The 1,153,433-nt window shown below is 41.4% G+C and overlaps 4 protein-coding genes across 23 annotated transcripts; 2 read left to right on the plus strand and 2 right to left on the minus strand.

Annotated features, from left to right (window-relative positions):
- The first annotated feature begins 560 nt into the window (after positions 1 to 560).
- LOC116437565 (aquaporin-7-like) lies at positions 561 to 13,985 on the plus strand. Of its 2 annotated transcripts, none has more exons than XM_032095328.1 (7): positions 561 to 889; positions 4,608 to 4,733; positions 8,278 to 8,404; positions 10,264 to 10,401; positions 11,150 to 11,268; positions 12,616 to 12,833; positions 13,636 to 13,985. In XM_032095328.1, exons 1-7 carry the CDS (start codon positions 704 to 706, stop codon positions 13,793 to 13,795), a joined length of 1,074 nt encoding a protein of 357 aa, XP_031951219.1. In that variant the 5' UTR covers positions 561 to 703; the 3' UTR covers positions 13,796 to 13,985. The 2 variants fall into 2 exon arrangements, with proteins under 2 accessions (XP_031951219.1, XP_031951220.1); XM_032095329.1 differs by having other exon boundaries at positions 8,278 to 8,329.
- TPGS2 (tubulin polyglutamylase complex subunit 2) lies at positions 7,347 to 36,894 on the minus strand. 3 transcript variants are annotated; one of them, XM_032095332.1, is made up of 8 exons: positions 36,743 to 36,893; positions 32,190 to 32,273; positions 25,260 to 25,336; positions 24,109 to 24,196; positions 22,603 to 22,734; positions 20,352 to 20,465; positions 18,554 to 18,714; positions 14,021 to 16,956 (listed from the first exon to the last, which is right to left on the minus strand). In XM_032095332.1, the coding sequence occupies exons 1-8, from the start codon at positions 36,813 to 36,815 to the stop codon at positions 16,729 to 16,731; spliced, it is 957 nt and encodes a 318-aa protein (XP_031951223.1). In that variant the 5' UTR covers positions 36,816 to 36,893; the 3' UTR covers positions 14,021 to 16,728. The 3 variants fall into 3 exon arrangements, with proteins under 3 accessions (XP_031951222.1, XP_031951223.1, XP_031951221.1); XM_032095331.1 differs by lacking the exons at positions 14,021 to 16,956; positions 25,260 to 25,336 and adding an exon at positions 7,347 to 9,561 and having other exon boundaries at positions 32,194 to 32,273; positions 36,743 to 36,894; XM_032095330.1 differs by lacking the exon at positions 25,260 to 25,336 and having other exon boundaries at positions 32,194 to 32,273; positions 36,743 to 36,891.
- A 139-nt stretch (positions 36,895 to 37,033) lies between these two features.
- On the plus strand, positions 37,034 to 211,825 carry KIAA1328 (KIAA1328 ortholog). 2 transcript variants are annotated; one of them, XM_032095326.1, is made up of 11 exons: positions 37,034 to 37,134; positions 41,607 to 41,642; positions 43,327 to 43,466; positions 47,235 to 47,329; positions 55,601 to 55,716; positions 105,681 to 105,808; positions 150,972 to 151,657; positions 154,438 to 154,533; positions 172,391 to 172,575; positions 179,195 to 179,303; positions 205,728 to 211,825. In XM_032095326.1, the coding sequence occupies exons 1-11, from the start codon at positions 37,083 to 37,085 to the stop codon at positions 205,942 to 205,944; spliced, it is 1,860 nt and encodes a 619-aa protein (XP_031951217.1). In that variant the 5' UTR covers positions 37,034 to 37,082; the 3' UTR covers positions 205,945 to 211,825. The 2 variants fall into 2 exon arrangements, with proteins under 2 accessions (XP_031951217.1, XP_031951218.1); XM_032095327.1 differs by lacking the exon at positions 37,034 to 37,134 and having other exon boundaries at positions 41,609 to 41,712.
- Positions 211,826 to 252,577: 40,752 nt separating this feature from the next.
- Positions 252,578 to 952,834, minus strand: CELF4 (CUGBP Elav-like family member 4). 16 transcript variants are annotated; one of them, XR_004237446.1, is made up of 15 exons: positions 952,405 to 952,834; positions 860,798 to 860,880; positions 558,247 to 558,295; positions 357,475 to 357,603; positions 352,643 to 352,722; positions 333,845 to 333,988; positions 322,808 to 322,955; positions 317,995 to 318,144; positions 306,833 to 306,913; positions 305,757 to 305,822; positions 304,029 to 304,109; positions 297,659 to 297,802; positions 276,192 to 276,358; positions 255,888 to 255,975; positions 252,578 to 253,889 (listed from the first exon to the last, which is right to left on the minus strand). XR_004237446.1 is itself a non-coding variant. In XM_032095908.1 (14 exons), exons 1-13 carry the CDS (start codon positions 952,682 to 952,684, stop codon positions 276,231 to 276,233), a joined length of 1,560 nt encoding a protein of 519 aa, XP_031951799.1. In that variant the 5' UTR covers positions 952,685 to 952,834; the 3' UTR covers positions 252,578 to 254,035; positions 276,192 to 276,230. The 16 variants fall into 16 exon arrangements, 14 of the variants coding, with proteins under 14 accessions (XP_031951799.1, XP_031951800.1, XP_031951801.1 ...); XR_004237445.1 differs by having other exon boundaries at positions 252,578 to 254,035; XM_032095908.1 differs by lacking the exon at positions 255,888 to 255,975 and having other exon boundaries at positions 252,578 to 254,035; positions 357,475 to 357,600.
- Between the last annotated feature and the right edge of the window lie 200,599 nt (positions 952,835 to 1,153,433).

The raw sequence follows: 1,153,433 nt of genomic DNA on the forward strand, positions 1-1,153,433 counted from the left end.
ACCTTTTGTCAGGAACTGTACTGATAGGACAAGGAATAATAGGTACAAATTGAAAGAGGGGAAATGTAAGCTAGATATTAGGAAGAAATACTTTACTGTGAAGGTGGTAAGATACTGGAAGAGGTTGCCCAGGGAAGCTGTGGATGCCCCATCCCTGTCAATGTTCAAGGCCAGGTTGGATGGGGTCTTGAGCAATGTGGTCTAGTGGGAGATGTCCCTGCCCGTGGCAAGGGTGGATTGTGACTGGATGTTCTTTAAGGTCCCTGCAAATCCTTAACATTCTGTGGTTCTGTGACCTGATCTACTCCTGTGCTTCCATTTCACTCTCTGTTAAATATTTGTGGGTGGGGGAGACTCTCCAAGGCTTTTCACAGGTCAAAGCTGGTGGGTGCCTCAAAAACCATTACTCTTTTCTCCATATAAGAATGACTTCATTCTGTCTGATTAAGTCAGACAAGGGCAGGAGGAGTGTGGCCCAGCATGGGGTGGATGGGTTCCTGGTGACCAGGAGGGTTCCACTCTGTTGCCCAACAATGAGGCCAGGGCCACCCCTGGCAACCCTGTCACACAGAGCCCTGCTCTGCCCCTAAAGACAAACAAAGTCAAGTAATTCTGCTCCTGCCAGCAGCATCACCTCATGGTTTACCTCCATCTGAGCAGCCCTGTAGTTGTAGCAGCCCGGTAGCTGTAGCAGCCTGGGGCAATGCAGCACCATGCCCAAGGCAGGACCCCACCAATGAACCGCCACATCCCTCCGCATGTCGCTCCACCTCCCTCTTACGTCCCTTCACGTCATCCTTCTGGCCAGTATGACTGGAGCAAGCCTGATCATCCTTCTGGCCAGTATGACTGGAGCAAGCCTGATCACATGGAAGAGCAGCATGTGCAGGTGATGAACCTTTGGCTGGCTTCAGGGCAAGGGACAATGGGTGAGCTGAAAGGCTGTGGAGGCTGTTATCCTGGGAATGGAGAGCAAAGACATCTGGTCAGAGACAGGTGGGGTGGGTGAGACTTGCTTGGTGCCTGCCATCCATAAAGAGGAGAAGGAGCAGACCATGAATGTGGAATGTCAGACTACAGGGAGCGGGTGTTCCAGGGTATGTCAAACAGGGTCTGCCCTGGACAGCGAAGGTCATACCAGTGCTGTTATGATCTCTCTGGCTAGGTCTTGTGTCCTGAAGGGCACTGGAGATATTTTGGTGCTGTGTTCATTTGGTCCGATTGAGGAACAAGCTGTTCTCGCCTGTGGTGAGCAGCTCCTCTGCTCAGCTGTCTGCTCGTGCTCTTGGCCTCTGGGGAGAAAACGCTCCACCAGCAGGGCTGAAACAAATGGAGTGGCAATGTTCCACCTGCTGATTAGCCCAATAAATAGATAAATGGGCTCCTGGGTGCAGAGGAAGCATGTGCACTGTCAAACAGAGTCAGAGAAATTATTCCTTGCAGAATGCCCTGGGGTGCCTGGGTATTTGTTCTTCGCAGGGCTGCTCTGGCAGGACCTAGGGGCATTGTTCTCCTGGTTCTTCATTACCATGGTTATCAACACCAGGACTGTTAGTGGGTGCCAAAACTTTTGTGTTTTGTGCCAAAACTTTCCTTTCCAAACTGAGACGTTTGTGACTAGTGCTGAAAGCACACCTGTCTTGAGGGGGAAAGTGGGTTTTGTTTAGCAGGTGGCTGCTTAATGTGCAGTGGAAAACATGGCAAAATCATCATAGGGCCAATGTTGAGTGAAGTCTCAACCTGTGAGGGAATCAAGGCAAACATTGGGAGGTGGTGTGGAGCTAAGCATGAGCAGCCAATGCTCTTCTAACAAACCTCATAGGAACACTTCAGGTGATAGCACCTGCAAGAAATAAGTTAACTCATGACTGTGACAGGCTAATGCTGCACATGGACAAATGGCTTTGAGAATTTGGCCTAAAATTAGAGGAAAGTGTCTAATCTTCAGAGCAGCAAATTCTGGTAACAGGGTCCAACAGGAGGAGTTGGGCAACAATTGTCTACCACTACAATGGAGAGTGGCCAGGTCACCAAAGGGCAGATGTGGTGTGGCTGCCTGTGTCAGTAGGGGACTGTATTTAGTGACCCCAGAGATCCTTGTCAGCCCTGCGGGTAAGTGAAACCGAGCAAGTACGAGCAGGTTGCTGTTGGGAAACCAGCAGATATTCGCAATCCAGCCCTTAGCTGACTCACATGGCTCTCACTTGCTCAAGATCACCACGTCTGGATGCAGGGAGAAGGGGCAGTCCAGCCCACCTGGCGGTCATGGGGGTGCATGGTGGAGCCTTCACTCCATGTCCCTGTGCAAACACCAGAGGGAAAGTGCCAGTATCTAGCATGACTCACAGGTCAGGCCTCGGATGCTTATTTTAGGTGGGGAAGAATTGCCCTTTGGAGCTGCCTGTTTTTCTCTGCTGATTATAAACTCAGGCACAGGCTCACACACTTTGGGTTTGTGTACTCGCAGAGCAGAGGTGCTCTGGTGCACATGACCCACGGAAAGGTGATGGTTTTGTTATTGTTACACTCCTTGAACACCAGCAAGTCTAAAAATGGCCAGCAGAACCCCAGAATTAAAGGATTCTCACATTTTCAGCAGCCAACAGAGGAGTCCTTCTGAACACCTTAAAGGGAGAAATTAATGTCTCAGTGCCATCTTGTGGAATGACCTGTATGAGAGGACAAGCTCCTAGAAGCATGCTGGAGTTTTACAGAATTTGGTGGTAATATTGGAAATTATGCCACAAATACCATCACCAAACCAAAGATTTCTATTGCAAACTGGGATTGCATTTTTCCCTGAGAAGACTGCAAGTCTATGGGAATCCGGTGTTCCCAGAAAGTACCTATCCATTTTTCAGCCCGAATCAGAATATTGAGATGCCTAGAATTAATGCCTGAATGCAGGAGACAAAGCCCATCAGATACACAGCAGCTTCACTGTTTGCCCACAGGGAAGGAATCCACTTGGAAGGCTCCCTGAGATCTAGGAGTGAAAAACAAAGTTGTAGGTCCAGTTGTGGGTGTTACCGACTCACTGATACCTTGCCCATCTGAGAAAGGCTGTGCGATCTCCTGTATGTGGCGATGCAAGGATCTCAGGTGACATGTAAAGTCAACCGGAAATCACCATGTGCAGAAGAAACTTGAGGGTCTTGTCACCACCCCAACCTGGTGCTCCAGGACCCATGTTTGTGCTCCACCAATAAACATTTGCATGGCAGAGAACAAAGTGACCTAGAAAGGTTTATTCTGTGCCACAGCATAGCTTGCAGACCCACAGGACAAAAACCTTCCCACCTGGAAATATGCTGTAGAAACACCCTGCGAGCAACATGATTATCATCCATCATAATTAAATGATCCTTAGCATCAGAGACAGGGCAGCAATTTACTGCATATTTAGCCAGGCGTTCACTGAGGTCAGTAGCTAATCTGTCACTGGAGGAGGGATTACCCCAGTCCATAAGACTCTCCCTGCCACAAGACATACAATCATCTGTGGAGAAGAGAGGAGAATCAGCTTCCCAGGTTCTTCCATACAGCTACTGAGTGCCCTGTGGGTGAAAGAAAAGCTCATGAACTTTTGCCACGCAGTAGAGAAGAGGAAGGCAAGGCTAGGGGCAGCATGAGCAGAGCACCATGTCCCCATTGGGGCAGCTGCTGATGCTTCTGCAGAGCTGTCCCCTCCAGGGCAACAGAGAAGCTGCAGCAAGTTGAGAGGAAGGTGAAGAAAACCAGCAAAGAACCAGAAAATGCTCAAGGGAAAAGGTCTTGAGTGTTCAGTGGATATAAGTTTTTCCATGATTATTCAAAGGTGCTAAAACCTTTTCATTGTGGAGAGATAAGAGCACCTGGTGAGCAGGGAGATAGACAGAGGGAATCCAGAGATGGAGGAGGAATCAGGGCAGCAATGGTTCTGCTCTGGCAGCCAGGTGAGAGGGAAGGTCTCTTGAGACCATTGCTGAGGTTGGCTTCTCCTTGCCCTACATGAGAGGACAGATGGGGTGGCTGGTAGAAAGGCTCTTTGCGAGTGTGACGGCATCTGCAGACACAGGTGCATTCAACAAGAGCAAATATTTGACCTGAAACAATGCATTGTGCTCCTCCCAGCTGCAGACAGCAGAGCACACCAGCTCCAGGCAGAGCATCCTCACTGCAGAAGAGGCATCCAAATAGTCCTGCACAGGCAAACGGTCCCAATCCCACCTGTTTAAAAAAACTGGCATCAAACCACCAGTCAATGGGTTACAATGCAGAGCCCAAATTCCTGTTCAGTTCCTACAGAAAAGGTTAAGGAGAAAGACAGGCTTTAGGAGCATATCAAGGCTACTGACAGCTCCACTGTTCTGGGGTTAGGCTGCTCCTGAGCAGAGGGACAGTATCACCAATGCCCTCATGACAGAAATATTGCACTCCCACCATACAGCTTTTATAGGATGACATATGGGGGGGGAGGGAAGCGGGGAAAGACTTTGAAGCTAGCTGCTGCTTTATTGGCTTGTTCATGGTTAACCAAAGGAGAGAAGGTGTCTGGGGGTGAAGAGAGGGTGCCAAGTTTCAAAGGGTAACTTGGCTCAGCGCAATGAAGTGTGCTGTCACAACAGGAGCAGCGAGTCAGCTTTATGGAGGTGGGGAGGACAATGTTGGAGAAGACTAAGAAGGCGATCAAGATTCGTAACTGTACCATGAGGGAGCTGCTGGCAGAAGCACTAGGAACATTCATCCTTATGGTAAGGAGGAGTCTGTGCGTGTGTGTGTGTGTGCAACCAATTAAGGCAGCAATTTGTAAGGTCAGTGGTTTCCTACCACATCCTCGGGATTGCTCAGTGGTTGGTTGCTACTGCTCACCCCTCTGCTTTGGTGGGATGGCAGTTTCCTGGCAGGCAGACCATGTGCCAAAAAACCTTCTGGAGCACAAAAGTAATGCAGGGAAAGGGAGGTGAGCGCTGGGAGAGAATGAAGTAGGTGAATCATTTCAGTTGGGAAAGACCTTTAAGATTTCAACAATTAACTCAGCACTGTCAAGGCCACTGACTAAAGCATTTCCCTAAGTGCCACATCTACATGTCTTTTAGACACCTCCAAGGTGTTATATGTATGTAATATCTGTAAAAGCCACCACTTCCCTGGGCAGCCTGTTCCAATGCTTGACAACCCTGTTGGTGAACAGATTTTTCCTCAAATCTAATCCTCCCCTGGCACAATTTGAGGCCATTTCCTTCTGTCCTGTCACTTGTTACTTGGGAGAAGAGGCCACCCCTCCCCTCGCTACACCCTCCTGTCAGGGAGCTGGAGAGAGTGATCAGGACCTCCCTAAGCCTCCTTTTCTCCCGGCTGAAAATCCCCAGCTCCTGCAGCTGCTCCTTATCAAACTTGTACTCCTGACCCTTCCCCAGCTCCACTGCCCTTCTCTGGACATGTTGCTCTTTCAGTTTTCTTCTAGGAGAAAATTGAGGAAGCGTTTGGGAATGAAGTCAAAGATCAGTGTCTAAAATGATTGTGCCACACCCCCTGAAAGATCCCAGAGAGTGAATTGAGGCTTTTCTTCCTGCTGTGCCAGAGGTGCGGTGTAGCTGGGGAGCAGACCCTGGAAAGCAGACCCTGACTCTTCTATCACTGTCAACTGTGAAATGAAAACAGCATTCATCCATCTTCCTCTCGGGTTTGCCAGGGTAATGAACTTTCCAGAGAAATTCTCCAAAACCACAACCCAGCATTAGGAAATATAATTACAGGGTGTGAAGCATGCCAGGATTTCACTTTTGATTTTCTTGCTGCCAGTTGAATAGTGCTTATGTAAATCATACATAAACTGCCCCTGTGCTTATGTAAATCATACATAAACGGCCCCCTTGCCTGAGGGATCTGTTCACAAAGAAATAATTAAGTGGGTTGGAGCTCCCGGGCTGCTTCAGAAGTGTTTGGGTAGAGGACTAGGAAGGTTTTGCAGTCAAGATTGATCCCTGGTGGGGGTGAAGTACCCACTGAGACCAGAGACTTTGATTGTTGGATCAACATGGCAGAATGAGATCCTCCCTCTGAGAAGGCAGAGTTGTCTGTGCCAACTTGCTACAGCTGGACTTAGCCTCTGCTGAGACTGGACAGAGGCTGGCATGCAAAGGCTGGGCATAACCCAAATAACTTGTACTTGGAGGTTAACAGAGGAGGAAGTTAAGACTTGTGTTAGCATAGGGACCTTCTGACACAGCTTTCTGTACCAAGAAAGGTGCTCATTTCCAAGGGCAACAACTGCCTATGCAGAGCACGGTTGCTTTTTATCTCATCATTTTGCACATTTAGCTCTTCGAATTACACTCCCAGGTAGTTTTGCACCCATAGTAAGTCAGAGTACAGACATCTGTGACTCGTCTGCAGCAGCTTAGCAAACCATTTTGCTTTTTTCATTCTCTGTTATTTGGTGGTAGAAGTTCCTAGGTGACGAAGGACAACTTCAGGGTTGTCCTGCCAGGGACGCAGTATGAGGTGGAGACTTTACTCTGCACTCTGACAGTTCAAGGCAGATTTTGCAGCCTGCAGCTCACATTGGCTCTTCCATCACTGATCCATGAGAGGGAAGAGAGAAAAGGAGGGCACTGCACATGGGCTGAAGACAGGAAGCATCCAGCATCAGAACAAAGCATACAGCACCCAACTCTTCAGCAGCGCCTTGGCCCTCAGTGCAACAGGCAATGTGCTGGATGCATCTCCAGGATGCCTGAATGGCTGTTATTTGGACCACAACACTCACCCCAGGGCCTCTCAGTTTAATGGACAGGCAGCATTGGTAAGAGGAACCCGGCAGCAGGACTAAGCAGCACAAGGACTAGGGAAGAAGGAATTAAAATAAACGATGTTTTGGGACTGTGAGGATGCAGGAAAAGACCAGAGGTTTGGATCTGTGCTGAAAAACAGATTCTGTGGCCTATCATGTGTTTTTTTTCAGGATAATGCTGTTTATGCTCAGTCATGTCTCCTGCCCTGCACTGCTCTCTCTGCACATGTGTGCTCTCCTGCAATACCTGCGCCTTACACATTTGTTGTCTCTTGGGTCTGGCTTTGGAAAAATCAGAGATGCATATACAGAATTTGTGTAATTTGCAGATGTTAGGGGGACATCACAAACTGTTTCTGGGGGCTTTTGCTGAGGCAGACTGAGAAGGGCTCACACTGTGGGGGCTGTAGCTTTGCGCAGAGCACAGAGTGTGGTCTGTGTCTACAAGAGAGATAAGAAGAGCAGCATCTCTGGAGAACAGGGGATTTGGGTGATGTCTATAAGCAATGAAGGGAAGCAGACACATGAGATAAAATTTGGATGCAGGCAGAGTAGCCAGAAAAGATCACAGTTAAACAGTACAAGCCAAAGCAGAAGTTTATATGCTGGAGAACATACTGACTTTCTTGTCTTGAAAGACATGTCACCTTGGATAAACATCAGTGCAGTCCAAGTAACAGGATAAACTTTCCAAATCCTCAGTGGTTTTTTAGGCAGAAACCTGAAGAGATGCCTTGTCCTTCTCCAGACTTTGGTGTAAGAGCACGCAAAGAACTGATTTTTCCACTCTTACCACATCAAAAGCATGAAATAGAATTCCCTCTTTCAGGACAGAGCAATGCCTTGAATATATGTTTTCCTGCTGGAGAGTGTTTACTTTTAGTTTTTTTCTCTGATTCTCCTTTAGTCACTAAAAAAACATTGAAACTTTGGCTGTTTCCAAACTGAAAATATATGTGTTTAATGGAAAAGTTAAACCAGAATTTCCTTTCTTTCGCTGAAATGTTACCAAAATTAGTGCAGAGTTTTGCAAACAGCTGTACGCTGCCTAAACTACATTTTTAGTCAATAAATTGCACACCAGGAAAAGAAGGACAGTAAGAATTTGCACTCCCTCCTTCCATCTGTCTTGGATGTTGTCTCCTGGTGGTCCACAGTGATGCTCCTCTGGTTCATGTCCCTGGTTTCAGGCTGAGGCATCTGCAGTGTGGCTGTGTGAATGACCCCCATGGAGCCCCAGCTCTTGGTGTGAGTGTTTGGGGTTTGTATCCCCATACCCAACCATAATGAGAGTGCCTAGTTTGGTTTGATGGGCACCAGTCTCAGACATCACTTCAACTTTTGCAGGGCGAGGTTGTTCTTTGTCTTCAGACCGTGGTCACCTTAGAGACTTCCTGTGTTTTGGAGCTCATTATTTTTGCAGAAAAAATAGCAAAGAAGCTCAGTCTACCACAGCAACAAGAACACTTTTAACACTCTTTTCTCTCTTTCTTTTTACACAGGTTTTTGGCTTGTCCTCTGTGGCACAAGTGGTATTGGGAAAAGGAAACACTGGTCAGTATCTGAGCATCAATATGGCATTTGGCATTGGTGTTACCATGGGCATCTATGCGGCTAGAGGAGTATCTGGTGAGCAGCACACTCAGGCATGGGACATATCCATGTCCCATAAAGGCCACGTGCGTTGGGGACAGGAGGAATGGGGTGTGGAGGGGGGCAGTGCCTTCACAAAAAAAAAAAGCAGTCCTAGAACACCCAGGCAAGAAAAGCAGGAGAAGCCAGGCACGCCCAATATACCTTCAGAATACTGACCCCAAACTTGTGTTCTGAGCTGTGACAGGGCAAGTGGGATAGGGAGAGTTGAGGAGGTTTGGCCACCCCCTTCTGTTGTGGCCAGGAGAGCCAGGTTTCAGCAGCTCCCCCATTTGGCCCATGCCAGCATGGCCCAAGCAGACAGGGAGCTCCCAAAACGTGCTGCTGATATGACCCATGGAGAAGTAAATAATTTATTGCAAAGGAGAGCTTACTGCTGATGTTGCAAAAGGAATGGTATGCAAATTTTCTCCTTATCACACACACCCATGCACAGATGCCCCACATGAACGTGGGAAGTGGTGTTTTGGGGCCATGGGGTGGCATCCCCCACATGACAGGAGCATTACCTTTGCCTTCTGCAATTTCTGCATTCGTTTCCACCAGGAGAAGACATTAAGGGCTCTAATAGGCAGAAAATTAAAGCAACTCCTTGCTCTTGAACTGTTGGAGCAGACAGAGGTCCAAATTTGGGGCTGGCTTGGAAAGGAAAATTTTTCCATGTGAGCAGTTAGGAGCAGTCAGCTCTTGATTTTCTTGTCCTTTTTGGAGCTGGTGCAAACATCCTGGGGAAAGCAGACTGAGGAAAGCAGGACCTGCAGTCCCAAGTGACTTTTGAGAATGAGCTGATCTGTTGAGGAGAGAGGGCAGTGCAGAAGGGATCTCAGTTCAGTCGGCAATAGTATGGTTACAAAGCAAACTTCAGACCTTCCTGACATAGCAATTTGGCTTCATCTGTGTCACAAGATGCTTTTTGTGATCTCTGAAATGGCTGGCCATACTCACATAAGAGCAGAGGATCAAAGAAGGGATCTACCCCCATTCCAGTTATGGTTGTTGGACTGCAGCAGGTGGTACATGCACTTCACTCTGTCCTGCACTTTGATGAAATGATGGGTGTCTGCATCTTACCCCTTTTGGAGTAGAAGATGGTCATGAAGGCTGGAACATTTACTGGCCCCCAAAGTTTATACCTAGGCAGGAAAAAAAAATATTTCATTTAGACTCCTGGGGATAGGAGGCCTGAAGAACACATGCGGTTTGCACTGAGGGCACCAGACCCGGAACCATTTAGTTTTCAAAAGCACTATTGTGATGCCAACCTCCTTGACAGAAAGTGTTCCATCAAAACACAGGTCCTCATCTACCAGTAGCCACATAAAAAGTGCTGAGGTATGGGCTCTTTTTAAGCTCAGTAGGGAGAAGCCCCTTGAGAAACTTAGAGGGAAACTCATGCCATCCCAAGAGAGGTATGTCTGACAGGTGAGATGACCCACTCTCTGGGGGCAGCCTGTGGTCTACAGAATTTTTAGAAGACTAGCTAGGAGCTCTTTGACCTGCATGATTCAGCTGTTGAGAGAGAAAGGCTCATTTTGTGTCTGTGCTGGATTAAGACCCTGACCTGAGAGAGTCTTGCTGTTCTGGGTCAGTGTCTGGGTGATTACTGTGGGGCATGGGGCATAGAACCACAGAATATTTTGGGTTGGAAGAGACCTTTCAAGTTCATCCAGTCCAACTGCCCTGCAATGAGCAGGGACATCTTCAACTGCAGCAGGTTGCTCAGAGCCCTGTCCAACCTGGCCTTGACTGTTTCCAGGGATGGGGCATCCACCACGTCACATGTTCCAAAACAGCTGCACCAGTGTTGAGGCCTCTCTTTTTCTGTGATTTTGCAGGAGCTCATCTGAATGCTGCCATCACCATTACACAATGGGTTTTAGGAAACCTCTCCTGGACAAAGCTTGCAGCTTATATAACCGGCCAGTTCCTGGGCTCCTTTATGGCAGCAGCCACCGTCTTTGCCCTCTACTATGGTAGGGTCGTGTCTTTTATCACAGAGGTTGCTGTAGGTATAATTTCATTCAGCTCACACTCTTGTCAAAAATACGTCCTTTTACAGTACCTAGCATGATTTCTGGGTGAGGAGGGCAAGCTCCTGGCTTGTGGGACAGACTTCACAGCTCAAGTTCAGAGCAGGTCCCAGATATACCTCTGGGAAGGATACACAATTCCTGGAGAACACAGCTCCTTTTACTCAGGGCATTCCCACTTTCCAAAACCTGTCTTCAGCAGAAGGGCAGTAGCTGCATTTTGTCAGCATTTTGTTTCCAGGTCTGCAGGAGCTTTATTTACATGAACTACCATGTATTAGGTGCTGCTGGAGCTCTGGGGGGACTCTGCTGGTCTGTGGAACACAGGTTTGCAGCCATCAGGGGTTTTGAGCTGTGAGCAGAGGACCCACCACCCACTGTCTCTAGCATGTCTCAGTCTCTGAGGGGCAGAGGGTTGGAGGCCTCCACTGCCTGCAGACCATCCAGGCTACCCCAGGCTCCTGGAGCAGGGATAGGGAGCTGGTAGGTGTAAGGAAGCGACTGCAGATCAAAGTGTGTGGGTAACAGGTATTGGTGAGTTCATGCCCTGCGAGGAGTGTATCACCTCCATCACGTCTTCCATTGCCTCCCTTCTACCTGATGTCTGTGCTGGCTGCAACAGGTGGACTTGTGTGTGTGTGTCCTGTGGGATCAACACTGTGCTAACTTCCGTAATTCCCACTTCTCCTAGATGCTATTTACGACTACACCCAAGGAAACCTTACAGTGTCAGGACCAACTGCCACAGCGATGATCTTTTCCACTTACCCTGCTCCCAGTGTATCCTTGCAGGGAGCCTTCTTCACAGAGGTCAGTGGGAATGGCTGTGGTGTGCTAGGAGAAGGTGGGTAGTACAAGGTGCTGCTACAAGGCTGCTACAGGGTCCCCACAGCCCTACATACACAGACACAACCACAACCTCTTCCCCAAGGAGCCCAGCATCCAGGCAGGTGCCTGAAAGGCAAGATCCGAGGCATCTTGGTGGCGGGGCAAGCCTAAAGGGCTGGGCCTAAAGGGTAATACCTGAAGGCTGCTCCATAGCTTGGTCCAGGGCCTCTCCAGACACCTTCCCTGCATGCAGCACAAGCAGTGGGAAGTGAGAAGCTGAGCTGTATCACCAGCCATCTCCTCTGGGTTCTGGGCTGAATCCCTATTTGGATTCTACACCCAATCCATGCTCCTTGGCAGCTGTGCTGGGTGTCTCTCCCCAGCATGGAGAGCCTGGGACTGTCCCCACATGAGCACAGCCTGGATTGAACCTCTATGTTTGAACAGACCCACTGAGACTGTGCAGTGGATTCCCAGCTTACAGCACAGTGTCCAGATGCCCAGAAATAGGAAAGGGATGCTTCAGGGGATGTGGGGCACTGAGACACCAGGGAAGGAAGATTCACTTCCAATGCAAATCTGGAAGTCTATGATTTTGACTCTGAGCTGACAAAACTCCTGCCTGGGCATGATGAAAAGGATGGTGGGAATGGAAAACCCTAGAAGTGGGGAGTGGATCCCCTCAGCCTCCTGTGGACCAGGAAGTGTCCTTGATGCCCAAGAATGCAAATAAAAGTGACAATGCCTTGGCAAAAGCTGCAGTTTCTGGTTTTGCTGGTGTCTGTGCAAGCAAGGAAGATACAGGTGTCATCACCTCTATCAAAACTATGCTTCTTGATGTCCCAAGCACTGCAAATCTACAAATACCAGCTATGTAGTCACTGATGGGAAATTCAGTTTCCCAGGTGAGCATCTGGTATCTGCATACAGGCTGTATAAAACATCACTTCCTCTAGGGAGGATCAGGTTTGTCTCGTGAGCAGTTTGTTATGGCTCTGCTTCTATTCGACAGAATGTACTTAAAATAACCCATTTCCCTGACTTGAAAGATGGAGAGAGAGAACATTGCTGAGAAGTTTGTATCAGTCTTGGTGATGAGGCTTTTTGCTGAGAAAACCTCAGCAAAGGTGATGAGGTTTTTGCTGAGAGAATTTTCTTCAGTCCACCTGTGAGGAAGGAATAAGAGTTGGGTCCTTCCTGCCTTGACCAGACCATGAATCTCATCTCCTCTTTCATTCTGGGAAGTCTCTCCCTCTTTGCTGAGCAGGATCTTTCAGCCTTCCCCATTCTCTCTCCTGACCGGTTCTTCTCCCTTGTCTGTTCCTGCAGTTTACAGCAACAGTTATGCTGATCCTGGGCGTTCTAGTCATCCAGGATGAGAAAAACAACGCAGCCTTGAAAGGTGCTCAGCCCATGCTCTCGGGTATGCTGGTCCTGGGCATTGGTCTGGGAATGGGGCTGAACACAGGCTATGCCATAAACCCCTCCAGGGACTTGCCCCCCAGGATCTTCACGGCAATGGCTGGCTGGGGAATGGACGTCTTCACGTGAGTGACCTGTTCTGCTCTTACACTGCTCAGCTTGCCAGGGGGGAGATAAGCACAAGATTAAATGTGTCATGCAGCCTTTTTCTTTGGACCAAGTGATGATACCACTGCAAAGTGTGCCTAGAGGAGCCCTGTGCATTAGGTACACAAAATTTAGAGTACCCTAATTCTCCTGCACGGGATTCTGCGGCTTGGCACTCAGATACCTGTTTGGGCACCAAATTGTCTGCCTGTTCACTGGAGATCCAGCTGGTTTTTGCAGTGACCAGAGAGCCAGAATGCAGCTCACTGAATGCAGGTGCATTGCTCAACAGGTCTCCTAAATTTAGAGTCTGAATTTGGAGATGAAACCCTGCCTTCCTCTATCTAGTAAGATGGTGTCGGGCTTTTCTTACAGTGAGATCATTACCACAGTCTCCTGTCCTGGACACCCATTTTCCTTAAATTTCCAGAAAATGTATTTGAGAACTCCGTAGAGGAGTTGCAGATGTGATTGGAAACAGGGAGGCAAAATGCCTATATCTGTCTGAGAGTCCACTCATCAAGACCACACAGCCCATTTCTTTTGGACAAAAGAAACCTGCAGTGTGGAGCCACCTTTCCACACTGATGGGGAAAATGACCTTCCCTCCAGCAATCATGTGAGAGGACAGTGAATTTGTGTAAGCCAATTGTAGGCTTAGTGCCTGGAGTGGGACAGACTCCTCTGCTCACACAGCTCACTCCTGCCCCAGCACGATGTGGTGGCAGGGCAGTGGTTCCAGTCTGGCTCACCAGCTGCCTCCTCTGTGTTTCATTTCAGGGCTGACCATTCCTGGTGGTGGGTCCCAGTTGCAGCTCCAATTCTGGGATGTCTTGCTGGTGTTTTCATCTACAAAGCCTGCATTGGTTTTCACAACGAACCTGACCATGAAACTGAAAATAAGAAAGAAGAGGCAGGCACAGAGACTTCCAAACTGTGATGGCCACGTGCTTTGATGACACATGTGAAGGGCACATCTGTTTATCCACCATGAAGGTGGACAGACGAGGGACTAGATTTCAGTAAACCTACTCTGCTTAAATGGACAAACTTGGTATCTGAGATATTGGGCAGACCTGCACAGGGCTAGACCAGACTGTGACCTGAAGAAATTATTCAATCTCTCTGTATGAAAAAAAAAAATAAAAATAAGATAAACCAAAACTCAATCCACAAACAATCACTGTATTCTGAAGAAAAGCAAAGCAGAGCTACAAATCTCCAGATACATATATATTCATATAAATCAAAATACATGCATCAACAGTGGCAGGACCAACATGATTAATTTAATTAACACAGAAATTTTCATCTGAAATATACTTTGGTAAGAGGTAGATACTACAGTGATGGACCAGGGGCCTAGGCTTTCATTTGTGTATCTGTCACCCTAACAAACACCTAGTTTGGCAGAGCACAGAAGAGAGAAGAACAAGGACAGTCTAAAATAGAAACATGAACCTGTTGGGTTGTTTGGGTTTTTCTCATACTTTTGGTTTTTTTTGATCTGAACATTCAGGAAGCATTTGAAAAATTAGTAAACTAAACTACAGGGTCTCCTGAATCCTGCCACAGTTCTGCTGGAACATGCTGGCATCAAAGAACCATGTGTGTTACTGACACTCTTGACTTGAGCTACACCAACTACCACCACAGGAAAGAATTCGGACAACTTCTGTGACAGCGTCTCCAAAAACCTGAATACTCCCACCCCCCCAACACACTTTTTAAAAACTTTTTTTTCTACTCTGAATGCATGAGAAATGTAAGAGATTGCCCTGCTGCTGCAGGAATTCTGCTACCTCCATCTGAACGAGGAAGTGGGCCTGCAACAGCCTTACAGGTTTGAGGTGTCACTGGATTCAAAGCAGAACAGTATCAGAAGCTGCCTGTTCCCAGGAGGGTGACAAGAGTCAACTTTTCTAGAAAGTGCTTAAGCAAGTATGGTATGTATGTCAAGCACATAACTGCAGTTCCAGGGCTGGGTGCCATGAATAAACACAGAGATCTCCAAGAGCAGGAAGTGACAGAACATCTCTACTGCACAGAATTCCAGGGCATTTACTGGCTTTAATGATCATTCCCATCCCAATATTAAAAGGGTAACTGATGGGTTGCTATGGTATGGGGTGGGGTTGGGTGGGAGGTACTGACATGTGTGCTTTCTCATTAGAGCTGACTATATCAGTGGAGCAGCTACAACAGACCTTCACCTATCTCAAGATGCACATGGGCTTGAGAGGCTGCATTAGAGCATTTCTTGTCATCTGAGGGTGGCAGAGAGTGGCTGCCAGGCAGTGCAGCAACTGCATTTGAATGTAGGCCCTGGGCAGTGCTGGAAGCCAGCAAAATACGCCTGAGCAGGGGCTGCTGGCTGCAGAGATTTTGTACAGTGACTGCAGGACAGAAGTGGAACAGCTGTCACACAGGTCAGTCTTTTGGCCTGTGTGAAATAAACTGGGAATTTCTGAGTAGCTCAAGAGGGATTAGCTAAAAGCACTGTAACCCATCCCTTCTCAGTGAAAGATTCTCCACTGCATTAAAGAAACACCCCGAACAATCTGTCCGGCACACTGCTCTTGCCACACATCCTTTGCATCCCACGAGTTCCCAAAGCATCTTCAAATACCCAATCACTCTGAAGGAAAATATTCAAATATTTATTAAAATACTATTAAGCATTTACAGCATAGCTTCATCTTTCTGAAGGCCATACAAATACTCATGAAAGCCTCACAACATCTCTGTGAGGTAGGCTTGTCTTGTGTAATTATGTGGTCATTTCAAAAATTAAAGATGATGCTGTTTAAATAGTTAATGCTTATTTGAGAACAGTGATTTTGATTTCTGTATTTAGGCACAAAGTATGTTGGGTGCTACCATGATTCCAGCATATTTGGAAGACAGAATAGCATAGAAAAGTAATGGAAATAATCAGCTGTAACTGAAAACCAGCAGTGAACGGGTTAAAGTGCAGTTCTAACCTGAAAACGTACAGTATAGAAAACAGCATCAGGGGCTTCTAAGACTGTAGGATCTCAGTGGCCCCTGGTGAGATCCTGCCTAACTGAAGAGTGTCAAAGGCTGTTTCAATGGCCAGCTTTGCAATGAATGTGTGACAAACCAAGGGGTCCTCCTGGCTGATGGGACCCAACACTATTGACTCTCTGCTCAGCAGTTCCCACAAAAGGGAGGCAACAAGGGATCTTGCAGCTTCTGGCTTCACGATTATTGCAAATCATGTCACCATATGAAAAGATACAGCACAAAGGCCAAAAAGTGGTCTGGGCTGCAGAGCAAGTGGCTAGGCAAATGCAGAGACATAGAAGTCCCAAGTCCCATTTTACCATGAATCTCAGAGCAGAAGCTGGAAGGAGCACAGGGAACTGCACAGTTTGATTCTATCTGGAGTGAAAGCTACTTCTCTGTCCAGTGGGTTCCAGCCTGCTCCCACAGCATGCAAGATCAGGACAGTTTTCTTTCAAAGGACATGGCAGAAATACCTTCACACCCTCTACTTCAGCATGGGTCTGTTAAAGTTACTGTGAATTACATTTGCTTTCATTTCACTGCTGCAGTTGTACAGGAACAGAAGCTTCCTTATGGAGCAGTGACATCAAAGGTTTCTTCATGTCCTCGGAAAAGTATGTGCTGCAAATAGCAGAAGGGAATAAAATCGATGTCTCGAGTTTTTTTTTAAGAGTCTCCAGGAACTACATCCACATGGCTGCTATATTTCATGCAAGTGCTGCAATGTGTTTTCCATGGGCGCATCTATTCATGCACAAGGAACTTGGTCTGAACCACTGAGACTCTGCAGCAGAAAACATCAAAGCTTATTGCAAATGTTGTCCAGGGTCAGATCTGGCGGGCTCACTTCCTTGAAGAATTCCCAGCTAGTGAGGATGTCTTGGCAGAGGTCATGCTCGTGTGACTCTTTTGGGAGCCTGGTGGCTGTGAAGGTGGTTTCTTCTTGAGCACTGGAGTTTTGTTCTTGCTTTTAAACACTTTATTGGGGTCCAGCTTGTTCACAAAAGAATCAGCTTCTTCAGTCAGGAGTGCTGTGTTGATGGTTATGGGTTTATACATGTTAAACCATTGCTGAAAGGCAGGATGGTGGGGAACACAAGTTAAATTCAAACTGCAGTGAGACAATTCCACCTTGCTCCCCATCTTCCCCAAGACATGATTTTAATCCTATGCCACTTATGAGTTTGCAGTTTACAGGACTTGGAAGAGTGCTTGTGATAAGGATACACAAGGCATGGCTACAGCCCCAGTCCTGGAACTGCATTCCAGACAGGGAAGAGGAGAACCAGACACAACCCTAACACCACCTTTCCTGCAGTGTAACTCCTATCAGGAGCGATTCCTGATTTAAACCACAGGAGAAAAAGCAAAAGGATGGGATGAAACTAAACCACATTTATTTAGATTCAGATAAGCACAAAAGATTAAAAACCCTTGGAATTTAAATGTACTTATAAACTGAAAACCAACTAGTTGAATTTCTCAAAATGTAACCTTCCTCCCTCTCTTCACACATAAAATAACGAATATTTTTAACTCTTTACAGAAAAAATTTTGTGTTTGTTTGTCTTACTCTTTCTGCTTCTATCTAGAAGTAATTACAATGACTTGGGTTTTTTTTGTATCATTTCTCCATTGACAAAGTCAGGAAATAATGGAGTAGGAGTTATGGTATTCCAAATCAAAGTGAAACCATCAGCAAAATGTTGAACAAGATGAACAGAACATCAATACTGAAATGTAGATAGCAATCTACTAACATACGGCTTAGTGGAAAACAGCTTTAATATACCCCCTTGAAAACCTTTAAAAATGATAATGGCTAACAAAGTAGGAGGATTTTAACCAACAGGGGCTGCACATGTTTAGGGAATAGACAAATGATTCCTCTTAAGGTTTGCAAGTATACTGAACATAATAAAATACTTATAGCAGGTAAGTTGCAGAAAAGCAGAGCACAGTGCACGTACACAGCCTTGACTGATACAGTACAGTGCAGTGTAACAGGGAAGGCATCAGGAATGAAAAGAACCAAATTCTAGAGCCACTATTTGATGGGAAGTCAGGAGTGATTTTAGTAATTCTGATGTGCACACAGGACCAGGGAAAGCCATGCTGGTAAGAGAGCTGTCATGTCTGGGTGAAGTGCAGGACACTCACTGATTCCCAACAGGCCTTGCCGAGGTGCACTGACACTGTGCTGTGTTCAGTAGGATCATCAGCTCCATTGCCTGACCTCTCACAGCCTGGAGGCAGGGATAAGGCTGAAGGCCCAGTCAAACAGAAAAAGAGCAGAAGCCTCTAATAGCAGGATTTTGGCATGGCAGAATAGTATTTTTAGTAATAAGTGACTGGAATGGTCATAAGGCTTTATGTAGACGTCTTCTGTAACTACCTTTAGGACTTTAAATTGACCTTTTCTGGGCATAATTTTTATCAAGGCCCAACTGCCTTGAGAAAAGCAGGATTAACACAGTATTAGTGAATTCAAATTACTGTGAAGCAAATGACTGTTGTTAACAAGTCACAGGGAAAAATCTTGTGATCCCTTCCATAGGTCACCAGGAAGGTCCCCTTGAACCTAGACACTGCTTGCCAAAAGGTGGGAAGATGTTTTTCCAGCCTATACTTATGCAAAATATTGACAAGCTGGACGCTGCTGTCCTACCTTGGCCTGGGGGCTGACTCCATAGCTGGTGAAGGCGTACTGCCACTGTGGGAGACCCAGGTGGGTGATGAGCAGGCGGTAGTAAGCTGTGAAGGTTTTGGTGAGGAAATGCCAATACAGAGCCCTGTCCAGGAACCAGATCTCTGTGTCTGGGGAGACCACTAGAATAAAACAAGCACAAATTACACTGTTGCTTTGCAGTGATAAGATTAACCCCTGGCCACTGTCAGGTGGGAGACACAACATATCAGAATGGCTGTTTTACGTACATCCAGGGTTGCCCCAGCCCAGGTACAGAATCCAGCACTTGTCTTTGTCAAACTTCATATGGTTGGTGGTTGCACAGCTCTCTAATTTGTTGAGGTCTCTTTGCAGGGCCTTTGAGGGAGATATCAGCTCCTCCCAATTTAGAATAATGGACAAATTTAATATCCATTACAGTCCTGTGTCCAAGTTGTTTATAAAGACACTGCAGAGCACTGGGCCCAAGATGGAGTCCTGCAGAACCCCACCAGTGACCAGCTGTCAGCCTGATGTGACCCCATTTACTATAACCCTTTGTGCCTTACCCATCAGCCAATGTTCACCCATGGCATGAGGTATTTGTCTAGCTGTGTGCTGGACAATGAATACAATGCTGTTCCTTCACAACCTGGGAGTGACACGCTACATGGAACATTCTTGGACATCAGCAACTTTGGAGTATATGTTCAAAGTACAATTATGGCAAACATTTATCTGCCCCACAAAGTAAAAAGCAACTAACTCTATTGTCAGTCATCTGGATTACTGAATAGAGTCCAGAGTCTGGAAGTCATGGGAGTGTGTGCTGCCAACAAAAACACATTTTGCAAAATCTTTCTACAGTGATCAAATACTTCTCTGGTGGTGACATCCTTTGTAGCATAAAAAGAAGTTATTTTCTTGGGAGAGTGAGATGCTGAACACTGTCCTTTAAACAGACTGCCCCTGTGTTGACATTGACACCTGTAACCAATGCTCCCTTTCCTTGCCCAGGTTATCCATGCGCTGAAATCACTAACACTGGAAGGCAAGAGGACAAGAACTTCCTGCCATGGCATTTGCAGTCACACCCAATGAAAGATAACAACCCAAGATTTTTCTTAAGAACCTGTATATTGCAAGTGCAAAGCCTGCACAGTAAACACACATACATCTAGTGACCTGTGCACTGTGTCAGATGACAACTATTTTATGAGTGCCTTGGGTGTTTCACTAGTCACTCAACTGATAACAGTTATCTCTGTATCTGTCAGAAGAAACAGCTCAGCTCCCATTTCTCACCCTCCCATTAACCCTTCCTGCCACATTTTGACCTAGTTAGAGCCTGGAGGCTGTGCATCCATGCACAAGGTGGAATAACCAGTCTAATTCTGTCTCAGCTTTTTTTACCATCTACACTTTGTTTCTAAGCAGAGTTACACCCTTTCTCATCAAAATGTAATGGCTTTGTTCCGAGACATGCAAGCAACCAGAGACAGATTAGTGGAAGTCTGTATTAATTTCAACACAATTGTCTGTAGGTCACATATGAATACTCCCCTGCTTCTATGCATGCAGAAATCATAAGTTATAACTCAGACTCCAACATTAAAAGGAGTGAAAATGTTAGATCTAGCTAAGGTTTGACTCCTGACTTCCGTGGATACAGGACATCCCAGTAAAAGTTTCACCTACAAATTGCAAAGAAGATAGACATACAGGGTAACTCTCCACGTGTGGCCTCCAGATACAACCCACAACAAGAGATAGCTAACTTTACTTTCTTCAGTCTTACCTGGTTCAGCATGCTTATAAACAAGACAGACTTTCCCATTCCCATTGCATGGGTCTAATTCAAAGATAAGACTACGAGAATCAAAGTGCGGCTTCTCTGGTTTGTCTCCATTACCTGAAACCAAGGGAAAAAAATCATGAAACATGTCTGGAAACTGACTGTGACTCAGTTGCAAAGAGTCAATCTGTTTTATACTTATTAATAAATCAGCTGATGAAGAACTGAATCAAACCATTACATTTATACTTCTTGGAAATAATTAAGTTCCCTACGTTTAAAATAAAACGAAGGAAAAAAAAAAAGTGAGAAAAATATTCATTTCTGTTAGGAAAACAAACCACAGAGTCAAAATCAGATGGCTGAAAATAGTTCCTCCCTGGCATTAAGCTTCTAGTTCCTCCCTGGCATTAAGCAAGACAAGGTTTACAGATGTCGCTCCTGAGGTTTGTCTAATCTTTTCTTAAAGTCCTCTACTGTTAGAGAAGGCACAGTCTGTAGGCAAACAATCCAAATCCATCACTTATCACTTAGAAGTTTTCCTCATGGATCCAGAATCTTCCCTGCTACAACTGAAGCCCATTACTTCTGTTGTACATACCATTTGTTTTTTTGTCCTAATTTATTTTTTTCTAAGGAGGACAGGGAGAAAAAAATTATTCTTTTTCTCTTGGGCCAAGACATTAATGGAATTGCAGTCATATGTTTTTCTCCATACATTCCAGTGTGACATCAGCATCCTTCTCAACAACCATGTCTGACTCTTATTCAACCTGTGACCCTCAACCACCAATGAGCATTTCTACAAAATAATTTTGGGACTGTGTAGTTGCCAGTTCTTGCAGAATGCAATTTTGAAACCTAAAGCTGATGGGGAAGAAGTGGACATAAAAGCTGTACTCTTCAGAAGAATTTTCCATGAAAGTCAGGATGAGAACTTCTATGAGGTAATTTTTTCAGTGTACCTTATAAATGCATCAATGAAGGTTTAAGCCACTAAATAGAAGCAGAATTTGGTGCATTTCATTACAATGGCTAGAAGATCAGGAGCAGCCAAACTGGAATATGCAAAAATACTTTCAGCCACATTTAGAAGCTAGAAGAGCTTATAGAGATGCAGAGACAAGACTGAAATCAAATTGCATTCTTTTAAGAAATTGGTGTGACACCTGGCTGTGTTATTATTCTCTTGATTTTTCCAGCTGGACTGTAAGAGCTCTGACAAAATGAGTGGGCTTTTTTTTTTCTTTTTTATTTTCTCCAAATAGCAGCATTCCCAGCATTTTTAGGCAGCCTGGAACACACATTACCTCATAGTTACATGCATGTACCAGTTACTTTTCCAATTCCAGCTGTCTTTTCACTACCAAAACAAAACCCGTTATCTTTTGTTCATGTAACACCATAAGCACACAAAGACTTTGGAAGCTGAATCACTGGAGCAAGGCTCAGGTGAAAGTTTAAATAGGGAAGAGGCAGAACAGGAAGGCTGACAGGCTGTTAGAAGAGGATGCAAATAACACTAATCCCCATGACATTCACAGCATACAGATCTACCTGCCAAGGCTGTAGGGGACTACATAATAGATCTAGCCCAGGAGACAGGTAGTCACGGAATCACAGAATGGTTTGGCCTGGAAATGGACTTTGAAGATCATCTTGTTCCAACTGCCCTAACACGGAGAGGGACACCCTTCTCTAGACCAGGCTGCTAGACCAAGTAATTCCCATCTACCTGGAATGACCTTTTCTGTTGCTGTATTGTAGAATGGAAGGGACATTACAGATCATCTTGTTCTAATTCCCCTGCCATGGGGGATAGCTGAGGTGCTGAGAGAATTGGGTTTGTTCAGCCTGGAAAAGAGAAGGCTTCAGGGTGACTTAATTGTGGCCTTCCAGTATGTGGAAGGGAGCCTATAAGAAAGAAGGAGAGGGACTTTTTAAAAAGACACATAGTGACAGGACAAGGGGCAGTGGCTTCACACTGAGAGAGGGCAGATTTACATCAGATATTAGGAAATAATTCTTTACTGTGAGGGTCATGAGGCACTGGCACAGACTGCCCAGAAAAGTTGTGGATGTCCCAACCCTGGAAGTGTTCAAGGTTATGAACACTTGAATGTTGGATGGAGATCTGAGCAACGTGGTCTGGTGGAAGGTGTTTTGGCCCACGTATCTTGTGCTATATCCTAACATTAAAAGAACAAAAGGGACGAGGCAGAGCAGCTTTTCTAGCCTGTTAACAGTGCCTTACCTTCATCATCTGTGTCATCTTCAAGGTCAGCGAGAGTTGGAGCATTAGGCAGAGTGTACATAGAGGAACCCCCAAGCCGGCACAGCTTCGAGACACTGTTAATCACCATGGAGCCCAGGGGCATTGGGGTATCTGCAACAAGGCTGATCATTAATCACATCCAGTGTCAGGAAAGCATGGGAGGTATTTCTTTTCCTCCAGACATCAACCTCTATGGCGTGAAGAGATGGTTATACCCAGCAGACCTGGACACTTAAGTAAGACACTACAGGAGCAAAAATGAGGCTTTTTCAAACGCAGACTTGCACTTAGATGTGATACAACACCATCTCAGAGATGTAAAGGTATGAGAATTACACTGCTGGCCAAGACTGTGCTGCAGCTGTTAGCTCAGTCCTGTGAAAAATTAAAAATCCTGGCTACAGGATTTCAGCTACAGCCTCTTCCTCAAAGCTCTTTTCCCTGCTGCTGCCCTTCCTATCAGAAACCACCCCACACATGCACAGCTTACTGGGAAGCTTGTCCTCTTCTACTCTATGTACCTGCTTAGGGTACATCCTCTTGGTTGCCAGTTTCACAGAGGATTTTATCAATGCATCAACATGTGGGTGTTCCTGAAAGAACACTTGAGGACTTGTCACTTGTCCCTGTTTCTGAGGACTCAGACTGTTACCAGACATCAAGGCAGCAAGCACCCTGTTCAGCCATGTCCCAGTGTGATGGGACTCAGAAGGCACTGCTGGATGTTTGCTCAAATAAGACAGTTGTACCAGCAGCCTTGGTCTCTGCGCACTTGTGAGCCCTGAAAACAAGACTCTTTAGAGCTCACAACACAACAAATCCTGCTTGAAACATGACAGGAGTCACTGCAGGTGCTACAGCACTGATGTCAACTGTCTCTGAAATGTCATTTCCCCTCCTGAGGAAGACCCTGTATTTGACACCCATCTCCAGAAGTGAGCAGTGTCCACAGCCCTACTTGAGAACCCTGCCTGAAGGCAGTGACAGCCAGGATAACAGCAGCAGAGTGAACAAGCTACCTGATTTTTGCCAAACAAGGATGGAAAACGAAGCTTGGACTTTAACTGGTGGAAAGCAGAATCAGGCTCCAACATGTACCTATACATTTTAATGAGAAAGAAGCATTATCAGAGGGTGACTCTTCCTACCAATTTATCATGGGGTAATGAGCTACAGCTGTTTCTCTCTACGTGAACTACAGAGGGAGTTAAGGTATGAGGTTTAAATGACACACCTAAATCTGAGTGTCAACAGATGGTCAGTGTATTACAGAACAGTATTTATGTCATGAATAATTAGCTTCTTGCCAGTGTTCCGTGTATGCACCTCTTCTGTGGGAGCCCAGAACACACACGCAATAGATTTTGCCCTGAGAGATGTGTATCAATTGTGCAGAAAATAAGTTTGAAACTAAAGAGGTTCTGCAAAGGATGGACCGGCTGCAATGAATTGGTGTTGTCAGTGGAGAGGAACACGGGGACCCACCATCGGTCTTCACACTCCAGGTCATCTGGAAGCCATCAGTCATCAGATAGAAGTTCTTTAAATCCTCTGGTAATACACAGGAGTTTTTCTGCAAATCACAACCAAAGTGTTACGGGAAAATGCAAAACATGCCTCAAACCCTCAGAACAACTGAAAATTGGTACAGAAAAAAGTGCCACCAAGTTTTTTTCTTAACTCCAAGGTAACTCAAATCGGCTCAAATATCTCAGTCTAAAGCCTTGAGAGAGAACTGCATATTTCTTGGGACTCTATTAGTCTTAACAAAGGTAGCTTGGGAAAATTTCACAGTGAGCAGTTAGTCATCACAAAATTATTACAGAATTGTTCCCCAGCTGAGACACTGTATTACTTCTGAGATTAGCAGCCACTCCAAGCTCACATAAATCAGAGCAATCAGCTTTTTCATATATACAAGAGTAGTAGGGTTTTGCTTTAAGTGGAATCAGACTAAACTTACCTGTTCCACTAAAGCATGTACAATATTAGCACAATGACTCTCTTCTTCTGAGGGATTTCAGTTCCAAGTAGGTGAAAGAAGCATGGACTCAAAAGCTGCACATACTCAAACAGATTTGACGTGCCACTTAACAAAAAGTATGTGTGCAAATATATGCAAAGCCAGACTCACAAACCTGCTGATCCGGCTTCATCCCTCCAAACTTCAGTGCATGGCTGGGGCTCCTAAGCCTGCTTCCTTCTGAGCCAGCAGTGAAAGAAGCAATCCCAGTGAGCTCAAGTTTCTCAGAACCAGAACACTTCTCCTATACCTGTCTTGGTTGTGGAAGGAGTCTTTCTTAACTTACTCTTCAGCTAAGCAGCAAATACAAGGAAGGAAGGATAAAGGCTTATTCCTCAGAACAAAATGAAGCCCAAAGAGCTATAGGCATTTGTAGACCCTGCTGCTGGGAACAGGACTGGCTGTAAACCAATGACCCTGTGTTCTTGCTGAAGTGTCAAGTACACACAATTAAACAGGATGGAAGCCTGCGAGTTTTAATAAGCCAAGCAACAAGCATGACTAAAGGAGTTACCCGTTGGTCTGTTTGTAACTGTTTTAGAGAAAAAACCAAATTGACTCCAGTGAATTCAAATTTAAAATAGTCACACTCAAGCCTCCAAAAAAATCAGACCTCAAAACTCAGGAGAGGGTCTGAGGATGAAAGTTCCACAATCTGTGCATGTTGACTTATCCGAGGGCTGCACCACTCTCCTTGTGGAAAAGTTTCATTTAATAAAGACAGAATATTCTAGTAACCACTAGCTAAGGAAAAGGAAGATGCACATGCAGTTCAAGTATCTTCTGCTTCACTTGGGACATTTTTTTAACATCTCAAGAGAAGCTTATCTGATTCTCCCCGACATCTTCAACTTGCATATACTCAATTATCTTTCCTAATGTTGCCTCAATGTATCTATCCAGCAGGAGCAACCTGCCAGCTGTGCGTCTAGCTGCAATGCTGGCCTATAGTCATCAGCTGCTGGCTGAGCAATGGAAAGTGCTGGTCTCATCCCGTCCACATGCCCTTCCTCCCCTAGGACCAGAGCAGCCTTTCTGCCTGTTAAAGCCTTATTCACAGCCACTTTCTTTGGGTTGTTGCAGTCTCTGCCCCCTCAACTGGGGTATACACACCATGTAGGACCCCTAACCTGCCCACAACCTTGTGCTTGTTAACTTACTTTTTGAGCCCACCCATTATTGTTGACTGACTGCTACTGACGAGTCCCAGACACTAATGGCTTTGCAGCTTGCAATAGGGCAGGTCACTTTACTTGCCTCATCGAGCAGCCTGGTCACCAGCACAGAGCTTTCCTAACCCAGGCAGGGAAAATCTTCAGGGTTCACAGGTCTTAAAGCAGATAACCTGGAACTATAGACACTGCTTTGAGAAGAATTTACTGTCCTTCAACAAGATCCTGCTCACGGCTGAGGACCTGGTGGTAAGTTTAAGGTGATTACTAAACCACACAGACATATCTGAAGTTCTTCAAATGCCTTTAACAAACACACCTTCTTCTGTGGGTTCTCCTCAGTCCTAAGTATTTATAATTTCATGCTGTGCTTTCATCACTTCCAGTTTCAAGCTGTAGCTGTAAGCACAGTGACTATGGCTAAAACTATGAAGAAAGAAAAGTATGACAGACCTTCTACAAAGCCTCAGAAGAGTACAAAACGTTTACATAATACTTTCAATAAATTTCAAATCCCCCAATTTTAACTAATGTATTGCAGCAGTAAAAACATGTATGTGAGTGGATCTCCTGGCTTTGGTGGGTGTTCTTCTCCAAGCAGGAGAACCAGATCCACTAGAATGACAAAATCTAAGATTTTAAAACTTCCACCGTAATATCCAGATAAATACTCCTACAACTCAGGCACAGACCAATTTAGCAAATATAGCTGACTAAGACAAGGGAAAAATCACATCTGAACAGGTTTTCTGCTCTGAATCTTCCTTTTGAAAAACATCAACATGTGAATGTTTCTGCAGATGGCTACTCTCCCAATTTTTTTCAGAATTCTCTTAACCATGTCCCTCTGTATGAGTTTCCAAACTATGGTGCAAAATATATGCGTAGAAAATTCAGTATCAGAGCAGGTCTGGGGTCTATAGGAAAATGCCTGTAAATAGGAAGCTTCATTAACACCCATCTCTCTCATCTGACTGACTGATCCGTCATATTGTGCTTAGTCACATGACCATATGACATCAGAACAGTAATCTTCTAACAGCAGTCAGAGAAACAAGCCACTATGTATTAAAAAAGGCTTATCAAACTATGTATTCCTCTTGCTCAACTGGCAGTTCTCAGGGTTGTGATCTCCAGCCCCATAAAATACACTATTCCTAAATAACATGACAGAACTGGCTTAACCACAGACCTGGCAAGCAGCTGTTTTCATTCCAGTCATCTGGTTACACTCATCAGCTCATAAAACAAAATATCCCAAGTGCCCAATATGGTGCATGAGGTCTATTCCTTTTGCTTGGTCTCTGTAATATCTCCAAATAGTCTCCCAAGAAAGCAGTCTATTGAGTACAGAGAAAAAATATTAAAACCAGGCTAGTTTTGCTGCCAGAACCTGATTAGAACTGGATCCAAAGCTAAAACCCCTGACATATGGCAATTCACTTGAAGCACTGTTGAAACAATGCCTCTCAAAAAATATACTAAAGAAACAGAAAGCGATCAAAACATACAGCTCTAGAGAGACTTCTCTAAAAAAATGAATGAGTTTTATCCGACTTCTGGGAGAGAAGGAAGGCATTCTCAGGGCTTCCAAGTATCAGACATCAGGAGCCAGCTTTCTCTCTCCGTAATGTCCTGCAGTTTCATGGCTGGTTTGCCTTAGCTGCCAGTGAATGCTAATGTTAATTTATGTAAGATACTGAGATGTTCTTTTTGCACCTTTAATAAATCTGACCCACAGGACTCCCAAGAGATCACCTTGATCTTCTGGGGCTGGAGTAGATTTGATCCCCCCTGCTGCAGAGAATAGGACTTAAAAGTTCTCTTGAGAATACTGTTGTGCAGACAGTTTTCAATATATTATAAAGCTTAACAAGAGGGGGAACACTGTGTAAGGAACACTGTATACTTCCCAAAAGTCCTCCAGCCTGTTCCCCATTATGCAGCTTGAAGAACACAGCTTTCCTCATGCGCTGGCCCTGCTGGATCCACTTCCCCATCACTCCCACAGTCAGAGCCACAAGGCAAGCTCAAGGTGGGTAGATCCTGTGCTCATGGGGATCAGGGATGGCAAGCTTGGCTAATGCTAAGGGAGGACAAGAAGGATGCCAAGAAGATGAGCACCCTGCTGAAGATGAGCACCCTGCATGCATACTTGGGAGTCAAAAAGAGATGTGCTAGAAGCAAGGAGGATGACATTCCAGATGTGTGCCACAAACAGTACACAGTAGAGAGGGAGCAGCTCAGGAGTGTGTAAGAAGGGTTTGAATGAGGAACCAGGAAACTACAGGCCTATCAGCCTCACCTCAGTGCTGGGGAAGCTCATGGAGATCTTCTTGAATGCCATCACATGGCACGCACAGGAGATCCAGGTGATCAGGCCCAGACAGCATGGGTTTGTGAAAGGCATAACTACGTGACCCGATCTCCTTCTATAACAAGGTGACTCTCCTAGTGGATGAGGGAAAGGCTGGGGCTGTCTGCCCAGACATCAGTAAAGCCTTTGACACCACTTCCCACAACATTTTCCTGGAGAAATTGGCTGTTCATGGCTTAGATGGGTGCAGTGCTGCTGAAACTGATATCCCTGCCCAAAGAGTGCTGGTGGATGGAATTACATCCAGCCGGGGCCAGTCACTAGTGGTGTTCCCCAGGGCTCTCTGTACTAGGGCCAGCCCTGTTACTTTTATCAATGATCTGAATGAGGGAATCAAGAGTTCCCTCAGTCAGTTTGAGAAGAGCACCAGGTTGGGTGGCTGGAGGGCAGGAAGGCTCTGCAGAGGGATCAGGACAGGCTGGATCCGTGGGCCAGGGCCAAGTGTGTGAGGTTCAACAAGGCCAAGTACCGGCCCTTGGGTCACAACCTCCTGCAGCTCCAGGCTGGGATAGAATGGCTGGAAAGCTGCTGAGTGGGAAAGGACCTGGAGGTGCTGGTTTTCCGTGGCTGAACATGAGCTGCAGTGTGGCCAGTTGGGCAAGAAGGCCAATGGCACCGGGCTTGTGTCAGCAGTAGTGTGGCCAGCAGGACCAGGGCAGTGCCCATCCCCCTGTGCTGGGGGCACTGGTGAGGCCACACGTCAAATCTTGGGTTCAGCTTTGTTTCCTCACAGCAAGAAGGACACAGAGGTGCTGGAGCATGTCCAGAGAAGGGAAGGGTCTGGAGCACAAGTCCTGTGAGGAGCAGCTGAGGGAGCTGGCGGTATTCAGACTGGAGAAAAGGAGGTTCAGGGAGACCTTCTCACTCTCTACCACCAGAAAGGTACTGAAAATACCTGAAAAGACACGTGTGGGTCAGGCTTTTCTCCCAAGTAACAAGTAAGAAGGACAAGAGAAAACAGTCTCAGGTACCTCTGTGTCCCTCTAACAAAATGCAATTTTCTATTTTTTGAAAACCAAAGCAATAATGTGAGTGACTAATTTTTGTTCTGGTTGAGGCAAAACAGAAAATGTGATTCAGGCACTGCACCAGAGTGCCTCCTACCAGTATTTTAGTGTAACACCTATTTCTAAAAACTGCATGGGGGGGGAGTAGGGCCATTGCCAGCCTCATTTTAGGAGTGGGAAAGGGTTCATAGGATGATACACAGTTATTAGCACTGGTTTTCTGGTGACCAGGTAACTCTGTCTCTACTCCCTCTTCTATTGCTTGTCTCTCTTTCTTGGGGAAGAGGTAAGATCTGAGTAGGTTTATATATGAGGAAACATTGAAAGACTATCTGGTTTTATTAAAATATATTGAACTGCTTACAATTTTTAGGGAAGTGATGCTTTACCCATGTAAATACACTTGGCAATCATATATCTGAAATATTTTTGTGAGTGTGCTGATTTCCAATAAATTCTTCATGAGTGATTTCAAGCTTGATTTCCTGAAGTGTTACACTTAACAGCTCTTTCTGCCTTGGGAAAAATCTCTTCTGCTTTCCTACTGTCTTACTGCACTAACTCCTGTCACAAAGCTCAGTTTCCCCTGCAAAGCTTCCTGGCATCTAAGGGACATTAAACAAGCTTAAGATTTTAAAGATTTTTTAAATTTTTAAGATTTAAAGGTAAGATTTTAAAACACCATAGTATCCAGGTACGTAGTAGCACAAACATGGCACAGCACAATTTAGAAAACATGGCGGATGAAAACAAAAATTGTGTATTGCCAGCATGAATAAAGTATGTTAATTAATAATTTATAATTTTAAAAAGGTTGATTTTCTTTTAAGAGCTTCTGAACACTTGGATTTTTTTCTCAGTAAAGAACCCTTTCCCTTGCAAAACTGAAATAGCACTGGTAAAATTGATTCCATTAAAAAATAATCTAAAGAATAAAGCTTTTATTTGGTGAGTCTCAATACAGATAGAAGTTGTTGGGGGAAGAATAATGTAATTTTTGTGAACAGTTTCACCAGTTTTTCCTACATTACAGAAGAAGTCCTCAAATACTTCCATAACCAAGAATGTAGAGGGAAGTTAAAAATACATACTCCGACAAAATCTTATTAAAAATCCCAACTATGGAGAAATGATTATCCGTGTAAGTATTGCCACCTAGTGGCCTAAAGCCCGATAAAAACAAACACTGTATTCAAATTCAAGAAAAGTTTGAGGAAAAATGAGGTACAAGTTCATCCTAGAAGGCTTCGTGAATTGTTGAGTTGCACTTAATCATCATGGCAGGACATTTTCTCCTGCAGTTGTGAAGATTGGGTTAGACTTAGACTTCATCCCCAGAGCTCATGAGACAAAAAAAAAAGAAAAATATCAGTTACCTTTCAACTTGAGAAGGGAGCTTTAATTTGTCAATGCAACTGGAACCAAAACCAAAGAAATAGACAGCGAAGTCCTTGACTATTAGAAGTCCAGCTTAACTGGAGCTCTAATTTTCCACATTTACTTCCACAATTGACTTAGTCCATTGCTGGGCAGGGGGGGAGTGGGAACAGAAATTTTGTTTTGGCTTCTCTTGAGTGAAGTGCTTTGGCTATAGCATTTGTTTGGCTTTACAATAGCTCAGTTTTGAAATAAACCCATTTTAGTTTAGAGGAGAAGCAGCACTGAAAATGAGAGGAATGAGCACTGTGTCCAGGAAAAGCAGTCCTCTCTATTCAACAGAAGAATGAGCAAATACCACTCTGTTCCCAGACCTGAGCTGGCTCACAGTCATGGTGCCTCAAACTTTCCAGTCCAGTTAACCCAACACCTGAACAACAGCTACAGGAAACCAGGAATCAGTTTACACAAACCTGAAAAACAAGACATTTCTCCCTGACCACAACTGCTGGCTACTGGACAAGTTTCAGTAAGTAACACACACGTTTACATCACATACGTTCCAATGTGGACAGATAAATTCTTGATAAATGTCACTAATTGGAATAGGGCATCATAGGAACTAGTGCAAAACTTTTCCTCACTGTTTAGGAAAAACAGTAAATGGCAAGGTGTCAAACGGGAAGCTATTTTATGCAGTGGTAGCAAGAGCAGTTGCTGGGAGCATTTGCTTTAGGCCATAGCTAGGACTGGAGCAGAGGGAGGATGATTCACTCAACTCCATCCTCTTGCCATGTCCCTTTCCAAAGGCCAGAGAGCTTCTACTGTCCCATTTCTACACGAGTGACACCTACCAAACACTTATTCCACCATGGCCATGGGATTAACAAAGAAGATACGTATATTCCAAAAAGGGAGTGAAAATGCCACCTCTGCCCACAAGAGTCACACGACAGTTTTCAGGAGCCCTCTGATCACACAGACTGATGCATTAAGGTCAGATAATGCAGAGTGAAGAGAGCGTGTGTCCTTCATAGTCTTCTAGAGGCAACAGGACATGCCCTGGCCAAAAGATTAGGCTGGGTAGCCAAAGAGGAGGTGAAAGAAAGGGATATGAGAAATTGAAGCAAATGGCTGAGACTAAAAAGAGAAACAGATAACTGGAACAAACTGGGTAGGTCAGTGTTATTTGCCACCTTGACACCTTTACCTTTAATGGCCATGGATAATAAAGCACTGCTTCATTTTGTTTGAAAGGGAGCTGGAAAATGTTTTCAGACGTGAGTCAGAAAAATGTTTGTTCCCCACTGAGTCACCACTGTAGCTGCCTACTACAGTTATGTGGTTTCTTTTTAGAGCTGTCATCCTCAATGTACCCACACTCATGATGTTTCTCTAACAGATCAGGTGCACCTGATGGCCTAACAGAGTGATACCTGATAAAGAAAAAACCAACACCACCACCACCACCACTGTTTAGGCTGCACTGTACATCAAACTTGGTAACAAGCTGTATCATAAACAAACACAAGGTTGCCATTGCATTTGACATTCTCCATGGGCTGCTGAACATTCAGACTGACCTCATTGCAGTTTTATCAGGAAAATACTCACTTGCTCCCAAGAAACGATTGTGTGGCGTTCAGCTGGCTCTTTTTCCATGAACGTCACTTCAGCAACTCCTGGAGAAGTCTCTGAAAGGAAAAGAGGAACATGTTTGCAGCTGGCACGGGTGACGCCAACACTGTGAGACAGACAATTTTGCAAATTAATCTGAGTGACAGCCAGGGAAAAGGCATTAATGACTGGAAGCATTGTGCTGGTGACTGAGCAGTCACTTTCTTTTGTCTGTAACTCTACTCAGCATGTCTTGGCATGAGGATGTCTAGTGTTGCACAAAATCTTATCCTTTGAATTTTTTTATACATACATATGCACATACCATGATGTATCTACACATACAGTGATTTAGTGGGTGGCATTCCCCCCCAGAGTGGGAGGGGTTAGAACTACATGATCTTTAAGGTCCTTTCCAACTCAAACTATTCTATGATTCTATGGTATAAACACAGACAATTTGTCTTCAAGGTCTGATCTTTTGCAGAGGTTTCATGAAAAAAAAAAATCTGTGATGGGTTCTGAGGTAAACTCTTAGAGGGGGATGAATCTTTCTTTATAAGCATGCCCTGTGGTTTCTGTTGGGTGGGATATCCTCAGCTTGGGACAAGATGTAGTGCAGCGCTGCTGTGAACTGCTAGCAACCTTATTCCACAAGGACAGGCACACTTCAGCTCTGGATTTAGTGAGTTTGGACAGACAGAACCTGATCCTGCCAAAGGGACCTGCAGGACCAAACATTAGCTCTCTGGAACCCCAGCTGGACATATGAAAATTTGTTACGAGCACTGAGCTTGTAATCCATAAAAATCATCTGAATATTTTATGGGAAAGAATGCTATACAAATGTGAGATACTAATCCACATGGTGCTTTCAGGTGTGTGATGGTAAAACTCCCTTATACTTACTATTTTATAATGTTTTTATTCATCCACAGCCAACTGAAATAATTCCCACAGAGATAATTCTCTTTGGATCAAGTCCAGAAGACTACTAACTTGTTGTGGGAACTGCAAGCCCAGCAGACAGGGCCATGGAATAGAACTGATAACTATGCAGGGCTTTCAAGACTGGCTCTGCTGTGAAAGTATTGGCCCCTAAAGCAGTCACACACATTATAATTGCTTTCTGGTAAAACATACACAGTGCACCAGACAGGAAAAGCAGGCACTAGAAAGCTTTGGTTTGTTTTTTATCTTCAATGCCAGGCTTTTAATTCTACCAGTAGCATTGTCCTTTTCTGTTCTGTTGGTGGAAGAGTGGCACTCAGTTCAGGAAGCCTAAACTCCACTTCAGTTGGAAATATTGATTGGTACATTGGTCAGATAATTGAAAAGATAAAACATGGCATCAGAAAAACAAACTCCAAGTCAAAGACATTAAAAAAAAAAAACCATAGTTGGTCACATAGGTAAATTTGTCTGGCCAAGGGGGACCCCCAACATACAGAAGACTCTGATGTTTCACCAAATTTCACTTCTGGTAGGTGGGTCCAAGGCAGGGTGATCTGTCTCTTGCTCACATACAAGCTGTCTGAACAAGAGAGTGGAATCAATAACCTAACTGTTCTTTTCCATCTAAGCTGTGCAAACCTTATGACAAGTTGAGGAGATTATAATAACAGAGTAATTGTTATTTCTGTGATCAAAGAAAACATCAGGAATGTTTAATTCATCATGCTGGGCTGGGATGACAGAAGATTAAATAGCATAGCAGTCAAAGAAGATGTCTAGGAATGAGAGAAATGCAACTTCTAAAGAGGTCTGAACCAAATCCAAGATCAAAAGAACGAGAAATTCCACCTTAAAAGCCCTAATGTTATATTAAAAATATCCTGTGGGTAAACTGAAGACCATGTTTAACAGGTGTGCATGGGTATGGATGGGAGCTCCACTGAACATTTAGGGTTAACTTTGCCATGAGTTGCTTTTTCATCCAGATGGAAGAAATGAAGCCACTCTGGTGGCACCTAGATACATGATAAAGCTTAACTACTTCAGGTGACTCCACCTCATTAATTACTCTGAATCAAGATCATAGTAAACTCTGCCCTATTTTCAGGACATTTTATCTGGAAGCTTCCAAAACCACTTTGCAGTATTAATCAGAAAGAGTCAATGTAATGGTGGGACACAAGGCTGAAGCAGGAAACCACAGGATTTTCAGTCTTTACAGTACTGCTAACACTGCCTATAAGTTGGCTAAACTCTCAGCATATTTTTCAAATGTCTGAATAGTTACGTTCTTATCTAATAGAGAGTGCTAACAGTTAAGTATGGTTTTGCCCTGGGCAGTCCAGAAGAGCTAACACCTTCCATTCTGACTTAGTTATGAATAATAAATCTTTCTGGAATTTTCTATTACTCACAGAACTTCAGCAAAATGAATCATATTGGCAATAGGAAAGATCTCTCCCTTTTCCCCCTCAAGTTATAGCCTCCACATTGCTTGTAAGAAATATCCCTCCTTGGAGGGACTTCCACAGAGACTGAAGTTAAAAAAAAAAAAAACCCAAACCAACAAAACAATGTCTGATTTTACTTTATGGTAGGTAGAAAATGCCAAGTGACTTCATAAGACTTTCTAAAAGATTTAAAGTAAGATAGTTTCTAGTACTACTAACTACTGAGCAAAGCATTGTTCTGAACGAGATACCCGTTGTTATTTGAAAGAAACAAGCACTGAACAGACTGGTAATGTTTCCCAATTAGCTAAGCCATTCTAATTAATTTGGTGGCACAGTTGAAATGCCTTGGACTACTTCACTGGAAAAAATGTGCCAAATTCCCTGAAGGTGTGGAGAGAGAGAGAGAGAGAGAGAGAGAAAAGAAGTGGAGTAAAACATCACTGTGATGGACTTTGCTGTATTGTACAATACAAGTTATCAGAGACACAGAGAGAAAAACAAGAAAACACAAACCAGGAAACACCTTCCATCTGGTCGGGATGTTACAGGACTTTCAGAGCCATACTTGCATTGCCATGTCTATCCAAAACAGTTTACATGGCAACATTACATTTGGACACAGTTCACATCTCACAGATCTTACACACCTGAGGATGGTGAAAATGTGGGCAGAGCTAATCATTTTTTAAAAAGAGCTACTTCAAAGAAGCTTTTGCCATGATGATTATCATCGGTTTCACTCATAGAGTGATAATGTTATCCTGACCTTACAACTAACAAAACAAACAAACAGAAAAAAAAAAAATCCACCCACCCCTCCTCAAGAAGTCAAATAAGTCAGTATGACAACACTGATCAAAGATTGAGGGTGAAATCCTGTCCTCACTGAAGCCCAGAGAAAGAATTTAGCCCTGATCTTTTAATCTCATCTGTCTGAGCAGCTATCCAAACCCACGTGCAAGTATAGATACACTGAGGTTACCAGGTGAAACTCACTGTCCTGCAATAAAGCATCAGGGTGAGGTAATTACAGAGCTCACTTTGGCTCTAAAATTACCAGCAAGAAATTCCAGGACAGCAATTTGTAATCTTGTTGTACACATGGTTTAGGAGAGATGTACGGTTTTCCAGCCTTACAAATAGGGTAGTCCTGTGCTCTGTGCTGCTGAGGTATGAAAGGTCTAGTGCTGAAATCCTTTGCACATGCAAATACTTGCACAAATCCTTGTGATTCCACTGATACAAATAAAGTTTTGTCTGAGAATCCTTCCTTTGGATGCTTTCAGTCCTGCTGAACTTCAAAAGGAGCTGAGGGGATGCAAGAAGGCTCAAGATCTGAGCAAAACCTGGAAATGGCAAGCACGGCATTTTGTGGAACAAGTCTCACAGTGCGGGAACTAGCTGCAGGGAACCTATTTATGAGGATCTGATCCCAAGGAGATTCACAAATTGGCCTCCTACCAGAACACTGCACCATGCTGAACTCCCCTTCATGGGCCACACTCCCTGCTGACCCCACACTACCACAAAAGATCAGATTTAGGCACAAATTGCACATGAAGATTGTATGGAGACCTCATAGAAACCTTCCAGTATCTGAAGGAGGCCTCCAGGGAAGCCGGAGAGGAACTCTTCATTAGGAACTGTAGTGACAGGACAAGGAGTAATGGGTACAAATTGAAAAAGGGGAAATTTGGGTTGGGTATTAGAAAAAAATCTTTACTTTGAAGGTGGTGAGACACTGGCAGGTTTGCCCACAGAAGTTGGGGATGTCCCTCCCCGGTAATGTTCAAGGCCACGTTGGATAAGGCCTTGAGCAATCTGGTCTAGTGAGAGGTGTCCCTGCCCATGGCAGCAGGGTTGGGAGTGGATGATCTTTGCGGTCTCTTCCCACCTTGTAACACTAAATGATTCCATGATTTTGCATAAAACACCACCTTCTCCTCCTATGATACTTATGAAACTCTCAAGTCGAGAGATTCGGGATTCCTGCCGTTGCTTCCAGAAACAAGGATGTGTCTGAGTGTGTGGAGACTGCTCAGCAACGCCATTCACAGGAGGGGCCGTGACAACCGGGTGGCTCCCCCCGCCCCCGGCCTGCCCCCGGCCCCGTGGGGCTATAGCTCAACGCCACTCACCCAATATCCTTGTGACGCCCAGGGTGAGCTTGTCCAGGTAGGGCTTGATGCCGGTGGGGGGTCTGTCCTCCATCCTCCGCGGGACCCTCCTGCCTTTGCCCAGCCCGGCAGAGAACAATGCTTTTCTGTCCTTACTGCTGCCCCGTAGCCGCGGGGTGCGGTGGGAGTAGTAGTTCTTCCGGGCGGTGCCCCGGTCAGACTATGGCGGCTGCCGGCTTTTAGAGGACCACGATTCCCGGCATGCCTCGCACCCCTCCGTGTGCCTCCGGCGCAGGCAGCCAATGGGCGGTGAGCGCCCGGGGGGCGGCTGGGGTATGCAGGGAGTGGCGGCTGTTTCAAGATGGCGGCGGCGGTCGCCGGTGCCGATGGAGGTGTTCACTGGGGCCGGGGCTGTATCCTTGCCTGGGACTCGGTGTGAGGGGACAGCGGCGGGAAGGGCCGCCAGGGATGTGCGGGGCGGCCTGTCGGGAGGTTTGGTGTGGAGTCGATGCGGGGCTGTGGGTCGGGTGGCACAGGGCTATGTGGGGGCTCCGCTGGGGAGTATGGAGGGACTTGGCCTGGGGAGAGGAATTGGATATGTGCCTGTGTGTAGGGGGTACGAGGGGTTTCAAAGCAAAAGTGACCTGGGAGACAAGGGAGGGTGGTAAGTCCTCTTCACTGTGAGACAGCTCTGAAATCCCGGGGCAAGTAAATATATAGAAAATGGGGAAACTGCATTCAGCTTACGGGAACTTGTAAGGGAATCAGTAGAGAGAATGAGGTTGTACAGCCTGGAGAAAAAGAGGCTCAGGGGTGACCCTATCGCACTGTACAACTACCTGACAGGAGGTTGGTTGTAGCCGGGTGGGGATTGGGCTCTTCTCCCGAGTGACAGGATAAGAGGACGCAGTTTTAAGCTTCTCCAGGAGAAGTTCAGATTGGACATTAGGAGGAATTTGTTCACACAAAGTGTGACTGGGATTTGGAAAGGACTGCCCGGGGTGGTGATGGAGTCACTATCCCTGGCGGTGTTCAGGGAAAGACTGGACCTGGCATTCAGTGTTTGGCACGGTGGTGTTCAGTCATAGGTTGGACTCGATCATCTCAGAGGTCTTTTCCAACCTCATTGATTCTGTGATTCTCTGAAAATGAGGCTAGAGGCTGAGCAGGGAAGAGATGTGTCTTTTGTGACTGGCACGTAAGCTTGACTACAAGCACAACATTTTGGGTGAGCCAGTGTGGAACTTGCAGGGCTCTGTCTTTGAGGGATGAGGGTGAGGCTGGGGTGGCTTCATCTGCAGAGGACCTGCAGGCTCCCACTGTGGGAGACTACCTGGGGCTGGACACGTAGATGGAGTGGGTGGTGGCTGTGGCAGGGAGCTCAGCCTGTACAAACCTGGTTAGAGAGAAATGAGTTTGTGTGGCTCAAGACCTGGTGTTGGTGTTTGGGCTTGTGTGACTGAGTTGGAGGCTTGGTGACTTGAAGTCATCAGGGTAGAACTGACAGTCTGGCCTGGTGGAAATACAGGAGCTGACAGTTTAGCTCCAGTTGAGGGGTTTGAGGTGTTGCTGTTAGTCAGACTGAGAGTGGGATTTCAGTATCACCTGGAAGTGATTGGAAAGAAGAGTATGTGTATGTGCTCTTTTATTTATATTTGACTGCACACCCACTGGGACAATGTGCAAATGAAATGGGCCAACCATCCCATGGCCTGTTTAAGGAGCACATCATTATGATTTCCCATCTGTGTAAAGTAAAAAAGATGGTCTACAACTTTTTCCGTGCTGCGAATGGGATGAAGGTGCGTGGCCACATATCAGATTTGTTGTCACTACTCTTCTCAGTTGTGGAAGCGTTGATGCATTTATATTGACAGTTAACTATTTTTATCAGTTAACTACTGGGTAACAGGTTGTTTCTCATGACTTAAGTATGGTTTCTTGAGCCCAGCAGTAGCCTCATGTATCATGATATTCCAAGGAATGAAGTTCTTCCTGACGACCATTTCTATTCCACATGTTTTGGTGAATAGGCAGTGTTGCCTCTGACCTTGGAAAAGTTTAAATTCTTAGAAAAGCACATGGAACAATTTAAAAATAATGGTAATATATGCTTTCAGAAAAAGAGGAGTGGGTGGGGAATTTGGCAGATTGGTATAAAAGATTTGGAAAACTGAAGTTTTCTCCATAATTGTTGAATAGACTCAGCTCAGCAAGGCAGGTTGTGTAGGTGAGCTCTACCCAGGTGTTGAGTTTCTCCAATGCCTCTCTCTGCTGTTGCACTGAACTTTAGCTGTGGTGGTACAAGGTTTATAACACTACGCTTGCCTTACTGGCAGTCGAGAGGCATGTGGCAGTGGACTAATGTTAAAAGGTTGGTGCTGGTGCTGTCCCCAGTCTGTTACTCTGAGGCAAGGACATTGGACCTGCTTATGAATCAGCCTCTGAGTCACTGTGATTTTCAGGCCAGCTGATTGATGTAACCTGCTCTAACTTTGAGGTATTCTAATACACTGGGCTGCAAAGCTTCACCACGAGAGTGGTCCTGGTAGCTGGGGGGAGTAACAGCAACAGCCTTGACTAATCTTTGCATCCTGCTACTAGGAATCTATCCACAACAGCTGGCAATACCAGAGGCACACCCTAAAAGCAGAATGTTGTTTAGGCAAATCTTTTTATTTCCCATAGCCATGTGTTGACATGCAGATTAACCATATGTCAGTTAGTAGGAACTGCCTGTGCTGAAGTTTGTTGTTTCCTGAAGCAGTGTGAGCTGAACGTACACTTCTCAGTACCCTGCAGTTTGCTGTTGTGGTTGTGCTGACACAGCTGGGCTGTGATCCAGACTCGGACTTTTGATCCGCCTTGGTGCTTTTGAAAAGAGAGTACGCACAGTGCCTTCCTCATAGAGTTTGTTCAGCTTCCTTGCCTGGTTCGTGCTATGCCCCCACAGTGTGTTTTGGCAGCTGGAGATTGCAGTCTGCAGCTCACAAGTGAGAACAGAAATGCTCTCAGTGTTTGTAGAGAGAGCTGGCTTTGACAGCAGTACTCACTGAGTGTGTTTTTAAACTGGTGTGAGGCTGGTGAGTGATAATTGTTTGCAAGCGATAAAGTGCATTGACAAGATCTTAAGTGAGCCTGTGATCAAGCCCTTCCAGTGTGACAAGTACCAGTTGTGTGATGGACTGTGGATGTTGACTGAAGTTGGTGTCCACAGGAGGAAGCTCCTAGAGTTTTCCCAATTTTCTCCACTGTGTGGTAGTTTACTAAATTAAATTTTTGAGATGATGTTATCAGAATCAAATTGTAGTTAAGGCAAGAGTTTGTATAGGGTTATTAAAATATTTTCACAATTTTACTTTATTGTATGAATGCAGATGCAAAACCTTAAATGCATTTATCTGTCAACAGTACAGAAATTAGATAATTGAATTAATTGGCCAACCATAGAAGGTTGAGGAAAGTAAAGGGGTATAAACAAAAAATAGTGGAGGAGAATTTTGTGCCCTGTGCTTTTGTTTTCCACTTTAGTATTGCCCTGGTTTCAGCTGGAATAGAGTTAATTTTCTTCCTTGTACTTGGTATGCTGTGTTTTGTATTTAGCATGAGGATAATGCTGATAACACACTGATGTTTTGGATATTGCTCAGCAGTGCTTACCCAAAAACATGGACTTGGGTGACCCATGCTCTGCCAGCTAACAGATACAAAAGAAGTTGGGAGGGATCATGTCCAGGAGAGCTGACCCAAACTGGCCAAAAGGAGATTCCGTAACAGAACATCATGTCCAGTCAACTGGGGAGTGTTGGCTGGGAGCTCCCAGTTCCTGCTGGGGGAAGGGCTGGGCATTGGTCAATGAGCAGCTGTACTGTGCGTCACCTGTTTCTTTTTGGTTTTAATCCTCTCTCCCTCTTCCCTTTATGTTATTTTGTTTCAGTTGTTAAACTTTTCTTATCTCTACCCAGGAGGTTTACTGTTTCTCTCTGGGGGCAGGGAGTTGGACAGGGAGTGGCTGTGTGGTACCTGAGTTGCTGGCTGGGGTTGAGGCACAAGAAGTATGTTAGTTATTTATGTGGGAATAAATCTTTACGTTCAGCTAAATGAAACTGCTTCTTTAAGGAAGACAATATGGTTTACACCCTTCCCTGAATTATATTGAGTCCTATTTTTAGTGGCTTCTAAGAGGCAGGGATTCAAGTTCAGTTACTGCTAACATAGCACAAGATAATATGGTGCCCTGTTGCTTCTGATTTGTAAGTGTTTTCTGCGATCAAGTAATTTAATAGTTAAACCTCTGGGATATTTGAAAGTTCTTGAAACTTCTTAAAGAAAATCAGTCCTCAGGCTTTTATGTATTACTCATCATGTGATGATCAGATGGGAATAACCAACTTCCTTTGAAATCTTTTGCATTTATCTGCGTTTATGTTTCTTAGAATGTATCACCCAAAATGTATCTCATTGCAATATCAATAAACACTGTTTCAGAATTTGCCTGCCCTACAGATCAAGATGTTCCCTATATACTGATAAACTGTTTAAATTTAAATAAATATTATTAGTTCATTATCTTAATTGTTCTTGTAATTGCTCTTGTAACTGGGGCTGGTCCCTGGGATCTGCTGCAAAGGTGACCTCTAAGATAATCTTTACAGGCTGAAGGTTAATGCACAGTGAAGAAGGAGTAAGGCCTTTTGTTTTACCAATCGCTGTGGTGATGTTTTTTTTTCTAACCAAGTTTTCCTTGGTTTTCTTGCTCCCAAAGTGTTGACAGTTTGTTTTCTTATCAACAGCTGTGTAAAATTAAGAGACTAAATACTTCTTTTTACAGTTCAAAGAGCCAAGCTTCCTCTCTTTTTATTTCCTTTGACAAAGCCACATGCAGCTTCTGATGAAGAAGATCCACTGGTATCTGTTTCAGGTATGACCTTCTAATAGACATAAAAAAAGGTTTCTTCCTGTGGATGATAAAATTTGCAATGTCTTTTCAGGTATGTGGTTTGTGTATGTAAGTGTGTGTAAGGTAGAGAGTCATCATAAGTTGTAATGGGACATATATGATTATAGCAGAGGATTTATGCTCTGCTGCTTAGATAAGCATACTGTATAAGATGAATAGTTCCAAGGGAGTTGTTTGTGTTGCAGGTACAGCATGACTTTATCCAACTTACAAGGCAAGCTGAATTTTTAATGTGGTCTCCAAGGAATGTTGAAGCATTAGAGGTGTTCAGGTCTCTTGTAAATTTTGAAGGTATCAATTGAAATAAAGATTCATTGTGTACAGATAAAGCAATTTTTTTCTTATTAGTTCTTTTGACCTTGATTTACTGAGTGCATGCTTGTGTATATTGCTGGAGAAAAGATGAGACTTCTTAGTTCCCCTTCAGAATTCTCTTAATTGTTTTCAAATGCAGCTCTTCAAGTGACACCATGTCCTGAAAACATATCTGGGGATGGTTAACTCTAGACTGAAGTTGTGTGTGTGTCATTCAGTAGTTCTAAGTTTTGAGGAATTGTACTCTCTGGGTTTGAGGTAGCGTGGATACCCTTTGAAAGTACTGGCCAGACATCTCTGTTGAACTACAAAACACATGCAGAGATTTTTAAGCCAGGAGATGTCGGATTCTTTTTCTCTGTTCCCTGGAAAGAAAGCATTGATCCTAAATGATGGAAATCGATTCGCTCTGGGAAGTTGTCTTCCCCTTCTGTGGAAGAGGATTTCAGGAACATTGTTTTCCCTTGTGTATGAGCATGGACATGATACAGCTTATAATTCAGTTCTTTTGCTTGAATTGCTGGTACACTTCTGAAATTCATTACCCAAATAAATGTAATCTGTCTGCTAGTATGAAGTTAATATTTTTTGTTCAAAACTTTTTGCACTTCTGAACAGAGAAAATTCAACCCTTGAGGCAGTACCAAGAAGCTATGGGCTTTAATCTGGCCTCGGAGATTTTAATGTTAGTGTCAGTGTTGATACTTTGTAATTGCAGCATCAGGATTTTCAGTGCTTTCATGTTCTTACCGTTGGTAGTGGTGATCTAATTCTAATTATGGCAGGAAGTGTTTGACAAATGATCTGTGGAGTGTGCACTGCAGTGTTGCCTTACTCATATGCCTAGTCCTGAAAGGAACAAACAGCCTGAGCATCAGTAGGTTGGCTGTGTAACAGAAAAAGTGGTATTTTATTATATGAGTGGTACTTTTAACAGCTTTACTGCTGGTTGGTTCCTTACTGTATTTGGGTATCAAAGCAGAAGCTCAATTTTATGCTTTTGCATCTTAATCAAACACAGTTTTTTTTTTTCATTGAACCTCAGTCTGAAGACATAATGTGCATTTCAGAATTTATGAAATGTTCATTGTGGCTGGGTGTGCTTCAGTGCCACGCACCTCTTTTTCTGCTGATGTATTCCTCTTAATGAAATTTTGTATGGAGTGAGAGGATGGGGGGAACTGCAGACATATTCATGAGGTGCTTATTCTTTTCAAAAAAAAAGAGCTGCTGCGGCAAGGATTTCTTTGTGGAAGTCTGGTTATACAAGGCAGAGTAGGGCCCCTTGTCACTTTATGATCTGCATGTTCTGCTTGTCTTTCATTTACAGGAGTGTCTACAAAAGGAAATTTAAGAACAAGGTGTTTGCCAAAATATCAAACAGGTCAAACTGAACTGAAGGTGCCTGTAGCTGTTACTTCTGTTTCCATGGATCCTGATAGAGGTACAGGAGGTCTGACAGGGCAGCAGGTCAGTAAAGACAAATTTTTCTTACTCTTAAGAGTGCCCATAGTAGGAAAAATGGCTGAAAATTCTTAGATTGATAACTTCTAAACAGTTTTAGAGTACTGTTATTTTTACAGTCTCTTACACTTTTTGCCTGCTCTACATGGTGACTTTCTAGCAGAAATTATCACCTAAAGAGAACAAAGGCTGAATGTGCTAATTTATGTAAGTGGTGTGTAAGTGGGGCTATGTAAAACAGATTATTTATATTTCCATGTGGTGTGTATTTGTACAGAGACAGTGCATGTAGCCCTGGGTAGTGTCTAATTTTACTAGCTAAACATGCAAGAAGTTAGGTTCAGTTTATTCATTTTCAGTGATCTAGTCATCTCATTTAGAAAAAACACGAGTGAAAACTCATTTTAGAGACCTTTTTGCTGAGCCTGCTCATGTTAGAAGGGTAAAAGCACATTTTGTTTTTTATAGTAAGAGTTCAAAATGCATTTTAGTAATAGAAGTAGCTTTGTCAGTTGATGTCAGCTGCTTTGAATTGTGTGTTCTCCTCCTGTGACACTAGGTGATGTTTTTCCTACAGTTTCTTGCATTAGAAATTTCAAAGCAGCGGGGATTCCTTTGGAAGGTTATTCTGTGTTGTGATAGATGCTGTGATCTTCAGAAATCTGTTGAGACATGCCGTTTTTCTAACATGGTTTGTGTAGTACAATGACTGTGTAAGTCATTTGAGTACTGTTAAGTCTCTTACCTAGCAGTCATCTTGGGCCAGCTGTAAATCACTAGGTTTTGGCATCCTCCCACTTGCAGGCAGGATCTAAAACCTTTGACTGCTTCTGCATTGCTGTTTTATTGTCATGCAGTTAAATCTTGTGCTTCATCTGAGCTAAGATGTCCTTCTGTGCCTTCTGTGTGCTGAGTAAGTGCTGTGTGCCTCACATGTACATTCAAAACTCTGATGTGAAGGCAGGTTACTCAGTTCTTATTGCTTTGACCGTGTCATTGTCCTTCAAATCCTTCAGCGTGACACATGACTAGTTATTAAACTAGTATTAATTTTTAGTGCTTTTCCTGGACTTGTACAATTTCCCTTTCTCTGTTTATCAGTACTTGCTTTTAGAGGCTGGTATGTACCTCTGCTTTGCAAATGATGCTGTTAAGTGGCATGCAGATAAATTCCACAAATAGCCCCCATTATGCAGAGTCTTTATGTAGAAGCATCTCTTCATAAGTATCTACAAGCCTGCTGCCTCACAGATGCCTTCATATGTCACATTAAAATCTGTTTTGTTGAATGGTGCATTGATTGCATTACTTGTTGTCTGGAGAGTTTTTACTCCTTTTTTGTGAAAGCCATTGTATAAATGGGTTTTGGTGTGCTTTTTTTTAAAATATAACGCCCAATATGTGAAATCTTAATTGGTGACTCGTGCTTTTATATTATTGACAGCAAAATGCGTTCAAAGCTATGTTTTGGTTTTGTCTTTTTAAACCTTCTGTTTTTTTGCTTACCTTGCTAAGTCCTCCTGGGAGCTTTGTACTCTGAAGATAAGCTTTGAATTACTTGAAACAAACAGAATAAATGTTTTTACTTATTATTGAAGAAGAACTACTTTTGCATGGAATTTTCATCAACAACACAACTTACTTTCTGCAAAGTGTTGTGTGCATGTATAGGGAGAGCTGATGGCTTTGCTTTGGCGTACAATCAGAATAGTTTGAGTTGGATGGGACCCTGAAGATCATCCAGTCCAACACCCCTGCCATGGGCTGGGACACCTTCCAGTAGTGCAGGCTGTGCACAGTCTCATCCAGCCTGGCCTGGACTAATTCTGAGTAAAATGCTCTAGGCTGGAGTAGGTGAGCTGCTATGGTCCTTTCTGTGATTCTGTATGATTTTGTCAAGCAGATTGTCACCTTCCAAGATGTGGAGAGTATCTTCTCAATACTGAGTTCCAAAACTGTGTTCTATCCTGAACTGTGTAGAAAGGACAGAAATCTGGGAAAAGGAGACAAAAGAGTCTTGGCCTCTACCTCCTTTGTCCTCTTCTTTTGATGGTTGAGCTGTTGCTGTGCATTATTCAACAGCTTCATTTTGATGTGTGTTATGGTACAAGTCTGCCTCTGAGAATTTCTTGTGTACCATCTATGCATAGCTATGGGTGATAGAAAAAACTGATACTCTTCTTCATCCCACAGAGGTTTGTCTGACAGTATGTACCTCGTTTTGGGTAGTAGGTTTAGACACCTTCTGTTGCAGTCTCCTTCACTAATGTGATCCAGCTTCATTCTCTTTTTCGAGAACTGTAACTTTCCATTTTTCTTAAAGAAGTTCCATCATCTGTCTGCTAAAAAAAAAAAAAAAGTCACATTTTTAGCATGGGAAATGAAATTCCTTCAACCATACGTTTAGTTGAATTCAGTCAAGTTAGACACTCTCTCTTCATTTGTAAGTGGCATATGTTTGGGAAGGAAACTGTGAAATCAAATGCCCCTTGAAAAGTACTGAAATTTGCCTTGTGAAATTCCTTTCCCTTCACCCCCGAGAAAAATACACTGAAGTTAAGAGCGTACTGAAGGGTCAGGCGAGTGTAAGATGACTCTGTATGAAAACATCACTTCTTTTAGTAGTGGACATTTTTCTTTAATTGTTTTTAAGACACTGTTTAAGAAGCAATTAGCTAAGAAGGAGAGGGGTCACTTCCTCTCTGGTGTGTGTAGATCAGCTGCTGTTACTGATAATGAGAGGAGAGAAGCCCAGTGTTGGCTTTATATTCTTTTGTGCACTACTGTGTTGACTTGGCCAAACTGCAGGGCATTTGGTGGCGTTCTTTTATCTGATGTTAAGCGCTGCATGCACTTGGGGAGGTTGGTAAAAGTATAAACTGAAACTCTTTCAGATTGAGTGGAAATACTGAAACTTGCCAAAATCCTGGACAGAACATCATGGCTCTTACTGGTGCTTTTATCTTGGGGTTCGTATTTCGTGCTTACCACTAGCACAAAAGAACTGAACACCCGATCGCAGGAACTTTGGTGAATAAAACCGGTTTAGAACCGCTTCCTGCTTGGAAGCAGCCGAAGTATGGAATGCCGGGCAGTAGAGTGTCCTCTGGTGGGCACAGGTAGCAAGTGCAGCGGTTCTCTGTGTGCATTCCCGGGAATGCGTGGAAGATCTGAAGTGCTCAGGCCTGCTACAGCTCTCTTTTGACGAGTATTATTTACGAAAGTGGCAAATAAGCCTTAAAACCAAACAGTAGCCACGTGTGAAGGTGTGTGTGCTTTTCTGTGTATTAGAAAAATTAAATAAGGGATGTACTGTCTACTAACAATATTTGCTGTTTTGTATGCTTTGGCCATAAATGCTAAGGCAGCATGTTCTGTTTTTTTTTTACTCCCTGCGTTGTGATCCTAATATGATAAAGTTCAGAGTTGGATTTGGATATTGCTGCACTAGATTTCCAAGTCATGAGAACCTACTTCTCTTTATCTAGTATGAATCAAGGAGTGGTGCATGTCTTAAAACTTTACCCAGCATGTTTTAGTATTGAAGCCAGCAGCTTGCATTTGAATTACAAATCTCATAAAATAATTCTTCACAATTTGGTAATTTGTTTCACTGAAATGTACTTACGTTTTAAAAAATATGAATTTTATTTCTAGTTGGAATTGATCTACTTTCAGCTTCTAATTATTAGGTCTTGAAATGTTTTTAATAGCTTATGAAATATTTGTTTTCTTTTAAACAGTACTTTCTAAAGTGTAACTTTAAATTTTCAGGGCACTAATGAAGGAGGAATGAAGAGTGCTTCTTTAAAGGATTTGTGTCCTGAGGACAAGAGACGCATTGCAAACTTAATTAAAGAACTTGCCAGGTAAGAAGAAGCATCACCTGAAAATGCATTAAGTTTAAAGAGAGTCATTTCTCTAATTAACATCAAGCAATGTAGAACTGCATTAAAAACCTGAATATTTGCACAAGACAATTTTTCTTTCTGGAAGAAAAATTTTTCTATGAAGCAGCCTGGTTGGTTTTTCCTTGCTTCCTCGCCCCTGAATATATATTTAAGACAAAGGCCAAAGTTTTGTGACTAGCAGTAATTCATCTGTAATAACCTAATGATAGGGCTAGGATTATGTTTGTTGTGTGTATCAAGTGCTATAAATAAACACATTCTGCTTTTGGAAATGACAGACTTTGTTGCTATGAAACTTTGTAGTGCTTGTTATTTGTCAGGGGTAAGCTTTTATATGGAAGGCCACATTAAAGGTGCATTGCTGATCTTGTGGCTGAAACATGTTGATAATGATTTGCCTGTGTAATTTTTACTTACCTAGCCAGACTTCTTCTTGCTACCTTTAATTTCTCCAGGTTCTACCCATTCCTTGAAAGGAGAGGCAGAAATAGTGCAAGTTTCTCAGCTTTGGCACATCATTTTCTAAGTTTCATTCCAGTGCTAGTTACATTCTCAAAGGTAAAGGATATGAAAAAGAGGTTGAATTAGAGTGAGGAGATTTTTGTCCTACTCTGTCTCTAACACCTCAGAATCTCTGGAAATCTGTTTCTTACAGAGTGGCTGTAAAAATGAGGAGGAGCACATGGGCCTTTGGCAGGGTTTGCCACATCAGCGGGAAAGGTCTTGTGAGATGATCCCAGGTCCTTTGGGCTAAAAGTTAGTGTACATACTTAGACTTTTTAAAGGAAAAATTTTTCTAGAACAAAATGTAGGTTCTCTGGTAATAAGGAAATGATTTCTGACATAGATCCCTTATGTCTGTGCAATAACTGGCAAGCATTACTGTCCTTTTTCATTTTATATAGGAAAATTTGGAAAATTAGAGAAATTAACTTAACTTGCTCAAGGTCATGCAATAACTCTCTGGTGCAGCAAGGAATATTTTCTTTCTGATTATCCTTATCCAGTGAACCATTTTACCTGCTAATAATTTGTACTAATATAGGATTTCTTGCCATACAGTATTTTAGTAATTTCTGAAGTTCTTCATGCTTGCAACTCTATTTTATCATGCCTTGTGTTAGAAAATGTATAGTTAAGACTGTCATAAAAAGTAGATTGGTGGGAAGCCTGGTTACAAATTGTCAGATGTTGGAGCTATTCGGACACTGTTGCCACTGTTGATATATAGAGGTATATTCTAATATTAAAAAAAGCCTTTTATTACATTGTTCCTCATAATACACTGCTCCCTAGTGAATAGCAGTACACTAATTCATTCGAGCATGGGATTCTTCTTAAATCTCAGATGCTGTGATTTTTCCCTGAGGACAGTTTGATATTTCTGCCTGACATTTCTTTGAAGAAAAATAGAAGGTGCAGCAACATTAATTTTGAAAAGTAAAATTAGTGGAACACTATTATTTTATACTTAGTTCTCTTTTATTTTTAAACCTAATCATATTTTTATTGGATGTAATTAAAAGTCCTTTGCAGAGTAATAGGGAAGTTGAACTTTAATTCCGCTCACCTCGTCACTTTTTTAAAACTCTCCATAATTTTCATTCTTAGTTGTGCAATGATAGAGAGTTTTTACAAGCAGTAGAACATTCTTTGCTACTTTGGAGAAGAAAAAGGAACAGCAGAATGCTGAAAGTTCTACAGAAACACTGTCCTGCAGTAAATACTTGGAATAATAAAGGTTTCACTTGGGCTATACCTCACTGTTCCTTATTTTGCTACAATTTATGGATGGTAGTTGAGGCTAATTTGTGCACATTTGTTGCAGGATGGTGAAAAGAAATAGATTGATCAGTAAGTAGTTGTGTGAAGGCTCTTGTAAAGTGGTAAAATTCTGTTTGTGTGGAAAGCTGTTGCAAAATATGGTTGACTCCTGGGGCTTGAATTTTAGCCAGGTCTTGCTTGAGCAGTTCAGAGTAGTGGTCTTTCCCCTACTTCTGTGACTGCTGAAGGAGTGAGCTCTCTTGTACTTTTCTTCCTCTTCCTATTTTTTACTTCTCTTCTTCCAACTCTCATTCCCACTGCACTTTTGAACATTGAGGATGTGTGTGCCAGTGCATTTGTTAATTTGCTGAAGTGTCAGACTTTCTCTTGGTACGAGTAAATTCTGATGCTGGCTACATTAATATCATTTTCTCTGAAAAAAAAAATAGTTTCTGGGCTGTAAAGATCTGCTGCTGGGGATTCCAATGGCTGACATTACCTTAGCTGTTCAGAATTTTATGGAACTGGATTTTGAGATGGGGTCAAAAGAAAGGACTCAGCCGTATCCTTTCTAATCCTTCTTTCTAGGCTAAATAATCGTAGTTTTTGATCTGTGCTGCCACCTGTAAATCTAACCATTATCTTGCCTTTCTTTGAATGTATCCTTTTAAGGTGAAATGAGAATGGGAGACTGGAGCCAAAGTTTAAAACACTCGAATGTTGCAAATTTGAGCTTTTTAATTTGTGTCAGCAGAGTCTTTTTAAATTGCTTTTGTAGAGGAATTTCTGAGAAGAATGAGTCATGTCCATGAATACCAAAGTGCTTTGTGAGTAAATGGGGGATTCTTGAGTGTGATCAGTCATTATTTTCAAAGACAACCAGCGTGGCACCTTCATGTTTTCAGTAAGGTCCTCCTGGCTTGGTGGTGAAGGTGGCACAGTTAGAGCAAATTTTATCTCTCCCTATGAGCAAAGTCCTTTCAAAAGAGGCAAAGAAGACTTTCTCTGAGCTTTTATTCCTGCAGGCTGCTCCTGAAGCAGTCATCAGCTTATGTAATGAAATGAGCAGTGACACGGTGAAGACACAGAAAGGTTCTTGTGCTCGTAGTTGCTGCCAATGTCAGGACATATTAGCCTCTTCTGAGAAGGAGCAGTGCAGGGCCCGCTGGGACGTAGCCAGTTGACTGTTGAACATTAAGGACTTGCTAGACACCACACTTAGAATGATTATGAAGTTTTCTAGAGTGAAATACTTCAAGTGATACGCAGATTTTGAGAGCTCTCTCTGTCTTGGCGTTTGACTGAATGGAGAGGATCATAACTCCTTAGCAGAGAGAGTGAATGTGTGTGTGCTTGCAAGCATTCACTTCATTCCTAACTGATACATAGCCATAGTTCTGTGACTTCGGGGTTCCCAGTATGGAACGTACATCATAAATACTTCTCCCCTGATCACAGATGCCTGTACAGCTCACATATGAAATTTGCCTTTTGAGTGAGCAGAGGCATTGACTAAGTGATGTAGAATGGTTCATGAAAGTTTAATTTTTGTTTTTAGTGGCGAAAATTGGTATCTATTTTGCATTCTTTCTTTCTTCAAATAAGATAAACATGGAGAAAGCTGGCTTCCTGTTGTCTTTGCAAACAAATCTTCAAAAGCAATTTAGGTAGAAAGGTATCATAATGCCCTTATGTGCCCATGGGAGGGAGTGATTTCCCTTTCCAAATGAGAGACAAGATGGTTTTTGCTATTATATTAGTGTTTTTCTGGTCAAGATCACAGGCATGCCCAGAATGACTTGACTCTAGTAGCTGACAGCTACTACAACAGCCTTCAGACAGTCCTTTATCCCTTTTTGACAAAATGCTTCCCTCCTTGGATTCCTAAACTCTTTGTAGGGTGCTAGCAGTTTGGGATACTAGTCTTTTCTACTGTCTTTGATATGAAGTTGAAATTGATAAACTAAAATTGAAATTTTCTAACAAACTGCGAAAATGAGCATCAAAACAGAATGTTAATTTGGTTACAGAACTGGAAACCATTGCAGAAGTTTCAGTAAAGCTATTATAGTGTGTATCTGTATATCTGTTTTTTCTTACAGTTCTTAAGATCTTTGAAGGAAAACTTGCCTGTGGTTTGTATTACAAATCTTGTGTGTTTGGCCTCTTGGGTTGCCTTCTCTCCTGAAGATACTTCATATTTAACCAAATTGTTATCTGGCTTTAACATCAAAATCTTTTCTCTTTTTTTGTGCGTTACTTTAGAAGCAATTTTGTGCTGCAGTTTTCTTAATTGGTCAGGCAGTGAGACTGCAAATGAGATATCCCTAAGCTTGTCTGGAAATTACTTTGTGTTGATAGGTAAAGCATGCCCAGGATTATTGTATCACCAATCACACTTACCTTCTGTGCTTAAAAAGTCATTTGTAGCTATAAATTCATGCTGTGAAATCTAGTTTTGTATTTTTCTGGTTGCATATCATAAAATTTATCCATTGTGTAGCAATTTCAATTAGGTTTGGGGCCCATAGCTTTTTTTTGTTATTTTTTTCTAATGTGTACAAATGACACATGATACTTGAGTAAAATTTATCAAATTTTTGAATGCTGATCCTTGGACAAAAATTCTGTTTCTGTCTCTTTGGAGTGCTTCTTCATTTGGAATACCTGGTTTCGTTCCATGACATCTGTATGTTCTGGGCTTTGCATGATGGTCTTATCTTGGCCCTTGCTTGATTTACTTTTCCCCCCCACCCCGGGCTGGGCATGTTCCAGATGCCATTCTTTGCTTGGAATTGAAAACTTGTAGTTTTCAGGAATGGTCACCAAACTATTCTCATCTTTGCTGGCCAGTTGGCAGATTAATACCAGATTGGCATTTATGAAAAGATTAATGTTCCCAAGGAGTGTAGGACTGGTCAGTGAAGTTTTCAGTGTCTATATCTCTAGTTTAGTTTGTCTTCTGTCTTAACTAGCTGAGCCGCAATGTCCTTAATGCATTTCAGATTTCTCTTGGTAAAAGCTCATTTTTTAAGATTTTAAAAAATAGAAGACATTGTCTTTAATTTGCTTTCTCAACTTTGCTTTCAGTCAGAAAGGGCTGAGTTCTGTCCCTAGTGTAGTGCTGATCTGAGTATTATCATCGCTCTTTTTGTACATGTCAGTTTTTCATTAAACAAATAAAAGTTGAAGTGCTGTTGACTTGTGCAGTGCTTCAAAAATTCCACCTGGAGAGCATGAGTCCTGCTTACTCAGTGGAATGAGTCAGTGTCATCAGCAAACTCCTTTATCAATTCCTTCTTTAGATCAGGCAGAAATACTAGTATCAGCAGTGGACTTGGGACCATACAATAATAATTGGAACTGGTGAAATAGGAATTAATTTTAACCCTAAGGCAGACGTCCTAGGAGGGCTTTTTGTCAATATATTTGCATGATGAGTTTTTATTTTCCGAAAGAGGCGCCTGTAAAATAAAATATTTATTTAAATGCATCTAGAATTATATAGGCTTTGAATTGTTGGATTTAAAACAAATCTTGAACAAAGATGGTGCATGTCCTGTGGCACAAGGTAGGTGAATGTGAATTGCATGCAAGAAAATGTTGCAGACACTAAATGGAAGGAACAGTTCCACTGATTCATTGTCTTTGCTCTCAGCGGTCAGTCCTCTGTTTGATCCTGGAAGCAAGAACAGTGGAGCTGGACACCAGCATGTTGCTCAGTGGAGCAGTTGTGCCCTTTGTAGTTGTGCCTTCATTCTTTCACTGCTCTTTTCTGACCCAAGTGGGTGAACAGAGGGTGAAAATACTTTTGAGGAGCATTATATGAGCCTTGTAATGTTTTTGTGCAGCATAAGTGAAGCCCTCCATAGTTCTGCTAAAAATCATATGTTCTTTACTGCCAGAAGGCAAAGAAATAAGTATATAAAAAACCTCTCACTGAGCTATTTATAGGAAGTGACATAAATCCAGCATAATCTGATGACATTCTTGTATTCCTTTTCTCTAACTTCCTTTTGCCACCTCCTGTGAGTAACCATCTTTTGTATTTCTCCTGCCCTTTATGGGCTGTCTCCTGCTTTGTGATACATAAACACATACTGCCACATTTCTTCTAAGATCACTTACTGTTCTCAGTCATTTACTGCACAAGATATGTGGCACAATATATTCATGTGTCTGGGAGCGTGACAACTTGCTGTGATCTGTGTTAAATACAAGCACAGCACGTGAATGTGATGCACACTGATACAAGCAACAAATCACAGAATCTAGAGATGAGTAAAGCCTGCTAGGTTTAGTCTGATTTCTCTAGTGCTCTGTTCTTTCATACTCTTTTTTTCTTATACTGTTGTTCAACTTTAGTGCTATTGGGTGCCAGCATAGTCCAGTGTTTGTTACCCCAAACCTTTTTCTCATGCAGCATCACTCCTTCAAGTTGCTGAGTAAGGTTCCTTCCTTCCATAGCATCTTGGAGATGGTACTTGTTCTCTCTTTCCTTTCCGGTTCCCTGCCCTGCTCTTGTTCCCTTACTGTCTTTGATCCGTATGGTCATTGCAGTCTTCACTGTGGTTTTCAAATTGACTCTTTTTGTTTTTGCATCCTTCACTGATTATGTGAAGGAAGGTCATACATGCTGTAGTCATTTAGGTGGTTGCACTGGACTCGGAGGAAACAAATGGGCCATGGTAAGATATGAAAGCCTCGGTCTGCAGCCTGTGGCAAATGTACTGTGGCTGTTACTGCAAGGATGTGTAATGGATATTCCTCAAAAGTTTGTTGCCTGCTTAGCTAAGGAACGCAGAGGTGTTGTTGTGGGTCCAGAGTTGATACAAGTGGTTCTCTTTACCACGTTTCTTTAATGCTGCGTGCACAACCTTTTTGACAGCCTGTGAATGGAGGGGAAGGGGCCTAGGAACAGGTTGAACTCATCACACTTTCCCAGGCCAGGCCCAAGGTTGTAAGTGAGACCCTGCACATTTGACTATTAGAATGCTTTTACACTAAACCTGCGTCTTTTTTCCCCTGTATTTTAGAAACTTTATGATTAATAGTTTGATCCAAGCTTTCAAACTGGCCTAATTTAAAGAATTTGATTATATGGTATTTGTTGTTTGTCTCCCTCTAGGTTTGTAGAGAAAAAGTGTGAGTTTCAATATTTTTCTTTCCAACTTCATGCAGTCTGCTTGAGCAGATATGGGAAGGGCTGTGGGTTGATCTTGGAGTTGGGGAATACTGCTTGTCTGTAGTTCATCCTAGGGGAGTGACCCAGTTGTGGTACTTATGACTTTTCCACTGGAAGATCAAAACAAATCTGTGCCCTCTTAAGGGAAACCATGGTATCAAATGTATGGCTCAGTCCTTGAATGAAACATTCTGTTGAGAATATGAGTCTGATGGGACGAGTGGAAGGCTTAGTCTAATACTTATATATATATATATATATATTTCTTCTTTCCCTCCTCTTTCCTCTTCCTGTAAGATTGTTCCACTTAAAGGAAGTTAAAATTGGAGTTTTCGAAAAGTTGTATTGCTTTGGTCGCCTGTCACCTGTGTTGTGGCAACTGTTTCATCATCATTAAAGACTGAACTTTAAGAGCCTTCAGCAGCAGAAATCGCCTAAGTGCAGAGGAATAATATTTATTAGTCTAAGCTCATTACTTAATATTTTTGTGGAGCTTTTATAGAACCATGATTTCCATGCCATGTTTTCTAGCATAGTTACAGGATCATCTGTGCATAATGATCTTCTTGCCTACGTGATACCAGAATAATTGTTTTTACAGCCTGCTTTTAAGGTGCAGAATAAATGATCATTGTAAGCCTTTCTCACATTGTCATCTTTTAATCTTGATCCAATTATTTACACTGAGCAGCAAGATACAGGGTGCCATGCCCCAGACAGAAAGGAAAATTTACTCCTGCAGCTTTATATTTGAAAATCCTCAGAAAAGGACAAACTGTTTTGTTTGGAGAAAGCTAATAAGAAAAATGATTCTTTCCTGGACTTGTATTTGACCAGTAATGGTGAAAGGATTAGTTCATAGATTAAGAAACAGAAAAGTTTTCCGGATTTTCTTCCTGTCATGTCAGCTAAGCTCTCCCATGTGAGTTTTCTGTCTTCATGTTGTAAGTTTGTAAGTATCCCAGTGAATTTTCATTATGGCTGGAGGGAATCGGACTGGAAAAACCCGATTGTGGGGTTCAAGTCCTTACTTTGTTCTTCCATGCTGCCCATTAATGTGCCTGTGCTCTACTGAGACCAGTGTTTTTGGAAAAAAAAGAGATGTATTGCATAAAGTCTGCGCCTCTTCCTGTGTAATATATTAGAATAAACATCATGAGGAACTAACCTGCTTAAGGGTGGAAGGGATGTTAACCATTTACCTGCAAAGTGGCGGAGGAGTTGGAAGTCAGGCACTGTGGTTATGGGCAAATATTTTATTTTTCTCAAATTCTTTTCAGGGTAAGTGAAGAAAAAGAAGTGACAGAAGAACGGCTGAAAGCTGAACAGGAGTCGTTTGAGAAGAAGATCAGACAGCTAGAGGAGCAGAATGAACTTATCATCAAGGAAAGGGAAGATATCCTTTAAAAATATGTGCAATGGCTCACTGAAATAAAAAGTGAAATAATTGTTCTATAATTCTATATGGCATAGAATAAATCTGCATGTGCTGCCATTCAAAAGCAATCAGAAAGATGACTTGTCAGCATGTGACACTGGTTCATTTGAGCTTAAAACTGCCATCCAGCTGTTCCTGTGATGTTGTTTTGCTATGAAATAGATATTTGTCAACTAGAAATGACAATAAGGAATTTACACATTAAAATATGATTATAGATTTTTATTTCTTTTTAATTAATTCTGTTAGGTGGCCGTAATTTAGGTCTAAGACTTGCATGATATTCCATTTCTCTCCATGTCCAGAGAAAGAGAATCTACACTAAATGCATATGAACTAAATATATGTACTAGGAGGTTTAGCGAGCTTAGACTTTTTGTTTGGTATAGGGTTGGTTTGTTTGTTTGTAGAAACAGTTAGCAGTTTCTCTTTTCTTGCAAACTGTGACTTGCATTTCTTTAAGCTGCATATCTGTAGTCCCAATCCTGGAATATCACATGCGAGGTCACTATTGCAGGAATTGCAGTTTTTCTTTCTGTTGTGTGACGCAGCTTTACAAAATCCTCTTATTCATTTCTCTTCCAAGTCTCTGATATTGGTGCTTTGTTGTTAAATTTCTCAGAGGGCTAAGGGTTGGCTACAGTGGGATAGGGAAGACACAGGGCTACAACTGCAGCAAAAGCAAATAGTGTGTGATTCATTGAGAGCTGCATTTCCAATAGGGAGGGTAGTAATGCTGTTTTAAAAAGCACGATGGAGCCCAGTATGCAGTACTATTTTCAGTCCTGAGCCATCCCATGTTCAAGTTAAAAATGAAGTTAGTGACAGAAAGAGGCTGTTCAAGCTCTGGGCCAGTGTTGATAATTCAGAAACTTAAACATGAATTTAGAGGAGGGTTCTTGAAAATTCAGGCAATCCTATTTCACAGTTTAGCACTGAGAGGCTTAACAAAAACAGTGCTTTCCTTATGATGGAACTTGCTTGGCTTAGGAAAGGCATTCAGTGATGTGTGGTCTCTCTCAGCAGGGCGTTGCCCCTGATGACCTAGAACATCCCTGGTAGCCCACTGGGACTTAATTTTTTAGGAAGAATTTTGTCTCTTTGTACTAAATAATATATTTATCAACAAATTTAGCTGGCCATGAACAGTTACTGGAAAATATTAGATCTGAGGTATTTCAAGAGCCATTAGGTGTGACAACAGCTCTTTGACATTGATTTCACTGGAGCCAGTATTTTGTTGTGTATTAGAGCTTGTGTATTCAGTGAACTCATGAATGTGGGTGGGATGCATGTTCCCAATTTTTTTGTAATTTATCCACACAAAGCTTTCACTAATTCATACAAAGTTTATTTGGCTACTGGAAAGTAGACATGCGTGCTTGTTTTATTGTTTGGAGTTTTTTCCCTTTATTTTTTTCTTTACCAGAAATAGATTGCACAAGCATGAATACTTTTCCAGAAGTCTGGTAGACATGGCAGAAGGTTAATGCATGCAATTTTACACTTCATAAAACTCTGTAAAACCTAGATATATAAAACAAGGTTATAATTTAAAACAATGTAATTTTAACTACTGCAATACTTGCCTATCATACATGAATGATTCAAGATCTTCAGTGTAATTCTGATCACTTAATTTTTTAAAGCTTGTTGCAGAGACAAGGAATAGTAGAAATTACTTGCTGATGCTGAATACAGATTATGGCTGTTTCAAGTAATACAGCAACTTGAAATTCTTTAAGTTCTTCTGCACTGTAGTGTCCACTTGCAAATAAGATATCAGGGATATAGTACCAGAAGAAAAAATCTTCAAGTCTGTTAAAATCAATTTTACTTTTGTTTTTCCCTCTGCATAGCTAATTTGTTCTCTAAAAGATTACTTTCTTTACTGCAGTATTTAAAACTGCAGTAATAAATTGGTGCTTCTGATACAACTGCAGCTGTCCAGCAAAGTGCAATTTCAAATTGGTAAGGGTTTAGTTCAGTTAGCATGGGGATTGTGTTGGGTTTTTTTCAGCAACATGTATTTTGTTGTTTTGTTTTTTTTTCCTTGAGACTCTTGGAGGAGGAGTATTGTTTGGTGCTTGAAATCCCAACTTTGAGGAAAATCCATCCTTATTTTGTTGTGGTTGCTTTTTTTCCCCCTGAGAAGCTGTGAGGACCCCCTCTATTCAAATTCGTTGCTGGTGAATTATGACAGAAGCTTTGGGGGTAGAGAAACGTGTGGTATACAATGATCTCACTACAAAACTTTGAGTAACTTAGCAGTATTTAAAAACCAGTTTCTGTCTGCAGCCCAAGCTCACATTTGCTTTTGAACTTCTCAGTGCTGTCTGAGTATTATATATATAAGTAAAATATATATAAAATATAAATAATATATGTATAATATGTATTATATATAAATAATAATTATAAGATATAATAAAAATACAAATAAATATATATATAAACTATATTTATAATATAAAATTTCATGCAGATTTAGAAGTCAATTCTACCCTTCCTTAGCAGTTGAAACTTTGAAAATTGAGTACTTGGTACTAGGGCATGCTGTTAATGGAGAACAACAGTGATGAGCATGCTGTCAATCACAAATAGTCCAGCCTATTGTCAGGGTTGCCAAATAATTAGTCTAACAGAATTAAGGAAAATTAGGGATTCAAGTAGTTAGCTGGTCTACACCTTCTTCCTAAAGCGGTATTTAAGCCTATCATCTTATAATTTGGTCAAAAGTAGATATTTTGGCTTGGCTTGGTCTCATGACATTTACACTTCAGACTTAACTTCAAAAGAAACTTCATCCAAAGTGTTTCAGACAAAGTGTTCCAAAACCAAGAGAGTATCAAAACTTTGTTTTTCTTATAATAAACTCTTTTGCTTATAATAAACTGGAAAGATCTCCTAAGAACTGCTGCTGTTCTTAGGAGATGTGGTGTTAAGGTATGCATGCTGGGATGACATCTCTTGCTGTTTTTACTGAAATTTGCCCAATTGGGCTGAACTGGATAATTCAGTAACAGCTGCTCCCACTCTTTTGATGCCCTCTTACAACTATGAAGATGAGAAAGTGTGGGGAAAAAAAATCACTTTCTGAAAGTGAAGTTTATGTAAAAAATAAAGGGAAAAATGTAAATGGAGTGTGTATTGGAAAAGTGAGATCTAGAACCTGTCTGGAAGGAAGGATTTGGAAAAGGAGGTTGGGCTGGACATGATTGATGTGAAAGCAACAAAAGCCTGTGACTGATGGTATCAGAAATGTTTGGGATAAGCAGTGAGGGTTAGTAAGAGCCAGGATGGTGGCAGGTGACATAGGATCAGTTAGACAATTTTAAGGCAGCTGATGCAGGCAGGGATGTGTCTGTTCAGGGTATTTGAGCGCTCTCAGAACTTTTGTAACAGAATTTGGGAATAACCTCATGTGAGAAGAATTGCCATGTGTAACCTCCTTTGATGTCTTCTACAGCATCCACTCTTGGTATTTGTGTTCTGTTTGCTGCTGTATGGTGACTAAACTGCTTCTAGTGGCAGTCTAAATTCTGGCATGGGCTTTGGAGTGTGTGACTCGCAACTTCCTTGTTCTTATTTGTGTTATTTCATTTGCATTTTTACAGTAAGGGATGAGCAGTGTGTGCCATGTTATGCACTTAGACTACTTGTGCTGCTTCTTTTTCCACTTTAGCTAGGAGCTGCTAATAGAAAACCTTGTGACTTTTTTTTTCCCTGACATATTTTCAGGCATCTGTTATTAATTTAGGTCCCAAATATAATTTAATTTAACAATCAGGAAAATATCCTTTGTAAGATGCCCCAATACTGTCAAGATATGTGTCTTAGGAAAAAAGTTGTGATGGGATTATTAAGAAACAAATGCTACTGATACTTCATAGCTCAAAGAAATTATGTTGTGGTCTTTAGCTTTTCTTGTTATCACCATTAGGGATTTTTTTTCATGTAAATTTGATGGTGCTGCATAAATGAAGATGAAAAAGCAGCCTTAACATTTCTGTGAAGATTTATTAATAGGTGAAGCAGAAACTTCTTTTAAAAGAATTTAAAAATCGGTTATTGAATTCTAAGCTCTGCTTGAATTATTATTATGTAGTCAAAGAATAGGCAAATAAAGGGAAGAAGAGAGGCTATTTATTACGAATTTTTTTTCTTTTTGTAGATTTAAACTAATCAGTTGTACTAAATTGCTGTTTTAATTTATATTTAGGATATAAACTTAAGCTGGGTTGCTTAAGCTTTTTGTTGGAATTATTTTCTGACTGAACATAGACTTACAAAATAGTTTGACCCTGAAATATCATCCAGGTCCAACCCCTGGACAGGGACGCCTTCCAGTAGACCGGCTTGCTGAAGACCCAGCCAAATTCACACTACAAATCCTGTATGATTTACTTGGTTAGTCTTAAAATTGATCACAGACTCTGTTTACATATGTCCTTAATATTATAGAACTACTTAATTAGTTGGTTTTGCATGCAGTTAACATGAATATTAGTTTAACTAAAACAGTTCATTTCCTTATAGTGTTAGTGAGACATAGAATATTAATTTGCTGGAAGAATAATGAGCTTTATAAGCATTATCTAGAGACTTTAATAAAATGCTTTTAGTTTTGCCATAGTACTGTTCATTACATTAGTCTTGCATACATAAATTAGGGCCACTTACATATTTTCTCCTTTTCCTATCTTACTGTGTTAATGTAAAATTAGTAGTATTTTTCAGAAGAAAAAGAGTTACTGACTTGCTTAATGCAAAGAACAAAATGGTAGAAAAGGAGGTATCAGAGTAAAGAATTTACTTGCTGCCTTATTTTCCCTATGATGTTAAATTTGATCTTCTGAAAATATCGGCTATTCTGCTTCCTTTCCTTTTTTAATTGGACTCACCAAGTTGTCGTCACAGGTGAGGGAACAGAGGTGGTCTTGCACAGAAAGGCTGTGGCCACGTGTTTTGTTGCATGTGTGGTCCCAGTGTCCTGCGTGGCAGATTCGTGTGTGTGTGCCTCCCAGATGCTGCTGTTGGCAAGGGGACAGTCTGCACTCAAAATGACAGCACAGTGTCAGGGGGAGGTGGGGTGTGGACATTAACACTGGAGTTAAGCCATCTATATATGAAAATGGGTCCTTGCCTTGATGTGCCCCCTGCCACTCCCTTCCAAAAAAAAAAACCAAAACAAACCAAAACAAAAAAACCCCCCAGAAAAACCCCCCCAAAAAAACCAAGAAGAAAATTTCTGTATAGAGGCAAATTTGCCATTTGCAGGAAGCTTGTGCTTTTGAAAGTCAGGCTATTTATTTAAAACTCAGTAACAATTTTGGAGATTAACTTTGGCTAAGTCTGTTCCTGATGGTATAGTTTCTGACAAGTTATGAACGGAGGGTCTGAAATGACCGTCATTATTTTTCTTTTATTTCTTAACTTGGCTCCCTCAGCTTATCATTTTATGTTTTTTCCCTTTCTATTTTTCATATGTGAATGCATACTATATATCTTCTTGTGCATCATAATTTGTTTGAAGGTGTGTGAGGAGAATGAAAAATTAGTATTTTGCTCCTTTCTTCCATTTTATCCAACTACTTCACTCTTTGAAGGTGTTTCTCTTACTGTTATTTCAGGTATCCTACTAGTAAATGTTTCTAAGCAACCATTGTGGTCTATGGAAAAAAAGCTGCACTTATTAAAAGTCCCTGAATATTTATATGCTATTCTGTAACTGCAGTATTGGTTAAATAATGTATGTATTTACAAACTTAAATGTAGAAGAATCAGTCAAGGACTATTGGGTAAATATGATATTTTAAATTTTTCATGAACTTTTAAACTAAAGCAAGGTGAAACATACTGTAATGTTGAGTGTTCAAATGGATCAATGGTTGGAGATCCATTTGAAGCTTTCTGTGCTTAATCCCAGTTAGTTCCTTAGAGCCCAATCTAACCACACTGCCCATGTTATGAAAATACCCAGAATCAGCAGGCAGCGTCTAAGCAGTCAACAACTGCCTCTGTAGAATATGAGCTGGACAGGCTTTTTGCCCTCAAGCTCTGCGTTCAGTGATGCAGGATTGTCCATGAGATTGTAGTGTCGGCATGGAAATACAGCTGTGGAATGGGAGATGCAGATTTGCTCTGTGTTTTATACCAAGGGTGGAATGGTGTTCTGTATGTGTCTGACTGAAGAGATGTTCCCACCCAACAGCTCTTGTATAGAACTCTGGAATTTCCCTGAGGTGAGTGTTGAGGGCCAGTAGCCTTCTCTCATCTCCCATGTTTCATAACGTTTTTACACTGGGATGATCTCTACCTGACTAGAGACTTGATGATTTTGAAACTCAGTAAGATCTGGAGTTCTGCTCTGCCAGATTGTTGATAGCCATGGTTATCTATGCTATCTAGCATATCTAGCTAGATATCTAGCATATCTAGCTATATGGTTCCCAGACAGCGTGTCTCCTAGCTCTGAGTATCTGAAGCACAGATTTATGGTATTATCTGTATTAACTGTGTGGTGGGCATGTCAGAACTGGATATGTCTAAACTGAACAGGAGACACCTGTCATTGGAAATGCACGTTCAGCCATGGCAATCTCATATATCAGTATCAGGTATTTTAAGAAAAAAGAAGTGAAGCAGTTCAAGTAAAAAAAATTCTCTGTAGGAGTCAGGCTGGTCAGTTTAAGTGTCTCAGGTGAAAGACAGATCTTCCTGCTTTTTCCAGATACTTGTACTGAGCAGGCTACTTACCTGGCTGAATTTTACCCCGGTTCTGTGGTTATTGCTGAAACATTTGGCTTTAGACATGTGAGCTTTCAAAGTGATGTTGGAGTTAAATTTTTTCTTTATGATATTTGGCTCATTTGAAAACAAAGACTGAGATCTTTTAAAAGGAGGCACAAATGGGAAAATGAGATCATTAATTGTTGAAGCTGGTACTGTAACAAATTGACTAGAAATGTGGATTCAGAGAAATTGATGTACTTTATCCTTCTAAACTAAATGAATTCTCCATCTGCTTCAGCTTCTCAACTATAATGAGGACGTAGGGCTGACTCTGCTATTGGTTTCTCTGTCTTCCTGCACTATTTTGGAAAGTTTAAACATTTCTTGCATAATTAAATACACTTTCAATAAATCAATCTCATAATAATTGTTGTTCAGGAGAGTTCATTATTCAGTTCAGTCTTTTAAATTACTGTTCTTCTTTAAAGGATTCTTCTGACGTAATGGCTTCTTCTAAATCCATTTGCCATGCTCTGGCTTGTAATTACTTTAGATTTGAAGAATAAAATGAATGGCTTTATTATTAATCAGTAGCAAATTTGTCTTACTGTTTTTAGAGTGGCCTTCACTCATGAAATAGTTTTAATGGTCTAGATAGCAAAACACTTCATACCTCTCTTTCAACAGAGATTTAGTGAAAGCAATCAGATAGTTTTGTGGTTTTTTTTTATTCCATCTCTCTCCCATCAAACATTTGTCACAGTGACTGTCATCATGTGTTTGCTGTTGTATTCTGTGAGCTGCTGGCCCTCTGAAAGCCTTGTTTTGCTGCCTGCTTTTAGATTGGAAATTTTTCAGGCTGGGATAGGCTTTATTTTTGCCTTGTGCTGTGCATTGCACTGAAGTGCGTTGCACTTAAGCGCATTGCACTTAAGCATAACATTAATTTAACATTGGCTTTTACAGTGGACATTGGCCTGTAAGAGCTTTGTCTCTCTTCGACCATGATGAAAACTGCATCTGTTCCTTAACCCCTCTCTGCTGATGTGGGATTTCATGGACCTTAGTGACAGTGCTTTTGTAGTCGAGAATTACAAGTCTGTCTCCCCATAGCAAGGTGCCATCTTGTTTTACAGTAGTTGAGACTGGACAGGTAACTGTCTTACATGAATCTTTTCTGTTTGGCATCAGTTCTTTGTCCGTAGTCTCTTGTAAGGTTGCTCAAATCCATCCTTAATTTTAAACTGCCAGTCAATGCAAACTAATATAAATGCATTTTTAGCCTTGCTAAACTTCTTAGGATCTAGTGGATGTTACACTAATATCTCATTTCCATAGACTAAGAAAATGAAAGTGGGTTAGTTGTAGAGTTATAGACACTCAGTAAATCTCAGCTTTTAATTTCTTTAGGAATTCATTACTATAACAGCACTCTGGGTTTTGTTTCCCCTATCAGTTGTGATGTTTAACCAGGGCTGAGAATTTGGAGTAATGCTGAGGAATTGGAGAGAACATCGAAAGAGGAATGAATAGCATCCTTAAAGTCTTAATTCCATGGCTCTCTAGGAGGTTATTGAAAGCGTAAGTGTAAAACTGGGTGGAATTTATCCGGATACAAGAATTTCATTGAAGGCTTTTACGTATACCTTTTATCCTTACTTCTGTTGGCATTACACCTTCTTTAGTCTAGTTTCAGGAGTTGTAATTTTTCATTTCACATTCACAGTTTTCAGTTCAGGTCCTAGTATGTATGTGTTTATTTAAATGCATTTTTAACTGTGGAAATGGTAAGCTTTTACTGATGGCAGTATGGTCACTTTCATTGCACTTATGGCAAGAGATTTGCATAAAATGTCATCCCCTTCTTGGGACAAAAAATACCCCAGGGTTTATAGCACAGGGAGTACAGTTGTAGTAATAAGGATTATGTTGCTGATAAGTTCCCCTCAAGGCCCAGTGATGGTAATACCCCTATATTTTGTCTTTAAAGAAAACTGCTGAGAGGCAATAATTTTTTTTTGTATGTGTCCCATTTTCATTAATGCATGGTAATTGATGGAGTTGCAGTGACTTGTAACAGTAATGAGTTCTAAACATAAGAATGCACTCCTTTCTAATAAGTGAGCACTGCTGGGGTTTAAAAGCGTACTAAATCAGTTGCTTTAGTATGAATTTATTAGTTTTTTTCAGCATTAGCTTTAATAGTAGTTATTTACATAAGCGTACATCCCATTAACCGCCATCAGGGCTGGAAAACATGCTGAACTGTTCATATTTTCATATAATTATTGAACATAATGGTATCATTTGCATTTCTAAACAGTGATGTTTCTGTCAGGCTTGGAAATAGTGTCTTTACGCAGTCCCTATTTCACATCCACTTATTTGACATCGTTAAATTTTATGCTAATGTGCTTCCCTAGAATGTCATCAGTAGGACAGATGCTTGCACTTTAATATACAAATCAGTGGTGCTTTTCCCTCCCCCCTCCCCTGAACTGCAAAAGAAATAAAAAAGCATATCTGCACTTTTTAGATATAGTTTGTTTCATTCTAAAGAATCTGTAAGAAATGAAACTTGGCTTTCACCCCCGTTAGTCACTTCCGAATGTTGTAGTAACAGATACCTTCATTGTGAATGGTGGAAGACTGTCCTCTGCCTGAAGGAGGAAGAGTCTTCTAAAATTCAGGGCAATTATGTTAAAATAAAAATTGTAGCCTTGAGCTTGCCACCTGTGTAAGGCATGGACCCTCACAGAGCAAGCTGCCTGGTCAGACAGTGGTGCATGGATTTCCTGGCAGCAGAGCATCACTGTAAAGGTTTAGGGAGGGAGCAGTTTCGCCTGCTAGACTCTGTCAGCAGAAGTGCATTTTGAGTTGTACATTGTCAGGTTTTTGGTTTTACTCTTAAAATATTTTTTTCGTTTTGCAGACAGGCAGAGGTATATGAGCTCTTGCTAGCTAAGTATGGATGGTAGTTGTTGTATGAACAGTGCTGACTTCTTAAAAAAAATACATAAGAACTTTGATACTTGTACTGAAATCAGCACTGAAAGCAGAGCATCAAAACCCTGAGCAACATTGCCAGTAATTGTAGGTTTGAATGTGGATATGATGGAATAAAAATAAGTATAATCAGCATCACCACCAAAACCACCCTGCTTTTCTTCCATTTGAAAATGAAATAAATATGTTGCATCTGGTTCTGTATGAACTTTATCTCAGGATGACTTCCTTACCATTGCAAGTAGAGTGCTAAAGGTAGAGCAGGTGAGTGCAACCTGCAGTATGCAGTTGAGATCACAGAAAAAAGTAACTACTGAGATACAGAATGTGTTGCTTATGAGCCAGACATGATCCATGTGAATGAGCCTGGAAATCCAGTGGCTCTCCAGCCCAGTTCTCTGCTTTTCCCTGATTTACCAGATGTGGCGTCGGGCAATTCTGCTGTTTTCTCTCCTACTCACCTATTTAAAAGTTTGTAGTACTTCTTGCTGGCCTTTGTGTGACATGAAGGTTAAATGTATGCATGTTGCTCAGTTACGGCATTTCATGGACACACTCTGAAAATTTTAAATAAAACCAAGAATTTTAAGGTCAAGGAAAAGACTGAGAGAAGTATATTACACAGGTTTGCCATTTTCATTGTTTTATACATAAAAATACACATTAAAGAATACCTTTCTTGGTCATGTCTTAGAAGAGGCTGGAAGGAGGCACCCAAGTAGAAAAAAGTACATGGAGTGAAATGAAAAGGTTTGTTTTATGCATAAAGGGCTTTGTGAGCAAACTGGAGATGTACTCTGATGGGTTCTGGGCTTGTGGTGTCTTTAATTATAGATGATTAACAATTTGCTAGTTGCTTTGCAGACAAGTATGGAGACAAAATCCCCTGCTGGGAAATGCTTGCAGTCTAAGACCTCATTCTGGTGGTGTGTGTAGAGATGTGTTTTTAGTCATGAGAAGTAGCGATATTAAAACAACAATAAAAATTTTGATGATATTGTCTCAGAAAGAACCATAGGATTTTTGAAGGGTTCCTATCAGAGTTTTGAGCTTGCAATAGGACACTCAACCATTTTGTAGCAAACAATTTGGGGCCAGGTGCTTTTTGGTACACCTTTTATTCAGGAATAAAATACAGATGCACCAATGTAGAGTAGCAAACTGGTGAGCTGTGCTAATTTCAGCTGTGAAGTATTGGGAAATTTAAAGAGAGCACCTCTGGCATTCAGAGCAGACTGTTGTGCTGCAGAGAGTCTGAGCTGACCTCTTGTCAATGTCTCATTTAAATCCTGAAAAGAAGACTCTAGGTAATTGGCAAATATCCTTATTTTAATATGCGGCCATAAAAAGGTAACGTATGATGATTTTTAACATCAGAAGATTAACATTTTACCTTTAAATAAAATATGATTAACTGGTACAGAATTAAAAGTAATAGAACTGAAATATTCAAACTATGACTCTGTGGTGTCAGATTATGCATCAAGTGTGACGGTTTAAGTACTGAAGTGATTTAAAAAATGAGTCAGCTGAAGGATGTATATTCCAAGTAGTGAGAATAAAATCGAATAAAACAACTGTGGCTATCAAAACTTTCTCAAAACGCCCTGGCTGAGTGAACCAGGAGACCAAAGTGTGGCATTGTTTACAGTGTCTGGGTCTTGCCCAGGTGCCAGGGCAGGTGCAGTGAGGGAGTAGTTGGCATGCTGCTGTAATGGCATCCTAATCTGTGATTTTAAGCCACCAGGTCATGATTATGCTTAAATTTAGTAGCCAGGCCAAGACTCTTCTTGGCTTCTGGATTCATCTACCTCCAGGAAGGTTCAAATATGATTGATTTAGCAATGTTTCAGCAGTTTGCAGTCAGCCAGGCTTTTTCTTACTGCTGTACAATTTCATTTCTCATGGATTGGCACATGTTTTGATACATGAAGCTGCATGTTTGCCATCTGAATTACTTGGTGTTACTGTTTGGAAACGTGAAAATGCCAATGTCAAGGTTTGTCTTTTGACTTCTGCATATTTTAAGTCCTTGTTAGTAAAAATGATGCTTTTTTCCCGCCCAAGTAGTTCTGTAAACTCAGCTTGGAATTTTACCATAAAGTGGCCCCTTGCTGTCTTCTGAAGTCCTGTAACTGAATTTTTAGAGTGCAATTTGGGCATTTAGTAGTCTTGTAGAGGTTGTTCTCGGCATGTTTGTTCACATTAAGCTGTGACACTTTGAAATTGTGTAGGAAGAACCAAGAGGAGGATGGCTTATTTCAAAATGCAAAAATAAAAGAAGTGGTAGAGAAAATGTATTATGGTCACAAAGAGTGGCAGGTCTAATTTTGTTTACATCCAGAGAACAGAATACTGAAGTAAGTGTGTTGCTTTCAAGTAGTTTCTTCAGAGAGTAGAATTTTAGTAATCATATAAAAATGCAAGCAAAGCATTTAACAGCCTTTATAATACATGAACTTTTCCAGAGTGGATTTCTTCATATTTCATTATCTTCAGGGAGAAGTTTTTGGTTTCTATAAATATTGCTGGACACATTGATGAAAGATCCTTAGATGATTTTAAAGATGTTACTCATCATCTGTTAATGGTGCAGAATAAGACTCAAGTGAGCACAGCTTTTAATGTCCAGCTGTCACTTCAGGTAACTGGACAAATCTGGTGAGGCCTTATTGCTCTGTTTCAGTGCAAATAACCATATTTAACTTGCCATTGCTCTTTGCTTTAACCTGCTAATAAATCTATTGCATAAATTTTTCCTATGAAAAGAGGGAAGTTAAAAATGAGAAATATGTTTCTAATTATCTGCAGAGAGAAGTTATTGGAGCCAGTAAAATGAACTTACCTTCATGACCAAATTTGATTATGGAGAGGATTGCCTGGTATTGTCTCTGGTAGTGTGGGGCTAGATTTGGTAGCCCAGAAAGGCTTGTGGTTTCCCCAGAAAGCCATCTGGTATTTCCTGGGTACATCTGCTCTGATGCACACACAACTTGTGAATCCCAGTTGATTTTAATGAACTGTTTATATCAAATTTCTCTTATGTTGGAAAGGTTCATGTTAGTATATTATGCTTGTCTTTCTGGAAACAACCACAGGACAGTCCATTTATAGTATATATAGTATATATATAGACTAGTCCATCCAGTATAATTGCATTGTTCTGACCAGACAGTGAATGCATCAGAAATTCTCCTGGCTCATCTGTGGGGAACAGATGAGTATCAGGAACCTTCTGGCCCTTTCAAACAATCCTCTTAACGTATTTCTGTTCCTAAGGCTGTAAATATCTGCCTTGGTTCATTTGTTAGTTCTCTCCTCTGTGCCATGTTTTAAAGATCAGTGTTTTAGAAGAGCTTCTGATGGGTTTTTTTTGACACCTCTTAATTTCCAGGCTAGACACAGTCACAGCTAGCTTAAACATGCTTGTTCTTGTGCCAGTGTTTAGCTTAAATAGATCTTCCTCTATTTCACGTTTATGTAGAAGTGATTAGAGCAATAGGCATTCTCTCTCTCAAGGGGAAAAGAGGACAAAGTGAGAGAAGTTTCACTTGTTGTATGAATGATAGGAAGTCTTGGCTTGTGGATTAGAACGGGCTGGAAATCTGAGTCAAATGGAACAAGGCTGAGAGGGATTGTGTGACTGAAAGGTCAGAAAGCTTGGCAAAGTCAGAACAGCAATGTGGATTAATTGGGATTTGTTTACTTTTTCTTGCATATAGAAGTTGTCTTGATGAAGTTCATCTTTGCAAAGCTACATAGAAAAACTTCTGGTTGGTTTTACAGAAAGTCCCCAAAGGTCAAACTTAAATGCACAAGTATGTTATGATTAAAGGTTGGTCCTCTAAAGTGACTGAGATGACTGAGCAGACAAATTACAGTGTGACTTTAAGCAGGCCTCTTGACTTCCCCCATGGCAAAGGTGTCTTTTTGTTCTTCTCGTTAAGAATCCTGTTCAGTCTTGCTTTATCATCAGTCAGGGACATAACTGTGGGTATTCTTTTGCTTGTTGCTCAAGGCCATTGGGCTGTTGTGAATGATTTAAATTTTCAGAGAAAAGGCATCATGTAGCTGGATTTACATTAACTGTGTAGCTAGTGGTGTCTCAGAACTGTAAGTGGTGCTGTCCACAGTAAAGTCAGGATTTACTTCCCAGCATTATGATTTTTACCTTTTAAATACCAATAATAAAATAATCAGAGGTTTGGGATTTTCATCTGCAACAGATTTATATTTTACTTGCCTTTCATGGTGTGAGTTTTCTCTGTGTGTGAGGAAATAAACATGGCTGAAATAATTCTGAAAGTAATTACAGGACAACTGATTATTAATTCAGAGTTGCTAAGTGCTGTCCTTGGGTGTTTATTTGGGCTCCATCTTTGTCTTGATCTGTCCCTCTTTTGGATGATAAGCAGCTTTTTGCCATTGCCATGTATGTTGCTCGTTGTAGGCAGTAAAATAGATTCTTATCTCATATTTCATACAAAACATATGAAAGGAAAGCTCTGCAATTAATATCTTACTGAATGGATAACTTTCTGCTGGTCCTTGAAATTAGGTAAAGTGTGGGTAACTTGAATTGCAGGAGCTTTGCACTGCAGTTCATAGTTTTGACATGCAATTACTGTGGTTGTGCTGAATCAGTGGTATTTTGTCTCTTTTACATCTTTTTGGCCTCAAGAGCAACCCAAAATGTGTTTGCGAGCTGTAATAAAGACTTGGTTCTTTCCCCTAGCTCTCCCCTCTGTCAATACAGCATTGCTTAAGATGTTCTTCTACTTCCTTTTTCTTTCAATTTCAAGAATTTTATTTTAGTAGGACTTGTGAAATCTGGCAACTTACGGAAGATTACTAAATCTGCCAGAAGTTTATAAGGCTCATGAAAAGTATATGAGATTATACATAAACTCTTTTTCACTCTTTGGATCTCCTTGCTAGATGATGTGAAACTTCATTGCCTAGGAAAGAGACTTTCTGCTCAGGAAAATAGTATGGTATATTCTCCATATTTTCCTAGAAGATAATTAGTCTAACTGTCTTAGAAGTGTGTTCCTTAATGTGGATCTATTTTCCAATGCTGTTTATTTTGAAAGGGTTGTGTTGTGTATTGGCTGTAGGTTGATTCAGTTTGTGTTACTTTGTGTCATATTTTGTATATTTTGGAATTTAACATTATTTTTTCATGTCTGCTTGTCACTGAAGATCGGTTTTAGTCAGGAGAAGTATGGATGTAGGAGGGGGCAGGAAGTTTCAAGGGGAGGCACATTATGGTGTGAAGCACAAGGCTTTGTAGAGTTTCTTTGGGCAGCTGCATGGAGGACAAGCGTTTCTGTCCGTTGTGGACTGCAATTAATGCTGTTACATCACACAAAGAGAACTAGGGATGATATCTTGAGTTTCTACTCCAGGCATTCTGACAACATCATGCTTGTGGATATATTATCTCTGGGACTTTCTGATATCCTTCCTAAGCAATAAAGATAAGTGATGACCCATGTGCTGTCCATGCAGTCTAAGCGGTGGTGAACTCCTTGGAGAGATGTGCTGGAGGCCAGTTTGCTAAATGCTGCCTCTCACCCGTGGCAGCATTTGCCTTGCCCACCTTGATCCCGGTGGCATCTGTGATCCAGTGCTTTGGGTGGGCCTGCCACTGATGTGTTCAGAGAGTGCCTCATGTGTCTGTACTGCGGGCATGTCCCAGAAAGGAGTGCAGTAGTCAGTCACAACACAAATTGTGAGTGAAGCATTTGGAATTGTTCTCTCCTGAGGAGACTCAGCTATAAATCTATGTGAATGCATGCAGTATTTCTTCATTTTTCTGCTCATCTCCCATTTTTTTGTCAGTTATGTAGTAATGAATTTACAAAGAATGGAGAAACTGAGTTAGTAAGTACTAGTTTATTGTATTAGATGCATTTCCCCTGAATTTGTTAAAAGTTTGTTGTTTATCTTTGGAATTAGGGTTCTTTGATCTCAATTTCATGTCAAGCAGAGTGAGTCTTCGAAAGTCATCTGGGTAGTGGACAGTAGTTCTTCAATGCTTGTAAACTTTTATATCAGAACAATCATCATCAAAACAGTTTTTTTGTTGTGGACTGTGGACATAACAGTTTCGTGTTTACAAAGCCAATTTGAGAATCAAATGTAGTATTAAGCCTAGTGCCAAGATAAGTGTCTGATAAAAGGAGAATAACTCACTGTAACATTTTTGTGTGTTAAGCTGCACTGAACGCACATTACATAGAGGGATGGTGTCGCACTGCAGGATGTTTGTCAGGTTGTTTTCATTGGCCTGACAGAACTCCAGTATGAAAGGTACAGAGTAGGGACAGATTCAGTAATGAACTTGCATACCAAATCATCTGTCGGAACCCTGGTCAGCTGGGAACAGACTCGCTGACAGACGTGAGACTCCTAGTACAGCTATGTGGTGCTTTGTCTTACTTAAAACTCAGTTGGCTCCTTGGTCTGTAAGTTTTAATAGAGATGCAGCCTTTATTGCCACAATGTCAATTTTGCTGTAGTTTATCCTGCAGAATGTTGAATGCTATATGCCCTGCTCTGTGAAAAGGATGCATTAGGAGTCTTAGAAAATACAACAATGCTCAAAACAAATTTTAATTAAGATTCATTTACAAAAGGAGTCTCCCACAGTTTTTATAGCCTTGAACAGACAATGGTTTGGTGAATAAACTGTTATATGCAAAAATTACAACAGAATTTATAGTGGTTAGACAGCCTTGGTGCAGTGCTAGGAAACTGTTGTTAATTGATCCTAACATTTTATTATGATGGATCTTGTGTAGAAAAGAAAACAACTTCTAGTATGTTATATATTTTATTCTTTCTTTTTCAGTTATTTCTTAGATTAGGAATAGAAATCTCTTCCATCAGCCTTTTGGCTTATATAGTAGTTGTTCTTAAACAGGCATTGAAAATTAAAGACAGGCAACATTTTTTTTTCATTTAGAGCTGATCAACATTTTAAATTTCTATTTTGCAGGCATTGTTAATACTTTGAAGTGCAATTTTGTTTCACTAAAATGTATTTCAAACAAATTCAAAGATGCCATGTTTTGATTTTATGTTCTTTCATGACATAGTGAGAGACTCATGTTGTGATCCTGCTGTTCTGATGATTGTGCTCTGACATAATGGAAGTGATTTATTTGTTTTTTGAAACTATGTCAGTCTGTCATTGCAGCGTGCATAGTGTATCAATACTGAATCAGTCATCCTATCAGACTTTCAGCTACTGCTGAAAAAAAATAATTTTGGGTTTTTTTTTTAATAATGAGAAAAACATGACAATTTGTGATTAAAGAAAACTTCTACAAGAAAGCAAACACCTGATGCAAAATGAAAATACTGTCTTCTATGAAAAAGGAGAGCATTTTCTTAAAATTCAGCGTGTTGCTTTTCTTCTTCTGTTTGAAAAGTGATTTTGACGAAAGGTTAGTGTTATGTTAACAGCATATATTAGAAAAAAAAAAGGGAAAGAGATCTTTAGGCATCCTTTTCTTTTCCAGCAGAGGATGGATCACTATCTGTCTTTCTCTCTGGCTCCTAGTTCTTTGTACAGATAGCCTGAATTTAAGTTTAGATTTTCATTCTGATTTGGAGGCTTTACCATAGCTGTAAGCCTTTGTCTAGAAATTTGAATTGTGTCTCACTCAGCAAATTAAGCTCTGCAGTGTCCACTGCTGATAAGCTTTTCAAGCTGTCACAGGTTTCCTCTGTCCTCAGTTGTGCTTTGTGAAATGCATTGCGTTTTGGGTACCCATCCCACAGATTTGTGGCAGGGGTCTCAGAGATGGTGAAGTTGGGAAGATTTCAAAGGGCCTTGAGTATATTGTGGGGAAAGTGGTGGGTAGGCTCTTTGATCAGCATTAACTACAATGCCAGTGAACCTTTAACTTAGCTTCCATTAATTCAGCCCGACTGAAATAGCATTTAGAGTTAATGAAACTAGTTTTAACAGAATCTGCAATGCTTTCTGTGTGTGAACGTGTGACATTTTACAAGTGCATTGCAAAGACTAAATTGATTCTTAGAAGAATACATTTCTCTAGCCCAGACAAGACCTAATAGATCTTTTTCCTAGATAGCAGACTTAACTTTTTCTTAATTTTCTCTCTTGATTAAAATTCTGAATGGGGGGAGGTTTCTGCTAAATGTCTGCTCAAAACAAGCTTAGAGAAAATGGAATGTCAGCCTTAAAAATGTCACTTTAATATGGTTTGACAGGATAAGGTCCTAGAAGTCTCCTAATGATATATATGCAAGTATGGAGTATGTATGCTTGCTGTATTTGGAATCAGTGTGTGCAGGAATGTATATTCAAAAAATATTGATGACACTGTGCTGGGGAGAGTGCTTGGAATAAGGAGCACTGGCAAAGAAAAAGGACTGGCGAACACAAGATAGAGAGGTGGATGAAAGGCAGCTGAATATTCCATACAGACAGTAAAAAGGAAGTATCAGGCTGATGGGGCAGAGGTAGATCTCCTATTAAATGGGAAAAAACAGTTCTCATAAAAAAATTTGCCCATTAATACTTAGATTTTATAAGGGAAATGATATAATTCTAAAGGATATTTATACTTTTATGTGTGAAATGGAAACAATTTCCTTTGTGTCTCAGTGCATGTGCACGAGCAGTTGTATTATTCTAACTTATTTTTTGTAGTGCTGACTATGTTTTTAGCACAGAATGTACTCTAGTTTTGGTAAGTTAATTTTTGTCTATCCATAAAATTCTGCTGACTTCTCTTTTGTGTCTAAATACTTGACTGATTATTGAATTCCATGCATTTATGTGTACTTCAGAAGTCTTATTTAACAATTAGCGTCTGGAAAATCAAGGAAAGGCACATGTCATGCATGTGCCACATATTTAAATCACACTTTAAAAAAAGCCGTCTGCTCAACACTTCATTTTTAGGGTGTTCTCTGCTCTACAGAAAAGTGTATCATTAATAAGGGTTCAAAAGCAACTTAGGTACCTATTAGGCATAGTTTAATTTTATTTTTTAATATATATCGATGTGTGTGTGTGTGCGCGCGCGTGTGTGTGTTATTACCAGATACATTTCCAAAACACCGACAATTTAACCTAAACTCCTGAGGGTGACATTTTGCAGCTAGTAAGCAAGGTGATAGAGTCTGGACTAAGACAATAGAGCTTCACATTGAGCTGTGGGCAGTACCCACTCTTAAAACTCAAAATTTTTATTTGTGATTGTTTTTCTGCTCTTATATAATTTGAAATTGGGTACCAATTCTTTGGAATAAGCTATGTATGCGTTTTAATAATACAAGGTTTTGCAATATTGTCCAACAGTTGTTGAATTTATTCTTTATTTTCTTGGTTTAGAGCAAGCACATTGCAGTTACACTTTGTTTATCTGAAACTGTTATCTAAAACAATATTATGGAAACCAATTATTTTGTGTTTAATGTTGGTGGGCAAATTCCCCAGACCATCTAGGCTTGTTTAATATCCCCTTGCAGTGTTTGGACAATGGACTGATGTTATTAGAAACTATGAATCAAAGTTAAATTGAGGGTATAAATCATGTTTAAACTGCAGAACAAAATCATGATGATGTGAAAGTGCAAGTAAGTAAAGGAAGCCATAGGATAAAATAATTGAAGCTTCTTACTAAAGTAGGTGCAGACTGGTTAAATCCTTCCTGATGGATGTTCAGCTTGCACAGATGATGCCTGCCCTGTGCTGCATTTGCACTGTGTTGTTGTGACTCTGTTCTGAAGGCACCTGTTCTGCAGCCTGGCCGTTGGCTGAGCCAGTGTGGGGCTCCTCTGCTCCTACCTCACATGTGAAAGAGGGGTAGAGATGCTGCAGATGGTCAAGGTGTCCCTACCTGCAGCTGACGTGCCTGATGCAGTCTGTGCTGTGGTCCCTTCTGCTAGCTTACTGTGCTGTCATTCCTACCAGGAGACACTTCAGGGGATGATATGGAGAGGGTGCAGGGGTTTGCAGGAGAAGCGGTTGTTTCTGTTTTTAGATCAAGAGGCAAAAAGGACTGAATGAAATTAAATTACTTTTATGCTATTAAGGCTTCTGTGAGTTTGATCAGTGGATCTTGGGTTAGAAGAACAGAAATAAGTATTTGTCGAGCTTACAAATTTCTGTGTTTGCTTTTCTTCCAAGGTAGGGTAGGTGATGTGGAAGCATTTCTGTATGAGCCTGACGTTTGCTTTTCCTGAAACATGCTTTTTGTGTTTTCTGCAACTGTGGAATATTTTTGTTTCCTGTTGGCTGCTAGTAAGTGATATCCTTGTTTCTGCTCCTGCTAGACTCTGAGTATTTTTGGTGTCCCACTGTCTTCTTTGAGGGAGTGTTTTGGTAAGAGTTGGTTTGAGCTTATTCAACATGAAAACATGTGCGTATTTGAATATGCACACAGGTATGTGTCCAAATACTTAGCTAGCAGTGCCAGAGCAGCAGGATATATGCATTTCTGCATCCTCTTGGATATATCTGTCTCTGCATCCAGTTATGGATGTCCAGAGTAGATGCTTGTTGGTGTAATGACTTATTTTCTGAACAGCACAGGCCACGTCCAAACTTTACAATTTGTTGTGTCTGACTGCCTCTAAACAGTGTGAGAAGTGTTTAGTGCAAAAGCATGGAAGTCCGTCTTGTAAAGTGTTAAGTCCAAGAAGTGCAAGGAAGAGCAATGAGAAATTTAAAATAAGAAAGTTAAGTGTAATTCAAAGCCACACAGCTCTTCAAACAATAAACTTCCTTCTCACAGTCTGTGTGTTAACGAATTTTGTGATTTTCAGTTGAACTCTTGATGCATGTGTGCTGATCTCTATGCAGAATCTTCTCAGTAATCCATGCTGTTATCACTGCGTTGGTTTTAAAAATGTTAGCTCTCTACAGCACTGAGCAACTGCATGGTAAACAAGCCTTTTTACTTATCCTTACCTTAGACTTTATGTGCAAACCTTAATACCTTATTCATATAAGGTCTGACCTTTCCTACAGTTGCAAACAAACCTCCAAATAAACCTTGAATTATTAAAGTACCTTTTATGTGAATGTAATGCAATTCTCATACTATTTTATATTTCTCTAGCTTCCATGCTTGTATTACAGAAGTGCATTCAAATGCCAGATCTGTCCTTCATAAGCAAAATAGGTTTGTCTTTTCCTGATTAGGCAAAAAATTCAGTCTAAAGGTTTTGTTTGACCAGAACTGAGATCCTATAATAAACATTATAGGCATAGAAGAGACTTCTATTCCCTTGTTAATAGATGTGTAAGGATCTGTTTCAAGTTGTATTACAGGACTACCATATTAAACGGTGGAGACTGATCTTATTATTTTAGAAGACAATCTTGTGACAGAAGTTCATGTTCTAGTAACTTGTTTCTGTTTAGTTATGTGCATGTGTGAACCAAATATTGTCGGGTTGCAGTGGTGTGTATATTTTTATTTGCATTGTATTAGCAATTCATGATGGGAAGGTGAAACCAACAGTCATGGGCTGAGGAGCTGTTAAGCCAAATGTAGCTTTATCTTCCTTTAAAGGCCCGCTTTCTCTGGTAGTCAGCTTCATGAATTCCTGGTCTTGAATGCCTGTGGATTGCAAATGGAACTTTGGGTTTTGTGGTGGGAAGGGAAGAGACTGTAGAGATCAGTAAGTGGGAGTGAATGTATGAGGACAGACACACATTGCTTGAGTTTTCAGTTGGGGAAAAAGAGCCGTATTTCAAGTTAAGCATTTTAGGTTTCCCTTAAGTGCCAATCTGAAGCATATTTGCGGATGTTCCTGTTAAACAGTGGAAAAGTTTGACTTGCATGGTTTTTGGTGGCATTCAAAAGATTTCTGTGCCCTCTGGAAGAGTGCTGCATTCAGTTATGGCTATGGCACATGCACAGAAATGGAGATGGCCTCTATTTACGCTGCTTCATTGCATGCATCTCCTTGTTTAAGTCAAGTGCCTAATTTAAGGAGCCAGCCAGTCTCCTGAACATAAAGGAAAAAAGGACAGGAGAAAAATTATGGTTAATGTTTCCCAGGTTGCCATGACTTCTATTAGAGGCCCTAGGAGTTGAAATTCCCTTTAAGAGAACATATGACAGTTTGGGACAGGATACGTGAAGTATGGATATGTTAATTACAGTTAATGAGAGATGCGAGAAGGAGCACGAGTTGTTGCTTGTTCACCTTAACATGCAGTAACAGGAACCAAAATACCCCAAGTTTGGGGGGGTTGTTAATGAATCCAGTCTAAGAATTTTACAGCAGCTTTTAGTGAGCTTTTTGCATATGTAATGTTAATAAGTTCATTGAAGATTTTTGATGTGTTTCCTTTTTCAGTTACACATGGTTTTATTTTACTGGTTGTAGTGAATTGTGTTGTCATACAGAATGTGTGGTATGACTGAACTCTGAATTTTTACATGCCTTGCTGCTTGTTACTTTCTTCTTGTGAACCTTAATGGTGGATTAAAATGTTTGCATTTATTTTGCCTTAGGTTTTGATATATTTTAGTGAAGTTGACAACCTTTACATTGTTGTCATAGGAGACACAGAGAAGGTATTCAGTGTCTGAAAGAGACCACTTTAGTGTATCTCACAGAAATGCTCGAGAATATAGAAGAATTTCTGTTCTAAAACTATAATTCTAGGCTTGTCATTATTGCTTGTCTAGGCAATAATTCTAGGCTTGTCATCCTAGAAAGGCACCTTCACACATCTTTAATTTCTGGAAGTAGTTTTAATAATTTCCATGGGACCATCCTGAAAATAGACCTTTTCTCAGCTATGCCCTGGTTATGCAGGTCAAATTGATTTATTTTTTGCTATCACTTTATTTTAGTGATCTAGATAAGCATGCATAAACATGAAATTATGGATATTAAGCTGTACCTAGCATTTTATATTCTTTCCCATGGAACTTCTTCCTTTTTCAGAGGACAAACCATAAAAACAACCTGAGGAATACTTTACTTTCTGGGCATAGCACTATGCAATCTACCCTGAGAGTAAAGAAACTTTGGCAATTCTAAGAACTGTTCAGCTTGTAATTACATTGTGTAGAACTCTCATGAACTGGGAAACTATGGTGTGTCTTATTAATTGCAAAATTACGCTTAAGTTTTCGAGGAAGAGGGATAGTGTTGTAGAGGACGTGGGAAATTTCAGGTGGTTTTTGTACTTTTCAGTCAAGTCTAAGAATAGCATGAAACTTGGATTTGTATGCATCATGGCTTTTTTTTCTTTAACTATTTATAAAATTAGAAAGGTGATCTGTACATATGTCTCTATAAATATTTCAGGCTTTATGAGAACATACAGGGTTACTGAATTGAAATAATGTAGTTGGAACTTCATGGAATGGTCATCTTCTTTTGCAATATAATTAGGAAATACAGTAACTTCTATTTTGTGTGTGCAAACAGAAAATGTGTATATGGAGCCAATGGGTATGTATCTGTATTAAACTTTATATTTACTCAAACCTTTTGACTGTATTTGAATCTTCTTCTAATTTCTTTCTTGTAACTAATTTACATAATGCTGGTGCTCACTTAAAATCAGCTTGTTCTAAGGACTGATATAATGTGTTGTGCTAATCTAGGTCCTTTTGTTCAGGGAGATCAGAGTGGTTTGCAAATGCTCATAATTCTGTCCTCATTCTGTGAGTTAAAATGTGTTGCTGCCATCTCATCTTCATAAAAATGAAGAAAATGAAGTAGAAATTTGAGAATTCGTTCAACATATTAAAGGAAGGTTGTAGTAGAACTGTGTTTAAAATTCAGATGTCTTTATTCTGTCACTTGTGTTTTCAGTTTTGTTTTTTTTTTTTTAGTCTTAATATTTCCGAGCTTTCACAGTAAAACTCCATGAGAAAACTTTTGCATTTACTGAAGGCAGAAGGACTAGGACTTCATTCAAAAACATGTGAAGATGAGTTCCTCTGCCAATTAGGACAGCCTGCAGTACTGTGTAAAAATACCCTTTTGCTCACAAAGAAAGGGAACTTCAAATTTCCCATCCCATATTGTTTTTGAAGTCCCTTTCCTAAAGATATGGTATTAAACCTGCTTATGTCAAACTGTATCATTTTGCTACTTGCAAGAACCTATCTGACAATGGTTCTTTCAAGTTACTTCTGCTTTTGTCTTCCTTTATTTTCGTTTCAGACTCAGCCTTAATCTCCTCCTGGAACATTTAGGCATTTTCCATTTGTCTGCACACGGACATTAATTCCTTAGACAGCTTTAGGGTTTCTACAAAATCAAGTGGTGTAAATTGAAGCAGTGGCTTTTGCCATTTCCATGTTAAGTATCTGTTTGGATGTGTGGCTGCTGATATTTTATCTTGTTCTTGAACAACTTTATATTGCAAACTTAATTTATTGTCTAGTGGCAATACAGTAAGTGCAATATGGTATCTGTCACCTTTGGCAACACGGTCCTTGAATAGGTGGAGGGATTTACATCAGAGAAAATATCTTAATACTTGTATGTTGAAACTTTCCTTTTCCAGGCAGAGTAATTTTAAAGCACAGAGGAACCTGACTGATGTCTTTTCTGGTTTCTGTCTAGAGATCTTTGATAACTTTCCTTAAATTAAGTTACTGCAGAGTGTCCAAGAGCAACCTTTCTTTTTGTTTTAATCATTACATTTTTGTTCTCTCTGTTAAGAGGGTTTTTTTGTTGATTGGTGGCAGTCTGTGTGAGGAAGCTGCATACAGACCATGTCCAAAAGACTTTTTTGGAACAACATACACATCTTCAAAATATTTGGAGTATGCTTTTGTAATTTTTCTTTGTATGTACAATTTTTATATCTTTGCAATGATTAGAAAACATTGCTCCCTTCCCTCCTATTCAGGGAGGGAAAGAAAAGACTTGCTTGAGACTTGGTGAGGTTTGTGACCCAGCCTGCATGGTTGGTGGGATGTGCACAGATTTCTGTTTGAGCTGGAATTATGTAGTGGGAGAATTGATTAAGTGCATGATGCTAGGGCACTTTTTCTTACTTACCTCTGAGGGGAACTACCACTGGGCAGACAGACATGCAGCCTGGCGAGATCCAGGCCTAACAGAAGATCTAAATTTTAGGGCTCTAATGGAGCACTTCTAAAATGCAGAAGGCCCAGTTTGGCATATGGAGAGATGTAGTGGTTTTGGGGTATGTAAACAGTGAAAGGTATGGGAAATGTGAATTCTCTTTTAAAACTGAACACAAATTGTCAGCAGGATATCTTTACAATATCAACACTTTAGAATTATTAAGTTGATGTGGTCCTCACATGAGCAGGCAGACAGCTGTGGATAAAGAGTGATCTGAGCAATAGTCCTCTTTCCTTGATGTCAGGGAAAGGCCTTCTGCTGGCTAAAAATCGTTTGTGTAGGGAATGCAAATGAATTCTTCTTTGTTTTTGCTTAAGCCCTTGAGGATGAAATTTCTGGCTCAGAATTGGAGCTTTTTGAGGACATTTTAGAGTTCAAATGAAAAGATGCCTGAATTCTCTCATTAGCAGCTCATCTGTGCAAATGCAGGGGACAATGGCATCCAACAGACACCTTTCAAGTAGCAGCAACCCTCTGGTTTTTAATGCCTACACTGTATCTTCTTACTTAAGACTTCGAAGTTGCTAAAGTTACAACCAGTCTTGTTTTGGAAGGGAATATGTGGCTGAATATGCAAAGAGTGGAAAGGATGAGGATGAAAGATTGCTCTCCGAGCAGTGAGAGGTGCAGGAGAGTGGACAGCTACTGTGCCCTCAGCCTTTCTGTGTAGGCTAGTCTTACAGAATTGGTAAAGCACCAGTGGAGAGGGATTACCTGGGGGGAAAAATGCTTCTGTTGCCCTGGTTAAAAGCACAGTTCTTTTGCCAAAGTTATAATCGACTCTGATTGCACGAGAATGCTGTGTTGTATGCTAGAGGCAGGATGTTCTGTTCAAATGAGCTGCATTTGGTTTTGTTTAAAGTAGTCAGTTATGCTTACATATTAGTTTTGAGGTTAATACAGGGTGATGTAAGCTCTCTTGTGGTAAATGTTGAGAGTAAACACCGAGTAGTATCTTACCCCTCTTCAAAAAGACATTCCATACGTTCCGTCATTGCCTTCTCTTTGCAGATGATTTTTAAGAAAATAAGTGATGATATGATATTTAAAACTTGTTTGTCCTGTAATTTTCAAGACAGTTCTTTACCAGAGAGTGATCTTTATGATGCTTTGCCTAATTATTAAAGATGAAGGTCATAGTTCAGGACCTTCAAGTAAGCTCCAGACTGCCATACATTAATTTGCATCCATGCTTACTTTGAGCCAAATTTCAGTTAAAGCTTAATTGCCCATATTGTGTGTTCTGATCTCTGAAGGTGGCAGATTCTTTTCAGAATGAACAGCTTCAACATTATTGCTTTGGGTAATGATATCTTGTAGAAATCAAAAAAGAAGACTCTGCTGTTCATCCCACCCTGAGGTTGGGACCATTCTGTATTTTACTCAGAGATATTGTCTTCAAACAGGGTTCAGCTTTGTATTACAGTAATCCCAACAAAGATGTGTAAGGCTTTTTTTCATGGGTGTCTAGTCAGACACAGTTAAGATTATCCATGTTTTTCTACATCAGATAATACAAACATGAATTCCATGAGGCATTACCCTTATGAAACAGATTTCCTCTTTTGGGAACCAAGGGAGTAGAAGTAGATAATAATGTGGTAGTATTAAATTCAGCAAAAACACAGAATAATACAGTTGTGGAAAATAATTCAAGTTGCATAGTAGGTATGTATTACTGGTGTCAAAAGTGTTAAACATTTCAGGCTCTCAAATTCTAAGACCTTCAGGGTTATTGAACATACTGAAAGCGAAATCTTTGGACAGAAATGTGACAAAATGCCCCAAAGTGGCTAATGATGTTTATGGTAGATATTGCAAGTCTGAGTTTGAATTTCCTTTCATATCACATTACGAGAGATGTCCCACCCTTAAGGGGAAGGGAGCACCCAAGATTTGTAGATGCTCATGATTGAAAGGAACAACAGAAGTCAGAGGGTCTGCAGACAATCACAAAGTTATATTAAAAATTACACACTTGGCATGGAAGTTGGTATGTTAGTCCTTCTCCTCCTATAAGCTCATGGCAGTGGGTTTAGGATAAGGGGGTGAAGTGAAAGGGAAGAGAGAGGGGGAGAGATATGATTTAAAGAGGGGGAGAAAGAAAGGAAGAAAAAGAGTGAGAGAGAGAGATCACCAATCCTGGCTCCATTGCTGATGGAGCTGATGGGGAGTGCAGGGTCCTGGGGTGCACACACACCTGGGCTTTGTGGGGGTACTTTTTATGGATGAGCTTCTGTGCACTGGAGGTAAATTTCTCTCTTTCTATGTAATTCAGTTACTGTGCACAGTCCGCTCTCCCAGACCTTTCCAGAAATGGGCTGGAGGCTTCAGGGTATTTGGTGGTCTCCACATCCCCCTACAGTCCATGCCTGCTTCTCGACCTTGGGGTTCCCTTCTAACCCAAACCATTCTGTGAGTCTGTGACTGAGCTAAGAGCGTGCAGTGTGTTACTGCAGGAAAGGGCAGATTTGTGGGGCATCGAACAAAGTACTGTGCTCTGTGGAAACATCTGGAAAAAGCTCTTTGTTTTTATATCCCCGAAGTTCACATTTGTGGTGAAAAAATAGATAAAATAAAAGGCAGAGGAAAAAAGGGTAGAGAGGAGATGGACTCACAAAAACAATAGGATGAGTAGGCGTTTTTATCCTGTCAGGATAGCAATTACAGCTCTGTGGGCTGTTGTTGGTTTGCAATTTACTGTATGCATTCAGGGAGAAGAGAATTTCTGATCTTTATAATTTAGAATCATGATGGTGATTAGCCACAGAAGAAATCAATACGTTTCATGTTCAAATTGAGTTTACCAACTTGATTATTACACCCCCTACTTGAGATTTATTTTGAAAGCCGATTGGAATATTCTGCTGGAGCACTGCTTGCTGCTTATTGCAGCCGTGTGAGCCGTGCTGAACATGGCACACTGGCGATCTCTGGTCTAGTGCCTTGTTTCACCCAAAACTTATCTCGAAGTGCTGGTGTTTTACTTTCGCAGCCTCAGTTTGTCTGTTTCAGATGTGACTTGCTTGGAGCTGTATTTTTGCTTTTGTGTTAGGCACTTGTGTTTAAAGTGTTTTTACTAGGATATTTCCCATCCAAATACCTTTCAAATCAAGATAATTAAAAATGGAAACTTAATAGATGAGATTGTAGGGTAAACATTAATGAGGAGGGCAAGCTGATATTAATGCCTATGCAGAGCATCTTTGAAAGCAGATACAGGTCCTCTTTGAAGTCCGGAGAACAATTGGGAATAAAGGCCGAAAACATTGTGGTAGCAAGGTAGAGAAGTAAAGCACTGAAGTGACAGGGAGAGATGGAGAGGCCAAGAAAGGACAGCTGAGACACAGACACAACCAAGATTGAGCATTAGATCGAACTAAAATAATGAATTCCTATAGCTGACTGAATTCAGGATACGTTTGGGGAATCTCATTCAGAGAAAATACAAACTCCAGCAGTTGTTTTATGATCATGATGAGGAAAGAAATAAGGTGCAAAGTTTTTCTGCGAAGATTATGTTCAAGTGTGAATTATTTGGAGCAGGTACAATCTTTCTGTTCTGCATCCAAATTTCTAAGGCAGTAGATACTTAGTTGGAGTGATACAGGCAGTGGACAGTGATGAAAGTTTACCTGAGTCTTACTTTCTAGTAAAAATGTGCATAGGAAGGTAGAAATGTGAATAGTGACAAAAAAAGGTGGTGAAAACAGTTGCAATCAAACTGGCAGAGCCTATGGAGTAAAATGCTCAATAACAAGATGACAGTGGTATGAGGTTCCCAAGAGTTACAGAAATGGGAGAACAATTGCATGTCTTGTGGTTCCAATTAAAAATTTACAAATTGAAGAGGACATTACAGATTTAAAACAACAGAAAACACAGCAAGCTGAATGTGTTACGGAGACCTGCTGAGGGAAAAGTGATTTGATTTTGATTGTCCTCCTGACTTGTGACATTTTTGGAAACAAAGAGGCACCAGAATGAGGATGCAGGGACTGTGTGCTGTATTTAAGGATGCAGCAAGTTCATGAGGAAAAAGTGTTCTGTTTTACTTAACCAAAGGAAGACTTTCAGTGACCAAGGTCAATCTGTTGTTGGAGAATTACAAGAAGAAATGTCAAAATCAGCTTAATGATACTTGCTAGTCAGAAGGAAAAGAAATCAGAATTAGAAAGGCCTGAGTTTCACCAGTATGGCCATTTGTAGTGGCAGTATTTAGATTATTTAGAAAAATCTGCATGTGCTTTGCAAAGTCTTTCCTCATACAGTTAAAGAAATAAGCCTGACGTAAGTCATCTTACTTTTAATTTTTGTCACTGGTGCTAAATCACAGGGTCTCAATTTTTAGTTAGTTTATTTATTTATTTATTTATTTTATTCCAAGTGCGTCAGGCTTGCCAGGCCCTTTCGCTTAAAATTGTAATCTAGAATAGTTGAAACTGAAGAAGTGTTAGTTGCTTGGAGCCAAGCTTCGAAGAGGATTTTGTGGCTTCAAAACTTTGTCATTCCTGACAATCTTTGTGCTTATAGAGCTGACTGCATCAGTATTTTTAAAAATTTGATACTTCAGCTATGGCGTAGTTCTTACTACTTCTTCAGACTTCTGTTCTAAAGTGGTACTCCCAGTTGGCCAAAAGGATTTTAAAGCAACTACCATATAACTGTGTTGTATTTGAAAAGGTGTTGTGCCAAAAGTGGGAAGTTGGAGCTATGCATCGTCTGGAGAGTGCCCTGGGATGCTGCTTTGCTGCCTTCTAACAAAGCCCTTGTTTCATATCAAGCCTGTAGTACATTTTCCTAAAATATTAACCTGCTGTGAGTTTTGTAGGCTTCTGTTTCTCATTTCCATGAGCAGGAAAGGGTATGGGTGCTGTGGATCTGGGAGGGTTGCATGCCTGGGTTCTGGAATCAAGAGGAATGGTCCAGCTGTTTAGAAATGCCTTTGTGTGGGGTGGGGGATCCTCCCTGGTGCATGGGGAGGTGTGGTGAGGAGCGAGTACATTATTCAGATTAGGAGCATAAGGGCATGTGGTGGGAAAGGACATTGATGTGGCTGGTCAAATGCCTTTGGGAGGCTGTGAAATGCAGAACAGTGTAATGTCTAAGTGAGCGTGATGTGGCTAAATAGTATCTCTCAGCTGTACATGCTCTTAAGCTGAGAGTCTCCCAAGGAGGAGCTGGGCTGTAGGGGTGGGTTACTGGGAGAGAGAATGGCAGTGTATCACCTCTCCTTTAGGTAGGTTGAGAGTTGCTGTTCTTACATTTGCAGATTAAAGGCTGGAATCTAGCTCCTGACCTCTCTTCAATCTGGTTGTGAAGTGGTGTTCTGACGTGCATGGCTCTGTGTTGTTACTCTACAATTCTTGTGTTCTCTTTTGTCCTGTTCCCAAAGAAGTACCTATTTCCCTCGATTATTTTACTCAGAAGAACTGGTTAGATATGAAGCTTTTTCTCTTGATTCAGATAGGTGTCTCATCCTGCTAAATTTCATGTGGCTCCGTCAGTAAGACTTGTGTGTTTGTCTGTGTTCTGTTTAAAAAGCTAGAAATTGCCCGTAAGTTCCTTGGTATGTATTTAGGTAAGTTTCCCTTTGTCTGGAAGAATGCCTGTGACTTGGAGGCTTTTTTGTTAATTGATCTTGAAGCAGCCTTTAGTGGATTTAGTTGGAATTAATTTTAAAATTGCTCCTTATCTACTCACTAAAAATGAAGTGCACTACATTTAATTCTGTTGAATATGTCTTGGTTTGAGGTTGGGGTTTGTTTTTTTTTTTCCTTAGCGGGAACAGTTTATTTAAAGTGTTCTGGTGACTCTATTTGGAAGGACTGCAGAAAGCCATAAACACAGAAAGAACAGGAACCGGAGAGGGGATTTTCTGTTTCCAGAATGATGGTCCAGGAGCTGGTGGCTGTGGAAGGGGACAGTGTGGGTGACGCTCCTGAGCCGCGTTTTGCGGAGCTGGAGCTGTTTCGCCGCTCCGAGTGGCCACCAGGTGGCAGCGTTGGACAGCGAGTGCCATGTCCAGGTATCGGGACTCAAATGATGGCTTCGGGCTTTCTTTTGTTCTCCTTCTTCCCCTCTTTCCTTTTATTTCTTCATTATCCTCTGCAGCCAGGAGCTCCAAATTTGAACAAACTGCAGGTTTCATCCGTCTCTTGCAGTGTTAATTTGTGAAAGGGTCTGGTTTTGGCCATGGTGCAACGTGCTAAGAAATTGTTCAGAGGAGCAAGAACAAAATTTCTTTGCAGGAGGGTGCAGAATGAGGGGAGACACTCCTTTTTTGCTTGGCTCAAGAAGGTTCTTTCTTATCCCAAACCACATATATCTGTCCTTCCTCTACCTACTTACAGTACAAAATGTCATCTGGAAAAAAAAAAAAAAAATTAGTTATAATGTAGCGGCAAAACTGTTGCCTGGAGAGTGTGCCTGCTGAGAGCCAGGCGCAATTTGGAAACAGTAATAAGTTTCCCTTGATAGGATTATTTTCACTCTGCTTTAAGGGGGAGAGAGGATGGAGAAGTGTTTGTTCCTAATGGGAATGCCCTTGAAAGAACAAGTAGACGCAATCAAGGGAAAAATATACATATTCTGCAGTTAAGATTGTAGTTCTTCTACAGACTAGAATAGATTCTAGTTAAATTAGAAAAGAGGTGGATTATGTGCCGAAGTTCAGTGCAGCAGTACCAGCCCCGCAGCAAATGTCAGCATCTCAGCTGTGATGAGTGGTGTGTGGTGTTTGTGGTATGAGATTATTTTAGGGTGCTTAGTCAATGACTTCATTTATGTAGCAGGAAATACAAGACACTTGTACCAAATTTATATTATCCTTAATGCAAAGAATACATTAAGCACCTTTTTTTTTTTTTTCCCCAGTCCTGTCTCTTGTAACTAAGACCCCCTCAGTTTTTTTGGGATGAAAATAAAAAAGCATTAGCTACACTGCATGTTTTACTCTGGATGTTGAAAGTCATCTTTTGTTTTTGCTGCCTTCCCTGACAGTTTTGCATCCCTCCTGCCTTGAGGAAGCAGAATAAAAAAGCTATCGTCTGTTTGTGGTGGTCTATAACTAAATTGATTGCAAAATATGAGAAAATTATTTTGGTGTTCCGTGTTGTACAGTTATAATTATGGGTGGGTTTTTTGTATGTATGAGGTAGTTGGGGTAGTTCCTTTTGTTCTTTGAAAATACGTTGAGAACAAAGTGGTAGGCTTTGAGAATGGTTTAGAAACCATGAAATACCAACTTCTCCCCTCAAAAAGAGTCCAGGTAGATTTGAAGAGAGGTGAAACTGCAGGTGGGAATGGTCCTTCCTCAAGACATTGGAAGAAAATAAAAAAGAGGAGATACATGAAGTAATTTTTACATGTTTGTTACATGTTCACATTGTAAATATGCAATGCTGTAGCTTTGACACAGTCAGTATTGCACTGGGCCTGGTGGTAACGAGTGCTGTAACATTTATCTTTGCTTTTTTGTCACTTAGTTTGTACCTTCTTTACTTTAAATAATTCCTCATGAGAGAATCCCTGGTAAATCAGGGCTGCATATTCCAAGTTGCTTATTACATTAGTGTGAGTCTGATGTATAATTCAAGCAAATCAGTAGTAAAAGATTTAAGCCTTTGTCAGTTAGCTATAATGACTTCAGCCAAATTTCTAACTAGTTCACCCAAAGAAGTGCTGATCTATCTTGTACCTTTCTACAGTATATGGAAGGTTTTTCCATTAAAAGTAGAATAAGTGGGATATATTCCCTGAGTTGTGAGGAAGGTGGCAGCAGTGCAAGTGGCATCTGAAGGGGGTTGTACCAGTTACTTTCCCAAAGAAAGGCTAGTTGTGGTTTTCAGACTATTTGACTTTCTGGCATGAGGCACTAGGTGGCTCATATAGGATCCATTTTATTATTGATTATTCTGACATACATAAATCTGATTCTGCTTTGGATACCTGCTGCAGAAGTGCCAGTCTCTGTACACCTTCTTTGGTGTGGTAGTGTGGAGGCTCCCATACCTTTTCTGCTGAACACCAGACCAGGATATGCTGTGTTTTCATCACTCCTCTTTTGGGACTGAGGTCCAGAAGTCTTCTCTGAAGAGCATTTATTCTGGTTTTGCAAAGCATTTTCTTCCAATTATTGGTTGCCTGACTCTTACTTGTTAAATGTGACCAGTTTTAGAGTTCTGTCCCTGCCTTTGTATATTTCTGCAGGAATGTTAGGTTTTGGATATTAAAAACAGTGTAAGGACACATTATCCAATATCAGCGCGATGCTGACCAAATTAGTGCACATTAAATAGAATATTGCTGGTACATAATGGACTTGAAGAATGTGATTTTTCTTTTTCTTTTTTGTTCCATTTTTGTTCAATTTCAGTACAAGCTACAAGAAACAAAGAATAATTTATAAAAACTTTTTTCAACCAAAATCAGTTTTTGGTCAGTCAAGATATTTTTTTATGTGTTTTGTTCCATGTTCATGGCTTTGTTGTTTGTGAATCTGTTGTCTTGACCCTTGCTAGGAAAGATAATATTATTACTAGTTCTAGACTCTAGCTAGGAGAGAAAAGATTTCTAGTTCTGTGTTTGGCCTCAGACTCTTCAAGAAATATGATCATGTTTTTTTGGGGTGGGGGGGGATTTATGAAGAACTGTGAGGATAATTACATAGTTGAGCTTAAAAAATATTTGCCATTTAAATGAGAATATATAAATTTGTTGCATTTGAACATAATTTGATGAATTTGGCATCTCACTTGCATGTTACATGGAAAAGCTGCAAGGACCGACATACCATTGACATCAGACAAGCTGGGCAAACATACTAAAAAAAAAAGCCTAAAACCCCAAATACTAATACTTTCCCAATGCAGCAGTATACAGATTTACCAGTGTCAATGAATATTGTTCTGCTAGTATATTTCTTATTTCATGCTTCATTTTCTTTTCTCCCAGAGCTAGAAGTGTCATAAAGTGTTTTGCATTCTAAGTACTAGAGATATAGTGTAGAGACAGTATTTGCCGTGTTCTTAGAAACAGAAGGCACACAGTGAAATTTAAAAAATTGAATAGACAGTTACACCTCTACCATTTTACAAAAGAAATTGGCAAGAAGTAAACATGTGGGCATTGGGAAGAAACTGTGCCTGTATGTGGATGACTTCTTTTTTTTCCCCCTGTGCATCAGAACTGAGAGATGCACTTGCCATAGTCAGGTCTATACTTAGGCTTTGCGTATTAGCCTTCAAAGCAGTTAACGATATTTAGGTTCAGCCTAGCTATCAAGAGGCAGGGAAAGGAAAAAATGCAGTAAAGAAGTGGCTCAGCTTCTCTCAAATGGGCTTTAATTGAGCTTTTTGTGATGAAAAGCTAATGCTATCTGTTTCCTAGAGATGACTGATTCTGTGTTCCAGTTGTTAACTGAAGAGATAGGACTGTAGTTAGAGACAGCTTGTACCAAAATACGGTAGCAGGCATTTGGTTGTTGACTAAAGGTTTTAAATATATTAAGTTATGCTGGAGGGGGAGGAAGAAAAAACTATCTATTTTTGTTACAGGTTGTACACTTAGCTGTAACAAATAGGAACACTATGGCTGGTGCTAGACAAATATTTTTAACGTGGCTGTTTCCTGCCCTAGTTCTTGGAACAGGAAGTAAACATCTGTATCAGAGAGGATTTGCTATTACCACTGATAATTGCAATGATTCTCTTCTATGAAAGCTACTTAACTCCAACAGCATATTTAACTACGTATTTTAACATATTTGTATGGCGTGCATACAAATAAGGTCTATTTTCAGTAGTATTCTATACCTCATTTCTGCATTTATCAGCTGTAATACATTCCAAGTACTTCTGTATATCATTGAAATGAAAGATTTTACTGCAACTTAAGAATGAACATTTATGTTTCTGACTTCCTCTGTTTTTCTTGCCAAGGTTTCTTTGATCTAAATACGGTGAGGTGCAGAAAGAGGATAGTCCCAGAGACCACTGGTGTTCAAAATGCCAGTGCAGTGCCTGAAAATGTTGCCTCAGATTGGTAAGCTTATTCAGGCAGAACAAATGAGACCAAAAATGCAGATTCTGTCAATAAGTCTGCACTTCATCTCTTGCTGTAGCAGGGAACATTACTAGATCTCATGTTGTTCTGCCTGATTAGCTCTATCTGGAAAAAGTGAGCCTTTCCTGCTGCTGAGTTAGAGGTATCTGCTTTAACAGTCACAAAGGAAATGTGAAGAAGTCAGACATTTAAAATGGGTTGTAATGTTTATTTGTGAATACCTTGTGCGTAGAGCTGGGGAATTTCTCTTCTCACAAGAATTTCAGTCTAGGAAGTGGCATATTGGCAGTAGTGTTCATTTTCTTCTTATACTACAAGCTGGAAGATACTTTGCTCCTAGAACACTACTTAAGTTTAAGTGTGGGGGGTTTTTTACCCCTCTATTTTACAGCCTTGGAAACTGGCACATTATAGGCTCAAAAAGTTACACAGGAGTGGATCTCTCAGTGTAGTGTAAATGGAAGGGACTCTGTTCGTGAAAAAGGAAAACACAGGAAAATCTTTGTATCAGTTCCTGCATGGCTGAGTCTGTAGTGAGCTTCAAAGGTCTTGCATCTGAGGAAAGTGATGACATGAAGAAAGTGTTCTGTGTGGAAGATCATGTAGAGATCAAGAGAATTGGAAGTGAAGTCAGCAAAGTAATATTTCTAAAGAAAGCCTTGCGTAAGAGAGAAAATAGAAGGTAAGTTGGAAACTATCTCTAATATGAAAGGTTTTAGGAACAGAAGGCATGAAGGTGAGAGCAGAAGGAGGAACCAAAAGGAATAGTTATGGCCATAAATATGTGATGATGACTGTAGCAGGACATGAAGTGAAAGAAGCTGGGTTTTGTAGGACTGAGTGAGGAGTGGATCATGAATTCCTGTGTAAGGTACTGGGCAGAGAACTCACTGTTGAGGTGAGACTTCATCTAGCAGCTATGAAATCTGAGGGCACGTGCTTGTACTGGGGGCAGTTCTGCTATTCCATTTAACATTTCCCTTGGGGGGTGTGTGCACAGCCCTCTTGATTTGGCGCTGATTCCCCCTGTAGAGGCTGCTTATCTCAATGAAACTTTGCATCAACAGGCCTGCTGTAAGCATCTAGTCCCACTAATAGAGCTATTTCTAGCTCTTCAAGTTGTGAAGAAGGTGGCTCTTCATCTCCCAATCAGTATGCTGCTGAGTTGCGTGGCCTATGGCTATGTAGACTGAAAAAATACTGAAGGAGTCCGAACTTCAGCATTCATCTCCGAGAGGTGACTAAAACTCCTTGTCCCTGTCCATCCATTTCAACAGCAGAACTTTCACTGAAAATAAAAATTTGTGTTAAACATAATTCAAAGCCTTATAGTAAAACATGTCATGTGGTTAACCTTTAATACAATGTAGCATTTAAAGAATAGTTTGCATCTTTTGCTGGTAAATTACTACATAAATATTTAGATTAGGTGTGAATAGGAATGTGGCATTATTTATGGATCCATATTTCTCTGGCATTTCAGATGCATGGTTGTTTTGCTCCTTAATAAATGCAGACATTAAAAGAACAAGCATACACAAAGTGCTAATTTTAAAGCTTTGCAGCTCAGAGGAGAAAAATCTCCCCATGTTTTGTTAGAACTGCTTGTCGTCTCCTGTTGCATGATAGAGAGAAATCACATAAAACACTAGAAGTTGCATTAAGCTCCTTTATTTCTAATACTTGTCATGGAGTGACATGTCTCACCTGCTAGTAGCAGAGCAACCTGTCAGATCTGAAGACGTTCTCGCTTCAGAGGCAGATGTGATATGGTACAGTTACTGCTTTAATTTTTGTCCCTATTTTGCTTCAGTTCTTTCTCATGTTAATTCTTGGGAGGGGAAGGCAAGACTAGATGAAATGTCTTACTCAGGAAAACTTGAAAAAAGAGGAAAGTACACATGCCTTTTTCCTGGTTTAGCTAGGGATTGGACTGTTGGGGAGGCTGCCCAGAAAGCCACGTCAGCAGCATGGAGTGCAACAGTTCAGAGAATGGTGCTGACAGAATGGTACTGCAGGCTCTTGTGGAAGCACTCTTGGATCTGATACATGTGAGTTCTCTTACTTCTGTGTAGTTCTGTAAATCACATACCTTGTCTGTAGCTCGGCTTCCCCCATACCAGATGTGACTTTCCCTGCAGAGTGAACATACAGGGATGATGACAATAAGTCTGTTGATACCTGTGAGCTGGTGAGATACTGCAATAGTGAAGGTTTCTGGCTGTTAGGAGGAGGAGTAAGTTTCCATTTGAGATGGAAAAGGTATGGATGTTTCCTTGATCTGTTGAAATTAAGGAGAGGTACCTAGCAGTTCTGCTGCAGTTTTGGCTTCTAAATTAATCCTGCACTAAAGAAGTGAATTCTTTGGGGGCTATTAGTCCTCCACAGTCTCCATGGTATTTATCAGTGAGAAAATCTGATTAAATGTTCAGTGCTTTTGTGCCCTTGCAAGGTATTCACATACACTAATTATCCTTTCCTGCTTGTCGGCAGGAAATAGGCATTCCCATATAAGTTGGTGTGCAGGTTACCTTGATCACCTGTTGGTCTGGAAGATACCCCTAATTTCTCTGATTTTTCTAGGCCCCTGTTTTATAAAACCTTTCAGTGTTTGATATCTTTTTCCCATTTCCTTTTATTATACTTGGTTTGATGGCTCAGAAATTTATTATAACCACGGGAATGTATTTTACAAGAAGGCCTGTTCCATTCCTGAGTTGACTAAGCTCTTCTAAGCATCCGTGGTGATCCCTGCGTTATCAGCAGTGGCTGTATGCATGGAGTCATCTCACTGTGATTCTGACTGCATTACAATAAGTAAAGAATTTGCCAAAGAACTATTTGCTTACTCAAATACTAATCCTGTGAAAGGAGGATATCTGAAAGTATCATTTTCTTGCTGCCAGTAACTGTCTTTATGCAAACTCTTTTCAGCTGTTTTTTCTTCTGATGAACACTTTTGAGTTTAGATTCAGGAGTTCCTGTCTTCAGGAGTAACAGCCCTCCAGCACTGATACCCTCAAGGCTAACACATAGCAGTATTTCTCTAAGACGAATGAAGAACTATAGTGTGAGGGAAAAAAAGTCATAGCTATGGAGATGTTTTCTCTCTTCCCCAACAATCCCTTAGACTTCCTTGGTTCATACACATCAGCTGGATACCTTGGTATGCTCCTTGTAAGAGGCCAAGAAAACCTTCAGGATGTCAGCTAATTTTTAGTGATATTAAATGTGAGGATTTAGGGATGAGTGTTTTTTCTTGCAGGAGGTAGCAATTTCCAAAACCTCATGACTCTTTTTACCTGAAAGCATGTACAATTCCTAAAAGCCTGAAGTTCAGTGTGAATGGTTCAGTGTCACCCTGGCCTGTCCCAGCAAGATGCATTTTCTGATACATAATAACCCAGCCAGAGTAAACATCTTTATCTCCAAGAACAGTAGAAAAAATCCCAGGAGCTGTACATTTGGCCCATGGAAGTTAAGTCTTTGCTATCAGTACTTCCCAGGAGAATCATTCCAGGTCATTAATTTTCTTTCTCTTCAATAAGTGTTAACCACTTGATTTGAAAACTTTTTTTTTATCATAGGGTAGCTTCAGAAAGTGTGAGGGAAAGGGAATTTTGTAAACATGCTTTCTAACAATGTACAAGGGGTAGCAGTTCTCCTCAGATGGTTACAGAAGAGGTATCTTCAGTGTTCTTAAAATGTTGTAATGTTTAACTTATTAACTGTAGTATGATGAGAACATAAAACATCTGTATTGTGTTAAAGTCCAGTGTTAAAATACGGTCAGTGGCCACAAGCATGTGGCAAAGTGTAAGGTCAGGATAAGCAAACACTAATACCTGCTCCCCAATGTCTCACAATGTGTGGAAACCTATAATTAATAACTGCAGTCAGAATGTTTCTCTGTGTTTGATAACACTGGATGGTGGTGGTGGTGGTGTTGTTTTTGGGGACTTGTTTAGGTGAGTCCCTATAAACATTTGCAGCCTTGTGTGAAGAGCAGTTCCACATCTTAGGGGAACTAGGGCTTGTAAACACCTGAATCTGCTCGGTTGCTGGGCAAGTGCATTTTCTCTGTCCTGATATGCTTGCAAGCTCATAACAGTTTGTGCAAGAATAGGGGCCAACCCTCTTTGGTGTACTGAGAACATAAAGGTGGATATCTTTTCCTCCCCTTCATATAATTTTAAGGTACATTGTTCTGGTCTGCCCTCGTGCATCTGTGGACACAAAGGAATGTAATCTGGGGAAGTGTTGTACTGTTCTTACCTTACTCTTCTTCTCTGATCATCCAGATCTGAAGACTTTTTAAATGCCTCTTAATCTGACAAGCTATGGGTCACTACCTATTTCTACATAGGTAAACTCAAACTGTCAGGAGGAAAGGATACCATTATTCATCAGATTGGGAAGGCAGGAGTTTCCTGTCTTATGTGAACGGTCTGGGTGTGAGGGAACTGAAATAAAGAAATGAAATCCAGAGTGTTGGACAAACAAATGATTTTTATTTTAAATTTCTCCCAGTTTTAGACAGCCCTGTTTACCTACCCATGTCTCTGATTTTGAGTTGTGAGGCTTGGTTTTGAGCCTATCACCAGGAAGAGCCACAGAACACACCCAGTTTCAGGCCATACTGTTTGAGACTTGAGTGCTGTAAATGATGTAGAAATGTGCATGTATTAATGAGGGGTATAATAGGTTTGAGTGAAAGTGGGAGATAAGATATGTTAATCTTGTATATTAAATAGTCCTACAACAATGAACCTTACAATGAGGCTGTTATTAAATCTTTCCTTCACTGGCCTCAGTTCAGTGAAACCAGTGCTTCTGAGTTTGGCATGTTTAAGGCCAGATTTCACAAGAAAGGACCAACTTTCTGAGGCCTTTGTCATTTTGAAGTACTTATCAGAAATGTGTACAGCACATGGTGGAAAAGATCTTTCCAGCACTCCATCATGGAATATTTTCCCTTTTTTGGGCTTGTGGACACCTCCCTTAATACTAGTGTGCTGGTATGGAGTCTGTTTTGACCTCAGCTGTGTCTTAGGAAAAGGAGTACTGTGTTTCTCTCATCTGCGTCGTGCAAACAGATTGTGTTCCAACAGGGTTAGAAAGACTGTCAAAATAGCAATAGTTTTAAAGGAAAAAAAAATTTATCTAGAATGATCAGTGATTTTTACATTTGGTGCTGTTACAGCTATAGCACTGAAGACAGTTCCATAAGAAGGGCAAGGTTTCTTGGCTCACTGGTATTTATTTTTTTCTATTTTCGTCCAGCAGCATTTACAGATTTTCATCTTGTCTCTTGCACCATTTGCCAATAGTCGGATTAAAGTCTGCATGCTGCTGTCTGATTATGTTCTAGTTTAAAAGAAGGAAATAATAAAGTTTAAATACCCAAACCTGATGCCCACTGTGGAAGATACAGAGAGGCAACCATGTTAGGAAGCAGCAAACAAAAACTTCCCCTAGCAGCCAGGATTTTGTCGTTCTGAAGGTGGTGGGAGCTGGGCTGAAGGAGAGACTGCTTTTCTCCATCAGCATTATTCGTGTTTGAGGGTAAGGCAAAGGTTCTGTGAGAGACATCAAATATATAAAATTAAGAGTGATGATTGATTGTTTCCTGCAAGGAAGCAACAAGACAGACACTACTGTGTATTCTCAGGTGATCCCCATTCTGATAGTAACCAAGACCAAACCTGATTAGCTTAGTTATAAAACGAGTTGATGTTTTTGTGATCTTACATTCTCATTCCCTGCAAAGCAGACATCTTTTTGATTTAATATGCATGTTCTTTAATTGAGATGGAGGTGGTGTAGCTCTGCTCTCAGTAAGTTCAGCTTTTACATTCCATTTCTCTTTTGCCTCTTCATCCCCTTTCCTCCTTGCATCTGATTCCGAGCTCACATTTATCCTGTTAAATAACTCCTCTTACTGTGTCTAAACATAAGAGGCTGGAGCATCCTTTCTCAGATACCTCAATTCCCACCTTATCTCTCCTCAGGCTTCTGCCAGGAGCCCCATCGTCAAATTAGAGTAAGGAACATGTCTGTTTTAATATCTAGTAGTACTGAGATGACAAATGGCTTTATGTAAACGGTGACGGTGGCTACTGTGAAAGATTTTTTTAATTCTCACAAAGGCCTGCAACTAAATCAGCAAGTGTTCCCAGTGACGGGTATGTCACGTAAAGCCGCGACTGCCTCTGCGGATGGGGGAGAGTGTATTTTGAGGAAGAACAGTGGCAGGAGGATTGCACGGTGGATTTTCACGTTTCAAAGCGATGCGTTCGATCTCTTTTCTGTAAGAAAGTGAACCCGAGCGTTTGCCCGGGCGCGCCGCCGGGAGCGGCAATACCCGGGGCGGGCACACGGTGGCGGCACAGCCCCACGTTTGGCGCGGCCGGGACCGGTCAGTGCCACTGCCGGCTCTGCAGATGCACATATGGCACGGTATTATCATTTTATGGTTACAATTATGAGCAATTTGATAGAAAATGAAAGCTAAATTATGCAATGTTCCTTTTATTTGTTTAATTTTGCGCTCAAAATATGTAGAAGGAAAAATAGCGCCGGTTTTGTGTGGGATGGTGATAGGTACAATGCCTCCTTTTGGCTTCGTGTTCTCACATAGCGCAGGTTGTGATTATTTTCTCTCGTACATGATGAAATGTGTGGAGTTGTTCTCAGGTGCTGGGACTGTTTCGCACAGAAATTGTGTGTGTCTGAATCTCCAAGCTCCTTTCTTCCATAAAAAATGCATGGTACATTTACTGGTGGGTAGACAAATACATAAGTAACAAGTTCCTTCGCAGTTTCCAGTGGAAGAGTCTGGGTAGCTGTGCCGTTTAAGCAAATGCCAAAGGAAGTCTTTAAATTCTGAAAGTCACTATAGTCATTGGCAGAGCTCCCCTGAAAGGAGCAAGTATGTTCTGACAAATTCCTTCTTGCCAGTGAGAAAAATCTCCTGCCATAGCAGTTCTTCAGCTAAAAGTAAAAATTTTCATGGCCCATGCCAGGACCTGTATCTTGTTATGATGATCTGTGCGGTCTGTATTTTGTGTATTCAGGTTCTTAGCTTATCTCTCATCAGATCCCTTATGTTCATTATTATTAAAATGCATGGTTTTCCCTGTATATGTAGTGGCATAATTTGTCTTCTGTATGTCATGTTCTTCCTTCCTTTTCAGTAAAAGAAAGTTGTTAGCAGAGCCAGGCTGTAAAATAAATCTTTGTTCTATTTTTTTTTCTTTGCTGGTAAGTATTCTTTTGTTTGTAGTAATGAAGGTAAGGCTGGAGATGTGCTTTCCACTTGGAATAGAAAATGTGAGCTCTGAGATGGTATTTGCATTTATCGATCCAGGCACATCTGTTGGCATACGATGGCGTGTGATATTTTTGTCCTTACCCACCTTTGAACCAGAGAACATGGCAGATAAGCTGTCCAGTTTGATTAGCATATCCTGTGGAAAGGATTTTCAATACATAGGATCAAATCCCCTACCCTAAACTGCTTTTTCATTTTGAAAGTATGCTAGAGACTTCTCTGAGTTCATCTGCTATATTGGGAATTAGTTTTAGGTTTAAATGCTTTCCTTGCTCTCATCAAATCATACGGGCTATCTTTTTCTTTGGCCAATTTTAGATGCACTATATTTGTATTGTGCATCTCAATATTTTCCAGAGCGTTAAAGCAAACTTGGGAATTTCATCATCTGTGTGGAGCAGAGCTTCTTGGTAGATGATATAAAACTTAGGCTGTCTATAAAAGAAATTACAAAATTACAAGTACTTGGATAAATCATACTGGTGAATTTAACCAGGGTAGGAAGTTTTTTCTTTACTGCTTTTTCTTCAGGATCAGTTTTAACAGTGGCTCTACAGGTGCTGTAGGTGGAAATGGAAAGATTATTTTTTGAAAACAACTCTTCAGCTGTTTAGGACACTGGGTTTTTTATTTCTGTTCACACCTGACATCTGTGAGTCCAGAGACTAGATTTGAATTTGAAGTTTTACGTGTGCTTTGTGAAAGCTCCAAAGGACCTCCCTGGCTTTGTCCCTAACTTTCTTAACTCAGTAGCTTTTCTGTAGGTAGGTAACCATAACTTAACTAATTTGTATGCACCATATGCAGTCTCAGCTCACTTCAAAGTGTAATCAAGTCATGAACTAATTACAATACCATATTCCCAAAGAATGTAAATTTAATTTCCCTTCAAACAGAATGGGAATGTATTAAGCAATTCCTTTATATGAGAGCTGTGGCATTCAACAACATAATGCTGATGCTTCAAACAGGAGTGAAGTTCTTAACTTTTGTGGACCTTCTGACCTTTTCCCTATGCATCTTCCCTTTTATTCTTGCATCTTGAGTTAATTTACTGACTGGATAACAACATTAAAATATTCAAGTGTAAATTAAAATGTAACTGCTGGGCTTCAGATTGGAGATCACTCCAATCTTATTGTATGTGACTTGCTTCTTTATAGTGTTTTCAGAATTGTGCTTCCTAAGGCATTTGGATCAGAAGGAAATTGTGTTTTGAATTGAAGGCTCATAAGGTTCAGACTCTCACCAGATGATTTCTTTAATACATCGAAAAGTGGATGTGCAGAAAGTTCCCTACAGGTTCTTAGCATCACTGTGCCAGGGAGTCCACATAAACTCAGTTATATAAGAATGAGCGAAGTGAAGTTGTTCATAAAACATTTTATTACCTTCAGTCTTTGCAGCAACTTCAGAGTTTAGATAATAAACTTTCATAGAAGTTACTAGTCTCTACCCTTTCTCAGAACAATGATTCACATAGAGTCAAACCACTCATTTTATTTCTCTTAATTTTAAAGGCAGAAGAAACATGTTAGGGTTGACTTTGATCCGTGCCTGGATAGTCTGATTTCCAAAATGTAGTCCTGTTGCTCTTCTGAGATGAGATTGTCAAAGCACAGGACTGTATGTATTAAACACAAGCAGTAGTTTAAAATTAAATGTGGGTCAGCTTCCAATGAAGTATGTAATTGTTAAATGCCAAAGGAAAGAGCTTAGAATATCTTAGTTTATATTTTAAAGTGTTCCTTTTACATGTTAATTCATTAATACCAGCAGTTTATTTTTATTCATATGACTTTTCATATGTAAGTAGTTGAAGCTGCATTATTTTAATCCTTTCTTTGGTTAGGAAGAAAAAAGCCTGCAGGTGGAAATCAGAATGACATACATATTGCTTCTTTCCCAAAAGGCACAGTATCTCTCTCCTATTGATATGCAAAATATTAAGGCAGAAAATGAACCCCATTGCTTCATGTGTCAAAATACTGTGAAAAATACATGCTTGGGTGATGCATGAAAAAAAAATGTGGGTCCGTTCAAGCTGAGCACACTTGTAGTGGAATTTGTTGTGGGTGTTTGGGGCTCTGCAGACTATAATTAGGTTCCCTTGTACTATGAATGTTTAGATGTAGCTTGATCCTTAGTTGTAGCTACAGGGATAGCATAGTTTGGGGACCCAGCTACATGGGTCTTGGCCTTTGCCTGAGTTTGATGAAATGCTTTCTTACTCTTGCAGCATTCTTTAAAGTAGTTTTTGGACTACTGAGTAACTGTACAGTGAAATGTTGTAGTACATGGTGCCAAAGTTATGGATGCAGTGGTGTGTCTGTTAAACAGCTGTGAGCTTGCTGTGACATTCTTCAAGTGCCAAGCACAGGCCAGCTGCATTCTGGAAGTGGTGTAGTGTTGCTGTTGCTGCCAAAAAGACTCTAAACCCCAAACAAACCCCACAAAAACATCGAAGCAAGGTAAGTTAAAGCAGGCATGTGGTGCTTGATGCTGTGCTGCTGGGACTGTGCATGGCTCCTTGAATGGGTCTGGCACACGTACCTGCTTGGAGAGCATGCAGACAAGCTCAGTTCTGCCTGCAATTTATCTGAGTAGATTTTTCTTGGGAGACCAAAAACATCTCAGTGCTCAGTGTAGCTTCATCAACCCACTGTCAGTGACATTTCCTCAGCATCTCCTTCCTTGTCTAGTTTTTATCACAGCATTTGTCTTCAAGGGACTACCTGAGGCAGTGAAGAGAGTTAAGTCTTTGCTGAAACTGCCAACATGATGATAACTAGTCAGGTTTCTAGATGCATGTCCTTAAGCAGAAATTTAAAAAGACCAGTGTTTTGTGGCTACTGGGTCATGGTTGCAGATCCCAAAAAACTTTCTTCATCACATCACTGAAAGTTTCTTGTATCTCTACCACAAAGTTCACATTTAATGCTGTCTGATTTAAATTCCGATCCAATTTGTGTGCGTTTGACTTTTTCTTTCCTTTGATTGCTTTATTCATCTTTGCATATCTCTGTAATAGCTCTGAGTCTCTAGAGAATCTTCCATTGGATATGGGGACTGATGGGACTGCAGCATCTTGTGGCTGAAGATGAGATTCATCTCCTGTGTTCTCTTCTGGCCGTGGATCAGAGAATGTAGCCCTGAGTGAAAGGAGAGTCCAAGCTGAAGCTACAGTCAGGGACTACAGGAATGAGTCATCACTAGGCATCTTGTTTGATGCTTGGGAGGTCTGTTAGGGCTTTTATGCATGGGTGAATGCAGGCAAACTCTGAGCTAATCAGGTGCAAGATGAATCTAATCTGTTAGTGCTGTGCCTAAACTGTGCTAACTTACCCTGCAGCTGCAAGACCTGTGTCCTGGAGCTGGCTTCTGGAGTGTGGGGCTGCTGGGCTGCACCTGTGTGCTCAGACATGCCCAAAGACTCCCTGTGACACAGTTTTCCCATGTGTAAAAAGGGAACAATAGAGCTACTGCCTGACCCGAAAATGCTCTTGGCAAACCAGTGAGGAAAGTGTCACTAGATGGTGAGTTCTCACAAACACTCTGAAAATACAGAAGGGCCTTTGTTACTAGATTGATGGCAAAGAATCTCGTTAGCTGTGTTCTCTTCCCTTGCTAGTAGCTTCTAGAAAAGTTTTTTCCAGCCTCAGTTTGCCGTGATCAGAAGCTGCTTTAAATTTATATATTTTTTAAATAAAGTGAGGTAAAACTAAACATTTCTTCTTAAATGATAAAGGCCCCCAAAGAAGTCTTTCTAAGGAGAAGATTCTCTGTCTTCGGGCCCGGTTGTCTTTTTCCCTCTTACAGAAAGTGATACAAGAAAAGCAGAATTTTGGTAAATAGTCCTCATGGAGTAGCCTGGTGTTGGCTTCATTTGGAAACCTGGACCTGAAGAGACCAGCAGTTGTTTGAATTGCTGTAGCATGAATGTTGCTTGCAGAAGGATGTGGACACTGATGTGTAGAATTCAAGAGCTTCTTAGGTAGATGCTGGATGCTCTACACTAAAACATTTCAGATTTTAATTGTATATTCACTTATATTCAAAGTGGGAGTGGAAACAGTGGAGTGGGAACAGTGCAGGAGGTCAGTGGGTGTGCTAGAGACAGGCCCTTTCCCTCCCAGTTTCTGGGGAAGCAGGAACTGCAGCTGTTTGTTCTACCTCAGCCTGTGGGAGGCTGGCAGTATTTCAGCAAGGAGTAAGCTGTGAGTACTTGATGTAGCCATGGAGCCTTAAAGCCTGAGGATTAAGAATGGAACTGAAGGAAGGGTAGGGTTGAGACTTTGCAAGATGGATAAATACTCCCAGACTGGTGCCTCTTGCTGGAAGAGGTGTCCTCTGCTCCCAGCTCCCACTCCCTCTGCTTGCCTCATGCTGGATCTTGTGCCTGGCCATCCCTTTCCCTTGCTGGGTCAGTTTACTCAGGCCCATAGTGAGGGGTCTGGGGTGGCTGCAGAGCTGGTGTGGGTGGAAGGAGCGAGTGGGAGAGTATCTTTGGAAGCAGTTGAACATGAAGTTGGTTGTACCTTCTTGTGAAGCTTCACCCCGAAGGAAAAGCTCTTTGCCTGGCTCCCTGGATATCCATCCCTGGCTTCTGTAAGCGTGTCACCACTGTGTGCTGGCAGCCCCTCTTCTCAAAGCCAACCATCTCCACTGAGGTTATTATCTCTTAAGAGCCCCAAATGAGCTCTTAGTTCTTTGATTTACATTCAGTGAAAAAATTAACTAATTTATTCTATAAAATATGTAGTACTTGCAGTATGGCACGTAAATGTGGCTGTTGAAATCCTAACCTTTGCATTTCTAATTTTGATTTTTTTTTTTGTTCCCCCCCTCCACATACAACCTTAATACTTTACTAATAAACTGCATAAAAAGTATTACTCTAATGCATTCAGATGCATATTTCCTGGACATAAAACTACTGTTCAGTGAAATGCCAAGTACCACTTCTCCCAGGTAACTAGCATCTCGCAAATCCAATGTTTGTGCTCCTGAACACATGAAGAATTACCTAATGTATGCATTTAGGTGTATTACTTTTTTTGGAATGCAAATTTATAGGACTATATATACTGTTTTTTCAAACTTAAAACATTTTTTTTAAAGCAGATTATGAACATATTTATCATAACGTATATATTTGTCCAAAGACTATATTGCCTTAGTAGATGCATGACCTTGTTATATCTGAATGACTTAAATGTTTTTGTGGCAGTGTTGTGTATTGCCCGCCTAATTTGTAGGAGAAAAAAAGAGATCATCTTGCTGCTTTTAGCAAAAAATTCAATAGAATGAGGTAGTAAGGTCTAATATTAAGGCTTTCTTTTTTTTTTTCCCCCTAAAGAACACATTCTGCAGTAAATGTACCAGCACATTTTTGAGAATTGCCATACTTTCAGCTATTCTGCATATGTCTTAAACAAATGAATTCTTTTTTCATATTCAAAGCTTCATGTTTACTTAGTAAGCAAAGCAGGGCTTTAAACTCTTAGACTGTGGTGGCTGTAACAATACTTTACTTAATGTAGAGTGATTGTGTGAATGAACAAGGTTTTAATCTTCTAATGCACCAAGTTTTACTGTGGCTGACCAAATCTCACAAGAATTTCAGGGGCATCTGCCATTCAAGCTTGTGAATTATTGCCCTTCCCACTCATGACTGCATAACTGGCCCTTGGACAATCAGGATTTGCTTGCATACTTTGCTGATGTTAATTTTGCTTGTCGTGTTTTAAATGAATTTGGCAGTCACATGCACATCGTGTGTACAGTGACGGCTCTGCAGTCTGTGAAGCACAAATGGGGCATCTTCTTAATGGTGCTTGGGAGTGAGGGGCAGTCTTGCCTGGCTTTCCAGTAGGACTGACACTAACACTGTGGCAAGAGTGAGGGTGGCTGCCTGGCCATCACTTGTGTGTCCCAAGGCTGTTCAGGGTACTCATTCCTGGTGCCAGCAGTGTGCTAGCTGGAGGGAGGAGAGGGCAAAATCTGTTTTGTGGGGAAGGGGTTGCTGGAAGCAAAGTGAATTAAGAGGGCTGTAAAAAATTGATAAAGATAGATAGGACTGTCCGTTTTTATATTCTGCCACATAACATGGGTTTAAATGAATTTCCCTATAATTTGTCTTCAAATACCGACATTTAACTCTTAGGCTGTATAAATGAACTGGCTTTTGCTAAAGTAAAATTCATGCCCTGCGTCCAGGCTAATATGTTCACCTACTATAAACATTACTGCCTATGGTTACAACTGGAATAAAAAATTCCTTTTATATACATCATAGCTGGCAGAGACTCCTGAGACCACCACAAATCATTTCAGCCTTTTGGTGCTCTCTGACGAGATGAACTGAAATGTAAAACAGCTCTGGCTTCAGGCAGGCTGGCTCTGGAATGCAATTAGCTTGTTAAGACCATTGTTTGTACCCTCCCATATTTCCAGGTGCTTAGCAAAGGTGTTATGAGAGCTCTCCTGATTGATTTCAACATTGGGGTTTATTAACCTTCCATTCCTTCCTAAAATGTTTTGCTTATTCTCTCTGTAGCCTTTTATTTAAAGGAAAGAAAACCAACCAAACAACAACAAAAATGAAGCCCTGGCAAGGCCACCCGTCCTGGAAAAAGAATAAAGGGGGGTGGGGGGGGGGAGGGAAGGAAAGGCAACAAAACTGAACCAAAAAAAACCCCCTTAGGGTCATAACAGGGAATAACAAAGCAGTGAGTTATTTATGCAGCCATGATTGGCAAAAGTGATTGCAACATGAATTTGCCCAGAAGCAATGATTAGATCATAAAAATGTTAAGGAAATCTGTAACTCAACACCGTTTTATAGATTGAAGAAGTTTTTGTTCCCTACCTTAATTGCAGTGACTTGTTATTAAAGTATTTATTCAGAGTAATCTCTTTGGACAGCGAGCCCTTATCCCATCTGCATGCATAATTAAAAGTGAGGGGGGAGAGAGGGAGCATAAATGGTTTACCATGCTACATGAGCAAGGGAGGGAATTACACAATGACAGGTGAAGAGCAGATTTATCTCCTGTTGGAATTTCAATGCTGCAAGCAAGGCAGGACACTGTTGCTAATATCCTTACAAACACCAAAGTTGCTGCTTCTCCAGATTACTGTCCAAAAATTATTGCTGGTCTGTAAAAGGCCTGTAGCACTGCATCTGTGACTGTGGGGTTTTGAGCCACTGGTGCTCAAGCAAAGAGATTAGATTTGGGTATGTGGGCTTGTGAATCGATGTCTGTGCTTAAAAATAGACTATTTACTTACTTGGCTGGCTATTTATTTATTTATAAATAAACACTTGTAATGGCTGGCTTTGCTGAATACGAATCAGAGGCTTGTAGTTGTTCCAGCTGAAACAATGTCATCACCTGCCTCCTGCTGCTGTCCCTTTTCCGATGATAAAAGAATTTGGAGCAATTCTTCTTTTTCCACTCTGAGTAGAAAGAAGGTTGTACTTGAACATTCATCTCTAAGCAGATTTATCATCATTAGGCGCTACTTAAACCCACGGTATCTGTTTTTAAATTGAACTGTTATGGATCTAAATCAGATTTACACAGAGTAAGTTGGTATATATTTGGCTATAACTGTTTGCTAAAGAGTGTTTTTCCCTTAACTTCTGATGTCTCACCTCTGCAGCAGCAGTATAGAGAATGCCAAGAACTTTTGAGCCTCTATCAGAAGTACCTGGCTGAGCAGCAAGAAAAGCTATCACACTCCCTTTCTGAACTCAGTGCTGCCAAGGAAAAGGAGCAGAAGGTAAGCTCTCTTTTGCCATCTCCTTTTTTTCTTTAAATGACTTAGTCAAAACATCTTTTTGTTGCTGTAAGTGTATTATCTTGCATCATAAAGTATTGAATCCTATTTTGTGATTGGTTTCCTGTGAGTCCTTCCCTTAATACACGGATTGCAGGAAAACAAACAAAAAAACCCCCACAACTTTTGGGTCAATAATATAGGTGAAGTTAATTGACCATGTTGTAATGGAGTAAGAATCATGGGAACCCACACCTTTGCCAAGGAAAAAGTTAAGATGCTCTTCTGTTTTCTGTTCTGTTATTTAAACAGGAAAATAATCGCAGTCACTGAAGATACAGCCTTTCACATTGTGGCTTTTGATGATTGAAAAGGGCATTACAGATGATGTATTTGGTCAATAAAAGCTTTCTCAAGTCTGTAAAGCAGCTCATCTCATTTGAGCTATTTATAGAAGACCTATAGTTCTATATGCAGTTAAAACCAGAAAACGTTGGCTAGGGGATACGTGTTAAATTAAGTGGTAAACTGTTTCTCTGATGTAGGTGCCCAAAACCTCGAGAACATGGTTGCTTGAAATTTTTTTCTGGTAGGTAGGTGCTCGGTTTGCATCCCTGCTGATGGCAGATCATACCCTGGAAGAGAAGACTGCCTATGCAAGTGCTCTACCCCATGTTCTTGCTTGCTGTTCGCTGGTAGCAGCTTCCATCTGCAGATCTCCAGAATCCATCTTACATTAAGACCATGCCTTTTTGAAGAGGTTATGCCCTTGATCCTCTCTTCTGCTGGAACAGTCTAAAAGGCTTATTTATAACAGGGCTAGAAGTAAAGTCATCAGCACAGAGTATCCAAAAGGAGGCCTGATTCTGGCGTCTCAGTGGTTCCCTGCTGTGAGAATTATACAGGAGATCCTGCTTCTCAGGAGACTGGAGACTGTGCAGGAAAGAGTCTTTTGATTCTCTTCAGGAAGCAGGTAGTAATACTCTGACTTCATTGTCATCAGGAGTGGGGTTTTTTTGTCCTGATGATGTGGTTTTTTTAGGGTTTTCTTAGCTTTTTTTTTTTTTTTTTGTCCAACATTGTTAGACATTGAGCTGGTTGTCAGGCTTTTAATCTTTTGTAAACATTTCATTCCCATTCTTTTGTGTTTATATCTGCCATCCATTTTTGTGATGGCATTGAGTCCAAAACAAGAATATCCTTCTCCCAGAATGGGTGATGTCTGTGTTGTTGCTTGTACGGTATGCAGCTTGCTGGGGATCTCCATGGAAAATTGTCCAGAGGAGTCCATGTAGTCCAACAGCACTGTGGCAGCTGTGTTTTGGGTGATGCCAATCCTTCCTTCTGGTTTTGGCCTGAGTGTTTCATCTCTAGTCTTTCAGCTTCAAATACATTTATCCTATACTAGGTTAGACCTTTGTATTGAGGGATCCGGTGTCTTCACATCTACAGAACAAAAGCATGGAAGCAGATAATAGGAAACCTTTAGCCCCCTGACTGTCAAATCGGTTCAACAATCCACGTTCATCTCCTCTTGTTCTTCTGTCTTCCTAATCACTCTATCAGTATATACAAAGAGAATTCTTTAAAGTTGTTTTCTGGTTTCATGTGTGAAGTTTTATCAAGCTCATCTTTGATTCCATTATTTCTTTTCTCTATACTTACAGGTACTTTTGTCCACAAATGCAAATTCAGATATTATATCGAGGTTTGCCTTGAAATTTCATTTATGGTTACATACTCTACAGCTCCAGCCTAGCAACTCTGAAATTACCCTGGTCCTCTTGTTGCGTGCAAAGCTTTCTAGGTATAGATTAAAACCTGTCAAAACATGCTTCAACTGGTTTTTCTTGTAGCATGCAAAATGTTTCTGATGTTTCTAGCCTTCCTCTTTAATTTTCTCGTTCTTTTCATTTGGCTCTATAAATGGTTACCGTTTTTCACCCAAACAAGCACTTTGTGCTGTTTCTCCTCACAGCTCAGAAACTGTGGAGAGGTGAGCAAGACTGCACCACTCTGTCCGTTCTTTTCCTCACTCACTCCTTCATGGGATAGCTTTCGAAACCCAAGAAAGGTCACTGGGCTGCTTCTTGATGGACTTACTTGTTATTTTCACACATCTTTTAATACCTGAACTATGAGCTCTCACTGTCCTGATGGGTCTCTTTGTTCTATTTCAGTGTTGTCTTAACACAGTAGTTCAGGCCGGCATTGTTCTGTCTGCCTGGATGGGGTCTGTCCCAGGGGAAACACAACAGGGAGGGATTTTTGAGAGGAAAGAATTGGAAGAGGACAGACCCAGAACACTTTCCTGCTGTTCCGACTGCTGCCCATGCCAGTTCTTATTGCCCCGCTGAAGCTTTTTCTGTTTTAAGGTGGACTTTTACAATAGCCACCTTACTGAAATATTAGGCTAATGAAAGTCTTCCTGAGTTTTGTTTGAATCCAGATGCATTTGAAATATTTTCCTTGCTCGTTTTTGTCTGAGTTGAAGAAATCCTGGATTTGTCTGTGTTTAAAGAAAGACAACTAGTTTGCTACATAGTTTTGTCCTCAGAGAACTGTCTAGGAGACATAATCAATGTTTCCTGTTTTAGGACACTGCTGATCTTACTGAGGTGTCTGTATTTCCATGTGCGATGTTGTTCCGATTTTCCCATGTCTTGCAGAAACCTTGGACAGCACAGTTGTAATCTGTAATGAAGCACTTCTTTGTTCTGCCTATTTTGAGCTGTTCTTTCTTGTTTCTGTTCGTTTTCCTTACTTGTTTGGAGTAATTTCTAGAGCTACACCTATATCTTAACATCCCCTGCTTCTGCTTTCACGTGCCTGTCTCCCTCATTCTTACCCTACCATAATGCTGATCATGAGCTACCACTTTCCCCTGGGCTTAGATAGGTATTTGAAAACATCTCCTTTCAGTGTTTAAGTGCCGGGTTTTCTGTCAGGATAAGATAATTAACAAGTAAAGAGAACTGCAGCATTACGAAACATCGATGGCATCGTTGTAAAAAGAGGTGGAGTTCTATAGGATGTAAACGACTGCAGTAGCTGTGTGCATGTGGCTGAAATGCAGCCCTGGTTTGTAGCTGTACTGAACTAATGCTGATGCTTTGGTGTGGACTTCTATTTTTGTCTGTTTTAGTATCACCTAACGATAGCAGTAACTCTGAAACCATGTTTTTCTCTTAGCTAATATTGCTTCATTATAATGAAAGTCAGCCCTCAAAATGTGAAGAAGCATCCTGGTAGTAGTGAAATAAAATTGCTGGGAAGATGGTGGTAAGATGATTTAAGTCAGAACTCTCATGGAGTCAATAATCAGTAACTGGAACATGGAACTTCCGTTTTTTTGTGAGATAAAGTTAATTCCATTTGAAAAGATACTTAAGGTGACATGAATTGAATTATTCAAACTGGCCTTCTCAGCATTAACTCTAGGTTAATATCTCATGATGCCTCTGGTTTCATTATAGGAGTTTTAAGTACATAACTTTTTATAATAAATTCAATACCTAGAAGCCGAACTGAAATTGGTTTACCTTCTACCAACCCATAAAAAGAAGCATTAATTGCAAAGTGAATATTAAAGTGGTCACTAAAGTTGACTCAGATTCAGAGAGATAGCACTTTGGTAAAGGAAGAGCTTTACTGCAAAATAGGCTTCTGCCTTGCTGTTAATAGAAAATATAATTCATATTAAAATGCAGTTAAACTTTTCTATCAAAAATGATTTTTGAATATACTCTCTGCAGCGCCCAGATGTTCAGTCTTTATCATTTTCAGAAGCTTTACACAGACATGTAAAGAAAATTGCCCTTGTTCTAGGTAATCATGTCTGACCTAGTTTATATACTTGCTACTTCACTGCCATCTCAAACAGTGGCAAGAATCCAGTTTGCTTTGGCAAGTTCTGGCTGATGAATCTGTAGATGTTTTGCAGTGTAGGCTAGGACTTGAGGCTCTGAAGTTGGACAGGCAGATAAGTTTCTGCAGAACTGGGGCTCTTGAGCTCTATCACCTTAAGGAAGGATAATACCTGTGGTCTCGGCACTGCTTATTAATGTTAATCTTTGAATTTACAAGTACAGCTGGCAGAGTTTGTTTCTTATTTGTGGAAGATTACCAACACATCTGCCAATTCCCTCGATTCACGAAGATTCTTGTGTGTGTGTGTGTGTGTGTGAGGCTTCAGTTCTTCCTTGTGTAGAAAAAGCATGGATATGGAGTGGGATTATAAATGGAAGGGAATATCAAGAATTTATTTTCAATGGTGTATCATTTCCCCTCTCCTTCTGTGTTCTGATGTCTGCCTCCTCTTTTGGGGGGTCTGCGAGTGGCCTTCATCAGGAGGAAGGTACTGTTCAATGCTAAGCACCATGCAAGCGTCCTGAAAAACATGGTCTGCTTTGGATGTATTGTAAAATCCTAACAAAATTGACTTTTGGGAAGGCTTTTTTTTTTTAACTTTTTTTTTTTAATGTTGCTATTTCTCTTTTATCACTTCTTAAAAATTGTTGAATGCAGTTGTATCACTTCACAGTAAAATCTGAAAAAAGCCATAAGCCTTGCTTTTTTTTCATATTGGAAAATAGGATTCGTGTCCTTTTTTTTTTTTTTTTCCATAATAAGGATGATTACATATTAAAACTTCAAACGTTACTTACTTGATTTATTAATTTTTTTTCTTTGACAAAGATATCGAAACACACCAATCTTCAGAAGCCTTTCTGTCCCTAAACTTCCCCAGTTCGATTTTTTTTTCCAGCACAGGTCACCTTTAAACACATTCTTAGCTTGCTTAAAGAAAAAAAAAAAAATCCCACACATGCAAAGGGTTTTGAATGCTATAAGGTAAACCTGCATGATAGAATTGACTTTGTCTGTTTACCCAGCTGTATGGGAACAATGGATGAGCCCATCGGAAAGATACTTGAAAACTGGGATAATAAATAAAGAACTAATTTGAGTCGGGACTCAAGGGTATTGGAATAATTTTGCAAGGCCAACAGAGACAGTTTTAGCATGAGTAACTGTCAGGAATAGCCTTGCATTACCTGTGTTACTTTCTGCAAATCCTCTGATCTCTCTCTGTGCCTCTCTTATCTGTAAAAATGAGATAATGTTTTTATCCTCATTCTTTCTGTTTTTTTACTGAGAATGTCAGATTTCGGGTGCTTTTTCATGGGTGTTCAAAGTGATTAGCAGTGATATTTCAAACATAGGGTGATCTGGAATAGACTACCCTATAATAACATGAAGAAAAATAATGTTTTTTTCCCTTTTACCTCTAAGATACTAGGTCATAGTTCATTTACCTGTCTTTTCTAACAAATGTTAACACTGAACAGGAATGCAGATGGATATAAATATTTAAGCAAAAAGGAAATACCAGTATTGCAATACCTGTGTGTTGCTAGCATTCACAACAGAATTCCACCCACACTCAATCCCCTGGAATGTGTGCCAGAGTAGAACTGTTTGGCTCACCCAGTCTATTTTCTTGATGTGGATGACACTGTATTCCTAGTGATAAGCACTTCACTCTCAACTCACTCAGTTCACTGCTTAACTGAGATTGGTGCCAGTTCACCATCTCTTTGTTCTACAGTCTTTAATCAGTCTTGTCTCTAGTCGCCTTAAGATATTTTGATTTTCCTTTTGTTTTCTTTGAATATACCTCTCTCAGTTTTATCCATTTAGCTTTAAAAACTGTCCCTCCTGTGGAAATCTTTCCTTGGGTGAGCTGTCGTGTCTGGTGTATATTTTTCTGTTGGGGGATAAATCTGGAAAGAAGACAGTGCCTTTCTTTCCATTCTCCAAGATCAAAACATCCTCTTGGCTTTGTAGGCTTCTGATGATACTGTTATACTTGTGAAACATCACCTCTGGATTTATACGAGCATTTAAATTTGCAGCAGAACTTCCTGTCCTTGAGAAGCACTTTGCAAACTCTTAGATCTGATCTTGCAATTTCTCCAGTCTAACTTGTAGTGGCTCTTGGGAGAATGCATTGTGGCCATACTCACCAGCATCCTCTCACTTTGAAGCGGGAGTAAGGCTTTCTTCAGTGGATTCAAGGCTGCATATGAATGCACTTGCTGTCAAAGACTTTGTATTATGCTACAGGCCGTGAGGAAGGAAACTTCTATCCATCACTTTGTGGAGTTGCTATTTACCTGGCAGTCATTAGGAGTGTAGCTGCCTAGCGATACGCTGGCACTACTGTTGTATAGTCCATTTGACCTATGCACGTGCCCTTTGATTCAGCAGTATTTAGCCTTTTTCAAAGCTTGAGACTTTTGAAAATCAGTTTCTCATATACTTACATCCTCAATTCACCAGTTCCCAGTTCCTAGACGTGTCTGATTCCTCCAAGTGTGGCATGTCTTTCATATTGTCATTAACATTACCTTCCTGAACTTCAGGAAAGTTGTTCCTGGTAGCTTTCAAAGTCCAGTTGAACCAGGAACCTAATATACTTTGAAGCTTGCCTTGTTTTGGTGAGGTGTAGACCAGATAACTACCACAGTACCCATCCAACTTGAATTTTTCAGTGACTGTTGTATATTCTCTCGTCACCTGCCCTTCAAGAGGGAGATGATTCCATGAGAACATATTTTGGTAAAAAGTGAAAATGCTTCTGCGCCAGTCCAACAGTTGGAATCCTATTTCTGAAAATGCAGACAGTTAGAGTTGTCATTTCTTGCTGTTGAAATGAATATAGTCTGTAGTTCATCTAGGATTTCATAATCTAAATACCTTTATTCATCACTGTAGATTACAGATAGCGTGATATAAGCGATTACTATATTGAAAGATAAATTGCTTGCCATCTCTTGCCTGCAAAGCACACATTTTTGTGTGTTGATCAGGGTGTTTAATTAGAAGTGTCTTTATTTAATGAAAGCCAGGTGATTATCAGTTCAGGGCACTAAAGGTTGGTCTTTGTATGGCAGAAAGATTTTTCATGAGAGCTGAGGGTGTAATTTTCTTTCAGCTAAGAAGGTGGGAATTCGTTATCTGTCTGTACCAGGATGATTGCCTGCAGAAATATCTCTTCGAGTTAGTTCTGAATACCCTAAGATTTAGCTTGAGTCTTTCATTTTGAGCTGCAAAAAGTTCAAACTTAAAGTTTTTCTGATGCACAGTTTGCCATTTGAAGTTTGTAAGGAGTCTCCTTCTGGGATTTTACCCACCATAGGACAAATTTCTTAAGTTCTTGAGACAGTTGGACTCATCTCCTTATATAAGCAGAATGTAACTGGTGAGGTGGCATCAGCACAGGCCGTGCATCCACAGCATTTACTGCAAGTCTGCATACATATTGCATGTGATTTTTGGTTAACAGCAGCATGTTTACCTGTCTCTGATCCAGTGAATGCATTAAATATCATTGCATAACAATTTTTGGTTGCCGTCTATTTATGGCAAGTGCCAGAAAATGTCTGCCATGTCTCTCTCTTTGGCTTATAGTAAGACACATTGCTCTTCATTTTGAAACTGTGCTTGTATAATTTCAGATTTTGGAATGTGGGTAGAAACAGATCATGTAGACATTCAGAGCCATCATGTGCCAAAGATGTTTCATAGTACTGTCAACAGAAAAAGGGGTACATGAGTTTCTCCTGTCTATGCAAGAAAATGGTCGATCTGAAACCGAAGTATTCAAAGCTACCCACACATCTGCATGGGCTCTCAGGCTGACTGAGTTACTTACTAAGATTTAGAGTGCAGGAAAGCAAATGATGTCCTCTGACCTCTCTTGGAAGTCTGGATTACCTTGAAATTGGTCTCTGCCTTGAAATAAAGTAATTTCTCATTAATCTTTAATAGGTGCATTTAATTCCATGTTAAATCTTTCCCCATCTGTTCTCCATAAATGGTAGCAATTCTATTGACTGGAGCAGACCAAAAAAATCCTTTAGGATGTCTTCTGTTTTCTGGTGTGTAATTTCAAAAACTCCTCTTACTCTCTGGAGCTGAGTCATGACCATCAGTACCTTAGTTGTACGATGCATCTGATGAATGTCTCTGCTCTAAAACTTCAGAGGAATTGTTGCAGTGGGGTCTCCTGCAACATCCATAGGCAGCGAGAACCCATGGAAAGAAATAGGGAGTGATTCTTGATAGAAGTTTCAGAGATCTTTATTTTCCAGCCACATGGCCGGGGGACTGCCGAAAAGACTCTGGAATCACCGGACAACCAGGGTCCTCCCCTGGCTGGGGAACACAAAATAACCAATGGGGAACAGGATTAGGGTACATGTGACCAGGGATCAGGGAGACCCTGTGCCTAGGCCATGCCCCTAGCCCAGGGTCCCCTCTCCCAGGACCCCATGGCAGGGGGGAGGAACCCCAACAAGGAATTTTCACAAAGAAGACCTGCTTGGTGGATTAGGCTGGAGATGGTGTCTACCTGGAATTTAGTAAAGCTTTTGACCCTGTCTTCTGCAACATTCTCCTGGAGAAACTGGCTGTTCATAGCTTGGATGAGTGCACTGGTGACTAGGGAAAAAAAAATAGCTGGATAGCCTAGCCCAAAGAGTGTTGGTGAATGGAATTACATCCAGCTGGGGCTGGTCACTAGTGGTGTTCCCCAGGGCTCAGTACCAGGACTAGCCCTGTTTTTTATCTTTATCAATGATCTGAATGAGGGAATCGAGAGCTCCCTCAGTCAGTTTGAGAAGAACACCAGGTTGGGTGGCTGGAGGGCAGGAAGGCTCTGCAGAGGGATCAGGACAGGCTGGATCCGTGGGCCAGGGCCAAGTGTGTGAGGTTCAACAAGGCCAAGTACCGGCCCTTGGGTCACAACAACCTCCTGCAGCTCCAGGCTGGGATAGAATGGCTGGAAAGCTGCTGAGTGGGAAAGGACCTGGAGGTGCTGGTTTTCCGTGGCTGAACATGAGCTGCAATGTGGCCAGTTGGGCAAGAAGGCCAATGGCACCGGGCTTGTGTCAGCAGTAGTGTGGCCAGCAGGACCAGGGCAGTGCCCATCCCCCTGTGCTGGGGGCACTGGTGAGGCCACACGTCAAATCTTGGGTTCAGTTTTGTTTCCTCACAGCGAGAAGGACACAGAGGTGCTGGAGCATGTCCAGAGAAGGGAAGGGTCTGGAGCACAAGTCCTGTGAGGAGCAGCTGAGGGAGCTGGCGGTATTCAGACTGGAGAAAAGGAGACTTGGGGGACCTTCTCATGTGCTGCAATGACCTGAAAGGAGGGTGTAGCTAGGTGTGGGTCAGTCTCTTCTGCCAAATAACAAGGGACTGGACAAGAGGAAATGACCTCAGGTTGTGCCAGGACAGATTTAAGTTGGATATGAGAAAAAATTTCTTCGCCGAAAGTGGGGTCAGTCATTAGAACAGCCTGCCCAGGGAAGTGGTGGAGTCACTTCTGTATCCTGCAAACATATAGAAGATGTGTAGATGTGGCAGCTGGGGACGTGGTTTAGTGGTGAGCATGACAGTGCTGGATTAATGGTTGGACTTCATGATCTTAGGTGTCTTTTCCAACCTAAAGGGTTGTTTGCTTCTGAGAACCTTGGTCCCTTCTGTGACTAGGTCAAGGACCTACTCTTGCAGGCTTTCACTTTTAAACCTCAGCAGAAAAGCTTTTATTCACAGTCATATTGAGAACATCATTTTAGTCAGGAACCATTTAAGTTCATGGCAACAGAGAATGAGACTGAAAATTTTAACGGAGAGTTTGTCTCATTAAGTGAGAGCACAAGACTGCAAAGGTAGTTGCCTGTGAGCAACTGAAGTCACTCTTTTGGATGTTAAGTGACAGCTGTGGAGACCATTTTTTTCCTGAGATCCATATGCCGCTCATATAAAGCGCAGCATTCCACAGTTAATGTGGCTTCTTTTTGAATACTTATCCTTCAGAACTTGTTCAGCTAGGCACTCTGGGACTCCTTGTCATTTGTGGTTTTGGTGTATTTGAGAGTGTCCCTTTTAATGAGTGTGTACGTTTAGGCATGAGGTTGAAGGAGACAGAATAGTTATTTTTAGCTGTAACTTTTGCATTAGGTGTGAGCACACTTCCTTGGGGTCCCTGGAGATCTTGAGGTTGGGAGGGATAGAGGACCTGGGATGCACAGTGGTGTTCTTGTATCAGCAGACATGTGGGAAGGACTTGCTTCTGACCAGCACCGCCAGTGAAAAAGCCTCCTGTTCTATGTATGTGGGTGCATGTGCAAACATCACGTGAATGAATACACTGACTTGTAAGTAACCTTGTTTTTAGCAAACCCATATTTAGCACCCGTTGAAGACACAAACTTATGGCTGAAACATCAGCACAAGTTCAGCATTCCCACTTGAACTGATATGCATGTAGCAAGCTTTGAATATAATACCCTCTCTGGTTGTGTGACTACAGTATTTTCTACTTTTTCTGAATCTTAACACAGAAATAAGTCCCAGATTAATTAATTTACTTATTTATAACTTGGACATTCTGGTTAATCAGCTGATGTCAGCCTTTTGAAACATTATCTTATGCCCTTACTATAGATTCCGAAGGTTCAGGTAAAATCAGAGCCAGGAATAGGTCTGGAGGTAGTCCTTTTTACTTGCAGAAATGAGAGCTCAGAAACACATTTAAAAAGGTCTTTAAATATTTAGGCCATTGTTTTTCATTTTTTTTCCATGGGAATATCATTAATGGGACATGAGAAGTTTTGATTAATATTTTTCATTACTTGTGGTGACTATGAGAATTCTGCATGCAAATGTGCAGCTGGGACTGCTACTGTGGTCTACCAGGTAGGTGAGGGCTGGCAAGCAGATGAATTGGGATCTAATTCTGTTCTGTTGCTGTATTGCCATCAAGTTATTTAATTGCTTTCTGGATTAGTTTGTGGCTCTTTAAATAGGAGATGGTGCCCAGTGTTTGTTAGAGAACGTAAGCTCAGTGAATTTAAAATGCTGTGTAAATGCAAAGTTGAATTGTAGGTCTAGTTGTAAGATAATGTAAGGAGAGCTCAGTTAGCAAGTATTCAACATGGGGAAAACTCCTCCCTCCAATGCTGTATGATATAAGGCAGATGCATATGGTATGATCCATTTCATGGACGTGTTTATTCATCAGAGGTAAAAAGAATCACATCATCTGAAATGGGAGAGTATGTGCTTCTGTGAGTAAAATACAAGAAGAAAATACTGGAGTCCTTTATTAGGTAGACGCACCCCTATGCATTTTTATTATCAGTTTATTTAAGGATTAATTATACTATAACAGTTTACTGAAAACACTGTGGTTGTAATAGTGTGCTTATTTAAAAAGAAATAAATTTGGAGGACTACAGATTTGCTTTATAAAAAGTATTTGAAAACTTGCAGCTTTTCCCTTTCAGTGCTTTGTCAGTCAAGCTGAGTAACTTGGTGGACATGTACGTATTGGAAAGTTGCTCCCTGATTCCTTCTTTGTAATGATGAGTAACAGCAATGTCAGTCACTCTTGGGTCTCTGTGTACATGGCAAGAGTGAAAGTGTGGAACACCTGCAGAAAGTTACTCAAATCCAGCAGGTGATTCAGTTTAGATGAATCTGGGCATCTTCTTTCTGAAGTCCTTATTATTTTTTATTAAATATCAGGATATTCTGTTTACTTTTTCATGAGTGTTTAGATGGCATAATCACTAAGATAACGAACACTGCACATAAAGTGGACAACCCTAAGTAGTAAGAACCATTTTTTTTTTCTGGTCTGGCTTGATTTTCAGAAATATTATTAAGGCTCTTTACATGTTGAACTAATCCCTTCTCTTAAAATTAATAAGTATTTTAAGTATTCCTTTTAATTTGTCTTCAACCTATTGGGTCCATAAGTCTGCACTTCTGTATGGGAACAAATTCCAGATAGAAGGCTGCCAAACAGACCTGGCAAAGTTAGGGATCTTCATTACTCACTTTTAACCTAATAGAAGCAAGTTAAAAGATTGAATTAAGAGATTAGTGGTTCTGTTAAAATAAACACTAAATAAAAAGTTTAAGGATATTGTGAAAACACTTTGAAATGTCAGAAACACTGTAAAGTGGAGGGCTGGTCATTTTTTAAATTATCAAAAGCGTAGGAGAAACCTCTTCTTACTTTGGGTGTGATCACCAATTTTCTTTTCTCTTTGTGTTAGTGAAGAATCTTTACATATCATGGTTTGATAGACAGGTTGACCTGAGTAAGAGCTAAAGTGGAAGTTGCCATCCATCACAGTAAGATGCACTATTTCACCGTGGTAGGGGGCAGAAAAAAAGTTTATCCTGGGGGCATCTGTGAGCACATAAGGCTCAGTTATTTGGATGGCAGATGCTGTTTGAAGTAGGGAACATCTCACTGTGTGTGCTAGCAGGCGTGAACTGGTGCAAGGCCAGTAAGTTGTGGGTACATGTGACAGCCCTCTGGGAACAGGAGGCCACTGTTCCCTTGGTGCCTGCACGGAGCCAGGCACAGACCTGGGAGGTGATGCTGTCAGCACAACCATCACCGCTGTGGGTTTGGAAAATTTCCTTTCTCTGATGGTCGTATTGAAGTAATGAAAATTTAGACACCTCTAACAGAAAGCTGTTCCTCCCAGAAACTGGTCCTCACAGTTACAGTTTTTACATGTATTTATCTCTTTTCACAAAGGGGCAATTAAACTCCCATAAGTCTGCCAAATTTATTACATTCTGTCTACCTAAATATTTCCTGTCATTTCAGTTGAATGTGGCATTTTCCGGTTCTTTTTATCTTGCAACTGCTTAACTGTCACACGTTCTTTCTGAGCTGGCTAAATGTCGAGGGTGGAATAAATTATTACTCACATACTGTTATTTGTATAACTGTACTATTTGGATTGGGGACCAATATCCTCTTGTATTAGGTATGCATCTGAATTTGAATCTGAATGATGGTCACTGTTCCAAACAAGTCACAATGTTGATGTGTTGAAGCATTTTTTTAAAATCAGTTGGATATGAAAGCTGCTTTGAAGATAAATGCAGCATGATTAAATTAAGTATTACTTACTGATATATATTTCTTGCATAAATTTGATTTTCTATTTACATTGCTTCCTGAAAATGCCATTGTTAATAGAGTTCTGACATCTTATTTCCCTTATTGCTGTCTCAGTAGCATTTTATTTCTGATGCTTTAATAACTCAGTGTAGACTGAAAGGATAAAACTGAGGGAATTGACTGAACTAATTAGACCCTGATTTGTCTGGCTGTCCAGCGCCTGACAAACGTGTCTTTGACATAAACAGAATAAAACATTTCTGCCATTAGCCACTTACAAATATCTATTTTGGCAGAGCTTTGAAACTATTTAATTCTCAGGGCATATTGTGCTGGGTAAGGAACCAATTCAGGATTTTTCTTTTGCCATTGTGACTCCCCCTTCCTGTCTGTGTTGAAATAGAGTCATATTTAGTAGCTTCACAAAAACTCAAAAACAGTTAATGCAGTTATCACCCTAACAAACTGAGTATTTCTGAGAAAGTGGAAATGTTCCCATTTCAGTTTCTGGTTAATGACACACTTGAGTATGGGATCTGAAATGTCAGTCTTTGTATTTTCGAACCTGTAGAAACTTGAATAAAGCTTATACATAAGAGCAATCAACTCTTATAGCAGTAGGCTAAATATCAATTTCTGAAAATAAATTTTATAGGAATCTATTCTTCAGACAATTTGACTTTTAAATGTTTAAAAATGTGACATCTTTATATAAGTGAATATAGATTGAGGCAGGAGCTATAAAAACTTGAAGTTTCCATGCATCACCTACTTTCCACTATCACCTGTTAAACAGCACAACTGGATACAATGTGGCTTTACTACTTTCCTTGCAATAATTTACTGCCCTTCTGACCTATAAACAGATAACCATTAGCATGACTTGATACTGTTAGATGTTTGGATACATTCTCAGGTGTAATTCACGGTTTTAAATATTGTGTGTGTGGAAGGTTTTATAACCCAGCATTTGGAAGACGGCAGCATTACATTTCCTTTTGCAGTGTTTTGGGAGTAATGATTTGTCACTGCAGCCTTGTTACAGGGCTTCCTGAGTGAGCATCTTCTCACCTCCTCCTGAATTGTTGTATCCTTATGTAAGGACCATTGAAAAATTCATTAAACACCTTCCCTTTTGTCATTGCTTTCTCTGAGGGTGACTTCACTGCAGTCTGCATGCAGAAAGTTTTTGGTGACCTCAGTTATTGATTTACACTTACAGCTTCATTGCAGTAAGGGGGGGGTGGAATTTGGGAGTGAATGGAAGTGGGTCCTTGTCCTGCATCTGCTACTGATTCACTCTGTGACCTTTGGGTAATTACTTCAGCTTTCTGTGCCTAAGCTCACTATTTGTACAGTGAGGTCAACAGTGCTTCCCACCAGCAGTTGTAAAGCTTTTCAAGTTCTGTGCTTGAAAACCACAAGAACAAAGCACCGTCAAGATTCATAATGGCATTACTCCCTTTGCACCAAAGTCCTCTATTGAAATAAGAACAGTTGGGCTGGGGCAAGAGTGGTGAATCAAGTCTGTAATCCCTTTTCTGGTTTTGAGATATAAAATAGCTGTAAGAAGTGTTCATGCAAAATGGCAAACCATTTAAATGCCAGCAGGGTTTATTAGACTCCTCAGGTTGCTGCTTTTGAGCACTGTGTCTCATTTTGGTCAGAAATAAGGTGACACATTGGTCAGAACACCCAGGTGATGCATGGGTTTTCACATCTAATTAAACTGAGGGTGCAGTATTGTGCCTGAGCTGTGCCTGTTAATGGAAATCAAAGGGTTAGCACCAGGTACAGGTGCTGACTAGGTAGTGAGCTAAAGACCAGTGAGCACTTGGTAAGGTTCATTTCATCATTGTTCCAGTCAGTTATTTAAAAAGGTTAGAGGCAGGGGAAGTAATCTTGAAGCATGTCAGCTGAAAGGGGTGTACCCTTTGAAGAAGAATGCATGGAAGGATCTTGAATGACTAGCTGAAGACTGTATGTTAGTGAGACCTCAGGTGCTTAATCCTCATTTCTTTTATGAACTTAGTTTTTAAAGCTTGTTTTAGGACATAATTGAGAAGAGGGCTCATAGTAGTCAACAAATACTTTACTTGGTAAGCCAATATAGATTAAGAATGATTGAAGATAATCAGAAGACTTCTGACATTCACGTAATGTTTACCTAAAGCACGCATTGTAACTTGTTTGTTACAGAAGTTATTGTCTGGAGATTAACAGTGAATGGGTGAAATGGGAATATAAGACCAGAATGAGAAAAAGACAAAGGGTAGGAACAGGGAGATGTGTTCAAGTGGAAGAACAGGGAGGTGATGTAGCCATGCTCTGTTGATACTTGTGAACTATGATAATGCTATTTCAGTAGATATTTCCAGAAGAAGAATACATCCAGGTTATTGTTTCTTGAGAGGGTAATCTTCTAACATAGGCATTGTGAAGAATATCTGTAAGTGCATGTAGTGTTGGTAAGAGGGCTTTGTGGATATCCAGACTTGATATTTCTCTCAAACTTGGAAGAAATTCTGTCACTTATTCTATAAGTAAGGGTAAGTATGTGCATTTGCTACACAGCAGGTGTCTTCAGTTTGCCAAGTTCAACTGCCCATCAAAGATGAGATCATTTAATTAAAAAAAGGCTTTTATACATTTGTAGTAAGCTGTAGAGACAATGTGGGTAGGGAATAAAATGATTGGAGGAGCAGTAGAAAGTATGCAGCACAGGTCAATGAGAGGTCCTCTGTAATGACAATAATTGTTGGGAACATTTTAAAATACACTTAATCAGTATTGGGATTAAAAAGATTTAATATCTGACAGGCAGAAGTTTGTACATAGCTGTGGTTAGAGAGCTTGCTTAGGCAGTGGAAGATCTCTGCTGAACTAGTGAAGATTGGGTTAAGGTCTGACTGTGGCCCAGTTTTACATCTTTAAGGTTTTGGAGGCATGTTGGGATTTGGTGTTGCAGTTATGCTGCATTACTGAATTGAAATTAGTTTTTCATACATCAGAAGCAAGTACTGCACACTTGTAGTTTTACTGAAATATTAATAAAAAAAAAGTCCTTTCATTCCTCAAATGCTCTTAAAATGTTCTTTCTAACAAGATAATAACTGTAACCTACCAATTTTATATGCATAACCTTTTGTAGGCCATGCAGCGTGTGCAAGCAGAAATGGTGGGTTGTAAAAAATTAGTGTGGTTGTTTGTATTGTGTTAGTGTTTCGAAGATCAAGCTCCATTCTATTAGGGATAGCATAAATATTAAAGGAAGATACAGATTTCTGGCCCATGCTGCAATTTTGCAGGAGCACAGCTTGATGCTCATACCTGTGTATGGCCTCTTTACTGGGCAGTCTGGTGGCGTTCTGGGCAACAGGGTCCTTAGCCTGGAAATATGTACTGACAGCCAAGGGAGCTGTCAGGTTTTGTGAACTGCTGTAATAAACTAGAAACAAAATTCAGATTATCTGCTTTATTTGTGTCACTGCAGAGGTGCTGGAAAATGGAGGGGCCACAATCATCAGTCTTGGAGTCATTTAGGCAGGTGCTGCACATGTAAATAAGACAGAGTTCCTGTCCTGTCCAGTTTATGGTTTGGGGTGCAAGCAGCAGAGAAATGAAAGAAAAATATGTAGTGGTGGTAGCAGAGATGGAGAGACAAGGATGTCCACAGACCATATTGCCCTATGCTTGCTGGGAGTACAGTGGTGCTCTGTGCCTGCCTTACTGTTATCTTCTAGCAGTAGTAACCAGCAGTTGTTAGCCCTAGCGGGGCTTGCTATTCTGATTACCGTCTTGCTTTTTTCCCCCTCAGCTTGGATTCCCATGTAGTTTTAGCAATATTCTTATGGAGAACTGTTAGAGCAAGATAGGAAGCGAATGTTTTATGGCAGTTCAAATTTGTGCTGGAAAATGGCTTAAAGCATTCTCTTTTAACCTGAGCACTTAGTACAATATTTGTGGCAATCAAGAATGCAGGAAATGAGGATGCTTTGTAGCAGAGTTAATGAAGAAGATTCCAGTGTGTGCAAACCCTTGGCTGCAGTTACGCTAGTGCTCAGAAGGTGCTTATTTTCCTGTCTTTCAGTAAGTCCTTCCCTGATCAGGCAGTCTTGCAGGAGCATTTTCCGTATGTGGCAGATGAGGCACGGAGGAGAGGGCCTGTGGGAGATCACATGCTGGGTCAACGGTGAAGAAACAGGATCTTTATTTGTTGTTTGTTATCAGAAATGAATTACTTGAGGGCATGGTTGTGCCCTGCTTTGGTCAGGTGCCCCCTGAACAGGCCGATATGTTGTACCACATAGTGGTATTAGCTCAGCTCCCAGAAGCAGTAGAGCTGCATCAGTAATTAGTTCTTCTCAGCAAGCTTAATTAGCAGGCTCAAGCAGATACTGCACTGACATGGATACTTAACTTCTGGTTCCTGAGCCAGCTTAAGTATGTGTGCAAGAGCCAAGCGCTGTGCAGTGTGAACTTAAAGTTTTGCCATCTTTGCTTTATTTCATTTACAAAACAGACCTTAAATCTCCTTTTAAACTTCTTTCCTCAAACTTCAGCTACAGCCAGTGCATTTAGAGGTCCTTTTTATCTGTGTGGATAAGGAATAAGTACTGCTTTAAACAAGGCCCACACGTGTCTGATAGAGAATATTCTTTTTGATTAAAATCCATTGGTTAATTATTCAAACAACTTTTTGTTGCTTTTATCATTGTTTTTTAAATCAAATCCCATTTCAGTCATCTTTTTAGGCAAGAGATGACATACATAAAATGATCTTAATGTTTATTTGAACATCCAAATGCAATAAATCTGCTCAGTATTTCAATAGCATGCTTATTAATAGAACACATTATTCTGTTCAATATTGCATTGTCTTTAAAATTTAGCAGAGCATTAGTAGTGATGAAACTAGCTTAAATCAATATATCCCTGTTATGAGCCTATCTGTGTAAGAAGAAGAAAATTCAAAAATTTGCCTGTAGCACAATAACTAGGTGATAGTTGCACAAAGAGATCTAAAAGGAAGAGTTTCAGTGAACTTTTAGTTTCTAATTTAGAGTGTGTGCAGATCACAATGTATTAACATTAATTTTAATAGGAATCTTTTTAGAACAAAAAAAATTCCTGAGAAAATACTTTGATTGCTTAGAATTAAATTTTGGTTTCACTGTCAATAATGAAAAGCTCCAACTCACTGGAGTAGGCTTTATAACTACACCACATGCAACGCCTAAATTGAGTATTGTGAATACAGTCCAGAAAATATCACAGATATTTTCCTATTCAGTTGCAGAAATTGTGTGAAAAAACAAGTGCGCAAAGAAAAACTAAAATTAGATTTAACATTCTCAGCTTGGCAATCGCACGCTTCCATTAAGTGTATGGGCCAGAATTTTTATACTTAGATGTCTAAAATTAAACCCCTGAATAAAAGACCTGATTGTAGAAAGTGCTTAAGCACAGTGTTTGTAAAGAGATGCATGCCCTAGTTCTGATAGTTTAATTTTAGTTTTCTTGGTGGGTTACTGTCACTTCATTTAACTCAGTTTTGCCGCAGAACAATGTCTTGTTCTCTTGACTTAAGCTGGTTGAGTTGAACGTCAGGGAGTGCAGGGATGTGCCCTTGCAGCACAGCGACTCAGGTGGGTGTAACTGTGTCTTACACCACTCAGTATTTACAAGTAAGGAAGCAGAGAGAAGACTATTGAAAGTCAGACCTCTCGTTCCTTCTAGGAAACTCTTAAAAATGTGAAGTAACCCCAGTATTGCTGTGGGGAAAAGCTGCCTGGTTTCCACTTTTGAGAACCAGACTAACATTCTACCCAAATTGATTCTCCAATTTCTGAAAGGCAGTTTGGGGTTGCATCTCAGCAGTGTGTTTGCTAAGAATGCTCCCATATTGAACACTTGCTGACTTCTAATATGTTTTTCATTGTGTATTGCCTACAATTTTTTGCATTGATTTCAGATTGCTTAAATCCTCCAGAAATATCCAGTACCCACCAAAAATCAAACCAAAACAAAATAACCCACACCAAAAACCCCAACAAAGACTTCCAAAAATCCTCTCCCAAAACTTCAGCGATACTGTGGAGGAAGCAGTTTGCTCCTCTTCTCTATCATACTCCACCGATGGAGCTGAAGGTCTTTAGCAAACGTCACCTCACAGTGCTTTTGTGAGATGGGTAAGTAGTAAAGTGTTACAGATGGATATCTTGAGTCATGGATGGGTTGAGTGATTTACTGTTGAGATATCAGTGGAAGAGGCAGATGAGTGACAGCATTCCTGCTCATGAACTTGCTTGCTCTTTCCCCTTCTTAAGATGTTGAAATGTAATGAAACTTAAACATTTTTAAACAACTTCCAGATTAAATTTTAATAGGAATGAAAAATGAACAATATTCTTACAAGTAAGAAATGGTCTTCATTATTTTTTAAAGTCCATATCATAAGGAACAGCACCATTAATAAGAGCCTTGAGTTTTTTTATATTATGTACACTGTTCAGATAGAAATTTAACAGGGAATTTTAATGAAATGATGGCAGAAATCACATTTTTATTACATCCCTTTGCAGAATATTTCCTGCGAGACCAAGATAGAGAGAGGCCAAAATTAATGGCTTTTCATAGGAACTGAGTGATAAGTTATGGAAAGCTTATAGAGATAATAATTTTAGGCTGCTGTTTGGATAGCTAAACAGCCTTATGGAGAAGTGCTGTTTAATAGACATATCATGGGAATTAAAGACATTTGGATGTTAATTTGTATACTTATTTTTGGTATAGGACCACAAAGAGAAATTCATTTTACAGATACTTTGCCTGCTGCTGTGTAGAGAGAGGAAAAGAATTCACTTATCGGATAGTTCCTGTCACTCGACCACTTAAGAGAACATGGAGAGTTGTCAGGGGGCTGCCTCTCTTTTCGTTTTTCTCCCCTCTTGTGGTTTTTAATCTGAACATAAGAGAGCATGATAAGATCTTGCCATGGTTTTGTTCTCATTAAAAATTAAAGAAATTGTTATTTTGGGAAATGAGAGTTATGTTTAGGGAAAATAAGCACCAAAAATATTTATGAAAATCTAAGCAATCTAGCATATTATGTTGACTTAGAGTCGAGCTTGTATTGCCCACTTGGCAAATATATTTTACCATATTGCTGTACAACTATAATAATAAATGAACATATACAAAAGCCCCCATCTACTATGGCAACTGGCGTTTTAAAAGCACTTCACGTGCTCAGTTTCCTGTATTTTAAATGCAGATGTTCATCCAAGTTTTAATACCAATGGGAGGCCCTGTTCAAAACCTGCATTAGAGTGAAGCACAAGGTGGCAATAAACTTAATTTGGGCTTTTATCTTTCTTGGTTCCACCTCAAAGCTTTTAAATATTGCAGTTCTGAAGTGCGAATTTCTTTTGTGTTAGTCATTTCTGTGAACACCTGCGAGCGGCTGGGTTTAATTGGCCTACAGCTGGCACTGACTGTATGTGCAGGGGCTGGGGGAGGCACTCCTGATCGGCTGCCTTCGCGGAGGGCATCATTATCTCCTCGCCTTCCTTTTCAGCTCCCCTTTTTTTTTGTCTTATATACAGGTTAAAAAGGTTTAGGGATTAGGGACCGAAAATAGAAGGGGCTCCAGCGAGATTTGATGGCTCCTGGATGAAGTAATTTCGCCAAATATATCTGCATGCATCAACACCTTATTGAACAAGTCAAGCGTGGATTTGCTAATCTTGTTAGTCAATTTGCAATACTTCTGTGGCTTTCATAGAGGTGACTGTGCCAAGGGCCAGGGAGGCCGAAATGCACAGCAGTGACAACAGGATGGAAGGAGGGAGGAAAGATTTTAAAAGTCCCTTCTCCGTGTTAGCTGTTAGCAGTGAAATGGAAGATGTCACCTTGTATATGCCTGAAACAAAATGAGTACAGGTTTGTGTATAGACATTTTTGGTGGGATGGCTTTGCTTTAGTCACTGATAGTCCCATTTCACTGAGACTCTGGATCTCAGTAATTCAGTTCAAATTAGCAGACTTTCTGTTTCCCTGAGTGTCTTGTATGTGTCCTTCAGCTTTAAAGTAACTATTGCTCTCTTTGTAGTTGATTTTTTCAGTTGATTTTCAGAAATAGGTCCTGGCATGACAAATCTTCTTATTTCATACAAGAAACTACTGCAAAGGAATTGTTTAAAAGTTAAGAGGAAGTAAAAAGTTGTTTATCAGCTGCTGCTTTATAACAGATCAGTACCTTGTTCTCTACCTATAGGCTACCCTGGGCTTTACAGATGAAGTTGAATTATATAATCTTCTATTGAAACGGAACAAGGGAAGAGAGAAATGCAGCCAAATGACTTGAACTAAGCCAAAATGTCCTAAAGGTCATATTTCCCAGTGCTAAGAAGGAGAAAATAGTCTTTATATGGAATATTTTATTCTCTACAGGAGCCAAACTGGAGTTTTGAATCTAAATTGAAAGCTGAATCTAAACTGAAAGCTATGAACAGCCACAAGCCTATAAATACAGCTTTTGGATTAGTCTTTGTGTGTCCCTTACAGATGGTTTGTAATTTGGAGAAGGGTGTAGTTTGTGAATCTGGTGAGTTTACTGCATCCGCTGTTACCAGGTGTATTTCCATTAGGGGTTTGTTGTACGTGGCCTGTAAGGGCCCTTCATGCTACTGCCTTGTGAATCCTCTGTGCTTTGTAGCTTAATGGTCTTCTGCCAGGTGAGACTTGCTCTAGAACAAGAAGATTGCTTAAATGGGCATGAAAACTACGGAAATGCCTCTTCACTTTTTTATTAAAGCACCACATATAATACTGTAGCTAATTTCATCATTTACATGGGCCACAGTCTTACTGATGATTGACTTTGTTCCAGCAAAAGGCATGCAAGTATTATTTTTGAACAAATGGAGTTTCAAAAAATAAATGCACACTGGATGCAAAGTGAATACTAGAGAAATAAGGTCAATTAATAACCTTTCCCAACTTTAATCCTTGTTTTTTTCCCTTGTTGTTGTTTTTCTGGGATCTCACTCCTACTCTTTATGTCAAGCTTGTTGCTTCCCTTTAAAATATTTTTCAGTGCAGATGGATGCTTTAGGGAAATATCATGCTAAAGAGAGCACCATTGCTAAGCAGAAAAGTGATACACACTGGAAAGAAAGAAAGGGCAACTATAAACTGAGTCTGTATGGGTTACTCTGTTCAGATACATGGGCAATATTGGTGAGATTATTTAGGTTGGGGAGAGATGAGTACGGGAATTTTTTTCAATCTGACTTCAGTATAATGTCTTTCATCCTTCCAGGTTTCCATTAAACACAGTTGGTGTGACTGACTGCATGCCCGAGAAAGTGTAGCAGCACCCTCTAACTTCAGGACAACTTGTTCAAGTTTCCTATTTGCGTTACCCAATTGTGTTTAACTGGAATGCATTAATATAGCAGACACCTTGCCTTCGTCTAACCGGATTTAGGGCTGAGAATGAGTAGAAAGGTCTTATCTTAATGAAAATGAATTTTCTTCTGTCTGAACAATAATGCAATAAAATGATCAACCTTCTTTTTTTAAGCTGTTAATTGCCTGCATGTGTAATGCTACCTAGCGACATTTTTAGCAGTGCCTGGCGAGGGCCCTGCTGTTGGTCAGAGATTTTCAGAGAGGGCTGAAAGATAACATTATTAGTAACAATTAAGACAAATGTTTCTTTTGTGGCTCGAAGAAGGCTCATTTAGCAAAATCTCTCAAAGGCAAGGCGCTGAGCATTTGCAAGGCTTTATTTATTTTGCAGGAAAGTAAATTGTTTGAGGGAGGGGAGGAACTGGAGTGTACATTAGACCCAGCATAGCAGCAGTCAAAGGCATTCCAGTAATGGCACCAGTGCAGGCCCAAGTGCAGAGCAGTGGGATTTCATATACAGTAAAGGGGGAGAAACAGCTACCTCAAATATTCTTACAGTAACTGAATGCTTTAGTTCCTGAATTAATTAATCAAAGGCCCTAGACTGCAATGTCATTATGAATAGTCAGAACGTTTTCAGCTTGGTGCTTGGCTCATCAGTCTGGCAGACACCGAACTCTGTCAATCCCTATTGAAGTTGTGCCAGTCTTCTCAGATGAAGCTGATTGATGTGAGCCCTTTCCTCACCATTCATTTGGACAGCCAGACTGTGTGTGACTAAATTCTTGGCCATCACAGACATTCAGATGAATTCATTTTGATTAGTTCTAGTTGAGACTTTGGGGAAACATGAAGACTGAATTGCTGTTCTTTTTCTCCCTTGCCCCATGTCATTCTTGAGCTCTTCCCTGGTCCATCCACAACCATTATGCTCATGCACGTGTGCAAGTGAATGCACATGCACACATCTCTGTTGCTAGGCATTAATCCATGGGTCCAGAGTTCAAGAGCTTTTTTATACTGATTGTCTTTTACCAAACTACTTCTCTTTTCTGTACAATGTGATATTGGAAAATTGTGCTGTTTTCTCAGTTGCGGCATTTTAATGCTTGCTCTGTCTTCAGTGAGTTGCTTTGCTTTTTTCCTGCTATCTGGGACAAATTTAGTGTAAATTAAATGACCAGTTCATTTTTTTGCGCTCCATAGGCTGCAGCAAGTAATAAACAGCTTATGTAATCTCCTAATCATCAACTCAGCCAAAAAATGTCATAAAACTCTGCAGTATACAGCACCTCGCAATGATTTTTGTAGCCTGCAGAAACCGTATATTATGAATATGGTTTGCTATGGGTTTTTTTATTTAAATTGTCATTATCCTCCATTTGCAGAAAAGAGAAAGACTTTCTTTTCTTATTAGATGTTCCACTTTAAATCTATATTTATTGCCTTTCTGTGTGCTTGTTAATTCTACTTGGAGATTGTTGCTTGCTTTCATTGAATTGGAAAAATGATGTAAATATCAGAAACATTAGGGACGAAGAACTTCTCTAGCCTTTCCTTCTCTGTCCCCCTCCCACCTAGAGTGATATGGGCTTCTCTCAAATTTCCAGTTTCACTTTTGGTAATTCACCTTATCCTTGCATTCTCCATCTATGCGTGTAACCAAAAATTTTCATCTTCAACTCCCTACTCCCACTGTAGGATTTTTGTCCTTCCAGATCTTCTTTTAAACATTTTTGTCCAGCCTAAATAGCATGAAAGTTGGTTTCCATTGCTTCCCATGGGAGGCTTCTTTTGTGGTTTGCTATCACAAGGCATTTTCATAGCCATTATTTTCCATTTCATCACTTCACACCCCTTTTTAGTAACCTGTATAACTGTTATGTATTATTTGGTATTAACCTATTAGTGCATTATGTTTTTCTTTTTAAGTGTTTGTCTTTTAACTGGATCACTGGTGTTTTAAATTGTTGTCTGTATCTTAATACAACTTAATTTTTTTTTAATGGTAGTACTTTGAGAAAGCGTTATAAACAACATGCTCTGTTCCAGGCTCTGTGATACGAAATACAGTGTTGAGCATTTTCTTCTGAAACCCTTTTAGAGGTAATTTTTTCAGTTTTCATGGTGCTGTCATTGATGCCAGCTGTATCTCAGCCAGTCTTCCTTAGTGCAATGCATTGAAGAGAATTGATTTGAGCAGAATGATAGATACAGTCTAAAAGTTACTTTGGGGAAACTTTTTAGGGTGATCTTACAGTATCAGAAATTTTGAAATAGATTTGTGTGCCTTCCGTTATAAAGGAGTACTGCCTTGGGATTCTTTGGAAGGACTTCTTTGTTAACTCTTGGAAGGGTGATTTGCTACTCCCTTGCAGGTGATCCTCTGCCATGGGAAACTGGCCCTCTTAATTCTGTTCTGTGCAGTTTTCATTTATATCTGTAGCTTACTTTACATATTTAAATATATGTTCAGATAAAGTGATTTGACATGGGCTTGAACTAATACTGCTGATTCTGAGTGTTCTTGACTCTTTGAAATTGTTGAAAGGTGGGAGCACTCAGCTCCTTAGCACCTTTCCAAACCACTGCATTGCTCAAATGTCAGAAATGTATTTTATATGGGTGGCAGAAGCTGCCTTCTGGTGAACCTTCTTCTTTCTTTATAATTTGAGCTAAGCAATTGCTCAGTGCCATTTGATGAAATTGTAGTGAATTATGTATTTTCAGGCCCTACTATTTCATGAAGGAAAACAATCTTTTAAGGTGAGCTGATAGGAGTCTGAGATGCAGTACAACGTAGCTGGGATTCATCCGAGAGAAGTAAGTGCAACACGCATTGAGGAGGAAGTGCAATGGGAATCATTTTGGAAAAGGAATTGCAAATTCCTGCCTAATGCAAGGAGAGAGGAGAGAATCCTGGCTCTCTTCTTGTGGTGCTGTAGATACTAGCAGAGAAATCCACATACAGGTTTATAGGTCGTCATTGCCTGTGGTACTCTTGCTAAGTATCTTAATAGAACAGTGTTTGGGAAAGGATACAAGTTTAAATGCTTTAGTAAACTACAGAAAGACTTAAAAGGGGGAAAACGTGGGTGTTCTAACTACCTACAGCTTTGGCACCCTGTCTGCTTGTTTAATTACTATAACACATTTGACACAGTTGAAAACTTTTGAGTCAAAAGCTTTGTGTGTATTTTATATAGAATGATGTCTTTTATATTTTCTTCTCTGGATTGATCAGTCATTTTTATTTAGGCTTTATTGCTGTAATACAGCTGTTGGTTATTTTTCTTTTTAATGCTTAGCCCTTGCCCAAGGTGCTTTAAGGGGAGGAGGAGTAGATCAAAATAGTAATTTTTCTTCTCCTAACATTAAGATAGGAGTTTTTAAATGAGTAAAGCCAATTTATTGCAGAGTAGATTCATTGCGGATACACTCAAAATCTATCGGATTGATTGACGATGCTGTTCTATCAACACGTCTGCTCCAAAAGAGAATGTGGGATAATAGGTTGAAGATTTGATGAATACCATTTTGTTTAGAGAAAATTATGTTTTGGTGCATTTAGTATATTTGTAATGTAGGAAAGACTTTGAAAGTTACCTTCAAAAAGTGATTCTAGAAAGGCCTCCATTGCTGATATCAAGCCTTGTGGTAATGGAGGGGTTTGGCATCGCTCCAGTTCCAGAGAGATCCCACTGCTGGAAAAAATACAAGCAAAATACATTGCTATGGCTTTTGTAGAATGAAGGTTTAAAAAACCCTGACAAGCAAATCCGAACTTTAGTTTGAACTTGACTTGTGTAGAAGTTGTATATGCTCCTTTCAAATATTGGTGAGTTAAAGTTGTGGTAATGAAAATGTTTATAATTTTTTAGATCTCTCTTTTATAAGCAAGCAGCCTAGCTCATTGCTCTTGTGAAGTGGAAGGTGATACTTCTTTTCAAATTCTTCTAATTTATGTAATTATTTTTGTAAGTTTTATGAAATAATACATTTTAAAATTAGTGGAATTCGTGAAATCAGATGGTATAATTCCTAATAATCCATGTGAACTCTTAAGATTCACAGGGAAATAAGCTAACAGATTTCTCTTACCACTGTTTTATTGAATTGATTCTTCCATCTATACTTGGGAGGTAAAATGTGTATTAGATTGCATATTGAAAGTTCTTTTTCATCTTTTCCACATTAGTTTTACTTTCTGAAGCATGACGTCCCCATGTTTAAATCTGAATTTAGAGCAGAGGCATATTCTGAGTAAAGCAAGTAAGACACAGAGGAAGAAAAGGTTTATTTCCAATTCTGTCTTCTTTATGGTTTATGTATAGCAAAAATGAAAGGCTTTTCCCAAGTGAGCTCTGTGTGAGATGTTTGTTTTAAGTGTTTTTTGACATAGCTTGCTGATTTCATGATTAAGCTTTCTGTCCCACAAGTCTGTGGCCTGGCATTCCAGCCATCTAGGTTAAATTGGCTCCAGGCTCTCCCTTCTATATTGAGGGGAGGACGAGTAAGGACCAACAGTTGTTGGCCCTTCCTTGGCCATCTCTTCGGCTACTTCTACTGTAGCCTTAATTTGAAGAGTCCCTAAGCTATGGCTTACTCCAGCATTTACACCTTGGTCACTGGTCAGCCTGGGGTAAGACAGAGAAAGCCATGTAAGAAGTGAGGTTGTGTTAGCAAGCAGAGAGCAAGACTCTTTGCCCTACTTCTCATGCACCTTCGATACACATTCAGTAATACCCATGGCTCTGTCTCTGCTCCATGTACATGGGAGAATGGAGATTTCAGGAGGAAATGGGGCTCTCCAGTAGAGAACAGCAGCAAAGGATTATTTAGTCCTGGTGCCCCCCTTCCAGCAATTATCATAATCTCATTTATTTTCTTCTCAACTCTGATATGGCTACTGCAGTTTTCTGTACTGAAAGAAATTATGACTATTACTTCGATTATTCTACTTGGGTACTGCCATGAGTGCTGTACACACAGATGCCATTTTTTTTTTCAGTTAGAGAATTGAATTCAGAGGTTGATACTGATGCAGTTGAACACCTACAAATTTCAGTACAAAACATGAGACTCCTAGAGTTCTAGTTAGTTGCTTTTGATGAATTGAAATAAATTCATATTCTCTTATTAAAAGCCCAGAGAAGAAACTGAAATGCAACTCTGTATGCATGATTCTTTTTAAAAATGAAGGCTAAGAAAATCCCAATTGATAATATAAGACATAGCTTTTTAATTTATTGCTCAAGCATATGCAAAAAAGGCATTAATTTTCAGTAATACAAAATTCTCAATATGTAGTGCCTGGAGCTATGGTTTTGAACCTAAATTGCATGTATTTACTAAGCCATATAGCTCTGCAATGTGGAAAATGGAAGTGCATTTCAAATATGTGCAGGGGTTGCTATTACTAAAACCAGTTGCAATTTATAAGTGAGAAAAATAAAGCTTCAGATGGCAGATGAAGAGACACCTTTATTGACTCCATATGCTTGACTGCATGAGGTGCGTTCCTGAAAATGGGAAGCAAGTGCCATATTTTAAGGAATTTCAGAAGTCAAGCATCAAGGGGTAATAGAGTTGACCTCTAATTTCAGAAATCACAGGCTAATGTTTGAGAACATTTCCCTTCCAAACTTTATTTAAAGCTCTGCTTAGCACTCAGTTTTATGACAGTAAGGATTTTTGGCTGGGAGGCACATCAGTTATACTGTTACCTACCTGACTTTTTCACTTTAACGGCAGACACCAATGGCCTCTCGGAATGAAATGCTGCTACTTACAGACTATGCAGCGGTGTGGCTGGACTGGCCTTCAGTCCTTGGTTTCAAATGCATGGTTTTGCATCCTCTGTTCTTTTTGCCTTGAACAAAGTACACCGTAGTTGTTTGATTTGTTTCCAAGAGGAGATTTTTTTCGTTCTGGAAGGCTTGTTGCCTTCTTAGTGTTAAAATATTTTAACTGGCGTTTTTCTATCCCCCACTTCCTAGAGTGTCCATTATCCATTGCTGCCATATGTTATCTAAAGGCTGAGTCTTGGAATTCTCATTAGGCAGTTCTCAGCACGGGTGCTGCTCACCTTACAAAGGTGTTATGGTAATACAGGGTTTGGCTGTATATTTAGTGTAGAATTTATTCCACGCTTGGTTCTCTCCACCAAGAAGTAAAGATTCAATTTGAACACAGTATTACTCTTTCCAAGATGATCGAACTTTTGCTTTCAGTACAGGTTTGTGAATTTTTAGAAAAGGGCAAGTTAAAAGTATCCATTTTCCCATTAGGTCAGAAGCTTCAGTACAGGTAAGGTAAAAACACCTGCCCTTAACTTCACCATGTTCTTGTATGTGTCTTTTTGGTATGAATAGAAAAAGTTTTGTCAGCATGGTTACTGCCACCAGTAAGATACAGGAACACAGTTAAACATCCCTTTGCATGTTCCAAGTGATTATTAGTGTAACAAACTACCCGTCATCCTTTATGAAAAATGAAGGGAGGAATTTAAATGTATTTTCAGTAAAGCAATTTTCTTTGAGTTATTCATAAATATCCATATCTGCTTTCTGAATATAGAATTTGAGCCTTGTTAACACATAATACATAAATTTGTTCAGTAGCAAAAGATTCTTTTACCATCTGGACTCTTAAAGCGACAGGTTTAAAGATGATCAGAAATACTGTGGATGAATATAGCTCCCATTTAAAAAAATACAGTATAGGTGTAAAAGCAAATGTGGGATAACATTTCTAGGTAGGTTTACTATTTTTTGTTGAACTAGACGGATAAGCCTGGGAAAATTAATAAGGTTCTGGACAGCTAAACTTCTTTTGAGATCTGAAAAAAACCCAGCAGATTTCAAAGTTTAGTACAACTTGAGAGCAATTAACAGTTTGTTTAAAATCTAGTTAGGATAGTTAGAGTTTTGTTCATCAAGTGTAAAATCCTAGGTGATCTTAGAGTTACTCAGCAACTCCTTTACTAGAAGTCATGGATAGATTTCTTATATACTACTTAAATTTTTTTCAAGTGCAGTTGTCTTGTACAGATACACAGACTATTCTGTGTTTTTAGCAGTCTGCTCTCATGCTTGATAGTGCCTAAAAGCTGCAATGCTGTTCACAGTACTGCTTGTACTCTGCTCAGATTTGGAGGAAAGATGGCATTAGTGCTAAAATACAAAGTGATTAGTGGCAAAGTCAAAAAGTTTTTTCTACTGAATTAACTCCTTTGTCAAATGGCACTTTTATTTAGAGGCAGGCCATGGCACTTTTATTTACAGGCAGGCTATTTGGACAACTCAAATGAACTTGAAACAGTCCTGATACTTCAGCACCACAAATCGGAGATCGGAAAGTTAGAGGAGAGAAGGCACAGTTTTCATGCTGAGATTCCTACCCTGCTCTACTGCTGAGGAAATGACCTGCCACATCTGCTGTGCTGTGACAAGATCTGGACAGGATATGTCCAGAAGACTGTGTGGGAATAGAATACAGGCAGATGATGGAATTGTTTGAGCTGTAGGCTATCTATGCTGTCACATTTAATGGCATCCATTCAGAATCATCACAAGCAATAGTGAGGCAGAACACAAGTATGTGAAGCAGTGCTTTCCCCCCCCCCTTTTCAGAAATTAATTTCTTGTATTTTTTAATTAGACTGGTGGAGAAACACTGATTTTCTTGATAAGGGTATAGCAGCAGTGCCAAGAACATGGCAATTTAAGCATTTTCCAGTTTAGCACTGCTTAACTAAACCTGAATAAAAGAAGAAACTAGAAATGAAAGCAGGTTCCTGGTAGATGTTTTGCAGCAACCTTAAAAAGTGAGTATCGGTGTAGCTGATTGGATTTCTCTTTACATATAAAGTTACTATTGTTTTGGATCTGGGTTGCAGTTTTGATTTAATTTTTTTTCCCAGTGACTTTATATTGACATTCAGATTGATTCTAGCTATCAATATCAGACAGATTAATTTATGAATGATTTTTTTTTTAAATATAAAAATTGTTCGTAATTATTTTTACTCTTTGTAACTGGTAAACCAGAGTAGCCCTTCTGCATCAGCCTCCTGTTGGACTGCAACTGGAGCTATGGGTTTTTTGTTCCTCCAGAATTTGTGCCACTTCAGCTCTGAATTTACTAATACCTAATGTCTTCAGCAATCTATTTGTGACTGAGATTCAGAGAGGTCCTGTGTATTCTTTGACCTCAGTGTCGTCATCTACAGAACAAGGAGAAGAGTGTTTGTTACTGCCAGGAATATATAAATACCTCTAAAGGTTACAAGTTCTCTCAAAGTGCCTTGTATTTCTGCTGATTTCACGTTAAGCAGAAAACTGTGTATATGTGTAGTAGGGGCAGTGGGGGGAGTGCAATTATCAGATGTCAAGTTTTGTTTTATTTTTGTAATGATCTGTATGGTTGTTAATCGGCAGCTGACTCCTCAGAGGGAACTTGAGGGAGATCATGTATTTAGAAACAATCTGGCTTCTAGTATGTTTCTCTCCATTGTAGTTTTCTCCCTTTGTTCTTTTGTTCTCTATTATGAAGGACATTTGCATGAAAACAAGATTTTTGTTTCTTAAGAGTTCAACTGCTCCTGCTGCTTATTCCCCACCTGGCCATAATCTTCTGTTTGTGACATCTCAATTGGTGGTGGTGCAAATGATTATGATGTCAAAGACAGGATTATGACTTCAGGTGAGAAACAAACAGCAGGAACTGGTGAACTCAGGAGAAATACACATCTAGATTTTTCTCTAACCATTTTTATGCTAAAAGCACAAGGAAAATGCAGACAGTAGATTATGTATGCATATATAAAATAACTGATATATTAGCAAATTGTATCATACCCGTGGGTAAAATGACAAATCTATTCTTTAAATTACTTCATCTGTTCTTATCTAGTTTCATCTACAGAAAATTACAATAGTAGAATAGTATCCAAAGGCAGTGTGGTTAGGACATAGTTACTTGGTTTTACCAAATAACTGCAGCTCTTGTGAGAAACTTGTTTTGTTATAGCATGAAGACCTTAATTTGGTAATAATAAGGTTTGATGAAAAATGTAGAATCAGACCCAAACTGTGGACTACGAATGAGTTGACCAGGGTCCCTGGTGACAATGTGGTTTTGGACCAGATCAAGTTGATACAGTGGGAGGTTCTTGGATTTGTCTGAGTCCTTACGCTTGTTTTTTGTTCCCTCCTATTTAATATTGCACTTCCTATGTGTTCCTGAGGCACCCCACTGTCCCCAAAACCTAATTTCCTAGAGGGTTTTTGCACCCTATCTCCTTTTGTAAGTTCTTGTCTGCAGTTTGAAGTCCTATGACAGCAAATGGCTTGCATGGCTCTGCAATCATTTGCCACTGTGCATCAGGGTAGTGGGAGGGGATATTTCCTATAAAAGCTTTACAGGTATAAGAATTACAATGCAGGGAGAGGGTGTGTGTGTGTGTATTGTAATACCAGTTGATGTAACACCCCTGAGATTGTCTCTTCAGTAAGTTAGTGGTGGATTCTGAAGACATTACTCCACAGAAATCCTCTCCAGGGAATTAGCTCATGTGCTTCTGCTGTTGGAGTTGTTACAGTCAGGGTTGCCACTTCTGCTAGCTAATTCTAAGGTCATCGCATTTGCAATTTTTGGTTAGGAAAAATTTCCCCTTCTGCATTATTTCAAGAATGCCTGTGTATAGGTGCGTCCTGTTCTTCTTTTGAGGTATATGTCGCTTTTTTGGATGTAGTTTGTGAAATGAAACAAAATGGAAGAAATGGTGTTATCCTATAAGCACTTAATGTCCTGTGTCAGGATGACTGGGTGAAAATAGAAGGGAAGAGAGGAGTTAATAATCACAGAAATAAAGACATGGAAAATCATCAAATCCACAATTTTGGTATTTGAAGTACCCCAGCTTCAAAGAAAGCATGGGGAGTGTTTTTGTTGGGTTTTTTTTCCGAACAGAATTGAAGTAGTTATCTTCAGGAACCCAGTAATTAAAATTAGAAAGTTGGTAACATTTTTATTGAAGGCAATTCTAGTGGTGAGATTAACATTAGATAATCTTATCATGAAATAACCAGGCACCCTGTGATGATCTGACACATGAGAGGCTGCACAGAGCTTCTGGTCCCCCAAGGGCTGTGATTGTTTTATGGTTTTATCTTATGATAACTGTTCTTTGGTTTTGCCCTTTTCTGAGAGTTTCATACAGTACACATTCCCTCCCACCCCCCTGTAAATTTGTAATTTAACACTACTCTAGGAAATGGCAAATCAGCATGAAACTATTAATCTTATCTCGTATCATGAGACAGACACTGATCCAAGAGATCTGATTACTTTGCTTCTGGTCATTATCCAGACTGAAACTGGGCTTGGGCATTTGTATCATCAACAGTTCTGCCATCAGAAAGCAAAAGATTTCAAAAACAAGAGGAAATTCTATAATCAATCCAGTTTAACATTTCATGACAAAAATACAGTGTGGAACCAAACTCCTTTTACTCATCACTTAGCGATCCTCTGTGGTATTAAAGCCCTCATTTCTGCCCTGTGTCTACAGCTTCTTTTCCTGGGCATTTAAAGCATAATAAAGGACTTGAATGTCAGGCATGAAGACTTTAAATAATCTGTAGTGATTTTAATGAGTTCAGTCACAATTTCCACAGGTTTGTCGTGCTTCATAAGTATTTCTGAGATGGAGCTTGCAGTCAAGAGTCTCTGCTGCCAAGTTGCTTTTTGGTCTTTTTGAGAAGGACGGAAACTGGCTCCTGTTCAGTCCTGCAGAACTGAGTCTGTTTTAGCTTGAACTGCTCTGGAAATAGCCAGCTGCATCCCCTCCCCTCCAATGAATATACTATGAACAAGAAATCCAGTTTTAATTTGCATTACAGTTCAGCTAATTAAAGAAAACTCATTTTAAATACCTGACTGAACCAATGTGATTTGGGTTTCTTCTTTACTCTTTTCCCTTCTTCCTTTCTTTTTCCCCTCCAACTCAGTTCTTCTGAATACTTGTGACTTTGTCTTCTCCCCCATCAAGTTTGTGACACTTCAAAAGATGTACTTATTAAATATGTAACTATGAGGGAGGCTCAATCTCTTTTTTTACTTCTCCAGTAGGCTAGAGCTTTCTGCTCTATGACAATATTTGAATTTATTTGTTTATTTATTTATATTTTTTTTACTATTTACAAATCCCAAGGAACTTTACAGATATGGAAACATGTGGTGAGAATTTCTTCTCTGCTCAACTGGATGGTTCAAGCTCTGTTCCTGGAGGGAGTGAATTTTACTGTTGACCTAATTCTGCTCCCGTTAAAGTTGGCACTGAGTGGTTTTAGAGATATTCAGCCTCAAAGTGTTACTATTCTTTGTTGAATCCAGAGTTTAAGGAGGAGAGCTGAAGTGCAGCTCTTTCCGATGGAATAAGAAAGGCTTAAGCCTGGTAATCAGAATACATTTATTAACTAACTCTATCCAAAGAAGTGGCCTGGGAACCCAGATAGAGAGTTCAACTTTGCATTAGAATTTTATCAGAACTTCAAAAATTTATACCTTTTGGCATTGTGGCCTGTCTCTGCTTTCTGCATCATGGGCTGTTTCTGCTTTCAGCATTTGTGCAGACTTACTGTACAGATTGAGTTCACAAAGTGGGGAAAGAGAAACCAGAGCAACGGTAAAATATAAAACCACAAACTTCTGTGCTTTACCCTGGGAAAAAAAATTCCCATCAAAAATTGGTTCCCTACTTGAGAATAACTAAGGTCAAATTTCAGTTGTCTTATGTATCTGCTACATTAATTGCTATCATGTGGGGAAGATATTTTTCTTTTTTTGTATGCAAGTCTGTTAAACATGCATATAAACATGTTGGAAATGGCACAAAAGAGGTATGAGCGCCTGCTTATCACAATAGACCTCTTAAATTGGCACAACACAACAAAATAATGGTTCTCTGTTGAAAGGAAGGTCCACCTCTGCAGCTTGAAAAGACTGTAGTTTAGGGGTTCACAGCTGCAAACTGTGCTTCTGCGTCGCTGTCCGACAGCTTGTAAGCAGGGCACAATGTTTTGCTAACTATTAATGTGATACTATGATCACATATTTAATTCTTTTGCATATTTTTGTGTGCTTATGACCAAGGCCCAGCTTTGTGCAAGGATGTCCTTTCCTCTGGCTCATGCAATTGCTGAGACTTTGAGAGCTTTACGAAGCTGAGCTCACTTTAATAAACCTGTGTGTGGGTTTACTTGGTCTGTCTGTCCAGACTGCAGTGCTCCAGAATGAAGGCAATTGCCTCACAAAGTCACTGCTGCCCTGGAGTAGTGAAGGGCCTTTCAATTTATTCCTGTTCATGCCTTTTTAACTTAATGTTCTTCTTCACACAAGCTGGTAGTGATGGATGTCCATTCAGACAACCTAATGGCCTATGGTTACTATAGAAGAGCCTTTATATCAATATTCTGCAGCTGAGACCCATCAGGCTGGACTGTCAAACTGCTGTACAACACATCTAGCACTTTATGCAAATAATAGCTGTGACAATGTTGCTATACTTTATGGTGTTACACAGGACTGTAAAAGATCCATTTCCATAGGTCAAGAGGTAGTTGATCTTTGTAGCTTGATATATCAGAGGTTGTTTCCCTCTGTCAGTGGTTGCTACTTCCAACAATACTAAACCCACTGCAGAATGCCCTCAGCTCTTAAGGAGCCTCAGCCATACATGGAATATCTGATGGGACATCCAGTGCAGTGTTTCAAGTGTGGTGGGAATGTTGTGGAGTCAGCATCTTCATGGTGAACTTCAAAAGGCAACAGCTGGCTTACCCCGGGAATGAGAGATTGCTATTTGCTCCTTGCATGTTCCTATTCCTTGATTCAACTTTGCATGCAGTCTTTCATTAGTTAATTTATATACCTGTTTGAGATACTGCAAGCATGCCAAAGAGAAGACATTTAATCTCTCACTGAAATCACAGCCAGTATGCCAAGAGAACTTTGAATTTTTATGTTCAGCAAGCTGAGCCTTCCAGACTCCTGTGAGATCATTTGCCTGTGTTGCTCAGAGGTCTCAGGGACACGTGTCCAATGCAGAGACTGTCAGATTAGGTAACAGATTATGAGATATCATGCTTGGGTGGAACTTCTACAGGGGTGGTTATATTTTGCACAAAACTTCCAGCTGCATATGTTGTTAGTCAAAAAAGTTCACGTTCTTTCAATATGCAGAGTGCTCTTCTTACATAACTGTAATCTAAGATGTTGACTTCTTGCTAAGGGAGGAGAATCTGACAAGAGCAGGGATATGAATTATGGAAAAACTGAAGCAGGAAATGGAATCATGATATGTATGTAGTATCTGCCCATGACAGGGTTGTGCCACCATTCAGAGATGGCTTAGTGTTCTAAGCGCTTTGGTGGCAACTCACGCTTCCTTTCTATTGGTTCATTTATCTCTCTGTTGCATTGTACCCTTCAGTGTGTTGGGAGCATACATGGTTTTTCAGTATTACTCTAATACAGGAAATAGTCTGTGCTCCCATTTCTTTGGATTCCAGCAGGTTAATTTGTAGTTTCTTCACTCCCTTATTTTAGTATGTTGTTCTTGGTAATTTAATCACCTTGGCGTGATAGCAAGTTTCTACATGACAGCAAGTTTCTGGATGTCAGCTGCTTCAGACTGGCTGTTTCCTCTCTTAGCTTCATACCCAGTGAGAGAGACGTGAGGACCCCTCTTGTGTTGACTAGGAGTTAGCATGGGGTAAAACCACACAGGCTGGGATCTCAAAGCTCGAAGCCTCTGTGGCTAATGAGTCTGTGAGCAGTCAGTTATACAACTTGCTGTTTTCTAAATGGTATAGGAACTTTTTTGAAATGTGGAGAGGTCAAGTACCAGGGTTCTGACTTGATTCTTTTGGAAGATGCTCTTAATTTTCTGCTACCAAGACTATTTACCACGTAGCTTTGTCTTGCACACCAGCATTTGGCCAGTTAATGTAAAGCTCTATACCAGTCAGGACCTGGTGCATTAGTCTTGTTCCAGTCTTTGTTCTGAAGAACAGCGTCATTACAAAATAAAAGAGTCTTTCTAAAAAGCTTTTATTTCTTGTGTGAAACTTCCTCTTTGACAAGATGAAGTGAGTCAGCCTGTCTTTAATGGGATTGCACTGAAATGTCTGCAACTCTTGTTGTCATTCCTTGGCATGATCGTTACTTGAGGGGCAGATTAGAGGTCAATCAGCCTGAGCCACGAGGGTGCCCACTGCTGGCCTCAGGATACTCCCTACAAATGTAAGATCAAAAGGGCAGGCATATGAAAATTACTGTTTACTTTTTATGAATTATTTCCCAGAGTTGGGATCATTAGCAGAATCTAAATGCTGCCTAGCTCTTAGTGCAAGGACACTCCTGACAGAATGCACTCGCTTGGGCACACCTTTCCGCTCTTAAAATCAAAAGATTTTCTGCTTTTGCTTGTGTGGAATTTCTTTATTATTTAAATAACTTTCTGGTTGTTTTGTGTTTGTTTTTTTTTTTTTTTTCTTCTTTTCCTCAAAGCACTGTCCCTACTTCTGAACGTGCTTTTAATTCCTAGATGTCATCTATTCCTTTCTTTGTGCAGCGAAAGTATTTCAAAACTTTCATCCATACCCCAGGGATGCTGCAGGAGACACCTGAAGGAAGTAAAACTTTCTGTAGTTGTCCTGAGTGAACAGTGGCTGTTGCTTACAATTCATCCCTGGCCAGTGGGTTCCAGAATTATCCCTACTGGAAATACAGGGGAAAGGTGATATTGGCTGTCATGGAGAGGTGCATGTTGGCAAATGCTGATTCAATGTCTACTTCTGCAGTAATCTTCACACATCAAACTCTGCACCTTCTTATCCACATAAGTATCTGGCTTCTCTTTGATCACAGTAATCAGGGCTATTTAGAAGGGTCACAGTATATTTGCCCTTTTGTCTTGTGTCTGGAGCTATGAAAGCATGACTTTGGAGCAAATGTTCATTGAATTCTAAAGAGACTGGCAGTAGCTGGGAACATGTGTAGCCTGTAATACGCTAAACTTGCGATTCCAAGTGGAAAACTGTTTGCTTTTTAAAATAACTTCGAAGAAGTTACCTTGAAGAACCAAATACATGGTGGATATTACTGTTTAATGAAAACCAATATGAACTTCCCTCTTATCGTTCAACATGTTACTACCCTTAATGTGAAATAATCAAATGCTGCCCAGTGTTGGAATGAAGCTAAATCTGGCTGCCAACCAAAATAAAATCCCTTATAGCTATTTTTGTATGTTCTTAAAATGTGTGCTGAGAGATTAGGCAGTTGTCTTTTTTCCTCTTCTCTGCTATTTTTCTTAAAAAGTTTAAAAAGTTTAAAAAACCCCAGAGAACTCTGTTGCAGCGCCCTCCTATGATAAGGTCATGGAGCAGAAAATCCAATGTTGTGTTCTTTATCTAAATCCTTATTCTTGCTAATCTGGTTAGACATTTTGGATAGGTGTGTTTTTACTTATTTGGCATGATGTTTTCTCAACATCATTTTTTTGGCATTTATCTTGACAGCAGTAGCTAGAGAACTTCTTGCTGGTGTTTAAATGGATAAGCTGAGCATCTCCTTTCTATCTTTTCCTCTTGCTGTTGGATAGATCTCAGGAAACTTTTTAATCCTTGCAAAGCAGTGAGCAAAGGAAATGTGTGTGCAGATGAATGGGGTTGCTGGGTCCTCCAAGACAGGGTTCTGCAAGTGACCATCTGGAGGAGTGGGTCTGGGGTTTAGTTTAGTAGCCTTCAGAAAGCTGAGGCACAGGTACTATAAAAATAAGTCTGTTGGTGCTAGGCAGAGTTTAGGCTTGTACTGAGCACGCCCAGTCTCAGAAGTTTTCTGCCATATGACTTGGACTTCTCAGGGTGGATCAGCAGTAGATAGGGGGTCACGTTCACAGGCTCATGAAATTTGGAGCCAGGATGTGGCATGCTTGCCATAGATTTCCTGCAGACTTCACACTGAGGCAGAATGAAATATCTAATGGTGCTGTTCATTTCATCATCTTTGTTGTGATATCTTCTTGTTTTTCTTGTAGTCATCATGGAAAACCATGGTTTTAAATGTCTCTTATTATGTCTGTGCTTTGGAGGCTGTTACGTTCACCTTTTTTTTTTTTTTTTTATGATGTGGTGCCAACTTAAACCTCTCTGAAGTGTTATGTCTTGAAGCCAGAAACCAAATCCTGATGGGTTTCCAGATCACTGGTGTCTCCAGTGCTTTTGGGACAGAAGAATGGTGGAAGTCTTTTTGCCACCCAAATGGTGAGGAATATGAGATATACCTGTCAACTGATAGCTGTTAAATTAACATTTCCATTTCCCTCTGTGTAGCCTTATCTTTATAGGCAGGTGTATCTGTGTTGGGAGAGGGGCTATTTTTGGCTCTGCTGTAGGAGAGCCTGAAGGTAATGAGTTGTGCATAGTAAATCTTGCTTACTCCATAATTTCCACTACATTTCAAATTAAGGGCCTAAATTAGGGTTAGTGTCAGACTTGCTCTTTTGCTATGTCCTAATTTTGTTTTAAAAGCACATAGCTAAGGACTTTAATATGTTTTAGATTCAAGGCTTGTAAGTTATACTAAAATCCCTAAGGGAGGCAAAATAACTTATTAAAACCTTGCAAATGTTTTTGACTGCTGCATTCTATTATTTTCTATTCCAGTGGTAGCATACAGCCTCTGCTGCTGATGGGTGGAGGAATGCAAACCTCCAGGGCCCATTAGACTTAACTTGTTTACTGCATTGATATCTATATGTTAAATGACAAGAGAGTTCAGGTTATTGAATAATTTAAAATTCAGCTCTAATTGGTGTCATATGACCTGGAAAAGGCCATGGATGACGCTAGGAGCATGCTGTGAAATTCTTATAAATAATTCATAAATTAGATCATTCATTTGCCTGGATGTCTTGTTAAATGCAGAAGTTTGTAAGTAATAACTGATGATATAACACCTGTAAGTATTTAGTTCATATGCTGGAAGGTAATCTACCTTGATGATCTTCTAGCACAACCTGCCAGAGTACAAGAGTTAATTGCACTAGGGAGAATGCACTACATTTATTTGGGATGGGCTTTGGCAAGCGTACGGTGCAGATGTTGCATTACACATTCTCTATCAGCTAGACAACTATTCTGTATATGCCCATGTTAAAAATGCAGCTCATCACTCTTCTGCCCTTATTTCACGTGAACTCCAAATGCACTGGGAAATGGTAGTGACCTGCTCTGCTCACAAATAGTATAGTTTTTGAAATATTTATCTAGGTCTTGAACTACTGATTCTTTGGTAAAATAAAGGGCAGAAGTAAAAAATTGAAGTCAGAAGATTGGGATTTTTTTTTTTTTATTGTTTTTATAATGTTGGCAGCACATTGAGTCTTAATAGTTGGACCTGGTGCTGTCAAGATTAGTGTAGTGGCATTTTTCTATAGTGCAAACAGGAATGATACAGTTTTGTTTCAAAAAGCAAATATGTTTGCTTAAATTTAGTGGCTAGGTATTGCACTGCTGTGTGTGGGTGCTGTGTGGGCTTAATGGACACTTTGTTCACAGTGACTTCCAAGACTCAACACACGGGCACCTCGCTTTAGTTTTCTTGGAGCACTGTATTATTAACTGCCTTATCAGGCAGTGTAAAACCAGTCTGCTGATCTGAAATGGGAGTCTTTGTTAGAGATTATCTACAGTGTTTGGGTAGCTGGAGAAGAAGGGTGGCATGTTTATGAATGCAAAATATACACTTAAAGCTGAGTGCCAGCAAATGCTCACATGCTACTTTGAATGCAGGTTTTTTGTGCACCTGGCCTGCCAAGTGCAAACCCTCTTAGCAAAGAGGAGAAAAAATACTGAAGGCAGCACAAACATAGGAGGTGTTCCTCTGCTATCGTCTAGCAACTATAGATTCACTTTTTTGTGATGTGATATTACTTTTTTTTAGCTGTGCCTGTTCAGTATGTTGAGTTCAGTAGATTTTTACAGGAAAAATACAGGTTGGTGACTGTCATTCACATTATCTTTCACTTGAGACCACTTGTTTTATTCAGTGGAATGTGGCAATCATAGCTATACATAATTTCTACAGAAAGTAGTGCTTTGTTTCTTGCTTGAAAAATGGTTGGCTTACCTTAGGAGTTATCTATTGTATTTATCTTCGGTAGTGACAGAGACAGTTGTTGTACTGTTGCATGGCACTTTGTAATAACCGATATTGGGTTATTTGTGGTACAGATTTTAACAAAAGATTATGTGATTTAAATAATAAGATTTATACACTCCAGTAGATCCTACTAATATATTTTATAATCTTTACCCATTTTCATTCTCCCTGATAAATTCTTACAGAATCTTGGAAAGAACAGCTCCTTAATCACTAGTAATGTACTTCACATAGTCCTATAATTCGATGTAATTGTTCTTAAAAACAACATTTCTGTTGCCCCAATATCCTATCTGAGCTTATTTAGAATATACACCCTCCTCATTTTGCTGACAAAAGCAAGTGCTTATACCATCGATAGACCTGAAACCCAAAGCCAGGCTTTGTTCAGATGAGACCCATATATATCAACAATGCAGAGTGGTGACTGAGTTCCAGGTTTAGGTTATATACCCTAGTGAGGGTGTCAGCTGGGTCACTGATGGAATCACAGAATTGTTTAGGTTGGAAACCACCTCTGAGTCCAACCATTAACCCAGCACTGCCAAGCCCACCACTAAAGCTTGTTGCTAAACAACCACATCTGCATGTCTCTTAAATACCTCCAGGGCTGGTGACTCTGCCACTGCCTCTGCCAGAGCTTGGCAACGCTTTCAGTGAACAAATTTTTCCTAATAAATTTTGCTGACCATGCCCAAAGAACAACTACACTGGTGAAGAGTATGTGCCCTTGGTGCTCTTTAAGGTGTTTCTGTGTATGGTAGCCTCTGCTTCATCTCTAAAAATCTTTACAAATATTTTAATCTCTGTATTTCTCCTCTGGTTGCTACTTTCGTTCATTCTCCTTGGTTTCCTTCAGAGTCCCCCCTTAGGTCAGCACAATGGACTAGTTCTGAATCAGTGTGTTCCTTCCACTGTTTCTACCCCACCAAAAGAAACCCCTGAGCTGAAAATCCAGATTAGAGAAATGTCCTCAAGATACAACTGAGAATGATTTTACTTAATTGTCTCTTTTTCTGTATTCAAACATATTTCAGCTAAAAGCTACAAACCCAGGTGCTATGAACTGAACTCCTAATGCTGTTAACATCTCTAGCAATTTTGCTCTGCAATGTATTTTGCTGGGACCCCAGTTTTTGCCCCTCAGAATGCAGGACATCTCAAGGAAATGATTTTGGGCTGTTTCTTAAACATGTTTGTACGTGCAGTAAAATCTGTTCGTACATGCAGTAAAAAAAGACCTTCCTGTGCTGTGATTGTAAAGATCTGCCCAGTTACTAGTTCATCCCTTGCAGTACAAAGCCCTTTGTGCTGGAGTCAGTCTGTAACTGTGCTTCCTCTGCCAGCACTGTGAGTTAGAACTGCAAAGCACACAAGTTGCATTTAAGAACAATTTGCAGAGATCATAATGCTGCCTGCATAAAACTGGTGCACTGTTTGTCTGTTCGTAGGAAGTTTTAAGGACTGGATGTTTGTTTAAGCTCTGCGCTGAATCCCTGAGCAAAAATTACTGGGGTTGCAGTAAAGACTTTGTAGACCTCCACATGTGTCTCCCTCTTTAAATCCTTCTAAAGATTATTAAAACCATTTTTAGTATCTCCTTTTTTCACAAGAGTTTCACATCAGATCAAGTCTTATTAACTGCTTACGTTGCAAGGATTAGTCTGAGTTTGTTTAAGCCTCAGTTAAAGGAACTTGTATCTTTAAATACGGCACAGCAAGCCTGGAAGAGCTCCATGGAGGAGAAAGCACAGCTGTTCCATCATGGTCCGTCATGGTTTCCATGTGTCCCATAGGCAATATCTTTCTTAAACTCATCTTGTAAACCTATCTGATTCCTTATGCTTGTGTGTCTTTAGACTCACAGTAGTAGGTGGGTCTTTGGAATATTTCTTTTCTCTACTTTTCTACTTCACCTAGCCCGCATCTTACAGATCTGTCATGTCATGTACCAGTCTCTTCTGAGCCCTCATACGTGTAAATGCCAGTCCATTTTCCCTGTAACATCTACCATACAGCTGTATTTTCAATTAAGGCTTTAGCAGAAACCCCACAAATTACTAAAAAATTTGTTGACTAGTTTCTGACTCCCAATAGTTAATTTTTCTTTGGGGTTAGACCCTGCAAAGTGCTGAGTAGCCAGCAAAGGCATGTTGGAACTCAGTCTTCTGCCTAACATGACCTCCCTCCTTCTAAAGGAATAAAAAAATCCCACTCATATTCAATGACATTAATGAGAACTTTCCCCCCTGCAAACATATTGTAACTGTGAAATAACATTAAAGTTTCTCTGCCTTGTTATGAAGTCTTTAAATGTCAATGCCATTTCTGAGACCATCAGGGCAGACTTAATGGTGGCCAAGGTCAACAAATGCTAACTGGTACCTCTCTTTTAGGGCCTTCAGGGACTCTTAATAGAGTCTCAGCCATGAAGTTAATTTGCAATGTGGACCTTTATTCTTAAACCTGATGATTATTTTGTAACATCTTCATTCATGTGCTTAGATTTCTTAACATTCTCTTGTCTCTTCAGTCGGTAAACTATTAAAATAAAGGTATTTTCATACATTTCATCTTTTGAGTTTCCTTTTTTTCTGGTGTGTTCTTTTTGACTACTATTTATGGGCTGCAGAAGGACAGGTGTTTGCTTTTTGCCGACCACCCTACACTGCCAGCCCAGATAGGATGCTCTAAGAATGCCTTTAGGTCTGAGACCTTCTGCTGTCCCTGGGGACTGGGAAACCTTCCACCTTGAAAACCTCTTCCTGTAGGTGCCCTAAATGCTCTATAACCAGAAGCAGGTGATGTGGGAAATGAGAGACTGCATCATCCTTTTCTGTATTGTCTAATTTAGATTAAAAGGGCTCTGTAGCCTTTATTTCTCTAGAAAATATTGCCAACAAGGATGGCATGCTACAAATAATAAATAACAAAACTCCGTCTTTTTGGCAGCATGTTGCATTTCTGCTCAGTTGCCCTGCCAGCCCCTATGACTTTAAAATATTTAGTGTCCTGCACTTTTCACCCAGTTCAAGCACCAGACTTTCCTCAGACATTTAGCACTGACATTAATGCAAATGCCTCCAGCTCACTGGGCCCTTTGGGGCAAAACATGACATCCTTGACTTTCAATCACATGGCAGAGATTTTTTTGTATGCACGAAACTGGAAATAATAAAATATCAGTATTCAGGTGCTAATCCACATTAATTTACATTCTGTGAAGTCTATAAGAAACTTGTAATTGGTTGTCTTGAAGGGCAGCTGAGTATATTTGGTATTTTATTTATTAAAAAAAAGAATCTAAATTATACATGTAAATGCTGCATAGATTTGTATTTTATCTCTCTTCTAATCATTGCTGGACGCTTGCTTGCATCCCTAAATTCGAGTATTTTGGGTCTGGCTGGCTGGCTGGCAGTCTATGTGCACAATACCTATCTATTGTAAGCATTGCCAGAGGGCAAATAATACATTTTTTTTTCTTCAGTGGATTCCAGATTTCCCTGCTAAACCACTTAGACTGCAGTGGTTTTGCTATCTTTAACAAATCTGGCTTCTGTAATTAAAAAGCTCCATATCTTAGTGGAAGGTCCCAAAGGCTGGAGGAGCTTAAATTCAGTTTGTTATTGAAATTAATGCACGGTTCTAGCAAAAGGAATGCATGTGCCTGATACACTGCTGTTGTGATGTGCATAAAAGCTCAAATGCTTAGCTGCCTAGATGAACCTTAGTGCAAAGATACTCCAGGATGTAACTACGATTGTGATGTCTGTTACATAATATCCATGACTGTAACAAAACCACTAGAATTTGCTTGTACTGGGTTGACAAATGTGAATTACAGTTGCTTGCTTTCTTCAGAGTTTTATCAGACTATAATCACTTGCCCAGCTTAATTGAAAAATCACTTACGTTTATAGCTGTATTTAAACATGTTTTGTATTTAAATGACAGCTTTTGATGTACAACCGTTTTTTACAGAAAGTAGTCGGGTTTTTATCTGTGTTTCTGTAAAGATATTTCAAAAACTCTCATCAAATTTCCAGCGGTAAGTAATATCCCATTCAGTGCAAGGTGAAATGTTTTACATCAAATCTCCTGCTGTGTAATAGCCAATCAAAGAGTATTTATAGTGGCTGAATGGATTTTTTGGCTTGGTATTCAAAATTAAACATTTTCAAACCTTAACATTTAATGTTTTTTGCCACTCTTCAAGTTGATTTTATGTAACCCTAGATGCTCACAACTACTTGATACTCTGAAGTGACTCATTTTATGCTGAGGATCCTGCAGACAGTAATTTTACATTTATTACACTTGTGTAAATGGAATGAAACATAAATTTGATAGCAGATTTGTGTCTGTGTTCTGGTAAACATTTTGTTGGGTTTGGCTGTATGTCCATCAACATGGACCAGCAGCTCTGTTTCAAAGAGAGCACGTTTACCAAGGGAAATCGGTGAACAAAGATGAATTTTAGTGATTTACAGGAAACTGTTTCTCCTATTGCAGGTATCGAGTAAGAAGAGCTTGTGCCAACAGCCTTCTTTGGGGCTGGACAGCTCCTTCTTGGATGTTGGGGGACCTTGGACTCTTCATAAGAACAGTGGAGCACCGAAGGCTGGAAGCCCAGCCCGTGTCATGTTGTCTCAGCCTTGCAGGAATAACCATGATTACAGGACTGAAATGCATTACAACCATCAGGAGCGTCTGAAGGAGTATCCATTGGAAAATGATTTGCACAGAAAGTGCAACAACGTTATTTCCCCAGCCAAGCAGAGGAGCCCTCACCATGTAAAGCAAGCTCAGGAGATGGACCAGAGAGCAAGTGAATTTCAGAACACATGCCCTCAGCAAGTGAGAGATGGCTGTGCCTGGAGGCATGTGGGGAGCTCAGGAAGCATGGAAGAGAGCTGCTGTGTCAGCCAGGTGCTTAGAAAACACTCTGGGACAGTTCACAAAACCTGTGATCATTCCAGGTTCATTCGAGGTTCTGGGCTGAATCACAGCACGGACTCAGGGCCTAAGGAAACAGAGCTGGCTAAAAGGTTGTATGAAGAAAGACGGCAGAAGCTGCTTCTGCAAAAAATGGAGCTGGAAATCGAAAAGGAACGACTCCAACATTTACTAACTAAGCAAGAAGCAAAACTGCTCCTAAAACAACAGCAACTACACCAGTCCCATATGGATTATAACAGGTGATTTTGAGACTTACAATTAAAAAAAAAATCTAAAAATTTCTAATGAGCACATGGGCAATAATTGATTTAAATGGTGGAATAGAACCAAGGCAACAATAGATAGAGTAAAACAAGACCGGCGAGGCTTGTGGCACAATTTCTAACAGTGATTCAGAGGAGAGGAGACTTTTTAGTATGTTAGTGTATACTGTTGGGAAGCAGCATGACAGCTGTGGAAAGCAGCAGAGGAAAACAGTATGTGGTAGAAAGAAAGGCAGAAGAAAAGCACTGCTAAAAGACTAGGTAGGAAAAGAGAAGCAGTAGAAGAAAATGAGAGGTTGATCTTAGTGCAGGCACTTGAAAGGAATTACAGACATTTGTCAAGAGGCCAGCGTGAGTGTGGATGACATAGATGTGGCATTCTCCCTTCTTTCCTTGGAAAGGTCGGTTTTGAAGTGTTGCACCTCCTAGGTTGGGACTGGGAGGAGTGTGTTTTACAGAAAAGATGGAGATCATTACATATGTATACACACACACACGCACACCCCCACGCACACATATGTATGTGTGTATATATATTTTTTTACATATGGAATGTATGTTTTTCCCCCAAACATTTAGGGAAGAGGAAGGGAGCACTGTGTAGCAAGGACATTTGCTTTCCAGGGATGTTAGTGAAAAGGGAGAATGCTAAGACTGAGGCACAATACGTGCTTACAACTTGAAGGGAAATGGAGCAGCCATAGAAATGTGAACTGTGGCTTGAGAGGCCTGTGAGTTTATTGCAGAAGGTAACACTTTTCTGACAATGTAAATGGAGTCTTTGAGAAAGAGGGAACAACTGTTTTGTTGGTATGATGTTACTAAAGTGAGAGAAGCAGTGAATGGGAGCAGGTTAAATTAGCCACTGTAACTCAGTTGAGTACTAGCATTTCAGCATTAGAAAGATAAAACGATAGGGAAAAATCTGCAGTCTTTTAGAAGAGGTGGTAGGAGAGTTTCACAGGGGTGGATATTTCTATACTGTTTTAATATGGCAGCTGCTGACAGCATCCCATGAGGGTGTGCCTTAGATGACCCACTTCCTACATCGTGTACTATAACTGCGATGGAGGAATACATCACTTTCCCTTCTTGATTTCAGCCCCTCAGTTACTTTTCAAACTGTAAAAGAGAGTACTGTAATCTAGGTGGTATTTTGTTTGTCTTCTTGGATTGTTGTTTACATTGAAAAGAATGTGTTTATATGGCTTTAAAAGTGCCTGTCTTAAGAAGGAATCACAACTCTGTGTGTTGAAAATGACTGAGGTCTCTAACAAAGGATTATGACTTCAGGTGAGAATTAAGTAGGAACAGATGGATCTTAATCATCAAATACCTTAATTCTATGCATGCATCCCTCTAATGAAAAGCAAGTAGATATGAAGGACACACAAACTAAGCTTTTTGGCAGATTTTTTTTTTTAATGGAAATTTTTCAGGTTTGAAGGCATAACAGAAAAAAATGCACCTCAAATACCTGTAACGATGTGGTTGTTAGTATCATTGTATCTATTTTACCTATTTTTATTTCTGAAAAAAAAAAAATATGATTTACAGAGCTTTAGTTACCTAAAAAGAATTCTATGAAAAATCATGTATGATCAATCTGAGGACTTTTTGTGATCTCTTTTCAGACGTGCATGTGAAGTCAGATTTGCCATATTCTCTCTAAGAAAACAACTAGAATATAATGTGCTTTCTCTCAAAAATATTTTGTTATCTTTAGAATTAAATGTTTGATATCTAGAGGTAAATCTCTTAGGCATCACAGTTCTGTTTCAGTTCCAGATATATAATTCACTTTTGCACTTGGTAACAGGGTAATTTTATATACTGCTAACAATAAAAATTTGTTTAGCTAAGCTCAAATACCCTTTGCTTCATTGTCAGGAGATTCTAACATAGTTAGAACATCATGACAGTATAAAAAATAATACAAAAAAAATCCTTTTCCAGCTAGTGTTTATTTTTGTCTGTCCTTCTGCCTGGGTGGAGTGCTGCTAAGGTCCATTGTCATTGAATGACAAATAAGAGGTTTGACCATTTGCAATTACTGGCTATTAACTTTTCTAATCTTTTAGCTAAAGTGTGAATTGATCCCTTTTTATTTTTTGCCACGCTGCATCATAACTGCTTTTAATTTTCCACATTTCCCTATTTAGCCTTATGTGACCATAGTACTTACAGTTTGCGGTTTCTCTCCATGTGAAATAGTTGCTCAGCTATCAAAAATTGTGTGTGTATGTGCAGGCCAAGGGGTAGTTCAGTGGCTCCTCCTGGTTCAAGCCTCACTGGAGCAGGCCAGTAACAGCAAAGCTTGGAAACAGGAGTTTTAGTCAAATGAAAACAAAATACCTCTGTCTAGACTTTTCTGTCTTTGTTGGAGAGAAGGGAGAAGGTGGAGTGACCTGTTGAAAATGGAGCATCATTTGTGGGCCCATAGTTTGAGGACACACAACCATCTTAAACAAATTCTCTTCTATGTATCTTACACGTGGTGCCTTTGAGCTCCGGTGCTGTAATCTGTGAATGAAACTTTTCTGTTTCCCAGTGATAACCCTTAGAAGCAAAGACATTGGGCCTAAACCAGCCTTCCAATACAAAAGTGTATTTGGAAGCGTGAAGAAAATTGTGAAAGCTTCTGCATTTAACGTGTGTAAGTGCCCCATTTGTAGACACTTAGATCACCTTTGAGTGGTAAGTTCCTGGTGTGATGATTTGACCAGCTGCAGAACCAATTAACTCGTCTTTTCCAGGATTAGAGGCCATGTACCTGGCTCAGAAGATGTGCCCATTGCTGAAGCACCCGGAGAACTTGCTCTGATGATGAACGGCAGCAGCATGGGGTTAAGGTAATTTCTCTCTTCACTTCTAAGTGCTTCACAGGGTCGGTATATCTTCTTGACAGTGTGCTGTTGCCTGCCAAGTGTATTTGTTCATGTGTTTGTTTCAGATTAAGAGCTTTTTTCTGCAGGAAGGGTAAAATTCATTGACTGCTGTGTTTTATGAGTCAACTCAATAGTTATGCTGACCTGTTATTACTCAAAGTTTAGCGGCTGACTTCCTGAAGAGGCTTCAGGTTTTGTGTGCCACCTCTTAGCCCAGTGCAAAATGGAGTTTTCACAAAATGTTAGTTTTAGTTCTTTGTTCTAGGTGCTGCTTGTCACTTTTAAATTAAAATCAGGATGTCTCTTTAGTCTTTATTTGGACTTGATGTCAATAATACATTATCCTTTAAGTCTCAGATGGATCTTCCATGGTTGGTGACAGTTACTTGTTTTTTAAATACCTCTGCATTGCACCTCTGCTTCAGTGTGATCAGAGCAAACCACCACTGAAATAACTGGAAGCAGAGTCAAGCCAATATTTAGCTCTTTATCTCCATCCTGCTTGCTATTTAAAACTTCAATCAGTACACTATTGTACTTTCCTTCTGTCCTACCCTGTCGCATTCAAGTTAACACTGGAAGGAGATTCAGGCTTATTAGAAAAGCAACAAATAAAAACTGTGGATTTGGCAGAGTTTTCTCCTTTTCTCAGAAAGTAACAGCTTCTTGTTCTGTGCTGTAACTATAGGTGTTCTTTTGACCAAAGAATGGTGGGCAAGATGAGCTGCTGTGCTTTCAATGACTCCTTCTTTAGCGACAGGACAATACCTCAAAATAATAAACTTTTCTGTTCTGAGAATACTGGAAGAACTGATAATTCTTTTATAAACCAAAGTTCCAATACTTTCTTTTTTCTTACTTTTTAACTTTGTTATACTAATTTTATTTTTCTTTTTGAGATCCTTTTTCACTAAAAGAGGATAAGCCTTTTTTTCTCCAGAATAACAGGAGTTGTTAGTTTCCTTGGAATACTTCACTGCTAACCAGGTGCTTGGCTGCTGTGAGTTACTGGCATATCTTTATTGTATTCTGATGCTTTTTTCTTTCATTTTCATACAAACTGAAGTGATCGAAGTATTATCACTGTAACAAAAAAGATGGAGAGTCATGACATGTTTAAGATGGAGTAGCATTAAGCCCCTTGGAGGAAAAATGTAACCTAGAACATCTGTAGGGCTTCTTGGCAACAGTTTACCAAAAACGTGCAAATATCTACATATCCTAACAGGGAAAATGAGGAAAACCTGTGCTGTTAACAAAATGAGAGTCCCAGACTTCAAAAGGTTCCCCACCCTCTCTTCATTCCCCTGGTTTAATTTACTGTAATTTTTCAAAGTTATTTTGTGTTTGAGCAGTCTCAAGGTGCCATGCCAGCTGGTTACAAAGTTTGGCAGCAAAACACTTGGAAGTTTTTCTTCCTATATGCCATCTTCAGTTTCGCAAAGGTTACCAGATGAATGGTCCCTAAATAATTTACTCTAATGTAGGGCTTAAAGAGGCTGTGGAAGACAAGTCCATTTGTCTCTTTTATGCATTTGAATATGTAAGTGATGTTTTCTTCAGTACAGAGAGGGAGAGTGTAAGTGTGTGGCTGGGTCTTAGAAAAGAGAAAGAGCTGGTAGACATACATCCTTTTTTTAACTGTCTCTTTTGGTGTTTTTTTTTTCCTTGCCTTTTTATTTTTTGGTTTGTTTTATTTTATTTTTTGGTTTGTTGTTTTTTTGTTTGGTTTTTTTTTTCCCATGGTGTGGGGCTTTTTTTCTTTTTTCTTCTTCTTTTTTTTTTTTTTTTTTTTTTTTTTTGTGATGGTGGTGTTTGCTTTTTAATTGACCTATCAAACAGTTCTTGTTATGGCAAATGCCCACAGAACGCTAATGGAAAATCAGCCCTCGGACTTCCAGTTCATACATGAGAGCTCTTCTAGCAAATCTTACACCATAGAACTTGATTTCAGTCTTCAAATAAGCAAAACTTAGCTTAAAAATATCCTGGTATTTTAAAGGAATTGGTGAAATACCTTTAAAATACAAAATTTGCTGTAGTGAGAAGTAAAATAAATAATATAATCAAGAACTGAAAAACATTGTTTTTTATATAATTAACAGCTCATTTTGAGTTAATTATCTACAATTACAAAAATCTAATTGCAATTTATCCTCTACTGTCTGTGGGAAGAATTGTAGACAAGGGAATGTGCATCACTGCCAGGCATAAATGCTGTAGGATGGGTACAAATAATAGAGGAACCCTTAATGAAAAAAAAGCAAATAGGAGCATGCACCTGTGCCAGACTATTGAAAGGTAATTGTAGTCAGAAATGAGGTATGTAGTTTAAAAGGCATCTTGTCATCTCCTGTAGGGATTATTTTTTTCCCTCATTGAAGAAAGCAAAAAAGATTCCACAAGCAAATACAGTACAGAGTTTGATTTCTGATACAGATTTTCCTCACAGTCTGTTAGTGAAAATGAAAACTTCAATCTCAGGGGCTACTACAAATTATAGCCAGATTTTCAAAGGGCTGCTTGTTTCGTTTTCTCTTCTACATGGGATATTAAGGTCTTTTTGTTGTCATTGTCAGCAAGCATTGTCCGTTTCAGCCTATTTGGTATGAATTTGCAGTGTTGGATTTGTCCTTTCCCTCATGTTGAGAAGAAATGTGCCTGTCCCTCTGCCTACTTGCAGCTGGGCCAGCATGTGGGACCTGAACCACCTTCAGATGCAGGATCTCCATTTCTCTAAGGTGCAGCAGTCAGAGCAGGTTTTATTGAGGACGGTTTTCAGTAGCTTGGAGTGCTCCTCAGTGAGCCCACAGCCAATTTGCAGCTATGGAGATGGTAGCTTGTGCAATTAATGGCAAGTTGTATAATTTCTTTTCAAGTCTGCCCCAGTGTGCAAGATGCTTTAAAATATTCAAAATAAAAACATAACCTGATGCATTTGTTTAGCATAAAACAGCCTTTTACAAAGTGTTTTCCATCTCCCAGACGCAGATGCTTGATACATGCTCAAGTACCCACTCCATGCGTATTCAGTAGGATCAATACACCCAGCACCTGCTTTTGTGTGTGCTCATGACATCTGCATCTGGGAAAGGAATTTTAAAACTCTTTCCTCCTTCATTTAATCTTAACTTTGGATCTGAATGGCATGGAAATAAGCTGTATTTAGTGGCATCAGCCAGAGGAGACACAGTTTTCTACTTTGCAAGCACCCCTCTCCAGAGTGCTGCTGCGTGCCTAAATCTTAACGTTTGAGGTTCCCTGTTTTTCTGAGTCTTAGGCTTCCTATAAGGCTCTGCCAGCGTGGCTTTTTACTGCCTTCTCTCTAACGGGCATCTTTTCCTCAGATTTCACACGATTCTGCCACTGAGCCTCTACACAAACCCGTGCAAAGCGTTCTAAAGAGGAATTGTTGGATACAGCAGCTATCAGTTGTGTTTACAGTTATTTGCAGGCACTCTTTCAATGTGTGCTACCTGGTGAAAGGATTCTTTCCTGGTGTATTAAAGATTTGCAGGTGGAATTTGCCACCTTTAATTTCGTTGAAGGCTCTTTATGTTTGTGTGCCTCATTCTACATCACCCGTGTGTATTTTTGCCAGTTTGTATTTTTAGTTACTTGAAAATATCAAACACAGGATTCAGCAGTGCTTCCCCTGTACTTGGATGCTTATTGCTATGGTGATAGTTCCAGGAGGGAATGCTGTCAGGGGTCTTTTAAAAGATTTTTATGTTTATGGTGTAACTATTTTTATTATCTAGTGAGAGGAGGTGACAATTATCTGTTGCTCCTTGTTTAATGCTTTGTTATGAACTCTTTTCTGAGGCTTGTTAGACATGCAGGCATCTTTCTGTGGTGATGTGCAAGCACACTTACGTGCTTTTGTCCAAATATTCAATGCAATTAAACAGACCTGCAGAGGAACGCAGACTCGCAGCTCCCCCTGCTGTCCCAGGCATATCCAGGTTTGTTCACACAATTCCTCCCTCCAAATAATTTAAATATAAAATAAAAATCAGATGCAATCGCATGGCTCTGCCACTGCTGACCTGAGTTTAGCTGGCCCCATTACTCCTGTCTTTGAGGAGAAGAGAATTGAAAAACAGTGGTAGCACCCGTTTTGTTTCCTATGAGGAGTTTTCTTCTCAGTTCTTCATTCCAGCGTGTCACCTCCCAGGTCCTGAGGTGTGTCCAGGACCTGAGCCTCTGAAAGAGAAGCTGTCACCAGAGCTGCAACTGGCTCATTGTCCAAGACTCCCAGGCTTCGAGTCATCTCTGAGTTGTCCTTGGTCTCTCTAGGTGTGTCTATAAAGGACTTGACCAACTTTTAGGAACGTACTGAATAGTTTGTTGGCATTTTTAATTTTTTTTTCTATTTGCTGTTTGGGCAGACTGGCACATTAAATTGGGATGAAATCAACTGTGGTTGCAAATGGCCCATAAAATCTGTGTATCTGGAAGCTGCTTACCCACCTGTTAGTGCCTCTTTTAACAACCAAGTTACTTTCTTGTTCCAGATAATTTTACATGGAAGTTTGTATCATTTTTAGATAGGATATTTGTGGAGCGAACGCTTGTTTGGCTGGTAAAAAAAAAAAGTACTCGCAGATCTGCCAATAGTGCACATGCTGAATTAGGTGCGGATATGAGTTTTTCTTTCTCTCGTGGTGGTGTCTGGCTATATATAGGCACAGCATCCTTCCAACAGATGGCTGCTGGAGTCTGCTGTGACGTATGGGAGAGTACAGTCAGACACACATTTTTGCTTCATTAGTGCCACGTGCAGACTCTGAAGGTAGTAGGTTTTTTTGCACAGGGTGAAGGTTTTTGTTCTGCTGTGGTTACTAAAAGCATAAAGGGGAGTGTGTGGCAATTTTTTACATATACCTATGCATGCATTTAATGTTGGGGTTTTTTTGTTAGGGTAGGCAGTGATCTTTATCGGACTGGAGAGAGAGGAGTTCATTTCTGCTGACCTGGTTCCTTTACTAATCTAATTTTCAGGTTTACTTTCGACTGCAACAGTGATTTCAAGCTGCCTATCTAACATTTACCTGAATTATGCTGATTCTGTTCTCATGATCACGTCTGCTGCACACAGCAGTATTACATCATTCCCATTGCAGTCCAAAGTAACCTTGAGCAGGAAGCCTACTGAGAGGCTGGAGGTATAAGATGTAAGCAGGAAATGCCATAAGTAGTTTCTGTAGGCAGATACCCTCACCCTGTAGGTGAGGTCTTCAAAAAGCACGGACACTCAGGTGTTAGAAACACTGCTAAGCTTAGAAGGGCAGTTGGTGAAAACAGGCTTGTCAAAACACAAGTGCTTTGGTATTTTCACAAAACTTGCATTTCCTGCCAGTGTTCTGCATGGGTTTGGTTCAGTAATATCCCACACCAAAACTAAAAATGCTTGGAGAGTTTTTTCTTTGGGTTGAAATATTGAAATGCATGCATCTCCTGAAGGAGTTTGTTCCTTGCCAACACTTGCAGACAGTGAGAGACATTTTTGCTAGTCATTTGCAGATGCCTCCTTTATGGGAGAATGTAGACACTGTTAGTTTACTGCTTGAATTGAATTTTGAAAACCTGGATTCTATTTTTATAAATTGGAGTGGATTACTTTTTCAGACATACCATTTTGTTACTCTTTATTTTTATGTGTAATCTTGGATGAAGAGAATATTATGTTTAACCTAGACATTCATATGTCCCAGAAACTTATCAGTTGGAAAAGTTAACAAAAACCTTATAAAACAAAATGTTCTGGAAGGAGTTTTAAATCAGGAAATTTTAAACCCACCCGCACAACTTTCATGCCATTTAAAAGCTTATATCAGAACTGATGGGGCAGGACTAAGAACAAAAGCTATAGGTATTACAAAGTTATGCAAGAAATCCTCTGTACCTTGCTGTTTTGCCCATGATCACAACTGCATTAAGCTAAAACCCACTCCACCACCCCTCCTGTGACCTTGGCTGCACTTCAGCACACAGAGAATTGAAGCAAAAGGCAAACTTTAGTAAATATTGGGTTCTCCCACTTGGAGATTTGCAGACTATATATAAAGATAACAGCACACATGCTCTCACTCACTTCCCAGCTCTTGCTCTCTCTGAAGTGGACTTTGTATATTTGCCACTGAATTATTCTGACATAAAACTTCCCAGACCGTACTGTTGTATAGAGTTGAACTCTGTGGCTTTGCACGGGTGCTGAGGCTTTGCAAAACTACCCATTATATTTTTAAAAGTGCTAATTTTTGAGAGCCACACAGAGAAAATTTTAGATTCAGCCCAGCTGATTTGTTCTTCACACTGCTCCTGCGGTGAAGAGGATTGATTTTTGTGTTTCTTTTGATATTTGGCTTCATTTCCTCTGGTACTCAGTGCTTCAGGCCTTAATCCTTTAACCTTGAATGCGAGCATCAATGCTTCAGGAGGGATCAGGCCTTTTGATGGAGAGAGGACGTCTTTTGTTGTACCAAATGGTTGGGAGTAGTATAAGGCAAGACAGATCTCCAGACAGTATATATTTCACTGTTGTGTTAGAAGACTATAAACAGAGGGTGGGTTTAGTGGGGATTATAAATAATCTGGAGGAAGGTGGGGTATTAGAAGCAATGGAAGAGAGTTAATGACTTTTTCTTTAACATTTGACCAATAACCAGTCTATCATGACAGATGTGTACTGGGTTGCCAAATGCTATAGTCTGATTTGGGTAACGGTTCAAAGCTCAGCGTGTCATGGAAATGGCACTGTGGTCCCTGATGGAACAGGGGAAAAAAAGCTTTTGAGCTTCTCAAAGGGCAGTATTTGTGGAAGCAGATGCTTGCTTGCCCTACCCAGCATAAAGAACAGTTCTGCGGGCAGCCAGGAGAGTTCGTACTGCTGGATTTTTATAGGATCATTAATTATATGTTATAAGGCAGCTAAGCATGGCATTCCTAACTCGATGAATTCCATTATGAATGGCCTTTTCATATTCCTCATCTCATTATATTAAATGCATGTGACCTGAAGTTTAGCTAAAGTTATTGTTCGGGTTAACTTTCATTTAGTGGTTGCCCTAGTTTTAGAAACGGTATGATCTTTAGATTTTATGGAAAGTCAGGTTTTTTTATGCATGTTTTTGCAGCACTATTTTAGATAATTTCATTTGAAACTAGGTAGGAACCTCTGTGAGGTGGCAGGGAAGGGATTTAGTCACTCCTTGATTTGACTGGAGATTTCTGTACCCACTGGATGACAACATCCTGTTACACGGATTTGGCTATCATCTCTCTGCCAATAACTCTTAAACCCTCTGCTCTGTTCTGTCTAATCTTGCATATCTGACTGCCTCCCTGACATATAATCCCAGTTGTTTTGCCTTCAGATCATTCCTAATCTGGCTGAAACAGAACTCCTTACTTTTTTATACTGAATCTCTCTTCACTTCTGATTTTGATAATGCCACATCCTCCCTGCCACTCAGACTCATAACCTTGGGGTCACTCTTCTCTGCACTCATCTGGGCTGCTGACAGCTATTGCAGCTTCCTTCTCCCTCACAGCCAAAATATCCTTTTGGTGTGTCAACAGTTAAAACAACACCCCTTGCTCTAGTCCTTCTTCTTGCACCTTGACTACTCTGAAGTCTTCTTTCACTGCTCAGTATTCATTCACCTACTTCAAAATAAATTTTCCAAATGGGTATCTTGGCTGCTTATTCAGATCTTGTCTCCTTTGCTTCTCTTAGACTCACCTTCAGGTTCCCGTTGTCTGTGAAAAGCTGTTTCTTATTTTATTTTCTCTGCCACCATCTCTTCTTTACTCCTTCTGTTATGTGGCACTCAGAGTTTTGTTGTGTGGGATTAACTTTCAGCCATGTGCTCCTACTACATTCCCTAATTCTTTCTGTCTTTTGGAACCACTGGGTCATGTCATGGTGATTTCTGCCTCCATCTCTCTGTTCTGACAATGTCTTTCTTGTTTTACATATACGAGTTTGAGCTTTTTTTTTATTATTTTTTTCTTTTTTTTTGTCCTAAGCTTTTTTGGAGTGTTTTTTTCCTCTCCCTACCCTCAATGCTAATTTGGTGAGTTTCAAACTAATGTCTTTCTTTTTGCTAATCACAAAGATGGTCTCTGCCTGGTAAATACACCTAAAATCTACACTGTGCTCAAAAGATTTCATTGGTGACCTGAGGAGAAAAGCATTAGAACCCAACCACAGTGACAAGTCATCAGCTCTTCTTTGTAGAAACATTTTCATGGGGCTCCTAGCATGCACAAGAGTTTGAAACAAAACAATTTGCAGTGTCTTCAGTCTTCTGTCAATAGTGCCAGGCTTCACCTCTTTGTATAACTACATGCCCTTCTGTTTGATCAAAGCATAGTTAATCCTTCTTTTCTTTTTAATTCTGTGTTCCCTTAATCTCCATTTACATCTTTGCATCCTTTTTGAGCAAACAATGTCTCTGAGAGATAGTTTAAGTTTATATACCAGCTGTGGACTCAGTAGGGCTGAGGTGGTTTGGCAGCACAAATAATGCAAACCTCTGAATCCACATCATGGTGTCAGAATGGCACTCATGGCATCTGCTCTGGACAGATGTTTACACCAGGTTGTAACAAACTTATGCAAAGGTAGACTTTCATGCCCAGAAATCAATAGTGGTAGCTCTAAGATGGCAAAAATCACTTATATCTGGACTAAAAGGGTTTCCAGAGGCTGGGAACTGGCAGACCAGAGCCCAAAGCTTCACAGCAAACAGCCTTGTGCCAGGATCTCTTCCCTTTGTTCTTTCTCTTGATGCTGGACATTAGAGCAATGCCAATACATATCTCAGTGGTATGTGCCTTTTAGTGAGGCAGTGGTTTCTGTCTGGTTTCAATTCTATTCTATCTGAATATTTTCTAAATATGAGTGCAAAAACATCTTAAATCTGTTCCGTAAACATCCTGGTTGAGTCAATATTTAGTGGTGCTGTCAAATTCACATAAAATATATGCACTGAAAGGAAATCTTTAGTGTGTTGGTTTTTCTGTGGGGCCCAGGCCATGGGTTTTATAGTTGTATGCCATTATTTAGGCATCTAAGTCTGTATTGCTCTTGCAATAAATACTTGATTTTTCAGTCACTAGCCATCAAGCATGGTCTGTGAAATACGTAACTTCAGTGAATTTAAGGCAACTGAAGTGGCTAAAATTGTTATTTTAAATCTTTACCAACAGCTATCTTGTCAAATCTGCATCTGTTGGGCATGGTAATCTACTAATCAAAGTAAAGTCCAAAGTCTCAACTTCTCTATTTACTTCATTTCAGGCTAAAGGATTTTTTTTAAAGCAGATCAATAAACAATCTCAGTGTTTTCATTTTACTAAGCAATATAATATGGATGAGTACTAGTGTAGTGGTAAATCATTAATATACTCTTTAATCATAGAGTGACCATGTCCCACAGATGTGATTTAATCATGGAGAAATGGCCAATGAAGTGTGAAGATGCGTCATGAAGGGTGTTTCTAACTGATCTGGGATAGTGTATGACACCATTTTAAAAGATGCTGTAGTATGAGAGTATTTGGGATGCCATGTACATTTGTAGTTAAAGATCTGGCAAAATTCTAACATGATTGGTTTTATCATTATAAAGCAAAAATCAAAACCTATGTCAGGTTTGTTTTTGGCAGAGGAGCCAAATGGCTTTTTGGAATAAGAAAAGCACTGCAGCTTCCAGATTCACTAGTCCCAAGATTTGTAAGACTTTGACACTAACAGATCTATAACCCTAAAAACCTGTAGTAACCTGGCTTAACATGCATAATTTGATCATCCTGTGATACAGATAAAGGTGATTAGAATAAGAGGACAGAAATTTAATGGAAAGAGATGGGTCTTGCAAGGGTGCTGCTGTGTTGTTTTCAGTGGTAATAGTTCCTGGTTAGAGAAATCAGATTCTGCAGCCTCAGAAGAATAGACAGTATAAAAATTCTGATTGTGTTTGTTATGGAATTTGATTCATTCATGAAAGTCTTTCCCTGTGACATGTTCCCTGATATCAGGGCAGCTGTCAGTGACCCAGAAAGTCACCTCAGGATCCTTAGGGGTATGTGTATTTGCCCAGTTTAGTGGTTATCAATTTTCATTGCTGTTGGTGTGAGAAGAAACTTTGTTCCTTCATTTCCTCACTTAGAAACCAGGAATGAAAATTTATCTTACTGGTATCTTGAGTTTTGAAACTTAGCATCAATCAAGTATAACTTTTTCAAGGAACAGAAGCAACAGTAGTTGTTACATCTTTTTTAACTGTTCTGATCCTCCAAAACTGCAGATTTTCTGTGCATGTATAACTTAATCCCCGCACAAAAAAGTGCAATCTTAAATAGCTGTTGCTCTAATTAGGAATTTCTTCAGAAATGAAAACCCTGTGAGTATCTACTATTCAGCTCTCATTGTGTCCCACCTCTGCTGTATAGTCACTTACCCTTAGCAATTGATTGCTCCATGATGTGATCCATGATCAGAAAAAGGGCTTTTGCAGTTGCTGCTCATTTACTGGAAGCTGCTCTTATCAACACCTATCAGCCTGTCTGGAAACTTCTATAGAGGAGAGAGTGCTTGTGTACTGATAGTCTCAGCAAAGGAAAACATGAGGTGGTTACCTGCACACCCAGACCCACCTCTGCCACAGCCTGTTTTGAAATGCAGCCCATCTACTGTGAAGCCTTTTGTTCTGAGCAAGCCAAGTTGAGAAGAGATGATGTGTTGTTCTTCTATGCCTTTATCACAACCAAATTGCAATCCAATTTGGGGCATGTTTGTTCAGGAGATAGCTTGCATATGGCATTTCGATGGGTATCTTGTGACTGGGGCTGGCTCTCAGCCAAATGCTAGTGATGCTGGATAAGGCACTAAGACTGGCATTCACTTTGCTGAAGAGCATGTGATTCTCCTTCTGAAGGAGAGAGTGATGCTGCCTGATGTACTGAAGAAGTTTAGATTTAGTTCAAAAAGTTTGTCCTAAACAGGGTTTTGCATCATTCCTCGTGGTGCTTTGACTGGTGACAGCCAGGCAGGCTTTTCAGGTATACAGACACTGTTTGGAAGGATTGTTTTTGTACCTGTGACTTGACATTTACATGACTTCTTTTGTGAAGGCTGACAGCAGAGTTTGCTGGAACGACAGCTGCTCTGCTTTGCTCTGTAAGAAAGGCCAAACACACAGTCAGAGCATTTTGCCCTGCTAAAGCTTGCCGAGTCTGTTTCCTGTGGCCATTTCTCTGTGACTGTCTGAAAACCTTTATGCTATAATTTTCTTTGAATTCAGAAAAGAGATAGAAAAGTAATCACAGCTATAATTTTGCTGTTTTTTAGGAAAACTCAGATATGTTTGAAAGGTGCTGGTAGGGAGTTGAAATGTAGTGAACTTAAACCAGAGGAAGGAGAGGGCTTCAAAGGGAAGGCATGCATATAATTCTAGGTTAAATTTAGCTTAATACTTGTTACAAATGGACCTCTAACCATGCATATTAAGTGAAGTCCTGACTTCACTGAAGATAAAGACAGTGTTCTGACTGATTCAGTGGGGCTAGGGTTTCACCTATGACTGGTATGATCTAATAGGTCATCGCTAATTAAGAGTATATGTGGCCTCAATTCCTGCTGGTGGAATTAAATATCTGAGCACCAGCCACTGAGGGAATGGGGAAGGAACTGGTCTCTGAAAGAGTGGTCTGGGGAAGCTGTGCTATGGATTGCTGTACCCTGGTACAGCTTCAGATACAGAAAAACTTTTAGCGTAGGTACCGGTATAGCTCCTCCAAGGTGACAGAAAAGTAGACCAAATGCAGTAGGTTCAAGAGACAGAGCTCAACAGGGGTGGAAAAAACCCGAAAAACAACAGAGAAACCTGACACAGCTATGGGCATTACTGGATTCAAGGGCATTGAGCCTGAAGAGTGCTGTAAGAGATGAAATCTCTGCATGACAGCTCAGCAATATGTTGTCTGCATAATAACATGTAGATTGTAGGCAATCACTGTCTATTTTCTGTGATGAAAAATCCTTTTATTACAAGCAGATTTGATAATATTTGTATTTCAGTTCCAGAACTCTCACTGACTGTTGAAGTGTTTCCCTACCTGTCCCTGCCTTCTTGCCTTTTGCCTAAAAAATGTGTGAGAAGGGAGATGGACATGGTCCTGAAGACAGCTGGAGGAGAGGAGGTGCTGAGAAACCTTGACTGCACCTTTTCAGTGGTTAAAGTGGTCTTTTCAGAAAGATGGGGACAGACTTTAGAACAAGGTCTGAAGCGATAGAACAAGTGGTCATGCTTTTCAACTTAATGGACAGATTCAAGTTAGATATGATGAAGAAATGTTTCACTATGAGAGCGGTGAAACACTGGTACTGGTTGCCCAGAATGGTCATGGATGCCCCATCTCTGGAAACATTCAAGGTCACTTTGGATAGGCTCTGAACAATCTGTTCTAGTTGAAGATGTCCCTGCTCATTGCAAGGGGATTGGAGCAGGTGACCTTTAAAAGGTCCCTTCTAACCAAAACTATTCTCCGATTCTGTGGTCTCAAATGCACATGCTTTCTAGAAAGGAAAGCAGCTGTTTCGTATTGACATTCACTGGATACTAGCAGTGCCATTAACATATGCTGATGCATCTAACATAAGCCTCAAAATGCCAGGTTTCGTAATTGGCCCATGAAATCTCTGGGCTTGAATGTGGTCTGCAATGTCTGTATTAGAATATGACTTTTCCTGCTTCTTAAAGGGAGGAAAAAATGCTAAGCTTTTTTCTTTTTCTCTAGTGTTCTAGTTTCAGTTTGATGGGCTTTAGATTTTTTAAGAGTGTGGTTTTAAGGTTGTTGATCAGCTGGCGTGAACAGATTGGTTTTGTGGGGAGGAAAGGAAAGGTGACGGCATCCAGGGATGAGAGGTTGCCCTGAAGTTCACACTGTGCTTCTCCTCCTCACCTGCAACTCTCTTACCTCCCTTCCAGCTCTGCTCAGCTGCCCTGTGGATTTGTACATCCTGCACAAAGAAGTAACAAGTAGACCAATCTCCCTTCTCTTTCCCATGTGCTGCTCTGCTGGCTCATACATTCTGATGTGTTTCTCCTCAGCTCCACTTGAGGGGACTGGAAAAGTTGTGGTTGTTCAGTAGACCACTGCCATTTGTTTTAGATCCATGCATCCAAAGCCTGCAGTGCTTCTTTTCTCCCTCCAAATATTTTTTTTCTTTTCTATGCAGACAAACAGCCTCCCAAGCAGCCCTGCTTTGGAACGGGTGGTTTTCAAAAGTGCTGTTTGGTAACAAGCTTGATGTGAACTAATATAAATTTCCCTGCTGGAAAGAAGATCCTGACACCTTATCCTTTGTCCCAGTGCTTGTAGTGCTGCTGCTTTATACTGAGCTGACTCTGGAAGCTGATCTGGCTGGAAAACGCTCCCAGCCAAAGTGGCAGGGGAGGAAGCAATTTTCAGCCTGTTTGTCAAACTGTATCTGAAATGGCAATTTGGGTTCCAGCTACAAAAACGTATTGCTTGGGTTGTCTACTTATCACCAGTTTTGCATCATTAAGTGTTATGCATTCTTGGCCTGATATAATTGCAGCAGATTGCACACATGAACTGTTAATTATTTTATTTTTAAAACAGAAATTACGGAACAGGAAAATAACATTCCAGCATGTTTGCTTTTGGAGCTAACCTACCACAGCAATCTGTTAGTTTGATAATGGTTAAACTCGCAAGCCCTTGCCTCAGCAGAGTGCAGTAGGGTACCATTAAGGCAGCCATCTGTTGAACATACATACTGGAGGCATGAATTGCCTCACGTTTTGGGTTTCTGAGTAGTTACACCATAGTCTTATTCTCTGAATGCCACTGATCTGCACTGAAAAATGCATGGAAAGATCAGAGTTCAGTGAAAGGTGAGCATCCAAATCTGGGATCAAAGACTGGGAACCCAGTCAGCCGAGCTGTGGATGTGGAGCTGGGAAGAGAGGATACCTCATGAGCGAGGTAGATCACATGCTGATTGTAAGCACGGCTCTGGCAAGAGCTGCTTGGGTTGCTTAGCGATTCAACAGATCTGCAAAACTCCATTTGCAGACCAAGGCTGCCATTACGTTGGATTGATTCATCAGGATCAGCAGCTAAAACAAGTTATATTCTATCGGAGTTTTTCTGCATTAGTTTACAAATGAATTTACTTGGCTCTAAGTGGACATTTATTTTAGTATCTTGAAGAACTGACTTTCCTCTATTAAAGTAGAATAATGTATCTATATGGTGCCCTAACTTGAACAGTACATAAAGATTAGTAAATAAGACCCCATTAAAAATACTTATAATGTAAGTAACATGGGTCCCAATAGCCTTTCTAATGTCCATTAATGCTTATTCTGAGGATCAGAGCTCATTTTACTGAGCCATTTAGTCAAACCGTGTGATTATTTAGAAAGTTAATTCATGCATACTAAAATCTAGCTTAAGTAATGCAGAGGGTAGGAGGTAAAACTCTATGGAGACGATAGTCCTTTTTGTTATTTAATGATCAGCCATAATTAACTTGCAAATTTGAAATAATTAGAACAAATTAAAGGTATTTAACTTTGCCTCCCTAAAGAAAAATTCAAATTGCACCAAATGCAGCTTTAAATTATTCAAGTCTCAGAGGTCTGTGCCGGGTTTTTTTACAATGCCTTTTCTATGATGAGAATACCAATCTGCTTTTTGTCAGAAAGCATCCTATCAAGTAATTGTTCTTTGTGTCTAATAAATGACAGCTATTCTTCTTTGTAAAAGTATTTCAGTCTCTGAAGACTACATCAGCATTTCCATGGCATTTTAATTCAATAAAACAAAAGGTTAATGTTTTTCTACTTTTTAAGGAATGCAAATACTAGCAGCATTCAATGGGTCCTGAATGACATTTAAAATTTGCCATTCATGCTCAGCAGGGGTATCGCGATACGAGGCAGACAGGATGGAAGGAATGTTCAAGGTGTGTTTTCCTTTGGTGATGGTGTACTTGGATATTCATAATGAGGCAGCAGTGTTGAGACTCGCTTCTTTTCTGGTGACACTACATCTCCTGCCTTGGTGTAGGGTAGCTAGGTTAATAAGGTCTTTATTTAGAAAGTCTTCTCTGTTGTGTACTTTCAAGGAGTGCCATGAAAATTCAATGGATATTGTGGTGCCCTGCAGGAAGTCCTATTAACCATGGTGCCTTTGAGTGACACAATAGGTAGTTGGATATGAAAATACAGAGGAACCTCTTTTGCTGCTAAATCTCTCCAGATATAAATAGCTGATTCCTTTGGACCATATGTTGAGTTTAAATTTCCAGGTTGGATCAGTCACATCATTCGTTTTACTAATTATTCCAGAGGTGAATGAGTAATTATGTTCAGAAACAGATTTTCCTTATGTCTTCTTCGTTTAATTGTGGTAGATAGTTAATTACTAATTTTTTTTTTTTATCTGCATTATCCCTTTCCCTCCTTGGTCTGCACACCTTTCAGATTAAGTGCCGTTTTAAGATTTGAGACTCTATCCTTACTTGAGCAAAACTTTAGCATGAGCTGTCTTCTATTAAATACTAAACAATAATGCTCTAATTGTTTATTGCAATTATAAATGCAAATACACTTACTTTTGTTATTCATTATACCTTAGCTTATGTAGCTTCTTCTTGGTGTCTGCCTCTGCCACTGCATTATTTAAAACAGAACTCAGTATTCTAGAGGCAACTGCACCATGTAGAAGATACTGCATTCAGAAGAAGAACCAGTTGAGTAATCACCTCTGTATCTGCAAGCCAAAGGTCACTGTCTTCACCTGAGGCCTGTAGGCTGTAATCAAAAGTACTTTAAACAACTCAAAAAACCATCCAACTAATGACAACCTCACTGTTTTTTTAAATGCTGTTAATCATCCAAGTACAGGCAAATGGAATATGAGGTCCTGTTTTGTCAGAGAAATGTGGTCAAGTATTACACCTTTAAGACTCTTTAAGCAGTTGCTTGTATCCAAAACCGCCTCTTTTTGCTCTTGGGGTTGCAGGAATTAGTAGGTTAATAATTTCATATAATTCAAATAAGATAATAATTTAGTCCACCATAAATTTAAAAAACACTTTGCAGTATTATTAGTGGTCACACAGTTAGAAGCCCTAAACGGAGGTTATTTGGAGAAGTTATATCCAACACTTCAGTCGGTTATTATAGGTCATAAGCCATTATATACTGTTCTGCATTAATAATACAGGAGTAATACTAATTGTCCAACAGGCTCAGTGGGCCCTATTAAACAATGTCTTATACAGCACATTGATGTGAAACTTTTAATTTAGCTATCATTTCCTATTTTTCCCTCAGATCTACAGCAACTTCAGTAGTACAAGCTTTTAGGTAAAAGATTCCTGTGATTCAGCCTCCATGAAGCTGTATCCTAACTAATACAATCTCAGTCACACTCTTTGGGTTGCCAATGTAAAATTGGTGCTTAAACAGTAAAAAGATTTATCACAGAAGTATAGATAGAATGGTTTCGGTTGGAAAAGAACTCTAGGATCATAGAGTCCAGCTGTTAAGACTTGTTTAATCTTCTGATAACTTAGGAAAGCTGTTTGTCACTTCCATGACTGCAAGTAGATGAATATAATCTTGGGATAAATTGTATTATTTCATGTGGATAATACAAAGATACTTTTAAATATTTTTAATTTCTTTTATAAAGGGGCTGTTTTTGACAAGGACTAACAACTTACATACGTTGAGAATTGTCATTTAAAGCAGTAGTTACTTCCCAGAGAGCAGAATTTGAAAGCAGTAGGTTTACTGCTTTCAAATTCTTTCAAAAGTCTTTACTGAGAGAAATGTGGGTCTTCATAGCCCCTTGTCCACCCAGAACATTTTGAGATGCCTGTGTCTGCACAGTTGAGGTCATGATTGCTCCCCATCACCAGATTTGCCTCCTGCCTCTATCCATGCAGTGATTATGATCTTGTGTGAAGTTCATCTTGAATCATAATGATTCTGGTTAACTTTCTCTTTTCTTACTTTACTTGAGGTGCTGCACTTCTGCATCAGATGCTCTCCCACCAGTTTGCTCATGCATTCTCTATCCTCTTTAAAAGTACCTCTGTTCATTCATCTCACTTTGTCTCCTCTCTTCTCATCCATTTTCTTCTTGAGTCAGCTTCTCACCATCCCTGGAGGCTTTTAAAAAACATGTAGATGTGGCACTTGGGGATGTGTTTTTGTGGTGGTCTTGGCAGTTGTACTCAGATGATTTAAAAGGTCCTTTCCAATAAAAATAATTCTGTGATTCTATAATCTGCTTTCCTTTTGCAAACTAAAATTTCGGATTTCTCTTCACGTGATCTTCAGATAATCTTCTCTGTTTCCGCATTCTAGCGAAGTGAGCATTTTTTAAACTTCTCTTTTTTCCAGTTTTTGCCCATTGTGCTGGACGAAGTACTTTGCATGTCTTCATCCCACTGGTCCTGTCCTAACCACTCAAGAAATCCAGGACCTAATGCTTTTAAGGAATGTGCCCAATGCCACAAAAGTCCAAATACAGTTGTCAGAGTGCTGCTTGCTGCTGATAATCAAAGACTCCTGATAAAGTGGGTTGGTAACTCTTCAAGCCTTAGGTGTCCTGCTTTCAGAAATTATAAATGGATTCAACAAGAGCTCAACCAGCAGCATGATGTTTGTGCTTCTGGAGAGTAGAAGTAGGGTAGAGAGCTGGGTGCAGTGTTAATGGGCTGAGCGCATCATGTAACAGCACGATCTTTCTTTCCTCCCAGTGTCCCGGTGTTGAAACATGAAGATTATTTATTGAGGACACCTCCAGTGAGCAAAAACTCCAGAAAACCAGGGAGCAGTCATGGGAGCAGTTCAGGGAAGAAAATGGTTGGCTTTGGCGCAAACGTGGATGATGGGCAAACCCCTCTAATGCAGACCAAGAGGGAAGGCACCAACTCCAGGAAAGGTAAGGGGAAGCATACTGTATTGCAGGGCTGTGAGTGTGCTGGTGTGTTCAAAAGGATATCAGTAAAATGCACAATTAAAGGAAGAGCTTTGCAGGTGTTTAAAACAACATAAGAGAAGGTGGTAGCTCCATTTAAAACAATAAAAAATATTTTAAATAACAAATGGTGATCTTGTCTGCTGTTCCTGATGAAAGAAAAAAATAGCCCTTAATCTAAGAAAGCTCCTTTGATGATTTATTTTTTAACTTTCCCAAAAGGCAATGAGAATAAGTGCAGTGGGGTTTGCTCTTTAAGTGTAATCTTTGCATTCTTTTCCTCCTTGAGTGATGACTTCACCATCACAACCTGCTATTTTGCCACACAGGGATGTCTGTACTGCTAGAACCTATCCTGCCCTTAGCTTAGTGCCTCCACTTAAGGAGCAGAGAAGCAATCTTTTCTCTCTTAGGAAGAGAAAAGGTTGGGAACAAAAGCAGCTTGGATGTTTCACTGCTTAGCGTTGAACATAATCCTTGGTTCAATTATGAACTAGCTTTTTTTTTTATTTTTTTATTTTAACTTATCAGCCAGTTTGCCGTATATGTCAGCATAAAAATAAAGAAAACGGCAAAATGAGAAGAAATGTGGTGCAGTTCTCAAAGGAACAAATAACTTGTGTTATTGGTTAAGACCGTACCAACATTAAAAAGCAGTCCCTGTGAAGAAACTTTCAAAAGGGTATCATCAGCCTGGACCCAAACAGTGGCTGAGGTTAATCTCTTCCAAGGCACAGCTACAAAAGTTGGAAGCCTGTAAAGGGCTTGTGTCCAAAAAAATCAATTTCTAATTTGAAACAAAATCATTTTTGACTAACAGGGGTTCAGGACCCATTACTTTTGCTGTATAGTCTGCTGACATTTCACACTTTCTGTTGTGCACAATGAATCCTAATAGACATTTTATAACATTGCTACACCAATCAATTTAAGCAAGAGAAAGCCGTTACAATTCTGCAAAGTTTCAGGGGCAATTTTCACTGATGGTTTTCTTTTATGGTTTTTTTCAGCTATCATTTTTTTTCTTCTCTTTTCCTCTTCCTTCTGCCCCCCTCCTTCTCTATTCTGTAGTGATAAAACTAGGATTTTTCACAACTGGATGATGGGTTTTGTTCCTTGGATGGGGATAGTCCCCAAAAAGTAATTTATTTTCTATAGATTCAGGGGAAAATATCCAAGCTGGTCTCTTCTTCATTCATTCATTCGTTTCATTTTGTAGAACTGATGAGAAGTTGCAAGTTGCATCTGACTATTGCACATAGCAACTGAGCTGCACCTGTGCTGGTTTAGTGATTGTAGTGGTCAGCATGTGTTGGGGCTCATCCCCACTGTAACAAGCATGATCTCTGAAGATGGTGGGCATCTTTTGCAAGCAGTTACTGGCATTGCTGGCTTTTATGGTGTAGAGCTGCATGGCAAAATTTGACTTATAAACATTGGCACTTGCTGTGATAGCAGATAAAGTTCAGAGGAATGCTTTCAAGCTGTGGAACAACCTCAGGTCTATTACTGATTTGAATAGTTGTTTATCACAAGGCAAATTACCTAGCACTAATCACTGAAGTTGAAGTCTTCTGTATTTAGTACCTTTTAAATTGGCTTCCTTCTGTTATATATTTGGACTCCTTTAGCAAGCACACACACATACCTGTAAAGTGTTTTTTCCATCTTAGGGGATCACCAGGACACTATGTCAAGGTTTTTAATTCCGGATAGCCTGGACTTAGCTGGCTCTGTCCTTGATTTTGCTGGGTATTCCCATCTGCTGCTGACCTGGGATTTCTGGTTCAATGCAATATGAGAAAGGGGAATGAAGCCCACAAGATGATATCTCGAGGCATGAAACTCGATGTCATTTAGACACATACCTGAAGGTGGCCTTTTGGTTGGAACACAGTAGTGCTGTGTACAGAAAAATGTTCAGCTGAAAACTTCTCGACCATCAGATACTGACCTATTGCTACAGAGGTTTATTTTTTTTCATGCCTGTATCAGTCTGGTCTGTTTAAATTATATGTTCTCCAGGATGGTGACTCTATCCAAGCACACCTTAGTGCAGTGCCAGTGCTGATGTGGGCCTTTGGGCACTCTGTTACCTTGCTGTTCCACTGGGAATGGTGGCTGTATCAGTAGTAATGTCCCTCCAGAGCAACATAGGCACTTTTATCAAGTTTAAAATTATTAATCAGGAAGCTGTCCCCATCCTGGACTGGTGGAAGGCTTTCCTGCCTACAAGACTGCTCACTTGCTGTGACAACAGTGGGTTTGGAAAGGGTGATTTCCTAAGAAATCCACTTCTTCTTTCTCCCTGATGATGGTGAGTAATGGGGAGAAGAGCATTGATAATGTGGTCCCTTCACCTCCTGGAGTGGAAAGGGTCACTTCTGCTCTCTTTTCAGGGTAGAAACTCACTGGATCAACTTAGGCAATCAGTTTTTATTCCCTCACTGTTGCTTTTTTGTCTTCTGTTTCTGCTTGCTCCTTAGTTTTTATTCCTGTGCTTTAGCAGGTGTTTGTGTCTTGGTAGTCAGACTTTTCTAGTTTTACCAGCAAAACTTTAAGCAGTTGAAGCAATCCTGAAGTCTTAGATCCTTTCAGCAGTAAATTGTTTTTATTGGTGGCACCACCAGCTATGTCAATGTGTACTAAAATCTAACAACTTGTCTAGTTAAAAAGCACTGGAATACAGAAATGTGTGTTTCTCTTCCTTTCTCCTCTGGAAAATTTTGCTGTGGGGCTGGGAAACGTACATCCATTGCACTGTGCAGTACTGGGCAATTCTTTACATTTCTGTTTAAAGTATTCTTCTTTATGAACCCTTTCTGAAACATCTCTGCATTGAAATGAAAGAACTATTTTTCCCTTTATTTCTTCTTGTTGGACATAATATCTCCATGATGTTGTATAGCATTCATAGTTTCCTTTCCATGTGTGAAAGAAAATGCCAGAGAAGGCAAATGATTTTAGCTCATTTTAGCCCTGTACTTTTCCAGGGGCTGATTTCTCTAGATAGTGTTTGTTTTTCAGTAGTTTTTCTAATGTAGCTTCTTAGGAATTCAGGATCTTGAACTTCTTCCCTTGAGGGAAGACTCTTCCCTACAATTGAATAGAGCAATTAGTTAATATTAGTGAAGTGCTTTGAAGATGTGAAGTACTATATAAATGCTAAGTCTTATGAATATTACTTTTATTCAAGTCATAAAGATTTCTTTTATGATTATCAACCTAGATTTCCCATTGCTTACTTTCATTCCATTGCTGCTTGAACCAGCCTCAACCATATTTCTTCATTCTTAGTGTTTACACTTTTAAAATAGAGACTGCTGTATTTCCCTATTTCATAGTGTTTTAGTTGTCTGTTTTTCAAGCAGAAATATATGGCTGTTTGAGTTTTCTCAAATGAATCTTTATCTATTTTAAATCATTCTTGTACCAAGTTAGCCAAATTGAAAATAGTATTCTTCACATTACCATTTTGGAGGCATTTATAATTGCTTTAGGGGTAGCTTGCCTTGCAAGCTCATGTCTAGGTTTTTTTTTTTGCGATTCTTTGCTGCTCCAGGTTCTTTCCATTGGTGTCAGGATTTAAATTACCACACTATGCAAGAGCTTTTTGTCTTTTCCAGGGGTAAATGTGTCTATTCTTTTTCCACGTTTCTTGCTTCTCTAGATCATCTGCAATGTCTCCAGTCTCATACTGTCTTCTAACACCTGCAATCTAATTAATTTGCTGTCATTTGTATCACCCCAGTTCTCTATGACTTTTCATAAATAATTACCAGTCACTTCATAAATTCATTAACTAATTCCCCTTAGCCCTGAAATATATATCCTTCAGACTAAAGACTTTGTATCTTTTTTTTTCCCCTGGTAGTTTCTTTTCATCAGCTTTATGTAGGCAGGTATTATACATCAACAGGGTCTTCATTATCCTCTACTTGCCAATTTTCCCTTCCTTGATTTTTTTCTCATAATATATTTTAAAATTAGTAGTAGGTTGGACATTTTGGGAAATATTATTGATTTAATCATCTTTATATATTTGCTTGTTCCTGAGTGTTTCTTTTCCCTCAAAAGACTTGCATGCTTTTTCCAAGATGTGTTTTTAAACTTTTTTTTTTTTTTTTAGATATACATTTATTTGGGGTTTCTTGATGCTCCTGCTTTATGTCTGTGCAGCCTAACAGCCTCAGTAAATTCCTGCTGAGTTCCTTTTCTTGTTTTCTGTTTCAAGCTCTGGTAATACTTTCAAACTTGGGTCTTTGAACAGTCCCCTTTGAGGCTGGGTTGGCCACTTCTGAGTCCATATATTGTCTTTCTTCACAGAAATACGTCTCATTTTCTGTGGATGTAGTATGTTGACGGTGTGCCAGTCCTTTCTTGAATTAGCAATTGAATATTTTCTCCCATCTTAACAAGGTTTTTATTACTTTGGTATTAGTTTCTTAAAATCCAGCTGCCTCATTCCACTGTCACATGAAGTGATTTCTAAATATCTCCTATTCGTTCATGAAGTCAGAACTCTAAGCAAGAAGCTTCCAGTCTTTATATGCATACCCACTCTTCTCATCATGGATTGGCACACTATCAAGTTACCAGGGACACACAATCAGCATATATCCCCATGATAGTTCCAAGACTTCCCTCACTGATAATTAACTCTTTCTTAGGCAAGATTTTTTCACTGCATGGTACTGAAGCACAGTTCATTCTAAAAGAGCGATAGCCCATTTTTTGTTAGCCTCCCTAAAATGCATCTTAAAATGTGTGAGTTTACTAAATTGTATATATTTGCATAACTCTTAGATCAATGCAGTGTTTTAAATAATTCCTTGGACATCTGTAAATTTTGCACTGAAGCTGGAATTACAGCTTTGTGTTGCTTCATGTTTCAGCATGGCTGAGAGATAATGCTGGTGTTCACAGAGCCGAGAAATATTTGGTCATCATAGGGTTACATAAAGAGATAAACACTGGTTTGACTTCAATTTTTGCTGATATTTAGTTTTCCCTATAATAACTCTTTAGTTAAGTGATGTTGGTTGCACACAACTAATTAGGGTAGCTTAAAAAAGCCCCAATCCACAGGCTGTTGTTGGTAGATCAGGTAGCTCCAAATTTTCCTATTGCCCTTTACCTCTTGTTTACCTGTATGCTATTTGTCTTACTAAATCTGATCAATGAAACTCAGTTCTCAGGTGAGCAAGTGAAAAATTGGCTGGACCAGCAGCCTTCAAGGGTTGTCTTCAGTCCAGCTGGCAGCCAGTTCATAATGGTTAGCTGCTTAACATCAACAGCCTGGGCACTTTCAGCAAGTTTGCAGGCTTGGGGAAGCAGTCAGTGTGCTGGAGAACAGGGCACAGTATTCAAGGGACCTTAACAGGCTGGGAAAATGGTTTGACAGAACCCTGTTTAGGTTCAGCAAAGGGAAATGCCAGATCCTTCAACTGGGTTGAACTGATCTCCTGTAGCAGGACAATCCTGAAAGCAGTTTTGCCAGAAAAGAACGGGATGTCCTGCTGAACAGCAATGAGTCAGTGATGTGCCTTTGTGATGGAGTAACAGAGCCTCTTCCTGGGCCATAATCGCACAATTGTGGTCATCAGAGTGCTGAAATGACACTTCCCCCCCCAGTCAGCTCTGTGAGACTGTGTCCATAAGCAGTGTGTCTAGTCTGGGACTCCACAGTGCATGGACAACAGTACAAACTGTAGGAACTCTGGCAGAGGCAGCCAGGACAACCATGGGGCTGAAGCCTAGGAACTGGGAGAGGCTAAGAAAGCTGAGTTCATTCAGCTGTAAGAAGAGATGATTCATCATGGATCTTCCTTCTTGCTTCAGCTGCCTTAGAAGAGGGTGTAGGGAAGAGGGAATGAGGCTTCTTGGAAGTCATCATCAGCTGCTCAAGAGACAACAGGGAAAAGACACAACTCAGAAAATTCTGATTAGCTATACAGAAAACATTTTTCACTATGAGGGTGGTCAAACAGTGAGACCAGAGGAGTTGCCCAGAGAGGTTTTATCAGTGGAGACATTCAGCACCTGATGTGACAAGTAGCCTGAAAGCCGTTGATGCCGTTTGAATGGAGGATTGAACTACATGACCTCCAAACTTCACCTGTAAACCTAGATTATTTTGTAATTCAAGAGCTATTTGGAGGTGGGAAGAAGGAATGGACTCTTAGTTCTATTTTATTTAAACGAAAATACTGTTATAGTGATATTTACACTTGGAGAATGAATGTCTTATAGCACGTCATGAGAACTGCATCTGTGAAACGAGCTGAATCCTGTGGGCCACTTAAGAAATTATAACAGTGCAACTCTGTCAAACTCTGGGCAGTAAGATGGAGGCTGTAGAGTGTGTCTTATTCTACAGATTTGATTCTGCATGGTCCTGAAATGGATGCTGTCCATAGTACTGTTGACTGATGAGCTCTTTGTAATTTCTCTATGTATATTTGTCACTCAAAAACTGTTTCAGTTTTTCATCCCAATGTTCTGTAATAATGCAGAACTGAGAAACATCTATTCCAAAATCGCTAGCTCCTGATGCCTGGCTTGTCTTCACTTCATTCCACAGGGACAACTTCAGGACCTAGGAAAGATGCAGCCATATCTCCTGGGTTGATGGGCAGCAGCAAAGCGCTTGCAACCACAGCCATATCACCGATTCAGCATGACCCTTCACGGTAAGCTGCTGGGTAATCTCTGGTTTAAGATTCTGCAAACACAACCATCAAATTCTCCTAGACGCAGAGAAGTGACTGAATTTCTGTGATGTTTCATATTAGCACAAGCCGAATAATATAAACTAAAACCTACCATATCCTTTTGACATTTATAGTAAGCCTTAAGTTGCATGTTAGAATAAGAAAAGCAAGAATATGCCAAGTTCTAACATATTAATTTTACTTAGATTTTGAGCAGAAAGTATTTTATGTTGCAAGTCCTGACACATTATTTACACCTTTGTACATAATTTGAATTGACAGTGTTAACCCCATTAGGTTTTACATCCACTTGAAGATTTTAATCCTTCTGCATTTGCCTGCCTCCTCCCCCCCCCCATTTTTATCAAATGGCATTTCTTTTAAAATGTTTTGTGTGAGAGTTATTTTATGTTTAATGACAAGCAACAAAATCACATTAAGTCAGCAATTCCTGATTATACTATATATCTGCACTAAATGCACTGGAAAAGCAGCATTATCACTTCTGTTCCAATGAAAAAACTAAAAGCAGCATTGTTGTTATACTTACGAGTCTGAAAACAACTTGCCTTCTTTAGGCAGGATTACATTTCTAGTGGTAAATGCCTAGAAGTACAGTGTACAATCCATGCTTTTCTTTATCATATCCCACATTTTCTCATAATAAAATCTTTAGTTAAGCAACAAAATACAAGCAGATTGAAATATGAACTTGGAGTGTTTTATACCGCTAGTTAGATAACAGTGCAGTGGCATAACAGGAATGTGCAGTCGTTCATGAGAAGAGTTAAATGTTTCTTGGAGGATGAGAGGGCTAGAGTCAGATTTAATCTTCTCTTGGCCCAGTGGACTTGGAAAATGTATGCTTGATATCCCTGTATTCTTGGCAGCAGCTGGCAGTTTATTTCTATCTTCTGAGAGAACTTGCGATATATAATAGGTGAGAAACTGCTATCAATATTGACAAATTTGTACTTACTTGCTATGGAAACACTTTTTTTTTCTCTTCTGATGGAAAGGATGATAATTCTTGGAGGATTTAAGAACTGACTTAGATTGGGCTGTTTCCCACAAGTAGCTGTATGTTTAAACTAACAGAAACCACAAGATTGCCTAAGCATTTCTCTTAGAAGCAATGGTTACCTTTGCAAGGCAGTCATAGCAGATAAAGTGTGTGTAGAGATACTGCCTGATAGTGTCTAATAGCGCTAAGTTGAGATTCCATTCAAACACTGAGGAGTAGATATAATTATGCACATCATATGATGACTGCTCAGAAAAAGAAATTTTATTCAAGAGGATTGATGGTCTATTCTTTTCCACAGAGGGGAGTAAAATATTTGTTGAAATATGCTGTTAGAAATCATATCAGGTAAAGCGATCAGTAAAAAGAGTCTGATTAGCTGTCATCCTTAAAGTATTATTTTACCAGTTGATGAAAAATCCTGTATTTCTAGGCACTTTCTCCCATGCTTCTTCCCTTTCTTTCTCACCATTGGTGCTGTAGGTATAATTCACTAGGTTAAACAGCCATGTTGTGCTTTCCCTTACTCCTGGCCTTCTGTAATTGAAAATGGTAAATGGACAAGTATTTCTGGGGAGACCTAAAGCTGATTCTATCCTTCATCAAAAAACCTGCTTGGGCAGCAGGTCAGTCTCAATTTATCACTGAATGGTTATAAGCTTAGACTGCAGGTTTAACTAACTAAATTAATCAATATTGAGAATTATTGCTGCTTTTGTGCCACTAAAGTAAGGGTTTGTCAGCATGTTCATTATGATCTGTGATTTGGGGGGGTTAACAGCTTAACCATAACAGTTGGCACAGATCTGAAACTTGCAACACAAAGCCCTAGCCTAAGAGCAAATTTATTTATTCAGCAGTACGTGTAAACCTAATTACTTTTGACTATTTAAATTTATAGGACTAGATTCAACTCGTGTTTGTGCCAGCTTTAACTAGCACAAACCCTGGCACCCGGCAGCAGCAGCAGTGGAAAGCCTGCCAGAGAGAAGGTGTTGGAAAGCGACAGAAGCTCCCTGGCAGCGAGAGGCATCAGGGTGCTAGCACAGCTTCTGGGAAGGGCTGGCTGGGTAAGCAGGCATGGCAGGTAGAAGATGTGTTGGCGTGATAGCCTGCCTTGGCAGGGCTCAACTGGAGGCTTCAGTGTGTTACAGATACCTCCTGCTTGAGAAAGAATTGCTGCAGTCCTGCTTTCTTCTCTGTCTTGGAATGAATCATGTCATGAACAAGAAATAAGTGTCCCTAGAAAGTAGATGTAAACCTTGAGAGCCTTAGTGCTAGAGCTGTAAAAGGACCAGACTTGCAAAACTAGTGTGCACAAGGTGATTTCAGTTATATCTCTGAAAGAAAAAGAAAACCCCAGCGTTTCCTTGTCTGGCCTCTGGAGATGGGCTAATAGTGTGAATTTGTTTGCCTGTCAGGCTTCTGTGCATGCCTGTCGCTGCCTTCCATAACACAGCCAAACACTGCAAGTTTGGTTATCCAGTGTTCTTAAGCCAAGTGTCTACACCTGCATGAGGCCCTTGAAATTACGTTCACAGCAGGTCTGGAAAACTTCTCTACTCCATGTACTTATTTATCTAAACCAAAGCCACTATATTTGGGAAAAAATATCACAGGCATGATTTGGGCCGGGCAAATTTGGAAGAGTAGGTTTGTTCCTGAAGGATGGTTACTCTGATTGTGTTAAATGTTACCTTTTTGGTGATCAGGTACATTTTTTCACAACTGGTGTTTGCCTAGAAGAGAGAGTCTGTGTTTCTGGTGAACTGAAGGGGAGCTGGACAGGGGAAGTAGTGGCATATTTATGCTTTCATTTAGTAGTGAAGAAGTTTTTTACATAAACTACATCTTAACTATAATCAGGTACTGATTTCAGCAAAACAAATGTTGTGTTGCATACAGAAGTGAAACTGCTCTCAATTAAAGTGTTCAGCTATTTTTGGGGGAAAAAAGGAATCTATAAATTGTACATTCTGAAATACCATTTAATTTGATTACAGCCCTGTTGCAATTGTTAGGCTCTCCCCACGTAGTGTTGAGTTTGGCACAGTAAGTCCTATAACACTGCAGAAATTGAGCATTTAAAAAGACACAGGTAAAGTTTGTTCTGCTCACCATGGAAACAGATATCTCTCCTGTAGCATTTTTCACTTTGGACAAAGTGAATTTAAGAACAGTTAGGTGAATTAAGGGACTGTGTGATAGTCTGGGATTTCAGCACTTAGTCTGTGGTTTTTTGGTTGCAGTTTCAAATCAAAGCTTTCATACTTGCTGAATGCATTGTCTTGGAGCAAAGTTTCTTGTAGCCATTAAAAGAAGTGATTTAGAAGTTCTTGCAATATGAATGCTGTATTTGAGCTGTATTATTATCTGTTAGACTACAGTGGCCTGTTGGAGTTCTTATAAACAGATTGTATTGTGTAAATTTGTGTTTAGGGACATTTTAAAAACAAAACTATTTACCCGGTTGCCCAGCATATCTCAGGTGAATGTATATTCAGGGACTTTTAAGCAAATTAATATCTGATGTAAAATATAATGTGCAGAACTATATACTTAATAATGCACACTGGAATAGTCTAGCATAAATCTGTTGTGCTGATTGTTAGGAAATAGGACAGTGATGAGATTCAAGCTTTTGTCTTACTTATGTGGTGGTTGATTTTCACATCTTTGCGGTTGGGGTGCTTAAATATGGATATCAACTTAAGATGGTCTCTGAAGTTCCTTATACTTCAGAGTCTAAGCAAGCACTGCCAAAGAAATAGAACTGCTTTTTTGCACTTAGAATCAGACACCACTCAGGTTTCAGAAGGAGCAGAAAACTTTCATTCTAGATTTAACTATGGAACATTTAAAGAGATTAAAAGTGTGGTTGGAGTGGGGTGGTGAGTTAATTTCTGAATGTTGTAGGAGACACTAGTTTTGCCTGCTCCCCGAGAAAGCCAGCAGTGCAAAAAGTCCAATGTAATTTCATATGCAAGTGACAAAACCAGACGTTGGCAAATTAATCTCTCTTATTCAGAGTGTAGGTTGTTAATTGTTCTCTCTGCTGGCTGTCGATATAATGTGAAATTTTCATTCCCCATTCAAGATGGAAAAAGTTGTGGCTGAAAATGTTAACATTTGCATTTTTATTTGTTGATTTATTTAAAGGACAGCCTCTCTTACAGCAATCCATCACTCAGTGACACCCCAAATATGAATAATGTATTGTAGACTTGCGGTTACAATGTGTAATAAGTGCCAGAGACAGTAGAAGAATGTTAACTATGTTGCAAATGTAATATTTATCGACTCATACTTTATTGCTTTCGAGGTTCAATAATACTGACCATAGGACATTAATATCACTTATCTTGATTTTAGTTGGGCACCTCTGTATGTAGAAATAACCCATCTATCTCATACTTACAAAATAAATGTGAATTTTACAGCTCTTTGTAAGAAGTGCATTGTAGGTTTCTCGGCTTATGGCTCAGAGTTCTCCTTTTCTGCCTTCTCATTTACTCATATCTGACACTGATCCCCCTCCAGTTGCCTGACCCAGGTGGTGAACACCTCAGCACTCTTCTAGAGGCTTCATTTACTGGCTGCATTGTGATCTTGTGCCTCAGATAGGATTTGGACCAGGTCTCTTTTCCTATTAAAGACCAGTATGCAAAGAGTTTTCTATTGCTTCTGGCTGCAAAGGCAACAGCTGAGAGGCTAAAACAGAAATACCTTCTCTTTTGGAAGGACCCACACAGCAAATCTAAATCATCTCTTTGAGGATTACAGATATCAGAAACAGAAGTGTTTAGTAAGTTCAACATTTGTTATAGACATGGAACTTATGTACAGAGAAATTTTTACTTAGTGAATAGCAATAAGTTAGAGCAATTTGGCAAGATTGGGATTTAAAATTCAGTGGGTTTGAGAACCAAAATTTTATTGATAACCTGCTTAGGGAAAGAATTTGCAATAAGGTTTTGCCACAGTTGCAAATCCTTCAGTGGTGATTCTTCTTGTCTTTAGTAGTTTCTTGAGAGCTCTGCTTTAGAAACTGATACAACCTGGGCAAATGCTCCCTCCTTATCTGCTCTGCTTGGTTACAGCCACTGAAAGCTTTGAAGTCTCGGGGGGAAAATGCAGATGTGAACCCAGGGCTGGGATCTAAACCAAATTTAACAACGGGAGATTTCAAGCTTGTGTTGAAATCAGATTTCACCTCTGAAGCCTGGCTCTTGGGAAACTTGGAATTGGGTTCGGCCATGAAAATGATAAGCCTTGATTATATTTTGTGTTGTAGACATCAAGTAAATTTTGAAGTGACATTCTGTACTTACATCTGAGGTTATCAAATTTAACCCGTCATTGGCTTCTTTCTTTACTGTGTGTAACAGGAACACCTATTTGTGTCAAAGCAGCCTACCTAATAGCTACTTTGCAATAACAGTTTCTGTGTGTCCATTGCTGACAATGAAAATCATATTGGGAAATTCTGATTCACAGTGCAAAAGGATTAATGTTAATTACCAACTGTTGGCTGTAATTGTCACCCTCATTAAAATGCAGAATTATGTATTTCTTAGTTATAAATAACCCTTCTAATTGTACTTGATGTATGCCAGTTTAATCAAAAAGTACACTTGCAGACAAGCAGATATTTGCATTAATCTAGCACTGGATCTTTGAGTCTTTTTTGATCGTCTTTTATTCCAAACTTGACTCTAGCTGGGGGAGGTCTATTACAGCTACATATCCTTTACACTTTTTTTTTTTTCAGCTCCATGGATCTGACAGGATTTTGTATTAAAATGAGGGGAAATGTCTTCTGGGAATGCTCAGTGCAACAGAAAACGTGTCAGTTTTGAAGTAGTTGGCAAGGTTTCCATCATTCAGTGGTATGGCAATAACTTGATTGTAGTTTGAAAGTAATAATAAGCAATGGAAAATAGAGTACAAATCATGTTATGAAACTGACTTAACTCTTTGCATCATTTTCTTTGTTATTTTAATTGCTATTTTTTACAATTTTTCCCCATGTGCATTTGCAGTTTCTCAAATACCACGTTAAATCTTAAGAGAATGTTAGTTCATTGGATGTGATTCTTGTTTGCATTTGTAATCATAGCAATGAAAACAGCCTCAAAATATTTTCAGGTTCCTCTGTATTTCCTCTACTCCTTTGTCAAAAAAAATTATTTTACTGTCTCTTTTTCCTGTACTGATAGCTTGAAGTGTTCTGCCTTGTACTTTTAAAAGCTTTTTTAGAATTACTGTGATGGCAATTTCTACAGAGCTTGGCAAGGTAAGATCAGTCTTGATTCCTGTCTTCATGGTTCTCTAAGCGACTGTTCAGTTCCTAGTACTGTAGTAATTTCTCATCTTTCAGAGGCATTTCCTCTTGTTTTTTTTGAGGTTTGTTTTATTTTTGAGATGGGAGGAATTGATGAATAATATATGCAGGATAATTGCATCTTACTTTAAGAAGCCTATATCCCAAAAGATGTCTCTGCCATCCTTCCACCAATATGTGTTAGTAAATTCCCTTTTTCTTCTCTCCTTCACTTTCCTGGGCCTTTCAGGCTGTCAACTCCTTAGGGCAAGATCTTGCCACAGCATGTCTCAGTGCTTGGTTGATCCATGCAATAATGGTGTTTAACTGTGATGATGGTGTAGTTAGGGTGGAATTTGTCTTGCTTATCTTGAGACAACTGAGGTAGTTACCCTCAGTTCCTTTTATGATTTATTTTAGAACCAGCTAAATATCCTTTTGGTGATACCTGTTATCCCGTGAGCTGCAAAATAAGCCTGGAGTAACGTGCACTGACACCTTACTCCTCTTGTAGCTGGATATGTTGAACTAAAAATAAGTTGTTTGTCATTCATATTTTCATTATGGATTGGAGGCAAATGCAGGGTTAACCTATGTGCTGCACGGTCACTGCCCTGATTATTCATATACTTTTAATGCGTGCACTATAAATCAAAGGGCTTAGGCATCAAAGATGCCCTCCACTCTGGGAGAGGGAGTCTATATGCCTGCTTGTGAACATGCAGCATCTGTTTCAGCAGCACATGAGCTTGTGATGTGGTAACATGTTCAATAAAAACTGTGGTGGTGGAAGTTTGGCTTCTTTGCAGAGTCCTGTTTTGAATGGTTGTGACCTGGTGACGCCCTGTGACTTGAACACCGGTGACTGTGGTACTGCAGTGATTTTAGGTCTGAGCAGGGCCTTGCACCAGTCCTGTCCCATCCCTACCAGTCAGAAGTGCCATGCACCAGGGGAGGGTCTCAGCAGGCAGACACAGCTCTGTCTTCTCAGTTACTTCATCAGTTATTTCCAGCTGATGAGTTGCCTGCTTCAAAAATAAGTTCCTGCCTCTCTGTCACTTAAGGACGGTAACCAGTGCTTTATAGTGTCTGAGTTGCCCCATTTCCAGTTTTTAATGTACTTTTTTAAGCCTTTGTGATATTGTAGTTTTCTGCCCCAATAAAGACATACAGTTTTTCTTTGAGCGACCATGAATAGCATGGTATCATCAGCAAAAGTCTCTTCCTTTTTTGTCCTTTCTCTAGTCAACTTGTGAATGCATTAAAGAGTTCAGGCTCTAACAAATTTCTGTGAGGCTCCACTGGTGACCTCTCTGGCCACTTTATAACAGGCCAGTTTTAATGTTTTCTCTTATTTTCCTGAGTTTTAACCAGTATCTACCCATTAATGGATTTTTCTCTTAGTTTATGTCAACATTTAAGTCTTTGGTAATAGATTTGCTGGAGGGCTTTTGGAACTCCAGATAGACTATATAAACTGTATTTTCCTTTTATTAGAGGCATAATAATCTTACGAATCTTGTAGAGGTCCCCAGTGAATGAGGACTTTATATTAAGTCTCTGCCAATATGTCAAGTTTATTGATTCTTTATTATAATTTCTATCAATCTGGTTGTTCGAAACATTAGACCTCTTTATTTGTAGATTTCTGCATCTTTCCAGATCACTTAAAAAAACCCAAACAAACCTGCATTTACCCAGAACTGAAGCAGTTTTAGGCACTTAGTTACATGCTAGAGTTAGTAGTTCAGCTGTTTCATACCTGAGCTCCTTCAGAAGTCTGTGTGAGTACCAGCTGATCCCAGCAATTCATTATTGTTAATTCATGCAGATTTGTTCTGTAATTTATTTGCAGGACATTTCAGCTTCAAACAGGTCTTTCACCGTGTCTTCTGTAGCTTCAGAAACTTCGTAAGTTCCCACATGGTGACTGTATGTTCATCTCATTGAGCTTTTCTGCTGTGGCTTTATCATCCTGTTCCTTTGTAACTTCATTTCCTCCTAGCTTTAACTTAAACTTTGTATATTTTATATACTTAAAACCAGGATTTGTTATTGGACCTGATGCTTTCAGCAGAATAACCTTTAGTCTTTGGCTGGAATTCTTTGTGGGGTTTGGTTTTGTGGGTTTGTGGTATTTTTTTTCTTTCCTTTAACTAGCAATTTGTTTGTTCTATTTTCTTTATTTAGACCTTACTAGATGACAGGTTTCACTTAAACTGCTAAGGTTCCTTTTCATCCATCTGAAGTCTTTCTCCATAGGTTGAATCTCCATTTTTGGAGCCCTAGTATGACTATTATTTTTAACAAGCTTTCTCATTTTTATATTGTTTCCACTTCTGAAGTGAAAGACTGCTCTAGCAAATTTTTGCTCAGTAATGGTTACTGTGTATTGGTTGTCACATCTGGGCAGTGCAATGGATGGCTCCCAGATGTGTGACAGCTTTTATGGAATGAACAGCACAACTAGGACTCTTCAGCTTGGAAAAGAGGTGGCTAAGTTTAGGATACTGTTAGAATTTAATAAAATCAAAAGACCTGCAGAAAATGAGTAGGGAACAATTCTTTATTGTCTTGTCTACTGGAAAAACTGGCGGGCATCAGGCAGAGTTGTGAGATGGCACATTCAGAGGATGTAAATGAAGACAGATACCAGCAGTGAGCTCATGTCCTAACCTTTTATCATTATTGTGTTTCTTAACTCCACGTATTTCAAAATTGTTATTGTCATTTTCTCTAATTTATACAGCTTCTTAAAGTCATCCTTAATATATGGATTATAATAATGATTTTTAAATAGCTGTCTGTTTTCAAATAAATATTGTCTCTTATCATCCTTGTGAAGATGTTTCTGATTGGGAAAAACCCATGGGCTTATGTCTCAATCATACAATGTTGCATATCTGTCATGAGTTCAATAGGACATAATAACAGAAGGTTTGGGCCCTGATTTTTCCTGGATAGGATAATGAAAGCGCCAAGGTATCATCCACATTTGTTCAGGGCAAGTAATGGTGATGTTTCAGTGTAAAGAATATTGAACCTGGAACTGCTGAACTGAATATGTTTTTTTTTTGTAAGCTTAACTTTGGGGAACCCTGAATCATGTAAGATGATGCCTTTAGCTTTCAGGTACAGAGTTGAAGGAAACAAAGGTGATGTTGTAGTCTCTGGTTACAGATCTTTGTTCAAGCTGAGTGCACCAGTTTTTACTGCAGGTGTGACTTTTTTCTTCATAGGCCACATTTCCTTTTCAAAACCATGTGCTACTGATCATTGTTAAGTTTGGCTTTGTGATGGGCTGTGACTAGAGCACTGAAGCTATCTCTTCAACGTTTAGATAATCGTTTAGGAAAACAGTATCTTGGTGGTTTTTTTCACCATTTATTTAATTGTAGATCCTGATAATCATTAAATTTCTCAATGCAACATGTTTTTATCTCCCCAGTAGTTTGGGGCCATGTACGTTAATTTTTATCTGTTTTGGGATGGTACTTTCCCTCTGAGGGGAAAAAAAAAAAAAAATTTCTTTTAGTCTGTGTGTGTTGGGAGGGAAATCATTTGGAAATATGATGGAGAACTAAACCTTTTACTGAAAATAATCTGTATTTGTTTCTACCCTGTACTAAGTTAGCTGTCTCTCTTTTAATGGTGGTGATTTATGTGTTGTTTTTCATGTTTGTTTCTTCCCACCTGTAAGTTTTGAAATATTTTGTTTTGTTCCATACAGGTGGAGAACATAGTGAAAATTACCTAGTTTAAGATGTCCCTGCTTATTACAGGGGATTAGACTAGATGACCCTTAAAAGTCCCTTCTGACCCAAACTGTTCTATTATTCTAAAGAAGAAAATTGTTGATACAGTTCTTTTTTTTTCTGCAAAAACCAATCAAAGACATTTTGGATTACTAATATATAATTTATGTATTTAACAGCTTTTAAAGTATATTCTCAAAGCCTCTAATGCCATTGTACTTTTAACTTTCGTTTTTGCTTCATCTGCGTTGAATCATCTTTTACTACTTAAAACAGAAATTGGGTTTATTGAAACATTTCAGTTCTGATTATTTTATAATAAAGATGAAGAAGTCTAACCTAATGAAATCACTGGAATGAAATGAGAAAAATTTTAAAAAAATTAATAAGCTGAAGACTTGAAGTTTTTATTAAGTCACATTTGGCTGTATGTTTCTCTGTGTGTACCGTCTTGGATCAGTAAGATGAGAAACATGTCTTGTAAGGAATGACCTTTGCACTGTTAGACTCACTTTCTCTGTTACATTTCCAGAAGGGTTACTGGAAATTCATTGCCAATAGTTCTTACATGTGTTAACTTCTGTGTTTGTGATCACAAAATAGTGGTTTGAGATGAGCAGGATTACTGAATTCCGATTCTTCCCCCACCATAGTTCAGACCTGTAAATATATTTTATAGAATACATGCATGTCTGTCAGTCTGTTGGGTCCCTGTGAAACATCCTAATGTACAAGCAACTTTATGATTTATGAGAGACTTTTCTATACTCTTAGAAATAAAATGTTTCCTGCTTCCTGCAGATTGTCTGGTGATTTCCTGTGGGACTGTGTTGCTGGATCCGCAGTACGAAGGTTGCTTGCTTTGCAGGTGTCTGATGTGGAACAGTCTTCTAAAGTGTCTGTGCCCCTGTGCCTGGCTCTGCCCAGAATTTTTCAAGCTCCTTTCTTGTTCTGATGACCTTGTCCTTGCTGAGGAGCCAGTGTTCTTCCAGCACTGCCTTTTCTTTTTACTGTAACAGGTGAAGCAATTCCTAGAAGGACTTTAACAGTGCTCCAGCTGCTGCTCATCCCAGCTTCTGCTTGACTCTGTTAATTGCTCTGTGCGTCCCTGTTCTTATCCATATGCTTGGAATTTTGAACCTGTATATCTACCTCGTTTGTAGGCAACAAACTGACCTCATAAGAGAGTTGTTCTCTCCCTCCCCCTTCCTTGCCAGTCTTTTTCTTATCTCCTAATGGCCTCTCAGCATCTAGATTTCTAGACATGAAAGAAAAGTGTGTTTTCTTAACTCAGCCTGCACTGACAGCCAGATTCGACTGTGATGAGCACCTTAAGGGATGTCTGGATCACTAGAATGTACAGGTCTATTGTAATTAGCTATACAATTTTCTTGCTTTTGCTTCTTCTGTTTTGTTATGAACTTTTTAGCAGCAGACCCTTTCTACCAGTGCACAAACCGTAACATCACATGACATTGACTTTACTCAAACCAGAAGATTTTTGTGCCAAGGTTGTAACATTGTATCATTACTTCATTGTATCTGTGTGAAAATTTTAATTTCACGCCCTGCGGACTTCACTGTCTCTGTGCACTCTGATCGTGTTGTTGCATAGAAGGGTAAGTCCCTGGGTCACATTCATTTTGTAGTGTATTTTTTTGAGTTTGGTTTTTTTTTTTTAAAGTTCTGTTTCCTTTGAGAGATCTTGCTGTAAAGTTAGCTCAGGACTTCTGCCAGGAAAATATTTGCAAGCTTCAAGGGCAGATACGCAAACTATTTTTTGTTAAGTTTTTTACAGTATGCCTATTACCATCTTATTAAAAAAGAAAAAAAATGGGTATGGTGTTTGGGCTACTCTATGATCAACTTCCATGTGAATAGTTGCAAGTGATTTGGTGGAGCATGTGGGAAAGGGAGGGAAAACCCTTATTTAAATATATCTTCAGGTTTCCCATAACCCTGGTTTACATGAGTTGCAAACTTTTCTGGGCAGAACTCCTTGGTTAATGTTTGGATTGGTTTCTGGAGATTCCTGGTTTGCAGGCATTGGTGTTTTAAGCTTCCCTGTCTGTATCATGCCTGCACTGCATGGGGGGTAGGTCAGTGTCCAGCCCTTGGTAGTCAGTCTTTGCCCTTTTGGTCTGTGTTGATGAACAACCTCTCTGGGCAGTCTGTGCCAATGTTCAACCACCTACATAGCAAGAAAACCTTTTTACTTCCGTTTGACTGGAATTTCTTGTATTTCAATTTGTGCCCGTTACCTCTTGTCCTTTCACTGGTCACTCCAGAGAAGAGCCTGGCTCCATCTTCTTTCCTCCCAATATCAAGTATTTATACCCATTGGTGAGATCACCTTTGAGCTGCATTTGCTCCAGGTTGAACAGTCCCAACTTTCTCACATTTTACTTTTGTGTCAGATACATCAAAGCCTTAATCATCTTCATTGGGTCCATGTCTCTTATACATGTACAGGATACAGCAGTCCAGCTGTGTCCCACCAGTGCTGAGTTGAGAAGGAGGGTCAACTCCCTCAACCTTCCAGCAGTTCTGGCCTTTGCTGGCTTCTGTTCAGGGATTTTGTGTACCAGGACAGCAAGTATCCTGGTCCCTCTCTGCAAAGCTGCCTTCCAGCCCGTCAAACCTGACATGTGCTGGTGCCTGGAGTTATTCCTCCCCAACTACAGGACCAGGCATTTCCTGCTGTTGCATGTTGTGAGATGCTTGTGAACCCATTTCTCCTGCCTGTTGAGGTCCCTCTCTATACACTTTCTGGCTTCTCTCAGCCTAGAGTATATTCTGAAGAGTATGGGAATGAGAGACTTAGCATCAGTTTCTTGAGTTGTTAAGTGCCCTGCCTTATTTTGTAGTGTATTAATGACCTTATGTAGTTTCTAATGGAATCATGGACTGTTCACAGGTGTGTGGTTATCGAAAAGTAATCCTGCAGCAGCCGAGATCAACTTTGCTAGTTACTGCTGGGAATGAGCAAAGTAAAATTTCACTTCCCTGCCCATCTGTTCAGCAGCTGAAAGTAGGTAATTTATCTCGGTGGGACACCTACCACCTGTGTAAAGTTTTTGAAAGAGGTTGTTAGCTTGTGATGACTATAGCCAAGGGGCACTAGGCCTAAGTGCCTTGTGCTCTGTGCCTCACAGCTGTTTTTTCCTGTAGGGTGCCTTACAACCCGGTACTTGCACAGTGTCAGACCTGCTCGGTGGCTGTGTTCCTGTGAAGCTTACAGTGGCTGTGCCTGCTCTGCCACACGACCTGCTCCGGTGCCGGCGGCATGCGGCTCCTTGCCAGCAGTGCCCCCTCTTTGACATGCTAAACCAGGCACCACCAACACGCCGTATTTTTTACAGCTACTGTTTTATCTCAGTGGCTCCTCTTGAATTATGTATCCTCATCTTTGATGTATGAAATCTCAGCTGATTTAAATATTACCCCAGAGAGTTCAGCACACCTGGAAATGAACAGAGTGACAGATAGTCCGGTCTTTCCACACTGGAGCACCGAGTGGGAAGTTTTACAGCAGTTGAGTACTGGAATACAATTTTTATGAGAGCGTTGTTTTTTCACATATGGTCTGCACCCAAGCAGTCAGTGCGTTGGGATGCCAAGTATTTGAGCTCAGTTGCAGTGTTTGTTCCTAGGCAAATTGGAGGGAATGAGTTCATACAAAGAGCTGATGCATAGGGAGATCATGGGCTGTTGTTCTGTTAGGAGCTGGGCCCCAAAGGTTTCTCTAGATAAGATACCCAAAATTGTGTGCGCCTGTCACTGGGAGGTGAGCAGAACAGAGCAAATGAATGCAAATCTAGCTGAAAAGCAGTTGATATCTGATGTAAGGCTTCTGAGCATGGTATGAAGATAAAAAAGCAACTGAGTATAAGCTACATATATAATGTCAGCAAGATCACAGGTATATAAGCACTCTAGCCTATGAAGCATACTTCAGTTTCTTCTGTGTGTGTTGTGGTCACTCTGCTCCCTGCCGGAATAAGACTTCAAATGAACTGCAAGAACCTATTCACCTCTCCCATGCTAGCATAAGATGATGCCAGTTACTATGTCATAAACAAAGCAATACCAATTAAAAGCTGAGAACAGCAAGCAGGACTCAAGTTTGTTGCGCAGTCTGGTCTGAAAAATGGGCTTTTTGCAAGACAAGCCATATTCAGTCTTTATATTTTGACTGTTAATATACCTTAAATTTAAATTCCTCTGGATTTCTACCCAATTTCAACTTACTAGCTCTCTACCACACCTCACCATGTGGTTACTTCTGCCCTTTCCCTTTTTCTCCCTCTTCCCTACCAAGGGACTGCTAACTCAAGGACAGGGTCTATCATCACAGCCTTGCTTCCAGGGATCAGAGGCTGGGAGATGTTTGCATTTACCTCTGGAATGTAATTCTGACTGATGAGTTCTTATCAGGTTTGTGAAGCCCATCCATCCAATTGTCTGTTTCTGTTTTGAACACCAAGAAACGATAAAGTTGAAAACGGTGTTGTAGTTTTGGAATCTGAAATTTCAGACAATGCATTTATGAATTATTTATGAGGAATGTGTTTTCAGTAATGTGCGGCATAAAATGGAATGAATGCGTATCCATACTTGCCCTGAACTCTCCAAAGTGCATGCTAATAAACAGAATGATAACCTACCATCACTTTTGCCCTGTAAGATTTACAGTGCAAGCACTTTTTTCTGTGGTTTAATTTAAGTCAGTTTGTCAAGTTAAAGCTCTAGTGTTTTGTTTTAAAGTACAACTTGGTGAGTGATTTTCTATTACTTAAAGAAATCGAACTGCTTCCCCCCCCTTTCAACCACAGTTACTGTCTAAATTTTTCTAGTCCAGTTGGCATACAGCCACCCTAAATTATACTTTAATTCACAACTAGAAAGGAAGTGGTAACTGTGCAGAGCAGCGAACCTTTCATTTAAAATGACCATTATATAAGATCATGATTCTCCAGGATGATTAAGATATTGAAGAATAATTTAGATATCCTTAGGTTTTTGGCCATTTAGAAGTGCTGGGCTTATTTAATTTTTTAAGCCTCCTTGAAACAGCTTTTTCCATAATGACAGTAATGCAGGACTCTGTATTATCACAACTTGATGTTTACTTGTATCTGAATTGTCTAATGCCAGCTTGTTTTCACTGATATAGCTGACAGGGCAGAGATAATTAAGAAACAGAAGAATTTGAGTGCTAGATTTGCTATTACACACTCCATGCCACAGCAGAAGAAATTAAGCTGACAAGCAGGAGAGGAAGGATCATGCAGAACCACAAGAAGAATTGCTGTTTAGGTACAGCAATTGACTGTATGTAAAATATTTTACCAGGATAGGGAGGAAAAAAAAAAACCGAACAAAATAGAATGGTAAAATAAACTATTTCCAAGCATTCTGAGCCATCTTATTTCCAGGTTGTAAAATAGAGAGCTTGCAATACTTATTCACCCCAGCACAAGAAATGGCAGGGAAGAAAGCTAACCCCAGTGAAATGGTGGCAGAACTTCCATTGGCTTCCATAGGGTCACAATTCCACCCCAATATATACTTAAAATTACTGCAGTCTGATTTTGCTCCTCTGCTCAGTGAGGTTTTAAATCTTGCACAGCTACTTGCAGTTCTTGCCACAATGGTTAGAAAGTCAATGAAAGCTCACAGTTCAGTAACTAAATGACAAGGTAAGAAACTTTGGAATCATAAAATGGTTATAAATGCTTGACCTAAAACTATGCGCATCTCCCAATGACTGTACAACTGAAGCAAAAAGTTGATTTATTATCTGGCAGGCTGGGAATTTGGACTGAGCTTGCGAAAAAGACAGGTTGCTAATCCATGTAAATGGTGATAGACTTTGCAAGCTGTATGTGGTGGGGTTCTTTTTCCCCTAAGCCATGCCCCTTAAAATTGTTCCATAGTTATTTAATACCCACAAAAGTTCTAGGGAGAGGTAGTCCCAGCTTTGCTTAAAGCATGCTAGGAAGAAGCAATGAAAAAGGGAAAAGAAATCAAAACTTAATGAGAAACACTGAGACTGGCAGAGAGGAGGTGCAAGATTTTACCGTGACTTACATATGCAGACCTTTGTCAGAGACTTTAGTACATTATAAAAGAAAAGAAAAGGCACAATTTTGAAAATGATTCGTTGAATTAGAGTTTGCTTTGAGGGGAAGGATGCTTGGGGACAAACTTGTAAGAGTAAAAAATTGAAAAGAAAGGCTGTTAAGGCAGGAGATGTAGCGGGATGAAGTATGGCAGAAAAGATGATGACAGCTTAGTTTTGGCCCAGAACAATAAAGGGTGAAGATCTTGCTGAAGATATGCTGTGATGACAGAGTGCTTAAAGGGAATAAAAGCTAAGCGTGCTCTGAAGTGCAAAGTTATTATGTAATATCACAGCAGAATCAGGGCCCCAGGTGCTGTACATACACCAAGGTTCATTTTCTGATCTGAAGAGCTTTCAGACTTGATGACACAGAAACAGGTGTGTGGGAGGGGAGAGAAGGACAATACAAACAGAGTGATTGCAGAAGGTGGTTGTTAAACTCTGTGGTAGTTCCCTGGTTCTGTAATTTCTCTCTTTTGTACAAAAACTTCATTCTAAATTATTCTTCTATCACTGGCAGATCTGATTTAAAAGGTTTCTTTACTTCCCAGCATTCATGTCATTGTTCACCCTCCCCCTTCCAGAATTATTACAACCTCAGTTATGCCAATTCAGCTGCAGCCTGCAGCCATACCTTAAAGGAAATGATCTGTGGTATTTCTTATTCTTGGTCTTCAGTTAGTTATTATTTAGCTATGAAAAACACACAGAGACAAAAACAATGAAGCAGCACTTTCAATTGTATTTGACGTGTTGGTAACACGGCAGCAGGGTCTGAGTCCAGTGGGGAAATAACAAAGGCTGAGTTACCAGGAGCAAAGAGGTAGGATAACTGAAGATTGGGAGCATTGAGATGGGAGTGTGGGTGGAAGGGTGAGGAAAGCAGGTGTTGGTCTCTGATGAGCAGGTAAGTGAAAATGTCCTGCTTGTGTACCAAGGAGGAATGAGAGCAGCAGTAACTCCTGTTTCAGTAATGACAGCTGCTTGGATGCCATCACAGGTGAAGCCAGGGTGAAAACTGGAGGGGGGGGAAAAATCTCTTTATCAGCCCTGCCTTTGGGCACAAGTTTTTTGAGATGCTGTTGCTGGATCTGGTGTCCTTTAGAGCACTGGCACTGCTTGGTAGGCAAAAGGCCCGGGACAAACCAGAGTCCTCAGCCTCTTTCAAGTCCAAGTCTTCTTTAGCTCTTTACTACTGTTAACCATGCTGGGGAGGGAGGCTCATCCCAAAACGCTGCCAAGCACAGCACATTTCAGTTAGCAAAGGTGTGATACTCAGTTCCTCTGCTTCCCTCCAAATTCTCCTATGCAATGGCTGTAATCTCTGATGCTGCTTTCCACAAGGTTTGGTGGTAATTGTTAGTAACCCCAGAAAATGAGGCATTGAATTCACTGCTCTGCAAGACCTACAGGTAAAGGAGGATCTGTGGAGAAAGGAACCAGCAGCAGAAAGGCTGACTGTGCACAGACAAGCATTGCATGAGTGCTGGAGGGAGTTGATCTCCTCTCTGCTTCTGTGTAGCCCCTCCAGTGGATATGGTGCTTATTTCTGGGTGATTGCTTACTGGAAAAAAATTGTCAAAGATGGAAGGAGAGTGGCAAAATCTGTTGCAGTGCTGGAGGCATTGATTTATGAGAGTAGATTAAAATACGTGTGGCTCAGATAAATGTTGACTGAGACTGGAGCAGAACAGAAAAAGCAGAACAGAAAAGTGTAACATTGTTTAAATACTTAAAGTGTATTTGCACCAAAAAAAGAAGACGAATTTCTCAGTAACATGCCAGATCTTTAGGCACAACTAGTAGGGTGAAGTTTGGAGGAAGAAAATCCTCTTTGTTTATCTCTAGGTGACTGTGAGAAGCATGTTCTTATGCGTGACACATACCTTTCCCTCCCACCAAACTCTGAAGCAAAAATTCATGGAACATCAGTGGCACTTCCCATGCTATTCTGTTCTCCTTAATGGTATGTTATATGTTTCCCACTGGGCTTTGACTTACCTCTTTTGACTGTGTGCTCTTTTGGAGAGAGGAGTGCTCTTACAAGTGGTACTAGAGTTGGTCCCCCTGATCCTGATCAAGGCCCTTTAGGTTATACCGTGGCCCATAAATAAGTAATAATGGTAATGATAGCATGAGATATATTTGGCTGTGGAATGGCTTCCCATGGAGAGTAGCGAGAGGCTGATTGTTAGCAACAAATGTGAGGAAGCACACTGTAGGGAGCAGTTCTGTCAGCAGGGAGAGGGCTGGATGATCTAATAAGTCTTTTCCTTCTCTAGGTTATGATTCTCTGAATACTGCCTCGGAGAGCTCTCTAAAAGTCTCTGATAGTGTAAGCTCTCTATTACGTGGGTGTGGGTTTTACAGCACTCCAGGAGGCTCTTGCTGAGGACACTGTATAAATATATTCTGTTTTACATTGTGTGATATATTTTAAATAAAAGGGTCAGATCTTTTTTAAATTGCTTTGAAACATTCTGCAGTCTGATCTTTTTCTCTAAGAATTCAGAAACTCTGAAATGCTTTTGGAACATACAGACCTGTTGCAGGTGAAGAGCATGTCTCCACCTGGAGTTGGTTTAAATACATATATAGCCCTGTTAAATTTGCCTCCTCCTGTATCCCACAGTGAAGTATCTGCTCTGAGTTCCAGCCTGCTTGAAAGTAAAATGGGAATCTCAGGCTGTCACAGTCCCTTTCTCTCATTCTCAATTTAATCTTTTTCCTTCTCTTGGTGTTTCAGCTTCATGGATTGCCCTTCACTGTGTTGGTTTTTCTTCTGTTTTGGTGTCTTGACATTCAGTAAGTGGGAATATTCCCCCAGGGTGTGTTTTGGTCACTGAAGGTGCGGTTCACCTTAAGAGAAGCTCCCTTAAGCCCCCTTATCTTGATGTGTGGCCTTTGGGGGGGTGGGGGGGGGGCGGGGGGTGGAATGACTGCAAAGTCAGCTTCTCTTTCTCAGCTTTCATTTCCTACCCAACCAGCCTCTAATGTTCATTGACATATTCATCAGGTTTCCTGGGCCAATTATCCTGCTGGTTAAAACTTGGATTATTCTCACAGAGCAGGGAGTGGGGAAGAAAGAATCTGAGGTATCAGCTCAGGCCTATGGATTTTCAAAAGGCTTTTGCCAAGGTTCCACACAAAAAGTTGTTAAAGAAATCAAGTTTCTGTAGGATTGGAGGACAGTTCCTTCTAGGGATTTACTGGTCGTTAAATGATAGCAAGCAAAGTGACTTAATGTTCATTTTTTAGAGTTAGCAGAGGGATCCCCCAGAAATCCACTGGGCTGGTTCTTCATCAGTCACCTGGAATGAGACGTGAACAGCAAAATCTCCTGGGTGACCTAATAAATTTGTGTGTGATACTAATTCTTTCAGGTAGTCCAATGATATGTCAGTAGCAAACAACTTCAAAAAGGCATCAAAACTGAGCGAGTGAAACTGTAATTTATCTGAGGAAGAGTCATCAACACCATGCCTACATGATACTGAACTCAGAGCAGGTGGTGAGGGTTTGTGGAGTTCAAAGCTTTCCGAAATTTGTCAACAGCTTGTGGATATATAGGTCTTGTTGCACCCATGTTTTAATTCCAGTTGGTCTTTGCCTCTCAAGAAAGGTGTAGTGGATGCTATGAATGGTACACAAAACAATTCATTTGATCAGCAAGATAAAGTAGTTGCCATTTAAGGAGAGACCAAGAAGCTGTGACTTCAGATAGGAAAGGCTGAGAAAATGATCAGGGGTGCAAAACTGTGAAGGTGGTGGATAAGTTGAATGTGCAACTGTTTTTTACCGGATTCCACCACGTGAAAGAGACTTACTGGAGTCAATCCTTAAAAAAAAACATTTGGCAACACTAGCAAGATGTTAAAACAGAAAACAAAAGTATGTCTGTCAATAGCAGTGAACTTCCTGAGCTTGCTGTCACAGGACATTGTGGAAGCTGCAGGTTGAAAAAACAATTAGGCAAATTTATGGACAGTGGGTTGATACATGGATATTGAAAGGACAAGCTATGGAGATAATCTCTTATCAAAATTACATTATGCTCTAATTTTGTATGTCAGAATAAAGATGGTAGAAAGTATTTAGGATCCTTTAATTTGTGTTGAGTTCTTCTGTTCACCAATAGAGCTTGGGTTAGCTTGGGTGTGGGTGATTAGCTGTTTCTTCCAGATAACCCCAGGATGTATCACTAGTATGGTGTCTTTAGATTTCAGGTACTTTGACTGCCCAGGCCACTTCTTATGTGCATCTGTTTTTTCTCTGCTTTTATTTGCCCTGTTTGTTCCAGTCAAACAGCGATTTGATATTTGCTCTATCATAACAATAAACTGTTTAATTTTCTGTAAAATGGGTCTGTTCCCTACCCCTTGAATGTGTTTTTAGTTGTATTTAGCATTTGTAAAGTGCTCAGGGGCAGGTGGTGTTTTATGAATACAAAATAGTGTTAGGCTTTGTACTTAGGCACAATACTGTACCGTAATTCAAAGGCAATTCATGTAACATCAGTAAATCACTTTGAACTTTATGTTGAAAATACAAGCAGTAGTATAAAAATAAACCTTTTTATTTCCTCTGGTATATACAGTTAAATAAAGTAAGCCCATACAGCTACAAAACTGTATTGCCAGTATGCTTTGTTGAAATGCCATCACCTTGCAAAGAGACATTCCATGTGTTTTATACATGTTTATGGTTGAAGAATAAATTTTCAGTGCGTGTAAATGAAAAGATGTCTCTAAATATAGTGATCAAATAATATCCGACAATGCTTGTTTAAAGAAATACATACATCTTTTACTGCCAGAGTATTTATGACTCTAATAAGTTTAGTTGTTTTGCCTCATAAGGAGATTCCCGCTCCTCCAAATATCAAACTTGTTGAAGTTGTGCTGTTTTTTTTCAGGAAGGAACAAATGATATTATTAGCTAAATGGGATTGCATGATATGAAAATACAATAGTGTAATTTAAAAATTGGACAGCGTGTAAGAAATATATTTTACCAGCAGTGGGAAATAGACCAACATTAAAAATCCATTGGCATATCCCAAATGTCTAAATAAATAAACATCACTGTTCAGCCAATTGAGGCAAGTAAGCTTTGTGGTTACCTTCAAGAGCACTGTTCTTTCTAATATCCTGCACAGTTATGAGTTCTGTGCATCACTCTTGCATAATCTGACCATTTTTTGGGTACTGTACATTGTGGGGCTGTCTGAGCTCTGATTGCCCTGTAGGTTTTATCAGAAGGAATACCAAGTGGTTTCAGGTCATTTCTCACTAACCATTCTGGGCATAAGCGGTCTTATGGTTCCCAGAGTATCAGCCATATTTGTATGTTCATCAAAAAAAAGTGAAAGCCTTCCTTCCCTTTCAGTTTGGAAACATGGGACAAAATAAGATGCACCTGTAGATGTTCAGAGAGCTGTATTCCTGCTGCATGAGCAGTGAAAAAGAAACACTGTGGAAAGAGGGACTTGGGTCTGTGCCATCTTGTGTATATTTTTGTTTTTGTTTTTAAAATGTGAATGCTTAATGATCTGTTTTGAATCATAATGGTTTATGATGCTTCCTGTTATCTTAGTGATAGACTACAAAACTCTTCTTACATTAAGAGTTTATAAACTCTACTACATACTTCTTTAATTAAGAGCCAATGCTGAGAGTTTCTAATACAATTTCCAAAAGGGCTTTTTAGTGGCTGAGAAGACAAATTTCTAGCAGCCTGTTTTAGTAGTACAGAGGATGTGAAGGGAATGCTGTCACAGCACTGTGCAATGCCTGACCAGTTCTTCTCTGACCCGGCTGTACCAGCTTGATCCCAGTGGCACCAACCTCTCAGATTGGGCATTTCTGTGCTGCTCTCTTGAGCTGTATTTGGAGTTTTATATTCTACAATAAAAGCAAAAGTGAAACTTCTTCATTGAAAGAAGAGTTTCAAAGCTTACCTTGGCCTGGTCTCCCTGCTCTCATCTCTATCTTCTTGCCCACGGCCCTGCCTTCCTTCTGCTTTGTACACTAATTCTTAGTGTTGCCTCTCCTGATGAATTTTTTGGAGACTTTATAAGATTACTTTCACAAACTTTATCTGTCTAAATAGTTAGACTTCTAATCCAAACTTGTAGACCTTACAGATTTTCTTCTCCCATGATGAAACATGCAGACTTTCAAGCTCATTGAAGTTAGATGAAAAAGTATACATGGGGGAAGTGTCAAAAAAAGAGATTATTTTCCAGTTTGTTGCCGAGATGCTGTGAGAGACCAGACTATTAATGATTAATGATTCAAAACATTTGCCTGTTTGTGGAGGTGCCAGGGTGCTCTTAGGAGGCCAGGTTTGCATCCCTCGAGGGAGAAGGTGAGTTTTTGGGTGTGTATATGCTAGTCTGCATGAGACAGACGAGGTGAACTATCACAGCCTGGCTCCTGCAAGGCAAGATGGTGCTTCTTACTATGCTAATTGCTCTTCCTTATATAACTCCCTCAGTTGTTAAAATGCTCCCTTTCCCCAAGGGAAGATAAGATGGGGCATTATCAGCTCGACTGAGAGGCGGCTGAGAAGGGATCATAAACTATCAACCCCCAAAGTGTCCCCAGACTAATTTCTGGGGCCTTGCACCAGAGGAATGAAAGCTCCCCCCCACTCAGGGGAGGTACCTGGGAATTCCCACTGAGCGTGAGTATATTTTAACCCATTTCATTCTAATCCACTCCAAGGAATGCATTAACAAGAACCTGGGTTACTCTCCCCTTGCTCATTGACCATCCCGCACACTGGCAAATGTACCAAAAAAGTGAGGACAGCCTGAATTATCACCATACTTAAAGGGACAGTTGCCCATGCCATCTTCCTTCTGTTTGGAGGGCAAAACCTATACAAGAAAATGTGTGTAAGCAAACTTCTGCAGAATGTTTGGGATTTTTTTCTGGTTGATAAGCAGGAACAGTACAAGGGGACCCTTGGCCATTAGTTTGCTTGTAAAAATCATTCACTATCACAAGCCAAGTTTGCCAAATCAGTTTTCCTGTTTGAAATGTTCTGACTCTTGGGTGGCTGGTCCTGTAGCTTTGACTTCACTGAAGCTATTAAGTGTTATATCAGTAATAATAATAATGAAGCCTGTTTTTACTTATGTTGTTATTCAAGTCATGTGAAGGATACATACCCTGGTTTTAGAGAAAGTTGCATTTCAGGATTTGACCATTCTGACTGTGTCTCTTTAAATATTATGATACAAATAAATGGTGAGAAAATTCTTTGCAAGTTTCAAACCATTCTAGGTCTACTCTGTTGCCTCCAGCCAGATGCTGTCTGATGTTACTTAGACAAACCAGGGCAAACCATTATCCTGGGATTAAACACTAAATACCTGCAAGGAGCATTCTCCTTATCAGATAGCGCTCTGTTAGCAGAGTTCATTCACTTTATTGCATATATGACTGTGGTGTCAAATAGACTGATTTACAACACCTGGTCTTTTACATAATCTTTGCTATTTGCTGTGCTTGTAATCTGCCAAATCATTTAGCCTTCCCGATAGCAGAAATGCTGTAAAACTTAGATAAACTTGCAGAAGAAATGAACTCGAAGGTACTGCTTAAATCTAGGGCCTGCACATTTGCTGTAAATGCAGTGGCTGGTTTGGTTTCCCCTGCTTAATCTGTGATTGAATATGGCTGCTGGAGAAATTGAAATTTTCTGATAGCACTACCGTCAGAGGAGATAAGCATTTGTATGCTAGACTAGATTAATCTAAAAAGAAGTTTTAGGTGTGGCTAATGAAAGCAGTGTATATGTTAACTGGGTTTCTTTGGGGTTCAAACCATATGTGTGTATCTGTATAGAGTCTAATCCTAAACTTTCTCCATGTGAAAAGTCTCATGTATCTGTGTGCTAGTTCTTGCTATCAGTGCAGCTTATTCCATTTTATGTTATCTTTAGATATTTTTAAGGAGTTTCAGTTTTTAAAGGGTACTTTCTGAATGCTAGTACAAACAACATATTTCTCTAAAATGATCTGGTTTGGCTACGCAAAACTCCATGTCCTTCTGAACTTTTTGGTTGGGGTAACTGAAAGACATTACATTTGCTTAAGGTTAGCCACGAACAAGATCCAATTGAACCAAAAGTTGTATTTTTTCATTTTGAGTCACTCATTTTTTGCTACTTAGACAGATAATAGAAAGACATGTAGACAAGCTTAAAATGTGGAAAAGAAATTTGCAAATTGGCTATCTGATTGTGAGTGAGATTCAAGCTAGCACATTTGTAGGAAAATAAAACAGTCTGTAGTCAAACAGAGGAGAGAGCCCTATGAGGCAATAAGGTCAAGTCAGACTGTATTAGAAACAGTGCTGACCATCAGATTGGAAGAAACAATAAAGATTGAAGGAAATAAAAGTTTTTATAGCATAACTTCAGTAGTCACCATTACCATCAATATTAACCCATCAGTACCACTGCTAACTCCTTTGAGCTGATGGAGTAGTTCTGTGTCTCAGACACAACAATGAGTTACTTTGTCATGGACAAAGTAACTTGTCATGTTAGGCACTGGAATGCACTTCCCACGAAGGTGGTGGAGTCACCATCCCTGGTGGTTTCCAAGAAATGACTGAATGTGGCACTCGGTGCTCTGGTCTGGTTGGCAGGGCAATGACCAGTCAAAGGTTGGACTTGATGGCCTTGGAGGTCTTTTCCAGTCTAAATGATTCTGTGACAATGTTCTGGTGACGGATGGGACGTAGCACTTACTTGTGGAGATAAAGAAGGGTGTTTTCTATGGTATGGCTAGTTCACAGAAGGAAAACCTTTTACCTGCTGCTGCTGCACAAGGCTGTTGGACAGCACAGGTGGGGGTCTGCCTTTAGGCGTAAATTGGCCACTACTAATCTCTCACATCCATAAACTGTTGTAGACATTTATTCTTAAGAATTTTTCATCCCATCTGAGTTGAGAAACCTCCCCCAGCTGTCTTAGTTGCTTAGTCTTTCTAGGTTCCTACAGTCATGAAAGAAGAATCAGAGGCTTTTCTCAAAGCAGAGAACAGCTTGAGATGTTTCCTCATGCTATGGATGAGCTCTTTTTGCTTACAAGAGAGGTACCCTATGGATCCAATCACCTGTGCTGATAGTTTCATTTGGGTGAATAAAGAGAATAATGTTTTGTGCATGAAAATCTTTGAATGTGTGAATTACTTCAGGACTGGGAACATCAGGTAGGTTGGTGCTAACAACAGCATGGAACAAAGGGGACTTTTGGGTAAAACTCTGGAGCGATATCTCTTACATATATCACGGAGAGATCACTGGAGAACAGTCTCCGTGGGGAAGCAATGGAAATGGTATTGTTTAAGACATTTAAAATTGGACAGGAGGAAATATATTGTACTGATCAATCCTGTGCTGGTATTTAGATCAGGTCTTGTCTCCTGTGAATATTAATAGAGAGTCCCTGTCTGAAATACCTGCCATTATTCAGTGCACATTACCAGATAATATTGGCTTGCAACCTTCCCCCACATCTGCACTTGCACTTAAAGGACAGTCTGAATGATGCTTAGCACCTTTACCTTTTCTCTTGGTGCCTCAAGTGTTGATTTTGTATTACCTTGCTTAGATTCTATTCCTTCAGTGCTTCCACCAGACAGACTCCATATAGTACACGGAGATTTACAGGAAACACATGTAGTTTGTGGCAATAATAATAAAGTCTCCTGCTGTTTTCAAATCCCCAAGAAACTAAATCAAGTGTAGAGGTCTATTCAAAAAAAACCAAACGTGCAGCATAAGTCACTTTACCATTGCTAACGTGGGTCTGCCTTGTACCTGTTTGGTGCATTTTGCTGTCGTCTCTTTGAGGTCTGTGTTCAGTCTCCAGAGTGCACCTAAGACATTACACACCTGAAATGGAAAAGCTGATGAAACAGCCTAAAATAGCCTGAGCACCCATGCTTTGCTTGCCTCTTTTTCAGTACCTCTGTGTTGTCGTTACTGACATACAGCAGTTGTGGAGTCCATACAGCAAAATTCGTTCTGTGCCGGTGGCCCCTGTCAGACAAATCTAGGTCTAGTCTGGTTTATGGAGGCAGGAAAACTGGATTCAATTCCTTCATGGTGCTGTGATCTTAATGGAGCTGTGTTTTCTCACTGTGTTTCTGTAGGTACGAAGCCTCTCTCCTTGACCTGGTGGAAGCTATGAACCCAATATCAGCCCCGGGACACCTCTGCCGAGAACCTTTTGACAGGAACAACGCGCACACGCCCTGCTGTGCGAGCCACAGGCTGTCGTCATCTTGGTGCCAGACCCCCTGCAGCCCCAGGAGCAGAGCAGATGAGCTGGAAGAGAGCCGGCTCCTCAAGGAGATCTTCTTCATTTGACACAACTCCTTGGTCTACAGCTACTCTTAAATTCTTTGAGTGATCACTGCTTGTTTTCCCTCTTCTAAAACACAGCTAATTAGCATCCAGTTTCATTTTGGATTTAGTTATCATGATGCAAGTATATTGTTGGGGTAGGCCAATCAGGAATTGTTAACTTTTTTTCCTAAACCTTTCATGTGCCAAGTAATCAATTTAAAATAGCATTTTTTTTAATCTACAACATTTTCTAATAGATTGAAGTCACAGTTTTGCCAGCCTTATATCGGAAGTATATTTCATTATCGATTTTTTTGGCTCTAAAGCAGTTTGCAAGAACTGCCTAACATTCAAGAACCAGCAGGTTCAAAGTAGATTATTTTCTAATTAAACAAGTCTGTTTAAAACCTGGCATATTATAAAGGTACAAGCACTTTAGTACTTTTTCATTGATTTTATGATCTACTTTTTCCTTCAACATTCTGATATTTAACACGCTGAGTTTTTAGGGGATATATCGTAAACTCAACTCTACAGTGTCTGATAATGTTAATAGTTGATGTTGCAGGTTGATGTACTAGGCACAGATTTGAATTATATTCCTCTTTAAATCAGTGCTCTTTGACAGAGTTTATGTGCTGGGTAACGTAGCCCTGAAATAGAACAGAGTCAGACATTGTAGAGATCCAAAACCTATTTGATGTACTTTTCAAGATGAAATACACACTAGTGCTAGTATAAGAGCAGTCTTAAGACATATTCACTAACTTGCACTATTTTGATCCTGCATCCAGGTTCCATTGTAAATAAGACAAATCAGTAATTATTTCCACTAGCAGCTCGCAATGCACACTTTCCTGCCAGCTTTAATTATTCATGTTGTATCTATTTCAGTTTATTTAAATGCATTTCCATCTACTGCATGTACTTGGTTATTTAAAGAAATGTGCCGAATTGGTAAAAATGACTGCACATTACAGGATTAATGTTCATTTTCTCCACAATGCAGTGTTCATGTTTTATTGTAACAGTAGCCACCGGCATGTGTTCCTAGAAATATGAGACTAAAATACTCATTTTGCACAGTAAAATTGCAGCGAGGGAAAGGTAGAATTGATCCAGTATGGGCAAGTTCTAGGCCATTTGCTCCCAAACACCACTTCATGGGCCAGTACTGCTTTTCAGACAGTCTCTTTAGGCAACCATGCTTATCTTAATAGCTGGGTTGAGTTGCTGTACCAATGCTTGGGGTATGGCTGCTGCCTGCCTCCCTGCACTGCTCCTGTGCAGTGTGTGATGCTCTGCGAGGTGGATCTCAGATGAGAGCACCACAGCCCCTGGCAGCACCGTGCTCCTCTGTCAGTGAAACAAAAGGAGAGTGAAGGGGAAGAAGAACCTCAGGTTACTCTGGGCTGCTTCATTCAGGCCCAGTCTTAATCACAAATTAGGTGATATCCTTTCTGTGCATCCCAGCTGATTTTTAAAAGCTGCTTGGAGGAGTTTAAAGGAGGGAAGCAGCATTGCTGGACCAGAAAGTTACTACTGTGGAAAGTCCTTGCATGGTCTTGTCCTGCTTTTAGTGAAGTGTTACAGTTTTTTGGAATATGTCCATCTGCTGTTCAGTGTCCCTCTTGTTCTACTCCCTGAGCCTGTGAAGGCCCAGGTTTCTGCTAAGAGCCCCAAAGATGAATTCAGTACCCTGGCCCAAGCAGAGCAGGTGGGGACATAAGTTTTCTCATTCTGTTGGCTGAGTAGTCTGCTGCTTAAAGAGGGCAGGAAAAAGGAGGAGAAAGAAGAGAAAAATGTACAAAGACCAGCAGGAAACTTGGGGATAACTGTCACATAGATCGTAGGGTTTCGGGTTGTTTTATGGCTTTTTTTTTTTTAGCTTTGTTGGTGTTTTAAGTGTTGGCATTTATAGAGAAATAGTTCTCTGATATCAGTCCAATTGCTTCTTGTCTCTTTTCCAGTTTGACTGAAACTTTAATTGCCTTTTCTAATAAATGCTAACTGACCTTTCAAAACAGCAAAAAATACATGTATATTTCTTGAAAGGTGCCTTTGTGCACCCAGTTGAGAACACTCCGTGGGAGCATTCTGTTCTTTGATTCATTTGTGGGTGCCAATATTTAACTGCTTTAGGATTCCTTATGATCACTTAGTCCATAAAAAATTCTAATTCTGAAGGTGACTTTTGGCTTGAATTGTATGTTTTGGTTGTAGCTCTTTTTAAAAGGACATTGTCAGGGTTGTGGGCTCTATGCTCAAGGTGCTGTCCGTCAGTCTGACCTACATGGGGGACACACCTTTGTGAAGCAAAGTTTTCTAGCGTAAAGATGGTTGAAACGCCTGATGGGTGAAGAGCTGTATGCTTTAATTCTCTATGAGATGTGGACAAAAGAAACAAAAGCTATTAATTCCGTAGACCCTGTGGAAAATCATTTTTTATAATGCTGGCTCTTGCTCTAGTTATCAGCAGTACATTAGGAATGGTGTTTAGCAGTCAGTGCAAGCAAAGATATTTTGCCATGAGGCACTACAAAGTTGAAGTTATTAAAACATTTATAGCCTTAGAAAAAAAATCAATGATTGTCAAATAGGAAAGGACAAAATCAGTAGTTGGTACTGGGAGGGGAATTGTTTTCCATCTGCTAAAACAGTAGAGGAAATGCAAAACTTAAACTAGCAAAAGCAATGACGTGACAGTGTCCTTTTAAGTTTGAGCTTCTATATTGGGAGCTGCTGCTGGGGAGTTGGTCCAGCCTTGGACGGTTTGTCCAGAGGGAATATTCCCAGTGAATATCCTTCAGCTACACATCAGACTGTGTTTTACATGAGGCTTTGTGTAGTAACATGACTGCTGCTGAGCCTTCTACCCACGCCTTCAGTTTGTGTCCTTCCCACGTGGTTTGTGCACACACACTTGCTGCCTGTTTTTGTAGTTTCTGCTTTTGTGCACCTTGCACATCACAGACCTGTAATAATCACACCCTTTTCATTTTTAGCCTCTCCAGTCTTGCTGTTGAATCCCATCTTGAGCACGTATTTATATGTGTGAGTTCTTAAACTAATAAATTATCTGGGGATTTAATTTATTCTTCCAGACTTTTATTTGGCTTATCTTCTGATTTTTGTCCAGCTCAGATGTCAATACTGCCATTGACAATGTGTTCCACTTCCCACATCATCACATCATATATGTTGTGAGTCTCCAGTTTGCTAAGATACATGAAAAACTTGTCTTAAGCCTTCTCTTCCTCTCCAGGACATGGGTCTTGCTGTGAGAAGGAGCAAGGCCTCCTTTGGAGCATGAGGTAGGGGAGAGGTCTCAAAATACAAAGGAGAAGAGAATTGGAGAGCCAGCACCATGCTTTGGGACAAAAAAGTGAATTAAAGTGTAAGGAAGAAAGGATGGAGATGAAGGCAAGAAAGGACAAAGATGCAAGGCAGAGAACTGTACCAAAGGATCACCAAAGGTCGAGATGAAGTGGGAGTGAGCCAGAGGGCAGGGATGAGTTAAACTATAGTAAGCTGGCAAAGGAGAATTGTGTGCTTGTACTTTAAAGTGAGAAATGTCTTCAAACACTGGTTCCCATAAGAGCCTATGACTCCACACCGTTTTCCAAATCATGTTCCTGCATTTGGGGAACTACTGTCCAAGGGATGCTTGGCAAATGAGGGAAAGATGGAAATTACCTTGACCTACCTTTAGCCTCTCCCCTTTAGAGCAGCTGGACAGAGAGGCCAGAGCACATGGAGAGCAATTGTGCAGAACCCGGGTATAACCCAGGGCATGGACTGAATTTAATTGCTAGCAAGGGATGGTGACTTAGGTGACTGAAGAATGTGAGACTGGATATAGCAAGAATCAGAATAAACAAATAAAATTTGCAGTGATCCAATGAGCTATGGAGGTTTGGTGTTAAGGAAGGAGAGAAAGGGTCTTAGCTGCACTTCAGAGAGATTGAGCCTGAGATATCCAAAAGACAGTCCTTGAAAGTGCACGTGAGCCTGGGGTTAAACTCTAAAAGCTGGAGCAGAGATTTTCTCAAATACGACCTCCAGGCTGTGTTTGAATTTGTACCATCTGTGGGGGAGAGAGCACAGCCTGGTTAGTTAGAAACCTCCTTTTTCACTGTTACTAAATTTATGAAATTGTGTGCTAATTAGTGTATGATTTATAAATTTACATAACTACATGCTACATAAGACAACACAGAATATTGAATGAGGTGATTTAAACCAGCAGAAGCAAGGAAGTCTGCTCTGACTGGGTTGCTTTCCTCTGGAAAATGCCTCTCCCGATCTAGAGCTGCTCTCTGCATCATTTGAAGGCTTGTCTGCTCACAGCAACAATAAGTGTTTTAAAATATTGTGGCTTCATGTAGCTGAGAGACAACTACCATGAGCATCTCTGGCGTGGCTATGTAGCAGAGCTTCATGGTGATCCCTGACAAGGGTGTTTGAAAGCAGAATTCATCTCAAAAAGAGCAAGAAACCCAACTTGGCCTGGGCAATGTTGATGCTTGAAGACTCCCACATTTGTTAACGGGTGGAAGAGCATCCCAATTGCAGGAAAAGGATGGGTTGGGGGGGAACTGGATTTGTTTCCCAGCTCTGGGGAAGCCGCTTTGCTTCCCTCCACAGCATGCTGTGGATTCTGTGCTGAACTGTGTTTAGTGCCACATCTCAGAGGGGCTGTGACTTATATTAGTGCCCACAGCAGAAGGCGCTGGAGGTATCCACCACCAATTTGTGAATGGTAATCTGTAAGAGCAGAAGCATATGGGCCAGACATTCCTACTGAACAGAAGCTGAAGCTCTCAGATTTCATGTATTTTGAGGCTTGAAGGAGTCATTTCAGGCATTGGGGAGCTAAACTGGATACGCTCAGATGTCACTGAGAGGTGAAGTCCTGACATAACATGAGGTGAGAGATGCCCAGGTGGTCCTAGGAGACAAACTAATCCATGAGCTGCAGTGGGAGCCTAGTTTCCTTAATTCAAGAGTCATTCTGAGTATGTAAAACAAAATAATTTTCACTCAGAACATTGAATAACCAGTCTGAGTTCATTCTTTCTGGTCTCCTGTCTACAGACAAGAGGAAAGTGAAAAGCTGAAGAAAGTTATTTTTCTTGGTTGCTTACTGGCAACTACGGTAAAACCTTGAAGCATGGGTTTGATTAAAGCACTTGCCCAAACACAAGGTGTTGAGCATTGTGAGCATTAAGAACAGTGTGGGAACTCCTCTCTTCTGCTAGGCCTGATAATGAAGGAAAGGACAAGATGGATTCACAGACACAAAATCTAGTTCATTCTTGAATTAGAGTTGGCTGTGAGGAAGTTGCAGTGAAATTTTAAAAGTGCCTTGTCAAAATCTTTCAGCATGCAATTATTCTTGCTGCAACAAAACTGCCTTATTTTGAGGCTGAGGTTATCTACGTTGGATTTCCAGCCACTGGACTTTGTTGTGCCTCTGGAAACAGGATTACAAAATTGCCATATTGCCAGACTGTGAGTACTCCAAAGGCAGTGATAAACTCCTGGTCCAGCCTTCTCTTTGTTGAGATGGCATCCTTTATGCCTTGTGTCCTAATGTCTTTTCCAGCCCCTGGATGATTTGGAGGGCCTGTTTCTGAACTTTCTCTAGCATTTATGCATCTTGAAGGGTTTATAGTAGAGCAGGATACCCAGTTCCAGTGCTGCTGATGTGAAATGGTGACAGTGTGGCCTCATTTCTGCACAGCGTTTCCTTTCTGCCACTTTCAGAAGCCTTTTTTATTTTGAGGGGCTGGGTACCTGATCTGGTTGCACTTCAGATCATGGTTCTGTTTCTTGAAGCAGAAATTCTGTAAGAAGTGAAACCAGGAGACCCTGCTGAATTTAGAAGAGTTGATGAGGAAAGAATAATGTGAAGTTGGAATACCAAGCACGAAAGAAAAGGATTGTGTGACTCAATTTGGGATGGAGCATGAACTTGTGGGTGCAGTACCTATGAACTCAAACACCTTGAAAACAATCTGCCAGACACGTTCTTGATGGGATGGGGGAGACCCAGACAACACAAACTCTCAGAAGGGGAAGAGTGAACAAAGCACAAGGCGGTGATAGCAACAAAAACAGACGAGAAGACTTGAGCTGCAGGTGAGGAGGCGATGACATCTCTGAATTGCAGAGGAAACGGCTCCTTGTCAGTGGAGCTGGTGCCCCTCTATTTGCACTCATGCCTTTAGCACAGGAATCTCATTACCAGAGAGTTTACTGGCAGATTGGAGAGATCTCAGTGAGGAGTAATAAAAATGATCAGGGACTGCTATAATTGACATAATGAGGAAACAAGATGAGAAGTCAGATATTTATAGCATGGGTGAGAGAGACAATTAAAAGGTGGGGTGGGAGATGGACTGGATGACCTGAAAGCCTTGTCTGCTTCTAATAACTCTGTGTCGTCTGCTGAACAGAGGACTTGAATTTACCGAGGCTGTCAATCTGACTCTTAACAGCCCTAACTTCCCGTGTTGAAATGCTCAGGTGGGTGTACTCTGGCTGTATTGACACTGTCAGAATGTCACCAGTACTGTACTTTGTTTAAAAAAGTAGTCATCACCCATGTTGTGGAAAAAAATTGACGTGCTGACAATAAAAGGAAAAAAATTAGGCTTTCATAAAGTAAAAAGCCATAGAAGACCTTGCTGAGTGAAGGGCTGCGTGGGAAGGGCTGCCTCATTGTTCAGCTGATGATGCCGAGCTCTTCCTGCTGCAGGGTGGCCTGTGGAGAAGGAAGGCCCATGGGGAGGGAGAAAATGTGAGAATTTTTCTCTGTGAGCTGGCACCCAGCTGTGCACGCAGCTGAGCAAACCCACTACTCCCCAGGACACACAGATGTGCTCTTGCTGTTGTCTCCAACAGCTGCTGAGCTCCACAGACAGCTCTTAGGGCAAGTTCTGGGCCAGGCAAAAACTTGCCAGTCCCACTTACGGCTATGGCCACATGTGGGGTTTCACTTCCCTTCCTACCTCATGCACGCGTATTCCTGTACGGGGGCCAGGGTGAGAGTCCAGGCAGTTTTTTAGAGCCCCAGGCTGGCTTTAGACTTGGGAGACTGCAGCAGGATTGGAGGCAGCCAAGCTGGAGACATCTCAGCTCCTGGGTTGCAATCAAATTAAAACACTGCTATGGAAAGCAACGGGGCTGTGTGCGTTGGAGGCACTTTGGGGAAATATCAGAGCGGTGCTTGTTGAGTCTGGTGGTGGAGTAGCCGCTCTGTTTTAATGATACCTGTGTGCAAAGGCCACAGCTGCTGTCATCTGTTTCACATTAGTCTGACTTTCACAGAGCAGACATAGCCTAGGGTGGTGGAAAGGAGAGAAAGGTGACCAAAAAAAAGGAAGAAAAAAAAGCCATTCATTTTTCACCACTTTTTCCATCCTTCTGAGCTGCGATACCAGTCTCTGGCTGAGCAACAGTAATCTTATCCAGCGTACTGTTGATTTAAGCCTCTTGGATTTATATAACTTTGGAAATGGTAAACTATATTAATTTGCTGTGTTTTCAAGGGAAAGTTATTTATTGAGAGACATTTTTAACTCAAGTGCCAGGAGCCTTAAATCATTATAATAAATTCATGCTATTCAGGGTTTCTTACATTGTAATAAATTTGTTTTAAACATGAATGAGGAGATCCATGATTTCTTTAATATACTGTTATGTATTTCCTTTCAAAATGACACAGCTCACTATATCAAGTGGGAGAATAATAGTGAGAGATTTACAGCACTTAAGAATAACACAGCCTGGGAATGTGACATGTGAACCAACATGGGGCAGGGGGGCTGGAAGGTGCAGGGAACCCACCACTGCTCCTGGTGGCCCTGCTGAGGGTTAAACAGCAGCAACGGGTCAAGATCAGTGACTGAAACCCGCAGCTTCTTGGGAGGCTCCCTGCAGGGTGGGAATCACAGCATTGTCTTGTATTTGCTTCCCATTTTAATGTGCAATGTGCCATCAAAGCACCTGAAAGGTGACAAGGACCGTCTGACCTGGAAGGGTGACTGCCCAGGAGCTGCCCGACTGGGATGTGACCTGAGCCAGAGGTTTGCTTGCTCTGTATTCCCAGGGACCCATCCCCTCTGGCTGTGCTGGCATGTGGGGAGCAGACCCCTCAGCGGTGGCCAGTGGCCCTGGAGTGCAGCAAGGAAGCGCCGGGTAAGCACTCAGATAAATTTCAGTCTCTGTTCTTAATCCCTGACCCTCCACTAAACCCCCGCTGACCCTTTTGCTCACTCTTACACACATGGATAGCTGTGAGCACAGGACAATAAAACTTGCAGCTGGCTTTACATCAAGTCCTCCCAGCTTCACAGGGAGGAGGAGCTGGCACAGACACAGCCTCGGTGGCGTCAGCATCCGAGGGCTGAGACAAACCCACTTTGGCAGTGCAGTTCTGGCTTTTTTTGGGAAGCAGAGCCCCTATGCCCCATATAACATCTGCTGAACTTGTGTCCCAGCTTCATCTCATCATGGAGTGCTGCAGGGACGAGGTCTCATGTTTGTGATGACCTTGGGATCGGGGTTGATTGGGACAAAGCATCACAGTGCCCAAAACTACAAAGGCCAGTTGGTTTTCTAGTATCTAATGAGAGCAATTACCCCCCAAGATACCTAAAAACCTTCCAGCTCCTCAAGGCACAGGCTTGCTGTAGGGAAGTGAGGAGTTGACCTGTCATGATGTGAAAATCTGCCCCTCTGGATGCCTGTGCTGGGAGGGAAGAGCATTTCCCTGGCTATGAAGGGTTAAAGGGTCTTTGGTGGGTGTGGCTGTAGCAGAGGTTATTAAATGCTTCTAGTTCCCGGGGGTGGCCCTGCTGCTGATCCTCACCTGGCTGCAGGTGAGATGTAGGACACTGAGGACTTCAGCTGCCTGGGGAGGGCTGATGGTGCACTGAGGATGTCTGTGGGCTGCTGGCATCACGGGGTTGGACGTCTCGGGAAAGGGGAGGAGGGGAAGGGAGAGGGCCTCTTGTGCTCAGAGAAGTGATGGCAGGACCTCATCTGTCAGTGCAGAAAAATGTCTGGCCAATAAACTTGCCAAACGTCCCTAATAAAGGGCTGGATGTGTTATCATGTAGAATGGTTTTATAGGGGACAGCCATAAAACGTGCACATTGCCCTTTAAAATGCCAGGACAAGGATTGATTCCAGCAGGGCGGAGGGAGAGGAGGAGGGGAAATGAGGCTAATTGGAAAAGGGGGATAAATCCAGGGGCTCATTTCTCTGCCGTGAGTCCCCAGGGCAAGGAGCAGTAACAAAGTGGGATTCACTGCCTTATGGACTGTGCGTGAGCCTGGGCTTCTCGGCTGTGTCCCTTCCACCCCAGTGCTCTGGTGTCCTTTCTGGCATCTGTTCCTGCTGCAGGACTCTTGCTCCTCCTGATACCCAGCCCAGGGAAAGCTGTGGAGATACCTCCATCAGCCTCCTCCTCATCTGTGCTTCTCCTTTTAATCCCAGGAGTCCAACACCCATTGCTTTCTCCTGCCAGTTCCAGTAGCTGTGTCCTGCCTGCCCAGTGGTCCCTTCACCAGCTTGTCTCTCCATCTCCTTCCTGGTGATTTCAACTCCCCTGTGTGTGTGGGTGCACCACTGCTGAGAGGTGAAACACAGAGGCTGGGGCAGCAGTTTTGGGTCCCCTGTTCCATAGACAGGGCACAGCCTGTCCTGGGGATGCAGGTGTGTGTGTGTGCTTTGGGCTCTGCTTGAATAAACAGGAGAGAGGAAGCTGGAGGGAGGCCCAGGGTGTGTTTAGTAGAGATCAATAAATATATTGTACTCCAGCTCACTTTTAATGCTGCAGAAAACAGGCAGTGATTTCACTTAATAAATGTAGACAATGTTGCAGAGCTACAAGAGCATTTATCCTGTGAGACAGAATTTCTGCACCACAGGGCTGCACATGACCCATGCCTGGTGTTATCCACAGCTGAGGCTCATCAGCTGCCATGGGCACAGGGGCCAGCTTCTGCTTTTTCATTTTTTTCTTTCAACTTCCCTGGACAGAGACACTGGGCAGCCAAACCTCCATGAGATCTGGTGGAGGGAGAAATGAAAAAACCCCAGTCTCCTCCTCAGAGTCACTGAAAACCTTATAGACTTGACCACTGGGTGGAAGGTGGGCAGGTACTGGAAAGATGGAAAAAGAACGAGATGGGAAAAGCCAGATTTTTTGTTGGCCAGGACTGCTTCAAAAAAGTTCATCAGTATGGATTTGTTGGTGTGTGCCAGATCTCACTTGTCTGCCCACTCTGTGCATGTGGTACTGCTGGATTTCAAATTTGCAGAGTCCCTGGCAATCCCCATTGGAGCTGGAGGAGACACCCCTGGAAGGGAGGAAGGGAGGTGCTGCAGGCAGGGCTCCTGCATCCCCTGGCTCTGAAAATACTCTTTGGCTACCCATGGTGATTGACAGAGGTTTTGAATTCTCCAAACTGAATGGTGCTCAGGTCCAGGTCTTTCATCCCTGTTCCACAGTTGTGAAGTTCAGAACAATGTCCAGGCCCCTAAGCTCTGGATTTGCTTCTTTGCTCCCTCTTGGCTCAGGCCCATCTCTACTGCACTCACCACAGTGAAATTTTCATTGAACACAGTTTTAGTTCTGGATTTGTAATTAAATTTAAGGGCTGGTAAATTTTGCTATGAACATTTTTCTGGCTCCCTTCCTAAGCATTTAGTCTGTTCAAATAGTACTTAGTGTTTTGCAGATGCTGTTGGATGTTACACTGCCAACCACAAGTATGAAAAAAATGCATGATTTGGAAAAATACTAATGCATTTGAGGTCTTGTTTTTGCTTTTATTATTACGCTTCAAAGCTTTTTTTCAATGTTTTTTCAGTTATAAACTCATGCGGCACATGGGAATATCGTCCTAACACTTGACTCCAAGAGCTGTGACCTTTCCACTTCATCAAACTTATGATCAAACCATGGGCATGGCAGCACTGCCCATAATTGCTTTCTGAATGAAAACATTTCCTCCAATCTCCAGTAATAAGGAAAATGAAATCTTCAGGTGGGGTTTAGTAGTTCACCCTGAAAGAGTTCCATCTCATTCTAAACATTAAGCCACATAGTGATTTCTGGGCACCTCTCTGCTTTGAGACCTGTGGGAGAATTAACTCAAATTCATTTTTAAAAGGGATTAATTAAACTGAATCAGGACTCTGTTTCAACACTCAGAATTAAGATAAGTTGAAGTAAGACCCCTTCAATTAACCAAAAGAGATGAGAGACCTCTTTGACATTAAATGAACGTGCCTGTGGAGCTGCTGGTGTGGTGTGACCAGTCCTTTTTTCATATACTTTATTCACACGGAACGACCTAGTGTAGACAAAAACTGGGAATATCCACCTTCCCAGGTGTTCTGTGAGGGGACAGAAGGTGTGTAAGATGCAGGTTGCTCTATAAAAAGAGACAATCAGTCTTGGTCTGTTCAGAGTCCAGTGACGCCATGGAGCTTTCAGAGGTTTAGCAACAGACATACTCCTTAAAAAAAATCAAAATTGCAAGTCTTTCATCAAGGATGGGAAATCTCAATAGAGAAGGTAAACAGGAGATAAGAGGTCCAAAACTTTTGTTGTCTGACCAAGTTTTGTACCATATCGCTTTGACTGGGGTCTCTTCTTTGTTAATTTATGGGGAGGGGTTAAAGTTTAATCAGCTTTTGTGTACATTGGGAAAAATTTTACTTTTGAGTAAAGACTCAGACTCCTTTAGCTAATTAGACACCAAGGTGATGTGTGTACTGTGTACACTTCTGATAGTTTCTTTTTCTTATCTCTGCCATCAGTTACTTGGCTGTGAAGTCTGATGTCTGAAACTCTGCCAAGATTTCTGAATGGAGTCCTTCATGTGGGATTTCTCCACCTTTTAGTTCCCATTTCAGGGTATAAGAAGTTTTCTGTTTACTTTTATCTTTTTCTTTCCCTGCCTTCTGTTTTCTTCCAGCTGGGCATCTGACACGATTTACTCTCAGTATTTGGAGACACTCTCTAGGTATCCGTGGGCACTTCTTTTCAAGAGGAGAACTGGCCAACTCACTTTTCCGCAGCAGAGGGGTTCAGAGTGTAGTGAGAGTAGAGGAAGCTCATGAAATTGTTCCTTCAAGCTTTGTGCCAGTGTGTATTCATATGGGATTTTCTGCATATCCAAATAAAGCTGTTAAATTCTTGAGTGGGCTGTCTGAGGAGCATCCCATGGCTCGGAGCTCAAGATCCACCTATGGCATGAATGTTCCAGTGGGCCTCAGTGTAAAGTCCAGCAGGGGAAGGACAGATTCCCACACTGCCACCCCAAAACCCACTTGCATGTCTCCTGATCAATAACCCAACAGGCAGTGTAAGACACCAGACTTGCAGAAGAACTACCTAAGTACGTCCTAGAAAATGCCAGGAAGAGGTGTGGGCCAGCCTTTGTGGTCCTTTGGAGAGCTAGGGCAGCCAAGGTGAGACATGCCAAGGCCACTGTGGACCCATGTGGATGGTGGGGTCTGGCAGGGTCTCTGAAATCCCTGAGTGGTGTGTGCTGCACTGGCAAGTTCCTTGAGGGGCTGGGGGTGCTAAGGACAGTGTGATGTGCTGGTCATCCAGAGTGATTTGCTAGAGGTCATTTAGCAGGTGCTGGGGGAGCTTAAACAAACCCCACAGGTGGCTGCCTGCTCTCACACAGGCCTGAGGATCACACAGCCTCTCCTGGGTCAGTGCTGTTGGACTGGTGCAGTGTTCTCCCACCACAACACTGAACCTGGAGCTGAAGGACACGTGAGGATATCCTGTGGGTGAGATGAGGTGCAGGAGGAAATCTCCCAGAACAGCCTGAGAATTGGTGTTTTTGCTGGTCCCGAGCAGGGAGGCAGGGGACCTTCCTATCCCTTCACTAAAGGAACAGCGCAGAATTTTCTGAGCTGGAAAATTAAACTCTTTACATCAGAGAAATCCAAACCCAGGAATTAATTTTGGAAGAAGAGCTCCCTATTTTACAAATTCCAGCTGCATCTGAGCAGGTTCAGTGTGGCTTTGCTAAATGCTTCTCTGAGCCCTGACAATCTTTGGAAAGGAACATGGTCCTCCCCGCCAGCTCCCCAAGAAGGTGAGCATCAGCATGGGATGTGATTTCTACAACTTCTGCACAAAGCAGCTTAGCAATGGGCTCACTGGCTGGTGCAAAAGCTGCTGGTGCTCCACTTCATTGCTCTTTCCTGAATGTCAGCCACAGCGCTGCAGAGAATTGTTTGCAAAAAAGGCAAATGAGTCCAAAGGGAACATGGTAAATGTAGCCTTGCATTAAACTGGGGATTTTTAGGGTGAATGTACTCCTCTCCTTCTAATATTAGCACTGTCCTGGGTAGGGTGTGCTCTGGGCCAAATACTTCAGGGGCAAACTTACACTTTTCCTGCTTCCCATTGCCTACCCCTGGATGGGGTACAAGAGGCTGTACCAAGATAAAGCATGAAACCCGATGCATGAATCCAATGTTCTCACAAATAAAACCGGAGCCAAAGTCTGTGTTTTTATTTTTAAAAGCTGATATTTTCCTTCCTTGCAGAAGCAGTTGATTGACCAAAGGCTGCTCACTTGGAGTTTGCTTTGACACGAGGTTAGAGAAAGAGAAAGCCTGGACAGGGTAAGGAGTTGGGAAGCAAGAAGAAATTTTCTGAGGTTTGCAGAATGAGAATTGCTAAAGATTTAAGGGGACTTGCAGTCAAGGGCCTTAGCTGAAAATGTTTCATTTTGACACAGAGCACACAGACTCATTATGGCCTGCTTCCCAATTCTGGTTGTCGCAGAAAATTCCTCAGAGGAAAGAGCCATTCCCAGGAGTATCAGGATGCTGGAGTAGGCAGAGATGTGCTCACTGAACAAGGATGGTGAAGCTGGCTGTGTGACCAGAGAGCAGAGACATAGGTGTCTGATTTGGGTTACAAGATAATTCAGGTTGGCAGGGACCTCAGGAGGTCTCTGGTGCATCCTCCTAAAGACAGGGCCAGCTCTGAGATTGGACCAGATTGCCCAGGGCTTTTTTCTGATGGTTCTTGTAAACCTCTAGGAATGGGCATGCCATAGGCTCTGGGATGGATAAGCTGTCTGGGCAGCTTTGACAGTGCTTGACTGTCTTCATGGGGAAGAATCTTTTTCTTATATCCATCCCAAATCTCTCTTTGAGCATAGCTCAGAGCAGTCCCTTAATTCTGGCACCACTTGCAAAGTCTCATCCTTTCTCCAAGATGTTGTTGAAGAAGTTGTTCCAGACTGATCCCAGAACAGACCACTCCCGTACTCCTTTTGCCTCTACTTTAGAGATCTGCTGGAGAAACGGATCTTTTCCCTCCCTCTGTGTCACGTGCCATCGGCTGTGGGGGCACCCCAGATGTTCATCACATGGGCTTGGCTCATCCAGCCAAAGCTATAAAGATCCCTTTTTTGAAGTAGTTAACATCCATAAGAGCCAGCTAAAGGTGATGGCTATTTTCACCAAGTATTTGCCTCTCCTCCCCCACCCTCATTCCCTCTGCTCTCCCACCAGCAAATAAAGGGAGAAGAAACGACCACTGGAGTCCAGCTGGGGAAAGCTAGACTGAGCCATTACTAGGTGAGGCAGTCTTTATTGGGATCAGAGGGTTATGGAAAACAGAGTGCAGAAATGCTAAGAGGAAATAACAATTGCTCCCTTTTAATTTTTTTTTTCCTCCCTCTCCTGTCACTGGTTTTTCCTCCTAGGTGTTGGGGTCTTTCCAGAGGCAATTGTTACTGTTAATGATTTTAGCTTGTTGGCTATTATCACATTTGTGCCTGGGGACTGCAGCTGGCTATCTGGGCTCTGGCAGGCCTTGACAGCAATCAGCTCCTTCCAGCTTCACACTAATTTTCTCGGGGGAGCTCAGAAGAAAATACTTTTTCGTTCATTTTCTCCTCTCTTTCTGCGTGTCCCTCCTTTCCTGCTTTCCTGCCTCCCATCTCTGGTAGCTCTGCCCCAGGACAGGGGCACACAGGGGAGTCTGGTGGAGAAATGTGCAGTGAGGTGCGGGGCATTTGGATGTATCCAGGGGAGAAACATCTCCAGGGAGGAAGCACCCCAGCTTTTGCTCCCCAGGCTGTGTTTGGGCCCAGGTTTGCATGGCTGCTGATCCCCCAGCTGTTACAGAGACAAGGGGGGATCACTGTGGTTATTTCATGAAAAGTGTACGCGGATCTTTTTCAGTGGCTCAGCCTGAGTACAGAGCTTTTACAGCCTTGAGTTTAATATTCTCTTTTTTCCCTCCATCATCATTTTATATTATTCAAAGCAAATCAGACAGCCTTTGAAGAACGGCTCAAAGCCTTTTTTCTTACTTTCTTTTCTTCTTCTTCCCTTTTTTTTTTAAAGGTGGGAAAGAGTGGGAGCCACCTGGTACACTTCCTTTCTCAATTCAGTGATTTTATTCATTGGGGAAGAGATCGCTTTGCATCTTGTTCTTTAAAGGAGTGTAGAAGGCAGGTAAGATCTGTATTTCTAAAAGCCCCAAAAGAGAGTGCTTTTCTGTAAGGGTGACCAGCGCCTTCCTAGCTCTGAAAGCAGCCTGGCTGGTGAAAATGTGACTACTCATGTGGGGACGTGCTCTGGTCTGGAACCACTGTTACACTTGGAGCTGCTTAGCAAAATCATTGCTCTGAGGCATTCCACTGACTGTCCAGACTAATCTGGCAGGCTGAGAATCTCCAAAGACCACCGAAGCAGGTGAAGTGACCATCAGGAAATGTGTTGCCCAGGTGTAAGTTACCTTTTGGAGAGTTTTTGGTGGTGGGCGCTCTGTTGGCAAGGGGACCTTTTCCGACGGCAAGTGTTTTTCCCACTGAGAAGGGGAAACAGAGATCTGAGGCTGCAGCTTGTCAGGGGTCAAGGCAGGTGTCTGCTTTCACAGTTGTCCTGGGATCCACCAGGTGCCTGGTAAAACCCTCCCCTCCACAGTGTGTATGTGGCAGCTTTTGGCCCTGCTGAAACTTGGGCTCGTAAAGGCTGAGAGAGGGTCTGCAAAGGGATTTTACCCAATATCCCACTGAGACCACTGAGACACTGGTGCTCAGTGGGTATTTCCTCAAAAGAACCATTTCCACCTCAGTCAGAGTTAAAACATGCTCTGAAATGTGGCATTTTAATGTGTTTAGAAACACCATGGTGTCACATCATCCCCCACCCCTTACAGGTGGTAAGGACACTGTGTGGCATTGCCAGAGAATGTCCTGCATGCTTTTGTTTAGTTGCCACCCTCCCTTTCCCCCAGTTTCGTGTAGCAGAAAAATCTCTGACAAAGAGCCATGTTCCCTACCAACTCTCTACTTCATGTCTTCTTGCTCCCACTCAAAAGGTCCCTGCTTGGGGCTGTCCCAGGGCACATGGTGGTTCCACATGGTGGTGGGGGGAAAGCAGAGATCACCAGAACACTGGAAACGTGGAGATGTGGAGCTTCCTCTGGATCTTCCCTGTGCTGCTCAGGACCTTCCAGACCTGCCCAGCTTTGCTTCTCTCACCACTCTGAGAGGTGCATAAAACAAGTCATCAACCCCAAAGGTAATGGCCTCTCTGGGCATGCTGCCAGTCTTTTAATGTCTTCACTAATCATCTAGAAGTGGGAATAAACAACATGTTAATGAAATGTGTGGGTGAAGCTAAACTGAGAGGAGCTAGAGGGGCTGGTTTGGACAGTGGAAGTAAAACAAAAAGATTTGGGGAGGCTGGAAAGACAAGCAGGGAATTATAGCTTGATGTTTGGCTTGGGAATAATGTGAATACAAGTGGGCAGGGAAGGAGAGATAAAAGGCCATGTGAGGACATTAGGCACCTGGGGGTGCAGAGCAATGCAGCTTCTATCTGTCACACAGCTCTGCTGCACACTCCTGAAAATGGGGATGCAGCAGTCTGTGTCCATAGAGGGATGGGCACAGGAGCACACCTCTGGAGCAGTGTGTGATGCCTTTGGCCAGGAAGGTGCAGGGAAGACAGGCAGCAAGGTGGAGAGAGAGCGAAATCATAAGGAATGCCTGAAACACTACAAAAAAGTCTGTGCCCCACATGAGTGGCCTTTGATGGAAGGCCTTTGAGTAAAAAACACTATCAAACCTGTCTGAAATAGCAGCACATCAGGGAGAGGGAGGTCCGTGGACAGAAAGGAGGCTTTTTACTCAAATTCACTATGTCAGTTCCCAATGGCAGGATCTGCTGACTATGGGTTAGAAGAAGAGTCACTTCACTTCAGGCAGAGAGGGCCTAAAGGGTTTGGTTTCCTTAGCCCAGCTAACTGGGGGCCAAGAGAGGACTCAGTGATTCCCCAAAGATTCCCCTGTGGTCAGAGTGGAGGAAAATGCTTTGTGGAAGTGCTGGAACAGGAACAAACTGGTGTAAACGTGCCTTGTGAGAGGAATCTAGAGGCAGTTTTCCAGGCTTTTGTGATGATGGCTGGCAACAGCCTGATCTGGACAAAAGAAGGAGCAAAAAAGGAGCAAAGAAGGAGCATGTTCTGAGGATGTCCCTGTACCAGCAGTGGAAATTGTTACAGTGCTGACAGGGGCTGAGTGGGTTCAACAGTGGGTCCCTGCAAGTCCTGTGTGGACAGGGGAGTCTAGGTGTCCAAAGAGGAGATGGCCAACAGCCCAAGGGGCCACTGTGGAGGCACTGGAAATAAGATCAGAGATCGGTCAAAATCGTCTGAATTAGAATTTTCAAGTGACATTTCTGTTGACATTTTTGCCAGATATTGGAAGATTTTGAATGTGCCAAATCCCTTTCACACTTCCTTCCCTTCAGCTTTCCCTGGAAGGGAAAAAAAAAATCATATTAAAGAGAAAATGGATGAATATTTAATGAAAATGTGCAGCCAGTTCTCTGCTCTGTTCACTATAGAATAGCTGTTGCAAGGAACCAAAGCCCCTTTGCCCTGGTCTCAGCTTCCTCCTGGCTTCATAGATTGCTTTGGACTCATTTCATACCTGGTCTGGGTTACTAAAAAGATTTTCTGTGTTCCTGAGTTGGATGTAAACTTTTCCCACATATCTGAGAAGTTCCTTAGAAGAATTTTATGAGGGATGCACACAAGAAGCTCAAGAGTCTGAGTCATGGAGGTGAGTTCTCCTGTAAGGAGTTAAATGTCTGTGCCAGAGCAGGTAAGATGACAGGCTGAAATTAGTCAGTAAGTTTGTTGTCTCCTCTTTCAGTAGGAAAACAGAAGGAATTTGTGATATAAGGGGCCTGAAAGGAGATTGATCTAAAATTCAGTCCCAGATGTGGACTCATTGATTCCAAACCAAGGGATTTTAAGGGGAGGAAGGATGGCAAAGGCTCATTTCAAGAAAATGGTCCATATAAAGGTATCAGAAGCATGCCCATGAGAGAAGGACCTCCATATGTGAGGAATTTAAAGGCAAAGCAGAGTGGAAGATTTACCAGGAAAGGCAAGACGGCCGCCTCTCTCATCTCTGCTCCTGGCTCAGGTCTTTCCATGTCCACCCAACTCCGATGCTTTTGCAGCTCTCTCAGGGAGGGAAAATAAAACAAGTCATCAACCCTGGAGATCACAGCCTCCTGGGCAGGCTGCCAGTTGTTTAATATTGCTGCTAATGATCTACAAGCAGAAGTAAACAGCATGTTAATGAAATGAGTGAAGGAGGCTGAGCTGGGGGAAGCTGCAAGGGCTGGTTTAGAGAAGAAATTAAACACAAAGGTTTGGGGAGGGCAGAAACTCACCAGGGAGAATCAGGAGAGAATTGGTTTGGGGGTGGTTCAAGGGGATATAACAGTAGAAGAAAAGAAGGATAGAACAGCGCTAGGAATTTTCTTATAGCAAGTGGCTGGCAAAGGCCCCTCAGTAGGTATGAGGAGACAGCTCTGGATAAGAGAGGTCAGGAGCTGAGATTGCCCATCAGAAGTGCAGCCCAGCTTGTTGTCTCCTCTCCACCATGGCGACTGCCCATGGATTTACCTCTCATGGGAGAGACCCTGACCTGGAGCAGAGTATAGCATTGCTCTTGCCCAAAGCTCCTTTCCATAATAACCAATCAAGAGGAAATGTACTTGCCCAGCATGGTTGCCTGGAATTGAACCAGGGAGTCTTGAACATAGCTCAGTGAGCCAGAAGTGAGGATTGTAAATTTTACATTAACATAGCAGATCTGGAACTCACTGGATTTATGGATCCTGCTTGTCTTGAGTACAGGTAGTGGGAGATAGAAGCTCTCACCAGTGCCACTACCCAGAGACAGCAGTGGGATGAGTTTGTTAGCATCCAGTCCTTGTATGGCCTGCAGGGAGGGGGAAGTCACTTTGAATAAGTGGTCCCCCTAAACGTTTCTTTTCTGCTGCTTTTTTTACCCCTCCCTCCCCCTCATTTGAAATTCATTGGCTCTAATTGCAGAGGTAGTCAAACTTTGGCTGCTTCTGAACTGCAGGTCTTCGAGGGGACCTGCATGCTAGACAGCGAGATGAATGATTTATTATTATATTATTATTTATTCATTTAAATTCATGAATGCTTATCCAAATCCAAAATTGCCCAATTTCATCCAGATCTGAATTTATAGATTTTCAGGCCAGATGGGACCGCTCTGATCAGCAGCCTGACCTCCGGCATTGTGCAGGCCAGGGAACGCCACCCAGCAATTCCCACGGTGAGGGGAAGCTGCACCACTATGTAAATCAGCATTATCAAGCTCAGTGGCTTCTCTGAAATGGTCTCTAGTGGAATCTGTGAAACTGCCAGGTGGTTTGCAGCTCTGCTTCCCAGGATGTGGCTGTGCATCCCAGAAAAGGCAGTTTCTGCTCTGCTCCTCTGTCTGGGAGACAGCTGTGGAGAGGGATACCAGCAGCAGGTAAGGGCCAGGGGATCAGGCACACTTCCCTACAGCTGTGGGATGGAGAAAAAGTGCACAAAACAAATAAAAGTCCCCGTAGTGCTAATGTGAAAAAAAGTTGCTTTGGCTACAGAGGCTTCCAGGAGCCCAAGGGAAGTGAACACCCCAAGCCAAGCATGGTGTTTTCTGGCTCAGGGGAAGTCTGCATGGACATCTGAGCACAGAGAGCTGTGGCCTTTACTGTTCCCATTTCTTCTCTCTTCAGGTATATCCTTCTCAATTTCCTGACTTTTTTCACTGCCGGTGTTGAAGTCCCTGAACAGTAATACACCACTGAAACCTCAAAAGCCAGGTGGCATTTTCTGTGGATTGCCAAGAGTTTGGGGTTTGGAATGTGTTTGGGAAAGAAATTGGGAAGTCTCACAGGAAACAAGTGAGTCATTAAAGGCAGATAAACTTGATAGGAGGCAAGCTCAGAATGAGATCTAGCCTACATCAAAGAGTGGGATAAGTACCCCATCTCCCAGAAGTTCATTAAAATGTGTGTGTCCATACCCCAAGGAAGTGCTAGAAATCCAGCAGCAAAAACAAGATAAAGGAAACCCCAGAGAGATTATCTTATTTGGTTTCCAAAGACTTTGTGGTTTTGCTGTAAACCAGTTACTTGGAAGAATTTCTCCCCTCTCCAGACACTGAAACGTTGATTCCATTCTCTTCTTTGCAAAAGGGTCTGGGAAGACACCATGTCTGCTCACCTCTAGTGCCACAGATCCTGCAACCCTGGATAGCAAGTTCAGGCTGTGGAGTGGGTAGGCAGGCTGAGCAGAGAGACCAGTTTTGCCTTCAGGCAATGGTCCAATCCTGCCAGAATCCTGGCTTATTGGAGTTTTAATGAGAGGAAATCCCAAGCTGGAGAGCTGGATTTGCACACCTAAGTCGTCTTCTGTAAGACCATATTTATCTTCCCAAGTCCATTAGATCTTCCTGAGCCACCCAACTTGTGTTCTTATAAAGCACAAACTGGAAAGAGGTTTGTGCTATGCAGGTTTTTAGGTGGTTCTTATGTCTCCTTCTTGGCTGAGATTTGTTACCTGCTGCATGGCAATAATGATTCTGGTGGTTTGCTCTCTCTGGTCTCATGGAGATCAGAGCTGGCTTGGTGGGCTCAGCAAGAAAGGTGCACCAGCCTTGCAAAATGAATAATTGTTTTGAATATTTTAGCACACATGAAACACAAGCCAGATAGAAAGAAGAGACCCTAGTGGTTTGTGCTGCAGTTGTATCTCATGTGGCCCTTCAAAGGAGCTCCAAAGACTTCATACACTCTAACTTTCAGAAATTCAAAGATCACCTTATCCAGGATCAAAAGACAGAACCATTTCAGTGGTCCACAGCAGCAATTAAAGATTAGAAGCATTGTGGCTTTCTTTTGCAATTCAGGCTGGTGAAATTGAAAGGAGGAGGGTGCAATCATTGCCTGGATGTTGTCCAGGTCTCTGAGGCTGCATCTATACCTGTAAATTAACTGTAGCTAGGTCTGCTCTCTTGTGCAGAGGCCAGCTGGCACAGGATATCCTGAATCTGTACTATTGAATTCTCTCACCCTCCAAAAAAGGGGGATTGCATCCAAATTGACTACTGAGAATGGGCACTAGTCTGTGCTAATTCCCAGGCTGTGTCTAGGCATCATTTGGGAGCATCCTAGCTGGATTGTGCCAAAAACATGCCAGGTAGTGTTTTAACATATAGAAGATCAAGTTCTAATGTCCAGGGACATCTTCACAACTGTCCGTTCAGGTGGTAAAGATGTAGTATAGGAGTTTATTTTAATGCTTTACCTAGAATATCTTTGGGTTCTGTGAGTTTTGCTGCTTGGTGTCCTGTCCTCATGTCCCCTCTGAAGGTCAGTGCACTGCTGGGATCTTCTTTGCCCACAGGTTTCCTCTGATCTCCTGGTTGTGGTGCCACACATGCTTTTGCCATGCTGTGGGTAAAATAGAGGCAAAGGGGACTCAGGAGAGAATCTGGCATTGCAAAGTACTTCAGAACAGCATCGAGGCCACAGCAGTTATCAGACATTGGTCTTTCAGATCTTCAGTGTCTTTCCAGACCTCTTTATAGAGAGACCTGGGGAGTGCTGAAAGTAGTCCTGGGGCACAGAGGCTTCGTGAAGGAAATTAAATAGAAACTGTGACTGCTGTGGACAAAGTTCATACTATAAAGCCATCCACTCCACAGATTTTGTGACTGCACTCTTATGTGCTATCTCAGAAGTCTCCCTACCAGGAGTGTTTCCCATCTTGTAGGAGAAGCTGGCATTTGGTGCAGGATCTGGACTGCAGTGTGCTGTAAGCTGATGGCATCTCTCTGGCCCAAACCTGGGGTTAAACGAGGGAAGGGTCACAAGTTTGGCTGTGAAAGCTGTGACGGTGGCTGTCAAAGGCTTTTTGGGAAGGAGTGGGGGTGAGCCGACCCCTCTCACCCTCGCTGACACCCTGCACCCTGCTAATGGCAGCCAGGATGACTTTCTGCTAATGCAAATGTTCACAGCTGTATGCTGGATGTTGCTGAGTGGATAATGGCTGATGAGTTTGCCTGTAGACAGTCACTCCACTACCAGTGTGTAATTAATTGCTATGTAAAGTGCTCGGAGATGCGGTGCTGCTGAAACGCCGGGTGTATAAATGCCATCCCCACACAAAAGGGAACAACATGCAAATTCTCTCAATATATTTTTAAATACGAGCATTTTTCAGCTGTTTGCTCTTTTGTAAAATTTATTAGGCCCCCTCCTGGGAATGGGGAGGCAGCAAGGGCAGTGCGCATGGATGAGCTGGCTTCCAGGGGCTCCGACTGCTCATGCTGCTCAGCCCCAGACTCCGGGGGGTCATCTGTTTTTCTTCTCCTATTCCCTTAACCTCTGCTTAATTTTTGTTTCCCCTTTTGCTTGCTTGCTTGCATGGTGAGCTGCTGCCTGCCTGCCTGCCTGCCTGCCTGCCTGCCTCCCTGCCTGCCTGCCTGCCTCCCTGCCTGGGCAGGACAGCAGGGAAGGAGAATGCTTTTTGTGCAAAGGGCAGAAGCTTGTAAAGGCTCCAGCCTCTGTTTCCTTGTGAATCAGAGAGGTTTTTGTCCTGCTTCCTAAGAAAATGTGTTGTCCCAACTGGATGCAACCTGGACAGGGGTGGTTTCAGGCCATCGGGAGCTGCAAAGGCAGTGTGGTGTGATGGCAGCAAAGGACAAAACCCCACCTGGCTGTTGCAGAGATCTAGCACGAGTTCCAAGAAAGGAGTTGGAATGATAGAATATCTTCCCTGGAAATATGTCACACAACGAGGCTGACAAGTCTCAGCAAGGTGGCCTCAATGGAAGGCTGCGAAATCTTGAGTGCTACTGATCACATGAAGAAGGCAAAATGACTCACTGCTTCCCATGGGGCAGAGAGGAGAGAACATCCAGTGAAAATATCACATAAAAGTTTAAAACAAAAAAGGGGAAGTTGTTTTTCTTGGGGCATACAATCCTGTTAGGGAATTCATTGTGACAGTGAACAACTAACAAGCAAACAACTTAAAAAGAGGTAGAGTAATTGAGGTCCACTGCTGACTGGAGGACCCAGTAGTTTGGTTGCCATTGCTGCTCCTAAACATCCAGCTGCCAGAAGTGTGGAGAATTTGTAGGGGTGTGAATGTGTTGCAGTTCTTGCAGTCATTTCCTAGCTCTCTGTTGCTGTTAAATGGAGAGAAATAGGGTATAAAGACTATATGGACCGGAAATCTGTTTCTTTTATGTGCTGATATTTGATAGATTGAGCAATGGGTGGTTGACAGATCTTGGACAGAAATTATGAGCAGGAAATCTGTTTAATGAGCACCTTCCTATGGCATTCCTGAGAAGGCAGTCATAACTTAGATGCAAATTAATGTTTCCATCAATGGTCTGGAAATACATAAAAACAACGCTGCTGGCTAAATTGTACAGATAACCTAAAGTTTGGAGGAGTGATTAATATGGCTTGAGGATGTGTGAAAGGACATCATCAGTCCAGGCATGTAGGACATACATTTTCACAGCATCCAACTGGGAGAGAGAATAGGAAGCAGGAGGACAGATGGAAGTATGGACTGGTGAACATCAGCATCACAGAGCAGCTGAGGTTGGAAGGCACCTCTGGGGATCATCTACTCCAACCCCTTCTGCTCAGAGTAGGGGCAGCCAGAGCAGGTTGCTCAGGACCACATCCAGTTGTGTTTTGAATATGTCCAAAGATGGAGACTCTACAACCTCTCTAGAAATTTGTTGCAGTGTTTTAGCATGATCACAGTTAAAAGAGCTTTTTCTTGCATTTAAATGGAATTTCCTGTATTTCCGTTTGTGCTTCTTGACCTTTCCCTGGCACCACTGAGAAGACTCTGGATCTATCCTCTTTACTTGCACCCACCAGATATTTATACTTACTGATAAGATCCTCTTAAGATCCCCTTCTCTTCAACACACTGGCCAGTGCAGCTCTCAGTCTTTCCTCACACATCAGATGCCCCAATTCATTCATTGTTTTTGTGGCTCTTTGTGGGACTTGCTCCAATACATTGTTCACTGTCTGATACTGGGGGCCCAGAGCTGGACACAGCACTCCAGGCCTGTCTCACCTGTGCTGGGTAGAGGAGAAGGATCCTGAAAAGATACCTTCCAGATCCTCCATCTGCTGGCAGTGATCAGCCTAATGCAGCCCTGTTGGCCTTGTTTGTGACAGGGGCACATTGATGGCTCGTAGCAGCTTGGTGTTCAGCAGGACCCCCAGGTCCTTCTCTGCCAAGCTGATTTCCAGCTGTCCAGTCCCAGTCTGCAGAGTGCCTCTGGAAGGCAATGACTCTGAAGGAGATTAAGAGGTCCTAAAGGGAGGTCCTTCATCTGGACCTGTATTTTCAGTAGGGTGGTGGGACCAGCTGATATCAGCTTGAAGGGGACTGGTGAAAGGACGGGACTAGTTTTACCTTTGGAAGGGGTCGGACAACAGAAGCCCATCTCCAGTCTGGGGACATGTGCTCTGTTAATGAAAACAAGAAATTGGAGAGGATGCAGAAACCCACACAAATCTGGGCTAGAGAAAATGCTTCCAAGAGAGCAATTTGTTCAGCTCATCAGCAAGCTTGAGTGGCAGCCTGCTGTGTGTGTGCACCTGCTGCAGAGGACTCTTAAACCTCAGAGAGAAAGAAAGGCACAAGACAGAGCGGTGCCCACAAGCCAAACACAAATACATGTGAGCAGGGATCCAGGCACTTGTTGTGTTGGTCATTATCTCTAGGAGCAAATTGCCAAAGGTCTTGGAAGACATTTCACCTGCGGAAGCCTTTGAAGCAAGGCTGTGTAGCTGAAGTTGAACCCAGTCTATCAGGTGGCTCACTGGGGTGCTGTGAAGCCTGAGATAGAGGGCTGTCCTCCCCTTGCTGTGGTCTTTGGCTCTGACTTGAATGTCCCCTGAGGGGGTCATGAGCACAACACGTGATGTATGGCCTTTGCCTACTCTCCCCATATCTTCCAGGCCATGTTTAGCCCCTCTTGATGCATTTTACCCTGCACAGGCTGGGATTTCAGGTGGTTTAGGGGGAGGAATAGCAGGTGAGTTTGGTACAGAGGGTGGATTTTATGTGGGGATTTAAGAGATGCCATCACTCACAGAACAGCAAGAACCCTACAGAAGGCTTCTAGAGCACCCAAGGGGGCAGCTGGCTGTAGTCCTTCAGTCTCAGAGGACAGGAGAGACCAGTAGCAAGAGGCTGTCATTATCTTAGGCATTGATTGGGCTACTGAACTTGAAAGGAAGAAGCTGTGGCATCTTCACACGGCATAAGTGTCACTATATTGCAATCCTGGTGGGTTTCTCAATTCTGTCATGCCTCTTTTCTTGGGTTTTCCTTGGGATCTCTGTTGCTGCTGACAATAGCAGTGTCTATGGCTAGTAGTGGGTGTCCTGTGTGTGGAAGACCATTTACTCAATGATAAGCAGACCCAAAATTTTCAGCCAAGTGCCTCTTTAAGCCAACAAGGGCCACTGCCCATAGGTACTGCTGTAGCTTCCTGCAAACAAAGCAGAAATAGAGTTGCAGGACTATGATGGGGAGAAATCTATAGGCACAAATATATTTCACTTTTTCTGTGCTTTTACTCATCACCCACAACAGCTTCTATTTCTTACCCTGTGTTTAAAAAAACCCAAAACAAACCCCTGAAAGTCAATATTTATTTTTCAGTCTCCCTCTCCCCTGCTGTTCGTCTCTGAATTTAATGCTTTTGAAAGGTGAATGATTGACGATTTACTGAAAATGAAGTTAAAATATAAATAATTCCACGATTTCACTGCTGTATTAAGCAGGCATATGAGAAAAGCCCAGAAGACCAAGGTTGGCTTTTATTATTAACAAGGAAAGAAATTAAATTTAAATAAATGTAATATTTATTAAAATTTCCTTTCACGCTGTTACCTGAGGTTCATAAAACTTTTGAGCTGTGTCAGCTTTGCACTCCCCAGTACATTGAACTCCAGGGAAAACTATAAGCAAATTCTTAAGATCAATGCAAACTACTTCTCCATTACTCAAAAAAGGGAATTTTAACTATTTTTGAAGGCCCCAGGACTCCACTAATCTAGATATAAAGACTTTTTTCACCTTCAAACTTCACACTTCCAACTACCCTTTCACCTTCTCCCATCCCTACCCCAACACACACAGCCCTTTATGCACTGAGGAGAGTGACTACATATCCTTTAACTCAGTTTCTATCTTTCCCATGGCCAGTTACCAAATGAAATTTTCCAAAAGGTGGAGAAAACCTCTCTGAAGCTGCCCCTGTCCCCAGCCTGCCCCCATGGCATTGCCACTGCTGAGGAGAAGAGATGTAAGGCTCTGCTAGGTGGGGATTACCAGCTGATCCAGGTTTGGATTTTAAAGATCCTGTGGGATTTGCCTTGGTGTTTTTAATGAAAGCAGACCTGTATGAGGTAGTCTTGCCTGGAACACAGCTGCAGACCAGTCTGGGCCTTGAAAACTTTCCTACCTATGCCATGCAGATACACTCATGCTTCTAGAACTTGATAGAACATGGCTGAGCTCTTCCTTAAAATGGAAGAAATCAGGGAGTAGTTTTAACAGCTTTGAGGGTGTGGGGCTAGAGGCTTAGACCTAGTCTTGGGTCCAAATTTTCCTTCACATCAGCTGTGTAGATACCTATTCCTAGAGTATCTGTCACCTGAGGGGACCTGGGGGCTACATGGGGAGCAAACCCCACGTTGTAGCACCTTCAGCACTGCTCTGTCATGTGGACAGGCTGGCTGAGCTGTGCCCAGGCAACTGGTCTGAAAGGACTTGACAATTAATTGCCTGAGCCCAGGCTGCCTGCAGCACGGTGTGGTGGCCACAGGACCAAGCCTTCAGCATCTCTCTGGTGACACCAGCAGAGCAAAGCACTTGTTTGTCTGGGCTGAACATCCTGAATGCAGCCTCTGAATATAATGCAGCATCCACCTCTGGTTTGGCTTGGGAGGTAGGAGAAATTCAGAGATGAGGTAGCCGTCAAAATTTAGCTTAGGCACAGTGGAGTCTGCAGGAGTATCAAATACAAATGCTCTGTCTCAGAGAAATTCACCTATGAGTAAGAGATCTCAGTCCCTGTGTTAGTATGTCAATACTGCCCAGACTTTGAAAAAGATTTTGTGCACAGAGGCAAGTTTTGGTCCTGGTGAAGTTACTGGATGTGGAGAGAAATAGCGGTTTAGAGTTTGCAGGAGTGGATTCAGAAGAAAAAAAACTACTACTGAGCTGTAGGAGAATGTGCTTTGATGTTCATAAACATGCCTTGTGAAGGCGCTAAAAAAAAGAAAAAGCAAGAGAAAGAAGGATGTTGAAAAGGATGATAAAGCAAGAAAAAGATCCATGGGATTTGGAAGCATTTGAAGAAACCTTTTTATAAAGCTGTGCTAGGCACGTCCTGTCAAATCTCTCCTGCTGTGAGGAATTTTCATGTTACTTTGCAGATAAACTTGTTGAGAGCACGCTGTCTGCCTCCATGGTGACAGAACGGCATCTCGAAGTGAACGGCCCTGCATCATCATTTCTCCTTCAGTTCCAGGCAGCATCTGTCACTGCAGAGCTGGGCTGGGAGCTGTGAATTAGACCCATGTCCTCCCTGGGCTGCAGAAGCTAAGCAAACCTGCACTTGCTCCATTTTAGCCTGACTTTGTCAGGGTTTCCTTTGGGCTTGGTTGGGCAAAGCATCACTTGTTCATGAGGGACTTGTTCCTTAGGTCTCTGTTCCAAAAACCAGCTCCTGATAATATTTTTAAATGCTGTTTTCTGTCTCAGGTTTTGGAGGGAGGAAGGGAGAAAGAGGTGAAGCTGACACAGGATATAAGAGAACCCAGGACTGGAGTCGATCAGGCAGCATGCATGAACTATCAGGCAGAGGGAGGACGGGATGTGTGTCACCAAGGTCTGGCTTCTTAAAGGTGGAAGCGTTAATGGGATTGTACTTCATGTGCCATTCAGCTGATTGGTGCCCCTCTAATGCTAACTTTTAACTCCTTTGAAGAAGGTTTAGGTAGAGGAGAAAGAAATCTCGAAGTTCTTAAGCTCCTGCATGTTTTGTGAAGAAAGGTATGGAGGAAGGGTGTCCTCTGAACTGCCCCTGATGTTCATGAGTATTATCCCTTCATAGGCCCTGGTAGGCCCAGGATTCTCATAACACAAAGAGAGACAAACACACACACACACACACACACACACACACACACATACACACACACACACATACACACACACACACATACACACACACACACATACACACACACACACACACACACAGACACACACAAAGGGACTTGGCCCTGAGTCAAGGGAAATCAATCTTGATTCTTCAGCTCACAGAAACTTTGGGTGGCTCAATTGAAAATGAGGAGGAGAAAAAGGAGTAGCAGAAAATGAAAGCAAGAAGAAAGAAATATACAACAGCAGAAACTGATCCAAGTGAGTAGAATATTTTGGATATCAGAATAGGTAAGGTGTTTTTCATTGCAAGGGACTGGCAGGTCTGGGCTTTTCCTGTGTGTTCTCAGCTCACACCTTTTCCCTTGAGACCAGCAATCGTGCCAGATCTCCATGGTCTGGCATTGCAGGGGATACGGATGCTTGTCTTTACCACAGATCTGTGTAAGTCAGCTGGACAAGTGTCTTTGAGGAGGAGGCAGTTCATACCCTATCTGCCTCTTTCCTGCTCCATCCTTACCTACGTCACTGTCACTGCACTACCTTGAGAGGTCTGAGGCTCTTTCTCAGATAAATGTTTTCTTAAGGTCTGGTAGAAGAGACTGTGTTGGACATCTCTGAGTTCCTGCATGGAGCCAGGCAGGGCATACTTGGCTGGGAGGCAGCTGTTTTCACACATGCTCTGCCCTAGGGCTGTTCTCTTGTGGTGACTGTTGTATCTGTGTGATCTCGTTATTGCACCTTCACCCCACTACTTGTTACACTCAGCTCTTCCTGAAATGAGACCCCAGCTCTGTAAGCCAAGGATTGCTTTGGTTTAGTCAGTGATTGAAAGGCAAGTAACAGCTGACAGCCACAACTGAAATGTATCCCCTGAAAATATTTCTCATCAGAAAAATGGCTTTTTTCCATTAAATGGAATCGTTATATAAATCAGTACCAGTTCTGCAGAATTTTTCTACTTTTTTCTTTAACAAAAAGTTTTTCAGCATTTTGGTTTTCTTTCCCCTTTTGGTAATTTGAAAATTCTCTATGTTGTTCAGTTTAAAACAGGGAAAGTCCTACAGAAATGTCTTCTGGACAGAACTTCTTCACTTTTTTATTACTTTGGGTTGTAGAACAGTGAGTAGGTCACAGCTGCTCCCAGTGTAACACTGGCCACTCAAAAACGAACTCACCTTCGCTTAGCCAGTCATATGCTCCAAGTAAATGAATGAGGTCAGTAGTTTAATAGAGCTCTGTGTGATTTTGAGGGGATTGTTTTTGAGTTTGTGGGCTCAAATTGTCCTTTGGACTGCAAGACATTTGAGTTTTGCATTTCTTCTGAGTTTAAACCAGTACCCTGGAAAGGAGAAAGGCAAAGCGGGAACGGAAGGGATATGGCAGAGGATGGGAAGAGAGGGGACAAGAAGGAGAAGGTGAGCATGTGTAGGAACTCCAATGACAGTTTCATGATCCCTCCAGCTTGACTTTTAAGGGATCAAGTCTTCCAATTCTTACAGGATGGTCCCTGAGGCCATGTTAAGTCACCCTTGCAATTATTGTCTTTAAACAGAAAATTTGAAGCGCTTTAAGAGCGTATTCCCTCATATTAAGAGACAGTACAGATATGAAGCAGTGTGCTCCAGTGAGCTGGAGTTAACTCCCCATTTTTCCACCTCTGTGACTCTGGTACCAATCTCTGGTAATTTTGCTTTAGCAGCTCGGCTGTGGCGCGTTAACTTCTGCTCTGTGAGGTGAGAATACGGGTATTGCTGCGGACCACAGCTCTCCTGCAGCTGTGCTGAGCTGGGAGGGGCTGCAGCTCTCCCCACATGTCAGACAGAAGTGTTTCAGGCTAAGCCTTTATGATAAATTAGGGAATGTGGTCAGCCAGAAACAGCCAGAGCGCTCTTTTATTAATCTGCGGGTGGATAACAATAAAAATGATGAAAGATCTAATCAGCTGCATTATTACCTGGAGGTTGGTGGGGCCAGGAGAGAAAAGGGGTGTGTGGGTGATGTTGGTGCTGGGGAGAGTTCAAAGACAGGGAGAGGCAAGAGCATTGTCTTCAAGGACTGTCAGACAGTAAAATGGAGGGGTGAAAAACCTTGCTAGAGATGATCCCTTCAAAATTTTAGCCTTCAGCACCCCTTTCTCATTTGCCATTTTACGGCTTTTTAAATCTGGGATACATTTAGCAGACAAGTTGCCCTTTAGTGCCTGATGCTCCCTGTCTTGGTTGCACCTTCCACCAGTTCCCTTGGGCAAGGCCATGCGAGGACACCAAAAAGACATTCCCTTCCTCTCTGGCAGAAGGTGGGGAAATGCCCCTTTTCTGTACTGCATTTGTCTGGTGTGCCTTTAAATTTTTCTTCAATACTTAGGGGACTTTGGTGATAGAAATTAGAGGGGTGGACAACTCAGTTCCCTTTGTCATTCATTATTAGCTGGAGGGGTGTTGTACACAGTGAGTGGGATGCTTATGGTGGTGGATAAAGCCTTTTGTGTATTCTCTGTGTCCCTTTTCAAATTCGGTACTTTTCTCTTTCTTTTGGTGTAGTCAGGTAAACACAATACAGGAGAGTCCTGTCTAAGTACCTGGATATGGAAGAACTGGAAGGCTCCAACTCTCCATTAAAGCTTTGATTTGGCAGCATCACAAAGTCTTGCAGTCAACACATCTGTATGCAAATGCATTATGGACAGATAAAGAGACTCTGTTCTTCTCTCTCTGTCATATTTTGCGTATTATTTGCTTACAATTCATGTCTCTCTCATAGTCTCTGTGGTAAAAGCATATTGAGGAAAGTCATCTCCTTTCCCAGCAATTTTCTCAGCTTCTCTTGATCATTAACATGCTGGAAACCACTTGAAAGAAACACTGCAATTTTTTAAGGGATTTTATTCATTTATTCATCAAGGTTAAGGACCCTGAAAAACTGCTGTCTACATCTTTTAGCACTTACTTCTTTCAAATCTCATATACATTATAGTCCTCAATCTGGAGCTCTCTTTCGCTGTGAGGTTTTCTCTGCCCGTATCTTCTGTTGCAGTCTGAATATACAATAAACCCCTTTAAAATTAGTTATACTGCTACAGTTGTCAGGAGAACTCACGTAATCTGATGAATTTAGTAAGAATTCCAGGCTGTGAAACAGACACAATGAAATTCTCTCCTTCAGCCTTCTTGCCTCATTATTAAACCTTCAGTTTATAGTGCGCAGACAGTCGAGCACTATAATTGAGGTTGAATTGCCATTCTCATTATAAATCCCCTTTTCTCGCGTGCTCATAACTTCAACCAACACATGAGCTGAAACTGTGCTCTCACTTTCAGCCCACACTAGAATATTTAACTCCATGATCTATGGGCTTTAGCTCTGCTGCCATGGTCTGCTGCCCCATATATTTCACCATAACAGGAGCTTCTCTTGAGGTTAAAATACAAAAGTTGAGCATTAGCAGGTGTGCCTGGCTTAGGCACCAGACTTGCATCTGTATTTTAGGTGGCTGGTGCCCTGGAGGGGGCAGTGGCGTTTGCTAGCCAGACATCAGAGAGGGTTTTTTTCAAGACCCTATCTGACAGTTTCAGTAGAAGTTGTTTCTCTGAAGCCTTGAAATGGAGCTGTTCTGCCCCACTGGCTGGACAGGAATTTAGGTGTTTCCTTCATTCACTGCCTAGAACTTAGGTACAGGTGAGATCCAGCAAAACTATCCCCCTGCTTCCTTCTTCTGTGAGGGTGAGGTCTATAAGCCTGGTCTGAACCTCAGCAGGGGATCCAAAACTGTTGGCTGGATCCACTTGAACTCTCAGCAACTCTGGTAAGTCCCCAATGCCAGGAGCAAAGACCTCCTTTCCTCTCTGTACACTTACGTGTTTTGACTCCCCTCTGCTTTTCTGCCAACTCTGGCATGTGGAGGGAAGCACTTGGATGCAGTTTCACACACCTTGGTATCAAATCCTCTGGGAAAGGCTCAGGTCAGGTGGACAGTTCAATGTTGCATCTCGGTCTGCAGCCAAGAAGAGCAGAAAGGAGCAGCCTCATGGCTGCAGCACTCAAGGAGGAAGCGAAGGTTTGGGGTTTGGACCTCGGTTCTGGTCTTTGTCACAGATTTTGTGCATGCAATCTGATGATGTAGTCAGTTCTGATGACTACAGCTCTGCTGACCCACAGTGATGATCTCAAGCTCAGATGGTGGTATTGGCAGCTAGATGGGATAATTTCCACTATAACAATGCTTGAAGTGATGCCTGCAATGAAATAAAACAGAGTATCTACAGACAGACCATGCTGCAGTGTCCTGGGCACATGCCCACTCCATGTCTTATCCACTCTCCACAGCCAGAGGAAGAGTTCCCCTGCCCAGCTTCAACACAGTGACTTCTCTCAGGGTGCTTCATGGAGAAGACTCAAGAGCTGAGCTTTGATAGAAACTCTTACTCAGAGTTATTGGAGTGAAATGTGAAGGATAAAGAAACACTAGTATTTGTCAAAAAACCTGAGCCAAAAGGATTTATGCCAAGGCTTGGTTGTATGGTTGCTGTTTTTTTTTTTTTTTTTTGTTTTGTTTTCTTTTTTGGTAGTTCTTGGTGTTGTTGTTGTTGTTGGTTTTTTCCCTCTTATATTTATAATGGGGAGGAGGAGGTGGAGGAAAGACTTTTGCTTGAAAAGGAATTTGTTGGGTTGGGAAGTACGAGGTAAATAAACAAATGACATCTTGCAGCCAGGGAAACCATGGACCAAGACCAGTCCTGTCTGAAGACAGCTGGTGTAGGGGAGTGTTTTTGATGCCTGCTGTCACAGAGGCTGTGGCTGTTCACTAAATCCCTTCCTCTGCCCTCCCTGCCATGGTCCAACACCTGCTCAGAGAGCAGACACGAGCAGTGAGGGAAGGTGCTGCCATTTATCCCCACAGTTTATTACCAACCTTTCATTCCTGCCTGTCTCTGGGAGTCTAGCATCTCATCAATTTTCCTTGGTCAGGGCTCCAGACTCCTCTCCATCCCCCCCCGATGTGTGAGGGTGCCTGTGGCAAGGGCTGAGGATGCAGGAGCACGTGGCAGGACCTGAGGACACCATGGCAGTATTTGTAGAGCTCATCTGCCAGTGCCTGAATCCCTGTTCTCCTCCAGGCAAACAGCTCAGCTTTCTCACACCTCTCCCCCACTTTCTTTGCTCTCCAAGCGCTACTTGTGGGAGTTGAAAGTGAAGTGACAGAGCCCGAGGGAAAGGGGAAAATACAGTCTGTGTCTCTGAAAATGTAAAAGGGACCCTTCTGTGTGTTTTGTTCCTCTCCTGATACTCATCCCTGTCCCCAGCTGAACCACTGTGACCAACTGCACTGAGAATTTTGCTCCAAAATTGCAGTGGAGATGAGAAAACAGCTAAGGGTGGGGGGGAAGGAAAGTGACTCCTATGCTGTTGGTACAGGGGATTTTCTTTGATGTAAACTTTATTTTGGGTGACAAGGCTTAACATTTTCCTTCATGCTGTTTCCTGCATTTCAGGTCCCCTCACTCTCTGGAAGCTGGTGGTGCTCCCTTGTGCACTACGTGCGTGTTTTGTGACGGTGTCAGACATCCTGGCATTTAGGCAAAGCACTTTCTAGCACTTTTTCCCTCCCTCACGGTGGCAGGAGGGGCTGGGCAGGAGCTCTCCAGGCTGCCCTGTATCACGGGGCTTAACAGCTCCTTTCAAATTCTTTCCCTAAGAAGTACTTCTGGCAATCACTGTCCACATAGGCCCGGGCTGGACAGAGTTTTAAGAAGTAGGTTGTGTGGAATAAGGTACCTCTGAGCTTTGCTGACAGTTATCCCTAGGAACCATATGAAGGTTTTCTGCAGCCACCAGAGTTCTTCTGAATTTTTAATGAATTCAAAAATCATGCCTCAAACTGGGTCTGTTCCAGAGACAACGTGTAACAAAGAATCACCTCCAGTGAATGCCCAGCCCAGAAAATGAATATAGGGTGTTTTGGGTAAATCCAAGTTTCTGTCTGTTCAAACACTGCTGCTAAGAAAATTCTGCTGCTCTCCAGTTTTGACCATCTTATGATGGCTTACATGCAAGACAACTAAGGACACACCTTCTAGGCTGAGTGGTTGGCTGGATTTGTGTATAAATTTACAGGTGTGGGGATATAAGAAATATATGAAGATATGTGTCAACATAAAAGACTAAAATTCCTGTGGAATTTGGCTCACCCATCTCCACCCCATTGTTACATTCCTCTGATTGAGCCTTCCTCTAATGAACTAACCAGCCTCTGTAGAACTGTGGTAGCGAACAGGAGGGCAAAATATTGTGTGCATTGTCTGTCAGGCACCATCACTGGGTTGACCCAAATAGTTGGAATGCGTTGGTTTTGTTTCTGTTGTTGTTCCTCAGTGTTGTTTTTAAGCTTTGTGTGCAACACCATTTTGTCTGTGTTCATGCAGTGAAGGGTTTTAGGCACACAGAGTATGACAAGTCATATTATGACCACTGGAGAAGGACAAATCTTTCCTGGTGAAATATTTTTCACAGAGGTCCATCTTGAGTCCTTCTCTATCCTTCAACTCCTTTGTAATCACTAGTAAGAAAAGGTATTTAATTTTGAGCTTGCTGGACTTAAAGGACTTCATTATTGGTTGTACAGGTCAAGGTCCATGTGAAGTGCTGCAATACCTGACAAGACTCAGTTTGTGTAAGCCGTTCTTCCATCCTCCCATCCTCTGCCATTTGTTCTTTTCCTTCACCAAGGGCCATTTCCCATGAAATACTGGAATATCTTGCTAGCTAGCAACTTTTCTGTCAAGTTTTGCTGCTTTTGATTGAGCAGTTTTCTTCATTAAAGGTTCATATGTTTTCAATATTTTGGCCCCATCTGGGCTGAAAAATGTAGATTTTGCAGGCTGGAATTTTTTTTTTTTCCAGTGTGGTCTGCTATGGAGATGTGTGGGAGAGTTGGCTCCTTCCTTCTTTCCTGGCAAAGTTCAAGTTGGTCAAATGCTACCATCAACGTTCTAACTTTATCTTTACTCCTTCAAATCCCCACCATCCTCCTGGACTTGACTTTACAAGTCCTTTCATGTCACTTCAGACTGTCGTAGGAGGAAGTGAAAATTACGGACCACAGGCAGGGTTCCAAAAAGTGCTCTCTCTCTCTCAGAAAGGGGCTGGCATCTTTCCACGGGCCTTCATTGTCTTTTATAGCCATACTACAGTATTTAACAGCATAATTTAGTAAGTGTCGGTACTCTGTCGTGGAGTGTGGAGAAACTGTCTTATTCAACCCCTGGCGACGTGTGCCGATTCAAATAATGCACCATGAGGTTTTCTGGAAATGGAACTGGAGTCAGAAATGTCCTTTTTGGCCATCAGCATAAATACTGTTGTCATGCTGATCAGCGAGAAGAATTCAAAACCTTTTGCCCTTAAAAGGTGACTCTCTCTCATGTTTTAATTAATACCCCACCAATATATGAAATAATTAAAGAAAATCAAAGTCCTTGCCATGGATTAAAAGTATATCCTAAAAGTATCTGAAGACCTACTGCAACACAAAATCTTAGTGAAACTGTTTCTCACCCTTTCGACTACGGTATCTTTTCATTCCTTGTCTGCTTTTAATGCTTGGGGGAAGATAGGTCTGGCTGGGATCCTAGATTGCCATCTGATTTAGGGACGGGAAAACAATGACTCTTCTGGGCTGTCACAGAGACCATTTCATGTTTACCTCATCTGTGCAGCTGCCATCTGTGTCTTACTTTGATTATCAGGGAGGTCAGCTGTCATGGAGTAGGAGGAGGCAACAGTTGCATAAGAAGCTGGTCAGATATCATCTCCTGAAGAGATTTTAATATATTCTCCAGACCAGAAATCTGCAACAGACCATCATAATTTCTATCTGCCTTACCAGAGCCTTACCAGACTCTGCACTCAGATAAAAAAAAACCCAAACAACCCAAACATCAAATCCATGTAAAATCATTCATCACACTTTTGGTCACAATGTCAGGCCCTTCCTGCAGAACTGGTGCAGTTTGGTTTATAGTGTATTGATTTCTGACTTGTAGCCAGGTTTAAGCTGAAGTTTGCTCTGCTTGTCAGCCAAGGAGCAGTGGAAGTTCCCTTAGCTTAGAGCTGAGCTGTACTTGGGATTGTGCCTGGAAAGTGTAAGTAGCTCGCAGATGGTACAGGTGGACTTGGCCTGGCGAGGACAGCCAGTGATGGGTTATCCATGGTACCTCTGGGAACCACCTATTCTCCACTGGGTGGAACTGGAGCTGCTGTGTGGGGGCAGAGTAGTTCCTCATAAGGTGCATGGAAGTCCTGGTCCCTCTGCATACCCCAACATTTCTTTGGGTGCTTATTTTTGTGCTCACCACTCACCCTACCCACACTGGTTTTCCTGGAAGAGAAACCCAGTCCAGAAAGGAGATGCAACAAACCCTGGTTCATCTGTCAGGCTGGAAAATGGTGAGGAGAGGGGCTGCATTGGGTGCCTGTCCCACAGCATAGGTATGACTGTGGTCATACAAATTTACCTGTGTAGCCTTTAATAGCTTTAGCTTTATTTTGTGAGAATAACAAGGGACATACTCAGAAGGCCCAACCTAATTTCAGGAGGAGTCTGGATGAGAAAACCACAGAGGTCCTTCCCATCAGCACTGCCATGATTTGGGGTCTATACCTGCTCTTCTGGGGAGGTTCAGAGGGTTGGTGTCTATCATGGTAACATATGCATCTGTGCACACCTACAGCAACCACAGGACCACAGAATCATGTAACATCCCATGTTGGAAGGGACCTAGAAAGCTCATGTGGTCCAAATTTTCATGGGAAAGGGATCTTAGATGAGGTTACCTAGAACTCAGTGCAATACAAGGGCATCTTGAAAACCTCCGATGATGGGCACTCTACCACATCCCTGGGGAGGTTGTTCCAGTGGTTGATAGTTTTCACTGTAAAAAATGTCTTTCTTATGTTGAGAAGAAACTTTTCCCAGTGCAACGTGTACTTGTTCTGCTTTATCTTCTCCTGAGGTTCCTTGTGAAGAGTGTCCGTCCTCTTTGTAGCCACTTTAAATTAATAGTGTAATTCCTCTCTAGCCTTCATCTGAAATTGTCAAAGCGGGCAGGGTTGTATTGTAACAAGAATGAGCTAGATGGGCAATGGCCTCTGCATTTTTAGAAGTGTCCTTTGTAAATCTCAAAACCAGTATGAGGCAAAGGCATATGTCATTTCACAAATGGGTAAAGTGAATTGATGCAACCCAGAAATGGTGTTGAGCAGCACTGCCACAGGCTAAGCACTGGTCCATAACCTCCTCTCAAGATGGCATGTGGCTTGGTAACTGTCCAGCTTCACCATCTGCAGAGACTGAAACTCAATTGCTGTTAACGAGAATGAAATTATGGCGATATTAGCATAATTAAAATGAGAAGAATCCTAGTTCGGGGATGATTGATACCCATGGAAAGCTTTGGATGAAGGCAGAAAAGGCAGGTCCAAGGCTGTTGGCTCAGATGTTATTTACCTGCATGATTTCTCCAGGTACAAGGGGAAATGTCCTCAAAAAAAAAAAAAAAAAAAAAAAAGGCAAAGAAAAAAAGCTTAATGTTGCTAGTGACTGGTATTAAATAAATGATGCATGTAGGCAGAGCAATAGATGAGAATAGTGGAAAACACATTGTGAAAGGAACCAGAAGAATTGCTGTCATAAATCTCCCCAAACTATTCCAGTCTGAGAGAGGCTTGAAACTAAGCAGGTTAGTAGGAGCATAAGGAAGGGGGCTTTAGTAGAAACCCACGGCCCTGTAGGTTCATTGACACAAGTTTTGCTAATGTGTCCACCCACTTGGAAGAGAAGGGATGGATGGCCAGGGAAAGGAAAGGGTTGTGGAAGTGTGACATTGCCACTTGGGTTGTTTGTCTCTTGGGTTTTATTTTTTATTTGAGGCAGGTTAAAGGAGCTCCAGGTGTTCTCTCTAGAAAGAAAGAGATTAGAAGGCAACATTAATCAAGTTTACAACATATTCAAACAAGCAGATAAAGAGGAAAGAAAAAAATACCCTGAAATGCTTTTGTAATGAATGCATATTTTAGCTGAAGAATTCACAGGGGTCGACATGTATATATGCAAAACTAGGGTTAGAAGACAAAGTGGGATTATTTTCAAAGCTCATAAATAATTTAACTGTTGGAAGAAAAATGCAGAGGTTTCTGTTGATCTTATTGCCAAAGAAATGACTTTAGGTCTAATAAGGCAAGGGGCTAAAGGTGTTTTCACACAGAAGAATGACAGATCATAGCTGTTCGTCTATTACAGCTTGTCACACCAATCGTGGATTTTATTGGGTAAAAGATGGGCATGTTGGGACAGGATATTCTGGCTCCTTTGACACACTAATATTGCAGTTTCTTGTTGACTTTTGTAAGGTGTTCACTGAAAACAGTTGTAAATGTTCCTATTAACTTATTTTGCTGCAGAAAGAGGCCATTGCTGAATGCTTCTGACAACCCTACTTGGAAAGACATGGGAGGAGCTTTACAAAGGACCAGCCACAGGAAAAATTTGTGGAGCAGTGGTCCCTCTTCATTTGTATTTCCAGTTACCATGAAAATTGTGCCACTTCACAGTGACCAAGGCAGGTCATATAAGACCCTTGTGATCTGCTTAGCATGTGCAGTGCTGCATGCCACCCTCACACCCACTCAGTCTCCATACCAGCCACACTGTACAGTTTAGTCATGAAGTGAAACAGCTGAAGATCTCAAAGTCTCTGTTCCATATAATTTCTGTTCTTGCCATGTGATGCTGACCAATACCTGTCCCCTGGCTTGAATTCCAGTTTTGTCCCTGTTCTATATTTGTCTTTGAATTTACATTTCCAGAGAGTGGGAGAAGCTGGATTGATGCCCCATGAATCCTGCTTTCCTGTGAACCTGTGGTCTCTTGGCCTTAACACACCTCAAGCCTGTTGACTGGGAGTTGCTGCTGCTCAGCTCAGGGTGCACAGAAACACCAGCACTTCTCTCCTGCAGGCAGAGCCTGACCACATGTGCACTCTCTGAGGCTGTTTCAAATGGTGAGTACAATCCATGGCTAATCTGTTTCACTTCCCGCTTCACTTGGCTTCTCTCAGCCACTACCTCCCAGATGAGATTTACTGGTTTCCATCTGCACAGAAGCTGTTTCCTAATTTAGGCAGGTGGAATGCTTGGCCATGACCATCCACCCGTCACCTGTGGGACAGGCGAGGAGGCTCTGCGTGCTCAGGCCCTGGAGGACCAACCACTGGGAAGTGACATCTCATGCATTTCCTGAGTCTCCAGCTGAAAGTGCAAGAAAAAAGCACCATCTGGGCTCATGAGCAGTGATAGGGACCCCTCTGATCCAGGACCACCAAAGATTTCACATGACCTGGGAAGAGGCCACTCAGGCCAAGTTTGTCCTCTCACCCCAGCTGCAGAGCTCTGCCTGCTGTTATTCACCATTTCTGATTTGTGGGGAGGGAATGTTCCTTTAAATCTGATGCATGAAAACCTGTCCTAAAATTTAGCATTTGGTTGTATCCATCCCTCCATGGAAGGAAAAATTCCCCAGTCTCTGATTAAACTGGATTTGAACTGTAAGTCTTTCAGGTAAATGTGTTGCTTTATGTGGATTCCTTACTTCTAGAAAAAATAAAACACCTTAAATGTCCAGTATTTCACTCAAACTCAGCTACCTCCCAGCACTGCAAAAGCTTGGTAATCAAGCAGAGAAAATATTTACTTAGTAAAGCTTTAAGGTCAAGCTTTTGGGCTGGAAATTGAAGGTGTAAACTAAGCCAGATACAGGACAGCTCCTGCTTAAACTACAGAGCTTAATCTGCAGAGCCACGTAGCTCTCTAGCTCTTTATCCAGTTTGGGCTTGGGTTGCTCTGTACAACCCAGAACAGAACAGGATTTTTGACTGAGTGGGATGCTTAGACTGGGCAGAGGAGCCTGATAACTGTTCCCACACATAGGGCCAGCCTGCTCTCCTCAGTCTTCTGTGTGTCTCAGTCTAAATCTTATGTTTCTTCTCTTATCCTACACTTGGCTGCTTGCTGCTTATCAGCTATCAGAGTTGTGAACAGGGACTCAGGACCTTCCTTGGTATTTGGGTTCTGGAGCACAATTAGAGGTGTTCTGGTTAGCTGTCCCTTGGGGGTAGGAGAGCTGGGTCTAGAGGGGAAAGTGTCTCATATCAGTCTCCTGGTTGCCAGTCCTCAAACCAAACCAGCCTGCACCCCAGAGCAAACTCTGCTGCACTTGTCTGAAATGTGGTGCAAAGTGCAGTTTGATGGTTATTGTGAGAAGTCTGTGTGGTCCTGCATGCTCTGGGGTTGCTACAGGAAGCAGCAGTAAGAAAACAGACCAAGTGGAAGGAGTTAAAACACGTGTAAGTTGGGCTGACACTTTTCATCTGTGCTTGTGTGCCATTGTAACAGTGTCTGGGGGCTTCTATTGGCTTGGCTTAAAAAAGACATTGCTAATGTCTAACACTTGATGACAGATGGTTCACCAATGCTGCTAGGCCCATTGTCTCACTTAATAGCTCTTTGTTCTAGCTGAAAGAAGGTAATCTTTTCTTGTAGGAGTTGGTAGGAGGATCTGTGTACAATATGCCTTCCGACAACCGTTCCAGTTTGGGAGAACGTTCTGTAGCTCGCTGAAGCGGAATCGTCTCTCTTACCCTCTGTAGGAGGGACTCACAAAGGAGGCATCACAGTCATGATGGCTAATTTGTGGGTGTTTTGCTATCTGGTAGGACTCACCAAATGGAATTAGGGAATTGCATTCTCTGTGCTGTGTATGGAAGAAAATAAAGTACGTGATCCGATCTGCCTCAAAGGGTGAGGAGAAGTTTAGGGCCTCTCCCTCTCCGGGGGGGGAACATGCACCCATTTTTGGGATGTCATGCTGTGGTTCCCCACTGGGGAGAGTTAACCCACCCACTCACCAGCTGACTGCAAACCAGCATGTTTGTATCTCTTCTTTCTGAGCGCTGAAAGCAGTATCTGCAGCCCAGCAGCCCAGCAGCCCAGCAGCCCAGCAATGATTGCACCCCAAGAAAATGCCACAAGGAGCAGACTAAGGAGTACCAAGGTGAGAGCTGGTGTCCTGTATGATGTATATCATATTCAGGAGTGGTGTTAGGACCCTGGGTCTCTCTCCTAGGAGAGGTTATGGAGTCACTCACTCCCTGATTCCATTTCTCTTTCCACCTTTCTAAACAAGACAAGGCAGATCAACAAGAGGAGTTGTGAATACCTCCCTGGACTGACCTACCGTTTTATAATCAGGGCTATATTCTGTGTCACAGGAGTCTCAGGGGGCAAACTTCATCTGGATGGGAAGGAATCTGAACCTGCTCTTCTTGTGTCTCATGTGGATGCACGGCACCCTGCAAGGCTGCTGTTTACAGGTGGAGGGCATGTGCTTACCTGTACCTGTGCAAGCAAACACTTTCCCCCATCTGTGCTTGCTTGAGGTGGTCCATGCTAAGTTCAGAACTTACCAGATTGAGACCCAGAATTCAGGATGACTGATGAATGCCATGGTGAGAGGGTGTTTGCTTTCAGGGTATTTCTTCCTACCAGAATTTGTTGTGTGTTTACCAGCGCTGATGTTACACAGGTTCCTTAGTGGCTCTGTAGGGACGGTTTCAGGTTGTGCGGGCTTTCACAGAAGCTTTCACAATGGTGAAAACAAGTGTGCAAAGGCGTGAGGTTCTGAGCAACCTGATCCAGCTGGAGATATCCCTGCTCACTGCAAGGAGGGTTGGACTAGAGGACATTTAAAGGTTCCTCCCAACTCAAACAATTCCATGGTTCTATGAGACACCAGAGTGATCTCACACCCTTAATAAATGAAACACAAGGGCTCTGATTTGGAACCTTCTGAGTGTTTTTGGGGATGTGTTTACTTTAAAGTGGGTGTTTACTGTAGTGAGAGAGAAGCTGTGGTATTGAAACCTGTTTTAAGAACTGATTTCCTCAACAAGTAATAGACAGCAGTGCTATTCCAAAAGACATTTTCAGACTCAACAGTTGGCTGCCTTGAGTTTGCAGCCTGTCCCCATTTCATTGTCTCTGGAGTTGCAGGACAAGTCAGGCCATTTCAAACAAGCTTTGCTAAGGAGCATTACTAAGGACAAGCATCAGCAGCTTCCTTCTCCAAGTGGTGCAGAGCACAGTCTTGCAGAGTGTTGCACTGAAGCACCCGGTGATGAGTATCCCCACCTGCCAATCCCCATGTGATGTGTGAGGTATTCCTGGGACCACAAACACCTTGCATGGTTCTAGGCCTATAGGACAGTCATTGCCCCCAGGTCATATTTGGGACAGGGAGAAATGTGTTATTGGAAACTGAAATACTGGAGGTGGAAAAGTCCTCACCTTGCTTTGCAAGGACATTTCCAAATGTTATTTTAATATTTGTTATACAGAGGGAAAACAGGCATAGCTCTGCAGCCTTGTTCAAAGTCCATATCATCTTTTAATAAAAGAACATTTTCTAATGGACATCTGCCTGGAGTGGGGATGGGATGGAGGTGGGGAGAGGAATCATTTCAGCCTGTTGCGTGCAAGGGGAGAGTGGCTCAATAGCTATGTCAGGAAATGCTGATATGGAAAAGAGACTCCAGAAGGGAATTAATTGCTTTCTTAGGGGTATGAAAATGTGATTTTTGGTTGAGGTGTCTCCATGGGACTCCACAAACAATGACAGCAAACCGTACCCTGTTCTTGTACCAGATGTTGCCTTCAACTTTCAACTACTCATGGGGATGGGATTGCAATTTATTATAATCACGGTGGTACCAAGGAGAACATTGGTGAAAGATGAATATTTGACCTTTAAAAAACCCTTTAGTTTCATGTAATGTGATTTAGCAGCTACAGATTAGAGAGAGGAGCCAGCATCAAACATGCAATGGCTTTTGAACCTCTGTAATACAGTGTTCTGTGTGCTGATGCACACACACATGCACCTACAGGCTTTCAGGTAGACCTGGGCTCTCTCTTAATTTTCATTGTTTCACATGGGATGTTTCCTTGGTTAATTGCCTGCCCCAGCAACACAGCCCCATGCTGAGCAGGCTTGTGCTGCAATTTGTTTTGCTTTGCAGCACCTGCAGTGGAAATGGATGAACTTCTTCTGGAGAGAAGCATGGAGTCTCTCTGATACCAGCACTTAAATCAGGGCTGACGTGTCTGTACACCTTGGAGAAGGGTGTTTTAACCAGCCATAAGTTCATGTCTACGTTTGTGCTTCAGCCCATTCTGTTCTAGTCTGTGCCTCTACCACAACAAGAGAGCTGAGTATGGCAAGTATCCATCCCTTGGTTTAGCCAGCAGTGTGGTGACAGCAGTGCTTTTTTTCCCCAGCACACCAGTGTAAATGAACCTCCAGTGTAAACGGAGGCCCCTTGTGGGGCCTCTCTGTTCACTGGGGGCTGAACTCAGAGATTTGACCACTTTTTGAGCTCGCAGTGTAATGCATGGGGATGTAATGGGAGAAAGGTCAGGACCAGGCATAGTCTCTCTTTTGTCACTGGTTGTCCCTGCTTATCCTCACATCCAGATTCCCCAATCCAGTTACCCCAAAGGCGTTTCTGTAAAGTGAAACATTTTTAGGGGTATTGATCTAAGCCATAGAGTCATCTTTAACAGTGTTTTCTGGTCTCCCCTTGGGAGCTGGTTGCCCTCCAACACTGGATATTTTATTTGCTGTGTATTGCAGGGTACCTGAAACAAGACAAATCTTGTCTCACAATCATCAGTCAACAGCCCCCAGCTGTATCTCATTGGCCAGAAGTGTTCCCAGCTGGATGCCCCAGGGGTGCAGCCCATCCTGCTTGGATGAAATGGCTGTGTTCTTGCAGATACATCAGGATGTGACTCACACCACAGAGACAGAGCATCTACCTCGAGGAGGATAGGGAAGAGCTCTGGGGAGATTGAAGGTCACAGGGGAGGGTGGGGAAGGTGGCCTGGGAAGTGGGGAGACAATCAGGCAGCACGTTTTAGTTCTCCCTTTGCTATTCCACTTTGGGAAATTGAGTCTTCCCTGTTTGTTGTGGTGTTTTCCTCCTTCAAGTAGTGATTTTCATCAGCCCTCCCCCACACTTAATTCTCATCCTGGCCAAGGTAAGAGGTTGTGCTTTTTGTCTGTTCATCCCTGCAGCTCAGGATGGGATGCTGAATAACCTTTGGAATAGAAACCTCTTCTTGCTGGAGATCTAGTCCTCATTTTCTCTCTCGGAGATATCTGAGACAAGCTCCCACATTTTTAGCCTACTCTGTCTTCTGCAGAACATCTTTGCTGAAAAGCAGGGATGGGTTTGGTACGTGTGCCCTTCTGTATTTGCCTTTACATTTGGAAGAAAAGCAAATACTGACCATGTTCATTGATGAATACAATACTCATTGTATTCATCATCTTGTTTATATTTCATTTCTTTCTACTGCCCCGAACAGACTTAACTAACTCATAGTATTAATAATAGGAGTTTCTACTAATAGAGCTCCTTCCATCTGTGGAGTTCAAATTATGGACAAACACATTAGACTCATTTAGAGGTGGATTTAGCCTGTGCAACGTGTCCAAATGCAGATGTGGCTGCAAGAATCAGGGAGAAAATGCAAAGGCTCCTGATCTCAGCCCTAGCTTCAGCTCAGCTGATCTGGTACAGCCATTTCAGGGGAAAGAAAAATAACCATTCTAAAGACAAGATGTGAGGGATGCTCAGGAAGAAATTGAGCCTCATCTCTGGAGACTGCTGAATTTCACAGGGTTTTCCCAAAGCAGCAAAAGGAGCAATGTCCCGAGCTTTGGCCTCTATAGTTATCAGCATGAAAAAACCATGAGCGTGAAATCAAACAACAGGCTTCAAATGGGAGCTACAATGACACTAATTTGTATGTACCATTATTTGATCTTCTAACCTACTAGGTTTAAGGTAAACCACACTGGAATATCAAGCAGACATTAAATGAAACAGTGTCATTAATTCAATCCAATGAGATACGTTTTATATAACAAAGGGATTTGTTCTGATACTCAAACAATGTATATTAATGAAAGAGTCAAAATGGATTCATTTTGTTCTCAAAGCAAACACATTAAGGAAAGCCATCAAGAAGTAAAGAACACGGCTATTTTTTTTTTTTTTAAACTGTGCTTTATTTAGGGCTAAGCTGGAAAGCGTCATTCAATAATTACAGAAGATTACAAGGAGTTTTAGGGAATTGAGAGTGAAAGAGCAGTTGTATGGAACTGCAGCTGCGTTACACATCTGTACTTCCTAGCTGTGGGCTCAGTTTGCTTCAGTCCTTACTCTGGCAAAATGCTCGTTATATCCCCATGAGAGTTTTGGAAGAGTAAGGACTGCACGGTCAGGCCCAGTATGTAATCAAAATTAACACTAGAAAAAAAAAAAAAAGGAAAAAAAAAGAAAAAGGAAAAAGAATAAAGAAAAAATGTTCGAGATCGAGATTAAAAAATACTGAGAAAAACAAGCAAGAGCATAAACTGAAATATAACAGAAGTATAACCAAATAAATAATCAAAAACAATTATCACACTGCTCAATTGATGCAAACAAGTGTGAGAATGATGTAAATCAAGTTTTAAGACTGTGAAAATAAATTATAATAAATATGATATACTTTAAAATATATGTGTTCTTAAATAATTCATTGTTTTTTCTGAGTCAGATTTTTTAAAGCAATGTCTTATTTTTAACTGCTCTAAAGTCATTTACCAAAGATAAATATCGTGCTTTCATTAAATAGTTTTCCTTGTTTTTTCTCTATCATTACAATTAAAAGTCCTACAAAATATGCAAATTTATTTACAGAAAACAGAGCCAGCATCTTTTTTTTTTTTAAACATCCCCCTGTTTTTCAAAATTCCTTGTAAACAGTTTCAGAAATTCTTCAAAGAGATTGTTTCTTTAGTTTACTTTTTATGGTTTTTTTTTTTTTAGGTTTTTAAAGTTTTTTTTAGTTTTTTTTTTTTTTTTATTTTTTAATATTAAGGTACTAGGCTAATCCCTTGCCCTGAAGGTTTCTAGAGCAAATGTGGAAGCTACTGAAGCATAGGATGATGGGATTTTTGCGGACAGCAGATCATGAAGACATGAAGCGTTTAGCTGTGTTTTGTTGTTCAAGTTAGAACTAACGTCTGATAAAAAGACAGCTGTTTTTTTCCCATTTGCATTGTCTACAGAATTGAGTCTTGTCTTGTTTATTTTTTAATAGCTGGAATGCTTGCAGTTAAAAAAGCTGCCAAAATAGCCATTTTTCTCCTTTTTCTCCTCGATAAATAACAGCATCCAACAGCAATTGGCAGAGAGTAGGAATTTATGCTCAATCTAAACTCTACAAAAATTACAGTTCTACAACATCTTTGTTTTTAGCATTAACGCTAACTTCTATGTAGTATTATTTTTTTTTGCTTTTTTGTTTTTTTTTTATTTTTATGTTGTCTAATTTTTTCTATTATATAGGTATTTTAAACTTTCTTTTTTTAAATTCTGTACAACTATTAGGATTTTAAATGGGGAGAGTTAGAAGCATTTACAAACCTTTTTGTTTTCCATTTAATATCAACCATCTTTCCTTTCTCTTTTCTATGCCTTTTTATGTACTTAATTATGTATTTATTTATTTACTTTTTTTTTGCTTTTCATAGATATCCATCTTACCTGCCTTTAACAACGCAATCCTTGCGTAGTATACAGAAAACCATATGAAAGCTTCATAGACTCTAATTAATGTATAACCAAAGAACCTCCCAAAGTATCAAAGAACTATTATCTTGCCGTTTTAAAAGCATTTAAGCATTTTTAATTTTTTTGGGGCTTTTTTTTTTTTTTTTTTTTTGTGGCTTTTTTTTTGGTTTTTTTTTTTAAGTTTTTTTTTTTTTTTTAGGTTTTACATATTTCATATAATCGCTCTCAAAAACTGTTTTAGGAACAGCTCAGAGAAAAGGAAAGAACTTCCATATTTTACATACAGCTACAAGTCTGCGGTAAAAAGTTTTGTCCTTTGGTCCCTATATAGCTAAGGAATGACAGATAAAGATGCTCAGTGGCTGTTACCATGGGTCTCCCATGGTAACTGCATCCTTGGTGGCAAACAGGCACTCCTTTGCCAGTATCCAGGTTTGCATCTCCTGTTTGAAGAAAAGCCGCTGTGGTGATATCAGTGTCTCTTCAGAAATCCCGGTTGATCTTCCTCCTGCTCTGATTTTACTTTATGTGTTTGTTTGTTTTCAAGCGCATGTCCTTCGAAGTCAGCAGATGTGATACTTTTCTTGAAGAAATGTTACAGTCTAAACAATCAAAGAGAGAATAGGTCTGAAGTCTTCAGCTTGACTGATATTTGCTGATATGTCAAAGGTGTAATCCAACAGTTCACTTTTTTTTTAATATATATATACTTTTTTTTTTTCTAAATGTGGCCCATTCAGCTGCTGCCCTAAAAAATGAAGAAGATCATTGCAAATTAAATCAAAAAGGGGAGGGGGAAGTAGGGAAGGTGTGGGGGGAATATTTGAGACAGGGGGGAAAAAAAGACCTAAAAATGAAAATGAAATTAAAATCAAGCCTGTTCTTTTTGGCCCAATCCTGCTCCTGTTGAAAGTAATGGATGTTTTCTTCTCCCTTCAATTGGGACAGGATGGGGCTTCTGCTTTGGTGTTTTGCTTTTGAAGGCCTTGGCTCTGATTCTGCTCCCACTTAACATCAACAGAAGGATTCCCCTTGACTTCAGTGGGAACCGGATCAAACCCAAAGTAAGCAAGGTAGTCACGATCATGATAAAGAAAAACACAATTGTTCCTATTAGTAATAATAATAATAAATCAAAATAATATTAGGGCGTGTCTATGTAAATCTGTATCACTACGTATGTGAAGACAGCGGCATTTTAATTATTTTTAAGTGCCGCTTTACAACGCCAGATCACAATCTTGCTTGGCAGGCTTTTGTAGGGTGAAAGGCATCAGAAAAGGGTAGTTCTGTATTTTAATGGGGTGCCATCTCTGACAGTGTATGAGCTTTCTGTGGAGACGTAGCTGCCAATAACATCTACTCCTTTGTGAATGTCAGAAAGTAAGACTTTGAACAGGCAATTTATAGGAGGTTAAATAAAAAAGACTGTTAGAATAAACTTTTTTTTTGAAAAAAATTAAAAAAATAAAGCTAACATTTCTTAAATAAAAAAAAAAAAATTAAAAAAAATAATCATGATCCGACTAGGCTTGACATTTAAGTAGGATGCTTAATCATTAAGGATTAGCTCTTATCTCCTTCTAGCAAGCAGGTTCTTCTTATACACTCGGTGATTTATTACATCAAGAAACTTAGAAACTGCAAAAGGTCCACTCTGGTGGAAAAGTGTCATGCGGAATATCAATCCATGCTGGCAGGTTTTCACACTGTTGGTTCAACAAACAGCAAACCGTACACAGCAGTCTAAACAATTACAACACCAAAAATAATAATATAATAAAAAAATAAAAAACACTCGTCAAGGACCCTTTTTCAGTTGTAAACAAAAAGATGCATTTTGCTTTTTGATCTGGATGGGTTTTTTTCCCACTCAATGCCTCCCTCCCTCTAAGCAATTAATTTTTGCTGGAGTTGCTGTAATACGGCACCTTAGAATTAGGAATTCTTGAAAAGACATACAGAGGCTTTTCTTGGGGTTGCTTTTTTTGATTACTATAGTTTGAAAACTACCATTACTATCATTAGTCTTTTTAGTTTTGATTTGGTTTTTCCGGTTGTTTTTTTTTTTTTTTTTTTTTTTTAAATTTTTAGAAAGTGATTTGAAATATCCTAAGGGGAAAAAAAAAGGTGTCAATTGAAAAAGGCCCCAATTCTCCGGAAAAAAAAAATAATCACAAGATTTTCAGTGCAAAAAATTAACCACACATTTTTCTCTCTATATTTTTTTCCAAATTATCTGTAGTTATAACAATCCCATTTTTTTTCTAAAGAATTAGGAATCCATCTTTTTTTTTTCCTTCTATGTGACATCTAAAGAAGCATAAAACGCTGACGAGAAATCAAACGACAAATAAAGAAACCACTGCAAGCACCAAAAACGAAACGAAAATGAGCACAGCAAAAAATTGTGGCAGCACAAAGTCAAAAAAGGCACATGTGATCATGACTGGCCAATCATCAACTGATACAACATCCAAGAAAAATGCTTCAATCACGGCACCTGCACGAAACTTGACGGCATGTCATGCAACCAATTCTTAGCTTGTTACATGACGCCATCATGTCACACTTTCAACTTCGAGTTGATTTGAACTTACGGCCTGGGGAACTGTATTCTCCACTTTCATGTCATTACGAGAACTTTTTTCCTAGCTCAGCGCGAGACTGTGGTGGATTTGACTGGCTCTTGGTTGGAATTTGATTGAATGACAAAAGAAGAAAAGATTTTTTATATATATATATTTATATATAGTGTGGAAAAGGGGAAAGGTGGGGAAAGAAGATATATATAAAAATAATAATTAAAAAAAAAGTTACAAACACAGCATCAATCAAAAAATTCTAATGAAAATACTTGCCATTAAACTATAGAAAACGAAACAAGAATGAGAGCAAAACAAACTAACTGAACAGAAAAAAAGAAAGGAAAAGAAGAAAAGAAAATAAGGAAGAATGAAAAAAAAAAAAAAAGGATGGAGGAGGCCTAGCCAGAGACACACACATAAAACACACACTTAAATGTGGACACACGGTCAACAGCGAACAGGAACAGAGCGTGATGCAGTGGCTGTTGAGGAGAGCATGCACTGAATGGATGAGCGCAGACACAGATCGGTTTGCGGAGTCTGGAAAATAAACACATTCACTGCCAACCAGAATGCTTTCGTTAGCATCGGCCTTCCCCACACCACCCCCAGCCACCTGGGCTTCACTGGATGGCTGGTCAGAGTCCTCTGGGAGCCTCTCCATTGCCTTGGATGGACTCCGGAGCAGGTACCGCTCGGATTTGGTTTACATCACAAGTTTAAAATTGTGGGGGAGTAATAGGCCAAGAGCTGCTGTGGCTACTGAAAATAAATAAATAAATAAAAAAAAAACCAAACCAAAACAACAACAACAAAAAAGAAAAACAAAAAGGAAAGCAGCTACTGCTGGTTGCTGCATGTCCATTTAGCAGTTCACAGGACGGCGGGCTCTGAAACAGCAATGCTGGTATGGTGTGGGAAGCAGACTTGTAGGAGGACTCGGATGATACAATGGTCCCTAAATCAGCGTCATTAAAAGAAGGACATTTACTCCTTTGGAATTTAGCTCTGGCCTGAATTGAAAAGTTAATGGAAAACAAAAGGAATAAGAGAAAGAGAAGAGAAAAGGAGAGGAGAGGAGAAGAGGAAGAGGAAGAGGAGAGGAGAGAAGAGAAGAAAAGAGAAGAGAAAAGGAGAGGAGAGGAGAAGAGGAAGAGGAGAGGAGAGAAGAGGAGAGGAGAGGAGAGAAGAGAAGAGAAAAGAGAAGAGAAGAGAAGAGAAGAGAAGAGAAGGAGATAAAGCAGAAATGAAAGAAAAAAAAAAGAAAAAACAAAAGGAGAAAGGAAAGGAAAAAGCAAAGGACAAAGAAAAAGGAAAAGGAATAAAACCTGCCAGGGGCTGGTTGCTACAATCTGTAGAAACACCCTGTTCCTTTCCTATGAAGGAAAATGTCCCTTTACTGGGCCACGGAGTTTTGCCTCAGTACACCAAAAATCACTGCACAGAACAATACACTTGTCTCAGTCAGCAGCTATGCACCCTGTTCCTCAGGTATTGCCTTTCTGTCCCTTGGCAGGGCTCATATCTCTCCTCGCAGCCTATTTCTGAAAAGTCACTGCACACGAATGAAATTTCACCTCCTGTCGGGGTGTCACAAGAATATTGTTGGCAGTTCTTATCCTGAAGTCATGCACACTGGCTAGCGAAAATTCTTTCCCTAGCTTTTTGTTTGTTTGTCTGGGGTTTCTTTACTGTTTCTGTGAACTGAAACATGCTTTCTTGGCTACAGCAGCTATGCTCAGCTGACAAGAGATGATGCTGAACTAAACCCCTCATCTGAGCTCTGGCTTCAGCTACACACTTTTCCCAGTGTTGGCTGCTGTCTTGGTTGAAGCTGACTCCTTCTTGATGGCCTGGCCCCAAAGTGTTGCCCTTTGGTGATCTGAAAGTGTCAACCTGAGCTTCCTGGGGTTTGACATAGACAAACCTTGCATCTGCCTGGTACCCCCAAGGCAGATGCAAGATCTGTGTCTACAGTTATTTCACAAGCCCAGATGGGGAAAACTGTCCTTTTGAAGATGGCCCAGGATAGAATTGTTGTCATTTGTGTCCCTAGGTACCCAAGAGCAAATAGTGTCAGCTATACAGCTTCCAGAAGAGGAAAAGATCTCTGGCATCCCTCTTACCCCTCTGGGCTTTCTGGCCATGTCATAACACAGGAAAAACAAGCAGCTGGGAAAGGAAGGAGAGCTGTCAGCACCATCACAGCAAGACCTGTCTCTTTCCTTACCTCAGCTGTGCCAGTAGGAAAAGGAAGGGTTAACAAGCTTTGATTCAATGGATGGATGAAGACAGCAACAGGAATGGGAGAGATCTGGTGGAGCAAACAATATCCTGCTCTATTCCTGGGGAGTAGCAACAACACGTCTCCTCTCTGGGGTTGTAGTGTGGGATAGCACCCGCTGCAGGGTCAGGAGTGCAGCTTAGTGGGCAGTGGGTTTATACATGGATGCTAGATCCAGGCAACTGTGCTGAGGAGCTGCTGGGGAGAGGTCCTTTGCTGTAATTTTACTGAGGAAAAGATTTAATGTGCAGAGTGGGAAGGACCGGGCTGGTGTGTCAGTGACCACTGCTTTGGAGGTGGTACTACCATCCCTCTGCCTGTCCTCCACAGACACCCTCAGACACTGCAGATGAAACACATGCGTGCACGCACACACACACACACACACACACACACACACAAACATTTATATGTACAGATGAAGGATTAGGACTTGCTGAGGCTAAAGAAACAGAAAAAAAAAGAAAAAAGCCACCTGAAAATATTCTTTCACACAAGAGTTACATGTGGTCATCCTGTCTGCATAACTTGGGTCTGTGTTTCAAGCACCAGATGAAAAGCGGGGGTCTGCAGCAGCTACCTTGTTAGTGGACAGGAGAAGATCCTTTGATAGTCTCAAGGGACATGTCCAAGATCTTGCTCCACTGAACAAACCATAGACAAATAAATCTGGTAAATGCCCAACTTCTTCTTGGAAGCACCTAAGTCCCTAACAGCCTGGGACTGTTCTCCATGAACACTGGAGAGAGATAAGGGCATGAAGTCCTAATGATGGGATTCAAGACATCTTCATCTGAACAGATCACTCTAGGACAGTATTAGTAGAGACACACAGGGACTGTAGGTCCCAAATCACTCCTGCTTAGGAACTGTTTCAGATAAGACTGTGAGTCATGGCCAAAAGGACCCAGTATCTCTCTCGTGGTTATAATGAGGACCCTGACTGACTTGCTGTGAAGGGGATAGTTACAGTGTAGGTCTATACCATCAGGGAAAATGAATCTCAGTTAAAGCCACGGTTAGACAAACATAAATCTAGTCATGTCCTTGCAACTTGTGCTGTCAGCACCGTAGTCCTAATGCTACAAACACCTCTGTTGCAGTAAAGCTTTTAACAGCAGTTCCTGGCTGGACTGTGAGGATAAGCTCCGCACTGTGGGAGGCACTCACTGCCCACGAGTGTGGTACTGGGTGCTAAGGGAGCTGGCAGAGGCCCTCACTAAGCAACTCTGTTGCTTATCAGCAGTCCTGTTAACCAGAGAAGTGCCAGTTGATGTAGGTTAGCCAGTGTGATGCCCATCCACAAGAAGGGCTGGAAGGAGGATCTAGAGAGCTACACATCTGTCAGCCTGACCTCAGTGCTGGGGAAGCTCATGAAGCAGATCATCCTCAGTGCCATCCTGCAGCACATGCAGGACAACCAGGGGATCAGGTCCAGTCAGCATGAGTTCGTGAAAGACAGGTCCTGCTTGACCAACACGATCCCCTTCTGTGACAAGGTGATCTGTTTAGTTGATGAGGGTAATGCTGGGAATGTGTCTATGTGGACTTCAGTAAAGCCTTTGACAGCATTTCCCACAGCATTTTCCAGAAGAAACTGACTGCTTGTGGCTTGGATGGGTGCACTGTTGCCTGGGTAAAGATCTGGATGATGCTTGGGCCCAAAGAGTGTGAGTGAATGGAATGACATCCAGCTGGGGCTGGTCAGTAGTGGTGTTCCCCTGGGCTCAGCACAGTAGGAGGCTGAGGGGGAGACCTTATCACTCTCCCTCTGAAAGGAGGTTGCAGACAGGTGGGGGTCAGTCTCTTCCCCCAGGTAACCAGTGACAAAGCAAGAGAAAACAGCCTTGGGTTGCAATAGGGGTGGTTTAGATTGGATATTAGGAAAAACTTCTTCACTGAAAGGCTTGTTGGGCACTGGAATTGGCTGCCTTGTGGTGTCACCATTCCTGAAGATGTTTAGAAAAGGTGTAGCTGTGGTGCTTAGAGCCACAGTTTAGTGGTGGACTTGTCAGTGCTGGGTTAATGATTGAATTCAATACTTTTAGAGTTTTTTTACAGCCTAGTCTATACTATGATTCCATGATACCCTTAAAGCAGGTAGGTGACCTGAGAGGGGTGTGCAAGTTGCTGCATAAGCCTAACAGTCCCTGACTATCTGGTGAGTGCCACAGCAGCAGTCACTGTATATCTCCTAAGCTGCAAAGGCAGCCAGAAGCAGGTACAAGCTTGCTCTGTGCCTTCACAGGACCACAAATTTGTCCCAACTCTGCCACCATCATGGTGGGCTACCAGGTTGAGTTCTTCCCCTGCAGAAATCTATTGCCTCCAGTTCCACATCGTTTCTACCATGTCTCTCCCCTGAGTCCTTATTAGTTAAGTCTCCACTGATCATCTCTATCCCTCTTTTCTTGTCTTGGAGGTAAGAAACCTCCCCCTGAAGAAACTCAAAGGCTGTCACTTCTTCCAGCAGCAAAGTGACAGCATCCTGTGCTCACACGGAAGCCTCTGATCGTGGCATATACTGACTTCTTCACCTTTATACAATATATAATAATCTCCATTTACACACACATGTGTGCCTTTGTACCCAAAACTGCAGTCAGAATCCTGTCCTTCTGTCTGCTGGAGCCTGTGGCCATGCACACCTACTGGAAGGAACTGGACATGTTTTTGCTGCTGGTGATAGATCTTCACAGCTATTGCCTCTGAAGCTGATCAATATTATTAAAATTCCAGCCGATGTTTTTCTCCCCTGCCTTTTGTACTGTTTCTATAGCAATTTCCCTCTCTGTTTTTGCCTCCAATGCTGGATGGCTCTGCTTTCCTTATGCCTCAGTCCTCCTCTTCACTGTACCCCAATACCAACCCACACAGATTCTCCCCCTCCGCCCCCCCCCTCCTCCCAGCTCCTCCCTGGAGTGTCTGGCAGAGGTGGAAAAAGGAGGCAGGGCTCTCCAAAACAGAATCCGTCCCTTTGACAACCACTGCTAAGGCTGTGTGGTGAGCCCAAGATTAGGAGCCCAAATGTGTTAGAGTGGGAAGGGCAGTGCAGTGAAGGGGACTTTGCAGCCATGCTAGGATTAAAAGAAGCCTGATCATTTATACCAGACATCAACACATTTACCTGGTCTCTTGGGGTGCTCTTTTCAGTGGGGGGGGGGGGGGGGGAAGAATGTTTTTGTCAGATGCTTCAGTTCTAACATCTGAAGGTTAAAAAGGAGGCAGATTGTATCTATGAGTCTTTATATACATGAAAATGCACAGCAACAGACCCACATGTATATGTACAGAGGTATTACATATACATACATATCAACAGAGACAATTGCACACACACAACAGAGAAGCCAGTGTGGTCTAACAGGGAGATGGAAGTCCCGCATTTTAAATGCTAATGTTTTCTCTGTTTTGGTTTTTTTTTTTAATATGCTCGATGACCCTGCCTCATTTTTCCCATTTATAAATTTAAGGTGATGATAAAAATTAGGTCTTAAATTGCAATGCCCTTCTTTCAAATAATTGTATGACTTACTTGCTGTACAGTGCTGTTACTAGGATTGCTCTCATTTAACTATGTTACATTAAGAGCTAGTTGAAAAATGACAATTATTTTCTGGAGGAAAATTGTCATTATTTTGGCTTTCTTTCATGTGAATATTTTAGTTAATAAACAAAACAAATCTGGGATGGGGGAGGTGGCCAGAGAAATAGATTAATTTTGCCTTTTTTTAATCAGTCTGAAAACCAGTCCATTTTTAAGAGGAATTTAGTGTTTTGAAGGCCAACATTTTTAATCAAGACAGTTATGCTTTTTGTGCTGTTTGCATTTCTTTTTTAATCTACTGGAATGAAAATTTGCTGAGGAAACATCCAGTTTGGTCAAAATGTCACTTTTTGGTCATCCCCTCCTCCCCCAGCTTGTTTGATGAAAAATTGTCAAGCAGCAATAGCTGTGCCACCTCTGATTTATCTATTTTTCTAGAGCCATTAGTCTCAAGCAGCAGATGAAAATGCACCACAACAGAGCAGCTGCTCCCGGAGAAGCCAGCTTGGACAGTCAGAAAATGTCACTGGCTCCCTGAGCAGTGTTTCCTTTTCTCACTCTGCCCCCGAGCAGTGGCAGAAGAGGTGGCCACAGGGTGGTGGGGGTCACAAGGGTGGTGGAGGAGTCCCAAAAAAGACGTGGAGGTGTGTGGTGGGAGGAAGGGCTGGGCTGGGCAGAGTGGGATTTAGGGTGGGCTGGTGCAGGAGGGAGCTCTGCCCACTGCCAGGGCTGCAGCCGGGAGCAACTAAGGGCTGGGTAAGGTCTGAGTGGTCACAGCCCTGTCCACCCTCCTCAGCAACACGCAGAATTTACGTGCTCATGCAGATGTAGCTATGGCTCTATTCCTCTCTCAGCTCTGTTTTGCCAACCAAGAGCTTTGCAGGCAAAGTTCAGTGCAATGAACTCAGGTCATTTTGAGACGCAGCGATGCGAAAGGTCAAATGACTGTTATATGGCTACTTTTCCAGCAAAGGATGCCACCTCTTTCCCTCCCAATGGCCAAGCCAGTGGGTCCTGTGCCCTGAGGAGCATTTATCCTGCCTCATACCAAGTGCTCACCCCTACTTTCGCTGCAGGTGAATATTAGGTGAGAGAGGAAATTAAGCTTCCTTTCTGCATACAATGAAAGGTTCTTTATTACAAGGGGGCCTCAAGGAGTTTTCTATCTCCTGAGCATTGTACCAACAGTTTAATTAAAAAAATGTACGTGGTTGAGAACGAAGTCTAATTGGGAAGCTGTAAGAAAGCCTCTGTGTCCAGTCTCCACCGTTTCTGCTTTTTCCCTTTATAGATTGAGTAGACCTTATCAAAATGATGATGAAACCAGTGCTACACTCTCCTGTTTTAGTTGCTGACCATTAGATAGGGATGCCTGCTACCCTTTTCCTTTCCTCAGCAGATCCCTAGGATGACCTCCTGATCGAGTCCAGCTCGTAGATCTCAGGAGGGTCAATTAGGTTGCCTGTACCCTCCCAGTAGGTTGCCTGATATACCCCACCAGTGGCTGCAGTACCTGCCACAAGACATGAGAGCCCCCAGCTCCTGCCAGGCTGGGGGGGGTAATAATTTGGTCTGTAGTTGCTCACCAGGTACAGGAAGGGTGTGTTGGAGTGGTGCTTGTGGGGGTTGCAAAGGGAGGAGACCCCAGCTCTTCTCCCAGCCTGACATCCCTGTCAGGAACATGTTCTCCCTCTCAAAGCTGGTCCTGTGTGACTTCACTCTCCTTCTGCCAAGGCTGTTCAGCTCCATTCCTGGTCTCTGTACCCCTTTAAATCAGAATGCAGCCAGGAACACATACTCCCAGCTTGCAACACTCAATTACTCCTTCTGATATTTTATTTTTTTGCCTGCAGCTTCAAATTACCTTCAAGGTGCACAGTGCAATTAGCTAAAAATATTTCCTGCTTCATTTTAATTGCACTAAAACTCTGATGTACCTCCAGTGAGGTGCTGTAAGGTAGAAATTGGTGCCCCAAATATTTAAAATTGATTAAAGTCCAGGATGACTCAATAAGCTTACATAGTTCTATTAATTATTGAATACTAATAATTTTTTGTTTAAAACCCCACAAACATTTTTGAAGCCAAATTCTGTATGAAGCTTCTAAAAGAAGATACTTTTACTAAGGAGATGGTTACTCTTTCTGAATTGGAGAAAGATAAGACAAGAATTCCACCATATAGTGGGAGTGGTTTCCATCTGAAGAATTCACATCCCCTGGCAAATTTTAGTATCTCAGAATTTGATTCTGAAAACACTTATGCATGTGACTTATGTCTGTGACTCATTTCACTGCTATAGCTGAGGTATTTATATGATTCTAATTTAGAATTGGATCACATTTTTGTTTAAAGCCTTTCTTGGTGGAAAATGCAGGTGATCAGTCAAACGTTATCACTGCTTAAAAATAGTCAAAACTTTCTGTCTGAGAATTTAAAAAGAAATCCAAAACAAAACATTTTTTTTCTGAAAGCACTGAAAACCAATGTGCTGATTCCGATGATGTCTGGTTCATAAGACTAATTCAATATACGTTGAAAAGAGTAGTGAAAATAAATCCCAAATTCTATTTGCATCCAGTTGAGTCTGATCAGTCTCAGTTCTTTAGGTTTCTTTTTACCTCAGATAGCCTGTGCTTATGAAGCATGTCCCCTTGTGCCTGCAGCTGTGCTGGCTTGGGAGTGCTATCATTCCCTGATCCACAGAGCTGAACCAAGCAAATTCAGCAAGTTTCTCACCAGTCTCATACAAATGACAGGATCAAGTTAACCTAAGCCTTTTATGCTCCTCCCTCTGCCTACAAATTTGGATTAACCAAATTGAGGAATGGTAGTGGGCAAGAGGTGGGATTCAGTGCTTGGCTTACCCACTTCCATGGCTGTGAAGGAAGCCTGATAGCCATGGTGGAGTCCAGGGTAAATATCAGAAAAATGCTGCCCACCCTGCAACTCTCCCTCCCTCTTTCGTGCTCACCAGGGCAAGAAAAACCTCTGACCATCGCCAGAGCAGCTCATGTCTGCAACTGATTCTTACACAATTTTGAGGGAAATTGAAGGCGTTCAGCCTCTTGCCAAAGGGCACAACGAGAAGGTGGATCTTGGAAAAAACCCAAACCCACCAGCCCCTTGCTGTTGGTGTGCAAGTCCATGCACTTTCTTCCTCTGAAACAGAACTCCAGGAAGGCAGGTATTGGCTCCTCCTTCCCCTTGGGAATACAGGAGATGGATTAAAGAGTAGGGGAAAAAAAGTTATTTCATCGTTAGCCTGCCCCGAATAAGAAAAGGTTCCTGACACCAACAAACTAATCAACGGTGAAAGCTCATGAGGTCAAGCTTTCCCTTCTCCTCCATTATTCTTTTGATTTTTTTCTAACTGGCTGGGACTCGATAGCTCTGGCAAGTGTATAAATATAAAATCCTTTCTTGTCTTCCCCTGGAGCACACCAAGGACCATTTGAATACCCATAGGGACAAGTTAAAACTAAACAAAACCAAAGCAACTTGCAAGGAACAAGTCGTCCAGCCAATCTTCAAATGCTGACCATTCTGTAAGTCAGTCCCAAGAAACTTGTCTCTTCTCAAAAGGAATTGGGAAAGGCAGCTCTCCCTCTTAAGAGCACTCCCTCTGGGTTCAGTGTTTTGTGTGGAGATTTATGGTCAGGAATGTTAATGCCTAATAACTGAGCTGGCTGAGCTGGAACAGGGTGAGAGCTAGGCCTGAAGGAGGCAGCCCCAGACCACCAGGGTTAAGCTCTGGCAGTGTGGGCAGCCTCCAGCACCTCAATGCCTGTGCCTGTGCCTCCTCACCTGTGCTGCCTTGGACAGCCACCAGTGCACGGCTGTAAGAGTTTCCCTGACCCGACCACCAAGAAGAACTCAACCTTAGTATAATCTGAAAAGAGGGAAACATTTGCCTGTGGAAACACTGGCCCCTACCCTATAGAATGTAAAATGGTCCTGAAGTCAAATGAGAATTGTTTGTACACCATCTTGGTATGGAGGGGAAATGGTAGAGGAACAGGGAAGATTTATGGCTTGTACTGCATTGGAAATACCCAAAGTTTCTGTCCCAAAGCACTGCCCATGTTCTCTCCATTGCAGCACAGGGAACTTCACTCGGCAGTCTTCTCATGGCAGAGGAAAGGCTGCTCCTTGCATCTTTCCTGTCCTTGGGCTCTCTGCTGAGATCTGTGCTCCTTCAGAGCTCTGTCTGGTAGAAAAGGAGGAAAGAAAAATGCCCCTTTCCCTACCAACAGCTGACATACAGGAATCATAGCTGCAGCATAAGCTTCTCTGATGGATTCTGCCTCAGCAAAATGAAATTAAGATTTCAGCAAACAAGCTCCAATTCCATGGTACCAGTAGAACAAATGACATCTGATAATTGCTAACTCCTTTTGCTTATTCTTTGCTCTGTTCACCCCATCAGTCTCTCCAGATTATATTTTCAGCTGAGTTTAATGAACGCCATTTATTAAACTAACACCAGGGTTCTGCTTTGGCCTCAGACAGATGTGCCTGCTAATATGAATCATTTTGTTCAATTGGATTATTCTGATGGAGAGCAGATCCCTGCCACTCCGAGGAGCACAAACAAATGGGGAACAGCTCGCCTCCAGTTGTGACCAGCCGCTTGCCTTCATTAGGAGGCAGCTCCAGGCTCCGCAGGCAACTTGGCAGGATGGTGTCCCTACTGCTCCCATCAGCCAGCATTTCTGCTCCTTTCCATTTACCTCTCATGTGCAGGGAGAGCTCAGAACTCAGTGTGGCCCTGAGCCTGGCTTGTCAGGGGGACATGAACATTGCTGCCACCTTCCCTGAGTTCACCAGAGGCGTGGGCAACAGGATTCACCTCTTCCTTTTTATGATGAACATTCCTTATCTGAACACATACCGGACTCCCCTAACTGTGTATCCTTCCCTTCCCAGTATGGAGTGTCTGACCTCCTTTACACTGACACCTGAGAAAATGTAGACTACTTATTTGCTATTGATCCTTCTTTACTCTGATCTTCTCCAATTATTTGGGCAAAGGGACAGGGATGATATGCTTTTAAAGGCTTGTATTAATCAGAAAAAAAGGAGATAAAATCCATCTGAAATCTCCCAGACAGAGATTCCCTCAGTCTATCGTTTGGGATTTTAGTGTTGAAAATTTTGGGTCAATCTCTGTAATACATTGTGTTCAGGCACCAGACATCCATCTATCTGTCTATCTCAATACAAATCCTGCCTTCTGTGAACCATAAAACTCCTATCAGAGTGACATTACCACTTCTCACTTCGACAGAACACACTGAGCACACACAACTTGGGGAAAAAATTACAGAGGCAATTTGAAAGATTAGAAGAGAAAAAGCAGAAGATTTCTGCTCCCTGAGCACAAGTGGCCAAATCCCGTAGCAAGTGTTTAGTTGGCACAAATAATCATCGCTCCCTTAAAGCCTACATTTTTTCCCCAGCTGAAGGACAGGCCCAGCACTTCTTCAGATACCTGTGAACCTCAGGACAACTCATTTATTCTAGAGAATTTCGGAAGAAAGAAATTATTTCCATTTTAATCCTAAGCAGCATCCTGGGGTTACTTCCAGGAATCCCTGGTGAGTCCCAGAAGTCAGACTCTCAGGAAGTGGGTCTGTGCTGAAAGAGGAAAGACCCCAGAGACAACCATGGTGTCAGTCTGTGTGCCTTTACTAATTACTCACAGCACATTAGCATGCTCCTCAACAAAGCCATCTAAGGACATAAATTCCTTCATTCAGGTTTAAGTGTAGGAATACCTCTCCAGGAGTGAGCTATTCTTTTACTCCTGATGAGGATCTGTACACCTTCATCTAAATTGCATTACACTGGTCTTCTTGGGTAATGGGAACAAGGCCAGTAGGAATTCCTGTTGGGATTTTGTGTAACAAGGTCTGTATGGTCTGTACTAAACAATGCCCTTGTAACCTAAGAGCAGAAGACAGAAACCCCCCAAATAAACCCCTGTCTGAAAGCACCAAGTCTCTTAAAACTGACATGGGAGAGCCCAATTTCCCACAGTTGGCATTGGTCTGCCTGCCTGGTTTCCTTTCCCAGTGTCCCATCTGCCACGATGGAGAAATATGTACCATGCAAGGAGAATGCACAGAGAAAAATAAAGAGCATGGAAAGCATTCATGTGTCATACATCATGGCAAATGGGATGCAACCTCTGCTCATGAGTGGAGATGCTTCAAGAGAGTAGAGAAAAATAGAGAACCTTATCCATCAAAGACACATTTTTAGCTGACTGTACAGCCCATGGGTTTAATGTCCCAGTTGTTTCCAAGTCCTTAGAAATCAAGGTAGTGAAAACCTATTTTCTTTTGGAACAACCTGCTTTTAAGAGTCTACCATAACAACCATGGTCTACAGCACATCCAAATCAACCAAAAGATATCTTTGGCTTCAAGGACTGGACATCATAGAGCCAGAAATCTCAAAGGTAGGCATCTCGTCACTGTGAGGATTTTAGAGTGTTATTGCTCTGCATAGAACAGATGCTTCAGGCAGCCCAGCTGCTGGATCTGTTTTACACAGGAAAAAGGGATATCTGAAGAGCTGGGGAGGGAGGATGTATCTCTCAATAACGGCAAAAATCTGCTTTCTAAAGAGGATTACTTGAGTGTGGAACTGCAGCTTTCCATGGGTGCAAGAGATTTTCTTCTGTTTGCAAGTCATTATCATAAAAAGGCATTTTTAAAATGAGCATGGTGATATTTGGAGATAGGCATGATCATTCCCTAGTCTCTCTGCTCCAAGAAGATTTGAGCAGCCAGAATGGTGACATTGCATCTCCCTCTATAATTGCGAATAATTGAAACATCTCTGCTAGGAGAACATTTAGAGTTAAGTAAGTAATAGTGGGTCTGAATCCTTGGCTGCCATAAATCAGTGTCACTTCACTGGCTTCAGAGCAGCTGGTGATTGGCGCTGCTCAAGAACTTATCCTGATCATGGTTGTGGTTAGTACTTTTCCAGACAGAGCACTGAGTTTTCATTTACTCTGCTTCTTGCTTGGGAAATGACTTGACTGCTGTTCTCCCTTCCCCTCCAGCTCAGCCTTCTACCCAATATTTCAAAAAGGTTGGATGAAGCTCAGCTAAGTGGAAAAATGAACCGTTTGAAATAAAAACTCTCCTTTTTTTCATAACTGCAGTCACAGGGCAGGATGAAAGACACCTAAGAAGCAGGGTTTGTACTGTAAACCTTCAATTCTCTGCTACAGCTGAATCAAACACTTCAGAGACCAGAGTTTTGATAGTCACTTGTAGCTGGCCAAAGTTACCGTACCTATGAATTATTCAAATATGCAATTATTGCATTTGATATATCACTGGGTATAACTGTGGAAACGAGAAACAGTGTTCTAGTGCAGCTGATTGTATATGCCTTCCAAACCATAAGGACATCAATTTAAGGTGCTCACATTGATGGAGTACTCTGCAGCCCCTTATTAAGATTCTTGCCAACTCCTGTAGCAGTTTTCCCCTGCAGAGTAAATTTCATGGAGTTTTTTAGCCTCCCTTTTCTTTATCTCTACAGCGTAAGTGCCAAACACTACCCCACAGAGCTTCAATTCATGGTTCTGCAGTAGCTCTCAAAGGTCAGTGACAAAAAGATCAGGTCATGTTCAGCTTACTGATCAGTGCTGCACAAGTGACCCAAGTCCAGTGAATCACATGTTGGGGCTGACTTGTAACTCTGATTTCATTGGGAATTTCCAGTTTCCCTGGAAGAAGGTCTTCTTAGACCTAGAGGGCTGTGCCCTGCCTTTGGCCTACACTGTTCACATTGTCTTTACCCGGACAAAAAAGCATGTTCATGGTGCTGATGTTTGTATTAACTGAACACACCAAAGACAGCTCTATCTGCCTTCAAATATGGGGCCATCTGAGAAGAATGTCTCTGAAGTTCTAGACCTTTCTTTGCTCTTTCCCTGAGTAGCATTTGCAAATTGATAGCATGCCCATTTCCTGTTTGCTCACTAGTGAGTACTGGTCTCTCTAGTGCTCCAGTATCAATGGATTTTGCTGAGTTGTAATTTATTTGAAGGGCCTGCAGAAAAATGACTATGCTTGTTTTCTAGGACTCATCCTGTATTTTCACAATCCTCTTTCATTGTGGGTCTTTGCCTTCTCTCATTCATTTTGTACATATTTTATTTAGCAGGGGATTCATTCTGTCAGTGTTTGCTGCTCTGCTTGAACAAAAAATTTGGCTATGGATGTCTCCTGTGTTTTTCCATCTCTTTGGCTCTCATTTCAAGTCACGGCTGTTTCAAACACCTACTCTTTCATTTTCTTATATTTTCCAGTTTTTCGTCAAGTTGCAGTTCCCTCATGCACTGGCCCGGCAAATCTCTGCTGAACGAACCTTCTAAAAATGTTCCTTCAAAGGCCGCTCTTTTCAGGTTACTGCAGCTGCCCAGTAACTGATGCAATTGAAACTCACACTGAGCTCAGAAAGGCTCTAAAATCTGACTTACTCAGGTAATTTGTGTGATATTGTCCATATGAACTCCTACACTAATCTTGGTCAAGTGGCTGAATATGACATTACCACCCTCCAGTCAACCCTGCAGCTCTGGGGGTTTTGCTGTTGGAAGCCTTTGAAGAGGGCACAACCCTAACAAGCTCCTGGTCTTTTCACAGTAGGAACAACTCAGAAGGCTCTTTGCTGGCTGAGTCTTTGGCAAAAGTTCTCACAATTCTCCAGAAGTTTACTTCAGAGTGCCAGGGCCAAGAGCATCACAGCAGGATGAGAAGTGGGACGCTGCTTTAATATCTGTTATTTAATTCTGAAGTATTTATATTATCTAACATCTTTTTAAAAGTGGGGATATGGGTTTTAGTGAAGAATTCCTGCTCCAAACTGAGGGGAAGTGTTGTGGTATTGCTTTGTGCTGCTCTATCACTCCCATGACAAATGGCGCGTATCCGTTAGTGACCTACATGGACTCATTTAGATGCAAACACAGCAATACTCCTGAAAAGCTGCCCTGCTTTGAGGAAGAACAAGTTCCAAATATTGCTGAATGGAATTCAGTCTCAGAGCAGTAATTACTGATTGTAATTTTGGAGTAAATGCAGTAATTAATTATTGTCGTTTTCCATCAGTGCATTATATTGAGTGCCAATCTTAGAATAAAATAATTAGCAAATGGGATTTTGCATGCTCTGGTATTGAAACTGTGGTTTGTAGAACAGACATGAGAATTTTGCCATAATAAAGTTATCAGTAATTTACATGGACAGACAGGTTAAAAATTATCAGACAGAAGAAAACGATTTCCTTGTCAGTCTTGCAAACGCCTTCAGGAGTCCTGTTTTAGCCTCCCCCAGTACAATTCACTTCCATTCTCTGAGTACAAGAACAACAGCACAAAGTTTGGGTTGCAAACACAGTGAGGGATGCTTAATTTAATCACGGGTGTCAGTGGAAATGAAAAACAAAAGTAATCCAAAGAACAGAAAAAAATACTGGCTGAGGTGATGTTTTTCCAGTACCTGAACAGACTTTCCAAAATTAAGCTGTGCTGATTTTTTTTCTCTCTTTATTCACTCATATTGAAGCTTGTGCTGGAGTACTGTTTTGATGCAATTATACTAGTGCAAATTTCCATAATGTAAGCAAGTCCTAAGCAATCTAAGTGATGACTAAAAGAGGGAAACAACAATAATCTGTGCAGGTGGAAGAGGAGCTGGTTAGCATGATTGTAGGAGGCACAACTACAAGAAATGGGATTTTATCTTGAAAAAGGATATTTGGGATGAATCTCAAGATGAACAGCCTAATAGAAAACAGTGAGATCAATGCAACTGCAGAATAGCCTCTCACTAGAGGTAATAGAGAGCTATCTGAGAGGCATAAGCAACAAAAATTTCAGTAAAAAATACACTTTCACTGGACTTTGCACTGAAGCCATCTGAAATGATGAGAGAAGCCAGAAATTTTCCACTCACATATTTTTGTTCATGGCTATTTGGCATTTTGCTTGTTTGTTTATATTTGGCTGATAGTATATGCTTACTTTAAAAGAAAGTTTGGGTTGCTTTTATTTTTTTCTCTTATTAGGGAAAAAAAAGAGAAAAATGCAAAGTTTTCCAGTCTGGTAAACTATACATTCCAATTAAAAAAAAAAAAAAAAAAAAAAAAAAATAAAAGAAGAAAAAAAAAAGAAAATTAAAAAAAGGAAGAAAGACATTTATTCAGAGTAAAAATACCACCTATTTGAGACAGCTGCAAAAACATGCATTTCACACATTTTACAATAAACCACACATCAGTCTGTGCTTAAGAAGCAGTGAAGGAGGACCTGAAAATGTCTTTTTTTTTTTTTTATTTGAGCTTTGGCCTATGTTATTTCCCCTGGTGTTTTGGAGAAGCAGGTTGCTTGGACAGCGCATTAATTTAATGTTTTGTTGCTACTCAGGAACACAGCTAAAAAAATCTAGTTGTTGATCTTTTCTCCTTTTTTTTTTTTCACTCTTCTGTTTCCCTTTTGCCTCACTCAATTTGTCTTGCTCTCACTAACTTTGTCTCACTCAGTTTCATGCCAGTCAGTGCTCTGGGTTAGTCTCACCCAAATGTCTCTGCATCTTTAGCCTTAAATAAAACTTCAGCAGCAGAGTGTCTGTCCGAGGTGGAAAACATCACTTTGCCAATGAGCAGTCACTGCAATGAAGCCACAGAAGGAGAATGGGCAGGATTTTCATGGCTCTTGTGTGCAGTGCCTTTTTTTGATCTTTGGATGCTCCTGGGCTGCTCTGCATTCTGTCCTGAGCTCTGGAAGAGCTGTGTGCCGTGCAGTTTTTCAGGCAGTGTTGTCCTCACATGCCTGCCTGTCCCAGCAGTCCCCGTGGGCCCAGGGCTCACACACAGCCCCAGGCACTGCAGGCTGCACCTGCAACTTTGTCATAGCACAGGCCACTGAAGGACTCCTAGGAATGGCCACCTCAGGGAGCTGTGGATTTCAGGTTGGCTTTTTCTTAATTATTTTGTGCATTCACTATCTGAAAGACACATGGAGTGTCTCTGAGTCCTTGCTTCCTAGTCCTAAGGGGGGATTGGTAATAGAATATATTGATTTTGGCAAAGTTGCCTCAAATGATCCTCCTCTCTTTTGCTTTCTCCCAGCCCATCCTTCCTCCCCCTTTTTTTTTTTTTTTTTTTACTACAACCACCTCTTTAATTATAAAGAAAAAAGAGAATGGGACAGCCATTTTGCCATCTAAATTCTTCAGGGCTTTCCTTGCTGGAGCTTTGGGCTTATCTGCCACATCACAGAGACCCTTTCAGTGTTCGACAGCAAGTTTAGAGCACTTGCAAAGAAAACAAAGGACTTCAAATCACTGTGGCCTAGACTGCTTGTGTCCCAAAAGGGAGAGTTATAAGTTAAAAAAAAAAAATCGTGCATCCAGAATTAAAATTTAGTGAAGCTCTTAGTGAAGCTCTTTCTTTCTCAGTTAGGAAAAAAGCACCTTGGTGGATTATATCAAACCAGGTGCTGCTTTTTTTTTTTTTTTTTTTGTTGTTGTTGTTGTTGGCAACTTCTTATTTTTTGAAAGCAATTCAATAGAAAAAAGCCCTTCCTTGGAAAAATCCCAATTAAAAAGTTTCTTGAGCATCCTCTTGAAGCACAAGTAATTGCCCTGATGTCAATATGGTTATGCACATGCTTCAAATTGGAATTGAAGACACTGAAGAGCTGCATCCAAAGTAAAGATAGATAAAACTCACAGCGGAGTTGTTGTGTTTCGATCAGTTAAAGGAAGCTGCAAATCAAGCCAGCAGTGGAGGTACAATAATACTGTGCTGAGCCAAGAGCAGATGACCTGTCTCTGAGTCAGGCTTATTCCTGAGGGCTTAGCCCTGTGGTGGCCACTATTGCCCAGCCCTGGAGGGAAGCTGTCCTATGGCCACCGTGACTGAGAATCCTGCCTGCTTCTGTGGTGCTGGTATTGATGCTCCCAAGCCCTGGGAGGTAGATGAGCTAAAGAAAGACCTGGGTTCAAGCCCTGCTGACATTCTGGGTATCCTTGCTGTCACCGAGTGTCCTCTAGAGTCTACTGTAGCATGGTTTGCCCTGTGCTAACCCAAATCCTCCCCTGGGGAATGTTCCTGCAGTGTCCTCTGGGGCCACACACACTCAGGCAATTCCTTCTGTTAGGTGGAAAAAGACATGTATAAAACTTTTTTCCTGGAGAACTCCTTTCTGCTAAAAGTCAGGTACAGCTCCTTCAGTGAGCTCAACAAGGTGCGAGTATGCAAGTGAATAAGGACCTCTGAGATACATTTTGATAGGGTCTCTAAACAAGGCTCCTCTAAGCCAAGGGTGGAAGTGATCTGGTGGTAACAACTGAATGATTTTTCTGGACAGCAGAGCACTAAAGCCAAAGTAAAAGCCAGAAAGGCTAAAGGGCTTCCTACCTAGAGGCAACACTTCAAGAGTGTTCTGCTTACTACAGGCAAAGGAAAGGAAAAAATACTCTAAGAGAAATGTGTGGGATTTTAGTACTATTTTACCTGCTGACTCCTTTTAATATAATTTACTGGGGGGGAAAAAATACCCAAACAACAAATCTTAGTCCTACTAGTGAGTAAACTTTTTGTAGGAAACAAGCTGAGACCTCAGAGCACTTCCTGATGAGCCACAATAATAAAAAACACTGCGGACTCATACTAGTGAATCTTTAACACCACAGATATCCACAGCCCTCCATCTTCTTACACCACCATGAGAAACAAACATAACCTCAGTGAGCACAGCTATGCTAGGACATACAGTTTGGTGCCTAACTAAGGAGACCTTTGTGTTCCTTGATCCCTTTGCAGGTGTCATGGAAAACCCCCCTGACCAATGCAGCCCCTGCTTTAACACAATTGCATGCATGCACGCCCCGCCCTCCCCCAGCAAAGCCTGCAGAAAAAAGCCAGTGTGATGAAGCAAAAAGCATTTGGATATGGCAACATGTTTTGGTTTCAAGCTTCCAAGAGGCCTTTTCATAAGCAAGGAAAAGAAAAGAGGTTTTTGAAGGGGGAAAATGCTTTTACAGTTATCTCCATATAGTCACATATAAAGGAGATTCTACACTATGGAGGCTGTTTCTTGCATATGCACCTAATATATTTACTGAAAAGTTTCTTAATCTCCTTTATGTTGTCTTCAGTGCAGCACCTCTTTCAAAGACATTTTGATCCCATTCCTGAATTCTCACTGGAAAGGATACTGCTCTGAAGACTGGAAAAAATACATTTTTCAAAGATATTTGAGATGCCAGTGAAAAATTAACACACTCTGTTTTTCTTTGGGAAAGTTGAAGATAGGGATTTCCTGCCTGTCTTAGATGAGTCAAAAGAGGCCTGAATAAAAATCACAGAATCTTAGACATTACAGCTAAAACGACATAGAAAGGTCACCTAACCGAACTCTTTATCACTAATTCAGGAGTACAAATTGCTTAGGGCCTCCCTAGGTGCTGAGTTTATTGGGGAATCTCTGGTGTGGAACAGTTTTAACAATAGGGAGACTTCCTGTCTCTGTAAACAAGCACACAGGGGTTTATATTTCTGTTTCTCAAAGATTACCTAGTGGAAGAGCCAGCCAGTGGTGGAAAATATTTCCGTTTTTGGAAACATCTTCATTTTTGTTTTTGGTGATATATTGGGATTCCAATGAAACCAACTGCTGCTTTCTGATATTTTTGGTGTTGTCTCATGTACTAGAAGTTTCCTTGGAACATCCAGCTAGCTTCTTTCCAGCAATACGTGGCACATGAGTCTAAAAACAAGACCCCAGGTCCTCACTCCAGCTAAGCTTCCTTGGCTTTGGTTGGGTTTTATCTACACACAGGAGTTTAAAACAACTGACCAAGAAGTGAACATGGATCCTTCTATTAATTTCTTAGGTTTGTGAAGAAATAAATCAGGGATTATTTAGTTGTCAGGGAGACATATTTACATTAAATTATTATGCTGAGATGGAATTGGATACAGACTGTACCGCATGAAGAATGAAGAATGCTTTGAAACGTTTGCAACACAGAGCTATTGAGACAGACACTGTCCCAGTCCAGTCACCTGGGATTAAACTGCAGCCCAGTCCCACCTCTTAATTGCAGATTTTCTTCAAGCACCAGAAATGCTCTCTTTCACTGAGCAAGTGGAATCAGGACAGCTGCTGACTCTCCTCTAGTGACCAGAAACACTTTCTAGAGATGCAGGATGCCCCTGGGATGAGGAAGTTGTCTTATCCCTTGGTAAACATCCTTCCACCTCTTTTTCTAAAGAGACACACACAAACAGTTCCTGGTTTATGTGTGAATGTGTGTCTGAGCAGAGTGGCTCTAGCCGGAATCAAAAAGGCAGAAGATAGAGAGTCACAGAGCTCAATCTCCTTGAGGGTCTAAAACACAGAGAGACGCTACGAGTGTAGCTGACACCCCCTTCCCCATGCAGTTACCTGTGCTAGTGCTGTGTATCCAGTGGTTCCCACAACCCTTCAGTAGGGACGATTAGCATCCTTTGGCCTCTTCAGCTGCACCTTCAGCCTCTTCATGCCAATCTGGAATCCATTCATGGCCTGGATAGCAGCTTGGGCACTGGCAGGATTGTCAAAACTCACAAAACCTGTCAAAACATGAGGCAAGGCAGGGGACTTAACGAGCTGAAGGGTGCCAAGGCATGTACATGCAACGACCACTGAGAATGAACATGGGGAAGGGGGTGAGGGCGCTGAGAGGGGGAAGTGAGCAGGTAGGAGGGTGGGCAGGTGGGCAGGAGAGTGAGGAGAGGATGGCTGCCAATGTGGGACAAAGGATAGGAGGGGTTGTTACAGATCAGTGTCCCAGGACACTGCCTGGGCTGAGTGCCAGTCTGAACACTAGACTATGTGGAGCACAGGGATCCAAAAGTTGATACCACAAGATTTGGGTCACCTTTGAGCTGCAAGTCAGCAGATGTAGTGCACGGTCTCAAGGCATTCTCTCTTCCTCCATTTCCCTCCACAGTGACTGGGGTAAACCTCTAGGCCTTCCTTAACTTGCCAGCATAACCTTTTCTTTGCCTTCCAATACTGATGATGAGGGGAACCCGATACACCTACTGCTACTTCCTTATTATGGCAATATAAGTAAAATGTGAATTTAATAAATTCTCCATTATCATATTAATTGGCATGAATAGTTTGATTGTTGGCCAGCCAAGCAATATAAAGAGCTTTAATCACTGGCAATTTCTGCAGACTCCATGTTGATTCTGCAGTTGAGAGATGAACACAAGTGCTTTCCTAACATGGTTTCCCTATGGAATTTCATACTTTGCCAGCAAATCTTCCAATCAACAATGGAGCACATCCAGCACTAGAAACAACTATAGTGACTCAATATTTTATTACAGGTCACCTAAGATGTTTTTTGTCTCAGTTTGTTCTCTAACTGTCTGATGAAATAAAATAGGTCAGAACCACACAGGATGCAATGCAACTAATGCATTCAGCTTCAGGAAGGGCTTTTGGCATGGATTTACTTTTTTTTTAAAAAGTATTTTAAAAACTTTTTTCTTATGTTAGATCCAAAAAAAGGCCTCATTTGCCCAGACTGTATGTGGCTGTAGCTGGAGCAACCATGGGTCTGAGGTACTAGTGAGGCAGGGGGCCATCACACTGTACAAGCATTGCCTCTGCTACTTTTGCCAGAAATGTCCCTGCGTGCCAACAACATTTCTGAGCACAAACCTTGGGTGAGACTAGCCTGGACCAGCCTGCTCTCCAGACAAAGCCATCTGTTTACCCACCCCTGCAAGGCTCTGGCAGCACAAATCAATCCTAGGAGCCTGGTGTTGCTCAACAGACAGGCTGAAATGGAGAGATGGTTTTTGTGAGCCCCTCAAAAAGCTAATGCTGAGTGCTTGCTGCCAGCTATACACCTGCTCCTGACAACAGCACCAGGCCTGGCTTACAGCCTTGGGCTGTGCTGTGGATGCATTCAGCAGCCCTTCCTCCCTGGTCTAGTTCCTCCTCAGAAGAAAGTCTCACAGGTGACACAGGGTGGCTTGCATCTGAAAAAGACACAGAGCCGTGCATGCAGAGGCACCTTCTCACTCCTGCATTAAACTGTGCTCCCTGACCTTGGCTAATAATGTAACTTCATGACAGGACATAAAACTTATGGTCTTAGTCTCTCAAAGTGATACAACAGGGTTTACTGAGTATATAGCACATGGGGTTTTAACAGGGAGGCCCATGGACTAAACAGGGAATCTTCTTTGTTCTCCCCTTTTGAAGCCAAGGCTCCGAGTAAACTGGCTGTCCATGCAGTTTTCCTGCCAACCACCTGGATGAGGAGGTACCAACACTGCAGCTCTGAAGATGAACAGACAAAAAGTACTCTCAAGCCCCACAGCAATAATCAATTTCTATGGAGAAAACTGGAGAGCTATAGTGAGTAATGAGCTGTGGTTTTATTCAATAGCAATGGATCTGCTCTTGCCATCACTTTTTAGCCAGTAAGCACCTGGTGATGTTACCAGTTAACATCTGACTACTTGAATAATCTATCAACAAAGTCCTATGATTCCATCTCAGCAAAGGAATAAACTAAACACTTCCTGGTTTCACCCAAATGCATTCAGACTTAAAATACTTCTGGAAACTCCCTTGGGGATGCCTTGCTTGAGCTTTGACCTTAAATATGTTGTCTATATACTTCACATCTTTGAATATAGGATGTGGTGAAACCTATTTCTTTTTAAAAATCACATCTGGAGTGCTGATAGTCCCGGCCAACACACACCAGTCTCACCTAAAAAGCAGACTAAAGTTGTGCCAGGGAAGTTCAGAGAAACTGGAACCTAATAATCTGTACTGCTGGTTTTTTTTGACTTGTGTTTAACACCAAACAATTCTTGAGCAAAGTCTGAGTATTAGCACAGAAGACAGGCTGTATTCAGTGGTTAACTTGGATGGGCCGTGATGTTCTGGAAAGTGAGAGGATTTGATAATTTGGGTGTAGGCCATTTTGTGCCAGCAGTCCCTAGTGCTAGGGAGAAGTGCCAGGTATGCTTACTTTTCTAATATATGCACAGCGATCAAAACCGAGTTGGCTGCAGCTGGATGGTTGCTTAGCTCGTGTCTTTAGAGAACATACCTTGCCTGGGAACTTTGATTTCTACTCTTGCAACAGGTCGTGTTGGGATGTCCCTCCTGCTGACTAAATGTGCACACCTAGATTGTGCCTGCACATTCATCCATTTGTGAACAAGACACCTTAGGACCCTACAGTAATCAGTGGAGGTCCAGCCAATGCAGTCAACAGAGTGTAGGGCAGGATTTCTCTCTTTTATCAGGACACCCTTAGCTGTGCTCAAATCACTGGTCAGGCACCAGTGCTGGCTGCCAGTGAAGGCAGGCACCCAGCTTAAATCAAGGCACCTCTCTTGCAGGATCTACCTGGTTCCATAGTTAGGAGTGACATCTTAAGGTAAAATGTTAACTGTCTAGTACCTGGGTGGGTCACACCCCAAGGAGATGTTAGTTGCTGAATCAAACCTCTCCAGAAATTCTGCCCACTATGACAGAAGACTGTTATTTCTCTACTTTTGCCAAGACTAGAACTTCGAGGGATAAGCCCTTGTGGTGGGGTGCTAATATAGTCGTACCTCTGCAAGAACCTTGCTGTGAGATAAGCTCACAAAGCTATACTAGTTTTTATAATCACTTTGCTTTTGAGATGAAATTCTAAGCCAGTTTCTTCATTCTGTGCAAAGCTGTAAATAATACAACATTTTAACAAATGGGACTAATAAGAGAGATCAGAAGAGCATTTGCTCACTATATTTCATTTAGACCAGATAATGAAGCTGGGAGTTGTACTCTGATTTTGGTATTAGTTGCCTATAGATTTGGACCAGTTTTTTTTCTCCTTAGTTGTTCTGATATTCACTGATGCAATATAAAAATCTTGACTGGCTGGATGCTGAGGGTAGAGGAACTGAGCATCGAAAGCTGTGGAAAGAGACAAGCAAATGCCAATAACTGTATTTTCTTTGTGAGAACATTCTAGGGACAGAGCAGCTAATTACTCTAGATTCATTTCACTGTTTTAGTTTTCAGGGGCCTTGGTATGCTCAGAATTTGCTGGTGCATTCAGTTCTCCTGCTCTCCTGAGTTATTTACGTGTAGGTGTGTTTCACATTGTTGAAGGTATTTGGATGAACTCCAAAGAGAAGAAAAACTATGGCTTATCCTGAGATTTGAGACATTACAGTGGATAAGGGATAGGCAGTAGACAGGCACGTTGGGCTAACAACAGCATGTTCCTTTCTCTTCGCAGGTCAAATACCTACTGGCAGGTTTGACTTTTGTTGTTGTTGTTACATGTAGTATTGGCAGTTAACCATCTTTGTTTCTCCTCACCTCTGTCAGCAGGATTCATGTTCCTATGACAGATTTAAATATGTTTGACGAGGAACAGAATGTATGTACTGGGAAAATAGCTTAAATACTTGGCTCCTAAATGGCTTTAATATTTGAGCCCATGGGCTCAAAACATGATGGCAGTACTGCAGTTGCTATCTGTGTTTTGAACACCACCCCCACATTGTCATCTACACGCTTGAAGGACAAAAGAGAAAGGGAGAGGTTAAAAAGCTTGAAGCTCTTTCTGTTCATCAGGTAATTAATAATCAGAGAAATATATGTTCTGATCTGAAGACAGTTGGTAGGAGGACAGCATTTTGTGATAAATCTACTTTATGGGGGGGATATTGGTGGTTTTTTTCTTTTTTTCCTTTTTTTTCCCCCCCAGGGATTATGTAAAAATGCTGTTCTAATAAATGATTTATCAAAAGCAACAGAGAATGGAGAAAGCTGCTAGGACAGCAACCGAGGGCATCTAATCTTTCTGATTCTGCACAGCATCTTCCAGGAAAGGTACTGTTGTTGGAGTTCACTACTTCTTCTGGCCTGCTCTTTTCCCGCAGGACTGTATAAACTACTAGCAGACAGAAGCTGGGGTAGAATTTTGGAATTGCTTTATTTTCTCCCCCTTTCTTCCACAGAAAGTCCCTGTAGTGTGGTGTGTGGAGGGAGCTTTGTGCCTTTCTCATGACATGATCACCGTTGGCTTTATGTAACAGATACAACCTAAGGGCTGTTTTTCTGTTTTAATCCGCCAGGATGATAAAGAAGGGAATTCACAATCTATCTCAGAGTACATCTGAAGACTGTTTTGCAACTGTAAACTTTTTGTTTAGAGTGCGTGTTGTCTCTGCATGTCCATGAATTAGTTTGTGCACTAAGAGCAGTACTGAATGAGCACATTGTTACGTTTTCATGGATCGTTAATTGGTCCGAGTTTTCTGTTTCTCTTTGCATCCCGCAAGGAGAATTAGTGTTTAATGTGCAAAACAGCCTCTTGATAATCTGCTACCAGGTTGGAACAACATGTTGTCTCTCTTGGGCAGGAACTTTCCTCTGGATGGAGCCCAGTGCACGGTAACTACGCTGAACTTCCCTTAAATCAGGAGTCAAGACCACAAATGAGGTCCAGATGCAAGTTTTTCATCCAGACTTCTGAACTGGGGGCAGGTGATCCTACAGCAGGTCCACTCATGTAACTAGGTTGCCCTCAGGCAGAGGAAATGAAAAGAGGGACTTCAAAGAAACGAGTATTATACTTGTCTTAAAACTAAGAAGAGTATTTTTAGCTATATTCCAGACACTTGCTGCCATCTCAGAGATAGGCTTTGCAAGAGATTGCAACAGAAACAAGTAGAAATTGCTGCTTATTGGCTCTTTTTAGGCCACATATTTTTTTACTAGTTCTGCCTATCAGAGTATTTGTCTGACTGCCATAAGGGATCTTTCTTGGTGCTTCTTGTTCCTTCAGTTAAAAAAGTCACTAGCTAAGGAGAGCATCTCTGAACTTTTTCCTTTTGACATTCAACCCATACTGATTTTACTAGAGGGAAATGAGAATAACAGAAGACCAAGGATCTGTAGCTCAGCCTGTGGGAGAGAAAGAGAAGAAATGCCACGCACATGGCCTAGGCATTAGCAAAGGAGAAGTCCGTGCCTCTTGCTTCTGTTCTGTCCAAAGTGCTTCTACCCAGGCCATAACTAGGGAGCTTGGCCAGACTAGAACCAGGGAATCATAGAATATCCTGAGCTGGAAAGGACCCACAAGGTTCATTGGGTTCAGCTCCTGGCCCTACACAGGATAGTCGCAAGAGTCACACCATGTGTCCGGGAATATTAAAATGGAGGGACCTGCGGAAAGCACTGGTAATTGGTTAGACTAGAGACCTTACTTTCCTGTCCTTCCTCCAAGAATCTGAGTCAATAATTAAGGAATTAGTTATTGATACAATTGGTTATTAATATAACTGTCCCCTTAGTGCATGGTTTCCTTGCTTTTGTTACTGACCAGTGAAAGGTGAGATCTAGAGAGGCATTCTTTGCTCTGAAGGCAGCAATAAGGTGCTCACATCAAAGCAGTCTTCCTGTGGGAAGGATGTAGTTCAGTGGCTGCTGTCCATCTCTCCCATCAGGACCTGGCCACGTACTTCTCAGACCTTCCCTGCTACTTCATTCTATTTAATTCCTACAACTGCTCAGTTTCTTTTTCTCTGTGTTTATTAGTCTTATCAGAGAATGGAGGTTTTCCTTTAATTGCTTTGCAAGGTCTTTACCTTGCTGTGTTCTTTACACAATGTACTAGCTGCTGCCTCGCAATTTTTTAGTGCTGTAAAGAATTTCAGGATACAATCTTATGTAAGTAGCTCCACAATGTATATGTGCATTGGAAGGTATTGTATTGTAAGGTGATTTATGGGTACTGGAATACTCAATAAAGGAGTGCGTCTGCAGATCAAGGGCATAGCACTTCAGCTGTTTTCTGGTGTCTAATGGGGTTGGATGACTTTTTGGATTATTTAACCTTCCACTGCTGTTTAATCATGTCCAAGAGAGATCTGTCTACCCAGCTATCCATCCCATCCATCCATCCATTTATTTTTTTAATGTATGAACAGTCAGTAACTGACGACTGTGCTAAACAACTACTACTAAATATTTCCCATCTGTGGGATGAGATAATTGGAAACTCAGAATATTCAAATAATTGGCTCAGAAATTTGCAGAACCATTAATGTTCATTTTAGAAATTTATGGAATATTAGAAAACCTTCAAAATATTTCAGGAAAATAAAAAATCTATTATTAATTTTTAAGGGTGTAAACTAGGTGACCTGATAAACTTAGTTAAACTTTCATAAGTGTCAGAAAAATTATAAGAATTTTGATATGAGATAATATGACAAAGAATTTAAAGACACAGAATTAGTACCAATCATCCTGGTTTCATGGAACATAGGATCTATCAAATGAAACTGATTGCATGAAATTGCAAGTTTGATGAATAAAGTAAGTTATCATAAAATGTATTTAAACTTTGCTGGAGTATTTGAGACAGCACTTCTTTACAGAAAATGAAAACAGCTCAGAAATGACATCACCAAAAAACCTGTCAATTGTGACAAATAAAATTGCAGAGATTCTAGTAGGCTCCTTCAGCAGTGTGCTGAAAGCTCTGTGCTATTCACTTTCTCTAGCATTACCTGAAAGACATTTGAAGTAATTACTGGTAAAATTGGCCAATCATACAAAAATGGTGAAATAATGACAGAAGTAAGTGACCTGGGTCACTGCGTAGTCTGGACTCAGTTAAAGGGTCTTCATTTTAATCCAGTCAAATGCAAAATTAAGTATCTGCAGGAAAAAGCAAGTGGGTCACTCATAAAAAGAGGAAATCCTCGTTAGAAAACAGTGCTTGTTAAGAAGAAGATGGGTGTCATAATAACAGCCAAATATATGAGCTCTCAGGACTGTGTTGAAATTCTCAAAGTCCCAAGAGTTAGCACAGTTTTGGGATGAAGTTGAACTCTGCTGAACAGCCTCTAGAAGTAACAAGGTAATGTTACCTCTGAGTATGGCTCAGGAAAGATTCTTACTGGAGTTCTGCATTTAGTTCTAGTGATTGCTCTACAAAACAAATAAGTTTTAATACTTATTCAGAAATAGAAGAGTAATTCTAGGTCTGAAAGAGTAATGAGAGTGACTACAGTTTATTGAAGTAAAGGTTAAACATACTTCTGGCTATAGCCTATAAATAATACCTACTAAAACATGTGGTCCCTTAGAATAGGGGGCAAAAAGAAGAACTTACTGATTTCTTCTATCTGGAAGCAGGCATTTGATGAATTTAAAATGGAAATAAGACACCAAGTCTGCATTTTTTTTAAATAGTGAAGGTAATTAACTATTTTGGAAACATCTTGTTTAGCAATAGGGGTGGAGAATCTATCACATGAAACCTTGATTAAGAGATTTTCTAAAAGGGATGCTATGACTCAAGCAGAAGGTTTTAACCTGTCACATGAGCTGAAGCATCTGGCATATGTTATTTCAGAGTTCAGGCCAAAGGATCAGAACAGTCTCTTCTGATACTGCATATCTGTCTGATCATTTTGCATTTCAGATATTTAGAAAATCAGTTCTTGCCTTCTAATCTGGGATGGATTGAAGTAACAATCATGATAGAGGTGACAATTGATGTTAATGCCTTATAATAAATGGCCCCAAAGTGTGGGCTGCAGACCACTGAGAGGGCTGACTGGTACTCGTTCTTCATCTTGCTTCCAGCCGAGAGAAACCGAACAGATGGGAAGGGGAGATTAAATGAAGAGTGAAAGTAGATGGCATGATTAACTTTCTCTAAAGGTCAGAACACCCAGTGCAGAAGGTAGCTTGAAATACACAAGTATCTTCCTTATGTCACCTTCCTGTCTTCCTGTGCACGAAACTACCTCTCCACATTGCATCGGTATGAGCTGGAGCATGCAGAGAAGTTGGTCCCTGTTTTCTTGCATTGCCTGTTGGATGCTCACCAGATAGAGAGATTACAGTTAGAAGAAGCAATGTCTTCTCTGAAAGCAGAGGGCTATAGATGCTGAACCTGAATATGGTAATTGAGATCAAGAAGGACTTTTCCACCTAAGAGTCTTCTCTTTCACAGTCTGTATGGTGTTTGATTGTTTTTCATAGGAAAATTGTTGTCTTGACTCATGTTGAAAGCACAAGGGTAAGACTCAAGATTAGACTAGAATTTTGACAATTTCGAGTACTGCATGGTCAGATCTGATTTGGGTTCAAACTAAAAGAAGGGAAATTTAGATTAGATGTATGAAAGAAATTCTTTACTGTGAGAGGGATGAGACACTGGCACAGGTTGCGCAGAGAAGTTGTGGATGCCCCATCCCTGGAAGTGTTCAGGGCCAGGCTGGATGGGGCTGGGAGCAACCTGGTCTAGTGGTAGGTGAATGAGATGATCTTTAAGGTCCCGTCCAACCCAAACAATTCCATGATTCTGTGATCCAAGGTTTTGGCTCACATATACATCTGGGCACATGATCAGGACCAAATTTTTCTAAAAAGGTAGTAAAATATTTGATACAGAAAACCACAACAGATTTCTCATCATAAGAATGGAGTAAAGATTAAAACTTCTCTTTTTTCCTGTAAATGGAGATTTTCTAAAGGATGATCAATTGCTTGTCTGATGCTATGGACTACCCATTCTTAGGAGCTGAAGCCATCCAATGAATTGGTGGAAGAAGTGAAGGATTGAGGCTTCAACCATTTTTTGGAGAGCCCATGAATCACATACTGGACCAGTATACATACGTGTCTGATGTGGCCAAAAAGCACTGTGGTTCTTTTATAAGAAACATAATGTTCCAGTCCAGGTGATGATGGTGATCTTCCTCACAAGGAAAAAACAGCCAGTGATGAATCACCCACAGATGAGTAATAGTATTTGTTCTCTTTCTGAATGATGAGTAGGACTGAAGCTATTTCCTAACTGCTCTCAGAAATGGATGGAACTCTTCCTGACTTGTTTTCGGATCCTTCCTTGAAAACATCTGATGTCATCATGTGCCAGTATAAGGTTTATGGGGAAAAGCAGATAAGGTTTATGGTTGAAAAAAGCAGGTGAACTTTTGAGGATACATGTTCTTCTCCAATGTGAAACTGGAAATAAAGAATGAGTATAATGCACGGTTTACACAAGTTCTAAGTAGATGCTGATGCTCAGTTAAGGATGCACTGAGATTGTTACTGAATCAAAATGAATGCTATTTTTACATTTGTCTTGTTGAAGTTTCTAATATAAACCAGATGAAAATAATTATTGAAGCTCCCCCCCAGCCATGTCACAATCTATTTCTCATCTAAATCTAATTTCTTTACTCCCAGATTCTCTCTTGGACCCTGCTTCATTTGTGACTTTTTGATAAAGAAACCATGTAAGAATGAGGCAACTACTGAAACCACCAGGGATCCTTCTTGGTCTACAAGAAACAAGCATCATAAAAAGTGACCTTCTTCTTGGAAATATCTCATTGTGGGTAAGGAAATTCCTTCCTGGACTAGTCAAGAAAAAAATTCCAAAATCCAAAAACCAAAACACCCAAACAAACCACGAAATCCTGTCAGGAAGGTGCACTGTGAACTGTACTGGTCACTATTTTTTGGCACTCCTCTCATGTCCCAGGGAGACTCTGAAATAGATCCATTCTTGGTGCAGCAAGGCACAGAATCTTCCCATCTTGCTCTTGCTGACCATTACTTAGATGGACAACTACCCACCCTTTCCCTTCCAGTTGCTGAACACCTGATATCTATTGTGGGTAGTTTGGGACAACCCAACAGAGATAGAAAGGCCTGAAGCTTCTCTTGTGTGGAAGTTCCTGTTCAGAAGCCAGAAGTGGTGATGAACAGTTTTTGGCCATGACTTTTGAAGGAATATTTTACTTTCTATGGAGGCGACTGTGTGAAAAACAGCTAACCAAACAAAAAGTGAACTCAACAGGAAAACAAACCTCCTCACATTCAGTGAGTCATTGGGAAAGGAAAAGAGAAAATCTCTCAATATCTAGGCCAGGAGGTTGTGAACTGGCACTGGCCTATGATGGATAGAAAGGAGAGAAAGTAAAGAGTTGTACATGTGCATTTTAAGCTGGAAGATAGTAACATTTCCAGATCCAACCAGCTATTACATTTGTGGTACTTCCATTGTCATTGTAAGACCTCCATGTTTTCAACCAACCCTAAAGGACAAGGAAATGATTGTCTGGCTTCTTTTTTCAACAACATCAATTGGAATGAAACACCATCATATTATAGCAGAGACGCTGATAGATTCCTGTGGGTCTTCCAGCAGAACATTCACCATTAGTGGCCTTCAAAGGCCTGAATCTTGGAGATCTCAGTGAAGAACCATCTGCAGTTCATCAGAAGAGTGACATTCAGTCTGTGGGACCTGAATCATATCACAGATTGACTACCTCTTGATCTAGTACTGGCTCTTGGGCCTCTGCCCAATGACCCATCTGAGCTCTTGATCCACACTTGGACAGAAGATTAGAAAATAAGCTTGTGGTTTAATTACTGAAATAGGAGGAGTAGAATTATATACTGAAAACATGGTTTTGAAAATGCCTTTGAACAGAAAAATTAAAGACCTGGGAAATTCATGATGTTTACTGATAGTTTGGAGAGGGATCTTAATTTGAAGAGATGGGGCAAAAAGCCACCCCTAAAAAAAACCAAAACAAACCAGTAGCAAAAATTCTTCTTTCCTTAAAATTTTTAAAAAGCTAGCAACACAATTATCCTTCTGAAACTTCTTCAGCCATGTCAGAAGATGCACAAAGACCTGGTAAAGGGTTTACAATTTCTGAAAACCCTTCCAGAGAAGGATTTTGAAGGGTCAGTAGAGACCTATCTGTGGAATATTTAATTTCACCTTTAAATGGTCAGAACACAATCAGATTTTTAGGTCATGTTGTCCAAAACGGAGAAAATCTGTTTCCTGTCAGAGTTCACGGAGCATCTGGATGAGGCTCTTAATCATATGGATTAGTTTTAGATAGTCCTGGGAGGAGCAGGGAGTTGGACTCTGTGATCTTTATTGAGTCCTTTCCAACTTGAGATATGATTCATAGTGGTGCATGGTGGGAGAATGAGAGACAGGGGACATAAATTGAAACAACAGAGGTTCAGACTGAATACAAGGAAAAGCTCTTCCCCTTGAAGGCCAACAAGCATTGGAGCAGATTGCTAAAATCCAAACAATTGTTCGGCAATTTTCATTGCTTTCAATAACCTGCGTCTGCAAGTTTTTATATTCGTTATTGAATAAATGTATGTCTGGTACTTGTATAATGTACATACCTATGCAAATCTTATATTTTATATATATATAATGTAAGTACTTATATATGTGTGATATGACAGATCAACACTAGGGAGAGCAGAGCTGATGCTGAATTGTTTTTGGGGATTTGGTATAGATGAAACCAGAAATGGTTAAGAATGATATACCTGTTTGTATGGGGATCTTCAAGTTGTTACCCTGATGACAGCTTTCGAATATGTCAATATATACTATTTGAGGATGCTAATCTTATCTGGGGATATTTTGATTTAGGTTTACTTACTTGAAAAGGGAAGACATCATATACAACCATAAATTGAAACAATGATAATGTTGCAAAATGAAGCACTCAAGTTAGAAATGCAAGAAATTATGTTACCTATAAAATTTTAATTCTGTATTGCTTTGTAGATGCATAAAGGCATTGCTTCTAACCACACATTTCTGTATTTTTCTCTTTCATGGCATCCTTGTTTTAATTACTGTAGAGAATGAATAACATAACAGGGCAAGGAAAATGGCAATGTATCAGACTTGTTACTGCAAGTGTTGGAATTTAGACAGTAAATAAGGCAGAGAAAGGATGGTTTTGTAGTTGTACAACCAGATGTTGCCTTGGAAAACTGGAATTTGTCCCTATTTCTGCCATGACATCCCAGTTACGCTAAGTACATAATGTATCACAGAATTTCTTTAGTAAGACCTCTAGGCTGTTTTTTAACAATTAAATAAAATAGAGCAGGTTCTGAGTGCCAATGGTACACCATGGCTCGAATCTATGCCATTAAATTCTCTTATCTCTCAAAAGTGTGTGTCCCTGTCCCTTGTCATTGCTGAGTCATGCCCAAGCAAGGTCCAGCCATGGCTTAATTGTCATGGCCCAAATTGAGATAATGGCACACAAACATTAAAAATATATGTTAAATGGTGGCAGAGTGTTTTTTGAAGATGTGTAAGGCCTCTCTAGTTTTCAGTGAAGATGAAGCTTTACTGGGTGTTCCCTTGGTGCATGACCTGAGATTTCACTGGCAGAAAAGCTGCTGCCTGTACCTGCATCTGAAGCAGACAAAAACACAGCATGCCCTGCATTATGCTGAATTCTTAGAGAAAGCAGGCAAACAGACTGATTAGGCTTGTGGCAACTCAGATCAGGAATCCAAGACCAATAAAGTGTTTTGGATATCTTTCTCTGCCTCATCATCCCCTTGGTGAAATGAGGACACCTTGAGCACCATCAAAATGCTGTTACTTAGCTCTGTGAATGTCTCAAATGCTCTGCTGGGAAGGGCCTTAGGAAAACAGATGAGGAAATAAAAATAAATTTGTATTCATGGCAGAGCTTGAATATGGTGTGGAAGGAAGGCTTAGGGCCAAGCATGAAGATGTGAGGATCTATTGAACAGTTGCTCAGTAACTTAAGTAGCCAACAGACTTCAAGATGCTGAAGGGCAGACCTGTGCAGTGAATGAGACTGAATGGGTGGTACAGATACCAGATAAAGAAGTTGAAGATCGATATATGGGTGGATGGATGGCTGGATGGACTGATAGAGACTCATCCATTGTACAACTTGAATTGTCCTTGCATCAGAGATCCTGGGAAAACAAATATAAATGCAGATGCCAAGGACAGACAAAATGCTGTAGTGGATCTGCTGTCTCACAAGAGTAGGAAGTGTTAAGTCTACACTCCCCAAATCCATCACTTTGAGTTCAGAAATGGGCCTGCCCATTGGATGGGTCATTATTCTGACTTCTGAACAGAAGCTTCGGACTGGAATAAAAGTAGCACTAAAAGTCCTCCTCTGGTGTTAACTCTTAACACTGGCTATTTCTATTAGTCCGATAGCGACCACTTCCCCTTTAAACATCACTAAAGGAGAAGCAGTAATGAGTTCCTCCATCTAATTACCCCAGGAGTAAGAACATTTAAAATGATGGTGTAAGTGTGCATGTGAGTAGGTATGTACACACATACCCATAACAAAAATTCTGGGCAGACTTTATCACTTGTGGGGAGAGATGGATAGAATAGTGATAGACATATGGACAGCCAGATAAATAGAAGACAGATTCTGCTAACATATTCTTGTCTAATAAATTGTTGAGCTACAAAAGAAAGCAGAAGTCCCTATGTACAATGTATAGATTTTCTTTAATGTGAGTTATTGGGAAAAGACAGAGCTGTCCCTTTAACTAGAGAGCTGCAAACAGCTGTTCCTTATGCATACATGCTTGCTTGGTCTGAAAGTTTTGGTAAGTCAGTGCATAACTGACAGTTAGATTTATCTCCCCAATAAGCAATCAACATTATAATAAAGGAAAAATGCTTTCAGTGCACCTTTGAGAGTGCATCAGAAATTAATCTAAACATCAAATTAATTATAGTTTGTAAATGAATAGTGGCTCACAGCCCTAATACTTCTCCCACTCCTCCTCCTCCCCCTAAAGCCTCCCCCAACCAGCTGCAATGGCTGGAGGTGCTGTACAGTGAGTCTGATGAACAGCTCCTTCTCTTTCTTACTCACACAACTCTTTCCTTATCAGCTGGAAGAGTTCCATCCTCACTCTGCAGACCTGAAATCTCAGAGCCTGGCTGCTTTGGAATATGACAGGGAGTAGCTAGCAAGTATTAAACTTCTATGCCTCCTTCCCCTTCTCTCTGAGAGCTCAAAGCACCCCTCTGAGGGTGTCCTACTCCCCTTGAATTAGTTTCCAGCTGAGCTGGACACCTTATGGATCTCTCCGTGGCTCTGTGCCTGTGCCGGGTCCTTCAGAGTGGAGAGGACCACAACAAACCAGTGCTGATCTGAACTGAAACATACCAGGGGGTCAGGCATGCTTAATGTGTCTGGAAAATCAGGTTTTTTTTGTCTAAACTCAGGCACTCAAATGAGTGGCTTCTTCCATTGCTCTTTGATCTTTGATCTCTAGGCTGTAGCCATATGGAAATGACAAACCGATTTTCCAGGGCCCTGAAACAAAATGAATTGCCACTAGATCATGCAAAATAAAGGACAGGCCCCAAGTCCATGGGCTACAGGGAGAAAGGATCAGGTAGAGACTTTCTTTAGGAAATTTGAAATCAGGTTAATAGTAAAAAGAAAAAAAAAATCAAACTTAATCATAGTACTGGTAACAGCAACAAAGAGAGATACATACCTCAAGTCCTTTCTAATAATGCATCTATCTGGTGAGAATTTCCTGTTTTCCTAAAGAAGAGTCAGAAAAGAAACCCCCAAACCTTTTGATCTGATAAATAACTCTCCTCAACCATGAATCCTAAAGTCCTTTGCAGAGGAGTCAGTGTACGGCACCAAGAAGGGGAACCCAAGCTGCACAGCTAGGTTGACCCATGATCACCCATATGGGCTATGAACATGCAACTGGAATTTCCTTCCCTTACAACGCCTTACTTCTGCACCTGCTCATTTCCCTGGATGAACCGGAGGAGAGTTGTTGCCTTTTTTTTTTAAATATTTTTTTATTAAATGAGAAACTGCCATATTTGGCAGGGCATATTGGAGGCACATTTTCAGCAGGTGCTGAACAATGTTTTCCTAATGTACCTCAGGGTCCCTTGTTCCACTCCTATGTCTTGTGGAGTGCTGCCAATGCACTTTAGACCTAATATGCAATGCCCCTGGTCCCAGTGCCCTGTACAGCTTTGCCAGTGTCCTATTCTCTTGATGCATCTTTTCTCTTTCTATTTCAGCTTCCAGATTGAAACTCTGTAGATCATCACAACCTGCCTGCTGCCTTGCATCTCCCACTCCACCTTTTTTGCCACCACACTGCAGCATTTAACTGCCACAGCATGTTTTTAATAACAGGATACAAGGTCTACCCATTCCTCAGCCCTTCTCCCAAGCTTCACCCCCTCCTGTGTTCAGTTCTCATTCCTCACTGCTTTTCTCACTTTTAATCTCTCTCCTTTGTCTCCCCAATTTCTTTTCATAAGCTAGGAGGAGTTTAGTAGGGAATATAATTATTTAACAGCAAACTTAATTAACTATTATGACCCTCATCAAGTGATGCTATTTTCTCTATTTTGGCATCTTCAGAGAAGAATGGATGTTTTTCCAAATGAGGTGGCCCATTAGCAACTTTCAAATGCACTCCCTGCAGGAATCTGGAATGAAATTCAATGTTCATGTTGTACTAGGAGTCAAACAAGACTTTAGGACACATAAACCTATGGTCCTACCTAAGCAGCCCTTGCAGTTTGTAAGCTAGAATGCTCCTTGTTTTGTTTAATGTGGGTCATTTCAAAAAGGGGTGGGACACTTTGCGATGTGAAAGTGCATCTGGAATGTGCAGAAAAGGAGGAAAACATCTGGCACTCATGGGTTGCTTACACCTGGGGTGTCAGAGTGTGTCAAGCTGAGTGGAGGGAAACCACAGTGTCTCTCTGGGAATAAGACAGGTTGTTCACAGCCTTCTGGAGTCACTGTCCCATGGGGAGAAACTGAAGCTGCTAAACCAGTGGGTATGGAGAACAGGCACATGCCAAGGAGACATGTAGGGGACAAAGCAGGGACATGGAGCAGAACTGGCCTGACCGTGTCTGCTGCTCAATGGTGTGCAAAAAGTTGGCAGATCCAGGTGCTTATTGCTCTCAGAAAGAGGTGACCGGAGCAAACCAAGTGTTCCAGTAAAGCAGTTCCTTCAGCTTTAATTTATCTACATCTTATTTGACACTTTGGAATAACCATTTGACCTCTGCTTCTCCATCCGTGTTCTCATTTTTCTAATTTCTGACATGTCTTCCTAATTAATACTGCCCAAACATGTCTTGCTCTCTCTCCTCTGTTAAAACATTTCTCTAGAATATGTCTGTCTCTGTATTTCACTAACTTAATGTCTTCAAATGCTTTCTTTAAATGTGTCTTATGAGTGAGTGTTCCTGGGCTGTGTTGTAGCGTCACCCTATGACTGGGGTAGAGTTAGCCATGTGTGGGCAGGGTGAAGAGCTGCCCTTCTCACATTGCCTACTTGCCTTAACAGCCTTAATAGTGTTATTTTACTGGAGCTCTCTTTTAGCCTTGTACACAAACTATTCACATTTAAACTGTCTACATAACTGAGAGGGAATTATCACCAGAACCATTGAGACCAGCGCAAAGATGTAATCCATGTCCTGTGACATTTAGCACACCTACACACAGAACAACTTGCACACACGTAGAGGGAAGGTGAGAGACCCAGTGTAAACCCTGCCTTGTGCAGACACAAGCTCTGGGTTCCTGCAGATGTTGACATTCAAGCTGTGGCACACTTTACCTCCGTGCAAGTCTTCCTAGACCAGCCCACTGTCTTCAAGGAGTGTCCATCTAAGTGTTATTTTTCCCTGAGTGAGACAGTGAATCCTGCTGCGGCCCTTCCATTTCACTGGGAAGTGATGTGCATGGCCCAGTTGGAGAAACATGCTGGCTGCAAAAGGAGTGTGTGGGCAGAGGCTACAGGTGTGAGCTGGGCATTGAGTGAAGAACAAGTGAGAGAGGAGAGAAAAGGGCAGAACGGTGAAGAGCTGTGAAGGTGAAATCACTAAGTCTGAATATAAGAATGGGGATAGGACAGTGCCTGAGGAGAAACCCAAGGGGGTGCAGATATGGTCAGTGATGGAGGCTCAGGCCATGGGGATAGACAGGGTGTTGGTGAATGGGAAGGAGAAGGATGGTCTGCATTTGGCTATGTTACAGCTGTATCAGTACAGGGACAGGGGAGAAAAAAAAGCCACAGGTTTGAAAAGTTATAAGAGAAAATGAAGGATTTGGGTCTAGCCTGGATGTGTGCAGCAGAAGGAAAGTCATAGGCAAAGAAGCCTCCCAGACTAAATTACTTTTTTCAGTGAGAAGTCAGGGTTGTTTCTCAGGCAGTCTTACACAGCAGAACAGGCAGTCCTGCTAGGGAAAACAACAGACATACTCTGAGCACCTCACATTTTGCATCTGATATTGGTGTTTGCTGTAGCTGGCATTCCTTGCTGCCCCTTGTCAGCCAGGAGGCAGTGGCCTCTAAACTGGAAACGCCAAAGGCTTTCTGACCACAGCATGGTTTCTTTAGCATGTGCAGGTGCCAGTGGTTCTCTGCAGGCTCATGGACTCCAGAAACCAGGAGAAAGGCTTGTTTCTGCTCTCATTTTCTTCCTAATACTCCTGTACCTGCCCCAACACTATCCTGCCAGTAGTGGCCAAAGGAGATAAATTTGTGTTCAAAATGCAGGCAAGAATTCATAGTCAAACAGTAAGAATAAAACTAGAGAATGGTTTGGATTGGAAGGCACCTTCAAGTTCATCAAGTTCCAACCACCCTTGCCCTGTGCAGGGGCGCCTTCCACTAGGCCAGGTTGCTCCCAGCTTCATCCAACCTGGCCTTGGACCTTCCAGGGATGGGGACATCCACAGCTTCTCTGGGCAACCTGTGCCAGAGCCTCATCACCCTCATAGTCAAGAATTTTTTCTTGATAGCTAAGCTAATTCTCCCCTTTCACTTTAAAGCCTTGTCCTATCTGAATATGGTTTTCTAAAAAGTCCATCTCAGCTCTCTTGCAGCCACTTTAAATACTGAAAGGTGCTATCAGGTTTCCCTGGAGCCTTCTCCAGGCTGAACAACCCCAATTCTCTCAGCCCATCCTCATAGGAATGGTGATCCAGCCCCCGATCATCCTCGTGGCCCTCCACAATTCTATTTTGACATGCTGTTGTACTCGTTCAGTTTGTGCCAGCTACTTACAGGTCGTTCAATAGTGAGACAAAGGTGACAAATAAAGTTTTTTCTGTTCCCGTGGAAAAAAACATGGTGACATTTTTCTCCATAGAATTTTTAAAGTTTGTCTAAAGCAGGACTTCCTGACAATTTCTCGACAACCTGGGGCTAAACTCTGTTACAGCAATTTATTTGGGATCTGCATAGCAGATATATTTTAAAAGGTCATATAATAGTGGAATATCTTTCTGGGGCCAGACAGAATTGTCCCCCCAGGCTAGCACTTGGAGAGCTCTAGCTGCACTAAAAAAAAGTGAAATAGAATGCAAATGCTATGTTCTTACATGTTGAGTTTAGGGAAATGTTTAAGGAGAAAGAAGGAATTTTCTTACTTTCAAAGTTAATAAAGTCCCTTCTTTTCCTTTAGGAAAAGTAATTTTTTTTAAAATTTAAATTTATTTCCTGAACAAAAATGCCAGCTCCAGTAGACTTAGCAAAACAAATGAAAGGCCTCATTTCCTCTAATACCTTTTACATTTTTACATTGCTTTAAATCTGAAGGTCAGGAGGGTGGGGAGGGTTTGAAAAGCAGCGTAACCTACCTGTGACAGTTGGCTACCTGTGCTTCTGCTATTTCTGTCCTTTTGGAGGTGGTGGACGTGGAAGCACAGTCAACATATTTGTCTGAGACCAGCTGTCACAGCAGGCACTCAGCTCTGGGAAACTAGGTGAAATCCAGAGAAAACTGGGACTTGACACCTGGGACCCCAAACTAACTGGATTTGGGTATTTGTGTCTCAGAAGCTAATATAAGGTGACTAAGATCCACCAGCAATCTCTAATTCTTTCTTTTACTTGTCTATGTGCCTGAGTCGACACTTCCAAAGGGCACCTTCCTATTTCAGCCTTCAATATCTCACAGTAAGTTTTGGAGTTCACTTCATCCATCAAGCTGATGTTTAGTTTCTACCAGTAACTCAGTGCTAAGAAAGATTTTTGCTAAGACCTCTCAATTCTTGCTTAACTCTCAGCCTCGATCTCACAGTACCTCAGAAGCAGCCCCAAAACCCTGTCCACAAATAAGGTATGTGTCATGTCCTCACGAGGCCATTGTAGCCATGAGCCTTTGAACTGAGTGGGGATAAGGCTCATAGATGTTCAGAAGGCATTCTTCCTTGCTGGGCTTGTCTCTCACCTCATTTCTCCATTTACTTCTCAGTATGTGGAGAACCAGGCCCAGAATTCCTCTAAATATCAGTGACAATTTCACTGCCAAACGTCCATTTCTAATTCATGGATCTCTTTGGAGCATTTGTTTCACTGTCACCTAGAACTCTGCTGGTCTGCTCAACTTGTTATGAGATTTTATATATCTATATAATTATGTAGATACATAATTTATATATAAAAAGAAGGTGGGCTCTGGATTCATTGGGGCTAATTCACAGCTTTGAGTTCTAATTTGAATTTGCCAACTGCCCCTGTGTGCCAGACTCTTTGTCCTTCATTCCTCTTGTGCTGGAAACTGTAACAACCCAGTGACTCCTGGTGACTGGGAGGGCTGTGTCCCTCTCATCAGGGGTCAGGGTTCCTTCAAACAGAAGGGAAAATAGCCTGTTCAGGCCCTCTGTGGATGGGCAGGAGAAACTGTGCATAGAGAACGGGCACAAAACTCTTGAAGTACTCTCTGACATGCACCATGGGCAGCAAGGGATGAGGTAAGAGATTTGGGAGGTGGGCTGTTCAGGAGGGGAAAGGGGAAGGCAGCATGGAAAGAAAGCATAGTGTGGAGATTGAGAGTGGTTTTAAAATCAAATGAAAACTCCAACGAGTCTTAACTCTGGAAGTTTGCCTGAGAGACAGAGTCCAGACTGGCTGCAAGTAACAGGAAAAGAAAAGCAATAGTTTGTTCTATTGCACTTCCCAGGGAGGGTCTGCAAGAGGCACAGGACGGCAGATAATCAAAAATTACAGGTCCTGGTGGTGGGCACATGGCTGTGGGAGATCCCCTGTCCACCAGGTGTGATGGGATCAGATGTGGCAGGGTCCCCATGCTGCCACACTGCCAGAAGGGACCCTTAACAGCCCCAGCTTTGCAAATGGTGGTATCCCAGTGAGAGCCCATACATACATCACCCCATGGCTGTTGGCTGGCTGAGCCTTCCCGTTGTGGGTGCAGCTCAGGGTGTCCCTGCCTGGGGCTCACAGGCAGCTCAGGCTGTGCTCCTTCTCCGCCCCAGCTGGTGAGGTTGAACCAGCAGTGAGGCCAGAGCTATGTGATTTGGGTGAAGCTTTCAAACCCAGCCTCTTACCATAGACTGTCAGCTGAGGCACAGGGCTACCTCAGCCTATCTGTATCTGCTGGGGTGCTGCCTCAGGTCCAGTGGGCTCAGAGCATGTCTGAATGGTATCCACCAAGCAGCCATCACCCTCAGAAGACCAGGCTCTCAGTAGATGCTCAGCCCTTATCTGCTGGCAGTCTAAAGCATCACAGATGCAGGAAAGCTGCCCTCACAACTCTGTCTTCCCTTCAACCCCAGGACCTGTTTCTCCTTTTCCTTAGGTACAGAAATGCCCCTTCTGCAACATGATCCCTCTGCTGATTTCATCATTTCACCTATGCCCAGCCCCCTCCATTTTGCTCCAGGTGCTTTAATCTTTTCTGCACCCTCCCCACCTCCCCTTATATGGGGCGATATTTTCTGACCCCGCCGGTGTCTGCAGCACCTTGCTGCTTGTGAGATGCCAAACCTTCACCTCTAAGGAGCGCACACAACTCTGAGCATGAGACAATCAGGAGAGAAAGAGGGAAGGGGGAAAGTATTGACAGGAGTAAATTGAGAGAAATCATAAAGCTTAAGCAGAAAGAAAGCAGTTTGAAAGGTAAAGTATTCAGAGAAAGCCCTTTCCTGGATGAATCTAATTGTTTTGTTATCTTTACCCACCAAAGCATTTACTTTGGTTTGTCGCCCGATCCACAAACACTTTCGAGGAGATGACATTACCGAAAGGCAGGAACATCTGCATCAGCTCAGCATCCCCAAACTCCTGGGGCAGATGGTAGATAAACAGGTTACAGCCCTCTGGTCCTATCAAGAGAAAAAGAAGACCCATGAATGAAGAGAAATAGGATACAAGAAAGCACATGGTGGAGGTTTACTTTGGCATCTTCTCTCTCTGACTGGTGAGTGGTCACGTTAGGAAGCAGCCTGTAGATTCTCGGAGGAATGGACAAAGTAGAAGACCAGGAACTCAAAAAGTCACCTAGATGCTATGGTAACTTCAATAGCTTTCCCAGGACACCAGGACAAAATCTAGAGAGAGAGGAATGCACCAGCACATGTGGCCATGGAAAGCACAGAGTGGAGGAATAAGAACACAAAGAATGAAAGAATATGGTTCATAGATTTTCTTTGTTCCTCATAATCTTATATAATCTGTAGAATTTTGGGTGACCCACACTATCTCTTGCCTCTTCCCAGCATCTGCATGCACAAGTTCCGTTATCCTTCTTGAATCTGTGTGATGGCAATAACATCACACAGATGATGATAATAAGCAGAAAGGTACGCACAAACCCACAGGCTCATCTTTGTAGAATTCATTCCCCCAGCCTGACTCAGCCCAAAGACACCCCCAGATCTAGACAGTTAGGCCATGTCCTCCATTCTAGAGGGCTCTGCAGGAGAGATTTTAGGTGGATTTAAATCCAAATTATGAGACAAGAGGGATTGGCTTTTTTGCCTCAATTCTGTAACATATAATCTTACCGATTTCAGAGGGTGTTTTGGAAAACATCCAGAGAGGAGTCTTTAGCTGGAATGTGAAGTTAAAGTAGGGACCCTCAAAAAATATTCTGTTGAAATTGTATTTTGGGGCAGAAGGGGGCAAACCTGCCTCTGGTCAAATAGCCTAGAATGCAACTTTTCAGCTTGACTTTTATTTTTATGTATGCTATCCTTGAGCAACAGTCAAAAAGGGGCAGGTGTGTCCAAGTGGTTTTGTTAAAAAAATTCAACATTTAAAACCTTTGCAGTGTTCTACAGCAGAAAACAGTATAGTTTGATGAGACAGGGATTGTTTTTTTCATTGTTTTATTTCTAAAGGTACTTCCAGCTGCTGCCCAGCTCTGCACTGACCTCGACAGGTAACTCCAGGTCTGCTTGACTCAGAGGAGTCGAGATGAAGGGGATACATTGTGTGCCCTTTGCCAAAAGGGTTAGAGGTGAGAGAGAAGGAGGGTTTCCTCCTTTCCCCTAGCCCATGTGTCTACAACCCTGTGACCTGACTCAGTCAGCTTTCCCCTTTTTACGTCTGGGGCACAGTGTGGGGAAAGAAAGGGTTTTTTAATACTCTCGTTTTCTTCATCAGGGCATAATTACAGTGTCATAACACAGCAAATTACAACTTTGCCTTTCCTGTTAGGGAGAGGAGTTCGCCTAGATGCTCCCACCTTTTATTACCCATTACTCATCCCCCCGGCTGGCAAGAGAAGTACGGCAAAGTCAGGATTCTGGCAGATGCCCATTTAAAGCTCATTAAAATTCCTGGGCCTCAGCATGATTGAAGTCACAGGCTCTCCACATTTCCTTTTGGATTAATGGAAAATGAAGCCCTAATGAATATTTGCTAAGCACAATTTTCCCCACTAATTTGCTAAAAGGACTGTCATGAAGGAACAGCTGATCCTTTGCATCTTGTGCATTTCCTAAAGGTCATGAGGATGGTAACAGGGTTTCTTCCAAATGGGGGGGATAGTAGTATGGTGGGATAATTAACTAATTAGGCACCCGGTCATCTGCTTAGCTAAATTACTTTTGAACCTCAGTGGCCCATAATCAGGCTCCCCTATTTCATGCCAAGCTTTTCCAGCTTCTCCCCACCTCCCGTCTGCCTCTTCTTTAATCTTCTCACTGAGCAACTATCCCTTTTCCAATCCTTGCTGCCATCCCTTTCCACACAATATAGAGTTATTGGCATAATAAGCTAGATATGAAACAGTCTGAAAGTGTTAAACAAACACTAACCCCCTTAGGTGTCTGTTAAAATGGAGAAAATTCTGCCCAGGAGCAGACCACGGTCCAGAATAACAGGGAAAAATTTCATTCCTTCATCTGAACGTGCCCCAGAGCACTTCTGCTGTGGGATTTGAGATTCACATTATAATAAAATGGGTAAAATTTTGGCTTTGCTGCAGTTGGTAGCAAAATTCCCACTGACATCACCAGAGCCAGCAGTTTGCACTGTAAAACTGGCCAATTCTTTCAAAAATACCAGCTGCATTTCCTGGGGTCTTGGATGTGTTGTGCATGAGTAGGGATTCTGCCTGTGTGTGCTGAGAAACACCTACCAAGGCATAAGGCAGACCAGGAGGCACACAACTTTAACTGCACCACCTTTAGGCTGGGCTCAAGGAGAGAACAACCCTTAGTTCACCCTGAAAACAACTTTTCCTCACACAACTAAGAGAGCAAGAGGAAGATACCAGGGAGTGTGTGAAAAAGCAGGGACCATTCTCAAAGACCAACTCAGGTCTAAAATGTGCCTGGGAAACCTGTGCAGTGGCTTCCCCTACTGACTCAGGCATTCAAGGCCAAACTCACTTTGTTCCCAACTACAGAGGAGTTTTTCCTAACTACCAATGCTGAAAACTCCACTTGCTTCTGAGAAAAAAAAAACAAAAAATTGGGATAGTTTGATTTGTTTTGTCACCTTCACATATGAAATTTCTGCCATTAGAATTTAACAAGTGATTTTTTGTTAAATTCTTCTGTAAGTTACCTGTCACAGTCAGAGCCCTTGGTAAAGAACTCACAAAACATGATCTGTTTGCCTCAGCCCTCATAGCTTTTATTTATTTATTTATTTATTTATTTATTTTTGCCTGATTCAAGTTCCTTTGGGCACTCCATGGAAGGCTGTGTGTTTGCGTGTACGGCTGTCTTGTTGTATACTGATGTATATTTTTAAGAAACCAAAGACAAGATCATAAGGAAGAAATTCTTTACTATGGAAGCGATGAGACACTGGCACAGCTTGCCCAGAGAAGTTGTGGATGCCCCATCCCTGGCAGTATTCAAGGCCAGGGGGGGTGGAGCTCTGAGAAAACTGGTCTAGTGGAAGGTGTCCCTGTCCATGGCAGGGAGCTGGAACTGGAGGGTCTTTAATGTCCCTTCCAACCCAAAATATTTTATGGTTCCATTTGTTGTTCATCTCAGAATGCTTTAAAGATCTTAGTTGGTTCTCAGTGCACAAATGCAATGAGTTCTAAGGGACTTGCTCAGGATACTGCAACAACAGAAAAACCACAGCTACTATGGAAAAACCTTATTAAGACTCCAATTCTCTTTTTGGGGAAAAGGTTCTTGTTTTGGACAGTTTTTAATGGGTTATTGGGGATTATCATACTTGGCAGTTCAGGACCGAATACAGTAATAAAATTATTTACTACAGGCTTTATTTTTGTTTTCAAATGTAGTGCAGCTTGAAATCTAACCCCCATGACACACCATCAGAAAAAATGAAGTTTCATTTCAACACTGATGTCTGCCACGGCTCTTGGTTTTACGACATGTATACATATTATGACATATATGCATTTCCGTTCATTTATATACAAGAAGCACAGTTAGCCTTGATTTGGACAAAAAGGCAAGGAGAACTTTAAGGACTGCACAGTTTATGGATGTTCTGTAGATTACAGGCAAACTATGCTGGATAATGGAAAAACCTGTGACCGAGGGCACAGAACCACATGGTTGGTTCAGCTTGGTTGGACCTGAGCTACGCCATTAATAAGCCATTGCTCTGCCCGTGCTCCTCACACTTGAGCTCATTGCCAGTTTTTTAGCACAGGGACAGCTGCAGACTCAACCTCTCCCTGCGTGCCCATCAACGTAAGTGAACTCCATACACCTGTTCTGACATCAGCTGTCCATCATTGCACCCCACCACCAGGAGGCAATGTCATGAGGAAAGGCTATGATGAGGCTTGATTTCCAACAGTAATTAAAACTGGGCTGTCCCATGAAGTCAGGCTGCAGCACTATGGTCAGCTGCACACCTCACCTCTACAACAAACACTCAGAGGTTGGAATTTCATTGCCTCTTCTGCATCTGCTTGCCCAGTATGTTTGAGTACAGCACAGATAAGAGTTGCAAACTTGTACCACAAAGTTGTACTTCCGAGTTTCAGAAACTACATCAAGATGAGTGATACCATACAAACTTAAAATCGCCTCCAAGTTTTGTGTGGTTGACATAGCCTGAATCAAGATTTTTATCTTAAGCTTTGATAGTTTTGGATCTGTTCCACCCTATGTGCCCTGTCAGCTGCAGTAGTCTCAGCACTCGTGTGGAAGTGATGACTCATCTCTACAGGAATGTTGCAGCAGCAAAACGTCCCAGGCTTGTTATCCAGTGGGGATCTAGGAGTGGAGCTAAGATTGTTATTAACAATGTGATCACTGGTGTTATGGTGGTGCTAGGGCTGGTTCACTAATGAATCAGTGTTTGTGCACATCCTTGCAAGCCTAAAGTACTCTCCTCAGCACTGAGCATTGTTATTACTATTGTTAGACTTCCCTCTGGCTGTGCTTTCCTGTTAAATGTTAGAGACGCTTAAAGGTCTTGACCCTCTGCTAAAGGGGAGTGTTGTGCTTTAGAGAATTTCTCTCTAGCAAGAAGCAGAGAAAGCCACAGCCTCTCAACGGTGCAGGAAAATGAGGGACACTGGGAATGGCAACCTGCATTGGACTGGTGGTTCATCTCATGCTGCTGGTCCCCCATCCATGCTCATTCTCAATGCCTGCTGCTTACAGGAAGGAGCAGAGTTATAACTTGTCCACTGGGTGACACTCACTCCTAACCCACAGAGACACACTACGCCCTGTGAACTCAGGGGTCTTCAGGCAGAGGGTCTTCAAAGTGTGCACCACAGCTTTCCCCTGCTTCTGGTGGTTCCTGGCACAGCGCTTTGCTGAGCAATGATCTGCTCGCCATTTTGTCCTGTGCTTAATCTAGCCCCAGTAAGTAACAAAAAGCAAAGTCCTTCAGCATGGGGGAAACATCTCTGTAATGATACGATAGGTCTGTGCATCTGTTCTCACAGCAGGCACATGTACTAGAGCTAATCAGGAGCTGGAAGTTGTGTTCCCCAGGAAATTCTGACATAGGAAAAAAATAATTCCAAATTAGATGGAAATGACAACATTTCTAATTTTCTTACAAAATGAGATTTCTCCCCCAAAGTAGTTTTGGATCATCAGAACGCTTTAGTTTGATAGTGTAATCTAGATTAATTTCATTCTGACTCTTACACAGTATTAAAACATTAAATGTAATTACATACATATAATAACACATATAATATAGAATATGTCTGAATTAGTAATCTAATAGAGGATAAAATTTAAAATGTAACTATTTAAAATGAGAGTTGCTACACTGGAGCACCTGACTTTAATGTCTCACTTAGGCAAGCAGTCCCCTCCTTCTTGTCAAAAGGGAGCAGTGGACTCCTTGGAGGACAGCTGGAATGGAACCACCCAAGTGGGTTTCCTCTGAGGATTCCACTGCTCCCCACTGACTGTAAAGGAAATATTACATGGCACAGTTTTCTCCCAAGGCATTTACATGCAAAAATGCTAGATTCACCTCTCCTTACTCTTCATGTCTTCTGTGAAGCCATCCAGTCCTGTGGAGTAGATTACCCAGGCAACTCTCATAGTCATTGCAAAGAAATAGGAACTTTTACTGTATGATTTTTCTCATCCTGATAGGGATTGTGCTCTACAAGGTCTGATTGCTGTTTCCAGATTATCAATGGAGGCTGAAAGGCTGCAAGGACTAGATCAGCTACTCTAAATAGCAAGGCCTTGTTCTCCAAATAGAAGGTGTCTGAAATGACATTACTGGCTTTTAATAGAGGGCCACTAGTGCTTTGTTTCCTGTAAAGCTCTTTATTCCAATACAGTTGCATTTTTATCTGCATTCTTGTTGCTTGTCTTGAACAGAGGCCCCCACTGGACGTTAATGGCTATGTTGCTAGGCGGTCTTTCCATGTCCCATGCACACCAGCATGCTCTCCTCCCTGGAGACTGAAGAGATCTCATCAGCAATTCCCCACATGGATGTTCCTCCACAGTACCGTTGGTGACAGTGGCACCATGCCACGTGTAGAAATGCAGAAAAACCAGTGGACCAGGGATTCAAAGCAATTGGGTGTTTAATGGACACTCTTGGTGCATGAGGAGGGAAACCAATGAGGTGGGACGGCTTGCTGGGGTCACAAAGGAGGATATCACTTTTACTCACCTTCTCTCTGTTGCTGTGGGATCATGGGAGGTGGCTGTGGGAACGCTTGGCTAATCTGGCCATAAGCAGCAGGATAAGCAGCTACAGGGGAGAGAAAGGGAAAGAAGAAAGAAGGACAGATTTCAGTGTTGGGAAGCAAGGAGCTTTCTCTCCAAACCACCACACCAAGCTAGATGTGGGCTTTGCCCGTGTGTTTTGGGTCTGTGAAGGGCCATCTTGTGCAGCCTGAGGTGTGGCGTAAGAGACACGGTCATGCTTCAGGAGGTGCCGCAGGGCCCTGAGTGTCCTCCCTCCCTCCAGCTCTGTCAGCAGTGGCACCCAGGGCAGCCATGCAGTGTAAAAGGGTACTCTGCTGAGACCACTCCCAGCAGAGATATGCAACCATTCCAGCTGGTGAGACAAACACCTTCAGGCACGAGCTCAGTGCAGAGATGCCCATACTGACAGCCATGCGCAGAGCATGCGCGCACCTTTCCCCCACGTCATCTCTGGCACCCTGATTAACTCCCATGCTCATAAAAACAGCGCACACGTGTGTTTCCCACTTCATGTGCCCACAGGCTGTATAGACACAGTTGCACGTACACTCTCGGATATACATTTTCTTTCACGCCCATAGAGACTTCCTTTCTCTCACACAAACACAGGAGAAACAGTGAGCTGCAATTAAACAATTTTCTCCATCTCAGCTCCCCCACCAAGCAAACAAGGGGAGCCATTCACTACCACAGATGGTAGATGATGTGCCTTGCTGCTAAAAATACAGAGTATGGGTCGCCTGCAAGACCAGAGCGAAGAGGATAGGGGCCATGTGTGTGCTGAGGGGTTAATTAACAGCTCAAAGGGTTGAGTTGCTTCCCATCTATCAAACCTCACAAGCAATAAATGACAATAACTAAAACACCGGCAAATGAAGCCCTACATGGAGAATTAAATTAAGTTTCCAGATACAGTACTGACACGAGATAATAGCCATTCCTCAGCGGGAACCCATGATTGCTCCAGTTACCACAGGAAATAATGACTTTGGGGTGGCAGCTTCCTCGCAACGTTGGCCATGGACACCTCGTGAGGGGAGGCTGAACACGGCAGGGTCGTGGTCTGCACCAGGTCACTTTGGCTGGTGTCAGTCCATCAACTGCAAAGGAGCTGCTCGGCATACAGGACACACAACTGGAGGCTGACCCACGGGGAGCTGTGGTGAAATCTGCTGAGAAGCAGGGGAATGTCTGGATAGCTCTCAAGCAAGGCTCAGACTGACTAACTGGGGCAAGGCCAGCAGACACACCCTAAGAAAAAGGGTGTGGTGCAGGCGTTCCATACCCTTCCGGGCACAGCAGCAGTGGGTCTGCGGGGTGTGGCTGCCCATCTTCCCTCTTTGCTGCAGCACTCAGGAGACCTGTTTTAGAAAGTGGCCTCCAAAGCAGTGGCCTGATTTTGCACTTGTGCACTGTGCTAAGGCAGACCAGACATGGTCATGCTGATGAAGCTTCACTGAGGTGCAGGTCAGTGGGAGCCTTTCCCTGGGAAATGGAGGAAGTTGTCTCCTCAGTGAGAGAAGACCCTGGGTATCTCGATGTTGTTGCAAATTGAATCTGGGAGTCTGTGGCCTCCAGCTTGTTCCTGTATCAGTAAAAACCTCCCTTCCCTCAGCCCCCTGAGGTGTGTTCAGAGGGTAATGGCTTTAGAGAAGAGAAAGGTTTATTGGGAGAAAGTGTTAATACTAACGACCTGCGTACTGCTGCACTCCAGCGTAGGCTTGCTGCAAGGGGTCTGCTGCAGTGGGGCTCTGTGCTGTGGAGACACAAGAGAGACAAGGAATTAAGGGGTTAAAACATAAGGCACTCTCCCCTTATATTTTATCATCAATATGTGTTATGAAACAGGCAGACCCAGGGGCTGAGGGTTGAAGAGGAGCAGCTCACTCACCCTATGGACAGGAATGTGGAGAACCCCCCAGGATGGCTAAGAGGGGTCTGTCCCCCAGCCATCACCCTGTGAGACCTTGGAGCAGAGGACAAATAAACCTCTCTCCTCATTTCCCAAGCTTTAATTATGGATCTGCACTGATCATGCAGATTTTTGGCACTAATCAACCCCAAAGAACCCTCATCTTAATCCAGGACTAACACTGTGCTAGGTGCTGTGCAAACTCAGATCTCAGTGACAGCTACAGTCACATGAACTTTCAATCAGAGCAGAAAACAACAGGGGCATAGCAGGAGGAAGGAGAAGAGAACAAAGCAATGGCTCCTGTCATCCCCACATCCCTTCGAGGGGCTGTGTTGCTGCCAGGCAGCCCCCAGTGAGAGAGAAGAAGCTGCATGGAGGGGAGGGGGACACCACTTCTCTGCTCCAGGGAGGATGCTGTGAATCTCTGCATAAGGCATGCAGTCTCTTGCTGGCTTCAAAGTGTATTTTCTCTCTTTACAAGTGTGCATTCCTCCCCACTAAAACTGTTTATTTTTGTGAAACTTTGAAGTCTTGCTCAAATACAACCAAAGCTAGTTAAGATTTTTTTTTTTTTCTCCTTTGGTTGATAGGGAGAAAAAAAAGAGAGAAACGTGTTGGATAAGCTCTTTCTTTATCTGCATCAATAAAAAATTTAAAGCAAAGCTTGGCTAAACCTCCAGTCCAAATGTCACCTTGGCCCTAATATTTCACTTCTTGCTATGAGTTTAATTTGTATTTACTGGTACTGCACAGTTCTACATTTATGCAGTCCCTCCAACCTATTCCTTGTAGGATGATCCCTTAGGGAACTGCCACTTTCCCACATCCATCCCACCTTTTTTCCTTCTTACCCGCACAGAGGTGTGGCTGGAGGCAAGGCTTGGAGGATGCAAAGGTGGGGGCCTCTTGGAAGGAAATCTGGTGCCATACACCTATCCAAGGAAAGACACTGACTGTATGGCAAAGTGTGGGGGAGGTTGTCATACGTGAGTATTACATACCCAAGGAACATGGATAAAGTGTTTTCTTACAAATAGAAATACCAGCTTGAAACTTAACTTTAAAGATCACCATTGGTCATGACGGAACCTTGCAAGGTCTTGCACTTTTCTCCCAAAATACAAGGAGGAATGGTGAAACGACCAAATTTGAGGTGGCAAACCCAATTAGCTGGCTAAGGCTTGGAAGCTCCTGTTCGTTATGGGTATTACTGGATCATGTGGACTTTGAGGCTGGGGTAGTCACAGGAAGAAATAAGTGGGATTGCAGTCTTAGGCTGGAATGGTTTCCTAGCTGACTTTTGGCAAGTCCCTCAATATGTGTATGTGTGAAATGGGAAAGCGCTGTCTTACTGTAAGGATTTTCATTTCTTACAAAAGGTGTGAGGAGAATACATTAAAACCTGTGGGAGGTCAGTGGAAGGCAGAGTAGAGATTCTACACTACATTTTTTAAAGAGTAGCTTTTCCAGGAAAATAATGGAGGTAATGTTTAGAAAATATAAAAAATGTTTTTACTTACTCCATTCTTCTTGAAGAAGAAACCAACTAAAGTCTATTCTTTTTAACCTCTGCTCAAAACTGTTTTCCTCGAAGAAGAGAATATTGGTCGTATCGTTCCACAAGAAAATTGACTATCTATGGAAAGTTGAGTAATACATCAGTGCCCTCACCCCTTTAGGAGAATGGATCATAATAACTTAGACCCTTCAAGTCCTGTCAGGTAGAAGATATCTCCTGAGAAAGGTGAGGGAACCTGTGGTGAGTGAAGCAAATCTTTGTAACTATGGTTTTGCAGACTGCAGTGAAGCAGAGGATCTGCCATCTCTGACCCAAAGGCAATTGTCCTTCCTTCATTGCATAGTGGAAGCAGTTGTCTGCTGCTCAGGAAATGCAGTTACAGTATTTCATTCCTCCTCAGATGAGGCTGATTCGGGCATGCTTGTTCTCCCCCTGACCTTCTGATAATTAGCAGTGGCTGACACTTCACTGATACAGGAGAAGTCACTAGGCAGGACCTGTCTGACTGTGATCCTTTCCTTTATTCCTTGCCTTATCTGGGCACATGTGGGAACTGCCCAACCTCCCCACTACAGCTGAGTCTATCTCCTGGATACGACCACCTGTCTCACTGCAGAGCTGCTCTGCTTATCCCACCTCTGGATATCTCACCTCCCTTTGGAACCATATTTTGCCCATCAGAACTAAGACATTCTGCTTAAGAAAATTACGCTGATAATCATGGCCCACCTTTAAATATTAGAACTGGGCAAATACTTTATTTGAAGTGTTTGGGATAACAGGCTGTGAAATGCAGCCTTTCTACCTTCCACACTAAAGCTTTCAGAGTTCATTATTTTCCCAACTATTAATGACTTTCTACCAAGGGTAATATCTAACTGAGTATTTCTCACGAGGCTGCCTTGTGACCCAGGTCATGCATGGGGTTTCCTCTTGGCTCATAGCGCATGTAAGCCAGTGGGAAGGCTCTGCCCTGGTTTCAGTCAGCTTTGCTCCAATCTGGAAATCACTTCCTCATGAGAAAAGAATACACAAAGTAGCTGTTCTAACACACAGGGCCCTAACATTGACCCAGCCATCCCTGGATGCTCTTGAAAAGCAGAGTTCAAAGCACCTCTGGGGAGGCAGCAACTCCTGGCTTGGGGCTCTGTTTTACTTGTAGTCTCACATCCTGCCTTGGCCATTTGGGAAAAGCAAAAGTTGTGGTGAGTCACAAGCAGCAGGAATTTAACTTGGCACCTCTTAAAAGTGATGACCTCTGCTCACTGAAGAACTCGCCTTCCTTAGCTTGAAGACTGTGTTTACTCATCAAATGAAGATGTGACTTCAGCACAGTAGATGTGTCCGTGCTGGCCAACACGGCCTATGAAGATGCAGGGACACAGACTTCAGGGCTGGCTGGACACCCTGGCAGGAAGCCAAGGCATCTTGGGCAGCCATGAGCACATCTTCATGCTGCTGCTCACCCTGTAAATGAATCAGACCTAGTGAAGGGCATAACTGCCTGTGCTCCCAGACGTAGCATGGATGAAACCAACAGCTGGTATTGATCCAGAAATCTCAAGACACAGATTAGACATTTGAGGAAGTTGTGGCCATGCTGTGTTCTGTAAAGTGACAGTCCTCTTACATGTTAATGACCTATGAGGAGTTCATTATGGGCTCAGATACACAAGAAGCTCACAATTCAGAGTCAACCTACCACAGGGGTTAGGTTTGGCTGTAGCCCACCACGTGCTAAAATTCAAAGTGATTGGGAGATAGGAGTAATTTCTCTGTCTCAGCACCAGGAGAACATCAGGTAAGGTTGCTTTATTCCTCCATAAGATACACATAACTTCATAGGGTGGCCTTCACATAGATCGTTAGTGAGAGAGTTACCCTGCCTCAGTCACCCTTTTTCCCCATCCACCTTGCCAGTCTTCTTTGATACTGAAAATATTAGTTGAACACAAACATTCAGGGCTGGGAAAACACCTCAGCTCCTCTGTGTGCTGTTTGTGCCAGGGTGCAAGCCCACAGTGGCACACAAGGTAAATGGGTGTATAAGGGCTGGTTAGCGCTATTGATGAGAGACGTGGATATCACAGAGCACCTTAAAGCAGCTTTTGGACCAGAATCAGCATGTATCTAAGTTGTAACATCATCCAAAGACCTTGGATGTGCTGACTCTGTGCAATTGTGCCTAGGGAGAACATCTGAAACAGCTTTCCTTGTGACCAGACCCATGGAGGTGTCATGTCCAACATACAGACGTTTCTGAGATTAAAGGTGGTGTAATGTAAATGCTGAGAATCAGCTGGTGAAGGAAAAAAAAAAAAACAGAGGGTCCTGAGAGGACAACCATCAATCATGTCAGCCCCACTGAAGTCCCTGTGGCCTTGCTGCTTTCCAGGAGCTGAGGATCTGGCCTGGCCAGGGCAAACTAAAGGTGTACTGTGAAAACAGATGCTAATAGTAACTTCATTTGGCAGCTCAGGGCAAGAGCCTTATCCCCAGACATCTCCTCTATATTAATTTGATCATTTCCATATCTCCACGGGAAAAATCTTGCTCAAATACAATTGTCTCTTTGCAAGACAATCCTGGCCAAGATGCCACAAGGTGACCATGGCAGATAACCTTCCATAAACCTGGAGACATAAAACAAGCCAATGACCTACTATATGGCCATAAATATAAATTTAACGAAGGCAGCACTTATTCATTAGGCAGAAGTCAAGAAATGACTCCCAAGTCCTTCAAAGAAAGTAGATCCGTTAATGTCACTTTCCAAATCCTCTGCCTGATGCCAAAAAGCGAGGATGATTTCCCAAGTCAGCATGAAAAACCAGTGCTTTAAAATTAACACCAGGAAACTTTCTTACTCCTGATATATCTCTAGATTGAAATCCAACTTTTTAAAGGGGCTTTCAGTTAGTGTTGGGTCTGACATTTAGCTTCTGTCAGAGAATGAATGGATGGAGGTGGCAGAATGAAGCCTGTTGTTAAAAACAAATAAAATTGGTTTAAGTGATATTCTATAAAGAATCCTTCCTGAGGTGTCAGTAGCCCGGCTCCAGTGTCTGTCCAAGACAAGCAGTTATATGGGCGTCCCAAGTGAAAATGGTTGTAGGGGACAGAGAGCTGGAGTCTGCTGTGGTATTCAGGGGTGTAAATCAGGAGGATCTGCACTGAAGTGAGTGGGCTGGTGAGGAAAAAGGATGATAGTTACTGCCTGAGCCATCAAAAGGGGCCTTCCAATGCTGTCAGTGGACTATGGGACAGCCTCCCTGTCCCAGCTCAGGTAGGAGAAAGCCAAAGTGGTCTGTTCTCTGAAACCAGAGGAGTCCAGTGCTCCTGAAAGACAAAAGCAGAGCCTGGCACATTTTTCAGCCCCGAAGGTGCCTTGTGATTTCTCTTTGGTGGAAGGAGTAGTCTTACTCCCATGTGATATTCTCTCCACTCCTTGCTTCTGATTATCTGTGCATTTTGTGACTAACATGCTCAATTCCATCTATTTCACTCTATTTTGCAGAGATGCTTCCTGTATAGGTTTGAAACAGCATATTATGAGCTCTGCCCCATCTATCCATTCCTCTCACTGTCCTGGAGGTATTCCACACCTCTCCCAGGAGCTGCAGCTTGGCCACTATCACCCTTGGGAAGGTGGGTGAGGGAGGAGGGCAATCAAAGAGAGGCAGTGCTGTTCAGTCAGTGTGGGGGGGTAATAACATAATGATAGGAAAAAAAAAAATCTATGTGAAGGCCAGGATTAAAATAAATAAATAACTGAGTGGGAGGGCTCTATTCACCTTCTCCTTAAATCCAATTTAAATCACTCTCTACAGCCCTAATCTATATCCATAATTATATCATTTCGTACAACAAGCTTGTGAGAGGTCTTAAGAAATTTATGTAGATTAAAATTCATGGGTGCCATAGTACAGATTCCATATTATTAAGATTGATTAGGACAGCTGATGCTGTGATTAAAGAAGCCAGCGCTTACTGTTGTAATTAATTAGGTATTCAGACACAACAATAACTGCAATAACAGAAAGAATGTGCTGATCTGGCAGAAAACAGAGGCTGATCCTGTGTTTTATAGTCTCATTTTGCCATTTAGGGGTGGACACCACTCAGTTAAAGACATGCTGTCCCTCTGTCTTTTCCCCTACGCATCAAAAGAACAAGGAAATCCAGGGCTTTTATGTCCTCTGCTTCATCCTGTTAGTAGGAAAAAGCCCTCTTGGTAGCATCCCCAGCTACTGTAGGTGTTTGTTTGGGACAGCATATGGACCTACTATAACATTCATCTAGTTCAGTCATGGAAACCAGGATTATCTTTATTATTTTCTTTAAAGTCCCACCTCCAAGCCCCATGCCTAATCAGGTTGCTTCTGAGATGGATGCTGAGCAAAAACATGATAGGAGACATGTCTGGCAATGAAGAGCTTCCAGATAACACAGCAAGAAAGACACAGACAACTCAGAAATGCAGACAGGTGGACATGGCTAGTCAAGGTGACAACCATTCAACAGCAAAGTCAGGACCAGACTTCCCTCTCTTTGTTGTAGGCCATAATCACATATGTCAGGGTCAGGTTTTGAAACTTTTTAAGGCACTCTAAATCCATATTTTGGGGGAGCTTAGTTTAAGTCATCTTTGAAAATAAAGCTCAAAGTCTTAACTCACATGGATGCTACTGAAAACATCAGCACAGAGCCTGATTTGTGTTTACACCTTCCTCCAGATCAGAGGAGAAAACCCTTTTGCTCTGGAAAGGCTCACACAACCGTCATAAAAAACCTCATTCATTACAGCTGCAGCATGGTCTCTGGAAGTACATGGCATCATTAAAGTGGCTTAGACTGCAACTGAAGATGGCAACTTGTTATCAAGTTTTTAATGAGCTCATTCCTCCACTTGTTTATTTTACCAGTAAAGCATAGTTTATGGCACATGGCAGATTGTTACAAATGGGTCAAATGAATGCTTCTGACATAATGATGTGTCTCAGGTGCTCACTGCTGCATTTTTGGGACTGCTGATACAAAATATGAACAGGAAAGCTCTCACGTGGAGATTTAGGGTGGGCAAACAGTACAGAGCCAGAGATTTCCTGCAGTGAGGAACTTAGCCTCAGGGCAGCTGAGCCAGGCACATTTCTAGGCTATAGTGTATGTCTGGACCAAATGCTGTGGAGTTTGGTTTTCATCCTGGACCTTCTACATATGCAGGCAAGTCACTATTTTTCTGTTCTCCTGATTTACCTTCTCGCTAAACTCTTCTTGTCTGACACCCTTCAGGCCTGAAATATCAGGATAGACACTGGGGTGGGGGAAGCCAGTCTTTTCCTCTCCCTGCACTAGTGAAGAAGCCCTGCTCCTGCCCAGTGTCACTGGATGGTGCCTGCCATGATCAGGAATGACACTGGACTCATTGGTCTGGAGCAGCAGCCTGTCCATCAGCAGTGCTGCTAATTGACAAGCTGATGGACAAGGCTGTCATGACTGCATGCTAGCAACTCCTCCACTGCAAAATTAACTTGGGTAATGATAATAATTACAGATGGAGTCTGAATGCTGTCTCTGCTGGCAGTGGGTGAAATTGGTACCTCTTTGTTGAGCCAAGGAAAATGAGCTGATGGTCATAGTTCAGTTACAAAGACATGAGTTGCTACAAAACAGGAATTCCCCTGTGAAGTACACCTTTACTGCCTGTCTCAGTGGTGACTTGGAAAAATGTGGGCATGAAGGCTTGGCTGCCCATTTGTACTGACAGCTAGTCCTCACCAGAGAGGGCTGGACTCTGAAGAGGATATGAGGTGGAGGTTGCTGTCTTGCTAGCCCAGATGTACCCACTGTGTGCTAAAGGGAGTGGTGGTGGAGAAACTTGTGCTGGGTCTGCAGAGTGGAGAGATAGAGCCAGTCCTGGAAGGGGTGAACAGTCAGAAACAGAACCACTGTGTGCCTGAAAATAGTAAATGAGGTGACACACTTTTAATAGATTACAAGGAACTGAGGGGAATTAGCTTTTGTTTCCTCAGCAACCTAAATCCAGACCAAATGCACTGAATTGGAATCCCAGAATATCCTGAGTAGGAAGGGATCCATATAGATCATCAAAATCCTGCTCAGGGGAACCCCAAGAGTCACACCATGTGCCTGAGAGCATTTTCCAAGTGCTTCCTGAACCTGTCATGCTTGGTGCATTGTCCTAGGGAGCCTGTTCCACTGCCCAACCACCCTCTGGGTGAAAAACTTTCTCCTGATATCAAACCCTCCCCTGACAAAACTTCAGGCCTTTCCATCAGGTCCTGTTACTGGTCACCAGAGGAGAGATCAGTGCCTGACCCTCTGCTTCCCCTTGTCAGGAAGCTGAAGAACTCGGCACCTGTGAAAGCATTCCCCATCTAAGGCTCCACAAAGCTGCCATACTACTGGCCCATCCCTGGCTCTGGACATCCTTTGGCCCAGGAGGAATAAGGGGGATGTAAGATGCTATGTGATGTATTTCCACTTCTTTCTGGGCACATCACTGGATGGAAGATTATGGAGCAGTCCTCACTTTTCTGGGAGCTCTGCTTTGTTCCTTCTTCCAGTTCTCTCATTTCACTGATAGGCTGACAGGCAAGCCCTTCTCTCTCTTGTTTGCTGCCCTTTAGTCTCATGATTTTCTCATGTCTCCATCCCCTTCTCTTACCAAAGAGGCTTTATCTTTGGAGTGAGAATTTTGTCTAGTCCCTCACAATGCAATTCAGCAGGGCAGGACCTGTTACCAGAGAGCAGAATTCTGATGATCTGAGACACAGCAGAAGCCAGTGCAGATGGTCTCTACTGTTACTGTACATCACACAGGGTTACAAGAGAGGCTCTGGGCTCTGGGTGGCTAAGAAGCTTTGGCAGAAGAGTGTAATCCCTGCTACTATGACTAATGTGGAAATGGCAAACGCTCTTGTGCTGCTGCAAAGTGACTCACAAGATCATGGCACAACAGCTCTTTGTCCCCACTATATATTGTGACACTTTGCCACGTTCAATAGCTCTGCAAACTGAAAGATTAAAGGGCAGGAATTAATACACAAAAAGGTCAAATCTCCAAAGGGGCTTAGACTAGTGGAAGGGGAAATACTTATTGCCTTGTTATTCACTCTGTGGCAAAAAGTGCACTGAGGCATTATGTACTGTCTGATCTTGGAGAAGGTGAGACCCTGGCTTGCAAAGGTTATGCCTGCAAGGAATGGTTTTCTAGTGCCACTGCTTGGATCCATAGCCTGACCAGATTAACAGAGAAAGCTAATTCCTGCAGGGACAGGGGCTGTGATCAAAGCCCTGGTGAGTAGGGATGTTCAAAGTACTCTGGCCTTTGCCACAAATCCATGGATAGTTTGGTAATTGGACTGAAATGATACCATGTACGTCCCTTTACCAGTCTAAGGGAATCTTAAAAAAAGAGCACAGGGGAAGACAGAAGAAAAAAAGAGTGAAATTACAGACTAAATACAATTATTCAATATGGACCTGTTTTTATAAAGACTGTGGTATTCTGGAGTCCTTTGGATGCAGCATCAAAAATACTATGGCTGGTCAGAAGAGTGAACATGTAGACAAACTGCACAATTAATGGAATTTATTAGGGTCTGAATGATATGGATGCCATGCCTCTAGAGATGTTCATTGTCCTGTTTTGCTGTTTTCAGGCAACAAAGAACATTCTGCTACAGGCCGTAATGGTGTGAACCCACATTTGAAGATTTTTTTGTGGAGTATGAAAGAGTATCTGAGAGCAATATTCAGGATTTAAACAATATGTGGTGAGTCATAATCATAGCAAGACTATGATTATGTACATAATACTGCCGCAGTCTTAGCCACTTTCAGAATGAGAGATACGCCATAAAAGAAAGTTGTTTGGAAGATGCTGCCTTTGGATGGGGACTGTCATGATCTTCCCTTCTCTATAGTGTTAGTGCAATTGCCTGCTCAGCTGTAATATTTTATTTCTACCCTTGCATTTAGAGACAGAGCCATGCAGAACCACAGGGCAGTAAGAGATGCAATAGAGGAGAGTGAGAAAAATCCCATAATGATGGAACAAGCTGCCCAGTGATGAAAATTTCTTTCTAACCCCAAGCAATTAGTGGCTGGCTTATATCATAAAGCATGAAGTTTTGTGTCCTATCTACATTTTTATCCAGTCTAATATGGCTGTGGATGTTCTCATTACCCATATAAATGTCTAATCCTTTTATTTTTTATGCTGCTAAGCTCCAGGACTGAGTAAAGCCTGTGGCAAGCAGGAGAGGTTTGGAGAGTGCATAAATGCTCATGAGAAGGAACATGATTAGATGGGGCAAATGCATGATGTAAGCTACGTGGACTTGCTTTCAGCGTTTCAGGGACAGATAGAAGCATAATGAGAGGTGAGTGTTTGACCTGCCACTGTTCCCTTTACACCTCTGCCATAACTTAAGGTGTCACTATGTTATGGGGAAGCTGAGCAATGAGAAAGACAAATATATTGCTGAAGTTACCCCAAGATAAAGCCAAACTTTACACAGCTCAGACTGTTTGGATGTCAGCTTTACTGGCAGAAGGGAGTCTCTGCCCACAGCGAAGAGGGGCAAGGATGACTGTCAGCTTTCAGTGTGTCAGCCTGTTGGTGTTTGTGCAGGGACTTACTGTGAATTGCTGCCTGAGCAAGTCTCTCCCAAACTCAGAGGGAATCAGATTAAGGCCATTGACTTTTACAAAACCATGGATGAAATACCTAACTGAAAGGCTTCTTTGATTATGGGGATAGTTGGGGATAGTAACAAAAGCTCAAGCCATTAAGATTCACCTAGAAAGAACATATTTTCTCTGGTACCCACAGTAATGGATCATCAAAATTAACTAAATAAACCAGAAAAGAGGAACAGACATGCATATAAATGGATGAATAAGCTGAGAGATGATTGACTGGAAAACAGGTAGATACTGAAATAAATGGACAGAAGAACAGATGGCCATGTTTATGTAACCTTAAAGACAGAATGCTTTCTCAGTGCTGTGGTTGAGCTCACTGAGCATACTAAAGGCTCCCTGCAATCTTCTGATGCTTTCATAAGACTCCAAAAGCTCCCCAGCCCTTCAGCTGCTCAAACACTTATACACATGCCTAAGTTTGAGTGCAGTAAGTCACTTGATTTTCATTCTGCTTAGAGCTGAACTCAAACGACCTGTTTGCAAAGTGTTTGTTGGGAGGAGGATAATTATTTGTCAATACCTAGGAAAGATTCTGGTATTTCTATGTTATGTGATATTTTTCCATGTAGCTCAGAAAGTCCCCTATGATGATGAATCTTCTGAGTTTACAGGACTGGCTAAGATTGAAAGAATTATTTTTTCTCAGAGTTTTTTTGGGCTTTTTGGCTGGAGCATCTAACTCAGTATTTGATTTCCTAACAGACTAGATCAATCTATCAATTCCCCAGGGTAAAATACTCCTTTGCCAGCTGGTGATTAGGATCAATTAGTAATATTACTTAATTTTTTGTTGCTATGATTGTTACCATTAGTATGTATACAACAATGGTAAAAAATGTCTTTCTAGAGGAAGTGTATTGGAGGAGAGAGCTATCTCAAATCTCAAGGACACTGAAAAAATGTAGGTGCACATTAAGGAATGGTAAACTCCTGAGTTCTTGGTAATTACAGCTTTAGACTGTATGTATATTTGTAAATACAGGTACAGGGGCAGGTATGTATCCTTGAATCTTCCTCATTCACCTCTGACTGCCAGAGCTTGCAAAATCACTTCTTTAGTGCTGGCATCTTCAAGCTGGACACAGTGTGAATCCCAGCAGCAGTTCTCCTGCACCCACCAAAGGGTGACCCTGAGCCCATTCACAGGCTGTATTGATGGAGCTTCACACTCCAGGCCTGCTAAGGCAGCAGGATTTGTGTGCTGTGAGCATTTTGGAGATCAACACCTGCTCCCTTCACACAGGAAGCCGTTTGGGTCAGCAGACATGTAGACCCTTTGGATCATCCTCCCAGAGCCATCTGGCTGCAGGAGAATTCCAGCAGGAGATACCAATGCTGCGTGCAAACAGGCTTAGCACAGCTCCTTCGAGGCTAACCAGAAGCAAGACCCTTGGGAGTACTGTGAGGGGATCTGCCAGCATGAACTGCTCAGGAGTCATGTCCATTTTCAGCTGAAGCAAAACATGCTGGTTGTCCTGACTGTATTCACCAGACATGCTGTCCAGCAGATGAGCACTCAAATATTCAGTACACAGTTTTTCCACCTCCAACATGCCCTTGATGTTTATCATCCAGATTGAACCGTTTAACACTGTAGCTGCGTAAGACACAATACACCAATGCTATAATGAGCCCTGGTGGTGTGGGGTATAATCTTGCTGAACCTATGCCACAGGCTCCTGTTGGGCAAAGCCTGTGGGTGTGGACAGTATCCCTAGGACTGAGGGAGCAGGCTGTGGGCACAGGATTGGTCTGGCTTACCTGGATAAGGGTGAATGCCATTAGCAAAGACGGCTTCAGCAGCTGGCTGCCCATTAGCCTGCGGCGGGAGGCCAGTGAAACCATTCACCCCAATTGGAGATGAGATGCTAGGCACAGCTGGTGCAGTTATGCCAGGAGGCGTGCTTCCACCTGCAAATGGGGAGGACACAAGGGCAGAGCTGGTGAGTACTGCAAACAACAACTTCATGGAGAAAACTGCCAACACAACAGCTGTGACCACCACCCGCAAAAAAAACAAGACATGAGAAAACTCCCAAGCTGTTAAGCAAATAAAGGGACTGCTTGCCACTGCTCCTGTGTTCAGAAAGCACTCAAGAAAAGCTTGAAAAACCTCCAAAAACTGTCAGCCCCAGCTTTCTACAGCAGTTCCTACAAGATTCCCTTTGGATCTCTGTGGGTGTACTGATTTCCAGGACTGCTCTGTCTGCACTCTCTCATGAAGACACCTTTCATGTGCAAACTCATTCTGAACTTTCTCAGCACTAGGGATCCTTAAAAGACTTGTCAAGTTTATTTGTAGCTTAAAGGTAGCCAGTGATACATTTTTTTAATGTCACTGTTTGGCCCAAACTTGACTTCATACAGTTTTAACAGATATCTCCCAATGAATGGGGGCAAAATTTGGACTAGATTTGTTACTTTCATGGCATCATACTTCTTTCCTTCTTCCCAGATGCATCCTGTGGGGGACTGTAATCCTGCTAGTTCAGAAGAACAAATTAGTCTTTATGTTCTGAGTGGGATCTTGTCACCCATTGGCAGAGAATTCTTAAATTTCTGGGGAGAGAATTAAATCCCTCTGCTACCTCACTGTCTCCTCCTATGTATGTGTAAAATGACTGGACTGTCTGTTCTTCTTGCAACATGTTCAGGATGATTTCAGGAACCAAAAATGAGTTTTCAATGAGCCTGAAATCGTATTTTTCTCTTGCTAGGTATGCATGGGAAGTTAAACTGTCTTATCTTCAACATTATCTTTCTGTGTCAGGGTATACTACTGATTGAAAGCACCAGTTTTGCAGTAACCTCTCTTTTAAACCAATTGAAGATACTTTCTTCACCACAGCAGCATTCCATGATGGATTAGTCCAGTAACACTTTTAACAACTGCTTAAATCTGTGTTGGTGCTTTAAGAAAGCCACTATGGATACATGAGATGTTTTAATATGTTCAGATTTGAGTAGCCCAAAAAAAAAGGCACTGTTTGAGCTCATTTCTTATACCCTGGGCAGACAAGCTGCTGATTCCCCTTTTCTTATTTAAATCGTGTTGGCCTTTAAAAATGTCCTCTGTGGAGGTACAGGGAGCCAGCAGTGGCAACTGAAGTCCAAAGGCAATGCTCTTAGCATATGCCATCAGCTTGCAAATCACAAAGGCTACTTAAAATTTCAGTTGCTTTTCTGGATCTCTCCTTTATTTGCATAGAAAATGTAAATATTTTTTTTTTCTAAAATTACAGCAAGGGATTTGTGCTTGCTATTTTGTGCGTGTCTAAGGAAGTTTAGGCATATTTACTGGAATTCTTTAATTTTCTTCTTATAAAGAACCCCCCTGGAGAGGTCAGGTCTGTAGCTGGAGTAAAACTGGCATAATGCCACTGTGGAAAACAAATGGTGGTGGTGCATGCCAGTTGTGGATTTTATCCCTTGTTTGAGGTCTCTTGCTGTAGCTACACCAGGTGCAGATTTACAACATGGAGAGAGAAGGAAGGAGGGAGGGAGGGAGAGGATGAAGGAGGAAGGAAGCCCAAATAAAATTTCATTTCCAGCCGCTCTCTGCAGGTAACAGGACAGCAGACCCACTGCCAGACCCACTTTTCACCCAGATTGTAGCAGTAAATGTACAAGAAGAAAGGAGGAATGTAAAACCTGAACCAAGCTCTCAGAAATGTCAAATTAATTGCCTCACAGTTACAGACTGTTGTGTGAGATAAACCTGACTCTTGATGGAAGACTGTTAAAATGACAACAAACAGCATTAAAGTTTTCTTGGTCTGAATTACCCACAAGGAGTGCTTATTGCACTCCATTGACTGCATTTCAAATTAGATGTCTAAGTTTTGTATGGTTAAAGCCAGGTGAGATGGATACTCTCTCTCATCTGTTAGATTTGCCTGGATCCAAAACTCTGAGCTCCTAGTTCCCATGGGGAATGAATGAATTTATGGTCATATTCCCAGGAATCCACTCTCTTAGAGGTGAGATGCACAGGAAACCAGCTGGATTAGGGGGCCTGAAGACACCTGAAGCATAGAGGCACTGTGCTGAGCCAATAGCTCCAAAGCCTCTAGGACTTCTGGGTTACCAGAATCTTTTTTTCTGGCACAATTTTTCTTTTGCTTTGGAAAGATCAAAATGCTTCTTTTTTTTTTTTTTTTTTTTTTTTTTCAATGTTCCAAACACTTTTTCTAGTGCCTGGATTTTTTTTTTTTCCTGAGAACTTTGAAATATTTCATTTTCCTTCCAAGGCAGAACAAAGATATACTTCAATGACTAGAAATCCTGCTATGAAGCAGAATGATCATTTTCCATTTGGCTTTCTGAATGCTAACAAAAGCCAGCAGGAGAATTAATGTTAGGCTTCAGATATCTCCTGGCTACTCAGAAATCGCTGCTAGTGTTGTAGGCTTGCTTGCTCAGACATTATGTGAAACATTTTCTATGCATCTTATCACATGCTTTGTGAGTGTTGTAGTAATACAAGGAGTAATTTCAAAGTCTAAACATTTCTCCTTAGGAATAATTGTCAATGGACATTTCCACAACCCACCACAGAGATTTTTCATGAAGGAAGCTACTCATTCAAGGTAAATCTGCAATAACACCAAAGTGAATAGGCTCTGTGATTGAAAATATGTCATTAGGAGAGTTCAAAATTGGCTGCCATGAAGACATCAAGGGATCATCTAAACCAGCATCTTATTTTCAGTAATGACCAGTCACGGGTGATCCGGAAAGAGTGTAAAAAACATGAGTTTCCTCTCCTGTATTCTGACAGTGAGAGTTTAACAGTCCCCTCATCCTGTCAAACACTGGAATAGGCTGCCCAGGGAAGTGGTGGAGTTGTCATCCCTGAAGGTATTTTAAAGGCACATGGACATGGTGTTGAAGGATATGGTTTAGTGGTGGGCTTGGCAGTGCTGTTAATGGTTAGACTTGATGATCTTAAAGGTCTTTTACAACCTAAATTGTTTAATGATTTTATGACTCTGAAAGAGGAAAAGTTTACACCAAAAAAGAGCTGGGATACTTTTCATAGCTGGATATCATGGTAGGCACAGAATCTGGCTGTTGTACAGGTGTTTTCATGCCCATGACACAGAACCGATCATTTTCAAGAATATACTTATGTGTAAGAGCTTGTGCTCTTTTGTGGTGGGTCCATGGCAAACCACTGCCTGGATTCAGCTTTCCAGGCCCTGACAATATTTGAATTCCAGGCAGTCTTTGTTTGATGTTCTCTCTGCTCCCACCAACACAAAACAAATCTAGCTAATGCAAATATGATAATCTTGCCAGCAGCGGGTTTAAAGGGTGCACATATAATTAAGCCACTTTTTTATTTGGGTTTGCAGTAGCTCCATCGACTTTTTGTTTATACATTTATCATTGTGTAAACATATATTTTGAAATGTGCAGTATAAGGTTTTTGAGTCAAGTGCTTTTCCTTGGGTCTCCATAAAGTCTTGTGGAGTGAGATCTGACTTTCTTACTCTCCCTTCTCCCCGCAGTCCCTCGTGATATTCTATTACAAATGGTCCTTTCAAGATGTACCTTTGAGTCCTCTTCATCCCTACCAGACTCTAGTATATTGCAAAGCTTTCCAAATCCTCACTTCTTTAAAGGTTTGGCCCCAGTTTTCCTGCTTCCCTACTTCCCTGCTGTTAGGCCATATGTCAGTTCAGGACTACCAGAGCTGGTGATTCCTTGACCTGTTCCTGACCAAATGGTAATCTTGTGCTTTAAGCCCCAAGAAAAGACAGTCCTGTTTTTGTCTCAGCTTATTTCTCTGCCTGCTGAACCATATACTGCAGCTCCTAGAATGGGCTTCTTACAGCCTAACCAGATCCTGACAGCCCTTCACTAGCTATCTGTCTCTGTTCCAGCAGCCAGAAACCCCCTCACCAACCACCCTCATTCCAGGTAGCACCAGATGTCTTCCTTGAGTACCTTCTGTCCTATTTCACAAGAGGGGGAAAGGCTTATGTGTCCCAAAGGCAAAATTTATCTTGTTAATGACATTGCATCTCACCAGAAACCATGTTTTGTTTATCTTTGGGCCAGCCTGGTTGTGACAGCACCAGCACTGACGCCTTGGACACATATATGCACTAATAAACCAGTGTAGGTCACCGTGGGATGTTCTGTGACGTTTGGAGGGTTCTCAGAGCTAAAGAGAAGTTGTGTATGGGATTAGATTGAGAAAGAAGTGTCACAGAATCACAGTATAGTTAAGGTTCTAAAAGACCTCTAAAATCATCGAGTCCAAGCATTAACCCACCGCTGCCAAGTCCACCACTAAGCCATGTTCCTAAGTCCCACATCTACGTGCCTTTTAAATAATTCCAGGGATGGACACTCATTCACTGCCGTGGGCACTGTGTTACAATATTACACCCCTTTCAGGAAAGAAACTTTTTCTAATATCCAATCCAAACCTCCCCTGATGCCATTTGGGAGGGCAGACTGATCCTCACCTGGCTATGGAGAGCTAACTAGTCCTGCCAGGCGTCCTGTGGGATGTGGCCAAATTTCCCTGCCCTTTGCCCTCTCCAGCCCGCTGTCCCCTTACCTGAGGTTGGTGTCATGGGGGCAGCTGCCAGGCCGTTCATGTTCAGAGCCGCCATCTGCTGCATCTGGGCCGCGGCAAAGGCTGCCATGGGGTTCAGGTATCCACCCTGCGCCACCGACGCCATGATCGCCGCTTGCTGCTGCATCAGCTGGAACAAAGAGAGCAGGGAAAAAATATCACGCGGTCACTGGCAGGGCAGCCTGTGGCACCGGCACCAGGAGGGCACCCGGTGAGGGTGGGATGCATCCCAATGTTTTGGGGTGTCAGCACACCACGCCTGTGGTACCCCCCAGGCTTGGCCGTTCTTCTCACTACAGGCACTGGAGGCAAAGGGCATCTTTGCAACTTGGGGTGTTTACGGTCTCCACCCCATCACGTGTTCCCCAGTGTGGAGGTCTCCTGTGGCCTGGACTCAGCTCACCAGCTCCTTGGTACTTCTCTGGTCAGAAAGGCAGAGAAAAGGCTTTATACAGACAAAACACTATGTACCTGAGCAGAGTGGTTTCATGGCTTACACTGCTTATATCAAAATTCTGGAAAAGCCTGGGTGTTACTGATGAGAGACCAGTGTGTGTAGGAAAAGGGGATTCCTTCTCCAGAGCAGGAAGTTTGACTAGTTCTCTAGGGACAGCCTGACTTTTTTCCATCTGTCAGTGACAAAAATTACTTTTTCTTGTGCTGCTAGGAGGCTTCTGCTGGGTACTGAGCAAAACCATGACCAAAACTTCTAACTAGAGTATACCACCTATTTCCAACACTGCCAAGCAGAGACCCCTGTAAGTGCTGTACAAGAGAAGGGAGCTCCCCTGCTTTAGTAAGATTAATATCGTCTAAGGGGAAAACCCCTTCCCTGTAGTATTGAGCTGGGTTGACTTTCTCAATTAATTTTTTTCTATAAAGTGGTCAAAATGCTGCTTCTTTCAGGGCACCTACAAAAGTCAGAAATAAGGAACCTAGGCTACATTTTTAGGCATTTGGGGCTAAAAAAATTTTGGAGCAGAAGGCTGGTAAATGGTTATGAATCCTGGAAATGCTTCTTTCATTAAAACTAGACTTTGTCATCATTATGTTACACTCAGAACCCAGCACACAGCGGGTGCAGTTCATGTACAGTATGGCTGCAGAGAGATTTTAAAATGGTCCTGGTGTGAAGGATAAGACAGTTTGGTTGAAGCTGCCTCTTGTGTCCTTCCCTGGAGCTGTACAAAGAGCCAGACAGGGTGGGTATGTTTGCCACTCATCAGTGACCAGTGATGGATGCTTAGAGAAAGTGTGGGGGAAAGAAGATGTGCAGAAAGTGAAACCTCACTCTGTACATTGCCCAGCCTCTGGTAAGCTGTGACTTGATGATAATAGTGGAGAAGAGAAATGTTTTCTGTGGTGATTTTTGAAGTGAGTCATGTCTGTGCTGTCTCCAGTATTGGAGTAACTCTGTTTTGCTTCTCTCTGTGATTTCACTCTCTCTCCCACCAGGAAATCACCCTCTGATGCTGTTCTTTAAGCACATGCTTCTCAGAATTAAACAGACCTCAGAAGTCATGGCAAGGAACAGACTGTTCCCTTCTGTTCGCTTTAATATTGAAATATCAGCTAAATTAGCTGTTCATACACATACACAATGAAACAAACCCTTGAAATCACTGTACCCATTCAAATGCTGAAACTTTCCCTGTCACCATCCATAAACAGTCCAAAGTAAAGGGTGCTCTGACAATGACTTGCTGAATAACCATGCACAAATTATGTAAACTTGCCTTGATTTCTCCAGCTATAAAATGTAAAACAGGATACCTGACTCCACACATCATCAGATCTACAGGTGAAATGTGTTGTACTGGATTTGAGTGTTACTGGTTTTTGAAGCCTAATGCAGATTGGTCGCAAAATGGTGGCTTTCCCTTTGATTGTTAATTACCCTTTTTTTATTATACCATGCATAAGGTACTTTTACAATTTAATTAGTGATATTTTGCTCTTTGCAATTACTGATGGAGTGATTAGACAGTCTTTTCTATTATACACTATGTTGATTCTCCTTTAAGGAGTACATTTGAACCTAGGCATCATTTAAGTTTATTCTCCAGAGGAGGTACTGAGCAGGCGGTATTAGGAAGTATGCCAAGGAAGTGAAGGAGGAAGGAGAATCCATCCATCTTTAACACTGTATTGACTCCAACACTAGCTGTGCTGACTCACATTTCATTTTCTGTTCTGGGTGTTTTTACCTGGATGATGCCTAAAGAATTTTTTTTTTTATAATAGATTTTTCATATATTTGTAGCTTTGTAGATTTTTAATACATAGTTTTATAGTCTCTAGCACCTTCTTACCCTTTCTCAGACTTTTGAACAGTAACTATGTCACATTCTTGAAATCCTTTTTAGTCTTACTTTCAAGAAAATAATTTCTAACAAGGACACTGTTTTGCACGAGAACTTAAGAGACATAACAAGATGCAGGGCAAAGAAGCCCCTGGAGCAACCCCAAGGAGCTTACCCAAGGGTGGGTAGCTGGGGCAACTGGTCTCTTATGGGATGTACCTGCTAGATACACTAATTAATTAACCTCATAAAAATTGTAGAAATCCTGTATCACATATGTGCACAGCCATATTTGTGCACCTGAAAGCTCTCACTTAAGAATTGCTTGCCACTTTAACGTTGTTTGGAAAAGATTTTTTCTTTTGATTCTAGGCAACATAGAGACAGGTGAGGATGTAACTGGCTTGTTGCAGAAATGACGGCCAAGATATGTGACTACAGAATTTCTGGAGACCAAAGAAACACCTCTCTGAGATGTTTGGTGCAGTTTCAAGGGCTGGGGACAGTTCCAGTCTGGCCCTTGATGACTTTTCCCAGTGCTTCTCCAAAGATGACCAGACCTGCATGCATAAACCCACCTTAAAACAGAGAGTGATGTATGGCTGTTCATGTGGGTGCCATGGTCAGTCCTGCTGGCAGATATCAACCTGGTACTGGAGACAGACACCTTCCAGGGCAGGCTGGGGACTATATTTTTGGCATTTCCCATTGTCAGGTTCAGTGAAATAAATACAGATGGAATTTCATGAGAGCTGGTCACTTATTATGGCTGAAGTGATAACAGGCAGAGAAATCTAGGTCAAGATTCATCTTTCTGTACCCAAATGCTTCTGGGCAGACAAATTGCAGCTTTGTTTCTCCTTATTGTCTCTATGTGGAGTCTCAGGTGATTGGTTCAGCTGTACCTACCAATAATCAGAGGAAATATTTCCCACTGCTTACCTGGCTCTCAGCAGATATTTTTGGATCTTAGTTCACATCCATTTAAAAGAGAGGTGTTTATCTTATTTTTGTGTTTCTCCTGTGTTTCTGCTTCTCAGAAACAGGGCTCTATCCAAAAAGTTGCTGCATTATCAATGGTAGTGCAAATGATTGTACTGCTCCAAAGACAACCTCCGCTTTGCACTCAGCAGAGCTGGACAGTCAGTTGTGACATTAATTACAGCTTATGCAACTTCTCCTGTTTATGGATGTCTCTGAGCTGTTCAGAGTTAGCAGTGGCAGGTGTTCCTCCTGGTTTGGAAATCAGGCAACCTCAGTGTGTCACTTCCTGTGCCTTTGGAGGGATTATAAATTTGCACTGGAAGGTGCATGATTGCAGAATATGCCTTAGCTACATGCATGTTCCTTTTTGCAGTGTAATGTCATTCATGCCCTTCCATTACAGGTCTTCAGAAAGAAGAAGGTGTTTTCGGTCTCCTTGTGAGAAGAACTAGATTATCCTGATCTACTGATCTGTGCTGAAGGTGCAGAGTCTGCATATTTCAGTGGAACATTTAAAACTGGCCATACTCCCATAGAGACTGAATTAGGACCTTGAGGAGCAAAGAGGTTAAAAAGTCAATGCAGTAAAAATAAGGTCCTAACCTGTGATTTGGGAAACTAGATCAGGTGCTTCTGCTGCAACAGGCAGAGAACAGTCATCCAATTTCTTTTATCTCAGTGCTCTGTGGATGTACTGTCCAAGATGTCCTAGAGACCTTGGGAACCCCTCTGGCGTATTGAAATGAGCCCTTCACACCATGACCCAGAGGACACAGACCTCTCTGCAGCCTTCAGAGCTAGTCCATTAGGTAAAAGTGGGATTGCCCGGAGCTGGAAGGAATAGAGCATTCCACACCTGACCCCCAACTAATGGCTTTGCTTCCTTGGCTGGAGAGGTGACCTCAACCATGTCCCAGTAATGTCTGGAAATTTCAACCCTTGACAACCCTCCTGCCACAATTCTGAGGTCACAGATCCCATTCATGCCCTTCCCACTCTGGTTGAAGTCGCTCAGGGGCAAAGTTTAAGGGGGAAGAAGAGGGGACTTATACCCAGCCCAGTGGCTGATGGTCAGAGCTTGGCTGAGTGCAACAGCACCACGAGGGTGGGAGGACGGGATCTCAGTCACCTTGAAAGAAGCTGACAGCATCAGACCTACCTCCTTCCCTGCAGGGCAGCTCTAGGGAAATTTACAGAACAAGTCCTGTAAGGGTCACCAGTCTTCCTTCTAAAACTTCCAAGGCATTCCCAATGAAAGTCACCCCACTCCTTCCCCAGCTCCTCCTGAAGACAAATGTCCCATCCACTCTCCTTTCACTTTCAAAGAGACCCAGTGTATGGTCCCAGTTAATAAAGCTGTAGAAAGTGAGGCAGTGACCCCACCAGAGGCAAATCAATAGCAGCAGGGCCCCTGGGTATTGTGTACTTTAAAATATGCCATTTGAAATGCAGATTTTCCCTGCCTGGGCTGGGGCTACAGAGCACTAATCAGGAAGGCAGCAGCCTTATTATCTCAGACTGATCCAAGGGGACGGAGAGGAGCTTTTCCCTCCCTTAGCTGAAAGGACGTATTTCCTTTTGCTTCTCTTACTTCCTTGGCATGACCTTTGCCTCAGTATTTAAAGCTTTTTCCCATCCATTTTAAAGATTCATTCCTTCTTTCCTGCTATCTTTTCTGTCGCTCAAATATTTATCTTCTGAGGAGACCAGGAGATGCTACCAGACTGGTTCCTGCCCTTGGACAGCACCCCAAGAGACAAGAGCCTGCAGTCACCATCCCGATGCTTGAAACAGGTGGAGAGGCACTGGAAAAGCCATCCAAAGCATGGGAAGGGGTGGCAGTGTTGGCTGATCGATAGAGACACATGTAAGGATTTGTCTCACACATCTTTTTCCCACTTCAAGTTGCAATGGTACTCAAGGGCAGGAAATACTGTCCTTTTCTTACAGGAGGAACAATTGTATGGAGAGATGAAGGAACTTTCTCAGAGCAAAAAAAATCCTGCTAGAAATAGGACAAGCATGCACAGCCTGCCTTCCCCACTCCCCAAAAGAAATGTGTGTGAAACTGAAGAAGGGGAAGAGGAGAAAGGGGGATTATTTCTGATGAGCTCTTTCTGAAATAGCGTGATCATTGCCCTTCAGCCTTACTCTGAAATGATGTGATGACCTTCTCCTTTTTTTCCAGTGTTATGTTCTATCTTTGTCTCTGAACCACACAACGTTTTGTTTGACTTTTCATATTCGTCATTCAGTAATAATAATAATAATATTAATAATAATAATTATAATAATAAAAGTAATAACAGCATCCCACACTTCCCACTCCTAATGATCTATATAAAGACTTAGCTAATGAATCCTCATGGTATCCCTGTGATAGAAAGAGGTAAGTAAAGTAATCAATCAAGCAGTAATAGGACTCATATTTGGTAAAACGATGTAATTGACAAATTCATGTCTGCTATCCCTAACTGGCCATTGGGATTTAAAACTAAAAAATACTTTCCAAGACTTGAAACAAACACAAGATAATTGGTAGATCAGAATTGTCCTTCATACTTCTTATGTTTTCTTGGATATAGACATTTCTGCTTTGAAAATAAAATTGAAATATAATTTAGATTTTAAAAAAACCTAAACAAATATGCAACAACTGGATTAATGTGTCTTAGTGCCTTTCCGAAGTCTGACACAGAATAGCTTGGGCTCCTAACTTCCTGAGAACTGTGAACCCCCCCTGGCAAAAGACCTAAAATTTTTTTTATGTAGAGCCCAAATCTGAGTGTTCATTATTTCTGAATTACCAGGGAGCTGGTGGTCAGAAATAAGGTATTAGCCATGTTACAAAGTATTATGGCCTCAAAATAGCTTCCTCTTCTGGAACAGATCAGCACAAATAATTTACATAACAGGCAGTATTTACCAAATATACTGTCCCATTTTGGTAATTGAAATGTAATAACTATTCTATCTGGAAGGTAGCCTATAGTCAGTAATTTTTTCCTGATTTGATAGGGCTAGCTGATTTTTTTTTTTTAAGTATCTCTCCAAAATAATTTCACAGTACAAATTGAAGAAATATTGGAAAAGCGATTCTTCCTGTCAGCATTACCTCAGATCTTTTAGCAGAAATATCCTTTCATCTCCGCTGGAGCTGGACAGGGAGGCAGAAGGGGGTGCCCAGGGGTTTGTGGTCAGCATGTTAGTCACTGCTGCCCTAACTTCCCAAGGAGACCACTTAAGATGATGTCTGAGAGCTCTGCTGTGCTGGACATTCCCAGATTTGTTGCAGTTATTGTCTGCAGTTCAGGAGCAGGAGCCATTTGTACTTTTTCAGAGTGAGGAGAGCTGGGATTTACTGAGAAAGGACTTGTTCCAGGCCAGAGAAGAAATGTTAGCATTGTCTGTGTTGTCTCTGTCCCAGCCTGTTTTTACACACCCACTCTATGCCTATCCCCTGCTGCAGGATGCAATCAGTCCCATAGCTGGAGTTTGGCCAGAAGACTGTGGCTAACATTCCCACCCCATTTTTTATGCAAACTTGATTTATGACTTTGATCTTATCTTAAATAATTTAAAAATTAAATAATTTATACTGTATCTGTCACTTTCCAAGGCTCCTTCCTTTGTTCTTGCTTTGCTCTTCTGCATTTTCCCATCTCCCTAAACCTTTTTTGATCTGCGTACATTTCCTTTCTGCATGGTGAGACATGGCTGACATGAGACAGGCACTAAACACTCCTTGCCCCTTTCTTCACAGAAAGAAGACCTGCAGGAACTGTAACTTATTTGGGCCAGGACTAAACTGCCACCATTGACAGACTGTTTTGATTTTCACTGCTTGTGATTTTGGGCTTGGCCACCCTAAGAATGTGTGCTGTGCTGCTCTGAGGTGGAGAGTGTGCCTGCAGGTTCTTCCTAGACTGGCAGCAAATCAAAGGTGGTGCCAGGTAACATCACTCTCCTTCTCTCCAGGCTGAGTCTGGATCTATACCTCAACCTGGCCTCAGACTGCAGAAACAGCTGTCAGTACCCAGCTGATGTAGATCCACAGTAACCTGACAACAAAAAGGGCTGGTGCCCTGTACGTGTGTGAAATAAAATAAATAATTGCTCCATAAAAGGGGAAGTTAAATGATTATGGGAAGATATTGCTGCAGAGAAAAAACCAAAACAATCAAAAACCCACCCTGAAGCAAATTAGAGTAGGGGCTCTGGGAGCTTTAGGAAACCATGAAATCTGACTTGCCTTGAGCTGCATACAAAAGAGGTGAGGTAGGTCTGATGTGACTTTCTGTGTCACTGAAACAGCACACAGAGTTGGTGCCAAGCTTTGTCTGGTCTGCTTGAATGTGGCACTTGAGGAGGGGGTAGAAAACCACACAGAGTGGAGAGCTCCCTTTGCTTCCTCATTTTTTTACCTCTGTGTCTGAGGCCAGATGGCTGCTGAACCCCAGGACTGGTTGCCTGGCTGATATGAAACCGTCGCTGCTATCAAGGTTAAAGTTGTTTAAGTTGAGGCTGAGGGGGGTGGCAATGTGCAGCAGCAGGGAGAGCTGTGGCATGGCCATTTGCTGAGCTGTAAGGGAGGTAATTTGGAGAGGAGCTGGGGCCCAGATCTGTCCTGATGGCAACACTAAAGCTTATCTGTCAAATTTCGATGGACTCGCCTCCTCTCCTCAGTGGTTTTGCTGGGTTGGCAAATCCATGGCTGGCCACCACTCTATCAAACAGCCACACTGGAGATTTCTGCTGCACTGGCCACCTTGGTACATCGAGACATTTTTGGAAGCTAATCCAGCCACAGTGATGTGCAAGATACTTCTCTGGGGGAAATTCAGCAAGAAACTGCAGCGACAGGGTGTTGAGCAACCTCCCCCATGGGGACAGACCATTACAGACTATTGAAAAACCACTATCATGGGATTGCTTGGGAATTCTTACGCAGAGACATCAGTCAGGTTTGGACTGCTGGGGGGATAGCTGGGAGGACAGGCTACAAGTACGAATCAGAGAGCCTGATGTCTCATGCTTGTGCTATTACTATTAAGCACTGAGGCAGTTCTTACACTTATGTTACTGCCATACCACTCTGAGAAAGCTCATGGAGAGACAGTACAAGACAGAGCTGTGTCCCTGAGGGAGAAGAGAAAATACATAAATAAATCTGATCATCAGGTTTATTTGTCCATGGGGAAACAAGATCAGGGGGTCAAACAATTCAACCAATGTCACAAGAGTTGCTGGTGGCAGTGGCATCACCCATCATGACAGTCTTGCCCCTGATATTTCACCTTCCCTCCTCTTGACTTGCCTTAGCTCTTCGACTTCAGGCTGAATAAAACTGCTCTCTCCCTTTCCCTCTCCCCTATCGATTCCTCCATCTCCTGCTGGCATTTGTGAGGTGCCAATCACCCTGATATCTGAGAGCTAGCAGTCCGAGGTGGATTAATCAGGACCGAGGGAACGTCACAGAGCCTTGACGCTCCCTTCCTTCCCTTTTATGTGCGACTATGAGATGGAGCAGATAGGGAGGCTGATTGAGAGACAGCATCTGAACACGCTCTGGGTGTACAGGCGCCACACAGAAATGTGATCCCATCATTTAGACAGCTCTGAAGTCCCTAGGGTAATTGGTGTCACCAGCTTGTCATATCCAATGGGTCAAGATCTAAAACTTATTCTTTCCCCCTTATTAGCATATTTATCAGAAAAATAGAAAAAGAGTATGGGTCCAATTCTGCTTTCACAGAAATCAACATGAAAAATATCCATTTGTTTCAAGTGGATGGAAGAAGACCAGAAATTGTTTTTACTCTTCCTTCTGCCCTAATTCCTCACCTATCCTCATAATGCACCTGTATTATCTGGTGAGAAACAGAGGAAACATTGGTGGTGTAAAGGTGCAGACTGCATCCTCTCATGTCAGTGTAAACCTTATCTGGAAATTAGAACAGTTACTCTAGATTAAAAATAATGCAAGAAGAGTTGTTGGACCAGAACATCAGGACAGTGGTGTCTTTACCATCTCTCCAGCTGCCTGACCAATGTCTGTAGAGTAACAATGTCTGTAGAAGCTGCTTCTCCTGCCTGACAATCTCAGCAAATGTTTGTTCCAAGCTGTCTGTGGGTTGCCTCCTGTTAATTCCTCTGGTGCATGGGGGAAAGTGTGCTACATCCCCCTGAGAGGCTGCTGGCCACTGACCTGGGCTCATTTGGGATTTACTGTCTCTTTTCCTGTAGCCTTCCCTGGCCAGGGGGAATGTTGAACACAGGTGGGCTGAGGATGGAACAGCTCTTCTATAACATGAGGATGGAAGCAGAGGACAAAAGAAGAGACAGAGACTGACTTTGACTAGGAATAAAAATGAAGACAGCAAAATGGAAGTGAAAATAGAATTTTCCTGGAGGAGAGAGAATAAAAACTCCAGAATAGCACCAAGGGGTACAGCTGGAAGGAGAGGAGGAACTTCTGTGGAGCTCTACAGCACATCCTCACAACTCTGCATGGTTCACACAAGGAGTAGGCTGGGTTGTACCAAGTGTTCAGTGAGACACAGGACCATCAGAGAACAACAGAAATTTCCAGACCTTCAAATTAAAAAAAGAACATGGGGATGTGATGGGAAATACATGGTGCCAACGTGAGAAAGAAAGTCAGGGAAGAAAGAAAACCTTGTGGTCAGTGCACTGGAAGGAGCATTCTCACACCAGAGGGTGATTCCTGAGCTGGCTCTGCATATCTAGGCAATGTTTGGGTCTCCCATTCAGGAAGATACTTCTCTGGAACATGTATTCAATAGTACTTCTGTCCTGTGCAGGAATCTATCCTGTGCAGAATACAAGAGGGCCACGTTTCACCATCAAATAGATGAAGCACCTATATACACTGTCACTGCCTGAAAATCTGCTCCAGAGAAGGCAGCCAAAGTCACTGGGCAGCATTGTGCCTGCCTGCTGCAGACATCACCTCTACCTTCCTCCGAAATATCTGGCAGAGAATCCAAGTTACCTGAACCTGATCTTGTCTTCCAGATCCTTGTTAATTGTAGCCCAGGGAAACAAGTAATGCTAGAGGCATCAGTTTCAGAGGATCATCAAGAGCCCAGGTCCCTGTACAGTCACATTTTCTCAGGGTCCAGGTTTGGTATGTGCACAGGATACCTGAAGTTAGCACAGCAGGATTTTTTCCCAGTGTGCTTCAATCATACTGTCCGGGGCAGCAGGACTCTGTGTGGGCATATGTCTGTGTGTACATTTTATTGCTATCTACCATGCTTTGTGAACCTAAAAGCTTTTCTCTCAACAGCTGCTGTTTTATCCTGTAGTCACTCCAGAGGTATCCATGGCATTGCAAGGTGCAGCAGGGGAATGGTGACATGGGGCAGAGAACTGGGATGAACTGAGAAGGCTTGTTTTTTTCCAAATCCTCAAAGGGTAGTTATGCTTTTATTTGACAGCAATGGCTTAGGCCCCATAGGAAGCGTTTTCATGGGTCTACACATGACCACAAGTTACTGCTACAGCACTTTTGAGACCTCTTAGAGATTCCCAGAGTCTACCCTGGATGTCATGGCTAATTTTTACTCCCATCATGTAACCAGTTTAACAGATAAGCCACCGCTTCCTCTTCTGCTGCGGTTTTTTGTCCACTCTCATGTGTTTTTGTGCATTTCTAGGTGATAGTTCCCCTCCCATGAACATGCACAGAGACGGTGTCTATACTTACTGCCTGTGCATAGGCGCCGTAAGCTCCGAACTGGATGGCCATGGGGTTGAACATGCCCATTTGTCCTGCCATTTGTTGCATGCGCCTCATTGTACGCTCCTTGTCCGTGTCCGCAAATTTCACCACCAGGCTTGAAGAGGCTCCCTGCAGCACAAGAGACAAAAGGAGACACACAGGGAATGAGCCTGATGCACACCAGCTCATCAATCCATGCATCTAACACAGATTTAGTAGAACAGGATCCAGGTGCTTATTTTTTCCATGCAACCTGTCAGGTTGTTGATTTTGACCCTTGCGTGAGGGTGAGAGCATCAGGAAATAAAGGACTGTGGAGGGTGAATGCCAGCAGCCTGGTTCCTAGTTTCCTCCAAAATTCAAGCTTCTAGGCTGTCATTTATGTTTTCTCGGCAAAAGTTGTTGCCTTTTTCTCCTTGCTCTTTCAACCTTCAGGCCGAGGATGTTGTCCTCATCAGAGGACAAAGATCTGGGCACAGTCCAGCAAAATGTAGGAGGCTTTGCTGGAGGAATGTGGTAGGATTTGCGGACCAATTTGTTTTGGTGGAATGCGTGAGCTCTCTGCATTCCAGACCCCTGAACTGGATCACCTTTTCACAATGCTGTGTCTTGTAAACCCCCAAGTCCATTGAGAACTTCCTGCCCAGCCTTGGAGATGGGAATCAGTATGCTGGGCGGGGTGTATATGTCATCATGAAACAGCATGTCTTCAGCACTGCTAAATTAAGGCAGCAAAATAGTACTGCATGGACCTGAGCTTCCTCTCCATGAACAGTGGGAAATAGAGGCTACCACAAAAGAGCCCACACATTTCCAGGGAAGATTTGCAATATGAGGATTATGTCTGCAGTCAACACCAGTGCACAACTATGGATGATCATCAGAGCTGTCTCCAGAAATCTGTGAAAAATGTAGTGCTTTTGGGATTGAAAGAAATCCCTCTCTTTCCCAAAACCAGATGAAAGGCCAGTAGCTGCAATCCTTGTATTCTGACAGGAGGCAGAGATGGGAGGAAGTAGATCTACTTAATAAGGAAGGCATTGGTGTTTTTTGGTCTGTCTCCAAGGAAGTCCAAACTTCATGGATTGGTTGATTCGCCACAGGGTGGCCTCCCCAGGGGTAGAGGAGGTGTAGGGGAGGGACAGTCTGGCTGCAGCCCTGACAGCAGTGGACAGCTGCCTCAGGAACAGGGCTGCACCCAGCCTGGGGAGATGGGCAGGTGAGCTGTCAGGAGACTGACAAGGGGCAGCCGAAATCCTTGTGCTCCCATGGCTTCTGTTTTGATAAACTGGTATTCACTGGTGGGAGTACTGTCAGTGAGGAAATCACCAGCTCAGCCTCTGGCTGTGGCAGTACAGGAAGAACAGCTCCATGCCAGAGGAACTGGACTGTTGCAGGACCCTCATCTTCCTGTCAGAGGTGGAATTTCCTGGGATTGCACAAGGAGAATTTTATTAACCGGCTTACATACTCTCCTACGTACGTAACCAGAAAAAATAGCCTTGGTGAAAGCAGAATTGCTCTGCTACAAATTGGAAAGAGTGCAGTAAACCACAGCTATAGATGTACATATATGTAAGTCTAAGCTATACATATTCAATAGCCTCTTCAGACCCTCAGTTATGAATAAAGACTTGAGGAATTAACCTGCTAAAAAAAGACCCCAACAATCTAACACCACACAATGAGCGATGTTCCCTTGGATTAGCAGTCTGTTCTAGGAGAAAGTGATTTTCATCGGCAAAGAATCTTTCTTTTTGACCTGTTAGTCTCTCTCTAATAAATCTATAACCTGCTCACACAATGTGGTGAAGAGCAAGGGTTTGAGAGAAGTGCTTCAGGAAAACAAAGGGATGCAGAGATGAATGCTCCATTCAAAGATGGAGAGCAATCTTCAGCAGTTATTATAAAACCAAAACAGAAGGGGGAGTGGAGGAGAGGAGAGAAAAAAAACTGTAGCCAAAATTCCCCTGCATTTCTGTTGAAGGCTGGGTGGCTTTTAATTTTTCGTTAGATCACATGATGCAGATATTGATCCTTCCCCAAATCACACTCTTAATTGCAGCTCATCGACAAATGAATATTTTAATGCATACATTTCCTGCTAATTATCACCTGGACCAGTTCTTAATTAGATTTCAACACTCATTTAATTAACCCTGATCCAAGAGACTGTTTGGTAACTTGAATCTAATGATTTAAACCTATTTGCAGCTGTATTGGAGGGAGGCACTGGTCCACAGCAGATTAGGCTGTTCAGAGCTGCTGTTGTGATTTGCAGAGCAGGGGCTGCATCATGACGGAGACAATGCAGGACGGAGGATTTTGAAACTGAGTAAGGTGGATACATATTCATCTCTGCAAAATGGGTTTTGAAGATGTGACCTGCTCTTGTTAGCACAACAGAGAAGTGTAAGTAAGTTGGTGTCTTCTTCCTTCTCCTTTTCTTTTGATCTCTATTTGCCCTGGAAGTCTCAGGGCCAGAGAATTGCCTCAGGCAGTTGCTGATGCCTCACACTGTTGAAAACCAAGCTATTGTTGTAGATGGCATCATGAAAACATGGGTAACTTCCACATGAAGTGCTTGCCCCTGGAGTGTTCTTGCCTTCTGATGTGAGTCATAGTGACTGCACAGCAGCTGTTTGACCCAACGGGATCTCATATTGCCTCCTAAGAGATGTTTTTCTGGGTTGCCTGTCGCAGCAGGACTTCAGGCCTCTTTGAACATTGCTATCATATACACAGGGCAGAAAGGCCATGGGCAAATAGATGCAAGCTAGAACACACACTACAAAGAAAAAAGAGAAAAAGATTTTTTTAGGAGTGCCCTGCAATGAGATGTGCATGTAAGCGGTTAAAGATGTGTAGCCAGTAGAGATGCTGCACTGCTCTTGAATTTGAAGACTGACCTTGGGATTGATGCTTTCAGTATGTGGTTCCTCATGTGCAGCTCTTTCATGTGGCCCAAAGGAAATCAGGCAGTAAACTGTATCAGATCAGCCAGTGCAGGACTTGTAGCAGTGGAGCCAGATACTGCTTTTCATATACAGCAGGACAAGGCTACTTTCTACTCCAGTGACTTCTACTAATCCACTGGAAAACAACAGAAATGCTCCAGAATGGGCCAGATTTTCCACAGGGTAAAAATGCTGCAGCCCTTCACCTGGGCTATTTATTGCTTCCGTGAGGAGTTAAACTGTGGTGTAAATCAGCTGTTGTCTGCTGACAAAGGCAATAGGTCCTGTCTGCTCTGTCATTTACTAGTAATACATAATCTCCTTGCTCTCTCTGGTTGTTGGACTGGACCCCATATTTTGCCAAACCCCAAGAGAGTTACACTGGGTAAGTCAATAAAATTTGAGATGTACTTCTGCATCTTACCGAGGAAAGGACCTGTTTATTTCTCTACCCTGCAGACCCACAGGCAGAAGAGACTATCATGAAAGTGAGTATTCCTTCTGGTGCCTCTGCAATAGGCTGCTTGGAGTCAGAATTTATCTCTCTTCCCATCAAATCAACCTCCTTTTTCAAGGTCCTTTGATATCTACTGATGAAAAGAATGATAAGGGCTAAGTATCATTATGCTTTCCCTATTCTCTCTTGGGCCAGCAAGTCTACTTAATATGACTATCTTGCTTCCCATCCCCCTCCCACACATGGTAATGAATTTCTCCCCTTAGTCAGCAGAGTCAGGTACTCTCTAGGCTGGCGGGGTGAGGGAAAAGATGGAGGAAAAATCACTCTGTGCCACACTCACTTTGTAATCCCTAATCAGAGTCCTCTGTGGGAAAAACTAATTTCCCAGCCTGTCTTGACGTGTGAAATAAAGTCATTCTTGAAAACAGTAGCTTGACAGGTCGCTTGTGAAATTTCATATTCAGCTAAAAATAAAATATCCATCCATTGATATTTCATTTAAAGGCAAAGGAAAACAAATCTATTGCCTGGTTGTTGGAACTGTTTCCCATTCGATATAGTCTTCGAAATGGAGTGTATACACAAATTAAGTAAAAGCCTTTCAGGAGCCCAAACATTACTGCCCAGCATCAGGGAAAGTTCACAGAATCAGCTAGGATGGAAAAGATCTTTGAGATCATTGAGTCCAACCTGTGACCAAACACCACTGTGTCAACCACACACATCCAGTCTTTTCTTAAACACTTTCAGGAACTGTGACTCCACCACCTCCCTGGACAGCCCATTCCAATGCCCAATCACCCTTTCTGTGAAGAAATTCCTCCTAATGTCGAACCTTAACCTCTCCTGGAGCACCTTGAGACTGTGTCCTCTTATCCTATTGCCTGGGAGTAGAAATTGACCCTCATGTGGCTACAGTGTCCTGTCAGGCTGTTGTAGAGAGTGATGTAGAGGTTTCCCCTCAGTCTCCTCCAGGCTAAACAACCCTAGCTCCCTCAGATATTCCTCACAGGACTTATGCTACCCTTCACCAGCTTCATTGGCCCTTTCTGGACACAATCCATCATCTCAATGTCCTTCCTAAACTGGGGGGCCCAGAACTGGACACAGTACTCAAGGTGTGGCCTAAGCAGTGCCAAGTACAGAGGAAGAATGAATTCCTTGGTTCTGCTGGCCACACTGTTCCTGGTACAGGCCAGGATGCCATTGGCCTTCTTGGCCACCTGGGCACACTGCTGGTTCATGTTCAGTCGGCTGTAGACCAGCACCCTCAGGTCCATTTCTGCCTGGCTGCTGTCCAGCCACTCTGTCCCCAGCCTGTAGCACTCCAGGGGGATATTGTGGCCAAAGTGCAGGACCCAGGATCCCATCTATTGTTGGATTCAGCCCATCAGCCTATCCAGGTCCCTCTACAGAGCACTCCTACCTTTCAACACTCCCCCACAACTTGGAGACACCTGCAAATTTGCTGATGGTGGACTCAGTCCCCTCATCCAGATCATCAATAAAACAGGACTGGGCCAACACAGGTCCCTGGGGGACACCACTAGGGACTGGCTGCCAACTGGATGTGGTACCATTTACTACCACGCTCTGGGCCTGGCCATCCAGACAGTTCTTAACCAATAAAAGAGAGTGCACCTGTCCAAGCCGTGGGCTGAAGCTTTTCCATGAGAAAGTTTTGGGAGATGGTGTTGAAGGCTTTGCTGAAGTCCAGGCAGACACATCCACAGCCTTCCCCACATCCACCAGATGGGTCATCTGGTCATAAAAGGAGATTAGGTTGGTCAGGAAGGACCTGCCCCTCCTAAATCCATGCTGGCTGGGCCTGATCTGCTGGCCATCCTGTAGGTGCCATGTGACCTCACTCAAGATGATCTGTTCCATAATCTTGCTGGGGACTGAGGTCAGGCTGAGAGGCCTGTGGTTTTCTAGACCCTTCTTTCAGCCCTTCTTACGGATGCGTGTCACATTGCCACCTCCAGTCACCTGGGATCTCTCCAGTGAGCCAGGACTGATGATAAATGATGGAGAGTGTCTTCACGAGCTCACCCACCAGCTCCCTCCTCACTTTAGGGTGGATCCCATCTGGTCCCATAGACTTGTGAGCATCTAAGTGGCTCAGCAGGTCTCTAACTGCTTCTGTTTGGATTACAGGGGAGCTGTTCTGCTTCCTGCCCGTTTACTGTCTCAGGTGTCCAATTGCTTCTCCATAGAACATTATTCCTAGGAAAAGTTCTGTGAAGGTCTAGCCTTGCAGAATATATGCCTGAATTTCCTTTTCCTTTCAGCCGTATAAATCTGCTCTGATTCAGTAGGTTACTAGTCCCCACAGATGATTAGATACCTTTTTCCTTCAAAACTGATTAATCTGGGCCTAATTTTATAAAGTCATTAAATTGTGTTTCACTTTTAGCTTAGTGAATCTCCTGCTGGAGGCAAACATACATTTAAGTACTTTAACACAAGGGTCTCTCATATAGGTGGACTTTTACATCTTTGTTAGCTCAAATGGAGCCAGGTACAAGTTCTGGGCCAAAAATATTTTTAAAAAGTTTGTTGCATTAAAGTTCCAGTGACTAAAGCTCTGGAGTATAAGAGATCTGAATGTTCAGGTCCTATAAAATACCTTCCAAAATGTCAGCCATGAACATGAAGATGCTTAAATGAGTAGGTGCTGCTGGATGCTTCGTTTTTGGGCAATGGGTGTGTTCCTAAGTGTCACCACAGAAATGGGTTTGCTTGCGGTAGAAATTTTGCCTTAGCACTTCCTTTGTGGCTACAAAGCAGAGCTGGGAGGATGTTGACCTTCAGCAAGACAATCAGGGTAATATTTCCACACAAGGATCCTTGATGTTAAGGTCCAAAAGCCAAAGGAGGATTTCTTTGCTTTGGGCTCTGTTATCTCAGGGCATTTGGTATGATGTCCCTTAAGTCTGAAAACGAATTTGGATTTTTTTGGAAATGCCTATGCAGCTCTACTGAAAAGAGGGCTGCTGAATTAGACAGTGGGGTTTGACCCCAACCTGGGATTTTAGTCAAGGAAAAAAGAAACTACTGTCCAATTAAACTGTAGAGCAGTGGGAATTTCAGCTAGGCAGAAATGTAATTACCCAGGCTGGAAGGTGACCAAAAGACCAGGACTAACATCCCTCCCATCTTGTGAAATATGTTGTTTTTCTGCACTCAGGGCTTCAATTTCATGTCTCATCTGAAAGATGAGTAGGACAGCAGTCACTAGGAGCTATTTCCACTGTATAGTCCTGAGAGCTGGTTTAGACACACTTGAGAGTGACAGAGATGGAGAGGGGAAAGGAAGCATTCATCCAGGACTGTAGTGATGGACCCTTTGATAATACTGCTCCCTCAGTAGAGGAGATTCTTCATGCAATGTCTAAGCAGAGAGAGTTGCTGCAGGTACTTCCCTTCACAGGTCTCCAGAGCCGTTAATTTATTTGGAGTGGAAGCTTGATTTAGGTTTTATTTGCCCATACACTACTTACCAGGTATCTCTCAGAGCTAAAGTTATTGCTTTCCACAGGGCAACAGAATCATTGAGTCCTGGTGTCAGTGTACCCAGTTCTAATTAGGAAGAACTCAATATATAACCCAGGTGTTTGTAGGCCTCTCGAATCAAATCCAGATATCTGAAAAACCTAAACTTAAAAGCCGAGTTCTTCAAGCACTTCTGCATTTTTCAGCTCAGTCTATGAATGATAAAAGTCCTCACAAAATCATTCACTTTCCTTAATGCGTTATGAAACGGAAGGTGTGGCGGCCTGTTAATCCCCTGATTCTGTACGTTCCCCCTGTTCCCTCCCTAGCCTTGGCCACTGCCTCGGTTTCTCCCTATTTGCTCCTGTACCCCAACCCCGCCCAGGGACCGCCCCTGGGCCCCTGACAAACCACCCCGCACCCAGACCACGTTGTCTCTCTGCCTCTGAACATTTTGGGGACGAGGTGTGATTAAAGCCATCTCAAACCTTCATGGGAGACCCTTGTCTACCTTCTTTGCCATCTACTGCGTTGTAACGCTGCTGGCTGCCAGAGCCAGATCACAGGGCTGTCCGAAATGGACTCTGGGATGTGATTAATGGCATGGCCCTAGGAAACCCTCGCTGAGCTCTCAGGCTGCAGCAGCCTGCTAGGCAGAGTCCAGCGGTTACAACAGGAAGGTATTGTTGTACCAACAGACTCGAAATTCTTTCCTGCTATTTAGGACTATGAAATAAATAAATAATTCTTCTTTTGTCTATTTGAAGAAAAACTTAAAATCCAGAATCCAAAAGAAAATGTTGTAAATTTCCCCTTTCCAATAAGAGTAGTTTGGAAGATTAGGTATGTTTAGCTCCATATTAACTAAATAATATACTTCCCCTGAATATATCCTTACACCAAAAAAAAAGCATAATTTTTAAAATAAATATTATTACTATTCAGGAAGTCCTTGGTAGCTGCAGCATAGAGCCCCATGAATGATCTTTCCATTCAGTTAAACACGCAAGGATGAAAATAAGAGAAGTGGAATTATTCCGGAGTCATAAAGTGAATTGACTATTGTCAAAGTGCAGTAGCATTTCAACCAGGAATGGAGCTCCTGATGCTTCAGGACTCTGCTCACAAGAGCTCCACACCTCTTTGGCAGGTCAGGATGAGGACATGAACAGCCTCCGATGACTGGGGAAAAAAAAGAGATGTTGAGGAAGGGCTGGGAAGCTGGGCAGATACATTTCAGCTGTTCATGTGACACAGAACATTTCCGTGGCACTGTGTTGCCAACAGCCTGCACATGACTGTGCATCCCAGATCCCTGTCATGCTGCAAGACTCCAGGCTATTGTGGTGTAAACCATGTTGCTCAACTGAGATAGTAAAAGATTTGAATTTCTGCAGCATATTTAAACAGAAGATCCTCAAGCACTGTCCAGCCATGGCTTGGACCAGATGAGCTTTAAAGTTCGCTTCTAACCCAAACTTTTCTACGATTCCATAGTTAATTGAGAAAATATTCTGCTTTCAGGGAGGTATCACCTATGCTTTCATATAGAGAAACAAATGGTCAAGTGAAGATGTGAAATGGTGTAAATTCAGTGAAGCTCTCCTGGCTTTTGGTGAAACAAGAAGTTGGTTTATGTTGAAGGATCTGCCCTTGCTGCGTTCCACCCCACTAAGACTGAAACCTGTGACCTTCACAAACACTGTTCCTGTGAGCACCAACCAGACGGACATTTTGGGATGGCAAGTTCAGCATGTTCTTCTACATGATTTCACTTGCCAGTGGACATCTGAGGTGGAGACATTGGTGTCTGGTAGGATGCTTTACATTCATGAATTTGTGTGAGCTTCAATTGAGAGTCTTATTTGAAAGTCATTGTTTTGATCTAAATACATCTTTGTCTTCTAAAGATTCATTTTGAGCTTTGGAAAACCCATTTGGGTAACAACTCCTGCACCACCTAATGCTATGTTTTGGATAGGGATAGCAATCTATCAGTTCCTAAGATCTTTCTGTTTTCCTCACAAGAATGTGTGTTATCAATCCAGACCACACACCTGAGCAAGCCTGGGAAGGAGCGAATTAATGGGAAAAAATGAGAAGCATCCAGCGTGACTTAATGCTGATCCAGAGCCTACTTAACTATGTAGGAAGTTCCCATGGATATAAATGAAGCTTAGATCAAAAGATACATGAAGAGAAAAGGAGGAAGAGAGATATACCCCCAAATCAAGCAGAGAGGTAAAGACAATGCTGACATCTTTAATCCTTATTAGAGGAAGGTGGTGATGCCCAGCGGAGCTACCTCCAGTAGGCCAAGAGCTCCCTTGGCAGGCAGGGACTGTTTTATGTCTCCCAGGCTGGAGGCTTATCAATGTCTCTGCTATCCCAGAAATGTCATTGCTTATGAATTATTTTAGCCCCCACACGTCCTAATCTCACCCAGAGTAGACAGAGTGGAGCAAGAATTGCAGGGGCTGCTGTTATCACCAAGATCTGGGCAACTCTCAGCAGTTGCCTGATCCTGTTCCTGCTTTCCCATGGCCACCTCCACACCTGCTGATTTAATGTCCATCTCCCACTGGACCCATGAAGGGATGGGTGGGTGCCAATTAAATTTTTTTTTCTAGAATGAAGTAGTGTCACTCACAAGCAGTTATTGCTTGTGTCCCATTTGGAGGCGGTGAATGCTGTGGGTCAGAGGGAGCAGAGAAGCCCAGGGAAGATGTCCAGTGATGCCTGTCATGTCCCACAAGTCATGTCAATGTCCTGGGGGATGACTGTGTGGTTTTGGAGATGTAACCAGAGAAGTGAAGGCTATCTTTGGTGCCAGCATGATTCACACACCCTGTCAGGCTGCCTGGATTTCTACTCTGGGACCCAGAAACATGATAATGAGTTAATTTATGAAACTATGGGAGAGGCAGGTAACACAGTCTTACAATTTTATTTTTTATAGGAAGAATTAAGGGAAGTGATGGCAACACTGGGAAGCTGCTGTCCCAAAGCTTGTAGAATCAGCAGTGTTGATGGAGGTGATGGGATGGGGTCTATGAGGTTTATTCCCCCTCCATCAGAGCCCACTGCCCAAAGGAAAGCTAAAATGGGCTATCAAGAGTCACTGGACTTCGGTGGTAGAAGTGGCTGCAAACTAACATGTAGGTGTTACATATCCACTGCTTTTTTCATCCTTAAGGACAGCATACCTTTATAGATGGTGTTTAAGTAGCATATTCAAAAAATCATTCATTACTGGAAAGAGGGCCAGGCCTGCTGCTGGTGAGTTATGAACGGGTTCCTAAGGTATTACTATTTTTTCATAGAAGGAATGGGTGTGCCATGCTTTGCCCTGAGTTAAACAAGCCAGCCTCTGTGTTACACAAAGGCATTGCAAGGAGTGTGTGTTCTTTAGGGAGTGCAAGATCAACAGAAAAGAGGAAAAAAAAGGGTCAGAGTCAACATCTCCAGTTTCATCCATCAACTTCTCTAACATCAATAGTGTAAAACCAGGCCTCAGCCTTCTGCATTAATCTGGACAGGAGGACTGGCTGTGATGGTACCTCACTCTGCCCTAGACTTTGTGACTTTGGGCAATTAACTTTCAGGCAAAATCAGGTATGAATCATGATGGACACTTAGATGCTGGAATGTCATCGACCTTCAGCCTGGATTACCTTTGAAAATCTCTTTATGTTTCTGTGGTCATGTAAAAGAAAAGCCTAATGCATTTTCCATTTCCTATTTTAGTTTCAAGAAGAGGGGGCTCAAGGGGAGACCTCGTGGCCCTCTACAACTGCCTGAAAGGAGGTTATAGAGGGGTGGGGACTGGTCTTTTCTACTATGCTTGCAGTGGAAGACCAGAGGAAATGGCCTTAAGCGGAGACAGGGGAGATTCAGATTAAATATTAGAAAACTATCACTGTTAGGGTAGTCAGGCATTGGAATAAGTTGCTCTGGTGGAGTCAGCATCCCTGGAGGTATTTAGGGGGCATCTGAGTCTGGCACTGGGTAATGTGGTTTAGGAGTTATAATGGTGGTGCTGGGTTGATAGTTGGACTTAAAGATCTCTTCCAACTTCGATGCTTCTATGATTCTGTGATTCTATTTACCCTGACAGCCTGAGGGGCTCAGTGACTCTCTACTGTCTCTCACATGGCTTTTATTAATTGAGGACTTGAGCCCATGCTGGAATCTCAATGAGAGTAAATTTTGTTGGTTAATTAATACTCTGAATCGTGGTCTGGTTAATTGTTATCTGTTTATACTATGGGTTTGTCTATGGTTCTCTTCAAAACTAGGATATTTTGAAGACATTTCTGGGAAGTGAGGTGGTGAACTGAAGGCTTCAGTTTTGATGTTCTTAATTCTGTATTTTCCAGATGTCAATAAATATTAAGATTTAGATTGTCAAGTGTTCACCGGTTATTACTTTTCTCCTGGAACCAGGAAAAGGAACTGCTGTCACTTGGCTAAGAACAGGCTAAACATATAGATTAATTATGTAAAAGACTAGTTTACTCCCAGACATTGTAGTATTGCTTCTTTTGCTTCTCTCATGTGTGTTGTCTATTATAGAGACATTCACATGATCTAATTGCAGCTATTTTGGGCACCAATTCTAAATCCTCAGCTACTCAAGACAGTCTCTCTCAGGTCCTAGTCCCTCTCCATCAACTGTAACAAAAGTGTAGGTGACCTTGAAGTTTTATACTTTGACTGACACTTTGAAGTAATTCATCCAGCCAGGTTAACCCCGGCCTGTAGTTAGTAAACTGCTGAGTGTAGGAACTGTCCTGTCAGAGGTTTTTATGGTGTTTAGCACACAGCAATTTCCTCTAGGAACAACAGTAATCACATTTCCAAGAGTAGTAGTCTGAGAGCATGTCTACTAGAGTTTCTAGGAGGGTGAAAAGAACGTTCTAGTTGATGTGAGACCTGCAAACATGAAGCTGTGGCTCCACACACCCAGCTCACAGATTTGGATGTCTTCCTGAAGAATGTATCTTGCTGGAAATGGAATGCGCTGCAAGTTTTAAACAGCAGCCTAACTACCCCAACTTTGTGGAAATGACAAACCCTTCTGAGCACTAAAGGCTGCCATGAGCCTGAGGGGAGAAGGGGAGTGTGCAGCTGGATGTGTGTGCGTATTTGTGAAGAAGGGAGGAGCGATGAGGAAAGTTTCTCCTATGAAAGAAATGATCTAATTTGAAGCAAGTCCCTCATGGGAAGAGCTGTGACAGAGGCTGCTCTGTTCCTGTTAATTTTCACAGTGCAGCTGTCAGCGGGTCTGTAAATAGTACTCTGCGAAGCCAACACTTCCTATCCACACATCAACCATTCAATTAACAGAAGAACAGAAGAAGGAAATAAAGTGCACCACAGCCTTCTATCACAGCTTTGATGTTTTCCAGCAATTTATGAAAGTGTACACAAATCTAATTACAAGCCCCACTGCTTCCCATTTACATGGAGCTCCTCAAGTTCAGAGCTGTTTATATCAAAATAATTGTTAAAAATACCTCAGCTGATCTACAGCGTTGTGGCCCCCCACCCACCGGAGCCACCAGGCTGCTCCTCCCAGGGACTTCCTGCCAAGTCAGCGGTTTGGTGCAGCCTGCTCCTGCAAAATCAGTTTCCCCACCACTCTGTGAGCACAGCACCCGTACTGCAGCTTCATTGTGCCCACAAAGGCCCATTTTCCTCCTTTTCTCCACCTGCTCAGAGCTGCTTCTGCAGACTCTGTGCTGCTTTCCCCTCCACTCCTAATTCACCTAAATATTCCTCTGCTGTGTTGGTGGGGGGTGAGCACAGCTGCTCAGCCAGTTTCCACAGTGGGGCTGTGTCTGAAGGCAACTTCACAGAGCTTTGCAAAGTCGTAGCTGCACCACGGGAATGCACAGCAGTAACAGCAGCCATGATTAGTGTGAACTTGGGGTGGTTTCCTTGGTGGGGTGCCAGACGGAAGATGAGAACCCCCATTTGCCATTAGTTTGAAAGAGGCCACTGCACAGGACGAAGACACTTGTAAGTCCTGGTTTAGTGCCAGGCATCTCTGCCCATGCCAGAGTGGTGGAACTAGATGATCTTTAGGGTCTCTTCCTACCCAAACCATTCTGTGATTCTATGATTCTTGGGGCAGTGATAATCTCATAATAACGTCACTCTTACTTGATAAGCCAAATAGGTGACAAATTCCTTTATCTTAATAATGGCAAAAAAAATCTCTTACCCTATGAGGGGATAGATTCTACATTGTCTAAGGAAAGAAAGCAATTCTTTCACCTATGTTTGGCTGGGAATTTTTGTGCTATGGGTGGACTTCCAGGAAACATGATAGGCAGAGGCTCAAAATCAACCTTATTCAAGGTGTTATGCCATTCATGTTTTCTTGATTAATAAAAAGTGTAAAATACAAAACTAGAGAGCTAATCCATATGTCATCTAACAAAACTGAGCAATAATTGCATAATTTAATGTAGGTGGTTCCTGAACAGAGATTTGAAGTTGTTTTTGTCATTTGTGTTGATAAGAGCTGCGCAGAAAAATATTGAAATGAAAGCCCCCAAGTTAACAAAGTTGTGCATTGCAACACTTCTGTTTCTACAAAGTTTGACTAAGCTGAATCTTTCTCTGAAAGGCAGATGTCTGCTCAGTTCTTGTATCCAAGTCTCACATTTTCCCTTTTCACAAAACCAAGGATTCCATCTGAAAAATAGTTTTCATGGAAGATGTTCAGCCAGCTGTACATAGACTTGGGATGCTATTGCCTGGATGCAGAAGAAATACAGTGTTTTGCCCAAGCTGCTGCAGGCTTCAATAGTAAAAAGAAGACAGGATTTGGCCTGTGTGGTGGGGGAAACCACCTTACAGAAGTCTGGAGGTCCTAATGGCCTTAAACACCATTAATTAAAGAAAGATATAGAATTAACATAGTGCTGACAATTCGTGTGTTATGCAAGTTCACAGCACATCTAATGGAACAGGAGTCAGGGGACTGTGCTGCAGGATGGCTGGTTTCTGAATCCCAAATTGCTTTATCTGGGCAACAAACATCCAGGACATTTTTCAGATCTCCCTGTATTGCATGTAAAGTTAAGTATTCACTCTAAGCTGCACTGGTTTTAGCTTTAGTTTTTAAGCAGTACTGGTCCTTTTTTCACTCTAAGTTGCACTCTGGATGAAGAATCACTATTTTGGAGCTGGAGGACCATAATAAACTGATGCCTGAAATTAGCTAAAAAGCACACTTCTATTTGGGCTTGCTTATTAGTTTGACAGGTTTCAAAATCTATTTCTGTAAAATAAAATTTATCCAGAGGTATCTATTTCCCTCTATTGATTATAATAGAAACTTAGACGACAAACTTAGATGACAACCTCTGACATTAGTTTCTTAACTTCTGGATGTCTCATATTAGGTTAGATGAGTCCCACCTTGGGTATTTAATCTAAGTCTGTTATTGAATTATCCAGTATAAAGGGACAGGCATGCCCAGAAGGTGATATTGCCCATCTCAGCACAGAAAAAAGGGAAGAATGCACAAATCTCTGGAAATGTGTTTCTCTCCTTTCTGCAGGAATCTTAGAAGATATTTAGAATAGATCACAAGCTTTCAGACTATTAAACATAAGTCAAACAAATCACACTCTTCCCTTCTTCTCACCCCTGTGCAGGAAATGTATACAGTAACAGTACCATTCTACCCCTTCCAGGAATGAATTCATAATCAAAGAAATTTTGAGTTGCCACAGTAGGTGAGATGGTGAAAAGGGTGCAACAATACTCTATTTCTTAACCCTGTGTAGTTTCTGGGTAGAATAATGGCTCCTGTGACTTAAGTGTGCATGATTCTGCCCCTCTACTCCACTCTCGTGAGACCCCTCCTGCAGTCCTGCATCCAGTTTTGGGGCCCTAAACATAAGAAGGACAGGGACCTCTTGGATTGAATCCAGAGATCACAAAGATGCTCAGAGGACTGAAGCACCTCTCCTGTGAAGACAGGCTGAGAGAGTTGGTGTTCAGGCTGGAGAAGAGAAGGCTCTAGGGAGACCTTATAGCAACTTTGAGTGTGTAAAGGGCCTGAAGAGGGGCTTTTGACAAAGGTCTGTAGTGACAGCACAAGGGTGAATGGCTTCAGACTGAAAAAGGGCAGGCTTAGGTCAGCTATTAGGAAAAAATTTTTTACTGTGAGGGTGGTGAGGCAGTGGAACAGGTGGCCCAGAGAAGCTGCAGATGCTCCGTCCCTGGCAGTGACCAAGGCATGGCTGGACAAGGCCTTGAGCAACCTGGTCCAGTTCAAAGTGTCTCTACTCATGCTAGTGGACATGTAGATGATCTTTAAGGTCCCTTTCAACCCAAACCATTCTATGATAGTTCTATGAATTGTGGAGATGAGTTTGTTCTGTGTGGGTGGTTGGACAAGGCCATGTCTTAGATTTGTAGGATGTGTTCTGCAGAACGACTCTTCGACATTTGGCTGTTGCCCAGATATGAAGACATGGGGAGAAGGAGAAAACCAAGCTGAAGATGATGCCTATGAAGGAGCATGACTGGTAGGTAAGATGATAATATTGTCCACAGTGATTGAGAATGGAGGTGGAGGAGAGAAAAGACAGGTTTTGGGTAGAAAAGTTCAAGAGCTCTGTTTTATACATCTTGAGCTTGTTCTGACGCCTAAACATCCACCAGAAGATGCTGGAAAGACAGACCAAGATTTTGGTTTGGACAGGAGTCAGTCCTGAAGCAGGTAAGTTAGATCTGCAAGCTGTCACTACAGCAATAGCAGCTGAATTTGTGTTGGTGGATAAGGCTGTTAGGGACAAGGCTTGGATGAGGAAGGGAAGAGAATGATACAAGGAGACCTGTTTGCATCCCCATATGGATGGGAAATGGAGACAGGAGGGGATGGAGTAATCAAAGCTAAAAGTACAGGACATATAATTGTTATAAATATATTATGAATACAAGCAAAAGTACATAAAAATTACAATATCTTATAAAAGATGATATAGAGATCCAGTAAAACACTCTCAAAGCTGATGATCTGGTAGAAAATATGATCTAAAAAGACGAAAAGGAAGCTCTCTTGACAGGTAGGTATAGAAGGAACTTTGTGCCTGCTCAAAATAGGGGATTTTGAGTAGCTTATTTCTAAAGGAAATGGATTGTGTAAAAATTGGAAAGCTTTAGGCTTGGTGGACCCTTAGGAGAAACAAGTGCCTTGCACAGAGAAATGGGCTTGTAATGGCTGGTCAGGCACTTGTCCAAGGTAAGGTTAATTAAAAAAAAAATAAGAAAGAAGAGAACTTTCATAAAAGAAAGTTTCCTATTGGAACTATTAGGCAACATATGTTGTGTGAACAGGAAGTCACAGTGGAGCAATAATCCTGACAGCTGTGGAGAAACAGGAGTCTGCCGCAGTAACGAACGGCTTGAGACCTGACGAGAATGGTGATGGATACCCTGTTGGTGGTACAAGAGGACAAACCAAGAGATGCTGAAATTGGCTGAACCACAGGAACAATGTAGAGTTGGCACTGCAACCGGACAAATGAGGCCAGTCCTAGCGGCGAGAGGAGTGGAAGGGGGCCGAAGGAAGATGGCAGCAATGCCCCCCTCCTTCCCAAGGACGATGGGCTGCACCTGCATCTCACCACGAGGTGGCTGCATTTCCCTGTGAACATCCAAGTAAGTCCTGAACGACGCCGCACACCCTGAAGTACCATGAAAACGAGAATGGGCACAGAGATCCCGGCAGGATTTGGCCTATCTCATTTGAAGAGCCTTAGAAATTTTGAGCCACTGTGGGAAAAACCTGTTGTGCTCCCTGCCTTACTGAGTGTTGGTCATTCTGCAGGTCCTCACGGGTCTGCAAAGATGTGGTAGCAGGGTTGCACCTCATGGGAGACACAAGGGGATGCCATGGAACTTAGCTCATACTGAAGAGGAGGAAATTAATTTAATCCTTGCTTTTCCTGTGAACTAAGAGTATGTACTGAGGTTCAGCCAATCCATGGAAACTTGTGAAGCTGTGGAAGCTTGATTCTGACTCTGGGATGGGCATCTAGTATAGGTAAAATTGTGGTGCTTTTTCAGATGCCCATGTCTGGTTATTAAAGAATATTTCTTAATGAGTGTTTGAGTCAGATAAGGCAAGAGGACAAATGGTCCCACAAAACTGACCCATGAAATGGCCAAATTCTCGGGTGTTTTTTATATCCTAAGCTCAGGTGGTACTGCCAAGATGGAGACACAAGTTTTTTCCAGGTGGTTGTGAGATGAGTACGTTTTTGTTATCCACGGGGTTCTGAAAGTAGGAAGGGAAGGGGTTGGGGAAGAATGGTGATATTTTGGGTATACTAGATCTAGATAAAATCTTCAACTCTCCTTGGGTTTTTTCTGTTCTCTCATGTCTTCCTCTCACCTTTGTCACAGGAGTTTGCAGGATTTTTGGGATGAGCACTGACTTTTTATTAAACCTTTCTGTGGTACCACAATCCCTATTGAATTGAAATTCCTGATGTCACCTTATAGACACTATCGTTTTGGGTCAAAGTTTGAAAGAAAGTCATTGGAAGTATCTCTTTAACCTGTCTCAGGAAAGACGTTCATAATATATCAGTATAGGATGTCAGCATCAAGCCCAACATCTGGTTTTATCAGAAGGAGCTTTTTAGGAAGAGACTCTTGAAAGTATTTAAGTACTTAAAAAAATGGAGACCCCATCTCTGAGGAGACTTTTTTTGGGTAGCGTCACGGGTAAACATATACCATTTTAAACTGATTTGTCTAAGATGCGGTTCCAAAAAAGGAGATCTTGATGGTTTGCTAGATTTAGAAACCGTTTTGCTTGTAAAGAATTTTCCATTTTCATCCCTGCAAAGATCTAGAGAAAATCTGTCGGGCCCACTTTAAACTTATTTGGATAAATTCATGAATTTACATTAGAGTCTCTTACTGAAAGGGAGATTTTACACTCTCAAATATTTTTAATTGAGCTTTCTTGTATCCTTTCCAAGTTGTCAGCATGCTTCTTAGCCTTCCATGATTTACACTGTGAATAATTAGTAATAAAAATAATACACTATTATAATAAACCAAAACAAGTTGTATCAGATCTTCTTCTTCTACTGACAGTGGAATGCCTTACATTCTTCTCTGTCTCATGATGGTGTACAAATATCTATCTGCATAGAAAATACAACCCCATTTCTGTTTTCTTGAACAATCAGTCTTGAAACCCCATATGAGTAGAAATTTTTGCCAGTGAAATGATCCCTCAGATGTTTCCTGGAAGATCCAGTAATTGGTCTGACACACTTTCAAAGGGCAGATATAGGGGACCACACTTATGCCTAGGTTGGTGGTTTTGCAGTAACAGTGAAAGGTGCCCATCACTGTGTGATTTGTCTCTAGCTCCTGCTACCACTACATGAACATGCTTCCCTCTGCTGAATGCTGGCAAAAAGTTCCTTATCCTTTGCCTAGGGGCAGGGATTCTTTGAGGAGAGAAAATGAAGAAACCCTTAGACACAAGTTTCTACTTGATTTATCCCTCTGAAACTTGAAAGGTTGTGCTAATGGCGAGTCTGACCCAAAGTTTTTGGCATGTGTGAACCATACGTCTTTTTTTCAGGGCATCAAAACTGCTGGTGACAAAACACAGCACCCGTTGGGGTTCTGTGCCTGTGAGGAATGACAGTGTCATCCCAGCCTTTTCACTGATGAGTTAAGCACACCCAAGGCTCTGGGCCTTCCTGGATGATGAGTTTCAGAGCACAGATAAATCATTTCTCCCCCTCAATCAGGCCACAGGGCAGCCAGAGCTGGCCCAATCCTCACTTGCCCATGTTACAGAGCTAGCTACTCACCGGCATTGTCTGGCTGCCATGCAAGGCATTGATGGCAGCTTGGGCCTCTGCATGTGAAGAGTATTTCACAAATGCACACCCTGGAAGAGGAAAAAGAAGAGTGTAAGAAAGTTTGCATGGATACCATGAAAGTCTATCTAGTTTAGTATCCTGTCCTCAGAACTGGCCAATAAATATGGTTTTGAAAAAAGTATAACAAAAAAACATGTCCTGGTCCTTTCCAGAGTCCAGTCATCAGCAGACTGAGGACCTCTTAAGGCTAAGCTGCTTCCAGAATTCCCACACTGCTTGTAATAAGCACTGACAGACAAAAACTTAGCAAGTACATCTTGAATCTACCCATGTTTTGACCTCCACAGCTTTCCTTGGCAGAATCTTGCACAAATTTTACAATTTATTGGGTGGAACATCTGTTTCTTGTAATTGTATTAGACTTAATGCTGAGTGTTCCTCCCTCTGTGGTTATGAGAAACGGTATGGAAGCAAGTGTAAGTTGTTGGAAAGCTACGCATACTTGATAAAAGCAACCACACAACAATTGTACAGAAGACATTCAAGTTACTCCAAATCCACGAGATACCTTTTCGTATCACTGCCTGGTAGAGCTCCATGACAGACTGCCCAGAGCTTGTCTTGGCTCCAAGCCACTTTGGTCTGGCAAAGCATGAGACACCTTCTGGTGAAGTAGCAGGGGTGGGAGAGGTACCCATGTGTTGATTATCATCTGCTACCACTAAAACTTGAATCTTAGTTTTTCATAGCTGCAAAGTCAGTGCTTGCGTAGGTGTTCTCTTCTGGACATTAGAGAAATGTGGGCAGTGTTACTCTGGCCTGTATTGCTGTGTGGGGAATCTCACACCAAACTCTTACGTAAGGTTTTAGGGCAGAAAGGTGCATTTATGGATATGTGCTGGAGTGCAAAACTGATCAACACTTCAAAGGGTTGCATGTACTTCTAGGGTGGGGGAAAGTATTGCCAACACTCCCAGCTACAAGCAAACTGACTCAGAGAGAGGAAGGATAATTTCCATATGCTAAGGCGGTTTTTGGAACAGATTTGGAGAGATCTGAGAAGTTTTGGCTTCCATCCCCTTCTATTACTACCAAAGACTTTTGAGCTTTTAATCAATTTGCAAGGCCCTCTCAGTTTCCCTGAAGGAGTGCACGTCGCAGCTCTGGGGATGCCAGTCCTGACAGTGGGATGGCTCTTCTTCAGCCCCTTTACAGCATCTTTAGAAGGTCTTCACACCCTTCTGGATCCCTACAGTGAAGGGTGAAAAATGGAGCAATACAACTCGCAAACTAGAAGAACGAACCCCAAAGGTCCCTGCAAGCATCACTGCAGGCTGATAGAAGTGCGATTGAAGAAAGGCGTGATACCCCCTTCTAAAAATAATATACATATAAAAAATATCTTACACTTAAGAGCTGTTCATTTTGCATCGCCCTCTCAGCACTCTGCTCAGGATGTATTTCAGGAAAGGCCCAATGGTTATTGCTAATAGTTGGATCTAATTTATAAGGAGCTGAGAGGAGACAATCACAAGAAAATGAGCTAGATAAACTTCGGCTGGAAACAACAGGGATCAATTATGACATAATCCCAGCCCAGCATTCCCGGGCTCCTGAGATACCACGTCTTCCTCTTCATTAATCAGCGATAATCCAGAATTAGGGTGTTTAATTATTTGCAGAGATTCTTTTGTACTTTCTGCCTCTAAAAAGAAGATGCTGATTAGCAAATATACAAAAGCTTTCCAGTTCCAGTCACCAATTTCATTTAGAGTAGGATTTTTGGCTGCAGTGTTGTTGTCGTGTTAAAGGCTTCACTCTTTTCAGGTGAAATTCACCCCTGTGCTGAGGATCCTGATGGATCAGTGGAGCTGGATAAAGGTGAGAATGGAGGGAATAGCAGGCATTTATCTCATTTAATGCCCAGGATGCTAATGGGATCCCTCCTACTGCTTCTTATTAACTGCTTCCTGTAGGTTTTGAGGTAGCAGGACAAGTGAAAACTCAGCTTTTGCTGGTGTACATGGCAAGGCAATAGTAGAGATCCCAACATTTTGTCCTTTTTGTTTGTGCATTCAATGGGATGGCTTCTGTACACAACACCAAAAATGCACATAATCTCCCTTCCCATTGTCTCCAGAACTGCCTCTAGGAGCTGATGAGCCGAGGACATGAGTCATGTCACTCTTCTCAGAACAATTTCAACAGGAGAAACTCTGGAGTGTGAAGGGATTTTGATACACACTGAGATATAAACTCTGCTGAGTAACAGGGTGATACGTGTGCTTAAGTTTTTCTTGTTCCTTTGCTTCCAGACTGGAGCTGGAAGGGCTGCCCTGACTGTTTTGTCAGCTTGGAGGAGATTGCAGAATGAGGCCCTAGGATTAAAATTGCAGAGCGTGGTAAGGGCCCTCTTGCAGAGGATGCTGTTGGAAATTTTTACTTTCTGAGTTATTGAGGCAGACTGCTGAATGGGAAAAAAATAAAAAAGGGAAAAAGAATAGCTGCACAGAGAGCAGCAGCAATGAAGACTCTGTGGGTCCTTCTGGATCCACTTCAGCTCCCTCACCTGAGAACTCCTACACTCCTGGTTGAGCACTGGTGAGCTTTACCTGGAGGGATGCAGAATCACTCCATCCTCTCCCAGGAAAGCCTGGTGCTGCATTCCCATTCAGGCCGAGACATTCCTCAGTCCCAGCTCTTCTGCCACTTGATTACGTGCTCCAGCCACTGTTCCTAGTGCTGTGACTCATGCAGGAGGTATTTTTGCAGACCCTGAAGGCCATGCTCCGTGGCTCAGAAGAGCAACCACGGCTTCAGAAAAGTCTCAGGCAGCTTTTTGGCTATGACTGGACTGTGATGGGATAAAACTGGGAAGCTGCAACCCAGCTTCTGAGAGCAGTGCTTGCACTGAGCTACCGGAAGGGTATAGAGGCTCACCACAGGTATACCTGGTGGGCTGGGTAGGATTTAAGTGTATGGGATCTGACTGCTATCTGGAATTTAGACAATCTGCTTAAATCTCAACTTACATAGAATTTAAGCCTTATGAGTTTTACCCAAAATAAGTAGCTCACAAGCAATGTGTGTCACATATGGGTTTCTAGCAGATGGAAACCATTACAGACTGGCAATAACTTTGTGGGAGTTGTGGCTTGCCTGACTGTCTCCTAAGATAAGGGCACTAGCCTTAAGTTTTCCATTGGATTGACTGCTCTGTGTGCGTGTGTGCATGCACGAAACCGTGTGTGTGTAAATTAGGAGCTTCACATTCTCAGTAAATAGCACCAGCAAATGGAAGCTGGTAATATTAACTCTGTCAAGGCTCAGTATTGATCCTGAACAACTCAGTGAAACGTCAGCCTGAGACTGCAGCCTGCTAGCGCTAATAATTAAACTGGTTAGCAATATGGAGCTGCCACTCAGACTCTGTCTCATAATGAAATCGTTTTAGAACGAAAAAAAAAAGAGATAGAGCAAGTATGAAGACAGGTCTGTGGGTTGGATCTCCTCTGGAATTTGCTTCTTACAGAACTCAGACTTTATTGCCTTTATTATTACTCTATTTAACTCCTTTGTCATTAGATTTCATTCCAGGTGGAAGCTGACAGACTTTTTTTTTTTGCTTTTCCCCAATTTGCTGATTTGTTCAGTGAATGATGTGCTTAACTGTCTGCTATTATGATGATTGCAGCTCTTCTAGGACATCCTAGCCTACTGCTTCCCTGTGGGGCAGCCCCTGTCTTTGGGTGTTATGGAAATAAAGTAACTGCACAATTGAAGAAAGGTGCCCGCAGCCTTTTTTCAGCCATTTATATCAGGAAGGCTGAGTTGTGCTGATGTGTATTGAACAGCTATGAGGCTGGTGTGAAGTATTTTTTTTGGCCACCAGTGATTTTATGGAATAGCAATATTTTTCTCCAGTGCATCACTGTGATTTAGATTTTTTGCCTCCCCGTTGCAAAAATGCGCTGGTTGATGTTGTCACTTGTCAAAATATCCAGTGAGATAAGAACTGTGTCAGCAGGACTGGCCTCTTCTCTGGTGTTGCGCATGCCAACACAGTTTATGCTATATTATATGCAGATTAATATTTAAAGGACACATTATACTGCCAAGAGGAGAGGGTTTCCTATTCAGACTGAAGTTACTTTGTCTAGAGACTGAGGGAGAAAAAATGACCTTCCTGCACAAGAGAGAAGCGTCATTCTCATGCCTGGGCTGTAGCAGAAGACCTTTTGTGCTATTCAGGTAACAAAAAGTGGCAGAAGGGGGAAAGACACCCAGTTTTGCAATGAAGCATTTGCGTGTTTCAAACAGTAAATGTGTAATGAGTATGATATTTAAACTGGCACCTGTACCCTTGCAGCTGTGATCACTGGCTGGTAGGACTCCATGCAGAAATCAGGTGAAGAAGGGAAAGACCTGGGGCTGGTGGGTGAGAGATAATCAGAGTTGATGATGGAGCCAGTGAGTCAAGGTGTGAAGTACCAATCTTGGCTTTTTTCAAAGAAAGAATTGTCCTGTTCAGTGGGGCGAGGAGAGCACATCTTGAGTGAATGTAAAGGCCCTGTTCAGAGAGGAGGCTCTGCCCAAGCAGTAACAGGTGTCGGTGAGACATAGCCCATTGGAGACGTGTGTTTTAAAATGCAATCAGCTTTTTCCTCTCATGCGTAAGCAGAGAGTGACCAGCAGAGCAAAAATGTGACCCCTCCTAAAGTAAGAGATGCTGTTCTGGGGGCTATGTGATACTTTTGTCACACCAGAAAGTGATATACACACGAAGACTGGGGTCTAGCTCAACAGAAGCCATCCCTTACCTTTGCTGTTGCCATCGGGTCCCCGAAGGATTGTGCACTCCTCAATGTTGCCAAACGCCTCGAATAGCCTGCGCACATCGTCTTCCGATTGCTGCTTATTGAGCATGCCCACAAAGAGTTTTCTGTCTTCTGGAACAAAATAAAGAGATGCTTACCATATTTCAGGAGGGATGTGAAAGCCAAGACAGCTCAGTATCACATGCAAAACAAACGGTGACTTCACCGAGGTGACACATCTCAGAAGCTGTTAGTCTTTTCAGGTGGCTGGCTCAAAAACCTTAACAGCCTCTGACTTCCCATGAGTACTTGAAAATAATCCAGCAAATTTTTAAAAAACCCAAACCACCAAACAACAAACAAAAATGGTTTGGTTATATATAAAATCTTTGTCTGCCTCTTAAAATCTAGGCACCAAAGTCTTCCAAATCAGCTCCTTCTGAGCAGTTTTTGCAGTCAGTTTTCAGTAACTGAAATGACAACATTGCTCAGACTGCAATCCAAGAGGAATGTGTATAAATATAGCATGTAGGAACCAAGTCCAAATGAAAAATAACATAAGTTAGTAGCCCTCGCAATACTAAATAAGTTGCAGGAAAAAAGTTTAATGTAAGCTTTTTAAAATCAGGATATAACGGAAGTCACAGCCTGTAAACTGGAGATTTGTCATTCATGCCCACTCAGAGACACATATCTACAAGTTTGGATGAGATTTTTAATATATTTATAAGGTTCATTTGAAATAAGCCCAAAGTTTTTGAAACGTGTTTTTTGAAACATAAAGTTAACTTATATGTTTGCTAATATCTAAGATAGCTCCGGCAGGTGGTATTTCATGCCAAAGCAGGATGTTTTTTGCTAGTAGATAATTGTATTTTGAACAAGGATGCTCAGTGGGACCCAGCACTGTGCACTCACAGCCCAGACAACCAAACATGTCCTGGGCTGCATCCAGAGCCCTGTGGGTACCAGGGGAGGGAGGGGATTCTACCCCTCTGCTCCACTCTGCTGAGACCCACCTCGAGCACTGCATCCAGCTCTGGGGTCCCAGCACAGGAAGGACATGGGCTTCTTGGAGTGAGAGCAGAGCAGGGATTGGAACTAGATAATCTTCAGGGCCCCTTCCGACCCAAATGATTCTATGATTTATACATGGACTTATACCAAGTTTGGGGATCTTCATGAGACACCTTCAGAAAATATTGGTGAAAACAAACTAGTGATTGTCAGAAAGATCTCAGAGGGGGCTGAGTGATGCCTCTCCATCAGGTTTCTGTTCAGACACTACTACCATTACACCAAGAAAAAAAGGAAATTTACATAGTTTACATCGTGTATGTAAACAGGCCATTTGCACATGATTCATAAATGTCTTATTTATGATTCATTAAACACTATGTAAATGTGTGAACCAAGAGGGTTTTTTCAGAGCACGTTACAGAGCAGATGTAACTAATTTGAATAAATATATGTAAATATCTAAATAATTTTATTTTTTATTTAATTTATTTTTTTAACGTACAGGTTAACCTAAAGCTGAACAAAACACGGGTTTGCAATAACCCTTTTCTGGCTGACTAATTGGGCAATTCATGTCACTTTTGTTCACCGAGAAATCGCTGGTGTAGGCAATCTGTTCTGCTTCAACCAGTGTTTGATCAAAATTCCCCCCTCCAAGATGCACCTGCACATTGGCAAATTACTTTACAGCCTTGGATGTGAATTATTTTTCATGGAGTGGCTATTGAATGAGGATATTAGGAGCTTTCAACCCTGCAGTCGAGCTATCCACGACAACAAAAAGTGTATGGCCCACAGAAAAGCAGGAGTTATGTTGCCTTCAGCTAGGCTGCTGAACTGGTAGGAAAAATAGGTTTAGGGAGATACAGATGCACTTCTGTTAAGTGAGAAGAACAGAAATAGCCTTTTGATAGACCTGTTAAAGCAAGAAATATTCCTGCTTTATGTTGGAATTGATTAAGCAGAGAGGTGTTTCGAGGTGTTTGCTGGCAACACAAAGTTCAGATTGTAGTGGTGCACAAAACCCTACCTAACACTGTGTAGCTTGTAGGTTAGGTTGTCCCCACCTCACGAGAGGGTGATTTGGACATGTGAAAGGTTTGTTTCCCAATGGCCAAAGTGTCCTGCGAAAGAGACTCCAAGATGTGAGGTACAAGCCTTAAAGAGGCAGCTACTGGAGTTCACTGTGTGGTCTCTGGGGTATCTTTCAGTCTAGAGCGTGACAGAGCCTTAGGAAAAGAGTCCAGTCCAAAGTCCAGAGGTTTTCCAGATATTGGAAGAAAATGGGACCCACCTAGCAAATGGGACCAGCTGTCCTGCAAGATATTTTAGGAAGGGGGCAGATCAGCCAGAAAGAACTAGGAACATGGATGGCAAAAGGTTTTGCCTAGAAACTCTGTGTCTGGTAAATTATTCCAGCACAACAGAGGAGTGTTATATTCTACTTTATACAGCTTCCCCTGTTTCAAATAAGCTGCATCGGCCAAAGCACTTCTATAGCTGTGTAACTGTTTTCACCAGACTTTTTGCTAATATAAATGCATGATTAAAAAAATAATATCACATCCCTCCTCTGTCAGCAAAACTCTCTAGTGTGGAACTGGCCTGAAACTGCCTTGTCTGGTCTAGTTTTCACAAAGCTAAAACCAGGTGTTTTAGGAACCACTCAAATTATTATTTTTACTTCCCCCCACCCTGCATCTTTGCAGTACACTGGGACTGTACTGGCGGGCATATGATGTGGTGAGCTGCCCACGAGATGGTCATCAGACCATGCGGGACAGGCTCTGTCAAAGGTGAGCATCACCTTCCCCAGGAGCTGCTGGTCCAGGGGAGATAGAACCCCATGGACAGCCACTGCTTGGACATTACCACCAACCCCATCTAAATCAGCATCCTGTCTCTCTCCTGAAAAACAGCACCCTGTGTAGTCAGGGGAATCATTTGTTATATCTGCCATCTCAGAACTCTACACAATCACACACTAGACTGATAAAAAATGAGTCGATTTAACAGGTATTTTTACTTTCAGTAGTTTCTATAACAAAGTGCTGCATTTGCCTCTCACATCGCAGCTCTTTCAGGGAACTCAACACTGTATTTTAACAACACCCCTCACAAATCTTGAGTAGAAAGAGAGAGGGAAGAGTCCAGCAGAAGGGACCATTCAACATGTTCCAGGCCTTGGCTAAGGAGTTTATCCTCTTATGGTCTTTTATGAGCCTCTTCTGGGCATCATCATACACTGCTCTTCCACATCCTAGACTTGCCATGGACCAAGACAGCTACTTCTGATTTGTAAATATATCTAAATAAGGCCAAGAGGTTGCAAGAATAAAATGAAGAGGGGATGCGCTGGTATCATCAAGGTGTCTCTTGAGCGTGTGTGCACACCACTGGTGCTGCTCACCAGATGTTTCCAGGGTCCTCTAGGGAGACTTGAGGACACTACATCCTACAAAGATCAGAGTTTTAGGCTGCACACAAACCTGGAGCAGTCCTAGATGGTGCTGTCCCTAAACTCTGCCTGCCTGTAGGGTCCGTCTCTACCAACCACAGTCCACTCATATCACCATCCTGAGTCCCATGCTTCCTCCTCTTTCAGTGAGACATTGTTCCAACTCTATGTGACTCAGGAACCACACCTGAATTTCAAAGCACTGGGCAGACTCAGTCCCCCATCTCCACCATTGTTCAGTGCTCACTGCCATTTCAGACTGTGGGATTATGCGGTGAAAAACCTTCAGACAAGGCTTCCTAAAAACCTTCCAGCTTTGGGTCCCAGGGCAAAGTGAATACACAGTCAAGGAGAGCAGAAATACCACTGTCCAGGGCAGAAGAGAAGGACAAAAAGAGGCCAGGCATGAGCCCACGATCTGGGACATCCCCAACATGAGCTGTGGCGTGACCTTGTGCTCCAGCCTAAACTGGCCTGTTCCCATGGAGAGGGAGTTGTACCTCGCAGTACCACACAGCCTTGCTCAATGGAGATGGGCAGCCAGGAGGAGCGTCCTCCATCTCCTCCCCGTGGGGAGAATGAGGACAGTGAGCTTATTCAGCCTGTCTAAGAACAGGTGTGATTCCATGTATCCTCCTTAAGGCCACACTTGGCCGTGCATCAAGTATTGGTTCACATCTGAGTGTCTTCCCTTTGCTTTTGTGAGGAGCAACCTGTCCAAATTTCTGTCTATTACACTGTCCCAAGTGACAATTTCAGTTTCTATCTCACCTGAATACTGAATGTTAGTGAGGACGCCCCACTAACCTTGCTGCAGGGACAGCCTTAAAACCAGCAGCACCATGAGCAGTGAAACTGCCTGAAGTGTTGCAACGGAACATAGCATCTATGTGAGCCTCTTCTCCTCACATTTTTGTCTTCCTTCATTATTGTACCCCCATTATCAGTCTTTTTCCACAAGCTGAGTCTGTCATGCCCGCTTTGCCATGGAAATATCCAACCAACAGGTGGATATCCAACCAATGGGTGGATATCTTTTTGTGTGGTGGCACACAGGAGCCAAGGAGTTTTTTGCTAGTGCACTCTGATAATACTGAAAATTAAGGTCCTCATAGGTCTATCCCATTTTGCCATAAAAAAATCACAATGACAGAAGGTAACACCCTGAGATCCTCACAGGAGGACAGGAAGGGAGAGAAGGACTACAGCACTGGCAAATCAGAGTTCCCAGAGGTGTTCCCTTGGTGACATTTCCAATATCCCCGTGGAACCAGGCTTCTCTCTTCCTGACCACTCTGCCAGTGATGGAGGCTTGTTCCTGTCAGCAAAAGCTGGCTGCAAGGCAGCGTGGTGAAGAAATGCAACTTGTCAGATAAATACACAGCATCTATAGACCTCCCTGCAGTGTTTATACACAGCCTCGGCACTTTCCCCAGTGCAAATAGGGGTTAAATTATTCCCTGTCCTATTTGTATTTAAATGTTATGTTTCCATGATAAGTGTAAGGCAGAGGTGTCAGATGGGCCCGGGCGAAGGAGACGGCACACATGAAAGGTGAAATAATAGAGCGCTGCGAACCAAGTGCTGAGAGGAGATGGGAAGGGGGAACACTGGAGTGAGGGGGAGAAGGGGGAGGATGGGCACTAATTAAAGAGACAGAAGGGACAATGAGATGCAGGATGTTTGACCCTCTGTGGAGCAAGAGGACAAGAACAAGAATCACAGCAATTGTGGAGGGACTGGGGGAAAATTAGGGTCACTCGCAGGGAGACATGACACAAGACTGTGTTTATCTGGATAGCACTCGCTAATGTATGTGTGTGCGTGGGGGTACATTTAGATAAGAGTATATAAATACACTTGTGTTCTCCTATTCCTCATGCAAAACAAAGAGGTTGAATCCTTGTACTGGGAAAGCGCAAACCGGCTTTACCGTCTAGAACATGGCTTCCAAGGCCTTGGAAATAAAGAGGGACAGATTTACCATCTCTGTCTCCCAGGCTAATTTACGTAGCTAATAATTACTTGTCCCTGCTGCTCTTCCCCTCCTTCCCAAATGTGGCTTGCACACACAGAGCGGGAGCAGCTGCAATGCCTTGGTCCTGGCATTGGGAAGGCCTTTAAGCTTATCTCCTTGGCACCACAACAAACAAGCAGCCTAGAGAAGTTTTCCATGCAGGTGTGGGTAAGAACAGCCAGTGCATAGGACCAAGTGGCACATTTACCAGAGAGGATGCAAGAGGCAGAGCTGATCTTCCTTGCCCACTCTCCTGATTCATCCTTGGCAGAGAAGGAAGAGGAGATAGCACTGAGATGCTCACATACTCACATGGAATCACAGAAGGGTTTGGGTTGCAAGGGACCTTTAAAGGTCATTTGCTCCAAGCCGCTGGCAGTGAGCAGGCACATCCTCAACTAGAGCAGGTTGCTCAGAGCCTTGTCCAACAGGATCTTGAAAGTTTCCAGGAATGAAGAATCTACCACCCCCCTGGGCAACCTATTTCAGTGTTTTCTTGGTAAAAAAAGTATTCCTTTTATCTGGTGTGAATCTGCTCTCTTTTGTTTGAAAAAACAGGAGCCCTTATCCTGTTGGTTATATTCAGAAGTCTGTCCCCACCTCTCTTATTAGTACCCTAAAGTATTGAAAGGCCCCAGTAAAGTCTGTCTGGAGTTTTCTCCAGGCTGAACAATCCCAATTCTCTCAGCCTGTCTTCATAGCAGAAGTGCTCCAGCCTCCTGATCATCTCTGTGGCCTCCTCTGGATACTCTACAACAGGTCCATACCCTTCGTATGGTGGGGGCCCCAGAGCTGGATGTAGCACTCCATGGGGAGCCTCACGAAAACAGAACAGAGGGGCAGAATCACCTCCCTCAAATTTCTTTTGATGCAGTCCAGGACAGGGCTGGTTTCTGGGCTGCAAGAGCCCATTGGTTCTCGTGTCCGGCCTTTCAACCACCAAAACTCCCAAGCCCAAGAAAGGGGATCAGGAATATGCCAAAGTCACAGTGGTGAAAAAGAGCTATAAACCTGGGTTTCTTTCAGACAGTCATGACCAAGGAATCCTCTACAGGTCAAAGACGAAAGGAGCTAGAGAGCAGAAGGGTGAGCTGCAGATGCCCTGAACATTATGAAAGTTTGGTTTGAGCTGTGAACTCAAATCTGCAAGCGCAAACCTGTTGCTGTCTCAAGCCAGAGTGCTCCACCACTCCCCTTAACCTCTGCTAATCAGGTGATCAATAGGCTAAAAGCAGGGCATTTCCCAGGGCCTGGGCTTCACACTCCTATTGCCATTTTCACAGCAGTCCTACAGCTACGTGATGATGATTACCACCCTTTCCACAGGGGAAGTGATTATGAATTCTGTTGTAGCTAATTGTAAATTAGCTAATTATCTTCTCCATGGTACCTTGCTGGAAAATACATGAATCTTGTAAAATAGGGGTGTTTCAAAAATTAGGATGGGGGGAAAAAACCAACAGATTCAAAAGCCCAATCCTCTCTTGAAACGACAGAAACACACTGCTACCTAACTCCAAACAATAGCAAATAAACTCTCCTTCCACTTGCAGCAGCTCCTATTTGGCCCCTTCCCCTCCTCCTCTCCATATCAAACAACACCCTCAAGGGGCTAATTCTGCTGCAGGCTTTAAAATGTTTGCTGAGTTCACCTCTTCCTTCCAGCTGGGTGTTGTGGGGCGTCCCTAATCACATCTTTACAGGACTGATTTCTTTGTACTTATCTCTCCCCCTCTGCTCTCCCTGGTTTGGTTTTACTTAACAGATCCTTTATATCCCGTATGTTAGCAGATATGATTGCACAGCTGCTGGTGTCCAACTGCTGGAGACGGAGGCTTTGAGACACCTGGGCTAGAGAGAATAACAGCTAATCTGAACAGCTGTGTGATGGGGACAAGCACAAATGAATATAAGCCCAGGTGTGGGAGCATAATTCTCCTGCGCAGAGAAGGAAGCTTCATCCCACAGGTGCGTTACTCTCCACTGTTGCATGTCAAAAACTTAGTTTGAAGGATTTCTCTTACTTAATTGCTTGGCTGCACTCTGAGCCTTGACTTGGACATGGATCCTGTAAACAGAGTGGAAGAACAGCTGAACAAGAGACAGAGGGTCTGACTCTGTTTGCTGTCTCTGGCAACAGCCAGTTGTGGATGTCTAGGGAAGAGTAAAAGAACAGGGAATTCTGTTAATCCCCCCAAACATTCTCCTAGAATTAAGTGCTCTACAATTCAGGGAATTCTGGAGTCTGCAGTGTTTTTGTTGTTTTTTTTTTTTTTCATATGTAGTAGTTTCTGAAATGTCTTTCTTTGATGTAATTGTTCAGTGGACTTTTGAACCCATGTGCTCTTGCAAACATCCAGCACATCCTGCAGCAAGACATTCTGCAGCTTAAGCACACACTGAGTTAGGAACCTCTTCCTTCTGCTTATTTTGAACATGCCACAAACTATTTTCAATAGATAGAACCTATATCTTGCCTTGGGAAAGAGTGAAAATCATTCCTGATCTAGTTATGGAAGAGTGGACCCATGAGGATGTTCAAGAGATCGTCCGAAGCTGTTTTCTATACATTTCAGACTGTTTTTTGGGACTCCTGGGTCCCATCTCAAGCTGTGCTTTGGAAATTGTGGAAAACAAAACCACTTTTCTCCTAGAGTGATTTGCTATTCCTGGTACCAAAGAGATAGATGACTGTGCAGTTACTGTTATTAAATACTTACGATATATCTCTGCCAAGGACAGCGGCCTCAGTGGAAATATGGGCTACATAAATTACCCTGTGAAAAAGGCAGCCTCAGTTTCCCCACCAGCAAAAAGACTAATTGGTGTTTCCAACAAAACTGGGCATTGGTGAGGTTTGCCACACTCCAGGAGCACAAGTCTGGCAGTAGTAATGAAAGGTTCCGGGCAGGCTGGGGATCCGATCTGTGGCTGAACCCTACAATGGTTTCTATCAGATTTAAGTGGCTGGAGCTTTCCCAACTCCTTTTCATGAAAGACAGCAGGGGTAAGTCAAGTAGGGTTTAGTCCTCAATAAAGGATTACTTTTGTAAATTACAATGACTGAATTTTGGAGTTATCTTGCAGGGAGAGATTTTCATGTCCTGCAGTGGCGTGACTCCTAAAGACAGTGTCATGGTGATCAAGGTGCATGTGTCCAAGAGAACACAGATGTTGGCTGCTGTTTGCCCTATGAGAAACTGGAAAGAAAATTAACTTGTTGCCAGATATTGAACCCAATGTCTTAGATTGTGTTTTTTAATTAAACACAACTGGGTTTATTCTCTACTTTCAGTGTCCTAGTCTATATTACAGTTCTACCCTCCTGAGCAAAGACCTACTTTACGGGGAAGAGATCCTTGATGTACATCAGTTGCTAAACCACGTGCAGAAATTGTCTGGGAAAGCAAGTGTATGAGCAGGATGGAAAAAAATGCAGAGCTATGATGAAAAATGGAAGGAGATGGAGAAGAGGGTTCAGAGCAGAAGGGTGGGTGCTGTTTGGGTTTGACTGGCCTGTGGTGCTGTGGGAACACCAGCTGTGTACCTGCACTGAAGTGAAACCCAGCCATAAACCGAGAGCCTCATCTGGGCAGTTCAGATGAAAACACACTCAGCCTTCCTCTGTGCACATAGGGTAAGGACAAAACTTTGGCCACAGGCCAAGCAAACCCTGCCATGAAGACACAGCCTGAATGATTCTAACAGCAGACTCTTCTTGTACAGCTGTGAATATTATAACCCCAAGACAAATATCTGTAGTTCTGACTTGCTGAACAGCCCTATCACAACTGTCCATTGCCAAGAGATGCTATTCCCTGTGCAGATCTTAAATGACAGGTTTTATGGTGTTTGATATTGAGTCGGGAAAACAACTTGCAAAGATCCATTTTATTTGTAGCCCTGGCTTAGGAAAGCTGTTGGTGAGAGAAGTCTAAAACCCCATGCCAGGCAAAGCACAAAGCCTCTGCTTCTGAACTGTGCCTTGCAGCTCATAATTCTTCCAAGTTTAGTCTTTATCTGAAACACACAACTGGAATATTTTTGAGAATTGCTCCTGAGACAACATTTTTTAGGAAAAGACTTGGAAGTAAAAATCTGGTCTTTCTAAACTCAACCTATAGCCCAAAACCACACTTTCTTTTCACAATCCTGACACGGCAGAAAGAATATCTGAATTCAAATCAACCTACCAATCATGAAAAAAAGTAAAATCAGACTTCTTTCTGTAGATATTAGCAGCCTGTTCTTAGAGTTCCCACTTCCCAGGAACAGCCCTGGAAATGTTCATGGAAGAAGGTACCTAAGGCGACCCAGCATGGAAGAGCAAATGTGTGCAGTGGTGCTATGACTAAGCTTTGCAGGAATTTGCATGACTCTTTAGGCTCCTTCCTCCTGTGAATTCACAAATATTATCCTGGCCCAGTTTGACAGATTTCCTGAGGAAGATGAAGGAGAAGACTGTCTTGTACTATCAAATGACACCTCAAATGAACACTGAATCATGCTTTTGCACTCACCTTTCAGAGGCAGCTCAGATTTGAATACAACTCCTGCTGCCTTTGGTTCTGGGGAATTTAACAGATGTTAATTCCTATGTGTAACATCCCATTTTCACTCTGTGGCCACACAAGGTTGAGGCTGAGTCTGAAGGGCCTTTTGGTTTTCACACTCATTCAGAGCAAAGCTTAGAAGCTTCTTGACGAACTCTGCAGGGTCAGTGGTGTCAAGACTAGTATGTCAGGAAAATAAGTTTCAGTTCCTAAACCCATCTCACTGGTGACCAGCTGAGGCTTTGAAACCCTTTCCAGAAGCCTAGAAGGCCAAGACATTAACCTGTGGTAGTACTCCAGCCTTGAGCACTGAGAACTATTGAAACAGCATAGGCATGGGCAGGAAGGGGGGTGGGAAGGACATATTTTCTCTTGCAGGAGCTGGGACGACATTTCAGATCAAATTAAACTTCAGTTTTTAAAGACTTCAGTGGAGGTAATTGAAACACTTCCTCACAATTGCCTGAACCTAAGTGTTATCTCTCTTTTCCTCTGTATATCATCCCTTTTCCCCCAAGCCTGAGACAGCCCTGCACGGCCACAGCCTCCTTAATATTAAAGACGGTGATTAAATGGGATTCGCCAAAAGACAAAGGGCTGAAAACCTGCCAATTGTTAATCCCTCCTTTGCTGTGCTTAAAAATTCCATTTTCTTCATTTGAAGAAAGGAGGGGGGGAAGAAAAGAGAATTATACGCCTATGTCTAATTTAAATTCTGGTGTCGCGGGTCCTGTTCCCTTCTCCCTCTCTTGACGTCTGAATATATTCCTTTATTACCATTATTACAGCTTTCTGATTGCATTAAAATTCATCCACACGCTTCTCTCCACATTCCACTTTTCTTTTGCCAGTTTTTTTGCTAATTCCCTTTTTCTCTCCCCCCTTTTCTCCCCACTTTCAAATTATACAGAATGTCATTAAAGATCTCCACAAAATGCCTTAACTCCCTTCTCTATTGCTTTTATAAACTTGCTGGCTTTTTTTCCTCTCCATCCCCTCATCTACAAACAAAGAAAATGAAGAAAACGCAAAAGAAAACAATAATAATAAAGGAATCCAAGCAGCACATCTCATAGGTCTCAATAACACCTTTCCTACTTTATACAGCTCTTAGCCTAATGTTCACTTCAGTTATGAAGCTGTATTTCACCCAGAAGTTTTGTGCATTATTTGTTTGATGCTGTACCTGGAATCCTTAGTTAAAATCAAAAGTGGAGTTTGCCAGGCTGTGTATATGAGCATGTAAAGAGATAGTCTTGCCTATAACTGTAAGCAGAAAAATAAGAAGATTGGGGGGAAAAAACTAATTTCACCCTGCTTTATGGAGCAAGAGGTGAAATCCTGTAAGGATCTGCTTATGGATGTGAGCAGTGGAGGTGGGCATGCAGTGCATATGGCCAGTTGAAGGTGAATGGTACAAGATCTGAACCCCAAAAGGATCCACCCAGTTAATCCTTCAGACATCCCACTGACTGCTAGCGCACCCTGATAGTGACTTTTTCCCCACAAGGCAGATAACCTAAAAGGATGGCATAACTTTTGTTAAACCAGCTGTTAAACCAGCTTCACTCTCTGTAGGTGGAAGTGCCATTTGGAGGATTTTACTGATAAAAATGAAGGTGAGAACTGGACTCTGCTTCTACATAGAACACACCTGTCTGATGGGCAGCTGAACAACAAGGAGGCACATGACGTGGTGCCAGCGTGATTAGGCTGGGGTGTCTGATCCTCCCAACCTGTCCTTGTTACTCTCCTAGTCCAGCTGGCAGGAAGAAGCTGCTATTGTGAAACTTTAATTCATTCTTGCCAGTTCTTCCCAAGGTGCCCAAGTAGGCTTTTTGTTATTGTTGGTAGGTATTTATTTGATTTTTTTGTTGTTGCTATTATTATTTTTTCTGCTGTCACCCTCAGTTACACTGATATAATGAAATGACTGAAACTGGATGAAAAATGGATTTTTTTTTAATGTAAAAAATACTGATGTCTCAAAAAATGTGCTTCCACTTTGAATTGGAGAGGCCAAAGTTCTTGTGAAATGGAAATTCTTCAGTTGTGAAATGTTACAGGGTATTGTCTCAGAGGAATAAAAAGCCTTTGTCTTAATAACCTCAAAACATAAAATATATAAAGCAGAATGTCTGTGGTTTTCAGCCAGACAAAAGAAAGTATATTTTCACACACCATATGAATAAATAAAAGACATTTCTGTCATGGGATGTTGCTGAACGCAAAAGTCATAAATTAGCTCCAAGGCAAATGAGACAGATTAGTGGTGGTTATGTCCACTCAGTGCTATAAAACATGAATATCCAGATGCAAAATCTATCTTAGTCACTAAACCTCTGTCTGCTGGAAGCCAGAGGGTATTAGGGGGAGGATCACTCTTTATAAAAGCCCTGTTCCTACAGTTTCTAATGGGCACTGTTGGAACAGAGGATGCTGGACTAGACAAACCTTTGGTCTAACTCAAAACGGAAGCTAGCGGTTCAATACAATACAGACTTGAAACAAAATTAAATCAAAAAGATCCTGTTAAAATGATAGATTTGTACCTCCTGAAAAGAGAACTCAATGCATTAATTTAAAAAAAAAAAGATGTCCCCTGGCAAAAATCTCATTGAAATGAACCTGTTCCAGGGGAATGCTTTTCCTGTTGTAAAACTACACGTTGGGCTAGACAACTGTTCCTTTGAAATGCTTTGGACAGCTCGACAAATGACCCAGGAAATGAATGGGTCTTCTTTAGGATGCCACCCAGCAGCAGGATCTGGCTTGACTTATGCCATACTCTTTTAGACTGTTACCCTAAGGTGCGTCTGAGGAGGAACATCATATTTCAGTGATGTTACGCCAGTGCTTGAAATAAACATCGGGGATTCAGGGTTAGAGCTGAAGCTTATTGGAGTTAATGAAAAAGAGTGCCACGGAGCCTTGCAGGCTTTGGATCAGACTCTTGATTTGCTGAAACACTGCTCAGATGTCCCTGCCACTGCTGGGTTCTGCAGATTCTCCCTCATGCAGAACGATGTATTACACCATGCCAGGAGAGATCTGGTGAGGACAGAGCAGAAGGACAGCAAGAGCCTGGATGATGCCCATCACACCTTTTCTGTGCCAGGGTTTGGTAGTCTGTGTGTATTTCCCAGATTCAGCCTGCTTTCTCACTCCTTTCACCATTCTGTTGCAATAAGGAAAAGGAAACAAACCTCCTGTGAAATCTCCTGCACAGGCAAAACTCACCCTTCCTCTGACTAGGAGTCTTTCCTGCAGGTCTCACCCCAGGTTTTGAAACAGCACTGCAGAGCAGTGAGGGAATGCAGTAAAATTGGGATCAGACAGGGTGGCCTGAGATGCCAGGCAGGGCTTGCAGTAGAATTTATAATCAACACGCTCATAGAGGAGCTTTCCTTCAGTGACAATAATATTCAGCACACACTTATCACTAAGCAAGGCCAGCTGGACCCGGAAAGAAGTTATCCATAGAGGTGGGATGTCCAGAACCCTTTCTGGAGTCCTCCAGTCACTTTGTCTCCCTGCATTTGGGCTGGTTTCAAACTCAGGGAGACCCATCCCAATGAGCACATTGAGCCAAAGATTTCTCCTCTTGGGGAAAGCAAGGCTCCTTTGATGTCACTTAGCATCTCCCTACAAACATTTTATTGAAGATTATTTCTTCCACCCACCTTCCCACCCCCCCAGCTCTCAACTCCGACTGGCTTTAAATGCCACTGTCATTTCCATCCGCTGACAGAGCTCTTTAACTGCCGTGCCGAATGGCATTCGCTAAAACCAACTAATAGAAGGAAATGAGGTTAACCTTTAAGAAAGGTGAGAACGAGCCGGGTGCTATGCCAGCAGTAAAAAATTAGTTCATAAACAGCCTCCCACTGCAGAGGCAGTTTAGTGCAGGCACTGGTGCTGCTGGCAGTGCTGTGGACAGGCAGGTCTCAGGAGTGAGCTTGGTCAGGAAAAGGCACAGCACCTCTCCATTCACACTTTAGACAGCCCTTGCCTGGGGAGCCTGTGGGGACAGTCCCACAGCTCTGATCTTGGCTGCTGTGGTCTGAAATCACAGCAAACAGGTGTTGGTTGTAGTGGATGCCTATGACATACTAGTAGCTTGCACCTGCAAATCTTTTCTCCACCATCTTCTCTAGCACACAGGAAGGTGGGAGTGCTCAGGACCAAATCCTGCCTTGTCTGTCTCCTTACTGAGTTTCTCCTTTCCATCAGGCTTTTTAAATCCTTCTCAGCTCACCCCAACACTACCTAGTAACTCAAACTGACTGAATGAGCGCTCTGCTTTTGTAAAAGTAGCATAGCTGTGTGGTCTTGAACTACCTGAAGGACCATTATTGTCCTTATGTTTTGCTTCAGGATTAATGAGTTTGTTGCCTTGCTCATCAGGAGTTAGATAAAATCCTGGATTTAAACCACACCTTGATCTTACATGTGCCACTCCTGAGCTCATACCTGAGACCCTGTGCTGTGGAACTCATGAAGCAGAGCAAAAGGGAAGAGCTGGGGACAATACACCTGCAAGAGAAGGGGCATCTCTCTGTCTACACAGAGGACTCAGGTGTTCAAGGCCAGGTTGGATTGGGCTTTAAACAACTTCGTCTGGTTGAAGAGGTCCCTGCCTGTGGCAAGGGGGTTGAACTGGATGATGTTTTTCTTAACAGCAGGTGAGTCTTACCAGGATGGGCATCAGAAGTCGGAGATGCAGCACAGTGCCATGATGGGAGCAAGACAAATATTTGTCAAGTAATTTTCTATTGACAGTGCTCTGCTTCATCTAATTTTAATTAGACTGGAGAGCCTGAAGGAAGCATATACTACCAACTATATCAACAACAACTGGCAGTATAGGACTGAGTCCATATGAAGTTTGTCTCCTGTTTTCAGTCAATTTTCTCCACTCACTTTGTATAGATACATCTCTGTTTTTCCACAGAAGTGCACTTCTGAAAGACAAGTTGGTCTTACTCCTGCACAGCACTGCCCATACTATTGTCTTTCTCTTGCCATGGCATATTATCCATGTCAAAAGTGTTTGAAGCAGAAAATTATACACCTGGACCAAACAATTAGTAAGCATAAATCTAGAAAGCTTCCTGAAACAAGATCTTAAGTAGGTATAAATCAACATTACAGACATACACCACACAATGACAGGATTATTTGTCCCACCAACACAGCTAAGGCAAGATCAGCAAATATGAAAAACGGTTATCCCGTTCCTACTCAATGTCAGTAACAGAAGAAATTAATTGACTAATTCAGGGTAAAGTCCAAGTCTCAGAAAGGTGTTTCTAGCCACTACAGCTTTACTGTCCATATAGTCAAAAATGACCCTCTGCAGGTTCTCTCCACCTCAGATTCCATCATTGCTAATAACGCTTTTTGGCTAACAATGCTTTTTGGGGTCTGTGGAGAAAGCAGGGCAGTGCAAGCCAGATCTGAACCTGGCTCTGGTCCCTATTACTGCAACAGTACTGTAACTGTGCTAAGGGGAGTCATCTCTTCCCTTCATCAGTAGCCAGAACTCAGAGAAACAGAGAGAGGCAGAGAGCGAAGGTGCTGTTTTATAGCAAGCCTTTTCTGAGCTTGAGAGCTCACTGTGCTATTATTTTCCCTTTTTCCCTCATTTCAGGCTTTTTTTGTGTTTCATGTTTGGCCCTCGGCAGGCTGAGAGACGTGCTGACAAGTTGTAACTCTCACTCGGCTTGGTGAGGGCTTTGTTCTCTGTGTGCATGGCGCAGACTCGCTTCCTCTTTCGAAATGTGACAGCGAGCGATAACACTGACACAGAGAGCCAGTGCCTGGGCTCGGCACACTCCCCATGCTAAAGACCCTCTTCAGTGATCTGCAGCATCAGTCAGGAAGCAAAGATGGGCATTGCACAGGGAAAAATACAGTAGAGGGAAACTCCTCCTTTCTCCCCAAACCCCCTTAACCCCAGGCTAGTCAGAGGCTCACACACCTGATTGTTGAAAAGGGATTTGTAGGGGTCTGGTCTCTCCCTCTCCATACCAGAGATGCCCACAGAGCTGCCCCAGCGGGCTGAACCACTGTGCTGAAGCCATCCTGCTGCTGCCCGGCAGCCATCCCCATAGGCTGTGTTTTGGCTAAAATGTGTGCCCTGGTGAGAGGCCAACTCTTGCTACAAGGACAACAGGCAGAGCTACCGACAGCATCATAGTTTGCTTTGATGTGCATCCTCTTGTGACAAGAGCCTGTCTCTGACTTCTCGCTTTAATGTGTTTGGCATCGTGCTCAAATTAGAAAAGTTTTGGAGAAAAGTGCAGCCTCTCTCCAGGTGATTAAAGTACTCTTTAGTATATAGGCTATTTTCCCAGAAAAGATACTTCCATAAAGGCCCAAGTCTCTTAGAGCTCTCTCAGGCAAGGATGAGCACAACTTTTCAAACCTGGCACTTAGAGGCATGTGTTTCATTTAGACAGGTTTTTTAAAAAACTATTGCAGTTTTAAAAAGATGAATGCCAAGCTCGGATGAGTTTTCTGGAGTACTATCTCCACCAGTGCCACCTACTAAAAAATCATCTTTGTTCTCCAGGTTCCTTGTTTATATAGCAAGAGGTCCCACTAGATGGTTTTGCCCATCACCATGCTGGGAGATAACATGGTCTTCCTCAGCCATGCTAACCACTTTTCTAGGTCATTGCCTAGGTACTTTCTAGGTTGCTGTCTTATGAAATATAACCCCTCATTCTTTAAGCCTATTTTGTAGCCTTATTCCTCCCTGAGTCAACTTAGGTTTGGTTCTGCAGGAACACGCACATAATGTCTTAGCCAGCCGAAGCTCATTCAGAGTGACCTAAGTGACTTAGATGACTGTATCAGAGCTCTGTCCTAACAATTTTCCATTTTGTGTTATCCCCAGATTTTATCAGCCGGGATATTTAATTCCACATCATTCATGACAATGCTGACTAGCGTCAGAGCTGGCTACTGATCCGTGTAGAACCCTGCTACAAATACCCTCACTCTATCATTCTTTCTCTTTGACAACTGCATTTTGAGATTTGTCCATTACCCACTTCTTAATCCATTTAATGTCCACCCTCTTGAACACTGTGCTCAGCAAGAACTACAAGGAAGTTCCAATTCTAGAGAACCTTTGCAGCTCAAGATAACTTATACTGATAAGGAAAACTCAATCAGTCAGTTTTGCCATGGGGAAGATAGGATCTCAAAGACACATAGCCCCTCTCTTTCCTTCCCTTGCCTCTGGCATTGTTCCTTCTCCCAGCATGAGCAGCAGGACTTCACCTCTGCTGCAGCACCATTCTCTAACAATAGTATTTAAGGAAAACTGTATTTTCCTTTCTCCAGATATTGCTATAAAAGTTGGGCACAGACCTCAGTTATTTCTGTTCTTCCCTCTTGGTTATCGCAGCTTATTTTAAATGGCTGGTTCACGGTCAGGTTGTGTTTGCTATGTGGGTGTAGATGTTATCTTTGCAAATACAGTGACTGAACTATCCTAAGAAGGACCCTGTTCTTCTTCATTGTATTCTTGCCACTATTATGTCTGCAGGACCCTGGGATTAAATACCTGCTACAAGCTACTCCCATAGAGACTGTGAGAGCTGGAGAGACCATCAAATGAAGGAAACCAAAGTCATAATTCCTATGAGTGTTTCATGCAAAGGGAGACACAGGACAGTTTTTTCTTTTTCCCACCTCAACATCTTTTTTTCCTGGGAGCAAAAGCAATTGTATTGTATGCACTCAGAGACTTCCCTGCACAGTGAAGCAATGTAAAGGCAATAGGGTTCTTATCATTCAGCTTCCCTGAACACTTCTCTGAGCTGGAAACAAAGCCAGGTCCCAGCAGGGATGACATTTATTTAGCATATGTACTGTTAACCAAAAGATGTCAGGGAACATGCATTGAACCCTGCTTTGTCTCCTTCACCGTTTAACTATTGGCTTGCCCTGTTTCATTTTTCACCTGTTCCAGCCACGTTGTCCCAGACTGACAAAGATCTAGCCCTGGGTGGTTTGGTGGTCCTCGGTCTTACAGATAGCTACTGGGCCTGTCTTTTTTTTTCAGGTAGTAGCTCACACCTTGTTTAAGTGGAAGCTAGGACCCAGAGACAAGTAGCTTGAAGAATTTGATGCAGGCTTTCCTGAATTTTAACAAAAACACTGAAAGTTTGCCCATCAATAACCCGCTCATGAGTAAGAGACAACAGTTTGTCCCCAGCTCCCTAAGGATTCACCTTACATTCAAGAGACAGCCTTTTATCTCCCTGTTTTTGCTGTTAGATGTGAGAGTAGTTCTGGGCAAACCTCTTTTTTTTTTCATTTTTTTTCATCTCTCTGTAGAGGGATTCCTTGTGGAATATAGGATACCCCAGGAGGGCTTGGGCATCCCAGGGCTGTTGCAGAAGTAACCCTGATGGGGCCTCAGGCTGAAAACAGGCTTGCAAGGCACCTGCTAGCTGGCAGCCTTGAACAGCCTTGGGAAAAGGTATACACTGGTCAGCTCCCTCGCTGCTTAGAGGCTTTCTCATGGGAAAGGGGTGTGAACTTTGGGAAAAAGTGTAACTTGGTGTAACCGAATAATAAAACTGGAGCACGATGCTCAAATCGTATCGGTGTTCGTATCGTGACTCTGGCTGGATTCCCCTGCTCTCGGTACCCCCCCCCCCCCCCCCCCCCCCCCCCCCGCTACACCTCTCTACCTGCAATTCAGGAGAATTTTGGCCTTGGTTGTTTTGATACTCAATTCTGAAAGAACATGCTACCACAGCAATGATAGCAGAGACGTAACAAGGGTCTCACACAATCATTCAAACACTGCCCAAGTAATAGTAGGTGGTAGGGTTGGCCCTGATTCAGGCTTGGGGTGACTGAGACCCAGTGAAGTTAAATGACACACAACCTGGAATAGACTCTGGGAATTGTGAGCACTTCCCTTGCAGCACAACCCTGCAGAAAGCATGGTCCTTTTCTCTGGACTTTTCTACAGCATTTTTCAGAAGACTAGTCCATAATCCTGACTTCAGAGAGCTTTGCACAGGCTGCCTAAGTTATATTAAAGCACAAGATTTGTAGTTCAGTTCACCCAGAAAAATCGTATGTCTGTGTGTTTGCATATGGCTGCGTGCAGCGTGTGGGAGTGATTCTCTAAATAGGAGGCAAAGTGCCTATCACAGAGAATAGACCTTAAAAGGGTTTTCTGAGCTGCAAGTGAGAAACCAAAGCTGGGAAGAAAAAAATAAAGCAAAAAGACAACCTTACCGCTACCACCAGCAACTCAAATTAAAAAGCAATTGTGTGTATAAGGGAAAGGAAGATTTGAAAATACAGGGATAAATGACATTTGTTGTGAAAGCCTCCCCCACTCCTGTCCCCAAGTGATAAGGAAATGAGCTGGATGCCAAGGGAACTTCACGTTGGATTCGGGAGAAAGAAATATTTTCAGGTCAAGCTTCATTTGATGTTAGCTTGAGTTCCTCCATCAACTGACATTGGGCAAAGGTGTTACTGTCATCACCTTCCAAACCTGTATGTCCCCAAAACTTGATGAAGATGTGGACAAATGCGCATGGACAGGTGGCTCTTTCAAGCCTTATCCTCCAGGAGACACTACCACCAAAATGCCACCCCACCCTCTGGTTCTTGTGCGGTCCAGGGGTGTGATGGCATGCCCATCCCAAGATCCTAGCACTTCCTTCCAAGAAGCAAACCTCAGGAGGGCTTGGAAAGGAGGAGAAACTGCTCTTCTCCAGGGGAACATGTGTGACCCAGGATCCTGGCAGGACTCTACACTGTCCAGGTTCACTTTATGGAGAAGCAGGGAGCCAGGCAGTCAGTGCTGTCAACTTCTGGGCATCTGAGGAATCTGGCACTTGTCAGTCGATGCTGATACAAGTGAGAGGGACACAACCAAAAGGAGTGCCAGCAAGAGCGGTGGGTGCCTAGCACGGGCAGAGGGAAACCAGCTGAAGTGTTTGAAATGCCAGAGGGAGTGTGAGAGAGTATATTTGCCTTGTTTGTTGCGGAGTTGTGGTCACTGCCTCATCTCCACTCCCATCACCCTGTGAGTCCTCAGAAATCTCTGCATGGTGCCGGATCCAGCTCAGCACTGAGGTGTTGAAGGGCTGGCAGGATGGGGACTGCTGCTGATTTGCTTCCTTGCTGCTGTTTGGGCAAACAAAAAGGTAGGAAAGGGGGGATGATTGAAAGGAGTGGGGAGAGACAACGAAAGGGGGAAGAAAAGATAATAAGAAAGCCCTCACTGCCCTCTGCCATTGTGCTGTTCACTAGAAGACTTCCTACAGAATTACGCTGTCGTCTTGCAGGAAAGCATGTAATAACTGAAAATACAGTGTCAAAAGGAATTTTTCAGGCTTTGACAGCTCATAAATTACAGTTCGTTGACTTCTTCCTGTGTCTAGATTTAAATTAATAGGCAAGCAGATATATATTTCTTTTGCTCCTTTCTCCTGAGCAGTAGCAGTTGTGGAAGTGACGCGGTTTCTCATGTCTCTATCTCCCCTTTTCTTCCATTCCTTCCTTACAATCGGTCTCACCCTGATGCAGGCCAGACCCTGCTCTCAAACCCCAGGGTATGGCACAGCAGTCCTCCCAACACTGTCTCTCCCCAGGACACAAGTGGGAATGTGAAGGCAAAGAAATTCACGGTTCCCTATGGCAAATGGTCTCTTTTTAAAATCAAACCCTTTCAGAGGAGGTATTTGGTGGGAAATGGTCACAGGCAGTAAAGGTCAGAGGTGCTTAAGTAAGTCAGCCATGGCTGTGGCATCCAAAGTGAAAGCAAGCAAAAAAAAATAGGCCTGCCTTCTAAATAAATCAAAGTGAGATGAGACAACCATTGATGAACAAATGTGCATTGCCCTTTCCATGGAAATGTAGGTGCTCATCTATAGTGAGAATAATGGTGACTGTGTGGATGGATGGATGGATGGATGGATGGACAGCTGAATGTAATAACAAACAGACTGGACAGGAGGTCATTGCTCCAGAAGCTACTCATGCTCTTAAAGGGATTACACTCTGGCTTCCTTGAATCTTTGGATGCAGTGTTAGCCTGCATAGTAAGCCTGCTGGTCTGAGCTGAGCAGCTCCAGTATTTTGCTTCTGGGAGAAATGATCCAGGAAGATGGAAGCCTGCACACCACTCATGGTGCCCTGGTGAACAGGAATGCTCAGAAGTGGAGTTGTTTGGTGGTACATCAAAGCATGGTGGGGAGCTGTTATGCTGCAGAGGGCCCCTTGTTCTTTTGTATGGTGACGCATTTATGAGATTGGGGCAGGACAGCCTGAGGTCTGTCTGTGATGTTGCTCTGCAGGTGCAAGGAGCTCAGCCTGCATCAGTGATGGCTGTGAAATTCCTAGGAGGGTGTGGATTTGCAACACGTAGGTAGTGAAATGCGTCAAGTGCTTTTGGGTCCTGCAGTTTGAAAAGGTCTCATGTTAAAAAGGGGTTATTAATAGTATTAATGATTCCTGCTACAAGCTGTAGTCTGTAGCCACCTAAGAAGCTGGGGTGAATACTGGGATGTGCTTGGCAGCTCTTGGGAAAGAGCAGCTCAGGACATGACTGTTTTTTGAGAGGGCGGCAATGACTCAGAGCTGGGAGCTGAACATTTTCCTCACTTGCCATAGTAACACAAAGAAAGGGAGTGAAAAGCGCAGAGCCAGAAGGAACATGGGTCCTGGCTGCCCTGACAGCAGTGTGTGAAGGGACACGTGTGACAATCACACATTTGAATCATCTGAAAGGTCTTGGAGCTCTCACCACTGGCTGCGTTTGCACGGGTGCTGAGGGGTGGTCACGTCACTGTGAGGAGGCAGCTCCTTGTGAAGTGCTGTGGGTTCAATCACCTCTTGGCTCAGCATTCCCCGTGGGATGCCCTTTGCAGTGGGGCTTGGGGGGCTCAGAAGGTGGAAAGGGCACTGAGGGGCTCTGGGGCCTCTAGCTGAGCACAGGAATGGAACAGTAGGAGACCCAGCAGTCCCAGGTGTTTGCCCTGCAGGGAGTTCTCCTGTGCAATGGCACAGGGATGTTTCTTATTGACCAACTCCACCATGAAGGGACCACTCACGGTGGTATTAGGAGAGACCTCCAGGTGCTCCCGGTATCAGCTCAAGTGCAATGACTGCAATGATGCAGGAGGGACAGAAACCCAATTTCAGCTCATGCAGGAGAGAAATAGCTATTTTGTGCCTAAGGTTTCTCTTTCTGCAGTTACTTAAGGCCTGAGTTTGCCTCTTTGGGGGGGGCTGCTGTTTGAGTATGCTGGTATCTTGAATGGGGAAAGTTCTGGCACTAGGTGCTTATTAGGTGTGACTCAATTCAAAAAAAGCTGTTCTGAGGAAGTCACTTATTTTCATGCCTCATTCAGAGAGGTATGGAATACCCCAGCAATGGTGATCCTGCTTAGGGAGGTGTGGGGTGGGTGGGTGAGACAAGTGTTGCCATTTGCAGTTTAGGTGACAATTTGTGCAGCAATGGATAGCTATCAGTCTCTCTCACAGTCTGACACATACCTGTATCAGCACTATTTCAACTGGAGTTATATAAAAAGAGTGTAAATTCATCCCAAATAGGAAAATGAATTCTTCAACAGATTTTCACAAACCCACTGAAGACCCTTCTTTTCCATGGCTCCCAGACCGTCACAGACCACAGCACTGTAAAACTGGTTTCAGCCCATGGATACCACCACCAAAGAGACGACAGAGACAGCCTATGCCAGTTTGTCCTAATTTCAACTCCTGTTTCCCACCAGCTCCTGCTTCTAGTCCCTCACTAGGTCTATCTAATCTGTTCTGCCCCTGCGGCCTTCCCTGCCATACTCTGATGAATACTTGTTGCAATCCCCAGCTTTATGATTTGCAAAACAGCATTTTGCAGAGGATGCAAAGGCAGAAGTGACAGAGAAATAAGGCAACCTTTCAATCCATTTATCAAAGTCCTTGAATTTCCCATTTCAAGGAAACAATCAGAAATAGGGAGCATAAAAATTGAATATGAAATCCAGGGCATTTTAAATAAATGGAAAGGTTAACAACAAAGCCAGTTCTCCTTGATGATAATAAAATAAAATCAGTCCTGAGACCTGTTGATCATGAATGGATCTTGTTTATTAGGAAGAAGTAATTGAATGTACTGATAGAAGAAAAGCACAGAAATATAATGTTTATTAATTTCCTGTTTTTGCTGTACTAACTGGATGTTTGGTTTTGCTAAGTGAAAAAAAATGGGTCTAATATGCGGTAGTCAAGAGAGACACATTTAAACACACTCAGTGGGTCAGTCTACATTAGGCCATGTGCTGTTGGGCTGCATTCCTCTGGAAAAGACTTCATTAGCCACAAATTAACCACCTCAGCCTCACCTGGAGATGGGAACAGGTAATATAACCACCAGGCAGGAACCTCACAACTAGGCTTGAAATCTAAGAAGTCATGGTCACTGATTTACTCCTGCCCATTTGACTGTCTCCTGGCTAAGGAGTTGTTTTTGTGATAGTTGTCTGGCATAATTATTTTCAGGCATAGAAATATTTAAAGAATGAAGCTCAGAGGTGTGATTTTTGAGCTGAGATCTCATCTATTTAGGTGTTTACAGTGCAAGTGTCATGATCACGTCTCATCTTCAAGTTCAATGAACCAGAGACCTTTGAGAGGTCATATTCTCCTATGTCTGTGAAATCTGTGAGGTTTGCTGTGTCTTAGTCTAGATAAAGTTTGATGCAATCTCTTTGAAGGAAAATGGTGCTGGACAATAAGACCATGGGTCCTATCTCCTGCTCATTAAATAAAGATAAAACGAGGAATAGATGGAGCAAGCCCAGACCTCTATGGGAGAGGGAACTAGTTAAATGCAAGGCAGACAATTAATTTCCCACTAGGGAATTTGTAAAGCAGCCTATGAAGGATGTGGTCTATTTCAGGAATAGTTGAGTAACAAACTTTCTTGGGCAGCAAGTCTCAGGTGCTTTTTATTATTGTTTTTCTGTAATTTTGATCACTCAGAGCCAAGTGTCACTGCTTTTTTCACTGTCTCAAGTGTCACCACTTTTTTCACTCTCTCCAACAATGACCTTCAGGGGCATCACATTGGTCTTTCTTTTCATTTGCATACCCTCCCCTAATTTCCCTTGATAACCTGCACTGTTAACATATTTTCCCTCCTTGCTGCCAGTGTTGGAGGTGGTGGTGTCTGTGCTCTGTTCCTTACGAGAGCGGATGATGATGCCTTCAGTGTCACAACTGACCATGTCACCTGTGACAGCCTCGGACAGGCAGCTGGAAGATTCAAAAGTGGAGGAGCCCATACTCCTGTCTACCCTTTGGTTTCAGGTCCTCTGGGTCAGGCCTGCAGGAGACTGTGGGGTAGCTTACCCTGCCTGTCTCGTGACTAAGCAGAGAACTGCTATGCCCAGGATGCACAGTCTGACATCTCTCACCATCATGAAATGTACTAATTGGGATTTTTTGTGTACATTTTTTTATTTAATGGTACTCTAGGACACTGAACCTGCATTACGATCAGAGGCTGATGAGTTAAGGATATGGGGAATTAGGCTCAGCTGGGCTTCTCTGCCATGGGCTACAATAGCTTTTTATAGTCTGTACAGTATTTCCAGCAAAATGCTTTGAAATCACAGAGCACCTTCTGTGTGAGGGACAGTGAACTCTTTACCATCAAGGAGGCAATGTGGGAAAGAAAGCAGGAAGCTTTTAACCCCTGTCAGTCATCTGTCTGCTTCTCAAACCAAGGCCCAGAAAATCTCCCCCTCTAGCTGATGGAATGCCTTTGCCATGACATCGTCCTGACAGCTCCACTCTCCCACCCCCTCCCCTGCCCCCACACTGAAACACCCGTTTTCATGTGCTTGAGAGTGTGTACTTGTGTGTGTGTGCATTTAAACACAAGCAATTTGAGTAAAATCTGGCACCACCTACTCAGCACCCCTTGGATAATCAAATTAAAAAAAACCAAACCAACAATGACCCAAAAAATCTCCCCCTATTGAGGTCCTAACTTTAATGCCTAACCTAATTCCGACCCCCTACTTTCCCTGCCCTGCATTGCAGAACAAGTTGTTTGCCTTGGCACGAAGTGCAAAGGAGTTTTCAGTGCTAGATTTTGTTCCACAAGGACTGGCTGTTTCTGGGACTTGGGAAGAGACAAAATATCTATCACACAGGATGAAAGCCAATGTCTAATTCAGGAAAACTGGCAAGGAACTGGTTTGGTGTAAGGCTATCTTAAAACTGCCTTCTGCTTCTACTAGAGCACCTGGTGCTTCTGAAAGCTTGATTGAAAACAGGCTACCAAATTCAATTTCTGTTTTCTTTATCCAGTGTTGCTCTAACTATTTCACATAATTGCACACATTTATTTCCCCTCTGAGATGCTTCTGCAACCTAACTAAGCACACATGATCTGAAAAGGGGTCTGTCATCTGATTCTTTGGAGGTGATGACTCCAGGGTTCATGCCCAGCAAAGGCAGTATCTGCATGCCAGGGAAATGTAAAGCCACAAACCTGTAGACATCATTTGGCAGGAGATGCACAAAAGCAGAGAAGGTAGTAAGGTGTGATTAAAGCAGGAGAAGGAGTACTGGTAAGAAAGAGAGCAAGAAAGGGAAAAAGAAAAGAATGAATGTGGTGGGGGAATGATTGCACCTCTCAGTCCTACATTTCTCTTTTGGTACCGTGACAAGAGAAATGAAGAATTGTGTGTCTGATGATGTTGACATACAGAGCCAGGTCAGAGAACAGCTGGCTCTTTCATCCTCCTTTTTTGTGTGCTGGTCCACTGACTCAGGGTAGGGCTCTGCAGGGCTGAAGGCAAGTCCTGGGCAACAGAAGGAACTCCTGGGTCTCCCTAAATCTAGTACTCAGTTGGCTGTGCAAAATAGGTGTCACCTTCTATTAAGAAAGTATTAGGAAGAAATTCCTGACTGTGAGGATGTTGAGACACTGGCACAGGTGGCCCAGAGATCTTGTGGATGTCCCACCCTTGGCAGTGCCCAAGGCCAGGTTGGACGGGGCTTAGAGCAACCTGGTGTAGTGGAAGCTGTCCCTGCTCAGGGCAGTGGAGTGGCACTAGAGGATCTTTAAGGCCCATTCCAACCTAAAACATTGTATGATTCTAATAAACTAGAAAACCTCCCTTCTTTCAAGAAAGTAAAGAATGGGCAGGGTATTTTGAAATGTACTGATTTTCTGTTTTTCCTTAATTTCATAGACAGCCCCCCTGTTTCCTAGGATGCCTGCAGAGAGAACCCAGGGATTTTAGGTGGGTTCTTGAAGGGCACTGAAGCAACACCTATGCAGCAGGGTACAAGCACATGTTTTTATAACCCCACAGCCAGGCTGGGAAGTACGTGAATGCTGTGAATGGGAAGACCCTCCCATATTTATTGGAAATAGTTTCAGGTGAGCTGCTCATGTAACTGTTGTGCCACATCATCTCACCACAGGCACATGGGCAAAGGCTTCTGCCATCTTGTACAGGCACTGGAGGGCTTTGCGCGCGCTGCAGCAACGTGGTTTCAATTGAACGGATCTGTCCCGTTGCTGCACCGGGTGAAGGCGATTTCCCCCCGTGATCTTGGAGGGTCAGAACCAATTAGCATAGTCCTTCCCACCTCCCCTGGGGGCAGGATTGGGTGTAATGTAGCCCACGACTGATCTTGCTGCGCAGTATCATCGGGGGTGACACAGCTGAGCCCCTGATGAGATGTTTGCTGACGTGTGTCAGGATGGATCACAGCATGCTTCCCTAAGTACCCAGGTGGATTGTGGGTATCACAAAGGAGGCAGGGAGCTTGTAAACATTTTCTAATATGGCATTTAAGACAAAAAAGAGTGAGCTGAGGCAGAGCAAAACAAATTAATGTAGAATGACAACTGCCTTAAGGAAGATCACATGTCCAGAGAAAATCAAAAGAAGTCTTCTCTCAAGACCCCAGTGTAAATCTATATATCTCTATCTATCTAAACATACATATGTAGGTCTGTGTGTGCATGTGTATATTAAGGCAGATGGTCAGCTGGTGCTAAATAGTAAAAGTCCACTGAATTAGAGAAAGTATGTGAAGATGCTTAAACAGTCATTACCTGTTTGCTTCCTTGGTTGAATTCTCTAACTTTTCTGTATATAGGTGAGCATGTGCAAATATCCTTTTCACTCTCTTATGGATCTGGGATACAAAATTTTTTCAAAGATTACTAGAATGGGCAAAAATTAGGAAGAAAACGCATGTGTATTTTGGATGTGGCAGCTATCTGGAGACATATATATAAGCATGGAGAGGTGGAAGAATTGAATTTTGTGATTCATGGGGCTTTGACTGCATGTCAGAGAGAGAAATTAAGGAAGAAATCTTCCACTGAATAGCTTCTTGGCTTTGAATTCCTAAAACTGAAAAATTGCTTTAAAATAAAGGAGGTGGAAATACCACAGTTTGAGAACCTTAGACACAATATGACTAACAGGCATGATGCTGGAACAGCTGAAATAGGCAGAGATAAGAACTGGTGAGTGCATGTGAGTTTCATGTTATCAAAACCTGCTGTTCTTTTAAGTTGATTTACAAACACTGAGATGCTTACAGACTACTCAGCGCTGCAGAAGCCATCGATGTTTAACTGTAAGAAATGTGGCACTCTCAGCATATCTATCTGCATCAAACAATTCAGTATTCATCCTCTTAATGAAGCCATACTTCTGAGGTGAGATTTAAATTGCAGGTTAAAATATCCGCATTTTTTACCTAAAGATAATCTGGCCTTTTTGGTTGCCAGATCCAGTGTAGGGATGGTTGTACAGCCAGGGGAACTCAGTGCACTGCTCCATTTACCCTGGAGTGGACGCCTACATTCGGTCAGCTGCACTGATTTTTGTTACCTAAGAAGGGTCAGGCAAGGTGCTCCGAGCCAGTGCCCACCTCTTTCCAATGAAGCAACTTCAAACAACTACTTTAGACTGAACCATTAATATTCAGATGGCTAAATTTAGGAGAGAACAGTCCTGAGCCCAGCACATAAAATAAACACACATAAACCTCAGTCCCTCACTGTGTCTCTACGTATCTTCTTTCTGGATCATGTGCATTGTAGCTTATCTGACTGATCACAAACAACCAACACAGCTGGAATGGCCAGTATCAAATAAACACAGGGATTTTCTTTGTGATGCGATCTACAGAGGTGTTAAAAAAAAAAAAAAAGAATCAAAATATGTTTCCTAATAATGACCTAAAATTACTGTTTGATGAACCCATAATCTGCTTGCACATGGTGCATGATAGAAGCACAAGTCAAAAGGAATGGGAAAAAACTGTTATTTTCAAAGTATCACACCATTAACACAATATATTACTGCTACCTGGAAAACAACTTCCTTAGACAACGAACAAAAGCACTATAAAATGAAGTGATATCTGGCAAGACACTGCAGCTCCTGAGGTTTCAAGGTATTTTAGAGAATTAATATTTTGCACATATGCAGCAGGTTTCACCTGAAGATCTCAAAGCACTTTGTAAATATATATGCATTAATTAATCTTCACAGCATCTCTATGAAATAAGCACTGTAAATATAATTATCTTGATTTTACAGATGGTTAACTTGAGACTCAGAGCACTAAAATAACTCCCCCAAGTTCACACCATGAATCAGCAGCACCATAGTGACTGGAATCCAGTGGTTCCACTGCCACTTCTCTATGCTAACCCAGATGACAAAAGTCCCTTTGCTTAGGGTAGCAATAGGCTCCACACAGAGAAAAGAGCTGCTCTGGGACTTCACACTGTCTAGTTGGTAAAGCATTTCCCACCCTTTGAATCAGGGACATGATAAATGCACACAGTGTTATTTATTATTAATACGCTCATTAGCATCTGCATCATTACCACGGGAGGAGTGTTATCGATGGTGTTGGTGAGCAAGTCAGATCCTGCCCCAGTATTGAACATGGCCAGTTCTGGCGGCTCTTTGCTGCTTAAAAGGACGATTTCCTTAATAAGCAGTTCCTAAGAAGGCACAGGCAGCAATCACGCTTCCTGCACATCTTTCGTCTTCATTTAGTGTGACATTCCTGTTGTATCTTGTAAATAAACTGTGGTTATCCCCACCGGGGAGAGGCACAGTTTGATATAATGTCAGCCTGAGCTAAAACTGAGGAAGCTGAGCCCGCCATGAAGGGGAGGGTCTCTCAAGTGCCCACATCTGAAATCTTCAGCCTACTCTTACCTTGTTAAAAAGTCAACCTGCTAGCATGTAAATGGCAGTGAACAAAAAAGGGACGACATATGGCAAGCACAGGCAGTAGTCAGGGGTAACGCCTGTGCATGGAGGAGGCACTCAGGCTGTCAGAGCTGAGGGGCATCTGCAGGGGTACCTGGTAGTCCTCTTTCTCCTTAAAGTAATGAAGGTCTTTCACAGGGTGAGTCATGCATTTTGAAAGCATTTAAAGTGGAAATTATTTACTGTTTTCATCTAAACTAGATTCCTTAGTGTCATTCCACTCAATTTTGTTCTGTTTGGATTTGTTTTTTACATGGAGCCCGTCTCTGTGTGGTACCTTTTTTTATGGCAGTCTGCTTCAACAGTGTGTCTTGATTTTTATTTTTGGTGAAAGTGATCTATATTTATATATTATAACATTTTGTCCTACTGCCCTGGGATTTTGAAAGGTATTTCTACCCAGTAAGATCCCAGTTTGTCCTTTCAAAAATGTGCTGGGTCTGGGTGCCTGTCTGGGAATCCTGTAGGTTCATACTCTTTCAGACTCTTCCCAGTATATTCATGTCGAATGGTATTAGACCTCACCAGTTTCGCCTAGTAATGGTAGCTCAGCCTCCATTAGAATGTTTTAATATTCTCTTTTCTGATGTGACAGAGAACAAGATAAAAAAAGCATCCCCCCAAGCTATGGAGACAGTAATTTGATCTGGTGAGGGTCATCACAGGAGCATTTTAGGCTGATGTCAAAGGCCACAGACAGTTCCCACTTCAATCCAGGAAGGCATCTCCCCTGCAGCTTAGAGACAGCTGGCTGTCAGATGTTCCCCAAGGTCACTTGTGCAGGGGTCTGTGGTCACCCTTGTCCCCATACAGACACTTGACCCTACTTGGGTGAGTCAGTGGAGTAGAACCTCTCTGCCGACATTTCCTCCTGGGCATCTAAGCCTGACTGAGAAGACACTCAGCTTTACTGTGAAGGTTAGGATATGTCCTCCTTTCTTGCAAAATCTTGGCTGAGGAAATCAGCTATGTGGGCGGCAAGCCCAGAGGACACAGGATTGTGAGTGTCGTTCAAAGCCAAATCCTGCCTTGGGTCTGCATCATGCCGCACTCTTACTGTTTGCAGTCCCAGGCTCTCTGTTTTCCAAAGATGTCATGTTTTCTATTTTATTTTAGTAGAGGCTTAGTTTCAAATCCACTGCTCAGCTGTGCCTGCAGGGAGCTCCCAGCTGAGGCCAGCAGCAGGTGTGCGGAGACATCTGAAAGCAGGACATGTGCCTGAGCTTCCCCTCACACACCACACCTCTGGGGATGGACCTCGAGTACTGGGCATCACAAAGGATCCCTGAAGACAGCTCATACCAGTTATACTCACTTATCTTTATGAAAGTACATTGAGGTGAGAGGGTAAGACAGAAGAGAGAGAGAGAAAAGTGAGAGGAGCCTCCAAAGACAGAGAGCAATGTCCACAAACTGTCTGAAGCTTCACGTGATTTGTTCCCTGACATTTTTTTCCCCAAGTTTGAAAGATACCCTGAGGTAGATTGCCATATCTGCATAGATTTATTTATAAAGGGGAGATTGTTCCACTGTGCATATCCCTATTAATTGCCACCTTGTTATAGGCACCTGGGGAGTCCATAAAGGAATCAAAGAATAAAAAAAAGTATAATGTAAAAAAATTTACAAACGACAAAAGCCATATTGCATTTCCTGTGAAGTCCTGAAATAAAGATTTCTCAGAAAGGAGGCTCAGAGCAAAGCTAACACTCAAACATAGCTCTTGGTGTAACAGACAACCCCAGACCTGCATCCTAATCTGATTACCATCTTTGTTTACGTGTGATCCTTCCAACTACCTTACATCATTCCATTTTATTGCAAATACTGATTGTGTAGAGAAGCCTGAAAACTGAACAAAGGAAGAGAAACAGGGCTGAAAACCCACCTCATCTCCCCAAAAAGCTGTGACGACTATGCACCTTTTCTTAAGAGCAGAAGGATTACCTCACTGTGAGCTGGAATGCTGTTTGGGTGACATAGGCACAGCCTGCCATCCCTAGAACTGGCATTTCTTGCCAGCTGTTAAAAACGAGTTGTTTCTGGACTGCTTGGCATATGGCAAAGGTGCTACAGGACCTTCTGAAAACCTGGTGCTCTTTGTCTCATGGCTCTCATGACTGAAGATGGCTTTAACTCTGGAAGGTGGAACCAGTTCGCCTGTGCCTCCACCCAAACTGGCCTTGGAGGTATTTCCCTGCTGCAGGGCTGTACAGCAGCGGCTGAACTCCTGCAGTTTGCAGCTCTCCTACAAAGCACCACAGGTTTGGGATTCTACCTTTAGTGATGACATCTGGTAAACTTCATCACCCTGTGCAGCCAGGGTTTTCTCTCTGAAACTGCCATGCTAGCTACATCTATCCTTTGGCTGACAGCATTTGGGGAAGTGAAAAGAGACTCCAGTGCTTTGTTTCATGATTGTACAAGTTGTCATTCTTGAGGTTCTTCGACTAACTTCTGCCTTCTCCAGGGACAAACGGTCCTGCTCAAACAATGAGAAATGCCAGTGATGCAAAACCAGAGTCTAAATATCCATGTGAACTCAAAAACAGTAGGACAACTCATGGAAGAAAAATCCATTGAAAACTACTGATACAAAGAATGTACCCCTGACTCTGGAAATCCCTGAGCTGCCAATTGCAGGAAACCAGGAAAGAATATTGCTTTTGCAATTTTCCCTCTTCTTTATGACTGACTAGGCTAGGAGATGGGATATGTGTCAGAATAACTGTTGGTCTGGCTGACTATAGTTGTTCTATACTTTTTCCTGTTTTCCTTGGAAAAAGTGAATCCACGCTGCTGGGATTCAAGCAAGACTGGTTCCCAGGATGGCACTACTGTTTATTGAGACAGGGGTGAGAATTGGGAGAAAAGAAGGTTTTCTTTTTTCTCCCAGCAGTTGCTTTAAATGTTTCCATGAAGAATAGTTGCAGATAAAATGCCCAGCATTCAGAATACACAAAAATCATAGAAATATGGGCTTCCAAAAAAAATCTGGGGGTTATTCATTTTTTTAAAATGTAAACCCAAAAGTCAAAGCACTTTCCAGCTGGAAGTGGAAAACAAATAACTAGATTTAAAGGGATTCTTTCGTTGTGTAAGAACAAAGTGCTCTGTTTTACAAGTGGGTCTATTTGCAGCATGTGCCTGTGAAAAGGAAAGGTTACTGCAGGTTTGAAAAAAAATTGTTGAACCATTACAGTGTCAACATGCTCATCTGGATTTGTAACAAAACGTACTTAAAAGACCATCAGACAGACAGAAATTTCTCTTTGTGAAGAGAGTCACTAAACTCTATGATTCTTTTAATAAACAGAAATTTCACTACAGCTAGGTAACAACTCCCTCCAAAAACAGATCTCTAGAAAAATCTTTCTTGCTTTAAAAGCCCTCAAAATATTCACTAAGCACCAGCTCTCGATGACTTTTTTTAGATACACAAGGATGCTACCAGAACCAGGGAACTAAGCTATTCACTTCTCTACCCCCATACTCTGGTCTTGATTGATTACAGAAAGCTGAGAAGTAGCTATTGCAAAAAGAAAGGTGGTTTAACACAGGAAGGTGAGCTGAAAGATGAGCAGATAGAGCTCGGGGTGGTTGGACTGATGTTGGATCAGGGAACTGCACAGACAAAACCTGACTTTTGAAGTCAATAACTAGGTACAGCCTTAGCACTGTAGACAATTACTAAGATAAGATGCAGTTTTACCAATTGTACATCTGTATGTCAAGCAGAACAAATGGAATCCTTGACAGTCTCTTATAGGATACCAATCCAATTTAAAGTGCATGGTACAGGGATGAGGGCAATAGACATAGGTTAAGATAAATCTTTCTGTTTTGCTGTACTTTTCCAGATAATTTATTCAGTCGTTTTATTTATTTTTTCACAGTACGGAAATTTCTGTGCATGCTCCTTCCATAATAAATTTGGGCAAGCATTGCCATAAGAATGGGGATTGACAGATTGAGTCTGCCTTTTGTGATGATTTTTTTTTTCTACTCTAAGGAGTAACATGCAGTTCACTTGTAGTCCAAAGCTTTGCTGGTTTGGTATTAATTCATACTAATTTGATATTAATTTACACTGAGGATATACTCCCTTGAAAGATGCAACTATAAGAGCAAAAGGTTAACATTGCTGCACAGGCTCACAGCACAGATAAGGTCCATGGCTGAAATGCATGGGAATATTAGAGACAATGAGTTTGTTTCAATACTTTTTAGTTTCAAACTTCGCTTTTCTGCTGACTTCAAGTGGAGAGAGCTGGGAAAAAAACCTGCTAGGCTTAGTATCAATAAAATCACTACAGATTTCATGTGGGAGAAAGTTGTTTCCTGGCTCTGAGTTTACTGTAGCACAAGATATGGTCTAAAAGCAATACCCTAACTGCTAGCCATCACTCCAAGGTCTTCATTAGACACAAACTTCGACAGTGCTGTCAAAACCTTAAATTAATCAGCTGGGATCATGACTCCACTGGTATAAAGCAACATACTATTTTTTGAAATCTGTAGCTCTGCAACAGTTACTGCCACTACAGAAAAGGCTGTGCATTACCGGTGTGTAAAAGCTGCTGTGCTCTACCCCAAAGGAACAGTATTTAGAGAGCAACAAGGTGTTATTTTGCATTTTTGCCTCCTATGACCATTATGTACATCTGAGAACTTGCTTTTTCACAGTGTCATTTTCTACTTCTGTTTCACTAGTGCTTTAAAAAAACCTCTGTAACCTCTCTTCTCCCTGTTCTCTTCAGGAAAAAGTTAAAAGTCCAAAATACTTCATTAGGAACACAACTGCCTTCCACTTGGATGAAAAACAAGTCCCATTTAGCTTCTTCCAGATGAAAGGACTTTTCTTTTGCAATTTCCACTTCCCCCTCAACAACCATTAAGTGTTACTGGCATGGAAAGCATAATGGATGCAAGGGGAAACTGGAACAATCAACTCAAAATCAACCACCCTGCACCAGCTGTGGTCATTTGAGTGACACCAAAGTCTTCTTCTACCATCTTCCTCAAGGAGCTGTGCTAAGCAGAGGTAAGGGGTAGACCCTTCTGATTGCAACCATCAGCTGTGGGTTGGAAGTGGTGTCCCAAGTGCCCAATGTTGAAACCTCACTTAAATGTTTAATTTCGTGTTTAATTTTTAAAATTTGATTTGATCATTATCATAAACATTAAACAATATTTCCTGTTTAAATATGAATAGGCTGCATTATTTGATTGAAATGAGTGTTCAGATGGCTAATGCGTTTTATTATGGCCATAGAATTTTACTGTTATTTCCCCTCCAGCTGCTGCTGTTCCAGGGAACTCAAAGGGATTCAGTTTTCAATAAGATGGGCTCTATCAGATGGCATGGTGTGGTGCACAAGCTTGCCAAGAAGAGTCTTTCCCAGCCTGGGGATACTCCTCCTGGTAGTTTTATAATGCTGATGAGTGGCTGTTATGGTTCAATGTCCATAGAGGGACCTCTGAAAGGCTGCTCACCACCTATCGCCCCCCTACCTCACATCTCTAATTTGCTTTTGGAATGCCAGCTCTCATCTTTGGTTATCCTGTGATAACATCCTCTATCAGCCAGTAATTGAATTTTGCAGACAAGTGTCTCACTGGTTTTTCCCATGCTGGCCCTTTATTCATGGTAGGAACTCCTTAAAGAGAGCTGCAATCCCATCTCAGTTCCCTGAAATTTCTCCAAAACTGGTCCGCCTGTGCTCACGTTTGACTTTGACAACACTGCGACCATGTGTGCGTTGAAAGCACTTCTCCTCTTCCTGTGAAACTTGCAGTTTTCTCAACTCTGTTTTCTGGTTTTGTTTTTTCATCTCCTTTACTAATCTGGCATTGTAAAATGTTTGGACTTGAGCGTGCCTCTAGATGGTCTTTGTAAAATGCAGAGTCCCTCCCCATGACAAGCATTTCTCAGAGCTATCTTAATTAGGGTGAGGTGGGAAACAAGAATTCCATTTAGCAGAAAATGTCAAGTTTTCATGCATAATTTTTGTTCTGCACCAATGACCTTTAAAATATGGTTGGACTGACATCATCACTCTTCCTCCTTGAACACCCATGAGCACAAACATCAGGATAACTCAGCAGCACAGGTGACCTGTGCCATCAGTGTGGATTACATACTGGAGCACTTGCTACTGCACAAAGCCCATCCTGGAACTCAAAAACCTCTCCAATAAAAGATTTACTGAATCCTCTACTTTTGTCTCCAGAGTAGGAACCGTGGAAAATTAGCATTTTTGCCTGAAAAATTACCTCAGTCAGGACTAATTATCATGTGGATAATAAGTATTTAGGAAAGTTGCTTTCTAGCACAATGTTTCAATATATCCAGGCCAAATGTTGCTGGCAAAGCACAGTGGGTAATAGAACTGGAAATTGGTAACAGTTCTCTTTGATTAAGAAAAGAAGCATTTACAACCTTGTTAAGATGAAGGTTTAGTCCAGTTAACCCTTCAGAACCATTATAATGAAGAAACAAGTCCTTACTACAAGATCATTATGAAACTCCACCAGAAGAGATGAATCCACTCCTTGTGTTAGGGTGCAAAATTCTAAACATTTACAGATAGGAAAGAACCAGTTATAGGTCTTCAAATCCAACATTTCTGTTGAGTGGAATTTCTCCAACTTGGAGAGGAATAGGTATTTAAGAGAGGTATTCTTCTCTGAGTTTTGCCATCTAGGAATTTACTTAAAGATGAGCCGGCCTCACTCTACAGAAAATATGGGTGGATAGAAATGAACTTCCATAAAGTGATTCATCCTCCCCAGTTTTAGAAGTGAATGAATGACAGTATTGGAAAGCATCTTTTCTTCTTTATCGATTGCTGAATGTATCTCAAATGAACAGCTGAGAATAAACACCTAAGCTTCCTAAGATGGAAGGTGCTGTAGATTAACATACTCCACCCCCAAATGACTTGCCCCAAATATTACAGCAAGAATGAGACCAATAGGAATAAGCCCTTCTTATTTCCAGACCTGTGTTCTGCTGTCTGACAAACGGTGACCTCTGCACTAGCAATACTGAGAAAAATCTACAATCTATAACATTTCCAGCCAAGGATTTTGCAGTATCTTCTCCTCAACACAATCACCATTTCTGACTGCTTTGAGGCCTTATAAAATGTATGTATTTTGGTACATCTGAATTTGTTTCATTCAAAGACAGAAGCAAATTCAAAATGTGCAGAATGAGGGCAGTAGTGTCAGACAACACTGTGGAGATGACTTAGAGTAATCAGGGTTTGTGGGCCTCTGACAACATGGCACATCTCCCCTCTGAACATTCACAAATATATTTCCTATCCTCATTTTAAGTGATCTAAATAACAAGTTACATCTCTTCTCCTTGGGGCCCTCACCCACAGTCTGAGGAAATTCACAATGAGGACTTTTCTTCATTGAACTTTTTACACATTTTGTAAATATTGCTGGACCTGATGATCTTAAAGTTTTGTTCCAACCTAAATGATTCTACTATTCTACAAAATTCCCTTTTACTTGAATTTTGCACAAAAATAGGCTTCTCCTGCTTCCTTGGAGAGTTTAATTACAGACCTCTAAACGGTCTTTTGCAGAAATTCAAGCGCGCACACACATGTGTTTGCCAGCCATGGAAACTACACACATCCTTATGCAACAGAAGATACTTGCAGCACAAAGGACATATCCTGCTGAGTCTCTGAAGGTACCAGACAGAATTAGTAAATAGATATGATATATCACACAAAGGCAGATACCTGAAAACCCAGAGCTGCGAGCCTCTAAAAGTTTAAAGTGGGTATCCACCCATGAAACTGTGTGCTACCTGAACAAGATGTGGTCCCTTCAATAGTTGTTACAGCACTGAGATGGATTCCTTACTGCAGCAGACTGAACCAGAGAAAATCACTGCAAGTCCTCTCCAGCAGCAAGACAGATTGTGTAGTGCACATAATTGTGGTGTTCCTGTCTTCTATACAGATATTTACAATATGCACTTACATGGTGCTCCACATGGACAAAACCAGGCCTTAATTGTATTTGATAATCAAATCTGCTTCTCCACTCAGGTATTGCACAGCTGGCAATTCAGAATGAATATAACAAATAGGTTCAATTTTTATATCTATATATGTATATTTTTAGTGCTTTCCTTGATTTTCCTCTAAACCCAATGCAAAATACAGCAGGTATAAATGATCCAGGAGGCATTCCCAGAGCCTTTTATATTAATAAAAAATACTGGAAATGGGATTATGTTAATGGAAATCAGTCCCACTTGTATTCTGAAAATATCTTGTGTTCCATCGTATGAGTAATATTTGAAAAAGAACTGCTTTCTCTCTCCCTCTTTCTCTCTCCCTCCTCCCTGCTTTCTCCCTGTGTCTATTACAAGGATTTTAATAGAAAGACATTCAAATTGTAACACTCAGCAGCCCATGAGAATCAATTATTATTTTTTTTTTTGGTTGCTGGTTACCATATTATTTTGTATAATTGTTGATGTCTGTCATCTATATTATCTCACCCAAAAAGCGATCTGTCTCTCTCTCTCTCTCTCACTTGCACACACCCACCCCAAAAAAATAAGAATAGCAATAATAATAAAAAAAATCTAAACCCCCTTCATGAGTCAGATACAACCTTGAGGGAAGAAAAACACAAAACAAAAGAGAAAATAATAATAATAATAATAATAATAATAATAATAGTAGTAATAATAATAGAACAGCCTATCTAGCTAATTCATCTGCCCAGTAACTGCCTGTGTGTGGTGGATCAGATAGGTTTGATAGCAGGTGATGGGGGTCGGGGCTTTGCACACACTCTGAAAGGATTTTGATGGTTGCAATTACTCTCCCACGCTTTGACGCAGCACACAATGAAAGACTACAATTAGACAACTATTATTCCTAACTGCTGATACCAATGATGTCCACACAAAGGCAGCTCACTTTGTCATTGCATTGTTCACACTGGAGGTACATTTGTGTATGTGAATTTGTGAAGGGTGCCCGTTGCTGTTTGTATTTGTAGCACCGTATAAATTATCTAGATTTATGCACACTGTCTCTGTAAATCTCTGTTTGAGCACACAGTCATGCAGATCACTCCTCTGCCCCTATCTGCAGACTTGCACACACGGAGAGGCAGCAGTTCTGTGGTCTGCATTCAGAGCCCACAGGAGGACTTAAATCTACATTCCTGGGGTTTGGACGAAGCCCTGGATGGGCATGTGGGAGACAGGGATACAATTTTTGTTTTGAGCTTGTGCCTTTTCAGTCTCTCTGGTTCTTTGCACTACATCTCCCTTGCAGCACTCTGTGCTGAATGGTGGCTTCTGGATATGGTCTTCCTGCCAAGAGGTTTACTTTACTGCCGAAAATTAGGACAGAAGATTTCTAAACTGATTTTAAAACAGAAACTATAACCTCTGCTCAGCAGACACAACCCAGTGCTCTTGGCAAATGTTTTAAACAGGGAGTGTGGGGACTTCTGCTCAAGTCAGAGCACACTGGCCATCGTATGCCACTGGAGATTTTGGGATATAACTAAATGAGGGGAGTTATTCCAGAATCATCAGTTTCTAAGAACTAATATTAATAATGCTTAATAAGAGAAAGTTATTGTTAGCAAGAATATCCAAAGTCGATTAATCTAATTTGGGCTACAGTAGTCTGACTGAAAAAAAAGCAGCTAGACAGGGAATTAATTAAGAAAAGCTATTCTTTGCTAAATGTACACTATACTGTAATCTGAATGAATGTATCAGTGTAGAGAGCCCTTTCAAGAGCCCTTTCGATTTATTTTATCCTCTGGTAAAGGGAATTCTAGTCAAATGTTGCCAAAAGGAGTTAAATCACCAGTGGGACAAGGCTCTGTGCTCTGTGTAGGAGTAGAGCTGCAGGATATGCCAGGGCCACTCTTGCCTTATCTGTGTGCACAGCAGTTCTCACTGTAGATACCAGCAAGATGATCACTGCATGAGTAATACATTGTTAGATTTATACTGACTAACTTAGGTCATGCGAAATCCCAAAGCAAAAGCAACTTAGCCACAATTTTACAATCAATCATGTTTTTAATTGATTTACTGCTACACCATCAGGATGAAAACATCCATTGAGCCCTGCAACACACTCATATCTCCTGACAGTAAACATTTATTCATGGAGGTTCTTGGACTGCACTGAGGATTCCTCACAGGAAAGTCAGTCACAGTGTACTGCAAGTGTACCCATTAATGACCAAATCATAAGGCACAAAATAATAAAAAACAAGAGTAATAAACTTCTCCAGGGAATAGCATCATTGTTAACAAAGCAAGTAATCAATAGACCATTGTTTGAAAGTGATGCTTGTTGCATGACTGCTTAGATGGAGACTTGAATAACAGCAGCATCCTGAAAAATGCATCTTGAAAGTAGATGCTCTGTCAGAATCGTTTGGGAATCACAAAATCTAGGAAATTTAGGAGGTTTTTTGCTGATGGCAAAGATTTCCAAATCTACAGATTTTGTCTCCTCTGAAAGGCAGTACCCAATTTTCTAGCCCTTAAAATCCAGGTTGTGATTTACCATCAGGAAACAGCAATTTGGGTACCAAAAGCAATGAAGCTTCAGGAAACTGAGATGTAAGGAAGGTGCTCAGATGATCCTCTTGTGCTGGTATCTGTGCTTCTATAAGTCCTGGCTGTGGTTAGGAGACTGACCAGGGAAAAAGCATGAAAATCAGTGAGCAGGGAGTCATGGACAGGGGTGCTGCAAGGAATTGCAGCATCTCATGTCACTCCCAGAGCTGAGGATCTTACAGCCAGGGGTTTCTCCTCTCATAGGAAGAGAAGGGACGAGGAGGCGAGCTGGGGTGAAATATCAGCACCCTGTCTCTCCCTTTGTCTGCTTGCCTTGCTAGTGTCCTTTCATCGGGGCTGTTCCACCCAGAGAGCAAGCTGTGGAGGTTTCCTAACACAAGCGCATTTGGCCTGAGTCAAGGCAGTTCCTTGTCGTTATTCTCTGGGGCTTTCCGTGGGGAAGCTGGAGTTGTTAACACCACGTCTGGCTTTCCCAGCTTTTGGAATGGTTGCATCAGGTAGCAGGTGACAGGGCTTGTCACTGTTTGTACCTGTCAAATGGGGAGCAAGGGAGACCGTGCATCAGAGTTCAGGACCAGGTAGATGTACTTTGCCTCCTGCCATCTCGTAAACTGTCCAGGCTTCCTTCATCTCCCCAGCGGGGTTTCCAGCCGCAGACATCCCTAGACCTGACAAAGTGGTGACAGCCCTGCTGCTGGGCCCGTGGATACACAGCAGAGTGGGAAGGGGATTTGCAGGGACTCTTTTGCAGAAGGACATAATGCAAATAGAGCTCTGGGGGTGCTTGCTTTGACAAAGCACGTGGCACCCCGTAGGGTAGCACCCCACACTGGAGTCCTGCTTCCTACACTGGGCGTTTTCCAACAGCTCCCTGCTTTTACTGTGCTAGGAGCAGAGCTCTGTAAAATGCCTGTCTATCCAACTAAAAAGTAGAGCACCATGTTTTCAGTGCTGCTGCCTAAGTACATGTGAAATGCTTTCTGCGAGTGCCTGATCCATACGAAGGAAGCTTTCCAGCTAAAATTCCCAACACTGAAGTAATGAGCCTCTGCTGGGTGGAACTTCACTAGCAAAAACACTCATCCTAAGCGCACAGATCCTGGCTTGGATTCACATCTGGGAGCAATGTGTCAGCAAGGGCACCCATTCCTCAATCTGATTGTCCAGGACATGTGTTTTCCTGCCTTGGGGAAACCTTTTGGCTTTCCAAGACCTGAGCACAGAAGCTTTGCATAGAAAAAAAAGGAACTCCCACAGCTGGTTGTACCGTAGACCCAGAGCAGCTTATGGGCATCACAGCCTGTACCCCAGCACTACACACATTCTTTTAGAGATTATGTCCCAGAACTTAAGGCAGGTTAGTCTTAAATACAAGAGCAGCTCCACTGGCTTTGGTGAGACGGCACAGGATTTAAACTATGGATGTGTTTAAGCACCTAGCATATGAGCCTTTTTCTCCAGTGCACTTCTCTCTCCCCTGGGCTTAATTTCAGCCCCTTCCACTTTATAGTCTGTGGCCTCTGCTGTAAATTTAGACAGCCAGGGAACTAATTTTTACAAAATATTTTCTGCTTGAAATATTGCAAGTAAAGAGCAGATGAGAATATATATCAGTTAAATGCTTTTTTAAAGGCATATATGACACGACATGACACGACACTGGATTTTAAAATGAAGTACAGTAACAAGGAACCCCCAGCTGGAATTTCCTAAAATATGGCTTTCCTCCTCTGGAACCACTTTTAATTTTAAGTGCTGACTTTCCTGACCCAGAATAAAGTTACAGGCAATGTTTACTAGCTGGCATAGAAGGGAATTGCTCCCTTATTGCATTCCAAGCATTCAAGCCACTGAAAATCAATATAACAAAGTAGGAAAGAAAGAATAAGAGCATACCCCTCCTCTTCTCCCTCCACACACACCGACAGACACATCCGTAGAGCTGTCTCTCTCCTCCCCACTATGACAGGTAGTGGCCCTCTCTAACCTTAGAGGCTGGCAGTGAAGAAAGATGAAGTTTGTCACATTGTTCCTGAGCAGTAAGTTGTACAGCTAGGTCACCTCCAATTTTTAGCTAGTCAGTCAAGGCTACCTTTCCATGAGCAGTGCACAGCTGCCATTCCTCAACAAATAGTGAAATGATGAGTCCATGTCACAGGGGAGGACACCATCGAAACTCCTGGTATCCCCTTCAGTTTGGTAACATGATGGGAGATGACAGGGACATGAGGTGGGGCTGATGCGAGGCAGGAATCTCCAAAACAGGTCTCCTTGTGGAGGCAGTGAGGGGCTGACCTCTGGACATTTCAGAGATACAGGGAGCTGTGAAGGGGTGGAAGGTCACGTCTGAAAACTGCTACTTCAGGGCTGGAGGAAAGAGGCTGATCACCACTTGACACCAGAGCCTGAAGGCAGACAAGATGCTCGAGGAGCAGCAATGATCCAGAAGACATCTTCCTGACGTCTTGTTTTCTTAGTGCACTTCCGTGCCAAGGTGGGAGGAAGAGGAAAAAAAGATGGAAGGAGGAATGACTCACTTGTCTATTCTGCATCAATTGCTAAAGTTTCTGCAGAAAGGCTGCACTGCTCTGAAAAGAGGTTGGATCTTTGTTAACATGGGTACTTTTGATTTCTCTGTGGTATGCAGACTTCTTTGTGGCAGAAACAAACCACCCTGTCTGCAGCTTTGCATTTTATCTAAATGCTGCTCTTTCAACACCAGGGCAGAGGTCCAGTGCAGTAGTGATACTCCCTCCTGTCTCCCCATGGCACAGTCTGACTGTGTGCTGTGCTCTTTAAGAGAGATTTTGTTTCAGGCTCGTGGGGGCCTGAAAGTGCTTTTGACCCTGGTGGCAGTCAGGACAGGTGTTTTGTGAGCCACAGGGTTAGCAACACTCACCAAGTGCTGAAATTTGTCACCTGTGGGAAGATAATGTAAGAGGCTTTGCCATCTCAGGTATTTTTGTGCCACATTTTCTTCCCCTGGTATTGAAGGTAAAGAAGAAGAAAAAGTCACAGCCCTGGTTTTCTGGCACTGTGAACTGAAGGCTGACCAAAGATGAAGCCTGTGCAAGTTCAGCAAACCCACCCTTATCCTGAGCATCTCCAATCTACTCTTAAAACACATCCCAGGTTGTATCTCTGAACGACACAGTCCCTGCCAGTCCTTAGAGGCCAGAGCCTTGCCTACAGCCTGACAACTTTATCACCTTCCTCCCTCCTGCTCACTTTCACTCGTCTTTTGGTGCATGGGGTATTCAGGGTGATGGCTAGTGCCAGTGTTAATGCGAATAACACTTGGAGGCTGCTGGAAGGAATCAAGGCCTCTGTCTTCCCAGGCCATCACTGCTTTGCAAGCTCTGGTTCTCACCTTTAATGTGGAGTCAGCTTTCTTGACACATGGAGGATTCACCCTGTGGGATATTTTGCTGACTTTTCTCTTCACCTTGACTCAGACATGCACAATAGAAATAGCAGCTGTGGACTCCTATGGTTTCAGACCCTGCCCTGTTTCAATTAGAGAGACATGTGGGTTTGCAGAGGAGGTTTTCAAAAAGGACGCGTGGGTTTCCTTTTGAGTCTTAACACAGAAAAAAAGAGTTGCACTGAGCTGCCTGTTTCTCCTGAGTCTCCCCAAGTACCAGCAGTCAGTGTCCTGCTACCCTCCTCATCTGATGGGGAGGAGCACAGAGTGTGCCCAAAGTGCGCTACCACCTCATCACACTGGCCATACTGACACAAGGCACATCTGGCCTCAGTTTTGGTCCCCTCATGACCAGAAAGACACTGAGTTGGAGGGGTGTATTCAGAGAAAGGAACAGAGTTTGTGAGGGGTCTAGAGCACCAGTCTGATGAGGAGCACCTAAAGGAAGCTGGAGGGGCTCAGTGTGGAGAAAAGGAGGCTCAGGGGGGACCTTCTCACTCTCTACAACTACCTGACAGGATGGCACAACCCAGTGAGCATCAGCCTCTTATCCCAGATTACAAGTGACAGGGCAAGAGAAAATCAGGCTCAAGCTGCACCAGGAGAAGTTTAGACTGGGTATTGGAAAAATTCTTGACTGAAATGGTGGTCAGGCATTGAAACAGGCTGCCCAGGGCAGTGGTGGAATCACCATCTCTAGAAGTGTTCAAAAGGCATGTGGATGTGGCATTTGGGGACATGGTTTAAAGGTGAACACAGTGGTGCTGGGTTAGTTGTTGGACTAGGTGGTCTAAGAGGTTTTTTCCAACCTTAATGATTCTGTGATTCTGTAAAGAGTTATATACTCACAAACTCCTGTTCTCAGGCAGAAGGACATGAGGATGACACCAAGGAGTGAAGGGCACTGTTGAGAGAAAGAGAGCTCGGGGAGGCAGAGTGCTTCTCAATTCCATGTCACCTTACCCTGGCAATCTGGGTAACACAGTCCAGGTAGGAGCATGGCTGTTGTGGTCCTAAGGTCAGCTCTGTGAGCAGTTTAGTCCTGGGGCTGGGGAGGAGGTGACCCCACAGCAGTGGAAGGCAGTCTCCCAAGGCTGCAGGAAAGTAGCATCTCCCAGTTACCCTTTCCCAGCCCAGGTACATCAGATCTCTTGGTGTGGAACTGGGCAGAAGCTGATTTGGCTCCCAGGCACCTCCTGCTGCTGTAGGAGGTGGGAAATAGGAGAGAGAGCAAAAGATGATGCCCGAACACCCCATGGTGGTCATACTCACACCTGGAATATTCAGCTTTAGGGTATCCTTGCGTCCTGGACCATCTCGCAGAAGCACCCAGCACAACCTGAGAAGCACTCCGTGACCTAAGGAATGAAACCACTTTGACAGCTTTTCAGAGGTGCTCTTGTTACTGAACAAGAGTCTTCTCCTGGCCCTGCTCCTCCATCTCCCTTTCTAGGCTGGAGGAAAACAGGATGGATCTTCTTCAACATTAAACACCATCCTAGCCCAGAAGAGACAGGAAGAGAAAGAGATGCTAACTACAGAGTTGAGGAGGAAGGGTAAGCTCAAAAATAATTCGAAAAATAAAGAGAATTACTTTTACATTTAGCTATTCTCCTATTTCTTTTTGTCTTTGAAGAATTCATATGAAACTGTTCTAAAAAAAGTCAAGCTAACATCTTGCCTGAGACACTCACCTCTTGGCCCTGGGGAAAGGCTATGTGCTCTGCAGCTTCCCACGAGGAACGTAACTGGCTACAAGGAGTAGTGCCTGCTAGAGACTTGTGACAATGATAGGGCTTAGAAACCCATCAGGATTTTTACAGCAATCTCAAGCTGTTTGAGGCCTTGCCCTCTGCTGTCATGTGCACACTTGAGATTTTTTTCTTTCTTGTTCAATAAATCCCTGGTTTTCTAGACCTCAGGAGTGTACCAAAGTTTGAAAGTGACCCAAGTTCAAGCTAAAGGCTCAGCAGGAGACAAATAAAGGAACCTAAACTCTATTATTAAACAAGTAAAACCTCACGACATCTTTAGGTCTGACTTATATTTTCTGAGTCCTTGAAATTGCTAATAAACACCAAGAAAATGTCTGGAGATTTGATCCTCTGATAATATTTGGGAATGTATTCAGAAATATACTTGTCAACATTTGAAGACTTTAGAAAACTCTCCACATTTTCAAGTTTGGGCAGTTTTTATACAGGAAGGGTTTTGCAAAGTCAGGCTGTATTTGGTTTGAGTAACAAGGTTTTGGTAGTGGGGGGCTGCAGGGCTACTTTCTGTGATAAGGTGCCAGAAGAGCCCTTGCCAGAGCCAATGTCAGCCAGCTCCAAGATGGACCTGCCAGTGGTCAACACTGGACCCCTGTGGTAACATCTCTGGCATAAAGTGTTTAAGAGGAAAGGGGGGAAAACTGCTGCACAACAGTAGTTGGAGGAAAAGAGTGAGAATATGTGCGAGGAACAGCCCTGCAGACACCCAGGGCAGTGCAGAAGGAGGGGCAGGAGCTGCTCCAGGCTCTGGAGCTCAGATTCCCCTGCAGTCCCTGGAGCAGCCCATGGTGAGGCAGCTGTGCCCCTGCAGCCCAGGGAGGGCATGGGGGAGCAGAGATCCACCTGGAACCACTGGAGGAGCCCAGGCTGGAGCACGGGGAAGTCCAATCGAGGCTGTGACTCCGTGGGAAGCCCATGCTGGAGCAGGATCCTGGCAGGACCGGGCTCCCACAGCGGAGCAGCCTGTTCCTGAAGGAATGACCCCATGGGAGACATCCATGGTGGGACAGTCTGTTCTTGAAGGACTGATCCTGGGGAGGGGATCCACACTGGAGCAGTTCATGGAGAACTGCCTCCTGTGCCTATGACCCCACAATGGAGCAGGGGAAGAGGGAGAGGAGTCCAATCCCCACAGGGGAAGAAGCAGCAGAGACAACATGCAATGCACTGACCACAGTTGGAAATAGGGAGCGAAGTTAAGCCGAGGATGAAAAGAGGGGTGGGGTGAAGTTGTTTTAAGATTTGACTTTCATTTATCACTACCTTCTTGTGATTTGATTGTTAATTAATTAAAATAAATTTCCCTGAGTTTAGTCTGTTTTGCCTGTGTTGGTAATTGATCAGTTATCTCCACCCATCCTTATTCAACCAGGAGCCTGTTGTCATATTTTTTCTCTCTCCTGCCCAGCTGAGGACTGGAATGGTAGAGTGGCTTTGTTAGCACCTGCTGTCTATCCAGGGTCAAACCATGACACAGACTTTTAGATGCATGCATTGTTTTTCATACCTCTAACATGGAGTTAGTAAGAATGAAAAACAGAGGGGTCTCAGGCAGAAAGGTAGCATTGAAGTAAGTTTCCCCCAAGGCAAAGGTCTCCTTATTGTTATTATTTCATCTGCTGACCAGTGATTAAAAAAGAAAATAATTCTACCACATAGCCTTCAACCCATTTTGCCTTACAATCCATTTTTTGAAATGGCCTAAATAAAATGCATAGTCATGGTCATGCATAACCTTGACCTACAGATATTCAAAATACAGCTCCTACTCAGAATTTGCTCCCTGAAGGGTAGGATAAATTTAACCAAACAGTCCTTCTGACTGAATCTCAGCAAAGACCAGCACCCATTTCACTAAAGATATCATAAGGACCATGTTGCAAAATAAGCATGGCCAAACACAAACTCTGAAAGTCCATGAAATGACTTTCAGCCTGTAGAAGTATTTTGCACGTATTAATTACACTTTAAATCACCTGGCTTAAATAGGAACAGCAGAACTACTTCAAAACTAACTTTGAAGTTTTCCTGCTGTGAGCAGGAGGCTAGAATCCTAAATGTTCTCCAGACTTCTATTCCAACCAAAATGACACAATTTCATGAAAACTGTACAAAGCTGCTGAAACCCGGAAAGCTGATTGATGAGACAATGGAATTTTACAACCATGGGCCATGTTATTGGCTGAGTGTCACAGTCCAGCCTTACTGCTGGCCATCCCCACCCTCCAAATGCCACCCAGTGCCCCCAGGATGAGCCCAGGGACGCAAGCTTTGTCTCTGCTGAACAACTGCATCACTTTCAGAGGAAGTAAAGCATGAGATGTTTGAAGGTGTCTCTGTCTGAGCAGATTTGCATGACCAGGTCCATCGGCAATCGCTGTCTCTGGCATGCCTGGGTAGTCAGATGCTCTTCAAAGACTTGTGGTGGGCAGTTTTAGCCATGCATCTTTTCATCTTTTATAGCCACACTCCTTATGTCGGGGCCATTAGCAATATCTCTAAACTCCCTTTCAATCATGTTTTACAGTGCCTGTTCAGAGCATTGAGGTACCTTTTATGGCTGAGATGACACTTTCATTATAAGCTGCTGTTTTCAGTGGTTTATAACTTTCCCCCAAAATTACCCTTGAGGGTTGAAGTTTTCTTATGCTTTCTTATTAACAGGCCAGCAGTGAATTTATTTAGAAAGTTGGAGGATAATCTCCACAGCTCTTTTGGAGCTATCGAAACTTCAGGGAGAAAAACCCAAACCAACCAAACCAACTCTTTTGATCATTAAAAAGAAAATGTAGGCATGCACTTTGAACATCCTGTAACACAAAAAAATGAGGTGACCACAGGGTCCAAGAGACACCACTTTATTATCATTAAATTTAGGCAAAAAAAATAAAGACAATGAGAAATTGTAAACCACTTAGACACAGTGCAAGCCTAATAGTAAGAGATGGAAAAATGTGCTTATGGTTATTGGAGGTTGAAGGACTTTTTTTTGCTGGCTTCAGCATTTTGAGCTTCCTGAGCTTTGTGCAGTGGGCCCTTACTACAGCATCAATAAATGCCTTTTGAATTCATAAGCCGAACGGTCTTTTCCATACAACAAATATATGAGAAATGCAACTAAGGTTTTTATCCACTGCTCTGAAGGTATTTGCTCACTTTTCGGTACATGTATGTTCCAGATGGTCCTTGATAATGCTTATTGATGCCAATTATTTTCAGACTTTATTTTGGCTGAAGAGCAGGAGTCACATTCTGGGCATATGCTGCTTCCAATTATGTCTACTTTTCTTTTCAGGGAAAGAAAACAAGTATTGTCTTCTTTCCTTCTCAATGCTTAAATCTGTTATCTGGGATATATTTGCTTGTTTGTGTGACAGAGGCTTTCAGCTGAAGACCTGAACAACAACAGCATGAGGCTGCTGGAGGAGATGGACACCTGCTTTGATGTAAAGTGAAATAATCTTCACAACAAACAGGTATATATTAAGGCTGCTGCAAATCTACCTGGGCTTCTTTTAGGTATATATCAAGAGGAAAATAAATATGAAGACAGATTTGGTTTAGATTATTCTCTGTGGATCTTCTCCAGTGTTGGCTCCAGCCAGTGAGTCCCTTTCCATTGGCTTAAATGGCTTTCCAATCAGGCTCTAGGGTCTTATTCTATGTTCAATGACCCAGTAGTTCATCATGAGGTTTCAGCAAATTCAAAGTTACTGGTGTTAGATATAAATGGTTCACTTTCCTCATAAATTTTACCAAAGCAGCTTCACATACAAGATCCACCAAATTAACGAGAGTTAAGCAACTCCTGCAAAAGGGGTTGCAAAATCTTGCTTGAAATTTTTAAATTTGCATTAGCCTTCTGTTGCATTTTAACTTGGGCAGGTCTTAAACAGCATCTCCTTCAGACTTGCAAAAGCCTCTCTCTCATATGGCTAAATGACGAAATCACCACTGAGTCTAAAATTCTAATTCAGGGAACACTTAACTGTAGCCCTTTTGAGTAAAGAACTTAACTACTTTATTTTAATTTCCAAAACAAGGAAACCTGAACAAGCTCTCAAGGAAACACTCACTTAAACATTAGGTAGTGCTGAATGGTCTCAGCATGCCTGATCCAAACTGAATGAAGCAAAAACCCTTGCGCCCTCATCAGAGGTCACAAAGAAGATGATGTTTTCTCCTTAAAAGGTGAGTTACTTCATCCTGCAGTATGATATGCTGTATTTAGCACTGCATTTTAAGCTGCATTGAGCTCAAATGAATATAAATACCCAATAGTCATTCTCTTTATTAAACTGGAGATACACAAAGGACTAATAATCTGGTTGCCTTGTTGTTCAGTCTAATTATAGTAGGGAGTGTGAGGTATCCCATGTGACTCCTAACTTTGGATGAAAACAATTAATCTGCAGCCTTCCTTTTTTGGCTTTTATTATTATTATTATTTCAGTTAATAAACTTCATATTCCACTGCCACAGTCTACTGAAGTGCACGCTGCAGACCAGAAGAGAAAGGGAAAATGAGATATTCTGCTTTTTCACATGATTTCTGCCTTGCTTTTTGGGTAAAATTTGTTTTGTATGTCAGGGCAGTGAGCTCAAAAGCTGGATCCTAGAGAAGGATATTAGAACAAAATGCTCAAAAATATTTTTGGTAATGGAGGCTGCTGTCAACATTTCTCAAGAATAGGCCAAGCACAAACCTTGAAGAGGGGCCCTAGGGAATGATTTATAGTATGGACTGATACAGTAAATGCAATTTGTTTTAATTAAAGTGATGGCTTATTGCATAATTCACATTGTGCTGGCTGAAATGACCGCACCAGGTAGTTTCGGAGAATCACAAGCTGTTCTCATAAATTCCATTAACTGTAATGCAGCAAAATGTTGCAAGAAAAAGAGTTACATCAAGAAACATAAATGCAATATTCCTACTTCTCACAAGTTTACACCAAAATTAATTCTGCAGAATGTCCTCAGGTTGTAGCACCTATATATTTTGAAGTATAATTTTTCATTTTCATTCCCTGATACACTTAACAAAGCTGTAAATATGGTCAGCATTCAAAACACCCATCCAAAGCAGCAAAGGACAGCCTCGTGCAAAGGAGGCAAACATAACCCAGAGTTCATGCAGCTGATCATGGTCCCCAGAACAGCAGAGGTTGCTGTTTTAAAGAGTAATTTCTGTTTTATTTGGGAAAGGGTGTCCATCATGACCTAAGATGCCTGTGCTCTTGAGTGGACACACCAAGTCTATTCACTCCAGCTTTGGCTTTTGCACTCTCAGTTTTAGTAGCTCTCAAAAAACTCAATGTAATTGTCAGATCAAGAAGTGAGTAGTGAAATAATGAAATAGAAATACAATTGAGAAGAATTAAATTTGCCTGGGTTGGCCTAATATTGGTATTGTCTAACATTTTCAGAGACAATTTTGTCATTATCTTCTTTTAACGTCATTTTGTACTTCCAAGACGAATATCATTGAATTGTTAGGGTTGGAAAAGACCTGTAGGATCACAAAGTCCACCCATTAACCCAGCACAGCAAAGTCACCACAAAACCATGTTTCTAAGAACCATATCCACATTTCTTTTTAACATTTCCAGGGATGATGATTCCACCATGTCTTTCACAGCCTGTTCCAATGCCTGACCACCCTTTTTTCCCCCTAATATCCAATCTAAACCTCCCTTGGAGCAACTTGAGCCCATTTCCTCTCATCCTGTCCCTTGTTGCCTAGAAGAAGAGACCAACCCCCACCTGGCTACATCCTCCTTTCAGGGCGTTGTCAATGTCCCCCTTGAGCCTCCTTTTCTCCAGACTAAACACCCCCAGAGTGCTCAGCTGCTCCTTATCAGACTTGTGCTTCAGACCCTGCACCAGCTTCATTGCCCTCCTCTGGATAAACTCCAGCTCCTAAGTATATTTAAATAAATATAGCAAGAAAGATAACATATATAAATATAAATGAATATACTGACCAGCATATATAAGGTATAACATAGAGACAGTATAGTATTACATATAGTATGAATAGAGCCGGAAAGAACATGGGGATATAGAAAAAAAGGTGCCATTTAGTAGTTAAATATTTACTCTTTCAAATGAATTACATTGCACTTCAGTTACTCCAGTCCCAGAAAACGGCAAAAAAAATCAAATACTTGAAATAAAAAAACCACCAACAACAAACATCTTAGCACATCAGTGAGTTAATTAAAGAGAGAAGGGAAGGAAGGAAAGAGAAAATATCTCAGATCAGCACTGGAATTCATGATTAGATATAACCACTTTAAGTATTTCCTCAGTGAAACAATGATAATTTAAGTAGATGTAAAAAGCTGATTCTTAATACTCTGTCATGGATTTAGCTTACTTAATACCCGCTACCTAAAGCGTATGTGTCTATTCTGTCTGGGCAACAGCTGTAGGACTCCAGAAATCTATTTATGGCCTGGGGATAGGGTTTACAAACAAACAGGGTGAGCCAACAAGGAAGTGAATTTAGATGGGACCTGCTTCCAGTCTACTACATGGGGTTTGTGGCAGAAAACCAGTGTGGTACACGTTGTACTATCTGAATAACTCTTGGTGAAACAGACCCTGCTGAAACTAAAATTTCCACCTTGTCAGGGATCCAGTGGCACTGCCAGCCCAACACCCTCTGGCCGTGGTGCTCTGTGGGCACGCTGGCAAATGTATTCTGCCAGGGGTTGATGCTTTAGGTTTTAACTTTTATATTTTTTAAATCTTGTACTGCGTATTGAGTAACTCTGAAGTTTTGTGCGGCCTGTTAGCTGCTGTTCTCTCATTCTGGTTAGATATAACAAACCCTCTCTAGGTTTGCTCTTCAAGGACACCAGGCCCCAAAATATGTAAACTAAAGCCTAGAGAAGGGGGGGCAAACTTGGGGTAATGACATCATTAACTGAAGTTATAATTGGAGAATTAACCCTGACATGCAAATGAACCAAACTCATAAAAGTGTGAAGAACCCGTGACCCAGGGTCCATCTTGGGTGTAGGCTTTTGGCTGCCCAGGGTGTACCTTTGAAGGACCTTCAAATAAATACCTCCTTTTATTCTCTTATTCTTGTCTAATCTCTCTTTTAGGTGGCCACCTCAAGGCATCAGGGTAACTGGGCAACAGCGGAGCCAGCCTGGGACGCTCCGGCAGACTGACAGCACTGACAGATGGACGGCTTGACTTGGACACACCTTTGTGTCTGTGGAAACAAAAGTGATAGGCTTGCAATGCTTGTGTTCAGCTTCAGTTTCCTCTTACAACTGGCTAATGGAATGACCCTCCTCGTGGTGTTGCTTCTTCCTTCCTTTGGTGCTTGCCTTGTCTCTTTTGTTCTCTGTGTCTGGGCAGTGCTGCAATCTCAAGTTGAGAAGGGAGAAGAGTCAGGTTCAGCTGCTGCCCAGCTACAGATGTATGTCAGTTTATCACAAGCTGGTGGCTGTGCTCTTTCCTTCCCCTCCCACTCCGCTGCCTCTGACATGGTGTTATCTGTTTGCCTCCTGATCTTTTTTGTGGAGCATCATAAATATAACAGCAAGCCAAAGCTTAGCTTTGAGCAAAGTTCCTCACTGCATTACACATGAGTTTGGAAACAAGAGGAGTTTGTTCTGAATCCCACTTAGCCTCATGAACTTTCACAGGTGAATTTCAGACCTATTTGGCTGCCTAAGCTGAAGTTTGAATTATTGAAACAACAGGGGTCCGCGTTGGATCTTGTCTGCCAGGAAGGCTGAGGGAGACAGCATTTTATTTTCAGCCTTATTAGAACTTCTCTATAGAGAGGAAGTCGATCTTTTCAATTGCTCTTAATCTCCAGAGAAATCTCCCACTGATCCCTAAAATGCCGAACTTGCAATCTTGGAGCAGTTTTTAACCTGCAGTGCTGGAATGTTTCTAATGTTTCCGATACTGTTTAAATACATCTCCCTTTGCCCACTAGCCTGCTGTGGCTGGATGCTGCCAGAGCCTACCATGGCGGTAATTTGCACAAGGACAGTACTTGTTGTCCACAGACGTGTGGGACCACCTGTGACAAGCTACACTAAGTGCTAGACCCTGAGATCCCGGGTCCTGGGCTAGGGATGATGAAGTACAAGTCTTCAGCACAGTTCCAGGTCTCTGGCTGTCAGAAATAAGTGTCTCACCTAACTCTGGGAATGGGATTCAGCTCCAGGCTGTGCACATCTACTTTGGACAAATGTCTTTGTTTTTGTGCGGCTGTCTCTGGGTTTTGACAGACAGATTAGCCACATGTCCTACATCAAGGTGTCATGTTTGTCTGCAAAATGCTGTCTGGGCAGGACCCCCGAGTCCAGGCAGGCAAAGGGGCAGAGGGACAAAGAAACCGCACTCCTGGGGGAGGCTGGGAACTGTGAGAAAACTTTCCGTGATGTGGATAGGATTTCTCTCCTGCCTGTGAGCCGAGGAGTGGAGCTGAGGCTCCACTGGGATGAGATGTTCCGCCTGAGGGGATGGAAGTGGGGGAGGAAAGTAAAGGGGGGAGAATTGTCAGCAGCTAGATCAAAATGAGGTTTGCCAAGACAAAAGACAACATCCCATCCAGTAATCTGAAGGCATCGGCTGAGCCTTACCTGCTCCTTTAACGTGCCCTGTTTAAAGATGATGAGCGTGAGATTAACATCCTTTGTTTTCAGATTTTAGCTGCCTCCCTTCCTTAGCCTGGAGTGATTCTTTATCTCAATTGCCAGCTTTGCATGTCATTCAGTTCAACTTAATCGCAAGGATCCACAAATCAAGTGATTTCAGGCTGGGGGCTCTGCCTTACAAAGCCTTTGCACGTCAGCAAATAGGATTTTCGTGCACTTCCTCCTGGACTTAACAAAGACACTTGCTCTCAGTTTGCAGAATTTACAGAGAGCAATTTGGACATTTCACAGTGCTGTTTGCATGAGGAGCCTTTTGAAGTCAGCGATCTCGGGTGGCCTATATGAGTGAATAGGCATTAGTACTGCATATACAATCGCATCGCGGTTGGAAAGCTCCTAATTTAATGACCAAGCAGTTAAACCAGATTCAGGCTCAAGATCTTCAGCTGATTTGAATAGGTGGAAATTTTTCACACTTAAAGGCTATGCGAAGAATTACACCAGCTGAAAATTACACCCTAATATTGGGTTATTAAAGTGAGTTATTGCGAAGCATTCACCACGATTGCTGCATATATAGCCTCACACCTTCATGGGAAATAGCCAGCACACCTCAGTGGACATGGTTTACCAGAATGTTCAAATGTGGGAGAAAATCTGGGTCTGAGAACATCGTGAAGTTGGACCCGACTGCCTCTCACTAATCATCCTACAGCAAGAGTAAGATATGCAAGATATGCAAATTAGTGAGATAAGCAAACCCGAGGACATATGGCACATGGCTGGCTGAGAATTTGTGGGGTTATTTTTGGTCCATTACTACATTCAATGGAGAGGAGAATTTTGAGTCAAAATTTAAATCATGTGTGATTTTGGAACAAGGAACACTTAAAAATCATAACCAAAAATATTGCCCTTCTTGGAGCAAATATTTGATCCTGTATCAAAGCACAACTGTTGGCGACTTCTTGTTTCAAAGTAATATTTAATAAAATTTGACCTGAATTCCATAAGAGCACAAATTGGTTAAATAGCCACCACATGAACCACAAATGTATATTTTATGCAAAAAGTACGTTTTGGGTTGGTCTGAAATGAAAATAGTTTTTAAAAAATTTTAAAAAAGAGAAGACTTACTCTAGAGAACACTCTCTAATGTTCAGGGGATTCATATCATTTTAGCAGAAATAAGGAGATGTAAAAAAAAGCCACAAAGACTTTCAGGCTTTCTGATCCAGTATTATTATATATCCAGCAGAGATCAATGCCTCAAAGAAAAGTGTAAAATCCCTTGAAATGCCCCATTAAAAGATAGACATTTGATAACGATTAGTATATGGATGTCTGAGGTTCCACCTCCTCTCCTTGGTAGGAAAGTCAGCCCATCCTTGTTAGGAAAGGTAGTTCCATCTCATGTGATGTTCCCCATCTGGGCACCTGGGATCACATGAATTTGTGCATAACTGCATTGGAGGAAAGTGAAGAAGCAGAGAAGGTGTCTCTATCCCCAAAAGCTGTAGATTGCTTTTCTGTCTATGCAGTGGATGCCCTGTTCTCTCAGGATTAATCACTCTGGCCTCAAAACTCATCTCCTTCTGCAGGAGTTGTGGCAATACTCTGCCCCACCATAACCAAGTGTTTAGGGAAGGATGCAAGGTAAGATTTTGTAGCCAGTTGCTGTGGTTGTGTGAGGCTGAATGGATGTGCAGATAGGCATAATGGACCTTTCAAATTGGAATTTGGCTCTGGAAAATGCATAAACTATTGCAGCTTTCCCAGAAGTGCCATGTTATCTGTAACAGCCACATGCTTACGGTTATAGGCTGTGGGTTCTGCCAAGGAATTAGGCACTGAGCTGTTTCACTGGAGCTATGAAAACTGCTTTCTACCAAGTTGGAAGCTTCATTGTTTATAATCATCTGAGATCAAAGACAGAGAAGTTGCATTTGTTGTTGCTTTGTCATGTCTTGCAGAGTAATGCCATTTGATTCAGACAGTCTGATTTGTCTGTCTCTGCTGACATGTTAATAGCTCATCAGACCCAGAGCTACACGCTGTAAAAGGAATGAAGGGACGATACAGGGAACTTCTGTCAGCATGAGAAAGGCCAGCATGTCTCAATATCACTATTCCAACTTCAGCACCTCTTTTACAAGTAGTGGATTGGGAATGGCAGAAGAGATAAAACACTTGTTTATGTGGATCTGTGGGATCAAAATCTCTCTGCTCCATTCAGAGTTTTAAAAACCCAGCTGGTCCCAGATCCATAAGGAAGAACTTATTTGTTGTGAGAGCTATAAGGCTTTCAGGACTCCTTTCTCGAGGACCTAAACAAACATGAGGAAGGCAATCCCAGCCCAGGCGGACTAACCCTCCAAAACAGAAGCAGACATGAGGAAAGGTGGGAATAGAGATGCTTTGCCATGGCCTCATTTTTGAATGCACACCCCATGTTCCCTGGGAGAAGGATGTCAATCCTTTTTTTTCCCACTTTTTCCCTTGCTGAGTAATAATTTCCCTCCTAGTGCAATAAATGTGGATGCAATCACCTTTCATAACCAATCAAGGCTACAGGCTCAGTTTCATGGCTGCTGAAGTGAAAACAGTGGCATTGCTCTGCCTTGCCCTCCCCACAGAGACAGCTGAAGCCTCAGTGGTCCCATCACATCCTCAGGCTTGTCAGCATAAACCCACATCCCTCAGAGGTTTCTGCTCACTCTCTGGATGAAGTGAACTGAGAAAAACTCATGCTTTCCAGTTCAGAGTGGGTTTGACACACAGTCTGAGCATATTTGGGGTGAACTGTCCCAAAACCTCTGCTTTAAGGACGCAGGTACATTAATGGACATTACAGGAGAAGCTGCTGGCAGCTTAATCGAAGCTGTTGCCATAAGAGAAACATCCCACTCTCCGAGCCACAGAGGAGCCAGTCACGCCACTTGCTGTGTGTTTGCTTTTCAATATCAGCTTTCAGGAAAGGCAGAATTAAACATTACACAAGATGCAAACATACACACGTTGTGTGCAAGGTTAGCTACACACACATACACGCACACAATCCACCTTGCCAAGGCTGGTAGCAAAGAGCATTTACTGGAGAGTGTGAACACTCCTAGTGAGAAGCCTGTTCTGTCTTTGAGAAAAGTTGCTTTGCTTTTACAGATAGGGACTATTCTTTTAAGCTTTTCTTTTTTCTTTTTTTTGAGGTGCCAAACATAAAAATGAGACGAGATGTCAATCAGGGCCCAGGGGGCTGGGGAGGGGGAGAGAGCCTGAAAAATGCTTCCAATGCAGGCAGCTTGTTTAAACACAGAGGGTGTTGCAGCCAGCTGGATCTTTGAAGAAAAAGATGAATTTCTACCCATTTAAGCACGAATAAGGGGAGATGAAGTGGGGGGGGGGGGGATCCACGAAGGTGAAAAGACTTTTTTTTCCTTTTCCCTGGTTGTGATGGATGATTTCAGCCTAAAGTACTGAGCCTCCCAGTGAAGATAATATCTACAGTGATTTTGATAAATAAATGCTTAGACCTTGCATTTGCCACCTTGATGCTGGAAAGAAAGAAGTTTAAGCTTCATGTTGTTTGTTTTTCCATAGTACTCAGAAGGCTGGGACAATCCTCCTGCCACTCCTGCATTAGGAAGAGGAACTTAACTCTTGGGCATTATTTCCCACTGTTTGTTTGGTTTTTTTTTTAACTATGAAGGAAAAACTGGAACACTCACAGAGGCTGATCTGAGGATTACAACAGGCAAATTGAGGATGGCATAGATGAGAATGCCAAGAGCTTGGAAAAGGGAAGGAATGGCCACTCTGTCCTCCTGCAGACCTCAAGTGCTGGCTTCTCCCTTTCCCCATGTTTTTAGCATTATGCTCTGTCCTGGGTGGCATGCAGGCTGCCTGCATGGATGTGTTACCAACTACTTTTGGAGCAGGAATAAACTCCCAAACCTCAAAATGTTTTTTAGTGGAGACAGATGCACATATTCTTTACATGGATCAAGCTTGCAGGGTTTCTGAGGTGCAGGACTTCTTCACATTTGTGTTCACAAACTACATGGGTTGAGGCAGTCCCCTTCTTTTCTTTCCTTCAGGCTGTGGCTCCTTACTCAGAGGAGCTGTTTTACCACCTCTTGCAAAATGAGGTGCTTCTATGGCAGGGCATCAGGGGATACACAAAGAGGCATTATAGTTCTCTATGTTTTTGCAGGAAAATAAAGAAAAGTATTGAATAGCATTGCACATACAATTGGCAAAACACAATAGCCGAAGCTGGAGTACAGCTCATAAAAAATATGAAAACAAGGAGTTTTTAAAGCTCTACCCAGGACTTCTATTTTACAACCCAGAAATGTTCTGGAGAAGGGTGCTGGGGAAGTGCTGTACAGTCATTGACCTACTCTGATTTCTACAGCAGCAATATTTCTCCCCCTGGAGCACTCCCTGTTCTGCCTTGGCCGGATTTAACACCGCTCTGCTGATGAGATGTAAACAGATCAGAAGTGTCAGGCTATGTCTTGGAGAAACTAGACTCTGGCACTTCTGTTGGGCCCTGAATTAGAAACAAACATTGCTGTGTTTCCAACCCAACCTTCCTTTCAAAAAAACCAAACCAAAACAAAAAAACCAAACCAAACCAAACCAAAGCAACAAAAAAACCCCAAAAAAACCTGAAAAAAAGAGGCATTCCTTAGCTTTTGGCATACATCTACTTGTAACACTTGTCCCCTAACTCCAACTTCCAAAGCCCATGGAGAGAGAATCCCATGGGAAAGAGCACAGGAGGGCAAAGTCATATTCAAGTGGAGCATATACCCAGTCCTTTCATTCACAACCCCAGCATGGGGATTCCTGATGAGGACAGCCGTGTTCCTACAAAAGGCAGTTGTAATTTCTCCCCCTCATTCCTGCCCAGCAATGAGGAGTTTGAGCCTGCTCAGCGTGAGTGTGGAGATACAGAGAACCTGATAAAAAAGACAGAGCTAAATGGAGAACACAAACACATCTCAGAGCTACACTAATGAGAACATAACTAATATGTTGCATATTCCCAGCAGCACGAAGGAAACCTAAGGCAAGCGCAGGCATTCAGAAGTATTATTTCATTAGCTGTAAGCTAGTTTTATTCACGCAAGGGTCTACCTTTCTGTGTATTTAAGTTCCTCTACTGGTTTCTCATACCCCCCAAAATGCTCAAATTTTGAATCTGAGACTAAACGGCTTGGTTGTCTCGGCAAAGCTACATCAAAACCCGGGATCCAAGGTACAGTGGGAGAGGTGAGCTTTCTTTCAGTTAAGGTGTGGAGAGGCTCCTGAAATCCTGCATGACCCTTTTTATTCCCTCTAAAGTTTGCTCAGTTCAGTTAGTAACCACAGAGCTTCTGAGAGGCTCCAGATTCGCCCAAGCTCCAGGATGAAAGGAGGGCTGTAAGAAGGGCTATAAACAAGAGATCTGTGGGGTTTTTTTCCTCTGCAGGAAACTGTGGCAGTGGTGGCAGCAGACAAGAATGCAGATGTCCATATCATTTGCTCCCCAGTATATCACAGGAATGACAGGTCAGCACTTGGGTTTGCAGTGATTTGCATTTCTGAGATGAGGAGGGTGACAATTTGAGGTGACATGACAGCAGGAAGTGTTTGTAGCTGTATTGGCCCTTAAGAAACCAGGAGCAGGACAGACAAAGTGACATTTCTTATTTGGCTGACGGACAAGGCCTTTCGGGGGGATATTTCCAGAAGAGGATGCCCATCCTAACATCTGAAAAAAGATGTGGAGATGCTTTTCTATTGGACCTGTCACAGGGTTTCCTTTTCTGTGAGAGTGAGGATAACCAGAGGAAGACAAGAAACTGAATTTAATTTTGTTCTTCCACCCATGGTGTCACATCCTTGCCAGTTCACTGTGCAGATGTGGATAAAGTACAGCCTGCCCTTCTTTCCAATTTGGCGCAGGCCCTGAGTGTGACAGGAATGCACCAAAAAAGCAACTGTCCTGGGGACTTGCTAAAATGCACTGTGTAAGATTACCCTTTTGAGGCTTTTATTTTTTCATTCCTTTTCCACCCCAGTGAAGCTGATTTGCATGCTGGGGTCAACTAACTGTTTTTATCAGTGGTTTCTGCAGGAGCAATTAATTTGTGTTAAAAAAGGAGTTTTAGTGAAAGATGAGTGAAAGCAGGAGGTAGAGGTGTGAGACATTGGAGACAGATAGGGAACAGGTGTCTTTTGGCACTGCTCTTGCCCATTCCCCCTTGCAGAGCCTATTGATGCCCGACACTGCTCTGCAAACAGCCGAGTGCTGCTCATCAGTCTTCCTGGGCTTTGCACTCTCTCCTCAAAGGACACTTGCCCTTAAACAAAAGGTCCTAAGCTGGCTGAGGGAGAGGGAAATACTGACACTGTTTCTCAGGCTGTGTGCAGGATGATCAAAAAACAAGACAAGCTTGCCATTTCAAGAACTTCTGCAAGAATATTTCTGCAATGTCTAATTGGAAGACGAGCTTTTGAGAGAGGAAAAAATTAATCAAAACTGTGAAAGTTTTCCTACCAACTCAAGCCAAGGTGGAAGATACTGTCCAAATTGAATTACATAAATCCCCCTCAGGCCTTTTGGCAGGTCTGCTAGGCAGGTGGCTTGTTGGCCAGGAGAAAAAAAGTGACACTTTACAGCCCTTACTATGCAGGCTGTAAAGGCTTCCCTGCCTTGTTTCTAGCATAGTGTTGAAGGGATTCCTTTTCTGCTCAGTGGAGCATCTCTATTGACTTATAGCAGCTGGACAGCAGACCCCTGGGCAGATATGTGGCTTTCCCTTGCTGGAGCAGCTGATGTATTCCATCCCACAGGAAATTGCCTCTGAGTACCATATAAAGCAAAACTAGAGTGTACATAGGAGCATAGCTTGAAGTCTTAACTCAAGCAAAAGCTAATGGCAGAGAAGAAAGATTTATCTGAATATGAATAAAAAATCTGTGCTTTGGGGGTTGACGAGACACTTGGGATGTGCTATGGGGAATACTGGAGTGGAAAGGACTAGGCAAATATAGGATATCATAATCATTATTTGAAAAAATCTGTATCTAGAAACCCCAGCTCTGTCATTAACTAAGACATTGGCTCAGCTGAATTTCACAGACTTTATCCCTGTCAGAGATTGGGAAGACATGGTCTTTCTTAAGCAGCGCTCAGCACATTTATTTAGTTATTTTAAATGACACTAGAAATGAATCTAATTTACCAAGCTCCCAGATAATTCAAAACATCTATTACAGAAAATAACATTAAAGACAGAGGGAAAGGAAGCCAGATTAAAGAGCCCAACTGAAGCAGGGTTTGCCTATTAATCTCCCTTAGGGAAAACAGGTCTGCACCTGAAGGACTACTCTGTTGGGCAGTGGGGTGCAATTAATTAGTGCAAAGCTCTGTCAGAGAGAAGTGTTTCTCTTTTGGGTCCACAGAAACCCATATCAGTGGGGAGGGGAGGAAAAAATCTTTTTGGGCATTTCATATTTAGGTGAGTGAGAAGTCTCACTTTGTGCTGAAAAGAAAGACTGTGAGGTGAACCACTGCCTGCATAGTGAAGCACTGGGCAATTTTGCAGCCTTCACGGTGGTTTCATGTGGGTTTTTCACTATGTGATTTTTGGAGAAAGAAAAACAGAAGTATATTGCCAAAGCTGATCTCCTGTAGGATAGAGAGTGGCTGCAGCAGAGGTCATGTCTTGCAAGCTGGGCAGAAATATTGTTTGTAGGAGGGAACCATACACTAGTCTCACCATGCAAATCTGTATCAGACCTCTGCTCCAAGCTTTTACACTTCTCCAAAGTCGCTTGTCTCCCTCACCTTTACTCATAAATACATAGAAGTGTCCAGTTCCTGTCAGGGAATTGCAGATTCCCTCTGAAATAAATTTGTTGTCCAGGTATTACAGGTAAGCAGTCACAGACAAATCTGTCAATCTGACCAAATCCATCCTTTCTATGCACTTCCTGCACTGCCCATACACTATTTAAATTTCATTTCCCATGACACGACCATGTGCTGCTGATGTGTAAAGCTGAAGCACCACTGTTGATTTCAGGATAGCTGGGCTGGATCTACACTAGCCCGAACAAACTCTGCAAGGAAGAATGTATCTTTCAGAGGCAGTTTTATAGTCTCTAAAAGAATATTTTCCATCACATTTCTAGTTAATTAGACAAATGTAACAGTTAAGGATACAAGGATCTCCCAGGTTCTCAGGCTGCCTCAGTGCAGGGAAGCTCAGGGTACGGGTAAACCAGTGGAAAATGGTGTAGAGCAGACACTCTCTTACTGCTCATCAGATATGTTGGTGGAGGACACCAGTGTGCTGGGGCTGGGTGTTCTCAGCCTTCCCCACAACAGGGAAGGGAAATTTGGAGCCTGTTTGTTTCTGCTTTGGAGAATTAAATGGCACCTGTGCATACATGCACGTGTTTATGCTTGTTCTCTTTGCACACACACACACACACACAAACAGCCCCAGTGTTTAGCTTGGCAGAGCCCAAAGGTGTGTCTTTGTTTCTTCATGTCTTTTTCTTCCACAATGGTGGCTTTTGCTGTGCATATCCAAGAGATATATTTTGGTGGTTTCCAGCTGGAATGAAACTTACAGTCCAAAAGAAATAAAGAGAGATGGGAAGAGTAAGTGAGAGAAATATGAAGAGTTGGGTGCCAGAGGCTGCCATCCAGAATTTTTTTTTTCTCTCCTTTTCTAAGAAAATCAGAGTGACGTAGTGCTGGGCACCAGATTCTCCTGGTATGGAAGGGATGGCTGTTTCGGAGAGACGCCTAGGAACGCCATGAACATCTACAACTTCCATGTCATTTTCAGGGAAAGGGATTGACTGAGAGTGAGCAGGACTTTCTTCCTCCTCCTTCCCCCTATGCTATCACAGACTGGGATTTTTGGACATAGTCAGTACTGGTCACAGTCAAACAGCATGGCCCTTTCCTGTAGCATTACATGTGTTTCCCAGCAGTTATGGCAATTGGGATTTGGGAAGTTTGGAATTAGCTCTGGCTCTGACACAAATTTCTGTGGCCTGGGGCACATCACTTTTTGCTTTTTGTTACCAGCTTTGCTTATTATTCCTTGGAAATCCACAGGATTTACTCTAGCCCTGAAGTGAAGCATGTGCGTACAGACTTGGCTAGGCCCAGGAAGATTTGCTCAATAACCTGAGCCTTGAAGCTGAGCTGGAATAGAAGTAAGTTCCATTTGGGTATTTTCAGATGGAAGTTGTGCTGAAGCAGGTGCACAAAAGCACTTCCTTCACACCTCACCACACTTTTGTAACCCATCTTGATATCACTAAAGAGGCCAAGATTGCAAAATTGTTTCCTAAAGACCAAAAAACCTTGGGCCCAATGGGTGGTGATCTTCACAGATACACAAAATCTATATGAAAGTTGCTTTTTACTGTAAAGTCAGGTAAGAGTGGTAGGCAGCAACAGTGTGCTTCATCACTCTTCCTTAGATATGCATCCAGTGAGAACTCCTAAACTGGAGAGGAAATGTTTCTCTGTCTGTACTTTCCTCTTCCCCAAATAGATGAAAGAAAGAACAGAAGAAAACTCCATTTTTGAAGAGGGCAAGCACAAAGGGGAACTGGGCTTGTGAATCAAATGATAGCGATAACAACCAAGCAGGGCTTGCAGCATTGATGTGGACAGCTATTAAGGGTTAAACTAGGGCTGTTGGTAGATTTGGACTCAGAGTGCCTTACAGACATCATTAACCACTGAAGAAGTCATTGCTTGGGAACCAAGAGGTAAAGGTGCTGCTTCACCATATTTCGTTCCAACTCCATAAACTTTGCTTTTTATAAGGTTTAAAAAAGATCTTGAACAGTCAGATTAACAGACAAATAAAACCTTCTGCATGACTTGATTTTTTAGGTCACCTTTTACAAATATTCAGTCGGCCGATTCATTTATACACATCTGTGTACATATGTGTAAACACATATACAAAGTGCACAATGATGTTTGTGCATCTTACATATATATATTTTATATATGTACATGTGCAGACACAAAAACATGTCTGTCTATCTATCCATCTGAAACATTTCTATTACAAGCATAATTGTCTTCCTCACCCCTGATGTCAGTCCTTTTTTTAACCTCCTCTGAAAACACCTCCAGTGCCTCATTCTGGCACCTAATTGGCCTTATCATTAAGATTTTTTTTTTAACTAATGTCTAAGCTAAATGTTTCCTTTTTAGGATTCAAGTCATTGCTCCTTGTTATGCCTGTTTCAATAATGTCTACATAATATGGATTGATATGCTAGTCAGGGATGGTTTCAAAAGAAGCAAATAGCATCCATTAAGGAATGGCAATATAGGAATGACTCATATAAATATCCAGGTATCTGTATATACGTTTCTCTCTGTGTGCAGATGGACACACAAACCATTTCAAGTACATGCACACAAATCAGACTGCTGCATTTCAAGGATTTACAACACTTAAAGACCCGTAACAGCATATTATCTCAGTCCCTGGATATCCTTAACCCACGTGCTTATTTCCTTGCAGAAGCCCAGTAAGTTGTGGCTGGCAGAAACACAGCTTGTCTGCTGCTAACTAGGACACTCATGCTCATTTTTCAACCTTGTGATCCCTGCGTTTAGATAGTAAAAGGTGAGATAAATCCCACCCAAACCCCGTAAAGCTATAGGTCTGAAACTAATCATTGTTTTAAGGATATATGTTTGTGAGATGTAGTGAAAGAGGCCTCCAGGCCCTGATTAAGATCTCTATTTGTTGCTCTAATGCAAAACAGTATTATTAATAGTGTTAGTAATAAGCAGTCCAGAATTCAAGTCCTGAGAACACAGGTTATCAAAGCCCGTGCAACTTTAATGATTGAATGTTTATAATGTGCATTTTGATCAGAAAATCATAATCTGTAAGGGAAGTGACTTCTTCTTCTTCTTCCTACTACTACTACTACTATTACTACTACTACTACCATCACCTCTACTCCACTAGCCATGTGTTCTTCCCCTCACTTTCCTCCTTATTTGAACATTAAGTGTTGGGCTGGTAGTGGCACCAGACTTTCCTCAGACAGGATGTGATTATGTTAGGGCTGAGACTGAGCAAGGAGGGCTATTTGCAGATGGATCATGTAGGTACCGAGATCAAAGTTCACTTTCCACTGTAGATGGCTGGGGTGAAAAATGTGAAGGACAAAGCTAGGCTAATGCTGCTAAAAGGAATTTTTCTTATTGGTGCTCAGAAATGTTTTACGTATAATAATTAGACAGAAGTAGTGACTGTTTTAATGAACAATTTGCTGCACAGTGGTGCCCAAACTAGAACTCTTTGATCATCACAGTAGACTCTTCCCTCCTTCTGTTCCCAAAGCCCACTAGAATAACTTCCCTCACCTAAGTTTCAGCACAGTTTGTTGTTACTGGAAATTAGCTACTTTGTCCAATCCAATTTCAAATTAGGCAACATAATCAGAAGAGCCTCTGCCACTTCACTGGAAGGATCATAATTCCTCCATCAAAAGAGAATCTCATAGCTATCATGCTCTCTAAGGTTTTCTTTATTTTCAGCCTTCTCTTAATTGCAATTTATTTGATGCTCACAAGAGTGCCACATATTTGCCCCCTCACATTGATATAAAGTTGTCATGACTTTACTGCTTGAAGTGATAAATACCTTTCCTTGAAAACTTTTGCTGTGCCTTTATCTGTCTTGTGTGTTCAGTTACACTCCTTTTATTTTGGCCCTCAAGAGGACAATCTACACAGTGAATAATACCACAGCTGCACCTTTGTTCTGCATATGCCACATATTTACCACGGAGATGCTAAAATCTGGGGGCAGCTTTTTCAAAATCTTTTCACTGCTGTGTTGTTCACGGCTGATGTGTTTATGGAATGATAGAAGACAAACTGACCTCGAAGCCTGGACCAAATAAAAATGAAATAGAAATATGAGCAGTATCTTTTCCTTCTAATCTTAGGCTCTTACAGAAGTGGTTGCAAGGTGCTCCATCTCCTTCTTGCATCTGACATAAGAGGGATACAAAATGAACGTTCAGCAAATTTCATTTCTGAAGATTACCTCCTACAAATTGGAATATGAGATCTTAACTTTGCTGCTGTGAATTAATAAAAAAGCTCTGTAAGAGCAAATCATATGTGCTATAGTCCTCCAGTTAACACAGCTGTACCGTGAAAAAAACCCCAACAAAGCAAAACCAAAAAAGGAAAAAAAAAAACAAGTGAGAAATGTCACAAAGGGTCGGAACTCCAGGGTGAACCCATCTCAGTTTGGGCCAGAGAGATACAAACATCGCCATGACAATGAGGACCTTTATGGGTGTCTGGAAAAGCATGCAGAGCTGAGATACTGAAAAACAGCATTGCTTTCATAAGACTTTCTCACACCATTGGTCAGACATCTATTAAATATTGCATTTGAATGTTATTGTTTATATTATGTGGTTTCTTTTGTTTCTTTGTGTCTGGATGGAGACTTAGTTATCTGATATTGGAAAAAGGGGAAAGAAAAAGAACCTGTTTCTACAGTAGATCATATCGACATATTGGGATTTCATCTTGCATAGCTGAATCATTTGTATCTGACAGGTACAACTACATTGAAGATGTTAGACTTCACAGATAAATTAATTCTAAGAAATGTTTATAAATCTAGAGAGCTGCACCCATTGACTTCTGCTCCAAGCTGAGAGTAACCGCGTTTTCAGAAAATGGCTTTCCTGTTGCTGTGACAGAAGAGTTTTTGGTGGAAGTCATTAATTTTTTATTGCTTGAAAAAGACAGTGCCAGGGTGAAAAATTTCACAGTAATGTTCATGATCTTAATGAACATAAATCACAGGTTGATTTCACCAGCAGCAGTGGCTCTGGGAAGGCTTTCATTAGCTAAAGGGGTTCGTGGTGGTGTGGGTATCATTTGGTTCAGAGGACATAGAAACAAGAATCAACTTTCTCCCTTACTGGTGTGCTGAAAGGCAGATGCCTCTGGCTTTGGCCAAAGTGGATGTGTGAGTGAAGAGTGTTGGAGGTAACAGGGATGCCAAACTGGGAATGTCAGTAATGGGCAACTACCTAAAAAGTGCCTCACTGAGCCGTTCACTAATTGAAGGGATAAAGATTCCCCTGGGCTTAGTGCTATGGTATACAGTAGGTAACAATGGAAGTGTAATTCTTGAAATCTTACCTTTGCTTACCAGTTTGGGGATCAAGTGTTAACCACTTCTTAAAAGAAATGATAGGTACAAGAAAAAGGAAGGAATGGGAGGTAGAGACAGTAAACCATACTATACATATATCATATAAAATATATCATATATCATGTATCATATATCATATATTATATGTATATATAATATATATACTATATAATTTGTATATTTTAAAAAATAACATAAAATTATGCTTCTTCCTGGTAGGCTGGAGCTGCAGCAGGATGCTTCTGATGCTTTTATTTCCATCTGAGTTGTGTCTGCTTCATTAGTACATATATGCACACACACATAGCTCCTTTAGTCTAAAACCAGCCATTCCTTCATTGAGTCAATAATCACTTCTGTTCAACTTCTACAAAATTTTCATGGGCTGAAAACAGACAAAGGAAAGTTTTTGTCTAATTAAAACCTGTGGCTGAGAGAATCAAGCTGAGTATGAAGAAAGAGAATGAAAGAATTGCTAAGTACTTTTTATGGTCTACTAGCTAAACTACATGGACCCTCCAGCATTCTGGCAAAACCAATGCACAAATCGGCTCTTTTCTTATTTAATTTGCTGGTGAATGTGGGGGTGCTACTGTGGTCACTGGCAGCTCTCCCAGAACTGAACTCTTTGAATAAGTTCTGTAGATGCAAAGAACTACATAAGCATGCTTGTATTTTTGAGCACAGTCATAAGTAACTGCAGAGGTAATGTGTACCTTTACCTGACAGACAAATGCTTGAGAAGTTTCCCTTTTTTCCTGTGGTAACTCTTTACATAACTGGATAGAGTTACATAAAGTAGAGGGATTGTTTCCCAGCGGGAGAAGCAGAACACTGTAATATTTTCCTATTCTTAATCCCATGCTCTCCAGTCAGCACAGAAGATCTTACTCTCAGCCGATATTCTCCACAAAGAAAAACAGGTATCAGAACCCTGCTAGGAGGTTTTCATGAGGTAAAGAGTAGGTGAAGGAGGGATGAAAAGTGAAAAATAGGTAAAAAAAAAAAATCTTACAAGTTGTTCAACTACCTTCTCAGAAAAGAGTGCAGAGAGTAGTATTCAGGAAATGTGGCTGCAAGTGCCTCAGGTGCCTCTCGAGTAGGTGGGCTTTACTGGGTGCCAAGTTCCCTCTCTGGCTAGACAGTCACCTACAGGATGCTCTTGGCTTCGACAGCATTTCTGCTGGGCAGACAGAAATCAGCAATGCTGAGAGGATGGTCCCACAGACTGGTAATGAAATGTCTTGCTAATGAGAGATGAGTTGGGCTGGGTACAAAGATCATTGCAAGGTGCTGCTGTATATGAGGACATCTGTCAAGTGCAGCTGACCTGCCAGAAATAAGCCATTTTAATTGGATGCGACTCAAACTTCCTCTGTCTCTACATGATATTTGTATGCTTTACAGAATAAATGCTTCTTGCTACCTTCGTTAGCATGTATCATTGAATATATAATGTCCTGTCACTTTTACTAGTATGTTCTATTGACTATATTGCTCCTGCAATGCTCATGTTGAGTTAATGTACCCGATTTATTTATACAATTCATTTTGCGTTATTTCCAGAGACATGCTGTGACCATACTGTGATGCAGATCCTGTGAGAGTGACTGTAATAAATAAACCCAGTGAACAATTATCTCCCAAACACAGCTTCACTGACACAAATCAGTGGAGTATAGTTCTTCACTTACATTTAAGAGCTGGTGGTCGCATATCAAATGTGGAGTGTAACCAACGGGGAGTACAAGCAATGCATTTGTGATCAGAAATGGAGGTGCAGGAGGAAAAAAACTGCCAAACAGCTTCACTAGTAATATTTTGGAAGGCGAAAAAAGTTTTGTGGTGTGGGTGCACAGGAAAAAGTAATCTTTTTGATTGTCTGTATTTTTTTCCAAGTTTTCTGATAGCTAGTTAGCTAGCTAAATAGATAGAGTGTTTTATTTTTTTTAATGAGTTTTTTGTCTTATGATGCTTGCACTTGGAATTAAAAAGCATTTTGTCCTTTGGCAAGGGAACTACATTCTTTTTTTTCTTCTGTCTTCAAATCTTTTCTTTTTGACTGGATAGCATTTACTCCTCTGCACATTTTTATTTGACTCCTCTTGTAGAAAAACTGGTCTATATAACAGCTGAGAAGGCATCAATCTATTGTTGATGAAAAGTAGTAAGTTCTCTGGAAACTGGAAGAAAGTTCCAAGAGCAGGGTGCTGCAGAAACAAAGGGATCCCACAATCACTGATTTGCCCTCTCTGTATTATTAGGTAACTCTGGGAGTGTTTAAAACTAGATGCTTCAGACCTGGAACAATTATGAAATGGATCCCAGCTAACAGCAGGTTTTATAGCGTAGGTGTGAATATTTGAGACATTGTCCAAATGGTGTCCAGATGCCCTGACAGAAACTGAGATCTCATCAATACAGTCAGTACTATGCAGGATAAAATTCTTGTGAATGAATGATGGTGACTTACTTTGAGCTGAAATAAATCTTAATCAAACTCCACTGACCATGTTGCCTGACTCCCTGTTGACATCAGAGACAGCCAAGAGAGGTTTGCTCTGGTACAGATGTATACCCTGCAGATACACATACTCAGTCAAAGGAATCACTGCCTTGATTTTGAAGTAAACAAAACAGAAGAAGATGAAGCCCAGCACTGTGCAGGTGGTTATTATTACTATTGTTATTGTTATTATTATTATACAACAATAATAATAGTAATAAGTAATCAGCATATTGGAGAGTGCTCCTTTTTCCATGACTGAGCAGTTGCTTTATGTTATCTGCATTGATGTTTGCAGTTCCTCAAGGCTTCATGGTGACAACACGGCATCAATGAGAAGACAGCAGTTTTGATTGCAAGATTGCTCCAAAGCCCTGAAAAGCTAACAAATGTCTTATCCACTGTCATTCTTGTCACTTTGAGCTTTGAGCTCTGCAGTATTTAACTCGCACTATGCTGCTCTGCCTTTGAGGAAGATCTGCTGAGAGAATGACAATATCTGCACGTGGGCAGCATCTGCCACCCACGTGAGCCCCATGCTACTCTTTCAAAAGGAATGCATTTCCTCTCTCCAGGTGTGGCTCCGTTCATTAAGTCATGTCATATTAGAGAAAAACTAGAAAAGTAGGATTAAGTCCTGTGAGAGGTGCAGGACCATCGTAGTAGGAGGAGTTTCTTCCTGCTGACACTTCTTTGGGAGATGGGAGATAAACCCAGCCACTGAGAGCTATGGCTTCTCCCTCCACCCTCTGACTTCACACACCCAGTGGGTGGGTCATAGCCTGTCCATCAGCATCACAGTATTCAGGGCCATGGTGTTAAAGGCCGTGGAACACCCTCACAATCACCTTAGGTGGGTCCTGGCCTTATTCAGCCTGGAAAGAATGGATATTGAATATCAGCCAAAGGACTCCAAAGGTCTGTCCCTCAGGCTCCTGTTAGCAGCCATGGCATGGTTTGCTGATACTGGAGCTCCTGGCAGGAGCAAAAAGACTGCTTTGCCACGGCAGACATGCTCAGCCTGTCTCCTGAAAAACCAGTGCATGGCAGGGCAGAGGGAAGGTAGGATTTCAACCTTCTCTCCAAACTGCCTTGCTTTCCTGGGTTTATGTCAGGCCCTTACCGTTATTTGAACATAGTTTTTCTGGTTTAATTTGCATAATTGATGAGATGGAAAATTATCTCAATGATTGATGGATGTTCTGCATGCACCAGCGTTTGTCACAAAATATAACACATCTGTAGGATGAGCCTGCTGCTCCTGCCATGTTATTTCCCAACTGGGCTATAAAATTCTAACTTAACCCTGCAGGTTTTTAGGTTTCTTTTCTTTTTAATCTTTTACAATACAATGTGCAACATGGTAAACAAACACAAAGACACAGCATCAACCAAAGTTACCATCTTTCTTCATTGTACTCCAAGGAGGTGGGGTAATGAAAGGGAAAAAGCTGCATCACACTTGTGGAGTTGATCCAAGACTTTCCTACGTGAGGTGTTCTCACTCTTAGCAGACTTGGTCTATAGCTCTATCTATACATTTCCACTTGCTTTGGGGATGGTTTATCTCTTTCAGACATTTACATTGACAAAATTCTCTTTTAATTTGCAATGGGTCAACAGTGCGTATACCACAATTCATGTGATGAGTAGACTTTGTTTTCATAATTGCTTTAGATATTTTTGTAATCAAAAGATGATGCCAACAGCAGAAGTACTCTTTGGGAATTAGCAATGCTTCTTCCATAGAGAAGCCTGGCTTGATGCATTCCTGTCCAGCAAAGCATTGACACACATAGGTGACTTGAAGCCTGTCCTACGGCTGTGAGTGAGGTTACATACATGGTAAGTCCAGCATGTGTCACAGTTCCCTGCAGAGCAGAGAGCTGCATGGACACACGTAACTTCTTTGCTGAACAGTGAATTTGGAGAGATGAAGCCTCCCTTGTCCTGTCTGCAAAAGACACACAGGCACAGCACGTGTTTTTGTTGTGTTTTTGTTCATGGAATGATTTCGGAATGATGTGGTGGGTGGGGTGTGCCCTGTATTACCTGTCTCGGCTATCAGGACAAGTAGCTAATGAGCTCCTACCCACACTAAATGGTAAACCAGTCCCTCTGGGCAGTCTGAGATGCCAGCTTGAGACTGGGCCTGACATCTCAGGAATCATTCCTTTAGGGAATCAGAAAGTGAGGCACCTTTTAGTCCTACAGGGGCTATGGTCAGGGAGGGTTTATAAGAAGGGAAAGAAGGAGGATGAGAAGAGAGTTTTGATCCTTAAACTGATCATGCACAAAGACTATTAACAAGATTTCCAGGGCACTTTCAAATTATTTCAGCAGACTAAAAGCATAGGTTAAGTCTAAGATTTTCACAGCACTTGAAAGACAATTTTGCAGTGTCAGATCAGTTTTTTAAACAGCTCTAGTTTTGGTATAAGTAGGACATAACTGCAGTGAGGCCAGTGAGGCTGGAAAGATGAACAACACTGGCAGTCCTCCAAGCACTTAAGAAAAGGTACCAGAATAAAGTATTTACCCCAAGAACTCATTACTGCGACAACTCATTGCACTGAATGAAAATTTGCTTCAATGGGAATTTGTTCTCCAAGCTACATATGGATTCCTCCAAACTGTGAATAGGTCTAATCTGCTTTTCTCAGTGATTTGATTTAATACACTTTAGTTCACATTAACAAGAGGATAAAAACATGTTTGCGGTATTTAGCTTGTATGTGGTACTATGCATTTTTTCCATCATACAGAATACTTCATTAATGTTCCCTGCAGAAAAAGGATAAATCAGACCAAGAAAGTGGGGGGGAACAAAAAAAAAAGAACTAGAGGAAGGCATTGGCAATATTGTGTCTATGTCCCTAGAAAATGACTCCAAACCTGAAACTACTCAGCTTCTAAGCACTGAGGTAGAAAAATCATACGGCAATGGCCACGGTTCTTTTCCAACAAGGAACTTTTCTACCAAGGAAAATGAAAGACATTCTCCCCGTCCCTGATCCATGCATGACGCTGCTCCAGTCTGAAGTGACAAAGGGTTGATTAGTTATGATCGGCTGCTACAGCTGAGGCAATACAAAACTCCAATCAATTCCCCAGCAATCAATTCGTTACACTGAACTCTCTTTCTCTCCATCTGCAGCTGCCTGACATCCATCAGGGCCCCCTTCTCCTGCCTGCAAGTTGTGGTGAGCATATGAAGATAGCTCAGTGGGCTGAAATGGAGATCAGTGGCTCACAGTGCTATTGGGCAGGCGGGCGGGCAGCGCTAACCCTCTGGAGCTGAGCAGCTCAGCTGTGCACTTCAAGTTTCCACTGTGATATTATATTTGACATTCAATTTGAAACCCTAAACTCCTTTAATGCAATATCTCAGCACAATGATAGTAATAAGGCAGTACCACTTGCTTTTGATTTAACTACGAAAGGCAAAGTGGAGAGGGGGAGAAAACAGCCCCAATTATGTTAACCCCTTTGCTACTAACTCAGTAGGAGACTTGTTTTATAAGTACAAAATTCTGTATTAAAATAAAGAGGAGAAGAAAAAAGGCAGAGGACTGCTTTTTCAGCTAGCAGTTAAAATGCTTTATTTTGTTGTGTTTTGCTCCCTGAAAGTGCCAGAGGCTACAATTTGCTCTGAAAATTTCAACAAAACTGCATGTAGATGGGATTGCTATCTGGTAGACCTGTCACCTTGCATATATGGCAGGAGATAAACAGTACAAATCATAACTTTTTTAAGTGCACGGCCACAGTTTTCCCTCACCAAGGTCTCTCTGATTCTTCAGAATTCTTCTTGCATGGTATGGTCACCATGCCACACCAGTCAAGAAGATAGCAGTGGTTTAAAGTTCTCTGAGTTCTTGTCCATCCGCAGGAATATGTGGAAAACAGTGCACCAGAGCTCAATATGTCTATTCTACAAAAGGGAAAATTGAGGTCCAGTTTTGATGGGAAATTTTGAAGGAAACTTTGTTCACTGTTCAAACTGAAATACTGACTCTAGGGGTTTTCAAGGCCCAGATATAGGGCTGTCACTTCTGGAGAACTTTGGAACACCATTTCTAGCCCAAATTTACCTCTAATCCTAAGGCACAGTAGGACTGTCACCCAGATTTTTGTCAGCCTTCCAGGATGAGAAAATACAAAGTCTGGCTGTGTTTCACCAAATTTTGCTCAGCTCTTCTATGGATATTCACCATCCCTTAGACTCAATGGATCCGAACCATCATTAGTCAAAGCAGGGGTCTGTGTGGGAGAAAGGGGATACAGACCTAATGAATCAAAGCTAAAGGCAGCTAATAGTCATACTATGCATAGTTTCTAGGATAAGGATTATTTCTTCTGGTAACTTAATTTCCTTCTCTTCCAGTCTTTTCTCACCTGTCTTTCCCTTTGCTTCTAGACAGTGTACAGACTGCTCTGTACTGTGGAGGATGGTATGAAACTTCCTGTCTGCCTCTTCCCAGCTCGTCCTTAGACACCAAGTGAATGTCAGAGATCTAGTCTCAAACTATTTAAAAACATTTAGCCAGCTTTACACAGCAACTCTTTGGTCAAACTTTCTCTGCTTTAGGAAAGGACATGTCGCCCCTCTTGGCAAATCAATTATTCAGACGCTGTGATAGTCCGAGGCATCGTATCAGTAATAAAGTAGTGAATTATTAATCATGTCTTGTGCCATTTCGATTAGATTTGGGAAATTCAGGATTAAATTTCTGGCACCCTGTGTCTCGGATTGAGCTCAGCCCAGCTGGCCTGACAGGCATGAGCTGGCTTTGTACTTCAGAGGAGGCTGGTGGATAAAAATTACTTGAAAAGCCTCAGAACTTCAATTATTATTATTAGTATTTTGGAAAGAACTGGAATGACTGAAAATAGATTTCCAATCTGCAGGGCAGTTTTGGTTTCACACAAAACTTCTGCTGTAATAGTTCAGGCTTTTTTTTTTCCATTCCTCTGAGCTCATCTGCTTGCTGCAAGAAAGGCTAACTCGGCTTAAAAGACGAGGCAGTCTTGTGAGTCTGTGTGTCTCTGTACAGTATTTACACTTTCTACGTTTTATCTGGGCTCTGAGGACACTCTGAGAGATCGAAATCATATTAATTAGAAGAACAGGACCAGCATTCCTACTGCTCTGGCACTAGCTGTTGAGGGAGGGAGAGCCTTAATGCAGGAATGTGAGCCTTGGCATCCTGAGAAGTTGCTTGCAGCCTGCTTAAGGCTAGTGTAAAAAGAGTTTTGGCTTTATCTGCCCTGTGCCCAGCAGACAGCCATCCCCTGCAGTGCCCTGCCACATATATTCACCTGACTTCACTCAACTGGTATTGTTTAGCTCTTGCCTGTGCTTGGTGCCTGCTGTGGAGAGCCTGCTCTGAAGTGCTGGTGAGCGCTCCTTTCACTGGAGAAGTGCTTTTTGAAAATGTGTGTGCTACAGAAAGAGGAATGGGATAGGCACCTGGGAGAGTTGAGGCTGTTGGGAGCATATGGGAAGTGTCAGCTGCCCCACATGTGGCCAGGTGACCTGTGAACTGCTGGGGTGCAATGCCAGGGTGTCAAGGTTCAGGTGGTACATCTGAGCATGGCACAGGGCAATGATGTGTGTGGCAGCTTGGTACTGCAGGATGCTGAAGGGACACCAGACCTCAAACCACCTGGGAGAACTAAGAGGAGATGTTCTGGTGTGCCTTTAACCAGAGTGAAAAAAGTGCCATAGAGCATTTCCTCTCTGGTGGCTTTCATCCACGGGTGAAATTTAATCTTTCCTTGTTGCCTGTAGGCATTGCAGATTTGCAGAATTTAGTAATTTCTTCAGTAGTTAGGCTGAAAACTTAAGTAACTTTGCCCAGGCCTCAATGAAATCAAAGGGAAAACTCAGGTGACCTGACCCTACACTCACATCCTTGTCAATGTGAACTGATAGCACAGGTCTGAAATGAAGCCTGCCGGATTTCTCTCTGTGAAGTTGGCCTTTTGCTAGATATACAACTGAGGGAACAGCTTTTGCCACAAATGTAGTCCAATTCAAACCCTGAACAAGACTCAAAAGTGACCGAGTTGAAAACCCTTGACATGAAGGAAATAACATTTTACTCAGTGCAGTTTTAATTTCATCCCTCTGCCCTGGAGTCAGAGGTTTCTGAACAGAACAGGGACTGTGGAGTGCATGTGCATTGTGGGGAGGAAAGTGTGTGGGGAGATGCTTCATGTAGCTAGTTTCTTGCTCTTAGAAGCCTCCATGACTTTCGGGGAAAGGAAAAGAAAAAAAAAAGGTTTTAAAAGAGGTTTTTTTGAAAGAGGAGCTGAAAAAGACATCAAAACAGATCAAAGAAACTCATGGAAGTGGGAAAAAAAAATGGAGAGAGGGAGAAAAAAAAAGAAGGAAAAGCTCCTGCAGTAACATTGGATGAAAATTAAGCTTCTCAGATCTGTTTAAAAGATATTCTGTTTGATCTTTTATATCTTCTGCTCTGATTATCCAGGTTCCTTTTGATGTTGCTGAGCCCTATAGAACTGATATGTAAAAATACACATACATATGTATTAATGCAGTGGGTACACATGCACATGCAGGGACCCCTCACACTGTCACTGCTGCCTATGAATGGGATGTGCAGAGCTAGCAGAGGTGAGACCACAGAGGAGCAAGATCCAGTGCTCTGACCCTGTGATGTATGTCCCATGCCACAGTGCCCCTGGGGACAGAAAAACCTTCCTGGCTCCTCTCCTCGGCGGGAATCACTAGAAGAAACTGAGCTCTGAGGTACACGGATTAAAGGTAGGAAGCTGCAACTGCGTGGTGACACACCATGTCCTACTCCGTGCACCTCCCAAACCCTTGGAAAGTCGTGGGGTGATGGTTGTGATGATGTACAACCATGGAAAAATATCTCTCAGAGACCGTGCAAAAAGACACCCTCAGCCAAAAGGGACACATCTACTCACTGGGATCTTGGAGCAGTTTGTGCCACCACACAGTTCCCAGCAGAGAAGCCCCACTTTGTTCCCTCCTGCCTCCTAACTGATCCCCTTGCCTTCCCACCAAGGCCAGCTCCAGACTCCTCAGTGCTTTAGGAAAAACTGACTTTTTTTCTGCTCTCCCCTTAACGTAAGGGAGCATGGCCAGCCCTAGGATTGGTCACTGATGCTGTCAGGAGGATGGGGAGGGATTTTGCACAAAGCAGCGGAGCCCCCATCGTGCTAAGCCCACTGCTGTTGCTGGGGCAAGAGGAGGGAGGTGGATAGAAGCTGCATTAAAATCCCTTGTTGACCAGGCAATGAGCCTACTTTGCCTTAGTGCCACCACCTGCAATGGCTTCTCACACTTGTGTGACACAGGAAGGCAGCAGGACCCAATCCTGGTGGCTGCAATCAACTCTGCATGCCCCCGAGCCCCGGCTGTGCCATGCTGGCCTCTGCTCCCCACTGCTGTGGTGCCCACACACTTCCAAACCTTTAATCTGCTTACCCTCAGGAAGCCCTGGGAGGCAGGCAAAGTGGTCTTAAGCTCATTTTACAGCGGGAAATATGAGTGATTTCCATACAAATACTGCTCAAGTTGGCAGCAGAGGCAAACACTGCATCCACCAAGGCTGTCTACCTGGGAAGGAGGGCAGCTCTCTGCCGCCCAAATCCATCTTCACATGTTTGGCTTTGCACTGCTAAGTGCCATTTCTGGCAATGAAAACTATCCTCCATGTCCCACTTCCACATGGACCAGCATTTCCCACACTGCCTTGTCCCTCATCCCTCAGTTGTCCTCTGAGAGTGAGCACAAGGAAGCATTCCAGTTCAATTTGGGCCCAAATGCATGCTTTTCTTCAATTTTAATATGCCAACATGCTTCTAATTGTTATGTTTGCAGAGGGGAGCAGGCAGCTTGGAGCAGCAGGCACAGTATTTTCAGTTTTCTGAGCTTAAGCTGGTACAGTTAGTTGTTTCAGCCCCTGGGCTCTGGCAATCCGATCCCTCCTTGCTAGATGCTGCTTTGTGTATTTATTCTCATTTCTCCTCTCTTTGCTCTCTCCCCCACCCTCATTCAGAGGTTTCCCAAGTAGATCTGTCTATTGCCACTCCCCTCTTTAAGCTCCCAATTTAAGGGAAAAAAAAATGAGGAAAATACACAGGAAAATTATTTTTTTACAGACAGCAGTAAAATGATCAAAGGCTTATTTGTAGCTAACAACGGACGTACACCACTTATTGAACTAAGATGGAGTGGAAGCATTTTCTTCATATCCCTACAAATGTGTTCTTTTAAAAAAAAATCAATGAAGGCAGATTTTTAATTAAAGCAGATGCTGATCCTTCCTGCCCCTGATGCTGCTACATGTTTTGTTGTTGTTGTGGCTGTTGTTATCTTATCTGGGCCTTTATTTATTTATGTATTAGCCCCTGACAACAGGAGATTGCAGCTCTGATTTCTTCCCTGGAGTTGGGGGAACAAAAAAAGAGGTGGGCCTGTTGGAGGAAAATGTTTTTGTCTCCAATCTCTTTGCTACCCAGATGAGGGTCAAACACCTCCTTCCTTGGGCTTTCCCCTCCTCCAGCTCTGGTGCGAGATACAAAGGCTAAGCCTTGCTGTCTCCTTCTCTCCGTCCTTTTTACAGATGCAAATCCCCTCTGCTCAAGCTCAAGAGTGTCTCTGGGAATAAAATGCGCTCTGTGGTAATGCCTTCATTTGAAAGTGTTATGGAGATCTGGAACTGAACTGCTGAATGGCAAGCTTTCCTTTTTTATTTTTTTTAAATACCTTTTAAAATTTTTTCAGAAAACTCCACTGATTTAAGTCTCTGATAAAATGACCAAGAAAGCATTTCCTAATATACTCATCCTTCTTCCGCACCTAGCAGATCTGAATCTCCAATCTCCTTCCTCTGTCCTGTGCAGGGAGAGAAGTTGGACTCCATGATCCTTGTGGGTCCCTTCCAACTCAGGAGATTCCATGATTCTCTCTTCTTCAAACCCTCCCCTGGCTGTTCCCATTCCTCACAAGATTCAGGGTTCCTAACAAGGCTTTCATAATGAATATCCAAGACAAACGTGTGCTCCCAGCCTGCCACAGCTGGGCCTAGTACTGGGTTCTGAGGGTGTGGGCAGGACTGAGCACATGGTCCATCTCCTTTCCGTCTCCCGTGCTCTGTCTGATGTCTGCAGGGGTCCCTGGACTTTTTCTCTTCAGAATCAGGTAAGTGCATTGAGGGGGGATTCCAGAAAACAACTGGAAGAGCCCAGGTATGTCAATCATCCTAAAATCTAAAGCAGAGAGATGGTGCCTTAGACAATCTAAATCAAGGTTAGGCTCATCCTCCATGTCAAGCTCTCCTTCTATGAACAACGATCAGGCCATGGTGGAGGGAGATGTCCTGGGCCTGGGCTGTCCTCTGCTGCAGGCCTTTCCTGCAGGCCACATTTCAGTCCCCACAGATGCCTTTTGTCCCTGGAACTCCCTGACTTAATGCGTGTGTTGTGCCCAGACATAACCCAGGGGGCTGTCTTGACTCTTCAGGTGCAAAGCTGACCTGCAACGGCCCAAGATTTGGATAGAGCATTTGTCTTTGTGTGTGTCAGTAGTACACCAGGTCAGTGCTACAGGGCCTGAGGAGGAATTTGTCCTTTCTGTCCAGTACCATGCATGTGGCCAGGTGCCGCCAGGAGGGAGGGCTTCAGATGCACCAGGACAGACCACTGCTGGAGGCACTGTACCTGACAGGATCGACCACTGGTCCCATCTGCTGTGGCAAACTGCATCTTCCTATGGGGAAGGAAACTGATAGCTAAAACTGCCCAGGGAGTGACTTTTCCTTTCATTGATATCTATATAAATGAACATAGGATCCGTACAGGATCGTAGAATTATTTAGGTTGGAAAAGACCTCCCAGATCATCCAGCCTAGCTGTTAACCCAGCACCATGAAGCTGTGTCCCCCAAGGGCCACATCCACACCCCTTTTGAACACTTCCAAGGATAGTATTATACCACTGCCCTGGTTTTTCCAATGCCTGATCACTCTTTCAACGAAGACATTTTTCCTAATATCCAATCTAAATATAATATCTATTATATCTGTTTGATGCTGACTTCCCAGACCCCGCAGACCCTTGACCTTCACTATCCTTAAAGGCTGCCCTAGGCAGCTGTTCCCCAGGTCTGTGGGTAGGTGCTGGCAGCCATACACATGGACTGAGATGTGTCTAAATACTGTTTACTTCACTGTCCAAAATGCATATCAACAAAATAATTTAAAAAATATATTTCCAGTTTACAAGAGTGTCTCTCCTGACCCAAAATGTAACAACTTTTCATTTTGTTATGTTTTGTTCCCTTTTCATTAAAAGCAAGCAGATCAATAAAGGAAATTGAGAAAAAGGAAAAGAAATAGCTTTGTTTAAAAAAACACCTCATCAGCAAATTTTTTCACATTTTCAATCAAGTAAACGGATTGTGGTATCTTATTATTTGATAGGAGCATGCATATATTTCTGTTCAGTGCTTAACTATTTTTTTCCCCAGTGAATAAAGTACTAGTCCAAAATCCTTCCTCACTTGCAATCTGGAATAGCATTTTCACTGTGTCTGAAAAGAAAACGAAATATTAACTTCAGTAATATGCAGACTAATTGCTTTTGAAAGGGTGGGATCCATTTGGAGAAATTTAAGTGTTTACTACAAGACTTGCCTCTATTTGAGATAATCATCCTTGTCTGTCTTTGGTAGTTAACAGGGATCTGCTCTGCAAAGTCGAGGGCACAACTCTGCTCATAATACGGTAATCTGCTTTCAGCCAAATCACACTTCCCTAAAAAAGCACTTTTCTCTCCATTTTCTGTATTGCAAGTCTTGACTGACTTGGGAGGATCCTTGGAAGGATCTGCATTTTAATTAGATGTCTTAGATGTGGGTAAATTTAGGGAACATTAAACCTGACCAACTAGTTTAAAAGTGAGTTTGTTCCTTAAAGCTGTTCAGGATGCTAACAGGATTATGCAGAACCTAACAGGGCCATGGTTTCCCTAAAGCTGGCTGTGCAACAGCACATGAAAGTAAATACTTCTAATTTCAGATTGAATGCCTATGGGTAGAGTCACCAAATGTGCACAATAGTGCACAATTTATTTGCAATTGCAGATACTCACTCTGTAGAGGAAACACTATTAGCTGCATCCCATCTCTGCTGAACTCATCTTCATTCCTTTAATATTATCAAGACTTGAAAATGCATAGAAAAATTGACAAGTGAGATATAAACAGCTTCTCTTCTTCCTACCACCCACACTTACATAAGAAAACACACTCAAAAGAGGTAAACTACATATATATATATACATATGTATATGTATATGTACATATGTACATATACAAAAGATAAATTCCACTTAAAAATGCAATCTACAATCATGACCCAGCTTTTGTTTTCATCAGGTGGCAAATTAAGACTTTCACACCAATGGAGTATAAATTCTTTTAGTAAATTCTGATGGTAAATACCTTTAAAAGTGTGAGCTGATAAGATACTACACCGGAAAATTAACTTATATCCACCTCAACAGAGCAGGAGTGAAAACTTTTGGAGTATCTTGGTTAGGGAAAGGGGTTTTTAGGCATTTCTCTGTACTTTTCACAGTGATCTGCAGTAGGACACTTCAATCACAGTGCCTTGGTATAGATGTGTCTTTCACTGCAGCCTCGTATAACTATCCGTGTTTGGGTGTTATCATGGGAGTAGCTGCCTCACTATATCCATCTTTTCCCAATTGCATGGCATCGATTGATGGTGAAGCAAAGTTTTTGAGTGATAGCTTAACAATGAAGAAGTTTCAGACACCCTCTCTCTTTCCTCTGCTAGTGGAAGGGAAAATGCCTTATCCTCAGCATTAATTAAACTATGTGAAACCTGATCCTGGCTATGGAAGACCTGTATGTAGATTCATACCCTCTGACAACATCTTAAATTCACTGACTGGCATTTACTTGGTAAATAAATAAGAGGATCAGACCAGCACTTCTTTAGAGAGGTCAAGCAAGATCTTTGGTCTGTCTGTGAAATGCATGGGCCAAATAATTTGCTCCTGAAATCACCAAAGCTGTCCTGAAACTTACTGATTTACGCCATGAAAGGATAAGCTTCCGTAACAAATTTGCAGGTAAGGGAAAGTCTGAGCCTAAGAGTGACAGAGACTGAGATAACCAGAGGAACCTTCTGCCTGGAAATGAGAAGCTCTGGTTTATGCCTTGCCTTGGAAAACAGAGTGATCCCTAAAACTCCTGGGTCTTTTTCTGCACGTTTTTCTTTATATGTTCTGCCTCCCTGTGTTTGAAATGCACTGATTAGTGTACAATGCTGCATGCCTAAATCTGCTTTCAAATCAGACTTGCAGATACTTTATCCTCAAATTTCCAGTTTTGGTCTGTGTCCATGGTTCTGCTCAAAGGTCTGTTTGTGCTGTGGGATTTTTGGAAGGGTGAGGATGGAATTCTCAGGACACCTAAAAGGAGGACTAACTATAACATTATTTAGGTTATCTCTGCAGTAAATTGGGTGAGAAAAGTGGGTTGAAGCAATAGCCTGTGATTATCAAAAATCTTTTTTTCTTTGTTTCCCTTACAGATAAAGCATTCCTGAGTTATTTCTTCCAGCACTCCCACCCCCATATATACATTCCTGCTTAATCAGTCGCTTCCAACAACTGCATTTCTCCCTCTTAAAAATCAAGGATTACTTTCAGCTCTCAGCATGATTGGGAAAAAAGTCTGGCAGAGATTAAAGAAAAGAGTTGCTTTTCTCTCCCAGAATCTGTGTGGGATGACGATATTGGCAAAAGCTGTTGGCCAAAATATCTCTTAAGAGAGTCAAAGCTCTTCCTAGGACGATCTTTTTCACATCCCACTTACAATAACAACAATAGCCTTGGTATCATTTTAAAAGAGAGAGCAGAGAAGGTGTGGGGGTGGGAAGGACAGGAATTACAGCCCTTATACTAATCAGCTAGAAAAGCTCTGTCTCCCACAATTCTTTCATTAGCTGGCGAGACAGGTGCCCTCTGACCTCCAGCATCACTTACTTCCTTGGTAACAACTACTGCTGGCAGATGATCCCTCTTGTAGACTTCATCCATATTCAAAGAGTTGTCACGGCCAACTGATGCTAAGAAGCTAATCAAGTAGAATTTTCTTTTCCTTTGCTGTCTCTTTTTGTTCCCCCCTTTACTCCTTCTCTCATGCTAGAAAGATATTTCCCCACCATGCACTCAAATTCTTTTGAACACTGAGAAAGGACCAGATACATGGGGAAAGGGAGGAGAAATTCCTTTTCACACATGATGCCTCTGGTGATTTTTGCACTTTTACACAGGCAAGCATAGGACTGTTTTGCATTGCCATTAACAGCTTTTAAGTATTACCAAGTACAACCAGGGGCTTGACTGGGACAGCTATCTCACCACACGCTGTTTCAGAGCAGGAGGAAAATTCCCCATCAAAACTACTTCGATATAGGCAATTTAATTTCCAGTGCTGACTAGGTTTTGGAACAATGTGGCCTTATTAAAGGAGTTGATTTTACAACAGGTAGAAGATGTGTTAAAATTACATTTTCTACAGGCAAGGGTAACATTTTCACTGATGTTTTCATTTTGTTTCCCTTTTCCCCCACGGTAAGCCCATCAGCTACACTATGCTTCTTTCCTCTGTTCAGAAATAAACTTGCCAGCATGGTTCTAAAGAAGCTAGCAAGAGTTGGTATGAGGATATTTTATTTGCATTTGTTGCATTTTGTACAAAAATATTTTCTAACAGAAATGATCATCTCTTCTAACCACAGGCAAAGACCAACATGAAGGAATTTCAAACTTTGAGGATGAGAATGTTGAATCTGAAACAGCAACTACATGTGAAAAACTGACTCTTATATCCTTGATGAGAAAAAAGAACCAGAAGAATAATGAAGATGCCATTTCTTCACTTTTCTGTTCTGAGATTTATAGATTTCTGATCATCTGAATAACATGAATTATCTAGGGGAAAGTCTGAGGCCATTGAGTTCAGATAGACAGCAACTCTTCATTCACAACTGTATGTCAATGGTTGTCAGTCAAACATGAGGGAAAGGGAATCAAAGTCAGGAATTTCTGCTCCAGAAAACATGGAGATTTATTTCAGCGTGAAAATCCAAAACACCTGGCAGATTTTATTTCCAGCTTTTGAAAATGATGTATCGTTAGATGAGAGAGAATTCCTAAAATGGTCCCCAATATTTCTGAAAAACATTTGTCAGCAACTGACCTTAAGAATCTCTAATAAAAAAAATCTATAAACAATGGCCCTGTTACAATGCCACTGATTTGTACAATTCAGAGGAAATGCTGACATCCTCCATTCAAGCACTAGTTTCAAGCCACTGAAAATGCTGTTTTCAATCCTGATGGCATCTGTTCCTCTTCCATGAGTTAATTCAAGAGGAATAAATGTGCAAAACAAAGGAAAGAAGGAAGTCAAAGGCACACTGGTCCGTCAAACATCGATCCCACAAATCTTCCTTATTTCCACCATCTGCTGCCAGGTTTCTTGTTGGAATGTGCAATGAATAATATACTCCTCATGTTTTTCCTTCCATCATCCTGTGAGTACAGATTCTTCCTTAGGCATCCTTAGTGCCACTGCCATTCCTGTCGAGGGTGCAAACTGAAGCTGGCCGGTGGATTTACTCCCAGGAATCTGCGCTCTGCGGGATTGCTGCTGCAAATTTTTAGCAGCCTCTGTCTTCATGACACTATTTTTGGACCTCCCTCTCACTCTCTCTTGTCTAGTAATGTCTCATCTTGTGGAGACTGGAGAGCTAAGTTCATTAAAATGGAATTTGGTGGGTTATTGCACAAAATTACCTCTATTTACATCTGCTGCCTGTCACTTTCAATGCTCTATGTCTTCTATCACTTAATACTTCCACTACCCGTCCATGCCAACTTTCAGTGGGCAGCAGTTGTAAACTCAGGTTAGCATTGTTTGCTGCGTGCACTCCTTCCTACAGAAGCCCTTTATGGGGCTGTGAGAGCCCATGTCTTGGCCAAGAATATTTGTTCAGGGGTGAGACAGTGCTACAGCTGTGCTGATATCCAGAAATGCCAAGAAAATCCATAAGTTATTTTCCTAGGCTGAATTATATTTCCTATACTGTTATTAACTCTTTGTCTACTGCAAAATGTCTTCATTGAGATCAGCTGAGAAAAAAAGAGTTAAAATGAAAGTGAGCTTTTGTCTGGAGTGAGCAGTGAACCTGACTCTTTCATATCTCAGTGGGGCTGTGCTGCAATATTTTAGCTAAAAGAGAGCTGCTGAATTTTTACCTATGGAAGACAGCTTAACTGTGAGTTCAATGAATGACTGAATAACAAAATTTGTGCCCAGGAGACATTCATGAGGTGGAGACTCATCTGAAACTCCAATGCCTTGAATTAAAAGGCCATACCTGGTACCTGGTCAGGCACAAGGCAGACTGTGCTGTCCAATGGTTAAATCACAGCCTACAGAGCAGTGTGTTGCTTGAGTCTAGTGTGCACTCCTGATTGTGCAGCACCACCCTAGGTACTAGAAAGTCTTGAACACCAACCCATTTTCTTGTCTAACACTCCACATCCATCACCTTCACCTCTGTTTACTTGTGTGAGCAATTCAGCAGAGGCATTGAAAGGTTGAAGAGCAGCAGAACGCGTTATTTCCACAGACCTCAGCAGGCACTGGCTAATGTCCACTTCTGCAGAAGCTCAAGCAGTTACATTTTTCTTCTTGCTTGCTGGTAGTGTGACACTCAAACACCTACATGACTACCAGAGCAAAGCCAGGAAATCTGGCCCCATGAAAATTAGGCACGTACTAGCACGGCACAGCTCAGATCTGGATCAGAAATGACGGCTTTAAAGTCTTCCTAGCTCACATTTTCTTCCTGCCCTTTTGTCAGTGAGTTAACACAGCATCAAAGTGTCTGCCACCCTGATCTCTGACCATGAGCCCATTAAAATTGCATTGGAAGTTAACAATAAGGATGGAAAACAAAGATCAAATGAATAATGCATAAACAAAGAACTTCAATTAGATATTGAAGAAAATAATATAAGTATATTTGATAGCAAAATATCTTGAATTATAAATTAGATGGGGAATTTGTTTTTTTTCCCCCCAATGTGAGGAAAAAATGAAAGGTAATAAAGAGATACATAGTCTTTTATTGGTTGATGGGAATAAAATGTAGGGATATTTATACTTCTTTGCTGTTCAAGCTTAGTAATTTCATGTGTTTTTGCAAGATAACACTAGGGTCATGTGATTTCATCAACCAATCGAGCTGCCAGGCTCTTTGCTGACACTTGGTAATGAAGTGATATGGTAGGGTAGGACAAAGTCACCTTATCTTTTTATAAATGCATTGAGTGGCATTTGGGATGCCTTCCTACCTTTCTGGTTCATTTGCATCACACAAGAACCCTCTAAATGCTAAAGCTTCCTCTTGCAGGGAAAGTTTGACGCTTCCAGAGGCATTCAAGGATATCTGTCTTGGAGTGGCATAAAAATAATGATGTGCAGCTGTGTGTGTGGGGACAGGGCTGTGTACGCGTGTGTGCAACAGCCGGCAGAGAGGCTCTGGAGCTGTCTCTGGCACCAAAGCAACGCGTGTCGTCCATCCAAGTTGACAGGCCTACCCAACCTGAAATCATCTGAGTGCAGTTTCTGAAATCGTTTGAAAGTGGAGTGTCAGGAAGATGTTTGCATGGCGGCTGACATCTCCTCCCGGCGTGGTTTAATGACATCCCTCCCTTGTCATAACTCTCCTCACGCTTCACAAATAATAACAGCGCTGGAAGAACTTGGCAAGACAGAGTTGGGAGCGGGAATAGGAATGCGCGGAAAGGGTGGGAGGCAGGAAAGTGCAAATCGCTGGAGACAAAACCACTTGAAAGGGCTTGAAGCAGCCTGAGCGTTTGTACCTGGGAGGGCTGTGGGCGTTTCTTGCCTTCCATCATTTTCCCATCTTGTTAAACAAAGGGTAGGGATTTATCCACCTTTGCCAATCAGCCCAACCTAGAGCAGCAGGCAAGGATGAAATCTCTCTTGGTATGGAGGCCTGTCTATAAAGGTGCTGATTTTGTCTGTCTATTCAGTGCAATACGTTCTCCAGGTGCAAGCAGGGAGACGGGAGCAAATATACCGCTGCCTGGAGAGCTTCCTCCCACCCCAGCTGTGCTTCTAGCTTTGGTGGGACTGGCAGACAGATCAGAGACTGAAAGAAACCTGTGAGAGCTTAGGGAACCAAAGTGCTGGACCGAGTTTGAACTCCTGACTTTTAAAACTGGCTCAGCCACCTTCCTGCTGCCTCAGCTTGGGCACATTGCCCAGTCTTCTATGCCTCAGTCACCTGCTTTGTGCTAGGGTTAAGGAATGAAGATTAATCCCAGAGCACACCAAACACAGCAAGATGACATGAAACATGTTACAACATTGTCAATAGGGGGTTAACATGGTTCTTTCAAAATGTCCCACGGGCACTTCATACCCTCAGTTAAATATGATTACAGCCAGGAAAAATGATCAAGAGCTAACCAACTATTTAGCTACCAGTCTATACTGATTTCCAAAGAAAGAAGCACATTTTCCAAGTGTTTACTTGTCAAAGAATGGGAAACCAGACTTCTAGCTCCATTTTTGGTTGGTGCAGTGTGTGTGTGTAAGATCCTGTCTCTGGATTTCTGGTGGGGAATGTACCCAGCAGAATAAGCCACGTCACCCATGAAGTCTGTGTGCTGCCAGGCAGAGGAAAGACTTGTTTCTGTCAGGCATGAAGACAGTGAGAGAGCTGAGGAGCTAGAGAACCAGGTACGCTGCTTCCCGAGTCTCCAGATGGCTGCCTCAGCTGTCTTCTCAGCCGTACGAGGGTGTTCAGGAACTGAAAGCCTGCACCTGCTGCTGAAAGAAACATGATTTTGTAGGTGCTCAGTGCCTGAGGATTCAATGTGCAATAAAAAGATAATTTATAGTAATCATAACAATCATGCGTGAAACCTTGAGGCCTCTAACAGTCTGCTGCGGGGCAGAACGACCACATCAGCTGTGGTGACAAGTTTGCGGTCTCAAGGACTCTGTAAATGACTGAGCTGCAGTCCAAGGACTATCTCAAGTAATAATATGGCAAAGGGATTGCAACGACCCTCCTTGCTTTAGCTAATACATCTGAGTAAGTGCTGATGTACTCCCAAATTTTGTCTTTTCCCTTCTCTCATATTTAGTGATCTTTAGCATGAAAGTTAATAAGAACAGAAGGGTGGGATTTTTTCTTACTTTTGTCTAAAAGACGGATATGACTGTACTTCGTAGACAACATAACAGCTTGTTGGGCCAAATACATCTGGCATCACACATTTGAGCCCTGTGGAGGTGTCTGTTATCCTCTGTGTCCAGCTATGCAGGGGGCATCTGAGGCATGTCTACAGTTCCCCACCTCCCCTTGACCACCTCCACGCACTAGGTATGTGCGGAAATCACCCAAACCCGTTTTTAAACATCTTTCCAGCTGATGTACAGTGAGCAGGCTCCTGCGAGGGTGGAAGGCATGTCCTCCTGTGAGGACAGGAGCCTGCATACCTTGCCTTTGGAAGCAAGGACTGACACATGTGCTCTGCCAGCCCTTTGGGAGTGTATTTACGAATTAAATGAAAGAGATAGCAGATGCTTTCACATTGTTTCACAAGGAACTGAATGATAAAGTCAAGGAAGAGAGAAGGGAGAAAAGAGCTCTGTCAAAAGGAGTGTGTACCTCAATGGCCAATGTGAGCTTAAATGGCCCCACACCCATGGCACTGGAGTGGTCCCTGTGCACTGAGGAAGCTTTCCTTTGGATAAGTTGTTCAGCTAGCATCCTTTCCCATGCTTCTCTTGAATTCTATGGCAGAGTTAGGACCCTAACGTGTTTTACTCGTCCAGAGTACTTAGTCCTACCACTGTGCCACCATTCCCTAGCTCTGCACAGCAGACTCCTCCCTCCAAGGCCGTGTGTCAGCAGCTGTGTGGCACGCAGGGATTAGTATTTGTCCCAACCTACATACTGCTCTGCCAGGTTTCAGACTTTGCAAGAAACACAATGAGTAGAGCTGCAGACCAAGGGATGGATCCTCTCTTCTCTTGGAGCAGGTGCCTGTGCTTGCTGCTGGTACAAATGCATCCCCTGAAAGTCCTGGGGGTGGATATGGCTCCTGGTTCCTTAGCTGTGCCATGAACATGGTTAAGGCTTGAGGACATGTTTGTGTAAGTGATGGACAACTTGGAGAAGGACACTGAAGCTTGATTTTGCTGAGGGTTTAGATGTAGACCCTAAAGGGGGTTTTTCCCTCATCCTAATTGGTTTTAAAGAGAAATCCAAACTCTTTGGATTTCAGAGAACCTCTGAAATTCATTTCACCTGGCAGCAAACACCTGAAAATTTGGAATGAAGCTAAATTCAACTATGCAAACTGTATCTATTACCAGTGGAAAGATCTAGACTCCTTGCCCCTGAGTGTGATTTCAACTGCAGATATTGAGGTATAGCATGAACTTCATATGAGAAATTTATTCAGGTTACTGGAGCAAATATACACAAACAAGAACAGCACTGTGAGTCAACCAGTAACAGCAGACACTGGAATTTTAGTTAAATCTTGAGGTGAGCTGCACAGGCACAGTGTACAAATTGTAAGTATTTCTGTTAAGTGCAGAATGAATTTAAGGCTGAAGTGGAGATGCCTGTGATTTTCTTACATGTCTTGGTTTCCCCAAGTATCTACACGACCTCAGCTAGTGCTTTCTCTGCTGTTCACCTTACAATAGCAATGGGAAGAGTACAGTTTACCTATTATCTCCAGGGGGCATTTAAAGTAAATACCATACAATTCCCTGTATTTAACTAAGTCACTGAGAAGGGATAGCACATCTATCTTTAGCAATATCTTTAACAGAGAGGATACCTAATTCCATTAGAGATATTTAGGATGAAGTGCTTAGGTGCTTTAAGTAGGTGAGTATTATGTGAATTTTGGTGGGTTGTGTTCTCTATCTCTCTTCCTTGTTTGGTTTCTTTATTGAGTAAAATCAACATATCTAAAGGGGGATTGCAAACATGAGGATAGAGCAGCTCTGCATCAGAGGCACTGCACATGGGTGAGAAGGACAGCTCATGTGGAGGTGTGCTCTACGCCTCATTCCCCCATACCCAGAGCACACTGCAGTCAATATTTTGCATGACCACACAAAATCTCAGCTTTACCTAGACCTTCATTCTTACCAGAGATAATTCTGCTGTTTTTTTAAACAACCCTGCTTGTCTGATGGAGGACTTTGGGAAGCACTAACCAGTGATTCTTCCTTCTGCAGCTAGAACTGCAGCAGTCCAGGCATGCTAAGGCTTCTTGTGGGCTCATTTAATCTGCACCACATTCCAGGCAAGGGAGTGAACCTCCCCACTATTGCCCCTAAAGTGTGAATTATCAGATAGTTCTTTTCTCTCTCTTTTTTTTTTTTTTCTGTTTTCCTCACCCTCTGCCCTGCCACCTCTGAAATTTTGAAAACTTTTTTTCATTTATGAGGAAAATTAAATAAACAAATCAAAAAAAACCCCAGAACTCAAAGATTTCTTGTTAAAGTTCTGAACATATGCTACTTATGAAAAAAAAAATTAAGTGAAATTGGCTGATAAAGTAAGAATTCCACAAAGGGCTGTTCTTCCAATCATCCGGTATTTCTCCTGTAATTTCCTCAGAGATTGTGGAATGATTTTCCAGATGTCTCTGTTCCTTCCAGGTGGCGTGTTCAACATGATTTGGAACAAGGCCAATCTTAAGCTTCTTCCTATTCAGGGGAGATGATACTGTGCAAGGTACATACATGTACATACTTCCATGTTTTTGGAAACATAAATAGCATGTTTCTTTCAGTGTGCAAGTAAGGGACAACCCAGAGGAAGGGTGGCTTTCTTGTGAGGCTGACAAAACTGCTCTGTCTGAGAAAAGCACTTTTTCTGATCAGTAAGAAGAAAACCAAGGGCAGTTTTGGCTATAGGAACATTTTTAAGGGGTCAGTATGTGGTAGAGTTTCCTGCTGCTCTTTACGTGGGCTCACATATATCCTGCTTAGCCTCAAAGCTGCTTTGGTTCCCTCCCAAATGCTATGGGTCCTTGCTTGCCTGTTGAACATGGGCTGGTTGCAGAAATGGGCAGCCCTGGAATTAGGGCTGCAGGGAGTGGGGTTTCCTCTGGGGCAAATTAAACAGTGGGTTTGGGTCAGTACATTGGATAAGGCCAAAAACCTTCGTCACCTGCAAAAGAACAGACAGCCTATGACAACCTGGATGATTCCTCAATGGCCAGGTCTGCTCTGCTTTTCAGCCCGTATTCTTCTCACCCTGCAAATTTAACTGCTTCACTGTCAGTGAGAACCATCTTTATTTTTGGAACTGGCTCGTGTCTCTGCTCTGCATTGTCAGAGAGGTTAAGCAGATCAGTACTATCAATGACTGATCCCTGCCACGGTTGGCTATGGCAGTGTAAATGCCATGGATAGATTAAAAAAGCTGTGATTTTTACATGACAAGGAGGATCCTTTCTGAGAGGACAGACAGAGCTGGATTTTGGCTGTGGCAGAGAGAGCTGGACATTGCCCTTGAATACGGTTTTCATTTTGCCTTCTCCCAGCGTTGATGTCAGAATGAGCAGTAACGACCTATTAGGTCTTAAGATGAAAGAAGAATCTCTGTGAAATATTTAAATATATCACAGAAGCCTCTGTGATATATTTAAATGCCTCCAGCACGTCAGCATGACAAGCTCAGCGTAAGTGAGGGACCTTGGGTCTACACTGCTTCAGCTCTGCAGTTTGCTGCTGCAAGCCCCTCAGCTCAGACTCTGTGTGCAGGTTTTTGCCATTTTCACTCATGTTTTTTCAATCAAAATCCAGCCTTTTAATGGAGAAGTTTATTTCCGGCAAAGTGCCTAAATGCTGTTAGAGAGACATTTCCCTTCCTCCAGAAAATAAATGTGATATTGAGAAAAACATCTTAATATTATGCTGTCAAAAAGACCCTGCTTTAATTGAAAATTTGTATCACTAGTAGAAGGCATAGTACACATCATCTATCTGTGCTCACCTCAGCTTTTTATCCAGAAATGTCCTATAAGGCAGTTTTTCTGCTTCCATGTGTGAACACAGGTAATTTTCAAAGAAAATCAGGAAAATTAGGAACAAAGTAAGCTCTAGAAATTTCAATTTTTTTTTTTTTCCTTTTCTGAATTGGGGTCAAGGTGGAGTATTTTTTCCTAAACTTCTCTTCTAAGAACAAATCTGAGAAACAAGAAAGAACTGTTTCTTAGCTCAGGCTCATGAGTCTAATCTTCCTAACCATGTGAACACCACAATGCTTTGCTACGATATTAACATTTTACTTATTTTGCCCTTTCTATGATAACCCTTTCTTCTCTGCTTCCCTACAGCTTTGCCTGCATTTCACATATTTCTAGCACATTTCTAGCACATTTCTAGTGCAGTAGTCTATGCTTCCTTCAACAACCGAAGCCAATTCAAACATTATATATATATATATTTCAGTTGTTAAAAAAGAAATTGGCATAATTTCCTCTTAGTATCCTTTGCACTGGGAAAGATGTTGAAAGCAACATTTTGCCTTGAATTGCTTTTATTTGGACAACTAAGCTTCCCAGTAGAGTGTGGGATCCATCTTCTCCAGCTAAGGATGTCTAAAATTTGGAAGTCTAACCTGGTCATCATAAGGTTCCTTTATTTTTATTTTGGATATATAAATGCCCCTTGAGGGCAATGCATCTGGCATTTCTTATGCATTTGTTTTTGGCTGCCATGAAATTACCTCTGGAGACAGCTGTTCTTCTGTATTTATTATAAGAAAAGCCTGGAATGACTAACCCAAATTAGATATCTGTCTTTTAGGACACCTAAGTCAAGGAAGATGAACCTTGCCCAAACTGAACTGGCAGAAAATGCCCTTGAGTCCTGTTACAGACATATGATCATATCTCTGTGTGTGATACCCCTGGTATCTGCTGGCTCCTGGACATCGTTCATGGGCCAATGGGACCATGTCTTTAATCTGAGCGCAGTGGGGGGAAAACCATAGGATGTCACTTGCAATGTATAACTCGCTTAGAAGTGCTGCTGAAGGGCCAGAAAGTTTGGAGACTGCTTTCTAGCAAGCCATCAAAGTGAGCACTGGAAACTGAACTATATTTGTCACTAAACACCTCTCTTTCATTTGCACCTCAGGTTTATTTCCCCAGAGCTTGCAACAGCCGGGTTCTAATTTTGGATATGTGACTATCTTTTACTGCGACGGTCACCAAGAATACGAGATTGACAATAAGTTTTTGGATGTGGGAATCAGCGACAAATTACTTTTTGAAAGTAATTTGAGCGACTCTGAGTAGCTGATAGATTCAGGGTGCAAACACTTTCACCTGAATCAAGACAACCTCCAAAACAAATACATCAACCTGGAAGAAAAGCACCTTCTTGTTCTGGAGGGATGATTGGGTCACTGAACATAGCTGTACTCCTTACAGACAGAAATACATAAGAAGAAGGATAAGCAGGGAGACCTGATATGGTCCAGGGAGAAGAAGGGTGTAAAGGGAGGTGCTGAGAGCGCCTGAGGTACTCTAACCTGTTGAGATCTTAAAAGAAAGCTAAATGGGATTCCAGAAAGATGAGGGAAGACAGAAGAAAGCACAGTGAGTTTGGCATCTGTGATGTCAGCTGAGCCTGCTGTGAGTCTGGAAGCAAGACTCAGACTGGAGAACTTCAGCTGTGGCTGCGGTGCAGAGAGTCTCCCATGTTGTCAGCAGAGAAGGGACAGAAAGCAATGGCCAGTACTTCCACCCCGCCATTTACTCCTCAAGAACCCCCCAGGCCTTCTGTCCCAAGATAGGAATAAAATCTGCTATTTCCCTCCTCCGTCCACTGAAGGGAGGATCAGCATAGTGAAAACAGATTGCTAAATGAGAAGATTTCATGCTTTGAGGGCTGTGGGGCCATTTTCTCTCCCAAGAGCAGCCTGTGCTGCCCTGATCCTGCTCCCAGGGAGAGGGTTCATAGCAAGTCCTCCCAAATGGAGCAAGGGCAGAGTGGGCAGCGCAGAAGCTCTTTGGAAGGCGCTGCTGATCTCATGTACAGCTGCCCAGCAGGTGAGGGCTGTCTCTTGGCAGGACCTCAGTGGCTACATCTACATTACTCTGAAAGGGCACAATCTGGAGCAGCAGGAAACATGGCACACTCCATCTCCCGCGGACTGCCTGCCTGTGGAGAGTCTGTTTGGGCCTGCCTGGTAGCACATTGGCCCTCCAGGAGTCCCTGGGCATGTGAAGTCTTGTGCAGAGGGAGTGGAGTACACTTGACACACCTTGGGCCATTCTTGCAGGCTCATTATCTGCACAGAGGGTGATTTCCTTGTCTTGAGCTCTCAGGGCCACCCTGAACAGCCAGCGTAGATGTGTAACATCAAGTGTTATTCAGTCCCACCTGTTCACAAGCAGTTCTTTCTGTCTCTTGGACAAGAAAGCATTTTACATCTCTGTCCACCTGGGTCATTCCTTCCACCTTCCCTCCACCCAACTATGCAAAACAGCACACAACATCAGAGAAGGAAAAGCTGATTTACCATAACTGAGCATAGTGTGGGTACATTGCATAAAATATGCTGTTTGTGACAGAGGGAGCCATCCAGCCAATTTGATAGATCTGCTCCCAGGGGATTAAAATACCTCCTACATCTCAGCAGAGAGTCTGTGTATGGAAAGAACCTGAATTTAAATCTACCTTTTGCTTCAGTGCCTTCAAAACACCGCTGCCTCTCATGGGCAAAGCCAGACATAATCCTGGATTCAGTTCCCTCCCAGCATTGTTCAGTTTGTTATCTCACCTGGCTTGTTTGTTCCACTTACTTGTTGTGTACCCCTGACACAAGGATAATTAAAATCTCTGGAGGAGGGGAGCATCTTCCCTGTTGTAATAGTGGAGCTCTGCAGGCACCCTGATGCTCCCAGACAGTCACCAACCACTCTCAAGGGTTTGTGGTGGCCCCCTAACCACAGCACATGAACACATCCCCATCTTTAGCTATCAGGGTAGGTCACAGGGTACTCATCAGTACTCGTGAGAGTACTCATCAGGGTAGTTTTCTTTTAAACAGATAGTGTTAGTTAAGTTAAATGAATCTCATCTTAATTGACTGGATCAAGGTGACCCAGATAGTCTGTGAGAAAATAAGACACAGTTTACACCAGCAACCTACGTCCTCCCCAGCCTCGTGTTTATGCCCCTAATGTGAAACAAAAATACATCGAGGGCTACCAAACAGAAAAACATCACCTTTGCCTCAGCGATCTTTTGAACTACAAATTGAGGGAGGTGGGATAAATGCTTTAGGGAAGAATCACACCCTGCTTGCCCTGATTTTACATTTTTTCTTAGACACGTAGTCTTGGCCATAGTCAAAGATAAAATGTCAGGCAAGACAGATGTGCTGCACTGGTCTGGCCATTCTTGTGTTCCTCTCTCTCCCTTGGATTAGTCACTTAGGGACAGCCTTTTAGTAGCAACATTGTTCCCAACTTTCTATCTCAAGGTCATTTTGGAAGTCTGTGGAAGGTCTGAGAATTAAATCAGAGTTTCTCAAGTGAAATTTCTACACTTTGGACTGTCCACTCCCTGATTCATGGCTGCTACAACTACTTTCAACTGCAGACTATCAAACTTTTTCAGGAGCTGTCTCTGATTACTTGATAGTGTTTTTGGAAAAAAAAAAGAAAAAAGGGGAACATGTCAAATAAATTCAAACAATAAATAAGCCAGCTGAAATCGAGGTCTGCTCATGGATATTCAGTAAGCTGCAAAAGAATCAAAATCTGTTGGATAAATTATTCATTGCAAATTATTTGTTCATCTTGACAGTCATAAAATTATACAATCCATTAAAAAATAAAATAAAAAAACGTCCAGTCACAGTATTTGACTCCAGTCCTGTGCTACAGAGAACAACCCACTATGTTGGTATTTTGGATAAATGATGTGCCTGTGCCCCCACTGATGGGATCTGTGGGTGTCCAGCACCTCTTAATTCAGCCTGGGAGGTGGAGAGCCATACAGATAGCCACCGACTGCCTCTGGGAGGGGGGGTTTCGTTTGCTCTTAGAGGATCTGAGGAAATTCCTTCATATTTCCCTCCCAACTTTAGCAGAAAAGAGAAGGTGTGGAGATCACTCCTCTCGCATAGCTCCAATCCAAAAGTCATAGAAATCCACCTCCCTTTGTGCCAATGGACTATGTTCAAAGTAGGCTGTGTTGCCACACCTGCTGCTTTGACCTCACTGTGTCCCTTTATGCTGTTGGGCATTCCTGTCACCTCACAGTGGTCCTGTTTTATGGGGGATCCTTGGATGTCTGTTCCAACAGACGAAAGGAAGAGCAGAATTGTGCTGCTAGACCTCCCCCTGTTTCCATCCTCCTCTCTCAAATACACACCTGGGACCTTTTCTCAGCACAAAACAATAAATCTGTCTCCACACAAGGGAGGGGCACTGAGCTATTCTGATAACTCATGGCTGGGCACTCTCTTTGTGCCCACTCTGCACTGCCAGGTGTAGAAGGATTTGACTCAGTTTGATAAGCACAGAGGCCATGTCAGCTGTCACTTGGCTGCAATTCATCCTACTTCTTATGGCCCAAATCACTGAAAATACCCTTTATTTTCAAAATGAGAAATACGCAGAGCCCTTATCAACATACACCAAGGTGTACCAGAGGAGTACAGGGTCCAGTGCAGCCAGTCCCACATGGCTCTAATAGCCCACACATGGACTGAAACAAGTGGAGATGCCTTTGGTTACTTCTGCACACACAAGCACACACAAACAGGAATGTGTATATATGTGTGTGTGTGTGCATGTGTACAAAGACCAGTGTGATCTGATTAGTATTAGAAACAGTTGCAGACCTCAGAGAGTAAAAAACCCTGGTTCAAAGGCAGAGAGAAAATAAGTTCTTCTATTCTGTTCTATCCAGCATCTTACACACCACCTTCATCACCATGGTATTTATTTTTCCCTCTGAATTTTTCTTCTTTTCAAGGTTTGATCTGAGGCCAGGTTTTCTAATGAGTTTAGTGAAGGGATCAAAGGATCTAACCATCTGCCTAAAGAAAACAATAGTATTTCCGATTGAATGATGGTATCTGGCAGGGAAGGCAGATTGCTGGGCTCCTTAGCTACGCCATAGAAGAGAGATGGGAAGCATAACAGAGAAGGAAACCTTATCTAACCAGATGCCAGAGAAATTTCAAAGCTTCCCAAAGCCTACCAATTACTTTATTTTGGCAGCAAAAAGGGAGGAGTGAGAGGAGAGGAGAGGAAAGGAGAGGAGGAGAAGGAAAAAGAAAAAAAGAGAAAAGAGAAAAGAGAAAAAAGAAAAAAGAAAAAAGGAAAAAGGAAAAAGGAAAAAGGAAAAAGGAAAAAGGAAAAAGGAAAGGAAAGGAAAAAGGAAAAAGGAAAAGGGAAAAAAGAAAAAAGAAAAAAGGAAAAAGAAAAAAAGAAAAAAGAAGAAAAAAGAAAAGAAAAGAAAAAAGAAAAGAAAAGAAAAGAAAAGAAAAAAGAAAAGAAAAGAAAAGAAAAGAGAAAAGAAAAAAGAAAAGAAAAGAAAAGACCACTGACATGTGAGAAAGAAGAAGTAGATATATTTATCCTCTCCTGGAATGAGCCCCAGCAGTGCAAGAGGATAGACAGGCACTAGTCAGGAACACCAAGATTATTGGGATGAACTTGTGTGTGTCCAAGGCAGATTCTCTCCTGCCCCATTTGTTTCAACTGTTGACAGATCCCCTTAAATGAACAGTGAGCTAACTGGTTTGCAGAGCCCTGTTGCAAGGGAGTGGATGCTTACAAAGCTCTGCTTTCCAATGGGCCCTTCTGGGGTGGGGGCTGTTGTTGGAACAATTTAGTGTTTGCTTGGACTTACCAGTTGGATATTTAAAGGAAGAAGAACAATTTCAGATTTGCAACTTAAGACACTGGCAATGGTTTGGACTTCCAAAAGTCATAAGACACACTCTTCTAATAGTGATGCCACTTTAATAGGCCTGAGAATAAAAAGAAGAACTAAAAAATTACCAGTCTATTTTATTAGTCTTGGCATATAAATGCATGTCCTCTAAACCATCAGTCCTAAGATAGGAAGAAGGATTTAAAATAGATTTAGACTGCTAAACAGATGGCCATTCCTTTGTCATGGACTGCTGTACAGCTGTGGTGGAGCTTTGCTGTTCACCTCAGCATTGATCCACAATTGGTGTGACCGTGCCACAGACCAAGTCCAAAAAAAAGCACCCAGAAATCTCAGACAAATGTACAGCAGCCTCAGATTCTCTTCCTACACAGAAACAAATAAAATCTGTAGCAGAAAATGTGGATGTGTGGTGATTCTTCCTAAAGAGAGATGATGGTGTTTCTGCTGTCTCCTTTCTGGCTGCTCTTGAAAAGACCACCAGTCCCAGATTCATCCGAGCCCTTTCTCCATAAGACACTGAGATAGAGGAGGTTGTGTCCCAATCCAAGATATTAGAGATGCCACCTTTGCAACCGCTTCTTTTTAAAAGGAGAATATTCCATGTTAGCAGAGTATTTGTGTTTTTTAATGTTGGCATTATCCTCTTCCTCCCAGGCAATTTACAGGTATAAAAGGGCATATGGACTAAGCAGGGATTGAGGGAAGGGGGAGACTCCAAATCCACAGCCCTAGAGAACAAGCTAAGCAAAGAGGGACTTCTCAGGGCTTTAATGCAGCATCCTCTTCCTGACTAGCTACTTGGAATTCCAGCAGGGTGGGTTAATCCTTTGCCTTTGATGAATCTTTAATCTTGGCACCTTGTGGCTGAAGCCAGCACTAACTAGGAGATCCTGGTGATCAAAGTCATGCACTTAAATATTTCATTTATAAATAAAAAGTAATAAAATAAAAAATAAAGACTTGTCTTCATAATAGCAATAAAGCAACTCCAGAGGGGTTGTTAGTGCCAATTAATCACACTCTTGGGACTGAAGTGTAGCTCCACTGCTCCTTGTAACTCTAATTGCCCTACGGGTGCAATTATCCATACCCCCCTCTTCCTCTCCCTGTCCAGTCAGACCTTATGGCTTAATTCCAGTGTAGGCATTCTATTTTTTAACCTCTGTTGCTCTAATCCACCCTCCCCATGATCCAGGCTGGGAATGGAGAGTGATAAGAGTAATTCTTCTCCTCTTGTGCATGTTCACTCTGGCCAACTGCAATGCAGGTGTACTCACACCTGCTTCCCAGTGCACAGATCCTGGCTGCCTGTGGGGATCCTCATGGGCAGCCTTCTGCTGTAGAAGAAAATTCATGAGCATTATCTTTGTGGACAGGCTCTGCAGCTCATGTCCATGAAGGCACATAATTCTCACTTCCTACTCAGTACCTCAAACTTCCCACTGATGCTGGAACCTCTGCTCAGATCTTGGGGGCTGGACCCGAGCCATGAAATTTTGACCATGGAGAGGAGCCTCTCTCCATTGCTATTTGTACTACTTTGAACACTTGGAAAATGCTGGAACTAATCCTGTTAAAGATACTTACCTTTTTTTTTCATTATCTATTATTAAAGCATTTCCCAATTTGAGGCTTGGACCTGACCCTCAACTCATCTAAATCTACGGATAAATGGAGGCACGTGCAGCACTGGTGTGGGACTGGCAGGAACAGATGTATGGGGCAAGGGAAGAAAACGGGGCAAGGGGAACACATCTAATGAGTTTTTGGGACTATTTCTATGTTCTGGGAAAAAAAGTTACACCACCTGACTGGGTCCCATTAAAAATGAATTTCCCTGGATCCATTTTAAGCATGCTGGCTGATAATTCTTTTCGATGTCCCCCAGCTGTTACACTGGGAGAAGCAGTGAATGACTATTCTCTGTTCATCTTCCCTGAGACACTCAGTTTTACATACATCTGTCATAATCTGGTTTTATCTGGAGAGACTAAAGGCGCCAGTTAGCTCCACAAAATGAAAATTAAGCATTTATTTAATCACTTTCTGTGGAACAGAAATATGGGAATACAGGGGCCTTTATTTTAGCAGTTGGGAGGTAGAAAAAGCCAAATCCTAGAAGACAAAGTCTGACATGTAAAGAAGAAAGAAGTTACCCCTTTTTAGAGTAATTAACTCTTAGAAGCCTTTACCAAGGACAATAGAAGATAACTTGTCACTATCTACTTTAAAATGGGATTGAGTATTTTTCTAAATTACACATTTTACTTTGACAATAGAGCTTGGACTTGAAATGGGAAAATATTTCAGAGAAGTCTGAAGGCCTGTTTCATGTAGCAGTCTAGCTCAGATTGTCACACCATTTTCTACTGGGTTTAAAATGCATGAATTACTGAGGTCTGATACTGAGTCTCTAAAAAAAGGGTTGCTTTTGCTAAAAGGCTGAAGCATTTTAAAAGTTTACTTGTAGATTCTTGTGATGTTCATCACCTGCCATAGTGTAAGACCAAAGCTTTGAATTCAGGTTTTACAGAAAAAATTAAAAATCAAGGACTGGATTCAGACGGTGCATGTTTTGTGACTGACCTGAAGTTGGTCACCCTGCTATGGCTAACCATGTGAAATGAGCAGTGAAAAAGAGCTGTCATACTGCAAGTCCAGAGCTCTCTAATTCCTTAAAGAAACCTGGTCTGTAACAATAAAGATTTCCTCATATTTTTGTTCTCTAATATATACTCAACTAGTAAAAAGGAGCACAGCTCCCTTTACTTCATCTGAGCTGTACCAATTTTCCTCATCTGAGGATGTGTCTCATTTCACCACTCCATTCACTGACACTGATGGCATCACCTCTTGAGAGAATAAGAAGGCAAATTTAATGCCCATCACCGATTCATTCCTTGCTTTCACTGCTAAGGCAACTAAAAATTACTGCTGACCACACACACATACACAGAGAGATTCACAGAGAATTGCTGCAGTTCTGCAGTGAAAATGCTCTAACTTCCATAAGAATCAGAGATCAAACTCTTCCTATGTCTTGTACTTCCCTCCAGCATTTAAGGCCTGGAAAACTTGCTGCTTGTGTTGTGATCTTACCCAGCTACAGGGTATGTAACTGTGTTGCTTATTCCTCCCCTGTGGAATGTAGGCCTCCATGCCTCACATCAGCCAGAGCCTTGTATGAGTTATACAGCTATTATGTTATAAGTAGGACTGATGTATTACAGAATGTTGCCATACATCCTATGAATGGCACTCAGGCTCCATTTTTTTTCTCCTTGTAGTGAATTCTGCACTTTTTTTTTGGAAATGGACACCTTCACAAGGATGCAAAGATCCAGCACCTGGGAGTGGCTCGGGCAGAATCCACGGATTGCAGGGTCAGGTGCTACTCACCTGAGCACCTCACTTCCCCGCAGTGGCAGGATTTGTGTTGACATGATGACCAGCTGCCAGCTGAGAATCTACTGTCTTGTGCAGCCAAGATCTTCCATTCCATTCCCTCACACATTAGTCCTCTGCCTGAACTGCTTTTACCAGAATAATATTTTCCCTTGTTCTGAATTTACTCTTACCTCAGCCCCTCACTACCATTCATTCTTTTCTGCCCATTGACAGATTTGCAGGCATCTGCCCTTTTTCTAACACTCTCCTGCACAGGAGCAAGACACAGCGTGATGTTCACATACACTGGCTTTTTTTTTACAGGGTGATTGTTATAAAAGAGACATTTTTCAGGATCAAAAATCTCTGATCTTCACTAGATATGCATATTTCTGGGCTGCAATCCCATTCTGCTCTCAATTCTTTGTAACAGGAAGAAACATAAAGCCCAGGATACCTGTAGGTGGGGATTTAAAATCTCTATCTGGATATGAATTAGGCTCTTCTCTTCTTTTAATAATCAAAATTGAAGCACAACACGAATCCTTTCCTTCCATGACAATTTCATCCTCTTGGAACTGTTCTCATATGAAGTTTGGGGTTTTCTTGAGTTTACAGCTAGATACCGGGATAGGAGTTGGAATGGAGTTTGCCAACGTGAAAAGTAGTTGAATGTGCTTTTTCTTCTTTCCCAAATCTTGAAATGGGCACAAAGGCTTAGTCTTGGAATTTGTGTCTATCTATCAGCTAAACCAAAAGAAGGCATAGACCCAGGCACTGTGCTGGGGCCATGCAGATTGTTATGAGACAGGCATCCTTTCCAGGAGGTAATCTTGTTTCACTCGCTCTGTTCTGGGTGGAAGAGATTTTCGACAACTGGATAAAAGCTGTGCTATATCTCTTGTCCTGTGGGCCAGAAAATGGACCTTGGCTGGTTTAACTTTCTAGAGTAGATATATGTTTTAAGATTGCATCATGTGGTAATGATAACAGGACAGCGAGACATGAAAGTTTAAAGATAACCATATCTTCCCTGCTAACAGCCCGCTGTGACTCCCCTGTATCTTGCAGTCCACTTTCCTATTTCTTTACTGTATCTTCTCCCCTTCCCAAAACCCGGTTAACATGCACTATATAGTTTCTTACTGGATGCCTGGAAATGGATTTGGAAAAAGCTGGGTTCTTTGCTTAGAGGAACTGTGGGGTTTGGGTGTATTTGGCACTGCCTCTGCTCCAGTCCAACTAAACATCCAGCAGCACAAAGAGTGAGCAAATGAGGAGTTGTAAAACCATGATGCAGTCCCTACCTGTCACATCTGATCTAGAAAATGAAGTCAGATGGCCTTAAAAAAAAGAAAAAAATAAAATAAAATAGAATAACATGTACTTCTGTGTTGGAGAAGAAACATTAACAATCAGAGGAGAATATTGAAGAAGTGCAGCCAGCACATCCATCTCAGGCACGTCAGACCAAATGGAAATCCATGTCCAATATATACAAGGAGCCTAAATACCTTGATGTCAGTAAGATAGACTCAGCCTGGTTACAGGGAGGCTGGTGAGGTGCAGCAATGGGGTCATAGAACTGGTGTGCAGAGTGTTACGAAGGCAGCTCTGACCAGGGGCTGGGATCTGAGCCTGTCTTAGTTGTGTGAGGCACAAGGGATTAGGGAATGCAGGTCTTGGAGATATACTGAATTTGCCTCTAAATAAATTAAGATTGTTGTTGTTGTTGTTGGTTTGGTTTGGTTTTTTTTCCCCAGAACTCCAATGTATCTCTTATTGCTAATGAAATAAACCGTAATAACATGTGGGGAGGACTCACTAGAAGTGGGGGAAGGAGAGGGAAATTATATGGAAAAGTATTTGCTTTTATCTGTCTCAAATCTTTCCATTTGACTTCTTTATTGGCTTTATTGGCTTTATTGACATATTTGACCTTATTGACTGGTAGTTGGGATAAAGCAGCACTCGTACTCCACAGTGAGTGTTACCAATGTGGCCTGAATCAGGGATAGGCAAAGGAGCACTGGCCTGTTTATTTTCATCCACTTGCCCTGCATCCCGTAAAAGTATCACAAAACCTGATTTTGGGAAGTTTCTATCACTTTGAAGACACATTTATAAGATTTTGGCAAAACTTCTCAGAAGTAAATTTGCTAAGTTCTGTCTCAGCTTTGACCCTGAGTTCTCCTGAATCTGGATAGAGTTTAATTTCTAGCTATAGATTTTATCTGTTTTACTACAACAAAGCCCTCCTTTTAATAAAGGGAGGAAAAGAGAGATGTAACAGGGGACTTGATACTTTTGTGTTTGTCCCATTGGGTTCAGAAGCAGAAAATGAGAGATGGAATAAAGAGAAGGTAGAAAAGGGAGAGGAAATCACAGCCATCTTGTCACACTAGCCTATTTCTCCGTCCTTTTAAGATTTATCTTTTTCTTCCTTTGTTGCTATGGCCCTGAAGATGAAGGCAGTGTCCTTTCTGGGTTGTACTCCCATGGCTCCTGCTTGTGGAGCATCTCTGAACCTCTTGCTGATACAACCTCGTGAAGCTTCACAGCACCTTGTGAGAGGGCTCAATATCATTAACGACGATTGTACCTCACGATACATTTCCTAATGCCCCATCTATGCCACAATTAATCTCCAGTTCCAATCCAGTATTTGGCCTTCCAAGGTACACATTTACTTTCCAAAGCATGTAGTAATGATTTTCTGTCCCTGGCTCTGACTTTCTGGTGGTGTAAATCTATACAGAGCCTGCTCTGGCTCATTTTACACCAGCCCATCATCTCAGACTCTCTCTCTGATATTTGTTGTCTGGTGATGTTGCGGGTCATTAAGATAGATGCTTGTGGCTACCTCGGGACGGACGGATGTCAGTGTTGGGAAGATGTGTTTCCTCATATATGGTTTGCTGCACTCAGTGGGATATTTCAAGGTGGGAAGAACTATCTGAATACAAAGTGGAATTGAGTTCACAGACTGTCACAACTGTAGGGCTTGAAGGCACCCAGAAAGAGCTCATTTTTCTTGTGAGAAGACAAAAGTTTGTTTATCCTGCTCTTCTGGGTCTGTAGTACTGGAGCAGCTGTGTGAACAAAGGATTTCAGATTTCTTGGACTTTGCCATTTTACAGTGTGTTGTTGGCATGAGTAAATTTTACCTTATCATAAATGTTATCTTTTTTAGCCATTTCTTTTACACTGGCACCTCAATCCTGTCATAAAGAGAGCATTATATACTTATTTTTGCATTACGTTTTGAAGCACCCAAGTCACTAGATCTGCCTCTCACCCCACCTCTCAGCTCTTGAGGGAATGAAAAAAATGAACATATAAGGCCAGACATGATCCAAAGTCCAAGAATGCCTCACGTGTCTGTTAGAAAGCATCTCAAGAATTTAAGCAATTTTTGTGCTTCACTAAAGCTTGATTCCTGATTTTGAGTGTGTAGGATCAGGAATTCTACAGTGGGAGCCAGCAAGGAAAATCATGGGCCAATTTACGTGCTTCATGCATGTGAGCACTGAGTGTTACCCTGCCCAAACTGGAAGTGGAAAAGCTGAACAAAGCCTCAGTGACAAGAGATGAATGCAGCTGTCATTCAGGTTCATGGGCACAAACTGGGAAGAGGATACAAATGTTCTCCAGCTTTTGGCTAAGTTTGTGATTCGAACCCATCTGGAGTCACACCTTCACCCTCTGAAAGAGCATCCATAGCTCACATTGAGATGCTGGGGAGCTCTTTGCCTGTGTCTGAGGGGCTAATTGGGATCTTAATTGCCTAGCATGTCTGCATGAGAAAGGTGTATGGTAATAATAATGCAGCAAATGAGAACACTGGCTATTTGAATATCACTTCCTTTGTCAGCTTTATTTCACTTAATAATGTGACATGGCTTGGGGAGGGAAAAAAATTATTGACCTTGCCATTTTTAGGCCTGAATTACTAGCAGTTTTTCTGCTGAAATTCATGTCCTTAACTTTCTTTGATATCTAAGAAATTCTTAGTTTAATCTCCATGGAAGACTTTTTCAGGAGGAATAAGAGCCAAGTATTTTTGGGGGGGAAGGAGGAGAACACAGAGCAAGCCATGATTTCGGAATTGTGTGTAAAGTAGCCTGGCATTGTTAAAAGAAAGTGGGAGGGGAAGTGTAGTGAAAATGAGTGAAAGAACGGTATTGTAATCTGCTTTATTGCATCCCGAGATGCTTGACTTAGCCTCATTGTCATAGCAAGATGATGTGTACCCTACGAGTGTATAAAAATATATGAACTCCTGGGACAATATAGTTCAATCTGCTCTGCTATTACCCATCATGCTCATCTGAGCACACTACAGCTATTAGGTCTGTTTGTGAAACAGCTGAGCCCATGGATGGATCTCCTGCCACGGAGCTTGAATGTACAGTTGAGACAGGGTCTGAATGTACAATACATGGAAGGAGAAACAATGGAAAATAATGTACAATGGGGATGACTGCACAATGGAAGGTGCAAGAGGAATGAATCTGCTCCTACTGTGGGTATGTAATGGTAAAATAGACAGATTGCCATCTATAATTCATGGTGTTTGCTTCCCCCTTCCCCTTGTCAGATAGCCCTCAATCAGTTTGACTTGCAGAAGCTATCCTTCACAACTGAAAGTTGTTAAAATGCTGTCGTGTTTAACCCCAGAGGTAGCTGCATTTTAAACACAGGAACGGAGCTATGCATGTATAGAAAACCATCTCCTGTCCTCCTTCCTTTTCCAGAGGGACCAAAGAAGGGCTACCCCTGGATGAGGAACAACGATACCAAAGCCAAGATCCCTACTGAAATTATTTTAAAGGTTAAGAGTATATGCACCAGAATATATACTGTATATGTTCTTGTATGAAACTTTACATTAATATTCTTAAAGGGGTGCCATCAAAATCCTGGTAGCAATTAATTTTTAAGGCCCCTGAAGATAAGTACTGTGCTATACCCACTACTAACACTGCTAACACTGATGCTTGGTTATCAGTGGCACCATGGAGTAATTGAGTCATGTTCTTCTAATTCCACATTGTGACAGTTTTTACAGATACACAAGTTTTTATAATAATACTATTTCTGAACAGAGTGAAAAATACTATGTTTCCACACATCTGCATCTTTGTATTTCTATCTGTAAGTAAATTTCTTGCCTTCAGCTTAGAAGAATTATAAATGTTCAAAATGCAATTTTTTCACTATTCCTGCAATAGTACTCTTCACCAGGAGAGGAAAGAAGAGGGGAAAAAAAAGGGCAAATAAATAAAAGCTTGTCTTGTTATTTCCTTCTCTGGGTAATTGCATTTTCCATACCTCCCCCTTCAGAGGCATTTACAGTGAGTTCTGCCTTCCATTGCTTCTATTGATTTGTAGCTCTGCAGGGTGAAAGCCAGACCTTGGCAAAGCCAAAGGGAGTTTTGACTTCATTCTTTAAGAACAAATCCACCGGTGTGCTGAATCAATGCAAAGAGTCAGAGCACTGGCCTGTTAAACTGGATTTGTAACTGCTGCTCAGAGCTACAGCCATGCAAGGAGCCAAACTGTACTGCTGAATTTAGCATTTACTTTTTGGATGCCCTTTTAATGGCCGGGTAACGTGTTAGAGGGGGGTGAAGGCCTGGGACATTCCTTTTCACTCACACAGTTTGTTTATGGGTTGGGAGTCACCTGCTTGGTTTAGTTCTGCGAGCGGGAACCTGTTTCAGAGCTGCCCAGAGGGGCTTTGGGATACCCTGCTGTGGGATACCCTGCTGTGGGCAGAGTTAAGGAGGTGAAGCAGTGCTGCCTAGTGAGGTGCAAAGCCATATAAATTGTCTCAAGCACAGCTGCCCAACCTGGCATGTTTTGTATGACAGAAGATAGATTTAATCCCCCCAAAAATTCCTAACTCCCAGTACAGCCAGCAGAACCCCAGCAAACAAATCCACGACAGAGGAAGGAATGGAGCATCATCTTGGAGAACACATCAAGCTTAAGAGCTGAATAAGCTGTTGACCTTGGCCTGTTTGTTGGCTATATCATCAGATCAATTCTATACAATGGTTAATAGCATAGCCTAATTACTTCCTAATTTCTTCAAGAGTACCCCAAGCATAAGAATTCAATTAACTGCAACTATACAGAAAGTTTGAAGTCTGAGCTATTCTCTTATTGACATCATTTGGATGAAGAGAGTGTGAGCACAGATGATACATATCTTATAAAATCCAATTTTAATTAATTTTAACTTATAATCTAATGAACAGGTTTCTCTTGTAAATTCTCTGAAAATTTCTTTCCTCCTCCAAAAGTAAGAATGCTAAGTTTCAGAAGAATAAGCTGCTGTTTGCTTGCAAAACAATAAGACAGAATCCCTTCATTGTAATGCAGAAAATTAATTTTTAAATAACCAGACCAAGGCTATATTCCTGCTTTTATTAGACTTCCTTATGCTGTATGCCTTCTCACCAAATGAAAAATATAAAGTGGTTAGATGCTTCTAGAAAAATATATGAGATTATAGTATCTGGTAATGTTTTGCCAGATTTTCATTCTTTTCCTCTAAGTTTTACTCTGCTTGACAATGACTTGGTAATGCAGTTCAGAGTGCATAATCTCTAAAACACTTTGATGGCTGCTGAAATTCACAGCACTGTCCTAAGATACCAGGGAAGAGATTTCATCCAATGTGTCCACTGCAATTTACTTCTAGCGATCAAGATTCCTGGGTTTTGCAGGAAATCTGTGATGGAGAGCAAAATGCACCGGTCACAGAAGCCCAGGTGGTGTAATCCGAGACCCAACACAGGTAACATCATCCCCTGGTGTCTCTGCTTGGGGAAACTGCTCACTGAATGCTCACTGAAGGTGCTGACAAAGAGCACATGGGTGGCCCTGCCCTTGTGTGATCACTTGGATGAAAATCCCATTGAAGTCCTTCTCTCCTGGACACTGCACTGGGGTACACACACAGAGAGCTGAACTCAGGGGAGACAGTTTGTAAATAATGGTCACTTTGGTTAAGTCTGAGCCAGAGGTGCTACTTCACCCCCTGTTTGGGTAAATGTCCCAACACACTGAGGCTGCATACTGTAGGAACTGCTGCCATGAGGATCAAAAGTGTATTATTGCCTCCCTTTAGGCCTTGGGATGCTGAGAAACAGTGAGGTCCTCCTCCTCTTGCAGTTTCATATGTGCGCAGCAATTTGGGGAGGGTTCTGCTTTGGTTTGCACTGCAACAACCATGGTACCACACAGATTTTTATTAAGCCGTGGGAGCTAATGCCCACGGTACTGGCTTAAAAGCCTCTTGTACTCTTTCCCCACGTGCTTGTTTTGGCTGGTGTGGAGTTACCTTTCCTCACCATGGCTGTGTTTCGTATTTGTGCTGGAGAAAACATTGACAATACAGGGATGTTTTAGTCACTGCTGTGTGAGCACTGCAGAGCATGGAGCCCCTTTCTGCTTCTCACCCCACGCCACTAGCAAGGATGGGGTGGGGTGAGGTTGCACAAGAAGTTGGGAGGGGACACAGCCAGAACTGCTGATCCCAAATGACCACAGGGATAATTCCTAAAAAGCTGGGGGAAGAAGCAGGAAGGGTGGCACATTTGGAATGATGGTGTTTGTCTCCCCAAGCCAATGTTCTGCATGAGAGAGCCTTCCTCTTGGGGAGATGATGGAACACCTGTCTACCCATAGGAGTGCTGGATGAATTCCTTGCTTTGCTTTATTTCTGAGTGCAGCTTTTGCTTTACTTTTTAAACTATCCAAACCCTTGAGTTTTCTCACTTTTACTTTTCTGATTCTCTCCTCCATCCCACTGGCAGGGAGTGAGTGAGCAGCTGTATGGGGATGAGTTGCTGGCTGGGCTTAAGCCACAACATCCCAGCAGGAGGTTGAACTACTTGGGTGTGCTGGAAAATGAAGCCAAAACAACTTTAATGCAAAGAGAATGCCCCAGGACTATAGGAAACATTACCATAGGTCATAAATAAAAATTTAAATCATAAATAAGAGTCTACGTAGAAGGCCTAACTGTAAGTTTCCCAGGCTGGGCATTAGCTGTTTATTTGCAGCAGCACGAATGACAGTGGAAGGCTGCAAAAAAATCCCACTGAACTGCTGAAAATGTCACCAGGTTTTAGGATGTCCTCTCAGTAGATCTCAGCACCTGGCTCAACTGAGCTTCATACTTGAAGGTTAACATCCAAATTTATCTATTTTCTCCTGTTTTGCTGAAGTTTGACCATAATACTGTCAACCATTTTTTTTTTTTATTCTTGTAAAGAGTGACAAAAGAACATTTTTCCTGTCTGGAAAACTGTGAAATGTGTTTGCTTTTAAGTTTTGCTACAGAAAGAGAAACCCAGATGGCCTTTGAACCCTGACACAGAGGCAATTCTCACTGAAGATAGGTTGATTTCTTCACTAGATTGCAGAAAAAGGAGGAGGCGAGGGCAGAGACAAGCATGTCAAGATGTGGTAATGAAAATGCCTACAGGAAATATGTTAGATCAGTAAATACCCTCTAATGGCATTTGCACTTATTTAACATCTCTTTTACACATCCAGTATGGCTTAGGGAAGCCTTAATATGAATGTGAATTGGGGTCACAGCAAGAGAAGTAGATACAAGGAAATGGGCACAAACTCACGACGATGTTCTCAAGTGGGATGCATTGGCACAGCTCCTAATGTGTGGTGGGTAAAGTTTTGGCCATGCAGTGTATTCCCACACACCGATGAAGACACACACAGATGCACGTACTTTTCCTTAAAAATAGCAAGCTTTCATTGGGCCCCACTTCCCATTAAAGAGGACTTACATCCTATGAAAATTCATAAACTCTGCAGGCGTTTCTACGGCGATTTGACGGAGTAATCTCCCATCATCTCAGCTTCTTGGTGACAATGACAAGGGGAAGATGGATTTATCAAATACACAGTGACATGTTTATGACCCTGTTTTGCATAAGCAGGAACCTGAGCCAAAGGCTGTGCAGCTTGAGATAGCAAGAGGGTTTTTATAAATATTGTGACAAGCAGAAGTGATATTTGGAAGAACATGAAAAAAAAATCTTACAGGTTTTTTTTTTTTTTTTTGAGACAGACCGCATTGTGGTGGGGAGAGGGAAGAAAGCCTTTTCCCACACTTCTCCACAGTTCAATTTCTCGAGAGCATGAAGGCTTAGCTTTCTGTCTCACCTTGAAAAGTTTTTCTGTTAACCCTTCTTCTCCCCCTGTGCAGAACACCCTTTTAATAAAAGTGTTGTTAGGAAGGGGGTGGGGGGAAATTCTCTCCATCTTTCAGCCATAGGAAAGTAACATGGAGAAGCTACAGGAACACAGATGGCAACAAGAACTCCGTGTATGACATGCACGCGAACATGCCGGTCCCAGCTCCAGATGCACTGCTGCCTTCCCCAGCACGGCTCTCAGATGGGGAGCACCACTAGAGGGCCCACACACCAGCGGAAGGGTTTTTGCCCTGTTCTTGCCCACAAAAACCTTTCTGTTGTGGCATTACTGCAGTTCCTAACCAGTGGTCTAGGCAGCTCACAGGGTACCCCCTCAGGTTGCTTGAGTCTGTATAAAGTTTTTGTCTCTTGGAAGCAGCGCTGGACCTACAGAGTTGTGAAAAGGCTTTAATGGCCATGTTAAACAGGGTCTTCTCCAGACACCAGGTCTTTGCCACCAAACTCACCCGTTCAGTGCCTTAGGCTGAGCACTGAGAGATGAGCATGGGATCGCCTCTCAAATCTAGGGATGGATGAACCCTTTTGCTGCATTGCCCCCTCAGCAGCTCTGCTGAGAAATAGACCTATCAAGGGCTGTCGGAACAGCTTCAGCCTGAGGTGTGTCCACCAGAGGCCGTGGAGGTGCTCCCAGAGTGGGAGTCTGTGGAGTGCTGAGGTTTGCACAGCTGTGCCATGCCCAGGAGGATGAAAAGCGAAGGCAGGAGCAGGGAATGAGTGATGTTGCAGAGCCGAGGACTGAGCCCCACAGTTTTACATTCACAAGTCCCACTGCAGGGGATATCCAGAACACTGCCAGATACTCTTCCGGAGGCTGGCAGGGAGATAATAAAATGCTTGAGCTGTCTTTCAACTTCTCATAAAACCAGGAGGGCTGGTTGAAAGTGCAGTAAATGAATCACAAACAGCTAAAGAAGGGAAACATGAGTAAGAAATGTGCTTGGATGTGTTTTTCCTCTCTGGATTCCATCATTTTTGTGATAATTTATACACCAAATTAAAGGCTGAAGCTAAGAGAGCAACCATGTGGAAGAAAGGGTTGTGGGTACCCAGAGAGCTCATGTGCTAGACAAACTCAACCAAAACCTGCAATTCTTAATGTGAAGTACAGTCTTTGTTTTAAGTTTGTTTTCCTCCCTCCTCCTTACTCTACTTTTTTTCTTCCTTCAGATAAATATATTAATTAAATGACCCTTCCTTAGAATTACACAGAAAAGGGAGTTCAGGAACCTTTATTGAACCAACCTGTAAAACTAGAGCAAACTCAGCTTCTCTGTTGTTTCCCCTAAATGATTTTTCCATTGCATTTCACATCTTATCAGGGACTTGTTTGGGCTTGAAACTCTGAAGCTTTTTCTGTAGGTCAGTTCAATAAGGCACTCAAAGCTGCTTTTCTCTCCATTGATTGGGGTGTTTGGTATGGTTTTCATTTTCTTTTTTTTTTTTTAAGTAAAATAATAATCCATGGTTTTTGGTTCTTTTTTTTCCCCCTCCCTTTTTTGTCATTTATTCCTTTTACCCTTAAAGAAAAATAGACATTTCTTACTCTTGGTCCATAATAAAAATATCCCCTTTCTTACAACAAACCTGTCCTCTTTCTTTACCTGATATCCAGACTCTAGTTTCTTCACTAAAACTGCAGTGTTATAAAATTTGACTGATAGTTTCGATTCAAGCCGTTATTTTAACCAGACATGAGATAGGAACAAAACAACAGCTTCACCAGCCATTCTACCCCAGGGTAAACTGTCCCCTCTGTTTTTATAACCTGCAGCCTGTTGCACAAAGCAGTTCGTTTGTTCCAACTTCTATTTTTGGTGCCATCATATCTAAGGAAGAGATGGACACAGGCTGAGATTCAGGGGAATGGGCAGCATGTGAAGATTTTTAGGAATTAAATAATAATCAGGGGACAGGCAGTACATGGGGAGATGAGGATGACTCCACAGATCCCTGGGATCTTCTCAGGTGCTGGGTAGTGGTGAGTGTTAAGACAAGAATGTACCCACAAGTGCGGAATCACCCGTCTCCTGCTCCCCTCCAGCCACCTGACTCCAGGAACAATAGTTCACCACAAGGTCAGAGATGGGCTCCCGACTCTCATCTCTCCTTGCTGCCATTTTTCTTCAAGAGCCCTTCTTAATTTCACCCCTGGTTAATCCTGTTCTCAGAGAAGAACTATGGTGTGGTTTCAGACAGACCCTGGCACATCCTCAGACAGCTTCTGGGCCTGCAGTGATGAGCAGGGATACCTGAAAACCTAAGGAACCTTTGTGACTTCCACAGGGATTGTCTGGGAGAATAAAATCCTAGAGCCCCTCAGATAACAGCACTACACACAACACAGCTCCTCCCCACAGCCTCTGTTCCAGCTTGACGCAGCATCCCAAAATCGCAGGTGGCCAGATTTGAAATTTCTATAGGTCTTTAAGAAAGTCACCTTTCTTTTTCGGGCATTACTAAAAAAATTCCTACTTCCAGTTGACTGATTATATATTTTATGTTTTATATTGTATTTCTTCTTCCTCCCCCCTCCAGCCTCTCTCCCTTCACAGCAAAGAGTTTCATGTAAACTTTCTAAGATTTCTGTGGGGAGTGGTAGGCAATAGAACTCTGTTGTCTAATGGGACTTCCACCAGCATTTGGCATCCTTCCTGGCATTTCACCCTTCATATTATAATTTATAGTGTAATGTAATTCTTTTCATATCACGCTATAACATAAATTATTGCCAGTTTGTCCTTAACACTCAAGGAGACAGTCTAGGGCTTTTTGAACCAGGAAAAAGAATGAGAGAAAGAGGCAGAGGGAGAAAGAGAGATGGAAGGATGGAGGGGGTGGGAGAGAAGGGGGGAGAAGAACAAAGAAAGGGATGGGAGAGAGGGGTGAGGAATGGAAGGAGGGAGAGAGGGAGGAAGGACATTTATTTTTTAGAAGCAAAACTCCCAAAGCTAAACCAGCTTTTCTAAAGGCAAACTTAGTAAATAAAATTAAAGAGGAAAACTTTTTGTCCCAATAACTTATTATAATGCTCTGCTTCAGCCTAGAATATGTCAATGAGTCCTCAGTGGATCAGACAGGAAAGAGTCTGAGGAGGAGACCATCAGCCTGAAAAATACTATATTTTTAAGTTTCCTTATCTTTCTCACTAGTATGTCCCTTAAATTATTAAAAGTGAAAGACATTTTAATATCATTTGGAGGCTGTTTGTTCATTTCTGGCATCTCATTTCACCTGGAGAATAACATTACAGAAGACAGCTTTACTGTCTATTTACTTTATTATTGTAAGTTATTTCCATTACGTGCGCCGTTAGGAGCCCCACTTGGGTAGGTGCTGCACAGAAACGTCCCAAGGCCTGAGCAGCCCATTTAGCTAAGGAGACTGCAGGGATGTGCTCATGTCCCCTCCTCTCTGAGCTGGCACAACTCCACTGGCACAGCCATGCTCTGCATGCGGCAATGCTGGCAGAAGACTGCTTCTGCGTTCTTCATTTGCATCACTTGAAGAAATCATCACACTCCACTGACTAAAATGCCCTCCCTCCACTCACATATCCCCTGCCTTCCTCTGGAAGCTCTGCCAGAGCAGGCAGAGAGAGCAGCAGAAGTGCCCTTGTGTGGTCAAGCCATTGGGGACACTCTGTGAGCAAGTCCCAAAGATTGCCACATTCTTCCATAATTAATGGATCTCAATAAAGAAAAAAAGAAAGAAGAATGGAAACAAAATGTTTTTAAACATACACATGATTGAGGCTTGAAACTATCAGGCTAGAAAGAACCGTTTGACTCCTGACTGTGGTTTCCTGTGTCTGACAGGCTGGTCTGTCTCCCTGCATGGCAAGGCACAAGCTGGTCTCAGCCTGGGCTGTCTCTGCCGTGCTGCAGGCAAATGTGCTGCTGTGTGCCAGGTGGGCATGCTTGTGAGCTGGGACAGCTGGAGATAAATGCTGCAGCCAGCTCCTGCTGACAGCAACCTGGGCTGTTATACCAGCATTTGGTGCTGAAGCACATCACACTTCATTTTCCTACACACCCAGTACAGGGGACATCATGAGAGAAGAGGAGTTTTGGAGGAAGCACAGAATTACAGAATGGTTTGGGTTGGAAGCGACCTTGAAGATCATCTCGTTACACCCCCTGCCAGGGGAGGGACACCTTCCACTAGACCAGGTTGCACAAAGCCCGGTCCAGCCTGGCCTTGAACATTTCCAGGGACGGGGCATCCACAGCTTCTCTGGGCAACCTGTGCCCAATGCCTCACCATCCTCACAGTAAAGAATTTCTTCTTAATCTCTAATCTAAACCTGTTGTCTTTTAGTTTAAAGACATCACCTCTTGTCCTGTCAGTACATGCTCTTGTAAAAAGTCCCTCTCCTGTTTCTTTCTAGACCCTTCAGTTACCAGAAGGTGCTAGAAGGTCACCTTGGATCCTTCTCTTCTCCTCATTGAACAACCCCAACTGTCTCAGCCTCTCTCCATAGCAGAGGTGCCTCAGCACTCTGATCATCTTTGTGGCCATTCTCTGGACCTGTTTAAACAGGTCTTTCCTATGTTGAGGGTCCCAGAGCTGGATTCAGCGCACTTCAAGTGGAGTCTCACAAGAGCAGAGAGGGAGAATCGTCTCTCCCTACCTATTCATCACACTGCTTTTGATGCAGCCCATAAGCCAGTGCTTGTTTCCCCTTTTTGGACACCATTCATGAGGCATTAAGTGCTGGGAAAATAGCTGGGCTTTTGGATGCTGGAGCCCAGCTCTCCTCCTTCCTCTTGCTTTCCTCCCTTTGCTCCCCTTCCCTCCTGGTTTTCAGCAGTGGAAGCGGAGTAGAGGGGTTACAAAACCACCCAGAGCCTCCAGCTGCAATAATCATTCAGCCTTGTGTAGGATTTGTGCTCTGCAGTTGTAGGATTATGTCTATAAACAGCTCTGAGAAAGAAAATAAAAAGAAAAAATACTTTGCAACATCCTTATCCCTCTCCTTTCTCCATGCCCTGCATTCCACACCTCCCTGGCCCAGGACCTGTGAATACGCATCTTTGATGGAGTCTCAGTGATTTTAAGTCTTCTTTCCACTCTGTTCTCCTCTCACAGCCTTGCTCAGTTACTTGAGCACAGTATTTTAGGGCAGCACCTCACGTATGACTGCTCTTGGTATATGGTGTGTATTTGCCTTTTTGCCCACAGATTGTGCAGGATGCCTGTGGTTTAGTAAAGCCAAACACTTCATCACATGACAATCAGCCAGAAGCAGAGTTTGACACCTTTCTTTCTAATGGGCTGCTCCAAGAGCCATACAACTTTTGCAGGGTCTGTTTTGTAAATATCCTTGCAAATATGAGCAGCTGTGTTAGAAAGGTACATCCAGTTTGCCTCCAAAGAGGAAGCAGTAGCAATGGGTGCAGAAGGGTCCTGTCACATCAGCCTCAAATTGCCTGGTGGAAGAACCCAAAATAGTGACAGCACTGCGGGAAGACTCTCTGCTTCCTGGAAGTCCCAGGAGTCTCTTACCAACTTATGCATAAAATCTGCCTCCCGCTTTTTCCAAATGTAATTTTCCCAGACACATCTGGCCATCAAGCTTTGCTTGTGGCAGATCCAAGCCCTTCCCCTGTTTCACGACCAGGAGGGAATTCAGGTCCTGTTCTTGTTCTGCTTAATCTAAGGATTTATCTGGGTTTCACTTTCTGCCTGATTGTAAATGAAGTTTGTCCATCCTAATCTTCTCTGGAGGCAGATCATGAGGACCACATATGTTCAGATGGTTTCTGAGCCTGTAGAGACTCTCAGAGGAAGGATTGCAAGGTGGAGTTGCAGTCTTGAGAGGGTCTATAGCAATAGACACACCTGTATTAATTAATTACTCTGGTGAAACATCACACATGCCTCAACTGATGCTCGCTGAATGGACCCAAACTGCATTCTTTTACTTCTTTCATCTCCTCATTTCTTAGCAATACTTTTTCACTCTTCAAACCCAAGTTCATGTCCAGACTTGTTTCCTTTTTTTCCTTTGTCTTCATACCCTGAGCAGAATTTAACTTAATATGTTTACTTAGACATTTTTGTCAGCCAGCTGAGCAGAACCACTACACAATAGGAACATATGTCAGCCTCTCATGGACTTATCCCTGTGTTTTTGACATGATGAATTCAATCGATTGGTAAATGGATAAATAGTGAGAGAAATTGCTTTCTCTCATTACTCTGCATGGCTGTGTCATTACCCTTTAATATTACATCATTATTGACTGATGCAGCCTGTCAAGATATGGCCAGCGGGATGTAATGCAGTGGTAGGAGATGTGCAAAATATTACATCCAAAGTTTACCTGTGTATGTATGGGTGAGAGAGAGTGAAAGAGGGAGAGGAAGTGAGATGTGAAACCCCAGCAACCAAAATGGACAAGCCTGCTCCTCACTTTGTCTTGGACTCCAATCTGTGATGAACACTTTGGGGGAAAGTTGCCCCACACTTTATCAAAAGGACCAGATCTCATTTAAGCCATGCCAGCAAGACTGGATATCCCCTATCTCGTCCTGCCTCTGACATTCCTATTCCCTATTGTAAGAACTCCATGACTTTTCCCTTTAAATACTATTATGGCTTGATCTAACCAGTTAGATGTGATCCAAGAGATATAACCCAGAAAACCAAGATAGGTTTCTGTTCTTGCTGAACTTCCTAGCTCTGAGAAATATAAAAAAGGAAGGAAGGAAGGAAGGAAGGAAGGAAGGAAGGAAGGAAGGAAGGAAGGAAGGAAGGAAGGAAGGAAGGAAGGAAGGAATTCGGAAGGAAGGAATTCGGAAGGAAGGAAGGAATTCGGAAGGAATTTGGAAGGAAGGAAGGAAGGAATTCGGAAGGAATTTGGAAGGAAGGAATTCGGAAGGAAGGAATTCGGAAGGAAGGAATTCGGAAGGAAGGAAGGAAGGAAGCAAGGAAGGAATTCGGAAGGAAGGAAGGAATTCGGAAGGAAGGAAGGAATTCGGAAGGAAGGAAGGAAGGAATTCGGAAGGAAGGAAGGAATTCGGAAGGAAGGAAGGAAGGAATTCGGAAGGAAGGAATTCGGAAGGAATTCGGAAGGAAGGAAGGAATTCGGACGGAAGGAAGGAAGGAATTCGGAAGGAATTCGGAAGGAAGGAAGGAAAGAATTCTGAAGGAAGGAAGGAAGGAAGGAAGGAAAGAAGGAAGGAAGGAAGGGAGGAAAGAAGGAAGGAAGGAAGGGAGGGAGGGAGGAAGGAAGGGAGGGAGGGAGGGAGGGAGGAAAGAAGGAAGGAAGGATTTATTTTTCTCCAAATTTTGGACACTGTATCAAACCTTTGCAATCTGCTGTCTTAATTTCTTTATTTCATTTGATATTTCCAAAACCAAATTTCTGCTAAATACATTAGTAAAAGGACAGAGAAATATATTAAAAAGACATTTTAGCTATCAGTTACGAGAGAAAGAAACATATAAAAAAGAAATATTGTCAAAGATTTCACTCTCTGCCTTACTGTTGTATTTCCCCTTTCCCTTGCTCTCTTAGCTCTCCTTTGGGAAACAAGACACGTCAAATTAAAGATGAATAAAAACTCATTAAGAAACAACAGGCCTAGATGAAATTGCTACTGGGATTACACTGATGGGGTGGTCTTCCCCTACCTTTACTTCTGTTCAAAGATTGCAAACCCTTTTCCTCCTCCAGGGCTCTTACCTCCATCCTGGTCCTGGCTAACTCCACTCCTGCATGAAACCCTGGGCTTGAAGGGTCCATGTGGGGAGACAGTAGGAGAGAGAGGGAATTGCTTGTTATGCTTCCTTTTGTTTTTAATTAACCTCTGGTGTTTTCTTTGCCTAGAGACCAAATCCTCTCACCCCAATTTTTTACACATGCCTGCATTCAGACTGCAGAAAAGTGAGATCAAGAGAGAGAAAAATGGAAAAAGTTGGAGGGGAAAAGAAGCTACTCCATCAAAAGGAGGAGCATTGTATAGAGACGGAATTGCAATCTGTGTAAGATGTACAGGCCAATCTTTGCTTATTAATGCTGGTATAAAGCAAACTCAAGAGGAGAAGACACTCACAGATAGATAGCGAGCTACCAGGCTTCTGCAGCTCAGGATTCCTGCAGCAAACTCTCATTCCAGGGGCTTGCACAGGAACACCTGGGTTGGTCTTTAACACAGAGATGTGCAACACAACCCTCCCTCTGCAAGGCTTTTCTTGCTCTTTAGTCCACCAACCTCTTAAAGATGGTGATAGTTCAGTAAATAACAACCCTGAAATGCCTGAACTTGTCTGGATGTCTGAATGTCTGAATCCAGCAGATCTAAGATTATGTCTGAAGCACATAGGGGTACTTTTATCCCCCTTTGTGGATGGACCAATTAGCGGTCAAGCAAGCTATGAAATATCAAGCATGCCAGTTTAACAGGAAGACAATCAACATGGCTAAATTCTGGTCTGATTGTGTTTAGAGAAGAAAAAGGAATATCTTAGATATGTATTGACACAGAAATAAAGGTGGGTGGCAGGACAGAGAGACTTTTGCTAAGCAGATTAACCCAGGCGAAACCAAAGGCTGGAGTAATAATTTACACTTAAACCTTTGTTCCACACAAATGTAGATTGAAGATATCTGCAGAAACTGAAGAGCAGATTTTGATAAAATCCTCATTCTGTGGACTTGTTTGACAACAACACAGCATTGCGCTGTGGAGAGGCTGGTGACTTCAGCACCCTGAGTCTTTCCATGAGTATTAGTGTCCTCGCCTCGTGTTTTTTGGTCTCTCTACTTTGCCAGCAGTGCTGTTACATAAGGGGACACACCAAATAACAGCTTTCCTGTGAAAAGCGTTATCTTTCCCAGGGAGAGACAGACCAGCAAAAAGCTTTCTGTCACTTTCAATAGGAACTTTGGGCTAAAGTCTCAGCTCGTGTAAATCAGTGTAGCTTCACTGAACTTCAAGTTGAAAAATCAGATTGAAACCACTTGACAATCGTTGTGGAGAATCCACAGCAAATGGTGGTGCACTAGTCATGTATTAAAATAATAATGGTAATAATGACAGTAACATAAATGGAATTTGCTGGGGGGCCTCTGGAACACCACCAGCAAGCTGAAAACATGGACAGCGTAAAGAGTTGAGTATGAGTTTCCTATTTTGTAGACTAGACTCGCAAACTCTACACTTCGTGTATCTTCTCTTGGTATGTAATCATTCTGCTACTGTCTTGAAAATAGTGAAATTTGGAAGTAAGATGAGGGATATGATACAGTAAAAATAAAACTATTCCAAATATTGTGTAATTGAGTCCTTAACTCATTCACCATGTGTGCTAGGACAAATTCAAGTAGGGAGTCGCATATGTTCATTATCACTCATGCATATATAAATATATATATGTATATATATATATGTATAAAAAATACTTGATGCCCATAGAAAATAGTAATGAAATGGTTAGATTTTCACTTCCACAGACCCGGACTTCTTTCCCTTGCTCTAACAGAGAAATCCAGTCAGAGTTAATGATAGCAGGATCCTTACTGCGACAGAAAAACAGCCACCACAAAAAAAAGTTATTCATGCACAAGGCAATATTATACAGGTGGGCTGCGTGAAGCATGGAGATGCTTATGGAAGCCTTAGATCTTGTGAAATTTAGCACACTTCCCATTCTTATGATGCACTTATAAACTTTTCCTCCTATTCCACACTTAAGGACAGTTCCATGCCATCCCAATTTCTTTGCTCTTTGGGTACCAAACAAACCCTGAGGGCTGTGAGGGTTTTCAGAAAGCCTTGGGTCTGCTGCCCATGAAAGAAGGGCCAGAACCAGAGCAAAGGTTTGGCAGGAACCTGGAGAAGCTCCCTGCTCGACTGGCACAATGCAGAACCACCTTAAAGTGTGTTATTACTGACAGATACATTTCTCCCATTTTTAACTGGCCTCCAGCAACAGAGAGCTTCAGACTCCCCAGACCACCAGTTCTACCTATATAGCTTCTTTCCTCCTCATTAGAAAGGATTTCTCTTACTCAAAATCCTTCTCCATTCAATCCTCTGCCTCTTTCCAGTGGCAATAAGGAAGTGAATAGATCTTCAGACAGGTAACAGAAAACCTGTTATTTCATTAAAGATGTCTGTTGTAACACCCATTAAATGGCTGGTGCCACAAGATGCAGACATTGATACAGTGCAGTGAGTTATCCTGACAGGGACAAGGGGAAGGACATGTCCTTCCATTTTCTTTTTCCAAACTTTATCAGAGCCAGTCTTTGAAAATTCAATATTCGTTCTAAGCTCCTGCTTAATAAACTTGGCAAACATGACATTTTTAAAACAAAACAAAACCATGCTGTTCACTTTCCCTTTTCATTCTTAATTGGCCCATCTAAAAGCAATCAAGTGAACATTTAGCTGTGGTAGAAAGAACTGCAGGACACCTCTCCTCCAAATGCCATTATTCAGGAGTGAGCAGGAGTGTGGATATATTTATGGAGAGTGGGAGGCACTCTGAAAATTCTCTCTCAACAGTGACAGAGGAGCAGGAGCATAGCCAGGGTTGGGACCAAGGGGAAAACAGACACGCAGTGCCTGGTGCTGGCAACTAGCTGTCCAGGGGAAGTCACAGCCTGCTCTGCCTGTGGCTTAGGTTTCTTTGATGGTGTAAGGGGAAATTAGGCATTAAAGAACAAACTATACAAACAGCACACTGAACAGGGAGCTGCCTAAACTTGGCTAAAGAAAACACCATGGAGAAAGGGATCTCTTTCAGCGGGTCTCAGCACCCTTGCCTAGGGGATTGGCTTGCTGCGATTTAGATGTGTTACCCTCTTCTGGCACAACACATCCACCCAGAGGAGGGTCCCCTCTCAATCAGCTGCTCCGTGAAAGGAAAGGTGAATTCCAGGCTCTACAGCAAGAAAGAGTGAGGCGCATGTAAAGCATGGCTGTCAGCCTGTCTCCCCCACAGCTGAAATGCAGACCTGCTGAAGCACTTAATCTGTTTCACCTGTTAATGGGTTTGGGGGTATGAAATCCTGTCTCAGCTGCTTGGGGTGTGTGATGAAAGACATCAGTTGTAGATCAAACTAACTTTGCACAGCAGGTAATACAATTTCTAGAAATACATACACAAGTGTGTCTAGGGCAGGAATCAGATTTCAACAGTGGAGCCATACAGAACGTATAATTATATTTTGCATTTTTAATAGACTTATTAGCATAATAATACATTAGTCTAATAGAATATTAATGTGATGCAGAAATATTAGCATATTATAGATCCTTATTCATTAATATATTAGACCCTTATTGTATTAGTGGCACAATCTACTAGAGAAAATGTTGCTTTGTGTCTGATATTGCAATCTCAGAAAAAATTGAGATTGACAAATAAAGAGCCTCTCTGTGTCACAGGCATGCATGAATCTAAGAGCTGAAATGCTTTTGCAGGCAGAAAGCCGTTGATATTTGAGTAGTTTTCCCACATTTTCTGAATTCAACCTAAAAACTTTTTAAGCTGTTTCCATGAAAAAGAAAAAAAAGCCCTCTAAATCCTAAACTCTTAAAAATCTCAGGGCAGGAAGAAATAAATTCCATTTTCTGGCTTTCAGATGCCCTCCTAAAATGTAGGGAAATGGGTTCAGATCACTGGTCTCCCACTGTTTTAGACTTTGGGGAAAGTCTGCTCTGGGGACCTGGTGGCTTTCCTGGTGACCAGACTCCATTTCAGAATCTCCTTGTGTCAGACTCTTCCAAAAAGATTATCTCTGCAGCTCATACCCTGATACCCCACAGAACTGATGAGCAACCTGACTACCTGTTTCTCTGACTTTCTTGCATTGGCCCCCTTCTCTAAGCCACCCACCAGGATGGAGAAGACTGTCCTGAAAAGCACTTAATTGAAAACAGTAGCATCCCATGAAAAGACCTGGCAAATCCTATCAAATTAAGGCCCCCAAAATTTTTCTGTATCTTTGTTAGGATGCTGTCAGGCTGACAGCAGCCCTGGAGTCCCATCACTTATTGCTCTCCCCATCCACCCCGCAACAGGAGGGAGGCCTTTTTGAGCACATGTTGCTGTGCATGCCTTTGTACTGGGGAAACAGACTCCAAGGGCATTTTTAACGCAGGCCCCTCAGACAGACAGAATGTCAAGCCAGGGCTGCTTTCCCTGATAGGGACTCGACTCCCCTACGAACGGGGCTGAACACTGCGGTTGCCTGCTCGAGCTGCATATCAGGCTGCATGACCCCGATGTCCTTATGGCAACTGAATAAACATTCTCTATAAGCTACAGAAAACAAATATCATCTAGCGACTTAATCCCACATCTCTCATTCACAGACAGACTGACAAACAGGACTAATTCCTCTTATTAATACTTTGGGTATAGGCAGCAGCACTGACCAAGATGACTCATAGGTTAGATTACGTGCTTTTAGCAGAAGAGGAAAATGTGTGAAACAGAAAAATGAGGAGTGTCAGGAGGGATGCAGAGTTTTGAAGTCTGTTGTTTCTTTTGTTCTTTTGAGGAAACGCAGTGCAGCTCTTTCCAGAAGCAGATATTCTCCAAGCTCCAGGTAACCCTCCCAACTAAGGACAACAAAGAGAAGGTGAAAATCATAACGCTTACTCTCCAGAAAGCATTTGCTTCAACCTGGCATCTCTGTGGCACAGGCTTGTTTGAAATTCCTTCTAAGGAGCTCAGCAAAGTAGGAATTTTAAATTTAAAAATAATATACTAGATCCCCAATAAACAAAGCTCTTGAATTGAACCGACCCTAGTGCATTTTTTTCTGTCTTACATTAGACCCAAGAGGCTGTTTTCCTAGGCTTTTTTTTTTCCTTGATGCATTTAAACAGCAGCTTTCCTCTTCTCCTTGTGATCATGTTAAATGTTTAATTGCTCTTTGCATTTGCTGACGGCACAACATGAGCCCCTGCAGTAAAAGAGATTTGTGCTAAAACTCAAGTGCTTAAGAAATAAGGAAAGGGGTTATATTTTGGGTCAGTTCAATTATCTCTATTTTTTTGGTATTATATATTAATTTTAATATAAATTGCAGCACAGAAGTGCAATTAGCATTCAGACAATGTGAGAAAGTCTTGCCTGAAGTTAAGTGATGTGTAGAATCCATGCAGGGAATTCAGGGAGGTTAGGCAGTGCAGCTCACTGCCATAACACAGCTAAGCCAGGTCCTCAGATGGTGTAAATCAGCACAATCAGTGCCATCCTGATTTACACCGCGTAATTATGTCCCCCCACTGCTATTTGAGATGGGCTCAAGATGACAGCACTGGGATCACTGCTGGAATAAAGACTTTTTCTAAGTTCCAAATTACATTAAAGCCACCCAGTTAGACTGAGATCAAACCTTTTATTAGCAGCTATCCACCACTCAGAACCAATGCCAGACACTCCCAAAACCCCCTGATTTAAGCAATAAGGAGAAAACCTTGCCTCCCACTTTCACATCTGTCCAAAGCATATGCTTTTACACCCTCCGTTTTAAGTTAAACCACTGCACTCCCTGCCTCGCCTAAAAGGAATGCTGAGCATGGGAGGGCCAAACTACTCTGGAGGGACACATCTCCTTCTAAATTAATGCTTTGGGCAGCAATAGGCAGATGTGTATCCTCCTACCATATCTGTCTCGTCACACCTAAATCTATTGTAACGCCTTAGCTGGGCTGACCTGAGAATTTTGCCAAGTTGGGACCTTTGTGTGGTGAACAACCCAAGCAGACCAACACCCTGTGTTTTCAGTCTCAAAACTCCCAAGCAGTTCAAGTTGGAAGGTTTGTTCAGCGGTTTTGAAAAGACTCCTTTCTGACAGAATCTGTCTAAGCTCAAAGAATTAATGAGCTTGTATTCTGCAACAGGCTGTGAAAGGAAACCATCCAGAGAGACCCTTGATAGGACCCTTAATGCTGCTTTGTTACTGTCCTTTGTTCAGCCCCCCAGCAGACTCGGGCTCTGCTGCCTGGTGGAGAGGGGGCCCAGCTGATCCTGAAATGCAATTAATGCATAACAGCTTCAACCAATCCATCTAATTTAATGCCTGCATTTCTTCTGTGCTTGCTTTTCCCTTTATTTTTACCTCTCATCATGAAGAATAGCTACTCCTCTTAAAAAAAAAAAAAAAAAGAAAAAGAAAGAATAAAGAAAAATAATGTGGTGGGGTTTTTATGCTTTGTTTCGTGAGGGGGTTTTATAGTTTTTTTTTCATTTGTTTGTTTTCCCTGGATTCACCCTGCCTGAATGCTGTTTTGGGTCTCTTTTTTTATTTAACAAAACAAGGTCAGCCCATCAGCAAAAAAGCTGAGAGTTTCACAGGGTCCAAGACTGCTTCCATCTACAGAATTACTTTTTAACACATTCTGAGTAAAAATTATCCCCTATGAGCCAAATGCAGATTGACAGCCAAACATAAAACAAACACATTTTGTTAATTCATTTACAGAGGTGCAAATTCCTAATCCAACACCACTTTGCTCTGACACCACAGCAGCGTTTTTGGGCTGTCTTTTTTTTTTTTTTTTTTTTTTTTTTTTTTAGATTTTTGGGAGTGAGACTCTTGTTACTGTTAAGGGAGAAGACAGGATTCCTGTGAATCCCTGGGGCTGTGGGATTGCTCACCAACATCTCAAGTCTATTTTGCTTGTTTATAGTTCAGAATGCAGCTTTTGTGTCAAAAACTGAAGCCTTTAACATTTTCAAAGCCTGTCTTCCTCTCAGTTGTGGTGCACATGCTGATGGAGCAAAACAAGGGCACCCAGAGTTCAGTAGCTCTTATAATTGGACCTAAACTGATTTCAGTCTAAGGACAATTCAAAGAGGAGGCTTCAGGTGCCATTCAGAAATGACAGGAGAGCCCGATGTAAGCCCTAATATTGCAGGAATAATGCAGCACTGATCAGTTGGAAATCACGGCTGGAAAGTTGCTGTTGGGATTGTCTTGCTTGCCTATAACCTATGGATCTAGATTATTTAGAGAGACAGGTAGTCAGACAGACAGATATGGGTAAGGAGATGAAATTCCATCCTTGTCACTCGGTGATCCAATTTAACCTGATTTTCCTCTATTTAATTTTGTGTGCGTTTCTACAAAGGTGTCTGTAACCTCATTATCTAAGCATGGGAAATGTGAAATTAGACTAATAGGTAATAGAGATAAATAGTTATACCATTCAGCAGCTGTGTATTTTCCCTTACCTATCATTCTACTCATGCATGCATCTTTCAGTTTTCAGAGGTGTTGAAAAGGGAAACATTCAAGGCTTAATATTTGTCCGCATTTTTTTGAATTGGTCGATACAAACACTGATACACTCACAGCTCTGCAGCAATCTCAGTCCTCTTGAAAATGGTTCATTGAGCGCCTCTGAAACATCAGTGTGAAGGCATTAGATCACACAAGAGACACTCGAAAGCTGTGCCCAGTGTTGAAAATTCACCTTCCTTATTTGCTTCTGCCTCGTCCCGCATGTAGAAAAGCCACCACTCCATGACCTGACCATTAGAAAATATCTGATTCTCACTGCAGTTTTAAGATGTGGGGCCATGGGGTGGGCTATTGTTTTTGAGCATAGACAGCAGCAAATACAGAGGAAATTTATATGGCATGGCCCTTTTCCAAACTAACAGGTGACTTGGTTGACATCAGGCAGGGTTACAGTGGTGGAGCTGAAAACTGTGCCACCTCTTAAGCAGAAGAACAAATTCCCACCTTCCACTTCATCTATCTGTAAAGGAAGAAAGGCTCACAGGGATCTGCTGCCCACCCACTGTCCTAAGGACTTGGGGGCTGAGTTAATCCCATCACACTAACAGAACATAACAATGCGTTGGGAGTACTTACCACATTCCTTGAAATTGAAGAAAGTTGCCATGGTTATTAGTAGCTCCTAATGATATTTGCATAGATTAACAGACTTTAATGCAATCATGAATGCTACAATCCCGGGGAAAATAATGAAGAAATCCATTATGAGGTAATAAAATAACTAAGTCAATACAGTAATAATTTGATCCCATATTAGTAATAATTTCATCTCCTGCTGCAAGGCAATTTTAATGCACATAGCATTTCTGGACAGTTTTATAAATATCACCTTTGTTTGAGATAATTAATTAGCAAAACCAAAAAATATATTGCTGGTATTTTATACGATAAATTAGTCATTAGGTTTAAACTGGCAGGCTGTAATAAAACTTATTAAGATAAATATGCTGGATTCTTAACACTTCAGAGAAGCTGTTCTCTGTCTTAAGGCTCTTCTGGTGCAAAGCTATCATCGCTGCTGGATGGTTTCTATGTATGTTAAAACCCAATTATGAAAATCATGTTTATAACCCCGACTTGCTTAGCAATAGGAGCCGAATGCATTAGCCCATATGTGCCCATGGACAAGGCTAAGGTGAGGGTGAGCTGCTGAGGGCCCTATTATCTCACTTTCCTCATCACTCAGAGCCCAGAGCCTCCTGCAAGACTAAAGCAAACTAACTTCACTTCACAGGAACCCAGGTCCAGGTCATTCTGCCAATAGAGAGGGAGGTTTGCAGTGAGAGGTAGGGGAGAGGGAGAATATTAATCATTAGGTGGGTGCTTACCAATTTTAGTTTTCCACTTCTGCTCTAATTTTGTGATTACTGAATAATTTTGTGCCTTCCAGAAGTGCCCGGAAATTACAACAGACCTCAGCAACATCTGTGACAAAGTGGCCACTAGGGCCAAAAGCTACTGCACTTGACAGTGACCACTCTTCCAGCTCTCTGAAATATTGCCTCTGTGTGGCTGGAGCTCTGAGAAGGGCTTTTCTGTGTGTTTGGGGAGCTGTCCCAGACAGATGGCACAGGTTGGCTGAGACTGTCAAAACTGGATGGCGACCAGCTTCTTGCAAGGAGCACAGATCTTGCAGTCTAATGAGCTGATCTTGGCTCCCTGGAAGACTGTGCTGTGTGGCCAAAGCAAGGATTGCCATCCTGGGCTTGATGACTGCACTCTCCAGGAACAGGGGTATTAAATCATTAGATTGCCTTTGCATAGGGCATCCTTTGGGCTTTGCCTAAGCTTCCCCTGAACCAGTTTACTGTCCCCTTCTCAAGGCATTACAAATTTCCCACTCTCACCAAACTCGGCCGTTTCGCCACAGTTCTGCATCTAGCGAGGTCTCCAAATCCTTGTCACTTTGAATTTGGAATGGTAGTAAGTGACACAAATTGATGATACATCAAACTCTGGTCCTCGTTGTGGGCCAATTCTTAATGCAAAATAAAATGTCCCCAAAACTTCATTCTCATTTATAAAAAACAAGAGTTCAAAGTTTAGCTGGGAGTAGGCCATGAGTGCTGTTGGAAATTACTATTAAGCCAATACTGTAGTAAGTAAAGAGTCAAAAGACAGAGGAAGTGGCCAAAACCATTTCTCCTCCCATTCAGAAAACCACATCAGTTATAATACCATTAGGACAGAAAGACACATTATAGAGCTAAGAAACTCACTCTACTGTGGAAGCACTCCCTTTCCTAATACACCACGGGCATCACTCTTGAAATAAAATTATAGAATCAATACTTTGTCATACTTTTTACTTCTTTGGGGAGAACATATGTTTTTTCCCACCATGGAGCAAATGCCTTCATTTTGTGGATACTTTCTCATTGAAAAGTGCTTTATGTACAAGTTTGATTTAGGAATCCCATAAGCTCTGGAGTGCAAAACTCTTCCTCTGGAGGAAGAGTAAGTGGGGCAAAAATGATTGTAGCAAGCACCCTGCCCTCAGTTTTGTTTTTAAAGCATGCTTTGCTGGCCAGTGTCGGGGAAGGTTGTTGGACTACAAGGACCTTCGATGTGACACAGAATGGCTGCTATTATATAATCATATCACATCCTAGTGCCAATTGGCATGGTCCATGGAATTCAGCTGGTGGGCTGTATGCCTTGCTTTTTAATGAGACCTTGTTAGACCTGAATTTCCAGTCCTGATATTGTGTATATTAATTGGAAAGCTATTTAAAAGTGCTGTGACATGAAGAGGACTGCAAGTCTAGGCAAGACCTTAGAGATTATTCAATTTGCTGTTATTTGTGGATGCATGTCAACCCCACTGCACTCTCTGTTCTGTCATCTCTGATTTGGTGCCTTACAATACTCAACATTTGCTTTGACTGCTCCAAGAGGAAGGCAGATTTTTTGAGGACCAGATTTTTTGAGTGTAGGTTTCCTCAGAGTGGTCTGAGATTTCTAATTATCCATTGGAGCTATTTCTTTGGCTGATCTCCATTGTGCCAGGCACACCTCACCCAAATTCTGCTCAGTGTCTGTGACCCACAAGTGTTCTAGTGCCTCCAAAATTATGTTTCAGTGATTCTGTTAGGTGGGTCCTCTGTTGGCTATTATACTTCTCTCCTGTGTGTGAAATGCAAGCACAGGATAAAAAATAGGACCATTTTTGTAATTATCACATGAAACCACTGCACTTGTGACTGATTTGTCTCTCATTAAGACCTTGTGGCTCCACAAGATGTGGTGAAAAAGCATCTAAAGACACTTGGGCCAGCCCTGTGGGGTTTACCCCATTTTGGTCAAGTTGGAAAAGTCCCTGCATAGTTGGTCATTTTGGGATTAGCTGGATAATGAGACATTTGGGGAGCCTTGCAGCTCAGTTGTCTTTGGCACCAGGGATCCTCAGCTTCACAGACTTCCCAGTACCACTAAATCAAATGCCCTCAGGGGTGAGGGCAGTGAGGAAAAGGCCTTCAGCATCTCCTGTGGAAAAGTGACTTAAGCGACAGGCGTCTCACAACTGCCATTCCCACAATCGTTCCCCTTGTCAATACCATGACCTTTCTGAGGCGGAAGCTCCTTTTTATTACTCTGTGCACTGGGGTAAACCAGGCCACGTTGTGTTATCTACCCAATTTATCAACACTATTTACAGCAGGTCCATTCCACTGTCTGGCTTAACTCAGTGCCCAGAGACTCTGCATTGAGAGAGGAGGCTGCTGCTGAAGAGAAAGAAATGTCAATTCCAGCCTAGTCCCCTAAAGTGAAATAAAAGAACTAAAGTAAATAAGTAAAGGGAAGTAAATACAGTATCTCCAGGGTGATTTCGTCTTTCTACTCCAATACAGGCAAGCATGAAACCAATAGAAACACCATCTTATCCTCTTAGTTATCACCACACACAGAATGTCATCTCTTGGTGGCCTAAAAAGAAAGACGTGTGCCACATCCATCTTTAATGAATACGACATATCTCTCACCTGCTTGTATTTCAGCAACCCCAAACTGCTGAAAAATGAGGTGGGAGAGTATGTTCTTCTTGCTTGCCCTGAATCACTAGGATAGATTAAAATGGTTCTTGTTCTGCTTTGTTTTTCAATGATTTCTCTGGGTAATTTTGTTTTCTTTTTGCTTTCTGGGCTCTAGGGTTCAGGTTTGACATCAGTTCTCCAGAACTTGTGATCAAGATGTAATCTTTTACTCTTTTTACATCAAAGAAAATCAGGCTGTTATGTGCACAAATACTTGTGAGAGCTGTGGGTAATTGGAAAGCACTGAGTATCGTGAGAGTCACTGTCAAGTCACAAGGGTGGCAGTGTGTTCTCCATCACACTTATATCATTTGAGCCTTGAGCCTGCCTTTCTAGCAGGTCCAAATTCTCTGATATGGCAAAAAGGTCATACCCTTACTCTGTGGCTTTGCTGCCTGGTCTGTAGGGATGCTCAAGCTGTGCCAAGAAGGGGTTGCTGCTCTGATACTTCATCACATGTCTCAGCAGATAGCTCTTTACATCATGTCCCACTCCTGTATGATCTGTACTGCCCTCTTCCTTTCAACAAGGATCCTGCCATGCCCATCCTTACATCCTTCAAATGATTTATATATTTATTATAAGTTTATCTGTCTTACTCCTCCCCAGCCTGGATTGATATCAGTCCTTGATAGCTACACTAACTCAAGACTAAACAGGTAGTCATCAATATCTTGGATTTTGTCTTCTATTATTTAGGCCTGTATTGAACCATCCCATGGATGCTCCATGGGGACTGTGATGAGCAAAAGAATTTATTTGTTTCCCTACAGCTGAAATATAGCCCCCACAAACCCCACAGCTGTGATGTATCACAATGTCTGGACACACTCAGAAATCTAACTCAACCATGTCCTCGCAGATTTACAAATCAATCAGAGCAAAATCAGGGGACATGGTGGAGGCTGCTTTCTTAAATCATGTTTGAAATGTGGAATTAAGAAAATAGCAAGAACAAAACAGGAAAGAAAATACCTGTGTATAATGAGCTATTGAAACAGAGTCCACTGAAACTAAGGGCTCTGTTCATGTTTCCCATTATAATTACACTTGATTGCTGCCTCTCCCTGATGGCTGCCTACAAACCAGCCCTTGACAGCCCTCCCTCTAAAGCAGTCTCTACAGTTTATTGCCCTCCTGGAGCTGGGAGCTGTACCTGTCTGTGTGAAACACCTAAAGAGAGGACTGGCTGAGGCCCTAAAGAAACATCAGCTTGCACATGCCTTCAAGTCAGAGCTTCCTGCTAGCCACTGTGGACTTTGGCCATGAAGGTAATACAGCAGATGACAGGAAAGGAGGTGACCGAAGAGATCAAGACCACAATACTTTGATGCTCGTAAGAACTTCACAAGAGATAAGGGATCCAGGTCAAGATAATGATTCATAAGGGTGAAAGCCCTTAACACTGCACTAGGTTTGCTCACAGCATGGCTGTTGATAACCTCAGGTTCCCCATGGCAGGAGCAACAAGGCCTGGACACACCCAAAGGCAAAGCAGAAAGAATTTAACAGGACTAGATTGTACCTATTCCAGAACAACCATCCCTCCTGTGATTCCTTTTGTAACTCCCTCCTTGTTTACACTGGCGAGCAGAATGCTGCCTATCACTGGGTGGGTTGTTCCAGGGTCGCTATCATTCAGCTTTTGCTCGGTGCCTCCTAAGAGGCTCATGGTCATTTAGGCACTGCCAATATTATGAGATACCTTTAACACTCCTATCTGATTGGCAGTGAAGTGTGACACCACTAGCACTGAACTTCTGCAGTGCCTGTTAAAGATAAGGGGGGGAAAGAAACTTGAATAATTTATGTAGTTAGTTTAATTTAAATAATTTATATGCTAAGCATTGCAAACAGAGCTGAAGTTGATAATGAGTCCAAGAAGCACATTTTGAACTCAGTTGCAGATTCTACTGCATTGTAATTCTTGCAGGATACAGGATTTCCTAGCACTATAAAAGCCTGGGAGTGTAAACAAGAGAGTTGCTTGAAAAAGAGTCTATATAGATTCCTTCCTTGCCAATTACCACCAGATCATCTTATGTTCTCTACAGTTTGTTCAGTTTGAACCTTCTAAAACTATCAAAAGCTTCATGAGTTTTCCTGAGCTGCAGAGAGAAGCCTGGCTCCGGTGTTTGACAAATAACAGTTTGTAACTGGTGTAATCTGTAATCAGGAATCAATTAAAGAGATATCAACAGGAAAGGAAAGATAAGGGAAAACCAGGAGAAAATCAATGAACAACATAAGGGAATTGATCATTCAAAGGGTCTTTCTTGAACCACTGGGTCTTCTCAGAGGCATCTTTGCTGCACATTGCTCAGGTTTTGTCTTATCTTCCTCAGCTTCTTTGGTCCCTTTTACACGAGGAAACCCTTCTCTTTTGCAGTAAAGGGTAAAAAAAAATATATATCCAAGACCCCCACCTTCCAGGTTCACTGAGTGGCCACTGCCTTTTATACTTAGAATGCAAGAGAAATACATCTGAGAGGTTGCTTAGAGCTAAAGAAAATTGATGCTAAACTTTGTGAATTCTTGCATGAATTCACAGGGAATATCTCCAGGACCACTTTAGAAGATGTACATATTCTCCTCAGGGATGCAAGCATCAAAGAGATCACTAGCACACACCTCATGAAAAATAATTTCCCACAAACCCTTACACAGTTTAAGAACCATCTTTGTCATAGCAGACCAGCTATTTGCTACTGGCTTCTTTTATCAAGATTTTTTTTTTTCTTCTTGAATTTCTAACGTCCTTAAAACCATACTTACTAGTTTCAAAGAAGCCACTACATCAGTGGTAATGAATCCATATTACCAACTCCAGCACCTGCTTTGAGTGTCAGAGTATTTTGCATTGATCCATGACTCCTCTCAGAGTTCTGCAGTTATGTGTACAAATCACAGGTTTTCAGTTAAAAAATAAATACCTTTCCAGACATGAATTGCTGTGAACAACAAAGGCTTGAAAATACGAACCAAGTCCTGAGCCCTGAAGACTTGAAAATTACAAGAGAAGTGATAAGAAGCCACAAATGTAACCACTAAGAAAAAAAAAATGTTTTTAAGCTGATCAGTGTTATGATTTTTTGGGGGTCTTATTCATCACTTTTGAACATTTGTACGTTGGCACAGCTGTGAAACCATGAAATGTTTTGGAGCTTTTTCCTGTAAAATGACAAGATTTTTGTCATTTCCTCTTGTTGATTGTACCATAGTTAGGGAATTCATATGCCCAGTGAAAACAACACTGATGGGGAAGCATAGAACTGGTTTCAGGGTCTTTTCAGGATCCCAAGGGTGTCAAAGACAAAAGTTAATATGAGGAAGTCTAGGGGACACCATCAGACTGCCGAGGAAGACAAAGGGAGTCCAGGATCTCTTTGAGCCCTACAGGTAGGTTTGGGAAAGATCATACAAGTCCAGGAGACATGGTTGTGGTAACAGCTGCCTCCAGTGAAGGACCTAGCTGCATTCCTAAAAGTAGGAAAGGTTTGGGAAGCTGGGGTCACCATCTCTGGGAGCAGATTTTACTAACTACTAAAATGTGCATCTTCTTCTATCTCAGCCAATGCCAAAATGAGGACTGAGCATTCAGATAAGAGCTCCTGCACACCATACCTGAACTTTCTCTCTGAGCCCTCTACCCTTTGTTTGAAAAATCATATACTTCAGTATCTGAAGAAATATTCCATTGCTGTCTGCCACCGGCTTTTAGGATCCCACATTTAACAGGAGCCAGAAACTTTTTGGTAAAGCCAGTGCTTTACTTTTCTAAATGAAGTGTGGGATAAATGACAAGGAAACCTGCTCTTTACTAGCCAAAAATAAAAGCAGCAGAGTGTAGCTAGCTCCTCTTTGTTCTGGCAGTTTATCTCATAAATCAAAAATACCTCCAACCCCTCCTGGTGCTGACCTAGATGAACTCCAGAGATCATTTCCAACCCCAACTATTCTGTAATAAACTGAACCTAGTTGAACTATCTTTAGAAAACAGGGGTGGAGAGGGGGGAGACAAGGAACTAGACAGCTCGGTATGTTTCACAGCACTTCGGCATATAAAAGTGCCTAGAAATAAAACTTATCTGTTCAGTTAATTTCTTGTCCAATTTGTCAGCAAGTGTTCTGAAGAAAAGGAATTTGGATTTACACCACTGCTCAGATTTCATTCTAGCCAAGGATGAGATAAACCATGGCAAAGAGCAGTAGACTTATCTACTTTAGCATTAAACATTTTGGGTTTTGGTGGATGTCTCTCCAGGTGAAATACTGTGACAACAGAATTTGCTGCACTGGACTTTATAGTGTTGGTCCTTGTCTTCTGCCAGGTAGTGCTTTCTGCCTTGGAAGATGGTATTCTCCCCATTTCACCCTCATAATTCACGGGGTCAATTATGCAAAACTAAACAGAGAGAGTCGGAAAATTATTTCCTGACTCCATGCACCGTCAGTTGAAAGATTCCTTTATCTTTAGCTGGTGATGTCTTGATACCAGCAGAAAGATATTGCAAATGCTGGTAAATAAAGGCATTTAAAATCCATTATAGCAAGGTAAGTAGTAAGTTTTCTTTCCATCAAGATCTCTTTGTGTTGTTCAAAACACAAGCAGGGATGAGCCTTTCTCCCAGTGGTGGGTGGTAACAGCCAGAGCTCCTCTGACCTCTTTGCATCTGACAGCCCTTTCCCTCTGCCCTTTAGGGAGGGAAAGGCTGAAGGTCACCTCTGCCTTTCTTGCTTCCTTCCCTGATCCTCTCTGAGAAGAAAAGGCCTGAAATTCATAATGGTGATATCAGCTACAGGGTCTTCTGTGCACTTTTAGATTAACAAAACATCCAAGATTGTCTCTCCTCCTCTCTCTGCTTCTTGGCTTCTCTCTTCCTCATTCAAAGCTAAGCTGACCAAGCATTTCCTCTGCCTGATTCCCACCTAGGACTGAGCATCCCTGCTCTGCCCTCCACACAACAGGCTCATCTTTCTCCATTCCTCACTGATGATGGGACCTCAGCAGAGCAGTGTGAGAAGAAGATGGAGAAAAAGCTGATCTCATGCGTCTGTCTCTCTCAAAACACCCAGTACACCTCTCAGTGTCTTTCACAAATCTGCATTTCCACACATCTGTGTTCCTAAAAATGTTTTCCATCCCACCCAGCTTTTTGCCATTTCCTTTTCCATTTCCTCAAAACCCCTTAATAGTCTTTTTTTTTTTTTTCTCCTTCTCCAAGGGACTAGAAGAATGAGGTAGAGTTCACTAAATGAAATATTTCACCATCTTTCTTCCTTCTCACAAAACTTCCTATCACCACTAGCACCACCATCACCACCATCACCACCAACCTGGATGTATGGTGGTGTAAACCTGGCCGACCCAAGAAGGAGAAAGTAGAAGAGGAGAATGCACAGCTAAAAGTCACCATGGCAGGTTTTCTAACCACTTCCACTTATTGGAAATAGCAAATGAAAAAGAAATAGGGAAGGAATTAAAAGAAGCATGGACAACATTTCTCTACAAAGAAATGAGAGTGCTGCTGTAATTCACTTGCAACTACTGCTCTTTTGCTAGAATCAGGAGCCTCACAGACATGACATAACTCTTTCCCTTCTCCTGAACTAATGCATTCAGGACATGTAATTGTGCATGATGTACATCTACAGCTCTGAAGCCTCTCACTTTTTAAAGAATATTCATAATTTCCTTTTTTTTTTGTTGGTTTTGTTTTGTTTTGTTTTTGTTTTTGAGAAAATCCTATTTAAAAAAGCAACCTGAATTGCTCAAGTCACTGAGTTTCCTCAAGCCTGAGGACTGCATTCATTACTATTATTGCATTTAATTAGTAATAATCATAAATTATGCAACAGAAAATAAGTCGTGATCCCTGCCATAAATGTCTCAAAATCCAGTAGACTAGTAGATTCTTAATGAAGAACACTGGTCAAACTCACTGACATCACAAACATCACATCAAATAAACCATTTGTGTGTGCTGGTGGGGGGAGAGGAGAGGGATGTGTTTTTGTTTTGGATTCTTTTGTAGTTTCTTTCCTTCCCCTTCAAAATTAATGCACAGAACATTAATTCTACCTTTCAAGAATGTGTTTTAGGTCAAATGTCCCCTTTTCTCTGCTAAACCCACGTATCATTTTCTCCTTTAAATGGGGATAATTATCTGTTGTTTGAAAAAAGGTAATTGAAGGACTTCTGATGAAAATGGGATCTTCTCACAATTCAAGTAATAGTGCTGAAAGCCATTTCTTGTGAGAGCAATAGTTTAGCTGTCTTACATCCCCATTCTTCACAGGGCTGGGCTCCCCTGCCATGCTAAAATCCCACGGTGCCCCCCATCCACAGCATTTGCCTGAGGCTCCACGACAGCTCAGGTCTGGCCGCTTGGAAATTGAATTTCAATTTGAGGAAAGTCTAAATGTTTTTCTTCAATCAAAGATGTCAGACTAAAAAAGTTTCAGTGTTTCCAGAACTCCTGGTGCCAAGATGGGTTTTGATATTCTGCCTCTTCATTCCAGTCCAGAACAAAACCAAATGTTGACAAAACTGTAATTGCTTAAGTCAGCTTTCCTATTTGGGTTCATTTTGTTAGAGAAAGGCAGAAGGCTGTGAGGATATTTCCACTTTTGCTTAGTTCACTCAGAAGTTTTAAAATAAGGTGGAATCTGTTGCCCTCTTAAAGGAATATTAGTGTTTGGTTTAACTATTTTAAGTAAGGCCGTGGTTAAACGTTATGCAGGTACATGGCACCAGCTAAAGGATCACAAAAGCTTCAGGCACATGAAATAAAGTGCTGATCTTAGATACTGTTTCTTCAAATGTCTTTGATGTTTTTGATGCTTTAACTGTGTTTCAAAAAGTTTCAGACTCAACCTAGGGTTCAGAAAGATTCTGGGATTAATGCCCAGTTGCAGAAAATCTATTTTCTATTCTTCTACATAAAACTAATGTTAAAACTTGAAGACTGTAGCAGAGCTAGCTGTTTCACTGATGTAATTTGACTGTGTGCTCACACCTCATCTGGACATATTAACACCACAGTGTTTAATGCACAGCTCCTATATTAGAGATTTTCGTGCCATACATATTTAATTGTCCTCTTTCAGCTGACCTGATGTAACTCATCAAATAGGTGTCCTTAGATCTGCCACCCATGCAGGCAGAAGAAGCCACAAGGAGCCTAAAAGGTGGATGGCAACTCATAAGCTTTGATAGCTGGATAACTTCAGACCATGCGCCCACACTTCCATCCAGTGTGATTACACTAGTACAAGGCTGCTGCAGGTTCTTTCCTGATTTTAGAGCCACAGACAAAAGTAACTGAAATATCAGATACCTGTGAGATGGCACCAGTAATATTTAGTCACCTCCAAGTTAAATATAGATTTTCTTAACTGCTAACCCTGCCCAATTAAATTGTGATCTGAGCACTAAAGAACCTGTCTCAGTTTTTGACATAAATGTAAAGAAATAAACATGCCATACTTTATAGCCTGCAAATGGCTGCACAGGGAGAGCCTGTGGATCCAGGCAGCATGTCCTATCTCTGACAAAGGCCAGCAGTAGATGTGTGGAAACACTCCATAAAAGCAGGTGCTGATGCTACCTGGGGATATCTTCCTAGCCTTGAAACTTAATTGATAAATTTATTGACAAGGTGCATGATGCAGGGTACCATCATCACACACTTTTTCTTACAGGGAGACTGACAAAGTGAAACTATCACCCTTCCACCAGGGATGGACTTTGCAACACTCCCTCGGTGACTGACAGTCCGTCATTGGGCTTTCACATTGCAGCAAGGGAAGGAAAGGCATTTCAAAACATGTTTGTGAGACAACAGAAATCAGCAAAGGATACTCAAGGGCAAACACAGCACCTGAAACTACTTGTAATTCACATTTTGTTCCTGAGGAGGTAGAGCATGTTGGCAGTGTCCCTTTAACTGTATTGACACCGCAGAGCCAGCAGCAACAGACTCTCCCTGCCAGTAACCAAGTCAGCAGTGACTCAAAGACACACTGGATTAGGGAAAAGGCAAGCATGTTGCTCCCAGAGCCTGCACTGAAATAGCTCACTCTTTAATAATATTGCTCTTCAGTACCCTGTTTCTCAGAGTACTTTGTAACTGGACTTCCTCTGCTCCCAAAACACCCCTCACAAAATATAACCCATTTCCAGTGAAAACAGAAGATCAAATACCTGTCCTGAATTCACCTGAGATGCAGCAGCAGGAAGTGTGCACCTCCAGGATAACATGGGCTTGGATGACAGACATCCCTTTCTTTTAAATGCTTAAGAATAGCTCCATGTATAATTGAAATATTTCTGCCAAACATTTTCATCCCTCAGTTGATCCTGACATATGACAGCTGCTAACTCAACAAGTAACATGGACAATAGCACAAATAATGTTTTTTAAAACCAATCTAGGAACTGAACAGCTGAAGCAAGGCCTCGTTGTATTGATGATTATGCTGAGAGAGAGTGAAAAGCTGCCTGAACTGTACAGAGTTCAGCTGACCTGTGGTCTCAATCAAAACTCCTCAGAGAATCTTTTAAATACCTAAAGTTGATGAGGTTAAAGTGCACTTAGAGATACACTTCTGACTCGTTTGGAGGAACTAGCTTGTGTTCCCAGTTTGTAACAAAAAGCAGGGCAGGGAGAATAAATCTTCCCATTTACTCTAGTGATTTTGGAAGATGCTCTTGCAGAACAGAAGTGACCTTTGCAGAGCTGCACAAAGTGACTGCCTGATAGTTCTATTTTCGCACCTTAAGGGAGGCTGTTCTTGAGTCTGTGTGGCATGCATCCTCTGCTCTCTGCAGACCACCACTGAAATCACCTGAACCCATGCACAGAGAAGACAATGCCACCTCCAGTCATCTGTTCAGCACAGAGGGCAACAAAAGAAGACAATCTTCTGTCCTCAGCACAGGGATAGCTGTGGTCTGAACTCTAGCAAAGACGTCTCCAGGATGAGCATTAAAGATGGAGGGTTTGGCTATGTGTTAGCACCCAGGAGATTTTAGGGCAATTTACCTGTCTGTGCAGACAATTTCTTCTTAGAAATGCCAAGGACTGTATCACTTCACTACTGCTAAAAATATCTGTTAAAGGAAAGGATGGAGACTGATGGAGAAATGAAAAATGATTATGAGCCATGTTCTGGCCATTTACTGACCATTAACGCCAGTCTAAAAGAAGTCATGCTCTATTTGGGTGACATTTACCTTCTTTCCTTCAACAGTCAGAACCCAAATGCATCACAGCCCAACAAAGCTAAATGTACTTACGGGCAACAGTGACAGTCAGCCTGAACCAGTCATGGGCACTTTGGGTGCTGAACAGCCAAGCAAAGCTTGCAGGAACAGTAGCCCACCTTACTGAGACCAAAATAGCTGCCTTAATGAAGGCAGGAGTGTTGTTTGAGAGCATCTTCAGCAAGGCACACCTATCAGGATGGGCAAACAGCCAGGGTGACATGGCCCTCAGTGGAGAAGGGGACCTTCACAGTCCAATCTAGACAACTGAGGTGGCAAGGAAAGATATTAACCCCAAATTAAATTGTTGCGGTCACCACAAGCACCAAACTTCTTTCCACTCTCTCTTAAAGTACAGGGTGACTTGTGAGCACTGTACTGCTTTCAGTGGGAAAATCAGTTTTCTGACTGCATGCGAGAAAAAAAAATCTGAAACCAACCAACCGGAAAAAACCCCCAGGGAGGCAGTAGGGGAAGAAAGGGGTGAAGGGGTCCAAGCGTGATGGTAAAATGTATATCTGTCTCCCTATACAGAAAAATACCCTACCCTATCTTCTGAACCAAAATCCTGATGTTGGAAGGCTTGCAGGCTCAGAGGAAAATAACTGTAATTTGTGTGAAGAAGGCATTTGCAGCAATTCATTATAATTCCTTGCTTGCTGTCACCTGTCTCTAAAGTCACTGGCAATGCAGTACTTGTGTGAAGTTATTAAGGCCAAACTCTCTTTAGATTCATGGCAAGTGCCGAATGACAAGGCGAGAGCCCAGGCAGTGATAAAGTGAAGTGACATGCCATACCCCCTTCCTCTCCCCCACCCCATCACCACCATGCCAAGGATGAAAACACTGCAGATTTTGCAAATGAGAGCCACCTTTCCTCTCCCTGCCCTGGGCTGAGTTCTGCCTGACACGCACACATCTCCTTGAAGCATGCATCCAGAGGAGGGAGCAGGAGGGAGTGGAGAAAGGCAAAGGAAAATGTGCTTTTCCTCACTTTCCTTCCACAAAGATCACACAGGTTTCTCTCAAAGGTTCCCAGACAGATGGCATATATGTGAGATAGGCAAGCTGTGCAGAGGAGAGATCCAGGTGGGAACTTTTCAGCTATATGAGATAAAGGTACCTCTTAAAAAAAAAAAAAATATATATCTATATATATAAATTGATTGCCAACTTCTCTATATCTAGGTTTATCCCTCTATCTGTGTTTCACTGCCCATTTTAGTAACCCCCAGACTACACAGGGAATAGATTAATTTCTTACAGTTGTACGGACTTCCAGCAAATAAAATGTGTAAGGAAAAGGTGATCACTCTGGAGATCAAGGCTCCTTTCAAACTGCTTTTCTCTGTCCCCTCCTGTTTTTTTTCTTGCATCCTTGGCCTCTATGTTTTTTCCTTCCTCTGCCTGTCCGTTCTTTTCCTAAGCTAGGCAGAAAAATCAGCTTAAAGGATAATACCGCTCAGCTTTCAGTAGGATAACACAGCCAGCCCACGGGGAAGAGAAAACCTCAAACCCAACCAGAATGATGAAAACAAGCAGGTTATTAAAGGTCCTCCTAAAGCAACAGCTAAACCCGTGTTTGCAGATACTCACAGGCTGTTGCTCAGCAGTGAGGATCTCTGGTTCAAATCCGAATGCTTGCCAACAGCAGAGTTGTAGTGGGAAAATATCCTCTCCTCTCTCCTAGTCCCTTACTCTGGAAAAGCCATATGCTACTTTAGCAGCATAGGGAGGCTCTGAGCACAGTCTGTCAGAAGCCAAAGAGGAATCACCTTGCCCAAAAGAGTTCTAAAAGTTAAATTAACCTGCCTATGTTAGGATTTAAAACTGCAGCAAAACCTATATTGCCAAAACTTTAAACAGATGAGCAAAGCCATCAAGAGGCATCTGATGGGACTGGGTGTATAACTACAGTTCACCACGTACTGGGTCATGGTCATCCTTAAGATGTCCTTCACACTGTTGTTCTGATGACCCATCTCACCTTCCCTGAGGCTGAGGAGAACATGTAGACCTTTTGAAGTATGTTTGAAAATTCAATCATTCAAAATCTTGGGAAAGCTGGCTTGCAAAAGCCTTCCATAATCAGTGCCTGCAGCCAGGGAGAGGTCTATCAGCAGCTGCCCCTCACTGTTCTCCTAGCAGGAAACACCAATGCTGTTGGCTCTTCTGATCTTAGCAGGGAGAGAAGTTTTGTCCCTCAAACACCTGAGGTTTCACATGAAGTCACCTGCTTGACTGGACCAGATAAGTATATGAGGCATGGATGTTCCATGACAAGAAAGAAGAGGGGCCCTGACTCCCCAGGGAATCAGGGAACTCTTACTCCACTGAATTCAACAGGAGCTCGGTCTTGAAATGTACTGGGGAACCTAGAAGTGAGTTAACTCTGAACCAAGATTTAAGGCTAGGGCACAACATAAATGTGCCCACTTGTTTAAATTAAAATTGCCCATAACCCTTTTATTTCCTTGCATCTGATTCTTCCCTGGCAGATGACAAGAAATTGCCGGTCGTTTGCGGTTTTTCTTGCAGTGAAAAGCTACAATCAATCACGCTTTCTTCTGACCCTGCAGTTATAGGGAAACAGAATGAATTTGAGCTATATTTTCAAACTCCACAGGTTGCTCTGACTCTGTATTTGGTGCTGCATCCTCCCTCTCTGCTTCCATGTTATAAAAGATCAGGACTCTCTTTTATAAAATAGTTCTGGCATTTCCATTATCACACATGCCTGAGAACAGGGATGCGATTGCACTGAATAGTGTGAAAAAAAGAAAGGAGAAGGAAAAAAAAGAAGAAAAATCAAAGCACAGCTGAGTTGATTATTTAAAGAGCTGGGTGAAATTTGCCATCCTTTTAAAGCATCCTGAGCTCTGGAATATCACTGTGTCACTTAATGTTTGCAGTTAAGTATTTACAGATCTGTTTCCATGGCAACCAATTCTTCAAAGTTACTTTTACAATTCTGTTTTCTAAAATGTGTTTCTTTGGTTGATTGCACAGGGATATTTGGAAAGCAGCCAGGTCTAATTCATGATTTTTTTCCCATTAAGGAGAGGTCCTTTCTAATCATGTTTAGTTAGTTCTTCGATGGCTTTATCTTGATTCGAAAATGTATTTTGTTTTTTTGTTAGCAGGTGGGAGAGGGAAAGGGGAAAAACACGAACAAGCATTGTGGGACCTTAGCAGAAAAAGAAAAAAATAGTGTTGGAAATTAGGAATGTGAAATAACCTTGTCTGAGTTGATTTTATTTATCCTTTCCTTGTTTAGGAGAGTAGGCCTTTAACCACAACAAAATAAATAAATAAATGTCCCACTGACAGCTTGAATGCATTTTGAGGCCACAGGAGAAGATGACTCACTTATTAATTAGTCAGGGAGATGGCAGCATGGGGCAGGATGATGAACACTAGAAACAGTGCAGAGATTGAGACAGGTGGATTCTGTACGTGCAAGGATTGGCTTCCCCCAGCTGTACCCAATACCTGAATAGGGCAGGTGAAGGTTGGTCCCATCAGTAATGAGACACGTCGAGAAACAGTAGCAGGGAAACAGTCACGAACTCTGCCTCAGCTTCCTTTGCAGCTGTGGGCAAGGTAATTTGAAATGTGTCTTTGTGGAGATGTGAAGACTATCTTGAGTCCATGGACATGTGCTCTTCCCATCATGGCAGCAGCATCTCCCCATCTCTCTGTCTGGGCCCCCAGTCCTTCCCAAGTACACAAAAGGGAGTACAAGAGCTCAATCTAGAAAGCAAAATCTGGAGTGGGATAGATGGGGAAGGGATGTATATATTTCTTGTCTTAACATATTGTCCCTACCTGAAGTCAGAGACAAATTTAAACTTGTCATGATGAATGATAAAAGAGTGTGCTTAGCAGTGGTTAAGGAAAGGTGCAAACTTTGGGCACATGTTGGGGGAAAAATCAGCCCAGATGTGCTTGTAAACCCCACCACAAGTAAAAAGTCCCGCAATGCTCAGCAAGCCACCTCCTAGGAAACGTGCAATGTCAGGTTGGACTAGGCTCTGAACAGCCAGATCTAGCTGAAGATGTCCCTGGTCATTGCAGGGCTGTTGGACTAGATGATTTTAAAGGTCCCTTTCCACCCAAATTATTCTGTGATTCCATGATTATATGATTCTATGTCCCTGCTGATGGAGAAAGGAAAAGTATTAAGTTCTTTGGCTGGACTTACTGGTTGAGGTAGCTGGAGGTGATCCTTCAATATCATTAATAACCACTCTGGTGCTACAGCAGGTGAGGAGGAAAATCTCAAGGGAAAGGTTAGGACCAGAAGACAGAGTATTACAGAGTAATCAGAGTATCACAGAGCATTACCCAGAGCAGATTGGTGGGGTATCTGGCATTGATAAAGTTGATTAAATATGGACAAGTAATTAGAATAAGATGAAGAGGGATGGGGACGGAGATAATCTGATCCATATTTTTCTGTACTTTGTGTGAGACAACATCAGATGGTCAAATCAAGGAATGAGGAGTCAGGACTCTCGGGCTCCCTTCCTCTCTCTGCTACTAATTAAGCATCTGAACACTCAGGCACTCTGTGCCTCCAATCACCTAAACTTTCAGAATTGTTGTCAGATTCAGTTAATTACTGTCTGCAAAGAGCTTAGAAACATACAGGAGAGATGTTAGACAGGTATCCTGGTTTTAATGTTAAAGTTCAAAATATTATAATTGGAGAACTGAACAGGGGTGTGTGTCTGAAACTGAAGCAACAGAACTAAAGGAAAGCTTAAAAAGTGAAAGAAAGCAAAGGAAGAAAAATCCGGAAGAATAAAGAAAATAAAATGAAGACTTCTAGGTAGGTGACAGGCCAGGTGAATTTTGGCTGACTGAGATAATAAGCCACTCTTTTTAAACTTTTTCACTTTTTCCTCTTGCTGCAGAAATGCTCCATTAACTCTCAGGAAGATGATTGACCATTTGCCCTTTCTAGACAGAGCTGAAATAGTGGAAACATCATAGCAAAACATATGACCCAGCTTTTGGCACACCCTGTGGCTCCAGACCTTTAATGCATAACAGTCTTGGAATCTGAAGGGAGATGACAAAGAGACACTGCCTTGCTACGATGTTTATTAAGCGGACAATAGCAATGAAGAGGACCAGCAGAAGTTTCAGGAGGATGTTCCTTGAGGAGGATAGAGGAACTTGATTTCTCCTGATTTATTTACCCTTCAGTGTATTGAGTGAAAAGAAATCTTCATAGTGCATGACTTTGAGAACAAGGAAGAAACAAGAAGTGGGTACAGTCACTTCAGTGAAAACACAGAAAGGAGGGAGGAGGAAGGAGAAGAGGAAAGGAAAGTCAAAATTAAATGTAATAATAATGGAGTTTGGTAGTTACCCACTATATTTTTAATTATAGCTGGCTGGTAGGTGTTCGCAGCCTCATAAAAGGCTACCCAAATCATGAAAACAAGCGGTGATAATAACAGGCCTTACATCTCCTCTTTCTTTCCCATGTCATTTGTTGGCTGGTCCAGTGAGTAAATGCTGGTGTATGAAAAGGGAAAGACCTGACCAGCTCTCAGTACCCGGCTCTTGAGCCTCCAAGCTCAAGACCACCATTGGAGAAGGAACAGAAAAGCGTATCAATGATCAAAGATACGGATCTTCTGCTGCTGGAAACTGTTCCTTCCCTCTGAAAAGCAGCAGAGGCATGTCTTCATGTCTAAATAAAACAGGTCCAGGGATGATTCTCTAGCGCTATGGCCAGCTGATGTATTCCGACCACACCCACAGTAAACAGACCTGTTAATTTGTGTGGGTTCTGCTCAGAGTCACAGGAAAGAAACCCCACATAACAGAGCAGTGTTTGCAAAGCCTGGAAATGAGTGGATGTGCTAAAGCCCTGAGGTGTGGCAGGAGGATGTATCAGCACCCATAAGCATGCAGAGCCTGTGGAAACACAGTGGAGGGCAGATCAGGATGGAAGGAAACAAACCTGCCAGAAATTAATTCACATGGCTTTTGGGAATGGTCCTTGGAATGACGTGTGCCTTCATGTAGGGACCCGTGGTCAGCTTGGACACAAGCCAAAGCTGTCGAGAGATGTGCTAATGGCTCATCAGTGCGGGAAACTGTAGGGCAGGGTGGATGCCAGCATCCTGTTCTATTCACAGGTAGAGATGTAGGCATTGTTGACCAGATGACAGCAACCTGTTAGCCTTCAGTTGGTCCTTGCTTTACACACCGTGGAGAAACTCAAAGACAACAGATACCAGTGTGTAGGTTTTCTGGGGCTCTCTTTAAAACTGTACGCTATTATTTCATTAGGATACAAGTATGTATTTTTTTCTCCTTGTTTATATGGGAAATATGTCAGAGAGGAGTCAAGACAAACTAGGCTTTCTCTCATAAGCTATGCTTTATAACACATTCATTATTTTTATGAAGACATCTTGGAAAGAAACTTTTCTAAGCCAGCGACTCTTTAAGACTTTCATATACAGTGTAATAAGTCTTTGTCCAGTCCTTCTGGAATGAAACAAGTTGACTTCACTAATAGTCTATTGAGTTCTCACATCTCTATTATAAATAATTTTAGTTGCAGACATTTAATTAATGTTGTAAATATACTATTTATGATGTGCTTTGGGAAATGACTAGTTCTCTCATTATACATCATGTTCTGTTTTATTGTTTTACTTTGCCTTGCTGCAGTGGCCAGGTGCCTCACAGTTTCCACAGCAATCATAGCCCTTGCTGTGGGGGCTCTGCCTTCATATTCACTCGGTCACTGGAGAGATGGGAGTTTACTGTCTTCCTGGGGTCTTTAGGCACCTAATTTAAATGCAAATGGAGTGAATAGATGAGGTTCATCTAAGGATTAAGTGCCTAAGCGTTAGATGCCTACCCTGAGCTTGTCACTTAGCCTCCCTATACAGTGAAAGGAGAGCAGCAAAAACCTGGATATCCACCTAGAACACCTAGAACCCACCCAACTTGGTTGGGTACACATTCATTGCCTGCCAATTTTTCTTTACTGGTCCTAAAAGAAAACCAGCTCAGACCTCTTCTCCTGACTTTTAAATGCTTAAAAATAAAAGGAATAGGAATCCCAGTCCTATACAATGAATAGATACAAAGAGGCCTCTATATTTCACAGGATTTTCTTCACATAGCTACAGCTAAACAGCATGAACACTCCCTTCTGTGTTCAGGCTTTAATACACCCCTTTAGCTCATCTCAGAAATGTGCTGTCAGGCTTGGATTTCCAAAGAGAAGCCAGAGGACTGAAAAACTTTGTTGGGATGAAAGTGCCAATCCGGAGCAATGAAAAGCCAGGACTGAGTTTTCAGGATAACGCCATTCCCGGGGTGGTAGGATTGCACCCAGCAGAGAGGAGTTTGTAACAAATAAGTTTGTTGGCTACATTGACTAAGTCCTCACCATGTTTTATGAAGCAATTTCCATCAGAGGATCTGAAACTTCTTACAAAACTCACTCTAGTAGAGCTGAAAACTCATGTGATGTTTGGCATTGTCATGACTCAGAGGTTTCTTTTTTTGATTGAGTACACTAAGGCACATTAGGTTATGAGGCAACAAGGAGCACACAATGAGCCAATAGAGCACCTGACAAAATATAAAGCTGCATAGATGATCATGCAGTTAAAGCACCCACCTGAGATTTACATACATACACACTGTAAACCAGAATATTTAATTTTATCTAATTAAATTGCTAATTCCTCGCTGTACAAAGTGTGGTGGTGTTCCTCGTGCTTGGGAAAGCTGCCCTGGTGTGTTGGTGGAGCCTGTAAGGCTCAACACGTGCGACATGCACACACGTACTCACACACACACACTCACAAGATAGAGTCTTCTGCCACTTTTTATCTGGCAACATATTAATCTTGCGTTTCGCATTCTCTAAAAGCTTCACCATTATAACATAATTACTGCTGAAATTGACCTTTAAAATATATTCCAAATTTCAAATGTCTCTAAACCCCTCAGTGAGCACCATTTTTCAATTTCACATATTGTTTTCTTTTTTAGGAGAAGTGGGACAAAAGATGGGAAAGAGCATTAGAAAATGAATGTCAGTATGTGACATATGCACGTAGTGATAAAGCAAAATTTTGCAAAAATTTACCTGGGCATTCTAATATCCAATCTTCAAGCAGTTACAATTTCCCTTAAGATAAATTAAAATGTAATAAGACTAACTAAAATGTTGCATTTGTGTCTCACCCTTCCCTAAAGTAATTCAATCAATCAGTTTAGCTTCACTAATATTCAAATGTTATCTGAAACTGGCAATATTAAAGTTCAAGCACTCCTCAGCCTCTAAATACATTTAAACTACCTTTATTAGCACATGCACTTTCCTAAATTAGTATTACTACCTAAAATTGGTTGTGTTTCTCACTACCCTTAAAGGAAAACATAACCTTGCCTGAAAATGAGATGCTGAACTGTGTGTGGAGGCAGATTTCTGTAACACAACATCTAAGACTGAAAATGTGCATATAATAATGCACTGATGAACTTATGTGCTCACATTACTGTGCAAATAAGAAAATATAAAAGCACATGGTGCAACTTCCACCCAGCAGCATTTGCATCCAGCTTTGTTCTTTCGGTCTCCTTGCCCCAGGAAAGGGAGGGGACCTGGACGAGAGGGGAGAAAATCCCCATCTCCCATGGGGTGGGTATCCAGGAGAAGGACTGCTGAGGAAAGGCATTGTCCCTTTGGCCAAAGGAAATCTGACGTAGGTTTATTAACATGCTTTTCAGTTGTGGGGTAACCTGAGGAAAACCTGTCTGGAAAAGATGGCTCGTGAACCTCTCACCCTGTCTTCTCCCACGCAGACAAGTGTATGGTCTTCACACAGGACCCCTTATGCAGATACGGCTCTGCTCACCCTTGGAAGTGTACACTCAAAGAATGCTTCACAATCTGAAGCTAACAAAGGCCACTTAGACTGGGGTGGGAGGGAGGGATAAAAAGCAAGAGGCAATTGTACCCTCTGAGGGCCCCGGTCTGTGAAGAGCTTGCTGCTCTTCAGAGGTGGTTTCGAGCACACACCAGGGCCAAGTATCTGAAGACAAGTGTAGCTCTGGCTTTACACTCAGCTCTCAGGACCCTTGTGGGGTCTCTGCTCTGTCCTATTGACAGAACTTTCTGCAATTCTGAGCAAACCCTGGGCCTGAGTCACACCTGGCAGAGGAGACAATGTACCACCTACACGCTCTGCAAACATTCATAGAATCGGAGAATGCTTTGGGTACTGATGTCTTTCCTAAGGCATCAGTAGGAACGGATCATAAAAATCATCTTGTTTCAACCTATCTGCCATGGTCAGGGACACCTTCCACTATCCCATGTTGCTTCAAGCCCCATCCAACCCATCCTTGAGCACTTCCAAGGATGAAGCAGCCACAGCTTCTCTGGACAACCTGTTCAAGTGCCTCATCACTGTCAAGTTTTGTGCACACCTTTTCCTACCTGACCAAGAAGGTGCTGACATGCCAAAGGGATGCAACTTCAGGGGACTAGCTCCAACCTTGGGAGCCATGTGGGCAATGACAGGCGGAGAGTCACACACGGGTCATGCAGCTCCATGACAGACATGAAAGAGGACAGCCTCACTGAAAAACACTGGGTTTGTGTCCATTTACCCCAGCTGAGGATCCAGTCCATTATTTCCAATTAGGTTTGATGGAGGATTAATCCAATCTCAAGTGTCAGTGTTCTGCCCCCTGACAGCTGCTTACGGTGTGACGCGCGTGCTATAACCTGCTGGCCCACCTTACCTCTCGCTTTATGAAAAAAATGCCATGCAGAGTCAACCTTGGTAGAAATGAAGGCAAATGAAAATCATTGGAAATCTCATTAGTGACCATCCAACAGCTTAGGTGAAAGGTAGAAGGTTTTTGCTTTCCCTTGCACACACCTGGTTAGGTTGTGCGGTTTTGTTTGCATGTCCCACACTCACACAGACGCACCCCTCCTCTTTCATCCCTTCTACGGGGTGGTGAGATAATGCAAATAGATTGCTCTGCCTACTTTGCACAAAGGTTTACATATTGTTCTGTTGATAACGTTTTTGGGATGCCTAATAGATGTAAGGGGGAAATATCTGTCTGTAGCACTTCTAAAGTTTGTGTGTTATCTAACTAGCTCATACTGCTTTAGAGGCTTTAAGCCCTCCATAAGAAGTCCTTTTGCCTGTGAATCTTTTATGTTACACCTAGGTGTCCTCATTATAAGGGCTCTACTATTTGACAAGCAATGCTTGTCTCTACAGTCGGTGATGAACACAGCATGACAGGCAATGTGTGCCTCTGTCCAAAGCACTGAATCACAATAAAATGGTAAATTACTGTCTGTCATAGCTAGAAACTGCAGTGAGTAATATTCAATTCCCTATTCTACATAAGATGAGGTGGTGGCGGGGGAAGGGTGCACTCATTTGGTGACGGTGGGAAAAGCTTTTTTTTTTTGAATCTTTGCAGTTGAAGATATACCTGGACACTGAGAAAGAAAGCTAAAGGGGGGTTGTAGCAGGAGGAAAAGGATGAATTACTGGCAAATGGAGTTATCATTAAAATATTTTTGGACAGCATAGAATTTGTTATTGTTTAGAGATCATCAGGACAGAGATATTTGCAAATGGGATTCACTCTTCTCACTCTCTGGCAGACATACGGAATTCAGTTTCGATTAAAATGCAATAATAATTGTGAGTTGGACTGTGTGTGACTGCTCCTCTGAAAGGCCCCCATTAGAGGAGCCTCTATTTTAAAACAAGCCATTCATCATCGGAGTATAATTTCCAGTAAATATATTGTTTGTTCAACTGTATTGCTAGAGATAATGTTTAAAATTCTCTCCTCATATCTCATTATGAAATAATTGATAGCAACATGGCCATTTCTTTTCATTCGTGAGGCTTTTTTTGTTGTTGTTTTTCTCCCCTTCTTCCTTTAAGGCAAACTCTTGAAACAATCAATATCAGTAGTTTCAAAAGTGTGATACAATAAATAGATCTCTCAGACAATGACAGAGAACATCCTTATTATAATAAATTTACCATAAATAAAACTGTGTGTGAAATTCTTAAGAGCCATTTTACATGAATGCCTTCAAATTTTGTGCAAGGAGAGAGAGGAAAAGGAGGGGGAGAGGACAAAGATGTGTATTCAACAAATTGCTTCATTCTCAAAATATCTTACATTTGGCTGGCTGTATGGTGCATGAAAAGAAAACTCCTTCCCCCCTGCAGAAACACACTGCAGTGTTTGGAGTTGTTTAATTAATACTGTCATTGGTTGCCATATATGAACTTTTTTTAAATAAGACACATTGCTACAGCAGAGTTTGTAACTTAATTGCTGTCTCACAAAACACTATTGGAATCTTTATTTTGAAACATTGTAATAGACTAAAATCAATAATGACCTGCTGCTTTTGCCACCGAGGCCCAGTTTTTAAGTGACCCAGCAATAACATACCAAACAGGTTTAAATACCAGCACAAGTCTGAAATGTAGTTTATATCCTGCTTGGTACATACAAAATTTCCTATTTTGCAATCTTTTTTTCTCATTTCATATGCCACAATCTGGAATTTCATGTGAAGTTGAATTTTCAGAGAAAATTTCTCCACTCCCTCTCCTTCCCATTCCCTCTGGCTCTCAGTAAAACTGGGGCTTCACCAAGAATCTGGCACCCAGCTTTCTCAAGCCTAAAACCCGTGCTTTAATTTAAGTAGGTATGTAAGAGATGTAAGAGAGGAGGAATTGACTGTATTGTAAATCTTACAGAGATGTTTTCCTCAAATTTGAACACAGTGCTTCAGATGTCTGCACAAAACACCAGAATAAGGAAGGGCAGATTTTTGTGCAGGACTTGTGATCTGTTAGGATTTCATATTGGCACTGGGATAGCGCAGTACAGAGGCGGTAATACAGGCAGAACCTAAGAAAATGAGCTCCTCTGAATTTTGGATTGCTTAGATTGAAATACTTTGCTGAAAATCTTATGCTTTCCTTCTGGCTTTTGCTGGTGTAATCTGAACTTCAGAACTACATCTTTTATGGGGAAAAGAAGAAATAATACCTGGTAGGTGGTATATGTTTTGTTATTAATAGTAATACTTGGCACTCAGATGTCACTTTTCATCTCCAAAGCACTTTACATAATTAACTAATTCATCTTCACCATCCCTGCATGAGATTGAGCTTTTCACTGAGGCAGCACAGCAGCTCATGTGTTCAGGACTGACTCTGCTCACAGGGACCAATTTTGGGTGAAACACAGCTAACTTGTCCTAAGGACAGGGTTGTCTTAGGAGCTTGTGCATGGATAAGTACAAGTTTGAGACCATCTAAGGAACCTGATGGTGCACAAGTCCATGGAACCTGATGAGGTGCATCCGTGGGTCCTGAGAGAACCAGTAGGCAAAGTAGCTAAGACACCATGCATCATTTTTGAGAAGTTGTGGCAGCCTGGTAAAATTCCCAGTGACTGGAATAAGAAGGTAAAAAAAGGAAGGCTGATCTCTTTGTCCAGAAAGATCATGGAGCAGATACTCCTGGAAACTATGCTAAGGCACATGGAAAATAATGAGGTGATAGGTGACAGCCACCATGGCTTCACTAAAGGTAAATTGTGCCTGACGTATTTCATGGCCTTCTACAGCTGGATGAGAACCCTGGTGGATAAGGGAAGAGTGACTGACATAATCTACCTGGATTTGTGCAAAGCATTTGACAATGACCCACAGAACCTCATTGTCTAGACTTCAGAGCCATGGGTTTCACAGATGGACCACTCAGTGAATTAGGAATTGGCTGTATGGTTGCACTAAACGACTTGAGTCTTTTCGGTGCCCAGTTGAAGAGCAGTGTTGGGTGGCATTCCTCAGGGGTGGCTTTTGGGACCACCACTGTTTGGCTAAAGGAGCATTTTACATGAAAATATTGGCATGTGGAATCCCAAGAGACACCCCAAATCTCTGCCTACCAGTGTAGAGAGGGATACTGTGCAGAGTCTGCCCTAGTGACTCTCCTCTCCAGGACTGTGCCTGTGTCCTGATGACTCCCTGGCCCTCTGGGTACTTGGGGATGCGTTGCCAGTCTCATCAGTTTATCCACACCTGTAGGACCTACACAACCATTCAGAGTCATTCTCTGCTGTCAGTGGGATCTGTTGGAAACAGGGTGCTGCTTGATTCAGGTCTGTTTTCAGAACCCACACGTGAGGAAGACTCCTGTGAAATCTGCCTTTCCTTGTGTTTGGGTTAACACCAGCCTTTTTAGGCAAATCACAGTGACAAAGGGCAACCTGTGGAGTTCTCTGGAGGCTCCATGTATTTGCTGACATGATTATATTATCTTCTATATTTTTCTTTTTCTTATATGATAACTTTTGCATTAGGACTTAATCCAAAGCACCTTGAAGTCTGCTTTTCTGCCCTTTTTGCAATGGGCATATCTATGGGCCAAATATCTCCATCCTTTCTGCAGATAGTTTGGGAGAATTGGTTTAATCCTGCCAAGAGCTCAGACATGCAATGATGACTTCAGTGGCACACTACCTGAACCGTAGTGCAGGTCCTGACTCTGCACTACGGCTCATAACAGCCATCTCCCAGTGCTAAACTCTGGGGAACAAACAGAGCAAAGCAGTAGAAGCCAGTTCTAGGGGACAGCAGAGGGCAGAGATTCCATGCAGGTACCCTGCTGGATTCTCCTTCGTCCCCACCGACAAAGAAGACTCACAGACAAATGACTTTTGCCACAGGCTCCACAGAGTGGCACCAAAAATTAGGCTGCATGGTCTCCCCATGGGTTTAGTGCTTTGCTGACTGTGGGAAGTGATGAGTTTTTTCCTGGTGCGTGGCCATCCGCACGTGCATGGGAGGACCTCTCCGCCAGAAGGTGATTTTTCAGAACTTGCAATGAAAGTCAAACCCTGCAATTATAAGGAGTGGCTGTACTTAAAAGAGAGATGTAGAACACCCAAGCACGCGCTTGGATTTATCATATTGAAGGAACATAGTCCTTCTATGCAGTTGCACTTTTTGATAAACGGCCTACATTAGAGTACCTCAAAGGTGCTCTGCATCATTAATTACCAGGGTATATGCTGAAGAGGAAGTTAATAAAACTCATCTCTTGCATGGAAGTGAGAAATCTTACTACCTGATGATTCCTGATGGAAGAAGATGTTTCTGAAACCACATGTCCAACCTTGTACAGGTAATAATAACAAAACACTCAAGGGAGTCTTTTGTATCTGAGGATGTCATTTTTCTTTTTGATTTATAGGATATTAATGGCTTTTCTCCTTTTCTTCCCTTTTTTTTTGAGCCAAGCTCTATGGTAAAAATCAACTGATGACTCTCAGATTCAGAGAGTAAAAGAGAAAAGAAAAGAAAACAGAACAGAATAAAATGGGACAAATAAGAGTCCCTCTGGGAGGAATGCCAGCCACTAGTTTTGCTATTATTATACTGGAGAATCTTATAAAACTCTAGCCATTAATAACGGGCTCTGCCAGATATTGATAATTTATTCAAATTGTAGGTCTGGATTTGAGGGAGCAGATGTTCCTCATGCAGACACTTTCAGAAAATGAATTCCAAAGAAACAAAATAACATTCGGTGCTATCAGTAGAGAGGAAAGGCAGTATTTTAGTGTGCAGTCAACATCTGGACTGCCTTCTATTTTTATTGCCTCTCTCGCCCCTGTTCTTTCCTACCCATCTACCCTTACCGCTGGATGATTCTGTTGCTCTTCTTCTTTGATGTCAAATAAATAAATAAATACTATGCTTAGCCTCCTGCCTGCGTTAGAATAGATCATAACAGATTTCACTAGGAGTAATGGGACCTGACCAACTTCAAATCACTTTGAGCAGGAGCAAAACCTCCAAACAAGCCACCTATTAGGAAGAGTAAAAAATAATTTTGATTGAGAACAATTTTTTTTCCTGGTCATTTCAGTGTTTATGATGATGCTCTACCCAATAGGCAGCTTGGTTTTACCCTCCAGCAAATTCACAGATGTTCCCACTTTCTTTCTCTCTCTCACTCTGCCTTGCTAGGTTGGAGGAAGGCTGAGTATTCATAACCCCAAAATCTCACTGTCACAGATGGTCCAAATTGAAGCAAGCTGTTCTATCACCTTCTCCAGTTGTTGGCTGCTCCATTTGAAACCACCCTCGACATGGTGCAACAGAGTGTGCTGTGTGTCCAAAAACTGTTAAACATATTTCCTTGGGCACAGTGACAACTGTTGATGAACACTAAACTGCAATGCTTGCTACCAGTAGACCTGTTCTCTCCAAAAGAGAAGCTAATCTCTAGATCCAAATCCAGAGGTCGTAGTGAGATCATGTTGGCCAGATCTTATCCCTGGGAGATCACTTTGCTTTCTGCAGATCTGTGTGGTTCTGCACTGTTTGGAAACATAAATACGTCCAAGACTGCCAGGGGAGCTAGGATGGTGGTCTAATTTTCAGCTCTTTGCAAATGACTGCACAGAATTACACTCCCAACCAGTCCCATTTTACAATTCCCATCCATTTCCAGTTAATCTCATGCAATAACTTGTCTTCCAACTGGTCACACGTTGCCATCTGTCTCTGCTCCTGACTGATCCCAAGTTGCCATCTGCCCCTGGCTGGCCTTTTTTTAGCTCTACCCCATTTGGAGAGGTACATAAATGATGATGCTGAAGGATGTCAGTCCTTCAGGCTGCCCAGTCCAACCCCCTGATGGACTCCTGGCTTTCACAGCCTGCAGACACCAAGGCACAGCCCTCCCCATCACACAGGCAGCCCCCCTCTTTGCAGTAACTGCTACACAGAAGTGTTTGCCAACAAAAAGAACAAAAGAAGGCTTAGTACAGGGATCTACACAACAGGATGTGGGAAGTACCAGGGAAGGGAAGGAACAGTCACAAGCAATTTAGTTGCAAAGGATGAGCAGATGTGGTTGTGGGTCACTGCACATGGCAAATAACCCTAAAACTAGTTAAGAGTCCCTCTGCTTTCTCCCCAGTTTCTGTGCCCATTGTCTGCAGTGACAGGCATCCACGGAAGGCTCTTGCATGGTAGGAGCCTAAAAGTGATCATATCTAATTTCCCTTCAAAGCTTGAGTTACGGCTTTTGAGACCTTTCCATGAAGAACTCGCACTGCTTCTGAGGCTGTCACTCTTGGAAGTATTTTCCTTTTGTGAGAGAAACAGAGCGTAGCTGTTGCAACATTCCTCTGGGGTAAATTGTCTCCTTTTTGTCTTCCCTGTGTTTAGGTGACAGCAAAAACCTCCAAGTTTCACTCTGATGGTGACAGCACTTCACAGTTCAATAGTAGAAGGGGAATGGAGTCATCAGTTCATTTCCCATCCTTTGCAACGCTGCCTTGGCCTCTAATGCTGCACTTCCCATGCATGACGTATGGGAACGAGTGGAAGAATCAGAGCTTAAAAAGTGTCTCCTAATTTTTCCTATGCCCAGTTACCAGCTGCTTCTAACTTTGCAAACTTTATTGACTACTGCTGTGTCTGGTGCTAAGTATCTTCAGACTTCATTCCAAGTAATAGGAAAAAAAAAACCGAGGGGCAATCAGCTAGTTCCATGATGAATGAAGCCCATGTCACTCAGAGAAAATGAATATTTCTTTGCAATAATGACCAGATGGTAGCAAGACTCAGATCCAAATTAAAACATGCATGATAAATGCCAAGAAAACACAGAAAGACAAAAACCCAACCTGGAGTGAAATCTCTCTATAAATCTTTCCCCCTTACAACACAGGCACTTCTAATGGGAATTAAATTATTAAGAGATGTTGCAAGGAGAATACAAATGTGAGACTCTTCCTTCTTCTTGGAACTTTTTGAAAGAGTATTTCAGCACAGCCAGCTGGCTTTTCTTCTCTGTATGAGACAGCACTGGGCTGAATAGGATCTTTTCATGTAGAAGCACAGGCAAAATACTAATCCAGAAAATAAATTATACATTGGAGTTGGCATAGAAATAGCATATATTTTGTCTTCTCTAGAGTTGACCTATGGAACTCCTTGCTGCAAGAAATTATTGCAGCTGAAGGTCTTTGAGGACTTAGAAAGGGGGTACTATTCATAACTAGATGATCTTTAAGGTCCGTTCCAACCCAAACAATTTTATGATTCTCTGATTCTCTGATTCTCTGATTTTCAGATAGTAATAGCATTCAAAATTTTACTAAATAGAGGAAAATGTGGGGAGTGGTTTTACAATCTCTTATTTCCAGGTGGGCAGTAAAAGTAAATTACTGGTGTTAGAAAGAAATGCTGTTATGAAAAATGTAGAGTCTGCAATTTTTTCTGGTATTTTTTCATGAGGTGTGTGATATTTGAAAGTGCTATGATCATGACAAAGGACAACAAGTAGTGCTGGACCTGAACTAATATGGCATTTGCAGAGATATTTGAAGGAAGTCTGTGTTTTGGCATCCTCCTGAATGTCTTCTAGGTGAGCCAAACCAAGCCCTTCCTTGTTCAAAAAAGCAATACCCTCAGAAACTTTATTTTTTAACCTCCTGTTTCTGATCCTACATGATCCCTTCTATGCCCCCTTCCTTCTATTTGCAGATCTCATGGTGACACAAAATAGATGGTCTCTCATGGGGATGTCTGGCCTCTCCCTGTCGGCATTGACACCTTTTCCCAGCACTAAGTTAATGAGAAATATTAAATTACAGAGGCACACACACACTTTGGAAAGAAACATGGTGTTTGATCCCGCCAAACTGCCAAGCTCTACTTAAAACCGATAACAAATGTTCTTCCCCAGCAAGATGTGATTAGCTTTTATACCTGTGCAGATTGTACAAACACACAGGAGGGAGCTTTTAAATATCATTGATTTGCCTATTTGAAATTATTAATTTCAAATTCGGCTGGAACAACCTTTGCTAAATTACACTGTGCCAGTGGGAGTTAGAGGACCCACAAGTCTAAACTTAACTTTAGAATGGGAGGAGGGAGGGCTAAAGAAGAAGGAAAAAAAAAAAGCCTGAAACAACTAAAAGTCCATTTAAACTCAGTAGGTTTCCAGTTAATTACATTTTCACACCTATCTCAGTAGTTACAGATGTATTTATAATGTATGGCTGCCTCTGTGGTTACTGAATACTGCATTCTCCACGGACTCTAAGAGCCAGGATTTCTTTTCTACATCTAAAAGACCTTCCATTTTAGTTGCAGTCACATCCAAATACTGTCTGGGTTCAATTGTAATGGCTCAAAATAATTTTCCTGACTTCCCATTTCCCCCCTTTTCCTCCCTCTCCTCTTCTCATATAAAAGGAGCAGCTGGATATCCTGTGGGGCGACATCACTGGTGTCTGGAGAAGGACACAACCATTGTTTGACTGTGCAGTGGGATAGACGGACTCAACTACTCACCACAACAGTCCCTCCCCATCCTCAAACGTACCTGAGCTCTTTTGGATAGGGATACACTAATTCATCCTCTCCACAGCTCCTTCCAGGATGAGGATGCACTCCTTTCCTCCCTACAGAATTTCTCTTCTTAAACCTCGCCCGAGGTAGAACCATGGGTTCTGCTCTCCAGGTTGTAGATCCCACAAAAGGGGCCACAGCTGAGATTCAGCCCTTCATCTCCAAGCCACAGCTTGTGTCCCACAGCTCTGTAGAGTAACACAGGTTCCTCCAGAAGTCAGTTACCCTGTCTTTTTTTCAAGGAGATGAACTACCACCTGGAATAACTTTTCCTCTCTGCTGACGTTTAAAGGAGCCATGGGCGACTATCTCAGTCCCAAATAAACTTCCACAATTCACAAATTCTGGCAGAACTTAAGAGACTTGTCAGGGCTATTTGATGAGGCTGTTGGTGAGGGAAGAACTCAGTGTTAGCACACTTCAGTTTTACTGAGCCAACTCTGTTCCTGCAAAGTGTTCCTACACCTTTGGAGTGAAGGAACAAGGAGTGGAGATAGAGATGCATATTGTCTCCACTCCATTTTCTCTTCCTGTGGAATGATCAACTTTTTGTGAGCCTGACCCCTTGGGCCAGAAGTCCCCCAATTCTTCTGTGGAGCTCTGGAGGAGAGGCCCATTATGGCGTTCCTCAGCCTGTATTAATTTCACTTCTCCAAATATCCTGCATATTCACCTGGAGCTATATGAAGAACAACTTCCCACTGGACTAAGAGACACTGAATGACAGTGTCAGATCAGAAACAGCCCAAAAGTTTCTCAGGGGCTTTGCAGAAGCAGGTCTCACAAAAAAATGCATCCATCATAGACTGCAGATATCTTTTAGTTGTAGAACTAGGGACACTTTCTCATCTTGCCTTCTCTACTGTACGCTCCAGGAAGAGACATTGAGACAGACTTCAAAAATAAAACCAACGGAACAAAAGTGATCGTGTACCTAAATTTGTCCCCCTAAGAAGAAAATGTTGGAAGAGGCTCTTTGGAGAGAAACTGGTCATATTGCTTAATGCGTGACTGGAAGGCTCTCTAGCATGGTGGTGCTGAGGATGGGATGAAAAACTATTTGGAACAGAACCACACTCAGGAGATTATTCACAGCTGCAGGATAAACAGTGAAAATTTACTAAAGTATATAGACCACCCAAGTATGCAGTAAATGAGCTTCACAGTAATGGAATTGCCATATCCCCCTGAATTGTACATCCGTAAGGCTACCCTGCTGTTTCAAAAGCAAATTCAGACTGGATGTAGGTGCCCAGGTGATTAGAATACAAGCCATGGTGAGAAGATAAACCATCTAACTTGATAAGGATAGCGTAGACTGCTCTGACACAGCAAAACCAGTGTGAGCATTCAAGGAGACAAATGGGTTGTAGAGCATGGCAACAGCTAAGGTTTGCAGAAACACTCACCTGAAGTGATATCATACTATCTGGAAAACCAGCCTGTGATTGCTGTAAAAGGCAGCTGTTCATCTGGTGTCAGTCTGCACAGATCCATTGATGTCAGCTTATTTTCTCAGTACTGTAATGTGCTGTTTCTTTGCTAGAATAACACAATATAATTTCAGACTTTTTAAAACTTCAGTGGAGTTACTCGACTTCTACCAAGTGAGGGTTAGGCTGACAGCCTTATGCTGCACATTCAGGAGAAGGCAGTGTTAAGATGACAGAAGCCACCTTAACCTCCTTCCCTGACATCTGAATGTTTGACTGCAGAGCCACAACATTACTGCAGTGAGGTATTCTCCCAAAACACATTGGCCCCTCCCAACTACTTCCATTTACAGTCCTCTCCCTGCATATCTTGAAGAGCCTTGTTAACACAACTGAATGCAGCCTTCCTGCCCAACTATCACAGCTGATCAGCAGGTGGCAAAACTGATGCAGTAAGATGTTGGCTGGTTCACAGACATCACACAGGTTAACCTCTTTTTCTTACCAATTTTTCACTTTCTCCCTGATTACACTTTTATCAGCAGCAGTCAGCATGAAGCCAGAGCCAGCAGCTTGTTTTTTGTAAGCTGAGGGAGGTCAAAGCACCATGGTCATCGCATTGTCCAAGGAGGCAGTTTGGGCTCAGGTGTTTTTCCCTTGTCGTCCCTATCGTTTTGTTACTGATGTGGACTGGCACACTGCCAGCCCTGACCAGCTAGCACTCACAGTTAATACCTGGGCATGGTTTGGGGTGTACCACGAGCCAGGAACCATTCCCAGTAGAAAAAATGGATGATGCTATCTGGCTTTAGGGAGAAGAATATTTCTAGAAGTGTGGGCATGAGTTATGCTGGTTCACCTGCCTGCAGAGGAAGTCTGTGGCTAGAGCAGGGGTAGCTGCTCAGCCATCCCTCTCCTGGCATCAATGTCATTGTAGTGGCTTCACCTTTTTTTTAGCCAGAGCTGTTTAAGTGAAGTACCTCTGATGCCATGATGATTTTTTGCTGTTTCTTTTATACCCCTTTTATAACTTTTTGTAACTTCTGTATCCTTAGTGGTTTTTTTGCCTACATTGTTGGACTTGTTTGTTTAGCTAGGAGACTAAACACTTTAGAAGCTTCGTAGTTAGGGATCAAAATGCCCAGACCCCAAGGTCCTCTCCAGAACACATTCTGTAAACTAAGAACCATCCAGGGGAAGGCTCCTTGGGGAAGGGGGCTCATTTGAGCCTCTCACTGGGAATCTTTGATAGATATGCTAATTAGTAAGACCTATTATGTTATACCAGATCTTCTGTGGGGTGTGCATTGGGGTGTGCATTTCGGTGCATTCAACCTGGACGTGGTGCACCAAAGGATCCTTAAAATAAATACCAAGGTAAAATCCCTTTTTCCCTTCTAACCGTGTTAGGTTCTTGATTTTAAGACCAGGAAAAGGCATCATCTCTACTAAGACATAGCGAAAAAGTCCTGCACAGAGGGATTTGCAACGGGAAGGTGCCTCTTGATGCTGAGAACATCCTGCTTCTGAGATGCTGCTCAACCAAAGGGGTGGATTTTGGTGTCCCTGCTGCCAGCTCTCAGCTCCTAGATGGTGAGGCCAGGAGTGGCTGAGCAGGACGGGCTCCCCCTTGGGGGACAGGGCTTAGCTACTGTCCTTGGCTTTGAGTGCTTACTCATCAGAGGAGGGGAATGTGAGGTGGGCAAAGACAGCAAGGAGGGAAAGCAAAAATAAACCCTACCAAACCAAACAAAAATGTTTTCAGTTCCAGTCAGGAAAAGAAAGATTGAAAATGACATCAAGTCAGCACTCATTGATTCTCTTTTGTTATAACCATTATATAGAGCCTTCCAATCCCTTATATTCTCCTGACTGGCAAAAGCTGTCTGAGCATCTTAACCCAGAGTCTCTGGGCCACCCTCTCCATCTTCTCTTTTAAAATTATTATTATTACTCTTATTATTTTTTTCTCATTGTTTTTAAATCACTCTCTATATAACAGTTGTTTTTCACATTAAATAACATCAGATGAGAGCTCACCATAGTCAGAAGAATGAAACTGTCATCTCTAATTTGCCTGGTAGAAGCCGCATTGACAAGAAGTTGTCTGTGGTTATTTAGAAATAAAATAATGCTCTGAGGAGAAGTGCAGAAACTTAATAGGACTTTAAAAACAACAGGAGCCATGGGGACTGCAGATGGTTCCTAGGCCTAAGGACTAAATAAACAATGATTTTATAGGCAAGAATGTAGCCTAGGGGAGATGGCCTCTAAAGAGATGTTCACACATATTGTGTCCAACATCATTAGACTGCCCGGTGGGAGCAAACGTTCGGCAGTTAAAGACATTTTGAAAAGGAAAAATCAGCCTCAAAAGATGCTTTAAATGAACAGGAGGTGGAAGAGCAAGCCGTCTAAAGAACTTCGTGCAGCTAAATGACTCACCAAACATCTGTCTCAGGGACCAATAATTTGAAACTGATTGACTTACTGGGTATAAAATATATAGATAAATGTAGAGGAAAAAAGAAAAGTAAAAAACATCCAAAGGGGAAGGTGGGATTTGCTGCGGGAAAACAAGAGATGGAGGTTGGTGACGAAGGGGGGATTGGGAGGGGGAGATGAGAGATTCATAAATAAATAGCAGTAAAGGCAGCAGGGATGAGATCTTTCAAAGGTCCAGAACACAGCTCGTATTCTCTCTTTCTGAGGTTTCATTTAAGCCTGGCACGTCTGAGTGCAAAGAATAAAAAAAAAAAAAAAAAAAAAAAAGACAACCTGATATTCACTGATTGAAAAAGCAAACACAGGGACCAGCTTTGAAAGGGATCCAGTGCTGTGATTTTGAAAATAAGGGCCTTGAAACAGCAAGTGCAATCTTCTACCCAGGGCTGCTAAACCCTTTCTGTCAAACCATTTACATTCATAAGGCCTTCAATCATGTAGTGGTTTTATTTTTTTCCCCTTTCCCCACTTCCCGCCTCCCACCCCACCTCCTCTCTCCCTCTCTTTTCTGCAGAACATTCATTTCAGACTCACTCTTTTGTTACACCTGTTTGCAAGTGGGTATTTTGCAGTTAACTTCAGCTGGCCTCTTCATATTTATGGCTTTCAAGAAAGGCAGAAGGTGGGGTGAGGGAGAGAGCCAAGAAAGGCTTTTTGTAAAGAATGTGGTAAATTTTGCATCTAGCATTTTTTGGCTGGAGGGTTTGCTGCAAAGAAAGGAATGTTGATGTTGCAGCTGCTGCTGGAGAGACCTTTTTCTGCTATGGATTGAGAAGAACAGCGAAATCCCTATTGTGTTAAAGCCAAATCCTTATTTTTGTATCTTGACAGCTGTATATACAAATCTGTTAGATTCTACACATTTTCTTGTATTAATTACCTGGGAATAAGATTACTTTTCTAAAATAACAAATTCTATTGTAATGGGAAAGAGCACATTTTTTTTTATTTGGCAGCAATGTCAAAATACAACATTTTGACAATTTTCTGAGATTTTTCTCTGGATTTTTTTTTCCCCCAGATGAAAGACACTGTTTTCAATGATCTGGCATTTCCTAGCAAACTTAGTAACAACAGAAGCCAACTCAAGCCAAGCAAAATTCAATTTAATGGAAAATTACCAATCCTCTTGCTGGACAAGGTCTGCTTTTGTTATCCAATTTTACTTTTCAGCCTTCCCTTGGAGCTGGCAGTTTAATTGATGTGAACCAGGTTGACCTGTTTTTTTTGCTCATCTGAGGGTACTTGGATCATATTCTGTGTCCCTTGAAGCAGTAGAAAAATAGCACCAGTGCTCTTGAAACTAACAGGATGCTCATCACCTTGGGTTTGTAAGACGAACACCAGATAAAGAGAATCAATAATCTATCTCAGAGCAGCAAAAACATCGGAGCAAGCCCTTCCACACAGCCCTCAAAGGCTCACAGTGAGTCACCATCAGCAAATGAGGATCTTGTTTATGCCTCTCACGCTATCAGGATAACACGCTGGAAATAACACTGCTATTTAGATCTTGCGTAGCATTTGTAGGAGGGAAACAAGCCTCTCAAAGCTCTTGGCAAAGGTGGTTGAAGCATCACTATTCCCATTTTGCAGACTGGCAAAAGTGTGACCCTCAAAAAGGGTCTGTGAGCCAAGCTGGAGACTCCCATGAGCAGCTCAGTGCCCCACCACCCCTACACCCCCTTGTCACCGCAGCCATTGGTGAGGATGCCAGCTTTGGCTGAGGACACTTAGGGTGGACAGCCACTGCAAACCCTCACCTCACTCATTTCCACAAATACTCCATTCGCAGGAGTCAGCTTTAGCCATGCCATGACAGAAAGGGCGATTCCTAACACCAAAGGTCCAAAACACCTCTAGAGAGGAAGCAAGTGGTTGCTCCTGATTGAAATGGGTGTTGAGGAGCAAGCTCGGCTCTGCCCTTACTGCTCAGCCTCCATCTCTGCATGTGACTTTCATCCTCTCATCTATACCAGTGTTCTCAAATGTGGGTCCCTGAAATTACATGTCTGAATCCTTACTCAGACATCAAAATAGTTGGCCATCAGCTCAAAGTTGCCAAGCAACCATTGCTCATGTCGGAGCTGACTGGACGTGCAAAGATGCAGAGGTACCATCTCCAAACACGAAGTGATACCACCTCTGGCAAGCAGGTCATCCCTCTGTTCCCTAAATACTGAAGAAATTTACTGCCTTTAAGCACCTGAGGATGAACTTTCTGACCTTAAATTCTTTGTGCCTTGGTCCTCCCTGCTATGAAATAGTGTTGCACCTCACTGAGCATGGGCAGCTCAACTGCAGAGAGTCTGCAAAATGACCCAGACTGGTCGCGTGAAAGAAACCACAGCAGGAAAGAGGCAAAACAGGACAACAAAGCAGGCAAGAGCAAGTGAAAACCTTGATGCACAACAATGCAACACTGGGGCAGTGCAGGGCATAAGCAGCTTCTTTTCTTTCTGTGGCTGTGATATATAATTAAATCCTTGTATTAAGAGCTAATACCTCACAGACAAAATCCTGATAACTTCATATGCTGATGCAGAGTCCTATAATAGGTGTTTGGAAAGCCATGTATAGGGGCTAGGGTGGGGAGGTGGGGGCTCACAAGCAGCTATGAAATTCAAAGAGATTCCAAAAAACATCTGGTGTGCGGGTGACCAGTCTGGGATCTAGCTAAAAAGTTTATTTGCATCTGGGCAGGCAGACTGACCAAAATGAAGTGTGCTAAGACAGTTGGTGTCTGAGGGACAGAGCATGGCCCCCAGCCTGCTTTTAGGGATGTATGAGGGTGTGTAAACAAGCATGCATTGGTCTGCCACCCTAAATACCTGTTTTAGGATTAAAGTGGTCGTGGTTTAGACTTCAGTGACACGAGGTCCTCCATGTTGGTTGGCCTCAGTGATTGAGAGAGATCCCAGCAACATTAACAGCCACCAGAAAGTCAAGAATCTGGGCATTTTTCATCTAGTACGATCTCCTGAATGAAACAAAACTAAATATTTTACCCATCAGCTTCTGTGTGCAACGGGTTTGCCTCTCTTTAGGAGAACATTCAATGGCAAAGTTTGTTCATGGTTTCTTCTGTTGTCCCCAGGGCTTCCATAGATATCAATTAAGAGGATCTCACTAAAACAGCTATGAGGCCATCTCCTGTCTTTGTAAGTAGGGTTAGGAGAGGGAAAATGCTCCATGGTTCAGATCAAGAAGAACCTCAGTTGAACAAGGGGCAATGATGAGCAGCAGGGATTTAGGTAGTCTGCTCCACGTCTGCTGGGTGAAGCTCAGTCCTGTGTGGATGAGGAGAGTGGCATCTGGTATGAAGAAGCAGCACGGGATACGGTACATAGCGTGGTGCACTGTGGTCAGTAGCAAGTAAGAAGACAAATGAGTGTGGCAAGAAATGAAATGGGATGAGGGACATGATTAGGGATATTATTATGGCCCAAAGAAGAATCAAAACACTTGAATTTGGTCCATCCCAGATTGCCTGGCCATTTCAGTGAGATTCTTGTTTCCTTGCTCATCCAGGACTTTTTCCTAAACTCATAAATTCCTTCATTGTTATTACCATTTTCTGTCTGCCTTTGCCATGTTGACCCAAAACTGAGCTTAAGAAGTACAGGAATCTCAAATAAATGAATATACCCTTATTTTAAAAGCACCAGATGTAAAGAAAAACTGAGGTTGGTAGCAGAAATTTGGGTACATTCTTACTGTTGGCAGACTCCAAGGCAAGAATGTTCAGTTGCTTTTTGTCTGTAGCTCCAGCTCTCTGGCCTGAACCCACTCTTCCCCTCCCCTCTCTTCTGGAAAATAAATTAAGAGAGATTCTGACGAGCAGGAACAGGAGGAAGCTGTGACATGTAAAATGGCAGTCTCTGCCAGGCTGTGCTTGCACAAACAACCCCCCCAGTGCTTGTGAAGGGGACAAAAGTGGGAAGAGAGAAAGCAGGAGCTATAAGCAGCCTGGCTATTTTCAGGTTCTGTTCCAGACGAAACTGGTACTAAATTATTTACCAACCAATTGTGTGAAGGACTCAAATCCAGTGGCATCCACATGCGGCACTCATAACCTACTAACTGCATTAACGCAGCTGAGGATTAAGGGAGATTTGAATCAAAGTAATGGGAAAGAAATCATGTGCTGAAATATTTAGATGTAGACACTTTTCATGCTGCCTTGATGCCTAGGGACTCATCTTTCCCCTTCCCTGGCAAGTGGCTGCAGCCAGCTACTAACCATCGGTGCTGACAGCTTCCAGCTCAGCCAAGCTTCCATTTTGGAGATCGAATTTGCAGAGATGCAGCTGGGTCCAGGAGGAAAAAAAGAAAAATAAAACCAAAAAACGCACACCACCAACAAAACCAAGAAAACAGACGAACAGAAAGGAAACTAAAATAAACCCCCAGTGCTTTGGGGACTGTTTGAATTAGTAGCAGGAGGCTGGCAATGGGAAGGGGAAGTCTGTTAAGGGTCTCCCAACTTTTCCCAGATGATTCTGCTAACCAGCTGACATCTTTTACTGGATTACTGCCTGATGGGATGGGGAAACGAGTATGAATAGTAATAAGGCAGAGAGCTGGAGCAGTTAATCTGTGAATGAACAGCCAACTGCTGCGGTTCACCCTTCCCCTTGACTGAGGGAGGAGGAGAAGGAGGAGGAGGGAGGGGATATTAGAATTTGGGAAAGAATAGGGGAATCGGTGACTACCTTTAAGATTCCCTCCTGCAGTTTACCAGTAGCAGAGAGCTGCTACACCAAAGCAGGACTATAAAGGTGCAAATTTAATAGTGATATCTCCAGTAGTGATAGGCAATACCAGTGCTGCATGGTGAAGGAGAGAAATGATCTTGGGATCTCCCTTATCTTTTCTTTCTGCTCCAGAGTTCAGCCATGCTGAGGAAGAGCTATGTGAGTGAAACAGTGAGAAAAATAGGATGGAACAAATGCAGCACACAGAAGTCACAGAGGTAAGGGTTAGGGTTCAGGCCAATGGTGAGTTACCTGGTAAATATCCCCAGCACACCTTTTTTTTTATTGTTCATGGGGACAAGTCCAGACTTTGTAATCAGGCAACATCTCAACGCAGAAAATACTCAAATGGGTGTCAGAGAGCCCCTGGCTTTCAGAGTGAGTTTCATCTCATGGATCACCACTCAGACACTGCATGCAGCGGTGTTTGGTGACAGTGGTCGTGAGGAGGAGGCTTGTTCCTGCAGAGTCAGTAAACCAAGGACACAATCTGCCCCGGCACAGATAAACCCTGGAAGTCATAAGCTCAGCTCACATCTGGGCCTTGTGTTAGCACGAGAGGGGAGTTTTGGCAAAGACATTGAGGTGACATCTCCTCTGGGAAAGTTACACTGGGATCTTTTTAAGCTCTTATTGAGCAGCAGCCAGCAGAGACAGGTAGGACAAGTGAGCTCTGGTCAACACTTTATCTGAAGGACACCAGTGCTGAGGATGCAGACCTGCACTATGGGGCAGTCAGGGGTTGAGGGATGGGAGCAGACACCTCTCACTGAGCCATCTTTACTGCAGCCTTTGTAAAGCTGAGCCTGAAATCTTTATTCACTCTCAATACTCTATGTAACGTGGAGTTTTTACATGTCAATCATTGTGACAGTTTCAAAGGGCAGTGTTTACTCTTGCTAGTAAAAAGTGTCAGGATCAGACCTTAATGATGGAAGAGGAAGGAGTCAAGAGCTTCATGCTGGGATTGAAAGCTCTGAACATAACAACTGGTCTGGACTTCCCACATACCCAATAGTAAATGAAATCCAATGAGACTTTTTATTAATTTTAGCCTTCAAATATTTCTTTTCCTCTCTCTTGTGACAACTCTACCAGACAGATCAATATGTGTCTCTTGTACTTTGCATAGTTCAGGAAGCTGAGGCATGGGCAGGAAGAAGAGGGGCGCGACTTGCTCTGGAGAGCCTGGATTCAGACTGGTATTTTAACCCTGGCACAGGAAGTTGCCAGGACTGACTGAAGTCCCAGGAGCTGGTCAGTCTCAGCTGCAAACAGGGCTGCCTGAGGGGTGAGAGAGATGCACTGTAGGTATAGGGTGTAGGGAGAGCCATACCTGCACCTTTACCTCAATATATGCAGCACCAGCTACAACAACACATCTTCCAAACTGCCCAACAACCCTCAGCAAATCTTGTTTGAAAACTACAGACTGTTCCTGTCTGTGTGCATGATTAGTGCTATGGACTTGCACGTACAGACAAGGGCTCATCAATATCTTTAAATGGTGATGGTTCTCGAATGCTTCACCTAATTTCAATGAATTTGCAAACCCCATTTCGTTTTACTTGAGCCTGTCCCTCAAGGGCTTACGTTGTGCAGTTTCTCTGAAAATGTGTATTGCTTTAGATCTGTGCTTTGAAGCTGGTTAACCACCTACTTATCCTGTCACTTGGGAAATCTGGGTAGTTTCTTTAAAATAGTCTTAAATCTTATCAAAACATGAGTCCTAAATAAAATTCCTTCTGCTAACTACCAGTCATGGAGTCATTATTGGAAAGGGCAGCTAGTGGAGGATAGCAAAACTGAGCTCAATGTTCCTATTTGGAGTGGACAGCTTTGGACTTCGTAATAAGAAAAGTCAGTGAGTGTTTAAATTGTGTTTTCCTACATCTCAGCATTCAGCCTGATCAGAGTTTGACTTTCCTGTAGAGTGAAACAGTTGATTCAAAGCCAAACTGACCTTCTTTGGTTAATAATAATAATAATAATAATACTAGTAATAAATAGTAATAATAATAATAATAATAACAACAATGAAAAAAAGCAGTGTTCATGGGCATCTCTTAAAAAAAAGGAAACATTTAAATTCATGCTGGTGCCATTGCATTCCTTTAAGCCAAAACCTTATGAAAACAGGGTTGAAACAAAAAATCCCAGAACTTTTAAGCAGAATAGACTCCTCATATATTTTAACTTTTAATCATCCTATCAAGCTGATTAAATAAACAAAGAAAGTGGTGATTTATTTGGCTGAGGGAGGAAGGTGACAGGGAAACTTTAAACACATTCAAGGATTGCATGTGATGAAAAACCAAAAATCAGGTAGAGAAGGAGGTACAGCTCTAAGTCAGTCCTTCCTTTGGACTACCTTGTTTCTATCTGACCTGTAGTGCCTTACTGTGAACAGATCCCAAATCTGCAAATGAAACACGGTTTAACTCACAGCGGAATTGAACTGTCTGCCTCTTCTCATTATTTGGGGTACTGGAGAGTGTGCAGAGGAGAGCAACAGAGCTGGGGAAGGGGAGGTTCAGTTGGACATCAGGAAGAATTTTTTTCACATAAAAGATTGTCACGCGTGCTTTCCCAGGAAAGCCCAGGAAAGTTCTGGAGTCACCATACCCGGAGGTATTTAAAAGATGTGTAAGTGTGGTGCTCAGGGACATGGTGTAGTGGTGGAATTGGCAGTGCTGGGTTAACAGTTGGACTCAATGATTTTAATTTTTTCTGACCTAAACCAGTTCTGTGATTCACTGAATCTATTCCAGCACAATACCTGAAATCCTGGATATAAAGCCAGCAAAAAAAACGTTCAGATCTGAGTTCTCATTTCAATGTTTTTGTTATTTTTGGTCCAAGTAACCATCTTCAACTCTGGTACAACTTGGAACAAGATCCAGGAAAAACCTTTACTCTTCATATTATCAAATCTCCATCTGCTGTCAGATATCACTCTTTAATTTTGTTTTTACCCCTTGCACTTGAGAGTTACAGTTTGAGAAACAAAAGCCGTAGAAAACACAGATGAATCATGCAGGCAGGTTAGGGTGAACAGCTCTTGTATTAGTCACAAAAGCCTGAAAAACGAGATGAATTATGTGCATGCCAGTCGTTGGGAGAAGATTCATGAGACGGCTGGGCCTTGAGCTTGGTTAAAATCACACCCTTTTAAATCACCCTGGAGAGGTTTTCTGGTGCTGGAGATAACTCACTAGAGAGTGACTGAGAGCATTGGGGTCTAGGCAGGCTCTGACATGGTCAGCAATATGACCTTGGAAAAGTCATTTCCACCTCTGTGCCTTTGTTTCTCCTCTCATCTTCTCTAACCTGGCAGAATCTGCAGATCAAGAACTAGTGCACCTTATCAGGTTGAATTGCTTGGGACCCGCAAACCGCTTGCAGAAAGCACCTGGAATTGCCACCAGAAGGCAAATGGTGGTGCTGACCTCACACATGCACAAAAAGGCAGAGAAACCACAGTACCAAGGCATGATCCCCAATGCAAAAATCTTTCAGAGTGACAATGTAGTGAGGGAATTGCACTGGTCTTGCGAATTAAACTGGGGTTTAATTAATCATCCCAACACAAACTGAAGAGAGGGAGGAAAAGGGGAGCTAAGCCCTTACCTGCCATACAGAAATGGAGGCTGGCCCAAAAGCTGCAGAAATTTTACAAAACTTTCAAGGACCAACAAATACACAAGCCAGAGGCTGCATGTAACCAGCAGGCAAGATGCAAAGAGCTTATTAAATGTTAAGTATAAACAAATACAAAAAATGAAATTAAAAAGAGAAAAGATCTGAGATCAATACTCTCTCAAATACCTATCTTATCAAGCCTGGCAAGTTGATTGCAGTCCAGCCAAAATGACCTGCTGTGAATGATTCCCAATCATCTTCTCCTTCATTTTTATTTTTTCATTCCCAAACTCAGATAATCTTTTATTGATATGATACATGCTTGTAAGAACAATGCTGCAGAGACAGTGGGCTTGCATCATTTCACATGCAATGTCATGTTCAGGACTTTTGCATCCTGCCCACCAAAAGTACAGTGACACAGGCAGGATTTTCAAAGGACTCTAACCCCAAACCAAACAGATTTAAATAAGAGTTGTAAAGTCCAGGAAGGCAATTAAATTCACACTGCAAGGGCTGTTTGGAAACAGGTAGGAAAGGTGTTTTTGTGCTCAGTGCTGTTAATTTACATCAGGGGATGATCTGGCTCTTCGTTTATTACTTCCAATTTAACAAAGGTGAGGCTCAGAGAAACTAAATTCAGTAGGAAAAAAACCCTATAGCCACCTTGTTGTCACTGAAGAGAATTAGTGAGCATAATTAACCAGTGAGGATAATTAACTATTGAGACTAGGGACTGGGAAACCTCTCCCTTGCTATGAGACTTTTCAAGGCAATTAGATGCCTCTAGCTGAGCCATACGCTATGGGACAGATGCAAGAGTCACTATCTGAAATTCAGCACTGTGTGTGAGGCCAGGCAGAAGTGTCAAAGGCTACTCTGGCCTTCAAACCTCCAAGGAAGAAGTGCAAAAGTTGGAAGTGTTGTTGCTACTTGTGTCAGCCCTTTGCTTTATACTCCCAGTACAAGAGACCAGAGCTTATCCATACAATTGCAGCTCCATCTCTTTTCTGACTAAGGAGTTGCAGCTTCTACATAGATCTGGATTTTCTGAGTTTTCCATCCAAATTTTCTCCCTTGAAATAGAAAACAAAACAAATAATTCCTCCCTGCCTCAGGGACTCCTTTGACTCTCCATCTCAAAGGAATTGGGGAAGGAATGTCAAAGAAACCTATTTAAATGGCATTATTTGGACACAGTAACCAATATGATTCAAAGTAAATGAATACATGAATGCTTTGCATGTGTTCAACAACTCATGGGCCATTATACCTCTAATTGTGTGAGTTTGATATGCTGGATGTTATGAGGCAACATCATGGAAAACTTATGGAGCTGAACAAGGCAGAACCTGAGGTCTGAAATACTTCAGACCTAGAGGATGTTTTGATTTGATTCAAAATCATGCATAGCAGTCATGGTCATGGAAAGCCTTGGTCATCCCTTGGTCACTTGGATGAAGGACGTTTAGGCAGAGATGGCTTTTATGTCCTTGGAGCAGCAGCCTACATTCATTAGTGTTAATATCTTCCTCAGCTGCCCTTTGTGATAAAGAAGTTCTTCCTCATATTGTCATCTTCATCAAATTCACCATTGTTCAAAATCTTCATCATCTTGTCAGCCCCTTATGCAATCTCTTTTTACCCCTCCAACTATCACCACTTATTCACCTTTAACTTCACTCATTTAGCAAGACATTACTTGCCAAATGGAAAGTGTTGGCTCGTACACACGATTTGCCATTCCTAAAGGGTGCATCTTGGGCCTGCAGCTCTAACATTTCATTCATAATTTGCCCAAAGCATGCTGAGATGAGACAAAGGACGAAAGAGTTGTCCTTCCTGAGAGAGCTACTGGACTAAGGGCACCAGATTTCTCTTTTCAGTCCTCTCCTCTTTCTAAATCCTCCTATCCTCTTTCACTTAGGATGAAAGAAGGAAGTGAGAAAGTCCACAAAAGCATCACAGAAGCTTGGAAAATAAAAGAAGCTCTAAGAAGAACCTGATAAAGATGATGAGGTTATTCTAGGAACAAGCCGAAAAGAGGCCTGAATTTAACCAAGACGCAGAGGGATGAGCTCCAAAAAAGATACCAAGTGGCATCAGTGCATGTTTTTGTAAGAAAGGCAAATACAGAGTGGAAAGAGCAGCGCAGCACCCCCCTTCCCCATTCGCCATGCCCCCTGGACCAAAAGCAGCAAGTAGCAACCAAAAAGATGCCATCCAAGTAGCCCCAGCAGAAGAAGCTACTAAAGCAACTGCTGTGTGAGAACCCAGCCAGCACTGATCTCCAAAGACAACAACCAGTTGCATCATCATTTTTAATGCAATTATTTTGCATTATTTTTCCATTTTTATACTGTATAAAAATGAAGTCCTTCCCTTTTCAATTTAAATTGAAAAAGGGTGAGATGGGGCAGCCTGTTAACCCCCTGATTCTGGGATACCATGTTCCCCCTGTTCCCTGCCCCAGCCTTGGCCACTCCCTCTGTTTCTCCCTATTGGCTCCTGTGCCCCAACCCCGCCCAGGGACCGCCCTTGGGCCTCTGACAAAACTACGCTGGACCCAAATCATAAGGTCTCCCTCTCTGCTTCCGAGGGCGCTGGGACAAGGTGTGAGTAAAGCCATCTTACCAACCTCATAGGAGACCCTTCTCTACCTTCTTTGCCGCCCACTGCATCGTAATGCTGCTGGCTGTGGGAGCCAGATCGCGAGGCTGTCCGAAATGGACTCCGGGATGCGACTGATCGCACGGCCCAGGGAAACCCCCGCTGTGCTCACAGGGAGCTGGAGCCTGGTAGGCAGAGTTAAGCGGTTAACAGGCTACCACAGCAGAGAGCTTGGGATCACGCCTGATTCTATTGTAGAGAGTTATAAACATCCCTGTCACCGAATAAAGATGGTATTACAGTTTACACTATCACTGTTGCCCAGTGGATTGGATAAGCTACCCAAGAGCAGGTCAACTTCAAACGAATGTGGCAGGGCCCAGGACCACCACCCAGCTCTCAAGTGCGGGCAGAAAGGGTAGGACACAGGACCAGTCTTTGAATCAGTGCAGACTAAGATTGTATCACCCTGCAGTTGTCATCCTTCCAAATATAGAAGGGAATTCACTGACAAGCTCAACTTCTTATCTCTGCTGCTGACCTTTACTGAGTTACACAATTGGTTTCCTGAACTGAAGAGGACTCAGATTCGCAGTTCACTATGCACCAGCTGTCTCCACTTTTATGGTTTGCACTTTTACTTTATTATCTTTAATTTTCTTCTTCCAACTCTTGAGTGGGTATTAGAAAGTCAATACAAAACCTATTCCGGCCTTTTATTCTAAAATAACAGCACTAAGCTTGTTTATTTACACTGAGACAAGATGATATTTGTGACAGCCTTGTCAATAGTTCAATGGCATGACGCTAACTTTTTTCTTTAAACTCAAATGCACTTTATTTATGTGTGCTTGTCTGTCTCTCCAGATTAACTCCTGTTTTCCACAATCAATATCAATATTCTCCAAAGAGCTGAATAACTTCTCAGACAACATCTGGTGAGCAAGGCATTTGGCCTTTGAACGCTCACCCTAGAGTAGGGATGTGCTGATTCCCATGAATGAAGGGTCAGCTATCCCGCATTTTCAGTTTTCAACTTAGTTGAACAGGACCCTTTGGCAGCTCTTACCAGCCATCAGAGACTCTTCTCTTTTGGTGCTACACCTTAAGTCTAAGTCCTATATGCCTTTCTGTGCCTCAGTTTCCCACTTGTAAAAATGGATGGATGCAAAACAACGCATTGGCTGTTTATAGGTATTAGATGATAACACCATCCATATTTTCAAATGTTAACAGTTTGATTTTCAGTGGACCTGCACAGACACATTTCCCACAAAATCAATGGAAAATGTCTTCTAGCAGTGGCAAAACCCCAAAGCATTAATAGTGTATGCAATAGTTTCCCTACAAAACTTAGTGTTGGGGCTAAAGCCAGCAGCAGGGTTGCTCATCTGAGCTACGCAAGGCCCTCAAGCCTGAGGAATGGGTGACTGAATAGAGAATGCCCAGCTAACTCCGGTCTTCCTGGCTGATATAAAGAAAATCCCCAGCATATTTTGTCTTCAGAGCCCCAGGCAGCTGTGATGAATACTGGGACACTTTCTTTTGCTTTCTTTGTCCTTTCATAGGTGCAGGTTATCCATGCCTTGCAAATCCCAGAGAAACTCTTGGTTTTTGGTTCACACCTGGCAACTAGGTAGTCACCAGCCATGGCTCTGCATTTTATTTGAACACCTTGTAAATAAAATTAGAGTATTGCTTAAATCCAGTCCATTTTCATTCCACATTAAGTTTGGGGGGAAAACAAACCCCTTAAGATAACATTCACGCTTAATCATCTAACATTTGGGACATATAACCCCCATGTCCAGTTCAAACATAAGCTATACCTTCCTAATCTCACTTGTTCCTGTGCACTTTTTCATGTTGTACCCATCACACACAAGGATTTTTGTCCCATCTGCTAGTCCAAGGCATCATTTTGTCTGAAGTTGGTCTTAGACCAGGGACCTGCTTTCAAAACTTATTGGGTTTCTGTCCTGCAGGAAGAGTTTCCCATCCTTGTTATACCCTGCTCCAGAAGCAGCTGCCTTCTGGTGCCAGCTCCAAACAGCTTTTTGCCAGCTTCTGTATGGACACTGTGGAGAGAAGGTGTGCAACAAGGGCAGAGGTAGGTTGTGAATTATTTTCGAACTGATTAGTGGTAAAGTGGTGCCTGGGAATAAACACTAACTGCGGAACTCAGATGTGACTGAATGATTATTTCTCATCTCCTGTTGACCCTAAAAGTCAATAAAGCTCCTGTACTGCCCTTCTTTGAGAGTCCTCTTTACAGCAGTGTGATTAAAATTCCCTAGTTCAGGTCCAGCCTATTTGGATGGTACCATGTGCCTCTTCCCCATGGATTTCTTCAACCTGGCTGCCGGCCAATCAAGGCTTCAGCAATCTGATCAGCTGCATGATTTAATGAACCCTGCTTTTGTGGGGAAGGGCACATTCCTTTATAAAAACTGGTGAGCTATCACATTTCACAGGATGACCTCTACTTTCATAAGATGATGGGAGAAAATTGGTTTTGGAAATTGAGGAAGATTGCATCTTGTGGAACAGAATCCAGAGAGTGACACAGAGACCACCTTTCCATTCCAGTCCATTTAATTTTCAGGTTTTGGTTTTGATGGGGAGCTAAATATAGTTTGGGTCACTAGACCAGAAGCACAAATAATTAACAATGAAAGAAACCCCTCTCCAACTCCACTTCTTTACTCTGTGAAACTCTCAGAGCAGATGTACTATGCTCAAAGGTGAATACGGAAAAAGAGCTTGTCCTCCATGCTCCTGCAAGAGCAATCTTTGAGGGGAGAAGTGTACTTCTATTAACAATATCCTGCAATGTTGTCCTGTGGCTATTGGTCTTCCCAAAGGGCAGATTTGAAGTGGCAGAATGCAATGATCCAGGCATTAAGACTTGGACACAGAGATTATGTCTGTGGCCCAAAGTTTGGGACCCATGTAATTTTCAGGGTGTTATCCTTAATTCTTGGGGAAACGGCAAAAAATAGTTAATTATTAGAACAAGTAGAGATTAACTTTGAGAGTTGTTTAGAGAACTTAAGAAAGATTCTCTTTCATGAGGTCATAAACTTGATGCTCTAGGCTAAATAGAGTCTGACAGGCGTGTTTGTTCAGGATATATTTATTACTGAGCTATCCAGGGACATCCACAATTACTGTCAGAAGTCGTCTGATGATTAAAGAGCAGAATGAGCAAAACGGAAGATTAAAGGCACAGAACAAGGAGCAGTGATGTCTGTCTTCACTGAGAGTACCCAACTGACAGGAAATTTTGAGTCATTCAGGAATCTGTATGTGTGTGGGTGTGTGTAAACTGAAATTTGTTGTACATTTCTTAGACAGTAACTGCCCTGCTTCCATAACATTTTACAGGTGCAACAGACCACCAAAGGGCACAGATCCTGTGGTCTGCACCCTTGGTTCTTCACAGATCCCATTGTGAAGAATTTGGACATTAGGAGGGACATAGTAGCACTGCTGCTCAAGTGTTAGCTTTTCTGTGATGCCTTCTGTAATCCCTACAGAATTTCATGCTCTTTTCACCGTCAGGATTCCCAGAAGAAAACTGGAACTGGCAGGAGTACCATTATTTTCTGCTACTTTGTGTCTTTCTCCAATATTTTCTGGCTTCCAGTTTACTCTAACCCTTTTACAGTGATAGAGGGTGAACCCTTTTGCAGGGGTGTTGCAGTCATACTTTCCTTATGGTGGAAGTGCAGTGGCTGGAGTGGGGAGAACATGCCAGATGCCATTTGAAATGAAAGAAGAAAGGTTTTCCTTGTGTGTGTTCATTCACTGCCCATGTGGAGCCAGACCTACCAGGACTTTCTTCTCCTGGGGAACTCCCTGGAGATGTCTTAACAGTGATAAAACCTCAACATTTAAAATGGGATTTGCTTGAAATGTGTACGAGAGCCTGAAAGTATGCCAACCCCTATAAAATCATTAGGATCCATTCTGAACAGCCAAAAAGAGAGGAAAAATTAAAGAAATAATGTTCAATCTGTAAACTGTGGAGGGAAAAGAGGTGTCCCAAAAGTTTTACCTCTGGAAATGATGAGATGACAATGGAAGAGGGATGTTTTCTAGTACAGCCTGCAGCTGAGACAACTCAGTACATGTTCACCTATTCCTTTAGACATCCTTCTCTATCTCAATAGAGAGATCCGTGCAAATACATCCTAGAAAAAGTGTGGGGAAACTCATTAAATGGCCTTTTATGGACATAGCATGTGGAAGGCTGGATTATTTAATTGTCTGCTAATATCTACCTGTCAATTCTTCATTCCTCAAGGAATATTTTCCCTTTGTCCTTACCTAGAATGAGCCTGGAAGGCACCCTGCCTGCAAATGGGTTGAAACAAATAGAAGAATAAAGAAAAAAGAAAATCCATGTCCCCAGAGTCTCTTCACCTGTGAACACTTTTCTTTCTGTGTGTGCATGGCTACATATACTACAACTTTATGACTGCACTGGGTTCCCCTGGGGAGCTTCAGACTCTCTTAATGCTTATGACCGCCAGTCAATTTCCATCCAGAAATACCCTCCATAGAAAAGATGAGAAATAGGCAAGGAAAAAACAAATACTCATTACTCGAGGAGTTAAAGTAACATCCATTTGGATTGCACATCTGTAAAAGTCCAATAAATTGAAGGCAATGCACATAATTATATTACAGGCCAATCTGAAAAAAATGATGTATTCCTCCAGAGCAATTTGCTGTTGCTGGGGTTTAGAAAAATTCTCCCTTCCTGCTGCTTCCAAAAGAAAAAAAGAAAAACAGAGAGAGAAAAAAGATACTTCTTTTTTTGGATGTTGATGATTAAATAAAAGAACGCTGAATGGCAATAGTCATTAGACCGGCAGGAGGAATAAATAAGGAACATCACTGGTAGTAGTAAATAATGGATGCCGTTTTGAGCACAAAGCAACACATCTGGTAATTATTCTCAATTCCACTCCAATTGCTTTGATTTGGCGGTGCAAGGTGCCACAATGAATTCTGCCTTTATTTATTTATTTATTTATTTATTTGCAAATCAGCATTTAATTGTGAATTGTCTCAGAGGAATCAATGGGATTTATTGCTTCTGCCTTGTGAGGTGTGAAATGTTTGCTATTACTGAACAATGGACTATTTTTTAATAATCTCTGCCTAATGTCCTTTTTGTCTGTAATAGGGTTGTTTTAGCATGGGCAGAAACTGCTTTTGATCCTCCCCTTTCTCTCATACTTACACTTTTTGTCTTGCTACTAGCACGTGTTTATGACTGCTCACTTGATATGTTATTAACATTATTTCCTTTATTAAAATAGACTTTAAGCAAGGCTTCTCTGCTAAAGCCTCTTTATGTAACCTTTTGCAAATTACTTTTAGGCAGAGGTTTTAGAGGGGCATGTTTGGACCTAACCAAGGGATGTATTTCATTAGCCAAAAAAATATGATTTTGGGGGTCTGTTCTTAGCCCTGATTTTTTCTTTTTCCATTAAGATTTGTGTTTGTGTTTAGAAAAAAACCTTTCTATTCTTTCTTCTGAAATTCAAGATAAAATTCCTTCTCTCCAAAACAAAGGAGTAATGAAGAAGGAAGAGCTTTTCTTATCCTTTTGAGTCATTATTAGGAAACTTGAAAGAAAAAGTAATTTGGAAGAAATTTTAATTTTTAAATGAAAATGGCTTTGACTCCTAACATTTGTGGATGTCTCTTTCCCCTGTCAAGAATTTCAATTTAGTCTTGCACATAGTATAGCCAAAATGACACCAGGGGTGATGGTGACTTGGTGACTATAATATCTTTAAAATGTCTCTGGGCCTTGGTTTCTTATCTATGACACAGTAATAAAGGACTTTTTTTTTTTTTTTTTTTTTTGAATTGTCTGCTGAGATTATAACCATGCCAGGACTTCTCTTCTATTACAGTGCTTACAGTACTTAGCAGAACAGGGACACAGTCACAGTTGCTTTCTCCAGATGATACTGTAATTACCACATTAATTTGTATAACAACCTTCAATCCTCTGGCTGGGACACTCCTTCCCTTGAGCCACACTTATTCCTGTACTAAGCTGACACATCCTCCCTCCTTAGGATAGGACTCAGTTCGGTTGAACCTGAAATGCTTTATTTTTTCTTTTTTGAAAAAGAGTGTTGGGAAAAAAAGATATTTTGTTTTTATTTTAATAAGGAAGCATTGATTTTCATGACATTAGCTTTACCTTAAAACTAAACAAAGAAACAATCCCCTCCCTCCAGGCCTGTAGCATATCAGTCTGAAGCTGATCTCTCGGGAATCAGAGCCCAGGTGGTTGCAGGGACAAATTCCGAGACTGGACTGCAGCTCCCCAGGCTCCAGTGGAGACCAGCAAGCCCCAGGAAGAGTCTCAGAAAACCAGAGGGAAGGGGAGGACCCTCCTGTTTGCCAGATGTACAGACTCTGCTCCCCTGGGGATGACTGGAAAACTGCCTTGTTGAAAGCCACTCTTGTGCAGAACAGCAAAGTCGCTGGTGCTGGGCACAGAATCCCCTCTCCCTCCGGTGGCAATCACTGCACGTTTAGCTCTGCTGTGGAACGGAGCAGGCGAGCTAATTAACACAATAAGTCATAAAGAGATGGTGCCAGTGGGGAAAATGGATTTGGGTGAGCTGTCTGTGTTTGTGCCCGGCGCAGTCCTCTGTCACAAGGCTGTAAGTATATGATTAAGAATGACAAGTGTTAACCCCTCCTGTCCTGGGGTCTCTTGGCTCTCCTGCTGCAGTGCTGTCACCCCATTTTCTTTCTCAGAATTACAGCAATTACTGACAGAAAACACTTATTAATTCTTCTATCCCACACACTTACTCAGCTCCCTGGACGGAGCAAAATGAATCCCTGTATTCAAGCAGTTCATTGTCCAGCCAATTTTTAAATGTCTTGAACAATGAGGATTTCTTCAGAAAGCTGTTTCATTGACTAATGCGTCTCTCTCAGACTGATTAACTCCCATACTTGAAAAAGTAAAATTTATTTGGGGAGGGGCTGAAACAAACATTCTCCTTGTAGAGCATTCACCAGACGGCTCCTTGGGGCATGGGTTAATCCTCTGCTCAGCAATCATATGTTTTGCCCATGGGTTTTGTTTTTGTGTCCAGTTGACATTTCCAGATCTGGCACGCAACTTCTGATGAACCACAGAGGCAAAACTGGAATTCACACTGCTGTAAAACAGTTCTCTGGTAGCTGTTTTGTTTCAAACAAAAATAAATTGGCCGTGGGGGTGTAGAGGGAGGAAAACCTCCAGAGAATGGAAATACACAGACCTGATGATATTCCCTCAGCATGATTAAGCTGGGTTCAGGAATGAGTGTGGCCAGAATCCCAGAGTCACATTTTCAGTGGGTTTTTGTTATGTATTGCAGTAGCTGAGTGTGTGGGAAGGGAAGAAGGGAAATGAGCATAGGAGAATGGAAGGAGAAAGCATTCAATCTGTTGATCCAGATTCATCCAAACTCAGATGGGCTCTCAGACCCTTTTTTCCCCCTTGGAGGAAATGAGGATAAAGACATTTCTTATGAGCAGCAGAGTGAAAGAATCATCTTTGATATTATTTTTCTTGGAACACAGGTCCCTGTTTAAATTCTACAAAACAGTAATAATTGAAGACACACAGAAGGGCTAGGTAAATTCCTTGCACAGCAACCCATTGGGAGTGAATGCTGTTTTCAAGTAATATTTGGTTTTACATTTGCTTTACTTCTTTTTAGCTAACATATTTAAATATCCCCTGAAGGGAAGAAAATATTAAAACCTACAGCTGACATAAAGGAAAGGATTGAAAAGAACACCTGGCTAAAGTGGTTATTATTATTCACCTTCATACACACTCACACACACACACAGATATTAATTCTTAGCAAGCTCTGTAATAGCAACTTCTCTGACAGTTGAGAGGGTTCTACCTCAGTAATAATAGTTTACTGCATTTTATCAATAACAAGATCAAAGTTGCCCAGGATTGTCCTTTCAACTCCAACAGGCATGTGTGCACCCAGACATTCTGTAAAATTTTGCAGGCTCACTGATAGTCACAGTAGTGTTAACATGATCTGTACTGGGTGTCAGGTGAGACCTTCAGGTTTGTTTTCCATCCTTGCCCATGAGAAAAATTAAAAAGAATATTAAAATGAAAGCCTGATCCTGGCAAGAGAGACAAATCCTCAGCCCACACAGATGGAACATTTTTCTAGTGGATTATAGAAATTGAACAATTTGGAGGAGGGAGAGAACTAGGCATTTTACCTTCAAAAATAAGGAAATAAAGTTTTTCACTAGGATAGCTCACTCCTAGAAATTTCCTAAAGAAATTTCTTTATCTGTCTAACTCATTGCTTACATCACCAGAAGACAAAAAGTTGTCCAAATCAGGGAATGTTGCCCACCCCAGATACAAAGTGCTCACTGATTCCATGCCTTATGAGTAAGTCTGAGCAAACACAACAAAAGCCAAGTGAGTAAAACAATTTTATCCAAGGCCCAACTGAATTTCATCCTTAATGAAACCAGAGACCTACAAATGAGTATAACATTCACCTGCAAAGATAACTGTTATAGGTTACCATGGAGGAGTATGTAGGGTCTGGGGCTTCAAGCCAGGACTTCAGCACTTGAGTTAGAGAACAAACTACTTCTGCAGGTCTTCTGCCAGGAGTGAAAAATAAGAACTGTTAGAAGTTGTTCAGGCAATCTGAATAAAATTTATTGAGGGCTAAGACTGTACTAAAGCATGACCTGTAGAAATCTAGTCCCCAAACCACCAAGGATAATTTAGGCTTGGGAAATAAGTATTCCCACTAAAAAAAAATTTATTCTCAATCCGACATCAGAACAGGTATGGCCAAGCATGGCCTGAGGGAATGCGGTCACCGTGGTATTGCCCCTGGTTTCCTGGCTCAGTGGTGTGTTCAAAGACTCACTGTAAGATTGGGAACTGGGAAGAGGAACTTGCATGAAATATGCAAAGGAGGTCTACAAAACTTTCCCAAGGCCCCAGGCTTTTTTTTTTCTCTCTTTTATTCCAGAGAGCCCTTCCAGGTACTGGATGGCGTAGGGACTTCATCTGCTGTATGGACCCGGATACATTTATGTCCCTTTACCACAGAGTGTCTCACGGGGTGGACATTAATGGTCGTGGACAGTCACAGTGGTGGACATTACCCTCATGGTGTATCAGAGACAAGTAATATTACTGTTTTAACATCAGCTGAGTGCACAGGTGATTTCCCCTTGTGTTGGCTGTGCTGCTACGTGGCAATGGCTAAAATCTGATCCTGCTTGGCTGGGACATTGCTCCCAGGTCATCCTCCCCACAGTGAGGCTAAGCTAAAAGTAATATTCAAAAGGTTTAGATAACTGGAAGTAACTCTGCCAGCCTGTGTCCTCCTCTTGACTTGTTTCTTCAGGAAGTACTAGAGACACCTGAGACAGGCATTCCTCATGTGATTCCTAGCTTGATGTTTCACGTGAGGAAAACAACATTACTAGGGTCAAATAATTAAATTATAAAGGCTGGGGTGAATAATGGTCACAGAAAGGGGCCTCCCTTCAGAAAATAAATCTCAGCTTCTGCATTGTTACCACGTTGGCAACATCTCCTGCTGCCAAGCTGCTCTCTCTAGCCTGGTTCATCACTTGGCACACATCCAGCTATAAAGAGGGTGGTCCACATCAGGACAGAGCACTGGGCAGAATCTTTGCAAGCAGAAATGCCCTCCTGGTGGAATTGTCTCCTCCTCACTCCCCGTCTCCTCTCTTCTCCTGTTTTCTGCTTCGATTCATTCTGAAGGGACAGAAACCAGCTTTATTTCAGCTTCATCCTATTGGTCTTCCATACATATAAACAACTTCTCTGGCAGGATAATGTATACCAGAGCCTGCTCTAATGTACCCCACAGTAAATCAAACTGACTTTTAAGAACTTATGTAGAGTTACTGCTTAGTCACCACCATTTAAAAAGAAGAAAGGCTGGTCCTATTCTTTTGCCTGCTTGTTATAGCTTCTAGAAATTATGGTGATATTACCTAAGAGAGAGGCAGGCAGGCAGGTGAAAGAAGGGAAGAAAGGATGAAAGCCAAAACCAAAAGAAATAAAGAAGGTAAGAAAGAAAGAAAATAAGATATTTTACTTCCATCAATAAGAATATGTAAATGAAGTCTAAGGAAAAAAAAATCCAATACTTTGACAAATTGAAAATAAACCCAATATTTTTTCTGTAAAATTGCCACTGACTTTTAAAACATCTAAAAAGATATAGGACCTGAACAATGCATGTGCACACACAGCCCACAGAGTACCTAGTTATGTGCAATCCACATATTCAAATTAGTGTGATTTTCTTTGAAAGGAGGAATTAAACTGACTTCTCTTTTATCCAGAATGCTACAGTGAGAACAAATAGTGTAAGTACACACGTGAAAAATCTTGATCTACAGAAATAATAGGACAGAGTATTTTCTGTTGCTCATACAAAGCAGTAACTCTGACATGACATTAATTTTGAGTTATCTTTCTTTGAAACATAGGTTTCCATATGACTGGTACCAGCTGGGGGTATATTCCAGTTATCATTAAAAGCTGTTCTTGCAAAAAAAGTTTATATATACATATATATACATATACATATATATGTATATGTTTTTTAAATGTCAAATCCACTCCAAAAATCTTTGTTAGAGACAAAGACCCATAGTTTGGCTGTAGTACATTACACTGTATACTGTGAGCACTTCCATCCACATACCTCTGTCCACAGGTATGCTTGGGTAATGGCCAGAGATTTGACATCCACCCAGGAAAGCACAGGGATTTCAGAACTAAAGCTGAAGAACCATCTCTCCAGTTGCTGCATGCACTGCCACACGTCTAGAGCTTTTGAGGTCTGCTTCAGAGTGTGCTTTCCTGTTTTAAACCTAGATGCTTTGAGCAACAGCTCAGATTTCTTTGTTCCACAGAACAAAGAAAAAAAAATCAACACTACTAATGCAAAAGGGTTTGAAAGAGGAATTGAGACAGTCTGGAGAATGTTAAATGTAATTAAGGTTTGTTCTCACACCTTTCTTAATCCTGAAGTCTGTTCTGGATAACCTGAAGATATGATTGAGTAACAGATACCTGTTTGAGTACGACTTTTTATGATGATAGACAGAAAAATTTCAAAAGACTGTGCTGTTTTTCGTGTTTCCTTCAGGTGCTCCTCACTGAAAAGCAGCCACCTCTGATGTTGTGCTACTTGTTAAACATTGTGCAGAAACTCTCCCCAGTGGCTTTGGCTGAGGAGAGAAGGGAAATGCAACCAGCAGGCTGACTTTTCTGCTGTGTGAAGCATTGTTGAAATCAGCAGAAAGGAGCTAAGAAATCTGTCTGACATCCTGTTAAAACCAAGAAGCTGTTACTACAGGAGGCCTCTTGACAGGGTATCAGAGCTCACACACTGAAACAAGTTGCTTCATGGGCAGCCAAATGTGTAAACCTTCTTCCAGTGTCCCTACCCCCATGAGTTCATTGATGTCTAATAAAAGATGGGCTTATGAACACTAATGAGAACCCTCTGCTCTGCTTGGCTGCGTATTTTCATGAAATTTATAGGAACACAGTAGCTTTGGGACCTCTTCCACCCCATCAACGATAGGTTAAATTACCCAGTGGGTTCAAAGCTCAGAGAAGGAACCCTTGACAGATTGACTGATAGATGGACCCAGACATGCACATACAAACAGCTTGACTGTACAAGTCTGACTTCCTTTGGCAAGAAGGAGCAGGGATTTTATTGGTCCTAGCCAATAGACTGGATAACTTACAGCAAATTGCTTCATATTGCCTTCTGAAGATGTTGCTTTAATATCAACTCAATGGCAAAACACTTTCTGAAATTTTAAGACATCACTTTAATATCTCCCTGGGCTGAGTGTCCTTGCTGAACTTGAGAAGCTATGATACCATCACTGGCAAAGGTGGTACAGCTGCAAACGTGTGGAAAACAAAGGTCTGGAAAAGAAGGAGAGCTTTTCAGAAGCATGTCCTTCATTTTAAAGGGCAAGATTGTGGCTTTGAGAAGCTGAAAAATTTCTCTGAAGCACGATTTTTGTTTGTGCTGCAGGGGTATTTACTGTTCTAAGACTTCCTGGCATTTGGGTGGTGTAGGTAGAACAGATTTACATAAAAGGGGGGAAAAAATTCAAACCTTCAAAGGAGATTTAAAAGGACAATATCTAAACTCACTCTCTGTTTGGGGGATTTTATTTGGTCAGAGCTGTTGCTGAGCCTTTTGTGACCAGATATTTGTACATGTTATGCTGCATGTTTGCACGGCTGCACGCAGGAGATAATATAACTGACAGGAGAGTGATGATTAATTCCTACAGCACAGAGGATGCAGGGAGGTCAGGAATGGGGCTACATCCTCCCCAGCATTATAGCACCACCTTTTCTTTTTTTTTTCCTGCAATGCCAGCAGCAAGGTGCTCCCCATCCACAGGAAGATGCACACGGGTAGGTGCTATGTTGCTGACAAGCTGGGCCCACAGGGAACTCCCCTGCAAACTCCCTGCCCTTATGCACTCCTATGCCCTCTGATTCACTTTCCAGCACATTTACAAGAGGCAGAAGACTCATGCAAACTGAGGCAAAGAACGAGGACAAAATGAATGAAGAAGACCAGATATAAGTAGGGCACTGAACAGGATTTAGAAGACATGAGTTCAGCTCCAAGCTGTGTAGTGATGTGCTGTTCCCAACCACATTAATCACGGTTCCTCAGTTTCCTTATTCATACACTGAGCAAGGTGAAGAAGCTGATTACATCTGAAGGAGGCTTTGAGAGTCACTGACAGAGATGCAGAAGTGCTAATATTATCTGCATCATCCAGAAGAGCGGCATCCATTTTAAATCCATCTTTCTGCCCTTCTTCACTATCTGGATAAAGATGAGTTGCTTTATGCTACTGCTACAGCAATGGGGGTGGGAAGGAACTGCAGTTTCACTTTGCATCCAACTCTCTTTTGGTCTAAGGTTAGCAGTGGGTGTGTTCACAACTGGTATAGTATTTAAGAAATGTCCATAGGAAGCAATGTCTAACTGTGGGAAGCTACAGGAAATGCAGGACAGAAAAAAAGAAAAGAAGAAATAATCCAACCAGTTGGAAGCATGCACACAGAGGGAGAAACCCTTCTGCAAAATTTCTATGCCAGTTTCCACTACCCTCAACTTATTCTTTTTAACACCAACTTGCCAAAATAAACTATAGTTTGCATTTTCAGTGGTTGCTTTTTTGGCTCTAACTTTTCCTATGCTCAATTTCAGCTCTAAATACATTTGCAGGAAGGGAAATGAATGTGTGCCCTTCCTGGTAGCAAATCCACTAACTGTCTCTGCACTTCATCAGGCTGTGAAAGGCAGACTTCACACTGTGAGAAACAGTCCAGGATAAATCAGCCCATTCACTCTCTTCATTCATCTTTTAATGTCTTTTGCATGTGTTCAGATTGTATCATGGTGTAGATAATGCTGAAAGTCTCTTCAAGATTCGCTTTTAATTATTGGCTGTTACAGTGCTCAGCTTTCAGTGAGGGAACATGATAGCTGTTGAAAATTCAAATAAGCAAACACCAAAATGATGGTGAGAGGATACCTAAGGCTCAGGTCCTCAGACTGTTCTAGAGGAACACTTCCATAGTGGTGTTGGTTCAAAACCTAGTCAGACTCCAGAAGTCTGATTCTGAGTGGGTTTTGAACCAAATCCTAAATAGTTTCATGAGTACATCCTGGTTTCAAAACTTGTCTTTGTACCTCTGTAGACTCAGGAATTTTCCCAGAGTAGAGACAAAACTTTACCTCCATTCGTGACCAGACTGCTTGCCTTGGTTGCAGAATGTCCTGCTGACAGAGAAAGCAGTTGCTTACATGTAGAAAACACTGTTGGGAGACTAGTTCATGCATCTAACTTGTCCTTTAATGTGTGGAAAAAGAGCCAGAAACAGTCACAAGAGAGAGTGCGCATCACAGCTTGTCAAGAAACTCTACCAAATATAAGCATTTATGACATGCTTCTGCAGGAGTAACTGATCATTTGGATTATGGATACCCAAATTGCAATTTTTCTAGGGTACCAACTGGTGAATGTGAGGGTTCCCTGGATTCCCATCTTTACTCTGAAGGCAAAACATATATGATCTTTTGGCTCTGCTGGTTCATGCAACCAAAATGGGTCCAACCAAAGGCCACGCATTTGTTTATGAGGTGGTCAAGAGCTACTTCCTGATATAAAACCAGCAGAAGTGTGTCCTGCACCACCACGACTTTCTCTTTTTAAAGGTGCAGGAGAGGACAGTTTTGTAGCAATCTGCTTGTCCCATGCCTAATGCGTGACAAAGCAGCCCACGGCATGCCCCTGAGGTGGGATCAGGAAGAGTCCTGCAACCATTTGTTGTTTTTCCTGCATTTAGTAGCAGGATCTTGAAAACAGCTGCTAGGAGTAATGGAAACCTTAGGGCTGGATTGGCTTCAGAACTTTCCTTTGAACACTTTGTAGGCAGGAGGACAAGTTTATCAAACAAGAATCGTGTCACGTATAGTATTCTACCCTGGCACTGCTAAATAACAATACTTGTGATAACTCTTTCCCATTCTGCTGACTGAAACAGCAGCAGCAGGTACCTATATGCCCACTAAAGTAATTCTTTCTCCTGTAGGCAAAGGGAAAGGTCTCACACAGCATACTGCCTTGCATGCTTAATCTTCACTGCACATTGAGCTACAGGGAGGTACAGATGTAAAAAGCAAGCAGTGACGTCCCAAAGGAGCCCAGAGATATGGCCAAGGTAACTCAGGCTGTTAGAGACAGAGCAGGCAGTTGAACAAAATGTTCAGGTTGAATCTTTAACTTCTTGGCTGTCCTTTCCTGCTGATAACAGAAGCGAGTGACAGAAGGAGCCCAGCAACATCTACCAGCTTAGTAACAATCATTACTATGCTGGGAGACCGGATGGATAATGCAGTCCCAGAGCATGGACGTGAACTAATGTCATCAGCATTGGTATAAATAGGGTGTCTGCATTTAATTAATAAATAATAGGCTGCAATGCTAATCTCCTTCTGCTAACTTTTTCTAAAGGTGCAATCTATTAATCACATGTCACTGCCAGCCTGGTCACTTCTTTTTTTAGATTCGAGACAGAATAAAAAAAAAAAAAAAAAACAAACTAGCCAGAAATAAATGGATCCTAAATACAGCAGGGCAATTGAATAGCACAGCCAGCATTATGATCCACTTCTGATTTCAATCCTTAGCTACAAGTTTTTCTCCCTAAGGACGGATATAATACTTTAAAGAGTGAGTGAAAGCTTGCGATGTTGTTAAAGGTCATCATGTTACTAGTGTCTGCAAAATGGAGGGTTTCTCTCTCCTGATTAGTTGCCCATGGAAATTCTGTCACTCCATGATGTCTGTGGACATGCAGTAACAACAATTTGCGTGGTCACTGGCTAAGGCAGATGAGATATTTCCATTGAGTTGGGGGCAGCATAACTTTCTGAAAAGCACTGGACATATCTCACCTCTTTGGCACATGGTCGGACTAGAAAGATAGAAACTGAAGAAGGAGAAACATTCGTGTTTGTATGCAAATGTGGCAAGAAGGAAATGACAGCACTGGGACCACGTAGGAGGAGTAATGCAGATTGCTTCCTCTGCATGGGAATATCTGCTTTCCAGGAGACTTCCCTTTTATTATTCTGAATGAACTCCATTGTCCATAGACATGAATATTTCCACTCATTCAGTTTTAGGAGAATTACCCTGTTGTGTCTTTTCAAGGGTCTCTTTAGAAAAATCTGGAAAATTTTACCCCAGGAAAAGATTACCCCTTGTTTTTTTGTGGGGGAAACTGGGGAAGGCATATGTATTTAGGTATTTGATGGAAAAATATATTCTAGTGTCTCTACTTGTTACATGTAATTGATCACCAAAATGTATCCTTACTAATTGAACTGATTTGAAAAACTATTAAAAGCTTTTTAGAAGGTTCATCTCTGCAATTCCAACCTGTTTGATATGAAAGTTGTACTGAAGGCTCAAAAGAGTAATTCTCTGGCTAAATTTCTTTATTCTTCAGTCGAATACAAGCCAGAAGTCTCAGCACAGACCATCTGGGTGAAATTTTACGGTCAGTTTATGCAAGAGGTTAAATGAGATCTAATGATTCCATCCAGATCTAAACCCTGTTCATTTCCCTTTTATCTAGACAGAAACACCAGATGAATGGCTACTGCTCCAGTGTTTTGGCCTTTCCTCTCAAAGTCCAAACTTCAAAAAGGGAACATTAGAGGCTCTAATAAAAATCCCATTGCCTGTAATAGCAGGGAAGAGTGTGGGATCACACACTGAGATCAAGGAGAGACAGGTAAATTCAGTTCATTGCAGACACTGGATTTGAATTTCTGTTGTGAGACATTATTTTTGACCTCCGTTTTGTTTTAAGTGGCCTTGGTCCCTTTGAAGGGCTCTCTCTAAAGATACAGTTGGTATTTAGGGACATCTATATCCTTGCTCCCTTGTTCCTACCATGATACCCACAGACCTGTGTCCTCTGTAGGGAGTGGCATGGTGACATAACAGGCTCCTTGTTATGTCCCTCAGATATCTGCTAAATCTCAGTTTTTTATTCCTAGCTGACTTGTACACCAAAGGCAGCTGTTTGGCCTTAGGTGTGATCATATTCACCAACCCTGGGGTGTGGGAGTGTAGGAGAATGGTTCTTGTCAAGAAAGAGGCCGTGATACTGGCTTAAACTCTTGTGTATGTCATTCAGGATGCCACTTGTTTGCACCAGAAGGTGTGTCACCCAAACAAGCCTTGCTTGAAGGCCATCCTACTGCTTTCTTGCCCCGGGCAGACTCTCTACAGCCTCTGACCTTCACATCCAGCTGTGCAACCCAACACAATGCTTTTTGTCAGATCTGGGAAGACACTATATGACGGCTCTGTATCCAGACACTGCCTCTGGTCATCTTTAGAGACTAATCTTTCAAGGAAAAGATGACCTCTGTCTGTTCTGTGTTGTACAGTGAACCTGGTGTGATGGTTCCTGGCTGCTCTTCCAGGCACTGCTGCAAGAAAGATAATAAATAATTAGATTTCTGATCTAGGGAGTGGAGAGACTGTGTTGGTTTAGCCCAATCTCTAAAGTCAATAAACACACACAATCTTCATTCCCCCTTGCCTGTGGTTCTGTGCCATTCTTCCACATCTCTTTTTCATTAGCTATTCACAACAATAATAATAGTCATAGTCATTTTGGGAAAAAAAAAGCCCCAACAAGAAAGCAACACATCCAATGTACCTTACATTGTGGCAATATAATTTCACGTTAATTGGCTGTCTGCTTGGAAGTGTTAGTATTTTGTGGTTTATAATCAATGGGTCTGGCCATTCATCAGTGACTCCAGAGATGGATAAAATAAAGATTTTTGGGAATTAATTACCATTCAAATGGCAGTTCATGGGCAGGAAGTATTTTACTATCATTCCAGGTTCCTTCATTCCAGGTTTGATGCTACATTCCCTAAGGCCAGTCCTAAGATATTTAAGTTACTTTTCCCTTATTTTTAACACTCTTCCAGTCCTGTCCATTGGGCAGCTAGTTTTATGAAACAAACCTCCCCTGGCATAGAATGTGTCCTCCTCACTTTCCACAAGCATTGGTAGGCAGCTTCTCCTATGGGAAAAAGATCAAGCTGATTCCACTGTAAAAATGTAAGGAATCAGCCCCACAAAGCTGGCTCCAACTATTTGGAAGAACATCATTATTTGGGGAGATTTTCAAAGGGAATATTTAGACACCCAAGGCCCATTGACTTTATGTGAGATTTGAGCAGTGAAACACATTTGACACTTTTGAACACCTCTATTTATCTAACCAAGTTATTTCTGTGGAACTAATGATTAGTGAACCTGAGCACCTAATAATCTTTAATGCATGTATCCTTGCAGCACCAATATTATTTTATAGAAGGAAACTGGAGTCAGAGCAAGATGTTCGGCCAATTTTACGTGTATATTCAGACAGTCAAAGGTAATAATAGTCACCAGATAGAAATGGAGTGAAAATAATAGCCTGATCCTAAGTAACCTCCTGAAGGTCGAGGAGAATATCTGTGGCAAGGCAAGAATTTAAGCCTCAGTCTTCCAAGCTGCAGTCTATTGCCCTGTGTAGAGCTTTCTCTTCCTCTGTGCAGGATCAGGCTGCAAGACTGTCCTTAAAATTGAAAAGAAAGGAAACAGTCCCTCACTAATTGAAGCCAACTGTTTATCCTCCCTGGGGGAAAATGTTTCAGTGCAGTGCTGCCTTGAAAATTACCTCTCTACAAATGATATTACAAGGGCCCATATTCATTTTCTATCACAGATTCCAAAGCAAGCTGGTTTTAAAGATAAAAATATTTTTTTAATTATGAAAAGACATTTTAAAGACACTGATGCTACACACTACTTTTAAGTTTTTGGGAGTTTTTTTGGTTCCCTTTCTGTCCTGAGAATGTGAGTGGTAGCAAACCAAAATACATAAATGAAAATGGAAATTGACTTTAAAGAGGAATTAAAACTGATCAGATTACCTCTATTGCTCAGGCTGATAGGGATGCAACCCCTCCTACTATTCCCCTGATATTGTGAAGGAAACACTTTAATGGAGAAAGATAACTTTTATTTTTAGGACAAACCCCCAACTTCTACAATCCATAGTTTTTATATAGCAATTTTTATTCATAGATCTTGCCTAGGGTTTCAGAAAAATCAAGTATCATCCTTCATATGATACAGATAGAAAACTGTAGCCTGAAAAGGTGAAAGTTGTGATTCATCTTACCTCTCTTTAGGTGTCTAAAAGTGAGATATCTAAATCTAAGTTAATTGCCATGGGTTCGTTCCTGATTCAGTAAAGAGAGAGAGAAGAGAAACTTGGAAGTACCATTTATCCCACCTGTCTTAGGACAGGATGAATCATAGTTTGGAAGCACCACTCTCTCTCCACTGTCCATAGGAGGAGACTAGATGACTTAGACTATATGCTTAATACTTTTGTGACAAAGGTAGAAAAAGTGAATTCTGCCTGAAATAACATTCTAAGAACAGTGGCGTAGTATCCCTATTTAAAATTTCTTCTGTCCCTAAATCTCAGGCTCCTAAGAGGTCCAGATTCTGGGTAAAAGCATTAAATACAGTTTACTCAGAGAGCTAAATTATTTACATAGAGTGATTTTCTGCCTCCCAAGCTGATTTCATGTACATACTGCAAAATATATATAGCAATTGGAAAATGCTGTGTATGTCACGAAGAAAAGTTTTCTTGACCTACAGTATTTCTGGAGTCTTGAAACTTCTTGCAAGCTGTGATACTCTAATCTGGGATCTCAGCAGGCAAGAGGCAAAACCCTCCTCACTGAAACTCGCACTCAAAGAGGGTTCAGTCTGCATCAAAACTGGGTTGAGCCAGTCAGTGTGCCAACAGCTGAGTGTACTGCCCATGGTGCAGACATTTCCTAGCTCCTGCTTTCCAGAAAGACCCTAAATTACTCTAGAGTCAAGGGTATTTGCAAGTCTACAATAAACAAGTGACAGTTGAGAAGAAGCAGGCACATATCACATATCAGAATAACAGAATGTTCTGAGTTGGAAGGGACCTAAAAGTCTAACTCTTAAGTGGATGGCCTATATGGGGATAAAACCCACAACCTTGGCATTATTAGCACCACCCTCCAATCAACTGATTTAATCCAAAAAGCCACCACTCACCATCTTTATGTGCTGAGCACTGGATTCAGTTTATACTATGGACAGCAGTATAACCATACCAGGTCTGAAAACAACAATCTTGTTTACCCAGATTCAGGATTTCAGAAGTGTTTAGGTACTTGACTGACATTGATCACACTTGGGGATATTTGGATAAACAAATGCACATTAATTACATGTCTATGCCAGATTCATGCCACTCTAAGTTCCCAGAAAGATCTGAAATTCAGACCTAGGGTAATGGTGGCAGGCAGGAAAAAAGCTCTGGCTACCTTCTTAGGTTTTTTGTTGCTAACTATAAAACACGCCTCTTTAAAATAACGGAAAAGAACCCATATGACAGGAGTTAGGACAACACAAGCCCCTCATATCTAACGTGTTGGTGACTGCATAGGGGTTGTTAGAACAGCACTTCTCCAAGAGCTGGATTTGGACTCAGTGTAAAAACATTTTGATTCTTTGTGAATGTCAGACCAAATACTCAAGGAAGAAGCTTGGAAAATTTCAACAAGCAAATGAAATCTCTAAGGTATGAGCATCAGTCACCCTCACTTTATTCAACATGGGCAGAAAAATGGCCCATACATTTATTTTCCCCCAAATGTTTCTTCTAAAGAACAGCAAAACAGGCCTTACTTATTTTAAAGAAATGTCTGTGTAACCGTAACTAGAAATTCATCAGTGGAAAAAAATACATAATAAATGACTTGTTATTTCGACTCTTTTGTGAGACAGGTCATTAGAAACTTCATTTGTCTACACAGATTGCACTTATTCAGCTGTATTCTAATAAAATGCATATTGCTTCCAATAAAGGGAATGCATTTGCTATTGATGTGCTATAAACTACTATACAGAGAGGTGTTATTATATTCCTGTGTAATAACAAGCCAATTACAGTGATCAGCAAAACCTTTACAATAAAGTCAATGCACGAGGAGTGATTATCATAATGCATTCTAACTGTTCAGTGCCATAAATGCTTTGCAATTAATTGTGGAGCGTATATATAAATGTATTATTAATGCCGTATAAAACCCCATTGACAAGCAACCTTTACATTAAGAAAAAGATACTGGGATTGTTATGTGTCCCCAAGTTCACCTAGGAGGCTGAACTGCATTTACAAAGGTAGGATTTTTTATAGGATTATATTTTTTATTTCCTCCACTCTTCTCCTCCCACTGCTTCTCCCATTTTTTCCCTGTAATGGAAGAAAGCTCCAAATATCACTCTGCAGTATGAGGACCCTCCATCACCCACTGCAGCTGATTTTTGGCCCTGTACACATCCTCCTGTGTACAGCTACAGGCTTTCATTGGTGCCTTAACCCTTTGACACTGACAGCCTGTGCATGAATGCCAAAGGAGCTATCTACAAGAAATAAGCAAAAAAAAGCATATCACAGCCTAAGCAGACAATAAAGGAAGGGTGTGAAGGAGAATGCAATCAAAGCTACATAATTCATCAAAGGTAGCAAGAAACAGAACCAATATCAAAACCTCGAGGAGATAAGCTCCCCAGCCTCTCTCTCCTCCTTGTCAGTACATTGTTAGGTTACAGATGCTTTATGAAAAATGTGCAATGTGGCTTTTGGTTTTTGGTTTTTTTTTCCCTTTTATTCTCCTAATACTTGATTTTAAAAGGTTGTCCTTAGGACATGTGCTAGAACACAATGTCCTGTGGATCTTTTCCATTTTCTATTGATGGGCACACTTCCATCGATTTCAATCACCATGGGAAGGGCAGACGTGAACAAAAGTTTGATGTCCCTTATATTCTTTCAGCATTTGACTATGGAATGGAGCACATCAGCCTTCAGCAGAGTCATCAAATATAAAACACTACACATGAAGATCTGCTGAAGCCCTTTTTCTCACCCAGAATTAAGTTTTACCAGAGAGTGGAGAGCATGAATGGGGTCATCCAGGGCCACTTTGATTTAACTGATCCATTTGCATGCTGGTACATTCTCTCTGCTTGAAAATACAGCTTTCTGACAACAGAGGACAACAGAATGTCAGCTGTCAGGAGGGTCACATAGTGCTGAAAGTCCACAATAAACCAAGAGATTTTGAATTCCCATTGATTGTAATCAGTCCTACAACCAGCTACAGCTAGAAAGACAAGATTTCCCTGACTACTAAAATGCTGTTTCTAGATCAGGTTTATCTTAGGGCTGAAGGAAAAACATTACAAATTTGAAGAGATGTTCAGACCTGAAAAAAAATCCAATGGACAGGTTCCCAGACTGGTGCTCAAGATTGTGAAATATCTTAAGTGACTCTCGTGGTCCTGGGCCCTGCTCTTTCCCTAACCCTTGACAAGACAGGCAAACAGGCTTCAAGGCATTGACATCTCTCCCAGTACTGCAGCATCTCCTACAGCCATTCCTCAGGAACATCTGACAATGATACCAAGGTTTGTTGCTGGTCCTGACACTTCCCCAGCCTCAGAGGCAAGCAAGATGCCTCCCACTTTAATATTAAGATCTTTGCCTAAGTTCTTGCTTTTTCCTTTTCTTTTTTTTCCCTGTTGATTCATGAGCTCATCTCCACTCCTGATAGACTTTTTAACAGAGTATTAGTTTATTTTTAACCAGTCATTTCTTCTCTTTACCCTCCACACAGATATACTGCAATTCAGCACCAGTGGGTAATATTTGATATATAATTAATAGAGAAAAAATATTTAGATTTGGATGTGGGAGTATTTTTTTTTAAATGCCTCCTGAAAGAAAAGTCAAAACCAGCTGATCAGGTTTGGGACAAATCTCTGGAAGAGGAGATGTATGAGACTTAGGAAGAGGATTTGACATGGAGCTGGAAATCTCCTTTCAAACTGCAAGAGTTGGCAAGAGTTGACAAGAGTTGACAAGAGGGCAGAGAGATGCTCTTAACACTGTTGTGAACACTGAGGGAAAGAAAGGGGAAAGTGATACCCTGGGTGTGGAAAATTATTTTTCTTGAGTCCAGATTTCATGCAGTTTGGAAATGTTGCTGTACAACTAGTAGTCTGCATCTCCAGTGAAACATTTTCAGCAAAGACTGGGATTCGTGTGTGGTGTGACCTTTGCAAGTCCTTGTCTGTGCCGTTCTCTACCTGAGCTATAAAAGATCAATGTGGGCCATACTGCACTCATTGTGAGGTTGAAAGAGTTAATGGAAATGTGTTCATTGAGATCTTTCCCTCAGCTCTGAGAAGGGAGGATGTTATCTTCTTCCCTAAATATCTGGGCAGAGCCACCTGCTTACTCCTGCTGAATGGGTGTGTAGAACATAAAAGAAAAAAACCGTGAGGAGTTGAAGAAAAAGCTGTGGCAGGCCACATAAAGGCAGGTTGTATGGATTACCACCTTGGAAGAGGACATTCCCTCAGCCTGCTCTCCAACCTCTTGGGTGGGAAGTCTTTTAAGGCAAGAGATTGGAAACAGCTAGTAAAGTGTCTTCCAAAGAGCTTGATGTTACAGGCAACAGATGCAGGTCAGAAATAAGGAAGAGATGAGAGCTGCAAAGGTACAACTCTGACACATGCATAGCCCCAGACTTCAGGACTTCTTGCACACAGGCACAGTCAAACCTTCAGCAGGGCAGAAGAGAAGATGCTGAGCTCTGTCAAGATTGCCCTCTTCTTTCTTATCCTTAAATTTCTTCAAACTTCTCTGGTCTAAAGGTCTGAGCAACTAACCTACCCTTTACAAAGGGCTCCAAGGAGGAAGGAAATCATTCCATGTGGCATTGTTATACTAGTGTGAAACCAAACTTAGATGAAGATAACAAGTCTTGCTTGCCTGCAGCACCTAAATAGACCTAGATCTGGCTCGTACCTGGATGGAAAGCTTCCTGAGAGGTTTTGGCCATCTGCACAACCTGTGTAATTCTGATCAGTTAAGTGGAAAACAACTAAATAACAAATAGTTACTGGGACCTTGGACAGATTACCCTGCCATCTGCAGCAGAGAGCTAGCAGGTTAGAAATTACCTGGATTAAGTAAGAATCAGACCCAGGCTTTTGTCCCAAATGAAAATGGGGCTTAGAATATGTGGAGAGGCCATTCTGACCCTATCATCATTACTAAGCCAATGGAAGGGTATAAAAAGAAGCAGATCATTGTGCATGAGCAAGGCACACTGTTTTGCTATTAACTGTAATTCAGTTCTTGAACATTTTGCTCTGAATCTGGAATAAACCATGACCAAACAGATAGTTTCAGACTCTGCACATCAAATAACAGGCAGAAAAATGCTGTAAGTTAGTTGAAATATGAAGTCCAAGCCTTCCATCTGCCAAAAAAGCAGAAAATGGCACAGCACATGCCACCCTCAGACAGGCACAAAAAGATAATGTGCTTGAAAGCACAGACAGAAACTTTAGCAGATTTCTTGCTTGCAGAAAACACTGCAATACAATGCACCACAGCCTCTCCTGTAAACCTCTTTGCACCCTCTCTTCAGGACACTGCACCCTTTCAACTCTAAACCACCTTCTACTTTTCCTTTCTTTAGTCTGGGAGCCTTCTGTTTCTCTTCCATAAAATGCTGGAGGACCCCAAAACCACCGTGAAACACTTTTTGGTAGTGACATTTACACTGAGCTGGGGTAGCACACCGTGTACGTCTTTGCATGTGTTCCTTCACGGACCTTCCCCTGTCCTTTGAGAGGAATGTGGGAGTAGTGGAGCATCTAAGCATCACTAACGGACTGCAACTGGAGCAGCAGGAGAGTCCTTTCCTTTTAAAAAATATTACTGCCTGTACAATGTAGTGGGACCTCGGGGCTGCGTTTATCATAGGTTAACCCTGCCAGCTGCAGTGAGAGTTGCCTAGTGAGAGCTGGAGATATTGTGGATGAAATAAGAAATGGCTCCAAACTTTTGCCCCAAACCACAAAACAGATTTGAAATCTTCCTCCAAGTTTGAGAAACTTTAAGTGATGGATATCTATAGGATATTTTTAGAGCTTAATATCAGACCAGGAACCAAGGAAAATCACCTCCACCAAGATGAAAATAATAGCAAATTCTAACAGTTTAATTGGGATTTTTTATGTTCAAAATTTTGATGTGGAGTTATAACTTACCTCCCTAAAAATATATTGGACTAACTAATCTCTGGCAAAGTAATTTCCATATAGTCAAGGTAAAACCTGGCCAAAACAAAACCAGTTTAAGAGTTTTTAAGAAATTCTTTATAGAGCTGGACTTACTCTGGTTTTTCAGAACCAAACACTGACTTGTTCCCTTTCTATCATATTCTATCCCATTAGTGTTAAAGTCTCTATAAAATCCCAAAGGACTCTGACCTTCTGATCAGGTATTTGAAGCTTCATGAAGCATTTTGTAGAAGGAGTACTCCTATAGAACATTTTGTACCTTGACTATACGCATACATGCAACAAACAGGCAGGAATGTAAAATGCAAAATTTTTCGATTAATTTAGACTATTTCCCTAGAGAAATATGTCGAGGACACATTCATTTCTATTTCCCATGAGATTAGGCAAATGTAAATAATGCCAGTTTTTGCTGAAAAGGTTTTCATGCTTTGTCTTGCACCTAGTCCAATATGGAGATTAACAAACAAAATAATAAACCCAGCAAAACTAATAAGGGGCACTCAGCATATCCATTTTGATGGGTTGAGTGTAATTTGTGCCAAACAATATATTGAACACTTTCCCAAACTTAGATGGTCTAATTCTTGTTCATGCACACTAAATGTTAACACCCACTTTCAGTTCAAGTGAGAATTAGGACACAGGGAGGGTTAAAGACCAAAAAAATTCAGTCCAGAACAACTGGAAAAGCTGAGCTGAATCTGGTTGAGGGGGAGAATAAATTTGTGACTCTCATCACCTTTCAGTTGTGGAAGAAGCTGCTGGAAGATTCAAAGATTCACGTTTTAGCAAAATGCAAGTATTTGTCCCTAAAGAAAACACAGTCTCCCCTCCTCAAGAATACTGCTCATCTTTTTCAGTCACAACCTCCTTGCAAACTGCAGTTTCAGAGAGCCCTGCATTTTTTCATTAACACTGTGGCCTAGCACCAGAATTCCCCATGATCCAGGATGTGTATTCAGAGTGTGGACTTTGGTAGGCCAAAGACTTGTGCTGTGTGGAAGAGCTGCCTCATCTTCCAAGCCCTCCTCCTCCCCCATGTCCCATCCCAGTATATGGACAGGGTATAATAAGCTACAACTTAAGTTTCTTTGTTGTTGAAGTTGACCTTTATCTTGCAGCCCTAATGAAGTCTTTAGATGTCCTCCTAAGGTACATGGCCTCCTTTTTAGCATTCTGTTTGTTGTGCCTGCTCTAGCTGGTGGGCTCTTGAAGAACGTAACTTTTCATACAATGCCTCCCTTGGGTGCCAATTGTTCTTTTCTCCCATGGTTGCCCTTGAGTCATGCCGTCCTGCAACATCACCAGCCCAGAAGCAGCTCGTCAGTGGGGAATTAGGACAACGTGTCTTTCACACCAAGGATGAGCGCACCCGCTTGGCCTCTGCATTATGATCAGCACTGACAGAAGAAATATGGGAGCAGACTGGATGGGAAAAGATGAGGTTTGTGCGAGATGGGGAGATAATTAGCTAAAATACAATGGGGAGGGGGCCACTGGTGTGACGGATAATATGGAATCAAACTGCCACTGGAGCCCTTTGCAGTTCAAACCACCGCTCCTGAAAGCAGCTGCTCTTAGCAAAGGAGTTTGAAAATCCTTCCCAGAAAGCCAGGCATGTGTTCTCTATTACTGATTTGCATTAAAAAAAAAAAAAAATAAGAATGATTGGGAGCTACATACCCTGTAGGCGCACTAAGCAAATTGGCCAGCCTAATTATTATTTTTTGGTATGTCTAATTAAATAGACAAAAGGCCCTCCCTTCACTCTCGCTGTCGGCACGAACTCCACTGGAATGTGCATAATGTCCCCTCATTTGCCCAGGCAGCTGAGCCTTTCTGTTTTCCCCTAGGAGATCGGCATTGACAACTGCCCATGGCTTACCCAATCCTACTCAGACACGGAGCCAGATCATCAGACAGGGAGGGAAAGGGGAGGAAATTGACCTGGTTCTGTTAAAAAACACCGGACAATACTGTAGGATGTGACATGCCTTTGTTGCAAGTCAGGAGTGTGCCCTGGCCCTTGATAGCAGAATTTGCCAGATCCCATCAGAAAATTTCTGCCCAGTATTAACCAAATTCCCCCAAATTTTCTTTTTCGAGGCTCTGAAAGTGCAATATTTATCCCTGAGATTTCTGGTGTTTTTCCAGCACTCAGCTCTCCTGTTCTGCAGTTACAGGGTACCACAGCCATTCCTTACAGAGCCTCTCTCAACCTGTGGTTTCAGCGCCCCATAACACCAACTCTTTAACTACAAGCTATGTACAAAGTCTTCCAATGACTTGAGTCACTAGAGAGTTTCAGCCTCATACTGATGCAGCCATAGTCCCTGAAACCCACAGCTTTCAAGTGAAAGGAGAACATGGTGCCTTTTGTCTGTGAGGCATTTTTCTCCTTTTAAGTAGTTGGTGCTGGAGATTTCCACTAATGCCAATACAAATGAAGAGTTTATATTTATGTTGGAAATTGAAGAGTTTTCAGACATCTAAGAGCCACATCATTACTAAATGACAAAATCTACTCCCACATTTATCTGATACATAAGTACTAGAGGTTTTTACTGAAAAGATGAGGAAAAAACTCTCTATTCTTTTCCCAGAGAGATAGGGATAGAGAGGAAGAGAACATGTCATTATATATATGTGTGTGTATATATATAAATGCACAGATACAAGAAAAAAAATAGCAGGATGGTAATTTATCCAGCATAACAGACCATCTCACACTCTCTCAGTGAGCTGTGTGTTTGATCTGACAAACAGGCTCCTATTAGAAGAGTACGGTGAAGTATCACCACATCAGTTCAGGTAAAAAACCTTTTAAAGGAAACACCTCATCACTGGTGATTTATTGAACAATCACTTAACAAAGCCTTCCAAATCCACTGTGTGGAATGGAAAAGCAAAAGACCAGCTCCTGATTTCAGCTACACCTGTGCAAATCCTGAATATCTCCCCAGGTCTGAGAGAAGTCTTCAGTTTCCCCAACAGGTTTATCCAGATAAGCTGATACAGGTGCAGAAAACTGCCAGCTCAGAATTTGCTTTTTCCAAAAGCAGAGTTGCTTCAGTGCAAGCAGAAACAACTTGGTTAGAGAAACCATAAAATATTTGCTTTATCCTAACCAAATTAAACACCTCTACAGCTCAGCCTGACATAGGTCTGAAAAAACCCCCATTGCAGTCCACTGCTGTTAAACTTTGTTAAGTCAGTGCCTGATGCTTCACTTCTTAACGAGGCAGTTATTTGTTTCTCAGGCAATCGCTGGCACCTGCCTGCCTTTTAAAATCAAATAATAATTGAATATGAGGAAAGTGAGATGAAGTAAAGGAGATTTAATAAAGAAAATCTTTGCTGCGGAGGGAATTTCTTTGGCAGTGATTACGTTACTAATTGATCAGCACATTGCCTGAGAGAAGCAAGAGACAACAATTATATTTAGCACTGTGGCTGAAAGCAATGCAGTCAACTACCTCCTCGGCTTTCGCTGTCCGCTGGCTTCACCTGGATCGGTCTGTTCATCTGTAAGGAAGAACAAAGACAAGTAATTAATGGGGGAGTCAGACATTCATATACAGAGGTTTGCTTTGCTTCTTTACTGCGTATCATAATTAGCACCAGATTTTACTCCACAAGGGGGGAAAAAAGCAATTAGTAAACAAAGAACTAACCATGGAGTGCAGGCTGCTGCTTGGTCTGAGGTAAATAAATCAGTGTCACTCCTCTTACCTGACAGTGGCTTTGTTGAATCACATTGGGAGAGGGATCTGACTCATGCCACACAGGTCATGAAATTTTAAACATAACTTCTAAAATTTCTAATAGTTTCCTTCGGAAACACTGGTGCATGAGAGCAAAAATGCTTTGTCAGAACATCAGGATTGCTGAAACTTAAATTGTAAAAATTTCTTGAGATTGGCGTGATGAAAAGGAGGTAGCAAAGCTAATTCCACTTCTACTGCTAGCTCAGTAGGATAGCCATGTGTAACATAGCAGCCTCCATTTCAAACCTGGGGAGAGGGATTTGGATCTAATTTGTCCACATGCTTCAGGAGTATTGGATACTGAGAATTTCCTGGGAGTAGAGGACCGGATGTTCCTTCTGTTCCTTTTTCAAATATCTTTTTCCTTTCTCACAATATAAGTAAGGATAAAAACCTTGCTGCTGTGCTGTGAATTGGTTTTCTGTTATTCGAATTATCCCTCCCTCACTCAACAAAATCATTGGGGACCATCATTGTCCCCAGAGCTGCTCACTCCCAGGAGAGAGGGCAACAGATGCTCACAATGTTCTTCACTGGCAGTGCCTAACGTGATGTGGGTGTCTGAAGAACAGGGATGAGGATATTCCCCTCCTGTCAATAGCCAGAGAGGCAGATTTGATCAGAAGCAAGGACTTGATCTGAAAGCACTTCCCTGCCTCATACTCCTTGTCACATAAAGAAATCAATACACTGTGCAGATGGACTACTCAAAATATCTTTCTATGTGTGACCACCTCTGAGCAGAATGAAAATAACTTTTTGATTTGTCAACCAACAAAGAAAGTACAAGTTCAAACAAGCATCACAAGGAGCAGGAGGTCAGGAGGCAATAGGAATCTCCCAACATATGTCTTTGCAATAAAGTCAGACCACAAATTGGCTGATGAATGTCACAGGATGCCTTCAGGGAATACTATCCATCCCTTATTTGTAGCTAATCTCAGTTGGGCAGCAAGGCCATTAGTTTTATTTTTCTTTTTTTTTCCTAATTTCTCCCCCCCTTTTTTTTTTTTTGAAAGTGGTTCATAATAACTTAGATTTATTCTAATTGCTCTGCACACATATTTAGTAATAACAAGTTATCAAGCTGGCTGACAAGAAGGTTAAGATGATGAAGAGCCTAGCAGATCATGCTGTATTGTTGTCTCTAGAGGAAAATGTATTTATCCATAAACTGACTGCAGTTAGACTTACACTCTGGAAGAGAAGGATCAATGGCTACAGATGCTATTTCTGCTCTCCTCTATGCCTGTATCATCCAAAAAAATCCAGACACCTGAAGTGCTAAAACCAACAAAGAACCTAGGTAAACCTTGTATCAGCCCTTGCTTCTGCCACTGCAAAGACCTGGTCCTCAAATTCTACAAGATATTAGCAGGGCAGAACTGTATATGAAGCAGCAGCAGGACAGACATCCTGCCACAGGGCTCCCACATGAGAGCAGCTAGCTGTTACACACATTCAAAGATCTGACATCACACAGGTGAGGAGAGTAACTTATGTCATATAACTCCAAATGTATAGAAAGTGTAACTTCGAGCCACTCTTAAGCTTGGTGTTTCCGATGAAAACACGTTCTTTTGCAGTGCCTGTTCCTTTCTACTGATCATGAGGGTCGTCTATGCATTTAGACTTAGGTGAGATGAACCCCATCTTGCTTCTCATGTGCAGGACAATGAAACCAAATTACCCAGTTACTTCCCTCAGCTGCTCAATCGCTGTGACTGTGTTTGCAGCAGGTTGGTGTTGGCACCAGCCATGTACCAGTGTCTGACTTGAGACCTGGTTACTTTTAACACTTGCACTCTTGTGACATATTATGCATTCCTAATGTGGACCCTATGGCTGATCTAACTCCTATGGTCAGAGGAGGGTGGTCAGAGGTGCCTGGTGCTCATTACACAACAGCCAGAACCTGCATCCTAAGCAGTAGGTAAGAGAGAAAATCACAGTAGCTAGGAATTTATAGGAGGTGTGCCGAATACAGCCTTGAGAGGCAAAGTCTGGAGTCCAAAAGGACACAGCCTTGAGGTGCAGAATATCCCATATATCTACCAACACAGGCACTGATCTGAAGCATGCTAAAATGAAAAATGAAAATTTCCGCTGAACTCAAGGAACTTTTGGGTCCAGACTTTAGAAAAACTAGACAGAGCTCTTCCTTCTTTTTGAGCTGGATGAAGTCAGTTTGCACAAGGCAGAGGACATTATCAGACCCTTTGGCAAAAGTCAAAGGAGACAAATATTTGTTTGGGCTTCGGTTGTTTTTTTTTTTGTTTTGTTTTGTTTTGATTTGTTTTGGTTTTATTTGGTTTGGTTTGAGGTTTTTTTTTTTTGAGATTGAGGAGTGAGAAAAAGAAGTCAATGCCTAAAAAAAAGAGTGAGGGAATGAGCATCCAACAGAGGAAGAAAAAACTGGGGAAATTAATAAGTAAAAGGCTAGTATAATTTAATGTACACTATGATTTATACACTTGACAATTTCTTTATAGACCAAAGAGAAAGTGCTGCCTGAACGGAGCCCATAATACAAATAGAGATCATCTTGACATGAAAGACACCAATTATAGGGAGAAACGCTGAGAGGAAAATAATTAAGTTTTCTTTCTCTGTCTATGGATTTTTTTTTTTTTTTTACACAGACACTCTGGGAGCAAGGACCTGTCATGGGGACCAGAAGAAGGCTAAGTGGAGAACTTAAATGGGAGAACAATGTAGCTTCCCCAGTCTGGGGAAATACCTTCTTGGGGAGAAGGGAATTCAGAGATTCAAATTCCCTGTTTATTCTTTATCTGGAAATTACCATCAAGTTAAGTGGAATGAAACCAAAGTTTATACTCCAAAATGCATCCTTCTGAAAAGTGTTTGGGGAAATGCTGATGTGGACATCTTTAATATCTGTCCTGTCTTGGTGGACCTGTGGTGGAGAGTGTGACAGGAGAAAGAGTATTTGCCAGATAGCAAATCTGATTAACGCCATCAGGAAATCCACCTGGGATCATCAGAACTACAAGTGTGGCTGCAAGGTGCTATTGAACCCTATCACTAGAAGGCTTCAAAAGGGATTTGGCAACATGGGAAAAGACCTAGGCATGCTGACCCAGCATTTGAATAGACAGATGGAGTGAGTGTACTATTAGGCTTTCCTCTAGGATGTGCTACACTCCTGCCCATTCAGTGGTCCTTTCTTCTGCCCATGAATGCTGTTTGTGCTCTCCTTTGAAATAAGATCATGCTTCCTTGTTCTATGTTATCCCTGTTGAGGTGCCACTGGGAAAGCAGTAAACTGTTTTACCATTAGTTAGTCCCAAAAGTGTTTATCTCCTCTTTAGCTTCTCTACCATCCTTTCGGTCCTGACTAAAATTTTTTATTCTCTGCATAATGTGAAGATGTCTGACTTTATGGTACCAGAGTGCTCTATAGTTTTAAAACCATTATAAATCAGGAAAATGTTTATCCTCATTCATGACTCAGAGTCCCATTTGGCCAAAAAATTTACTTTGAAGTGCATCACTCAGCAGCAATTTTGTAGCAAAGATATGCTGAGGACCACTGAGGCACAAAGATTTATGCAAGAGCCAAGTAATTGAATTTGGATTTCTGGATACATATATAAGCACAGTTTTCAAAGAGGTGGCAAGGGAGTGGGACACCAGGGTTTTATTCACATCTTTGTCCCAGTGTGGAGTCAGGAAAAGCCTGTGGCTCAGGTTGCCCATCTGTACTGGGAAGAAGTACCACTGCAGCTGTGAATAGGCCTATTTCAGTAAGAGAGGTTGTGTGTCCTTTTCTTACAAATGCCATAAATATTTATGTTGATGATAGAGTTAGAACTTTATGTGCATCACACTTCTCATTTTCCTGTGATTCTTTGCATGTTCTTCTCTGCTGAATACCACCTTTACTATCACTGTTGCACAACTTAGTCAAGGTGATCGTACTTGTTACGTTTCATATCCTTCATTTTGGGCTGTCCTTCCCTTTTTTTGCCTAAAACCAACGCATCCAAATTATGCCAGATGTCACCATCTCACACCAAATTGCCACTGCCCCACCTACCCCCACCCCAATTCTCCCAGCAAGTAGAAACACAACATCATTTTTCATGTCCAATTACAGCCATGGTGGTGCCACCGTTAAAAGACAGTGCAGGTACCCCTGTCAAAAAGGGTTTGAGTTACAAGAAGCGATGAATTATAGCAAGCCCTTTTTCAATTCTCCACAGAAATGAAATGTCAGAGCTTGCTGCTGTATTTTTCTCAGCACCATCAGCTACAGGCCACTGCAGGAATTAGACAGGGGACAGACGCTTTTCTGCATCATGATTTTTCTTTTCCTAAGGCTGTCGTTTTTTCCCCCCACCAACCCTTTTCTGCTCCCTCTGGCTTTGATATTAATTTAGAGCAGGTAGAAGGATCACCTGGGAAAGAAGAGTAGGAAGCAGAGACAGCTGATTTCTCACTGTCTCCATCTTTCTTCCTCTCACTGTTCCTACTACCCTTTTCCTTCTTGCCTCGCCACTTTTTCATTGATCATCAATACACCTTGTGCTTCTAAGTAGATCTAAAACTCTACTTGAGAATGGAAAAATACAGAGATAAAAAAAAAGAAGGCATGGAAAAAACCCCCCATGAATATGGCGATTATCCTGAATAGTTTAAAATGTGCTCTGAGACAGGAAGAAAAAGGGAAAAGATGAGGAGATTACTGAAGATGAATTAAATGCCACTAATAGTTAGGAATATCATGACCAAGCAGAAGAGAACAGTGTTGGAGATAATCTGCTGGTTGTGCTTAAGGATGACGTCACTTCAGGAGACAAAAGGTTATTCTGGAGCTTGTATGTTCTGTACGACTCTTGAAGATCATCCTGGTGATCATCTAAATAAAAATAATACTCTTTCCTCCCTCCGTAGAGATCTTAAAAAAATTGAATACTCCTGGAGGACGTACTGGGGGCTTTGGTTTGTATCAAAAACCATGCTGCACGTGTTTCTGGAAGTTCCCAAAGAGTGTAAAAAAGTAGAGGTGCTAACGTCTGGCAAGGTCTGTTTCCAGCTCTACTCTGGCTTTCTGGATAATTTTGGACACATCATTACATTTGCCTCTTTCTCAGCTTTTTCTTCTATATAATAAAGATGAAGATATCATAATGTACTATGAAGGTGGCCAATGAAAAAAAGTATCTAAATTCTGGTGTTAAACAAACAAACAAACAAACAAACACCCAGTCATTTCTATGCCTAAATTATGTGGACAGATACAATGGCAAATAACGAACTCTTCTTGTGCACTGATGTTCTGTTGTGTTTGGTACTGTTCAGGCATCAGCCCCCTAAATCAATGATGAAACACAGCTGTGACATAATCATGAAGGATGTGAGCTGGGAGGTCTCAGCAAATGCTTATTGGGCACTCCTGCATCTCTGTAGTTGCTGGTTAGCCTCATGGAAAAAAAAATCCCATCCCAGAACAACTTCCTCCCTAAAAATAATATGCAGTTCTTGATGATCTCATGACATAGCTCAGATGTTAATTGGAGGTAGGAATATTTTAATAACTGCTATGAAATTTTCAGAAAATAGTTTTTTTTTTTGTTTAAAATCTCTTCCCAAAACACTAAGAGGAATTTCATTTTACCACTTCTGCCAACTGAATCTGCCATGAGTCTTTTTTTGAATCTGCCATGTGCACAATAGTAATTTCTCTGAATTCAATACAGCTATTCATGTGAGCAAAGGTATTGGCAGGAATGTGTTTGTAGGAGTGGGTCATAATTTTTAAAGCATTGAACAAAATCTGCCCTGATAGAGGGCCCTAAGGAAATGCAAAGTATATTAGTGTCAAAGTTGGAAAAGCCAAGAAAATCACCTACAACTGAATTGTGTCTGTGTAATTGCAAAGTTCAAGTAAATCACTCTGTAACTGATTCTGAGTGACATAATTTAATTACAGTGATCTAAACTAGATAGCCATAAGTGTGAATCCAAAGCAATCTCCTTTCTCTGAAGCAAAAAAACCCAAAGTTAGGGTGCAGGTTCTCAGGGAAATTTCTCCAAATGCTGCAGAATCAGGAAGGTTTCTCACCACAGGTTAGCTACACAAGCAACCTGCTGTATTTGTCTATTTGAGCTGTAATGCATAGAGCAAAAACCTGTTCCCATGGGACTGGAGGTAAGTGCTGTGTTTGCATGGGTTGATGGTAATTACACATTAACCACATTTACTGTGGGCACTATGAATTGATACAATGTTGGATTAATGAAAGAGTAAGGAGAGGAAGTATTTTAGAAATTTTGTTAAACCCCCCACCCCCCGATAACATTGGTTTACCTCACTAGTAATGCATTCCCTCTGAAATGACTATCCTAAACCTCATCTGGCTAAAGGACTCTTAATTCCTCCCCACCACCATCTTCCCTGCCCTTCCCATGGACACATGTCCATAGATATGTACACAAACAGAGGAGAAGACCTGAAATGGCAATGTGTGAAACATAAAGAAAACCCACTGAAGGTTCTGACCTTTACAAATCAGTCAATGCTCTGGTGCCTACCCCTGAGAGTGATTGCTACCAGCCATCCCTGCTCTCTGAGAGTATTTTCTATATATCATGTAAAACATATTATAGTCCATCTGTCTAACTATTGATTCACCTTTCTCCTTTTCCCCTGTGCACAGATGAACCTAGAGGGTTCATCTGAAGCCCCTAGAGGGGCTTCAGTTCAGTTCACACTCAAGTGCACCAGCCTATGGCTTCAAATATAGAACTTCCTCACAGAACAGTTTGGGCTTGAGTTTGAAGAAACTGCTAATCATGTCGATAGGCAAATAGAGCCTTTCCAATACAACAAATCATTTGGTTTGTTCCTCGGGTAGCTGAGCATGTTCAACCTTATGGTGTCTCTGGTTTTAAATGAAGTGGGGTAGGGTAAAGGGAGAACTTAGTCTTCAGAAGGTTTGAGGACAAAACACAGGATGCTTGTAACACAGCCTCATTTCCAAAATGAGAGAGACAGGACTTTTTTTTTTTTTTTTTAGTATTTATATCTTAGAAATATTGTTTTATATGAAATTCTGCATGTGAAAGAGACAGCAGGAGACTCCCTTAAAGTTCTGGGCAGTCAAACTGTAGAAGTGGTGTTCAATAGGTCAATTTTCACTTACTAGGCTGTGCTTCCACACTGCCTTGGTGACTAAGGACAGGAGATGATGCTCTGATCACCCAGATGGGAATTTATTGCACTCATGGATCTTACTTTGGTCCTGCACTTTACCTTTCTTTCCTGGTAAAGAAGGGTGTCTTGTGGATGATGACTTTTGAAAATGTGTCTGTAGCCCCAGACCCGTTACATGAATGAGAAGTCTCTGAACGTGTAGTGAGTGTACTTGAGCATGTAAAGAGTCCCAGGACTGGCCCGCTGGTCAGGCTAAGCTATATAAAAGGGTCTATTTTTATGTGTATCCTGACAGCAGAGGTATAACTCCTGAATGGACATGCTGCTCATTAAATCTCATTCCCTGCTGATACCATGATACAGTGTGAAATTCTGTTCATAAACACACCAAATTCTAATATAAAACTAAGTCAGTCTTTTGCTGTCCTTTCCTGCCTTCTTCCCTAGTATCAGTAGGCAAACGTTCTTCCACAAAAGTTCTTCTATCTTTCTTCTCATTTCCCTCTTGAGTTTATTTCAAGATAATTTACATGCAATTTTAAAATGTGCCCATACACCTTTTATAGAAAATCATTCTTCTCTATCCCTGACTTTTTCTATTAGCCAGCTTAGCATGCATTGAGTAGAAACAGACTACTACATCCTCTACTACTACTCTATTACTACTGCATTCTCTTTCAGCCTAGACACTGTGATTCCAAACTCCTTCAAGGCAGAACAGCATAGTCATAGAATGATAGAGTTATTAATGTTGGAGAAGATGTCTAGGATCACCAAGTCCAGCTGTTAATAATATGCTGACAAGTCCACCACTAAACCATGACTCCAAAAGTTCCATCTACAAGTTTTTTGAATGCTTGCAGGGATGACTACTCCATCACTTCCCTTGGCAGCCTGGTGCAGTGATTGACCATCCTTTTGGTGTAGAAATGTTTCCTAATAATCAACTTCAACCTCAGCATAACTTAGACATTTCCTCTTGTCCTGTCACTCATTATCTGGAAGAAGACACCCCCACCTGGCAATGACCTCCTCCCAGGTAGTTTGAGAGACTTACAAGGTCTCCCCTGAGCCTCCTTTCTTCCAGGCTGAGCATTCCAGTTCCCCCAGCTTATGAAGGTAGTCCATATAGACACAACAGACAGCCTTACACTAACAAGCACTGATCCCCACCCTGCTGATGGCTAAATGCATGTACGAGGCGCTGCAGTATTTAAATGAGTGATGAGAACATGTGCTGAGCATCCTGGATCAGTTTTGATGTGTGTGCTCAGCTCAGGTGTTTTTGGTTGTGCATCTCTCTCTTCCTGCACTGCCCAGCTCAGACCTCACATCTCAGCAGTCCCATAGGTGCTCTTAGTGCTTTTCTGCTGCTGTCTGTTGGGCGAGTGGGGTGTTCTCTGCCTGTGGGGCACATCATGATCACACAGAGCCCAGGGACAGCACGGACATGAGCAGGGCAGCAGTCAGGTCAGAGACAGATGTATCCCTGAAGGCAATGTAGACATAACCCTTGTTCCCTCACTAGGAGATGAACATCTGCTCTTGTCTCTCCCTTATCCTGAGCCCATGACCTCTGGCTATTGGATCTTTCCTGCTGTGCTCTTCACTCTCTGGGCTTTATCTCTTCTTCTGAAGCAAGACCCAAACGTTGCCTTTGCCACTAATGGTTGTTTGGCTTTACTCTACAGACTTCAGGCAAGGCCAAGCTCCATTGACTTCAGTGCTTTGAGTGCAAAAAGACCTTGGCCACTGTCCATCCAAGAAGATTAGACCTTCTGTGCTTGTAGCTTTGTATGCCTGGCCACAAAGATAAGAACCATAGCCAGCCCTTTTGCCTATGGAGAAATGCTTGCCACAGCACTGCCGTTTAACAAACAACTGAGTAAACTGTGTAAATTAACTAGCTGCTTTCACCCACTGCCAGGACCATGAAATACAGGCTCTCTCACCGATCTAAATGTGCAGGTAGCTTCAGAGCATGACTTTAAACACAGCCTCCCCAGGAAGTGAAAGAGGCTGTCACTGGGTAAAGATTGCAAGCAGGGTTTTCCTGGGTACTGGGCTAGATCCATCCTGAGCCAGAAAGAGTTGTTCCCCCACCACTGGTCCTGCTTTCAAGGTTAGTGTGTTCACTTACTTCCTCCTACACTAATTTCCCTTTTTCGAAAGGTTGAAGTCTCCTGCTTGCTGCAGCGTAACAGAGGGCAGTCCCTTACCTCAGTTCTGAATGCCAGGCGGCCCAGACCTACACCTATTCCAAGTGGAATGCTCTGGCATTTCTGAAGCACAAGAGCCTCCTTCCCAAGGTGTATCCTTGTCGTATGCAGGTGTTATGACTGTGCTCTCCCTACAGTTGTATTAACAAACAAAGTCTAATTTTTTTAGGCAACCTGAAACAAGTTCCATTTGAGCATAAGAACGCCCAGTGGCCATGCCACCTTATCCACTGGTTTGCCTAAGCTGGTTTGAAATCACACCTCAAATTAGATGCGTGAGCACTTTGCTCTGATGATAAGCCCCCTTAGCTGTGCACTGGATCAGGGCTGCGGCTGCCAAGCTGGCAAAAAGGAAATAAAAAATAATTTTACAAAAAAGAAAACAAACAAGGAAAGATTCAGAGAAAGAATAAGATTATCTTAATCTTGATAGTACCCCTTTAGAGAGTATCTTCTGTGAAGGGACTTAGAATATTAACTTTTTCTTCTGCCCTTCTTCACAGCTATGAAATGTATACAGGGTGTGATTTTAAGCCCATCCAGCCGCTCAAGTTAGTCCTCAGTTTTTAACAGTAAATGAATAAGCACAAGCTGGAACCTTCCAAATTTTAGTAGAGGCTTCAAAATATAAAAAACAAAGATCTATAGATTCCCAAACATTTCTTGAATTGGGAAAAGGATGGAAGGCTTGAAAAAACCCCAAAAACAATCAATGAAACTAAACCCCCCAATCATTCCAGATTTCAGACCCTCACTGTCAGTGCAATTCTCTGTACCAGTTTCAGCCTATATCAGGCCCTCCAGTGCAAAAGGAGTTACCTCTCACTCCCATCTATGTATAACTGGTATCATCTGGTCCTATGTTTAGACAATTATCTGTAACGTAATTACCAGACTGATGAGTCTTGCTGATTAATTATGCCATCCTTCAAAGTTGATCTGGGTACTTAAAATAAACAAACACCCTGGTTGGGTAACAAAGGTGATTTTCTCTGTCTGTTCCAGCCAACAAAGGCTAGCAAGCTCATTCCACTACGTATGGATGTGGTCAGAGACTCTCAGGGATTCGTTTCTGATCTGTTATTCATGTGGAGCTGCTTCACTTCTGGTCCCTGACTGCACCCTGACCTCCCCCCTCCTTAATGATAAATATTGCCCCTCTGCTGAGAGCTATCCAACAAAACTGGTGTCTGATACTAATGCATCACTGATGCTTTCCTCTCTAATTATGACTAAACATTGCCTTTCTTTCTTTTCTGCCTTGAACGACCACTTTTTTCTTTTTCTTTTTTTTTTTTTTTCCTGCATCAACATGTACCAAAGCATTAAACAAGACATTCCATTAATTTCTTCATCATCATAACTTAAGCCTGGGACATACCCTTTAAATATTCATTCAGCTATGAAAACTGGGCATTAAAATTTTAATAATGTCAAGCTCATTTGAACTGAGCTCCTGGGGGACTATTATGATACAATTAGAATAAATATGATGATTGATTTTGTGTAAAGGTTCACCTGTCCACATGTGTTAGTGGCCGGAGGCAGCATGCCACCTCTGGCATCACAGCCAATAGCTCCAAGTTATTTAAAGTTATTTTCTCCCTTCCTCATCACCCCAGTTTTCTTCCCACTTGCTTGCAAGCTTGACCCCCTCACTTGCTCACATAGAATGTTCATCTTGGATTAAATTGGAAGAGGCAAAGCAGAGAGGCCTCACTGGGAACAGCATCAAGCTGCACCCTCCTCCTTCCTTCCCCTACTTGTGCTGTGGCCCTTGACTGAAGAGGGAGAGTTGGTCAAACACACAAGAAGTTCAGCTATAAACTTTCTGGCGGCTGTGGCCATTAACCTTTTGCTGCGTGTATGTCTGAGCTCCCAGGCTTTGATGCTCCTGGGTACATGGGTAGCAAGCCTAAGCAACACTGACATGTCTGAATCACCTCGGAGGAGGACAAGCCTTGCTGCTTCCTAGCAGGATCTGTCCGAAATCACAGCACAGAGATAGTCTGGAGACGTGACGCTGAGAGTAAAAAAAAAATGCAGAGGGGGAAACCGAGCAAGAAATCACACTACTTAAGGAGCCTTCTGTTTCAAAAGCAGGATGTTCTCAAATGCAGAGACAGATAATTAAAAGATTTTGGTCCACTGGGTGCTGAGCATATTTGAAAATTTGGGCCAGATTGTACTTTCTCTCTCTGCAGTGTGAGTTGGGTGCTACATGGTGTAAATAAGAAAGGAGATAAAATGGAACCATCACCACTGAGAACAATCATAGGGCTTTTTTTTTTAATCATCTACTTTAAATAAACTACTCATTAATTCTTTGAGTAAGGGTATAATGAAAACCTCTCTGCATTTAAAGGTAACCCTGATCTAGCCCTGCTTACAAGCAGTGCCAGAGCTTCTAGCTTTTGGGGCTTTACCATCAGTCTCCTGACATATGGTGCTTTCCTTAAATCCTCAACTTCTGGACCTGAGCAACTTTTTAACAAAAATTTTAATTCCAGAATAAAAGAAAATCCTTAACGCTCAAAGTATAGCTTAAAGAAAACAAATATGTGAAAATGAAAATTCTCTTATTTATAATACCACACAGGATTGCTTGAGATAATGTATGACTGATGAATCTTTACAGCTGGCAATGTTAATTATTAGAAACATTGTTTGATTTTCACTGTTTTAAGCTGTTCCTTTCCTCTCAGAATTTTGCTAAAAGCAGATCTGATCCTAGAACTGTCACTTTCTTTTTCAAATTCAAATCAAGTCCAGTTCCTTTTCCTATTCATCATCTCAATTTCTATATGATTTACTTTTAATAATAGTATTAGCTTTTAGTAATACGTTGGTGTTATTTACTTTTACACTCCTACCCCTACGCCTTCCAAAATAAAACCCCATATTTTTTAAAATTAACTCAGCCCATTACACATTACAATATGGAGACAAGAAAGGGAGATAATGGTCACTTGGTGTTGATTTGCTCAGAAGGAAAGCAGCAATTTGGGGAGCCTTCTGTGAATGCAGACTGTGGAAAGATATGGCCTTTTACTCTTTTCTAAAGTCTATTACATATCATCTCCTTCCCCACTAAGTTTCCTCCACAGAAAAAGGGGTTAGACAGTAATCTTTGCCTTCAGGGCCCATTGTGAGGATTAATTAGATATTATTCCTACAAAATTGTAAAGTTTTAAGATGCTATATGAACTCTCACTGTTATTATAACATGCCTTACCTGCATAACGTCTACCACTGCAATATTACCCCTTGGTTGTTCAAGACTACAGAACTGCTGCTTCTAATTGAGTTAGTGGCTTCATAGGTTGGTAATTTAATAAAACAGACTGCTTAAACCAGCAAGGTTTTGATTAAATGGGGTGTGTGCTAAGGGGAATTTATATTTGTTAGAAGCTCCATGAATCCAAGGTATCAGGGCACGGATAATGCTGTATAACAGTCTGTTATACAGAGAGGAAGGAAGGACAGAGCTGAAAGCCATGGAATCATGGAAAATCCCGAGTTGTAAGGGACCTGTGATGATCATTGTAGTGTACCTAACACTCATCTGTATGATTTGGAGCATTTTTTTGGATGCTCCATTAACTATGAGAGGCTTGGTGCTCTTTTGAGCCTGTCCCAGTGACCAGACGCTCACTCAGTGAAGAACCTTTTTGCAATGTTCAGGCTGAACTTCCCCTGACGCAGCTTCATTCCATGAAGGAATGAGGAGGTCAGCACCCCTGTCCTCTGCCCCCCTTGAAAGAGTTGTGGGCTGGTGTTGCATCCTGCTACAGTCAGGTATTCTGGGCTGGTCTCAGGTGTGTGCACAAGTGTGTGATGGCGTGCACATACAGATAAGGCACTGCGCTTCTGCCACTGCTCTCGGTGACGAGGAGACCTACCCTAGGGATATCATGTGCCTTGCCTGACTTCAGGGAGAAATTCGGTTGTTTCTTCCCAGCTGGTCTTGCCCCCTAGCTTAGCTCTAGTGCTGGAAGAAAAATTGGAAAATCTGGGGGAGAGCCTGGATGGAAAGGCTTAGCTTGTGCTGAAATCACAGATACATCTTGAAAGTGCCTTTCTGAAGCAAGTGGCTGGCCGTGCCCATTCAGAGGAACGGGCTGCTTGGAGACCTCCAGAGGGAGCTCTTGGCTGCCTAAATTTAAACAACTAAATTATGCAAACCCAATTTCCTAGATGGAGAAATTAAGGATTTACTCTGGGAAGCCTGCTTCATTAGGTACTTAAAATGTACTCAAAAGTTAGTTACTTCGGTACACAGACTGGATCGCACCTCTGACTCCAGTGATTGCCTGTCTGCAGTGATTTTGGACTGCAGGAACGACTGCAGGTGCTTCCACTGCCGGCTGGAGTCAGTAGGAAAAATTGTCTTGATCTTGGAAAAGCAAGGGAAAGAATCCCTGCATCCTGACACTTTTCTGTGCTGTAAATGCCAATTTATAGCTGCTTCTGTATCATGGGTCAGCGCCATCGAGAGTTAAAATTTTGTTCTTGCATCAAGAGCACCAGTCAGGCAAATCTGAAACCAAAGCAATCCTTTCTTTCATCCGTCTGACCCTGAGAAAACAAGGAATCCAGGCACAGCGAGCATGGCTATTTTGTGTATAAAAAAACAACACTCACACAGCTTTATGGCTGTTTGTAGAGCACTGATAGATTATCAGGGACAGGTCCAAGCTGCAAAGTTTCACCTGCCAAAAGCTGGGCAAAAACTTTCCATAATAAGGCCCGGGCACAAAATTCAGATGCTGACACAAATGCAGACATCTTAGGAGGGCATATGGCAATTGTGACAGTAGCTGGAGTTATACCTCGTTCAGAAATCTGGTTCAGCTATACAGGTACTCGCTCACAGCTTTATGTGACCCAGCCAAGCTCAGCAGCTCAGATAGCTGCCCCTCCACAGGCCTCCATTCAGGCACAGCAAGGTGTTGGGGTTTCATCGGGGCAGGTGGGGGGTGGTGCCTGACATTTTGGATCCAGGGGGGCACCTGAGGCCAGCCATGAGCCCTGAGCATGCTTTCCAGAAGGGTGACCAACACTTTGTGACTCCAAAGGACCTGATGTCAGCATTTCAGAGGGGAGCAGCTGGCTCAGCAGAAAGAAAAAATAATAGGAAATTGGGAAGTCTGACATCAAAAGTGGGTGTTTTTCCTTTTCCCTAAATGTTGTGCTCTGGTTCGGTGGCAGGTTATTGGTCCGGGTAGTTGTTAGTCTCTAGACTGCCTTATGGCAGGGGTCAAGCTGCTTGATGAAAATTGTCCTCTTCAGCCTTAAAATCTGTGAACTCTGCTGAAGCTCATGAAAGGTTTGTGCTCTCATGGAGCCTCAAGTAAGACTTGGGACAACCTGCTTTTGGATCCGGGTATTGTGCTTGTTCCCCACAAGAATCTTATTCAGAGGATCCTGAGAGATGTTTTGATTAACATTAATTTCATGCCAGGCCAAAATGCCCCTGTGACAAGCTCCATTGAGCCAGTGCTGAACAAAGGAAATTCAAAATTCAGCTCCTTCACGTGAGATGGTGTGTGCGTGTGTGTGTGTGCTTTAACTAAATCATTTATGGTCAATAATGCCAGGTTATTATAGGTCAATAACTTTCCATTATTCACTAGCCTTGCTGTGCTCCCACTGTCAGGCAGCACAATGGCATGTTGGCTCTTGTGAAGCAAAAAGCTCCTGATGGGAGCTTTGGAAAGGCAAGCACGAACACAGCTTGAGCAGAGAAAAAGAAAACAGAGGAGGGAGAGAGTGTGAAAAGTTCTAGTTGCTCTCAGGAATGTCTTGGGGAATGCGTGTGTGACATACTCTCTATTTCTCATACAGGCATGCACACTCAGCCCCTAAATTCATTATTCCTCTGCTCCCAGCTGGTCGGATGTGAGGCAATTCAGATCCCAAGGCTGCATGACCACAGAGCTGGTCCTGAGCAAACATTATCTCTCATTAAGGTCTACAAGCTCAGGCTTAATGCCACAGTAGCATGCAGGTTGTCTAAGCTGTGTGTGTGGACAGTTAACACTCACAGCTCCCTGCTTTGTACTGGGTACCCAGGAGAAGGAGAGTATCAGGTTTTTTTTTCAAGTCAGGGTGCAAATGTCAACAAAGAAACAAAAATGAAGAAATCAAAAATTTCAGGACAACATGAAAATTATATTTGCCCCTGTCGCTACTGAACTGGTACGGATGCTCTGCCCTGTGTCTCATGAGAAAGATGGGCAGGAGCCTGGAACTGCAGGCATATGTAAATAATAGTCTGACTCCGTGGAAACTGCAGGAGGCAAAAGCCAGCCCTGTGGTTTGGCAGAGACTCCTTGGTGCTCCTGCCAAGGGTCTGAGATGCTGCTCCCAACCAACCATTTTGGGATGACAAGCCAGGACATGGGAGCTGTGGGATGGACTCATCCCTTGTAAAGGGCAACCAGTGGAAAATGAACTTCTGTGTGGACAGTTGAAGGGGTCAATAAGTAAAAGCCTGTGAGAGGAGACAAGGAAGAATAATGCTGCTTTTTCACCGAAAACAGGTTATCTAAGATTTTTTGCCTAGAAGCCTTTTTGGCCCTTTGCTGAGCAGTACATTGACCCTACTTCCATCTAGCTCTGAGATGGTGCCTCCTTCATGAGACATCTTGGCACTGATCACCCTGCACATGTGAGAGACTCAGCTTGGGGGAAGAGTGTTGCCTTTTCCTGATGTTCCAGGTAGTGGCCACTGCTGGAGATAACATCCCCAGCAGCCTTGGCTGTTTTAACTCCCATGTCTGCACAGCTGCCATGGGCAAGGAGGAGTTAACAGGAGCTCTGAAGAGCTGGTCCATTTTGAATGTGAATAATGGGAATACTCTCCTTCAATCGGTATTCAGCACAGGGATGTACAGAGGTATAAAGTTAATCACTAGCTGGGCCACCCCTATTTCCAGAAAAAGAACTTTAATACCTTCTTTATCCAATGAAGTACCATTGTTATACCTGCATATTATGAAGGGTTTATTAAACCGGTGATAATCTATTCAAGATAAAGTGATCTGTATGGCCAACTGAGCACAGATCAGACAGAATGATGGGAGGTTATTGTTAAAATATGCAAATTCACATCCTATTGAAATGCAAACCCTCCAGATAAGATTTTTTAATAAATCTGGTCTTTTTTCACTGCATGAAGGTAACCTAATGTTTATTGACTTCAAGACCATATAATGGAACGTAATATCTATTAGTCAGATCCTTGCCTCTCTTTCGATTACTGGAGGTACATGTTCTGGCTCCCGAAGAATTTTTGTTTTATAGTTTGGTACAAAAGAAAAGAGATTAAAACCCCTGAAATTAATTAACTTCTTTTTACACAAAGCCCCCCTTCCTCCTCAACTGCTGTCATTAGTTACTCAAGTAAAAGGAAGCCTTACCCATCAGCTGAGAAACTGTCCACTATTTTCAGCATTAGAAAAAACAACCAAAAGGAGAAATGCTATTTGAGAACACCTTTGTACAGCAAAAAACATAAATTAAGACTTTTGGATGCCTTCCTTGGGTGTACTATTACCACATCAGAGAAATTTGAGTGAAGTTTCATTTCACTCTTCTGTAAAATAGGACTATGAAACAGCCTGACCTGAATTCTGTATGTGTGTTTCTGTGTATAAGACTTGTTTAAGGCATATATTCAGTGTATATTTGTGATTTGGGGGAGGGGCAGGTGGTTACAGAATCAGACACAGTTTCAGATACCAAAGTGCCAGATGAAATAAAGGCTTTTATTTTAGTGAAATGCCAGCACTGTGATAGCAAAAGTTGAGAACCCATTTCTGCTAAAAGGTCACTTCTCCTCAAACCTTGTAAAATTTACATGCTGATGTAGATTGATCTGAAATTTGGTGTGTCTGGTGAAGGTGGAAGGTTTGTTTCTGATTCCAAAATGAAGGTCAACAAAGTAAAACTATCCTGAAACAGGAGCTTCCTAGCTCCTTGGAAAAGCTCTGCCCATCTCAAGGAGACTTTGTAATGTTTCTGTTAGGCTCTGCCAGCTTTTTGTGGTCAAATCAGGACTGTGATCGTGTCTAAAATGGTCTCATCCACTCAACATTTTACTCCAGCTGTTTCTTGGTGGTCACAGAATGGAAGCAGTGAGACAGGTAGGGTCTGGGCAGGTGTCACTGCAGGGGACGGGGCAGGCAGCTCAGCTGTGGGCACAGTCAGGAGGAGCCCAGTAGGCAACCAGAGATGTGTAAGCCAGGGTGTGTGAACAGCTGCCTGCACTTGGAAGCATCTCCAGCTATTCTGACCTGTGCTGTTCTGCCTACACAGAGCTATACAACAGCTCAGGGATAAGTATGGCCAAAAACCTTTGTAGGACTGGTCCTGTCTCCCACTGCAGACCTCTGGCTTCCATCACAGCTGAAGAATAACCCAAGCTAAACCCTTCTGGACACTTTGCCTATGAGGCTGATGGGGATGTGCATAAAATGTGCTGCCTGCCCGAGTGTCTGCAGTGGGAGCAGCAGTTTCCATCCCCAGTCTGCGCTGCTGCCAAAACACAGACTCTCAACCCAGGCACCCTTCTCATCAGTCACTTCATTGGGTATACCACCAGTTACAAATTAGCACTTAATCAAGATAAATCCCATAGGAAGGATATGGATAATATGCAATGCATTAAGCCTGCAAATTAAGATGGTCTGATTTAGCCCTGGCTTTAAAACTCCCAAGCTTGCATTAGGACTAATGATGAATGGATGTACGTCCCTGGTTGGACAGGAGCTCTGTCAGGACAAGGCTGCCCAGCAGCGACAAAGCCAGTGCAGAACAAGTGCTCTGCTTAATGTTCATTAGGCCTTCCACACTGTCCCTGCTTGGGAATGTGCTTTCCCTTGTCGTGGATGGTTGTAATACTGACACTTCTCCAGGATCTATTGACTTATTGGTCCTGGAGTTCATTAATAAAACCTAGCTGAGGGCAGTGGCTGCTGGCATAATTTGCACACTGATCAGAGAGAGGAAACTGAGGCACACAGCATCATATTTGGAAAGGCTGACCCGCACTGTGCCCAGGGCTTTCCATTCACTTGCTCTAAACCAGACCCTGCACGTCACCTTGCTCAGGCAGTCTCAATCATGCTTGGAAGTCTCTTGTTCTTTCACTAACTAGCTGCAGGGATATAGGTGGCATTTCAGCTCTGAAAGTGTGGCCCAAGGTAGTTAAAGCTCAGTGGCCTGAATTGTCCTAGCAGATTAGTGGAGTAACACAGCAAGGAAACTCTGTCCCACTCCATCTTGTGGGCTGCAGCACGGGTGATGCAGCAGGATTGTACCTCCATGTACAAATACAGCAGTAGCTAATGAGTGCCCTGCTCTGGGGTGCAGCACACTTTGCAAATATAAAGTTGAAGGCTGTTTCTGTCCCTCTGTGACTGGGAATTCTGGTTATCCTCTCCTGCCTCAGCTCCTGCAAGGCCTGTTATTGGGCCTCACATCTACTATATATAGTCCAGAAATTAATCTCTGCGTGAGATCAGGGAAGAAGAAAACCCTTTATCAGCTTGTTCACCCATCAAGGTCAGGGTCCACATGGGCTGGAGTATACCAAAATATGAGTCCTGCAAAATGCAGGGAAGCTGCTATTTTAAGGGTGGATGGCTGTGATGCAAGCTTCAAGAGGAATCAATGTTAAGATTCACAGCTGGGGAGCATCAGGAAATGGCTATGGTCTGCCAAGGGTTAAAGGGCTTTGTTCTGGCTGCAGGAGTAATTTAGGGAAGGAAAACCCTTTAAAATAACAAACATGGCAACATCTGTGGTTTTAAATTTTCTTTTCTCCAGATTTGCACTAGTGTTCAGACTTGTCACAATAGGGTATCTTTCCTGGATGTCATACTGCACTTATTACTGGGAACGACTACTTTCCACAGTGCGTCTCTACTTTATGGCTTTTTAAGATATGGATGCTGTCATCATATTCCCCAGAGATGTGTTCTGGTTCATGGAGAGGCTGTTTTATATAATCTCCCGTGAAAGATTAAAACAACAGCAGCAGGAACAACAATAATGCAACACACTACCTCCTGAGAAAAACTACAGAGTTGTGGCACAGGCGACAAAATCTCCTCACCCACTGCAAAGCAGCAAGTTTAATTCACGTGGTCCAACTTCACTTTCCACAGGAAGATTGCATCACATTCATTCCCAAGAGGACCATGCTGTCACCCTATCCTGGGAAGAGCCTTCACCAAAGCTGCCATTTCTCCACTGCTCTCATACCCTACAGCATCAGCAGTCTGCTTTGTACTGACATCCTCCCTGGTGTCTCTCCATCCAGCAGCTCGGACCAGGTACCAGTGAGTGGAGCTCTGCCAGTGAGCACAGCTCCTGAAATGTCCTTTCTTCCCTGGCTAGGAAATGTCAAATCTCACATTTTATGCCTCTCTCTGCTCTTGGCAGAGCAAACCCAGTCAAAACAAAACTCAGAAGTGATGGCAGGAGAAAAACCTGGGGAGAAGGCCCAATATCAATTAATAGAACACTACTAGTGAGTAGTACAAAGGATTACCCTGGGGTACCTCAGTCTGTGATCCAGGGTGTCAGCTTGCCCCAGTCTAAGCCGAAAGTAAGAGGAACTGTGTCCAGTCAGGGATGCACAGTAATTTGGCCAGGAATTTCCAAGGCCAGAGGTTATCTTATCAGTGTGACTTTTCATTTCCAAACAGCACTTTAAGCCACTTATCAATAACAAGAAGGTTGGTCTGAAGCTTATGCAAGAGTAGAAAGGTGTCTTTTTTTTTTTTCCTTTGCCTTTCTTTTACTTACTTCACCTCCAAGATAAGAAGCGAATAGCTGTGGATCCAGATCTGCAGGAACAAGAGGGCTTTGTGATGAGTGAGCAGGATTAACGTGGCTACTTGTTAATTTTGATAATGCTGAAGATAGAGCTGAAGGAACAGGATATGGCTGTGCCCTGGGGGTGTGTGCATTTGTGTTTGTGTGTCTCCAGCTCGCTGGCTGGAGAAAAAGAGGCCAAGCAGCAGAGATCTGTGTGTACTCACACTGGACTGTAACATGCTTGTGGTTTTACTCCAAATCCAGATTAACCCCATGGCTTTGAAAGTTTGACCACAAGCATGTGAGTTAAATCCTGAAGGAAAACTGGTGAACCCATAAAAACATTGAAATGCAAGACCTCTGATGAAGGATAAGGGAAATGATGTCAAATGAAAGCTAAGAACCAAAGACTTGTGGTATAAAGGAGCTGAAAGAGAGAGGTTGAAAAACTCTCATAAAAAAAGTATAACAAGTGCTGTCATGGATGATTTTAAGGGTTTGAACCTGTCACCCACAGCAACAAGAGCACTGGCCTTTCTCACTTGACCTGAGGCGATAATGCTGTTAGCTGGGGTTAGAGAGGGCAGGTGATGTGTCGCTGTTCAAATACAAAGCAAAGATGTCCTTTCACTCCAGATAATTAAACCAAAACATAAGCAAACAAGGCCTGAAGTTGTGGAATTGCCTGGCAAAGACCCTGAAATCCCTTAGAAAATGTTGCTAGACCTTCTCATCTTGACAGCCTCCACCCATCCTTATGAAATACTATTATCTTGAAGATATTCTATTCTCTGGTGTCTGTTTAAAAAATACCAGTCTAGACAGAACCAAACTGCACCCACAATGACATCCCAAAATGTCCTGTGGTACTTTACAGTAAACTGAATTCATAAGAAATTTGTGTGAGGCATTGCTGAAATGCAGTCATTTCTAGAAGGTAACATATCAAGAGCCATGTGAGAAGGTAAATTCCCTTTTCAGAGGACAGGACTGAACTGCTTATAACATTTTGTTTACCTATTTTGTGCACTTTCTGTGAACAGTCAAATGGTTGTTCTCTATAGCAATGAATTCAAGAATACCCCAAATTTCCAAGACATATATTCAAATATTAAAGGAAGATGAGTACTCCATTTTCACACAGAGATGTGTTCGCTTATTGAATTGGGAAAATGAAAGACATTCACCATATGATTTTGCTGATCAATCACAACTCACCAAAACAGCCTGGGGAGTGAATATGCATAGATAACAATTCAAATATGCAAAAAGGGAGAGAAAATGCAACTTATAGTTAAGAATAATTACAAAGAATAATTGAATTAACAATTAGCCAGTCATTACTATAAATTCTTTGGGATGAGGAAACAGACCAACCAGCTATGAATATATTTAGCCTAGAAGTAAGGAAGAGGATTATCTCTCATCAACAATAAGCAATCCTAGCCTAGCCCAAAAAGTGAGGAGCAAGATACAAGATCATGTTCACGATGAACCTTGACAAGTCCATGCAGTGGTAAGGGATCAAAGTTCCTGATCCAGGAAGGTTTTTCACTATCATGTGTTTCTGCTCTTTTTATACTACTTTTGATTTTATGCCAGTGCTTTCAGAGCAAGGGTGGCTCCTGCAATACTGTTGTCAGCACTGAAGCTTGGCTTAGAAATAGCTCAGATTCTGAATTCTTCTTCATTTGAAAGTAAATGTTGTTCAAGCTTTCCTACAAATATGGGTTGATAGAAACATAAGTTACGTTTAATCATTATTAAGGTGAATCAGCACCAATTCACATGCCTCCAAAGGCAGGAGATTTAGGAAACCGATTAGCAAATGTTGTTGTTGTTGTTGTTTTAATGATAAAAATATTGTGAGAACTGGCAGAATGGCTCAGGAGTTTCAGTTTTCAAAACCAGTTTCCAAAAACCTGAACAAAGATGTTTTGATTATCTCTTCATCTGTTCACGATACTTAGTTTTCTCATTTGAAAGTCAAATAAGCCCATGTAATTTGAAATGAGAGACACTGCCTGACGCATATGAATAGGAGTCAAGGATTTCTGAGCACAGTGGTTCAGAAAACTGCCAATTTGTGCGCACGCAAAAGTAGTCACCGCCCTCTTGACAAAGCCACTGAGTTTGAATCAGGGACCTCTGGAGTGGTGGGCTCCAGATCCACAGCTTGTCTTGAAAGGCTGGTAGATGCCAGCTGGAGGCTTTAAAAACTCACATGTCCTCAGAATTGGAAGGGACGGGGCTCATAACGCACCAAATTCTGATGCTTTTAATTTCTCACACGTATTTTGGGAAGGGACAAGGAGGAGGCTTTGGAAGAGAAAGATTCAACAAAAAACCTAAAACGAGCAAACTATTTTTTCCAGTTTCTGGCAAATATCTAGATTATTATTATTATCCATAAAGAATGATAAAATTAGTAAATGCAAAGCCATTATTCTTTTAGTTAAAAGCTGATTTTCTTTCCTGAACTCACCTCCCCTGGTATTTCATCAATTCCCAGACACTTCAACTTAAATAAAACAGCAGCAATAAAGGCATGTATTTTATAGAGTTTATTGCATATGAAAAGCCATGTTTCATACTCATACATGCCAAATTTCAATCAACACTTTTTCTAGTGCTGATGCTGTGTTTATATCTCAATCCCAGTATTATCTTTTATACCTGTTTGTCTGCAATGAACATCTTAATCACTTTCCCCTTTCACGGGTATTCAATTAATCACAAACTGTTTCAAAGATGAAGAACAGAGAAGCAATCTTGAACCCTAAGTATTTACTTTGGTGTCTGGATATCAGTTTTGAAGTGTGGGAATTACATCAAATGTTGTAACATTTAAAATCCAGGGATAGGGATTTGTGGTGGAGAAATAACCTAATGATCAATACAGCACAAAAAATATAGATGGATTGAGAGATAATTCCTAGACTAAGAATTCGTAACGCCTTAAAAAATAGGGGGAAAAAAAACGAGGAGAGGAAAAAAGGAAAAGAGTTAAAAAGGAAAAAAAGAAATACCACTGAGATGCATAAGGGAGTTGCCCCCAAGCAGAAGGCTGCTTTAAGACTTCTCTGTAGGCATGATTATTCCTGGCTGGGAGAAAAGCCCCATTAAAAAGGTTTTCTGCTCCCTCCCCTGGTTATGGGATACCATCCTGAAGAGAAATCATTGACAGGCCTGTCTTTTTCTGAAAGGGTTAGTCAAACAAATTGTCTTTCTCTCCAGAGCTCCTCTCCCTGCTTCTGCCCTTTTGTCTTTCTCTTTTCTTGTTATAGTTAGAAGTGAACATTTTGGCACGTTAATTAAAAATAGTAATAGTTGCAACAGAGGAAAGAAAAGGAGGGTAAGGTGGGGGAAGCAGAAGGGGGATGGTATCTGCAGCCCTAATTAATAGAATTACTCTCAGTTGAAAACCAGTCTGTTGAGGACTCTTGTCCTTGAGTAAACAACTCCCTGTGTCTGCGTATGTATGTGCATATATATAGATAAATGTACATGTAAACACAGCTATTCTGTTGCTTAGCAGCCAGTAGTGTCCTTTCATGAAAAAACAAAATATATGACAAACAGTCTCAAAAACATGAAGTTCCGTGAGCATATTTCTTTTCTCATAGCTATTCAGACAAGGTGGAGAGTGGCCCTGAAATTAATGTCTCATCCAACGGACAAAGGCAGAACTAAGCTAATTGGATTCCCATCTGTTCCAAACATAGTCTCAACATCACACAATAACCATAAATAATATGGTAATCATGGCTAACAATTAATCTTTTAGTTTAGATTTTTTACAGGGTGCTGGATGGATCCTCATTTCACACAAATGTAGATTGTTGTCTGAACATATCCTCTGGACTAAAAGAAAAAAGATATCATAGCCTAATCAGTCACAATCATGTCGGATCTTTGGGTATATTTCAGGAGAGCAGAGGCCGTCTGATCTAAATGCCTCCTATAGCCAAATGCAAGCTGGAACTTAACAGAATCTAATTTTGATCTAAACCCCAACCAAATGTGAACAGAACTGTCAAAGGGCTGTGTAAAGAGACATACGTGCTCCTTATTTAAAAAATTTCTGGGAAGAGGAAGCACTGCGTAAAACTTTCCCATTTCACCTGGGGAGGGGAGCAGTCCCCTGGGGCTCACAGGGGCTCTCAGCACACCCCTCACTGCCTTCTTCTCTCTTTATAGTGGCTTTACCTTCACTATCCCCTGGTTAAGTATTTTAACTGCAAACTGGTAGTCCCAAATACCGAATTCCATTTCTGTCTTGGTGGTGCAATTGTAGCTTTAACTCAGGACTTCAGAGAAATACAGATAGTAAAGAGCAATAAAAATCTGAGCAAATTTCTTTCAATAAGCCCGTGAAAGATTACAGAGCCAACATCCCCTGATGATGTCCAGTTGAGCCTGTCCCAGCTTTTGGGTCATCTGTGTGGGCATTGTTATAGGAAGACTTACACAGACACCCCAAGCTCAGCTGTGGCATAAGGGGGGTCTAAGTCTGCTGACAGTAATGTCCCCAGAGCCATTGCATATCTCTGTGGAAGAGGTGGATGTGGAATCAAGATTTTCCATGAACCTGTGAGCTTCCCCAAACATCTGTGTAAACTTTTCACATCTAAGCAGCTGCTGGCGATGAGATGGCTTACTCTGCTTTACTATGCGAAAATCACCTCATCTCTTTTTGACCTGATTCGTGAGCAGCTTCATATTCTGCTCCCTGGTTTTAATTTGTGCTGAAGTCAACAGAGCTATGGAAGAGAAGCAGGAGTAAGCCATGGAGTTGTTATTCCACACTGATGTGAGCTCTTAAACATCAGCTACACCCTTTAGTGGTGAGAGAAGTGCTCTGTGTAAGGCTATATCTGTGAACAGATGGATAGATATAAGGTGATGTGTGGAGCTGGAACAACCAGTTAGTAAAGTTTATAAAGTACTTTGGGAGCCTATCTGGATGGATGGTACTTTATAAATGTAAGGCCATTATCAGTGCCTCTTAACAGCACCCGACCATCACTCAGCACTTTTTGGATGGACAGTTAAAGAAAACACATAAAATATATTCCTCAGCAGATATTTCACCCAGACTATTTTACTTGTAATAGCGGAGAGATCTGGGCTTTTATTTGTACAGACCGTTCCCATTTGCAGTCACAGGGAAAAATCCACAATAGTTCAACTCATGAAGCTGTTGGATTTGTTATGTTTGAAGAATGAGGCTTCACAGCACAGCCCTGAAAATAAATGAGTGGCTTGGGAATTTGCTAACGGCAGGTCTCTTGCAGAAGTAGGGGATAGGATAACTAAAGGGATAGTAAAGGGAGAGGCATAGGTTATTTTTGTGGTGGGTTTTGGGTTTTTTCCTCCCCTCAGGGGCACTACCCAGAATTAAATTCGTGTTTAATTTCCTGAACAGAATAGATGACCATTCCTGACAGAATAGATGACCATTCTGGTGACAAGGGGTGCCATGTATGAATATTGGACACCAGCAGCAGTTATACAAAATGCTCATTTTCCTTGTGGTCTCCCTGACTGTCCTTGGCAGTGTGGCTATGAAAGAAACTGGAAGGTATTGCTCCTGCATATGACTTGGAGCCAAGCAGGATGATCACAAGGATCTCATTGAGACTCCTCCACAAGGTTGCGACGATCTTATTCCTCATAGCACTTCTTTGGCTAGAGAAATCTGGGGGCCAAGTGAGTGGCTGCATTCTGGAGAAAGCCTCTCCTCTTGGGTCTTAATCACCACTTAGTGTGAAATCAAGGTGTTTCTTCAGAGAAATTTAGTGTTTGAGCTCTATGTTTTTTTCATGGAACAAATGAGGTGTCTATGGAGAATCTTTTTTTTTTCCCCTTTCATATCCCAAACACCCCAAAGATTTCAGTCTGGAGATTCTGCCAGAGGAAGTGTATTTTCATCTCCTATGCTGCCATCGTACTCTGCTGTGAGATGGCTTCCCCAGATGTACTAAGCCTCTCAGGATACTTTGTAGGCAAAAGTTCCCATGATGAACTCTCTTTTTGCACTGAGACTAGAGACTATTACATGTACCATATCCATGGAGTCTAATTTAGGATTATGGCGTATGGAAGAAGATATAAGCATCAGTTACTCAAATTGCTATTCACAGCATGGTGGCCCTTTAAAGTATAAATAAATATTTATGCATTCACTTATTATTTGTCCATGGAATCAAAATATTCCATGGATAAATTTTAAGGACCTCATATAATTGTTTTTGTCAACTTATTTTTTTTTTATGAGGAAAGGGAGCATAAATGAAATTGTTTATATTTTTACTGCAGACCTAGTTTCTCTCTATTTGTGTTACTTCTGATGTGGCGTTTAAACCCTTGTTAAGAGATAATGTTGCAATAAGCTGTTTCTATGCTTAAACTCAATTTCCAGCTGCAGTATCTTGCAGGACTGGTAACAGAATTGGCCACTACTTATAAAACCATCTTTTGGGGCTTGGGGATCAGTGCACTCAAATCTTCATTTCATTTTCAGAACTTAGACACTCTCATTAACTGTCAAGATGATGGCAGCTGAGATGAAGACAGTAACTTCTCAGGGAGGTCTGCCACGAGAGACCAGCATTAACTTGTCTTTTGACTTCTAAAAACCTGTCCATCTGCCTTTCATTAGCCTGGCTTAGGGATGGAATGGGGAAAAGTAGACCTATTCTGATAATAAGGGAGATACACAGGTGGTCTAGCTTTTACATTTTGGAATGTTTTTGCATTTGACAACTAGGGGACTTTATTGCACGCAAGTAGATGGGAGAGCAGACAGACTCTAAATTTTAACAAAGACATATATAGTCAGAGTAGTAAAGTATGAAGAAGGTAACACACATGGTGGTCCAGTTCTCACAGGTTTAGAGCCATGGTAGGAAATATCAGCATGAGAACATTTATAAAGGACCCACAGAAATATCAGTACTTAGGTGCTGAGTAAAGTTAGTGCAGTATAAACTAGGTTGAACACCCAGAAAAACTACTGTGATCTCACAAGAACTGCAGGAGGAAGACTGACAGACTATATACAAGATATATACTGTATGAATGATTGCCTCCAAAGAGGACAAAGAGAAGGACAAGGATGTCAAGGTCAAATTATTATTATTTTTTTTACTACAGCAGCCAGACAGCTCTCAAATGGTTGATTTGAACAGCTCTAATAGAACAATGTAATTAAAACCCAACAGTCAGTGCTCAGGGAACAACACTGCTGAGTCGCTACCAATGTCTTGGCAGGTGAATATGAAGGTTCACACCATTAATGACTAGCATTTGTAATGATTGCTTTATTTCTTTTCAGCAAATGTTCCGTTTCCTAAGGAACTCCAGGATAGAGATGGGAAATTGAACCAATGTGAATTTCAGGCTCATGTAACGCAGCAGCCTTCAGCCTGGTCAGAGGAAGATCAAGCAGAGACCTCTTTCTGCATTGACGGTCAGCACTGGACATTGCTGTTTCAATGACTTTCACACCTGTGTCTATTAGACTCATTAATACTCAGCATTTGCATTGTGAAATGGATTCTGGTCCCCCTCTGTAAAGACACAATTGCCTGCTCACCATTAGTGTCATGACCTAGGTCTCAGATTCAGCAGAGGGCTTCAGCTTTTGCCTAATTTCAAACACGGGTATCCAACTTATTCAACTCAGCATGATGAGAACATGTATTGGACGTGCAGCGTGGGGCAAGGAGGCAGCAGATGGGGAAACTGGCACAGCAGAGACTGACACAGCATAGCTATGTCACAGACATAGCTACGTGTATTTTGGGTTATTTATACCTGTAGGGATGAGTGGGGAGGGAATGAAGGAGATAGGAGGAAGCAGGCACAGCAATGACAGGAGGAGGAAAGGAATGAAATCAATACACTACATGACCAGGCAGAAGGATTGAGAAAAGTTCTCTAAAGATTCCCCGGTCAGATTTGGGTATTTTTTTCTAAGTATTTTTCTTTTATTATAGTGTCATTCAAGTAATACAATGGGATGCTGAGGCTGTTTGCTAATAGGCATGCAGAAGTTTAGTCATTGGAAGAAGACGCCAAGGAATAGGAAGGATGGAGAGAATGTCTTTTGGGGATGACAGTGTTCTATCAAAACTAACTATAATGTGTGGAAAAATTCCTATTTCATAACAAGCACCTGCTAGAGAGAAGTGAGATACTCGAACTAGTATGTGAATGTCTCCCAGAAAGCTGAGTGCATACTACTGTGCACAAAACAGGTAGCGCCACACTCACCACCACCGGTGCTATCTGATTAAAGCATATTTGTTAGCAAAACATGACAGGAGCTGCAATCATCTGCCTCATGATTCCACTCTCATCCCCACTGTGCACAGCTTCCCTAGGTCTAGGTGACAAAGCCTTCAGTGTTCTGTCTTTCCAAGACTAAGTGCTCTCTTCAAGTTACTTGAGAATGGATTCTGACCTTGTGCCATGTAAAAATGTGGTCCCTACTCAAGCCAGTGAAAGCAGAATGTTGATACCGTCATTGGTAGTTCACCTAGTCATGGAATCAAAAGTTACTTCCTGCTCACCCAAGGTAGAAAGTGAAGGATTAACTGGGACAAGTAGGAAGCAGGTTAAGACGGCAATGAATATCCCACTGTTCATTTTAGAAGCACAGAATTGTAGAATGGTTTGGGCTGGAGGGAACGTTAAAGATCATTTTGTTCCAACATCCTTTCTGTGGGCAAGGACGTCTACCAGAAGACTGTGTTGCTCAGAGCCTCCAACCAGGCCGTGAACACTTCCAGGGATGGGCCATCCTCAGCTTCTCTGGGCAGCACTGTACAAGTGCCTCACCACCCTCCAGCTCTTCTAGCTCCTGGCACATGCTGAGCACTCTCTTCTGCAGGGTTCTTCTGATGGTTGACTGATGCTGGGGGTAAGAGTGATTTAGTTCTGATTTGCTCTTTTGCCCCAGAAACAAATTCCCACCAAGGTCATACCTTCCCCTTGCCAAGAGAAAAGTGTCAAATACAAGAAACAAATATTGATGCAAAAAATGAAATACCCTACACAGGTGATAGCAGGAGAAGAGTGGGGAACAAACAGAGCCCTGCAGATTAATGTCCCTCACAGGGGTGAAGAAAGGAATTGAACCAAGTGCAGCAATCCACAATTTAACACTCTCCCTGCTAGATCAGGAGGGGCCTCTTTGAGAAACACCTGCCAGGAGCTTGTTTGCAAGGTACTTCATCACTGACCCCAAAAGCCCCTGGGAGTGAGCTGGGTACACTTTGGAGAGCCCTGCTGATGCCTAATCTCTGTGTGGAACCAGCTCTGATAAAGACTAACTCTGGTGGCCAAAAATGATGCAACGATTTTCAAGCAGACTACAAGCTAATCCCCAGGATCATGATTAACATGTTTATTTTTCTCAGTTAAACAGATTCTAATGTCCAGGACTGGCTGTAAGCATTGCTAAGAACACAGTCAGTAAGCTGCCAACTTTGGCTTGCCTTTGGTGATCTAGATGGCCACACCTGACTCTCTAAAAACACTGGGATTCTGGAGAGTGAGGAAGTGGGTTTTTTTCCCTTTACTTTATGTATTTATTCGTTTATTTATTTGATTTTCTAGAACTAAACTCTGCTCTGGTCCGCCATTGAGCAGTCTTCCTAAATATAAGACCATTATTCTTTTTAACTAGTCAGCTATTGTCCTAGATTTAGGCAGCATATTTTTCCTCTCATTGCTCATCTTAACAAAATTTTACAGGCTAGGAAAAAAGCTTTCTTCTCAGTAAGAAGAAAATAAATAGTGAAAGATGCAGAAAATAGCTTCTGTTTTCTTACTCAGTTGCTGCCAGGTTCTGTAGTAAAGGTTCCCCATAAGATAGGAAGTAAAATGAGCTTGGTCTATAGGACATTTGTTTGCTTTTTGCTTTCACATGAACAATTAAGCCACCTGACTTTTAAATAATAAACAGTTCACTTAACAGCCACTAATAGGAAACACTCTTACCATCCTCACCAGGTATTTCTTGGCTGAGAGATGGGGTATTTGCTCTTTTATGACTTGTTTTACATGACCTACATGTCAGTGTACATGACTAGTGGGGGTGGCGGGGGTGTCCTTTGTGCCCCCAGGCATGTGGTGAGAGAAGAGGGAATAAAGACTGAATCAGCTTTCAGGGAAGGCACAAAGTAGAGCGATATCAGGACAATCAGACCTCATCTAGGGGTCATGATGTGCAGAACAGGAAATGTTCTCTTGTACTTTCTGCAAAACACCATCCTGCTTCTGACATAGTCCAGATACCTCTGAAGCTTTCCGTGCCCTTTGGATACCTTCCCACTACCAACCATTAGAGTGTGCTGCACACAAACAGTCACTAATTACATAGAGGAAATCTGAGCTTAATTTGAATTGCACATGCAGTGCCAGGACCTCTCTTCTCGTCTTGGTAGATCTGGGCAAAACAAGACCTCTGCCTTCTCATGGCATCTGGTAGCCACTGACATCCTCCATGGTCCCTGATGCTCTGCACTGTCCTCTTCTGTGCTCCACGTTCCTCACCATCCATTTCCCATTCTCTTCCAGGCTTTATGTGCTTATCCAGCCCCATCACCACAATAGCCAAATGACTCAAGGGTTACAGGCTCAAGGAACAGCACAGGCAAAACTACTCCTGATTTGGGGCCTTAAGGTAAAACAACCTTTGTGTAGCTCCACATTTCATTTCATGCCTTATCTTCCCAAACAGAAATTAAGAAATATGCTCCAAATAAACAGAAAAGTCAATTGAAAGTTAAGTTTTAGGGAGATCTGAATAAGTCAGAAATTTGGTCGACAACCAGAATACTTTCTAGAAAAAAAAAAAAAAAAGAGAAAAGAGCTTTGGAAATAAAAAAGAAGTGATGAGATTTATCCTTGTTTCAAAATAGCATGTTTTTTCTTTTAAACTGTAAGGGAAGGACTGGACTAACCCCTGAAGAACATTTCCCTGAAAATCAGGAAAATCTGTCAGTACTTTTACTTTTTCCTTGATATAGCTTTTTTTTTTGTCTTTCATTTCCTCTCTTTCCTCAGACCATCATCTCTCTTTACATGACAGCATTTCTGGAGTGGGGAGTACACCACATGTTCACACCATCCTCCACATTTTCAAACCTAGGAGTCACTGAAATATCTCTTTAAGGGTTAAGACCCCGAGTTGATGTAAACACAGAAACTGCAGAAGAAGATGGGTCCAAAGAAATGCTAGGCTTCAGCCCCTGCTCTTCACGGACTTTTTTGTGTGATCACAGGCAGAAACTGGGCTTTAGTCTATAAGAGCACAGTACCATGACTTTTCAGCACAGCCAGGAATGTCCATGCTGTCCCCTTGTTATCCTTTTCATTGGGTATGATATGGGGCAGGACAAATGTCTTTGTGGCAGAGAAATTCCTGCATGGACCAGCAGACTGGTCCATAAATGTGGTCCACTTACCCGAATACAACAGGCTGAAGCCTGTACACTGAAATTTTGAGCCCAAACTCAAGTGGTTTAAGTGCCCTAGCTCAGCAAGGGCAACAGTCCAGTGGAAGGCAATGTCACACTCAAACCACAGTGTGTTGACCCCATGGTAATAAGCCATTTAAATAAATATCTGGCTAGATAGGTTTTCATTTATCAAGCGTATGACTTGGAGAACAAACAGCCATTGAAAACATCTAGAAAAGCCTGGAAGAGTGCAGCTGTTAGCATTGCACACTACATTATCACCATATATTTAGATTGTTATTAAGTGAACTTGAAATAAGGCATTCTCCATTTGTCATCTTCCCCCTGGTGAATTCAGCTACCAACATTGATTCTTTTCTTTTTTTTTTCTTTAATCTGAAAATTTGTCTATTAACTTTTCAAAACTTATTAATTGGTTTTCACTTCATTGGTAGTAGCTTCCCCCCACCCTCTACTTAGCTTGTTAAAACTCAGAGTTGATTAAATATGACACAACAGTAAAAAATTACATAGGCTCACAAGAAAATTTTTATTTCATTATCAGCACAAAGTGAGTCATCTTGAATATGACACTGGCTTTGGCTCCATTTTCTCTCAGTTTTTTGCTCTGGTTTTATATTTAATCACAGCTTTTTTTCTCCCTCTCTTTGCACTTACGATTTTGTTTTTCAAATCCACAGCAGAATGATCCAACTTTGTTCTTACACTATTAATTAACACCACGCTCTAGTTTCCCACATACTTAAATGATGAATAAGGTTAAATTCCAGACAATGTTCTGTACATTGCCATCAATTAACAATTTTCGAGGCAGCACTTCATTAATAAACACTGATCAGCAGAGCCCTTGTGTGGAGTGCATTGGAGCTGAGAAACTGTACCAGAGCTTCCTTAATATGTGAGCTGGTATGTGTGGTGTGGCTGAGCGTGTGCACAAGTGCGTATGTGTGCATGTGTGAAAAAAAATCAATGCAATATCCTAGGAAACTCATCAGCACATCATCTCCTTAAAGGTTAATTAAGAATTTGAGGAAGAACAGAGGGGCTGAAGCAGAGGTGATGGACATCCGTGTCTCTCCAGATCATTAAGTGCTAATTAGGTTTGGAAAGTCTATTGAGCTTCTTTGGTCTCATCAAGCCATGTGATGGTCCCTGGATACCTCAGTGTGAAATGCCATCAGCACTATGTCTCCCTTTATGAACAGGATGCACTTTAGTCTCAGGTGTGCCTGCTGTCTCTCACTCTGTGTGTGTGTCTATATGCTCCTTTTGGTGTGGTGTCTGATTAAGCTGTTTTATATATTGCATAAAAAGTGCATGGAGGATACAGACCCTTTCACAGTCGTGTAACACAGCATTTTTGCTAGAAGACTAATGAGGCAAAAAAAAGGGGGTTAAAAAAACGGGCATGAAGAGTTCCTGTTAGCTGCAAACTCAGAATGAGCAGAGGAAAAACTTCCAAGTTTATGTAAACCCTTTTTCTCTGCTAGAATCTCATTTAGGGAGGAATTCCAAACTGGATTCCCTTTACTTATGTTTCCTGAGTTTAAGATGGAGGTGGGTCTAGACAGGAGCTCTGCAGCTAAAGTTATTAGAGCGAGACCCCACCATGCAGCTTCAAAGAGACCGTAATATGTATTTTGTTAATTACCTCTTTTAAAACTCTGAGCAAGAAGTTCTACACAGCTAAATCCCAGAAGTGGTGACAGGTTTTTTAGAAATGGTTTCCATGGAATGTGAGACGCTGCTTTTATCTTAATTTCCTGTCTTTTCAGTATTTTCCTGTCTAGGGGTCTTACAGGGACAGATTTTTCTCTGGATGCTTCCTTTAAATTGGATTGGAAATACAAATTTAGATGCTCAGCTGTGGACAAGGATCTAGCAAGCAAACCAATCTGTGCCTGAAAGAGACCTTTGAGGTGCCCAGAGACTGAGGCAGCTCTCAGTGCTAATGTACAAAGTAATTCAAACCAGATGCCAGTGATCAGATAGATTCTTCTGGAAACCAGCCTTGATGGTGTTATTAGTAAAGCAACACAGCTGGCTCTGTTATGAGGGTTCCCTCATGGTAACTAAATAAAATTTGTTAATTCTAGGTTTTAGGCAGTCTTAAGATAGCAGGATGGCATAAAGCTGCTGAAAAGTAGAGGAAGAATAGGCCTGGTAGTACTTCAACCCTGTCAGTCCAAAGAGATCCTTATTCAGGAATACGCAAGAGGTGTCTTCTTCATATATAAAGAGCTAACCCATGCTCCTACTCCCTTTTTCAGCGTGGAGAGAAGAAAAATATGCCTTAGATATTAGCACCCATTTAATAAAATCATACCAGAAAAGGTTGTCCTCTGGGCTGGCATTTTCGAGGGACACCTAGTATAAGTGACGATGGTGACACTGGGGCTAGTTGCCATTGCCTTTTTGAGCCCCAGCGAACCCTGACTTTGATTGCACACAATGGGATGGAAGTTAATGGTTCACTGGCTCAAACTGTTGCCCTGCCAATACCGTGCTTTTGACATTTTAGTTATTAAGAGCAAGTCTAGTTGCATTAGCAACATCACTGGGGGGAAGGCAGCAGTCTGGGAACTACTGGGATGTGGGTTCTTTAGGATGCATCTGGAATTAAAAACAACTGCCTCCCACTCCCACCACTACTGCCACCCAGTTTTCAGCAGGAGATGGCTGAATTGAAAAGCTACTGTTAATGTTGCAGCCTGCACGTCTGCTCCAGAATATCAAGGACCCCTTGATAAACCCACTGCAATGCCTGGAGCACTTCATCTGCAGGCAACTTGCTCTCTTCAATATGGAGAGGATTGCCACTAATCCTGGTGCATTACTGTTCACTTGACAGAAGTCGCCTGAAACAACTTGCGTCTGTTCTTGTCCTGATTTGCTGTCGGTATTTATTAAGAGCAGTGTGTTTAAAATGGCACACATTGTAGCCTGCAGATAACATCTTAAGCTTCCTGCCTATACCAACAAAAATCCAAACACCCTTTCCTGAGAAAGTCTTCTCCGAACACTGCCACGCCCCTCTTTGCTCAGCCATGTTGACGCTGTTTCTTCCTCCCCAGGAGATCCCTGTGAGAGTAGTGGTGGTAGCAAGAAGCACCTTACTGATCACCACACCTGACCTGCTCTGAAACTATTTTATATGTAACTGAAGTGATGGAAAACGAAATGTTAACCATTCAAATCTCTATTTCCATGACTTCAGTAGAGAAAAATGTTGAACTGACAAAGTCTCGGGTTCTCGATTAACCAATGAGGCCTTCATGTCCCTCCCCTTTCTGCCATGACTGAACATCAATTTCCAAGGATGTAAAGATGTAACAGCTTCTCTGAACCTTCAATCTTAACCACGGTGCTTAGAAGTAAACAAGATTCACACTTAAATGCTGAACATAGTGATGGTTGTGTGATGTGGGCATTTATTTACTAAGGATGTGGTTTGACTCAATGCCACTGACTTGTCAAATTGACTGGATCTACATAGTTTGACTTTTTACATGGCAAAGATGGTGAAACTTCCCCACTTACTCCTACTCTGATTCTGATGGATGTGTGGACAAGATTGTAGAAGTACAGTAAGTCCTCGGAAGAAAGAAACAATGACTACTAGTAAACTTTGGTTTGCAACACGCCTTTTCTAGTTTACAGCAAAGGCCCTACTGTATTTGCAGATGACTTGGTGACAGCCATTTCTCCTGGTTTTTGAGATCTCTTGGTTTCAATATTATCACAGACAAGGAAACATTATTAGCTCAAGTAGCAGAGGACAGTTCTCAAGCGCACGAGCAAATAGAATCTGTTTTTCTGTCTCCTACACAAAAACTGTGGTTCTTCTGCCAATTCAACTGACATACAGAAAAATAAGTCTGGGAGGAGATGGATAATCAGTTTTCCTTTAAATTAGGAATATACTAGAAAATGAAAATTATGTCCTCCCTCTGTTCTTCCTCTAAAGGCCCTTCAAGATTTTCTCTTGCTAAACTGATTTTGTTAGAGGACAAAATGTTCAGACCTATCAGGTCCTTAAAAACCTATTTCTTCTATTCTTGGATGGACAGTATGCTCAAGAATTTAGCATCAAACAAGCTTTTTCCTGATCTTTTGTGGTCCCAGCACATTGGTCTGAAGAAAAATTTCATTGCTTATACATGTGAAGCATGTGTGTGCATGTGTGAGGGTATGCAGATGCATAAGTCTAGCATATTTTAAATCATTTTATATGTCAATATATATGTGTCTATATCTGTATTTGTGAAGAGGAAATACTCTTGTGCCTGGTCTGGGTGTTTCTGTACTTGAGGCAGTGTGCAGATAGAAAGTGGTATGAGTTAAAAAAGAAGGTTTGTTTTGAGGTAGCATTCCTGAACAGCAAAAGGAGTTAATGTATAGTAATGTGACTCTTCTGATCTCAGTAACGTACCAGAAGACAAAGTAGAAGACATTTCTGTCTTTAAAATAAAGGACAGATTTGCAAAGCAAAGCCCTGTACATCAACTTAGTCCATGCAGCATCCTAACATTTGTCTGGGACAAGCAACATTAGGTATGGCAGACAGTAACGGTGCTCTCAAATGAGGGACAGATGGCTGTCCAACACTGACACTGCAGGTGTTCAAGACTTTTAATTCGGTTTCATTCTGTGGACCTTTTGCTCTCCAATCCCTTGCTACTGCTGTCAAACTTTTCCAGAAGCAAGAAAGAGTGTGGGGACAATGTGATAGAATTACAGAAGGTGGTAGAGTCTTTTGCTAATCCATAGGGGAAATTAGGCCATCAGACAACAACCTGCTTCACAAACAGATCTCTGGGAAACAGGTGTGTGTACTCTGTGTGCGTGGTTGTGTGGGTAGTGGTGGAAAGCTATGGATGCAGGGGAGGCGAAAAGGAAGAGGACTAGCTAGTGCGCTGGGGGCTGGGGGGTGACAGACGTGACAGCCAGATACTGATGGGATGTAACAGGGTATCCAAAAGAGTAAGACATAATGTTTGCTAAAAACCAGCCTCCTCTTGGTTTCATTTGAAAAGCTCAGATCAGAGAGGGACACAAGTTCTCTGGCGCCACAGAGCCTCCTCTGTCAATGTCCTTGTGGAAGTGGATGAGATGGAGAAGAGTAGACTAAAGGCTCCTTTGTACTTTTCTTTATCCATTCCTGCAAAGAGCACAGTGCTTGAAAGCTTTAAGCATTTAAAGTTACAGATGGAGATGTCCCTGTCAGCATAAGGCAAATTCCTTGGTAACCCTAGCTCTGGCCCTGGAAGTGGAAGGTGAACTGTATTACTTTTGTGCAGTGATGGTCTTTTCATTGTGATGATCCTTCTGGGAATGCAAACCTGTCTGCAACTGCATATTTCTGGAGCCCCCTGTGACACCAGGTACTCCTCAGCATGGCTCATGAAAGTTCAGGTATGGAGTCACCCTAAGCAGCATTTCCTCTCAATTTTCTCTTGCCTGTACAAGCTGGTTCAATGCTGTTGGCCACTGTGTAACTCCAATGAAGTTACTGAGAGCTGGAAAGGGACAGGGAGACTGCCTTGGCTGGCTACAGCATTTACAAAAAAACTGCCTGTGAGCTCTGAAGACAAGGAAACCTGTCTTCCTAATGGTTTATACTGTGAGGCCCGACCTTGTCTGGATTTTCTGGTGTGCAGTGAGTGGTGTGCTCCAGCATGTCCCCTCTTTCTGCATAAGTGTGGTGCTCACAACTCCACATTGCAATGTATTCCTCAGTAGAGGCTATAGATCTAAATCACTGTATGCATCTACTCTGCCTGAGGAGAGTGAGAGGAAGAGGGAGGGATCATAAATTGATATGTGGAAGTTTTGATTATTTTTAAGGAAGAATCCCCCATTTTTTTTTTTTTTTCAACTTTTAGAGACAGCTTTTTCGAGTTTTCAGGAAATATCAAAAGAATTTCAAGAGCACCTTACTAATGACAGGTTTGTTTGGAAATATATTTTCCACTGAAAAAGAATAATGCAAGTGCCCTCTTTTGACCATCTTTTGGACAGAGTTTGCTTTGAATTGCCCATCCTAGCTACCATGTATTTCACCTTTGATGAAATTATATAAATAGATGAACATTTTTCTTTGCATTCCTTAAGAATAACTGTATTCCCTTGTTCTGGCTGCTGGGGATGCTAAGCTGTCCTGCTTCTGCAGGGACAGGCAATGCTGCAAGGGTATATTCCCACCCTTATAACCAAAGTGCAGAACCTCCTTCAAGAATTGTTCAGAGAAATTGCATATAGCATTTTGAAAACTCATGTTCTTTACACTACATATGAGCTAACCCAACTTTACATCAGCAATTTGTCGTGATCTCTGCAACTTTTATTTTATTTATGGGATGAAAGGAGTCATGATTTGATCAAATGTGAAAGTTCAGATGCTTTTTAGTTTTCTGCTTTAGAAACAGACCTCCCAGACTTCATCACTTTTGTCTGTCTTTAGCTGAGGTGAACAGCCTGATTCAAATTTTTGTAAATATACTTCAGCTGGTCTCTTAGAGGTACTCCGCACTGCAGAGGAATGAGTCACGTTGTTGCTTTCACTTTTACACTGGGGATACTGCTCCTGCCAGATCTTGCCATTTACTTGGAAAACTAGTCAGCGTTCCTTTCATATTCCAGATTGTCATCCTTCCCTTCCCTTTTCCCCTTCCTCCATCCTCTGGGAGCTGCAGGACAGCATCTCTCTATTGTCCTGCGGAGATAGACCTCAGCTGAGTGAAACTGCCTGATCCCTGGAGAAGGAAGGAGGGAAAACAAACCCCCAGCAAAACAAAACCTGTTCCCATTCACACCCCAAGCCTTGAATATTATCCCTTTGTGCCAGCTGTACCATCATACTACTGCATTCTATCTTGCCATGAGTTTTTTGGTGGAGAGCTGCCTATACAATCTGTGAGCACTGTTGGCACAGCCCAATTTTACAAGCATAAAGTATTATGATTGCATTGATTTCCATCATAAATCATATTTTCCATCCTCTGTCTCTCTTTCCTTGCACTGACTGAATTAAGCCTTGGTGTTTTCTTTAGCTGCTGCCAGAGCTGAGGCTTGAGATGATATTAGGGTAATGATGATAAATTTTAGCCTCAAGCCAAACCATTTCCACATTACAGATAATGTTTTTTTCCAAATAAGTTCTGTTATTGGAATCCAGGACCCACCACATCTGCAGGCTCAGAGGCTGCCTCAACGAAGTCTCTTTGCTGTAATGGGTTTATAGATTGAAAATTTGCTCTAAACAATTAAATGAGAGAAGAGAGGGAAAAACGAATGAAGGAATGGAGGAGAATCAACCAAAAGGAGGAGAAAAAGGAGAGAAGGTAAGAAGGAAAAAAGGGAGAAAGGAAGAAGACAAGAATGAGGAAAAGAAGAAATGGAACCATGAGGGGAAAAGGAAATAAGAAAAATTACATAATGCACACAGAAAAGTGCTAGCCAGCCTGCCACCAGCTGTGGGTATTTAGGAGCAGAGCTAGTCCCACAGACAAGCACAAGTGCCTTGTACCAGCACCAAGTTCTGCAAGCATGCAGACCCACAGCTCTGTGTTTCAGATTTCACCCCTGCCTTCTTACAAGATCACTCCCTGTCATCTCATTTCATCTCACCTCGTCTCAAAAAGGCCTCAGACAAACTACTGTAATATTCCTGCAGAATTTCTGTTGTCCCCACAATGGACCAGGATGAAACTGAGCTCAGCCTGACCCAATATTAGTATCTCTGCTAAGGCTTCAGTCTCAGGTGGTGTCTTACTGGTATAAAATGATTCCCATTTTTTGAGGCTGCTACAAAGCAGGTCACCTTCCCACTTTTGTCTGAGGGGAATTCAGTCTGTGTAATCAGGCCTGAAGGAGAGTGTCCCATGCTTGGGAGAGTATGGATTGTGGGCACAGTGACCTTCAGGAGAGAAGCTGAGGGAGGCCAAATCCATTACTTGCTTGTTCTTCAGCCACTGTAAAAGGAGGCACTGTGGTACTTTACAGGGTACACCTGTACAACCCTGTATAACCTTGGATCCTGTGTCCCTCACTAGTGCTCTGTCCCTGATTTGGAGCATGGATCAATAAATCTCGTGCTCCCTCTGTGGCTTGTAAGCACATAAGTGTCTCCCTGCTCTGGTCCTCCCATTAACCTGCTGGAGAGGTTTTTGTTTGTTAGTCTACTGAGTGAGTGAAGTCCCCCACAGAGGAGCCCAGGCAGGGACGTCTGCTTCAGCAGCAGGCGGCCGGTGGAAATCGTTCTGGCTCAAAGCAGTGCAGAAGTTTTGAGGAGTTCTGGTTTGGGAAATCACCTACAGACAGAGACACTCCAGAGGAAAAAAACACACCTTGGTTCCTTACTCTATTTTTCTCATGGTTTGCCCTGACGGGTGAGATTTTTACAGAGCTGCTTAGCACCTGCCACCGTTTGTACATGCAGGCAAACAACAGTTCCAGATTCTTCGTTCATCTTGAGCTGTAAAATTGCACCTCATTAGCTCACACTGTGAAGGTGGGATTCATCTGAAAGAAAGCAGGTATCTTTCTTCACGCCCCAAGTTCCAGAAAAGCAGAGGAATAACTAATATCCTGATTCATGTTCCTTCCTCTGGAGCTCAGCTGTTATTGTTCTTCTCAGCTCTAAGTCAGAAGCCCTTGCTGCAAAAAGCCCGGGCAATGCTGAAATACAGCCTGATGCAGACGGTAGGGGCCAGCTCTGGTTCTGACCAACATATTTACAGCCAGGAGAAGGGAAAAAAATGGACCTGCAGATAGGTAGGCAGGTGGCAGGCAGTTTATTTCGCTGGCAGTGCTGGAGTGCCTACTTCACGGGATGCTAAATGCAGTAAGTGGGGAGGAGAACAAATTTAAGAGGGAAGAAGGAGGCAGTGAAGCAGTCAGTGCTCTTCAGGGTATGAAGGGAACATCCTGCACTTCTAGAGGAGTCTCAAAAATAAAAACACCATCAGGATAGACCCTTTGCAGGGTGTCTTTATTATTCATATCAGTCCCTAAAGAGGTTTCTCTTTTCTTTTAGGACATCCAGCAACCCTGCCACATCCCTGCTGCAAGCGTGGGTTTGCAAAGACAATGTGTCCTGTGCTAAGAGTGACAAAAGATATGTCCTTAAAATTGGGCTAAACCATTCTACTTGCTCACTTTGTTTGGGTGAACCAAACCATGATCAGTTCCACTTCACCAGACTAACTGGTGATCCTGCCAGCAGCCTACCATGAAAATGTACCTGGTACCCTGCTGCTGCAGCCAGACCCACCCAAAATATGTGCTGTCCTCTGTCACTCCTCAAGGCTGACTGCTGACTACCCAGATTGGACCTCTAAGCTGAACCTATACTCCTACTCCCAAGTCCAAAACTCTCTGAGAATGCAGCAGGATGCCAACACATAGGGCAGGGCTCAGCAATACACTTTCCTCTCTGCATTTCTTATCCCACAGTGGAAAAATTCAGCAAAAATTCTTTACACATGTTGTTTCACCCATGGATTCCCTCCCTTTTCACTCTACTCACTGCAGAAAGGAAGGGATCACAGCTGAAATGTGGAATTTCAGTGCAGTAATGCACAGCTTACAATGCAGGACTCGTTTCAGTGAATGGATTGACCACAGGGGAGGTCAGCAAGGTGGGCAATGACAGCTGATGCTGGAGCTGCGAAAACTGAAGTAGACATAAAAGCAAGCAGCATGTAGGCTAAAAAAATAAAACCTATGCACCTGTAGGTAGGTAGCAGGACCAACCACCCTAAGACAGGCAAGGAAAGTGTGGAACAAAATTTCCAGAAATGTCATGTCCCAAGCAGTGTTTCTACACAGTTCTCCCTTCTCTGACTACAAAAACTGGCCAGAAACAAAGGTACATTTTTTGCCTGGTAAGTTTGCAGCAGCAAAGGCTGCTGTTTGATTGCCTTTACTAGGACCTCATGGACGAGGTACATAAGAGGACAAAATCACTCTCACATTTACTAACAACGAGTGTTGCTGCTGGCAGGCACACCGCAGGGAGAAGGATTAGATAAAGCACAGAGAGCTGCCCCATCTTCCACCTTGTAAAGAAGCATTTAAAAGTCGGTGCACTGGAGCATTTATAGTTACTGTGGTTGCACCAGGCAGCTCCAGTCTGTTGGGCTGTGATACTGGGCCTGGTTTGGAATGAAAAGAAATACTAAAATATAGTCAGACTATTTCATGGGTAGTATTTTATTTTATTCCATTTGAACAGTGTTTTGGTTTATCTTGCGTTTAATTTGAAGGATTGAGCAGGTTCCCAATAAATCCCATAGTAAGGTCTACATGAGAAAAACACTTTAAAAAAAACCCCAACCCAACAACAACAAAACCCTTTCTTCTGCTGCTGCTGATAACAAGGCCTATTACTTCCCAGCCTGTGTTTGGTTTCAACACTGTATAATCTCTCAGTTGCAAACAAGAGACCAAGACAGCTCTGACTAGAGCTACCCTATAAATGATTTTGTCCTCAATGTTTGTTCTCACTGGAGAGATGCCAAACTCCCTGCTCATGTGGTTAGGTACAGGTGGTGAATAGGCTTTTTGGCTGGTTCATAGGTAATTCACTGGGAGTTTGCTAGGGAAAGACAGGTTTGCACCCAATGAGAAAACAAAACTCTCTAAAAAACCTGTGTGCTGAGGTTAACGTTTCAGTTCATCATACTTTATCCCTGTTTAGACCGAGCAGATGGTGTCCCCAACCTTGTGGGGATTTTTTTTTTAGCAAAACACCTAATCTGAGCAATAAAGATTCCATGAGGTTATATGGACATGTAGCATACAGGGAATTACATCTGTCCTTGGCCATTGCCTCTCCTAAGCTCTTGATAACATTTCTCCCTTGGTGTGACCCAAGGCTGACAAAGGCTGACAGCAAACTGGAGCTCCTTGGATGCCCAAAGTGAGGGAGTCTCTGTTTAAACTAATGGGGTTGGATTGTCTGTGAGTAAATTTAGTCTAGAAATGAAGAGGAGACGGAGATGTGGAAGAGCCTTCCAAACCAGAACAAAGAATGGGAGTGATCTGAACAAATGCAGATGCCTATAACAGAGCCAGGCCCCTTCTATTCAATGGAGAGAATGAAGCATCGCTTATGAATCATCTACCCTAATGAGGCATCCAAAATAGACCAGATGAATCACAATCCAGAAGCACCTATTTTTCTCCCTGTGCTGTGAGAGCCCAAGGTAACTGAGACAGAGACATTTATACTGTAGGTGGTTAAAGTTAACTGAGATGAATTTAAAAAAAAAAAAGAGTAAAGAAAAAATAATCAACAACAGAACCCTAAGAGTTTTAGGTGCCACAGAACACTTGCATGAAGGTTACCTGACACAAAAGGATATAATTGAATGAGATGATACAAGGAGTCCACTGCAGGTCAAATGGGACAAGTCTTATAACAATCTGGTAAGAAAACCCCAAACTTCCTTGATAGAAACTGCTTGCAACTACTGCTATAAAATACAGCTACTTCCCTTTGAAACCAAAACAGCAATTCTCAGTTCACACTGGGGTAGTGAAGAACTGCATCTTCCCTGTTAATTTGAATTTAAAGCCTAAAGTTGACAGCATTTCTCTTCTGTCTTAATTAATCTATTTTTATCCAATATTTCTGTAATGAACAGAGGTGAGTCAAGGGTTTTGTTTAAATAAGGAAGAAGCAGACACTTATTCAAGAGTGACGGTTCTCTTTATACTCTTTTTCTCTAATTTGTCTCAAATATCACCTTCCAAAACTCCTTTCCCCATGAGTAAAGCCAACTTTCCACATGGTGATTGCTGCTACCATCACGGCCTCAAATCTCATAAAAAAACCACTATTGCTTATGAGAGGCTTCACTTGCCAAAACTAATAGGAAACAGTGGTAGGTGATGCACAAGAAAGATTAAGAACCTTTTGTGTCCTGAGTGGCTCTTTTTAGCAAAACCACTGTGACTGTTTTTACAAAAAAGCACCAGGACCTCTGGTACAGTTTGGATCCCGAGTGCAGACAGCAGTGGATCCCATCCCAGCACAGATACCAGTTAACTGAGCCATAAAGGGAGCCAGCACACACAATCACAAAGGTATTGGTACCTTCTCCTACCCAGGATGAAGTCCTGCTTGCCTGCTTTCACTGGGATTTGGCAGAATTAAATCCCACTTATGAAAGTAGTGTTTGGGTTTTTTATTTTCAGGGTGAGGCAGCATCTCAGATCTGGCCCATGTATTCTGCTCTTGGTGTCTCTGTGTTGAACCAGATTCTAGTTCTGAAGGGCAAATTTTTCAAACAGCTTGAGAACTGTATTTTTGAGGAATCTTTACCTCAATTCAGAAAACACCACAATCACACATGGAGGACCCCTGGTACAAAAATTCCAGTTACTCTAAGCTTGAACCTACAGCTGAGTGCTTTTGTTCAGAGTTTGGCATCATCACTTGGGTGAGCAGATCCTGAAACGAACGACTAAGTGATGTAATTTCTAATTGTATTTTCTTCCTTACTCACATTTTTTCCTCATTCTGCTGTGTATCTAGCTTTAACAAAGGAATCTGTGTGAGCTGCCTGGCTTGTCCAGCATTTCAGATTTCCTGCAGATTCCCCTACACCTCTTTCATCTTTCACAATAGTGACCAGCATGCTCTGATCATGGTTACTTTCTGACTCCACGTGTTCTGAAAGCCCCATGCTAGCATCATTCCTGCCACAAATGAGATAATTCAAACACCAGGTTTTCATAGGAAATGGGATCTCTCTACACTTCCATCAAATTAAGAACCCGAATTATCTGAGCTTGGCCTTCTACTAAATAATAATAATAATGTATTTTTTCACATATTACCTGGTACTCCAAGTGCTGGGAAAACTGTTTAGAGGAAGTCTGTCGAGGTTTACTGGATGCAGGTGATTTCAGAGTATCAGCTGAGTCCATTCAAAATTAAAATTATAGTATCACCCGTAGCCATTCATGCCCCTGACACATGGGTAGATTCTCATAAGTTGCTCCTTCTTCTTTTCCCTCTTTCCCTGTCTATCCCGGTCTTTACAGGGTAATCACCTCGTTTGGGGGAAACGTAACAAAAAACCGGCTTCGTGAGTGAAGAAGCCACAAGATGGCATTATAGAGCAATTAAACGAGAAATCTGCACTGGAATCTGCTTTCCCCCTCGCCGGCGGAGGAAGGATGAGGAGCAGGGAACAGTGCTCGTTGTAAGAGGGGACAGGTGTTTCTAGCAGCCTCCAACACAGCCACTATCCCTTCTGTTGACGGTCTCACCTGGTTAACTCTTATTAACATTTCCAAGATTTCAAATGAAAGCCCTTCAGGAAGGAAAGGAGAGCACATGCCTCTTCAGCTAGCCTTTACTAGTGTTATTTTCCTACTAGTGTGCTGCTTTTTTTAGCCCTTCCCCCCCCCCTCCCCTCCCCCCCCCTTATTCACAGGTCTATGTGCTCCTATGTGTGCTGTTCTTTTTGGGGGGTGTGTGGCAGATCAGCCCGCTGTCCCTTGGCTCTGTGGGTGTGACATAAGCTCCCTGTTTGACCACAGTGTGCGCTAAAAGTGTAAGTATGTGAAGACAGGTTGTGGGCCTGATGGGCTGAAGGAGCAGGGAAGCGAGGCAGTGCGTGGGGTGGGTGTGCTGTGTGAGCAGCGTGCACACACAGAGCTTACACCAACACCCAGAGGTTACGTGGCTGAAACACACGTGCAGGGTGAGGTACTGTGGCTTTACTGTGGCCGCCTCTCTGCAAAACAGCAAAAAACTCCAGAGGGAAATGATCCTGGGGAATGGTTGTAGGTGCAGAGTGTACCATTTTTGTTGTGCTGTGGAAAGCTCTGTAGCTCTCACAGTGTGCTACGGGCCTCTCTGGTTGCTTGCGGGCCCGGTGGCAAGAAGCTGAGTGTGCCTGTGCTGTGGTGGGTGTTAATCATTAAGGCAAACTGTGCCTGTGTGGCCATCCTGGACACAGCCACGCTGGCTGGGCTCTGCGGAGTAGCAGGGAGTGTGTGTGCAGCAGCACTCCCGTGTTTCGTGTTTCTGTGGAGCGTGTGATTTATGCGTGCAGGGACATGGTGGAGGGCACATACAGCTGGTTTTGGGCAGTCACAGCCCACTGCAGCACGGAGAGTGGGGAGGGGGAACCCGTAACATTCAGCCTGATCCTGCAGCACTTGCCGGTGTTGAGGGGGAAAAACAGGGATAAAAAGAAATCAAACCCCTTTGCTGACTTTCCTTGCAGCTCAGCAGAGAGTGCAGCACCTGCAGGAACAGCTGCTCACCAATACCTGACACGGACTAGCTTGTTTTGTAAATAATAAAAAGTCCCCTTTATTTCAGATCGTGCATTGTTACGGGCCAGGTCACTGAATGCATTAGGGCTGATTCCTCTGAGTATCCTGCAAATGAGACAGACCTCAGGCTGCACATGCTTGAGAAATCAGCTATTCAAAATAAAAGCTGTAATCGACAGACCACTCCAGTGTTTCCTTTCTTTTTCTTATGGTCAGTGAGGGCAGGTACTTCACTTGGTGGCAGCTGGTGAACAAAGAGATGCAGTGGTACAAATGTTGCTGTTTTACAAGCAGTACTATTTGAAGGAGCGTGTAAAGAAGCGGTTTTCCTTTTTCTTAGAAGTCATCTTAGTATTATTATTTTTATTACTCCTACCATTATGTTTATAATTGTTACTATTATTAAATTACTTCGTAGTCAAATTGGCTAAGGGAATCTTAGATTTTTTTCCCTTTTCTTTTCATTTTTTTTCCCCCAGCTATAAAAGAGCTAATAAGTTGCCGCATTGGGGCTCCAAGGAATTGATGAGAGATTATTCCCTTATGGATTACTCTCTCAGTGCTTTGTCCAGCTTAATTTTAATATTACTCATCATTGTTTCGTATTTGCATTGTGCTCCAGTCAGGGCTCATTTCAGCTCTACATTTCCTTAAACATAAAGCTCCCAAAAGCTTAAAGGCAGAAAAGTGCACAAGGGTGAGGCTTTTGGTGTACTGAGGTGCTATTTTTCATTGCAGTCTGTGCCATGGAGTTGTTCCTTTGATTTGTTTTTCATGCCTGAACCCCTCTGTTTTGGAGTGCACCTGCGCAGGGTAGCTGCTCCTGGGTTTCAAATTCCTGCCTTGGTAAGGCCAGTCCCTGTCCCTCACCAAGCTGCTCCCTTGGGATCCTGCTGCCCTCATCTAAACCAGTTTTGGTGTTTGTAAGACACAAATATGATTCAACCTGTTAGCCCTGTAAAAAGCTAACACCTCTTTTTAGTTTTCCCCCCACTGGTCCTGGTAATTTCTGTCAGTTCAGTGAGCTGATTTTGCCTGGATGAGAGAGGTAGAGTGGAACTAGCTTCCAAGAGACTGGTTTTTGGAAAGGTTCATGAGAGCTGACATTGAGCCCTTGGAGTTTGTCCATGTCCTTTAAGGGAAAGACACAGAGATCTCCCGCCATGGGCACAAGGACACAAAGAAACCAGAGGGTTAACACAGGATGGACAAGGGAAAACCAGTACTCAAACGCAGGGAAAACACAGCGCAAGACAGTAGAAGAACAAACTGCAAAGAGCTGTAGGGAACTACTGCAAATGAAGTGAATTGTTTACTTTGTGACACACTCACCCCAAATGTGGGAGGATCCAGGTTCTTATGTGGAATCCCAGCCCCTGTGGTGCTACTGCTATGGCTAGAGTGTTGCTGCTGCTGCAAAACACAGATGTGATGTAGAGAAACAGAGCACAAGGGAGATGTCTGGGGAGCTGAGGTTCCAGTGAAATGATTCCTCGGCATAACTAAAAGAGGAAGGTATCTCTAGCACTAAGAGCCCAATATCCTGGTTATTCATGTGATACGAAGAGACAGCTCTGCACAACGCCTTAGAGAAGAAATCCCCTCCCAGGAACACTCTGAGGTCCTGATTTAGCACAGACTTAAAAATGCATTTGAGTCTCACTAGCTTGAGTGATGCTCACTTGTGTGCGTACACCATGGCTTTCAGACGCTGCACCAGAGCACAGCGTACACCCGAGGAGAGAGCAGACATAGGCACAACACAATTATTGAGACTGCAGATGCAGGCTGCCTGAGAGCCTTCCCTTTAGTGTCTATCTCTTTGCTATACACAGTATGAGGAGACCTTTCTGGTAGGGTATCATCTGCTTCATGCTGAAAGAGCCGAGACATTTACAAGAATGAGATTATCACCCTCATATGGGAGATATCTGCTGAGTCTCTTCCTTGGCTCTACTCTTGGGAAAAGTTCCTTTCCACCAGGCTATCAGCTACACCGTGAGAGAGGAGAGAGAGCTGAACCCTCTGCCTCCTAATACTGTGGAATTGGTGAGAAAAGACAGAAAGAATATATAGAGCAGAAGAAAGGGGAATGACAAGGGTATATCTCCACAGCTCAGAGATTAGAGAGCACACCTTTGAGTGGGAAAGTTAATGCATTTGCCTTTTATCCAATGCTGATTTCATGCAAAATACATTCAGAGATTTATTTTTAAGAGAAGAGTGAGAGAGAGGTTGGGCTATTCTTCAAGAACATAGCCTATGTATATGGTTACAAAATAAGGAAGAAATATTTTATGAAATTATTATAGAAGAGAGTATGATTAGACAGGCAGAGAAAGACAGAAAGAGGCAGACAGGCAGAAATATAAAAGAAAAAGCCAGGGAGCTTGCTAGCTCTTAGGAAAGCTGAGTATTATGAGAAATTATTGTGTAAAGTAGTAGTCATGTAGAACAATAGATTAGGGAGAAAGAACCCTTAGCCTGTCACTGGGAAGGAAAAGCAGCGCAAGTTCAGGATGCAGCGAAGCATCTAAAGGATGGTTGAGTGGGTTAATAATGTCACAGTGACATAATCAAATTAGTAATGCTATCTTGGCGATGTGGTCTAGTCTATCAAGGCATTTACCTGGTTACATTGTTCAAAACAATAACATTCTAGAGGCAGAGGAGTCCAGATGTCCTGCCCATCCTACCCGGGCACACACCATGCCCTCTTATGTAAACCCTCACTGCAGGGAGAGGGGAGTTAATGGGGCATAAATCACTGCCTCCAAGCGCTGTGCCCTGGATGCCAGCTTCCAGCAGCCTCACTGGGGCAGAGGTTCGGGGCCCCGCTGACACAGCAGCATGATGCTCTCCCTTAGACAGCCCTGCAAAACGGGGCTGGCAGCAGGGAAGCGGCATCAGCTTCCAGGCACGGGTAAAGCCAAGGTGAGGGGGATGAATGTCCCTGAAGTCCCTCCTAGACAAAAAAAGATCTACCTGGGGAAGGATTATAAGTATTATTAATTACCTCCTCCCCTCTGACTCGTACCAAGCAGCGCAGCCTCACCAGGGTTGCTCTCCTCGCTTTTCTTTCCCCATCATCTTCTGTGATCCTCTGACTAACAACTGCTCTGTGGCTTCCAGCCTGAAAGTAAGGTAGCCTGGTGGAGCTAAGATGAATCTAACTAGTCAGGGGAATGAGATAAGAATAAGGGGATAAGGACTGATCTTAAGTGGTGTGTCACTATTGCGACACCCAAAAGATGAAGCAGAAGAAAAGGTCTGGGGATGGATGGGAGGGATAAATTTATTTCACAAGAATGGGTATGACCAAGCTAGAAATTTATATAGGGAAGGGAGAAGTAAAGACAGATTTTAAAAGGACAGTGACTGGCGAGAGGAGGAGTATTTTTACAGTTTCAAAGAACTCATTTGGACTTCTGCATTATAAGAAGAAATTCCCATGTCTCACTTTGTCAGACTGAGATTAAAATGTGTTTATAGGTACATAGTTATCTTTCATAGATGTGTTTCATTTAAATACATATATGTGGTGTATATATATGTATGTACAAGTATATAGAAAAAAGAATCAATAGGTGTGAGGGTCGTTTCTTCAAATTTCCACAAACTAGAAAGGACCATAAAGGCCACTGATATCTGTGTGAGAAAAGGTCGGCCCCAGCCCCCTCCATCTGCTCTTCTCTTCCAGGGCAGCAGGAGGAAAACCAAAGAAATGCAATTCTCCCTGTTCCACTTCAGTGAGGAAGAAACAGCACAAAGAGTCCCTGTGTCTGTCAGCAAGATTCAGAGGTGGGCGCAGGGCTCTTGGAGAAGGAAGTAGAAAATAAAATCAAATGAGGCTTAATCCAAAAAGCAAACGTTTGCTGGGACAAAGCCACCGCAGGGATTGTCATTTCACAAATTGTATTAATCTGGGCAAATAGTGCTTCAGAAACAGTAACCGTGGTATTTAAGTTTAGTTCCCCTTCCTGACCTTATCTTGCCTCCCTTGCTCTCCCTTAATATGAGACAAACTCTTATCACTTTGCACCAAAGACCTCTTCCTCAACAGGGCAATCACACAAACATGGAATTTGTGCACAAATCTGATAAGGAAAAGAGATGACTGAAACGTGCCTTTTTTTTCCCCCTTTAATTTAGCAAGTAAGGGTAGAGATTAGTGTCACAAGATGACAAAACTGGGCACCCAAATCCCCATGGAGCAGTTCCTGCAGTTTGTAGAGGCCGTGCGTTGGTAAGTAGGATTGTGTTATCACACTGCATCCTAGGTCCAAATAAATGTACAAGGCTGAGCAGGTAGAGGAAGGCTTGGAAAACTAGACCATACGTAAGTGAAACACTGTAAGCAGGAAAGAGCAAGGAAATAATTATAACCAGGCTTGCAACACTTCCTACGCTCCTTTTTGGTCCAGCCAACACATTGGCCACCTGTTTGCCTTGCAAGATGCTTTGCTATAGCTGTAGTCTTTCATTTCAGAAGGGAAATGAGAGGACAGTTTCTTGGGTTTTTTCTGGAAGCTGATGGAATCTCTCTCCATTTGCCTGCCTTGTTATCTCTCCTTTGGCAACCAGACACCTACAGATCCAAGTTTCTCTATACAGCTTTTACATGAGGAAGAACATAATGGGAGCTTCAGTTCTATGGGTGAGACAGAACAGAAACAATAAAAGAAAATCAGCATTTTTTTCCTAGTAAATAGTCACAAAATGATGCTGGGAAAAAAAATTTTTGGCTTGTTATGATATGGAAATCTACCAGACCAGCTAATGAGTTGGAGAGGTGGAGACAATTTTTTTATTTATTCTGAAGCCACTAAATATCATGGTTTTAACATTTCAATTCAATCTCTAAAGCTATTGAGTTCATGTTCTGATTAAGAGAAGCAGTGAACAAAAGAGCAGAGAGTGTGTGGGGGAAGGAGGTAAAAGAATAAGAACTAGCACAGTGAAAAATCAGGCAGAGTGAAAAATATATTGAAACTGTGAAAAAAAAAGCTGCAGAAGTGTGGAAAGAGAAAAAAGTTACAGCAGCGAAAAAAGCTATCGACTATGTCTACCCAACAGTTCCCCCTAATCTTATCTGTCATGCTAATTACCAGATTTAGGTGCTTGTACCAGAGAGGAGGATGTGTGTGAATTGTGAGCTCGTGTGCTTGGCTTCTGACAACTCACACACACAACCTGCTGATTCCCCCCTTTAGCTAGAGGAAAGATTTCTTTTTCCTTTTTTTTTTTTTTTTTCAATTGAATCACCATCACAATGAGCTGAATTACAGGAAAGACAAGGTTAGGCAGCTTTTGAGAAATCCAATAAAAAAAAAATCCAAAGGAATCCCCAAACCCCAGAACTGCAGGAAATGTGCTAGTTCCTGTGTATTACATGGTTTCCTTCCCAACATATTAATGTCCAATACCCAGAAAAATGCAATGGCATGTGCTGCTTTACCTTTTCTTCCTAAGGATTTCACTCAGCCCGCAGTTCTGTACAGTCTTCTGCACCCCTCTGGAGTTGCACCGAGTTTTGCACCCACATTTACCCCTTCTGCACCCCAGAAATTACTAGTCTTGCTTAAACTGTGCTTTAGGATGTAAATGGAGCTTAAACCAGGGAAGGTGTGAAGAGGGCAGCTGATGCTGGTTTAGTAATGCGGTGAGGTAGCATCAGCTCGAGTGACAACTACTCATTAGCCGCTAATCCAATCGCTCCTGCTAATCCAATCGACTGGAGGAGCTGGAGTCATTGTTTTCCAAGAGTGGTCATCTTGCTTATTCAAAAATCCCGGGAAGTTAAGGGAGGACTGAAGGCACACCGAGCTGGCTGTGTGCACCCAGCAAGTCCCGTCCCCGCACCGGGGGTATCTCCTAGAAACCGGCCTTGAGTCGGTGTGGCAAAAGAGAGACAAGCCAAAAGTCAAGGCGTCCCTTACAGTCTCCGTGAAATATCACAAACAGGCTTCTCACTAGCTTACTCTGACTGCTAGGGGCTGGAGTCTGGCTGGGAGGAGGAGGACGATGAGATGGAAAGGGTTAACATACCGTTGTCCCCTCCCCGGGGCCCCCACTCCAGCAAATTGCAATCCAGCCCTGAAAATTTTCAGCAGCCGCATCGATATCATTCCACTGTGCCTTCATTACCTCCTGATCTCTAAATAAGGGCCAGCTGGGCTCAGAAAACATTATGTGGTGCTGTTACGACTGACATAAACCACCAAAATGGCATTTTGCAGATGAGAAGAACGAGCAAAAGCCCCGCAAAATCCTCTGCAGTTGGGTTTAAACGAGGGCTGTAACTTCTTACACATGTCCTGCTCCCAGTCTACAGGAAGAGGCTGATTAATCCTGCATGTGTTAGGCTGGAATATTGCATTACTGGAAGCAAAGAAACCCCTTAATCATATTGCTGGTTATGCCAGAGGTCTGTTTTCTCTCAAATGCATCACATTAAGAGCCATCCCTGGGCTACAGCACCATCCCAGTCTATTTTTCAGGTTGCAGCACTACATACAGGCTTTTTCATTCTGGCTGTGTTTTAGGGGGTGGCTGGTTGGGTTGTGGTTGACCTTGAGATAACCAAGAGTGGCGAAGAAGTTTTTGAGAGAAGACAAAAATGGTATTTTATGACTTCCCATCTCCAAGAGAAATACAAAGAATCTGTGAAGAAGAGCATTGCTCCCAGTCTTCCTTTGCTGCTTGCTCTAAAAGCACTGGTGTGGAAGAGCTAACACCACACACAGGATGGGAAGCAGTGCTCTGTCTCTCTCCTCTTCTGCTCTGCTTTTCCACCCAGATATGAAGAAAGAATTTCACAGGGAGGATTGCTGTCTGCACCTTCAGGCCCTTTTTGAGGGCACAGTTCAATACTAGCTCACAGGGCATCCTCACAACCTCATTCTTTCCCAGTGTTAAGGCTGGTCATTAACGAGAAGAAAACAAACTCTCCGAGACCATATTCACTTGGGAGATCTGGAGCTTTGGGCATCTGCATCTCTTCCCTAGGGCCATTGTGGGAGTGTACAGGGAAACAAGGAAACTGTCTTGTTGACACAGCCCATCCCTAGGAAGCCCAGGGGCGCACATGAGAAATACACACGTCTTCTGGGATGGCACACAATGCACCTGATCTCAGTCCCCTCTCCCAAAACAGCTGTGGGAAGGACACTTCTCTGTGCCAAGGAAGAAAGGTACTGCTTCTGATAGTACAGGAAAGTTCTTGTTCTTTGTTTACACCACAGTTGAGGTTCATGCATCTATGACTGGTCTCCTGTAAAAGCAGGATGTGCCCACATCCCCCCAGATAATCCTGTCCTTTCCCAGCTAGGTCAGTTTCAGAGATCCAACAACCAAATTAAAAACAAACAAACAAACAAAAAACTTCTTCAGCATGGGAAGTTCTGGCAGCAGCTTCAACCATTACAAACACAGAGACAAGATCCGTGACAATAAATGATGTCCTGCAAAGCATGAAACTAAGCAGAAATATCTTTGGGGATGGCTGGTTTTTGCACTCAACCCTGGGGAGGAGGAGGCGACAGAAGGAGAAGAGCCTCTGTACAAGCCACTTTGGACTTTCCCTTTGAACAGGGCACAGGGGCACTGAGTCTTACAGCCTTTTTAATAGGAGCATCTGCTCCTGTTCCCATCCCAGCTGGATGGCATCTATGAGTGTTTGCTGTTAGCGAGTTGTGCCATGTGTCATGAGGAGGGGTGTATCCTGGGCAGGGATCACATGCACATCTTGGAGGCCTTTACACCATGGCAGCAGGTCCATTTGTTTGGCCTGGGCACTTGCTTGGGGGCAGCAGCTGCATTCTCCATCTACTGTGGAATTTCCAAATGGTAAAGCCCCCAGGGGTGGTTTTCATTAACAGGGTAATGTGTGTGCAAGCAAGGGTGTGGAGGGAAAGGGCTTCATCGGTGGCTTACACTTTATCTTATTTTATTTTACTTTACTTTATTTCTTCCAGTGACATCTGGAAATGAGAGCTATCTCACTCCCACAGACCCTCTGAACTCAGGCCATCTGTGGGACCATCTTTTCCTCCCCCTCAGTGATGACCTGCCCTGCAGGAGGTTGATGGTGATGGAGAGGGAGTATAGGAAAAGTCACAGGGATGTCCACATGGTCAGTAGCAAATTTGCCAAAATGGGATTTCTGTCTGTTTCAGAGGCTTGTTAAACAGCTCTTAACACTTTGGTAGGTGTTCACAGGGATAGAAATGCCAAAACAACCCTATTTATTTTCACCTTGTTCTCCTTATTCCATGCATGCATTTTTCCTGTAGAAATGTCTGCTAGCAATTTGTAAAATGCTCACATTTATAGGGCGAGTGGAGGCAGATGAAGTAGTTCACCCTATCCTACCACTTGTAAAGTATTCAGGAGCCCCATGGAGACCTGCAGCAGTCTCCTCTGCCCATCAGCAGCAAATTTAACTGCCCCATCTGCCACCCCAGCCCTCCAACAGAACAGAAAGTGGGCCAGCCCTTACAGCTGAAGGACAGATCATACACAAACCACCATATGCAGGGGCTATTGCAGGGTTTAGTCCAAATGACTGGCATGCAAGAGCAGCCCCAGCATTGTCAGTCCCCAAATTTGAAGTAAGAGCTTGCACAGCATGGGGAAGAGTTTCTGCTTAGTAAAGAAACCTGTGCCTGAGAAAGCTTACTATGAGATTTGTAAAAGGAGCCTGCATTGATTCAAGCTGGGTGTTAATAATAAATCCGGAGAGTTACAGCACTGGCTTCCCGCCACCCACCTTGGCGAACCCGGCTGAACCGAGCAGACGCACATACAAGACAAACTCTGTGGGCTGGATACACAACAAGGTACTGTTGTCCCATCTGTAGCAGTGTACATGCCAGTGGATATCAGCCTAACACAAGGCGAGGAGATACATGGGGAAGCAGTTGCTTTTCTCCTTCCTTCCCACCTTTTTTCTGCTCTGAGCTGGGAAGGGAGTCTGGAAGTCAGTGCCGTGTCCATGGTGTTCCCAATAGACTGGCTTTGATACAGCAAACAGAAGAGGATGCTCAACATATGCTCTGTTTGTGCTACGACACAGGGGCAGACGTTGTGGGACTGATGTAAGCACTACCTGTGATGCGACACCCCAAATTGCCCTCGGTGCCTCAGGACACTGGCAAACTGGGCTCCTGCTGCTTAAACACCGGGAGTGTGCTTCCATGGGGAGCCACCAGCACCCACACGAGAGCCAACACCCCTGCAAGGGCCGGTGTGAAATTTGCTGGACATGACCTGGTTAGTGTCTCCGAGGCCTAATTGGCATCCTCTGCAATCGGTCTGGCTCCGGCTGCCAGGAGAGAGTAAAGCGTCTTCTCCTTTCACAGATGGGATGGGGGAAGGGGTGACCACCGCGTGTCTGTGTGTTGGTGTCAGGGGATGGCAACAAAGGATGTCAGGAACGTGGTGCTGCCAAGGGGCTTGCATATTTGGCTTATAACCTGATGAGTACAAGGCAGGTGGCAGAGTCTATGTCATGCCCTGTGGGGGGTGGAGAGGGAAGGGAAAGAAAGGAGGAAAAAATAAGACTGGTGCAGATGGGAAGTGCCAGCTCTTCTTGCTGAAACAGAGCTGTTCGATTGGGAAACCCAGCCAGAGAAACTTAAAAGGACCAGGACGGGAGAAAACAGAACTGGTCAGCGTCAGCAAGCGCCTCCTGATCCTTTCCTACAACCTACCTCATTGCTATTTTAAAAAGCTCATTTTGATAGAAAATTAAATTAAAACCACCACAATTTAAAAAAATGGAGAATAAGCTACATCTCAGAGATTTCAAGTAAGTAAGTGACATGGGTGTGTGTGAAGGAAGGAAGGGAGAAGGAGAGAGAGAGAGAGATTAAAAAAAAAAAAAAAACAACCTAGAAAAAACTTCTTGGAACAAAACACACACGAGGTAATGCCAAAAACTTGAGAAGGAGAGTGGTTACACACTAATTTAATTCTCTAATCCCCCTACTCCTGTCACTGTTTACTCACTGATAAATGTGCAGTAGCTTCAGCAAGACAGCCACATTTGCAGAAACTGACAGCCTGACTCAGAGACTATTTACCTAAAGACCATGAATATTAAAACAGGTTTCCAAAAGGCCCCCGTCTTGAAGGAGAAGATTAGCATGGGGCCTCTTGCTGACAGACTCTTCCCTCTCCACCCCTCCTTCCCCCATTCCGTGATGCATCTCTTGTTCAAACACTCGAGAAGTATCACCTAGCTGAAGAACTGAAATATTGGAACAATGCCCTGGAGCTGTGCATTCAGCCTTTATCCTGACAGCAAAAACACCCATCCATCCAAGACAGAAGTTAGGGTTAGATTTTTGGGGTGGCTTTCGCTTTTGGTTGTTTTTATTTTTTTATTTTTTTCCTTTTAAATAACTGATTGAAAACAAAAATAAAACCCATATAATTTTTTGCCATTTCCCCCCCCCCCCCTTTTGGAAGGTGAACTACGAGCGCAGAGTCCTTTAACAGAATTAGAAAGGCAACAAAATTATATTCCAAAGTCATGATCCTTAAATGAGTTTGACTCTGTCTCCTATAATAGTGCACAGAATTCACCAGAAAGATAGAAAAAGAGTAAAGTAGAACTCGAAAGGGCAGAGAAAAAGATGGCTTTAAAGATCAGAGGGAAAGCATAGTTTCTATGGGATGGGGAAGATGAAATGGTCTAGATAGCCCAGCAGAAATGACAAAACAGAGTGGAAGCCAAATCGATTTATATAAAAAACATAAATGAAATGTCAAAAGGATTTTTAAACAGACAGTTAAGAGTCACTTATTGTAATATAGAAGAAGTTAAACTATATTTGAAATCAAAGAATTATTGCTTATTTATGCCATGTATATTTTACTGGAGGAACTCTTTGCCACAGAGCCTTCCGGGGGCCAAAGTTAAAACTAGATCCAAGAAAACCTTAAGAAATTTCTGAAAACAGTGCAAAAATTTCTTCTAAAGGCAGTGAATCACAGTCTGTTAGGAGAAAGGCAAATTATGCCTGCCCTACTTGGCAATGGAAGTAGAAGCACAACTGATTTACATGGACTTATATTTCTTTCTCTCCTTATTACTCCTCCTCTAGAGGGATACTATGAGAAACAGAGGGATACTCTGAGAAACACTGAAACAGGGGTGTGCATGTACAGGCTGGGTGGGCACTGAGTGTGACTCCCACAATGTACCAACACATCTCTGAGTGCCTGACACACCCTAGTGAAAGCAGGGACACCACACCTCTTACAGTGGGTGACAACACTACACTGTGATGCACTGTCCTGACACAAACAGTACTGCTTATCCCTGGAAATGGGTAAATATCCTGACTCTGGAGACAATGACATCCAGTCACCCTCTCAGGTTGATGAACTATTCAGACAGAATTAAGAATTTGTGATTTCCCATCCTCTCAAGTGACTCTAAGATCTCCTGATGTAGTTGCTCATCTGGCATGGAATGACACAGCCCTGTTGAAATCAGTGGAATTACTCTGTTGGGGTTGTTTATCCCCACCTGAGGATCAGGTGTTTCACTGCAAGCCTTTGGGAGCACTACTGCCAACTGCATAATGGACAATGCTAGCACAAGGACGAGCACATTTGGCTTTGAGGGAAAAGGGCAGCCAGCATCCCTGGATACCTTCCTAAGTGCAACCAGGCAGTCCATGCCTGGAAAACTACTGCCAGTGAGGCTGCCCCTCAGCTTTGCCTTTAGCAAATAAACAGACTTCAGTAGAGCAGTGCCAGAGGCTGCTTGGTCAGGAAGGCTTTGCAGACACCTTGTGACTGAGCATGCGAAAGGGTTAATCCATGAGGCCACCTGGCACACAGCCCTTCTCTGACCATCATCAGGCTTCTGCCTCCACAGCAGTCCCAGAAACAAGCACAGCCCCTTCCATATTCATGGTTCTCAGCTGCGATGAGGCTAAAATTACATCTACCCAGGAAGATGAAGACTCCCTGTGAGCATACTGAATGCTTCCCAAAGATGTGTTTATAGGGGGTGGGGTGAGGCAGGAGACAAGTGAATGGAAATCTTTGCTAACACAGATGGAAATTGTTGATGAACAGTTTTCGCAGGCTGGATTTGGTATCTTGTTGAAAAGAAGAGTTTAATTATAACCAGAGCTACTATAATGAACAGGCAAAGGTGGAATATTAGGAAAGATTCCTGGAATCAGAAATACAAGATAAGAGTGCAGATGAAATGCATGTCATTCCAGTCTCAGAATATGGCCCCAGGACAGAGCGGCTTCTTCAGCACCCCTTTAGAGCACCTGTCTCTGCAAAACCTCTTCCTGTCACCTGAATTCACACCACTTGCTTTAGCAATCACAGGCTTTTAGTAGAAGCTGAGAAGCTCTATCATGATTCTAAGCATATACTTGCACAGGCAAATCAAGCCTACTATAAAAACAAATTTTAGTCCATGCTCAAAGGTTAAACAACAAATGCTATGAAGATTAGAAGGTATGAGTAGTGTTTCTTGATGACCTCGCAAGAAAACATTTTACTTTCTGGTATACCTTAAACAGAAGAGGTTTTGGACACACTGTGGTTTTGTGTTTGCCAGAACCTTGGAGTGGGTTAATGCAGAGAGGCGTCACTCCATGCTACATTTGTTTCTTAAATGCTTCTTCCAAGCATTCGCTTTTAGATCATTGAACAGATGGGTCTTGGGTATGTCTCTCCCAAGGAGGCTGAACAGGTATGATTTTCTGTATTGATTGATAGCTTATTGTGGACTTAATTATTTGGGAAGACTTTGTCTGTATGTTGTTTTCTCTCCATTCAATACACATGTGGGTATCTACACACGTGGAATTACAGCATCTCAGAAGTATAGGCAACATCCCCTTGATTCGGGAGTGGCCTGCAGTTTTTATGAAGTAGACATATGCCTTGATCCCCAAAGGCTGGACAAATCCGCTCTCAGTCCCTGCCCAGGTGACTCATCCGTCTCACTTGCAGTGGGTGCTCTCCTGTTGCATACCACATTTTGCCTGTACACTGAAGTGCCCCAAGCCCTTTCCTGCTCAGTGTATCTGTGTGTTCTGCCGCAGACAGACCTACTGTGGACTTTGGGCTGTGTCTCTGTCTGTGTGAGATGCCACAGACATCTCACATCAGCCTGCAAGCTGATGTATCTCCTAGCCCAGCTCCTGTCTTGGAGGAGCTCCTGTGTTGGCCAGTAATGATGCTGTGCACAGGCTGTTGCTCTTGTGATGTGCCTCAGCAGAACAATCACACGTCCTTTTATACATTTGTGTGCTCCTCAGGCAGTTATGTACCCCTGATCCATGATAAGACCCCATGCATAAAAATTAACATGATGGGAAGGGAGAAACTTGAGTGATCTGAAAAGACATAAAGGTCCCTAACTTCCATTTAGATATTTTATGCCCGATATAAGGAAAGAAGATTAGGGAACTAAAGAAGAATTTAAACATATAAACATTTTCATGGGTGTAGGAGGCTGTCAAAGAACATACCACCAAGACTCTGAGGAAATAGTTTCTGCTTTAACACCTGCAACCACGCACTCATCACCCAGTAGACATGCAGACAGTCCTTCTCTTCCCTCTCCCTTCCCTCATCTATGGCAAAGCCACACTATTCAAACTTTTCCACTATCAGTGAGAGAAGCTGCCATTTACACATTTACTGAGCAGCAGACACAACACCAGTTTAATGATATAAGGAGGGAAAGAAGTAAGGAGCAATCTGTATATAATGTATACACATATATTTTAAATACTCAGCAGGAGAGACTCTGCTGTGAATTTAGTTTATTGAGAAATAGCTAAATATTAAAGAGAGATGGGGCTGATGGAATTGGATGGAAAGTTATATCTCTGAATCTATTTGTAATCACCTGTGTCTCTGCTTCTTTTCTCATAATACCTGCAAAGACATGACATACTGCTAGCTACCCCCAGAGCATCTTATAAAGAATGCAAGGGTTTTTCCAGCCTCGGGCACTCAGGTGATGTTGGACCGGAGCACATGTCAGCCCTGATAAAGAGGAGGGAGTTCAGACCAGGCACTTCCAGTGTTTGCCCAGAGTGGGAATATGTGATGGCTACTCTAAGGGAGGGCTCACGTTGTCAGCAGCAGTGGTCTGACTGACCTGTGTGACTACCAGAGGCATTTAAATCTCTCCCTCTTTCCTGATGATCCACTCTTGCTTCTTGCAGCTCCTGCACTGAGACAAATCCCAGACTCCTGTGCCTCCCAAGCTCCCCACGTGTATGCACCACGTGCATTTCCTTATCTGTGTGCACCCGCCCTTCCCTCATCCTTTCATAACAGCTCCAGATGGGTGTGATTAAAACCACATAGGCCTTACACACCTTCTGTGGGAAGTAGTTTTCAGCAAATTTCCCCAAATTACTTTAATTTTACAGGTAGGCAGAGGGAAAGTGAATAACACAAGCCATGCAGCACCCCCAATGGAAAAAAAAAAATGGGAACAGAATGCAGATTTGCCTCTCCTTATATTTTTCCTCTACCTTCCAGGCAACACAGTGTCCTTTAATACTGGTGTTATAGGTATTACTGATATTTTAGAAATCAGCCACAGCAGAGGAGTTGAGAAAAGACTGAGAGGCTTTCTGAGATTTATTTTTTTTGTCTCATACATATGCCCTCTCGGAATTATTTTTTGAGTATGTACTGACTATTTTTTTTTAAGAGCTATTCACAAGGGTGCATGGGAGGGACATTTCTTGGACTACAGACAAGTGGAAGACATTTGTCATCAAGGCAAAATGTTCAATACCCTGCTGTAGTGGATGATTTCGATCAGAGAAGGAGTTTAGTTGCCAGGATGGGTACTAGGTTTTACACCTTAGTTCAATTCCTAGCTCCACCTAGTCCGCTTGTCCTGTCCCTAATTCCCCACAACTGGCCACCAAGTTAGTAATTTTCTGATTTTCCGAAGTTTTTGAGACCGTAGGTCAAGTAATGATCAAGAGGCACTCCACAGCCTGGCACAGGGAATATGAGAACCTAGGCAGGCAGATAAATTGTTTGTGTTCTCTGCCTGGAAGAGCATAACTTTTGCAGTTGTGTGTTTCCAGTAGGAGCATTGGTAATTATGAATTCAGCAAGTCACTGCACTGTGCATATTCCACAGTGGCTCATGGAGAAATCATTGTCTGTGAAAAATGATTCTTCTATGCAACAGGCATAAAAATTGAGTGCAAACTGGCCATGAACAGGCAGAACAAATTCAATTCGGGAGTCACAGGGCTATTGTGTCCTGCACAATGGTCTGTTGTCACAGAGCTGTGCTTAGGCACCAGGGACAGACACTGGAAACTTTGACTTAGTTTTCAAATTATTTTTAGTTTGGTTTCCTAAAGAAATGAGGGATTTTGTGATTATTCTATATCTTAATGTCTATTTACATCTCTCTCTCTTTTCCCTCAATAACTTTGAACCAGTTGGTGCAGGAGGTTTCATTTGCAGCTTGACAGACATGAGAGAAAGTAATCACAAGAAACTGCAAGGAAATAGGTTCTGCTGTTTTTTCATTTTCCAAGGAATGCGTGTTTCTGAAAAAATCTTTTTTGGAAAAGTGAAAGTGTTTTTGAATATTGACTTCTCTCACCATTAAATGCATAGTGAATAAACTGAGATCTTTATTTGAAGAAAGTTCTAAGCTAAGACAGCTTCTATTAGTGATTTACCTGGTCCATGTAGGACAGAGCAGAGATTCTCCAGCCCTTTGCTGATTGGAAGATCAAGGTATGGTGCCAATATTGTCTCCAGTACTTGGTCTTAACAAGCTACTCCTTTAGTCTCCCATCTCTCAGGCTGATATTGAGGGGTCTAAAAGGCAAGGGGCTCTGAGCTCAGGCTAAGAAACATTGGCTTAAACTCATCAAAAAATCATCGGTTAGGTAGTCCTGTCTACTGCTCTGTTGCTAGTTAGTGAGATAATCAGTCTGGCTCTGGAAACTCATTGAGTGATTTAAGAATAATTTTACAGTCATCCCCACAACTGACTTAGGTATCCCCATGTCGTTTCAGTCCTTAAGGCTGGTATAAATAACAGTAGCCTTCATGCTGCTCTAACTTTTATGGAGGAACAGGTTCAGTCAAAGCCCGATGTAAAGAATTTACACAGCCCATCTCCTCCCTCTTTCTGTACACACTTCACTGACAGACCAGTCCTGACCTTGCAGCAGAACAGCCCAGTAGGTGAAGAACCAGCATGGGACTGAGCTGTAGATAAGTCATTAGCCATTTTCAGCTGCAAGCTCATTAATTTCCATAGGTGCCTAAAAAACTTCCGAGATCCGTATTTCTGTGCATCTGTGCTTTGGTTTGCCACCCACCAGACAGGAGGAAAACACACTGGTCTGTGCACAGGAGGATGGATTTCAGCAATGAGTTCCCATCCTGTAATGCCCAGACACCACAGAGACGGCAGTGCTGTTTAGCACTGGTAGCCATGCCCATGCATCCTTGTAGATTCTCCCCTTGCTCCTCAGGGAAAAATAAAGGAAGGGCAGAGCAGCCTAGACTCAGTCCTTAGCTGGAGTAAGCTGAGGTGGTCTCATGAACTATCATTTTATACCTGCCTGGCTCTGGAGTATGTGATGAGCTGTGCAAGCTGGGTGTTCCTCCACACTTCTAGGAAAACCAGTCAAGTAAGAATTCAGATTAAGAGAAGTGTGCACAAATGTTTTCTTAATAATAATTAATACATGATTAATAGGAACAAATTTTGAAAATAAATGATTATAAGATGTCTCTATAGCATGCCACCAGGATGATGGGGATAAATGATGCCGAGACACCTGAAAGTTGAGAGCCCATTACTAAGCATTTATAAATGAGAATGCATAAAAATATTTATCCGCGTCTTTCTGAAACATGCTCTAATGTGTCTTCAAGCAATTTATCAGCTAAAAAGTAATTTTCATTAATCACTTATTAATTATTAATAAAGTGTTTGTAAGTGTCACCTTAATTTAAAGTGCTTCTGAGTCAAGGTGCACTTCCTGACTTTCCTTGTCAAAGGAGATCTTTTCTCCCCGACCAGAGTCCTTCATACTCAAGTGACCTTGGTGCATCCTTCTTCACCCAGACCACTCTTGGCCTCTGCAACTGTTAGGCTTGCAAATGGGACTAAGTCATGTTTCTGGAAACCACAATTTGTCATTTCAGAAGGAAAGTTGATCAGATCCTCTCTCCCCACTCTCAAAGCTGGATGCCCAGACCTGGGAACGCAGCATTCAAATGTTTCAATTTATCATTACAGTGGAACCCTGAAGAGATCACATCTGCTAAGACCGTAAATTGGACAAGATCCCACTTTAGAAGGAGCAGGCTCAGCTCTATATTCCCATTCTTGAACAAGGGACCAATTAGGCAGGCTTATTTACCTACCATAAAATGAGATGTTAGCCAGTGGGAGAAGTCACTTAAGGACAACAACAACAACAAAAAGTCTTTCTGATCTCTCTCTTGGAAATGGCCAGCTTAAAAACCTGCATCTCTCTACCTTCTCACTTCAGCCTGTATGTCCTCTGTTCCTCCTGTTTCTTCATTCTTCCTTTCACGTCTGTCCCTGCCCCTCTCTGCATTTTCCCTTTTGTCTTACACATCTTATCTTTTTCCATCCCTTTTGTCTCTTTCTCTTCACTCTTCTTTTACTTAATTTTTCCTGCTCCTCCTCCTTTTCTCTCTCTTTTTTTTTTTTTTTTTCACATGCACACATCCAGATAAGATTTAATTTTGAGCTTTTCTACTGAACTAGCAATCAAAAAGGTCTTACATCTTGGAAAAGAACCTGGGTTACAAAATGAGCAAATTGCTCACACCTCTTCCCCTTCATAAGATTTTACAGTGAGGATTGGATCTTCCTATTGCCAAAAAGTGGATTCAGGCCCCAAGAGACACTAAGGGGGAAATCTTCAGGCTTAAAAAGTGATATTTTTTGCTTCTCCTCATAACTTTAAATCTGCTTCTTCTGTAGATGGATAATGGTGTGCAAGCATCCAGAGTGGAAGCAGAGAGAAGCAGACACACATCTGTCAGGGATGGTCTGTGCACATTTATCCTGCCTCCGTGCTGGGGAATGGATGAGATGACCTCTTGAGGTCCCTTCCAGATGTACTCGTCCGTGAGTCCATGATTAATTGCCATCATGATCTGCAGTTTATCTATCCAAAGAAATAAGCCTCAAAATCTCCTGCAAATACATATCCGTGGGCTAGCTGAGGATATTGCCCCTCCATACTTGGAGTGTTGCACTCTAATTTAGACTCCAGAGATGAGATGTTTCCCTGCTGTTCCCTTCAGAAAGGTATATCCTTTCACACCCAGTGAAGGAATTAAGAATAAAGCTGATTTACCTCAACAAAGAAAAGAAAGAAAATGTAGGCTTTAAATGAGAAAGAAAATTTCTGTACTCCACTTCCTCAGAAGACAAAGACAGGGAACAGGTAACTGGATCTTGGTGAGGACTGCTGATGCCTTATTCTGGTTTCCCAGAACTGCTTCCCCACCAGTATATGCAGGATTAATCAGTGTCTGCCTTTCTGGGGCAATGGTATGGCAGAGAGCACCACCATCCCTGCCAGAGGGGAGCCACAGCAGAAATGACTTTGACCCCTTACATTTTTTCAGTCAGAGGTTGTCCTGTGGTCACACTGGAGCAATGTTCATCCACGTGAGGATGACTCTCTTTAACACGTTCATCCATATAAGGATGGACATGGAAAAAGGCAGACATATTTTGCCAAAGTGGGCGAAATGAAGAAGCAATGAAAATAGTGAAAAGGAAAGGAATGATAACAAGGAAGGAGGGGATTGGAGAGAAAGCTGACATAAGTGTCCTATGAAAGACAGATATGAAGGTGGGAACTTTTGTCTATCTGGAGATAAAATCTTGAACACCTCTGCCTGAACTACCAGACATCTCCATCTGATTTATCTCAGGTATTTATTTAACATTGAGAGTTATTTAACCCCAAAATCATCTTTTTCTCTTCACAGTCTGTTGCAGAGACTACTGTAACACTGACCTTTGTTCAGGTATAACCTTCCCAAAAAGAATTTAAGATGTCTTCACTATGGCAGGGGGGGTTTGTAAGTAGAAGAGTGAGTCTTTCTGGAGAAGCTGTTCATGAAACACTAATTTACTGAAAAGGTTTCTGGTTAATGAATATAGTGTATAATAAAGATATTCAAGACTTAATGTGGCATTTTTACGTTGGTCAGATCTAGGATATGAGGAGTTTATATTATCCTACCTTTTCAAGAGTCATGACAAAAATAATAGAGGAAGTTGGTTTGGTATGACCCTTTTTGTCTCTTCTGAATCATCAGAAATCAAACTGAGTTAAAAATCAATAGGGATGAGCTTCAACTCAGTAAACATAGATACCTACAGTACCCGTGTATATCTCACCTAGTCACTCTCAACTCGCTTGCTACACTAACAAGAGAATTAGACATTTCCATGCACTTCAGCAATTTATTTCTTCCTAACATACGTATCTAATACAGAGATCGGGGAATTGTATTAAAAATATCTTATTTCCATACCTTGACTGTAATGGGAACTTATAGCAAGCAGTTCAGATAGAGATTTCTAAAGCTAGATCACATTTCAAATTTGTAAGTTACAAATAAAGAAAAAAAGTATAGAAATGATTCTCCCTTTCTACCCAGTTTATCAGGAAAATAGTGTCATCTTTATGGTTCACTTTCTTTAAGAGCTAGAGAGCAGAGGTATGTTTTTAAACTGCGTAGTTCCTGGTCATATGCAAAAACCTCACAATTTTAGCTTTCTATTTTTAAACTCATCTCTCCTGACCAATTTTTCATTACCTTTCTTATTTCTCTCGTTCTCCCTGTCTCCTTCCAGCAATCTCACCACTTGTTTCTCCACTTCCTTTTAATCTTCAATACAAAGAGCAGGCTGATCCCAGCTCTGGCCCTGGAAATGTCAGGCTGAAAATGTTACTCTTGGAGTGATTTGCATGCGTTACAAAGTGACAGGTGACAGGAGCACACAACCTCAGCTAATAGATGATTAATGATGTGATGTTGGCCAGCACTGTTGACTCGTTTTCCTGCTCTTCGGGAAACTTCAAAGGCAGCTGGCATTTCTGTTGCCTTGTGACAGGCTCATAGGTGAGTGTAATTGTTTAGTCCATATGTGCATAGCGTAGAAGGAACCGTGGGCATGTTCATGGAGCGCATTTGTCTGCGTGTGTGTGTGCATGAGGCAATTTGCAGGGCCATATGCATGAGCTCCCGTGTGCTTCTGTGTGCATACGAGCTCCTCATATACAAACTGCCTGGTTTCGGCGAGTTGCTGAGAGCATCATTATCCAGCTACTATATTCTGAATAAAATACCATGGCCCATTTGGGGTTACAGTCTAAAGGAATGAGGGAAACTCACTGGAATTTTAATCTGGATGGAGAAAAATCAGCCCTAAAGTAAACAGTATGTTTGGAAAGGAGCCCAGTAAATAGCAATCAGAACAGGATTAGAAATAGGTCAAGGCTGTAAAGTTGGATCTTTTTTCACACCCTTTTTTTTTTCTTTTTTCTCAGCAAAATTTGGGAGGGGTGAGGTCATTGATGAGATTAAGGCTACTTCAGATTTCAAGCCCACCCAGATTTCAAGGCATAGCCTGACTTCAGATGCATACATTATAAGTCTAGATTTCAGTTGAAGAAGTATTTGGAGTTTTCTAGAAGATTATTCTTAGGCAGTATCCTCTCAACACGTATAGATGCCAATGTTTGGATTTAAAATCCTTATACTCGGTAAAGGTGAAGGAAATCTCATTTCCTACTCCACACATGAGCACCTCTGCCTTCTGCCCTGGGTTTCCTATTCCCCAGACCACTGTATTCACGAATCTCTTTCAAAGTTGCTCAGCATTAGTGGAAAAGCAAGGAAACAAACTGTAGAGGACGGTCAGGGTTTGCAGTTGTGAACAAGAATCAGCCAAATAGACTCTTTTTTTTAAACGAAAATTAGTGGTTCTCTGAATCAAAATCCTGCATCAAAATGTGTGTGTTTTCTTCTTTAGATGGAAAAGAAAAAGTCTGAAATTTGAGCACTCTTTAAACCAACAAATTTCTGGATAACCAATAAAACAGGAAGCTGCCATAGCATAGAGCAAGGATGTAAGGAGAGATTAAAACAAACAGGTTTTTACCTTCCTTCTTCCAATAGCTGTCATTTGGGAAAGCACAATGCAGATGTCAAAAGCTAAAAATGTATGTTCCTAAAACCAGAGACAAATGGCCAGAGGAGGCCTTGAAAGATTTGTATATTCTGTTGATTAAAAGGGGGATGTTGAAGAGTCCCTGACTGAGATAAATCTTCCTGCACAGAATCGTGTAAAATTGGATTTGAAAGGTCCTCAAGAAATCAGCTGGGTTCTGGGCAAGAAACCTGTCCTAAGCAATTGAAGGCCATGCCTGAGCTCTGAATGAGCTAAAGCACAGGATATACTCAACGAATCAGCTGGACCCAGGACAGATTTTGAGCCTGTATCTAAGTGCCTGCAAGAGACCCATCCTACAGTGGTTTCTCATCTCTTTAACTTTGACACAGAGGGGAAAGGAGCAAGCTGGTCTCAGCTTGAGGCAAAGGCTTCAGTGCTTCTGAAACCATCACTTTTTTTTTGATTTCCCTTACCTCACAGATCGTTCAATTTGTTAACTCAATCTGAAGACTTGCCATGTCCACTTCACATTTCTCAGCCCTCACTAACCCTTCAATTCACAGGGCATCACCCACTCCAATCAGACGGTGCTCCAGACAGGGCAAGACACTAAATGCCAGAACACCAGAAAGCAGAGAGAAAGGAAAGAGCTCATAGGCTTTGATCTATTTCAGACCTGTCAGATTAAGTAGGTCTGGAGGTTTGGGTGATGGGGCTTGTGCTTCATGCTTGCTTAAGCTGAATTGCCTTGGAGAAAGCTGAACATTCTCTCATGGTGAGGTCTGTGTCACCCTACCTCTATCTACAAGCAGCAGCAAAAACCATCTCAACACTCTGGGCTTGTGAAAACTGCAGTTCCTAATTTGTGGCATTTGTGACATCTATTTCACTGGATTACAGGTCAGCCTGGGAAGATGCTAAAGATGGGTGTTGTTTCTATTGCTCCTGGAAATGCAGTTCATTGTATCTTAGTCAAAGTCTGTCGAATAACATGCATGCATGCGTGTGTGAATGTGTTCAAGGGGAATGCCAGAGTGACAGAAAAATGGCAACAGCCAACCTACAGAAATAATTTCTTTAGCTTTTCAATATTGCTATGGCACATAATAGTATAGGTACTGTCATGGTAGAGGCATAGGGGCATATACACCCGTAGACTAAAAGACAGAGAGACCTGACCATTCTACAGTATTGCTGACATTTTTTGTGATACATTAACTAGTTTCTTGTTGCTTAGTACTGTGAAAAGCTGCTTTGAATACTTTTCCTTTGGTTACTGATATGTATTAACTTCAGGTACCTGTACCATACAGTTAACTTTAAAAGCCTGAAAATTTAAAACTACGAAAATCAATTTTCTTCCAAATGCGCTTTGTGAACTCTAGTAATTTCCAAGAACAGTTATAAAACCAGAAAGAGATCGAGATTGAAGTTTCTGGCTTGCACTTGCTTCTAACAGAAATTAAGACCAGTAGCAATGGAAATGCTTTTTTTCCTCAACACATTCAAGAGTTTGCCTTTATTTTATCATATTATTTTAAGGAAAATTTGAGCGGCAACATTTAAGATGACTGGCTGTCTAGGTTATTTTATTTTCCTTGCAATGCTTGTGCTGAGCAAATGAGACAGCTCTGATTCCACACAACCTTGATGGTTGTCATTAAGAACAGAAATTTGCAATTAAAGGTAAATTGTCTACACTACTTTTTCAGCAAGCATAAAAGAGAGAGTTTTAGTGGTAAGTTGGTTAACTGGTGATTGCTACTGACACTTGCTACAGTGCCAGAGTCACAGTTCATCTGCTACAGAATTGTGGCCACCTCAGGGTGGGATGTACTAACAGCTGTAAGTCCCAGTCCTGCTGTTTAAGGCAACAGGGGTTCTGGCATACCCTCAGTGGAATCAAGATTTAACTATTTATCCCATGCAGCAGCTGGGTGCATAAGGAACAGCAATTTCTTTCAAAGTATTTCTACATCTGTTAGAATTAGAAAGTTTCTGTTGTGCTCTAAGACTGAAACACTTATTTTCCAAAGCCTTCTGCTGCTGTGGCTTCCTCAACTTCAAGAGTGATAGTGGCAGCACTGAAAAACAATGGAGGAGATAACAAACTCTGGCAACTATCACAGAAAGAGAGATGAAACATTTTGAAGTTTCTCCTGTGCTCTCAGCTGCAACTTCATGCGGTTACATCCTCTACAGCCCGGCTCCAAAGGGCTGCCAAAATGCTGCTCATGCCTTCTAGACTGTGTGTGTATCTGATCAATCCATTTGATTTGTAGGTTAGGACTAAGCCTTGCAGTCAGACCCAATGATCTCATTGCTGCCAGCATGAATGCAAAATACTTTGAGCGAAAACAAGGGGATTGATCTAAAAGGACACAGGTAATTTAGAGCAGAAGTTGGGCTTTTGTGTATTAATTAAAAAGTTCTCTGTAACCTATGGGACACATCAGCTCTCTTGCAAAGGTTGTCATCTCCGCACAGCCAGCCATTTGTTTTGTTTGCTTCTGAGAGAAACTTGATTTTTGTGACGGGCTATGCTTTTTGCTACTATATCCTCTGGGAGAAAGGTCTGGTCAGATGATTAACATTATCTTCTCTCTTAAACATTACATTATTAAAATTGGGCAGGCTTTTTTTTTTTTTTTTTGAATAGCAACTGACTAATTAGCCCCACGTCTCATCTCAGCTGTCAAAAATCTCTGTTCATTGACAGTTTACTTTAAGTGGTTCAATTAACATAACAAATGACTCACCAAAAGTTCTGTAGGCATCCTATTGATTAATGTCATTTATCTTGCAAACCAGCGGTAGATGCGTGAGTTGCTCCTAACAATTATTATATACATTTATATAGGTATATAATAAGTGCCTCAGAGAAGCAATGCAATTTAGGTGTTATTTGCAGACATTTAATAGCAATAAAGGGCTTTAATCTGCAGCAATAAGATGGATAATTTCCCAGTTAAGAACCAGGTAGAAGACAGGGCCGTGTTTCCCTGCACATCACACTGCATGCATCCAAGTGATATAAAGAATAGAAATTTCTATGAGCATGTGATCAGACTGAGGAGGATAGAGACTGATCAAGAGCCAATCTCTTCAGTACATTGGTGAGCAGTATATTATATAATATTTTGTTCACGCTTTATGTGTTCTATGGGTGATGCACAGAAAAGAGAAGAGCTGGGTTCCTCATTTTCGGCTTTGAAGACATGCCTTGGAACTTTTGTTCCTAGAACTCTTACGTGGTTTTGAAGGCCCAGTGTCCTTAGACCCTATGGCCAGAACTCATAGCAGATCAGGGGGCACAGTACAGCAACAGGACAGACAATTTCCTATTTGAAAAGGATCTTTAACCAGTAACAGTACAGCAGTACTGGGCAAGTGGGAGAGAGGAAGGGTTTTTCCCTCAACTCTGCCCCTCCTTTGGCACTCACTTTGGCCTCACTTAATCCCCTCTCTCCATTGTTTTCCATCCACTTTGATTTTATCCATGCTGCTCATGAGGTCTATGCACTCCTTGCCACCAGGACAGTCCCTCACTGAATGTTCATGCAGTGCCTTAACCTACATAAGGTCAGAGCCTCAGAAACCCCCATGATATAAAAATGCAACATTTTACCACAGAACAAATTCCAGGTATTCACCACTGGGGGGGAAAATGGTCTCCCATCAGTTAGTGATTTTGATCAGATGACAATGTTCTGAAATTTCTGCAGAAGGAGGTTTTCTACCAATGAAATCAGAGATGTCCGTATAGTACACTGAAAGGCATTAATATGGGTGCCTCTGTAATCATAGTGAAAAAGTATGTGTGTGTTTCAGTTGTTTCAAAGCGCTTCTAGAGGAAGAAGCTTTTATGACTGAACTCTTTAATAAGGGCTCGTCCCACCAGTCTCAGGAGGGGCAGTGCAAGCTTTAAAGAAAGTACAGCAAGTGCTCTTACTACTGAAGCCACTAGGAATATATTTTATAAAGCAATATTAAAGAAATACTGAAAGCAGAATAATTTAATCAGATTCATGAAATCAAATACCCCCAAGGCAGCGATGAAGATGCAGCTCAACAGGTACTGGCATTTCATTCCACAGGAAGAGGGAAATTCATCAGCTCTACCTTTTTTATTTTCTTTTTTTTTTTCCCCTCTTTTCTCTTTATAGAAGTAAAACTTGACACTAAATAAAACTAAAGCCAAATAACCCTAGGACATAAGGATTAGTGCAAAGGCACCTTGGGCCTATGTTCAGTTACACTCTGTCTGTTCTTGTTTGGGAACTGGAAACTATTCATTACTAGGGAGTTGGAGGAATGCTGTCAAGTGTTTCTTTAAGTGGCATTTTTTTTTCCTGATCACACGACCAGTAACTGACAAAATATTTCATCTTTTCTTTCTTTATTTGCATTATATTGCCATGACTGCATTCTCTTCTGATAAAGGGCAGCACAGCAGACCTTTATTTCAGCCTGGAGTCTCCTCATGCAGCAGAGAAGCATTAACAATATTATGTGAAAATCATCTCGAAAAATCAGCACTGGAAGAACCCTCTAAAACTTGAAATTTAGGGTTCCCATGCATCCTAATTTTCAAAAATCTCCTGCAGGGAAAGTGATTATAGTTTTTGTTCTTTTATGCTGTTACTTCTGCACAGAGCTGATGGCTGGTGGCTTTCTTAGAGTTGTTGTAGGAGCAGTGTTTCTGTAATTATATCAGTGTAGGCTATGAAAGTGAGGAGTAAACTGACTTTGATGCAACTTGTAATATTAACTAGGAGATCTTGGGAAAAGCTCTTGGAGGACAAAAAGGTACAAATCCTCAGTATCTACTGTGGCCTCACTGAAATACCAACTGAGCAACAACTTGGAGTGCACATATCCTTCAAGCATCTCCGGAGAAGTCAGACCATTCTCATCTGTCAGGTACGCAACTGAGTGATAGATTCAGCTCACTAAAATCTAACCAGAAAAACTCAGACACCAGGTTTGTTCTAGGCATCTCCACTTGCAGAATCATCAACAGGGAGTCAGGTGCCCCATGCAGTGAATCATTCTGTGGTGCAAGAGGCGTCATCCAAAGGCTTACAAAGGTGCCTGTGACTCCCTATTGACAATAGAGAGCTATGAATAGTAACCTCGATTGAGAACCTTCCCTTTTACTAGCACTAAAATTAGCTGAGAAGATTCCCATCCAGCTGTCTTCTCCAAACTAACACAGGAGAAAGTGGATAGTAGAGAAAATGATGCCTTCAGTTCACCAGGCAGATGTGCTGTGCAGGGGATCACCCTTCTTTTTCATGTGGACATCAAACTGACTCTGCAGTGAGGGGATGGAGTTGAAACATCCGATCTGTGTGCCTGAGGTCTGGATGAATGCAGACCACAAGGACTGAAGTAATTTGGAGGAGCTGAGCAAGTACAGAGGGAATGAAACATTTAGGTAGTGCACGATCCTGACAAGAGGCAACAATATCCCTGAGACAGATTTTTGAAGAGTATGGAGAGAAGAGCATTCAGTTTATGATGCATATTTAACAGCTAAAATATAGCAGCAGTACTGTCCTGTCCTGCCTCATGGCTTCTTTCTCCAATGAGGCCATCATAAATTGTGCCTCGGGCAAAGCACAACTGATTGGACTCAATTTATTCTTCTTTAAAACACACACACAAACACATTCACTAGGGAAGGATATAGAAGTTCCAGGAAAGAGCCGTAACTCAATTGCCATTATAGAACAGAAAGATAATTAAGTAAATGTTGGCAGGGGATAGCATTGAACAACTTTAGCAGAATGAGTTCTTCCTTGCTTTGCCCTTTGCAGAAAGTATACTGCATTCTCCAGAGACCCCACCCTAAATTGCTTTGGAGAGCTTCCTTTTCCCTGAAGGAAATCAGAGACAACAGGGCTGGAAGGGAGCTCCAAAGCTCGGTAGAAGGCAGGATCAACTCAAGCTGAGCTGGTAAAGATGCATGTTTGCCCTGCTGAGGGGCAGGAGGTCAGTCCTGTATGGGTATGCAGCTAACCCTTCCCATATTGCTACCTGGAATTTAGGAGGATCCAGATAACATCTGAATCACTTTGATCTACAGTTTGGAGCAATGAGAAATGTCTTAGAGAGAAATTAATAATAAGTGAGACATAAGTAGACACCCTGAAATGTAACCATCTTCTGCTCATGTCTGAATATCCAGAGTATAAGGGAGATATGAGCTGCAGTTACTAATTAGCTCCAAGGGCAGACAAATAGCAGCTCTGCTTTTTATTCATCCCATGTGGTGATCCACTGGGTTTGTAGACTTTGGAACATTTTAGGTCTGAAATTTATCATGAGTTTATAGCCAGACAATAAGTTAACAGAAGAAGAAAAACAAAAAAATCCATCATTGTAAATCTTATAAGACTGTACTTTTTAAACTAGAATATGAGAGAGAAAGATCACATGTGATAATGAAAGGAAGAAAACAGAACAGTAAAATGTTAAATTAGCATGTCTGAGTTCATTCTTGTTGAGGCAGGTAAGTTTCAAGTCAGAGAGCTTCTCTTTAATGTCAGCGGCTTTTGGACAATGCATTTCTTCTTTTTGAGTTCATTGAAAGAATTGTGTGCAAAATTCTATGTGTATAATATATAGGCAGCCACCTCTAAAATCTAATTATTTTAAAACAAAATCTTTGAAATATTTTATCTTACTGTCTATCATGGAAGGTTACTCAAGCTTCTTGGTAATGAATCTTTGTCTAAAATATATTTGGCAGTCTTTGCATAATCATGTCACTGTATGTCATAGACTACACCTTCAAGAATCACCACATGATGTGTGAAATGAAGCAAAAATAGCAGATATCCTTAGAGTGACTTTGGTAAAACGTGCTAATTTCTCAACCTTCAGAAAGATCAATGTAATCTCAAAGTTTCAAACATGTCAACAAAAATATCTTTGAGGGGGAAACAGAGATGCATAAGTGGGCTGTTTTCATTTAATAGGAAAGTTAGCACAGAGAAATTTTGGGCTGTCACCAAAACTGAAATGTATGGTAAACTCGGGATGAGAAGAAATGTTTCATGATTGCACAATAACAGGCATTTCCAGCCTTACATGACACCTTTAGAGCTGCATTTTGTGTCTTAGGGTCTGCTACGACAGCACCTGTTTAAAAAGTGATACTTCCAACAATGCTGTCCTGTGCTTGTAAGGGAAAGAAAAGACGATCAATAAGAAAAATGGGTCTGAATCAGAAAATATAGAAGCAGAAATGTCATGCTTATCCAGGGCACTGGATAAAACAGACACAGTAAGAAGTGTGTGTATTTAGCATATGATTCATTTAATCTCAGTCAACTGGAATTTTAAGAGTGCAATATTTAGTTTAACCTAATCATTCCAACTCCTTCCATGAACAAATAAAGAGATGCACATATCTCCAAAGAAAGCTTTCTTTTGTTCTTAGTCATAGTTTCATAATATACAAGAAAAACTCTATTCTGTGATGGTCCTTTTCCTTCATTGTCTATAGAAATATCTAGATGACCAGATTAACCTTAGCACCTTACTTGCAGACACCTAAAGTTTATGTGTGTTGAATGTAATCCAGTAAGAGCTCTCATTTTAGCCTGAAAAGGGTAAGATAACAATGGTTGAAAATCAGCTGAAAAACCATATATGTTTTGTTTAAATACAATATTGGAGAGGAGAGATGACCTTAATATAATTTATGATTTATATTTTAGTGCTACCAGGAAGCTTAAGCTGCCTAAAGACTCCACAGTGTAAGCAGAGATGATGGATAGGAAAGGATGGAAAGTTACAGGAACTCTAGCACTGAGATTAAGTGACTACATGAAGGTCACAATAGATGAACACTTTTTTCACCTGAGTATTATGAAGGTACAGATAGAGACAGTACAAAAATGGGCAGCTGGAGAGGGAATGGAGGGTGTTGGACACAGCCTTATATTTCCTGAAGGATTTGAATTTAACCACAGTTTTCTTTAGGCAAGACACCTAAATTAGTTGTATTAGGCTTCTTCTGGTGGTTACTCACAAAATAATGGCACTTCTTGAGAATAAGTCAAATTGCCAAGGGACTGAATTGCAGCCTGAGTTAAACTTAATACTGACCCCAGTTAGAAATACTGAATAAAGTTTGATGAGAAGAAAGTCTCTATGAAGATGGGATGAATTGATAAATAAATGATTCAATGGGAATCTCCATAATTTGAGAATCATCATGTGGATGAACAGGGTTTGGGCACAAAGTGTTGCCAGAGCTTTGCCACTGATTTCAGCAGAACCTGGATTTTACCAGTATTGGAGAATCCCAGAGGAAGTGCTCTGGAGTTTACAGATAGGGTTGCCACAAGTTGTCTGATCTTGGGACAGGTGTCCAAAGGATGAATAGGACATCTACAGGTGGTCTAGGTTTAAAATAATCCTCTAGGAGAATCTAGCAGATGATATCTGTAGCTGAGGCTTATCTGTCGTAATTTCTTAGTAAAGAAGGAATGAGGGAAAAGATCTGCCAAAAATACATAAGATGGATCAGCCAAATTGTTTCTAAATGGTACCTTAGTCAGAAATCTCCACAGGGGGCCAGCAGCCAGCTGCACTACACTATAGAGTAAATGTTTCTGTTTTGGAAAAGAGTCAGTGGCAAGTGATTTGCATTAAACATTTTTTTTTTGTTGTTGTTGTTATTGTTGGTTTCGTTGCTATTTTTGGCTAACACAGAAATGCATCAGCATTTGAAATTTACAGAGCAAGTACCCAGTTGCTGATTTCCAGTACAATTTTTGTCTCCATGCTTAGAGATTTTGCTCCCAAAAGGCAGGGAGGAGGGGGAGACTAGCAGGGTAGAAGTGGTGATAGGGAATCCAAAAAAATCAATCAAACAGAGAGACATCCAGAACCACAAATGGTTTCCATTTTCCAACAATTTCTTTTTAACTCAAGAATACACAGAAATCTGTGAATTCAGAGTGCCTGCAGTTCTCTTGCCTTGGAAAGGAGAACAGAAGATGGAACAAAACCTATGTTGAAAACCTCTGAACTCATGAATATGAACAGAGGGCTGGAAGAAAATGAAGCCCAGGGATTCATGGATCTTGTCATGGTCTAGAGATGCTTTCAGCATATGTCTAGCGTGCAGCAGGGTCTGGCAATTTTCCTGGTATTTAGGCTGCTTTTGGGACTGCTGCTCTCCTGCACATGTTTGTCCTGGAGGATGGTTTTCACTGATATGGTGTCATGAAATTCCTATCTAAACACTTGCAGGTGTATGTAGGGATGGCTCTGGCCAGAAACCTGGTCGCTTGCCCAGAGAAGAACATTGCTAGGGGCAGCTAAATGGCTCTGCCCCTCCACCTGCCTCCTCTCATCTAGGGACAATTTGGGTGTGCTGGAAAAATGATCCACTAATTCTGCATCCATCACTCTTCGAGGACTGCAAAGGTAAAGAGGAAGATCAGTTTTTTCAAGGATCTGCCCCCAGTTCCATTCCTTCCCTCCTGTAACAGAAACAGCCAGGCCAAACCCAGCCCCTAATCCTTGGAGTGGAAAACACTTGGGTGCTTCCGAGTGTTGTCTCTATGGATGTTTTTCACACACCCAGACACACATGGATTTTTGTGTAAGCGCAACCACAAAAACAAGTGTAATGATTGCTATAAGGATAATTGTACAGGTAGTTATCTACATTAACATTCATCACACACATGGATGCATATGAATGGATTAGAAACACAAGCAAATACAACAGAAGATTCAAAAAAGTTAGGGCCAGAAGAGACCACAGGCATGATCCAAGAGTTTTTCTGCCTTACATTAGCCAGTCATTATTATCTAAAGGAACCTCTTCTAGGTGGCACAAGATGCTGAAATTGTACAGTGTGATGAGAAAAGAAACAAGAACAAACCATGAAATATTTAATATCCTCTAGTGGCACTGATGCAGTCTTTAAGCACAGGGCAGTGCATTAACACTGTTCACTACGCCGCCTAACTCAACTGGCTAAAACTAGACTATGGCAGAAAAAATATGAACAGTTTTTACTCCCTTTTGTACTGAAAAAGCCCCAGCTGAACCAAGTTTTGGCAGTCTCCTTGAAGAAATGTGTGGATTGATCAGTGAATTCAGAAGATCATGAGTTAGAGGCTGAGAAAACACTGTCCACAAGAAACAGTTGAAAGAATTGTTCCTTCTTAGAGTGCAGAAGAAAAAAATTAGTAAAGGTATGACAACAGTATTAAAGCAGTTCACTCAGAAAAAAATTTAGCTCAGTTATGAGGAAGTTTCAGTTAAAGCATCAGATGATTTTGGCCAGGAAAAGTTACATGTCTTAGGGTAAGATAGTTCCTGTCTTCCTGAGATGTCACTTTCTCTCTGCTGCTTGTGGAACAAGTTTAGTCAATACTCCTAATTTTTGTGTGGGATGATGAGGATACTTTACAGGCGTGGCAGCACTGCCCAAAATACAGGTGTTTAATGAAACAGTGCCATCACTGTCAGGCTACTTTCTTTTTGGTACCTTTTCCCCGAGTGTGTGTCACTTGCCACAGTCAGACATTCTGCTAGTCTGTCAATCTGCTAGTCTGTCAATCTCTAATTTGACTCAACAGGATTCTACACTTGTTGTTACATAAAAAGCCCTACCAGACTACCATGGAATTTACTGTAGACTGATGTATGCAGCATGAACACGGAATTGTATTCTATTTGACACACCTTGCCCCACAGACAGACCGTAAGGATGGAATTCATAGCCAAGAATCAAGAGCCGCATTTTAAATATCCTGAAAATTCCAAGGATTCCTGCACTCTTTTACCAAATTAATGAAATTTTGACTTCTTGAATAAGATGATGGTCACCAAGTTTTACATGGATTCATTTCCTACCTTTAAAATGTTCCTGCAATCATCCATAGGTTTTGATGCCTTACAGGGGATATGCTGCTGGAAGGATTTGGTTGCCTTTTAAATTGGTTTGTTTGGGTTTGTTTTGGTTTGGTTTTTTTTTTGAAGTTCCAAAACCCAATCTCTCCTCAACGAAATTTTGTTTTTTGTTTACTTCTTTTTCCTTGCTGTAGGAGAAACACGTTTACAAATCACTAAAACCGATTAAAGCTCTAGTAATGTGCAGGCTTCCTTGACCTGCCTGAAACACAGTGCTTGTGTGCATGAAAAGGATGCGTGTACAGTGGTTACCAGATCTGATGTTCAAGCAGACCTTTTCTTTCTGGGTCTACTGGTCCCAGGTGACCACTCAAGACAGACTCAGAAGAGTATGGCATTCACTGTAGCAGAAGGATCAACTTAAAATTCAAACACCTTAGTCTCAGCTGACTAAAAACTCTTCCCCCCTGAACACCCTCTTGACCATCTAGCCACATCTCCAAGGTGTGTACCTCAAAGGCAGGCAGGAGCTTGCAGACACTCAGAGCAGATTTGGTAAATGAGATCCAGTGCTCAGACTGCAGGTGAGCTAATTCAGTGCCATTAGCTGCAGCCAGGACTTCATCTCCTCATTAGGAAAGAGATAAATTATGCAAAGTGTACTCTCAGCACAAGCAGCAAGAGCAGGCAAAGCCACAGAAAAGATAAATGGAAGGAAAAATAGTCTGCAAAGCAGGGCAGAGCAAATGCAACACTGCCCTGGAAAGGGTGGGAGGGAACCCTCATCTTGGGTCAGCCCCTGGATGGAAGCAAAAGGCTTCACCTTCTTTGACCTCCTGCCAGCTGCAGTGACAGTCAAGCTGGAGCAAGGCCTCTCCCTTCTGTGCTTGCCCATGCTCCAAAGGGCCCTCGCTAGTTACTCCTATTGTACCTTAAACTTTCATAAGAAATCGATTTACATGAAACTGCAGAGCCCAAGAAGGAAAATATTTATCTCTTATACCCCAAGCAGATCCTCCACAAGGGATTCTCTTCCCTGACAACACTTTGCAGAGTCTGATTTTTTTCCGGATGGCTGTTGCCTGGAAGCATGGCATCAATGAAAGCTCTTCTTTGGTATAGTACTTATTTTATTTCCAAAAAAAAAACCACAGCAAGGAAGACAGTGACTGTGTGAAATATCCTGCAACCACCTGAGCAAGATAAAATATCCCAGGTATGGGCAGGAAAAAATAGTTGACATTAGCTTAGATACCAGACCCCTCTCAATCCTGGTCCCTGCAGGATTGTCAACATGGTGACCAACCATTCTGACACCCTTCTGTGTGCGGGAAATCCTGCCAGGAACTGGGCTGGACTCACATTAATTTTCTCCTGGCCAACAAAGACTGACCAGATTGCAAAGACTGTGAACTCACGACCTTGATTTTTTTCCTCTCCAACAGCTTCCAGAAACGTTTGGTTTCTCAGCCTCCTCTCTGCCTCCTCCTTCTCTTTGCTCAGGAGCCATCACAGGGGCAGATACAGCCCTGACAATGCACCCTGGGTGTGAACCAGCCCTGCGGGGTGCAGGAGGAGCAGTGGATGCCAGCGAGGCTGGAGTCCCACTGTCACCCCTTCAGCATGGGTAGAACCAGGCTGGAAGGACAGCACAACAAAGACAGACTACATTTAGCTGGATACTTTCCCTCAATCACTGCATTAGCTTTTCCTGATCCTATAGTTAAAAACAGCTATTTATTCTGTCACTACATGCTGGCAAAGATATATTGCACCAAGTCAGCGCCTACAATTATTATAGTACAGAAAACCTTTGCTGTAGCACGTTTAGTGCTGCTATTTATCAGGCACAGCTATTACATCCTGGCTCCCAACAAGGCTATACAATTCTGGCACCCAGGAAGACAGCAGGTGCTCTGAATTAAACCAGGGCCCAAAGACGTTCCCTTCACCTTCCTCTGGCTTTCCTTAATAGCCTAGCAAGGGCTGGGGGCTATCAGGAGGGAAAAGGGTTGCAAGAAAGCACTCTGCTTATCTGACACTATGTCTTAGTGTCACAAAATACCATGTGTAGGGGGGAAGACATTGCTGTTTTGTGAGGGAGGTGACAGGATCTCTAGAAATTAAAAGAAATTAGAATCCAAGTAGGTCATACAGTTCTTCAAGGTGCCAAAACCACAGTATTTAATTGTAACAAATATTTCTTTGTGAAATGTTTATCCTATACTAACTGATAGCCAAAGATATTGCACATCATGGTCCACCTGCCTATCCAGCCATCAGAAAATGTACTGATACCACTGTTACTGATACCTCTAGTGCTCCATTCATATACAGTCTTAGGGCTCTGGGTATATTTTTCATATCTTTGGTATATCATCAAAACCTTGTTCTATTATTACCAGCAAAACTGTCTTGCCAATGGTCTGCACTTAAGATTGATTTGAAATCATGTCTTCCAACAGAATGGTATTTTAAAAAGATGTTTCTTATACAATCCTCTCAAATTTTCTCGCTTGTTGTTAGCAAACTGAAAATTTGACTCACAAAGTACACAGATTTATTGTAATGATTGAAAAAAAAAAGAGAAGGAAATGCTAGAGAATAACAGACTGATCAGCACAAAAGGAATTTTTTTGGATAACTTCCTGAAAGCCTGCTATTCCAGAGTTCTCTCTCTCCCACTGTCACTAATTTTCAAAAGAAATTCAAGCCTGAATCTAGGAGACTTCCCTGATGATTTCTCTTGGGGGAAAAAAAAAAAAAAGGCATTTTTTTTAAAAACCATGATTTTTCAGTAGAAAAACGCTGTCTAAATTACTTTGATCAGGCCTCTCCAGCATCTTTGCAGCCCAGTGTTGCCAGCAGCTACATCGAGTACTGTGGGTGTGTCTCGGTGGAGCTGCAGAGAGCACTGTCACTGGCTATCGTGCATGTTCAGGGTGCCAAGGCACTCGGTGTCTGTCAAGGATAAATGTTTGTAGGGGCAGAACCAAAGCTGGAGAACTTCTAAGTTCCATATGAGGGCCCAAAGGCAGAGAAGACTATACAGGAATAGCTGAATGGGGATCAACACTCAGCCGAGTACTCAAGACTGAGTAATAATGCAGAATATTTTGGGTCACTGCTTTCAAGGATATTTTCCTTAAGAGGTTTTTGGGGTACTTTGGATACACAGATTTAGCTTTATTCCCACCAGCTCCCACCCAAAGGCATCTTTTTGAATCTGCTTTTGAAAGTCTTAAGCTCACGAGCCTCCTGTTGGGAGTAAGAACATTGTCATCACATTATGGAGCTGCTACTGACCACAGCTGCCTGATTACTTTGCCTTTGCAACATGGGTAGAGGTGGTTCATGGGATTTGGTGTGATTTATTTGTTTGGGTTTAATGTTCCAAGACAACAGGCTCATTTTTTTAGAAGGAATAAACACAATAATCAGATTGTGTGAGAGAGGATCAAAGAGAAAAGGAAATTAAAATATTCTCAATAATAATAGTAATATTAATCACTAATGCAAAAGGAACAATTTGCTTCTGGCCATTGTTGCTGATGTACAGGACATCCACACTGAGTGGATCTATTGACCTGATATTCCTGCTTACTGTGCAAGTGGTACTAATGTTAGGAGGACTATATTTAAGAGACAGCAGCCCTTAAGAGGCATCTACTGATGGAGCTGCAGACACCACCAAAGATTCATGCTACAAACTAGGAGAGGGACTCAGACAGTGGAAATAATTTGCTTAAAAGCATGTTGATTTGGACATCACTAATCTCAGCATTGATCTTTGCCGGCATTAACTTTGCTGTTAATGCAAATAACTGAAAAGGATGCCATTAATTGTATTGATATAATGGAAGGCATTGCCCTTGACTTCAAGGCCCCCCTCTTTGATTTAGTGCTTGCCAACGACTCAACATTTTTGTCTCCTCTCCCCTTTTCTGCTTGTCCAAAATGATGTTTCATTCCTTTTTATATCCCTGTTATGCTTGGAACATCCTGTCTCCACGTTCCCCTCCTTCAAATGCTCCTTTCTTCCTGAAGGTCCTGCATTCACCTTCCCTCCTTTCCCCAAACGCGGTCTCACAACTATAACAGGAAGAAAGCAAGAGTGTGTATATGTATATGTATGTATATCTCTCTCTATATACATATATATATATATATAGATACCTATATATCTATATCTATATCTATATATATATCTATATATCCAGAACACAACAGCAACAACACACATGAAGAATTCAGGCTGTACTGCCAGCATGGCAAATTCCCTCTGTGATTTCCTGGACCAAAAGGATTGTGAGTTCCAGGAGCAAAGGCTTAATGAGGAAAAGGAGACAAATGTGACTTATCCATAGGGCTTTAGTGAGGGTGTTAAATCAAAGCAATGCTTTTTCCAACTGCCCATTTTACAAACTGAATAGTGATAAAATGTGAAGGCTCTGGAAGAGTTAAAAAAAAGAGTGGAGGCCGTGAAACTTTTTTCAGAAATAGATTTAGGGATGCTATATAGGTAACTTCTGCAAAGGAAAGTTAGGAATTTTTTTTGCCCTTTATTTTTATCTACTAGAAGAAAAATTGTCTGATGGCAGGGGGCATTTTAGTCTAGGAAGTAAAGAGAACACAGAATATTACATTAGACAAAGTAAGTCTAAAATTACAGTATGGTTTATTTTGATCGAGTCAACTCTCTGAGTCTTAAAATCTTTAAATCAACTTTAATTTTCTACACGGCATGTTCAAGATATGAAGAAAAAAATAATTATACATTTGGGAGAAAATTCTTGTTTTCCCAACAGAAGTGTTAATTTAGACCAGAAACTTAACAAATACGTATGAGAATCACTTTCTCTGGCCCGAAGACTTAGCAGTGCCAAAAGGGAAGACACAGGAAGAGAAATACTATTGCAGATCTATCATGGGCAACCACAATTTTCATTGAATAATAGAACAAGCATCAATTAACTTTGCATTTTTCTCAGCCATTATTAATTTTTTGATTTCCCAAGGGCACTATCATGGTAGAAACTGGTATTGAGTGGATCTGAAGAAGTAAGGGTATGGGGAAGATGTCATATGTGTAAGTGGCTTCCTGGATCAGGAGGCCTTCAGGCTGTCTTTTTCAACCAATCACCACAGCTTCGTTTAAAACAAGGTTGCTGACTGTTTGAAATGCTGTCAGCTTTGAGATAATCAGAGGCATAGCCTCTGGAAACTAGCACATTGTGGGACTGCAAAAGGAAGCCCCTGCAGGGGAGAGTAGGAATAGTGTACGTAGCAGCATTAAATTGGCATCTCTTTGTCAAAAACATCCTTTGCCACCTCATTTCTCCAGCAAAAATATTCCACTGCAAAAAAACCCCCACACTCATCCTCCAGTTCCTCAATTAACATCTGAATTGTAATCAACAACTTAGCAGTCAAGGAATCTTTGAAGAGATGAGAAATCAGATGCTGTTTTTCAAGCTGAATGTGAAAACACTGTGATGATAGTGGGATTATTTTGGAAATACATGGCCAATAGAAACCTTGGAGGGACTTGATCCATTCCAAATCCAAATCCCTTTTGGTCCCTTAATCCACAAACCTTACTAGAGAAGTATGCTAGTGCTAAATAGTTGTGCTTAAGATTTGCAACTGGATTCTCCTGACCAGTTGTCTGTCATCATACATCTATAAATGTGTGTTCAATAATTACTTTGCACTTGCAAAGGTTTTTCTCTGTAAATCAGTTGAAAAAATGTTAATTTTGAATAGAATAGCAGTTCTGCGAGTGGGACATATTTATTAGCTCTATCATACGGGTTGGAAAATTAAGGGACAGAGGGTTAATTGAGCCTAGTTTTTAAAAAAAATCTAAATTATTTTAATCAAAAGAACACATAAAGAGGCAGATGTGAATCAAAACCCACTTATAATCAGGACCATAAAGAAAACAAAGAAAAGAGAATTTCTGTCTCAAGTGTCTTTCACCCTAATTACAAGACAATAATAGTGTGGACAGGTGGATTATCACAAAAATAACGTGAATAATGGTTGCTTTGTTCTTTCCTTTTCTTCTGACTGTACGGTATCCTTATGGGTCTTAATGTCTCCTGATTTAGTGAAAGTGACAGGAATTTCCTGGTAAACTGAGGAAATGGGTGTATGCCATCAATTTAGACTTGATTTACTACCATGTGGCTCATGCCACAGGTCTCATTTACCCTAAATTTTCATCTTGTAGTGTAGGCTATGAGGAACGTAGTCTGGGATGCTCCTGCCCAGCAAAGCAGCAGGATATTTGTAGCATCTAGCTTTTCATTATTACATAGAATATAACATGAGCTGTCTGTCCTTTAAACTAAGAAGCAAGCCAAGCCACTCAGAAGGGCCAAATTTCATGCTGCTTCACTCCACCTCCACTTCAGCTCACTTCATGCTGCTTTAGCTCCACTTCAAAATCCAAGACTTAACTGGGGACCCCAAATACGCCACAGATCAGTCAAATTTCAGTGGTTGCACAGTTCCTGAGGAGGAGGAACAGATGGACAGGAACACAAAGAGGCTGATTGCATAAATTCTGTTTCTTAAGAAACTAGACTAAAATTAAGTGTTTTAAAATCCAGATCGAGGGTTACTTTTGTTCGGAAGTAGGTGCCTGAATACTAACACATATGGTTAGGACAGTAGCTGTTTCTGTTGGTGTTGTCAAAGCTGCATTCTCATATACCAGATTCAGTTCTGGTAATACCGTTAGGGACTGTTACATCATGAGATATACTTTATGGCCCTTTCCGCTTCAGCCATGTAACCTGCTAACAGTAACTTCTGCTTTCAGTCAATTACTTTATAATTATGCTTTAAAATGTCATGTCTGATTTGAGCCAAACACTTGGCTTCTAGCCTTCCCAAGAAAAAATAAAGACAGTGATATGAAATTGCAATATTAAAAGCAGAACCTGTGCCATCTATAGATGTACTCACAATCCAGGGCTATATTTCTATACATAACTTGGGGCATGGTTCCTCAACAGATATCCTTCCACTGCAGAATGCTCAGAAATGTCTCAATTTAAATGTTTGATAAATGATCAATTGGCAAAATAATAAGTATCAAAACAAACAAAAAATATTGAACCCTCAAAAATCCACACCACTAAGCCCCCCAGTCTTAAGTAGGAATGTCCCCAGAAACAGTTTTAATTTAAAGTTCATCCAAACAAGAATTTTTGTTTTTAGAGATGAGAAGAGCAATAACCTCTAGGAGAACAGTGGTGAGGACAGGAGATGCTAACACAGAAATTAGTAATATATGGTGGTTATATATATAACCTCTTTCTGAAAGCCCAGAAAACAGTTGCCTCTTCTGCCGCGTATTCCAGCTCTCAAAATGCCAGAGAGACTCCTTCTTGGTTTCCTTTTCTCACCTATCTAGATGAAAAGTTTTGTCCCAAGATGAATTTGCACAGAGTTACGGAGAAGGTGAGCCTCTCTACCACTGCTCTGAAATATGCATAGCATGCTACAGAGTCAGAAGCTGCTCCAAACCCCGCCACAGCTGCCACCTTACAGGGCTCCCACAAATCTTCCTCCCATCAATTCCCCCAACATTCCCCACTACATGTCCCAATAAGAATCATGTTTCACATCAGGAAAGAAGGTGAAATTTCCTGGCGTTACCTAGTTGTGTTGCTTTAAGGACTTGTAGGAGTTGTAGCTCTGAAAATACCCTTCCTTTCACAAGTCCAAAGCTCTCCTTGCTGGGTAATCCATTAGAACTGCCGTTAACTGTGCATTCATGGCTCTCACACCCAGCTCTAATCTCCATTGTGGCTTTGAAAAATCTACCCCCAGTGTTATTCTGATGCGGCTGTTTGTCTCCTTGTGAACTTATAATGATAATAATGATACTAATGATAGTAATAATGACTGACACTTATATAGTACCCTTCATCCAGAGGATCCCAAAGTGCTTTGCAAACTGATTTGTAAACAACCGCACACCCATATTAAACACCCCATCCCTGTGTTAATGCAGTGTTAATGTTGCAAATGTGAAGTGGCAAAAATATGGGAAGTGCAGAGATTGCAGCTTCAGGAGCAACATCCATACACCACGCGCCTTGCCTATGAGGGTCTATCATTTACAGCATCACCTGGAAAATGCTGTACAGCAAATAATGCTTCCCAAACTGAAGGAAAGGTGATCAAAACCTTGTGCATCTGGCCATGAAGGTAATTGGCTGGAAATTTCGCTCAGTCCCCTTCCTCAGGTGCTGATATGGAAAGCTGAGTTCTCTAATTTTCTATTTTTATTTGCTGCAATTGAGAGGGCAACATTAGATGTAGATGCACAACAGTTAGAAGTAATGTGGCTAACGATGCTGCAATTGGACAAGGGAGGGAATGGAAAGAATCCTGCTGACTTCAGTGAATGTTGCATCAAACATTTGTTGAATTATCTGAATGTTAGCAAAATTCCACTCTACCTTTTCTTCTACTTGTTATTGACATTGTGGGTTGCTTTGTGTTTTTGCAAAGGGGGAAAAATGTTCTTTTCTTTTTCACACCTTTTTTTCTCCAGAACTCTGGCTAATGTCTTTTGGAATCAGATCTCACATGACAAGTTTCAGCTGCAAGGCATTTTGCAGCCATTTGGGCTGTGTTCCTCTGCTGATAGAATAGATCAGCCCCATGTTAATGGTGCAAACGGTGCTGTTTTCAATGCACAATTAACCAAGTCAACACCGTGATGAATAAAAATTAAAGGTGGCATCAGGGAAGACCCCATAGAAGTTAAAATCAGTTGTTCACATGCCTATGACTCTGAAAACATCCTTATCTTTCAACAGACATTTTTGTCCCCCATGTAAGGTCAAATTACCTGCATCAAAGGACTGAAATATAAGAGTTTGAAGGAGAAGAATCTCTGTTTGAGAGTGAATGGATTAACAAAATCAACAGCCTTAACCTTTTTGACTCCAACCACCTGTGAGTTGCTATTTTGGACCATCTGGACAGAAAGGAATTTTTTTATTTTTCTTTTTTTCTCTATTGGAGCATGACCTGCTTAAGAGGGTGAAACTGCACACCAAAACACGATAGAAACTGACTGTATGCACAGGGCAAACACCCACCAACTCATTGCTACAACTCATTGAAAATAAATATTAAAACTAAGTCATCTGTTAGGGCAGTCATTTCTCACATACTGGAGAGTGGATTCTGACCATGCAGATCATTCAGTGGTTCTGGCGGGAGTTTGGCATTAGTCTGGACTTGTCTGTCTGAGCTTCTGCCATAACTTTTATTGCAGGATAAATCTCTCAACAGAGTGGAGAAATATAAGTGCAATTTTATCTATCAAGTTCCTTAAGGCTTTTCTTTCTCTGTTTTGAGAGGATATTTCCTGCCAGCTCTGTTTATCTTCACACTGAGATGGCACCCAGAAAAAAAAAAAAAGGCACCAGCAATATATAGAATATAAATGATTTACTTTGAGAAGAATTTCAACCTGTGTTTGCCTCAACATCTGCTTCAGCCCAGAAGGGTTAAAATTCCTTCCCCTGTAACTGTTGCTGTCAAGGCAGGTGGCAGACTGGCTTCCCAAATATATTGAAGTTACCCTGGGGGTGAATTGAGCTTATAATTTTTGCACCGTGAAGGCTTTCACCCCACCTCAATGAGACAGTGTAGTGGCTGGCTTTGATCAGCTCTGGGAGAACAGTAGTTAATAGTGTCATTTTGGAATTTCTTATTATCAGGCCAGCAAAGCTGCAAGGTTGACAGCACTATTAAATATGACAAAGTCTTCTTCAAAACACTGACTGTTTGACTGGTGGGAGAAAAAAAAGCCATGGCATGATTTATATCCAGGTGCACAAGTCACAGACAATCCTCTACATCTTGTGTCCATGGAATGAATGCTCATCTATAGTCAGCAGTGTCCTCACACAGTTCATCACAGACGGCTCATCTTGACTCTGAAACTTGTTTGTGTGTCACCCTGCACCTTTCCTGGGCAAATCAACCCCTTATGGCCCCCAGCTCCCAGGATGGTTTCCTCTGAAATCAAAGTGTTTACAACTGATCCTTATGCTGGACAGCTGTTTGTTCTGGATGAAAATGTCGTACCAGTGAAGGACATCACTGTTTGGGGTGAAGATTTCATAGCAGGATTGATAAGGTGGGAGGCTATCTCAGACCAGAAGGCCACTTTCAATTGGAATTGAAGAGCTTATTAAAAAAGATTTTATGTGTATACCTGGGAGGTTTTGAGACACACAAGAAAAATGCATTAGGATTAGATTAGATGAGATTAGATTAAAAAAGCACAGAATTAGAGGACCAGACCAACAGTCAGTCTTAGTTCAATAGCCTGTCTCAGACAGTGGTCAATACCATCTGCTTCTCTGCAACAGACAGGGCACCCTTCAGTGGGCAGCTATGGGGATAACATACTCATAAGGACAATGTCTTCCTAAACCCCATTAATTAGAAGTTGGTTTAGGCACTGATGCAAGAAAGCTTTTATCCACTCTGAAGCTCTGGGTTTTTTTTTTTTTAATCCTCACAATACTAAATCTGGATGTTCTTGCTACCTAATATAAGTCTAATCCCATTCTCGCCTTCCCCTCCTCCTCCTCCTAAACTGTCAAAATTTTGGTCTCAAACAGTAATTTGTTTGTTTGTTTCTTTTTTTATTTTAACTGAATTGTAGGTTTTTCTTGGACGGGACTGAGAAATTTGTCTAAAAGCTCATGGCAGCTCTCCCTGTCTTAAAACAAAAAAGGGAGAAGAATTACCTCAAGAATTACTGAAACCAGAGATGACCAGTTTTTTGTTATCTGGCTGTGATCAGTAAAGCTGCCTGAAAAATGCCCTTCCATGTATTTTCACTTTTCACACTTAACACCCATTTCCTTTATGAAACAAGTCTTGTAACTAAACCAGCTTGGAAGGGATCCAGGGGACATGTTTAGCATTCTGTATTTCAGACATCTGAAGTGCATGTTTCTTGGCCCGTCCACTGTCTTTACACCCCATTTGAATAATACAAGGTTTTACTGAGAGGAAGAAGAGGTGTTATCCAAGAGAAAAAGGAGGTACATCAGCTCTGACTCATTCCAAATGCCAGTCCACTGTCTCATTTTGCTGGATGAGTTGCATAAGGTCAAGAACACAACAACAGGACACAGAGGAAGGAAATATTTGTAGTATTTCTCCACAGGAAGCTTCAAAAAGTTTAAAAACACAATGAAATACTTTTTAGGCAATATCTTATAATGGCCATGCAGTTGAGGTTTGGTTATTTTGGCCAATGTTCACATTTCACAGAACCTTGAAGTGTTTGTGGAGGTTTTAGTATTGGTCTGGGGACCCCTAAAGAATTAAGAGTGTGAGGTACTCTTCTTTGACACAATACTTTTTTGGTTGGTTCACTTTTTTCTAGTCTTATGCAACTGTTAATTTGGTCACCTGTAAAACCTTTCCAGCAGCAATTTGCTTCCTGAGGAAAACAGTTGGGTTTTTTTTTTGCCTTGCAGAATTTTTACAGAAGAGCCCAAATATTGTGATAAAAGTTTGTTCCAATGAGCTAAGGAGTAGTTGCCAGATCTCCTTTTTCCTCTCTGAATAGTGATCCCCAGGCAGACTTCATGTCTGGCAGTGAATTGCCCCTTTTAAAGCAGAGGAGACAAGCAATGCAACGTAGAGATAGAGTTAAACCTACAGAGATAAATAAGAATATGAGTCATTCGAACTTCCACCTGGTGTTGCTCTGACATTCTTTAATAAAAAATTAGAGCTTTCAAATGAAATACCTTATTTAAAAAAATGTACTTGTACATGAAATGTTTGGGGTTTTTTCTTTTCTAGTGAAAGGGGAACATATTTTGAGCAGATGAATTCTTGGTATTTGCCTGCTGAGCTCCAGCTTCTGGAAGACAGGGCTTCCCATCCTGCCATTTAATCATGAGGAGGTAGACAGGATTTAACAGTTCAGATCCAGAGTGGTATGGAGGTCCTGGGAGATACCTGAAAATCTGTACCCGGAACGCGTCTGAAGAACATGTCTCTGCTTATCTATGGTTGCATGTATATGTGGGGTTTTGTTTTATTTTATAACAAGATATATTGGCTAACTGGGAGCATTTTATTAAAGAGAAAAGTCTGGGTAAAGCGAGCAAACTATTCACTGCCAAAATTTACCCAGAAGTACCTGTGTAATTGAATTTGGCCAGCACTAGCAAGATATTTGATTTTCTATAATTGGATTGGCTAATGGGGGGAAGAGGGTGGGGAGAGGGAGGAACTGGAAAGTTATCTATCTCCCTTGACAAAATGATCCAGTGAGTTGGGAAATTTCTCTTCCCTCAGGGGAAGAAGGGCCAGATAAAAACAAGAAAACAAAGCAAGTGATAGACTGAAGCAAGAGGTAGGGCTGGAAAAGAGGGGTTAGTCCATGGCTCTGCTACAGACTCCTGAGATGCTTGTGGGCAAGTCATTTAATCTTCCTGTGTTTAAATTCTCTACTCTGTGCCTGTCTTATTTCATATTTTGAGTTCTTTGGGTTGCAAGTGCCTCGTGTGCTACATCACATAGCAAAAAATAAACCAAAAGCCAGTAAGCGAATGAGGATGTAAAAAAGAGTTTTTGAAGGGCTATCATGTCTCCAGCATACATCTGTTTCTACCATATTATTGCAACACATTGGATTAGAGGACTTAGGCAATTTATTTTGGGCATTCAGCCATCCTGGATGTACCTGGAGTGTGCAGCTCTGCTCTGTGTGTGTATTTGACACGAGGTGTCCTGAGGTTTCCCTTCGGCTCATTTCCTGTGGTGATGGATGCCATGCTCCTATCACAGGAGAGCCATGATACTAAATATTTTCAAGGAATAAGGCCACTTCTATTGGATCATACAATAGGTCCACCCAGCTAAAATTCCTCTCATCAGAGTTGGAGCATAGGGCAAAAATAGGTAAGAAAGTTTATATTTACCCTGAATAACCTCCTAAACTCCAATCATTTTCAGTTCAGAGGGTTCTTGAGATGCAGCATGTGTATAGTCAGCAGTCTTCACTGCATTGCCACATTCATCCTGCATGCTGGGCCGGTGATAAACAGGAAAAGCAAGACAACCTCACCTTATCATACAGCCATGCGACTGCCAGAAACATGACTTTTAATAACATGGAGCCCCAACTTGTCACCACAGCAAGATCAGATGGGACGGGAGCAAGAATTCAACCAAGAGGATAGAGACTGACATCTTACCTAAACCCTCCCCACCTGTGTATACAAGTAGCACTTTTATACTGGAGTTATGAATAGATTATTTTGGCGGTATTGTGACACTTTTGGGTAGCAATATCTAGAAATACTCTATTGCTGTCCTTATTCTTCATTAAAAATGCAACATTTTCATTTTAAGGGATTTTAAAATGTCTAATCAATCTTCTTTAAAACATGAGATAGATTTAAAGCCAGGACAGAATAAAATCTTTGGTTCTTGGACACAGCTGTAGATTTAAATGATTGCTAGAGTCCTTTTTAGTAAGTAGAGCTAGGTTTTCTAAAAAAATGAAGTTAATGTGATCAAGTTTTGTGTGTGTTAGCCTATGACTCTTTCCTGATTACATTATTGCATGATTCAGCTGAACAGAATAAATTCTATTTGTTTTGCAGATAGATGAGCTATTACACTGAGGATTGTAAAAGTTTTTGAAATTAAAATAGATAGAGGAGGAAGAAAGAAGAAGAACACATACCTAAATCTTTCCTTAAGATTTAATGACAGTCTACTTCTAAGAACAACCTGTTGGGAGGGCTGGTTTTATAGCCCTACAAAACCGCATCCTGGGTTACCCTCCGTATACCAAGCCTTGCCTACCTGCACTTTGTAGGAAATTGTACCCTCCAGTATCTATATACATGAAGTCAACTTCCTTAATCAGTTTAAAAGCCTTTTGAAAATGTATTTTGTGGGTGTCTCGCTAGCTGAATCTTTTATTTATGGGCTTGTACTGGGATGGTCATTTGAATTTTTGTTGTGAGTCCGTATTTTATTATGCATTTTATTTGTTTTTTATTGAAAGCTTTCTGAAGCACTAGGAAAGATCCTGGGCAAGTGATTGAATAAAAGCAAACTCATTTCAAAACCCCTCCCTGATTTTTCATCCTCTTCCCACTGCAGATACATGCACACCCAGGTTTCTGCCCTCTATTTCACAGCATACACTGCTTTATTTTCATCTTCTATGAAAACCTAGCAATTTCTGTTATTTCTAAAAACAGCCAGCCATCACAATGCTAATAGATGTGATAGGAACTGTAGTATGTTTATTTATTTTTTATTAAACCTGAAGAAACACAGGAGCCTCCTTATTTTCTTGAAAGTTTAGGATTCTTTTTCCCATCAGGTTTCTCTCTGTGAAAGAAACTTCATAAAAATGAATTAAACATAACTTAAAGATTTTTTAGAAACTTTACAGTTACAGAGAAGGTAATATTGAGATCATGCTTTCTCCAGTTTTTGAAAAGGAATTCTTAATAAAACTACCAAAATTTTGTGGGCAAAAAATACATTTTTCTTGAAAAGAGAGTGAAAGAACAGTATGTTCTGTTTTCTGATTTGCTTTGTGTTTTCTTCTGCTGTTCCCCATGTACCGGCAATTCTTCAAAATGGGCTATTCCACTGACAAATGAAGTTACAGCGTCCAAGTGCATAAAGATACTTCCCACTCAGACTTCTGGCCTACTCTCACTTTCCTTCGGAAACTGATGAAAGGTAAAATCTTAAAGGAAGCCAGTGATCTGTTCCAGAGCTTTTTACTACTGGCTGACCAAGCTACAGGAGAAAATGCTGTCCTGGGTTCCAAAATGCCATCAGTTTTGAACAGGTAATCTGCTGATAGAGTTACACACAAATACAGGAGGAAAAATGAAAGACATAGATGCCAAGGAGAATTTTCGTAAATGAAAGTATATTAGGTTGTAACCACCCTGGGAAATAAAGAAAGCCCTTTTATTTAGGATCTTGAATACTCACTCAGACAGATCTGGAGGAAATACATAACAGGAAACAATTTGCAAAATTGCATTCTGCATCACCTGATCCATCCTCCCAGCTCTTTTTTTACTGGAGTGTTGAGATTGTTGGTATCTTCTGAATATGGCTGTCCACAGCCATGTTATAGGATATTTATATGCCATAAGCCTCACCATGCAATTCCCCCTCTATTCCAAATCATCCCACTTAGAGAGCCCTTTATATTTATATTTATATTTTACTTAAAAGACTGAGTCAATATCCTTTAGCACAGTAATCTATACTATGTATATCCAGCTTATAAAAACCCAGCTTTATAGGAACACCGTTCGTAAATTCTGTTACCCACATTTTGTGGGTCTATAGCACCAATGGCATGGCATGCGTGATTTCAATGGTTTTAGAGCAGTGATCTTATAAATTACACAACTTCGTGATGAAGAGCAGAACAGGCGATTAACTGCATTAACCACACACCTTTGACCAGGTCACCTGCACTCTGTGCACTGATTTATCACCCCTGTGTCAGACAAACAAGCCTAAGATTTCAAGAAAACAGTAGAAATGCTGACAGATCTATCCCCAAAGTGCTCAAATATCAGCATTTACTTCAGCACTTGCAACTAAGAGTAATTCATATACTGAAAACAGGCAGATGAACTCTAACTGTACTTTAACATCACATGGTCCAGCAGGACACAGATCGATATATAGTTCATGTTTTCTTTTTTTATTACTATTTTTTTAACATGGGAAGAAAAATATAATCTTGAAAGCCTGAACACCTGTGAAGTTGTGGTACACTATTTGTACACAAATAAATGTTTCAATCTGACTGAGCTAAAAGTCTTGTAAGAACATATTTCTCCTAAACCTTTTGCATAACACTTAGGTCAGGAGGAGCTTTTCATCACAATACTACTTAAAGCCATGAATAAGATAGCTGGAGATTAAATATTCTTTGGAAAAAAGCATCCTTGAACTGGCAGGGGGTGGGTACTTGAATGCTAAAATGATGATCGTGTTGTCACCACACAAGCTGATTGATATCTTTACAAGATGAGGGCAAGCTCAAGCAAACCATCTCCATCCCATTTTGGTAAAGGAGAAGCCAGGGTAGTACCTAGGAAATGTCTGCATGTTTTTTTTTTTTTCACATATGGATGCAGTTCCACCTTCACTAATTTCCAAGCACACAGGAATCTTTGACATCATGGATATCACAGCTCTGTAATGAGTGCTGCTGAGGAGTAGGAGATGATATTTTAGGTTTGGTTCCTAACATTTCTCCTCCAGGAGGATGGAGTGAATTTAAGCTTATCCAGGCAGATGTGGTCACTGAACACAGATTACTTCATCTGAGCGAGTCAAATTTGATATTCTCTATAATCAACAAAGAGAAATGTGTGCTTTTGGGACACAATTCATTTGACTGACTTTAGATTTCAACATTAGGATGAGAGGAATCACATCATAACAGAGTGCACTTCTCTCTACCGGCCACAACAGAAGACCATGCTGATTAGCTCAAGCGTAGGTTAAAAAAAATAAATCTCTGTAGCTAGAGATGATGTGTAGCATGTGTGTATAGACAGACTGTAATGGGAGTTCTAGTAAGAGAAGGTGTGACAAGGGAGTAATTAAATAAAATCTCATCTTTTCTTATTCAAAATTTAAATATAGAATATGGCAAAGTGGTTGAACAAGAATTAACTGACAGAGTTAATGAGATGGGGGGAAAAACACTCGAAACAGAATGAGCGCTAGGCTTGGTGTATCAGGATTCCTGTGTGTACCTTGCAAATTTACGATGTCAAATTGACATAATTTGAAGGAGATGGCGGGCATTATCCTAGGAAAAAAAAAAAAGAAAAAGCAGCCCATTTCTAATTTGCATATGCATATTTATTTATCTGATATAGCAGCAAATTCTGCTGTTCTCTGAGCGGCACCTTTGCATCTTACAAATTTTTCCCCATTTGCACAATTAGTGCTGGCAGATAAATGTGCTGGCTGGTGAAGCATTCCCTTCTATACTTTCCCCTGCCAACAGCAGAGGCCTCAGATATTTTGCTGAAATGCAAAACAGGAGCACATCCCTGATAGGCTAATCTGCAAATTTGGTGTGAAACTTTTTTGTGGGTGATGTAGGATGGGGGGACCTCTAATGTGTACTCACCAAGAAGGTGTACATATTGGATAACTTGGAACAGGCTCATCAGAAAAGTCATAGGGTGACCATCCCTGGGAGTGTTCAAAAAATGAGTAGACATGGCACTTCATGATATGGTTTAGTGGGAACTGTGGTACCTTGGTCAAAGGTTGGACTTTATAGTCTTTGGGAGTATTTTCAAACCCTAGTAGTTCTGTGATTCTATTTAGACTCTAACCTGCATGGGCTACAAAGAGATGTGTGAGATCCAACAAACACAGATGAGCTGAGCATGTGGTGTGAATAGTGGTTAGGGCTGCTAGGTGTTCATCTAAAACATCAACACCCTAACTGCTCGATAATCCAAACCCCAGAGCTTCTGAGTTTGGCTTCCAGCTTTGATATTTTTTGTTCATTTGTTTGAAAAACTTGGATTTCTCAATAGTCTTCTTTCTTCTTTGGTACAGCAGTTCAGTGCTGTACTATGGGATGTAAAGCTGAATGGTGGTAAGTTGTTCCTTATTGCTCATTCCCAGAACAATCAAACACAAAACATACATTTCCTCATACAAGACAACTTTTCCCCGTATTCCTCTTTGTCCCACTGCAGAGCATGCTCAGAAGCTAATGGAGATATCATCTGTAGGGGCCGAAACTACCTCATGTCTTTTTCTCCTAGGCCACATAGACCTCTCCAGAACAAGGAAGGGATTTTCAATTAGACATCAAATTAATAAGACACTTCTGATGCTCCTTTCCTGCAGGAAGACATTAGTAATTTGTTTGTTCCAAAGGCGCTACTCATATTCACACAAAATGGCATTTAAATGTTAATCGAGTCAGGGGATGGGGAGTGCTTGCCAATCACTACGCAACTTAAGGTCAAGGTTTTTGTCTTAAAGGAGGACTCAATGTTAATTTTAAATTTAAAATTCTTGACAGATAGCAGGTTTTCAAATGCCTGCTACAATCTGGCTTGTTTGATTCATTTTAATGAGTAAGTAACTCCTGGCAAAATGAAGGTTTTCCCATGTCTTCAAGGAAATGGAAGGGCAAAGAGGCACAGTGGACTAATCCTGCAACCACTACAGGGAACAGGAAGCAAAACCAATTTAGACTCCCATTCATCTCCTTGCTTCCCACATAGAGACCAAAAAGAGTAATTTACATTCCTAGGAACACTGGGCAATTATTGGAGGTTTCAGTTTAAGAGGAAAAGAAAAAAAATTCTCAATATTAAATTCAGCTTTGACTCTGTGCTGGAGAAACATCTTATGCGTGTGTCTGTGGTTTTGTTGCTTCTGTGCTTTCTTTTCTTTGATGGCTTTGGATTTTTTGGATTTGCTTTGTTTTTTTTTAACTTTCAGAATGTAATGGCCAAATGGTATAAGGAACCTGTGATCTATTCCTCCCTTTTTTTATCCCAATGTGCCAGTCCCAGAAAAGAGGCAGACGGCTTGGCTGTATTTACACCTGGCTGTTGAAAGCTGGATTTAGGACTGACATGTCTCTAAGGCAGTTCTCACCACCACTGCATAGATGTGTGACAGACTGACAGACCTCCCAGGCAGCCTTGCAGGAGGTGATGTATTCAGATTGCCACTAGCTCAAACTTGTGACCTCAGTCATGTAAGAAGGTATAAGGACTGCTTCTGATTAGAGATTGGAATAGAATGAGAAGGGCTGTGAGTGACCAGTGCAATCACTGAGATAACAAAGACTGAGCCGTTCAGCAACCTGGTGTAGTGGGTAACATCCCTGCCTGTGGCAGGGGGGTTGGAACGACATGATCTTTAAGGTCCTTTCCAACCCAAATCATTCTATGATTCTGTGCTTATAGATGGGGGTTAAATAAAACTCTGTATAATTTCAAGACAGAAATAGTCTTTCTAGCATACAGTGCCTGCAGTGGTAGATGAAGGAGGACACATGGATCTCATCAGTGAAAGAGGCCTTAGGAATGTCACAAGACCGTTTCTCTCTGTTGATGACCTCTTCCATACATCTAACCCGCGGGCTGTCAAGTTAGCTGAAATGAACTTCATATTGACTGTTGAAAGTAACATTGTAAAAGAATTTATTTTGTTATCTTCTTACATCAATGAAGCTGAGTTCTATGCTTTGCTGTGTTTAAACTGGAGACCCATGTCTGCCCCACTGGTGCGTGTTTTGCTGGTGTACAGACACGGATGCGCAAAACTCATGGTACTGGATGCTTGGCACTGTCTCAACATTTGTGGTCCAATCCCTCCCTATTCCATTGCCATCTCCCCCCCCACCCAACTCTATAAATTAGAGGAATAGCATTTCCATGACTAACCAGAACACTTAATGGTGTGGACATGTTCAGACGCCCAGCAATGACACCATTGTGTTAGGCAGAGGGTATTTGAAAAATGAAGAGGTTTGACTGGTTTTCCACCTTTTGACTTCATCAAAAATGGAGAGAGATGGTGAGATTTAGGCCTCTCCAGGTAGCTTTGCAGTCCAGGATCTGAGGCAACCTCCAAGAATATCAGACTCCTCTGTCAAGTGGAATGAATCTGGACATTAAAAACTGAAGGGTGCTGGAGCTATCTGTCCATTATATAAACATGTAATCCTTGATAAAGAGGCCTTCAAACTGTCATCTTGCCCTCTACATGTTTAGACAACATTTCACAACCCCATAACACACGTCTGTCTTGTTCATATGCCAGCACCATAGGATGTGTCCTTTCTGTGGTTACGTGGAAAACATACTTTCTCTCACAGAGTTGACATGCAACCGTATTCAACTGAGTTGTTGAAAATCTCGCAGGCCTCTTAAAATATGAGGGTCAGGGAAGTGGTAAACCCCCATAAAACTAATCAAAATCAAACACACAGAATTGGAAGTAATCCCAGCAAAAATAAACAGATCCATTTTACGAAGTCACATAGTCCAACCTTCAGCTAATGCAGAACTGTACCCCAAAAATATACTGCTGTAATTTCAAAGCAACCAAAATTCTTGAAGTTCCAGCTTTGACAGTCCCTGATCTGTGTGATGGTGCTTAGTGAGAGCTTTCTGTGGATATATAGTCCCCATCTATTGGCTTTTATCTGTTTATTTATTTATTGCTATTTGTTTTATTTTCCCTTACTGTGCAACACATTCTAACTTTTTGTGCAATTTTACCTTCTTATACTGCCACATCTCTTTATGGAGTTACCTAAGTTCTTAACATTTGTTCATAGAATGTGTAAGTTCAAAAACATAAAAATAAATTCTTGGTCTTGAATACTTTAATTTATAAATGACAGGTCACTTACTTCTTCCGCAGAGTAAGTACCGGTAAGATGGTAGGATACAGAAATATGGCACTAGTAAGTGTCACCACTGCTATCTGTGCTTCATTTCTCATTTAAGGAAACTAAAGGAATATCCCAGGAGGCCTAACTGACAAATAATGATATAAAACTCATTGTTTAAGGCACTAGTAGAACAACTGCTTTGAATAAAATGAGATCAGTCTATGATTTTTCATTCCAAGGAAAAGGAAATCTATAGGCTCCATCAGATTTGGTTAGTTGCAGAAGCAGTTAAATCATGTCAAGCTCTTAATGTAATTTGAAACCTAACTACTGCGAGTTACCTACAAGAATTTCTAATCGGCACCTTCCCCACGTAAGTTTTACATCATATTAATGTCTTTGAATAAGCCTATGTTAAGACTAGAACTAGACCGGAAATCAGGACAAAAAAGTTCCCTTCCAGCTTGTCACTTACCAACCATAATCCTGGGAAACAACTTTCTCCCCCTTTCCTCATTTATTCCCTGTCTTAATCCTAGTTACATTTACTTGGGATTGGACTGTTTTTCAGTGGGGACTGTACTTGATCAAATACACACAGATCACTTGGCAAAGTGGGATCTTCATCTTGATGGTGACCACTGGATGCCACTGAGATTCAGATCAATAGTAACAGCCAGAGAAACTCTCCTGCCTCCCTCATTCCATCTTCTCCTGCTTCAGAAACAAGTAAACCAATGAACACTAAACCAGGCTAAATAAGTGCATAAGTTAAAAACATAATCTGTTCCTTTTTCAGATTTTTCTACCATGAAAAGAATAAAAAAAAGAAAAACGGGAGATTTTCAGATATTAAGGTTGGAAAATTTAAAATTCAAAGAGAAGTGACCCCATCAAATTACCCTAAAATAAGAAATTTTTGCATCTGATTACTTACATTCCTTGTTAGACTTTGGTTTCCCAACTTCTTTCTGATGTCCATATCATATTTAGATGGTTTTCCATGGCCAAAAAATGCCCTGGTTTTTTTTTTTTTAAATCTTAATATATGTAGTGTCCTGTAGCCTGAAATACTATCACTTCTTGAGAAAAGGAAAATCTAGGGCATCTTAGTCAGTATGGGAAAAAATTATTTTTGCTTTATCTGGGGAAGCAAGAACTGAACACTTGAATGAACTGTGCCCACTGAGGTCTGGCTGTACATTCATTATACAAGGTCAGGGTCTCACTTCCATTCCTCCTAGTGTAATTTAGGTAAAGGCACCACACAATGCCTGACCTTTCCATGGGACAAGCTCCCTGTCTCCCTCCTGACATGCTGCAGTAAATTTGTGTGTAATTAAACACAGTGTTCCGACATGCTGGGTCTCTGCGGCCATCTGGCCTCCCCTCTCCGGCTGACCTTTCAGATTGAATCCAGCACAGACCACCAAGGCCGGGAAGTGGCTAGTCTTGGAGAGTGGCACAGCAAAGCAAAAAATGTCTGCTCAGATTAAAACATGCTCCCTGCTGATCCATGTGGAATCAGGAGCAGGAGTCATGGCAGAAGAGTAGGAATCCAGCTTTGCTTCTCAGTGATGTTTCAGCTACACCTTGGGCACCTGCATCCAGGTCCCAGATATGATGAGAATCCAACTGGCAGAGGAGTAAGTAGGGAAGACCAGGTTCTCCTCTAAGGAGTTTGTGATCTGAAAAACCAACTTTGGAAGGACTGAAGGCTCTCCGCAGCAGGGCCCTCTCAAGGTTACATGTGTCATTGGTGGCCTGTACTGATCTAGTTATCTACCAGACAGAATAAAAACTCTGGGTCATGAAGATGGAAGGAGACAGGGAACAGCCAGACTGAGAATCCAACTACAAGAACTTCCTTTATCCTACAGAACAATACCTAAAACCAGAACTCTGTCTAAAGGAAGCTGTGAAAAAATATAATGGTATGGTGTGATATGCCATGTTTAGAAATACAGTTGCCTTGAAAAAAAGCCCCATGACAAAACTAAATGGTAATACTGGGCATTTAAAGGCATTCTCTGCAGGTTCTAGATATTGTTCTGGAAGAACTAAAAAAGCAAGCAGATGATTCACAGGACTTGGTTACAAGACTGCAAGTCAATTCACCTATCTTCATTCCTCTATGTATTTGAACTAATCTTCTATTTTATAGTCAAAGAAAAAAACCTGAAAATTCCACCCATCCGACCAGTCTGGACAGCTGTGCTGGGTAGAGGTTTCAACCATTCAGATTTGTAATGAACAGTCAGAGAAATCCCACCTGGACTTCTTTATTTACCCACATACCAGTGAGCACCATTGTAATGATATAAGGGGATTTGAAAGTCCTTTAGGGCCCTGAAAGTCAGACTGCCTGTTCTCAGCTATAACAACCTCAGTATATTTAAGAGAAATGACCTCTTTGTGCATCAATTTTTTCTAATAGAAAAAAAAAAAGACCACAAAATAATAATATGAAAAACTGTGTTCCTCTAAATTACAGAAGGGTATTACCACCATCTCTGACTAGCGTTGTCTAGAATAATTCAAAGTGTGAGAAGCCTAAAAATGAACAATTTTGAAATACCATTCCCTCAAACAAATAGTACTGCAAATCTGGATACATCCGTTGGAAACATTTCTCTGCCACGACAGGCATTTAGGACTAAGATTAACTTCCAGTTAGTAAGAAGCATCATTATCTTGCTGGTTCTTTTCTGCATCAGGAATGAAGACACCACAAGGGAAAAGGCATGGCAATGTACTTTCAGACCAGTCTCCATCATTAGAAACTCTACTGTTTATCATCGCCTTCTCCCACAGTCCTAACAAGGAAGAGGTGGTATCTTAGGCATCTAAATGACCTTTTGGGTTCAAGATTTTCAGATGTACTCTATCAAACTTATTACTAAAATCTTATCACATAACCTTCCCTCTACTTTGTCTTTACACTGATGTTATTAATTCTCAACTCCATCTTCCTTACGGCTCATGATCCCATTGTCCTCTAGAAGTTTCATGATATTTTCTCTGTCTGCATATTCCATTATTTTAATGGGGAGAAAAGTTAGATTTATAGGACAGTAATTGCCAGGACCAGGAGTAAGAAAAAGACCTGTTTTTTTGTAGGTCATCCAGCCATTTCTATTGCCAGTGTCTGAATGTTCCTGCATATGTTTCCCTGTTTTCTCAATGTGCCTTGAGGTCTTGTCAACTTTGGATTTTCTACCCTTTCCTTTGGGAGACCATGGCTTGATATACTTCACTGACAGTAAGTGTTTTATTCTTTATTGCGAGTTTTTCTTTGCCTAATTGTATCCCAATATTCTTAGTTATATCCCCGTGGACCATCTTAAATAATTCCTTCCTTCATTGGCAACTTTCCCCTTCAAGTTTGTGTATTTATTTCTTGTCCTTTTAATCATGCCTTAAGAAAAACACAGTCTTTCAGTACCTTCATCCAAGAGATATAGAGGAGATGTCTCCACCTCTACCAGTTAGGGTAATTCTTCCTGTACTGAAAACCACAGAGATTATCAAGGTAATTTCTTTTTCCTATAACCACAAAATACTTAAAATGGAAAAGCTTTACCATACAGTGGAAGGGTAAGAGTGTTAGAAGGAAAAGCTGAAAGAAAAGGTTTTACACTAAAGTGACCTAATGCATTTAGTAAGTTAAAACCATAACTAGGGGAGTTCTCTGCAGGATCTTTGGAAAAGTGACCCCCGTTGAACTGACCTCCTTAGTAAACTTTACTTGATCCTACATGGTGAATGATATGCTGCAACACTCCTCTAAAAGATAGAATAAAACCAAGGTCCCGAAAAGAAAATTAAGCACTTCAGGACTATTAAAGCAAAATAGCCACACTGAATCAAGCACTTGGGTTCTTTCTGTGCTGTCTCCTTCCTGCAAATTAGCTGTTTCGAAGTTTCTCTTATCTAGGCTCAGAGAGAAGCAAAGTTCTCGCTGGATGAAAAATCTGTTTCCTGCCCACTTTGAGTTTTAAGTCAATATTTTGCAATTTATAAGGACCAAAAATATAGGATTTCAACTCAATTATAGGGTGCCGATTTGGTCGCACTTTGCAACTGAATCTTCAGTATCAGTACCATCATCATATTTCTTATTATGTCACCAGGGTGCAGTGAGGATTTCATAGTTAATGCCTGTAAAGGACCAAGAAATGCTGTTTAAATGTTATTCTTATGAGCTCTTTGGTTTTTGGGACTAGTTTAATTTCTGTTCAAACTGTCACTAATACTTCGTTGACCTTTTGATTCAGCTGCAGCACCTCTGGCAAGAGAGCTCACTTTCGAGGATGATGATATTTCATCCATTTGATTTACCCCTGAGCCTGAAGCACAGTTATTCATAATCAGAATTAAAGCATTGGAAAAAAGGGCTGTGGAGTTAGTTCTTCAGCCCTGGTCAAAAATCTACAGCATGAAAATTGTCAAAAGAAGAGGCAGAAAACAGAGACAAAGTGTGTTGGTGTCGAGTCCTTCTTGTCAACATGCTCCTTTTGCAGCTTTTGATGTGGGAGGAAGAGATGTAAATCAAATCCAACGGAGTGTTAGATAGAGTAGAACTGACATTTGAAGCTGCAATACCTTAAAGTCAATATCATTATCTCTGATATTTACTGTACCACACAATGCTTGGATGAAATGGTAAAGTTCACCCATTCTTCCCGTACACACCTCATTGTCATATGTGCTATTACAGACGTACACACACACACACACACACAGAGAAATTAGAAATAGCTTCACCTAAATGTCCAGTGTAAACTTCCATCTAAGGACATCTGCTGCTCAGGCTCCTCAGAAATACTGTGTTGGTGGGTGAGACACTTTTTGAATATGATTTGTCTTACATATATATATAGGTTATCTCACTTAAATGCCATTTTGAAACATAAATGCTGGTACTATTTGGGATGAGTGGTTGGTGGAGAAGACTAAAATGACTAAAAACATAGTATCTGAAGGGGTCAGGTTTTGGGGACTTCTCAGGTGGGTGCAAGATCACAGGAATTTCACTTTCACTTGGACATCTGCATTCAGACTGTCAGGACTTTATGTTGGTAGTCAATGGAAAAAAACAAGCCAGCCCTGGAAACACACAGTTGAGTTAATTGAGATGTGTATCTCAGGATGTGATGAAATACTCTCAGGAGAGGACTATTTCTCTCTACTGTCCATAAAGGGAGTCTAGTATAACTAGTCCGGATGTTGATGTCTCTCTTTTGGCCTTCAAGTTTGGGACAGATGGGTCTAATCCCAGGTGGTATTTTTTCTTTAGTGTGGAAAGATTAAAGATCTTTAATATGGGGGAAAGGGAGAGTATGGGACCAAGAACTCCTGCAGTTTCTTCCTAGCTCTGTAATGAAACTCTGGAGTGGTCTTTTGCAAACTTAGGCACTGAAGTCATTGAGTTATTTCTAAATCTATCCATCGACTTTCTACTTTACCAATGGGGTCTGCTGAGTGACACTAAAGACTTCCAGAGGAAAAGCTTCATTCATTTAACCGCTGGACCAGTACTGCTCATGTCACAAAACTGTGTTTGAGTCCTCCTTTCAGTGATTACTTCCTTCTGCTTACTTTTTATGTCTTTAAACAACATACTCTACACTGTTATCTCTCATACTGAATGCTTTCTCTTTTAATGCAAATCTCACTTTGACACTACTTGTGCCAAGCTGAACTAAAACCTTCCTTCTGCAGCCATGCAGGCCACAGACCAAGATTTCAGGAAGTCTCTGGTGTCTCAGACACTCACATCATACTACTGCCACAATTTTTTTCTCAGAAAATACCCAAGAATTTGGAATAGTCCCACACTTTTGATATATGGGTACTGCTGCTGTCAGTGGGTAAAGGCTATGTGGAAACTTGTGGACCATAGTAGGGTTTCAATCTCCTGAATGATGACCTGAGAGGCAAGAGTGATGTAGGCTGAGAGCAAATTATCTTGGTGATTAGATGAAATGACTGTGAGAAGAATTTATTTGAGCAGATACGAATTTTATGGCTATTTCAAGGGATGCCAGTGTTTCTAGGTGCCAGAATACTCCATACTCCAAGTGTTTTAGGTTGTTTCTTCCAAGAAATGAAAAAAATTAAAAGAAAAAAGCCACCCAAAAAAAGAGCTTTCCCTAGGTTCTCAGCTTCATTATTAATAAACTCAGTTGCCTCCCTGAGAAATGACCACCAAGATGACTTAAACTGTCTTGACTTCAAAAGGACTCCTGCTCATTTTCATGCCTTTGTAATTTTACATGAATTAAACACTTTAATGTGATCAAGAGATGCATTCATCATGTATGGCATTATCTTGGGAGATGAAGGTGTTTCCTTTTTCCTGTTTTCTTGACAGAAATGTTTCCCCTACTTTGCTGTTGTCTGAAGGTTTGGCCTTCAAGAATAATCATTCCTATTACTATAGTACCATCCAAAGTGGAAATAGTAAAATACACACAGAATAACAGAAGACAACACTGGAATGAACAAAAAAATCCTGCAAAGCACCTTCAATTTTTTAGAGGGGATTTGAAAAGCTGTCAATTTTCTGCTGCTAGATGACTAGTTCTCTCTACCCCTAGCCACAACAAGCAATAATAATGAAGCTTTCCGCTTCCTATTTCTTTACCTGAGCTTCTCAAAAGTCTTGACTAAATCTGAACCTGGAAGCCTGGCATCTGGAAAAGCTAGATAGGCTTTGTTATGAATTCTTGGCTGTTTTCAGGATTCATTATTCAAAGACATGCTCTTGGATGACAGGAGTTGACTTTTTACAGGACAGAGGGCCGGTGCTGGAGTTGACTTGTATTTCATGACAGGGAGCAAAACAAAATGTATTGGAAAATGGTGTTACCTGCCTCAGACACATCAATTCCAATGAAAAGAAAATGGTCAGAGCTTCTTTTCATTTTTGGTGATACCAGTGCTTATACAGGTACTCTTTCCCCACAGCCCCTGGATCTCAGTTTTTAATTTAAAGAACTTTCTTTGCTTTAAGCGTGTTCTAAAGGCTGGGCACCAGTTTACTCTGTCCTTGTTTTCTCTTGTCTATTTACAAAACACTGACTGGTATTCTCTGCTGGTGAGGGTGCCTTCTAACTTCGACTCATTCTCTAAACAGCAGAGGTTCTCTTATATTCTGCATCGCAGATTGCCTTCAAATCAAGCTTGAATTTTAATTTTCCCTGCAAAAATGGGACTACGCCTGGAGATTCTGAAACTCAATTTATGTTTAATCTGTTAAGGATGCTCCACTTTCTCACTGTCCCCATCTTTAGGGAGCTGATATTTCATTCACCTGACGTGTGACAATTTTTAGCTATTCTGGGACACCCATTGCTTGGAAATTGCTCTGCAAACTGTTTTGTATTTTAAAGTTCAGATTAATGTATTCCTTGTAAGAGTATCAGGCCCTTTACACGATATCATTCTACTTGTAAGGAATGCAGTCTTGTTTTACTGAGGTTAGTCCATCACGTCCAACTGCTGTCAATCCTATCGACCCACTCTAGAAGTCTGAAATAGTTTTACAAAGGGTGGAAATTCCTGACTAAGAAATACATCACACCTCCAATAGTAGGAGAAATGTAGTGTGGTCATGCAGCTCCTCATACACCTCCTGATGGAGGTATGGAAAACAGAACCAAAGCTGCAAGCAAATAATGTTTCTCCAGACTTGCCGAGGCATCCTCCGGCCTAATCCCAGCACTATACTCCTGCTTCTTCAGGGTCACTTTCCTAAATATGGGAATATGGAAACAAACAAGAACCAGGGCCTTCAATTTTTGTGCTGAGACTAAAGCCCACACATAATACCAAACTTTTTGGAATCACTTGTCTGAAACTCTGCTTTCCTCAGAAAACTGCTTTCTTCAAAACTCCCCCAAATCCCTGTGTGTGCTCCAAATCAGGAAGGAGAGTGAATGGGTGAACATTCCAATAATCTCTGTTAGTTCATCCTGTAGCCCTTACTGGTTAAGTTAAAGGTTTGAGAAAGCTCTTCCCGTTTCTTTTTCTTGGACAACATGTGTTACTTTGCCAGAGAAGAATGAGGCACAACAAAAGAGACCCACAGGAGGGCTCATTACTTTCTAATGCCAGCGAAAAACTGAAGAGAGAGACTGAGCAGGCCAGCTGGCTGATGTTTGCAGACAGGAGAGGGCAAGGAGTGCTAAGAGACTCACTAGTGAACAAAGATCTAGTTCACCAGGACATGTGGTTTCCTTAATAGAATTTTAGGTGACCTTTGCATTCTGTGACTTGGTTGCCCTATCTAAGAAAAAAATCAAAGCTAAGGTATTTACTGGGCAATATAACTGCCTCAAAACAGATCCTAGCCTTGAGGAGCATATTAGCAGCTTGATAGCTCCCAATACTATGAGGCCTTGATTCCAATTAAACCCATATCCTATGGAATTTAGTGGGAATATCATTGGCATGCCTTTTATGGAATTCAATCAGGTTTATAGTTAATAAATCTATGTGCAAGGGGGCTAATAAATAAATTACTGAAAGAAGAATCTGGCTTTCACAGCCAGAAAAGGGCCCCAAAACAATCCAGAATTTTAGTTATGAGAACTGCAAAAAAGGATTTTGTAGATAAAATACAAAAATACACCTTTGGCAGCATTTTATTTACCCATTTAATTGATATTCACTCTCTAAGCTGATGCATTTTTGTATCAGAGTGGGATGATCTATTGCTTAGCAAACAAAAATGATCTAAAGTAGAGATGGAAGAGATCTACAGGGACAGATTTTCAAGCAATTTATATGCACTCTTATATATACAAAATATGAGCACCGTTGCACACATAACTATACATGCAAGCCTGTATCAATGCATATGCAAATAAGGCTATTGTGCAGGGTATTATGCCCAATCAGCGATTCAATTGGTGCAATTAACCAATTTCTACACAGAACTCTTGTAACTGGGCAGGCAAATTAATGCAACTGCATGCAAAGCTTACACCAGCACTTGTGTACCTAAACGTTCTTTGTCTCTAGCCCATTAAATAAGGGTCTGTTTTAATTAGACTGTGTAATTCAAGCCAGACCAGATCACAGTGTACTTGGGACTCCAGTAAATAGAAGCAGAAACATATTTTCTGCTATGCTTTGTCATTCAGATACACCATGGAGCCCCCACTCTTTCCCTTGGATTATGAAATTGCAGTCAGAGCCTCTCAGGCCTTAATACTGGAAAAATATTTCTCCTGATGTTCAGTCTTAATTTTCCCTTGCTTAACTTAATCTTATATCCTCTAGTCATCCTCCCACTCTAAACACCATCTCCCACAGAACCACAAAGTGGCTGCTGTGTTTGCTTAACTCAATACAGTATTTCTAGGAAATGAATTTTTCCTGTGTGAAGAAAACAGAAGATATAGAAGGGGGTCCTCTTCCTTGGGTCTTTTTGGTGACAAGAGTCCTATTTTGACAAGTTTCAACAGCGTCCAGTTCAAGCAAAGTTAACCTTGAGTGGCCCCATTGAAATAATTATACCCTAAACTTTTCCTCAGTTCATCTCAAAGCCAGGCTCTGTGGATGGAAAAAGTAAAGCAGAGAAGAGGAAGTCTCTTCCATGGGGTTTCACTGTAAATCAGTAACCAAGAAAGAATAGAGTCTAAATCTCCTGAGACCAAGGACAACAACAAAACCCAGTGACTGAAAGGATTTTCCAAGAAATTGTATCCAAAGCCCTTGTTCTTCAATTGCACCTACACTGGTAGGTCATGGCAAGCTTAGACTGTGTGAATAAACAGTGGACTGATCCCTGAATTCATCATAGGAGTCCTTAAAATGGTACAGTTCAGCCCTAAGGGCTGCAAAATTCCAGAGGCACTTTATTTGGAAAGGGGTGATTTGGTCCAAGCTCCATTTGAGCAGCGCCAGCTAGGATCAGGGTCCCTTCCTTAACATACATATATATATTAAGATGATTTTCTAAGTTTCAATCCTCTGATAAATGTGTTTTTTACAAGTATGGAATGCTTATTTTGTTAATGCAACCATGCCATGATAAAAGGGGAAAAAAATAAAACCTTCAAAGGTAAAAAACTTGTCCAGCTGCAAAGATGAGGTTTATCTACGGATTTTCCTTATATGGGTGATGGTGTTAAACCGGTATAAACTCAGTGGTACACCACTGAGTTAAACCCTTGTCACCACAAAACCTGCTTTGGCTAATGGCTTAAAAACATTCTGCTTTATCAGGCTTATGTAATATTATGCTTTGCAGATCACATATCTTACAGCTGTACTAGAAGCACTTATTCTATGTTCAAGGTCGCCTTTCCTATATATCAAACAACACAATAATGAAGAATTATACTGAGTTGCTAAAATATTAGAGGGCGAGAAGGAGGGAGAAACACATTTTTGCCATGTTTTGAACCTAGTGTCAGTGGGATTTTTTTAATGCCTAAGAGGCAGAGTAATTTTGCTCCAGTTCCACATTAATTCCTGCACAATATGCATTGGGGATATTATTTTTTTACAAGACATTTTAAAACCAGGCCTGAAAACAAGCAAAATCCATTACTGACTTACAGTAAATTCCTAAAGGATTCTCTGTACTTCTGTTCCTACTTCAAAATGGCTATACACACACACACACACACAAACAGATTCAGCAAATGTGGCAGTATATTTTAAGATTAACTACCCTGAAGAAAATAAGACAAGAAACAGTAGACCCCATTCAGTAAATTTATTGTACTTCCTTAATTTCCAAACCTCAAAAGCACAATGGGCATTTACAGTGCATGATCATTTTTAATTCCTAGAAAGTGATTTAAGATGGGAACATTCCTAATCATGACTTCCAACAAACCATTCAAACATGGCCCTGTTCCTAGATTTGAAGACTCTGGTAAGACTTGCAGCTTTGTTGAGGCTCCATATTTAATGTGAAGTAGAATTAAACTTTTAAAACTGTTCTTTGCCAATAAGCCAGTAGAAGTTAGTAGCTGAATTATATATCTGTGACAATACACATATATAGGCATATATATATATATATATAAATACATGCAGGAAAATATTCAAAACATGTATAAGTATATATATACATATATAAAAATATGTATACAAACATTGTGTAATACTGCAGTAATGGCAAAGATAAGCGATGAAAAAAGTTTCCCTTAAATAAAAAAAGAAAAGGAAAAAGTGAAAGAAGAGATACAATGTTATATTTCCCAGTGTTATACAGGTAAGGAAGAAAAACTGGAGAACTTTTTTAGATGCCTATTGAGGCTTTTCCTTGGGATTAAAGGGATTTGGATCAGATCCTAAGGAAAGCTGTGGCTGCGGAACTGGGAAACAATTGGAAGGCTGGTGAATGAACCTCAGACCTTCAAAAGTTTGAGAATGAGGAGAGGACTTTGCATACCTGATGGCCTGAATGCTAAAGAACCCCCCAACAAAACAACAAAGAAAGCAAGCTGCAAATATCACAAAATTTTTTATTATCTAGCAAGAACAGTTTTGCCCATGATATTTGGAAGTGCTGTAAATTCTGCAAAGATACATGCAGGTGAGAACAAAATGGCACAAATATTTAAGGTCAGTACTGTCTAATTCTTATCCCATGTGATTTGGCTTAGGTTGAGGATTACCCAGGCAGCTAAATTTGCAGTCAGACTTCCATGGTTCTTTGCTAGCCATCAGGAATTAGAATAGTGAGCAGCAATTTTACCAACACTGCTCATGCCCACAGAATGAAAGGCATGGTAGATAACTGCGTTACAGAAGCCTGCTTCTGAGATTGCAGATGGGAAGATGAGGCCAAGAGAGTTGGTTTTTGAGGTTTTGATTGCAACTTTGGACACCCAATATGAGTGTTCTAAAGTCACTGATTGTCCTGACTTCTCTCTTGGCTCAGATTCCTGTTGCTTCTCAGAATCTCACGTTCTCTTTTCTCTGCGGTGGTTTATGTTTTCTCCTTTCACCTCAAGCGTCCCTCTTTAAAGCATGCAAAATCAGAACCTAACCTGACAGATATTGCTCAAATTTGTGAGTCTGCCATAAACACAAGGAAAATCTCCAGGGCTGGGATTTTAATTAGGAACCTGCCACCTTTTTTTGCTCTAATGTCCACAGATGTGGCAAGAGGAGAACTTTTACAAGCAAAAGCTCTCTTGGATCCTTTGTCACACCACTCAGTGTGCATCCAAGGCATTGGGAGACACAACACCTCCAAAAATATATGCACATATATAACCTCTCTCTATGTGCACATTTCACACTAAGCCAAAGTTTTGGAGATTAGAAGAAGCGGCAGTGAATTCAAGTGGCAACAGCAGAATAGAAAGGCATTTTGATGTCACAGGAAAGATTTTTGCTCTCTCTCCTACTACTTCCCTGTAATGTTTTATTAATGTACAAGCAAAATCTAAACAGCCACTGAGATTTCCCCATCAAAAGCAGGGGAGGAGGAAGACTTCATCTCAGTTCTATTTTTAAAGCAAGAGAAGGAGGGGGGAAGTGACTTTATATTTAGACTTTCAGACAAAGAAAGGGAAGATGGAGCGAGTAAAATGGTACCTTCAGAGTACATCAGGTTAACGTGATGCTGATTGTGCTTCCCCTCAGTCTTACAAAAATAAAAGACCCGTGGCTCATTCTGTAAATTGCTGAGTCGTTTACATATAAATGACTCCTCTCTATTTAGCTACCTCCTCTTTTTTTTTTTTTTTTTAAACTTTGGACTTTGTATCATCTCTATCTATTCTGCCAGACAATAAAACAGCTGAACTCATCATCAGAATTTATAGGCTAAGGATTTGCTCTGGTCACCAGCCTAGGGCAAAGCTACTCAAAGAGATTCAGTCAGGTCTAAAAAGAAGGTACATGAGTGTGTGATGGGGCAAAATTAAAGAGAATTATTTCCAGTGATAATTCTTCTATACTTACTACCAGATGTATGCCTTATATGAGCATGGCCTTGTATAAACAGTTGAAGCTGGCTTTGTTGGGCAGGAGATCCCTTGGTGTCCTATATTCAACTATCCTGGGAAGTAGTGAATGTGCTGCTAGGTAGAAGCCAAGTTTAAGCCTACAAACAGCATGGAGTTCCTGTGGGAGGTGTGTTCCTGTGCTGCTCTGTCCAGCAACGAGCAGTGGGGTAGGAGGTTATATTCTGGTGTCTGGGATGTGTGTTACAGCCACACATCTACCAGCACTCTCTGGCTCACCAAAAGGTCTTTGAGTACAAAGCCTACATGCTTGTCAGAAAGTTTGTATGATCACTGGCGTGTGTGTGTCTGTGTGTTCAGGCACGTAGGGATACACACTGACTTGCATATGGTTATGTCACATTGTTCGAGTGCGTTTTGCCTTGTTCGAAAGTCTCGGTGAGAGTGTATATATCTGCCTTTAAAAATTGCATTGCCGCAGCATATAAATATTTATATATGTAACTGTCATAAATCTGTCAGCTTGGCAAATGTATGAGTCGCCAAGGTAACTTTGGGAGATTTTTATTGAAGAACTCATAAGCTGGAGTTGAGGAATAGCTGAAGGAAATGAGAATTAATGGCTACTCAACATCACTATCATAAAGTTAGTTATCCCAAGTTCCAGAAAATGAAACAGAGAGCATGTTGGTAACCACAGGCACAGTTTAAGTACACTGGACTTGCAAAAAAGCTTAATATTTTGACTAAAACTAAATCAGGGTACTAGGTCAGTGTACAGTGTACTGCTGGGGAACCCTGGGCAGCCACACTTGAAAACCAAAGGCTGTTGTAATCCTGCACTACACTAGGAATGCTTCTGGAAGAGCTAGCAGAATTTTCAGTAGGTTTTTGAATGTGTGGCAACTTACCAAAAAATCCATCAAACAGAAAATATCTCCTAATTGAAAGCTTACTTGCATGTAGACAAGCAATCTTTTGTGATTGTACCGTTTTTTAGAGGCAGTTGGTGATGAATTTAGCTTTGCTAAGTTTTGGTTAAAGGCAATGCAGTGATATTGCAGAGATGCTACCAGAAACTGAAAATACTTTTTCCTTAGGGCTTGTCTACACAGGAAGGTCTTTCCAGAGAAAGCTGGTGTCTTGCTCTCAGCTGGGGTAGAGCTAATTTTCTTCCTTGTGGTTGATATAGAGTTTCCTCTTGGATTTAGTATGAAAATAATGTTGATAACACACCGATGTTTCAGCTGTTTCTTACTAGTGCTCACTCTGATCAAGGACCTTTCAGTGTCCCAAACTCTGCCAGCAAGCAGGTGCACGAGAAAGTGGGAGGGAGCATGGCCAGGAGAGCTGACCCCAACTGGCCACAGGGTTTATCCATACCACAGGTTGTCATGCCCAGTATATAAACTGTGGGGAAGGCGGGATGGGGGACTTGTATGGCTGGACATCAAAAGGCTAGTGGTGAGAAATAACAGAAATTATTTTTATTATTATTATTTTTTTTTATTTTATTTTTATTTTTATTTTTATTTTTATTATTGGGGGCATTGTTTGTTTTGGGGCTTTTTGTTTGTTTTGTTTTGTTTTTGTTTGTTTGATTAAATTTTCTTTATCTCAAACCACAAGTTTTCTCACTTTTATTCTTTTGATCCTCTCCCCCACCCTGCTGGGTTTTGTGAATGTATAAGTGGCTGTATAGAGCTTATTGCTGACAGGTGTTATCCATGAGAGCTGGTCAGTGTTTTTTTCACCTGTGGCCCACTGGCCTCTTCTGGCTCACATAAAAACTGTTTCTTAAGGTTTAGTGTTCCTGAAAACTGACTTGATAAATAATAATAATAACAATAATAATAATAATAATATCAAAAATCCTTGTAGATTCCATAGGAGGAAATAAGAGACTTTTATAAACTAAAAAAAACCTTAAAAAATTAAAATATGTGCTTACACTTCCAGTGCACTATCCCAAGAAGCACACCTTTAAAATCTGCCAACACAGCTGGTGTTGGGTTGTTCTACAGCACTGAATACAACAGCAAGCACACAGAACCATGGGCCTTGTTTGCATAGGAGATGGGTTGGTGAAAATTTGGACCAAATCCTCTAGGATTTGTAATTAGCACAGTGATATGCAAGACCGACTATGTGCACCCTGAGAGACTGTGCAGGGATTCACCTCTCCAAAAACACTTCTACATCTGGGGGAGACCTCTGCAGTGGTGCAGATACAGCTCCATGTAGTCAACTAATTTCCCTTCCATTATAATTATTATTATAATTATTATTATCATTATTATTACTACTATCATTACTTTTATAAGACATTCACTAGGACTCCTGTTTTCTGTCTCAAGATGAATTACTGTCTCACAGACATCCTTCATTTTTCATTTCAAGAACTACCTTAATTTGTTCATTTTAAGTACATATTCCTCTTGATGTCTTGACTTTGGGTAGTAAAACAGAAATCACAAAACTACATTGTTACCTCCCTATATATATATATTTATATGTATGTGTGTGTGTGTGTGTGTGTGTGCATTTGTAAGGACTTTAAGAGTACAACTGCCTGTCTCAAATACTGACAAGGCCACAGAATGAAGTTGCCATAAGACAGCCACAGGGGGAACTTGAGGTGAGCACAGGAGGGGGGAATTTGTGACAGGAAGGTGTTAATTCCAGGCCTGGTGGACGCAAGATCTGCTTAGTACGTGATGGTTAACACACTGGACAATTATTCCCTCTGTGGCAAACTGTAGGAAAGGAAGCAGTGGTTCATTCCCATATCACCCCCAGTTATGGGAACAGCATCTGCGACCACCCTAAGGATACTTGGAATTTGGACTTTGTAAAGGTGGTATCCCCAGAAAAACAACTTCAGGATCCTCACCACCAAGAAGTTCATGGTGAAGAAGGACCAGGGGGATGTTGATCAGTCCATGGGTGGTGACAATTTTCTGCCTTCTCTCTCTCTCCCTCCTCACCCCCTCCTCTCTTCTATTTCCTTCTATCTCTCTACCTCAGACTTATTGTTAAATAAAATCCATTTAATTTACTTTGGCATGTGGTCTCATTTGCACCTTAATTTGGGCAAGGGCATCTTTCACTAATTGGATCATGGCAGCATTTGTATGTACAAGTGTACAGAGTTGTGACTGCGTGTACATCCACATTCATCCACTAGTATATGTACACACCCACACACAGAAAGAAGCATACTTCTACAAGTTTGAATCTAAGGAAAAAGCTTTGATGGGCTGGAGAGTTGTTTGTAGCTGGTGAGAACCTTCCCTGTGGTCAGGAGCAGGTAAGAAATCCAAGGATGCATGAAATTGCCATTATTTTCTCCCAGTAGTTTCCTGAGCTGTGGACAGGTCCACACCCCAGGCAGTAAGTTTGCCTGTGGTGGCTGCTAAACAAAAACACAGCCATCAGGGACAGACAGCGGAGGAATGCCAGAAGTCTCTGGGATCATGATGCTGCTCTCCACCTGTGCTTGCAGGGAACAGACACCTTTCCTGCCGGCCTGGTCTGTCTGGCTGAGCAGAGCCTGCCTGCGTGGCACTGCTGTACAGGGCCTCACATGGGAATGGCTGGTCAGCAGAAGAGAAGAAATTCTAAGTTTGAAAGCAGCTTTCATCTTGATTTCCATGAAGTTAGGCTTGCTTACTGTTTGTCAAACCTCTATCCTGTGCTTGCCTTCCTCATCAGTGACTGGCCTATCATAATCCGCATGTAACAGAGATTATCTTGCTAACTGGGGAGCACAGTAGAGTGGGGGGAAGGAAAGAGAAGATGTTTCTCGCCTGCCTTCTTCCCATCTCACATGCAAAGTTCTCCTATTTCTCTGTGATGAAAACAAAACCAAACCCCAGGCCCCACCACTGAAAAATCCAAGGATTCAAGTTTTCAGACGGCAGCTGAGCAGTGCAGCATTATATCAAGTTCGATTTACGGCATCCCAGAGTGCAGGACAATTCCTTAAAACACACTCACAGTCAGGAAAAGTGACTGTAATGCCATCTGGGCTTTCCATATTTTATTCTCTCTCTCTCTCTCTCATAAAATTGCCAGTTTGAGTTTGTTAAGTCAAAAATAATTTTTTTTCATTTCCAACTCAGCTCTGGCACACTCCCCTTAAGGATGGGTCATGCATTATCTAACTCTTACACCACCTTAGAAGAGAAAGATTCTGCCAAAAAAAAATGCAGTTTGATAGTTTTCATCCTTACACATTGTCTGTCACCTTGCAAACCTATGGAATTTCTTTCAGAAAGCAGTGTGAGGCTACATAAAATACTGCTTTGAATCTACTTCACCCAGAGAAAATTATTTTTACTAAAAGGCATACAAAAAGTAGAAGAATTGGAATTTCTTTTGCAGATGTTCTAAAGTTAAGTTGCATAAACCTGCTATTTTAAATTTTTTTATATTATAAACAGCTCTCTACTGACTAGCTAAAAATGTTTAAACCTGAAAACTGTAAGACTATATCAAAGGTACACTGAAATATTTATTTTAATGTGCTGAAACAACATACAGCTGTTATACTAGCAGGGCTATGCATTGGGTCAATGCAAAGATTTTAACATATTTGCCTAATCACAAAAAATTAAAACCAAGAAAAAAATAACTCATTATTCCTTGCGTCTTGTAATGCTCCAGTGTGGAACCATGAGAGGAATGAGAAGGAATCAATGTTGCAGCCCAGTAGGGGAAAAAAAAAAAGTAATTTCTTAATTAAAAATTATGAATGTAACTTTTGTTGTCTAGAATTCCCCACAGAATAGCTCAGATCTTCCTCACTGTGTCTTCCAATAGCTACTTAGAAAGCTGGCCTCGACATCAGTACAATTATGATCTTGCTGGCTAGCTAAAGTGAAGCAAGAGGCGTCTCTTTGTGCATTGAGCCTTTAATTAAGCAATAATAAATGAGATCTACCCATAGTTCTGTGTGTCAGGCTTTGGCTTAGGAAATACAAAGACTGAGGAGCTGTGATTCATGTTCAAATATAATGCATGGTTAGGTAACATCCAAAGTGATCAGAGAGGGGAGCCAAGGTCCTGATATAACCCAACCATTCATCACTTATCAGCTCTAACCTCTTGACAATCAGAGCACCCCTCCCTCCTTTGGTAATAGGTTAATTAATTACCAATTTAGAACTAATCTTACAAATCAGCTGTTGCCCTTGATAAGAATTAATTGCAAATACTTTTTGGGGAGGAACATATTAAATGGACCTTTCTTTAAAAGAAAATATCATCAGGAAACAGATGAGGAGCAAGACTCCTTGAGTGGTTTCAGAGATAGGAGGATCTGAATCCTCTTCAGTGGGGATGTGGATGACAACAGAACTCATTAATTTTATTTATTGAGGAATTACCAAGATAGTGATAAGACTGTTCTAAGCTCATTTACAAGCCTCCATAGCCCACCCAAGTTCAAATCCCTCTGAAACAGACAGTTCACCCACCCCTCCTTCTGGTGAGGGATTTAAGTGCAACCTAGCTCCCTTTCTGCTGAAATTAGCCAAGATTTTTAATTACCAGAGGATGTGAACCTGATGGAGCGAGTCCAGAGAAAGCTACAAAGATGATCAGGATGGAACATCTCTCCTGTGAAGACTGATTGAGATTTGGGATTGGTCACCCCGGAGACCAGAAGGTTTACAGGGAGAACCTATAGAACCTTCCAGTACCTAAAGAGAACCTACAAGAGACCTGGAGAGGGGTTTTGACAAGGCCTTGATTGACAGGACAAGGTGGAATGGCTTCAAACTGATAGACAGCAGGTTTAGATTAGATATTAGGAAGAAATTTTTCACTATTAGAGTAATGGGACACTGGAACAGGTTGCCCAGAGAAGTTGCGGATGTGCCATCTCTGGAAGCAATCAAGACCAGGCTGGATGAACAACCTGGTCTAGAAGAAGGTGTCCCTGCCCATGGCAAGGGGGTTGGAATGAGATGATCTTTAAGTTTCCTTCCAATCTAGATCACTCTATGAGTCTGTGATCTTGGGTAGGATTCCTGTCACTCAAGTTTACGTACCTGGAAGATGTGTAGGCTTCTCCTTTAATCAGTGGAAATCTCTTCAGCTTGTTCACATGATGATATGTGAGTGTCCACTGCGGGGTGAGATGAACTGTGGTGTAAAATTCAGTCACTGGCCTGTTTACCTACCCACAGAATCTAAATCAGCCTTGGGTCACATGAAGATAAATTGTAGGTAGACCACTCTTTCTGGACAGCATTCAACTTGACCTTTTTACCATGTGTTAACATTTTTTGCTGTGCTGGTGACATTAGAGGAAATAGAGGAAAACAGGCACCTTCCAGGATGTCTGCTTTAGTATGGAAATCATCTTGCAAGTGCTAATTCTCCCTGTGGAACACAGAGGTTGTTTAGACATGTAGGTAATGTGGTGTCTACACTTGCTAAGATGAATCCCAGCCTAGATTGGCCCAATGCCAAATGTCTTTAAATAAATAACTTGGACAACTAATGTGCTTGAAAAAATACTTCTATTAGTCTGTTCCACTGTGTTGAGACTGAAGCCTCATCATTAACGACCACAGGCTTAGACTGATATTAGCACAAACCATGAAATACAACGTAATCAAGACAGTAGCTGATGTCAGACTGTATTACTGAGTTCCAGAGCCAGGTCTTAAAACTGCCAGCTTCTTCTAGCTTTCAGAGGCTTTGAAACTGGAGACCCAACCCATTTAAAAAACAGGTACCACCTATACAGATTTCAGTGATCTAGGTCTAAATTGTTCCAGAGTTGGAAGGGCTTTTCACAAGTAGAGTAGTCGTCTCTAATAAGAATTCAACCTCCCTGGACCTCCTGATGTTTATCCATTACTAGAAAAATATATGCTTCATTTCCCATTCCCATTAACATGGATAGCTGTGGCAAAGGTGCCTGAGAACCAGCAGGTTTATAGATCTGTAGCCATATGAATTATCAGCAAGATGCTTCAAAGCCACTGGAGTCCGATATTTACATCTCCTGCACAGAGCCATCATGAAGTCTATGCATCACTTGAGTCCTACCTAAGCACTCAGCCGGGCTCTGCTCCCTCCTATCCTGTGCTGCAATGAGATCAACCCAAACTGTTGTAACCATCAGCAATGTCTGGTTCAAATTTTCAGAAAGAAAAAAAAAAAATTGAAGATTGGTTCTTTTTTTATGGTTGAGAGTTTGAGTATTTCTTAGGACAACTAACTAAATAAAAAGAGTGGCATACAGCAAAGTCTTATACCTCAATATTATATTCTCTCATTGGGTAATTATGTTCTGATTTTTCCTTCCATCACATTTTGGTGTTTTGTTGGTCAGAAAGAACTGAAAATACTTGCAAGAAAAATCTGCCTAAAAAGAAAATCCCTCAACTTTTGCAGAGAAAATTGAAAAGAAAGTAAAAATGTCAACAAAATAATACCCCTCTCTTCTATAATTTGAAATTAATAATTATTCAATAATTGTAAAACAGGACATATTGGGTGAATGTCACTAGAAAATTACTTTTTGTTTTGAAATTGTTGTTCATAACTAAACTACAATTTAGTTCATAGTATGAACTCAAATTCATTTATAGTATGATGAAAAGAAAACTAAACAGTTTAAACTCATGGTTTTAAAATATATTCACCTGATCCTGTCTGATTTTTGAAAATGTTTATTTACCACATTTTCCCAATTTCACTTTTTATCACAGTTGGAACAAAAATATTAAATAAAAGGAATATCAAAAACTCTTCTCCAGGGGAAAAAAACCCCATTTCCCTCCCAACTCTGATGTGCCATTTCCCAGTTTCAGATATATGATTAGAACAATATTATTTATCCATTCTGCTGCTAATGAAGATTCTCCTTTATGTCAGTGGTAGGGGATGGTGTTTGTGCTGCAGGAAACCTATTTTTTGAGGCTCCCTGTAACCATGAATCTAAGTAGCCACAGCAAGAAGAGTAAGAAACACCAGGAAGTCACAGACACCAACAGGTCTGTTGCAAGAGCATTTGCTGCTACGAATATGAATAGCACTGTTTCCATTACTAACTGCAGCATGGCTCCCAAAATGTTTTCCCTGGAGCCATGCAAACCTGTTGTTGCAAGCAAAATGAATGTAAACTACGTTTCTCTAGGTGGTGGTGTTTGCTTTTTTTTTTTTTTTTTAACTTGATCAACTCATGGGGCTGAAATTTGGCTGCTATATGTTTAGATATTTCTGAGATTTTTGATATATATATATACACGTAAAAAAAAAGTAGGTCTCTGATCCAAGAAAACCTTCTATTAGTTCTTGGGCAAGATTCAGAGTTTTGTTTCATATTGGGAAAACTCTGCTGGTGAAAGCCAACATCTTTATGAGTCTCAGAGCAAACGGATGTGAAATTAAAAAAAGAGATTTTTTTTATTTTTATCTATGAACCTGTCCAAAACTGGAACATAGCCTTCTCTGAGTAGAATCCCTAGAGATTCACAGTCCCTACTAACCCTTCAGCCCTGCATTCCTCACCAAATAGATGTCATACATCATTTCTGAAACTCAGACTGCAAATGGGAGCATTTCCTAGAGGCAGGACTAAATGATTCCCCTGGTATCTCTTTCTCATATATGGCATTCCACCACCTATTGTCCACTCCGTATGCTTCCTTCTCCCTGGTAATACCCCCAAGAGATGGCTGATGTCCCCCAAAATAACCAGAGAATGCATCTTTAATTGGGTCCAGAAGAAACTTTATTACCCTGTAGCTAGCTTCTTTGGTTTTTTCTATAACAAATTATCCTAATGATCTGACCCAGGACCAGATGTTAATTGCAATGGAAAGTAATCAATTTCCTTTACTGAGCATGAACTCATTTGCAAGGTTAGTCAGTGAGCAGATATGGAGTTCTTAATGAGGCAAGAACCTAGCAGACCTTCTGGGTTCCTTGTGTCAATTCCAGGTTTACTGCATTGCACCCATTTTCACTCAACCCTTCTTTAGCCAGGGCACCCTATAAAAAAAAAAAAAACAAAAATCCCCTGCAATCTGTCTCTGATCACTTGGTAAGGGATGGAAAAAAAATAATAATGCAACAACCACAGCCATCTGAGAGCAGTAGATTCTGAGAGACAAAATCACCCTCTGTATATATAAAAATAAAAATAATAAATATGTAAATCACACGGGAAATTATGGCTAACGGCATGTTGTTTAATAGAGGGTATTATTATAAATATGGGAGATGCTCAAACAACAAATTAAGCCTGCAGTATTCCGCAAAGGAGCTCAGAGGACGCAACCTAAATTCTAACTTGGCTGCTGTCTTTGGTGCTTCTGCGCTTTTGTCTGGGTTTTATATTACCACTGAGCAAAGCTTTAAGAGGGAAAGGTTGGGCCATCAGAGTGATAAAAATATAAAGAGGGGAAGGCGATAGTAGAAGGAGGTATTTAATCTTCCAGTGAACTTCTCAGAACATGGTTTAGCAAGAAAAAGAGCTTTTGGTGGGATTGGATGGGAAGAGTATTTTCCATCCTGGGGAGGATAAGAGGTTGTATGTTCAGCAGCCACCAGGATAGCTGCAACAGTGCAACCTCTGGTGTATTTGCACCAGTGGAGCTGAAAATTGGCGTAAACACCATTGTTGTGAAGAGCAATTTAGGCTGTCTACCTAGGGGTTGTCTACCTAGTGGGGCAACTGCTGCTACTTCTGCTTATAGTGAGTCTCTAGGCTACCCCTGCTCTGTGAAACAATGTTCTTAAGTTTTTATTTATTTATTTTTTAATTTAAGAGAGGATAGCCTTCCTGTCCAGCTCTCTCTAAATTTCTAATTCTAAAGCAAACCCTCCTGCTTTTCAGCCCGATTTTTGGTGTTAAAATCCCATATCCACCATTTTATGTGTGAAAGTGGGCCATAAATTTAAATCAAGGCCTCTTACAAGCAAACTTGGTTTTAAAATATTTAAGAATTAGCCCCACAAGACTGAACCTCATATTTCTGTTAATCAGTAAACCTTAGCTACGAAATCAAATAGTTTTTTCTCACGGGGTAATGTTCTACAAAATCCTCCAAGGTATACCAGCTATCAGAACAGTCTCTATCCCAAGGATATATGTGAACAAGAAGAAGAAAAGGATGCTACCAGGTGAGTGGTAACAATGCCTGGGACAATCATTCACTTGCAGAAGAAAGTCTCACACCTACAGTGCCAGTCCAAATGATTCTTGGAATTCACATTTTTTGGGACTGGCAGCACCACTCCTGGGAGATGACCAAGTGAAAGCAGACATGAGGGCAATGTGCTATGGAGGCAGTGGAGGCAGGAGAGCAAGAGAAATCTAAGGGAAGAATGATTAATCAAAGAGAAGGAAGGGGAAAAAAACCAATTCCATAATATATTTTTATACATATCTGTTATAGCATCTAATTGCAAAACTGAAATCTCAGTGGCCCCCAGTGGAGTTACATGAAGCACTAGTAATTTTCAGTGCATTCAGCTAGAAAGGGGTATTGAAAGGTACATTCTGCACCTGTCTACATCAATAAATAGTGGTTCAGTAAGAGATTTTCTCAATGATGAGGTCACCCCCATGTTGTGCCTATATTAGACACCCCTTCAAAGTGCACACTTCAGGTTGTTCTGCTGCATCAAGAACAGGGTTCAACAAAGCCTGTATCTCCCCAATTTGTTTGAGGTGAACACAGATCCTGGAGGTGAGGGGGTGAGCCATGAGAGAGGAGGAAAACCTGCTTTTCACTGCTGTCTCACGTGTACTTTCGGGGACAAAATCTGAGCAGGGTATTTAACATGGCGTGTCTGTCCCACCAAATTGAGTAAATTGGGAAGGATGCTTATAGAGGAAAATGTATCACCACTCTGACTGAGAAGAACAAGTGTACATCAGCTCTGCTCACAGCTCTGTGTATGCCCTGGAGTCATCTGAACTCTTGCAGCAGGAGAAAACTTACTTTAGTAAAGTCCTTTCCTAGCAGCCTTTCAAGTGTTCATCTGGCCTGTTTGAAGTTGAAGTGGAAATCAGAGGATCAAGTGACTGTCACTGAATTTTTGAGAAGATGGGCCTGACAGCTACTTGTGGTGTTGGGCAGCTGAAGACTTTGGACCATCATGCTGAAGAGGCAGCTTTGGATGCAGGCAGATCCAGCCCTTGATTCCCCCATGCCCCTCTCTGGCTGCAACAGGGGAGAGAAAATTGCCCCTGGGGCTATCAGGTACAGAGCTGCTTTCACCAAATTAATAACTGCAGTGAACACCTCAAACCTCTTCACCTGGAGTCTGACCTCCTCTGCTCACAACTCTGCAAGCCCAGAGCCCGTTCATCTGCCTGTCAGACGCCAGCACAGATATCTGCATGAGTAATCACTGCAGATCCAAAACACTGCATGTGACTTAAATGACACTTTCTCCCTTGCTTCTCCTCTCCCCATCTCACCCAAAATAAAAATGACACGACTATTTTCATCTGCCCCCCAGAAGAGATATCCAAAAGCACTTTCCTGTCTACTTATCACCTCTCCTTTCTCCTCAGACTCGGTCTGTGCACCAAGGAAGAGATGCTTTTTTTCTGGACATTCAGAAAAACATGCTGTCACTTTTGTCAGGTTGCTTACAAAAAACTTTTCAGCAGAGAATATTGAGTGTTACCAGGGAATGCACTAAGTCATTAAAATAAATCTGCAAAGAAACTGCAGGAAGTATCACAGGTTCATAACCTGTACCATGAGCCCCAGACCCCACACAAACATATTTTCTTGTTCCACAGAGGGTCAGCTTTGGACAGGGTCAGACAAATTGAGCCAGGCTTATTAGCCTGGGCTCCCAGCCAGCGTGCTGGAGCTCGTGGCAGGGTGCAGAGGCAAGGTGTGGGTGGTGCAGGAGGTGGGAAAGTGCAGATAGCATGGGAAGAGGGAGTGAGAGGCAGTGAGAGGAACCTGGGGCACAGAGTGAGAACGCAGAGGGTGCTCAGGCAGTGAGGAGGAGAAGCACACCAGGAGATGGGGTCAGAACCAAAGCAGAGGGAGCACATGGAGGAAGAAGAGATGGCAGCAAAGCGTGGATGGGGAGAGTGCCATGATGCTGGCTTTAGTCACCCACTCCACTGACAGCCAGCGTGCTGGTGTCCCCCCCAGACACAGCACTTAGCCAATTGTGCAGTGCTGCACGTGGGGAAAAAGAAACTTCTTCCTGACCCCTGCAGGCAATCAGTTTATGCCCTGAAGCATGAGATTTGATTAGCCTCATTATCTCAGCTTACATAACTGTAAATGTTATTAATGGTAATAAAATTATCTAGCCTGTTTTAATAATACAGCCACAGTATTTGTCTCGATGACCTCCTGTGGCTGTAAATCCCACAGGGGACTGGCACATAGCATAGTGGTTCTTTTTATTTATTCTAAATTTACCAGCCATTAATTTCACCAAGTCACCCCTTGTTCTCCCATTATGGGACAGAGTGAGAAGAAGCTGATTATGTCTCAGTGCACCTTTCCTAATGCCAAGAACAAGTAACTCCAAGTCTGACTAATAAATTTGGAAGTAGACACCACCAGGCCTTCAAGACTTGGGATTAATCCTCTGTCCCTCGCTGTCAACTAACGTATTCCCATGATATCATGGGACTTGGCCTAAACTCCTTAAAACTCACCACGCAATTAAGGAGATTTAGTATCCTGAATGTGAACTCATCAATTACCTGAAGACTAAGATACAAGTTTGGCTTCTAAGTGTCCCACAGCAGCAAAACTTCCCTGATCTCTGCAGAGAGCCCTTCCCAAGGGAGAAGCAGCAGCACCACTTTAGATTTCAGCCATAGTATCTTATTCCAGCTCTGATGTTCTGCTTTCTGCTTTGCAGGAGCAACCAAACCACAGTGCAAATCTCCCTCTCCCAGTGGGTGATGTTTCCCCCAGAACTCTTCCCCCAACAGGTTCTTAGGGAGTGCTCAAGAGAGGAAAAGCTGGAGATGGCTACAAACTCTTCCTTATTTGATGTATGCTTGCTTACTATGAGAGATGAAGGAAACTCCTGCCTTGTCTCATCTCATGCTGAGAAATAGCTGGACAAATCAAATAAAGAACTAGAGAATAACATGTTCCTTGTCTTGCCTGCAGCAGATTGTACCTGTCTATATAATTTTTACGGAAATGCTGAGAATCTGTTCCTGTACTCACACTTTTAAATATAAAGGATGGTATTATGGGACAAAGTTAGGGATAATTTTGAGAAGAGAGGAGTAATAAAGAGTTACTATTCTATTGTGCTTCCCTGTACAGTGTTGCAGTGTTCTCACAGAGGATGTGGGGGGAAATCGTAACTTCAGAGTCTTCTTTTGGGAGCAAAGATACAATGAGATAATTCAGATTATTCAGGTTGTTTTTTTTTTTAAACTAGGTTCTGCCAGCTTGATAAAAATACCCAATGTAAACATTTGCTCATTGTCACAAATGAGGCTGTCCCTAAGTGACTAAATCAAAATGAGCCTGGCTGAAAACAAACAGTAAGGTCAACAGGGAGGCTGTGCGGTAGGTTGGCCCAACATAATTCACATCTTAGCTTAAACCCTTCCATTTCTTGCTTCTCCATTTGGAGAAACCATTTGTAGAGCCCTGCTGATTCAAATGAGAAACCAGGGTGAGGTATTGCTGCAGTTTGTAGGAAATTCTTCAGAAACAATGCCAGGGGCAGGGGAGCAGCAGTGGGGTGAAGGATGAATTTACTCTGTGCACCGTGACTGCAGCATTTGCACAGAGGGTGCCATCCCATGGGCTGTTGTGTGCTATTTTCTCCTGAGGACACTACTGGTTTTCATCAACAAATGGTGTGCAAGAGCCAGACCTGTTGTAACGAAATGACACCTGAGACTACTACACGCTCTTTGTAGTTTTGGGAGGAGGGAGTTTAGGCTCCTGCTGAGGCCATGGCTGCTAATATTGCCAAAGGGCTGCCTCCCTTTCACCTGTTCAGCCAACAACTCTTTAATGCCAGAGCTGAGTCCAGCCAGTGTCCTCAGACCAGGCAGAAGGGGGGTCCCAGTTCCTCAGTAAAAGCAGCGAGGGACAGGACAGGTCCCACAGACCCCATCAGCTTTCAGAGCAAAGGTGGGTCTGGGTTAGCCTTTTGGAGAGCCAGCATCCTCCAGGCCTTCCTTGTGCAAATGCTGCTCCTCAGTACCACCACGGCAGCTCAGATCTGTGTAGATAAGCTCTCCACACCGAAGGCAGAGCTGAATTCCCAGTCCACAGCATTGACCTACTAGTTAAGCACTGCAGTGCCGTTTGCTGGATTCCCAGTGCAAACATATGCTTTCAAACACAAATTGGGATTTTTCTAACAGATTAAAGCTGTTTTCCTTCCCTGGAAAACAGCCCGTGAGGAAGGGAGCTAAAGGCTCGGCTGCCTCACCATGGTTCCTGCCTCAAGAGGATTTAATATTCAAGTTGCCAGCCTTCCATCCCCCCTTCCCCTCTGCCCGCCCCTTCCCCCCCCACCCCCTCCTGCAGACCAACTCCACGTCTGGTGCCTTCCTCCTACCGATTTCCCTCAGGTCAGAAGAACTCTGTCATCAATCCCCCACTGAGACTTATTTCCAAAGATCAGCACTGACCCAGAAGTCACTTGGCACTGCACCATCAGAACAGCATGTGCCGGCGCTGCTGAGAGGAGAATCTCACAGAGACCGGATTCAGGATGTCGGGCCGTCTGCTAAGCACTTGTCAGGTTCCCATATTTCAGAAAGAAGTCTTTATGTGGCTGACCTGGTGACTGGAGGATGTATTTATAAAACAACACGCAAGGGTCAGGCTGGTTGACCCCATCGTAACACTCTGCGTTGCTGAGCAGGAGGGACTGGGCTGATTCCCAGTGCTCACTGTTCTCACCCAGAGGCAGGAGCAGGGCAGGAGATGGATGCTCAGAGCTTGGAGATGGGGATGGGAAGGCAAAGACAGTCAGTGTTGGGGATGTGCTGTGGGATGAATGGCTATAAGGAGACTGGAGAGAGATGCATGTGAGATACCAGATGACTTCTTCACCTGCTTGTGGATGGGGCGCCCTGGGGCTATGTGGAGAGGAAGGACCTACACGTCAGTGTTGATATGAGGTAGGGACTAGGTAAAAAGGATTACTCAGCCTAAGAGCTGTCACTAGAAGCCCTACACAGCACAAGGTCATCTTTCCTGCTCCGGGACTTCCACTGCCACTCAGTGGACTACATCAGACACCTCCATCTGATAGAAGAAAGCCCAAGGAAAAGGGAGAAGCAACAACACTGTGCTGTAAATTTACTTGGTCCAGGAAGCAGTAGGGCAGTGCCCACATGAAGGACAGTTTTGAGCATAAGTCAAAAAGTAGCTTAGATTTTGTGAAAGGAAGAAGAATAGAGCTCTATGCTACAGCTTAAAGAGGACTTTCCTAAAAGAGTAGACATTGCAAAGGGATACCTTGGCATGGAGAAACCAGTCCTTCTACCTATCCCGTAGAAAGGGATGGCTGCACCCAGCTCATAATCTCCCAAGGCAATGTAATCCTTGCAAAGGAGGAAGTCTTCTCCACATAAACATCAAGTACAATCAGCAGACATCACTCATACAACCTCTGCGGTCAGAGCCTGGACAAAGTGAAATATTTTTCATCACAGACCAGATACATCCCTTGGTGCCTGCCCGCTTAGAAAACACAGAGCTTTCCCAAATCTGGGCCACTGGATTGCATCCTGCATGAAGGTGTGGGACAGCTGATCCCACAATCAGAGCAGGGCAGATAGAGAAAAGTGCTCAGCTTTGGACACATAGATGCCAGCCATAAAGGAAACTTGTGACACGATGTGACCACTCTGACTGTGCTATCTGAGAGTGTTCCTTTTCACTGCATACAGGGAATCCATGACACAGAGCATCAGTGCTGACTTCATCAGTGTTTGCTGGTGTCCCTAAGCAGTCAAGCACCAAACAAAAGTGTTTATTCAACCATTATCGTGGGTGCAGATCTGAAATTTGAATCACAGCTTTTCTCTGCGGTTGGTCAGAGAATGACACACGCTGTTATGGCCCTGTCTTCCAGGGTGAACTAAACACATTTTAGTGGTGATATTTCCAGTTGTCATGCTCACAACTCTGAATTTTGAATCCTCTGAATGCTGTTAAATCCTCAAGGGCTTAAGCGTTCAGAAGAAGGGAAAAGGCCACTAATGGGAGATGGAGAAAGAATTAAAAGGAGACACAACATAATGCATAGCTAAACACAAACACACACAGACATTGGCAATCAACTGAGTCCTACTTTGAATGAAATCACTCTGGGAAGAACAATTCCTTTCACTCCAGGAAATACTGGGTGAATTTCTCCAGCCCAGGTTATGTAGGTCAAAGCAGATTATCGCAGTAGTCCTCAGGGCTTTAACATCTATGAATATACCCAGCTGATTGCTGAGCAGGCCTGTGGAGTGGCTGGGTGTAATGTGTGCTGATACTGTTCAGACACAGAGGATGGGTACATGCCTGAGCTAAGAGACTGCATTTTTTCAGGCGTAACCCACAATTTTCCGTGCTGAGATGCTGTATTCTCATGACAGCCTTTACTTACCTTCCCAGCCTTCACTCTGGCTTCTGTACAGTCTGGGAAAGGGATACAAGACTTCAGTGTCAATGTAGATCCATGAGACAGCACTTCTTGGCAGCAGCAGCCAAACATTTTTCCTACCCTTTTCTCAGGGTGGCACTGGTGCTTGTCTGACACCACCCGGGTCCCACACCAGACCTGGTCAGCTGCATGAGCTGGTTCACCTCAGGAACTCTTCAGGAGCTGGAATCAATGAACCTTGTGGGTCCCTTCCAGCTCCAGATATTCTCTGATTCTATGATTGTGATAAAACCCTCAAGCCTGATGAGTGCTACGCTGGTGCAGCAGAGAGAGCATAAACAGGCAGATGAGGGCAGGGGATGACATTGCCCCTCCCTGTGGCAGCTCGCCATTGGAGCTATTTACTGATATTACCAAAACATGTCCTTCGCTGTCCTGTCTTTGGAGCTGTGGTGATTGATATGGGGCTGACTTCAGACACCGCTCCCCTCTAACCCAGCGAAGTGCCTCACCAGTGACGGCAGAAGGGCTGAAGATGCTTCCTTTCCCAGTGTCTTGACAGAGGATGGCTCCAGCAGGAACCAGACCTGGCATCTGTTGCATGTTGCGTTAGGACCCCGGGCTGTGAGCTGTAGCAGCATGGAGCAGACATGCCTTCTGCTCCATTGCCTTGTCTGTAGGGAGCAGCAGACGCCGGGGAGAGGGGGAGAGAGGCACTGCTATGGATTCGTTATCATAAAACACCAGGAGCCTGGAGTCAGGGCATGGGCCAGGTCTGGAGGCATTTTAATCTGCACTATCCTAAGCATGCTTCCAGCTAGTTTTCAGTGTCCTCTTCCCCCTCTTCCCCCTGCACATAAGGGCTGAGTTATCAGATCCTCAGTATTCATCTCACGGTACAGGTAAAACCAACATTAATTCTTTGCTCTCCCATCTCACAATTTCTATTTCAGCACCTCTCAGTATCTTGGGAGACAGCCCTTATACTCTGAGCTTAGCCCACAGCTAAATCCTCAGAGGTGGCTGTTTCCACTCTTCCTATGCCCATTGCTCTAAGAAAATATAATAAGAAAAAATAAAAAGATGCCCACATTAGTATACAGAGAGAGGCAACTTATACAGGGTATTAGGCATGCAGAACAAATGAGAGTACAGGAAGAGAAGAGTGAATGGTGAATGTTTATGGAATAAGTTAACAACTGGGAATGATGTTGCATTTTCCATGCAAGCAGACAGACAGATATAACATGGTCCCGATAGGGAAGAATAAATCCCTGTAGTTTGTGGCCTACTTTCAGCTTCATTAATGGAATAAAGGCCAGGAGGCATGATGTCATGAAATTAGCTTCCTAATTAAACATTGCCTTTGCCTCTCTTCCCCTCCCCTCTCTGGATGAAGTCAGTGGCTTTTCTGGCTCAAAGTGCTTGCTATTTGTCAAAGATTGAAGCTCCTTCTGAGCAGGGTCTCATCTCTTTACATGTCTTTACCAACAGCTCACAACAGCATGACCTACAGTTTGAAGCCCAGAGACTGGAACCCTGGCTTCTCAGGACTCCTAGAAAGCCCAAGGACTCCTCAGACATACCCAAGTTCTTTCACACACCTGCCCATGCAACTTTCTCCAAGAACCTCTGAGGGAATGTGCTATGCATAGCTATTAAGGATCTTAAAGCAAATTTGCTGGCTGGAACCATTCAATGAACAAGTTCTTGCTCTGAATTTGCTCTTGCATCTCAACTTTTCACATAAAGAAAGGTCAGAGCACTCACTGTAACTTTGGACTGTTCAACCCAACTGAGTGATGAGCCTGCCTTGCTAGGTAGCAGGAGATTGGGTCTTTGTTGTCCTGTCCTCCCCTTACTACCCCATGTCCATCGTTGGTGAAGAACCAGCCTGATGGTGTGATATAGAAATAGATTAAAAATCCTTCCTTCCTTCCTTCCTAGACATGTACAAAGATATTGGGAAGCTGAGTCTCCGCCTCATAAAAAGTCACCAGAATCAGGTTGTACACATCATCTCCAACCCTGTCTGAGAGCAGTGAAAAAGTAAACCCAGAAGAGGTTCTGCTAAGAAGGAGGGAAAGATTTTACCTTTCCTAATTTTGCAATCTGTTAATTAGTAAAACCATCTCCACAGTTTGTTCTTAAGGTAGGCAACTCATACACAGAAGAAAAAATAATATTTCCCCCAATTCTATAATAAAATAGTTTACAATAGTAACTCCAGAAAAAGACCAAAGTTCATTGCTATCATAAAAAAATTGGACAGAGGCTTCCAAACTAATCCAAAATTTGTGGCAGACTTGTAGATCCTTGTAATGTAATATCTTTAGACTAAATCCTTGTAATAGTTATAACCACAAGCAAACCATACCTCTCCTAAGTTTCTGTGCATCCACCACTGGCCTGAACAAGTTTTTTACTCTTTTCTGAATCAACAGTATGGGAAGTGCACTGACCTTTCTCCCACAAAATGTCCATAGCCTTACTTTGTCCATTCAGCTAAAAATGCTGCAAATACAGTATGGCCATGAATAATAGAGAGCCCAAAAGTAGATGTTGCCAAGAATGGGTGACTCAGGAAGTGGTTCAGACATATGCATGAGAACATTTAGCCCTGCAATTCATCAAATGTGGACGTGTTGCTCATATTTATCATTTTTATTCCAACACCAAAGCAGAATCTACTATGTTTATTTAAGAAGTTACAGCTTCTGCATTTCTAGCTTCTTGAAGATGAGCACACCCCAGCGTGAGGTCACTATCCCATTCTCCTTTCTTTCTTCACTCAGGTGGTGTGATGGAAGGTGTACTGATACATCTCTGTGTTATGGCTCGTGGTGTGGGGCAGGAGTGGAGTGGAGTTTCAAGTGGGACAAGGCTCTAGTTTGCTCATCTTAATCCCCATATATAGACCCCACAGGCACTGGAACCACCCCATCTTCTAATTTATCACCTATGGGCTGCCTACTACCCTTTAAATTCCACATGTGAAAATGTGGCGATTCAGAGATTAACTGAACTGCCCTGAAAAGGTACATCATTAGAGTGTGGCTGATATTCAGGCACTCAAATTCCCTCAGCCCCAGCTGTCCACCCCCACTTCATGAACCGCACTAGTACTGACAAAGTGAGACACCAAGCAAGAGGGATGCACAAAAGGTCATGAAAGGAAGGGGTGATGGGGCTGTGTGCCAGTGATATAAAACATGATCTATACTGTTAACCCCAAAGCAAACATCCTCTCTACCCTGCACCTCTCCTCCTCTCTCCCCTTTCCTGCTCTGCCATACAAGTCCCAGTGTGATACTACTACAGGGCATCCCTGTAATGTATGTTAAGTAAGTGTGTGTCTCCGGGTGCGCTTGTCTCCCATCGAGATGGAGTTATTTTCTCTCACTCGGCATCTTTTGTGCAGGTGTATGCTTTACAAACAGAAAAATCAGCACTCTGCAAAAGTGTTTCTGTTAACATTTATCACCCCTTCCCTTAGTCATCACCACAGCAGCCCTCTCGGGGGAATGGGAATGCTAATTCAAGGGAAGATGTAATGCCAGGCCATTGGGAGCCCTGGATTAGAACAAAAACATGAAAGAGAGAAGGAGGAAAAAAGAGAGAGACAGGAAGGAAGAAAGAGTCCTAAAGACAGAGGCAGAGAAGGAGTTGAAGTCTCATTCCCTTTTACTGCAGCCCCATGCTTTTTAATTGTTCCGCCTGAGTAAATCCTTCCTCTGTGATCCTGTTGTTAATGAAAAAGTCCATTGCGGTCACTCTGATGGCTTTAAGCTTATGCTTGTACAATGGTTTCTTGAATCCCAGAGCTGTTAATATATCTGGAGTGGAGCAGCTGCAGGGCAATCTATTTCTATGATAATGTGTATATAGAGGTTTCTATCTTTTTTTTTTCTTTTTTTGGGATGGGGGGAAGGGAAGACAAGAGTGATTCCTAACTGTTATCCTCCTTTGCCTCCTTCACCTCTGATCTTTCCTCTAAATATTTCTAGATGGTTTACCCAGAGCCCCAGGTATTACTACACAACTTCAGTTGTGATAGGCCACTGTTAAGGGCTGAGACATTATCTATAACTGGGTGGTATAAAGCTCACTGTTGCCAGTGTGAAATCATAAGTGTACAATGGTTAATCTGTATTAAGGACTATGCTGGTAAAATGAAAACCCCAAGATATCTCAAAGTGCTTTCAAACTGCAGCAAAACCTCTGGTTCTGAATTCCAGGAGCAAAATGATTTCACCCTCTGAGTGTTCCCATGGTACATAGGGATTGAAATTGAAATCTGGAGTTTCACCCTATAAAATTGTAAAATGTTACTAATATGAAACCAAATAATTTTGCAGACTCTGTCCAAAACTGACAGCACTTAGGTATCTCTGTTATAATACCACATGGAAACCTATTATAATTTATGCCTATGTAGTTAAATTTAGTGCTTATTTCCCTGCCACACAGGTTGATCAAAAATTATGTTCTCTTTTTCCCTCCATTCCTCTTTCTAATGAAAGTTTTGAAAATTGACATGAAATAAGTAGCTGAAATCTCCTAAAATGTGTCAGCTGCTCCTGAAAAGGCAACAAACCTTCAGCTCCATCCATCAACTTCTCCCTTTAAAAAGTCAAACACATTTTTGATGGAAAAAATTAGCTACAGTTTTCTAGTACACAATATTCCTATTTTTAGCAAGAAGCGTAGTAGAGTGAGGATTGCCCTACAAAGCTAAGCATGACGTGTAAAAAAAATCAGCACATTGAGACACAGAACTTTGCTGTATTATTTGTAGAGATCTGTTTGATCTAATTTGTATTAAAAAGCAGAGACTCTCTTCAATTATATTCAGCAAAAGCGCATCCAGCTTGCAGACACACAATATCTTAAAATTCTGTTGAAAACAGAGAGCCCTTTGCAGGCAGTGAAGATGTCAACTCATCCTCTTTTTACTTTTTAATATTGTCCAAATCCAAATTATCCAAACCTCAAACCTTATAAGTGTTAGCCTCACAATCTTAAACTCGGTGAAGGGTGTGGCCAAAATACAGCAAAAAATCAAGCTGTTTCCTTTTTTGTTCTTTGGCATACTATGAAATGGATGATTGCTCTAACTTTCCCCTACCCCCTGTAATTATTTAGAAGATACTGTCACAGAAAGGTCAGATAGCAGAAAGCTTGACTCAGTCTCTCATAGACATACGTTTGGGGCTAAAAAGGGCAATGGCACTTCACATATGTTCACTGAAGAAAAGAACATTTGGAGATCTTACTCAAAGGGTTTTGTGATACAAAAAAAAGTTGTATTCACTATTAAAAAAACCCCATGTAGCAATATATATTTTTATTTCTTCCCCTCTACTTACATATGATAAGGCAAATATTCTTCTAGTAAAGCAAGGAAAATGAAAAATTCAATGACCAGCTTCCTGCAACTATGCATTTTTTCAACCTAAAGACAACACTGTGTCAGTGAAAGGTCTTGTTTGAGAAGCTGGAGACCTGAAGATTTACATTTTTAGGCAGTGTAAAATAGATGGCTGATAAGAACAACTTAGAAAATGAAGGGAAAATTTAATCTGAAGCTTATTCAAATACTCGACCTCTATTTAATCGCAGCCCAGCTAAGATCCTTAAGAGTGCTCTACCTGTCCGGTTGTTGCAGGTTATACTCTGCTAATCATTCCCCATATTGAATTAAGTTGACACTGTATCTGCAATTTTAAAAAAAGTGACGTTGCAAGGAAGAAAGAGGCTCTTATTCAACAAAAACAAGCAGTGATTCATTTGTAATCTTTTGTATCAGGCACACCACCTTTACTGTAGTGAGATGTGCTTCTCAGTCAAGCTTCTGTTGACATGTTTTGACAAAATTCCTTTCTTCAGGTTGTTTGCTTGATCCTAGAGAACAAAAGATAGAGCTCTGCTGTTTTATACATTGTATGAGCTCCTAATAAGGAACGTGGTCTTTTCCCTGGAGGACTTAAACTAAAAGAGACATGACAGAGAATAGGAACAGCAAAAAAAGCAAAGACAAAAGTTGAAGGGCATAATTTTCAGAGAAGGCTTGGATACTAGAAACTTTCAAGGCCAGTTTTTTGATTGTCTGGAAGAGGACAGAGGAATCTGGTGCAAATGCCAGTTCTGGATAAGGGGACAGGACAGCTGGGTTTGCTGCTGTGTGGACATATCTCCTGGCTCCAAATGAGCTCAGCCATTTGTACCTCAGAGCCCCCTCTGGTGCAGACATTGCTTGGAAATCACTCCCAACCTCTGGAGTCACTTTGCGCCTTTTGGAAATCTTTTTAAAAAACTAATGCACAAAGCTGGGTATGAATTTTTGCAAATGAAACCAGGGATGGTGAATGGTGTTGGATAGGACTGAGCTGCCACACACACTGCAGGCTTGGGGCTCTATTTGCAGCTCAGGTAGCTTTCTCCAGAGGTCAGGTTTTCTGTTCTCTAACAAAGGTACAAAAATTCACTTCTAGAGTCACCACTGGAGACCATAGAGTTTTGATTTCAATGACATCAAAACAAAAATGATAAAATGATCATGGATCAACTAAGACTAATATATCTGGCTAGTTTAAGGGCCAGGTCTTGGCACCCTAGCTGGATCAGATGGTTTGGAAAAAATATTTGTATTGTTAACCTACTTCTGTATGGGCCTTGAGTTGAAATGGTGGTGCTTCCAGGAAATATGCAGCTGTGTACAAGGAGAACAACCACTAACTCAAGCCCAGATAGTGATATCCAGCCAACTGAGCCAGTCTGTTTCCTCTTCCAGAAAAAAAATACAAAATGTGTTGACTTGATGTCTTGGGGAGAAGAGAAAAACAAAAAAGATATTTACCAAAAAAAAAAAAAAAAAAACAAAAAAAAAAACAAAAAAAAAACCACCAAAAAAACCAAACCAAAACAAAACAAAACAACAACAAAAAAAAACAAACAAAAAAAAACAAAAAAAAAACTGAACCAAAAAAAGCCCCCAAAAAAGGCAAAAGGAAGCTGGACTCACACCAACTGAGCCTTTACAAAGACCAGGCTTGGCCTCAGCCTTGCTGCAAGACAGAGATGAATGGAACAGCTCTCTCTCCAGAGAGCCCTACCAGCACATATCACAATGGTACCAGCTGAACTGCAGATGCTTTGTAGCAGGTAGCCTTTAAGGACATGGGAAAACAGCCCACTGCCTTATTGAGCTATTACCTCCTATACAAACATTACATTTACTATCCACATCCCTACCAGAGGCACTGCAGTTTCATTCTGGCTGCCAGGTACAATGGCTGCTGCTCCCCTCTCGAGCCTTTTCGATTTCTCTGCTCCCCTGTCTCCTCGTCCCTGCTGTCCTCAGGAAAGATGGAATCATGCTGCTTCAAAACCCACGGCTGTCTACAGATCAGTGCAAAACTGTAGGCACATGCTTCCATTTGGCCATTACTGTCTGCTCTAGATGAGTAAAACCAGATTAACTTTGCTCCTACCAGAAATTTTAGACTTTGAGAAAGCAAAAGCATTCCTGCCTTTAGTCTAAAATTACAGCGAATATAACTTTATACACCCATTGCAAAGCTACACTAAAGCATCTTGTCTCTTTAGCTGCTGCAAGAACAGCAAATAATAATGCAGCTTGCATGTTATAATTTTCAATACAGTAGTTGCTGGCTCAGGCAAAGCAAGCAAAGGAGAAGGGGGGGCAGAAAACCCTATAGGATTCTGGGTATTTTTTTTCCTTTTACCTCATTAAGCTTTGCTTCCAATTACATTTTAATGATGCTTGATGTCTTCTGTATGCTAGCATTTACTGCAGTCTCTTTAAATTTAATCGTCTTGATAATGGGTTACTCTGACACTGCAAATTAGGGGCTGAAAGAAACCTTTTGCCACATCCAGAAAAAGCTGTATGTCCACTCTGCAGCCTGTTGCTACTCAGCAAGAAATAGCAGGCTGGCATTGTAGTGTTCCTTCTGCCTCATGGCTTCCTGCTTCCTAAATGGTGAATTAGGATGAACAAATCACACGTGGGGGGTAGGGGGGAAGAAAAAAAAGGAGGTTTATTTCTGGAAACTTGTTTTCTACCAGCACGTTTGAAGCCACTTTGGGGGATGGGGCATCTTTTTGAACAGTTTGTTTTCTCCAATTTTCTCCACCTTCTTTGGGAGCCCTAATGGTTGCTTTCTTGCTGTAACTGGTAGCTAAGGGGAGTTTATGGATTTATTTTTGAAGACAGTCTTACCTTTTTCCAGTACCTCTCATTCTCATACAACAGGCATCTAGATAGTATCCACGCAAGCTGTAAACTCACAGCCTCATGTGGAGAGATGAAGAGTGTAAAATTAGAGGCTCATCACCCACATATTTTCACACTTGCTTGTGCTGTATTTTTGATACTGCTTTTGCTATCGGTTTATATGACTATCCATCATCAAAACATCTAATCACCTAGCAACCACTGGGTCAAAACCCTTCCTAGGAGTTGAAAACTTTCAGATCCCTTCTCATTCTAGGAGCACAATAAATAGGAAAAAGTCTGGAGAAAAAGAAAAGAACAGAGACAACAAGAAAGAACACTTGGAAAGAAGTAAAAAAACAACTGCAACAAGTCATAAGTAAATGTAGTGGCGTATTGGAATTTAGGTCAGGCCTAGGTTCTGCCGAGATCTAGAGTCTCCCCTCCCTTAATGTTTAAAATATTTATTTAAAAAGCAGCTCTGAGGAAAAAAATGTTTCAAAGGTGCTTTATGGATTTGGCTATTAATTCAGAAATTGGTTATATTTCCCTGCTTTCTTTTGGTAATTGTTCACCCTGACTAATTATTATTTCAGTAGAAAATAACAGAATCTCCAAAACACATGGTATCCTTGACTATACCAGTGGAATAGGTGCCTCTTCAGCCACAGACACAAGCAGGGAAATAGTGATTCGTTAACACATCTTGTTTGCCACTGGAAAAATGAACCCACAGTTTTAGCTTAATCCCTACCTTCTGAGTGTTCCTCAACACAGAACTCACAAATTGCACTGACAATGGTGCAATAGACTCAAAAAAGAGAAAATTAGGGCAAAGACACCAGTTTCTCTCCAGCTGTTATCTTCCACTGCTAATGGAGCTCAGTAGTGGAACAGATAGAATGGTGAAATCGTTCCCATTCTCCATCTCACAACAACATCTCCTCTGGTAAGAGTGGAATGTCACTGAGATGAGCACACAATTTTGGTTCAGAAGGTGTCAGACTGGTGCAAAAAATGCAGATACTTCTCATTATGTTTACAGAAAGTAACTAGTTCGCTTAATGGCTGTCCCATTAAAGACAATAATTAAATAGATTATGGAAGCTGAACTAATCTAACAGCCTCTATGACAAAGACAAACATTTATGCTATAAGTCTGATGGATCTCTTTTTTTTTTTTTTTGTTACTACTCCTTCCTGTCTTTTTTTCCTGAAGGAACTGTTCTAATATATCAAAGGCTGTAATTTCAGTCATCTATGAAGCTCATGGTGGAAGAGATTACTCCAGATGTCCCTGTGGACACCCTGTAAAGGACTAGGTAGCTTATATTTACAATATAGTTCTCAATTGATAGCTGATTTTTCTAATTGTGACTTTCATAAACTCTAATCTCTATAAAATTGACCAAACTGCTTACCTTATTTTCTCAAACTGAGGGAAGGTCTCTACTCTGATCTACTATCCTCACACCCCCACCTTGCCTTGCTTTCTTATAGAAACATGAAAGCACAATGAGATGGCTGTGAATAAAAATACATTTGTCAAAGTGTTTGAAATTTCTAAAATTAGTATGAATTTGTCTCTGTAAGTTGGCAATTTTTCAAGTGGCTCCATCCCTAGTTTTTTCCAGTGCGTAATTTTTACCTCCATTGTTTTCCTTCCAACTCAAGTCTTTTATGCTGAAATAAATTTAGAAAAGAGAAAAAAAATCCATCCAAAACTCACAAACCTTCTGATTTTAACCTTATAAATGAACTTGAAAGAAAATAATATACATTACTGCCAAGATGTCTCTCTTACAAGCAAGCACTACTATTTTAGGGAAGCAGAATGTGCGGAAGGAAAATCCTGGCCCTTCTTCTCAGTCCTAAAATAACCCTTTATATATATTTTGTTGTTGTTGTTGTTGTTCATTGGTTTTATTTTTTTTTTTTCATTAGCAGTTGCTTTTGTTTGTTTTTAAGGATCTGATTTAGGTTAAGAACGGCATAAAAACCCAATCAATATCTGAAGGAAAATGTCTCACTTCAAACAATGCTCAGCCTAACACATCTCCATTTGTTCACCTTCCTTTCCATTTCAGTGCTATTTTAATGGGGTCTCCTCCCTTTTGCTCTAAAACAATCCCCTTACATCTTTAGAATCAATTTCTCAAAGGCCCCAAATGCCATCCTGTTACTTCTCCAAAACCCTCGGAAATGGACTGGAAACCAGAGAGGGTCAGGCTCTCTCTCCAGAGGTTTCAAACGCCCACAGATTCGAGCAGGCATTTGCGTTATTGAGGAAGGCTATTCTGCTCAGCGTGTTTGTATTTCTGTGTAAGTGCTATGCCAAGAACGTGCATGAAGGCATAAAATATAAAATAAAATAAATGGAGTATTTTGTCCAGTGCTGGGGCCCCCAACCTGATAAAGATGTTGATCTGTTGGAGCAAGTCCAGAGGAGAGTCACTAAGTTGACCAGAGGGCTCAAGCATCTGTCCTGACAGGCTGAGAGAGTTCAGGTTGTTCAGCCTGGAGAAGAGAAGACTCCAGGGAGACCTTATAGCATCTTCCAATACCTAAAGAGACTACAAGAAAAATGGAGAGAGACTTTTCACAAGGACTTGTAGAGATAGCATGAAGAGCAATGGCTTTAAGTTGAAGGAGGGTAGATTTAAATTAGATATTAGGAATAAATCCTCTGTGGTGGGGGTGGCGAGACACTGGCACAAGTTGCCCAGAGAAGCTATGGATGCATTCTGTAACACTTCTCTTCCGCTTCCAAAGCCAAAAGTTACCTCTGGGTTACTCTTCTGGCTTTGGATGACCATGACTTTAATGAATGCAGCTTTCACCTGGGCTCAGGATCAACACTGATATATGCAAGAAAAGTCACCCTGAATCCATGAAAGTTTTGCTTCTTCATCAGCTACAGAATTTGTGCTTACTTGTGCTATCCATTTCTATTTTGCAAAAACAACCATCTCCTCCTATTCGCAAGTGGGGAAGTTAAGGGATTTGGCAAAGTGCATTAAATAAATCTGTTGCAAAATTATGACTAAACCTCCATCCTCTGTTCTGGTCTTTTTCCTCTGAGCCTTGCTAGGTGATAAACTGATCTCCTATCACCTGTTGATGTAGGGCCCACATTCTCTTAATTATCATCTGGGCTGCTATTCCGGTCTAAAATAAATAAATAACTAATGAGGAAAAAGGAGTCTTTCTACAGATTCCCACTACCTTGAGTCTCCTTTTTCCTCTCTGCCAGCCCATTTATCATTCAGGGAACATAAATAATTGAAAAGAATAGTACATAAAATTAATTGTAGAAAACACAGGCTTTTAAATTCTCATCTGCATTAAAAAATAAAACAGGGTTGCTTGAACACTCCATTCTGTAAAGTCACTTCCAGCAGACTTTCTGCATCTGCATAGAATTAGCCGCCAGACTTAGCAGCACCATTCATCCTGTGAAGATGTTCTTATCTGGCACCCATAGATCTATATCATAGAAAAGCATTAATTGAATATTTATTGACGAACACCAGAGAGGGGCGAGAAAGAGGCTGACTGAGGGTGGAAGAAGACAGAAAGAGGGGGAAGTGATGTAGGAAAAGTGGGAAGAGAAAGCTTATGCAGCTTTCCAGGACATACTGAAATACTGTATGTTTCAGGACGTAGAGGTATATATTTCAGGGCATCTGAAATGTTATGACTTTATAAAAGGGCCTGAAGAGAAAGGCTGCAGTACCTTGTGCTGTTGCGCTCCGCACATTCAGACAGAATGAACCTGCCCAGCACACCCAGTTACAATGATTGCTTCCAAGGGAAAGCTCAGACACTTGCTCTCCACACAAGGAATCAGTAGAGGCAGTGATCAAGCCCACCACAGGACCAGGCTGAATCCCGGATGTCCTGTTTTACCCAATTTTCCTAAGGAAACAGGATTTACGGAACTGTGCTATGTTTATTACTGATCCTTGTCCCATTCTTTCTCTGCCAATATATCTTATAGCAGCTGAGCAATTTTAACCAAATTTGACAGAGTGAGAGAAAGAAAATTCTTCAAGACAAAAAAAAAAAGACATTACTTTTCATGGATGCTTATGAGACTAGACAGCTGAGTGAAGGAAAGCTTTGTAAACCTCTTTTGAGAGAAAACTGAAGTATATTCACTTCTTTATACTAGACATAGGGGAATCTACAAAAAGGATGTGATGAGAGAAGGGAGGGAGATTTGCTAATATGGAAAACTGGGCCCCACTCCTTCTGCTGCACAAAGATGTTACTTACATCATCAACCCTTAGCTGCCTTCCAGCCGTAAATAAAGCAACATAACTGATGTCTGTCAGAGGTGTTTCGTGCCTTCTCTTTTCTACCTTCCCCACCCAAGGCAAAAGACTGTGTGAAGACTAAAGACTTTGCTCTGAAAATTTTGTGGTGTTATGGGCTGCTGTAGATGATGGGCTGATGAAGGGCATCTGGAACAAAATGCCTCAGGATACTGTGGAAAGGGGAAAAACTAGAAAGGGAGGTAGAAACTGGGATAAAGTAAAAACCAGGAAATAAGGAAGGGATAAGTTGCTAAGGTTAATGTGTGAATTCTGTTTGGGTCAAATAAATAGATTTAGGGTCAATGAACTCAGGGCTGTCATTGGCTGTCATCTGAACCTGCAGTTGTGTCACAGGCTTAGTACGGATGCATGGTATCCAATTTTCTCATCTCTCAGGAGCTGGGTACATGTAACTGGTTTTCAGATAGGTGTAGAGGCATGTTGGGCTGGAGGAGAACAGCACTAGGATGACTGAGAACCACCACAGAAATGCCAGTCAGTACCAGACCCAGATCCAGAACCAGTACCAGAACCAGAACCAGGATGTTCTGAAGTAATTTACACCAATGACGGTGTATTGCAAGGAGTAATGGTGTGACACCACGAGAGGATAAAATGCAGGAAGACTCATGGAAACAAGATGATGTACTAGGCTCCTGAGAGAAGCAGTGAAGGCTACTTGAGATGTTAGAAACCAAGCCAAATAAAATACTAGAACAAACACATTGAGAGATACTCTCACATTGTCTTGACTTCACTATAACTCTCCTAGTGACTTTCTAACTGTTGGTGTAGAAACCTAGCTTCCTTCCCTACACATCTTTTCTTTTTTTTTTTTTTTTTCTGGAAGATCTCCCAAACTTTCTTTCAGAAGACATTGAGATTCTCACCTCACACGCTGCTATTGACAGAAGACCTCAGGTTTGTTTGCATCTTGACTGGGAGTCAGATAATCCTGACAAAAACATTGCAGAGGCACGGCAGATTTGCTCTTGCCAGCAAACTCACTTATGTGTGGCCCAAGGGTGTGTGTGCCATTGTTGTGCTTCTCTTAAATCTTTGTTTTTATAGTGAAGGCATAGCAAAAAGACAGATGATGCCGGCTTCAGCACAGGGGGTGCGTGCCTACCCCTCTCCTCTCCACAAATCGCTTGGGGTCGTCTCTGCTCATGAGCCTCTGATAAAGGGACGTGTCCCTCTCCATGTTGTTGTCCATGGGCTCACTTTTGCTCAAAAATTCCTAAGGGTTGCTAGGAGGGAAGACGCTCCAGTGGTTAAGGGCTAACCAAAAGCTCAAGAGATGTGGTCTTAATTCCCTCTGTGGTTTCAGGCAAGACACTTAGCCCGACATCCACATAGCAAAATGTCAAAACACTGCATTTCAATGCAGTCAGAGACAAAGTGCTTCATGGTGGAAATGCCAAAGGAAAAAAACAAAACCTTTGTGTTTGGAAATTGGGCTTCTCTTTTCAAAATATGTTTGAAAAAAAATTTCCCAAAATAGGGGCAATTAAGAAAAAAAAACCCCAAACAATAATTACATAACTTTCCAACAGCTGCCTTGTATGAAGCAAGGCAAGAACAAAGCATTTCACATCTATCCTGAAAGAGCTTACATTTTTTCCTTTGTTTCATACAGAAATTGTACATTTTGATTCATCTCACTCTGAAGTTGGGTTTCTCCTCGCTCCAAACTGTAATCCTGCCTTGACCAACTAGCACAGAATTCAAGCTCCAACTAGGAAAGGATAAAGAAAGTTCAGGAGAACAAAGAAAAGAGTTGACAATGAGATAATTTCAAGTTGTTTCTTGTTTTGATAAACATGCCATAGATAAACAAAAATAAGTCAGGACAACAAATCTAATAGGGATGAGAGTCTCTTTGAACATATGTTCTTAACACAGAGATTTCTGAAAAAAAAAAAAAAAAATAGTCTGGCTATCAGCCACTTTCTCTGCTTAAGACTGATGTGACAACTAATTAGCTGAAATTGGGAAATATATCTTTAACGCACCAGTTATGTACGTGTAACTTGCTCTGTTTATTTATCTGTTCGTTTTCTCCCCCTCTTATTCTGACCCCCAGACTACTCTCAGGAGACACTTTAAAGGCCCATTGCTTGGTAAGATTTTGATCACAAATTTCCTGTGGTGGTGGAAGAACTCTGGGAGGGCATTCAACATTTCATCCACAAAGCATTTAAAGGAAGAGAGAGCGAAAGACAGAAAGGAGGACAGAAAGAGAGAACTAAGGAATTCAGAGGGATGCATTATTCAGCACGCTTGGAAATAACCCTTTTCACTGGCTCCACTAAGCCCAAATGCCCTGGAGGTTTTCGTTATCTATCTTTTTCCAATGCAGCTCAGAAAAAAAGCTCACATCTGTCAAGATCACAGTTTCAAGAGTCCCAATTTATTCAGCTGAATGGGATAAAAATGCCTGTTGGAAAAAGATTTGAAAGGGGGGTGGGGGAGGGAGACTGTCCAGTTCTTACATCTATCTTTCTAACTCTGTGTGCATGTGTATAAAACACACTCATTCAAATACACACAGAGGCAAAGCTGCCTGCTCTCCTTCCAGCACAGAACTGTTTCTCCAACTTCACGCAGGGCAGTTCTGCAAATCTCACATCTGTCAAGAGCTGGGCAGATTTACATGCATTGACCTATAGATATGCAACCTAAGCACATATGGATATGGTATAAGGAGATATAGATATATACAGGAGGCTGCAAGTGTGAGGAGAAGGGAATATAAAGGAAAAGCTTAAAAATCTTGTTGACTTTTTTAAATCTCTGCCCTTCTTTATCTGGTAAATGCTGTCACAAAAACATTTATTAATATGCAAATTCTAAGTAGCAATCTGGAGCCAGTCAGGTTGCGCTAATTTGCACATTAATATCCCTCTTCTGGTTTGCCTTTGCTCTCCAGCGGAGGAGAGGAGACAGAGGAATCTCGTGCTGTATCCTTTTAAAAGGCTGCCACGGCGGTGGTCCAAAGTTTCATTTGAAATGCTGATGCACATTTGAAGAGAGAAACACAAACACCATCTAACTCAGATGCAGAGAACAGTCAGAGAGAGAATGGAGAGTGTATAAGAGAACCCATTGCCAGATGCTTTTCCCCGAATCCCATAGCTGCAAAGAAGGCAGCACTATAATAAAATTGCTCTCAGAAAGTGGCTTTGGAGTTCTGATTGTTCTCTTCTGTGGGCTGATTTGTGTTTTCTGTGGCCTGGTTTTCTTCTGAGTCTGGTTTTCCTGTAGTTCATACCTTGAAGGGTGGGAAGGGAAGGGAAGGGAAGGGAAGGGAAGGGAAAGGAAGGGAAGACCACTTCTCTAAGGAGGAAAAGAAAGAAGAGAAGGAAGACCTTCCTTAAAAAATTAGTGCCTGAAATTTGTTTGTAGCAGAATTAGCATGCAGTAGGCTCAAAAATATAGAAAGGGAGTTGATTGTATAGTACTTAGACTTATGAATCAACTTACTCCTAGGTACAGGTATGAAATACCTACATAAATCCAAAAACCATGGAGAATTCAAGGAAAAAAATAATCCACCCAATCTTCCTAACTACAAAGAGCTCTCCTCAGAAAATGCCTGAGCCTGAACTTGCTGCGAGGGTGCTGACAGTATTTCGTAAAATGTTTTTGCCTTCCTCTTTATCTGAACATATACTTATAGTCAGTGGAGGAGAAGCTGCTGGACAAACTGGAGTTTTGGTCGGAGTCAGTAAAGCTCTTAGGAAAGGTGGGGTTTTGCTTAGGTGAGTAAATATGTGACAAAGCCTATGAGTAATCATACGAGCTGTACACTAGAGTAATAAAGTGGTTGACCCAGTACTTATGGGCACATTCCTTCAACTTGCTTAGGTAATCCTGCTCCTATGTGTGGTGTATTTCTTCTTGGAGAAGGTGAGGCTGGGGAATAGAGTCTTGAATTAGTTATTACACTTTATTAAGGTAGCTGAAAGTTTTAGACTGCCAGTGTTGGGAAATGTTTAGTTTAAAAAAAATTGCTTTTATGGGGAAACTGAAATGATGAAGCAATAGACTGGCAGATTCTCTAACGGTCTTTCAGACCTTCTTCCAATCTTATGCCAAACTGGAAGATTAAATAACTGTGTTCTCTTGCATTCAGTCTTAAAACCAAGAGAAGACTGGTTTTGTGATGTGAACCTAGTCAGTCATCCCTAGTATAACTTAAATTGATTGAGATCTCCATTCCCTGGACTTATTTCTCTGGAGACTACGCTGTGACCTTCAGCTTGCTCCTATCATTTGATAACAGCCACTTTTGCTCTTGACTGCCCTAAGTCAAATGTAGTCCAGAGACCCTGAGGTGAAAAGATCCCTTCCAGCCAACTTGATCAATAGCCTGAGTCTGTTTTGTGAAATTGTCAGGCAGATTTGCCAGTGAGGTCACCAAGTATATTTACCCAGACTTTCATTCATGGTGTTGATTGTAAAGCTCACAGTATTTTATTCACATACTGTAAAATAAGAGTTCTGTTATGGGCTGAAGCCATGAGGTCTGTGTTGGTACAAATTCTTCAGTCCCCATTAACAACTGTAATTTTCTGGTAAACTCTTGTAACATTGTATGCCTTTACTTTACACTTATGCTTAAAGATATAAATGAGAGGTGAAGAAATGGATCTACTCATCTCATTTATAAGTACAAGGTAGAGATAATGAGGATGAAACACATCTTGCCTAATTTTAGCTACCTTGAACACAAAATATCTACCTTAACCTCTATAGTTCTCCTAGCCTAAATGAGGAAAACACCTCTCTTGGAAGAGATTTATCCTATTCTGAGATAGTTACCTACAGTGGGTGTGAGAGTAGAGGTACCTTTCTCATCACTGGCTGCAGAAGAACAAGAAAATCTAGTTTGGATTGCATGCATTATTTTGAGCAGTCTGAAATCTATTGATATGATCATCCCTCCTTCCAGGAAGTAAAATGCCTGTTTTCTTAATCCTACCCTTTGGCTCATGAGGACCTGCACCTTGTGCCAATGTTTATCCTAGTGCAAAGTCAATGCCAAAATGCCAGCAAAAAAGAAGGTTGTTGCTTTCTTTTCCTTAAGACTACGAAAATAAGCAAGGGGAGGAAAGCACAGGATTAACTATTGCTACCATGGGGGCTGATGCAGAGATGGTTAGAAAGGGAGGCGTCTTTGGTGAGAGCTGGACCTCCTGACAACAATCACAGACAAGCAGGGGAAGGTGCAAGGTCAACCTGTAGATCACTGGAAACTAAGCACTTCCAATCCATTAATTAATTACACAGATGGAAAGAGGGGACTGTAAAAAAAAAAGGTGAACACAATGACATTGCTGACAACAGGAGCCCTCTATTTATCAGTCATAATGAGCTTCTTCCGCCCCCCTGCATCCTCCCTCCCCCAGTGCTACAGCTGCACTGATGTGACTGAGCACTTGGGCTCCCCTCTCACTCTCCAGCCAGTCCCCTCCTTGCCAAAGTGAAGGTGACTCAGTTATTCATATCAGTGAGGCCTGGGGTATCTCAGTCTGTACCAGGCTTCTTGGAGAGTAAACACCGCTCCACCGATGCAACACATGTGCCTGCTCTTTTCTTGGGATCCTTTGCCCAACAACTCCTTCCCTCCACTCTTGACATCTTGTGGAATAAGCCCCTGCCTGGAATTGAAGGGGTAAAGACAAAAGTGCTACCGCCTGCTCTGAATACTTGAAGCTAATGAAGTGAGCAGACAAGCACGTTGAAAGTAAAAGCTATTTTTTTCTCCCTGAAGTGTTATAGAATTAAATCACTTGTTGCAGGAGATGCTGAGGCAACCAACAAAGTTCAGAGAAGTTCAGAAAGACAAACCAAACTGATTCACAGGCCAGTTAGTATCTACTGAGCCAAATCACTTCAGAACAGGATGTCTTTACAACATCCATTTCAGTGAAAATGTTATTGCCTACTCTTGTGTTATGTCCCAGTCACTGTAACTGTTTTATAAACAGGACAGTAGGATAGACGTCTTCTCACCTTCATCAGACCTATCTTTAAGCTAGCGTGCCACAAACCAACACCCATAGCATGTGAGACACAAACACAACTCCAGCATTTGTTTGGACACAGATTTTTCCTTCTGGACTTGCCTAGCAAGAATACCCCACGGTGTCTTGTTGCTGGGGGACAGCCTTATTACACATAGGGAAACTGAGGCAGAGCCAAATGATGCATGATGGTAGGAAGACCTACTTTTTTCAAGACAGTGCTTAGAACAAGCTGCTTTCTGAAAAGTATACACCTTTTGGTTAACACAATCTCTCTCTTCCAGTCTCAACTTCATTAGGTAGCTTGGAGTTCACGCTGGAGAGGAGAAACATATAACAGATCAAATAAAATGGGATATTTCCCAGAAGGGAGCTCCAAACTCACGAGTGTCACCCCTTAAGAACAGAAGAGTGGAAAGGTGTGGACTTGTCATTTAGGAGAGTGGAGCTGGGGTACAGATGGTACAATTTTAATAATATCCTCTCATTTGCAAAGGCTATGAAAAAGAACAATGCCTACTACTGTCTCCTGCTTTACTCCACACTAATGGATGCCTCTGAACTAGCAGAAGTAGTTCCCATTAAATTCCTGCATTATCAGGCCATTACTTGACAGGGCAAAGATTAATCGCAAACTTTCCGGGGACCATTTATTCCATTTGCCAATCTATCTCTCCCCGTTACGCTGCTTTGGTTGTGTTGTCAATTTTTCAAGTGCCAAGGAGTTTGGACCGATCCAGTTTTCTGTCCATCCATCTGTCACACACCTGTCAATCTGGTTCGATCTGAATGCTCTGTTTGCTCTGGGAAAGTCAGAGGGGGAGGGGAGGTGGGCGGGATGCTGAATGGTGTAGGAGGCAGAAAGCCTGCTTTTAAAAAATAAACAGAAAACAGATTAGCAGGCTGTATTAAATAGAGAATGGAGGATTCAGAGAAACCATAGAGGTAAGAGTGAAAATTTAACAACGTAAATTTAACATCTCCCCCAGTGCTGCAGGCTGACTCATATTGTTAGTCTGAGAAACTATGAATGGGCTACCTCAAAACACCCGTGGATTTATGATTATAGCTCATTTTATTGTTCTGCTTGGTGGAGGGCAATGTGTGAAATGGATTGAATGGGAGAACAGATCTTTTAAGAAAATAAACTTTTAACTCAGTGGTCTAAGTCATTATTCAACGTCTTCAGAGCTTAGCACCAGGAGTGCTCAGGAAATGCAGCAGAGGGAAAGTGAATTGTACAAACACTTGAGAGAGGAGTTAATTACCCATCCTGATTTCCTTTTAATCGGTATGCATTAAGGCAGTGAGTTTGTTCGCCATTAGTTTGGTTTTGAAGAAGACGACCTTTCCTTCCTGAGCTGTTCTACTTCACCACCAGTGAATTTGTCCCATGACTAAAAGGTATTCTCACCTCACTGGTGGATACCACAGAAGATCCTGCTGCTCAGCTCAGCTCAGAAATTACACCTTATGCATTGCCATGCAGTTTGTACAGGTTTGTGATTTGGAAATGGTCTTGGTTCTGAATTACAATCAGGGTAAAATCCATCTAGGTTCAAGAGTGATTTGGTGGGACACAGTGGCCCAGACCCTTCCATGTATTTAACTAATATACTAAAGCTTAGAGTGCGGCTATCATGAGCAGTTACTGTAGTCAGTGGAGAAAAAATTAACAACTCAAATATTAAGTGGCTGTATTCCATCTGGAAAGTAGCCCCTTCCCACCTTTAACAGACTTTGGTTATTAGGAAACCAGTATAAGTTTCTCTAGTCATTGTCAAAGCTAGATAAATTGAGACTAAGCCACAAGTCCCTCTGGGATCCACCTCTAGCTCAAATTATCCTGATCTCCAGAAAACAGGAAAGCCTAGACTTCAAAGTCTGCAGCAGCAGTTTTAATATCTGGAACTCTTTTGGCACCTTTTTTCATTCACTCTTCTTTCACATCAAACTTTTAGGAAGCACGTGGCAGTGATTATCTTGTTCCTACTATGATAATTAACCAGGCTTTGCAAACATTCTAGTCATGTCTTCCTTCGAGTAGTTGTCCCAGAAAACTGGGGACAGGTCCCTCAACAGGGTCATGGAACAGCTATTGGTTTAGGATTGTTTCTTAGCATGACAAAAAAGTAAGACCTAAGTTTTGCAGAAGCATCAAATAACTAACAAATTAAGGAAAGATGACAAAACTTTGCTACTCATAGAATCCTGGTTCAAAAAGTTTTTCAGCAAGCTGCCAGGAATTATGCCTGGAAACAAAGATGATGGTAAATTCATGCCCCTTTACAGAGGCACAGAGTGGTATCTTTCAAAAGCATTGGGGTGGGGGAGAATAAATTTTTTTTAAATTTTATTTTTTTAAGTTTTCCTCCTTTATCTGCCCACCACAGCATAGACGAAAAATTCTGATTTTTAAAATGCCTGACAGTGAATGACCTCTATAGAGGTTGTGCTTGGGAAGATCACTGTTCAGAATCAGCCCTTCAGAATCTTTACCCTTTCCTTTTTGCTTTTTCCCCATCTTTGAAACTGAAGGTTAAAAATGAGACAAAGTGGAATGATGTTCTCATTCCAAGTTTGAAAAATCAGACCTGCCAGCTTTATCCCATTGCTGTGGAATGCCAGCTCCACTTTCACCAACCCACATTAGCGGTTTCTCACCCTTAGTCCATTTAATCCAGGGAAACCAATGAAGGCAGGTGGAACAGGACACTTGATCTAGCATCTATAGGAGAAGATTGGGACAATCCTTCCAGCAAGGACTTGGTGGAGATAGAAAATAAAATAAATAAATAAAAAACAGTTCCTTTTTCATTCCTGCTGATAACCATTCCTCTCAGCTTTCACTACTGTTTTGCGTGAAGTATCAGAGAACAGTGTTTCCATTTCTGCCTTCTTGCATGAAAAAGCTCTTTTGTACAATGAAAGAAAGTTCAAGGAACCTTGGGATATTTCACACTTTTAGGAAACTTGCAATCATGCATTACTTGTTTGAATCCAGATTAATGTGACTAGCAGGGTCTATGGGAATATTGAGGCAGCCTGGCTGGAGTAAAGTGGGCAGGAAGGTTCTAATGGAGAGCTCTGGAGCTGCCTCTACTCCTAACAATGCACACCACATTGCAGTCTTGACAAAGCTCCAGGAGGACTGTGGGAGAGAAGACAACTAGCTAATCACAGTGTTAAACAGAAGTCCTTCAGGATGGGGCTGAGATAACCTGAATGTGTCTGTCTGGAGAAAAGCAGCCTGTTTCGAACACCAGTCTCCAAAACTAATGACCTCAAACCATTCATCAAAAAAGTACATGCTCGGGTAGGATACTTAGGAAAGAAAAAGTTGGGACAGCAGTAAAATCTTCTTCAGAAATCTGTCCAAAAATTGTCTTGATGTCAAGTGAAGGCTGTACAGATGTACAGCTGCCTCCTGTCGGGTCCTCCTCCTGTGCCTCGAGGCTGGCACCATGAAAGATCCCGAAAGAGACTTTCTGAACATATCAGAGCTACCTGTCACTGTTTCCTTTCAGCTCTTTCCATAACTGCAGGTCACCTCCTCTCTGCTCCCTTTAAGGGGCTGTTTTTTTGGTTTTTGTGGGGATTTGTTTGTTTCTTTGGGTGTGTGTTTCCAATTATACTTCTGATCTTAACAGTTCTTAACAGTCCTTAACAGTCCCTTCTCCCTTCCATTCAAAACTGACATTTCGTGCCTCTCAGGTTTCTTTCTAAGCATTCATTTCAGTTCCAAGCTGATTGCTACCTTTGTTTCTAAAGCAGACTCCTTTACCCATTGATGAGTCCAAGTTTGTAGTTATTAAGTGTTTTTCCATCAGAAATGACAGAACTTTAAGGCAATGCAATGGTGAAAGTTTCACATTTCTTCATGGTGAATAAGGGAAAAGACTAAGAGAGGTATGTAACGTTCATCAACAATTTAGAACAGGAGAGGACTTTGATTCCTTGATGCCAGTATTAACAAAAGGATAGGATGTGAAAGCCTGCCACACAGCTGAAACAGCAAATGGTGCACTAGTATTGCGCACACTGGAACAGTAAGGGGCAAAAGGTGTCTAGTTCCCTACTCTCATACCAAAGCTGACTTATAGCACATTTATATTGCTCTAGTCAATATAACACCAAGAGTAAACTTGATTTCTGAGTCACTAGATACCCACACAACAAATGTCCTAGTATGCAGCAACACCATATTTGCCCAGAACAGTTAGAAAAAGTGATGCAAACTCAAGCCCTCTGTACAGCTCCATGATTTAGACTGTCCATGTGCAGCATTTCAGGCAGTAAGAAACAGCATCATAAAATGTCTCTCAGTTGTACCTCACCATCTCTCTGGCTTTATTTCAGTGCCAAGCCACCGTCATTGAAAACAGAGGTCAACAACTGATTGTGCAGGTGCCAAAGACAGCACAGAATAAGCCAGAAGACTGGGGAGACGTGGCTTTTTGAAAGACACATTTGTGAGAGACAGGTGCCTCACACGGAACAAGATACTGCTGATCAGCTGCCTGTGTCTTTCACTAGCTGTCTCTTGGATCCCGTTGGGTTTCTACCTGTACATGTAACCTCCAATCTTGGAAATAAAATGCCTTACACTGAAAAAAAAAAAAAAAAAAAATCAACATGTCGCTATTTAATGGTTGCTGATTCCATAGTTTAATTCATTGTTGAAGTTTCACCTTGCTCTGAAACAATTAAGAGCGCTCATATGATCAGTTACCAAGTCTCAGTTGGGAAGTAACAATTTATGGTTGAGAAGCTGGAGGTGACAACTTCTGAAAGTGCCTTTCAATTGCATCTCCCCTCAGTTGTGATAAATGTAAATAACAACGCAAATACATAGTTAGGGAAGAGAAAGCTAAGGAAGAGTGATGCTTCACAAGAATCACCACCGATGGTGCATGTTGATGTACAATGTATGCATGTGTGATGTACAATGGTGTATGCTGCATCATGTGCTGCATAATAAAATACTTGTGCGTGTTCTCAGAGAAGGCAAGGGCCGATGGAGAAATCTAAATTAAGTCCAGTGCTATATTTGAAGACGTATGACATGGTATAAAGTCATTTGTAAACTGACAGTCACTGCAGGCTTGAGGTACTGAGGGAAGACACCCCATGAAGACCAAACATTGGTGAGAGAGGGGCGAGCAACTAAATTTACAAGTGCCACAACAGGAACACACACTGCCCCCACCCTTTTAGCTTGGCAGAGAGAGTTAAATTTGCTTCAGGATGGCACCAATAACCTTGCCCAGCCGTTCTTGTGTGCTGAGCTCCCACTGGAAACATTAGAATAGGTTCCAGCAGGGTGGGGATGAGCAAAGGGGGAGCAGGTTTCTCGTCTTCAGCAATACTCTGTTTATCCAGCTTAGCCATAAAGCAACGTAAATCAAGCATGTCATCCTACCTAATTGTTTGTTCATATAGGACTTAATTGGTAATATTCCTGCAACCCAGCTCCTCAACCTTCATGTTGCATTGAGTTCTTCTCAGAGACTAATGAGCTTTATACAACAACAAACATTTAGGTCTGTTGTTCTAATTCATTAACATAATGGGCAATACAATGAGCAGTTATGATAATAAACACTAATAAGAGGCACTAGCGACACTTATTTCTAGCAATGCCAGGGCTGCGTGGTGTGTTTGTATGTTGGCAATACCATGATATAAAGGGGGCACAGTCCTTCCAGGTCCTCTCTCAGTAACTACCCAGAGTATCAGTTCCATGTCTGCCAGTTGAAAGTGACAGTGTTATATAAATAATTACTATCATGGTGAAACAGGACTGAAAAATCACAAATAATTTTTTTGTTGTTGTTGTTTTTGCTTTTTTTTTAGGGAAAGAAATTGAGAAGAGAATATAGAAGACAAGGGAAACAACTCTTTTGAGTAATTTTGTGAAATACTCCAGCCCATCATAGTAGCTGTGGACTTGGCTACTGCCTGAAGAAACTTGAGCTGTTCTCCTGTTTGTAAACGTACTTCAGTATGTGCCAGAAAACGAAACATCAACAGCATGGAAATGTCTTGTTTTTTGTCTTTTTTTTCTTGTCACTCAAGTCAGCCATCTTTGACTACAATTATTTTTCCATGAACAGCTAACACTGTAATTGACCACTGGGACCATCTTGTCCCAAAATGCACATGTATGTGCACACACAGACTTGCAAAATTTTTTTTAAGACTCCATTGAACATCATATTTGTTCTCTGCAGCTTAGTCCACTCTTTACCAAACTCTTAGGGATTTTGGTTTATGTGTAGAACACCATGCTGCCATCAGAAAAGGTCATTCCCTTTTTTACTTCTCAGATAAAACTATATAATAATGAGGATCTTGCTGAAAAGTGCACTACCTGATACTGATAACCTTCAGCACAAATCCATACCCACCACTCTATTCCGTTTTAAGCAATGATCTAAACAAGTTCAGATGTTACACTATCAGGTTCCTTCAAATTTTGTTAGTCTCTGTCCTCTTCCTAATGGGAGAAAATGTTTACAGGTAAGACCGACCTATAGAGTCATATTTTGCTTTGTTAAACTAAACATCTTAACAATCTCATACTTGGGGAGCAAAGAATCTTTTACCTCTTAACTGATTTCTGAAAATGTTATCTCGTTTACAAGACAGACTTCTTTTCCTACCCTTTTTCTCTTCTTTGAGAGAATCCTTTCATTTCTACAGTCATCCTCAGGTTCTCAGTGACAGACATTTCCTGAGCAAAGAAATATAAGGCTACAAAAATGTATGATTTCTGAAATTTATGGCCAGAACTTTATCACAATGGAAATATTTTTTTCTAATTGAAGTCTATGCTGCTGTTATGACACTAATTCAATTATTCCTTATATTACATTTATCATAATTTTATCTTCTTGTAAAAGAAGAATCACTTGTTTCCCTCACACTGGTAGAGTTGACTAAGGAAGAAAGGGGTGAATCTGCACTCTAATAATGTCTTTCTGCAATTAATCATAAGGGCAGTATTAAAATGCATTCATAGAATCATTTAGGTTGGAAAAGACCTTAATATTATCCATTCTAACCATTGACAATAAAATAAAACAGAATAAATCTGTGGAGTAAATATTAAATATCCCAAAGGCTTATAACAAAAGATTATGCAAAAAGCCTTTTAACAGTTTAACATAATATTCCTGAGAATCTGGATACCTCTTTGGAACAGTTTGGGTCAGAAATATACTGGAGTTTAGAGAAGAAAAACTTTTTGCTGCAGTAAATAAGAAAACCTTTCAAACAAATCACCTTCAAAGATTTCTGAGTGATACTGAGAACCTGTGATATGCCGTGCATGGTATAAAAAATGTCTTGTGCTGGAGGAAGATCATCTATTACAACTCTGCTATCCCTCATGGTCCCTACATATGTCAGGAGTCTGTAAAATGACTCGGATTTCCACGTGCTTCCTGCCAATAAGCAGTGTTTCTATACAGGCAATGACTTTAACTATGGCGGGAGTTTATATCTGTAAGGACATGAAATGACCACTCTGTTGACAGTCTCAGATATTTATCTTCCACGCCTGTGACTCATACATAACACAGTTTCACCCATATGTTTGGCCGTGAAATTCCCCCACTGAGTAACAAAATGCTGAAGGTACAGATATTTTTTGCATAAAATCACCAATGACTCTCTTCCTATGAACCACCCAGGGGGAAACAAGCTGAGGAGGCTGGTTTCCTGGTTTACAAGACCCAGAGAAGATAGGGAAGAGTGTCTTATCTAAACTATTCAGATTTTAAGCCTCTAAACTAGTCATATAATGCAACATTCTTATCATTAAACAGTGATCTTTAATTCAAGAACATTTGAATTGAATCATTCAATTGAATGAATTGAAGAACATTAATTCCATCCTAAAGTTGATGATATCTTAAAAATACAGGTAATTGTTTTTATATATCTTTCTGGGCCTCTTTAGTAAGGAGAAAACCTAACTTAGTTCCATAGGAAGATGGGAAAGGCACCCACAGCAATGCTTTCCCTGAATGTCTCTCTTCCATTCCACAGTGTATCTTGTAGGAAACAACCTCTTCCAGGCAGGAGACACCTTTTAATGTGATTTCACAATCTGCATGAAAACCCTCTAACAGCTATGGTCATCAAACCATGCCACCAGAGATACAGAGACTTATCAGTTCGTGTACCACCCATTCAAAAATCTGCTCATCTTTCTCACTTGGACTGTGATCCACAGCAGCTGAGGAGAAGTGAGATCATGCCACACCTCCCTTGGAAGGGATTTTTTCCCAGCCTTCAGTCAGTGTTTTTTACTGACCTGCAGCAGAAGCAAAGTTGTGATTCAAGGAGAGAGCTTATTTCAATTAATGGGGTACAAGCATGGGGAAAGACATGTTCATTTGTAACCTGGGAATTCTGAGGGGTACCTTTGTTTCAGGATCAATATAGCTGGAGCCACAAATGCCTCTGCCATGCTGCCCTTCCCTCAACAAAAACATGCATCATTTTTCTTCCTCTCAGGTCTACTTTCTCCTCATCTCAGAAGCTTTTACAAGTCTTACCCCTTCCCATCAAAGCAAACTACTAATGGAGTTTGGTCTTGGAGAAAGGGGAGTAGGGAGAAAAGTTGATTGTTTTAGAGAGGAAAATTATTCTCTGCTTTCTCCTATCACAACCCTTTATTTTCTACCTGGAAAAAAATACATTGCCCTTGAAGAAAATAATATTAAATAATATTATTAAACAAAAATCAGAAGATAAGGACAGAACTCATCAGTAACTTTGAATTCCATCTTTGACAATCTCACCATCCATTTATCCGCAGCTTGACTGTAAAAGATGTATTGGTGGCAGCTCACTTAATGATTTTAGAACTAGTACTGCTGGTGCCCCAAGCCAATTTGCCATTAAACAGCAGCGACTTGGAGCCTTTCCACTGTACAGTCTAATTTCTGGAGGGAGAGGAAATGGGAATTGGTTTCTCTGTGTGCAATGAAAAGTTGATTTTTATGAGTAAAGATTAGAAATCTTAACAGAGCTACAGTTTTCTCATGTATATTTTAGAGACATTTGACATTATTTAGAGTGTGGATCCATGACATACAGAAATGGAAAGCTAAGCCTAGCCAAGAAGTGTTAGCTGCCATAAGAGCCAATAAGCAATATTTATTTATTTATTTACTTATTTATTTGGGCAAAGTGGACCCTAGAGTTACTCCATAATACTGGCTGTAGCTAGAAATCAGTCTTTCTAGACAACCATGTAACAGAGACATAAGTGCAACTTAAACCTTCAGATAGGATGTCTCTGCTATAATTGCCAATTTGTGTGGATATATGTTTTACAAATGTTGGCCTGTTGATAAAGCCTGCTGCTCTTCTCACACCCTTCCAAAAGGACCCTGACCAAAACACTGTAGTTATGTTTCCAGAAAGTAAATGTGTTCATTCAGAAATGCATTTGCTTCTGAAGACCTCTAGATCCTTGAACTGAAACTGAAAATTTTTCATGTGCCTCTTGCCAAATTTGCTTGAAACATGGCAGCACAGACCAGCTGGTGTCATTCCAGGCCTCCTTCATTGCCAGGCATAACACCAATGCCAACAGTCTTCCATCACTGTTTTTGTCTGACCCTCTACATATAACTGGGCACTGATTTTCCCAATTAGATCTTTATTAAGTGCAATGACTTTTTAAGTTGAAATTTGTCTTCCAAAAGATCTCTGTACTCTTTTTGAAGAAAGTATTTTAAAATACACCGCTTGTTTTTCAATAGGCAATTATACCCACTGCTTAAAAAAGAAAAAATCCATTTATCTAATTTCAACTTGTGGTCTTTTTTTCTTGAAATGCTTATTCCCTTAGATTGAAGAGTCTTTTATTACTGCATATTTTCTTCTTTCTGAGGGCTGGCGACAAGGTCATGAGCCAAGAAGTCAGTGCATTATGTATTGAGTCACCACCACAGGGTTGTACAAGTGCCTTCAGCACTTGTTGTACAACCTTTTACTGCTGTGTGTACAACAGGTTGTACAACCTTTTACTGCTGTGTGATAATGGTATGGCTGGCTGGCTGCTGTGTCTCACCAGGATGGTGGTGACTTCTTCAGTGGCAAAAATACTGTTTGCGATCATGTAATTGGGCTCAACTCCTTCCCCTCTGTCTTTGCTTCCCCTCCCACTCCTCATCTGTTTGTGCATTTGGACATGTTGTTCCCCACTTTTTTCTTTTTAAGATGGACCTCTCTGACACCATCTTCTCCTCCTCCTCTTTTCCCTTGCTCCATGACTTTTCGCTCCTCCAAAACCTGCTTGTCTTGCAACACCACCTCCTCAGCTCCTGCTGGTGGGGCTGGCAGTTCTGTTTCCATGAGGAGTTAATGTTAATAATGGCAGAAAATCTTATTAGCTTGGAATTTGTGATTTCATTTTAATGCCAGTGAGCTACATTTCAGTATCAGTAGCCAGTGATTTAGACAGCAAGCTCTGTGAGACGGGGTCTTTGGTATGCACAGTTATGGCATCTCCTCACCAATGATGGTTCTTATGACTTCTGGGGTTCAGTAAAATATACAATAAGTGATTAAAGTGATGATCTGTGTAAGTAATTAGGTAGTTGTCACTTCCCCTCACCTTCCCAGGGCATCTCTGCATGTGATCCCTGTAGCCTTTGATTATCAAAATTGTCAGGACCGTTTCTGACTCTCATTGAACCTGGATTAATTCAGTCTGTGTCTGCCTCACTTCCTCATGGGCTGAACAATTATGATAGTTGATGCTTCAAGGCTGTGAGGGCTAATGTTACAATATTTGCATCATGGTTTAGGATCCAGCACAAGGGATCAGGATAAATGTAGTGTTCTGTTGTTACAGAATCAGAATACTGCTCAACCTCAATATTTAAATTTCATTTATGTTTTTGACATTAGTGGAATTTTTTTCCATCTAGGAACATATTTTCAACAGCTGCAAGGAAAGACAGAAAGGTAATGGCCATTGAGTTTTACTGGAAGATGGGAAGTCCCCCAGTTTTACTCCTTTTGGAAAGCTATTAAGTATTAGACAAAGACTGGCAAATCTGATAAAAATTTCTGGCAATAAATGAGTGATTCTGCTTTCAGGTCAGAGTAGAAAAAACTCAACCAACAATAAAAGCCATAACCCTCTGTGAAATGAAAACAAAGAACTGAATTTCATAAAATTTTTGTCACTAATGTTTTAACATGACCACACTAAGAAATTCACTGGTACGTTCAGTCCTAGGGAATAGTTTATGTGTGGGAAACACTGAATCAGGAGTATGTAGAACAGTGATACTCAACCATGATCAACTTCTGGCATGTTGTGACTAGAGCTCACTCATATGCCCTGGCAAATAATTTGTTCTTAAGATCAAGTAGAAATTTCTGAAGATTTTGTACTAGATATGATTAGGGTTGTGAAAATCAGGAAGTTCTGTGTGAACTTGAAAGGAAAATCCCTAGACCTGTGTTACTCTAACAGATTTTGGCTCTCAGGCTTTATTTGATTTTCAAATCTCTTAAGATCTTCCCATTCCTTTCTTTTATACATTTTAGCTTTAAGAGAAAATTAACCCTTCGAAATAAATAAAGGATTTTTAACAAGATAGACGCTTATATCCTGTACATAAGTGATGTTTGATGGGAGCCTTTGGCAGTCCTTGTCTAGTTTCTAGGATAATGAGATGGATGCAATTTTTATATTGCTATTGCAATAATAAGAATTATCATCATAAATTTATACTCTGTTCACCTTCATCTAAACTGTTTGGCACAGATCATTCTGTCTTTCTGGTGCTGGTCTAATTTAAGATTTGGGAAATATCTCTTTCAAATCATACCCATTTTTAGGATTGACAGATAAAAATTTTTGAAATGGCAGCCGTGGACCAAGAACTTAACATATACCCCCCCGAAAAGTATGGCATATACCTTCAAATGTAAATGGTACCTGAATATTAGTATTAAAGAGACAAAATACCAGAAAGAAATTTAGGATAAATATGAACAGCTATGGGAACTGATGGAGGAAGATTGGGTTATTTCCTCAATTCTAGTACCAGAGATGGAACAGCTCAGCAGTTCTTAACTTATGCAAGATACGCAAGAAATGTATAAGTTTCTTATCAGCAGCGTTACCCAGCTTGACTTTGCTATCCATATTTGAATTCAAATCTTTTAGATATTTTTCAGAGGAAGACGAACATTTATCTCCCACTTTGTCTTTCACCAAACTATGATTAAATCTTATTTTGCTTGAGTAAGTGGTGATTTCTGCTTGAGAGGCAAATGTTGGAAGGCAGAAGGCTCTGGTGTATCATTGAACAATGACAATTATATTAAATTCATTTAGTGCACCGTAAAGGTAATGTGCCTAATTGGAACATAAGGATAGAAGAAAGAAAGGAAAAAAGAAATGCTTGTATTATCCCTTCTGTTTCTTCTCCTTTTCTTTTTAAGGATAGACTATCATTACTCATCATGAAAGCTCTTGGTGGCCACTGAAACAGAAGAGGGACCTTTGACACAGCTTGATCAATCCTAATTGAATATACCAGAGGGACAGAAGCCAAAAGGAGGGGACCCATTCTTTGCATTTGACAGCCTCGTCCTTTTTAGTTTGTCAGCTGTCAGAAAACATTGGGGCACTCTCAGGGTGCATGAGAATGCTTTAAGTTGTCATAAAGCTTTTCCCACATGAAGAAGGTTGTTTTAAGCCTTGAAGGTGTCTCTGAATATCTAAAATTCTAATGCTGGGAGACACCTGGCACAGTCAGTGAAGTAAAGGGGAACTTCACTAGGTAAGGACTTACAATATATCCTCAAATTAACAGAAAGTTTCATTCCACTCCCCATCCCTTATACTCCAACCCAAGTTGTTCATCACCACAAACCCCACCTGGTAATGCTTTCTGTATACCTCTGCCTTTCCCAGAAAAAGTTAATAGCTGAAGAGAAGACCTGAACTCTTAAAAAACTTGCATGTATTGTGCAGTATCACTGTGATTTTATGCTACAAAAGAACAACATTCTTTTGACTTCTCAGAGGCTGTCTTACATAAGCCCTAGTGCAACTATTGCTGGACCTGAATTAATACTTCTAGGAATATTGAGCTGAGGGAAGAGAGGGGATAGAAAATCTCTGCCTTTAGTCTTCCTTCCCTCTCATCCTTTTTTCCTCTGCTGTGCTGGTATGATGTTACTGCAGCCAAGGAAGTGGCTTTCCACGAGAAATTTCAAGCAGTAAGTAGGGGAGTAGAGCAGGGAGATCTAGGGTTGGATCAAAAAAGAAGAAAAAGTCTTAGATTAAAGATGATCCGTTGAGGCCTCTCCTTCACACTCACAACAAGCACTTCCATATCCAGCTTTTTACTAGTGATCCCTTTACTTGTGATGACTTCACAACCTCCCCTCTTGCCCTCCACTGCAAGCAGTTTTTTGGGATTTTTGCCTCTTTTGTCTATGCTTTGAATCCAAGCACCAGACCACTAAAGGAATTGGAATTCACTGCTTTCACATTGCTTTCAGTTTGATGAGGAGCTCAAAATGCTGAAAATCTCCTCAGAAACTTCACCCTAAATGGGTCTCCATCTCAGTGGTGAAAAACCAAGCAACTAAAATTGCTTGGAGGTGTTACTATCTTCTCAGTCTAGGTTAGTCAAGGCTCACACATAATTGCATCTCATTCCTTCCCTTGTATTTTGACAAATCAGAGGGGAACCTAAGAAAGGTCCACTGTTGTCACTTCCTGATCACCTCCCTCACTGCAGTGCTTATAAACCACACTTTCTTTTTGGATGTAAGGACTGCCTCAATCATATATTTGGCAGAGAAAATGTGCATGAAGATCACAGTTCCTCTAGCCATCAGCTGCATCAAAAAGACACCTTCTTCACAAGCTGTAGGGGAAGTGAAAATTGTCACATTGACTGTTCCTCAGGGCAAAGTTTGGGATTTTGTATCTATTTCTACAACAAAGGATTTGCTCCAAACTCTTGTTCTTGTACTGTTCTCTAAAGGACCCATCTCTAGGCAATCAATGCACTGCACAACATTAATATAATTCAACCAAAGGAGCAACCACTACAGAAAATGAGGAAAAAGGAACTCTGATAGGAGGAATGAATAACTTAAAAAAGGTCAAAATGGTCATCAGCACTGTCATCACTGCAAAGGTCTTAAATAGAGCCTTCACAGCCATAGAGGGAGTTGGCAGACATCCACAGGGAATGTCGGAAGCCAGGCTGTGATGGTGGAAATTCCCGTCATATTCTAGGAAGTGTCTTAACACTGAAATCCATGTGAACTCAGCTGCACTGAGAGCACCAGCTGAGCTCTGAGAGGTCATACCTAACTCTTAACATAAAGAATTCACAGGGATCTGCTCTCTCACTATTCAGCTTATGCTGAGGGAGATGAATTTCACTGCGTTGCATTGGTTACTCCTGTGACAGCTGAGTGGGTTATGTGTCCAGGAACAGCAAAAACCTGTATTCTTATACTGTATTTTCACTGACAAACATCTTTCACTGTGGCAGCTTCATAGGATTTTAATTTCTGCCTACAGCAGCACAGGTACTGACATTGGTCACCAAGTCCCTTTTAGTCCCAGAAAGGGAAGAGGCCATGAGAAAGGTAAACAATTTCCAAACACATCTCAGGCTGTAATTTAGAGTATGTGGGTCTCTGCTGAATTTAGTCCTCCAATAAATAAACAAAAATTATGTGGTTTCTTCACCTTGGTGTTTTCAACGGAAACTTTTGATTCTCCAGCTGCCCATGATTCACAAAGAGGAATGAAGTGTTGAAAACCAAGACCCAGCAGAACTGAGTACGCCACCACATTCAGCCAACTGTGGAGATTCATGCCAGTGCTTCTGCCACAGGACAGATGATGAATGGCTGTTGGTGTTTGGGAAGATTCTGCAGCCCAGAGCACATTGCCTTGATCCTCAATGTCAACGAACAGGTCGTCATACTGCTGGAGATAATCAGAATGCCTGGTTCTTTTACCCCTTCTTTTTATCATAGGAAAGTACTTTAATATAGGGAAAAGCAGAAGGGAAGTGAAAGGTTTGAAGGTGGGTGGCTCTGAAAAACTACTAGCATACGTTGCTGGGGTTGCTGGCAATGTTTCCTTCCAGCTTAAACAGGAAATTCAAAGGTGCAAGACAACCCTGTCTATAAGTAACACATCTCACACTCTGGCTTTCAGGAGAAAACTCATTTTTCTCAGGATAGAGATACCTGATGGAGAGAGAAGAAAGTCATCTGTGAGTGTTGCCACTGATGGTCATTGTTAAATCATGAAAGAGTTCCTATATGTATAGACTATTCCATGTGGATTGTCCACCTGCTGCAGGAACTGGGACATCACTCTCTACAGCCTCTCATGCACAGAAACTTAAAAATATAATATCCATTACCTCTACTGACCTCGACAATGAATAAAGGACATGTTGAGATATTTTCATGCATGATGACATTTTCTTTCTTGGTTGTGACCATATTGGATTTTCTCCCATCTTTCCTCACATACACATTTCTCAAGTATTTGAGTGTAAGAGTCTTGGCTGATATATAAACATCTCATGGTGCTTTGAAGCCCCTCAGCAAGGAATAAAGTTCCCAGTCCAGATTCTCAAAACGCACAAGAAAGAGAGAAACTATAGGAAAAAAGTTGTGTCTGTCATACATATGGAAATATCATGACAAGGGGTTGAGGGCAGGACAAAGAAAGATTTAGAAACTGGAAAGAGCTGTCTGGAGAAGGCACACGCTGAGTGACAGATGGACAGAGAGGTTCTGTTAGAAGAAACCCAAAACAGCTCCTTTACAAAGCACACAGGTTACAGGAAAACCAAAAGAAAGAACAAATATCTTTTTTTTTTTTTTTTAAATTTTAATAATTCATAAATAAAGTAGTTCTTATCATTCCTCTCCTTGGACCTCCCACATCCCACTACTGCTCTGTTCAAGTCCAAAGATATATACACCACTTCTTGCTAGTTGTAGCACTCCTTCAAAATCATACATTAAAAAAGATGAGTTAGGAAGAAAAAACTTACAAAAAAGAATGTAGATGTGTGCAGTGATTATCAGTTTACCATTGTGGGCAATTTGGATTTCATTGCCATGGATCTGTGATGTTCTAGAAACAACTATAAGAATTTGGTAGAAAGTATTACTTACTCAAGTATTCATGGAGTAATTCACCAGTTTCATAAAACTGAAAGTTTTATGAAACTGGTGAAGAATTACTGTAGACTTTATTGTGAGGAGAACCTTTGATAATATTGAAGTTGCCATGTTTTTAAAAGTCAACTGAGGAGCAGTAAAATTTGGTGTAATTGAGAAACAGTTGCTTAGTGCATTACAAAATCAGATGTGCTATTTTGCAGAAATTAATGTGAAGACAAAAGGAAAAAAAAGAGGGAAAAAAAAAGACAAGAGAATCACTATATGGCTCATTACAAGTAAATTTGATTCTGTTCAAACAACCCTGACTACAGAGACATTTGAATCAGCAAAATGAGATACTTAGCAAAGGACTGGTATATCTCTGTCTTGCTGGACTGTCCTAGCTCTTCATCCCTGTAGTAGTAATCAGTTGAAAAGACTCATTCATATTTCACATCTTCTTATTACAGAGATAGTATTTGTGTTAAGATTCTGAAAGTCCTAGATATGCTATTTCTAAAGCAGAAACAGAATAAGAAATGACATCCTTATTCTACAAAGCCAAAAAACCACCCCGTGAGCAAATTCTTACATGATGTTCTCCTGTAGTTAGAGAAAGGACTTTTTGTATATTTTTTGTTGTGTCCCTCCCCCTACCTTTTGCATGGCACAAAGCTGCATTGGTTTCACTCTATTTTAGTGATAAAATCAGTGTTAGCTTTTAATTTCACTCATTCAAAAAAAAAATTGGGGAAGAATGAAATGTCAGTTTTCTTCGAGTGGGAGCATATTTTTTCTTGCTCTGCTTCGGAGGTTAACTGTCCAAGAAAGTCCATGGGAGGAGATTCCTAACCCAGCTATCAAAACCAATACTGACAGGCTATAACTTCTAATCAAAGACTGACCTCAGAGTGTATAGGACTCCAGGGAAAATCTTGGGAACTACAGACTGGTGAGTCTGACTTCCATCCCTTGAAATATGACAGAGTCTATAATAAACAGTAAAATCATACAGTACATGAACTATATTTTCGGTTGGGCAGCATGGCTTCTGCAAAGAGAAACCCCACCTCAAGAACTTGCTGAAGTTCTAGCAAGGGGAATGTAAATGCATGGATGAAAGGCAAGGAATATTAAAGAGAAGAGACTTTTCAAGAGAGAAGCCAATAGGGATTGGTCCTGGAAGCAATTTTATTCAACATCTTTGTCCATGACCTGGAGAAAAAATAATGAGACGAATATCCGAGTTTCTAGATACGATAATCACTTTTCTGTTAACAAGGAGCTGCAGACAGATCTCATAAAAGCCTACAAATGGTTGGCAAACAAACTCCAATGTGGATAAATCTAAACCAATGCAAGTAAGAAAAAAACCCCTAAACAGACACTGAAGGTTCATAAAGCTGAACATGAAACTGGCAATTACAGTTCAGGTAAGAAATCTTGGCTTCATGTTATCAGGTGTCTGAAATGTCTGAATCAAGTTGCAGTGGCAGCTGAAAAAGCCAGTGAGATGCTGGGCACCATCATGAAGGTGTTGATAGCAAGATAAGATACATATTTTTTTGTATCTAAAAGGTACTGTGAAATCACATCTTGCATTTCTGTGCTTTTTTGGCTTACACAGCTCAAGACAGACATACTGAAGTTAAGAAAGGTAAAATGAAGGGTAAGTATTATGATCAGGGTGATGGGGTGGCTGACTCTTGAAGGGAAATTGAAAGGCTGGGACAGTGCAGGAATCTGAGATGTGATACCATAAATATTTACAAAAGATGAAAGTATTGGCTGAGCTGAATGTGGAAATGTTGCTCAGCACACCATGCAATAAAAAAGTAAGGAAACAATGAAAGTAGTGTTAGGTTTGTTTAAAACTGACAAAAAGAAAAGTTTTTTTATGCAGTAAGTGGTGAGTCTCTGGAATCTGCTACCACAGAAGATGTGTGGAAGGACAATATCAGCCAGTTTTTTAAGAGACTAGTTGTTCACAGACTATGTCTGTAAAATGCAGACCAATAGGATGAGCTGTGGGAGTACAAAAGGAATAGCTTGCAGATAGGGGCTGGTTTTGTTTTGTCACCTTCAGTAGGATCTCTGGTGAAGACTCAACTCTCGGATTGATGAACAATTGGTCATTTCTTATTTTTCTTACATCTGTGTACTAGTTTAATAGTAGACATGATGTCCATGGCCTATTCTATGGCAGGCCAGTTCTGAAAAAAACCATGTAAGCAATGGTTGATCAAGAGTTTACTCCGAGCTGAATAGCTGTAATGAAAATTAGGGAATATAAGGCCAAGCTCAGCACCATGCTAAAGCACCTGCTTAGTGAAGACTGATACAGAAAATATTTCATGGTTATATATCTCTAAAATATTATATCTCCAGGGTCAAAGATCTGCAATCTCCTGCGACACTGAGTGAAATCATCTGTTCCTGCAAACACATCATTATCCAAAGCAGGAGTAAGTTTAAGGGACTTACTTTTCTGGGAATTTAGAAGAAGTCAGTGTGATCCATTCTGGCTGGGGATATATTTTGTGAAATCTTAGCTCATTATTTACCTTCTGGATATTTTATACCCCAGGTGGGCCAATAGCATGAATATTTCAAAAGAGTTTAGCCTTTAGTTTATCACTCAGAGTTTATCACTCTGAGCATAATATAAGAAAAAAAATGGCTGTTCACAGAGGCAGCTGCTTCTTCTGCTCCAAGAGTTTGGGATGTAGATGACATTTTTATAAACCTGGTCAGCAAGAGCACTGGAGTCTAAATGATACTGACTGATACTATGGAAATAGTTTGTCCTTTGTGAAGACATTTTACCATAGCACTCAGAGTTGGAAGAGTGAGCATATAGATCCAAAGCAGAGACTCACCAGGGAAGTCCTGACTGTGCTGTTAGAAAATTCTTCTTTCTAAAAAGAGGGTAGAAGTTATGACATATTTTTGGTACCCAGCACGTGACTGGGAATGAGAAATGGGTAAAATTCTAACCTCATCTAAGGCTTTGTGAGTCCTGGAAGGAGTGAGCCTTGTTCCATTGCAGGTATGGAGAAGAGCCTGACTGGGGTCTGCAGAGCAGTGGACAAAGTAAGTTAGGATCTGTTCAAGAAATGCTCTGAGCTTGTGCTAGCCAAATTACAGGTGGACTCCTCCTCACCATTTTTTTTTAAGAGGAAACTTAATTTTGGGCTGCTCTTAAGGATTTAGACTGGCCACTGCACTCCCTCTGTGCCTTGCATCTGCCTCTCCAGAAATGTAAGCCTTATTCACCTGGTATGTACACCATCACCATGCCTGAGGAAGGAGAATACCTGAAAGCCTCTTGTGGTCCACATTCACCAGAAGTTCTGCATGAAAATACATATGTAAAATGCTGAGTTCTATGTTTCTTCCCAAGAAGACAGAAAAAAAAAACAACCCAAAACCAAATCTACCTTAAACAAAGGCATCAAATTCTGTGAATAAAACAATAGGTTAATTTCACCATAGACTTTGATGGTCCCTCTTAAGAACAAAACACAAACAATATCTTGCAGTTAACTGGTAAACAGCACGAGGGAACCTGACTGGTTGCATGATATTCCACATGCAGTTTTTGAATATTTTCTTGGAATGGCCTGAAATTCAGAGGATTTAAAAGGAACTTAAGGGACTATCTTGCTACATACTTCTGCTTTTCATACTTCAGACTGGGAGACAGACCAGACTGTTATGTATGCTGACTGGATGTACCACAGTTGCATCAAGAAACCTATTTCAGCTCCGGCATAGCATGTTGCTAAATCTACAGTGAAGATAAGGCTTGCTATGCACATTACAATGCTCATCAATAGACAGCACGAATACTTATAGTAGAAGATATTTTTAAACTGGCCACGTTTTGATGCATCCTCTCTCATACTCATTCCTCAGAACCTCAATAATGATCTGTGAGAACTCCTTTAAAACCCACCAGGCATAAAATCATTTGCAACAGAGTTCATCAGCAAACGGTATTCTGTCATAAATAGATAACTTCTGAGTCCCATTTTTGATGTACGATTTCTGAGATTGCCTCTGCATGCAATGATGATAACATGAGAGCAAAAGATGTCAGGTTGTAGGAAAAATTTGGATTAATAATTTAACCCTGAAGAGGTATGGGTTACTTTATGCATGTCTTACACACATTATAATTTTTGTTATGATAGTGGTACTTCAGAGTCATTCATTTATCTGAAGACTTTTAGATTTATTCCAGTGAGATCAAAAGGAAGACAAATTAAACTGACATCCAACAAATAGCCTTCCAAATATGTAAATCAAGAGATATGAATCTGCAGTTATTGATAGGTACAAATTACCAGTAATTGGCCAGACGAGGTAAGAGCTTTGTCCTGTTCCACTTACTCTTTCTCAAAATTCAGAGGAAAGAAATTCAATTAATCAAAAACTTGAAAACACCTAAGTACTCATCAGTCTCTTTCATTTATTCTAAGCATTATTACAGACAAGTCTTACCAGTGTTATTACTCACTTTGATTTAAAAAAAGAATTGAATACTACAACCATTAAATTTGTCTGAAAATGGGTAAGGACAGCTAGCATTAAAAAGTCTGGTTTTGACCACTTACCACCTTCGCTGCATGGACTGGTAAGTTTTGAACAATTGAGTCAGAGAAGTGTTCAATTTCTTGAGTGACTTATACTTGCGAGTGAACCAGTTGATGTTTGGTTATGTGATCAAAAAAAAAAAAAAAAAAAAAAAAAATCCTGCTTCTTGATTTCAAATATTGTTTTTCTTCCCAAAGGGTGAAATACAGGATGCATAGAGGAGTTGAACCATAATAAGTGTCAGAGACATGCAGCATCTTAAAGCCCTGGAGAAGTCCTAATTTGAATTCTATTCTGAACTTCCTGGCTTAGGCCTCTGTCTACATCCTCCTGCTTTTATTCTCTTTAGTTGTGCACTAACAACTTTAAGGCTCGTGCAGCATGTAAGCTGATTGCTTTGAATATAAATGGGTAGGCTATTAAAAGCAGAATTTAGGCTTCTACTCATAAATCATAAAAGGAAGCATAAATTCTGTGTTTTAGTGGAGATTTAAATTCCTAAATGGGTTTTATAGGTGCCACATAAGACCTATTGACAATGCCCCTTTATGATAAAAAGTAAATAGAAGTGACAAAGTCAGAATTCAAAATGCCACTGCTTAGCTCCCACTAGCCTGAAGAAGACCAAAAAAATGGCTGTAGGAAATCTCAGAGGGAAACAAACGATAACATGAAATTAAATGTGTAATATTCCTTTTTATGCTGTGTGGGGGAAAAAAGCACTCAGAGAATGAGCTGGTACATTTGCATAACAAAGGAAATCAACAACAACAACAAATTGCCATCGTGTTCAAAGCTGATAATTGCACAGATGACAACAAGAAAGCTCCTTTCTTCTCAGCTCTCTAGGGGACAAGCCTTGTCGAGATGAGGAAAAAAGGTGGAAAGTGACCCCACTTGCTTTCATGAAAATTAGCAACCTCAGAAAATGTCTTTGGTGCAAGGGGGGTGGCCAGTGAGTGGTGTGAATGCTAATGAACACAACGAGGGCAGAGGCTCAGCCAATGTTCCCATCAGCTCCATCAGACAATCAACAACTGGCAGCAGACTCTTCTTCAAACCACCCTCATCCAGCTTACTAACGTCCAACTCACCTTGCCAAGAAAGTTTTTTTTTGAGACGTTACTTTGTAGGGGTTTCCGTTTTTTGTGTGTTTGTTTGTTTTTCCTCTGATATTTTCTTTCAAATATGAAGTGAATTTCAATTCTTTGAGCCCTGTAAAATGTGGGAATCTCCCATGTTTCTGTACAGCCCCAACTAATGATCCTCAGTTTTCCCAGGTCAGTTATTTGGACCTTATCTCACCTTACTGGGATCAAGGGCAAGGTATTTGCAATCACTTTCTTGTCTGAGGTTCCCAAGCCCGAGCAGATTTCTCACTCTGGAGAAAGAGGTGGTACTTTAAGCACCAGCAGATCACCAATCGTAACTGGTTGTGTCAGCATGAAAATATGTATTTGCTTCCTCTGCAAGATGAAACATAATTTGATTTATCCAGTGACTTCCTAGAAGTACTGTGACTCCAGAAGTCTACTAAAAGTGCTGAATAGTGGTGGGTTGTTTTTTTTTTAATTATCCAGTTTTAGGGCGTCCTTGAATACATCTCTAAAACTCTTTGAAAGTGTGTGACTGATGCTGAAAGTCCTAGACAGAAAGACAGGCTGAAAGAGACCAGAACCAACTGATATGTCCCTGTTTAACTCACCAGTCCTTACTCTTTTCCATCCCTGCATCAATAATGCAGCAGGCAACAAAAATGAACAAAGTCACAGAGTTTCATTCTAGTCCTTCTTATTTCGGACCAGCTCTAGTAGAACAAAAATAGCTCCCATTGGCAAGTCTCCACAGACTTGAGAGGTTTAAATCCCTGAAATCTGTCCTTTAACTGTATGAGAAATATCTATAAAACTTAAAAGAGTTAACACCATTTGATTTGAGAAAAAGTCCTTTCAAACTTTGAAGAGTTTAACATAAATAAAAACAATTCTAGAGAGATAAATTATTAAAGTCAGTGTGTATTCTGTAAGGCAAAATATGTGCATGCATTTTAAAGTCTTTGCTACAGAATTCAACAACAGTTTTAATTTTCTGTCAATAGGATTGATTAAAACAAAAACAGCCCCTCTTTCTACACCTCCCGCCCCCCCCCCCCCCCCCCCCCCCCCCCCCCCCCCCCCCCCCCCCCCCCCCCCCTTCCATAACACAGAGAAGAAAATGTCTAAAATCAGTCAGGTATTGTTTTGTTTTTAAATCCCCTGGGATTTTTGTATTTGATGTCTGATGTGTAGTTTGCTTTTATTCATTCCAGAATAAATGGATGGCAGTCAGGGAGACCTTGAAGAGACAGACAGTTTAGGTACTCACATGAGATCCCTGGGTTCAAGCAGACAAGACAGAAACTTTTGCCTGAGGCTTTAACATCCTATGTACCTTAACCTGTCAGTCCTTACAGTGGGAACAGTTTTATCTTTTATACATAATGAAACATTTGTGGGGAATGGGGGTGCAGGCATGAAAGGTCTGTCATTGGGGGACTCATTTAGGAAGACTGAAGGCAGAGATTCAAATCCTTCTTCAGCAAAGGAAGAAAAGAGCAGGTAAAAGGCTTTCCTACCACCTAGACAAATGCAATGAGCACTGGGCAGCACTCAATCTCTCTCACGTGGGTGGATTTACCTACCCCACCCTTTTCCTTGTGGACAATAAATATGGGAGATCTTAATGTTACTCTAAATAGTCATTAAAATATGTTAAATCCTTAAAAATCTGTAACTGGGTAGAAATCTTTCATTGCAGTCCACACTGGGCTCTTAGAAGCAAAACTGGACTGCCATAGAAACAGATGAAGAGGTGACAAGGAAGGGGAGAAACACTCATGTGGGACTGTGGTGCCCCATAGATAATTCTCATAGATCCTCTAGCTATCTTCAGACTCTGCTCATATTTTTGTCTAAACACATTCAATTGGAAAGCAGCTGAAGGAAGTTGCTGTAGGACGAAAGAAAATTTTACATCTACCTGTTCCTTTTTCAGCCTCAGATGCTTGTGACTCAGGACCATCATCATGCTACAGAGCACAAGTAGCTTTGTTTCTGTCTCTGGTTCATCTCCATCCATCAAATGGAAGAGAAGCAGCTACTAGTTTCTCATGGGGCCTAGGATGCAGTCTCAGATATTCACTGGTTGTACAGCTATGACAAAATGAAAATATGAATATGAATTTTCTGAACAGAACCCAGGTGTAAAAAGTGTGTGGAGTCAAACGCTTTCTGTGGTGTTCATTTACTTTGTTTTGGATGAGTTACAAGAGTAAGGCATTCTTGTCTGAAGCTTGTAGAGCAGCTCATCAAGACTGAATCGGGTAAGTGGTTCCTTTTTTGGCTGACTTTCCTGCCTGAAGTGGATAAAGCAGCAACTGGCATTTCTCTGGGTGCAGGTTCCACTAGATGCATCTTTAAGGTGTTAATCCTGCCAGGTTTCAGTTGAAGAAGCAAGTCTAGGGTGTGCAGATAGATGAGTGTTTCCAACTGAGGAGAGCAAGTGCGCAGAGTGGACTGTGAGAACAAGGGAAATGGGACTGGCTTGCATTGGTCTTGGCTGAGTGCAGCAATCTGAACCATGGACAACTCTCTCTTATGGGCAGTGAGAACTGTGCTGAGAGGCATAAAGTGTGGGACAGGCAGAGGGAAGGTTGGAAATACTTGAAGTGAGAATCAGCCTAAATCCATCACAATGCACAATCAAGTACATATGCAAAGCCAATCTTGAGGTGCTGCCTAGAGGCCCAAAAAATCAGTTGTCTATGCTGATCATTAACAAAAGGTTGATTTGTTAATGCTGTTAATTTTCAGTAGTGTACTTCAGCTTACTGATAGAGCTGGAAGCTGCTTCCTCAATATTTTAACCTAGTTCCTAAATAGGAACAAGTTATTTCAGACTTTGTGAAATTAATGAGGACTGTTTGCAAATGGCTTGCTTGTGACTGGATTCTCTGATGTCTGATAAAGGACAACATCAATTAGCTGTTTCTTCAGTGGAAGCAGTGGTAGTGCCTTTTGCTCACCATTTTACCTGTTTCCAAAATTCATATTAAAGCAGAATGCATCTGAGTCTTTTTACCTCCACTGCTTAATTTATCCAAAATCAGCTGAGTTCAAAAGTTGAAGGACAGACACAGACTGTGTTCCTTCCCCTTGAAGCCAGATTTATAATTTTAGATTAAGTTGGAGCTGCTTAGGGATCTCCATGGCAGTACTATATAATTTCTTCAGTGAACAGGTTGAGATAACAAAATTATCATGACCACTCTTCTGCTGAGCTGATTAGCCCATGCCTCACCAACAACGCCCCTCTCTGAGGGTCTGATCCCATCATTTAGTTAGACCCTGCCTATGTGTATAAAAACATACTCCGCTATAATATTTGGAAATGTCTGGCAAATGCTAAGAAATATCAGTCTCACAAGGGAAGGAACTGGGGTTTAACTCCAAGGGACAGATAGTGATATGAGGAAAAAAGGAAAAACAGGTTACATGAATAGTCCAAGGAATGAAGAAAGATTGTGGCATAAACCCACTTTTAGCTCCCACATATTAGCTTAGCACATTCAATAATATCCCACCTTTAAACACTGATGATTTGGTATTTGAGACAATCCTGCAGTACTTGGAGGGTTGTGTCTAGGGTTTCATTGGGTTTTGCTTCCCTTAATCCAAACTCAGATCTTCCAAGTAATAGTTTACAGCAGGATCAGGGTTATTACTTTTCTCTCATTAATTCATCCACATAACCAGACCAGACCATTTCCACTGTTCAAGAAGAATTTAAACTCCTGCCGTGTGCCCTCCAGGCAAAAATCTAACCCTGTGCCATCACTAGGTCAATTTCTAGCAGAACGGTGAAGACAACCATATCCATGTGCCTGTTCCTCCTTAACACTGGATTTCTCTGTCCTTTGTTTATTTCATTTCCTGTGCTCACCATGCAATGAACCTCTCCAAGTTCATTCATTCATTTCATCTTGGCAGCATGTCACTATGCAGACAATCTATTGAGGATGAGATTGAAATAATATTACGCTACCGAGCTGATAATACCTGACTTTGATATCTCTTAGCAGCATCTCCATTGTGCTATGTCAGTGAAACAGATCAGACAGTCTAGTGCAAACCAAAGGGAGTGTGGGGGGAATACTTCTGCTATCAAAATTAAACTTCTTATGCATCAGCAACAGAAGGTGAAAGGGCAAAAGAATTGCAAGGGAACAGATCAGTTAGCTTTCAAGTAGCAGCTCTGAGAAGGTAGGTAATAAACATCGGTATTTAACTCCAAGCACTTTTCCTCCCTCTTTTTTCTCCCATCTCCTTGTCTTGTCTGCTCCCAATAATACACCAGGTTGATCATATATAGCTCATTTTAGTGACATCATAACCATTCCTTTGGTCATTATCATGTTACTTAAACAGATTTACAGTCGGTGCATTTGAATAAAAAAAGGGACGAAGGGGAGATGTTCGAGGAGCCATGAGAAAAGATATTCAAGAAGTGTAGTTAAGACAGCCCTAAGAAGCTCTGTGAGTGGCTTTGATCTCTAAATCCAGTCAGTTAAGTCTGTCTTGTAGGTAGGAGACAGGGCAGGGAGCTGGGACAACCTTAGTATAGCTCTTGATCCTTCTGGTTTTTGGCTATGTAGCCTCCAAGAATCATTTAGCTTTTATCACTGTTTCTCCATCTCAAGTTTATGTGTGAAAGAATATCTTCTGTGCTTTAACAGCTAGATGGACGGGTTCATGTTAAGAATATTCATTCCTCTGCTTCAGTTGGTATGGCAACAGGGGAGAACTCGGCTCAACAGTTGTCTCTAATAGACCCAGATCATGGGTCAGATCTGATCCTGAATGCTGATATTTCATCTGAGGAAGAGGATGAAGTTGGATAGAGGGGTATTTCAAATTCATTAAATATCCTCTGCTGCCTCAGCAAGCAGCTTATCAAAGGAATCATTAACAGCGTGAAATTTTTAAATGTCTGTTTACAAATGAATCTATAAAGAAGATGCCTGGAAGAGCCTTTCAGCTTTTCCAGGTGAATTTCAAAGGCCACATCAGCTATGGATAAAATCCAAGAAGTTGAAGAGGTCAAATGTGAAACAAATGGACCTCTGTTTAACTCTCCATGTCCTGGTGATGCTGGCTGCCTTCCTTCTGCCTCTCTAGCACTGAACCTGCCTTTCTGGTATTCCTCTTTACATGCTGATATCACAGCTTATCCCTCCTGCACCTATTGCTGGCTGGTGTTACCACTGCTGTCTATATCTGAGATTGTGAGCTATAAGTGTGAAATCAGGGGCCAAAGAAGAATTAAAATCCTGCATCTCTCTTTCTGCAATTGCCTCATACCTATTTCTAGAGGAGCAGTCAGATTGAGATGATCCTGTTTGCTGTATTACAAGCCTTGTTAAAAGTGTGAATGAGAGCAGTGTTAAGGCTGAATAACTTACCAGAGAGAAAAAGCCAAAGGAAAGAAAATAAAAAATAAAGTTTTTAATGGGTTTCTGAACTTTCTGAAAGGCTGCAGACACAGCATCCTAGTTTTTGAAATCTACGCACTGATGAGTTTTCCCCTTTTTCTTTTGCTGTTAAAGTTCCTCATGCAGCCAAAATACAAGTGGTCCCTCAGCACTGATTTATATTATTTTTAGATATGTGCAGGCAGCAACAGTTTTAAGCCCTCGAAGCCTAATAATATTTTTTCCTTTAAAGAAGAAAGAGAGAGAGAAAGAAGTGATCCTCCACAGCAGATCGGAGCAGGAGGAGGTGACTGATAAAAGTTGTGACTCGCAGATTGAGCACACTACCCTAATTAGGTGTGAACTTGGCATTTGCAGTGTGACTTCTGCCCTGCTAAAGTTCTTCTCTGACCAGAGGAGGGAATAAATCCAACATCTCTTAGAATCTTCATGGTCTAAAATCTGTTCAGCTCTATGAGAAACGTCAAATTTAAATGATTCTGACTTCAAACTCTGAAAATAACATGTTCTGAAAACAGTTAATTTTAAGATTAAGGTACTGGAATAAGATTGAAGATGCTTCAGCCTTATTGCCAATTCTGTACCAAAATTTCAAAGTCACAGTGGGAAAGGTACATAACTTCAGTCACATTTGTCGAAAAGGGATGTTCTTTTGCTTGTCTTTTTCCTTTACAAAAAAACCCCCGGCACTGGGAGGGGGTTTTCTCCTGGCATGCAGGCCCTGATCTCAGGCTTCTTTATAGCATAAACAGCCAGAAGCATTTCAGGACTGGCATATCTTCATCAAAACACTGGTAGTAGACTCATTGGTACAGATTTAGTCATCTACAGTATTGGCATTTACATCTGAGATAGTCATCTAGGTCACCTTCACAACCCATGAGAAATAGTCAATTCTAGAGGACGATCCATTTAATTCAAATGTAGATGTCAGGAGAATCACTCTCTGGAATTGCCTATTTCTCTCCACTGACTGTGTACAGAGTTTAGGCAGTTAGGTCAGATGTGTATTCATTATACACATTTACCAATGAATCCCAAGTTCTGACACCCTGCAGAAGGCATCCTCCTCAAAGCATCTAGACTTTCCATGGCTGGGTTTGTGGTTAGTTCCTGAATGTGGGATCTTAGTGACCTGTGGAAAATCCCCTCGAGGCTCACCCCTTGCCATGATCTGCAATAGCTCAGAGGCTTAGAATAGGAATGTGTGCTGATGAAGGAAGTAGATTTACAGACCGTTTTAGGCAATAACTTTTGATTTCTTACCTTGTATAAAGACAAGCTTCACCCACCCATCTCCAAAGGCGAGCAATTCTGTCTGTAAGGGAAGTAATATACTTTGACTTGTGAAATATTTTTTCATGTGTCAGCAATGGTGGGCATTCTCCAGTCTACTAAGGCATCCCTTTCTCAAAGCTGGATAGCAAAAGAAACAACATTTCCTTCATTTTGGAACCTGATTCCCCAAAGCTGTCCATAACTTCACATTTAATTGGATCTGTCCAAAGAGTTCAAAGGTTAAAGCTGGGGACAAGGCGTGAAGGAAGACTAAAAGGCACAGAGGAAAAGATTGCTTAAGAAGATGTGCTGTAGGAAAAAAGTAAAATGAAAGGCAAGGAACATAATAAAATGAACAATCCAGCCTGGAAACCACCTCAGTGCCCCAAAGGAAGCCATTCATTTACATTCGCAAGAAACGCAACAGCAGCTGGAGGTGTCTGGGCACTGCCATTCCACAGATGATGTCAGGCCTGCAGAAGATTTTTCAATTAATCTCTCTTGACCCTGTGTCTTGAACCCTCATTCCTATTTTTAACAATCCCATTCTGTTGAATGACCTTGGGACCTAGTGACCAATAATGCCCATTTAAGTAACTGCGGGGGTGTCAGTAAGTATGCAAGGAGAATTTGCAAAGGGCTCATTATATAAAGAGTTAGTTACCACAAAGAAGGACTCTCTCTCTCTCTCTGTCTCATCCTTGCCTGTAGGCTAGTAGTTGGGGACCTTAAACAGAGGCTCGGTCACACTAAACACACAGAAAAGGCCGTTCTGTGTGTAGATGGCTGTAGAACTTGGAGAGAAGAAGAAAGGTCATATGAACACATACCACTCAAACACATCAGCATCATGGAGAAACCATCAAAAACTTCATATTTCTTCTTTCCACTAAAATATTGGATATAAAAGAATTGCAACTAAAACAAGACCAATAGAAGTGCCAGATCACCTTTTACATCACAGCGTGGAACCTACACTAGTCCTGTTAAACATTTGGAAAGACTAACAGGAAGGATCTGGCTTCGAGTTCATGTATGTACAGCAAATGGAGAGAACAATTCTGTCTGAGTCACAAGAAAATAAAATGCACTGAGCCATTTTGCCTCATCAGTGTCACAGAAAACAGTTTTATGTCCACAAGATACATCAAAACATCCTGTTAGAGGTACAGCAATACATACAACAATTATTCCAATATGAAAATATGTGTGGTACTCTTGTAAGCATTGTAAGGTTATGAACATGTTCTCGTTCCTGTTTTTGGTACATGTGTTATGTGTTTGGCAGGCTGAAAAAGAATATGTTTCATTGTTTTCTAAAAAAAAAAAAAAATAGAGGAAATTATCCTCTGTTAGATAGTGCTATGATGACAACATGGGAATAAAAACTCAGTGTACTGTGGTGTTATGCAAACCTCTCTGTGCTCCTCTGCTGATGGAATGACCACCATCTTGGCCCTCCCACTAGGTTTCAACCATCTATCCTTTCAGATAATGCTCTGGATCCAAGAGGGGGAATAACAGCAGATAAGGCAAGGCTTAAAGAAAAATGAATGATAAACTTGGTAGACTGGGTTGGATTTAAAGCTGGATTCTGCTGCAAGGGAAAGAAGCATTTTCTTTGTAGTGATCCCACTCGTGGGGTTCTGGTAGGTAAGAGCCAAAGAAGAGGTAAGAGGATTTATGGGAGTTGTGGGAGATGTTGGATTAAAGCTATTAATCAGAACGTAAAAACTGTCATTCTGGGTCAGACTAAAAGTCTGTAACAAAATAACCTGTTCCTGACAGTGACCTGTAACAGATGTTTGGGGAAAGTGTATAAAAACCATAGCAATTACAGAGTGATCTTTCCCCTGGCTGTACTCTTGAGTCTGAAATCAGCAGTTTAGAAACTTCCCAGGTTTTTGTTTCTCAAACTTTCAGAAGGTTTGCAATAAAAAGTTACAGAAATCCACCAGGAAGTCAGGCATTGCAGATGTGTACTGGTGAAAGATGTGTACTTCTCTCTCTTAAGAATGAACAGCTTTATAATATTACTCCAAACAGTTTTATTCCATTGACTAAAACCACCACCGGCATGTAAGTGAGAGCCTGTTTTTCTCTGGGGTGCTATTTCAGCCCCAGACCCATCAGCTCTTACCAAAATGCATGAAGCTACCAAGATATATGAACCTAGCGAATTACACGCTGAAGGGATGGATACAGGACTAGAGCAGGAAAATTTCAAGGCTCTCTTCTCTGCAAGTTCATTAATTATGATAAACCTGTTCATCCAGCATCTCTTGAAAAACTCCTCTCCATGTAATGTCCTTGTACCACTCTTGCTGGGTCATTGACTAGCAAGGCGGCCAACACACCCTGCCCCAGTAGTGCTACAAAAAACTGATCCTAAGCAGTGATCAAAGAAAAGCAGAAGGGCAAAGAAACAGGAGAACAAAGAAGATAAGGACCACAGAAATTCATCAAATTTTAAAATGCAATGGATGCACTAACATCTCAGAGGAGACTCAGATAAGGACACAAGTAGCTCTTCTTACATATTGCTTCAAGCCTGAGCTCTGACACACAGTCTTACTTACTTTCCAACAGGTTTGTTCACCTCTTTGTTCGTTCAGCCTTTCTCTTTTAGTGGAGAGGTTTAATTTTGCTGACCTCCATTGATTATTAATAAAGAAGAACTAAAAATCAAAATGCTGCTGTGTGTACTTCTCCACCAGTCACACGAATCTCACTTGCCTCTGTGAGCTCCTATCACCCTAGTTTCATCCAGGACAGAGATCTCTTGTGTGTGTCTTTAAAACAATCTTGTCACTGCTATGTTCAGACCTTGTTTCTGTGTTGTATATTTCCAGACATCAGGCAAACCCTCTCTTTTTTCTTGTCTGTTCCAATTAGTTTCTATTATATCTTTTTTCTTTCCTTTCCTTATACCTTTTAATTCCCCTTTCTCTTTAATACACTGTCTCTGTACTGTTGTTGCCTAACTCCCAGGAAGTGTTTTGGGACATACTTGATTAAAAAAGATAGAAGAGATTAAATTCAAGCAGCTTTGTATTTTTACTTCGGTACTTCCACTTTCCCCTGTCAGTATAATATCTGTAATAACTGAAGTATTTGTATCTTTGGTAATTTAAAAATATTTTTTTCTGTCAAAATATTCTAAATTCATTGTTTTAAACATAAGAGGTAGAAACATATTTGATGGATCTAAAAATTATTCTAAATTTCTTCTTTTAAAACATACTGTAGTGTTTCAATTATATTATTATTTATATAACAGTCCTCACGTTTTCTGGACATTTAAAATAAATCATGTTATAGTTATAACATTTCTTTGATGCCATGTGGAATGCCTAAAGTACTTTGGGTTTGTATGTCTTTCTTTTCAAGCAGAGTTTGAGGTACAAATGGAATTGACTTATTCACAGAACTGGAAGTTTCAGGAGAAAAAAAATAGATATGAAGCTTTGGTCATTACAAGTTTAAACCTCAGATAATCCTCATCCTCCTTAACTGAAAACTCAAATTTAATAGATTTTATTTGAATTTCATTCTGTATATGGAAAGGTGGGGCATTTTTTCCCCTCCTTAAAAAGCTGTGCAGCATGGCAGGTGTTGGAACCAGATGATCTGTAAGGTCCCTTACAACCTAAACTATTCTATCATTCTATGATAACCCTGATGGGGAAAAAAATTAAAATCAGCCTTCCACCTGGAGTTTTGACACATATTCTCTTTCCTTCGAGCCTGACTTATTTGTAAAAACTTCTAATAAACATGAGTCTGACAGTCAGCCTAATATGCTGGAATCAAAATCTATTATTGACTTTGCCATATTGATCAATGGTGGCCCAAGCCCCGTAATAGATTATGGCGTTTCTCTCTAAACACAGCTGCTCAGCTGTTCCCTCTCCGCATTAAATGAATGCTCCTCTGACAAGAGCTGTTAAAATGAACTGGTTCAGAGCCTCTTGCTCCAGGCCTTGCCCTTCCATAAATACATGGTGCACTTCCAGGACCATGCAAACACCTAAGCAGCAGCTTGCTACTTCTGTTTGGATGTGGTTTCAGGTGTGGTTCTTTGCCACCCAATCCTGTTTTATCCCTTCTCATCAATGCCTCCATCCCCTTTCCCATGGCGCATCTCACCAGCATTCCCTGCACTTGTGCTTTGCTGCTCTGCTGTGTGCTGTATCCTGACTGCATAGACTGGGAACGGAGCCACAGGGAGGCTAATTGCCTTGTCACGCAGAAAGCTCATGCCTAAGAGGGAGTTTGAAGCCATTTCTTTCATGTCAGCTGCGGGTATATGAAATGTTGACTAGCTCCTCTCTCTTTATGCTCCTCAAACCTACCTTCTACTCCCAGTTCTAAATTTCAGCCTCTAGGTGAGAATATCTTCATGTGCTTGGAGTATGGTAGGACAGCTTTTCTGTGACATCAGTCTGAGCTCACAGGAATATGGAGAAGGGTTATCTTAAGCACAGAGGTGAGTTACGCTACAGCAGACTGTGCAGTCATGGTCTTCCCTCTGCTACCTGGAGGTGATCACCCCAGTAAGTCTGGGAATGACACCAAACCCCTCCAATAAGCAACAGTAACAACCACCTGGAAGGCAGTCCCTGTGTTTTTCATGGTTCTGGATGGGTTTTGGGACCATGATCAGTCCAGCTAAGGTCCTTGTGGAAGCAAACTTTCGTGAGGCATACAAGGATTCAAAAAACACAGGAAATTTTGCTATTTCTACAGCTGCCACTTCTCTTGAAGCCAATTAAAAAAAAAAAGGGCAACAACTACACATGCTTTGTGGAAATATGCAATTCAGAAATGTTTAAATGCAGGGATGTCTAAGGAAAATTTCTTCTTCTCTTCTAAACAAAAAGATGTAATCTGTACTGAACAGCCAGTTGCAAAAAGTGTTTCAATATTATCTTTTCACAGGAAAAAATTATACATAATGCTGAAGAAAAGTGAGATGAACACATAAATGCTGTTTTCAGTGACACCTTATATTTTTCACAGATTGCTCTCCTAAATTAGAATATCTCCATTGGATTTATTCAGAAGAGAAGCCAAAGATTAAAGAAAGGCAGAGAGGTTGAGTGCTCCACTCAAGACAGGTCATGGTTTTTAAGTGAGACCCAAGAACGTCAGGAGCAAGGTGTGTACAGGAGCTAACCAGAGGAAAGCTAGCATTAGTCTTCCCTGAGAGTAGAGCCAGAATTTCCAGATCTACAAATAAACAGCCTTTCGTCAAACTGGGAGAAAACAAAACTGTGCTGTGAAACAAACAATGGACACTGGTATTGAAATGAAAAGGATATGGAGAACATGAGAGTTTTAGAGCAGGTGGCATCAAACCCTTCCTGAGCAAGTCAAGGGCTTGGTGTCCCCAAAGCAACTCGACAGAGAGATCCCCAAAGCAATCTCTTACGAAGTCTTCTGTAGTATGCAAATTTATTGAAATACAGTCCCCTTTGCCTACTGGGAGATGAATGCGCTGTGATCCGTCCTCTCAACCCACACTGACACAGGCAGCTGACATTGTGGTTTTGAAGATTTCCCTTTTGTTTTTACTGCCAGCTCGTGGGAGGGGGAGAGAAAGAGGAAGGGGAAAGAGGAGGATGTATCGCGCCCGCGAGTGTGTGTAGGCAGGCCAAGAGAATCTGTGCCACCGAACACCCAGATGGCAGGAAAAATTCACCTTTTACTAACTGGATCCCTGGCAGATTTTTATAGCGTGTGGGTGGGAGAGAGGGCAGGGGCTGAGAGGAGGATGCAGGAAAGCAGAGCATGTAAATGCACATATGTTTGCACCAGAAAAAGGGAGAGAATGGCATGCAGTGAATTAAGAGGCTTCTATCTGCATGTACAGAGTGACAGAGCTGCACAGAGAAGAGGAGCGGAGTTATGGCGATGTCCTTCAGGAACAGAGATCCAAACACCCAATAAACCTTTCCTTTGCCCTCTTCTGCGCAGAGGCACACAGGAGGCCTCTAGCTCCTGGTACCCTTGCAAGGTATGTCACAGCAAAATTTCTTTCTCCCAAGATTCCCTGAAATGGGCTTTGAAAACAGCGAAAAACTGCCTGTCTTGAGCTGAACTTTCTCTTCATCCCTTGAGGTGACACAGCTCATATGCAAGTCAAGGTTCACATTCTGTGACTTCATGCTCCTGACCATGAGGCTGTGCCTCTACCTACACCTCTTTTCCATCTGAATTTCTGGCTATGGGAAGAAATGAACCAGTGGAAATCTTTCCAAACTACTTTTCTGAGCTCTCAATATCTGTTAAAAAAGAAAACCAGACCATGGACTGGTTCTTTAACCGTGTGAGCATGAAAGCCTTGCTCACATGTAGTTAAATTCCCTCCTTCTCTTCAAAACTGAGTGGACTGAGTTTCACTTCCAGGGGTTGGATCACACCCGTAGTTTCCATTTACCTGAGCTACCTGAGATGCTCTATGACTTGTGGTTCTTGGCACACAAACACAGCTCAGAGGGACAAGAAGTTTGGCTGGAGCAGGTGAAGTCTGCTTTGGGAAGAATATGGGATACACATAAACAGTTCCACAAAGACTCAATTAAATACTTAGAAATATCCCACATTATTTGCATTCCTGAATCTGTGCTGATGCTCATCCTAAAGGTATCTAGAGACCCCTGAAATTCTCTCCGTGATAGGAAGTGTAATGAAATGCATGCAAGATAGCTTAAGGCCATGACCATCTCACTTTGGGGGCGTTTCTTAAAGATTTGTAATTGAGTCAGATCTGTTAAAAGACTGACAAGTATTTCCAGGGAGATTTGACCTGACTGGGGAAGATGTAAGCCTTTTGGTGACTGAAAAAAAAAAAAAAAAAGAGAGAGAGGGAGCATTTAAAGCTCATTTGGAGAAAGGATGCAAAACCATACAAAGAAAATCTGATAAAGAATGATCTTAAGAGTCTTCGAGACTGTATGCTGTGACCTAACATCTCTAATGTCCTAAAGCTATGGGTCCTGGGTGTTGTGTTTCAAGCCAGAATGGACCATCTGGATCATCATTTTGAATTCCTGGTAGCAGAATTTAAGTCAGTAATTCCCAGAATGACTAAGTGTCCTCTGTATCCCTCACTCAGCAGAACAAACAGAACCCTGTGCAAATAGAGGTATTTTGCCCACCATTTATTGTCTGATAACCACACAGGAAAAGACTGGGCTCTTTATTCTTGATTTAGCCCCAGACACCAAAAGGATTCCCTGCATTGTGCTAACAGACAGGTAGGTAAAGACAACTGGCATGTGCCATGGGGGAAATCATTGGGAATGCCTCAACAGTGACTATCAAGGCAAACCTTTTTCAATGCCTTCAAGAGAAACCAAAAAGCAAATGAATATGGGAAAAAAGTAATCCCCTCACACTTCCCTCTCTGCAGGCAGCATGTGCTTTAAAATTAACCACACAAGGTCTGCCTTGTAGCAGACAGTGGGGCAGAGAGGGTGGCTCTCCTCTGCTCCCCAGGCCTGCTCCCAGGGATTGCGTCTGCCTGGGCAATTTTGGCATTTCCATATATCTGTGTGATTGTTATGTAGATATTTGGTACAGGCAGCTGCTTTTGTTCCCTGGTACTCCTGCTGTGAGGGAGGGAGCCTTGTGGGTGGCAAACAGCGTGCTGCACAGGCCATTTGTAACCTACTTACTGGCCAGTGACCAGGAGCTGCTGCAAGCCCCATTTCCATCTGACTCCAACACTTTGACATGCATTTCTCTGTCTAGAGATTACAAACATGGGCTTGCCTGTCCATCCTCCCTCCAGCATTCTTTCCCTGGCCCAGAGTGAGGTTATTTCCCCTGAGAGGAGACACCCAGCTCTAGAGTTTGCTGTGATAGCAGAAAGGGGTACCAGATGACCAGTGCCAGTAACCGAGAGTATGAACCTCAACCCTCTTCCCAGTGATTCTCCTGCTCCTGTGAAGTCAGAGTTGGGTATTTCCAGCTCTGCTTATCATGAGCCGCACCTTAATGAGGGCCTGCTTCTAAGTACCCTGAAGTCATCCCTTTACCTTCAGGAACTTCAGATCAGGCCCATGAGACATCATCTGTGTAGGCAGTAGACTGATTATTAGATGGTACAAATCAGTGCAATGGCACTGACTTCTACAAAATTAAGCCAAAGTACATTAATGAATAACTATTTCAGAAGCTTTGTTAATGAAGAAAACCAGTATTTTTGTTAAAAAATGAAAAAAAAAGCTGCAGCACCTGGACTGCAAAGTCAGTCCAGGCATTGCTGTGTCTCTCAATACTTTCCACAAAGTTCTGTGCCCAGTTTTGATCTCAAAAGGGATCACTTAACATATATGTGAACCTCACTTGTAGAGTGCTTATTTCTCTGCTTTTGGAAAAGTACAAACAAAAAAAAAACCCAACAATTTTTGTACTACTGTAACAAAATATATTACAGTTTACTTGGGTCAGACGGACTTGTATGCATGTGGCAATGTGCACAATCCATACCTATAAATACTTATTTCAAAGAAATACATATAGGTACTTACCTGCCCAATCTGACCTCTTTTATAGCACTAATGAAAAGTGCTGTGAGTGTCACTTACTGGGTGAGTTACTCTTGGGCCCAGACCCAAGTGCCATAGGGTATGACAGTCCTTTATAACAGGTTACCATCCTTTCTCAACACTTATGATGTGGTCACAGACATGCTAAGTGGACCATCAAGGAAGCCACATTCTCAGCAGATCTCTTCCTTCTCAGTGTTGTCCCTGAACACTTGTTGTTTTACCAGCTCATGCTCTTATTTGAGGATGCATCACATAACAATAAATTCTGGTCATATAGAACAGATTTCATGAAAAATGTATTTTACACTTTCCACTTCATCCTGAACCAGAAGGGAAAAGTCAATTTTTGTCTTAAATACAAATATTGTGCCCTTCTGAGGTACTTTGCTCTTGACATCTAAACCTTTGATATCTGAATTTGAGATACTCATCCCATTACAGATAAATCATTTTGAATGGATTGTCACTGGACCCAAGTGCTCAGTATGATTATTTTAACGACAGAGAGGCTGTTCGTTCCCTCCACTGACCACAGACGGGGTGGAGATAATAATCTCAGATGTGAATATCTGTCTTTTAGACATTTAAACAAATATCGTCCCTGAGGCTCAGCTTGAGTGGGCACATGGAAAAAGCTTGGTTTGTGCTGGAGAATTCCGTGGGCAATGCTACAAGCAGAAGATCCCTGATCCTCGCCATGATGCAAATGAAGCTACTCCAGCCAGCTTGATGTCTCACTGAGCCCATATAGGGAGTTTTTGGCTGTCTCTGTACTGTGAACAGATTTACTGTTGCATCTGTGTCTGCACCAGGAAAGCTTATCCTAGTTTCTGAGTTGTGTAAAGGCTCCTATCATGGATAAGACTGAACTGGCATTCATGGAACTAAAGAGAAGTTATCACCAGAATATTTTAATATCTCCCTGGATGCACTGATTTTGTGTCCAGGTTCAAGCCAAACTCACCAATATCTGAGCTCAGATGCACAACACAGGATAGGTTTGACAGAAAACTGCACCCGGTTTCATGCGAAATCAACCAGAAGGAGAAAAAAACCCAAAACAAACACAAAACCAATGAACCAGGACAACAATAGCAAAAACAACAAAAACAAAACAACAAAAAAGAGCTGACTTAAAAACTAGGAAGGGAAAGTATCAAGCAAAGCAAAACAGCTGTGCTGCAAATAACACTGGTGTGTTTAGTTTCCATACAGAAAGTTCCTTTCAACAAAACAAAATTAAATTATATTTATCTGTATAATATCAGGATGAATTCCAAGATTCTCTGAGTACATGGGTAATGCTCTTCGTTTGGGGTCCAAACCACAGGAATATCTCACTGTGAAAAAGGGCCGTAAGAGATTGGGTAGTGCAGGAGTAACCTGAGTCCTGCCTTATGGGTTTGCTATCCAGATTTCCCCAGGCATTGGTGCAAACATCTGGGCATTCACGTGCATGGTGACATTTATTTCTTTATTTTTAATGCTGCGGGGAATTGAGGATTATGTTTGTTATTTCCACTAACCAGGCATTAAAATACCTCGAGCCCATCGCACCCTCACTGAGTTTTCACTGAGAAGCCCTAGGCAGAGAGAGGATGACACAGTCCTAGGAAATACTAAGAGAGATTAATGCAAACCACAGCGGCAGCACAAACAGTGCCCAGATGTAAAGCACTGAGTAAACAACTTTTCTTTTCCCTTCCTTTCACATCGTAGTAGATGAGCCACCAGAGGGAGTACAAGAGATCGCCAAGAACTGCAGGATAAACAGCTCTGCTTTTGGCAAAATAAAGGTAATTAAACATTTTCTACCAGGGGCTGCAGAATTCAAACCAGTGTGAACTTCTTTAGGTCACTGCAAGATCTGCATCACAGCAAGATTTCTCAGAAAACCTAAATTGGTATTAATTTACAGTTTAACTTCTCCAAGAAAACAAAGGGAATAAAGAAGCAAGTTGATATTTTTGTATCGTTGATGATAAAAATTTCTCCCGTGTATTTCTAATTAAATATTATTATGTGTTTCTAGATCAATTGCATAGAAGAGAAGGTCAGGTGACTGGAATCCAAAGGGCAAATGATGCCTTATCTGTGTCACTGTACTCTTGCTCACGTGTATGGAAATACAGATATTTAAATACAAGTACATTGTACACTGTTCAGTCTTACTGTTTGGTATCAGAGGGTGAGACATGAGGTTTCACACTGCCTTGTATCTTCTATTGTGACTTAAATGGTGGAGGAGGAAAACAGCTCTCCCAGGGGCCTAGGAACGGGCAAAGCATGGCACAGGCAGCTCTTTATGGCCGTGATGGGGCTTAGGGACATGGTTTTGTGGTGGATCTGGAAGTGCTGTGCTAATGGTTGAACTCCATTTTAAAGTTCTTTTCTAACCTAAATGATCCTGCAATTCTGTGTCAGTTTAGAGAGACACTACCACACACAAATTAAATCATCACCCTTCTTGTAAGACAGGGCAAAGAGTAGCACTGCTGGGTCACAAAATTGACATGCCAAACATGTTCTCTGTTATGGAGTTTCTGTGGAACCACATAAATGTAAGAAAGAGCTTCTCATTCAGATCCTACTACTCTCCTCTGGTCTAAGTTGAGACCATCAGCTTAATGTCAAAAAGCTGAGCATTTGCTTTCAACACTGAGCTACAAAATTCTCACCCTTACATTCCTTCTAGAGCAAGTTGGCTGGAAAGCCAAAAAGTTCCTTTTTCCTTCTGTCTTTTGTCCTGCCATAATGAAATCTTACAAGACTGGTCTGAAAACAGACGGGTTTCTGCAGAATATTGACATTTTCAGCAGGAAATGCATGCATATGTAGAGGAGGAAGGGACTCCTACTATTCCTGGGTAATATGGGGCAGACTGTGTTTTCAATATCGTGATGGTAGTGGTAACTGCGCTATTCCATGCAAAAACATATAGTCAAAAGAGATGAAGCAAAGGAAAGGTGAAACAGGAGCTGAGGGATGTGACTACGGCTGTAGAGTGGATTGGGGACTGAGTACACCCTTATCCACTACACTAGAGGCTGTTCCATTGCTATCTTTGAATTTTCTCTGGTTAATACCTCACCCATGGTTGCACTGGGTAGAATATGATATTTCCACAGGCCTCTGTACAAGAGCAAAGAGATGAGATTAAAAAAAAAAAAAAAAAGAAAAAAAAAAGTGAGATTGTCAGTGATTTGGGAGCACTTTTTCAAGGAGATCAGGCTGTGGTTGGAGCCAAACAAGTGGCTCAAGTAGCACCACCTGGACCAAAATGCATCCAAAGTCTATGAGGTGAGACTTGAAAAAGAAGCCTGACCTCTTCCTCCTGCATTTGGAGTGTGAGATAACATTTGCTGTCAACCTGCCTGTTCTCTGGATCAGCAGATTAGTTGGAATGATTAGAAGAAAAGAAAGGATGTTTTCCACTCAGTTATTTACAAATTGTACCTAATGAATTATTGATCAGGTGAGTACCCTTCTGCACCGCCCTCTGGGAATCTGTCCTTTCCAAGTCATGCTCATGGCCCTGTGGCCCAGAAGGGCCAATGGAGATGTTTCAGCCCTTACCCTAAGGGGGTATTTGGCCACTGAGGCCACTTTTGTTTTTCTGTTGCTTTCTCAGTGAAAATTGAATCTCATTAATTTAGCCGGAAAGCAATAGTAATGGGGAAAAAAATCCAAAACTATGCATCTGTATAGGAAAAATGTAAAGGATAACCACTACTCCAGACCAGAAAAACAATTTCCCCATTGTTGAAGGAGGTGAAGGATGAACACAGAATTCAAATTCAAGGGACCTGAGTTCCTTTCTTGTCTCTGCCACCGAAACACTGAGCAGGTCACTGACTGTATCAGCCAATGTAATTACCTGTCAGCAACAAGAGTGCACAGCCTGTGCAGGTCTCAGCCATGGCTCTTCTCACAGCCACTGGGGATGAAACCAAGAGCCCCACCAGTCCGGAGTGCAATTTATCCAACTAAACACAGGTATCCGCTCAAGGCCAACATGAGTCATGCCCTAAAACTTACCATCTGTCTTTCCTACCTCTCCATTAGCTATGAAGGGAACTGAGAAATAGAAGCCTACACTGAATGGACCTACAGTTAGATCAAATGAACACCACCACTGATTTATCTCTATCCCAGTATTTCATGTTCTTTTCTATTTTGTGTCTGCATCTCTGTGTAAACCCTAGGCCTTATTGTCATCTCCGCACAGGTTAGGACAAGACAGTTTTATCGGCATCCTTGTGTTTCAATGCTTCTTTGAGAAAGGGATTAACTAAAAATACAGGCATCACAATCTGTACCCTGGATAGAAACGTGGTCTTGAATTCCACTGTACAAAACACATTGGGGCCCCATGGCTGTCCCTTAGCTTGCACTCTCAGACAGGAGCAACCTGAGCTGTTCCATGTTAGACCTTCCACCAGCACAAGGCAGTATCATGGTACTGAATTCAATGGCAACACTTTAAACTACATGTTTGAATATCTGTTTATAATCTACACGCAAAATTTTATGCCTCATGTAACTTCAGGCTTTTTTTTTTTTTCCCAAGGGAAAATAATAAGTTTTTATTTATTATTATTATTGTTTTTTTGCATAGCTGGCAAGAAGGGTAAAGTCAGTCTCTTTCTCTCTCCTCCGCTCTGAGTACCAGCTGTTCTTCATGAGGGGATATATGAGCAGTTTTATACAGTTTTAATATCCACCAGAAATTACATCTCACTGCTTTGGGGACTGAACCTTTAAAATTCAATTTCAAATAAATATAATTATAAAATAAGGCAGGAAAAAAAAAAAATAAGGGCAAGAGAAGGAAGAGAGTATCAAAATTCAGCTCGTTGCTATAAGAGCTTCAGGGCACAGCCAGTAGGGCTGTGTTCTTTAGCAACAGTAAGGAAAATGGCCTAGGGCTCTGAGATTAGCATGTTAATGTTTTGGTCACCACTCTCTATATGAAGCCAGAGATGGAAAATCCCATGCTCCAAAGAAGGAAGGGGAGCAGGAGGTTTGCAGAGAAGTTTTTGTATCTTCCCCAAATTTCTCATAATTGGAGAAATACAAAAAGAGGAGAGATAGAAAAAACAACCTGAAAATGCTGGGAGGAGGAAAGGAGGACTCCTGAAGTATCATCTCAGGGTTCTTGTCCCCAAAATCAGAGCCACCTCTAAGCAAACTAGGGTCTCAGAGAGCACTGTTGTAATTCTGGCAGGTAAAAAAACCAAACCATAAGCACTGAAAAAACAACCATTCCAAGGCCCAAAGTTCTTCAGCTTTTTAATTTCCTTCAAAAGTGATGGAATGGATGATCTTGTTAAAATTTAAGACTACTGTAACAGTGTGGACATGTTAGCCCTAAGAGAGGCATTGAATCTTATGTGCATGTGCAGTGTTTCTAACAAGCAATAATTTTTAACTGGAGAAGAATTCACCTTAAATTAAGAAAGCCCTTGCTTACAGGTCTGAACAGACCTGAGCTAATAGGTGTTCCTTCTGCTTAGCGAAGTTAAGGAAAACAAAACATATTTAGTATTTTGCAGCAGTGGTCTGCTATTTATTGCTAATAATACATAAGACTGTGCTGCAACACCTGTTGGGACCCCAGTGAATGCACACCCTGAGCACAGCAGCCAAGCAGGAAATGCTAGTAGGAGAAACAGATAAACAGAAAGTGCAGGTAGCTGATACAGAGATTGCAGTGTACGTGACTCTTAGGGTTTTGTTCCCTGTCTGTCAGATTGCCCTGCATCCAGGGAGCACAGACATACCAGGAAAATAATTTGAAATCTGAGGATGGGCTGGTTACAAATATGGCTCCCTAGTCTGGTTGGAAATATAACTGGTTCTAGGGAATCTATGTGGAAATTCATGCACACCGGCAAAAGTCTTGCTTCAAATAAGTACATAGAAGAGACTTTGAGAGGTGAAGATCTGCCTGCACCCTCCACTCTGGAAACAGATGCTCAAGGCACTCAGCAATGTGCAAGACAACTTTTGCGTGTAGGTGCCCAATTCTATGCCCTGCACCTCCATGTGCGTCTCTGCCTTGCTTCTTAGGAGTGATCTGCTGTATCCAAAAGGCAACAGTAATGCTTTAGAAGTGATGCACATAGTCACAGACTGTTTGAGCCATGTGTAGGCTGGGAACCAGCAGCTCACTTCTGATTTTCTGAGCTAAATCTAAGACTCAATCTCTGCAAATCAAGGCAAAGAACACTTTTTCAGAAGAAACTTTTCCATTCATGGACAATTCTCACATTTTAGGCCAACCAAAACACATAGTTGTGGAAGACTGAGCGTTCCTGAGGGTTTCTGAGAACTCAAAAATCCCATAGAAGGAGGGAATCAGGTTTCATGGTCACAAGTGTAATTACTAAACAAGGAAATAAACTGAAAAGGTGAAACACTTTGGATCAGACATCTTACGAAGAGGCCCAGGTCTTGACTACAACAGATTTTGTTCTAAGAGCTGTTCTGGGGTACAGTGATTCAAGAAAACCTTTCTCTTTTTCTCTACCAGTTTTGTCAGTTGCTGCTGGGACTTCAGAGGAAATCCTTGGAAGCAGATTTCCTCTACAGCCTTTCCACATCATGCTCCAGTGACCAACTTTGCTCTGTACAATCTGCCCAACCACAGCAGGACACAGTCACAAATCAGTCGGCACTTAAGGAGCCCCTTCACTTTTATCTCACCTTGCTCTCCGTCTGCTCCCTTCCCAGGCCTTGTCCTTTCTTATACAACTTGTGTATTATCAGATAACCAAGTAAATATCATTTCGGAGAGCTGCCCCCTCTTGCCATGCATCTGAATGAGCACCAGGTTTGCAGTTATTTGTTTAGCCACTGAGCTGAACAAATTAGATTAACACAACACATGCAGCGAGGGGAGGAGGACACGAGGAGGGGGGCCCTTCTTACAGAGACTGGAAAGATGCTGGGGAAGTGCTGTTGTCATGGCAATTAACCCTGTCTTGGCAACGGTGTTCTTCATTCCCCCAGAAAATCTGCTAGGTGATTCCCCCTTCTTCTCTTTTCTGTGTGCTGCAGAACTGGGGCAGAGCTGCACAGGATCAAAGCTGTGCTTCAGAGCTCAGGAGGTTGTGACAGTTGCAGTTGTGTGAGGGGAGATGTGTGGGAGAAGCTTCCTTCTGCTAAATTTGGTGACACACTGTTAACAAGACAATACAACAGCAGGGTTGGTTGCTGTTTCCTCTCCCTTTCTCTATTTTCTCACAGCCCAATGAGACCTTTCATTATATTTCAAATGTGTTTCCTTTTAAGCTGTTGTGAAGATTCCCTCCTACTGCTTACACTGCTCTTCCTCTTCTCTTACTGCAGCTGATAAGCATCTCACTCTATTGGGTCCTGTTTTGTACACGAGACACACAGCATGGGGTTGAGGCAAAACAGCTTGCTCTCCCCCTTTTGAGAAGGGCATTTCACAAGAACTCTGCTCTTACACAGCCAACTAGTCACCCTCACCTTTAATTTCAGGGAAACTTAGTGTGTTCTTCACCCACAGAGATGGAAAACACGTCAAAAACTTTCCAAGGCAGACTTTCTGCTGGCGTAAATCAGTACAGCTCCTCTGAAGTCAAAGAACTTACTGTCAAGAGGGACCAGATTAAAGCGTGGAAACACCGGGAATGTTGCTGCCCATGTTTTATGGATGGCATAGCAGAGTCAGAAAAGGGTGGTTCACATAGAATCACTGTCCTGGGAGCAGCCAGAAAGCTCCTGCATCATAAACCAGCAAGTCAAACACAGAACATCTCTGGTGTGAAGCAGCAGTGACCATCTTCAAGACAGTGTACCAGAAAGTGTACCAGAAAGCCTGGAGACTGGTGCATTTTCCAAGGGGAAATTACCAAAAAGACCATAGGGAAATTGGATTTGTCAAAAGATAACTTTGACTGTGTTCTACAACTTTGACTTGGAGCTGGTATTTTTTTCAACTCTGCCCCTCTCATTGAAAGGTCTGGAAGCAGTTACCTCTCACTGTTGGAAACACAGCACTGAATTGTGATTTTCTATTTCTGAGGTAAACTCCTCTGCAAAGGGGGAAAAAGTGCACCCAGCACACAAGAACATCTCAGTGATTCCTCTTCTACCACAGAAAATATCAGGCAAGTGCTTAGGTAATTGGAAATAGGATGAATCTAATTGCAAGAAAAGCTTTACGAGATTAATCAATTTAATGTCACCTCTGATAATTCTTGAAGCAATTCCATGTAGATAATCAGGATGTATTGATAATCCAAACTAATCAAGAGGTGTGGAGTGATGGAAAAGCCTTTTCCCTCAGTGTACTATTGTTGCAAAAAGACACTTGAAAGACACAAAGAAGAATTATTTTTTTCCCCCCCTTTTAATGAAATCTGTCTCCAGGAAGTTTTAGGCTGGTGGAAAAGGATTCAAATAACTTTGTTTATCTAACTAAACTGTAACAGGCCTGTTCTTTTCCAGGACACTCACAGATTCTATACTTTTTTCCAGTGTTCTTCAAACTGAAGTAGGGACCAGCAGCCAGAAGGAATTAACCAGACTCTTGGCACCAATAATATTAGCAGCAAGAATTCTCTGTTTCTCAGTGGAAATTTCCAGGGGGGACTAGTGGAGATGGTGGCAGAAGGCTGAGCTCAGACAAAACCTGTGGGGTGTATCAGCTGGGAAGCCTGGAGTCTGCCCCTGTATGAGGCAACAATGCCAGAATGAATTTGCTCTGGGGTCAGTGGAACGAACAGTCTTGGAGAAACCTACCAGCTTTTGGCCACCGTGGCTAAGTTCATGCCAGGCTTAGGAGGGATGACGGAGTGTGAAGAGTGGCAGAAGCAGCAGGGTGAAGGTGACCATTTCTCAGCACTCTGGCTGCTGCAGGTGTAGAGGAGGGTGTTAAATGGAATGCCTGAGAACACAAAGCCCAGAGTTAACTAGTTTGTCTGCTGTTTGCAGACTGAATGGTCCTCAGAGGCACTGGTATTTAAAGGGGCTTCCAGCTCCTAAATGCCACTGCAGAGGGGAGTTCCTGTACCACTGTGTTTATATATAGATTATTATGCTCCCTCCTGCCCAGAAAGATGCTGCATGGCTTCCTGCACTGGCTAGAGAAAAGAGTTGACAATGAGGGGGCAGATGCATACTATGGGGCTGACAACTCCCTGCCTTTAACATTTAACAGCTGAGATCACAGATTCCTCAGAGCAGTGGGAAGCAGAACTGATGTGGAACTTCTGGTCATGTTTTTTGTTTTTTTATTTAAAAATATTTCTGGGGCAAAGCCTTCAAATTCTCAGTTTTTTTTCCCCAACATTTAGTTTCACTCATTTTTCTATTGTCCCATCTTAATCTTCAAAGAAACAAGTTTCCCTGGGAAAAAAAAAAAATAGTGATTTTGTTGTTAGCAGATATCACGGTGTCTAAAATGGGGGGGCGGGGGGAAGACTGGCTTAATCTACTTGATTTCCAAGATGTAATTTCTCTTAGCCGTGTTCAGCAGAAAATCTCTGCACTTTTCCATAACCCTGTAGGCTGCATAATGATTGTACTATAGCAGAAGAGAGGGAATGCAGCTGATGTCTAAGGGAGGCATCTGGAGAGTCATATTCCTAGGTTTTGTGTCTGCTCCCATCACCAGCCTGGCAGCACCACTTTTGTCAAATCTCATAGGGCAAAACTTTCAAAACCAGAGTGCTTAAACTCAAACACTTCCATAGATCTTCTGAGATCTACAATCATCAAACCTAAGGCCTTTGTGCACCCTGTGAGTGTCAAACCATACACAAAAGCATTTATATCATGTCTCTGATATCACCTCTAGGCAGCTCTGTTGTCCCCAGTTCTAAAAGGAGGTTAAAAGTCTGTACCCCCAAAAGGCTACTGCACGGAGCTAAAAGGCTTGCAAGTGGCTTTGCAGGAAGTGCCAAGAGGTCTGAGAAGTCACCCTCCCTCCCTTCTTTTGCATTCTCTGAGAATAAAAAATACTCCTGCAAAGAGAATGTACAAAGAAAAAAATTTGGAGTCCTTAATTTGTGCTGGATACTCCTCAGCAAATGCTATTCCAGATGCCAAAGGCCAGATGCAAACTCCAGAGCAAGAGCTGAAATTAATTTGCAGCCAAAGTAAAAATGCCTGGATATCTGTCCCTGGTTCCTTCGCCTCCCAGCAAAGCCATGAAATGAGCTACTGCCTCTGGTTACATGGTTAATTTCAGAAATGAAAAGTCCAGTAGCAATAATGGCATCTCTGGCTACGTATTGTGGAGCTTGAGAAAGAAGATGCTGGTAGCCTTTGCAATCCAAGCTGCCATATACCCTCTTGGAAGCAATTTCCTCCCAGTTTTCAGAGAAAATAGAATAGAGCTACTTCTGGGGAAGAAATTCAATCTTTGAAACATATATTCAGGTGACTGAGGAAGGGCTGAGATAAACAATAGTCAATATTGCCGAGGGGCAAAGAAAAGGGACAGAGATTATAAAAATAATGTCAAAATTTGAGGCATCCAGAGAAGGATCTGCAAGATGAAAATATTTCCCACTATGACATAAATAAAACTGGCCTTCAGTGTATCTGGAAGACCGGCATTTTATTTTCCTCTCTCCTCAGATTTAGAACAAAACAGAAGAAGGAAACTTTGTTTTCACAGTTGACTAGAACAGTCCAAATCCTCTGACTGTGCTAAATCCAGCAAGAGCAAAGCCTGATCACCAGTACCACATCAGCCATTTGACAGAGGCTTCTCAGAGACCTCGAACACCAGGAGCCTGCTCTCCTGCTAAGTGAACTGTTACATTTCATGTTCACTGTTCCTGCCATTCCTCTGTCATTTCAGGATGAAAAAGGCTGGACTCACATACTTTAAGGAAGAAGGTGAAAATTTGAGAGATTTTTTTTAATGTGGTTGTTTTTGGTTTTGTTTTGGGTTTTTTTGTGGTTTTTTTTGTTGTTTTTTTGTTTTTTGTTTTTTGTTTTTTCTATTTTGATGAACAGTAGGAGAAAAACAGGAGAAAAGAAATGAAGTGCCTGGCATCCAGGAATATGCTACACTTAGTCATCTAATGTTGCTCCAAGGGGAGTTCATTCCTGTGCTGAGCACCAGGGGAAGACATGTACACTGAGGACATTTCCCATCATTTAGGTGACGAGCAGGACGTGTTTGCACCAGAGATGGGATTCTGTGCCAAGGCTGTGCCTAACCACACTACTCCTCAGGCAGGAATGAAAACACCCTCCACATCCCCCCGGCATGTTTTATATCCTGAAAATTGACTGCTGCCCAATGCCGTTATATTTCTTTAACAATAAATAAATAAAAAGAGGTTTTTTTTCCCCCACACGGTCTTCCAGAGACTATAGCTTGCCCTGGTATTCCCTTCTCATGACTGTTCCTTGATGTCCCTGCAGGAAAATACACTTCAGTTGGTACTTTGTACCTCAACAGAACAGTTTGGAGACCTGTAATCCTGCCTGTCCAGCATGGAGACAAGAGAAAACACAAAATAGAGAAGCTCCCTGAGTTGCTGTATGGACTTACTCTGTCGAGGGAAACCTTGCTCTTCAGGGTATTAAAATCCAAGTATGTCCATGCTGAAACATCCCCTCATTTTATAAATAGAAACCAAATACAAAGGTAAAGGAAGGACTGTGATAAAGAGGGACTAGACCTCCCAAATCTCAGGCTGGTACCTTAAACATGAAACAATTTAATCCTCAAGGGTGTTTTAGTATTTCTTTCTCAGTTCCCTCTGTGTAATTCATTAACAATTGCTTCTTCATACAAGGGGTCAATGACTGTGTATCCCATTTTGGGTTACTTCTCCTTTTCCCCACTGAAATAGTAAGTAGCTGCCCCCAGCCTAAGTCTGTGCTGGCAGCATCACAGGAAGAAAACTTATACATCAATGGAAGAGCTTAACACCTTGCACGCAAAAGATATTGCTCCAATCCAACACCATTCACCCTAATCACCATCAGCTGCCTGTTTAGAAATGTGATCAAAAATTAAGTGTGGAGGTTTGACAAAAGACCAGAAACTCAAGGGTCCCAAAGAACTGACAAAGCTTGGCTGTGATTTTCTCTGAGATCTGAAGCATTTCAGACAGCTGTGGATCATGCTGTTCACTGAGCATCTTTGGCATGACCATTTTTAAGACGGTCAGTCTCATTCATGCTGCAAGCATCAACTTGACCTGGTGTCTTGCCCATTGTGCGTCAACCCTCCACCTCAAAATGTAGTATTTCCAGACTTCCCTGTTGAATATGAAAGCTCTTTAGGGCAGTTCTCAGCTCCTCCTAGATATCTGAACCATGCTTACTGAACTGGGGCTCTGATTATTGGCATGTTGGCTCCAAAACACCACATCACAATTGTGAGGCAGGAGCTTGTCAAAAACATATACTCAAGCAAGCAGAAATAAATACTCCTTTTTGGGATGACTTTTACCATATTATGAAATAGTGAACAAATGAAATAAAATCCTGTGTTAACATTTCTGAAGTGTTTCAAAGGAAAACACAAAAGGTGGGGAAAGGAAAATGCACCCCTACTTTCTTGCATTATTAGTTTCCAGAGATACTTCTTTCCTTTTGTGTTCTTCTGGAGAAGTGGGAGTGGTGAGAGAGAGAGGGGGAAAAAGTAATATAAAGTGAGAGTTTAACTCCATCAGGACCTCTTTGTAATGCTTGCACAGCAAAGTCTGTGGAGGCAGAAATAAAAATAATGAAAATCTTTGTCCCTCTGTTAAACTGACACACCATGTTTTACAAGCGTTTCAGATATTTTCATTGAAAAATTGTGTTTCAGCAAAAGAAAAGCACAAGACACCCCAACAAGGTTTACAACACTATCCCAAAGAATTTTTTTTTTTTAATAAAACAAAACTGTTAAAAAGTTGCCTTGTGGTACTTTTTCTATTCTTTCTAACAATTTTGGTGATGATTTTACTTTTTTTCAATTTTTCTTCGCTCTGACTTTTTCTGGATAAACCTTCCCATTCTGTTTCCCAACTGAGAGTAAAGGTATTACCTTTGATTCCAGCTTGGGACCAGTATTTGCAAAGCTTGAATGTTATTCAATAAATTTTCAGGTGCTTTAAATTTGAGGACAGCATCTCACCTTGACTAACATTTCTGAGTTTTTTTCACTCTTCCTTACTCCCCCCTCCCTTTTCTTCTAATGCAGTTAATCTGTTCCTGGGTTTTGCTACAATAAACTCTCTAGATTGGTATTATTAATAAAACCTTACCATCCTCCCCCTCATTCAATTAATCTATGCATCCTTTTTTTGTGTGAAGGTGTCTGATGTCAACTTTGATGATTTAAAGGCCATAAAAAATAAAAATAAAATAATAAAATCACCCAATAAGCTCTTAAAAAATAAGGGTGGGGGGGAGGAGTGAGGAGAAGGATGCCCTGTGGTACAAAACTATAAAAGGTTAGATTAGACTTTAGCAGAAAAGTCTCTGTGATAATTACTGTTATCTGCTGATCCATAAACTCTTCACACAAACTGCAACAGTAAACCAAAAAACTGACACTTTAATAGCAATGTGCTTTGTAGCGCGGGGACATCTCTCCTCCTCCTTCCCACATCTCTGTGCCTCCCAATGCTTCATTTCCTCACAGCCCTGTGACAGGCGGAGCTGACAACCCGGATTCCCAGCAAGCAGTGAGCAGCTAGAAGTTGGCACTAATTATTGCTAAACTTCTGCAGACTCACAGCATGATCTAGTTGGGCAAGGAGGAGGAGGAGGACAGGGTGAGGCAGACCATCACTCTGGTAGTTTGGGATTTTTAAAATTTCTTTTGGAGGGGAGGAGGAAATAAGGGGATGCTACGAAATTCTGGGAGAAAAGAGCTGAATGTGTCCAAAATGCAACTCCCAAAAAGGTGCTCCACTCCCTGCTGACCCTCAACTGGTGTAAAGTGTCCCAGTCCCAGCAGCTTGAGCTGGTTTCCATCACCAGGTTGGTGCCATTCCCCAGCATCTGTGGTGCAGCCCTTTTGTGGTTCACAGCAGGAGGAGGTCTATCCACCACACAGATGGAGAGGGAGAGTTCCAGAAGCATCAGGAAATCTTCCTGGACTTGGCTTCTGTGACACCAAATAAAGAGCTGCTTTATCAATGCCAACTTAAGGATGCAGCTCTGGACAGGAAAATTGAATGCTATGTTTCTCATGTTTGAAAATCGTTTTATGAGTGGCAACTTTGTACTGTTCCTGTAGCTTCTCACAATGCCAGCCCCTTGCAGATACCACGGCAGGAATCAGATAAAGTTAGGGAGGAGTACAGCTGAGAAAGGGCAAACTTTAAAGAGAGGGTTGGAGTCAGAGGATTGCCCTACATGTAGCCGTGAAGATAATGATTCTATAAAACAATTAAGAGGAAATTGCAAATTTAAATTATAATTGAAGACGTCAGCTGGCATAAATCACTAAGGGTAAAAAGAACTCCACTTCCTTCCACAGGCTCCATCTTTCTCTCATTTCTCAACACGTTAGAATTTAACAGGAAACTATCAGCCATCCCTAAATATTTTGAGCCATCATAACACTCAAGAGAGACTCATACCCAGTTTCTCAAGTCCTATAAGAATAGTGAAAACTCCCCCTGAAAAGATCTTACTTTCTATTTTGTGGCATCAGGTTTATTGACTCATTTCCTATAGAAAACTTAAAATCTGATAACATCCTACTCAGTTCAAGGAGAATATATTCCGAACAACATCTTCTGCAACACTTTAATTTAAAATAATGTTATATGACCAAAAAACTCTAACCAACCAAAAAATTTGCAAGTGAGTTACGACTGGGAAAAAAATGGTTCAACAACTTGGAATTAAGGTTAAATTAATTAAAAATAATAAGCAAAAATATTTTTTCTATATTAAGACACTAGGAATATAAGGAGACACTGTTGTTTTTAGTCTGATGTCATATAAAAAGCATCCTCATAGGATCTTACACTATAGTGTCTGCATCGTGTCCCTCTATTTTGTCTCATCTTAAAACACAATCCAGTGCTCATATGAACATCCGTTACTGATGGAAGATCCATCATGTTCCCAGATACACTGCCCAGCAGCACCAACCCTTTTGCATATTCTTTTAAATCCTTTTTTTTTCCCCTTTAACTCTGTGATTAACAGTTTAATCACCTGTAACTCTGGGATACTGTTACCTAAACTGAATGTGTAACTAAACCTAATTTTTTTTTTTAATGTGGCAAGGATATTCAGGCAAACACATGTTCCCAAAATATGAAGAAACAGGTGCCTAGAAAGAAATTTGTGACATCAGAAAGCACAATCCTCATTCTTCCAAGAAACCATTATCATGATCAGCAGTCTTTCTGTGAATACCCTGCATAAAATATATATGCATATATTACCAGTTTGAGGGAGTCTCAGCAAGCCAAAAGGGGGAATGAATCTGAAGCCGACAAAAGATTTTTATTTATTTTTTAACTACACTGCATAATTATCCTGTGCAACAAATTGCCACAAGTTTCCACGAAAGCCAAGACCTTACCGTAATTCCAAATAGGATTAGAAATTTATACGCATAATGAGAACACCCACAGTTGCACTGTCTCGGATAAGAAATGCTAGGGAAATAACCCTCATGCTTCCAGGAAAAAGTCAACAGCGTGGGGACAAAGTTGGGAAGAAATTTGGTTTATTCTGTACTTACCCCTTAAGTGGATTTTAGCACTTGTCCTGTAACACCGAAAATGGAGGTAGGAATAGACAGTGTGTTCGATCAAGAAGTTCTAGCAAGAGCAAACTACACAAGTGTGATTTTCAAGTAACTGATGGCACACAAAGCACTGTTCTCCCCGGACTGATTTTTTTCACTTACGTAGCTATTTTGTGTATAACAGATATCCATGCTGTCTATGGATATAGGATAGAGGAAACCTGGATGTCCACACATCTATAGAGTTGAATTGAATATGATCCTAGAAAAATCTTTAGGGTGTATCGAAACATCCAGAGCTATCTATCCGTAAGATCAAAACATTATCAAATGATTATATGCCCTCTCAGAGCTGTTTCTATAAAATCCTGATGATTTCATTCCTATTGAGTGTTGTAGGGCTTTGTCATAGGAAACTGATATGTCAAGAGTACTGAAGACTTGGTCTCATTATGCCTGTAGTTTTCATCAACGGCTGAAAACTCAATTAAAGGGCTATTTTGAAAAATTAAAGAATACATAGATTTGAAGGCTGCAGTATGATAACAACCCTACAAGACTGGGCACTGGGCTTCCTTGTTGATTCAATCACGCTCTGGGCTGGAGCCCACTTCTGCTTCTGTTAAGGACATGAATCCTCCACTGCTACCAAGCAAGATTTAAGTTTTAGCGAGAGACATCTTAGGTTATGAACCACACAGACTACAAAACTACAGACAGATATGTGTCCATTGTAAGGGACAGCAGCCCACATCTATCCTTTTGTTCTAGCCTTGCTCTCTGCAAAGGGGTCAGGCAGAAGGCTTTCCAGCAGTGTCTTTTCTCTCCATCCTAAATGTCATGCTAGTCTTTGGCAAGTATTCCTGTCTTTTCTTCTTGGGTTTTAGAAGTCTGACTTGCTTTTTCTGTATGGATTTAGGCTGGACATCTGGTTTCCCTGAGCTCAGTACACATCATGAATAAGTGAACTATAACAAACAATGTGAGAGAAAGCAACACAGAGCAATTTGCTATTTGACCAGTTCAGTTTTGTGCAGACCCCAAGACTGCATTTAAAAACTCTCATTATCACTAGCTGCTTGATTGTTTCTAAATTGTGAGGCTGTAACAAAACCAGCCCTTAAAATCATCCTCCCTTGCCCAGCTGGTACCCTACAATGCACACAAGCCCTGAACACAATAGTCAAATCTATCTTTGCCCTTGCTCTGAGCTTTCCATCATACGAAAGCCTCATTAGTCCAGACTGAGATGCAAAAAACAGCACCCAGCAACCAGCAGATCCTGCTCAGCGATGAAGCAAAACAACATCGGGGGGAGGAGTGAGGGGTTAAAAATATCTCAGAACCTCCGTCTCTCTCCCGGGCAACTTTCAATCCCATTTATTTATTTATTAATTAAAATCATTTAAGCCACAGAAAAAATCTCTGGAGACATAGAGTCTCATTTAGACTTTTTGTTTTGTTTTGGGTTTTTTTTCTGTTTTTTTCTTTTTTTTTTTTTTTTTCCTTCCTCCTTGCTTGGAGCACCCTGGAATGATCTCTGTGTGCCTCCTGAGGGAAGACATGGCACTAGCAAACCCAGAGGCAATTTCCAGGCTCTTGTTAGGCTATGGAAGTCCCACAAGAGAGAGACTGTTTTTTCCAACTTTTCTGTCTGACCACAGTCTAGGAAATAAGCTCTGAAGTTCTGGCCCCACTGAAGTCAATCACAAAATAGCTACAGCTTTCCTGGAAAAAAAACAACTATAGTCAAAGCTCCTCAGCTTTGAAGATGGCCTCACAAGCAAGAGATAAACTCTGTCCACCTTCTGCTACCCCTTGAAAAACAATCTTGAGGCATAACAGCATTAGAGTAGTGGAACTAGGTCTTGTGTGAGAAATAAAATAGAAAATATAACACCCAGGTTCAAAATGCAGTGACTTCCTGAGATAGAGTTGGCCCAGCAGCCACTGACAGCAGAAACGAAGGAGCCAATAAAAAGCCAAATACCCAAGAAGTAGCACAGTAAATGGCTTCATACATTTAGTTTGCAGCTTCCTAATTCAAAGCTATGACCCTTCCTCATGCTAGCAAATGAGGCAGGAAAACACTGGAAGAATAGCTCTTGATTTGGATGTAATAGTCACACATCTTAAAACTGCATCTAGACCTGGCTCCAGTTACCAGCAAGTCTCCAAGTAGCTCTTTTCAGGGAAAGCATGAAGTCTGGAAGGGCTGGGGAAGGGATTGTTTCAGTTCAAATCCCTGAGACAGGTGGGGAGTAGAAGAGGAGGAAAAGTGGCTGCTAAATCCACTCCTGATGCATGCTTAAGGGGAAACTGAGGCATGGAAATATGTGCAGGTACTGGCCTGAAATCACTGAGAAACAAGGAACACCACCAGGAATACAACCCCCTCCCTCTAACTCTTTGTTTAGTGCCAAGATGCCAACACCTTCAACATTCTTTCAATGAAGACACATCTTTATCCCTTCCTGAAAGCTACTTTCCTTCTGCTTTAGCTCTATTCAGCTACATCAAGTCCTTTTCCAAGTACAGGGATTACTATACACCTTTGACAAAAAGCTCTGCATCACCAAAGTGCTTTATAAGGCCCTTCCTTTGCCTACATCTCATTCTTGTTTTTCCTTTCTCTTCTTTTTCCTTTTTTTTTTCCCTCCACAGCCCCTCACATTATTCATCATAATCATAAAACATTCATTTGTGCTTCTGACCAATTGGAAGACCCTCACGGGAGGCCATAAAGGGGGGGTGTCAGGGTTATAATGAATGTAAATGCCAGGTGTTTAAGCTGGATAATGTGCAATTTGCAACTCAAGCAATCTGCACAATAAGCAAACCTAACGTTATGGTACCTGATAGGGGCACGATGGCCATTCTGAGAGAATGAAACATTTTACGACCTCTATGTTGCCCTGATCTCATGATCTAATAATAGTCCAGACAAAATTAGTTCCTGCTATAATGTCTTTGAATGTTTGGGGGGAGGTGGATGGGGAGGAGGGATTGCAAGGAGTTGGAGAGGGGGATGAAAATTATATCAGGTGGCTGAGCTGAAGTTTCAGAGGATCAAAGGGAATTGTGAGCTGGATGTGCTATTTAAGACAATAACCTTCTGCTGAAAGTGAGGAGGTCAAAGACAGGTCTTTCATAACTGTCTCGCACACACATATAGATGCGTTCACAGAACTGTTCCCCAGGATTTGGCTGCTGATGAATTAAAAATAGGTTGATCGTTGTGAAAGGACTGATTTTCTGGCAGTGTAGGGCTGGACAGCCAATTCCCCAAAGCCTAATGGAGCGTCATTGCTCAGAAATTAGCTAATCTCGGGCTGGAAATAATGGTGAAGAGGAGTTATTCCCATCTCCCTCCCCTGATCCCAAAAGCGAGTTTCATTTTCTTTCTTCCCTGCATGACCAAGTCTGGCTCAGCAAGGGGAGGAGAAAGGCAGGTCACCATCCATTCCTCTCAGCCCACCAAAGAAACAAGTGTAGTGTCTGCTCTGCTCTGGTGGAAGGGGCACCCTGAGAAAAGCCTCTCCTCTTTTCTCTTCAGTCTGTGCAGTGCTCTTTAAAATACTGCTCAGGTTGTGAGGAACATAGGAAGGAAAGACAAAGGGAAAAAATATCTTCCCAACAGATTGTTGAAAGCCTCAGAAAGGGCAGTTCCCTTTGGGGAATTCAAACAGGTTTGTTGCTCTAACCCCCATGATATAAACACTTTGCTCTGATCGTACAGCAACTCCAGACAGTGCTCACTGCACCTCCACAGAGCAGGAGGGGAGTGCAGAGGCTAACCTGCTGCCTAGGGAGAGCTGTGGAAACTGCAGCCTGGCTGAACACCACCAAAGAATCCTGCTTATCCTTTCCTATCTCCACTTCTTGGCTTCTCTTTGTCCTGCCCAGCCCAGCCATTGCTCCTTGGGGTGAATCTCAGGACAGGCACACGGCTTTGGGCACTGTGGCGCTCAGCCACAGCCACTTTATCTATCTAACTTCAGCAGCTGTGGAAATGCTCCCTGACCTTTGGATATCACTGTTTCTGCCCACCCCATACTGCAAATGCCACTTCATAAAGGCATCAAAAGCATTTCAGAAATGGTAACATGCATTGTTTTTTCCTCTCTAAAGTAATGTCACAGCTCAGCACAGCCTTGTGAGCACTGTCCAGCAAGCTGGATGTAGTCCAAGTGTCCACATCTATTTAAATTTCATTTCACAATGTGGCTTTTATATATATATTTTATTTGATTCTAGAAGAGAAACATTAAAGTTGTTGGTTTGGATTTGTTTCTTAATTTTTTTCTTTTCCCTAAACACTTTATGATAGATTCTTCCTCTATGTCACTCATGTTTCCTGTTGAGTAGAAACATGTGTATGTGTGGCAGGTAGATAAATATCCCACCTGTCTGACAGGGCCAGGTAGTTGGGTTTGATTATGATGTTGCAGAACTGAGTTTACCACCCCCACTCTTGAGGGAAAACTGACATTCTGCTCTCACAAGACTTCTGGTTTGCTTATCATAGGGAACTCACTTTCAGGTAATTTCTATTGGACTAATCTAATTTTAAATTTACAAGTTTTTGCACCAACCCTCATTAACATTTTTAGAGTTTTAGGAGAGAAATAATGATAATTTACCCACAAAGTCTCCCTGAGAAGTTCCCATCAGAAATTTCACGCATACATGAATACAATAATTGCCAAACAAGCTGTGATCAAATTTGGCTTGATATAGTTTTGTGGGTGTGTTTTTTTCCCGTGAACCTCTGTAAAATCAAAGGAAGAAGCCAAATGCAAAGAAGAATTTGCCATGGGGCTGATGTGTTTACCAGCATCATGCTGCATTTTCTACTTGAGGCCTCTCAGAGTTCCCTCAACCATTTTTTCTTGCTGAATTTTTCAAAGATGTGGATCCAGGCTCCCTTCCTTGCAACTTTCTTCTCCTTCTGAAGTCTGTAGATTTAGTTCTGAATGCTATTTTATAGACTATATATCAAATTCTGCAGCCTGGCATACCTTCCTTCCATTCCCAAATCCAGCTTCCCACAGGTCTTTCCCCTGACGTTTGCCCACCCTTGTGCACTTAGCTCTCTCAAAACCTGGAGAAATCAACTGCATGCCATTGCACTCCAACTTTTACTTTAGGTGTAGAAGACAGAAGATGACCAATTTCTTGGTTATGGACTGACCCATGATGAGATCCCTGAACCTCAGGCTGTTCTAATCCCCTTTACCACCTGAAACCTCTGAATGCTGAGGTCTCAGAAACCACTCAGTGCTGCAGCTGGTCTCTATGAATTCATTAACTTCAGGTGACCTGAAAATAATAACATATATTTGCACCCAGACATATCTCTAGAGTTCTAAGAAATAAAAATCCTGGGAGGGGCAGAATTACTGAAGCTGTTTTACTAAAACTGTTGTAAATTTGAAAGAGATACCCATTCTGTGGAACACAGGATATAGGCTAAAGTTACTTCTAGTCCTTCAAGCTCCATCTAAGTCCTTGACGAAAGAGTCTCCTTCCCAGATCAGCATCAGGTATCTAACGTATGCTGGCAAAGGGATTTAGGCACTGAATAGCACAACGTGGCAAAACTAACAACTCCTTTCTTGTTGACCTGTGTTTCAACGACATAGCCCTAAGTGACTGACATTTTACCAGAACAGGGATGAAAGATAGCTTGCCTGATTTTCTCTTATAATTTCCTGGTTTGGCTTTTTAATTGCATGTGTGTGGGAAAAAATATATCAGATCTTGGCAGGGAAAAAGTGCCCCTTCAGAACCTGAATTTTGCAGATTTTATTTTCTGGAGCAGATGATGGTCTTTGTTTATAAGAAAAATTAGGCCAAATCCAACATTTTCACAGATGGAGGAGCCTGAATTATTTATCAGAGGTTCATGATTTTTCTCTCTCTTTTTTTTTTTTTTTCCTAACTGGTAAATAATCAAGTCCAAAAAGGCTGATATTTATTTCAAGACTGGGATCAACTCCACACCAGCAAAGCTAAAACAATTTCTCTTCATTTTATTCCCTCTCTTTTTCTCTCCCTCACTTCTCTTGGAGATATTCCACTTGTATAAATAATTAAAGATTCATTGGCCAAGAAAGAAGGAGGAAGAGAAAAAGAGACACTGACTTTTTGGTGTTGCAGTTGAAACACAGAAAGAAAAAGGTTTCATACAATTGAGAACAAACAAAATAGCATAATTTAGCTAGTTCCAGCTGTTTCAATCGAGGACACAAGGAACACTGAAGTAGAGACTGATGAGATAATATGTTCCCATGGAAACTTTCATCCTAATGCCTAATCACTGAAAGGTTGGTTTAATTCATGCTTTTGAAAGCTTTGCATTACCCTGTCTTAAAATGTTTCCCTTTTTTTATTTACCAGTTTCTATATGCATTTTTCTCTTCTTTTCTGTGTTTAAAGCCTATAAAAATTATTCTCATTGACTGTAATTGTATAGCAATGAGTTCCTCTGGATCAGAGTCTGGAGAGACACAAACATCCCTGGAAAAAGAATGGGAAGTATGTTTACTCTAGGAGTCAAATGAGTTGTAAAAAGTTTTTATTTTATTTTTTAAACCTGTACACTCTCCCAAAGCCAATGAAGTTGTAGAATATTTTGGGAAATTGAAAGAGGTGCTACAGTAGAAGGAACAAAGAAAGAAAACCAACTAGGAACCCTTATGAATTGAGGCTAATGTGAATTAATAAGTAATTTGTAGTGATACCTTACACTGGGGTAGAGATGCAGGTTAGGTTATATTCAGATTACTCATGAGGAATGCTGGACTAAACCCCATGAGAAAATGCAATCTGAATTGGCTGAATCTACCCATATCATACCAGTCTGGAGATTCCCAAACCATCTTCTTGGGTCTACATCTAAGTTTTTAACTCTGCTCTACCAAAAAAGAAAACAACCAACCAACTGCCTCTAACATATTACTGCAGATCTCACACTCAGAGAAGAATGGATCCAGTTAGCAAAGATCAATTTCACAGGAAGGAACCAAAAGGTGGAGTTAGCTAAAAAAATAATAAATAAATAAATAAAATAATTACTGAATGTGAAACACCTTATTTAACTCTAGAACTTACTCTTTGATGAAAGTGGATTATATATCCACAAGAAAATACTTGGAGAAAATTGTGCTATTGCTGTAGGTGATGCCTTGGTGCTTGAAAAGAAATGCAGGACTTCCTTCACTTTGAAGAAAGGTTAGAACCCTTATCTTTGCCACAGGAGTGTGACATGGTAGCCCTCATTCATACATGTAAGCCCAGTCTTGGACAGTGCCTCCTGTGAAATATCCGGTAACTTATTTTTAGCACAAAGCACAAAGTAAAGGGACAGTTGTGAGAGATCATTACCTGAAATTTAGCAAAGACTTGGCACAACAACCAGAAAAAAACCCCAACTGATCAGTCTGCCCAAAGTCCTGCAGATGCACTCCTGTCAAAGCAGCTGAAACTAAATTGGTTTTCTCTTTGATGGCCATTAAACCTTAGTTATGCTCCACTGATTAGTTGATCTAACGGAGAGGTCAATTTTCATGAAAAGTGGTGGATAGGAGAGCTAAGGAGATGGGTCATTTTTCATTCAAGTATCTGGCTTTGGTTTTAAAAGAAATTGTCTTGCAAGAAAAGTGAGATAAATACGGAAAAGTTTAATGAATGTTCTAACCTCTTTCCTTATAAACTTCAACTCTATCACACCATTATGCTTTTCTTAATCTCAAAGAAATAACCTCAGAAAAAAACAGGGTGATGGCTGGACTAATCACAATCACAGTGCAACAAATAATACGCTGGCCAGTAATTTATCAAACATCCCACTTGAACTCCAGAAACTTTTTCCCAAGCTCATCTTTTTGCCGAGCTCTGCCAGCTCCCCTGGAGAGGGGGAAAGGAGTGCTTCCCAGAGATGCGTGGCAAGGGAACGTTTCCACCTAGATAATTGTGAGTTTTCTCACCCAGGGATTAGGTACAGGCTTTGCACACTGTTGCAGAACAAGGAACTTGGCTATTCAAATGGATTTGAGAACACACTAATTAAATAATTCTTCCATGCCAATTTAATCAGTTTCTTTTTTAAAGATACAAAATCAAACCAGGCTATTTAATTTAGCAAAAAAGGTAGATATATTTTCTGAGATCCAAATAAATAGCAATTCCAAGTTAAAAAATGAAAAAAAAATCATAGATCTTTGAACTATCAAATAAATTAAAAGAGCATTTTGTAATTAAACATGCATTTTGCCAAGGACAGCATGACAGAACCAACTGAGTAGCACTCCTCTGCAAACATTTCTGCTCTAGCTGACTGTATCTACAAAACTAAAACTTTGTGAGATTTTTTCTTTGAAAGAAATGTCAGTGATAAACTAGGATAAAACTCAGTATGTAGCTAAAAGGCTCTTATTACATACCATTTAACTGTCATCACTCAGTAATTGCAATTACAAATTACTGTAGCTTTACAGTCACCAATCTGAGATTAAATACTTGGGAAAACTACTGAATGGACATCCCAAAGCAAATGGTCTCTGCCCTAGTTTCTTAATAATTTAGTCATTGAAATGCTGGGACAAAACAGAATGGGGTTGGTTGAGAAGTCTGATACAGTGAAAGGAAAGGAATTTGCTAGGCAATACAAAATCACAAATTGTCACTTAATCATCAAAGGACACGTGGTGAACACCTCAAAGGCACAGACTATTCAAGTGGAAGTGTCCTAGTGCTGTACATTATGGCCTGTATTTGACAGGCTTTGAAAGCTCGACAGACTACTCTCCATATGTGTTACTTAACCGGGAACCACAATTTTCAAGACAAATATAGTATTTCAGAACAAACACAGGAATGAAGGAGCACTCTGGACACATCAATTTCTTGTAGCAAATTTAACTTGCTCCCTCAAATGTTCACATGGAGCAGCACATGGGTTGCAGAGACAGAAACAAAAGACACCCTACCAGAACACTGCCCCACTCGCTCTGCTGGGGAGATGATGACAAAGAATATTAGCTACAGGTGACATAATAGACCTCCTGATCTGGGCACTTTTGGAAAGTGTTTGGATACAGCAATGACTAGACAAGAAAGCTGGAATTGACAAGAACAGCATGACTGCTAAAAGTATGCTTAAGGAGGAATTTGAGACAAATAAGATAGGAGATTTGGAAAAGGTGATACCAGAATAATCCAATCTGGCTCAGCATCCTTGGTGTTTAGGGGACACTCCTGCTCCAGCCTAGAGCGGACGTCACCACCTATTCGTGCTGCTCTGCTTTCCAACAAAGTGCAAAATCGGCGTTTGGGTTTGAAATCCCTATTCCAAAGCACCTGAAATTTGTATTTGCAATTTTAATTGACTGAGAGACCCTTAAAAGGAGGGAGCTAAGCATGGCCTGCAGGTACACAATGCCCGACAGCCAGTGTTAACAAGGACATACTTAGCTTGCCTGGAGAAACAAACAAGGACAGAATTGATAACTATTTCATGAATGAGCTGTAACATGTTTCTCTAAAAAGATGCTGTCAGAAGAAAGATACAAACAAAACAACACATGTTATTGAAGGGCAGTTGCTATTATCTGGGCTATTAGCAAATGGAAAAAACTATTAAAGCAGAAACAGTGTTAGAAATCTAATTCACTTTTCAGCATTAACACTATTTACTGCTTCACTCTTCTCTTAAGTTGGAACAGAGAAAACGGACCAATCAATTTTCTGTCCTAGTTCTAACACAATTTCTTAGCAGGGCCTGAAACTGTGGTTTTGGACTGTATACTGAGAGCTTACAAAGTAGACAGACATGATCTCAGCAGAGAAAAGGGGTTGTAATGGATGGGGGAAGTTTAGAAGAATGTTGACAACAACATGGGGCTCAGTTAATGCCATCATTTCTGTGGAAATTTTAAATTTCCTGTAATTTACAGTAATATTTTATTTTCCATTTCCATTTAGAGTGTCAAAAAATAATCAGCAATGATCAATGCTCCACACTGTTCCCAGAAGAAAACATATTCTCTCTCATTCACTCTCATATATATAGACAAGATACCTAATCAATTTGTGAAACCAAATACCACCCTTCTCCTTAACTCCTCCTTTTCATAATGTTTTCATGTTCCACTCAGGATTTCTAAAGCAACTCGGTGGTGCAGACAAAACCCATCTCCTGGCTTCTGTTCCTCTAAAATCTCATTTCTTATGGTCATAGCCAACTTGATCATCAGTGGACCCTTTAACTGGTGCTGACTATAAAAAGGAAATGAAAAAGAAGAGGTAACATGGCATTTGCGGCAAAGAAAGGAAAAAAAACCCATAAATTAAAATATGGATTTGTAATATTACTGACTTTCTATTTCTAAAGTTTGAAAATGTTTATGCTGAATTTAAGTTCGTGTAAAATCATGAGCATTTGAAGCACAGGATAAGCACTTTAAATGCAAGCCAAAGGAAAACAATATGCCCTCAGTACTATTTCCACTTAAACTGCTTAGCCACACACTTGCAGACATGAAACAATTCCACTGAGGTCCTCCTGCACTCAGGAAATTCTTCCTGGGTCACTGACCATCATTTAAAGGGCACATCTCAGCCCAGTGTCCAGCGTGAATTTTTCAAATTAGCCTACAGTTGCTGCCTCTGCAGAACACAATTGTGCTCAAAATCCCTGAGCTTTTCAGAAAGGCCCTTAAGCCCATTTAACATTCAAAAAAAAAAAAAAAAATACACAAATATATGCTTGCTATATTTCACATGCTGTGCAAACACGTACACAGGTCCTAGAAAAGTGAGACACCATCTCCCTTCAAGGCTCTCTGTTAGGCTTGCACGCCTTTCTGAGAGAGCTGCTGTGATTCAGCCCAAGTGACTGGGGCCTGGTGCAGGAATCACTGTAATCCCGTGGCCTCTACTACATCCAGAAGGTCAGGATAAATGATGTGCTCTGTCCTCAAAATCCTCTGAGTCCTTAATATTGAGGTAGGCATGGGAGAGCCTTTTGCGACGGTTGGTTCAGATAAACATCCTAACAGCATGATAGTGTTGGCTTAACCCCAAAGCTATGTCAGCTATTTCTACTGTCCAGAGACCTTTGTGTACCAGGGATGTGAAAGTCCTGCCAACATCAGAGGCATCTACTACAGAGTCCGCCTCGTCATCCCTCCTTGAAACTCACCTTTGCAGTGACACTTCCAAACCACTCAACACCCACGAGGCAGCCAGTGTGCTATCACTGCAACTTCCCAACCAAATCATAATCCGCTCTATATTACCTTGCTCTCCCTCCATCTGTTTGCTGTGGCCTCTCTCAGGCGTTCACATCTCTGAGCAGTTCAGGTCAAGGACCATCTTTTCATTTTGCATGTGGTAAGCACTTAGTAGTCCTTTTACCTTCAAACAGGACCTCCTGCGCCCATTGCAATGTATGCTATAACAAACCAACAACAGCAGCAGTCCTGAGGACTGGCCCAGCTGTGAAGTACGACAAGAGCAGCCCTTGCCAGCCTCAAATTTCTTCAGGTTATCCTCTCACTGTTGCTCACAGCACAGGAGAGATGCTGCAGTGACGCCAGAGCAGTTTCAGCCCCCAACCAGAAGCATGACACACACCTCACAGAAACAGACGGAAATCCGTCCCTCCTCCTGAGCCATGCCCTTGTCCTTGGTCCCTTTGGACATCACTTCCATCAGTTCAGTGCAGTCAGGACTGGAATCCTTGGGTCTGTGCCAGGAGTGAGCGGAAAAATCCATCAAGTTACTAATGTGGATTTAAAAATATCTTTACACTAATATCCCACCTTAAAAACAGCTGCAGCAATAAAAACCACTACTTTCTTATTTCACTGCCAGATATCTGAAAACCTGCACCACTAACTAAAGTCCCCATTTTTCTTCTTCCTTTAATTAAAATGAAACAAACCCCTTTGGTCATCTATGATTTAAAAAAAAAATATATATAAAAAAAATAGTTGTGAAATTACGTTGGAGAAGTTATTTTATCCTGTTCCAGTACACTGAAAGCTCCATTTTCTCCAGAGGAATAAATTAAATAAGATCTTATTCTTCTGTTTATTTTAGAAAGAATAAGTGATGGCTCAAATAAGCCCTTTAAGAAGAAGGTATCATGTTCCCCCAAAATTTTGCAGGTACCCTCTCCTCTGGTCTGTATCAGGCCAGCTCTGCCCACTTCAGAACAGGTAATATCTTTCTCCATACTTTCTCCATCTTTCTGCCTACTTCCATATTAACCTTTCCAGAAAAGGCTCTGACTTCTACATATTTTTACTGTATCTACTTCGGCAGGTCTACACCCATGGAAAATTTGGTGTTCCCAGATTTTTGCTGGTGTCCCATGCAGGGATTACCACCGTTAAACCCAAGGCATATTCATGTGTTTTTTTAAGGCTTTGTAAGATACCAAAGCAAAGGGCTGCAATGGGATCCAGTTCTACTCTCTGGGAAGCCCTGTCCACTCACTCCAGTACAGACCCCAAGAACTTGGCCTTGAATATTGTGCCCACAGAAGCCCAGGTTTAGATCAAAGTTGTACCTGAGTAAAGTTTTCTCTTTTCAGGATATGCAAGTGCATGTTTAGCAATGCATACAGCATGTGTTTCGGTGTTGTCCAAAAAAGGTTTGATTTCCCAAACTAGCGCCACAATTTATAGGGAGGACTATGCTGTTCACGTAACTTTGATTTTCTTTTTTTCTCCTAAATACTTTGTTTTACTACCACTGCATGTACACGGAAAGGCAACCCTAAAAAGGCAACCTTAATATTAAATAGTATTTCTCCTATATATTTTACAGTTTCAATCTGATGATTTTTAAACCAGCCTGGTGATTTTGAGCTCCCTGACACCATTCTTGCTTTCCAAGCTGGGGATTCAAGCATGCCACCTGGCAAACACAGCACCAACCCAGGTTTTGAGGCAGAGCTGCCAGCGAGTCTTTGGGTAACACTCTTAAATCAGCCCCAAACCAGCTGTCCCAGACTGTGAGGAAGCGTGCTGGGCTGCTGAAACTCTTCTCCTGAGCGGACATTAAACTGAGTCGTGTCCACTTGAGGGTAGGAATGCTTCAGGGTCTTTTGCACAAGCATGCCCCAGTGATCGGGAACAAATTCTTTCCTTTCAGTCTATCCCTCCGGATTCTATGCACAGGGTTATGACTGTATAAATATTCTAGGGACCTGGGACTTGGGGGCTGAGTTAAGGAGTAGGAAGCTAAAGAAAATACATTTTAACTAGCAAGGACAGTTGCTTCTCCTCTTTCTGTCACCTTGTGGGCTTTTGCAATAGAAGAGATATTTTATTTGTATTTAATAAAGCCCAGCAGTAGAGCTGCTTATGAATCAAGCCGCATCATGCATGGAGCTAGAAAAATATATATTGGGATTTTCTAGCTCGCTAGAGTTATTAATCTGGCTCAAAGCCTGCAGTAGGATTTAATATATTAAGTGAAATTGCAGGCCTTTGCCCCTGTCTTTTCGCTAAGACAACAACATACATACGCCATATTAGATTCCATTTTTTGTACATTTCAGATAAGGAGTGGATTAAATAATGAATGAGATTCCCATTAGCTGGAAATTTTGCTTATTTCAGGCAACCTCCTCCTCCCCCCCCCCCTTTTTTTTTAATCAAAATGACTCCACTGTGGAATATTTTTGCATTGATTTGAAAGGGTTTTTTTACACGCTCATTAAATTTGCATTTACACATCTGACAATACCTTTTTTTTGTGTCCCAGACACTGAACACTGCACTAGGAAGAAAAAAAAAAAAAAGAAAAAAAAGAAAGCCACTCTGCTTTTGCCTTGAATTGTGTGAAATCTTTCTCTGAAAAGGCTTGGAAGGTCTTTGGGATTTCCCTTTGCTTGACAAAGTCAGGAGAATGACACCAGCATGGGTTTGAGGGGCATCAGATGGGGGTCACTGTAATCGATATGAAACACAGAAGACGCTGCTGCTTTCCATCCTACATGCTCTCTCCAGATCTGTATGGCACTGTCCCTTGCAAAGCACATTCTGGTATTCCTGCCTCCAGGACCTCAAGAGCTGGCTTTCCACCACCCTACTAAGAAGATATCTTTCCTTGGGCTAGTGCTGGAAAATTCCTGTTACGTTCAGAAAGCACTAATACAGAGCTGTGAAGTGAAATGAAGTGATCACAGGCTGGAAGGCTGAGATTATTTACCAAGTAAATGGCATGTTTTCCAATGCTATTCTGAATATAAGTCCCTGACAGGAGACGATAGCCACATCTTCTGCTGGAGCTACCCAGGAAAAAGTTCAACCAATCTGTTTGTCTTCAGAAATATCAGCAATAGCTGACCAACTACTGGCTAACACACCACTTGACCAGGCAAAATGATCAAGATCTCTCCAAGTTACTACTGCCAGAGTTCCAAAGCCATTTATGGTTAGACAAGGATTTTAGCCATCTCGGCTTCACATATCGGAGGGAAAACTTTTCCTTCTCTGCACTAAGGATTTTATCAAATAGCAGTACAGGGTGGAAAAAAAAAAGTGACTCTTCCCTATTGCCTTGAAACACTGGATGCAGGAATCGTTGTGCCACCATTCTCCCATTCTCACTATTAAAATGCTATATAAATATTTATCATCGTTATCATACCCTTAACAAAATTCTCCTGATATTCAGCTGAAAATTTCCTTTGCTTAATTTCCTACTACAACTTCTAATAAATCTTCTTTTGTACTATCATAAGCAGTTCATCTCCTGGCTTGGAATTTACAACCTTGTATGTACATGGAGATAAATATCACACTCCCTTCCTCCCCCCAACCCCCAGTCATCCCTTAGCCAAGCTACATGTATTTGGTTCTTTTTAATCTCTCCTCATAAGTCAACATCTCACAGGCCCTTCATCATTTTTGTGGCTCTTGTCTGAACTTCCTTCAATTTGCGCACATCTTACTGGTGAGAAGATGCCAAAATGGAAAAAAATGGGATAAAGCCACTTTCTGTTGTACTGCAGACTTGCTACTGACACTCTGCAAGGATCTCTGCATAACCTGTGGGGCAGGTGGAGGTGTCCTGGAGGCTGGTTCCTCCATCAGGATATTCAGGTGACAGGAAATGGCACTCTGAAACTTCACGTGAAAATAAACCTCTCCTGGTCTTATACCAGTCATGGATTTTTTTTCCTCCCAGTCACCAAAACAACAACAACAACAACAAAAAAAACAAAACCCCAAAAAACCCAGCCAAACTAAACCAAAACCAAACAAAAAACACCTCCCAAAAAAAAACCCCCAAAAGAAAATGTGATCTAGTGCTAGGAATAGGAACTAAGGAGCAAGCTATCTTAGGGAACAACCACACCTGGGCTCTGTCTCTCCCTTCTCCACTTAAATACCCTTCTGGTCCAGGACTGTGCAATTCAGTGACAAAGGAAAAGGTCCTGAGTGACTGCATTTCTCTTCATTTTAGGGAGCTGCAGGCTTGGTTCACTAGAGCAGATAAAGCACTGAGATCCTCAGCCACGCGTGCAAATCCTTTCTTAGCTATTGGGATATACTGGCTTCTCTCAAGCTGCTTAAGGAACAAATGCAGTCAGCACAGTAATGACCTACCACCCAACACATAATTATGTATTTTCACCACTGCAACGTCCTCAAAATATTCTTTTTGAGTCAGAAAATCTCTGCGTTGGGTGCTACACAGGCAAGGCACAGAGCAAACAGCCAGCTGCCTCTCCACACACACAAACTGTTTCGGCTCAGTGCCAACAAATGGCAGAGGTATACAAAAGGACAGTTTTGTTCAGCCTGAAAATCAGTGATTTCCACATGGTGCCAGCTGACTATGGTTACTGGAGTTTTATTTACAGCAGTATGAGAGCTTTTTAATTGTGCAGGAAATAAACTACCAAAGGGCTCCTCCTCTTTATCTCCTTTTTGCAGAAAAGAGATTTAGTTTACAAATCTAGCCTGTAACAGATCCTTTGCACTTTTATTTTTCCATCCAAAGATATACTGATTATTTACAAACACAATTAAATGTGGAGAGGAGGGACTGTAAATTGCAGGTGCTCAAGAGAAAGGTCTACCAGCCCAAATTTAAAAGCTGTATTCAATGAGTATAAAGTGCAGCAGCTCCCACGTACTTTAGTGCACAACCACTTTGCAAAAAGGAAGAGTACAGGGTGAAAATCATAAGGAGTTGAAGAAGTCAAGTCACCTGGGTTCTTTCATGTTTCAGTCACCGTGTGATAATATTAAGCCATTTACCATCCTTGGAATTTAGCAATTTTGCACATAAACAAGCAGATCTTCCCTCCGCAGAATGTTTTAGAGGTAAATCAAATGTATTAGAGAGGGCAGGGTGAAAGTTAAATGAATAACCTGTGTTTCCATGCCTCCCTCTATTCCTACTTGGCTTACATGTGGACAGTTTAGGGGTTCAAATACATTCAGACACATGTGCCACAGGACAAGGAGAAGGTTTGTTTCTGGAGTTAGGTTGAATTTCCCACTGATCAGGATGGCCAGGTGTCTCCTTGGGCCCATAAGCTTCTGCCCAGGTGCCACCATGGACTTGCACCCACAGTTCACACTACTCTTTAGAGCTGAAATTCCCACACATTTTCACTGCTGCCCTCCTTAGCTGCAGTCCCCAAAAATCCCATTTGGGAGCTGCATTTGTGTGGTGGTGGTGAAAAGCCTCCACTCTACAACAGCCAGAGGAGAACACACTGTGCACTGTGCTCCCTTGAGTCCCAGGCCTTGGTCCACTAATGGGTACATCCAGGTCCTCTCAGGGCTGGCCAGCTGTCAAAAACAGATGTGTCATGAATTGGAAACAAAACCCAGAGCAATAAGGTTAATGTCTATTAGCCCGAGCCAGAAAGACTGTGGGTCTTGGCGAGGCATTCCTGAGGTGGCAGCTGATGAAGCTGAAGCCAGTCCTTCTTAAGGAACTGATAAGTTCCTTCTTAAGAAGCTGATAAGCTTCAGCAGCAGCAGTTTGGAAGACCAAATAGGTTATAATTATGCATCAATTAGATATGTCTGGCCCTGCCTTGCAGCTGAACAGAGACACGTTTTCCAGATCCCTAGCAACAAGTGCACTGTAGTAGGATTTTCTTGATATTGATTATCTGCAATGTGAAGCTGATATATAGAGTGAGAAGGGGATGGATAGACAGAAAAAACCTGATTTTAATTTGCATGAGTGTTGGAAAAAAGGTCAGTGAGAGCAACAAGGTGAGGGGAAGCTCTTTCCACTGCCAGATTTGAGCAAAGTCTTCCCTGTGTTTCTTCTTCCTTTCCTTGCAGAAAAGAGACCCCTCTGCAAATCTCAAAGGCAGCAGAACTCTTTTGTAAGAAATCAGGAAATGAGTAATAAATACAGCTCAAAAGCAAAGAAGCTGAGCTAGCAACTACTATCAGATTGTTCAAAAACTGCTATTCACCCAATAAAAAGGGATGAGAGGCGGGTGGGAATGGGTGAAGGGAGAATCCACTGAAATGAAGACAAATAGATAAAAGTACTGTCATTTGCTTTCATTTTGTGTTCATGATATGCTCGTGTTTCAGATTTCAGTGTCCCACACTACCAGCCCTATTTTCATTTACACACCAGCAAAAGAGCTGTTGGAAAGACCTGCTCTGTCCCAGCACCACAGTGTTTCTGGAACATCCTGCTCACCGTGGACACACCATGTTTGTACTGCTCCTCTGACATGCTCTGGGGGAGTTCTGGGCAGTCCCCTCTGTGCCTGGGCCTTTCACTGTCCCTGTGCACATATCCCAGCAGCTACATCAAAGGAACGGGGGAGAGAAAGGAAAGGAAAAGAAGCTGGAAGAAGTTTATTCTCTACTGTTCTTTCCTTTTCCCCCACCACCTCTGTGGGTGGCCGTGGAAGAAAAGGTATCCTACTGACTGATCAGCCACCCTGGGGTAAAGCAGCTCTCCATATTCCAAAACCTTAGTGGGGAAAATCATCCCTCCTGCTCCTGCCTGCAAGGGCAGAGTGCACTTTTTGTCCCCCGGATGCTGAACACCAGGTTCATTGCAGTGATGCTTTTGCTCAGAACAGCAATGGAGAGGAGCCAGAGTCAATTCCTCCTATCAGGCATCTGACCAAAAGACCCTCATAACAGGTACATTTATCCTGGAAATAAGGAAAAAAACCTGTTCATATAAGGTCATACAGTCAATGCTGCCTGGAACAGGTTTCATTATCCTTTCTTTATCTTTTCCAGGCAATATCTGCACTTTTCAGAGCAGTACTGTGTTCTGAAGGGTAGGATGAAGCATGCAGTGCCACAGGAACAAAAGTCATCCTGACTTTGAATGGTGCTTGGAAAAGCTTTGGGCTGGGAACACTGGATTTCAAGAGAGTTCAAAGCTTACAGGGAGCTGTGACCACCATTCTGCAGAGATGACAAAATTGTTGGTACCTTTCCTGTTAGTGATGCAAAACCTCTCAGGATATTGCTGATCAGTTACTCGGTATTTCCTCATCACTGTGCAGCAAGTTATAAGCCACTCCCACTGAGTGCTCATAAAAATAATTTTGTCTTGAATTTGAAAACAGAATTATATTTTGCCACAACACTGATATAGGAGACTCTAAACTCAGCGAAAGTGCTTTTTTTCCCCCAAAAAGTTCACCACAGATTTCTTTCAAGAGGTCTTTTCAACTCTCATTTCCTCAGTGTCCCCACTCACATGTGGGGAAGTAACAATTTCCACTCTCTCCTCAGAATCTTAGTAGCATCAAGACATTGAAGACTACAATTGCCATCAAGTTCTAAGGAAATCTGCTACTGTTCTCATCAAGTTGCCTTTCTTAAGCAAAATGCTTCACATTTTCGCAAAACATTAATATTTCAGATAACTTTGGAGTAGTGAAATATTTTATAATGTGAGAAAATTGTATTACCAGATTTTTCTTGTTTTCACAAAGAAATAACTGTGGAACCACAGACAGCCTAAATCAATGAAACTGTTGATGTCACTGTTGCAATAATCAGATTATTATACACAGGGAACACTTGGCCCCCTGGTAATCACTGCAGTCTTCTCTTAACCTGCCTCACTTTTGTTTTAAACACACCTTTACAGGTCCTACAGGGACACCGCTTGCTGGCTGCCTGGTGGAAAGTTGTCCTGCTTTTATGAAGTGTGAAAGTAGTTTCTTTCCCTGCATGCTTCTCTGCTTAGCCCCTGGGAGAATGCACAGCTCTTCAGATCAGGCCCAAAGGAAAGTGTGTCATCAGGAGGAAAAATTTTGCATACTTAAAATACCCATGACATTATTTTTAATATCTGCAAAAGGGTTAATGGCTTCCTCCCTGAATTGAAGGTTCCAATGCCTGCTTATAAAGGTCATCAAAAATCTGCCTACAATTACCAGTTCCTCATCCCACAGCAGCTTTGTCAATCTGTCCATGGCTCCTTCCCAATGAATTCTGTTTCAAACTTCAATCCTTCGCTTAATAATAGTCAGAATACCCAACAAATGAGGATGAAATAATGCATACAGTAGGGCTAGACCCAGCTAATGGCTCTTCAAGTCCAGCACCTATTTCAGATAGTAATTAGGAGATGTTTGAGGATGAAGAAATAGAAAGAATACAAGTCAATCACCCCTAGCCAGAGCCTCTTATCCTCAGGAAGTCAGCAATTACAGAAATTTCTCAAAAATGGGTTACATGGGTAACCATACTTGAGAGTCACCACAGATGCCTTCTCTGGAAATTTTGCTAAACCAAATTTGCCTAGTGCTCTTATTTATTTAGTTATGTAAACCATCCACTCCAGGAATACCTCTTGATCTTCACAATGCCCTGAAACTATCGGTTCAACATTTTGCCTATTGCGTGGGAAGGACTTATTCTTTTCAATAGAGAAGCTTCCGCCTCATACTTAGATCTTAATGCTTCCACTCCAAGCTATCCTGATGTTGCCTAGCTAATTTCTCCTCTCTTTGTCTCTGTGCACTCAGGGCTGACTGTACATACCCTGGATCTTTCAATGATACAGGTATTTTCCAAGGACATGGAATTTTTCTAAGCTAAGCAGCACATCCTCCTTACACTGTGAAAGCTTCAGAAATAATAATTGCTTTTTCAAAGTATGAAGCCAAGCTAATGAAGCTTGGCTTGCTACAGATTTGTATCTTAGGCCTCCCGTGCTCTCCCATCTCGATAAGCCAGCCTCCTCCTTAAGTTCCACTTTGTCCAAAAGCCTGTGTGCTCTGTGGCTCATGCAGGGTGTGACGCATTCCAGCAGTATGGGCTGCAACCTGGCTGCAGACTGGAGCTTCTGCCCTGGGTGGACTCTGGCCACCACCTCCTCAGAAGGGAAATGCACTGGTATCCCTTTCCTCTGACAATTTTTACACAACCACTGAGACCACAATTATCATCAAGAGTTTCAGGATATTTTAGATGTGGTTGAAACCAGCTGACAGGTTAAAAATATCTTGGGGGAGTGTAGATGGAAACAGGGGTACACAAATTCAGGTGGACAGATGTGGGTGGGCTGTGTGAATGAACAGGCTCTGTTTTCTTTGGAAACAAGACCAAAACAAGCTCAAACCCTGGAAAAAATGAAGTTTGCTTCAATCCATTCTTCCCAACAGAGCACTCTGCATCTGGAACCAGTCTGAATGTTTACTGAATGTCCTTGCATCTGTACAGCATACTGCAGCTGGGCAAGCAGGAGTGAGAGGGGGCAGAGCTTTGCTCTAGCCTTTTCTGAAGACTGGGGTGAGCCCCTTTCTCAACAGGGAGCAAATCCTTCCTCTCTCTTTTGTGTCTGCTGTGTCAGATGTGTCCTCTCTCTATATCCACTGATGTTTCTTCTGAAGATGAAGGACAGAGATGAAACTCTGTAGCACATTTCTGTATCACAAAAGTCCTCCCAGAGTGTTTAGGGAAAGGACAGATCCACTTCCAAAGTTCCTAACTATGTGGAACTCCCTACTAGCATGTTCCCATTTTTAATTCCTTGAGTGGGCAAATATTTGGGTGGGTCAATAGGAAATAGAAGAAGTATGAAGAATTTAATCCTGTGCGTTTTCCAAAACATACCACAAAATCTCCAAACAGAAACAGGAGTATTTTAAAGAAAAATGAGGGAGAAGGAAAATAAAGAAGGCTTGGGATGGATATCTTTTCATTGAAAGGACTGCAAGAAAAAAAAGAAAATCAGCATCAAGATTGAAGATTTCAAGCTAAGATAGTGAGAGGTCTCAGTTCCCACCATGCCCAGTGGTTGGATCCCATATCTTCTCCCTCTCTGAAGTTCTGCTGTTTGAGACATTTCTTCAGGGTCTAAGTATAAAAGCAATAAAAGCAGTTGATTATGACAGTAAAGAATCAGGAGTGTCCTTTTCCTCTAACATGGAGCCTGACTATAGTAGGGAAAACTGTATTATCCCAACAGTGACTCTGTTTGTGCCAATAAGGTTCTTGCCGCATTTCCTGCTACAGGTTTAAAGCAGCAACTTGCATCCTTCACAGGTTTCTCTCTATTTCTCCCACTTGCAAAATTACCACCTGAATCAGCAGGTCCTGCTTCAGATAATCTCTGTTTCTCCCCTCCTTCCTCTTAGTCTTTCTTATCCCCTCTATCAGAAAGTGTAAAACAATGGCCCTTTAGGTCAAAATCTTTTGTTTAAATCTCTGAAAGATGAGACTCAAAATGGATTTTAAAAAGGTCAGAGATCTAAGCTTCCAATTCTCTGTGAACATGAAAAGCCTGAATCCGCTCCAAGATTCCACTGAGCAGAAAGACAGAGATGGGTAAAAATTTACATGGAACCGCTGTTCCTGAATCTGCTTTATCATTTTCCCCATCTTCCCCACCTACACCCTCCATATAGAAGCCACAGCAGCTTCCCTCTGCAAATCACAAAAATCAATAGTGAATGGGGAAATTTGTATTCTTCCTCTCCATGCCTCACTCTTTATTCCCTTTTTCTGTAGTGGCAGTGCACAATACCCCACTGAGATACCTGCCCTTAAGGACAGCTAAAGCTAAAGAGAAGGAGAGGAAGAAAGAAAAAAAAAAAAACAAACCTGAAAATAAAAAATGGAGGGAAAAACCAAAAAAGCTGGAATCATCCAACAGAGAACATATTTCACAGGCTTTAAGGGGTTCAAATCACAACTGTACGTGATTACCACGAAGTACATCACTCATTTTAGAACCAAATTTACCCACACAAACTTGGTGTTCTTTCCCTGTTTATTACTGTAAGTTATTGCTCTCTGAAATGCTGACTCATGAAACTCAGCTTATGGAAAACATTCTGTATGTTAAGGCAGCAAATCCTCACACCATCTCAGCTCCTGCACTTGTCTCTCCTACTACAAGTGTCAGCCAGGACATAAAGCAAGGGATTTGGTACTCTCTGTTTCTTATTCTTGCTCCTAACACTGATGATTTGTACGATACCAGGCACAGTGCTCTAAATTAGACTTCACCTTTATGTATATAGTTCTCTGTAAAATCAGAATTAAGCACCCAGGACTCTCAAAACCAAATATTAAGAGATATTGAACTGCTTCCCTCAAAATGTAAGGTCATTATAAGTTACATTTTTTCCTTAATTTGAAGAGTGTAGAGGTTAGAAATTTATTCCTAGAAAAGATGCCAAATGGAAACTCAATTTCTTATATAAACATGTGTCTAGCAGGAGAAGCCTTATGGAAGGTCCAAATATCATTATGCAAGTGAAAAATATATGCAGACTCAGAGAGGGGGAGAAGGAGAAATGGCAGATCCAAAATGCTGTCCCTCAACAGAGGAGTTGTCAGGTCTCAACAGTTAATGTTGTCAAAAGTGCTTTGGAAGACCCTCAGGAGAAAGGTGCAAAAAAGTGCACAATGGTTGTTATTTGCTTTCTGAAAGCTAAATATCACATTTTAAAGGCCAGAAATGCATGAGTCCAGAAAGGTTGAGGCACCAAGAGGGAATCTCTTCCAGCCAAGCCCAAACAGAGTAGAACTGGAGAGACCTACTATTTACATCTGCTTTGCAATTAAGCAACAGTACAAACATAATGCTACAGCTTCCCTCAGCTGAGTGCTAAAGCTCCTGGTCCCCATCCTGTGTGGGTCTCCTGCACATACTTAACTTGGGTTTCATTGAGTTCAAAAGGATTACTCATGCATGTAATGTTATTCATACGAGTGAGTGCTCACTGGATTCAGGGGGGAAGAAAGCAACCCTTTTCAAAGATTCAGAATATTCAGCAGCCTTTATTATTAATTATTACTCTGATTTACTTTTCATTTAATATCACGCTGCATTTCTCCTTCGTATTTTATAACCACAGACACACACAGATCAGCATCTGCCACGGTGGATTTCAGCAGGATCAAACCCAATAAGGTACCACAAGAAAGACAGTTCCCAATTTTAAGTCCGGGTCAACAAAACCTAGGAAGCCCTACAAATCACACCTGACAGAAACCTCCTAAGCGATTTGAGTCAACAGGGCTCTGGATTAGGTCTGGCTGGGAAACGGACTTTTCTATATGCTCAGATAGAGAAACAGAAAGATTGAAAAAGTAGCATTTTAATTGGACTGAGTCTATGGCAAGCATCAATTTTGCATTGAAAATCAAAATTATTTATTTTTTCCAAAACTTGATTTTCTTCACTGCTTCCCCTTTTAATTTACCAATGCTAAATCATTATTTTCAGGGATGAGGAAAAAGACTTTTCATAAAAAACTGGAAAGGTCAAATACCTAATTTCTGTCTAACACAGCTCCAATAAAACATTTGTGCTAATCCTAATTTGTAGACAACTTACAAACAATTCCTTTCTTCATTTATGACGTCCTTTGCTCACTCTTTCCAACTGATATTTTTCTGCTAGAAAGCTGGAAAAATCAGGCCTCTCTTTTTTTACATGAATTCTCACTGTATTTTCAAGCCTGCCTTGCTGTTCTGACACATATGTGGTCTTACACACCTTCAGAATATCAAAATGTGGGGCTTGGAGCTGGTTAAGAGGTTCTGTCTCTAATGGATATTCTCAAATGAGCCATCTTTCAGAAATATGGGAAAATGTCAGTTCCGGTGACAAATTTATTTGGTGACAGAGCCAGGCTGAAGATCCTACAGTCCCTTAGCGCTCAGAACATGCTGGTAAGGTGGGCCACCTTATAACTGAGAGTAGGTTTTCCCTGTGGAAATGGGGTTAGCATTGCTGTCTCTTCCCAGAGTGCAATCCTGACAGAGACTCCCACATGTGCTTTATACAGACTGCATTGGAAAAATCATGTTCTCCACAGGAAATATCACCAAGTTTGTGCACTGGAAGCTTTTCCTTGGGAGAATGAGGTACTTTCCACTACCTGTCCATGGAAAGGAGGGACCTCCAACACCAGGATATGCAAACACTCCTTCCTGATCCTCCTTGAAAGGCAGAGTGATCCATCCCGGTCACACACTAAGCCAGTGGAAGTCTACATCTTCCGAGTCCCATCCCAGTGCCTTCTCCACAGCTCTTCCCTTTGTTTTAGCTGATGCCCTTTAAACAGACAAGCCCAACTTCCAGAGCCCTCCTGGCCCCGTCTGTCATCCCAGTTGAAAGAAACTCCATTCAGGCTGTCCAACTTGGGCCAGCATGAGCAAGCAGAGCTCACAGATGGTTAAATGCATTTGACATTTCACTGCAGGGCCTGCAGCAGAAATCCTTGCCTGCTGTAGCTGGAGCCCTGGATAGGAGCGAATCAAGGCTCGTGGCTCCAGCACTGTGTGTGCACACTCTGCTGTGAGTTAATATTATTGGCTCGCCCCTCAATCATGCCTTTTCCAGCTAGCTGCTCCTGTCAAAGCACATCTCATTAGGCCTGAAGGCTCAATGAAATGGAAATTCATGTTTAAATTTAAAAACAACATATTGACCCTGGGAGCCAGTGATGTCTACATTTTTAATAACTTACTGAGAATAAAAGGAGTGTATGTGTGTGGAGGGAGGGGGAGGGCCGGGTGGCAGGAGGAAGAGGGAATGTAGAAGTGGAGGGAGGACGAACGGACAGGGCAAACAGCCAGCCAAGGACTCTGGTCCTGTCCACTTCCCTCCAACCCCATTCTCACTTTTTTTGTCCCTCTTGCTGCGTGGAGAAGAGCCCAGGCTTCACTTAAAGGAACCTCATAGCCTCAAGGGGAGAGCATGTCCCTAATCTGATACTAAAGCAGTGAGGGAGGAGGAGAGCCCGGTCTCTCTGCACACACAGACATGCATGCCCCTCCACAGACACGTGCACACACACGTGTGAACCCTGGTCCCCGAGCCCCGAGCATCCCAGCGAGCTGCATTTCACTTGTACAGAGGAGTAGTGTGCTGCAGAGCGCGAGTAAACACGGAGCCTTTTGGAGGAGGATGTGAAGACAGCTACACTGCATGTGACTCGCCATGTGGCACAACCCCAGGCCCCCTACGCCTCTCTCTGACATCATTCCCTGAGAGGCACGTACAGCTCCTGCCACCACGACGGGTTAGGTAACCTGGGGGGGAGGCAGAGACAGCGTGTCTTATCCTGTGTGATTACAGGAGGAGTGATGCTCGTTTCTGCTGGGCTTTATTGTTCCCTGGTAGCACCCAGGGAGCAGCGGATGGGGAGGCAGAGGTGGGAGGTCCTCTTGTTGTGTGATCACTGTGGCCGCCATGGCAGTGTTTTTTGGTTTTTTTGAAAACAAGTGATCTGACAACGTCATCTTTGGCTGGCATCCAGCTTGGGGGATCACAGGCTGTATGGATAAACCTGCTCTGGCTGCTGCGTCTCCAGACAGAAATGGGTTGCTGTGCTGCTGCACTATAGCAAGAGTCTCCTGGTGGAAACTACATCTTAACAGGAAGTGAAAGTCAAAATTGCTAATATCTAGGGAGAGTACAGCAAGGTGAATTTGCAACAAGCTTTGTATGGAACTGCTATAGATGAGCAAAGCATGCCTATCAAACCAGGGAGAGCTGAGATCACTTTCCAAAGGGCTTGCTGATTTCTCCTGTGCTCCATTCTGTTTCTCAACTTAATATTCCAAGAGTACTCAGCAATCCTCTGGCGATGTCTCTGGTCTTTGATTCCAACATAATCTTCTGTCTGGCTCAGTGCTTGTCTGTGTACCAAGAATATGAACAGAGCAGGACTGAAGACTTCCTGACCTATATTCCCACAAAGCTGTCCACTGCAATCCAAACGAGCCCTAAATATTGTAGGCATATGAATTCCCCATGTTTTCCACACTTTTAAAATGAGATTCCCTATGTTCTACCACTTACCCCTCTGTTGTCCTGAAAATTACCTTGTCCTTACTTCTAGACTGCTTGCTGTTAGCCCTCAGTTCTGAACTGTTTTCTGTCTTTCTTACTTGCCCTCTTCAAACACGCTGATAGTTTCTCCAGCATTCTTCATATTTACACTGATGTTTTTTGTTCCATACTGTTGCCATTTTCCAGATGTATTTAAAGATTGTGTTCAAAGAGTTTAAGGCCAGATTTCTCTAATCTCACCTCGTTAACATGATGCACCACAATTTCCACTCACTTACTGAACACCTTGCCCTTGGCTAAAGCATCTTTTCTAGGAAGGAATCCAAATGCTGATTTGAAAACTTCAAGCAATGAAAATTCACCCATTTTGAGTTATGACAAAGTTCAATTACACTCACTGATTACCAAAAAGAAAAGCATACTTTACTTATCATTTTTGTCTGGCTTGCTTTCACAGGTCTTAGTCCTTGGTGTCGTTTTCCCTGATAAACTAGAGAAATTTTGTTGTTCACATCATCTAAGCTATGACACTCTTAAGCACTTTTCATCTTTTGCAAGCTTGCTCCATCTGCCTCACCTTCTCTTTAATTGCTCACTGAGTGATTCCCCAGCCGTAACGCCTTTTTCCTCATGTTCCAAATACCACTACAAGCCATTTCTTGTTTCCTGTCACCCAAGACACCCAGCTGCCCTGGTGAAGACTGGTTCGTGTACATAAGGACCTGGTGGTGGTGTTTCAGACTACTGTGAATCTTCTCTGCAGGTCAAATGCCAGATACCCTGGAGCCTCTTCAGTCAGGAGACTGCACATCTCACCAAAGGGCTACAGAAGTCCTTGGAGCTCCTTCTGCAAGCAGAAGAAGAGGGAGGGGGCAGAAAAGCTGCAGGGGTCACATGCAAAAGCTATTAAATAGCCTTTGGCCTTCTATTTTATTTATTTATTAAGCTAGACAAGGAGCACAAAAAGGCATGGAGGCACTTTGTTTCTCAATTTGTGTCTATTATCTATCGAAATTTGACATAATGTCTCCACAGTTCTCCTTAATATCCCACTGTATATAGAATGTGACTAGCTCCACCATCTAATGTGACAGCTTAGGAAGATTAAAAAGAAAAGCTAAACTAGCAGTAGTTGGAGATGAGGAAAAGTAGCACATTTATGAATAATTTCAGCTGAATTCTAACAACATTGCATTCCCTGGACAGGACACATTTATTATCTTATTCACCATGACTACTGCAACATTAGTGATTTGTTACTGAATCAATTATTAATTCATATGAGTGAATAAGGCTCTGTCACTTAACTCTTCGGCTGACCGTGCCCACTACACACTGATTGCAATTTTTAACTCTGTTTTCTCTCCTCGTATCTTTACTCTCCCTGAGCACTCATATTGAAACAGAATGATGCTTTCCATTTCAGAAATTCATTTGACAAAAGCCACTTGTTTTCCGTTTATGTGTGACTCTCCATTGGAAAGCTCCCCTTTTGACACACCAGCTTGGTACTCAAATTGCCAAGGAGTCAACTGGTTGGGTAATGACTTGATTTGTGAAAGAGACTGGTTAAAAAGACAGACAAATAAAGACTCTTTCCTCAAAAGCTTCTTGTGTTCCCACCATCGTGGTCTAAGGAGTGAGACTTTTAAATGGTTTGATGTGTTTGGTCACTGAGATATAAAGCTTGCTAGAATAAAACATTAAAACATGTAGAAGGCAGATTTTATCCTCCAGTGGTGAGATACAGGAACAGACAAGATCATGGACCCAATCAAGGCCACAAATCAGAGCAGAAGGAAAGATACAAGTAATACCCACACCATCTGATCTCACGCTTGCAGCTAATACCACTCTGTCTGTCAGCTAGCTAGAGAATCAGGCAACAAATTTGAAGAGATGGACTGTAATCAAGGCTCCATCACGGATTTACTGCCATGGGCAGTGATGGTCATATCTGAATTTCGTCATCCTACTGCCGTTGAGAAAAGGCACTATGAAGAAAAAGGACCATGCTAAAATCTTCCCAGTATCTATTACAAGCAACTGAAATGACAGTCATTAACTTACTCCTTGTCATGTGCAGAGCACGACCTACCTCTCAATGGCCATTTGCAGAAAGTAAAACCAACCATTTTAACAGTTATTGTTAATGAAATATATTGTAATTAGGCACTAAGCTGTGCTTAAACTTCATGTGTATGGTGACAGAAGAAGGCAAGATTCAGGCCAGGAGTATTTTTTATCTCAAATCCTCCTACAGTCCAGCGGCTCATTTCTGATTGACACAGGCAAGATGCACCCTTAGCTGCATTCCTGGTCCTCCCAATCATACTGTGTCACCTCAGGGTGGCAATTGATCAGCCCTTTGTGTTGACCAAAACACTCACTGTTGTATGAGTGAAGGATGAACATGTAGCACCCTGTCCACTCCAACAAGCAGTAATGTCTTGCCCTAAGGAAAGAGAAGGTTCCAGCATCCCATGGGTGTTCTGGGATCTGTCAGAAAGCTTGAACCTATTCATGTTCATCATTCCACAGCACTGTCTTCAGAGAGTGCTATAAAATGATGTGAATGGTCACCAAGCACCAATATGTCTGCTGAAACTTGCTGGTTTTCTTAGATAGAAGAGTGCCTCTCACATCCCAACCCTTTGGAAAGGTTGAAGGGTTTTCTTTTTCTCCTTCATTCTGCCCTTCTCAGTCCCTCACCAAAAAAGTTTCAGCAGAAGTGATTAAGTTTCAAGACAAAGAAAAGTGATCTGGTGTTAAACCTAAGCCAAGACCTCTCAAAGGGACTTGAGTATGTTTACTGAGAAATTGGTTTGCAGAACATAGAAAAAATGTTAGTTTCTGTATCAGACCTTTGAAGCACATTGACATAAAGCCATCCTTCAGCAGTGATGGCTGAAAATGAAGTGCCTTCCAATATCTATCACAGAGGGACTGAGTAATGACACCCTGGCATCCTCTGGATTATCAGAATTACCAGGGTAGCATAGGTCAGGAAGTCATACAAAGCCAGGAAGATAACGCTGAAATCAACAGACATCTTCCAATTGACTTTACTGCTCCCTCAAATGAAGCTTTCAGGGCATATGACTCACACCCTTACTACCAAACTGCATTTCTCTCAGTACAGTGTACATTGAGGGTCAATACAAAACCTTAATAGCCAGGTTTTCCAGGATAGCACTTACATGAAAAATTTCCTCAAATTATGCTTTGTAGTTCTTTAATGAGAGACCAGAGAAGCAAAATAACATTTTTAGAGAGGTGATTGTACACCGTGCTTACTCACAGCTAATGTCAGGCTGTTCCCCTCAGTGTTATCACCTGATGTAAAGGTTTGTACTGCCATAAAAGACTAAAGGCATCCAACTTAAGAATAAAATCTGTCTTCCTCCATCCTTCTTTGAACTCACTGTCCAAGCTGTGAGCACCACAAGAACTAAAGTAAATAGCCTAAATGATGACAGGTCAATTAGAGGATTGAAATCATGTCCGATTTCATAATCTGAGGCGTTATAAGTAACACAGAAAGGATTTGTCTACACCCACAAGAGTAAATATTTGATTTTTATCTTGACATTGTCCTTTCAAGGAAAGTCGGAGAGGGGAACAGAGAGAGATTATAGAGAGGATACTAATGCATTGAAAAGCCAGTGCTTTATGGATAATGGTGAGATAGCAGAGGGAGAATGACACCAAGTCCATCTAATTGCTAGAAAATGGGACCAGTCTTTACAAAATGACCCATTCTGTCTACTAAGAGAGGTTTAAAAAGCCTTGATTAATTACCCTGTGCAGCATCAATCTTCTGATACAGTCAAAACCAATATTTCTGCCCCACACATAGTGCAGCCACACAAGGTAGGACATGGATACAATACACATTGCATTGCTTGACTTGGTCAGAGAAAGAGTGTATTTGAGATAGTCACATGAGGAGGCCAATAGTAAAAGAAATAATGCTCAACCCTCTGCAGTCCTATTACAGACAAAAAAGATTGAGATCTGTTTGCTTTTTTTGTCAATTTTTTGTTGTTTTGTTCCAATTTTCCCCCCACACCTGTCTCAATATTCTTCAATATTCCAATTCTCTCTTGGTTTGACAAAGAAAAGGAGATTTAAGTCTTAAAAGTAATTTGCAAGAATTTCATTCCATGCTCCACAAACTGAAATTCATCTCTCATTTTGCCACAATACTCATTGCAATTAAGGTGGCTGTGAAAGACAGGCAAGGTCTCTGCATCAGCTGAGCTGGGTTGATGCGCACCTCAGGAAAACAAAGCTACTCATGGAAAACGTTTGTTTATAAAAGCCTAAAAGGACAAAAACAAAACAAAACAAAAAATATCGTCTATCATTTAAGCCTGTCCATAAATCCCAGTAAGACTGCAAAGTTGCAGCTTCCTTGGTATATTTTATAGACAGAGATCTTGCTGACTTGGCTGACACTAGCTAGGAGGCGGGGAAGGCAGGAAAGTTGAGATTTGGGGTGGGTAAACATTCCCATCCATCAAGTGATTGGATTTGCAACTAAAGCTGTGAAAGCCACATCAGATTAATGTTGTCAGGGCAGGAATGATGTGAAAATCATCCGTCTTTAATTCCAGTGACCGTATCAGGGAATATACACTTGGGGCCAGGGCTGTTCTGGACCCTCAGTACATTCAGGCCAAGGTGCAGGGGGGAAGACTCCCACCTGATCCACACTATGTGCATGACTGAAACATCTCAGCTCTTCGCACTTGGTGCAGAGCAGGGAGGGGAGGGTGGAGGACAGGGTCCAACAACCAGCCCTGCAATTTCCTTTCAGTTTCACATCTTTTGTTCAGAGCAAGATGCCCCAATTGTGCTGAACCGTGTGAAAAAAAAAAAAAACCTACAGAGGCTTTTGTTCTCCGAAATCTCTCATCGAAGGAAAGAGCTGAGACTGAGCAATTTAATTCACTTAGGACTTTTGTGTCTTAATCCACAGAGCAAGGTTTTCAATCAGCTGTGGGGTGACAGGGGAAGGCGGCTCTGTGTGGGCTCCCCAGGGTGCAGGCGGGTGGGTGAAGGGCAGAGAGGGAGGCGAGGAGCTGAGCTGTGATCCGTCACAGAGCTCCCACCCAGCCCGAGAGGAGCCAACCAGGCATTACTCCACTCCAGCTTTCAGGAATGCAAAGCAGCTTATGCGTGTAGGTCATTTCAGGACACTAATGATAACTAAAACGAGCCCTAAAATGCACTCACACACCAAATGACGGCGGGAAGTAGAGTCTGTGGGTGAAAAGGGTCAAACTCCTCCCTAAGGGGGCAGATGGAGGATGCACAGGAAACAAATTAGCTTTAAGAAAACAACACTTACAAGGAGAATCTGTGGGAAGAAGGAAACTAGGGGAAAAAACCCCCCAACAATGAAACTAAACAATCAAACAAAACAATCCAGACAACCAAACAAAAGAGGGATATCACACATTTGGACTGTGAAAACAAGGAGACAAAGAAAACTAGATGAGTGACAGCCCAGGTTGCATCACTTGGGCACTACCTCAGCATATGTAGGAGTCAGCTGCTTTCCATCCTCAGTCCTTTCACACTTATGTAGCCCTGCCAGAGCAGGGACCACGAAACACCCTGACACTGAAACGGGTGAAAGTTTACCGGGGTGTGGGAATGACCTCCACTCTCATGCAGAATAGGATGTGCTTCTCTCCCTCCTCACCTACACCCTGACCAAGCTTGTTTCCAGCTACCAAAGTGTTACTGCTTGTCCTCACTGTCTACAGATTGTCTCCGCAGCAAAACGACCAGAGACCAAGATTTGTACAGTGCTTTGAAATCAGAAGTCATCTGAGGAGACAGAGCAAAATTTTCTTCATATGGGTGATCCCTATATATACACATTTAAACCCATCCACACACATACAAACTTGTTCCCCTACATCCCTGGCTTTATGAAAGGTTTGCTTCTACTTTAAGGACACAGTTAAGGAAGGGCAGCTGTTGAATCACATTTCTCCATAGAGCACGCCGCTCTGAAACTAAATGTTATCATGAAAATCCCTGTGGGCTGAAGCTGGGAAGGAAAAACAGACTCCTGACCTGCAGTTGTTAAAAATGGCTTTTTGCAGAAGGATGGTAATGTGAGGCGCTATCTCACAGCGGGTAAAAAAATAACACCAGGAACTCAAATTGTGCACACTTTTGGTACCCTGAAAACCAAAATAAAACAAAAAACCCCAGCACTGCATTTAATCACTATCACAAAGTAGTTTTGGGGCAGGCCTGTTGTGTGCTGAGAGCCATGCATCTGCTCTTCAGATAATCTGACTGTGGTACCATGGTTAGAAATTGTGTATTGCTGCTCAACCCAGCTTGATCTCTACTGCACTATGCACAAGCAGGTGTGAAAGGGTGTGAAGGAGAGAAGTCCAAGTAAGACAGAGAAGGAACGTTCTACCCTGCTCTGGTGAGACTCCACCTGGACCACTGTGTCCAGCTCTGGGGTCCCCAGCATAGGGAGGGCATGGACCTGTTGTAAAGTGTTCAGAGAAGGCCACAAAGATGATAGGAGAAGTTGAGCTCTTCTCCTATGAGGAGAGTCTGAGAGAGGTGGGGATGTTTAGCCTGGGCAACAGAAGGTGACTTTATTGTGGCCCTTCAGAACCTAGAGAGGGTTTACAAGAAAGTTGGAGAGACTTTTTGAATGGGCATTTAGTGGCAGGACAAGAGCGAATGGCTTTAATCTGAAAGATAGCAAAAATATTCCTTTTTGTGTGGGTGGTGAGGCACTGGCACAGGTTGCCCAGAGAATAGATGCCCCATCTCTGAAAATATTCAAGGCCAGGCTGGATGGGTCTCTGAGCAACCTCACCTGGTGGAAGGTGCCCCAGTCCACAGCAGGGGGTTTTAGAGAGATGATCTTTAATGTCCTCTCAAACCAAAACACTTCTGTGATCCCGTGGTTCTAGACCTGGTTCCTCCCAAGATCTGAGTGCTGTAGAGACACACATTTAACAAGGCTTGAGAGATCTGGGTGGGCTGTTCTGATGGTTTTGAAGCAGCTGAGCCCATGACACCAAGATTTGGTGGCAACTAGTCAGTACGTTTGAAGATTAAAGGCCTGGATGGTGACACCAACACCTTCTATCAGAGCTCTCTCTGCCTCCTTCCCCCTAAACGTGAACAACCAGCATCTTTCCTCCTTCCCACTGACCTCCTCTACCAGAAACTAGGACCCGTGTAATATCTAGAGACAGATCCTGCTCACTCAAGATGTTGTCAGGAAACTTGGCAAGTGGTGAAAATTTCCACAGAAAGAGAAAGCCAGCTCAGTATTACTGAAATCATTAGAAATGAGTTGAATTCAGATGTTACAGCTACATTTACAATTGTGAGGTGGAAACAGAAACGCTGCTTACATCACGTACACTGTGCCTCTGACAGACATATCGGCTCCTTCTTGACAACTTGAGAAGAGAAGTAACTGTCATCCATGGTTTTCAAAAAGAAATCAAGACCCCTGTGAGGCCAGACAGCTACTGAAAGTCTGATCTGAATTTACTGCTGCAGACGGAGGGGGAAGTAAATGGCACTTTATGAACTCCATCATTTATTGACTCACCAACATTGTTTGCTTTTGGGGAGGCTGGTGATGCTTTTAAAACCTACTTTTCTTCACACTGTAAAGGGAGTTGCATTTGTTTGACTGACTGCACTGGCCTGATGGCAGCATCACCACCTCATGTGGCTAAGCAAGCTCCTTCTCCCTCGAGTACTGAAAACGCTCCATTTCATAGTCATTCTACTTCAAGCCTTCTGACAACTGTTATAAAGATATCCCCTAGAAATCCCATGTTTCTGCTGGTCCAGGAGCAAACTGTTGTGCATTAAGCAATAATAACTGGGAACACCCAGAGCTCTTGGGAGCCTCCAGAGAGAAGACAGTGTCCCTCTGCAGCCTGTGTTGCTGAGCATGGCCACACAGAGCTGTAGCAGGCATTCACCTCAGTCCTTCCTACGTCTAACACTGGTCTAGCAGAATAGATCTGGTTTTAAGATCCTTGTATGACTTCATGAAAATTGGCTCACATGGGAATCCTGACTGCAGCCAGATAGAAGTTGGGCCATAGTGGGTTGATCCTGGCAGGGCATCAAGTGCCCACCAAAGCTCTTTCACTCCCCTCCTCAGCTGGACAGCAGAGAGAAAATATAATGAAAGGATCATGGGTCCAGATGAGGACAGGGAGAAATCACTCACCAGTTACTGTCTCAGGAAAAATGGATTTGACTTGGGGAAATTAGTTTAATTTATTACCAATCAAATCAGTGGGAAAAGGAGAAATTAAATCTTAAAACACCTTTTTCCCACCCCTTCCTCCTTCCCAGGATCAACTTTAGTCCTGATTTTCTCAAACACAGTGGCACAGGAGGATGGGAAATGGGGGCTGTGGTCAGTTTGTCACATGCTGTCTTTGTTGCTCCTTCCTCCACAGGGATTGGATCCCTCACACCCTCCGCTTGCTCCAGCGTGGAGTCCCTGCCACAGGAGGCAGTCCTGAATGAAGTGCTCCAGCGTGGTCCTTCCCATGGGTTGCAGTTCTTCACAAACACTCCCAGCGTAGTCGCACCTTCAGGAACAGGTTGCTCCAGCTTGGGTCCCCCAAGGGATCATGAGTCCTACCAGCAAACCTGCTCTTGCCTGTGCTCCTCTCTCCAGGGGCCACAGGTCCTGTCAGGAGCCAGGCTAACACAATGAGGGTTTGTTTCTTCTGCAGGAAGTTAACTGATGGTCCTTCTCTCATATTAAGATGAGAAGAGTAAGAACTAAATAACTTTTAAAAGTAATAAAACAAGTGCTGTCAAATTCCTCTCAAACCCAGGAACAAGTTCAAAAGATACTTCATGGGAAAGGAAGGTGGGAAGAGATGGAAGGAGAAAAGAGGCAAATAGAGACATATATGCACCAGAGGAGGTTTAGATTGGACATTAGGAAAGATTCTTCATTGAGAATGTTGTCAAGCACTGGAGCAGGTTGCCCAGGGCAATGGTGGAGTCACCATTCTGGTATTCCTGTAGAGATTTAAAAGACATGTAGATGTGGCACCTGGGGACATGGATTAGTGGTGGGCTTCGCAGTGCTGGTTGGACTGGATGATCCTAAAGGTCTTTTCCAACCTTAACGATTCTGTGATAGGGAGAGTTGGAAAATGAGACATTTATGAAGGAGCATTTCTACACAACTGGTAAGTTACACCAGAAAGAGCCAGGGATGGGAGAATCACCGGCAGTATCAGCAAGAGGGTCCATGGGCTCACAGCCCCCAGGCCAGCCCTGTTCCCCCTATGCCATGCCTCTGGGGAAGGTGTGGGAGCAGTCTTGCCAGCTCGGTGCTGAGGGACACGTCTCTGCTCCGCTCTTCATGTCCACTCTCACTTAAGCTGCCACAGAATAACCTTGTGCTCCCCACTGTGCCACTGTGCAAGGGCTGGCAGGGAAGGGGCTCGGGGATAATGAATGAAGCTCTATATTAGCCACAAAAGCATAGGACAGTCAAATGAAAGGGTAAAAGTATGGTCATGAAAGACAAGCAGTCACTCTGACTGTGTGCTGGAGGTAATTACTGCTATATAAATAAACCAGAGGGAAAAAAAATCTTTTAAAAATCTAATTACCATGCAGGACTGTGGGTTTCAACCTTGGTCAAGTACAGGCAGACCTGATTTACGCTCCATCATAAAATCCTAAGCACGAGGCTGGTCTCCCTCTCTCTTTACAATATGAGTCAGGGAATCAGCACAGGACACTTCTCGGAGAGGAGCTGCCTGATAGATAGATGTGCCCATGTCTGGGTGGGTCAGCATCTCCAACAAGACCAGGACTACACAAGTACACCACCTGCATGTCTATTTATCACAGTTTCCTCTCTGCAAGAACAACATCTCTTTTTTAAAATAAAACAAATTCTCTCAGACCTCTGTTTCACTTGACTTTTAGTATTTCTGATGATTAGTATTTCTCATGACCCTGAGTAAGGATATTTCTCTCTTGTACAGATCTGTCTTCTCTCTTTCAAGCATGCTATGAGGCATTTCTATGAAACTCCTAATTGTGTAGGAAAGGAAAACTGAGGCAGAGGCTAAATTTATCACTGACACTTTTGTCTCCTACTCAAGCAAGAGTTTTATACTCTGTTTTTCTTAAATCTCAATATGAATGTTTGCCCATCATCCCAAGACAAATAATCACCCAAACTTAGATCTTTATTTCCTGTGCCTTTACTTGTTGCCAGACAGAAATCATCCAAGAGCAGTGGGCGAGTCAAGTGCAGCAGCTAACTCTAAATGCATCACCATTTTGAGCTTGCAGAATTGAGGCACATTCAGTAGCAGAGCAAAGTAAATCCTAAAGCACATCTGATTCTCCTCATGTGGAACCAAGTGCTACACAGCAGCTTCTTAACTGCAGAAGCACTTTTGAGAGCAATCAAGTCCAGGCTGGATTTGCAGCTCCGTATTCAGAGCTGTTGATATAAGTGGACAGGAAGCAGATTTCCCATCATGAGCAAACAAGAGATGTGTTTTTCCCTTTCCAAATTGAGGGAGAAAAATCAGAACCTATTAAGTCAATAATTTTTTTCAGTAGACAAGCGTGCATACATATACACAAATGTGTTAGGTCGCTGAAATATCTCATACAAATTTCAAACTGCAACACTCTTTTTAAAAACCCTGCAACTTTGCTCAACAGATTTCAAATCTCAGCGTTGGTTAGATCTGAAAGCTAATCATTTTGCTTAAAGCCATATCAAAACAATATGCTTCAATAATTCCTAAACATAAACACAGATCTGAAAGTGCTAGGACACCCTAGGGAAATAATAGCTCACTGTGTCATCTAATTGTTTTCAGCACTTTTGGAAAACAAACAGTGAAACCAGAATAAGTATTAAGCAGTAACAAAACTTAGGAAACAAGCACCGTGAGAGTTCAAAAGTAAGACAATTTCCCTATCATCGTTAATGAGATTTATTACCCAGCATCTGTTATCCTACCTTTAAAAAGTCAAAGCCCACTTCTAATAATTGCCTCTTGCCTTTATACTGTATCTGGCACTTGCACAGTTTCCTTGATTAAACCTCAAAGCAGGTTAGCACTGTGATTCAGAGAAAGGAGGATTCAAAGGTAAAACAAATCATTCATAGTTTCAGAGAAATCAGTGCCAGAGCAAAGAATTAGAGGTTCAAGCTCAGATCCTGTACAATAAACCACCCTGCAGCTAAAGCCTTGGCTACTGTTGCCCACCATCAGCATGCATTTTGCAAACCTGGTGGCACTGAAACCTCTGTAGCTGTAGAAGTTACACACAAATATGAACAGCCTCATCAGAAGAGCCCCTGAATGTTTAAATGGACATGGGAAAGAAGGTGGGTACTGCTGCTTCACATGCTGGTCGTGTATGGCACCATCAGGGAAAAACCAATAGGTGCAAGCATCTTTAGACTTGAATGTTTGTGACCCGCAGAGGAAAAAAATTCTTGAAGAGCCTGAGTGAATTAATTCCCAGCTTTTCCAAGGGCGGTGCTGTGGCAGCAGTGGAGAGGAATGGGTAACTGAGATGCCTGACTTGATCTTATGTTAAAGATGTTATGGGAGGATGAGTGATGTGGGGAAATAACACCGTCTTGTACTCACTTCTAACAATCATCTTTTTTAGCTTTTTAAATTAGGATCTAACCCCATTTTGATGAATTTCTTATTGGGCAAAGCAAGAAAAACATTTGAGATTACATTTTACTAGCTGTGAAAATCTCAGCTGTAGCGTTCCTGTAGTAACAATTCTTGAAATGTGTTTTATCAAAACTATGACCCATGCCTCTAAATTTCATCCTATCTTCCTGCAGCCCTTTCAATAAGGGAAAATGTTAGCAGAGAGTTCAAACTGTCACAGATCCACTTACACTAGATTTAAAAGTAAAAAGAAGGGGACAAATATTAAAATTCTTCCACACAAAGAGAAACACAGAGAGAGCTCTAAAAGCAACTGGAATAGCTCTTGGGAACAGCTCTTGTCTCTTGAATAAATACCTTGCAGTTTACAGCTTTCTATAAAAAAAAAGAAAAAAAGGATATTTTATCTTTTCCACCTTTCTTCAAGCTATACACGAGCTTATGTTGTAAAAAAACAAGGTGTTTGTTAAACCCCAGAATAGGCTTCCTGCATGTGCATCTGAGTATGTGCATTTATAGACTGGGTTCAAGAAAAATGCATGTACAGCACGTGCCACACACCGGGGCTGCTGCTGCTCTAAAAACTTTGCTACATGCCCACAATTCCGGGAGTGCATGAGTGGCATGGCTTGGAGCTTCACAGATGAAAGACAGCAGTGGAAGGCAGAACTGCAGGGACATCAAGAGAAACTCAGATGATTCCCATCAAACTGAAGTACATACTCTTCCTTCCTCTGTTCTCCACTCTCACATTCCTTTCTTCCCCATTTGGCTGTGGCCTCTAAGCTCCTCGGTATCTGCAGCATTTGCAGCATTCACAGTTTACTGAACTTTTCCTGGATAATATTTTTTGTTTGCCAATAGGGATTTTATTTTAAGAACTAAAAATAGAAAAAAAAATCATTCATGTTAGTGGCGCAGGAAAGGTTATTATTGCTCTAAAAAAAAAAAAAAAAAAAAAAAAAAAATTACAGAATCTAATTTTGAGGAAGACAGGCAGTTGTCAGCTCATAGCAGAACAGCCCAGTGGTTGCACATGGCTAATTCTCTTATTGGGGTGATCCTCTCTCTACAGACTAGACAAGGAAGAGCTTTGCTTACTCCTGTCTGATTTAGCTGACCTCAGCCAACCTTCCCCCAACTTGTCACAGTGTAACAGTCATCAAGCAAAGAAAGTGCAGTGTGAATTTTGCGGAAGTTCAAAAGCACATCAGAGATTTTGACTTGTTCTTTTAAAGAAATAGGATGCGCCACACTTGAAAATGGTCCTTTATGTTCCTGAAGTGCCTGAAAGTTTCAAGTGTTTAGCTCCTACTTTACTATACTGAGTAAGTGACAGAAGTCTTTCAGGCAGAATATCTGAACGATAGAGGCTGCTCAGTAAGAGACAATCTCTAGAAACAAATGCACAGGGACTTTATCTAGGGCAAACAAGGCTATGCATTTAATATCCAGGCTATTGCTGTTACTCTGGTATGTCATGTAACTTATCCTGTGATGCAGTTTTCCCATCCTGGAAAAAAGGGATAATATATTTACTGTTTGTTTTAATCTCGCAGTTATGTGACACAATCCAACAGAATTTGCTGTAAATTGTGGTTGAATTTATGAAAAAAAAAAACCCAAAACAAAAAAAAACCAAAATCCAAAACAGTCTTTAGTCTGTTTCTTAAATGTCATTAGATGTGTTAAATAAAATTAAATATGTTGACCTTTAAGATGAGTAGTATTCTTGTTTCTTTTTTTACCACAATAATATAAGTTTTTAAAAGTAAATTGAATTTTTCATAGTTCTTCTTGGATGTCTCTAATATTACACAGGATTAATAATAGAAATTCTGACTTGCAGAAGAGAGAAATAAATTCTAAATAAAAGTATAATTTAAAATGTAAAGGGACAGAATTAGGCAATAAGAATTATACTCTGAGAGCAGGAGACGTGCGTCCAAATCTGAGATGGAAACCTGACCACTGAGTCACAAGGAAATACTCAAATTTATCAAACCCTAAAATTAATGTATTTATTCCAGTCTTTACTGACTGCACCATGGATCAGGACAATACATGCACTACTGATTCTGCAGTAATTCCCTAACCAAGGATGGGAGGAATGTTTTGAAACTGGTTCACTTGCACAGTTGCAGAGGAAAGCACTGAGCTACAACACTAACTTCATGGGGGATCTGTGCTCACAGGGCTATTGGGATTCAATGGAACCAGGTAATTTAACAGCAGTGTCTTGGAGGGACAAAAGCCTTACTCACTCCTCACTCACAAAACTCACAATTTAAAACAAGCTTGCTCTTAAAACAAGCTTAGCTGGGTTACAAAGGCTTAAAACGTGCCCTTAAATTCCTTCTCTCTTTCTTGCAAGGGCCCTCCAAGCCCTGTGGTGGCATCCCAATGTTGCACCTGCAGCATATCCAGCTTGTCACGGGAGATTTAGAGCTGTGTCAGGCTGGCAGAGGCTGGGTGAGGGCGGCCACACAGCAGTGTATTTATTGTGCATCACTTAGGAGATGCGGAATATTGCTTGGACACTTTAATAGATGCATCAGTGTTAACTGATTTGCTCTGAGGCACCATATGCTAATCAAATGGGGTGCGATGCATAATGTCTTATTAATGTCGTAATAAAGGAAATCTTGATGTGTTCCTTAATGTCTTTATGATTACCTTTAATTTTAGATAGCTAGTGAAGGAATGTGTTTTCAATACCTGTATCTGCTGTCTAATTACCTTGGATATAACAAGAACCAAATGTACAATAAAAGGCCGTGGTTTTTACTGGAGATCGCTGGTGACAAAATAAACCATAAATAAGTCTTACAATCTGAACAAGCCTGAAACACCACATCCAGATCGGCACATGAGATTGTTTTAGGCATATTTTGATTTCTTTTCATCTTTAGTCACCAACCTGGAGAAAGGAACTGCACAGACACAGAGGTATATAACTTCAAAGCTTCTCCCAGGAGGTTTGAATACACGGGTCCAACAGATGTTTTACATTTACTTCTACAAATAAACACACACATACTTCTGTCACTCAATTCAAGCCACCCCTTATGCTGACGACAGCTTTTCAGGTAAAGTTACCGTAAGCCTGTTCATCTTTTCATAAATGCTCTTACTGCTTCCTTTCTTAACACACATACCCTGCTACTACTTTGAATTAGCTTCTGAGAGTTTGAAGCCATATGGAGAATAAGCTCTTATTAACAGCATTTGGATTTCAGGTGTTTTCTTTTATGTAATTTGCCTAATCCTCAATGTATTTTGCATAGGAAAATGGTAGCTATTCCCCTTTTATAACTGGGGAAACTGAGGCACAGAGTTCCAATAACCTGACATGTGTGACAGCACTTTGAATGTGGGATTAGGCATCAGGTCTCACAAGTTCTAAATCAGCTTCTGAGCAAATAAGCACTTGGAATGGAACTCCTCATACCAAACAGCATTGCTAGAAAATTTTGGTTTTGTTGTGTCAGGTAAGAGAACTTTCGGCAGTCTTGTACGAAAGAAGAATTGATTAAAACTGACATCTTTGCTCTATCAAGATTCTCACCCAACACCAGGTGCTTTTGCACATATGCAAATATCACCCTTTCACCTTTCTTTTATAGAACAGGTTTTTAAACACAGACCCCAGAGGAAAGATTTTGCATCTGAGGAAGGTAAATTGGAAACAGAACACACCTGAAAGTTTATGCATGACCCTTCACAACCAGAGCTGCTCAGTGGTGACATCTAACCCCTTTCATACCGATAGGCTCCAAGGTGGCTTGTCCCTAAACACATTCAACAGGTGCACACAAACAGTTATTTTTCAGGCAGGTGTTGATGAAATGAAGATCAGCATCTGGCCATTGTGAGTGAAATGGAGAAGAAGGATTGGAAAGAGTGAATTCAGGATCTCTGAGTGAACTATAGATTGCTATTTTAGCATGAATCAGAGAAAAGCCTCTGTAGGTCAGTGGAGTCACACCAGGGTAGAAGTAGTAAAAAGCTAAATGAAAACCAGGCCCAGGAATTAGAGCAGCAATGCTGCCTGGGCCCTAAGAGACAGCCAGAAGCCCTTTGATAGAGTAAAATCCTCGTATGCTGCCAGAAACAACCTGCAAGAGAGTTCCCTATCGGCATCATTAATGCATTCCCCAAAGCAGAAATCAGAAGGCTCTTTCCAGAGGAGGGATGCTATAGAAAGAGGCTCCTTGTTTAATGACACCACTGAATGTTTTGCCTGATGTGGAGACAAAGAAATGAGCATTCTGATTTGATATCTGTAACACAGGCTGGTACAGGCCCAAAATTCATGATCAGAATGGGTGCTAGGGAGGTTGAGATGGGGAAAGGAGAAGTCACTTCACCAGTGGGATAACTAGAGAGTGGTTTTACCATTCATGATCCCTTCTAGCCCTTTAGCTTCCTGGAACATGGGATTCACCTTCATTATGATCTGTTTCTCCATCTTTTGGATTTATGGAAAATAGGGAATTGGTGCTCAGGATCAAGCAGAAGAAAATCAAACAGCCCTGGGGACAGCCATGGCCCCAGACAAGAAAGAGAATTGAACTGTGCAAGTAGGCTGAGAGTCACATTTTCAGCTGTTACATGATTTTAAATCTGAACTTGTGTTCCAGACCAGCTGAAAAAGTTATTACAAGGGACATAATATTTCCTTCTCTCTCTTTTTCAAAGTTCAGGTCTCAAATCAGTGTTGCTGTTTCTTAAGCTAGTGATCAGAGGTGTGAGGAGTCCCAAAAGATCTGCTGATCCAGAAGGAGATATTAATATACAGTAGGTTGTGGATGCTTGTCTAATATAATCTTCACAGCTTCTGTAGACTGAGACAGCACAACAGTCCTGAAGAACCCTTGTGCTTAACATCTTTGCTGGGCAGTTCCACATCACAATAGCTTTCTGCAGCTCTTTTCCTATTTATTGAAACTTACTGTTCCCTGTGGCAGTTGTAAACTCTCTGAACAGAGGAGTTATCAACCTCCATAGAAGCACATCTGCCTGACTTCCATAAGACAGAGGCCAAAACTGAGTTTGTCTGTCATTCTTAATTTTTTTCCTGCTCCTACCTCTAACCTTATATTTAATTATTTTATTTTCCCTCATCTGATGAATGTTACTTTTAAAGCTTTTATGCCACAGACTGTGTTTATATATAAAGTCTAATTTGTATAGAGATGCCTTGGTTCTTGACCTCTGTGCGCTGCCACAGAGCTGGATACCAAGATATCACTTTCCTCCTCTTATTCAGATTGAAGCAATTTGTCTCTCTGGTACACCTGGACTTCTCAACATTATGCTGCCCAGGGTGACTTGGAAATAACCCAGAAATGATAGAAAGGACAGGTAGTGGAAGAAGCTAGAAACAGAAACAAGCAAGGAAGAGGAATTGTAAAAATATTCGAGTGTTAGGTCTAGTTTAAATTTTTCCCCCAAAACAGCATTGAAGCACTCTGACCAATATAGATTCCACAGTTTCTGTTTATCCTATGAATATTGCCTCACCAGAGTAAAAAAAAAAAAATATAAACATAGCACTTCAGACCGACTCCAGCTGAAACTTAAGATCAACCTGAATGTCTCTGGGTTTGCCTAACCTGTATTCCTAATGCTGTTTGCTCTAAGTCAGCAAACCCTCATTTCTACAGGGAATGTTTGAACTTAAGTCCTAATCCATATGAACGATGGCAAGAACACATAAGAGTGGGAATCGTAAATCTAAAGCCTTTTATTTTATTTTTCATTCCCTGGTAGTTCCATAGCTCTAAGCACTGTGACTTCCACAGAGGGTAGCAGCACATTGCCAGCAGCACACCTAATTAATTCCTCCTCACTTGTTCCATGTGGCTTCCTTACCCCCCATCCAACTGACCTATTGCTACTCTTCAAGATAGGCTAAATTAATGATGATGAAATTAAGAAAGAAGTAAATTATTTAATTCCAGAAAGTATCAAAGCTTACGTGATCCCAGCTCTGACTAGGCCAGAAGGATCAGTCCATGCCCTGGGGATTGTTTTTCTCGCTCCACCCAGAGTTCTCATAAAAATCGATGGGAATTTAGCCTGGTCTTCAGTGGGTGACCTTTTGATTCTCAAGAGGTGCATAACACTTGGCATTTACTCTGTGCAATGTCTTTCATGAGAAGGGCTCAAAAAATCTCTGTACACCAAGCCTCACAGTATCCTCAAGGGGAAAGTAAGCATTATCCTCATTTAATTAATGCATTGCCAAAGGCTAAAATATGTACTAAAGGAGGCTGATCCTTCAAGGTGTACAGCTTGTTCATATTCTGGTGAAGCTGGTGGGGAGATGAACACACTGAGCATCAAACTGGATTAGCCTCCAAGACCAAGGTCAGTTTTCAGATCAGATATTCTTGCCCATCATGCTTCATCCTGCGTTTATATTCAGTGCCTTCACCCACTGCTGCATCAAGATCCAAGAGATAGCAACAGCAAGAAATATTTTAAATTGATTGTAGTGGTATGTGTACATAATCTATCAAATCCAGAAGCACACCAAGCAGTGTGGCCCCTTTCTCCTGTCAGTCAGCACGGCACAGAAAGCAGAAAGTCTCACTAGGAAGCCACCAACCTTTACAGGACTTGGCTTTATTCCTGCACTAGCCAGGGCTTGGCATATGGCCCTGAGGTAAGTCACCACTCTCAGATCATCTGTTCAACTCCTATCTATTACCCTGACACTAATTATGAGTATCTTGCTATCAGCAGTGTGCTGCCTAAAAGCAAGTAAGCAGGAAGGGGAACTGAGCCATAGACAAGCTAAGTAACTTCTAAAGTCATGTAGGTTGTCTACTGCAGCCAGGGAATTCAACAGGGTTGACTCAGGTCTTTGTGGAATTAAAATTCTGTCCATTGGACCGTAAGGAAAGAACAGAGATGTAAACTTCTCTCTGCCTATCCTCATCTGCCACCCACTCTCTCTCCTCCTTTATGGTCATAAAGCTTCTTACTTTCATTACATCCTAAGTATTTCCAGTCTTTCTGTACTTTTGAAGAAGACTTGATGGCTTGATTGAGACTCATAATAAACATGTAAGCAGGCAGATCCCTAAATTAGCCTAAAAATCCTTGATAGATGCGTTGTCATAAGAAAAGAAAACAGCAGTGGGGGTAAAGAAAACTTTACCATGATGAAAACCAACAACCAAATGCCTAGAGTTGCACTGAAACACAGCATCATTTTTTTTTTTTTTTCTTCATAGCAGCTGTAAAATAGAAATAAGATAGCATGTCACTGAAAGTAGGATCTCTCCTATGGGGGATAATGCCTACCATCATCCCAGAACAATGTGCTTCTCTATATTCAAAGAACTCCTCAGTCTCTACAATAGGCAGTCTGATTGCAAACATTTGGTGTTAATGTTTGACGACCAGAAGCACAGCAAATCCAAGGTGTATTTCAGAACAGTATGTGAGTTTTCTTTGCTTCTGGGGCTGTACAAGACATCCATTAGAAGGTGATGAGCTAACGGCAATATTCCTGGAAGGTTTTATGACTGTACAAAGATTTAAAGAGTTGTTGCTAAATGCACCTCAGATAGGCCCAGGTGTAAGACCAAGTCACATACAGATACTCTGACAAAGTCACTTTGAACTGGAGAACCAGGATTTCAGGATCTGAAGCCAAATAAAAGTGGCAATGAAGAGGAGGGACAACTTGATAAGTCAACCACCAGTTATAAAACTACTGAGCATGTGTGCTGGAGGTGATTGAGCACAGCCTTGAAAATGTTAGTAGTGGAGAAAGTGTATGAAAAAAACATCCTAAAGATGTCAGCTTGATTAATGCCAAAAGGTTTCTTCAAAACTTGATTCTCCAGGTCTGTGTTTGTGTTCTCTTTGGACACAATGTCAGTTGCCAGTAAAATTCTGGTTCTGCTGCAACAAAATCTCAGCTCTAAGAACTTGCAAGTCATGCAGAATTTAAAAAAAATTAAAATCCAATGTTTCTGGAATGTTAGCAGGTTATTTTTTAGGGTTATTTTGCTGTGGTTTTTTTTTTTTTTAATTTAAGTAATTCTCTGTAATCTTTTACACTGGATACTGAAAGATATTTAAACAAACACAAAGTATCTTTTGACAAAAGTTTTCTATACTTTTTTCCTTTCTTTAACCTAACATTCCATGAGCAGGCGACTGTATTTGAACATGGTTAGTACATAGAGTTTATGAAAGAAAAGGACTCATGCAAATCTTCTGGCAGAGTATTTTCCTTGATTCTTAGTTAGGTATTCTTTAGTGCATGCTCCAACCAGGAGCACAGTTATAAGCCCATAAACAACATGACCCATAAAAATTCAACACTAGCTCCTAGTTATATATTGTTACTTACTATTTTCTTTATTATATTAGACATCTCCCATGCTCCAGGTATTTTACAGCTCTTAGGATAGTTAATGCAATTTAAATATATATAGCGACTGTACTGAGTTCTCGTTCGGGGAAGGAACTATAATCTATCAGAAAAAAAACTAATTACAGTTTATCCCATTGATTTATATCTCCCCAAGCCTCCCCTCCCAATTTTTTTTGTAAGTATTAAAAACCTTAGGTTGTAATTTTGATATATGCTGCTAGATAGATTAAATACCAACTAATTCTCATATAAAACTGGTAGTTTGATCAATACAGTTAAAAGCTTCATTCCTCACGTATGAATTTCTCAGCTTTAGAACTATCAATTTTAATCTCACATGTTGGGATTAGATAATAATCAGACCAGAAATTCAGCTCCACAGAATTCAACAAAACCTCCTGTACAAATTCTACAGAAAAGAACAGTTGGTCCCTCTTTGGAATAAGGAAGATATGCTGGATAACCTCGCCAGACTCTGTCCAAGGCTACGCCCTGCACTTCTATCACCAACCCCTTGCCTTCCTCTCTCTCCCTCTATTCCTTCTCTAGTAAGTAACCTCCTAAAGACAGATATGAGAGAAAACACCCGAACCAAGTTAGAAAAAGCAGTTTCAAAATTATTTGCTTCCCAGGCTCAGAACACAGGAAAAGGCACTGGAAAACCACCAAGAAGGTTTGCCCTCACATTCTGCAAGCAACTGAGCAAATCTGTTTTGCCCTTCCTGTATGATACAAATGGATTTCTCACTGAGTGAGTCATTTCATTTCCCAGATAGCCACAACGTCCTTCTTATGAAGGAGGGCACAAGAGAGAAGGGAAGAAACAATAAATAAAAGTCACTTCAGTAGCGATGGGTGTGATGTGGGAACCTGATTAGAATGTCATAATGTAGCCCTGATGAGAGTAAGCAGCCTACAAAGATTTTGGTTTCAAATAGCTTTTTTTGTCATGCTAGGAAAAAAAAAAAAGAAGGAAAAAAGGAGGAAAGCAACAGAGCTGGTGCTGGATCTCCAAGTGGTTTTCTACAATAACTTTGAAGAAGGTTGTGTGAGGAAGAGAGGGAACTGAAGCCCTTTCCTTCCACAGAGGAAAATAAATGGGTGACACTATGCTAATGAAGACAATTCACTCCCAGAATGAGTCATTCAGCAGAACCACAGTCTCTGTCCTGCCTGTTGATTCATATTCTTTTCCCTCCAGCATCAAGAAGTTGTCTTAACAGGGTTGTCTGTGTGACCTACCCACTAACAGGTTTGGGTTTAATTTTGTTATTTATTTGGTATTAGCATAGTGTCACCCCCAGGAGATTTTCCCTTCAGTGGCGTCTCTGTCCCTCAGTCTCTGAGTTATCTTCTGTGAGGTGGGATGGAGGGAAGGTTGAAGAAAGACGTGATGCCAGAAGGACTACAGAATAAGTGAGCCATGAGCAGGCAGAGTGTCTTTGGGTGGGAAGGTCAGCTTGGCCTCCACCTCACAGTACAAAAATTAAGGCAGGATTTTTTTTTTTTTTTTTTATGCCTTGAAAGCTCGCTGTGGCTGTATGAATAATTCCTAACAGCTCTATTTCTCTCCCCTGCTTTGACACACAGGAGCTTTTAAACAGACCAGCCCCTCCTATGTGAGAGCTCATATCTGAACCAGCACACTGATGGAATAAATGTCCAATTATGCAAAACTTCCTTGGACAAAGTTGTTTAAAAACAAAAATAAAATGAAGATGTCCACAACATTGGTTGTAAAAGGAGTATCAGCTGCACAAGGGCTGTACATCTGACCTGATCAACTGCAGTAAAAAAATTATAAACCTTGTCCTTTAGAACTAGAGCATTTTATTTTCATTTAATGACAACCATGATGGTATTTTTAAGAAGCAAGCAAAAATTAAAGTATTATTTTTAAGCATGTATTTTTCAAATGTATCACTTTATGGAGACATTACTAACCAGATAGCTGGTATAAACTGTCATATTTCTAGTGGCTGAAGACAGCTGAATCAATACTTCAAACTAGGCTCAATATTTGAATGCAGCTGTAAGGAAAGTGGTGTAATCCACTGTTATAGATTAGATGGCATGTCAATCTTAAATTGCACATTACAGAAGAACCAGTTAGAGAGACTTTACTCTAAATATAGCTGTTTTTTTTACCAAATGGTAAATATTCTTTGTGATAGGTTATTTAGTCCAAGTTTTTCATGGTGTCCTACAATGCAGAATTTGTCTCCTGCATCTATCACGTTGCCAAAAACACTCAATAAAACATCAGATTAATTATCAAAAAGTATTTAAGATCAAAATCTTTGATTGTCTGTAATGAGATGTCCAATGATGTTAATTGCAGAAAAATTATCTGCTTAGAACTAACCATCAGAAACAGATTTCAGTGGGAAATAAGCAATGATCATTATGACAAGAATAATAAAAAAATGAATCAATTATATATATTGATATATTATACAATATATATATAAAGATATTATACAATATCATTCACATATATTAAGCAAGCACTCATATATTAAATATTCATTTTATGCTTCATATTCACACCTGTAACTTTGTAAATAATTTTTAATGTTTATTGGGGATTTCTTAACTTTCAGAAGTGAACTGTTGAAAGGAAAGCACAAATCTATTTAGAGAGCTCTTTGAAAAGTTGACTTGCAGTGCCGTAATTCAGACAAATACTTTTCCTCCAAGTAGTAAGTACTTTTTAACTTTGATAAAAAGAAATCTGTCTTCACATTTTATTCCCTTCTGTTTAAAATATTTATTTTCTGTCGACCAGGGCCCTGATTCTGCTCTCCACAAAATTAGAGGCAAAGCTCCCATTTGCTTACACAGAAGCACAAGGCAGACTCGAATTCATGATATATTGTCTCTCTCAACCCATCACAAAATCCTGCACCATCTTTCCTGCTAGGCGGGCTGGTGCCACATTGCTTGGGCAGACAGCTGAGAGACACAGGCTTTCAGAATTACACGATCTATTTTCCCATCTTTGACCATACCTGTGAGAGTCAAACATAATGAAGTGAAAACTGAGCTGTGCTACACCAGGTTTACCAAGTCTCAATGGCAGCAGCACTTGGCTCTGATATTACCAATGAGGCCTGAAGCCAGGAGTAGAAAGATCATTCATGATGGGCAAAGACTAGGTGCATTTTGGAAGCTTCTTTCCTCCCTCTTGTTTGAATAGCAGAGGTTGTGCTTGCCTGGAGCTGCTGCAGTGGCAACCCATAGATTGTACTCCTTTATATCATCATTAGCCTGAAAAAGCATGTGATCTGTGCTCCAATTTACCAGTAAGGATTGGATGGATGGCTCTGTTGATGGCAGGAATATCCTGGCAGCCTACTGCTGCAGCAGTGAAGGGTATCTTCCACTCAGGTCAGATCATCAGATCTGCTCTCTGTGAAGGTTTGGGATGCAAAAGGACACAGCAGATCCTACAGAAAAGCTAATTTGTTTGGATGGGGGTAGTTTGAGAAGGACATTTTGGGTGGATGGGACCTCACTGGACTGTGCTCAAGTTACATGTACAAGTTTGACCCTTTTAAGAGTCTCCAAAAGTCCCTCACCCTTGGGTGGGTTCCTGTCCTACAGCTCTGTGCAGAACTGCTGGGTGCTGCTCTCACACCTGCCACACCCCACCGCAGGGTCAGCTCCCATGGGAACCACTTCTGCAGCACTCTCGGGTCAGTGACACCAATCCCCATTTGTTTAAAAAGAAGGAAAGAATTTCATATGCAGTTCCAACAGTATTTTTCTGTGCCAGTAAATTGCTTGTCTCTGCTCTCCATCCCATGGGCCCCAGGGAGGTTTGATGAAAGGTGCAGTGATTTGCCCTAGTATAAGTTCTCACATAAAAATCCTGGTTTAGAATTGGCTTGTGATAATAGCTAAGCCAGACTGGTCATCCAGGTGAAAAGAGTGAAATTTTGTTAAAAATTAGGATACAGTTCTTATTCTTATACCTTTTTAAAATTTTTTAAAATTGTTTACTTATCTAATATTACCTTTCTGAAGGAGCAGATAGCCAGGAAATCTGCATTTAGGTGCACAAATGGTGGAACTACTGAACATTAATTTTTCCAGGCTTCCTCCCAGTTTGGATTCTCTACTGTCAAAGTAATGTTCTTAATCTCAACTAAGGCTTTTCCCTCAGTGGGAATCAGGCTTTCCCTCCTCTATCCACAGCCTTATTTTTATTAGGTTTGTAGGAAATGAATACATTTGAGAGGGCTTATTCCAGAAAAGGTGGGAGAGAGAGGAAAAGAGACAGAGAGAGAGAGAGAGAGGGACTTGGCTAGTCAGTTCAACAGACTGAAAAAGGCAAGAACGGAAGATAGAGGTACAGTAAAAATGTTTAAGACTCATGTTCTCAGAAACCCAAGCTTAAAAGAGAATCAAAAGGTATTGTGGTGATTTCAAAGATGTAGCTTCTTGACCTCTACACTATAATACTATTTACTCTCATTTTACTCACTTGTTTTAAAAAATGAAAAGTATAGAAAGCAAATAGATTAAAAATATGAGTAAGAAAAATGGATGACAATTTAAAACAAAATAACCAGTTACACTGGTCAGCTGGTTAAGCTGCATACGTTGGCAGCTCCTGAATCCTGACGCTGTAGTCTTCTGACTCCTATACACACTCTTGTGTATTTATCAACTCCTTTTGTTATTGCACACACTGATCTTCTAGGTCTGGCACACTTTCTAAACACTTCTGAAGCTCTTGAGCCTCATTTGCAACCAGTGGCAGCACTGTGCATAACCATGGCTCTTCTGCCCTCGTCTGTGAAGCACCAGGAAGTAGTGTCAGGAGTGCAGGCACAGAGCAACAGGAAAAGTCATGGCATCACTAACGCAAGGAGGGCTGAGTCCTGTCTAGGATGAAAAATGTCTCTGTATGCCTGAGATGGAAATCCAGCTTCTTTCAAGGCAGAAGAGCCTCTGGCCATACACAGTGAGTTCAAAGTGCCACACTCACTGTCACATTGCCATGAAGAATGGAGCTTATCTTTTGGAGGGCAGCTTCATCCCTGGTTCCAGTGGGGTCACTCTGGGGAGGGATTGAGCCTAGAGGTGTGGCACCACACTGGAAGCAAAAAGTACTGTTGCTAAGGAGCATGTGGAGAAATAAAAAATTCTGTTCCTCTCTTCTCTCTATAAAACTCTTCAAGTAAAACACTGTTTCCCTGTGCAGTGTAACAAAAATGACAGCAGCCTCAAAAGTTTTGTTTTGTCACTTTTTGTGACATCTCCTGTCTGCTCAATTATTCAGTGGCCAAAGGGACCAAACTTAGTCTGTTCTAGTTCAAAAGCTCATGGTCTGCTCTGGTGACCTAGAGAAGAATCTTTTATTCACAGGTAGCTGAATGGCAAAGTTTCTCTTGAAACAGAGGCCTCCTAGGGCCAAAAAAAGTGCAATATTCTGGAGAGATAAACATCCTAGTATCACATTTCACATCTTGTTATTCTCCAAAATGGCTATAAAATCTAACCCTAATTACTTAAGCCCACATACACTTGATAAGCTAAAAAAATTAACTAAAATTTTGTGCCCTTAAATCACTGGGACACAGGAAAATCAGGTTTGAAATCTTGGTTTCATCCCAGGTTTTCTGTAAAACCTGTAAATTATATGAGGAAATTTAATGTGCATCATACGTTAGCTTGCACACCCCTCTGGATCATTCTGGAACCCCACCATGCAAAAACACTTGCAATGCCTCAGCACCTTGAAATTTGAGTCCAAGGTGCAAAATCAGGAGACGACAAACAAGAAGGAAAAAATGAGACAATGCCAAAAAATTATATTATGTATAAAACATTCCCCTCCCCATGCTGCTGTAGATTTTGTCTACATATTTTAAAAAACACCCAAAACACCAGAATAGACATTGTCTATTATTGAATGCTTACAGCACCTAAAGCACAACAGATCACAATGCCTAAGCAACACGAATAGTCTCAGCTCTTGCCAATGAGACCTTTGAAAATATGTACCTGTTTCTAGATTTTACAAATTTTGGAAAACACACAAAGCATTGTGCTTTGTAAGAGCAAACGTGCACCAGCCAGTCTTCTCTACTCTGCCATCTGTTAAATGCTGAAGAAGAGAGAAGCTCTCCTGTGTTGGACATCTAATTCTTGTGTTCTGCAGGTTCTACAGGGACCCTGCGTTCTTCATCGCAGTTCTCTGTCCCACATAAGCCATGCTCCTGCAGTAGGCAACATGAAACCCTAAAGATACACTTTAGTGTAAAAAAGACTTTCCTCTTCAAGGGGAAACTAAGCTACCTTACAGTTTACCAGAGTGACATCCTGCTAGGTGGGGCAGAAGAGATGAAGGTCAAAACCACTTGCTCAGGGCTAGAATGGCTGATGTACTTGAGTATCTGTAGTCAGCATCAGAGTAGGCCGTGGCTACCACAATGTCCATGCACAGGGTAGACACAGAACATCTAAGTTCATACGTGTGTTTTTTATATGGTAAATGACTTACCTGGAAAACTTTTCAACTCACTGCTCACTTGTTAGTTGTGCTATACTCTTGTAAGTATTTGACAGAACTGTACTCACAGTTCTTCTTAAAAGGCAGCTTTTTTTTTTCACCTATGGCTGACTTTTTGATCCATGCCACTGCTATCAGACGTGCGCAGCAAATTTCTAATCAACACATTTAATCACACTGTCTCTTCAGAGAGGCCACTGTAGTGATCATGTAATCTCCTTTGTCTGGGTTCCTGGAAATTACTTGGAAAAACAATGGTTGCAGCTGCAGAAGTGCTGCAGAGTGAATAGAGAGAAGAGGTGCTCCAGCCTCTTTCTCAGCTCCAGCATTTCTCCCTCAATTTAGAAAATGCAGAGGATCCAATTAGCAACACTGAGTATAGTTTCCAGAGCTATTGATGGGGCTCTGCATGGAGCACTTCTCCCAGCTAGAGAAATAGCATATCTAACCAAAAATACTACTAAGACTTTTATATTATATTGGCTAACTGGTGTTGGAGAGACTGAAGTCATCATTACCATTGCTTAGGGTTTGTCATGCTGCCATACCAAATGCACGTTGGAGATTTCAATGGGCAGAAGTGACAGCAACTTAAAGGGGCACCAACTGTTCAATTTATCTCATTAACTTCAAGCTCTTAAGTAACCTGTCCTTCAGAAACGCTTCAAGAGATTTCATTGACTGCAGAGTGAGCTGAAGGAGATTAGCTCCTAACTTGACACCTCAGCTGGAGTGAATCAGGGACCAGCAGTCAAAGACACAAGGCTGAACCACCAGTTCTCTTCACAGCTGTACTGCTGGCTGCTGGTGAACAAGCCTTCCTCTACCCCATTTCACTGCCACCCCTCTCCACTCCTTCCCCACACTGGAAAACTCCCAAAGGCAAAGCTCATCTCTGCACATTCATGAGACACTTAACCCTGCAGGGTCCTGCCCCTCACTGAGCCCAAAAAGCAATTATTGATGCATAACTTTACAATCTGAATTACTACATCACCAGCAGAACTCCTTTTGACAAGGCAACAGTTCACATTTAAAAAAAAACACCCTCTGAATTAGATGATTTTAATGGAAGTACAATCTTCCACATCTGAGTAGAATATTAATACAAAATTGGAAACAGCATCTTGGTATTAGGAGTCTAGTCCCTAAGTTCACTATGTATTGAATGAGCAGAGATTGGCATAGCCAGATGGCAATTCAGATCCTAGGTAGGCTGAACTGACCCCTGGAAGTGTCTGTGAATATTAACAGTTCCCTTTAATGATTTGGAAAGCACGTCTTAATTCATACTGAAGCCTCTAGCGTATTTCTTTCCTTTCCCACCCGCCTCACAAAATGTTGACATAGAAGACACCAAAGCAGAAAATCCCCCCAAAGAACTCTAAAAAATTTACTTTTATCTTCTTCTATTTGAAGCTGTCTATGCAACAGATTGTTTTCACCCACTTAGTAGCATTTTCTGAACAAAACCATCATTAAAAACTGATATTTTATAATTCTGATTTTCAAGAAATAGATCAAAAAAAACCTCTTAGGTGCCACATAGTATAACAAAAAGGATAAACTCTGCATCCATTGACACAAATGTCAAGGGTCTCATTCTTTTGCAGGTCTCAGCTTTAAGTGGTACCTGCTACCACAGCAGTATTGTTGGAACTGCTGTAAATGATGGAGGAGATGAAAAAGAACATGAAATGAAGTTGCCCTTGCACTGATATATCATTTTTCCTTGTTTCCACAGAGCATAACAGTTGAAGAGGGGAAAGCTGGACATAGGCCTATTCATATGAACAGCTGCTCCTGCTAATTACCTGTCGGTTTCTAAACTCCTCATCGGAAGATGAGGGAACAGCATTCTTACCACTGGAACTATTAAAAGATCATCTGTTTCTATCATCAGACCAGGAATGGAGACTCATCTCACCAGGACGCTAGTAAGGATATTTAAGAGGGAACTGTAGCAGACAAGGATTCATTTATCTCAAATTCTGCCACTGTGTGTCTGCCCAAGACTTCTTCTATTCCCACCTGTGGTGGGGGATTCTGTTCTCATGACCGAGCTCCCATTTAGGGACTGCAAATTCATGGGTAGCATAGGAAGGCAGTGAGACAGGAGCGTATGTGAATGGCCAGAGACACAAAAAAACAATTGTGAGTAACGTTTTTTTTGAGAATAACACTGTCCTCCACTGGAAACTGACCCTGAGATGTTTTTTTCCACTCTCTTTGTGTGGGTTTTAAGTTAGAAGGAAAATCTCAGGCTACTTGCTTTCATGGACCATTCACAATGGTGCTAAGGATTCCTGCTAACATCAGTGAGGTTCGGATCAGGCTGGCAGCTGCTCACCAGTCATTTGCACCAACGACTGATTAAGACCCTACTTTAGGCTACAATTTAAAATCAGAGGGGTTTTATAGGGAGATACTTCAGTCATCTTCTGGCTCAGACTGAAAAATATATCCAGTCTCATCCAGTTTATGTAAAGAGCAGGCATCATGAAAAATATAATCAGCTCTGTAAAATCTTAGTATTAGCCACTGTTAAAAGCCCAGATTACTTTTGTTCATTATCAAGATGGGATATGAAATCCAACAGAGGAGAGGGTTGGTGGATACTGTATACAGTATGGATTTTTCATGCTGTCAACCATTAATTTATCCCACAAATTAAACACCTTTCATATCATTTTATTCTGGAGATACCAACTTGCCATCAGTAAGGTCTTTTGGCAATGTAATTTATACATACTTTTTACCCATCTGTTAGCACTAAGGCTTTCCATTGTTTTGGTGGTGTTTTGGTTTTTTTTCTATATCCTCTTCCAACTCTCCTTGAAAATTGAAGGGGATTAGGTTAGGATTAGGTTAGTTTTTTAAAGTAAAAAGTCACAAAGATGGATGAAGATACTTTCCAAGAGACAATATGCTGGGGATTCCTTGCTGCTAAATGTTCCCAGGTGGAAGGATTTTTCTCTATTTTTTTTTTTAATCTCTATATAGTTTTTGCTTCTTCTGTCAAAGTAAACTGGCCAAGGTATCACTTAGCTTCATTTTCTGAGGCCTGACCAAGGGTCAGAGATTACCTTGAACTGACGTCTGACATTAGCAAATAAACAATCTCCTCTTGTTTCCCACTTGGTGAATCAGCAGTCCCCATGCTAATCGTGTCGACAGGTTTTTGCTAAAGCAGAGGAAGGGGAATTCCAGGTTGACAAATAAGTCCCCCGAGAAATGCACCTGTCAGTTACAGGAGAGCCTGCATGGCATCTCAGAGTCAAGAGCAACAGGACGGATCTGTGCCACTGAAAGTGATATTCACAGGGTCATGGCAGGAATGAGCTACACTGGTGCACACAGGATACCAAGGCAGCACAAAAACTGTTGGTATTATCCACCACAGGCCCCAGAAACAAAACCAAAGCAATGCATCTTTTAAAAGCACAGCAGTGCACACACAGGAGATGCTCTGGCCAACTGACCTTTTGCTTCTTGTGTTGTTTCTTGCTGTGTTGCTAAACAACATCTACACAACATCACATGCCACTAGTTCCCTGCTGTCCGTAAACTTTCCTCCACTCAGTTGTCCCAGAGAAAAAATGCTAAATCATCTGTAACTTTATGCCTTCCACAAGGTTCCTTTCAGAAATATTTCAGAAAAAATGCCCTCTGTTTCTTTCCCCCACTCTTTCTCCAAATAGGGTCATTACTTCCCCTCCCACAGTGAGCACAAATTGGTTGTTAGGCCAGATTCTAAACCAGAACCAAGCCTGTGAGGATTCAGTCATGCAAGAAGGAAACCTAGAACCACTGTATTATTCAGCGTGGAAAGAAAAGGACAGACACAAAAAGCACTTTTGTGACCTGCTGTGGAAAATGTGATTTCAAAAAGAGCCAGATGAAGGGAAACTGGGGATAGGAAGGAAGTAGCTGGGTCATGGTTTGGTGTCTCTCTTTGCCTCTTCCTCCCTGCTCCCAGTAATCTCCTTTCTCTCTGTCACACCAAGGCAAACTGGGTACCTGGCTGGAATCCGAGACAATTTCGTCCCACTCTAGGACCTGCAATGCTGAAACTACAAAACACCTCTCTTTACTCAGAAATCTCCATTGACTCCCCACTCCTGTGGCAGCTCTGGTTACTGCAGCACTTTACCAGGGAAAATAAGTATCACCCTGGGCTAGGGAGATCATCTGGCTGACATCTCCTCCCCACAGAACAGGAGACAAGTCTGAGCAGTCCTAAAACTACAACCTGGCAGGACAAGGCAGAGTGAAGCACAATATTAATAGCACCAATATTGCCATTATCACGTTAGCACAAGCTCCAAATCCTTTTGAATTACAAGACCAGCCTGGGATCAACCTTCCCAAACAAGTAATGGAAAAGCAGGGAATAAACTTCCCCTAGCTGTCAAATTGTGCTCTTCTCTCAAGCAAAATGTAATTTTTGCTTTCAAAGAAGTGAAAAATATATTCCATGGGAGGTTAGCATTTCTGGTTTAATAATGAAATTTACATCAATCCAATTTTACTCATCAAGAACAGAGAGGCTTTGAGAGTGCCCTGAATTTCCAGTATTCAGGTGGCCACTGATGCTCAAATTAGCTCTGTTTCACAGCTGTTATTAGTAGTGCTTTGTGCCTGCTTCACAACTAACAAAACCATTTTATATTAACACAGGGACCTATATAGATTTGTCCATTAAATGCTAGTACATTAGACCCAAGGTGTCCCTTACAAGTATCCCAGTGGAGTTTTCTAAACAATCTTGGCTAGAGCAACCTTGGGAGGCAAGTTTACTGAGAAACATCACTATTAATAATAACCCTTCCAGGGCTGAATCCAGGGTCTAACAAAGAGCTGTTTTGGAAGTGTGACTAAAGTTAGACCATCCTAGTGGGAAGAGGGTAAAATAAACTGTTAGAAGTAAGATAAAGAAAAATAAAATCTCAGCAGAGAATGATGCGATCAAATATTTAGATTCAAAATCCATTATATTACGTAGAATCCTTTTCCCCTCCCCCTGTCCCCACTCTGACAATGATATTGCAAAGGCAACAAAAATATATTCCTGACAGATCTAAATAAGATTTTTATCTCTAGAGGGGAAGAGACTTGTTAAATTTTTGGTGGGCTGGGCAAAGCAATGAGATCCATATTGTTGTAATTATTAATTTCTTCAGCAAAGTGATAAATCTCCAGGTACTTTACATATTGGCTACATTCTTTTTTTGTATTTCCAGCAAAGCTATTAATTTAATACCATCTTCTCAAAGGAAAGAAATCTGAATGGAATTAAGGATGCATGATCACAGCTAGAAAAATGAGCAGAGACAGGAAGAGGGACAGAGAGAAAAAATTAAAGCTCTGATAGTTTAGTCTGTTCAAGAATACCAGTAGAAAAGTGTTCTCTAGAATGTTAATTTGTCCTTATTTAAGCAGATTCTCTGTCCTGATCAAAGCCATTTTTCGAACTTTGGTTGTGCCAATAAGTAGATATTGGCTGTATCCGACCAAAGTTATTCTCTAGAAAGGGATATTCTTACAAGATGATATTTATCTAGAAATGTCATGCAAACATAGCCAATCTGAGTACAAATATGCATGTATATCATTTGTGCCTACAATTCTTTCCTGGAAGGCTTTGATTCCTGCTAAGGCACACTGGGATCAAGGGCTCTGTGACTGCAGATCAGTCCCCAGCCAGGGAACACAGCCTAGTCAGAGAAAGGAAGGCTGGACAGAGCATCACTGTCAGGAGGTCACCATCACCATCTCTCCCTACACTGCACCCCAGGGAACAAGCTTCATCCAGGTCCCTTTTCCCTGGCTCTCACATGCTGTGACCCCTTATGGAAGGATGGACCATTATGGGAGGTCTGGGACCAGTGGAACACCTGCTGGACAAGGGGTCCACACTGCAACAACGCTCATGCCCCACCATCTGCTGGACATGTGCAGGAGAAGGAAAATCAGGGAGGTAAATCCAGACTCACTCCATCCAAAGCAAGGGCCAGGCTAGAAAGGATAAAAGTATCACATTAGGTGATGCACTGACAGCAGTCTGACACTTCTGGTAAATGTCTGAAAAAACCTTTAAGTCCCAATTAAGGGATTTGCTCAGCCCCAAAGTTTTTGTTTTGTTTTGTTTTAGTTTATTGAAACTACCAAGATGATTGTGCTGGGGGACAAGCCAAAAGGTTTTGCTTTTAATCTTTTATTTTCCTGTTTCCTTTCTTCTTTTTGCTTGCTCAGTGGTATTCATAAAGCATTACCACCTAGGGACAGGTTGCAAGGGGTTCAAATGTGATGATAGTTTCCATATCACTACCTGAGACTAGGAGAGGCCAAGGGGGAACGTGCTTCCTACTGAGCTTAATATTTTCAAGGAACAATGCCTGTTACAAACCCACAGTGCCGCTGGGCCCCAAATTCTCCTTTTATTAAGAATCAGTCAATGCAGCTCCACCTTGGGAAAATTCAGTCTCCAAGCCTCAGCCACGAGTCTTTCTCAGAAAAGGGGGTTCTTGCCATGCCTTTCTGGTTCCCTCCTTTGGCCTCACTGCAGCAGACCAGGATGTTAATTGGAAAAGCAAGGCTAATTAAAACCAGAGAGGCAAACGAAACTGTGGGGGGAGTGAAGGGAGGAGAGGGAAAAAAAGTTAAATTCAAGCACATAATAAAGAACATTTCTGCCCTGCTGTTCCTAGGAGGAATCTCATAACAGTGGTGCAACAGCCCAGAGGCTACAAGGAAAAAAATTAAGCTACTGTGTATAACAATGAAAACATCAAACCCTTTGTGTACCATCAAAATGGAAACCAAGAAATAAAGTTAAGATGCTAAACATGTGTTTGAAGAGCACTGAAGCATGCGGCATGTATTTGACTTCCACCTTCTGGGGCGTGCAGGGAGGCATGACTGAGATCTATTAAATCCAATGATGGCCAAATACTCCACAGGTGCATATGGCTCCAGTCAGGCCACAAACCTTGAAGTACATACACACAGATTTTAGAGAGTCGTGCCACCAGGCAAACAGGGTGCCTCGCTGGAGAGGAGGATCCGTCATCTCTTGGGAGGAGGTGTCATCACCTTTGCTCTCTGAGGATGCTTAGAGGTGCTACATGTACTCATCCTGCGACCCAGCACTTGCCTCTCTCACTCTGGGACCAGCCTGGGACCCACCCACCACGGCAGGAGGTGCCTTTGCAAGCAGGACAGTTTATAAGAAACCTCTCCTAACAAATGTGACATCCCACTTCCTCACAGCCACCAGGGCACTGGTGCACACAACAGCTTGCTGATGGAAAGTCGAATCAGCAAGGGCCAGAAACGGTGAGTAACAGGATTTAAAAGATCAGAGACATTGTTTTTCTCATCTCTAATTAAAGACCTTCTTTATGCTTTATGTCTCCAAGAATGATAAGACCAAGCTAAATCTCAGGTGATGCAGACACTTTTCTTTTTTGTCTGGCAAGTCAAAGGGGCTGCAGAAGGAAATGAGAGGGCTAAGGCTGATGTCCTCATTTCCCTCCTTGCACATCCCCTCCTCCCTTTCCTTCAGGAGAGTTTCACATCTTTTGCAGAGTCCTCAAGTGCCCTCAGAGTTGTTAACCCTTTTTCTGGCTGCACACAGAGCCTGTTTTCTGCAGGTCACTGGATGCTCCACATCCCAGCCTGCACAAGTGAAGGAAAAGCTTGTGGCAGCAAACATGGACAAGGTCGTATTCCTGACCATTTTCTTTTCAGCAACCCAGAGGTGACTGCTTCCTTCAGAAATACAGCTTGAGACTCATTTTAAGGCCATTCAGACACAAGGAAATTTAAACTTTCTCAAGTAAATCAAAAAGCCTGTAAGAATATAAACAAGGTTCTCAATAAGCGGGTAGGAAAGACTGAATTTCCCCTACAAGACCACTTTCATTTCAGCTGAGAAAGAGACCTGAATATTTGAAACACACACAGAATACCAAAAGGAAAACACAGCGTACAATTCCCTTTTTTTTTCTTTTACTCTCAAGCTCACTTTTGTTATTAGCTTAAAAATTTACCTTATTAATTGGCTGTGGCGAGGAACACCATTCACAAGACATTTAGCTACTGAGAGTAGGAATAAAAAGAAGACAGATAAAACAATATATATTGAGAGATTGAACACTACTTTGCATCACAAGAGGGTACAATAACTTGAAGCATTTCTGTCCCCACACAGTGAAATTGCCCTTCCCCAACCTGCTTCATCAGCTTACAAAAAGTTCCTGTTTCTAAGGGATTTTGACCTCTCTCTCTTTGTTTCTTCACCAGGATCACAGTAAGTGTGATAGGACCTTAAAGACAAAGAGAGGAAAACAAATAAAAGATGGCAAGGACAATTGCAGAGCGGCCAGTGTTAATGTCACCATATAAAGGGTCTGTCAGCATTTCCATTAGAAACTCCTATTTTCGAAGGTTTATAACTTGGCCATAAAAATTCGCTCTGAGCAGCAGCTGGAAACTTGGCAAACAAAATCTCACTCAGCTTCAATTGATTTTTCTTTTCTTTCTTTCCCCCTGTTCCCCATCCACCTTCATCCTATATCTCCTCCACTCCCCCCTTCTTTTATCCTCCTCCTAGACAGTAAGTTTGAGTTGATTTAACCAAAGGATGCAAGAACAGGCATCCTGTTTCACATTGTCAGATGCACTAACACTGCTCACTTTTTGCCTTTTCTAGTCCCTGGTGCTTTGTTTATAAGGCCTGCAATCTTTTGGGGCTTTTGTTTTGCTTCCAATTTTTTTTAATAAAGCATTGTCCAAAATTTTCAAGACAGATCTCTACTTTGGGCTGACTGCAACTACCCTGGATCAATATGTCAACCCCCCCCCCCCCAAACTTCTTTGAAGAGAAATAATTAATTAAGAAGAAGCTCGTCAGGAAAGTGTGGTTGCAGTCAGTCCTTTGTGGCATGTGAAGTCTGGTCAGAAATATCAGGATAGTTCAGCTAGAAATAGGAGATGCTGTGTCTCCTGGTTTGTGCTGGTTTTGACTCACCAAATCACTTCTCCTGTCATACAAAGGGCTCATCTACATGGGATGTTTAAGTGAATATGACAGCAGCCATCTTGGCTGACACTTGAGAGCAAACTGGAGACTCTAAGCATGATGCTGTGCAACTTGAATTAAATTGCCAAGGCGGACGGACCAGGCACGGAGAGGGGATGCATAACATATGCTGAACAGCAGGAAGGCAGCTCTGTAGGTGTAAGGAGTGACTGGAATTAAATGCAGTTTGCCCTGGTACAAGTCACTCCCCCAACAGCAGCTCTGAGTATTCGCAGATGAAGAGAGTGAGAAGGGAAAGGAAGTAGGAGGAGTGAGGAGGAAAGGGAAAGAGGGGCATTGCTGTGGTTGGATAGGGAGATTTCAAAAGAAGTCCCGTTGAAGGTAGGTTTTAATGTGATGCTAAGCAAACAAACATTGTGAAAGCAGAGCAAGGAGACTGAAAAGTGAGGTGTGAAAGGCTGAGAGTTCAGGCTCAGAAACATCCCTGTGTTTGAGATGCTTCTCTGAACTGCCTGAGTCAGCAAAAGGGAGAAGATGATGGAGAGGCACTGGCCTCTGTCATGAGATTTTCCATCCCAGTTTTCATTGGCAAGAGCAAAAACTCATACACAAAATCAAAAGCAAAAGAGAGATTAAATAGGAGGAAAAAAAGGCAAAATATTGATGGTCTGAATTTTGGGACATCTAATATCTGTGTGTGTGTGTGTGTGTGTGGGATTACATTCATGCCTGTACACTGGCTGTTGAATTCCACTGAGCAGTGTGTTTTTTCCACCACGTGTCACAATATAATTCAAGCTGGACAAAGTGAGATGACAAGACCAAAATAGCCACAGAATGATTTATGGATCACCTGAAATATTCAGTGCACTCTTTCTATTTTTACATTATTCTAAGAAAAATAAACAATTATATTAGAAGCCTATAAGGAAATTACATCAGTGCAGAAGTAGCCTCTATACCATGATCTCATTCTTCAGACTCTGCACAAAGAATTATCTATAGAGTGAGGCATCTCCCTCTGCTTTGTTTTGTACATACTAAACTGCCTAAGAAAAAATTTAGGGCAGTGTCTCTGTCTTCCTCCAAGTGTTTTATAATCCTGCATCAGTTAAACATGAGAAGCGAGTTTAAATGTGAACAATTGGAAATCCAAGCTTTTGTCAAAATTAATGTTCAGGGTGTTTTATCTAAATTCCATACAATCATGTTTTGTCAATGTCCTAAGGTATCAACCTACCTGCTCAGTGGCTTAGAATTTATCCAACAGAACATATGAGCTCATCTAATTCAAGCTTGTGCATCTTGAATACCCCACATGCAATTGAGATAACAATACTTATCTATCCTTTGGAAGAAATGCTGCAAAAATTGGTGCTTTAAAGAAAATTTTAAAAGTCAGCTTCAAATTGAACAAGAAGAAAAATTTAGTTAAAAATCATATGCTAATATTTCTGCTAGAGTACGTAAGCTCAGTAAATGCTTGTTTTCCCCTATTAGAGTAGTGGTGTCCCCTAGCAGCAAAAGAAAGGGCAAGTAAATAAAATGTCAGAAGAGAATTGGGGCTGCAAGAAAGCTCACAGAGAAAAGAAGGAACACAGTAATTAGGAGAAGGACTTAGGGAAACAGTTGCATCATCCCACGGAGTAAGAGATCAAGTGGAAAGGAGAGGAACCAGGAGAGACTTTGTTTTTGATGTTTTTAATTGATGCAATGCATGGCTGATGCCTGAAGATTTGCTACCAGTTTTGTTATTCTAATTAGCGAAGTGTACAGACAGGCAAACCAACATCAAAACCCTGATCCAGCGCCACAGACCTCAGGCAGATTCGGCAGCAACTAAGGAGATGCGTAAAGCACTGTGACACCAAACACCTACACACTGTAAAAAAAGGGATTTATGGGCTAGCATGCAAGACTGGCAGGGAGACTGTCCCTTTTTGTGGGATGGAGGCACCTCTGGTGAGCTACAGCTTCAGCAGAAGCAAAGCCAGACTTAGCACAGGCACACCTCTACTGGCTTAATCCTGCACTTGAGGGGGAAGGGGGTGTTTGCTTTTTTTTTTTTTGACAGAGGTTCATGAATATGTTTGATATGTAGATGTAGATTTATATCAGTTAGGGTAGGCTAAGTAAAGTTACTGGATAAGAGAGGCTAAGGAGGTGTATGGTTAGGGATTAGAGTGCTGTGATAAATGGTAATATGCTTTTGTAATTAAAGCAAATCTTATGTTAAAAAGGACTGGAGTCTGTTTGACTGGTAGATAGGGGTTTGGGTCTATTTACAGTCCAAAGGCACATTTAAACTGTTGAATCTCCCAGTTCCAAGTAGATCCTTTGACTGTGTGATAAGAGTGTTTTTCATTTTCTTACTGACTCCTCCTTATTCAGGGCACATCCTGGTTTCTGAAGGAATGAGTTTTTTCTTTGTGATTGCTATCCAGAAGCTGAGCTTGGAAAATGTGACTTAGTTCTGTAAATATTTGACCTCTCCATCCCTTGTACATCCCATCCTCACCTTCCTCCATCTCTCCATACAAACTGCCAGCGAAACACTTTCCTCATGGCGTCATCTCTCGTGGGGTAGGAAAAGGGCAGCACAAACCCAAAACTGGCACACAAAAAGTAGTGGTGCTGATGTTTTCCCCTGACCGTATTCACTTTGCACTTCACAAAATGGCTACCCAGATATAAAACATCAGTGGGGGATTTAAGTATATCATATATATATATATATATATATATATATATATATATATATATAAAGACAAAATAATCTTGGATATAACTGGGTATATCACAGTCCCAAGAAAATTACTTGAGGCATTGCAGCTCTGAAGGAAGCTAATCTTGGTATCATATTATCCCAATTACCAGTTTATTATTTCTTCCGCTTCCATTCAGAGATGGATTTTCCAGTCTGATAAAGCATATGCCAACTTGAAATTAGGTGCTGGAGCTATTCATGTGTAAGAGTTGGACCTGAAAATCATTCTTTGACATCCAGAGTTTGGAATTATTTCAGCAAAAATGAACAGTCTTTGTGGATACAAAAATGATGCTAGCAAGGATTTTCTTGCTATTTTCTAAGTCTGTGAGAGACTTTTCTCTCTCACAGAGAGGTAGCAGGGAATGTAAACAACCAAGCCACCTGCAACCTTGAAAAGTCTTGTTTATGGTATAGTAGAAAAATATTTTAACAATGGATGTTTTAGGATTTTAGCCAATCACCCCAAGGGGTGGCTGATCCTTTGTCCAATCAGACTATGAAGAAAAACGTCTATAAAAGAGTTTGTAAAATAATTAAATAATTCAATCTTGCTGCACAATTCCTGCCTGCTGGATCTTCTCTCCTCCTCCTCCCTACGGCTGCGGGACATGGTGATATACCCTAAGGCCCAGGCCTGTGGTAGTAAGTCTTCATAATCAGTTTCTGTTTGGTTTGGTGGGGATTTTCTGGGGAAAGAGACCGGGTGCAGGTGGAGGGAGAATATGTTTTGATCATTCATAGAATTCTTCAAATCAAAACCAATACAAATTCCTCTGACAAAGAGCTCCCTACTCTGCAAAGGTCTCCAACTCCCTGTCACCCCAATCTTCCCACCATTCCAACTTTTTTCCCTCCTTTAAATGTCTTCATGAAATTTCATTTATTTTGTTTAAAACCTTAAACTCACCCCTCTCCCTGAGCAGCACTTCCCTCACATAAATACCACAAAATGCTGAATGTATTTTTTCCTCTGAGGAATCATTTAGACCACTGCTAAAAGTACAGCCTGGCATTCAAGTTGTTCTAAATCCTCTGGATTCAGGCTAACTTGTAGCACACCACTCCCACTTTATCTTGCAGCTGTAGCTAAACCCTTACCAGTGCCCAGTGCAGGACACCTGTACCTAGGATGTGGCCATTATTGTACCCAAGCCTGAACACATTCCAAGTTGCACACACCTGTGGGCATATGCACACATGTGAAACACATTCTCGGAGGATTTTTAAGCATCTTTTAATCCAAACACCTAACTCATTCTATGCAATCACCTCCTATGGAAAAAGAAAAAAAAAATTAAATGTCCTGACACAATCTCTTGCAGTGGAAACAGGAACACTATGATCAAAGAGACCAGAAGGGAGTGTGGGATTGAGTCAAAGAATTTCAGGCGAAGTGATGCCAGATGACTTGCCTTTCTGCAGCCGGGCACTCAAAACAGAGCTGCAAAGACTTATCTGACCTCTGAGAGCTGTGCCTTTGACACAGGACCTTCTGGATATAATCACACACTGCCAGCTTCTCTGCCTGCAGCCTCCCTCTACCTTGTCCCCCGGGCAAAAAGCATTCAGGGACATAACCCCGTTCACTTACTCAGGGGAAATTCTGCATTCCCAAAATGGAGATCCCAATGAGATTCCTTCCCAAACCAGAAAGTTCACAGGATCCCTTGGCGCTTATAATTTCACACACACAAAGGCAAAGAGCAGGAGAACACAGCTGTATTCACCAGCTCAGATTATTATAATTAAAAAAAAAAAAGCAAAACAAAAACCAAAGGCCAGCCAAACACAGTCTGGACATCCACATTTGTATGGTTTACAGCAGGTGCAAACCTAGAGGACATTAAAAAAAACAACAACAAAACATCTAGATCTTAGAAGATATGTCCAGAGCTTGTCTTTTAAATGATATTGTTGCCTTCATTACACTGTATTCACTCTGTGAATCATCTTTCCCAAAAACAGTTCTTCATGTTTTTACCTCCTCATATTTTCTATTTTTTTTTTTCCACAAATGGTTTACTTGGGCCCTTTACCATCAGTTCCCGCTGAAACTGGTGTCATCTCTGGCAATTTATACAGATACTAGAGAAGAACTTTATTATTTATGAAATTTCCTATGCTTTACTGTATCCCTATGGGCTCCATGAAGAGTTAAACTCCTCTGCTGGAAAGATGTGTATCTAAACTTGTGTGGGAGTCTAATATATTCACAGCCTCAGACAAGTTACGTGTGGCATCTCACAAAACCCCACATTCTTCAAGAGCCACACTCACAGCAGACACGTTTACCTTCAACACAACCAACTGAACCACTGTTTATTAGGTGTCAATTCTGTAACCCACTGTGACACAATGAAAGGTCTTCACGTCATCCAAGTAGGCCCAATGCAGCCTCTTGCACAGGCAGGAAAAGCCAGTGAGCTCAGACGGGTGGTCTCATGGGTGACAGTGAACATACCTGCTGTAGGTAGCTCTCAAAAGGTTCTTGTCCCTGTTGGCTACTGAGGGACATCAGTCTGGCACCTATTTTTGAGTGGTCTGAGTATCCATTCCTGCATCCCAATGCTGCTCCCATTCCCTCTCCAGTGAGAGTGATGCCTTAGGCTTTAACTTCTGTATTTTTCAAATCCTGTACTGCTTAGTGTGAAACTTCATACAGCCTGTTAGCTACTTCTCTCATGCTGGTTAGACATAACAGACCCTCTCTGGGTTTGAACTCAAGGACACCTTGTTATCCCAGGCACCAAAATATGTAAACTAAAGGCTGTGACAGGAGGAGTAAACTTGGGGTAATTACATCATTACCTGAAATTATAATTAGAGAATTAACCCTGACATGCAAATGGACCAAACTTATAAAAGTGTGAAGAACTCGTGACCCAGGGTCTGTCTTGTGTGGAGCCCCTTGGAGGCTTTTGGCTGCCCAGCGTGGTCTTTGAAGGCCCTTCAAATAAATACCTGGTTTTAGTCTCTTAATCTTGCCTAGCCTCTGTTTTCAGGTGGCCATGTCAAGGCATCAAGGGGACTACCTGCAGCAACTCCTGACCTCTGGTGTCCACTGCCCCAAGGATGCAGTCAGAGCAGCACTGACTGCTCTGGGATGAAGAGGGTCCACACCCAGCCTGGAGACATGGCACTCCGAGGAGCACAGTGTCGAGGCACGGCACAGCACACGCTTATCATTCTGAGTGCAGAAGCAATGCACGTGAGCATGGCTTCCTGCAGGAAGACAGGAAGAGTTGCCTAAAGGTTAAGTGACTTATTTCAGAACCTGATGCATCTGCAGGAGACACTTAACTCTAGGAAACAGCTCCTATTTCCTCCTTAATAGGAACAAAAATTACAGTCTCTATCAATAACCTGAAAAGATGTTGGAAACTCCAACCCTAGAGCAGGGTTTCTTTTTCTTGGCTATGAATATTTTTTTTTCCACACTTCATTAAAGATGGATGGTTGTAAAAGGAAAGGCAATAGAGAAGCTCTGGTGCTTCAGCATCCTTAAGAACAAGAAGATCTTTTCAAATTTCTTTATTCAGCTCAATTAATATGGAAGTGCACAGGGGCAGCAATTTAGGTGTGGGTTTATGTACAGCTAGATAGATGCAGATATCCTCACAGTAAACTTGCATGTAGATATATATTTATCTATGTGTGTGCGTGTGTGTGTGTATATATATAAAATCTTCAAGACAGATAAAATGCACACAGCTGTTAGCAGCTGAAACGGGCCTTAATTACACTCAGGTTGTCATGGTAACATCTGACAAGCTTTGCCTTCCTGGATGGGAGCGTTTGCCCTCTTGAGTTTCAACATACCAAGAGAGAGGTTCTAAGGAAAATTAGAATAAATCACACAACTTTCCCTGGCCTTTGTGTCTTCCTGCCGAGGCCAGAGGAGTAGGAAAGAATATTGCTCCACAGGCCTGACGCATCAGAACAAGGCAAAAAACAAAATGGTACAGGAACTTAAAGGATAATGGCACTTAAAATATTTTGTTTTGCTGAGAACTAGCATCCAGTTAAGATTTCAAAGTATTATCATCATTATTTTTTAACATTTGTAAGGCCTCATTAATGTCAATAAGTCTGGTACATAAAACTGTCAGTATAACATCTGAACTTTTGTTTCTTTTATTCAGATAAGATAACTAATGGAGAAGGATGTTACCCATTTCACCCATCATCTTGTATCAAACCAGTGACACAGTCAGGAAGGGAACTTAGGGCAGTTCTAACTATGAGTCCATACTCTACTTAAGGGCAGCTGGTAATATGTATTTGTTGATGTCTCCTTACCTCAGCTTTTGCCTTTCTCTTTGTGGGAATCAATATTTGTTTCCCTTCAAATACCTTAGAAAAATAATTATTCCTATGAATAGGGTGTTCAACTAGCTTCCCCCTCTTCATCCTTTCCATGTCTTAAAACCTAAAAAAACCAAGCCAAACAGGAGAAGGCATACTTAAATCACCACACATCAAGGCTACTTTAATCCATCTGGCCCACACACATGTTTTCCTCAATAGCTGGCAAAATAGCAGTCCTGTGGTGCACAACTTCAACAGAAAGCATCCATCTGGTGAGAGTGGTTCCAGCAAGTTCAGGAATCACAGAGTGGGATTCAGTGATCTGAACTCCAAGTTCGAGTTATTCAACCTAGACTTCCTTTATGGGCAATGCAGACCAACAGACAGAGGTCAATGTGTCTCTGAAGGTTCCTGTCCCTTTCCTGGCTATAAAACGGGTCTAAGACAGCCCAATCATGCATGGACAGTTGACTTTCAAGTGCTGTAGACTGGGCAAGATGAATCTCCTTTAACAGCTCTGCAAATGCCAAGATACAACAAGTGGCAGCTCTGCTTAAATCACGGAGATGTGGCTCAACAGCTCTTGCACAAAGGGATGTTAACAATGCAGAATTCATGTGTTTGTACAGCAGGCCTCCAAACACTGCTGTAATACATCTAAGAAAGAAGAACTGAAAATCCTAATGAAAGCAAATTTGCATACAAATGAAAGTTATTTTTGCACGCACTATTCCCCCACCTCCAGTTTCATTCTTTTCTCAGAACCTCAAAGATGCATAAGACACGAGGAATTACTGCTGGACAGAAACCTTGTTTCCCACAAAGAGAAGAAACAGCAGAATTTCTCACAAAATGTGCTTGGCTATGTCTATGCACTGATGTATTAAAGGAAAAAGAAGAGGGGGACAAAAAGATTTATCTTTTTTCTGTAACTTAAAAAGGTGGAAGAATAGCATTTGAAAGTGGAAAGTCAAAACGCTTCAGTTCAGAAAACTGAAGCAGAAATGAGAAAAGGGATAAATCCTCTGGGCCGTCCCCAAAATTTCAGAAGGCGCAATGCTCTAAATGGTTTTATGGCAAAATGGCATTTTTACACTAAAACCTATCTTTAAAGCCAAATTATATTTTAAAAAAAAATTATTATTCTTTATGCAGGGCACTGGATGTGTGTTATTTTGTCTCTGAAGGATTCTCACATATTAACTTAGAGCTTTTTGCATCAACCTTTCTGAGGAACCTGTGTTTCTATCTTTCATTCCTCTCTTTCTCCACCTCCCCCACTTTAATTTTATTATTATTTTTTTCTTTCATTTCATAAGCTCTTAGCTTTTTAATATGAGAGCCTTTTATTTCTATAAAACTGCAGCTGCTTTCATTTAGTTTTATGGATTTAATGTATTTAGAGGTTCCAAGAGAAGCTTGGAGCTGGCGGTATTATCCAGACATTTGCTGCTTAGTGCCTTTTCTAATGACAAGACTTATCTGATTCAGAACATTTCATATCTGTAGAAAAATTAATTCTCTCTCCCTTTGTCTTTAGGCCTCAAGATTTAATTTGTTCAGGGGATTCTTTCAAGCACTTTTTTTTTTTTTCCCCTTTGCAGATACCCTGATGACTTACTTCCAATGCTGATGTTGTTCTTCCTGCTGGCATTTTAGTCTGAACCATTTGCAACTTGGTGCTTCTGTGCCTTCCCATCACCACAGCGTTTGAGCTGCTCTCAGTATTAAATTAAACTCCTGCTCTGTGAGGTAGAGGCTGTCATTCTCTCTATTTTACATACATGGAAACGAAGTAAAGAGAGAACCAGAGCTGGTATCTCCAATGGATCCATGTTGATTTCAATATGAGTCACCTATCCCAAATACTCTTTTGAGTGTAATTCAAAGTGCTTTAGTCTAGGCTGAACAGGAAATTTTCTGAAGGAGTGTAAGTGAACTTGGGCATGATATTAAGGTCACCATCCTTTCAATGGGTACCCCACACCAATCTGTGGTATGATGTCCCTGGAAACATTGCTTATGTCAAGACAAAGAAACATATCCATCAGAGAAAATCAGTCAATGAATGGTTGAAATTTTTTTAGACATCAACTTTCATAGTGAGAAACACAGTACAGCAAATTGTGTCATTTAAGACGGCTCCAGAGGCAAAACTAAGTGAGCTACAGCTGTCCTGTGCGGGTTGCAGGTGAACAGCATGTGAGGCAGCCTATCAGCATTCTAAAAACACCATGTTCTTTTTGTGGGTTGGATCATTAGACAAGTATATTCAATTAAGACTACTTTGTCCTCTCATCAGAGTAACCCAAGGACAGCAGCAGGATGCTAAGGCATGGACCAAGACTTTGCAATTACTGAAACACCAATTTAGTTATCACTTGCTATTACTCTGTCACCTCTGTTGCACAGGAGAAAACTGCACCTGTTCAGAAGCACAGTTATTATCCATATCTACTTTCTCTATTTCATCTCTCTGCTTTTTGTCCTCTGCAATAACTCCTGAGGACCTTTAGAAGGCCTCATACCAGCCTTCTTCTTCACCCCATCTATTAACCTGATCAGCAATGAAAAAGTTCATTGCAATATTCATCCATCATTTTTAGGCTTTATGGTTAATATCCTTTAATACTTTTATGTGGAATTTACGCCTTACAGAAGCACCACTTCTAATCACTTAGGACAGTTCACTGTCTTTCTTAGAGTTAAACTCTTCCTGCATTTTTCTTGCAATATTAAGAACCAGACCACTGATCCCTTATGTACCATTTTCACATATTTATTTTGTCCACCCTATTAAAACAAAAAACCAAACAAAACCAAAACACCATACATATATTTAAACATTGGTTTTGAAATCTACACCTGAAAATGTGTATTTTAAAAATTGACAATGGTAATTAGATCTGAATTTAAATTTCTGAAGTTGTGAAATGATTGCAAGAGCAATACTGAAGAAACAAGAAACAAACCTTAGGATCAGATGACAAAATTTCTCCAAAGTCATCAAAACTTTTATGTGTGTCTTTCAAGTCCTTTTCATAAAAATAGTAACCGTATAGAGATCTGAATTTGAGGTGACTAGGAATGGGATGGGGTTTAGAGATCAGAACACAGAAAATAGTAGCAACAGCAAAATAAAAGTTAGTGCCTTCCCCACCCTCATTAAGACTTCTGGAAACTTAAAATTTAAAATATTGAGAACACAAGACCGACTGAGAAGGAAATATATTCTCATGTTTTTGCTTCCATTTCTTCAAAGATCTGGGAGGGAAAAAATTAAACTCCCTATATGTCAAAAACCAGCCATCCCTATCCCTTTAAAAGCTCATGTTTATGAGGCATTTCAGTAAAATGAAGAGGAAAAGATTTGCTGCTTTGCTAAAGAACAAAGCCACAAAAAATACCTTCATGTTTACATACCATAAGGCAGCTAAAGGGCACCCCTCAAACCCTACTAAATGCATTCCCATGTACCTACTTTCAAGACTTTTGATGGGAAAGCTCATAAAAAGCTTGTGTTTTATCAATTGATGGGGCAGGCTAATTGTAACTGCATGTGCCGCCACCCCTGAAACAGAGGAAAAGACAAGGGGTAGGTATAAGACTGGCTCTGTATTTCCCATCTGAGTCCCACAAGACTATTAAATATTAAGTATGTGTGTTAGATGCCTCACTGACCACTGAAGAAAGATTGTGCTAGGCACTGCACAGGGACAGACAGTATCTTGAAGAGCTTACAACCCAAAAAGGTGAGACAGCAAATGGAGGTGACAGCAAAAGGAGGTGACAACAGGCTGCTTTTCAAGGATCGCTTCAAACAGATTAAGCAAAAGATGAAGTGGAAGCAAAACCCGAGTTTTCAGCCCAAAGTTGGGTAAGTTGTATAGAGAGATAGTGCCTGTGTAGCTGCTACCTCTACATACAGGCACCTTCCCTGCACACACAAGTTTGGGGAGATCTCGTGGAGGGAGGTGCTTCTCCAAGGATTCTGGAGAAATGGGCAGCAGAGGACAGATCAAGATGAGACACACAGGAGTTCTCCCTGGGAACCCGCAGCTCAGACTGAACCATGTCTCTCCAGGCCAGTTTTTCACAGTTTCCATGCAGGGTTCAGAGGATGGGGAGTTTGTTGTCTTGGGGAGGAGGCAACACTGCAACACAAGGTAGAGGGGTCACAGCAGTGGGTGTTTGAACACATCACTGACCCCCAGCTCTTCTAGAAACACATTCTCCCTGGTTTGACTCCCCAGCAGAGCCACAGACAGCTGAACTCCATACGCTCCATTTCATATCCCTTCCCTTATAAACCTTTATTAAGGCTTTATGTTACACAACTATCACCGATACAAAACTATTGCATTTAGGCTTCCAGGAGACCAAGTGCATTAAAACTCCTTGCGTGGAATGGCAGGAACCAATTCCTCATTTTTACTGGCTGGGAGCTGAACCTTAATAGGCCACAGTGCACAAAACTCATAAACCATTGGAGTAAGGGGAGGAGGAGAGAGGGGGAATAAGGAGGGAGGAGGGGGAGAAGTTTGTTGCTGAGGTTATGAAATTATTACAGAACAAAACAAAAGACGTGAAGCAGGGCACAGCGAAGAATTCTCCCCACCCATGGCAGAGTTAAGCTTGCCACTGATGCCCAGCAGCTGGAGGAGAAACAAAAAAAGCAGGACCATGCTCTTAACAAAAGAAAGTGTTGTTCCTTGCACTGGAACAGCAGCAACCTTCGTCTCCAGCTCTGGTGCTCCTCAGGAGAGGTTGGGGATTGCTGGCTCAGGCAGGAGTTGCCTTTGCCTAGCAACCAGCACAAAGTCCGTCTGTCAGCCTGGTCTACAGTCGCTTCATCCTGCCTTCCCCCTGCTCCAAGCACAGAGCAGGGTCTCTGAGCTCATTTGTCAGACTTCAGCTCCATCCACCTCTAAGTCCATCTAAAGAGAGTGTTCTCCTGTACCAACTGCGGGTAGCAAGATGGTTTGGACCTTTGTGTATTTCACCCCGTTCCCCTTCATGTTATTCTGCTGTTGCAGCCCCTCATTGGGAAGCTCTCAGAGGAGGGACCACCTGCTCTGAGGAGATAGTTAACCCAACATATTCACCTAGGGGAAAGGATTAGGCAGTTCTGCAGCCACACATCTCTCTCTGTGCCTGGCTGTGATGTTAAAATACCTGTTTCTGCTGATGGGAACATGCTAGGTGCAAGGATGCTTTTAAAGCAGGATGTGGAACAAAGCAAAAAAACCACCAAAAAACAGAACACCAAACTCAACCAAAATCCCACAACAGCTGGAATTTGATTTCTAAGGGTTCCTTTCCCTAGCATACATCAGGTTCTTTAAATGCAGAAACAATTCTGCAGATTGCAGAAGAAAAGTCAAATCTACAGCTCAGAACACTTCCCAGCTGAATTAAATTCAGCAGCCATTTATTTTGCTACAGAAAGTTGCTGCCGGGATCCCTCCCATGTTGTGTCACTCTGACCTGAACCACTTGAGCCAGGGATGATTGGACTTCCTAGAAGAGTGAGAACAGATTTCACTCCCCTTCCCAAGAAGAAGAACTTATTAGGAAATTAAACAAGCTGAAATGTGCAAGACAAGCCTGGTAAATGCAATTGTTCTCCAGTCAGAGTCAGAAGAAGTGGCTGCCCTCCAAAAGTTGGAGCAAGTTAGTCCCTGCATCAGGGTTTCTTCAAGTCAGAACAGAAGATAATCACCCATTCTGGGCACGAGAGGGATATTTACTTAATGTGTTCTGACTTTGGAAATGGAAAATTATGAGATACATGGCAACAGTTACCTTCCAGAGCTCAAAGTTATCATAATGTCATTCTTCTAATTACAAGTCGGACTCTTAATACCAAAGGGCCAAAATGAACCTGATTCTAGAGGTAGGAGCAGTATCAGCTAGTATTACTTTGGAAGCTGACTGGTATCAAATCACAGCCCACCATCAGGAATCTTCTCCCCTCACCAATGGGCACCTCTTTTAAAGTATTTTTAAAACTCATAGGAAGTAAGTTTCAGCTACAAAATCTGTATGAACAGGGGAAGAATATCTGAAATCAAGGAGGGATTTTTTTTTCCCCTCTCTTTTCTAGAAATATTTTACATTTGAAAATAAAATACTTTTTTCTTCTGGGAAGGAAAATTGAGCAGTACTGGGAAGCTGCTGCACAAGTCAGTACTTGGGATGTACCAGGTCCTGGGAAATTGCAGCCACAGCCCAGTCTAAGCACAGTGGTACAAGATGCTGGATTCAGCTGTGATAATCCTAGACAAGCATTGGCAAGGCTGAGACAGATGGTTGGTTATTCTCACTCTGTTGGGTTACTAGGACAGCACCAAAGTTTCTCATTGAAAAGCTTTTCTCTAAAAAAAGGTGGAAGAGACAATAGTTTTTTTTAACATTTTTAATGATATCAAATTCAATTGAAACGAGCTACTTTGTCATCACGGCTTGTTATCGATTGCAAGCTGAACGTTCTTGGCAAAACTGGGACAAGCAAGAGTAAATCTTACATAAAAAGCACAGTTCTATTGATCACAGCAGCCACCACTGGCTCTCCACTGAAGCAACAACCAGCTACTTTAATAAAAGTGTAATTCTCCTGTAGAGAGGAACCCATCTGCCTTCCAATCCACTCTGCATCATACTCTTACAAACATTCTTGAGAGAGAAAGTAGACCAGTTCATCCCCCTGATAAAACACTATTACTATGCAGTGACACCATCACACTTGATTTAAGTACATCTGGCATTTTCAGGTGTAATGCCTGAAGCAATAATACTAAAAAACCAGAACAACCCTAGTTACACCCTCGGGGAGTTGCACGTGTGTGAACTAAGTAACTTATAGAGTTCCTATTTCCATAGTATCAATCTCTTTACATTCTGAAATGTATTTATCCTCCTCCTACTCAGGGGAAGGAGAGATCATTGCTGCTCCTTTTGCTTTCCCAGTGCTTTCTCAGATCTTCATTTCCTGTGGCATGGGAGTTGGAGACCTGAATCTTGGTGTGGGCTTGAGGCTTGGCTGTGGTCATGCAGGAAGGGGGTGCTGTGTCAGAAATCTGGCTTTGACACCAGTCACAGGTCAGACCCCCGGGCTCTGCTGGGAGCCATTTGGTCAAACTGACTGTGATAATTACAGCAGATGTCCCTGAAGATGTACTGGGACTTATATCTCCATTTATACCACTAGGAAATCACATCCGGTTCTGAAGAGGCTGGTATGCATATTTCCCTTACCACCACCCACAAAAATATGCACTTTTAGGATAAGAATGGGGAAAAGGAGGCCCAGAGCCCCCATTCTTTTACTGAGCCCTACGAAAAGTCCCTCCCCTCTGTTACAAGCTGGATCCTTGCACAATAAAGGACACAAGGCTCCTGCGCGGCGGTGTGGTTCTGGTGACTACAGGGCCTCTGCTCAGCAAGCTGAGGAGTTAATAGAAGCAAAACAAATCCCCCTTATTTGCCTCAGGGTTAAGGGTCAGTGTAAGTAAATCATTAATTAACAGGCTGGCACCTCAGTGCTATTGACAGGGTTTTGTGTACACAGTGGGACTGTGGCACCCCCTGCAATTAAGCAGGCAGTGAACTTTTCTCCTCCTGCTGCCTCCCACTTGGCTTGAACAGGCTCACTCTCCCCTGTCCTCAACAGAGGCTCCTCTTTATTCTTCCTCTTAACACAGGTTACCAGCTGCCCCCGTGCTTTTGCTTTTCTCCTGCCCAGCCCGGCTGCCTTCAGAAACCAAGTCCCCTTATTTTGTTGCTTTCCAGCTTCATGCAACACCTGCTCCTTTAAAAAAACTCACTGGCTATGCATCCATCAACTTAGGTGTTTATTTTAGCCCCCTGCTCAGGTAAAATGCACCTACAGGCTCGAAAGTGTTCATATGTATGTGGTGATAACTTTTTAGCCTTAAGACACTACAATATCTCAGAGGGAAAAAATATTCTTCACCTCTCAGCCTCTAGATTTAAACCAAAATTTGGGATCCTAATGCCTTACTAATGACACCTGGATTTCTTCTTTTTTTTTTATTGTTCTAATCAAAACAGGTCTGTTGACAGCCTGATTTCTATACCAGATGGGAAATTGCCATAAAAAGAGCAGTCATTTCAGAGACTGCAGTCACAGACCCTCTTAAGAATCAGGCCTATAATGTCAGAGGAACTCCTAAGAAACTTGTTATACCATTTTCTTTGCAGAGTAGTCAGCTTTCTTTTGGTTGCTTTGGGTTTCAGAAAGGTCTTGGCCTGCAGTCTGAAGGTCTGAAGTTGATAACAAAGACCAGCTGCCTCAGAGCTACATCATGCTGAGATCAACACTGACTTTGGAGCTGAGCTTAGAGTCCCAGGGAACTTCAGCTGGAAACCCAAGATCAATGTTTCATCATTCTCGAACTCAAAGTTAAACATCCCATCAGTGTGACCTGATGGCACAACCTGCAGTCTGCTGGTTCCTGCACTACAAATCAGAGACTGCCCTGGCAGAAACTTAATGTATATTTATGTGGCTCATAATCCAAACTAGTTACAGATGCTCTGATCTACTCAAACTTTTGAAGCAGAAACATCCGAACAACCAACTTTCTCCACTCCTGAAGCATTGTATTAGTTCAACATTGTCTTAAGATCTTTGGCATAATGTTTCACTTCAGATAGAAATGAGATGAGAAACATGATTGTAACACAGTAGGAGTTCAGACCATCCCCCTCCCCAAACACCTACAAATTGCTGTCATATTAATCTGATTCCCACAATGGCTTGCCTCCCCCACTTTTTTTTTTTTAATTTATGCAATTTTGTAAGTGCCCTGTCATTGCTTCATTATACCATTGAGAAACTACTTTGGGAACACAGTGAGCACACTGTGGTACAAAGTTGATTAGCTTTCCACAGCACTTTCTAGAGGCAGAACAAATAGCACAGTCCGCTTTTCTCTCTTTCAGTTGCAGGCACTGGAAGAGCTGATGAAAACTAGAAGGTTGAAAAATAGGGCTGAACATTTCCAGAAATTGTGCAACGGCTTTGCTCAAATTTTGAGACACCTTTAGCTGTGACAGACTAGCATGTCCTCAAGAATTTAGATAACTCACAAGTCTGTCTTATTTCAAAGCTTGAATGCCAAGATACTACTAAGTTTAAAGATGCCTCCAATGCAGTAGAGACAACTGGTATTTTAAGTATGCTGATGGAACTAGCCTGTACTAACCTACAACTCCCTGCCCTGCCATTGTAACCTAAGTTCTTTCTTCTTGCTCTTGAACGTAGTTATGAAAAATGTTAATGTTCCTATCTACATGAAAAGTGTATATATATACCAGCAAAATTTGTCTGTGCAGTGTACTTGTGGATCATGCATCTTAGCATTTCTGGACACCAGGACAAAGGAATCAGGACTTTCCTCCTCTTTCTGAGGGCTCCACAAGTATATGCTGCCTTTGTCTTTCAGCATCCAGTTCACAGCCCTTGCACTAGTTACATGCAAATTCTACCCTGTAAGGTTCCCAAATCAAATGGATGTTAAAAGCAGAAAGCTGCTAGCAGCCAAATTAACAGCACATAATTAGTCTCGTGCATAAAGCACTTTAAAAAGTACAGGGCACTTGGTGTCAAGATTAGACAATTAACTTTGTCAGAGCACAGGAGAATGCACTGAAACGCTTACATTTGCACCGATGTATAAAGTCTGCAATTCTCACTGGGACTCGTGTGAGTAAATACTCTAGGTCAAAGCCTTGACAGCCTTATTTAGATTTTGCTCACTTAGTGCAGGCTCTGCTCAAGTAAAGACCACATATAATCCAAGGAAAGTCTTGGCTCTGTGTTTTGACAGCCTATAAAAGACCGGCTGGAGCATAAGCAGGATCAGCAAAAGTAAGACCTTCATACAAAACTCTGTCTGAAACCAGTGCTGTTTTACATGCTAGCCAAAACATGACTGTTCACTGCAGCACATTCTGCAGTGCCCCAGCCAGCCAAGATTTAAAAATATCCAAAATCGAGAAAGGGCTTCAGCCAATTCCATTTATGGTGAGATGTGTCATCAGTAGAATGATCCATCAGCAATTCAGGTCTAGGACCAAATGGGCTCTTTCCCTGGGGAGTGGCAGGCCCAGGGAGATTAGCACCTGTCTCTCCTCTGTTTATCACTGGCAGGTGCTTAACTGAAGCAAGATATCGGCTCTGCTATAGTGAACAAAGCTCCCAAAAGATAAGATGGATGTGCTGGGCCACTAAGCTAATGCTTGGTCAGGAAAGAGAGCAAATGAGTCTGTTTATCAAAGGTGGCTTTGTGAGCTGATAGGAGGAACATGGTAATTCATTAATATGGGAGTATTCAGAGTCAATGAACAGTTACTAGGAGAAAGCCTTCTGCAGCACAAACAAAAGAAATCTACTGGTCCTGCAAAACCTGGGGACCTTGGTGACTGTACAACATAAGGAGCGGGCTGGCACAGGGTGGCTCTGTTCAAGGTAATCCCTGATTAAGGAATGCCAGGGCAGAGCCCTCTCTGGTTTGGAGGCAGTCTGGCCACATTCATGCAGCACCTCTGCTGACAAGCCTCCCCAGATGGCACTGTTTGTAGCTTAACTCCATCAGCTAGATAAAGCAAATAGTAAATCAGCATTTGGGAGTAGAACACCTAGGTTTCAGGTGGCCATGTGGCTAGAAGAGGATATGGCTATGAGCATAAGGAATGCAAGAGGAAAAAATATTCCCCTCGTTTAAATTTTGCTGAGATATTATCTAGACATCTGTAGGAGCATGTTTCTTCTCTTTAAATTACTGAGCATATAGGTTGCACTCATTCAACCTGAAGCAGAGGTTTAGAACTCTGGTGCTGCTTTCTGCACCACTGAAGTCTCCAAATCTTTAGGATTCAAAGACTTTGCAAACACATTGACTCACAAACACTGAAAGACTTGCCTGATATGAGAATGGAAATGTCTGCCAAAGGCCTCACCCAAAATACTGATGCCCAATATCTTTGTCGAAAATGTATAATCCTTTAATGTAGGAAAAGAAGTAGGTGTCATTTTTTCTTCCCAGTTGAGAAAAAACTAGTTCCTTGTGAATTTGTTTAATGTAAATAAGCCTTCTATTTGTCTTTAATAAATTCATACATTATTAGAAAATCCTTTATACAAGAAGACCCACTGAGCTATATCATCTCATTTTAAAAGATTTCCTGTTAGTGGAAAACAAAGCAGCCACCTGCAAGGGCCTAGTGCTCAAAAGGATTTAAATAAACACACACAGATAATTAGATCAGTTAACCTTGCAAATTAAAACAAGCACATTGCATTATCTCCAGTTTATCCTAAAAGAAAATATGAAGTTACCTCAGATAAATTGTTTAATAAAGACAGTGAAGAGCTTATAACAAGCTGCATAATGCTAAATCTTCTAAGCATGTGGGTTAATAGGATGAAAACCACTTTCTGACTAGCTTCATTTTGGAGACCTGGCTACTGATTTGCCTGGGACCAGGGGATTAATTCATGAACCATACTGTCAGAGCAGTTTCACCTAACATCACTCGGGCAGCCTTAGCCTTCAGGTCACTCTCCATTAAGACAAAAGAAAAGATGGGATGACTGGCCACACTCAACTACTACTCTGCAATGGCTGTAAGAAGAAAACCAAATATTTTACCTTCATTAGGCTGAAGTTAGGAAGGGTGAAATATAACCATGATCACAAAGTACCACCTTGGTTGGCCAGAAAAACATTACTACATTTAATGCACACTTCAAGGCTATAGAATTTATTTCTCTCCTGTGAAGAGAGAACTGATATTTTAAGAAGAGAAATGTCACTGCATATTATCCAGTGATTAGATGCAATTTAGAGGAGAATTTTCTACCAGTTTCGGAGTAGATTTACTTACTGGTTTGTAACCCCATGTGTCATCAAAACAGGATAAAGGGAAGTAGTTGGTCAAACTACTGTTCTGAATCTGAGATACCATCCCAGTAAGAAATATGCCGAAAGCAATATTGTTTCAGAAAACATTTCAGTGCTTTCCAGCAGAATAACTTTTGTCTGCTAATTTTTCCATCATCTCTGCTCATTAAATTTGTCAGTGTCTTGTGTTTTAAACAAGCAAGGATGCAGCCTACATTTTAACAGTGAACTTAACTGCACTTCAGATCCTGCACACAGGTAGCTCCTCATCACAGGCCAGTTGCTCCTCTCTGCTGGTAGATGATAGGTGTTGGTCCTGCAGCCAGGAGCTGCTGTTATTCTGGCAGTTCTGTCACTGCAGTGGATGGCACCCGTTTTACATGACCAAAACTGCTAAATTCTCAAAAATGTTTGGTGAAAACCTGATTTCCATGACAGTTTTAAGGCTTTTCTGGTTTTGGTTTTTGTTTATAGACACACACACACAAACACACACATATATATCTAATAGAAAGAGTTGCAGTGAATACCATTCAAACACCAGGAACAAACAGGTCTTCTGGCTACAACAATGCCATTTTTTTTGCCTCAGTATTGACACCAAATCAGGACTGTTGAAGATTCAGAAACAAGACCCTATGTGAGGCTAGTTCAGAGAGCTACAGAGATATAAGGTGGTGCCCCAAACAAAATAAATTAAGTTTAGACTGAGCACTTGCTGCTGTATCACCTAATCTGATGTGCTGTGTTACGTGGGTCACAGAGGTTTTTTAAAGATATTGCAAGCCCTAGCAGAAATTGGTACCTACAAAAGTAGACTTTACAGAAGTAAACTGTGAACTGAATGGACACGGGGCTAAACTGATTTTTTTGTTGTTGTTCACAGTGCATTTGGGTTGCACACCAAGAGTAAGCCAGACTCTCAGTTTTTTCTTCAGTCTTGTTTCTGTACACATAATGAAATTTCTAACTCAAGTCTTGATTACCCACTGCCCTTGGTTACCGAATTGTTCTGGTTAGCCTAGAAAACAAGCCCAAATTTGCATCTGCTGCTCTGCAGATAAATCCCCTGGGCTAGCACAGGAGAAGGTCATGGCATTGGGAGTGCATCCCTTAATGCCACAGGCTGTACTATGAAGCCCTGTAAATAAACCCTGTAAATAAATACAAGGTTTGGTTAGCAAGACTATCTCTTTTGCATTTTGCACCGTAACTTGAACATTAAGAAGAATAATATAGAACAAAGTAAAAACCAAGAAAACTCAACCTCAAAATAAAACAAAACAAAACAAAACAAAACAAACAAAAAAGCTGGAAAGTAATCTGGCTGCTTCAATGCTACGGAACAGCTCTTCCCTTGTCTATTTTACACCCCCGGCTTTCTGCTGCAGATCCAACACACTCAAGTTTCATTTCAGAAAGTGAAGCTGCTAAGCAGCTACCAAATGACCTTTGGCTCTTGGATGAGTATTTATGGCAGGCAACACATACATCAACAACAACAAAAAGTTTCCCCAGTAACGAAAATGTTTCTGCCAGCAATGAATCTTTTACAAGCTTGCAAGATGTATCGAGAGTCTAATAATCAGATTAAAATTACATCAAACTATGTTGGGAAGTCAAGGTGAAAGCCTTTGGATTGTTCTCATGAATAGCCCTATCCAGACCCACCAGGTGATGATAAATTCAGGTTTTTGCTTGGTTGGTGTTTTTCAAATTTATTTTAAGGGCTTACAGTTTTTAAAAGCCAAGAGGTGGGAAAACGGTGTTTTAGCAGTTCTTGCCAGCATCTGACAACAGTGAAATGGTTAAGGAAAAAAAAGAGATTTCTCCTGTGCAGGGGGAGCAGGTGACTGGGCAATAAAAATGTGATCTTTTTATACCATTTTGCAAAAGGCTTCAAGAGCTTTGTCTTCATTTTATAGGTGAAAGCCCAAGTCTCAGAGAGGCAAAGTAATTTGCCCAATATAATCTATATTTCTAATAGTTAATTTGGGAACAAATTTGAAACCTCAGGTCCAAGCCTGTGGTTGGCATTTCCTCCCAGGATCGCTGGGAACCAAATTAGTGTATAGGTTTTCCATTTCTATTTACTTCAGAACAAGAATGGTCAGCTTTATGTTGCCAAGCACCAGAAGAAATGCTGAAGTCCCAGTGCTTTATTTCCATCTCCCATGGATTGCTTTCCTGAAAGTCTGGCTTGAATCTTTCCTCTCCAGATATACACCCTCCTATGTATAGGTGCTTGAAATAAATACTGTGTCCATGTTGCTCCCTGCTTTTCCCTCCCCACAGAAGGCCCCCTGGGACTTACAGATGACCATTGACAAAAGAAACCATGTCATCTGTCAAGGTGAGCTATTAGGTGTGGGAACTGGAGTTCAAAGTGTTAATGACTGCTCTGGAGATGTAAAGAATAGTGAAAGTTTATCTTGGTATATGTGGTACCTAAGGTGAGTAGCTTCTAGCCAGTTAGGCTACAGATGAGCTACAAAGACCTACCCAGCTCATGAGAGCAGTGCCACAGTCACCTGGGCATCTCTCTGCACTACAGGGAGGCAGTAATCTTAGTTTCAGGCTCAGATTAATCAGGTTTGTACAAATCAGGAATTAAAATAACTTCAGCCACCCAGCTGCTTGTGCAGAAAGACACTTTGAGAATATTCAGGTGAGACTGCAAATGGGCGATAATCTCCTTCACCCTGTCCACTCTGCTTTCCTTGAGGACAGCTTCCCACACCATGTAGGACTGTGCATCAGGTCTCTCTACATTATAAATAGGTCAATGAACCATGGGAAAAAGACTGTAAGAATACACTTAGGAAACTGCAGGATGGCCTTGAATGTCTGTAAGGATGCCTACAGCTAACCCAAAATACCAAATCCCAGGGAGAGAGTTTTTGAGGTAGGGAAGGGTTAATATCTGGATAAAGAGGCTGAGATCAGTGAGCTCACACAAAAACACTGAGATACCAGAATATTGCTCCCACTTTAGTTTAATCTGAAAGTCAAATCACATGACTGCATTTTCCAGTTTAACTTGCACGTCTGCCACTACCAAGCCAGCCTCTGAGAATTGTATTCACCTACTCACTGCACAACTCCCACCAGCTTCCCAGTATAAGAAAAACAACATCCTTGGAAATAAAAGAGCTCTACCATCAGCTTACTAAGCCCTGTTCCACCTCCTCCCACACATACTGGGAATGGACATAATGGATAGCTCACATGAAAAGAGGGGTTTATGGTGTCCTTGACTTAGCTCTACTTTCTGGGAATCCAGATGAAGATTTTTCACTGGTTCCAACTGAGAGCAGAACAAAACAGATACTGAATACATATATAAGAAAAATCTACCCACATACTGACAGTAAATCCAATCGACTTCATCCCTTCCCCCAGTACTAACTTGGGTTCTCTGCACTGAGTCATTTGTAATTGACTAATTCGCAGAGAGAGATCAAAACCAGCAACAGACAAAGCCTGAAGAGCCTCCTCATTGCCTTCCCTTTGGAATAGTAAAACTGTGCTTTAATTCCAACTTCAGAAAGCCTCTAGTTTTCCCACACAACTGCTTAAAACTGTGGACTCCCAAGATGACATCAAATAAACACCAGTGGGGCTTCACCACACAGAGAGGCAACCTCTTGCAGACACGTGAGCGCGGGTTGCGGAGGCACCGGTGAGTCAGCAGCGAGCAGGAGTGTGACGTGCACACACGGGCCATATGCTACTGGATGTCTCATCCTTCTGTAGTAGATCCCACAGGCTCCAACACGTGCCTCCTGCTCCCTGCCTACCCCAGAGAGAAGCAGTCCCTCAGATCACAGCGTTTGTACCCAATGTGGGCATCGATATTGTAGCCCTGGATCACCTGAAGGCCTGGCTGAATGCCCAAAGAGCCAAACATTATGGAATAGTTCACCCAGCCCAGCACCCTGAGCTTCAGAAAGGAAATTGGCAACTGGTAAGAAAGATTCAGTGGTGCAGAGCAGGTCTTGGCCTGGAAAGACTTGCCTGTGGTAATGAATAAAGGTGTAGAGAAAAGTTGTCAATGCCTCCTGCTTTAGCCCTTTGAGGACTGTGCTGAGCTGGTCCACACAGTCTGGGTCCACATCTAGAGAGCTTAATGTAATAGGGTGTTACCAATCTCTTCCTGTTAATGTCTTCCCCCTCCTCACTGAGCGTTGTTTCAGCCCCTTTTGGTGTTTTCCAGTTTAGGAAGGGTCCTATTTTCTTTTAAATCACTTTAAGATCATTCTTTTGGTTATTTTTCATAAATTGAAATCTTAATGAGAATTACATCAGTATTTTCATTTAAATGAAGCTGTTTTCTTTGCATGAAATTGCTTCAGTGTACTTTTGAAGGAGGTTTCTATAATGCTCATTTTCATAGAGAATCCGAAAAACTATGAATGCATTCCTTTCAAAAAAGGTAAGATTTTAAATCCATTTAACCATACCATATTTTCCATAAAACTGTTTTCCTAGGTTTCCTTCTGAATTTATTTCTTTGAGGGTAGGCAAGGAGGTGAAATTATAATCCAGATGTGGAGAGCCACATTTGGAATGGATTTGAAAATTTTTTTAGATTTTCAATGAACTTGTTGGAGTCCACATCAATTTTCTCTATGCTTCCCATGTATTACTCACATTTCCTCATATTAAAGTGCATACGTACACACTATGATTTGTTGTGTAACCATTTCATTCCTTGTGGAGGTTTGAACTGTCACTCCAATTTGTGAATTCATAATTATTTTGCTGACTTTTTTTTAGTCTGTGATGCTGCACATGCATCTGAATTACTCTTGAGTTACCACATCAGCTGTCTGTAATGACCCACAGGGATATTTCTTAGGAAAGAAACTTGGACATTACTTTACTTTGTGAGGAAAGAATTTGAAGGAGTTGATGGTGGGAGAGAAAGGCACACTGCATCTCCCTTGTGGTGATAGAGGACTTTCTTTCCTTATTGTCTCATCCAAACCAATAAACAAAGAAACTCTTCAGGGGGAAACCAGCACCTCCTCTCTTCAGACAAGACAGAAAATGCTCTCTATGTAGCAAGGAAATTAACAGCTATTTACCCTGCATGCACTCCAGAAGAGAGGCCATTGAGGCAAGCTAGCAAGTGTGTGATCCCATAATGGGTAATCACAAGCTGATGTGGGTTCGTGTTCTTGCTTCCTGACAAACAGTTTTTCGGAGCCTATCATCTACATTTTTCACATCTTCTGAGGACCTGTGAGCCAGCTACTTGTACCCTAAGAAGAGTGGATGTTCAAAATTAGAGAAGAAATACCAGCTAGGAATGAAACTAAGACTCTACCAGCAAATAAACAGACCCTGATGAAGTGGGCATCAAGGGAGGAGTTCTAATTTTCTTCTTGAAGGCAATATGTTTCATCATGCCACTTATAAATAAGTGCTTTTTTCCATCTCTGTGATTCAGGATGAACCAGAACAGTTCCAAACTCAGTAACACTATGAGTAAAGAGAAACATTCCTGAGCTTAATTATTAAAAAGAGCTTTATACTGATTGATTATTTAATAATAGAACGTGAATTATGGAGTATGAGGATTATTTGTTCAGAAATATTAATCAGCAATTATTTACCCTAGCAAAAATATAGATTTTTCTTCCATTAATGTGGAGAGGGGTATTACTTACTGTTTACATTCCTTACTTTTCCATTTTTCTGACTGTATAGAAAGTGGCAAAGAAAATACGTTGTTGGGATTTTTTTCCAAGGTCCAAGCAAAATTGTCTTTTGAAAATAATTTAAAAGGGATTTTTATCAAATGGTCCGAAAAATAAAACACAACAAAACCTGAGTTGTGCAGCAAAGAGCGTTCTCGGAGTACTGGAGACTAAAGTGAACCTCTGCAAATGGGATTTACAAAATTAGTATTTGCATTCAATTTACAGCATCTACGTCACTTAAATTTTTAGAAAGCTTTTCAGAAGCCCCAAAAGATAGAATACAAAAGATACAAGCTAGTCAGAAAATTGTACATTAATACTTATATTTTCACTTCATCCCCTTTGAAGGTTTTCTTGAAGCTGTACAAAGACGGGACTCATAGGAAATATTTGCCCACAGTAACTAGTATCCTGTATTGAAAGTCATTTGTCCAACTTTCAAAACATGCTCTGGACCCACCTGTCACTTCAAACATCAGAGGTTGTATTGAAGGGATATTTGAACAGGAAAAACCTTATTGGGAAGTGAGGACCACAAGATATTAAAAAATATCATCAAAATGATGTAAGAAACAGGCAAGTGTCTCAGTCCTCTCTCTTTCTTGCTTTTTACATTAGATACATTCATCCTTCATTAAAGGTCTCTGTCTGCTACTTGATACAACAAATAAAGCATACAGCACTGGAATATTAAATCTCTCTCCAAAGTTTTAAGAAAGACCATCTCCCTTATCTTCTAGGTAAAATGAGTGGGTTTTTTACCCTCCCCCTCTGTCTGAAGAACTGGGGGGAAGGGCAGTGGAGGTTTCCTTGTGAAATCAAAAGCTACCCTTGAATCAAGTCTGATAGGCTGCTGAAAATTCAGCACAGAAACGTGTTTCTGTCAGTGAAAGACCTTGTTTGTAACTGTAAGGATTGTATGCAGCACATTGTTTGATCCTGAGAGGACTTTGATCTATGCTAGCATCTAAAATATAGCAAAGGATGTCACTAGGCTTTGGAAAAAGAAGGTGAAGGAGAGACAGAAAGTGAGGGAAAGTGTACTTGTGAGGTGCCAAAACAGGTAACACTGAGTTATTGAGGTACTGGGCAAGTGAAAGTGGGTTTGTACAGAGGAGAGCTGGGTGTTGCACTTCTGGGCAAAATTAGATTTCACTGTTTACTCCAGAAAACCCTATTCAGGAACAGAAAAGGTCCAGCCAAAGCACAGCAGAGCAACTTTGGGCATTAAATTCAGAGCAAATAATTCCTTTACCTACATGACTTGTCTTCTAAGCCTTTTATGAGGTATGAGTGAAATGAAATCAGTCTCCCCTCCTCCTTGTTTCACATTGTCTCACTAGAATTGGAACAGGTTTGACGGAGGCTCAGCGTTGAAAATATTCTTGACCACCACAAACGTGCTGATAAACAAAAAGATGGTTATACAAAGGTACTCCTGAGCCACCACAGTGCTGTGGGTGCTGATCCAGAACTATTAGGGCAAGATGTATGAAGCACTTAAGGCCAAGGGCCATCTCCGGATGTGAACAGGTCAAAGGTGGGCGCAGGTCTGTGATCGCACATGAATTTTTCTGGTGTTGGTGGACAGTGTAGAGCTGTAGCAAGAGATCTCATTGCTAAGACAAAGCAGATAGAACATTTTTTACATACAAGTGCCTGAAGTTTGTGCACATGTAAACAGCATGGGACACCTTAAGCAAAAAACACTGAAGGGAAGTTGCCTAGGATCATTTCTTTCATATGCCAATGTGTGGTTCCCTCATCTGTCCACAGCATACTATTCATTCACACAAAAAAGAAACAACCCAACATACACCCTCTGCTTAAGAATAACAAGAAGAACCTGAAATTCCCCTTGACAAAAGCACCTTTTCCCTGCAATTCTCACCCACAAAAGTGGAGAGGAGACATATGATCACACAAGACAGTGGATGCTCCACTTTTCCCTGTGCTCATTGATGCTGGAGCAACTTGGAGGAGTTTTGCTGCCTGCTAGCCATCTCCCCTTTCCATGCCCTTTGGTGAGATGTGGTGGAACATGATAGGCATCTTGTATTATGTCTTGGAGAGAAGCAGAGAGGAGAGAAGTGAGGAATACTTAATATGATGCAGAGGTTCGCTGCAGTGACAATAGTCTCTATTATTCTTGACATGACCCTAATGCAAGCACAGGGCTGTTTGTAAGATGCCTCTTTTTATCGACAACTGTATCTGACCCAAATTTTATTAAAGATGTCAAATGCAGTATGAAAAAGTACAGCATGAGTCTAAGGGAAATTCTCCTTTCTTTAAAAAAAAAATATAAAAATAATGCAATAGCAAGAATGTCATTCCTTCCTTATTTATTTTCAGGTCAATCATGAGAAATGGAAGAGAAAGAGAAGGACAACCCCCTTCTGAAAGGCAAGAATCATACGAGCCATTGACTTATATTGGAGGAAAGCTTTTCCCTCCCAACAGTCATCATCCTTTGTCAGCATCACAGGAGTGTCTAGGACACTGTAGTCAAAAGCAGGAGCTGTCACTGCTAAGCACTGTACACAAATACAGATGCATATGAAAGGAAAAATCCTTATTTGGAGGACTCTAAATGTCTACTAATCAAAGAGATAACACTGGGGGAGGGTTAATTAGCTCCATTTTGTAGGTAGGATATCAAGGCAAAAGTGCGTTCGTTGACTTCTGTTACGTAGGCAGGTATTGAATCTAGAGTTTGGAAACCCTGGTGTTGGTTCAGCCCTCAAAACTTCTCTTTATCATAGGTATTTTCTCTCTTCACTTTCTCACAGCTTCACTTTCCCACCTCTTGGAGGACAAAGGAGACCAGAGACAACTGAGGAGTTGCTGACGTCTTAATGAAACCTGAGGTCATGTGCAGCAAACCTCGTCTGTGTGCCTGGTCCCCTCTCACCACTGCAAGTCAATAACCTATATATTCATCTTAAAATCAGCCAGGTCTGGTGTTGTCCCTCAACGACCCTTACCAAAATATTCATCCACTCAAAAACATCCTTAGCATTTCTAGAAAATTACTTAGCAATTTCTGTAAAAATAGAGGGCAAAGAGGAGAAAATAAAGGAAGCACCTATGCAAATATCTTCAAATAGCCAAGGATCAAACGCGTAGGAAATTTAGCTGAGGAGGGCAGAGAAAAGCCAGAGTCTGTTCACTTTTTAGTTTGAATTAGGTAATGCAGGGATTTGTATCAGGGAATCTACGTATGTCAAGCAAATGTCATGCCTGCCTGTTTGGGTTGATTTCTGCTTTTCTGGCCTTTTCATTTAAGCAAGAATTTTCTATCAGATCCAAAACTCAGTCTCACATAAATGCATGACCAAATCCACTATGATCCCTCAAATGAAAAGGTCTCGAATTGACATTTTCTAGAGAAAATACTTTCATTAAAAAAAATCAACATATCTATATAATAATAAAAAAATCCACCCCACAAACAAACAAGCCTCTCCCCAAACTCTAAGCCAACCAGAAAAAAAAAAAAAACAAAACATAAGGCCCTAGCAAGGGTCTTATGCATTATCAAGCACAAGGTCTAGGTGAAGACAAAAATAAAAAGAAAAAAAAAAGGGAAAAAAGGAGAAGCCAGATCATGAGATGACAGAGGCTAGTGGACCTCTAAGTCAATACAGCAGTGCTGATTTCCTCTAGATATGCAAAATTGGTATATAAGCAGAGCATTTGAGGAAGAGATACACTTCTTAAGGAGAAATAAAGTTTGGAGTTTTATATCCTTCAGTCAAAGGAGAAAGGTTATGAAGTGTTCATTCTGGAAATTAGCCTTTCCTCACAGGTTGAGAAATAATTTTAGGATGGGAAAACATATATGCAACTCACACTCCAGGTTCAAAGAGCAAGTGGACAAATGGGTGATTTTAAATTTGCATGATTAATACTATGGTCTCCCTGCTTTAGGATTTCTGCGTGTCACGGACATGGCTACTGCTTCAGAAACTAAGCCCACTCACAGAAAAACAGTTTTCTTTAAGTGGAACAAGAAAAAAATTGGAGGACAGCTTCTGTAAAACTGGTAGGGGTCACAAAGGAAAGAAATAGGTGTGCAAGCAGTTGGAAGTAGTTGTACATTGATGTGATCCATGACTCGATGGTTGTGCAGGCTCTAAATGCTGAATGGTGTTAATTGTTAACTGTTGTCTTAACTTTAATTTTATTGAAGCAAGTGCTTCATGAGTAGAGTCATTGGAGAAAATGCTCCAACCACTTGGGTTTTAAACAAGTTTTTCTGGGGAGTTGTTTTGTGTGTGTATGTGAGTAGGTGTGCATGTGCGCACAAGATATCAGAAAGAGAGTGATAAAAACCCAAACGTATTTCTAAAGGAAAAAAATTCTGCGATGGAGTAATAGCTTTCATTTTTAAACATTTTTTTTCTCCTTTTTAACAATGTTGAGTCCGCTTGGTGCAGCTCTGATTTTATCCGAGTTGATTTAAGTGCTTAAAAATGAAGTAGGGGAAAAGGATCATTCACTTCGATTAAAAGGGCATTAGGCTAGATTTCAAAAAGCCACAAGGTAGCATATCATCTTAGTCAAAGTTCAAGGTTAGAGATGGTATTAAAGAGCAAAGCAAGTGAAATCAAGAGGGTTGCTGTTAAACTTGGCTCTTATAATGGTGTCGGCTTCTGTTCAGAATTCTCTTGGCCTCTGGACAAGATACTGCAATTCAATAACAGCTAGCAGAGACTTTCTAGGACTCTCAAGGATGTTTTCCGAGTTTCAAATGGAGAGACCTCCAGTGGCTCTGATCTGTATCATCAGGCCACCATGGATAGGTGCAAGACTTCAAGCAACATCTCAGGAGCAGTTCTGGCTGACTGGATGGGCTATGAATAACCATAATAACAACGATTATAAAGAGCGTTTGCACATCAGTGCGAAAGAATGAGGAGCAAAGAGGATAAATGTGACTCTTAATCTTCAGCTATCTGCATAGGAAAGTATGATTAATAACTACAGAGGCTTAACATAACCTCCTCAGATAACGAGTGAGGTGGCCTTCTCCAAGCCCTGATTATCCTCTTCTAATGGGCTTCATTTATTGTGTAAACTAATAACCAAGGCCTAAGCATTGCACACTCCAGGGTCTGCAGGAAAAACACTGGGCCCAAATGTGATTAAGTTGGTGAAAATTGCCCAGCAACACAGTGTGCTCTGCTTGAGCAGAGGGGGGGACGGGGAGGAGGGAATGAGAAGCAATGTATCCTGCAAAGAAATGAAGCAGAAAGTAGCGGCAATCTCCCTTTTAGTATAGATATGCTGGTATAAATCCCTTGCCTTTCGACTGGGATTGTTATGAGTCTTCAGCTGGAATTAGTGGAAAGGCAGGGCACAGCCACAAAGTGTTAATACAAGGAGGAGAGGCACTGGTAATGAGGAGATCTGATTGCAGTGCTATTCAGAAAGTCAGCAGCAATGCCAGATCTGGACAGTAACTCAAGTTTTCAGTCAGTATTTCAGTGGTGGAAGGGAAGAGATGCTCAGAAAAAGCTGAATTCCCTTAAGTGAGAGTTCAACAATACAACCCCAGCCCAGGGAAAAAAAAAAGGGAAAAGAAAGACCTTCCAGCTCTCCTGGCTGTATTTCTAAAACACAAGTGCAGCTGAAGGGACTCAGCTTTATAGGGCATATATGGAAAGAGGACGAGATTCTCATTTGAGCTGCACTGATGTAAAGAAGCTTAAACTCTGCAAGAGCCCATGGAGTTACTCTGAATTTACATCTAGCCAACAAGAGTACTGGATGACAGCTCCTCCTCACTGGAAACATATTTCTTAGCTGAACAATGAATATCACATTAGATTATCCAAACTGACATAATTGTAAATATTCGATTTATCTGGACCCATTTGTCTGCTTAATTGTTGCACTTTGTTCAACAAGGACAATGAAATTAGTTTGGACAAGCTCACTTTAGAGGCATTATCATTGTGCTGTTGCAGGTTGGGTTCAGAGTACTGGTGGAAAAGGTTTAAGGCTTAATAGACTAAAAATGAAAGAGAAACACATATCAATATTCATAAATTTGGGACCTCCACTGGGACATGAGACGCTGTCTTTGAAGGGTGTCACATCTGTACTCTTTGTAGTGTACCCACATTTGTAGAGCCTGTACTTCCAAAAAAAACCATACAAAGACTTCAAATATCAGCATTTTCTCAGGCTCCTCTCAGAAGTTCTGTGCTTGTTGAATGCTAGCAACACATGCCCAACTTTCCCAGGAGTGTCTTAGCCTCTACCATCCCAGGTGAAAGCGTGAGTCATGTCAAGCAGTGTGAAAATACAGCGGTAGAAAAAATAACAAGGTGGGAGCAGCAGGCTGCTACCAACAAAACAGGCACCCTGAAAGGTTCGAACGGTTCACCCCCTGTACGTTCCACCCCCCTTCCCTGTGCAGGACAAGCACAGACATGGAAATGTATCCCCAGGCGCTCCCCAGTTGCTCTGAGGAAGAACAGACAAGAAAACACAGCATGTACAACTCTCTCCTGGCTGCCTTGTTTCTCTTGGGCAACATGAATATACACTGAAAAACCCATACACCCTAAGCCTCATAATTTCAAGAGACATCAGATTTAGGACAAGCCAACTCTGCAATCTATATACGTGTGGTGTCAAAAAATGTGGAAACATTCACTAAGCTGAGTCTCTCCCTTTGTCTGGAGAAAATATGTGCTCTCCCAGGCAGAAGTAGTTGGGAAGCACGGTGTTCCTCCTCAGCAGCTGTAATCTCAACTCATTTCACCAAGCAGGCATTACGGGAACACAGGGTAATGTTTCCAGCAAATCTACAAAGGAGATAAGAGATGGCAAGGACAGACATGCAGGATGAGAAGGGATGTAGGAGAAAAGGAGAAAATGATGCTCGACCAGACAGGAGACATTAGTGTGACTTCATTGAGAAAGGACACTACAAAATGACCTGAAAGACAGAAGCAACATCTCAAATGTTTACCAGGGAAGATCTTGACAGAAAGCTAGCCATAAATAAAAAGACCAAGAAAAACTGATTCCAGTTTTACCACCTTGAAAACAAAGTGCTCTTCCACCGATCAAAGCTGTAAATGAAATCAGAAACTCACGCCAGCATGTCTTATCAGTTACATATTTACCGTGCAAAGTCGACATAGTAGCATAGAAATTATGAGCCATTATAAGAACAAGAGAAAAATAAAATTTCCCCATCTGTTTGAAGGAACAAACTGAGCTTGGAATGGTTTAGTTATAGCTGGACAAAACTTGCTCTGCCAAAACCTGCCTACAAAGCCAGTGATCAAAACACTCATTTTTTGCAATATGTCAAAGAAAATATGCACTAGAAAGTGGCAGAGGATTTTAGGATTGTAGTTTACCATACCTAAGGGGAAAGTAAGAGAACAACTTCATTCTAGCACCATGGGATTCATTTGGTGCTGAAAATGAATGCATATCAAGGTTAAAAATGTTACAGAAACCAAAGAAATTTGAAGGCACATGTTTTTACAAGAAATTGTATTTTAACAAGCTTTTCTTTTTAAAGGAGTGACATGGTGGGAAGGGGAGGGGAGAAAAAGTGTGGACACAAGATATAAGAAGTTCCCATTAAAGAGAAAAATGGGAAATGCACATTTCTTCTTTGAAAAATAGGTTAAGCTTAATTTTGTCCTTGTACTTACAGAAACTAATCAGAGAGATTTGACATTGCTGGGAACCTGCCAAGTGCAGCAATTCATACATGTGGTGCCACTGTAAGTCTCTCACTGCAGCTACTCAACAGAGCAAAGTCACTTCAGATACCTGCTCGCCTGAACTGATAGTGCAATCTCATGGTCAGTCACTCCTCACCACTTTCTCCCTGCCAGAGACAGAGCGCAGCAGAAGGGAAACATGGGAGCTAAATGGGTTACATCATGTCAAGTTCTATCAGAAGTTATCCGTAAATGGAGAGACGGGACAGTTTCTGTCACTCCCAAAAGCATTCCAGCTCAGATAGTTCTTTAAAAGGTGCTCTTAACTTAAAGAGCAGTTTTAAGTCTAATGCACGAATCATGCTCTTAGACTATTTAATGCAGGAAACACAGCTTTTCTTAAAAGATCTGCAGCCAGTGGATGGATTTCACATGGTAAGGCTGGCAGCCTGTCTACTCTGCAACTGAAATGTTTTCAACAAGCATAGATGTTCTTAACCTACATAGCATAAGTAGCGCTACCAGAAATAATGTTTCAGGCAAGATTCAAGTCCTTACTGGAGGATTGCCCACCACGAATTACAGGCATGGAATGCAGCTGCTCCACAACATCCAAGTCCATGGTTTTATGTTTTCATTGTTGTTATTATATAGACTATTCAAATTAAATTAGATCAAGACACAGGTCTGTGAGTTTCAAAGATAATGATTTTGGAGGCAGACACATATATCTGAGCCATCACTCTTATGCATGGTCTTCAACCTTTGTATTTAAAAAAAAAAAAATCATTGTCACTGAGCATCTGAAGGGTTTTAAGGGATGTATAGACAGCATGAAAAACATTGGGCAGACAGCTTGCACCAGGGTAGGCTATGGGTAGTACAGCTGGTAAAGCTATAGTATAGGTGGGCGTATCACCCCAGGGAGAAATCCAAATCACATAACTATACAGGATCTTCTACCAAATGCTTTACTAGGAACTTACACTGGCCTCACAGATCACAACCACCACATTCTTTGTAGTGCAAATATGGGAAGTGGGTGTTTATGGAAAGGTTAGCCTATGAACAATGACTCCTGGGCTATGTAATGTCATGCACTATCATCCACATGACTGAAAAAATGAAAAGTAAAGGGTGCCTGTTCTCTTCCTCTGTCTCTCTGTGACTGGGAACATGGGGTGAGGAATGAAGGTTTACTGCTTTCAAGTTATTCCTGGGTGTATCCCATCACTGCTGAATCAGTAGGGTGATGCAACTGGCAATCCAAATGCTTAGGATTGATCAGTATCTAACAGTTAACACTGTTGAAACACCAAGACACCAACCATCTTTAATTCCTACAGTTTGGAGCTGGGACCTCTCTCTACCAAAAAGGCCATGGGAGCTATGGAATGGCCCAGCAGGTGCCAGGGATGCTCAGTGTTTTGTGAGATCACGTATTCCCATGTAAAAATATGTTTCCCCATTTAGAGCTATGGTACTTTTCACGATGACATCATTTCAGCAGTGACAAATATAGCTGAGTCTGCTCTTTCCTATGCCATATAAATCCCTTGACCTCAATCAGATCATTGCTGATTTACACTTGTGTAAATGAAGTCAGAATCCAGCCCATGGTATTCACAAATGTAGGCCAGAGTAAGCATTACTCACAGACAAGAGACAACCCTTCAGAGGAAGGAAAAAAGATCATTTTCATGCAAATATCCTTAATAATAAGGAACAAGAGTTAGAAATAAGAGTATGAATGAAATGCAATCAAGAACTGCTCTGAGATCAGATTTGCTTCTAACTTTATGATTCTGCATCAGCTGCTCTTAAAGCAGCTTAAGCCCAAAATTTGACCTACCTGAAACTTGTTATATATAATTTTTCATCAGGGATCTGTGAGCTAACTCAATCCCTAGGCTTGGCTTTGAAGGTAGCTGGAGGTGCTCAGCTACTTGCAGGATTTAAAAAAATTTGATTGCCATGTTCTATGAAAATGGAAACTTTTTTTTCCCTGATATCCAGCTTTGCCCTCAAATCATTACACATTATCTATTTATTTATGCATAAACAGTGGCATTATGGTTTGGAGAACAGGGGTCCTTTGATGGGAGGTAAGCTTGACTAGCCTATGGGAGTTTACTGCTATGCATGTAAATGAGGACGTACATACAAATATGCAGAACAGACAAGCGAAAATATACAGCATCTCTTTAAAATGAAATACTTTGATTGCTCCAATCACAAGAAGTTGTAAAACTACCCTGAAGAATTAACAGCCTCAGTACATGCTAACTACATCCATCATAAATTCGTCTTTAGTTTCTGTTATCGTATCACTGTCTCTTGGGACCCCCAGTCCTGTCATCATTTGCCCTTTATAATTTATTCAGCTTGTACTTGCCTGAATCCTTTCTACTTATCATTCATCTTTACAGTTGTACATAAAATTAGATTGATCCTCCTATGGCAGACACGTCAGAGAGAAAAGTTGTCATTGAATAACACATAAAGCAAATGAAGGTCCAGCTAAAGCTTTTGTTAAATAACTTGGAAATCATCCTTTGAGATCCAGAAGGTGTCAAATTAAAAAGACAAGACAACTGTACCTTTATAATTTAATTTTTTGCACATCATTTTTCAATTGCCACCAAATCTCAGGTGCTACTGAGAAGCCTTTTTGCCATTTTACATCTCAGGCTGAGCTTGGTTAGCCACCACAAAGGTGATGAATACACCAGTCTCAGCTGAGATAACAGTATGCATCCAACACACTGGTTCTGTCAGGATGCTGGCACTGTGTTCTTTCTCTGCAAAGCTCTTTGGACTGGGTAGCAGAGAGGGAGTTTACTTTGTATTCTAGAGGCTGCCTTATAGGGATACAGAAGCCAATCTTTAACTAGTGAAATGGAACTTTAATGTTTACCAAGCAGATAGGACCCAGGTGTTTCATCTCATCTGGTGAACAGAACAGCACTGTCAAACTACAGGGGTTTTTAGCAAATGGAAAGTGCATATAGCTTCCTCTTTCTCTCCTCTCCCCTGCTTTACCCAAAGCAAGATCCAAAAGTCCTTTTACTGGCTGGTCACTCTGAAGGAAGAAACAAGGAGTAAAAAAAAAAAAAAAAAAAAAAAATCTCTTTAAGCATGACATTGACATCCAAAGATTTAAACAGAGAATTTCTGGAGAATTTCTGAAGGACTGGGTTTTTTTCTTTTTTGTTTTTCTTTATTGTTTTTTTCCAAGTCTCTTACCTCAAATCTGGTTTTATTCCTTTTCATCTTCATTTTTAACTTCAGAAAACAGACATGTTTCTCCTAAGGGAACAATTAAATGTGTTTTCTTTCAAAATCTAAAGGGCATGGTGAGCAGGCTGTGTGTTCAGCAGGCTACTTTAATCAATGGAACCCATCCAGCCTACCACTGCTGACCAAATTGCAATTTACATCAGTAGAGAAAAAGTTTTGAAATGGGAAGTTGTGGGAATATACCATTTTTGGCACAACACAGCATGCAGGGTGATATGTGGTTTAATGGTTTTCTAACAAGCTTTTGGAAAAAGCTTTGAAACACAAGAAAGAAAAAGATAAGAAGACAGTAAAATTTCAAGGTCTGCTTAAACAGTGAAATCAATGCTATATGTGCAGGACTTCTGAAGTCCACATGACACTTATGTCTCATTTAAGCCTTATTACAAGGATTTAAGAGAGGCAAGACCTTGCAAGATACCCACCCTCCTCTCTCCTGTGCTCAAATAACTTTCCTTACATATACGTACGAATTTAAGTCAGGTATGACCAATAATGTTGGAAAAACCTTTTTTTTTTTTTTAACTGTGGGCAAATGTAGTTAGATAGGGGTTTTTTTCTTCTTTAAAAAATGGGTTTAATATGAGTTTTATGAGCTCACCTGTCTTCTAATGTTAAAGATGCATATTTTTGCGTATGATGAATAAAACAGAATGCATTTTTTCTAGATGGCAAGAAGAGACAAAGAATATCAGAACAGTTAGGGAGAAAACTAATTATGTTACGCACTGAGAAATTTAGCATACCAGTAGTACCACTGTCTCTTTCAAGAGGAAGAGATACAGTAAGAAAACCCAGCCTATTTCCCAGACTGAACAGGCCCTGCAGATTGCTGAGGTTAACAGCTTCGTACATACTTAATTTCATAGTTATTCTTTGCAAGTCTTACAGGAAGGTTTTAACTCTGCAGAGACAGTGCCTCCAACCAAGTATACATGGACTGTTCACTCTCGTTGCCTGAGAGAGACACAAAGAACTAGGGGAAGAAAAATGCTGCTGTGCTTATCATACAAGAGCTCAGTTTATTTGTGCTATAAATAAAAGTAGATCTTGATAGCGTAATTACATTTCTCAGCATTATCCTCTGCCATTCACTTCAGAAAGAAAAAAGAAAGGGGAGAAAATGTTCGCTTCACTATAATTTGTAATCAAAATGACTACACTTAAAACATAATTTTATTTCCCCTATTTCATTTCCTGTGGAGCTTTGTGGGGCAAATAGATAATATTATACAAAATCTACAGGCAGATAATTCTCCCATATGTTGCACTGTCATTGTCTAGATCACTTTTTCCCCCTTGCCTTGCTTTCCTCAGGATCATGGCCTGTATTTTTGATATTGCATTTTATCATTGCGGGGTATATCAGCATCAGATATACCAGGGGTGAATCAACTTTTACTTTCTCTACTTTCTCTCTCCTGCTCCCCCAAATTACTCTTCCTTGCCTTAATTCACTTTTTATAATGCTATGTAAAAAAAAAAAGGAAAAAAAAAAGGTGGTTTCCCACTATGAAGGATTAGCACAGATTATGGTGAACAGTGTTAATTATAGGTGAGGAAAAAGAATAGTGCATCTCTCCAATCTGTTCTTGATTTCCCCCGTGTCTGTCTGTCTGGTAATAAGCCTCCTTTAATCTGGCAGTCCCCTTGGTGAAATCAGCGCCATGGACAGCAATATTGATTGCTTCTGAGAAACCATCACAGCTGCTCAACCAAATTACCTTTGATATGTGACCTTTAATGTAATTACTGCAACATCAAAGCATTTCTATAAATTATTAAAGAACTAATATACTTCATCATCCAGCCACTCTATTATATGTAAAATAAACAATCACAAGTAAACACTAGAATTTGAATTGTCCAACAATCACAAAGTGCTCTTTACACATACATATACACTCTGCTACATTAACCTTCCATTTCAGGCAAAACAATTCCAAACTCTCCAAAAGAACCTAATTTACTCATTCAGATGAAGAAGATCCAACTGATAGTTTTATGTTTTACATTCCATTCTACTTGCTTCAAAATATCTATCATGATTCCTTCCCACCCAAAAACAAAGTGCCGTAAAGACTTTATTAATCAACACATACCTGCTTGGAAGTCTTTTGATTATTCCACAGGATGAGTTTATGTCCTACATATAACATAGAAATATGTGAAACATATTTCTGTCATCTTACAAAGCACATCCAGAAAGTAATTACTGTAAAATATGTGCATGTAGCCACTCCACTAAAAACAAAGTGATACATAGCTGAGAGGCAAGGCATCTGAATCTGGACAAAACCTCTGCATGCCTCACCATTTCCATACATTAACATGCATGTGCATATTATTAAAAATTAGGCAGTTCTGTGCTTTATAATAAAAAGAACATAAACAGCAATACTGCAAGAGCAGGAAAATGTGCAGTTTACTGGGAAATGGGAAAGAATGGCTTAGTCTAGTACTATTTATTTTTTCCTGTACCATGCCTGTTAATTGCTTTTGATACCTCCTCAGTCATGCTGTTTGTGTCACAGACAGTGGATTGTCAAGAGAAGATGTTATATATGTGTCATTTGTGAAATTATGTGAATGAGGACTTAGACCCCTGACCCTAAAAATGCTTCTTATTTTATGGTGATGAACTATGGTTGATATTTTTGGTGCATGTTATCAAGAACAGTCAGGTAAGTCATAAATAATTCCCTTCTACTCAGATAGGAACCATAAAACAGTATCCAGGCATGATAGTTTATCAAGAGACAAGACTGGTTTCCTTAAATAAACTACAGTGACATCATTCAGAGGATGAGTTCAGAAACTTGGCAGAAAGCTGCCTGCAGAGGGTTTGCTGGTGGAAAGTAAACCTTTGTCCTGAGACAAATAGAACAGGAAAGGAAAGGAATGGGAAAATCAGTGTTCAGAACTCTAAGAAACCTGGCTGCTCTTTTAGAAAGAGGACTCACTGTTCACAGTTCAATCAGATCCTGATATGTCTCCCAAATTGTAAAAGGGCAAAAAAAAAAGCCTTCTAGAGCTTCTAGAGCCAGTGTGTCCAGTTTGGAGTATATGTAACAGAAATTACACAAAGCAAAGAAGAAATTGTTTCCCTGTAGTCTAGAATGAGTCAGTGCAGCCTTTGAAGGAAGTCTTGATCCTAGACCAAACGCTGGTTGATTTTTGCCACTGTCCAAGAAAACAGTTTTGACTTTAAGAGTTTCGTGATTTGAAGTCTCTAAAACAGAAGTTGAGATTCAGAATGGTGGACATGGAAAGAACTTGGAAAAAAAATAAAATCCTAAATCATCACTTGCCCTCCCTCTCCAACTCTGAGTCCTAAATTTCACTGACCCACTGTCTTCTTGAAGATAGCACCATCATACAATTTCAGGATGAGATTTTAACCTCATAGAGAAGATAGAATTCCATGCGCAAGTGAATGGTCTGGCCCCCAAAGAGAAGAGCAAACAGTCTGAGTGGAAAATCTGGAATTTCAATTAGTCTTTTTTAAATACAAAACACCCTATTCATCACATCTCTAGTTTTGATAAACAGATGTTTTATTTCTAGCATATTTCAGAAAAAAATAAGTTAAAATGTTACCTGAAACACCCTTATTCAACATATCCTCATTCTTTTTACATCCAGTTTTATCATTCAGGAAAGAGAAAAGCAAAAAGAAAACACTGGAAGGGGGAGGGGGCAGAAAAACTTAAACGCCCCACAAGACTGAAGTTACTTTCAATCTGCTGCTAAGGAGTTTCTAGAAAAAAAAATAATTCAGAGGGAGTTGTCAGCTGACAGAAATATTTTTAGGGAATGAAGTATGTATATATTTGCATAAGGTATGGCCTTTTAAGCAAAGATAGATGTAGATGAGCAAGTGCGTGGGCATCTCCATACTGGCAAGGTGGCTTAGAGATAGGTAAATAGACCCAGGATGATGGAAACAGGCAGAGCAGAATCAACACTCTCCTCAGAACACAGAGCAAGGGATGTGTCTTAGATTTGTGGAAAGGTAGGTTAAGCAACACAGGAATCAATCACCCAACACCAGCTAATAAAGACACATTTTTAGATAGATTTCCTCTCAGTTTCGATGCAACCTGGAACCCTCAGAAGCCCGGTCTTAGTTAAGTGATCACTGACTCCTGGTCATTGTAAAACTAGCCCCATTCCAGCTACAGGAGCACTTCGCTGTTCCCAATCCACCTTACTCTGGCTGAATCTAAATAGTGTCTCCCCCTCCTCTGGGTAACGGCTTAACTAGAAACCCATCCAGCAGGGCAGGTCTTCCCCACATAATGCTGATTCTATTTTTAGTTTTGCTTGTGTTGTCTGAACCTTAGATCTTGCTCATGTGAATAATTTTCCTCATTATCTCATGTGCGTCTTACCTCTCTCTCTCTTTTCTCCTTGTCTCACCGCCTTTCCAATCTGCTACAGCTGCTTGAATACTAAAGTAACTGAGTCAAACCACTTTGTCATCAGGAATATGTTTTCATTCTGTGATAACTCAATAATGTGATCTGTTTCTTGATTTCTTGCTGCCAAAACTTGCTTCAGAGAAGAAAAACAGTGAGAGGAAGCACATGGTGAGGACTTCTAACATTTCGTTGTTGTGGTCAGAATCCTAAAGCACATCCTCAGCTAGGTAAGACTGGTAGAACCCAGACCACAAACAGCTGATTACTGTTTTCCTGACTTCCCACAAGGGTAAAAAGCTTTTAGTTTTGTGCATGGAAACCATTTGGGTGGGTTGGTGGTGTCTTGATTTTATTAGCACAATGCAAATAGTGAATCATCCAAACAAACGGAGACTTTATACTTCCAAATCTGAGATGAGAGCACCATATGTAACCCATTTCGGATTTAAAAGGAAAAACAAAAAGTTATCAGTCTGGACTCACCCCTGGCAGTGTCTTCTGTTCATGCAGTGCGCTCTGGGCCTTTAGAGCAGACTCCCTTTCGCAGTATGTTAGGAAGGCACAGCCTGCAAAGAAAAAGAAAAACCTCAGTAACAGTGGTACTTCAGAGAAGATCCTCCTGAAATTGATATATAGAGCAAACCACTTTCCTGTCATCATCCCGTTCCCAGTAAATCAATCATAAAATCCTCTCCTTAGTATGTCACTAGTAAAGAGTCGAGAAATGAAGCTATCATAGCTTCCTCTGAGCCCTGGTGGAAAGTGAGCAATAGTGTACCTGTGAGTGCTTATTTTTCCTTCAACACATGCTTAAGTGTCAGATACAGAAGGCTGCACAGGATTAAGGATCTGAAAGGTTCCACATGGTGGCAAGGTGGGGCATGAGATCCCAGTCCTGCTCCAGCAGCAGCACTGGGAACAAGTGCTGACATATGCTGAAAGGTCTCATGTCTTTCTTTTGTACCAAGTACTTTAAGAAAAGGGCATACAAGGACTTGGAACTTCCTACTGCAGAGGAATATTTCTATTGTTTAGCCTGACCTGCACCAAAAACTCGCTGCTCTTTTTGCATCACACCAGAAAGGCACCACCCTGCACCAGCTGCTGCAAGGACTCACAGGCTTCCAGTCATATATCATGCCACACGCAATCATGCCAAAGCCCAAACAATCACTCCAAAACATCCCTGACCCACAAATCATTTGAACTTCAGGGATACACCAATGGGTTATATCTTTGATTCTTTCAAAAAGTTGTCTTATCCACTACAAAGGCTAAAGCCCTGTCAAGGTACAGCCCTGCTTTTCTTTCTTTCCCCACCTTCATGCTTCCCTTCTGGTAAAACTGGTTGATGTTGCAATATCAGTTATGTGTCTGATGTGATCAAATTATTTCTTCTTACTGCAGTATACTGAAAACCTGCCAGTTCCTGCAGCAAAAAAAAAGGTGCTTGTTATGCAGAAGACATTTCCTCTGAAATTACTACAGAATGTCTCCAGCTCCTTGAAATGGAGGTATCATAGATTTCAAGGTTCAGGCAGCATGTGCCTCAAACTGAGAGTCTTTCAAGAGCAGCACAAGTGCAGAGAGACTACCAAAGAAACAAACATGTTCCATGACCTCATCTTGACCCACCCGCCCTCTCCCCAAGCATATATAAAGTACGTAACAGGTGAGTAAACAGTAGGCTGTAAACTTTTTTCAACTTTGATTGCCACTGTGAGCATTTTGTCCATGCAACGTTCACTGTTTTTTCCAAATTATTTCCTTAGATAATATTACCGAAGAAATACACACTTTTATTTTTACATGCTTTTAATAGATTAATATATACAATAAAATAGATTTTTTTTTCTATAAATATGCATTTTTTCTCAAGGATTGTCTTGTGAAAGTCACCTTACTCCTCTCACAATGAAACTATGATATGGCATGAAAAAGAAGAAAAAGAGCAATTTTTTTCATTATCTCTTATCCTGTGTTACTTTCTGGAGGTCTTATTACTTTCAGTTTATTCAAGCCAATTTATTATGTCTCCATAATTGAGACTCAGAAGCAGAAGGTGACAGTCAAAAAAGGAGACTGAACATCATCAAAAGTTTGCGTACTTGGAATTATTTTGATTTGTTCCCCTCTAACTTTAAATGGATGAGTTTCAGTTAGTCTGTATCTACCAAAGAAGAGGAAGAAATCGTGGCAGAGAGTTTACAGCTAGCAGAAGTAATGGATTGAAAAGGATCCTTAAAAGTCACCCATAGCCTGATAATCAAATGGGAAACTATGCTTAAATTTAATTTCAGTGCTAAATCACAGGCTGAGAGCTCTCTGTTTACTAGACACAATAAGAAAGTCTTCCTTTAGTAGCAGACATGGAGCAGCTGATACAGTCTAATTAGGCACATCATAGCACACTGTTATAGAGATAAACTATGCAGTGTAAAGCTCTCATAATGATAGCTATATCTTTCTCCTCATTGTGATTGCCATGATGACAGTTCAGGGTAACAATGTCCTGCAGCTCCTACTGTACTATGACTGTAATTCAGACAGAGTAGGCAGAAGACGACTCTTCTCTGAAGGTGCAAATTTTCCATCCAAGATCCACAGTAAATGTGTGTGTGGAGGCAAGTTCTCACCAGGGAGAAAACTCCATTAAGTCCTCTCCAAACCTGTTGTAAAAAGTGGTAGAAGTGCCAAACTCCCCAAAACAGTACTTAGAATGAATCGAATTATCACTGACATACCAAACACAGTGTTACGGACAAAAAGATTTTGAAGTGGAAAATAAAACTACTCTCTCATATGATCAGACAAAAAAGCCCCCCCTGTTTTCCAGGGACAAAAAAAATACTCTGTGGAAGTGTTTCTTTTTCCCTTTTCATTCATATATCATGCACACGAATTACAATCTAGCCCACATGTGTTGGGCAAAAAGTAATATCTTTATGAAAAAAAAATCTCATTTATTTTAAGTAAGACTTAGTTGCTTAGAGACACTAAGAAGTTCCATCCCAGCAGCGGCCAAATGAAATAGATTCCTGTTCATAGCAGGCCTCAAACCTGAACTTGAAAAGGACAGTTCAGGGTTTTTTGTGTTCCCTTTCCTTACCACAAGATTGCTCTGTAAGGCACATATGCAGCATTAGCCGTCAGCTAAAATAGTATTTTTCAAAAACATGTGGCCTCTTATAAGATGATACGTATCCATTATTCCATCCTGCAAGAATTTCTATATTTCATCTCCTTGTGCATTAGGATAAAAGGCAGTGCTCTTTCTTGCACCACCCCTCCTGCCTCCCTGAAACATCAAAATTGATCTCTACTTTGTACTATGGTGTTTAATGGAGGAAAACTGTAAAACCTCTTTCAGGTGTTACTTTTCCAAGGCTACCTCTTTCCATGTGCCTCCCTATGACCCCTCCAAAGGTCTCTTCCTTCCTGGAGAACACAGCATTGAACACTCAGGTTAACACTGTGGAGTACAGCACTCTAAGCCACTGAATCTTGAAATAATGTCATATGATTAGCTATGTTGGTTTTTTTGTAGAGAAAAAAAAATGGCAAAAAAAATTGTGTTTTGGTTTGCTTGGGTTTTTTTTTTTTTTTTTCATTTCGATTTGCCAGATGGAACTCAATTTCAGAACAATCAATTTTCCCTGCTGAACCTTATGATTGTGTACAGAACCACTTATTTCACTGGGAAAAAAACAGAAGTTTTTCATAGCAAACTCTTAAGTAGCTCCGCTTAACTGCTCACTCGCCATCAACTGTTTGCTCCAGATGTGAGCAGGATTTCTGGGTGAAAGGCTTCATATTCCATTACAAATCATTTGCACCATCCATCCCCTTTTAATTGCCCAATCTCAGCAGTATAATGAACATTTCTCAACACATCTCTTAAGTAAAGATAGTGTGAGGGCAATGCATTATTTCTGTCCTCCACTTCTACGGGTGGTACTGACTGAGTCAGTACAGTGCTTGTGAATTTTATCTGAATTGGAACAAAAATTCTAATTGACTAATTATTGATAATGAAGGACTCGCTCCAAACTGTTCCTAATTTCAATTCCATTTCTCTCAAACATGTTATGCATTCCAGACATATGTCAATCAACTTAAAGATGCTTTGTTTGGATTGCTTCTTTCCAGCTGTTCACTTACTACCAGTGGACAGCTTTTTGGGCAAGCACGTAAACATCTGGAAACTCCCACCTGCCAATTAACTCCAACCTATTGAACAACAGTCTCTTGGAAGCATGAGGACATATCAAGTTGTCTCCTGGGAAACAGGATTGTTAAAAGAGATGGCGGAAAACAAAAACAAAAGTTTGAGATGGAAAAAAAATTACAAAAGATCTATTTTAATTTTATCTCCAGAGAATTCAATAGTGTAAATAATAATTGTATGAGATACAGATGGATAATGATTGTGGTTACGGCAACTTCAACTCCACAGTAAGTCTCCAGAAGATTTTGCACAAGTCTAGGAGGCAAAACTATCAGGAGATACACTGTGAACTGAACACAATAGTTCTGAAAACTCAGAGCCAGTCACACAGCCTGAGTTGAAGAAGGCAAAGGCAGGGACTGGCAGAATGAAGAACAACCCACTTTAGCAGAAGATCAGGTTTGAGACCATCTAAGGAACCTGAAGATGCACAAGTCCATGGAACCTGATGAGATGAATCCATGGGTCCAGAGGGAACGGGCAGGTGAAGTGGTTAAGCCACTGTCCTTCATATTTGGGATTGACAGGCTGGCAAAGTACCTACTGTCTGGAAAAGAGGAAAAAATCCCTATTTTAAAAACAGAAAGCCTCAGGGAACTGCAGGCCATGTTGGGCAAGATCATGGAGCAGACCCTCCTGGACAACATGCTACCTGGAAAATCAGGATATGCTGGGTGACAGTCAACACAGCTTCAAAAATGGCAAATGGTGCCTGACAAACTTGTGGTCTTCTACAACAGGGTTGCAGCACTGGTGGAAAAGGAAAAAGCAACTGACACCATCTACCCGGATTTGCGCAAAGCACTGCCTCACACAACATCCTTTTCTTTAAAATGGATTTCAGGGATGGGTCAGTGGAATTGGCTGGAGGGCCACACTCAAAGGGTTGCTGCCAATGGCTCAATGTCCAAGTGGAGAACAATGACAAGTGGTGTTCCTGTTCCCCAGGGTCTGGTATTTGGACTGTTGCTGCTAAACGTCTTTGCTGGCAACATGGATACTGGGTTTGAGTGCACCTTCAACAGGTTTACCAACAAGAAACTTGGTTTGTGGTACAGTTGACACTCTGGAGGGAAGAGATTACATCCAGGGGAATCTTGACAGGCTGAGAGGTGGCCCTGTGCAAAACTTGTGAAGTCCAACCAGACCAAGTACAAAGTCTTTTATCCATTTTGGGACTAACCTAAGCACAAATACAGACTGGGCAGAGAATGCACTGAGAGAAGCCCTGCCGAGAAGGACTTGGAAATGTTGTTTGATGTCAGCAATGCACACTGACAGCCCAGAAAGCCAACTGTGTCCTGGGCTGCAGAAAAAGGACTGTGGTCAGCAGGTTGAGGGAGGTGATTTTCCCCTCTAGATCACTCTTGCGAGAGCCCACTTGGAGTACTGCTTTCTTCTCTGGAGTCATGAAACTAAGAAGGATAGGGAGCTGTTGGAGAGAGTCCAGAGGAGAACATAAAGATGATTAGAGGGCTTGGGGCACCTCTCTTGTGGAGACAAGTTGAGAGAGTTGAGCTCGTTCATCTTGGAGAAAAGATAGCTCTGAGGACATCTAACCTAAGGAGCTGCAAGAAGATTGGAGAGGAACTTTTTACATGGCCATGAAATTATAGAACAAGGGGGAAGATGGCTTAAAACTTGAAGAGGGTAGACTTGGATCAGATATTAGGAAGAAATTTTTTAGTGTGAAGATGATGAGGCACTGTAACAGGTTGCCCAAAGAAGTTGTCGATGCCTTATATTTGGAAACGTTCAAGGCCAGGTTGGACGAGGCTTGGCACCTTGGTCTGACAGACCCTGTCCATGGCAGGGGGGTTGGAACAAAGTGGTGAAATTACACTGATGATTTGAATCATAATCCATTGCCTCTCTTGGAAGAATCCTTGGCTCAGTTGCTCATCTCAGCCACAATATTCCAGAACACTTGGGATAACCCTAGGCATTGAGAAGGCTGGCTCGAGTGATCTAAGCCAATTTTTGATTCACAAACTTTTGTGACTGTAGCGTATGCGCTCAACGAGTTATCACAGCTCGGCTGACAGGTGATAACTTCTGAAACTACAGCCCTTCCAATACTTGTGAGTGTAACTAAAATCAGAATCATTGCCCAAAAAAAGATAAAACTTTCACAAGGCTGTCAGGTTTTTGTTGGTTTTTCTTCTTGGAGTCAAATACGTTCTTGCTTTTGGTTACAAATATATTAGCTAGCAGTAAGGATTTCCTTAACTAGCCTTCCTGTGCTGTTTTATGTTAGAATTCTGCACAGCACATGAACTAGTGAACAAGATGGTCTTCTGTAACAGAAGAAAGAACATGGATCAGCTCATAGTGTCTACTACTGTGGGACCTTTTCCACTATCATCTTTAGAGTACCTCACACCCTAAAACCCCAAAGCAGAGAAATCAAGCGCTTTACTCCAGCAGACCACTATGGGCTTTCAGCAAGCAAGCTGCAATCCAAGCCCAGCTCTACAAGAGCTTCAGGCTGTATACTGAAAATGGAGGAGGCTCTAGTAATGCTGCATACCTTGGGTCACAGGCTAGTGGTCATGCTCCAACTTAAGAAGATCCACAGTCTTCTAGAGGAGCTTGTTTGACAGCAAAAAGCTCACATCACTGCTAAAAAAATAGGAGCTCTCAACTGGTCACAGGTCTAAGCATCACATTTAGTGATGCCTCAGTTTCTCTGTGCCCTAATTACCTTTGAAAAAATTAGACCAAGATATATGAGCTGTCTGTGGTGGACCAGAGATCTGTGCCCCATTTTCCAGTCTCCTGGTTTGTGTTTTAAGAGAGCTCCTTCTCTGGAAATAAAAAAGTTCATTGCTTCAAAATTCTGAGATCTGTTATATAGAGAAAGATCATGGTTCTTAAGAAAACTCTTGCCTTAAAATCAACGTCTCAGGTTACGTCTCCCAGCTACGATTTCAAACTGAAAAAGAAATCTTTTTTCGCTTTAAGTATCTTAGCTCTACATGTCTGGTTTTGAAACAATTCTCATTTGCTCTGTCTACAGTGGACTGCCCAAGGTTTAATCACTTGAGGGTTTCAAAGATTGAGCTGAATTTTCTTGAGGGAGACACAATCAATAAAGACTTTTGGAACTGGAAATGTTTTATCCAATTTCTTCATCTGTTTCTCTCTCAGTGATTAACTACCTTCTGACAAAAGTTAACATCTTTGCTGGTAAAGAACATTCACTTGGCTAGAACTTTCTTTTTCTCCATCTCCCCTGCTGCACAACAACTGAACACTAACTGTTTAGAGAAAAAGATAGGAATAAAAATCTTCCCAGATATCAGCTTCCCTGTCAATTATATTGCAAGGCAGATTAACATCCGAAATGCCCTGCTGTGTGGAATGCTAATTTTCTTTTTCCTCTTATGCTATTTTCCATTAACTATTATGATGCTGTAATATTCCTGCTATAGATAACTTGATAAGGTTCTGTGTGTTAAAGGCATACAGAAGACCCACTCATAGACACCCATGAACCAATAGTAAAAAATAAATTAAGAGGCCAAATATGCAAATGCAGAAGTTAACCATATTTAAAGAATATTAGCTTGCTTAAAATGCATTTATGATAGTTCAAAATGAGACATTGATATTCACAGTCCAAATCAGAGTCAGTCCTCGTCAGTGTTTAATTATATTTAGCAGTGTCCAGGCAGACAGCAGAGACTTGAGCATCTGTTGGCATATGTAAGCATTTCAACAACACAGGCAATGGTTTCATCCTGATTTTTGATAACTAGTAGTTTTTTAATGAGGGCATCAGTTTTTAAAAGTCAGAATTTCTCATAGAAATTTTTAATGAAATAGTTCACCAAGTTTCCCAGCCCCATGATACCATTTCTGACAAGAGCCTACAGCAAGAGTAATTTATTCCAGGACTGCTAGTAGTCTGGACTGTAATCTGGATCAGGCAAACAGGGTCTTGAGTGCAGAGACTTGACACAGGAGAGCACATTGTCACTGGCAGACCCCCAAGGCTTCATGCCTATTTTTTGAGTAACACCACAGTTACCTCGCTCCACACCACTGCAAAACTGGAAAGCTTTTGATCTGTCAAACTTTCTTCCCCAGGATGGAGGAACAGTTTCTGGCTCTGATTCACACATAGATGTTTTTTTTTTCCTGGGGTCCTGAAAGTTCCTTGCAAAGTTTCTTCGAACAATCCTTTGCTGACTGGTACACTCAAGGTGCAGAATGAACCATTGATTCGACATACCATGTACCAGGTCTTGTTCTCTCACAACTGCCAATGTTTCAGCTTTAAATTTCATCCTGAAACTTCTGAGATAATTTTGATCATCCCAGTCCAAGTCAACAGAAGACTCACTGCTCAAGTTTCTGCAATTCTAACTATCCAGAGCATTTTCTCCCCAGAACAGGTGTCTAATTTCCATACACACAAGAAATGGCCAATGAATAGACTCCCCATTAAAGAAATCAGAATTTAGATTACTGGTTAAGATAGTTGTCTACCACAGAAAGTGCTGGTGTGTGTAATAAAGCCTGCAAATATTTAATGCTTTGAGTTACAGTAGAAAACTTACATTTAAACAGACCAGCCTCCCTTCAATTTCTCATTTGTTGCCTAATACCTTTGGACTTCATGTTGTAAGGAGAGGTGTATGCCTTCAGGCCATATTCATCAAACAATTAAGGCACACTTTTGATTTTAAAATATAAAAAGAAAAACATTAAAGTGAAAATAATAATCAGGTGGTTTTCTGGACCAAGCAAGTATTCCCAGTGTTTCAGAACTCTGTCACTGATGAGAAAACCATGAACAAACTCTAGAGATCACTCAAGTGAGAATGAGAATAAGTAGGTTCCAGCTTCTACTCCATAAGGATACATCAAGTTTGAGTTAAAATCCTGATAATCTCTAAGCTTGACTCACTTCAACCTACCTATTACTTCAAAGAAAAATCCAACATAATTATGTTACCCATTTTACTTTGCAGCCTCAGGAAAAAAAAAAGCTTGAAATCTTCAAGATTTCTTGTTTGCAAGAAAAAATATAGAAGTTGGGATTTTTTTGTATCTTGTGATTCACTAGTGAAAGTCAGGTATATAGCTGGAAACAATCCCGCTGTTGAAACAGTACCACTTACATTCAGAATATTATGGGTTAAACCTCCTTAGAGTACGTGCATTAATTAGACTCTGTACCTGCTGTTCTGGGTCCTGCCTTTTGAGTTCTTTCTATTGTTAGCAGCATATGAATAACTCAGTGGATTTTCTAAAACATTCCCTATTTCAGAAACTTTTCCTCTTTTTCATTTTGTTTTGATTTTTGGATTCACTTCTTTTGGGGAGACTTCTTCAAGAATGCTCAACTAGTCTCCAGAGGTTATGCTACTGTTAAACAACAATCACTTTGAATACCTTGAAACTTACCAAAATAAATCTAAAGCAAAACCATCTCTAAACTAATTAGACTGCTCTGCTACTTACAGCTTTGTCCAAGCCTTTCTTTTCTACATCTATATACAGTGAGTTTGGGTTGTTTTCTTCTTTTCTTTTTTTTTCTTTTACTGCTCATTATATTTCACAAGGGCTAGGAACAGACATTTCTTGGAAAATAACACCAAGTCTATGTGCGGGAAATGTGTTTGTACTTTTGCATAAGAAAAGTTGGTATTTTCACCCTTAAAAAAATGTCAGGGCCATGCAGAAAACATCTTGTTGATAGCATCATCAAATGATTAGTTATTTATGCTTTTGTCTCAGAAACATGTAAGTAGCTTGTTCTAAATACAGACTCGTAAGCTCTCTAAACAACCTCATATTCTTTATTCTCTCTGACAGGGCACAAGTGTCAATATAGATTTCTGACATTTCCAGCTCAAGGTTGAAAGCAAAAGGCACTAAAACAACTGCAGAAAAGAGCTATTATTAGATAATTCCTAGCCCATTCAGAAACAAACTCTTGCAATTATCTCTCTAGAGTTATTGCTTTTACTGACTTTTCCAGCCCACATTTTTCTGATTAAGGAAATTCAGATTCAAAATGGAACCTCAGAACACCTCTCAAAAGCAACCTTACTACTCATAGTTACCAAATTTTTCTCCACACCATGTACACAAGAACTATAAACAGGACAACATTAGAACCTCTTTACTAAGTTCCACAAGGTTTTGTTGAGTTGGAATTCAGGGAAGAGCATCCAAAGCCACCTTAGGTTTTTTATGTTACAAAAGCAAATCCAAACCACAAAGAATGTATTTCCTGATTCCAGCTGATATAGAAATGAAAATCTTTAGGCAGTAGCTGCTCCTACAAGATGATCACCCTGAGACTAGAAGTCTCCAGAAACTTGTAAGAGTCACAATATGAGCCAGAGAAAACTCTACAATACCAGCTGGCTTCGTGAGATTTCTGGAGACAAATTTCAGCTGTCAGAACAATTAACATCCAAGCTCCCATAACCAGATGCTGTTTTCCATATGTTTTGACTTTGAATAGCTTCTTCTATCCTCTAAGAGATGTTGGGAGCAAATAAGTGTTGTCTCTTATCACCTATATCTTTCTCCTTATTCTTCTTTATCAATTTAACTTGTTCTTTAAGTATAGGTAGCGGAATGGTATGGAGTAGGATCAAGTTATTCTGCAAGATGCCAGTGACGAAGTAATCTTCTTAATCAACAGACCTCTATCTACTCAGGGCTGAGAACCACGAGGCATAATCCGTGTGTGTGCATGAGAGAGAAAGGAAGGTGAAATGAGGTGCTCTGGGAGCATGGCAGGAGAAAGATGGAAAGGGCTTCTTAAAGGCCCTATCAATCAATTATAATATAAAGGAAGCGAGGTTTGTGCCAAGGGCAAGGGCCTCCACTGCCTCTCTGGTAAAAACTTCTAAGATAAGTCGTCACTGCATGGTACAATCTTCCTTTAAGAGCCTGGCTCATGCATAAGGTACTTAGGAACTAGACAAGGCAAGCAGAGACTGAAAGAAGATTTAACCACCTGTTCAAAGCCACACAAAGAGTTTGTAGTAAAAGTCAAATTTGAACCAAAAAATCTCCCAAGACTCCACCTAGAGCTATGAAGGCCTATCAGTCTGTTTGTCTTGAGAATGGACACATTCCTATGCAGACTCACAAATACATTACATTCGCAGTACATTATCTCAAAACAGCAAACTGGGAAAACCTTACTGTCCCTTGTATCCAGGTGTATTTTCCCATCTGCTACTGTGGGACTAAGTTCCTGGGTAACAAGTTTAAAACAAACTGAGTGAATTTAAGCCTAAAACTTCAGATTTTTACAAAAGGTATAAGGATGTAATCTTTGAACTGAAAAAGAAACAGTGAATTTAATTAAAACAAGATCTGTGCAATTTACAAAGCTTCAGTGCACTGGGTTTTAAAACGGTTCTTGTCAGGCTGAAGTAAAGGAGGTACAATTTCCTGACAGGTACAATTTCTGTAGAGAACAGAAGGAAAAGTGTGTAGTAATCAACCATCAGAGACATATTTTGATCACATTTTTTGTTGATCAACTTAAAAATTAGTGAACGCTGAATATATAGTAAATTGTTTCAGTCAAACATTTGAAACAGCTTATAGCAGAAATTTTTTTGCTTTGAGAACTGAACTCCTATTACATGATGAACAGTGTAGACCACAAAACACTGAGGGCTGCCAGGAGGAACGTGCATGATGTCAGTTGTAGAAGAACTATCTAAGAAAGCAGGAATTCTGATATTAAATTTAAACAGCACAGCGAAGAAGACTTCACACATCAAGAAGAATGGGGAATAAGTTGCAACAGATCCTAGAGGGTGCTGAGCCCCTTAATACCGTGGTTGGTCATCTGAATCCCTGCTGGACAGGATTAGCCATGCCTAGAACCTTGCATGGTTCAGCTCTGGAAATGCAGGTAACGAATAGCCACAGAGGCAAGTGCTCAAGAGGAAAATGAAGCTGAAAGGCAGTGCTGTCAAAAGACATTTTCAGATGACAGTGGACAATATCACATATAATAGTGTGTATTCCTCCTCCAGATCAAAGACACCTCCTTCCTTTGGTGTCAGTAGAAAACCCACATCTAAAATGATCCTGTCAGCTCTAATCACCTAAAAGTGTTCAGAAACACATGGAAGGAAAAAAAAAAACCCAGAAAAGAAAAGATGAATTTCAGAGGTGAGTTATAGAAATTTGTAATGGACTGGGAGGACTGACTTAGGAGAGAAGATTAACTAAATGTGTATAATTTGGGTAAATGATGACTCAGGGGGATATGTGATAACTGGCTGCAAGTTTTGAAGGTATAAGCACAAAGATTGGAGAAAAGTTGTTCGTGGTGATACCAGGGAGCAATAACTGGTAACAACAACAGGAAATTCAACACCAGAACATTTAGCCTGAGCTTTAGGAATGTTTCCTAATTGTTTGTTCCTCCTGCACAGCCTCAGAGTGGCTTTTGCATATAAACAATTTGCTAGTTGGAAATATACTTAATTTAATTTTTATTGGCATTTATTTGCATGAGTTTAGTGCATGACCACATAACCTAGGGTTTTCCAGATCATACAAGTTCAAGGGAAATAGTGGAATAATCTCTTAAATCTGATTGAAAAGTGTCTGTGTGTGTTGGAGGTGGAGATGGAGAAAAAGCAGGGAGGCAAAAAGCAGAAGTGTTAAATAAACATGGAAGGGCAGAGGGTGCTTCTCAATGCAAACTTTTAACTCAGTAATTTTCCAACACCGTTCTTTGTCACTGTTTCATCTGACTGTTCTGTAAGGTTTTTGTCTCCTTAATCTGCTAAGAGGCATAAGGAGAGAGAAATTCTTGCATCCCTGGAACAGAATCACAACCACAGATTCTTATGCCATTTAGGACAATTGCAAGCTATAAGATGGAAGTTTATGACCCTACAGAAGGTAAAAGAAAACATTACTAACTGTCTCTCCCAGCCATTAGAGCAAATCAGTCCTTCATGGAACTTTTATTACTTAAGTGACTTGAAATCATAAACAAAAGCTAATACTGATCCAAGAGCAAATGCATTCAGAGAGCCTCGATTTCCCCCCTTCTCCCTATTTCTAACTTTAATGATTATATCCAAAAGTTTAACATATTTTCTAACCCAAGAAAAAGCCCATTTTTTAAGAAAACAGTTTCAATAGCCTTTCTTGGTAAAAACAAAAAAGAATGTGAACTGACTGTGATAAAATTTGCATTAAAACACAATTCCATCCATGGTCAGCTGGGCAATTGCAAGTAATTTTCAACGGGTTGGACAGAGCTGAGCAGCCAGCCAGTCACCAAGTTTTTCTGAGTGGTATAATGAGGGGAAAAAACTGAGAATAAATCTCTCTCTCTCTCTCTCTCTCTCACACACACACACAATCTTTTATAATTTTACTAGATATTGTTTTTAAATAAAAGTTTAATATGACATCTTTCTTGGTATTTATTTAGCCACCGATTTAATATAGATTGAGAAGTTCGAAGGCAGAAATAAACAGAAAGGCATGTCTGTACCAACACAGTACCAGCAAATAGTTCACAGTGGGGAATTATTCAGACTGCAGAGCAGTCTCCTCAAAAGAGACTGTTGGAAGCCATTTTGACCAAGACATTAAAAGATGGATGAAAGAAACTTTCTAGGCTACCTCATGAATACAGTGACCTACCAAAACTTTCCCTGTTACCAGTCAATGAATCAGTGGATAGTGGATGCCTGAAAGCAGACACACATCAAAGACATGGTTACATTTTACTATTTTTTTTCCATCAGGAAAGCTAAAAATAGTGAGCCAGCTGCTGAGCATCTCTGGGAGGCTAAAACTCACTGGAGAATCCCTGCTGATGTCAGAAAGTAGGAGAGCAGAGTTTAATGAGTTTAAAAATCCCAAGCAACTACTTTTGCCTTCAAAAGTAGTGGACTAGAACATTATATAAGGATCATGGTACTAGATCAGACAAAGTCCACCTCAGTCAATATCCCCTCTCCAATGGTGGCCAGAAGCAGATACCCTGAAAAGATTATAGGCAGAGGATGTGCATCATGCTTCCTCTGGGTATTCTCAGATTTCAGCCTTGTGGCTCAGGGACTTCTGGTCCAAATGTGATCTCTGCATATTCAGTAATCACTTGATGAAACCGAATCTCTCATTTTCCACAGCCTTTTGCTGTGTTTTAGTATTTCCATTTGTGTTGTTTTTTTTGTTTTGTTTTGTTTTTCTTTTTCCTTGTAAACAGATTTAAGGGTGCTTGCTTGTTTGTTTTGCAGGTTTTCTTATCATTTATTATGCGTAAGTTTTCCAGGAAAAGTAGTAGACTCCTGCCTAGTAACCTTCCATCTTAAAAACATTCATTATAAAAGCCTACTTCCACCAATAATCTGATTTTATTGAGCAGTCCAAAAGGTGAATCAAGAAGTTATAGACTTAGAATTGTCCTACAGGGTCCCCAGTATCTTACCAACCCATTTACAGACCCAAGTATTCAAGATCCAAGCACATCAGCTGGCAGAAACTTTGAAGTGAAGCATTTCTCAAACATTTTGGTTCCTGTAAAACAACATTGCTCAATAGGGAACTAATTTATCACAGAATTTCTTCTCTGATCTACCTCTGCTGATAAACCAAATTTCTCATGATAATACATTCTGCATGATAATGGGATAATACCCACAGGAATGCTATTCGAATTTCTCTGACCCCAGAAAAAAAGAAAGCTTACATACACTCCTTTCACCTCATCCCAGCCTCCCCTGGCCAAGGACTATAAAATCACTGTAAGGTTCTTACATTTTCAAAATACAAGAATTTGAGGTAATTTTTTATAAATGGAAATTAGAAGCCAGGAAACAGCAGAATTTAAATCGTGTCTATAGCAAAACTATATTAATAGATGTATGCTTTATAGAAGATGTCAGTTATATGATTGCACTCTATTTTTCCTTTCCTTTAGCTTCTCTCACCGGACTGTCTTTGTCTCGCTCTTGAACAGATCCCAACAGATCAGCATCCTCATCAAAATAAATCCATGCATGCACTTTCTTCAATATAACTGGAGTAATTCTCCATCTGAATTGAAATGTGTGATACCATCACCATATGATTTAATTGCAACAGATTAGGTTTATCAGGATATGCAGAATGTTATGTTACAGCTAAGGCAGCAGGAATTCTTACCTTGGGAAAGGGACAAAAGCGGCAAAACCAGAAATTTTTTATCCAGCTATTTATTATTAGGTAGCCCAGGTGCTGGATGGCTCTGAGAGGCACACATCTTCCTCCCAACCCCTGACAGGCATACAACCCTTCCTCACACCACTCAGACTCTAATTGTTCAGTACTTTTTTCCTTCTCATCTCTCTACAAAAAGATTTCAGAATTGCTTCTCACCAGGATTCATGCTGCAAGAATTTCAGCACCAAAGATGATGAGGACATGTTTTGTGGATGCATGCTGCAGCTTGAAGTTGCCTTACTAAGCTTAAGAGTTAAACAGATAAAATGTAGCATCAACCGCTCACGCGATTTAACGTCGCAGTGTGTTAACACAACCTTTGATGACTCATGGTCAGGTCCGTCCGACAGAAGAACCCTCCTTAGCGACAACCCGCTGACACGCTGGACTAGCTAATGGCTGTGTTACCTTACCTCTTGTCTTTGCCCTCTGTGGAGTACAGCCAGGTATCCACAAAGTCTTTCATCCGCTCTGCATTTCCATGTCTAAGACTTTCACAGTTTTTGAGCGGATGCCCTGCAGCCATATCACTGCCCCTTTGGCTATGATTCCTGCAAACTCATGGAACTTTGTGTCCCCAGAAGAACTCCACTTGTGAAGGCTTTACTTGCAGCTCACATCCCACACCAGGAAGGACTACATGAGACTGGTCTTTCTCCTTACACATGGTTTTGTACTGTGTACTGCTTTGTGAATGGAAGGGCAAAGACAGAGCTGCTTGCAGCTACTGTTTGTCCTGGTTTTGGTCAGCATTCAAGATTCATGTGCAGGTCTTTGCAAATTTGGAGAGCGCTTGGAAAGGTGGTGGAGGAGGCAAGCCTCGTGTGACGGGAGGTTGTGACACTTTGAAATGCATATCTGGGGGTGTCTGTGTTCCAAACTGTTTGCTTGGGTATGATTACGTCCCTTTCTTCAGGTGCGAAAAGGAAAGGAGAGTGTCTTAATCTCAGTGTGTTTCTCTAATGCTGTTTCCAGTAGTAAGAAACAAGGCATGTGTCAAGAAGGGTGTTCAAAAATCAGGAAAAAGGGCTGTTGGGAAGGCTCAGCATGAAGTGGGGTGTACCATTCCCTACACATGTATTTCAAGAGGTGGAATACAAAACCTGGAGCCAGAGATGTTACCAAATTCTGGTATTATGCAGGAAATAAGAGCTTGCTCTGTCTGGATGGAAAAATGGAAAAAAACTCCACATAGATAGGATTGCTAGCTACATCCCCACAGTAAATATCAAGGAGAAAAGTAGCATTTAAAATAAAGGACAATGTTGCACAAGGACAAATAAGTATAAATTGACCATGAATAAATTTGATCTGGGAATTAGAAAAAGGTTTCTAACCATCAGAGGAGCGATGCTCTGGAACTGCTTTCCAACAAGGATAGAGAGAGCAAACGACCTAATTAGTTTAAAGATGAGGCTCGATAAACTTATGAAAGGGATTATGTGATGTGGTTGTCTGCAGTAGTAGGGAACAGATCCTGATGAGCCAGGATTTCCCCCCAGTCCTGTGTTCCAGGCTGCATCCTGTCAACCTAAATCCTCCTCTGCAGTGCAGTGATTTACCAGCCATCTCAGAGACCACCCGATTCTAAAACAGGACTGGCATCCTTTTTTCCAAAGATCATACATTTCAACTTACATTGAAAGGGAACATCTACGACTGGAAATGCAAGAAAAAAAGAGAGAAAAAAAAAGAACAGGAAAAAGCCCCTAGAAATCTTTATAGATGGTGGGAAATGAGGAACTTAGACATTTGTAATTGAAATAAAGGTGGGGGGAAGAAAGGAAAGATTGTTTCTATTGGAAACTTGGGCAAAGTACTCCATTACTTTGATAAATAAACATATACACAGGAAACCATTTTGATATTTAATAAAAATCAGTCCATGCATTTGGAAGTTTTGTTGCAAAAGGTCTAGATAAGAATATTAGTCATGCAAACCATATTTTCTATTCAACTCTGAATAGTGAGAGCAGCGCTCTTGGCTACCTAGCAGTTTCAGGTGAATCACAGAACTGTCAATTCACACCAATTACTATGAAATGGAACCTGTGAGGTCAGCTCATCCAACCAGCTACCAAAATGCATGGCATACGTAAAGCATTTAACATTTTTTGTCCAATCCTTTCCTAGAAACCTCCAGAAAAAAAAAAGAATCTACATTTTGGAATCATAGTGCAATATAAATTGCCTCAGTCTGAATCCTATTAAATATTAGGGTGGCAGGTGAAGAAGATTTAGAATATAACTACTCCTCCTTTTTCAATAAAGAAGCCTTATGCTACATTTCTGCAAAGTTAAAGCTGTCCCAGGATTACCCCAACAGCAGTCCTGATATTAGCCATTATTTTTTCCTTAAGATAACTGATAAAGTTCCCAGGAAAGATCAGTCTTGATATGCAAAGCAGTTTCACACTGCAAGGGAAATTATTTTCTGATAAGAATATAGAGCAAGTACCGCTAGGGTCTTGAGAGATCTTAAGGGTGTCATAGACTCACCACACAGTTCACAGTGGGTTTATGGCTGACCACTCCAACAGTGTTTCCCATCCATGTTTCTCAAATCAGATCACTTCGATCATGGCTGTTAAAGCCATAGGGAAAAACCTCCCTATGTCTACCATTTCTAAAAGAAAAACAGGCTGCACAGATACAGTCCAGGGTGTTAGATCTCATCTCAGCCTTCACCTAATGAAAGTGTACGATATACAGAAGCACAATAGCTGATGAGTACAGTGTATCAAACTTCCTAAGATGTAAGGTTTTCTAGCCATGTTGCATGATTCCTCTTCTGTATCAGTGCCACTGAAAAGAGAGAAATTGTTATCCCTATTTCATAGACGTTGGAAGAATGTCTGGAAAAAAGCAGAACTCTGACTACCTTTCTCATCTATACATACAGAGTACTTAGTAGGTCAGGACTGTTTATCCTAGATACCAAGTTAAATCCAGTATTTTGCCTCTTTCAGCTTTTCCCAACTTGTCCATAGTGCATTTTACCTTGTCTCAACTGAGTCCATAAAGAGATTTGGGATTTTTTCTGAAATGGAAGATGTTCTACAGCTACAAGCTGTTATAGCAACCAGCCTGCCTACTGCTCTCCTGGGCACCTGCATTATGCAGAGCTTGGTGCTCTCACTCTTCGCTTCAGGATTTGGTGTGACACTTCTGAAACACAGCAGACTATAGATAGGATATTTAAAAGAGATAAAAATCCTTAAGATTAGCTTCAAAAACTTAACTTTTTCTGAAGTTGCCTGGAAGAGAAGATTTGAGACCTAAAGGGATACAGATATGTTGGAGAGAAGTGCAGAGAGTACGATGGATGTAAAGGAGTCAGGATGATCCTGCAGCAAACATTAATGTCTGCACACCTTGTCCCTCCTGCTTTGGTTTTACATGTTAAGAAACAGAAATGTGTTCCTCTGTAAACCTGTCCTCCAGCTCACTTCCAGTATGCACGACCAGCTCTCAGTCAACAGATTAACCACATCTCCCTGATTTTGGTCTGTTGAACAGGACTGATATTTTCAAATGCCTAAACAGTTCTTGAACCTTTGAACTCCTCCACAAAGAGCAAACAGCTCCTTCCTTCCCTCCCACTACAATGTCAACTCTTTTCCTAACTCCCTCTTACTTCTGCCACATGACATTCCCGAGTTTTACTTTAAAGATGAGCCTGTTCTGGAATCACACACACACCCTCCCCATTCTTGCAGGAACAGAATAACATATATTCTGAAGCACACTTAAAGATGTTTAAATGTATGTGTAATGGCTCATCATTCTGTATCTTTATGAGACAAAAAATGAATGTCAGAGTCTTCTTTAAATTCTCAAACTCACTTAGGAATCGCTTTCTCAAATCACTCTGGAAACTTCACCCAATGTTTTATGCCTTTACTTATGCCCTTTTAAAAGCTGCCAAGCTGCATCTTTAAAGCTTGGGCTTTATTCCACCAATTTTGTGAACACAAGCCATTTGTGACTCAATTCCCTTAGGCATGCAAGAGTCCAAGAATAAAAACATACACTAACCCAGATGATTTCAAGGAGGTTACTTGGGAATAGGGAAAGAGAGGGAAGAAGGTGCAAGGCCAAAACAGTGGCATTATTCCTGAAAGAAAAGTCACAAATTTGGTGTTTGTAAGGAGCTTTGTTCTAAATCAAAAGACTGTGATGAATCTTTCTGTCCAAGGAAGGAGGCAAAGGGACCAAAAAATCTCAAAACAAAGCTTCATTTTTGTGCAAGTTGTTCCTCTGTCTGTGTCAGTAACCTACTGCTGCATCTGTAAATTCACATTGTAGACAAAGAATAATTTCTATTTTCACCTCTGAACTTGATTTGTTCTGAAATCTTAGTGTTAAGTTTTGAGCAGCTGAAGGACAATTCTAAGAAATCTCTGGAAAAGGAATAAGTGGAGTCCAATCCACCCCCAATCTTGCAATTTTATGTCAATGACATTAAACACCAAGTAAAGACTTACAAAATATGGAAGTCACTGCAAAGCGGCATTCTACTTAGCTCAATACTATTTCTGAGAAAGGAGTTCATGCACTTAAGTTCAGGCATTTCAGACTAACTACTGCTGAAATTAGTGGAGATGCAAGGATGCTCTGCCACTGAAACTATGTACTTGCTCTTATGATGCTTAGGTCAGCAAAAAGGTTGACGGGCAATTCCTTTCCTGCCCACTATCCACCCTTCCATGTTCTGGCTTGAGGCTTTGATTCCTGATGTCTACTGACAGAGAGTTGATTTAGGACAGGTTGCTTACAGATCCCATCTGCTTTGCAGCAGCAGATGTCGGGCTCTTTCAAGAAGGATTTGGCAGCATCTTCTCCACTATTTGGTGTGGATCTACCACCATGGCTGCAAGAAACATTAAATAACAGAAAGAGAGCATGAACACAGCAGACTGGTCTGTCCATGACACTCATAAATACACACTTTGAGCAAAAACCCTTTTTTCCCTCTCTTTTCCCTCTGTCCCTTAAATCAAGCACACCATGGGATTGCACATGCCTTGCATTGATGGCCAGCAGGTTGGAACTCGAATGCAGGCTTAGATCCAGGTTCCTTACACAGTGCAGAGGTACCCTGAGGCATTTGGGGAAAAGCTACAGTGAGAAAAATCCACTTGTTTTCAGCACAGAATATAGACAAAGCGACAGATTATCTGGATGGGGAGCAGTTGGCCCTGTTATAGAGTGTGGGGAGTGAGAACAAAACTAGGCTCTGGGACTGACCAAAGTTTGGCTCTAGTCCTCCATGGCTTTATTCCTGCTGCAGCTACAAATGTGTGAGTCTACAATTTACTAATAATACACTTCTTGACTGACCTTTTCTGGCAAGTTAATGACAGGAGGGAGTAATAAGGACATGCTTTTTAATCTAACATCAGTCAATAATAGTATACAACTAATAGACTTAGACATCATACATTCAATAATTGTTTTTACTTAAAGCCCTTACAGTTTGCCCACTGAGACACAGCATGTCAGCAGCAGTTGCTGCCTATTGATAGGCACTGGTGAGACATTTATTCATACCTCTCTGGCTACTTTATCCTCTCCCGAAGCATCCATCACTCGAGGACCTAAGCACTGAGATATACATTCATTTATATACACACACATTTTGGCTCAGATGCCTCAGAAGCTGGGATCATTATACATTTCTCAATAGAAAGCTAGCTCCCCTACAAGTACACCCATTTATTTCACTTCATTTCAAGAGGAGATTATTTATACCTTCTAATACCTAGAAATCTCAACCAGAATCAGTACTTCCTTTGCGTTAAGAGGCACACGCATACCTGGGACCACATTCAGATAGGTTGAACACAAATCTTTTTCTTAAATCAATGTGTCTTGATTGCTATTCAGAGGACTAAATAAAATACTGAAGAGGGAGAGAGTGAATAAGAAGCACTCAGAACTCCAGAAGGAATGAATCAAGGGTATGACCTCAGTCAATGGCCAAAGAGTTGAGGGATCCCTGCACCAAGTCCCATAATGCTATGACAGAAACATTTCCTCACCCAAAATCACCCATCTGGGAGCAGGATCAGAATTTTTTTGTCACCCAGAACTGGTCCAGAGTACCCATCAGCTTTAATTGCCACTCAAGCATCAGTAATTTTAGAGAACAAGGAACATATTACCAGGGGTTCAGTTAGAGCTGAGATACCTAGCATGACTACAATTAACTATTTTCTGTTTTCATATGAGCATTATTCTTTTTATTCCTTTTGATAGGGGGCAGGAGAGGCACATTAATAGTTAGTTATTTAGATAGTAGCTGCCCTGGGGTTAAACTGCTAAAAACACCCGTCTTGCTTGTTATCCTTATTTTGTTGGAAAGATTAGGTTCACCTCATTTTGCATGGGAAAGATGAATGACCCAGTTCAACAGCAAGGTCTAAATTGCAGCCTTTTGGATGCTGAAGTCTTCCACCACTTACTCTTGTCACAAACAGCACCCTGAAATCCATTTAGTTTCATTTACAGCAGATTAATTTCTCTCTGACCTTTGCCTCTGATGCCAAATAGGCCTGAGACAGACAAGAGCTTTGGAACAGTAAGTGCATTTGATGATGTCAATCACTGGACCTCTGGTATATTCTTAACTTCTTATGTGCCATAACGCCACATAGAAAACTTTTCTCCTGTTCTGGATGTCATTGTCCACACCAAACATGTTGTTGCCAAACAAGCCCAACACAGGCCCCACAACTGCCTATAAATGAAGATGGAATGCAAATATTTTACTTATTTTAAACTTATTTTCAAATCTCACTCCACACCTCTGACAATTATGTTTATTTTATTTAGATTTAATTTTGTAGGCAAATTCTCTATGACAAGGGTCATACTGCTCAAATTGCTACTACAGCAATTTTACTGCCTTATTGCCATTTGCCTGCCGTTACCCAGTGGGCCTTGAAGCATCATTAGTTTGCTTTGAAGTCTCCATCTCTCAGGAAAAGAACAAGTTATAGTCATTCCTCATAAGGACAAGGACGGCCAAATTCAACGACTGCCTGTCATATTCCATACTATAAAGGTCTTCCATTCACTTACACCAAGAGTGAAATCATCTGAATTGGATTCACACTGAATGAACGGATTTCAATTCACTAAGTTCACACTGAATGAACTGAACTGAATCCAGAACAGAGATTTTGCCCAGAAGAGAAGCAAGACAGTTTTCTTTCCCCGGCACAAGGACTGTGTGTGTTTGGAGGCTAGGAACTACTTTGGTACATATTCCTTCCAAAGGGAGAAGAAGCTATTCACATCCACTGCCAGAGTTCTACTCATGGCTGGACTTCCCCAAGACAGAAATCAAGGCTAAAAGAGAGGGAAGGCAGTTAAATTACAAGGTGTGGTTGGGTTCATCTGCAGTACTTCTCTCCCAGCTCAGCGGTGCTCATGAGCATGACGGGAGTTGGACTCCTCGCTATTTCCAGGGCACCACCTGGCAGAGTCGCAGGACTTCTCATGTCACCTAGCCTCAGTGCCAGCCTCTTCCTGCAGCACTATGCAAGTCCTTCAGCTTTTTTTCTCTCCTCCATGAATTTTTCATGGGGACTTCAAGGTTTACTGCAGCAAGTTAGACATTTCCATTAAAGAGAACACCCTGAGTGGAATCAGAAGCGTCTTTTCAGTCTCTGTTCAGGAAATTCTTTTGCAGAGTTGGAAATTGCTTGTGGAAAATTATTTTCCAGAGCACATTCAGACCCTCTTCCTCTAGCCATATGCTAAGACATCACACTTCATAGTCTGAAAGGCCCAAAACGATTTGAAGGTCTGTCATTTCTCCTTTCTCACAGCTGTAAAAATTCTTTAAGTAAGACCTTGATTACCAAAAGAACATATATTATTAAAAACAAACAAACAAACAAACAAACTGAAAACAAGAAAATAAAGGCAAATTTGCACAACTGAGTAATTTCTTTCAGAATGTCTCTTGAAATTAATAATGTTCCTCCTCCAGAAGATCCAATTCCTCTTCTTGGAAAAAAGTGCATTCATGTAGATAATTCTCACCTTCATTTTTAACTGCTGCTTGTTACAGTTGGGACTAAACTCAAACATGCAGCAATGGGAGCGGTTTTTGCTATTTATCTGTTTCAATAAGTACTCTCACATCACTTTACACTTTGAGCAATGTCTCTGACTAGTTCTTCACTGTCTCTTCCGTTTACCAATATTTCAGAATTCATTTTGTTTAGTAACTAGTACAATATGTCCACTGATTTCAGGTGGTCCTCCACCACTTCAAAATGGTAGGTTAAAATGTTAATGAAATCTGAATATAAAGGTGCATTTTCTCAAATACTCCACTATATATTGTTGTGTATAGAACACCTGATTGCAGTGAGTTTCAAGAAACATTATTAGCCTTCACTGGAGATGATTCCTTTAACTTAAAAGAAACCTTGCCAGAGATGGAATAGAGTTGTTTCAAAACTCTGTCAACACTTTTCTAACTTCCTATATCAGGTTTTTAAGCACATGAGAGAAGCTCTAAGTGTATTGTTCTCCTTTACTAAAGGCCCTGAACAAATCTGCATAAATATTATTGACAGTACCGTGTAATATTGTGTGCCTGTGGATTTATATGCAAGACACTCCAGGCATAGAAATTCATGGAGAAACAAGGATACGCAATATTGTACCAAAATAGTAATACTTAGAACTAAAGTAGTGCCTTTTAATAATAATTAAAAAAAAATTAAAAACTTCCCATAGCTGATGGAAGATTCGGATCATAATTATGACAGAAAGAGGAGCCAGAAGTTCCATGCTCAGTGCCAGCTGCTAGGTCATACTGAGCCATCTGATGAGGTACGGTTGAGTTGACTCCACCTTCTCCTCTAACCGGGAGTTTGTGTTTCTCATGCACACATGTGAAAAAGAGATCAGACAAGGCTGAGTCTGTTTAGAGTTCACCAAATACCTACCCATTTCGTACTCTTCTGACTAACTGCTCTGGGAAAGTTGTTTTATTTTCAAGTGGCTAGATACATTCAAGGGTAAAATCTTGCCTGCACCACCAATACATGCCTGTCTCTCACTTTTATCTGGAGGTTTCTACAGCCTAGTTTATAGAAGCAGTTCTGTTTTCACATGTGAATTGGAGTTTTGTTGGTTTCCCCTTGGGGGCTGCTTTCCAGATATGGACAGTCCTTCATGGTGCAGAGCCTACAGAGCAATTGTGGAAGTAGAACTGAGAAACGGAAAAAAAATTAAAGTGTCTTGATAGAAAAGAGTTTAGAGCTTTCTCAATCTGATTGCTTGAGAGGTTGTCCCTCTTCTCTACCCATCTCCAGCTGAAGAAATTTGCCACAGACCTACTACTCATGTCAAAGTTACAAAAACTATCATATCTATCACATGTTAGACACAATACATATCCACAACAAGAGAAGACTTCCAAGTTCCTCCACCGTTATCATCTACAAGTAAGAACTGGACATTTATCGAGAAGTTCTACTTTTCCCTGGAATGAATAACCTAGAAACCAGTGCTGAGTCTCTTGAATCCCTTCCCACCCCAAAGAAATCCAACATACAAGGGTAGAAACAAGTATCTTGTTTCCACCTTGGAGCTGCATGATTCACTTCTAAGCTCTGAGGTGGCCAAGGACAGCTGACTTGCAAGAGACAGTTGACATGCAGGAGATTTGCAGGGAGCAAGGTAAGGATGAATCTTTCATTTCTCATGGGGAAATCTGAAACCTCACTGCAGTCTGTAAAAACTGTTTCCTGAAGCCTCTGCACTCACTGTTGCTTTCATAGGTATACTCTGTGCCATAATAAAACTATTTCAGGCCCAGAAAAACACTGATCCCTCAGCCTCACTGCATTGCTACGGCTGTTCAGGAGACTGTGCTTCAAGTCTTAAGTAATGCTACCCCACCTTGCTTCTAGATCTCTTCTGACTTATTTTCAAAGGATAGATCTTGGTTTCTGAACAGTGGCCGATTCTGTAATTATGTACATTTAAATATGAAGGGGGGAATCAAGAGCAATTTTAAGGGCGTGTGGATTTGGTCTTCTGCCAAAGTGCTTTATTCTATAATGAACTCTTCCTTTTAAGCCACTTTGCAGACACTTTGGTCTGAACCCAATATCAATAATATAGGTTAAATTTCACATGCTTAACAATATTTAACCCTGGGGCCTCTTCTTGGGCTGTTAAACACCAGACAGTACACCAGCCTGGGCTACCGGGACAGCAGGTGAAAGCCAGGAAGGCAGGCCACTGATGGGTAACTAAAAAGAGGAAGGAACACCTTCACCTGTGCCATATGAATTCAGCATTACAAATGGTAAAGCAAACCTTCTCTTTCAGACTCTTTGTAGTCACATTTAAATAGTCAATAATTCATCACTTACAGCTAGAATGTTAAATGCAGAAAGCAGCAGAATGTAAATTGAAATGCCTAATCCTTTTTAGCATGATCCATTAACACCAAAATATTAAAGGTGAATGAGAAGAGACTTCATAGGTGAGTGCATTGGCCTTATGCCTCTGAGGAAAGGTCTGTACTCAAAGCTTCATTAGGTTACATGCATAAGTGGATCACGCTGGTCTAACAGACATTTGTCCATATCACAAAGCCAGTGATGGTCTGCAAGTACAACCTAGAGCCTCCTACAAAGCCAAGGTTACAAGAGGACCCTGTTCAAGTCTGTGCATCCCCCAAGCTGTGTGTGGATCTGAGCACACTGCTTTGTTTCTTTAGCTCTGCCTCCCATCTGCAAGGGGATAGTAACTGCTGTGCATCTCCATAGTGCTGGAAGAGTTAGAAAGTTAAACCAAGTGCTTAGGGATTGTCATCATAGGGGAAGGGAGAGGATATTAAAAGTGGAATTGGCGCTATCTAGAATAATGATGTCACTCTATATGAAAACTGGGATGTAGCAGCTGAGCTGGAGACTAAAGCAGCAAGAGAGGATGGAGCTTAGGATGCAGTTTTACACTTTTACTGTTTTTGTTTAAAATCCTACAGAAAAGATTAAAACCCTAACAGAATAGTGTGAAGTCAGAGACAAAGCAGCTTAACAAGTACTCCCTGATGATTTGGCATGACAATCTCCAAACCCTTAAAGCAAATCAAAAGATCAACTGTCCCATTTTAACCAGGATGCTGAAAGACTAAAGGACCAGCTCTGAATGTAGGCGTTATAAACTTTCAGAGCTTGAGCTTAACCTATTCAAATTGAACACTGACATCACCTCAGATGTTCTCTGCACAGCCAGAGGTTTGGTGTCAAAATAATGTTTTCAATTGTTTGTTGAGATATTAGACTTCTAAAGAAACATTCTAAAAAAAATGTTACAAGACCAATATTTCAGAATGGAGCCCAAGTGGGCTTTTGTGGACTTTGGGAGTACTCATCTGGGACTGTGCTCATTCATCTTCTCTTCAAGACAACTTGCTTACTCCAAGATTTTTTTGGGTGTTCATGACTTGGGAACCTACCACCGCACCACCACTTTTGCTTGTGAAATCTGTGCTCTGAAGCCATTTCTAGGCAGTGCTCCAGAACACAGCATTTCTGCTGGGAAATGACGACTACAAACAAACATAGCATCTACTTAGCAACAGAGAGAAAAAGAAAGAGAAGTGGGTTTTCTTTTACTTTTTATAAAAGGTGCAATAATCTCTCTCCTGAAGAGTAGTATAAGTGCTTCTCATAAAACATCATAAAACAATACAGTCCTGTAAAACCAAACAACATGTCAAAGCCCTATTTATTCCTTTCATTAACCTGATCTAATCCCAAGAAGTTTCTAATGGAACATGCATTGAATTGATGAGTCTTCCTCTAGATCCTCAACTTACCCAAAAGAGATGGAACAAATATAAATATATCTACACTTTACACTCAGTCTTAATTTGTTCAAAGCTTGGAAGAGCTTAAAAACCCACTAGTGTCTCATGGAAAGCTAACAAATATTCCGTTTAGAGAGGTTTTGGCTGCTTACACCCTTGTTTTTCCAGTGACATTCCCTTCCCCCATAGCAAGGACTCATTCACATTGAGGATATGAAAATTTTAGTGATATTTGCAGTGGAAGGGCCCTGCCACCTAGCCCAGACCACTCTCTGCTAATGGACAACTGTTGTCCATAGCCTTCAGTTGTGGAATAAGTAATTAGGTAAATGATGCTTCCCATTTTCAAGACCTCCCCACTCACCATACAAAAAGAAAAAAACCAAACCAAGCCAACAAACAAAGAAAACCCCAACAACAAATAAACAAAAACCAACCAACAACAGTAACAAAAAATCCCCAACCAACAAACTGCCATGCTTTTTTTTTCCCCATGAGAAACATATTTATCAGATTTGATTAGTATGTTCTCCCTGACCTCTATAATATTCCCCACAGTGTTTCCTGCTGTTTAGTTTCATCCCCATCTCTTCATGAGCCCCAGTTCAGAACACACCTCCCATTTAACTACATTTTTTCAAAGGTCTTGCTGCATTAGATTAGGCTGGAGGAAGGCAGGATGTGATAACTGGAAGGGAAGGGTCCTTTGAGGAAAGAACCCCTCAAATTTTAAGCAGGGAACTTTGTGTTGGAAAATAAATGGATGTGTTTGCTCTAGTTCAACCTGGGAAGAACAGGCAAACATGCTTCATCTCTACCAGAAAGCAAACGTTAGCAGGGGTGTTGCTCTGTGGAAGGCAGCAAAAGTATATAAGCAGATGGTGTTTGAGCATTTAACCACCGCAATCCAAGCATGACTTGGCAGTGAGCATACTCGAGGCCCTGTTTACCCTAGAGCTTTGGACAGCGCAGCTGCTACTCCAGTTCTGGTTGAAATTTTCAAACACAGGTATGCTTTGTGAGGGACATGGATCACTATCCTGGACAGGAAAGAGGCACTGTCTCCAAGTCAGCAGCACACTCTGTACACAATCTCTTCAGGCTCTCTCCATTGCTGGTCTACATTCTAATCCTAACTGAGATAGCTGTTTAATTGATATTTAAGAAATAAGTGGTATTTGGCCTGTACACACTCAGTCAACCAGTATTTAAGGAGCTGGCTGCTTTCTCAGCAATCAGAAATGTAAATGTGTTTTAACTGCCCAGCTGTAAACTTCATTCTACTCACACCCTTCTCACCCATTTCTTCTCCACTATCTGCATGAAACTGAGAAGACAATCTTCAACAGAATCCTGTCTTCTGCCCATGATGTAAATAGTTATGGATGTTTGGAGATGCTACTTAAATGTATCTAAGGACGGGAAGAAAGAAGGATTGTCTATAAAGGAATAGAAATCAGGGAAATAACCAATAACTCCACATGTTCAGGCAAGAACACTATTCTCTGAATGAATTGACAGTGATTTAGTCTATTTCAGCAAACATTCTACTTGGGCATAAAGGCCAACCTGATAGACCACTTTTCCTCTACTGGAAAGTCGCACCCTAACCTCCAAAGTCAGATCCCAAATACCCCCTATTTCTTAAGCAGCCAAACATAAACAAGTACAAAAACAAATCCAAATTGCCTTAACGTCACATTGCCTGCAGTGCAATGGCGAGGTGATCCCTTGCCTCCCATTACCCACCCCAATAATTCTTTTATATGGAGTGTGAAATAATTAGGAACAGCAAAAATAATTTAGGAAACAAGAAGAAACTAATTGTATAAGCTTGTTTTGGGAAAACACAAAGGACAAAAGCAAACCTGGTAGAGATGCTGACAGATACAGTACCAGTATATTAAAGCCCACACATGTATTAATAATAAGCTAACTAATGGTCCCTTGCACAATACACAATGAATTTACTACACAGCAGCCTGCTGCTGTGCTGCACTGTGACTACACACCACAGAGAAGATCACGGTTTGTGAAGCAGGAAAGTTTAATATTGTGTCCAGTCCAATGACTTTACACTGTGGTTTGGGAGAGACCAAGGTTTCAGAGTGCAGCTCTGGGAACCCAAAATCTCCAAGCCGGAAATGCTGCTGATTACATCCTCTAAATCTGGGCAAGTTGCAATCTACCTCAATGCCCACTGCCCCTAAGTTATAGTCACACACCAAGATACAACATTACTCCTCAGCAGCACTGCTCAGGCTTTTAACTAATGCTATGGCTAAAACTCCAGGGGTTAAATTCATCTTCCTGCCTCCCCATCTGAACTAAAGAATACTCTCCATCAATAACACAAGTCAATGGAAACATATCTAAGGTCCTCTTCCTTTCCTCAGAGCATGCTGGTGCTCTGTGCTTGCTGCTAGAGACATTTCACTTGCTAAATGGGGAAACCGAGGTACGGTGGTGACTGGAAAACTCATTGAAAATCACACAAGTGGTTGAGGTTGTGGGCATACGAATCAACAGTTAGTGCACCCATGTCCTACCTTGACAGATCAAAGGTCTTCAAAAACCAGGGAGAAAGACAGACAGCTCGAGGTCAGCATTTGTCCCTGACTGCTAAGCATGACACCTATTTGACTGGACTATCAAGCTCTGACCTTAGGCAACAAAACTTAATAGCAGGTTACCAGTAGGCCAGACCACATTATCACTTTAAGACAGACATTTGCATTCTCTTTCACACTGTATTGCACCATCTGCTTGTGAGCAGAACATATAGATACAACGTGTGGCTTTGCAGATGCGGACAGGGGTATGACCTGCTCACAACCATTCTGAAAGCCCCTGTGTTCCAGGGCAAACAGTCCCACAATGAGGAAGCTAAAAGAGACAGCAAATCTGGCACTTGTCTCACTGTAAAAACCAGTCTACTTAAACAGATATCCTTTTGGGGGTCCAGTCCTGTACATTTTATACTCAACCAATGCTAAAGTTGCTGTCTATACGGTCCAGCTTTGATCTGCTTGCAGGATGTTGTTTTCTCCATCAGCTCAACTTCACTGGCTGAGCTTAGCCTGTATCCTGAGTTTTAGCTGTTAAAAAAAGCCCTCCGTTCTTTGAGTCCCTCTCTCAAAGAAAATTGCCGAGTACACTTGATCCTCCAGAATTAATTTCCCCCATTGCAAGCTTCCTAGCTCAACACATTGGTTTAGAAACAATGCACTAACATACTTTGAAAGCTCCTTCAGTTTTTTTTTCTGAGCTAATGGCATTCACTGAGGCCTGTTCTCAACCTCACCCAAGTTGCCTACCCAAAACTCCTCAACCACTTCAGTGCATTACTCCTTCTTTCTCCAGCACCCACTGCAGCTGCAGCTGCTGTTTGTTTACCCACCTGCTGCAAATCACCCCAGCAGTGGCTGATTGTCAGTGCCAAAGCTAAAGGTCTCCTCTGCACGCATGCAGAGTTTTGCAAAGCACTTCAGGATCAAAGGTGTCAGTGAAACACAAGGAAATTATAAAAGCCCAGAGTTTCCTCACAGCCACCTTGTCAACTAATTACAGTTGTGTGCTTTGCTGAGAAGCTCAGAAAGGTATCAAGAGCAAAACCCCATGGCATCCTCTGACACTGACAATGCTGTAGCTGGGAGTGCTGCCATTTTTTATGCTTTTGGGACTGTCTTTGAACTGAACGTGAACTTGCATAGATATGTGCCTGATGCACAAGTCAAGTGCACCAGTGCAGTGATCCACCACACTTTCCATCACTTTACACTTAACTGCATGCCAAGCCTCCATAAATTACACTTGCTGCTTTCCAGTCTGCCTCTGACAAGAGCACAGTTGACCTCCGTGTCACTCGTGCGAGCAGCGCAGAGCACAGGCACACCTTGGATGGAGGACTGCACAGCAGAGCTACTCCTTCTGGAGGAGCCATCACAAACACTCTTCTTCCTGCCTTGGCCTCTCTGGAAAGCTGCAAGTGATCTGCAGCATGGATGGACCGACAGTGAAGACCTTGTAAAGGAAATTGTTTGTCTGGGGTTGCTTAGGAAGACTCCAGGACAAAGACAGAAGCAGAACTCAGTCACATGAATCTCAGTGCAGCATCTGAAACTGCTACACTGTCCTTCTCTTCAGAGAGGACTAGTGTATCAGCACCATCGTTTCACTGATCCTGCCTGGTCTGACACACATGGGTAACACCTCCAAGCAGATGACTGCATGGGTTAATTGGGGAAAAGAAACCAAGAGAGCCACATCTTCCTGCTTCTTATTCTAAGTGCTCTAACAACACGTCTCCATTTCTTTGCCCTCTATGCAAGAAACATCAGGGGATGAGGGTTTTTTTCCCTCCCCCACCTCCCTCACAGTCACTTAAAAAGGGATTATTCTGGCTTTTAACAGGTAGTTTATGAAAGGAATTAAATTATGTGGTTGCCTGCTGCAATAGCAGGGGGGCAGACTCAGTGACCCAGGGGATCCTTTCTAGGACTGTGTCAGCTTATGACTAACGTCAATAAAAATGATTTCATCCCAGCTTTTACGTGTAGGCAGGAGAGCAAACAACAAATTAATGAGAACAAGAAGCTCAGAAAAGCTGGAAGGAGGGGGATGGAAGGGAATGGCAAAGCACATGTGCAATATTAGGTAAGGAAAAATCAAGCATTCAACTTGGACTAAAATATGAATTATGAGGCTGTTGATTTCCACCCATACTCCCATGTACCTGATGGGAATAGAATTTAAGTGTCCCAGCTCTGGCTTTGTAAGTGATTTGACAAACTGTTTTTTGTGCTGCTGCCACAGTCACCCAAAATAGGTAAAATATTTCATTTTGGAAAGGAAAACATTTACATGAGGACTTGACCTTTAACTCAATGTCAGAAACTCCCCAGGTGGGAGGTGAGACTGATGGGAGCTTCAGTAGAGTCTAGAAATCTCCTGGAGTAATCACTGTCTCCATGGCAACAAAACACTGACATGGGAAGAGAAGGAAGAGGAAGGAGGGGGTTATGAACCTAAAAACCGCATGGGTTCCCTTCTCCATACGACTTCCAGCCATTAAAGGTGGCCTGTTCACTCTTCTGGAGCAGAAAGGGCTTAGGCAGCCTGGTTGGGTTTCCCACTTGGTTGAGGGAAGGATCTAACATGGATGGACATTCCAAGTGCCGGGTCCCAGGAGAGAAACAGCTTCCACCCTTGCTCATATCTCAGCTTTCTGCTGAGACCCTCACACAAATGTTGAAGAAAGACAAATTCAGAGAAGATTCTACCAGCTCTAGGAACCTCAGTTCATCCAGAAGTGGAGGTACAAAGCAGCCAAAAAGCCTGGAGACAAATTACAAGTTTTTAATCAGAAGAACTGAAAAGCATTCAATTCAGAGAAAAAAAAAACCCAAACAAAAACCAAACCAACCATCCAAACAAACATACAAAAACTACAAAAAAACCAAAACCAAACAGAAGAAAAAGGTAGCAAAACATTCTTTCAGAGTACTTTTGTCCTGTTCTCATCATTGCTTAACAAGCCAACCGGACTAACTGAGTTTTAAATGCTTTACCATGACATTAGAGTTTCTGGCAGAGAATTTCCACAGGCCAAGTCACCAGGACAGAAATCAAAACTACACCCTCTCAAAACCAAGAAATTGTGAGTCAGAGACTGAAATATTATAGTCTATGACTTAAACATTTTCTTGAAGGACTTTTAAAACTGTATTACAAAAGCTGTAGAGACGACTACTGCACCCTGGATGGGGCCCTGACCGAGGCCTTACACAGCTTGCTGATGAAGGTAAGATAAAGTAACAACTCAGGGCTGGGGACATTCACTGAGCACAGGCTTGACACCTCCAAGATGAGGACCACAGCCCCAGGGCTGTCAGCTGCCAGGCTCGCACAGACCCTCAAACCAAAGGGCGGGAGGGAGGAGAGTCTTTGGGTATCTTGGAAAAGCCTCTGGTCAGAGGCGCAGTGACTGCCCATCCTCCACTGTGCAGAGGAGCCCAGCTGAGGGGTCCTCACCAGGAGAGGGAAGCTTATCCACAGCAGAAGGGGTGACATGGCCCATCATAGGGGCCCCAAAAGGGGTCCCCAGACCCTTCATCAGAGATGAGGCAGCAGACCCTGAGAGTTGCAAGGGACAGTGTCAAGCAAGCCCCTGCAAGGGGAGGCACGTGGGCGTTCCCACCTGGCCCAAAGTGTCTATTAATCCATGGGATTCTGCACTCTTCGGTGTGTGGTGTGGTGGTGCGTGGTGGCGTGGCGTGGTATGTGGTGGTGGTCATGGCGGTGACAGGGGACCCTCACCACCAGCAGACCAGATGGAGGGGAGAAACTAGACGTCGGGACCCTCAGATGGGTGATGTGCTTCCACCTAACCCCGTCACCTCTCCCTGTCCCCACACCCCTCATGCACACTTCTTCTTTCTTTCTTTTCCTTCCTTCCTTCCTTCCTTCCTTCCTTCCTTCCTTCCTTCCTTCCTTCCTTCCTTCCTTCCGAATTCCTTCCGAATTCCTTCCAAATTCCTTCCGAATTCCTTCCTTCCTTCCGAATTCCTTCCGAATTCCTTCCGAATTCCTTCCTTCCTTCCTTCCGAATTCCTTCCTTCCGAATTCCTTCCTTCCTTCCTTCCTTCTCTTTCCTTTTGTCCTTTCTTTCTTCCTTCTCTTTCTTTCTTTCTTCTTTTCTCTTTCCTTCTCTTTGCCTCTTTTACTATTAAATAAAATACATCAATTTTGTGGCATCAACATTTAACCTAATTTGGTTTAAATCTTGTTTCTGGGAATATTTTGAACCTTCTAAGTTCCTTCCGGTTTACTCACAGAGATGTAGCTTGCTTTGCTTTTTATGGGTTTAAACTGTATCATAACAGTATGCACGTTGATGACCATCTTGACTGATAGAATTGCTGATGATGGGAGGGGATTCTGGAGATCTTGTTGTCCAAGATGACCAAGCTCTTCCCTCTCCTTGGATTGTATAAACTCATTCAAAACCTGCAGAGGTGATGTAGGGTCTGTTCTGACTCTAAAGACATTCTCTATTTAGGAAATGCCATCTGCCACAGGAGCAATGCTATGTCCAGGTCCTATGTGACCCTGTGTCCTCAAGTCTCTCAATCCATATTCCTTGCAAGTGGCTGGAAGTTCTTTAAGGGAGAAAGGAAGATGGAGGGGGAGGAATAAGAATTTTGCTTCCTGATGTTTTAAGATATTTTTCATCTTGGTGCTAAGCAACAAATGTTTTATCTTCTTCCATTCAAGGTTTGTGTTTTAAGCCTTTTTGTTCTTTTTACTCCCTTCTCTTCCTCCCCCTCTCTCCATTTACTTACAAAAGCTGTTCCATTCAGTCTAATTGGAACAGATGGAAATATAGAAAGTTCCTTTTAAAAATATAAATAAATTATATACACATGCACTACTTATATTATGATCTGGAGAGGGGAAAAAAACATCAAAATTTGAGAGCAAAGAATATGAAGAGCTAGTACTCATTGTTCTGATGCTGAACTCTAATTTTAGATGTGTTTACAAATGTGTGCCTCAAAAAAAATTTGCAGAAAGTGCTGCTCCATGATGTATGGTTTTGCTTCTCCTGCAGCTAATGCTTTTTTGCTAGAAACTAGCAGTTGGAACCTTCACGCAATGCAATTCCATCCTTCAGAAGATGTGGTCTATGAAGTTCAGCAAACACTTCCCCCCACACTCATACCTTCCCTCTCCACCTAAACAACTTATCTCGTTTTCCCACCACCCCCTTCTTTTGACCTTGGTACATTTAACTTTGTCTGTAATTATACATTTTGCATCTGAATTTAGTGCTTCTGACAAGTGACAGCTACCGGATTGACAGCCTGAGAGAACTGCATCCTATTTACCCAGAAAAGGGTAAAGCTCTCAACCTACCATGTTAATCCCACCATGGTCTTAGAAATTATCTTACCTGAGTAGGTCTCAAAGCACATAAGGTCAGCATCTTTATTCCATTTGCTAATGAGAAGACAGATAGTTGGAGAAATATGAAGTGACTTGGCCCAACTTAACCAGGAGAGGGGTAACAAAGCTGTGTAAGAAATCCACCTTCCTCAGGGTCAGCTCCCTGTCCAGCTGCTCCCTCCCACAATCCCTCCTTTGCGGAAGGCAACACATTACCTTCATCTCTTGCCCCAGCCAAAGTGCATTTTGAGGTCAGATAAACACACTATGGACAACACGAACCGCAGAAACCACTGGAGCTGTCAAAGGCTTCTTCATGGTGTCCCTCTGCTCACCATAAATAGTAAGAGACATACTCCCACTCATTTCCTGCAGGCTATTAGGCAGCAGTTAATGGTATTACTGCCATAATGAATAACCCTGATTTTATATATTACCTCTTTTTCAGGCACGAGGAGGGTCAAATGTGCAGGCAAAATAGAAGTCTGAAAAGTCTACTTGCATATCTCCTCCCAGCACCACTGAAGACCTCTGAATAAGAACATATCATCAGGGAGATGTTACCGGTCTGCTGAGAGACACTTTCATTTTTTTTGGGAAGCAACTTTTTCTTGTTTGCCTTCCAACTGTTTGCTGAAGGATAAAATTCAGCTTGGACGATGATTTTATGAGAAATTGTGTTCTTTAATGTAAAAGTTAAATATTGTCTTTTTTGGGAAGTTCAGATGTGAAGAATTTGTTTCACTATTTAATTCAATGGTAAAAGCTTTACAAGTAGCAGTGTCCTCTATGAGTCCTGTTGACTACCAAAGGTCTTTGTTCCTATCATAACCACAACTAAAACCTCACAATACAGTCCAAAAAGCAGAAATATGAAAAATTAAGGGGGTGAGGGAGGGGAAATTAAGTCTAAATCTAGTCTCATTTCATATGTTTTGTTCACCTGAAGTCACTTGATATCTTTCTATCTGCACTGTACTGCAAAAAATGTTAGATTTCCCAGGATCTGCAACTGTGAGTCAGAAGTTGCTAGGGGTACACACTTAATACTGGTTAAGAAATTAAAAAGGCTGATCTTTCTTTTTTTACTAGCCCTTTTTCAGCAAAATTTTTCCAACTACAAATCTCCCAAAGGAGCAGAAAACCTGAGGTCTAAGCTAGCTAAGAGACATTTCACCAGCTGAGGCTAGTGAGACTCATATGTTGATCCTTGAGTCTTCTGCAGAAGACCCAGAGATTGTCCAGAAGGATCTCTGACTCACACTTGAATCTGGTATTGAGACAGACACAGGAGACCAAGACTTGTACTAGAATTTTGTTGAAGAAGGTTCAGAATTGATCTGGGTGAGAAGTGAAGCAGAGGTACTTGGATCTTCTGAGAGTTCAAGTGGGAGAAAGAAAGGCAGTGGACAAGTACATGTTAGATGTAGACAGGCAGAAAGATCAGACTCCATTGTTCCCCCACACATGAACCCCTAATTCAGAAAAAAGAGTTTTCTCCCTCTGCCTCTCAAGCAGTATGTTTCAACCACCACTATGGAAAACAGTACAAACAAGACAAAATGCAATGGGACTGGTGTCTCACCACCCTTCCTGTTCTTTATATAAAATTTTGAAACAGTTGTATCATTTCCATACCTTTCTCTTGGGTTTTCTGTGACTTTCTGCAAGTTTGCATCATTAAGCAGTTTCCTGGCTCAAGGAGATGAGAGGAATGAATGTGGGTTTGCATTCCCTTGACACCACCCTAAACTAACCCTCTTCCTCCTTGAAGTTGTGCCAATCATTTGTGACATCAACGCCAGCTGCCTGCTGATGTGAAAAGTGTGGCTTCAGTTCCCTCTTCACCAAAATCTTTCTAGGTGGCAGGTGGGTTTTCCTCTCCCCTCTGTAAAACAAAGATTTAATTTCACTTCCCCACTGGGAACTCGAGAGCATAGAACTGCAATGATGCTTCAGCAGCTCCAGTTCAAAGCTGGTGGAAATCTTCTATTAGAAATACTTTGGAACTGGGTGATGGGAACTATTTACCTGCCATGCTAGTAAAAAAAAATCTCTACCACCTCATTTCTAAGTTTTCTGTAAAAATGAAGAAGAAATTCCAGCAAAAGTTGCAGGCAAAGAAACTTCACCTATGCATGTCCCCAGGGCCAATTTATTCAACAAAAATACTTAGAGCCATTTGAAGATAATTTTTTTAATAAAATTCTTGTCCCTTTTTAGAAAAACAGTACATTCTGGTCAATCCCTAAGACAGGTAAGAGCGTTTCTCTCTTTAAGATATGTCAAGACAAGCATTCTTTTTTCTCTATGCTGACAAACAGCAATGTGGAACTAATGGGTGAAGAACAGAGAACTTTTCCTCTAAGCATGCAGGGCCCACAAAATCAGGAGTTACGAGGTACCAGTTGAACACCTAGATGAGACAGAAAGGAATGTAATTCCATACATAGATAATCTTAATCAGACAATTTAAAGATGCATTTTGTCTCTTCTTCTTAATTGGGGATGAACATAAATAACAAAGGTAACAAAATCATCAGTGGTCCCTGTCTCCCCAGTTACCTGCCCATGAGCTCTAAGAGAAGAGAAAGCATGAAAGAAATGTTGGCATGTTTTATTTTGGACCATCAGGCAGCAGTTTGTACTGATAGATGTATTTTTGAGAGCATACAGCTGCCTTATTCACTAATTAAGGCTTCTGAGAGTGTAAAGAAAAACTGTGTGATTTCACTGCATGGCAAACAGCCAGCACAATTTGTTTCAGATCTACAGAAGATATTTGAGTTGCAGATTATCTGGGTTCTGGTAGGGTAAGTTTTATGCAGGTGTGCAGCAAAGGCAAGGGAAAGGGGGCTGGCCCTACATTCCCAGCACATTTGCAGATCCTGCCATTGGAATTTCTTCCAGAGGAAAAAAAAAATCACAAAGCACTAGGTTCCAGTGTAACAGCCCTTATCTGAGCAGTGAACATATGTACCTGATGGTAGCGTACATAGGGAACGTACAAAAGGAGGAGGAAGAACAGTTATGGTAAATTTTCAAGCTAGCCTAAATTTTGGAGTATGTAAAAAAAAAATATTCAAGGAAAGGGCAGGATTATGGCTTTCCAAACTTTATTATGGTCTTTCAGTACTTGAAGGGGGCCTATAAGAAAGATGGGGATAAACTGCTTAGTAGGGTCTATTGCAGTAGGGCAAGGGGTCATGGTTTCAAAGTAAACAAAGGAAGATTTAGATGAGCCACAAGGAAAAAGTTTTTTAAAATGTTTTTTAAAGAGGTGGAGGGTCCCTCCTCCCTGCAAACATACAAGATGGGGTTGGACAGGTCTCTGAGCAAACTGATCCAGTTGAAGAAGTCCCTACTCATTGCAGAGCTACTAGAATAGATGAGCTTTAAATGTTCCTCCCAACTCAAAATATTCCGTTATTCTATGATTCCTTCTCTTTCTCTGTATCTGGTATGAAGGTGCCGAAACATCAAACATTTTGTGTTCTTCCAACCAAAGGGAGGAGAAAAGCCTCTTTCATATTGTGAGAAGGGACACCTATAAAACTATTCAGACTTGCTCAAAATTGAGCAGCCCTCAAACAACACAGTTCTGACAAAACAGTCTCCAGACAATGGATGGTGTAGGCACACATCTCTGAACAAAGTTAATATTTTTACAGTAAAAAAGACAGAACTTAGTCAAGATGCCAAGACCAGGAACTCCAAGAATTGCTGACAGGTTAGAAAAGTACTAATTCCACAATAGCATCTATCCTAGAGCATCATGTCAGTCTGTCACCCTGACCACCCTGGCAGAAGCCATGGGCAAGCAGAGAGTGTGAAAGATGCACACTATCAAATTTACATACATCAAGAAGACAACAATATGACCAAAATTAAAAAGATACTAATGTGTAGCAATCTGCTAAATTGAAATTCTGGACTCTTTGGGTATCCAAATCCATGTCTGTATCTGTTATATTATGAACATATTCTCTGTGACTACCAGCAGCTGGAATATAATAGGTTTGTTTTCCTTGGCATTTGGAAGACAGCCTCACTCTTTATCCCAGTGCTCCATAAACAACACTTTTCCCACCATACTGTCTTCCTATAATCAAGATTATATCCCAAACCTTCAGTCAGAAGCCACTGGCTTTTAGATATTAAGGAGATTACTGATCCATGGAGAGAAAACCTACCAGAGAACCAGATTCCTCCCACTGATGAATATATTTTTGGAGATAAACCTCAGCTTTGGACACATTTTTGACAATCTGATCAGTATAAGGCAAAGTTGCTACTAAAACCACTCAGGATCTTTAAGGGAAGGCATTCCTAGAAGGAGAGGCAATAGGCAACTTCTTGCAGGTTCGTTTCAGTTTAGGAGAGATGGCAGCCACTATCTGCATCTTTAGCTACACAGTTTTAGAAGTCATTAGGAGTCACTGGAGTTTTTAGAAAGGCTGTTGTACTTAAACTTGCTGACAATTCATTTTTGGGAGGGAGCTTGGAAAACAAAAACAGTGTCAAGTACTGGACACCCCTGTTTTAGCAGGTGCTTAAAGGCACCTTTCACCATTAACATAGCTGCAGGGAACAGATGCACTTCTTTGGTAAGTTTGTTTATTATTTCCAAAACGTAACAGACTTTTGTTTGGGTTTCAAAATGTTTCTTTTGTTTAGATGCTTTTCAAAGTGATTATTTGCTACACAGAGACAATTTCATTAGAACTTGCAACGAATTTGTTTTCTACTTTTTTCTGACCTCAGAATAAAATCTATTTTTCTGCCTGCCCTTGCTAACAGTGATATCAGTCAACTGTTCCATGTCTCAACAAACCACAGCAATTAGCAACAAACATCACCACAGCACAAACATTTCTAAAGACTGTCCACAAAACATGTCCAGAGACAATATTCAGAACACATGAATCAAGAAGCTCTTAACACACCAGTCATGGGAAACCTAATTAATCTGATTCAAAACAAACACTGCAGCCAAACATTAAGTGACATTAACCAGGCTGGAAAAGACTTCTGCAGGAGCAAAGTGAACCTTTGACATGGTCAGTGAAGCAGTACTGCGATTTAGAGAGGGAGGAGGGTTTGAGGGATGGATTGGTGCAAGCCACAGCATGGCGAGAGTAAATCAAACAAGACAGAAGCTCCTGTTCAAAACACTGAGCTCCATATGATCCTGGTCTAGGTATATCTTGCCATAACGTATTATGGGAGGAAGACATTAGCACTCTCTCTGAAGGTATTATTTGAGAGCTTCTGAGCACAAAGACGCCACCACTGATTTTTGGTGGGATCTTCTGTGTGTTTGGTATCTCTGAAAGCCAGGCTGCATGCTTTGGTTCCTATATAGAGCACTGCAAGTCTAACTTTCAGAACATATTTAAAAATAAGCTACAGAGATTTGAACGTCTCTTCCCTCCTTTGAGAAAAGATTTGGAACCCACTGGGGGCCAGCACTTTCACTGTCTTTACAAATCCTATTGCCCCCCTCAAAAAAGTAACATTCTGTTGCTGCTCCTGTACAGACTGTAGGAAGGCACCATGGGTTTGCCTTGGTTTAGGCTAAACAAATGCATCATGGTTATGAATGAATAAGGAAACAAAGGCACCCGCCTCTATTACTGAGAAATATGTCAATATTGGGATCATGGTCACCACCAAAGTCTTCAGCTCTTTATTGTGGTGAGGCCACATGTCCTTAGCTACTACCTAAGGAACAGTGCCCCAGCATGGTTTAAAAGCTGTTACCCACCACCCCAGAGTGGATGCATTTCCCTTCTTAAATAAAAAATAAATTAAAAGTCTAGTTTATAGTGAGAATGGCAGGTCACCTTGAACACATCAGGAAAGAATACGGCACTTAAAGCTTTATGTGATTTAGAGATGTTAACTAGTGACTTTACCAGCCTGCACAGCTTCTGTAGTATGTTAGGTGCTTCAAAAAGTTTATGACATTGCCTGTTTTTAAGCATGATAATATATGAGGGTATTACCTCTGAACAACCACTGTACTTCATTTGACAGAACAGGTCATAACGAGCCTTCACTTTACACCTTTGAAGCTTTGAATCAAGGGTAGGATTTTTGTCTATTTTTGTACTAAAGCTGTTAAAATTGAGGTCCTTTTCCTCCCCTTACTACAGAGCTTGTGTTTTTTTCTACAGTTCTAAAAAAAGTGAATACTCTCAAAACAGGGACTTATGTTGTTCTAAACCCTAATATTAAGCTGTTACAACAGTGAAGTATGAAAGGATCAAATATATTGTTGCAGTTGCCCCACCGATGAACTAAGGGTTTATAGTCATTCAGTTTTCTTCAGTAAACAGTTTTGCATCACCGAAAGGGGGCAAAGCAAATATACTGCCTTGCCCAACATCACTTCTGGGGTTTGGAGAGCATTTGTCATTCACAATTATGGTTTTAGTTTTTCCTCAACAAGAGTAGACCCGGAGACAGAGATTCCTTCTACTTCACTTTAGATACATGGCTTAGGCTCTCAGAACAGACTGTTACGGTTCAAAGTTATTTATGCAGCCAGTGAATGCTGAGAGAAGGGTCTCAGGAGGGCTGTTTGTAACCACAGCCTGCTGGGTCGGGCCCAATTCCTATTTATCCCAGTACCCCGTCTCTGGCAGTGGTCAGTAATGGCTATTAAGTGAAAAAGCACAAGAACAGGACAAATATGTATGCTCTCTTCCTAGTATACTCTCTTAACCTCTGCTATCCGCATCTCAAAGATATGCTGACTCCAAAGCAGCAACCTTAGATTAAAAAAAAAAAGCAAAACACTCAAGTGGAGTTATCTGAACATTTGCCTAGTCACTTTGAGATAGGAAACTTCTTCCAACTACATCATACTGCAAAGATAGGCAGTGATGCAGAAACCAGTGCATAGGCAATGATGTAGAAACTACTGCCATAATATCATAGCTTCAAAATCTTAGCAGGGTGCTCATATCAGATGGCAGGATATGAGTAGGTATAAGTAAAAAACCTCCAGGGACACTCCAGCCTCTGGGAGCAGAGGTAAAAAGGCCACAGAGCCAAGATCAAACTACTTTTTGAGCATCCAAGTAAAATGCAGAAGCACTATGGGCACTTCTGATAAGACGAGCCAATAGCATTCATCGTGTTTTGCTTGTGAGGGGCTGACAGGGTGTCTTGCTTCAAGGTGCAAAAAGTTAGAAAACAGTGAGACCCTCAGCTCAGCTGTGTAATCCCCAGTCCAGGGACTGGGATGCAGTCCAGACATCTCCTCTCAGATCTACAGCAACTACTTAACAGGAGCAAAACCACTGCTGCATGCTAGAGAGGTTTCTGTGGGGCTTCCTGGGAAACTGAGATACTGAAATGCTATTTTCAAAGATGGTTTCTAAGCAATATATTTAGCTTTATCAAACTCAGTTTAAAGCCCCAAATTTATTATAGGGTTAAAAAAGAAGACTGAAAATAGACAGAAAGTCTATTGTTTGACAAATTTTTTACATCTTTTTTTTTTAAGCTAGGTGCATACACACAGTTGTAGCATGCGTCAAAAGGCATGTAAATCACTTTCAGGTTCTACTGCTTTTTACTCCCAAACTGATCCAGTAATCAGGTATCATGTTATCTGTTTAGTCTGTCCAGTCAATACATTGCTATTTAAGTTGCATTATCACTGAGATATATTTGGTACAACATCTGCAGAGATTGCATTACAGAACACTTAATAGGTTGCATAGCCAAATGCAGGGCTATTCAATCGGCCCTATGCTAGTCAACAAGAGACCTCAAAACATGACCCTGTCTCACCCATACCTGCATTGCTTTCCCAGACTGCTGTAGGGGCAGGACCTGATCTATGTCTTCTGGACTCCACTGCTGGTTGCCACTGCAGTGGACTGCAGAAAACGTAGTACTTGTACACACAGACCTCTCTGCACTGCACTGGAAATTATCACAGAGCTGCTTCATGCTCTCACCCTCCATTAAAACATAGGCTGTGTTGAAAATGAGCCTGTGGTGTCCAGTGTGATTCATAAGCAGTGCTTTAGGCCAGAGGAAAGGAGGAGAGCAGAGCACCTCTGCTCTCACCTCTGGTACAGGGCTAAAATTCAAAAGGCAGAATTCAAAGGGGTGTGGGGGGGAACAGTGTTTTAAATTAGCTCTAAATTAGCAGTGTCCAGCTGGAAAAAAAAAAGGAAAAACACCCAGAGACACAGGACAGAGTACCTCTAGCTGGATCTGCTAGACAGGCCATGACATAAGGGAAAAATATATTACTTTCTGCTTTGCATGAGTTGATTATTGCCACATTTCTCCAAAGTCTTCCATACAGGGGAAAACATCTCCCACTGTTGGGAGTGACACACATGCTGGGACACTCACAGTTGCAGGTACCTGCTACAGAGACGTAAAAAGACAAATCCATTCTGCACCTGTGACCAAGGCTTGTGGCTCAGCCACTTCCAGCTTGCTGCTGGCAGCCTGGATATTACCTCTAAGATAAATGAATAAGAGTTTAAGGTCTTATTGGATTACTGTTTATTGAACTTTATAAATTCCAATTAACAGACCCCTGAGCAATATGAGACATGTAGTGTACTCTTCATTTTATAGTGCAATTATTACTGAGTTTATCCTCAGCTGAACAAGAGGTATTAATGGATAAAACATGGGAAAGAAGACATACTAATAGATAAAAGCAGATATTGGAGACACGGAGATAAACAGATACAACCAGGAGAAAATGCACAAGGCAAGAAAGAGCACACGTGTTCAGCTGATTAGGTTATTTCATTGCTTATACTACTACGCAGGAGGCCTACAGGAAATAGATGAGACAGTTGCACAGATGAGTAAGTGTCCTAAATATGCAAGCAGAAGAAGAGAGTTGGGGAGGGGGGCAGGGGGGAAAAAGAAGAAGAAGAAGAAAAAAAAAAAAAAAGAGATAAAAAGCAGTCAAAATAGGACAGATTTTGGAATTTATCATTTTCACAGTTGCTCTAGAGGCATAAACATGTTGAGAAAGATCTCCGAATTCAGCATTTTGCCAGCATGCAGAGAAAGTTGTACTAGTGAATCTTTGGTACTATTTAAGATAAGAAAACATGTGCAGGGTGTTCACCCATTAATTTATACAATCAAGATGCAATGTAATCTCTCCTTCCCCACCCGAATATGGGACAGAAACCAAGTTGCTAACACAAGATCTGTAGGAACTCAGCTGCATTAAAAACCATGACGAAAGAAAGTGTTTTTAAAGCTGCTACAGATATTTCAGGCTTTTTTTGTCCCCCTTCTCATTCCCACATGCCTTTTTTTTTTTTTTTTTTAATTTATTGAGCCTGTGCATACTGTCCTTTTCAGAGATAAGAGGAACATGTATGTGTATAAACCCCAGCAGTGACTAACTACATTGATCCAGTCCGTGTTGCCAGTGCTCCGTGGTACTTTCACATGCCAAATATAAGAGCTCCCCTACCTGTTTTCTGCAGGTATTATGAAGTGGATAAAGGAAACAGGTTCATGTTGGCTTCATTTCATGCTTGAACTTTCACATTATGATTCTCTGTTGGTGGGAATATTATTAGCAAGGTGGTTTCCAGTTCCTTCTCCCCCATCCCACCACGGTGTCAGAGCCCAGGTGCTCCCCACAAATTTAAGTGTCCCTCAGAACTCACAGCTTAGGAGATAACACAAAAGGTGAGTTTTGCTTCCTAAAGTCAGCTACTTAATTCAAAACAGGACTGAAACAAAACAGGTGATTTTTAAAGTTGGATGACTTCTTCTTGGCCCATAGAAAAATTGACCCAGAAACACCACAGCAAGCTGAAGGCATGGTTTCATCAGCAATCTTAACACTCTCCTCCCTGGGAACCAATGTCAAGGGAGATGAGGGTTGGGGAGATAATTAGACATGCTACAGCATCACTAGCAATTTAAAATAAGGCTACACCCATGTGTTGTGTGTACTTGTGATGAAAGCCCTGAACCAGCAACACAAGGCTTGCAAAGGAAGGACAGGACAGCAGAGCTGCACACAAGGAGGATCACCATTGTTATGGTATTTAGATTTTTCCCCACCTGTGACTGAGCTTGATCCTAATTCTGTTCACCCAAAAAATATTTCATCTTGTCATACAAGAGTTGTTAGGGAGAGCTGGCAATGGTCTTGTTCAGTCCCCGCTCCTCGAAGGAAAACAGGTTTAGTTGTTGCAGCCTGGTCCAAGTTTTGTCTTCTCTTAAGGGTCCTGCATGTGAGTGCGACTGGAGCTCAGTAGGTAACGAACCACGGCAGCAGATACTGCGGTAAAAGATCAAAACCTCCAAATTCCTCTCTGAATTCTATCTGCAAGCTACTGCCCATGAAATGAAGGGGCAAAAATGTTGATTTAGTATTGCCTTAAATGAATGAATCTTTTCTAGCAGGAGAAAGAAGATACCAAAAATAACCTCAACCACGGCTTGTAACTGTTTTTCAAAGCCATTCTCTAAATATCAGAGTGATTTTACCAGAATATAGGTACAATCAAGTTTAAGAAACCTGTCAACCTCAACACTCTTCTTATAGCTCCCATCCAGGGACATCAATCATAGGAGTAGCTTGCCTTCTCGACTCCTTTCCTGTGTTCCCTTCCCCTTTAGATTCTTGGAAGCTGTAATACCCATCCCCTTTAAAGCTATTTAGTAGAGAGTGGAAGTGAAATATTTCTCCAAGAGCACCTCTTGCTGATGAAATACAACCTCCTTATGCAGGCACTGACCCAACACGGGGCCGTCAGCAGAGCTGCAAACTCTCCCTCAGGTTACAGGTTGCACAGTTCCTCAACAGCACTCAAAAAGAAAGACAGCAATCGAGTCCCAGGTCAGGCAGAGTTAATCTACTCAAAGGGCTGAACATACCCAAGAAAGTAATGCAAACTCAGAATGGCCACCCCCCCGCCTACCCCTCTTACCACCCCCTGAGCCCCCCACCCTGCAATAGATCATACAGAATGGATCACATTAATTTTCTATAAACTCTATCAACTTGAGTGGCATGTCCTTAAGGGTTAGGTGATTGATATCCACAATGAAGTCTTATAATCTAAAATCATATTAATATTAATATTAAAGATTTTCTGTCCTTTATGTACATCATTAAATTCTGAGTATAAGGTGAAATTGACAACATATATTTTGACAGCTTATCTATAATAAATATGCAAATCTTGATACCAGCATGTCATCACAGACTTTGCTGCTCCTTGAAATATCAGAGAGATCCTTTCTTTATATGACATTTACAGTGAAAGATCAGATATAAAGCATTTTGTATAACTGAGATTTTCGTTGGCTTGGTCCTCAAGTACAATGATAGGGGCTTCATATTCCATTGGCACCAGCTTTATCCCTCCTTCCTGTCTCCTCTTCATGACACCAAAGTGGGGAAAAATTTCAAGTGTTTCTACCCTTTCTCTGCACTCCTTACAGAAAACGAATTAAAAAAAATGTGCTCTCTTAAAGAATCTTAGAAATGTCTTCCCTTAGGCTCACAGACACTACCAGAAAGGTGATGATTCAACACAGGAGGGTTGTATTTAGCCCAGGAGAAGAATTAAATGACTTAATAGACAGGATGCCAGCTGTCCTTAACCCTGTGAGTCTACCTCAGACTGTGCAGTGCCACCCCACTCCCACAGAGGGTTTAGAAGCCCAGACTTGATGAAGGCAGTACTTCGGAGTAGGACCCTGCCTGTTCCAGTCCAATATTCACGCAACCCCAACCCACGGATGCGCGCTCCATCCTATCACCTGGTACGTGCACCTCATACTCCTGTGTTCTCAGGAGTCCAGAAGGCTGGCAGGAAGATCTGAGTTTTCAGCCTGTCGCTTGGTGGGACTGCACATGCAGTGTGAGGCAATGTCACTCCTGGGCCACAGCACTGGCAGGGAAAGAGATCCAAACCAACTGCCCTATGATGACTTTTATGCATTTTGGAGCCCTCAGCCTTCTCCTACCTCCATCAATCCTTATCAGAGGCTGCTGCCAGACAACAGTGTCAGGAATGTTGGGAGAAGAGGGGTGGGTGTTGTGAAATTGGTGTGACTAGCAAAGAAACCATCTATTTTTGATTGGGAATTTGAAGCATAACTAATCTAAACAAATAATCACAAGTTTTACACTACCTTTAGAGAGAGCGTGTACATGTCCATGTACACATGCAACAGATCTCATCCTCTCCTTCCAAATTAGTCCTTGCATATTCTTGTAGAAAAAGAATTGAAAGGAAATATAAGGAGATTTTCAATGAGGACAATAATTCATAAGAAACCAACCCAAGGCTATGAAATTTATTGTTTCGAGGTCTGTTATAACCATTTATTTCTGTCAAGGGCAGGGCACAGGTAGAACAGGAACAAAAAGATCAAAGAACACTGAGCCATTTTTACTTCTTTTGTCTTCTGGTCACAGCCTAGTGCTGGCCATGAAATGTGGAATATGAGCAGGGCAACAGATAAGCCAGAAGCCTGTGATAAAGGCTTCACTGCATAGTCCATATGTATGTATGGACAGTTGTGCTGAATGAGAATAATAATGGAAGGTAGTTTACCCTACAGTCATTGAAGGATTCAATGCTGAGCCATTACCATATGGCTAAAGCACAAACCCCAGCAGTTTGGAAAGAATAGGACCCCTGACCTTCAGGGAAGACAGAAGTTTTATAATTTGTTCAGGTCTTGAAACCTTCAGGGTCTTTTATTTTCAAAAAAGAAATAGGGAATGGCCAGGGAAGACCAGCCCCTTTTTCCACGGACTTTTCAATGTTGCCAAGTCACCCCTCACCTTTCACCAAAGTCACAGGACCCTGTATTTAATAGCAGATAGCTTTACTCAGCAGCATTCTCCCTCCCACAGCAGGTTTGCATGCAGAGTTTTAATGCTTCAGAAATTTCCACTTCCCAGTATGGTTAAGTTGTTTGGAGCCTGCAAGGGAAATCCTTCTGCCAGAGAATGAAATCTGTGTCAAAGCAGGCATCTCCCAATTCATCCTGTCAGCAGCCAGCCTCTGCTCACAGCCACATCACACAGCAGCTGCAAGCCACGAGATGTGGCTGAGGGCTGCCACCCTGCCTGCTGTGTAGGAGGCCAAGCAGGAACTTCCTACTCTAAGAGGTGCAACTCCAAAACCTGGGCTATAAAGAAAACGAGTTCCACAGGAAGGGGATGCAACCTCTGCGAACTAGAGTCATGTCAACACGATGTCAATACTGACCCCAAGACAGGCTGTGTCTGCAGAGAAGTAGGGGATAAATAAAGGAGGTTTTATTTATTCTTTTCCTGCATCGTTCCCACAATTAACACTCAGCTCCCGTGTTGCATTCATCTCTGACTAATCCTCCCCTGCATTATTTTTTATTTGTGTTGACTTGACACACCTTAATCCCTGAGTCAGCTCCTATTTCTTGCTAAACCAAAGGTAAATTATACCAAGTCTACCCAGCAATGTTAAAGCCAGCAGGATTTATAATGCAAAGTACCTGCTAAAAATACCCAGGCAAGCACACCAACTGCAAGAGCTTTCCACAGCACCAGAGACAAACATGTCACACCCAGAAGACGCGGAGCAAGACAGGGGTAAAGCAGTGAAGCTTATGAGAGACCAGGTCTCTGTCCTGCACCCAGGATCCAATGAGGTATCAAAGGCAGGAGAATTTCCCTCTTTGCCCCTGCTAGTGCAGCGATTTCTCACACTCCCATCCTCTGAAATCACGGCTGTGTCACGAGTATCACCCATGTCACTCACTACACCACACCTTCAGAGCAGGCAGAGTGCTCTCTTTCCATCACACACGTATTTCTGCTCACTCTCAGGGGACTCCTCACCCAGGGCACTGCCTGTGTGTACTCCCTCAGCTCACTTCACATACATTCCACCAGCACCATGCTGCTGTGCTTTATTTTTGCCTTTCTCCCCATTCTTATTACCCTGCCCAGCTCAGCCTCTCCCACTCGTCCCACTCTCTCTGCATCCATGTCCCAGGCACTGAGCGTCACTTATGCTTCCTCTCCCTTCCTCCTGCCTTCTCCCTCCAGTCTCCCTTTCAAGCTTGCAGAAGCCCATGTGCCAGGTGGGAAGACAGTTTTTTGATTCATCCACATTATCAGCAAAGTGCATCCAGATCTGAACAGCCCGGTCAGCTCTTGAGAAATGAAACAATAGCAAATATCTGGTGAATTTCATGGTTATCAACACTCCTAATCAGGCAGATGAACTGTAAAAAAGAGCATTCATTACTTTGAACTAATGATTCCTTAACATCTTTGCTTTTTGAGACTTGACTCTCTTCCGGTTCCTATATTTATTTTTAAATGAATTGGAAATCCAGCCCTTTTTGCCCCGGAATTTCTGCAAAATCCTGGAGCCTGAAGTCTCATTCCCTCCTCCCCCTCCTCCAGCTTCTGTTTGCAGAGCATCATTATCATTATGTAATGATGTTTCTGTTGAGCTAGCAGAACTGCATAGTAAAGCGCATTAACCTGGCGATAACTGATCACTTACATTTTTTATCATGATCTATTGCCGAGTTAGCACACCGGGCCACTTCCAATGGCACTGTGCACTCGATAAATTAGTGTGCTGGCCTAGAACCTGTGATGGAATATTGTTTGGATTTCTGGTGTCTCTGCAACTAATTGTATTTTTCCCCATCTGTTTGCTTTGCCTTGACTCAGGGCTGTCGAGGGAGGAAAGTGTAGGGGATGAGCGAATAAGAGAATCGTCTGTGTAAGATTTATCCCTTGGCACTAATTGTCTCACCCTCTGCTTCATTAGGACCTCTCCCATCAACTTATCCCCTGTTGGTAGCCTCCAACTCTGCCTGATCCAGGCCAGGTGCTGATCCTCTCCTTACTCTTTGTAGGGAGACAATGTTTTCTCAAGGCTGTGTTTCCTCAAGGCTACCAGCAGTGTCTGTATCCAGATCAGCTCAAAAGCCCTGCATCTCTGAAATTTTCTCAGAAAAATCTGGAATAGAATTGGGCACTCAAAAGTTTTGACTTAATACAGTATTGGTCTCATTTACAAACCCACATGCCTCAGGAAAAAAAAAAAATCCACTTCCAAAGCATGCATCAAGCCAAGGGAGAACTCAAACTGCTTAAGTGACCAACAGCAAAGCCCGTACAACTTCTAGGACTTCACCCAAAGAAGAAATTATAATGTTTTTTGAAGTCAGTAGTTTTTTGTGAGGTTAACACTGGAGATTCTTCCCAGGTTCAGTCAAGACAAGGTCCCTGTACAATGATGACAGGAGCAAGAGATGGATACCTGCAGCTCACCTGACAGCCCAGAGAAAGGAGACACATATTGCTATACCCTCTTTGCTCATAGCTTCTGCAGTGCACACCCCTGATACAGAAGGGCTTTTTTGTTCTTTTTCTTGAAACCCTCATTTGTTTTCCTTGAACTTCAGCAATCAGGGCCAAAAATAAATCATATTGCCACTACTTACATTGGACCTACAAAGCCAGATTATGGCACCGGGTATCTCTGTGCATAGTCCTTTGAGAGCTGCCCTGTTGTTACTGCAAGCTAAGCAGGTCACTAGAGAGACCTAGAGGTCCCAATTCTGGAAACTTATGCATGTAATCCTTGTGCCACTGCTGACCACAACAAGTTTATTTGTGTACTTAAAGTTAAAAAACTTCATGAAGTGCTTGCAGGATCAGAGTCGTATTTCCCTGGATGGTAGTTCTGCTGCTGGTAAATAAGTGCCAGGAAATAGAGCAGAGACATGCTGGTTTGTGCATCCCCAGGCACACAGAAGACAGAAGCAAACTCTAATATTTACCAACCTGAAAAAACTGTAAAAACCTGGAGTTTCCAGCTTCCCTGACAGTACTAGCAGCAGAAGAGTGAAATAAATTAAATAATCATGCCATAAATACTAATTAATTGCCATTAAAAAGTACTCAAATCGTTTAAAAGAAAAATGCAGCCATTAATCAGAATAGCTCAGGTACCTAAATAAATATTTACTATTATGCGTGCATATTTAATCTACCTACCCATCAAAGACTAATGCTTTCTTCCTTGCCAGTAAGGTTTATTAACATCCTAGAGGGATAAAACAGCGTCCCAGAACAGTGCAGGAATGTGGCATAGGGATTTAGGAGTAAGACAGTTGCACAGGGAAACACATAAGCTGGCCCAGGTGGTGCTATATATAGCCATACATCCAGGAATAGCCTCATCTTATTACTTGTGTTTAAACTAACAGCTCTAGGCCCTAATGCACAAACTCATTGTCCCAGGCAAGCCCTTCTTAATGGACAGATCCCATTCTGAGCATCTCCTAAGCCTACACATCAAAGTCTTCTTGAGACTGGGATTAAACATATTGTATTAACAAGAATTACTTCCAAGGAACTGTGCAAGAGTGGGTCTATCCATGGCTTTCAGAAAACAACAACCAAAAAAAAAAAAAACCAATCCTCCATGTTTGAAGTCTGCTTAGAGATGATTTTTTAGGGGGACAGGCTGGAACAATTTTCAGGAGAACAATGATCATCCAGGGAAGAAAAACATAAGTACTAGCCTTTAAGTGGGGGGTGAAGGCATAACTAGGTTTGTTTGAGGACACACAGTCCAACTCAAAGCTCACAAACAAGAAATAAGGATACTCCCAATATGAAACAAAGCAATTTAGCAGTCTGCTACCTACTGGAAAATAGACTCTTTAGGGCTTTTGCTATGCTTCTACCCCTTGTGTTAAGAAGTCATCCCTCCAAAAGGTAGGCTGGAAAGTGCTCTCATAGAGGGGAAACCTTGACAAGATACAGCATGTGGGAAGGAAATGATAAAAAGAGAGGACATTGGGACTTGTTTAGATGCTATTATGTGATGCTTCTGGTGCTGTCCTGAACTTGTATCCTCCTACTTTTTGAGTAAATTGCTTTTCCAAGTGTCTTCAGGGGAAATTAAATATAAACAATTAATAAGTATTGGAAAGACTATTTGTAAGTGTTCTCAGGAGCATTTGCTATGATTGCTGTTATTTTTAATAAAATAACTGAATGAAAAGGTTTTGAGGTTTCTCCTGGTTTTGTTTCATTTTGTTTTTTTTTTTCCTAATTGGGTTTTGATAACTCCGCCCATGAAATACAAATAGATACTTCAGTAGTGACAAAACTAAGAAAGACTCAAAGGGCAAGCAAGTCAGTTAAGCTTTTAAGGAGGGCTTGCTGAAAAATTTTTTTTGGTACAGTTGTATAAAACCCCTCCTAACTTCTTATGCAGAGAGAAATGTAAAGGGCTATGTAAAGGGTTGTGGACAGGAAGGGGGTACCTCAGGAGCTAAGCTTTTTTAAACACAACTGCCTGTAGAATAGCAAATACTTCTCCCGCTTCCTAACTTCTCTGATGTGATGTTTGCTTCTGTTGAAAGTGAATTTCAGAGCTTATACATTCCTTAGCAGTGAAGGAGTTACTACCCTATAGCTCCAACTTACCAAGTTCCATTCCTATTCTTCCTGAAGGAAAAGAGTTAGACTACCACATCCTAGGTGGGCAGCATATGAACTTATGCCCATAAATGAAGAAACAAGGAAGTACTTCCTTTTTAGTGACTAAGGAGCTCAATTCAAAACTAGAGTCAGGTGTATGCCTTCAAAGGGATTTCAACAAATCTGCTATGTAAACATTTTAGATGCAGCTCTACATCACCCTCTCTGTGGATGGACCATTAATTCACACAGAATAGCTCTAAAAAGGAAAAAGTTAAAGAAACAAGAAAATGGCTTTACAGCTAACACTTGGGCTGCTGCTTTATTGACTTTGCAAAGTAATGTGAGTTTGTAGCAGCTGGGAACCTGCATGACAAATATAGTGAGTGGGAACCAGGTCTGATCTTACAAGGAGCTCCTGCCTCCACGTGAAATCACTTCAGCCTGGAGAGCTGTCAGGAACAGGAGCAGAGCTTTGCAGAGGAGCCTGCCAAAGTCCATCTTCCTTTCTGAGCAAAAAAAAATTGTATCCCCTCTCCAAACTATGCAAAAGAACCCCTTTTTGTCCTAATCCTGTATTGTTGCACATTCTCTAGATAATCCTTAGAACAAGAAGAGCAATTTTCAGGAACTAATTTGGTGGGCTTTAGGGGAAACAATAGAAAGGGCTAAGACATCAATTGCCTGTCTGGTACTTTCCCAGAAATGAAGTGGGGTTGCCAGGAGAATAAGAAACAGTAAGAGAGAAAAAAAAAAAAAAGCAAGCAAGCAAAAAGAAAACCATTGACTCAAAGGTTTGGGTACACCTGCACTAGAGGAATTATGTAATGGAAAGGCCTATGAAGGTGTTAAGGAGCACAGACATGAAATATCTGTTGACAGCATGTGGACAGTGTCTTCTAAACCCGCTGTTTATTCTGTGACTGCATAAAATTGATATTCCCTGTTCACAGGTTGCTGTGGTGGCAGCTGAGAGAACCAATGTTGTCGTGGTGCTTTCAAAAAAAGAAGACTCTCTTGTCACTCACCTTTCAGCAGTGCTGAAGAATCTCCTGCTTTCACTGATGACATTGTGTGTTTGTTGGTTTGTTTTCCGAACAGCATATATGCTGCTCTGCCCTGTGTTGTGGCTCTGTGCAGCCAAACAGGGGAGCAGAAAATGGAAGCAATTCCACATTGTTCAGATGCAGTCTGGGACTTGCATATGCAAAGCTGGAGCAGGTGTGACTGTCACTGTAACTGCGTGGGGTCTCTTGCATGAGCAGTCCAGCGTGTATGTCTGTCTCAAATCTACGTCAGCCTTCCAGCTGTGATACTTTCCAAAGATGTTTGCAGGAGGGGGATAAGCTAACCTTGGTGACTCTGGCATCCCCTTGAGGAGAAAAGTCCTCCTAGGATGTTTCAGCAGGAAGACTTTAATGTGAGCAGTTTAGATTTACTATAGAACTCCATAAGTTTTGATATCTTGTGGGTTTTTTGCTGATTCTTTCTTAGGATTTATTGTCTTTCTCTTTTGCTTTAAGTGTAAGGCAGGTTCAAATCAATGTTTTAGAAAACAGCAACTTGATTCTTTGTCCTTGGCCCCAGCTGGTTTTCCTCTGCAAAAAAGCAATGTGGTTTTATTTCTGTCAACTGTTAGAGAAACTAGAAGCTTTGTGTTTCCGTGACCTAGACTGGTTTTTAGTGCCAAGGAGATTTTAACAGAAAATCCTCAGAAAACCCAGTGCCCTAAACATTTCAGATAAATATTTGTCTTGTATATTTGTGTGGAGAGAGAGAGAGGTTTTGGTTGGGGATCTCAGGCAGCTGATCTGGGTGTGCTGAGCACTGCCGGGGGATGTTGGTGCTGGAGGTGGCTCTCTGGACCAGTGCAGGTGAGTGAGTGCCCCACCAAGTACATGGCAGGGATTTGATGTGACAGCTACTACTGTTCCCAAAACAAACAGTGTGCACTGAAAAGAATCAAGGTGGTGCTTTGGATGCTGCAATAGGAGGAGATAAAAATGTTTTGCTGCTTCTTCTGTCTTAATTCTGGACCAGAGATTTGAGAAAATGATGCTCTGGTAAGGGCATTTATGTGACTCAGAGGAGACCTCAGATCTGGGCCCTGTTCCAAGGTATGGATTCGTTAGAGAAGCAGTATTTATGCTGATGGAATAGGTGCTTTTGGGGTTGAGTAGAAACTGAGCAGGGCCTTTGAGGTTGGGACATAAGCACCACAAATTATGGTCTAGACGTGTTTATTTATTTATTTATTTATTTATGGCTGTAGCTCCAGCTTTTTCCTATATCTCAATTTCTCTTATGTAACTGGGAACAGAAGTAGCTTTTACCTTCTAGGGGCAAAATAAGGATATAGTCTTTAAGGGGCTCTTGCATGATGATGGTGTAAAGTGCGTAAATATCAAACTCTCTGACCTCACTGATGGCACAGAGAATGGTGCAGCATAAGGAACACTGGGCTGGTGGTCAAAAAACTTAAGTTCATTTTTTCCCTTGGCTGCTGAGTTGCTGCACGGCCTTGAGTGTATGACTTCCTCTCTTCTGTTTCTTTTGGCTTGTGTTTTTGTAAAAGAATGAACAGCACCTTGCACTGTGGGGCACTGATTGCAGCTGAGTTTTCCAAACGCAACCATATTGCATAAGGCAAACTTATGAATTATTTCTGTTGGTTGTCTGATAGAAAACAAATTTATTCTTACTCTTGTAGTAGAATGTCATTACTATTGCAAGGAAATGGAGTTTCTCCCAGCTGTGCAAAGCTGGTGACAGAACTAGGAAGCTTTGAACTTCCCGTGAATTTGCTAATGCATGAATCGTCACTGACTGGCAAGTAGAATTTTTCTTCATGTTGTTTGTGGGTGAAATTCATTCCTGTTTAGGCTTATACAGTCATTTAAGGCTGAGGCTGACATAGAGGGCTTAAGGATTTCATAGGCGTGAGATTGCTCTCTGCAGAGGAGTTCAAGCTTTTCATCTCCTATCTGTCCTTAGTTTTCTGTTAAGACGGATTATGTGCTGTTAATGTTAATTTGGAGCTAGAATCAGAGTTGCTGTGAAGAGTCAAAGAGTTGGTGGGGAGAGTTAAACAATGATTTCAGTGGAGCATCATCTATTTACAGTCGTGTTCTGAATCAGACACTGGGAATTTAGTTCAATGACTCGTGGCTTTGCATCGGTTGACTGGAAGTCACATAAACTGTCTCTTGCCTGATGTAAGGCCAGAAAGAACAAAAGAGCTGCTTCCTGTTGCATCAGCTTCTTTTCTAATGCTAGACAGAGACACTCATTTAAACCTGGACCTCATGAATCATTTCTTAAACACAAAGGCTAGATAAAGTCTGTGCTAGTGGAAAACTGAAAAAGGTTTCTGGATTGCTCACAGGAAATTCAGGGTGTCCTTGCAGATTACCAGGAACTCATCTGTGGAGAGGGATAAAGACAGCTTGAGGGGCAACCTTCTTGCCAGCTAATGTTACTTACCTATCTTCTCTCCTTGAAAAGAGGGTGTATTTTTAGATTAGTTTTCAGAAGACAAGGCTACTGATGGTGCTGTTACTGTCTCTGACTCTCCCCTACTTCACTCCAATGACTTCCGAAAATCTATTCAACCTCAGAAAACTTGACTAGGTCAAAAATCTGACTGACTGAACTGGAAGAATTGCTATGAAAATGGGTATCTGAGCAGAAAGGAGAGATTTAAATTAAAGGTGCCTTAGTGAGACACCACAGAGATGGCTCAACTATGTTAGCTGAAATAGTTCAAGTTCTATTTTGGCCACATGAAGCTCCGTGTCTGTGGCAGAACACTTCATCCTGCTGGACTAACTAACTTTTTATTAAAAAAATAAAGGCAGCAGCTGGAGTAGTGTACTTCTGCTCTGAGGTTGCTAAAATCATTGTACCTAACTTGGTCTAGGCTCATGAAGTTTCCCTGAGTGCTTGATGATTCAACAGCCTGCGTACCCTGCTATGAAACACACACAGAACTCATTAGGAAAATGTGCAGGAGCTGGAGTGTGCCTTCCTCATCAGGGATGCATTTGTATGAGAACACGCAAAAGATGACTGGCAGCATTTATGTCAGTGGTACTTTTAAGCTGATTTCTTAGTGAAATGTGTTTTTTTCAAGCACTCTGCTGTCTGCCTACCTAGGCCTGGCTCTGTCTTTCAGTCTGTCCTTCCAGTGTAACCCTGAAAATTACTGGGCAAATTCAACATGATATGATAGAGAGGAGAGGTCTCAGTGACTGTTATAAACTTCATTAATGGGATGACTGATAGTGAAATCACTGAAGAAAAGGCTACTAAGCTCACCCTTTAGTAGACATTAAGGAACCTGCATGAAGAGCAAGGCATCAAATGTGAAAATCACCAGCTTTCTCTGCTCTCCAAACAACTTGTTTTTAGCTGTGCTGGACCAGAGTGAGACAGGGGAAGGACGGATTTAATTCCCCCTCCCTGGCTAGGGAATATGCTTAGCCCCTGACATCATTACAGATGAATCCCTCCAGGGATATTAAAGATGGAGAGCATAGTTCAGTCTTGGTGGCGTCATGTCCAGAGGGCCAGTGGGAGAAATCCTCCTTGCCTAGTTAGGCTTAAAGGGAAACTTAACATGAGGAGGATGACTAAAGTGCATTTACAGCGAGTGATTTATGTAAAACTATAACCTTTATAAAATAGGATTAAGTGCCAATGTGCTTGCATTTGGATGGGAAATGCTTGTTATTTGCCCTGCAAGAGTTATGGCCAATAGGTCTCTGGAACAGAGACCGAGCAAGAGACAGAGAGTCTCAGTCATTTTTTCTTTTTCCCTTTCCTTCTGCTTGCCCCCCTCCTTGTTTCATTAAAGCTACACATCATGCGAAGTGGCACCAGCCTCAGAGAGTCTCTGACAAAACCATTGCATGGAGCCTCAGGACAGAACTTGCTGCAGTTCATGTTCTCTCCCCCTGCCCTCACTCTCTGCCTTTTGCTTTCCAAGTGTACATCCAATAAGTCTGATGAAACTTAATCTTGTTTGCTCTGTCTCTAATTCTCTCTTGCTTTCTCTGTTCTCCCTTTCTCTTGCTGCTCTTCTTCCTTGTCTCTCCTCTGCCCTCCAGCCTCTAGAAGAACAGCAGCACTTTTTGGGCTTGCCTTTATCCTTTACTGTTTCTGGCCTTCTCCCTTAGTTGCAGATCAATAAGTGCAAATAGTGGGCAAGGGAACATCAATGGAATAAAAATGAATTAATACCATTCATTCCTTATTTTCTCCCTCTTAAATTGTTGAGCAGACTGATTTTACAGCAGAGGTGTGCTTGGAGCAGAGGGGGCAGCTTGCTTTTTTGCTCTGAGACCCACAGAAATTGCATACCTCTGCTCAGAGACCCTAACACCCTTTTCAAGATGAATCCCTTGCCCAAGAGGTACAGGATGTCAAGTGAAATGATGCTCTGATCTGTGATTACTAGGGAGTTAATATCCACTTGCCACCATCTCTCTTTTCCTATCGCAAAACCCTGGGTGCTCTGGGATCTGCTTTGTTTGGGTTTTTTTTTCCTGTTTTGTCAATTTCTGGGTATCTGTACAAATTTACCAACAGGCGGTATGCTCCTGCAGAATGAACTCAGCTCTCTAAGAAGATGAGCAACCATTATCTTGCATTTTTAATTGCTTCTTCTTTGGTTTTGTTTTATGCTTTTATTTTTTAAATTTTAACCCCATTATTTAATTAGCAGACAAGGTGTCCAATAATCACTGAAGTGTGAACTCAGCTTGTATCTTTATTTCTGTGCAAAAACTTGCTCCTTTTTAATGTCTTCCTCTATGGATAATGGGATATATCACCCACCTGAAATGATGGAAGTGGGTAGCTCAAACCACTTAAGAATAACCGCTGTCCAATGAATCTGACTCCAGTAATTTCTTGAGTTTAGGAAAATCTTTCCCTTCTCATGCCGGGAGGAGAACAGAATTATTGGTACTCTTTGCTTTTCACATCCACTGCTGCTATCTCAGAAGGAAATTGTGAGTATAAATCAGTTGTGGGCTCTGATCCAGTGATTCTCTTCTCTTTTTGAGTGCAGATTGCTATGTTTTCCTCCCAATGAAATGGGAATTAGACTCATGGAAATGCAAGGCCTGTAAAGCTGATTTTTATCATGCTCCAGTTTTCTGCTGATATTATTGCAGTGACTTCTGTGTTCTTTGCTCTTGGTATATATCAGGATTTATGAAGATAAGGGTTGGTGCAATAAAGTTTCTTAATATTAGTGAGCAAATTAATTTCTATCTGTGCCCTAACATGACATGTGCCAGTTATTGATGGATGAATAGTAAAAGGGGCAGAGTCTTTGCTCATTTTGAATTCTTGCTCCTCCAAACCTTTCCAATATACTTTCAGCTTTAGCCAGGAGCCGTAATGTTGCATTTCTGCAATAAGTCCTTTCTCAAATTTTTCATCTTGACTTAATACGACCTCTCTCTCAAATGGTTACTTGCAGCTGTCAGGATTAGGAGCACTGATCTGTTCTTGAGACAAAACATGAAGATCCTTTCAGGACCTGATTTTCTCAGATTTTCTCATTCTCGTGGCTAAGCTGGCCATGGTCAAACAACAACTTTTCTTCCAGTGACTCTGCTTTGGTACTGGACCTCTAAGCCCTGCATTGAGCAGGGAGCCAGGAGAGCACCGAGGTAACTGAACCTCCCCCCTCTCAAAACCCAAGACATCCCAAATCAGTTTGATTACATCTTTGCTTGAAAGCTGCTGGGTCCCTTAGAGCCTAAACGGTTGTCATGTTTTATAGATGGATTGTTCCAAATCCTTAGGGAAGGGACAAAAATTAACAAGGAGGATGAAGGAGAAAACCACTGCTGCAACCATCTCACCAGCTCCAGCCACCCGATGGCCTCCGCTGTGTAACGTGATCCCCGTATGCGGTGCATTACTGATTTCCAATATGTGGTAATATTTGCATTAACATTAGGACACCATCAAACCTTTACTTATCCACATAGTTAAAATTGTTATCTGTATATGAACCCCAGAGATGATATATCTAATTGTCAGCAGTGACCTGATGATAATAGCAGTACAATTTAGTTACACTATACAATATCATTAATCATCCAAATGTAGCATAAACAGAATGGACCATTTGCTAAGGTCTTTCCAGGGGTGGGAGGAAGATCCCTCACTTTTAACAGCTGTATGTGCCGGAGGCTTCCCTAAGGAAAGAGGCTGGCAGGATGGGGGGGGAAGATTTCTCTATTGAAATCTGAATCACCTTCAAGGGTGGTACATGCCTCTATTTATTAGCGTTATGCTACATATGCTAATGGCAGACTGTACACTATTTCTGAGCATTAACATCTGCTCAAAGCAACAGACTTTCACTTACAGAAACTGATTTAAACTCAGTGAAGCAGATAAACACAGAAATCTAAGCAGGTGGCTGCAACTGAAGGAAGAATTCTCAATTCCTGCACTCAACCGATGAACTTCACTAAAACTATAATTAATATTCAGATAACTGTATTCCAACACAGAGAATAAACAAGATCATTTAAAGGATGCAAATGTGTACCTGGGATGAGGGGAGGCCAAGGCTTGGGTTTGGAATACAGAGTGGTTTGAATAGAAATCCAAAGCACTCCTTATTTTTTGTACTGCTGACTTCAATGTTGGCCTGGGCCAGAAAACACAAAAAGCAAGAGGATGTTATTGTATTGTTCAGAGGCACAAAGTGGGAACTAAACTTTTAAATGAGCATTTTGTGTAAGGTGATGATAGAAATTAATTTTTCCTTGTAGGATGTTGAATGGTCTAAGGATTTTGTTACAGAAGTGCTGGTAAATTTGGTCGCCATTTTTATTACCCCAACCTTTCATTTGGGAAATGTTGTAAAGGCATGATAAAAGTATGAACAGAATATAACCTTTTCTGTTCTCTCAAGTCACACTTTTTCAAGTTTTTTGAGCACCGATAGCTGGTTCCAAGTGAAAAGCTCACCAGTGTTTCATCTACAGGTTACTGTTACAAAAACAAAAGTCCTTCCTGTTTCTCTCAAACTTCAGGCTCATCCAAAAGATCGGATGGACTTTAATTCTAGTCTAGCTGACCCTGAAGCTTGGAGTGAAACATTAAATGGGAGTGAATTTTACATGTATTCAGCTTTTTTGCAGACATTTGATCTGGCTCCAGACGTACTGTTTCTCCAAGGAATTATATGATCGCTCTTTTTCTTATATTAGTGGTATATATTCCTAAAATGCCAGCCCTAAAAGGCAAGCCTTGCCTACTCCAGGCAGGTTTCTGGACTGGTATTTCCTCTTGGGTTCTTCCAGAAGACTCTGCTCAAGGTTTTATTGTGCCCTCTGAATTACTTTTCTTCTCTCTACTGACCAGATGCACAGATATAGGTGGAATATTTCATTCACCTATGGTACAAGGCCTTCAAGAGTAGTGGGTTGGAGCTGCATGATGATGAAATAGCTCATTATGGCTCACTGCAGAAAGAAGTGAACAGCTTCAGGCTTTGGAAATCCCTTGGGCTGAAAATGGTGAGAGCCTGGGAGAATGTCTAAGGGAGGTGTTGCATACACTTGCCCTGTTCTTCGTTTTCTCTGGGCTCGTGTTTATGGCCCCTGCTGGTGGCAGAATGGCGTTGTGAGCTCCATATGTCTTAGTCAGGGGGCTGTACTTACATTCTTAAGGAAGCAATGTCTTTCTTTTCTTTTTATTTATTTTTCCCATTATACCCTTAATGCTGAAATGGTTTTCTAAGCAACCCTCAAAGGTGTCAACTTTGTTTATAAATGTGATATCCGTGTTCACTGGACTCCAGGAGAAGATGAATGGAAATGAATAGCAAGCAAAGCAAAATTTAAAGGATAATTTTGAGATCTGACCCTGAAAATAACTAAATGCACCATGTGCATACTCAAAGAAAAATATTCCTGTTCTTTTTTCGGTTTTGCTCTCTCTTCTAGTTCCTCCAAGTCTGATGTGCTTTGCTCTGCTTCCTCACAATCAGCTCCAGAATGTGTGAGAATATATGAGAATCTCAACTTTTTTTTTTTTAATGTACATTTTTCAGCCTGTGTGTTAACTGAGAAAATCTGAATCTTATAGATTGAAATATTGCAAAACAACAATTATGAACCTCAGAATGTACTGTTTTGAGCTAAAACGATTGAATGTATTTTGTCTAGAGATTTTCAGTCCAGCATTATAATTTTGGATGATCTCTTCCATATTTCTGAATGCATCAGAGCTGAAAATAAAGCCCTATTAACCTTAAAACTTCAGTTTGTTTTCTTTGAAATCAAAAGTAACAACTTTGTGGCCTTCCATACTCTAATAGTAACTCCCTCTTCTGTGTACACTGGGAATCACAGGGTATAACTGTGTTGCTCTGATCTTTTGGGAGGAGGCCTGGGATTGTTGGATACCTAAGATACCTATATTACTTTGAAGATTTGAGATTTATTCCTGCTGATCCAGCTTCTTACACTGTCACTCCCCAGATACAGGTCCCCCTGTTGCCCCTCTCTGATTTCTGGGTATTGGATTGTGTTAAGTGGGGGGTTTTATGTTACACATTATCAGAAATGTGGGGGCAAATTCTGCTACACCTGTGCAGTCCATTTGACTTGAGGAAGGCTGCACCACATCATCTACTTCATCATATGCTCAACAAAGTCAATAATAAAGCTCCTACCATCATCAGCTGTGCAGGGGCAAATTGGGGGCAGAATATATGGCATTACTCTAGCTTTGAAATTACTAGCTTTCATATGCTCCCAGATTTGTTGGTATGCAAAATGATTGTAAGAGGCATGCATAATTTTTTTAGATTCTGCTCAAAAGCACTTGTTGCTTTACAATATTAGATGTCTGGAGGATTTTTTCAGATGAAATTATTAGGCTGTTGTAGCTGTAGCTTTTTCCTGCTTCCCCCCCCCCCCCCCCCCCCTTGTGCTTAATTGTATGCATGTAAATGGTTTCATTGACTGCTTTGGAGGGGTGCAAAAAGATCTGCCTGAAAAAGTGTTCTGTATAAAATCACAAGGGGGAAATTAAAAGAATGCCTACCAATCTGTTAAAAAAAATAAAATCGCCCAAGTGTGTGGTATCAATTTCCAGGGTGTTTTCAAGAGGCCCTAATGCAGTCCTAAGTAAGTCTTCACTGCCAGTTTAAAAGAAGAATTTGTCTGAGGAAAAACAAAGCAAGAGCAACCACCAAAAATGGAGCATGCCTGAAAAACCAAACTTTCTTTGAAAAGTGTCCTTGCAGCTTTTGTCAGACCATGCTGCAGAATGTGACGCAGTTGCAGCCATCTTTTCCCTCCTGAGTGCCCCTGCCTTTTTCCGTGTCTGTATTAAATGCCTGGCTATTGACCACTCAGCATTGCAGGGTCACCAAAGATCGGGTGATATTCTTCTAGTCTGCCATGAGTGAGCAAAATCCAGCGTCTGCATTTAGAGATGGAACCCTGGTTGTGCTCCATCAGGAGGCACGGATTCCTCAAACAGGAACAGGAACAACCATGGGGTTAAAGTAAAAGGTGTGGAGATGTTTTCAGGACATGGGCTGCTGTTACAGAGGGCAGGAAATCGTGTGTAAGGTGGGCTGACTGCAGCTAAGCCGTCCTGCTGCCCTGAATATGTGAGTTGCTCTGTGCCAGGGTACCCCTTTGGGTAATGGGAATGCCATCGTTTTCCCCCTCTCTGCAAGTGAAGGAGAGGCATAAGGTTTGCCAAGCAGTCAGAAATCTCCGTTTCAGCAGTAGGACAGCTGTACGAAGATGTATAGTTATTATAGACATATATATAGCAAATAAACCCGACTGGAATCAGGACATCAAAAGACTGATGCTCTCTCCCAAGTATTCATCCTTTAAGTACTGTGTCTTTCTTTCTTTCTTGTTTTGTTGACTGCCTATTAGTGTGCTAATCTCTTGGGGGAGATTATTGAACAAATAGCTGTTGGACAAAAATAATGACAGGGAAGGAAAGCATAAAAAAAAAGGGTAAGAAATGGAGGAGGGGCCAGTGATTGCAGAAGCAGAGATGTATGAAATCACACACCAGTTTCAGAGTGAAGTAGGGCAAAGAGAATAATTTCCCTATAGGTCAAAGAGAAAGAGAAATCAGCTCTGTACAGAGGGAACTCAGCACCCTAGCAGGATCTGTCCATGTCTTCCCCAAAACCATGTAAAATCACATCCTATGCGAGAACAGCAGCTGTCACAGTCCAATTCCCCTCTTCACTGTTCCTGCAAGGGTGAGGGTTGCTGTCCCTGTGAATGCTCCAGATTAAAGCAAAGACTTCCCGAGCTAAAAAGTCTGAGTGTGAGCAGGGACAGAATCACATCCTCCATGGGTCTGGTGTGGATGGAATGCAGGCAGCATGCCCCAACCCATGGGTGGTTCTGGTTACCCTGTGGACCTTCACCAGTCCCGAGCACAGCATCCACAGCCCCCAGCCCTGGCCTCAGTGGAGGCACAGCTCAATGTGAGGCAGAGCCCTAACTGATTTTCCATCTAACTCATTCAGAAAACAAATCTATTGTCCACATTGTGTGCCGCACAAATATTGTCGCTTCCTGGGAGAGGCTGTTTATCTATATTTGCCTAGGATTGCTTTTGAACCGGACATTGAACCCGTTTCCATGCAATGATTAACACTGGTGGTGGAGCAAACAAAGAGAACTAGCTTGGAGTGAGCTGGGTTTAAAAGAAAATAAAAAGAAGCAAAAAAATCCCTGTGGACTGAAAATGCTACAGTCAAGGGAAGGCATTCTGTAATCTGGGAACAGTCCTATATATAGCAATATGCCTGAGTGCCTCTGGGGAGCTGAAGCACTTATAAATCTCACGTATTAGATGGAGGCAGAGTACAGCACTCTCTCTGTTCATATGGAGGTGGCTGTTTCTAGTGGTTCTTGTGCATCTTGGAGTAATATCCCCATACTCCAGGCTGATGCTTTAAGAGAATAAATCCTTTTTGCTTTTGTTCTGGTCTCTTTGGCTCTTTCCTAATTTCTTTTCTATTTTGTATACTGTTTGCTTAGTTTGAAGAGACTGAGAGCAGACTGTTAGCTTGATGACTAGACTTGCACAGTTTTTTTTGTCAGCTGATATTTGTAGAGGAAAAATAGCTTAGCAAGAAGGAAATCTGTTCACAGATTTGGAGGAAATTTGGCAAGTTGTTTCAAGCAGGACATAAAAAGCATAAATTCAAAACTTTTTTTTAATACCTAAAAAAAGTTTATCTGTGGGAATAATTTTATTTTTCTTAAATGGGTGTGACCTGGTTTTGTTATTTTATTTTATGAAAAGTATAAAAGATGTCCCAACAGAGACATGTTAAAAAATAAAATACCTGAGGGGTTTGGTTTTTTTTTTTCATAGAAAAATAGCAAATTAACTTTCAAGTTTAACCCAAACTTCTTTTCTCTTCTTTTTAAATTTTTTTTTTTATCCCCACAGGTGAAATATATCCCAAACCTTCCAAGCAAGACTTGATTAAGTGTGTGCAGTTCTGATTTCTCCCTGGAGCTGCAGTCCCTGGCTTTCACTGCAACCTCCGTCACTAATGTGCCCTACGTCCTTGGTCAAGTCACCAAATCTCTCACTAAAGATTTCTTTCTCATCGCATGTGTGTGCAGTGCCTTGCACAGAGGGGACTGGTTTTGGTAGTAACCTGAAGGTGTCACTACTACACAATGAATACTGGTACCCACCATGTCCTGCTCTTTAGCAGCAGGATGGCTGCACTGCAGCTACAATGAATATGCAAAAAAAAAAAAAAAAAAATTGCAATAGGTATCTCAAAGTACAATTTTAGCACTTAAAAGGCACCAATATATTGACCCACTCGTGTCAATATTTACTCCTTAGCAGCTGCATTACCTCGGCTTGTAAGCCCCTATCTAACTTCCATTAAAATCAGTGACAAACTCCCATTGACTTAAATGGTGCAGGATAGAGCCCTAAATCTTTAATGTAGTCATGTGCATGTTCCCTGTTTTTTCTAGATAATGTAACCACTACAATGTAAAAATATATCGATTATATGCACTTTGCTCAATTATGTGTAAATGTGACAGTAATCACGCTTTCAAATTATACGCTGTATATCAACAAGTTATTTCTATTTAGTAATAAAGAAAAAAAAGTTCATAAAAAGTTCTTTTCCAAGAATTCAAATGTACCTCTGTGTAGAAATTCCCAGCTAAGATGGTCTATAAATATTAATTCTTCATAACATCTACCAAGTCTGTCTCACGCTAGAAATTTCACTCCGAAAGATTCAATCCTTGCGCAGTCACTGCATGCAAATTTTCCTCGGTGCCTTTACATCCGCCCATTAACAGCATCAACTGGGTTAAAATAAGGCTGGCACTTACACCGAATGCTGTCACCGAGGATGGCAGGTCCTTTTCAACCTCCCTGCAGCCCAATCCTGCAGTTGGGATCAGGTTATGGACAGTTTTACTCGCCGTAATCTGCAGCTGCTCCTGAAGCACTTTCCCCGCTGCTGCCCCGCAGTGTTATTCCCACCCGGTGGCAGGGAGGGCATCTTCTGGACTGCCACGGCTTCCACAGGCTTGGTGGGCAAAAGATGTCACACCGGTCCCTAAAAGTCCCCCCTGGCTATCCTCACAAGTCTCACCCTCCCCAGTGGGCGAAAGATCAAGAGATTGACCCTTGTAGCTGCTGAGGGTTTGGTCATCTCAAAGGAAAGAAATGGAGGAGAACATTTTCCCTAGATGTACTTGCAGCCTTTCTCAAACACTGCCAGCTCCCCCTTATTCCCTGCCCACATCTGCAACTCCTGATTCCTTAAAAGAAGGGTGAAGGGCTGCAGAGGTTTCTACTAAGTGAAGATACAACAGCAAAGGAGACCTTTTCAGGCCAGGAATCACCCCAGTGCTGCTGTCAGAGCAGGCAAGACCCAAGGACATACCTCCCCCCTGGCATTTCTCAAGTTGCGGTAAAGAAGAGCAGGAAGGGCAAGAAGGGACCTGGTGGGTGACATCCCAGGATGGCTGTCACATTTTCTGGGTGAATTAGCCAAGACCAAAACTCCCTCGGTTGCTGCTGAGCCCTTTCTCACCCCTGGCTCTTGCCTGGGAACCCAAAGCTGCAGGGTGGGTGGGATGGCTGCCAGCCATGTTGCTGAAAATCATCTCAGCACCTACTCACACTTCCCCTGTCTGCTGGTATCCATCTGCTGTCTCCTGTCCCCTGCATGGCATCCCAGCACCTTGAGGCTGGAGGTTCTCTTTGTCCCCCCCTGTGCAGCACCCAGCAGTGGGGCTCTCAGCCCCAGCAGAGGTGACAGACTCATGCCCAGAGTCAAGGCAACCCCAAGGTGTGACCATGCCACATGAAGCAGGTGGGTGCATTTAATGCAGAGAGGAGGCTTAACTGCCCTGCATCTCTTTCCTCTCTATACAGCATCATGTGGATTTTATTACACCCTAAGAGGAAAGACAGGCTCATCCTGTGTGCACCCCAAAAGCTGTCTCACTGCACCCTCTGAGGAAGAAACACCCACACAGGAGTGGAGACAGTTCGGCCAGCAGTAGTGTCTTTAGGCCTGGTCTGCAGTTGGATTTGAAAGATGGGAATTAATATGCATTAATCCTGCAGCCTTCTTGAAGCAATGTCTAAATAGCTTATATGTATTAAACGCTTGCAGCCCTGACTGCCTGAGCCTGTTACTGCCTTTCAGCTAATGCCTCTAGAGAAAGTCCTAACCAGGCACCAAGACAGAACACAAAATAAAACTTCAGACAGCCTGATCTTAAGCAAGGATTTTTGGAGAGGGAGAATTAGGGACACAGATTGCATCTCAAGTGATCCTGATGCTCTTTTAACTGGCAGGTCTCCTGTTGTCCTGGCAGGTAAGTGCACAGAAAAGCATAGCCACAGTGTAGTGACTCATGGTCCTCTAGAAAACTCTCCCTGCATGCTCCAAATCCTCACTTCAACCCTGCAGTATTAGAGCCAGCAGGCTGGTAGGAGATAACTGAACTTAAATCAACACCTTCAGCATAATTTTTTGGGTAGGCTTTGAACCCGTTCTGTGAATCAAAGGAACTGTATCGGCATAAGGACGGCCCCACCCCACTCTCCTATATAATTGCATCCACGCGAGTAATCCATCAGGGCTGTGATCTTTTTGGAGAGTGTAACACGCGCATTCAGCCTGTGCAACATCTTCTGGTCCCAGTGACTTTGCAGTGGCTGTCAGAAGGTTTGTACCTGGCCCCTCGTGTTGTTCTGTATCTGCCTCTCTAGTTATGTGAATTTTAGTGTCTAGGGAAGGGAGATGGAAATGGTCCCCATCTGTCCTGGTTCTGAGAAACTCGAGCCTGATCCTTCTCTGAGTAGCATTGCCCTGCCAGCCCATCCCAGGCAACAGGGAATTATTTGCGGGGAGTAAAGGTGGAAAAGGAGAATGTCAGACAGCCCCTCCTGGAAAGATTTATAAATGCATCATAACCGAATTCACAGGCTTAGTGCCTTGGAGAGTAATTGAAAGAGATGTTCCATATTGATCTTTTCAGAAAGTTCAGTTTGTCTCATCTATCCCCTCTCTAGAGCCGGGTGAAAAATGTTTGAACTTGTAGTGCTGGGGTTGGATTCTGCTCTCTGTCACCTGGGTGTAAACCTAGGGAGGAAACTCTGAAGACCATGGAAGTTTCTATGGTGTAAAGAAGAGCAGAAGCCAACCCCAAGCACGGAAGAAGTGTACTGGTGTGTGTCTGTAGCTGGGCTCGGTTTGAGGAAAACCATTTTTGTCATTGCAGGTTTCCAGTGATTTGATGGGGTGGAGATTGTGTATCCATGTTGTGATGTGAATGCTGGGGATTTATTGCACAAAATACAGAGAGGAAAGATGATTTTGTGATTAAGAAATCAGACTGGGACTTGTATAATCTGTGTTTAATTCCCAACCCAGCTGTAGATTGCTGCTCTGCCCTTGGATAAGTTATTTATGCTCAGATCCATAAAGCTATTTAGGTATCTAACACCCATTTATTTCAATGGGAGTTGGGCTCTAAGTGTCTTTAAGGATCTGAGTCTTAATCTCAGCGCAACTCAGGGTTAGGAACCAAACATATTTGATCACAATCTGGTGCTTCTTGTCCCCTACTGGACGTGTGCTTGTTTGTGTCCATTTGGAATATGGCAGGTCTGTAAATGCCTGTACACTGTCTAGCACAGTGCGCTCTTTATCTCAGCTGTTGCTGAAAAAGTATTATACAAATGTGATTACAATTGCTAAAAAAAACCAACCCAAACCCCCAACACATGCTAAGAGCTAAACTGAAAGAAAAAAATCTAAGGACCTTAATATTACAGTCTCTTTGTTAATGTTCTCTTGTGCTTTGAAAATTATCAGCAAATACCATGTATTTTGCTGTGCATTGATCTCCTGTGGCCTTTTCAATTATTCAGCCCTTCTACTGACCCTTCCTCAAAACATCTCAATTATTTTACAGGTGTAAACTAGGCTTTGCATTCTGCTCTCCTGGACATGGGGTTATTACCTTGCTTACTTTTCAGTCCAGGAAACTGAGTCACAGAACTTTGCCCCAGACAAAGGATGCACAAATAAGCACTTAGGTCTTGAAACAGCAAAACACCCCCATAAATGCGGTCCTGGTGCCTCTTGTTTCAGTCAGATTTACAAGTATCCCAGTTTTAAAAAGGTGCCCTGAGATGAAAGTCATGTTCCACTCCTCTGGCTACTAAACCACTCCTTTATACCACCTCTGTCTGCTCCTCACCAGGTTTGTTTCTCTAATAACAGCGCTCTGCACCCTAAAGCTGTCCCTCTCCCCTGGTAAGAGCAGGTCCTTCATGTCAGTAGGAACACAGAATGAAGCAACCACTGAGAACACAGTGTTTTCTGGGTTTGTAGGGTGTGTGAATAAGAAACAGTTTAAACCTTGTGGCAGATACACCGTCGGGTGTGTGGCAGAGGACTGCAGGTGTATCCTTTGATAACAGCCGCCAGGGACAGACGGGGCAGGAGAGTTTTCTCTGTTCTCATTCCCTTGGGCTACTCTGCCCTGCGCAGGAGGTGTGGGGAAATTCCCAGCCTGCAGTTGAAGGTTGGGGTTTGCTGGGACTCTGTCACAGCTGTTTCTTATCACGCTTGAACATGTTTCCAGGAAGTGTAAGCCACTTCCATGGATAAGCACTGGCATCTTCCTGTCTGGGGCACATCTTCCTCAGAAATAGCAACTATTTTTGATATACTTCCATTTTTTTGAAGTGCAAATTTCTGAACTTGTGGCAGTCCCTCCTGCTCTTTGGATTTCAGTATCTCCAAGGGGCAGATCCTCTCTGAGGACGCACTGCGTGGAGGCAAACCATGGTGTCTGTGGAGCACTGAGGATGAACAGGGAGCCAGAGACATCCAGTGCTTTCTGGCTGTAATGTTCATATCTTCCTAAAAGAGCAAGAGAGATTTGAAGGAACTACTATGGCCTTATTTTGAAACAACCTTTCGGTACAAAGCAATGGATTAATTTGCTAAATTAAAATGAGCCTTGGAATGCCTAAGTGGTGTCGCAATACAGCTAAGACTTGCTTAACCAGGATGACGTGGGGAGAATCTCGCCAGGAGGAAGCCATTATCCTTATCATATCCAGGAAAATGGGAGCAGTTCCACCTGGTGTTTCATTCATGTGAGTGTTGCTGGTGAGCTTAAAGCTCTTTTAGTTTTCTCATGTGTATAGGGAAAAGGCAACAGCCAATGTCTGAACTCTCCAAATAAATTAAAGGACTTTCTTTCCTCTACTTAGTCACCCTCCTTGTCACATCTTTTTGCTCTCTCTCTTTCCTTTCTCCCCTATAAAAAATAATCAGTGCAAAACAAACGAGTGAAAAGACAGCATCTTACCAAATCATCTTTGTGCAAAGGTTTAATTTCCTGTCCTGCTGTGTTTTTGTGTGTATATGTCCTTTTTTTCCTCAAAGGAAGGAAGGAAATAAGAAAAAAGGAATGGTAGAAAAAAATAAAGAGGATCAAGAACCTGACAGACAAGAGAAAAGATTTTTAGGAAAAGAGTGGCCTAAGTGCATTTTTCTTGCACCAAAATCATCACCCACCTCTGTAAGGATCTGGAGAGGAGAGTAAAACAGGTGGTGTCTGTCTGAGGAATTAAGTTTGGCATCCCTACACCCTCCCTTCCAGCTCAGAGGGTCTTGGCTAGAAGCACTAGCTGCCATGCAAGACAAGCTATGGGAGTGCACAAGGGGCTTGTAATAGATGACCACTGTCAGAGGGGTCTTTTTTTTGGTCTCAGGCTATTGTGGAGGCCGGTGGGGCTGGATGGCATCCTCGACCAGGCAGTGTGAAAGTTGGAGTGTCACTAGTCCTCCCTGGAGAGAAAGCTGGGATGCTCTCTGGCAGGATGAGAGCTCTGGGTGAGTGTGTGCAGCAGAACAGATAGGAAGGAACCACAAAGTGGCAGCATTGTATCTGGTGTGTGAAAGAGACAGCCAGAGTCAAGCGAGCCTGACCTTGGTCCTGCCTGTATCAAATTCGACCTGACTTGTTGGGAGAGGGTCAGTGTTGAAGGCGGCATATGAGGAGTAAACTTTGTTCTCGGGTACTGGTGCCTCAGAACTGCCCCTCTCTGGAGAAGAGGGGGAAAAAAAAAAGAAAAAAAAAAAGAAATTGGGGTGGCTTGATTATTATGTGCCAAAACAAGCTGGATTCACTTAAGCAAGAATCTGGCAAAGTATTCCTGTTAGGAAATATCTGTTTACACAGTATGTGCAAGTCCAACAAGATCTGATTCCTGATACTTCAAGTGACTGTCAATTGCTAACTTTTTGGAAAATCTCAAAGTTTTTATAGGGAAATTTTATTTATCCATTTTTGTAAAGCAAGAATCAGAAAGGCAATGCCAACAAGTTAAGTATCTTGAGATTTTTAAACCGATCTCAAATTTACAGTGTCCAGCTTGAAACACCAATAGTGCTAGGGACCCCCCTTCCCCAAAGCATGTACGTAACAAGCATACAAAACAAGTAGGCACTAAAAAAAGTGACAGACAGTTTTAATATTTCTCTAGAAATTACTAGCTCAGCGTCTACAGAGTAAACCAACAGCTGAGCTAGGAAAAAAAACAAAACAACTATGTCTCCTAACTCTCAGCTCTCAACAACACCGTGTGTTAAAAGTCTAGAAAGGGCTGTGAAACACAGGCCATGCCTGTGGAAAGACCTGGGTGAGGTGGGTGGCTTTTCTGGGTTCACTCCAGCAGCTCACCTGGAACAGAGGGGGAATGAGCCACCGAAATAGCCCGTTTGCTCATGAGTGTCATTTAGACTGCAGCTCCTCAGAAGGACTCCTGTGCCTCTCTTTCTCCACCCCTTAGAGAGAGAATGTGTCCCATTGGGGCGGGGGGGGGGGGGAGGGGAAGGAAAATGCATTTCGGTTGTATAATTTGAGCACGAAGCTGACATAAAAATAAGGGCTTCATCATTTGGGCTTGGCGAGGGAGGGGAAGAGGGAAGAATTGGAGGAGGGGTAAGGAAATAACAATTTGCTGTCTCCTGAAGTATTTTTTAATGCTTTACTTAAAAACGCTGACAGCTTCTGCACAGCTGTATCCGCGATAGAAGCAGCTTGCTGGCACATTGATGAAGTATTAAGACGAGCACAGATCTGGGCACGATACAAAGAGATGAGAGCTCCTTGCAGCTGAATTAAGGCAGCGCGCACAAAGTAACCGTTACCTGGCAAAGGATCGTTTTGATGCCGGCGTCTTTTGTTTTGATTCCAGATCAAAGGGAGGAGGATAGGTGGTTTAGGGCTGGCACTCCGAGTTGCATGGCTAACTTATCTGTGCCATTAAAGCAGGCATCACATTACCTGCTTGTAAGCAGAGAAAGATCTGAAACACATGAGGGAGGGTTGGGAGACAAGGGGGAAGAGCAACACCAGCGCCATTCTGGGAAGATGTGCTGTCTGGAGTCCTGCAGAAGAGTGCTTAAATTCCTGCCTTTCTTCTTTAAAAAAGTCTGGGTGCAAAGTCCTCCTGCTGTTCTCAGTCTGGAAAGTCTCACTCCAAATCCAGATCTAAGGTTTTTCTCTGCTCTTAGGAAGCCCTGGTTCCTGTACTGGGACACCCTCTGGATCTGCAGAGCCAGTGTAACACCAAGTGGTCACGGAAAATATTATCCCAGTGGAGTGGCCACGGTCATATTGGTTTAAAAATACCTAATGCCAGCCTGCTTTTACTTTCCTTTCACATTTTCTATATTTGTGTGTACGTCTGTGTACTTATATGCAAGTGTAACCATTTCTATGTAGATACTACAATGTCTCTAACAGAGAAGTTTTGTCATCCTGATCTTGCTGCTGCAGTTAAAACAGTGCTGTTTTCTCCTTCCACGGACCTAAACACAATCCTGTAAGATGTCAAGCCCTGTCAGTTCCTGCTGGCTTCAAGGGAACCACAAAACCTCTTTCCTGAGGGTCTCAGCAATTCTCTCTGCACCCCAAAGGAGAACTGGGCCCCAGGTTAATAAAAAATAAGGCAGCCTTATCCTATCAGCTGTCTGAGAGGGTGCCTGGCATTTTGAGGAAGAGCGACAGAGAAAATTCAAGTTACCAAGGCAATGGGAAACCTCAACATAGTGAAGATAGATGTAAAAAATATGTGCTGGATCCGCACAGCTGCTCTGAAACAAATGCACTGCATGCCTTGCCTCGGTTTCCCTTAGGAAAAAGCTTCCTTTAAACCCGCTCTCTCTAAAGTGTGAATGGGTATCTGGTTTGCATTGCATCGAAGTCAAATAGATTGTTTTTTCTGCTGCCTCTGCTGGAGCTTCCATGGAAATGAATTCTGCAGTGAGATCCCAGCCCAGCCCATACACTCTTGGAAAGGAGAAAGTGAACACCGACTCTTTCCCTTCTTTCTTTCTCCCACCAGACTGGGCCAAATCTCAGTCCCATTTATATCACAGTAATCCCAGAAGAAATTCACGAGAGTCAGTTCCTCTAGATTTGCATGGATATAACCAAGAGGAGAATTCATCACCAAGTCTTCATCGATGGTTCATAAGCAAGGAGAATACTAAGGCCTCCTTTATCTTGACAGCACAAGATGGCTCAATAAATGTAAAGCACATGTTACATAACAGTAGAATAATCTATGGTATTGAGGGCTCACAGATTCTGAAAGTCTTTTCCACTTGTAATGGGGGGGGGGGGCAGGAATTAAATAAGGAGAAAAAAAATATATTGAATAAAGTGCTTGTTGCAGAATATTTTTTTTTTTAAATACAGAGCTGTGAAACCTAAAGTAGGGCAATACCCTCCCTTTCAACAATACTTTGACTTCCTACAGTCAGCAGATGCAATATGCATAGGATTCAGAAAGATCCCATTAAAATTCATTAAACCGTGTTTCCAGCTATTTAGTAAATTTTAAAGAAAATAAACCTATTGCTCCTTCTGCTCCATACGATGGCCTCTTTGAATGCAATTAACCCTTCATTCATGGGTCCTTCTATCCAACTAATCTCCCACCCCGTGCCTTCCGATGCATTTTTAATACCGCAGCTAATACCGCCACCTAAAATCCTCCAGCAGACACCATGCAATAGAGCTCTTTGCACAGGCAAGGAACTGTAAATCTCCATAAACAGTGCTTGGATGAACAGCAAATTCAGATAAGTGATGTGTTCTTTTTCATGGCTTCCAACTCCAAATGGGGGATGCTCTTCATCCTTCAAGGTAGATTTTATCCAGGAATTATTGTGGTTTCATACCTGCCCAAGGGATTTAGCCACTGGGTTTGGGGAAGCTGGGCAAGAAAGAGTGTAAAAAGGTGGAAGGAAGCATAAGTAAATAGTGAAACAATAAAGAGAGACCTAGTAGTACACATTCAAATAAATATTTGAAATTTTAAAAAAAAGGAAAAAAATTGAAAAGAATAAAAGATCCAGAAAAATCAGAAGACATTACATGAAGTGTCAGATTTATCTGTCTGAAGTGTAAAACTCTGTTTTCTTTATTACATGGTTGACAGAGACTCAGGACCCAATCTGGTCTCATCCTGAGTTCGATAAACTGTGACCAGTTTCAGATTGGAGCTCCTATTTACGGAGGTGCTAAGTGGAGAGGGGGATTATATCATGCAAAACAGAAGCAACCAAAAATATTCCTATTCCCCCCATCCTCTTTTCCCATCTGATAAATGAGCTGGTTTGTCAAAACAGGGAGTGGAACTGGAGGGGCCAGGGAAAAAGATTTGCTATAAAAAAAGAAAACAGAAGATGAGAACTGAAAATATTCTGTGTTTCTGTTTGCTCGAAGCAAATCCCATTCCCAAGCCAAATCTAATCAGAATCTGTCCATGAAGAAAGAATTCAAAAAGGAAATATTTTGAAATATAGAGGTGGTCTCAGCCTGATCCACCCTGCAAGGTGTTCAAGGTACACAATGTTTCTTTCATTATTTCACTGTTCTGTCACAGCTATGAAGGAGTGTTATTTCTGAGTCACAGAATTATGCTTTTCACTTGGCTTCTGTAACACCCCTACGCTTAATTATTTCATCTGAACTACAGATTTCCACAGATCCAGCAAAGCATTTAAGCACCTGCTCAACTTTAAGAACCTATTGCGTTCTGGGAGGCTTTCCACAATGTGAATTAAGCACACACTTTGCTGGATGGACAGCTCTATACCATAACTACATTACATCTGGAAGAGAGCCATACTCTTTCCCAAAGGGTTCGCTGCTGTTCAATGTATCAGTCTAAATTTTTTCCATAAATGTATGTGCATTTTTTAATTGAAGATTTTGTCATATTTAATCGAACCCTCGCACGGTGCTTGTGATGAGTCTTGGACAACTTGGAAAGGACTGATTCTGGCACTTCAGAACGGGACAGAAGCATTACAGTTTGTGTATCGGATGCGAGTATCACCCTAAGCCACTGGGAAGCCAATCTGAAATCTGCCTGCTTAACAGAGAGGCACTGCCACTGCCTTGCTCTGCCAAATCAGGGTATTTTAAAAAGAAAGCAGAGTGATTCTGTTTAAAATTCACAATGCATCTGTACAGGGGATGAGAATTTCAAAGTACAGCAGAAGTCTTACTTTATGGGGAGGTATTATTCTCATTGTTCTTCCAGAGCTGGGAAGGGAGGAGAAGAAAATGTATAGGAGCTCAACTCTGCAAAATTTGTGGACCTGAGTGGCAGGCTAAGAGCTACACAGCAAGTTGTGGAAAAATATCAGCAACCAAAAGCCAAAAATCTGGTCTCCAAGCTTCCTGTTCAAAGACATGTGATGTACTATCCTCCTACCCAAGAAAGAGTGGCAAGTGTGCACTAAAAATTTAGAGGTTAAATACCCAGGTAGGGGGATATGTTGACTACCTTACACTCCGCTGGCACTGGGCATGTTGCCTGCAATGCCATGGAAATATGTATACAATGAACAGCAAAGTTCAGTTGCTGCGAGAAGATGCGTATGGATTATTCCACTTTAATTGTTTCCATGATTTAAGCATTAGGCACCAGGAAATTAATCTGGGCAATAGTCAAGACAATCTGCAGAAAGCTGGGTCCAATGTTGCTAAAACAAGCTGGCTGAAATGAAAAAGTGCAGCTGTGACTCTCTTCCTGATACCAGCACACAAACACACGCACGCACACAAAAACCGGCCCTTATTCTTATTATTTATGGACACAGATGAAAAGCCAAAGGGGGCATGGTAGTGCACACAGATGCTGATTAGCTGGAGATTATATTAATGATGCAATAAAAATTCACTTTGTCTCTTAAGCTGCACCAGGACAATCAAAGAGAGATTAGATAAAAATCAGAGAGAATGAATAATAGAAGGGAGAGGTAACATTGTAAACCATAACTCCCTGCAAAATGTTCTACCTTTGACTGTCCTCAGTCAGAATAAATAAGAGCTGGAGGGTGTAAATACAGCCCAAATGTACAGAAGAAGGAGGCAGATGTGGCTTTGTAAGTGTATTATTTATCAATAAGCAGCCAGATATGCACATTTACCTGAATGGGTTTGCAAATACACACATACGCATATCTACATGCACGTACCTTTCTAACTCTGTTGAAGAGATGATGAGAGGGAGTGCAAGAGAGAAAACATTGTGTTTGGAGGGGGACAGATGGACAGAGAAATGGATGGGATGAACAGTTAACAGCATACAGGAAATTATCTGAGTGAGAAAGATATGAACTTGTGGGGGAAAATCAAGTCAGTGTCTACTTCATAGCGTAAGAGACACGCATTCGAAGATCCACATGCACATCTATTTATCCAGACATACACCCATGTGGATCCCTCTCTGAAAAAAGAATCCCTCCAGCCGCAAAAGGTCTCCATCAGAGAGAGACAGGAGAGAACTTTCCCCTCTCAGAGTGCTTACTTGAAAAGGAACAGAACTCCTGCACATCTAACGTTGGTTTAATTTTACTGACCATGTTTAATATTTGATTAAACCTTTGGCATAGCTGACTATCCTGATCTGAATAGATGATCCGACGCTTTCCCTGGTAGTAAAGCCAAGCATAAGTAATAGCTGTCCTCTGACTACTGCTGCCTTATGCGTACGAGTCAGATTTTGCTGTATCTGAAAACCTGCTATCCGCTTCTGGATTCTTTTCTGCTGCTCAGTATTTTCAGATATACTTTACGAAATCAAACAAAAAACCAAGCAAACAAAAAAAAAGAAACCCACCTAAATGCTTCTCCCAGCCATGGAGGGGGCTGCAATTTATTTACAGGTATGGAAAAAAACCCTTCTTTCCAAAGTCTTTCCTGGCTTAAGCATTTTACCTGTTCTCCTTGTCGTACTTTTTGCCTGTGGTTTGCATTATTACTTGCTAAATACATTAGAAAATGCTCATCAGCTTGCTCGGCAGCTTGGGGATGTTTGTGTGGTTGCCCACACACATACGCACACACACATACACGCAGCAATTTTATAAATAAATCACAGTCACAGGGGTGAGGAGAGGGCACGTGGTGCTTTGGAAGGGAGCAGAACAGTAAAATAGGAAGGACATCTCCAGGATCAGAAAACAGGGGCTGTCAGAGCTTCTCTGCACCTCTCAATGCCTGTGAGATGACCACTGCCGCTGATCACAGAAAGTGAGAGACAGGGACACCAACCTGGGGTGCTTTTACCCTATCCACCTAGGTGAGGAAAAGTCTAATCCCTCAACACACACAAAAACCAGGCCTAAATTACCAGCCTACATGCTTTACACCTCAAATGAGACAAGCCTTGCTGGGAGAGGTAATATCTTTTATTAGACCAAGTGATACAGTTGGAAAAAAATAGACAAGCTTTCAGGCACACAAGGAAGTCTGTCTTTTTTTTCCCAGCTGTATCAGCTGGACTAATAAAAGATATTACCTCTCCTTACAAATGTGGTCTCATTTATAACCTTAGACCATCACTGCTAAAGCTACAGCATGACTTCTGCCTTAAATACACACAAAGCTCTTTGCAAAGCTGGATATCATAAATTCCTCTTTACACATAGCAAACTAAGGAAGAACAGGTCTAGGAACAGGATCAGGTATGATACAGAAGGTTAGTAAGAGGACTGGGCTAGAAATAGGCTCCTTCCTACCTAACTCTGAATGAAGAGGACTCTGATGCAACACCACATCAAATGCTTATTTTGCCTTCTCGCAATTATTTGGGATTGCTACAGAGAGGTTCTGGAAGTGAAGGGTAGTTATGTTTCAAAACAGCAGGGAAAAATATTTTTGCAAGAAGCTGAAGTATAGTCCTAGAATGCACTGCCAGGGATAATTAAGAATAAGATCACAATTTTAAGAATTCAAAGGGAAATGTATGCAGGATCTTTGTTCAGGTGTGAGAAACAAGCTGCTGATTTAATGAAAAAAGAAATGTTAAAAAATAAAAAGGTGCAATTGCCTTGGTGAAATTACAGGTTTACTGCATTATTTCTTTTTTTTTTAATGTTTAAATTTAAAGAGGACACTGAATTTTGAACCTCAAAAGGAAAAAAAACAACAACTTTTTATGTCTACTCTCTCAGTAGTTTATGTACAGAAATGCGTCTGTTGGTGTATCTGTGTTTGTGCTTACTTCGTGAGTGCAGGTCTTTCTGCTACTACCCGTGGCTGTTTTGCTTTCTGAAAATATGGCCAGCATGGCTTCCATTTCCCAAAACTTGCTAGGGAAGGAGATGAGAAAGGAGAGGAGAGACAGCTAGAGTGGTCTGAGAGGATCCAAGTGGTGACTCGCAGCATGAACCGGTGAAGTGCTTTCTGCAAGGGACAGCGTGAGGGCAGAATGTCTGCGCAGAGCTGAACCAAGGGAAGAGGAATGTGAACAGCAATGGTGAGAGCTGGGGAAACAGATCTGTAGCCTGTCTATGGAAAATAAACAACTCATGGGCACGGTAAGCTGACAAGTGGGAATGGGCAGCAAGCCTGGAGTGGCACCTGGGGAAGGATCCTGATCCCAGAGCCTGTGGTCTACACATCCACACCTGTACCTGCAACCAGGCAAGGAAGGCTGGGAAGCCAGGATGAAGAGCTGGTCTTGGATGCAAGCCCAGCCAGTGAAAGCCTGGGTGCTGCACTTGAAGAGCAAAAGCAGAAGCCAAGGATAGAGGCCCGAGCTGGGGAAGTGAGCTGATAGCCCAGCAGTCGGACCTGTATCTTTTGTCACAGCAGAGTCATCTAGTTTGCCGGTGGCTCAGCTATTTCTTCTTGAATTAAGAAGCTGCTGCCAGAAGTCCTGTCCCTGGATCGGCGCAGAGGAAAAGACAGGGGAATGACACACCTATTGTGCAGCTCATTTTATGAATAAACTCGTGAAATCTAATTCTACCAGCACCTTTTTGGCCTTTTTCAATGAGCCGGTCTGTAACAAATGATCAATGAGCAGAAATCAGCCATTATATGGGAGAACAGATTGAGGCTAATATAACGCATGTTCCCCTCCAAAGAAGAATCCAACATTCCTTCTTCAATTTTTTTTCCCCATCTGCAAACACTGTCAGTAAAGCTGAGTAAATATATAAATAATTAAACAAACAAATACTTTCTCTGCTGCCTCCAGGCCTTTGAAACTGAGACTTAGTTGGATTTCAGGCAATCAAACAGCATCACGTTCACGCACTTACACTGCACGCACGCTTCCTCTCCACCTTTGACAGAATATCATTGACTTGAGTGCACTGTGATGATTTCAAATAGACTAGGGGTTAGATAATCGACTCTACACACACACATAACTGCATGCACACTCCAGATCCTTCATTTATTTCGTAAAAGACATGAGCAGAGATGGGATGGGGACACCAGAAAAGATCCCAAACAAACAAAAGAATCCCACGTACATTGCTATTGATGAACGAACTAAAACTACAACAGAAATAATTTTAAAAAAAGCAAGAAGCCTGATTCATTTGTCTGTCAGATTTTTCCTATAGGAGATCACCTGAAACTGTCCTCTCTGATGAAAACATTACTAAATTAAATTTTTTGTGGCCGGATAACTAAGGACACTGGGATGTTGTTTATCCTCCACAACCTACACCTTGGGTATCAGCAATGAAAACTCCCTTCCGGGCTACCTTGCTCTGACAAAGTCAGGGATATTCACATCCCTGTTTAAAGATTCACACAGTGTCTGTCTGTTGTTTGTGAGGCTGGGTCAGAGTCTAACTATTGACTTCAGAGAATGTTGGGTCGGTGCTAGGCAAATGGGTGACGACTGCCAATTCCATCTGCCTGTACTGAGGGCAGGAGTACACTTGTCTAGAGGGAACTTGCTCTTTTTACTGACCCTGTGAAGGCAGATACCTTCAGTTTGATCCAAACCGTGTTGCAAACATTAGGTTTGGATCAGGCCCTTAAAGGAGAAAGGTGGGATGCAGCCCTTCATCAAATCCTTGCTTTGCAGCTCCCTCAGTTGCCATAACAATGAAGAGTATGTATGTGATTCACTAAAAGAAGGAAAAAAAATATAAATCAAGATCCTGAATCAGTGAATGATGACATTCCTGTAGACAGAGAAATTACAAAGGCTGAATCCTACTCACACAAAGAAAACTGGCAAAATTGCCATTGACCCTTTCCTAGCAAAGCAGGGACAAATATGCATTTACAAGTGAAATCAGCAAAGCTAATTTTCCATGCCCCCACTGAGTGTTTTTTGAAAGCATGTTTTCCGTATCTACACTGAAAAGGGCTCTGATGTAATACATTTACCATCAGAGATACACCAAAACCTTTACACAGAAATAAGTAAATGCCAAATTTATCCATTACCTTCTCCCTCAAAAAAAAAAAAAGAATAAAAAAAAATAAATTCCAGCTAGCCTAATATTGCAGTTGGGGAAATAAAAGATCAATAGCTCACTAGAGCCAATGGGAACCTTTCCATTGATTCAACAGGTTTCAGTTCAGGCCTGAAGGCACCGAGCTTAAGTGACTCCATCAGGGAGTGTTGGTGAGTAATTATCCACGCTGTGATTAGAACCTAGGCATCCTCACCGCCCGCCCTCACCCACCAGATAATGCCCTTCCTTTGAATGAAGCTGCAGGCACAGGCAGCAATTTAAACGGAGCAGCTCTGAGGTGTATTAGCTATTACAAATAATTCAGAAGGAATGGCAGTGCTTGCGTTTCTTGTTTACTTATTTGTTTGTTTAATTTGCTGTTAACTTTTCCAAGTCCCTAGCAGAATGTAGAAACCAACACCACTCTAGTAACCTTGTCTGCTGTGAGATCTTTAGGTGCATTTTCTGCCAGTGTTCCTACGGGTTGACTCACTTCTTTTTTTTCCTTTCTCTGTCAATGACTAAACTTGGAGTTAAATAATTTCTAAGATACTCTTTTTTTTTTTTTTTGGTATCAAAATTGGCTGTATCCCCTCTTGCAAATAAACATGAAGCAATGGTATGCTTTTAAAGGATTTGCCAAAGGATTTTTGTTGGTTGTCTTGCCCATTCCTCACTTCCACTCCTACTTTTCTCATTTATTGCCAGTATCTTGAATGAGATTTCTTTTTCTAAAAAGAAAAAAAAAAATCCATATAAATAATAATAAAAGAAGATAGGAAGAAGGAAAACAAAGTAAAAAAATGAGCAAGCTCCCTCTGAATGCACAGAACAGAACAAATCCCACAGAATAGCATAATTGAGTAACAATATATCTTTATAAAAGAGGGTGAAAAATTGCATCCTCATCCATGTATTATTGAAGGTGGAATATGATCAAATAAATCACGTTTAAAACCAATTAAATGCTCACAAAAGAAAAACACTTGCCCTGTAAACTGAAAAAAAAAAAGGCGTAATGAAATGCAAACCTTTTTGAAACCACCATACGGACACTGGAATGAGATGGTTGAAGCTGAATAGTATAGCAGAAGGAGTGAACTAGCTTACCTAGATAAGGCAGCCTATTGTTGCAGAAGGAGTAGTTAAGAAATTCGGATGGAGCCAGGTCTGTGTGTCTGGGTTTAGGTGAGTAACCATCTTAAGTCAGTCACATCGCATGTTATCGGCCGCTCCTGCTTCAACCAGCGGCATCTCACAGAACTGCCCGTAACTTCAGGCCCAATCCAAACACTGCTGCAGGCAAGGTAGAGTTTTTCCGGACTTCAGCAGCCTTTGGAGCAGGTGTGTGGCTGCTCTGCAAAGTCCTTTCTTGTCAATTACAGATTTTACACAGTGTAGAACATACGTTATTTCCACCATGTTTTTCCCCCCATCCCTTAAATGCTGATAAAGGTGTGGGCAAAAAAAAAGAAGAAATACTTTCATTGCAATTCTATGTTGAAAAAGAGCTCTCTAGGATTAATCCTATTTTGAGGAGGGCTGAAGTTGTAGACCAAAATGCTCCTTGCTGAAAGAAGTTTCTCAGGTCCCTGGCTTTTGTGCACCTGCCGGGCCAAGACCCAATCATAGAGAAAAACAAATCTTGTTTCTGTCTGCAGTGGGTGAAAAAATGGGCAAGAAAGAGAGCATAGGCAAGAAAACAGAATTTTCTCTATGTTAACTTTCAGAGAGGTGCAAACCAATTCAATCTGCTCCGCAAATGTATCTCACTCTCGCTCTGCTTCCATGCACTATTTCAAAGAAATGTGTCTTTACCTTATTATATTATTAGAATCAATCAATATTATTAATATTACATGTGGGCAATTCTGTAAATTCTTCATAGTTCTCCTCCCCGCCTGTTAACAGCAGGTACATTACACAGTCTCTGGTTAGATTGGTCAACTAAGCTATCGATAGTCTTAAGCAATACCTGCATTGTGACCTTTGCTCACAGAACTGAATCTCTCATATAGGGCTGTCAGATTCCTTAAAGAAGTATTGATAAGCTTATTACTGTATTGCTACATATAATTTTAGGTGTGATTTTCACTCACCCTGAAGCATCTAGTAACCTAATACTTTTTTTTCTCTCCTAAAGCATTGGCCCTTTTACAATTGATCAAATAGTGAATTAGAGCATTATAGAGAGGAAACATAATCAGGGGATTTCTACAAGCACACTGTGGTATATCTTTTGATCTGCTGACAACCTTCATCCCTCTCGATCCTAGGAAGGAAGCGCTGTTTTATAGGGATATTATTAGGCTGATGCTGCTTTATACTCTACCTGCAAGAAGCTACCGAGTCCGACAAAGATATTTGTGTGCGTTTGCAGTGAGTGATGCATATTATGTGATGCGAATCTATCCTTAGGGACTGGGAAGGAGAGGAACTATGTGCAAATGTAAGTCTGCCCTTTCCATACATGCAGGCATACACAGTCCCTGTGTAGTATATACACAGGCATTTGAATTAGAAACAGGCCAAATATACAGTCAGATCTTATCAGACCAACTCTGACTGCAAAGCTCCGTTTTTATTCTGTTTGAAGAAGCTTCATGTCCAGAGTTATCTGCCCCGATGCATAGGGAAGGCAGCCTGGTAGCCTCTAAAATATTTTGGAGACTCAGACACAATGTAGAAATAAACCAGAGATTAATTAATTGTGACTGTATCATTAAAATAGGATAATGAGCAAATGGTTACATATCATATTAAACTCTGCATAAAATTCCAGGAATACCCAGTTAAGTCACCTGCCACTTTCACATAAGAGTGTGTTCTCTGTACTGTCTTTCAGAAAGGAATTATTTAGAGACCTATATTATCCTGTCTGTACTGAATGTATGTTTTCATTAACATGAACATAAAATAAACAGTTGCATGCGTGTGATATACAAACATGTCAGGTACACTTGTATCTCACTGCATACGCAGTTTTCATATAAAAGTTCGTTCTCAACTACGCTTTTTTTATGCTTTTTTAAGGTTCTTATATTCTTTTCATGTTTTCCGGGGTTTAAATAAGGAAATTAAACACCTCAGATACATAAAGGGGTAAGAATACTCTGCACTGCAAATTGAGTCTGCACTACACCTTGGTCTACCAAACCATATGCAACTTTCTGTTGGCAAAATACTTTGAAAGACCTTACAGTGAAGGTCCTCATCACCACAACCATATGCCCCTGGAGGCATCAAAATTGCCAACAAAGTCATCTACTAAATAGTTAATGTTAAACAATGACTTTCCGTGTTCAACAAAGGAGGGAGAAATAAACAGATAAGGGTGAGGTAGATCGAAATCTGCATGCCTCATTGGCTGAGCTGTCGGATATTTCTAATGCATCTGAAGGGTTTGTTACTAAGAACCTGTTAAGTATCTTTAAACCTTTGATCTGTAGCCAGTCTTAACAAAGGTGACAATTAATTACAGGAGAGTGCATTGCAATAAAGTTACATCGTGGTCAGTTTATATATACTGTCCAAAGCTGGTTCATAGAAGTCACTGTCAATTAAAGTCTTCTTGGAGTCCAGTTCATTATCAATTTTTCCCCCTTGCCTTGATCAATATTTTTGGCTGCTTCTGCTTGACAAACTTAACACAATGTCTATATCTATATGTCTTGCCATTCATTTACATGGAATAGATGGCCGTATATGATTTATTTTTAGCTACTACATATGGTCAGGCACTTTATTTGAGAGGTTTAGAGCTCTCATCCATCTTTATTTTAAGGAGCGACAATAATAAGCCCTCTCTTCCTTCAAGGGGATGTCAGTTGGATATAATGAATGCACATTAAAAGCTGCATTCACCTGTATGTGCATTCAGGCTGTGGCTCACTGTGAAAAAAGCAAACAAATGCAATCTCTGTGGTGACATCCTGACTCCAGACCACACCAAGAGATGCAGCGCAGACAAAGTGACTCAGTAGATCCTGAGATCCCCAAAATGTGATGATGGCTCTCCCGGAGGTAGAGGGAAAGAGAGACCATTGTAATATATACCCCAACTCAGTAAATGGAGCAATGGTGATAGAAAACCATAACTTTTACTCACCATGGTTTATACTTTTCCCTTTTTCTACAGCAGATTTTAATGCATAAGGGTCAGTCTACCATGGCAAACCCTGGCAACAGTCACACAAGCATCAGTGGAATGTTTAAGTGAGTGAGAAATGTGGCAAAGATCAGGCTTTTGTCAGTTCCTCACATTTGTTTTAGTTTTAGTTTCACTTACAGAAGTAAAGCTAAGTTAAGGCACAAGCCAGCAAGTGCAGAAATTAGTAGCATTAGCTGCAAGTGTTGAGGTTTGCTACGTAAACCCATAATCCAGAATTTTAAAGGGAATCTGAAACACTCAGTAAGTGCCAACCTGCAGCAGGATTTCCAAATGTGAAGCGACCGAAGTGATGGCAGAAACCTCACTGAGTTCTGCCCAGCAAGGAGGCAACAGGCCTTTGCTCCCGAAGTAAAGGTGATGCAGGGATTAATGATTCAGCTTAATTTGCTTAACACCTCACCTGCTTAGTGCAAACTCTTATGGGGCAGGAACCACACAGTACTTGATGGACAGGTCACATTGAGCTCTGCAGCCCCCTGCTTTTTTTGAATATTACTTTGAGGCTATAGCCAACACCTACATGGGTCTTTGGGCTTCTGATGCTTTCTCTCTATTTTAAATGCAGGTAAGCGGTCCAACAGCCTAGATCATCTTCCCCACTTTTTCTCCCTTGGAACCATTACTGCCTGTCGCATAAACCCGCCTCGGTTCACACTTGATTGACGGGAGGGACAGTAACAGCTCCTTTAGTGTCGTTATGGTCTGTCGGGTCAGTGCGGCTGGTATGCATGCACACAGGGTATGCATGATAAAAAAACACCCTGATGTCTTGCTGAAAAATGTGGCTGCATACTTCCAGCTCTTAGGACTGGAGGAGACCCTCCTTGATCATTCAACCTCATCCGTCCCTTGCTCTTGACCACCATGAACAAAGACTTCTCTGCCTGTCCTCCCTGACTGGTACAATACGCTTTTTGGTTGAGCACAAGACACTTTCCGCAATCTCGCTCACTCTATTTCAATTTCCAGGTAGTTTCTGACAATCTCCTTCAAAAGACTACTCCATCAGCTGTCTGGCTTTTATTATGCTGTGCAATTTGAATCCTCTGCTAAAGAAAGCCCTGTCGGTGGCACTGGCCACTAGCCGATGTGGGATCCAGGACCAGATGAACCACGCTTTTCATGCAAGGTGACAAGGATCCTCAATTTTTCCCTCTACTTCAGTGCTGAAATTTCGGATCTTTTCTGGCTCAATACAGGAAAAAAAATACTTAAAACTAAACCAAACCATCCCCTGTTCCTATTGTTTTTTTGCAGAAATTAGTGAGTTTCTGATACACCCCTTAATTAAAACCTTGGTAGGGACAAGTAAATACTATGAAATTTGGTTGTTGTTGCTAATTAGTTTTTTTTAAAGAAAATAATAAGTACCCATTTTTATCTCATGAAATGCCCAAAGGCACCAGTATATATAGATATTGAGAGACAGAAGTAATCGTAACCTGTAAAAGTGTAGGAAATGTAAGTCTAACCTGGAGAAACGTAAAAGAAGAAACAAAAGCTGTGGACACACAAACTTTAATTTCTTTCTATTTTCCGCATTAATGTAACTTTTAAACAAATCTATCTTGTAAGGATGATTAGGTCATATAGTAGTGGGACTAGCTGAGGAACAGCTTTCAGTGCAAAACTTGACAGGCAAACAAGAGATCCCAGAAAATTGGAGTTTGTATTGGAAATGCTGACACAACCGTAACAGCAGCATCATAACTGGCTGCAGCTGCTTTTAGAAACCAGAATCCATGCCCAGACCCCTGAAAAAAAAAGAGTTAACATATACCCTTCTAATTTATGAAGCAATCTGGGCTATCTGTTTGACATTACCAAAACACATAGACGCTCATCTGTACAGGAGATTTTAATGTACAGGGGGTTGCTTTTTTCCTCTCTTCCATCAAGCTATCCAATTGCATTGTGATTGTTTTAAGGGGTTGTTCTTTAGACCTAAGGCATAAAGTCTCCTCTGTTTTATTCCAGTTTATTTGTGCATTTACCTCCCTAAAACTTGTTTGGTTTACTACCATACTAAATGCTGTATGTGTTGCTTTCAGCCAGGCAAGTCTTATGTTTCAATTATGGAGGAGTTTATTCAGCACCTGTATTGCGTTGTGCTTCAACTAAATTTCCATTTCCCAAAGGCTATACACATGAATGTGTATACATCTCTTTTTCTGTATGTATACACACACACAAACCTATACATTTCTACATATAAATAAATACATCATCTTAATTGAATGCTCATTTTCATCATGCCTTTGAATTTCTGACATATCCACAACCTTCATAAACATCCTTAAACTTAACAAGGTTCTAATTTTTCTATCATCTATCTTTGTAATCAAACAGAACAGAATACAACGAATGGAAGCCTTGTTTCCCTACCCCAGAGATGTCTTAAATTTTAAAATTATTTATACTTTTCAGAAGGTAAAGCTGTGAAAGAACTAAACTATTCTCTTCATACTGCGTTTTTCTATCTGCTTTGAATGCTTATAGAGTGAGGTTCAGGTCAGGTAGGAAAAACACCCTAATCATGGGATTGCAGCGGTGGATTTCAAGGAGGTTTTGGGGGGTTTCTGCTTTTTCCACCCCTAAATAAGGGTTTGAAGAGTGTTGTTGGTCTCATGTCTATACAAGACTCCTGCTTTCCCAGTGCACACTATCTCCACACTTTAAGTGCATTTGCCCGCATGTGTTTCAGTAAATCTCAGTTAAGGGTGGAATGCTGATTTCTTCTGACTTCCTAAATAGAATATTATGGAGACTTGGGTGTTTTAAATTAAAACATTTCCCAGGCCTTGGGTACAAGCAAGCTTCAGTAGAAAAGGCTGTTTAAACCTATGGGGACAGTCCTATATTTAGATTACATTAATTCATAAATATTATACTAAATACCACTTAAATTGGCCTTAAATGACTTCAAAGATAATGCATTATAATATGGCTGTCCTGAGAGCACTAACCTTTATATCTCCCAGTAACTCAGCCTTTAAGCATACTCCACTGCTAGATAAGATGGGGGGAAGTTATGAATGAATATCTTGCTAAATTGTTAAAGTGTGATTAGTTAACTCCGTGCATGTGTGTGAGTGTATATGTGAGCGTGTGGGTGGGTCAGCTCAGCCCCGGTAGATTTCTACCCGTGGATCTCAGCACACAGCCTCTTCCCAACCCTACAGCAAAGTACCAGAGCAGGAGCCTGTTCCTGCCCCGTGTGGAGAGAAGTGAGGATGGGGGAAATATGCAGCAGCTACGCTCGTGCCATGAAAGCTTATTTTCTCGGGGATCTGGCAAGCCTTTCCCGCCTTCCCCCGCATGCTGCTTCCCCCGTACCCTTTCTCTCTTTGCGTATCTGTAAGAGAATCATAATCCCCTGCCTCTTTGCTGGTATCTGTACTGGTATCAGCCAGAGATGCTGGTGAGAGAACCTGGGACTTCACTCTCCTTTTGTGATAGTTTTTCTCGGAGGAGGGCATAGTAATGTACTTTAACTTTAGGTTCTTAATTTTCAATTTCCTCCTTCTATGCAGGGGCACCGCAATTGGATGTCTTCATAACATTTTCAAGAATACACATCCTTTGATCTCATTTCAATGGATTTACACCTGAAATTACTCTGGTTGCTGGTTTTTTACTTTAAGCTAATTCCTGTCTCTTCCCTCCTCCCAGAACAATCCCACCTTCTCCCCTCCACACCCAAGGTCTGCTCTCCGTACACTTAAATAAACTACAGCCTACTATTAACCCTTCAGGGTATACCCCCGCCACAGCCTCATCCTCTGAATTAGGAATGAAATCAACTGAGAGTGATGGATCAATTAATGTATAAGCATTATGCATCTCTTATGGAAAGCATCTTGGGGTTTTGTATTGCCAACCTACCCCTGTGAGCCAAGTTGGACTATCTTTATGCAATTCTTCACCTATGCCTGCAAAGCAAAGCCAAAATAAGGACATCTGAGTGAATACAATGCTTCACATGACTGCATTTAGAGAAGGGAAAAGAGAAAAAATAGATTAAAAATGAAATAAAATGAATAAAATAATAAAAAAAAAGGCAAACACAACCCTCATCCTTCAAAGCCCCATCACCCTTTTTGACTTAATAGTAATTAATCACTACTGGCAAGAAAGTAATTTTTTTCCAGGTAGCCAGAGGCATATTTTTATCAGGATTAGCTAATAAATCAGCGGCATCGCTAGAAAGGAGTTCAAACTCTTCTCGGATGTACTAAATAAAACCGATCTCTAAAATTCTGTCAACTCGGTGTCTACTGAAGCTTCGCTCAAACCCTAGCCTGCAAAATAACAATCATCATCATAAATTTTCTTTCAAAGTCCAAAACTTATAGCAGGTTAAAAATGACTGTTTTGAGATGAACTCATGCAATTTGGTTTGATGAGGTGACAAGATTCCCCACCTGGCTTTTTTCCTAGGTTGCAGCTTTACAACAGAAATGAAATGAAGGGAAATGAAGTTAGTATCTTGCTTAATTCAGGGATATGTGTTAAACACATCCAAGCAAGATAAATGATCCCTCTCTCTCTCTTCTCTCTGTCTCTCTCTCCCCCTCTCTCTCTCTCTCCCTCTCTCTCTCTCTCTCTCTCTCTCCCCCTTCCTGAGTTTGTCTCTGTGAATACAGGCATACAGTAAAAGCAAAACTGAACTTAAAGAGGGAGAACTCAAATCTCTGAAATAGAAATTAAAGTTAACGCATAGATTGACTAATTTCCGGTTTAAGATAAAATATAACAAAAGAATAAAATCTCATCAACAAATCACAGTAAACTCCCAGTACAAAAAAAATACTTTATCGAAGTGTTAGCTCAAAGATTTCCTCTACACTATGTTGAGTGATTCTCTTCAGTGTAGGTTTTACTGCTGTTATTTTTCTTTTACAGAAACCTTAGGTAATTTTTTGCAAACACATGCACACACACGAGCTCAGTGTCTACTCTCACTATTAGATAAAATCTCCCAGGACCTTTCCTTCCCTGCACTTCTTACTATTATTTTTATTGCTATTATTAATAATTATTATAGTACAGATGTCATGTTTAAGTGATGCCAATCAGACCTTGATGTGGCTTCTAGGAAGCCAGTCTGAAAAGAAAGCAAGGTTCGAAAGAGCTACACTGATCATTTTAAAAATGAGAAGGGTGTTTGAAGCGACCGGCAAGAAAGGATGGAAGAAATATCCTATAACTTGGACTGAGTCCCTAGTCCCCGAGCCCTGAACATTTTCTCCAGCCTGTGTAAAACTGGCACTTTGCACTGTCAGGGTATATTTTCATTCGCGTTTCCTGAGTGGAAGCAAGGAGGGGAGTGAGTGGGAAGGGGTAAGAGATGCCTGCTAAACATGCCGTTAAGTTCAAGATTTACAACTCGCCAAGGCACCTGGAAAGCTGGGAAGCCAGTAATGCCATTACCGGTGACTGTCACTGCCAGGAGTCCACCAAACTGGACTAGACACTGGTACTGAAGCTGTCCTGTAAAAGATACAACTTCCACTCTCCCCGTGGCCCCATGCAAAATGCTTTCTCCTCCTGCACTAAATCTGGAGTCACACCCCAATCACTTCCAACCCAGTCTTTTTCTTTTCCCTTTTCTTTTTTAAAAATAAATATAAACACACACATACACACACACACACGTATACAGAATCTGAGTTAATAAGGCGGCTCATATCTCTCCTGGTTCTCTCCTACTCCTGAGCAGGGCTACCATGCAAATTATCTTCAACTTCTCCCTGCGAGTCCTACTTTCCTACCCGAGGAGCTGAGCATCTCTCCCCCACTACACACACCCTCCCCCACCCCCAAAACGGAGCACCATCTAATCTGAGAGGCACCTCCAGACAGCCTAAGCTGAGCAGGGAAACGAGCGGGCAGAGATGGAGCAAGTGAGGCACCGTGTGAGGAGTACATCTCCACTACCTTTAGAGAAAACCTAAAAAGTTCCCGGCATGGACTTTGGGCACATTAAAGTAGTGCTTGGAATCTGCCTGGTCAGGGACTTCTTCCCTCTGGAACTAAGCTGCCACCTGTCCCTTCTGTCTTGCCTTCTCCCACATACTCACACATAATCGTGATTTTGTGCACACACCCCTGCCCCGCTTGAGATGGGCTTCTTTATTGTTGTTGATATCCCTGTTCCCGTGTTGAATAGAACTAAAATGAAATAGCCCCCCGGAGCAACTCACTCTCCTCCACTTCTTGTTTTGTAGAGGACTACAAATAATAATTGTGACAGCAGTAAAAATAAAAATTGTCAAAAAAAGATTATTAAAAAAAAAAGAAAAAAAAATAAAGAAAAGAAAAAGAAAAAGAAAGCCGCCGGTGCCAGATACAGAACAGTTGTAAAATAGGGGGTTGCCAGCAAGCCCAGGGACAGACAGACGGACACACACACCCCTGGGCTGACGATGAGCGGCTCCTGAAGGTAAATACAGAGCACCCGCTCCCGCTTCAGCACCGCGGACAGCTGCCGCCGGCCCCGCGCCCGCGCCGCCGCTCGCCCGGCGCTCCCCGGGAGCTGTCTCTCACCCCTCAAAAAAGCGGGGAAAGAAATAAAAATACTAATAAATAAGCCAAACGGAGCTGACTCCCTGCCCTGACTCTCGCTCTTCTCTTCCCAGGATGGGTCTATTATTTCTTTCCCTGCCCCCCCAGCCTGCCGCCTCCGCCCCCGGGCCAACCAAAAATGAAATAAAATGAAATGAAATCGAAAGGAAAGAGAGAGAGAAAGAGAGAGCCACGGAGGGAGAAGGAGCCTGCCTTTCTCTCCCGATCTCTCCCGGGAAAGTTCAGGAGGTAACTCACCTTTGTGCATGCCAGTGAACCTGTCCTTCAGCACCGTCAGTTCATAGATCTTCCCGAACTCCTCGAAGAGCGGTTTGAGGTCTTTCTCGTCCAGGTTACGGGGGATCTGCCCAATAAAGAGCTTAATGGCATCGTGGTCCTTCATTGGGATGGTGGATGGGTTTCCGGGACTATGGTTTAATCCGTTCATATGCCCGTTGGTGCTGGGGTTGCTGTGATTGCTACTCAGGCTGGTATTGTCTGGTTGTCCGTTTGCTAACGTGGCCATCTTTATATACATAGAGAAAATCTTCTTTCCTTTTTTTCCCCCTCTTCTTTTCTCTCTCCCTCCCTCTCTCTCCCTCTCTCTCTCCCTCTCTCTCGCTCTCTCGCTCCCTCTCCCTCTTTCACACACACACACACACACTCACACACACACACACTCCTCCCTCTCTGTCTCTCTCTCTCTCTCTCTCTCTCTCTCTCTCTGGGTCTGATCTGATTTTTTTTTTACATTGAAGATCTGTGTCCTTTCCGTTTAAACAGGCTGGATCGGTTCAAATTCCCAGCCAGACTAGGGGGTGGGGTGTGAGTGTGTGGATGTGTGTGTGTACGGGGAAGGGAGGCTAGGGGTGGGGGATTGCTTTTGCCTCTACTCTGGCTAAACCCCCTCCTCCCATCCAACCACCCCCCTGTCTGTCTGCCCGGCAGAAGCTTAATGGTATCTTCCAACACAGCCCCTGGCTATAAATAGCACTAGGCGCATGGCTCTTTGAGAGACAGTCAATTTCTATTGTGCCAAGTGAGCAAAGGGGAACGGTTGCGTTTTTAGGACCAATGATGATGATTTTTTTTCCTTTTCCTTTGCAAGCCCTCCGATCAATCGCTGTCGTTATAATTTCAGTGATCATCGGGAAATCTACCTTTTTATTTGAGAGGGAAAAAACCCCAAACCCAAGGTGTTCTGACTTCTTTCTCTTATGATGATGTCTCTTACTTATTATTTACTCTTATTATAATTTCGCAAATGATAATAAAAAGCAGTTCAGATACGGATGAACCCCCCGGCTCAGAGGTTGCTTTTGCTGTTGTTGTTGTGATTGTGATGTTACAAGCTCTCTTTACTATATCTGTTCATGTTGCATCTAAAAAAAAAAAAATGCATGCTCTTTAAGCTCTTTTTCTTAATATATATATAAATTATGTTACTGATGACATCAAACTAGGAAAGCGCAAACTATATTATTGTTGAGCTTTGGAAAGAGACAAAAAATATCGAAATGACTGTCGTTAATTTTCGTGCTGCCGATATTTATTTTATGTACAGTCAGCGCGGGCGTTATCTCCTATACCGGCTGTGCGTGTGTGTGTGTGTGTGTGTGTATGCGAGTGTGTCTATTGGAAAGGGATTGATTAGGTAAGATTTTCTTGCCCGACTTCCAAGCCATCAGGATATTCTGTCTGTCTCTGATGGAAACATAAATCGTATTTTGTAGTCATCAGTGATCGGGAGTTGCTTGTCCGAACAATGCTCTCTAGACAAAGTGTACTGTATGGTGGAGACGAAATCAGCTCTTCTTTCATAGCATCTGGGGGTGGGGAGGGCAGGGAGCCTCGGATTAAGGACACAACTCCCCCTTGTCCCCCAAATAATAATAACAGTAATCCGGACAGTAACAAAACAAGGCTCTGCGTGCGCTCAGAGCAATTTTTCCCTTGTTGTTTTTTTCTCCCCTTCCCTTTTCTCGTGTTCTCCCGCTTCCCGTGCAAGCTGTGCGGGAATGAAGCTCGGAGAAACACCACCAGGCGAGCTCGAAGCAGCCCGCGAGTTACCTGGCCTGAACCCCCGCTCGCCTCCCGGCCGGGCTGCAGCCGCCCGGCGCCCGGCCCTCCCCCCTTGCCCCGGGGGTGTCCGCGGCCCCCGCCGCGCCCCCGCCGCCCCCGGCCCCGCGGGGCCCCCGGCCATTGTTCCCGGCGCCGCCGGCTGATCCCCGCGGCGGAGGCGGCGGCGGCCCCGGGCAGTTGGCGAAGCGGGGGAGCGCTGGGAGCGGGACCCCCCCCCGGCCGCCCGTCCCCCGGGAGCGCAGGTAACACGTGTGACTGCCGACGGAAGGGGCAGCCGCGGAGAAAAGAGGTTATTAGTTTAAAATTTCAACCTTCCTGCCTGCTTTACTGACCGGGATTTGGTTTTTATTTCTGTTTTAAAAACAAACAAGCAAACAAACAAAAGAAAGGAACAAGCTTAACCGCCTTTCCACTTTATTTGGCTTTTGTTTTAATAACAGAGAAGGAAGGCAGTGTCCTGCCAAATCCCCCCCCCCCCCACCCCACCCCGCCCCCGTCCCCCGTCCCCTCCGCCTCCCTTAAAAAAAAAAAAAAAAAAAAAAAAAAAAGCGTAAAAAAAGAAAATCACCCCATTGCAGGTGGCTCGGCTGTTCCAACTACTCCTGTGTCTGAAAGTGCTCCCGTGTCCTGCCAGCAGAGGAGCGGGGGTGGATCGGGGGGGAGCAGGACTGCGCCCCTCCCCGGGGCCACCGCGGATCCCGGCGAGGGGAGCGCTGCGGGCGGGGGCGGGACGGGGCCGGCCCCGAGGAGCCTCCCTATCCCACCCTCCGGGGGCCCGCACCTGGGGGCGACACCCGTGCGAAGCCCCCGGCAGCCTGCGCTGCCGTTTACGGCTCTTTAAATATCTCCGGGCGCTGATGGGTAGCAGCGGCTGTCAGCCGCCTGGTGCCGGGCTGGTGGCAGGCGGCGCGCATTGTCTGCCGTCTGACCAGGCGTGCCGTGTGCTGGGGTCCAAGCCGAGGGGGTGTGGGGGTGGTCTGCCCGTCTTCCCTTCCTGGGCACACTCCTACAACATTTAAAGGCTACAGACACGGAGATCTGACAGCCCAGGAGCTGCGGGGAGGGTAAAACCCTCAGACAGCCCCACTCCCAAATTCCCAGCCCCGTGACTCACCTGTTTTCAAATCCTGCCTTGTGCCTTGGACTGTGATAAAAGAATGACAACAACAACAAAACCCGCATGAAACAAAATCTTTCAGCCCTCCCCCCGCCCCTTACAAATCCTAATATCCGCTCTTTCTGATCCCTAAAACCACACCCGTGATAGAACTAGGAGGACTCACTGAAAGAAGACCTAAACCTATTTTTTTTTTTAAGAAGGAATGTCCACCATCCGGCACTGATCCATCCCAGGGATAGCTCTGTTAACACCTTGTCCACTATCAGGCCACTCTGCCTGCAATCACGGCTTATCCCAAATGAAAGCAAATTAAAAAGAACAGGGCAGTAAAAAGAGTCATTTTGCTGCTCAGTGCGGGTGTCCCTTTTATAACAATCTCTATTTTTTAAAACTTTGAGCTGGTCCACGCCCCGTTTTCACAGAGCCGTAAGTATAGTCATTTAGAAATGGATGCTGTTCAAGTACAGCCCCCTGGTGCACAGGCACAGCTGTGAGGGGTGGCAGGATGAAATAATACGGACACAAATATTGCTACAAGGGCTCCAAGATGAACACAGCTGCTGCTGTGGGTGGAAATAAGCTATACCCCATAAGCACCTTTACACATGTACAAGGGGCTGTAGCAGATTTTAAACAGATACAGGCAAAGCAGGAGTGAAATTGTTATCTATAAACCAGCTTTTGCTGAACAGCTCCCCAGCGAGAAATGTTCCCAGTGTAATCCCAGTGGGTCCAGTTCAGCAATCCAGAAGTCCACAGGAATTTTGTAAGGATAAGGTCTTTTGTAACAGGCTTCAGTTTCTCCAGGAGAGTAAAAATTATTTATCTGCTTGGGACCAAAATAAAGCACTTCGCTTTTTTTTTTTTTTTTTCCTTGTACTTGCAGGGGAAAAGCAGCCCCCTTCCACAACTACTTGCAGCCCTATTTTCTCCTGCTTCTCACTCTGGTTAGTGTGTCTTTTTTTTTTTTTTTTTTTTTTTTTTTTAAGAACACAAACATAATTTATTTTGGGTGTAGATGGCCATCAATTTTTACCTCCTCAGAAAAAATGTTACCCCAAATCAGCACGGATGGAAAAAGGCACCAAAACGGGCAGGCCGGGAGCAGAAGGATGCAGCAGGACTAGCCACAGGTATATATACACCTCCTGTGAGAAAGGCCTTGCTGACCAGGCTTTGGCTTTTAATGTGCCTTTCAAAGGCCTTGATTGATTGCTGTTAATCCTGTGAACAACTTCGGTGTTGTTAACAGGACTGGCCGCATTAGTAAAGGTACTTGCATGCATTAGTATGCTCCTCATCCCCATGACGTCAATAGACAACTTTCCAATGACTTCCAAGAGGGCTGGATCAGGCCCTTGCTAGCAGCAAGTTTTTAATGAACACCGTGTGGTGCAGGCAAGGGGGACACAGCGATACATCAGTCCTGACTGTCTTCATTCTCCAGGAAACGAGCAAGTAAAGAAGAAAGGCAGGAATAGGCCGAAAGGTTGCTGGAGGGGGATTCTTCTGCTGAACTTCAAACCCCGGGACCCATAGCACACAAAACCGTCAGTCACTGTATGACGTAAAAAGAATTGCAGGCAAGTTTTGTTCCAAATAAATAGGCAATATATGTGAATTTTATTTTTAAATAGATAAGCTAAGTAGCAGGAAACTTTTGCTCCAAAGAAATAAAAATACATGTGACTTTTGTTTTTAAATAGCAATTTCTCCTTCTTTAGATCTAGTTAGCTATATCAGCTCATATACTCACAGATTTTCTGCTCTCTTTTTTTATTCAGACTATTTCTAAATGAAACATGAGACTGTTAATAGCAAAGACATTCTGATCACAAATGAGACACAGCTCACAGCTGCTATTAAAGGGCCCAATCCTGCCAAGTCTTCTAGCTCAGCTGGAATTGTTTACTTCAGCTTGTTAGGCTTTGCGGGGAGTGCTGACAGGATCAGGGCATATTAACTACGTAATCAAATGAAATAATTGAGAGCTGCATGTGGGCCTCTAATAATATCTAACAAAAGAAGAGGGACCATTATCCACTAAACTTTGGGTGAGAACCCAAGCATCAGGGCATGGGCCCGATCCTGAAAACCTTAATCTGCATTGTTGTTAATCACTCTGCTGTGGTCAGAGGGATTATTCATCTGAAGAAGGATTACCCATGTGAACATTTGCAAAATTGGTCCCTGAATTAATGCATAAGTCAGTGTGGGTTGGTGGGATTTTTTTGGTTTTGTTTTGGTTTGTTTTTTATTTCCTCTGCCTTAGTTAGAATCAAGAAGGTTGATTGAGAAGAGAAATGAAAAATTATTTGTATCCAAAGAAGCTTAGCACAGGATTGTAGGCAAAAAAAGTATCACTGTTATAAAATAAAAGTGTTTGTTTATGGAGGCATTTTGTTATTAAAGGAGCACTCGTGAGTTTGAGGCAGCAGAGGGAGGGCTGCAAAGAAATCCATGGTTAACAGAGGACAGAAAAGTAGAAGAGAGCGTGCATGCACATATTTGCACGTATGTTTAGACACAGGATTTGTGCAGACTCATACATACACATCATTACATTCCACACAATGGATTCTGCCATTTAAACAGAGCTCTCCAGAATATTCCTATTGCCTGTGCTGCGCACGCTGTAAACATGTTGGATTAGTCCTTTGAAAAGAGTATCAAGTTTATTATCTTCACATCCCTTTTCATGATAGGTATGTCCCTGTACCTAATGAGTAATGAAAGCAGGCAAGCCTATATTGTAGGGACAATAATGCTTCATGTTAATATGGTTCTTTCCATCATCAAGTCATTGTGCAGTCATTAACAAATTAATGCTTACAGCGCCCCTGTGAGGAAGGGAGATTTCACTTTAATAGGATCTGGTAGCACCACCAATTACAAAGGTTGCCTCAGCCTACTAAAATCCTGTTCAGCTTTGATAAACTGCACGTGTTTGGGCTGAAACTCTAAGTTGGGCACCAGCATTCAGTTCAGATTCTTTAATTATTTCCCAAAAAATTTGTCTGGAGATGTTTGTCAGTCCCTGAGAACAACCCATAGGAGAACTGGGTTGGTTTGATTTGAGTAAAACAAGATGCTTTGTAAAGCATCTCCTATCATGCTTTACAGCATGATACTAAAAGCTGTCAGGAGGTGAAGCTCTTTCTCAAGTTTTTTTGCCATCTCTGGGAAAATCTGCCCCAAAGTGGCCAATTAAAAGCCTGGGGAGAATGGCATTTCTCGGACACTCACTAGAGATGCAGATTTCCAAAACCAGATTCCGCAGTGACTCGGCTCTCACCGGGTTTGCTACAGTAGACAAGAGTTATTCCTATCATTGCAGCTCGGGGCCAGGACAGGCCAGGAAAAAATGGAGTCTGGATACGTGAAACAAAAGCAGGGAGCGTGTCTTTCCTTTGCTTTCAGGGGCTGACAGAGTGAGACTGGAGCACTAAACTAAGGAGAAACAGCTGTGGGGAAATTCAGGTAATTTGGAAAGACAAGGAGACTGGAGTATCATTGGGTTGGATTCAGAAAGGACTCAAATGGGGAATAGACTGAGGTTCAGATTCAAAGATAGTATGTGTAACAGGAAATGAATGACCAAGTTCAGAGTACAAGTTTAAGAAAAGTATTAATTTCCTTAATCTTAGCACAGTCTTAGACAGGTTTGGTCCTTACCAGCCTCCCAGGTACCTTCTGGGTGCAGCTTGGAGGTCATCACAGACTAATGTAGTGTTTTCAATAGGTGCTACAGATAAGGATAACATGGGGTTTTTGTAATGTAAAAGAGCATTTAGCCATATGGATAGTTGGTGCCATGCCACTTGGACCCAGGGTTAAAGAATTCTCCTGTTATTTATTTGTATTGACCCAGTTAGCCACAGAGACCTTTGGAGGAAGGGTTGTGCTGAGACACAGCAGTCTGCTTCTCAGTAGGAAGAATATGGGAAAATGGAGAGAAATGGGAGGGGAGATAATCTAAGGGCAACCATCTGTGGCACAAAAATAGGGAGAGAGGTTAATATACAATATGTGATACAAGAAAACATCAGAAAAAAACCCCTCTGGTAAAGCACAGAGGATCTGAAATATCTGGGACTGGTAAACTAAGGGGTAAGGCACTCAAAGACTGAGGCAAGATAAAAGAGACAAATTGAGAAAGAGCCAAAAAGTGAAATTGGATACAGGACTGGAACAGGGAAAAAGAATACAGAGTGAGACGGGGTGGATGGGAGATGGGGATGACTTAAAGAACAGGAGGTCTTGCCCGAAAGAATATTTCCCCCTAAGAGCCCACTCTTCTGTGTACTTGAAATATGAGGCAGAGTCCCTCAGTCCTCTACAGTCAACAAACAGCACTACACATGCCATCTACTCTGTGCATGATCGTGTAATTAAAGTCTGAATTAGAATGCATCTGTACAACAAAGGAAAATCCAGGTTGTGCAAGTAACCTCAATTCTTGGAGCTCTTAATATTTAAGTGCTTGTCTTTGCAACCAGAATAATTTTCTTTAATTAGGGCTTGTGTGCAAGAAAAAAAAAACAAAACAACAAAACTCTTTTTTTTTTTTTTTTTTATATCCAGTTTGGGATTTGGGGACTTTAACTCAATTTAACAAGGTTAAAGATGGATTTTAAGCCAGCTTTTGGAGAGTGTTGTCCTCCCAGTGTTGTAGTCACAGCCAGTGTGTATTCTTGAAAATCAGGCCTAACTCTGAAAAAAGACTTTAAGCAGCTAATTCATATTTGGGCACCCAGCTGCTTGCTGAACTTTAGAGAGAATGAAGCGTGGAGATTAGGTGTGTGACGTTAGTATCCCAAATCACTGGTTCCTTTTCACACGGACCTTTACAGCCTCAGGGGAAAAAAATGGCAAAGTCAGAGCTCAGATTCAGAACACCCTGACATCCTGTGGCACGTTTTACTTCTGAAGCTATGCCCAGCCTTGCTTTGAACAACACATGTTGTAGGCACAGTCTCAATGCTGTATTTGTTTGCATGAGTGAATACTTGTTTTATAAAACCCATTCCTGCTCCTATTTTATTCTCCAAGCGCCCAGAGGGAATGACAGTCAGGGTCCAGCATTAATGGTGATGATTTCATGTGCCTCATTCTAACACAGATGCATGGCAGATGACGAAGTGCTGACAGCATGTGTGTGTGTGTGTGTGTCTGTCTCTGTGTGTGTGTGTTTTTTGGGGGGGCTGTGAGCCCATATAGGAGTGCATCCACACATGTACACGTGTGGAAATACTGTAGACAGAGAAGGGTATTCTACAGCCAAATGTGCAAAAATACTCCTCATCAGTTTTCTTCTAGAATTTCACAGAGCCCTTAAAGATTTGTTTTCCTCTCTCTGCCAGTCTTTCTGCCTATTTCACTCCCTTTGTGTTTGTCTACATACCTACAAATATATCAGTTGTTTGCTCTCTGATAGATGATATCTCTACCTGCATTATTTGTTACTGGTGTTGCAAATATGCTCAGTTTCCTTAATGGTCAAATTTATAAATCTGTCCTAGAATTTATGAATGTAATAAAATGTAGATCTGTTCTTACATATTTTTAAACTCCTATTGATTATTTCTTTTTTGTCTTTTTCTGTCCAGAATAGTAAATCACCTGTACAGTGAGCTGTCTTTTGAAGGCCAGACATGCAGGTGGAGACAGTAAAGGAAATAAGCAGGGTATTCAAACTGTCCATGGCTTCAACAGCAGTGGAGAGAATACTCATGGTTCTGGTTAACTGTGGGGCTAAGCCCACATTGATAAGCTTGTGGAACAAATACAAGAGGTCTTCTGTCTGCTGTGTGTGCACTCAAGTGATCATCCTCTAGAAAAGTGTAGGGTCTTGGTCACTTCAAATTGACTTTTCCACCTGGACGCTGGTTTTCTCTCAGACAGCCTTTCAGCATCTCAGGAAAACTGCATGTTTCATGTACCTCCCCGTGATCTGAAAGTAATAGTTGTAGTACAAGTGACAGCATAATACAAAGATTCAGACTCTGTTTGTTCCATTGACTGAAATAAGACGGTGAAGAGGTCTTTTCCTGTATTTCCAGCTGGTGGGTTGCTCTGGGCCTGAAATTAGAACAGACAATTTTTCATCCTTTGTGCTTTCCGCATGTATCCATTTAATTTAGGAGCCCCAGTTACATCTGCAGTTCATGCTAAAAGATAGGTGTTATTGAGGGCTGTTCATCTCTCCAGACCTTTAGCTGAAGAGGAAATGGTAGATTATAATTCAGAAAGCAGAAGTGCCAGATCTCTAGGAGGCAGCAGATGAGAAAAATGCTTAAAGAAGGTCAAAAGAGGGACTGGGAAAGGGAGGTAGAGAGGGGAAATTGAGAAGAAATGCAGGGGGGAAGTCACAGTGCAGGCAGAAGAAGGTAAAAGAACTACATTTCCTGGAAAAACTAGCAAAGTCTTGGTGAGGATATTTATTGGGATAAAAAAATGCAGAGTTTATCAAAAAAGAACTGGGTAGGTGAGGCTACTGAGGTCTTTTGAGGAATGTCTGAACAAACACTTAAGGAAACTAGATGCAAGAGCCTGGAGGGGTAAATGCATAAAGTCAAAGAGGTCATGCATGGGGAGAAATGGCAAAAAACACATAGGCACTTCCAGAGTCTGTAATGGAGTAACAGGCCTCTGAACCTTGCCATAATTCCATAGCTCTGAATTAATCTAAGAGTCTGAACAAAATGTTCCAGCTCCATCTACAGCGGCTCCTCATGGAAACCTTCTATCACTATTACGTTGTGATGGGAAATGATGGAATGAGTGTAAAGATATCATGACCTTTGTGAATTTATGTACAACAAAAAAGGGCATAAGATGAGCAGAGAAGTTTGTACATGTATTTCCATGTGTATTTTGACATTAAAACTTTGGATACACCAGCACCAGCTTCACACACAGTTGAAAGCCAGCTTTTTTTGTGTGAAATAAGGGGGCAAGCTTAAATATTAGTTTCAACTTCCACCCACTGGACTGGTTGGAAGGTCTGTTATCAGAATAAACAGCAAGTCATCTCAAGCACATAGAACAAGTCAAATGAAACACAGGTATCCAAAGTAGGATCAGCTGGAGACTCAGAGGCAAAATGGGAGAGTTTCTGTCCAGGACTTCTGCTTCTATGTGCTGGCAAACAGCCAGAGAAGCACTAAGAAGAGACTGAGGAGAGCCCTGCTAGGTCCCAGACTGTCAGAATCAGCCCTTGCTTTCCAGGGGCAATTGATTTTGGATAGAATAGGCCTGGTCTTCTTCCCAGTCTGTGCAGAGGAAAGCAAATACTGTATTTCTTCTTGGTTTTAACTGTAGGAAGTGTCCAACTAACTGGCCAAAGGAGAGCATGGTGTCTCCTTGTTTGCAGTGCAATTTGAACAGAACCAAGACATTACTGAATGGGACATAAGGGCGAGGTTATACCAGGCTTTATAAGAGATATACAGCAAACGCCAGCCACGTGTATTATTACTCTTGCCTATGAAATCAGTGGGGAGAGAGGCTTTCTTAGTAATGCCTGTGAGAGAGAATTCTGATCCCTTGATCAGAATGCCAGGATCAGGCTATGGGAGAAATTGGCTACTTTCAATAATTTTACATGGCTGATAAACATGTAATGACCTTACAACCCTGCACATAATAACACATTCAGTGTCTTTGGGGTTCAGTTGTTCTGAAATGGAACATTTTCAGCAAAGGGATTATCTATCTCTAGGTGATCTTTTTTTTGCATCCACACAGCTGAATCAGTTGAATTTCTGTAACTCCATATAGCCTGTGAGCCTCAGGACTGGGGAAGCTTGTCCTACTGATATGTAGTCAAATCAGGCGGTTGGAGCCTGAAAGCTTGGTTGTCTTCCACAGTCACCTCAAGGGGTCAAATTATGACAAAAGCCCTGCTGGTAGCTTGTGAGTTTCCATTACATAAAGTGGGCTGGTCTGGATTTCAGAACCCACAGTATTTTGTGTTTAACTGAAGATGTAGGATATAGATTTGGTGTCTGTGTTCTAAAGGAAATTTGCTTCCCAAGGGAGCAAGTGTGGCTGCCCAAAGGACAACAGTTTCCTCTGTATCTACGCCTCCCAAACTTTACAGAAAATTTAGATCAGATTTCACAGCCCATCCCAGAAAAAACACACCTTTTCCATCTAAAAGGAAGAGCTCTCTTATGCAAATGTGAGTTCTGTTTAAATGATCGGTATAAAATGTCTTAGTCCATATCAGGTAAGGATCTGCTCTTTCATGCCAAACAATTAAATAAGAAACCTTGCTGCTGTTCAAATCCTCTGTTCTACTTTTTAAAATGAAAATAAGAACTGTGGGGTCGAAACCTCTGCCTAAGCACATAAGACTCAAAGACACTGTATGGACCCCCACCATGCCCCTCAATTTCAAAGCACTAAAACTCATCTCAAGTGTTTCTTAGGGTCGAAAGCTGCAAAAAATTCTTTATCATTACCTCTCAAAAATGTACATCAAATGTATAAGTATGCATTTCAAAGAACTCTTTTGGCTGCCATATCCCCTTTCCTTTCTTTCAAAGCAGTCATCTTGGTCAGCAGCAGATTAAATACCAAATCATCCCCAGTCATCATACCTCATTGATTTTGCTATACTTGCCATAGAATGTATTGAAGGTTTGAAAATCACGGATTCTAATATAGAACTCAATAATGTCAGGTGGGCTTCGGAGAGAAATGTGCCTTCTGATAAATCAATACATCAGCTGAACAATCTGTGCACCCTAATACTGACCTTAGTATTCTGGCACATTTCTCCACATACAGCTTTCAGTGGTTTTAAGTACTGTTGTGACATTAGTAGGACCATGTTCTTCTTGCACTTAAGCTTGTGTAAACTGGAAGACACTGTTATGAACTGATTTAGATGTGAGCTGGAGTCAGGCTGAGCAGTATTAGTTCCCAAACTTAACTGAGCACAGAACAGCTTGTAGACCCAACAGTGTTTTTGTGTCCCTGAGCTCATATAAGGATGAGTTTCAGGACTGAATCAAGGCTCCCGTGCCATGGTTTCCATGCAAAGAAATGTGAGACACGCAGTCTGGATGGGAATTGTATGGTTTTTCAGAGCCCCCTGCTTTGAGCAATCAGGGAGTTAGAACAATGGTGATTTAATAAAATGAAGAAAATTAATAAGTATTTGGTCATCAGTTTGGATACAGTCTTTAAATATGTTGGCTTAAACTGAACTCTAAAGCACTCAGCAGACTTTCCAAAGTTCTGACACAAAGCTTGCATTGTGCTAGAAGCGAAGGATGTGAATGATAAGGATGGAATCTCATTCCTGACTTTAATGCTGCTCACAGTAGGGACATCATCTATCTATGCTGACCTCCAGCTTCCCATTTGATCTGAGTAACAGACAGTAATAGACTCTGTTTTTTCAAAAGTGAGGAATTTAGATTTTTGCCCACACAAGACCCCAGACAACAGGAGGTGAACATCCAACTGAATCTCCAGATGCCATTTTATTCCTGACTAATCAAAATTGGCTGGTGGAGATGCTTTTATCGATTCAATAAACACAGAGTGTGACACAGAAAGACTCACAACTAGTCACTAGCTTGAGTGAATTCCTGAAAGTAGGTGGGAAAATTTCAGTTCCAAGTTCGTAAGTGGTCCATGAATGCACATAAGAATGGTGATTATGGTACATAAATACCATATGACAAATAGCAGTTCCCTTGGACACAATAATTTCCTGGGAGGTAATTTGCATGATGGTGGACTGAGATTCCTGGGAATCTTAGCAATGATGAAACACTCTTTTGCAACATGACTCAATGCATGCAATGAATGGAAAGGGCTGAGTATAATGCTGTTGTCGGCCCTTATCCAGTCTTCTGATTGAATAACAGTCTGATATCCAGCACACACTCAATCAGACAAGGTCCAAGATGGAAGAAAATAAAGACCAGTTCAGTCATAACTGTGCTGTGAAATGTGAGTACTTGGAAGTGATAATACCAGGGGTTTTTAAAGAGAATGGAAACTGTGATGCTCTTGAAGCCATCCTCTCAGAGGCTGTCCAAGGAGAAGTTCAACATTCCTTGGCAATAAGGAAACAGAAGAATATAGAGTTAATAATGTTCCCAAGACCATTCTCCTGCTGAAACAGATTCTAATATAGAAGGCTACATGTGAGCTATTTTTGTGCCTACAATGACTTCTGTGTTTGCCTCTACTCCTGGCATCACCCTCATTGTACTGTATGTAAAGCACTTTAGGACACATTAGCTATGAAAGGAAGTTCAATTTGTAAAACCAAATTCTATTTTACCCTCAGTCACTGCACACTGAGCCAGGTCAGCTCTGCATTCATTTCACTTTTTTTTTTTCCAGAATTTCCAGCTCCTGCCTGCCTTCAGAGTTACCAAGGAAGCACACACATGATTTTATATAAGTCATACAGATATTACGGTTTTATGTGTAAAAATATATACACACTTACACAAACACAGAGAGACTCTGTAGAGATGACTCATAATGACAAGCAAGAGACAGGGAAAAATATCAGTTCATGCCTTCCTTTGCTTGAAATTTTCTGTTGCTTTTCTGCTGAATGATGTTCCTTTACTATCTACATAATGAATACCCTCTTTCTTCAGATAATTAAAGAGATGCTGCCCATATCCAGCCAAAATTATATATTTACACATGGCGACCTTCTATTAATAAACATGTGAGATTGCTGCAACTGAACAAAACATCACAAGTCTTCATTATTTCCCTCCACTTAGAGTCTTTGTTATTCTTCTCCACAGGTGTTTAGCACTGGTGAGAGAAGCCAGAGAAACAGTCTCAATAAAAGGACAAGGCAATATTGTCTGCTTTCTCACACCTGGAGTCTGATGATTTGGACTGACTCCTTGGTTCTGATCTCTGAGGTGCCTGTGGGCCACTTTGTTTTATGTTTCATGAGCTCTAAAACGGAAATAGCTTTATTTCTCCCTTACCTCACTTCCCCCTCACATAGTCTTTCAAGGAAACAATATAAAACTATTGTCTTTTTTAAGGTCAAATACTCACACTTGGAATATCACTGTTCGTCTCCTGACTGTGATCCTACGCCCACCACCCCCAGCCTATGATAAACATCCCTCTAAATGTAGGTGGTGACCCATTTTGGATTCCAGTTTTGTGGTCTTCCGTGTAACACTAGAAGCAGAGGAAGTTATATTAGACCAACAGGTGAAACAGGAAAAAACCACACAGGTCAGCCACCAAAGCCCAAACCCCAAAAAACTCAGTTACAAGAGCTTGAAGAAGACCTTGGAGAAATCTGATGGGTAAGGAAGTATTTATTGTTAGGTTTTTGTTTTGTTTACCTTAACAATATGGCTGGATTAATAAAATTAATCTAATTCACCTTATTCTTATGCTTAATTAATTCTCACTACAAAACAAATCACATATTGCACCTCTGGAAGATAAAACCTAGCCACACTCACCTGTGTAAAATAGTCTACAAGGGAACAGACTTTTCTCCACCTAAAAAAAAGGCAAGCATACAAAGCACATGTTGCAGCCTGCCATCTTCCCCGCGTGCTGAGGAACCTGAAAACAACGGTTCTTGCTCTGTAATGGATGGACTCAGGTGACCTGCAGGATGCAGAGAAGGAAACTAGATTTTATTCTTTGTGTTTCTCATTAAACAAATACATGAGCAATATTCTCATACATGTCTCTTACTTTTAGCATGACTGAGGTCGACTGAGGTCAAGAAAAAATGCAGATAATCAATCATGGCTAGTTCACGTTTAAACAGTATGTTATTTACCTGTTTCCCACAGCCTGGCCTCAAACCCAAGCAAGAGGATTTGCTCCACTCCCTCTCCTGCTCAGCATTCATCATTTCATCTCATCCTCCTGCTCTCCTGCTAAGGTGTGAGTTGGTTTTTGTATGATTGCTTTCTTTTTTCTCTGTTAACAATCATTTATTCTCTTTCTCCTCTCTTCCATTATACTGGTCCCAGGAGTTTGATTTTCTTAAGGTCTAGTTTGGTGTCCCTTGTTTTATTGTTTTAACTCATTTGGTAGCCAAAAAACATTTCAATTCACATTTGATTTCCCCAATAAATCCTATTATCTTTGCCTAGTTGCCAGCCTTCTCACTCACTGTCATTATCAGTTACATCTTATTTGCCCTAATCTAGTTATCTAGTCTTTTTATCAGCTTATTTTATCAGCCCACACATAAGCAAAACTCCTTTGAATGCAGTAGAAGGCAAAGGCAAAGGTGCTCCTGTCCTCTTTGGAGTGGATAACTCAAAAACTCACAGCATGTGACAATGCAGTTCTGAAGGAAGACTTGGAATCAACATCCATGCAAAATATCTCAGTGATTCTCCTCAGAGGCCAGGTAGGCTAAATGATTCCACCCAAGCCATGCTGCAAGCAATCATGTGGGAGCAAGACCTCCAAGATTTTGCTTTATAACATCATATATAACATAGCCAACAAACCCCTCCACTTCTCCCACTGCTGGCAGCAGTGCATTTCTATAGTTGCCCACTTTCTAGCCTCTCACAGAATCTTCCAGGTACTCACTGATGAAAAGCACTTTCCTGGCAAAGAACATTTCGGCAATCCACACAGTGTATCCTTATTTCCCGCAAATAACAGTATTTCTCATCCGCTCTTATGTGTATTTGAGTCTGGGCTAATTTTTTTTTTTACTAAACTATTACTTCTGATTGTCTAAAAGACACGTCTTGAAATGTTTGAATTTTGTATGTAAAACACCAACTTTCACATTTCAGATCCCTTGGAAAATCTGCCCCATAGTTCTCTGTGTTGAACCAATAGCCCAGAAGTGTACTGCAATGGCTTTCACAGGTGAGATGCAAAATTGTGGTCCTAAGAGGACAGAGACTGTAAAGAACAGTGCATGTTTAACAGCAGCTAGCAACCAGGCAAAGTTTTAGATCTGGGAGTCAAGGAAAAACTTCTTGACTGATAATGCAGGATCAGTACATGGGGAGTAACTGTGATTATTGCTTTTGATCTCTGGATAGGACAGGCTCTGTATCAGTAGCCAGGACTTTATTTGATATCTCATTTGAAGGAAGGCATCTTCAAGATCACAGTATCCTTCATGGCCTCAGCAAAGCCCTCCTTGGTAACTGGAATGAAGTGGAAAAGGAAAGAGGTCTTATATTGACTCATTCAATTTCCTGAGCAGAGTCACAGCTAACTATTATTCTAAGCTTGCATTAGTGGCAATACCATAGTTAAAAATGAGTTGTGATATCTTACAATGCAAATTTCTCCTGCATTACACTTCAGTGATTTAATTCTTTCTCCAATCTTTGACTGAAATTAATCAAGAAAAGTATATTTTCCAACATTTATTTTCTCTTTGACATGAAGACACACTGATGCCTTTACTGACTTAGAAAACCTTTAAAGACAACTTCTCTAGAAATGTGAATACCTTTCTTTGGTTTGGTTTGGTTGTTTTTTTTTTTGTTTGTTTTTTTTTGTTTTGCTTTTTAGTGGGGTTTTTTTCCGGTATTTTTTAAGCACATCCATTAATTTAAAACAATCTCTCCACACTTCCTATTTCACCCTCTGACTCATCTTTAGGATTTCTCAGTCATCTGCTGTGTAGTGGGAGTTGAAATAATCAGCAGAAAAGTTGGGCTCTTGTCTCGCTTTTCTTTTTTCGTAATGCCATAACTGAATTGAGATATGTCAAAGAAAAATGAAGGACTTAACAAAGGTGCATTAAAAAAAAAGCTATAAATAATCTAGTGTTAAACTAAATGAATGCAGCAGAATCTAATTAATAGTAATATTGTTTTTAAACCTTTGCCTGTTGGGCAGGCAATCAGTTCTAAAAACATAAGAGGGAACAATTCAACAGCTACAACCTAGGAGCTGGAGACTCAATTTCCTTCTTGAGCACAAACTCTCTGCGTGACTGTTTCTGTTATCCATATGTCAGGGAGGAATTATAGCATCTCTTTCCTTCACAGGAATGTTGGTAGGATAAATACATTGAGGACTGGGAGGCACTCAGGTCCAGACTCATCCCACTTAGCTGTGACACCTTTCTGAGTAAACCAAGAAGTTTGGTGATTCAAGGATATATAAATTAGAGGGAGAAGGAAGGACACCTGCAGGTGGATCAAGAGCTGTTTATCATTTTCCATTGGATTCACAACACCATGTACCTGGGGAGGGGTTGCAGTTGTCTGAACACTGGTATTCAGTAATCTCTCAAATGCCCTACAAAAGCTAAGACACGTGCTTGGGGCAGATAGATATGACACAGGACTCCCAGGACAGAGTGGATGTCCCACTGCTCTTCCTGTGACAGTGGATGTCTATGTTGAAAAAACTGAATTTTGACCAAGTGTTTAACATAGGTAAATAAATGCCTACAGCCTTAATAAATGGCTGAATTCCTTTCCTGAGGTGCTATCTCCATCAGCCTAGGACACCTCTGCACCCAGCCTAGGAAACCCAGCTAAATTACAGCTTTGTAGGCCACAGTGGTTTAAAAAATCATATTTAGAAGCTCTGACAAATTCCTTCCTCAGCAGTGGAGATGCAACCCTGGTGCATCACAATGCTGGTTTCTTTTCCCATCTCTCAGCTCTGGAGACTTGCCTCTGACTTGCTGAATGTGAAAGATTACAAACTCTCTTCTCCATCCTCTTGATTATTCCTTCCAAACTTGCTAATAGCTGACCAGCTTTCCACTGTACTGTAGCACAGTATATAATAACCTGCAATTATTGTCCATTTAGGCCTTCCCCTGGGTCTGCTTTATTCCTGCCATCAGTGGACCCATACACTGCTTTTCTGCTGATTTTACTACCAGATTCATTGCTGCTGAGAAGGAAAAAAAACCCACAGATGATCTACAACTTGTTATATAATTTTTCCGTCTGTTGTTCTTATCCCTTTTTTTTTTTGCAACTGCGTACTGTAGAGACTTTATGAAAATTGCTTTATAATAGGCCTTGCTCAGCTGTTGCATCATGTTTTGTACTGGATCATTCCTAAAGTTTTTTGCTGCTGTGTTTTGCATTTCTGTACAGCAGTTAAAGTTTACAGGATACCTGGAGGTCATTATACACAACAGCTGTGTTTTCACTCTCTTTGACTTGGCTACTTCACCCTCTTTTCTGATCTGGACAGCCAAGGTGCACAGAATCCTAGATTGATAATGCATTTTATTGCTTTTAATTTTCATTAGGAGGGAGAAAATTTTTACACCAGGTCTGACCTGTTTCTTAGTATCTCCACATGACATTTACTCTCTCTCCAGAGCTTCTGTCTCCCGTCTTTCTTCTCAGTCTTGGGCTGTGCTTCAGGCTTGGGGTATGTAGGCTAGTAAACCTTTCATCCTGTGAAAACTTTGGTTTGAAATATAAAAAATTTCTCAAGGCAAAGTCAGGAGGTTGTGATGAGACTTATAAGTCAAAAGGTTATTTGTGGGAGCAAAATTTCTAAACAATTCAGAGAATCCAGCCTACTGTACACGTGAATTTACAGAGGCATGTTATTGTTATTCTCACTTCTTTAATGTCTTTTGATTACTTTTTTTTTTCCAATATTGCACTCATTAATTCTACCATTGTTGAGTTTATCCAGTTTGTTCCTGTAAACATCACAATTAGTGTCTTGTGCACCCTCAGTCAGATCCATATGAATGCTGCCCAAAGGGTTAAACACAAACAGATTCTCGCTAAAACAAACCAACCTCTCCCTCAAATCATTAACATATATGCATAAATACCCTTCTTTATCTCTCCAAAACCACACCTAGGCTTGGTTAATGGGAATGTTCATCCATGTCTAGATCCAGCTGGTCCAGGGGTGACTTCACTGCTGAGTTAAGCAGAGGCAAGGAGCTCTGTCCACAGCCCCTTGCTGCTGCTTCACCACCCCACTCCACCTCTCCTGTCCCCCGTGGTCTTCCTGGGGGTCCTTGGACCTTCGCTCCAGGAGGCTGTTTGTGCTACCCTCTAGTGGCCAAAGCACAGAGAAAACAGCCAAATTAGGAGCACAGACAAAATTTTACGTGAAGGTGATCACAGATTTTATTTTTAACAACATGAAATCAAAGCCAGCAATTTTGGAAAGTGGAGAAAAAAAACCCCACCAAACCACCCAACAAATAAATCTGTTTAAAGTTGAAGGTTGGGAACGAATCGGAACTTCTAAAATATGAGTGTCTTCTCACATTTGCATAATACAAAACCTTGATGAAATGGAAGGTGATTTTGTAGTCTAGGCAGGGAAGCAGAGTATTTTAAAACATCAGAGATTTCTTGTGTGAACAGAAGGCAATAGTTTGATGTTCCCACTCAACCTCAGAAAAATATGACAAAAATACTGTGTTTCCTTCACTATCTGTCTCTTTTGACTATAAATTTTTCAGCAACAGAATCTCTCCTACATTGTTCATACACCTCAGTGAAGTCCTTCTCTAGGCCTAACCCTACCACAACAGTGAAATGAATAAATAATGTTTGATGTGTTACAAGGCTGTAGAATAAGATGAGATGGAACTCAATGGTGGAGAACTGTTGGCCAAAGACAGATGTCTGAGAGCAGTGGGGGAGAAGGAGACAGGGTTTCCAAAGTACCTGATCCATCTGAGGTTCTGGATTCTATGGCAAGACTCACATAGGGCAAGGGAAAAAATTCCGGTAAAGATAAGGAAGGTTAAAGGGGCAATTCAGCTAAGTGATCTCTGAAGAAGAATATGGCAAAGACATGAGGCTAAGTGCTGTAGCATCACAACTGGCACTGAGATTTAGCATGTACAACAAAGCAACTAAACATCCCCCATTATTCCCTTCCTTTCTAGCCCTTACCAAGAATTATTTGAAACACTCTAATAGGTGCATTTTTTGCCTATTCTGACTCTTAGAAAGTCACAGATTTTTGTAGAGAAAATAGGCTCAATAAAAAATATGTGAAATGCTAGAGGACAGGACCAGCAGAAATCATGTTCTTCCAGCCTTGCTTTTCAAATCAGTAGAAACAACATTTGACGGAAGACCTGTTTCAATCCAGACTTGAAACAGGGACTTTATGGCTATTTGTAAAGTTGCTGGGAGCTATAGTAGAGGTGCTCACACATATTACTGCTGGCCTTATGTTCTTCCAAAAAGCTGAAGGCCTTTTAGCAAAGTTTCAGACTTCTCAGAGGTTCTGTCTGTTCATTTACACTGAAGAAATTTAACTTCTAGTTATCTGAATATTCAGATGGTTCCAGTTGTTTTCAAAACACCTGGCAGTGACTTCCAGAGACATGTGTTCTCACTTGGGATACTACCAAATTACAGTACAGGTGACAGAGAAGCCACTTAGGTGGAAGTTCAGACCAGTAGTTTAAGGTAAAAAAAAACCAAAACAAGCTTTTTAAACTAGTTTAGGTAGAGTGAGGCATCATCTAATTGTATTTCCTGGTAGTTCATAATTACCTTACAGTGGTAATTGCCCAGGCAACTTTATTTCTACTATTAAGCAAGTGGAAGAGAGTTACCATTTTGTTTGTGCTGTGCTACTGGAGACATAGGCCCTGTGAGGCTATTTCAGTCTCATGAAATAGTAACCCTTAATTTGAGGGGCTTGATGCAGCAGGCAAAAATCAAAGTAAGACTTACATTTATAAAAAAATTATGAGTTGTCAAATAGAGGATAAGACAGCAGCTGAGAGTTTTGAACGGTTGCTTAGTGTTTGTCTTGAAACACTCCCAGGAAGGAGGGCAGGTAACCTAGATATAAATTGGAAGAACAGATTAACCCTGACATTTCTAGGTCAAGGGAATAACCGAGGTCATGTCTTTCCCAGGCCTACCAAAGTCACATCTGTGCTGATCAGGAGAGCTCATGGAAGTACTGATACAAAATTCAGGAGGGCAAATGGTGCCGCTACTCTTCAAAATGCAACATGTTAACAATTACTTCTGTTTTCACTCACTACATCACTGTGCATGTTCTACCCTGTCTCTCTAAAGCAATCTTATAAATCATTGAAGAGAATGGTTCTATTTTTGCCTCAAATATCCTAGCCTCAAAATCTCATGAATATTTTCCAAATTAGGTCTTCAGTTTACTAGATCATATGCTTGTCTCCTGGTTCTGTATGTTACAGAGAGTTTCTGTTTAAGAAGAAACGAGAGTCGACTCTAGTTAGTAAGACATGGAAGATAAGTCACGTCGCATGCTAGCTCAAAGAGAAGACTGGAGGTCTAGCTGTGACTCGACTGGTTTACAGTGGCTTCAGACAAAAAGGCCAGAAAGGAATGAGCTACTCACCTGAGGGAGCTGTCTCTGAGTAGGGTGTGAGGGCATGCAGGTGGAGACGAGGAAGCAGAGAGAAAGGGCTCCTGGTATAGGTTCGACACAGAAGGTTTATTCAGGTGAAAGGGTAGGGATGAAGAGCCAAGGGTGTGAGGGTCTGAGGCTGTGGGCAGCCGGAGCAGCTCGGCTCCCCCTCTCCAGTAAGGCCAAGATTCAGCTGAAGCTGCACCACTGTCTGGCAAGAGATCATATGACCAACAGAGATAAGCGAAATTCCAGCTGCAAGGCCTAGGTGAGATTAACCCTTTTAGTGCTGTGAAGAGGTGAAAATCTGAGGGAGAAGAAAGAGGAGATGCTTGAAGCTGAAATTCTGTTGTAAAGCTATGATGTATCAGAGTACCCGTTGTAATTTCATGAAGGCATGGGGGGTGGACTGTTCAACTTTTACTTGTGAGCAAAAGCACCTGTGCTGAGATAGGCAGATACTGAAGCAGCTATTATTTCATGAGAAGTTTGAACAGGAAGAGATGGAAGCGATGAGGACTTTTGCTTCAAATGGAAAAGGAGAAAACCTCAGTTCCTAGAGATGCTCCCAGAGATAGTCCTAGAGATGAAGGTGAGGAGGACCCTTTGCTCCCAGGGAAGGAGGAGGGCCTCTGTTCTTAGAGATGAAATGGTCCCAGAGATGGGTGAAGAGAACTTTTGTTTCTGAACGGCTCAACCTTAAAATTGTACCCCAGTAATTCAAGAGCAGACCCTTGAAAGCAGTTGTGGGAAGAGCTGCAAGTTGGGGAAGGGACTCACATGCGAGCAGAGAACCAACCCGGGCGGCTGTCTTGTTGTGATGTTTTCATAGCATGGGCAAGAGAGACTCCTCTTCCTAAATGGACTGAACAAGGTTATTATGGAAGTGGTAAACAGAGTGAACATCTTAAGGGTTGTCTTTTTACATTGCCACTGGGAGAAGGGAGAAAGGTGGGGGGGAGGAGAAGTGTTCTGAAGGTGTGGTATGATTTTTTTTTCTTCTTTTAGGTCTGTTAATAAACTTCTTTATATTCTTTCAAGTTTGGTGCCTGCTTTGCGTTTCTCCTAATTCTTATCTCACAGAAGATAAATAGTAATGAATATTTTAGACCAAACCACTACAGCATCCCACACTCGCCAACAGGACAGGGGATCATCGAGAGGACTAACCAGACACTAAAAGGACTCCTTGAGAAGCAGAAGGAAGGCTTTGAGGTGAGCACACCCCTCATAAGACTGAACCAAGCCCTTTTCACCACGAACTTCCTCAACGGTTCATTCGAGGAGCCCGATCTGCCTGTCCTGAGGCACTTCTCCAATGAAACCCAAGCCAAACTAAAGGAGAAGGCACTTGTGCTCATCTGGGACCCAGAAACTAAAGAGGTACAGGGACCTTTTGACTTACTTACTTGGAGATGGGGATATGCCTGCGTCATCACCCCAGCAGGGCCCTGCTGGATCCCCAAGAAGTGGGTAAAACCATACGTACCAGCCAAGGCAGTCGAAGCCAGCCCCAGGAAACATCAAAGCCCTTCAGCCAACAGCGAGCCCAAAAATGTCACCATGGCTGCATGGAGAAGGAAAAGACGCCCCGTTGATGACGATGTCACAGATCCACAAGTTTCTGCATTTCCCTGGTCCCTTCTACCCTACCCTATTTTTTAGTTGAACTTTTATATAAAGGGGGGAACCTATGGGAGGTTTTTGGAAAGTCGGGTTTTTCTGGTTTTATGGGTTTCTTGATTTTCCTGTTACGCACTTTAGAAATGTTAAGCTTATATGTTTCTCCAGAGAAGCTCCCCCAAACACCTTGTGCCCGCCATGTCCAGCCTGTCCTGTTACTTTCTGCTCCTGCCGCTCTTGAACTTCGTGATCTCCTGGATGCTGATACCAGCTTTGGTGTGGATGGCCCTGTGGCCCTGAAGAAACATCTGGGTCACCCTGGCCAAAGCGTCGAAATCGGACTATCTGTGCCTCCCGATGGTGGACATGGACGACCGCCTTTCGGCCTGTCTGGTTGGGATTCCTCTTGCCCCATCCATCTAGCCTGCTCCTAAGAGGAAGCCACCCCCACCTAGCCCACTGGACCAGTGGGATGTGTGGACAAGGACTTGTCCACATGCACCAGAGGAGCCCCAGGAGCTGGTACTGCTGGGATTCTCTCCAGCCCCCTATTGCATTAATTTCTATTAGCAGGGGGCTAGACGAGTCAATATCGTTATTAGACCATCCTGTATTGAATATCACTCTGAACACTGGTGCAATCATACCACCAGAACACTGTCTGCGTCCATGGATAAATCCATTAGGCTCCAGCTGGGTGATTTCCTCATTTGTGGGGACCAAGTTTGGGCAGGAATCCCCTCTCATATTCAAGGAGAGGCAGGCACACTCGGTCGTGTGTCCGTGCTTGTACCCAACAAATCTCAAATTTTCAACTGGCAGAATGAAACAGAACTGACCACCCAACAATCCGATCTAAATTGTGATCTTGAAATCATTAGTTGGCTACACAAAAAGGAAACAACAAACTCCCTCTCCCTGCCTTGGGTGGTTATTACAGCTGGTGGTGGGGTCCGAGGCTGTGACCCAGGAAGAGGTGAAAGGTCTGGGGAGATGGTCCCGAAAGGAATCGCCTGCCCGAGGTCCGGTGTCTTCCTCTCAGCTGCTGGCAGAGGAGCCCTTGCAGAAGCTGTCAGCTCTTTAGTGATTATCAGCTCGTGATTCCAGCTCAGCTCTGCAGGGCTGCCTCTAGGCCAAACCAGACCAGAGAGAGAGACGAGAAGACCTGTATGGCTGGTTCCGCACGAAGGTAGCTTTATTGTGGGTTCCCTCCGGCGAAGGGAAGGCCAGGGACGAGTTCTCTCTCTACAGAGGCGAGCTGGTCTTCTTTTATAGGGATACAGGGGATCAGCAAGGGGACCAATGGATTACAGAGAGTCTGGGATAGACCAGTGGGTTACAGAACGATCTGCATAGGGTCTCCCAAAGGATTGTGGGTCTACTTTTCCTCACCATGACTCAAAAGTCCTTTCCAGGGAGTCCTGCTGGGCGGTTGCGAAATCTCTTATCTCAGCAGACATCCCTCCAGGGCAGCGGCTGGGCATATCCCACAGGTGGTGGCAGTGAAAGTAATTGGGAGTATTGAAAATACCGGGTGCTGGCTTGAGAGGCACGTCCATTCAACATCCCAAACATTGGCTGGCCTCCTTGAAGATGAAGATATTGCCAGACATACCACCTTACAAACCGCCGCCATCGACCTCCGTTTATCGGCACATGGCCATGGGTGCCAAGACCATGAGGGGCTGTGCTGCTTTGATTTGTCATCAAATGGACAGTCGATCCACGCCTCCCTCCAGGAGATCTGAGACCAGTTTCATAAGATCCAACAGGAGATTGTCTCCTGGACTGGATGGACAGTTTATTTTCAAACTTTGGGTTATCAGGGTGGGGGGCTTCTATTATTAAATCCATTATTTGGTTTATATTAATTTTCTTCCTTATCATATTTGTTTTAAGTTGCTTTAAAAACTTTCTTATTTCTCCAGTGACCTAGTCAGTTTTAAAACAAAAAAAGGGGGAGATGTGGTGGTGCAAGTGGCTGTGGCCACCCTGACCCCTGAGGATCAGCCGACACCAAGCTGTGGTGGTCAGACACCGAAGCTTAATGCCTTGCTCTTGGTTAGGGTGAGAGCCCGTAATCCTCCAGTTCCACAGCTTACATATTTTTGTATGATTGGTCCATGTTTTCCCCTCCCTGTTTTAGGTATAAGTGTATGTATATTCAATTCCCTCAAGTTAATATGTATAAGTTCTAGAAAGTTCTGTAATACTCGACACCCCATTGGCTCCTTCCCTTAGTCCCGCCTATGTGTCAATCTCATTGGTTCCCTTTCTCTCAACCCCGCCTCCTATCCTGTATCCTATTGGCTGTATCCCTTATCCCTGCCTTTCCTATCCCCACTATAAAGACCCTGGAAACCCTCAGGCCGTTGGCTCTTTGTCCCTACCCTTTCACTTGAATAAGCTGTCTGTGTGGAACCTGTTCCAGGAGTTCCTTCTCTCTGCTTCCTCGTCTCCACCTGCATGCCCTCACACCCTACTCAGAGACAGCTCCCTCGGGTGAGGAGCTCGTTCTTTTCTGGCCTGTTTGTGAGAAGCCACTGTAAACCAGTTGGGTTGCAGTTAGACCTCCAGTCTTCTCTTTGAGCTAGCACGTGACATGATAAATGGCACCCAAACAGGGATAGGGACTCTTCTAGGAGGATTCCCTGACCTACCTACGCCAGTTCTGAAACACCCAGGACACGTGCCTCGGGAAAGCCACTTCGCTCCTGTCGCAGCACACTGCTTTTTGGTCAGTGGTGCTCCAGGAGGCAACGGTCTCAGCTCGAGACCTTCAGCGGAGGACTTGGGCAGCAGTTTTTTGTTTCCAGGACATACTTTTGTGTGGTGAGTCTCAAATTTTTTGTGGGGTTCCCGGGGTGGTATATTTTAAGTTTTTCATTTTCCTGCTGCCAGGGGTGAAGTAGGGTTAAGAGCAGCCCTCTTAAACTCTCACTGCACCAGAGAGAAGTATATGTCCAAGTTGGGGATTCCCTAAAGGAGGGTGGGATTCTATATGAGGAGTCCCTTCTCTCTTTTTCTTCGCCTCCACCTGCGTGCCCTCACACACTGGTCAGAAATAGCTCCCTCAGGTGAGGAGCTCATTCCCTTTTGACCATTTTGTGTGAAGCTGCCCTAAACCAGTCGGGTCGCAGCTAAACCTCCAGGCTTCTCTTTGAGATAGCGCACGACGTGACAGATAACTCGGGGTTCGAATGTAGAATCATGAAGTAATCTATTCCTTTGTCCTTCTAAGGCTGATTTGATGCCTCTTTGAGGCCTGACATTATGTTTTAAAGAACCTCCAGAAATGGAGATGTTACAAGCTTCCCAAACAGTTTACTCAGATACTTAACTATTCCATATCAGGAGAATATATTACTGGTGTCTACTTTAAATCTTTGCTGTAATTTAAGTCCATGCCTTCTTTTCCCGGTCGTGGTGCCTCTGAAAAATAATTCGTCACACTTGCCTTGGCAGCTCTTGAACTGAAGAACCATTATTTTGCCTCCCGTGTTTTCGGACAAAGTACCCCAGTTCTTCAACTTTTTGTTTGGCGGACAGGTGTAGCTTATCCATGTAACACCATATTTATGTCCATAGTATTCCATTCTGTTCTTTTTGCTTTAGGTTTTTTATTGTTGGTGTTAATTCTTGTCTCACACAACAATGTAAATAGAAATTATTTTATATTTGGTCCTGGTTACCTGTAACTCTGCATCTCACCCTTTGCCCTCTGACAGCAGTTTAGAGAATGTGCTATGGCACTGTAGCTCTGGTACGACCAGGTGCAAGGATTTCAGGAGCTGTGCTTTAGTCTCTGTAATAAATTACTGTAGGTTTCAGCACAGTGACTGCAGTTTTTCCATCTAAGACTCCATGCTATGCCACCCAGTAAGTGAGGACTATCCTGAAAAATGGTGAGCCCTGCCAGTGGGCTAATACTTTATTTCTAGGACTTATGGAGTGAGAGCAAGTATTGTCCTCACTGCAGATTACGCAGAAAACCCTGTTCAGCTGCCTTTTTGCTACCTGTATGACTGTGGGTAAATCATTAAGCTTTCTCTTGACTAAGCTTTCTCTCACTTTAAGATGGAGAAGGAGATTTCCAGACCTCATAGGGAGAAAAGAATTTAAAACTGCATAACGGTACTAAACAAATGATAAGATGCATAAGCACCATTATGGAAAGAACAACTGCTCTGTAACAAACTCTGAAGAACTGACACTCTTCAGATGATGCACAAAGATCTGGGTACACAAAAGCCTTTTACCGTTTAACTCATAAACAAATGCATTTGCTCCAGGTGCAAATCATAATATGTATAAAAAATACATGCCGTTTTACCTCAAATGAGATTTCCCATACATATTAATTTTACCAAGAATTTATACTGTAGGCATTTCTTATTTTACAGGGTATACTTAGGTACCAAAATCAGGATGAGAAATAAATACAAAAATTGGTTTCTTAGCACAGCACCACTTTAAATGTCCATTTCTTGATAGCTTATATGACTTGTGAATTTGTCTATTTTGTGGGCAATGTGGAAGACTCAGTGCTTTCAATAGGTAAGATTTTTAAACTGTGTGATTTGTAAACTATGCAAACGATGGCAATTTGCAACTGTAATTATTCCTTAAGTGGAGAGTTTGGCATTTTGTAAAGCAGATAATAGTTCAGATAATGGATTCATTAGATGTCGTTGGGTCTTGTCACCTCGAAAAAATAGGCCATATTCTCTCAGATAAACAGCTCTGGTTTTCCCGTTTCTTCCTAAGGTTCATGACACATTATTTGGCCCTAAATCCAGTTCCTTACAGCTCTGACATCTTGGGTATTTGCTTGTCCAAAAAAAAAATAAGCAACCAAGCGAAAGAAAAACAAAAACCAATGAAAACCAACCATCAACCTCGGCTTCCGCCACCCAAAAAAAATACCCCAAACAAAAGCAAAACCAAAAAAATTAAACCAATCCAACCCTCAAAAAGTCCAAAATCACTAGGTTCTTTTTCAGATAAAAAGACTAGAGAAAAATATATTGCATATCCTAACTACCGATTTCTGGTAATATTTTGTTAATTAAGCTCTAAAGCTCTGATAAACTGCAGTAAAGATTCAAGATGTCAGTGGGTCACTTGTTGTGACCAGGACTTGACTGATGTACAGGCCTCTAAAACCGACAAGCTCATTGAGCTCTTTGAGATATTTTAAATTTCAGCTGCTAAATTAAATTTCAGCTCCAATTGCAGTTTGTGTGGTGTGCTGTGAAACTCAGCATTTCAGTACCTGAATGCAATGACTCTCCTGTGCTTTCCTTGGTATACATCCTTTCTCCTCTTCTTGAGTGAGTCTTGCAGGAGAATATCAGGAAATTGCTTGCTGCACATGTGAAAAAGAGAAATCTGTCATGAGAATGTTGGAAACAGCTCAGGACAAGAAATATATATGGCAGGAAAAAGGAGGAGAAGTAATGAAAAATAAATTGGAATTAGGTCCTGATGAGAAGGAGAGGAGGGAAAATGGACAAGACAGTTGATGCATCTAAATAAGAATTATTGGGATGTGGGACAAAAAGGCAAGAAGGGTCTGAGGATGGATGCTATGCTGGGGGCAGAAACCACTGTAGGCAGACAATATATGCAAGAAGGGCAGTTATCTTAATTGATGAAAATGCTGAGTCTTCAGTGACAGGTGAATTCACCACAACTGAATTTTGAACGTGCAGGAGGGAGTACAAAGTGAACCACACTGTAAGGTCAGGTACTGGCCATTTTCATAGAGTATCTGTGATTTTAAACTTTAATATCTCAGTGCCTCAGTTTCCCACTATGTAGGATATGCTATCAAAGCAAGAACTGTAAAGTAATCTCTGATCTATCCATACACTGAAAAGGAAGGCAATTTTTTTTTAAAAGCTTTTTAAAATAAATAAAAGGACCCTTTTAGTGCTTTTCCTCCATCCCCCCTCCCCCCGCCCCCCGCAATTAAGGTGTATTATGAAAATAATTACCCTTTCACTATGTTAATAAAACAACTTTTTAATATAATGGTTTTTTTTAAATTCCCCGGGAGCAAAATATCTGAGTAAGTTAAAAATACACCTCTGTCCTTCACATGAGTATTTTATTACATAAAAGACTTCAGTTTTCAGTTCTACTCATCTATGCTGCCTGTTTTCCTCAGAGTTATGTGAGAGGAGCTCAAAATAAAACATAAGTCTGTGAATCTTTCCTGTTGCAAGCCAGGAAGCTGCCAGCACAGTGCTCCTTGATGCAACTGGGAGTGGTGGTTTTTCCGAGACAAACGTTTGCAGCATCAAAACTCACTTCCCCAAGCAACCATCAGATGGTAGCAATGCTTGTTTGCTATCTACCATGGGCTAGATTCAAAATGGGATGCAGAAGCCCAGGCATTACCTCCAGCCCCAGCAGCCACCCAGTTGCCTTTTGAGAGTGCCCTGGTGTTTGCATTTCGGAGGACACGGAAAGCTGCAGACCTGAGTGCTAATGCTGAGGTAGACACTATGCAAAGCAATCTGATCTTATATGCACAGAGTTGTAGCCAATAGCCCCATGCATGAGGGAACAGATGAAACCCAAGGGAAATGCAGATGTCCTGTCCCTGGGTTTGTTCCCTGGGTTTTCGTTTGCTGCAAAGGAGGACTCCAAGGGGTGTGGAAATGAAAATAGCAAGAAAATTAACTTGGGACCTTGAAACTAACTGTAGTAGAGACTCTCAGGAAAATCGATCCAGTGTTGCAAAAGGGTGATAGAGCAGACTCCTGTAGCATGTAGGAGTCCTTGGTGAAGTGATAAAAAGCTTTCTTATTGAAGGCCTGGCCTAAGGTCACTGAAAAGGTCATGGAAAACAGCTGTCTACTAGGGATACTGTTAGTAAAGCATCATCCTTGAGGCTGAGGACAGGATTCAGTGCCCCTGATTCTAAATGTCACACAGTAAGACACTTAAGCCTGACTTTCCATCTGTGTTCCCTGTATAGTTCATGGGGAGACAGAGGAACAGAGAGAGAAAAAAACCTTTCCCAGTTTAGATTCCTGTCTTGAGGTGTGGAAAAGCATCCTATGAAGGTGTCTGTTTTTCTCCATGAGAGAGAAATGGATCTTGTTTTACTCGCTTAGATTTTGATTCTGATGTTAAGTGTCTAAGGTGGTATAAATCAAAGCCTGTGTTTGCCATTGAAAGTTGCAGTTCTCAACATTTGTTCTGCTTTACTGTCCTAGGCAAAAGGAAAAAAACAAACAAAACCTACTTTATAATATGTAGGCAAGTGACATCCTGTCACATATATCTGTAACCATCACATTTTCTTTGTTTTTAAATTAAAATTTTAAATTTAAAATTAATTTAGGCCTCTCTAGTTGCTTAAATTACTGAGTTTCTCCTGAGATATCAGTGGTATTGGGACTTTCATCAGTACTTAGAATCTGTGCTTGTTCACTCCTGTGATTTTTGCCAGGACTGACTCCTTTAACCAGTGCCATTGCTGCCCTGAAGTACCAGATCCGGCTGTCCTGGGACAGCTATCTTTTTGGGTTTTCCTTGCTTTGCTCTTTGGTGCTTGTTTGATGGTTTCTTTGGCAAAATGTCCCTTTTATTTTGCCTCTGTGCCCTGTCCACTTTGTCTGCACATATCTCCTGCTCAGTCTTCCCGAGGTTGCTGAGGTGAGCAGCTCTGGTCCTGGCAGGATTGGTAGCAGAGTACCCTGGTCAGTGCACAACAGAGCTTCCAGAACTGGGGGAAGCTCAGGAGGAGCTGGGACAGCTGCTGGAAGCCCACAGATCACCTGATTTTGGATGACAGGACCCAGGTGGGGCCAGTGGCAATGGTAGCCAAGCCTCTGCACCTATGAAATAAGACCTTAGAAGCACTTGCAGCCAGAAGTGACACCACCAAGGTGGGAAAACAGGGCAAGACAGAGCCGTCAGGGCATGGCTTGGCAGTTTGGGTGGCAGTTCCTGGAGAATGGCATGCAAGAAGGGCACTGAAGCCCTGCCAGCTCTACCAGGGAGCAGTGGTGTCCACAGGGCAGAAAGCCATGACCTCTGTGAGCTCCATACCCACCGTAACTGAGGCAGTGACCCAGGCAGAGCTCTGGGGGAACACCCAGGGCCGGCTGCAGGGTAAGTCCTGCTCTCATGCCAGTGGGAGGTCATCCAGGCAGAGAAGCTCCTGTGTTTAGTGACAATGCTCCAGGATGAGAGGAGTAGTTTGAGGAGTGCTAGGGAATGTGAGACAGACTAGAATTGAGCTCTGCCTTCCCTGAGACAGGCCTGACAGACATGACAGACATGACAGACATCCCTATCCTCTCTGCACCTGACTGAACACAGTGACTGAAGGGACAGGGGGAATGGGGCTGAATTCCTGCCCAGCAGAGCTGGTGTGTCCATGACTGCAGACCAGGCCCATTCTGTAGGGAACGCTGCTGCTGCCCTTGGGCCCAGTTAACACAAAGAGAAAGCCCTGCTCTGGTAGGGCCCTTAGATCAATATTCACTATTGATTTTCCCTGTGGGCACTCATGAAGTTACAACAGGAAATCCGACGGCCACCAGGAGAGACTTCAGGGCCTTGGTATGAGTGGCTAAGGGAACAGGAGCACAAACAGTGTGCTTCTCTATCCTTCCTGCAGGGAATAGTGAGGGATTAAACAAGAAGACACATGGTTTGGCTTCTTGAACCACTGGCGTGCTGCAATGGATGGCTTTAAGCTCTTCAGAAGGCAAGGAAGGAGAGGTGGTGGGGCAGCCATGTATGTTTAGGGAGTGTTTTAAGTGTCTAGAGCTTAATGATAGCTGATAATTTATGGGTAAGGATCAAGGGGAAGGCCAAGGCAGATAACAGCTAGGACTGGTGGGTGATAATGGGGTCACAGAATGGACTGGTTTGGAAGGGATATTAAAAACCCCCCAGTTCCAACCTCCTTGCCATGAGCAGGGACACCTCCCACTTGCTCAGCTTGGCCAGAGCTGGAGGCAGTACTCCAGGTGGGGTGTCACCAGAGCAGAGTAGAGGGACACCTTGCACCTGGCCTTGTTAAACCTCCCGAGGATCCCATGGACATCGTCCTGGCTGGGCAGCCTGTAGCAGACTCCCACTATGGCATCTGCATTACCTGTTTGTCGCTGGCCATTTACCCAGAGGCTTTCAACTGTGCTGTGGCCAGCTGTGAGCTCCTTCTATTCCACACAGTACCACCCCTCCACCTCTCCTGCCCCATCCCCCTGGAAGTGCCTGTAACCACCCAACAGGGCAGTCCAATCTTACCGGGTTTCACTTAAACTGACAATGTCAAATCTCTGGGACCGAGCCAAAGCTTTGAGCTCATCTTGGGGCAATGGGACAACCATTCAACCAATTCCATATCCATCTAGCAGTTCACTTGTTGAATCCATCTCAATTTGGAGAGAAAGATGTTGAGGGCCACCATGTCAAAGGCTTTAAAGAAGTCCAAATGAATGACATCTATATCCCTTCCCTTGTCCACTGATGTAGTCACCCATCATCAAAGGCCACTGGGTTGGTCAGGCAGCTACAGCTGGTCAGTGATGTGATGGTCAGAGGCTGCGCCAGTCATAGCAATCATGGAATAATAGAGGTTTTGATTCTTGCAGAAGTAAGGAGGATGGGGTTAGCAACACTGACACTTGGGGCTTCTGGAGGGAAGAATGTCCTGCTTAAGAGGCTTGGCTCCTCACAAAAAGAAAGATACTGAGGTGTTGGAGAGTCTCCAGAGAAAGGCTGGGAAAGGATCTGGAGCATAAATCTGATGTGGGGCAGTGGAGAGACCTGGGGTTGTTTAGTCTGGAGAAAAGGAGAACTTACTGCTCTCTGAAAGTACCTAAAAAGAAGTGGTGCTTATTCTCTCCTACCAAGTCACAGCAACAAGACAAGAGGAAACAGCTTCAGTCTGTGCCAGGGGAAGTTTAGATTGGATATTAGGAAAAATTTCTTAATGGAAAGGGTGGTCGAGATTTGGAATAGGCTGCCCAGGCATGTGGTTGTGTCATCATACTTGTAACTATTTAAAAGGCATGTAGATGTGGCTGTTAGGAACATGGTTTTGTGGTGGACATGACTGTGACTCCATGTTCTTACAGGTGTTTTTTCAATATAAACAATTATATGATTTTATGGTTCTAAGGAGACAACTTCATTAAACCACAGGATGGATGCTTGGGGCCTCTTTACTGCTTGATATATCTAATTCCCATCAGTAAATTACAAAACTGTAGCCCACTGTCAGACTTTCTGATCGCAGGTGTACTATATTTAGCAAAAATAGATTTGGCATATCTGATTACCTGTTTAGCCGTAATGTCTCCTAGTAAGCTCTCAGGGAAGTTAGAATAATATTCTAGAACAAGTGCTTTATTTTCCTCTGTCAGCATAATCAGACCTATGTCAGCTTTGCTCCAGAGAGCCTTTTTGTTTTTTCTCCCATTGCAGTGGGGAGTCCTGCAACATGCATTAGACAGCGAGGCCCATGGAGAGAAATAGGGGCTGATTCTTATTAGCTATTTCAGAGATGTTTATTTTCCAGCCACATTGCTGGGGGACTGCTGAAGAACTGAGCAATCAAGGGACCACCGGGCAGGGGAACACAAAACAACCAATGGGGAATGGGATTGACCAGGGAGTAGGGAAACCCCCTAGGCCCTGCCTCTACTCCAGGGTCCCCTCCCCCCGGACCCCATGCCAGGGGTGAGGAACCCCAACGTTCTCCCTCAGTCATTGACATTGGATTTTTTTTGACTTGGACTGGACTTATATTTGTGGCATGTATAGCAAGTCTTGACAACTTCTTAAATGTCAATTTATATTTGTCTAGCTGTTTGTTGTTTTGTTTGTTTTTAATATATCTTTTAACTTTTTGTTAGGCTTTTCAATTCTTAATTGGCCCTAGTGGATTCCCAGAATTAATTGCAATGTCTGGGTGCAGCCATAATGTGGGACAAATGGAGATGGTCTGGACAAGTTACTTTTACCCTACATGCTCGTCACCAGGTAGCACAGTCAGCTTCGTCACCCTGGTGTTGTCTCACCAGGGCTGGGATATTATGTTTTACCTCCCAACATCTGCAGTTTCTCTTTCAGAGTTGTTGTTTAGCAAATACAGTATGATTTTTTTCAGGCATTTGTTAGTCTTAAAGAATAAGCTGAGAGGAAACCTCTGCGCTGTGTTCCTTCACACTTCCAGCAGATGTTCCAGAGACAGGGACTGAAGTTTTAGCTGTCTGCAGAGTTTAGCTTTACCTCGCAAATCATATCAGAACCAAAAATATGTATTTCCAGCATGACGGTAGGAAGTCATGAGATGGGTACATGTGGTTTATGATCAAAGTGGAAAGTAGTTGCCTCTTACTAAATAAGTACATGCTGCCTTTCATACTTTGAGCAACTTATGGCTGGGCTGTTGTAAATGAATGTGTTCTGTCTGCAGTTCTTTACTGAGACTTGATCACATTAACATCCGGGTGGCTTCTCTGCCTGTCACTGGTTTGGATAGTTAGACTGGTGGTCAGTTTTCTAGATTGGTCAACTGTGCAATTTCCCTTTTTGTTGCAGCAGAATGACTAGTGATGACTTACGCAATTGGCTTAAACACATCAGATTAAATTGTGTATTTGTTTTCATGCTCTCAATTGTTTGAGGCTGCCCAAAGCCATCAGTTTTGGAGTTCTAGTGTCCCATGACAGAACCATCACAACTAGGTCTGCAGACCTCTCTGCTGTCCACAGTGTGGCTTGTTTGTAGGGAGCTGGGTCAGGGGTTGAAACCAATCGAAACATCAGAGTGTTCGGGAAATGATGCCTCATGGATATGCAGAGATATATGGCATTTGTAGAAGCACATGCCAAAGTTCTAACTCATTAAACAGAAAATATTTTGCATGAACCCTAACCTTTCTTTTCCCTGTTTTCAGTCTTACTTTTCTCTTTAAGGATGACAGGACACATTTCATTTTTGTGCAGTTTGGAAACACCTATAAGTGGGAGGTATTTCCTTCTTCCCACTATCCCCATTTGTCCTTTACTCACTTGAGCAGTGTCATGGCAATTAGACTACATAATCTTTTCTTTTTAGCCTCCTTTTTAACAAGAAGCTTTGCTTGCTGATACTTGCAATGGCCACAAAGTTCACCTGTGTCCTGAGAACTTCTCTTTCTCTCTTCATGGATTTCCAAAATTGTTCCAGTCCTCTAGGTTGTTTTTTTTATCTTTTCTTTTCCCCAAGGATGTGACAATTGCCACATAGCAAGCATTTCTGATAAATGAAAAATCTTTTGCTTGTGTGACATTGTGGAAAGCAGAAAACTTGGAAGAGAGGATGATGCAATGCTTTGGTGACCTTACTGCATAGCCTGAAGGTGGAGAGTTCCTCCCCACAACTTCTCTCTGTCCCAAACACCTATGACTGAGCCACAGCACTTTCTGAAAGCTAAACCTGTTTTGATCTCGTTGATGTCGTCAAAGGGAAGGAAGTGGGTATACATAATGCAGGTGCTGACGATTCGAGGAATGTTTCTCCTCTTGTGGCAATGACAGGGCTTGTGCTGTGATGTGGCTTTGAAAGCCCCAGCTGTATCTCTGAGCATGATACTTTATGAGTCTAAGAAAATTGTGGAAATTGTATTCTTTTGACTTCCAACAAGAATAAAAGCAGCTGATATATATCAGACCTCTATTTTAGCCAATTTTTTTCTGTTGTTGTCAGAGTGATGACTAACGTTTCTTTCTTGATGGACAACAAAATAGGGTGGATAAAACAGTGAAAAATTAAATCAAAGGCATCTGTGATTACTAAAAAGCACCATTCGACAGAAGGAAAAGAGATTGAAAATCTGGGATCTCTTAGATTTTTGCCTTTGGTTTAAATGTCAGTCATCAGCATGGTATTTTTCTGAGTCTATAGAATTTAGATTCTGAGTCTTTAAAATAAGGTAAATTAAATTAAAATAAATTAAAATGAAATATAATTTCTGAACCTTTCTGTTCACTGGCCCTGACCCTGTCAAGAGTCTCATTTAGCCCTCACTCAGTTATCCAGTGTAAGTGGAGAATGTTCAATGACCTCAGTGTAGGGTCAACTCATGCATGAAGAGCAAGGCTTCTTCTCCCTTGAGGCAATGTCCAAGGAAACTGCCGAGATGTTGAAAGAGGTGATTCATGGTTTGAAGAAGCTGTAAGCTGTTCAGACTTTTTTTCCAAATAATAATGGAAAGATTATAATGTACAAATTGAAAACCATACATAAATGACAGCCATCTGTTTGTCTTACAATTTAGAAACTCCCAGAACATTACCCCTCAAGTAAAATAACTCAGCTATGTGCCAAGAAACACAGAAAGAGATTGCTGCTTCTTCACTGTTGGTAAGACTTACACCCAGTTTCAAAAGATAATGTATTTGGAGGGAGAACGGGAACAGGGAAGCCTTAAGAGGGGAAAATGTGGTGGGCAAAGAATATCCACTGTCATCAGTCAAACCAGGGCAGTTTGCTGTCTGTCCTACAAGCCTGTGAGTTATATCAAGTCAAATTTCTCCTTTATATTGGATATACTTTATTTTAACCAAAGAAAATTCTCAGATGCCTTGAACTGATTTTATGGTAAACACAAGCAAACCTAAATAGCTGTTTTATTATAGCTTATTGTGCAAGTGTTGGTTCATAATAAATCATTGTACTCTTTAGAAACAAGCTTGAAACAAGTGCATAAATATTAAATGGCCCCAGGAATAAAGACATTTTTAGCAAAATTATTGAGTGTGGTTTGCCAAATCCATTGGGTAATCCAAACTCCCCATAGTCACTTAAGGACCAACATGTACTACCATTTATAGTAGTGTAAATCCAGTGTAACTCTGTTGAAGTCAATTGAGTTATTCGAAATTAACATAAAAAAATAGTTTGGTCTCTAAAATATAAACAACATAATTGCCTGAAATTCCATCCATTAGGATAAAAAAATAAAAATTCTATACCTCTGCAGAAATGGGAACTGAAGTTATCTGTATTATGTGTGTAAATTTAGGCAAAAAAGATTATACTGATTTCATTCATGCAATAAAGCTCTTATACCCTAATCAGAGACATTGAAGCAGAAGTTATTAATTTAAAAAATAAAATGCTATTCTACATTTTAATAATTCCAGCAGAAAAAGAAGAGGATGAGATCTGTGGCTTTTGCAGAGCAGAGATATTCAGACCAAAATTACTGCTTTTAGAAGGAAATAATAGAAAAAAAGGCACAGTTTCTGATAGTCCATAAATCTCCTACATCACTAGGGATTGGCCCCTTGGCAATTGCCCCATGTTGTGCCTCGGTTATCCAAATCTTAAATCACAGCTGCTCAGATTGTCCTTGTCTCTTCTCTTACACAGGCTTACAAGATAAAGTTTGCCTATGTGATGGGTAGGCAGAAATGGGAGACAGCTGAGTCCATGAGAGACATGAAACTTGAAGGTATCCATCTACAGCAACACCAATTATGGTACAGTTCTGATAGCACAAAAGAAGGACCAAAGACCTGGGGCTCCCCAGTGTAGCACATGGCAGTGCCCTGGGGGACTCCCTAAAATGCAAACAATTGCCTCAGAATGGCACTGACACCGAGAGTGAGCAGAGACCAGGTAGTGTTCCTGACCCAGCATGGAATTACTGGTCAGGGACTGTCAGAATGGAGAGAACATCCTGGGGTTGAACATCCTCCCATTTACTCCTGGGCAGCAAATGGAAGTTCATTAGTGCTCTTCTGCCAGGGGATGCTCTTTTTGTGGAGGTGGTGTGAGAAGCAACACAATGGTGAAAGAAAGCACTTACTCAGTGGTGGAATTACAATTCCTGTTGGAAGGTAGAGTGGAAGGAACACTGAGCAGTATCATGTTCCCCTCAACCGTATTTACTTGTATATTGATAAGCAGTTACAGCTCATTTCAGCCCAGCAGGTCTGTACTACAGACAGTGTGCATCTTGGATGCTTCTACAAAAAATGCACACTAAAGCTTCTGGGGTGCTTCTACCCAGGATCATCACTTGAGGTCCAAGCAGGGCTCCAAGGTGCTGTGGGCAGCACAGCAGACACCACTGCTGAAACCTCCCCTGCTAGGACACGACTGCTGACTTACTCCCTACCCTGCTATCCATCAGGAACAGACTCAGTCGCAACTACAGGGGACAAGGGGACGACTTCAGGACATTGTGTCGTATATTTGAGTGCTTGATTTATGAAACATAGCAAAGGCAAAACAAAGCTGGAATGACTTGTCTATAGGAAATCTCCCTGTGCTTCAGCTAGGAGACGTGCCTTTTAATGCAAAACATTAACCTCAGAACATTTATTATAAAATGGAACAATTTGTATCGTATTCAATAATGTTTTCAAAGGACTGTCAACCTCTGTCTGCAGGTGCCTTTTCTTACAACATATAATCTATAACACTCATTCCCCCCCCCCCAAATAATCATATTACGGAGATATGCATTACAGAAAATGTGTATAGGTTTGCTTCTATTATAGTCATGATCAAAAGGCTGTGATATGTTGAAATATTTGCTTTGTACAAATACATCTGTTATCAGAGGGTTTCTTAACATAAATGGTGTATTTTCTATAATGTGTTCCTTCTAATGAATGGTTCAGCAAAGGCATGAGAACCGAGCTATGTGGGGAGAATGCAGTAATTTCTCTTTAGCGTGCAGGAATTCTGAATACAAGTAAATGCATGCCAAATTTTATTGCTTCTAAATCTGAATAATTGTATTTCTGAGCTGTGCATCTGGGTAGATAATAAAGCCACAAAACAATTTAATGAAACATATAAAAAATCAAATGACATTACTAAATATTATAATATGCAGAAAATATATTTTGCATATTGTCACCTAATCTTTCATCCACATACTAACAAATAATGCAACAATGATTGAAAGTCTTATTATCCATCTACGTAAATTGAGACCAAATTTACCTTGTTTCCTTTTCTTTGTGTGTATGTGTGTGCGGACATAAAAGTGAGATTGATATTATTACTTTATGTTTACTACATTTTTTCCATAATAACTAAGGTGACCAACATAAGTCTTTTCTCCATTCAAATCAGTCCTCAACTCATATTGTGATTATGTTACCTATCCAAGTACTTATAAGAGGCAAGACTTGAATATGTGGACTTCATAGTTTCCTGTGTTTGATTCTGCAGGAATGAAATCTGGAATACCCTAAAGAAAGTGTGAGTCCTCATACATAAATGCAGCGTCTGAAGTTTACAGGTGTGGACTGCCCTCACCATCCGTTATAGTCAGAGGACAGATATGGGTAATGCAGAGGGCAGTACTGCTGACTCATTCCCAAGGGCTATTTTAGGATGAGGTGAACTGCCCTTTTGGAGGTTTGTGTTTCTTCCAGTTGACTCTTAAGGAATCATAAATGGCTACCTTAGACTTAGATGTCTAACTTTCAGAGGATCATGTGAGGTAACAAGAATCTCATCTAAAGAGGTTAAGATACAGGCTCCAGGAGGGAGGGATCTCTTTTGTTCTTGCAATGATTCTAGCACTTTGTCACTGATTTATTCTGCTCTGCCATGGAAGAGGTCATTGCAGACTTCCAGCTGGTTGTAATGTCTGGATTTAAAGGACAGCGATCTGAACTGTCTGCCGCAAAACGTCTTTTGCAAAGGTGAACCTGTATCATCAAAGGCCACACAAACAGTAGGAAAAGGACTGAATTTCCCGAAGACCAGAGCTTGGTAATGTTGTTCTGGCTTTACTCAAGACAGCTGTCTCCCCTTTCTTTCTTTGTGATGTGTTGGCCCAGATTCTGACGTGCTTGAACGGGGAGCTTTCCCCTGAGAGGTCCTGTACCATTGGAGGCTCAGTGGAGGCCAGTGCAGGAAATTGTACAAGGTTAAAAGTGGGTAAGACTTTGCCTTGTTTCAAGAATATATAACCGACTGCTTTTTGGTAATTATCATCTATATATACCTATCTGTGCTCCTGAAGAAAGGTTACCGCCACCATCCCATCTATCCTTTGCTCCCAGAAGGAAAACATTTATGTCCTCTCTTCCTTACTCTGTTTTCATACATCAAGCTCAGAGTCTTGAACCTCAATTTATAGATTATGGAAAGGCAAACCTGTGACTGATAAACACCCTGAGCCTATTAGTGCAAAGACTTCTTGTGAAAGAAGGAACTGTCCTCAGTTTTTCTGAAATAAGAAAGAGCCATTGTATAAATCATAAAGCTTTCCACTCTGGGTGTCAAGTGCACTTCTGCATTCCTTCTGCTGGTCCTAGAGACAACTCACACTGCCTTGATATAAAAGAGTAATTTAAAAAACTACAATTTTCTTACCAGAAGAGGGAGTAAGAAAGACCAGGACCTAACTAACCCTGGTGGCCACATTCCTTGAGGTGTTACTGGAATGAGCAAAAATGCTTTTTTAAGTATATAAGATTAAATATGCTGAAAACAGAGATTAGGAATTGTCATATAGAGTTTTCCTACAGTGAAATGCTGAGCAGAATAATCAATGCATACAAAAATATTCTGCTTCCTTGATCTAAGAATCAAATGCCTGTAGATGGGTTGTCGTCTCACTTATAGCAGTCTAATTTATTGTGCTTCACAGAATGCAGAAGAAAACTTGGCCCTTAATCTGTGAAAGGAAGTTTTCAGGATGAGGAATTTGATTTGACTTCAAAGAATATGAATCGGTTCTTTCTGTTCTGTAGTCAATTATTCCCTCTCAGTGCAACTCCCTTTGGGAATAAAGCTGTCTCTGATGAGGTTTAGCCTTACAGTCCACTGCAATCCCCCTGGATTCAGCCTGGACTCTGAGATTCTTTCTTTGCCTGCCTTCCTTCCCTTCCTTCCCTTCCTTCCCTTCCTTCTGTCCATTCTCCCTCCCTCCTTTTTTCTTTCACTATTCCTCCTCTTCTTTCCCTGTTTTTCTACCTCCTTCAAACTAAGATTTTCCCAACAATTTATGGGAGATTTATTTAGACAGCCACTACCTAAATCAGAACTAAAATTCAGGTAAAGAGTCATGATTAAATCTTTGAAGCTTAAATGAAGGAAATTACATTGTCTAGTATGTCTAATGGGAGATTTATGCTTCAGATATTTGCTTTATATATGATTTATGATGTCATATAATGTTGAAAAAATAAAAATCCAACAGGTCAAGATCTGGGGTTGAATAGCTGTCTGCTTCCTAAAATTAAAAAAAAAAAGAAAAAAACCTAAAAATAAAATAAACAGGTAAAACCACCATAACTCATTAATTCCTAAATAGAATTCTTTATTTGAAAGAGTAGTAATGATCTTTATTTTTTTTCATATTTTAAAATACAAAATGTCATTATGTAAATAATATATTTTTCAGCCAGCATAATCATGGAGAATGTGTGTCTAAAATAAATCTCCCTGCAGTTACCCTTTGTGATGGTATTGATGTGGTGACTACTTTTTGTTTGGTTTTTATTTTTTTTAGGATTAATATGAATTAGTGTAAGTTTTTTAATGTGGACTAAATTACAGGATTTTACGGATAAAGTACATTTTCAAGTGAACATAATCATAAAGTTCAATCCTAGATTCAAATTTGATTGTTTTTTGGAAGGTTTGAAAGATAAGATTTTTCAGCTAAATTTTCAAATAACTTATTAATTACTGAGCTCCCCTCCCCTACTTTGCTCTGGCCAGATGTGACCACTTTTAGGAATTTAAATGGAAAGAGAACTATTTAGGAAACATTTCCCATAGTTGTAAACACAGAGTTCATAGCTCAGTTAAATGGACACTGTAAATTTAGTTGAGGATTAATATGTAGGTTTGATACACTTCTATTTTCTGTAATTTAGCTATATCTACTCCATCTTTCTCTCAGCCATAAAATTTCAGAAATATACTCTAGAGGAAATTAAACATGGGCTATCAAAATGATCAGAACTTGTAAAGGAGATGTCATTTCTCTGTTTCAAAGTGATGCATAAGTGGTGTATGGTGCAGAAAAGTAGAAAAAAGTGGAGTTATTTTTTCCTAGTTTTTATGTATTTCTAAACTTTCCTAACAGTCCGTTAAAACTGTCACTTAACCTACTAGATAGGAAGTGTTAAATATCTCCATATGATGCCTTAAATGCAAACAACAAAATATTCCAAAATTGTAATTGGAAATGAGGAAGTGAAATAGATTGTAAACGTGAACTTAAACTGATTTTTCAATTTCAGTGTCCCATTATGTGGAAGCGTAAAACACAACAAAAAGAAAAAAAGGAGATCAGATTCTTCATTAAAAAATTGAGAACTAAATTACTCACTCTGGAATCACTGTCTGGAAAGGGGGAGGGTTGCAGACAATTTGGGGGATTCCTATGGTTGCAGACAATTTGGGGGATTCCTACGGGTAGAAGCTATGCCTCTTTTTTCCTTTTTTATAGGTGAGAGAGAAGGCTTGGTACTTTTTGTTCTTGCTATATACCTTCAAGATATTGAAAAAAGGGTGATATTCTGTGATCGAAGGTGGAATTTATCCAGACAGGGAAACATCTCTTTTTAAGATGCTCAGCTTTTCTTTCATATTTTTACCCGTTAATGTTAAATGGGTCACAGGACTTACACTCTACCCACCTTTTAAAACTATCCATGCTTCCTTCTCTTGTCTGACTTAACCAGCAGTGATTAGAATTGCTTGATATTTCAGGCAGAGGTGTGGGGTGGAAATGCTCTAGCTTATTGGTAAGCAAAGTAAGCTGCGCTGGTCTCACTGGTAGCAGGAAGATAAGTGGTTTAGCATCAGACATTATATACTTGGAAGAAATAAAAAAAATCAGGAAAAATATAAATAAAAAAGAGTGCAAAGTTTTATTGTCAAGTGCGGCTGTCACTTCATGAAACCAGAGTCATATATAAGATATATGTGACATACTAATAGGAAGTAATTTACCCAAGGATGTTTTTGTGCCTTGAAGTGCCTTCAACATTTCTGCTTTGAAAACTTTGCAAGTGTGTATGCATCAGAGCAGTTACCGAGGCGCTGAAGTTCCCAATTTGTGCACAATGTGACTTTTATAATGCTATTAAACTCATCTCATGGAAAGCGGTGTGCACAAAACAATGATACATGAGATCTCAAGGAGGCTGCTGAGTGGGGGAGAAGACTGGAATGAGGAGAAAGCTTTTATAAAGTCACTTTGAGAATGCACCTCTGCTCCAGAGACCCTCTGTTTATTCTCCTTGGGAATTGTCTCCTGTGCTTTGGGTGGAGATTCATGCATGTGCTGGTTTTGTCTGGAGTAGAGTTAATTTCCTTCACAAGGCTCTACCGTGGGGCTGTGTTCTGGATTTTTGCTGAAACAGTGTTGATAATTCAGAGATGCTGTCATTATTGCTGAGCAGGGCTTGCAGAGAATCGAGCACTTTCCTTCTTCTTATCTCATCTCAGCAGTGAGTGGGTACACAGGGAATTGGGAGGGGACAGAGGCAAGACAGCTGACCCTAGATGATCACAGGGATATTATTGTAGTCATCATTCTCAGCATACAAAACTGAGAGAAGAAGAAAGTGTGTGTGGGGAGTTTGGAGTGATAGCACTTGTCCTCCCAAGTCACTGTTGTGTGTGATGGATCCCCTGTTTTTCTGGGGTTGTTCAGCACCTGCCTGCTGATGGGAAGTGCTGGAAACATTCCTTGTTTAGCTTTGCTTGTGAGCATGGATTTCTTTCACCTGTTAAACTGTCTTCATGAAAAACCGATGTGTTCCTTCACTTCTGATTCTCTCCCCATCCCACCACGGCCAGGTAGTGAATGAGTGGCTGTGTGGGGCTGAATTGTGTTTAAACCACGGCAGTGCTGCTTGCATTCCTCATCCCTCAGTATAATAAATTGCATGCATCTGTTTCTCTCATTAAAGTAAATTGATTGTGGTACTCATCTATTTACCTCTAGCATGGGGCAGAGACAGCCCAAGATTCTCTCTGTCCCATGAGGTCTAACTTGAAGGGATGGCCTCAGATAAGTATGTAGGATGTGTAACTCTACTGGTCATGCAATCAGAAATAAAAGCTCACCATTTTCCAGCTGAAGCGTGACTCTGCTCTCGTACCCTTGCTCCTGCCTTGCCTACCTGCCCTGCTCTTTTCTCATCTGTCTTGTTCTGTATCCTGACTGTAAATTCAGGAGAATTTTTGTCACCTGTGTGAGCAATAGCATGCCCAGTTCTGGGCAGTGGTTTTCAAGGATTGTATTGGAACACAAATTATGCCCACAGTTTTACAGCTGAAAATGCCCTCCCTCCTCCTTTTTGTGTGCTGGGACAGTTCTGAGCATTACTTTTGCCCCATGGGAGACAAACTGAGGGCACAGATTAATTTTCTACTGAAAAGTGGTGAGATGGTGGTAGACCTGGGGAGAGAGGACACAGAGATTTCCCTGTATGATGGGAAAGTCTAACCCCATGATTTTGATTTGTTCATTCATAAAATACAAAAAAACTCCTTGACAACAAACATACAGACATTTTGCTTCAAAATAAAATTCCCTGGAGGGAAAAAAGGGAGGTGAAGGTCAGTCCAAATACCTTGCTGTACTAAATTCAGAGCATTTAATTCACAGTAAAACTATATGATTTTTTTAATGCACTAAACCAATGATTTTTTTCTAAGCTATTTTGAAATTTTAAAAGAAATATTCCATGTGGAAGCTTTTGCCACAGTACAGTTTGTCACCGTCACTGTGTTTCATTTGTTTTCCTCCTCACATGAAATTTTCTTGAAAACAATACTTTTTTAGGAATTTTGAAAAATAAAATTTTCCTCACCAGGCAGGCATTCTGACAGCAGTGTTTCGAACAGCTTTAAATGGCAGTGACTGTGGCTCTGAAATGCTCTGCCCAGCTTAAGGCATCTAAGGTAGGAGTGCAGAGAGAGACTCCAAACTACTGAGGCAGTGTGGCTGTTTTACTCATGAAGACTTAGGCTAGATAGTCCTTAGTCATAGACTTAAATATGTTGGATGTACCCAGGCTTGGATTCAACAGCAAGGAACAAATAAAACCCAATACAGCTGGGTTTAGGTGTAGGAATATCTGTTTAGTTAGGAAAAGAAATAGGCTTGGCTCTGTCCTCTTTCTCCAGTGGCCTTCAGAGCTGACGTAGCTCTGCAGCAAATAAATGGCCTTGCATTAAAGCAAGGAAAAAGCAGTGGAAGAAGATGAGCCATGACAACTTAAGACCTGGTCCCGAGGTGGTCCAATTAATACATTTTCTTTTATCCATTCCTCTTTCCACCTGAAGACACAGCTTTAATCTTTGTCTGGGGTGTGAATGTGAAAATATCTATATGTGAGCTTGTGCCCCTGTTTCTCTTCCCTCCCCTTCAATTTTCTTAATGGTATTCGGGGAGAGTCATACTTTTATTTTTCAAATTACACCAAGGCATTGTATTAAATACAGGATTTGGGACTTGGCAAATCAACAAGCACATTGTACTCCTATGGAGACAAAAAGTGACTGAACAGTTTAGCCAGCTGACGTACAGGCAAAAGTAATGCTCCACAGTAAGAGGATTGCTGGCTCTATTGTTGGGCCCACAACAGGAACCAACTTATTGCAACATTAATTTCCCATCTCACATGGAAGTTATTTAAGGGAGAAGACTAACAAGCAAGCAGTGCCCACAGTTTAATCCTATTGTCACCCTGATGGATTTATATTTGCTGCTGGGCTGTAGAGGTGGAATGAGGCTGCTTTGTTATTATTTCAACTGCATTTGTTGGGGGAAAAAAACAACCCCAGGATTAGGAAAACATGGCTTCTGCTACCTTTAGATAGTCAGGAACTGCTGTTCTGTTAGTGTAGGTATAAGATGACTAAAATTATGACTTAGTGATGCAGAAATTCTTCACTCAGGAAGGACAGAAATATTTTTAACTGCAATTAAGGCTTGCGAAATGTCTTTTTTTTTTTTTTTTTTTGCTACATCTGTTCGTATGACTTCATTTCTCATTCGCCTTTTTTAAGTTTGTATAGCAGCAGTCACAGCAGTACATGGGGCCAAGTGTAGTAGTTATTGCATGTTTCCTGCTCTCTGCATCTTGGGAATATTCGTAGACGTTCATCTATAGATGTGTATTTCCTCTGTAACCCAAAGGTGAGCCTTTAGTTGGTTTTGCAGTTACAGGCAACTACTTTACTGATGTTGAACAGCAGCAACAGACGTCTCCAGTAGACCAGGCATTCAAATATTTAGTTCTCCAGATCTGGACTAGGTGTCAGAGCCTCTGGTGATCCTTTTTAGCACAAAGCTGCTTGACCTTACATGCACAGAAAGACAGTCACAACGTTGGATTACCAGACAGAAATACTTCAGATCCAGTTTAGCCAAATCTTCTGCTGATGTTGATCGTCATAATTACACTAAAGTCAGAAAGTGTCACAGTGCTTTACATGAGAAAGACAGCTACACCTGTAGTTTTTGTGGCTTTCTTGAAAGAGATAGCTCCTTTTCAAGGTATTCACAGTCAGAGTGAGTAATACAGGAGGAAGTCAGGAGTACTCATTGTTTCTGTTGAAATCACAAATCTGGGTCATTTACAAGTAGTCACCATTTCTTGTGCTTAGGAATTTCAGGAAAGTTTTATTTGAGAACATGAACGAAACCCCACATCTTTTGGAATGAAAATGACCCCCAATTTTTATTTTTGGTTTTCCAGAAATGCTCATTATTTTATTGTTTTTCGGGATTTTTGTTGGTGTTTTTTTGTTGTTGTTGTTTGATTGGATTTTTTGGGGGTTTTTTTTGTGGTTTGTTTTTTTAATTGGGCTTTTTCTTTTGTGGTGTTTTTTTTTTAATTTTCAATTTGCTGAAACCCATACCTGCAAGTGTACATTGAACTCTTTTTTATCTTGATTAGGCTTACAGGCAAACTATAGAAAATAAACCCACTCCCAAATTTTTAAATTGATTGTGAACAGTGTTTACTTATTTTTTTCATCCCGTATTAACTGAAAATATATTTTTGCTGACAGGCAACTGGCCTAAAGCAGAATCTTTCTTCCTTGACGCACATACAAATGCTGTCTTCCTCTCCACTTCATTTGATTGCATCAGTCTAGCATTCAGAATGGCACCATGGCTCTTCTTAATGCTCCTCATTATGTCATTTAGTTATGTACATTTTTTTCCTTGCGTATGCATATTATATTTTTTGCTGCTAAATACTCTATTCCATACGGATGGAACACATTCAAGGGCCTGTCAGCCTGACAGTCTCTCTCAGTCTTCTTTAAAAATAATCTCTTTCGGTATTTCTTGATCTAGATCTCTGCCTTATGCTCTTTGGTGCAGGGAACATATCTGATTTTTAAGTACAAAGAGTTCCTTCTACAATTAGTAAACCATTTTCAAGGGTGAAATTTGATACACAGTTCTCAAAAAAGACAGAAGTATGCAAAATATCAACTAGTCCTCTTCTCATAATCCTGGTGCTAGCATTTTTATACTCCCCAAATACCTTCCTTCAGATAGATTTGAGGCAAGTCTATTGGAAGTGTCTGTCTAGCACCATTTTAAGTCCTGTGTGAGGTCCCCAGTTTCCTCTTATAGCTTGTTCCTGAACTTCAGCAGCCATCATCTTTCAGCCCAACTCCGGAATCTTTGATCAGAAATTACTGCAGATCCCTGCTCAGTGGCTCATTTGCATTTAATATAACTATAGCTATTTAAAAATTATGAATTTGGGATTCATTTCACCTAATTTTAGTTAACTGCAGGGTAAGTGTCTACATAAGAGCTAGTTTTCTGAGCTCCAGTTGCTAAAATTGTGTGACTCCTCAGAGGGACTCCTCTGATTAAATGCCGTGCCTACTTCAGGCAGAGCTTGATTATTCACCAGAATACATTGGCTCTCCCTGGAAAAGGATCCTAAGCACGAGGTTCATATTGCAGGACAGGAGGCACCTGGAAGGTTCTGCGTGCTGTCCACCAGCCCAACCTGGATGCCTTGGATCATCAGATGTCAGTACCTGCAAGTGAGCTCATGAATGTCTGGGAATTTCTGAGCTGTCGTGGTTCCCTCTGGAGTCAGCAAGGAGAGAGAGCTGGGAGGACTTTGTTTTGGGAGGTGGGTATTCCTCACCCTTTTCTGTACAGGAAAATTATGTGCCTAAATTTTAAGTCAGCTGAGGTGGTCCACAGTGAAGCTCACCCTTGGATAGTCATGGCAGATGATGTCAATCCTTTAATAGTGCTTTTAGAGAAACATGTCATTTTGTCATGCCTTGAAAGTGAATCTTAGTCTACTTTGGTTTGGAAGGTTGTTTCTGCCCTTGATTTGATAGGAGCCTAGGGCAGTTTCCTACTTACTTCAGTGTTTCTTTACCTGAGCAATGAATAACAATCTTAGAGGGATTTTATTATTTGTTATTAACACTGATACAGCACTGATTATATACAGATGTATTTAGTATCACATTATGTTAGATGTTGTAAAAATAAATCAAATGACACAATTTCTATTCCACAGAATTTGGAGCCTGAAAAAAAAAATACAACAAAAGTGTCCTAATAAAGATGTGAGGTCGGTAAGAAGGAACAAAATTAATCATATAAAATCCATAGTCCATCAGAAGTAGCAATTATAACTCATTACCTGATATTTTTCAGTGCTTTTACATGTTTGGATGAAAGTCTCTAGACAGGCTAATGCCAGTGTAAGTGAATCATGTGGGGGATGAGAGTTTGTAAGCAGACTTGCTATATTTGGGAGAATAATTGTTTGTGTTATGCCAAAAAAAACCAGAAAAAAACTCCAAAAAACAACTCAAAAAAACCCCCATATTTGCTTTGAAATATTTGGAATAGAATTCCATTTACATTTAGTAAAATTCATTGTTATGGAAATGAATTGCTTTACATTTAATGTGCAACAGTTCAGCGAAAGATTATGAAACTCTTTTGATTTTTTTTTTCTACAAGAAACATATTTTTGCAGTGCCTATAGTAAGTATAGTCTAGTGGATTTGATTGGAGAAAAAATATACCATGACAGGAGAAACAGATTAACTGTACAGGAGAGGGAATGTATATTGGGCTAAAGCAAACAAGCCAAAGACACACAGAAGTCCAGACCAATTTAACACACAACCTTCTCTCTAGAACAGTGCCATGCTGTCATGCACTAGGTGCTAAGGCACCCATGTGCAGTTATCCTAGGCAACATCCACAGCTATCAGAGAACACATATTGAGAATTTTTTGCAGCCTAGATGAATCTCAGCCCTAAGATTTGATGCTAAAAAGACCAGGTTTTGTGCATCAGAAGCTGATGTAGCTTATTTAATTGGACAATATGCTTTAATTTACTAAGTTGAATGCACACATACGCACTCACCTATGCTGAACTGGGACCTAAAGCTACAACATACGCAAGCATGATAGATTGCAGCACCTGTTTAAGAACAGGTTCCCACTCACATACTGTCTTAACTGTTGAAGGGTCATCTTCACTATACAAACTTCAGTTTGTATCTGGTAGTCTGTAAGTGAAGTATCCAGATAAATGAAAAAATATATATGACTGATCTGAAAAAAAACCCAGGGTGTGTTATGAGGAAAGGCTGAGAGAGTTGGGATTGTTCAGCCTGGAATAGAAAAGACTTCAGAGTGACCTAATTGCAGCCTTCCATCTTCCAAGAAAGTCTACAAGAAAGATGGAGAGGAATTTTTTACAAGGGTATGTACTGATAGGCTGAGGGGGAATGGCTTCAGACTGAAAGAGAGGAGGTTTAGTTTATATATTAGAAAGAAATTCTTCCCTGTGACGGTGATGAAGCAGTGGGACAGGTTGCCCAGAGAAGTTGTGGATGCCCCACCCCTGGAAGTGTTCAAGGACAGGCTGGATGGGGCTCTGAGCAACCTGATTGGAAAGAACACTGGTAAGGTTGGAACAAGATGATCTTTAAGGTCAATTCTAACCCTGGCTATTCTATGATTTTGACATCTATGATCAGTGTAGAGAGCTTTACTTTTCCAGTTAGGATTGCTGAGTGGGTTCTTTCTTCCTGTTGCATAAAGATGCAGCCATTCCTTGTCCTGGCTCACTGTGCAAAGACAACTGCACAACTGCCAACCTAGTGCATGGATTGAAAATCTAACTTTTACCATTTGCTAATTTTTCCTTCCATAAGTACTCAATCTCCTTAGAAAATTGCTGGAAAGCAGCTATTCCTCAAAGTTGCCTGAAATTGTAAGAATAATTTGAAGATTACAAATCAAAATATTACTTTCTTAACTTTGTCTTATGTGTATTCTTCTCTCTTGCCCCTAAAAGTGTTCCCTGCTTTACTCATTAAAAATGAATCATTTAAATAGGCAAAGCTGGGAATGGGTAGCGTCTCGGTCTTGCCTATCACAACGGAACACCTCTGTTGGTTATTCTTCGGGTGTTAACATACTGTATCTAATAAATAGTAGTGACAAACTGCAAACACCATGGAAAGTTGCATTGATTATAATATTAATTCAAGAGCAAACAAGACAGATTTTTTTCTTTAATTCAGGGGGAACAAAACAGCATAGAAATTGAACATAAACAGAGTTTGGATCTGCAATTCATTTTTCTTGTTTACTGGGAAATTGGGCCTAGTTAAGTTTCAAAAATGCTAATGAGGAAATAAATTAGGTAGCAATTTTCCAAGGCAATATCTCATTGGATTTGTATTTGTTTACTTTTATCTATATTTGTCCTTGTTAACCCCTTTTTTCCCAGCCATTCAATTTCATTCACTATGTTTTCTTCCTCTTTCTATATTTGCATATTTGTTTGTTATGATAGCATTTATATGTTTCCAAGAAATTAATATCCACACTTCGTAGAAAAGAGAGAAAGAATCCACTTTGAGGGTCCTGTACTCTACTCTTGTCTCACTATCAAGTGAATGACACATCAGTCATACTGGATTTCCAAAAAGCTCCTGACATTTGACTACTTCTATTCACAATAAAGTTAATGGTAGTTCATTGAAACCAGTGAGATCAGACTTAGGCCAGCAGTAATTACTTTTGAAAATTCCATCCTTAATCCCAATAGTTTCTACTGACCTTTGTGAGATGCTTTTCTGGAAGGAAACTTTAACTGTAATGAACCTTAAAAACAAGAGGCAAATTAAGATACTTTTTTCTTAAGGCTAAACTATATACTCAAATTTAAATATAACTCTCCTGTAAGTATGTTTGGGGTTTTTTTTAAAGTGAGAACCATTTCACCCTCATAAGAAAAAGTTTAAGATTAATTATTGCATGACATTAAAGGTATATGGCTCAGTGTAATGCCATTGCTCTGTAATTCCCTTAAGTTTTGCTCTGGGCAACATACTTTTTGCATGGGCATCAATCTGGATAGAGAAAAGACAATGCACTTGCATCAGAAAATTCATCTGCAATGCAATTCCTTTCTGTTTCACAGGACTGTCACCATTAAGAAGTCAATTTTCAAACCCCGTATAGTGACTTTGAGAATGGCACTCGAGGACCTGCTGATATAAAACCTATCATTATCAGGTCAATCATTTCCCAAAGCAGTGACAGATATTCAACATTATTTTCAGAGATAAATGAATAGTCTTCATCGCAGCTCCTCTCCTTGTTGGCAATTTCAGTAAAGAGGCCAAGAGGTGAATAGCCTGCAGAACTAGTTCTCTTTTTTTCATGCCTTAGGTTGACTTTTTTAAGTTAAAGACCTTTTGGAGAAAGTTTGCCCTCTCACAGCCTTTTTTTGCAAAAAGTGGCCATGTATGTGAATTTCGAGCAACCAGCAACACCCATGGCTAAAGGGCAGGAGCTAACCAGGGAAAGGTCATTCCAATTCACAAAGGGCTTTGATATTTCAGAATAACTGACTTTGTTATGAACTGAAGGAGAACCTCACATTTCAAATTCTTTGTGTAAAATAAAAAATGTCATGGTCTTCAGGAAACCCACCAGAAGAGCCATCCTGAAGGTATGAACACTGCAAGCTCCTGGGAGGGTGGCTGTACAGAGGCTCCACAAGTTTTGTGTTTTTCTTATCCTACACATTTAAAATGGGAAGCCACTTCGATATGTAGCAAGGTGAGGAGGGGCCAAGGTATTCAGGAACTGAAGATCCAATAGCTCCCAAGTTTTCATCTTCCCTTCCATGTGAAGAGGCACAGTGGGATCCTGGCATTCCCCATAACCAACGGATGGAAAAAATGGAGAGAAACAATGACCAAAGAGAAAACAACCTTTTCTAATGGAACCCAGTCTTAGATTCCAGCACAGCTCTATCAGCATTCAACAGCTGTCATAAAACATTCATATTTTATGAATTTTTATTTTATAAATTATCACCTCCTGAGGGAATAGTAGTATTATTCAGGAACTTTCTACTAAACAATAATGAGGATAAAGCACTTCTAGAAGTTTTGTTGTTGTTTGTTTGTTTGTTTTTAAATTTTACTGTTATTCTATGTTAACTGCTTATACATAAATTTAGGGACCACAGACTCAGCTTCAATAATATTTTCCACACTTACTCATTCTTTAGTTTGTTTTCCAATACACTTTGCTATCATGTACTTGTATTAGCATATTTGTTCAATGTCAAATATAAGGTAAATTCAAAAATGTTTTGTTGTTTGAGTTATTTTGGGGTTTTTTTTGTTTTTCAGAACAGGGAAGTGAGTGTGACTCCCTTCTGTGCTAGAGGTATAACTGGGAATAGACAGAAAAAGCTTTCTAAAAATAAGACTTAATAATGTTTTCTTCAACAGAGTTACAGACCTCTAAGATATGGGAAGAAAGAAAAAAAAATGACAGCTACATGAGAAAACATAGGGTTTGGTAAATATTATATTTCTGTTTTGATTGTTGCCTCTTGCATGTTCATCATCCCATGCATAATTAGTTTTTAAGCAGGCTTTTATTCCACCTTTTGTAAACCCTCATTCCTCTGAAATGAAATAGGTCAATGTTAAGTTTCACATGTAAGCATCCATTGCCTGCCTGAAACCTCCAGTAGAGGCCTTTTTGCGTCTGTCATATTCCTCTGACAAAGTCCAGATTGTCACAAACTGAGGATGGCCCTTTTTTATCCTCTGCTGGGGTTTTCCCCTACAAGCCCATGCCTTCCTGCCTTCCTTTCTCTACTCTCTAAATGCCTGCACCAAGACCTCGTTCCTTGAAAGAAGACGCCCGTTCCCTGCTAAGCACCTCTTTAACAAGCCTTGTTCTAAATAAACATCATCCATCACATAACTGTGTGATTTATACTTTTCATCTACGAAGGTGTGCTGATCCAGGCACCAAATGCAGACTAAGCTCCCTTAGGGAATGAATTCATCCTTATGAAACTTCCTCTTCAAACTCCATTTCTCATTAGAATGAGTGTTTTCTTTTTCTTCTTCATTTTCTCCCACATTTTACTGTCTCCCTTCTTCCTCCCGTGCATCAAATAGTTCTACATTACTCTTCCTACATTAAAAAAGTGCTTTGTTACAGGCAACCTTTCAATTAAATTTCTAAGTAAAATGACTGTATTAGGCAAAAGTTTGTGTAGTAGCCAATAAAATGTCAGATAATATTGAACACAGGCTCGGACTAACCTTGCAACCAGTAAGTTATTATGTGTAAATGTTACAACTTGATTTTGAAGAGAATACACATGTATGATGAAGCCATTTTATGGCTAAGTTGAGTGATTGATTACAGCATTCTGATCCATCTCGACAAGATAAACTCAGATAAAAGAATCTGGTGATATTTCAGACTTGACAATTTATTATCCAAAGACTCCTGTAAAAATGATTTTATAATTCCCTTCATTTAAGTGGGGTTTTTTGAAAGTAATAAAATATATTTTTCAGAGTAACTGACTATGATCAGAAACTCTTTTTGCTCACTAGCAGCAGATTCCTCTAAGAAATAAAAATGAGATGAGACAAAAACAAACATAACTGTTTGTCCTAGCTGCTTCTTGAAGCTGCTTTATGAAAGCTAGTCAAATGGGAACATGTTTGTCTGTTAAAACTTTAAGCTTTTTATTACACTTAAAATCTTGTTATGTGCTAAAGGGAAATGCAGTGAATACGTGAAGTCAAGAACTTATTATTAATAAAAATGAAATCTTAATGGCAAAGCCAGACAAGTGTTACTGGTTCAGATTTATTTATTACAGGAAAAGAAAATAAAGGATATCTGTACCCAGAAAAAGGTCTCAGCACTGTAACAAACCAGTTATCATTGTTACACACACAATAGTACCTATCCCTTTCATGAACATTATGGTCACTCTTCCGCTGTCCCTCTGTATCCTCTACCACACATCTTGCTCAAGCAAGGGAACATTTGGATCCGGCCATTAGTGTTCCAAGTTCACAAATGGGAAAAATGAGATGTTAATTGATTTTCTTCATTATTACTCCTTTTTGGGGAAATTGGCATGGGCTATTTTTATATTTTCTAACATCCTTATACTCCTTGCTCGCTCTTCCTTGTTTGCACCCCCATATTACATCCCAGTTTACTACACCTAGTGTGTTCTATATATGTTAGATATCTGGTCTTTGATGTCTTTGTTGCCTTAAACCTAATTTCACCCAGCTCCAAGACTTCATTTCTTTTACCACTGGTGACCTGACCAGAACTAACCTGTAGAGCAGGATTCTTTTCTCCTAACTTAACCTTTTAAGTTAGACCCAGTCTTCCATTAAGGAGAATGATAGAGCACTTTCAAATGACCAAAAAGGAGCCTAAAATGTATGGAATTAATTACATACTGGAGGCACTTGTCTTCCTTACGCTCTGAGAGTTATATGCCCTTCTTTTGGCACCAGTTACATGTACTCCTTACTTCAGTGCGATATTTAACATATAATGGCAAGATCAGTCCATCAATCCACTGTGCTTTCATTGTGGTAATGTGGATTCCAGATTATTATGAAAATATGAGAAGATTTTCTGAAAACTATTGCAGGTTACACAGTCTTTCCCTCATCTTCAATACTGGCAAGTCTCTGTTACCCTCAGAGTAACAACTTCAGTTTAGTTGAAGAGAAACAAACCCACCAAACCTCCAACCCAAAATAATTTTTTGGAAAGCTCCTGTTGACTTGTCTGAGAACTGGATGTTCTGCATTTATGGATGCATTCAGCCTTCCTGGATTTCAGACAAATGTTTTCTAAACTGACTCTGTTGATGTGAAAATCAATCCATTTTGGTGATATGGCTGCAGAAGTAAGCCAGATACCTACCACTGGTACTTTTTTCATCTATCGCTTTTAGTTCTGTTTGGTCTCAATAATAGAGTGAAACATATTGTTCTAGAAGCAATTAAAACCAGAAGACTGTGAGTCCCTGCTCCAACTCATTTTCTCTCCTTAACCGCGGGCAAGATTTTTAATTATTATTTCCTTCCATCTCTAATATATAAAATGGGGAAACTGTTATAGCCTGGTATCAAAGATCACAAATGTCAAGAGTGTGGAACTGTCTAACTACCATATGAATAATACTCTGCATATATTCCCTACACATATTAATAATCATAATAAATGTCATAATAGGTAATAATGCATTTGCTAGCTGTGCCTATTCTTTCAAATAGAGTACAGCCAGAAGAACAGCAGTAATTGGTATGAGTAATCAACCATTGCAACAATGAAAGTTTCAACTGAAAATAAGTACCAGATGTTGAATGAAGAACAGTGTAATAAATAACCCAGAGGTGTGAAAAAGAAGCAAATTTCATTTCATCAACAATTTCTGAATTGATTAAGTTATTTTTTTTCTGAACTGTATAAAATACACCAAAAAAGTGCATTAGCAAAAAATAATATCTCAAAGATATTTAACAAAATAATGAAGTTCTACCTCTAGTTAAGTCACTAAAATCCTGTCAGCATCTAAGACAAAATGTTATCATATTATGAAAATCATATTGGAACACAAATACCAAGTTTTTGTTCTACCAATACTGAAAAGGGATGTTACAATGCCCTAAGAATTCTTCCTATATTACTTTAAATTAAACTGTAAGTTAAATCAATCTTCTTCACTAAAACTTAAGTTTATGCAATTTGTCAGTTTATAACCCCAGCATAGGAAGGACATGGACATATTGGAGCGGGTTCAGAGGAGACCGCACAGATGATTGGAGGGTGGGAGCACCTGTCATAAGAGTAAAGACTGATTGAGTTGGGATTGGTCAGCCTGGAAAAGAGAAGGTTCTGGGTTGAGCAGCCTTACGGTACTCAAAAGAAGCTTATAAAAAAGATGGGGACAGACTTATCAGCAGGACCTACAGCAAAAGGGCAAAAGGGTCATGGTTTTAAACTAAGAAGGTAAGATTTAGTTTAGTTAAAAGAAAGAAGATTTTTACCACGAGCAGTAAAACACTGCCATGAGTTACCCAAACCTGGTCGATGCCTCAACCGTGGAAACATTCAAGGTCAAGCTGGAGATGGCTCTGAACAAAATGATCCAGATGAAGATGTCCCTGCTCACTGCAGGGTTTTGGATAAGATGACCTTTACAGGTCCCTCCCAACCCAAACCATTCTATGATTCTTTATTTGTGACCAGATGCAGTCATAACACATATTAAATATGTCCTGTTTCTGCCAGCAACAGGAGAGAAGATTGTTCTTCGGCTGATATTACTGCATGTGAATGACATGTCTTAATTACAGGCTCTGTCACCCACTCTTGCCATCGCACTGGACATACTGTGACTATCATTCAGCAATTCACATGATATCCGTCTGGAGAGGGTCACATCCCTTTTGTTGACTCTAGGTGGAGATTAGACAATCTTGTCTCCTAGTTTAAAACCTTATTTAGACTATAAGCTTTGGCAAGAAGCATATAAGATCCCTATCTTATGTTTTAAAGATTTCCAGTGATTCATTTCTGTTTTGTATCAGTACTGGAAGTCACCTGTTCGGTTGCAGGAAGTGTTATCATGTAACTTCTGGGTTACTTGAAAATTAGCAAGATTATGCCCACATTCACTAATCATTAAATCGATAAAACCTGCCTTTGGAATTATTAGTCAGCAATATTTAACTGCCCACTAGTGAAGCTTTATTCTTCTACCCGTTGAGGAGATCTGAGCTTTTGTGAGCTTGGGACAAACAAGCAGACACACTCACTGTCTTGAGCAATTTCTAATAGTCTAAAAGCAATTGCTATGTGATACATCTGTTTAGTTCAACTATATAATTGCATCTCATTACCATCTGGAAATGCCCAACTGTTTTGACCCATTTTCAGTTTATTTTGAGACAATTCATTCTCACAATCTCAGTTCAATGAATCTCTGTACCATTGTGAGTGAAGCTTGATATTAAAACTTTGAATTCTTATGAAGAAAACTGTTCATTTCACTCTAAAGCAGCTGTACCTTGAAGGAATACACTATCCACTGCTTTGTCTTGGCATGTGCATTGCTGTCATGATTTAGCATAGCCACGGAAGTGATTCTCTTGCAAAGAGGTGCTTACAGCTTCCTCTGTGACCTAACAGAACCTATCAACTGGTTAGTTTGAATATTGGCAACTTTTAAAGCCACTTAAGAAGCTTGACACACCTCTGTGATCCACATTTAAGAACAAACAGAGCCTGGGAAAGCTCTCTTGTTTTCTGGCTTTCGGACAGGTGGTGGGGTGGGGCGGGCGGCCTGTAGGCGACCCAGCGTGGCTGGGCCAGGCCTTGCTCGGCCCGGCTGGGTCGGCTGTGGCACGTCCCTGTTCCATCCGCGGCTCCCCCACAGCCCTGCTCTGTGCAGGCGGGGTGGCCTGGCTCCCCATCCCTCCCTCCAGTGCGGCCAAAGATTCATCTGAAGCTGCCCTGTCTGGCAAAGATCATGTGGCCAACAGCGATAAGTGAACTCCAGCTGCAAGGCCTGGGTGAGATTAACCCTTTTTTAGTGATGTAAGTTTCCTCCAGAACAGATGAAGCCTGCAGACATCAATTCTCTCCTGAGTCAGAGGAAGAGGGAAGGTGAAGGCATGTGAAAAAAAAGAGACACCAAAGTCAGTAAAGAAGGAAGAGCTGAAACCCTGAGGGAGGAGAAAGAGGAGATGCTTCAAGCTTAGAAGCTGAAATTCTGTTGTAAAGCTATGGTGGTGATGGACTGTGATACATCAGAGTACCCGTTGTAATTTCATGAAAGCACGGGGGGTGGAGCGTTCAAATTGCAATTGTAAGCAAAAGTACTTGTGCTGAAATAAGCAAGTGACAGTAGCTGTAATTTGATGAGGACCCTTGCTCCCAGGGAGGAGAAGACCTCTGTTCCTAGAGATGAAAGTGATGAGGACCCTTGCTCCCAGGTGAGGAGGAGGGCCTCTATTCCTAGAGATGAAGATGCTCCCAGAGATAAGTGAAGAGAACCTTTTCTTCTGAATGGCTCATCCTTAAAATGGTACCCCAGTAGCTACAGATTGGACCCTTGAAAACATTTGTGGGAAAAGCTGTAAGTCGAGGGAAGGGACTCTCACATGTGAGAAGAGAACCAACCCAGGCGGCTGTCTCGTTGTGATACTGAAGCCATGAGAGAACGGTTTCTCATGGAGATGTCTCCATAGCATGAGCAAGAGAGACTCCTCTGCCTAAGTGAACTGAAAAAAAGGATTATTATAGAAGTGGTAAACTGAAAATCTCAAGGGTTGTCTTTTTACATTGTCAGTGGGAGAAGGGAGAAAGGTGGGGGGAGGAGAAGTCTTCTGAAGGTTTAGTCTGATTTTTTTTCCCTTCTTTTAGGTCTGTTAATAAACTGCTTTATATTCTTTTAAGTTTTGTGCCTGCTCTGCTTTCTCCTGATTCTTACCTCACAGAAGCAAAATAAGTAAGTGATGTATATTTTGAGCCAAACCACTACAATTGCTCATCAGGCTGAAAGAGGTACAGCCATTTCCTTTGCAGGGTGTTTCTGGGCTGTGCTGTGTGGGGCCACTGAATGTGGTCAAGACTGGAGTTGTTTTATGCTGGTCAAGAGCTTCTGCCCTGTCCCCCCAGCTGGCCTTGGAAACAGCTGTGCAGAAAAGAACTTGGGGGGCCCTGGTGGACACTGAGTTGAACGTGAGCCACAATGCATCCTTGCAGAGGTAATGGCTAACCACAGACTGGGACACATTAGCGAGACCACTGATGGAAGGCTGAAGGAAGTGATTATTACGTTCCATTCGGCACTAGTGAAACTAAACCTGGAGTACTATATCTCCCCTGCATCTTCAAGATACTCAAGCTTCTCTGACAGGCAGCTGAATGGTGCGAGATGTCCAGACTGTAAGAAATACAAAAAAGTAATTGAGAGAGCTGGGCTTACTCAGTCTTCAGAAAAGCAGAATAAGTAAATGTCATTAAATATGAGTTAGGCTGTTAAAGAGGAAGTGAGCCAGGCTCTTTTGGAAGGTAGACATATAAAGGACAGGAGGCAATGGACACAGGTTACAGAGTGGAATTATGGTTAGAAATTAGGGAAAAAAACCACCATACAATCAGGGTGGTCAAACATTAAAGCAGAAGTCCAGACAAGAGGTGAAATACCCATTCCTGGAGACACTCAAAACTTGGCTGAACAAGGGCCTATGTCAAATGATATAACTTTTAAATTGGCCCAGCTTTGAGCCATCCTGACCCTTCAGGTGCTCCTTACAACTGAAATTACTCTATGATTCCTTGATCTCAGATATGTGAAGCTGGAGCTCAGAAATCAGGTTATCTGGCCTCATGGGTACTGACTCAAAGGTCTAACTGTATATGTTTACTGAAAACCGTAATAACTGTAGAAATAAGCATAAACTCATATGTTTGAAATCTGTCCATATCAAAATAAAATTAAAGTCCTAGTCAAATAAATAAGATGAAAAAACCCCAAACATTTAACCTAAAAAACTGCAAAATAAATGCAATAAATCTGGCCCTCAGGAAGCTTCAAAATATTGCATTAAATAAATAAAAAACAAGTGAATTACAGTTTTATCCTTAAATGAGCTAATTTGTAAATAACCTAGTTGAGCCTTAAAAAAGAAAAAAATCTAGAAAACTCAAGTGTAAAAGGACTTGGAAGGCAAACATTTTTTTGAAATATCTAGATGACATACGAAAAGAGCAAAAGCGAGCCCAAATCACTAATGTTTCTCATTTCCATAGCAGCAACCCTAGGAAGAAAAACTATGTTTCTTGTCTGATTACATTCCCATTTCTTGTCCAACATTTCAGCTTTTCTGAAATGTCTAGCTTTACAAAAGTTCAGGACAAGTCTCTCTACTCTTTGATAGCCATGAAGTCTGTAAAGGATGTTTCAACTGATCATTTATCTCTCAAGGCAGACTGTAAAAGAAAAAAGGGACACAAATCAGAAGGCAATTTCTTTTTAAATTTTTGATGTGGAAAGGGGGAACCTCTAGGATTTATGGGGCCATGACCAGGAAAGAGCATAAAGTATTTTGTCTCAGAAATACTTGACTTCTGTCAGATGACTTTGAGCTGGTTTTGTACCTTCTAGTGGGCAGTGGGTTCAGTGGGATACACAACTATCAAGCTCTACTGCTTGTATAACATTTGCTGACATGAACACACATTTCAGCAGTTCAGAAATGTTCTGAGGTAGCTGCACATATTCATGATAACAACCTGTATCTGATAAAACAGCATGATGTATGGTAAGTAAGAAATATTACCCCTCTGTGACCAGTATTTCCTAGATCTCACTGTCCAGTTTCCATTTAAGACTTGTGACATGTCTCATTTTGTCTCTCGTTACCCCATTATAAGTCTTCCTGCTCTCTTCTGGGGTATGAATTTGTGGTGAAGTTTTATGCAGGAAGTGCAGTAGATCTCAACAACTGAGTCCTGCTTATCTTCTCAGCTGTTCTTCTGTGGAATACCCCATAACCAAAAGAACATATAAGAGTACATACTAAAAAAAGCCTCCTTCTAAGGAATTCAGAGCACCCAGTTGTGTGAACAGATGTGAAGGTCAGTGCCTTGTGACGTGCTCTGGGTTTTATATGCAGATGAATTAAGAACTAATATTTACCCTACCATATTCCAGCCTAGACTGAGAGACTCAAACTGGCAGGTAGTCTTTGACCTCATGCAAAACTTCAACCCTATTCAATTCAATTAACCTTTTCCCTGGGATAAGGACAGCTTTTTTAACAGTTTCAGGAAATCTGGTAAATCTCTTGGAGAGTCAGGCTCTCCTTTGTGTTGCAGGTGCTTGCTTTTCCCTCCTTCTAGGGCCCAGAAAACCCCAGAATTGCACCTCCCCTGCTGTGCATCCACAGCCAGGAAACTTGCTTTGAGATGTAGTTTCCAGCCAATCAGTTCTATCAGAACCCTATTGGACATTTCTAATCTGATGTGCAGAATCCCTTGGCTCCGCTCAGATTCTCATTAGAAAAGAGTGAACCTGTCATATAACTTCACGGACATTCACCACATCCATACTTCAACTAATATTGTCTTCCCCATGAATGGTACCACTTCATCATGGCTGTCTGAAGATAGAACTTTTCACTTCCCAGGGAAGCAGTTAGAAAGACAGGCTCTTAGTCTTTTCTGGCCTGCGAGGGGAAGGACCAAAAAATGCTGCATTTACTAGGAATATGAGACAGAATTTCTTCAAGGCAGTAAAGGCATTTAACATGCTCATCTGTCACTAGAATTTGACTGTCACAACAGGGGCAAATTTTTAAGTCTAGGGACTGTAGGAAAGCCGTGACTGTGGAGAGGTTTAATAAATGTCCCAGACTGGGTAAAGAAAGATGTGTCATGTTATTTGTTCTGATCAAAAGAAAACAAAAAAAAGCCCCTGAATATACTAATTCTATCCTGTAGCCCACATTTCCCTGGGAAAGGGAAATGTAAGCTACAAAGAGGGAGCAAATGGATCCAGTGCAATCAGATATCCTGTGGCAAAGAATACAGGGTGTAAAAAGTGAATGTCTCTAAGAGTGTGTCATAACAGAAATACTTTTCACAGCAGTTGTGAGCATTTATAGTATTAAGCAATACAGTGAATAGGAGTCACGAGGATCAACCAATGGGTAAGCATCTTTGTTCAAACCTATCACATTTGACTTCTTTTATAATTAAGTGAAAGTACTAGTATATGCAAAAGGATGGTTTATTTAATCCAAAACCAGGTAGCTAAATTAGATCAGCTGGGTTACCAGCTGGACATGCCACCTTTTCTTCAATGACTGTGAGAGCCTAAATTGACCTGTACATCTAAGTTCAGGTCCCTAAATATAAGTGATAAAAATCCCACCAATGTGACTTTCACAATAACACCAGTCATTTAATTTAATGATGGAGTGAAACAGTCTAAGAGTGTAGTAGAACAGCCATAATGCTGGTCATTTCATGAAATATCTGAAAATTTCAGTTATTTCATGAAATGACTGCTTTCACCATCTGACTGTAACATACAGCTAGGATTAGAAATGAACAAGCTACAACCACGTTCCTAGTTACTGCATTTGTATCTGAGCACAGTCTCTCACTGTGGCTAAATCCTTATGTAGGTTCTTATCAGGAAATTTTGCTATTACAGTTCCTTTTTAGCAGATAACAATTTTTGCTGTTCTGTTCTTTTTTTCCCCCTATTGTTACCAAAATAAAAATGATTATAAGCATCACTTTAAAAGCATGCCATGCTAGGGATGGCTGTGCTGCAATATATCATTCTGAACTCTACCGTATTCGCTTATGGTGAAGCATTTTATATTAATGTTTCCATTGCTTATCACAGACACTGGCATTATAAGTGCTTGAGTCAACTCAGCCTGGTTATTTATTAGGATAGGTTTCACTGCCATTTCCTTGAATAAAATCCTCCCTGTCCCCATTCAGTGAAACTGGTTTATTCTTGCCAATCACTGCTTCTTGACTGTCTTTACCCATTACACAATTCAGTCCATCAGCATTAAATAAATTAATAATACATTGGGTTTCTGGTAACTAATAACTGTGTTTTTCAGAAATGCAGATTATATGCACAGCTTAAAAACCTCACAAGATTTATAGTAATTAGAAAACAATCCAGCATCTGAACATCCAGTCACATGTGAAATTTCAGGAAACCTTGACCCTTGAATTCCAAGTTCAGCACTTCTGGGCTGTACTGATTCTTGTTATTCCATACAATTACCTGAAATAACCTTTCTGTTTAAGGCCTTGACCTTTGCTGATGAATATTAACTGGTCCAAGGCAGCACACAAGAAGCTGTGCTTCCTCGTATTCCTTGGCAACTTCCCTGTGCATCAGTTGTTATTCTTCCATAGTGAACAGCTCAGGTGGCAGCAGAGAGATGACTTTCTAAAATTTTTTTTTTATCTGATCCTTTGCCTGTAAGCTGCCTTCCTTAGTCTACTCTTAAATGTGCATTTCATTCTCAGGTATCTGTTACCGAGTGCCTCCCAGCTGAGAAGATTTTGTACCAAGGTCTTCTCTGTTACAACAAGAAATTCCTATGCCGAACCCAGCGGAGCTGGACTACTTCATAGCAGCTGATGTTTTGCCCCCATGTTATTACCTCTTCACCTGGCAAACTCATGTACTTAACCGGGATTAATTACGTGTTTTGTGGTTATTTGAGCATATTGACACTAAGATGCTTAATAGGTCACAATGTAGAAATATTCCAGGACAAAAATAGGTTTTGAGAAGGAATTTGTAGCTACTGGAAAAAGAGGGACAGAGAAAGATCATACAGAATGTTCGTGCAAGTCCAGTCTGAAGTCGGTAGGAAATTCTTTAGCCTCTAAATATCTTCTTATCAGGGAAAAACAAACAAAATAAGTCCAACTAAGGTGTGAGAAGTTGAATTTGATGGTGGCCAAGCAGACTCTCACTAAATGAGGAGGTCAAATGGAGTTTCACTTGGAGATTTCATGTAAAAAGAATGAGTGTTGAACCTTCTAGGGTTATCTTTAAATCACTTATTTTTTTTTCCCCAAAAGCTATACATACCTTTTTAAATACAGACGGAGTTGCTTCTCCTTCTTCTCTTTTATTACATTTTTTTTGTCTGCACCTTGAAGAATGGTGCTGAAAATGCTACTTTGTCAGTAAAGATGTAAACAAAAATTCAATGGTATTGTGTTCCATGATATGTCCTACTGTGGGGAAAAAATAACAAAAAGCATGCATTGTCTGATAGCTAATCCTAACAAATAGCCAGACCCGTGTAACTAATTGATTTTTCACTTGGCTGATAGACCCAAAAAGATTTTTTTTCTTTTTGTCACTGAAAAAAACTCCCAAAAAACCTTGGAGAGAAACAGAAGACCAATTTGGTTTGTTTTCCTATCCCTTAACTTCTTTGAAATGACCAAAGCAGTTTTTTAAAAAAAATTAAGTTGTATTTTGGTTTGAAAATACAGAAAGGAAATAACGTAACTTGTCCCTTTCTGGAGGCAGGGAATTAATTTCCTTCATTATGACTCAGTGTGTAAATAGTTCTTGTACTGCAACATCTCAGGCCACGGGCTGAGGTCCCATCCTGTCTCCAGGGTCCTGCCTGGTAATGCATTTATATGATTTAAGTTAAGAAGGTGCTCAAGATCTTTGCTTGGGGACGAATTTTAGGGGAACTAATTTACAAATTTTGTAAAAATTAAAAGTATCTAGTGGCATAATCTACTAATATAATGGGCACAATCTGATAGAAAGTAATACTGGAAGTTCAGCAGAAGAAATTTCTGGTATATCAAGAGGCATAGTAGTTAAGTCTTCTATTTTCTGGAGAAAGAAGTATTAAAAGAACAAATAAACACCTTTTCTTCATGAAGGACTGCTTTCAGAGCACAGAAAGGGCTACTAGTTCGTAGGGCATGTGTCATTATTTGTCAAGATCAGCAGTAATTGGTTTAATTTTATCCAAGAAAAATACTTTGGAAAAGTAATTGAAAATCTGGAGAGGTAACAGAAAGGGTGGAAAATGACTATAATATTGATTTTTTGAAATAAAAAAAAAAAGAAAAAGAACGATCATGGTAGTTACCACCTTCTAGGCCCAGCTGAAAACTGCACTGAAATAATGGATTTAGTACTGCAAAATAAAAATTACAGAATTTCTGAATAATTTTGTGAGCACAATTAGCACAATTAGTGAGTTTATTAAATTAAAATGCTTGAGACTCATAACTTGACTCATCACTGCATCACACCTAATATAGATTCCAATATCTATGCAAAGACAGAGAAAAACAGATTGTCCCACTAGTAAGCAAAGAGTTTTCCCTGAAACGCTTATAGAGCCATTCACAGAAGGTGTCCTGAAGCTGTGGGAAGAACCTACGTCAAAATTCCTCTGCTATGCATTTTGATAAAGCTGTTGAAACATGTATTTTTTTGAAACAGAGAAGTGTATCACAATTTCTGAGTTTTATCATTGTTCAGATGTTAAAGAATAAAGTGTTGGCTTCCTGTTATGAAAATGAAGACCTTCTGAAATACTGAATATAGCCAGGAGATGGTAAGAATCTTTCTTAGACTTCTAATTTCTGCCATTTTTTCCCTCACCAGTAAATTGATTTGGAGTGCATCCTTTGTTTTGGGCACTGTCATATCTCTTGTAACAATCTTGGATGCCACTGCAATAAAGAATGAGTCATTTTGCATGTGTATAACTGTATAGCAGCTAGATTTTGGAAAGAGTTTTGCTGTCTACCTTAGATGGGAATATCATCAGTCAACTTGATCCTTTGTCTGAAGGTGTAAACCCATGCTGGCAAAAATTACACATAGACAACAAGTTCTTCTCCACCCCACCTCCAAATAAAAAATACCTAAACTGTGGCCAAGTGGCATCAAACTATCACAGCTCTTCCATCATCAAAAAGGGTGCTAAATTGTCTGGGTTGTCATAAGGCCTGATGGGCTAAAAAAAGACCTTCATAAAGAAAAAACAATTTTCACTTAAATGCCACATTAAACTTCAAAAATTGAAAAAAGTTGACAGATATTAAACAAGTCATACTTATTCATGTAAACTTCTCAGCTGAGCAGTTTCTACTGAGGTTCATAAAACCATTCTCAGGAGTAAGTGCTACCTGATGAAGTAAAAGTTGTCAGGACTGGGCCTTCACTTTCATCACTCTATTCTGAACTGCAGAAATTGTATTAAGGGTCATTATTAATCAAAATCTAACCAGTGGGAAAACTGACACATCAAGAATTGATTTATTAAAGGTCATAGAATAAATCCTGGTTGCAGAAGCTAGATTAAAAGCTTTCCAGCTCTTTTCTTTAATATAAAATTAACATTTCCCATCATATGAAATTCATGTGCATGCAAAGATTCTTAGAAATACAATAATAAATAAGTAAATAAATAAATGACTGCATGTATAGGTATGTGAGATCTTAGGGTTTCCAAAGCAGAAACTTCTCTCTTGCTTTAACTCCATCCACACTAACTGGCTCCCAGTAGGAATGCACTTGGCTGTTAAGAATTACCAATTCAAATGTACTCTGCGCCTATGTGTTTTTGGCTAAGAAGGAGGAAGGTAATAATCTACTTTTCAGTTAATTTCCAAGGTCACAAGAAACTCCACTTGGATAATTATCTGCATTTCAGTGTGTGATGGGCCTGTGGGGTTGTCCCATCTGAAACCAGGTTATCCCAGACAAAACCAGGATACAGAAAATGCATTACGAGCTGCAAGGAAAATGAACAAATGACGATAAATTCTTTGGTCTGAGACAGATTGAAAGCAAAACATAAATAGCCATTTAGCTAACAGATATGTCCACAAAGGGCTCAAAAGGAGGAGTTTACAAAGAGTAGGAGACATTATAGTTGTGAGTTTCCAAACTTCTATCAAAATCGATAGGAATGGGAAGGACTACAGAGAAATCCACTAAAAATCTCATTCCTCATTCCAGGTGAGAGTCAGGTATGATTTCTGCAAAGTATTTGAGATATTTATAGTTGCGGAGAAAAATAAATAAGAACAGATATGCTTCAGAAGACTTTGACCAGAGGTGTGTTATATAATATTTTTAGCTACAAAGCCATCTATTCTTGAGGAAAAAAAAAAGCAAAGAATGAAGAGAATTTCATCAAACAACCAACCGATGAACCTGTATCTCCCTCCATGCAAAACGGGGAGAAAAGAAAGCTTGGAAAAGTTTAACAAGGGACCAATTTTTGGTGTAAGTTGCTAACTCTGCTGAATTCACTAGTTGAAAGGTGCAGTTCAATGTAAAGAAGAAGGAAAAAAATATCACTATAATGCGTTTTTACATAGATCTCAAAGCTACTTCCTAAGCTTTGTTCTTTGGGAAGCACCTGGCACAGGCTGGGGTCTGCAATAACCTAAAAAGAAATAGGAAAGGATGAGTTCTATGGAGGTACAGTGACTTGGAAGGATGGAGGAACCTTAGCCAAGATGCTGATTACTGGATGGTTAGGAAAGAAAATCAATAACATATCCCTAAGTCATATTACAATATGCAAATGCTGATATTATTGCGAATCAACACGTAATACTGCAGCATTAAGTTCTAGCTTGTAGTCTTCTTAAGGAGGCTTTACTTCGTAAGCTCTTTCGGGACTTAAGGGTAAGTTCCTTCTCTGTTCCAAGCACAAGACAGTGCTCCAGAGTTTGCCAAAGGCCTGGGGTTTTTCAGCAATAACATAGCACAAACAGTTTTGTGGTGGTATCTTTAGCCTCATCCAAGACAATTACAAGTTTTGGGTGAGTCAGATTCCATTGTCTGCTCCACTAATGCAGTCCCTCAGAATACAATAATAAAATGCAATCAATGACTACAATATTATCTCTGTTCTTGCAAGCAGAAATCCTGGGAGATACTAGATAAGCTGCCAAGAATCTCAGAGGATGGAAAAGTTGCTCTGGACTTTGCACAATTCTGATTTCTAACTGAACTCTTACACTGACTTTAACTTTCGCTTTAAGGTTTTTTCCTTCCATTTTTTTTTTTTTCTTCCACTGATTTTGCCTTTGTCAGAGCAGCTGGATAAAACTAAGGATGCTGAAGAGGCTCCATGGTCTTCCACTGAGGCAGACTAAGAATGCTCTCCCTACCCTTATTTAAAAATATGATTAGACTAAACTCTGAGTTGTTACAAGGTGACATTCAATGAAAGGTCAGCCTGTTCCCTGAATTCTGCATAAACTGTGTCATGACAGAGTAAAACTACATGTGATAATGTCCTAACATCATGTCTTTCTCCTATTTGGCTTACCCAAAAGAGAGCAGAATTGTTTTTTCCACACTACCACCCTCCTCTGTACAAATATATTTGAATAGGAAAACAACCTTGCAAAAAACTCTTTTTACTTGGGTCCAGTGGTTTCTTCTTCCTCTGAAGGATGCTCAAATTTGACTTTGGGTATCAAATACATCATTGTTAAGTGGGAAAGAGACACCAAGAAAAAGAGGGGATTTGTGGAATCAGAATTGCCTCTTTTGTAAGTGTAAAAGTGAATAAAAATGTGTCTGACAGTGAAAGACACAAAATTTGAAATTCAACTGCATACCCGGTGATCTTGGAAGCATCTCTTGGAGCCATAGGAATTTAGAGATGCCCCACAAATGCGGGCCCATGCTGCCTCCCTGCAAAGAATCACCAAATGTCAGGACAATACCTAAATTATTATTTTTACTCTGTCCATATGTAAGATCAGAATTACTAGGGAAGCACTTGCTAGTTATTGCTGATTCAGAAAGAAAAGCAAGTGTGACATGATGTAAAACTACGTGTTGAAATCAGGGTGTACATGGATTTGCTTTTAAGCTCGGCCTGCTTAGGGACTGTGTAGTTAGGGCAGAGTAAAATCCTCTGGGAATTATTAGCCATCATCGCATCAGCCCAGATTTTCTTGATTGACTGGCTTTCTAAAGCTGAAGCAGAGCAAACAGAAGCATTTTCCTGTATTCTGATTTCCCCTTGCTGTTACAATTGGATATATGGGGTTGAGGACATGCATCCCAGTGAAACCTCTTGGTGCCTGGTAACAGATGTTTCTATATACAGGCAAGTGGTACCATATTATTCTCTACATCCTCTGTGCAGGGAGAGGATAAAGATAGACTATCTGGAAAAAAAGGTTGTATTCATTATTTCTTGGCCTTAAGAAAATGTGCCTATCAATCCATCAAAAACAAATTTTATGCTGTAGTATTAATGTTTAAGGCTATGCTCTTCTGGCGTATTGATTCTCCATAGGCAGAAGAACTCTGAAATGGAAACAATTTTAGAAATGTAGTTTTCGGTTTCCTTAATGTCGTATGTTCCTGTTGCGAAAGAAAATGGCTTTTCCTTCCCCTTTCTCTCTTTCTGTGCTGTATATATTAGTCACAGGGAAGTGGGCCAAGTTTATCTCTTGCACAAGTCCAAGGACCTTACATCTCTGTGAAATTTCCACAACCAGTTTGTTTCTTAAATAATTAAATACCACTGTGTCTTTATTTATAAATATTTCAATAAAATCCTGGCCCAAAGTCAGGATTACAATTAGGATTTCTTTTTTTATTTTTCACTGAGCCCCCACATGCAGGGCAACAACTGAGTCAGGATGCTGGTTAAACATATGCTTAAGTTGGGCTGTGCCCTTTAGGAATGTGAACATTTACTGCTTCTAAAAGATGGAGTTAAACATTTGCTGAAAGTTTTACTTAACTTGTATAATTGGGGGATGTTTGGGCAATGAAAAGTAGAATCTTCAACCACTTTGGAACCAAAATCTTGTATTTGAATGAGCACTGGGGTAAGCGTTGGAGAGTGTTATGGAAATAAAAGGTGCAGTATTGGACAAAGTTCTGGGGAACTAAATTCTAGATCTCTAAAGTTGAGACTGGAATTGAGATGGCAACTAAAATCTCACGTCTCTACATCTGGTGCCTCTATATCGTGGCTAACATACATGAATGCTTCCATTGCCAGTGCTTCTAGTATGTGACGTGGTTCGAAATCTGTTTTTCGCTGTAGGGGAACAGAAGGTTTAGGTCTCCAGTTCTGTCAGTTTGACACCTCTTGACAGCACAGACCTCCCACTTTGGCACTGTGTTTTTTAGCTTTTCTGTCAAACATCTCCTGCTTTTTGAGGAAAGAAATCACTTAATTCATCATGGCTGAAATGCAGTCCTCTACAGATAGCCAGCATATGATCTGTGCAACCCTGGGGTATTGTCTGCCAGCATCTAACACAGGGCCTGTAAAGACTTTGGAGACATTTCAGAGGTGAATGGATCTGGTTCTGGGCCACTGCCTACAAGAGAACTTCAGTGTAAGGGAAGAAAATGCACATGAAATAATATCACAGATTTCATCCAATATGCTGTTATTTATATAACAGCTACTGATAACCCACAGAAGGTCTCTAAGCATGGCTTTCCAAAGGAGATCATGTAAACAGGAATGCTTGATAGACAGCTGTTCTCTTGAGCCAATAAAAAGAACAAATGTAGCTTGTTTATAAACTCTGCTAAAAATGAGATCTAAATGGCATTAAAAGAAAAAAGAGAAGTCCTATTTATAAACTCTGCTTCCACACTCAATAAAAGTCTGCAGGCTAAAAGTGTGAAAAGCCTTCCACCATACGGGTTTGCAAAACACTTGGAAAAATAAAGATGTGTGTGTTTACAGAAAATATCCCAAACTCTCAGCGCCCTGGTGATGATCACAGTTGACAAGTTCCATGGTGTCGCTGTATGACTCATTATGTCAAGCATCCATCTTGGCTCAAAGATTTCCTACATTCCTGATCCCATATCGCTGCTGAAATTAATTCTGCATTTCACAGGAGGAAGAAGTGCCGTGCAGAGAAGGCAACAAAAGTTAGGTGGAAGGAAAACTGGTTCCAGCCCTACTTCTGCAGTGCTGTGGGGAAACAGGATTCCTGACACCCATCTATTATTATTTGTGGCCAGCACCAAATAGGTATCTGTGAACAATTACTCCAAGGTGCAATTGCACAGTTTTGAAACGTCACACAGTCTCACACAGCTTCCCAGTTTGTCCAGCTTAGTCACCAGATGGTTCCTAGTACAAAGAAGCTCCCTAAAGTTTAGGCTTTTAGTTATGTGAGCGTGATAAAACACTGAATTACTCACAGTCCATTCCTGTATCCTTGCTCTGGAGCTCGCAACACAGTTTAGGGTGGCATCTGTTCCAAGGATGACACATATTTTCATGTAATTTTTTTTAGCATCTATAGTATGTACACTTGGCAATATTTTAGAAGGTGGATTGACCACATCTAAATTAGAGATATGTTTGGGAAAAGGCAGCAATGCCTGATGCTTAATCAGGAGAGTGTTACAGGGAGAAAACCATTGCTGCAGAGATGTGTCTTTAACTTATGCCAAATGATTAAGTGGTGATTAACCAGGGGTTGAAATTCTGAGCTCTGGACTTTAAATAAAGTGTCAAATAAAGATTAAAAGGAAGAAGAAAGAATAGTCGTAGAAGAAACTCAGTAAGCTTCTATTTTATTACTGTCTTTTTATTCAGTGTAGATTTTTTTAAGTCCTATATATTTGTACTTTCACGTAAAATTCTGTAATAGTGATGGACATTTAGGATGCAATATTCAAACACACTTAATGGATTTGAAAGCCTGACTGTTATCAGGTAGTTTATCATGTTACCTAACTTTGCAATGCATTAAATGGAATCCTAACTATTTACAGTATCACTTTTAAATATAAATAGATATCTTTGTTACATCATTTGTCTTAGCTATACTAAAACTCCACTGCAAAGCACTTAGTAGCTCCACAAACCACTGATCACACTCTTCAGGTTTTACTCAGCTTGGATAACAATTACTTGAGAAAACAGTGTTGCTGAAGTCAATGGACGGAGACATTGGTGCTGCTGTGCTACGAATGTGGGTCATGGAATCAAAACCTGTGGTAGCCAAACTACCTTACAGACTCCAGGAGACTTATTAACATGCATTGGAAGCTCTCAAGGTGGTTCTACTCTCTAGAGCCAGTGATTCATGCTAGCTATTATCATCATGTTTTGAGGGCTGTTCGACTGCAGTCCATCTAATCACATACAAAGAATTTAAATCCTGGATTGCACCATAAAAGTTTTAACTCCTCTTTTGGACAGGCAGATGTTGTAAGTACCTAAAACCTAAAAGTTCCCCTTCAAGAAAAAGCAAGAAATGAAAAGTAAGAAATTACCTGCATATTTTTTTCCCAACCTCAGGACTGAGCCATCATGGGAGCTTGAAAAACCAGGCTCCAGTTACTCCTGTTTCTGCATGGTGTAAAGGTGTCAAATTACTTCTTAACAGCCCATGCGCAGCTGCTTTATGGTGGTTCCCAAATGTTTCACTGCCAAGAGAGAGGAGGACTATTAAGCATTTTCTACTAAGTGAGGACTTCTAGCATGGGAACTGCTGTGGTAATGTTGCGAGTTTACCAGTGAAAGTGAAATCTGAAAGACCATCCAAAAAGTAAAATATCAGTTACAGCCACACTGACTAAGAGACTAAAGTAGGAAGGCATCCTGTCTGGAAAATCTATGGCTTTCATGACTGAAACTTCCGTGAATCTTGTTAATTTTCATGAGTGTAAAGAATGAGTGAGTACAAACACTCTTACCATGCAGTGAAATAGGTACTTCTTGAAAGTGTGATGTGGAATCTCTACTTTCCTTGCTTCAGATGTCTGGGAAAAAAAAAAAAGATGCTTTACTGAACATGGAGAACCTTATATTTGTTTTACTTCTAACACTAAATTTACCTGTTGGGTTGAAGAAGGGTTCAACCTACCCTGTGTTTGAAAAGTGGAAAACCTACCCCTACAACTAACGAAAAGAAATGCCACAGTGAGGCTCTGACAGCTGCGGTTCAAGTCAAGCATAAGATTTTGTGTAGCAAGAGTGTTAAGTGAAAAGTAATATTTATCATGATCTTGATGGAATCTTTTCCACTTTTGATCATCCACACCTCTCTATATCTCTTTTTGGTCACCATCTGGATTAAGAAAATTCTAGCATCTGGTTACTGGAACTCACAGAAGTCACTCATTTAAAGGGTTGACTCTAATAAATCTGCTTTGCCTCTATTCCAAGTTCAGATGCAAAACCGATTAACACAGACATTGTCACTAAGAAAATGGTAACTGACTATCCATAAACTCTACAAAAAATGTGCTTTTCTCTCATTGTAGTAGTTAGATCAATTTTTCTTTCCTTTGCACTGCAGTCCTGCAAACTTTCTTTTGATGAAAACTTGCTTGGCTTGTCTTCTACTGCTGGGAATATACACATAACACTGCAGTGAAGAAGTGTTGAAGTCAAAGAAAAAAAGTTTCTTCTACATAACAAAGATATGAAGAATGTTTGCTACCTTTGCCTACATGCATTGCTGATTCCTGTTTCTTCTAGTTTCCAGCACATTGTTCTCACAGGAATGTGACTTTTAACAGAAACAACCATTGCCTCCCTGATCTTAATTTCTGGATAGCTTGGGGGATTGTGTTCATGCTCTCCTGTTGGAAATAGCTTTTTGAAAACAACTCTTTTGTGTTGAATTGCTTATTGCACTCATGTAATACCAGCCCGAGGTGAAACCTGTGGCCACTGTCAGAGACATACCTTTTGTTTCATCTCCCACTGCCACTTCCTGGCCTGCATTGCTGGGCACCATTATCAGGAAAGACTTGTTTGGATAAGCAGATGTTATAGAGTAAGAGTCACAGCCCATTTACAAATCCAACACAGTTGGCTTAACATAATAATAATAATGAAAAAAAATCAAACATAAAATAATGGGAAAATATGTGTATTGTTTGCTTTGTTTGACATCATGAAAAAGGTGCACACTTGGGATGCTTATGCCCCAGATTGTTATTTTCTGATAATGTACGTGGTTAAAGTAAAGTTTTCCCTCTGGATGCATATATAACGCTTAGATAAGAACAATTCACAAAATCCTATTATAGTGCTGGTGTACACAAACACATTTTCAAATGCTTCAGATAACATCAGGTACACATATACAAGAGGAAAAGGTATTTCTAGGAATATCATTATTGGTGGCGTATCTGTTTAAGTTCCCATATGTACTGGTGGCTCTATTTTTGAGTCAGACATTAAAAACATTAAAAAAAAAAAGCATTTGACTTTTTGAAATAGCAGTCTTCTTTATACATACAAACAAAGAAACACAAAGTTTTAGTATTCTTCCTCTCCTCTAGCTACTCTATTCCATCTTTATACCCAGGAAAAAAATCATCACCTTTAGATCTCCAAGATATTCTATTCCTTTTACTATATGTTTAATTCCATCCAAAGGGAGAATGCATGAAAATTTTCAACTGTCAGAAAACAAAAAATGTAATTTTTTCCTTGTTTTTGAATAGATATCTAAATAAGTAAAATGACTAGATCTTATACTCTGGGAGACATTGGTTTATTTCTGTAGCACTTCCCCAAAGGAGAGCAGAATTCTAAAAGGGGTGTGCAATCACTGCTGATCCTTGAGTACCTGTAGATAGCACTGGAACATATTATTAGCAGAATTTACTCTGAGTGGTTAGTAGCTTGCCAGAAAATTTTAAGATAGCTTTGTAATTGTTTTGAATCTCGTATGTTTAAAATAGGTTTAAAAGTATCTGGGTGTGTATTTTACTAAAATATTTAGGCTATTCAAATATTCAGGCTAATTAAAAATAGTCCATTCTGATCCTATTTCTTTCATCCAGGAATCAGCTGTACATGTTAAAGGAGGATAATACCACAGGCTTTAGAACAGCCAGTATTATATGAAGTCTGAAAATCAACTTGTATAATTATAACATGTTTTAGCTTTCACTGTCTTCAGCTATTCTTGGCAATATATTTATAAACATTGAATATTTTATAGCACTTACGGAAAAAAAAAACACTTTCAAAAAGAAAATCATTAACATCTTTTTAGTAGGTTTAAACTAGAGCTTAAACTCGAATTGATATAAGCATTATATTTTTTACTTTGTATGGAATATTAAATAAAAGCCTATAATTATGAAGTTGCAAATGCAATGCAGTTATAAAACCAGGAGCCATTTGGTCAAGAATCAAGCTACTAACATGAATGTCTCCTCAAAGAACAAGACTCCTTGTACTAGACATCCAGCTGGTAGAGACATTATCATCATCTCGCAAAAACAGATTTTTATAAAATATGCTTTAGAAAGAATCCTGACTTTCAAAAACGTAAAGAGCAAAGAGTAATGTAGGGATATGTTAACAGAATATATCATAAACAACTCTCATTCCACAGTCTAAAAAAAACTTCTTGTTGAAATAAAATCAACTCTTCCTGATGATTTCTTATTGAACATGTTTTCTTCTAAAAATGCTCTAAACTTTTGAACCTTCAGAAGCATATATTTATAATCCAAAAACGCTTTAGAGGAGAAGGCAATTACTTCTATAATAAATGTATTTTCTCTTATTCTTATAGATGCTTCTTTGTTTTGATCACCCGATAACCATGAAATAGTAAAATTCTTCCAAGACATATGTCTATAAATATTACATTTTAGTTTGTACATGATATGAGCCTAACCTTTAACAGTAACTGAGGCAGTTATTGTAAAATAAAATTGTGATTAATTTTACCTAAGAGAAAGAAGTCTAATCTAAACTAGCCTCACAGGCTCCCCCTGTAATGAATACAGGATGTGTTCATCCCTTGTGACATACGTCATTTCTTTGACACATGACATGAAGCCACCCAAAGCACAATCTCCTGCAGCTGCCTGTCTGACGCAGGGGACATCTTAACTGACCAATCCAGTGAGATGCTAAATCCACGCTGTTGAAGACAAGTGAGATGAACTTTCCTGCAGGTCAATAAGAAAAGGTGTGTATCTTCATAGGGTTCTTTCCAAGGGGAAATTGGGACCAGATACCTTAAACACCTAAACTTGCATAGACTTTGTCTTTATTTAACGGCTTTTAAAGGCTTATTTATTTCTCCCAGGGAAATGAGAGACTGTTCAGTGTGTGGTTTTGGGAGGCAAACAACTTAGGACCATAAAAATTTGCCTTACCTTTGCTTACAAAGCTTACAGAAACCTTACCTGGCCTCATGGACAGAGAAGAACTGCACTTGTGAAGCGACTGGTTATTATCAGGAAACCTTTCAAATATAAGACTGTGTCCTGTTCTGTAGTGTGTACAATACAAGATTAATATTTCAGTAATTGTATCTTGTTTAGCACTGGATGTACTAATCAAGGTATATCTATGCTGAAGATTAGGCTGAAAAAGGAGAGAGCTTGTTATGCCCGTTGTTCGGGCAGAGCAGAAGTCTGCTCTACTGAAGAGAACGTAGTGTTCCTTCCTAGTTCTGCTTATTCATTTAGGCTTAGTGTGTTTTACACAAATCTTTACATATTCTAACCAACTTAGCAGAAAAGTTGAACCATTGTTCTTGCCTGCAACTGATGATATAGCTATAGCCTTCCTTACCAAATGGGAAATCAAAAGACAAAAAAAGAACTCAAGCTTGTCCACACAGGTTAATAAGGTAAACAGCAATGTTTTTTCATGGTCATTCAATTTGGAAAGCCCTCTTGAAAACCAAGTCTTAAAAGACTTTTATGAGAAGTGTTAGACTGTTCTCTTATTCTTTTATAAAAGGGAAGTTAACTGCAATTTACTTGAAACAGAATTTCAGCTTGTACTGAGCCTCATGTAACTAAGTGCTCAAAAAATGCAAAAAAATTAAAACCTTGCCTCAAAAGGAACTCTGAGTCATCCTTTCCAGATACACATACATACAAAAGCGAGTTAGAAGTGTCCTACATACGTATTAAATTGACTACATAGTCCTGAGCTATGTTTCTAAAGCCATGGAGGTGTTAAGGAGCAGATGAAAAGAGCTGATTTTGAATCCAGTGAAACCTGAAAGAGATGCACATTTTTCCCTGCCTAAAGTAAGAGAGAAGGTTATAAAATCCTCTGAAATAAAGAGGCAGCTCTCCTACTGCTCAGCTTTATAGTATGGCCAAGAGCTTTTCCAGTTCACTCCTGGGAGTTTTCAGCAACCAGAGGCCTAAGAAGAAGGACTGAGAACAGAAGATAGTACAACTCAAAATAAAACAGCAGTATTCAATAACTCAGCATTATTCCTACCATGTGATGACATCACTGTGGTGACATTTGAAGAGGTGATGTGCAGCTGGAAAGTTTTGCCACAGAACTTAATTTAGATTCTTTTTGAACAGGATGTGGAAGTGCTATTGCCATGCCAGGCTGAGGGCTTTTTACTTCTTTTTTGGAATATATATTCCTGGAGAGGGCACTGAGGCTAAAATTTGGTAAACAAAGATAAGTAATGGGATTTAATACCGATTTAAGGTTCTTGATATTCATTGATTCACCTACCTCAAGACAACTGCTTGACTGGCTTCTTTTGATTAACTGACTTAAAGGCTTTCTTTGGTTTCATAGGATTTATTTAAGATTAGTTACATTTGCCCATTTATAAATTGTTTAGGTTCTCTATGATACACCAAATAGGATTCACCAACCCTTTAATGCATTTTGCCCATCTATAAATTATTTTAATTACCTGTGATACAGTATTACTTGCTTGCTACTAATTTTTATAATAGAGTACTTGGTTCCATCAAGAATCAGCTGACCCTCCAAGGTGTAATATCTTTCAAAAACCCTTTATAAAGAAATAGGCAGGAGACTGAGGTAATCACTGTTTGTGTACTGTTCTCCTTTTAATGTAATTCCCTTTTTCTGAGAATGAAATGATCATAGCAAAAAATCATCCATTTTTCCTTTTTTTTCTTTAATTATGACATGATAAACAACCCAGTTCAAGAGACTAAATGAAGGGAATCAACCCTGATTCACCATCCAGAGAGACAGATATTAAGATTTAGTTTCTACCTTTAATGATTTCTTCAGATTGTAAATAGCCTGAAAAATTTTAAATAAAATGAAGTTATGCTCAGTAACTTGAAATAACTCCTCCTTCTAAACTCACAAGTGTTATTAGCAATCAAGAGTACTCCATGGTCATCTTTAATTTGATTATTAGTTCTTGCTAAAGAGGAAACATTTTTATCAGGGATTTTTTTTTTTTTCAGTTTAAGAAATGGGGAGCTGCAAACCAGCGAGTGTGCCACAGTATCAAGCTAATTGGAAGGAACTGTAATCAAGAACAGAACTGGCAGGCAAGTAGATGGATATAATGTAATGTGAAAGAGGCAACACAACTTTTATAGGAGGTAGTTATCCCTTACAAAATTTATTACAGTGCTTTTAAAGAGTCAGTAAGCATATGGATGGATAAAAGCACACTTGGATTTTTGAAAAGTCCCTTACCAAAGGCTTGTAAAGAAACCAGGGTACTGCAGGAAGAAATAGGAAATGCTTTTCTTGGTTTAATAACTGCTTAAAGAAGTAGGCATGAAGTGCAGTAATAAATGGTCAAATTTTATTGGAGGCAGGTGACCAAAGGAGTCCCACAAGGATCCTTTCTGTTGCAGCAGGGACAAAAAATCTGTTGATGGGATTGAGATAGCCACGGAACCTAAAATAAATCTGACAGCTAGAAGCACAGATCTTACGATGCTGAATGATAGGGAAAAAAAATGGCAGGTGAAATTCAATGCTGATAAATGCAAAGTAATTAAAAAGGGGGAGAAAATCCCTAATTATAGAGACACTGTGCTGGGATATGCTTGGCAGTGCTGGATTTTCAGTTGGGATTGTTCTGAAAGGTCTTTTCCAGCCCAAATGGATCTATGATTCTACAAAGGCAACAAATGACAGTACTGGACATAGTAAGTCCAGTATCCATAGCAAGATATTATATGATCAGGAAAGAGATTCAAACTTTTACTAAGTATCAGAATGACAATTAAGGAGTTGTTAGATACTGTAACAGGTATCCCCAGAGCACTTGTGTGCATTTAACTCATGCAAACAGACATGTGCCTGTAGATAAAAAGTATGAGGATGACTTATTTTCCTTTCCGCACAAAAGTTTGTAGTACATAGATAAGAAAAATATATATCTATGAAATGTTCACCTGCTGTGTTTCTCTTTATACATGCCTATATTTATATGGGCTAACAAGGAAAGCTTCAGCTCCTGACCTTCTGAGGTCCTCAAAGCAAGGATTTCAGTGGGTTGAGGACTCCAGTTTCTGCTAGAGGGAGAGAAGGGCTCTTTTTTGTTCTCCTTTAGTTTTGAATGATATGCAGGAGAAAGATGCAATGGGCCAGACATCAACCTCCCTCCCACCGAGCAAGCCGAGAGCAGCCATACCAAAGGCAGCCACATCATTCCCAGTGTGCAGCAGCTGAGCTGAGAGTACACCCTTGCCACACAAAGTTTGATGAGAGCTTGCCACCACAGAGCTTCTGGAATAAGAGATTACAGTCATGTGGCTTAAACTCTGAAAGTTTCTGACATTTAATATCAGTAATTAAGAGTTCAGATTGGTGGCTGGATCAATAACCCCTTGCAGTTATTGATCAGAAGCTGCTGCCCTGCCAATCACGGAGCAGCGCTGACCTTATGAAAGCTGGTGTCTGCTTCTAGCGCTGTCCCCGTACCACCTCCTTATGGCCTGTGTGCCTCAGAAGTGCTTAAAAGATGTGAGGATGTGGTCATCAACATGTGCTCTGATAGGAGGCTTTTTGGGACACCCAGCATCGGCTGCCTGCTGCAGCTCGCTCAGGTATGGAAAAATCTACAAAGGCGTGGAAGGCAGGACTACTGGAGATGGGCTCCTTCCCCCAACTGCCTCCCAATCTGCCCCTCACCTGCTGCCAGCCCAGAGCAGCTGTCCCCCCTCCCCAGACTGGGGCAGGACCATCCTTTCTCTCCCACATGTAAACACAGAAGTGTCCAAGGCACCCTCCGCAGCCTGGAAAAGTTCACAAACTGTAGGGTGAAGCCTCCCTGCCATCCCTCCTTGCTGATTGCTGCTGCTGAGGCACCCCTGGGATCCTCATGACAGTACCACATTCCAGCCTGTGGATAAGGACACTTTGGCAAGAAAAAGGCACTTAGGTGGAGAAAACACCCACAGAAAAGTTTAGATGGGCAGCCGAGTAATTTTTTTCACTGTTAGATCTCTATTGTCTTCCATAAGATCTCCCACCTGAGATGCAGGAGCAGCAGAAAACTGCTGTTTGCCAATGGTTTACAAAAAGTAGTATACATATAAAGATACACATATGCAATACATATATATACATAATAATAATAATAATAATAAACCCCATTATTAATGCAGTATCACAATGTAATATTTTGCAAAAAAAGTCTTTTTTGTAAACATTGAATTTTCTTTCACTAATAATAATAATTTTGTGGAACAACTGTGCCTCCCCCTCTCCTTCCCCCCAGTTATATGAGCAAACACAAATATCTTAATTCATAGATCTGGCTCTTGGACTGTCTGCCTGGTTAGCTGTGTTCAGGGACTCTTTTGCCTTAGTATCTACTCTCATAGCATGTAGAAGCTCTGAGGTGCAATGGGAAATGTAGTTTAACCAGACAATTCAGCCAATTAAGGGGAATGAACACACTAAAAATCTCACAAAACCTGTGGAACCTGTGACTTCTATGAAAGTGTGTGTCAGGTGACATTCTGAATAAAAACTTTTCAGATCTTTATTTTCAAAAATTTGTAAAAAAAAAAATCAGAAAAAAAAGAAATCTACAAAGCAAAACCACAAAGTCCAACATGTAATCCATTTTTCTTACCAGCTTCGGTAGTACTAAGCAGATCCTGTCATCCTTGCCATTTCTTCCACTGTAGCCTGCCAAATGGGTCCTAGCCAATTAGCTTGGAGTTCTAAAAAATTCACAAGCCAGTGTTCAGAGTCTTCCAACTACTAAATAGTACACTTTATCTTCCTGCCTTGTGCTGTGCCATGAGTGGTACGAGATAGTGTTTCGCATCCTCCTTCACACAATGCATCTCTACAGCCTGGTTTAATACCTGGCCCTGAAGGGGAATTAATAGTTATTTAACATTTTGGACTAACAGTGGATAAGTATTTTTAGACTTGGAGGTATCTGTAGATCTGGATTTTAGTCTTTAGAGATATTAATGTCACATAAGGGCTTAGATGTTAAAAGAAAAATTGATTAAACTTTAAATTAAGAAATATCTGAAGAAGCAGGTGTCTGTGGAAAGCAGGAGGGGAAGGCATGGAAAAGGAACAACACTGGTTATCTTTCCTCTCTTGAGACAGCTCCCCCTGAGCTGACCTTTCTGAGATGGGACCTGCACTCAGTGCACCTCCTTCAGCAGGCAGCTGGGAGCAGTAGGAGCTGGAGAATGCTGTGAGTCTGCCCAATTAGCTAATGAAAATTAGCTCTGCTGATCAGGTTCAACATGTTAGTGGCTGAGTGCAGTGAGACTTAGTTATGGATGAGGAAAAGTCACTGTGTTTGTCTCCACTGTATGCTGCCCAATTAAGCCCAGTCATTATGTTTATCCTCATTGAGCACTGAGCTTCACCTTCCCTTGGCAAAGAGGAGGACACGCAGCAGCAGCATGGAGGAGAAAGGACAGGCTGAAAATGCTTTGAAAGGTTGCTTCATAGGCAACATCTTGCTGGCATGTGGTTGGACTACATGATGTTTTTAAGGGTCCTTCCAACACAAACCTCTTGGTGATTCTATGAGCTCAACAGTCTAAACCAGAACCTCAGTGCTCACTGTCAGATACAGTCAATCACACAGGGGCTCTGCTTCACCATAATGTTTTTCAAATGAGAAAAAGACTCAAGATCTGAGACCCGGGTCCAGCCAGACAAACATAATTATTTGGTTGTTTCTGTGTACCACAATACGCAAATATTGAGATAAAATCCCTGCCCCCACAACAACTTAATAAACAGGGGCAGAATCTACAGTGTAGTGAAAGGTTTCCATTTTTCTCAATGATTTTCTCAGTCTTTAGGGTACAGAATATTTCCACCATGGACACCAGGCATCCCACCTATCTCCAGTTACCTTAGTCCAGACTTCAGGAAAGGAAAAGATTTTGCTTCAAATCACTTCAAAAAGACTGAGGATTGAAAAGTTACTGTATTCCTGTGTGAACATTTTCTTTTCTGTACTTCTGGATAAAAGAGAGCTTTTTCTAGCAGAAGAATTTGTCAAATGCTTTAGGATGTTTATTGAACATGACTTAGATGTGAAACAGGCACTCAATGGTTTAGCATCCCCAGGACCTCGTCAAGTCTAGGAATACATGTGGACATCCTGTGGCACTTTATATTAGCAAACAGGATTCTATCAAGAGCTCCAAAAGCTCTGTACAGAGAGATGTGTGTCCAAAGTTAAATGTTCTCCATTTTCTGCCAAAAATAGTTGTAGGTACTAACATCATCTGCGTTTGTTACACTCCTTTTTGTGCAGCTGCCCATCTGGGACAAGGGATGAATGTCATCTCCTGGAGATGACACTTGCCTGGGAATAAGCGTGCTTTTGTCTTAGGTGGTAGCTGAGGGCTTGAGTCTACCATGGATGATGAAAATTTGGTCTTTCCCATGTCTGTGTGAATCCACCAAAAAAAAGGTTTTTTACAGCATACTTTAAAAGCTTTCTTATCAAGCAAGGAAACGGTACAAGAAAGATATCATGAAGTCATGCCTTTTTTGGTTTTGGTCTTGGAATTAGGCATTTAAATTACCGGTTAACTCTTATGGGGCACGCACAACCTCATTATTGGTGCTGGCTATTAATTCCTTAGAAGCCTCCTGTCTCACAATGCTGTCTGTGTGCTTTGGTAAGGTCTCTCAACCAAATCGGGCTGTTCTCACAGTTTCCCTTGCAAAGAAATTAGAAAGGATTCCCAAACAGGAGGAGCCTTCACCAAAACTCACTGAACAGGAGGCAAGTCTCAGGAGCCAAAGGATGATCCAGACTGTGAGTGGGCCATAAATACTTGTTGTCCATGATAACCCTTCCGTTGTCATATGCTCCTTGTTTCCATTACCTGTGATAAGGAAACACAGCCAGCATGCGTGTGCCTTTCCTTATGCTGTGAATATACCTTAATTTTGTGCAAACACACACTCAGCTGTTCTGTTCCTCAGCACCCCATCTGCAGAGAAGGAGATGACAACACTTTCCCACCTCAGAGATCCTCGTAGTGGAGGCTGTCGTGATTTCAACAGATGGTGCCTTTGAATTTAGGGGAGGAAATCGGCTGGTAATCTGGATTTAGAGAGCTACATACACTTCATTTCATGCATCACATTGGGACAAACCTCCTGGAGCCTGTTCCTCAGGTTGGGAGCTTGCCCAGGGGAGGGCTGTGTAGATATTCCATTTCCTACAGTGGCTATTTCAATTTTAGCCCCTTTTCTGAGCAGGGACAAATGTCTTAATTTTACGAATAATGGCAGAATGTGTCTAAGGCAAGACAATTTAGATGGATGGATTTTGGCTGATATTTAAGAACTGTAATAAATAATCTCCTCCTCGCCCACGCCTCTCCTAGAAATCTACATACCTTTGTGCATATATTATAACAAACCCTAATAAAGAAATAATCCAAAATGGTACCTGTTAAAAAAAAAAAAAAGAATAACCCCAAAATGTAGGTTATTGAAATATGAGTGTAATATAGAAAAGATAGCAGTGCTGATATTAATGACCTATCTGTCTCCTGGTGCACTTAAAAAGTCTCTCATGTGTTTTATTTTATTTTTTATTAGAAACTGTATCATTAGCTCTAAAGATCTTCCTGGGAAGGGCGAAGAGAAAGATCTGACTTTTTAAAAGCCAAATTCAGCTAAACTTTTTTTCTCACTTAAAAAAAAAAAAGAAGATTTTTTCATAAATATTTTTTCCCCTCTGGCTGGAATATTAGGACAGTATATTAAATTCCTGCCCCCAATTCCACAAAAGGAAGACCCAACTACATTTACATAATAATGTCCCTACTGTGCTTTTGACAGATGGGTTTCATTGACACAGACATACTGTTAGGGGCCTAGCAATAGATTAAAAAAACAACAACAATAGATTGTAACATAATAAAAGTGTATTGTAATGTACATCATAACTTTTGGCCAAAGTTAAATATCCAGTTGGTGTATGAAAGTCATATTCCATTAGACAAAATAGATGTCACGCAGCAAAGCATTAAAGATAAATTGACTGAGCCATTTGTTTTTATTTATATTACATTATATTTTCCTTGATTCTATTTATGCAGTAAGTTAGGGGAAAAAAAAGATCCTCTCATCCCCCTTTCTCACCTACACCACTGCACCACGATGTTATTGACAGTGAGTGCCTCCATGTGAGGCTGCCCATGGTGCAGGGTGCTGCACAAACCCACAAGATCCACCTGCTGAAGTGCCAGAACTTCTGTGTGGATACACTTGAAAAGCCTGAGAGCTCTTATATGGATAGCAAGCCAGACACAGCACCACCAAGCTCACCAAGTATCAGCCTCTGCTTATGATTTCAGAGTCCATGTTGAAAGTCACTTGCTGAGCTGCCATGAGGTCCCTGCTGCCCTCACTCCTTGCTGTCTGCCAGAATAAGTCTGACAGAATAAACTGATTTGTAACATAGGGACTCTTAGAGGTATTATCCAGGCAAATTCACTGGGGTGCCATGTGTAATGCTACTCCAGGAGTCCTGTCCACTGCAGTGCTCACACTGTGTCAAATTACAGGTGGGTTGTGGTGTGCACTGTTCCCTCCTTACGACGTCTCTGCAGCTGCCTCTAGTCCTCAGGAGATTCTCCCAAAGCCTCTGAAAAGAGAGCAGCATGTGTCTTATTTTTATTGTTGTTGGTTCTTTCCCCTTTCCTCCCCCCTACCAGCTCCAGCAAATTTGTGCCTTTCTTAGTAATGGCTTTGTGCAGCTTCACGATAAAAGTCATCCACCAAAGAGACAGAGCAGTTTTCTCTGCATGTCTCCCTGAAAGGTGCTCTTGGTTGTGAGAGCTTCACAGCCTCTCTTTAATGTCAAGTTATATGGTTTTGGGGGCTTTCCCAACTCCATCAATCCCCCTGACGGCATAGACACTTTGAGTGGAGTGGTGAGGACAGAACTGATAAACTGCTGCCTCCTCTGGTACTGGACTCTCTCCAAGGAGACAATAATGCTCTCCCCAGGAAGCAGTTTTTGCTCCATATAAAAACACTTTTCCACCAGGAGGTGGTAGCCAAGATGCACATGGGGACGAGTGCCACCAGGCATCAAGTGAGGCTGACCTCACTGGTGACACCATCCTTCCCTTAGCAGCTGGGGCAGGGGCAATGGCCTCCTCGAGTTGTTTCTCACATTGTCATGACAAAACATAACCAAAGGGTCTCAGCCTGCCTTGGAGAAGCTGTTGTGCTGCCCAGAGCAGCCCAAGAACAGAGAACTGTTGTGGAGCTCACTGACAGATGCCATTCACCAGAAAGGAGGGATGAAGAGAAGGAAATGCAACCTCTAACAAATTAGGAATTGACAATTCTGTCACTCCAGGTTTTCGGTGGTATGTACCTACTGGGGCTACAGAGAGTATGGCACAGGTAGAGGGAGTTCTCATGGAAAGCAGCTCACAGCCTAAGGGAATGGACCTGTGATAGAAGACAGGAAATGCGTTTTGTTGCTCTGCATGAAGGAGGCAGAGATAGACTCAGCCCACTGAACAGTTTACACTTTGTGTCTGCAGAAGATCAAGGAAATTAATTCCAGATCATCTGTAAAGACACTAAATATATTCTTGCTTTTATTCACTTCCAATGAACTCCAGAAGTGATCCCTGGAAGAGTAAGAGGTTACCTGGACAGGCAGGTGTTCCTTTTCTGGTCCTAACAGTCAGACAGAGAGACTGTAGGTACCTGTCCACTAAAACAAGTCCTTGGGATGGATATGCACCGCACAAAGATGTAGAGGCAGTAGGTTTTATTTTCCCTTCCTTACCTGGTGCTGTAAAGTAAAAGAGGTCGCACAACATTTTGCCTATTTCCAGACTCCAACTCTATGCTGTCAGAACACCAGGATCATGTCAGAACTGCCATATCCTGAATTACTTCCCATCCTGGAAAGAGACACTTTTCCTGCCATCACATTGCAGAACTTGATTTCTAACATTAAAAATTAAATATGGAGAGATCCATGTTTTGCAGTGGGTTAACATAGCACTAATCCAAACTACTCTTTATTCGTAAGTATATTACATATACCAGAAGGAAGATTTTTGTTTGTTTGTTTTTATTTCTTAATCACATTCTGAAGAGGTCATATGTGAAACACAGCTGCAAGAAATTTTATTTTTCTTTGTTTTTTTATCAGTCTTCCTCCTCATTTATTCTTATAAGATTATACGGCTATCTGCTTTAATTTCCTATTTAATGCATGTCTCCAACTTGTAAATAAATAGGCTTTTTCTAGTTCAGGTCAAATTTTAGTCTCCAGTTAATGAGGAAAATGCATTAGACATCAATGCCCTCTTCTAGGGTTGTTGGTAAAGTAAAATCTAATTATATTCTGGTCTTTGCACTTGCTGGAGATATTCAGAATTTGTTTATACTTAGAGTCTTGACTAAAGGTAAACTGACACATCATGTTTGTGTTTTGAGAACCTACATCTACTTTCACTGACTGAAGAATATTTTTGTGGTCTAGCATCTGTCTACACAGGGATGCAGGTAGGGAAGAAGAGGGAGGAAGCCATTTTTGCGATGTGTTCAGTTTAACCGGGGAAAACTATGACCAGCCATTTGAGATCAGTAGAAAACTTCCACATAAATCCATGTTCATAGATCCATGACACTGGGATAAGCACCAGTGAAGGATCCAGCCATTCTGATTAATGTGTGGTTCAAACTGGCAAGTAAATCTCTGATGAAGTTACGGCTAGTTCTTTCCAACAAGAGAAGGGAAGAAATTCAGCAAGGTCTAGGAAGTACTCACTGTTGCCCCAGGACAGAAAACAGCTTTTGTTTCTGTACCTAAATTCTGATATGCAGTGGGTAAAAAGAGAGGCATCCATGCAGATAAGATCCTCAGATGCTGCTGCAGGGCTAACTCAATTGCTTTCCTCCTGTGTTTGCTAAAATTGGTACCTCCTGTGCAAAAGCCATGATAAACAAATAGCAGTATCATTCCAAATATACTGTCATCATCATCATCATAGGCCTCCTCCTGACCACTACACGATGAAGACCTGACCTTAAAAATGGCACCCCTGGCTCGGACCAAATGTGACCACTTTTGTCTGTGCCATCTGTCTATTCATCTTGGTGACAGGCAGCCCTGGCTCTCCTCTCTACCCAACCACTATGAATAGGCAAGTGACTGCAAATGAGCTTCACTTAAACGGAGAGAGTTGATACCAGCCTCGGGAAAGTATTTCACACATCACAGTAGGAAAGGGCCATTGTTTTTGTTCAGATATGGGTTTTATTTCTTGCTGAGCTTATAAGGAAGGAAATTTTGTTCCTTGGGGGTAATGCATATGTTTGTATGGGTAGTTAGTTAAGGGACAATAGAACAGTTTCAGGGATGTGGTCCAAGCAGAAGGGGCAGCATGGGGCAAGAACGGAAGAGACCGGTGAGAGGAGCAAATGAGTGGATTTTTTTCCCTGAGGTAAATACTCAGAAGTAAGACCATAGGGAAGGTAATAAGTCTCTGGAAAGCATTTGGGATTTGTTTTGAAAATCATTTGATTAAACCATGTTCCTCACGCAGCCAGTAAAGACACAGCTCTTTTTTTTTTCTCACAAAAAATCTTACCTCCTAGGAATTAATGAAAATTTAGAGACTGGAAATCACAGTGAGAGAGGAAATAAAGAGCAGTGATCAAGATGCAAAAAGAACTGAATTAATGTTTCTGTTCTGTCATAAAGCGTCTTTTATAAATCTGGACAAAATAACCTTTCTAAACTGAAGTTTCACAGGTAAAATAGACATAACAACACTTATTTACCTTTCCACAGCTTGGAAAGGGCACACAGATATGAATAATCTAATATATGGGCATCGCTTCGGGTGACATCATTATCTTACTATGCTGGGTCACAGATTTTGCCATAAGCTCACACTGGTTTCTATTTCACAGAATCACAGAAGTGTTGGGGTTGGAAGGGACCTCTGGACATCACCCAGTTCAACTCCCTGCCAAGGCAGAGTCACCTGGAGCAGGTGATACATCCAGGAACACATCCAGGTGGGGTGTGAATGTCTCCAGAGAGAGAGACTCCATGACCGCCCTGGGCAGCTGTTTCAGTGCTCTGCCACCCTCAATGGAAAGAAGATTTTCCTCATGCTGAGGTGAAACCTTTTGTGTCTTAGTTTATGACCACTGCTCCTTGTCCTGTCACTGGGCACCACTGAGAAGAGTCTGGCACCATCCTCTGACACCTGCCTTTGAGATACTTATACGCACTAATGAGATCCCCTCCCAGTGTTCTCTTCTCTGGACTAAACTGGCCCAGCTCTCCCATCTCTTCTCGTAAGAGTGAGGCTCCAGATTCCTTATGCTCCAGATCTTTATGGCCTCTGCTGGACCCTCTCCAGTAACTCCTTGTGCTGAGGAACCCAGAACCAGACACAGCTTTTCTTCCAGGTCTGCAGCTGGGCATGATGTGTTCCTTGACCATATCATACTGATTCTGTAGATCCCTTTTGTTCTAGATGCACAGTGCAGTACATTATCTGATGGAAGACGGATGAGAAAATGGGATAGGTGTTAGGAAGGATGTGCATGGAATATTTTGGGAGGGGTATGAGGCAACCAGGGGAATACCACTAGTGGAATAGGAATGGGGGAGGAGAGAAGGCTGGATTAGACAGTAGACTGGCTGAGTGGTAAAGTGAGCTGTGGCTCCTGGGCGGGAGTGAGGAGGGTGGCTCAGACAGCAGTGTCATTGTGTGCTGCTTGGCTGCTTCTCCAGATGGAGACTTTTGGAGCCAGGCATCACTGACATTTTGCCCATAAGTGGTGTGCCAGTGCCTGAGATATTTATTAAGCCAGGACTACTAATTCCTCACACAAGCACTTAAGTTCACTGACAATTGTTTAAAAGTCATTGATAACATTTAATGGTGGTAAGATGATTAGCTTTTTATTTCACCACTAAGCATCATTAATGTAGGGGACAAAGCCAGAGGAATCCAAAACAGCCCTCTCATTGCTACAAAAATGTTGGTATTTTGTTTTCAGAGTGATTATTGTGAAAGCGCGAGAAAGTGACAAAGAACAATATAAAAATCCCCTGTTTACTAAAGTTCTGTTTAATCTACATCCATAGACTTCTGCACCAGTATGCAACATGCCTGTCTGGTGTACTAGAGCCAAAACACATGGCATCATGGGATGAAGAGACACTTCCTTGATTGCATTGTGCAGCTCTGCTCAGACAGTTGGTCAGATTATTCAGGAAAGATTATTCAGGAAAGTCCTCCCTGTTTTTTTTCCAGATCCCACCATGACGTCTTTGTACAACAACACAGTCAAGGAATCTTTCTTGTAGCAGTAATCTGTTGGGACAGACCTGGCTACTATGTACAGAGGAGAGGAAGGACACCCATGTTGGTGTTTAATAGCTCAAGCTACCTCTGTGTTGGCCTGAGAGTCTCTGTGTGGTGACTAGAGGTCTGGCTTATGCATAATATTCCCAGATAACATTTGTGTGCCTCTACTGCCCATTTGAGGCTTCAGAAGTGCGTGGGCAGGGAGCTACACATTTTAAAATGTGTATCAAGGAAAATACAGGCCACAAGGGTGGTAAATCCAGGCCTGGAATTCAGAAAGAAAAGGAAACATCACCTTAGCAAGGAACTGAGATCTTGCTGCAAGCCAGAGTACAGCATTTTAGCACGGCACATTACCTAGATTTAGGTGGCAGTTTGTCACTGTGGGACCTTGTGCTGCCTCTCTGTTGTGACTAATGAGCCTGTATAGCCAAGTGGGCTCCTTGCACGGCTACCAGAGAGGAAAGAGAAAGGTGATCTTAGAGTTTATGGGGTTTAATAAAGCCCTCGAGCACACAGCCTCTCTCCTTCCTCCTGTTGCTGTTCCAGATTCCATTTTACCTTATAAGCAGAGAAAAGAAATGCAAAGAGGGGAAAGTCATTACTGTTTCTGGGTTACACATATGGAATAATGGTGGAAATTGGACAGATTGGCCCAGAGGTGAGCAAGCATGGAAATCTCATGGCCTTGGCAGAGGCAGGAAGTTCCATGAGTGAAGTCTGGTCTTGGACCCATAACCTAAACAAGTTACTCGAAGGACCAGCTTCCCCCTGCGTGACTACACATCCGATGTCTCTGCTGATGAAGTAGAAAGGAAGGGCTTCAAATCAAACTGGTCTCTAGGATTGTATGTGCTTGGCCTAGGGATCATCTCTGTAGCTGGGGGTTGTACTTTGAGACCTCGATGCAAACAAGTAGAAAACATCCATTTTAGTGAGGGAGATGATCATTTCAGATGGGGTTTTTGTAGTATTGTAGAAATTTGCTGCCAAACCCTTTTTTTTCTTTCTGCCTGTATAAAAAATGACTCTGAATGCAATAAGAACAAGGTGTTCTAATTAAATAGATTTGTTTACATCTTGTAGCATGAAAAACTAATTCAGTCTGATATACTGTAGGTTCTTGCACTATCTCTCTCCCACTTCATATAAAATTACCCATTTTAAGTAGTATTTTATTTAAGAATATTTAAAAAGTAGACTTGATTAAACAAAAACTGATTTAAGTTCCAAAGTGTTTATTTCTAAAACAAAGATTTCACTTCAGAGTGCAAGAAGATGGGAGGGGGAGAGCAGAACCTGTGTTATATCTCACAATATTTTCTCCCTGTTTTATTACATTGCAAAGGTCCCTACCTTTGCTAGTCATGAGAACTCATAGCCTGTGGCTAGAACACATTTTTATTAAGTGAAGGTTAAAGTCAGGGCCCAAACAGATCCACTGTAATATGGTTACAAACATAATATCCTGACCCAGACCTGTGCCACAGTATCAGCTCCAGATCAGAAGCAAAGGCAAAAGCTTCCTGACCTCAACTGTGTTCCTACCAGTGTAAAGAATTCTGCATGTTCTCTACCCACACAGAGCTGGATCACCCTTAAAGGTACCACCACATGAATTATGTGGAAGATAAAGACTGCAAGCTGAAAAACCATGTAAGAACAAATCTCAGCAACTCAGACCTGCCCATCAAGCAATTTTTGTAGGTTTATACAGTAAGGCTGGATTAAACTGTTGCAAGTAAGAATAATATCCCAATTAATTTTATTTCTCAGGTTGTCGAAGCAAGATAAACAGGAAACTTTACTGCCACTTAGAGAAATTTCACTTCTGGAACAGGGAGCTGAGAGGAGAAGAACACAAACACCCAGTCCATCCTTGACCCAGAAAGACAGCAATGTCTTCAGGCAGCACCTATCAAGCAACAGCCTTCTGTACGTTATATTTCCATCTATGTGAGCTACAAGTGGTGAAGTACTGGCCTGCTTAAGAAGTAGGGCAAGTACCAGATTGGCCAGTATTCTTTAAGAGAAATTCCCCCTGTAGAAAGACAAGAATAGGACCACTTCCTGAGACCACCAAGTGCCATAGTAGGAAGATAAGGAGGCTCAGAACCCCAAATAAGTAATTGCTGCACTATCCTTTCATTCCTGGTACTGAATATGGCCCCTGTAGGCAGCTGTGTTCATCCTGAAACAGAGCTTGGGAACTGGTGGCTGCAGAGAGACTTGGTCAGCTCTCAGCCACAGGAAGAGGACTGTCTCACTGTGTAACCCCAGCTGACAAAGGTGCAGTTCTTAGGACATCAAAGTCACTTTTAATATAATAAATTCATTAATATGTATCAAAGGAAAATAAAGTTTTGAAACATCTCTTTTTTTTTTTTGTTAAATCCTTTTACCTAGATGATAAAAACTGTGCTAACTTGCAAAGTTCTTTTTTTGAGGGGTAAGAAAATTGCTTTTGCAAGTTCTCACTCTGCTCCAGCTCTCTGGCAGCCAGTTTCAGGAGATGTGGGGATGCTAAGCAACTTGGGTTTGTGCCTCTCTGGCAGCTGGAGCTGTAGGGAGACTGGGATCCATGCAGGAGCTGGGTGCTCAGCCCCTGGCCCCCTGCCTGCCGCAAGGCTCCTGCTTTCATTAGTTGTCTGTCTGTGCACAGAAAGCTAAAGTGACAAAAAACTTCTAGGGGGGAGGATAAAGGGAACAGCCAGGCAAAATCACAGCCATCTCTCCAAAATCAAAAGAGAATTATAAGAAAAAAGAGAAAAGCCTCAAAATTTTCACTGATTTGAAATTTTCCACGGGAACATCACTTGGTTGGAGAGGGAATGTTCTACCAGGAAATCATTCCAGTGGGCAAGGGAAGAAGTTGAATTATGCAAAACTGTCCCAGCCTTGTGATGGTCTCACTGAAATGTGCCCACCACCTTTCAGGAAAATGATCAGCACTTTCTAAGAGACACTCTGCACCTGCTGAGAGTTTTGCCTTAAATTTGGTGTAACTTGGAGATAAGGCACACAGAGAGTAAGAGCTCTGGGGAAGAGTAATTTTCACCTTTCCGGTGCTTACAGCATAATAAAAAACTTTCCTCCGTGCTTTTGAATTAATTCCTCAAAAGTTCCAATGCCTGCACACCCATTTGTTTCTTCATTGTTTTTATTAAACAAGAAAGGCGAGCTTTATTACTGCGCAAATGAAAGCATCACCAGAAGATAGATACTTCCCAGATTCTTATTAATCTCTAAGACTTATGAGGCTGCCTAAGTTCCACAGAAATTAACATACTCTACAGATTTCTTCCTGCAAGTCACTGAGTCCTTGCTACCCTCTATGTGGAGTGAAGGGAAGCCAAAAAAGCAAATCCAGAGGAGAATAAATCTGTATTATTAGGAGGTTGTTCCAAGTCAAAATGTGCATGTGCATGCATGTCTTTGTCTCCAGATACAGGGCAAGGCTCTGTGCTATGGTGCATCATCTACAGCACCATAATAGTAATTTACCATAGACTGTGGCTGTACAGTTTGAACTGTATGCCACAAAGTAGAGGTCATAATCATAATTAAAGCCCAATTGGATTTGCAATTCAAAATAATTTAAGACTAATCTCTAAAACTGCGACTGTGGAAATTAAAAAGGCAAGGCATTGAATTTATTCTTTTTCCCCGCTTTCCACTGTAAGACTACCTGTGTCTAACTGCAGGCACACTTAATGCCTGTGTGGTAGCAACATTTAATATCCCTAGCAGAGACCAAGGTCCCACAGCAGCATCAGTTATACACACTATCAGTTATACAGACCCTACCCTGAACGTAACAGTCAAGGAAGAACTCAGAGGCATAGCAGACAGGAAACTGACTTAATCATCCAAGTCAGTGCCTGAACACCCAGTTAAATACCAAAACCAGAACATTCTACCTCTAATGACTCAAAAAACAGAGTGAGAAGTAAAGAGAGAGAAGTGCAAACAGTACAGGAAGCCCTGTTCAAGCCCAGGAATAAGGCACATGCAATTAGGGCAGAAGAGACTTACAGCACTGGTAATATTCTTTGTATCTTTGGCTCTTTTATAGTGACAAATTCCATGTTTTGTATCTTTTGGTTTCTTGTGGTGTGGGGATGCATTCAGCTAGATAAAGATGTGCAATGCTGGGAAGGTTTTTATACCTTTTTTTTTCTATTTGCAGTAGATTTTTTTTTTTTTTTAAATTCTTGTCATGTAAGTAGCTAAAAAAATTTTTCTGAGAGAAGACTGAAGTATATGTTCCTCTTGGTCTTCATGTGACTTGTGCTGCCCAGTTATTGTGTTCTCTTTGACACTTCAATTTCTGTAAGATCTCACCCATTCTTCCAGGTTTAATCTATGCATCACATATTTTCTACAAGTCAATACTGGTCAGCCAGTGAGTGCAAAACAGAGAATGGGTGTGGTGGTTTTGGCTGGCCTAAGAAGAATTTTCTTCCCAGTGGCTGGTATGGGGCTGTGTTTTGGATTTGTCATGAACACAGAGTGGATAATACATAGATGTTTTTGTTATTGCTGAGTAGGAGTTGCACAGAGCCAAGGGCTTTCCTCTCCTACTGCCAGGCTGGAGAGGCTGGGGGTGCTTGGGAGGCTGGGAGGAGACACAGCCAGGAGAGGTGACCTCAACTGACCAGTGGGACATTCCAGGCCATGTGACATGGTGCTCAGTGTGTAAAGTAGGGGGAAGAAGGAGGAAGAAAGGGGATGTTTTGGAGTTTGTCTGCCCAAGTCACAGTGGAACATAATGGGGCCCTGCTCTCATGGAGATGGCTGAACACCTGCCTGACCATGGGTGGCAGTGAATTAATTCTTGCTTTCCTTGCCTGTGTGTGTGGCTTTTTGCTTTCCCTATTAAACTGTCTTTATCTCAACCCATGAGGCTTCCAGCTTTTACTCTTCCAGTCCTTTCCCCAGTCCTGCTGGTGTGGGAGTGAGTGAGTGGCTGTGTGGGGCTTGGTGGTCACAGCTGATGTACACAAAGGTCAGCTGCCCTCTATTTGCCCCAGGACATAGAATTATAAAGATGACCTGAACTGCAGTGACTTAGAATCAGCTAAACCTACATTTTCAGGGCTAAACTGATCTCTTTCAGCTGAAAATCTGAATCCTTGGTAACTAATTTAAACTTCTTCCCAAAGAAACAAGACACCAAGACATAATTGTTTGTTGTATATTGTCTTGTGTGTTTCTTTGGGGATTATTTTTTGGGTGGAAATTGTTTTTTGGTTGTTTTTGTTTTTTTTTTTTTCTTTCCTCCCCTTCCTCTCTGCTCTCTTTGATTTTGGGCTGCTGAGGTTAGCATTTGCAGTGTTCTTTCTTTAACAAAAAATTCCAATGTATACGCATTGTGTTCCTCATTTATGCTTCCCCACTACCCAATTAATGTCACACTAAATTACATACCTGCAACAGATTTAATTCCAGACCACTGAGCTGTCGCTTTTTAACCCTCTGCATGTATCTCTACAATATTTATGAGAAAGCTGTAGTTACTTTAACAAGTAATGAGAGATTTCGATAGGTATTTAGCAATTCAATTTGTTATAAGAAAGAATATATTCCTCCACTGAAATCTGTGGGATGGTTCCAAATACATACAGAAGGATTTTCATATCTATTCAGTTCTCAAGGTTTTAGAGTAGTTTTCCAAATCCCTATTATGCTGTTATGGAATGAAAATGGATGGATCTATGGCTAGAGTTAAGCAGAGATCTGGGCTCATTTCCAAGATCCATTGAACTCCTCTCAGATGACCTTGAGCAAAGCACTTGAGATGCGGTCCAGAGTGTTTATTTCAGTGTCCAAATGGGGCTTTGAATGAACTTAAAACCTTAAATTCCAGGAAGCTGTTTTCAAGGGATTGTCTAAGCTTAGAGCCTCACAAATCTCACTGCAGATTTCCATGATGCCTGACCTCAGAAAGAACAGGACAATCATGAGTTGCCTGGCCTGAGTCATTAGACTGCAGTCAGGCCCGTCACATACCTGGACTTCCTTGAAAAATTCCTGAACATGAAATGCCTCCCACTACTCTGTTATTCAAAGAACAACTTGAATAACAGAGGGAAACAAAAACACAACTTGAATAACAAGGGAAAACAAAAACAACCCCCCAAAAAATCCAGCAATATCAAGCCCTCAGCTGATTGGTGTGCACTGATTTGTGCCTGTATTTTCTGTAGAGGTTTGGCAGTGGCCATTACGTGAATAACTTGGAATGGAGTCTGTCATCATTCTGCTTTTAAGAACTGAGCCTGTGAGTGGACCATCCTCTCAATAACATTTTTGATGTACTGGAAAGAGATATTTCTTTCCATGTAGTACCAAGCTATTGTATACTCAGCGTGATGAAAGCAGGTTTAGTTTGTGGAAGACCCTAGAAGTGTTCAAGGCCAGGTTGGATGGGGCCTTGAGTAACCTGGTCTAGTGGAAGGTATCCCTACCCTTGGTGGGGGGTTGGAACAAGATGATCTTAACCACCCAAATGATTCAATGAATGGGGGGCTAGGTTCCAAATCAAGGAGTGAGCTATTTTTACAAGAAAGGTATATCCCTAAAAAGTCTACAGGTTGTAGGTGACCCTTGAACAGTTCCCACAGAGCCTCTGACATGAGAATCAGGTGCTCTCCCTGCTCAACAGCCAGCATAGGATCAATGAAATTGATTTTTGGCCATTATGATGTGAAAGTGAGTTCTCTGAATATTGCTTTTAAAGTTTATAGCTACATCTCCAAAGATATTGCTATATGATGATTTCAAAAGGAAGTAGGAGGTTAAATACCTTTTTGGTTTGGCCCTCTCTGTCTCTGTTTCTTTCATGTAAAATTGAAACAAATGTACTCACTACCTTCCATAGCTGTTGAAATGGAAAATATGTGTCACCTCAAAGAAATGAAATCACATGAATGCTATTTCTGAGAAAAAAAAGCAATTTATGTACATAAACACTGTTTGGTTTTGACACAACTAGTTTTCAGAGGACATTTTCTGTAGGGAGGCACAAATAACCTCTAATTAGGTAAGAATGAGCACTTTCGATTCTTGTACAATCTTTTGAATAGTTTTTGACACTTCTGTCCTATCCTGTCCAGTGCATGTTCTGCTTTCTGCAAATTTTTAGTATTCTTGTTGTAGTTACAGTCTTTCAACTTCACCAGACTTATCTGAAGCTGGTAATCAAAACCTTGTTTGTCCTTTATTTAACAAGAAAACAAATTGTCTCCTGGTATTGCTTAAAAACAACAACAAAACCACCGAACAACAAACCAAAAATACCCAACAGCAAACAAAAACAAATCCCCCAACAACAACTGCAAAAATTAAACACAAAACCCAATAAAACAACACCTGTAAAAATGCCAAAGCTTGAGTAAACACTTTCAACAAGGTAAAGTCTACACATGCAACTGCACAGAGCTGAATGTTACTTTACTCACCTCTCATGCCAAAGCAGCCTAGAACAGATCTGATTCAGATCCTTGTGCTCAAGCTTAACAAGACTTTTAAGTGTTGACACAAAGCTCTAGTAGTAAGGTTACCCAAATCTTCAGTCAGGTCTGGCCAGTACTGCTTTCCAGGTGGAGAAAAGAAGCCACTTCTGTAGCTGTCTCTTAATAGAATCACAGAATCATGGAATATCCTGAGTTGGAAGGGACCCACAAGGATCACTGAGTCCCACTCCTGGCCCTGCACAAGGCACTGTCCAAGCATTTCTTGAACTCTGTCAGGTTTGGTGCTGTGACCACTGTCCTGGGGACCCTGTTCCAGTGCCCAACCACCCTCTGGGGGAAGAACCTTCTCCTGAAATTCAACCTAAACCACCCCTGACACACTTAGCTTGATGACAAAATAGAGCAATCCATCTTTTGAAGTTTTGATTGATATTTCATTATTCAGAGTGAAGAAGCAAATCACCACATACATGAAGTTTCTGGTTTTTTTTCTTCAAAAGCCCAGTTTCTGATTTTTTAATAATTTTGTTGTTTTGTTTTTTTTAATTCCTGCAATTCATCAAAGGAGAAAGTAGTATGGTCATCTACTCTTTCCAACTAAGCATAGATGAAAGCTCAAAGAAGGCTCGAAAATGATGCAAAGGTCCTGTAGTTTTCAATTAATTTACCTTAATTAGGAATCTAAAAGTTAGTGGTGTGATTAGGCTCAGGGATTAAGACATCTAATTTTAGATGTCCGCATGCAAGATAAATGGCCAGGTAGCCATTAAAGAGAGTAGAGGTCTAGTCAATACAATTAGTGGTTTAGAAAGAGATGAAGCAAATGTCTATATCTGGTCAACCAATAGCTCTCCAAGCTTAGACACCTAGCTCATATGCAAACACCTAAATTTAGATATATAGTGGCTTGAGTCAGTTGCCTGAAAATAGAAGTCTGACAACACTTGAAGTGTCCTTGCATTTTGGAGGCACCCACACAGAGCTAGCCCACGTGGAACAGGACTTTAGGGAGATGTCTAGAACCACCTGCCACTGGGAGCCTGGTGTCATGCCCTACCACCTGTTTGTGGTCTACTGAAAAGGTCCCCCAGCACTGAGCTTAACCTGGGACTTTTCAGCTGATCATGTAAAAAGTAGTAACACTTGAAATGTTCTAGGCTAAGACAGCAAGAAGGACGGGCAGATACCACATATTATCAAAAGGATGCTGCTCCCAGAAAATAGAGGTTGATCAGAGTAGGCAGGGCCTAAGTTTAAGAAATTGCATTGAGCTGCAGTTGTTAAGCTCATCATGCGGCTCTTGTTTTCATAGTCAGTGGAAAGAAATACAGAAAGAAGCTCATCTCATTCTAAGATGAAGGTCAAAGGCAGGTCAGATGAATTGCCCTCTAGATTTCACTCCACTGACAGTAAAGAGAGACCAGCATGGCTTGTCTTTATTTCCAGCCTGGGAGACAGAGTTGGTAAAGATGCAGGTTGCATGGGAGTCCATGTAGCATCCTAAGCAGCCAGGACCCATCATCTTACTAACAAAATATTCAGATAAACCATATGCATTTATACTGTCACTATATGCCTTTCAAACTCTATTCCTGACAACTGACTGAAGAGACTGACACACGATGTGTATTACAAACATCTATATTGGGATGGAATCCCTGGCAACAGTGCCCATCAGTATAAAACAAACCACCACATCTTGCAGTCCTGAATAAGATCCAGTGTAGAGATAGCATATGACAAATTTGCAGACAGCTTTTTTATGACCAACAGGCCATTTTTTTCTGTTTGCTTTACAAGCTAGTGCGGTTATACTGCATGGACCTTTTCTCCCAGAATGATCCCAAAGCATTTCATAAATTGAAAAGATGCAAAGGAGCTGGGGGGAGAAGGTGGAGGAGGAGGAGGAGGAGGAGGAGGAAGTAAAAAAAGTTTCACCTCTGCTTGGAAAATGAATTCCTTTTTTCCAGTGGAGGAGTCTGGCAGTTAAAATTGGTAATGGACATTGGCAGCAGATATCATCTGTGAGCAACATCAAAAGGTTGGTTCTTCTGAGATGTAAGGTTGGATCTTTTAGTTATATGATATGGCACAGACTGGAGGGGTAGGGCCAGAGGCATTTCCTGGGTTTGATTTCCCCTTTGATTTCCCCCTAAGCAAAAGGTCTGATTCTTGTTGTACCTTTGAACAAGTTCAGTTAGGGAAGGGAAGTATAGTCCCAGCAAACCTTACATGCTTACAGCTAAAGCCATATGCAGAGGGAATCATATGCCTTATACAGTTGACCAGAGGTTGGTGTGTGTTATTTCTCATTTATATTTAGTGTACAATGCAATACAGTTTATGTTTCTCTATGCAAATTCCTGTCTTCAGCCTAAAAATCTCTGTGTACATCCTACTTTCTCATACTGACTGAACTGTCTTTCCTAAGGTTGTGGCTGAGCATGTGTCAGTGCATGTCATAGATGGGTAACTAAATTTCACCTGCCTTGTTACTGGTTTTTACAGGTACTGAGCTTCATGATTGCTTGGAATTGGCAGATTCCCTTTTTCTTTTTGGTCTGAGTGTTCTGTTCACTCGTATTACTGCACCAAGAGCTGTTATAGCTGCTCTCAGAACAGAGATAATCACTGAGTTCATTAAAGCCAGATACTGTGTTAGGCATGATCTTTCCAATTCAACAAATGAAGCAAGAAGACCTCTTCCTGCAACAAAAATAACAAGGGATTAGAGCTCTAGCATCCCAAGAGATGGATGCATGAGAGGCAAAATGGGGAAGGTCTCTGGCCCAGAGTGTGGTTCTTCAAACCCAGGACTAAAGGTTTGTGTGTGTAGCCCATGTGGTGGGAGGCTGGGCAAAATCAAACTGGATCCAGAGAAAAATCACAACCACAGTTTAAAGTTTATTGGGAGATGGAAGCAAGGATTTAGAAAGAAAGAAAATTCTGCAGATAGACTTGCTGCCTGTGGGAAAATGAGGAAAATTCCTCCATATTTTGTTTCTTGTAGGACATCTGAGTTCCGCCACAGTGGTCTCCTATCTATATTGTATGTGATCACCTCACCCAGAAGACAGAGGCTGGTGAACTTCTGGTATGTCTGGTCTCCTTTGATTGACACTGCCATGTCAACTGTTGCAGAAACAGGAATACATCTGATGGAGGAAAAGACTATGTAGTGTACGAGTTAAAATAAATAATACTCAAACGGGGCATCGATGTCAAACTGATGCAGCAGCCTCATTCCAGGGGTCTAGCCCAGAGTCTCCACTTTGGCTCAGCCTGACAGTTCTGATCACCCACCTGGCAGCTCCTCCTGCTTTGCCCAGTGGGCAGACAGCTCTGTGTGTCCCCAGCCTCTCACCACGCACACTACTCACAGAGCACCAGCTCCTCTCTCTGCTCCGCTCCCACTCAGCGCCCTGTGCTGCAGCAGGAAATCTTATTGCACTGGTGACATTTCCTTGCGCAGGCTGACATTTCCCTTTGGAAGAAGCTACTCACTTTACAGTCCCTTTTATTTATTGTTGCTTTGGCTCATGGGCCACTACAGAGGTTACTTTAACATAGCTGTAATTAAGGATCTATGATGATAAGGTCCTTTAAGTAGGGGTCTGCTATTTTTATTCTACTGTAAAAATTACATACAGCCAAAGGGATTGTGAAAACCATAAATATAGACATGGTTGTGATTCAGAGCTCAGCAACAGTGGTGTAAATCACAATAAAAGCACTGTATTTAGGAGAGTCATACTGCTTTAAATTAGAAATAACTCCATATAGTATTAAGCATTCTAAATGTATAAATTTTGAAAGACTGTGGTGGAAAAGTACCATCTTTTTTTTTTTTTAAGGTGGATACAGAAGCTCTAGGGTCACATTCCAAGTCAGTCTGATAAAGAAATTAATTTTTTTAGTATTTAGGATAAGAATTTGTATTTTGGATTAGTGGAATAAGTAACTAATCGGTAAAAGTGCTAGAATACCAAATGTTTTTCATTTTTGCACTTGAAGGTTGAAATAGAAAACTACAGAGTTGGAAAGAAGGAAAGCGTATCAATATGAAACTGTTCTCTTTATTTTAATTTATTTTCTTTCAAATATGAATACACAAAATGAAAAGTACCACAAATGGATCACTGAAGAAAATATTCAAATAAAAAAGTTAAACTTTTCTTTTATTTGGAGATGCAGCAGGAAGGAGAGGATTAATCTTTCAAGGGAATAACAGAAATGATATTTTGGAAATTGAAAGCTATAATGTTTCATTCTAAAATATGTCAAAATATGGTATCATAACAAAATTGGCACTAAAAGTTTATTTTTATTCAGATGATTTTTTTTTCATAAAACCAAAATAAAATAAAACAAACACATTTAAAAGTAACAAGTAATAGGACAAGAGGAAATAGCCGCAAGTTGAGTCAGGGGAGGTTTAGATTGGATATTAGGGAAATAGTTCTTCATCTAAAGGGTTGACAGGCATTGGAACAGTGTGTTCAGGTTTGAGTCATTGTCCAGTTGTGGGGCCTAGGGACATGTGGGCTTGGCAGAGCTGGGTCTACTGCTGGACTTGATGGTCCTAAAGATCATTTCCAACCTAAATTACTCTATGATTCTGTAAAAAATCTTTTGTCGGTGTCTTAGAAATTCCTTCTATATCCAGATTATTTAGTAATTGTTCATAAAAAATACTTTTTGCTTTCTATAGAGCAACATAAGATGTGAAATACTGAATTAAAAGAGTTTAGAATCTTTAGTACACAAATTATTGTGTCCTTATGACTCATTTCAGATTACTTTTAAGGCCTTGATTAATAAATTTAGTTTAAAAGAAGAAGTGATCCAATACATGTTGCAATTATTTAGCTACCTACAAAATATATTGGTTGGGAGACATCTTTTGAAGCCTCTAGTCCAGCTGCCTATTTGAAGTAAGAAAGTATTGTGTTAGGCAAGGCACAATTTTACCTATCTGGTCTTGAAACCATCTAGGGATAGAAACTCCTTCAATTTCTTATGTGATTATCTCCAGGGCTGCACAATCCCTAATAGCAGACATTTTCCCACTGTCCAGCCTGGATTGCTCAAGTTGCACTTCCAGTGGATCTGTTAGCTATAATTTCTTTAATATTTTCTAATATTTTCAAAATAAAACTTAAGGTTAATAGAAGAAATTCCACATCCCCCTGTATAGACTGTTCTTTGATGCTCATGTGCTCTGTACAGTGAATGATGTGTCAAAATAAAATAATATAAAAATAAAATAAAGTAAAATAACATCCTAGTACTAAAACTGTCTCTTATTTGATTAGAAAACATGTAAAGTAGAGAATTCTAGACAAATTTTTACTGCATAAGGTTTCGTCAGTTTCTCTTCGGGTCATTTCAGAAGGTTTTACATCAGGTTGGTGCATGACTTGTAATCTCAGGCAGAAGTTCTCAGGCTTAAACCAGTTCATTTTTAAGGAATATACGGAGTTTTCCTGAATCCTTGGAAAATTGACTCCTTGAGGACTTATAAAGTGAAACAGGCTAGAAACAAGGAGAATTGATGCAAGAGTTTTCTAGTGTTACTGAAAATTGTGAGACATTTGAACAAAACCAAATGAAAAAAATGTTGGTTACATCTATCACCCTTTACATGTTTTTCATCTCTTCAGTCTAAGCTTCATTATTTTGAAAATACATTCTCCACATGGCACAAAAGTAAGTTGATAATTGTAAATTCTTATTGAAATCCTAATCCATACACTCTTAAGTCAAAGATTTATTCCTGTAGAAGTTTCTGGCCTTTGGAAAAGGTCTAGCAATAGCTAGTTCTACCTCAGCTGTAAAGTCTTTGGTGTCACCATTGCATTGTGTGTCTTTGGTGTGGGTATACCTCAGAGGAGACTGAGACCTAACTGGGGACTCCAGGCCATAATGATATTCCTGTCATGATCTGATGTTTACTGTTTCTTTATAACCTTGACATCAATTGTTTCAAATGACTTAACATGAATTCTAGTAAAAAAATGGGGAAAATGCGTTATTTATCTTAAAAGGCTGTTCTGAAATCAGAATCCTCTCTAATGTAGTGAGAAGGCAAAGAAGAGGCCACACTTTAATAACATTTTTCCTGTCCACAAATTTGAAGTGTAATAAATACTACCTTTCATTGAAATGGCAACCATAAACAGTGAACACTTATAAAAAATAATTAAACAGCTGGACTAAATCTCTTAGATACTGAACGAATTTTTAAGCAATTCTTGAACAGGAATGTAGTCCTTCTTTAGAACTGCACAAAGAAATGAATGTAAAGTTGAAGCTTTTTTTTTTTTTTTTAATCTTCACTTTTTTATATTGTTCTTTGGAAAAGAAAAAATCAGTTCTGCTGGATAGTGACCACTCTGAAAATATCAAATCCAGATACTAAGAAGGGACTTGTGCTTAATCACAGAATCACAGAATGGGCTAGGTTGGAGGGATCATAGTGGGTCATCCCAGAGCACATGGCACAGGGTTTCGTCCAGACTTTTCTGGGGTATTTCCAGTGAGGGACACTCCACACCCTCTCTGCTAGTAAAGAAGTTTTTCCTCATGTTCAGGTGGAACTTCCTGGGCATTAGTTTGTGCCCACTACCCCTTGTGCCATTGCTAGGCACCACCAAGCAGAGCCTGCTCCATCCTCTGTCACCTCCCTGTAGGTGCTGACAGAAATGGATGAGGTCCCCTCTCAGTTGTGTCCTCTTGAGGCTGAACAGCCGCAGCTCCCTCAGCCTTTTTTCATGACAGAGACGCTCCAGTGCCCTGATCATCCTTGTAAGCTCTCCACTGGAATTTCTCCAAGAGCTCCACATCTCCCCTGTCCTGAGGAGCTGAGAACTGGACACAGTGCTCCATGTGACACCTCAACAGGGCTCAGCAGAGGGTCAGGATCACCTCCCTGACCTGCTGGCAATGCTTATCCTAATGCAACCCAGGGCACCATTAGCCTTCCTGGCCCACAGGGAACACTGCTGGCTCAGGGGCAGGTTGTTGTCTGCCAGGACCCCCAGCTCCTTTTCTGCAAAGCTGCTTCTCAGCAGGGAGGCCCCCAGACTGTACTGGGGCATGGAGTGCATGGGGTTATTCTTCCCCAGCACTGCACAGCACTCTGGGGTATCAGCAAATAAATAAGAAAAAGGAAAAAGTAAAAAGTAAAAAGAAAAAAAAAAAAAGTGAAGAAAAAAAAAGAAGAAAGAGAACATTGTGCGATGGCATTAAAATCACAACAAAACAGAGCCATCTGGAAATAATAGAAGGAGACATAGTCTGTATGATCCTCATCCCTGGTATCTGTTTTTCTGCTTGTAATGAGAAAAGTAGCAAGTGTCTAGCAGCATATTAAAACTCATGCCACACTCGTGCGTGGTACATCGGTTTCCTGGAATAACTGGCTGAGAAAATGGCAGTAGTCCCTTTATTCAAGACATTGCAGCTAACAAATTCAAACTTCTAGCAGCACAGCTCACATTTTATCAATCTATTTGAGTTTAATTTTCTAGTTCTTTTGTGTTGTATCTTCCATTTCTTCTCTGCATTTCACTAAAAACCAAAGAAACAAAAAGAAAAACCAAAAAAAAAAAGCCCCACAAAACAGCCAAAGCAAACAAAAAGACTCAGAAAGGAGATCTAGAGCTCAATTACTTAATGTTATTCACACACATATATATATATTTAAAGTAGAATATTGATCCTTAAAATTGGAAGGCTGAGCTCTGTGAACTGTAAACCCTGAAAGTAAAGTTCTGATGTTGTATCTGACCAAAGTTATGTTAATATCCCATCTCTTTAGGGATATAAAACATATCATTATTTAAAAGAAAGGATGTTTCCGTACGGTACTGCACATAAAAAAAGACAAGCTGCATTTCCTGGTGCCAACTGGAAAGCATAAAAGGCTCTTGAGACTGGAGCTTTAATATATGAGCCAGATTAGTTAGCTCAGGCTCATCCCTGTGCTAACTACATTCACTTAGCTTTTTGTCATCTCAGTGGACATCAAGAGACCTCTCCCACCTACCTGTACCATATCAAACCTGCACAAACCTGGGCTGAGCTATGCCCTTTTATTAAGAAATAAAACTTCAGCCAAAACAGATCTGAAAAAAAAAACCCACCCCAAAACTGTCTTTTCTGATTTGGAAGATACCAAGCAACAGGGAAAACACTGTTTCCCTCAGTAGTTTGTGACTCTGGTTAATCATCTCCTCCGTTGTGCCTAATTTCTAATTTGAATTTGTCTGGCTTCAGCTCCCAGCCATTAGTTCTTGATGTGCCTTTCCCCACTAGATTAAAGAGCCCATTAATACCCAGTGTTCTTCCCCTGTGAAGGTACTGATACGCTGTACTGCAGTCACCTCTCAGTCTTCATTTTAATAGGCTGAACAGATTGAGCTCTTTAAGTCTCTCTCTGTGAAGCAGTTTCTCTGGACCTGAAATCACTTCCATGGCTCTTTTCTGCACCCAGCTCATTTTTTTTAATAAACTCTTTATTTTTATTCATGCAGATGCCACAATTGTCTCAGTCCTGTGAATGCTGAATGCTGAAATGGAATATTTTCTCCACTCTTTCCTACTTCTTCTCTTTTTATGCAGCCTAGCATCACACAAGCTTCTCTTCTATCAGTGCCTCTCTTAAAATCATCATTTACACTTAACCTTTTCAAAGTCTTCAGTTTCCAGCATCCTGTGTCTGGGGTGCATTTCTTGTTCCCAAATATATGATTACATTTAAAGAACCCACATGCCTTTGTATGGCTGCTTGGATATTGTTAATATTTATCCCTCAATCAGCTAAAGGAAGGACAAATATTGTGTCATCTGCACATTTCACCAGTAATGACGTTTTATTTCCTTCCAGTTCCCTGTTTAAAATGTGGATGAGCACAAAACCATTTTTTAAACTTCTCTTATTCACTGGTGATTCTTTATCGATAACAATTTTTTTTTCACAGCTGCCAGTTAATCAGCAGGGAGGATAGCACAGAGAAGTGTGTGTGTGTTGTTGATACTCTGAAGTACATATTTTTAATCAAAATGGTGTGCTGAAATAAGGAATACTTTAAAGTATAGCATAGTAGCAGAATTATTCTTATTAAGCAACCTGTAAGTGCCTCCAAACATTAAACCAGGTTTGTTTTATGGAACCTATTTTCAATAAAACGTTATTAGCATTATTATTATTATTGTTGTTGTTGTTATTGTTAGTTATTGATCATAATCTACCAATTTTCTACCGATTATATATATATTATTCAATTTTCTATTTTCTGAGTGTCTTGTAAAATTTTCCATTGTCTTACCCAGAACTGATATCTAATTTTTTTTAATATAATGGAACAATAGTGCTATCTTTTTATAATCCTATGGTGGTTTTGTGTTATTTTGGGTTTTTTTTTCTAAAAAAATAATACAAATTTACATTAACAGGAAGATGGGCACTTAGGACACACACTGACATTCATGAGATGAGAATTACAGATCAGTCCCATGATCTGTAAATGTCTATGTCTAGAAATAATATTTCTCTATCTTTACTGGTTACTACTGGACTGAAAAGTGCTTAATTGACCTCATCTGCTACAAGTACTTCATATTGCCTCTTTCAAATATGAAAGCTAACTTTTCATATAAAATATATCATTTTTTCCATACTTGTTGTCATTTTTTTATTACTACTTAATAATGGAAATATTCCACTCTTCAAATCTTTTTTACTTCTACTACACCTGAAAATTTTTTTTGTTTGTTTTTTTTATTGTTCTGAGCCCTGCAAGAAACATAATTTTACTTGAGACCTTTATAAATATTCTTTATATTTTAGTTTCTGTTCCAAACAAACCAGGATACTCATAACTGGGATATTTTGTTAGCACACTGTTAGTGTTGGCTGTACCAGGTTCAGATGAACTTCAGTTTAGTACAAGCACTGGGAATGTCTCCAGGATTGAGTCACCCCAGATACTAATTTTTCAAGCTTTTCAATTGCTAATTGAATACTGGAACATGCAAAAGAGTAGTGTTTTTGACTGTGATGGCTCTGTAGTGGAAAACACATTCTAAAATTTAAAAAGCAAATGGATATCTATGGTGAGCAACCCTTTTTTTTAATTTATATTTTTGACCAACCTTTTATCTTACATTTGGCAATTTTTTCCTACTTAGAACAAAAAAGACAAGAGACTTAGGAAATTAACATCTGCCCAAGGAGTGTGTGTGCGCTTGGGTTGCTGGACACACACATTGGTAAGGCTATCTGGAAACCTAAAATTGACCTACTCATGGCATTTTGGAGAAAGCAGCCTCAGCTTCTGTTCCAGATGTTAAGTCAGTTTGGTTAAATAGGGAACACCTCCAGATTCCAGAGAAGCCGTGGATACCCCATCACTGGAAGTGTTCAAGCCCACGCTGGATGGAGCTCTGAGCATCCTAGTCTAGTGGAAGGTGTCCTTGTCCATGGCAGGGGGTTGGAGCTGCATGACCTCTAAGATCCCTTCCAACTTAATTCTATTATTCTGTGATCTCCATGATCCTTACTCATTTGCAACCCTGATTCCCATAAGGGTCATGTATAAATATTTAAAAAAGGAAATATTTGCATTAGCTAGCAGCTAAAAATCAGAAAGAACTCTGAACATCTCCTGAGGTTGTATTGATAAACATGTTGAAGACATGGCCATTTTCACAAGGATTTGATGCTTATTGTCATCATCATGATACCTTTCCCTTAAATTTCAGTGTGGCAATATCCTGTGATACCAGTTCTTGGGCCTGGGCACTTTAGTTTAGGATAGCTTTGCTTTGCTGTGATAATTGCTTATATTTTTACTTTGTCCCGACATAGCTTTCATCTCTTTGATAGACAGGAGAGAGGTGAAATATGAAAGTATTGAAAAACCCTATCCTAATGCTCAAAAATACACAAACCCATGTAATAGTAGGAATTTATTATAGCCCTTTGACATATTTACCTGGCATATCTCTTCTTTTCCTATGTTTATACATGTGCATATCTACATGTATCTGCATGTATTTGTAGATATACATATGAAAAAAATATGTACATGCACATAAATAATTTCAGATTGAATATGCATCAACCTGATATCTCTCCCCTTCTCTCACTTCTTCAGATAAGAGTAGAAACACATCTGTTTTCCTGAAGTTGTGCTTCCCAGATTGCTCAGGGAAGACTATAAGACCTGAATTTCCTTCAAATTGTCCAAATGAAGGGCTGTCTGAGGGACTGCAAGAACACAGTCCACACTGACAAAGTAACATGTGAAAGAGAGTGAAATGAGTGGTGAGAGAACAGGTACAGGAGCTATCTGTCATTTCATCTTACAGAGTCTCTCTTGATATTTTTGCTCTTTATATTCTCAGCCTTAACATGGCTTGAACTTTTGTGGAAAAACCTATGCAAAGTGGGATATTGCAGCACACATGTGATAAATGGGATGCCTCTCAGGAACATAAATCTGTGCTGGTGCATCCTGATGCAGAATTGGTGTTGATGCTAACGTGTCATTTTCCCAAATGCTTCAGAGTCCTTTGGGCCTGCCATGAAGGTAAGGATTTATCTTCTAATCGCAAAACCCTTTTCTCTGTCTGGATTAGCCATGAGCAGGAAAGTCATTAACATTTATGAACTGGGATTAATAACACTCCAGAGCATATTATGTGGTCTCTTTATCCCCTGGCCAGCCCCTTAACCTATGTCAGAGATAGGCAGGAAAAAAATGGTAACACAAACCCCTACTCACTTGGAAACTTAACTCAAACACAAAATAGCTGAGGTTGACGCGGTCTCTAGAGATTGCCCAGTCCAACTCCCTGATCAAATTAGGGTCAGATTAGGTCCAGAGGGATTTTGAGTATGTCTGAGAATAGAGACTATGCAACTTCTTTAAACAATTTATTGCAATGTTTGATCACACTCACAGTTAAGAAGGTTTTTTTTGTGTTTAAATGGAGTTTCCTGTATATTGATTTGTGCCCATTGCTTATAATGCAAACTTGCTGAGGGTTCATTTTTCCACCATTCAATTTGTTAATACAGATTTTTAAACAGTATTGGTCCACATTTTAGACCCTTGGGACATACCACTAGGAAGTGGCCTCCATGGATTTTGCTGATCACCAACTCTTTAAGAACAGAAGTTAAGCAGATTTCAGACTACCTCACTGTCTAGTTAACTGGCCCGAATTTCATAGGTTTGTTAGTGGAAGAGTTTTGTCATAAATTTTGACATAATCATGAGAAACCAAGATTCACAGCTTTTCCCTTGTTCACCAAACAGTTCTTTTCATCTTAGATGGTTATCAGGTTTGTCAGGCATGATTTCCCCTTTTCTAGGTCTGTACTGACTACTCCAAATCACCTTGTCTTTTGTGTGTTTGGTTCCCTGATTACTTTCTCCATCATCTCACCAGGGATTGACATAACACCAAGCATCCTACAGTTCCTCAAATCCCCCTGGTTGCCTTTCTTGACAGCGAGGGTAATGTTTGCTTCCTTAGCAACCTCCTCCAAATGCCACGACATTTCAAAGATTATTTAAAAATGGCTTCACAATGGCGTTGACCAGGACCTCAACATTTGCAGGTTCTTCCCATCAGGTCCCAAGTTCTTATGTAAGTTCAGACTCTTAGAAGAAAAGAAAGGGGAGACAGAAAGGGTGGAATAGAGTAGAAAAGATAAGATGATCCTCCTCCACCAAGAGTAAATCTTCCTTGCTCAGACTTTTCTACTGCTCCTGGGGTTGCCTCAAGACCCTTGGAATTCCCAAAGAAAAATCTCACCAGTAAAAAACCAAACCAAATAAAGTGTTGAGTATCTCAGCCTTCACCCCATTGCAAATCCCCTACTCCACTCAGAAGCAGACTTAAACTTTCCATAAATTCTCCTTTTGTTGATTAAAAACTCGTTCTTTTTGTCCTTCATTTCTCTTGCCAGAGTCAAATCCACTGAGTGGCCTTTTCTAACATCATCAATATGAACTCAGTCTGTATATTCCTCCCAGGTCACCAGATTGTGCATCAACTTTTTCTACACTTACTTTCATATCTTGAGTTTTGCCAGCTTACTGTCAACCCATGCAGACCTTTTGATGCCTTTTCTTGGTTTCCTACTAGTCGAGATGAACTGTTTTAGTGGTTGGAGGAGGTGGCCTTTGCAAAATCAACCGGCTGTCCTGGACCTATTTTCACTTCAGGACTGTATTTCATGGGATTCCTTCAAGCAGATCCCCAAACAGATCAGTGTTTACCAACTTGAAGTCCAGGCTTTCAATCCTGCTGTTAGTTTATTTTTTACTTCCTCTTTTGGTCCAGGAGTTCATCATCTCATAGTCAGTCTCTAATTGAAGACTCAGTCTTAGAAAAAAAATGAATGAGAAGTATTGAGCTTTCTGTTGTATATTAGCGCTGGACCTCTTCTGAGATATTCTAGCAGAAATTATTATGAGCCCAATCCAAAGGACATGGAGGTCAATAAGAAGATTTTCAGACTTTATGCTCTACAGATTACATTTCATGACCTTTTTTTCAACACAGAAAATAGAGGACATCAAATTCAATCATTAAAAAGCAAACACAAATCTAACAAATCAAGAGTGTTCTGACTGTAAAGACTAAAAGCCTGATGAGTTGTTGAACTCCCTGCTGCAGGAACATTTGAAGATTAAATATCTATATAGGTTCATAAAAAGCCCTTCATGAAAGAAAAAGCCATCAAGGCTAACATAAAAAGGCCATCCCTTATCTTAGAAATCTCTGCACTGCAAATTGCAGTTAGCATTGGAGACTGAAAGAGTATACTGACAAAATGCAATTATATGTTTATCTTACCTGGGCAACCACCAATTGTCAGTATTAGAGGGGCCACATAGTTTGATCGATTAGAATATTTAAAAATATTGTCACAGAGTCCTGGCGTAAGCTTCTGAGGTGCTTGGGGCAAAACATTTGAAATGACTGGGACATTTGCCACTGTTTTCAATTGAGTTGAGATTCAGCTCTCAACAATTCATTTTAGGAAATCTCTCATATTTTGATATAATTGGCAAAAGACCTGTGGATCAATCCATTATGGCACTGTGGGCCAAATTTGCAAATTGTTTTTTATCTATTAAAATTTCTTAAAGAATGACATTTTTGGTGCTTTTTGGACACCTGTCCCATCATTAAAATCTGGATTTCTAAACAAAATGGAAAGATTAAAAGTGCTACTCCTCACAGCATACATCAAGAGTAAATATAATGCAAGTTCTTTAATCCTTGTGTTTATGTATGTATAAAATAAAGAAATAATCCCATTCTGAAGTGGTTTGCTGGTTTTCTTTTTAGTGCTTCTTTTATACAAGTAATTTTGTTGGTCCAGATTAATTTCTGGTGCAAGTCTACGAAAAGCTCTGCATCAACAGAAGGGATAGATTTGTTGGGTAATCTTTTTCCATTCCAGTCAATGATAAGCCCAGCACTTTACTCACTGTTTCTCTTTGTGAGTTAATACACTGTATTGAATTTCCTCTTTGTATTCTCATTCTTCCTTTGTGTAGGCATTTGTTTTTTTCTTTTCTTTTTTTGCTAGTTTCCTTGGGGGATGAGGCAAAGGCATCATTACCAAGAATGCTTTCAAAAAACAGCTTAGAAAAAAAGCAAAAAAGTCTGTTTGTCCTTGTTTTGAGCAACATTTTATAGCTAATAATTACTGTTGTATGGATGGATTGGATATTGGAATTATTAGTAGTCAGAAGACAACATATAATTATAATGCAGTAAATCACAACTGGATTGAAGAAAAGAAAGGGGAGACAGAAAGGGTGGAATAGAGTAGAAAAGAGAATAAAGGACACAGACAAAAAGAGCAATGGACCGTATCTTTCACTGTTGTGAATCATACATATGCTTTTATTAACAAACTAATTAGCAAGTTTCTGGTCCTACTTACTATTGTGTGACTCCAAAATCCTTACAGAGCTGCTCTATTACAACCAAGATCAGAATCAGGATCACGTGGGAGCAGTCAATGACACGTGTTCTGTTGTACACTGAGACACTGTCCTGTTCTCTCTGCTTTGTTGGCTGAGGATAGCATTGACATTTTCAGTTTTGTTTAACATGTGCAAAAAGGTAAAACTGAATCTAGCTGAGGTTTCTTAAACTGACCTGAGAATTCAAACAGTTTTCACCTGGCATTGCATGCTTTTAGTGACAGGGTAACAGTGGTCAGACTTCTGTTATATTGCACAAAGAAGAGTGTGGGGTTTGGTCCAGAACAGCAGAACTAGGTGCTAAGGAATACAAATAAACATTCTTGAGTTTTGAGACAAGTTATAACAACAAAAAGACCAAAATAAGATACTCATAACCCTTCCTGCCCTGTGTTCTTATTAAAACAAGGTCGTTCTCACTGTAGTATTTTCTTTGCATTTCTTTGCTGAAGAAACAGAATATATAACTATATATCTGCCACAAGAACTTCACACCATTCTAAGACACATGAGATAAATCCTGTGGTGACACCTATTTTCCTCCATGGATCCCAGAGATAGTCTAGATACTTTCTTAGAACTATTCATGTCTAACAGTAGATGACATAAACCCCACTTCATGTATCTAAAAAATTGCTCACTCATGGTTTGACCAATTTGCTTTTAAAAGTAGAACCTGGCTGCAAATGTATTTTCTGTTTCACAGAAAATTACATTATCCCCATAATTTTCACTCTTTTTAGCTGGATAAAAATAATAGCAGAAATATGAAATTTACTCCGGAATATGAGCCTGAAATAAAATAATGATGATTTTTATTTGAAACCTGCTTTTTCAAAGAAAGTGAAATGATTCATTTTAATGCTCATGTTTGATTTTATACACTATGAACAGGTTTAAAATGATATACACAAAAGGCTGTACTGAAATGGAAACATCTGAACATTCTGTTCCATTACAAGCTCATCAGAACAATCTTCTCAGATATCTTCATAATGAAATTTTATTAGAATTGATAGATTTTCACACATGCATGCAGTTTTGACAAGCATTTTCTGCAAGAAAGAAAGAAAGGTTGGTAGAGGACATTCTGGCAGTTTTATTTAAAAATTTCTGTATTATATTAAAAGAAAAAAAAAGGAACCCCACCAAAAAATAGCTAATCAGTTCATTTGAGTTCTCTCTAGACACTTATCTACTATAGCTCTTCTACAGAAAGATTTAATTACTTTGTACCTAAAAATATTTTTCAATTTAAGGAACTTTACCTCATGTACATTTTATTCTCAAAACAGCTCCAAAGGGTAGTCTAATATACTTGCACTTATCTTCCCACTAACATGCTAAGATATGGAGATTCTAAATTATTTGCAAAAATGAAATGAGTTTGATGCAGAATCTGGATTGAGGCATCGAATAAGGCACCATTATCCACCCCTGCCTCTCTTTTTCAAAATAAAAGAAAATTCATCTTTTTTGGATAAATGTTACAGTTCAGGCATGTGCAGTATAAAGGGAAAGATATCATGCTAAAGAATTGAAGAAACACTTATGAGGAAAAAAATATAGTGGAACATCCCATTTTTGCTTCTCCTGCATAAATAATGCAACCCAAGGGCAATTAGCATCTGGAGAGTGGTTTCTTGTCATATCAAGCACCACTTCAGCAACCAAATGATACAGACAAGTCCCCATTACAATGGAAAACACAGTGGGACAAAAGAAAATATTTCACTTCACTGGGTAAAATCCTTTATATAAAGGCCAGCTACAAAAGAGACAATGATCTTTGCTCCTGGACACCTACTAGCTCTTAATGGAAAAGTTCTTCTGAAAACATACACATGCACTTACAACTCGGGCTCTAATGAGGACTTTGCTGTTTGATGACGACACATCTGGCATGCTTTCAGAACTCTGCAGTCCCAATTATAAAGATGTCCAGCAGGAAGACCCATTACAGATCTGAGCTGTCAGACCTCTGAAATGAGGTTGAAGAAAAAAAAAAGAAAGAGGCAAAGGAAAGGGGTTAAAGATGTCGGGAAAAAAAAAAAAAAGAAAGGAAAAAAAGGAAGAAAAGCAAGGAAGCTAAAGCTCGATTTGGTGGGGGGAAAAAAAAAAAAGAAGAAAATAGTGAAGAGTAAAATGCCTTTAAAGAAAACTTGTTCCTAGAGCCCCCATAATGTTACAGAGCTAATTTGTGCTTTTAAAGATCTAAAGAGCCTGCTAGCTGCAGGTACAAAAGAGGTTACTTCTGGCCTGGACTGTGGGCATCAGATAACATAACACAGAAAACTTCTGTCCCCCATGGAAAAGTTAATGAGATCAACTCTTTTAGGATCCCCTAAAAGAGTTCCTTCAAGCTCACCCCATCCACATCTCATTCTTGCAGGCAAACAAAAAGTGTCTGGTTGAGTTTAATTGGCCAGCCAATACTTTGATATCTGGGGTTTTTTCCTTGTCCTTGGGATTACTCAGTGTAGCAGAATTAGGCCAACTTGCTGAAATATGAAGACCACTTTTCAGCCTTTTTTGTTTGTTTGTTTGTGTGAATTTTCACTGCTATTGAAAATCTAGATTTGGTAGTAAATTTTAATAAATAGAAAACCTTTTAAATCTGTTAGCTTTTTTGGTGTGAAGTCTCATAATTTCATCATTCCTAGTGAGGTCCAAAGATTCTCCAAGGCATGTCTAAGCAAGGAAGACATGTCTAAGCATTAGAAGAAGAAATGGTGCATATGTTTAATGATGTGATATAATCTATTTCATATCTGTAAGAGATATAATATTATGCAACTCAACTATTATGTCCAAAGTGCATTAAACATGCAAGTTATGGAGTCACAACTTGGGGATGACTCCATCACATGGAGTTGTTGCAAGATGTCCTGTTTGTTGTACATTCATCAAACAAATGTCACCGCACAGAAAAACTGAACAAAACAATAATTTGGCAAACTTATTCCACATTCCAGAAGCCACAATATCGGTCTCTGTCACAGAACAAGAGATCAGATATATGAAGCAAGGAGAAGTCTATATAATCTTAAATAGTGGTCTCACTTAGAACTGCTGTCTCAGTGGTGTCCTTTAGCACACTGATCACTGGAACAGTTTTTCTTCCCACTATCAGTTTGTTTCAATAAGTCAAAGCATATAAACCGACTGAAAAGGTCTGAACTCAGAACATGCGTGGAAAGGATGGACTGCAGGGCATTTAGTCCTGACTGTATATTTTCTGTTCAGCCAGTGTGTCTTCTAAGAGCTTGGTTTGAGACAACAAAACATTCTTGGATGCTCCCCAGAAGGAGAACTGCAGATCTTGGCCCCCATCCATGCCTGCCTGGAGTCCGTGTATAAAACAGAAAGTCTGGGTTAGAACCCAGCCTTTCCCAGCAGAGGACTATAGATATCTTTTTGTGAGTCTCAGGAAGTGTAGCAAGTTCTCTGATGTACCAGCCTCATGATGATATTCTTGTTCAATCTTGCTTGTCCAGGTAATCGCTACAGCTCAGCTGTCTAGTTCCTCTGTAGCTCCCTTCACAAACTCTGCTTTCCTCTGGCCTTCAAGCACCCTTCCACTCCTGTTCTGTACATCCTTCAGATAAAAAAGATGATGGTACCCCTTTACCCACCCCTACTGTCATTTATCCAGGCCATTCTCCCCTCTGTCAAAGGTACTAAGGGAAATCACCCCTCAGTGTAAGAGGCCTGGCAGTTTAATCTCTCTTCTTTTTCACCTCTTAGGATAATGTGAAAACATTTTCCTTCAGAAAACATGTTTATGCAGCATCAGCATCAAAAAGCCATTTTCTTGTTTTCCCTAATGACTTTATCAGACACGCAGAAACACAATGAAAGATGTTGTTATTCCTTTTCCTTTCCTTGATCTTTATATTTTCATGGAAGCATCATTAGTGAGGATAATATTTGCACCAGAATATATTCAACACATGGGCCTGTCACTCTCGCTCTAATGTATCACCAAGACTTGGATTTTTTCTTGACTAAGCTCCCCAGCATTCATCAAAAGCCATTTCAGAAACAAGCCCTGTGCTGCCACCATTTTGAGGGGTGGATGACAGGATTTATAGAGAGCTTACAGAATTCATGTAGTGGGATTGGTATATGCAAAGGCTGGTAACATCTGAATTATCAGACTTGAACTCAAACTTGAACTCAAACTTGAACTTTCTCTCTGGAGAAGGAGGGAAGTTGGTCTTCGCCAGCTATGCTGACTACCAGTATGATGACATATGATCTCACTCCAAGTGCTGACAGAAAGCTCTACATAATTAAAATTACATAAACAAACAAAAATTTAAAAACAAACAAACTGTCACAAAACCTAAATTCCATTCTGGTTTTTTTTTTTTTTTTCCCTTTTTAGCCTGGTCATTTTATTAGCAAAGGTTTTTGCACTCAGGAGTAGCTGTTACAGGATGTCAGTCTATGTCCCAGCTTTTCTAAAGTATTGAAACCTATCACTAGGATGACTTTGCTGAGAGGTGCCACTGCCTTTCCTTTGCTACTTAGCAGCTGCTGGAGAAAGCATGACTTGAGTCTCACTGAGCAGTCATTTTTCTGGGAATTATATACCAGTTTTAACCTTCTGCATCTCCATTTCTCTGTGAGATGTTAGCAAGGTATGCCTTCAGAAAAATCAATATCCAAAGAAGAAAACAGAGCTCAGCTGTAAGGCAGAGGTAGCTCATGTCCTCAAGAGTTCAGAGACCTGTTAGAGAGTGGAGACAGAGAGTAAATAAGGACATAGTGTTACACACACAGCAATCTCAGGGAGAATTCACTTCCCCAGCTCCCAACACAACACTGGTTTCATGCACTTAGGACATGTCTTTGGAGAATAAACTTCCAGTAGTTTATATTCAGAAACTATGTTACCTAAACTTTGTATGGAAGAGTCCAAATAGATGAGCTTTACTTTTCAGGGCTTGCTAGCTTGCAATCGGTGGGTTTATTCCTTTTTGGATTGCCACACAGGAAGGAAGCAGGTCCATGTCTCTGCCATCAACTGATTTATCATCTTCCCCTCCACAGGCTCCCTCTGATCTCCGATGGCACCTGCTCATCCATAATCCTTGGTTTTATGCTGGTGAGTGTGTATATACGGAATAGTAATGGCTAACTGCCATTTGAGTTTGCTGCAGGAGGTCTCTGTTTCCTTAACTTTGCAGGCTAGTTTGCAGAGAATTATGGTGGGAGTTTGTTTTGGGGGGTGTTATTTCCTCAATGGAAAAGGGTAGAAATGCACATTTTATTTTTGAGCACTTTCTTGGCTGGTCTCTTAAGAAGAGGCTCCTTCAAGTCTTCCCCTCAGCAGTAAGCCTTTCTCTCTGTATATCACTGAGTCCCCTGCTCACAGTTCATCTAGAAGAGAGCAAACTGCTCAGCCTCACTTCATAGCTCTCAGGTCCCAACTGAGATCTATTCATGAGAAACTCTACAGTACAAATCAAGGGACCCTTAGGGCGCTGTATAAATTCATAACAAGGAATAATCCATCCTCAGCATTGCATGCAATAACACTTTAAACAAACCCCAACAAAACACTGTAGAAAACATTGGAGGAAGGCAGAACAGCAGGGGAATTGCAGAATGGTGTCACAGAAACACCAAATCATCCTACCCCCAGTGTTGTCAGGGTCCCTGAGCACCAGGCAGCACAGGCAGGAGCTGGGCAGTCTCCTTCAGAGAGGGGAATGCAGGCGCTGTGGAACAGCAGTTGGTATCAATCCACTTTCTTTGAGAAATGGGATTTTCCTTGGTGTTCTTCAGAGATAACGCTGGGACTTGAGACTCCCGTCCAGATCTGGACAATGTTCCAGAGAATTCTCTCTGTCTCTTCGTTAGGTTTCTTGGGGGGACAAATAGGGTAGTTAATCATCTAAAGAAGATAAACCTAAAAAATTAAACAGCATTACATGGCCCCAAGACCGTTATCCAAAATTAAAAGGAATAATTATGATAGCACTGAAATTATGCTCCAGTTTACCAGGCTCCTGAGCAGACTGTAATTCATTTTTCAGTTAGAGCCATTTGCCTCATCCTGCCTTTCTTGTCCTCTCTGTTGTAACACAGAAATAAAACCCTGTAATGTAACACGATCTTGGGACACAACAAGGTGACTGGAAAGTTCTATGCTGTAAAAGAATCCTGGAGCAGCTTAAGGAAGAGCTAGGTTTATGCCTTTTACAGAGACTTGTCTCAGATACTTGGAAGAAACAGATTTTCACTGATGAGTAGTTAAGAAATGCTGCTTCTTCCACTGTGTGGGGCTCATTAAACAGTCCTTGTATGCTGAGTTTGCCTAGAATAAACAGGACTAGCTCAGAGGGGCTTCTAACCTGGCCAAAGCCAAAAGACTTTTGTGATGGCCGCACAACAGCTGAATCTCTCTGAGACAGAAAGCTTTCAGGTCCTTGCTCTTTCACTAAGCGTAGTACGTTCAACGTGTGCACTGTTAATTCATACATCTCTGAGCACAGCAGGCAGGAAAGCTGGTCATGGACTGACTGTGCACTACCAAGTGCTATTCAGTATTTCAAAATATGGAAGATTTTTGTGTATGTGCTTAAAATGTCTCCTAGCTTGGGTTTATTAAGCATTCTATATTCAAACTTGCTCAACTGTCTTTATCCAAACTCAGTACTGACAGTTTAATGGCAGCACTACCTCATGAGACTTCCAAGAGTTTTGAAATTTATCTAGGAATGTAAACTCTAAGTTTTGGGGGTAAAAAAATAATGAAAATTTGACCAAACATTTTAAACTATTAAAAAATCCCCAAACTAGTTGGATTCATAAGAGAAAAAAACCCCAAAAACCACAAGTAAACATTACCAGGGAGTAATTTTCAAATTATGAAGTTGAGTTAAAAAAATGCACTTTTTATTCTGTTAAACAAGAGAAATCCATAGAGCTTTTACTTTTTGCACAAGTTCATAATAAAAACATAAAGAGATTTTGTCCATATTCCATGAGTTGTAAATTCCTCAAGAACTAAAAAAAGTGACAACAGGGAACAACAATGAGGAACAGGCTTCATTACCACTTTAAAAGGTGTTGTAGCTCCTAGGAGTTAAGGAGCTCCAATTATAAGCAAACAGTTATAGTGTTTTCTGGGAAAATAGTTGGTGGTATCACAGAAACATAGAATGTCCTGGGTTGGAAGGGACCTTAAAGGTTAACTAGTCCCAACTCCCCTGCTGTTGACAGGGACACCTTGCACTAGACCAGGTTGCTCAGAGCCCCATCCAGCCTTGAACACTTCCAGGTATAGGGTATTAGGGTATCCACAACTTCTCTGGTCAACCTGTGCTAGTGCCTTACCATCTCATAATAAAAAAATTCTTCCTAATATCTAATCTAGACCTGCTTTTTTTTTTTTTTTTTTTTTTTAATTGAAGCCATTTCCTCTTGTCCTGTCACCGCATGCTCTTGTATATAGTCCTTCTCCACCTTTCCTGTAGGCTCCCTTCAGGTACTGGAAAGCCTTATCTTTTCCAGGTTGAAGAATCTCAATTCTCTCAGAATTTCCACGTGGGAGAGATGCTCTATCCTTTTGATCATCTTGGTAGCCTCCCCTCTGGACTGGCTCCAGCAGGTCCCTGTCCCTCCTGTGCTGGGACCCCAGAGCTGGATGCAGTGCTCCAGGTGGGTCTCAGCAGAGCGGAGCAGAGGGGCACAATCCCCTCCCTCCCCTGCTGCCCACGGGGCTCTGGGTGCAGCCCAGGACACGTTTGGCTCTCTGGGCTGTGAGTGCCATGGTCGGGGCATGTCCAGCCTCTCACCCACAGCACCCCCAAGTCCTTCTGGGCAGGGCTACTCCATCTGTTCATCCCCAGCTTGGGGTGACACTGAGTGTGCAGATTCATCACCTTGCACTTGGTCCTGTCAAACCTGATGAGATTCCCATGGGCCCCCTCCTTGAGCTTGTCCCCATTCCTCTGAATCAGCACTAAAGACCTCATCAAAAGTCCTCTTAAGTCAATGGAAGAGCTGCTTTTAGATTTACTAGGCTTCAGTTGGCTTTGAACTAGGCTTTGAGTTCAACTGCTTTGACAGGGATGAAGGGAAAGGATGAAAAAGTCCAGAATAATAAAGAATGGAGCAGTAGTGTAGTGGAAGATGTAGTCTCCAATAGCAAGACACAGGAAGGAAGTTGGGCTGGTGAGGGGACTGCTGAGCTGTGTGCGTGAATTTACACAACATCCATTCACAACCATTTCTCAGATGCTCACTTTTCCAAGCAGTAAATTCAGTCAGCATTTTTAAAAAAAATATATATTAATTTATTTCTAGGAAAAGAAAAGCATGATGTTGAATATTGGTGACTCCAGGATGCTGAGTGGGAAGGTAGTGATTTATAATACATTATAGGAGTGGGCATGATAAAAGTCTGAAAAAAGATTCTATTGCTCTGCAGCCTCTGGTCTCTGCATAACTTAAGCAACAAGGTGCCTCTTGCAGACTGCATGGTTTTAACCTGAAGCTATTACCAGCATTTGAGATAACATATTGTTTAATCCTTCTAACTTCAACATGAATCACTCAGAGGAATGAGGGGAGGAGGGGAAACCTGAAGGGAGGGAAAGAGAAGAGCTCTTATAGGAATTATTAGAAGTGTGACGTGCAGGATCTGATGATGAGGCAGCCAGGGCTGCTGAGCTGTCTGAGTAGGGAAAGTAGAATGCTACGTGACAGCTCTTGGGGATCTGCAAGCACATCTACCAGGCTGGGAAATGAGAAGCACACAGTGGCTTTCCCATAGGATTTGCTCTCTGTCAGGGGGTATTTGAATCCCTGGCCAGTGATGTCTCTTTTGAAGCCATTTATTTTCATTCAGCAGTGACCACTGCTGGTGTCACTGCAGCACTGGAGTCTTTTCCCCATGGTGGGTACGCCTCCCATGGTGAATGTCTCAGTACTGCCAGTCAGGGCCACATCAGAGTTGAGCATGCACCCCCCATCTCATACCATTCCTGTGGGGTTAGGCAGCCTTTGGGCTGTCCAGGGCTGAGCTGAGGCATCAGGGTTCACAGCCAGGTAAAATCTTGGAGAAGACTATTTGCATGCAATTACCAGCAGGTTATCCTAAAACATTTTTGACTGAAAATAAAGTGAGTTACCTTATTCAAGTCTATATGTCCATCTCACTGGGACATTCTCCGCCTTTTCTTTGGCCCACTCTCACAGCCACTTGGCTTATTTATTTCTGCCTTAAGAGGATTATAGAATGCAACTTCTGGTACTTTCTTTACCTACGAGAAGCCTCCATTTTACTCGTCCCCAGCCTGTCAAGTACTTTCTTTTCAGATCTTTGACACAATCCAGCTGTTATACTGCAAAGAACAGCTTGTTTCCTGTTTTTGCTGAGCCTGAAGGATATTTTTTGGCCAAAACATTAGCTTTAATACATCGATACATTTAATGAGATTTGTATCTGCATCCAAAATTCACCCATTTGGGTGGCCTTTCAGCCTTTCAGTCAGCTGTTGGCAGCCTTGTGGTCTTGACTATTTGTTTGAAATTCAAGCTTGCAAAGAGTGTTTCTACCCATTAAGGTGACATGAATTAAATATTCCCTTGGAGTTTACTTATGCATAACCAAGAAAATGCATTTTTTTCTCAACACAGGACAAACAAGCCACAGCAAGTAGTTGGGTATTAGTCTTATACATTCCCCTTTCTCAGTCCTATTTGTGGCTTCAGAATAGAAAAAGACCAGCATTTTTATTTTTCACCCTGAATCAAGGTGATTTTACTAAATTGACCCATTGATTTTAAATTGCAAGGAAGAAGAATCCTTGAAACCAAGAGATTTTCTAAGTGACTTATGTGCAGATAAAACTTGCATATATGATGTTTCTGTTCATTGTGTAATACCTGAGTCCGTGTGTCTGAATACTAACTCCTATGCTCTCTTGTACTGAACAAAATATTACTTTGGGTAGCCAATCTCATGGAGATCTATTTTTTTTTTTTTGGCATTAGTAGAATGAACTACATCTTCCTTTCTGTCATTTTTTCTCTTCCATTTCAGTAATGATATTTTCAAGGAAAAAAAAAAAATCAAAGTTTGGAACACAGGCTCATTTTAGCTCCATTATGATCATTATTATTACTACCAGTAGTACTACTTAGCTCTTTATAGCTTTTTCTTGTATATATCTTAGAGAACTTCATAAAACAGGGAAATGTTCTTATTCTGGCTTTCCTGAGGCACCGAAAAAAATGAAATAATTTGCCAACAGTTAAAATGGAGGTTAGTGGAGTGGCTGGAAATAAACCATAGCTCAGACAAAGTTCAAGGGTCAACAGGGTAGAATAGCAGTTTCCAGTGTATGTTCGTCAAATGTCTGGCAAAGTGCCCTGGTTTATATTGGGATTTGTTTTTTAAGACAGAAAACTCTGTTTCAAATGAGAAGCAAGAATATGGGGCAATGGGTGAAGGGAAAGTGTCATAATAACATGTAGGAAGAGAAAAGACTCTGGACCTAAAAGGAAGACAAATGTGGTTGGAGAAAGTAAGTCAGATATAAGCAAAAAAATATGAGCAGGCCCATTCTAGATGATGTTATCTCTTACCAGAAAGGGGAATTTAGTCCCTTTTTATGGAGGATGGAAAAACATTCACACATGACTCTTCAGCCCCTTTATAAACATATAAACACTCTTTATGCTGAAACCAGAATTTTCTCTAAGCATATTTTAATCCTCGAATATCTGGTTCCTTTCTCAATCCCAGATATATTTAACAAAAAAATAAAAAGGGGGAAAAAGCAGAAAAAAAAGCCTCTACACACTGCCAACTCCACTGGTATCAGTCACAAATGCTTACAAGGATTACAGTGCGGTAATGAGCTTTTGTACTAATGGTACATCTTTTAATAACTGCTATCTGCACTTCCAGTTGTAAGCGATAAGTGAGGCTATATTGTTAATGACAAAATGCCTCACCTTTCCCCCACCCCCTCCTGATACTTCATCTCTCTCTGAATTCCTCAGCTGAAGGTTGGAGAGAAATTAGAGTTGATCCTGAAGCTGTTGTATGTCGCTGATGTAGTCCAGCTGATCACAGGACTGAGTTCCTGCTCTGCTGCTCGCTCTGGGCTGAGGTACTAGGCACCTGCACAGGAGCCTTGGGAGGATGGCCAAGTGGAAAACAGTGAAATGCTTCCAGCCATGGCAGGGACCGAAAAAAGCGTAATAATAATAGTCATGTTTCAGAGGCAGAGAGAGCTGTGAAAGAACAGGAGGATCAGAGCGTGGCACTCAGGCAACGGCTTCAGCTTTCTGCTCTGCCTTCCTGTGTGATGTTGGCCAAAACATTTATTTTTTCACTGTCTCCTCCAAAGCAAGGCTAACAGCATTTCCCCATCTCACATGAAGGATTGGAAAGGAGAGGGAATGGGGATACAATCATTCAGTGAATGTCAGGTCATTACTTCTTGTGATGGAGACACAATGTTGTGAAACTTTGTTGCTTGGGAGCTTTTTAAGAAGAGATTAGACAGTGGCAGTGCCAGACTGGATTGCTCATCCTCCCTTGGGTGCAGATGGGCCTGTGTCCTGTGATTCTGTAGCTGCAGCTACATCTTTGTTCAGGCTTTACCTTCCCTGTCTCTGCTCGTGTGGAGGCATTCCTCTCAGTGCTAAGCCAGGCACTCTGGGGTCTCAGTCTATAACTGCATCCCCTCTCCCAGCACAGTTTACAGTCTGTACCCATGTAATCTGTGATACCCTTGTCCCTGAACAGGTTGTATTCTCTAAGAAGGAGTCTATGCAGCAGTGGGGGAAGATGTTGGAAAATTCTTTCAACTTTAGCACATACTGAATGATCCCTATATTCGTGGCTGATGCTTAGGTTTGTACATAGAGTGCTTAGTGCAAATGCCAGAGATTAATGTGGCCTTGTGTTAACTCCCTACATCGTGACTAATAAGTCTTGTTCCAGCTAATGCTTCCTTGTTTACTTATATCAGTGACTAATATGTACTAGTAGATATCTTAGTTTTGAGAACAAGGATTGTATGTCAGAACAAAGTATGATAAGGAAAGTACATTATGATCTGACCTCCTGCTTGAAATACTCTCAAGGAGAAAAGAATAATCAGAAGATCCAGAACCATATCCAAATAAGTCCTCTGGAAAAAATTAGCATATATGCATGTATTCAGAAATGTGATGAATATGTATTAATTTCAGGAATATAACCTGGTCTCTTAGGTTACTGGGCATGAATGCTTTGATGAGAATTCGCCATGCATCTGATGCTGCTAATAAAGTAATTTTGGCTCTCTAACCTAGCAAATTGTTTGGAGAGTTTATTTCCCAGTATTCGGTGACACCCTTGTTTTTTTTTTCATGGTCTCTCTTGAGTACATGAACATTTCTACTCAAGTCTCAGAAGTCAAAGAGATGCTAGACTTCTGTCTGAGAACCTGTCTGAGCAATATCCTCTGACTTGGCACTCTGGTCTGGCTCATCAGTTCCAGCAAACTTGGTCCACACCATGGAAAACTGTAAGAGAGGCAGAGCTGGAATGGACTCACTTAGAAACAATAAGAACAAAACTAATAAATACAAATAATAAAGGATTTGGCTTCTTTACAGGGTTGGTAATGATAAGGAGAATGAAACCTTTCACAAAGGACTTTTCATGGGTGGAGTTGCTACCCAAACTTGTAACAGTTTGGGTAGATCATCTTCTCATTATGGTTTATAATAAAAGAAAATGAAAGCATTAATAAATGTACTTTGTTCTTTAAGTGATGCATAGAATTCACCAGAAAATGGATTTTTCAGAAAGATTTCAACTCTTAAACACTTTTTTTTTTTAAATTTGATTTTAATTTAGAACAAAATGTAGTCTGGAATTTCATGTGAAAGAGAATATTTACAGAGGGAAATGTCAGAATCACAGCAAACACAGCTATCACTACCACCTGGAACTGTTTAAAAAAATTTTCCATGGAGAATTTTATCAAACTTAGCACATTCTGGAAACATTTTGTTTTTGCTTAAATGGCATTTTCAAGCAGAAAAGAAAAAAAAAAGTTCTGTAAAAAATAGTTTGAGCAGTTTTATGGGTTATTTTTTTCCCCAGTAAACTCATTTGCTTGGATTTTTAAAACTAGAGATAGAAGAAAATCACTAGACAACGTAAGTGCGGATAATAATCCTACCCTGGGAGAGAAATGGAATATTTTAATAATGTGAGGTCCTTATGATCTCTGCCTGCTAAGATTATATGGTAATAATATCTTTTTGATGCAGAAACAAGTGTAAATTCTTTCCTGTACAAAATGACATTGCGGAGAAACAGTGCCATATAATATCAACACAAATCTGAAAAAAATCTTTTAAAGAATTCCCTTCTAGAAATATACATAAACATACTTGCTTCAAGTTTGTCAAAACATTTCAAAAAATGTATAATTCTGATTATCTGTGCATTTATGTATTCCATACTAAATAAGGCAATTTTCTTAGTTCAACTGTATTTTGGGATATTAAATTTAAATGTTCCATTAAGATGTTCAAAAAGAGAATGTACTACTCAAAGTTTCTCCTAAGATACTTGAAGCAAAAATATTCATCAGTGTTTCATTTCACAGATGTACATACATACACACATGTACACACAGAGAATAGTCCTATTGAAATAACATTTCTGATGGAATTCAGTTTTAAAAATCTTTTTCTGACCAGTTCCACTGAAGAGCTATAGGGTGAGAAATGTTGCATGAGAAGAGGGGAGTTCTGTTTTTCCTAAATATCCTCCAAGGATTTCTTGTTTCAGAAACATTTCTTGTTCCTGTTCCAACAGGCAGTATCTTTGGGAATAATAACTATCAACAATTTTTCTACTCATTCTGTCTGTTTTTCAAAGCCATAGGAATTTTAGCATACCCAACAACCTGTGCTAAGGAGTTCCAAGAAGTGCTTCCTTTTGTTCATTTCTAAATTCCCATCTGCCAGTTTCATTTCATGCCTTAGCTTGTATTTTGAAAGATCCCATAAACATTGTTTTCACAGACCCTTAGCATATTGTCTTTCAGTCATCTCTTTATTTAGGCCTCAGAGTTTCACGCGTGGATGCTATTTCATACCTATGATCTCTCTTGTTGCCTTTCTTCTATATCTTCTCTAGTTTTCTTACTTTCTGTAAGAGATGAGAAAAAGTAGAACTGCACACAGCATCGTGTTAAGGGATGCTGCAGACTTGCAGTGCTTTTCTCTCTCTTGCATTCCTAAATTTAACTATTGGTGAGATGATACTTTCTTAGCACTATCTTTTATCATCCCAAGACCTCATTTCCAAATAGCTCTGAACCCATCATGGCACAAATAAAGTGAAGATTTCTGTTCCCATGTTCATCAGCAAAACCTGGGACTGAGTTCTTTGTGTGAGGAAAAGGAAAGTAAGGGACAAGAAGTTCTAGATACAGTAACACCTTTAGATAATGATCCTAGGCAAGATGTTCAGAGTGAAAACCCTCACAGAAAGCTGTTATCTACAAGAAAGGCTGAGTGAGCTGAAAGATGATGAAGAGCCTGATGCCAAAGGTATAATTTGTTGGAGAATAAAAGATGGGGAAAGGTTAAAAAATGAATTAAAGAAAGATTAGCATTGTTTGGAAACTATGTATAGAAAGTAGTCTGCTAAAGGAGAGCACTATGGTGAAAAAACATTCAATGTAAAGTCTGCTTATCCAGGAAAAAGGAAGAAACTGAGGAATAAAGTGCCCAGAGCTAGACACTATCATCTCTGCTGCAGCACTGGCAGTTCATTTAATAACTTTCAATCCTATGTCTTGGTATTACAAGCTTTAAAAGCTCCAGCTGAAAACAATCGCTATTAATAACCACCCTGCTTTGCAATATGAAAGCAGCAGGTACAACAGAGAGACACCTATAATCCCCCCATGTTAGACAGCAGCAGAACAGCACTCAGCCAACCATGGAGGAGAATCCTATAAAAATACCCAAATCCATCTCTCCATGATGGATGGTCTTTGTACAAGCACTAAAGTGTATTCCCTTTAGTACCACTGTCTATTGATGCTGAGCTACTAAGTAATCTGAGGGAAACTAGGAAGCGATCGCCATGATAAAAAATAAAATGGATTGGGGATAAAGATGGAATTTCATCAAAACCATCATGATCAGAACAATATTGCCTGAGAAATGGGGAGCTTTATATCTGTCAACATGTCAGTGTTTGGACAGGAAACCAAAGCCTTGGAGATTGGTGTCAGAAGAGCGATCTTTTTCTTCGATAAGCACCATGCATGTACCAACATGAAATACAAATGCAATCTTTCTGACTAGAATTCATGACAAGTAGCTCCTGTGAGAACAGTCTGAAACCATAAGACTGCTCAGATATTCCTGGATGGCTTCTCATGTTCACTAAGCATTTACTCAGCCTTTACTCAAGAAATACATCCTACTAATTCATAGGACTTTTCTGAACCATTCAGGATTTATTTCTGATTTTTGAGTTGAGCCAAATCTTATATACTTTATCTGGACTAATGAGAAGGAATCATTAATGCTGACAAAATGACTTGCAGGATTAAAGGTAACAGGTAGGATCAAGTTCTACACAAGTACTAGGACTAAAATGCTAGTAGCATTAGTGGGATTGAAAGCTAACTTAAAGAATTAACAAAAAAATTAGGAAAGATGTGTTGACACCACAATTTTGAGAAAGAAAAACTGTGAGAAAAGTCCCACAGAAAAAAGTTAACTAGTTGGGATTTGACAGCTGGGGGTCACAGTATTTCTGAACAGTATCAGCACAGAGACGAATGATTTCCAAGGACAGAAGCAACTGTTCAGAAGGAATAATAGCATGATGCCAGGAAAGAAAAGCAGACTGAAACCTATTTCCTCTCTGCATGTGTTAGGTACTCACAGCCACGAACAATCATAAAGTCACAGAAAATGGGAGAATGGAAGGAGGGTCTGGAGTTCCTCTAGTCTTACATCCAGCTCAGCAGGGTCCCCTTAAACAAGTTGCTCAGGACCATGCTCATTTGGGATTCCATCATTTTCAAGAATGGAGATTCTCTAACCTCTCTGGATAATTTGTTGCAGTATTGGACCACCCTTTTAGTTAGAAAGTTTCTTCTTGTGTTTGTTTGACTAGAATTTCCTGTGTTTTCATTCATGCCCGCTGCCTCTTGTCCTGTTTACTGTGACTTCTTTACTTCTCTCCTGAAGTATTTATACAGATTGATATAAGATCCCCCTGAGTCTTCTGCCTTCTAGGATGAACAGTTTCAGCCCTCTCAGCTTCTCTTCATATGCCAAATGCTCCACATCCCTCATCATCGTTGTGGCCCTTTGCAGGACGTGCTCTGGTATATCCATGTCTCCATTTTAGGGAGCCCAGAATTTGACTTAGTACTCCAAGTGTGAGCCTGATTCCTTTTTTCTGCACTAGAACCACTTTATGTCTCTGAACAAGAAGGGAAAAACCAAACAACAACCAACCTGTGGAATGAGTTTTCATAGCCTTTTATCAGGAGGATTTAAAATAATTCAATAGAACCACAGGGAAGAGATTGACAGCGAAGAAGAAAGGGAAAGCTGTGTAAGCAACTCTTACACCAACAAGGGAAAATATTGTCCAATTTCAGTTAAAATGCTTTTGGAAAGAAATTGATTGAAAACACATGGTTTCTGAGACTTCCAGGCTTTTGAAGTCTGCAGAGGGACATTCATGAGTTGTAAGGCTAGAAATGTTCAGCTGCTCTGAACTTGATCATTTGCTGCAGAGTTCCAGTGCCTCTCATGAGAGTATTGTCTGGTTAAACTCCGACTAAGACCCTTACAGTGTAGCCTTAGCACCTTTACCAGTTTGAAAAACTTTTGGCATGGGAAAAATTTCTCTAGGCTGAAATGTGTCTCACTTTCTGAGCTGAATAGTTTGGTATTTATTTTTTTGTTCACAAAATGCTTTAAAATCTCATGGTTTGAGTTATCTGTGGCGGGGGAATTGCAAGCGCTTTTCGTTCCTGAAGACCATTTCAGATGCTTTGCTTGTGCACAAGTAATTCAATGGTTGGGAAAACACAATCTGTGCATGTTGATCATCTGCAGCAAGTAACAAGACTGTAGCTTCTTAATAAGAGGACAAGAAATTTAAAAAAAAAAAAAAAAAAAAAAAAAAGAAAATATTAAGGCCATGGGGCTGGATAACCTGTTTCTCCTAGAAGATGTTATGACTCAAAGGCTGAGACAGATGCTCAGATAGGATGAATACCAACAATTATAATAAGTATTTACCAACTATCATCTTTCTGTGTTTAAGAAAGAATTTTCCTGGGGGCAGGTTAATCATTAACCCATAACAGCCTTTTTAAATCTGGATTTTTTTTATTTATGATTATTTTCTGTCTGGTGTTGATGCCTGCGATTTTTTTTTTTGGGTTTTTTTTTTTTTTTTTTTTTTTGAGTCAGGCAAGTCTCTTTTATGGGAGACAGGACACTGAATCCATTAGCTCTTTTTCTGAGCCAGTAGAATGGGCCCTGTGTTCATCTATTATGCATTATCTGCTTTTCTTCATATGGATCTTCCAAATAAAGCCAAAACATGGAAAAGGATGCACAATCACCTGTGGCCTGCAGGGAAAACAGGTCAGATTTTTGCCAAGGCTTTTCACACTTAAATGCTTTATCTAAGATGGCTCACCTAGGTTCTCCCAGGATTCAGCAGCGGGATGTATGCAGTGATCTACAGGTCCTATCTTGGACAATGATGTCAATCTCTGTTGAATCCTCTATTACTCTTGATGTTTTTTCCATTGATATCATCGCTGCTTGAGCAATTTGCACAGATTAAACCACTAGTGATATGAAATCCATTCCAAAACTTGCATGAGTGTATAACCAACACTGACATCATATTAGAGGATGATAAGAAATGTGGATGCTTTATGGAATGCCTGCAAGAGAGGGGAAAGGGAAATAAACATCAGGGACAAAGAAGAAACTATTAGGTTAAAAGGCATTCTTGGCACAAGGGTATCTGGAGGTAAATTGGCAATGAATAAATGTGGGATGGAAAAGGAAAGAACATTCCTGACCAAAGAAAAAAGGTAATTTATGTGCATAACATGGATCTCCCAGCCTTGTAATATGAAGATTGGGAAAAGGAAACCTAATTCTCTTTTAATTCAATAAATAATGAAAGCAATTTTAAGATGTAGTACCTGCATTTTGTGAACAGAGAGTCTGTACATTCTTGTGGTAGTGATTTTGTAAGAAGAATTTAGTTCATATAAATTTATTTCAATGTATTTCACAAATTTTATGGGTACTAATATTCTTTCTTCATTAATGTGAATATTCATTGCAGATTTATTTTATTTCACTGTTTAGATGTTAATAGAATTGCAACAAACTCAAACAAACAACAGAGTACCATATTACGTTAACAGAAGTAAAAATTTTGACTGAATTTTTAAAGTGTTTAAATTAAGCTAGTGAGAACTTTAAAATTCAAAATCAGGAGCTGGTGTATGCCCAAGCCATTGAGGCTGTCAAGCCAGCTGGAAGCTCCAATTTTCCTAGTGGAAAGGAAGGATATGGATAGTTGTCATATTTTATGGCATTTGACTATTGCCCCTCAGGGTCTCCAGGCCTGCAGGGAGAAGAGCTAATGAAAATAAAAAAATTGTGTTTCAGATTAATTTCTAGGAAAGATTTGGGTTTTTAAGACTCAAAGGATCATGGGCTGTGTTGTAATGACACTCCTGAGAAATAAGATCTGTCAGCAAATCTTTGCATTGAACTGGAAGGTACAATGGAGATAAGGTGAGGAGCTTTACATGCCTCAAACTGGTTAAGAATAAATTTAGGCTGGGTTCTACATATCAGTGTAGAGATCTTGCAAGATACAACATGAAGAAATGAGATCAGCACAGTAAACCTGAGCAAAAATTTTTGCTTTGAGATATACATGTAAAAATTACTGAGAAAAGGAAAATTCTTAATTCCGTGACTTTTATGCATAACAATTTTGCAGCTCTATAGTTTCATTGCTTTGAATTCATTATAATTTGGAGGTTGATTTTTTATAATGTTTTCAGTTGCTTTTGTTTTTTGAACCAAGTTTGGATGCTCGGTGTACAATCTCTTTTCACTGCAGAAACCATAGCAAGATCAATCTGTGTAACTAACATGTACAGGAAATTAAGATAGAGTTTTCATAATTCGTGGGCTTGCACAAAAATCTCCAATTTCTGAAACACAGACAGCACTTCCCTCCCTCAGAGCTGAGGATAAAAGCCTCTGAGTGATTCTGAGGTGCTAAAATATGATGGAGACAAGGAACAGATAAGAATCTTGGTAGATAGGATAGACAGATATAAACACTAACCCTGGATAAGATTTCAAACAAAAATCTAATCAATAAACATATGGGCAAATGAAAATGTAAATGAGCCACAGAGGTATAAATGTTCAGGAGGAAAAAAAGATTTCTGTAATACTTACCCGTATTGCATTGACTTCAAGTAGCCCTTAAGTGGAACTGACGGTATTACAAACACAATAAGCACTTCTAGACAAACTGGAATAACAATCACTTCAGGAGCCTGGAAGCATTCACAATTCTGCTGTTGTCAACTCTTTCAGTGGCTTTAATTTTCAATGGTAAGCACAACTCCTATATAGTGTTGTCAAAACCGCAATGAAGTTATGTCATTGAATATTAAAGCGCTGGCCTGCGGAATGCCAAACACAGAGATTTGAATTTCATGCTTTCTACTAAACATCAAGACAAATATGTCTAATTTCATAAAAACCTCACCAGCCCAGAAAGGCTGACAATCAGGCCCAGTGTTGCCACTTTTCCAGCTGAAATCAGGAGTTTCTACTGTAAAAACCTCTTCCCATGAGATCAGGAGAGGGAAGAAGCAGCATAGAGTTAGGATTCATGGATGTAGCATGAGATCAAGAATGAAGAGGCTGGGGTGCTAAAGGGTACTGTTCATCACTGGAAATTCACCCAGAAAATTCACATATGAAAAGATTTTCCTTATGTTGTTCAGAAAAGTTTGGGAGACAATACAAGAAGTGCATAAGAAAATTGAATTATATACGAAAAAATGTAGGAGGTTGATTTGCTGTGGTGTTTTCCCAGTTCCAGCCTTGATTTGTAACCCTTGTGGTGGCTTGTTTGACAGGAGGAGCAACACACTTCTGCCCCTCACCAAAATCCAGTAGGTTATTGCCTCCCTTGTTCTTCCTGCCAATGTTACCTTATGCTTGTAAGAGACGGTCCGAAGATCCCTCATCTGCCTCACGATCATCGCTGAGGACAGAGACTGAACACAGGAGTCCTGGCCTGGCTGAGGTGGGATGTCTGCCAAGTGTTGCCTACGGGTGTGCCCACTGGAAACTGGTACGCATTTCTGAGGAAAATTAGTGCAGGTCACAATGGACTGCACCGTTCTTGCTGCCCAGGCGGGAAGGACTGCGCTGAAGCGGAAAGGAATGACCTGTCCTGTACACCTCTCCTGTACACCTGTCCTGTATGTCTGTCCTGTACCTGTTTCCCAAAGCAACGGACCCCATAACAACGGCTGTAGATTTCCCAACCTCTTGGCCAGTTGCTCCTGGCTTCTGAAAAGGACTATAAAGAGACTTTCTGAAATAACCGAGTCCGAGATCTGCCCACGGAAAGAAGACGAATCTATTGGCGGAAGACTACGAGGACTTCGTCTCATCCGTTGGTAGCTATTGCCCCTCTTTTTCCCCCTCTTTACTTTGTTTTTCTCTCTCTCTCTCTCTCTCTCACTCTCTTCTATTGCATTACTGTGTTGTGGGCACTTAATAAAGGTGCACTGTTTTGATTAAAACTGAAATCTCTTGTGTCCTTCTACTCTCTGAGATCGATAAACGAACCATCACGACCCCTGCTTGCATTAGGCGGATCGTGACAATGCTCCAAGACGTACCCAGGGCTTCTGTCTTTCCCTGTCTTTCCCTGTCTTTCCCTGTCTTTCCATGTCTTCATAAGACCTGAGGTAATGTGGTAGTCCTTTGGAAGTTTGTAGTCTCTCTGTTAAACGTACTCATGTCGGAAATGAGCTTTTCCCTTTGGGGTAGGTTTTATTCTGTCTTACAAACAGTAGTGGAGGGCTCTGACCACTGGAAAGACCTGTGAAGCCATATGAACATGAAATTCCTGATAATCTCCAGACTATAAAGGGAATTTTCTTCTGGAATGTTTTCCAAAAGTTCTTGATTTGACCTTGAAAGTAAAATTTTGTACCTGTTTTTACTGGATGAAATAGGTCTATTCATGGAATAGAGACCCAAAGCTTACCAGTTATACTCAGATGCTCAAAATAGTCTGGACACCAATATTCTGGACAGAATGAGTTCCACACTGAAGTATTTCTGGCAGGCAACAAAAAAGAGAAAATTAATTGCTCAGTCTTATTTGGCCTACAGTTTATAGATATCACTGTGAAAAGAAGTGTTCACTATTCTGTATTTGTGCTTTGTGACCTCTCCAGCATGAGACTGAATGAAATCCACCAAACTCTTTTCACTAAAGTATCCTGAAGCCTTGAAAATTAAAAATCATTCATTACCCTGACTGTATTTTTAGTGCCTAACAAATAATCAACAATTATAATAATTTATGGAGTATTTTTGTTGCTCCATAGAGAACCAAAAGCATATTAGAAACAACACATTTCTCCCAAAGTTACATTGGTTTCAAGATATTTCCCTCTGACTACTTTATTTCCTTGGGGGGACATTTCTGTGCTCACAGAAATCTTTTGGATGCTCTGTTTTACCAGTGCTTATGCCCTCTGAGATCCTGCATTATTAATAGTACTAATTATTGCAATTATTTATTATTAGATTAAGGATAAGAGAGTTTCCAGAAATTCAAAAAGCACAGAAGAGGATGTAAGCCTTATCCTGTAAAGGCTGTGGTTGAACTTTCAGACCTCTGTGCAGTGAGAAGCCCCTGAGAACGAGGACTTGTACTTAGCAAGAGCATCTGCTAAATGAACATGGAAAATAAATAAAGACCTCGTACATCGCTGGACTTCAGACTCAAAAGGTCCCACTGGGGGGTGCTGATAAAAAAAAAAAAAAAAGTATCCAAGATTTTGTAATAATCCAGAGTACAGATCACTATCTGAAGAGGTCGATTACCATATGATAATTTCATGAGTTACACTTCAAATTTCTGTCTATGACCTTTATCTGTTCTGGAGGACAGAGAAATGCCTGGTCACGAAGAGGAAGGTGTTCTGAATGTTTAACCGTAGCTCCTAGTGTGCACTGTTATGCAAGTTTTCTGAGCTAGAGCAAAGATAAGAGAGATGCTTTATCTGCAGATGCAGAATCAGAGCTCCCAAGCCAGTCAGAGACACCAAGTTCAGATACCAAATAGCTTAGAGTAATGACCCAGGATGGCACAAGGTCATCACACAGTCTGACCAGCACAGCGCACAGCCCTAGTCAAAAAGAAAAGTTCACATCTCGAACTTGCAAAAAAGACTTTAGTTGTTATGTATAGGCCATGGCGAGGCCTTACTTGGAGTACTGTGTCCAGTTCTGGGCTCCTAAGGACAAGAGAGCTATGCAGCTCCTGAGGTAGATCCAGTGGGGGGCTACAAGGATGATTAAGGGGCTAGAGCACCTCTCTTATGAGGGAAGGATGAGGGAGCTGTGCCTGTTTATCCTGGAGGAGAGAGAACTGAGAGAGGACATTACCAATGTCTGTCAGTATCTGCAGGGAGATGTCTGAGGATGGACCGGGATGGCTCTTCTTAGTGGTGAAACAAGAGCTTAAGCAGATCTAGACAAACTTTTAAGTTTTTATGTTTCATCTTCTAATACTCCCTTCTATTTGTTAAGCGGATATCTGTTCATCACTGCATAATTCTGATTAGATAATTTAAAAGAAAATGACTTGCTCTTCATCCAGAACTGGAAAGCCAAAGATGGTTGCTGTAGATCAAACGTTGTGTCTTCAGCTAGAGAAATGCCACCTGCAGTACCCCATAGCAAATCACACGACGAGACCAGTGACAGAACACAGACAGAATCATCTCTGCAACTGTGGCAGTGGCATTTGCAACCTACAGAAGCTTTTAGGTATTGCTTCTCCCTTCAAAAGATGGGCATGCTTCCCCTTTCTGACAGATGCCTTCTTATTCAAGCTCAGAGCAAGTGATTTTTATATCTGAAACATGCTCAGTAGAATAAAGAACAATAGATGTACAATTGGAAAAAGATCCAATCCAGTAATCCAAAAGGCTGCTTTTGAACAATATCTGAATTTGGAACTTTTAAAAAAATATTATTTACTTATTAAACCAATTCAGAAACAAAGATCTGTTTTGTTTTAGTTTGTTTTGTTTTTCAGATGGACTTACTCCCACTTCCCTTTATGTTAAAGGAGGAGCCCTGTTTTAGATTCCAAATGCCTTAATGGTAGTGGAGTATGTATTAGATGCAATCACAGAAAAATAGCATTGCAAGGGGTCTTAAGAGGGTGTGTAATCCATGTAGTTCTTTCCCCAAGGCAGGATCAACTACTCTAAGCCATTTGCAAGAGAAGATTGTCTATCTCTTGTTCTCAGTAATGACCAGTGATGTATTGCAAACCATGTACTTAGATCTATTACACCAGAATTTGGAGAATACAGGCCAGATTAAAGTCTTACCAGCTGACACTGTGCAAACTCATAGGAAGAAGCAATTCCAGTTCCAAACAACCTTCGGTCTCCGCAGAAAAAGCAGCCAAGGGAAAGAGAAATAATGTGTCATCGTGGTTATTTTATATGGAATTTCTAACTTTTTAGCATTAGCCTAATCCATCTTTTTTTTTTTTTATAGCTAATAGCAAACCTCCAGCTGACCACAACTTGTGTTAACAAAAACCACTACGTATTGCACAAATAATATGCCGAAAAGAAAATCTCCCTATGGGACTCCTGTATAACCCATCTCTCTCACACATTCAAAATGGCAACAAAGACTTGTATACCCAGCACGATGGTTTTTTTCTGACTGCACATTTGCAAAAGAAAAGGTTGCCTTTAAAAATAAGTAATAATTAGAAAAGCATAGCACATAATGGAGTTTTCCCAACACGGAAAACAGCTGTGGAGCCAAACAAGCTTATCCACATTCCCTGAGTGATGGTTTATGTTTTGACATTGACTAACTCATCCATGCTCAGGGCACAAGCACTCAGACAATCTCCATCACCAGTCTCCCATTAGAAATCTTGATCTCTGCTGAAACAAGCTCAATTCCCTTCATTATTTCCCGGCTGACAGACGGCTTGAGAGGGAGGATATTACAAGTGTCAGTCTCTTTGCCTCCGGACAGGCCATGGATGACACAAGAAGGAGAGAAACAAACAAATAAAAAATATCTCTGTTTGTGTGGTAACTTTTAATGTGTTTGCTGTACCGCTATGCTTCATTCATTCTCTCAAAACTAGTTTAGCTGTATTATTTTCTTGGAAATCCTTCAGTGAAGGTGTTCTCTATACCCTTTTTCTCTGAATTTTTGTCATGCTCTTTTCACAGAAAGAAAGAGGCAGCAATCCATCTTGAAGAGCTATTTTGTTATTAGAAGGAGTTATAAAGCTCTTCAAATTAGTAATTTAATAAAATATAGGAAATATTTTTGAGAAGGATGGTGTTTTTGTAGTAAGAAAGACAAAGAAAGAGAAGAGGAGCATTAATGTAGGCTTTTCCATAAATATCTTCAGAAGGATCATTTTATCTGTATTAATAATGACATTGTTTTAGCAATGAGAGTTCAAGATCAAGATCCATAGGTTAACAAGAATCTTTAGCCATGACAGAGGTATGATGTTTTGTGCTAAGAGTTAGTCATAAGCATAGTGAAAAATAGTCCCCGACCTGGAAATTGTACTGTTTGAAGGCAGAAAATAGGCAAAATGGAGAAAAAGCATGAAGAGCAAAATGAAAGTGTGTTTTCCATTCAGTATCAGTCATTTGAGAATACAAACTGGTCCTAAACATGCATGTAACTGTTCTCTCATTCTCTGGTCTCACCTCAGTGCGTTTGTGGGTTTATCCCATGGTTTTCTGTGTGGAAGTGCTCAAGCACTGTTCTTAGACAATACCATTAGATGTTAATTGAACATTTGTTGGTCTATTTCTTTATGACTGAATGTCATGAAATGGGTCTCATCCACATTGCAGCTATTTCTTAGCTTTTAAAACATGACTTTAACTGCCTACTAAGAACAGTCCCTAACCCATACTGGTTACATGCCAAGGAATAGCTCTGGAGGCTGATAATTGTCATAATCCAAACCCATATCTGGAGCTGTTCTGTTTAGTAGTATCAGTAATCATCTTCTGGTGTCCATGAATGTTGCCAGGCAGTGTTTTGCTTGTTAAGGTAACCATTCCCTATCTGTCCCCTCAGGGGAGCTGTGTGATGGCCACAGAAAGAGCATCACGGCACATGTGAGTTTTATTAAATGCATATGAGTAATACCATCTGAGAGGAAAGATAATAAAAGATTGGTAATGTAGGGATGTCACAAGGGTAGTTATTGCCAAAGAGGATCTTCAGCCTCTGGAATATGAAAATATGGCTCACATTAAAAATTAAAAAACCTTCTCTTAGATGTTAACATTAACCATTTTGAGGAAAATTTCCATTAGAAAGCTAATATATTTTTTTTTTCAATATAGAATAAAAGGCTCTAGTCACAAGGAACAGAAACAAAATATCAATATTCTGTCATTAAAAGATGAGAAAAAAAGAAATGCAAAAAATAAGGTAAACAATGCAAAATAAAATAAGTCATGGAAAATGAAGGGAGGATGAGTGTAATGTCTCAAGAAATCTACTAATGACCTGCTAGAGGATGGAGGAGAAGGAGGTGAACTTTGCTTTATTGTGTATTTCTGTAGAGTGCAGTAAAAGAAAATTCTACCATCTGTCATCTTCAAGAATTTGGCATGCTATGACATTGGACAGGTTTGTTCATACTTCCAATCTGCTGCTCGCTCATTTCTGCTGAACAGTTTTGTTCTCCATTTCTCCCACATAGTTTTTATTTTTATCATTATTGTTATTATTTGGAAGTTGGATTATGTTCCATTATTCTTCTATAGCTTGAATTCAGCGAGCTAAAATAAAATAAAATTATAGTAATAAAAAAAGAACAACCTACCAAAAAAAAAAAAAAAAAAAAAAAAAATTCTACTCTGCCTCCATTACCTGGCTCAATCTTCCGTTTTGATTTTTCCAGATGTCATTTAGGTATAATTTTTATGGTGATTAGGCTTTTCCAACTCACTGTTTGGGATACAATAGTAAATTAAATGTGTCATAATGAACTTTAATGTAACACTAATTTTTACTGACATTAAAGTCCATAAGTAATATATAAGAAATTTATGTAAGTAGGTTATATTTCCTATTAGAGAAAGTATATTTCTTCAGGATATAGCAGGAAAATTTCTCTGTCAGAAGTTCAGTTGCAAATCCGAAAGACAGAATTTCCTTGCTGTATGTCATGGAAAACCCTGGATGTGGGATTTATTTAACCCATCTGGCCCAGCTGGGTGATAATGTGGATATCAATTCTCAACTGATCTCCCATCTGGAGAGATCCCTGCCACCACTGTATGCTCCAAACAGAGGCCACCAACAGAGAAGAGCTTATCATTTCTCACTGACAACCAGGAGGACTTAGACAACCATTTCAGGGTTGACCTTTTCTGTAAATACTAGAGTAGACACATCCATTCCTAACTCACGTCAGGAGAGCCATGTTCCTAAATCTGCTAGATTGGAGCTTTGAAAGGGAAAAATTTGTGGCCTCATAGTCCAGGATACAGATAAAATTTCCTTGATTTCCTCATGTCCCAAAAGAAAAAAAAAGAAAAGGTGTTTAATTACTGCAGCCACTTAAGCTTTTGTTAGAATTTATCTCCTACTTCATATTCCAGATAGCCAAGATTCATGCATCTTCCTATTTCAGTCACAATTTAACTAAAAAGCAAACTTTAGGATTGTCCACATGGCTTTCAGGAGAAATTTTAGAATCAGTATGTAGCTTCAAGAAGAAAGAGGTTGTTTTGTAGGAAAAGTAGAAAAAGATTTTTTTGTGAATTGCAGAATGAAGAATGTCAAAATGCAATACATTTGAAGTAGATTACTAAAAGATCACTTCACGGGTGTTTCAGTAAAATATGTTTTCAACATTTTAAAATTTATTTATGGGTAAGATTTCTTACTGGTATAAATTAGGACAGTTGAAGCGACTTTGGTGAACTGAAATTATAATTATATAATTAGATGAGGATCTAAGTTTGAGGGAAACAGATATTTGTTCAGATTAAGGAATACTTTGTATGGTTTGATTTTAATTGAAGAGAAAGGATGAGGATTTGGGATTATCAGGAGAGGCAAAGAAAAGCAAGAAAAGGATTCATTAGGCTAAGAAGCATATAGACCTGCAGGGAAGCACTTGAGACTTGAAATATTGAGAGTGGTGATGACTCAGGGGAGTTATACTAGACTTGGAGCAGTGAGTTTCATAGCACAGTTTGGCCCACGGCCTGGAAAGAGTCTTCTTGCTGTCTGTCAATGTTCAAACGAATATTCTTCAAATTTAGCACTCTCTTTATAGTGTCTTCCATCTGGGGATCTGTAACATCAAGGTGTAAGAGAGATCAAAATTTGGCCACGTAGTTTATAATTCAGGGGAACGTGCTTCTAGCCTGGTGACACATGCTATGTAATCAATAAATAACAGTATTTACAACATCTGTGTGAAGAATTGTCTTGGTAATTAAGATGTAAGTAGACATCTTTCTCATAAGTCAGGTTTAACAGATCAATTGTATGAGCAATAATGATGGAATGTAGATTTTATTTGGTTGGTTGGTTGCACTTTGTATTTTTTGCTCTGTTGTGTGGCTTGGTTTCTTGGTGGATTTTTTTGTTGTTGTTGGTTGGTTGGTTTTTTTTGTTTGTTTGTTTGGCTTTTTACGGGGGGATTGGAGGGCGTAGATTGACTTGAAATTGAAGTTAGAAAATGCCGTTTGTGGAATTTTCAGGAAAAGTAACTGACTTCTAGAAATTTCATCCAGTGAAAATTGATAAAAGCAAAGCAGAGAAATTAAGAAAAAACACAGAATAAGGAAAGATGAGGGTAAACACCTTGATTTGCCATAATCTCCCCTGTAAAGAGTCTGTCTCAACATTCTTTGCATGCCATGGTGCAATATTTGACCCACCACTGGAAGTACAGAGGTTCTCTCCATTGTATGTATGAAACTCTATAATCTCAAATAATCTGATCCGCAAGTCATCGTGTATGAGCCACTCCATGGACTTCTAAAACTCACCTCTTGTTCTGTTCCCTTCCTCTAATCAGCCAAAAATCCAGTGAAGACAAGTAGCCTAAGAGAAAAAAAAAACAAAGAGTACTTTTTGTTCCCCTGGTGACCTTCCTAGGGAAACATGCCTGTCTCCAGGTCCAGCACTGAGTATGACATAAGAGTTAACCAATCAGGAGGTGCTTCAGCACCATTCTCAGGTTTTATACAAATGCTCTCATTTGTGATTGGTAGATGAAGTTCAGAGAAGTGAACAAAGTAAATTATTCATTAAATACAGGTGGAGAAAACGGTGAAGAGAAAAAATCTTTCCTTGTCCATTCAGGTAGTGAGAAGAAGTCATGAAGCATGGGATTAGCATATACCAGGAGACAACTGTCATACTTCATACCAGCATCATTTTTCTCATTAAAAAACCCCTTGTTGTTCTGACTGTGACAATACTTGGTTGGCCTTTTGTTATGTTCTCATCTGCTTCTGGTTATCTAATCATTACCCATCAAACTCCGCTGTCATGAGCCACTACTATGCAATTTTTTTTTTTCACTGTGGGTCAAGGATAACAAATATTTTTGATTGCATCTTATTTTCTTGGTGGCTTGGAGGGGGGAAAAACAAACAGTTAATCCATTTAATTTTACTGATCACCATGAGGAGTTCTGGATGGGTAATTTTGTGTCGTTACTCTGTCCCCATCTCATAAAGTTTCATTTACTGCCTTTTTAAACAAATGATGACTCCAAATCTATTTGTCACACAATAGCTCTCAAATATGCCAAACAATAACTATTACTATTCTTGGCTTGTTTGATCCAAATGGCATTTGCAGACATTATTCGTCCCTTCTTCTTGATATGACTTGAATAGAAACCTTTAAATAAATAAAACCCAGAGCAAGCCTCGAAAACAATAAACCAACATACAAGCCCTGGAAAATAATCACAAAGCAGTGGCTGTTACCTTATAAGTGGGGAAATCCAATTATGAGATGTCAATATTGTTCTCCTTTCAATTACTTCAAAAAGACTCATATGTGTATAATTTTTAGGGTGATTTCATCGGCTTTGTCAAAAGAAACAGAAATTATGTAGCTGAAAGAGGAGTTAATCCCCAAAATTCTTCTTGTACCTAAACATGCAAATACACACACACATATACAAACACACACACACACAGAGTGGTCGATACCAATTTTCAAATGTACTATTGATTTCAGTAGCCCTTAATTTCAAGACAAACAATAGTTTCTTTTGTAATTTCCATGGTGCTGATATAACTGCCATCATTGCTGACCTGTATGTTGTCAAATAATATTGATTGGGCATGAAATGGAGCAAGAAGGGGCTGGCAGCAAGGTGTGTGGTGGGAGGAGTGAAGACTGTGGGTGCCTTTTCATTAACTAAAGGAATAAATGACATGGATGCAACAACTTTATAGTCAAGCAGCTGAGAGCTCGGGGTCCTCAGGCTGGACTTGGATCTCCATTCTGAATTTGGCACTCTTCTCTGTGCCTCTGTCCCCACCCTCTCCCATGTTGGATTCTCCTATCTGTTCAAACTACAGATTCATGAGAGGTTTTTCAGCTTGAATTCGTTAAACATATTTCTTAATTAAGCCAGGGAAGGATGCTTTTTATGAGCAAACCACTGGGGACTCCAGAGCCACAGGGTTTCTCTCTGCTCTACCAGTGGCTGGTGAATCCAAAATCTTACTTCCAAATTGCTGACCGTTCTGCATGGTCCTTTTGCACCATCTTCATTCTCCAATGTGTGGCTTCAATTTCTTTGTCTGCATTGTCCTTTAAATTGTACAGTTTTTATGATAAGTGATTGAGTCACTTCAAACAGCTCTTATAGGGCCATGTCCTTGAGCTTCTGGAGGCTGTTGGGCTACAAATACCTTTCTGGAAGGGCTGCAGCTGTGTCAAACGACATAACTGAAGTTGCACAGCCTACAAAGAGGGAAGCTTCAGGACTAGACTTCAGAACTCATTCAGGTGACTAGAGCCTTTACTGGGATTGTCAGTCCTAAGATTTACTTTGCAGGGCTCTATCCACTATCTTGTGCTCTCTAAATCAATATTAAATCCAAAGTATCCTCATAATCATGTCTAAACTTGGAGTTATGGATATTTGAAAGAAGCCTCTGGCTCTCATGCAGAAAGGAGAATATTCATTCACTTGCCTAGACAACATGCTGACTGGTGTAATTATATTCTACCAGCTCAGATTTCTCCTGCAGTATCTGCTGGCTTTGAAATCATTCTTAACTTCCTGTCCTGAGCTGCTTTGTAGTATGGCTGTGTGTTTTAAATCATCTGAATCAGCCATGTGTCTGCAGTGATGATACCACATCTGACTCATGCATTAGTGTACATACCTCAGCCCAATTAATCTTCCTCCAAGGAAACTGCATAAATAACATCTTATGACTACATGTTATCCAGGATCTTTCATCTTAAAACATTTTGGTATGTCTTACTAGGCTATATGTACACACACTTATATACATTTATGTATATGGACACGAAGTGAGAAAGGAAAGGCCAGTAGTGCAGTGTCAGGATCCAAACTTGGGTCATAGCTGAAAAAAATCCAGCTCTGGGGTATTCTGGTAGTCTGTGCACTTATTTACTCTAACATTTCACTTAACCGACTCCATTAGGATTCAGGAGAATTTAGATGAAATATACCAGGTTAATCTATAACATAGATATGAGCCTATGGGTAAAATCCCAGGCCCCTTTGGAATCATTGTAGGAATTCCCAAAGGATTGAAAACTTCTTTCCGTCTAGGAATCATTCCCTTCGGCACGACAGTGCACCCCTCACTCGAGTGGGAAGCAGCTGCAAAGCTTTAATGAATGAAAAAGAATATAATATCCAGCTAAAACTAGAGTGGGAATTATAAGTAGGCAAATCAACCAGCAGTTACTCAAATTTAAATCTATTGAGGATGCTGGGGTTAATGACTAGTTTATGCACTACATTTCCTTCCTTTAATATTATTTTAATATTGTTGTATTTTATTTTAATTACATTCAATCTTAGCTTTTCTGTTACTTTATAGAGGAAGCACATTTGTGCTCGCTAGCTTGGAAAAAAGCAAGAAGCAAATGTCAAACTTACACCACCACATGGGATCTAAAGCTTGGTTTAATTCTGGTTAAGACAGTTCTAAATTAAAAGTACTTTCCTTTCCCTGTGGACCCCTTATTTAAAGATGACAGGTCCCCAAGTGTGTGTGTTTGTGAGACTAAATGTTTTACTGAGGGATCACAAGCAGAGCCCAAGAGAAAAGTAGATAAAAGAAACAAATAGATGTAATGAATGATTTCAGATACTAAGACTTGTTTGAGTTTCCCACCCTCTTGAAATGCATCTGTTCCTCTTGTTCTTCGTGAGGAGGTCTTTTACCTTTCAGTGTGAGGACAGCAAACTAACTATAAGAATCACATGGTACATGGAGAATTGCAACATGCATGGAGAGAATCTGTTGTGGAAGTAACTGGTCACAAGACTTTAAATTGTGTATTTAAGTGTATGAGAAAGGAAATCTTGCATAATCTAAAAAAATCAGTACTGTATTCTCTAGGGATTCACTTACTTAGTGATAGGGAAATTGCAAAGTATTCTGGAGTCCCACCAAGATAAAACTCTCAAATATTAGATCTTGGTAGCTAACTGCTGAAAGAGACTGTTCAAATTTTGCTGCATTTATACAAATGTGTGCCAGTAAGGACAAAATGGTTAAACAAATAAAGTAGATGTGAACACAAATGTGAGCACGAGGCTGTTCAAATCTCCAGAGACATCTGACAGCTTGGTAAAGAAAGCTCTGTGGACAAATTCATTTTCCCCAATCCCTTAACTTCATGTGGTGGATGAATGGCATTCCTTCACAGTTTTATCAATAGAATGTAATTCTGGCCAGATCAGTCTGTCAACAGGGAACAACATCAAACCATTTTGTCCGTATAAATAAATCACTTGCTCTTTACTATTTTTCTTTCTTTGTGGATGAAACTGGGCTATTAAAATGCCTTCTGCATCCCTACATAAGAATGGGGGAATATGCTTCATTATAGACAAAGCACATAGTGAAGACAAAATTGCCATCATACAAAGAACTAGAGGATGCAGAAGATGCAATAAAATGAATACAAAGAAATCTTTGATTGTCCGGTGCCTGATTTATAAAATAGATCTGTGCTAAAAGTGATGTTTTGTGGCTCAAACATTGAGCTCCCTGATATAAACACAGTAAACACACACAATAAAATCACAATAATTGTTTTATTCAAGGGCTTGAGAGACTATTATCACCCCTGACTGATATGTAAGAAAGCTATGAATATTCACTTCAGTGGATATTCTTAGTTAAATGCTGTCTGCTTCTCACAGAATTTCTATATTTCTAATTTCTCATGAAAGAAAAATTCTTAGGAAAGTTCAGACATATAAGAGAGTGTTGATTGATCAAACATCTTTTCTGCATTGTTTCCTCAAACTCAGCACTATAGGAGGACACTCCTTTTTCCCCACTCACAGATTGCTAATTCCTGCCCCTTTCCATCTACTTCTCAACAACCTGTGGCCCCATCAAAAGAATCACAGAAGTCAGAGAACTTTTGCTAGTACTGACAAAGCAAAGAAATGTGGTAGAAGATTAAAACTTGGGATTTTTCCAAATGACATCGTTTCTATCCAGAACCTACACTATTCTGGTTGATCCAGGTTTGTGTACTTTCATATGCCAATGGGAACATCTTTGTCATGATCTGGAATTCTACACAAACTATAACTGTCTTTACATCCTTGTAGGTCCACAGAATTGGGTCAGATAACATTTTACAAGCTGTGTCTTACGTCAAACAAGGACAGGAATATTGGGAACCTATTTTGCTAAACAATAAGCTATATGCAATCACAAAAAACCAAAACAAACCCAAACCACGCTAAATCAAAACCAACCAGTAGATTCATAAGGGCAATGACTTTCACATCATTAGATAAGCCAGGACAAGGACTCACCAGGATACTTGGTAAATCACACAAGAAGAAGAAATAGAGCTAGCTGTCTGTAAGTCAGGGTGAGCACAGGTCTTTGAACAATACTTGTTCTCAGTACCAGGAGATCTCAGGTACTGGGACTCTGTGAAATTAATTTTAACTCTCTACAGGGCTCTAAAACTTCAAAAGGTACAATGGCTGGAGTGATGAACATAGCAGGACCAGGTTTTACATCAAAGTGCAGCATGCATCGAGGGTACAGGGCCTAATAAGAAAAAAAGATAAATATTTGAGTTCATGTTCTCAGAGCACTATGCATGCAAACTAGTCAGTTGACTTAAAGTTGCTTTTCTCAGGAAAACAGGTGCCTAATTCTGGATTGCCTGAATGATTGCCACCTTCTTCCATTCACAGCCACAAATGCTCTTTCAAGTTTAGCCAAGCTGATAGCTGTAAGCTTGCTGTAATCTCAGTAGCTGGATCACAGTCTAGCTTCCCTCTGTGTTTATAGTGATTTAAATTCAGACCTCCTCAGTTGTGGATGACTGTACTAGCTTCAAGACAATGCATTGTTTCAGGCATGGAAATATTATATTTGGGCTCAGAATTTCTCAGAGATGTTCATGAATGGACTGAGAAAGTCAAATGATCTGAGAAAGCTTCAGGCCAGTCTTTTCATTTTAGCTAGGCTGCCAAAGAAGAGGTTTTAATGACATTCCCTAGGTAAAACATGCTTTTTGGTACCTTCTTAATCCTTTCAATATTTAAAAAATCTGTACGAAATGAAACAATTTCTAGCAGCGGACTTGAGCTCAAGCCTGTCCAGTGTCCATGCTGTTGGGCTATAGTGGTAGGAGATTGGTGTAGGACAGATTCTTACGGGCCTAAATGTTGTTATGATGGAGAATTTGGACCCAGACACTTTAGTGATAACGGGCAAACACTAACCACAGACTACTTCCATTAATCTAACTCCGCACCAAGCAGCTGACCACTAAACGCTGGAGGCTCTTAGCCTGAACCAGCTGTCCCTTAGACAAGAGTAAATATATCAGTTGCCTGCAACCTGGTTGCTGCTCTGGAAAAGAGCCAGAGTGGGGCGGGGGAAGAGCAAATGATCCAGCCAGTAAGTCAGGCAGAGGGCCTTTCACTCTGGATGATTGGAAGGCTGTGCTCTCAGGGCAGAGACCCTAGGGAAGGATAATGGTTCCCTGTACCCCAGTCTTCCTGCCTCTGGATTTCCGGGTAATATTTCTTTTTCTCATTTTCCACACTCCCCCATGTTTGTTGGCAGGTGTAGTTAATGTGAATACAAACTGTAAATTCCTTAGAGTTGTTTTTTTTTTTGTTGTTTTTTTTTCCTTTTTTGTTGTTATTGTTTTGCTTTGTTTTGTTGTTGCTTTTCTTTCTCACATCCCCAAAGAAACATCAAAGTACAAAGGAAAGAAAGAAATACTGAGAATAAGAATGAAAGCCAAACAAAAAGGCAGAGAGAAAAAAAAAATAGAAGAATCTAGTGGTGGCCCTGCAGAACTTTTTTCAAGGGGGTTAGGTTTCCTTCAAAGAAAGTTTAGATATATGTTTGTTTGTTTGCATTTTCAAATTGGGGCTGTTGGTGCACGTTCAGAGGAGAAGAACAAAAGCAATGCAAATTTCAGGGGAGGTGATCAGTGCAGCAGGCTGCTGACAGGGCCACCTGGCTACTGCAAGCAGCCCATAGCCTGCTGTGCTCACCTGCTTAAATATTAACAACAAGGGGGAAGGCGGAAATGTATCAATTAAACATCAGGACTGTCTGAGCAGGAAGATGGATGGTTTTCAGGACACAATGCAGGCAGTCGCATCCCCTGACTTCTGATCCTGCCTGCCAAACCCTCTGAATGTTAACCTATGCTAACGTGTTTTATCTCCCTCTTCACCCTTCCCTACCAGAACGTGATCGTGACACATAAAGGGAACGGCATTAATTTTCCAAAGGTGAGGAACAGAGATTCAGTATTAGCCCAGAAGCAGACCTGCACTGACTGCAGCTCCAGACCAGAACCTTGCACCTTTCTTCTACACATATTCCTATTACCACAAACACCTGGGTTTGAAACATCTGCTTATGGGAAGTGTCTCCAAATTGTGGCACATTTGGTGAATTGGCTTTAAAAGAAGTTAATCTGAAAAGTCTAAAGAAAAGGAATCTCCTGTACAGTGACCTGGATGGGTGATGGCTTGCAGTTGTGTGCAATGCTACTCAGGCAGTGGGAAACATGCTATCTCCGACACAAATTCACCCTCAAGCTTGGTAGGCATTATGGCAGATGGCCTGAAATAAGCTGAATCCTTCCAGCTCTTACTAGCACCTTAATTTCATACTGGCCTCATTTTGGTTTGAATTTCAAGAGATTTAAAACAGAACATTTTTACCTCTTCAGCTGGGCCATATAAAATACTTGCTGACAGTTCAAATCTGCAGATAATTTACCCTACCCATATTTCTAAGAACTAATTACCTGTGTGTATAAAATGATGAAATCTCATTATATTTTCTTAAAAAAAAAAAAAAAGCAAACTGCCATGCATTTCATTACATTATCCAATTACTGCTGCACTTGTACAGTATTATGTTACTGCCCGATCACAGGCTATTTACTGTACAGATGTGTTACTTTAATTAAACAAATGTAACTAGTCATACAAAGCAACAATAATTCAGAATGAAATTCTCAAGTACTAGCCATTGATCCTGACTTTAGTTTAACCAGTGAAGGGTGAATTCAGGGTTTTGTCTTGCAGAAAGATTGGTCTTTTGGTTTCCATAAACTTTTAACTGCAGTGTTTGCTTAGAGTTCCTTCAAATCAAAGCTGACAGTCTAATGCTGGATAAAAGGCTTTTGTGCTCAATCGAAACCTAGAATAACGTATTTTAAATTACCATGATTATATTTTCTATTTGCTGTGGTGAAATCAGATAAAGAAAGGATGAGTGAAAACATGAAGCAGAGATATCTGAACAGAGAAGATGAAAAACTGTTGGAAAGGAGAAGGGGGGCAAAGAATGACAAAATCAGTTGGCCAAGGACCCTCACTAAGTCAGTTACACAGGAGATGAACCTCAGGTCTCCGGAGGCCCAGAGTATTGTTGTATCCTCTTGACACAGCTACCAACTTACAATCATCCCATACCACCAGCACATCAACTGGGAAAAAAAATACTGATGACTTCCAAGAAGATTCTCTATTTTAAAACAGATGAGAAATTGGACAATAATAAGCATTTGCAAAGAAAACATACAAGAGGGTTTTTTTAAGAGATTGAGTTACATTGAACAGTGCTACTTCTCATTTCAAGCTGATATCTTGGTCTTGCACATATCTTGGTCTTGCAGCCGAAGGAGGAACTCATGCCTCTATATAAGGGTTCAGCTTGATAATGTATTGATATTATATATGTTACTTATTTAACAGAACTTAGCAAATCAGAGTTTGGACCATCTGGCTTTCAGGGACTCCAAACCACTTCCCAAAGTGCAATTCTCTGTTAAGTCAGAAATGCTATGACAAGAAAAACCCCTTCCTGAGCTGTTTGCCACAGCTTCCCACAAAGGAACTGCAGCAAAGATCTAAGAATGATGCAGCATTTCTAAAAAGAGAAACTTGCCACTACTCCAGTGGCACTGGCACCTCCTGAGGCTGTGTGTGAGTGCCACCTGCTGACCTCTGCCATGGGGAAATGAAGCAGAACTCTTTGGTCACCTCACTGCTCCTTTGGGTCTGCAGAAGCTCCCCACTCCATTAAGAGCAAACCTGTTACTTTTCCCTGTCATGTAACATATTATCTAAGGGAGATGCTTTCCCAGTTATTCCCATTCCTGAAGATCTCACAACTCTACAATTACTCATCCACTCTAAGATGCAATGATTTTTAAGCTAAAAGCCTTTTCCAACACCCAACCTTTACTTACAGTCTTGACATGAGCCCAAAGGTTTCCTTAGGTCCTATGAACACAATGTCTGCTAGAGCTTCCTGCAGCTAGGGCATGCCTTCACAGCATAGCGCCTTCATAGTGCCACCTCCTTTCTGTTATGTCATATGGGAAAAAATTAGCCCAGTGGGACACCAAAATCTATGCATCCTATAAATTTTGCTTATATAATGCATGAAAGATGTTGCAGTAATAAATCATCAAACTGAAGTTGAGTCTGACATTGGACTTGTCACTGAATCATTCAGTCACTCAGGTCTCTCTTTGTGAAAAGGGGAATGGGACGATTTCCTCTGTTTTCCCGATCTGGGTAGATTGTGAGCTTGTTAAAGCAGGCACTTTTTCTTTTTATTCATTTCTTACAGAATCTGCCACAGCATGTTCCCTCTGGCATTGTGAGGACTGCACAGCTGCAGTACATACAAAAATATGGTAACATTAATTTAAAACTCTTTTGAGGACTCACATAATGCAGTTTTTGGAATTTCTCCTTTTTCTTTTTTTTTCAAAAAGTCTTCTTCGCAAGGGAAATTTCACTCAGAAAGAACAATAGATACTAAATTAAGCTGTGAGACCATTGGGAGAGATTCAACCATTTCCAGTAACTGTATTGGTATCTATATGCATGATCTAGCTACTGTGGTCTAGGATTGACAAATCAGCAAAAACAGAAAAATTGTCTTAACTTACAGAAGCAGCAGCATTCCACCTTGCTCACAGTCCTTACTTGTCAGAGTAAATATTCCTCACTCAGATTACCTCACTTTTTGGATCATCCAGAGCCTTCCCCACACAGCATAGGGTCTAAACAAGAGCAGGGATTTGCTATCCTTTTCCCACATGCAGGAGTTGAAGGCCAAAGAGCTGAATGCACATGCCCAAGTCTTCAAATAGGGCCAGGCTGCCAAGAACGGGAATTGAACAGAGACCTTGCCCAGATTACACTGCATAGAGACACACACGCACCCTGAACCAGCAGTATTTACATCTGTTGGTCCTCTAATACCGTGTGATTGTGTTTGCACAGAGCTGAGCCCAGGTGAGCAGGCTTGGCCTTTTGGCTGGGCTCAAAGTCTGGGGCATGATGACACATGACGTGTATTTGTGCAGGTTTTAGTTGGCCCAGAACACATGCAGAGAGTGTGCTGGCTGCAGCCCTCAGTGTACAGCATCAGCACATCCCAGCTATTAAACTTTGGACACAAGATCCGATTTTAAGTATTTGCTTCTTTAAGGCAGAAGAGCAAGTCAAATAATAAATTTCTTCCTAAAAAGCCACAGAACAAAGTGAGAAAGAAAAAAACTAACCCTCCCTCCCTCCCAGCTCCAAACAGCAACAAATTCCTGCCCCTGTAGGCACCACATTTCCAGCCTTTAAATAAATAACAACAGCGAGGCCAACCTTTCCATCTCCCCTATGTAAGAGGAGAAACATTCCGGCTTTGCCACATGTCCTGTAATTATGGGTCGAACCCCTGTTCACAGGGGTATCGATCTGCTGCTAGCTGAGTCTAACTCATTAGGTATTCCTTCATTGTTTCCTATGCAAATTAAGTTAATGAGAATTAGGAACATAATGGAGCCCATTCACCGTTCTAGTTGGTGGAAAATGGGTTTGACTACCAATTTTCCATTACAGCTGTTTTGTAATTACTCTGGAGCACTCTGCATTCTAATGGAGATCCTGAGCTGATCTGACAGTCGCTTAGCTTTCTTTTTTCTCCTCCTCTCTCCCACCTTCTTCTTCTCAGAAAAAAAAAAAAAAAAAAAGAAAAAAAAAGTGAGATTTTTTACATTAAAGCTCTGGAGTTTGATTTCTACTGCAGTTAAAAAGGGGAAAAAAAATCGAACAAAATCCTCTTTCCTTGATTTTTCCCCCCTGGAATAGCTTGCCCCTTTCTTTTTCCCTGAAGTCTGACGTCAGGGTTGCTCTGCTTTTAGTGCTGGGGTTAGTTTGCCCTGGGAAAAAAAAAAAAAAAACAACAAAAACCAAAATTAAACCAAAAGCATCATGGATTTTATTCTTTTCACCCAGGTTTCTGAAGGAAATGAGGCTTATCATGGTCAAAGAGCACACTCATCTCTGCCTATTTGTCTGTCTGTCTCACTTTACAGACTGATTAGCTCATTTCAATCAAATTTAGCTGAGGGTTGGAGGTGTCAAGGATATTAAATTACTATGAGCTTCAGTAAAGAGGCATCTGAGTAGCGGAGAAACACTCTATGAGCACAGCCACTAAACACAGGCTGCAGCATGAGCCCACTCTCATTAGACTCTAAAGAGCCCACACAGAAGGAATGTGGTTTTGAACATCTCAGCCCGGATCAGGGTTTGCACCTTCCCTGACACAGCACGGTCTAGCCATGAGACACAATGCCAGCGAAAATCAGGCTTCATTAGTTCTACTGAACACAGAATGAGTAGTTTTTAAGCCATCAAATCTAAAGCTACATTTAAAGCTGCAAAAGAAGTTCAAGGCTTCAAGGCTTCAAGCCTTGGAAACTACTCTCAGCTATTTCTCTGCAGAACATATATTATTAATCATCTTAATTACAACAGTGTGTATGAGCCCATCAGATAGGGGATTCCACTCTGCAATTAGGAACTGAATAAAAATCGAAGAATAGCTGGCCCTTTTAGCCAAGTCACACATGAGGCTGGGGAGATTTTGGAAAGTGTAGACATAGATATGGCAGTCATGGTGCCCCATCAAAGCCATATCTCATTTCTGTAGAGGGTGGAAACAGCTGCCTTCAACTCTTTCTCTTCATCATGAACTCCATTGGCATGCTGGAAATATTCTAAATACTAACGGTAAACTTCCTTATATTTTTCTACTTCAGAAGAGAATGGCTGGCATGTGATCCTGAAATAAAATTAATATAATTCTGAAGGATGATATAGTAAAGAGCTTTCCTATTGTTTTCACACAGAAAAGAGAAAGTTACTAACACCAAAAATATTTTTGCTATTAATAACAAATTTATGTGGACAAAGATCATAAGAGACTTGGGCATGTTCTGGCAAGCTGCTGTGCTTAGAAAAACAGAGGTGGTTCCTCTACATAGTTCTTACAAATTTTCTGTTTGGGCTTCACCTCAACTCTAGGGCTCTCTGGGTGTTCAATAAGGAAACTCGAAGGAGGAACACCTCCAGATTCAGGGTCCACAGGCCACCTAGGAAAGAACAAGCCCAGGTTGTTTTGAGTGTTTACCAACCCTTACTTCAAAAGCTGGGCACATCCAATCCCACATGGTTTCATTTCCAGGTACTGCAAGATGCATACAAGACTTGTCTGAGTAAGTAGAAAAATCCTGATCTTTCTTCATGGGAGTAAATTGAGACCGAGATTTAAGAAAGGGCGACGGCTACAGGGAAGAAGGCACCAGGAACACAGCTGGATACCCTTTCTACAGGACCAAATGAACACAAAGTATGTTCTACCATTTGGATTACAAGAGAGGTTTAATTGAAATGCACAAAACAAAACGGCAAATTCATGTAAAATTTAAAGCACATTTTTATTATTTCACATGGACCAAATTGTAACTTTATATTGCCTTTAGATGCAATTTTGTTCAATGAAATTATATTAAGGTAAAATAAAACACGCCCTTTAAACTGTTAAGATGAAATATTAGGACTTATTATGGGTGGAAAGAGATTTTGATTTCTCTAATAAATACTGAGGAAAATATTTGGTGGAAAGTACAGCCACCTAATTTGAATTAATACAAATAAGAACTATTAAGTTTAGCTGATTAGCATATTCATATGTACTGTAGGCACCACATTTTCAAAATAGTCTCTGATTACTAACCTAAAGTACTACATTTAAAAGCAGAACTTCTGAACCTCAGAATTCACAGGTCATTATATTTGGAACGTGATGCAAGAGCAAGGATTTTGCAAAGAAAATAAAGTGGAACACTTAAATTTAAAAATGTCGAAAGAAACATATATGAGGTAATGCTGATTGTTTTGGAGATCTTTCACTTTAAATGGAATAACAAAATGAAAGAGAACATTGTCAGGTGAAAAGAAAATCACAAAGACAATATGGATTTGGTATCTTGTCAACACGGCATCTGGACTTTAAGAGATTTTATTCTGATAATATTTTAAGATAATGGAAAAATTATTACCCTTATTTTCACATTAGAGGCTGGGTAAATGAACATACACCACTCATTCTAGCAAACTGCTGTGGTACATATTTTCAACTATCTGAACCAGCGGGATTATCTTAATAGTTCTGTCAACTTCACTAAATCTAGTTATATTTAATGATCTCATACATCCTAAATGCTTTGATATATCATGATATAAAATACTGGCAATTTCAATCCTTCAGTTACCATTCTAAACTGCTCTTTTGTAAGTGTAATATAAAAACAAACATCTTTTGGCTTAGGTTGCTTTAATTTATCTCGATTCATTATCTCCTTTTCTTCCAGAATCAGGATGGTTTAAAGAGCCCTTGCCCTATCATGAAGAAATAGAGGGGGTAAGTCACTCCTGTGATCTATCCAGACCTTTAAGGAAATGAACAGTGAAAAAAAATACTTTTCTTTTCTTTCTTTTTTCCCCTCCAATCATATTTAATGACAGTGCTGATCTGGGATGGCTATTTCAGAAAACTGACATGAAAATTCCTTGAAAAGTATGGGATGCTGACACTCTGTTCTCTGCTTTAAGTTTTCCTTTGAAAGAACTGAATAACTACTGGACTTCCATTACTGAAAATATTTTATAAATTAAGAAGAGGCTTCAGGTTCCATGCTGGACCTTTTTAATTGAATGTGTAGAACTTAGGAATAGTGAGTTCCATTTAATCGTGAGCTTCTCACATTAGCATATCAGCAAAAACTGGACTTTCAGATCTGGTTGCCCTGATGAAATCCTAGTATTGTTTTAAACCTGTGATTTTAATAGGAGCTTGGGAGATTTTCCCCTTCCTTTTTTATTATTATTTTATAAGGCAATCATTTCAGCCTTCAATTCCCCATCATCACTCTTTTTTGTCTGTTTGTTTTTTGATTAACAAGGAAAGTGAAACAATTTTCACAGGGCTACTATGGGTGCATTCAGCCACTGAGATAAGATTCACCATCAGAGATTTAACCCTCAGATTTGTATTTTCATCTCCCTCTTTACAATAGTTATATTCAAATCTGGCAGTTTCTATCCGAAAGATTAGACCTCCAGCTGTCATAGCAAATTTAACTCTAATAGAATCTTAGGCAAAAATAACAACAGCAACAACAACAAATTGTCCACGAGGTAATTTTCATGGTTCCACTTCTCTGCCCAACATTTCTGGAAACTGGATAAACTGCTGATGGAGAATGAGAGAGTGAATCACTGAAAAGTACTTCAGAGAAGTCCTTCTTGGCAAATCCTATCCCAGATAAGGGAATAAGAATTCACAGTTAGAGAATTTCAATGAAATTCGTAATACCAAAATGTATCCAACACTACCGTTGATGCTAAATCGCCCAATGGGGAAAAAAGCCCCAAAACCAAAACTATTGGTAAGTGCATATTACACTGGATGTAGCCAAAAACCTACAAATATGCATATGATAAACAAATTAGACACACTAAAGGGATCTGAGTGTATACTGATCACATTTTCATAACATTTGTACACCGTTACACCCATCCTCACATCTCACAGTTATTATCATTCTTGCTTTGCATGCACCGAGTCACAAAAAAGCATCTCTCATTCAGTCCTCAAAGCTTAAACAGTACCTTCCTTCCTTTCAGTAGAATTCAAGCCAGCATGACCAACACAGATTTCTCTAGAAAGAAAGGTCCAAATCCTGAAAAGTAGAAGAAACTAAGCATTTAGTAGGGTAACTTTTCTGCTGTGGAGACGTCAATGGGAGTCGTAGGTTGCAGCATCTTTGAGGATTTAACCTGTCACTTTCGAAACAGGCAGTGTGAAGCTTATTTTCTCCTGTCCTCACTCACCCAGACTCTGCTTTGTTGAGGACTCTACATTCAGAGCAAAGGATAGTTTTGGATTTTATACTCAAAAGCTGTAACTTGAATTCCTGAGTTAATTGAACCAGATGAATGGTTTTCCCCTGTACCTTACTGGACCTTTCTGGGATCAAAACTAGTCATTTTTCATTTCCATTAATGAGATACCACAGATATACACTGGCAGCAATTCTGGCAAGAATGAAAGTGGAAAGGAGAGCATATGGTCAGACCATCCTTTTTAAACTTAAACTCTGAAGGCTGTTAGGGAACTTTTCGTTCCCTGCCTTACTACTGTGGATTTTTTTGACACCTCCTCTAAATAATCTACCATTCATCAGAGAAGAAAGAGTTCAGATGGAAAAACACAGATCTATTAGGGTATCTTTTACAAAAGCTTCTACACATCCTGTTTTCCAATTCTTTCTTTCATAGAACAAGACAGACCTAGGTGTCACCATATTTAGCAAAACTGAGCTTAGAATTCCTCATTAAGTTTCAGCACTTTTCCCAGCACAGCAGAAAGTTTGGAGAATCTAAAGAGGGCTAGAGCTTCACATCAAAGTCAATAAAACCTATTTTTGTTGAGGTTGATGGGGAAGTGAGAAAAAAAGTATCCCTAGGAAAGAAAACAGGTTGGGGTATTTATGTTGTGTTTGTTTGTTTGTGGACTTTTGTGTTTTATTTGTTTGTGAGGTTTTTTGTTGTTTCTGTGGGAGGGGTTGTTTGTTTGTTTGTTTTTAACTTTTTAGGGTTTTTTAAAGAGAAAATTAATTATAATAGAGGGCTTGTAGTAATTATTTGGTGTATAGCCCAAGGATATGCTGAAAGGACAGTTTGATTGTAAGAAATAAACTGGCCATTTGAAGTTAATTTACACTAGACCAAGGATCTAGGAGAGTTTTTGCCTTACATTTTGCACTAGCACAGACTCTGATCAGGAGAAGTACTTTGAATTGCCTTTAAAAGCCATGCTTGGAGGAATGCAATTTCCTGTTGTAGCAGAAGTGATGCCAGTGGACAAAATCATATGATTCTTCAACAGGAAGCTCTCTAGACTGAACTCATTGAAATGTCTCAGTGGTTAAACAGGGTCAGGCAGGATTATAAGACATTTGTTTTCTGAAGTTCTGTCTCACATGAGGGAAAAGGCAAAGTGAAGTTACTTGGCATTTCCACCAAGATCTCGCTGCTGTTCTCTACAAGAATTGCCCATGAAGGATGACAATGTATTTCAAGTACTGTTAAAGATTTGGCTTCCCCTCCTCTATTAAAATCGGAGACAGTAAAGTACTCCTCTTGCCACCAATACTGCTTCCATTCCATGTTCCTCCGAGCTGAGTAATTGTTCCTCCAACCATGATTAGTACTGCCTTGCGATTAGAAATGTAAGACTGGAGCTTCTGTGGGAATTAGTCTTTAACTTAGAACTTAATCTAGTTGATAGCAATATTGCCCATTATTATCCATTTGATGGAAACCACCTCTAGGTCATGAGAGACAGTTCTCCCTCTTTCACCCACTGTCAGATGTTCCAACCATACAAAGTCAGGACGTGTCTATTACCAGTGGCATGACCCAATTCTGCTAGAGCTTTTATTTTTCTATGGCCAGAAGCTTTCAAAGAAGTCTCGAGCATTAATTTGTTTGTGGAACACCCTTAAGCAATGATAATTTTTGGACTTTGAAATGAGTAACCCTCTTTCTATAAAAAACTCTAGAGACAAGATTAAGAGTGGGACTGTAAAACTACAATGTGTAGCTACAGGGCAGGTTAGTGCCCCTCTTTTAGACTAAGGCTTATTCCCTGTCACATTCCAGAGTGCAAGTATATATTAAATGAAGCCAACCAGAAAGTGGTGTAAATTGGTACCGTGTAGTCCTCTGTGTGCAGTAGTCAAATGACAGCTGGGGACTGAATAGTCTGTCCCTAGGTCCATGGGATTCATGACTTTGAGAAATAACATGTAAAATATATCACAAAATGTCCTCCAGGGAAACATTTAAGTGCCAAACTCTATTTTCTGCCCAGGGCTGCTTGGAAGCATTAAATAACATTCCTTCAGTTTTGGGGGCTTTGAAGAACTTCCAGGTTTTTATTTCTAAAACTCATCAAGACAGATGTACCAAACAGTTTTTTCATAACGGTATCCAACTCTCTTAGTCCTTTGGCAAGAAAATTCCTTCTTTCCATCATCTCAAGCTAGTATTGACTACAATATCTCCCATCCAGAAGTTGCACTGTTTGTAGTCAGTAATCTTTCCAATACCAGTGAGAGTTGGTTTTACTATACTCAGTATGAACTTATCTTTAAGTGAAACAGGTAAGACAAGCTTCGGCAAAAGAGAAAGAAAAATTATCTCATTCACTGGGAGGCTGCCACTTAGTTTTGGATCTTGTCAGCAATTATAAATGGAGGTGCGTCAGCATAACTGCGGAAATATTGATTCACTTGATATGTCTGGGGTACTTAAAAAAAGAAGACATATAGCACAAACCAGGCCACATCTTCAGTTAGGAGAAACTGTCATAAATGTACAGAAGAAAATAGAATTACCCTTGTTTACATTAGTGAAGTCTGGTTTATTATAAATGCAGAGAAAAATCTAAACAAAAATTTAAAATATTTGCATTATTTACATACACATATACGTATAGCTAGATGCTACTTATGGAATTTAAAAGGTCAAACACTCAGGCATTGGTAAGCATCAGAAATAAGGTTGCTAGTGATATTTGCCTTTTCTCTCATTGTGTCTGTCAATTATGAAGGCACTTTTAATTACATGAAGACATGTTGTTCACTCCATGGGTGTCCTGCCTCATTCAACACTCAGGTTGAATAGGTCTCATTTTGTACATAATGATCCTATATGTGCTTTCCCACTGTTGATTAGCAACCACGGGATTCACCTCACCTCCTTACAGAGATCCCACACGTATGTGTTTATATCTCAGCTAGCTCCTCCAGGCTCCCCCTCTAAACAGGGGGAAGAAAGAGGTGTTTTAAGAGGTGACCCATTTTAAATGTGTGTTTTAGAGTGAAATGAATCACCCCCTAAGGAGAAGTACTTTTCTCTCTTGACTATAAAGAGACTTTGACTAGTTTAGGTAGAGCCCACTGCACTGTGGGTGCATCCCAATCCCTGTGACCCCACTCTTATCTAGCACTTAGTCTTTAAACCCTACTTCAAGCAGAGAGATATTATCAGCCCTGTGGGTAGTCTGGTGGTCCCTGTAACAAGAGCTGAATCATTCCTGCAGCACATCCACACTGTAAGCAAGAGGGTGCCAGTCACCCAGCTGCCTGCACTAGAGCTTGGTCACAGAGCTATCAAGCCCATGTATCCCCATCCCATCAATAATCAATGGAAGGAGAGAGTCTTCTCCAGAGAACAATTTTGCACCAGCTCATGAGAGGGCACAGGGATGTATTCAGTGTTTAAAGCTGAGTGAACTGAATAACTCTCTCACCCAGAACTTTCTTTTTTTGTGTAACATTTCACATGCTGAGTGCACAGTCCCTCTCTCCTCTCATTACTGCTCTGACCTAGCACACACTATCACAAATCAGACCCCAGGGCCTGAAACCAGGCACCAGAAAATGAGGAAGAAGCCATTAGTGACCACACCTGAGAAGTTCAAATCTTCATTGACAGCACACACAAGGTATAATCCTGATCTCCAAAACAGGTCAGTATCTTGCCTTTTAGCTCCACATGTGCTTTTACAACAGATGAGAAAGAGATTTTATTTGAGGTTCACAGTGCAGTCTAAACACCAGGATATATCCACCATTTTGGACAAAATGAAGCGGACATTCTTAAGGCCTTGAACCATAGTTAATTTCTCACCCTTTGCCTTCTTGTGACATCCATGTAGGGTTATTAAACTGAAAAAAAAACCCCCAAAATCAACAGGAATAATGCCAACTTCCTTCTTTGTCAGGTATGGCATGAGAATAAGTAGACAGCTGAGGGTGAGAAAATATACATGAAGAATAGACCCACAGTGAATCCACCACAAATTCAGACACAAGTAGAAATGACAGTATATTCATATGCTCCATGTCCCTGAAGCTTTTTTCCTTATATGTGTATATTTTTTGGGGGGGTGGGCTCTCTTTTATTTCTTCTCCACCCTTGTAACTTTTTATAGCTCTGAGCATATGCAGATGCCGTGTATGGCCCAACACACACAAGAATCGCAGCTATGGAAAAACGTGTACAGAAATTGGAAGATAAAATATGGAAGAATCACCAGGAACTTAAGAAGGAGATCAAAGAGAGCCTTCTCCAAATCTCGGCAGTACCGATCAGAGATTCTGCTATCAAATGCGGATGTTCCCCAGAGGGAAGGTACATCCCACGAAGTGAGCTGTGGAAATTCCTGTGTGACAAGTGGGGAAAACATGAGGAGGTGGGGTGGACAACACACTTCTGCTCTGGCAGCACGAGTGCGTGAACTGAAGGAGCACAAGTCTCAGAAAGGAAGTTCTACCAAAAAGGAAGTAGCTCCAGTTGCCTGTAGCCAAACTGCCGGAAATGATGGAAAAGACGATGATGTGTCCGATTCCCATTAAGGAACCTCTAAGATGCCCAGGGAAATAAGGATAACCAGGTATAGAGGGGCCCTGCCTCTAGCCAGGTAGAGGTCAGGGAAAAACGTGTTTTTTGGACTGTGTGGATTCGTTGGCCTGGTACATCAGAACCATAAAAATATGATGCCTTGGTTGACACTGGTGCGCAGTGCACAATAATCCCATCACAACATGTGGGGGTAGAATCTGTTTCTATTTCTGGTGTAACAGGTAGATCACAAGATTTGACCCTGGTGGAAGCTGAGATGAGCCTGACTGGAAATGAGTGGAAGAAACATCTCATTGTGACTGGTCCAGAGGCCCTATGCATTTTGGGCACAGACTTCCTCCGAAGCGGGTATTTCAGAGACCCAAAGGGACTCAAGTGGGATTTTGGAATAGCTGCTGTGGAGACAGAGGGCATTAAGCAATTGAACACCTTGCCTGGATTATCAGAGAACCCATCTGCAGTAGGTCTTCTGAAGGGGGAAGAACAAAGAGCACAAATTGCCACCTCGACAATGCATCACTGACAGTACTGGACAACTGCCGTGAAGAGCTCGTCTCTGTCAGCCTTGAACAAAGAGTTTTTTAAATTTAGGGTTAGGGTTAGGGTTAAGTTAGGGTTAAGGTTAAGTTAGGGTTAAGGTTATGGTTAGGGTTAGGGTTAAGGGTTAGGGTTAGGTTTAAGGTCATAATAGGGCAACCTATAATTAGGGTTAGGGGAAATAATCCTCATCTTTCTATTTAAAGAAAGCACAAAATATCTTTGTGCCTCATCATTAATTGAAATATAAACAAAAGTGGGAAAATACAAAAATATTCTTAAAAATTCATTTAAAAATTGAAATTTGAGAGGAAGTCTTTTCCCAAGAGAAATTTCCAGAAACATGAATTTTAATCAAATATTAAATTTTTTTTTCATTATTTGTTTTGTTTTCGTCTAGTAGTGTAGCTTTGCCAGTTGATCAACCTAAGAACAATGTTTGGGTGACTTTAGCTAATGATTCATGGTTGGATACTCTATGTTTGTCTACCACAACTCCAGAAAATCCATTTTCAACTTGTTTTCAATGTTCCAATAGAGAACTGGCCAATCCCAGAGAAGATTGATAGAGCCTTGTGAGGCTTTGATTTTTTGCGGGATCAAAAGTTTGGGAACACTGTACCCCAGTAAATACATGGGAATAGTGGATTCCCTATCTTCCTAAAGTCTCTGATGACCCCAAGAATTAGAAATCCTTGGTTCTGTAAAATTAAAATTCTGTGTTGAATTCAATTCTACAAACACTAATCAATCAATGATGAGAGATGTTTTTCCACATAACCCTGTATACAAGAACAACTTCTTTTGGTGTAATAGTACTTTTGTAGTTTCATCTGCACCTAGCTCTATTCCTCTGCAATTACCAAGAGGAATGTTTTTTGTATGTGGAGATGGAGAATGGCCAGCTATCCCTTCAAACATTAAAAGAGGCCCATGTAAGTTGTGAGAGCTTACACTATTTACTCCTAGTATGAAGACAATTGCCAACATGAGACACAGATAAAAAAGATATGTTCCCCATTAATATGGAGCAGAATGCAGAGATGATTTCACCCCATGGGGCTATGGAAAAAGCCTTGAAGCATCTCTTCTTATGCCACCAATTGCCTCAGTAGTTGCGTTAAAGCAGTTAGATCAACTGGGATGTTGGCTGAGTAAAAAATCTAATGCCACGTCCCTTGCATTAAGCGGCCTTTTAAGTATCGGAGTAACCTAACCCTAAACCCAGCCCTAACCCTAACCCCTAACCCTAACCCTGTAAATAGTGTCATTTGTTTTTTTCATTCATGCACTAAGTCTAGTGATCTTCATCTACTGAATTCCTGGTCCCTACCTATGTCAAGAGGTGCTGTGCCCTATTAGTTTCAACACTCTATCCACTTGGTATTCAAAAGTTGGCTCAGGTTTATTCCATCCATTCTGTTGGACAAAATGTATCACCCAGTTCTGGGTCCAGTTCACCCTGAATTCAACCAGAGACTTTCTACTTCTCTACAGTGCTTTAACAGAGCAGAGTGAAGACAGACCATTTCCCTGTTTGGAGAATACATCCAAAACGAACTTCTTTATAGTTCAGATAACAAAAATGAACGTATCCTAGGTCCAGACTAGATCATGCCCAACAGAAAATGATCAAGGTATTTAGCAGCAAGAATATAGTCCCACATAACCTGTACAAACTGAAATTTTCAAATATATTTGATTTTGCCATATTGGGGAAGTCTTTGCTGTCTAGAAAAAGATACATCACAGTGAAGGGAATGTTCTGTTATCACCAAATTTTGGCCACAGTTTTACCGAAGCATGGAGACTTTTAATCTTTTTCAAAACAGATCAACTTTTCATTCAGGAAAAACACCAAACCAAATCAAACCAAAACCCAAACAAACAAACAAACCAACCAAAAAGAAACCAGCCCCAAAATGGTGGTTTTGTTTCCTGCTTTATCCCTGGAATAATGAACCTTGTTGCCTGAGTTCAAAAATTAGAAGGAAAAAAATCAGATCTTACCCACACCTGGAAGTAAACTCAGTGCTGGGACAAATTCAGTTACAGAAACTTAAGTTTAGCAATTATTGTTAGGTTTTACAAAAGCTCATTTTCAGACCACCACACAGTAGCAGATAGAGAACACAGCATGTAGGGGAGCTCAAATAGTGCACTGCCAGGCTACTTCCATGCCTGTCACAGAGTCCATAAACCCATTAAACACCCATGCCCACAAGCCCAGAGTACCACAAGGGTGCAATGCCAGACAGGGACCCAAATCAAGGACTTCCTACAAATAAATTCCCTATCTGCCCCTCTGACCCAAGCTGTTCAATAAAGTCTTTGCCCCCCTACACAGTTATGACACCCATCACCACAAGGCATCAGGAGCAGCTCTTGGGATCACCTTCCAGATGAAAGAGGAAGCTTCTGACGAAAAGTGTGGGACATGGTAAAGAGTGGAGAAGAAAAGTGCTTTGGGATTGCACCACACCTGTTATGATATATTACTGTCTCTGCCTGGCTCTGTGGGGTCAGTAATATAGTTGGTAGCAAAGAGTCGAGAAGAGCATTTGTGTGCGCTCCGCCAGGAGCATTTATTGCATCCACACTGCCAAAGGTTACAGACGCAAATATGAACATGATCCCAAAGCTCAGAGTTTTATCCGGGGGCAGGGAAAAGGCGGGACTAGGGAACGGGGACCAATGGGGAAGCTCTGGGGGAGTGACAAGAGGGTAGAGGCCAACAGCCAACCAGGGAATCCAAACTGGGACAGCTTAACATAACAGAGCAAGCATCCTGGGAGAAGCGTCTTTCTCTCACCTTGACCGGTAAGTCTCTGGCACCAGAGACTGTCTTACCAAGAGCTCTCTCTGTCCCTTGTGCCACAGGCCAATTGGCCACCACAAGGATATATCTAGGAATTAGGTGATTTAGGAAGGAAAAAAAATTAGGATTTAGGAAGGAAAAAGTTCAGAAAAATAGAGGAATTAAAGGTTAAGAAATAGTCAGTCATATGTAAATTATTTGCTGATCAACACACTTGTCTGACTGTTCCCCCCACCCCCGCTTTGGTCCCATGCTGCCTAGCACAATGTCCTGGGCACTGAGCAATCTTCTGCCTGCCCCTAGCAGGGACAGATGGAGTCCGATCGAAGCACGCTGGAGAGCGGGCGAATCCCCAGCTCGGGTTTGCCTCGCATCCCGATGGCTAGTGTGCGCGAAGGAGGTAGGATAAAGCAGAGGGACTCCTTTGTGGGGAAGGGGTTTATTCCAGGGTAGAAATCCATGGAGAAAGACCAAGCCACGTGCCTGGCAGGACAGTTTTGTACCCTGACAAGCAGGCGTGGAAAGCACATGGTAACCAATGATACTTTAACTAGGGGGTATTACAGGGGCAGAGAGAAGGGATTAGAGCCAATGGGGGAAGGGGTAGGTGGAGAGGAGTAACAGAGACCAATTAGCTGCTGAAGAACCTAGATCACTCTGGAAAGGCAGCCAGATGTGAGAAAAATGGGGAAGGGAGACTTGCTGCTAAAGGTAAGGCACGGATCACGGCCTCTGGGGTGCTCTCTGCAATTTCAGGGGTTTTGGACTATGGAAGGATCAAACCAGTGGACTCTCTGGTCCCCTTTATCTGGCTGACCCTGGCTTTGGCCATGGTTCACTGCAACACCTGCCTGAAGCACAATCTGTCCTGTCTTCTTAGAATTACAGAATCACAGAATCACTTAGGTTAGAAAAGACCATTAAGATCATTGAGTCAAACCTTTAACCTAGCACTTTCAAGTCCACAAGAATAATTCCTGGATTAATTTAGGGCAGAATGCACTCCTAGAGAGATACTTGTCCGAAGTCTGAAGGCAGAAAGAGCAATCAACATAAATTAAAAAAGAGCTATAAGACAACCATGTAAATACAAGCAGATGATATGCACAAATTCTTCGCCAGTATTACTAGGACAGAAAACTGCATCTAGAAATCCAAAAGGATCAGTAATTCATATTTTGTACCTTCTGTGAGCCACAACCAAGTTGCAACTTTGGGTGATAGCCAGAGAGGCACGCTGATAACCCCTGGGAACACAGACTGCCTCTGCAAGACCTTTGCATATGCAATGTGGACCCTTATCTCTAAAGAGACCACTGATGCCTGCATTTACTCTTGTTAAATTCTTTTCTCTCTCCTGAGCGAGGTCTGCTGTGCTGTGTGTCCATGTGTTGGCAAAGGCATAGAGTAGTTTGTTTCATGTTTCATTCTCACACAGTCCAGATATGATCAGTGAAGCTTCTTTTTACAGACATGACTCTTGAGTCAGCTAAGGAGGTCTTGGGATATTGGAGTAAAATGGTACAAGCCACTAGACTGAAGCTGGAATAATCTAGAAATTAAAAAAATATATAAATTTGTCACTACTCATTGACAGGAAGTGAAAGAGCAAAAATTGGTATCCATGTTATGGAGGCTGTTTGTTTAAAGATAAAGTGATACTGTTTTTTGTCTGGAGGTGTCAGACTCTCCAACTGATCTGAGTCAGGAGGGAGATGATTAAATTATTAATAATATCTTAGCTAAATATACTTGGGAAGCTTTTTAAAGAAAACAATTTTTCATTATTTATCAAATTGTTTTGTTTAACCTGTTTGTTTCCTCAAAGACTGGCTTTGAACTGTGACATTTGCTAGGATTTCCCATTGTGCAGCAGGTATTCTGTAGCCCTCATCAAATCAAGTGGCAGCTTGTTTTTCTCCATCTGATGAAGACACCTCCATCTCAGGCTGGAGGGTAGCTGGATCTTTGGTGTTGAAATCTGTAAGAATTACCCCACCCCGTTACAAATGTCTCTGGTTAGAGTGCTTGGAGAGCATAGTCACACCGTGTTTTGGCGTTCTTTAGGTCATGTGCATTGTGATGCTTTTTCTGTTTGCAAGTACTTTTTTAGAGATAGATGAATAGTAAAAGCTCCCTTGTGTGGCAGGAGGACAAGGATGAACCATAGGCAGAAAATATTGAATCATAGTCAGCCTGGTATACTAAGAGGGAAAAAAAAAAGGAAAAAAAACATCCAGGCCTGTCATGTCAGGGCTGCAGCTTTAACCAGGGCTGACTGATGGTCCCTGAGGTCATGTTGTTCTTCTCCATCTCAGATACCAGCAGGGAATCAAGGAAATGAAGGCTTTCCAGGCAAGAGTTGTCAAGTACGAGGGAAGAAGAGGACATGGAGAACGTTTGAAACGGTTCTTAACTCCAGTGCAGGAAATATGGATTTAACTGACCCAGGAAATCTGTAAAAGAAAATTCTAGCCCACCATAAGGAGTAGTCAGTAAGGGCAAAAGAGAAATAGACAAACACACTTCAGTAAGACATAAGTGCTACCTTATCACTAACCTGAATTTATATAACAAGGACTGCAGATTATACTTATATATGTTCTCATCATTCATAAGGACAGAACATTTTCTTTGTCTTTAGAAAACAAGATAAGCACCTTTCTTTTCTCTTTCTACCAGTTGTGTAGGAAGGCAAAGACTAACTCAAAGAAATGTAGCAAACATTTGAGGAATCTTGAAAAGACTTTTAAGTTCTCCATGAATTTCAATTTTCTCTATTAACTCTTCATTGTCACTACCAACAAGAATGTGGAGGTTAGATGAGCAATTTTCCCTTTACAGTGCATTTCACAGAGATTCATCATTATGAATGGCTTTCAGAAATGAATGGTTATCTCAGGAGACTTTATTCACCTTTTTTTTTTTTTGCTGGTTAAGACCCTACTCCATTTGTTATGTCTGTGGCACAAATACAAAAACAGGATAAACAGGAAGATTTCTAATGAAACATTTCACAACTTGAAATAGTTAACCTGAAAAAAGAATCAACATTTAGTGTGGGGATCTGAGTACTTTCATTTAGCACACAGACTTCTTTTCCCATCTGCTTTCCCACAAGTTGCAAACTTAACTTTTTCATTCTCCCTTAAAACAATTTTTGAGACATTCTGGAAATCACTGTTATCCCTTTTGTTAATTCTATATTTAATGGTATTTTTGATCATTTAAGGGCCTACAGTCTAAGAAACTCATTATTGCTAGCAGTGACTGGATGTTACACACTGATGTGGACGTAGGTATTTGTATCTCTAAAGCAAAATGAATTTAGTGTTTCCAGGCATTTCTCAAGATCTTGCATGTACCATGGAAAAGAGAAACAAAAGGATATAAAGCGACCAATCTGTTCTCCGGTCCAGGTGGACAGGGCAGGTCTCTGTCCACTACTGCTGACACTCACACACTGACTATCACACCCTGTATATTCATCAGATTTCCTTTTAGATCTCTTGGGCTTCTTGACCTTCCTGTTCTGGTTGAATAATGTTTGGATAAATAGATATATACATAAATGGACTGTCAGAGAGTTGAAAATAATCTGGGCTGATTTCCTTTGCTGATGATCTATTGAATATACCTGATGCATTCTATGTGTTCATTGACTTTTCTATTTGTTTCATACTTGTACTCATTTTTACTGATCACCATCCTGCCTTCTGTAATGTCAAGATATAATGAAAAATATTCCACCAACAAAGGTGTCCTTTGATATTTCTTATAGTTTATATATCTTTTCCCTTTTGCCCCCCCATTCCCCCCCAGATCTGTGCCTGTTGCTTTTTGATGAAGTTTCAAATGCAGAGCACACAGTCATAGCTCGAGACTTGGTAGCAGCTGGGGTATTTTGTCCTTCCTTTAATTTTTTTTTCTTTGCTGTTTTATTCAGAACTGACATCACTGTGTGGAATATTTATTAAGGTTATTCATGATATTGTTATTATCTAAGAGGAAACTAACAACTGGTCGGGTAACTGCACTATGGAAAATATAAATCTGGATGTTGGTCAGTTATTTTGTTACTCAAATAATTGTCAAGTGGTATAATATTGACCAGAGCAATTTATCTACTTAAGAAAGGTGGGAAGATTTCTCTTTAAAAGGTATCAGTGACTTTGCAGTGCATTTGTGTCAAAACAGCTTATCTGAAACAGAAGCTCCTCATACAATTTAAAGGCTTTTTAGAAACTGTTTTCTAAGTGCACTGGTTTGTTTGTTTTGTTGGGTTTTTCTTCTTATTCGTCTTTGCTTTTCCTCTTTTTTTCTTCTCCTTCTGTATTTTTATTGTTTGAACATGGAGGACAAAAGGACCCTGGAGGGCAGACTTAAAAGTGGTGTTTTGTCAACTTCACACACACTGCTCTGTAGTGGAGGAAAAGACTTAGAGCAGCTCTCCAGGGAGGAGGAGAAGAAGAGTTTATAAATGGATTTTCTCTAATATTTTACATCCTTCTTATCCAAGGGGAAAAAAAAAAAAAAAGCCTGATTCAAACATCTGCAAATTAATATGCAAGATATATAAAACAGAGCTACCTTGCTGGGAAATGTCCTCTTTAAAAGCTGCACTAACCTGAAAAGCAGCTGCATGTGTCTGTCCTTCTAGAGGGGAAGGCATCCCAAACAGAAACAAAACTCTAACTTTTCTGGACTGGCACCCTCAGTAACAGTCCCAGTAGCTGTGAAAAATGGCAGTGATCTGGAAGGTCTGACACTCCCAGCCCACATGGATGTGAATCAGGGCTACAGGTTCCTGTGGATTTATCTGTGGGCAAACGTGCTGTTCAGTCAAGATAAGGCATTTGTCTTAGGAGGCATGTTTATTGGGTGCTGTACATGAATTACTGGGTGAAGTTCCTGTAGCTGTACTCTGCAAATTGACTGTGAACTCCCATGGTTTCATTTCATTTCTCATTATAATTTTTTCTCTTTAAACACCTGCTTTCTGGAGGTATGTGTTTTGGAAAATGTCTGGTTATATGCCTGTCTTTTCCCAAGTAATTTGTGTGTCTGTGGCTACAGAATTAGGTCTATGAACATGGCATGAGAAGATTCCTCAAGAAAAATGAGAATAAATCACCCAGAGAAAACTAGGAAAGTGTGTGTCAGCACAGTCTCACAATTTTCAACGTGTTTCATGATTTGTTAGGAGGAGGAGCTGAATTTAGGTATTCATATTCCTGAATCTTGGAGCAGTGTGGGTGAGCATTATAATATCTGGTGGCCTCAAAATTCATATATATAAAATATACATTTATACACAAACTTCTAAAGGTAATGTTCTAAAGAACATTGAAGAAAAAAAGAACACCTGGGTGATAAAATTTGTTTTGCTTGCACTCTGACTGTTCAGTGAATAGAGGAAGAGTAACAGTCTCCGTGGTGTCAATCTAGTAACTTTTTTTTTTAGCTAGCACTAATTAATTTTGAACACAGAGGAAAATGATTGAAGTAAAAAAAAAAAAAAATCTTGGGAGAGCCTGCCTAAATGTGATTAACTTTCTTTTGTAATTAAATTGCTAAGAAGTGACCTTAAGTGCAGTTATGTAGGCATATACTTAATTAATACATGATAAATAAATATCCTGAGTCATAATCTGACTTCTTGCTAGAGGAATAGCAGATCTTGGTAGACAAAGTGGTTGAAACAATGAGGGATAGGGGAGAGTGTTGCTTGTCTCTGTCTGTTCTTTACATTTGAATAGAAAAGTCATAGGCCATAACTTCACTATTTGTTGTTAAATTGTTGTCATCACAGCATCTTTCTGCTAGTCAAGCAGGGTCAACTCTTGATACAGCATCTGGGTACACATCAGAGCGGGTCTGCACCTCTTCTCAGGGAAGCTGTGATGGGAGGTCCACTGGTTTTGTTCTCTCCCTTTCCTGCGGCTGATAGAAACTAAAGAAACACATCCTTCAGGCACCTCCAGACACCGGGAAAGGAAGTGTTTCCACCATGGTGATTACAGACCAGGACTGCAAGATTATGCTGTCACTCACCATCACAATTGTCAGAGAAGAACTGTGAGACTCAGAGCTTTCCTATGTGCTCAGAACAATGGAGGCTTGGTAGCCTCCAATGTAGTATTAAAGAACAAGATGTGTATGCTGCAAGGACAAAATGGTAATACATATAGTCATTAGGAGTGGAGCAATTTGCCATAAATGGAAGGAATAAAAGGAGTTGACTGACCCACAGATTTTTTTTTTTTTTAAATTTGTATTACTATTGTAGGTTTTCAGAAAAGAAAATTAACTTTTTTTTTGTTTTGAAACCATGTCCGATTGTTTATTGAACACTTCCAGGGATGGTGACTGCACCACCTTCCTTGGCATCCTTCTCTAATGCCTGACCACAATGTCAGTGCAGAGATCCTTCCTGTGTCCAACCTGAACCTGCCCTGGCAGCTTGAGGCTATGTCCTCGTTCCCTGTTGAACAAACAGAATTTTTTTTTTGAAACACAAAAATTTTGAATTGTGTCATCTTCTAGGGAACAGATAACTTAGTCCCTTTTCTAGTTGCAAATACAGTTGCTAAAGTGCTGGTAAAATTCTTATTCTTTAAGTCAGTGCGCTGCTTTCATGAGTATGATTCTTGTATGATCTTGGTAGTTCAAAAGGTACTTGCTCAGATTTTGTTGCTTTAACTCAGATTGATTAAATGTTTGAAGGAGTGTATCTCCTTTAGCTTCACAGGACTGAGTTGGAAGTTGTCTTCACATTTTGAATGAAGCTTCGAAGAAGGTAAAAGGCATTGTGAGTTCACTCCAGCCTGCAATTATACTGCTGATAAGATGTTAATGAAGAGAAATACTGAATAGTCTGCAAAGTAGTTATAATCAAGTCTTCTTGTAATTAAAATTGTCAACAAATTGACAAAGACTCTTAGTGACTTTTACTAAAACCGTTACAAAAGTGAAGCTGGGAGCATCTGTGCATACACTGAGGTCACTGGTGGACACATTGCTTTTTTTCAGGATGACCTTTTCCTTAGGAGATCTTCCATATACAGAGTCAAACAGAAAGTCCTGTTAGCCTAAAGCATCAAGTCTACCTCAGGCAAACCACATCTGTTTTGTGAAAGTATATAAAAATGTCAGCCAAGCCCAGAGTGAAGCTTTGCCTCCTTCCTCTCCTGACAATGCAGTGTTAGGACTTTATGATCAACACTTTGTACATGATCAAGACTTGTGCCCAAACTTCTGCATACTTATAGACCAACAAAGGAACTGAACTTTCTGTGAGCTGAAATAGCTGTGTGCGTGTTCGTGTGCATATCTACACCTCTGTATTTCACTCTACTTGTAAAAAGCTTGCTGTGTACATGGCTCACTTTAACAAACACAAGTCTGGATGTGTAACATCAACGTTATGTGCATATAAGATAAAAATCACATTCGTGCAGAAGGGATCTCAAAGTCTTTTAGAGTCTCTGTAGAAAAGCGCAATTCAAGTAAAAATATCTATGGTGATTTATTGGCAGCGAGGGCCCAACCCAGAGAAAATGGAATCAGAATATTTCACAGGGAATTGGACTGGAATTGTTTAGTATAAATGGCCAGGCTACAGATGACTGTAGATTTGGTTGTCTGGCTGCAGTTTGTGTGAGAGAGGTCATCTCTTCTTAGTATAATACTATATTTTTTCCCTTCTATCATTACATCAAAAGTTAATGGAAAATCATTAACAGCTCTTTCACAACCTTCAAAAGGTATCGCCGCTTTTATTCCTCTGTAGAGGGAAACACACTATGTAACTCTCAGCCTTTCATCCTCAAGTACTTGCCACTTAAAAACAAGTTTGAAAGCAACTTAAATGTACAACACATTATATAGTTATAAGACAGGAGTAGAAATCCAACAGCCTGGGCTTGAGGGAAGGCTGGAAATAGCTCACATCTATTTCTAGACATAGATCCTTTAGCATATGGCACATAACCTCTGAGTCAAAAAGATTCTAGCGGGAGGTGTGAAACAACTCCATGCTTCTGAATAGGGCAAATGCAATGTGATGTGATTAAAAGGATGATTGTAATATTGTATGTCCCAAAGCATTAATAAGCTGGTATTACAAATACTCCCTCATAACTGGTTTTGACATCAGCATTATTAAGTCTTAATCAAGGATGAGGAATCACTAGATAAACATTAAGCAATAGTGATCATAGATTGTTAGTAAACGTGAAGGAATGAAGGAAGCATGTTCTTACACATGGCTAGAGATGGAATCTACACTTTATTTCTTTATTATTGTTACTGCTTCTCTGCTTTTTTGACTGGCTTGAGACACTGGGCATTTTGGTTGTGGGAAGTGGAAATGAGAATTCGTTTTTCTGCTTAAATTTTGCTTTGTTTTGGAGCAAAGTAAAAACCTTACTAGGAAGATTTGTGAAGCTTTGAAGTTTCTAATTACTGCTTGCAAAATTTTTAACACTTTCTTTAAAGACATCACACATCAGTCTTCCTAGAAGTTAAAAGTGAAAAGGGATGGAAGAAAGTTCTGACTAAGGATGTTTTCCTATTTTTTCATGTTATTATTTTTGAAACTCAATCTGAACTTGGAAAGAATGTTTTCAAAGTCTGAGTTCTGCAAACGGAGTTATTAAAAAAAAAATCAACCAAACCAAGAAAACCAGACCAAACAAACAAATGAATGAAAAAAAAAACCCAAACCTTTTTCGTACACCTAGTGAAAACAGCATTATGTTTTTCCAGGATTAAAGGTAGCCAAGTAAAAGACAAAAGGAGGAAAAAATAAAGAAAAAAGTGGGATGGTTCCTCTTGGAGTGGGACAGAAGGGTGACTTTACAGCAGAATTCCTTCCCTGCTCTGCTAGTGGCTTCTCGAGGCTTAAACATTCTGAAGGCTGTAAAGGAGCAGCCGCACAGTTTCTCTAACATACACTGATTGAACATTTCTGTTAGCCTGAATTCAGCTGAGAGATATCGCAGTCCTGCTCGACTTCCTCCTCCTTTCTACACCACGGACATGGCCCCCAGCCTGGGGGGCCTTTGTATCAGCTATGGATCCTCCCCTGATGGGGAAATTCTAAATTAAGGCAGCTGGAGCTGTCCTTTAAAGCACTGTGGCAATTGAAAGAGGATAGTTAGTCAAGACTGTCTAAATTTTACTTAGGAAGCTTGGTTATTTGCTTGGACTTTAGGGACAGAACAAATGAGACAAGGAATGGACTTTCTTCCAAACATGAACTGTGTTTTTTCATGGTGTTTCTTTTTAAGATGTTTTTTTGACAGTGAAATCACAGTTCCTCCTCTATCAGTGGGTAGCTGTTTTGTGCATATTTGTCAATAGCTGTCAAGACCCATAGGACAGGTGCATTTTCCAACACTCCCTCGTACAGATAAAGGTACGTATTTCTGGTTGCCACTTTCCTCTATGTTATGAGGTGCACAGCTTACAGTGTTGCAGTGGAATGAGTGTTGAGTTCTCCCAGACAAAGGCTTGAATCAACAGCCAACAAAACAAAAAATATTTATTTTGCATTTCAGAGTACATAATTGAATAATGCAAACCCATTCAATTTAGGGTACATAATCTGGACCTGCTACAGTAAAGGAGTGGCCAAGTCTTCCATGCACAGTCTCCACTTCATTTTTCAGTGCTGTCTATTTCTTGCAGCCAGGCAACTGGAGATTTTGTCTGTCTCTTATTTAAAGCAAGTGACTCAGGTTCTGTACCTAAGCCCTCTGAGGCTGCACTCTAGGCAAGGACCATATCCATGCTTAGGCACGAGGGAAAAGTTATCTTGATGCAGTCAATGCCATGAACACAGGGAATTGATGACTTGGCATTCAAGTGCCGAGTCATCAATCATAAAGAATCAATCTTCACTCCCTGAGGAGCTGGCCCCAGGCAAACATAATTCTCTCTCACTGCCACAGACCTGATAGCTCATGTCCCATTTGTAGGGATTGTATTTGTTCTTATTTCAACATTGATTCACTTGGCATTCAGAAGTATTTTCCAGATTCCCAGAAAATGTCACCTAATTCATCCTCTCTAAAAAGGGTGGTGATGGCTGTATATTAGAGGACCTTAATACTTGTTTTTTTCCTGGTGGTACTTTAAGAACTGAATGGAAAACAAGATCCTGTAGGTTCCTCTATTGCCTTTTGTGCATGTGATTTGAGGAAGGGGAATGGTAGACACACAAGGAGGGCTGTTAAAAGCTTTTGAGTGCTTTTAACTCAGTCAGGCTTTTTATGCCTGTCAGCAGGTAGGTTAATCAGTAAGCCTTATTATTTGTATTCCAATGACAACTCAGAGGCATTGGTCTGGACTACAACACCATTGTGAGCCAGGACCTATACTTACCATAGAATGAAAGCTGGGCCCTAAATGCTTAAAGCTTATGCACTAGCATTAAGATTTGACTTTTTTTTTACTTTCCCTAGGGCACAGTGTCCTGAAAAATATCAAAATAAGTAAGCACACTGAATTCCAAGAATTTGGAGCACTGCTCAGGAGCATAGTTGCTGTACTCATAGGACAAGGGAAAAAAGTGGGTTTGTTTACTTCTTCCTTTATTTTCCTTTATATTATTCTTAGTCCTAGACAGGGACTAGAAAAAAGCCAGCTTCCAAGCACCAGTATATGCAATTAGCTAATTATATGTGAAAGAGTGCAGTGCATTTATAGTGTTCTTTTCTGTATAGGTTCTTATTGTAATTTGGGACTTGAAGTCTTGAAAGCTGGTATTTGGAGCTTAGAAATCTGCATCAAATTTTACTTATTAGAAGCAGAGCTGGTACTAAAAATCTGCTGGGGAGAGCACTTTTCCAGAAAATGCACAACTTTTTACAGTGTTCCTGCCATGCTGAGGGGAGTAGGAGAATAAACTCAAAAGCCAGTCCTAGTCACCGATGCACAGAGATTCAGGAGGTTACATTTCTCTTTCCACTTGGCCTGACCTGATCTAACATTGTGCTACAGGCTAAAAGGGTGATCTCAACCATCCCCAGCTTCTGACTGTGATCTTCTGCTATTACCTTACGTGAGTTCCAGAAATCATGCAACCATGGAGTGAGATGATGCAGTGCAGTGTCCTGGCTGAAAATGATGTGGAGGAAAAAAAAAAAGAAAAACCCTAAATGTTTGATTTTTGGTCAGAGAAGCAAACTGATGAGATTCACTCTGTGACCACCAATGTGCTGAACCTGGAACGAGGTCAGGAAAGGGATGTAGAGGATGGATGGATGGATGGATGACTTCTCTCAGGCACAGCTGGCATTAGGTCATGAAATGACAGTGCCCATATTTGAGGTATTGTGTAACCAAGGCTGGCAAACTCATGGCTTTATAAGTGGGTTGTGTAAGGGGATGCTCAGGGGATAAGAGGTCTTGAAATTTCCAACACTGCTGCAAGCACTAAGCAAGGTAAACCTTCCTTAAAAAGGCAGTCATCCAAAACGTTCTTTCCTCTCCTGACTGGATAGTTGGCCAGCTGTCTAATCCTGTTCCTTATTTCCTACATTTTTTTTTTTTATTTTCCACAAAATAGAAAATATTTAAATATTTTAAATTTATTTTTTAACATTTTTTATTTATTCTTTAAAGGAATTATGGGTAATGACTCAAATAAGTAACACTCAATTGGAGCATTTAAGCGCTTGAAAGAGCCCAGACTTTGTTGTCATTTCTCAGAGTAAGATACACTGAAGAGGAGCTAGATTTTTTTTTTTTTTTAGGGGGGAAGGATAGAAAACTAGAGATTGTATTCACGCTAGATGAAATTCATCTGAGGAGTATAATGGCAGCAACTTAACATTCAAAATTTAGCTCAAGAGGGACTTTCATAGCTTGGGAAAATTATGTGGACTGTGGATGTAGGTCTGAAATTCCCTTCTCACAGATAAACTGGGGTAATGATAGTGAATTTGCACCTTGTTACTCCAGCACTAAATTCCTGATCTACAGGGAACTTGATGATCATATTTAACTTTGCTAGAAGAATTTTTCATCCAACTGCTTTGCTTACCTGGAATAAATAATTAGTAATACCAGAATTTAATGAAAATCTAATTTATTTTACAGACATAAGAGTTCTAAAATATGTTTTTGTAAAGTTTGGGCAAATCTCTTAACCGAACCTTCGAACCATCCGAGTTTTGTTCATTCTAAGCTTTAATGCTTGGGAAAGTGACCAATGAGGCATAAAGCAAATCTTATTGCTTCATCAGATGGTGAGTGCAATTTATGATCTACTGACAAACCCAGAAGAGAATGTTGAAATATTGTGGTCACACCTAATAAAATAGCAGGTACAGCCTGCACATAGGGCAAAGACTAATCCCAGCTTCATGCACTAATCTCTGTTGAAGCCAATGGGAGTAACCTTGGCCTCAGTTCAACAAAATATTTAAGCACATTTTTAAGTCTAGAACTGTGGCTGAAGTGATTGTAGGCTACAAATGATAGAAAGAAGAAGCAAACTCTCAGTGAAACTGGCCCACTTCACTCCTTTGACTAAGCTCCATAGGAAGAGCTCTTAAACACTGTTTAAGTTTCCTTTGTAATATTTTTTTTTCAGATTTGAAATGCTCTCAAGTAAATGCTTTATGCTGAGGTTTTCCTTTTAGTTAAATTAAGGTTTGAATAAAAAATTTGTTCCAGAGAACTGGGGCACCGATGATTCTGCTGGCCAAAGAAACTCACATTAGATTTGTAAAAAGTGGGTTAATTAGCCAGAAAGTCTTCAGGAAACCCAGGCAGACATTCACAGTCCTTGCAAAAACAGAGATGCAGAGCCTTGCTGAGACAATAAGGGACCTCCTTGCATGATGAATCCATGATTATCTTTCTCTCCACACATTTTTGCTTGTCCTTCTCACCTAGCTTAGGAGAGCTCTTTTCAGAGAGAATTTCAAGGGCTGCTTTATTTGTTAGGAGACAAGGAGGCACTAATAAATTCCTCTGTGTGAGGTATTTAATTACATAATAATGTGTACACTAATCAAGGTAAATGTGTTTGTGAAAACACCTTGATATGGGAACAGTTAATCACCCAAGGCATTGCTTCTTAACACACCTTGGAAGTTAACTTAATTAAATTAATTAGAACAATGAAAAAATGAACTGTTTATTGGTCTACAATGGCCTGAAGCGAGTGCTTTCCCACCAATGCTAGGAAATCTCCCAGACTGCAAAATCTATTTTTTTTTTATTCTGCACCTCTAGTTCTTGCTCTTACGGCAACTTGTGAAGAACCTGAAATGGGTGGTATTTTCCTCTACGGCCCTGGCATGTGATCTCCTCATCTGCAGGAACCAGATGATTTGTACCCAGAAGTGCTGTACTTGCAGCCAAGATCCAGAAAATGAACACATCTGTGAGCTGATCTGTGCAGCTATGTGCTAGTTGGAAAAGAGCAGTTAATGCGCAGGGAATGTGCTTGTTCACAGTCAAAAGCCAGCAGAGATGTGTGGAAAGGCACCTTCTTACCTCCAGTATGCTTTGCACTGTCTCTCATTATCCATTATTGCTTTCTACTTCCAAATATTACATCCAATGCAGCCATTTGCTGTCCTGTTTTTCTGGGGACCTAGCTGACAAATATGATTATGTTTTCCCCCATGCCTTCAGCAAAATTTTTGTTGACCATAGCTCTGACAGATGCACAGCTGGCCTGTAAGAACATGGTTCTGTGTTTGGTCACACATGATTCTGCTGTTCACTGTGTGGACACCAGGGCTGGCTTAAGCTGCAGATTCGTGTATAATTTATCCTTCTGTCAGGACAATATTGATGTGGAAAAAAAGCAGACACACTCTTCAAAGCCTTTCTTTCCTTCTTCCTTGTCTCCCCCTCTTTAGCACTGAAGAAAAAAAATTCTTATGTCTCTATGGACAGACAGATCTGTTAGATGAAATATATGTATTTTGTTTGCATACCCTGGACCAAAAAATCACCTTGACTCAATTCCCAGTGTGGCCACACCAACGTTTGTTTTAGCAGAGTCTGGGGAGGATATGCCACAGGAGGTTGAAGAAAAGGTTGGATGAGGATGTGGTGAGTCTTCTGAGGGAAAACAGTACCTCTGCTGACCTAAATCCTGCATGAAATCAGTGTAGCAGGTCACAATGAGTAATGTAAGCAGTAGGGTTGGAAACTCAGGAGGCAAGTGGTTGTTCATGGCTTTTGTCGTGCACTGACCTTTTAGAAGTGACATGGATTGCTCTCTTTATGGCACCCAGGAAGGCTGGTCAGGGACAGTAAGGATGGCTCAGGACCCTGACACCTGTGTGTCATTTGCTCTCCGATGAAGTAGGGGAGAGAGAGTTTCTTCACTGCGATGGAAGTTGGTCTTTCAAGCAAAAGACTAGCCCTTCTTTCTTCATCATGGTCACCTGTTTGCTCTGCAAAAGGGAAGACATAGTTTCTGAGTAGACTGGTTTAAAGAGATGTATGTAAGTTATCACCAGTGGTCAAGGAATGGGGCAGGACTGCCTTGCTCTGGGCATTTCACCAACATTAAACAAAACAAAAGGCTTTGCTCCAAACTGGTACTCCAAGTCCAGCTGAGGTACTAGCTGGATTTTAAGCACCCTTCCAACCCAAGGCAGGCTGCTTCATAAACATGGGGCTGGTTTTGTGTTTGCCAGTCTGAAGACTAGAGTAGTACTGTGCACTTAGAGGTCCAGCTCCTGGTCTTTCAAATTTGATTGCACTTCTTGATAGGACATAAATGGCAGCTTCCACCTCTCTATGACAACTCAGTTTTTGTAATTCCCAAGAGTCTAGTAGCTGGTGCTACTGTTCATTCAGAGTAAAACCAGTATGCTCCCCCAGATGGATTTCTGTACATTGTGCATCCTGGGAATTTGCGCAGATGCGCAACTGAATCCAGGAACAAGGTAGCTCTGTCAGTGTGGTTTTGAATCCCAATCCACATGTTCTACTGCTCCGTTTTGCAGTTTGAATGCAGACATATGTTCATACATCCAGATTAGTCCCAACTCTGGAGCTGACACAACCAACAGCAGCCCAAGGCTCTCCTCATCACACTGTTTTGGTGGGTGCTGATGAGACTTGTGGTATGGAGAGCCTGATTTACTGACTTGAGTCTTTTAGTGGCTAAGTCAAGGAAGAAAAAAAAACAAGCAAAAAAACCAACTGTGAAAACAGTGCTGGTATTTTCAAAAGCAATTAGGTATTTGGATAGATATTTACTTCCTACATAGCAATAATTTCTGCCATTTTCTTTGCTTATCAGGACAACTGAAACCATCTTCAATGAGGTTAAGAAGTGAGGACTGTGAAGAAATGAGTTGCCGGCATACTTCTGGCCTTCATTTTTTCAGCCATGTAAAAGTGTTCCATGTGTCACTGCAGTACCTCCCTGTTACTCCTTACTCACCTGTATGGGCCAGTCTGTCTTATCATCACAACTGGAACACAGCATGTGGAAAGAAGGGAAAAGAACGCATTCTGTGAGTATGTGGGACTAGTGTTTTCTGCTTGTATTTCCTAATTGTGCTGATTGTGAAATCTCTATTTTCTCCTGTTTCCAGGTTTTATATGCACTGGTTTTCTACGCAGGTGCCAGTTGTTATGACTTTGCTTACTTGTTCTTTTTTCCCCCCTTTCTTTATGTATGTTTTATTATCTTAGAATGTTTTTGTTACTTTGTGTACATGTGCAAACATGTTAATAATTTTCTTGGGACTCTTTCATCAAAGCCTATTATCACAAACCTATGTTGTTGCTATGTAACAAAGCTTCACGGCTGTTTCAACCCTTTTTTTTTTTTTTTTAATCTCTGTGCTTCTTTCAATTCTTAATTCTTTCTTTCTTCCAGACATTTCTCCCTTCCTTCCTCTCCCCTGAAGAAATTCAAAACGCCTACACACACACACCCCTATGCACACACAAACAGAAGGAAACACTGGGGGAAAAATACCCTTCAATTCCTCCCATACTGTTTGGTGACTTATTTATTTAATTTCAAGGTCTCTTCTGAAGATGAGAAATAAGACACGACAAGGCATGTGTTATACTGAGATAACATATACCTTTGGGGAAGTGTGAAACACAAGGCAAAGAGGAGCGCCTTCAATGACCCAAGATGAGAGTTATCTTGTGGTAACACACACCTAGATGTGTCCCATTATGGCTGTGAAGGATGGGGATGCAGAAAGTAGAAATAAAAGAAATACTAGGACTTAAATTCCTTTTATTGTTATTATTATTTTTAAGTTAGTCTGCAGTATGTCCTTCTATCATAAAAAAGAGAGTAGGATTCCAGCCAACAATCCTGTGGGACATCCATTATAATACAAAATAATACATGCGGAGATGATAAAGCCAGAAGGGACACTCACATTCACTCTTACTGTGGATAGTTCCATATCGCAATTTATTAAATGTCACAGAGTTATTCAGTATTGAATTCAAAGTATTTGATTACATTCCTTCCCAAAAGGCATCCATGCTACTTCTGAAGACATCAAAACACAGGGAATCTATTACTTATTGGGTAATTTTTTCCAATAGTTTGTGACCCCTGCTATTAAAAAGTTGTGCCTTCCTAAGAATTTGATTGTCTGCCAGTTTGAATGTGTCCAATCATTCTTGCTTGTTCTGTCATATTGCATAAGATTACACGACATATCCTACCTTGTCCTACCTGTGTTGTAATCCAGTCAACTCCTTTCTTTACAGAAAATTAAGCAAATTGATTTATTTTAATCCTTCATTAAGAATGTGTTTGAAACATTATGATTATTTTTAAGACTTCTTTGCCCATTGCTTTATGTCAGCAGCTTCTGTGCTGGTTTTGCTGGGGTGAAGTTAATTTTCTTCATAGCACCTGAAGTGGCTGCATTTTGAATTTGTGCAGAAAACAGTGTTGATAATATAGAGTTGTTGACTGTGCAACAAGTCCAGTTTCACTAGTACTTTGTTTCTGTTTTGCAAAGTGTTCAGGGCCTTCTTTCTAAAGAAGACAAAGACATTTTTTACCTTCTTTTTCTAGGTATAATCATGTTACAGTGAATCTTCTATTTCTATGGCTGCCATTTTATGAGACAGCCAGATGGTTTTTCCTGTTCCCATCCTTACTTACCAGCCTGTCAATCTCTGTGCCAACTGCAGATTTTAGCTGTAGTGATTTCTTATTTACTTATTGATGAAAATATTGAATAATGCTGCACCAATTACTAAGCCACATTAGAAACAGCTCCCTCCTAAATCCTGGGATCATACAACATTAAGTACTGCATTTTGAGACCTTATAGTTAGACAGTTCTTAATCCAATTAGCATATGTTTTATTCATATTGTATGGGGATAATTTTAAAATTAAACTCTTTTTCAGTACTAAATTCAATGTAGCCAAATGTATTGTGAAAAAATAATGGGATAAAAGGAGTCTTACCTTTTATCAGACCTTTCATCAATGCGGAAGTAAAAAACAAAACAACAAAAGCCAAACAAAAACAAAACAAAAGGAAACAAAACAACCTGAGAGGTTCAATTTACATTTATTTGCTTAACAAGTGACTCTTCTTTTTAAAACATCAAGCCTTTGAAGTCACTAGAATTTCTCAGAGATTTAAAAAGTGTGCTGATCCAAGCAAAAGGTGATAAAAGATTGCTGTGGTCCTTTCTTTAGTACATGAACTTAGCTGATACCACGTGCAAATTCTTTCTAAGTGTAATCTTAAAAACAACTGTTTTCCTGTGTGACCTGGGTGAATTGAATTCAGTATTTGTTGTAGCAAATTGTGCACAATACCCAGTAGAATGAAATCCTTAGATTAATATAAATTAACATAAAACATTTTATTAACATAAAATCTATGAATGAAATCCTTAGATTAATAGATTTTATGGCTGGAAGGGAACATTATGATTATGTGCTCTGACCTCTTGCATAGCGCCTGTCATGGAATTTTAGCCAGTAATTCTCACCTCAGGCTCCATATCTTGTGATGCATAACAGTCTATTACTACAGCAAGTGTTGGGCTTCTTTGGTGCTGCCTGCATGAGAGTCAGCCCTTTTCAGTATCAGTTTGGCAGTAACGTGAGGGTGGCTGTGGAAAGGGATATAAAATAGCATATATATTAATGTTTCTTTTTTAAGGGAAGGTAATGTATGTCATATCCATATTCACATATGTATACATGCATGCACATAGAATCATAGAATCATGGAAGCACAGAGCTGCCCAGGTTGGAAGGGACCTCCAGAGATGATCCAATTCCATCTTCAGTGTGAAAGGGAGCCTGGATAAGATTATTTAGCATTCTGTCCTATTGCAGCTTGAAAGCCTTCAGTGATGAGAGGGTTGTTCTGAATGGTTTACTGTGAAAAACTTATGTGAAGGTGAAACTATACCAAGGTGAACTTGTTCCCATTGCTGCTTGTCTTCTCCATGTGACTCCTCATGAAGAGTGTCCTCTTTGTAGCTATTCTTTAGGTTCAGTAACCCAGTGATGAAGTTGCCCCTGAGCCTGCTCTTTTCCAGGCTGAAAAGACCTAACTCTTTCACTCTTTTCTCACAGGGCAGCTTGTCCAGTCATTTTGATCATCTTTGTGGCTCTCCTTTGGACTCTCTCTTGTCTGTCCACAACTTTTTTGAGCTGTAACAACCAAAGCTGGATCAGGTGCAGCCTTAAAGGGTCAGAGTGGAATGGGATGATACCTCTCTGTCTCTTTTAGTAACAGACCTGCAGATGCAAACAAGGATTTTATCTGCCTTTTTTTGCTGCAGTGGCACACTGCTGACACATATTTAGCTTGTTTTCCACCAGATCCCCCAGACCTCTTTCAACAAGATTGCTCCCCAGCCATGGGGAACAGAGCTTGTACTGGTCTCCTTGAATATGTCAGCCCAGGACATTTATATTTTGGAAACTTGCAGAATTATGGAGAGAAATGCTCTAGCTGACTGAAAAGCCTGAGGACCTGACTTGGGTCAGGGTATTGTCTACCCTGACAATTCAGTTTGGATCAGGACTGTATTTCTGAAGTGACCTTCTGGACCTTTCTCAATTATTACATCTTGCACAAAGTGAATTTGGAGTGTCTGAACAGGATCTTGTATGGAAAAAACTGATGTCAGTGATGAACTTTAATCAAATATCTGATGTTCTCCTGCATCTTGGGTTTATGGGACCACTCTAAGGCTACTATAAACTAAAAAAAGCCCTAAAAGATGTATAGTGTGAATGCTGGGCCCTCAACAGCAGCTGATTCTGTATATCTACTGAAGTTGCATCACCCTGCTTGACTGTGTGAAGCTGTTCTGCCAGATTAAGACCTGATGGCACTGACTAGCAGTTTCCTGGGGTACTCAGAAACTTATTTAGAGTACCTACTTTTTACATTAAAAAGAGAAAGATGAAATGGTAGGGGTCTTAGAAACCTAGAAAAGAATGAGATTTTCAATCTCATGGTATGTTAAAACCATGATTGCAGTGGTCAGTGACTGGCCCATGTGGAATGAATTTCCAGACTCTCTGTTTCTTAGGATTTTGGGGCAGACATCCAAGTTGACATCCATGTAGGTAGTCCCAACAGTTCATCTCCAGTTCATATGGGACTATATTCTGAACAAACTATGTACACTAGAGGCTGGATGGAAATTTTCATGCTGTGACAAATGTGCTTTGTGAGCCAGACAAGGCTTTGAGCATTCAGTGGGACCGATGCACCTTGTGTAACATACAGATAACTGCTAGCAATTTTTCTGAGTGCCCTTTCCTCAAGGACGATAAACTTGTTATTTCTTCACAGAGAAAAGAATAGACCTCATATATGCCTTTTTTTAGTTCTTCACTTGTTTCTCGGGGTGCTAGTCAAGATGGCAGCCTTTGCAAATATGAACAGAGTTAAGACGCAGTAGGGATGTAATGCAGTGAATTCTTCAGCGTGTAATAGTAGCAGATTTTTATACCAGTCCTGCCAACAGCTCTCACCATGACTGACGTGCTCAACATTAACTTGTATTCCCAGGTACATAATACTTAAATTCTTTTGAACACGCTACTGGAAACAGGCATGCTAAGGAGTTGTCATTCTACTGACTAATAATGCCATATCCATTATTATCTTAAAATGCCCCCTTTTAGAACTTTGCTGATCCCGTTGAATATTCTGGGTAGCTGAGTTTTCAAAACATATTCATTCCCAGTAGAGCTCTATGCTCTGTTGATTGGCTGCCTCCTTTCCTGATCATGCTGTGAACTTTAGTGGATGAAATTTTATACATAATCACGCTGCATTCTTTGCTGATTGAGCCATCTATTATCACTGTTTATATAGCTATTACATTCTGCATTTGCCAGTCCAGTTTCAAGCTTGTTTTTCCCCCAATATATTATGCAAAATAAACTGAACAGGAATTACAGTATTTCCAACCTGCTGTGTCTTCAGAATCTAAGATAGCAAAATGCTTAGGTTTTCTTTCAAATAGTAGGATAAATGCTTCCCCAAAGATTGAAGCTGCTGGTTATGGAAAGCTTGTGCCACTTACTATATGCAAAACAGGAAGATTTACAAAGAAACTGATTGCATCTTTATTTGCTTTATCAAAGAATCTAAAACCATAGCTGAAACTATAGAAAATGCACTTTAGTGATCTTAAAACAAATGATATCCCCAACAGATTTGTCAACAGCTTAGCATATAAGCCCTGGCTGCTGAAGCAAAAAGCATCTGGAATTTCTGCTGCTAGAATATGCACCTTAATAAGGAAAAGATTCAAAAGTTCAGTTCCTGAATTGTAGAGCTTGGTCAGCGGAGCTTTGCAGCTGAACAAGTGTTGTCTGTGCAGCTGGTTTTGCCAAAAATAAATAAATAAGGGGAATGAATAAACCAGCGCTCAAAACTGTGAATCTTCCCTAATAATAAAATATGCAAAAATGATAGTAAACTCTCTCCATTTATTAAATTAAATTATGCATCTCAATCAGCAAAGTGTGCAACAACTGCACTCAAGAAGGGCGTCACTAAATCAGGGGAAGACACAGCCCAATCAGGAAAATTTAACAGCTCCATCATTAAATTAGGCAACATTATCAGAACCAAGGTAAATAAAATGGAGATAAACTCTGCAGGCTGATCTTTGCTGGCCAGAAGACTGAAAGGGAGACTGAAAGACACCGTTTGATAATAAACAGGGCAGTCTCCCTGGGGGCAACAGACCTTTAGGAGATGTAAATGATAATTGCTTTAATGAAGTCACTAGAGCTGAATCTATTCTTTTAAAGTAAATACCTGGTACAACAATTGTGTTGTGACTCTTTCTTTATAGAATGCTAGCTCCTTTGTACTCTGATGAACAGTATCCCATAAGGACCCTACTCCAATAGGTAAGCAAGGAATTGCAGTTTAGTTTTTATTTGTGTAGGAGTCCTCTTTTTGCACCTTTCCCCAAATAATTTTCTGTTAAGGGGGGAAAAAAAAATTAAAATAATCCGTGAATATACAAAATTCAATGTAAAAATCTTCCCCCAGTGATAAGAAAAAAAGATTGTACTTCATACGCACATGTTTTCTGCCAGCCTTGCAACAGATAACCCTGCAGGGCAGTTTGGAGTAGGTGTTAAAATTGGCTACAGGTGACTAAAAGGTATACGGTGGAAGATCTGAATACAAAGAAAAGGGCAGTGACTCTAAAATAGTAACTCCTGGAAATGAACAAAAAGTTTGATATTGGTTTGAATGTGAGAAGAGACATTCCAGGCAAGACCTGCTGATTATTTTTAGCCTCTAGTCAGACCTATTGTGGGATAGTATACCTGGATGATTCAAGGGTCGTTGGATATCGCAAAGAAAAGAAAATAATACAAATAGATAACATGGTAGCAGCCCTTGTGTAGCAAAAAAGGCTTATAGACTGTATTGGCAATAAATATATCAGCCTTTACCATTAACTTCTAAGTTAAATCTGACCTATTAATGATTGCTGTGAAGGGGATATGACTCTGCACCAAGGGGCAGCCACTGCCCTGGGGTGCCTGCAGTCCACAAAATAGGTCAGATGAAAGAAAGAGGAAATATGAAGTGATCAAATGGGTAAACTGAGGAACAAGGGGAAGTCAGTGTCAAAGCTGCTGAATCACTCTGTCCTGACTCAGTCTGTAGTTCTGTAACCAGGACTTCCCAGACTGCTTTTCCCTAACCTGTGTCAATTGTGAGCTGTCAGTCCTTGCTGATTGGCATCCTGTCCATTTGTGAGGACTGGGAGCCTGGATATTTACTCAGGGGCTTTGGTGGGTGCATATGAGTTTTCCCAGCCTGTGTCAATGTGCCATTGCTATTATCTTTACCTGTATCAAGCAGGCTAAAGGCAATCTGTTCTGAAATCGTCTCCATTTTGCTGGGTAGACATATGCTTAGTCAAATCCTTAAGGAAAGCTGCCACTAATGCAGTGTACGAAGGAGCTGAAGTTACTGAGCATTACAGGTGTTTGTTTAACCTTGGCATACGTGGGAAAACTATAATGATTTGTTTTGTATCTGAAGGCCCAGAGAGGATTATGCTGCCTGTTACTGTCTGCATGTGAGGTGTGTGAGCAAGGCAACTTTAAAGACACAGCCAATTTCTGTGCTTCATCAGGATCAAACATTTCCATTAAAATACTAACTTTTAAGCACTAATATTAGTCTGAAATAATTATTGAGGATTTCTCCCTGTGGCCATTATATCCTTAAGTGAGACGAGGTAATTTCTGCTGTTAGTGTTCTGAGCATTATTTTTCCAGCTTTCTTCTTCAGCAATTCTTTTCAATAAATTCAGTGCACTTGAAAATCAGATACTAATTTAAAAAGCCTGAGAAGGAAGGTACTAGAGAACACTGAAACACAGACATACATAAAAATGTGCTCACACATATACACAGGCAATAAATGCCCATAATACACACAGGCATGCAGAATCTCCTGAGGCTTTGTGTTCTTGATGGTTCCATCACATATATTTTACAGGTCACGGGGCCATGAGAAAAATGCATACACAGTCTAAATTCAGTTGCCACAAACTGGCAGATGTCTGAAGGAACAATAGTTTCAGAGGGTGACAGAGTTATGATTCACAGGGGTTTAACAGGCCTCTGAAAAGTAGAACATCCTTTTCAACATCTTTGTGCAGAATGGTAGATTGCCATTCTGCTCCCACTTGGATCTATAGAAGGTGAAATATCCAGCACCTCTGGGGCAGGGCTGGGTGCCCACAAGTCATTGATTCGCCAAACACACAGGTATGTGCTTCAGAGCCTCCTACTTCAATAAGAACTCAGCTCTTATTGATGCCAATGGCTCTGAAGCACATGCCTGACACTGATTCGGATACGAGCACGTAGACATCTTGAATTGACTTAAAAATCCCACAAAATATAGACACACACATTTTGCCACTTTATCATGCCCTGAAAATCAAGGCATTAGGAAAGAGAAGAGCTTCTCTATAATGCTGGATAATGGAGGAAAAGGTAAAATACATATGATATGACACAGTTTTACCTGAAATTATTCCTTAAGAAGCATTTGGCCTTTATGTAATGGTGCAACCACTTGTTATAATAAGATTTGGAAATTTGTTTATCCATTCACTTACTTATTGGAGAGTATCATTATTTAACTTCTGAAGTGCCACGCTAGGGACATATAGGATTGGGAAAAATTTGCCCATTTTCTAGATGAGATAGGAGGGAAATTTATGTGTACGATTGGGGAAGGATACTTAAAAAAATGTAAAATGTTTCATTAAGCAGAAACTTACCCCAGCTGTTCATTTCATTTTTATACCTCACAGAAAGGAAGCTTCTGCTGATAGCTGTTCAAGGCATCTGGTGTCTTATTTGAAGTAGTTAGTTGCGAATGGACAATCAAACATGTCCATGTATTGGGGAGAGTTTGTAAACCTTCCTCTGACTGGCTCTCAGCACTGGAAGCATCTGCAGACTTTTATAACCCTCAGTTCACTGCAGTGACTTAGTCCTTTGGTACCATTAATGAACCATCAGAATATCATTAGTGCCAGGAGAGAGAGTTCGATTCATCTCGCAAAACACTGAGGTTTATATATGAGGTGGCCGGTTCAGGACTTCCATACACTCAGTGGGCAGAAACACATTTAGATCATGTAGATATATAAATTGGTGTAGTAGACTTATGCTTTTTATTTTAAATCAATGCAAAAACTCCTCCATGACAGACACTTAAGAAGGAAAGGGTCAGAGTTAATGTTTCAATGACAGCTCTTTGAGAGGAGTACAAACCCATTATCTTTTCCTTCAGCCTCTTCTTCCTCCTACTCTTCCCCTATATACACTCTAAATCCTTCTTATTATAAGGGAGTAATTCTTCCATTAAGAGAAGATGTGATGAACATTTTGACTTTTAACTGTGTTATTACCTGATGGATCAGTTTATGTACTGATGTAACAGGTACAAACTCTGCCATTCAGGACTGAGTGGTTTTTTTAATTAGAAAATTATTTAGGTTATGTTAAGCTTTTTCAAATTTAAAAAAAAAAAAAAAAAGGTACTAATTTTTGAGTACTTAAGTTTGTGACTTGGTAATATTCTCTTGGCATGAAGTGTAATTTGAATATCTTGTGCATTCATGTATTGTACATTTAGAAGGCCTTTTTTAAAACAGACACTGCTCTGAAGAGTAATTTATTATCACAATACTTCAGAAGCTGTTTCTCAGAAATAGAGAGTAATTTTTAAAAGGAATAATTTTTCATCGAGAGTCTTACTTGACCATGTCTCTTCCAGTATGAAAAAGTGTAATTACTTTATTTTTTCATGTGACTTAACTTCAAACTGTCTTTTGAAAGTATTACTTTTACAAAGTACGTATGCAATTTCTTTAAAATATATTGTTAAGATGTTTCTTTAATGAGAATCTGCATGCAAAATTTATAATGTATGTTGCTGTCATTATATATCTAATTGGCCAAGTGCAAGGAAATGGAAAATGGAATTTTTTTGATGACAAATATGTTTCCAGGTGTAAAGTATTTAACCATAATAATCTACAGCTGTGTAATTGTATTGCTGAGTCAAACAAAGTCTTGTAGTCATTGACAATTCATCTTGCCATTTAATTCCAAATCTCTGCATTAACTGTTCCATTTTCCCTATTATTAAATGTTAGCTTTCCTTTTGAAGACAGTCCCTATATAAGAAATCCTTTTCACGTAAGTACTCTCTGTAAAGCATAATATGCATTATAAGATGCTGTGGACAGGATTTATTTCACTTACTGTTATTGTATAAAAATTAAATACTTGGTCTAAGGCAGATAACTGGACCCTTTTTATATTCAGTGGAGAGGAATGGGTACCTCAGAGACTGATTTGTCCTGTCTGTGTCAGACATCTGGCTTAAGTTGGGACAAATCACTACTTGGAGTTGTCTGTTTTTCTCTGCTGACTGCAGAGAGACCCTAGGTGATTATTTTAGGCCATTCACCTTTCAGACAGTGAAGGTTAGTTGAGATGAATCCCATCTCTGATAGTAGAAACCCAGATGGCAGGGAAGAAAAAAAAAAAAAGAAAAGAAGATGAAGCAAGAGAAACAAACCAACAACATCTAAAATATGTTTCTTGCATTTAGTTGTGAAAGAGCAGGGCAGTCACACACTGTACCTAAAACCAGATCATAATGTTGTATGTTCATCATGTAAAAGCCACAGCAAGGAAATCCATGTTCTTCATGTGTGTGGATGTGTGTAAAGGGATTAAGCAGTTTAACACATGCTTATGCTTCCAAAATATCTTTTGGATTGGACCAAATTAAATTTACCCAAGCCCAAACACCTGTTTAAGGCTGTGATGACACTGCCATATGATGGTCAGTTGCTGCGCACATGCAGTCATGATCAGGTTTATTTGGTCAGTTCAAGTAATAATACCCCAGACACTCACCCTGGCCCTAGAGCGTGGTTTTGGTACATGAGATCCATAAGATTCACATCTAGGCTTCCCTGATAGCCTAAGCTATCTAGGGCTACCTGCCTTTGGTACGGTAACATCTTGTTTTGTGGAGTTCCCTGAGGTCTGACTTACGCTGCCACAAATTTTTTGGCAACACAGGGTGAAAAAGCCTTATCTTCTACACATTCTGCCTCACCTCTGCCTCCTTCTCCATGCTTTACCAGTATCAGTGTGGTACTCAGTGTAGTCTCACCTGCATGTTTGTAAAACCTGAAAAGTAACAATAAATACATTCACAATTTCCAAGCTTTGGGGTTTCCTTTGTACTATTTTTGGTCTTTTATCAAGCACAAAGGAGACAGAATGTGATGTCACACACCCACCCTGGATGGCTATGTCAGGCACTGTAGTGTGATTTGAAAAAAAAAAAAAGAGAAGATCAAAGCAATTGGCATTTACAGAAAAAGAGTGGTTTCAGCAATGTTTTTAAGAAAAATAGTATAATTAGAAATCTTGTTCCTCTTGGACCATAATTAAATGCAAGCACAATTATAAAACTACTTAAAAATAGGGGAAATTATTTTAAATCAGTTAATTCAGGATTTGGAAGTAATTTGCATTTCACAGAATCAAAAAAGCCCCAAAGACAAACCTAAGCCAGGGTATATTTCTATTGATATTTTCATTAAACTCTAAAAAAAGTTGGTTTTCATGGAAAATTAAGCTGTAGTGCAATGCATTTACAATATATTGATTACATTTTTTTTTCCTGAAAAGTATGGACATCAGAGCAATCTAATAAAAAACCCTGATGTTTGTTGAGGGGTTTTTGTTGTTTGTTTTTGTTTGTTTGTTTGTTTGTTTGTGGGTTTTTTGGTTTTGCTTAGTTTTTTTTTTTTAAGGAACAAAACCATTTTAAAGTAGATTTTTGGCAGGTATTCCACCTGTAAAATGCCTGGCTTTATGAACTGCTGTGAGTGGATCCAAATGAGTGTGTAAAAACCCTTGAGACTGTTGTTGTAGGTTCATTTGAAGTCACATTGACTGCAGTGTGTGACTATGATACCACAATGATGTGCACTGACAGCATTTTACTCTTACTTTTTGTGTTAATTTTAGTAGTAAAACATGAGTTCCTTTAAAGTCAAAAGAAGATTTGCCACTGACTATTTCAGCTTTCAGTCTTTCAACTGGACACTTACCTGTCTGACTTCTCAATTTAGGGTTCCCTTTCTTTCACCAGAAGATGACAATCCTTGTGGCTTTTTTCTGCTTTGCTAATGATCAGACAATTTGGACATCATTCATGGGGGTTAAACATGAGATTTCCATCAGTGCAGGTCGCCTATACTCCCTCATGGAAAGAAAGAGAAATTATTTGGTTGCAGTCCATTTCATATCCTAAAATTGCTTATTTCTCTACTTGACTGTACAAAAGTCTAAGACAATTGGATTAGTGTTTGTTTATCAGATTGAAATAACTATAATTACACTCAGTGAGTCCTACCTCTTCTCTTGTCTCATCCCCTGCACTCCAAGATGAAAAGTATCTTTTCCCAGCCTCGCTTGCTCTGTGCCAGTCATCAGAATTGATTGAAACTTGATAAATGGGCACAGGGATGACATATGGTATAAGAAAGCTGTGGTTGCAACAGGTTGGTTTGGACTCAGTTTGACTCCATAGCCCTATACTAAAAGGCTGAGATTTCAAAATGAACATCTACTGGGGAGAGTTACTAGAAAATCATAAATCAGCTCCTTGATGAGATATTATCTTTATCTATGATGTCTTGTAAGGTGAATGAAAGAAATCTGTGTAGGCAAAACAGATGGTGTTTAGAACCTGATGGCCACAGCACAGACACTTCAAGAGTGTTTGCTCTGAGTCAGTTGTAGTCTGAACCCACAGACTGCAGGAGTAATGCCTCTGAAGATCTCCAGGAATATATCCTCTGGTCTAATTTAACCTAAAAGGAATAGTATCCATGCTCCAGGACTGCCGCAGAAGGCAAACAAATGCATGGTAAATAAAGACAATTGGGAAATTTGCTTTAGAAGCACACTTCTGGCCCAAAGCAAAAGACTGATGCTTATAAGTGTGATTAGGGCTTATTACTATACAAGCTGTGTGCATTTGCCTGCACTAATGTGTAAGTCAACAATGTAAAGGCAATAACTTTATTGATGAAATATTTTCTGATTAATTTCTCTAACCATAGGAATGAGTTTATTTTTGTAATCTCAATTGTTTACCCATTGAAGTTATTGTATTTTCAGGAAGCAAATCCTTTTTGTTAAGAAATCTGATTATACGTTTGAGTTATTGACCTTTTTTTTTTGGAACACTTTTTTTTTAGAGATGCTCATTAAGATCTTTTGTCTACAAAACAAGTGTGTTTTCCTATGCCATAGAGCAGCCAAATTTTAATTGCTGGCTTCATTGTACAGAAAAGTAGAAGTGTAACAATCAAGAGCCTTATTACACATACATAATTGAGTTTCATTACAACTTATGAAAACATAAACTGTCTTAAACACACTTGCAGAAAGTGTTGCATCATCAAATCAACACTTTTATTATACAAAAGTAATTGTGTTTAAAGACACCAAACATATGTTACATATACAAGAGAAAAAACACAACAAACAGAACTCTAATACGACTTAGAATTTTTAGCAATTCTCAGATCTTCAAGAGTTGTTTTTATTTTGTCTTTTAAATTAGTATCCCACAAAATGAAGGTAGATGGAACTCTCACCAATGAAACAGAATTCAGATGCTTTTGGACCAAGGCATTTGAAAAAAGTCTCATTTGATACAGCATACAGGATTCATTTAGAGGTTTGCAAGGTAGTTATCTGCAGCTGAGTTTATTGTTTAACCTTACGGACTATCTTATTACTGGAAGATAAACTTTTACTAAGTATGTTTCATTTCATATCCATTTCTTTTTTTGCAGACAAATGTAGATATTTGTTTTGTATGTCTTTAGCTAGATGAGATCAATCCACCTTTTATCACTCTTCAACATGGCTTATTAATATGGTTTGAAATGAGACGTTCAGCCCAAATCAGAGGTGAACTTTTGTTGCTAGACTTTCTTATAAAGAGCAGGCATTAGGTGTGTTTTGAGGCATTGTTAGTTCATCTTCTAGTGTTAAATTTGTGCTTTGATATCCTGGTTTCTGCCAGGACAGGGTTAACTTTTTGCAGTAGTCAGGACGGGACATGGCCAGGCCACCACTGCTACTTGATACCACCACTTGTCCTTGCCAGGAGAGGGGGAATGGGAATGGTAATCTCACTTCCAAGGAGAGTAGTGTTCCTTCCAGTCAGGAGGAATTGTGGCAGGGAAGATCCAAGTTGCATTTTCTAATTGTCATGGGCTTTCTGTGTAAATCAGTTCTTTGTCTTACACCTCTTGTTATTAATATTGTTTCTGTTACTGTTGGTTTTCTTATCTCATTGCTGTTTCCAGTAAATTCTTCTTACCTCTGCCCACGATCTTTGCCATATCTGCTTCCAAGTGGAGGAGGAGAGGGAGTGTGTGGCAGCGTGATTTTAGTGGGAGTATTAAATTGGAGAACACCATTCCTAAACCATGACAGTCTACACTGACACCCCATGAGGGGCACAAAAGTTTGAGATAACAACTGATGTGCCCAGAGCAGAAAGAAATTTGATCTGAGTATTTGTTGTGTTAGGTACAAAACCACTGGTCACAGTGTTGCTTGCTCTGTTTGTGTGGTGAGGTGCCTATCCCTGGATATAGTCCCATACATGGAATATGTGCTCCTGAGATGACCTTCCTGAGAGCAGGAAGAGGGATCAGGATTGCTTTGTTGCTGTACCATGGAATATCAGCTTATGACATGATAAAACCAAGTGCAATGAGGGTCATTTAGGATGTGTATTCTGTGCTGTTCTCCTGCCCTTGCCTCTGAGAGTCCATTAATAATCATACCCAGCCTGTGGGTAAAACAGGGAAGGATGAATTTCCCGAGATTTTCACTCCCTTTTCCTTCTTCAGGCCTGTTGAAAGAGCTTTTGAGGATTTGGAATTTCCCCCGGATATTAAGAAAAACATGTTCTTACTGCTAGGTCTGCCAGGCCTTCACAGTGCGGTTCGCAGCACATTCGATGTTAGAAAAGAGATTTTTAGGAGGGCATTTCAGAGATCTTCTCCCTGAAAGTCAGCCACTTTTCCAGCTAAGATGGTAGCCTTCAAGCATCCCTTTTCCACTTCAAGTCTCAGTGTAAGAACAGTGTCTGGTTGTTTATCACAGAATCCCATGGCAGGCCTTGTTAACACAAACATATCACTTGAGCCCAAGCTTGCTCTTTGGGTTCCCTTCTGGAACTCGTGAGTGAAACAGGTAGGAAATCTTTTCTGAGACATTTTTCTTCTTGCTAGAGTGTTTCTTCATGACAGCAATGTGATTTACATGGGATGAGCCTTCAGCTGTGAGATAGACACAGATAATTTAGAATGGAACAGTGCAAAACCCCAGGCAAATGTACATCATGCTATAGACCAGTGCATGATTAGAGGAGCTAGATACCTAAATTTCAGTGGGTTGCAGTATTTTCTCCACCTTAAGCATATACTGGAATATATGTATTTATGATGTTATTGTTGAATCACAAATAATTGAGGTTGGAAATCTCTAACATCATTTAGTCAAACCACTATCTTCTTTTCCACTGTCCTACATCTTAAAATTTCAATTAACCTAATTTTATTCTGAAATTTTCAATTACCTGTTAAAGAAACACTTATAAATCTGTATTTGGATTTCACCAGTTGCTCTGATTGCTACTAGTGATACTTACTACTGATTTGAGTGTTATTTTAAGTTACTGGCCTTGTTTGAGATGTTGCTGTGTTTTGGATAAACACATGGAAAGAGTCAACTCTCTAAAAGGAGAGATTAGACTCTGAGGAGGACATCATAAATCGGGATGAATGAACTTAGACAACAGTTCATAATATACCCATAGCATTCAAAAAATTTCCTGGTTCCTATTTCAGAGATTTATCCCAGAGAATATTCTATTCAATTCTAATTCAATCTCATCTCAGTTAATCTAATAATTGTGTAGTAGGTTCCAAATTACACTTTTTCCTGATCTTTGGCAATAAGTAATTAGCTCAGTGTAAGCATTTAACTTTTTCTCCTGACCATTAATAAATACCACTACATTTATTCACTCCAGTCAGCAGCACCTTGACCATCTTCCCCTACAAATAAATGGTGACAGCAGGAAATAACATAAAGCTTTTTTTTTTTTTTTCCTTGGCACTCACAGTTTCTCCTTTGCCTTATCCATCAACACTTTTGCTGGTACTTGTAGTGTGCCTTATTGTGACATCTTTGCTTGGTTCCACATGTTTAATACATCAGTTCCTCTAACATTTGAGCAGACTTTATAGAGATCTATTCGGAGACTGATATATGTGCACTATTAATTGTATATATTATATATAGTATATGAAGCGAGAGAGAGAAAGAGAGAATCTGATTACTCTAGGGCATCGGCTGCTTTCAACCAATAATAATTTAACATCTCTATTAACTACCTTTTGATGTTCTCTGTAGAGGGTACATACTGTTTTATATACAGGATGCATAATAAATTCCTATGAGATTATGCTGCAATTGAGTAGAAAGTCTATAATGCATAAGTGATGGAGCTGAAAAGCAGCTAGGAAGGATTTTCCTTTCAAAATAAGGTCACATATTTACATCTCATAGAGCAATATGATGGGTGCTGAAGACCAAGAGGCACCGAGTTGCACTTTTTGGTGTGCTAAGCCTTTCTGTGCATTTACTGCTGCTGGAAAATGAGGTGATACGTGACAAGAGGAAGATGAAGAAGAAAAAACCCACAGACTTCTGAACCTCCAGAAAGGATTTTGTGTCACTTTCTTCAGAATATAGAAAGTCAAGGATAAAATTAATCTGAGCTATCATTAGCTAAATGAGGCATCTCTTCTCAAGTAAGCTAGCACTTTCAGTCAGCTTTTTTAGGTGGCACTGTTGAACACTTAGGAGTGCTTGCTTTTGTTGCAGGTGATGCCAGAAGGAGACAAGGGGACTAGCACAGACTGGATGCCTACTTCTTGTGAGCCATAGTTTGGCAGTGGGTTATCCAGCTTACTGCCTGGGAAAAAGATATTCAAACCCTAGCTCTAGCTCTGATCCTCTGAGACTTTCAAATATATATTTTAAATTATTGTGGCAAAGAGACTTAATACAAAATAGCATGTCTGCCCCAGAAAAAGGGAGCTATTCTCCACACTGGTGCAGCACCACCTTGAATATAGTGTACATTTTTGGTCACTGCCATACAGGTGTCTCGGTTTGAGACAAGTTTAGGGGGAAACGCTCTAGAACGAATATCTCCTCCACAGAAGGCAAGTTTCAGCACTCCCTTCCCCACTGATATGAAAGGAATTTCTTGAAGGAAAGTGAAAAAAAACTATTTATTTAACAAACAAAGTGCGTGCAGGGCACGCAGAAAAAATGAATAACTTAAAATATTGTTAAAAATGAATAACTGTTAAAATATTAAACCTCCTCACTGCAGAGAAAGCTGGTGGGTTTAGAGTTCCCTCTCTAGCTGGCTTTGCCCCTCCTGAAGTGCGAGGCCGAGATGCAGCGTCCCTGCAGCCTCCCTGCCGGTCCATGGGATTCAATGATCTGGTTCTCAGATCACAGCTAGGCAGAACAGCTCCAGAAGAAGAAGCAGTTCCAGAGGATTTCAGTATGAGGTCCTGGGAAAATTTCTTGCCTCAGCTAACAGGCTAGCTAAAAGCAGGAAGGTGCTCCCTCAGCTCTGCAGTGGTGAGACCGCGGGGGAGTGTGTGTGAGTCCTTGAACACAAACCACGCTGAAGAATTCGCCTGGCTTTTCTCCCCTGCTCGCCTGGATGCAGCTTAAAGCTATGGGACCCATTTCTGGGCATAAAGCAGATGATAGGGAAATACAGAATTGTCATAAAATCACCTCAAGACAATAGAAAAGACATTAAATTATTAGAAAACTATTATTCTTAGAAAGCTTTCAAAGGAGGGAAAGAAGATGGTGAAGGGTCTGGGGTGGAAGCAGTATGAGGAGTGGCTGAGGTCACTTGGTCTGTTCAGCCTGGAGGAGACTGAGGGGAGACCTCATTGCAGATACAACTTCCTTGTGAGGGGAAGAGAAGGGGCAGGCACTGATCTTTTCTCTGTGGTGACCAGTGACAGGACCTGAGGGAATGGCCTGAAGTTGTGTCAGGAGAGGTTTAAGTTGGATATCAGGAAAAGGTTCTTTACCCAGAGGGCACTGGAACAGGCTCCCCAGGTCTCAGCAGCAACCTGACAGACTTCAAGGAGTGCTTGCTTGGACAATGGTTACAGGCACAGAGTGTGGCTCTTGGGGTGTCCTTTGCAGGGTCAAGAGTTGGACTCAATGATCCTTGTGGGTCCCTTCCAACTCTCCTTATTCCGTGATTCTGTGACATGACAGAGCAGGGACTTGAGATGGATTTTATCAGCTCCAGAAAGGTGATACACTGAATCATGTATGTGGAGAACTGTCACTCACTGTTGCAGATCCCATCCTGGGCCAGCCTGAAGTTCTGCTAAAGTCATATGTTTTCATAATAAGTTGTGATTTGGAAAAATCAGTGTTTTCCACTTCAGCAGAACAGACTAAAAGAAATTCCAGCTATTTCAGCTGGCTAATTTTGCCCTGGAGTTCTTTGCTTGACTTCTATCAGTCTGAAAACTATCTTGTTTATCCATTTGCATTGCTTAAATTTGGAAATGTGGTCACAAAGTATTTGTTTTCCAAGAGTAGCTTTGTATTAGAAAACAAATATTCTGATATTCCTAGCTACAAATATAAATAAAAAAAGTTATTTAACTTTATTCACATAGTCCTAAAAGTTGTTGGTTAAAAGTAAGGCTTGGAGAACTGTCAATCTTAAAGCATTGTTTTCTGAAAATATCAGTTGGTCATGAATAGAGTCATCCATAAGAAAGGATGAATTCCAAACATAGAAAAAACAGTCTGAAAGCCCAAATTGGGAAAAATGCGTAATAGCTAAAGCATTATATGCTGATTTTTAAGCAAAAAAACAAACAAAGAAACAAAAGGCAAAACAAAACAAAAATCTGAAGCTGGGGCAGATGGTTTAAACAGTTTTCTGGGTTTAAGTTAATGCATTAGAATGTATCTTAAAAAATAATTGCAGTTACACTCAGTCAATTTTTGGAACATCAGTTTTTAAAAAATGATGTTTCTCGTATCTGGGGTAAGATTGCCTTTTCATGTATTCATAGCTGTCACTCATTAAATAATAATTAAATTCTGGTTTGGTTTCACCTAGAACCATTGTCACATCCTGTATGCCACAGTATTTTTATATATTGTCTGTGTGTTTACCAAAGAAACCACACATGAGTCTGTGCATGTTTGTGCTCACAGTTAGGCATACAAATACAGCATGGATACAAATGATGTGCATTTGGGAGCAGGAAAAAGGAATAACAGTATCTTAAGGATCACACTTTTTCATCTTTGTATTCTACTCTTTATTGATTCTCTTATTAGGTTTATGTAAGTTCTGTAGATTTTGGACTTAGGTAATTTATCTTTTTTTCCTTGTCTTTACTCTAAAACTTCTGACTTTGAGTCAGTTTTATTCCTGCTCCTCATGCTTCCACTTCCCTGTCTTTCAAAGGAATGAAAGTCAGAGTCATTTGCAAATGAAGTTTGATAAAGGCTAGAAAACTTAAGTGCATGTGTTGCTAAAATACAGCTTGGGGGTTCTCCTAGCTGTCACATATTCCTTTATGTGAGTTGCTGGATAGTAATTATGAACTCATGCTTCACATCATGAATGTGATTGTTATGATTATTTGGAGAAAAAGAAGAACGTGAACAATTCCCTGAAGTGGCTGCCTGTGCAGGTGTGGTCCTGCTTTTCCGCTGCATGTTTATTTCCTTCTTCTGGTTCAGTTCCTTCATCTTCTACACCTCAGAACATCTTTCTGAGGAAGAAAATATGCCTCTTTTTAATGGCTGTATCTTGCTGCTTTCAATGACTTTTTTCCTTTCTTTTGGGTACTTGCAGCTAAATCTATCTCACTTCAGCTTCTCTTACACTTGTAAAATTGTGTCATTCTTCTGCTAGTATGGATGCTGCCTGCTCTTTACCACTTTCTGCTATAATGTTACAGCTCGTCTATCCCTGGTATCCTTTCAGGTCTTAGGTTACACCACCATTGCTCTTCCTCTCTGCCTTCAGGACAATTTTTGTAGTATCTGCTTCAATTGATGGTCTCTCTTCTACTGCTGCTGTTTTCTTTTTTATTTCAGAATGAGAAGTGAATCTCACCTGAGCAAGGAGGGTTTTTCCTGTGCTCCTGGGGATACTGCTTAATAACTGGCATTTTCTCTCCTAAGGTTTGTCTCTGAGATTGCTTGTAGTGGTGTTTCTTCAGCATGAGAAAGCACATCCTAGCAAGTGAAATTTGCCTTTAACCTTTTATGACCCCTCTGCCTATTGCACCATATTCAGGATAAGGCAAGCTCACAGTTTTCATGCTGCCTCTGTGTTATGTTTAGATGATTACAGTGGCTGACCATTCATACATTTGGAGAGGTCCAAAGGACCATTGCTTTGAAAGAGTCAATGCAACCAGGTGTCATTTCAGTCTTTGGAGCTGGGTGGAGTGAGAACCTGTTGTGTTGAGCAAGAATGTTGTACTGGTTTATCCAGAAGGGAGATGCCATTTTCTCAAGCAAAATATTCTTCAAAGCTACAAATTAATATGAGGAATTGGAACCTGTTTACTAAAAGGGTTCTGTAAAATGACTGGGAATTGGCTTTGATGCCTGGGGATAACCCCTCTAATCATGTGTGAAATTCAGCAAGTGGGCTCATGGCTTATGTTTTTCTTTAGATGACAGCTTTCATGTTAAGCTAGCTCAGTTCTTCTCAAACTGTGATCCATGAAGTATTAGAAATCAAGACACAATCCAGGGAATGATTGCAGGAGATCTTCATAGCTTCTGATTTACTTTGCCTGTTTAGAAGGTCAGATCTCCAAGTCAGATATCTTCATTCCTTATCTGCATGATGACTTGCTTGAAGGATATGGAACTTTCTACTAAGACAAGTCAGATTCATCTACCTTGCTAAATTTATGTCTGAGAGGTCCGTGATAGAGCTGGGACCAAAGTGGTCAGTCTATAAAGCACACTGTGATTAGCTTGGCTGACACACTGGATGGATATGTGTAGACAGTTTCCATTTTGGCATTTACTTACTCTGAGCTAATCTCTCCAGAACATCTGAAACACTGCTCAAATACCAAGAGTGAAGTAATAGATGGTGATTGATAGTCTTCACTTTGCTTGCACGGTGCATCCAGCTCCCCTCATTCACTGCCCATTTAGCTAAGTTGCCTTTCACATTTTAACAATTCAGCAGAGACTAAGGTTGAGTTCACACCATTACCAAGCTTGCAACAAAAAAATATCTTTGTTCTGAATTGTCAGAGGTTCTTTTCTATCTCCTATTCCTTTCTCACAATATCAGAGATGAGTTCAAATCTGTCAGCCTTGTTTTATTTTGAGAGTAAATTTAAGATGCCTAAGGAATTTAAGAAAAGCCATGTAAAAAGGTATGAGAAAAACTATAGCAAATTTGTACAGAGGCCATAAGGGGAAGTGTTTAGGCACTTTGACTCCCTCAGTATAGGTATTCATGATCTCTTGGAAATAGAAGGGAGAAAGGAAAATGCTTTAGTTAGATTAGGATATTCAAGACATTACCAATATCTCAGGCTAGCAGAGTAAGAGGCAGAACTGTACATGTTTATGTGTAGCAAAGAAGCCTGAGGAAAAGGAAAAAAAGGCAGAAAAACCCACAAAACTGATCATGGGCAAATTTGTAATTATGCTGGCACTGTTAGTGATTACTACCATGCAGTCTTTTGGAATGGCTGCATCCCTTAGCAGAGAATAGCATATTAGCACTGTTAAGGTAAGTCCTTCCGACAAGTGCTTTTGCAGAAATATCTGAATAAACAAATAGTGCATTAGTTGGAACTGCTTTATTCAGTCTTACTATGCATCTCATATACACATATCTTGACAGGCCCAAGCAAATTCACAAAAATCACCTTTATTATTTTTTTTTTCTCTTGCAGCTGGCATTACAGCCCTATGTATCTATGCCAGTCCCATGTCTAACAGATCCCATAAAGGAAACTCCTTATTTCTTTCTAAAGCCTGCTTTTTCAACCACATCCATGCCCACCATGTCAGACTGGGCATTTTTTAGTGCAGTAATGAGAAAATGATGGAAACCTTTCTCCTAATATTGCCAATGGTATGAGTTAAATATAAGTCAATTTGTAAAGTGGATCATTTAAAAAAGCAATTAGCAAAACAAGAAATGCAACAGATAAACAGTGTCTTCTGCAGAAAGCCTAGTTTAAATCAAAACAGTGCAGCCACAGTTTAAATAACCCTTAAACACTTGGCTCTATACACAGAAGTCAGATAATGGTTTTCTGGATATGAGTCTGCACCATAGGATCATAGAATCCCAGCATGTTTTGGGTTGGAAGGGACCTTGAAGTTCATCTAGTTCCAACTCCCTGCCATGGGCAGGGACACCTTGCTCTAGACCAGGTTCCTCAGAGCCCCGTCCGACCCTTGAACACTTCCAGGGAAGAAGCATCCACAGCTTCTCTGGGCAACCTGTGCCAGTGCCTTACCACCCTCACAGTAAAGAATTTCTTCCTAATGTCTAAT

Source organism: Corvus moneduloides, chromosome Z (assembly GCF_009650955.1).
Source record: "Corvus moneduloides isolate bCorMon1 chromosome Z, bCorMon1.pri, whole genome shotgun sequence".
Lineage (NCBI taxonomy): Eukaryota > Metazoa > Chordata > Aves > Passeriformes > Corvidae > Corvus > Corvus moneduloides.

Bases quoted from the DNA above. Each gene is read 5' to 3' on its own strand.
- KIAA1328 (XM_032095326.1), top strand. From the start codon at position 37,083: ATGGCGGCGGCGGTCGCCGGTGCCGATGGAGGTGTTCACTGGGGCCGG. The intron at 105,809-150,971 runs GTAAGCTCTCTT...CTCCTATTGCAG, and splicing joins CCAAGGAAAAGGAGCAGAAG to GTATCGAGTAAGAAGAGCTT. The intron at 151,658-154,437 runs GTGATTTTGAGA...CGTCTTTTCCAG, and splicing joins TCCCATATGGATTATAACAG to GATTAGAGGCCATGTACCTG.
- LOC116437565 (XM_032095328.1), top strand. From the start codon at position 704: ATGCAGCACCATGCCCAAGGCAGGACCCCACCAATGAACCGCCACATC. The intron at 11,269-12,615 runs GTCAGTGGGAAT...CTGTTCCTGCAG, and splicing joins AGGGAGCCTTCTTCACAGAG to TTTACAGCAACAGTTATGCT. The intron at 12,834-13,635 runs GTGAGTGACCTG...GTTTCATTTCAG, and splicing joins TGGGGAATGGACGTCTTCAC to GGCTGACCATTCCTGGTGGT.
- TPGS2 (XM_032095332.1), bottom strand. From the start codon at position 36,815: ATGGAGGACAGACCCCCCACCGGCATCAAGCCCTACCTGGACAAGCTC. The intron at 25,337-32,189 runs GTATTTTCCTGA...TTCCACAAGGAG, and splicing joins CGTTTCTTGGGAGCAAGTGA to AGTGGTGCAGCCCTCGGATA. The intron at 22,735-24,108 runs GTGGGTCCCCGT...GCCTTGTTGCAG, and splicing joins CTGGAGTGTGAAGACCGATG to ATACCCCAATGCCCCTGGGC.
- CELF4 (XM_032095907.1), bottom strand. From the start codon at position 952,684: ATGTATATAAAGATGGCCACGTTAGCAAACGGACAACCAGACAATACC. The intron at 357,604-558,246 runs GTAGTTGACTGC...ATTTTGTTCCAG, and splicing joins GGACAGCGAAAGCCGAGGAG to AAGACAGAAAACTCTTTGTG. The intron at 304,110-305,756 runs GTTAGTATTAAC...TCTCCCCTGTAG, and splicing joins AGTGCAGCAGTACGCAGGTC to CTGCTTATCCTGCTGCTTAT.